The following is a 1,134,659-nucleotide window of genomic DNA, read 5'->3' as shown; positions in this document are numbered from 1 at the left end:
CAGATTCAATTTTAAATCACATAATTACTGTCTATGGGGTAAAGCTCCAGGTTATTCTCCATAGCTCTGTTTACACATACTGTATATAGGATCACAATTCCATAACGTCTGTCTGTATCTGCATTACTGAATAATACAGTGAAGATTTTTTCAGCATCTATCTGTGCAAACGAATGGACAACTAAAGCTGGCCATAGATGATTGAATGATCAGCCAGTAGGCTAAATGAAAAAACAAAAAACAAAAAAAGAAAACAGATACCTCCATCCACACAAGCAAGGTGGATAGAGGAATCCTACCTGCTGGTACACTGTATTCTGACAAAAGATCTCTTCGCTGTCAAAATACACAGGTAAGTGGCCACAGCCACTGATCAAAAAAATATTCCAACAATCCCATTCAACAGGAGTCTGTCAAAAGACTGACTTCTGTTGAACAGGGTCGGCCACACATGCATCGAAATTTGGTTGGTCCTGGCTAAACTGGCAGAATTTTATTCCATCTATTGAAAAAGAGAACAGTTGTTTGTGACGTTATATGAGGTCATGACCAATTGGAGTCATGTGCCTCATTCAGTCATGTTATAAGCATATAATAATAATCAAACTCTAAATGCTTCAAACTAAATATGACATGATTACATATACTGTACTATGCAAAACAACATTTTGCATATGAAAATAACCATAGTCAATTGTATATTTATGTAAAGTTATTACTACAGATGACATATGCTTTGAGCATTACAAGTGTTGATTAATAAATTGCAGAATATACTTAAATCAGTCAAGGTAAAAAAAAAAAGATGTGATTGAAAAAATAATAACATCTTGTTTATTTCCTTATGAGTTAATTTACTAACTTATCTCATTTTTTTTATCATTTTATTAAGCTATTTGAGGTGGAAACACAGTTTAGAACATTTTAATCAAGTTATGTATTAATTTAACCTGCCTTAAATCTGTCTTTATCTTATCTTTCCAGATCCCCTGCACATCATTTAAAACCAAATTAAAATTAAGAAATAAACTCTAAATCCTTCATATAAAACTTGATGTGACTTTTTACAGAAAACATTTTGTTTGTCTAATCATATACTTTTAAAAGATCATGAGAAAATAATAAAGATTTCATAGGAAGAAATACTTTGAGGATGTGAACATTGTTATTTTATAAAGTGCTCTTGTAAAGTATATTTCTATAACTGAATTGCATATTGGCTTTATGTATAAGAACGACCATATAAAAGTAAAGGATTTTGGCGCTCCAAATAATGTGATGCCCTTGGTAAAATAGTATAGTAGTAGCTATAATAGCACGTCATTTTAGATTAATGCTATGATCTAATGCTCTAATAAAACGAAGACAGCCATGTATAAGAACAACACATATATTTGACTGAATACTTAATTTAGCAAATATTAGCTCATTCATACTTAACCCCCCTGACGGTATTCCCGAGTCTGACTCGGGGTGGATTTTTTATACCAAGAGCGGTATCCCCGAGTCAGACTCGGGACAGCGTCGCTGGATCCAGGAGGAGGTTTACTTACCTTCTCCTTCGGATCCAGCGTTGTCTCCCCGCTGTACGAGCGAGCCGTGTCTCGCTCGATGCATTACACCGCCGATCTCCGTGCCCTGCGAGCGTTGCGACGCACGGGCACGGAGATCGGCGCCAAATTCAAAAAGTGAAACAAACAGTAAACATACAGTATAATGTAATCTTACAGATTACATTGCTGTATGTAAATATTTCACATCCCCGTTGTCCCTAGTGGTCTGCCCAGTGTCCTGCATGCAGTTTTATATAATAAAAACTGTTCTTTATGCCTGGAAACTGGAGATTGCCCATAGCAACCAAAACTGTCACTGTACATCAAAAATGATTTTAGACCAGCTAGAAAACAGCGATAATAAATTAGAATCACTCGCAGAATTGAGCGATAGCGATTTGTGGGGAGATCCGTCATCAAATACTGAAAAGTAATGACAGTGACAATTCTGCAACTGAGCAAATTTCAGTGTTTTTGATTTTGATTACATTATTGAATAATTTTTATTATTGTTATATTATTATTTGGTACAATTATTTATAATTATTTATTATATTATAATTTATGATTAAATTTTTCAAACTTTATCATACCCGGGATGTCTGCTAGACTCTGGTTTGGACAGATTTAAGAGAGTTATTCCTAAGAATTGCAGGACTACAATATAAAACGCCAAATTTTCATGCAAAATAATGGTACCGCTTTTAGCACCTAAAATCCGAAATAATCGTACCGCCAGGGAGGTTAATATATTTTTGTTATCCATCATCAATTTCACCAGGTGAGCACCAGTATGAGTCTGACTATAGCATTTATTTAATATTGCATTTGCCAGTACTTTAAAGGATTCTGCTTTGGCACTGACAATCTAAAAGACAAATAGTGGCTGAAATGCAGCCCGACATAATCAATATCACTTACATATTGTTCTGTTTTAAAGTGGTTATAAAGGCTGAAGTTTTTTTTACCTTCATGCTTGCATGCTTGAAAGTAAAAAAAAAACTTTGATTTGCAGCTTTCCTCTTAGCCCCCCTTATACTCACCTGATCTTGATCCAGCGATATGCACAAGAGCAGAAGCTCTCCTGGATCTCTGCATCCTCACTGGCTTCTGTCAATCACAGTGAGTGAAGAGGGAGTGGGGAGAGGGGCTGAGCTGTGTTCTGCGTGTTTCATAGACACGCAGAGGTGGCTCGGTAGTGAGCATGCAAGCTGCTTGCTCTGTGGCACTCAGCAGGGGGAAGGGGCCAGGAGCACCAGCCGGGGACCTAAGAAGAGGTGAATCGGGGCTGCTCTGTGCAAAACCATTGCACAAAGCAGGTAAGTATGACATGTTTGTTACTTTAAAAAAAAGCTGAACCCTTACAAACCCTTTAAGGATAAATTTTGAAGGGCTGAAGAGTTTATGACATAATGGGAGTGCCGCTATTCACTAATATGGGGAAAGGCTGACCTTCTCACTGTACTGTTTGTGAAATTCTCTAATATACAGTATATGTTTATTATTTTTTATAAGTGTTTGTTCAAACTAATTTGTCCTCGCATTGGTAATTTGGGGAACATGTTATTTAATCCAACTTATAAATGATTTATTTTGTATGCAAAGGATTATCCACAAGATGTAGGCAGTGATTTATGTATATTTAATAAATTAACACAAAAAAACATACATTATGGAAATTAAAAAAATACTACTCTTTACTGTATGCAAAATAGCTTTTTTATTACTTGGAGAATAAAAAATAATAATATTGCCGATCTGAAGCAGTTACAATGACCACCTTATGAATGTATTATGTTTAATGCAGTGTGTTTTATTTAAATAAAATATGTATATTTACCTATATAATTTTGAAAAAAACCTCCCTATACAAAAGTTATATTTATTATAATATCATTTTACTAAGCAATGCTAACATTTTTATTTAGGCTTATTGTTTAGATTGTCAATTTAGGCACTATGATTTACTGTGAAGATCTAAAGGGCAGTGTCTGAATAACCCCCATGTTTTAATTACATTTAGAGGACTTACAGAATGTTTGATGTGAACCTACCACCACTATGATGTTTGATATTTTTTTACATGTATTTATATATTGCATCCACTGTGACCACAGTGGTTGTTGTGTAAAGAAATTATGTTTAATATAGGTTGGAATAGGCACCAGGAGTGGAGTGTTGCGTTTTGGTGCTGCCTCAGGAGAATGTATATATATATATATATATATATATATATATATATATATATATATATATATATATTTTTTTTTTCTTCTTCTAAGTTTGCTTTATTTTACAAAACAAACATTTAATACAGAGTGCATCCATGATACTGCTGTTAAACAGTTGTCTGACAGCACAGCAGGCACTCTTTTGTCTTCAGACTTTTCTCCCTCTCTCCAAATGAAACTTCATATGGCCTATCATAACAGAACATGCAAGGAGACGGAGGTTGTGAGGATGTGCCGCTCCAATGATTCAGCCTGCTTTTTGTGTTTAATTTGGGCTTGAGCTATTAAGGTTTTCACACAACATTTGTTTTATTGAGAAAACAGTTAGGGGCAGCTTGGTAAATGTGTGAAATGGAGCCTACAGTAAAAAATTACAGTCTATACTGCATATATTAAATGCTTGTTTAGTCTAGGGGTAGAATAGTCTAACATATACCTTATTCCTAACTTTGTCAGGCGCTCTTTGCCTGTGAGACTGGTCCCCCGTAATAGTCTTGCTTAGTAAATTTTGAGGCTGAGGAACTGTCCACAGCCCTGAGTCAGGGAAAGGAGGTGGAACTGCCAGGATGAGGACTACAGCCTCTTCTTCCTTTACCCCCCAGAGTAATAGGACATTTAATTCTTGTGTTGGTGGCAGGGGGCACTAGAAGAGGTTTTTTTATTCATCCCAGTACTTGGTTTTAACTGATTTTGTTGAATTTAAATTCTTGAAGACTGAAATATAGTATGCCTTCAAGAAATCTATGGCTGATAAATATGTTAAGTTAAAGGGGAGTTTCACCCTACTTAAGTAAAATTAAATGTAATCTCTTTATTACATGTCCCTATATAATCATTAAAAAATCATACTTACTAGTCCCTTACCTTTGTTTCCAATGTTGTCCTCAGCTGAATTTCTCCTCTTACTGCTCTGCTTCTACACCAGGGTTATGCAATTAGCGGACCTCCAGCTGTTGCAAAACTACAAATCCCATCATGCTCTGCCTCTGGGTGTCATGCTTGTGGCTATCAGAGTCTTGCTATGCCTCATGGGACTTGTAGTTCTGAAACAGCTGGAGGTCCGCTAATTGGATATCCCTGTTCTACACCATCATCTTAAAACACCTCTTTCTGGTTTTCATCCTGCTTATGTGCAGACGCAGTTAAGCCCCGTACATATGGTCGGATTTTCCGACGGGTAAATGTTGGATGTCAGGCTGTTGGTAGAAAATCCGACTGTGTGTCTGCTCCATCGGACATTTGTTGTCAGACTTTCCGCCAACAAATGTGTGTTGTCAGATTTTCCAATCGTGTGTACACAAGTCCGTTGCAGAAGCGGTCGGTCTTGTAAACCAGCATTCGTAATGAAGAATTAACATTCACGATGTGGCAAATTATGAAATCTCCAAATGCAGCGCACATTCTCTTCTTCTTTAATGGCATAATAATGAAGCTGCTCTGCTGGTGATACTGAGTTATTGCAAACATATTTTCAAAGGCTTTTTTTTTGTGATATCAAGAATAATATTATTATTATTATTTTTTTTTTCTATTTGTGCGAGTTACCACAACACCATTATCCCTTAGTTTATAAAATCAAAGATACAACCATTTTGGTGTCCCTTGTCAAATTTACACTGCATTTTTTAAAATGCAACTGCCTACTCCCAAACTGTCATTTGAAGTAAAACACATAGCCAAGTATTATTCACAATTTTTTTTATTGTGCATTAAAAAAAAATAGACATGCTATCTGCCAATAGAACTTAACCAAAAAGTGCATTCTATACATCCAAAAGGGCATTGAATGCATCCAAATATGTAGAAAATATACCAAATCAAATCATTATTCAACCAAAAAAAATGTCAAAGTAATAACTCCAAGGCCAATAATAAATAACACATTATCTCACCCGATTCAGCAACATGTCTGGTCGACGAACGGCCATTCAGAAACTAACTGAAAAGCACAAACTGAAAAACGCTAAATGAAAAACGCAAAAAGAAAAGCGTGAATCAACGCTCACCAAACTTCTACTAACATGAAATTAGCAGAAGAAGCCCAAAGGGTGGCGCTAAAGAGCTGAAAAACCACGTAATATGACTAGTATGACACTACATTCGTAATTGTTGCCCAACATTTGTGTGACCGTGTGTATGCAAGACAAGTTTGAGCCAACACCCTTCAAACAAAAAAACATGGTTTGTTGTTGGAAAGTCCGATCGTGTGTACGAGGCATAACTCTCTGCCAGGTCCTGCCAGAAACCTGTGGCAAGTCTTCACATGCATTTGATCAAAATCGTGCAACATTTTATCCCACTTACACACTGTCCTGGGACATACCAGGGAACAGTGGGTGGCCAATCTATGTCACCTAACCTAGACTAAGACTCAGGAAGTGGTGAGATGCACAGAAAAGAAAAGGTATTTGCCATTAAAAAAATATTCAATTGTGTAAGAGAGAGGGGGGGGGGGGGGGGTTATTCCATAAGTGAAGGTTAGCTTTAAGTGATACATAAAGGGTATTTCCACATTTACAGTCAAATTGGGATAATGTCTACTTATATTTGTTACATGTCCCCATTCACATGGCAAAATATAAAAATGGCAGCTTAACTTTTTTAGATGTTCTCTTCTAAGACTTCCAGGAATGAAAAAATTCTACTTAGCTCCATTTATGAAGGGGACTGAGAAGCTGTGTTTACTTTAATTATCCCTATCTGTACTGTGCAGAGCAGATATCATCTCATTAATTGTACTACATTTGAACACTGTCTTAGCAGAAGATTAAAGGTTTAGAAGCAGGGCTTCTTCATTGTATGTTAATGAGAATTAGACTTAAGTCTGTTACACACTGCAAGTTTTTTTTTCCTTCAACCCAGTGTTTGAACAGATCACTTACCAACACAAGCGGCGATACCCCTCCTGTGCTATTGTATTCTGACAGGAAGACTCCCCCCACCACCACAATACACTGATCAACGCTCAGTGATTATTTTTTTCTCGAATTTGACTGCACAATACACTTTACATTTTCCTTATTGACTCTGTTTTCTGTACTTCGAATGCCTGTTTCTGTTTCACTTTAAGCGGTGTAAGTACTGTACTTTGACTGAATAATTAAGAACTCCTGTTTAAAAAAAATGTAAAAAAAGAAATATATAGCACATGTCATATAATGTACATGATGTTATTTACCATTTCATATATGTAAATCATTGTTTTACTGTTGTTGTTGCTGCCTCTAAGTAAAGGGAAATATCTTTTCAATTGATTGCCAGCAACATAATAATGTGTATTCCCTTTCTTACCAATTTCTACAGAGCCTTATTACCCATATTGCCCTGCATGACAGCCTGTGAGCCTTGAAACAGAATAAGCATAAAAACTGGCCTACTTTTTTTGTGATTCCCAGCCCAATGGTCAGTGCTCATTCTTGTTACAGTGCTCTCAAGGAAATTGTTGTAGAGAGGCTGTTATGGGTTTAATAACTCTTATGTACAATATGAATATATAATGTGTAAATATGACTTATACAAAATAGCATGCAACTTACTGTATAACTGAAAATAAATATATATAGATATATATATTTAAGTATTTGAGCATATAAAGGAAAAATTACTGCCATATGTATTAGATAATTTACTATAACCAAACACAAATGTAAATATAGAATATGTAAAAAAATAATTTTGTCATTATTTCTGAAATAGAATAAAGTTTCTTTTTTTCTTTTGGTGTTGTATTTATTTTCTGCTTTGCCCAATGGTTTTTAATGAGGTTAAATGGCATCAAAAGTTGCAAAAAGTTGCCGACTTGAAACAAGAGGAACTCAATAATTACAATTAGAGTAGATACACACAGACACATGATGCAGATCAATAGTGGTATGCTGCATCTGGGGCAGGCATTTGCCCTCCAAGAGGGGGGTTCCTCTGTGACCAGCAGCAAATCTTAATATGGAATGCAGCTTCAGCATGGAAAGCTGTTGAAGTTCATTTTAAAATGATGTGTTGAAAGTGAAATACATTCTTTGTTACGTACCAGGATATACATAACTATTTAGTGATCCCTTTTGGCGTTCATATGTGCTTTCAAGTGTGCCCTCCAAAATGTTGACATTTTTCAGGATCCGGATACCGTAACATGAATAGAGTTGATTTACTAATACTGGTGAGTGCAAAATTTGGTGCAGCTGTGCATGGTAGCCAATCAGCTACTAACGTAACCTTGTTCAATTAAACTAGAAGTCCATCCTAACACTAAAATCCCTGAATCTACAGACATCCATGACATCCACTAACCTATCTAACCCTGTAAAGAAGAAATCATTATACATACTTTTTTTTAAGCCACCCCGCTCTGGTCCAACACTGGGCTGTCAGCTGCGGCTTTTTTTGTAGAGGCAGGTGCAGTCAAGGAAGCCAAGAACGGAAGCCCCTTAGTAACTCTATGGGTGATGTCACTCCCCATTCATTTTAGAGCCATTGTTGGCTGTGTCCTCTGCAGAACTTCCGCCACTGGAGACCAGATCGCCTCCAAAAAAGGTATTATAGCAATTTCTTTTTTACAGGGCTACATAGGTTAGTGTAATGCTGCATACACACGGGCGGACTGTATGGCCTACTTAGTCCGTCGAAACACATTTCAGCGGACAGTCCACTCGTGTGTGGGCTTCAGCGGACTTTTTCAGCGTGCAGTCCGGCGTACTAAGAATTTCGGATTTTTCGAAATTCTGTCCGTCGTACTCGCATTTCGGTGGACAATCCGGCCGTGTATATGCCAGTCCGCCGTACTTTTGAAATGAGCGGACTTTTCCCGCCCGGAGAAAAGTCCACTCATTTCGAGCGGCTATCCAGGTAGGCGGGGCCCGCGAAGGAGACGTCGCTGGCCCCGCCGCCTGGTATGGACTTAAAGAGGAACCCCAACGCCGAAAAATATCGGCGTGGGGTCCCCCCAAGTCCACAACAGACCCTTGTCCGAGCACGCTACCCGGCCAGCCAGGAAAGGGGGGCGAGCGAGCGCCCCCCCTCCTGAGCCGTACCATGCCGCGTGCCCTCAACATGGGGGGTGTCTTGGGGAAGGGGGGGCCAGGGCGCCCCCCCACACCAAAGCACCTTGTCCCCATGTTGATGAGGACAAGGGCCTCTTCCCGACAACCCTGGCCGTTGGTTGTCGGGGTCTGCGGGCGGGGGGCTTATCGGAATCCGGGAGCCCCCTTTAATAAGGGGGCCCCAGGATACCGGCCCCCCACCCTATGTGAATGAGTATGGGGTACAATGTACCCCTACCCATTCACCTGTAAAATAAAAGTACAAAAAAAAACACAACACACGAGATAAAATACTTTATTGCACAGCTCCGGGGGTCTTCCGTCTTCGGGGGTCTTCTCGCCGGACTCCTCAGCTATCTTCTTGTAGCTCTTTTGCTAGCGGAGGAGTCCGGCTTTCTTCCGCGACGCCGGGCCTCTTCTCCCGACTTCGGGGGTCTTGTCCCCCTCTTCGGTTCTTCTGCCGGGCCGCCGCGGCCATCGCCTTCCGTTCTTCTTCTTCTTCTCCTTCTTCTCCAGGAGATGTTGACAAGAAGATAGCGTAGGAGTCCGGCCTGGTACGGCTCAGGAGGGGGGGGGGGCGCTCGCTCGCCCCCCTTTCCTGGCCGGCCGGGTAGCGTGCTCGGACAAGGGTCTGTTGTGGACTTGGGGGGACCCCCACGCCGATTTTTTTGGGCGTTGGGGTTCCCCTTTAAGTCCATACCAGGCGGCGGGGCAAGCGACGTCTCCTTCGCGGGCCCCGCCTACCTGGAGACGCGCTCGAAATGAGCGGAGTTTCCTCCGCGTGTGTGGGCGAGTACGTTCATTTCAAAAGTAGGGCGGATAGTACGGCGGACTTAGTACGCCGTAATAGTCCACTCAAAAAGTGCCGTGTGTGGGCAAGTAGCCCGTTCGGAAATTCCGACGGACAGTCTGGCGGAAAGTACGCCAGACTAAGTACGTCATACAGTCTGCTCGTGTGTACGCGGCATTAGATAGTGGATGTTTGTGAATGAAGGGATTTTAGTGTTAGGGTGGACTTCTGCTTTAAGCTTTGAAAAAAATGGAAGCTGATTGGTTTCTATGAAGAGCTGCACCAGATTTTGCACCCTCCAGTTTTAATAAATCAACCCCTATATGTATAAAATAATGTAAGTGTATAGGGTGGTAAGTAGTAACTTAATTACGTACATTTAGTTAGTGGTGATGTTACTATTTACAGGAAGGAGCATTTGTTCTATTCTAAATTAGCTTGAAAACCCTTGGACACACAAAAGAGAGATACGATGTGTTGTATTTAATGCATGGCAGCAGATTGAGTGTGTAGGCATCACACTGAACAATGAGCATGGCTTAAAGGGGCATGGATAAATACTGCTCTATTCTATGTATACTACAGAGATACAGTATGCTGCAGTCCTTGTATTTACAAGATATGTCTCAATACTTAGCCAGAATCACTGATATACATAGACTTCAAGACAAATAATAATTTAAGAAACCTATCTGAATGGCCCACTATCAGTTTATAGTAGTGTGGATAGAGATAGGCATAGGTCCACCATATGCAGGGCCAAATGTAGGAATCAGAGTATCGTCATCAATAGATATAACAAAGGCTTCTTCAGGGATCCTATTGGTACTGGGAGATATATTGTAATTAGTGCACAAATGTATATACTTTCTAGCATGCATGCGCATATACTGATAATACATATATCATAGTAATGATAACCATATGCAGCTTTACATTACAGAAGAAAGATAACTGTTTCTCCAATGGATAAATATTCACTTATATGTCAAAAAGTCTGGGAACCATAAAGTAAAGGATGATGGACAAATATTTGTTGTAAATTTCTGGACCAGATAATGCACACATAGATGCAGACACATACTTTCTGAAACTCATGCAACTGTTGATCATGAAATCAAATCTATCCTGGCAAAATAGATCTTTTGATAAATACATAGTAACTTTCAAGTAACTTTGATACTCAACAAAAGGCTCTTCAGGAATTAATAGAGGCACATAAAAAGTAAATCATTACAGGGAAAAATAAGAAGCTATCAAGAGAGTTCCTGGCTTACAGAACTGGTCAAGTCTATAAATGATCACAAACTGGAAAAAAATGATTTTGCCACCACCAACCATCGAAGTGCCAAATCAGGCACACTAATGAGCCCGCTGAGTCGGACCCTGATGTTTCCACTTCTATGACTTTCTTCTAACTATAGAAAGTCATCTTTTATACATACATTCACACACACGGGATGGGGTAAACACAATAAAGGCAATGCCAATACACAGATGAGAAAAAAGTCCTACAATTGGGCCTAAGCTTTTGTCCTTAGTAAAACATTAATAAATTTGAAGCCATCAAGGATGTTAACCTTTTGCTAGAAAGCTTCTGTTACATGTAATGCATGATAAGGACTAGGTATGGGCCAAATGGACCCCTGTTCGGTTTGCAGCAGAACGTTCAACACCAAGAAAGTTCGGACCCGAATAATGAACCCCATTAACCACTTAACAACCGCCCATTGCCGATTAACGGCTTCAGGGCGGTTGCTTAACTCTGAGAGGCCGTTAATTAACGGCCTCCCAGAATTCTGCTCTCGCGCTCCCCCTGGGGCGCGCACACGAGATCATCCGTCAAATGACGGAGTGATCACTTGTAAACAAACCGGCGTCATAACATGACGCCGGTTCCTCCCTCCCCCTCTCTGTACCAATGGGTACAGCGGAGGGGAAAGAGATCGGTGTCAGCAGCGATGTGGGCTGCATCTGCAGTGCCCACATCGCTGCTCACCGAATTTAACCCCTCAATACCCTGCCAATACTCTGCCAATACTCTGCAATACCCTGCAATACTCTGCAGTACCCTGCCATTACTCTGCAGTACCCCCCATTACTCTGCAGTACCCTGCCATTACTCTGCAGTACCCCCCATTACTCTGCAGTACCCCCCAATACTCTGCAGTACCCTCCATTACTCTGCAGTACCCGCCATTACTCTGCAGTACCCCGCCATTACTCTTCAGTACCCCGCCATTACTCTGCAGTACCCCGCCATTACTCTGCAGTACCCTGCCATTACTCTGCAGTACCCGCCATTACTCTGCAGTACCCCCCAATACTCTGCAGTACCCCCCATTACTCTGCAGTACCCCCCAATACTCTGCAGTACCCGCCATTACTCTGCAGTACCCGCCATTACTCTGCAGTACCCGCCATTACTCTTCAGTACCCCCTATTACTCTACAGTACCCCGCCATTACTCTGCAGTACCCGCCATTACTCTGCAGTACCCTGCCATTACTCTGCAATACTCTGCAGTACCCTGCCATTACTCTGCAGTACCCCCCATTACTCTGCAGTACCCCGCCATTAATCTGCAGTACCCGCCATTACTCTGCAGTACCCACCATTACTCTGCAGTACCCCCCAATACTCTGCAGCACCCTGCCATTACTCTGCAGTACCCGCCATTACTCTGCAGTACCCTGCCATTACTCTGCAATACTCTGCAGTACCCTGCCATTACTCTGCAGTACCCCCCATTACTCTGCAGTACCCCGCCATTAATCTGCAGTACCCGCCATTACTCTGCAGTACCCACCATTACTCTGCAGTACCCCCCAATACTCTGCAGTACCCTGCCATTACTCTGCAGTACCCCCCAATACTCTGCAGTACCCTGCCATTACTCTGCAGTACCCCCAATACTCTGCAGTACCCCCCATTACTCTGAAATACACCCAATACTCTGCAATACCCCCCAATACTCTGCAATACCCCGCCAATACCCCGCCAATACGCCGCAATACCCTGCCATAAATTGCCATACCCAGCCATACTTGGAGATACCCAGCCATACTCGGTGATACCCTGCAATACCCAGCCATAGACGCCCCCCCCACCCCTCACCACCCTCCGGTGCTTCTACCAACTTGCCAGTACGATCAAAGCCAGAATCTTTTTTTTTTTTTTTTTATTTTTTTTTATTTCAGGCTTCCCAGCCTAGAGGTGAGATGCAGGGTCATATTGACCCCCAGATTTCACTGTAAAGAGGACCTGTCACCCCATATTCCTATTACAAGGGATGTTTACATTCCTTGTAATAGGAATAAAAGTGATCAAAAACGTATTTTTGGGGAAAAAAATGTCAAACTAAAATAAATAAGTAAAATGAACAATAAAAAAAAAATAAAAAAATTTAAAGCGCCCCTGTCCCCATGTGCTCGCATGCAGAAGCGAACGCATACGTAAGCCCCGCCCACATATGAAAACGGTGTTCAAACCACACATGTGAGGTATCGCCGCGAACGTTAGAGCGAGAGCAATAAATATAGCCCTAGATCTCCTCTGCAACTCAAAACATGTAACCAGTAAAAAAAATTTAAAGCGTCACCTATGGGGATTTTTTAAGTAGCGACGTTTGGCGCCATTCCACGGGCATGTGCAATTTTGAAGAGTGACATGTTTGATATCTATTTACTCAGCATAACTTCATCTTTCACTTTATGCAAAAATTGGGCTAACTTTACTGTTTTTTTGTTTTTTTTAAGCACAAAACTGTTTTTTCCCCCAAAAAAACGCGTTCGAAAAATTGCTGCGCAAATACCGTGTGAGATAAAAATTTGCAACGACCACCATTGTATTCTCCAGGGTCTTTGCTAAAAAAAATATATAATGTTTTGGGGTTCTCTGTAATTTTCTAGCAAATAAATGATGATTTTTACATGTAGGAGAGAAATGTCAGAATTGTCCTGGGTGCTCCAGAACGCCTGATGGCGCTCCCTGCATGTTGGGCCTCTGTATGTGGCCACACTGTGTAAAAGTCTCACACATGTGGTATCGCCGTACTTGGGAGTAATAGCAGAATGTGTTTTGGGGTGTAATTTGTGGTATGCATATGCTGTGTGTGAGAAATAACCTGATAATATGACAATTTTGTGGAAAAAAAAAAAGGAAAAAAATCTTGATTTTGCAAAGAATTGTGGGAAAAAATGACAACTTCAAAAAACTCATCATGCCTCTTACTAAATACATTTGAATGTCTTCTTTCCAAAAAGGGGTCATTTGGGGGGTATTTGTACTTTTCTGGCATGTTAGGGTCTCAAGAATTGAAATAGGCCGTCAGTCCTTCAGGTGTGATCAATTTTCAGATATTGGCACCATAGCTTGTGGACTCTATAACTTTCACAAAGACCAAATAATATCCACCAATTTGTACTTATTTTTACCAAAGATATGTAGTAGTATAAATTTTGGCCAAATCTAATACTAATCTGCTAAATTTTATAACAGAAATGAAGAAAAATTCATTTTTTTCGGTCTTTTTTCTTTTATAGCACAAAAAATAAAAAACTGAGAGGTGATTAAATACCACCAAAAGAAAGCTCTATTTGTGTGAAAAAAAGGACAAAAAATCCATATAGGTCCAGTGTTGCATGACTGAGTAATTGTCATTCAAAATGTGAGAGCACCAAAAGCTGAAAATTGGTCTGGTTATTAAGGGTGTTTAAGTGCCCAGTGGTCAAGTGGTTAAAGTCAATGGGACCTGAACGTCAAAAATCAAAAGTGCCCATTTTGAAGGCTTATATGCAAGTAATTAGGCATACAATGGTTATAGGGGTCCGGGTCCTGTCCTGGGTGAAATGTTCAATAATTTAAAAAAAAGTTTGGGAAAAACATAATTTTTAAATGAGCAGGGATTTTTTTGATTTTTAAAGTGAAAGCATAAAAATGAAAAAATCTTTCTAAATAGTGCCTGGGGGGTCCCCTTCTCTACCTGTAAATTGGCAGATCTGTGCCATGTCTAGAATATACTGCAGCAATAATTGCATTTATGAAACCCAGAAAAATTAAAATTTCCCTGCAAGCTGCTTTATTTTGCTCAGCTACAGCTGGGGAGACAGTGTGTATGATGACACCACAATGTAATGCACTGGGAACAAGATAGAGATTTTTTGGATACATTCTGGTGTCACTTTGACTTTGGATAGAAATAGCGGGTAAAAATTGGTAGTTGGGTGTCTGTTGCGCCTTCCCACCGTAACCCTATAGAGCAGGGATATGCAATTAGCGGACCTCCAGCTGTTGCAGATCTACAAGTCCCATGAGGCATAGCAAGACTCTGACAGCCATAAGCATGACACCTAGAGGCAGGGGTATGATGAGACTTGTAGTTTTGCAACAGCTAGCGGTCCTCTAATTGCATATCCCTGCTATAGAGGTATTCTTGATGAAAGCAAGAATTGGCCTTGCTGTAAAAAATTGCAATAATATGCACCTGTCAAACAGGTGCAGAAAAATTGGTTGTTGGGTGTTGGTGGTGCCTTCCCACCGTAACCGTATAGATGTACTCTTGATGAAAGCAAGAATTGACTTTGCTGTAAAAAATTGCAATGATACAAACCTGTCAAACAGGTGCAGAAAAATTGGTCTTTGGGTGTTGGTGGTGCCTTCCCACCATAACCCTATAGAAGTACTCTTGATGAAAGCAAGAATTGGCCTTGCTGTAAAAATTTGCAATAATATGTATCTGTCAGGCAGAAAAATTACTCTTTGGGTGTCGGGCTTGAGAAGCAGACTCCTCAGGATCACTCAGGATGACAGCACCTGGAACTTCCTCCTCCCAGTCATGTACTACTCCCAAGGGTCCTGTGGTTGTAAAGCCATCGCTTACAGATCGACGCATGTCTTCCTCTTCTTTGAAGCCTATGGAAGTGCCAGAATCCTCCTCCTTATCCTCCTATCGTCTCCTCTCTCCTTCTGTGTGTTCTGTGACATAGGAATGATGGTGTCTGGATAAAGTAGGCCTTGAGAGGAAATAAAGTCCTCCTCTTCTCCTGCTGCTTTGCCTCCAGTGCCCTGTCCATAATGCCATACAGAGTCTGCTCCAGCATGAACACTACAGGGATTGTGTCACTGATGCATGCACTGTCACAGTTCACTATCCTTGTGTCCTCCTCAAATGGTGACAATACAGTGCATGTATCCTTAATGATCTGCCATTGGCGTGGGGAAAAAAAGCTGAGACGGCCTGAGCCTGTCGTGCCATCCTCGCACAGGTAATTGTTGACGGCCCTCTGCTGCATGTATAGCTGCTGCAACATTTCCAAAGTCGAGTTTCACCTTGTGGGCATGTCACAAATCAGGCAGTTTATGGGCAGGTAGAATTCCTGCTGAATTTCAGGCAACCGAGCACTGGTTGTGTATCTTGCTGTAGGCATGTGCCAACTTGTGGACAGGAGGTTTGAGCCATTATCTCACACCACCATTCCTGGCTCCAGCTGGTGTGGTGTGTACCACCTCTGGGACTGTCCCTACAGAGCTGCAATCTCTGTGGTTCTTGTCCCCTAAACACACCAGTTGAAGCACTGCATGACACCTTTTAGCCTGACTCATAGAATAGCCCTTTGAATGTTTAGGGGGTACCTGATGATCATAGGACAATTCTGCAGAGGAGGGCATGGAGGTGGCAGAGGAGGAGCAGGGGGTAGAGCAGGTCTGACATCATTACCACCAGCTGTATGAAGACATGGGGGCACAACAAGCTGCAGCACTGAGCCCTGCCCTGCATCCTTTCAAGATGCAAGCAGTGTTACCCAGTGTGCTGTGAAGAAATATATCATCCCTGCCCATGCTTGATGGACCACGTGTCATCAGTAAGGTGGATTTTACTGTTGAATGCCTTGTCCAATAATGTAAGAACATTCCCTTCCATGCAATGGTAGAGAGGTGGAACGGCCTTACGTGAAAAGTAGTAGCGACTGGCAAACTGCTATTGTGGTAGAGCAATAGGGGCAGAGGTGCAGAATCAACCAGGCTGAAAGGCAGAAGTTGGAGAGTCAACAGATTTGACAAGCTTGCATTTAGACGCTGGGCATGTGGGTGGCAGGAACTGTATTTTATTTCCCACTGCAGCATATGGGGCAGATAAATTTGCCAGCTACAGGCTACAGCTGTTGGTGTGCTGCTGGCAGATGTGCTACTAGGACCTGGGACACCCTGTGCTATACCATCATCCCTGTCAGTGGAGGCTGCTGAGAGGTAATGACTCTGTATAGCAGGGGCAGACTGAAGTGGGTAAGGAGGAGGAGGGACAGATTTGTGTCCCTTTTATGTGGCTTTTAGGTGCTCTTGCCAACGGGCTGACTGGTTGGATGTTAAATGCCTTGTTAAAGTGGAGGGCCACCCTGAAAACAAAAAAAATATTAAAAATGACAAAAAAATATAAAAAAAAAAATGAAAAAAAATTTTTTTTTTTACTTACCAGACTTTCTCTTCTGTGTCTCAGGCACATCAGACATGGCAAAAACACCAGCCATTTGACTACCACATGCTTAAAGAGGAGGGCCGGTTATACGGAAAAAAAAAGTCAGCAGCTGCAAACACTGCAGCTGCTGATTTAATCAACACACTCACCTGTCCATGGCGCCCGCGATGTCGGCCGCCCGAGGCCGACCCGTCCCTCGGCTCTCGGGTCCCGGCGCCGCCATTCCTTGTAAGGGAAACAGGCAGTGGAGTCTTACGGCTTCACTGCCCGTTTCCTACTGCGCATGCGCGAGTCCCGCAGCTACTGTGCATGCGCGAGTCCCGCAGCGCTTTCTGAATGGGACGCGCTGTGTTCTGGAACACACAGTTCCCAGAACACAGCGCAACCCATTACCCAGAAGACGCCGCGACGAAGACAGAAGACAGAAGATCTCCGCGGAGGAGGAAGAGGAAGATTAGGAGAAAGTGCACAGTGACTGATCACTGTGATAGCCAATGAAGGGTTATCAAATAGATCAGGGGATTGAGAACTGGGCCTCCCAATTCCAAATCATTAGTAAAAGACCCAGGGCTCTTGGCGAGAGACTAGTCCATGTGCTGTAAGCTCGCTGCACAGCACAAACACATGTATGCATATACAGTATGTGGCCTCACAGAAGAAGACCCACTTCAGTGAGGCAGCATGTATGTGTACAAGCCTCGGCAAGGGATTAATAATAGTGAAGATGTGGACATATCAATTGGAAAGGGGATAAAGCTTTATGGCATTAGAACAAGCCAAATGTCCTCCAGATTTTCAGATGTACTGGGGTGTATAACTCTGCCGCCTATGGATACAATGCAGTAGCTGTGTGCAGATGAACAGTGCTGTAAATATAGTTTTTGTGGCTTTTATGGGGCCTTGGGGTAGGGGAGGGGCTCCATATGGGCTAGCTTTGTATTGTCAAGGAATATAGAGGTCTCCTCTGAAGCTTCAAGTAAAGAAAATCTGACATCAGACATATAGGAGGTTTCTTCAAAAGCATTGCTAGTCACAACTTTCCCTTGCTTTCTCTGTGTAACATTTTTTTAGATGATATAAAGGCTGTTGGGTGCCCAAGCAGTACAGCCCAGAGTAAACTTAATGCCCTCAGAGATTCTGCTGTAGAGCAGTTATTAACTCTGTCATCGCTGGACCAATAATTTTCAATTTTTGCTCACGTTAAAATCCGCATTTTGATCTAAAAATTACATTGAAAACATCAAAATATTATGTTTTATGAAAATAGAGGCCCTGTAAAGTAAAAATATGGTAATTGCATTTTTATGTCATACGGTATTTGAACAAATAATTATCAAATCTAAATTTTTAGTAAAAAAAATGCATCAAAATAAATTTTAATGTACATTAGCACAATATCCCCATATTTTGTATACAGAATAAAAGATGAGGTTGTGAAGTAGATATCAAATGTATCTGCCTATAAAATTGCAATTAGGAATGGCAAAAAACTGCCACCCAAAATTGCCAATATATAATTAAATGCTTTTTAGCTCATTATAATCATTGTTTACATGCATGTGCATATCCTACTTGCATATTTATTTTATTAGATTTAAAAAATTTTCAACATTTTGTAAATTTTTTTTTTACTTAAAGAGTAATGCTACATTTGTTGAGAAAAAAAAAACATTCCCCTCTGGGTGACCAATGCACATTGCAGGGATTAACAAATCTTGTTGCAGATTCCTACCTTTTGTTATTCTGACTAAATAGCTCAGGGGTGCCCAACCCTTTGAAGAGCAAAAAGCGAAAAGAGCCACTTAAGCGGCTTGATAACCGGTCATGGGCCACAATGAGCGGAGCAGGTGGATAGCATATCCGTGTCCGCTCTGCATTTGTAGAGCGGACACAAACGCAGCCCACGATACTTTTTGGTGGATCGTATTGGAGGTAGAACACAAGTCGGTTTATGTCTGCCACTACTTAGAGGTGAATGGAGGGTCCAATTGGTCGGACTGACCATGTGAAAGCGGTCCAAGGCTGCCTTCACACCGATGTGCTGTGGTTTACCCGCACCACGTGTGCAACAGAGTTTACCTTTGGCTTTCCTGTAGTTTGCAATTGACTTCTATTATATTCTGCAGGTTTGGTGCACTTTCAGAAAGCTCACCAAACTCGCAGGTAATAATAGAAGTCTATGGCTCAGTGCAGGTAACCTGCAGGTAAACTGCTCTGCACTTGCGGATCAGTTTGAAAGCAGCCCAGTAACCACTGCAGAACAGATATGCCCATAAACACACTGTGATTTTAGTAATAAACTGACCTTTAATAACAGTATTCTTTCTATTGTATCGAAGAGCAGGAGGTCGCGGGCCGCATCAGAGGTCTCCGCGGGCCACATGGGGCCCCCGGCCACTGGTTGGGCACCCTGAAATAGCTGTTTGTTTGTCTTTGTCCAAATGAATCTGTATGGGAGCGGTTTAATAATTACAAATCCGCTGTTGCACCTGCAAGGCTCTAATGAGGAAATTGGCAGGGTCTGCATCTCTTTAGATGTAAATTCCCTTTGGGAGTATCTAACCAAAAATTTTAGTATCTAACCAAAGAATTTTTTTCTGTTGCAGGGGATACTCAAAATCTGATTTGTATATTTGTGCAGACTTCTGGGAAAACCAGTAAGCCAATCACCCAAGCAGGAAATGACATGACCTCTGTGTACAGATTGCCTCCAGGTAGCCAAATTGCATTGCATTATACATAAAATTACAGTGCTGCAAACTGAAAAGGAAAGGTAATTGTTAATAGCATATAATTACAATATGACTTGAATCACAATTGAATATGCTATATTATTATTTTTTATTGGCTATTTTTTTTTCTAAAGAAAGTGGAGTTATCTTTTAACTTTATTGATACCAACAGGGGGCCTAACAAGCCAACTGTTTGATAGTATTGGCAGGTGACAGGTACTTTTTACAGAGACATCAGGAGTTTTAGGTGCCTAAAGTTTCCTCTGCCTTCTGCTCCAACCAATCCATCCATAGTTTACTGCTTCAGATGCAAACCCCACTGAAATCAATAGGAGCTGAATCTGTCAAATTGAAAATTCCCATGTTCTGGGTTAATAAACAAAGAGTTGTCAAAAAATAGCATCAGAGGATGCCCTATAGAGCATGCACCAATGCAAAGAAAGGTTTTATATTCGACTGCAAAATGATCCATCTTTTGTAGCAACTTCTATCCAGAGCACTGTCCCTAGTAGTGTACTGACTTATACTGAGCTTTCTTGCTACCAGTCTTTGGTTAAAGTGGTGTTCCACCCACAAAACATGCTTAAAATTCTTAATAAAATAAAATAAAAAACATTTGGAATGTTTTTTTTTTAAACTCACCTCTAAATGGCTGTTGCTAGGGGGTCCCTCATAGTCTGCCTCCTTCAGTGCCTGGGCTCCTGACGTCACTTTCCCTCAGCACAGGAAGGGCTCAGCTCTGCCCCCTCCCTCCTGTTAGTCATCTGGGACACGTGACAGGTCCAAGATGACTGCGCGGCCAATCACGGCACGTGGCGCCGCTCGTGCATGTGCAGTGGGTGCATGGCTGTGAAGCCAAAGCCGGGTGCCCACAGTTGCAATGCCTGCGCCGCCAAGAAGAGGGGGGAGGGGCGGGGCTTCTTTCCCACGTATTGCTGGAACCTGGGACAGGTAAGTGTCCGATTATTAAAAGTCAGCAGCTGCAGTATTTGTAGCTGCTGACTTTTAATTTTTTGGGGGGGAAACTCCTCTTTAAGACAAAGCATACTCTTAATTGAGGTCAATGACATATATTGCCTGAGTTTCCACTGTCAGGTGCTACAAAAAGAGGTCAGTAGGAGGCCCTTTCAATTTCTGCTATGGGTCTGCACCTAAAGGTGTACAGTGGCTGGTCGACAAGTGGTTAAACTATAGAACACACATATAGACAAATATGCACATAATATTTCAATGTAATGCTCTTAAATTAAAGTACATTTGAGAACAAGAAGAAAATGAAATAAATTACCTAACATACTATGAGACTAATCAGTATATGTTGGCACAGAATGGCTATCAACTGATTGCAACTTGACAAGGCTGATTAAATATAATTCAGCTTATTTGCAACTGTAGTATGATGTGAAATGAATAGTAAAGACCTTAATATTCAAATTTCTGAAATCACTTAAAACAGGAAGAACAAATCTAGTTTGCCACTGACATGCTGTGTAATGCTGCTGCCTACATGAAATGACCTAGGTATCACAATAAACTACAAATATAGGAAAGTATGAAGAATTATGTAGGCTTGCCATATTTATTGGTTAATTTAATAATAATTTAAAGATTCTGTGCAAATAGAAAAACATAAGATACCTTCATTTACATGCCTGCAGAAGAGTCCAATGCTATGATCTTATGGGTGAACTTCAGACTGCTCACTCTCTGATAATGATGAAGCTAGCCCATAGCAATGGGCAAATGGTTACATGTTTGGGATAAGAGGTAGCATAATCTCCAAAAATACCCAGACAGGTCAAAGCTTTTCTGGTCAGTTAGTCCTGGAATTTGCCATAAAAGCTAGATTTTGAAGACAGCTATAGGTATGCACAGACCCTTCATATAGTTTTCAGTCTTACTGAAAGAGTTTTTTTAAAACATAAAAAGCAATCCTTCAGAAATAAAGTGGATAGAAAACTAGACTGTGCCTTGTCTACCAAGCTACTGACACATAATTGATGAATTACTAATAGACATGTGTAATCTCCTTATGTTGTTTCTTGAATAAGGATGCTTTTATATATTTTAGGTTACAGGACCATAGTTGGCTTAAGGCTGGCCCTAGGCCAGCAACATTCTTACTTAGATAAACAAGTAATGAGGCGGCTGCTTATCCTCAACACTTGCTGTGGTGTAAGCTTGAGATTTTGCAAAAAAATTAAAATGTCCATCCCTTTAACCAACGACAATCACTTTTGATAGATTGCTGAGCTTATTTTCACCTCCAGGGAAGCTTTTGCAGACCCAAGCCTGACCTGATTTTTTTATATTGTGGTAGAGATATTATAACTAATTGGAACTGCTGTGCCTGCAGCTGCAGCTTGCCAAGTTGGCCCCATGGATGAAGAGGGTAAGGATGAGGATGAGGTCACAGAATACACCTGGGTGTCAGAGATAGTGAAGGAGGCAACATTCGTATATAAAGCAAGGAGTAAAAACCGGCACATTGCTTAGTGACAACAGCACACAGTAAGCATTATTAGGCACAGCTAACTCTTTGATTGCCCCTAAATGTTAACCTCGTTCCAGCCAGTGTCATTAGTACAGTGCCAGTGTATATTATTAGCACTGATCACTTTATTAGTGTCATTGAAGATTTCTTTGTTTTCAAAAGAGCTTTATTATAGTATAAATCAAGAAAAACAATAACATGTTCAAGACAGAGATGACATCTGTAGGTTCATAAGCTACATCGCAGAAAGACTACAACGTGGTATATATCGTAAACTGAATACCAGGCCTATATCTACAAGACACAAACCATGGCATACATTGCAGCAGTAGGCGTTGACAGATAAACATAAAAGATGTCCTCTATACAAAAGCTGGAATAATAGAAAAGAAAAAAAAGAAAAAAAACAAAACAAGGAAGCCTAAGTCACAAAAAAATTGAATAAGAGAAAAAAAGAAAATTGGTAAATTTCTAAGTCTATATAGGAACTAAGGGTTCCATTTCAAATGTAGAAGTGGAATCCTGTAGAGTATGGAAATTTTTTTCCCTCAACATAGTATGATCTGTACGTGATAAGACTTGGGCAATAGGGACAGCAGAAGTCTTCCAATGTAAAGCTATAGTCCAATGCATAGCCACACATATGGAATGGATCAGCCTCACCAGCGGCTTGGGAACATCTGGAGGGGTCTGGAAAAGTAGGCAGTGTTGGAACGTTAAAGATAACGACTGACCGGCTAAGGCATCAAGTAGACTTAATACCTCCCGCCAGGACGGCTGAATCACTTCACAGTCCCAGAATATATGACTTAGAGTGCCCCTCTGAGTGCAGCCCCTAAAACAGAGCGGGGAGGTGAGGAGGTATATCCTGTGCAAACGTGCCGGTGTGTAATACCACCGGGTCATCAATTTAATAGCTGTTTCTCTAATCGTTAAGGATCTAGTGCATTTACACAAGTTATTCCATCCCTCTCCCCAGTCTATTGCCTCTTCTTCAAGCTCCAGCTCCCGTTCCCATTGGGATCTATACCTCAATGGCAGTTCCTCCGCATCCGATACCAAAAATGTATAGACTATAAGGAGGTAAGTCCTTTCTGTCGCGGGGAGTTAAAACAGATGTCCTCAAAAAGGGTAGTCTGGTCCTGAACGGGGCAGCGATAGTGGACTAAAAAGAAATGCCTAATTTGTAGGTAGTGGTAATATTCATCATCTAGGAGAGGATATTGGTTTTGTAAATCTGCGAATGAGATAAATTTAGAGCCTATGATAAAATCACAAAGCTTGGTGAGGTTATGCGCCACCCAGAGATGGAACGATTCCGGGTGTACATAAGCAGGGGAAAACCTAGGATCTCCGAGGTAAGAGGCCCCTAAGGGAGCTGGGGAAGTCAGGTTGTACCTATGTCGGTATTGTAACCAAAGTTGTAGGCTGTGAGCCACAATATGTTTTTTTGTGCGCAGCTCAGCGATATGTTGGTGTAAAGACCACATAAGTCCCATTAGATATGAAGGAGCGATTGATTCACTTTCGAAATGCACCCATGGCACCCATGAGTTACGAATGGACCATTGGGCCTGTTGCGTAAATCTACAGGCTAAGTAATAAAGCCATATTTGAGGGACACCTAGACCCCCATTCCTCACTGAACGGTACAGGACGTCTCTGGCAAATCTGGGGGGTCTATCGCACCAGATAAATCGATTAAGATGGGATTGTAAGTTTAGCAGATAAGATTTAGAAAGCCAGACAGGAAGGGACCGAAATAGATATAGGAGCCTTGGAAGAATAACCATCTTGAGGGCTGTGATCCTCCCGATGAAGGGAATGTGTAAAGGGAGCCATTGCTTAAGGGATTTTTTCAATTTGGAGATCAAGGGGGGGTAATTGACACTGAAGAGTGAGCTAAAGTCTCCGAACAGACCTATACCCAGATAAGAAATGTGTGAATCAGCCCACTTAATGGGGTAAGACTGCTTAATATGGTCGAGCTCACAAGAAGTATAGCCCATAGGAAGGGCAACAGATTTGGAGACATTAATGGAAAGTCCGAAGACCTCCGCAAAACTCGACAGCGTCAATAGCAGATTAGGTAGGGAAATAAGGGGATTGGACAGGAACATCAGTACACCGTCTGCATACATGCAGAATTTGTACGTTGAGGCACCTTTGGTATATCCAGAGATATCCGGGTTTTGCAAAAGAGCTATGGCTAAAGGCTCCATAGCCAGGGCAAAAATCAAGGGTAAGAGAGGGCACCCTTGCCTAGTGCCCCTGCCCAAAGAAAAAAAGTCAGAACTACAACCCGGGATCTTGATACGGGTTTTAGGGTTAGCATAGAGGACTTGAAATCCCAACAGAATTTCCCCTTGAAAGCCCATGCTATGTAAGAGGTCTTGCTCCAGGAGACACTGTGAAAGGCCTTTTGTATATCTAGGCTAAGTAAGAGAAGTTTACGGTCAGATAAATTGGCATCTTGGATAATGTCTGTTGCCAGCCGTATGTTGTCAGTTATGAAACGGTGAGGGATAAACCCAGACTGGAAAGGGGATATCAGGGTAGGGATGATTTTGGTAAGTCTGTCTGCTAGGATCCTACTAAAAAGTTTTAAATCGTTGTTAATTACCGAAATGGGCCTATAATTTTGGGGCAGTGTGAGGTTTTTATTGGGTTTAGGGATTAGGGACATATTGGCTAATAACATTTCTTCAGGGAAACTACCTCCTTGCAAAACCCAGTTAAAAAGGTGAACTAATCTGGGGGCTAAAATTGTGGAGAATTTTTTATAGTATAGCGACGAAAAACCATCAGGGCCTGGGGCAGAACCTGTCTTTAATAATTTAATTATAGGAGTTCAGAGATAGTAATGGGTGCAATAATAGCTTCAAGTTCCAAGGAGGACAGGACAGGGATAGTGATATCGTGGAACCATGCCACTTTGTCTTGGGAGGGGGATGTATGGTTGGATGCCAACAGGGAGGAGTAAAATCGCTCAAAAGTTTTTAGCACCTCCTTGGGATGTGAGGTGATTAGACCCTCTTTGGTGGACATTTTATATACATGAGGAGGACGAATCAAATTTTTCAACAGCCTTGCAAAAAGCGTGGAGGCTGTGTTGTTATGTAACAAATAATGTGCTTTGTCATTGAAGATTTCAATGTTGTCATTTAGTTAGTTCGCCCCCAGCATCAGTTTGTGTCAGATTGTCTTCCACACTATCACAGTCCCACTATAAGTTGCTGATTACCGCCATTACTAGTATAAAAAGAAAATCTATACCAAATAGACACTATAACTTTCACACAACCCAATTATTATTATTAAAAATAATAATAATAATACATGCAAAATGCATTTTGGCCCAAACTTATGTCAAAATTAAATTTTTTTTTTGGGGGGGGGGGGTAATGCAAAAAGTAAAAAATAGTTTATTTTTTCAAAATTTCCGGTATTTTTTAATTTATGTAATAAAAAAATAAAAAACCCAGTAGTGATCAAATGCCACCAAAACAAATCTCTTTCTGTGTGAAAAAAATTATGTAAATGTAATTTGGGTACAGCATTGCATGACAGCACCATTACCAGTTAGAGCATCTCAATGCTGAATAGCAAAAAATAGCCTGGCAATGAAGGGGGAAAAACCTTCCAGAACTGAAGTAATAAACGTTCAAAACAAATTTGAATTATTTATAGCTGTTCATAAATTTATTGTAAATGAAATGTCAAGATGCACTTTCTGAGCAACGCTATAGTAAGGAGTAATGGTTAAGGGTCCTCTCAAAGGGTTTTACACACAAGTTTAGCTAATGCAACCACCCTGGTACATTACCCTCTTCATTATCTTTTTTTCTTGGACCTGGTATACAAATAATTAAGAAGAATTATGAAAAAAAAAATTTATTGAAATTTCAATAACACACGCGAGATCTGTTCAAGTCTGAACACAAGACACAAATAATTATAAAGTGACCTGGAGTGCTTCTCCAAGTGATCAAAAGCACAAGAAAAATATAAAATTTAAAATACTAATGCATATGAAATAAATAGGGACATGTACTAATAAATCTCCAGTTATAGAGATCTCACTCACTATAAAGGTTTCCAATTAGGCTCAGCAAATGGAAAAGTGCTGACTGCGGGTCATTAGATACATACTTCTTAGAATATTGGTTGATGTTCTTGGATGACAGCTTTGCTGGGATTGGATTTGGATGAGCTCTTTTCCATTTGTTGAGCCTAATTGGAAACCTTTTTAGCGAGTGAGATCTCTATAATTTGAGATCGTGCTCTTCTGGTAAGAGGCGTGAGTTTATGTGGGGATGGCGCCCTTTTGAGCACCTTTTTACGCTGTGTTGATTTGAACACATTCACCATTCGATTGGATTGTCTGGGACAAATTTTTTATGAACTGTCACAGAAGAGTTTTTTAAAACTGATTTATTTGTACATGTCACTATTTATTTCATGTCTTTCATGTATTTAATTTATTCAAAGGTATGGTTGTTTTAAATTTGATATTTTTCTTTTGTTTTTGATCACCACCAAACACAAACTAGATTCTTCTGCTTCTGACAATTTCAGCGATATCACATATGTGTATGTTAGTTGGTTTGTATCTGTATTAGAACCCAGAAACAATGGTGTGGATTTTGCGTTTTTTTTTTTATCTTGCCTGAAACACACTGGCACTAATGCCGCGTACACACGATCAAACAAGCGGGTGGAAAAGTCCAGCAAACTGAAGTCCGCCAGACAATCCCCCCGTGTGTAGCCTCCGGCATACTTTTTTGACCCGAAAGTACGGCGGAATTAGAAAGTAGTTTTGCACTCCAATCTTCCCGCCGGACTCGCATTTCAGCGGACAATCCGGCCGTGTGTGTGCCAGTCCGCCGTACTTTTGAAATGAATGGACTTTTCCCGCCCGGAGAAAAGTCCGCTCATTTTGAGCGGGTCTCCAGGTAGGCGGGGCCCGCGAAGGAGATGCTGGCCCCGCCACCTGGTATGGACTGAAAGGGGAACCCCAACGCCGAAAAAAATCGGCGTGGGGGTCCCCTCCAAGTCCACAACAGATCCTTGTCTGAGCACGCTACCCGGCCGGCCAGGAAAGGAGGGGCGAGCGAGCGCCCCCCCCTGAGCCATACCAGGCCGCGTGCCCTCAACATGGGGGGTGCCTTGGGGAAGGGGGGGGCCGCGCGGCCCCCCCACCCCAAAGCACCTTGTCCAAGTTGATGAGGACAAGGGCCTCTTCCCGACAACCCTGGCCGTTGGTTGTCGGGGTCTGCGGGCGGGGGGCTTATCGGAATCCGGGAGCCCCCTTTAATAAGGGGGCCCCCGGATACCGGCCCCCCACCCCATGTGAATGAGTATGGGGTACAATGTACCCCTACCCATTCACCTGTAAAATAAAGTACAAAAAAAACACAAGACACAAGATAAAATAGTTTATTGCACAGCTCCGGGGGTCTTCCATCTTCGGGGGTCTACTCCTCCGCTATCTTCTTCTAGCTCTATTGCTAGCGGAGGAGCCCGGCATTCTTCTTCAATTTAATTTTTTTTTATTCTACCCAAAATATGCTGGCCATGACTTTTGACCCCAATCTTGACCTTGACAATTACTCTATATTAAAAACAAGATATCCACAGTCGCCTTCCAGATGTCTCCCTAACACAGAGACCAAGGTGCCACAAGAAAAACATCACAACTGCAGAGGTTGTCAAGCAAGGCTCCAAAGGTAAGATCCCAAAGGAATCACAACAGTGTCACCTGTGTGGAGAAAGAACATACAGTATCTCACAAAAGTGAGTACACCCCTCACATTTTTGTAAATATATTACTATATCTTTTCATGTGATAACACTAAAGAAATTACACTTTGCTACAATGTAAAGTTGAGAGTGTACAGTTTGTATAACAGTGTAAATTTGCTGTCCCTTCAAAACAACTCTACACATAGCCATTAATGTCTAAACCGCTGCCAACAAAAGTGAGTACACCCCTAAGTGAAAATGTCCAAATTGGGCCCAAAGTGTCAATATTTTGTGTGGGCACCATTATTTTCCAGCACTGCCTTAACCATCTTGCGCATGGAGTTCACCAGAGCTTTACAGGTTGTCACTGCAGTCCTCTTTCACTCCTCCATTATGACATCACAGAGCTGGTGGATGTTAGAGACCTTGCACTCCACCACCTTCCATTTGAGGATGCCCCACAGATGCTCAATAGGGTTTAGGTCCATCTCCTTTACCCTCAGTTTCTTTAGAAAGACAGTGGTCTGTTTGTGTGGTGTGTTTGGGTGGTTATCATGTTGGAATACTGCCCTGTGGCCCAGTCTACGAAGGGAGGGGATCATGCACTGCTTCAGTAAGTCACAGTACATGTTGGCATTCATGGTTCCTTCAATGAACTGCAGCTCCACAGTGCACTCATGCAGCACACCATGACACTCCCATCTTCATGATTGACTGTATGCAAGAAATACTTGTCTTTGTACACCTCACTGGTTACTGCCACACAGGCTTGACACCATCTGAACCCAATAAGTTTATCTTGGTCTCATCAGACCACAGGACATTGTTCAATAATCAATGTCCTTAGTCTGCTTGTCTTCAACAAACTGTTTGTAGACTTTCTTGTTCATCATCTTTAGAAGAGGCTTCCTTCTGGGACAACAGCCATGCAGACCAAATTGATGCAGTGTACAGCATATGGTCTGAGCACTGACAGGCTGACCCCCACCCCTTCAACCTTTGCAGCAATGCTGGAAGCACTCTACTTCCCAAAGAAAACACCTGGATAGGAAGCTGTGCACTCAACTTCTTTGGTCGACCATGGTGAGGACTGTTCTGAGTGGAACCTGTCCTGTTAAACTGCTGTATGGTCTTGGCCACCATGCTGCAGCTTAGTTTCAGGGTCTTGGCAATCTTCTTATAGCCTAGCCCATCTTTATGTAGAGCAAAAAAAAGTTTTTTTCGGATCCTCAGAGAGTTATTTGCCATGAGGTGCCATGTTGAATGTCCAGTGACCAGTATGAGTGAGAGCGATAACACCAAATTTAACATACCTGCTCATCATTCACACCTGAAACGTTGTAACACTAATGAGTCACATGACACTGGGGAGGGAAAATGGCTAATTGGGCCCAATTTGGGCATTTTCACTTAGGGGTGTACTTACTTTTGTTGTCAGTGGTTTAGACATTAATGGCTGTGTTTTAAGCTATTTTGAGGGGGCAGGGAATTTACACTGTTATACAAGCTATACACTCACTACTTTACATTGTAGCAAAGTGTAATTTCTTCAGTGTTGTCACATGAAAAGATATAATAAAATATTTACAAAAATGTAAGGGGTGTACTCACTTTTGTGAGATACTGTATATCTTTATAGTATATGGACTTAAAAAATATGTCACAATGAAAATATACATAAGACATACCCCCTTTAAGGAAAAAATTGAAGAAAAAGAGGCAATTTATATATGGCTTACATCACTGGATGGTCCTGGACTGGTTAAAAAATGGGCAGACGTCAAAGTTGCTGGCCTTCAATTGCTGCACAGGAGTGGATTATAGGACAACTAGTAGAGTGACCCAGCATGAGGCATGGTTCTAAAGAGACACTGTAGATTGAATAACAAGTGTGTGTCTCCTATTAAAACTGTGTTGAGTCAAAGCACAGTGCTGCTAATATCAGTGCCCATCAGTGCAGCTTACCAGTGCCCATCAGTGTCACCAATCAGTGCCCATCATGGCCGCCTATCAGTGCCCATCAGTGCCACCTCAATGGTGCAGCTTCATCAGTACCCATCAATGTCCATCAGTGCAGCCTCATCAGTGCCTATCAGTGTTTATCACGGCAGGTCATCAGTGCCATCTCAATGGTGCAGCTTCATCAGTACCCATCAATGTCCATCAGTGCAGCCTCATCAGTGCCTATCAGTGTCCATCACGGCAGCTCATCAGTGCCATCGCATCTGTGCCCATCAGTGCAACTTCATGGGTGCACATCCATTCTACCTTTAGTTTTCAGTAGCCATCAGTGTAGCCTATTAGTGCCCATCAGTGCAGTCTCGTGAGAGAAGAGGAAAAATTACTTTTTTGCAACATTTTATAACAGAAACTAAGAAAAAAATTTTTTTTCACATTTTTATGACCCAGTGGTGATTAAATACTACCAATAGAAAGCTATATCTGTCTCAACAAAAATGATACAAATATCATATGGATACATTGTGGTGGGGACCTGGGTCCTGCCCCAGGGAACATGTGGCTATGAATAAGCACTACAGCTAGTGCGAAACGTCAGCAATTTTTCCTTGTTCACTGTGTTTGAGCTGTGATGTGATTGTCCAATAAAAGAAAGTGGTCTTCTGAAGAGTGCGGCAGTCCAGAGCTTGTTTTTTGTCTGTTGCTAGTGGTAATAACCAGCACCTGTGGCTTCCCATCCGAAGAGACAGTTTACAGCCTGCATGTGTGCTCCTGGAGCGGTGTGATCCCTTCTCCTTCACTTTTTCATAAAGTGGAGTGGACGACTAATAGTTGTCCTGTGGACAGATTCTCCCACTTGAGCTGTGGATCTCTGAAGCTCCTCCAGAGTTACCATGGGCCTCATGGCTGCTTCAGTTTAGGTGGACAGCCATGTCTTGGTAGGTTTGCAGTTGTGCCATACGCTTTCCATTTTCGGATGATGGATTGAACAGTGCTCTGTGAGATGTTCAAAGCTTTGTATTTTTTTTTTATAACCTAACCTTGCTTTAACCTCTCATCAACTTAATCCCTGACCTGTCTGGTGTGTTATTTTGCCTTCTTGATGCTGTTTGTTCACAAAGTTTCTCTAACAAACATCTGAGGGCCTCACAAAACAGCTGTATTTATACTGAGATTAAATTACACACAGGTGGACTCTATTTACTAATTAGGTGACTTTTGAAGGCAATTGGTTCCACTAGATTTTAGTTAGGAGTATTAGCGTAAAGGGGCCTGAATACAAATGCAAGTCACACTTTTGACATATATATTTGTAAAAAAAAATTGAAAACCAATTATCACTTTGCTTCCACTTCACAATTATATGCCACTTTGTGTTGGTCTATCACATAAAATCACAATAAAATACATTTACGTTTTTGGTTGTAACAAATGTGGAAAATGTCAAGGGGTATGAATACTTTTCCAAGGCACTGTATACAGTATATTATATATATTATTTATTTATATTGTAAAGCGCAGCGTAAACTGTTGGCGCCATATAAATCCTGTATAATAATAATTTATAAATGTCCTATAAATGCATATAAACACATACATATGGTTGCCAATGTGAATGAGGACAAATGTCAATGTGAATGTGACAAATTAGCTTAAGCTGAATTTACCCCCTAGAAAAAACATCCTAAAATGATCAGAAGATCCAGATATATAGACATCTGAAGCTATATGGAAGTCTTAACTTTTCTTATAATGCCACGTACACATGACCGGACTTTTCGAGGGACTAGGTCCAACGGTCTTTCCGACTGACTTTCTGTGGAGTTGCGACGGATTTTCCAAATGAACGGACTTGGCCACACACAATCACACCAGTCCGACGGATTCAAACGTGATGACGTATGACTGGACTAGAATAAGGAAGTTCATAGCCAGTAGGAAATAGCTGCCCTAGCGTCGGTTTTTGTCCGTCGGACTAGCATACACACGAATGGATTTCTCGGTCCGGCAGAGTTCCGATGGAAAAATTTAAAACATGTTCTATTTCTAAAGTCCACCGGATTTTTGGCAAGCAAAGGCCCGATGGAGCTCACACAAGATCGAATTGTCCGACGGACTCGTTCCTGATGGACCTTTGCTGTCAAAAAGTCCGGTTGTGTGTACGCGACATAAGAGTGAAGCTCGGCCCTGCATTTCAAGACTTCCTAATGGACATGGAGGCTGTCCATCATACTAGAGAACCAATAAAGAGGCTTGAGAGGTTAGAGGAGGCCAGGGGCAGGGGCAAACTCACCCTCTATGTGAAATGCAAATCTTTTTAGAAGTCTCTATCTCTGAATCTGTTGTTCCATTTAACTTTTTTTTTTTACCCTGAAGCTAAACAATATGTTGAATTGCTGATTCTAGCACAAGTGGTATATAAAGTCTATAGACAAACATGGCCATCACTATTGAATAAGCAGTGATATTAATCTTACTACTACTGAGAAAGAGGACTAGTGCCCAAAAAAAACCATAAGAATGCTTAATCTACATGTTATTGAATATTCCTGCAGATAATATACAGATGACAGGTTACCTTATGATGTATTTCCATGCATTACAAGATCATCTCAGGAAACTGTAAATCCTGCCTTGTTTTTACTTTTATAAAATAGTATATAATGTAAGAACTTCTGGTACTGTAACAGTAGTTAGGTGCTTTAATGTGATTAATGTATAAGAAAACATTGACATTCAATGCAAATAAATTGTTCTAAAAAAAACAAAACAAAAAAACCACAACAATATATTTAAATGCCAACAACAGAGAAACATGCAGCTAGTTTAATATTTTGTTGTAGTATACTGACCTTGACTATTGAAAACAAATATGACATTTTCAAATGATTCTGAAGCTACAAAGGGAAAGTCCATAAATCACTTCTGCTTCCAGCTTTCAATGAAATATAATGAATAGCTTGTTATGTGTGCACTGTGCTATTCCTCAGATAACATTATCTCAGTGTTCTAGTTGAAGTCTTTCATTGCTCTAGCTACAGCTCAACATGAGAAGTTACAGTTTCAATATTGGCTCCAAAGGCTTTTAGTATGTCACTAATCAATCTGACAGGTTAAAGCTGAACCCTGGGATAAACAAATATCATCAGAATACAAGAAGACTGTGTATTCCTACTTTTGGTGTGCTTTGTGTATTTCTTCCAGATCTTCCAGATCTGTGAAGTATTCCAGCTTTAAGGCCAGTTCACACCTGAACCGTCATTTGAATGAAATACCAAAAAGTAGTGTGTGCAAAACGCACTTCCCCACATCACATAGTACTGTTGTACCATGCAATATGGCGCAGGCAAATGCACTATGTTTGGGGTGCCATTAGGATTGTATTGAAAACTGCAACAGATCTCACACCCAGTGCAGTTTGAACATGGTGTGGGAAGCGCTCATGGAATGCAGGTTTCTCGCACTCGTTTCAGTGTGAATGAGCTCTTAAACTTTTTAGGAGCTTCCTGTAATAAAGACCAGCTAGTGCTGTTGCTTCTCCTTTTATAGGATGATTGGTCTTGCCTATATAGATGAACCAATCATATACACACACATATGTGATGACGTTTGCTTATGTCACTTTGACTATAAAGGTACTGTAATTTGAATAAAGGAAAGAGTTGATGAGGAGCTTTTATACTGAACATTGTCTCAGTGTTAATTCTTTTGCATGCATGCACTCACATTGAATTAGAGTCAGAGGCAGAATAGAAGATACATTCTGGTATTGGACCAGAAATAAATCCAAAAATGTGTCAAAAGTGTCCGATCTGTCCACCATAATGTTGCAGTCCTGATAAAAATCACAGATAACCGCCATTATTAGTAAAATAATATATATATATATATATATATATATATATATATATATATATATATATATATATATATATATATATATATATATATATATATATATATATATTATTTTTACTAATAATGGCTGTTATCTGTGATTTTTATCAGGACTGCAACATTATGACGGACAGATCGGACACTTCTGACACATTTTTGGGACCATTGACAATTATACAGCGATCAGTGCTATAAAAATGCAGTGATTACTGTGTAAATGTCATTGGCAGGGAAGGGGTTAACTCTAGGGGGCGATTAAGGGGTTAACTGTGTTCCCTAGTTTGTATTCTAACTGTAGGGGGAGGGGGACTGACTAGAGTAGGTGACAGATCGTTGTTCCTAGCTAGTAGGAACTCACGATCGGTCTTTCTACTCCTCACAGAACAGGGATTTGTGTGTTTACACACACACACACATTCCTGTTCTGGCTCTCGTGCCTGTGATCGTGTGTGGCCATCGGCCACATGCACCGGCACCCCCGCAGTGCAGCCAGCTCACGTGCACCTTCTATCCTGCTTAAAGGAGCCGACATACAGCTACGATGGCTCGCAGGATTGTGCCCACCTGCCGCAGTATAATGACGGTGGCTGTTTGTTAATCATCCTAAGAGCTTTCTTTTCACACAAGTTTTGTTATTTCCCTTTAAATCATCGCATATCCATCAGTATCATATGGTTTCCTGATCTGGATATATCAACTGGAATTAGCGATTATCATGTCAGGTCTATGACAGCATTGCGGTACATATTAAAGAAAATATAAATGGTAAATCCGTATTTGGAGAAATGCAGTATGTAAGCTGCCAATGCTTATCTTGTTCTGATCATGCTAGGTGCTTTCTCTGACATTGAAGGGAACAATATACATATTTCACATACATTTCTCATCTAGGTTTATTTTAAGCTGCTGATAATATTAATGAAGACTGGCCACAACCAAGGAGTGGAAAGTTGTTCTTACACAGAATTGAACTGCCATACATTAAAATAAAGAACATGGTACATAATGAAAAGTAAAGTGATCATTATATTGATACTCACCTTTGGATTAAAATATTATTATAGTTAAATAGGAAACATAAGAGATGTCTGTTAATATATTTTGAACATATAACATTTTACTCATAATAGATACAAGTTTATGAAATGTATTCTTAAATAGCAAAATCTTCCCAACCACGACACTACCTGCCTGGAGTTTGCATGTTCTCTCTGTGCCTGCGTGGGTTTCCTCCGGGTACTCCGGTTTCCTCCCACACTCCAAAGACATGCTGGTAGGTTAATTGGATCCTGTCTAAATTGTCCCTAGTATGTATGAATGTAAGTTAGGGACCTTAGATTGTAAGCCCCTTTAGGGTAGGGACAGATGTGAATGTACAATATATATGTAAAGCGCTGCGTAAATTGATGGCGCTATATAAGTAACTGAAATAAATAAATTAAACAATTTTCCACCCTGGCCTGACAACTGTAGAGAATAAAATTGTTGAATGATTATCACATGTGCAGTAAATGCTATAGTCACCTTATAAATATGGTGACTTTTATAGTAATTACAGAAGAACATATGTCATTGAATGAATTGGTTTTATTCAGTGAAAATTCTGGGAATATGTTATAAATAGTGAGTACTGCTTGGACCTTGAAGAAGGGGACATACCCGAAAGCTTGTCCTGAAAAATTGTATGTTAGTGCAAATAAAAAAAGTATCACGGACAGTACTCAATTTTCTCTTTATAAATAGAGCAAAACTGATATTGCAAATGTACTGCAAATGTTCTGTCACATATTTTATTCCCCTTGTCTTATCTGTCACCTAGAATAAATTAAAAATATTTTTTCTTGACAATTAATATTTAACAGTTATCATTCCAATACATCTCTACAATGAGCCTAATTTCAGTAATACAAGTTTCTACAGTAAGTAAACTGATACTGCCTCGCTGGATATACATGTATTCGTTTATTACAGTGAATGTTCACTTTAATATACATTTTTTTGCATCTTAGTTGTATTACACTATCCTATGCATTTTTTTTTTTCAAATCTATTACAAGGGGAAAACAAACAGAAAAAAAAATGTAAATAAATAATGATTCACTTACACATTGATTAAGTTTAATCGTTTCACATTGCTTTTTGACAAATGTAAAAGGCACTTTCAGTTTCTGTAGTATAGCACCACTTTGTGGTCAATTAACCCTTTCATGACTAAGCCTATTTTTGGAATTTGGTGTTTACAAGTTAAAATCCATATTTTTTGCTAGAAAATTACTTGGAACCCCCAAACATTATATATATTTTTTTAGCAGAGGCTCTAGAGAATAAAACGGCGATTGTTGCAATATTTTATGTCACACGGTATTTGCGCAGTGGTGTTTTAAACGCAACTTTTTGGGAAAAGGGACACTTTCATGAATAAAAAAAAAACAAAACAGTAAAATTAGCCCAATTTTTTTGCGAAATGTGAAAGATAATGTTACGCCGAGTAAATAGATACCAAACATGTCACACTTTATAATTGCGCGCACTTGTAGATTGACGACAAAGTACGGTACCTAAAAATCTCAATAGGCGACGCTTTAAAAATTTTTTACGGTTACCAGGTTAGCGTTACAGAGGAGGTCTACTGCTAGAATTATTGCTCTCGCTCTGACGATCGCGGCGATACCTCACATGTGTGATTTGAACACCGTTTACATACGCGGGCGCGACTTCCGTATGCGTTTTCTTTGCTTCGCGAGCTCGCGGGGACGGCGGGCGCTTTGAAATTTTTTTTTTTTTTTTTTTTTTTTTTTTTTTATTTATTTTTAAATGACTAAATTGTTAAAAAAAAAAAAAAAAAAATTTGATCACTTTTATTGCTGTCACAAGGAATGTAAACATCCCTTGTGACAGTAATAGGTGGTGACAGGTACTCTTTATGGAGGGATCGGGGGTCTAAAAGACCCCCCACCCCTCCTTTACACTTCAATGTATTCAGATCGCCGAAAACGGCGATTCTGAATACCGGATATTTTTTTAAAACCGGCGCCATTGGCAGCCGAGTAAACGGGAAGTGACGTCATGACGTCGCTTCCGTGTTTACGATGAGGAGACTGGAACGAAGCCGATTACGGCTTCGTTCCAGTTCCTCCCCAGCAGCCAGAGCCGACGGATCGCAAATCGGTGCTCCCGATCGAGCGGGAGCACCGGTAACAGCGGCGAGAGGCGGCGGGAGGGGGGGACGTCCCCTCCCGCTCCTCCGGCATAACAGCCGAGCGGCTTTTAGCCGCATCGGTTGTTATGCCTGGATAGCCAATCGCCTGCTGTAAAAAACGGTACCGGGATGATGCCTGCAGGTGCGGGCATCATCCCGGTATAACCCTCGGAAGCCGAGTACGCAGATGTGCGTACGCTCGGCGGGAAAGGGTTAAAGCAATTTCAGATCAGCTGCGCTAATGGACCAAAGGAGCTTCACAATCTAAAATCCATCAAGAATTATGTTTTGTATTTGTTATCTATATAGAAGTATACCTAAGGTCAGGATTTCGTTTTGCTCAAATATGTAAAATTTATATATTTCTGTCTTTTCTAGTTTATTGAGCTCCTGACATTTCAGATATAAACAACTTTATACTCTAGTCTTCTCTAGATTATATAATAACCACACCTTTATTTTTTGGAATGTTTATTATTCCTCCTTGGTATTTTATTCCTTTTTACTTAGATATCTGTAGTTATAATTTGCATTCATCTCCATAGGTTGTAAATGATGGAGCATCCCTCTCTTGTTTTAGTGTGTTTATTTTTATTTATTTGCACATTTATTTATGTATTTAATTATTTCTTATATAACATTTATACTTTAATGTTATATTTTAATATTTTTGTTTTGTCAAATATTCTGTATTTGTTGTTATTTATTATTTCTAAAACAAATAAATCTTTTGAACGAGAAGAATTATGTTTTGTAGTTTATTAATGGTTAATGATGCAGGCAGTATTGATAGCAATAACCAGAAAAGCAATATTCAAGCAGGAAAGGAAATCTATGTCATCAATTGACAGAATGATCTTATTTCAAATGTATTAAATGTAAAGTAAGGAGGAAAAGTTGTACCAGTATCTGATACTAAGCATACATTTTAAGAATAGGGTATTGATACTGTTAAAAACGTAATGATTTATACTACTACCACTACTACTACTACTACTACTACTACTACTACTACTACTACTAATAATAATAATAATAATAAAAATAATAATAATAATGATCATTATTAACATTATACAATTTTAAATATTAAATGGAATCATGTCGAATAACAGCGTATATTTAATATTTAGATGTATGCAACATTGTATATGAATCTATAATCACAACTTATTATCTTGCATTGGATACAGTATGATTTCTCTGTCAATGGGGGAACAGAATGCATTTAAACCTGGTAGAATTGTTCACCACTTGTATCCAATGCAGGGCTGGTGTTTGGTAGATAGAAAGACAGGGATTTTTGGTCAAAATTGTGTTCCCTGTGTTTAGTATTGGCCCACTGCACATCATACTTCTCTTTTATACTTTTTATTTTTATTTTTAATATCCTTAAGAATCCGTCTAGCTGTCAGAACTACAGTTGACAGTTTGTCAAACACAATTTGCAGTGGATTAATCAGAACTGACTAGACAAATTAGTGTACCTATAGCAATGGAATTATGTTGACCTAATAAAATGTGTTGACCTTTAGGACAGAAATAGGAAAAATATGAATTCAGCAAGGGGATTTAGGAGCCACCTTGAACAGCCTAAACAATGGCACGATGCAACCCACAAATTCTCCTTTCATTAGTTACATTGGTTGCCTCTGTGGCTTATTAATGGGCTTAAATAGTAGATCATCAATACCAACTCCATAAACAGGAGCTGCATGGTGAGCCCTATTATTCCATGCTATAAGAAAAAGGTATGGTAGTTTCCTTTTTGGATCTGCCTTCACTACTTCAGTGTTACACTTTAATAATTGTGCTTTTTTCCACTTAAAATACCTACTTCACAGCTGAAGAATTTATGATAAAGCACTTTTTAAATGAAGATGAATCTAATGAACTATAATACATATATTTTTCTTCAAATATTTATTCATTATTCATTTTCAAAAATTCAACATAAAAACAAGAAAAGAAAAAGCAAGTACAGTATGAATGGGGAAGGGGAAAGCAGGGGCAAATATTTTTTTATACATATTATTACATATATATCATCTGAATAATCCTTCCTTTCAAGGCTTCATATCTTTGGTCAGATGGGGGGGGGGCATACTGAACCTTGGGCAAATGTCATAATTTATTAATTAAAAAGGTAATCAAATTAACAGAGTTTGCTTTTTTAAATACGTGATGGTGTCTTCTCCTTTTGTTATTTCTTTTCTTGTTTTATTACTTTTCTGCTTGAGGCTTTATATATTCCATTATTTTTTTAGTAATATGTATAAATGTTTTAATGCCTGAAGGAGATACGGTGTTTGTAACCTGTAACTGATATCCCAGAAAATTGTATATTATTTCTATTAACCCACTGGGAAACAAGTAGAAACAAAATAAAGTATCTCTATAAAGTGTGCGGTCTACTAGACTTCATGTTGTTCAGGGGGAATATACAATGGGCCATCAGCAACACCATGTGGCATACAAATTGCATCTATTTTACGAAATGAGCATCTTGCTACTTTGAAAAGATGTTCCTTTGGAGAAAAGGATTCCACTGTGCAGAACAAACAGAAGATATGAATCAAGTCTATCAGGATTTGGTGCTGTAAAAGAGACAGAGTGCTATACTTCTCAAACTGTCCGATTACAAAGAAATCACAAACTGTGTTGATTGTGTGCTTATCCTACACATGTTGTACAATCCAGGGGAAAAACAAGCTTTGAAATGGCCACTTTGAACCAGAAGGAATACAAATCAGGAAGTACATACATTTACAGATATTTAAGTAGAATTGGTATGTTTATGGTTCCGTAAGTACCAATGAATTAGAAAAGTTAGGTTATGAGAATAATAAGAATAAGCTAATGTATAAAATGTCTGCCAATAGGGATTTATGAATAAAGGCTGTTTATTTTTTGTTCATATGTTATTTGCTTTATACCGTAACTTATCTACATCATATACCTTAAATCTCAAATAACAAAAAATGCATAACATGCTTTATTTAGCCTAGTTTGTAAGTAGTGTTATTATGTGACTACTAGTGCTATTATTTTAGTTAATTTAGTCATTTCAGTTACCGTATGTATCGGCGTATAACACGCACCCCAAGTTTACGAGGGAATTTTAAGGAAAAAAACTTTTAGGAGGGAAGTTTAAGGAAAAAAACTTACATTTAAATGCCCATCAATGCAGCATTATCAGTGTCCATCTGCAGCCTTGTCCATCATTGCACCCTTGTCAGTGTCCATCTGCAGCCTTGTCAGTGTCATTTGCAGCCTTGCCATGCAGCCTTGTCAGTGACATTTGCAGCCTTGCCGTTTAAAAATTGCGCCGCCGAGATACAGAACTGGCCGTTTTCGATGGCTTTCACCCTTCTCTGCGCTTTTCGGGTGCTTTTGGTCACACTCGGGCGCTCTCTGCGTTTTTTGCTGGCTCGCGCAGGACTGCAAGAGTGCCTGAAAGCCACCGAGAATGGTCAAGAGCGGGTGAAAGCCGTCAAGAACGTCTGAAAGCCGCCGAAAGTCGCAGAGAGGCTCACAATCAGCGGGGGATCGGCGTATAAAACACACCCACAATTTTCCCCTGATTTTAAGGGGGAAAAAGTGTGTGTTATACGCCGATAAATACGGTATTTTAAAGGTTCTTTTAAATAAAAAAAGTAAATGTGAATTGACAATGATTCACACACAGCATACTTCCCCAACAAAAGCAAAAAAAAGCAACAAAATATCAGGTTGGTAAGTAGGAATGATGTTTAGATTCCTAGGGGTTTGAGGATGGTGGTTCTGGCAAATGAGACAGATTTTTAAAGAACCCATGATGTCTTGTCTGATCTTTCAGCTGGGGTCGGCAGTGTTAAAAAGGCCAACAATGGGAGACTTGGGATAGTTACATAGTTAGTAAGGATGAATAAAGACATCATTCCATCCGGTTCAACTTGAGTGAGTGTGTACAATTGTCCCTATCCCTGTACATTGCACACTCACATTGGTCCCTACCTTCAAGGAGCCCACAATCCAAGGTCCCCATTCATATACTAGGGCCAATTTTGGACAGAAACCAATTAACCTACCTGCATGTCTTTGGAGTGTGGGAGGAAACCGGAGTACCCGGAGGAAACCCATGCAGCCACAGGGAGAACATGCAAACTCCAGGCAGGTAGTGTCGTGGTTGGGATTTGAACCAGCAAGGTTGGGATTTGAACCAGCGACCCTTTTTACTGCCATGTGCCATGCCCCTTTTTGTGCCATGCCCCTCACTATTAAACGGTGGGTCTCCAGCAGCCATTTGTCAGTGTGTGTTGTAGTAGTTTAGGAAGGGATTGGTCTGAGTAGGGGGAGAATTCATTACTATATGATGCTATACTGTGTTACATTGCTCTAAATTACTTTGGATTACAGTATTGTGGACCACATATTCTTGTGTTCACAGTTTAGATACCTAACAGTTCTTTTTAGAACTACCATGTCAGCAACTCTGCTGACATTTATTATTTGTTGCTAGGGCCTTTTTATTTTGGAATATGTACTGTACACTTGTTGCTGAAATAGGCAAAGCTGCCCTTTATTTTAAGCACATTACTGCATACATGTAATTAAAATAATAAATGGTAGGCAGGCCTAAAGTGAGAGGCAGAGCTTCTGCATTGGGAGTAGTTGGGGGTGAGCAGGTTCTGCAGGACAAACTTGTAACTCTATCTAGAAGCAGGGCACCACTGCCTTGTCTGTTTCAGTGTCCATGCTATACATACAGAGTAAAGAGAAGAAGGCAGTACAGTGGCTAACACAACCTTCCCCCTCCCCTTATCTTATCATTATCTCCTCTATCTAGGAGGATTATCTTGGCTATGTGCAAGAATTCCACTTTTATATATTAAGGATGAGAAAGAAAGCTCCATGACCACAGGAAAAGAGAAGTGTTAAGCTACACATACTTTAGGGAACACCCGGCAAATATCAAAAAGAGGTGGTGATGTTCAAACAGCTCTTGCAAAGTGGGCACCAGTGATGAGAAGGGGAAGGGGGGGGGGGGGGGTACGAACTAGCAGACCATCTGTGGATGTCATTAATTATAAAGGAGGAAAGTTCTGAGGGGGAGGCACAGCAGCTAGGAAAGATTTTGTCCAGGGACAGGGGCAGCTTGCAGAATGTGCAGCTTTCCTAATCTGCCCCCACAGGTGGATGCCACTGCTATCCACAGGACTTGACCATTCAGCTCCGGAGTGTGGATTTTTTCCCCATATCTGCTGCTGACAGAACCATTGGGGCCTGTGAAAACTGTCTGCAGCCTATCAGCCATGGTTAAAGTTGCAATGTGTATGAAGAAACTGATTCTACACAACAGAGTTTGTTTGGAGCAGCACTTTGACGGGAAAAGCATCCACTTATCCTCATTCCTCGTTTTCTACAAATTCACCCCCTCCACAACTTTCTCCTGCTGCTTCTGCTGCAATATCTGTGGCCTTAATTGACAGGGAAGAAAGTCTCACAAGGAGTTTCAGAGACTTAATATTGGGCAGGGAAAGTGACCATGATACCACATGGAGAAGGGTCTAGTGAAGGCTTGAGCCTTTGCAGATTTCTACTACACCAACACTGTCATCTCCAGCAGTATCCTTTGCTAAGCTGGTATTTCTTCCACAGATGCTGGAGCCAAAAAAAATCCCTAACTCAACCTCATGCCCAGCATCCTAAAGCTAACTTTACAATCCAGCATCTATATGTTGTCTATAAGTCCATCCCTGACATTCACCCACTTGTTGATTGTAATGTGTCTTTCTCACTGGACCATACTTTTAGTGGCAGGACACACATGGTCCAGTAAGCATTTACAGGAATGCTATAAACTTTCACAGCACACTGGCTGGAAAGTATGCAGGATAGACCACACCACTGGAACTTGTAATACCACCACATGTCATGTCATGGTGACAGTAACCTGTACCCTCTCCTGCTTGCTGGCCTCATCATCTGACTCTTTGGAATCAGCAGTCACCCCCAAGCAATTTCAATCACACCCCAAGCAGAGTGTATGTAATATTCAAGATTAAATGTTGCCATGCTGTGTTGCAGCTTTTATGCCTGGGGATCAAGAGCCACATCGGGCTAGTACTCCTGATTGACCCTACGCCATCTTCAGAAAAGTTAGTTTGTATGGGACAATGTCAATATCCTGATGGCTTCCCTTCACCTAGAAAAATAAACTTTGCTTGGTACATGTCCTCAAACTGATGGTGCAGCAGTTTATCACGAAGTATTCTACGTCAAGTGTTTGTAACCACTTTATTCAGTCTCGCCTGTCCATGGTTTGCTTGGCAGAAATGAAGTGCTATCAGCAGCTGCCTCATCTGTGACACCCCCACATGATGTAATTTGTCTCATCATTTTGGGTGTAGGCACATTTTTGCCACCATTTAAATATGTGACCAAAATGGTAAGCAGTGATGCGGTAACACAGTAGTGTTTCTCCTGGAGTACACTCGGTATGGCTTGATAGATCAAGCTCAGTAGGCACAGCAGCAGCGGTAAGAGGAAGACTTGTTGCAGTTTGAGGGCCAGCGGGAACCTTTACCTACTGCTTTCATCCCTGTGAGGCAACAGAAGGCTGAAGAGCAATCAGGGCAAGGGTTGGGGATGCTGGCAGGATGAAGGAGAAAGAAATCTTCTGAGATTATTAAGGGCAGTGACAGCAACATCAAGGGTCTTCTGCTGCAGGTATTTTTAGACAAATTAGGTCTTTTATTCTCAAATGCCTACTCAAGCACCTCGGGTTTTGGGAAATCAAAGAGACAACTATTAGGCAGCCACCCTTTTAGATCCATGGATGGCCAAGACAGAGGTTAACACTCATCAGAGGAGACAACTGCATTAGATATTGGTTTTCCAGGCTGGACAGCTGGCTGGAGTTTGCACAGTATAAGGTGAAGCTTTTTGTTTGTCATACAGCCTGTCTGAAAATACATTTAGTGCAGAAGGAGTTTTTTTCAAGGAGAGGCAAATCTGCTGGTTCCATAACAATATAAAGAAAATACAATGTAGTGCTAAAAACAGTAGAAATCATAAGGAAATAGATGGGTACTCTTAGATTCTTACCAGAGGGGATGGACCCACTTACCAGCGATAGTGGGGCGATTGAGCTTATGTGGGCCGAATGCCTCACATTGTAGATTTAGGCAAGGGAGGGATCATTTAAGGCAGGATATGACTGGGATTGAAGATTCAACACTGTGTACTTTATGGACAATTTATGTGAAATTTACAACACCCTTTTTTCTCACCAGTTCACCACAGTGAACATTGATTTTTGAATATCACATTTGTTATAGGCTAAGCACATAACAGTTCTAATTTTTTTCTGCTGTTTTTAGCACTACACTGTATTTTCTTTATTTTGTTTGGACTTTGAGTGTTAGCTGCTTTTTCACATCTTTTTTGGTTTAACGCAGTAATTTTCCACCAAATTTTCCTGAACAGTCGAGACTGACTCACTCGCTAATTAAAATAAACCAGTCTTGGATTACCAATGACTGCAAAACTCCTGCTGCTGATGCTATAGACTAAATTTTTACGTGCCATCTGGTCATATAAACTACTACCTGTTGTCAGGGTTTCTCTGATTTTAACTTAAAATCATTTCTTAATGAATTGCATGAAATAAACTTTTGAGGAGCTCGTCATCACAGGTGTATAGGTTTGAAGAGTAAAAGAGCCTGAAAGTGTGAATTTCCCAGTCAAAAAACATTGGGTTGTCTCTGTACTCAAACAAGCCTGTATAAGGCATACTCACTTCAAATTATGACTACTTTTCTATAACAAAACCTTCAGCAAGTTTTATTACTGTGAAGAGACAGAATCTATTTGCCCAGCTGACTGAGACATGAAATTTTTGTCAATTGTGTGCATTGTTTCTTTGGAGAAAAAAAATGGTAAGAATGAGAAGGTTTACAAGAAATGTTTAACAGGTAAACCCTCTGCAATTGTGTTACAAAGCAAATTGAACTCTTGAGAGGAGTCAAGCAAAAGAAGTCAAATTATATTTTTCACTATTTTAACAGACAAAGCAGTTTTACCTATGCAACAATTTTGCAAATAATGACTTTAAAATATTAAAACTCTATTTAAATTTTGCATACATCAAGCATCCGAATATCTAAAGAACCATATGATCATGTCAAGAGACATAAAATTATATATTATGTACGTATGACATGATACAGAAAAGAGGAACTTGTGTTTTCATGATATAAATGACTCAGAAGTAATGGAATTGATCCCTGGATAAATCACACCTCTGCCACAGCACATCACATAATTAAAATGATATGAGTGCTATAAGAGTAATATCACAAATAATATCATCCACGTCATGCAATTCTGCATCCTATTAAACGTAAGATAACATATTGAGAATAATCTAAGAATATAATAGCATATTCTATATAAGATTGGATTGAATAAAATCCAATTTTATTCTCAGAAGTCCTAATGTAAGGATTCCTAGTCCTAATCCTAAAGCACCATCTAGTGGACAGGTGAAACCACTGCCTAAACACCTGGTTAATCTGTAATGTTACTCCCCAATCAGAAGCGAGTAATTATTTTAGAAGAAACCATCTTGGCTAGTCCTTAGATAAGGAAATTGTGAGAATAAAAAAGGAGATTGAGAGAGAAAATGGGTCTCTCTTCTAATTCTTATCTCTCCATAAACTGATTTATCTGCTGATCCGTATCTTCATTCCAGATCTCTTCTGAACATCATCATCAATACATCAATCTAACTCTTGCAACTTCAAGGATATTAGGACACACACTCTATACCATCCTTATTCAGAGACCTTTAAAAATCCCCAGGCATGGTTACAGACGCAACAACAATAACTTTATTGATAACGTTTTATCAATACGTTTTATTTGATAAATACTTTGAAAAACTTCCCTCTTATTTCTGAATCTAACTAACCACATATTTCATTATTTGTGTAATATATGTTTTTGTTTTGTTTTTGTTTGAGATTATATCCCCTTCAGAGTATCATACCCATAGGGATTAAGTAATTAAATCAAAGCTGTTTTAACACAGCCTGTAGCATAGATTTGCTGTAAAAGAATCAGAAGGGATGATCTGATAGTGGCTGCTGGTTTAGTCAGATTTTTGGCACTTTGTACGGTGATTATACCTATGAGTGGAAAGTAAATTATCCAATTAATACTAGTTCCTAGGTATATATCCTTAGCTGTATGAATTGTGGTGTTAGGTTGGGGATATTAATATAAAACGTGTTTATGTCATACAGTTAATTATACTGATATACGTCATTGTTTGTGACTTAATTGTTTAAGTCCCAAAAAAAGACAGAAAAATATAGAGCTGCGCTAAAAAAATAAAAAATAAATAATACACCCAAACCAATGAAATAAAACCAATCATTCAACAACATTAAATGGTGTAAGCCATTCTAATTAGGAAAACAAAAACATACCACTATGTGGTTAACAAAAAACACACGTGAAATATACAAATTCTTACTTAGCATATGTAAAAAAATAAATAAATGAAAGAAATGTTGTATTAGACCCTAGTAAAAGGAACAAAAGAGGAGTCCATATGATAATGTATCCAATAGAAAACTATGAGCAGTCCGTGAAAAATGTGTAAACTTGATGCTGTTGAGAATATTCAAATCACACCCCTGAATAGTGCAGGGAATCAGACAGAATGCCTCACATTGTAGATTTAGGCAAGGGAGGGATCATTTAAGGCAGGATATGACTGGGATTGAAGATTCAACACTGTGTACTTTATGGACAATTTATGTGAAATTTACAACACCCTTTTTTCTCACCAGTTCACCACAGTGAACATTGATTTTTGAATATCACATTTGTTATAGGCTAAGCACATAACAGTTCTATTTTTTTTCTGCTGTTTTTAGCACTACACTGTATTTTCTTTATTTTGTTTGGACTTTGAGTGTTAGCTGCTTTTTCACATCACTATGTGGTTAACAAAAAACACACGTGAAATATACAAATTCTTACTTAGCATATGTAAAAAAATAAATAAATGAAAGAAATGTTGTATTAGATCCTAGTAAAAGGAACAAAAGAGGAGTCCATATGATAATGTATCCAATAGAAAACTATGAGCAGTCCGTGAAAAATGTGTAAACTTGATGCTGTTGAGAATATTCAAATCACACCCCTGAATAGTGCATCAGACAGATGCCTCTACCTATAGACACATTGTCGCTTACCGGAACTGTATGGTCCCTGATAACAGAGGACCCAGGAGCGCAGATGGCTATTAACCCAGTCTAAGGGTCTCGATGGCAAACAGGCAGCTCCTCACTGCCAGTAGCGGTATTGAGAAATAAAAAGTGAACACTCACATAGTCCCAAATAGAATAAGTCCCAAAGAAAAATCGAGCCGGCCAGCTCTTGACTACCACCCGCTACTTCCGGGACTGCGGTGACGTCAGAACGCCGTTCCTCCCCATTTAATATATTTTTATTTATTTTTCTTCTGCCATAGTCCACACTTTCAATTTTATTGTGATGAAAAATATCTACATAGGGGCATGAATTCAGGATATAATTAAGTCAGTGAATTGATATCTACTCATTTTATTTTAGACCGAAAGACTGGAGGCACTGCTGTACATTATATTAATTGATTAAATATTCAATACTACTCACTTGATTAATTATGTAAACTTCCTGACACTGTACCACAAACTTTGCTATTGAACCTTTGTGCCAGTCAGGATGTAGGAGTTTGGTAATGTGGGGTTGCAGTTTTGAAGGTTTTTTTATGCATTGTCTTTTAACATTTTATTAAACTTTTACGCTAATGCAGTATGGAACTGTGAAAAAACATCACAGACTATTGAAATGCCGTGCCACTGGTAGACATGTGTGATTTGTTTCATTACTAATTGAAATTCTGACTAAATTTACTTTATTCAGAGATTTGTATTAAGAAAGATATGGACTCCAGAGAGAGCGAAATATAATTTTGCCCTTGTACAAATCATTAGTAAGACCTCATCTAGAATATTCAGTTCAGTTTTGTGCACCAGTTCACAAAAAGGATATCAGGGAACTGGAGAAAGTTCAGAGAAGGGCAACCAAACTGAGAAGTGGCATAGAGAAGCTTATCTATGAGGAAACATTAGAGGAACTTAATTTATTCTCTCTTGAAACATTTATAGGTGAGGTTGATCCAGGGAATATCCGATTGCCTCTCATGGGATCAGGAAAGAACTTTTTCCCATGCAGGAGCAAATTGGTTCATTCTTTGCTGGGATTTTTTGCCTTCCTCTAGAATCCTCTGGTTCAACTGTGGGTATAGGGTTCTGTATATAGGATATGGTTATTGTTATTTTTATTTTTATTTTTTTATAGGTTGAACTAGATGGACTTGTGCCTTTTTACTCACACTATGTAACTATGTAATTTGGATGTATCAGAATTTCTGAAACACAATAGTAATGAATTTCAATGAATCTGAAATAAATTATAACAAAACAATATAACATAACAAAATAACAAATTATCCCACGCCCTTTGAGAAAGTCGTGATGACGAAACATGTCAGAGATAGTGTCCAACGGGTAATATTTTGCGATGGGTGCGAGAAGGGGGACACTTAGAAGTAGCTTAGGTTCTGCAGTCATTGCTACCGCTTCTATCTGCGCCCAGTTAGATGGGGTAGACGTAGTCCACCAGAATTTAAGTTGATCCAGGATGACTGCCTTGTACTAGATGGTTACGTTGGGGGCACCCAATCCTCCCATATGGATTGGGGCCATCAGATTTTGTTTTTTGATCCTGGGTTTTTTGTGCTGCCAGATAAATGAGTGGAGGAGGGATTGAAGAGTTATTAGGTGTACCGGAAGGAATGGTATTGGAAGAGTGCGGAAGATATATAAAATATGTGGTAGCATAACATTTTAGCTAAAGCAATCCTACCGGCCCATGACACAAATGGGTGATTCATTTCATTGGACAGTTTATGAAGCTTTTCTACTAGGGCTGATAAATTGATGTGCAGGAGATGTTTGCTGGGGGTAGTTAGATGAATTCCTAAGTAAGTCAGGGCTGCATTCTTAGACCAGGAAAAAGGGGAGGTTGTAGAGATTTGTTGTATAGTCGACTTGTCTAAACATAAAACTAGCATAAAGGACTTGCTGTGGTTCACTTTATATAAAGAAATCGCGCTAAATAGATCTAAAATCTGTTGTGGGTCAGAGACTGCGATTATCACGTCGTCTGCATATAGGCCTATTTTATGTTCCGTTGAACCTATTGTGATGCCTTTAATTTTGGGTTCAGATCGGATCCGTTGGGCAAGAGGTTCCATGACCTTGGCAAAAATTAAGGGCGAAAGAGGGCATCCCTGGCATGTGCCATTAGTGAAATAGAAAGGCTGGTAGTTCATTCTGAGAGTAATAGATCCCAGTGGGTTATCGTTATGAGAGAAAAAATAAATAAAAAGGAACAGTCAAAACAAACTTGTAGAGCACCTGAGTTAAAGAAAAGTACTTACTGGAGTGTGCTTGGCACACTAACTCGGTGGGGGGGTGAAAACAGATAGGTTACCCAGACAGGCCTAATCACGCTTGGGACAAAGTCCCCCATAAGGTACATCAGGCTTTTTTGGTTTTGTTTGGAAACTGTCGGGGGGGAGGAGGTGATGTTGTAGGGTGTTTGTCCGAGTTGCGAGAAGTTGTGCAGATAGGAAGCAGGCCCCAGTTAGTCAGCTTTTTGTATCCATCTTTGGGGGATAGGATCGGCACAACTTTTTGTTGGTAGGTAACTAGGAGTTTTGTGGGGTACCCCCAGCGATATGTGATTTTGTTCTCTTGTAGTACAGACGTGACCGGTGTAAATGCTCTTCGAAGCTCCATGGTGGCGGGTGATAAATCAGCAAAGAGAGATATTTTGACGTAGGGAGCCGGCAGGGGCCTGAGATTTGTGGCTGCATGGAGGAGTTGTTCCTTAATCTGAAAAAAGTGGATCCTGGCTAGGACATCTCGGGGTGTTTCAGCCGGGAGGTGGTCCGTTTTTGCGATTCTGTGCGCCCGGTCAATAATCATGTCTTGAGGGGTGAGGTTTGGAAGCAGGGTAAGGAAGAGTTGCTGTAGGTATTTTTGAAGCTCATTAGGTTGCACGGCTTCGGGATCCCCCTAAATTTTATGTTGTTTCGCCTGGACCTGATTTTTAAACAGTTTAAAAAAAATAAAAAATAATATATATATATATATATATATATATATATATATATATATATATATGTGTGTGTGTCAGTGCAGAACCGCTTTAAGTGCCCAGTGGTCAAGTGGTTAAGGGGAAACCTTACAATAGCTTTTAGGTCTGTTGTGGCTAATACTAGTAGTCAATTCAGGTGTAATACTGCTCGATAAAGTGGAAATATATCAGATTGGTGTGCTGTTGCTGTATTTAAGCCAAGCTAAATTTAAAAGGGAAAAAAATCATTCACATTCAAAATATGTGATGCCAGAATTAGCTTTCTATGAAAATTGTACTATTCTGTAACACTGCATACGGTTAACTGCATCTCCCGTGTACAGTATGCAATTTAATGGATTGTGTTTTTTCCATGTCACCCTTGAAGCTACATTAAAATAACTCTTTCCTAGTTGTAGTTTTTAAATTGATTTCTTTGTTTGCTTTGTTAAATGTCCCTGATGGCAGAATCCAACACCCTAGTTTCCCTACTAGCCCACAAATTGGTGAGACTTTAACTGCAGGAATTGCCCTCCAAAGTTGATGGTTCATCTATCACAAGTGGGGATAGCTTGGATTTTTGGGGTGATAATAAAATAAAATTTTTAACCACTTTGCACTGGGTGGATGTCCTGGGACGGCCTCGACTTTCCGGGGGTATATCTGAACGATGCCTGAGGCTACAGACATCATTCAGATATTGGCATTTTCAGCCGGCGATTCCCTGCACCATAAGAATGATCATAGTGGCTGTTCCGCCACTTGATCGTTCTTACAGGTGGCGGGAGAGGACGTCCCCCCGCCACCCTCCGGTGCTTCTACCGACTCACCGCTTCCATCGGTGAGTCGGACACAGGATCCGCTGCCCCCGTATAATGATCATAGAGATTTCGGGTGGACCAGATGGTCGCTGGAGTCTCTATGATCGTTCGGAGGCCGGGCCTGATGTTATGACGTCACGCCCGGCCTCTGCATTCAAATAACGGTGCCGCCTCGGCTGGGAAGCCGTGATCGTTTTTTTTTTTTTTTTTTTTTTAGGCTTCCCAGCCTAGAGGTGAGATGTGGGGGTCTTATTGACCCCATATCTCACTGTAAATAGGTCAGATCATGCAATATTCCTATTACAAGGGATGTTTACATTCCTTGTAATAGAAATAAAAGTAATCAATTTTTTTTTTTTAAAGTGTCAAACTAAAAGAATAAAAGTAAAATTAACAATAAAAAAATTAAAATTTAAAGCGCCCCTGTCCCCGTGAGCTTGTACGCAGAAGCAAACGCATACCTAAGTCCCACCCACTTATGAAAACGGTCTGGAAACCACACATGTGAGGTATCGCCATGAACATTAGAGCAAGAGCAAGAGCAATAATTCTAGCCCTAGACCTCCTCTGTTACCCAAAACATGTAACCAGTAAAATAAATTAAAGCGTCGCCTATGGGGATTTTTAAATACCAAAGTTTGGCGCCATGCAATTTTGAAGCGTGACATGTTGGGTATCTATTTATTCGGCGTATCTTCATCTTTCACATTATGCAAAACAAAATAGGGCTAACTTTACTGCTTTTTTTTTAAAGCATGAAACTGTTTTTTTTTTTCTGAAAAAAATGTGTTCGAAAAATTGCTGCGCAAATACCATGCGAGATAAAAAAGTTGCAACAACCGCCATTGTATTCTCTAGGGTCTTTGCTAAAAACATATATAATTTTTGGGGGTTCTATGTAATTTTCTAGCAAAAAAATTATGAATTTTACATGTAGGAGAGAAATTTCAGAATTTGCCTGGGCGCAAAGTGGTTAAAGATAGATTTAGGTGAAAATAGGGCTTTTATCAAGTACATGTTCATTTAACATGATACAAATAATGAATATATAGAATGGTGACATGTATGTTTGTAAATTCAACATCATTAGAGGATTATAATGATCTTGAGATAAAATAGTTAGTGGTGTTATCATAATTTATCTCTATCAGTGAACCAAGCCAAGTGTGTAAAAATACAGCCATAAAAAATATTGCCTTTGAATTTTAATCTATTCAAAATGTGCTTAAATTGTATGTCAAGGCAAAATTGAAACAAAAAAGCAAATGCAATACATCTCTCTAATGCATGCACATTTCCCATATGTTACCCCTTTCATGCCCCTGTAAGCACATAAAAATAACAAGATACAGGAAAAAAACAAGAAAAGGCTGGCTAGACTCCCAGAGAAAATCACGAGATTGTGACAAAACCGGTAGGAGGAGCTTGATCGGCTGACAAGAGAGGTACCAGGAAGTATTGCAGAGCAGGCAGAGGACAGGAGGAACACCATGAAACCAGAGCTGCAGAAGCGGACCACAGGTGACTCTATCACCCCGCCCTCAGCACTATAGCACTTTAAAGGTGATTTTTATTTATTTGAAATGTGAGTTGTATGTATTTGGAGTTCTGTTTGAAATTTAATCTTTTAAAAAGTTATCACGCTATTGCATGCCTCTGTCATTTACTGCAAGGTATATGAGGAGAGTCTCTGAACATACCAGGTGAAAATAGTGACCTCTGAGCTGGTCTATTATAGGGAGGAGCAAGTGGCCTGTGTTCCATATCAGTGTTCCATAAACCTGCATAGGATAAAGGAAAAAAGGAGGATCTCTACAGGCTATTGCTATCAATTACAGGCTTATGTTTTAAGCCCCTAAAGTGAGGGTACACCTGATGGGGGTTGTGTGCACACCGCATGAAGACACAATTCTCACATGGTTGATGCTAATGGACTTTTGACATTTAGTTTAAATACTTCATTGAGAACTGAGTGAAATTCACAGAGTACAAGGACTTTATTTATATATATATGGACTTTTGCTGTTTAGTTTAACCACTTTAGCCCCGGAGGATTTGGCTGCTCAATGACCAGAGCACTTTTTACAATTTAGCACTGTGCTGCTGTAACTGGTATTTACGCGGTCATGCAATGCTGTACCCAAACTACAATTCTGTCCTTTTTTCCCACAAAAGAGCTTTCTCTTGATGGTATTTGATTGCCTCTGCATTTGTTCACTTTTTGCGATATAAATGGGAAAATACAGAAAAGTTTGAAAAAAAAATTATATTTTCTACTTTGGTTATAAAAATGTTGTAATAAACTAAATTTTGGTCATATGTTTAGGCCAAAATGTATTCAGCCACATGTCTTTGGTAAAAAAAAATGTCAATAAGTACATTTATTGGTTTGTGCAACAGTTATAGTGTATATATCTACAAACTAGGGTACATTTTCTGGAATTTATGCAGATTTTAGTTTATGACTACCTGTCTAATTTTGGAAAGTAGACACCCCAAGGAAATTGCTGAGAGGCATGTTGAGCCCATGGAATATTTTCTTTTTTTTGTCACAAGTTATTGAAAAATGAGAAAAAAAATACACAGAGTTGCCATTAAATGATACAGTATATTGCTCACAAATGCCATGGTTATATGTATAATTACACACCAAAATACTTTCTGCTGCTTTTCCTGAGTATGGAGATACCTCATGTGTGAGACTTTTTGGGAGCCTAGCTGCATACAGGACCCCAAAATCCCAGCCAGCCTTCAGGATTTCTAAGGTTGTAAATTTTTGATTTCACTCCTCACTGCCTATCACAGTTTCAAAGGCCATAAAATGCCAAGATAGCACAACCCCCCCCCCCCCCCCAAATAACCACATTTTGAAAATTAGACACCCCAATCTATTTGCATACAGGCATGTTGAGTCTATTGAATATTTTATATTTTGCCACAAGTTGCTGGATAATTCAATTTATTTTTTGCACAAAGTTGTCACTAAATGATCTATTGCTTAACTGCTTCAATACCCAGCCATAGTCAAATAATGCCCACAGATGGGATCTCCCATCCTGGGTGAGCGTCATATGACATCCTCAGCTTTCCGCTGCTACCCCCCACAGAGTGGTGATTGGGGACCCGGAGTGTCCCCCAGGGCACAGCCATTCCCTAATGGGGTAATGAAATGGCGGCCGAGGCAGATGGCTGAGCTTCTGGAAATGTGATTGGTCTCTATGCAGAGCTGCATTGGGAAGCAGTGTGTACAGTGCCCGTACATGCCTCCGGTGGCACGTAGAGTGGCAATTGGGGCTGAGGCTTTTCCCTTGGATACAGCCCAGCACCGATCAGTGTAAAGAGCCAATGAAATTGGCTTTTTACCACATGACCGGCTGTGTCCATTCACAGCCGGTCACTAAATGTAAACAAAACCAGTGTGTAACAGCTGTTGCTGGGTTCACCTCTTCACAGCGATCCAGTGTGAGATCAGCTAACAGTGAGTTATACATTACTGTACCCTAGTATATGTACTACTGTGCCCAGATTGCCCCCCTAAATAAAGAGGACCTGTCATCTAGTACCTGTCATCTAGTACCTGTCATCAGGAGTACCTGTCCATCAGGAGTACCCGCCACCTCACCATAGTACCTGCCATCAGACCAGAGTACCTGCCACATCTCCAGAGTACCCGCCACCAGAGTACCGCCACCTCACCAGAGTAGCCACCACCTCACCACCTGACACCAGAGTACCCACCACCTCATCACCTGCCACCAGAGTACCTGCCACCAGAGTACCTGCCACCAGAGTACCCACCACCTCACCAGAGTACCCGCCACCAGACCAGAGTACCTGCCACCAGACCAGAGTACCCGCCACCAGAGCACATATAGCCACTATGTCAAGAAAGGTCTACACCCCAGAAGAGGCATACCAAATACTCAGTCTGACCGATGAGAGCTCAGTTCTGATTCCAATTCTGGTTTGGAATATGAGCCCCCCGATGGCAGCGCATCAGGATCAGAATGATGGGAGGAAGCAGTCCATCCAAAAAGACGATGGTCTGAACACTAGGCAACTACCAGCAGTGTCAATGGTGGTAGACCCCAGGAGGAGAGGCCCAGTACAAGTGCTGCTAGACCCCAGGAGGAAAGGCCCACTACAAGTGCACGCCATAGATTTAGGGCCCAAACCCAGCTTCCAGATGCCTTGGCAAACCCATTGTGGCTGCCTTCTACCACAGGGTCAGCCACGACCCCCTCTTTTACAGAACAGTCAAGTGTGTAGGTCAACACTGCAGGTTTTTCCCAAATGGATTTTTAAAATTTATTTTTCCCTAACGAATCAGTTAAAGGCATCGTGGACCAAACCAAATCTCTTTGCCCAACAATTCATTGCAAGCAACCCCAGCTCCAGCTATGCCCTTTTGAATGGAGACTCCTAACAGTGGTGTAGGCCTACCGCTCAATATGAGGTTTAGAAAAAAAATGAAATGCTTAAGTATTGGTCGACCAAATCCATCCACCATATGCCAATTTTTTCATGGGCCATGTCCAGGTCCCAATACGAAATTATAATACGCTTCCTGCATTTCAGTGACAACTCACAGTGCCCCCCTGAAATCACTCAAACTTGGATAAACTATATAAAATCCTAATTAATTTTCTTTTCAAGAAGTTTGACGAACTTTATGTCCCTGACAAAAACATATCTGTGGACGAATCCCTGGTACATTTCACAGGCCAGCTGGGAATCAAACAATATATCCCCAGTAAGAGGGCGAGGTACGGCTTGAAGCTCAACAAGCTCTGTGACAGCGACACCGGTTATGTGTAGGGATGAGCCGAACACCCCCTGGTTCGGTTCGCACCAGAACCTTTGAATGGACTGAAAATTCCTACGAACTTTAGAACCCCATTAAAGTCTATGGGACTCGAACGTTCAAAATCAAAAGTGCTAATTTTAAAGGCTAATATGCAAGTTATTGTCCTAAAAAGGGTTTAGGGACCCGGCTCCTGTCCCAGGGGACATGGATCAATGCAAAAATGTTTTTTAAAAATGGCCGTTTTTTCGGGAGCACTGATTTTAATGAAGCTTAAAAGGAAAAAAAAAGTGAAATATTCCTTTAAATATATTCCTTTAAACACAGGAGTGTCTATAGTATGCCTTTGAAGTGGCACATGTTCCCCATGTTTAGAACAGTCCCTGCACAAAAATTACATTTAACTGAAAAAAAGTCATTTAAAACTGCTTGCGGTTTTAATGTAATGTCTGGGTCTGGCAATATGGATGAAAATCAGCGAGAAAAATGGCATGGATCATCCCCTTTCCTGTTGTCTCCTTCCGTTTGCAAGTAGGAGACGTTTGTAAGTTGGATGTTTGAAAGTAGGGGCCTGACCTATATGCTCTGCAGAAAATTGGCCCTAAGGTGTTGGTGTTGCCACAAGCTAACACTGTAAGCCCTCAAAGTCACTCTGGTGGGCGCTGGAGCACCCTGCTGTGAACTATTATATCAAGAATTGTAATTACATGCCATTGTTGAACAGTGGTAGAAAAATTGGGCCTTTGGTGGTTGTGGTGGTGGTGGTGCTGGTGCCACAACACTGCAAGTCCTCACAGTTACTCTCGGTGGGCACTGAAACTGGTCCTTCTGTGAAATATTATATCAAGAATTGTAATTACATGCACCTGTTAAACAGGGGCTGAAAAATTGGGCCTTATTCACTGGTGGCACAACACTGCAACACTTCACAGAAACTCTAGTTGGAGAGCAGGAATGAGCCCTGCTGCAAAGTATTGCATCAAAAATTGTAATTACACGCCCCTGTTAAACAGGGTCAGAAAAATTGGGCCTTAGGCACTGGTGCTGGTGCCACGACACTGCAACCTCTCCCAGATACTCTAGTTGGAGTGCAGGAATGAGCCCTGCTGCAAAATATTGCATCACTAATTGTAATTACACTCCCCTGTTAAACAGGGGTTGAAAAATTGGGCCTTAGGCACTGGTGCCACAACACTGCAACGCCTCACAGAAACTCAAGTTGGAGAGCAGGAATGAGCCCTGCTGCAAAGTATCACATCCAAAATTTTATTACATGCCCCTGTTAAACAGGGGTTGAAAAATTGGGCTTTAGGCACTGGTGCTGGTGCCACGACACTGCAACCTCCTCCAGATACTCTAGTTGGAGTGCAGTAATGAGCCTTGCTGCAAATTATTGCATCAAAAATTGTAATTACACGCCCCTGTTAAACAGGGTCAGAAAAATTGGGCCTTAGGCACTGGTGCTGGTGCCACGACACTGCAACCTCTCCCAGATACTCTAGTTGGAGTGCAGGAATGAGCCCTGCTGCAAAATATTGCATCACTAATTGTAATTACACTCCCCTGTTAAACAGGGGTTGAAAAATTGGGCCTTAGGCACTGGTGCCACAACACTGCAACGCCTCACAGAAACTCAAGTTGGAGAGCAGGAATGAGCCCTGCTGCAAAGTATCACATCAAAATTTTTATTACATGCCCCTGTTAAACAGGGGTTGAAAAATTGGGCCTTAGGCACTGGTGCTGGTGCCACGACACTGCAACCTCCTCCAGATACTCTAGTTGGAGTGCAGTAATGAGCCTTGCTGCAAATTATTGCATCAAAAATTGTAATTACACGCCCAAGTTAAACAGGGGCTGAAAAATCGGGCCTTAGGCACTGGTGCTGGTGCCACAACACTGCAACCCCTCACAGATACTCTAGTTGGAGTGAAGGAATGAGCCCTGCTGCAAAGTATTGCGTCAAAAATTGGCCAGGGGCATCCTGCACCCAGCTCATCCCTATTCTTGACTATGCCTCTGCCTACCGTCTGCATTGTTTATCTGCCATGTTTCTGTCTTTCACGTGAAATGACCCTAGACTTTATCGACTATGTCCCTGTGTATTTCTGCCTTTCATCTGCACTGACCTCGGCCTGTTGACTATGTTTTTGCCTGCCCCTTGGATTGATCTTTCAAACTGCTATACAGAGGTCTCACATATGTGAGGGGCTCCAGAATAGTGTTCTGAGTTCAGAAAACCAGTTTTTGGTTTTCTGTGTTCCCAGAACAGGGTCTGGTTAACCGGAGGCTTCAAATCGATTTGGGTGGGAAAAGCCTCTACCCCTGTTCCCATTCTTTCCTGACCAATGCCCTAAGCTTGATGTTTCTGCCTGCTCCCTGGACAAATACTCTGGCTGTGCTGACCATACCTCAGCCTGCTGCATGTGCTAACTATGGACAGTATTCCTGCCTGCTGCATGGACAATCCTTTGATCCTTTTGCTGCTGCTGACCACATACCTGCCCACTATCTGGACCAATGCTTTGCCTGTACTGACAACATCTCTACCTGTACTGACTATTTCTGCCTGCTACCTGTTTTGCTGTCGCTGTCCACATTCCTGCCTGCTGCCTGGACCGATGCTCTCCTCTGTGGACCACTGCACTACTAAAACCGCAGGTAATATTTTCTTTACCCTTTGCTCAGCAGAATGTATTTTGGTTTGTAATTGGTATGTACAGTACATGCTATGTGTAAGAAATATGAAGGGCCTTCAACAATGTGATAGGTTGGCAGGAATTTATGTGTGCAATTTATGCTCCTAGAACCCCTGACAGTGCTATTGGATGTTGGGCCTCTGTATGTGGCCAGGCTGTGTAAAAGTCTCACACATGTGGTATCGCCATACTCAGGAAGAGTAGCAGAATGTATTTTGGGGTATCCTTTTTGCTATGTACATGCTATGTGTTGGACATATCTTATAAATGGACAACATTGTTTAAAAAAAATTGTTTTCATTTTTTCCCCATTTTCCAAAAGCTTCTGGAAAAAAACGAACCATTCAAAAGACTCATAGATTATACGTTGGGGTGTTAGCTTTCCAAAATGGGGTAATTTTGTGGGTGTTTCCATTGTCCTGGTGCTCCTGGGTCTTCAAAAGTGTTATTGGTGCTTGAGAAATGAGATGTGTAATTTATGCTTGTAGAATGCCTGACAGTGCTACTTCAATGTCGGGCCTCTGTATGTGGCCAAGCTATGTAAAAGTCTCACACATGTGGTATCGCCATACTCACATACTCAGGAAGAGTAGCAGAATGTATTTTGGGGTATCAGTTTTGTTATGTACATGCTATGTGTTGGTAATATCTTAGAAATGGACAACATTGTATAAAAAAAAATGCAAAAACGTCTTGAAAAAATGAACCATTCAAAAAACTCATTATGCCTCATATATTATACGTTGGGGTGTTGTCTTTCCAAAATGGGGTCATTTTGTAAGGGCGTTTCCATTGTCGTGGTGCTCCAGGGTCTTCAAAACTGTAATAGGTGGTTGAGAAATGAGATGTAGAGTGTAATTTATGTTTGTAGAACGCCTGACGTGCTACTTCAATGTTGGGACTATGTATGTGGCCAGGCTGTGTAAAAGTCTCACACATTTGGTATCGCCATACTCAGGAAGAGCAGCAGAATGTATTTTGGGATGTAATTATTGCTATGTGCATGCTATGTTGGAATTTGGAAATATCTTATAAATAAACAATTTTGTGTAAAAAAAAAAAGCGTTTTCAATTTTTTCCCCCAGATTCCAAAAACTTCTGGAAAAAAATTAACTATTCAAAAGACTCATTATGCCTCATAGATTATACGTTGGGGTGTTAGCTTTCCAAAATGGGGTAATTTTGTGGGCGTTTCATTTGTCCTGGTGCTCCAGGGTCTTCAAAACTGTAATAGGTAGTTGAGAAAGGAGATGTGTAAGTTATGCATGTAGAACGCCTAACGGTGCTACTTCAATGTTGGGCCTCTGTATGTGGTCAGACTGTGTAAAAGTCTAACAAATGTGGTATCGCCATACTCGGGAAGAGTAGCAGAATGTATTTTGGGGTGTGAGTTTTGCTATATACATGCTATGTGTTGGAAATATCTTATAAATGGACAACTTTGTGTAAAAAAATGCGTTTTCATTTTCATTTTTTTCACACATATTCCAAAAACTTCTGGAAAAAAAATGAAGCCTTCAAAAATACTCATTATGCCTCATAGATTATACATTGGGGTGTTAGTTTTCCAAAATGGGGTCTTTTTGTGGGCGTTTCCATTGACCTGGTGCTGCAGGGCCTTCAAAAATGTGATAGGTTGTCATCAAATGAGATGTGCAATTTATGCTCGTAGAACGCCTGACGGTGGTACTTTGATGTTAGACCTCTGTATGTGGCCAGGCTGTGTAAAAGTCTCACACATGTGGTATCACTATACTCAGGAGCAGTAGCAGAATGTATTTTGGGTTGTCATTGAAAGTATGCATGTGCTGTGTAAGAGAAATAACTTGTTATTATGACAATTTTGTGCAAAGACAATAAAAATAAAATAAAAAATAAACAATTTTTCCCAAGAATTGTGGGAAAAAACTAAAACTTCAAAAAATTCACCATGCCTCATACTACTACACATACCTTGGAATGTCTGCTTTCCAAAAAGGGGTAACTTGGGGGGTATTTGTACTTTTCTGGCTTATTAGGGTCTCAAGAAAGGAGATAGGCCTTCAGTACATCAGGTGTAATCAGATGTGATAATTTTTCAATGATTTTCACCATAGCTTTTAGACTCTATAACTTTCACAGAGACCAAATAATATACACTTATTTGGGTTATTTTTTACTAAAGATATATAGCAGTATACATTTTGGCCCAAATTTATGAAGAAAAATTACTTATTTGCAAAATTTTACAATAGAAACTAAAAAAAAAGTGTTTTTTTTTTTTTAAATGTCTCTCTTTTTTCGCTTATATTGCAATAAATAAAAATCCCAGCGGTGATTAAATACCACCAAAAGAGATCTCTGTTTGTGAAAAAAAATTATAAAAATTTGGCTTGGGTACAGTGTAGCACGACGGAATAATTGTCATTCAAAGTGTGAGAGCACTGAAAGCTAAAAATTGGTCTGGGAAGGAAGGGTGTATAAAAGCCCTGTATTGAAGTGGTTAAACATGCCATAGGCATATGTGAAATGACACCCCAAAATACATTCTGCTGCTTCTCCTGAGGAGTAGATCTGAAATGAGGGGAAGCTCTGCTGATTTTATCATCCATTCATATACAAGCTAAAATGCTGTTTTTTTTTTTCCTTGCATGTCCCCCTCAGATCTGCAGCGACTGCACTTCCATTGCAATTTAAAGTGCATTTTGCGTTTGTAGTTTGCACTTGTAGTGCAAAGTGGATTTCCCTTTCGTAAATAACCCGCAAAGCCCTTTCTGACACTTTTTGTTTACACAAAAAAATATATATTTTTTGCAAGAAAATTACTTTGAACCCCCAAACAATATATATATATATATATATATATATATATATATATATATATATATATATATATATATATATATATATTTAAAGCAAAGGCCCTACAGATTAAAATGGTGGTTGTTGCAATTTTTTTCACACAGTATTTGCGCAGCAATTTTTAAAATTTTAATGCAATAAAGCACACTATATTGACCAAATATTTGATGAAATAAAAGAGATGATCTTATGTCGAGTACATGGATATCAAATACGACATGCTTTAAAATTGCGCACAAACGTGCAGCGGCAACAAACTACATACATTTTTAAAGGCCTTTAAAAGCCTTTACAGCGTAGAGCCAGTATTTTGGGCAAGCTTTTTGCATCATTATTCAGGAGTGAAATGGGTCGGTAGGATTCACATAGCAGCTTGTTTTTCCCCGGTTTAGGTAGGACCACAATAAGGGCTTCGTTCATTGAATCAGGGAGAATTCCCTGGTCCAAGGACACACGATAAGTGAGCAGAAGTTTGGGAGCTATCAACTCAGTATATGTCTGATACCATGCTGAAGGCATACCATCTAGGCACGGGGTCTTTGAGGATGGTAGGGAACCTATTGCTGCTTCCACTTCCTCTATAGTAATCTCCTGCTCTAAGAGGTCCCTCTGAGCATCATCCAATACGGGGAAGACCATTGAGGAGAAGAAACCCCTAAAGGTGGTCTCCAGGGGGGGGGGGGGCGCTGGATCGTCATACAATTTACTATAATATGATGCAAATTCCTGATTAATAACTAAGGGATCTGTGGTAGTAGAGCTGTCAACTAATTGTATAGCGGAAATTGAGCTGTCTAAATATTCGGTATGGGCAAGAAAGGCAAGCATTCTCCCATTTTTTTCCCCCCATGTTCGTGTATTTTTGCCGTTTGATGCGAGGGTAACCTGTATAAGTGACTGGTCTGACATGGTTTGTGGAACATATTTAATTGCCCTGATAACCGGCAGTAGGTCTTTGGTGGCAAGTGCCTAATCCAACCTAGAGAGAGAACCATATGTCTTTGACAGGAGAATATTTTTTCTTTAGGAAACTTCCAACGCCATATATCTACATATCCATACACCTCACACCATTTACTAAACAGTTTGTACTCAGTTACTTGAGGTTTTAGTCTATCAATAGTGGGCTGCAACACTGAGTTGAAATCCCCGACAATAAATGTAGGACAAACAGGTAAAAGTGATAGTTTAACGCTCAGGTCTGTGGCCGTGAGTGGCGGGGGAACATATACCGTGAATGACAGGTGTTCTCTGCACAGTAGCATGTAACACCGGATATTGGCCCTTAGGGTCCGAGATCACCTGGTGACACTCAAAGAGGAGTCCCTTACGAATCAAGATGGCCACCCCACGGGCATATTTGGAGTATGTGGAGTGAAAATTTTGAGCTGCCCAGTACTTTTTAAGTGCAAGGATTTTCGAGCCCACAAGGTGGGTCTCTTATAGGTAAAGGACATGGGGTTGTAACTTTTTAAGTTGTTCAAACATTAATGCATGCTTGAGTTTAGAATTTAGCCCGCACACATTCCACGAGCAAGTGGTTACCTCAGGCATGGGGGGTTGGGTTTGTCACACAGCTGAGAAAAAGCGGGTGCAGCCTTTCTAGGGGTCCTAGGATGGGCTTGTACCCAGAACTAGGGCCATGCATGGGGCGCATGACCTGATACCCATGTGTTTAACTTCAACAAGCCAATGCCACCACTGTGTGGCTTAACATCTTTCTCCTAGAGCAGCTCCCAAATACTCATGCGAAGAGGAGTGAAAAGTTTCCCGCAAGATAGGTAGTTGTGGTTGATCCCATTGTAATCGGTTAAAGCGGTGTAAGATTCACCGCACAAAACATAGATAAGGGGGCAAAAGAAAGGGCCGTCATCCATCGGGGCAGGCATCTTTCAGGCAGGTTCACGAGGGGGTTGTGGCAGAGATTCCCACCACGCTATGAAATTTTTAGGTGACTGAAAGAAATGAAATTTCTCCTGGTGAACAGCATTTTCCCGCAATTTTTGCTTAACAGACTGGATTGCGCTCTTTGATTGCGGACGGCCACCAAATAATCTGGGTATAATGACACTTCAGCGTTGTTAATCTTCAAACTTCCTTTCATTCTGGCGCCATGCAAGATAGAGTCTCTGTCCCTGTAGTTCAGCAATCTTATGACCATTGTGCGTGAAGGATTTCCTGCAGGGAGAGGTCTGCCTGGGACCCGATGCGCCCGCTCAATCACAAAACAGGGGGACAGAAGATCACGGTCGAACTCCTGCTCTAGCCAGCTCTCCAAAAAGGCAACCGGGTCAGACCCCTCTACCCGCTCAGGGAGACCAACCAGCCTCAGGTTGTTTCTTCTGAGGCGGTTCTCAAGGTCATCTACCGTGTCCTCTAGTGTGGCTATTTTCCCGCCCGTAGCATTGAACTAGGGTAGTAAAGGGTTAACTGTGTCCTCCATGTCGCTAATGCATTTTTCAGTTTCAGTGACCCGTCCTCGCAGGTTTTGAACATCTTGCCTTAGTAATGTAAAGTAACTTCTTATTTCTGCCACTGTCCCCAAAGCAGCATGATTTACCTTAATGGTCTGCAGCACCTCTCCAGCGTAGGCCCCTTCTCGTCCTCCACCGCTTCCTCTGCCGCCGAGGTTTGGGACATCAGGATCGGAGGGTCAGGCAGTCCAAGGGAGGATGGCGGAGTGGCGCCCGAGACATCCCCAAAGAGATCCGGCATGGAGGCAGGTGATACACACGGTGCTGTGGTTGCGGTGCAGCGGCCATCTTGGCCCGAACGTGTGTTAACATTAATTCGTGCCAGCAGCTGTCTTCTCCGCTTGCCCATCCGCCAATTCCACAATCCAGTGATGCAGAGCCGTCCTCCGATTCCAGTGGTATCTGTTGTGCGGCGTTACGGGCGAGATCAACCAAGGATTGAGCAGGATTAATGTGGGAGATGTCTGAGCTGCACGGAAAGACGTCTGCTCACATGTCCTCCTAGGCCACGCCCCGCGTCTGTACATATATTTGAATTACAGACTCCACATTGCATTCATAGCATTCCCCATTCCTTGACTAGTTGTTGTTCATGGGCCTGCTTATGCTGTCTGTTGATCAATGCGCACTGCTGTTCCTCCCTACCCCCCTCCCCTTCCTAGACATAGCAGGTTGGGTGGGAGACTGGGTGGTTCACACACTGCGCATTGGCGCCACGCATCACTCCACACTGTGACGTCATCACATGGCGTCGCAGGAATGGGCATGTTCTCTTCATTCTTCAGCTGATCACATGAGAGCCTTTGGCGCCACTTGTGAGCATGTGACGCTGCCCGTGTTTAGGCGCCTTCCCTTGTTATTCTTCCAGCGTGACGCTGGTGGACACCTGCGTGCACATCGCGCACGTGCGCACTTATATCCTTTACTGTTTCATTTACACACATCTGCTAGTCACTTGCCGACAAAAACGCTGCTCCCTACACATGGATCTCATCACGACACTCAGTTCAAGATAATACCACGGTTTATGCCGCTTTACCTTCATACTTCAGGGTATAGTGTGCTACACACCACTCCCTCACCACTTATACTCCCCATCACCTTACCAACCCCAGATTGTTTTTAAACACCCTTAATATTTTTATGGAGATTTATCGTTTTTTTTCTTTTTCAGGGGTTGATATGTGTCCGCTTGTTCTGTGTGTGGGATTAGCCACCTCAGTTCCCGTGTCAGGCTCATTTTGCAGTTCCCATTCCATCACACCTCATATGAATTCCCAATTGCATGTCATGTAAGTCACTGTGATGAGATATTTTTACTGATATATTTATACTTCATATAATGTGAATGTTTAAAATTTGATTAAATCTACTCTGTATTTGATTGATTAAATTTACTCTGTATTTGAATGTTGATCACCTGCCTCATTTAAAGTCCAAAACCATTTGTTTTAATGTATCTGAATAGGAATGGAGGCCTGTGTTCACACTGGCTTCCTTTAAAGACCCAAACCCTTTGTTGTTATGTTTCCACACAGAACTATATGGCGTTAAACCAGCAGCAATGCACAAAACTATATGGCGTTAAACTGGCAGTAATGCACAAATTATTAGGTGTTAAATGGGCAGTAATGCACGCAAAACTATATGCCGTTAAACTGGCAGTAACGCACACAGAGCTATATGGCGTTAAACTGGGAGTAAGGTACAAAACGATATGCCGTTAAACTGGCAGTAACATACACAAAATGATATGGCATTAAACTGGCAGTAACGTACACAGAAGTAAATGGCATTAAACTAACAGTAACATACACAGAAGTAAATGGCAGTAATGCAATCAAATAGACGGTGTTCAACTGTCACTACACTGATGCTATTTGAACTGTCCCTACTCTAGCTATACACTAATGTTAATATTACTGACATGGTCTCACTATACTACACTGAAATGACAGTATTTCACAAAAGTGAGTACGCTCCTAACATTTTTAAAATGTTTTATTATATATTTCATGTGACAACACTGAATAAATTACACTTTGCTACAATGTAAAGTAGTGCGTGTACAGCCTGTATAACAGTGTAAATTTACTGTCCCTTCAAAATAACTCAACACACAGCCATTAATGCCTAACACGTTTGCAACAAAAGTGACTACACCCCTAAGTGAAAATGTCCAAATTGGGCTCAAAGTGTCAATATTTTGTGCGGCCACCATTATTTTCCAGCACTGCCTTAACTCTCTTGGGCATGGAGTTCACCAGAGCTTCACAGGTTGCCACTGGAGTCCTCTTCCACTCCTCCATGATCACATTGCAGAGATGGAGAATGTTAGTGATCTTGCGCTCCTCCACCTTCTGTCTGTGGATGCCCCACAGATGCTAAATAGGGTTTAGGTCTGGAGACATGCTTGCCCTTTCCATCAGCCTTACCCTCAGCTTCTTTAGCAAGGAGGTGGTCAGTGGTCATCTGGGAGGTGTGTTTGGGGTCGTTATGTTGGAATATCGCCCTGCGCCCCTGTCTCCGAAGGGAGGGAATCATGCTCTGCTTCAGTATGTCACAGTACATGTTGGAATTCATGGTTTCCTCAATGAACTGTAGCTCCTTGGTGACCCACTCATGCAGCCCCAGACCATGACACTCTCACCACCATGCTTGACTGTAGTAAAGACACACTTGTCTTTGTACTCCTCACCTGGTTGCCACCACACACGCTTGACACCTTCTGAACCAAATAAATTTATCTTGGTCTCATCAGACCACATGACATGGTTCTAGTAATCCATGTCCTTAGTCTGCTTGTACTCACCAAACTGTTTGTGGACTTTCTTGTGCATCATCTTTAGAAGTGGCTTCCTTCTGGGATGACAGCTATGCAGACCAATTTGATGCAGCGTGCGGTGTATGGTCTGAGCACTGACAGGCTGACCCCCCCACCCCTTTAACCTCTGTAACAATTCTGGCAGTACTCATATGTCTATTTTCCAAAGACAACCTCTGGATATGACACTGAGCATGAGCACTGAACTTCTTTGGTCGACCATGCCAATGTCTGTTCTGAGTGGAACCTGTCCTGTTAAACCGCTGTAGGGCCTTGGCCACCTATCTGCAGCTCAGTTTCAGGGTCTTGGCAATCTTCTTATAGCCTAGGACATCTTTATTTAGCGTAACAATTATTTTTTTCATATCCTCAGAGAGTTCTTTGCCATGCAATGCCATGTTGAACTTACAGTGACCAGTATGAGAGAGTGGGAGCAATAACACAAAATTAAACACACCTGCTCCCCACTCACACCTAAGACCTTGTAATGCTAATGAGTAACATGACACCATGGAGGGAAAATGGTTAATTGGGCCCAATTTGGACATTTTCACTTAGGGGTGTACTCACTTTTGCCAGCAGTTTAGACATTAATGGCTGTGTGTTGAGTTGGCATCTTTAAACAGATGGTGGATGAGCGCAAGGTCTCTAACATCCACCAGCTCTGTGATGTTGTCATGGAGGATTTCAAGAGGACTCCAGTGGCAACCTGTGAAGCTCTGGTGAGCTTCATGCCAAAGAGGGTTAAGACAGTGCTGGAAAATAATGGTGTCCACACACAATATTGACACTTTGGGCCCAATTTGGACATTTTTCATTTAGGGGTGTACTCACTTTTGTTGCCAGTGGTTTAGACATTAATGGCTGTGTTATACAAGCTGTAGACTCACTACTTTACATAGCAGCAAAGTGTAATTTCTTCAGTGTTGTCACATGAAAAGATATAATAAAATATTTACAAAAATGTAAGGGGTGTACTCACTTTTGTGGGATACTGTATATGAGCTGTCCCTACTCCACACTAAGGTATGTATGACTGACAGGGTCTCACTACACTACAGTGAAACTATCTGAGCTGTCCCTAATCTAGCTGCACACTATGCAAAGCTGAATGATGGTCCTCCTCACTACACTCACACTATCCCTAGACTGACACTAAACTAATATTCTACACTGACAATTGAAGTAAAATAGCACAGTATAGCACACTAACTAACTGATAGCAATGAACAGAGCCCTGTTCTGTCTCTCTCCAATTCACACTGAACATGGCTGCCATTGAAAGAATAATTTTATGCTCTGGGGTGGGAATGAGCCATGATTGGATAAAGTCATGATGACAGTATCCAATCATGACTCTGACAGTGCTCTGTGCCCTGATTGGCTGAAGCTTTCACTGCTTCAGCCAATCAGGGTTTGCCATGCACTGTTCAGCGCCACAATGCATTGTGGTCGTTTTTTTTCGGGGGGGGGGGGGTGTTTGCCGAACAACCGAACAAAGAAAGTTCGGCCAGAACAATTATTTTAGTAAATAAAGACTGCTAAATACATTTTCTCATCAGCAGTATATAACAGTCTTGTGACTTCTATTAGTGCCTGGTAAAACTTGTTGGAGGATTTTTCATATTGCTATAGACTGTCCTATCAGGATGCAGGATCCCTGACCCTCTGTTTGGACAGTGTTGATTGGCCCTTGTCACATACATCATCCCAAGAAGAAAAATAAAATAAAAACTCTTCAGCAATACACACCAAACTGAGCATGTGCAACCTGACTTTATTCACTCTGTTTTATCTGGACCTATTTTGGGGGCAATGTAAGAAGGGAAGAATCTGTGCATACAGGATCAAACAGCCTTTTTACACAATGCAGAGTATTAACCCCTTAGGTCCAACAGTGAGTATAACAAGCATGCTTTCTTGCATATCCAGCCTGATTTTACTGTTTTGCATTTAGTTACACTATAAGTAAATGTTGTATAGTGAAGTGTATGGTAAATATGAGTATATGTTTGGATATTTTTTTCAAAACCCTTTTTATTTTCAAATTATGAAATTATTAATTTTACAAACTTTAATAAAATAAAAAAATAATAAAAGTCAGAGTCTCCCAGAACATTTCACAGACATTTCAATGCTCTTAAGCAGCAAAGACCTAAAACCTGGCCTAGTAAAATCCAGTTCTGGCCCAACACTCCTACTCTCTACCCGTACACCCTCAGGAAAACCCTAATACCCCACCCCTACCCTGCTTAACAAAGCTCCACTGTTCAGGTATCCTTAAATGTGATGGGTGACTTTATTAAGTAATGATTAGATGTGGGAGGGTGTGAGTGCTGTTGATTTGTCTTTGCAAATTAAGTATTTGAATGTCACAAGAGCTCCCCAACAACACAACATTAAAAGGTACGTTGGGGCACTGGATGGTGTCTGTTTTTTATGGAATTTCTGGTGAGAATTTAAAAAGTATATCTGTAATGTACTGTTACGACAAATTGATGTGTACTAATTTCTATTTTGAACAACTTTGGGAAGTTGCTACTAGCTACGTATTTAACTGATTATCATTATTCCACAACCAATACACACCTCAAATACCGCCACCTACGTGTGTCAACACTGCGCCAGCACCCAACCTCCCCCAGCTGCCACTTATATATATGTCACTGAATAAATCAAAAAGTAAATATAACCTGACGACTTCACTTTGTCAAATCTAAATTACCTTGTGGCGCTAAATAAATATAAAAAGCCCCCCTGTATACCCTTCCAAAAGTGTATACTTATAGTATATAAAAGGGGCTCTCTAGCCCTTATTCTACTCACCTAAAAAATGTATGTGTGCAAATATACAAATATACATACAAATTAAATATCAAGTCACCCTAATTCACCCAATGGATATTTGTGCAAAAAAAATTATGTATCAAATCCAAATGCATATATATATATATATATCCTTTCCTTTGAAATGCTAGTGAGAAACACAGTACATTAAACAGCACAATGCAAATGTGTAAACCACAACTTAATATGTATTTTAAAATAAAAAAACAAAAAAGCAAGTCCTCAATAGAAGTGTCCAAAAAAGAGGGACTAATAGTGATATATAGAAGATCAGCAAGTCCTTCTCCTGTGTGGTTTCTTATCAGTGTCCCCAAACGATGAAAAACCTTCACCACACCAACAGTGACCCCCTTTAGATGGAGCACTCACCAACTATAACGCCTGGCACTCTCGCACCAGGCTCAACAGGCGTTTTAAATCACTCAATTGAGGATCGTAGATGTCCGGCACACAGCATTCATCAAATATTATTTCCTCTTTTCAGATTCCAGTAAGGTTATCTCCCAAAGTTCCTCAAAGAGAAAAACAGAGGCCTCCCATAGTGTAATACTATAAAATATCTTTAATAGCACACTTTAAAAGCCACTCAGTAATGCACTCACATGTATAAAACTTGGAACAAGCACTTCAAAGTCACTGCAATCCTTCACAACAGCAAAACTTCACTCTAAGGCATTGGTGGTCACAGTGGATACTGGTCAAAGTTAGCAGTGTCAATGATATCTCTCACCCAATGACACTCTCTCTCCAGTTCTGTTCCTCGTGTTACAAACACACACACTTCCGCCTTCTTTGCAGTGTTGAATCAGTCAATAGTAGTTGCCAGATAGCCACTCCCCCGACATGTTTCGTCATAGGACTTATTCATGGGATTGGCTATCTGGGTCCCAATACCGCCTTTTATTATAATGGCAACCATCCCATAATAGACATGCCTTTCAGTCACGCCCACTATTATCACAATCACTCCCCGTCACCTACCCCCTCTAATCAGACTACTCCGATCCACCCACTTCTCTACAGGAGCTTTCCCTCTAGTACCTGGAACCAATCCGAGGGCACTGTGTCCGAGGGGTTACGAGCAAGCAGCTGTAAAAACTGCCGCTCGTGACCGTCCGGTTACGCATGCGCAGACGCTGCCCCCCTCCCCACTCGTCAGGTGTCAAACACCTCAAATGGCGCCACCGCGCATGCTCCAGCACCTCGCTCTACTCATTATAGGAGAGCACGGTGTCAGGGAAGAGTATAGCGTTACCGCACATGCGTCAGCGCCTCGCTCTCCTCATCGTGGAATGTATAGGACGTAGGCAATGCCCACCTCCCAACCAATCGGATCCTCAACAGACATCCGATTACTCACACAGTGTCACCGCGCATGCGCAAACCCCTCACCTCACTCACCAGGGAGTATGTAACGCGTCCGATTACCTCATATGGTCCCCATATATTCGACATAAGTCCACCCAGACCCACAGGGAGGTAGCAACGTTAACACCCCGATCAGCCATCGCTAATACAGTGCTGTAAGGTTATAGGGTCTCTCCTCCCCCCTAAAGGTAGCTGTAACACGCCATAACCTGTCCCTCCCTGCAATATTTCTAGGGGCATATGGTAGAACTCAGCAGAGAAAACACTAGTGATCGTAGCACAACTCATATGTTCAACTAGAACACATTTTCATATCCCCACTATAGTGAGTACCATATCTCTGTGTTACCATTGCCTTAAAGTTTACACAATAATCGCCCTACCATATATATAATATAATCCTAGGTGCAGATGACATCAAATATATAAATGTGCATCACATCATTATCCCATAATCAAAATAAAATCATATAAAATTACTTTAAAAACTAAAATAACTAAAAAATAATAATTAATTTATATCCGCAAATGGCAGCAAACGGTTAAACCCATATGCAACCCCACTGATGTGGTATGTAAAACAATTGCATAGATATAATCACTCCATATATCTTTATTCAAATGTACATAACAATCCATCATTCACCTATCTGCATGATATCAATTAAAATTAATATTTTCAATAAGATGTCCCTATTGGTCATTTCTACTCGGAACTATTGGTCAATTCTACTCGGAACTATTGGACAAACAATTAATTAATTGATCCAGATGTTTACATATGGATATTCCCATATTTCCCATATAAATGGTAGAGTCATTGGTAGGGTCATTTCCACACAAAGCTATTGAACAAACAAAAAATTAATTAATTAATCCTGAAATTCCATATGGGTATTCACATATTTCCAATCTCAATAGTAGGGTATTATGAGTTGCTAATGAAGCAATTCACATCCAATTCGATGTTCATTCCCCTCGGCGCCTTTTAGGTGAGTAGAATAAGGGCTAGAGAGCCCCTTTTATATACTATAAGTATACACTTTTGGAAGGGTATACAGGGGGGCTTTTTCTATTTATTTAGCGCCACAGGGTAATATTGATTTGACAAAGTGAAGTCGTCAGGTTATATTTACTTTTGATTTATTCAGTGATTATCATTATTACCTTGTACAAAACTTTAACCTGACATTTTACACTCAGAACTAAATGCATGACAGATTTAAATGCAAATATATGAATAAAGAGGTATTATATTAAAGTTATCATGGTGCTCATAATTAAATCCTTGATTTAATAGTTGTGGGGCCTGATAAGTTTTCTGGCAAAAGAAAAGAGGGCAAACTAATTAATACTGTTTAATTAAATGTTAATAATTCTTCTAGTAAAAAAGCTGTCTAGTGCATGTCTTGTATTTCCTCTAAGATTAAATTGTAAAGCTAAAATGTACTGTATGTTGCTATTTTTTTAGCAGTTCTCTCTTTCTTTTTTTACAGTTTACTATAAAAGCGCATACATGGCTACTTAACTATTACACACAAATACAAGGGCTAGGGGTGAGGTACCTGTTTGTGCTTTGGCAAACATTTTCAAAGTTTGGTGCCCAAATCTGAACTCCACTGAAATCAATGGAATTCAAACGCTAGATCTCAGTAATGGCAATTTTCTAGAATACAAGTCAAGTGTTTGTTAAACAAAGGGAATTAGGAGTGGGGCAGTGGCCTGGGGGACATCCATCAAAGCAAAACATGTTGAAAATTATTGTTCCCTGGTAGAGATGGCCTTGCGGTTTGCCCAGCGATCAGTTCGCGGTGAATTTTGCTTGTTCGCGATTCTGCAAACCGACAGACTTCTGGCGCTGTTCACGCGGCGGACATATGCGTGAAGAACTTTGACTCATGACACATCCATCATGGGGTACAGGACAGCCAATTGAGACATTTCAGCACATGGACAATTGGACATACCCCCTACCTTATAAATAGACCTGATCTGGCGGCCATTTTACATTCTGTCTTTTGTCAGTGTAGGGAAAGGACGCTGTGTGGAGGAGGGACAGTCAGTTTAATCACTAGCTATTACTATTAGGTCCAAAAAGTATTTTTAAGGACTGGTATAGGTGTACAGTATATATGGTTGTAATACACTTAGAATATACTTTCTTTCAAATATACAAAGTATATTCTGGTGCACTGCTGACTGCTGTGCTGCTGAGTGCTGCCCAATTCTGCAGCTGTCTTTTGTCAGTGTAAGGAAAGGACGCTGTGTGGAGCAGGAACAGTCAGTTTAATCACTAGCTATTACTATTAGGTCCACAAAGGTCCTTTTAAGGACTGGTATAGGTGTACAGTATATAGGGTTGTACACGTATAATATACTTTCTTTCAAATATTGAAAGTATGTTATGGTGCACTGCTGACTGCTGTGCTGCTGAGTGCTGACCGATTCTGCAGCTGTCTTTGATCTGTGTAGGGACTGAGGGACAGTTTGGTGTTTGGAGCAGGGACCGCCTGCAAATCACTAGCTACTAGGTCCACAAAGGTCCTTTTAATGACTGGTATAGGTTACAGTATATAGGGTTGTACACGTATAATATACTTTCTTTCAAATATACAAAGTATATTATGGTGCACTGCTGACTGCTGTGCTGCTGAGTGTCAGTACTCTCTATCGCGGTGCTGGTGTCAGTGCTCTCACGGTGCTGGTGTCAGTGCTCCCTACCATGGTGCTGGTGTCAGTGCTCTCTATCTCAGTGCTGGTGTCAGTGCTCTCTATCACGGTGCTGGTGTCAGTGCTCAGTCTCTATCGCAGTGCTGGTTTTAGACAGTGAGGGAGATAGAAGCGGAGAAGCCAATCAGCAGGCAGTGCCATCACCATGGCTGAGGATCAGCACTGAACTGGCACCTCCAGATCACCGCAGTGGAGCCCTGCATAGGTGGGGGTAAGGGCAGAGGGATGGGCTCAAGCACAGGTTGGCACACTGGGACACTGGCACAGGACTGCGCTGCCCTGACTGTGGCACTGATCATCTCCTGCACCCCCTTCATAGCCTGGCCTGACCTTGCCTCTCCTCCATGGCCTTCATGTACTCCTGAATTGTCAAAATTTCACAGATAAAAAAAGAATGCTTGTCGTTGTCGATCCTAGATTCACTTAATACTTTTGTTATGTCAGTGTCCATGTTGTGTGCACAGCTAGTAAGTATTTTGTGACTGAAAATATGACCTGGAGGTTTTTAAAGTTCGCCTGCCATTAAAGTCAATGGGGTCAGCCGTGAACCTTGCGGTTCGCAAACTTTTGGCCGCGTCCGCGGTTCACGTTCGCGAAAAGTCTCGTCGGAAGTTTGTCCATCACTATTCCCTGGCTAGAGGGGCTTTTTATTTAACTTAAATAGTAGCATTGGAAATACAAAAATCCTTTAAGTTACACGCTTGGGGATGCCTTAAAGCTGTATGTGACTTTACAGAACATTACAATTCACAGGGACAGTATCAGCTGTAGCAGAGAAGCAAAGACAATAAACCTAAGATTTCCCTAAAGGTTTATACTTTGAATATACTTTAAAAATTAAGCTAAAGCTAATAAATTCATCCCAATTGCAAAATAGTGGCAAAAAAGTCCCTTAGCATGGCTTGTGATATTCTTTTTCTGTACCACACTGTATTGTGTGCAATGTTTAACAAAATGTCAGCCCCTGAATGCACCAAAACACCTCTAAAGCCTAAACCTACAGTCCAGAGATAGTGGTAATTGTTATTTTGTACTAAAAAAAAAACAGAGCCATGTTTCAGAGACAATCGGCAATAGCATGATGCGAAAACCTCAATGGTTAACTTGCCTGAGTTGGTATACCCAATACCCTTGAAGCATTGATCATCCTAGCTATCCAGACCAATTGGCGACTCCGTGTCTCCTCCTACAGGTCAGTCTCTGCTATAAGGTACGTAACACCCGGATGCTGGTATAAGGAGAAGGAGCACTAGATAACATTACCCACCTCTGAGGAGGGGGCCCCAGACCCTTTTAAGATGAGCTGGACTTTCAGCACAGGACCATCAGACTGGGCAGAAGACAGGGGATCCACAAGATCAGGTTGGTTAGCAGGTGAGGTGTCACAGGAGTCAAGCCGGATAAGTTGAAACACAAGCAGAATACAGAGAGGCTTGAACAAAAAGGTTGAAAGCCCCACCTGACCAAATGAGGCAGTCTATGCAAAGGGTGGATTGAACTTCTTGGACAGGTTTGAATGGATGTAGTAGTAGTAGCCAGGTTACAGAAAGTCCTGAATACAAAAAAAGCAGGAGACTCAATGGGCATGAGATGGATCAGAATAACTGGTCCAGAGGCCGGCTGGGCCACATCGCCAGGTATAGTGAGTGAGTGGACCGCATCACCAGGTGTAGCAACTGACTGGATCACATCGCCAGGTGTAGCAACTGCAGAACTTGAGGACAAGTTAACCTGGATGTGCATTCTAGGGAGTTTAGGGACAGGCAAGGGTAGGAGTAGTCCAGAAGGCTTGACTTCTGAGGACTTAGAAGAAGTTTCCAAACAGGGCTCAGGGCTGCAAGACAGCTGGTAAACTTGTTAGAATCTTTTCATATAACAGAGTTATATAAAAGAAAATGTTTATGTACACTTGGGAAAATTGTCATGATCAGGATACGAATAGGACTGTAATAAAGACACATGACTGGTACTGGCTACACAAGAGTTATAAATGGGCAACTGGTCAGCTATTTTAATGCAGTTCTGGATGCAGGTCTGGGACCAGGACCTAATCTCCCCTGTAGCCCAATCGATGTGTGTGTTATGAAGTTTAAGCCAGGGATATCCTAAGATAAGCGGATAAGCAGGAAATGAGATAAAGTAGAAGCTGATTGTCTCCCTATGAAATACCTCAATGGTCAGAGTAATAGGTACTGTGCACAAGGTGAACAGGCTCATGGACAAGGGAGAGTTATCAATAGCTAAGACTGAAAAGGGTCTTTTGCCATAGCCATGCTGGAATGAGGAGCAAGAGCACTAGAGTAGATGCTCCGGGCAGCGCCACAGTTTCCTAAATACCTGCTTTCAATTGAAACCTGCAAAGACTGTGAGGTAAAGGAATATAGTTACTTACCTCGTGTTATTTTGTAACATATGTACTGTGGCTCTTTTTTTGGAAGTCCAATAGCTATTCTGGGAGGGATGGACTCCCAATTCTATAGACCCCATTTTGGTTGTTGCCAATTGGTTCTAATGAAGACAGCTGTATCTAGCCTTATGTCAAGGAGAGTTTGATGCAGAATCAGATCCAGATGTGGCCAAGAGGAAACTGCAGATGAAACCTACTATCTCTGTATGCAAATGGTTGCACGCAGTGCTATCAAAAATGACCAATGAGACTAAGTTCCGTACTTATAGTCTTTAGGAGAGTGGGGATCATTGGTGGGCTTAGATACTCCCCTTTTCTGATGGGGATCTCCAGAACGTGTATTTTGATTTAAGCGCTACTGAGGCCAAGCGGCATATGAAACCTAGAGTGGAGCATATGGTCCACCTCATGGTAACAACAGCCCTGAGAGAACAGATCATCATTTATTGGGCATTTATTGAGGACTAGGGATGAGCCAAACACCCCCCGGTTCGGTTTGTGGCAGAACATGCGAATTGACAAAAAGTCTGTACGAACACACCAACACCATTAAAGTATATTCAAGTTATTGTCATAAAACATGTTTGGGGCGCATTTTTCCCATGTTTAGAACAGTCCCTGCAGCAAAATTACATTTCTAAAAGAATAAAATTCATTTAAAACTGCTTGCGACTGTAATGTATTGTCGGATCCCTGCAATATAGATGAAAATCATTGAGAAAAACTGCATTCCCCCCAGCCCATTACCAAGCCCTTTTGGTCTGATATGGATATTAAGAGGAACCACGCACCCAAATTTAAAAAAAAAAGGTGTGGGGCCCCAAGGCCCTATATAGTCTGAACAGCAATATACAGGCGGTCCCCAGGTTACAAACAAGATAGGGACTGTAGGTTTGTTCTTAAGTTGAATCTGTTTGTAATTTGGAACAAGTAAATTTTTTAAGTGTAGCTCCAGCCAAAAAATCTATTTTTAAGCTTTTTAAATAACATAGGAAAGGGCTATCACCCCTGTAACATTTGTTTTGCTGTCTGTACTCCTGTTCAGAAGATTTCACCTCACTTTCTGTCCCAATGACAATTGTTTTTTTTTCGAAAACTTCGGGTTATTAGGGAAACAAGGATTGGTGATAAAGCATCAGTGGAGACACCTTTTTCCCATATTAACCTCTCACAGGAGAGAATTTCCCTTTCTAGGGGTAGATTTCCTCTCACTTCCTATTGTCTCTCTCCGTTTGTAAGTAGGAGCCATTGGTAAGTCAGATGTTTGAAAATAGGGGACTGTCTGTATATGCTATACGGCCTGCCCTATATACTCTGCAGAAAATTGGGCCTTAGGTGTTGGTGGTACCAGAACACTGTAAGCTCTCACAGTTACTCTTGGTGGGTGCTGGAACGGGCCCTGCTGTGAAATATAATATCAATAATGCTAATTACATGCCTCTGTTAAACAGGGGCAGAAAAATTGGGCCTTTGGTGGTTGTGGTGCAACAACACTGTAAGCCCTCACAGTTATTCTTGGTGGGTGCAGAAACGGGCCCTGCTGTGAAATATTATATCAAGAATTGTAATTACATGCCACTGTTAAACAGGGACAGAAAAATTGGGCCTTTGGTGGTGGTGGTGGTGCCACAACACTGTAATCCCTCACAGTTACTCTTGTTGAGCACAGGAACAAGCCCTGCTGTGAAATATTAGATCAAAAATTTTAATTACACGGCCCTGTAAAACAGGGGCAGAAACATTGGGGCTTAGACAGTGGTGATGGTGCCACAACACTGTAACCCCTCACAGATTCTCTTCTTGAGCACAGGAACAAGCCCCACTGTGAAATATTAGAGCAAAAATTGTAATTACATGCCTCTGTTAAACAGGGGCAGAAAAATTTGGCCTCAGGCAGTGGTGGTGGCACAACACTGTAAAGCCTCAAAGATACTCTTGTTGAGCACAGGAACGGCCCCTGCTGTGAAATATTAGATCAACAATTTTAATTACACACCCCTGTTAAACAGGAGCAGAAAAATTAGGCCCTAGGCAATGGTGGTGGTGTCCTGAACCAAAAATATTCTTAGAAGCTATCATCATGAAGATTGAGGAGGAATAGGATAGTCACTCAGCATAATAGGATAGTCACTCGGCATAGGCAGTCTTCAAGGGATCCCACATCCATAGAAAAATATATCGGTTACATCAGCATCAGGTACTTGGTCCAAGACTGATTTATTTTTATGAATTTAAGCCGATCAACAGAGTCTGTGATTGGTTAAAAAGCCTCCAGAAGCACTGAATGTGCGTTCAGAAAGAACGCTGGATACAGGACAGGCCAGTAGCTCAATTGCATATTGAGCAAGCTCTGGCCAGAGGTCCATCCTCAAGACCCAATAACTCAGTGGATGTTCTGTTGGAAAGGTCTCCAAGTCTGATCTTGCCCCCAGATATTCCTGCACCATGTAATTCAGATGCTGGCGATGGTTGCTGGAACCAGACCTTGGCGCTGAGGACTGAAGAATTGTCTGAAGGCATCGGTCAGTCGGCCACCTTCTCCACTGCTCTTTCTGTGACTGAACGAAGCCTCAGCAACATGTTGTCCAGCACCAGGAAATTGTAACCTCCCAGGCTCTGGAAACGCATTGCACAAACCTCCCGAAGATGTTTCATCCTCTGCTCCCTCTGCGAAGGCTGGATAAGTTCTGCAACCTTACCCTTGTAACGTTGATCAAGAAGGGTTGTCAACCAGTAATGATCCCTCTCCTTGATACCACAAATCCTAGGGTCATTTTGCAGGCTTTGCAGGATCAGGGAGGCCATGCATCATAAGTATGCAGAGACATTAAATCCTGAGTTCTCTGGGTCACTAAGGATCACATGATCCACAACCACCTCCACCCAGCCACGTACAACATGCGTTTCTGGGGACTGAAAACGATCCTTTGAAGACTGCTGCTGATGCTGAGTGTTATTCTAAACCTCCATGCTGACACAATCCTCCACCTCTTCTTCTTCCTGTGTGATCAGCGGGCCCACAGGAATACTTCTTGGATAAAGGGGACCTTGAGAGGTAAAGACATCCTCCTCTTCCTCCCGCTGTTCTGCCTCAAGGGCACTGTCCATTATTCCACAAAGCGCGTGCTCCAACAGGAAGACAAGAGGGACAGTATCACTGATGCATGCACTGTCACTGCTCATCATCCTCATGGCCTACCCAAATGGTGACATTACAGGACAGTGCATTCTTGATCAGTAGCCATTGGCATGGTGAAAAAAGCCAAGCTCCCCTTACCCTGTCCTGGTGCCATACTCACACTGGTACTCATTGACGGCCCTCTGCTGCATGTGCAGCTGCTGCAACATTGCCAACGTTAAGTTCCACCTGGTGGGCATGTCACAAATGAGGCGGTTCTTGGGCAGGTTGGATTCCCTTTGAAAGTCAGCCAGCCGAGCACTGGCATTATATGCCCGGCAGAAATGACCACAGACTTTCCTGGCCTGCCTCAGGAGATCCTGTAAGCCCGGGTACCTGCTCAAGAACTGCTGCACCACCAAATTCAGGACATGAGCCAAACAGAGAACATGGGTCAAGTGTCCCTGTCAGAGGGCGGAGAGGCAGTCGGTGCCATTGTCGCATACAACCATTCCTGGTTGAAGCTGGCCTGGCATCAACCACCTCTGAGCCTGCCCCTGCAGAGCTGACAGAATCTCTGCCCCAGTGTGGCTCCTGTTCTCTAAGCAGACCAACTCAAGCACTGCATGGAACCTTTTTTGCCTGAGTGCTTGCATAGCCCCTTGAACACCTATGGAGCACCAATGGTCCAGAGGACAAATCTGCAGAGGAAGAGGCCATAGAGGAAGAAGAAGAGGGGGTGGAGGAGAGAGCTGTGGCAGAATCACCACTAGCATTTTGGTGGTGTGGGGGTGGAACAAGCTCCAACAATACTGAATCCTGTCCTGCATCCTTCCCAGCTGCCAGCGGAGTTACTCAGTGTGCCGTGAAAGAAAGGTAACGTCCCTGTCCATGCCTGCTGGACCATGAGTCAGCAGTAATATGCACCTTACTGCTGACCGCCCTGTCCAACGAGGCCAAGACATTGCCTTCCACATGCTGGTAGAGAGCCGGAATGGCCTTCCATCAAAAGAAATGGCATTTGGGAACCTGCCCTGAGGTACCGCACATTCCACAATTTAATGAAAGGGGGCAGAGTCTACCAGCTGAAAAGGCAGCAGTTGCAGTGCTAGCAATTTGGCAAAGCTAGCATTCAGACGCTGAGCCTGTGGATGGCTGGGACCAAATTTCTTTCAACGGCTTAGCAACTGGAGTAGGGAAATTTGCCTGCTAAAATCCAATGTTGGAGTACCACTATCAGATTGACCGCAAGTACGTGGGACACCTATTTATATACCTTCATTCCTCTCAGTGCAAGTTTCTGAGAGGACTGGAGGTATAGTGGGGTTGGAGATTCCAGCTGATGAGGAGCAGGGAAAGGTCCGCCTTGTTCTTTGATGTGGGTCTTTTAAGTGCTGTTGCCAACGGACTGCATGGGAGGTCGTCATATATCTGGTCAAGCATGTGGGGCCCAAGTGGCTGCTGTTTTGGCCACGCTTGATACGCTTCAGACATATGTTGCAAACAGCAATGGTGTGATCTGCTGCACACGTGTCAAAAAAGGCCCACACCAAAATAACTTTTCAAAATATGTGGGGAGTCAGCAATACCCTGCACCTGCTTAGCTCTGTGGTGTGATGCAATAGGGTGGCTGCCCTTAAGTTTCCCCCTAGAGGGCATCCTGCCTCATTGGAGATGCGCCTCCTCTTCCTCCTCTCTTCTCTCAGGCACTCAAGTACAGTCAGTGACCTCATCATCCCCTCCCTCCTCGTCACTGGAGAAAACTTGGCACTATGCTGCAGCTGGAGGAACATGACTGCTAGTTTCTTGTCCTTCTTGGGCACCCCTTCTCTCTAGGCTCATGTTACTCCCTTACTCAACCTAGGTACCATCATTGGATCCTTCAAATTGCTGCTCTTCTGCATGTTGTGGCTCAATAACACGGCCAGCTGCAGAAAAAAAGGACAAGCGTGCCCCACGGCCATGTGCTGAGGATGCACCGTGTCCACAGCCAGCAATGTTGACTGTAGACACAGAGCCTGCTTGCTCTCTTTTAGTGGCCTGTGAGTGTCTGCCTCTCCTTGGTGGCCTTCCGGACATGTTGTAAATTTTGTTTAGCAAAACCGCACTACACTGTGTACACCACCAGAAAAGTTGTAGCAACTGTACAAGGGGTGCACGGTATTTTGTACACCTCCAGAAGTGTAATAATTACTATGGTTGAACTGTATTGTATACTGTGTACACTACCAGAAATGTAGTAGCAACAGCACTATGGATGCACGGTACTGTGTATACCACCAGAAGTCTAATAGCAACTATGGGTGAACTGTATTGTATACTGTGTACACCACCAGAAATGTAGTAGCAACTACACTACTGGTGCACGGTACTGTGTACACCACCAGAAGTGTAATAACAACTATGGGTGCACTGTATTGTGTACTGTGTACACCACCAGAAAAGTAGTAGCAACTGCACTAGGAGTGCATAGTACTGTGTACACCAACAGAAGTGTAATAGCAACTATGGGTGCACTGTATTGTGTACTGTGTACACCACTAGAAAAGTAGTAGCAACTGCACTATGGGGGCATGGTACTGTGTACACCACCAGAAGTATAATAACAACTATGCGTGCACTGTATTGTTTACTGTGTACACCACCAGAAAAGTAGCAGCAACTGCACTATGGGTACATCGCCTGAAGTATATTAGAAAAAGTACACAAGGAATGGCCTGCAGTCAGATATAGGCTTGGATACACTGGATGCAGTGTATATGTGTATATATATATATATATATATATATATATATATCTATATATATATATATATATATATATATATATATATATATATATATCTATATATATATATATATATATATATATCTATATATATATATATATATATATATATATATATATATATATATATATATATATATATATATATATATATATATATATATATATATATATATATATATATATATATATATATAGATATATATATATATATATATATATATATATATATATATATATATATATATATATATATATATATATATATATATATATATATATATATATATATATATATATATATATATATATATATATATATATATATATATATATATATATATCTATATATATATATATATCTATATATATATATATATAGATATATATTAAATACACTGCAGCTAACTGACTAACTGAATAACCTGTCTGCCTGAAATATATTAGAAAAAGTATATATATATATATATATATATATATATATATATATATATATATGAGACTGACTGTATGTACGCCCCATAATGTTAGTTTTTCGATGAACGGGGGTGAACACCCGATGTTCGAGTCAAACTCATGTTCGACCCGAACATAAAGCTCATCCCTATTGAGGACAGTATAATAAACAAAAAAGTTGCCCTATTCAATATATGAACCAAAAACTTATGAATTATGAAGTGACACAGTGTGAATCAATATCAGTGATTTTACACAATAATAAACCAAATTGAAATCAAAATGTCCATATAACATCCGTATAAATGTGATCCAGACATTTATATGGGAGTTTTATTCCAGTGGGCATATTCCCCTAACACCAGCATGCTCCAGTGATCCATAGAATGCCTCCTCATTTACCTTACCCTAAGTTGTGCAGGAACAAATAGTTTATCTTCAAGGAAAACTGACACAGTATAGTCTATAAATGTATTCCCCATCCGCACTAGACTCAGTTGTCCCTTGACCAAGGAACCTAAGAAATGTGATCTCAACAGGCAAAAGTCTCTGGTAGGTAAGCCAGCTTGCATAACTCCAGAGAATGACAAGAATGATCAAATATGTGCTATTAAAGTGGACGGCTGCAAGATGACTGCCTTGCTGGACTCTGGTGGTCTGCTTGCTATGGTGCACACCATCAAGCAAGATAAAAATAATTGCACAGGTAGACACTAACAACATGTGAATATAAGCTGCTGGCAACCACACAACAGGACTAATCATGACAAACGTTGTAAAAATAAATTGTTGCTGCAGGTACTGCATTCCTCCAATATATTGCAACACCGGACCTTACCAAATATAATTGACAGATATCCCTAACAGACAAAGTCAAAGAGAAAACTACTTTCTATACTATAAGGGCACTGGCAGTATAAGAGAATGACATTGGATTGCATGGGGCCCTAGCTTCCTTCCTGTGAATGATGAACAGTACTTTTAAGCCACATCAGAACGTTGCATCCTCCTATTTAGGCGATGTGGTAATTTTTAGTCCAGACAGGGGGAGGCCCAGTGCTGGAGAGATGATCAATCCCCAGAAATGTGAGTTTGGGTTAGAGAAAGCCTGTTCTTTGGAGTACATCATTGAGAGGGTGGTAGTGAAGCCCCTAGTCACACAAACAAAAGCCATTCAGATATAGCCCAGGTGACTTAACAAAAAACAAGTGAGAGTTTGTTTAGTATTGAGTATTACAGGAGGTTCATACCCAATTTTTCCATGTTGGCAGCTTCACTCACAGACCTTACAAAAGAAAATATGACGGAGGCAGAGAAAACATTTCAGGACCTTAAAACTGTCATATGTACTGTAAAGGCATAATATTGGCTATAAATTTCTGGGGTAAATTTACTTATCAGAGGCAGATTTGTCCCAATTTGTGAATGGGGGATGTTAAGATACAGAATACCCGGAGTCTGAAATTATAAAAAAAACTCATGAGAGGCTCATACAGAGATCCCCCTTGCAAAGAACTATGTTCTCCTAAAATATTGTTTACTAATCTGTTATAAATCCTTAGGTATTACACAGCTCTTTTATTGTGGACAAGGTTGCAATGTATTGCCAAATGACGTGTGTGTTAATTGGCTGTACATCGCTCCCTTTCTGGGAAAAAGCTATTAACAACAAAAAGTCCCTTTGGATAACCCCACCCCCCCTTTGTAATCACAAGTTTGACCTATTATGACAAGTAACCTTTGTTCATAACCCAGAGGTCGAGATGACCATGTGTAATGTTGAAGTAATTAGTTAAGGATGACTTGTGTTTTGGGACCATGCCATGCATAGACAAACATTCTGTAATTTCTTTAAAAATGTTGAACTCACATTTGTATGATTACCACACTCCCTTCATCTATGGTCCAGTGTACACTGTATTATCTGTATGTATATTCTTGAGTAAACTTGAACAAGCAAGGATACGATCAGATTGGCTTCAATGTCTTTCATTTCAGGCGATCGTAACAATGGTGATCCCGAATCGTGTCTTCTTGACTGCATCTCCACCTCCGGCTCTCAACCCACTACAGGAGGGACAAAAACGGTGCCTAAGGTGAGAAATTTCTCTCATATTATTACTGTCTCTGCTGTATGGGAGTGAGGTGCCAGGGGAGAAGTGCAGTTACAGAAGGTAGCATGTTTCCTTTATTTCCTTGTGCATGATTACTGAGAATAATTATTTCTAGAATATTCTGATAAATTCTAAATTAAATAATTGTATTGTGTCAGCATAATAAGAGTACTAATTTTTCCTTACCCCTTGAAATTACAATATATATATATATATATATATGTATGTATATATATATATATACACACACACACACACACACACATATATATATATATATATGTATATGTATATATATATATATATATATATATATATATATATATATATATATATATATATATATATATATATATATATATATATATATATATATATATATATATATATATATATATATATATATATATATATATATATATATTGTGAAGTTTGGGGATACTAGCTCCACGGGATTAAGTGCATAAACCGTTGTCAGGTGAAACCAAAATATGTTTATTTTTAATTAAATCAAAAAATAAAGCTTTTCTTCAGCATATAAAAACCGTAAATTAAAGTCTGCTTATCTTCAGCACAAAATAATACAAAAAGAAAAGCCCCTACAGTTCTGTAGACAGGTCTTCACCAAAAAGAATCCTTGCAGAGATCTTTTTGCAGCCTCCAAAACATCAAACAGCAAATACAACAACACAGCCAGACAGCTCCTCAGACAGGTGTTCATCTCCATCTCCTCCTCACCACCACCTCTCTGTCTACTTCCTGTCTTATAGGCTGTCTGTCTTCCTGGAGGCTGTTAACCCCCTGTGGTCAGGGAGGGAGGCTCTTTCCCACCCAAATGTCACTTTAGAGCCTCCCAAATTCCGGGTCCCAACTATCTCTCTTAAAATATAGACCGAGAACTCCCGAAAACTATACCCGGAACCTGTCACTCATTTTTGGGTGACCCCCTGAGGCCTACCATGATTCCCTTAAAGGGACCACATCCCGAATATAGGCGCCATATAGTACCCGTCCAGGACCCAACCTTGGCGTCCTGTACAATATATATATATGTTCTTTGGAGTAGGGAGTCTAGCCTATTTCCACTCAGAGAGGTGACGTCCCTCTGAGAATAGAACCTGTGAGATATCTCTAGACATATTTGGCTGCTGGTAAACAGCCATTGGTTTAAAGAGTGGAACTTTTGGTCCAAAAGTTGTCATTTCTTAAAGAGGTAATAAAATTCTTTTAAAAGCGGTAACAAATAATTTCTAAACGAGGTAATTAAAAATTTCTTCAAAATGTAAACAAAAATTAAACAAAAGAAAATGAGAAATATTTTTAATAAAATCATCTCACACATAATGGCAAGCTATGGTTATAGCTAGGGAAAATTCTAAATGCCTATTAAAAATACCAAAAGCCACAGGGCTAAGCTTTGCTTAATTACACCCAACTGCCATTGTTAAAATGATGGTAAACGGAGAGCTACAGGTTCTTAAACATCATGTAAAATGGTGTAAAATCACCCGTAAAGAATATAAAAAGGATCCACGCAAAGGGCCTCTAGATACCCCAACCATAATTGCCCTATTCAGCTTACTTTTTAAAGTGTCTGATTGTGGAGGTATGGAAGGTCTAGCTGCAAGGGAAGAGGTGTCTAGAAAAATAAAAATCCTTATAAAATGTATTCTAAAAAAAAGCTTATTTGCAATTAGAGGAGGGAGAAGAACTGCCAAATGCATGGGGTTCCCCTTATGTTGTATTAAGAAGAGTATTGGCTGCTGCTTCAGCAAAAGCCTCTGCCCCGGTATTAGCACAGTAAGGAGCAGTGGGAGGAATGCCTGAAATCTCTTATATGCAAGGCACACCTATGCATCAAAGGGATGTTCAAGAGATGACATATGAGACCCCTCAAGAGGTAAAAGAAACTAAATGTATGCCCTGAGCAAAGACATAGTGTAGGACCATTGATTGATACAGTGGGAAAACAGTTTTTTGATAAATATGGGGATCCATGGCAATACACTTCACCAGGGCGGAACACCTTAGCCAAATATAAGAGATTAGATAAAACTACAAGCCCACTAGCCCAATTTTCTTCACCAGTCCTCACTCGGTATAAAGCAAAAGAGAAAGCCCTCCAAGAAACAGGAGTTAACCTCCCCCCTGCAGATAAAAGGAAAGGTAGACAATATTTTGCATCCCAATGGCAAGATACACCCCTGGAACAAATGCCTCTGAGAAAGGTTGCTCTTCGCAGGAGTGATAGATGCTGAGGGACACTATATGGCACATATAGGCAAAGTCTATGTGGAAGTCCCACGAGATCAGAGCCATAGAAGAACATTTGCCAAACCTTTAAAAGTGTCCAAAAAAGTGGTATAAAAAGGTAACATGGATACAAATCACCCAACAGGCTACCTACGGTGATATGTGGATTCTGATTGATTGTGCAATACCAGAAAAGTATGCAGATGTCTGGAATGTGTTTGCCAAAAATAAGGGTGCTTATGAACATGGAATATTAAAGAGAGAAGTAAGTGATGAGTTAGCTAATGGTTTAATCTCTCCCTATTTGCGTGCACTGGGACAGCTAGCAATTGAAGCTGCTCCTACGGCTCCCGAAAGAGAGGGGTCAGGAGGAACTGTGTCAGTGAGTGAGAACACAGAGCAGGCAGATGCTGCTGCTGCAGTTTCTGACTCGTCAATAGAATTTTTCGAACAACTAAAAGGAAGAAATAGCATAGATGATGTATACAAAGATTGGTGGCAATATATTGATATGTGGAATGTGGAAGCAAGAAAGAATGGCACTACTGAAAGTGGTATTGTGACAATAGAAAATAATCTTATGAATGATTAATGAAAGTGGTCCAAAGAAGGTATGAGGATGTATGTGGATGTATTAGACTACCGGAATAGGTTCAAGGATGAGGTTAGAAAGCATGTGGATTGGATCCCAGTAGATGAAACTGATTTGTCTAGACATGATATGGTTAACAGTTTCATAGGAGCACTGTTACAGGAAGTAAGAGACAAAATTGAGCTTCAATCTCCTGAATGGAGAAAGAACCCAGCACCAGAACTAGTGGATATTGCTCATAGAATCTTTGAGATCAAAAAGGGAAAAATAGAGAAAGAGGACAAAAATAAAATAGTGAATGTACACATTCCTGTACCTGAGAAAGCAGCACTGCATAGGGAGAGTATTGAGGTGCAGGTCTCAACTGTTCAGGTTTCTGTGACTACACCCACATACCCACAGGGGTAGGGTATGCTTAAAACTATGGAAAAACCCTGATAGACGGAGAATGCCAGCTAAGCCTAGCAGAACTAAAATGTATGTCAGAAATGCCCCAAGGGTGGGTCGGTTTCACAGAGAAGGGAAGCTTTGCTTCAAGTGCGGTAGGATGGGTTATCTTGCATGTCATTTCTGCTAGGATGAGGTGGAGTATGGTGATGTGATTGATGAAAATGTAATTCCTTCCCCTGAACTTGCTGTCTTGAATTTGGGACAAAATACAGAACCAATGATTGATGTGTCAGTTAATGGTTTACCTATCTTTAATAGATAAAGGCACTTCAAAGAATTTGCTAAATATATTTAATGTCAATTTCCCCACTTCGAATCAGCAGGTATCTTTGGTCAGGGTAAGTAATTATATAATTACTACCAAAGTCACTGAACCTCTACTGTTGAACCCCAATCAGATAAAGCACTGTGGGAAGTTATCCTCGGAGGCTGATTGACATTTCTGTAGGTCAGGAGAGCCAATGGAACATCACTAAGTAAGTTGATGTATTGGTGAAGACTGAAAAGAGAGTTACTAGAGAGATTGCTACACACCTTATGGAGCCATACCAAAATTATTTTGTATTTATGCACATGCAAGTTGCTAAGAAATTAAATTTCTCCAATTGTTGGGTCTGTACACTCTCACATATTTCATATAGAGCACTACTTTTGCTAGGTGTTCCAGGGTTACTCAAGGAGATAGAAGAACTAGCCAATTTCTAGAATGTGAGTAAGGAAAGTGAAAACAAAATGGAATCTATATTCCTTTACTTTAACATTTCCCTGGGTAATGTGCAAATGTCATTTGAAAATGACCACAAATACTTGTACTAATACTAGTCCTTCTGAACCAACAAGGTCACCCATGCTGACTGCTTATGAGATGGTGACCCATATACCTGAAGGACTACCTAAAGATACAGAAGAAGTCTAAAGCTACAGAGAAAGTCTAATACTGAAGAATTCAACCTACAGGAGGGGATGATAAGATACAGAATACCTGGAATATGGAATTATGAAAAAACTCATGAGAGGCTCGTACAGAGTTCCCCCTTATAAAGAATTGTGTTCTCCTAAAATATAGTTTAAAAAAATGGTTCTAAATTCTTAGATATTCAAGGTTGCAATGTATTGCCAAATGACGTGTGTACTAATTGTATGTACATTGCTCCTTTTCTGGGAAGGAGCTATTAACAACAAAAAGTCCCTTTGGATAACCCCTCTGTTTTGTAATCAAAAGCTTGATTTATTATGACAAGTAACCTCCTTTACTCATAACCCAGAGGTCAAGATGACCATATGTAATGTCGAAGTAATTAGTTAAGGCTGACTCATGTTTTGGGAGCATGACATGCATACACAAACATTCTGTAATTTCTTTATAAAGGCTTAACTCCCATTTGTATGATTACCACACTCCCTTCTGCTGTGGTCCAGTGTACTATCTGTATATATATTCCCAAGTAAACTTGAACAAGCAAGGATGTAATCAGATTGACTTTGATGTCTTTCCTTTCAAAGCCGAACGAAACAGGAAGAATACCTTGAAGCCTTCCTTAGCAGAAAATTGACCCATGCAAAACATAAACATGCTATTGTGGAGAAATTGTCAGGGCTGGGCTCAGACCTTCCTTCTCTGAGCTGGCCGTTCAGCTGTCAGCTAATTGCCAGCTCCCATCTCTCTCCACATTTAACCAGCTGTTGATGAGCCTGCTCATCAGTCCTGCCTACTTAAGCCGTCCAGTCCAGAGAAGCTCTGCCTTTGCCTTGGGCACATTACAAGAAACTTTCTCCTGCGTTCCTGTTTAAAGACTGGCTTTGCTGACATCCCTTCTGGCTACAGATCCTGCTTGCTGTTCCACTATTTTGATCGCGGACTTCTGACTTGGCTTACTATCCATTCTGTTACTGAAATTTGGATATGTTTTGACTATGTTTGTTCTTTTTATTTTTATTATTAAACAACTGTGATTTAACTGTACTTCTGTGTCGGTCTGATTTCATGGTTTCTGATAGAAATATACTGGGCCAGTAGATGGCCCAGAATAAAAGAAATTCAAGATGGTTCCTGGCATTGTATAACTTCCCGTTTGTGGTAGAGCACAGACCAGGGTGCCAACAAGGTAATCTTGATGATCTCTCCAGTGTTCACACTATGTTTGCACAAATTATTCAGTTGCACATTCCTGAGCAGAAGGGAATGAAGGGAAAAATGGAACAGCCATTTTTGTTCAGTATTGACTAAGCAGGTATATTGCATTTTTTTATTTATTTAGAAGACCTATAAAAAGTACAAACCCCAAAATGTCCCATGAGCCATGTCCCATTGCAACATGTAGGGCAGCCCATTAAAATGAATGATTTGCCCTATGCATGTTATGGGAAAAACTAGTCAAAAAACATGTGCTACCATTTTACTCGGTGTGAGTGGGGCCTGAATATAAAATTGGTGTGTTTACACAAGAACAATGTGGCTCCACTCACATTTGTGCATTTCTGAATGCATGGCAGACCGTACAGAAATTCATGCTTTGCTGTGTATTTCAGAAATATGCTGCAAAATGCGCATCATGCTTGCATCTATCATTAAATGTTAATGACACCCCAAGCCGAGTAGCAGGAAATGCGTTTGCCGTACCACATAAGAACTGCAAATGCACCAAAAAATACAGTAAAAATGCACCACACTCCACCTCAAACAAAGTGTGAAATGTCTTTTGGGCATTTGTCACGTGTAGGGCAGCCCATTCAAGTGAATAGGCTGCCCTATACATGATGATCGTAAACCATAAAAAAACACGCGTGGAGACGTGAGTCTATAATTTCCTTTAGATTTACCAAAACTATGGAAAAGGAACACCCATTTAGCCTTTAAATAGCAATGTTTCACCCATCTTAGGACATATAGATTGTATTAGAAAGCCCAAGCTAGGCAGATAAGTCTTTTGAATCTAAAACTATGTATTATACATCTACTTTTCAATTTCGCTTCAGCAATGAAACTGTTACCAAACCCCAATGAGTTGGAGCTTCCATGTCAGGGGTATATGTAATACAGTGCCTAATAACCCTACTGTGCTGGCAGAAAAAGTGGCGGAAAATATATTGCTCAATAATTTCTTAAATACCTGCTTTAAGATGAAACCAGTAAAGAGGTTAAGCAATACCGTTCTTTATTTTGCATACTGGAGCTTAGCTGGTTTTATTGGTAATCCAGCAGAGTTTTTGGTAGGGATAGATCCTCAATTCCATGGACTTCATTTTGGTTGTTGCTGGATGAATCCTGATGAAGACAGCTGAACCTAGCGGTATGTCAGGGAGAGTGTCTGTCTCAGCATAGAGAGATACACGTGGAGCTGCGATACCACAGACTGTTGAATCTAAGTCTGTCAGGGTGACAGGCACCCACAGATAGACTAGATAGGTACATCTCATGATTTATAAATATAAGTGCAGTGTCCAATTAAAATAATATGAAATGTGACTTATTGTAAATTCCTTATCTTGGAGTACAGATCATGAACAGGGTTATATGGTTGTGCTATAGGGGTGGTCCAAGCATTTCTTTGCCAGTGTCTAATCATCTGAAGCCAGCCTGCAAATAATCCATGGTCTATGAATACAAGTCAACAGTCTTATTTTTAAAAGGTTGGACATGTGGTCCATTTTAAATAAAGATTAATGAATGGTTTTAGTAGCTATTATGCTCAATATAATTCTAGACTTAAACTACAATAAATACAGAAATCTGATGTTAAAGTATTGATTTAAAATATAATTATATGATTGTTAGCAAAGGAAAACCATATTTGGTTTCCATGCATTGATCAGAATTAGAAGATAGTTTACTGAATATTTGACAAACCAGATTGAGTATTCACGTTATTAATGAGCCATATAACGCAAGGTAGATTTTCCTGTATCTTAACCTATACGGCATTTAAAAAATATAAACAACTGATTTGACCTACATATTTCAGTGCACATTTGAATTTAAAACGTAACAATCCAATGCATTATGTTTTGATTTTGCTTTATTAGCATTCCTTATTGCACAAGTAAAATAAAAAAGATTTATTTTAAACTCACTGATTATTATTAACTGGCAGCTAAATTTTGTATGAGTCATTTGTTCCATGACCAGTATGTGGGGGTAGGGCTGTACAAATAAAAAAGTACTGATTATATTTGTATGTGGGTAGTTAGAAAGATTTCATATGGTACTAAGCATGCAATTTAGAATTAATTTGTGATGGAAAAAAATAATATTTTTTAAACCATTTAATTACTTTATTTGCATTCATTTTGATAAATTGTTTTCATTTCACTGCCTACTTGTGTTGTCCTAATTGCATCATATTCTAGGGAGTCATTTCTATTGTGGATATCTTATAAACTTAAACGTGCATCAATACACATGAATACATATTTGTATAGGATTATGAAAAAATGATACTCCTGAAGAACAATTCAGATGCTGTACAAGGGCATGCTTTGGAAGTCCTGGAGGCATAAATGCAATATATTCCGCTTAGAGCTTCCATTTTGGAACCCAATATCAAAGAAAAAAACAATAGCAGGCCAAGGTAAAAAGTTAGGAACTCCCCCGTCTGAGTCATCCCGTGTCTCTGCCCCCTACAATCCCCTGACCACCGTCCCTTGATTCTACCCCCTACCCACCTACCAGTACTGCTCCTTTTAGAGAATACGGAACCAAGTATTATTTTGTGGTGCTAAATCATTTGTATGGAACATGTTGATGATAAAAAGAAAAGCAGTAAAATAGATCCCCTGCAGCCAGCAACAATAGAATCCCAGCAATAGATCCCCACACAACAATAGACTCCCCCAGCAACAAGGAATCCAACCCAAACAACAATAGATTCCCTGCAGCAACTCTCCCTCAAAAGTAGATCCCTTCCAGCAACATAAGAGCCCCCAGCAACAATATATTCCCCATCAGCAACAATAGACCCTCGAACAAAATCAGATCCCTGACAGCCACAATAGATCCCTCAGCAGCCAACATCAATAGACCCTCCAGCACACCCCACACCCCATGCTATTGCAAACATTCAGTGCTGGAGGTGCCGGAACTGCATTCCCCCACGTTGCCTCTGAAAAAAAGCCCTGGTTAAATCCATTAATGCAGTTTACTTGCCAAAACTATATTAGTCTTCAACACTTGAAATACAACTTGCCAAGATGCCAAAAATAAACTAATGAAGAAAATTTCACCGTTTTTGGAGTCAGGCTAGGAAACCAGTGGCTTTAGCAGTAGAGAGGTTTGAAAGCACTCATCTGGAAATGTACAGACAGATTCCCCTAGCAGATGATGCAGGCTCACCTGAAGAGCGGTGGCCGAGTACTAACCAATACTCAGCAGGGCTCCTACTGGTAAAGAAGGCCAACAATCCCTGGAATTATTCCTTATAACATCTAGTTAAAATATGTGCATTTAGGAATTAAGAAATACAATTTTTAAACAATCAACTGATCTGGCTAGCACTAGTTTCTAAGGTAGTCTATTCTGCATTTTTATAGCTTTTCTTGAGAAAAACTTTTCTGCATGCTGAAGTTAAAACACTTTTCCTCCAGATGCAAATAGTGCCCGTTTGCAATGACATTAAAATGATTGACTTTGCATCAAGATAACGTAAAGTGGTTGTAAACCCCCCCCCCCCCCCCCAAAAAAAGCCCTGTAAGACAAATACATAATGAGCTATTATGCATCACATACTAGCTCATTATGAAATACTTACCTTCGATCTAAGCTGATGCAGTGGCCCCGCACACTGCTGTGACCGACAACATGTCTCCCGGAGTTATTTCCTGGTTCGTGGGCACTTTAATGAACCATTTACATATATATGTATATATCCTCTTGATAGCCTGTTTTTAAGCAAGAATAACTGAGGATGATGATTTGCACTTTTCTACACTTGTAAAAAAACAATATAAAATTGATATTTAAATAAAGTCCAGTATATATATTGTAGCAGCACTTGTCACTTTTCTCAAAGTGAAAAAGTCTCCATTTAAATCCCAATCTTAATAATGGTGTAAACGTGCTAGGAATGATTGATGGGTCCTTATTGTGGTTGATAGAGAAAGCTTTCACCCAAATTTTCACCACTTGTGGCTTAGGGTTCCCCTTTGGGGATGCACTCACCAAAACACCAGAAATAATAGACCTTCAGAAAACCATCAATCTCTTTTAGATTCATCCTTATCCACTGGATGCCACTATTAACGGGTGAGGGCTTCGATGTACCATGCGAAAGGAAAAAAAAATAGAACCATAGTGTAATCCTGTTTTACCTTTTTATTAATTCAATGGCCCTCAATAACCATTAAGCGTACCAGAAATTATCAGTTAAACAGCGGTTAAAAATAAAGTGCACTGTGCCTTTATCCCGATCCTGATTGCTGGAAGAGTGTAAAGCATTCGCTGTGTACATCAGTGAATCACTTCCTGCTACTCGGGCTCGTGGAACGCGGGGATGAGGCGTATGCATCACTTCCGGTTGGTTACGTCACTGACGTGTTTCGTCATATCCGTCTTCGTCTGAGGGCGTGACCAACTAACCCGAAGTTGTTGTTTATATACATATTCAAATTATCAGCATCCAATCAAAAATGCATTGCATTGAATAGACAAAAAACACATCCAATGGCGATCGTTACCATGGGATGTTCCGTTCGTGTGCATATTTATAATGATGATATCAGTAACCAGTTAAAACGTATATAAATCATCAAAAATACGCATTCTAAAATTATCAAAAAACATTCTAAAATGATATATATAACAGCAGCCTTTAAAATAAAACAACAATAATGTACCAATGTACCAATAATGTTTCATTAGTGATACCTAGTTTGAATTTAGAAATCATCCTTCTGCTTCTCTATATAAAAAAATAGTGCCATATATATATTTTTTTTTATATACGTTTTTTTATATATATGTATTTTTACCTCACCATCTAATCATCATCCTAGAACAATACGCCAAGGATAAGATCATATTGAGAAGTCTGAAGTGGGATATAATCCCACAGGATGGTTTAAATGATCATGGTTCCAATCAGGAATGGTTGGACTTTTTTAATGGGGTGGGTTTTAAATTACAGCAGCTAGTTTTACAACGTAAAAGATGGAAAATGGCCAATATTGAAGAAAAAATTAAAGATTTACAGGAACAATTAGATCCTATTAAGAATACACAACAAATTATAGACTTTAACATAAGAGTAAAAAAAGAAATTAGAAAAAGTAGACAAGGATACACAAAAAAAGAAACTTAAAAAATATCAGAGGGACTTAAATGATGAGACAAATTGAGCCCCTTCCCTCTCAACAAACAACAAAGCCTAGGCCTACCCCTAGACAAAATATTCCACAACCCCAGGTTGCAAATGATGAGGATTCTGACATTTCCTACATCAACCCCCCTACATATTTTTCTACCCCGTTTAAATGAGGGAAAGGTAAAATTAAGGGCACACAAAGGAGAGTTAACCAGGGGCACCTAAAGGAACACTACTCAAAGGGGACCATACAATGTCCCCATATCTAATCGGTTTCAACCCTTGCAACAGCAAAATGACTATGAAAGCTACCCACTTCCGCGTCCATTTTTAGGGAGGGGAAGAGGTGGCCAATGAAGGGGTCGAGGTTTTCACCCCCACAGGGGCAAACCACCATATCGCCAACAGACTTATACCCACCACAACGGTCCACAGAACCTAATGTAGCACATAAACTATGGGCAGAAAGACCACCTGCAACAAGGCAACAAAGTACCTCCCGGTTGGAGAGAGGAAAACATCGGGGCTGCAGGGCAGGTCGGAGGATCCAACAAAAGAAGTCAGAATAGGGGGCATCTTCAACCTGGCACAAGTTGAATTAACCCATAAAGAGCAGAATATTTTGAATATGGGGTTAAAATGCGGAATGAAAAAAACTGTGAATAAATGTAATGTATTCATAGACATTCACAAGTATATATGGAAACTCAACATAAAAAAGCACTTTCTTGGAAGTAATTCCCGAATAGGAGCTCCAGTGGGATACACAAATAAAGTAGTGAACAGTGGCTTAAAAAATAAATCTCTTTTTAACCCGCCCAATAATCCAAATCACCAAATAGAAGTTTTCAAAGGTCTAGTCTAACAAGACCTGGAAACATTAAAACCAAAAAAGATGTTGAATTTAAGACATATAAATGAGGTCATTGAAATGCTGGAAAAACAGAAGGAAATCATAATACGTCCAGCAGATAAAGGAGGAGGCGTGGTCATTCTCACTAAAGAATGACCACCAAATCACTGAAATGTTATCAGACATCGAAACATATACAAAATTAGATATAGATGCCACCCAATCATATCAAAATCAATTAGAAAAATTGATAGATCTTGGATCAATGAAGGGGGTCTTAACAAGCAAAGAAAAAATATATCTTCTGCCCTTAAGTAGCCGGGTACCAACATTATATACTCTACCCAAGATTTACAAAGACCCAAACAATCCGCCAGCTAGACCGATTGTTAATAGCATTGGTTCTGTGTCATCTACATTAGGCCAATACCTTGACACGTTTTTACAAAAAAGTGTCCTTAACACTCAGTCTTATTTAAGGGACACCAAAAGTTGTTTGAACCTTTTACAAGAAGTAGATTTGCAAGGAAAAAATTAGGTCCTTTTGGTTACGGCAGATATATCATCGCTGTACTCTATTATTCAGCACGATGATGCTCTTCTAGCATTAAATTGGGCCCTTAGCCAAAGAGAAGACCTCCCGCATGTTCAAAAACTATTTCTTAGGGATGCATTGAACTTCTGCCTCAGCAACAATTATTTTTGGTGCAATTGAACTTTTTATTTACAAAAGAGGGGCGTAGCAATGGGTGCAAAATTTGTACCCAGCATAGCCAGCTTATTTATGGCCGAGTGGGAGGATAAGGCTATATTTAATAAGCCACCCTCCCAATTGATTTTCTACAAACGCTTAATTGACGACCTGTTTTTTATTTGGACTGGAAACACAGACGAACTGGAAAATTTGGTGAATAATCTTAATATTAATAAACACAATATCAGCCTATCTTCAGAATGGCATAGGGATGAAATCAACTTCCTAGATGTGACCATTTACATAAAAAATTATAAATTGGAAACAAAGGTATAAAAACAGATCGAAACAGCTATCTGCCCACATCAAGCGGACATCACCCACAATGGTTGAGGAATATACCAAAAGGCCAACTGATGAGGGTACAAAGAAATTGCTCAGAATTCGAAAATTACGTCACAGAAGGTAACATGTTGGCTGAGAGATTTACAGCTAGAGGTTATGACCAGAAAACATTGAAAAAGGTTATTGAGGAGGTAGGGGATACTTCAAGATCTATGTGTTTACGAGAAAAAACTGAAAAGACTGAAAGTGAATTGTCAAATCAGATTGTGACTAAAATCCGAAGTAACGAATGGGGTTTTATTTTGGATTTTCACATCCAATACAGAGAGGTAGAAGATATTCTTAGAGGGCATTGGCACATCCTCTTATTAGATAAAAAATTAAATTCAGCATTACCGCCTCAGCCCCAATTTATATATAGAAAAGCCTCATGTTTTGGGGATAAAATTGTAAAGAAGGTAATTGATCCCCCAAAACATCCACTTACCTTCTGGGACCAGAATGGCTTCTATGCATGCAGGAGATGTAAAGCGTGCCGAGAAGTGTCAAGACCGGTTAGAGCTCTGGAAATATTTTCTTCACCGGCTAACAATCGTGAGTTCACCATTCAACAATTTATTACCTGTAACAGTACCCATGTAGTGTACGCTCTAAAATGCCAGTGTGGCCTCATCTATATTGGATGAACCAAAAGGAAACAACGAGTTAGAATTGCTGAACACATACATAACATGAAAATTCAAAGACCACAATGTGTCATTGCATTGCAAACTAAGACATAACATGGATGCCACAGGCCTCCAATTTTGGGGAGTGGAACAGATTAAACCATATTGGAGAGGTATAATTATGGTACGTGAATTGTCAAAACATGAAACCCAATGGATTTATTTGGTGGACGTTTTAACCCCTAAGGGCTTAAATATTGAGCTAGACATCAATTGTTTCATTAGTGATACCTAGTTTGAATTTAGAAATCATCCTTCTGCTTCTCTATAAGATAAAATAGTGCCATATATATATATATATATATATATATATATATATATATATATATATGTATATATATATATATATATATATATATATATATATATATATAATGTGTGTGTGTTTTTTATATAAGTTATATATATATATATATATATATATATATATATATATATATATATATATATGTGTGTATATATATATATATATATATATATATATATATATATATATATATATATATATATATATATATATATATATATATATATATATATATATATATATATATATATATATATATATATAGATAGATATATATATATATATATATATAGATAGATATATATATATATATATATATATATATATAAATATATCTAATTTTTTTGAAATATTTTGAAATAATTTTGAAATATTTTTATATACACGAATAGTTCCGTATATGTCTCACATATATAAATTTTTAAGCAATCTTAATTTTAATTTTAATTTAATATCTCAAAATTTTCTTAGCGTGTTAATTGTCATTTAATAATCTTTTACATTTTCTTTGAAATTGTTTCTCTTCAATTAAATATAACCAAGTGGTGCAATTACAGATACTACAGATTTTATACTCACACTATCGTATCATGAATATGCACTAAATGTGAATTTAAGCGTTTTATGCACCCCATACATTAGCGATCGAATCGGCTGATGTTTTTTCACCGATCGAATAAGGGGTGAGGGCTGGAAGGAATATAGACGCCTAAATTAGGTCGTACATCATCGCCAACTAACAAATATTGACAGGTATCAAACCAGACAATATTGCACTGAACAACATATACGAGTAAACAAAAGTCTGCTCGACTATAAATACCAATGTGAGTAGAAAAATAATTATATATTCTTTACACAGATTTGTACATGTCTCTATATAGAGTATGGTTTTAAGTATCTAGAGACATGGTGGTAAAATCCTGACTCTTAAATAGGGGTATATATTGTAAAGCACACAATAGATATATTTATGCATTTTAATAATCTCTATAATAATTATTTCTTTTGGTACATTATTGTTTCTTTATTTTAAAGGCTGCTGTTACATATATCATTTTAGAATGTTTTTTGATAATTTTAGAATGCGTCTTTTTGGTGATTTATATAAGTTTTAAATGCTTACTGATATCATCATTATAAGTATGCACACAAACGGAACATCCCATGGTAACGATCGCCATTGGATGCAATACATTTTTGATTGGATGCTGATAATTTGAATATGTATATAAACAACAACTTACGGTTAGTTGGTTACAACCCTCAGATGAAGTTGGATATGACAAAACGCGTCAGTGACGTAACCAACCCGAAGTGACGCATGCGCCTCATCCCCGCGTTCCACGACCCTGAGTAGCAGGAAGTGACTCGCTGATGTAAACAGCAGACGCTTTACACTCTTCCGGCAATCAGGATAGGGATAAAGGCACAGTGCACTTTATTTTTAACCGCTGCTTAACTGATAATTTCTGGTACGCTTAATGATTATTGGGGGCTATTGTATTAATAAAAGGGTAAAACAGGATTACACTATGGTTCTATGTTTTATTCCTTTTGCATGGTACATCGGAGCCCCCACCCGCTAATAGTGGCATCTAGGGGATAAGGAGGAATCAACAAGAGATTGATGGTTTTCTGAAGGTCTATTATTTCTGGTGTTTTGGTGAGTGCATCCCCAAAGGGGAACCCTAAGCCACAAGTGGTGAAAATTTGGGTGGAAGCTTTCTCTATCAACCACAATAAGGACCCATCAATCACTCCTAGCACGTTTATACCATTATTAAGATTGGGATTTAAATGGAGACTTTTTCACTTAGAGAAAAGTGACAAGTGCTGCTACAATATATAAACTGGACTTTATTTAAGTATCAATTTTATATTGTTTTTTTACAGGTGTACTACATTTTAAATCAGCTGCTAGACATTAATATTCATTTTAATTATTTTAGAGTAAATTGTTTACCCGTAGGACATGAGTTGTGTTGTGTTCAATAGGGCGTGATTTTTGGGCATATTATTATTTAGACTTTTCTACACTCGCTCCATTTCCCCAACAAACTTTTAATGAACTGGTACCCAGAATTGAACTGCATATTCCAGTCAATGCTTTTCTAATGCTTTGTACAGGGGCACAAATTTGTCCTGCCCTCTGGAGTCTATGCATCTTTTAATAAAAGAAAGTATTTGCTTGCTTAATTAAAAAATGCTGCTTGGCATTGCATGCTATTAATAATTCTATGATCTGATAGATTTCCCAGATCAGTCTTGATTATTGAATCCCCAAGTTTTTGAAAGGGTTTGTGGACAGTTTATATATTGGAAATAGACTTTAAAGCTGCCAAAAGACTACACAACATAACTACAATTGTACACATTTTATAGTACACAAACATAAAAATATCTGCATAAATAACAATTGAAACTTAAATAAAACATCCTGCCCAAAAGTATATTGTTTAAGCAGGTTTACAAGACTAACTCCTATTAACAACATTACAATGTGAATATAGCACATACAGTATCTCATATACAGTAAGTGAGTATACCCCTCCCATTTTTGTAAATATTTTTGTCAGGGCTGGGATCAGCCCTTCCTTCTCAAAGCTGGCTGCTCAGCTGTCGGCTAATTGCCAGATCCCTTTTCTCCACAGTGACTTACCTGTTGATGATATCTATGCTCGTCAGTCCTGCCTACTTAATGCCTCCAGTCCAGATGATCTCTGCATTCACCTTGGTCACATCTCTAGAGACTCTCTCCCGTGTTCATGTTAAAGACTTGCTTGGCTGACATTCCTTCTGGCACCAGATCCTGCTTGTGGTTCTACTACGCTCATCTCTGGCTACCTGACGTTTTGGCTTGTCTGACTATTCATTCCAGTTCCTGAACTCTGGCTATGTTTTCACTACGTTTACTCGGTTTACCTTTTTATTATTATTAAACAAGTGTGATTTAACTGTACTTCTGTCTCAGTTTGATTCATGGTTTCTGACAGTAAGTGAAGGCCATGAATTCAGAAGATGCAGTTAATCCACTTGTTGGTAATATTTTTTCCAGATTGGATGAGCAGGATCACTGCATGGATCAGTTTGCCATGGCGTTACAAAAACGGTTCACCTGGAATCTCCCACTCTGGCTGCTCCGGTACAACCTGTGTTGCAGGCCATCTCTGCTGCAGCTCCGGTCTCTGTGCAGGCACCCACCTCGAGTATTACCTCTATAGGTGGTATGTCTGGTTCTGCTCCGCTTCCCCAGCAATTTGCGTATGATCCAAGTCCAATGCAGAGGGTTTCTCAACCAGGTTGATATATTCTTTGAGAGGCTGCCCCAGGTGTTTCCCACAGACAGAAGCAAAGTAGGTTTTGTGATATCTTTGCTTTCTGCGAGAGCCTTGGCCTGAGCAAACCCTCTATGACAGATGCAAAAACCTGTTGTCTTGAGTTACCCAGAGTTTGTGGCTTCCTTTAAAAGGTATTTGATGTTCCTGAATGCTCCACTTCTGCTGCCAAGTGCCTCATGTCAATCAAACAGAGTACGAGAACTGTTGCTGATTATGCCATTGAATTACGTACTGTTGCAGCAGAGGTTGCTTGGAACAATGTGGCCCTCATGGCTGCTTCTTCTCATGGTCTCTCGGATACCATCAAGGATTAGAAGGCAGCCCGAGATGTACCCACTGGGCTGGAGAAGTTGATCAAGTTTGCCATCCTGATTGACTCCAGGCTCAGAGAAAGACTTCCTTTTAAGGAGCGCTTGTGGAAGCCTCCTGTACATTTGTCTCTGAACTTTGCAGTCCCACCCATGCCTCTCTCACCTTCCATGCCTCTTGGTACCGAGTCGGTCTGTATAGATGAACCCATGCACATGGGCTTCACGTGTCTCTCTCTGCAGATGAGAGAACCCTTAGGAGGAGGGAGAGATTGTGCCTTTATTTTGGCCAAGCAGGTCACTTTTTGAAGTCTTGTCCTACCCATCCAGGGAACGCACGAACCCTGAGGTCCTGTCACAGACAGACATTATGTGGCGTTGTTTCGTCCCCAGTTATCCAGAAGGATAGGCCCCTGGTTTTGGTTACCCTTTCTTGGGCTGAGTCATCCATCGATATACAGGCTCTAATCGACTCTGGGGCTGCAGGCCTGTTCATTGGTGCTGCCTTTGTATCGAAGCACTCGATTCCGCTGCAGCTGTGTGACACTCCCATTGAGGCTCTTGATGGGAGACCTCTACAGCTTGCCCATGTGACACATGAGACTCTTCCATTGTATATGGTCATAGGGGCCCTTCACCATGAGATTATCCAATTCCAAGTTATTTCCTCACCGACCTTCAACATAGTGCCATACCCCATCGTGTCCAGGTTTACCCTTTGTCATACTTGGAGGATAGGACTGTAAGGTGTTCGTCTTCTAGATTCCCCTGGATAGCCTAGGCTGGAGTGGCTCAATGGAGGTCCCAAACGCCGGCGGTTAACCAAATACACATACTCGTGGGTACGTGGTAACTGATTACAGGGTTTAATGGAAAGTGGACCGTCTTTTATGTGGTAATTTACAAAGCCCTGCCCTGTAAGGGGCCCATAGGGTGGATTTTACACATACATCAACAATTTTCTTAAACTCATGACATTATGTAAGTCAAAGGTTAAATACAATCTTCTGATAGTTATTTTGCCTTTTCAGCATCTGCTGACTGACCATATTCTTGCGTAACCAGTCCTATCTATCCCTGTGCCTCTTACCACAGACAGATGTTTCCTGATATGTCAACATCTTGCATCTTAATTCTGAACCTATTGAAATGCACACCTAAGCATATTATCTTAGACCTTTGACTTAGTACATCTTTGGTAACCTCAATAGGTATTCCCTTATAATCCTCCCTTTGATCATTCTGTGATTTACATAATGATCATTCCTTTTCTAATTTAATAGCACAGGCTTCATACTCCGAACCCTCGTGCTCTTGGTTTTTATACCATACCGTTGGACCTTTAACAATGGAAGTGAGTTTCAGATCCTCCGGAGCGGCCGTGTTTCCCTTTTTACATAAACATTTGATTATCTTATAACAGGCATATAAAAATAGAATGAAGAGAATCACAGTGGCAATTGTCATGGCAGTATTTCGGAGCCAAGATATTAATCCCCCAAAACTAAAACTGCTCGAGAATGGATCCCAGTTTTTTCCTATATTTCTTGCCTCTTTCTGTAGTTTATTTACCTCTTCCCTGTGTTGGGCAATAACGTCATAGTAGTCTGGGACTTCGATGCTGGTATTATGAATCCAGGTACAGCACTCATAATCCTCAGTAGTCTCACAGAGGCCAGTAAGGGCTGCACTCATACTTTCTATGGCCAACTCATGTAGTTCTAGTTGCTTCCTAATTGCCCTAGTTTCTAGATTTAGTTTGGTTATGTCATCAGAATTTTCCTCCAGAATCTCATCAATTATGCCAGTGTAATTATTTAATCTTTTCATTAGGTCAATTCCCCACCCTGTCCAGGAAGGGAACCATGCCCAGGCCATATCTTTTTCTAAAAACAATTCTCGTTTATTACGGTGTCTAAGGGGATATCTAGGATGCATGCTAGCTTCAAGGAGGTGACTTCCCTTGTTATCCCCTAATACCCCCATGATAGGAACCAGGGCTGCAAGGTAACACCACCCCTGGGGTTTGGTTGGGATCCAGGGGTGACAGAGTTTGCCGCAACATATATATATGGTATTTCCTAGAGCTAGGGGCCATTTATGGAACACGTTCCTAAGAGTATCAGAAAGGCCAGAGAGCATCAGAATTGACATTAATTGGTGTATTGTAGACTTGGTACTGGAGCTAAGAAAGTCTAAAAAGGTGGCATTTAGGGTGGGATCTGAAGTATGGAAGAAAGAAGGACTGTTAAGCGATGTCATTGAAATGTTAAGTTTTGCTTGTTTGCAAACCTCGGCTCCATCTGTGGTGTTTCCCAGTTGGAAACACCAGTCTGGGAAGTGGCTTCTACCTATAATTTGGAAAGTGAGGGTTTTATTTGGAAGGGTCCTAGTAACATTCGTTAGGACGATAGGGGGTGTTCCATTAAGGAGGGGGGTAAAATTCAAGGGGACTGCCATGAGAGGGATTCTAGCTGTACTGGGATGTAGCTTGCTGCAGATCCAGCATTTCTCAAAACCGGATTTTTGAGCATAGCTATATTTGAATTTTAGTAGTAACATCTTGTCAGTCAGTCCCTTAGGTGACTCATTAACGGGTATAATACTTCTACTATGTCTTTGGCCGGGGGTATTATTCATCTTAGGTGGTCCACATATCCCTTTTAATAGACCTAAGTCTTTTGGATGATATATACAGTTGGCTATAAACCATGTGGGCAGGAATACAAATAGTACCAGACTACCCCAAAGGCATACAGCCTTCCCTGACACTGAAGGTAAAAACATTTCTACAAGTTCTTATGCTTGTCCTTCTTCCTCGCTATCGTGTAAGGTTTCAAGGGTTAATTGTCCAATGCCTTCCTGAATCTCTTGCAGTTCCGGTAGCTGTTCGGGTGGGTCGGGTTCTCCTTCAATAGGTGGGGGGTCGGGGGTTGTGGGAAGCGGTGGGCACTTTTTCAGCCTGCTGGCGTGGATCCAGGTGTTTCCTTGGTCAGTCAGGACCGCAGTTCTGGACACCTTTTCAACCTTCCAAGGTCCAGAGTAGATTGGTCCGATCCTCTTTTTGTGGGCCAGTTGCTTGACTAGCACTTGATCTCCTGGGATGAAGGGGTGTGTTGGCTCTGTGGAGAGAGGAGAGAAGGTGACAGAAACTTGTTCGTTCATTTCATGAAGCATACTTACCAGGTTTTTCACGTACATTTCCTGTTGGGAATAAATGTCAATATCAGTGTCTTGGTCTAATGGGGGTAATTCTATGTTTGCGGGGACTCCCATCAAAATTTCAAAAGGTGAAAGTTTCGTTCTGGCGTGAGGTGCCGTCCTAATCTGGAATAGCACAGAAGGGAGGTGATCAAGCCATCCCTTCATTGTGCCCCCTGTGGCCTTTTTCAATTTATCCTTTATATTTCTATTCATTCTTTCCACTACCCCTGCACTTTGAGGGTGATAGGGGATGTGTAGTTTCCATTGCAGCCCTAACAATTTAGCCACAGCCTGGGTAACGGAGGAGCTGAATGCAGGTCCCCTATCTGACCAAATAGATGTTGGTATGCCAAACCTACAAATCCAGTTATTCAGCAAGCATTTTGCTGCTATATTGGCTGTCTCACCTGCACAGGGAGTGGCTTCAACCCAGCCTGAAAATTTATCTACGACAACGCACAGGAATTTTAGGTTCCCCTTTTGTTTTGGCATGTGTGTGAAGTCTACTTGTAAATCTGTAAGGGGACCTATTGGTGGGGGTAGATGACCATGTAGGCCATGCCGTTTGCCCTGCACATTGTTTTGAGCACAGGTAAGGCAACTCGTGGTCAGGAGTTTGACTTGTTTGTTCAAGGCGTTTGTGCAGAAAGATTTGGTGTACATAGTGGCTAAAGGGACGGCACCTATGTGTCCTGGACCATGAAGGTAGGAGAGAATTAGAATACTGCTTGCCTCAGGTATTCCCAATATCTTCCCCTCTTTTGACCACAGACCCTCTGGGTCTTTGGTCAAGCCAGCCTTCACCCAATACAAGACATCTTCCTCAGTGGCTAATGATTGCATTTGTGCCACTACAGATTTAAAGTTAGGACAGGTGAAATGATCCTTAAAGTACATGGACGTGGGGGTGGGCTCCTGGGTGGAGGACTGGGCTGCCTTTTTCGCTTCTCGGTCAGCTAAGGCATTTCCCTTGGAAAGTCTGCTATTATCTGAAGAATGTGCTTTTACTTTAATTATTGCCACCTCTTTTGGGAGCAAAATAGCCCGAAGAAGTGCCTGAATCTGGGTAGCATTGGAAATAGGTTTATTATCTGCTGTTTTAAAACCTCTTTTAGCCCATATTACTCCGAAGTCATGCACCACCCCAAATGCATATCTACTGTCTGTGTAAATGTTCACCTTCTTATCTGTAAATAAAATGCAGGCCCTGGTGAGGGCTTCTAGTTCAGCCACCTGAGCCGAAGAGGGGGGCAGTGGTTTGGCTTCTTATACCTTGCTTGGCAACTGGACTATTGCATATCCTGTTTGGAAGGTGGAATCGGAGGGACGGGAGCAACTACCGTCCACAAAAACATCGTCTGCATTGGTAATCGGTACGTCGGTGAGGTCTGGTCTTGGTGATGTGATAGACTCCACTCGTGTTATACAGTCATGAAACTGGTCTGGGTCTTGTGGTAGGCGTAACATGGAGTGCAAGAGACGGACGGCAGGGTTGTTGGCGGGAACATATTTGAGAGACAGATTGTCTGTGTTCATGAGGGAAATCTCATATCCACTGAGTCTTTGTGAGGTCATGTGTTGGGTGTTCATGTTCTGTATGAGGTGGGTGACAGACTGTGTGGTGTAAAGCGTCATCGGGTGTCCCAAGACCATCTTGTTGGCATCTTGTACGGCCATAGCACAGGCGGCTAAATTCTGAAGGCATGATGGCATGCCTTGAACCTGAAGGGGGAGTTTTTTAGATAGGTAGGAGACAGGGCGGTAGCCTGTTCCATGCTGTTGTGTCAAAACCGCGGCAAAAGAGGTCCCCGAGACTACACAGTATAGTTGAAAAGCTTTACCATAGTCTACCAACCCCAGGGCGGGTGCACATGACAAACTGTTCAATAGGGCCTGGAAGGCTTTAAGCCGTTCCTCTGTCCAATCAACCTGCCTAGGGGCTGTTGAGGCGGTGGCCTCTCTTAGTATGCCATCATAATGAGAACAGTCGGGGATCCACTGGCGGCAATACACCACAGCGCCCAAGAATGAGAGCAGGGCTGCCTTGTCTTTTGGGGGGCTCAGAGCTTGTAGGGCTGCGGCGCGTTTGGGGGAGACCATCCTTGTCCCCCTTTTTAGTATGCACCCCAAGTATTCCACTTGTGGCATACACCACTGTATCTTCTTTCTGGATGCTAAATGCCCGATGTGGGCTAGATGGTTCAACAGAGATGTGGAATCGACCGCACAATCTTCAGCAGTGCGACTGCACAAGAGCAAGTCGTCCACATACTGTATTAGCACCGACCCTCGCTCAGGCGTCCAAGATTTGACAGTCTCATTGAGTACCATAGAGAAGGCAGCAGGACTATCAACATACCCCTGAGGCAGGCGTGTCCAGGTTAACTGACCTGTCAACTGACCCTCCGTCCAGGAGAAGGCAAACATAGGCTGGGCCTCTTCCACAATGGGAATGCTAAAGAAGGCATTTGCTAAATCAATCACTGTGTAGCATAGAGAATGTGCCGGTATACATGAGAAGATAAAAGTGATGTCTGAGACTAGGGGTGGAAGTGGAATCACTTGTTTGTTAACTGCCCTTAGGTCTTGTACAAGTCTCCACTCCCCACTGGCCTTTTTTACGGGGTAAATGGGCGTGTTCCAGGGACTGATGATTGGTTTCAGGATACCTTTTGATATGTAATCATTAATTTGAGGGGAGATGCCTTTGACTTTCTCTGGGGGTAGGGGATACTGTTTTTGATATTGTATCCCCGCATCTGATCGCATTTGGGGTGCATATGGTGTGCAATTAATAAAGCCCACACTACCTTTGTTTTCTGCCCAAATTGTGTGATGGTCAAGGGAGGAAGGTATCATTAGAAAGAAACTCCTGTGTGCATGTCTTTTTGGGCTGTGTAAGTCACAAAGAGGGGAACTCGCAGTGAGGGAGCCATCTTTGTCAAACTTAATGGTAATGTTCAACTGGGATAATAAATCTCTGCCCATTAGGGACACTGGACAGGAAGTCAGGACAGCGAAACTCTGCATACATAGCTCTAGTCCATCCGGGGTAGAGACTGGTAAAGGCGGGGTGACGGAATGAGTAACCGATGTCCCATTTATTCCAATAGAGTGTCCCTCAGTACACAGTGGTGTGTCATACCTTTCATTATTTAATGAGCTAAAAGTGGCACCTGAATCAAGCAGGAAACACACTATGTGGTTGTCTACGCGTAATATAACTTGTGGTAGACTCTTCCATGATAGGTTGTGGCACACCAGACTGAGGGAAGGGACATACTCTAGGCATCCCTATTGGGGTGTGTTTGTCGGGTAGACGGCCACTGCATGGGGATTCGAGGGGGAGGTCTGTTAGAGGTTGGGGTGTAGGGTGGCTGTGTAAGCGCATGGTTTTGAGATGGTGTTTGGGGAGGTGGCGGGTATTGGGGGTACCTTGTAGTGTGAGGGGGGGGCGATTAGCAGCGTTGTACCCCCTTCCCCTGCCCCTTGGATAGCTCGCCCTCTGTCTATATGGGCACTGTGATTTCCAATGTCCCTGTTCCCCACAATTGAAACATCCTTGGTCAGGTGGGTAGGGCTGCATGGTCATGAGGTGCGGTGGTGAGGATGAGGTTTCAGGTGTGACTAGGGTTTGTGTTTGTGTCAAGGAGGGGAAAATTCCCCCTTTTTGTTCAAAGACTCCTGAAGTCTCTCTGGACCTAGCGTCCTTCATGAATTCATCTGGTGCTTGCTCCGCCCATTTGGGGTTTGTGAATTTGAGTAAGTGCGTCACTTTGGGATCGCCTCCCGACATGATGGTAGTAGTAAATAATTGTGGTGTGGCCCCATCTACAGCTTTCCATAGGGAGTATACTCTGGTACAGTAATCATAGAATTTCTCTTTAGGTTCCTGCTTGGCTAGGATCAGTTCTTGGAGTGCAGATGATCCTTTGTATAATTTGGACCAATGACCTCCCATGCCTTTCCAAAAGGATATCCAATCCTTATCGGTCTGGATATGGGTTGTCCATAGGTTGTCTACAGGGGCTTCTTCTGGGCTGTCTGGGTCTACAATGCTAAGAATACCTTTTATGTCCTCTTTGTCAAGCCCTGTGCCGGCACTATATTTTGCCAGAAAGGTACCTGCATCTCGTGGATACTTCTTGGGATTGGGACATAGTTCTTTTATTTTGGAGAGTGTACCCAAAGGTAATGGTATATGCACTTCGGTGTCCCCTATGGTCATCAAAGGTGCTTTGAATGAAGCCCCTACTGCTTCTTTCTCAGTTTCCTATTCTATGGATGATGTCCCTTTTTTACTAATTGGACCTGACTCTTCAGTTTTGGGAATAGGTGTCTCTTTTGTATGGCTTCTTGTAGTGGTGGGGGGCAGCGATATAATCCTATCCTGCGCTTCTTTTAACATTTCCTCCTTCTTCCCTAATTGCCTTCTTAACTTTTCTAGTTCCTTTTGTAAGTCCTCCATCCTATGTTCCTCTCTCTCTTTTCCCTCCTGGAATTCCTTCTCCCTTTTTTCCAAGTCTTTCTGATACATTTCTAACACTATTTTCCTATCCACTTCTGCCTTTTCTGCCTCATCGAGGGCTATTTCTTTTTGTTTTAGGTCTTCCATAAGTGTTTCTAACTCAGTTCTCCTTTTCCCTATTCTCTCTTCTTCCTCCTTTTTCCTCTCTTCAAACTCTTTTATCTTTGCCTCTAATTCCTGCTTTTCGGGACTACCCACCTCTTCTTGTCCTGTAACTTCTTCCTGTCTCCCCTCTTCCTCTCTGCCCCTACTTACTTGTTCCCATTGGGCCACTTGTTGTGGTGTTGCTGTGGTGTGTGCTATGGTGGCTAGGACTACAGGATCCAGTGAAGGATATAGTTGAAGGTATGGACCTGGCGTCCCATCTTTGTTTTTTTACCATAACATAAGGTGGGGGTGGACATTGAGGCGGGGGAGGGGGAGGTGAAGGGGGTGCAGGGGCTTCAGCCATAGCACTGGGTCCTATATTTGGAGTAAGCTTTGTAGTTTTGTTAATATGCTTCTTTTTATATTTGTGTAGACATTTATCCCATGCATGGTAACAATCTTTCATATATTGAATATTTTCCCACTTCCCTGGAGGGTACGAATTTTTGTGGATTTGGCATATTTTACTTACTTCCTGCCAGTCTTCCTCAGTACAGGGACCATATGGCCCTGGGTCATGTATCCCCAATTGCTGACACCTTTCTCGGACTTGTGTCCAAAATGGTTCTACCTGGGGGCCAGGGATCATATTACTGACAAATTCATAGGGTGATGGGGTGGCCATGGCTTGGGTTGCTGCAGAATTCCCCATCTAGTAGTCTGGGCAGTGTGTCTAGTGCCAGGACACAGGTGATAACACCCGGTTTGTTCAACAATCCGGTCTCTGGTCTGGGAGTAGGATCCCTGATCTTTTTTGGGGCAGATGGACTTATATAAAACTATGAAGATTTACCCTTAATATATGATGAAGGGTAAATCTTTCCTGGTGGCGGGATATACCCCTCTTACACCAAGTCTGCAAGAGAAGCCTGTAGGTCTAGTGGTCAAAAGAATCTACCTTTCATAAATGCTAAGAAAAAAAATAAACCTAGCGTGCAGTGTGAACAGGCGGGTGCTACCTTACTACAATCTGGTTCTTAATACTCTGTATTCATTTAACAACATTTGGGTTTATTCAAACAGATATCCACTCTATATAATTATATCTTATACAACGTTAATACTCTATATACTTACGCTTGCACCTAAAGAGAAACAGACATATTTTTATGGTTTAAGATTTCAGCTTTAAAACGTTATATGTACATTATCAAGTAATCACATCATGATGCATTTCATTATTTATAGTGCACTTTAAAAGTTCTCAAGTGGGCGTCCATTTAGCCAATCCTTATGTCACGGGCGTATATGATACCTCCCGTGTTTAGAATATAATCATAAATATCTCTCTTAGTTTATAGTCGGACCAACCTAGTCAGACTCCTCAATACCTGCGAACCCTTTTCACCCCCCAAGGGACCAGCCTAGTCCGTTGCGAAGGCACAGTTTATATATATATATAATTAAATTTCTTATAATGGTTGTTTGGACAGGTCAAGCATAAACGCCAATTACCATAAAAAGAGGCAAAAGGTGTAAATGACTTACCTGTGCAAACCCCACTTCCTGGTACCAAAACTGTAAGGTGTTCGTCTTCTAGATTCCCCTGGATAGCCTAGGCTGGAGTGGCTCAATGGCGGTCCCAAACGCCGGCGGTTAACCAAATACACATACTCGTGGATACGTGGTAACTGATTACAGGGTTTAATGGAAAGTGGACCGTCTTTTATGTGGTAATTTACAAAGCCCTGCCCTGTAAGGGGCCCATAGGGTGGATTTTACACATACATCAACAATTTTCTTAAACTCATGACATTATGTAAGTCAAAGGTTAAATACAATCTTCTGATAGTTATATTGCCTTTTCAGCATCTGCTGACTGACCATATTCTTGCGTAACCAGTCCTATCTATCCCTGTGCCTCTTACCACAGACAGATGTTTCCTGATATGTCAACATCTTGCATCTTAATTCTGAACCTATTGAAATGCATGCCTAAGCATATTATCTTAGACCTTTGACTTAGTACATCTTTGGTAACCTCAATAGGTATTCCCTTATAAGGACCATGGAGGAATATGTTGCAGATGCACTTTCTCTATGTTTCATACGCAGATCCTCGTCTCCTGCTGGTGCTGGTTTCTTCTTTGTGAAGAAGGAGAGTGGTGAACTGAGACCTTGTATTGATGATAGGGGTCTCAATCGTCTCACGATTAAGAATGCCTATCCGATTCCGTTGATTACTGAGTTATTTGACCGCCTCAAGGGAGCAATGGTTTTCAAAAAGCTTGATTTGAGAGGGGCATACAATCTCGGGAGGATTGTATGCCCCTTTCAAAATGTCCTCCGTGATTTGTTGAAGTTATATGTGGTGGTTTATCCCTGGAGAGCCACCACACTGATGTCTGTCATGTGCTTCAGAAACTCATGCTGCGTACACACGATCAGAATTTTGGTTGGAAAAAGCTATGATGGTTTTTCCGATGGAATTCCGCTCAAGATTGTCTTGTGTATACATGGTCACCCAAATTCCAGCCGTCGAGAACGCGGTGACGTACAACACGTACGATGGGACCAGAAAAAGGAAGTTCAATAGCCATTGCGCCAGCCTTTGGGCTTCTTCTGCTAATCTCGTGTTTATCTTGTGTTAGTAGAAGTTAGTAGAAGTTTGGTGAGAGACTATTCATGCTTTTCAGACTCGTGCATTTTCAGATCATTTTACTGCTGTTCAGTTTGTACTTGTGGGTTTGTATCTGTTTTTCAGTGCATGTTGTCAGTTTGTGTCTGTTTTTCAGTGCGTTCTTGTCCGCTCATTACTGATTTTCAGCTCGCTCTTCACTGTCCTTGCTGTTCTTCAGTGCGTTCTGTTTAGTTAATTCTGATAAACTGATCGCTTTGAAGCCATGTTACGTACTTGTCATAGAGTTCATAGAGTTCATGCTGTGTGGGGGCTTGGTGTTGGGGTTCTTACTTTGCCCCAAGCCCAGTCCATGAACAGGGTGGGAAGGAGTTCATGGACCAAGAATATGTTACTCCAGAGTGACCAATTCGCTCATATGCCTTTGCTGCGTGAGATCTAGTAGAATAACCCTGATGATTTCAGAAATTTTCTCCGGATGATGGACCTCGCTTTTCACCATCTGTTGGCTTTGCTCACCCCTTATATTATGAAGCAGGACACGTGCATGCAGAAAGCCATCACTCTGGAGCAGAGGCTAGTTGCCACGTTGCGGTACTTAGCGACGGGGAGAAGTCTACAGGACCTCAAGTTCTCTACAGGCATCTCCCCCCAGGCTCTGGAGATCATTATTCCAGAGACCTGTTCTGCCAGCATTCAGGTCCTGCAGAAGGACTATATTAGGGTAAGTTTTATCCTTTAACATCACATTATATGTATTTAATGTTTGCTAGTGTATTGTATTTCTTTCATCATTCCATAATTACCCTGATTGTAATATGCTGTGAATGTCCTCTTTATCCTCATGCATGCTGTAATCTTTTAATTCTCCTTCTTTGGCCTACATGCATATTTGCCTTCACTAACCTCCCCAGCATGCTATCCTGGGCCCATATACACCTAGCCTAGTCACGTAACAATGTATTTTGTCAGCTTCATTGTAGTGCTTTACCCTAAACACCACCTAAAACGTGTCCAAATGTTATTGTTGTCCTTAAATTCAGGCAGAGTGCCAGAGGCTTTTTGTAGGCTTCCAAACCCCCCTAAAATTTTTACAATGGGCCATCAGAGGGGATGAGGAATCTGATAAGTGGACTATATACTTTTGTCTTTAAATACTCCTTAAAATAAATGTTATACTGATGTTGGCCAAGAATGTTTGTGTCTAATCTGCTTGCAATGTTTATGTGCAAAATTAAAAAAAAAATTATTTGACTCCACAGTTTCCTTCAACGCCACAGGAATGGCAGACTGTGGCCTCCCAGTTTGCTCATCATTGGGACTTTCCCAACTGCGGAGGGGCAATCAATGGGAAACACATTCACATCGTCGCACCACCCCACTCGGGGTCATACTATTTTAACTATAAGGTTTTTCATAGTATCTTGTTGATGGCAGTGGTTTCGGCGACATATGAGTTTATCTATGTGAACATGGGGAAGAATGACCGGATGTCGGATGGTGGAGTCTTTGCCCAGACTGAGTTCTACCGATGTCTCCAGAGTGGTGGCTTTGCATTGCCACCTGCAGAAGAAATTCAGAGGACTCCCAATTGTTTTTATTGCTGATGAAGCATTTGGTCTGGGTGATCATATGATGAGGCCATTCCCCCAGAACAGGGTTTTTAATTACCGGCTGGCCAGAGCCATAAGAGTTGTGGAGAATACCTTTGGGATAATTTTCTAAGAGCAATTAACATGGCTGAGTACAAACTTTACCACATTGTTTTATCCTGCTGTATACTGCACAACTTTTTAAAGCGGAATGCACCTGGATACAGTGGTGTGAAAAAGTGTTTGCCCCCTTCCTCATTTCCTGTTCCTTTGCATGTTTGTCACACTTAAGTGTTTCGGAACATCAAACCAATTTAAACAATAGTCAAGGACAACACAAGTAAACACAAAATGCAATTTGTAAATGAAGGTGTTTATTATTAAAGGTGAAAAAGAATCCAAACCATCATGGCCCTGTGTGAAAAAGTGATTGCCCCCCTTGTTAAAACATACTATAACTGTGGTTGTTCAATTTCTCTAGCCACACCCAGGCCTGATTATTGCCACACCTGTTCACAATCAAGGCATCACTTAAATAGGAGCTTCTTGACACAGTAAGGTCCACCAGAAGATCCTTAAAAGCTACACATCATGCCGAGACCCAAAGAAATTCAGGAACAATTGAGAAATAAAGTAATTGAGATCTATCAGTCTGGAAAGGGTTATAAAGCCATTTCCAAAGCTTTGGGAATCCAGCGAACCACAGTGAGAGCCATTATCCACAAATGGCGAAGACATGGAACAGTGGTGAACATTCCCAGGAGTGGCCGGCCGCCCAAAATTACCCCAAGAGCGCAGTGACGACTCATCCAAGAGGTCACAAAAGACCCCACAACAACATCCAAGGAACTGCAGGCCTCACTTGCCTCAGTTAAGGTCAGCGTTCATGCCTCCACCATCAGGAAAAGACTGGGCAAAAATGGCCTGCATGGCAGAGTTCCAAGGAGAAAACCACTGCTGAGCAAAAAGAACATCAAAGCTCGTCTCAATTTCTCCACAACACATCTTGATGATCCCCAAGACTTTTGGGACAACATTCTGTGGACCGATGAGACAAAAGTGGAACTCTTTGGAAGGTGTGTGTCCAAGTATATCTGGCGTAGAAGGAACACTGCATTTCATAAAAAGAACATTATACCAACAGTAAAATATGGTGGTGGTAGTGTGATGGTCTGGGGCTGTTTTGCTGCTTCAGGACCTGGAAGACTTGCCGTGATAAAAGGAACTATGAATTCTGCTGTCTACCAAGAGATCCTGAAGGAGAATGTCCGACCATCTGTTCGTGTACTCAAGCTGAAACGAACTTGGGTTCTGCAGCAGGACAATGATCCTAAACACACCAGCAAGTCCACCACCGAATGGCTGAAGAAAAACAAAATGAAGACTTTGGAGTGGCCTAGCCAAAGTCCTGACCTGAATCCTATTGAGATGTTGTGGTATGACCTTAAAAAGGCCGTTCATGCTCGAAAACCCTCTAATGTAACTGAATTAGGACAATTCTGCAAAGATGAGTGGGCCAAAATTCCTCCAGGACGCTGTAAAAGCCTCATTGCACGTTATCGCAAACGCTTGGTTGCAGTTGTTGCTGCTAAGGGTGGCCCAACCAGTTATTAGGTTTAGGGGGCAATCACTTTTTCACACAGGGCCATGATGGTTTGGATTTTTTTTCACCTTTAATAATAAACACCTTCATTTACAAATTGCATTTTGTGTTTACTTGTGTTGTCCTTGACTATTGTTTAAATTGGTTTGATGTTCCGAAACACTTAAGTGTGACAAACATGCAAAGGAACAGGAAATGAGGAAGGGGGCAAACACTTTTTCACAGCACTGTATATTGCCACAGATGGGCCTGAGGCCAGACTTCATGAGAATACAATGAAGCTGGCCATCCTGGCTTGCCCCCCTAAAGCGCCAGTGAAGTGCATGAAAAATATGTGGAATATTTTATGGGTAGGGGGGCCATTGCTATGCTAGCTAATTTTTAAATTTTCAAAATAAAAAAAATTGATATGATAAAATCTTGATTTGGATTTACTGCTTATGTTTCTTGTATCTGTCTGCTAGGTTCTCCTAGTGCACTTGTAGTGTCAAGTGGTTTAAATAACACCCATTCTCACTGTAAACACCAACTTAATACAAAAAGTGTTATTGAGCATTGGAAGAAGAAGCCAAACATTGCTGAGAAGAAAGCCTTTTACTCCGTGCACATTCACATAAAACATTTTTTGGTAAAAAAAAACACATATTTTTTTTTTTAATTTTACATTGAAATTTTTGAAAAAGTACAGAAACAGGCATGTTTCCAAACATGACATACACAACTCTGGAATTTACAAAGTTCAACATTGACAAAATGAAGGCAATATCAGACATTATAGTGTAAAAAATGTCTTGATCTTGCCTTCATCAGATGGGGTGAAGTCACCCCTATAAAAGCCAGATTTAGAAAATGCACACAAATTGTGAGTCAAAATGGGGATTTCCTTTCTGATCCCATACCTAATGTCAACATGTGCCCTCTTCCATCATGGGGGATCAATAGACGTGTTTTGGGGGTGCAACCATTTCCTCTCACCTATTAGAGCAAGGGGTTGCACCCACAAAACAAGTACATTGAAATTCCCTGATGGCAGATAGCACATGTTTACACACTGTGTCAGATACATTTTATATATAAAAAAAAGGTGTAATCTTTTTTGGATTTACATTATCTCTAGTACATCTATCATGTTATTCAGTCTTTGTTCAATCTCCTTGGTTTTTTCCCTTGATAAGGTCTAAATCCCAACTATACCACATTATGTCCTGGATAAGCCGTTGTGCACTGTCACTGGTGAAATGAGTAGACTGTTCTTCCACAACCTGCATATAACTTAAAATAAAAATACACACCATGTATTATAAATATGCAGACACACATCTATTACCTGAAGCTGTGGTGTCAGACACTGACCTGTTGTGGTGACAATTTCAATCACTTCTTCTACCTCTCCTTCCTCCACATCCTCAGGTTGTGGTGTCCTCTGTTCCCCTTCTTTCAGAGGTGGGGGGGTTCCTCTTGTCCTCTGACATACTGAGTCATTTCTCCCCTATGAGAATTAAACAAAAGGTATACTCAGTAGTGATGGACGAACTTCCGACGGGACGTTTCGCGAACGCGAAACGCGAACGGACACAAACGTTCGCGAAAACGACCGTTCGCCGCGGGCTCCATTGACTTCAATGGGAGGCGAATTTCGCAAACCTTTAGGTCGAATTTGCGGCCACGGGGTAATTATTAGGGGGTAGCACGTAGTCCCACCACCTGGACAATAGCATAATACATGTATGAGGTGAATTTGGGATCGATAACTACAAGCATTTTTTTTTTATTTGGGAAATTGTTCTGACAATTCAGGACTATGGAGCTAATGAAGGCAATGGAGGAGAGGGAAGGTCAGGGACCAGGGTAGGCAAACAAGAGGGTGCAGGAGATACAGAGCACTGACAGCAGCACCGTAATACAGAGCACTGACATCAGCACCGTGACATACAGCGCTGACAGCAGCTCCGTGACATACAGCGCTGACAGCAGCTCCGTGACATACAGCGCTGACAGCAGCTCCGTGACATACAGCGCTGACAGCAGCTCCGTGACATACAGCGCTGACAGCAGCTCCGTGACATACAGCGCTGACAGCAGCACCGTGACATACAGCGCTGACAGCAGCTCCGTGACATACAGCGCTGACAGCAGCTCCGTGACATACAGCGCTGACAGCAGCTCCGTGACATACAGCACTGACAGCAGCTCCGTGACATACAGCGCTGACAGCAGCTCCGTGACATACAGCGCTGACAGCAGCACCGTGACATACAGCGCTGACAGCAGCTCCGTGACATACAGCGCTGACAGCAGCTCCGTGACATACAGCGCTGACAGCAGCTCCGTGACATACAGCGCTGACAGCAGCTCCGTGACATACAGCGCTGACAGCAGCTCCGTGACATACAGCGCTGACAGCAGCTCCGTGACATACAGCGCTGACAGCAGCTCCGTGACATACAGCGCTGACAGCAGCTCCGTGACATACAGCGCTGACAGCAGCTCCGTGACATACAGCGCTGACAGCAGCTCCGTGACATACAGCGCTGACAGCAGCACCGTAAGCAGCCCCAGGAGGAAGTCAGCACAGCACAGGGATGGTGTGATCCCCTCATAATAAGAACCCCCAGGAGGAAGTCAGCACAGCACAGGGATGGTGGGAGCCCCTCATAATAAGAACACCCAGGAGGAAGTCAGCACAGCACAGGGATGGTGGGAACCCCTCATAATAAGCAGCCCCAGTAGAAATATGACACCGCTCAACCTCTTCAAAGAGGAGGGTAGGGGCATATAGTACGGTGTGCTTTTTTGGGTCAGGGAAGTGAGCCAAATGAATTAAGAAGGTCTGTGTGCTTGATTCCAAAAATTGTTTATAGACATATACATGGTCTACTGATCACATGTGTTGAATTCCTCCGAGATCCATGCCTCATTCATTTTTAGAAATGTGAGGTAGTTAACACTGTGGTGAGCTAGGCGAGTACGCTTATCGGTCACAATCCCCCCTGCTGCGCTGAACGTCCTTTCGGACAGGACACTGGATGAGGGGCAAGCCAACAGTTCGATTGCAAATTGGGCAAGCTCTGGCCAGAGGTCAAGCCTGCCCACCCAGTAGTCTAGGGGTTCATCACTCCTCAGAGCGTCCACATCGGCCGTTAACCCAATGTAGTCGGACACCTGACGGTCTAGGCGTTCCCTGATGCTGGATCCGGATGACACCTGTCGATGGGTCGGCTGAAAGAATGACCTCATATCCGAAGTCACCAACACATCTTCAAACCGGCCTCTTCTTGCAGGCGCTGTTGGATTGGTACCCGCAAATCCTTCTCTGGGAGTGGGAATTGCTCCTCTGCCAGCGCACGCAAAAGCAGAATGCAGCATTTCTCGAAGCAAGGCCTGGAAGTGCTGCATTCTGACAGCCCTCTGCGACGGCGGTAACATTTCCGCCATTTTGTGTTTGTACCGGGGGTCTAAGTACGTTGCCACCCAGTACTGGTCCTTGACCCTCATGCTTTTTATACGGGGGTCCCTATTAAAACACTGGAGCATGAAGGCCCCCATTTGCACTAAAGTGGAAGCGGTGTGGTGGCCTGGCTCCTGCTCATCATCCAGGATAATGTCGTCCTCTTCATTCTCCTCTCCCCATCCTCGCACAACAGGGATCCCAGAAAGGTTTAAAGCATGCTCTTCTTGCTCCTGCTCATCCGCCCCGGCACCATCCTCCTCTGACTCCTCATCAGACTCCTGTTGTTGACTTGTCTCAGATAGAGTAGCCCCCCCTGGGAATTCATCCAGCATTGCGACTTCCTCATCTTCCCGCTCCTGCTCCTCCACAGCCTGATCAATGACACGACGCAATGCACGCTCCAGAAAGAAGGCATAAGGTACCATGTCACTGATGGCGCCATGGCTGCGACTGACCAGTTTGGTGATCTCCTCAAATGGCCGCAGAAGTCTGCATGTGTCGCGCATGAGCAGCCACTGGCGCGGTGAAAAAAAACCCAGCTCCCCAGAACCGTTTCTTTCGCAGAGTTCATACAGGTAGACGTTAACTGCACGTTTCTGCTGGAGCAGCCTATCAAGCATATAGAAGGTTGAGTTCCATCGCGTCGGGCAATCGCAAATAAGACGTCTGACCGGCAGATGGTGTCGCCGCTGAATGTCAGCAAGGCGAGCCATGGCCGTGTAAGATCTTCTGAAATGGGCCGAGATTTTCCTTGCCTGCCGCAAGATGTCCTGGACCCCAGGGTATTTGACAAGGAATCGCTGCACGACCAAGTTTAAGACGTGTGCCATGCACGGCACGTGCGTGATTTTGCCCTGTTTCAATGCGCTAAGCAGATTGGCACCGTTGTCACACACCACTTTACCAACTGTCAAATTGAGCGGTGTTAGCCACTCATCTGCCTGTGAACGCAAAGCTGAAAGGAGTGCCGGGCCAGTGTGGCTCTTTGCTTCCAGGCACAACAGACGCAGCACGGCATGGCAACGTCTCACCTGGCATGTGGAATAGGTTCTGGGGAGCTTGGGCGGTGCAGTGGAAGAGACGCTAGCAGCGGAAAAGGAGGAGGCAGCTGAGGAGGAGAGGGAGGAGGATGGAGTAGGAGGAGGAGAAGAAGAGTCAGGCCTGCATGCAATCCGTGGCGGTAAAACCAAATCTACACGGGTGCCACGGGTTACATGCTTGACGGCCGTCAGAAGGTTCACCCAGTGGGCAGTAAAACTGATATACCTTCCCTGCCCGTGTTTGCTAGACCACGTGTCTGTGGTCAGATGTATCTTGGCACCGACACTGTGTGCCAGAGATACATTCACTTGCCGCTGAACATGGCCATATAGCTCTGGGATGCCCTTCTCTGAGAAATACTTCCTTCCTGGGACCTTCCATTGTGGTGTTCCAATGGCCACAAATTTGCGAAAGGCCTCCGAGTCCACCAGTTTATATGGCAGTAGTTGGCGGGCTATGAGTTCTGACAAGCCAGCCGCCAACCGTTGGGCAAGAGGGTTATCCGGCGTCATCATTTTTTTACGCTCAAACATTAGGCCCACGGAAGCCTGCCTTTTTGCAGAAAAATGTGAGCTTGGCGTGATGGAAGGTGGAGTGGAGGACAATTGTGAGGAGAGAGGAGAAGGAGAAGTAGAAGACGAGGCTGGACGGTGAGAGCCTGCAGTGTGGCTTTGTGTGTTCCGTTGCTCCCACTGGGCTCGGTGATGGCTGCTCATGTGCCTTCTTAAGGCGGTCGTCCCTAGGTGAGTATTGGGCTTACCGCGACTAACGCGTTGACTGCAAAGATTGCAGATGGCAACGCTATTGTCAGCAGCGGACACGTTAAAAAAAGCCCACACTGCGGAGCCATGTGCCGGTGTCCTGGGAGCGCCAGATGTGACCGTACATGGTCGATGACTCGCTCCTGATACATTTGCAGTCTGCTTTGTCCCTGCTGTGCAATGTAAGTCATTGCTGCTTCTCCTCCCTATCTGCTGGTCCATATCTCCCTCTGAACTCCCCTCCTCTTCCTCTCTTGTGGGCACCCACGTGACATCACTAGACACGTCATCATCAACGTCACCTTCCCCACCGCTATAAGTAGAGTAGGCAGCAACACCGGGGACCAACCTCCTCCTTGGGCTGATCTGGGTACTGGCGTCAGACTGCTGAGTAGCGCTTGTTGCTACCTCCTCTTCCTGATCCAATACCAAGAGTGGCTGCGCATCAGAAATGTCCTCTTGATATGGATCGGAAAATAATTCCAGTGACTCAAGCGGAAGGTATGTGGTGGTGGTGGTGGTGGTCGTGTTGTTGGTGGTAGTGTCTTTGGGGGTGCACATAGCAGAGAGTGAAGAAGAGGGTGCAGATCGAGAGGATGAGGAGGGTGCAGAAGAGTAAGGCTGAGCGAGCCACTCAACCAAGTCTGGTGCATCCTTTAAAGTAATTGAACGCACCTTCTGCAACTTCCCACTTTGGCTCAAGCCTGTTGCTCCTGCCCTACCCCTACCACCCCTGCGGAAGGGCCTGCCTCTTCCTCTGCATGTCATTTTTTAAATGACCCTGTGACAAAACTCTTAGTCCCTATACCGCTGAAGGACTGCTGCAGTATAGGTGAGCGGTCAGCAGTGGTGCACGTCAACCCTATCTATTGTGGACCGATAGCGGTCCTTACAGAACAGCAGACTGTACCGCACTCAAGCCTATGTACCGTAGCACCCTATACCAAGTTACCAGTCCTTATAAGAACTTTTGTGGACCAAGCAGGTTGTGTATTAGTGTTTAGCAGACTGTACGTCAGTCCCTATACCGCTGAAGGACTGCTGCAGTATAGGGCAGCGGTCAGCAGTGGTGCACGTCAACCCTATCTATTGTGGACCGATAGCGGTCCTTACAGAACAGCAGACTGTACCGCACTCAAGCCTATGTACCGTAGCACCCTATACCAAGTTACCAGTCCTTATAAGAACTTTTGTGGACCAAGCAGGTTGTGTATTAGTGTTTAGCAGACTGTACGTCAGTCCCTATACCGCTGAAGGACTGCTGCAGTATAGGGCAGCGGTCAGCAGTGGTGCACGTCAACCCTATCTATTGTGGACCGATAGCGGTCCTTACAGAACAGCAGACTGTACCGCACTCAAGCCTATGTACCGTAGCACCCTATACCAAGTTACCAGTCCTTATAAGAACTTTTGTGGAACAAGCAGGTTGTGTGTTAGTGATTAGCAGACTGTACGTCAGTCCCTATACCGCTGAAGGACTGCTGCAGTATAGGTGAGCGGTCAGCAGTGGTGCACGTCAACCCTATCTATTGTGGACCGATAGCGGTCCTTACAGAACAGCAGACTGTACCGCACTCAAGCCTATGTACCGTAGCACCCTATACCAAGTTACCAGTCCTTATAAGAACTTTTGTGGACCAAGCAGGTTGTGTATTAGTGTTTAGCAGACTGTACGTCAGTCCCTATACCGCTGAAGGACTGCTGCAGTATAGGGCAGCGGTCAGCAGTGGTGCACGTCAACCCTATCTATTGTGGACCGATAGCGGTCCTTACAGAACAGCAGACTGTACCGCACTCAAGCCTATGTACCGTAGCACCCTATACCAAGTTACCAGTCCTTATAAGAACTTTTGTGGACCAAGCAGGTTGTGTATTAGTGTTTAGCAGACTGTACGTCAGTCCCTATACCGCTGAAGGACTGCTGCAGTATAGGGCAGCGGTCAGCAGTGGTGCACGTCAACCCTATCTATTGTGGACCGATAGCGGTCCTTACAGAACAGCAGACTGTACCGCACTCAAGCCTATGTACCGTAGCACCCTATACCAAGTTACCAGTCCTTATAAGAACTTTTGTGGACCAAGCAGGTTGTGTATTAGTGTTTAGCAGACTGTACGTCAGTCCCTATACCGCTGAAGGACTGCTGCAGTATAGGGCAGCGGTCAGCAGTGGTGCACGTCAACCCTATCTATTGTGGACCGATAGCGGTCCTTACAGAACAGCAGACTGTACCGCACTCAAGCCTATGTACCGTAGCACCCTATACCAAGTTACCAGTCCTTATAAGAACTTTTGTGGACCAAGCAGGTTGTGTATTAGTGTTTAGCAGACTGTACGTCAGTCCCTATACCGCTGAAGGACTGCTGCAGTATAGGGCAGCGGTCAGCAGTGGTGCACGTCAACCCTATCTATTGTGGACCGATAGCGGTCCTTACAGAACAGCAGACTGTACCGCACTCAAGCCTATGTACCGTAGCACCCTATACCAAGTTACCAGTCCTTATAAGAACTTTTGTGGAACAAGCAGGTTGTGTGTTAGTGATTAGCAGACTGTACGTCAGTCCCTATACCAATGAAGGACTGCTGCAGTATAGGGCAGCGGTCAGCAGTAGTGCACGGCAACCCTATGTATTGTGGACCGATAGCGGTCCTTACAGAACAGCAGACTGTAACGCACTCAGGCCTATGTACCGTAGCACCCTATACCAAGTTACCAGTCCTTATAAGAACTTTTGTGGACCAAGCAGGTTGTGTGTTAGTGATTAGCAGACTGTACGTCAGTCCCTATACCAATGAAGGACTGCTGCAGTATAGGGCAGCGGTCAGCAGTAGTGCACGGCAACCCTATGTATTGTGGACCGATAGCGGTCCTTACAGAACAGCAGACTGTACTGCACTCAGGCCTATGTACCGTAGCACCCTATACCAAGTTACCAGTCCTTATAAAAACTTTTGTGGACCAAGCAGGTTGTGTGTTAGTGTTTAGCAGACTGTGCGTCAGTCCCTATACCGCTGAAGGACTGCTGCAGTATAGGGCAGCGGTCAGCAGTAGTGCACGGCAACCCTATGTATTGTGGACCGATAGCGGTCCTTACAGAACAGCAGACTGTAACGCACTCAGGCCTATGTACCGTAGCACCCTATACCAAGTTACCAGTCCTTATAAGAACTTTTGTGGACCAAGCAGGTTGTGTGTTAGTGATTAGCAGACTGTACGTCAGTCCCTATACCAATGAAGGACTGCTGCAGTATAGGGCAGCGGTCAGCAGTAGTGCACGGCAACCCTATGTATTGTGGACCGATAGCGGTCCTTACAGAACAGCAGACTGTACTGCACTCAGGCCTATGTACCGTAGCACCCTATACCAAGTTACCAGTCCTTATAAGAACTTTTGTGGACCAAGCAGGTTGTGTGTTAGTGATTAGCAGACTGTACGTCAGTCCCTATACCAATGAAGGACTGCTGCAGTATAGGGCAGCGGTCAGCAGTAGTGCACGGCAACCCTATGTATTGTGGACCGATAGCGGTCCTTACAGAACAGCAGACTGTACTGCACTCAGGCCTATGTACCGTAGCACCCTATACCAAGTTACCAGTCCTTATAAGAACTTTTGTGGACCAAGCAGGTTGTGTATTAGTGTTTAGCAGACTGTGCATCAGTCCCTATACCGCTGAAGGACTGCTGCAGTATAGGGCAGCGGTCAGCAGTAGTGCACGGCAACCCTATGTATTGTGGACCGATAGCGGTCCTTACAGAACAGCAGACTGTACCGCACCCAAGCCTATGTACCGTAGCACCCTAGACAGACCAAGTTACCAGTCCTGATAAAGAGCTTTGTGGAACAAGTGAGTTGTGAATGATTAGCAGACTGCAGCAGAAGGGCAGCAGTCAAGTATAATATTCTTTCTATATTTGGAAGAAAGAATATTATACGTGTACAAGCCTATTACCGTACCACTGATACCAGTCCTGAAAAGAACCTTTGTGGAACTAATAGTAACAGCAAGTCTTTAAAATTATCCTCACTGCCTGACACACTGCTTCCTGCCTGTCCCTATACAAATTGGCAAAAAAGAGTAGGCTGGAACGATTAGCTGGAACAGCTCTTTTGTGGACCTGATAGTAACAGCTAATGATGATGATGATGATGATGATGAAGAAAGACTAATCTGGCTGAGCTGTCCCTAAAATAGCAGCATACAGCGCTCTGTCCCTTTATCTAAACTGACAAAAGAAACTCAGGCTGCTGACCTAACACCTATACCAGTCCTGAAAAGAACTTTTGTGTACCAAATAGCTAGCGTTTTCTCTGTCCCTACTCCACACAGGATCCTTTCCCTACAGTGACAGAAGAAAGAATGTAAAATGGCCACCGGATCGGGTGTATTTATAGGTTAGGGGGAATGTCCAAGTGTCCATGAGCTGTCATGTCTCAATTGGTTGTCCTGTAACACATGATAAACGTGTCACGAAAGGTTAAAGTTCTTGTATACATTAAACACGTAAGTCCGCCGGGGCGAACGACGGAAAAAGGCGTTCGAACCCGCGGACGGCGAAAGTCGGAAATTCGCCGCGAAACGACCGCCGGGCGAACCGTTCGGCCATCACTAATACTCAGCACACAGATATTTGTGGCCAGAAATAGGAATGTTAAACATTGCTTGGAAGTGGGGTACAATTGTCTATCTGGCAATTCATTCTAGTTACAAACACATCTAGACAACAATGTCCTAAACTTCTTTTCATACAAATTAGAATGACCAAATGTAGTTAACCCTGTATCTGTCCAAAACATTGTATTTAGTTGGCAAACGAACAATGTATCTTACGACTGATTACTGTGCCCACAAACATGAAAGTAGCCATTTTAAACTGTACAACAGTAAAGAAAAGCACATGGAGCAACATGCAAGTAATAATAATAATAGGAACACCCGACAACTACTTACTTTTTAGAAGTACTTTCTTGATCCTTCTGTAGTGATCCTGCTCCCACAATTTGAGGTCTGACTAGCGTTTCCTCAATTGCTCCTTGGATCGTCATACCCCAAAATTCTGGTGCAGACTCTTCACAACTTTAGTCATGATCTTGGCCTTTCTCACATTTGAGTTTAGGTATGGTCCATACTTCCCATCATAGTTGGCCCTCTTCAATATGTCCACCATCTCCACCATCTCATCTCATCTAGGTATAGTATTTTTTAACATACTTTTTGTCCAAAAATGATTGTTGTTAACTAGATGTTATTATTGATAACAAATGATTTAACAAAAAGTGTTTGACATATCAATAGACAGTAGGGGCCAAAAATGATTGTGACAAAAATGAAAAATGCTGGGCTCAGAATGATAGTCTTTTCTATTTATTAACATTCAGTTTGCAACAGTCATGAGCTGAAAATTGTGTGTGATTGATGAACCAAAATCTAAAACGATGTCCCTTTTTCATACACAGGAAGGCCTCAGCCAGGAAGAGGCTCTGGATAGTGGCAGTCAGGAGGAGATGGGGGAAAGTGTCAGCCAGGAGGTGGCGTGGCCCTGTAGCCTCACCCAATCCCAGGTGCCTCCCCTCCACCTTACAACAAAAAGGCCCAGGAAGGGGACTAACATGGAGGAGGCAGCACTGGGCCTCATTAAGGATGCTAATGTGACCCTAAAACCCCCACCCCCCAATGCTGAAGAGGCCTATGGCTGCTATGTAGCTGCAAAATTGCAGCAAATGGAAGAGGGCCAACCCCTCAGGTGTGAGAAATGTATTTTTGAGGCCATTCAGAAGGGGTTGAGTGGCCAAATAAGTGATAACATGCACTTATGTGCGCACGACCATCCTCCTCCTCCTCCTCCGGACACAAGTCCACCTCCAGAGCCACAGCCTCCAAGGAAGGCTGCAGGGAAGCATGGAGGAAAGGCTGCAGGGAAGACAAGAAAGTGATGGCCTGGGTTCAGTCTGGTCTGACAGAAGACACAGGCTGTTGTAGTACCACAGCCTGGGGACATATATGTCATCTGCTGCTGTTCTTGATCTCTGGGAGTCCTGGACCAGATTGTGCTCCCCATTATACGGACTTCTCAAGCTACCAATTTTAATTTCAAAATAGTTGATGTGTGCCCTGGGGTAGAAAGGCTTTGCAAATTCCAGCAGTTTCTCCAGCGTTGCCTTCCTCTTTATTTTGTTATCAGCCAGAGTAAATGGAGATTTTTTTATCTGAAAATACTTGCCTATGTGTTTTTCTTCAAAAAGGACAGTTTGTTTGTGAGTAGGCAGGTAGATTTTAAAAATAAAATGTCAAATTAACAAGGCACACCAACATCAACCTCCTTAAGCTTTAAAAATACAAGATAATAATGTTGTTGTGTAAACTTGACACACACACACACAAAAATGATGGAGATGACTAGAAAATCATTTCAAAATATTCGCAAAAAAGGAGTTCTTGATTAAAAAGAAATGACAATAAAAAATAATTCCAAACATTATTATGGAGATCTGGCTTTAAAAACAAAAAAGATTATTCAGGAGATCACAAGATATAATAAAGAAATCAGTTTGTGTGAACTCTGTGTGAATATGAGAAGCAAAACAACTACATACTTCTAGCATTATAAAGAAGAAGAGAATGCTCTGCATTAAACTTTTTTTTAAATTTCAGCGTGAGGAATGTGCCATCTCCATTAAGAACGGTAGTTTTACCAGACCAAGCAATTCCATCTCGTACTTTAATCTGAGCATGCGTGAGTTTTGCTCATTGGAATTGCATACACATGAACGCATTTTTGGATAGGATTTTTTTCCGACTGAAAAATTAAGAACCTGCTCTCAATCTTTTGCTGGTGGGAATTCCGCCAGCAAAAGTCCGATGGATGAAAAAAAATTTTATGGGTAAATCCGCACAAAGGAAAAAGTACAAGCTGATAAGCTTTAAAATCAACTGCTGCCCCTACAAATATACTATCACATGGGTGAAGTACACTGAGATTAGTTTTAAAAGGGAGTGTAGGTGTGGCGCTGTTCCAATTAGAAAACACTTGAGTGTTTAACTTTTTAAACCTGATAGGGTAGTACTTTTTATGTTGCACCCTCTGCAGAGAAACCAAGAAAAATTTACTGAATTTATATACTGATGTTCAGTGTATACACCCTCTGCAAGGTGCAACACCTTATGATATGTATATTACTATTCAATGTGTTGCACCCTTTGCACGGTGCAATGCAAAGAAAGGCCTTTATGAGTGAAATACTCTAACTCAATATGTTTATATTAAACCAGGGTATTAAAAACGAGAGATGTAGGAAACATGGCACCTATTGTGGAAAAGTGATAATGTGTTATACCCTCTGCACAACGCATCTCTGATCCAGTATAATTACCTATGGTGTAAAGGCCCAGCAAATTAATGGTGAGAAGCCAAAAGAGGGAAGTGTATAGCTAAAACCTTATTCTAAAAATGTGTTGTGTTATACCCTCAGCCAATGCTGGGCCTTTACACCATAGGTAATTATACTTATTATTACTCATAAAGGCCTTTCTTTGCTTTGCACTGTATAGAGCAAACAGGATCTGGAGACAGAAGGAATGTCAGCCAAGCAAGTCTTTAACAGGAAAACAGGAGAGCGTCTTTAGAGATGTGACCAAGGCGAAGACAGAGATCACCTGGGTTGGACAGCTTGAAGTAGGCAGGACTGACAAGCAAAGGAAAAATGGGGGAAAACACTGCGCTATAACTGAATATAAAACAAAAGCAGCTGCTAACACTTAAAACAAACAAAGTTCCACAGTCGAAAAGTAAAAAATAGTGTAGCGCTTCGGTAATAGTGAATGTGATCAACACATGCACACAAAATTCCAAATAAATGGTCACATGCGACAGTCCATATACATAAAACAAAGTCCAATGGAATAGGTATGAACTTCCGTGATGTAACTGGTGCAGGGATGGTTAGGCCATTACAAGGAAAGAGAGGGATCTTGCTAAACAGATATACCCATGTAAAACAGCTTGTCTGTAGACATTAAGGAAGTAGATGAGTACTCTTACCAGCTGTGTTGGACTCACACGGTCATATGACAGTTGAGTCAGTAAAGCTTGGGGTCCCAATCTAGGGCCAGGGGGTGGATCGATGAGGGTCCGTCAAACTGGTGAGAGAACTCCAACCAACTTTGTGCCAGGCGATGTATTTCACGGATGGAACATCAGGATGGTTTCTTATCCAACTCGGACGTAGCACGATCAACACCGATACTCCAATCACCCCAAAATAGGGTGAAAGATGTTAGAGGTTTTTTAGTCCAAAAAAAGAGAAAGGAAAAAGAGAGCTCCACATGGTGCGGGTCAGACGGTATAAAACGGCAAATTTATTTAAAAGTCAAAAAATTATATAAAATATTTTATGACTTAGTGATCACAAAAAGATTAGGTAAAAATGAGAATAAAAGCAATGTAGGGTGCCAACAGCTAGCCCGACGCGTTTCGACACATATGTCTTCGACAGGGGCATGTTGGAACCCACCACATTGCTAGCAAATTTATGGAGTGTCTGAGACAGTTCCGCCTACAAAAGGGGCGAAGACTTCAGTCTGGGACGACCCCTTACAGGTAAGGTAAACAATCATGTCAAACCAAGGTAAACATATTCAAACATGATAAACAAATGTAGATATCAATCTGTCATCCGTATGTGGTAGTACCTTCTCATACAATACTCAAGTTAGATTTGATAACAGAAAAAAATGTAAGTCAAAAAATAGCGATAATAATAAACAAATCTCATGCATTGGTCGGAGCCACCCCAAACTTGTAGGTCAGGGGGGGACCGATGATAAAGTGGTACACGTGCGAAATTGAATCAAGCACATAAACATAGTTATCAAAACATGAAATATTTCCGCTATATATACTGTATTACAAATCCATCACCTGGGAAAGTTTACTCACAATTGTATTGTATCAAGGTAGATCTGTGCGTGTCAAGGTGGCAATGTCTGATGATGGTCTATCATTGTGTGGGTTTGGATGGATCTTGATAACTTGCTGACAGTATGTGCGTTACCATAACGACTGTTAATACGTGCTATCTATTTTGATAAGATTCCGGTCTCATGGCGGAATTACGTCCCGACGTATGGCACGAACGTAACGGCTCTACCAATCCCTGGTGTGCGCATTGCATCACCATGTAAGGGAGGTGTTAGAGGAGACGTACGTCCCTCAGACCACGAGGCTGAGGCGTGTACGTTTGAACGTCACATAATGTATCTCCCATGTAGAGCCATGGAGGAGGGGCGTGTAGGCTTCGCGCCGTTTTGCCGCGTTATGCACGTCTCGCACCACGAGGCGATCGGAACTTACGACGCAATCGCGTCGCGTCGTGACGTACGATGTCAACATTACAACCGGAACGAACGAAACGTGTGACGCGACCACGTCGCATCACGGTGCGCATCAAGCCACGTCGGAACCATGACAACCCGTCCCCAATGCATGGGAACTGTCGTCATGGAGAGAGGGATGCCACAAAAAAAGCGAAAGAAAAAACCCCCAGACTGCACACTAAGGCTGACATACTAAGGGTAGATGTTAGATCGGTAATGTCAAATAGAGAATAAAAAATAAGTAAAAAAGATGATCCAGTCCTATGGAATCTAATTCTGGACCCATAAAAGAGCCTCGTGGGCACCAAGGGCGCATAAGCCTCAAAGTGGGCCAAATTTAAATTGGCCCAAGATGAGGCATACATGCCAAAGACTCAAGCTATGCCCAGTGGTCAAATGGAAAAGTTATGTTTGTTTATATGCTTCCCAGAGAAAGCTGCACTTGCCCTAAGACATATAAGGCTCGGGGGAGAATGCAATGTTGTGCATGGGCACACTTATCTGTGGTGAGGCATAAAGCAGAAATTCAAAAACGTGTGAAAAGAACTATAAATTAAGCTGGAGACATAAATGTGAGTGAATCCCCTGTAAATACGAAAAAGCAACACGAGATGTGCATAACGAATTCCAAGGACAGTGAATGTCACATGGTTGAAAATTAGCAAGATCGGTGAGGTAGTGATAAGAGTAAAGAAGGTAGGACTAATATTGTGTCTGAAAGAAAAAGAAAAATTAAATGAATAAATGGTGGAAGGGGAGACCTGGTGTTAATAACCTGTAACCAAATATATTAAGCCTGATTAATGAAACTGTTAATGTCCCAATCTGTATTCATGCCATGGGGGGAGTAGCACCTCAATTCATAGATCCAAAAAGTCTCGAGGCGCGACACCCCCCGTAGGCAGGAATCTCCCCTCCAGCTTGGAACAAATTTGTCTATGATTTGGAAACGTGTGCCTGTAGGGTCTCTATTGTGTTTTTCGAGGTAGTGTCTCGGGACCGTATGTTTGTCACAGCCTTTTTTAATTTTACTGAGGTGTTCATTGACTCTAATTGAAAAATTACGAATGGTGCGACCGACATATTGTTTGTTGCAAGGGCATGTGATCAGGTAGACAATATATCTGGTGGTGCAAGTAGTGAAGTGTTTCATGGAGTACCTACGTGAGGTGGCCGTGGATACAAAGGAATCGCTCTTCCTCTTACCCAACATGTTATGTATACAGACATTGCATTTTCTGCAGGGAAAGTAACCTTTGCTCTGTGGAAAAAATTGAATAGACCTGGGGATGTCTATTACATTGGGGGAGATATCACTTTGTATCGATCGGGCTCCTCTGTAGATAATTCCAGCTTTCTCAGGGATTGTTCCTCCTAGAATTTGGTCACTGCATAATACCTTCCAGTGCCTATTGATAATTTTCTTTATCTCGTTGTGTTGTGTAGAGAAAGTGGTAAAAGAAGACCATTTGAATTTATCATTTGTTTTTGTTTTGGGTTTCTTTTGGACAAGGGAGGACCTATCAGTTTGTAAGGCTGTTTGGATATCAGCATCAAGAGCGCATGGGTCATAACCCTTGTCTAAGAACCTCTTGCGAATGGTATAGGATTGGGAAATAAAATCGCTAACATTAGTGCAGTTACGCCTCAGTCTGAGAAATTGGCCACGTGGGACGGATCTAAGCCATTGATGGTGGTGGCAGCTGTCAACAGGAATATATCCGTTCCTGTCTGTTGGTTTGAAAAAGGTTCTCAAGACTAGGCATTTCTGCACTACTGTAACTTCCAAGTCAAGAAAATGTATGTTAGTGGTACTGGCTTCAAAGGTCAAATGGATACCGCGATCGTTATTGTTAAGGGTTGCCATGAAGGCATCCAGAGATGGCCGGCTGCCCCTCCACAGGAGGAGGATGTCGTCTATATATCTTGCCCACATTACCAATTCAGGCCTGTCCAGGGCATAGACGACATCCTCCTCCCACTGGGCCATAAACAGATTGGCCAAGCTGGGTGCATATTTTGCCCCCATGACAACCCCTTTGATCTGGGTATAAAAGGTGCTCTGAAACCAGAAATAATTGTGGGACGTAGCGAATTCTAGTAATTGCATAAGAAAGTTTCTGTGTATCACAGGAAGTGTAGAATCCCTTGAGAGAAATAACTCCACAGCACCCAAACCTAAGTGCTGTGGGATGCAGGTGTACAGTGCAGACACATCAGCTGTGACTAGAATAAGATCGTCATGGTACTGTATATTTTCTAATAATCTAATGGTGTCGCCTGTATCCTGTAAATAAGAAGGTATACTTCTTACTAAGGGCTGGAGATAAGAATCTATATATTTCCCTATTCGCGAAGTAATGGAATCTATACCACTAACAATTGGACGGCCTGGTGGATTCACTGGGTCCTTATGTATTTTGGGTAGTTGGTATATTGTCGGGATACGTGGTGCCAGTGGAATCATAAATTCCCTCTCCTTTTTATTTAAAATATTCAGAGAGAAACCTTCATCTATAATCTGTGTAAGTTCTTTTTTATATTTAGAAGTAGGATTCCCAGATAGGGGGGTGTAAGTGGTGACATCGCTCAACAATCTATTCATTTCGTCAACGTAACGTGTTTTGTCTAGTACCACTAGACCGCCCCCCTTGTCTGCAGGGCGGATGATAAGGTTTTTTCTTTCACACAGGGATTTGAGGCCCTGTGCTATAGAAGGGTCTTGGTGTACCCTTTTGGTAGGCAACTTATCCAAATCATTTAAAACAAGATTTTTGAAAACATTAATGGATGGGGGTAAAATACCTGGGTTGAACAAAGAAGGATTACTCAATCCAGAATGTCTAACTAGTGTGTAGGGATGAGCCGAACACCCCCCTGTTCGGTTCGCACCAGAACCTGCGAACAGACCTAAACTTCGTGTGAACTTTAGAACCCTATTAAAGTCTATGGGACTCGAACGTTCACAATCTAAAGTGCTCATTTTAAAGGGTAATATGAAAGTTACTGTCCTAAAAAGTGTTTGGGGACCTGGGTCCTGCCCCAGGAGACATGGATCAATGCAAAAAAAAGTTTTAAAAACGGCCGTTTTTTCAGGAGCAGTGATTTTAATAATGATTAAAGTGAAACAATAAAAGTGTAATATTCCTTTAAATTTCGTAGCTGGGGGGTATCTATAGTCTGCCTGTGAAGGGGCGCATGTTTCTGGTGCTTAGAACTGTCGCTGCACAAAGTGTCATTTGTGCAGGAAAAAAAGTCTTTTAAAATCACTTGCGGCTAAATTGTCGGGTCTCCGTAATACAGAGAACACTCAATGAGTGTTCTCTGTATTAGCCGACAATTCATTCATTCATTGATTAAAAAAAAAAAAAAGCGTGGGGGTTCCCCTAAATTCAATCAAAAGGCCCTTCAGGTCTGACATGGATATTAAGGGGAACCCCGTGTCAAATTTAAAAAAAAAATTGACGTGGGGGTCCCCCCAAATATCCATACCAGACCCTTCAGGTCTGATATGGATATTAAGGGGAACCCCGCATCAAATTTAAAAAAAAAATTGACGTGGGGGTCCCCCTAAATATCCATACCAGACCCTTTATCCGAGCACGCAACCTGGCAGGCCGCAGCGACGGGGGATCTCTCAGTCCAGCGCTGTCCATACCTCCTTCTTCTGTCTCCACTGCGGAGACACTGCAGAGAGCCGAGCGCTGACATTTCTTATATTGGGAGGGCGGGGCCACCCGTCACCTGACCCCGCCCCTCTGACGCAGGAGAGGGAAGCCAGGGGTTCCCCAGTGACGTGTGGGTGACCCCGCCCCCTCTGATGTAACGCAGGTTTCCGTTACATCAGAGGGGGCGGGGTCACCCACACGTCACTGGGGAACCCCTGGCTTCCCTCTCCTGCGTCAGAGGGGCGGGGTCAGGTGACGGGTGGCCCCGCCCTCCCAATATAAGAAATGTCAGCGCTCGGCTCTCTGCAGTGTCTCCGCAGTGGAGACAGAAGAAGGAGGTATGGACAGCGCTGGACTGAGAGATCCCCCGTCGCTGGATATGATCATCCATCCCTGGACCCCGGAGACCCGTCGCTGGATAGCAAGAGTGGATTAGCACCGCTGGAATTTTTTTTTTATTTTTTTTATTTTTAATAAAGGAATTTTTCAAAAGTGTGTTTGTCTTATTTAACCATTTTGACACTTTCTTTGTGAAATGGTAGGGGTACTTTTGTACCCCCTTACCATTTCAAACAGGGGGGGGGCCGGGATCTGGGGGTCCCCATGTTAAAGGGGGCTTCCAGATTCTGATAAGCCCCCCGCCCGCAGACCCTCACAACCAACGGCCAGGGTTGTGAGGATGAGGCCCTTGTCCTTATCAACATGGGGACAAGGTGCTTTGAGGGGTCACAGACCCCCAAAGCATTCTCCCAATGTTGAGGGTATGTGGCCTGGTACGGTTCAGGAGGGAGGGGGGGCCGCTCTCTCGTCCCCCCCTCTTTTCCTGCGGCCTGCCAGGTTGCGTGCTCGGATAATGGGTCTGGTATGGATATTTAGGGGGACCCCCACGTCAATTTTTTTTTAAATTTGATGCGGGGTTCCCCTTAATATCCATATCAGACCTGAAGGGTCTGGTATGGATATTTGGGGGGACCCCCACGTCAATTTTTTTTTTAAATTTGACACGGGGTTCCCCTTAATATCCATGTCAGACCTGAAGGGCCTTTTGATTGAATTTAGGGGAACCCCCACGCTTTTTTTTTTTTTTTTTTTAATCAATGAATGAATGAATTGTCGGCTAATACAGAGAACACTCATTGAGTGTTCTCTGTATTACGGAGACCCGACAATTTAGCCGCAAGTGATTTTAAAAGACTTTTTTTCCTGCACAAATGACACTTTGTGCAGCGACAGTTCTAAGCACCAGAAACATGCGCCCCTTCACAGGCATACTATAGATACCCCCCAGCTACGAAATTTAAAGGAATATTACACTTTTATTGTTTCACTTTAATCATTATTAAAATCACTGCTCCTGAAAAAACGGCCGTTTTTAAAACTTTTTTTTGCATTGATCCATGTCCCCTGGGGCAGGACCCAGGTCCCCAAACACTTTTTAGGACAGTAACCTGCATATTACCCTTTAAAATTAGCACTTTAGATTTCTCCCATAGACTTGTATAGGGTGTTCCGGCTTTTCGAATTTGCTGCGAACAGCCCAAATTGTTCACTGTTCGCTGAACAGGCGAACAGGCAATGTTCGAGTAGAACATGAGTTCGACTCGAACTCGAAGCTCATCCCTACTAGTGTGGAATCTGGAACTGCATTGGTTCTGCTGGGTGAAGACAAGAAATGTCTCTGAATATGTAGCTTACGGATGAATTTCTGCACATCAATAAATGTATTAAATTTATTGAGTTTTTTTGGTGGGACAAATTTAAGGCCCTTATCTAAAATGTGTTTTTCACTCGCTGACAATGTTGCTGTACTGAGATTAAAAATACCCGCTCCTACTGTGTCCTTTTTCTTTTTCCATTGAATGAGCCGCCCCCCTCTGGTGCCTCGTTTGGTTTTAAATTTCCTCCACGGATGGGGGTGGCCCTGTGAAAATCCTGATGATAGGGGGGCCCAGGTGGATAGTTATAATTATATGGGGGTCTGGACGGGGGCTCATCATTATATGTCATGTAGGGGGGAGGGTCACGTTGAGAATCGTAGTGGCCCTCATCCCTAAGAGGCAAGTAACGATTATAAGTACGTATAGGGGTGCTGTGGGGATAATCCTCCCTCCTATAACTGAATTTATCATCTCGCCGAGGTCTACTAGATTCACGGGGGGTGTGTTGATAACCACCCTTGGTGTCCCCATGGTGTCTGTCCTGACCGTGACTCTGGTTACCTCTGCCTCTACCCTTGTTTCGGGGTTTGGAACCTTTACCTTGATGGTTAGGGTATTGAACTTGGGCAGGAGATCTATATACATAGTCATTTGTTCTGACAGAGCCAGAGGGAATGGGCTGGGACGGAGGAGGTTCATAAATCAACCTTCTTTCCATCTCCATGGCCTCAGGCTGTATATTATCCAGTATTGGATTGCTACCTGGTTCAGAGGCGATTTTCTTCTGCCAATTGAAGACAAAATTAGTCTTGTAATCGTTAATGTCCCGATTATATTTCTTTTGTTTTTTGGTACGTTGGTCTTTTTCCTCTTTCTCTAAATGGTTTTTTAAATTGGAGGATAACGTGTTGTATTCCGGTGTACCTAATGCTGGGGTGAGTTTTTCTTTGATATCTTTGATTTCTTTGTCAATGAAGGGTAACCTAGCCTGTTTCCTTTCTATCAAGAAATTTAACAGTTTGATACCCATATCGTTGAAATAGTTGAACCAAACATCAAACTCCACCTCTCCTTGTTGGGGATGTATGTCCCAACGTAGTCCCCGAGGGACCATCTTCTCCTTGATATATTGCCTCAAAAAGGCGATGTCCCACTGGAGATGGACTTCTGAGACCATCACATTTTTGAGTCTGATAAAGAGACCACTGACTTCAGTGTTAGTGGAGTTGGTTGTGAAAACCCCATCCGTGTTAAAGGATCTAGAGGTCCTATATTCAAAAATATCCATTAAAGAGTGAGACAATATGAAACAAGCTGCAGTGAATAATGTGTCACAAGAAACAAAGGAAAAATGGGGGAAAACACTGCGCTATAACTGAATATAAAACAAAAGCAGCTGCTAACACTTAAAACAAACAAAGTTCCACAGTCGAAAAGTAAAAAATAGTGTAGCGCTTCGGTAATAGTGAATGTGATCAACACATGCACACAAAATTCCAAATAAATGGTCACATGTGACAGTCCATATACATAAAACAAAGTCCAATGGAATAGGTATGAACTTCCGTGATGTAACTGGTGCAGGGATGGTTAGGCCATTACAAGGAAAGAGAGGGATCTTGCTAAACAGATATACCCATGTAAAACAGCTTGTCTGTAGACATTAAGGAAGTAGATGAGTACTCTTACCAGCTGTGTTGGACTCACACGGTCATATGACAGTTGAGTCAGTAAAGCTTGGGGTCCCAATCTAGGGCCAGGGGGTGGATCGATGAGGGTCCGTCAAACTGGTGAGAGAACTCCAACCAACTTTGTGCCAGGCGATGTATTTCACGGATGGAACATCAGGATGGTTTCTTATCCAACTCGGACGTAGCACGATCAACACCGATACTCCGATCACCCCAAAATAGGGTGAAAGATGTTAGAGGTTTTTTAGTCCAAAAAAAGAGAAAGGAAAAAGAGAGCTCCACATGGTGCGGGTCAGACGGTATAAAACGGCAAATTTATTTAAAAGTCAAAAAATTATATAAAATATTTTATGACTTAGTGATCACAAAAAGATTAGGTAAAAATGAGAATAAAAGCAATGTAGGGTGCCAACAGCTAGCCCGACGCGTTTCGACACATATGTCTTCGACAGGGGCATGTTGGAACCCACCACATTGCTAGCAAATTTATGGAGTGTCTGAGACAGTTCCGCCTACAAAAGGGGCGGAGACTTCAGTCTGGGACAACCCCTTACAGGTAAGGTAAACAATCATGTCAAACCAAGGTAAACATATTCAAACATGATAAACAAATGTAGATATCAATCTGTCATCCGTATGTGGTAGTACCTTCTCATACAATACTCAAGTTAGATTTGATAACAGAAAAAAATGTAAGTCAAAAAATAGCGATAATAATAAACAAATCTCATGCATTGGTCGGAGCCACCCCAAACTTGTAGGTCAGGGGGGGACCGATGATAAAGTGGTACACGTGCGAAATTGAATCAAGCACATAAACATAGTTATCAAAACATGAAATATTTCCGCTATATATACTGTATTACAAATCCATCACCTGGGAAAGTTTACTCACAATTGTATTGTATCAAGGTAGATCTGTGTGTGTCAAGGTGGCAATGTCTGATGATGGTCTATCATTGTGTGGGTTTGGATGGATCTTGATAACTTGCTGACAGTATGTGCGTTACCATAACGACTGTTAATACGTGCTATCTATTTTGATAAGATTCCGGTCTCATGGCGGAATTACGTCCCGACGTATGGCACGAACGTTACGGCTCTACCAATCCCTGGTGTGCGCATTGCATCACCATGTAAGGGAGGTGTTAGAGGAGACGTACGTCCCTCTGACCACAAGGCTGAGGCGTGTACGTTTGAACGTCACATAATGTATCTCCCATGTAGAGCCATGGAGGAGGGGCGTGTAGGCTTCGCGCCGTTTTGCCGCGTTATGCACGTCTCGCACCACGAGGCGATCGGAACTTACGACGCAATCGCGTCGCGTCGTGACGTACGATGTCAACATTACAACCGGAACGAACGAAACGTGTGACGCGACACATTATTCACTGCAGCTTGTTTCATATTATCTCACTCTTTAATGGATATTTTTGAATATAGGACCTCTAGATCCTTTAACACGGATGGGGTTTTCACAACCAACTCCACTAACACTGAAGTCAGTGGTCTCTTTATCAGACTCAAAAATGTGATGGTCTCAGAAGTCCATCTCCAGTGGGACATCGCCTTTTTGAGGCAATATATCAAGGAGAAGATGGTCCCTCGGGGACTACGTTGGGACATACATCCCCAACAAGGAGAGGTGGAGTTTGATGTTTGGTTCAACTATTTCAACGATATGGGTATCAAACTGTTAAATTTCTTGATAGAAAGGAAACAGGCTAGGTTACCCTTCATTGACAAAGAAATCAAAGATATCAAAGAAAAACTCACCCCAGCATTAGGTACACCGGAATACAACACGTTATCCTCCAATTTAAAAAACCATTTAGAGAAAGAGGAAAAAGACCAACGTACCAAAAAACAAAAGAAATATAATCGGGACATTAACGATTACAAGACTAATTTTGTCTTCAATTGGCAGAAGAAAATCGCCTCTGAACCAGGTAGCAATCCAATACTGGATAATATACAGCCTGAGGCCATGGAGATGGAAAGAAGGTTGATTTATGAACCTCCTCCGTCCCAGCCCATTCCCTCTGGCTCTGTCAGAACAAATGACTATGTATATAGATCTCCTGCCCAAGTTCAATACCCTAACCATCAAGGTAAAGGTTCCAAACCCCGAAACAAGGGTAGAGGCAGAGGTAACCAGAGTCACGGTCAGGACAGACACCATGGGGACACCAAGGGTGGTTATCAACACACCCCCCGTGAATCTAGTAGACCTCGGCGAGATAATAAATTCAGTTATAGGAGGGAGGATTATCCCCACAGCACCCCTATACGTACTTATAATGGTTACTTGCCTCTTAGGGATGAGGGCCACTACGATTCTCAACGTGACCCTCCCCCCTACATGACATATAATGATGAGCCCCCGTCCAGACCCCCATATAATTATAACTATCCACCTGGGCCCCCCTATCATCAGGATTTTCACAGGGCCACCCCCATCCGTGGAGGAAATTTAAAACCAAACGAGGCACCAGAGGGGGGCGGCTCATTCAATGGAAAAAGAAAAAGGACACAGTAGGAGCGGGTATTTTTAATCTCAGTACAGCAACATTGTCAGCGAATGAAAAACACATTTTAGATAAGGGCCTTAAATTTGTCCCACCAAAAAAACTCAATAAATTTAATACATTTATTGATGTGCAGAAATCCATCCGTAAGCTACATATTCAGAGACATTTCTTGTCTTCACCCAGCAGAACCAATGCAGTTCCAGATTCCACACTAGTTAGACATTCTGGATTGAGTAATCCTTCTTTGTTCAACCCAGGTATTTTACCCCCATCCATTAATGTTTTCAAAAATCTTGTTTTAAATGATTTGGATAAGTTGCCTACCAAAAGGGTACACCAAGACCCTTCTATAGCACAGGGCCTCAAATCCCTGTGTGAAAGAAAAAACCTTATCATCCGCCCTGCAGACAAGGGGGGCGGTCTAGTGGTACTAGACAAAACACGTTACGTTGACGAAATGAATAGATTGTTGAGCGATGTCACCACTTACAGCCCCCTATCTGGGAATCCTACTTCTAAATATAAAAAAGAACTTACACAGATTATAGATGAAGGTTTCTCTCTGAATATTTTAAATAAAAAGGAGAGGGAATTTATGATTCCACTGGCACCACGTATCCCGACAATATACCAACTACCCAAAATACATAAGGACCCAGTGAATCCACCAGGCCGTCCAATTGTTAGTGGTATAGATTCCATTACTTCGCGAATAGGGAAATATATAGATTCTTATCTCCAGCCCTTAGTAAGAAGTATACCTTCTTATTTACAGGATACAGGCGACACCATTAGATTATTAGAAAATATACAGTACCATGACGATCTTATTCTAGTCACAGCTGATGTGTCTGCACTGTACACCTGCATCCCACAGCACTTAGGTTTGGGTGCTGTGGAGTTATTTCTCTCAAGGGATTCTACACTTCCTGTGATACACAGAAACTTTCTTATGCAATTACTAGAATTCGCTACGTCCCACAATTATTTCTGGTTTCAGGGCACCTTTTATACCCAGATCAAAGGGGTTGCCATGGGGGCAAAATATGCACCCAGCTTGGCCAATCTGTTTATGGCCCAGTGGGAGGAGGATGTCGTCTATGCCCTGGACAGGCCTGAATTGGTACTGTGGGCAAGATATATAGACGACATCCTCCTCCTGTGGAGGGGCAGCCGGCCATCTCTGGATGCCTTCATGGCAACCCTTAACAATAACGATCGCGGTATCCATTTGACCTTTGAAGCCAGTACCACTAACATACATTTTCTTGACTTGGAAGTTACAGTAGTGCAGAAACGCCTAGTCTTGAGAACCTTTTTCAAACCAACAGACAGGAACGGATATATTCCTGTTGACAGCTGCCACCACCATCAATGGCTTAGATCCGTCCCACGTGGCCAATTTCTCAGACTGAGGCGTAACTGCACTAATGTTAGCGATTTTATTTCCCAATCCTATACCATTCGCAAGAGGTTCTTAGACAAGGGTTATGACCCATGCGCTCTTGATGCTGATATCCAAACAGCCTTACAAACTGATAGGTCCTCCCTTGTCCAAAAGAAACCCAAAACAAAAACAAATGATAAATTCAAATGGTCTTTTTTTACCACTTTCTCTACACAACACAACGAGATAAAGAAAATGATCAATAGGCACTGGAAGGTATTATGCAGTGACCAAATTCTAGGAGGAACAATCCCTGAGAAAGCTGGAATTATCTACAGAGGAGCCCGATCGATACAAAGTGATATCTCCCCCAATGTAATAGACATCCCCAGGTCTATTCAATTTTTTCCACAGAGCAAAGGTAACTTTCCCTGCAGAAAATGCAATGTCTGTATACATAACATGTTGGGTAAGAGGAAGAGCGATTCCTTTGTATCCACGGCCACCTCACGTAGGTACTCCATGAAACACTTCACTACTTGCACCACCAGATATATTGTCTACCTGATCACATGCCCTTGCAACAAACAATATGTCGGTCGCACCATTCGTAATTTTTCAATTAGAGTCAATGAACACCTCAGTAAAATTAAAAAAGGCTGTGACAAACATACGGTCCCGAGACACTACCTCGAAAAACACAATAGAGACCCTACAGGCACACGTTTCCAAATCATAGACAAATTTGTTCCAAGCTGGAGGGGAGATTCCTGCCTACGGGGGGTGTCGCGCCTCGAGACTTTTTGGATCTATGAATTGCGGTGCTACTCCCCCCATGGCATGAATACAGATTGGGACATTAACAGTTTCATTAATCAGGCTTAATATATTTGGTTACAGGTTATTAACACCAGGTCTCCACTTCCACCATTTATTCATTTAATTTTTCTTTTTCTTTCAGACACAATATTAGTCCTACCTTCTTTACTCTTATCACTACCTCACCGATCTTGCTAATTTTCAACCATGTGACATTCACTGTCCTTGGAATTCGTTATGCACATCTCGTGTTGCTTTTTCGTATTTACAGGGGACTCACTCACATTTATGTCTCCAGCTTAATTTATAGTTCTTTTCACACGTTTTTGAATTTCTGCTTTATGCCTCACCACAGATAAGTGTGCCCATGCACAACATTGCATTCTCCCCCGAGCCTTATATGTCTTAGGGCAAGTGCAGCTTTCTCTGGGAAGCATATAAACAAACATAACTTTTCCATTTGACCACTGGGCATAGCTTGAGTCTTTGGCATGTATGCCTCATCTTGGGCCAATTTAAATTTGGCCCACTTTGAGGCTTATGCGCCCTTGGTGCCCACGAGGCTCTTTTATGGGTCCAGAATTAGATTCCATAGGACTGGATCATCTTTTTTACTTATTTTTTATTCTCTATTTGACATTACCGATCTAACATCTACCCTTAGTATGTCAGCCTTAGTGTGCAGTCTGGGGGTTTTTTCTTTCGCTTTTTTTGTGGCATCCCTCTCTCCATGACGACAGTTCCCATGCATTGGGGACAGGTTCTCATGGTTCCGACGTGGCTTGATGCGCACCGTGATGCGAGGTGGTCGCGTCACACGTTTCGTTCGTTCCGGTTGTAATGTTGACATCGTACGTCACGACGCGACGCGATTGCGTCGTAAGTTCCGATCGCCTCGTGGTGCGAGACGTGCATAACGCGGCAAAACGGCACGAAGCCTACACGCCCCTCCTCCATGGCTCTACATGGAAGATACATTATGTGACGTTCAAACGTACACGCCTCAGCCTCGTGGTCAGAGGGACGTACGTCTCCTCTAACACCTCCCTTACATGGTGATGCAATGCGCACACCAGCGATTGGTAGAGCCGTTACGTTCGTGCCATACGTCGGGATGTAATTCCGCCATGAGACCGGAATCTTATCAAAATAGATAGCACGTATTAACAGTCGTTATGGTAACGCACATACTGTCAGCAAGTTATCAAGATCCATCCAAACCCACACAATGATAGACCATCATCAGACATTGCCACCTTGACACGCACAGATCTACCTTGATACAATACAATTGTGAGTAAACTTTCCCAGGTGATGGATTTGTAATACAGTATATATAGCGGAAATATTTCATGTTTTGATAACTATGTTTATGTGCTTGATTCAATTTCGCACGTGTACCACTTTATCATCGGTCCCCCCCTGACCTACAAGTTTGGGGTGGCTCCGACCAATGCATGAGATTTGTTTATTATTATCGCTATTTTTTGACTTACATTTTTTTCTGTTATCAAATCTAACTTGAGTATTGTATGAGAAGGTACTACCACATACGGATGACAGATTGATATCTACATTTGTTTATCATGTTTGAATATGTTTACCTTGGTTTGACATGATTGTTTACCTTACCTGTAAGGGGTTGTCCCAGACTGAAGTCTCCGCCCCTTTTGTAGGCGGAACTGTCTCAGACACTCCATAAATTTGCTAGAAATGTGGTGGGTTCCAACATGCCCCTGTCGAAGACATATGTGTCGAAACGCGTCGGGCTAGCTGTTGGCACCCTACATTGCTTTTATTCTCATTTTTACCTAATCTTTTTGTGATCACTAAGTCATAAAATATTTTATATAATTTTTTGACTTTTAAATAAATTTGCCGTTTTATACCGTCTGACCCGCACCATGTGGAGCTCTCTTTTTCCTTTCTCTTTTTTTGGACTAAAAAACCTCTAACATCTTTCACCCTATTTTGGGGTGATCGGAGTATCGGTGTTGATCGTGCTACGTCCGAGTTGGATAAGAAACCATCCTGATGTTCCATCCGTGAAATACATCGCCTGGCACAAAGTTGGTTGGAGTTCTCTCACCAGTTTGACGGACCCTCATCGATCCACCCCCTGGCCCTAGATTGGGACCCCAAGCTTTACTGACTCAACTGTCATATGACCGTGTGAGTCCAACACAGCTGGTAAGAGTACTCATCTACTTCCTTAATGTCTACAGACAAGCTGTTTTACATGGGTATATCCGTTTAGCAAGATCCCTCTCTTTCCTTGTAATGGCCTAACCATCCCTGCACCAGTTACATCACGGAAGTTCATACCTATTCCATTGGACTTTGTTTTATGTATATGGACTGTCGCATGTGACCATTTATTTGGAATTTTGTGTGCATGTGTTGATCACATTCACTATTACCGAAGCGCTACACTATTTTTTACTTTAGGACTGACAAGCAGGATATCATCAACAGGTAAGTCACTGTGGAGAGAAAGGAACTGGCAATTAGCTGACAGGTGAGCGGCCATCGCTGAGAAGGAAATGCTGAGCCCAGCCCTGACAAGCCCTGATTGTCCCCATTTATGGTTTCCAACCTTCCATGCTGCCTGACTCATTTGTTCCGCAGATTATTTCTGCGTTAGAGGAGCATCTCTGTGATTTCCATAGACGTTTTCCCATGAAAAGATGTAATAAAATATTTACAAAAATTTAGGGGTGTACTCACTTTTGTGAGATACTGTATGTATCCTGTTGTGAAGAATCCATCTTCACTTCCTCCACTCATCTTCATTTGTTTAAAGTGGATACGTTGTGGCACTGGCATCTTGGACCTGCATAAAAACCCTGGCATGTCAGAGATGGTTTGGAAGTAGCACGGCTATTTCCCATCCCTCTCCTTTATGTTGCTGTGTAGAGGTGCATAATTGCTTCTGTCTTCAAATAAAACATGGAATGGATATCAGAGACCCCATGCTTTCCAAAGATGAAGGTGCCATGTGTTGGCGAAGAGCTGGGAATTTGGGTGAGCATTCTCCTTCTCGAATGGACACATATACAATTAGATCCTAGATAAATCCGTTAAATGCAAAATATGATTTCTACAAATTTAGACCAGCGTGGGCCTTAGCATTAAGAATATCCTAAAGCTAACCTCTGTTGTGGGCCAAGGACAATCATTAAAAAAAAAGGCCATGCCCTAAAGGATGTGTCAATCCTACATGTGAGCCCCTATTTTGTATAAACTATACTATTTGACATGTTCTGGCATGTTCTGCTGTGGACATCTGGCATGTCCACTGAACCAGCTATCTGATTTAATAGCTAGTGAAGTGAGCAGATACTTAACACTAAAAATGGTAATTGTTGATGTGATTTGTTCTGTTTATGCTCTATTGTATGTTTTTATATGTAGGTGCTTGTGTTCACCAGCAGAAGTAAGTTGTGTGGATGCCCCACTTACAATTCAGAGGCATAAAAATGGTTTCAGCACTGTTCTTAATCTGTGATGTATGAAAAAAAATCACAGGCTTTAAAAATTATGGTCTAGCGTGTCTCGAAGGCTATCCATGTATCTGGAAAAAATGTGTGTTCTCATGTGCTTTGTATAATGCCAAAAAAATATTGTTTGGAACATACAAGTGGGTCATGGCACATCTACATAAAAAATTTTAGACTTAAGATGGCCACGCACTATGCAATCTGATTGGCCAATCTCTGTACAACTGAACATTTAGGCAAAATAGGTAACAGGAGGACGCACTTAACAATTCATTCAAATTGTAAAAAAATCAAACAGTTTCTTGCACTAAATTTAATTAATGTAAAATCAAACTGATTGCACAGTGTATGATCACCTTAAAAAATCTGAGAACATTCATTTATTGGGTTTAGAAACACTTCGATGTTCTTTGTAAGGTATTGAAAGATTTTGGGTAAAAAAAGAACAAACACATTTCAAATATACATTAGAAGTAATAGGAATTAGATTAGCATAAAAAGGGGTTAATTAAGTGAGAACACCTACTAATTGCTTAAAAAGACACATTAATTACATGAAATTAACTAATTGTAATGAGGGTGCTCTATTATCAACGAGAAAATCGCATTTACCATAGCGCCAGTTGGATTTTAGATATGCGCGCATTAATTACCATGATCTGCGCCTCAACAATTTAACAGCGCACCAATTAAGGTATGAATGGTTGCTGCGCCCTCTCCTTAGTGATTGACCCTTCATGTGTCTCTAAACATCAACCAGGGCCCGATGTTGTCAAACACTGACCGCACATATTCTAAAGTTAGTGGAAATCTGAATGGGGTCAAGCTAAGTTAGACTAGGGGGGGTCTTCTAATATATGCCACAGTTTCTAAACTTTTCTGTTAGTCAACCAAATCATTGATAGTGGCTGAAAGGTAAAAAAGAGGTTCACATTTTTTCCAATAAAGAGCAACAAAATATTGTTTTGCCCCAATGACATGTACCAGCGATTGTTTAGCTGTCTTGGAAAAACCTGAAGGAGGTAGACTTGGATCCCTTTTACATCTAAAGCATTCATGTGTCAAAAAGGCAGTTGATCAGTGATCATCTGTTTTTTTTTAACTTTTTTTTGCATTAATACATGTCCCCTGGGGCAGGACCCAGGTCCCCGAACACTTTTTATGGCAATAACTTGCATATAAGCCTTTAAAATAAGCACTTTTGATTTTTCATGACCATAGACTTTAACAGTGTTTGCATGTTCGCAAAAATGTTGTGCCTGTTTGCATGTTCTACTGCAAACCGAACCGGGGGGTGTTCGACTTATCCCTATCCCTAAGTATGGGTAATGAATGAGGATGACAGAAGGGTAGTTCCCAATTGTTTTATTTATCTATGAGCAGCTGTTGTGCTGTTTCAATATTCTTTACAAAAGCAGTGGTCGGGGCAATACAGTGTCCTTGAATTACAGGTTTGTGTGCTCTCCAAAGTGTGGCAGGAGAAACCTCTGTGGAGAGATTTTCCTGAAAGCAATTGCAGAGAGCAGCTTATAAGTCAGATTTAGAAGGGTCGTATTTAACCGCTAGCCAACCAGCTCGTGCAGATATACTTCGGCAGGTTGGCTCTCCTGTGTGAATCGGCATACCTGTATGGCAGCTCACGCAGGTGCAGCTGCATGCTGCGGGAGCGTGCCTGCGGTTCGGGTGGACTCGATGTCCATGATTGCCTAGTAGAGAGGCAGCACAGGGATCTGCCAGTGTAAACAAGGCGGATCCCTGTTTTAACAGGGCATATGTCAGAGATCTACTGTTCTCAGTGATTGGGAACAGTGATCTCTGTCATGTCCCAGTGAGCCCATCCAACCTACAGTTAGAACACACCTAGGGAACACATCCCTTGATCACCCCTAGTGTTAACCCCTTCTCTGCCAGTGTCATGTTTACATTGATCAGTGCATTTTTATAGCACTGATCAAAGAAATAATGTCACTGGTCCCCAAAAAGTGTAATTTTGGGTTAGATTTGTCCGACACAATGTTGCAGTCCCACAAAAAATTGCAGATCACTGCCATTGCTAGCAAAAACAATAAAAAAATAAATAAAAGTCCCTAAATCTATCCCATAGTTTGTAGACACAATACGTTTTGCGCAAACCAATCAATATACGCCTATTGCCTATTGCAAGAATATATATTGGCCTAAACTGATGAATACATATTTTTATATATTTTTCATCCAAATTGTGGCTCTTTGTTTATAGCACAAAAAAGAAAAACTGCAGAGGTGATCAAATACCACCAAAAGAAATCGCTATTTGTGGGGAAAAAATGGATGTCAATTTTGTTTGGAGACAGCGTCGCATGACTGCGTAATTGTCAGTTAAAGTGATAGAGTGCCGTACTGCAAAAAATTACCTGGTCATTAAGGGGGCAAATCCTTCCAGGGCTGAAGTGGTTAAGGAGGAACATTGAGCAGCTATTGACAAGATTTAATTGGAGCAGATGATAGTGCAAGTGAAATGGTGATCGACGCATGATCTGACCATGAAATAGGTGGATATTGGATCAGGAACAAAGCTTCAGAGTTGGAGCGTTGACAAGGAAATAGTCTATAGAGGAGTAAGATATATGAGGATGTGAACAAAAAAGAAATTGTTTAGCTGACGGGTTGGCTCCACCATGTGTCAAAAAAAACATGTTTTCTAGTCAATTGACAGAATTGTAAGGATTGTCTTTTCATAGTAAGGGCTGGGTTTTGTGGCCCAGAATGAAGAGTTTCTCCCTTTACCTTTTGTCAGGTTAAAATAGCAATGTCTTTGCACTCAATTAGGCATTCTGCTGAATGTATGGGAGAAGAATGGATGACATCTTGTGGCCAAATGTTGATATGACACCTTTAATTGTTTGGCTATTTAAGTTGCTTCCCAAACTCCTCCCAGCTCTGAGGAAGCTAGCGTCTGATTGGCTAGTGAAACGCGTCAGAGTGATGTCACCACGTCGCCTGGGGGAGTGTTAGCTTGCAGCACGAGCGAGGTCTGTGTGACGAAGCCTGAACGGGCGGGATATTTAATACACAGGGAACTTATCCAGACTGCTCCACAGAAGCACATCATTCACATGCGCAGCGATACTGTATTCCTGGCAATTGGACTCTGATATATTTTGAACGAGGTCTGATCTGTATTGATGGGTAGAGGAAGAAAAAAGTCGCTAAAGCAGAAGACACGTTGAGAGTATCTTTGACCTATTTAAATCAGCTGTGACGCCTTACTCCTGCTTCTCCTTCCATCCTCTTTCCCTCGTTCCACTATGGAGCAATATATGTGCATTGACCTTGGGAAGTAATGACTGTGTGTGAGAGTATTCCCTGATTATCCCTGTATTCAAAACCTACACTCCGTGAGCTGATTAACCAGGCCAGTCATCAATCTTTACTAAAGGGACTTATATCCTTCATTATTCTACTCTGGACTGTACCTTTATTTACCCTGCTTAAGATCTCAGGACGGCCAAGTGTTCATCACCTTGCTCAAACATTACAAAATACCTACCTCCCCATATGATTATCTACACCCAAATAGTAGTTAGAAGACTCTTGGGCTAAGGAATAAGTGATTTATCCAGAGGACTGTTTCTCCCTGTACTACTTATCACTGGAGATTCGTTCGATGATCATGTTGTGCTTATGTATGTGGGTTTGTATGTATGTATGTATGGTGCATGTGCAGCTGCATCCCCCAGTTTTAATATGACAATGTTGTCTCTTTTAACATATCTGTGAGGTACACAATTGGTACACTCTGTTCTTTTGAATTGTTGTTGTGTGTTTTTTCTATTCAATAAATTACTTAATCAATCCTAGTGTTCTAAGCGGCTTCTTGGGAGAACTCTTTTTCTCTTTGTTTTGATATTGGTTTATCCATACAGGATACAATTAAAATCTCCTCCAATCACCAAAAATGTGTGAAGGAAGCTAAATAAACGCTTATAGACCTTTGACAGAAAATACATTTGGTTTCAGTTAGAGGAGCACAGTTTGAAAAAAGTGAGATCCATACCGTCCCAAGTGCCTGTAAGAATGAGATAAAGGCCTGACACATCAATGTATAGGTGTTTTAAGTGAAATCGGGAACCTTTTTTAAAGAGTATTGCAGCCTTTTTCTTTGGGTTGGAGGCTAGAAAAGTTTGGGAGTAAGGCTACTTTCACACTGAGGCGTTTTTCAGGCGTTTTAGCACCTGTAAAGTGCCTGAAAAACATCTCCCATGCCTCCACAGTGTGAAAGCCAGAGTGCTTTCATACTGGGGTGGTGTGCGTGTGGGACATTAGAGAAAGTACTGCAAGCAGAATCTTTGGGGCGGTTTGAGAGTGCTGTATACAGCGCTCCTAAACCCCCGCCCATTGAAATGAATAGGCAGCACTAAGGAAGCGCCTGCAAATCTCTTCTGCAGCGCCACAACATGGGAGCTTTTAACCCTTTCTGCGGGTGTTAAAAGTTCCCCCGCTAGTGGCCAAAAAGCAACGATAAAGTGCCGCTAAAACTAGCGGAGCTTTACCGCTAATGCTTGGCGCTTTCAGTGTGAAAGTAGCCTAATACTTGAGGACAAATGAGAGGGTCCCCGTTTTATCCATATGTGTTTCCTGGATAAAGACTACATCTGCTGTGGAGAGCCTGAATTCACATAAAGCTAGATGTCTCTTGTAGATACATTTAAGACCCCTGACATTATGACAAAACATTTCAATCCTGGTGGATTAAAAAAACAGGAAAATGCTATACTTAGATGACCCATGTAAGCTAGGATGCAGGTTTGATGGAACACAGAAAGACTGTGGTCCATAGTGAATAAATATTGAAGGAAGAGCAAGCGGTGGTCAAGACCCAGAAGGTACTGACACACTAGGCTTCTGATATGAAGCAATAAGACCATATTTAAATGTATAGATTATTATTTAGAAAGATGATTATAAGGCAAAAGCAAGCCAACATTTATGTTTACACAGTTCAGCACACAGAGTAGCCAACAATCAGGAGATAGAAAAGGTAGGCTAAAATAGCATAAAACCCACAATTCAACATAAACAGCAGCAATACTAGTCAGAGCACCAAACAGGCAATAAGTAGATTTTATTCATTGATACCACGGCTATATTGCCTGTGCTAGGCCTAGACTTGTTGGGAGTATACAATCAGCATTAGGCAGCATACACAACCTAGCAAAGAATAATATAAGATTATATTTTAGCAGGAGAGGCAGCCTCTAATGCTGTGTACACACGATCGGACTTTTCGACAGCAAAGTTCCGACGGAACAAATCCATCAGACAATTCGATCATGTGTGGGCTTCATCGGACCTTTTCTGTCAATCGCATTGAGCATTCAAATTGACATTCGCTTCCAGGAGCGGGCTCTGGAGAAATCCAGATCCAGTCATCCCCCTGCTGGCCGTCCAGCACAGGTAGTCCAAAGATCGGTGCAATCCTCTCCGTCTTCGACCTCTCACGTGTTGGAAGAACCTATGCAGCTTGGGGAGAACCCGCCTCACTCCTGAGGAGCGTGGCCGACACATGGGACTGGGTTTGTGCCTTTACTGTGGCGATAAAGGACATCTTTTGAACTCCTGTCCAGTCCCTCCGGGAAACTCCAGGGTCTAGCTCACTCGGAGGGAGGTGATCTAGACCGATCCATTAATTTTCCTCGCTTCCCTCGTTTCACCCTTCCCGTGGCTATCCGCTGGGCTCAGATTGCCTATCAACTCTCTGCATATGTGGATTCTGGTGCTGCCGGGAATTTCATTGAACAATCTTTAGCTTCTGAGTTGGGCATCGCCTTTGTTGCCTTGGCTATACCCCTCTCCGTGACCGCAGTAGATGGCTACTTGTTGCCTATGAGTCCAATCCGGTTTAAAACCTCTCCTATAGAGTTACGCATTGGGGCTTTGCATAGTGAGGAGATCTCTTTCCTAATATTGCCTAAATCCTCCAGTCCTATCATCCTGGGCCTTCCATGGTTGCAGAAACACTCCCCACATCTTGACTGGAATTCTGGACAAGTATTGGCTTCGAGTCCTCCATGCCAACAACAATTTATTTCCAAGGTGCTACCTCCTCCTTCCATTCCTCTTGCTGAGACCTCCACAACTCCCATGTTGCCTGTCCAATATCAGTCCTTCCGAGATGTTTTCTGCAAAAAGGCCGCCGATCGCCTTCCTCCTCATAGAGACTTTGACTGCTCCATTGAGCTTTTACCTGGGACCTCTCCTCCCCGTGGCCGAGTCTACCATCTATCTATCCCCGAGACACAAGCCGTGTCTGAATATATTCGGGAAAACCTACAAAAGGGTTTCATCAGGAAATCTAACTCACCTGCCGGAGCCGGGTTCTTCTTTGTAGCGACGTCCATGCATCGACTACAGGGGTCTTAACACCATCACCGTGAAGAACCGATACCCTCTTCCTTTAATTTCCGAACTCTTTGACAGAATGCGAGGTTCTCATATCTTTACTTAATTGGATCTTAGAGGGGCCTACAATTTAATAAGAATCCGTGAAGGAGACGAATGGATGACCGCCTTTAACACCAGGGATGGACATTATGAGTATCTGGTGATGCATTTCGGCTTATGCAATGCTCCAGCGGTCTTTCAAAATTTTGTTAACGAGATCTTTCGTGACCTTCTGTATGTCTGTGTTATTGTATATCTAGATGATATTCTAATTTTCTCGCCAGACTTACCTAACCATTGTCTTCATGTAAAAACTGTGCTACAGCGTCTACGGGACAATTGTCTATATGCTAAATTGGAGAAGTGTCTATTTGAACAAACACAAGTTTCTTCACATTTCTGGGCTATATAATCTCATCACAAGGTCTCCTCATGGACCCAGCCAAACTTCGGGCCATCTCCGAGTGGCCTCAGCCCTCTGGTCTTAAAGCCACCCAACGCCTTTTGGGCTTCACCAATTACTACCGCCAATTCATTCGTAACGACTCCACCTTGGTGGCTCCTATTACATTGCTCACCCGCAAAGGTGTAAATGCTCGGCTCTGGTCCCCTGAAGCTTTCCACAAACTCAAGGCAGCCTTCCTCTCCGCCCCTATTCTTCTACGCCCGGACATTACTAAACCCTTTTCTTTGGAGGTTGATGCCTCTTCTGTATGAGTCGTGCCATCCTACTCCAAGCTCAGCAGGGCTAGTCTCAACCTTGCAGATTATTTTCGAAGAAGTTTTCTGATGCTGAGAAAAACTATACCATTGGGGACCGTGAGCTACTCGCCATTAAACTAGCTCTTCAAGAATTGCAACATCTTCTAGAGGGTTCTCCCCATTGTATTACCATCTATACTGATCATAAAAATCTGCAGTATTTACAATCCGCGAAACGCTTGAACCCACGTCAAGCTCGCTGGGCCCTCTTTTTCGCCCGCTTCAATTTTAACATTACTTTCCGTCCAGGTGCCAAGAACCTTCAAGCCGATGCCTTGTCCAGGTCGTTTGATGTCAATGATTCTGAGAATCACCTAGACCCTGGTCCCATCATTCCTCCGCATTGTATTCTAGCCACCACTCAGTTCCAGTCTATGCAGCCTCCTCCTGGTAAAATTTTTGTAGCCCCTGCACTTCATCCCAAACTCCTTGCTTGGGCACATGACTCCAAGTTCTCTGGACATCCTGGCATACCTCGTACTTGTGACCTTCTTCAGCGTCATTATTGGTGGCCATCTCTTCGTAAGGATGTCAAGGAATACATTCAAGCTTGTACGGTTTGTATACTTTCCAAATCTTCCACGTCCGCCCCTGCTGGGTTGCTTTTGCCCTTACCAGTGCCCGATGTACCTTGGCGTTGTATTGCCATGGACTTTATATCAGATCTGCCTCCCTCAACAGGTTCTACAGTCATCTGGGTAGTGGTGGATCGGTTCTCCAAAATGTGTCACTTGATTCCTCTCCCAGGCCTACCTTCTGCTTCCAGTCTTGCCACAACTTTCATTAAGGAGATCTTTTGTCTTCATGAGATGCCTTCCCATATCATCTCTGACAGAGGAGTTCAATTTACTCCCCGGTTTTGGAGAGCCTTGGCCAGCTCCTTTGGGATTAAATTGGATTTTTCATCTGCCTTTCATCCCCAGTCCAATGGGCAAACGGAACGTGTCAATCAAAATGTAGAACGTTTTCTCCGTGCCTTAATTTCAGCCCACCTTAAACCATCACGCCAATTCTAGTTCCGGGAAATCTCCTTTTTTCACAGTTTATGGGCAGCATCCATCTGTTCCCTTTCCTGTTCCCATTTCTCCTGTGGTACCAGCAGCAGCTGAGACCCAAAGGTCTTTCAACTCAATCTGGAAAGAAGTCTCTGTGAATCTTCATCTAGCTGCTTCCAGGCATAAAACGGCAGCAGATCGTCATCACGTCTGGCTCCTAAGTTCCTGCCTGGTGATAGAGTTTGGCTCTCTACCAAGCACATCCGACTCCGGGTACCCTCAATGAAATTTGCTCCTCGCTTCATTGGTCCATTTCCTATTCTCCGACAGATCAATCCAGTGGCTTTCAAGCTCCGTCTACCCTCTCATCTCAGGATACCCAACACCTTCCATGTCTCCCTGCTCAGGCCACTGGTCCTCAATCGCTTCTCTCGCCCTTCTTCTCACCCTGCTCCTGTGGCTGATACCTCGGATCAGTATGAGATTAAAGTAATATTGGACTCCAAGTACTCCCGGGGGAAGTTATTCTATCTCATTGATTGGAAGGGCTATGGTCCGGAGGAGAGGTCTTGGGTTCCTGCCACTGATGTCTGTGCCCCGCATCTGGTGACCAGATTCCATCAGAAATTTCCCTCCAAGCCAGCCCCCAGATGTGTAGGGAGGCCTCGTAAGAGTGGGGGTACTGTGGGGGTACTGTCACAGATCAGCTGCGGAGCTGAAGCCTACATCAAACCTACATTTTTTCTCCAAGATGTTTGGAACAACCTACCTGCTGAGTTCATTCAAAAATTGTGTGCAAGTGTACCTAGAAGAATTGATGCTGTTCTGAAGGCAAAGGATGGTCACACCAAAAATTTACTTGATTTGGATTTCTCTTCTGTTTTGCTTCTGCTTCTACTTTTACTTCATCTACTTTCCATTTTTTTATTTGATAACAATAAATTATAAACACTTTTATTTCTGAAAGCATTCTCAATTAACAGCATTTTTTCACACCATTTTTTCACTCTACTGTGCTAAAACTTTGGCACAGTATTGTATATGAGTAGGTATAAAGAGAGACACAGCACCGAACAAAGTATACAGTATTATTATCTTCCAACCACACAAATATATGTAATTGGTGAAATATATCATCATATGCTGTGTTCCCCAGCCTGTGTTCAGACAAAGATACTATATTCAGTGTAAGCTATACCTTCCAAATAACTAATTTGGTAATTACTGAAAGTATCCCCAACCAAGAGGTGGTAAATCAGATAAAAAAAAGGGGGAACAGCCACACACATTTAACCATTTAGGTGTCCTCAGCTTACGTTATCCCCTCCATAGATGATATTCTACAATGTTTGTGTAATTTATATATATATATGAACATGGATGCTTGCTCATCATTTATATGAATTGCTATGTCAGCCCCACTCCTAATAGGTGAATATTTAAAGATATGGGAAAGAAGCTAGCAGGGGACCGGAGGGTAACCAACCCCCGGGATTTTTAAGACGGTACCAAATGTCACAGACAGTAGATAAAAATCAATAAAGTTTTATTAAATGTACAGAAACATTTCCAAAAAAGGAAAGATTTTCATGTAAACACAATATGGCAAATCCAAGTATACAAAAGCTGGTGCAGAATCATACAGAACTCCACATATTACCACATTTGTATATTATTTATGCTGCATTATTTCTTTCTACATGTTTCGCTCTTCTGAGCTTCTTCAGGACATTGCAGCATGCACCGATATATAGAAAAACTGAAAATATAAAAAATAATCAATTAAAAAGAAGAAGACAATCAATGTGTCCCGCAAAATTCAAAGCACACATTCAATTTATTGAAATAACGCATCTGCTCTGATCTCACTTGACCAGGGCAGCTACATACTTTAACAGTTAAATTTATCAGGACAAGGACATAACTATAAGTAGACAATAAAATGATTGCAAATCATTAAATTTTTGGATGAACTCCAATATTGTAAGCATACACAGGTAGTAACAAGACTCTCCAATTTGGGGATTACAATTAGGTTTTTATAAAATGGCCGCCTTACCCATTAGGTCTGTGAGTTCATATTTGTTCATCACAGTATTGAAATCAGTTGTTGACAAGTGAAGAAAGTCACAACATACACACGAAATATAGTAAGAACGCCATTGAGGAGCCTCGACATTCCCCAGGAGTCTGTAGAGGCACGAGAAAAAGAATAAAATACATCTGAATTTCTAAATTTAAAATTGAATAACAGGTGGTGATCGAATAAAAAGTGTACCTGGAAAGTGTCCAGGAAGTAACTGTATTAAAGCCAATTTTAGGGTATCAAACGACAAAAAGTTTCAAAATCATCCGGGTGTTGTCAGATATAGTTGAAAATTAGATATTGAGGCAAAAAACATTTACCTATGCAGATCTAAAACAAGAAAGAAAGAAATCTCTCATCAATGAATACCATCATTAGGCTTGGAATCAGGGTGAAGTTACCCAGCTGAGCTTAGAAGAAAATCTTCCAAGTCCACCAAAAGTTTCAGGCTCATACCTGTTTTCAAAAAGATGTTTAAACCAGTTGGTTAAATTCCAGTTCACTTCCGAGTGTCCGGGGGATCCCTCTCCGTCAATTGCCAAGCCGGCACTGATGGAGCTGGCGTTTTATCTCGTGACTCCAGCCCGGCGGCGTCTGACGTCACCGCCGGGCTGCGGGCGTGTCTTCGAAAAGGACTTCCTTGTTGCGCGCACGTGTGGTATTGCGCATGCGCGAAGGACGTAATTTACGTCACTACAGCGCATCGGCCATTTTGGAGAATGGCAAGAGTCAAGGCTTTGCCCATCTTTGTCTGTCTGCGCCTGCGCTGATAACGACAACAGCGTCTTTCAAACGCAGGCGACCATGATGGAAATTGGCAGTATACCTAATCGTGTACCAGACAGGTAAATGAACTGCATGAGCATGGGGAAAGGAATGGTAGAGTAATACTGCCAACCTCTGAAAATTCCCCGGTTCCAAAGGATGGCAAAAGCGAAATTGCAGAAAGCGGGCAAATAAATCCTCTCACTTAGAATAGGGGCAAGCTGGCAAAGCTTTTAATTGGCTAAATAAGCTGTGAGTCAATCTTGCCCCGGGGCGCCCATACAGACTCACTAAGAAGGAAAATATAAAGGCTCCTCATGGCAATTCAAAGTCGTAAACAATATTCATTAAGAATTGATATACAGAAAAAAATCATATTGAACACAAATGTGTATTAAAATATACTCACATGCTATGGGCGGAAAAAAAAAAAAAAACATAAGAAAATACATCCTGAGTCATGGCTAATTTACTTTAAATTTAAAGAAAAGGCGTGAAACCTAATAGAATTTGCTGTGTGATTCCCTGCGTCTACTCATGGCAGAAAGTCCTGCATTTTTACTATAGAGTGATGCGATCAGTCCCACGCATATTTTTTTCATGAACAGTTTGAAATAATTAATGTTATGCAATCATTTATGGTAATATTTATCTAAGCAGTGTAATCCCCTTTAGATAATGCCTATACAATTTCATGAAGTTTTCCCAAATCTTTTCTGCAGATGTATTTTCAATACTGAAGCTGTAATGACACCCAGAGGAGTTTTAGGTTTAAAGCAACTGTCAACAACACATTGCAGAAATCTTTATCTAAAAACTATGCATAGTGTATTTCACAACATAGATGTCACAAAATTATATATTTTAAGCAAAATTAAATTGTAGTTACAAACATAAGCAAACATAGAAACATATATGAGTCTGTCCAAATATTAATATAGAAGTTGTAAATATTTAACTAGTAATAGTTAATCAAATGAATTCAGATTTGTTCTGTAATTTTAATGATGTTTAGCTACTTATCCAGGCCATATCTTTAGTTTTAATGCGTGTCAGGGTCATACCCCCGCATTTACAGACACAGGGGTCACCTTTAATCCAATCGACATGGAATGTTTCAAGGTAGATTCTGATTGTTCAAGAAGATGATGGGAGGCGTGAAAATGTGTGAAACTGCCTTGTTATTTTAAGACAGTGTTAATTGTTTGTGCTACATAGATGAAATAGTGAATTGTTGTCCAATATCCAGGGTGTAGCTATGAATGCTAGGGTAGGGTATAGTAGTCCATTATGTGTCACTTACATGACACAGGAGCCAGCGAAGTCACCGCTGTCCCCTGTAGTCCGGCGCATCCATCTTCTCGGTGGGTCTCGCCGCTCCGTCACTGTCATTCGGCGAAGCCGCGATGACGTCACTTCCGCGAATGTGCACGGGAGCCGCCACTCGTGGCATATCGCCGTTGACCGCGGCGCGCTCAGTGCGTCTGCGCGCTGCTGTCTATGGCACATGCGCCATAGACAGCAGTGCCTGTCTTTCGGCAAATATCTCCTAAACCGTGTAGGTTTAGGAGATATTTCTTGGACCTACAGGTAAGCCTTAATCTAGGTTTACCTGTAGGTCAAAGTAGGTTGTAAGTGTTTACAACCACTTTAAAACTGCCATGGCTACTTGGATGAGTAGTGTAATGTCTTCAACATTACAGAACAAGTCTAGCTGAATGTCACTAAATTCTATTAGCTATCCTGCAGCAAAAAAAAATTACAACATTTGCATACATATTTTTAGTCTGTATATACTCCTATAGCAATGATACTTGATGTTGTTTTAGCCTGGCATGAAGTTCTATTGGAAATTGTGTAATATGATAATTCATACTTTTGCTAGTGTACAGTCATGTATTAAAATTATCCCTTTTCATTAGAGTAGACTTTATTTTTTTACAAGGAAAAAACAATGGCAAGATAATAATAATAAGTTAGGGCCATCAGATATATTTTTCAGTTTTGGATAAAGTGGTTAAAGGCCAAAATTTGTATCAGAGTAAAAATGCTAACATTGTTTCTGCTCTTCTAAGTAGTCAATTGATGTACATTTTTCCTGGTAATATCTAGATTTCTAAATGTTTTGTTAAAACCTAAATTTAGTTAAAGAAAAAAAGAATAAGCATTAGAAATATAGTACTACTTTCTTTCAGTAGTATGTGTGCAATGTACTCCTATGCCCATTGCCACAATCTTCCAGTGCAGTGGGGTTAATAGGAGTAATAGGAGTCAAGAGTGCTTGACTATTCCCATCATTTCCACCCACCTCGTCCATTCATAGGAGCCGGCCTTACAGCTTCTATGAATAAAACACAATCTAGGAATCGAGGAGCTGGGTGGAAAGAGCAGGCAATCTAATCTTGGTGACAGCTCCATTTTAGCAACCCCTGCCACACTGGAGTTTGCGAAGGTGAGGTTGGGGAGAAATCAGAGGAGGAAGATTTCTGCTAATTGAGTACACAGCAGCTCTAGGGACACATCACAATGAAGTTAGTGTGAAGGAAATGTTAAATTCTGTATAAAACTGTGCTTCATTTTACAGTATATGCATTGCTTATGTATTGCATACTGCACTATTGTACACAAAGCAATAACAGTGTTTTGATTATGTATTCACATTCTTTGATTACAAAGATAACAAATTATCAGATTACAAAGGCTCTGATAAAAAACGAGTCAACCTATGTAATGCCCCATTGTTACCTTAAAAGTACAATTGTTTTACTTCCGGTTCCTGCGCCATATGTAGCAGCAGCAAGAAACAGCAGCTCCGGCAAGGACACTGAGAAATAGACCGACTCCCTCTCTCACCCCAGGTCCTCTCCTGCTCCCCACACGCTCCCCGCTCTCCCCCCTCTCTCAGAGTATGGAGCGGTTCCTCTTTACAGGTGGCTCCATAGTCACACAGCCAGCAGCTCCAGAAGCTCTGTCCCTCAGCTCTCAGCAACCTAAAATGGCCAACGGCGCGACATTGTATAACAGTGCGCATCTAGCCCAGCCAGTTCCCTGTGCCCCTGACCCTCTAGAAGAGCAATATGGAAGGATAGCACAGGTGGTGGCTGCCTTGCTCTCACCCCCACGATCACAGCAGCCGTGGACAGGGCAGTCAATGCTGATATTGAGGGAGATCAAAAAGCAGGCAGGCAGGATCTCTGAGGCAGAGCATCACATTGCATCTCTGAGCTGGAAGAGGGTAATTAAACCTCGCAGGCTGCAGCTCACCAAGCCTCCCAGACCCAGCAATACATCCTAGAAAAGTTGGACGATTTAGAAAATCACTCTCACAGAAATAACTTACGTATAATCGGTCTACCTGAGTCTGTCAATTCTGAATCTCTGGCTGACCTCTGCTCTAGGCACATACCAACAGCCCTCAGGCTCACAAACCCATGAACAGTGGAAAGAGCACACCACATAGGAACCCCATCTAATCACAGGCGCTCCTCGCGCCCCATCATTGCATGCTACTTCAACTATTCGTATAGGGTAGCCATACTAAAATCTTTAAGCAATGCCAAATCATTTCAACTGGAGGGTCAAAAGCTATTGATCTTTGCGGATTACTCCCAAGAGGTATCATGCAGAAGAAAGGCATTTCAGCCCATCTGTTCTGCCCTTCACCACAAAGGTGTGAAATTTACATTGGCCTACCCAGCTATCCTTCAGCTCACTAACCAATCAGGAGAAACCAAGTCCTTCTCTCATTCGGATGAAGCTACCTCATACCTCAAGACACACTTCGATATATCTCAAGAACTAACTCCTATGGAAACCAACTGCTATCCAGAGGGCCCAAGGGATAAACATAGTGCCTGCAAGGACCCGCCTAAAAGGTTACGCTATTCTGTCAACCAGGAACCGATCAAACACCATTGAAACAGTTCCTTATCAGGCCCCTTCAGCTCAGCCACCTATGCATTTCAACCCAGCCAGAGCTCACAACCTCTAAATGTTTTAACTACTATTTCATTCTCTGTGATAAATGTCACTTCTGCCTGACTAGTGTTATGTCATACTTTTACCCGTTGATTTATTCCTTTGTTCTTATTATTTTTACAGCCTTCCGGAGATGTAACTATTCAGAGAGTAGTGGTTAATGATTCTTACTCTGAATGGTCTAAGGTTATCAGTGGAGTACCCCAAGGTTCAGTGTTGGGACCCTTACTTTTTAATATCTTTATAAATTATATTGGGTCTGGGATCAAAAGTAACATGTCTGTCAATGTACTGTCTAATTAGGTGACTATGTGGCAGATGAGCGTTAATGTTGATAAATGTAACGTTATGCACTTGGGGGCTAAGATTATGCATGCATCATGCATTATACATGCTAGGGGGAATAAAACTGGGGGAATCTGTAGTGGAGAAGGATCTGGGGGTTTTGGTAGATTATAAGCTCAATAATAGCATGCAATGCCAAGCTGCAGTTTCCAAAGCGAGCAAAGTCCTTTCTTGAATTAAGAGAGGTATGGACTCCAGAGAGAGAGATATCATTTTCCCCCTGTTCAAATCATTAGTAAGACCTCATCTGGAATATGCAGTTCAGTTTTGGGCACCAGTTCTCAAAACGGATATCGGGGAAGTGCAGAGAAGGGCAAGCAAATGGATAAGAGGCATGGAGGAACTCAGCTATGAGGAAAGATTAGAGGAACTGAATTTATTCACTTTGAGAAGAGGAGAATAAAAGGGGATATGATAAACATGTTCAAATATATAAAGGGTCCATATAGGGAACTTGGTGTTGAGTTATTCACTTTGCGGTCAACACAGAGGACACGAGGGAACTCTTTACGTCTAGAGGAAAAGAGATTTCATCCCCAAATACGGAAATGTGGAATAGACTCCCTCCAGAGTTGGTTCTGGCTAGCTCAGTAGATTGCTTTAAGAAAGGCCTTGATACTTATCTAAATGTACATAATATAATGGGGTACTAACATTTATATAAGTTGATCCAGGGAAAATCTAATTGCCTCTTGAGGGATCAGAAAGGGTGTTTTTCCCTGCTGTAGCAAATTGGAGCATGCTCTGCTGGAGTTTTCTGCCTTCCTCTGGATAAACTATGGGTATAGAATTGGATATATGGGATTGTGCAATATTTTTTATTTTATTTATTTCTTTTTTTATGGTTGAACTGGATGGACTTGTGTCTTTTTTCAACCTGACTATGTAACTATTTAATGTGTGGCATGTTTAATTTTCAGTTTTATGAAACCTAATGGACCTCTCATAATCCTAACAATACTTCTGTCTACTCGCCTGGCAGACTTACCCCAGCACAATTGATCACAGTCCCCACGTTTGGAAGAAAGTGAAGTCCGGGCTTCGCTCTGTGAGTTACTGTTTTTCTGTTATGCTTTTACTTTATACCAAGGTTCTACTACACCCCTGTACCTTTTTTTCTACCCAAACCAGGGACCCCCCTTCAACACCAGCAGTCTGCTCTCATATCATAATCCACCATCACCGAAGAACAGGCTACTTTCTACAACTTTTAACTCCATCCCTCCATCCCTAACTTAACAATGAGAATCACTTCATAGAATGTTAAGGGACTACATTCCCCCATAAACGGATGGCAGTACTCCAGCACTTAAAAAGACTAAAATTGGATATTGACTTTAATTCAGTTACAGAGCCACTAGAGGGCAAATCCATAGTAAGACCCCTACCTTCCCCACACCATCCCCCCATAGCACTTTCCTTCTTTGCTACTGCCCTACAACTCATTGACCCATGGCAATGATCTCACCCTGAGGGCAAAGCTTACTTTTTACCCACCCTCACATCACAGTTTATCGAGAATTGACTACCTACTAGTGGATGCAGCCATCTTACCATTCACCTCTGACACCCTTATCCACGCAATTGCTATCTCAGACCATGTCCCCATCTGAGCACAAATTAGAGGATTTGGTCCCTCGGCCACAATGAAAATGTAGCACTTCCCACAATATCTAGACCACAATCCAGAGCTCCAAAATGTGCTACAATAGATCTGGTCAGAATACGAACTGACAAACAATGCCCACAACATCGATCCCAATCTGTACTGGGACACAAGCAAGGCAGTTCTGTGAGGCAAGATCATAGCCATTGCAGTATCATACAAAATAAAAGTTCTTAAACTCTACCGAGAATCCAGCGACAGGCTACGACACTGACAAACCCAACTATCGCAAAACAATTCACCGGACCCCTGCAAGTCCTGGCATGAAGCCAAGGCTGAATTTGATCTGTGGGGGGATGCCCAAGAATGAATCTACCAGTCACACTCTGACTTACAATACCACAAATATGGTAACAAGTCCGGTAAACTGTTGGCAAGACTGTGTAAAAGCAAACACACCCCCACTCATATACCAGAGCTAAAAGATTCACAAGGTAATGTCATCTCCTCTGCGGACGGTATCAGTTCAATCCTACAACAATTCTATACCAAGCTCTACAGCGCAGACCCCATTGATCTGACCTCCGCCCAGGCCTTTCTAGCCCAATGCCCCTTCCACAAATTGACCCAGCCTCACTGACCAACCTCTACTTGCCCATAACCGAACAGGAGATACACAAAACAATATTCTCTTTAGCAAACGGGAAAGCCCTGGGCTCAGACGGCTACACTCCCAAATTCTACAAACTGATGGCATGCACTGTAATCCCCACACTAGCTTCAGTATATCAGGAAATCTTAAAAGGGGGCAAATACCTACCTTCCAGTTACTAAGCCCACATAAAGTTGATTGCAAAAAAAAGGCAAGGACTCCACTGAACCTGGCTCATATAGACCAAACTCTCTACTAAACTTGGACTCTAAATTCCTATCCAAAGTCATGGCAAATAGACTCGCTAAAACCATGCCCACCCTCATACATCAAGCTCAGGCAGGCTTCACTCAAGGCCGCTCCATGGCTTCTAACAGCCGAAAAGTTCTCACGGTCCTGGAATATGCAAAAACAAATCACAATAGCGCTATAGCTATAATTTCCCTCAACACCGAAAAGGCTTTTGATAACGTCAGTTTCCCCTGGTTATCATTAGTTTTACAAAGTTTTAGTTTTTCGGGCCACTTTTTACACTTAATTTACCACCATGTATGATTCAACCACATATATAATAATATATAAATATAGTAGCAGCAGGCCTTATTTCAAACCTGATGAAACCCCTAATCCTCTTCCTCTTCAATTTAGTTCTAGAACCTCTTTCACACTACATCCTCTCTCACCCCTCACTACAAGGAATAGGAATAGGCCACAATGACCTTCCTCTAGCGTTATTTGCAGATGACATTCTTTTTTTCACTTCTGATCCCACTTCCGATATGGTGCTCATCCAGGACATCTTCACGTGCTTTAGAAACTATTCAGGCCTTGGTATCAATTCCTATCCACGAGAACCCTTCCTTCCAGAACGTAAAATGGCACTTGGGAACACTATATGGGCCTCCCAGAATCTATTGCACTCCATGCAACTCTTTGACCCATCCACAGGATCAACACTTCCGACCCAAGCAGTTCACCAAGCAGTCCAGCACATTTCGAGCCTGTGCCCAAATAAGTCATTAAGATTTCAACACACTTTCCTGGACATTTTATTGGAGAAACAAAAAATAAAAAATATCTGAAGTTTACAAACCTTTAAATACACACCTCAGCAAACCAATGCAAGCCACATCTGCTGCAGCCTAGAACAAAGACCTAAACTTGCTGAAGGCTCTGGACTATATTCTAGAAGGTTTCAACATTACCTGTGCCCTGGTGGTTAAGAAATTTTGACGTGAACAACAATTTAAAATACTGCCTACATTGCATTTCTGTCTTTACAACATCAAAAATGCTTATGCCCCCTCTGTGGGGAGGACAAACCCAACTTACTCCACAGACTTCTGATCCCAAATTGAAAACTTTGCCGCTTCTATCACAGGTCGCTCTCCGACAAAGGACATCTTCCCTTTGCTATTTGGCAATTTTACCCCTGCCAATATGAGTAGTGATGGACGAACGTTTCGCCCGGCGGTCGTTTCGCGGCGAATTTCCGACATTCGCGGTCCGCACGTTCGAACGCCTTTTTCCGTCGTTCGCCGCGGCGGACTTACGTGTTTAATGTATACAAGAACTTTAACCTTTGGTGACACGTTTATCATGTGATACAGGACAGCCAATTGAGACATGACAGCACATGGACACTTGTACATTCCCCCTAACCTATAAATACACCCGATCCGGTGGCCATTTTACATTCTTTCTTCTGTTACGATAGGGACAGGTTCCTGTGTGGAGTAGGGAGAGATAAACCACTAGCTATTTGGTACACAAAAGTTCTTTTCAGGACTGGTATAGGTGTTAGGTGTTGATAGGTTTGCTGTGCTGCTGATTCTTGCAGCAGCCTGAGTGTCTTTTGTTAGTTTAGAGAAAGGGAAAGGACGGTGTATGCTACAGGGACAGCCAGATTAGTCTTTCATCATCATCATCATCATCATCATCATTAGCTGTTACTATCAAGGTCCACAAAAGAGCTGTTCCAGTAACCACTAATCGTTCTCTTTTTTTGCCAATTTGTATAGGGACAGGAAGGAAGCAGTGTTGTCAGGCAGTGAGGGTAATTTTAAAGACTTGCTGTTATTATTAGTTCCACAAAGGTTCTTTTCAGGACTGGTATCAGTGGTACAGTAATAGGCTTGTACATGTATAATATTCTTTCTTCCAAATATAGAAAGGATATTATACTTGACTGCTGCCCTTCTGCTGCAGTCTGCTAAACATTCACAACTCACTTGTTCCACAAAAGTTCTTATAAGGACTGGTAACTTGGTATAGGGTGCTACGGTACATAGGCTTGAGTGCGGTACAGTCTGCTGTTCTGTAAGGACCGCTATCGGTCCACAATAGATAGGGTTGACGTGCACCACTGCTGACCGCTGCCCTATACTGCAGCAGTCCTTCAGCGGTATAGGGACTGACGTACAGTCTGCTAATCACTAACACACAACCTGCTTGTTCCACAAAAGTTCTTATAAGGACTGGTAACTTGGTATAGGGTGCTACGGTACATAGGCTTGAGTGCGGTACAGTCTGCTGTTCTGTAAGGACCGCTATCGGTCCACAATAGATAGGGTTGACGTGCACCACTGCTGACCGCTGCCCTATACTGCAGCAGTCCTTCAGCGGTATAGGGACTGACGTACAGTCTGCTAAACACTAATACACAACCTGCTTGGTCCACAAAAGTTCTTATAAGGACTGGTAACTTGGTATAGGGTGCTACGGTACATAGGCTTGAGTGCGGTACAGTCTGCTGTTCTGTAAGGACCGCTATCGGTCCACAATAGATAGGGTTGACGTGCACCACTGCTGACCGCTCACCTATACTGCAGCAGTCCTTCAGCGGTATAGGGACTGACGTACAGTCTGCTAATCACTAACACACAACCTGCTTGTTCCACAAAAGTTCTTATAAGGACTGGTAACTTGGTATAGGGTGCTACGGTACATAGGCTTGAGTGCGGTACAGTCTGCTGTTCTGTAAGGACCGCTATCGGTCCACAATAGATAGGGTTGACGTGCACCACTGCTGACCGCTGCCCTATACTGCAGCAGTCCTTCAGCGGTATAGGGACTGACGTACAGTCTGCTAAACACTAATACACAACCTGCTTGGTCCACAAAAGTTCTTATAAGGACTGGTAACTTGGTATAGGGTGCTACGGTACATAGGCTTGAGTGCGGTACAGTCTGCTGTTCTGTAAGGACCGCTATCGGTCCACAATAGATAGGGTTGACGTGCACCACTGCTGACCGCTGCCCTATACTGCAGCAGTCCTTCAGCGGTATAGGGACTGACGTACAGTCTGCTAAACACTAATACACAACCTGCTTGGTCCACAAAAGTTCTTATAAGGACTGGTAACTTGGTATAGGGTGCTACGGTACATAGGCTTGAGTGCGGTACAGTCTGCTGTTCTGTAAGGACCGCTATAGGTCCACAATAGATAGGGTTGACGTGCACCACTGCTGACCGCTCACCTATACTGCAGCAGTCCTTCAGCGGTATAGGGACTGACGTACAGTCTGCTAATCACTAACACACAACCTGCTTGTTCCACAAAAGTTCTTATAAGGACTGGTAACTTGGTATAGGGTGCTACGGTACATAGGCTTGAGTGCGGTACAGTCTGCTGTTCTGTAAGGACCGCTATCGGTCCACAATAGATAGGGTTGACGTGCACCACTGCTGACCGCTGCCCTATACTGCAGCAGTCCTTCAGCGGTATAGGGACTGACGTACAGTCTGCTAAACACTAATACACAACCTGCTTGGTCCACAAAAGTTCTTATAAGGACTGGTAACTTGGTATAGGGTGCTACGGTACATAGGCTTGAGTGCGGTACAGTCTGCTGTTCTGTAAGGACCGCTATCGGTCCACAATAGATAGGGTTGACGTGCACCACTGCTGACCGCTCACCTATACTGCAGCAGTCCTTCAGCGGTATAGGGACTGACGTACAGTCTGCTAATCACTAACACACAACCTGCTTGTTCCACAAAAGTTCTTATAAGGACTGGTAACTTGGTATAGGGTGCTACGGTACATAGGCTTGAGTGCGGTACAGTCTGCTGTTCTGTAAGGACCGCTATCGGTCCACAATAGATAGGGTTGACGTGCACCACTGCTGACCGCTGCCCTATACTGCAGCAGTCCTTCAGCGGTATAGGGACTGACGTACAGTCTGCTAAACACTAATACACAACCTGCTTGGTCCACAAAAGTTCTTATAAGGACTGGTAACTTGGTATAGGGTGCTACGGTACATAGGCTTGAGTGCGGTACAGTCTGCTGTTCTGTAAGGACCGCTATCGGTCCACAATAGATAGGGTTGACGTGCACCACTGCTGACCGCTGCCCTATACTGCAGCAGTCCTTCAGCGGTATAGGGACTGACGTACAGTCTGCTAAACACTAATACACAACCTGCTTGGTCCACAAAAGTTCTTATAAGGACTGGTAACTTGGTATAGGGTGCTACGGTACATAGGCTTGAGTGCGGTACAGTCTGCTGTTCTGTAAGGACCGCTATCGGTCCACAATAGATAGGGTTGACGTGCACCACTGCTGACCGCTGCCCTATACTGCAGCAGTCCTTCAGCGGTATAGGGACTGACGTACAGTCTGCTAAACACTAATACACAACCTGCTTGGTCCACAAAAGTTCTTATAAGGACTGGTAACTTGGTATAGGGTGCTACGGTACATAGGCTTGAGTGCGGTACAGTCTGCTGTTCTGTAAGGACCGCTATCGGTCCACAATAGATAGGGTTGACGTGCACCACTGCTGACCGCTGCCCTATACTGCAGCAGTCCTTCATCGGTATAGGGACTAAGAGTTTTGTCACAGGGTCATTTAAAAAATGACAGGCAGAGGAAGAGGCAGGCCCTTCCGCAGGGGTGGTAGGGGTAGGGCAGGAGCAACAGGCTTGAGCCAAAGTGGGAAGTTGCAGAAGGTGCGTTCAATTACTTTAAAGGATGCACCAGACTTGGTTGAGTGGCTCGCTCAGCCTTACTCTTCTGCACCCTCCTCATCCTCTCGATCTGCACCCTCTTCTTCACTCTCTGCTATGTGCACCCCCAAAGACACTACCACCAACAACACGACCACCACCACCACCACCACATACCTTCCGCTTGAGTCACTGGAATTATTTTCCGATCCATATCAAGAGGACATTTCTGATGCGCAGCCACTCTTGGTATTGGATCAGGAAGAGGAGGTAGCAACAAGCGCTACTCAGCAGTCTGACGCCAGTACCCAGATCAGCCCAAGGAGGAGGTTGGTCCCCGGTGTTGCTGCCTACTCCGAGATCTCTACTTATAGCGGTGGGGAAGGTGACGTTGATGATGACGTGTCTAGTGATGTCACGTGGGTGCCCACAAGAGAGGAAGAGGAGGGGAGTTCAGAGGGAGATATGGACCAGCAGATAGGGAGGAGAAGCAGCAATGACTTACATTGCACAGCAGGGACAAAGCAGACTGCAAATGTATCAGGAGCGAGTCATCGACCATGTACGGTCACATCTGGCGCTCCCAGGACACCGGCACATGGCTCCGCAGTGTGGGCTTTTTTTAACGTGTCCGCTGCTGACAATAGCGTTGCCATCTGCAATCTTTGCAGTCAACGCGTTAGTCGCGGTAAGCCCAATACTCACCTAGGGACGACCGCCTTAAGAAGGCACATGAGCAGCCATCACCGAGCCCAGTGGGAGCAACGGAACACACAAAGCCACACTGCAGGCTCTCACCGTCCAGCCTCGTCTTCTACTTCTCCTTCTCCTCTCTCCTCACAATTGTCCTCCACTCCACCTTCCATCACGCCAAGCTCACATTTTTCTGCAAAAAGGCAGGCTTCCGTGGGCCTAATGTTTGAGCGTAAAAAAATGATGACGCCGGATAACCCTCTTGCCCAACGGTTGGCGGCTGGCTTGTCAGAACTCATAGCCCGCCAACTACTGCCATATAAACTGGTGGACTCGGAGGCCTTTCGCAAATTTGTGGCCATTGGAACACCACAATGGAAGGTCCCAGGAAGGAAGTATTTCTCAGAGAAGGGCATCCCAGAGCTATATGGCCATGTTCAGCGGCAAGTGAATGTATCTCTGGCACACAGTGTCGGTGCCAAGATACATCTGACCACAGACACGTGGTCTAGCAAACACGGGCAGGGAAGGTATATCAGTTTTACTGCCCACTGGGTGAACCTTCTGACGGCCGTCAAGCATGTAACCCGTGGCACCCGTGTAGATTTGGTTTTACCGCCACGGATTGCATGCAGGCCTGACTCTTCTTCTCCTCCTCCTACTCCATCCTCCTCCCTCTCCTCCTCAGCTGCCTCCTCCTTTTCCGCTGCTAGCGTCTCTTCCACTGCACCGCCCAAGCTCCCCAGAACCTATTCCACATGCCAGGTGAGACGTTGCCATGCCGTGCTGCGTCTGTTGTGCCTGGAAGCAAAGAGCCACACTGGCCCGGCACTCCTTTCAGCTTTGCGTTCACAGGCAGATGAGTGGCTAACACCGCTCAATTTGACAGTTGGTAAAGTGGTGTGTGACAACGGTGCCAATCTGCTTAGCGCATTGAAACAGGGCAAAATCACGCACGTGCCGTGCATGGCACACGTCTTAAACTTGGTCGTGCAGCGATTCCTTGTCAAATACCCTGGGGTCCAGGACATCTTGCGGCAGGCAAGGAAAATCTCGGCCCATTTCAGAAGATCTTACACGGCCATGGCTCGCCTTGCTGACATTCAGCGGCGACACCATCTGCCGGTCAGACGTCTTATTTGCGATTGCCCGACGCGATGGAACTCAACCTTCTATATGCTTGATAGGCTGCTCCAGCAGAAACGTGCAGTTAACGTCTACCTGTATGAACTCTGCGAAAGAAACGGTTCTGGGGAGCTGGGTTTTTTTTCACCGCGCCAGTGGCTGCTCATGCGCGACACATGCAGACTTCTGCGGCCATTTGAGGAGATCACCAAACTGGTCAGTCGCAGCCATGGCGCCATCAGTGACATGGTACCTTATGCCTTCTTTCTGGAGCGTGCATTGCGTCGTGTCATTGATCAGGCTGTGGAGGAGCAGGAGCGGGAAGATGAGGAAGTCGCAATGCTGGATGAATTCCCAGGGGGGGCTACTCTATCTGAGACAAGTCAACAACAGGAGTCTGATGAGGAGTCAGAGGAGGATGGTGCCGGGGCGGATGAGCAGGAGCAAGAAGAGCATGCTTTAAACCTTTCTGGGATCCCTGTTGTGCGAGGATGGGGAGAGGAGAATGAAGAGGACGACATTATCCTGGATGATGAGCAGGAGCCAGGCCACCACACCGCTTCCACTTTAGTGCAAATGGGGGCCTTCATGCTCCAGTGTTTTAATAGGGACCCCCGTATAAAAAGCATGAGGGTCAAGGACCAGTACTGGGTGGCAACGTACTTAGACCCCCGGTACAAACACAAAATGGCGGAAATGTTACCGCCGTCGCAGAGGGCTGTCAGAATGCAGCACTTCCAGGCCTTGCTTCGAGAAATGCTGCATTCTGCTTTTGCGTGCGCTGGCAGAGGAGCAATTCCCACTCCCAGAGAAGGATTTGCGGGTACCAATCCAACAGCGCCTGCAAGAAGAGGCCGGTTTGAAGATGTGTTGGTGACTTCGGATATGAGGTCATTCTTTCAGCCGACCCATCGACAGGTGTCATCCGGATCCAGCATCAGGGAACGCCTAGACCGTCAGGTGTCCGACTACATTGGGTTAACGGCCGATGTGGACGCTCTGAGGAGTGATGAACCCCTAGACTACTGGGTGGGCAGGCTTGACCTCTGGCCAGAGCTTGCCCAATTTGCAATCGAACTGTTGGCTTGCCCCTCATCCAGTGTCCTGTCCGAAAGGACGTTCAGCGCAGCAGGGGGGATTGTGACCGATAAGCGTACTCGCCTAGCTCACGACAGTGTTAACTACCTCACATTTCTAAAAATGAATGAGGCATGGATCTCGGAGGAATTCAACACATGTGACCAGTAGACCATGTATATGTCTATAAACTATTTTTTTAATCAAGCACACAGACCTTCTTAATTCATTTGGCTCACTTCCTTGACCCAAAAAAGCACACCGTACTATATGCCCCTACCCTCCTCTTTGAAGAGGTTGAGCGGTGTCATATTTCTACTGGGGCTGCTTATGATATCCCTGTGCTGTGCTGACTTCCTCCTGGGGGTTCTTATTATGAAGGGATCACACTATCCCTGTGCTGTGCTGACTTCCTCCTGGGGGTTCTTATTATGAGGGGATCACACCATCCCTGTGCTGTGCTGACTTCCTCCTGGGGCTGCTTACGGTGCTGCTGTCAGTGCTGTATGTCACGGTGCTGCTGTCAGCGCTGTATGTCACGGTGCTGCTGTCAGCGCTGTATGTCACGGTGCTGCTGTCAGCGCTGTATGTCACGGTGCTGCTGTCAGCGCTGTATGTCACGGTGCTGCTGTCAGCGCTGTATGTCACGGTGCTGCTGTCAGCGCTGTATGTCACGGTGCTGCTGTCAGCGCTGTATGTCACGGTGCTGCTGTCAGCGCTGTATGTCACGGTGCTGCTGTCAGCGCTGTATGTCACGGTGCTGCTGTCAGCGCTGTATGTCACGGTGCTGCTGTCAGCGCTGTATGTCACGGTGCTGCTGTCAGTGCTCTGTATTACGGTGCTGCTGTCAGATGCCTCTATCACGGTGCATGTGTCATTCCGGTATGTCACGCTGCTGGTGATCATCTCCTGCACCCTCTTCTTTGCCTACCCTGGTCCCTGACCTTCCCTCTCCTCCATTGCCTTCATTAGCTCCATAGTCCTGAATTGTTAGAACAATTTCCCAAATAAAATAAAAATGCTTGTAGTTATCGATCCCAAATTCACCTCATACATGTATTATGTCATTGTCCAGATGGTGGGACTACGTTTTACCCCCTAATAATTACCACGTGGCCGCAAATTCGACATGAAGGTTTGCAAAGTTCGCCTCCCATTGAAGTCAATGGGGCCCGCGGCGAACGTTCGGTTTCGCGAACGTTTGGGTCCGTTCGCATTTCGCTTTCGCGAAACGTCCCGTCGGAAGTTCGTCCATCACTAAATATGAGCATCTCAAAGGCTCAGCATAACATTACCCAACAAAACAAGGCATGGCTAGCAACCTGTTTTATGGCAGCCAGACATGCCATTCTTAAAAACTGGGCCTCTACAAACCGCCCTAACATCCTGGAAGTCAAATAGGATCTCATAAGCCTTCTACAAAAGGAAAAACTTGATGCCGATCTCCTCTTCCACTGACTTGTCTCCATGTTTTCTTGGCTTGGCTACCTTTTGTCAACACTACTTTAACAAGCAACCAACTCCTTGGCCACCTCTCTACATCCATTTTCAACAGCTCCTTTTGGCAAATTACTAACTTCAACCAAGAATAACCTACTTTTGGAAACTTGGGGTGCTCCTATTCATATCCTGATGGAAAACAAACACAAGACTGAGCTCACCCCAGATATACTACCTGTGATTTTGGGTTTAATTAGTCAACTTGCTTTATTCCCTTCCCCCCAGTACCCCCTTACCTACATCCCACTTTAACATATATATATAAGGGGTACCCCCTTACCTACATCCCACTTTAACATATATTTTTAACATATATACTTTTATATATATTGCTAAATTTGCAGTTCTAGGTTTTGATTTATTTACCTCTTTACTATCTTATCCATTCAATGTCTCCCCTTACAGAGTTTTCAGGTTTTTATTGTCTACTCTACGTTCATTGTTTCTAGGGTACTCCTCATATGATAACAATGCCCCCCTCAGTAGAGCTACCCCCTGCCTATCGGCCTCTCCCCTTCGCTGCCTGATAGGAATGAAGCGGGGCGATGTCCGAGGGGTTAGAAAGGTATCCCTAATGCCGCGTACACACGTAGCGGACTATCCGGCGGACTTAGTCTGGCGGACTTCCGGCCGGACTGTCCACCGGACTTTCCGAATGAGCTACTTGCCCACACACGGCACTTTTTCAGCGGACTAATATGGCGTACTAAGTCCACCGGACTATCCGCCGTACTTTTGAAATGAACGGACTCATCCACACACGCGGAGGAAAGTCTGCTCCTTTTGAGCGCATCTCCAGGTAGGCGGGGCCAGCGAAGGAGGCAACGCTGGCCCCGCCACCTGGTATGGACTTAAAGGGGAACACCAACGCCGAAAAAAATTGGCGTGGGGGTCCCCCCAGGTCCACATGAGACCCTTGTCCGAGCACACTACCCGGCCGGCCAGAAAAAGGGGGGGACAAGCGAGCGCCCCCCCCTCCTGAGCTGTACCAGGCCACGTGCCCTCAACATGGGGGTTGCCTTGGGGAAGGAGTGGCCGCGTGCCCCCCCCACCCCAAAGCACCTTGTCACCATGTTGATGAGGACAAGGGCCTCTTCCCGACAACCCTGGCCATTGGTTGTCTGGGTCTGCGGGCGGGGGGCTTATCGGAATCCGGGAGCCCCCTTTAATAAGAGGGCCCCCGGATACCGGCCCCTCACCCTATGTGAATGAGTATGGGGTAAAATGTACCCCTACCCATTCACCTGTGGAAAAAAGTAAAAAAAAACACGACACACAAGGGTTAAAATAGTTTATTGCACAGTTCCAGGGGTCTTCCGTCTTCGGGGGTCTTCTCGCCGGACTCCTCCGCTATCTTCTGCTAGCTCTTTTGCTAGCGGAGGAGCCCGACTTTCTTATTCGCCGCCGCCCTCTTCTTCCGACTTCGGGGGTCTTGTCCCCTTCTTCGGGGGTCCTGTCCCCCTCTTCGGTTCTTCTTGCCAGGCCACCGCGCCTTCCTCTAGCTCTTTTACAGGCGGTGGCCCGATCTTCTGTCGCCGCTGTCGCCGTCGTCGCCGTCGTCGCCATCTTCCGTTCTTCTCTGGATGCTGTGACATCATACTGGGCGGGGACATCATCCGGTGATATCCCTATATAAGTCGCCACGCGCCTTGTCCTCGTCATTGTGAGCAGAGAGAGCGACGAGGCAACATCTGAAGAGAAGAACAGAAGACGGCGACAGCGGCGACACCGGCGACAGAAGACCGGCAAGAAGAACCGAAGAGGGGGACAAGACCCCCGAAGAAGGGGACAAGTCGGAAGAAGAGGGCGGCAGCGAAGAAGAAAGCTGGGCTCCTCCGCTAGAAAAAGAGCTAGCAGAAGATAACCGAGGAGTCCAGCGAGAAGACCGAAGACGGAAGACCCCCGGAGCTGTGCAATAAACTATTTTAACCCTTGTGTGTTATGTTTTTTTTTACTTTTTTCCACAGGTGAATGGGTAGGGGTACATTGTACCCCATACTCATTCACATAGGGTGGGGGGCCGGTAGCCGGGGACCCCCTTATTAAAGGGGGCTCCCGGATTCCGATAAGCCGCGCGGCCCCCCCTTCTCCAAGGCACCCCCCCATGTTGAGGGCACGTGGCCTGGTACGGCTCAGGAGGGGGGCACTCGCTCGTCCCCCCCTTTCCTGGCCGGCCGGGTAGCGTGCTCGGACAAGGGTTTGATGTGGACCTGGGGGGGACCCCCACGCCGATTTTTTTCGGCGTTGGGGTTCCCCTTTAAGTCCATACCAGGTGGCGGGGCCAGCGACGCCTCCTTCGCTGGCCCCGGCTACCTGGAGACGCGTTCAAAATGAGCGGACTTTTCTCCGAGCGGGAAAAGTCCGTTCATTTCAAAAGTACGGCGGACTGGTGCACACACGGCCGGATTGTCCGCCGAAATGCGAGTCTGGCGGTAAGATTGGAGTGCAAAACTACTTTCTATGTCCGCCGTGCTTTCGGGTAAAAAAAGTCAGCCGGAGGCTACACATGAGCGGATTGTCCGGCGGGCTTGAGTTTGCCGGACTTTTCCATCGGATTGTTTGATCGTGTGTACGCGGCATTAGATTAACTTCTTGTTTCACTCAGACACCCTCTTGTACTATTTCTCATTGATACAAGGCGAGCCACCTTTGTTTCCTTCTTTTTTTTTTTTTTCGCCACAGGGCGATATACAACTCAGGGTTTTTTTGTTTTGTTTTTAGTTTGGCATAAATCCTTGTATGTTACCAGAGTAAGATACACATTGTTTTGATTTAAAATATAGTACCTTTTTAACCTGTGTTTTTTTTCTTTGTGTATGATGAAAAAACTCAAATAAAAAATGTATTTAAAAAAAAAAGTACAATTGTAATATTAATGTGTAATAAAAACCTTCAAATGTGCCAAAAAACAGAACAGTTATTTGGAAAGATGCTGCATGTATCTTTTGTGTCTGTTCTCTACTGCAGTAATTATTATTAATTTGGAATCAATATAAGGAGAGCTCATTGGAGGGAAGGGACACACCCACCTTCACATAGCACACAGGAACAGAAATGAGGCTGTTAATCACAGGCTGTGTGCTGGAGTTCCCTCCCTGTCACCTTTTTTCTCTTGGTGTCAGGAAAACATGTCACAAAAGATTCATGCTTTTAGCAGAGCAATAAAGCAGCAGACAGAAAACAGGAACATCCGGGGAGTTTTACGGCCCAATCCGGACCTGATTTTCGGAAACTTGGGTTTCAGTGTAGAACATAGCATAGACTGGGAATCCGAGCACCTATAATCAGCTGCCAGTACCCCTACCCCTCTCACAGTCAGAACCCTATAGGGGTGAGAGGGGGAGGCGGTAGAACACCTGTCATTCTTAAAACAACCCGGTCATACCCAGGCCCGGAGTCAAGATAGTAGTGCACCTGGAAAGTTTAGACACAAACCACCGAGTGATAGTGGTTGATTCTCAGTAGTAAGTTAAGACTGAGTTACTAAAAAGTTCACATGTTTCAAGTTATGTTTTTTCTATTGTATTAGGATGTAATGCAATTGAGTTACCTACACATAAACAGTGGAATGTACTAACATGTAAGCTGTTAAGATGTAAAAAGTAATTGCTATGTGATTACCTTTCTGTATATTGAGAATTTCCAATAAATATACGTTAAAAAAAAAGAATAAAAAAGAAAGTAGCAGACAGAAATTACACTTAGTGCTCTTAATTGAGAAAAGAACATACTCTATAGGGATATGCTTTGCTTATATTTAATTGTTCATGCCTGAGGTCTACAACTACTGTAAGACTATCTGGGAATTTGGGAAGGGTATGCTCTTTGTTTGCTTCCATTTGAGTTATCAGACTTTTTTGATCAGTAAGGCATTTTTTGGGACAAATGTTAACTATTTTACTCCTCTTAATCAAACTGTATTGATTGATGAGTATATGTTATGTTGTCACTGTCTACTGTTCATCAAATTGCTATAGATAAGAGAAGAAATAATAATGCTGTTAACAGGTTATATGAAGCACACATCTGCTGTATTATGTGTCTAGAGGCACGAGGGTATAGGCACAAGTAGAGGAGAGAAGACTGATCAGTCAATATGGATATTAAAGGGTTTGTAAACTCTTGTTTTTTTTTTAAATAAAACATGCCATACTTACTTTCACTGGGCAGTTCGTTTTGCACAGAGTGGCCATGATCCACCGCTCTCTGCATCAGGTGTCCACGTTGGAGAAACGCTCTTCTTGGTGGACACCTGTGCGGGCACGCTCCTGAGTACTGCTTCTGCGTGTATTCACACAGAAAGCAGGACTCGGCCCCAGGACTCACAGGACACAGAAAGCAGGACTCGCACCCATGTCATTGGATTTGATTGACAGCAACAGGAGCCAATTGGCTGCTCTGCTATCAATCTATCTAATCAAGAGCCAAGACAAGGGGCAGAGAAGCAGTAGAGGTAGCAGGCTACTGGGAATCACCTGGTGCATGCGTGCACAGCAGGTTCCCTGAGCTTCAAGCAACTTCTCACTCTTAGGCCGCGTACACACGGGCGGATTGTCTGCTCAACTAAGTTCGTCAGACAATCCGACAGACAGTCCGTCCAAATTTTGAATGAACGGACTTGACCACACACGATGAACAGACAGTCCGCTGAAAACTTGCACGATGACGTGTACAGCACGTACGACGGGACTAGAAAAACGACGTCCAATACACTGCAATGCAACCTTCGGCCGTGTAAATCCTTTCTGAGCATGCGCCATACTTAGTCCGTCCAACTTGCCTACACACGAGCGGACTGTCCGCTGAAACCAAGTTTGGACGGACAAAACCAAGTTTGGACGGACAAAATTACGGAAATTCCGAAAAAGACAAAGTCCGTCAGACTGTCCGCTGAAAAAGTCCGCTGAAGCCCACACACGAGCGGATTGTCCGTTGAAACACGGTTCAGCGGACTAAGTTGGGCAGACAATCCGCCCGTGTGTACGCGGCCTTAGGAGTGGTAATGGGCTCCCTTCTGCTTTTCCCTGCCACCACCGGCAAAGCCTTCTGGGCCACGCATGCACGGGGGCACATCTGCCCACTCTGGATATACTGATATGCTTGTGTTGATGGAAGTAAGTTAGGGGTGGACCCCAGTGGATACTTCCTATACGAGGGCACAGCTGGGGCATGAAGTACTTTACCTGTTGTTTTTCTCTTGTTTTTTGATGGTGAGCTCTTGCTACTACTTCCACCAAATAAGACACTTTTTTGTTCCAGTGTCTACCTCTGTCTGAGACTAAATACGGCTTCATCATTTGATCATGAAATTCTATGCCTCCCCTATTTAGATTATAGTCATGAACATAGAGAGGCTTTTCAAGAACACCAGATGCTGTGTTAATTTGGACTGTTGTGTCTGGGTGCATGGAAGACAGGGTGAATACATCCCATTTGCCTTTCCATTTCCCTGATAGTAGTTCTTCATTATACAAGCAGACTTTCTCCCCCTTTCTATATGTACTAATGAGGGCATCCACATGGCTTCCCCATGGTGTCAGAGGGGGCAGGGTCACCTGTTTATGTCACCGGATGGCCCCACCCCCTCCGGCGCCATGGGGAAGCCCCCGTGGGATCAGAGGGGGCGGGGACACCCGGTTACATGATCGTTTGGCCCCGCCCTCACTTAGAGCTGTCACAACGAAGACGCCACTCGCTGGGAGCCTCCCATAGAGGCGGACCGGTTGCAGCTTTTTTTTTCTTTTTCGGTCTGTCGGGCTGCGTGAAGTTACTTCGTGGGACATTTATATATATTTTTTTTAATAATGAACTTATCCCAAGCTGTCTCTTGTCTTTTTTAGCATTTTGACACTTTATTTGTGAAATGGTAGGGATACTTGTACCCTGATACCATTCCCATAGGGGAAAGACTGGGATCTGGGGGTCCCCTGATTCTGGATTCCAATAAGCCCCTCACCCGCAGACCTCCACAACCACCAGGCAAGGGTTGTGGGGATGGACTGGGGGGGATCCCATACTCTTTTTTTCAATGAGTTTTATCTATATTGCCGAGACCCGACAATTCATTACAGCCGTGATTAGTTTTAAATTACAATTTTTCCTTTAGAAATGTCATTTTGCTGTGGTGCCACTTTACAGGAATACTATACACACCTCCAGGCACAATATTTAAAGGAATATTACATTTTTATTGTTTCATTTTAACCACTTGCTTACTGGGCACTTAAACCCCCCTCAGTCCCAGACCAATTTTCAGCTTTCAGCGCTGATGCACTTTGAATGACAATTGCGCGGGCATACAACACTGTACCCAAATGAAATTTTTATCATTTTTTTCCCACAAATAGAGCTTTCTTTTGGTGGTATTTAGTTACAGCTCGGAGTTTTATTTTTTGCTAAACAAACAAAAAAAGATGCAAAAAAATAAATAAATAAAATCATGTTTTAATAGTTTGTTATAAAATTTTGCAAACGGGTCATTTTTCTCCTTCATTGAAGTGCGCTGATTAGGCGGCACTGATAGGCTGCATTGGTGGGCACTGATGGGCTGCATTGGTGGGCACTGATAGGCATAGTTAAGGCGGCACTAATAGGCACAGATAAGGCGGCACCGATGGGCACAGATAAGGCGGCACTGATGGGCAAAGATGGGCACAGATAAGATGGCACGGATGGGTGGCACGGATAAGTGGCACGGATGGGTGGCACGGATGGGCACTGATAGGTACCACAGATAGATGGGACTGATGGGCACTGATAGGTGGCACTGATAGGTGGCTCTGATAGGTGGCACTGCTGGGCACTGATGGGCGGCACTGCTGGGCACTGATGGGCGGCACTGCTGGGCACTGATGGGCGGCACTGGGGTGCAGCACCTTTGAGGCAGATTGGGTGGCACTGTGGGTGGCACTGTGGGGTGGCACTGTGGGGTGGCACTGTGGGTGGCACTGTGGGTGGCACTGTGGGCACTATGGGCACTGACGGGGGCACTGACGGGGGGCACTTACTTTTGCTTTTTATTTTACTTCAGGATGGCACTGCGGGAGGCAGGTGGGCACTGGCAGGTGGCAGGTGGTCCCTTGTATTGATGGCCATGATCGGGACTGATGTCCCGATCACGGCCGCCGGTGATCGGCTTTTTTTTTTTCTACTCGCGCTGTCAACGCGAGGAGGAATAATAGCCGATTACCGGCTCCGTTCTATCACATGATCAGCTGTCATTGGCTGACAGCTGATCACGTGATAAGGGGTCGGGATCGACCCCTTGCACGGATCGGTGATCAGGCGAGTCCCATGGACTCGCCGATCACAGTGCGCGCCGCGCGCGCCCCTCAGCGGGCGCGCAGGCCGCTCGTACACGGGACGACGTCAATAGACGTATTCCCGGAAATGTAGGTCCGCGCTAATGCCGTCATTTGGCAATAGCGCGGATCCCAAGTGGTTAAGCATTAAAAAAATCACTGGTCCCGAAAAAACGGCCACTTAAAAAAAAAAAATGTTTTGCATTGATACAGGTCCTCAAACACTTTTTATGACAATAAATTGCAAATAAGCCTTTAAAATTAGCACTTCTGATTTTTCATGTTAGTGTCCCATATACTTTAACGGTGTTTTGGCAGCTTTCAAATTTGCCACAAACACCGCATATTTTTTGCTGTTTGGTGAACAGGTGAACACCCGATGTTCGAGTTGAATGTAAGTTCGACTTGAACATCGGGCTCATCCCTAATAGGCATAGGGCACACCCCTACCATGCCCCTTTAAAGAAGAATTAAACAAAAAAGATTAGTTAAACACACAAGTGTTTTTTTTTTTTTACCACTACTATTCCTTTTGAAATTTACAAATTCAGCCATTTAGCAATTGGATGAAAGGTTTAGCACCGGGAAACACTTTTTGAAAGATAAATAGTGCATTTTTTATACAACTATATATATATATATATATATATATATATATATATATATATATATATATATATATATATATCAAAATGAGGGACAAATAAGGAGCAAAGAGGGTTCAAGTTACTTTGTTCCAAATCAGAAACAGTCCCTCAAAATTATGGAGCTAGATTTTTAAAGGGCAATCAAAGGGTTAACTGGAGGGCAAGCAAATAGGGTAAATGAGCCTAACAGGTGTACACGAGTGTAAATGTGCTGCCTTTACTCTCTCTGATCTTGCTTTCTTCCCTTCCTGGGCTGCAGAAGAGAAAAACTAGCCAGATCTTGTGTCTTGTTTGTAAACAAGTCGATCAGCAGGTTCACAGCCAAATTCGTTGCTGAAACCTGCTGACAAACTTTTGCTTTTGCCAATGACAGTGCGGATCAGCAGGGGACTAAACTCGGAAGACAGGAGGTGACATATGGGTAGGTTGCCGAGACTGCACCTGCAGTATATTTACTGTAAGCGGTCAGCAGTTGGTTAATATTATTCTATTATTTTGTATTTAGTGACAAATACATTGTATAGTAAATGGTAAATGCAAATCACAATGCTTTGGCTTTGTTACACAACCTTTAAAGAATGAAATCCACAACATTTCAACACAGGCTGAAGGAAAGAAAATCTTTAGATTCCCCCATGATTATAGATCATATAGTTATTTTACACTAGGAAAAAATAAATAAATGACATTTGTTGATAAACAAAATCATTTAGGCCTCAGCATAGGCATTTTCAAGTAAAAAAAACCCAGGGCCAGCAGCGTTAAACTGTAAAAATTCCTGACGTACCTAAACGTGGCTAAATGCGACTAAACATGCATTAACGCTGTATGCTGCATTAAGCTGTGTCAAGCATTTTTAAGCTGTAGTAATTGGGTTTGAGAGTGGAAAATAGAAGAGGGCAGAGAAAGGCTGCTAAAAACTAACGCTGTTAAACGCGGCTAAACGTGCATTAACGCCAATGCAAAAGCTAATTTTTACAGCTGCTTTTCCTGGCGTCAGAACTGGCTTTGCAGCTCATTTTTCCAAACACCCTGTGTGCATGAGGACTTATTGTTGTGGTAAAGGTTTTTTTGCAGAATGATAGAGAGAAAAGTAAAATTTTGACACTGTGCTACTATGCCACTGCGTAATGGCAGTCAGTGTTTTAAGTGAAGTGTAATGCTTTAACTTCACTAAATCATAAGTACAGTGGGTAGGGTAGCTTTATATCACATACAATTTGCTTGCAGTATTGCAAGGTGAAATTAGAGGGCAGTTTTCCTGAAATTAAGTTGAGAGTGAACTCAGATTTGGTACAATTTCACTCTAAACCCTACACAGTGGTATGAGGAAGGTAATGGGAGTGGGCCAGGGGAAGATTTTTAACAAGCAATACATTTTTTGAGCTTTTATTTCTGCAATATATGATGTTTGAAGAGAGCACAGGTTTGCTGAGCTGCTAATCCATAAGTAATTCACTGTCTCAGTGACAAAAATAATATAAAAATATTTGCACCTTTTACTTTTAAATGCAAAATAGTACTAAAAATGTTACCATGCATAATTCAGTGTGCAGAATTAAACAAACCCTGCACAACTACACAGTTTGTTAAATTGCTAATCAGGTTTTTCTAAGTCTATTCAGTGATATGGAAAATGAAAAAGAATTGCATGCATAGCTTCTTTAATTTTTACAATAGTGTTTAATTACAACCTAATTATGATAAAGCACTGTGACAGAATGCAGTTCTGGGACAATTATTTAACAATTATCTTGCAAGAATATCAAGTAAAAAAATCTTCATTTCATTATTAACAAAACGTTTCCTAGGCTGAACAAAACTTGTAAGTGTTGTTCCAAGGAGGCTATCTCATTATCATTATGACCTTGAAGTGGCTTTCAAAAGCATACTTTCATCCAAAAAATAAAGCAGTTTTCATTTCTAGTTATTTCAGAGCAAGTCCCTAGGTTATATTATATGAATATGTGTTAAGACCGCAATCTACCTATGCAGATATGCATGATGCCAGGTCAAGATGCTGAGGTCAGAGCCAGTGGTGGATCTATTGTACCATGACTTCTGGTCTGTTTTCTATTCATGGACCCCTCCAGTTTAATAAGTTCAGTCATAATATTCAGTGCACAAAGACAGCTGTGTTTTCCTTCTAATGCAAACACTATACTATTTGCCAACTACTTACAGTATATGGTGGCATATAGTATAGAAGCTGAATGCCCATTTATTCACCATGCATGGATGCAGGCACAGGCCCCTTTAACAGATTTTTCCACAAATCCCTGGGGTTGCTCAGTTTCCCTCCCTTGATTGCTCATAGAGGCAACACCTCATAAAGCCAAAGTAGCTGTTATCTGAAGCCAGGTGATGGGCCCTCCACCACATGTCAGAACTTCATGTGGGCAGCCTGGCAAGGGCCTAATAGTATGCAGCTTCTCTAAAAGACTAGCTACTGTGGAGACCCACTCCTCTATTGCCAACAGAGTACTCCAGTTCCAGAACAGTGGAACTTGATCCCTGGGCCTTGGATCTCTACAACTATGCCCCTGGTAGCTCTGAAAGCCCTAAAAATGTACCAGGGTGGGATATGGTAGCACTGGCAGTCAAGCTAAAGATGCTTAGCAGAAAAGATAGGCAATAGTAGCACAAACCATTTTGGAAACCAAACAACCAAAATGCGACCCCATCTCCAGACCTCCAAATTAATTTTTTCTGAATTTACCTCCTCTAATGTCCTTTGAATTTTGGGATCAACTCATTATCATTACTTTTTTTTCATCCTAATTATTCTTTTGTTTAAGTTTTGGATAGTGGAATTTATTTACAAAGGCAATAGAGGCTGTTCATTAAGCAAAAAAGTGAAAATGTGTTGGACTGTCCCTATAATGTCATGATAACAAAAAATTCCTAGTGTAAATGAAGAGCATCATATATTAATCATCAATAGTAAAAGGCTGCAATATACAATATATATATATATATATATATATATATATATATATATATATATATATATATATATATACAGTATATATATATATATATATATATATATATATATATATATATATATATATATATATATATATATATATATATATAAACAAGTGTCCATCAATAAATAAGTGCAAAAGCATAAAAAAACATCAGAGCTTTGCTCGACTTTTTTTTTATCACAACTGACACATCTTCCAGGAGACTATACCCTTGGACGATATCAGTTTATTAAAAGTGTTGGAAGGATTAGCAGTGATGTCATCATATCCGCTCATTCAAGCAGTGGCTGTTTGTTACATTGATATGCTGTTCTCTATTCATCTATTTGTGGGTACCTCTCTTATGAATAAATAGGTTATTACACACTATACACTACAGTATGGAGTTCCTCTGTTTTGTTCCTTAACCACTTTCAGACCGGACCATTTTGCTGGTAAATGACCAGAGGTCTTTTTACACTTTGGCACTGCGCTGCTTTAACTGGTAATTGCGCGGTCATGCAATGTTGTACCCAAACAAAATTTGCGTCCTTTTCTTCCCACAAATAGAGATTTCTTTTGATGGTATTTGATTGCCTCTGCGATTTTTATTTTTTGCGATATAAACGTAAAAAGACCGCAAATTTTGAAAAAAAATGATATTTTCTACTTTTTGTTATTAGAAAAATCCAATAAACTCAATTTTAGTCATACATTTAGGCCAAAATGTATTCAGCCACATGTCTTTGGTAAAAAAAAAGTCAATAATTGTATATTTATTGGTTTGCGCAAAAGTTGTCACATCTACAAACTAAGGTACGTTTTCTGGAATTTACGCAGCTTTTAGTTTACGACTGCCTATCTCATTTCTTGAGGTGCTAAAATGGCAGGGCAGTACAAAACCCCCCCAAATGACCCCATTTTGGAAAGTAGACCCCCTAAGGAAATTGATAAGAGGCATGTTGAGCCCATTGAATATTTTATTTTTTTGCCTCAAGCGATTGAATAATGACAAAAAAAAAAATTTTTTTTTTTTTTACACAAAGTTGTCACTAAATGATATATTGCTCACACATGCTATGGGCGTATGTAAAATGACACCCCAAAATAAATTCTGCTGCTTCTCCTGAGTACGGGGATACCACATATGTGGGACTTTTTGGGAGCCTAGCCGCGTACGGGGCCCCGAAAACCAAGCACCGCCTTCAGGCTTTCTAAGGGCGTAAATTTTTGAGTTCACTTCTCACTACCTATTACAGTTTTGAAGGCCATAAAATGCCAAGATGGCACAAAACCCCCACAAATGACCCCATTTTAGAAAGTAGACACCCCAAGCTATTTGCTGAGAGGCATGTTGAGTTCATGGAATATTTTATATTTTGCCAAAAGTTGCGGGAAAATTACAAACTTTTTTTTTTTTTTTTTTTTTTTCACAAAGTTGTCACTAAATGATATATTGCTCATGCATGCCATGGGCATATGTGAAATGACACCCCAAAATAAATTCTGCTGCTTCTCCTGAGTACGGGGATACCACATATGTGGGACTTTTTGGGAGCCTAGCAGCGTACGGGGCCCCGAAAACCAAGCACCGCCTTCAGGCTTTCTAAGGGCGTAAATTTTTGAGTTCACTTCTCACTACCTATTACAGTTTTGAAGGCCATAAAATGCCAAGATGGCACAAAACCCCCACAAATGACCCCATTTTAGAAAGTAGACACCCCAAGCTATTTGCTGAGAGGCATGTTGAGTCCATGGAATATTTTATATTTTGCCACAAGTTGCGGGAAAATTACAAACTTTTTTTTTTTTTTTTTTCACAAAGTTGTCACTAAATGATATATTGCTCACGCATGCCATGGGCATATGTGAAATGACACCCCAAAATAAATTCTGCTGCTTCTCCTGAGTACGGGGATACCACATATGTGGGACTTTTTGGGAGCCTAGCCGCGTACGGGGCCCCGAAAACCAAGCACCGCCTTCAGGCTTTCTAAGGGCGTTACAGTTTTGAAGGCCATAAAATGCCAAGATGGCACAAACCCCCCCCAAATGACCCCATTTTGGAAAGTAGACACCCCTAAATTTAGGGGTACACTAGTGAGACTAGGTAATAAATGGCGGGTGCCCTGAAACTATAAAAAAATAACTAACCAACCAGCGTCACCTGTAACAGTTATATGGTGATCACTGGTGAAAGGGTTAACTAGGGGGCAATCAGGGGGCTTTATGCGGTAGTATATGGGGGTCCCTGGCGCTATAAAAAGCTGCAGCGAACCTAAATACCTACCTGCCTAACTAGCGTCACCTGTGACACTACTACAGCGATCAGAAAAACGATCGCTTATTAGGCTGGGTTCACACTGGAGCGATGCGGGAACGCCACGAATGTGCGGCGGGTTCCCGCATCGCATGCCTCCCGGCGGCAGTTCACACTGCCCTATGCGAACTGCTGGGACTGTCAGTGAAATGTTACTGACACCCCCAGATCAGTTCGCATATCGCAGTGCGATCTGCAAACTCGGATCGCATGGTGTGAACACCCATGCGATCCGATTCTGCTGCGGGCCAAAAAAAGGGTCCCGTGCGAATTTGCGGCGGGTGCGGCGGGTGCGGCGGGTGCGGCGGGTGCGGCGAATGGCTGAACTCGAATCGCACAGAGATCGGATGTGATTTGCACTGCAGTGCGGTGCGAATCACATCCGTTCTCATAAACCGCTGCAATGTGAACCCAGCCTTAGTGACACTGGCGACGGGGGGTGATCACGGGGTTAAACCTTTATTGGGGGGGTTAGGGGGGTACCTTAGAACTAAAGGGGGCTAACCCTAACTGCCCTAACAGTTATTAGTCACAAATGACACCCGCCGGGTGATCAGGGGGTTAAACCTTTATTAGGTAATAAATGGCGGGTGCCCTGAAACTATAAAAAAATAACTAACCAACCAGCGTCACCTGTAACAGTTATATGGTGATCACTGGTGAAAGGGTTAACTAGGGGGCAATCAGGGGGCTTTATGCGGTAGTATATGGGGGTCCCTGGCGCTATAAAAAGCTGCGGCGAACCTAAATACCTACCTGCCTAACTAGCGTCACCTGTGACACTAATACGGCGATCAGAAAAATGATCGCTTATTAGGCTGGGTTCACACTGGAGCGATGCGGAAACGCCGCGAATCCGCGGCGGGTTCCCGCATCGCATGCCTCCCGGCGGCAGTTCACACTGCCCTATGCGAACTGCTGGGAGTGTCAGTGAAATGTTACTGACACCCCCAGATCAGTTCGCATATCGCAGTGCGATCTGCAAACTCGGATCGCATGGTGTGAACACCCATGCGATCCGATTCTGCTGCGGGCCAAAAAAGGGTCCCGTGCGAATTTGCCGCGGGTGCGGCGGGTGTGGCGGGTGCGGCAGGTGCGGCGAATGGCTGAACTCGAATCGCACAGAGATCGGATGTGATTTGCACTGCAGTGCGGTGCGAATCACATTCGTTCTCATAAACCGCTGCAATGTGAACCCAGCCTTAGTGACACTGGCGACGGGGGGTGATCACGGGGTTAAACCTTTATTGGGGGGTTAGGGGGGTACATTAGAACTAAAGGGGGCTAACTCTAACTGCCCTAACAGTTATTACAGTCACAAATGACACCAATGCAAAAAAAAAAAATGACATTGGTGTCACTGTGACTGGGGGGCAGGGGTAATTGGGGGGGTGATCGGGGGGTAAAGGGGGGGTGTGAGTGTGCCTGGCATGTTCTACTGTGTGTGTAGAGTGTTGGTGCAACTCACCGATCCGCTCTCCTCCGTGTCGGAACGAAAAATACCGACACGGAGGAGAGAATACATCACTTCCTCTCCTGTGTTTACATTACAGGAGAGGAAGTGATGTCACGGGGGATTTCTATTCGTCGGGAGCGATCGCGAGGGGGTGGCCATGAATGAATGGCCGCCCCCTCGTCCCGGATCGCTCCCGGACGAAAACCGACCGCCGCAGTCACCGGGCGGGGGCCCGATCGGGCCCCCGACCCGCGGGAGGCAAGGGACGTACATGTAAGCCCTTATGCCTGCCCGTGCCATTCTGCCGACGTACATCGGCGTGCGGCGGTCGGCAACTGGTTAAGGCTATCATTAATCAGTCTGATTCCTTTGGAGTGGTAAAAGGCTTAGACACAGAGTACATTTTTTCTGGAGTGACTTGGTTCCATTGAGCTTTATTAGTCTGGATTCACACCTATGCATTTTTAGTGCTTTCTGCATTTTGTAGATTTGTACTACAGAACGTGCTCCATAGGAAATCATGTTAAATGGACTGTAATGCAAATCTGCAAAATGTAAAAAGCACAAAAAATGCATAGGTGTGAATCCAGCCTTAGACCTCCTATTGTTTGGGTTCTGAACCTCTGGTAAACTGCTATAGTATGCTATTGGCAGCGGAAGTTTGTCATTGAACAGTCACCTCACAGTCTGATCATTTTTATGACTTTGCACTTATTTTTTAATGGACACTTTTATTATGCGTGTGTTGTTTGTAATTATATGTTCACTTAGCAAAATGAATGTTGCAAAAGTGTATGTTTAATTATATTAGTAAATTAAGTGAAGGTGTATTCACTCTGAATACCAAATCATGTATCAAGGAAATACAATCCAGCATTTGTTTTCTTGAACCTGAGTGGATGATTGAAATGAACATAGCAACAAATTATTTTTCTAAGCTAAGTGATCCATTTAAAGCTAAAGTGAGCACACACTTACAAAGTTAACATTGTCTATTCCTTTATTAAATCAACTGCAGTAAAGACTAATGTATAGTTTTACAAACTACTTCCAAGATATACAAATATTCTGTTCCTGGAACACATTGTATGAATTAAACAAATAAAATGCCATGAATTTACAGGCTTGGGAATCATCTTTTAGATTCAAGCTTCCCTACCTACCGTAGTGAGTCAAAGCATGCACATCGAAGTAATGGCATCGCCATTCTATTCTTACAGGTTCACTATGAAGAAGTGTTAAAACACATAAATGTATCAGTATAGTTTAGTTATACAGTAATTGCATCATTTGTATTAAAATATTTACATCTTTCAATAAAATCTGACTTGCAAGAACATGTTTAAATTGTAAACCTTGCTGCTAGTACTACCTTTAGAAACTTGCTATAGATTTATTTCCAATCATCATCTAAGGCATACTGATCCAGGCAACGCCCACTGTTTTATGTAGAGCAATCTTTCATTTTCAAAAGCTTACTAAGAATAATCATATTTCTGTGCAGAGCCTGGCAGAGATTAAGAACAAAGCAATGTAAACACAACGTTTTACCAAGGGCTTAAAGATGATTAGTGGGCTTCTGTGGAGAGGAATACCAAACTGTAAATTAATGGATCTAGTTTTTATTGTGACGTATATAGCATATGCATCATGGCTAACATTTTAATAGAAAGGAAAAAAATATGTACATATATAATTATATATTCAAGTACAGTGTAATAAATTATACATATACCATGTTTTGTACTTTTACAGATTTCTAAACCATTACCACACATTCATTTTGAAATGCAATCCCAAAAATAAAATTTTTATGGAGGCATGTCATTTTAAAGTGGTTCTAAACATACAGGTTTACAATATCTTCTACATCAAGCACCCTGCCAGCAATTGATTTTAAAGCGGTTGTAAACGCAGTAAAAAAAAAAAGTTTTCACCTGCACGGCAATATCATAATGTGCTACTGAGCACTGCATACTAGCACATTATAAAAGACTCACCTTAAAACTAAGCCCTCCAGTGGTGTGCTGTCACCACAGTAGAGACTTCCATCTTCACCTGGTCTTCCTTACGAGTTTGGGGACTCCAGGTGTCTGATCGGCCAAGCCACGATGACGTCACAGCACACAGATCTGAAGAAACGGCACAGGTATGCTGTTCCTTCAGAGCACATGTGCTGGGGATGGTGCTCTGAAGAATATCTCCTACATTAAGTTTTACTTTAAGCTTACCTGTAGCTAAAAATATAATTCTAGGGTTTACTACCACTTAAAGTGTAAACATTTAAAATATTAAATACCAAACAACTTTTTTTAAACTTTCATTTTTGTGCTACATGAATTCACCTGGGAAGCAGAGGAAATCAAATCCTGGACTGGCAGGGCAATTAGTGAGGTGGGGGCAATAACAGGAACTGATCCCCAGTGTGTTTCTCCCTGCAGCAGTTAAAAGATGGTGGAAGGGAGAGGAGATGAATCCATCTTCTGCTGCTATAGAGAGAGACAAACAGGGAATCAGTTCCTGTAATTGCCCCTCCCCCATCCCACTGCACTGTTCACCCTCTCTCCTGTCCACATCTGATTCCCCTGCTGCCCAGGCCCTCAAGCTGGTTTAATGGGACCAATGCTACCCCATTATCAATGGCCCTGTGTTCTCCCTTCCTTTTGCATGGTCTGGGATGGGGGAAGGTTTAAGCCGAAGCAGGCTACATGGCCTGTTGACCTTGTGTGTAGTGAACTGGTCACTCTAGCATTTCATCTGCCTCACAGGATTTGTGACCCACTGCCATTCGGAACTGTTATGGTTATGCAGTAATCTTTCTCTGTCAGCTTACCTCTCCTCATGTGTTCTGACTAAGAGGCCAGCCACTCTCACCTGGATGCTTTTATAACCTCTCCTCTAAGCACGGCTCCACCCCAGGCCCTATCAGAGAACCCTATATTAACCTGTGTACTGCAAGCCAGTGGTGTTGATCAATCATTGCATACTCATTGTGTGTTTGGTTTCCTGCTTGCCGTGTGCTTTTTGTTTGTCTCTGTTATCGATCTTGGCGTGTTATCAACTATTCCTGTCTGCTCATGACCATGACCTTTTGGCGTGTCCCCGACTATCCCTGTTTGCCTGTGACCCTGAACCTTTGGCGTATACTCTGTTGTTCCTGTCTGCTAGTCACCCTGACTTCTGCCTTATCCCTTTACTATCCTTGTTGTTCCAGCCTGCTGCTTCCTTCTCCTGTAGTCTACCGTGAGCATGAGCTGTGAGACCCTAGGGGCCGTGACCTGGAGCCAGACTACAGAGCAGTCCATCCTCACCAATAGAGGCTCTGGTAAATACCTGCTGGCCTCATAGACTGCGTGCCCTAGGGAATCTATGCTTTAGCTCCCACTTGGATCTGTGTTATAGATCCAGTAGACCTGCATCCTGAACCTCCCTGGGTACTATCCGTAGCAGTTAGTCCTAGGATCCACTTCCGACTCCTATGGCGTGCATCTGTCACCTGGTCTCAGGTGACCTGACAGAGACCAGTCTGGTGTATATGTCTCCTGCTCAACAGGTGTTTAATCCTATTGCTATTCTACTATTTCTCCCAGATAAATTATTCCATATTAAATTTTACCACATTTTTTAATACAAGCGTTTTTATTGGGTGAGAAACAATATACACAGTAATGCACATATATATATATATATATATATATATATATATATATATATATATATATATATTGCAGCATCAGTGTACAATATTATAGTAAATCACAAACGTGGTAAGACAATACAGTATAAAAAAATAAAAAAAAAAAAATAAATTTCTTGTCTGTTATAGATATTCTGCATTGAGTTCGTGCTTAACACATCTAAAGGCACTGTGCTAAGTTATTTGAGTTATCTGTGTAAGTTAACAAAACAACAAACTAATTTTCTAATAACAACTGACCGTATCATCAAAAAGAAAAACCATTAATGTTATCCTTCAGCCCTGTAGCAGCTAGTAGCCGCCAAACATCGAAAGTTTGAAAATGTGCAATGGCCTGGTGGAGTAGGCTGCAAGATCAAGGCAAGGGAGACTGTTATGCCCCAAAAAAGGGGTTCAGGACCAACTTACATTCAGAGGTCCTCCCGAGGGAGGGGGGGAAGAAGTATCATCCCCTCGGGCCTTGTACTGATAGGCCACTTGGCCCATTTGGCGGTGTGTATGTGCATAGAGTCCAGGAGTGTATGGTGGATCCGCTCCATGAGGCGGATAGAATCCATCCTCCGAAGAACCTGAGACCAGGGAATCGAGGGTGTGCGCCAATGAAGTGCCACCGCCCATTGGATGGCACTAAATAATGTATTAATTAACCTTTGGGAGGATCGGGTAGTCCCCGGGATTGAGGCAAATAATAAGCAGTGTGCAGCTGTCAGTTCAACGTTAGACCCTATGATGGTGGCTACCAAGGCCGAAACCTGATCCCAGATGGGTTGAAGGGGACAGCTCCAAAATGTATGGAGCAAGGTGCCAGGCTCAGGACAGCCCCTAAAGCACAGGTTGGGGACCGAAGGATAAAACTTATGAACCCTCTCTGGGGTGAGGTACCATCGTGTGTGTAATTTCACCACGGTGTCTTTAATCGCCATTGAGCGGGAACATCTATGCATATTCAGGAGCATGCCTCGCCACTCCTCCAGGGAGAATTCGGTGGGCAGATCAGCTTCCCACAATCCCATGGCTCTAGATTTCTCTGGTAGTTGAGTCTCCATGAGATATTTGTATATGGTGGAAATAATACCTCTGTCCCTAGAGTGACGAAAGCATATAGCTTCAAATTGAGTATTAGTGTGAGCTCGAGTTACGCTATAGTGTGTTTGAAAAAAATGGCGGATTTGGAGGAATTTAAAGAACTCCCCCCTCGGTATCTCGTATCTTGTTTGAAGTTGTGAGAAAGAGGTAAAGTGTATGCTATCATTGCAGAGAGCCCGTAGGGTGACCAACGATTTTTGAACCCACCAGCTAAAGGAGCCAGGGGACTCAAAGGCCAGGGGAAACCTCTTATCCCCCAGAAAGGAAGCCAAACGGGGTCTGCTTGGGCGTAATTTAAATTTAGAATGGTAGAGTGACCAAAGAAAAAAGGAGCGACTGACAATAGTATTTAGGGGGGCTAGAACCCCCGGCCTCATCCCCTCCTGCCACAGGATGCCCGGGAGAAAGTACGGGCGTATAGACTGGGTCTCAAATTTCAACCACGGCACCCCAAGATTAGGGGCGTGCCACTGAGCTGTTTGGGCTAACCTAGCTGCCAGGTAATACAACCAAATATCTGGTAAACCCAGTCCACCCTGAGGCAGAGGTCGATGCAACAGGGGCTTCCCAAACCTGGGCCTTTTATTTTGCCATATAAAGGCGTTAATGTCTCGTTGTAACAGCGTAAGGGATTGGCGCGGGATATACAGGGGAAGGGCTCTAAAAAAAGAAAGTAATTTAGGTAAAATAGACATTTTAACAGCCACCACCCTACCATTAAGGGGATATGGTATGTAGACCACAGTTTCAGCCATCTCCTAACTGCAGAGAAGGCAACCGGAAAATTAGCATTATATGTGTCTTTCAGTGTAGGGGCCAGGTGAATCCCGAGGTAATGCAATGTATGATTAGATAAGGGGAGACCAAATGTGTTTTGGAGATTTAAAATTTCCGGGTGGGTGAAATTAATAGGGAGGGCAGAACATTTAGATAGATTAACTGCTAATCCTGAAAGCTTCTGAAAGGAATTGAGGTTCTCAATAAGGTTGGGTAATGATATTAAAGGATTGGGTAAGAACAGGAGGACATCGTCCGCATAGAGACTAATCTTGTACTCCCCTTCCCCCTTCAGGTACCCTCCTATATTCGGGTTAGTTATAAGTGCCCTGGCAAGGGGCTCCAAGGCCAGGGCAAATACTAAGGGAGACAAGGGACAGCCCTGCCTGGTACCTCTGCCTAATGGGAAGAAATCAGATGAACAACCAGGGATTTTTATTCTAGTTTGAGGGCTATGATATAGTGCCTTAAATCCGTTCACAAATTCTCCCATAAACACAAATTTTGTTAAAACTCTGTCTAGATAAGGCCATAAAATACTATCAAATGCTTTATGTATGTCCAATCCCAGGATCAAGACTTTGTGGGAGTAAAGGTTTGCGTCTTGTATAATATTCATGGCCAATCTGATATTGTCCGTGATTTGCCTGTTGGGGATAAATCCTGTTTGTTCCGGGCCGACCAGGGTACAAATGATAGGGGCTAATCGATTTGCTAACATTTTTCCTAAGATTTTAATATCATTATTTAAAACTGAAATGGGCCTATAATTTTGGGGCATGGTGTGATCCTTATTCGGTTTGGGGATTAATGTCATATTGGCGTGTAACATTTCATCTGGAAGAGTATGACCTTGCAAAGTCTGATTAAAAAGTTTTGTCAATCTAGGGGCCAAAATCTGGGAAAATTTTTTGTAATATAAAGAGGTATAACCGTCTGGGCCGGGAGCCGTAGAGGGTTTAAGAGTTTTCATAGTGGCTATGACCTCTTGGTCGGAACAGGGAGCATTCAAGGCCTGAAGTTGTGAGTCCGAGAGGGATGGAAGGCGCAAAGAATCCAGCCACTGGTCTATATCTTGGGTTATAGGTTGTGAAGGAGGGGATAACAAGTTTTGGTAAAATGCTTTGAAAATTTGGAGTACTTCCGTGGGGTGAGTAACCATGTGGCCTGAGTTATTTCTTAATTTATAAACGTGGGAAGGTTGTAAAGACTGATGAAGTTTGCGAGAGAACATACTAGAGGCTGTGTTACTATGTAAAATAAATTTAGCTTTAGACCAGCGCAATGATTTCTCTGTATGTTCTGAGAGTATAGTGTCTAACTCGGCTCTCTTTTGGTTGATTAACTGTATGGTATCTGGCGAATGTGTACCTGAGTGGGACTGATATAATTTTTGTAAGTCACGGGTGAGGGTTCGAATCTGTGCACTTTTCTGCTTTTTTTTGGTGACTGCGATTTTAATCAGATGGCCACGAAGAACTGCTTTATGAGCAGTCCAAAGTATTTGGGGGGAGATGTCGCCCGTGTCGTTAGTGTTGAAGTATTCCTCTAGGAGGCCCGCAACGCGGGTGTATATCTCAGGGTCTGACAATAATGAATCATTCAGCCTCCAAAAGGCCGTTGCAGGGGAAAGGCCAATGTGAGAAGTATGAAAGGTAACCACATGGTGATCAGACCAGGGACATGGGTGGATAGACGCGAGAGCCGAGTTAGCCAGTAATATGGGGGAAGTGTATATGTAATCTAATCTAGCGTAGCTGTCGTGGGGATGGGAATAATGAGTATATTCTCTGGTGCCAATATTCAGTGCCCTCCAAGTATCGATAAGTTGTAATCTATCCAATGATCGGCTAAGTAGTTTCGGGAAGGCTTTAGCACAGTGAGTTGGTTTACTTCTGTCGAACGAAGGGTTGGCCACCAAGTTAAAATCTCCCCCTACAATCAGATGGGGGGAGATATATCTGTCCAAAATTCGTAAAAATTGCTTATAAAAAGTACCTTGCGCAGAATTTGGAGCGTACAGATTAGCTACAGTCACCGCCTTACCCTGTATCAAACCCTGGAGAACAAGGAACCTGCTATCAGGGTCCTTATAGACATGGGAAGGTTCAAACTGTAAATTATTACGAATAAAGATCGCAACTCCCCTGACCCTGGACTCAAAAGTGGTATAGTAGTGCAATTTATAGGACTTATCAAAAAATTTAGGACAAGCCGTAGAGGAGAAGTGGGTCTCTTGTAAAAGAATAATATCCGCGCCCATTCGCTTATATTGGCGGAAAGCCTTCCTTCTCTTTTGTGGGGAGTTGAAACCCCTCACATTATGGGAAATAATTTGTAGACCCATGCTATCCGGTAAGTAGGCATGCTACTCTGAAAACCCTACCAGAGAGGTGCTGTACCCCATGCCAGAGTCCAGTGCCCAGGGAGCTACTCCTACTCACTTTAAGGCAAAGCATTATCAGGAAGTGGTCAAAGCCAGACCTCCACCAGTTAGAAAAGCCAAAAACAGTAAGCATATCTATCCACATTCCAGGGCAATCATTACGGTCAGCATAACATAAAAACAAATAAACAGTAACAAAAACAAAATAACTGTGGGGTCGGGGTGGAAGACCCAACCAGACCAATAAAGTATACACATGGGGCCCTATGGCCCCTACATCCACCTGTTCCATTCACTCCCTGCCAAAAGACAATGAAAAGGTAAAGGAAAAAATCATTTTTTTTTTCCACCAGTCTAAAAACAAAAAAAGGGACCGAGCAGGGAGTTCAGGTCCAGTATGGAGGGGGGGGAGACGCGAGGCCGAAAAAAAAAGATGGAGAAATAAGAAGAGGAAGAACAGGTAAAAAGAAAACATCTCCGGGGACAGGGAGACTCTGGAGTTGCTTTGTAGACATGCCCGATCGGCTAAAGCGAAGGGGGGGAGGGAGGGGGGGTGAGGAGGATGGAAAAAAAAAGGGGGGGATAAAGGGGGGGTCAAGGGATCCAGGTAAGTCAACTGAATGAATCCGGCCAGAAGTTCCAATGAGGACAAGTGAAATCCCTGCGTGGAAGTCTGGGCATCAGCGAGAAGTCCGGACAGTCCATTATGTAATCATATTTCGGGTAGTGGCTGTAGCCTTCGGGAGCGTCTATCCCTGTGGGGCGATGGTGTGGCCCAAATGGGTGACGGGCGAGGAGTTGGTGGGTGCCTGGGCGTTTGTTGTCTCTCCAACAGGCCTAATTTCAGCAGAACTTCTCTACCCTCCGCAACTGTGGTGGCAACATGTGTGGATCCATTATGTGGGACGATAAGTTTAAATGGAAACACCCAGCGATAACGTATTTGAGCTGTCTGCAACGCAGAGGTGATTTCTCTCATTTGTCGCCGCTTCTCCAGAGTAGCGGGAGCTATGTCAGGGAAGATTTGAACGGCGATCCCATCCAGATGAATACGTGGGGTATTACGGGAAGCTCTGAGGATTTCCTCCTTAATAAGGAAGTCTTTAAGGCACATAACAATGTCCCGTGGGGGTTTCTCCGGGGGTGGCTTATGCCTCAAGGCCCTATGCAGGCGATCACAAATAAAGGATTCCTTTGGCTGATTAGGAAGAAGGAGTTGGAACAACTTTGTGATCGTGATTGGGAGATCGGTCACCGATTCAGGGATCCCCCGCACCCTAACATTGTTCCTTCTGTTGCGGTTGTCCAGGTCTTCCAAATGATTCTGGAGCTGGACAACCGTGTCTCCCAACATCTCATGGTCCCTCCGAAGGTCCGCATAAGCTGAGTGAAGCTCATCGTGCTTCACTTCTAAGAGATCCGACCTGTTTCCCAGGGCCGCTAACTCTTGAGACAGCGTACTGGTTGATTTCTGTAATTCCGCCTGGAATTTCCTAGCTAGCCTATCATACATGTTAGCTAGACTATCTTCCAAGTCCGCTTTTGTTAGCTGGGCATCCCCGATACCTGCATGGGAGCTCGCTGCGCATGGTGCCTCCGCGTCTGTGGAGGCCTGGGCGCCATCTTGGGACATCTCTTGTCTTTCAGTGACCCGGAGCAGGTAGTTCGTAAGAGAGCGTTGAGCGGTTTTCCGCTTGCCCTTCTTGGCTGTCGGCATGCACGAATGATCCCTCGGGACGATGGGGTTAGTTTGGAGCCGATAGGAGAGCAGTATTGTCCCGGGGAGTGATATAGAATCTTCGCTGTCCCCGGAGCTCCTGAGTCTAGCGTCCTGCTTGCTCCGCGCCGCGCATGCGCCCCCATTTTACCACATTTTAAATCAGTAAAATAGCTTTCATGTGATTAATTTTGTTGCTTAGTATAATGTTCTAACTTAGCATTGATTTTCATTCATTAGATCTTTTTGCTATTCTGATTTTACATGACAAAATTGAGCTGTAATAGTTTGTACTTTATTTTCTCTCTTAAAAAATGCCTGGTACCAGGTAGGATTTGTTTAAAGTAGAGAAGCACGTGATAACACGATCAAAACTTTCTTATTAATGAATTATGCACAGAGGGCTAAAGTATCAGTATGCTTTCTCTCAGTTGATGCGGAAAAGGCATTTAACCGGATGGGATGGCCTTTTCTCAAACATTCCCTAATGCAAATAGGACTAGGGCCTAATATACTTCATAAGATTATGGCACTATATACTAAACCGACAGCTAGAATAAAGATTAATGGATCACTGACAACGAGTTTTAATATACAAAACGGTACCCGGCAGGGATGTCCGCTATCCCCTATGCTTTATGTTATAGTAATGGAATATTTAGCAACAGCTATTAGAAGGAATCTTTCCATTTCTGGTATACAGATAAAGCAAAAGGAAATACAATTGGCATTGTTTGCTGATGATCTATTACTTTATATCACTAATCCACATATTGCACTACCTTCTATATTATCTGAATTTCCGCGGTTCGGGATATTGAGCAACTTCAAAATAAATGTATCTAAATCAGAAATCCTTAATGTGTCGCTTATACCTGAACAAGTTGCAATGCTGAGAGCTAATTTTTCGTTTAAGATTTGCTCTACAGCTTTAAAATATTTAGGTGTTAAAATTCCCCCAGACCCGAACCACTCATACACAATGAATTATGTTCCTCTCCTGCAACGTACTTTACAAGATTTAAAAAAGTATGATGTCAAGCAACATTCGTGGTTTGGGAGGATTAATATATTAAAAATGGATATAATACCGCGATTTTTATATATTTTTCAAACTATCCCTGTCTGTGTCCCTAGATCATTTTTTTCTATCTTACAATCGGCTTTTACAAAATTTATCTGGGGCCATAAAAAACCAAGATTACAAAAGAAATTATTATCACTACCAAAAACGAAAGGAGGTGCGGGTGCACCTGACCTGTATTATTACTATGTTTCGGCAGTCTTGACTAGACTGGTGGATTGGTTTTATTGTTCGGAAACGAAACAGTGGGTAAAATTAGAACAAGGGTTGAACCAATTAGATTTAAAGGTGTTGCCATGGGTAGATTTATCTGGTAGCAAGCTACATCGAGAGTTATTAGAGAATATGCCCTCTCTTACATCTCATCTGTTGAATATATGGGCTAAAACAGTTATACAGTTGGGACTTTCTTCGTACGAAGGACCAATGACACCCCTATTTGGCAAACCTTCTTTTCCCCCGGCACTAAATAGGACAAGTTTTCTTATATGGAAAAGGGAATCTCATTATAGATTGAGCAATATTTTATGTCAGGGAACAGTTCCGTCTCTATTAAACCTATTCCCTAGACAGTGTCCATCTTTCGTGCACATGTTGGAACACCGGCAGTTACTCTCATTTTGGTATTCTATTCGTTCGAGTAAGTCCCTGGGTAGAGATTTAACTCAACTTGAAATTCTTTTGACACAAGATCAAAAACCAAAACACATTTTATCAGCACTCTACAAGATGTTGATAATTAAAAATCATCCGGAGCCCCCGGAATATATAAATAAATGGGCTAACGAGATTAATGTTCAAATTGAGGTTGATGAATGGGAGAAGGCATTTAAGCTATCACATTGTCTATCACTGACAATTAAAGCACAAGAGACGAATTACAAGTTGCTCTCAAGATGGTATTGGAGCCCAGTGACACTACATCGTATATATCCAGAAAAAACGGATATATGTTGGCGGTGCCATACATAGAGGGGCTCATTGCTCCATATTTGGTGGAAATGCTCCCTAATTTTTTGTTTCTGGGAAAAGGTTATGCAACTATACACATTAGTTACTGGGGAGATAATCTCAAATACGCCACAAATTACCCTTCTCTCTATGTTACCAGGAACATATAAAAATATCAAAAAGAAGCTTCTTGGGCACTGCTTGACTGCAGCAAGAACGGTGATACCGCGTCACTGGCAATCAACTCAGTCTCCTTCGATAAACGAATGGGCCTTAGAAATGGACAATATAGAGAGGATTGAGATATTTATAGCACAAGAATTAGATTCGTACGAAAGGTGCCTCCTGGTTTGGAACCCATGGAGGCAGTATAGGAAATTGTTTAAAAGCTGAAGGTAGAAGGAGGAAAGTAGTGGTAGGAAAGACTATGCTGGAGGAGAGAAAAGGGGAAGGGATAGAGGGGAGGGGGAGGGGAAAGGGGGGGGGGGTGGGGCCCCCATCTCCGTGTTTTTTTTTCTTCTTTTCTTCCTTTCTTCTTTTTCTTATGTGTGTTAAAGTACTTATGATATGTATTCACTAAGTATGCAAGTAATGTATATGTTTGAAATGGTTTAAATATGTGTAATGCTTTACAATAACTTGAAATAAAATTAGAATCGAAAAAAAATGCCTGGTGTAAAAATAACATTGCAATGGGTGCAGAAAGTTGATCAGACTTTATGGATTTGTATCAAAATCAAATGAGTGGTGCTGCGATACCTTAAAATAAGTAAATTAATAAATTAATCTAAAGTGCCTGGTGCTTACTATTAATTGCATACCAAATTGCATATAACTAAACAATAGTGTAACCAGCTATCGTGACCAGACGTAATCAGTGAATAAAGTGTCAGGTGCTAAAATAAAACATACAATATATACACAATATTAAATTGTCCAGTGCTTCATAAGTTCACAATCACATAAACCAGTGAAGATATATAATGCAAGCAAACTCTTTCCTCAAAAAAAGGTTGACACAACAAACTAGAAACTGTATCAATAATGACACACACGTGAATCACACAGTGCAATTGAAACACATGAATAAAGTAGAATCGCAAAGTCTCTTAAAAAAATTATAAACAAAAAAAAATATATATATAAAGTGCTTCTCCAGGTACAGGGTGCCAGGAAAACCAGTGTGTACACACTCTTGTGCCTCTTCAGTGTTCCACACACATCAAATGAAATGGCCCCTTACCTTACTGCTGTAAGGTAAACAGCAGAGAAAAAGGATCTCAAACAATCCAGGCGGTGTGTCCCTACTCCCGGATCATGGATCTTATCCCCACATCAATTGTTGGAATAACAGGAAAAGGAAATTTCCCTGATGAAGTCATGTGACACATGACGATACGCATCGGGAATAGGAGGAATCAGGACACCGGAAGTGACGTCCGAGACACGAATGGGACACTCGGCTGTGTTTTTGTGAATTACCTATTTGTTGTTTGTGAGTACCTCTCCACTCTTCTGGTTTTATTAATAAAAAGTATATATGTACTTCACCATTGGAGCCTTCCTTTCCTTTTATTTACGAGACCCTGTTATTCCAACAATTGATGTGGGGGTAAGATCCATGATCCGGGAGTAGGGACACACCGCCTGGATTGTTTGAGATCCTTTTTCTCTGCTGTTTACCTTACAGCAGTAAGGTAAGGGGCCATTTCTTTTGATGTGTGTGGAACACTGAAGAGGCACACGAGTGTGTACACACTGGTTTTCCTGGCACCCTGTACCTGGAGAAGCACTTTACGAATCACGCGTCACTTTATACAGTGGTGTGAAAAAGTGTTTGCCCCCTTCCTCATTTCCTGTTCCTTTGCATGTTTGTCACACTTAAGTGTTTCGGAACATCAAACCAATTTAAACAATAGTCAAGGACAACACAAGTAAACACAAAATGCAATTTGTAAATGAAGGTGTTTATTATTAAAGGTGAAAAAAAAATCCAAACCATCATGGCCCTGTGTGAAAAAGTGATTACCCCCCTTGTTAAAACATACTATAACTGTGGTTGTCCACACCTGAGTTCAATTTCTCTAGCCACACCCAAGCCTGATTATTGCCACACCTGTTCACAATCAAGGCATCACTTAAATAGGAGCTGCTTGACACAGTAAGGTCCATCAGAAGATCCTTAAAAGCTACACATCATGCCGAGACTCAAAGAAATTCAGGAACAATTGAGAAAGAAAGTAATTGAGATCTATCAGTCTGGAAAGGGTTATAAAGCCATTTCCAAAGCTTTGGGAATCCAGCGAACCACAGTGAGAGCAATTATCCACAAATGGCGAAGACATGGAACAGTGGTGAACCTTCCCAGGAGTGGCCGGCCGCCCAAAATTACCCCAAGAGCGCAGCGACGACTCATCCAAGAGGTCACAAAAGACCCCACAACAACGTCCAAGGAACTGCAGGCCTCACTTGCCTCAGTTAAGGTCAGCGTTCATGCCTCCACCATCAGGAAAAGACTGGGCAAAAATGGCCTGCATGGCAGAGTTCCAAGGAGAAAACCACTGCTGAGCAAAAAGAACATCAAAGCTCGTCTCAATTTCTCCACAACACATCTTGATGATCCCCAAGACTTTTGGGACAACATTCTGTGGACCGATGAGACAAAAGTGGAACTCTTTGGAAGGTGTGTGTCCAAGTATATCTGGCGTAGAAGGAACACTGCATTTCATAAAAAGAACATTATACCAACAGTAAAATATGGTGGTGGTAGTGTGATGGTCTGGGGCTGTTTTGCTGCTTCAGGACCTGGAAGACTTGCCATGATAAAAGGAACTATGAATTCTGCTGTCTACCAAGAGATCCTGAAGGAGAATGTCCGACCATCTGTTCGTGTACTCAAGCTGAAACGAACTTGGGTTCTGCAGCAGGACAATGATCCTAAACACACCAGCAAGTCCACCACCGAATGGCTGAAGAAAAACAAAATGAAGACTTTGGAGTGGCCTAGCCAAAGTCCTGACCTGAATCCTATTGAGATGTTGTGGTATGACCTTAAAAAGGTTGTTCATGCTCGAAAACCCTCTAATGTAACTGAATTAGGACAATTCTGCAAAGATGAGTGGGCCAAAATTCCTCCAGGACGCTGTAAAAGCCTCATTGCACGTTATCGCAAACGCTTGGTTGCAGTTGTTGCTGCTAAGGGTGGCCAAACCAGTTATTAGGTTTAGGGGGCAATCACTTTTTCACACAGGGCCATGATGGTTTGGATTTTTTTTCACCTTTAATAATAAAGACCTTCATTTACAAATTGCATTTTGTGTTTACTTGTGTTGTCCTTGACTATTGTTTAAATTGGTTTGATGTTCCGAAACACTTAAGTGTGACAAACATGCAAAGGAACAGGAAATGAGGAAGGGGCAAACACTTTTTCACACCACTGTATATATATATATATATATATATATATATATATATATATATATATATATATATATATTTTTTTTTTTTTTTTTGTTTATAATTTTTTTAATAGACTTTGCGATTCTACTTTATTCATGTTTTTCAATTGCACTGTGTGATTCACGTGTGTGTCATTATTGATACAGTTTCTAGTTTGTTGTGTCAACCTTTTTTTGAGGAAAGAGTTTGCTTGCATTATATATCTTCACTGGTTTATGTGATTGTGAACTTATGAAGCACTGGACACTTTAATATTGTGTATATATTGTATGTTTTATTTTAGCACCTGACACTTTATTCACTGATTACGTCTGGTCACGATAGCTGGGTTACACCATTGTTTCGTTATAAGCAATTTGGTATGCAATTAATAGTAAGCACCAGGCACTTTAGATTAATTTATTAATTTACTTATTTTAAGGTAGCGCAGCACCACTCATTTGATTTTGATACACGTCTTTCAGTGGTAGGGTCAATACCTCTGTCGGTGTTCTGCTGCAACCCGCCCCTAGCATTTATTCAGGTTATATATGATAGCGCGGGGATACTCCAATTCTATCTAGACTTTATGGATTATTTTAAATTATTTTAATTATTAAAGTATGCAATAGAGAACTAAAAGTTCGATTTTTCTTTTTTAGTTCTCTATTACATACTTTATTACTTGAAATCGTTTAAAATAATCCATAATAACAATCTTACATACTGTATATATAGAAAAATAATAAAAGTTCTAGCTTTGGATAGAGTGAGTGAGGTTTAAAGCCTCTGTTAGATTTGTATTATTCTTTTGCCCCCTTTGAAGAGATCCAGTGTCACCAGCCAATCCTAAACTTTTATTCTTCCCTGTCTAATCTGTGAAAACACATAATCTGTGGCACTCCTTCGATGCTGTCAAGGCCAAGATATATGCCAAGGCTATAAATACAACATGATCATCTCTACCAAGCTCAGAGTGAAAGAAACGAAAATATATTGTATATTGAATAAAACAAAAGAAAATTAATATAACAGACTGCTGCACTTTTAAAATTCTTGAATACCGGAAAAAGAAATAGAATAAAAAAAATGAATTCTCATCCAACTGTGCTTCGTGGTAAATCAATTAAAAAAAGACAATATAAATGTAACATGTGAATGTATCTAAATCTCTTAAATCAAAAATCGTGTATCAATAAGTGTCCATTAATAAGAATTCAAATACCAAGGTTCCCAATATGTAGCAATAAACAAATTCATAAAGTGCATCTGTGCTAAACCAGTGCGCAAAAAAAAATTTGCCTCTTACCTGATCATCATGATCTCTATATTATAGGAGATCATGAATAGCATGAGATCAAAGGTTTCCTTCTTTCACCCAAATCTCACAGCAGAAATCAGGAATGGATCATAGATCCATGATGGATGTCCCAACCTCCACGTATATATGTCAAGCCTTGGGTAAGCTTCAGCTTTGTCTCAAACCACGGTATATATGTAAGAGAAGGGAAGACTCATCGTGCAATATAACCAAAAAAAAAAAAAAATATTAAAAATAGGGCAATTGCACTTACAGAAAATGGGTAAAAAACAAGCAGTAGAGAGAAGGATCTAACTGGCAAGATCCCTGTCTCTTCACGGAATCCTTATAAACAAGTACCCATGCTTTCTTTGTTGAGTAAACTTTTTCTTTGTTTTTCAGGGCAACATCTCCCCAAGTCGTTATACATGATGAGTTGCCTGGTACAATCTTGTTTATCTCTCCATGCTTCTCTGTCCCTGTTTTGTTATGGGTGAAATCACATCCTCTAATTCCCCAAAATATACAAGGCAACTGTTTGGCTTTTGTTCTTGGTATTTGTTGCTATGTTTGTTTAGCTGTAACAATCAGTGTCCTACATTTATGCATGGATGTATTCTGCTACACAATCAGATGTGCTCTTGTCTCTGGGAAATTTGCTGCATGGATGGCTATCTGTGAATATGTTCATTAATTTAAGATTATCTAGTTCAATGTATCCCAAGTGGAATGCCCCTTCATCAGACATGAATAAGTCCTGCGTGGCTCCAAAACGTTGCAATGTGCTGTACCTATGCGATCACTGAATAAAGCAGATCCTTGGTGTGCTGGTGACCTTTTATTTCTTTGACTTGACAGGGTTCCAGCCATTGGTCACTACAGCAACCGTTTATATGCACAGCCATTTCTACAGAAAGTGTGTGTTGGGATTAGTGCATTGGAGGAATTGATAAAATACATGAAACACATTTGTCAATGCTATCAAATAGACAGCTGTACATTGCTCCCATATACTTTAATTGTCCTTTTTCCAATTACAGCATAATATCATCACTCAGTCCTGAGATCAGTAGAGTTTGTCACGCAGGGTGCTTCCTCATACCCTATGGGAGTGTAAATTATCATGCAAATATACAATTAGTGATAATTAAATCCATTATATATACCGTATTTGCCGGCGTATAAGACGACCTTTTACACTTAAAAAAACTGGCCGAAAATCGGGGGTCGTCTTATACGCCGGATCAGCCCCTCCGATGCCTGCTGAGGGTTCGGTAATACTGTATGTAGCTTCGGCTACATACAGTATATACCGCTGAGCCAATCCCAGCGAGCGATGTATTCAAATGAATACAGAGCCTGCTCGGATTGGAGCAACAACCTCTGCCAATCCGAGCAGGCTACTCTGTAGCCTGCTCGGATTGGCTTTGAGAGTCAGAGGCGCGGGCTGATGATGATACAGCCTCTGCCAATCCAAGCAGGCTTTGTATTCATTAATAGAATACATCGCTTGCTGTGATTGGTTCCAGCAAAAGCAGGAAGAAGAATATGGCGCCAGCTCCTGCTTCAGCAAGGACGGACGGAATATCAAGCGTCGGAAGCCTTGGAAGGGGGTCGTCTTATACGGTAAGTACAAGAAAAAAATGCTTATACAACAGTAAGATTAGGGGGTCGTCTTATATGCCCGGTCGTCTTATACACCGGCATATACGGTATATATATATATATATATATATATATATAATTTAATTATAGGAAACGCAGATGTTGTAGCATGTGAGCATGGGAAGAGACTGCCAAGGGGATTGTAGGAGTCAAAGATGCTAATGGAATATGCCCTTCCAGATAGAGACTAAGGTTTTCTATAAAACATAACTATAAAGATGAAAAATTGTACCTACATAGGCCCTCTCCTGTTTATTACAATTACTACAAAATAATAATCTTTTACCTCTGATTCCCCGTACACACAGTCAGAATTTCTGACAGAAAAAGTCAGACGGGAGCTCTTCATCCTATATTCTGACCGTGTGTATGCCCCATCTGACTTTTTATGTTGAAAATTCTGACGGACCTAGAAAGAGAACATATTCTATATTTTTCTGACGGAACAAATTCCTATTGGGAAAACCACTCATTTGTATGCTGTTCCGATGTACCAAAAACAGTGAATCAAGTACGAGACAGAAGCTATTGGCTACTGGCTATTGAACTCCATTTTCTAGTCCCATCGTGTTGTACATCACCGCATTCTTGACAGTCGGACTTTGGTGTGACCGTGTGTATGCAAGACAGCTTGAGCAGAATTCTATCGGTACTCCGTCGGAAAAACCTTCAGAGATAATTTCGACGGGAAAACCGGTCGTGTGTACAGGGCATGAGTGTTCAGCTCAGCCATAAAGGTAAGTAAAGGAGAAGTGGGATCCACAAAATCTTTGATGTACAATTCCCTTTTGGGAGTTTGTTGCACTTTATAAGCTGCATTATGAAAAAAAAGATAACATGTTTCTTGTTCATATTGTAAACCGAACTTTAGCTGCTATTATAAAGCTACATTAAAAAAAAACTCCAAATACTACTTACAATAAATAAGAGTGAGCACACTCAGAGAGTGAAAATTGACTGCGTTGGGTCAATATAGTTACTAAGGAGAGAATTGCAGTCATGAGCCCAAACAGCTCCCACTTCCATATCAACATCCTAATCATCTATTGAACAATGGCAATAGCATATACTTGCACAAGGTCTATTTACAGTATAAAACATTCATTAGAGGCTGCAATTATTTTTCCTGTATTTTCTCTAACACCATGACTTTCTATGATGATCAGATCCATCTAGCAGTCAAAATGCAGTACATTTTTTGGTTGAGTTATTTCAGAAAAATATACAGCGTTGTGGCCACTAGATGGAGTCAATGCTCATAGGAAGTCTTTGTATTAGAGAAAATACTGGGATAATTCATGAGGTCTTTAAAAAAAGTGCTTGTGGCATTAATTTAATGGATGTCTTATAAGTAGACCCCACAGCATTTAGTAGGTAACCCTAATGCCTGTATCATATAAAACAGCCACAGGAGGTCAGCGTTATTACTAGAAAGCATATTAAAGTGGTTGTAAACCCTTACAAACCCCTTTGACCTAGAGGTAAGCCTAGATTAAGGCTTACCTGTAGGTATAAGAAATATCTCCTAAACCTACATGGTTTAGGAGATATTTGCCAAAACACAGGCACCGCTGTCTACGGCGCACGTGCCGTAGACAGCGTCGCACAGGCGCACTGAGCGTGCCGCTGGCAGCGGCAATATGCCACGAGTGGTGGCTCCCGTGCGCGGGAGTGACGTCATCGCGGCTTCGTCAAAAGACAGTGGTGGAAAAGCAAGACCCACCGAGAAGATGTATGCTCCGGACTACAGGGGACAGCAGTGACTTCGCTGGCTCCTGTGTCAGGTAAGTGACACATAATGGGCTACTATGCGATGCATAGAGTAAAAAGTGTGACTAGAGTATAAAAGTGTGCTGAAAGGAAAATCCTGTCTGCATTCCACTGTTCCACGCCCTCACACTGCTAAGACCTACCCATCATGGAATTAACCCCAGACGATGTCCAAGGAGACGAAACTCTACTGCTGCCTTTTTATTTGCAAAGCGCTTATTTCACTACTTTAATGTAAGTGTGATTTTACTTTAATAAATTAGTTTATTGTACGGAATTACGCTATTTGGCCCAATTTGTCTTGTCCCATATGGTTCCGTGAATGAGGGTGCAATCTTTCTGGGAGTAGTCTCTCCGTTTCCAACTCAGCTTGAATGAGAGAGGAGTTACCATCAATATTTAAAGTTCATCTTTCCGGCACCTGAGGATCTCCTATCGATATAATTGAAAAGCGTTTTTGACCCCTGGAGTGTACGCTTGTAGGGGTCATTGGGAGTCGGTAAGCTCACATCTTACTTCTGTGTGTGGTGGTGTCAGCACCAGGGTGTGGGTGTTTTCTTTGGATCAAACATACCACGGATGAAATGAACATTTCCACATCTTTTTGTCTGCACCAAGGGCGAGCACAACCTTGAATTTTCAGCAAAGGACTCTCTTGTTTTTTCTCCTTTTTTCGTTTATAGTTTATTTTCATAAAGGACTGTTCTAGATGTTTATTACTCCTAAATATAAATCAGTGTGATATCTAATTATTATTAACACACCTTCACATTATTTTCATTTTTATCGCAACACTTTTTTTGTACACTGACTAGCTGAACTGAATTTATCCAATTTGGTGTGTTTGCTGCTTCTTTTGTGTTTGGATAGCGCAGTGTTTTTGCTTATTTTGAACTACCCATCATGGAAGACATATAAAGTACCAAAGAAAAAACACAAAGCAAGTTCCCAGAAGCTGTATTTCACCCGTGCTAATGACAACATAAAGTGTGTGTGCAGTCCCCCCCAAGAGAAGCCAGTGTACATCCCCACATTATGCCATATAGCATTTATAGATGATATAGCTATATGTATATATGGTACTGTTACATACATATACATGTAGCATGTCCAAATAACAACTAATGCATGAACCATAATTTGTTCCAAAGCAGCGTTTGGTAACCTTATTTAGTCCTGAGATTTATGGTTAATCCTTTTTAGTCCTGACATTTAATTTGTAAGGGGAAAGCCTATACAGTAAGAGTAATCCTCCCTAGGTCTTACTGTAGCCCTTCATTCCTGCAACCATTGTCTAACACATTTACATAAATACTTTGTAAGACAGTACCTCATTGAGGCCAGGGAGGTTTGTAGCCTTTATTACATATATCTTGCAAGTTTCACGTGTCATTATTGCCTTGTCATAGTCACCTGCCCATCAAAATCTCACGTATGTGGTCTAATGTAAAAACATATGAGGGGTCAGCACTACATTGCCACTTAAAGGTGTCATTATCTTATCTTTCTCAATATTATGAATATGGTAATAAAAGTGACTCCTAAGTTGGCACTTGGTCTTTCCAATTTTGTAAGCGCCTCATCAGCACCACATACAATATATGATAACACGACTATCAAATGTAGTAAAATGTTGTGGTCTTTGTACATTTACATTTGGAAATATGAAAGATAACCCCCCTGCTGGGTAGGTCAATCGTGTATGCCAGTAGTTAGGTCAGTCATGTATGCCAGGTAGGTCAGTGTATGCGTCAGGTAGGTCAGTGTATGTATGTCAGGTAGGTGAGTTTAGTGGTCAGCATTGATGGCCACTGGTAAGCCAGGCAGCAACCAGCAAGTGATTTTACCCCCGGCCACACAACCCCACAACCCCACCACCCAGCCAAAGAACCCTGCACCACTACCGCCCCATCCCTGCAACCCCTCATGTGCCAGCCTTGGACTTTGGGCTGAAGCCCCTGGTCTTTCTGTCACCTAGCAACGCTCCTGCCCCTGGGCAAACCCTAGGTTTTTTCCTGGGCCCCCAAAGAAAGTAGGTGATATCACCTAATTTCTTCGGGGGCCCAGGATAAAATGATTCCCATAGATGACTTCATTATGACTTCTTTCTCTAAAGTAGATAGATCCTATCCTCTCCCTCAGGAGATGTTGGGTCTGTCTAAATGGGTTAAGACCCTTGGAGATGGAAGCACTTGACTGCAGGTCTCTTAGCATATAATCATTCATTTCCTAGAATTGATCTTTCCTATACCACCCCTTCCCCCATGGTATATTGGACCATGCTCTACTAAACCTACAACAAACCTTGCTCCTACTGATACATTATGGAGACCTTTGAGGCACTGAATCGTGAGCATTAAAATAGTCCCCCCAAAATAGAAGCAACACTAACTAAATACTGGTGCACCAATGATCTGAGCTGAAGTTTGTAGTTCTAATGTCAACCAGAGGGTATATCCCAGCAGATCCCAGTTATCAATTTATAAATAATGCTAGCTGCTGGGAGGGTATTTAGTCCCTCCTCTACAATTCCCTCTTGCTTCATTGTTTTGCCTGATAGCCAAATTATGCTTGCTAACTTATTCTGATCCTATATCCTGATTCTGCTCCTGCCCAATATCTGTACCTTATACCCTGCTGCCTTGTATCTGCTCCCCCTGTTCCTGATTCCCAGTCCAGTTTTACCCTGTTGATTCCTGCTCTCCTTTTGTCTCTATATATTGTGTTATATTTACTTTGTTAATTAGATTTTCGGTCACTCAGGTTGCTAGTTCGGTATTTTGTCACTTGGTTTATGGTTCACTTATATCTTCATGTTTGCTGTATATTCTGCTTGCTTGTATTTGAATGTATTTTATGTGTTTTGTTTCACTGTTAAGAAACGTATTTGAATTATACACAGTATCCCTGGCACTGGTCTTCTTTGCCATATATTTTATCAGAGGCACTCCTGTCAGCCCCTTTACCATGTAGATTTGGTTACAGCACAAAAACACCTTTTCCCCTCTATATCAGCACACCAGTATGAGTAGAGGTTGCCCAGCTAAGTTTGATAAGGTGTGGTAAGACTTCTCCTGCCCTACCCCTTCCAACTACCTGTCTTTTCCTTACTGTCTGTCCCAAATAAGATCATCAACTTTTTTTTTTTTTTTAAATCAGAAGAATATTTTATTGAACTTGACAGGTTACAACATCATCCAATGTGCATGTACATGGTAAAAAATCCATGATCATCAACTTGTACATTATTGCGTCATTGCCCCACAACACAGCATCTCCAACATATCTCTTCCCTCCCTCCGGTCCTCCACCAGCACGGCCCATGCCCCACCCGATTTAACCATAGCACATTCCATACATACTATCCCCTCTATGGACATAACAGCAGTCGGGACATCACAAGCTTATTGGGGCACAACCCAGGCGTATCCAGCCATCGTGTCCATATACGTTTAAACCTGCTTGGGCATCCCCTATGTTGATAAATGTATTTTTCCATAATCAGGGTTCTCCCCATATGTGTTATCCATGAGGCGCTAGTAGGCGGTAAAGTTGACTTCCATCCCATCAGTAGCACCTTCCTGGCTTAAAACAATGCCCTCGAAATTGCAACTCTGACTAGTTCCTCAGGGATTACCTCCTCCAGAATCCCCAGTATGCAACACATTGGGTCCTTGGGTAACTTAGTTTGGAATACCACATTTAGCGTATCTATCACCTCGGTCCAGTACCAGTTTAGCTTTGGACAGTGTCACAGGAGGTGGATGAGGTGGGGACCGGCAGCGGCAGCACACAGGGTCTGCCAACCTGCCCATCCTGTGCAGTTTCTCAGGGGTGTAGTGTACCCGCAATATTATGTATAGTTGGGAAAACTTATGGGCTACATTTAAAGAGCATGTGGTTATTGACTGCAATGATTCCTCCCATTGATCCCCCGTAATTTGTCCTAGGTTCTTCTCCCATACTTTCACTGCCCTGCAAGAAAGGCCTTTAGATGCCTGGCGAGTAACATTTGATAACATTGGGATATAATTCCCTTCGTTGAGTTGCTTGATTGCAGCACATGGAACACGGGGTGGGTGAAAACACTCATTCCCCTCCATCTCCCTGAGCCGCAATCGCATGCCGCAGCTGGAAGTAGGAATACCACATATTGGCTGACACATTGAACCTGGTCTGCATTTCAGAAAAGCAATCTACCTTTTTCAAATATGTGAGATAGCATAACCACACCGTGTGCATTTCACAGGGGCCCCTGCTGTAGCTTGGGCAGCTCCATATACGAGCGATTGTCCCAAATGGGGCTATAGTCCGTGAAGCCCCGTACGTCCTGAAGTTGCCTGCTTTTATTCCATATCTTTTGAATTAATGATAGTGTCGGGGTCAGTTTGTTGGACTTTGCAAATGCCTGTGCCTCCAGTCCCATTGGAATAGTTTCCGCTCCAAATGCAAACAGCAATAATTTTGCAGTTGAACTCTCCGGGGTTGGTGACATAGATCCTACCAGATGTTGCAGTTGAGCCGCTATATAGTACAGCCAAGGGTTGGGCACCGCCAACCCTCCGCCATCTGCTGCAGTTGTTCAAGTCTGATTCTAGGGGGTTTAGTGTTCCACAGCAATCGAAAAAGGGTGTTTACTACTCCAAAAAATTTCAGATGAATTACTACTGGCAAGTTGTGTAGGAGGTATAGTAGCTGGGGCATTAGAATCATTTTGATTACGTTGGCCTTACCCGCTAGCGACATTTTTAGGTTGTTCCATATGTTTATCTTAACCGGAACCTGGATAGTAAAGGGTTTAAATTTAGGGAGCAGTAATCCCCAAGCCTTGGCGAAACCTGTACCCCCAGGTATTTAGAACTGGTGAACAGAGGCATGGGGCAAGAGTCGGAAAGAAGAACCACCTCCCACGCCTTGTCTAGCATCATCAGGGCAGATTTAGACCAATTTATAATTAGACCAGAATAGTGACCAAGTTGTATAATTATTGACATTGACTACCCCTGGTAGTGAGTGGCCTGGGTTCCCAAGTAAAAGCAGCATGTCGTTTGCATATAGCATAATTTTTTCCTGTATGTCTCTGTATTAGAATCCACAGATCTGAGGACTATCCCTGACCATGGCCTCCAGTAGCTCTATCGCAATCGCAAAGAGCAGGGGAGACAGAGGACATCCCTGCCTCATCCCCCTGCCCAGAGCGAACGCTGGTGACATTCTATCTGCCATTCTAATTGTTGCTTGTGGGGAGGCGTAGAGCAACCTGACCCATGCAACAAACCATTGCCTGAAGCCAAATTTACCCAGAACTGCCCACAGGTATCTCCAACTGACACTGTCAAATGCCTTGTTGGCATCTAGGGAGAGAAGGGCTCTACATCCCCCATTGTCTGCTTGCGTTTGCATGTTGACAAATAGCCTCCTTAGGTTTGTGGCTGTAGATTTCTGTGGCATAAAGCCTGCCTGATCCTGGTGAACAATGGATGTTACTATCCCATTGACCCGCATCGTCAGGACCTTGGCCAATATTTTTATATTGCTCTGCAGCTGGATGCGGCGGTCCGTTTTGCTCCAGGACCGTGGGTTTCTGGCCATCCCCTCTTGATCGCTCCTGGTGAATGAGAAGCGTCCACTGCTGTGTATAGTAAACACAGGCAGGGAGAAAGTGATGTCATTCTCCTCGGGGCGGTCTTTTTGACCGGACTACGAGGAGAACACTAAAAGTAAGTGTGCACCAACACTACACTGACATGTAGGTACACATAGGCACCCAAACCCCCCCCCCCCCCCGATCACCCCCCGATCGCCCCCGCCGCCCCCACCCCCCTCATTTATTTTCTGATCACTGCATTTAGTGTCAGTTGTGACAGTAAAAACTGTCAGGGCAGTTAGTTTTAGGTCCAGGGTAGCCCCCTACCCCCCAATAAAGGTTTAACCCCCTGATTGCCCCAGAGTTAACCCTTTCACCCCCTTTTGCCAGTGTCACTAAGCGATCGTTTTTCTGATCGCTGTATTAGTGTCACTGGTGCCGCTAAGTAGCTAGTTATTTTTTCAGGTTCACCGCCAGGTTTTTATAGCGCTAGGTACCCCGATATACTACCCAATAACGGTTTTAACGCCCTGATTGCCCCTAGTTAACCCTTTCACCCCCTTTTGCCAGTATCACTAAGCGATCGTTTTTCTGATCGCTGCATTAGTGTCACTGGTGCCGTTAGGTAGCTAGTTATTTTTTTAGGTTCACCGCCAGGTTTTTATAGCACTAGGTACCCCGATATACTACCCAATAATGGTTTTAACTTCCTGATTGCCCCTAGTTAACCCTTTCACCCCCTTTTGCCAGTATCACTAAGCGATCGTTTTTCTGATCGCTGCATTAGTGTCACTAGTGCCGTTAGGTAGCTAGTTATTTTTTTAGGTTCACCGCCAGATTTTTATAGCGCTAGGTACCCCCATATACTACCCAATAATGGTTTTAACCCCTTGATTGCCCCTAGTTAACCCTTTCACCAGCGATCACCGTATAAGTGTCACTGGTGACGCTGGTTAGCCAGTTAGTTATTTAGGTTCCCCGTCAGGTTTTTATATGGCGCCAGGGACCCCCATATACTACATAATAAAAATTTGAACCCCCTGATTGCCTCTAGTTAACCCTTTCACCAGTGATCACCGTATAAGTGTTACGGGTGACTCTGGTTAGTTAGTTTGCTTTTTATAGCATCAGGGCACCCGCCATTTATTACCCAATAAAGGTTTAACCCCCTGATCACCCGGCGGGTGATATCAATTAGGTTTTAGGGTCAGGGTCTGCGTCGCCCCAGGCAGCGCTAGGTTAGTGTCAGTACCGCTAACACCCACGCGCAAAGCATAAACCTCCCGTAGTGGTATAGAATCTGAACAGATCAATATCTGATCTGATCAGATCTATACTAGCGTCCCCAGCAGTTTAGGGTTCCAAAAAAACGCATTGTTAGCGGGATCAGCCCAGATACCTGCTAGCACCTGCGTTTTGCCCCTCCGCCCAGCCCACCCAAGTGCAGTATCGATCAATCACTGTCACTTACAAAACACTAAACACATAACTGCAGTGTTTGCAGAGTCAGGCCTGATCCCTGCGATCGCTAACAGGTTTTTTGGTAGCGTTATATATTTAAATACGGAAGGCAGTGCTTGGTTTTCGGGGTTCTGTACGTGGCTAGGCTCCCAAAAAGTCCCCCACATGTGGTATCCCCGTACTCGGGAGAAGCAGCAGAATTTATTTTGGGGTGTAATTTCACTTATGCCCATAGCATGTGTGAGCAATATATCATTTAGTGACAACTTTGTGCAAAAAAAAAAAGAATTGTAATATTCCTGCAACTTGCGGCAAAATATAAAATATTTCATGGACTCAACATGCCTCTCAGTAAATAGCTTGGGGTGTCTAATTTCCAAAATGGGGTCATTTGAGTTTTTTTTTTGCTATTTTGGCATTTTATGGCCTTCGAAACTGTGATAGGTAGTGAGGAGTGAAATCAAAAATTTGCACCCTTAGAAATCCTGAAGGCAGTGATTGGTTTTCGGGGTGTCGTACGCGGCTAGACTCCCAAAAAGTCCCACAAATGTGGTATCCTCATACTCAAGTGAAGCAGCAGAATATATTTTGGGGTGCAATTCCACATATAACTATGGCATGTGTGAGCAATATATCATTTAGTGACAACTTTTTGTAAACTTTTTTTTGTGTGTCATTATTCAATCACTTGGGACAAAAAAAAAATATTCAATGGACTCAACATGCCCCTCAGCAATTTCCTTGGGGTGTCTACTTTCCAAAATATGGTCATTTGGGCTTTTCTTTTGTTATTTTGGCATTTTATGGCCTTCGAAACTGTGATAGGTAGTGAGGAGTGAAATCAAAAATTTGCACCCTTAGAAATCCTGAAGGCAGTGATTGGTTTTGGGGTGCCGTACGCGGCTAGACTCCCAAAAAGTTCCACATATGTGGTATCCCCATACTCAGGAGAAGCAGCAGAATATATTTTGGGGTGCAATTTCACATATAACTATGGCATGTGTGAGCAATATATCATTTAGTGACAACTTTTTGTAAACTTTTTTTTTTGTGTCATTATTCAATCACTTGGGACAAAAAAAAATATTCAATGGGCTCCACATGCCCCTCAGCAATTTCCTTGGGGTGTCTACTTTCCAAAATGGGGTCATTTGGCCTTTTTTTTGTTATTTTGGCATTTTATGGCCTTCGAAACTGTGATAGGTAGTGAGGAGTGAAATCAAAAATTTGCACCCTTAGAAATCCTGAAGGCAGTGATTGGTTTCCGGGGGGGCCGTATACGGCTAGACTCCCTAAAAGTCCCACCTATGTGGTATCCCCATACTCAGGAGAAGCAGTATAATATATTTTGGGGTGAAATTCCACATATAACTATGGCATGTGTGAGCAATATATCATTTAGTGACAACTTTTTGTAAAATTTTTTTTTTATTTTTTGTCATTATTCAATCACTTGGGACAAAAAAAAATATTCAATGGGCTCAACATGCCCCTCAGCAATTTCCTTGGGGTGTCTACTTTTAAAAATGGGGTCATTTGGCCTTTTTTTTGTTATTTTGGCATTTTATGGCCTTCGAAACTGTGATAGGTAGTGAGGAGTGAAATCAAAAATTTGCACCCTTAGAAATCCTGAAGGCAGTGATTGGTTTCCGGGGGGGCGTACACGGCTAGACTCCCTAAAAGTCCCACCTATGTGGTATCCCCATACTCAGGAGAAGCAGTATAATATATTTTGGGGTGAAATTCCACATATAACTATGGCATGTGTGAGCAATATATCATTTAGTGACAACTTTTTGTAAACTTTTTTTTTTGTGTCATTATTCAATCACTTGGGACAAAAAAAAATATTTAATGTGCTCAACGTGCCCCTCAGCAATTTCCTTGGGGTGTCTACTTTCAAAAATGGAGTCATTTGGGGGGGGGGGGGGGGGGTTTGTGTTATTTTGGCATTTTATGGCCTTCAAAACTGTGATAGGTAGTGAGGAGTGAAATCAAAAATTTGCACCCTTAGAAATCCTGAAGGCAGTGATTGGTTTTTGGGGTGCCGTACGCGGCTAGACTCCCAAAAAGTCCCACATATGTGGTATCCCCGTACTCAGGAGAAGCAGCAGAATATATTTTGGGGTGCAATTCCACATATAACTATGGCATGTGTGAGCAATATATCATTTAGTGACAACTTTTTGTAAACTTTTTTTTTTGTGTAATTATTCAATCACTTGGGACAAAAAAAAAAAAAAATATTCAAAGGGCTCAACATGCCCCACAGCAATTTCGTTGGGGTGTCTACTTTCCAAAATGGGGTCATTTGGGGGGGGGGGGGTTGTATTGCCCTGCCATTTTAGCACCTCAAGAAATGAGATAGGCAGTCATAAATTAAAAGCTGTGTAAATTCCATAAAATGTATTCTAGATTGTAGACGCTATAACGTTTGCGCAAACCAATAAATATACGCTTATTGACATTTTTTTTACTAAAGACATTCGGCTGAATAAATTTTGCCCTAAATGTATGACTAAAATTTAGTTTATTCGATTTTTCTTATAACAAAAAGTAGAAAATATAATTTTTTCTCAAAATTTTCGGTCTTTTTCCATTTATATCGCAAAAAATAAAAATCGCAGAGGCAATCAAATACCATCAAAAGAAAGCTCTATTTGTGGGAAGAAAAGGAAACAAATTTCGTTTGGGTACAACATTGCATGACCGCGCAATTACCAGTTAAAGCAGTGCAGTGCGAAATTGTAAAAAGACCTCTGGTCCTTAGGCTGACAATTGGTCCGGGGCTGAAGTGGTTAAAGGTTCACTTTTTTTATTTTTTATAATAAATTCAATTTTTTTTTTCAGGTAAAAAAGTGTCTATCCAAGTGCAAAAAATAAACTTATATCTAGCTGGATGTTTTAGGACTGCAGGTAAAATAGACAATAGTCTTTTTTCATCCCATAGAAAAATGTACAATGATTTTTGATACTTCCTTGAGCCCAACTTTAAGTTTCATTAATAAAAACTCCCACTTATATTTTTCTTATAGCTTTTTTCCCATTAATTATATCACAAAAAGAAGACTGCCCATATTTTCTTTTTTTCATTTCAAGTCCTGCTATGCTTTTATTGTGATAGACACCCAAAAAATCAATAAAACTACCCACAGACAGACAATCTGTATACATACTGTAATCTATATTGCAATGGAAATCAGAGCTCCTACTTTACCAGTAGACGCTGTGAAATGGTAATATGCCTATACTTATGAAAGTAATGACACAACCAGAAGTGGTATGAGAAACAATTTGGATGAAATATGGCAATCATGAATTTCTCTGAGTCTCTATTGATTTCTTCTGAGAACCAAATTATGCCTCTTTTTAAATAATAAATCTTCATCTAGCATCCCTACAGTGTGGACACTTGAAGCCATCCTTGTTGGCTATTCACTTTTTCTTCTTTATGTTTGCTGTTGTGCAATAAATCTGTAAAAAAAAAAAAAAAAAATACTGGCCGCTTTGTGTGTGAAATTGAGCTGTTACAGTTAGGTTATTAAACGTTTAAACAAGGCTCTTTAAAAAAAAAAAAACTGTTTTCACAAACGTATGCTAATGTGAGCTTAAATATTAATCATTTTTAAATTAAGAAGGTCATATTAATTTTACAGTTTACACTTACTTTTTAAGTTTATTTATCTCACTGCCACTAGATGGCAGCAAGAAAGTGTTTAATTTTTTGGAAATTTTCAAGAACCTAAAATCAGCTCAAGAAAGGATTATGCAACAAATCTGCATTGCTTTCTTAAGGTATAGTAAAATGTACTGTAGAAAGAGAGAGGGACAGCACATCCATAATTAAAACTTGAGCTGCATATTGTTCTTGAAATAATATCTCAAGTTTTAAGGATTTCCAAGAACTGAAAATGAATAATAAACCTGCAGCAAGAAAAGTCTTTGTTTTCCGGTGAAAGCTCAAATTCAGATGATCATATGGTAATGAACTGAGAAAAGGCAATGATAATCTGGAAGACAAAAATTGGATTTAAATGACCAAACCGCAATGACCTTTTATGCTAATATTGTTTTTGCCATGGCACGTTTTTGCTTATAGAAAATAAGAGAGAAATAAAACCTTTCCAAAAAGGTTTATAACTAAGTATATGTGTTTTTTTTTTTTGTTAACAACAAGCTTTTGCAACAAAAAAATCAGTGTGGAAGTAATATCAGCCTCATAGGAGCCCTGCGGGTTTAAAGAGGTGTCTGAGAAATCTGCAGACCTTTTATATATATATATATATATATATATATATATATATATATATATATATATATATATATATATATATATATATATATATATATATATATATATATATATATATATATATATATATATATATATATATATATATATATATATATATATATATATATATATTGTATATATATATGAAAAATAACACATCTTTTAAAAACCAGTCTGTTCTTTCTTCCTGGAAACAATCATGTTTATGCTGGCAATTGTGTAGTTATACACAGATTGCTTAGTTCATCTTTAATAGTAGATGCTTTTAAGTAAAACTATCAATACGATTCTGCAAAAATGTATTTCTGACATGCCACAATATACAGAAATTGTATGTTTTGTTTTTTTGTTTTTTGAATTGTACTGTTCACTAGTAAAAACAGTTCCTGAGCTGTCCAATGAGCTAGACCTAACAGATGCATTTTGAGAGTAAAATGTCATCATTCTATTGAAGAGGAATCATTTCCTCATTCTCCCACAAGTCATCATTTATTGAGGCTGTTGTTAAATTTTAAGTATATTTTCACAGCCAACTTGGGATAAAACATATTGTTATAGTCGTATGTGTTTTTATTTACATAGCATACATATTTATTGCAGCCTACTTTTACAAGCTGGGCTTCTTCATTGTATGTTGCAGATAAATTGATTAAACTAGTCCCCAGCCTTTCTACTGGGGCAGTCACACTGCAATTCTTGCAGTCATCCATGGCGTAAGAAATATGAAAGAAAAAAAACTTAGGTATGCTGTGTGAATACGAACACATAACAAACGTGTAGCGCACCCACTAAGGAGTACCAGACGAACTGGATCCCCCACTACTGCATAGCCAGGCACACCAAATATTCACAGGCACTGCAGAAACAGAGAATAGCCCGTGACTGTTTTTGTTATTTATTAAGGGTTTAGAACTTGCTTAGGGATGGGAGGTTATGGGATGCCCACTTCAACTTCAGCAAAACGTCAACAACTTCCGGGTCATTCTTCTTATACACAGTCTCTATATACAGCTCCAACTTCTTCCTCCAGCACACTTTTGCTTGGTCCAGCTATGTCACTCTGTGATGGTCTGACAGCCTACTGTCAGATCTAGCAACAGCAAATTACAGGCAGGGACTCGCAGCCCCTATGAGTGTAGAACAGTAGAGTGACACAGCTTGTACTTCTACATCACTTCATTTTTGTGGTCACTGATCACAGCACCATCTCTTCAGGCACCACCAACCCACCTGGCTTCAGCTGCCCCTTTCATTAGCCTTAAAGGCTAACTCTTCACCAGCCCACCCGACTGACTCTTTTACCAACCCACCTGGCTGACTCTCAGGAGATCAACTGGGGAAGGACAAAGACTTAAGCACACCACTGTCTTTAGGGAAAACTGGGTACATGTGGCAATCTCTCCCCAGTAGTGCTGACCTACTCACGCTATCCCCTTTCTTGCTCCCATGCCTCCAGGAAGGGCTTCCTCTGTGTGTTGTTGTAGGATCCTTCCAGCGCCTGAGCTCTGGCCTAAGGTCACTCCCTCCAGACTTGGGGGTACCCCTGAGGGCCACTGACAGCCTCTTCAGCTTTGTATCACTATTCCACCCAATGGAATACTTTTAATAAGGTAAGCTCTGCCCCCTGGGGATTGGCCTAGGCCTCTTGAATATTCCAGGCAGATCCTCCTAATCTCCACCCACTAGCTTTAGAAGTTTCTACAACCTTCTAGACCAGAGGGAGGCACCAGAGGAGCTGTAAAGTATGAGTCGTGTATGCCCTGAGTCACTGAACCCTGACCCAGATTCACAGCTCAGGCTTAGCCCTGAGCTAAATACATTTACCTACACCAACAGAAACCTATACTACATCTAACACACCCTAGAGGGTGCTACAAATGTATAATTCTTCTCCTCAGATTTTATAAAGGAAAAGGGGGGTATAATAAACCAGACAGTACTGTTATTAGCACAATACAGAATTTCAAATCCCAACCATGATGCTACCTGCCTGGAGTTTGCATGTTCTCCCTGTGCCTACATGGGTTTCCTCCGGGTACTCTGGTTTCCCTCCACACTCCAAAGACATGCTGGTAGGTTAATTGGCTTCTGTCTAAATTGGCCCTAGTATATAAATATAAGTTAGGGACCTTAGATTGTAAGCTCCTTGAGGGTAGGGACTGATGTGAATGTACAATGTATATGTAAAGAGCTGCGTAAATTTACAGCGCTATATAAGTACCTTAAATAATAATAATGTACCCATGTGGCTAACAGAAGCCAGTGTTCAAAAAAGACTTGAAAACCTAAGCTTAGAAATCACCAGGACCATATGGTTTACACCTGAGAGTTCCTCAATGAACTTAGTAATTTTATAGCCAGACTGTTATTCCTAATATTTAAGTATTCAGAAATGGGCCCAGACCAGTAAGCCTAACATCATTAGCATGTAAACTACTGGAGGAGATGATAAGGGACCATATAAAATAATTTGCTAATGAAAACAGTGTCATTAGTTGTAACCATCACGGATTTATGAAAGCTTGTTCCTGCCAGACCAATCTGTTAACATTCTATAGAGGTGAGCTGTAATCTGGATAGAGGAAGGCCCATATATGTGGTGTATCTGGATTTCACTAAATAATTTAACAGTTCACTCTATAAATGGTTCATTTACAAACTAAGCTTTGGCACTGACCATAATGTATGTATCTGGATAGAAAACTGGCTATAAGAGCTGGTGATAAATAGCAAATCTTCTCAATGGTCTGGAGTAGTGGGGTATTTCTGTCCTTGGACAAATTCTGTTTAACTTGTTTATAAATAATAATGAGATTGGTACAGTATATGTAAATCAATCTTGGTATTGGCTGATGATACAAAGCTAAGCAGGCTGATAAATTCACAACAACAGACTAAAATTCAATTATTTAGCCACAACACCAAGCCATTTGTCTGGCGGAAATCCAATGCAGCCAGGGCCGGCCCAAGAAATTGTGCTGCCTGGGCCCAAGAATGAAATGCTGCCCCCCCCCGAAAAAAAAATCACTCCCGCCAAAAGGCCCCCCTCATTCATAATTTTATATCATGATAACTAACATTTAATTTATCAGAAAATCTGATTAAAATGCCATAAATCTATTCCCTATTTTGTAGATGCTATAACTTTTGGGCAAACCAATCAATATACACTTATTGCGATTTTATTTAACCAAAAATATGTAGCAGAATACATATTGGCCTAAACTGATGATTTTTTGGGGGGTATATTTTTTAACCGCTTCAGCCCCGGAAGATTCTACCCCCTTCCTGACCAGAGCACTTTTTTGCAATTCGGCACTGCGTCACTTTAACTGACAATTGCACGGTCATGTGACGTTGCACCCAAACAAATTTTTTTTTTCAAAATTGTCGCTCTTTCTTTCTTTATAGCGCAAAAAAAATGAAAAACCGCAGAGGTGATCAAATACCACTCTACTACCATTCTAATACCAGCTCTATTTGTGGGAAATGAGGATATACATTTTGTTTGTGTACAGCATTGCACGACCATGCAATTCTCAGTTAAATTAACAGTGCCGTATTGCAAGAAATGGCTTGGTCATAAAGGGGGACAAGTCTTCAAGGGCTGAAGTGGTTAATCAGGGCTGGGCAGGCTTTCATGTCTCATACAACTTGTGATGTGTGACAGTGTACTTACAGTACTCGGATTCGGACTCCTGCAGTCAATGCTGCTATGGGAAACTGGTGGCAGAAGGGACAGAGTGAAGGTCAACGCTGAGCCTCCAGAACATGGACACAGCGACAGGCAGGCTGCAACACCTCAGGCAATGGCAGGTGCTGTGCAGTTGGACTATGGACAGCTGCTCAGCTTACACTCAGGCACAGACAGCTTTCTTCAGACGTGCTCCCTTCCCACAGGCTCTGAACTATGCTGAAGAAGATGGAAGAGATGGGTGGACGGAGGCAGAGCTAACTGACTAGGCACGGAAGCTGAGTGCTCTGAATGCTGGGGTGGCCATGGACTCTGACATCACTGGTTGCTAGATGCCATTGGCAGGCGATTCTAGCAACCAGTGCAGCCCACAGTCGACCAGGATCAGCCCTTCTCCTGCTGACTGATGCAACCTCCTTCTCACAGGTAGGGTATGGCCGGGTGGCTACTAAGGTACAGGCAGAGGCATAGCTTGAAGCTTGTGGGCCCTGGTGCAAAAGTTGACCTGGGGTCCTTCGACTACCTCCCGCCGCTTCCATTACACATTAAGTAACTCCCAACACTTGCCAAGATACTCCAAGTGGCTAAAGAGTTATTTCAGATCTTTATTCACATGCAGAGGGAGTAATTCAAACGATTCTGGAGAAATGTTCCACATTTTGTAATACCTCTCCAATTCTTTTGAACACCCAGAAACAGGGGTAGGCACCCCTTGAGAGGTAGAAATCTACCTGAACAATATGAAAGAGATCAAAGATCATCAAGGATCTACACCTTTTTTCAAAGAAATGAACTAGCAAAGCTAGTACCCATGGGTGTAGCAAAGCTATCTAAATAGTAAGGAAAACATGGGAAAAATATAATAAAACAAATGTCACTGTAAAAATATAAACTTAGCCAATCTGAACAGTGGACGGTGTCAGTCAGGACAGAGAAATGTGTCAGTAGGGCAGAGGACGGTGTCAGTCAGGGCAAAGAACGGTGTCAGTAGAGCAGAGGACAGTGTCAGTCAGGGCAGAGGACAGTGTCAGTAGGGCAGAGGATGGTGTCGGTAGGACAGTAGACAGTGTCAGTAGGGCAGAGGATGGTGTCAGTCTGGCAGAGGACGGTATCAGTGGGGCCGAGGACAGTGTCAGTAGGGCAGAGAATGGTATCAGTAGCTATTTTATTTTGTTTATCTTTTTTTGTTTTTTTTATCATTTTTTTAATAAGCCCTGTTGGGGGGAGGGGCTTTGGTTTGAGGTCTAAACAGGCCTGATGTCTCACTTATGAGATAGAGATAGGAGATTGAGGACTCTGTCCTCAACCTCCATCTCTGAATGAACACAGGGGTCCCCTACTGCCTGTACACTACAAGACCCAACATGTCCAGGACTCATCCCTCCCCCATGCTGGCTCCTGTCACTCTCCCACATATAGGATGTTCCCAGTACAGGGGGAGTCTCGAGAAATCTACCCTCAACAATATGAAAGAGATCAAAGATCACCAAGGATCTACACCTTTTTTCAAAGAAATTAACTAGCAAAGCTAGTGCCCATGGGTGTAGCAAAGCTATCTAAATAGTAAGGAAAACATGGGAAAAATATAATAAAACAAATGTCACTGCAAAAATATAAACTTAGCCAATCTGAACAGTGCACGGTGTCAGTCAGGGCAGAGAAAGGTGTCAGTAGGGCAGAGGACGGTGTCAGTCAGGGCAGAGAAACGTGTCAGTAGGGCAGAGGACGGTGTCAGTCAGGGCAAAGAACGGTGTCAGTAGAGCAGAGGACAGTGTCAGTCAGGGCAGAGGACAGTGTCAGTGGGGCAGAGGATGGTGTCGGTAGGACAGTAGACAGTGTCAGTAGGGCAGAGGATGGTGTCAGTCTGGCAGAGGACGGTATCAGTGGGGCCGAGGACAGTGTCAGTAGGGCAGAGAATGGTGTCAGTAGCTATTTTATTTTGTTTATCTTTTTTTATCATTTTTTTAATAAGCCCTGTTGGGGGGAGGGGCTTTGGTTTGAGGTCTAAACAGGCCCGATGTCTCACTTATGAGATAGAGATAGGAGATTGAGGACTCTGTCCTCAACCTCCATCTCTGAATGAACACAGAGGTCCCCTACTGCCTGTACACTACAAGACCCAACATGTCCAGGACTCATCCCTCCCCCATGCTGGCTCCTGTCACTCTCCCACATATAGGATGTTCCCAGTACAGGGGGAGTCTCGAGAACTCTCAGTCTCCCTCAGTGTGTAGAAGACCAACCAGCCATGTGTCCTGCACTGCAGAATGTTCTAACATTCCCGCTTCTACCCGCCTCTGCTCCATTCTTACCAAGTCTCACTTCTTTGTCTTCAGCTAGAGAGCATGTTTATCCCCCAGCAGGCCCCGCTATGACTGAGGACAGGGAGACACATTGACATTGGGTCTAATGTGAGAGGGAGGCCGCACTGGTGCCCCTGGAGCAGGGGCCGAATCCGTGGCTGCACCCCTTCACGCTACACCCATGGGTACGGGTACAATTTGTCATACACCCATGGGTACGGGTACAATTTGTCCCCATCCAAATAACAATATTCCTACAGTAAAACATAGAGGTGGTAATATCTTGTTATGGGGTGTCTCTCTGCAGTATCCTTTTATGGGGTGTGCAGTAAGGACTCGAGCACTTTTCAGGATAGAAGAATAATGGATCGGGCAAAATACCATCAAATTCTTGAGGAAAATCTGCTGCCATCTACCAGAATGGTGTTAATGGGAAGGAGGTTTACCTTCCTACATGACAATGACCCAAAGCACACAGTAAAAATTACCACACAGTGGTTGAAGGAGAAAAAGCTGAATATCCTTGCATGGCTTAATCAGAGCCCAGATTTTAACCCCATTTAAAAGCTGTGGAATGACTTGAAGACTGCAGTCCACAAACAAGCACCATCAACTTTAGCTGAACTTGAGCAGTTCTGACAAGAAGAGTGGGCAAATACTGCAAAATCTAGATGTTCACAGTTAATAGAGGTATATTCCAACAGACTAAAGACTGCAATTAAAGCAACACGTGGTCCAACAAAATACTGACATAAGAGGGGTAATCCTTTTTCCAACTCAGTGATTCTTATTTTGTTTTTTTTCTGACATGTTGGTGTTATATATTTCACTTGGATGTTATAAGTTGCACTACTAAATACAGCTAGATAAAACAAAAACCGTGTTTGTCTACATTTCAGGCTGCAAAGCAACAAAATGTGATTATTTTAAAGGGTGCTGATTCTTTTCTATACCCACTGTAATGGGTAGGGAGGTTTAGCAGAGATTGTGGACGATCTCATACTGTAATGTCCTTCCTCCAGGAGAAGCATGCAGTGCAGTTGCCTTTAGACAAAAAAAAAATTAACTAACATCTTCTAAAACACAGGGGCTTTGGCTCAGCCTCTACTCCCTCCTTTGTGTATGGAGTGTATGGCGGGAACTGGGCATCCCCCACTAAGGTAAGCCACTGACTACATTGTGTGCAGCCCAGCTTACATTCTCCTGGTAGGCTGAAGTACATCCCATACTGCAGGCTGTGTTTATTCCTTCCTCTCCTGCCCACTTTAGCTGCCGGCTTCTCCTGTTGTAAAGTCACCATTGGGGAAGGTTGTGGGTACACTGCCTTTCCCATTGGCTGAGGAGGCAGCCGAAAGGAGGAGCAACTGTAGCCTCTGGATTTTTAGAGGCACAGCATGATTAGCAACCCTGGTGATTAGGGTGTACCCAGGCACACCCCCTGTGCATGCCTCAGGATACAGCACACTTGTTCAGCACCATGGTCAGTCTGGAGATAGATCCTGTGATTGGTACCTTTATATGTGTATAAAGTATGAGTAAATGTAAACCCTCAAAAAACAAACAATTCCGCTTAAAATAAAAATGAAAGGCAAAACATTTGTGTATAGAAAAAAAAACATTCTAAATACCTTTTTTGTCCTTTTTTTATAAGTAATTACATTCTCTCTGTTCTCAGCTGCATAAAAGCTAGAAGAGAAATAGAAGCACACTAGTATTCCCATGAATGGCTGTGCAGGAGGGTCGGGTGTCAGGGAAAGCCTGACTGGCAGGAACACCAGGTATTTCACACAAAGGAAGCAATAAAAAAAAAAACATGATACTTTTTTTATACAAGTATATGGTACAACAGGCACATATCAGGAATATGAAATGCTGGGTTTACATATTATTTAAATTACAAAGCAATGCTTGGTTTGGTGTTTAAGCATGATTATGCTGTAAGCTGAGCCTCTGCTGAAGTTCTTAAAACGAACCATCATGCTTCCTTTTTCCTCCATGCCAGTGCATGGGTATCCCATGTCTCCTAGTGTCCCTGTGCCTTCTTCTTTAAGAAAACCTTCCCAGCAGAAAAGGATTCTATTAGGGTTTGAGAAATGCTTGCATTTAAATTGGCCTTGAGGAGTGGTGATAACCCCTAAAAAAATTGCCTCATTGAATCACCATTTAAATTGACCATAAGAACCTCAGACATCTACAATCTGCCCATCATCTAAACAGCAGGCAAGCCTCTTGGTCTTTGATCTTCTCTTGGTTCAACCTTGTGAATACTTTTGAACCTGGGACAATCAACACCTGAGCTGACACACTCTCTTGTTTATTTGCTTCTCAAGATTCCAAAGCTTCTGTTGAGTTATAATATATCATTCCAACCCCTTGAATCCTGGCCCTGAGCTCTATCAATGAATCCACCATTCCTCCTGCTAAGTGCCTCTTGAGCTGGAAACTAAACACCGATATTGGGCCCATGACTCCGCATAACTCTCATTTTCTTTCCCACCTGTACTGGTGCATAGATCTCTGAAAGGATGTACAGGACTATATAACAGATTACATTTTTGCTCAGACCAAGTCTTCTACCCTTGCACCTGTATGTTCTCTTCCCCATTTCCAGAGGGCCTTGGAGACACTTATCTATGGAATTTATTACAAACCCCCCTCCTTTTACTGACTGTATGGTTATATGGGTAGTAGTAGACTGCTTTTCAGAGATGGTATGTTTTGTACCCTCTCTATCTCCACCTTCAGTAGCAGTTCTGGTGCCTGTGTTCATCAAAATTATCAGGCTTATTAGCATTTTCTTTCACAGCAAAGTCCAATTCACCTCTCACTTCTGGAAAGGACTTTTTGCTGTCTTCCTCAGGGTATCATCAAGGGAAAATGATGTACCAATTAGGGATGAGCTTCGCGTTCGAGTCGAACGCATGTTCGACTCGAACATCGGTCGTTCGTGCGTTCGCCGAATTCCGAACGTTTGGGCCGTTCGCGGCAAAATTCGTGTGGCCCACAATGCACTGCGATGGCGCAATGCATTGCTGTCTCACGATTGGCCAAGCATGCACTGTGACCCCGCATGCTTGGCCAATCGCAGCGCCAGCAGCGAGGAGAGCCATGATTGGCCACAGGCATCCTGCCTGTGGCCAATCATAGCTCAGGCTGTGTAGTGCACGCCCCACACTATATAAGGCCGCCATTAAGGCGGCCTCGTGCAGTGTGTTGGCGTCTGAAGCAGTGGGTGTTCTGTGTACCTTCAACACAGTTACACACCAATCGTTTTTGGCTGATTTACTATCTTGCTCTTGTGTAGTGGTTACTGTCTGTGCCCTGACCGCAGTATACACCACTATATTCACCTCACCTATATAGCTAGTGATCTAGCTTTAATAATAGAGCTTGCAGTCAGTAGTGTTAGTGCGTGCTGTCTGCGTGCTCTGTACCCAGTACATACCACTATATACACTTACATAGCTGTTCTCTATTTGAGCCCGATTGTCATCTGCAGGAGTTATTGGAAGTTGTGTGTGCTTCCAGCACAGCACAGTATACATCTGTATATACCCCTTTAACTCTGCTGTTTTCTGGTTATTGTCTGCGTGCCCTGACCGCAGTATACACCGTGATATTCACCTCACCTATATAGCTAGTGGTCCATCTTTAACAATAGAGCTTGCAGTCAGTAGTGTCACTCAGGAGATAGTGCGTGCTGTGTGCGTGCTCTGTACCCAGTACATACCGCTATAATCCAACTACATAGCTGTTCTCTATTTGGGCCCGATTGTCATCTGCAGGAGTTATTGGATGTTGTGTGTGCTTCCAGCACAGCACAGTATACATCTGTATATACCCCTTTAACTCTGCTGTTTTCTGGTTATTGTCTGCGTGCCCTGACCGCAGTATACACCGTGATATTCAACTCACCTATATAGCTAGTGGTCCATCTTTAACAATAGAGCTTGCAGTCAGTAGTGTCACTCAGGAGATAGTGCGTGCTGTGTGCGTGCTCTGTACCCAGTACATACCGCTATAATCCAACTACATAGCTGTTCTCTATTTGGGCCCGATTGTCATCTGCAGGAGTTATTGGATGTTGTGTGTGCTTCCAGCACAGCACAGTATACATCTGTATATACCCCTTTAACTCTGCTGTTTTCTGGTTATTGTCTGCGTGCCCTGACCGCAGTATACACCGTGATATTCACCTCACCTATATAGCTAGTGGTCCATCTTTAACAATAGAGCTTGCAGTCAGTAGTGTCACTCAGGAGATAGTGCGTGCTGTGTGTGTGCTCTGTACCCAGTACATACCGCTATAATCCACCTACATAGCTGTTCTCTATTTGGGCCCGATTGTCATCTGCAGGAGTTATTGGAAGTTGTGTGTGCTTCCAGCACAGCACAGTATACATCTGTATATACCCCTTTAACTCTGCTGTTCTATAAAAAAGGCATCTGCAGGAGTTAGTGGGTGTTGTGTGCCTCCAGCACAATATAAATTACCCAACTACTGTTTTACCCAACTCCCTTCAGGCCATTACCATGTCTGGAAGGCCAGCAAGGAGAGGCAGACAGGCGCGAGCCGATAAAAGAGGGCAAGCAGGCTCTGTGTCTAGAGACAACAGTGCTGGTCGTGGACGCGGTGCATTGTCATCAGCACGTGGCCATGGGACATGCTTGTCCTTCTTTTCTGCAGCTGGACATGTTGAACCGCAACATGCCAACGACTTGGTAGAGTGGATGACCAAGCCCTCTTCATCCTCCTCATCCTCTCTCACCCAGTCTCAGGGTAGTAGAAAAGCAGCTGCCAACACATCGTCGTCCCTCCTCTCAATGTCATCATCAGTGACTCCTTCACTAGACCCACCACGTCCTCCTGAGGAGTCTCCTGAACTCTTTGAGCACAGTGTTGGGTACATGCTCCAGGAGGATGCCCAGTGTTTGGTGGGCTCTGATGATGACACTCAGCTAGAGGAAGGCAGTAGCGTGAGCGCAGAGAGAGAGGATGCTCAAGAAGCACAGCAATCTGGCAGTCATGTTCCACAAGCTGCAGCATACTGCCAGGTTTGCTACAGCGATGAAGAGGGAGGGGATGATGAGGGCACTGACTCCACGTGGGTGCCTGGAAGGAGGGAGGAGGAGGAGGAGGAGGCACATGTCCAACGAGGCAGGATGCCCTCCGGGGGCCAGCTTAGGGGCAGCACACCGACTGAATCACACCGCAGAGCTCCGCCTGCGCAGAGCGCTTCCTCTGCGCGTTATTCTAAAAGTTCTTTGGTGTGGGCCTTTTTTGAGACGAGTGCATCAGATCGCACTGCTGCTATTTGCAACATATGTCTCAAGCGTATCTCACGTGGCCAAAACATCAGCCGCTTGGGCACCACATGCTTGACCAGACATATGTTGACCTGCCATGCAGCTCGTTGGCAAGCATACCTCAAAGACCCACACCAAAGAACAAAGCGGACCTCTCCTTGCTCCTCATCAGCTGGCATCTCCAACCCCACTAGACCTTCAGTCCTCTCTGAAATCTGCTATGAGAGGAATGAAGGTGTAGAATTAGGTGTGTCACAGCCAAGTGCTTCCGGGAACTCTGCTAGTGGTACATCCACGTCCGATTATAGCAGGCAAATGTCCCTGCCCCAGCTGCTGGACCGGCGGAAGAAATTTACTCCCAGCCATCCACATGCCCAGCGGTTGAATGCTAGCTTGGCTAAATTGCTAGCACTTCAACTGCTGCCTTTTCAGTTGGTAGACTCGGCCCCCTTCCGTGAGTTTGTACAATGTGCGGTTCCTCAGTGGCAGGTCCCCAAACGCCACTTTTTCTCACGGAAGGCGATTCCGGCTCTCTACCGGCATGTGGAAGGCAATGTCCTTGCCTCGCTGGACAGGGCGGTCAGCGGTAAGGTGCATATTACCGCTGACTCATGGTCCAGCAGGCATGGACAGGGATGTTACCTGTCTTTCACGGCCCATTGGGTCACTCTTCTGGCTGCTGGGAAGGATGCAGGACAAGGTGCAGTAGTGTTGGAGGTTGTTCCGCCACCACGCCTCCAAAATGCTACTATTGGTTGTGACACACCTCTCTCCTCCACCCCCTCCTCTTCTTCTTCCTCCATGGCCTCTTCCAGTGCTCTGTCCTCAGAACCAGCGGTGCTCCGTAGGCGTTGCAGGGGCTACGCAAGTACGCAGGCAAAACGATGCCATGCCGTGCTTGCGCTGGTTTGTTTGGGGGACAGGAGCCACACTGGGGCGGATGTTTTGTCAGCTCTGCAGGGGCAGGCCGAGAGGTGGTTGATGCCACGCCAGCTTAAGCCAGGAATGGTGGTTTGCGACAATGGCACCAACCTCCTCTCCGCCCTCCGACAGGGACAACTGACCCATGTGCCCTGTGTAGCTCACGTCCTTAACCTGGTGGTGCAGCGGTTCTTGGGCAGGTACCCCGGCTTACAGGATGTCCTGAAACAGGCCAGGAGAGTCTGTGTGCATTTCCGCCGATCATTTAATGCCTGTGCTCGGCTGGCTGAGCTCCAAAAGGAGTTGAACCTGCCCAAGAACCGCCTTATATGTGACATGCCCACCAGATGGAACTCAACATTGGCCATGCTGCAGCGGCTGCACACGCAGCAGAGGGCCATCAATGAGTACCTGTGCGACTACGGCACCAGGACAGGGTCAGGGGAGCTTGGTTTTTTCTCACCACGCCAGTGGGGCATGATCAGGGATGCATGCACTGTCCTGTCACTGTTTGAGGAGGCCACAAGGATGGTGAGCAGTGACAGTGCATGCATCAGTGACATTGTACCTCTTGTCCACCTCTTGGAGCATACGCTGCGTGGAATAATGGACAGGGCACTTGAGGCAGAACAGAGGCAGGAAGAGGAGGACTTCCTTGCCTCTCAAGGCCCCCTTTATCCAGACAGTGTTCCTGCTGTGCCACCCATCACACAGGAAGAGGGTGAGGAGGAGGAAGAGGAGGAGGAGGATGATTGTGTCAGCATGGAGGTGGAGGCTGGCACTCAGTATCAGCAGCAGCAGCAGCAGTCTTATAGGGATGATTTACAGTCCCAAGAAACACGTGGACTTGTACGTGGCTGGGAGGAGGTAGCTGCGGATCATGTTGTCCTTAGTGACCCAGAGGACTCCGGACCGAATGCCTCAGCTAACCTACGCTGCATGGCCTCCCTGATCCTGCAAAGCCTGCGGAAGGATCCTCGTATTCTTCGGATCAAGGAGAGGGACCATTACTGGCTGGCCACTCTCCTTGATCCACGGTACAAGGGTAAGGTTGCCGACCTTATCTTGCCATCGCAGAGGGAGCAGAGGATGAGACATCTCCGGGAGGCCTTGCAGAAAGCTCTGTGCAACGCGTTCCCAGAGACTGGGAGGTCACAAACTCCTGGTCCTGGACAACGTGTTGCTGAGGCATCAGTCAGAAGGAGCGGTGGAGAAGGTGGCCGTCTGACTGATGCTTTCAGACAATTTTTTAGTCCGCAGCCCCAAGGTATGATTGGTTCCAGCAACCATCGCCAGCGTCTAATTTACATGGTGCAGGAATACCTAGGGGCAAGGTCAGACTTGGACACCTTTCCCACTGAAAATCCTCTGGCTTACTGGGTCTTGAGGATGGATCACTGGCCAGAGCTTGCACAGTATGCAATTGAGCTACTGGCCTGTCCTGCATCCAGCGTTCTTTCGGAACGCACCTTCAGTGCTGCTGGTGGCTTCGTTACCGATCACAGGGTGCGCCTGTCCACCGAATCAGTTGATCGACTGACCTTCATCAAGATGAATCAGTCTTGGATCACCCACAGCTACCAAGCACCTGAAGCTGATGTAACCGAATAATTTTTTTTGAAATACCACATCCCTTCAAGACTGCTGAGTGACTGTCCTGTTATGTTGATTGTCTATCCTCTTCCTCCTCCGCTGATATGTTGGAAGAACATTTTTGGTTCTGGGTGATGCCAGCAGCCCAATTTTTCTGCCCCTGTTTAACAGGGGCGTTTAAGTACAATTTTTGATGCAATGCTTTGCAGCAGGGCTAATTCCTGCAATAAAACTACAGTATATGGCAGAGGTTGCAGTGTGATGGCACCAGTGCCTAAGGCCCAATTTTTCTGCCCCTGTTTAACAGGGGCGTTTAAGTACAATTTTTGATGCAATGCTTTGCAGCAGGGCTAATTCCTGCAATAAAACTACAGTATATGGCAGAGGTTGCAGTGTGATGGCACCAGTGCCTAAGGCCCAATTTTCTGCCCCTGTTTAACAGGGGCGTTTAAGTACAATTTTTGATGCAATGCTTTGCAGCAGGGCTAATTCCTGCAATAAAACTACAGTATATGGCAGAGGTTGCAGTGTGATGGCACCAGTGCCTAAGGCCCAATTTTTCTGCCCCTGTTTAACAGGGGCGTTTAAGTACAATTTTTGATGCAATGCTTTGCAGCAGGGCTAATTCCTGCAATAAAACTAGAGTATATGGCAGAGGTTGCAGTGTGATGGCACCAGTGCCTAAGGCCCAATTTTTCTGCCCCTGTTTAACAGGGGCGTTTAAGTACAATTTTTGATGCAATGCTTTGCAGCAGGGCTAATTCCTGCAATAAAACTACAGTATATGGCAGAGGTTGCAGTGTGATGGCACCAGTGCCTAAGGCCCAATTTTTCTGCCCCTGTTTAACAGGGGCGTTTAAGTACAATTTTTGATGCAATGCTTTGCAGCAGGGCTAATTCCTGCAATAAAACTAGAGTATATGGCATAGGTTGCAGTGTGATGGCACCAGTGCCTAAGGCCCAATTTTTCTGCCCCTGTTTAACAGGGGCGTTTAATTACAATTTTTTGATGCAATGCTTTGCAGCAGGGCTAATTCCTGCAATAAAACTACAGTATATGGCAGAGGTTGCAGTGTGATGGCACCAGTGCCTAAGGCCCAATTTTTCTGCCCCTGTTTAACAGGGGCGTTTAAGTACAATTTTTGATGCAATGCTTTGCAGCAGGGCTAATTCCTGCAATAAAACTACAGTATATGGCAGAGGTTGCAGTGTGATGGCACCAGTGCCTAAGGCCCAATTTTTCTGCCCCTGTTTAACAGGGGCGTTTAAGTACAATTTTTGATGCAATGCTTTGCAGCAGGGCTAATTCCTGCAATAAAACTAGAGTATATGGCATAGGTTGCAGTGTGATGGCACCAGTGCCTAAGGCCCAATTTTTCTGCCCCTGTTTAACAGGGGCGTTTAATTACAATTTTTTGATGCAATGCTTTGCAGCAGGGCTAATTCCTGCAATAAAACTACAGTATATGGCAGAGGTTGCAGTGTGATGGCACCAGTGCCTAAGGCCCAATTTTTCTGCCCCTGTTTAACAGGGGCGTTTAAGTACAATTTTTGATGCAATGCTTTGCAGCAGGGCTAATTCCTGCAATAAAACTACAGTATATGGCAGAGGTTGCAGTGTGATGGCACCAGTGCCTAAGGCCCAATTTTTCTGCCCCTGTTTAACAGGGGCGTTTAAGTACAATTTTTGATGCAATGCTTTGCAGCAGGGCTAATTCCTGCAATAAAACTACAGTATATGGCAGAGGTTGCAGTGTGATGGCACCAGTGCCTAAGGCCCAATTTTTCTGCCCCTGTTTAACAGGGGCGTTTAAGTACAATTTTTGATGCAATGCTTTGCAGCAGGGCTAATTCCTGCAATAAAACCAAAATTATATGGCAGAGGTTGCAGTGTGATGGCACCAGTGCCTAAGGCCCAATTTTTCTGCCCCTGTTTAACAGGGGCGTTTAAGTACAATTTTTGATGCAATGCTTTGCAGCAGGGCTAATTCCTGCAATAAAACTACAGTATATGGCAGAGGTTGCAGTGTGATGGCACCAGTGCCTAAGGCCCAATTTTTCTGCCCCTGTTTAACAGGGGCGTTTAAGTACAATTTTTGATGCAATGCTTTGCAGCAGGGCTAATTCCTGCAATAAAACTACAGTATATGGCAGAGGTTGCAGTGTGATGGCACCAGTGCCTAAGGCCCAATTTTTCTGCCCCTGTTTAACAGGGGCGTTTAAGTACAATTTTTGATGCAATGCTTTGCAGCAGGGCTAATTCCTGCAATAAAACTACAGTATATGGCAGAGGTTGCAGTGTGATGGCACCAGTGCCTAAGGCCCAATTTTTCTGCCCCTGTTTAACAGGGGCGTTTAAGTACAATTTTTGATGCAATGCTTTGCAGCAGGGCTAATTCCTGCAATAAAACTACAGTATATGGCAGAGGTTGCAGTGTGATGGCACCAGTGCCTAAGGCCCAATTTTTCTGCCCCTGTTTAACAGGGGCGTTTAAGTACAATTTTTGATGCAATGCTTTGCAGCAGGGCTAATTCCTGCAATAAAACCAAAATTATATGGCAGAGGTTGCAGTGTGATGGCACCAGTGCCTAAGGCCCAATTTTTCTGCCCCTGTTTAACAGGGGCGTTTAAGTACAATTTTTGATTCAATGCTTTGCAGCAGGGCTAATTCCTGCAATAAAACTATAGTATATGGCAGAGGTTGCAGTGTGATGGCACCAGTGCCTAACGCCCAATTTTTCTGCCCCTGTTTAACAGGGACATGTAATTACAATTCTTGATATAATATTTCACAGGAGGGCCCCTTCCTGTGCCCACCCAGAGTAACGGTGAGGACTTATAGTGTTGTGGCACCAGCACCACAACCACCAAAGGTCAATTTTTCTACCACTGTTCAACAATGGCATGTAATTACAATTCTTGATATAATCGTTCACAGCAGGGCGCTCCAGCGCCCACCAAGAGTCACTTTGAGGGCTTACAATGTTGTGGCAAAACCAACACCTTGTTCCGCCATTTCTGCAGAGCATATAGGGCAGGCCCCTACTTTCAAACATCCAACTTACAAACATCTCCTACTTGCAAACGCAAGGAGACAGCAGCAAGTGAGATGAAAAAAGATGGACGACAAAACAAATTATACAGGGGTGATAACCCTTCCCTATGTTTTCCAAAAAGCTTAAAAATAGTTTTTTTGACTGGAGCTACACTTTAAAAATGTACCAGTTGAAAATTACAAACAGATTCAACTTAACACAACAAACCTACACAGTCCCTGTCTTGTTTGCACCGCCTGTATACTGCTGTTCTGAGTATATAGGGCCTGGGGGCCACACACGTTTCCTTTTTTTAATATGGGTACGGGGTTCCCCTTAATATGCGTACAAGACCCAAATAGGCTGGTAATGGGCAGGGAGGGCTACCCATGCCATTTTTCTGAATGATTTTCAACCATATTGCAGGAACCAGATATAACATTAAAACCGCAAGCAGTTTTAAATGGTGTTATTTCCGTTTAATGTCATTTTGTGCAGGGACTGTTCTAAACACGGGAAACACGTGGCACTTCACAGGCATACTGCAGACACCCCCCAGGCACCATATTTAAAGGAATATTTCTTTTTTTTTTCACTTTAATCGTCATTAAAATCAGTGTTTCCGCCAAAACGGCCGCTTTTAAAACTTTTTATTGCATTGACCCATGTCCCCTGAGGCAGGAGTCAGGTCCCCAAACCCTTTTTAGGACAGTATCTTGCATATCAGCCGTTAAAATTAGCACTTTCCATTTCGAACGTTCGAGTCCCATAGACTTCAATGGGGTTCTAACGTTCGTTACGAACGCGGGGTCCGTTCGAAAGTTCTTGTGCGAACCGGGGGGTGTTCGGCTCATCCCTAGTACCAATATAGACTCTGCCCTTTTCTATGAAAGGCTGTGAGAGGTGGTAGAATCTGGTAATGGCAGCAGCAGGCAAGGAGAGGTGACAGTACTGGTGACAACAAGCTAGCTGAGATGGCAGGAGCTGCCAGTGATAGAAGGTACCATTTTTGTTTTTGGTGGGAGGTAGATGACAAAGAAAGAAGAATTTAGTTGGTGGTATTAGCTGCAAAGGATTTTTAACCATTACTGTACAGGACCAGTTCATCATTATGACAATGAGTTGGTCCACAGTGTCAGGGGACATATTGATTTATCTCTTTGTAACAAATTGTCTGCAAGTTCACTTAGACAGCCCACTGGTGGCAAGGTAAGCCAGAAGCTGTGTACTGTGCAAACACTGACTAGTGGTGTAGACTACAGCTATGGGGGGCTAATTTTTTCCCCTCCCTAGCCAATCTATACATGGGCTGGTAGGAGGAAAGGTTCCTCTTCTTAAATAATAACCTTATCAGAAGTAATATCATCTGGTATCATCTGGTATGGTCACTTTATACACTTTATACAGTACCTAATTATGGTTTGAAAGGTATTAAACACACTCTGAATTTATTCCTAACGTTCCTCAATCAAAATAATCTTGTTAAAGGGGGCTTCCAGATTCCGATAAGCCTCCTGTCCGCAGGCCCCCACAACTACTGGGCAAGGGTTGTGGGGATGAGGCCCTTGTCCCCATTAACATTTACAGGGCATACTATAGACACCCCTCAGGGAAGATCATTAAAGGAATATTCTTTATTAATCTTTAAAGGAATATTTCATTTTTATTGTTTCACTTAAAGCATTATTATAATCACTGCTCCCGAAAAAAAAATCAGTTTTAAAAACTTTTTTTTTCTGCATTGATACATGTCCCCTGGGGCAGGACCCAGGTCCCCAAACATTTTTTATTATTATTATTATTATACAGGTTTTATATAGCGCCAACAATTTGTGCAGTGCTTTACAACATGAAGGCAGACATTACAGTTACATTACAATTTGGTACAAGAGGAATCAGAGGGCCCTGCTCGTTAGAGCTTATGACAATAACTTGCATATAAGCCTTTAAAATGAGCACTTTGGTTTTTCATGTTCATGTCCAATAGACTTTAATGGTGTTCCACAGCCTTCGAATTTGCCACGAATACCGCATAATGTTCGCTGTTCGGCAAACAGGCGAACACCCGATGTTCAAGTCGAACTTACGTTTGACTCGAACATCGGGCTCATCCCTACCAGGGAAATGTTTGCAGGGTTTGACTGCCTAAAGTGGCCACGCACTCTTTTTGCCTGCCGCCGGATATCTTGAAAATCAGGATACCTAAGTAACAACTACTGCACCACCAGAATCAGGACAAGTGGCAGGCTTTATCGACCAAAGGGCGGACAACAGGTTTGTGCTATTGTTACATACTACATTGCCTGTCTGTCAGAAACTATGAATCAGACCGAGACAGAAGTACAATTAAATCACAATTAGTCTTACTCTGAGCACACATGGGACAGGCATCTACGTAAGTAACATCAGCCCGTAGACTAGGCCATCAGAATTGTTGGAAAATGGCCCAAATGAGTTGATTCTTCCCAGGATGGCCAGCTGCCTTGGGAGAATGGTAAGTCTGGAGCACAGCAGTACGGAGACTCTCTGGGACAAAGCAGCAGTCACAAGGTTTCTCAGGAGGAGCATGAACCTGAGCAGCCAGAAATTTGTCACCCAAAGGAGAAGTAAGACTGGTGCGAACCGTGGCCAAGATACGATCAGGAGGAATCATAGGAACCGTAACTGACTCTGACTTGGAAGTGGAATAAAATTGTTGTGACAAGGCATCAGCCCTTACATTCTTAGTACCGGGGAAGAGTGAGACAATTTAATTAAAGCTCAACAAGAAAAGAGCCCATCGTGCCCTTCTGGGAGAGAGGAGCTTAGCCTCAGACAAGAATGCAAGATTCTTATGGTCAGTAAGAATAAGAACAGGCACAGTGGTACCTTCAAGGAGATGTCTCCATTCTTTCAGGGCTAAAATGATCGACAAAAGCTCTCTGTCAGCAATCTCATAATTGCACTCAGCAGGTGACAATTTCTTGGAAAAGTAGCCACATGGATGCATAACACTCTCAGAGATAGGACGTTGAGACAGAAGGGCACCAACTGCATTCTCAGAAGCATCAACTTCTAGGATAAAAGGCAACGTATGATCAGGACTGTAGGACTGCCAAATGTTTCTCTGGGTCCATTGAAAAAACAGCAGTGGAAAGGACATAGCCCAGGAATGTAACCTGTTCACGATGGAACTCGCACTTCTCCAGTTTACAATAGAGATTGTTCTCTCTTAGTTGCTGAAGCACACGACAGACATCTGTGTGGTGGCTCTCCAGGGACTTGGAAAATATGAGGATATCATCAAGATAAACCACCACACATAACTACAACAAATCTCAGAGGACATTGCTAATAAATTCCTGGAAAACTTACAAAGGCCAAAAAGCATTACCAGGTATTCATAATGGCCTGTTCTGGTATTATAGAGGTAGTACTCGAGGCGGGTGCCTGCACAGAGACTGGCGCAGCAGCAAGGACAGCCTGCGACTCAGGTTGTACCGGAGCGACCACAGTGGGGGATTCCAGGTGAGCCGTGCGACTCAGGAGCATTTGTAACACCAAGGCAAACTGATCCATGCGGTGATCTTGCTCATCCAATCTGGAAAAAATATTACCAACAAGTGGATTGACTGTACATTCTGAATTCATGGCCTTCGCCTACTGTCAGAAACCATGAATCAGACCCAGACAGAAGTACAATTAAATCACACTTGTTTATTAATAAAAATAAAAAGGTAAATAGAGTAAGCGTATTTAAAGCATAGCCAGAGTCCAGTAACCGGATCCAGTAGTCAGCCAGTCCAGAGTTCAATAGCCAATAACAGCAATAACAGTAAGCAGGTTAAGAAGCCAGAAGGGATGTCAGCAATCCAGTTTTTAAGCAGAACCACAGGAGATGGTTTCTTGTGATGTGACCAAGGCGAAGGCAGATATGAAGAGAGCTGGACAGCTTTAAGTAGGCAGGTCAGACGAGCTGGATAAGGAACAGCTGGTAACTGTGGAGAGAGATGAGAGCTGGCAATTAGCTGACAGCTGAGCAGCCAGCCCAGAGAAGGAAGGCCTAAGCCAGCCCAGACATGGTCACAAGATGACATGGAATTGGACACTTCTAGGCCTGCCCCTGAAGAACTGACAGAATCTCTGGCCCAGCATGGCTGTTCCCCCTTGTTTACCAGCTGTAAAACAGCATGGTAGTTTTGCTTGCACAGTTGCATACACATTTTGTGTTCATGGGGGACTGGGGGTTCTGAAGCGTCAGAGGAGGAGGCCACTATGGAGAAAGAACTAGAGATTACTGCACTTTCAACTAGTGGTTCCACTGTTCTACATCCCTCCCAGCCAGCAGTAGATTTACTCAGTGTGCCATTAGGAGATGTAATAATGTAATTTCTTTGTTCATGCTTGCTGGACCACATGTCTGTGGTGATGTTGACCCTGTCCCCAACAGTATGGTCCAGCAACATGGACACATTACCATCTACTAGGTTGGTGGAGGGCAGGGATGAAGACAAGGTTCAAGCCTACACTTGGCCATATTTTGCATGGACTCATGCTGACCCTCTTCTCCATTGATTGTACAGTAAGGTAAGAATTTGAAAGCCCTTGTGAGACATCCATCCCTATTTCTTGTGGTTTGCAAGTTGCAGCAGATACACATGGAGAATCGTGTGGGGGAAGGGGGGTGGAAAGTAAGAATGCAGGAGTAAGCAGGGCATTTGCTGGCAATCAGTGTCACTGAGGTGCTGCCCCCGCTAAGCTTTGTTGTGCAGATCCATGTATCTTCTCATGCATATGGTACATAAATGATTGGTAGTTTTACCATGGCCGATAAGCTGCAGGCAGAAACTGCAGATCAAAATGGTGATATTGATAGCAGAAAAACAAAAAAAGACCCAGACTGCAGACCTTTGTGTAATGAATCCCAGGATAACAATAGTCTGTACCCGTCGGCAGTATCATCAGTATCATCTGGTGGAATAGGATGAGTTTTCCCTACAGTCTTCTGAAAGCTGTCCTTGCGCCTTCTGGCTAATATCCTCCTTTACTGCAGTTCGGTCTCTCTCTCCCTCACCCTCTGAGTTCTCTGGTCCATATGGCCCGCCACTTTGTCATTTCCACCCTCCCCTTTGCTCTAACATATTTGCCAGTGAGCTGCAGCTGCATGATTATCACTGTCAATGGTTGCTTACTGCTTATTGTCCTCTCGCTCTATGACTCTGATGCTCTCTCCAACATCTAACAACAGGAATTATTGTGCATCCTCCTTCAGCAAGTAAGGTGTGCTGAAGTAATTCTACTTACTCCTCCATGCCACTTTGCAGGGCTATGGTGGGATTAGCAGAAAAGAACGAAGATGAAGAAGAAGGCACATTTACAACAGTTGCAGAAACCTGTCTGTTTTGCACCTAGGAGAAGGAAATACACACGGCTAATGTGTAAGGTTAAAGCGGAGCTCCACCCTAAAGTGGACCTTCCGCTCATTGGAACCCCCCCTCCGACGCCACAATTGGCACCTTTCAGGGGGAGGGGGTGCAGGTACCTGTACAGTACAGGTATCTGCACCCACTTCCGGCATAGATATCCGCAGAACCTACGGATATTTACGCCCCTTTCCGCAGGTCCCCCACTGTCTGCTGGGAAACACACGGATCCCAGAAACAGCGGGGACCATCCTTATTGCGCAGCGCGACTCGTGCATGCACTGTAGGGAACCGGGAAATGAAGCCGCAAGGCTCCACTTCCTGATTCCCATACCCAAGATGGCGGCGGCAGCACCCGAGAGACGATCGAGAGATCCGCTTCGGGTGCCAACATCGCGGGCGTGCTGGGCGGGTAAGTGTCCTTATTTTAAAAATCAGCAGCTGCAGTATTTGTAGCTGCTGGCTTTAAAAAAAAAAAACGGCGGAACTCCTGCTTTAAGTCTACACGCTTGGAAAGATCAGTTTGAAAATGTTTAGAAAACTGGCTAAAAGAGAATTCAGAGAGTAATGGTTAATGATTCTTACTCTGAATGGTCTAAGGTTATCAGTGGTGTACCCCAAGGTGCAGTGACCCTTACTATTTAATACTTATATAAATGATATAGGGTCTGGGATTAAAAGTGCCATTTCAGTCTTTGCAGATGACTCCAAGCTATGCAGTGGAGTAATGTCCTTACAGGATGTCTCCAACTTACAAGCCAACCTCAATGCACTGTTTCATTGGGCAACTATGTGGTGATTGAGATTTAATGCTGATAAATGTAAAGTTATGCACTTGGGGCCAAAGAATATCCATGCATCATACATACTAGGGGAAGTCCAACTGGAGAAATCCATAGTGGAGAAGGATCTGGGGGTTTTGGTAGATCATAAGCTTTATACTAGCATGCAATGCCAAGCTGCAGTTTCCTAAGTAAGCAAAGTCTTTTTGTGTATTGAAGCGGGAGTCCGCAGTTTTTTTTTTTAAAAGCCAGCAGCTACAAATACTGCAGCTGTTGACTTTTAAAATAATGACACTTACCCGCCCAGCGCGCCCGCGATGTCGGCACCCGAAGCCGATCTCTCGATCGTCTCTCGGGTGCTGCCGCCGCCATCTTGGGTATGGGAATCAGGAAGTGGAGCCTTGCGGCTTCATTTCCTGGTTCCCTACTCCGCATGCGCGAGTCGCGCTGTGCAATAAGGATGATCCCCGCTGTCTCTGGGATCCGTGTGTTTCCCAGCAGACCTTCAGAAAGGGGCGTAGATTCTGCGGAAAGGGGCGTACTTTCTGCAGATATCTATGCCGGAAGTGGGTGCAGATACCTGTACTGTACAGGTATCTGCACCCCCTCCCCCCTGAAAGGTGCCAATTGTGGCGCCGGAGGGGGGGAGGGTTCCAATGAGCAGAAGCTCCACTTTAGGGTGGACCTCCGCTTTAAGAAAGATATGGACTCCAGAGAGAGAGATATCATTTTACCCATGTACAAATAATTAGTAAGACCTCATCTGGAATATGCAGCTTTGTTTTGGGCACCCGTTCTCAAAAAGGACATCGGGAAATTGGAGAAAGTGCAGAGAAGAGCAACCCAACTGATAAGAGGCATAGAGGAGCTCAGCTATAAGGAAAGATTAAAGTAACTGCATTTTTTCTCTCTTGAGAAGAGGAGATTAAGGGGGGAAATGATCAACATGTGCAAATGCATAAGGGGTCCATAAAGTGAACTTGGTGTTGAGTTATTCACTTTAAGGTCATCACAGAGGACAAGGGGCACTATTTACTTCTAGAGGAAAGAGATTCCATCTCCAAATACAGAGTTTCTTCAGAGTAAGAGCTGTGAAAATGTGAAATAGGCTCCCACCAGAGGTGGTTCTGTCCAGCTCAGTAGTTGCTTTAAAAAAGGCCTTGATTCTTTCCTAGGTTTACATAATATAAATGGGTACTAATATTTATAGGTAAAGTTGATCCAGGGAATACCCAATTGCCTCTCGAGGGATTTTTTCCTCTGCTGTAGAAAATTTAATCATGCTTTTCTGGGGTTTTTCAACTTCCTCTGGATCAACTGTGGGTATAGGATTGTGTATGATTTTTTTTTTTTTGGTTGAACTAGATGGACTTGTTTATTTTTTCAACCTGAGCCACTCAACTTTCATCTATGGATAAGCCCCTCAGTAGGCTGTACATTTTGAGGGCCAGCTCTCTGCTCCTCTTCCTCTCCCCTATCCTTCACTTCCCCTTTCTCCTTACCGTTCCCCTCCCCTCCTTTCCCCCCCCCCCCTTTTCCCTTTCTTCTCTCATGGTGCACTGTTCCATGGACTGGATGGCTTGTGTTCCTTGGATGTTATTTTAGCCATGGTATGTATGTACAGTATATTAGCAAATTCAGAAAATAAATTTTTCCTTTTTCAAATTAACATGTATGATGTTTTTTCTAAATTGTATACAAATCCTTAAAAGGAACTGATTATATTGTTTAGACAATGGTCTCTGATAGCATGCAATAATTAATTATGATTATATATAGGGAAAGTACATAGACATAATATGAATTATGTACCCCCCAGTACCAATAGGAACCACTGAAGAAGCTACTGGCAAAATGCGTAGCAATCCATTGATCCTGATACTGTGATTCCAGTCATTTGGTCTCCAGTCAGAAGGGATCTTCTTGGACTACAGTGATACCATTCTATGGGTCATCTATGCAGTTTTCCATGTTCAGCCTCCCCATATATACTGTACATATGGGACAGTCTACCAATAAGACATGTCTATGTACTCTTTTTTATCACATGTTTTAAATGTGATTCAGTATATTTTGATATTTTATTATAATGTGGGATCATTAACTTTCCTATTAGGATTATAGTGGAAAACGTAAAAGTCTATTTCCTATTTTTCCCCATTTTTTTATGCTTATATAATTGGATGTGGTGCCACTCACTGCGGTATATATTTCAAACTTTTTTCCTTAAATAGCTTACTCCATCTAGTTCTCTGCAATGGGACTCTGCTCTTGTGGCTGTGAAAATTGAGTTTGCAGTTAACTACTACTGCAGCCTCAAAACTAAGTCCACTGTTTGTTTGAAACTTGCACTTTATTACAGCTTTTTCCCAGAAACAATGCTTAGTCCTCAGGTTGTACATAGTTCTTGTTTTTTTAGAGTATGCCACTCAATTCCCTCAACCCTATCCAAGTTATCCAAAAATAAAACAACAAAAGCTATAGATTGGTCGTTGGAGATATGTGTGAATGAGCCAGTGTGCCTGGCTGTGGAAGCTTTTAGAAAGGCCTGGACAGTTTTCCTGTGGCTCCTTTGGGGGCAATGCTACATTAGTAACACACCTTTGTTTTTTGCCTGATGTAGTTTCCATTCAAATCAATAGAAACATTAAAACACTTTAAGGCTAGATTCAAATTAGTGTGGGCTGCTCGGAGGCATGTAATCACACACCTTCCTGCCCCTGCCGAAAAGACACAACAGAGTTTAGGAGATGTATGGAGGTACCAATGATCCTAAAAGCACTCGGACGCACTAGAAACAGCAGTGTGGTTACCCATACTGGGAACCACACTGAACAATGTGGGTTCCTTGCAGTTGCATTTTCTGAAAGAGTGCATGGACCATTTGCTTACACTTTCCGTGGGTACAGCCCAGTCAAACGCAGCTATGGGGAAACCACCTACATGTAAAACAGGCCTAAAGCACATTGCAATACATGTCAACTGAAATTTAATTGCAGCTTACATTAAAATGACACCGCAATGCATGTCAGCATGGGAAGAAATGCACCAAAATGCAAAGGTGTGTTTCCAGTCTAAACTACTGATTTTAGCAGCATGATTGGTTCACTAAACAAAATCCTGCACTAAAAGAACTTTAGATGGCAATACAGCCTTCTATAAGCATAAAGACTAGACAGATGCTCCTGGCTATGGAAACTTATTATAACTGTGTGAGATTTGCTTTTGGGAGTGCCATAATTCATTTTAGCAGAAAGATTGCTTTTATAAATTCAAGCGCATAGTTCAGTTATGGGAATATTTAGCATGCTGTGAACACTACATTTTATGCATGCAAGAAATAATAAACCCACATGTATAAAATGTAATAACAATATTAATAATAATATGAATAGTAACAGTACCGTATTCTATTTTAGGAAAGCTGAAGGTAGGACAGAAAATAAATGTCGTGTCATTGGCTCAACACAGTCAAGGATACACATTGCTGTTTGGATTCCCAGAATTAAATCCTTTCCATGTACATAAAACATTAATAAAATTAGATAACATATGGCAAATGTCTCTGTCAAAGTGATACTGCTGCAAAACTGATTATGTTTCAGTAGTGAGTATAACCATGAACTGAACACTCTGACAGTTAATTCTCAGCTTGCAGCTGATATAAACCTTATCACAAACAGCACAGCTGTATACAGTTTTTCTTAATTCTTTTTCGTTTGGAGACTAATTTTGTGTTCAAAGATAGAATACATCAACAATATCAGTAACACAAAAAGGTTTGTTTAACACAAATTCTCAATGTCGTGTTAATTTTACCATACATGCTGATACATCACTGTGTGGATGCATTATTTTACATGCATTGTTCTGTGCATATAATTACCTAATAGATGGCGATGAGGACTTGTACTGGAAAAATCTTTTTTTTTTCTTTTTTTTCGGGGGGGGGGGGGGGGGGGCTAGGGTTCTGGGAGAGGGGAATTTGGGTGGGCAAACATTTGTGCTCACAGAAGGAATTTGTGCTTGGGGGATGAACATGCAGAATTTTTACTAGGTGGGGGGATTTTTGTGCTGAGAGGGTAAAGAAGGGAAGAGAATTGCTTTCAGGGGGGGATTTTGCACTGTAGTGACCCCTACACTCTGTGTGTTAAACATCCCTTAACATCCACACTCTGTGTGTTACGCACCCTTTACTACTACACTTGCACCTCTGAAACCTGTACTGTCTACATCAGTGTTTCTCAACTCCAGTCCTCAAGGCGCCCCAACAGGTCATGTTTTCAGGATTTCCATTATTTTGCACAGGTGATTTGAACAGTTTCACTGCCTTAGTAATTACCACAGCCATTTCATCTGAGGGAAATTCTGAAAACATGACCTGTTGGGGCGCCTTGAGGACTGGAGTTGAGAAACACTGCTCTACATTATGTACTCCCTGCAATCTATGTATCATATGCTCCTCACCCCTGTATTCTGTGCATTTTACAATGACCCCCACACGCTGTTTGTTATACACTCCTGATCCATGAACATTCTTGAACCCAACATTTTGAGCATTATGTAATCCCGACCTCAGCACTGTGTGCATTACATACTCTTAACCCCTTGATTTTTTGCTTTATGTATTTATAAACCTGGTACTCTGTGTGTTACTTTGTGTGTTTTAGAAGAGGCTTCCTTCTGGGGCGACAGCCATGCAGATTTGATGCAGTATGTGGCATATGATCTGAGCACGGACAGGCTGACCCCCCCACCCCTTTAACCTCTGCAGCAATGCTGGCAGCACTCATACATCTATTTCCTAAAGACAACCTGAGCACATGCCCTGAGCCCTGAGATGACCCTGAGCATGTGCACTCAACTTCTTTTATCTATGGTCTTGGCCATGCAGACCAATCTGATGCAGTGTGTGGCGTATGGTCTGAGCACTGACAGGCTGACCCCCCACCCCTTCAACCTCTGCAGGAATGCTAGCAGTACTCATTTCCCGAAGACAACTTCTGGATATGATGCTGAGCACTCAACTTCTTTGGTCAACCATGGTGAGGCTTTATTGTAACAACGTGTTATTTCTTCAGTGTTGTCACATGAAAAGATATAATAAAATATTTACAAAAATGTGAGGGGTGTACTCATTTTTGTGAGATACTGTACTTCTGACTACAGCACTCTGTGTCTGTGTCAAATTTCTTCCATGTATACACTATATTGTACATTATATAGTTTTGACTGAAGTCTTCATTGTAGCTACAGTTGCTGGTTCTCAGCAGTCCCTGACTATTTTAATGAAGTTTAATCAGAGTTCCGCCTCCCCTTCAAACAAAATACTGTAGCTGCTGCCTTTTAATATTAGGACATTTACCTGTCCTGGAGTCCAGCAATGTTGGCACTGCAACCAATGTTTCCATCGGCTGTAGGGTCCTGTCGCGACATTGCTGGTAAGAGAACCAACCCAGCAGTGAAGCCCTTTGACTTCACGGCCAGTTCCCTACTGTGCACGAAGCACGGCTGCACTCTCCTACTAGTCCAAGAGTAGGGGAAGGAGGAGGGAGGAGGAGGGGGCCAGACTTCTGACGTAACTCGCCGCGACAAGTTCCAACGGAAGTGGGGACAGGGTACCTGTCAAAAACAGGTAGCCGCTCCGCCCTTTCCACGGAAAGGTGCCAAGCGTGGCACCAGAGAGGGGGAGGAGACAGATAAGCAAAAGTTTTACTTTTAGATAGAACTCTGCTTTATTGAAGAGGTAAACTGTGTTTTCAGTGTGCACACAAGCATATTTAATGGGAATATTTAATTAAAAAATGTATCTTGTGCTGTGGTTTATACATGTCTGTGAAAATGAGACATATTTTATGGGTATAAGGAGGCTTGCGCTTTATGTAACCTGTAACCATACCCCATTAAGCCCCCCCACTGTTAATGAAATGTGACCACAATTCTGTTCTTCCCAGCACACTACATGTGATGGGTTATGTATATCATTGAGGAGCCCACAAGTGCACCAGATTTTTTACAATCCTAGCAACGTCCCTGCTTGTTTTGTAATGTTGAGCATTTTTTCTTACTTATCTAAATACCTTCTTTGGATCTGAAGAAACTATTTGGATAAGCAGCAAAACATTTTCAGCATTACAAAACAGGTTTGAGTGAATGTGACTATTTACTTCTTTGTATAATTGTTGATGGTGTCTCTCCAAATAACAATGTGTGCCACCTATGTGTGCGACTGGTCTGCAGCAGCAAAAGCTGGATTCTCTTGATGTGGTTGCTAATTAACTGCCGTTTGTCCTGTCTGAATTTATTTCAATGAAACACACAAAGTAAATAAGGAAATATTTTAAACTCCAGTGATCTCTGTAGGGCATTTGTAATTATGCCTCAAAATTTAAAGCACTTAACATTACGTTTTTGAGTGATTTGTACAAGCTTGGGCACATTCAGCTGTTCTACACTTAACGCTGCAGTAATGAGGTGGTCCATCTCTGTATCTTCTGTGCTGTTCTACACCTATATATCTTCTTTTCTCCCACACAAAGGAGACAGAAGTCTAACAATATCCATGTCTCTTAGCTTTAACTAGCATAATGTCTGGTACATACGGTAGTTTCCTTTAATTCAACCCAGCGGGCTGAACAATAAAAATGGAAGAGCTTGCGAGGAGGTCAGTGTACTAACTATGCAATGTTAGAGTGCTCATTGAATACCGATCGGCTGCTGGTTTTCCAGCATGCTCATTGGACAGAAGCTGGTCATGAGATCGGCTTCTGTCAGACAAGGACCTGTACACATGGGTCAAATGTCATCTGATTTCTACTGTACCAGCTGAATTTGACTGATAATCGGCCTGTGTGTATGAGGATTAACAGGTAGAAAGGTAGTACCTAGTGCAGGCACAGAAGTAAAAAACAGCCCACATCTAAACACATGAGCTACAAAATTGTGTTTTTTTTGTTGGACAGCCCATGGGACTTACCAATGGCCCACAGATGCATGTAGATATAGTAGTTTTTCTGGCTTATGATAAACCCACCACATTTCCTGTTATAGCCTGGTAGTACAAGCCAAATGCCTAGATTCAGTCAGATATATTAGTCACCTTTTTTAGTGATCCTCTATGGTGTGTGAACTATACATACATATATGCATGCCTTATTCACAGGACAGCTCACTGCTGCAGTTACATTAATAGCAATGGGATCAGCATCATAGGAGGGCATCATGTATCAGTGTAATATTCAGCCTTTGTTGAAATATTATTAAGAGTGTTATTGTCAGAATTGTGGATATTAATTTAAGGTCAATCTTGTAAAGGGATTATTTTTTTGGACCGCATTTAAGCATTTCTCTGAATTCAGTAAAATGTGATCTGTGAGCTCCCTCTCTTCCAATCCAACCCAAGAGATGGTAAAGCTAAGTGCATATAGCTTTCTAGCTTTTTATTATTTTCCTATGGAAGATTCTATTCTTTTTGATGTGGATATAAAACTGTAATAGAGGAGACATTATTTGAATTTCCGTACTTTGTTATATGTTTGCCATCTGTGAGCCTTTGCTGCACTTAATTCCCTTTTGTTCATCTGGAATATATAACATGAGATGGGTTGTAGGCAATCAAGAAAGGAAAAGAATGCGCGCATATACACATAACCATTCTTTATTGTAATTTAGATATAAAACTGTACAGGATATTTTCCTGAGGGTGAACATCTTTTGAAGAAAGCTACACATATTGTATTCTTGACTTTACATTGTATTATAATAAAACTGAACTATACCCAAGATAAAATGATAAAACATTAATCTTTAAGGTGTTTGAAATTAATATCAACTATTGTCCATTATTTATGTCCATTAATCTTATCCCTTACCTGCCATTATCACACAGGTCTTGCATTGCTTTGTGCAGTAACACCTGTAAATTTAAAGTGTGTGTTACCCCTTAATTACATATTATTGGTATGTGTCTGTTCTACCATATACTTCTGTTAGAAAGTATCCTGTTCTTTTTTCATTGCTTCCTTTGTGTGAAATACTTGATGATCCTGCCAGTCCCCTTGCCTTCCTATTGTAAACAGATCATGCTAGGTGTGAGAGCACATCGATACCAATGTGGTCAGTTTTCTGACTGTGCTGGGAGCACAGTCTGCATATCCTGCAATGGGACATGCAATGGGCAAAATGTGTGCTAACAAGCCCCATTGCATAGCATAGCTCTTCACTGGGAAGATCAGTGAACTGCTGCTTCCCACCTCTCCAAGCCCCTTATGCAGTTTAGAACAGCGTGTGATTAAAAAAAAAATAAAAAAAAATATATATATATATATAAATATATATATATATATATATAGATAGATAGATAGATAGATAGATAGATAGATAGATAGATAGATATGTGTGTGTGTGTGTGTGTGTGTGTGTGTATGTGTGTGTATTTATATGCCGTATCTCACAAAAGTGAGTCAACCCTCACATTTTTGCAAATATTTTATTATATCTTTTTAAGTGTCAACACTAAAGAAATTACACTTTGCTACAATGTAATGTAGTGAGTGTACAGTTTGTATAACAGTGTAAATTTGCTGTCCCCTCAAAATAATTTGATACACAGTCCATAATGTCTAAACCGCTGGCAACAAAAGTGAGTACATCCCTAAGTGAAAATGTGCAAATTAGGCCCAGTTAGCTATTTTTTCTTCCCGGTGTCATGTGACCTGTTAGCGTACAAGTTCCCAGGTGTGAATGGGGAGCAGATGTGTTAAATTTGGTTTTATCGCTCTCACTTTCTCATACTGGTCATTGGAAGTACAACATGGCACCTCATGGCAAAGAACGCTCTGAGGATCTGTAAAAAAGAATTGTTGCTCTACATAAAGATGGCCTAGGCTATAAGAAGATTGCCAAGACCCTGAAACTGGGCTGCAGCATGTTGGCCAAGAACATACAGCAGTTTAACAGGATGGGTCCCACTCAGAACAGGCCTCGCCATGGTTGACCAAAGAAGTTGAGTGCATGTGCTCAGCGTCATATCCAGAGGTTGTCTTTGGGAAATAGACGTATGAGTACTGCCAGAATTGCTGCAGAGGTTGATGGGGTGGGGGTTCAGCATGTCAGTGCTTAGACCATATGCCGCACACTGCATCAGATTGGTCTGCATGGCTGTCGTCATAGAAAGAAGTCTCTTCTAAAGATGATGTGCAAGAAAGCACACAAACAGTTTGCTGAAGAAAAGCAGACTGAGGACATGGGTTACTGGAACCAAGTAATTACTGGAACCAAGACCAAGATAAACATATTTGATTCAGATGGTGTCAAGCGTGTGTGGTGGCAACCATGTGAGGAGTACAAAGACAAGTATGTCTAGTCTACAGTCAAGCATGGTGGTGGAAGTGTCATGGTCTAGGGCTGCATGAGTGCTGCCGGCACTGGGGGGCTACAGTTCATTGAGGGAACCATGAATGCCAACATGCACTGTGACATACCAAAGCAGAGCATGATCCCCTCCCTTTGGAGACTGGGCCGCAGGGCAGTATTCCAACATGATAACGACCCCAAACACACCTCCAAGACGACCACTGCCTTTCTAAAGAAGAGGGTAAAGTTGATGGACTGGGCAAGCATGTCTCCAGACCTAAACCCTATTGAGCATTTGTGGGGCATCCTCAACTGGAAGGTGGAGGAGCGCAAGGTCTCTAACATCCACCAGCTCCGTGATGTCGTCATGGAGGAGTGGAAGGGGACTCCAGTGGCAACCTTTTTAAGCTCTGGTGAACTACATGCCCAAGGGGATAAGGCAGTGCTGGAAAATAAGGGTGGCCACACAAAATATTGACACTTTGAGCCCAATTTGGACATTTTTACTTAGGGGTGTACTCACTTTTATTGCCAGTGCTTTAGACTTTAATGGCTGTGTGTTGAGTCATTTTGAGGCGACAGCAAATTTGCACTGTTATACAAGCTGTACACTCACTACTTTACATTGTAGCAAAATGTAATTTCTTTAGTGTTGTCACATGAATGAAAAGATATAATAAAATATTTACAAAAATATGAGGGGTGTAGTCACTTTTGTGAGATAATGTATGTATATATCTATATATATATATATATATATATATATATATATATATTAGGATTTTTATATACAGCTTACCTGTAAAATCCTTTTCTTGAGAGTACATCACGGGACACAGGAGCTTCATTACATAGTGGGTTATATAGGCACCTCTGGTGATTGGACACTGGTTAACCCCCAATTAAGGAGAATTCCTCTCCTATATAACCCCTCCCATATGGGAGGCACCTCAGTTTTGTAGCAAAGCAATAGGACACCACGTAAAACCCAAGAGGGGTGGGAGCTCTGTGTCTCGTGATGTACTTTCAAGAAAAGGATTTTACAGGTAAGCTGTATATAAAAATCCTATTTTCTTGATCATACATCACGGGACACAGGAGGTTCATTACATAGTGGGATGTCCCAAAGCAATGCTCAGATTGAGGGAAGGGAGACACAGATCAAAATTATAGATCGCCATGGACCGGAGGACCTAAACTGCAGCCTGCAGTACACTGCGCCCAAAGGCGATATCCTCTTGCCCTTTGACATCCACCTGATAGAATCTGGTGAATGTGTGGACTGATGACCAAGTTGCAGCCTTACAGATCTGAGCCAGGGAGGCCTGGTGATGCACTGCCCAAGAAGCATTTACAGCCCTAGTTGAGTGCGCTTTCACTTGAAAAGGAGGGATCTTCCCTTTAACACTATAGGCCTAAGAAATAATCTGTCTAATCCACCAGCAAAATAAATAAGCATTTAGTTTTCCTTATCTGAGCATTTGCCTGAAGATAGATACTGATTGCCCTTACCACATCCAAAGTGTGCAAAGATTCCTCTTCTGCGGACTGTGCCCAAACAGGGAGACCCCGTAGTCTGAAAGACCAGTTTATGAGAGCCATATAAACGGCCCGGATCTCCAAGACATTTATGTGCAATAGCTTCTCGATCGCAGACCATTTCCCCTGCGAGCATGTCTCCTCCAACACTGCTCCCCAGCCTGTCAGGCTGGCATCTGTCGTAATAATCTTCCATGGAAGAGGAAGAAAAGTTTTGCCTTTCAGCAAATTCCCGGTTTGTAACCACCAGACGAGACTCTTGCGTGTCCCTGGGGATAGACGCATAGGAAGATCCAAAGACTGGGGGTTCCTGTTCCAAGCAGCAAGGATGCATCTTTGCAGAGGCCTTGAGTGAAACTGGGCAAATGGAAAGGCCTCGAAGGAGGCGACCATTTTCCCTAACAGTCTCATGCACAACCGAATGGGGGAAGATCTTCTGCCCAGAATTAGGAGCACCAGATCCCCAATGGCCAAGGCTTTTGGCCTTGGTAGAAACATCTTGCTCTGAGCGGTGTCGATAACCATACCCAGGTATTCCAGCCTGGTAGCAGGCTGTAGGGATGACTTTTCTAGGTTTATAATCCAACCTAGGCGTTCCAGGTGTTCTAGCGTTCTGGTAACACTGTGGTTCAGGAGCGCTACTGTTTTCTCTATGAGAAGCAAATCGTCTAGATAAGCCATGACGGCTATACCCTGGGCTCTTAGGTTTGCCAAGAGAGGGTCCAGAATCTTTGTGAAGACTCGAGGGGCCATAGCGAGCCCGGACGGCAAGGCCACAAATTGAAAATGGCGCCGCTCTACCGCAAACCTTAGATCCTTTTGGTGTGCGGGAAAAATTGGCACATGGAGATATGCATCCTTGATGTCTATTGATGCCATAAACTCTCCCCCTTGCAGGGAGGAGACCACAGTGCGAATTGACTGCATTCGGAAGGACCGGATGCGTAAAAACTGGTTCAGATCCTTCAGATCCAGGATAGGTCTGACACTTCCATTTGGCTTTGGAACGGTGAAGAGATTCGAGTAAAACCCTGAACCCTGTTCTTTTGGGTCCACTTCTACTATCTCCCCCTGGGATAGTAAGTGATCTAAGGCCAGAAATAGCGGTCTTTGCTTTACTGGGTCCCTGAGGATCCTTGACCTTAGAAAGCGAGAAGGTGGTATCTCCTGAAACTCTAGCTTGTAGCCCAGAGATACCGAAGAGACCACCCACTTGTCCCGGATCTCTTCCCGCCAGGCTTCCGCAAACTGCAGGAGCCTTCCCCCCACTCGGCCGAGCAGGGGCGCCCCTTCACAAGGAAGCTTTTGGGCTCTGCTTGGCAGGCTTTCGCCCCCAGGATTTCTTCTGCCCCTGGGCCAGGCCTTGAGCCTTTCCTGTAGAGGAGGGTTGAGAAGGCCGTCACAACTACTTAGAGCTTGATGCTCCGGGAGAGAGGGAACGCCTAAATGATGGACGTTTGCTCCTTTTGACTGGAAGGAGAGTAGATTTACCCCCTGACATTTTTTGGACGAATTTGTCTAATTCTTCTCCAAAAAAACGTTCCCCTTTAAACGGGAACCCAATCAAATGCTTCTTGCATGATAGCTCAGCTGCCCAATTCTTTAGCCATGGGGCCCTTCGCATGTGTACCAACAGGAGAGACAAACGAGATGCTTGTTGGACAGAATCCAAAATCGCATCAATCATGAAACACAGAATTTGAGGTATTTCTGCATAATTCTCCACTTCCTCACTGGGAAGGAGGCCAAGCATCTGCTTAACCTGTTCCTTGAGGAACTGACACAACCCCACAGCTGCGACTGTAGGTTGCACTACAGCGCCAGTCATGGAAAAGGAGGTTTTTAATAATGTTTCCAGCTTCTTATCAGTTGGATCTTTAAATACCTGAGCATTATCCAAAGGACAGGTCAGGTTTCTATACACGCAAGAAACAGCCGCATCGACAGATGGGACCCCCCATTTCTTGGTGAAATTTTCCTCCAGAGGATAAAGCATAGAAAACCTTTTAGGAGGAGCAAACAGTTTATCGGGATGTCCCCAATCCTCATACAACAATTTATCCATTAAGGGATGAATTGGAAAGGAAAAGGCAGTCTGTGGGACTTTCCTGACTCCCGGGGAAGAAACAGAGGACGTAGCGACCTCAGCAGCAGGCATTCTTCTTTTTTTTTTTTCTTTTTTTTTTTTTTGAAGTTGCATCAGTTTATAGCACGCCATAATCTCTCGTCAACAAATTTGTGGCAAGTTTTACGCCCTTGTGATTTTTGGTGCCCTTCTTCTCATCGCCACTATTTTGCCTGTTGGCAGTGCTACTTTGACATCACATGCAATCCTTTTTCCTTTTTTCTTTTTTAACATCTTCCTCTATTTTATTTTTATTTATTTTATAAGAATTTCGAAAAAGTAGGAATATTACAAAAATATGCTTCCTATTCCATAAACTTATATTTTCCCGTCCCCTCCCCCTCAGATCTCCCTCCCAACCCCCCCCTCTCTCTCTCCGTCTCTCTCTCCCGCCCTCCCCCTCCTCTCTCCTCGGGACCACTCATTCTGGGACATTCCCTTGTTTCTTAAACTCCAACCATTTTCCCCATTTGCTATGATAAATTTCCACTTGATCTCCTCTTTTAAGTATTGATTCCTCCATTGATCTTAACCACTCTACTTTAGCTAACCATTCCCTCATGGATGGGGGTTCAACAGAGCCCCATCTCTTTGGGATCAGGCTTTTTGCAGCAATCAATAAGTGAGGTATCAATGAATTTTTATATTCCCCTATTGTTTTATCTGTGTCATGAAATAGACATGTCCAAGGATCCTTCTTTACCTGTTCCCCTGTTATCTGGAAGATGTTTCCTATTATTTTCTCCCAATAAGGGCCAATCTTACCACACTCCCACCAGATATGTGCAAAAGTTCCCACCTTATCACAACCCCTCCAGCATAGTGCTGATATGTCCGGCCTTCTCTTATGCGCTCTTTGTGGGACAATATACCATCTTGCCATTAATTTAAATGACATTTCCGCTGACATATTGTCCTTAGATATTGTACCTGCTATTCAGGCATTCTGAATGTGGTACGCACCAATTCAGTATAATATTGCACCTGTTTTCTGAGCGCCTTGGAGGAGGGGACTCTCTCCTCTTCCTCTGATCCATCCGACTGCTCAAGATCCCTGTCCCAAGATAGGGATCTCTCCTCATTGTCAGAAGTGTCATCTGAAAGAGGAATCTCAGCAGAGGGAGGGGATCTACCCATTTTCCTGCTATCTTTCAGGGAAGCTGAAATAAAATTAATGATTCTCCCTTCAAAACCCTCCAATGTTGCCCTAAGGGAGTCCTCAGTGACGTATACTGGGGCTGAAATATTAGGAGAGGCTGCAAAACCTGACAGGGGCACTGACTCATCCTGTGAGGCTGGCTCCAGTCTTGCAGGGGGGATGGTAACCTACAGGCATTTTTAGAACCCCTGGACCTAGGCGGTGACTTACCAGTGCCCTTGTTACCTCCCCCTGAGACCCTCTTATGAAAAGACATAGTCCTACAAAGCAGAGGTACTAGTACAAAGTGCAATCACTTTTGTGCTTAAAGTCTCACAATAAATGTATATGCTTAAACTGCACAACCTGATGCTGAGTAGGTGTCTAAGGTTTGCCTGGATCCAATCCCTTGGGATGCTTATGGCCCACAGCTCCTGTGTCTCCACTTACAGCCCCCTGACGCTCTGGGCTTTTAAAACTGCCGCCTGGCACCTGCGCAGTACAGCGCCGTGTACACCGTCGTGCACAGCTCGCAACCACACTCCCCCCTCCTCCATTAGCCCGGGAGTGCGCACGGCGGAGGACCACCGGTATCCAGGGGGGAAGGGAATTACCATCGGAGCTGCGTGGGACCCCCAGACTACGTGGGACCCCTGTATTACCTTTATTGTGGCAGGGATTGCAGTGGAGACGTGAGGTATCTGGGAGAACCAGGCTTCACTGAGCGTGTGTACTGAAAGGCATGTAAGTATGCATCAGGCTGCTCTTACTCCCTCTAGTGGTGGAAACCAGGTAAGACATACCACTACTCAATGAAGAAATCCATAATATAATTTATATAGGATTAACTTCCCTTACCTGTCCTCGCCGCAGGAATTGCTGAAAACAGACAGATTCCAGCCTTCACCCATCACGGCGGGCAGAGTTGTGCCAACCTTCAGGTTTTTTTGGGGTTCTTTCTCAGAAGAACCTCCTACCTGGACCTTGTAAAAGACTCTGCCAGAAACTTTGGTGCCACTATGTAAATAGTATACCAAGTCTGGTTTTTCCAGAGCCCAGTCTTCCAATAGGAGAGGACTTACAGGCAAAACCTAATTTCTTCGGATGACGAGGCCCGGGTACCATATCATCTTGGGAGTCAAAATATCGGCCCGAGATATGGATCAGGTTTGTTGTAGCCCTTAGGCCCCCGCAGGGACCTGCACAGAGCTTTCTTCATAGCACATGTTTTACGTGACCAACCACCATAGACACTGGCGAAAAAACGGAGGTGCCTCCCATATGGGAGGGGTTATATAGGGGAGGAATTCTCCTTAATTGGGGGTTTAACCAGTGTCCAATCACCAGAGGTGCCTATATAACCCACTATGTAATGAAGCTCCTGTGTCCCGTATGTATGATCAAGAAATATATATATATATATATATATATATATATATACATATATATATATATATATATATATATATATATATATATATATATATATATATATATATATATATATATACCCTGTATAATAATAATAATAATAATAAATATTATATATATATATATATATATACATACACACACACACACACACACACACACACATATATAAAACATGTTTTGCCTTGCATTTCTATTTCAAACGGAATGAAGTGTTTACCTATACGAGGCCAATGACACGTGCCCAGCTCTCCCCCATATTACAAATTACCAAATGGGTGTAAGGGAGCCAAATCTGCAAATGATCTAATTCAAATCGGATGTTTGCAGGAGTTTTACAGGTGAAAGTCTGTTCCCACTAGGAAGCAGACTGACAGATTTGGTTATAGCAGCTGGGTTGAAGACAGTGGCAAAATCAGAGCTCTGCATGTCCACTCAAATAGCAAAGGCGAAAGCCTGTATTGGGGTTGAGGTGCAGGTTCTAAGGACTTGCTTACTCATCAAAGAGCTCCTGAGGGTGAGATGGGTTGGGCTTCTGATGGTTCCCAGGTTGGGGCCCTCTGACTCACCTGAGCCTGCAGGTTACTGAAGACTGAGTACAAAAAGGCAGGGACAAAGTCTCTTGTAGCATATAGACTAGGGGAACACAGGACACGTGCGAGGTGCAGGCAGGATTACACTCGGAAACTGGAGCACTGGTAGCCGATTGGTGTGCAAGGGAACACATAAGCCTACAGAGAGCAGACTGGGATGATGTGAGTGACAAAGATAAATGTTTTTATATTTATTGTGACTGACAGGAGACTCAAAGCTTCCTAAAGCTAAATTAAAATAAAAACTTTTGAAAGAGAAGCAAGCTATAAGAGGCATAGGTAACTAACTGAATATTAATAAAGTATTGGATTAATTGTTAGCCTCTACCTGTGTTGTGTGACTTAAAGAAGAGAAACGCTGTCAAAATATACATTTCAGTAATAAGTACTATATGAAGTTAATAGCTTTGCACCTGTTTCTGGTTTTTGTTTTGAAAGCATCCACAAAAATCCATAAAGCCTTTGGTCCTTGGAGGGAACGGAAGTCCATTTCTGAAAGCAATTTTCCTCTCCGTCATCTGGACAATATGTAGCCATCAGTCAAAGATGCACTTTGATTTGCCATTGACTCCTCCCCCATCCATTACCTTCAGTTTGGAGGATATTGATCTCAGCTAAGGTGAACACTTATTGCAAGTGTTAATGTAGCTCACAATGTGATAAAGAAACAAGGATGTGTAACGTGATATTACATATGATTATACATTAGCTGATTTTATATATATATATATATATATATATATATATATATATATATATATATATATATATATATATATATATAAAATGCTTCATCATATAAGCGGATCAGTAAACATCATTTAAATCCTGGATTCCTACTAAACTTCTCTACTGATCTTGATCTGTGATTCTCACCTTGCAGTGTTAAAACATATTGCAGATCAGACAATCTGCAGTTTTCTTTTACAGTAAAAGGACCTTGGTTAAAATAAATTAATGGATTTAAACTGCAGGAGTGAAGTTGTAACCTGAATACAAGGAACATAAAGCACTAAAACTATCCTTCATATCGACCTACAATAACACAATAGAGAGCCCTCAATACAAAGACACTAGAACAGAGTATAGGCAGTTACTGTATATTACATATTTTATGTCACTATAGTGACCTCAGGAAGGGGAAGATATATGCAGAAACAATATAAATCATATTAAATATATATATATATATTACATTTTTATTTCAGTAGAAGGATACTAGTGAGCTCAATCATCATTAATTACCTTTAACCACTTTCATACCGGGCCTATTCTGGCACTCCTCTCCCACATGTAAAAACCATTTTTTTTTTTGCTAGAAAATTACTCAGAACCCCTAAATATTATATATGTTTTTTTAGCAGACACCCTAGGGAATAAAATGGCGGTTGTTGCAACTTTTTATGTCACACGGTATTTGCGCAATTTTTCAAAAAGTTTACATGAATTAAAAAATAACAAAGCAGTAAAGTTAGCCCAATTTGTTTGTATAATGCGAAAGATGATGTTACGCCGAGTAAATAGATACCTAACATGTCATGCTTTAAAATTGTGCACACTTGTGGAATGGGACTTCAATTTTTGATACTTAGAAATCTCCATAGGTGATGCTTTAATTTTTTTTACAGGTTACCAGTTTAGAGTTACAGAGGAGGTTGGGTGCTAGAATTGTTGCTCTCACTCTAATGCACGCAGCAATATCTCACATGTGTGATTTGAATGCCGTTTACATATGCGGGCACGACTTACATGTGCGTTAGCTTCTGTGCGGGAGCACATGGGGACGGGGCACTTAAATAAAAAATTTTTGCTTGTTTGCTTTACTTAATTTTTTGTATTTATACACTTTGTTTTTAACATTTGAATTTGAAGCCAGTCTTTTTTCTAGGCTTTTGGGAAGAAAAAGTCCGCTGGAGCCCACACACGATCGAATTGTCCGACGGAATCTGGTCCGCCGGAAAGTCTGATCGTGTGTACGCAGCATTAGAATTAGTGTAATTTGAAATGTTTAAATCTCACAACCACCAATGCAGCCCTGGTCATTTGGTCAGTGAAACTTTTTATTCCTAAAGTAGAACTTCTTTATGCTGCTAGCATTATTAAATAGATAGGAAAGTGTATCATATTGCTTTTTTTTTTTTTTTACATTTCTTCAGTTATTTCCTGGTTTATGTCATACAGTCTTCAGGAGATGAGGAGGGGTTTTCTTAGATAAGCACATCCTTCCGCAGCATGCCTGAGCTAAGGGCAGATGATTTCCAGGAAGTAAATGCTACATGAATCAACTGCCCATACTCAAGATTGTCTTGCGTAGAAATGGTAAGGATTTTTTTTTTCAAAGTGATTTTTCAGCAAAATAAAGCTTGGAGACATGGATGGATGGGCAGGTTTGCTCTAAGTATTAAAAATGAATGAACCACTTAAGGACCGGAAAGATTTGCCCCCTTAATGACCAGGCCATTTTTTGCAATTCAGCACTGCGTTGCTTTAGCTGACAATTGCGCGTTCGTGCAACGTTGTACCCAAACAAAATTGATGTTTTTTTTCCCACAAATAGAGCTTTCTTTTGCTGGTATTTGATCACCTCTGCGGTTTTTAGTTTGTGTGCTATAAACAAAAAAAGAGCTACAATTTTGAAAAAAAAACTATATTTTTAAATTTTTGCTATAATAAATATCCCCCAAAAAAACAAAAAACTAATTTCTTCACCAGTTTAGGCCAATATGTATTCTTCTACATATGTTTGGTAAAAAATGTCCCAATAAGCGTATATTGATTGGTTTGCACAAACGTTGTAACGTCTACAAAATAGGGGATAGATTTATGGCATTTTTATTATTATTTTTTTTTTACTAGTAATGGTGGCCATCTACGATTTTTAGCGGGACTGTGACATTGCGGTGGACAGGTCGGACACTTTTGACATTTTGGGACCAATGACATTTATACAGCGATCAGTGCTATAAAAATGCACTGATTACTGTGTAAATGTCACTGGCAGGAAAGGGGTTAACACTAGGGGGCGATCAAGGGGTTAAACGTGTTCTCTGGAAGGTGTTTCTAATTGTGGGGGATGGGACTGACTGGAGGAGGAGAGAGAGAGAGATCACTGTTGCTAATCACTAGGAACACCAGGTCTGTGTCTCCTCCCATGTCAGAATGGCAATCTGTGTGTTTACATTGACAGATCCCCGCTCTGGCTCTCTGTGGAGCGATCGCGGGTGGCCAGGGTGGACATTGCTGCCACCGGCCACACACATTGTCTCCAGCATTGCGCAGTGGGTGCATGGCCCCTAGAGCTCTTAAAGTGGCTGAAGTACAATGATAGCAATTTGCCCAGGACAGCCGCACAACTGTGGCGGCTGGTCCTCAAGCGGTTAAACAGTGTTTTTGGTTTGTAGTTCCGCTTTAAGACAACGTTAAATTAAATGTTACCCGAACTCCAAACTTTAATGCAACCACAGAACCTAACACTTAAATCTCCCTTAACCCAAGCTTAAAACTAAGCTATGCCCTAAAATAGACCCTTAACATTTATCTTTCCCCTAACAACCAACCTTTGACCATTTCACTGCCACCATCATTATTATGGCTTCAGCAACATAGGTATGTAAACAAACTTGAGTTTCTTTACATTTTTCCCCCAGGTGCCAGCAAGATAGTAGTTAGGAGGAATAGCAGCAGGAAATGTGGATAGTATAAACCCAAAAGAGCTTAGATCTGAGCAGAGAGTAAAGATGGAGTTTTATATTTGCCACTATCATGGGTTCAAGGTGAATTTTTCGGGTTCAATTTGAGGTCAATCTGCAGGTTCAATTCCAGCTAATTTTTGTGCATATTTGTTTGGGAGAGATTGTTTAAAAACCATAATGCCCTGCATGGCTTTGAAAAATAGCCATCAGACTTAGAAGAGCCAATAAGGGAGGTTTTGGACAAGCTAGCCCCCTCACTTTGAAAGGGGAGGCACAGATAGCATCAATTAATTGGAAGCTTTTGTAGGGAAAGTACAGTATAAGGAAAGCTGACATAGTTAGTAAGGTTGAATAAAGACACCAGTTCAACCTGAGTGAGTGTCTACAATTGTCCCTATACATTGCATACTCACATCAGTCCCTACCCTCAAGAAGCCCACAATCCAAGGGCCCCATTTATATACTAGGGCCAATTTGGGACAGAAGCCAATTAACCTACCCGCATGTCTTTGGAGTGTGGGAGGAAACTGGAGTACCCGGAGGAAACCCATGCAGGCACAGGGAGAACATGCAAACTCCAGGCAGGTAGTGTTGTGGTTGGGATTCAAACCAGCGACCCTTTTTACTGCTAGGTGAGAGTGCTGACCACTACACTACTGTGCCACCCCTGCATAGAGAGATTAGGATCAGTTAGGCAATTGTACTTTAATTCTGATTGCTAGCTCTTTGGGAATTTATCTTTGCTACTTTTTGTTCTTATTATTGTGAGCTTTCATCAAGAGTCCATCAAGTCCAACCTATGTGTGTTATTATATGTCAGTATTACATTGTATATCCCTGTATGTTGCGGTCGTTTAGGTGCTTATCTAATAGTTTCTTGAAACTATCGATGTTCCCCGCTGAGATCACCTCCTGTGGAGGGGAATTCCACATCCTTTGCCGCTCTTACAGTATAGACCCTCTATGTAGTTTAAGGTTAATCCTCTTTTATTCTAATTTTAATGAGTGGCCATGTGTCTTGTTAAACTCCCTTCCACAAAAAAGTTGTATCCCTATTGTGGGGTTACCAGTACAGCATTTATAAATTGAAATCATATCCCCTCTCAAGTGTCTCTTCTCCAGAGAGAATAAGTTCAGCGCTGGCAACCTTTCCTCATAACTAATATCCTCCAGACCCTTTAGTAAATTAGTTGCCCTTCTTTGTACTCGCTCCATTTCCAGTACATCCTTCCTGAGCACCGGTGCCCAGAACTGGACAGCGTACTCTAGGTGTAGCCGGACCAGAGTCTTGTAGAGCAGGAGAATTATTGTTTTATCTCTGGAGTTGATCCACTTTTTTAATGCATGCCAATATTCTGTTTGCTTTGTTAGGCTGAGCAATGGCATGCAATGCCAAGCTACTGCTATCATCTACTAGGACCCCAGGTCCTTTTGCATCCTAGATTCCCCCAAAGATTCTCCCCCAGTGTAGAGATTTCATTCATATTTTTGCCACTCAAATTCATAATTTACATTTTTTTTACATTAAACCTCATGTAGTTGCCCATCCCATTCATTTGTTCAGATATTTTTGCAAGGTTTTCACTTCCTGCAGAGAAGTTTTTGCCCTGCTTAGCTTAGTATCGTCCGCAAATACAGAGATTGAACTGTTTACCCCATCCTCCAGGTCATTTATGAATGAATTAAATAGGATTGTTCCCAGCACAGAACCCTGGGGGACCCCACTACCCACCTCTGAGCATTCAGAGTACTCCCCATTCATCACCACCCTCTGAACTCGCCCTTGTTCATAGCATGTTTTTTTTTTTTGCTTCAAGGCTTTCATTTTAAAAATGGGCTTTTGTTTCAAGGGTTAGTATATGGAGTTTTAACTTATTTGGAGTTTATTGGTTATTATTTTATGTTCATAGGGCCTTTATTTTAGGTTTACCTTTTTTGGATACATAACATCTTAAATATTGGTATTTTGCGATTTCTTTTATAATTTTGTGTGTTTTTTCATTTTATGTTGTTAAGTTTTTACTAATGTATTTTTATTTTTTTATTTTAATTTTTTGGAGTGCTTAAGGCCCCTTTCACACTGACGTCCCGTTCAGGCGCGCCTGTCAGTTTTTCAGGCGGACCTGAACGGGTGCTCCATAGAGCTCTATGGAGCGTCGGATGTCAGTGGTGACATGTCCGCTGACATCCGACCCGCTCCGATCCGAAAAAGTGTAACGGAGGAAAAAGCAATTTTTCCATCCGTCTGCGGATCGGATCGGGTGACGACGGGCACTGCGGTCCGTCGTCATCCGATCTCCCATAGGGGAGAGCGGCGCTGTGACAGGGCCGTCCCTGCGCAGTATGCAGAGACGGACCTGTTATCTCCCTGCTCAGCGGGGATCGGCGGAGTGATCCCCGCTGAGCAAACGGATATCCACGGGGCGGATCATAACTGAAAGAACTGTGAAAGGACCCTTAAGGGCTTAGTGCTCATCCATTAGTTACTGACCATACATTCTTTCAACTACCTATTGTTCACAGTACAAATGCAAACCACCTCACTTTATATCATTCACCTCCTTCTCATAGATAGAATAAATGTTACACATACACCAGTCATGCTGCTCCTCTAAATATGTGTCACTATATGTGCTTAGTGATTCTTGTCAAATATTAGGAGGTATGCTATTTATAATATATATTTGTTTTGACTGCTATGTATATTAAATGTGCATGAACTATATGGTGTGTTAGACCAGTCTGTTCACTGTTGTACATGGATAATAAGCCTAATGCCCTGTACACACGGTCGGACATTCCGACGACAAAATCCGTTGGATTTTTGCTGACTAATTTTGGCCCAAACTTGTCTTGCATACACACGGTCGCACAAAGTTGTTGGGAAATCCGATCGTTCAGAACGAGATGATGTAAACCACGTACGAAAGGACTATAAAGAGGCCAATAGCCAATAGCTTTCGTCTCGTAATTTATTCTGAGCATGCGTAGCACTTTGTGCGTCGGAATTGTATACACACGATTGGAATTTAAATGATCAGATTTTGTTGTCAGAAAATTTTAGATCCAGATCTCAAACTTTGTGTGTCAGAAATTCCGACAGAAAAAGTCAGATGGAGCCCACACACGCTTGGAATTTCCGACAACACAGTCGCACATTTTCCGTTGGAAAGTCCGACCGTGTGTACAGGGCATAACTGGCATATGCCTAACTTTTATTTTATTTATAGAGATAGTTACATTAAATATTTACACATTAAATTAATTTACATTAAATATACATTCAATTTATGGTATTCTGGTCCTGCCTATTTTCTGTTGTATGCTCTCAGTTGGGGCTATGAGATTGAGCCTTTTTATAGGGAGATTTAGCACACAGTCTATAGTGTTCTCTTACCTTACTATTTTGTAGTGTGGAAGGGAAATTCTCATTCATTTATTATCCCTGATTAAAGCTTCCCTGCTACTTGCCAATTTTACACTGCTGTATACTGTGCAGTATTTTAAGTTTTTAAGTAAAACCCCCGCCTGTACTTTTTGTCTCCACTAAACGTGGGCCTAATCTTTGTGTTTAAAATTGTCTTGCTACTGGTCAACTTTACGCTGCAAAAACTACAAACTTTTGGGGAAACAAATCTGGACATATGTACCTATCACTATCTCTCTGCACTTTAAAACAGTTATAACCTCTGTCAGATTTTTTTTTTGTCATCTGTGTCCCGTTGCTGAGATTTCTCTTCACTTCCTATCCCATAGCCAACAGGAAATGAGATGAAATCCCTGCAAATAAAGGGAATTCCTTAGGAACCCCCAGGTCTCCAGAAACAGTGTCCCCATTGAAACATTTCCCCTCTATTAGTTTTCTGAGGACAACCCAAAATTTGGTATTTTCTTTATTTTCACTTTCAATAATAATAGTAAACAGGACAAATAGAGAGGGTGAATTTCCTTAACGGGGGGCACAGACAGCAATAAAAACTGACAGGTGTTCTAATCTATCTCTACTGTATCCAAAACTAAAAGAGAAGAAATGTCTTTAGTTATGCTTCAATCCAAACCCTTAGCACTAGAAACTTACTTCAAACCCTAGCCTCGGCCTTACATTTTATTTAAATTATAACATTTTCTGTAACCCCTAAAATATCACACTTAGAAAAAAACAGGCTCTGTGGTTCATTTTTTCTGCAATGTTGAGTCTCCTGATGCTACACCTACCATTTAGCCAAACACTACATGCTGCTGAAGAAGTAACAAGTTTCACTATTATGCAACTACATCAATAATATCAAGCAGTTCTTTACCTGGTTTAAGTGTTTCCACTTCTGTAGCCAATGTGGAATAACACCTACCTTATTGTTATGTGTCCTCATTTACATAGCATGAAAATTGCTACTTAACTTGCCCTTTACTTGCTGAAAAATCCTAGGCTTTTCCCTTCTATTTAAAGTTATCCTGTCTGTACTGTGCTATCAGATCTTAATTATCAGTTGTAAACTAGATGCACACACTGTCTGTCCTAACAAAAGGTTTAGGGCTTGGGTGGTACATTTTATAGTATTGCATTAAAAAACTGTCCTTCCCTCTGTCCCATAATTGCACATTGCAAGGTATTAAAACATAGACGAGGCTTATGTATGAACCTTTTTCATCAAAACTACTAGAAATTTAAGAATGTAAGAAATATATTTTATCATTTTCCAGGCATGCTGTGTGATGGATACACATACGGTAACAACATGTAGTGGGGGTTCTCAAATTTGTCTGCAAAAGGTTAAAACACTTTAAGTATATAGAAAATATACAAAACTGACCCCACATAACTGGGCCAGGAAACTGTATTTGTCCAGCCCTATATTTTTACCATGCTTTAAATTGAAAAACATCAGACATCTTTTGCACATTTAGCTTGTTTATTTTATGAGCCGTGTTTATTGTGTTCCAGTTCCACTGAATTTATTACATTTATGCATGATATGTTCATTAAAAAATGTAAAAACATGCTTAACACCACGCACCTTCTAAGCGGGCAGTCAATTAACCAAAAGCAAAGCTACCCACAGACATCAGATGAGCATCCATCTGATAACAGAGATTGTGACATAATATAAGATAAATGGACATTGTATGGGCTAAAAATAATTTATTAACAAATAATCTTGGAAGACCAAAGTAGATTGGATCTGTTTGGCTGGGTAGGATTTTTGGATCACTTCTAGAGTTGCCATCTGATCACTTTAAATCCAAACACATATTAATTACACTGTTCTGTGGCTTAAGGTGGTAATTAAACTCACTTTATCTTAATTTAATTAGCCTCAGAACCTGTGTAATTCATATGTGTTCGGGTTTAAAGGGATGAGGTGGCAATCCTAATCACTTCCCCTGTTTTCATCAAAGATAAGCAATGATACTCCTCCCTGAAGTTCCCAGCATGTTTCTAGATCATTTAATATACACTTAAGAGTGCATGCAGGTTTCAACAATGGTCAGCTTCATGTTCTGGTTTTAGCAAATGTTTACTTATTGTTATGGGCTGGAATCTTTAAAAAAACATTAAAACCCTTACTTTGATGATATTTTAGGCTGCATCCATCCAGTGTAATGTACCTGGTAACTATAGTGCAAGCAGGCATTTTCACCATCTTTTAGTGGAGCATGGTTAATTTCCTACCAGGTCTTCACTACTATCCAGGACCCTGGTAGGGAGCAATCCTTTCACTGCTGGCATGACCTTGATTATGTTAATGGAGTTCTTCATTAGATTGTGTTATTTAGGCTGTGCCCTCTAATCTGTATTTGGTTCATTTTCTTTTGAGCCATGCAGTAAAAGCAGACCATTTTTATTTGACAGTGAAAACCTTATTCAACGTAGTGAAATCTGTCCAGATCATTTAACTAAAATTACCACATCCCCCCCTCCCCCCCAGAGGTCAGGGAGTGTGTCTGAGGTAATACGCTTAAGAACTACAACTCCTGGTAATTGTTTAAAATTAAAACATGGTGAGTGATGAGCTCCAACTTGGAAGGGTAAGAATCATCATCTTTTTCACTTTTACAGGAAAACTCTTTAAATCTGAACTCCGGGCAGAAATGTATTACATTTAAATGTTGCTGCCTTCATACCTTAATCAAATATGTTCTTCTTTCCATTACCAGGCTACTGTCACCAAGAAATCCATTAGCATTTTATGAATTTCAGGTCTCAGCCCCTTAATATCCAGAATATAAGACTGATGACTGCTATTCCCACTGTCCTTCTGGGCACCGGTCTTGTCACTACCCCACTGTAGTTCTTTGCAGCAAGCGATGCCATAATTATGTCCATGCTTGCTGCAATGGGTGGATCTGAAAATCTCAGGCTCCTGGTCTGAGCTGCCCACTATTGTAGTATTTGATTGACAGGCCAGGAGACTCCTGGTCTTTCCTGCCTCTAATGACCTCACACAGTAACTGACAGGCCAGGAGTCTCCTAGTCTGTCTTGGCTCTCCATGCTTATCAATGGTGAGCTATGTAAAATAGCACTAGGCTCAGTTTAAGCCCCTCTCCCCACAGCCAAATACGATATTGGTCTGTGAGGAAGAGGTAAGGTGCCTTTTGAAGTAAAAAACTAAACAAAAAACTTTTATTGTGTTCTATTGTTAAAGATAGGTGTCATATAATTGAATACAATGTAATTTAATAGTATTAATGGTATATTAAATTATTGTTTATTACTAGTTCAACTGTGGCTAACCATCGGGTGTAGGCATGAAATATCAAAATGTAGATGTGTCATGAGGACGATGTGGGAAAGTACACAAGCTCATTCACTGTAATATTTTCATATATTTGCCCACAATCAAGTTCATTCACTACAATTACCATGGCATCATGGGAACTGTAGACTCACGGCTGTGCAGTGAGAATACAGGATGGGATGTGTATGCCTGCTTTACTCCTCCTCCTGGAGCTGACAGAAGTTGTTATTTTATGAATTGGAGCTATGACATCACAGATATTTCTTCCAATTTATCATCTAAATGGTGAGGTTTATATCTAACTTGGTAAAAGTTTATAGGTTTACTACTAAGATAGGATACTACTGATTGCTGTTTTCAATTTGCAACCTGGAGTTCAGCTTTAAAGTATATCTATTAATATATTGATTTTGAAACGTTGCACACTTTAACACATAATCAATACGTTATGTATTGAAATAAGTAATTATTGTAGATCGATACGTGTTACGATTTTTTTTTTAATCTGTTCAGTTTTCCTGTTGATATTTGGGTGCGTGTGTCCTGAAAGGGTTGGTTTCATTCTTACTATTTCCCCATGTTTCTCTCTCTTTCCAAGCTGTGTCCTACTGTAGTCCCCTGCCTTGTAGTATATGTCTAGGCCACTGTCAAAAAGGGAGTCTAGTCATCTACTGTATGTGCCTGATTATGTCTTAACTGAGTTGTAAACAGCCAACAGTCATGATATTAAACATTGCTTTCAGTACAAGTGCAGAGATATAACTTGGGGCAGAAACCACCAAGAGAAATTAGTGAGAAGTTAAACTACAATTTACAGACATCGTGACCCAGACAGCTTTACTACAACAAAAAAAGTCCTGGGTAAAGACAAAATGATTGAAGCGAACAAAAGTAAAATGTTTTTTTTTCCATATTATACACAATTATCTTTACAACACCATAGCTATCTAATCACATTTTGTCCATGGCACAACATTTGCCATTTTACATGTTTAAGTCAGGCAGAGTTTTGTCCTATTTTGGTCTTTCCAAGAAGGTGGCAATGCCACACTGGTTCCAAAATTAAACCATTTTATCAAAAATACACAAAGCTCAAGCTTGCTTACTGTTTCATTTCATAAGTAACAGTAGTCTGTTGACACATAGCAAATAAAATCTGTAAACATAGAATTTATAGTGTTATATTTTGTGCATTGTGCCTTTAGTAGTGAATGGCCATTTCCCACAAAACAAACTGCAGGCAGGTATTTCACTTGTGACTGGACAGACTACTTGTTTATTACTTTGGTGACAATTATTTTGGTGTCACTATCTCTAGTTAAGACTTATGACTCTCATAAATGGTATTATATTTTTAACATACAAAGTCATGATTTATGACAAACAGGATGTCCACATGAAGGGTAAACCACGTTCAACCTTTGTGCTGCTATTCCAGTTGAATTTAATAAAATCAAGCTTGGCAAGCTTTTGTTTAAAACTAACCCTGAACATGCAGAATGGATGATTTGTACTGGCCCATTTAATTAATTTTCAGTGGCTCCTTTAAATCTTGAAAGAAGTTTTGACCCGCTCCGAAGTAGAAGAATACATTACTTTTTTTTCTCCCAGGTTTTGGCTCCTGGTTAAATCCATAGAAATACCCAGTAAAGAAAGAGCTGAAGTGTGTACCCAATGTTTCCAAATAACATTAGGACATTGTTTCTATTTAATGAAGTTTTTAATTGTCCACCTTTGTCCTGTGCAGCTCCGAAGAATTAAGTCAATGCCTCCATTAGCTCTGCTTTCAACCTCTAGGCAACGTCCTGTGCCTTTATTCATTATTGCTCCATTCTGAAAGAGAAGAGTAACCCAAAATAAAGGTAACATATTTTAATCCTATGCTGAAAACGAAATTTAGACGCTACAACTCCTTTATAGTCTGCATATTTAAGCACTAATTCTCAATCGTTGACCTTGAGTAAACCTGACCTGGACTACTACCAACCCACCTGGGTACAGATGAAATGATTTCTGTAATAAATTATAAAGCATTACATTACTGTTAACAAACAGGTTTGCAGCTAAAAATTGGTGGTGGCAAAGTGGTTATTATCCTTTCTTCTTCACTCTTTTCACACATTTATCACTCGACTCCTAGGGTTAAAGTGGTTCTAACGGTTGAAGGTTTTTTTACCTTAATGTATTCTCTGAGTGCAGCTCCCCCTTCCTGCCCCCAGCCCCCCCTTATACCTCCCTAAGCCCTTATACTTACTCTCAATCCAGTGCAGGCAAAATCATGTACATCTACATCATGTGCCTACATTAGGTTTAGGAGTGTGATTCGTCCCCCGTGTGACCGATGTGTATTTGTGTGAAAAAAATGTAATTTTCATACAGTATTGCATGACGGGCAATTGCCAGTTAAAGCAGCATAGTGCTGGTCATGAAGGGGGTAAAACCTTCCAGAGCTCAAGTGGTAAAATTATAATAATACATAATAAATTACTGTAAAAATGAAGACATTGTGATAATGTAGTTTTTGTGCTCATAAGTTCTTGGTAAGTTGTAAAAAAAAGATAAATGTGAGGTTGGCAACTCAGTCAGTTAGGAAAAATTGGTATTCCAGTGGTAAATATGCCCCACTGGAACCTCTAATGTCCCGTACACATGATCGGACAATCCGACAAAAAATCCATGGATTTTTTCTGACGAATGTTGGCTCAAACTTGTCTTGCATACACACTGTCACACAAAGTTGGTTGGAAATTGCGAACGTCAAGAATTCGGTGACGTACAACACATACGACGAGCCATGAAAAATGAAGTTCAATAGCCAGTGTGGCTATTCTGCTTGATTCCGAGCATGCATAGAACTTTGTGCGTCGAAATTGTGTACACACGATCGGAATTTTCGACAACAGATTTTGTTGATCCAGATCCGATGGAAAATGTCGGATGGAGCCTACAAATTTCTGACAAAAGTTTCCCATGGAACATTTTCTGTCAGAAAATTTGACCGTGTGTACTGGGGCATAAGAGATAAAAAAACAATGTATGTGTAGAAGATGTGCTTGGAATAGGAACTGTATATTTGTAAATAGAATCTAAATGAACTATATGGATTACAAAAAAGCTTATAAATAAAGAATGTTATTATATTATTCACAACATACAAGTATTTTTTAAAGCAAACATTGGATGGCCACAAAAAAAAGAATTATTTACCTGTATAAAACTCCAGCGCTTGTGGAGTGTACTTTTCACCTTATCGCAGTCCATAAGCTGAGGGAATTTACTTTTCTTATTATCTACTAGACAGCGTGTATCGGGTAAGAGAATTGTGCTCCCCAGTGTTCCAAGATGGAGATATCCTTCTTTTGTGTATCTTGCAAGCTGCAAAAACATAGAATTGCATTATTCAATACTATCCATTGTGTCACTGAATTCACAGGGGTATTTTAGTTTCTTCCACTACATTGCATTGTTTAAATTGCAATGCTTTCATTTTCAATTAAATTAACTTGCATTACCAGTAACTATTTATTTCATAGCTGATCTAATTGTGTTTAATTTTGGCCAAATTTTGATTATTGTAGATATTGAACAGAGATAACCCAGACAAAGAAAAATCGTGTGTTTTTATTTACAGCCCTCTGAGGACTTATTTAATAAGGCAGTCTAAAGTGCAATAGTATATATATAAAAAAAAAAAATTGAAGCTTCAATTCAGAGTATTCAAGTCAATGAAAGATTATTTATGCTTTGTTGCTATGTGTTTCTTTACACATTGATGTTTAATCTGGTACATATGCAGCCACCAGCATCCTAGCTACCAATGAGTCCTCTGCCTGCCAGCTTGTTTCAGATTGCGAACAACTGGCGGGCATCCCAGGTGATGTAATTGACCAAATATATTAATGACCATATGTGATCATTGATACCAGCCAGCACCCGGGTCAGTCTGTTTACATTCAGCAACCCAAGAGGGAGATGTAATTTGTGATGGAGTATTGGCAAGAACAGCTCATTGTGGAACATATACTTTGTAACACATATTGAGACATTATTTTTTGGATTTCATATTTTTTCTACATTCCGAGACCTTATTTTTATACAGTATATGTATTATTATTTTTTTCTTCAATACGTTTTTAATAAGAATTGTAGGAAAGTTTGCAACTACAGACAAAAACACCCATAAGACAAAGAAACCATCATAGTGTATATGACAAAGAAGAGAACTTAACTTAAGAGGTAACAGTCACAGTCCAATAAGATTGCAAGTATCATTAATAAGTACCATTGTTCTTATAATGAACTAGAATATCAGTCATTCCACTTTTTTTTGATGCAAACATGAGCTCTTAGGTGGCATAAGTTTGTGTGACCTGGATCACGTTGCTCTGTAGGACTTTTGGGGGGTCATTTACTATAGCGCCACAGCGCTAATTATCTCTAATCACACTAATTAGTGCTAAAACGGTATTCACTTTAGCACTGGTAAAAAAAAATACTCCCAAAATCGAATTTACTATAGTTCCCTGAAAACAAATAGTGCCCAAACCCTTAGTCTGCTAAAACCTGGAGTAGTGCACATGGAAACAATTTTTAGAGCAGGGATATGCAATTAGCGGACCTCCAGCTGTTGCAGAACTACAACTCCCATGAGGAATAGAAAGACCCTGACAGCCACAAGCATGACACCCAGAGGCAGAGGCATGATGGGACTTGTAGTTTAGCAACATCTGGAGCTCCGCTAATTGCATATCCCTGGTTTAGAGCATGATATAATTGCCTAAATGGTACTGAAATACACTGTATATTGTTTAAATATAATCTGCTTTTAAACTGTGTGATTTCTACACTGAAATATCTGTAAAAGTCTGAGAAGAAATACATTCCCTGACTCTGTACAACTAGGTGACAACACAACTGAGCATGCTCAGACCTGCAAATAGCTCTCACTTTAGCTTCAATGTCTTTTTTACAGGGCGCTATAGTAAATACCAAAATGAGAGCTGTGTTAACCACTTACAGACCGGACCATTTTGCTGGTCAAAGACCAGACCACTTTTTGCTATTCGGCACTGTGTCGCTTTAACTGACAATTGCGCGGTCGGGCGACGTGGCTCCCAAACAAAATTGACGTCCTTTTTTTCCCACAAATAGAGCTTTCTTTTGGTGGTATTTGATCATCTCTGCGGTTTTTATTTTTTGCGCTATAAACAAAAATAGAGCGACAATTTTGAAAAAAACACATTATTTTTTACTTTTTGTTATAATAAATATCCCCCAAAAATATATAAAAAAACATTTTTTCCCCTCAGTTTAGGCCTATACGTATTCTTCTACATATTTTTGGTAAAAAAAAAACGCAATAAGCGATTATTGATTGCTTTGCGCAAAAGTTATAGCGTTTACAAAATAGGGATAGTTTTATGGCATTTTTATTAATCATTTTTTATTATTTTTTTTTTACTAGTAATGGCGACGATCAGCGATTTTTATTGTGACTGCGACATTGTGGCAGACACATCGGACATTTTTGACACATTTTTGGGACCATTGTCATTTATACAGTAATCACTGCTATATAAATGCAGTGATTCCTGTGTAAATGACACTGGCAGTGAAAGGGTTAACCAGTGGGTGGCAGTGTAGGGGTTAAGTGTTCCTAGGGGTGTGTTACTAACTGTGGGGGGGTTGGGCTTTAATTTAGTGAACACTGATCTCTGCTCCAATCACATGGAGCAGAGATCAGCGTCACTAGTTGCTAGGCAGAATGGAGAAATGCTGTTTACAACGGCATTTCTTCATTCGGCCGCTCCGTGAGACGATCGCGGGTATGCCCGTGGTGATCGAGTCCGCGGGTCCCGCGACCGGACTCACGGGGGTCCCGACCAGTGCGGGAGCGCTGGCAAATTTAAAGGGACGTACAGGTACGCCCATTTGCCTGCCCGTGCCATTCTGCCGACGTACATCGGCGTGCGCTGGTCATGTTGAGATGAAAAGTATCTTTCTCTGAAATAAATAATTTTTCCTTTGCAACATTGTTGCTTCTACTTAATCTATTTTGTTTTTAAAAATGCTAGAATGTGGAATGTTTTGATGTCACTTTCAATTGTTACTCTCCATCTCAAAACAATCTTTACCCAAACTCACACAGGTTGCTTTACAAATAACAAACAATACCATTGGTGATGCAAATTTAAAATGAGTCACTTTTTTTGTTCTTTTTATTATTTACAAATAATCATAATTTGAGCCCAAGAAATTTGATATGTGTACCAACCTCAGAAATCAAAATGTAATTCCCAAAAATGTGAGGGTAATATCACTATTTTATAATAAATAGTATGTGGCACTACCTCACTTCCTATCCAATATAAAATAAATATACAAATTAATTCAAATCAATAACGTGCAATCAATCATAAATGTGCAAACCTAATATCATGAAAATGTGCAAAATTAGCTCAAATGAATCCATAGAAAAAAGTGCCACATATATCACATTATTATGCAAAACAGCAATAAATAGTGCAAATAATTCATATATCACAATGATGTGCAAAACAGCAATAATAGTGCAAATATATTTAAAGTGCATCTGTGCATGCGTATATTACGCTGATGATATGATATATTTATGTGATCGAAAATATACTAAATAATAAGTCCCACAATGATGAATAATCTTCCAAAAAATCAAATTCAAATTGAACATGCAGCAAATAAGTGCAATTCACTTTAAGCTGTGTCAGTCCACCAATGTAGTGTTCAAATGTGCTCCAGAGTGCGCCCCTTGTTTGCCCTCACCTCAAGCAATGGCCACTACAGGCCGTATGTCACTATATGTGTAATGACTGTAGATTTCTCCTTGACTCCTCACCAACCCATCAGTCTGTCATAGGTATAAATAAGCCATCGATAGGTGTGATGACTCCTGTTTCCAACTCTGGTTTTTAACGCACTACTTAGTTCAGTTCCACTTGGTCTAAGTTCCAGCAAGCAAAAAAGGTGGCAAGCTTGCTGGAACTTAGACCAAGTGGAACTGGACATAAGTATTATATTATATATATATATAATATATATATTTGCACTATTATATAATATAATATAATATAATATATTATATTTGCACTATTATATAATATAATATAATATAATATATTATATTTGCACTATTATTGCTGTTTTGCACATCATTGTGATATATGAATTATTTGCACTATTTATTGCTGTTTTGCACAATATTGTGGTACTTTTTTCTATGGATTAATTTGAGCAAATTTTGCACATTTTCATGATATTAGGTTTGCACATTTATGATTCATTGCACGTTATGGATTTGAATACATTTATATATTTATTTTATATTGGATAGGAAGTGAGGTAGCGCCACATACTATTTATTATATATAAAGTATTACAGTAGTATAACCAGAGCTAAAGTCCTCCTTGCATCAGATAAATACTAAAACACTGGTATAGGTACTCCGATTGTATAACAAAACACAAGGATAGATGTTCATAGCGTAATCCTGTTTATTATATATGTATATTATTTTTAAAATGCAATCAACAAGCATAAAGAAATACAATAGAGAGCGCTATCACCATCTCCAGCTGTCCGCTGGAAGTGTGCTGCTCCTTGCGGATGGCTGGAGATGGTGATAGCGCCCTCTATTGTATTTCTTTATGCTTGTTGATTGCATTTTAAATGTAAGCAGCTAGGATTAAGGGGGGTTTCTGCTGTATGGGTATGTTGCATTATAATACACAGGATTACGCTATGTACATCTATCCTTGTGTTTTATGATACAATCAGAGTACCTATACCAGTGAACCTTCTGGATAAGTGGGGTGTCAGCACAGAGCGGTGTTTGGACACAGATACAAGGCTTTATTTCTAGTGGTGTCTGGTGAGTTTGAACCCCAGAGGGGTGTGTGCTTCACAAGGTGGATAATTGCACTCTTACTCTGAACTGAACTGTCCACATATCCAACATAAAGACTGTTGGCCGTGGTGTTTGCCATTGCCCTATGGTTTCATTACCATCTATTTTTTTTTCCTATTTTTATTTTCGTTTTAGCGCTGTTTTAGTATTTATCTGATGCAAGGAGGACTTTAGATCTGGTTATACTACTGTAATACTTTATTTATATTTGCTTAAACAGCTGCTTAGTCTTATTTTATGTTTTGATTTCACCTCTATTTTTGGTAATTTTATATGTTTATTTATCTATACATTATTATTTTTTTGTTTATGTCTGAGACATCGACTTATGATATTGAATAGTTCAACACATCTACCTGCTGCTGGCACTGTAGGATTGAGGTGGCGCTGAGTGGGTGACCCATAGGCCATAGTTATACCTCATTTATCTATTTATTATATATGTTCTTATATTGTATAGAGATCACTGTTTTATGTTGGCAGCTTCCCAGTATATATTTTTCTTATGGTGACATTTTGTAGGTAGGAATTTTCTGGGTTGTGCGCACTAGTACCTTTTACTATAATATCACTATTTTACACTTACCCACAAAGAACCACCAAATATCACAAAATATATCAAGAAGAATAACTCTTGAGTAATGTAATTCCACCACATGTATCGCCAAAGAAATGCAGTATTTATGTGTAGGAGGCTTTCACATGTGGCAGCTCAGTGACCTAGAGGTTAAAACTTCTGCTTGACATCCCTGAGCATCTGGGTTCATAACCCAAACATGCTGCTTCATGTAGAGAAGTTGTCTCAGATCCTAAAACTATGTCTAAAGTGTAGGAGGGTTCTACCCCCATTGTAAGTCTTACCAGATACACTCTCTAGCCAGAAGTATTGGAACACCTGCCTTTACAAACACATGAACTTTAATGGCAGCCCAATCTTAGTCCGTAGGGTTAAAATTTGATTTGGACCACCCTTTGCAGCTAGAACAGCTTCTGGAATGGCTAAGAAGGCTGTCCACAAGGTTTAGTGTGTCTATGGTAATGTTTGACCATTCTTCCAGAAGTGCATCTGTGAGGACAGGCACTAATGTTGGATGAAAAGGCTTGGCTTGCAGCCTCCGCTCTAATTCAGCCAAAAGGTGTTCTATTGGTTGAGGTCAGGACTCTGTGCAGGTCAGTCAAATTTTTTGGACCTTGCTTTGTGCACTGGTGTGCAGTCATGTTGGAACAGGAAGGAGCCATCCCCAAACTGTTCCCACAAAGTTGGGAGCATGAAATTGTCCAAAATGTCTTGGTATGCTGATGCCTTAAGAGTTCCCTTCACTGGAACTTAGAGGCCAAGCCCAACCCCTGAAAAACAACCCCACATCATACCCCCCCCCCCCCCACCAAATGATTTGGACCAGTGCACAAAGCAAGACATGGATAAGTGAGTTTGGGGTGTAGGAACTTGACTGACCTGCACAGTTAAGTCCTGACCTCAACAAAACAGAACATCATGGGGATAAATTATAGCGGAGATTGTAAGCCAGGCCTTCTTATCCAACATCAGTGCCGGACCTCACAAATTCACTTATGGAAGAATGGTCAAACATTCCCATAGACACACTCCTAAACCTTGTGGACAGCCTTCCCAGAAGAGTTGAAGCTATTATAGCTGCAAAGGGTGGGCCAAATGAATTTTGAACCCTACGGACTAAGAATGGGATGCCATTACAGTCCATGTGCATATAAAGGCAGGCAATATTTTGGACAATATATTGTATATTGCTTGTTACACTGAGCATGGCTATGGACTTAGGGCTTTTTTCCATCAAAAGTGGGTTTATGTGGCCACGCTGTCAATGTTGTGTGTATATTGTTCCTGTCTGACCATGCAAACATGGTTTGGGAGCATCTGCTGATCTTCTACCCTTTGATCTCATTGCTTAATCATGTACACAGAAATGCAACTTCCAGCAGAACATGGTCACCAATGCATGTGTGTGGATTGTGGGGTGGTGAAGGGTGTTTTATTTTGAATATGTGCCTTTTTTTAATATTATGTTGGAATGCTTTCTAAGAATAATGACTGTTAAGTATGTTTCTAGAATCTTGCAGATAAAAATGTTGTGGGTGAGTAGTTGTACTATGAAATGTTACCTGTTACACACTGAAAGTAAAGCTGTATCCACTCTAAGGTTTAGACAAATTTTAGATTGTAAGCTCCTATGAGAAGGGCCCTTGGCTTCGAGTGGAGTGGAGGATATTTTTTTTTAATCCACAAAAAAAGGTTTATTAAGAAAGTGCAGGGTAAACATACATCGAGGTTACATAGCCACTTGTACAACTTCAAAACCATCAATACCAATGATTCCACACATTAGCATATCAGGATGAACAAATCTTATCAACATAGTCTTATTTTCAACCTTGCAATCTGCCTAAGGAAGTTCTGCCTGAGTCCTGAAGGACATGGCCTCCCCCGTCTCGCGGTCACTATAATAGCCTGCCCAGCCACAGACCCCACAACTTTTCGAGCTTCCGTTCACAACCCCTATGTTGGAAGATTATTTTTTCCTTCCGGATCATCTCCCCCACTGAGTTAATCCACTCTTTAAGGGCTGGGGGATCCTCCGAGATCCAGTGGGTCATTATTAGCTTACATGCCAGAAAAAGAGATCTAATGACAGCCACCCTTGTACATTCTTCCCACTCCAGTTCCCCCAATACATTAAGTAAACAGTGTTTTGGATCAGCAGGTAGTGAGACTTGAAATACCCTGTTTATGGTGTTCACCAGCCCCATCCAGTAGGGGTGAAGTTTCGGGCACCTCCACAGAAGGTGGATCAAGTCTCCATGGTCTCTCTTACATCTAGTACACAGTGGGTTAGGACGCAATCCCATGACAAACAGTCTGTGGGGGGTGTAGTACACTCTTAGCAGTAGATACAGTTGTCACCGTATGTGATGCATTTAGGGAGCAAATGGGTACTGACTGCAGGGCCTCCTCCCATTGATCTTCGTCCAGCGAGCCCACCTCCCCCTCCCACTTGGCCAGCATCCGGCGAGTCCAGTGAGCCCACCTCCCCCTCCCACTTGGCCAGCATCCGGAGAGGGTGTTTAATCAAAAAGTTCTGCAGTAACATGTTGTAGCACGATGATATAAACCCCTTAGTGTTGGTGGCTCTTGCAATGAGATTGAACAGTGGGGTTGGGCTTGAGACCCACTCCACCAACCTGCCCTGGACCATTATAGCATGTTTTAATTGAACATAGTAAAATCTCATGGATTGAGGTAAACCAAATAGACCCTGCAAGGTTTCAAACGGGAGCAATTTGCCCGCATGAAATATCTGGCTAAGGTAAACCCCCCATGTCTTTTCCATAGTGTACCATGTTGCAATTTAGTCAGTTCTGGGTATTTGTCGTTAACCCAAATAGGGCTGTATTCTGTGTATCCTGACAAGCCCGGTAGATATCTAATTTTGTTCCAAGTTTTTTGGATAAGATTATAAGTTGGGTAAATTTTTTAGGTTTCCCGAATGCTAGTGCCTCCAGAGCCGCCGGCACTTTTTACTGTGTGTAGCATCACTAGTTCGGAGGATTCCCGGACCCCCCCCCTCCCCGTCCGCACTCGTGCAATTGTGCCTATCAAATGCTGCAGCTGTGTGACGTTGGAGATGTTCCAACTTGATTCTTGGTGAGCGATTTTTCCAAATTAATGTACGAAACAGGGAATTAACAATTCTGAACACCTTTAGAGTCACTAGCACAAGCAATTGGGGCATAAGGATCATTTTTATCAAATTCACCCAGGCAGAGCGAATTCCACGTTTTAATTCGGTCTCTAAACTTTTGCAGTATTGGGGATATATTTAATTTTCCATATTCACTGATCTTAGGGGACACCTGGATGCCTAGATACTTAAGTGTGGTCACGGTGGGTACTGTATTGGATGTTGGGGGCGTCCCCCTCCATCTATTTGCATCAAAGAGGACTTATGCCACGTACACACAGTCAGAGAATCCGTCGGAATGCATCTTATCGGACCGTGTCGTTAGATAATCTGACTGTGTGTGGTATGCATTGGACTGATTCCGTCCGAATTTCAGTCGGACCCAATTTTCCAACATGTTGGAAATATTACCCGACCAACTGGGCCGGTCGGACGTAATCCGATCATGTGCAGAGAATTTTGATCGGACCAAGTGCCACGCATGCTCAGATCAAATTCCTACATCAAAGCTATTGGCTACTAGCCTGAATCTAGTCCGATCGTAACAAAATTACGTCATCACGTTCTGAAAGATCGGATTTTTCGACAACTTAGTCGGACCGTGTGTATGCAACAGTTTCAGACAAGATCCGACGGACAAAATCCGACGGAGAAAATCCGACGGATTTGGTTGTCGAAATCTCCGACCGTGTGTACAGGGGCTTAGACCAGTTTATCCTGAGCCCAGAAAATCTACCAAATTCCCCCACCGTGGCCATGGCTGTTGTTAAAGAATTCTCTACATCCTCGAGCAGAATCATGGTGTCATCTGCATATAGCATAATTTTCTCCTGTTTGTCACCATATTTAAAACCCATTATGTCGGGATTGGCTCTTACTCTTATGGCTAGGGGCTCAATGGCTAATGCAAAGAGCAGGGGTGATAGAGGGCACCCCTGGCGCGTGCCCCTTCCCAAGGTAAATGTTTTGGATATTGCCCCGGAGGACCGAATGGCCGCTCGAGGGTTGTGGTACAGCAGGCGCACCCAGGATATATAGCGGTCACCAAATCCAAAGCGGCCAAGGGTTTCCCAAAGGTACTCCCACTCAACGCTATCAAAGGCCTTCATAGTGTCAAGTGACAGCAAGGCCCTCTGCCCCACGTTCTCCACCGCGGATTGCATGTTGAGAAAGAGCCTTCTCAAGTTAACAGCCATGGGTCTATTAGGCACAAACCCAGCCTGATCTGGATGTATAATACTCGTAATGGCCCCATTTAGGCTAATCGCCAGCATCTTGGCCAAAAGTTTAATATCACTCTGTAACAGGGAAATGGGTCTGTACGAGCCTGGCTCTAAGGCATCCTTTCCTGGTTTTAGTATTAGGACACTGTTAACTGTGGCCATAGAGGGGGGCAAAGCCCGCTGTTCCCTGGCTGCATTAAACACCACCAAGAGCCTAGGGAGGAGGAGTATGTCAGTATAGTGCTTATACACTTCCATGGGTATCCCATCCGCCCATGGAGCCTTACAGTTAGGAAATGCCGCCAGTGCTGACTGTAGCTGATTGAGCCGACTGCCATGCCTCCCTGGCCGAGTCGGATGGGGAGCTAACATATTCCTCCTCCAGAGCAGCTGCCTGTTTTTCAAGGTCCTCTCTGAGCCCCGAGGAGTTCTTTTTGACTTTGTTAATTTCAGAAATGAGCAATCCCCTCATATAGGCCTTGAAAGCCTCCCACTGCATGGCAGGCGAATCAACAAAATCCTGGCTCCCCAAGAACTCCTCCATGCTCCGCTCCATCTTCTCATGAGCCAGGAATAATTTCAACCAAAATGCATTGAATTTCCAGGCCACGCCCCCCGGAGTGGAGGATATTTAGGTCTGTCATGTACGTCTTGTGGCCACACCTTCTGTTGAAGTCCGTGGTGACGAAACTGGTCAGGGTGTGGCTTACACAACAGCTTAGCAGTGACGCTCTGCGCTCCACAGTCCTCCTGTGTCCAAACCGACAGTGATAGCAGCTTCCTACAGGAAACCTGCGTTCCATCCTGGATGGCTGAGTATAGCGACAGCGCCCTCTGCATATTTACACTTATGTGCTTGTGTCTTCTTAATTGATGTACGCAGTTTTTACTAAAAACTAAAAACTTTAGCTTTCTACTGACATTCCCAGCAGTTTGCATATGGCAGTGCGAACTGCCTGTGAGTTGTATGCTATGTGGGAACCCACACTGGATTCGCATCACTCCAGTGTGAACTGGCCCTGACCCTAGGTTCACACCTATGCATTTTTTAGTGCGTTTTGCAGTTTGGAGAAACACTCTACAGTCCATTTAACATGGTTTTCTATGGCACTAGTTCACATCTATGCGTTTTGTGGCCAGTGCGTTTTTGGAAATGGTCAGGGACTTTTTTCACGCGATTTGCAGGTAATAGATTTCAATGGGACCACACCAGAAATGCAACTGTTGCGTATGTGATGCGATTTTTGATGGATTTTGCCGTTCCTATTTTAACACTCTATATAGCTGGTTGCTAACCGGGGGAGGGGGGGCCCGAGAAGTCAGCCGCCGCATTCTTAACCAATGAGTCATCAGCTGTTAGTGGCTTCCCCACTAAAAGTTAAAAGAAATGCCAGCCAAAAAAAACGCAAAAAAACTGCATAGGGTCCCCCCATGTCTATATCAGGCCCTTCGGGTCTAGTATGGATTCGGAGGGGACCCCACACCAAAATTTAAAAAAATGGTGTGGGGTTCCCCCCCAAGTCTATACCAGGCACTTTGGGTCTAGTATGGATTAAGAGGGGACCCCCCCATGCCAAAATGACCCCCCCACGCCAACATTTTTTAAAATGCCGTGGGGTTACCCCCCATGTCTATACCAGGCCCTTCAGGCCTATCTTCTTGGATAAGGGCCTGGTATGGATTTGGGGGACCCCCATGCCATTTATTTTCACATTTTGGCACAGGTTCCCCTTAATATCCATACCAGACATGAAGGGCCTGGTAATGTACTGGCGGGAACTTACACTGTTTTTTTTCAATGATTTTATCTATATGGCCAGGAGCTGACAATACATTACAGCCGCAAGCAGTTTTTTTTATTTAATTGTGTCTTTATTAAATTTTTGCAAAAGTACAAACATATAATGGATGCTAAACCAACAGTACAGCATAATAAGTACAGTTATTGAAAAGGCAAATAACATATGTTAAACCATAGAAGTAATGCCACAATGCTACCAGTCTAATAAAAGCATAACATATTAACTGTATAGACCAGGGTGGGTGGTTAGGGAAGAGGAAGAAGGACCCAGGGAGTGGGCTATACAAACAAGAATATTTCACGCAAAAGAAATTGTTGCTCACTGGATCTAGTGCCAGTGGGGTCTCCAGGGTGCCCAAACTGAGGGGATCAGGAAGCCCCGTGGGTAGAGAGAGACAGCATGGAATCATAAAAAGAACAATAATAGGACTGAAAAGGCATAAATTCAGCATATATGCTTAAGAGGGTGTTGTATAACCAGAGGGTAATAAAACGGTACCTGGGTTGAGCTCCGAGTGATCCCACAAGTCCCACATTTTTGAAAATTGGGGAAGTGTATCATGGACTATCGAGGTTAGGTGTTCCAATATATGCAGAGTCTGTACATGGGTGGGGGGGGGGGGGGGGGGGTAAGACAACCATCTCAGGGGTATAACCCTTTTTACTGCCAAGAGAATAAAGGCAGACAATTTTTGAGTGTGTCTGGGGATGCCAGGGAACGGCAGACCTAGAAGAACTGGATCGAGGAACAGGGGAAGAGTAATCTCAAGGAGTGCCTGTAAATGAGCATGTATGGAAGCCCAAAATGGTTGAATAATGGGGCACGCCCAGAAAATGTGAAAGTGGAAGCCAATGTCATCACGGCACCTCCAACACACCCAAGGAGCTTTGTGGTCATATCTATGTAGGATCTCTGGGGTTCTATACCAAAAAAAAGTATCTTATATGTCTTCTCCCCCTGCTCCACACACCTTGAAGACTTGGAAGCAGCCTCCCATATCTTCTGCCATTGAGGGGGGTGGATAGGTCTTAATGATCTGGGACCATTTCTGCATGTGGGTATGATATGTGTTAGTGAGTGAGAGAGTTTCATGTAGGTATCTATAGATATCTGAAATAAGATGGGCTTGGTGTGGACATTGAGCACATAAGAGTTCAAATGGAGTAGGTTTATCCAAGGTTAAAGTAGAAAATGTAGAGGAAAAATAATGTTTCATTTGGAGATAAGAATAAAATGATTGTTTAGGGATCTGATATTTACGCTGCAGTTCATTGAAAGGTAAGAGTGTGTAGGTGAGTGGGTGTACAAGGTTTTGAAGCTGAAAATGCCTGTGTCCAAGGGAGCATTTAGGTATAAGAAAGGCTATCCGTGATGTCGGGATTAAACAATACATTCTAAAGGGGTGGACATGGCAAAGAAAGGGTGAACTGACGGGAAAACTTCTTCCATATGCAGAGAGTGAATAGCATCGGATTTAAGCAGAGGCCTCAAAGTTGAGTCATAGAAGTCTCTAGGTTTGTCCAAATCATAGAACAGGGGTAAACCGGACTAGTGACACTCATTTCAATCTCCGACCAGATGCAAAGTGATAATCAATTTGAGGTGAGTAGCAAAATAATATTTAATAAGGTCTGGGGCTCCCAACTCATCTCTAGACCTAGGAATGAACACCACTGAGCTGATTATTCGGTGTGCCTTATAGTGCCAGATAAGGTTGAGGAATGTCCTCTGAGTGGCTTTGAGTTGTGACATAGGGATAGGGATTGGTAGGGATTCAAACAGATAAAGGAGTAGACATCTTCAGAACATTGATGCGACCCAAGAGAGAGATGGGATAAGCATCCCACTGTTGCAGGAGGCGGTCAATATTGCAGAAGAGTGGGGAGAAATTGGCCTGATAGAGAGCAGAGTATGATGGGGTGAGATGTATCCCTAAACATTTAAGAGAATTCGAGCACCAGTGATAGGAATAATTTTGTTGAACAATGGTAAGATCTGAGTGTGGAATGAGTAATGGTAGGGCCTCTGTTTTGCTTGTGTTGATTTTATAACCTGAGAGAAAACTAAATTCTTTGAGCAAAGTGTGTAAATTCTGGAGAGAGGTGTGGGGTCTGGTCAGAGTCAGTAAAATATCATCTGCAAACAATGGCAGTTTGTACTCATTATGATGCAGTGAGATTCCACAAATATCAGGGTGGGTGCAGATGGCTGCAGCTAGAGGTTCTAGACAGAGGATGAAAAGTAGAGGGGATAGCGGACATCCTTGCCTGGTATCATTACTCAAAGAGAAAGAAGGTGATAGGTAAGACAATAGCTGGACTTGGGAAGAAGGTCGGGAATACAGAGCATGTAGTGCTGCCATGAAGGGGCTGTAGAAAATGTAATTGAAGAGTGTAGAAAACATAAAGGGCCAACTGAGCCTATCGAAGGCTTTCTGTGCGTCAAGGCTCAAAATAAGGGCTAGGCGGGATGTTTTGTTTCCCAAATCTATGAGGTCTATGGTGTGTCTCGTGTTATGACCAGCATGTCTGGCTGTTACAAAGCTTATGGGCATGAAGGAATTGCGAGAGGGGTTCAGTACCTTGAAGCAAGGAGATAAAAAGAAAAATCAAATGTGGGCTTAACATTGGTAAGAACGTTTTATAATTTAAATAAGGCAGGCCATCTGGACCAGGGGATTTTTGGGTAGGGAGATTTTTGACTAGCTCAGCTAGTTCCTCAGGGGTGATTGCAGAGTTCAGAGATAAAAGATGATTGGGGGAGAGTTTGGGTAGATGTCGTGAGTCAAAGAAAGAGTCAAATCTCTCCTATGTAAAATCGTAGTTAGGGTCAGTTTGTAAGCAGTTATATCATTTACAATAGAATTCCCCAAAAACTTTGTACATAGTGAGAGGGCAATAAGTGGGAGTACTGACGGGTTGCCTAAGAAAATCTGGGGATGAGGTTTTAGTTGTCAAGAGACTTGTCAATTCGTTTCATATCTAATGATCTGAGTTGATTACGCAGAAATATAATGGCTCAGAGCCCAGCCACCATGGGGGAAGACAGCAAGAGTTTCTCAGCTTTGCAAAGTGTGGACAGGATGGAGGAGTGTTGAAATGCTGCATCTTTTTTTAAGCGAGAGCTATGCAATGTCCTCGAAAGGTGGCCTTGTGAGCTCCCATAGGGTGGAGGGCCCCAAGACCATATTTACATTAAGTTCAAAGTATTCAGTTAGGCTTTTGGAAAGAAGGTCTTTAGTTTCAGGGATGTGGAGAAAGATCTTGTTAAGACGCCAATGACAAGTTCTGGGAGAGGTGAAAGAAAGGGTAATATCTAGTTGCACAAAGGAGTGGTCTGACCAGGTTATGGGATTGATTTCAGAGGAGACCCTGGATGTCAGCAGGGTAGAAGAGAAAAAGAAATTGTCTAATTTCATCTATATTGGACTCTGTTGGAATTTAAATGTTTATATAATTACACATTGGGTGTTCACTATTTTGTTTTATATTTTTTTGTTTTCTTTTTTCGTTGTTCACTGTGATCAATTTTCCTATAACCCTTATTCTTTAGGACTGGGGGTAATAGGCCTAATTTTGCACATTATTATTGAAATTTTGTCTAACGTTTTTTACTTCATTGAATCTTATGTGGGTTTATGATTTAGCGCAGCTTACTCAATTTTTCATGGTCATATTAAAGTCCCTGCCAATAACCAGAAAAGGTTGTGAGAATTTGTCTAGAGTATCAAACATAGTGGTAAGGAAATTAACCTGACCAGAATTAGAAGAATAAACATTCACTATAGTTTGGCTGCTTTCACACTGAGGCGCTTTGCAGGAGTTGGATTTGGATGACTTCTGTCGCACTGGGGTCCAGATGCGACTCGGAGCTGTCGGCAGTTTAGGAGTAGCAGGAAGCGGCATAGGATCTTCTTCAGGGAGAGGCGGTAGGCTTAGGTTGCATAGAAAGTTGTCACTTTCCTGGAGATCATGTAGAGAATACTGTATGCCTTCACGGGATGCAGAGAGGCGATACATGACTTTGTGGGTCTGGAGGTGGAGTGTCAGTGGGCGTACATTTTTCTGTCTGGCTGGGGTGATAGGTGAGAGATCACTGAAAATTTGGATCTTAGACCCTTTAAAGTCCAACCTGGATTGGTTGCGAGGAGCAACAGTAAGTAATTCAGCTGGGGGTTTAGGAGGGAGGGATCTGTGGGCCCTGTCTAAACGCCAGTCAATGTCAGAGATATTAGGCGCTACCATATTAAACAGGCCTAGGAGGTAGGACTTTGTCTTCCACTGCTTCAGGAATACCTCTGATCCACAGATTCTGTCTGCGTTTCCTGTTTTCAAGATCTTCCTGTTGTGCTTGAAGCTGGTTGAGTGCTTCATGTCGGCATTGTCTTCTTCCAGAACTTGGGCATACTGCACTAGTCCATTGAACTTAGTCTCCGGGGTGGTATCAATGCGTTCTCCCAATTGGCCTATATTTCCTCTTAATTCTTTGGATGGTGGCCTGTCCTTGGTGGAGGAGGCCCGAGGTGGGAGGACTGTGGCGTAGGTCTGTCTCTGGTCTCCAATTTTGCCCATGGGGTGCGCGGCCGCTGTAGGAGACTGAGGAGGTGACTCCCGTGGCTAGCAGAGATTTAGGTCAGTCAGCGGGAGTCCCAGGAAGACGGCGGGGGACGGAGCTTTGGTCTCACACGTCCGCTATGTTCAGAAGCCACGCATGCCACCACAAGCAGTTTTAAAAGACATTTTTTTCCCTTTTGAAATGTAATTTTGCTGTGGTACTGTTGGAAACATGGGAAAGATGCGCTACTTTACAGGCATACTAAGGACACCCCATGCATGATATTTAAAGGAATATTTCATTTTTATTGTTTCACTTTAATCATTATGCTCACTAGGCCTGTAAAAAACTGCCATTTTTAAAACTTTTTTTTCATTGATACATGCCCCCAGGGGCAGGACCCAGGTCCCCATACACTTTTTTTTAAGCCTTTAAAATGAGCATTTTTGATTTTTCATGTTTCCCATAGACTTTAACGGTGATTGCCCAAATTTTTTGCCTCGCAAGTTCTGTCTCATCCCTACCCAATAGCCAATGGCACATGAGTGTGGTCGGTACCAAAATATTAATGCTCCCGGATTCCGATAAGTCCCCCGCCCGTAGACCCCGACAACCAATGGCCAGGGTTGAGGGGAAGAGGTCTCCATCAACATGGAGACAAGGTGCTGTTGAGGGCATGCGGCCTGGTACGGCTGGGGGGCGGGGCCGCTCGCTTGTCCCCACCCCCTTTCCTGACCGGCCAGGCTGCATGCTCGGATAAGGGTCTGGTATGGATTTTAGGGGGACCCCCACTCCGTTTTTTTGGCATAGGGGGTTCCCCTTAAAATCCCTACCAGACCTAAGGGCCTGGTATGCCCCTGAAGGCATGCAGGTCTTATGAGCGAGGGGACATTGTCGCCTATTTCTCACGCTTGCTGCTATAGGAAAATGTGCCAGGATCGCGCTGGTTCAAGAAGCCTGTCACCGAGAACCAGCGCGATCCCGTTCCCGAAACACAATATTGGTGGCACCTACTGTATGCCCTCCTACCTTCAAATGTTCGAACTATGGGTTTGAATCCCACTAATGGTATCACTTCCTGAAAACTTATATTTTACTCAGCAGCATGATTAGCGAATGCACAGTTTGGTTTATTCCATCATTTTAACTGTTCAAATGTATGCAATGGTAGGTAATTATTCAATAATATTATGGTGTGGAATTTCAAAAACCCAGCTGTTCAAAAATCAAGGAAAAAACGGTGTAGCCCCCCCCCCCCCCCCCCCCCCCCCCCCCCAGTGCATACCAGGCCCTACCTACCAGGCCTCGATTTAGAAAGTGACATTTTATTTATAACCATAACATATAGCATACCAGATAACACCCCTACTTTACTGGGGTGATTTAATCAATTAATCATTTAATGATTTTAAACTAATATGTTAAGCTAATACATAAATGGATTAAATTATGTTTTTCATTTTTCCCTCAACCCTTAACCTTAACAATTAACTGATAAAATTCTACTTCTTATCCTAAAAATGAACCTTTAACTCTTTACTTAACATCTTTATCTCACCATTTTAACTCAACCCTAACTCTTGACCCTCTAACCGCAACTTAATCCTCTAATACTAAATACTAAAATACTAAATACTAAATTAACTTCTAAAGTAAATACTTAAGAATCTCAAGCTAACATCGTGCTGGGATTTTCAAAAAAAAAAAAAAAAAAAGGAGGGTCATACATTGTAATATTTTTTTTCAGCATAAAAATGCTATTATTATAATTTACTTTGGTAAATAGTTTCCTTTATTAAATGCTATTATTTTAACATTCTTAAACTACAAAACCTAACATCATGATGGTTTAAAATAAGGCCAGATAGTATGTCTACCATTGCAATATTTTGATAGAACTAATTAATCTGCTGTAGATATGCCTGATAGTTGGATTAGCCAATAAAGTCAGGAAAAAAATATCACTTCAGTGGTTTTATGAAGGCTTACATTTAATAAACAAGCCCCAAAGTAATGCAATTACTGCAAGCTCATTATTCCAGAATAACCAAAACTATTACTGTTCAATTGTGTAAATCCTTCTAATCGCCTATATGTGGCTCTAACTGACAAACTGTGGGCCATAAAACAAATAGTGAAATATCAAACCTGGGGGCCCCATCCGTGACATGGGTACATTATAGCTGTATGATTCTCCTGTGGTCCTTGATCTAGACAAACATCTTTAGCTTTATTATTCCGTAGCTGCGAAAACAAAAACATTTGCTTAGAAATTTTTACAAAACAAATGGATGAACTTTGTATTTAAAACTCAAAAAATAAATAAATAAATAAATAAATACAACATTAAAGAAAATGCATTTTTAAATAAAACAGTATACTGCAATAACAGAAACTATAATGATTGTCAAGATGTCAGGCACTCAGGGAGGTCTATTTATAAAACATTCATTGCACAAATGTCAGGAACATTCATGCAAAACTGAACTGAATTTCATTGTGTTTTTGAATAGATTCATTCCTGTATCACCAGATCCATCTAGTGGACAAAATGTATATTTTCTCAGTGAGTTATATTAGAAAATGACATGACATTTTAGCCCCTAGATCAGGGATTCTCAACCTGGGGGCCATGGATGGGTTTCAGGGGGTCTGCAAGAGTCAGATAAAATTATAAAGTTTTTATTCACTATACAGTGCTCCCCTTTGTCCCAATAAATGGTTTACCATTATAAGAAATTCAAGAAAATGCACCCTGTCACTTCTTCTAGTGCCAATCGCTAAGCATCTCTTGACTCATTGTAGGCCCCTGTTTTCCATCTAAATTTGTATCATTGTGTAATGACCATCTTGTGTCACTCGATAATGGCAAGTGCTAATTCTCATTTTCTAGTAGTAGTAGTAAAAGAAGCAGATTTCAGCGTATATTGATTTGTTTGTGCAAAAGTTATAGCGTCTACAAAATAGGAGAAAGATTTATGGCATTTTTATTAATTAAATTTTTACTAGTAATGGCAGCCATCAGCGATTTTTTATCAGGACTGTGACATTGCAGATTAGACACTTTTGACACTTTTTTGGGACCATTGACATTTATACAGTGATCGTGCTATAAAAATGCACTGATTACTGTGTGTCACACACCTGGTGGTTGAGCCTGATATGCAGAGGATGGCCTTTCTTACACCTCTGACTCCATGTCCCTGGTAGAGCAGACAGGAGACGTGGGAGTGCAGAGTTGCATGAGTGCCTGGCAAGATTGCTGACAGGAACTCCTAGTGGGACTGTGCGGGAAAACACAGACACAGCGGAAGACCGGGAACAGTGGTGAGCAGAAAGCTGGAACAGACTGGTACTGGAACGCCACAGGCTGGGAACAGTTGCAGCTACAGGTGGGATGATTGCTCCCAAAGGGCTGGAGAGAAGGCGGGTACAGGCAGGCTGGGTCATACACAGGCGGACAAGTCAGGAACTGATGCAGAAGCTGGAGCGGAGTCAGGGTACAGGCCAGATCAGTAACGGGCTGGCAGAGAAGTAGCAGAAGGAGCAGGCAGGTGCAGAGTCAAAGATAGGCTAGGGTCAGATGCAGGCAGGAGGCCGAAATGTCAGGAACAAGCCGGGTCAAACAACAGGAACAGATATTAGATACTAGTTAGCAGGGACACATGGGGAACACTATAGCACAGACAGCATTGAGTCTGGGTGCTGACCCAGTTTAAATAGCCTATTTTGGTGCCATGAACTGTTACAAGGTGCATGTGCGCACCGGCACACCTGTGGCATTCTCTTAACAGGAATTGAAAGTTCAGGATGTTTGCTGCGGCTACCATCTTGGTTGCTGGCAAGCCCTTCCTGACATTGTCCACCCCCCCCCCAATGGGCAGCCTCCAGATGCCCAACTTCGCCAGTTTGGCAGGATGGAAATGTTTGAAAACCCGAATAAGCTCTTTGGCATGAATATTGCCTTCCGGTTCCCATGAGTTGTCCTCTGGCCCATATCCTTTCCATTTCATCAGGTAACTAACCTGATTCCTCCTCTTGCTGCAATCTAAAATTGTTTTAACTTCAAATTCTTCTTCTCTGCTGACAATTATGGGTTCAGGTGGACCAACATTTCGCCCAGGAAAAGGATCAGGGATAGCGGGCTTCAGCAGGGTTACGTGTAACACGGGATGAATCCTGAACGAGTCTGGCAGTTCTAACTCATAAGCAACATCGTTCATCTGTCTTTTCACCAGGAATGGCCCCACAAACTTAGAGCCCAGTTTTTTCGAAGGGCAGGCTAATTTCAGGTTTGTAGTAGATAACCAAACTTGGACACCAGAATTTAGGATCAATTCTCCACATCTCTTTTTATCAAAAACCTTGTTAAAGGCCTGTGTTTTGCCCATTGTTTCCTGTAACAGTTTGTTGTTAGTATTAAAGAAATCCATTGTTTCAAGAGCAACTGGTACAGGGCACTCTGGTGTTCTATTGGACAAAAAAGAAGGATGGAAACCATAATTGGCAAAGAATGGTGACTGCTTTGTGGCTGAGTGAACAGAATTATTGTAAGAGAATTCGACAAAGTAGTGAAACCCAGTAATTTGGGGAAAACAAAGAGAAGCAGATATTGCTCAAGAGTTTGATTGGTTCTTTCTGTCTGTCCATTCTTTTGTGGGTGATAGGCTGATGAAAATGAAAGTTCAATCCCGAGGGATTCACAAAAAGCTCTCTAGAACCTGGAGGTGAACTGCACCCCTTAGTCAGACACAATATTTACCGGAACCCCATGAAGCCTTATAATCGCCTTCATAAAGTTTTGTGCAGTTTCTTGGGCTGATAGTGTACCCTTCATAGGTAGGAAATGTGCCATCTTAGATAGTCGGTCGACTACCACAAAGATAGTCTTGTAGCCCTTGGATGGGGGGATTCTATAAAAATCATCCTCCAGGGTCTATTCGGAACAGGTAATGGTTTCAACAGACCCCAAGCCCTGGATTTGCTGTTCTTGTTGCAGATAGTGCAGGATTTCACATATCTGTTAGTCCTTCTCCATTAGGGATGAGCCGAACACCCCCGGTTCGGTTCGCACCAGAACTTTCGAACGGACCCCAAATTCGAACGAACTTTAGAACCCCATTGAAGTCTATGGGACTCGAACGTTCTAAATTAAAAGTGCTAATTTTAACAGCTAATATGCAAGATACTGTCCTAAAAAGGGTTTGGGGACCTGGCTCCTGCCCCAGGGGACATGGGTCAATGCATAAAATGTTTTTAAAAATGGCCGTTTTGGCGGGAGCACTGATTTTAATGACGATTAAAGTGAAAAAAAAAAGTGAAATATTCCTTTAAATAAGGTGCCTGGGGGGTGTCTGTAGTATGCCTGTGAAGTGCCACGTATTTCCCGTGTTTAGAACAGTCCCTGCACAAAATGACATTAAACGGAAATAACACCATTTAAAACTGCTTGCGGTTTTAATGTTATATCTGGTTCCTGCAATATGGTTGAAAATCATTGAGAAAAATGGCATGGGTAGCCCTCCCTGCCCATTACCAGCCTATTTGGGTCTTGTACGCATATTAAGGGAAACCCTGTACCCATATTAAAAAAAGGAAATGCGTGTAGCCCCCAGGCCCTATATACTCAGAACAGCAGTATACAGGCGGTGCAAACAAGACAGGGACTGTGTAGGTTTGTTGTGTTAAGTTGAATCTGTTTGTAATTTTCAACTGGTACATTTTTAAAGTGTAGCTCCAGTCAAAAAAACTATTTTTAAGCTTTTTGGAAAACATAGGGAAGGGTTATCACCCCTGTATAATTTGTTTTGTCGTCCATCTTTTTTCATCTCACTTGCTGTTGTCTCCTTCCGTTTGCAAGTAGGAGATGTTTGTAAGTTGGATGTTTGAAAGTAGGGGCCTGCCCTATATGCTCTGCAGAAATGGCGGAACAAGGTGTTGGTTTTGCCACAACATTGTAAGCCCTCAAAGTGACTCTTGGTGGGCGCTGGAGCGCCCTGCTGTGAACGATTATATCAAGAATTGTAATTACATGCCATTGTTGAACAGTGGTAGAAAAATTGACCTTTGGTGGTTGTGGTGCTGGTGCCACAACACTATAAGTCCTCACCGTTACCCTGGGTGGGCACAGGAAGGGGCCCTCCTGTGAAATATTATATCAAGAATTGTAATTACATGTCCCTGTTAAACAGGGGCAGAAAAATGTGGCCTTAGGCACTGCTGCTGGTGCCACCACACTGCAACCTCTGCCATATACTCTAGTTTTATTGCAGGAATTAGCCCTGCTGCAAAGCATTGCATCAAAAATTGTACTTAAATGCCCCTGTTAAACAGGGGCAGGAAAATTGGGCCTTAGGCACTGGTGCTGGTGCCACCACACTGCAACCTCTGCCATATACTCTAGTTTTATTGCAGGAATTAGCCCTGCTGCAAAGCATTGCATCAAAAATTGTAATTAAACGCCCCTGTTAAACAGGGGCAGAAAAATTGGGCCTTAGGCACAGGGGCTGGTGCCACCACACTGCAACCTCTGCCATATACTCTTGTTTTATTGCAGGAATTAGCCCTGCTGCAAAGCATTGCATCAAAAATTGTACTTAAACGCCCCTGTTAAACAGGGGCAGAAAAATTGGGCCTTAGGCATCACCCAGAACCAGAAATGTTCTTCCAACATATCAGCAGAGGAGGAAGAGGATAGACAATCAACATAACAGGACAGTCACTCAGCATCAGCATAGGCAGTCTTGAAGGGATGTGATATTTCAAAAAAAATTATTCTGTTACATCAGCTTCAGGTGCTTGGTAGCTGTGGGTGATCCAAGACTGATTCATCTTGATGAAGGTCAGTCGATCAACTGATTCGGTGGACAGGCGCACCCTGTGATCGGTAACAAAGCCACCAGCAGCACTGAAGGTGCATTCCGAAAGAACGCTGGATGCAGGACAGGCCAGTAGCTCAATTGCATACTGTGCAAGCTCTGGCCAGTGATCCATCCTCAAGACCCAGTAAGCCAGAGGATTTTCGGTGGGAAAGGTGTCCAAGTCTGACCTTGCCCCTAGGTATTCCTGCACCATGTAAATCAGACGCTGGCGATGGGTGCTGGAACCGATCATACCTTGGGGCTGCGGACTAAAAAATTGTCTGAAAGCATCAGTCAGACGGCCACCTTCTCCACCGCTCCTTCTGACCGATGCCTCAGCAACACGTTGTCCAGGACCAGGAGTTTGTAACCTCCCAGTCTCTGGGCACGCGTTGCACAGACCTTTCTGCAAGGCCCCCCGGAGATGTCTCATCCTCTGCTCCCTCTGCGATGGCAAGATAAGGTCGGCAACCTTACCCTTGTACCGTGGATCAAGGAGAGTGGCCAGTCAGTAATGGTCCCTCTCCTTGATCCAAAGAATACGAGGATCCTTCCGCAGGCTTTGCAGGATCAGGGAGGCCATGCAGCGTAGGTTAGCTGAGGCATTCGGTCCGTAGTCCTCTGGGTCACTAAGGACAACATGATCCGCAGCTACCTCCTCCCAGCCACATACAAGTCCACGTGTTTCTTGGGACTGTAAATCATCCCTACAAGACTGCTGCTGCTGATGCTGAGTGCCAGCCTCCACCTCCATGCTGACACAATCATCCTCCTCCTCCTCTTCCTCCTCCTCATCCTCTTCCTGTGTGATGGGTGGCACAGCAGGAACACTGTCTGGATAAAGGGGGCCTTGAGAGGCAAGGAAGTTCCTGCCTCTGTTCTGCCTCAAGTGCCCTGTCCATTATTCCACGCAGCGTATGCTCCAAGAGGTGGACAAGAGGTACAGTGTCACTGATGCATGCACTGTCACTGCTCACCATCCTTGTGGCCTCCTCAAACGGTGACAGGACAGTGCATGCATCCCTGATCATGACCCACTGGCGTGGTGAGAAAAAACCGAGCTCCCCTGACCCTGTCCTGGTGCCGTAGTCGCACAGGTACTCATTGATGGCCCTCTGCTGCGTGTGCAGCCGCTGCAGCATGGCCAACGTTGAGTTCCACCTGGTGGGCATGTCACATATAAGGCGGTTCTTGGGCAGGTTAAACTCCTTTTGGAGCTCAGCCAGCCGAGCACATGCATTAAATGATCGGCGGAAATGCACACAGACTTTCCTGGCCTGCTTCAGGACATCCTGTAAGCCGGGGTACCTGCCCAAGAACCGCTGCACCACCAGGTTAAGGACGTGAGCTACACAGGGCACATGGGTCAGTTGTCCCTGTCGGAGGGCGGAGAGGAGGTTGGTGCCATTGTCACAAACCACCCTTCCTGGCTTAAGCTGGTGTGGCGTCAACCACCTCTCGGCCTGCCCCTGCAGAGCTGACAAAACATCCGCCCCAGTGTGGCTCCTGTCCCCCAAACAAACCAGCACAAGCACGGCATGGCATCGTTTTGCCTGCGTACTTGCGTAGCCCCTGGAACGCCTACGAAGCACCGCTGGTTCTGAGGACAGAGCACTGGATAAGGCCATGGAGGAAGAAGAAGAGGAGGGGGTGGAGGAGAGAGGTGTGTCACAACCAATAGTAGCATTTTGGAGGCGTGGTGGCGGAACAACCTCCAACACTACTGCACCTTGTCCTGCATCCTTCCCAGCTGCCAGAAGAGTGACCCAATGGGCCGTGAAAGACAGGTAACGTCCCTGTCCATGCCTGCTGGACCATGAGTCAACGGTAATATGCACCTTACCACTGACCGCCCTGTCCAGCGAGGCAAGGACATTGCCTTCCACATGCCGGTAGAGAGCCGGAATCGCCTTCCGTGAGAAAAAGTAGCGTTTGGGGACCTGCCACTGAGGAACCGCATATTGTACAAACTCACGGAAGGGGGCCGAGTCTACCAACTGAAAAGGCAGCAGTTGAAGTGCTAGCAATTTAGCCAAGCTAGCATTCAACCGCTGAGCATGTGGATGGCTGGGAGTGAACTTCTTTCGCCGGTCCAGCAGCTGGGGCAGGGACATTTGCCTGCTATAATCGGACGTGGGTGTACCGCTAGCAGAGTTCCCGGAAGCACTTGGCTGTGACACACCTAATTCTACACCTTCATTCCTCTCAGAGCAGGTTTCAGAGAGGACTGAAGGTCTAGTGGGGTTGGAGATGCCAGCTGATGAGGAGCAAGGAGAGGTCCGCTTTGTTCTTTGGTGTGGGTCTTTGAGGTACGCTTGCCAACGAGCTGCATGGCAGGTCAACATATGTCTGGTCAAGCATGTGGTGCCCAAGCGGCTGATGTTTTGGCCACGCGAGATACGCTTGAGACATATGTTGCAAATAGCAGCGGTGCGATCTGATGCACTCGTCTCAAAAAAGGCCCACACCAAAGAACTTTTAGAATAACGCGCAGAGGCAGCGCCCTACACAGACGGAGCTCTGCGGTGTGATTCAGTCGGTGTGCTGCCCCTAAGCTGGACCCCGGAGGGCATCCTGCCTCGTTGGACATGTGCCTCCTCCTCCTCCTCCTCCTCCTCCTCCTCTCTCCTTCCAAGCACCCACGTGGAGTCAGTGCCCTCATCATCCCCTCCCTCTTCATCGCTGTAGCAAACCTGGCAGTATGCTGCAGCTTGTGGAACATGACTGCCAGATTGCTGTCCTTCTTGAGCATCCCCTCTCTCTGCGCTCACGCTACTGCCTTCCTCTAGCTGAGTGTCATCATCAGAGCCCACAAAACACTGGGCATCCTCCTGGAGCATGTACCCAACACTGTGCTCAAAGAGTTCAGGAGACTCCTCAGGAGGACGTGGTGGGTCTAGGGAAGGAGTCACTGATGATGACATTGAGAGGAGGGAAGACGATGCGTTGGCAGCTGCTTTGCTAGTACCCTGAGACTGGGTGAGAGAGGATGAGGAGGATGAAGAGGGCTTGGTCATCCACTCTACCAAGTCGTTGGCATGTTGCGGTTCAACATGTCCAGCTGCCGAAAAGAAGGACAAGCGTGTCCCATGGCCACGTGCTGATGACAATGCACCGCGTCCACGACCAGCACTGTTGTCTCTAGACACAGAGCCTGCTTGCCCTCTTTTATCGGCTCGCGCCTGTCTGCCTCTCCTTGCTGGCCTTCCAGACATGGTAATGGCCTGAAGGGAGTTGGGTAAAACAGCAGTGGAATGGAGTCACACAACACCCACTAAGCCCTGCAGATGGCTCTATTAGAGAACAGCAATAAACGGTAGATACAGGTGTATATTGTGCTGGAGTCACACAACACCCACTAACTCCTGCAGATACCTTTATTATAGAACACCAGAGATAAAGGGGTATACTGTAATTGAGTCACACAACACACACTAAGCCCTGCAGATGGCTCTATTAGAGAACAGCAATAAAGGGTAGATACAGGTGTATATTGTGCTGGAGGCACAAAAAACCCACTAACTCCTGCAGATGCCTTTTTTATAGAACACCAGAGATAAAGGGGTATATACAGATGTATACTGTGCTGTGCTGGAGGCACACACAACTTCCAATAACTCCTGCAAATGGCAAGTGGGCTCAAATAGATAAGAGCTATGTAGGTCGATATAGCGGTGTGTACTGGGTACAGAGCACGCAGACAGCACGCACAAGCTCCTAACACTACTGACTGCAAGCTCTATTATAAAAGATAGATCACTAGCTATATAGGTGAGGTGAATATAGCGGTGTATACTGCGGTCAGGGCACACAGACAACAACCACTTCACAACAGCAAGATCGAAAATCGGCCGAAAACGATCGGTGTGTACTGTGTTGAAGGTACACAGAACACCCACTAACTGCTTCAGACGCCAACACACTACACTAGGTCGCCGCGCTGGCGGCCTTATATAGTGTGAGGCGTGTACTACACAGCCTGAGCTATGATTGGCCACAGGCATCCTGCCTGTGGCCAATCATGGCTCTCCTCGCTGCTGGCGCTGTGATTGGCCAAGCATGCGGGGTCACAGTGCATGCTTGGCCAATCATGAGCCAGCAATGCACTGCGATGACGCAGTGCATTGTGGGCCGTGAGCGCCACACGAATTTGGCGCGAACGGCCCATAACGTTCGGAATTCGCGGGCGAACAGCCGATGTTCGAGTCGAACGTATGTTCGAGTCGAACACGAAGCTCATCCCTATTCTCCATCCTAGGCCACCTGAATGTCCATTGCACCAGTTCAGAAGTCTTACTAATGCCAGAATGCCCCACTAGCATGCGATCGTGAAATTCGGAGATCCTCCAGTACAAAGACCTTGTCTTCATACCAAAGCAGCCCATCCTTTGCCAGTAAAGTGACTCCGGGTGGTGGGCAGCTCCTCACTGAAGTTTGTTTAATATGAGCCATCAAGTCCCCTTGTAGTAGGAGGAAGTTCCCAGAAGACAGAATGGTATCTGGAGGTGAAACTTTTTCAGACTTATTAAACATGCGTGACAACGCATCGGGTTTTGTTTTCTTAGATCCAGGCCTGTATGTTATATAGAAGGCAAATCTAGAAAAGACTAGCGCCCACCTGGCTTGTCGGGGGTTTCAACCTCTTTGCTATCCTTAAATACTCTAGATTCTTGTGGTCTGTATAGCTCAGGATTGGATGTGTAGCCCCTTTTAGTAAGTACATAAATTCTTCCAGAGCAGCTTTGATTGCTAGAAGTTCATGGTCCTTGACATCATAGTTTCTCTCCGCAGTTGATAGCTTGTGAGAAAAAAAGTGACCGGGTGCAACAGAGCCTTAGATCCGCTGCTTCTGAAGTGTCTACTTCTAGAAAGTAGGGCAGGGCTGGATCAGGATGCTTCAGAACAGACGTGGAGGTGAACAGCTTTTTTAGAGTCTCAAAGGCAGCCTGAGCTTTCGGGGACCAACGGAATCTAGTGCGGTGTTTGGTTAGTTGTGTGATGGGGGGAGATGATTGCTGAGAATCCTCTGATGAATTTTTGATAAAAAATTTGCGAATCCCACAAAGCGTTGGATACCTTTTTTATCGCTGGGAGTCAGCCAGTGCAAGATGGCCATGACCTTTTAGAGGATCCATCTTGATACCTTTGGTGGATATAATTAGGCTCAGAAATTGGATGCTTTGGCATTCAAACTCACATTTCACAGGATTGCTATAAAGTCCATGTTGTCAAAGGCCGCCCAGTACACTCTTGACATGTCTGCAGTGATTGTCTAGAAAAGGAGAGAAGATTGGTATGTCATCAAGGTACACTACAACAAACAGATACAGGAAATCTCAGAAGACATCTTTAATAAAGTGCTGGAAGGTAGCAGGGGCATTGCTCAAACTGTGAGCGGAATGCCATCTTCCATTCATCCCCCTCTCATATACGGACAAGGTTATAGGCACCTCGGAGGTCCAATTTCGTGAATATGGTGGCAGTAACGAGCCTCTGGAATAATTCAGGCACTAGTGGAAGGGGTAGTGTTTTTTAACGGTAACTTTATTAAGTTCACAATAATCCACAAAGGGCTGTAACCAATAGTCCTTTTTTTCCACAAAGAAAATTCCTGCTCCGTCCGGAGACGTGAGTGGATGGTTGAACCCCTTTTTTAAGTTATCACCAATATAGTCATTTATAGTCCTTTAAAGCGACAAGTTTAAATTCAGTAAATTCGGTAAATTCTGTAAATTCCCAAAAGGGACTTCAACCCTGGGGAGAAGTTTGATTGGACAGTCATGGAACCGATGGTGAGGAAGAGTTTCTGCCCCTTTCTTGCTGAACACATCCAGGAAGTCATGATATTCTACTGGTACAGATTGGCAGGTTCAGAATCTTGCAAGCAGTGTTGGGGGCAGTAGGGGGAGAGAAACTTGATTTCCTCTGTGGCCCAGTTGATATGCAGGTTGTGGGCTTTTAACCAAGACATGCCAAGGATGTCCGGGAACAGGGGAGAAGCAATGGCATACAGGCATAGCAGTTCTTGATGGTTCTTGGTAATGGTGGCAGATATTGGGACTGTTTAGTTGGTAACTAATCCGGATTTAATTGTGGAACCATCTGCCAGGTGTACAGAAAGTCTCTGAGTCCTAGGTTGTAGTGCAATATGGTGTCTTGCAGCAAAAGATAAGTCCACAAAACAGCTGCAGGCTGCAGAATAAATTATAGCGGGAGTCTGGATAGTCCTTCCTGGAAGCTGCAACAGAACGGAAAGAGCAAGATGAGCAGAATTGGCAAGGTTGGAGTTGACACTGAGCAAGACCTCATGTAGTTTCCTGGTCCTCCACAATATAGGCAGATATTCTGCTAGCGTTGACATTGGTGCTCTTCTGTGGAGAGTGAGGGGCTAAGTAAGCCAAGCTGCATCGATTCTGGTGCGTCACTGGCGGACGTGGCAGGAGCTAGAGGAGCAGAATTAAAGGAACTGGGTACTAGTGGTAGCATCCATACTGGGCGTGACTGGCTGGTGGTTCATTCTGACAATCGTTCCCTCAAACAACAATCATTCTGGATGGATAAATTATTAAGGGCCTCCAGGGTAGAGGGGACCCCTATCCAGGCAAGTTCGTCTTTGAGGAGTTCAGAAAGGCCCATACAGAACTGGTAGCACAGAGCAGCATCATTCCAGTTCGTGTCAGAACTCCAGCATCTGAATTCTGAAACATAATCTTCAACTGCTCTGCCTTGTTGAAGGGTATGAATAGCTGCTTCTGTGGTGGCGGTTTGCTAGGGGTCCTCATACAACTGAGCCATGGCTTCAAAGAAAGAGGCTAAGTCTGTTAAAGATGCAGCCTTTTGCTCTAAGAGATGGTGAACCCAGGATTGCGGTTCTCCCTGCTGTAGGGAAATGACAAAGGCGACCTTAGTTGCTTCCAGGGAGAAAATGCGTGTAGTACCAAAGTAAACTTCACATTTGAATTTATTGCATTCTCCAAGGAATCTCTCTCGAGTTGGGACTCTGGGCTCAGTCAGTTGGTTGCATAACAACTGCAGGAGCAGAAGAAGTTCCCGGTGAGGTGGAGGGTGCTTGTGCAGATCCCTGGGCAGCAGCTGAGGAAGACAAGGTCTGTATACATCCTTACAGCTGGGTTGCATCAGGCCTGCTAGATGCTGGCAAAGTTCCTCCATAGAAGAGGGCCCTTGCACAGACTCAGACATGACTGTCTGCTACTGTCACGTACCTGGTGGTAGAGCATGATATGCAGAGAATGGCCTCACTTACACCTCTGACTCGAGGCCCCTGGTAGAGCAGACAGGAGGCATGGGAGTGCAGAGTGGCAGGAGTGCCTGGCAGGATCGCCAACAGCAGAGCTGGACTGAAACTCCTAGTGGGACTGTGGAGGAACACTGACACAGCGGAATACCAGATACAGCTGGCAGGCAGGTGCAGAATCAAAGACAAGCCGGGTTCGGATGCAGGCAGAAGGCAGGAACATCAGAAACAATCAGGATCAAACAACAGGAACAGATATCAGATACTGCTTAGCAGGGACACACAGGGAATGCTGTAGAGCAGACAGCAACAAGTCTGGATGCTGACCCAGTTTAAATAGCCTATTTTGGTGCCTTGAACTGTTATACGATGCGCGCGCACCTGCAGCATTCTCTTAACAGGAATTCAAGGTTCAGGATGTCTTATGCAGCTACCATCTTGGCTGCTGGCATGCCCTTCCTGACACTGTGTAAATGTCACTGGCAGGGAAGGGGTTGACACTAGGGGTAATCAAGGGGTTAAATGTGTTCCCTCATGTGCGTTTCTAACTGTGGGGGGATAGGACTCACTGGAGGAGGAGACAGATCACTGTTCCTAATTACTAGGAACAGACAATCTATCTCTCCTCACTGACAGAACTGGGATTTGTGTGTTTAGCCACAAAAATCCCCGTTCTGGCTCTGGTACCCGCAATCCTGGGTGGGCGGTGGGCATCATGACTGCTGGCCAAGCGCATTGGGTCCCCCACTGTGCCGAGGGCATGGACATACCTATACGGCAGTTCACACAGGGCTGCCAACCTGCCACAGTATGTGTATGTGAGCTGGTCGGGAAGTGGTTAAAGGTTAAAAAATAAATTAAAAAAGACAAACAGGTCATACTAACCTGCTCTGTGCAGTGGTTTTGCACAAAGCAGCCCCAATCCTCTGCTTTTTGGGGTCCCTGGCCAGAGCTCCTGGCCCCTCCTTTTCAGCCATTGACCCAAATAGAAAGCTCCTTGCTCTGTGGGAACTGGTGCATGCTCGTTCCTAAGCCCCACTCTATGAGTCCAGGAATGAGAGATCCGGGAGCAGCTCAGCTCTCATGTACATCACTGGAATTAGAGGGGTCTCAGGTGAGTATTAGGGGGGATGCACACAGAAGGTTTTTTACCTTCATGCATACAATACATGAAGGTAAAAAAAATTGAGCTTTTAAAACCTTGTTTTGTTTAATGTGCACAAGTTAATTGCATTTCTTTTTTTTTTGTTGTTTTCAAACATTTTATTAAGAAATAATAAACAGAAACAAAACCAACTTGTGGTAGAGCATATATATCCATACAGAACAAGAATATCATATTGCATAAATGCATAATAAGCATCATGTACATTCTGTGGCGATAGACATATCTCTGTTTCAACATGCGATACATAAGTCAATGAATGTGAATCACACATGTTTAGTAAACTCCATATGGATAGAGTAAGAATTTACATCTCTAATGTAGATTACCACAAGACTCAAAAGTAGTATGATATAAAGAAAAGAAAAGAAAGCGCAAATCAGAAAAATAAAAAATAAAGAATTGTTAAACCAGGGGAGGGGAAGAGACCAGCACATTTAGTTCAGGAGCCTGAATACAGACCACGGTTTCCATTTAGCATCAAAGATGGGGATGGAATCATGTAACGTGTGATACATTTTCTCTACATGCATCATTACGTCTATTCGTGATAGGATCTGATCATAAGGTAAAGAGGGTGATTTCCAGTTAAGTGCTATAGACTAGTGCATGGCCAGACAAATTGAATGAACCAGACATCTCAAATGTTTAGAGGTATCAGATGGGGCTACAAATAACAAAGCGTGAGATATCTCCATATTAATAGTATAACCTGCTAGTTTAGTAATTAGGTCGAAAAATAAGTGCCATATGGGCTGAATCCGGTCACACTCCCAGAATATGTGTTTGAAGGAGCCTGGGTGAGGGCAACCCCTAAAACAGTTGGGAGAAACCTGAGGGAAAATACTATGTAGCCGATGAGGCGTGTAATACCATCTAGTGAGTAGTTTAACTGCGGTTTCTCTAATCGAAAGAGCCTTCGAGCACTGGCGCATATTACTCCAGGCTTTGTCCCAATCAACAGTGTTGCAATCCAGTTCCAGCTCACATTCCCATTTGAGTCTGTATTTCAGCCCCTCTGTCTCCACTGCCAACGCTAGTGTCCTATAAAGTCCTGAGATCAGGCCTTTTTGCCTGGGAGCTGTGTGGCAGATATCTTCAAAATACCCCGGAGACAGGGTGTAAGGGCCAGGATAATGTTGCAAAAAAAATGACGGATTTGTAAGTAATGGAAAAATTCAGTATTTGGGATTGGGAAACTGGATTGCAACTCCCGAAAGGTGGCAAAATGTGTGTTGATAAGGAAATCTTTTAGGGCGACCAAACCAAGCTCAATCCAAATACGGAATGCAATTTGGGGATTATGGGATGATGTAAATCTAGGATCTCCTAGATACGAAGCACCCATAGGTGTCCGGGGTACCAGGCCATATTTGTTACCGTACATATGCGAAAGGTGTAGGCCATCTAGGACAGTAAGATTTGTGTGAATGTGAGGGCATTTCGTTAAGTAAGGGGACCACATAATGTTTGGTAGATACTGAGGGAGTATAGACTCCTGTTCAAATTGGACCCACTGTACCCTAGAGTTCCTAATGGACCATTGGGCTTGTTGGGAAAATCTACTAGCCAAATAGTAGAGCCAAATCTGTGGGACTCCCAGTCCACCATTCTTTGCAGAACGATACAAGACGTCCCTAGCGAACCTGGGAGGCTTATCTTGCCACATAAACCTATTGAGCCACGATTGGATATCATTAAGGTATGATTTGGAGACTCTAATTGGGAGGGACCTGAAAAAGTATAACAGGCGGGGGAGAATGACCATCTTAAGAGCTGTTATGCCGCCCAGAAAGGTAATGTGCAAGTTTAACCATGATTTCAGGGATTTATTTAGTTTAGCAATCGGAGGGTAATTCGATGAAAACTGTTTTTTATAATTGTTCGGCAGAACTATTCCCAAATAGGAGAGGTGAGTAGTAGACCAATGGAAGGGGAAAGTCTGCTTAAGATGGGAGAGTTCCGGCAAGGGAATGCCTATGGGAAGAGCTTCGGATTTGGATAAGTTGATGGATAGGCCCGAGACATTAGCAAATTCTGACAATACATTGAATAGATTGGGGAGGGAGATTAGTGGATTGGTCAGAAACATTAAGACATCGTCAGCATACATGCATAATTTGTTAGTTAAGGTTCCTTTTGTGTATCCAGAGATATTGGGATTATTCAGGATGGTTATAGCAAGGCGTTCCATCGCCAAAGCGAACATTAACGGGGACAAAGGCCATCCTTGCCTAGTGCCTCTACCTACACTAAAGAATTCTGAGCAACAGCCGGGGATTTTGATCCTAGTTTTAGGGTTCCTGTATAGGGTATGGAAGGAATGCAGGAATTCACCACGGAATCCTAGCCTTTGTAAAACATTGGTGAGGTAGGCCCATGAGACACTATCGAAGGCATTTTGAATGTCAAGGCTAAGTAACAGAAGGCTACGTGAATGTCCGTTGGCATCTTGAATAATATTAACAAAAGAGAGTTTATGACAGGGTCACGTAAATTTGTTGTGCCACATCCTAAAACATCACAACAAAGAAAAGGGGGTCCCCTGGGGGTGGACTTTTAAAGCACGTACAAATTATAATAGTATACAAATTATTTTATTACATAAAACCAAACAAAAGGTAATTGAATATACAGTATATATTAAAAAGTACACCAACAGGTATATATACAACCAGTATTGATGCTATGTCGTATCATTAATTTGAACAGAAAACACCCTACGCTTTCGGAGCTTGGAAAAGCGTGCCCTTCTTCAGGGGTGTGTGGATACAATGTTTCTGTAGAATAATACTGTTAACATATATGACAATAGCCGCTGGGCACCATTTGATAAAAGAACAAACAATTGTACAGGACCATATGGGTATATTTGACTCCGCCAATGCTCAAGGTATATGCCCCAGTCTATCTCTATTCAATAAAGTGTTGTAGAGATCCTGCAGGAGTGGTGTGAAAACAAGTCTGCAGTCCCCTATTGGGGGAGAAGATTTTTTTCATATGAACTGGGACTTTTATAGTTGTTTTACCCAGAATAACACTTCACCATATGGAGTTGTGGGAGAGGATGAGAGGTCCGTCCAACCGGCGTCCTGCCAATAAGGTCTGCAGTTATTATTATTATTGGCAGGACGCCGGCTGGACGGACCTCTCATCCTCTCCCACAACTTAGAGTTATATAGAGAGTAGAATGCTTGGGGAAAATTTCTATGTAAAAATTTAGGGTGGGAATTATGTGTAAAATGCGTTTTTTGAATGAGAAGAATTTTAGCGTTCATTCTCTTGTCAAAATCAAACGCCTTACATCTTTTCGAGGGGGAATTAAATCCCTTAACATTATGGGACACACATGTGATTGCCATATGTGGTAAATGAGGGAGAGATCAACCAAGATGCCCCAACCTTAAAGTGATAGATGGGGGATATAATTGGGGAAGGATCATAAAAAGGTGAAGCAGATAGGGGGGCAGCCATTAACCCATTGAGAAATACACATACATGTAACATAATCCAAAGCCAGACTGATAAAGTATGGTAACCTCCGTAGCATTGAGGATAGTGAGGTTGGTCAAAAAGTGCTAGTCTCCAAAAAAAGGGGAAGGGGAGAAAAAAAAAGAAAACATATAGAAAAAGAAAAGGAAACATTTTGGAAAAAGTAAAACCCCTGGACAAAACCATAGTCCAGAACATATGTAGTCCAAGTGGAATTTTATATTAGGGGGATCAGGTAATCAGGGAGGTCGACAACACAAACAAAAAGAAAACTGTCAAGTCCCTGAGCACCTGAAGAGGAACATAAAAATATATCCGAGACACCAAGGTCTCAGTCCCAGCTTGATATTGTAATATAAAAAAAGTCACAACAATACGTTAAAGTATTCTGCTGGGGGGGAGGCATGTCACAGTGCCAAAGGACATCAGCATGGAGCGGTCACAAGGGGACCAGGTTACATTGGGGGACATACCCGCTTCTAGGAACCCAGAGAGGGAGATGTAAAAAAAGAGCGTCATGAAGTAATGATCTTCAGCGAGGACTTCCTCCATTGGGTTTGCCGATCCTGTAACGAATCCTCCTCCTATCTCTCCGTGATGGTGGTGTCTGCCAGATAGGTGCCGGTCTTGGAGTCAGTGGAGGTCTACGAGCTTCCCCAGCATCCAGGAGGCCCAGTTTCACCAACAAATCTTGGCCCTCTTGAAGTGTAGCCACCGAGTATGTGCTGCCATTGTAAGGGACTATTAGTTTAAATGGAAAGCCCCATCTATAGCGAATGCGAGCCGATTGCAGAGTAGAAGTAATTTCCTTAAGCAACTTTCGCCTTTCAAGGGTGGCGTCTGAGACATCTGGAAAGATCTGGATCTGGGTGTCATCCAGAAAAACACGTTGTTTGTTCCTGGCTGCACATAGAATCTCCTCCTTCACCAAGAAATCCTTAAGACATAGGATGATGTCTCTCAGGGGTTTGTCTGTTGGTGGTTTTGGTCGGAGGGCCCTGTGAATGCGGTCACATTTAAATGCAGCGGATTCGTAGTCAGGTAGAAGGGATTTAAACAGATGGATCACTGTGGTCCACTTCTGTCTCTGGAATTCCTCAGAGACGTAAATTATTACCTCTGTTTCTGTTGTCGAGGTCCTCGACTTGCATTTGTATCGTGGTGAAAGCAGACGCGAGGGCATTGTGTTCTCTGCTTAAGTCATTATGTGCTATTGCTAGCTCATCATGTCTGCTTTCCAGTCTTTCTGTTCTGGAGCCTAATGCAGCTATTTCCTGAGATAGGGTATGAGAGGTTTTATGAAGTTCGGTTTGGAACTTAGCTGCCAGCTTGTCATATATAGCTTCAAGGCTGGCGTCAAGATCAGCTTTAGAGAGGGTGTTAGACTCACCAGCCCGTGTCAGTCGTGGGGAGAGATCCGAAGGGATCTGCGGCGTGGAGGCCGGAGTGGCGGCGAAACTGCTCTGATCCGCGCCATCTTAAGCCATACCGCTGCTGTCCCTTGTCCGGAGAAGATAGTGGGTTAGCGTATTTTGGCATCGTTTTGCGGGAGTTCTTCTTCTTTGCAGGCATGCACCGTCGTGAGGGGACCTGGGGGGGTGTTAGAATTAAGATGAAAGAGGAGTTTTGAAGCCTCCAGGGTGCTGATTAAGTCCCGGTCTGGACGGAGCACTCACTCTAGGCTGCCATCTTGTTCAGCACCGCGCATGCGCCCCCAATTGCATTTCTTTTTTGTAATGAGTCGCTATTAATTTTTTAGATGACAAGGAGTGTTTTTTTTGTTAGGATGGTTTACTTTATTCAAAGTTTGTATATGTCATACATGTATGAGTCAATCACATTTTAATACAATAAAATACATACAGCAAAGTAACACTGTTATACAAGCTGTACACTCAATACTTTACATTGTAGCAAAGTGTAATTTCTTTAGTGTTGTCACATGAAAAGATATAATAAAATAGTTACAAAAATGTGATGGGTGTACTTACTTTTGTGAGATACTGTATATGTGAAAAATCAAGCAGTGGAAGCTACCTCCTTTGCTGAGTATGTGCATAATGAATTAAAATGAATTTAATAACTTTACTTGAAACCTCAGTAACTGCTTTGTAAAGAGGGTGTATAATCATTTTAATGGTTTTATAAACATTTATGATAAAGGTAAAATAAAAGCAAATAATCTTATCAAAATGCGGCCCAGTGTACAACTGAACAATTTGAGAACTTTCTAATAAAATATATATTACTACTTGTTAATGCTGACATGTTCCCTATCGTAAAGTATATTTCTTAAGTCTACTATGAGTTCTGACTTTAGTATACTTTTTCTTACCCACATGCTTACTCTAAGCATACGTTTATAACCAAACTCCAGTATTCTTTAACACTTTAAAGAGAAGTTACCTATAGTTTAAAAATGTAATATTTTGCTGTGATAAAAAACCTACTCTCTGGTGATATCCCCTGCAGAATCACTGCTTCTTAATCCAGTATTGGTCCTCTTCTGGGTTCAGTGATGTCCAGCATCATCCATCCCACTTTCTGTGAGTCCAGACTATCATGGGCACTCCCCCAAGGGGGGCCTCATCAATCTGGCCTAGGGTCAGAGTTCTGATGCACAAAATGACACTCACATGTCATACATGACTGCTTACAAGAAGAGGTTAGGACATGTGATATTACGTTACTGGCTGTAGGACACTTTGATTTGAAATATGTATAAAGGGAATTTTAAAGGGAATTTTTTTTTATAATAGGCATGGTGGGGCTCAAAAGCTGGAGTTGTGTGTTAAATGTAGCATGCAACATCAGATTCTGGAATCAAATTAAGCACTGTAAGCCCTTGTACACACGGTCGGAGATTATCCGTCGGATTTTGTCCGAAACTGTTGCATACACACGGTCGGACAAAGTTGTCGGAAAATCCGATCTTTCAGAACGTGATGACGTAATTTCGTTACAATGGGACTACGTTCAGGCTAGTAGCCAATAGCTTTGAAGTAGGAATTTGATCTGAGCATGCCTGGCACATTGTCCGATCGGAATTCTCTATACATGATCGGAGTATGGCCGATCGGAGCATTTTGTCGGAAAATATTTCCGGCAAGTTGGAAAATTTGGTCCGACGGATATTCCGACGGAAACAGTCCGATGCAGACCACACATCTGACAAATATCTGACAAAACGCTCCGATCTGACACATTCCGTCGGAATCTCCGACCGTGTGTACAAGGGCTTAGAGGCTTACTTGTGAAACCAATAAACAATTAGTAAAGTACAATAACCAACCCTCTGCAATCAATCTGAAGCCTTCTTTTGCAGATCTGATTTTGGATGTTGTTTAGGATATTGTAATCATTATTGGCAGTGATCTCTCTTATTTATTACTGTATTTAAAATGTATTTTGTGCGGTTACTGAGGTCTAGACTATAGATTATAAATCTGAGAGACTGATGTGAGATCTTATTATATTATATCCCATAGCTGTCTTCGCCAACATAACATTACTATTAAAACCACACAATTTTAGCAATACAAAACAGCCAAAAGATACATGTTTCAAATAAAATTCTCATTACAAATTTAATGGAAAAATCTGCAATATGCTATTAGAGTTTGATATATGCCCTACAGTGCCCTAGCTGTATAAAGCATGCTGAAAGCAGCTGTAAAATTGAATAATTATTGTAAAGTCAATAAAGGAGGCATACATAAAATATTATTTAACCACAGCCAATGTCTGCAATAGAAACAGTGGCAAAAATGTCTTCATATCTGCTATTGCTACATTGTAGGTTACATTTTATCCACGTAGAGTTCATAGTAAGTGCTTTAGGGATTAGCTTTTGAGAGGAGAGTGTAAAGCGCCGTACACACGAGAGGACTTATGTCCGACAGACTTCCGAAGGAGTCCTGCCGGAGTTCTGCCGGAGTTCCGACAGAGTTCTGACGGACTTTTCGACTGAGCGGACTTGGCCACACACAATCACACCAAACTCCGACAGATTAGAACGTGATGACGTACGACTGGACTCGAATAAGGAAGTTCATAGCCAGTAGCCAATAGCTGCCCTAGCGTCGGTTTTAGTCCGTCGGAATAGCATACACACGAGCGAATTTTTCGAAGGGACCAGGTCCGGCGGAGTTCCGTCGGAAAAATTTGAAGCATGTTCCATTTCAAAAGTCCGTCAGACTTTTGCGAATCAAAAGTCCGTTGCAGCCCACACACGATCGAATAGTCTGACGGAATCAGTCCGTCGGACTTTGTATGTTGAAAAGTCCGCTCGTGTGTACGCGGCATTAGAGTAGAATTCTGGGCAAAACCCAACTACTCTTAAAAATACTCTCTTCCCTCTCCTAACACCTATTGTGATTAATTTCTGTAAGAAAAGATCTGTATAGTTACCTATTGTCAAGCCACTCTGTCCCAGTGACGTGATCTCCTATATGTCAGCCAGCAGTGACTGCAGGGGAACGAAGAGCACTCGACAATGGTAGGCAATTCCTGGAAGTTGTGATATCACCTAGAAGCTTCCTATGGCTTCTACCTGTTGTCAATGCTCCCTCCTGTCCCCTGCTGCTGACAGAGGGGAGACGATCTTGTGACTGGACCAGAGCAGCTTGAAAATACAGTAGGTAAGTATAATGATTATTTTTTGCACAGATTAGGTAGTTGTGGGGGGGGGGGGATTCTACTTTAAAGTGGTTGTAAACACTTATATTGACCCAGTGAAGTAAATGGCCTCAGGTGATACACAGAGATGAAACAAATCATCTTATGTAAGTTGTACTTGTTTATCTACAGTCTTCTCTCCTCTACATTCATTCAAAGTCCAGCATTTATAAAGTTTCTCTAAACTATCAGCAAAAAGTGAACAGAGAGCTAAAATTGCAGTCTGCAGAGTTCAGAAAGAAGAGCTCTCAGAGCTGATTGGAGGGAAGGGACCCCCCCCCCCCTTCACACAGCACACAGGAACAGATCTGAGGCTATTAATCAGCTGTCTGAGTTTATTAAGGCACGTAGTCTATTTATTTACCATTAATGATGTTTAGGCACTATAGCTAGTTTATTTTACTATATTGGTATCTTTTTCTGTTTATTTGGAGCGCAACACCAACTATTACTTATTATCACTTATTTTGGGGAGGGTTATCACCCCTACCGGTGTTTTGCTGCAACCATAGTCTTTATTTTTACTTTAGGGCACGTAGTTTGGCGCGAGAATACCTTATACCTTTATTAATCAGCTGGAGATCCCTCCCCATCACCATTTTTTCTCTTGGTATCAGGGTCAGGAAAACTTGTCAGAAGTAACCAATGTTAATAGCAAAGGAGGGAAGAAAGAGAAATTACACTCAGTACTCTTGAGACATGTACACACTATAGAGGGATATGCTTTGTTCATATTTCATGTCTGAGGTTTACAACCACTGTAACCCTTTTGTGCCGACCGCCTCCAAGCCATTTTACAGTTATAAAAGTCAGGAGGGATTTGGGTCACGTGACCGCTGTGATTGGCTGTCACTGCCATCACATGGTCGGAAAGTTACTGATCGCAAGTATGCATTTGGAGCTTACGGATCCCTGGCGGCTATCATGCTGGGAGAGTGCAGGAAGAGCACCTTGCATATGGTAAGTTGCTCCAATAAGGCCCGTCTGCCGAGCAGCCACATATATGCATGCCGCAAGCACCAAGAGGTTAAGGGCTCACTGTACAAATAAGAATAAGAGTAAATGTTGGGGGGGGGGGGGGTGTACATTTTTTATGAAAAATTAGGCCAACAAAAACATAGTAAAAACCCTTCAATACTGGTTTTGACAAGTACCCGCTCCCACTTCTAGTTGGATCACTGCAGTGATTCCATCAGAAGTTCTCCCACCCGCAACCTTCTGGAACACGTCATAGGTCTCAGAAGACTGTAGGACTATTCATAAAGTGCAGCATGGCCGAGTACAGTGGTGTGAAAAAGTGTTTGCCCCCTTCCTCATTTCCTGTTCCTTTGCATGTTTGTCACACTTAAGTGTTTCGGAACATCAAACCAATTTAAACAATAGTCAAGGACAACACAAGTAAACACAAAATGCAATTTGTAAATGAAGGTGTTTATTATTAAAGGTGAAAAAAAATCCAAACCATCATGGCCCTGTGTGAAAAAGTGATTGCCCCCCTTGTTAAAACATACTATAACTGTGGTTGTCCACACCTGAGTTCAATTTCTCTAGCCACACCCAGGCCTGATTATTGCCACACCTGTTCACAATTAAGGCATCACTTAAATAGGAGCTGCTTGACACAATAAGGTCCACCAGAAGATCCTTAAAAGCTACACATCATGCCGAGACCCAAAGAAATTCAGGAACAATTGAGAAAGAAAGTAATTGAGATCTATCAGTCTGGAAAGGGTTATAAAGCCATTTCCAAAGCTTTGGGAATCCAGCGAACCACAGTGAGAGCCATTATCCACAAATGGCGAAGACATGGAACAGTGGTGAACCTTCCCAGGAGTGGCCGGCCGCCCAAAATTACCCCAAGAGCGCAGCAACGACTCATCTAAGAGGTCACAAAAGACCCCACAACAACGTCCAAGGAACTGCAGGCCTCACTTGCCTCAGTTAAGGTCAGCGTTCATGCCTCCAGCATCAGGAAAAGACTGGGCAAAAATGGCCTGCATGGCAGAGTTCCAAGGAGAAAACCACTGCTGAGCAAAAAGAACATCAAAGCTCGTCTCAATTTCTCCACAACACATCTTGATGATCCCCAAGACTTTTGGGACAACATTCTGTGGACCGATGAGACAAAAGTGGAACTCTTTGGAAGGTGTGTGTCCAAGTATATCTGGCGTAGAAGGAACACTGCATTTCATAAAAAGAACATTATACCAACAGTAAAATATGGTGGTGGTAGTGTGATGGTCTGGGGCTGTTTTGCTGCTTCAGGACCTGGAAGACTTGCCGTGATAAAAGAAACTATGAATTCTGCTGTCTACCAAGAGATCCTGAAGGAGAATGTCCGACCATCTGTTCGTGTACTCAAGCTGAAACGAACTTGGGTTCTGCAGCAGGACAATGATCCTAAACACACCAGCAAGTCCACCACCGAATGGCTGAAGAAAAACAAAATGAAGACTTTGGAGTGGCCTAGCCAAAGTCCTGACCTGAATCCTATTGAGATGTTGTGGTATGACCTTAAAAAGGCCGGTCATGCTCCAAAACCCTCTAATGTAACTGAATTAGGACAATTCTGCAAAGATGAGTGAGCCAAAATTCCTCCAGGACGCTGTAAAAGCCTCATTGCACGTTATCGCAAACGCTTGGTTGCAGTTGTTGCTGCTAAGGGTGGCCCAACCAGTTATTAGGTTTAGGGGGCAATCACTTTTTCACACAGGGCCATGATGGTTTGGATTTTTTTTCACCTTTAATAATAAACACCTTCATTTACAAATTGCATTTTGTGTTTACTTGTGTTGTCCTTGACTATTGTTTAAATTGGTTTGATGTTCCGAAACACTTAAGTGTGACAAACATGCAAAGGAACAGGAAATGAGGAAGGGGGCAAACACTTTTTCACACCACTGTATGTGCAGTGGGAAGCTGGCTGTGAAGAATCACAGCCTACTTCCCTTCGCAAACATGCCAGCGCCAAGGACCCGAAGACCAGTGAAGTACTGGTCTGGGTGAGGACAGGGCTGGATACCTGGACAGAAGAATGTTCTTTTTATTAAAAGTCAGTTTTTTTTTGTGGAACTCCTTCTCTATTCTTATACAGAGCATAAGAGAGAGAGAGCTTTTCTGTAGCTTAAGAGGAGATCTGGGGAGGGTTGATAAGACTGATAGTTTCTTGTTGATAAGCAGAAGCAAGATACGAAGATCACTCGATTTCTGGTCAGATCAAGAGAATTTTCTCTGTATTTACATATTTTTTTAAGAAATGAAACATGGTGAAATGTGCATGCATTGCAAAATATGCAGAGTGTATACATCTGCATTTTTTCATTTTTGCTTAGATATACACTTTATTTACATTACCTCTCCATAAGCAACAGTATTATTGTATCGTCTCATTTCTGGATAAACATTATCCAAGTACCACTGAAAGTTCTTGCATTTCAAGCTTTTCCTTAAGGCAATTCTTTCTGATATATCACCAATATCAATTCCTGGGTTCTAAAGATAATGAGGAGAATGTTATTATACTGTCTGTTTACATGATGATGATATACACTGTATTTTATTAGATTTCAGAGTGTACCTCTAAAGGTAAATTCCATGCGATATATACATGAGATTTGTAATCATCCATCCAGACTTCAGCTACCCGTAATGCATTTCTTTTTGTGTAGAAATCAATATTATTGTTATAAGGCTTCCTTTTACGTTCTATATGGGCCACTCTTGAACATGGGAGAACTTCCATGCTGCCCCCGCATAGCCACACCTGTAAAACACACAAAATAAAATAAATAAAAGTATTTTTATTTTTATGTATATATACAAATTCTATTTTGTAATTAATACTGAAAAGCAGATAATCAACCAATCCCTTCTTTTCCCATGCCTGGCCTAGATTAAAGAGACTTTGTTGAGTGGGGGGTGGGGGGGGGCTGTTATTCCTATGGGCCATTGAGGATACCTATTGTATGTGGGTGGGTTTGTTGTATCTTTTCCTGTAATAATGGCTGAGAATTCAAAGCAATAGAAGTATTGATAAACATCAATCCTCTCACTGGTGCAATACTAGTGAAAAGCTCAGTATTTCTGGATTTGGGTCATATGTGTACACAACCTCCTGCCTTTTAAAAGCAGTGCTCAGTGGCCAGTTTCCATGACAAACACTGTCATGTGTAGAGTGGCATGATGCAAACACAGACTTTAAGAAAGTAATTTTTATGGGCACTTTTACAGTATCTGGTTTATTTTGTGTCTGTTGTAGCTTGGGGTTGGAGAAATTGTGCTTAGCAGGTAAGAGCAGGAACTTTTTGTATCCTGCTTTACAGGAACTTTTTGAATCCTGCTTTATAGGTGTACCATTAATTTGATTAGTTTAAGCTTAATACAGCAGCTGACTTTGGAATTAGCATAACATGTCATTTTAGTCCAACATATAATGGGGGGTGGGGGAGTTTAATAAAGCTGCTGCACCACTCTTCTAGCCTCAATTACTCTTTATACTGTATTGCGTTAAATGAAGCATTTGTAAGACTTTTGGTTCTGACAGCAACTCGCACACCAAATTCAGGTAGTTATTAAATGTGCCACTTTTACATTGTGTTGCATTGAATGCTCCAAATTTACAATAAACACCAACATTTTGTATCTTAGGGAAGTGGAGCTAATTAAGTCCAACTTTTTTTTGGTGTACATAGAAAAAATGGCTCAGTCAGATTTTGCAAATTCATTCTAAAAATGTTGCAGCATGAGCCAGATTCAAGTACATGACAGATAGGTACATGAATTTGGCACATTTTTCACCACTTTTAGAATGCACAAGATTTTGTAACACTTTTGCAAAATCTGTCTGCACCAGTCTTTCAGAATTCCAGGGAGGGTTCTTAGTTATTCTACAGTAAATAACCTCTAATTATTTTTTTTAAAACAGTAAATAAAATAAGGATGCTTTCATTTTTTCCCTATCAGGATTGAAAAAAAAACTCCACTAAATTAGCATAGCTCTATTTTTGGTTCCTGGGGCAGAGATTCCTTATGCTGTTCTGGGTCTTATTTGGGCAAATTGGCAAATCTCCACCAACTAGTGCAGTTTTCTATATATTCCTATAAAGAAACCACTAGAGGTTGCAGGCTGAGATGCTCCACTCATAGGCTTTCATAACTGACACTAATATGCTTTCATAGCTGACACTCATATGGGTTCCCAAACAGCAGAGAGATGTCCACTACTTTCCCTCCATCCTAAAATAAGAAGTCTGCTTCCTCAAACAGCAGATAAATTCCACCCCTCTCAGTCCTAAAATAAGCAGTCTCCTCTTTGATGAAAATGTGTAAAATCTTTTTATCAGCAACAAAAAAAAGATGATAATAATCTTAGGAGTTTAATTTTTTTCTTGTTTGTGTGGGTGTTAAATGTGTTGTATTGATTTCACACCTGTTTTTAAATGGTTGAAATAAACACTTTTGTTTGCCCTCAACCTTGTTATTGAAATCTGAAAGAAAAAGACCTAGTTTTATATGCTGACTAAAATGCTTCAAATAGTACAGACCGAATCATGGGTTTATAGGAGGCTAAAGCATGAGACAAGGTGAAAGCTAAATTTACAGGCAATATACAGTGCATCCAGAAATTATTCACAGTGCTTCTCACTTTTTCCACATTTTGGTAAGTTACAGCCTTATTCCAAAATTGATTAAATTTGTTATTTTCCTGAAAATTCAAAAAAAAATAAAAAAAAATAAAAAAAATAATAATGACAAAGTGGAAGAAGTTTGTTTAAATTCTTTGCATTAAAAAAATAAATAAATCACATGTACATAAGTATTCACAAGCTTTGCCATGACACTCAAAATTGAGCTCAGGTGCATTCTGTAGCCACTAATCATTCTTGAGATGTTTCTACAACTTGATTGGGGTAAATTAAGTTGATTGGACATGATTTGGAAAGGCACGCACCTGTCTATATAAGGTCCCGCAGTTAACAGTGCATGTGAGAGCACAAACCAAGCCATGAAGTCCAAGAAATTATCTGTAGACCTCCAAGACAGGATTGTATCGAGGCACAGATCTGGGGTAGGGTACAGAAAAATTTCTGCAGCACTGTCTACTGAGCACAGTGGTCACCATCATCCATAAATGGAAGAAGTTTGGAACTATTAAGGCTCTTCCTAGAGTGGGCCGCCCAGCCAAACTGAGAAGGGAGAAGGGCCTTAGTCTGGGAGGTGACAAAGAATCCATTGACAGAACTCCAGAATTTCTATGTGGAGAGATTAAACTCTTCCATAAGAACAACTATCTCTGCAGAACTCCACCAAAAGGCCCTGTATAGTAGAGTGGTCAGACGGAAGCCACTCAGTAAAAGGCACATGACAGCCCACATGGAGTTTGGCAAAGGGCACCTGAAGGACTCTAAGGCCATGAAAAACAAAATTGTCTCTTCTGATGAAACAAAGATTGAACTCTTTGGCCTGAATGGCAAGCATCATGTCTGTAAGAAACCAGGCACCACTTATTACCTGGCCAATACCATCCCTACAGTGAAGCATGGTGGTGGCAGCATCACATTGTGGGGATGTTTTTAACAGCAGGAACTGAAAGACTAGTCAGGATGGAGGGAAAGATGAATGCAGCAATGTACAGAGACATCTTTGATGAAAACTTGCTCCAGAGCGCTCTGGACACAGCCAAGATAACAAAGGAGTGGCTATGGGGACAACTCTGTGAATGTCCTTGAGTGGCCCAGCCAGAGCCCAGACTTGAACCTGATTGAACATCTCTGGAGAGATATGAAAATGGCTGTGCACCGACACACCCCATCCAACCTGATGGTGCTTGCTAAGTCCTGCAAAGAGGAATGGGAGAACCTGCCCAAAAATAAGTGTGCCAAGCTTATAGCATCATACTCAAAAAGACTTGAGGCTGTAATTGGTGCCAAAGGTGCTTCAATAAAGTATTGAGCAAAGGCTGTGCATACTTATGTACATGTGATTTTTTGTTTTCGTTTTTTAATAAATTTACAAAGATGTCAAACAAACTTCTTTCACATTGTCATTATTAGGTATTGTTTGTAGAGTATTGAGGAAAATAATGAATTGAATCCATTTTGGAATAACGCTGTAACAAAACAAAATGTGGAAAAGCTGTGAATACTTTCCGGATGCACTGTATCTAATGTTATCCTAATGCAGTTGCACTGTCGCCATTTATTTTTAGCAGAAAGTGCTATGTTAACTACCTCTGCCTTAACCACTGGCTGGTAAAAACCAAGAAAAAAAGAGCAGGCACTGAGCCCAATATAATCTCAAATATTAAATATCACAATCCATGTGTTCTGTGTAATATACATATAATGTACAAAAAGTGGGTCTGCATCTCCTTCCATTTCTAATGCATGGAGTCAGGCTGGATCTCTATTCAGCCCTGCTGGATTTTTGTCAGCACATCGGTGCCCTGGAGGGGACTCAGCACACATTAGCCGCCAGTGCACAGCATTACATGTCTTCCCCTTGACTTTGTGAGTACATTTTACACATTTTTTAATTTAATAAAATTGTGTTTTCATTTACTACACTAACAGCTCTTTGTTCTGGATTTATTTTAATTTTTGCTTAAAAGAGATCTATAGTCACAGTATATATGTTTCATGTTATAACATCAGCATTGTAATAACAATACATCAATAGTTATTTTTGACAATTCAACACAAGCTTACTTAAAAAATCTAATTTTATTATGTGAATGCTGCCTATCTGCTGAATGGGAATTCATTCAATGTGAAAATAAATATATGACTTTAATTTTTTCACCATGTATAAGCTTTAAATCCACTACTTGTCCTGATTACATAAAAATACACCCACTATTGGCCTACAGTATTTGTGAACATAGTACTATAAAGGTCAATAATAAGAAAGAAAAATGGTATGTGTTAATTCTATTACCATGTACTGAAAATAGTTGAATAATTTTTTCATCCCTTTTTTTTTAAATGTTTATTCAGTGGTCACATGATCACATAGCCTCACTTTGTGTCCCTCTTTCCCATAGAGGGGAAGCGTGTGGGTATAAAAGCAGTCAGGCAGAGTATGACAAAGGAGAAGCACATGTTTATGTGCACTGCATTCCAGAAGGGTGAACAACATTCAAACAGGTGCACTTCCAACCTTTTTATTTTTATGTTGCTGCTAAATACCTGGTAATCCTGCCATTTCCCATTGGTTGATGTTTCATACTGACCACACCAAGCACAGGAGCATATCCCTGCTGGCATGGTCAGTTTGCATCTTGGGGATCGCTGCGTCAGCACAGCATACCTGTCACTCCCATAGTTAATTTTGTGTCCATGGTGGGGCTGTAAACCCTTGTTTTTTTTAAATAACAAACATATCATACTTACCTCCACTTCGATCCACGTCTTCTGGGGTCCCCAAATGGCACTTGTGGCTCCTCCCTGCATCGGGAACCACCTAGGAGAAGCACTCCTGTGCGGGCGCGTTCCAGAGTCTGGCTTTTGCATTCATAGACACAGAATTCCGGACTTGGCCCCACCTCCGCATCATTGTATTTGATTGACAGCAGCGGGAGCCATTCAATCAAGAGCCGAGACAACGGGCAGAGAGGGTGAGCACGTCTCCGGCATGGGAACAAACGGGCTCAGGTGAGTAAAAGGGGGGGGGGGGGGGCTGGTCAGTGACAGAAGTTTTGCATAGGATACATTAAGGTGAAAAAACACAAGGGTTTACAACTCCTTTAACAGCTGGTGATAAGCATTGTGCCTCAACTTGGCCTGAACTTTGTAAGTTTGTGCAATAAAGCCCTTTTGAACACAGGAAAAACTGACTACGGGAATTACAGGCATGCTGTGCTGACACAGGGATATGAAATGACCATGAAAGCACAGATCTGCTTCTGTGCCTAGTGTGTCCAGTTTGAAGCAGCAACCAACAGGAACTGGCAGGATTGCCAGGTATTTAGAAGTACAGTACAAAATACAAACTTTAGAGGAATTTACTGAGAATCGTATGCATAAATAAAAACATACAAGGAATGCAAATTTTTCTGGAAATATACAATTTAAATAATAACATCTGGAGCATGTTTTAAGCATGAATGGTAGCCAGGAGATGCTACACTCTGTCATCCAACTCAGCAAACCACAATAACGCTTTTAACAATACATGTTTACATAAGTTTGGCATGTAAAACTTCTGCCTCCATGAAGCACTCATTATTAGTTACCTGCAACACAAATATTATTATTATTATTATTATACAAGATTTAAATAGTGGCAACAGTTTACGTAGCGCTTTACAATATAAAAGGGAGACAATACGGTTAGAAACAATAAAATACAAGAGGATTAAGAAGGCCCTGCTCAGAAGAGCTTGCAATCTAATAGGGTGAGGCAGGTGGGTCAAAAGGTTGTAACTGTGGGGAAAGAGCTGATGGAAGTGGTAAAAGATTAGTTAGAGACCTGATAGGCTTTCCTGAAGAGATGAATGTTTAAGGATCGTCTGAAGGTAGCAAGAGTAGGGGATAGCCAAACAGGTGGAGGTAGCGAGTTCCAGAGGATAGGAGAGGCTCAGGAGAAATCCTGGAGATGAGCATGAGAGGAGGAGATGAGAGAGCTTGAGGGAGGTCGTGAGAAGAACGGAGAGGACGATTTGGGAGATATTTGGAGACAATATTGGTGATGTAGTTTGGGGCAGAGTTGTGAATGGCTTTGTATGTTGTGGTTAGTATTTTGAATTTAATTTGCTGGGTGATTGGGAGCCAGTGTAGGGATTGGAGGAGAGGGTTGGTAGACACTGAGCGGTTGGTAAGGTGGATAAGTCTGGCAGCAGCATTCATGATAAACTGAAGAGGGGATAGCCTATGGAGAGGAGGGCCAATGAGAAGGGAGTTGCAATAGTTAAGGCAAGATATAACAAGGGAGTGAATGAGGAGCTTAGTGGTTTCATTTGTTAAAAAGGGGTGAATTTTAGAGATGTTACGAAGATTAATTCTACAAACATTTGACAACGATTGGATCTGAGGGTGAAATGACAAGTCAGAGTCTAGGATTACACCTAGTACCCTTGCGTGAGGGGAGGGATTGAGGGTTGCATTGTTCATTTTGATGGAAAAGTCATGGAGGGGGGCACGGGTGGGGGGGCAATATTAATAGCTTGGTTTTGGAGTGATTTAGATTAAGGAAGTGGTGCGACATCCATGCTCTCCTTTATGGGCAGTTGGATTTAAATGAACTGGCTGTCCACCCAAATGGCATCTGATCTGATCAAGCCAGAGAAAAAGGGATGGACCCCCCTTACATTTGTTTTGTGTGCTTTTACTTTTTTGAATTTGGCGCCGATCTCCGCTCCCGCGCGCTGTAAAATCACTGCTGCCGAAAAAAGTCAGTTTTTAAAACATTTTTTTTGCAATAAATTTTTTATTGAAGTATGCAGAAAATTACATCCGACAGCCAAAATGACAGAAAAAGTTTTGACAAAGTATGATAATACATCTTTTGAAACATAACGTGACTACAGTGTGACATTTATACTAAGTCCAAGAGTTCGCTAAACATCTTGAAAAAAGAAAAAAAAAACAGGTCATATACCAAAGGTGATCAATACCAATATGTCACTCATCATGTGGGTGGGGGGGAGGGGGTGACTCCGCCCGGACACCCTGAAAGGGAGCTGGACTGTGTCCGTGCAGAGGCAGACCCAACCACCCACCATATATTCCAGTTAGTTTTATGAAGGCTTGTTAGCCTGAACAAATGTCAAAGGAAGCGAAATTGAATCCAAATATGGTAAATAACAGCCCAAACTACGTTAGAAGGGTTAAACATCATAACAAACTCTAACAACCTATGAAATCAAAAATGTGAACCTTAGGGTACAAAAGAGTATCATCTGCTTGAGACCACCGTGAGCATTACCCGCATTTTATCTTTTAGCCAAATAGGTGGGGTAGAACAAAGAGACTATCGTCTGTAGGTATAGAGAAAATCTCTTCAGAAGCAAGTTCTATTTTGAGATGGGAACCTAGATTTCTCTCCTGGGAATAAGAAGGCTCCCCGGGACTCTAAGGCCAGGAATCTATCATTGGAGGGATCAGTAATAGATATATGAAGGAAAAGGATAAAGGAAGGGAAATAGGAGAAGGAGATAGGAAGTTTGGAAGTCTGTCCGTCGACTCCGCACCCTCTACCCAGTATGATGTGTGAGAGATTTATATTCAGGGGTAGAAAGGAAATGGAACCAACAAGCCCAGGTAGTATTGATTTTTTCTGGTTGGTCATGAGCTTGATGAATCAAGTCTACCATTTCTGCTGTAAAACATTTTTTTTGCAATGATACATGTTCCCTGGGGCGGGTCCCGGTTCCCCAAACACTTTTTATGACAATACCATGCATATACGCCTTTAAAATTAGCACTTTTGATTTCTCTCATAGACAATTCATTATAGCCGCGAGTAGTTTTAAATTACTTTTGTTTCTTTAGAAATGTCATTTTGTGCAGGGACTGTTCTAAACAAGGAAAAAATGTGTCACTTTACAGGCATACTATAGACAACCCCCAGGTACAAAATGTAAAGGAATATTTCACTTTTATTGTTTCACTTTAAGCATTATTAAAATCACTGCTCCTGAAAAAAGGGCCATTTTTAAAAAGTTTTTTTGGATTGATGCATGTCCCCTGGGGTAGGACCCGGGTCCTCAAACACTTTTTATGACAATAACTTGCATATAAGCCTTTAAATTAGCACTTTTGATTATTCATGTTCGTGTCCCATAGACTTTAACGGTGTTCGCACAAATGTGACACCTTTTCGCAAATTCTAGTGCAAACCGAACCGGGGGCGGGGGGAGGGGGTGGTGTTCAGCCCATCCCTAGTCATTGACACAAAATTCTCACATTTAAATTTTTTTAACTATTTTCCATAATAAGCATTTTAAGGTTAAGCACCAGTAGGTAAATAAAGGAATGCATTTTAATCGATTACCTCTCTGTAGTTACTTTTCCATTAAGGTGAATTAGAGTGCAAAATAAGTAATACTGACAACAGCAAGTTTTTAGATTTCCATTAAGAAAGGTAATATATAGACATGCCACTTACTGCTTATTTTATCAGACTATAAAGTATTCATTGCCAGAAGGCCCCTGCCAAGAAATGAGCATGCAGATAATGGGATGTCTGGCTTTCAGCAGATACATAAAAAAATGTGGTCTGTGCTAATTCAAAGAATCAATCATCAGTTCATGTGACATTAGAAACACAGTAATTCATATTACAGCAGAAAGACAGCTGAATTAGCGTGTTTTCACCAAAACAATATGAAACATAAGCACATTAAGTACGGATGAGACGGTGTTTGTTTATGTCTAAAATGCATTGCCATAGTGTATGCATCCATTATCACAGCATCATGCCTAAGTCACAAATTACATTTTGAATAATTACAGATCAGTTTGGGCAGAAAAGTAAGGATTTGTCAGAGTGCATTTTGATTATATTAATAGTGGCAGTATGAAAGTCTATGACCTTTTCTTCTGATACTTTATGTTGCTGAATGTCTGTAATCAGCCCATATCTGTCACATCAAGACAAAAAATACAAAGACACTGGTTTCCAAGTGCCGTATAGAGTACCTTGTGTTTCCTTGACTTTTAGTGAAAACACTCATATAGAAGAAAATATGTTGAAGTAACAATTTTGTTTACTTTGTGTCCACCCAGGGCACTTTCTTTAAAGAGGGATTAAAAAAATATTAAAACAAGGCAGCTATAAATACTACAGCTGCTGACTTTTAATAAATGGGCACTCACCTGTCCCGGGTTCCAGCGATGCCGGCCGCCGAGGGCGATCGATCGCTCGGCCCTCGGCTGCTGCTGCCACCATTCTAGGTGAGGGAATCAGGAAGTGAAGCAAATCGGCTTCACTTCCCGGTTCCCTACTGCGCATGCGCGAGTCGCGCAGCGCAATAGGAATTCTCCGCGCTATCTCTGAGACCCGTGTGTGTCCCAGCAGACAGTGCGGCAGGACAGGAAATGGCGTAGACTCCCATGGGAGTCTATGCCCGGAAGTGGGTGTAAATACCTGTCTTTGACAGGTATCTCCACCCCCCTCCCCCCTGAAAGGTGCCAATTGTGACACCGGAGGGGGGGAGGGTTCCGATCAGCAGAGGTTCCACTTTAGGGTGGAACCCCGCTTTAATGTATTAAGTACTTATAGGTAAGGCCCTGTTCACACATGGTACTGGTTGTACAGAATAAGTAATGCTATGACAGGTAAAACATCCACATATACACTATGTTGTCAAAAGTATTGGGATGCCTGCCTTTACACGCACATGAACTTTAATGGCATCCCAGTCTTAGTCTGTAGGGTTTAATATTGAAATGGCCCACACTTTGCAGCTATAACAGCTTCAACTCTTCTGGGAAGGCTGTCCACATGGTTCAGGAGTGTGTTTATGGAAATGCTTGACCATTTTTTAGAAGCACATTTGTGAGGTCAGGCACTGATGTTGGACGCAAAACAGCAAATACTCTTGCACAGAAGTGTTGATCAGGTGATCTAGAGTTTGAAAAAGGATAGTGTTTCAGGCCTTGCTGCCCTCCAGGATAGGGATATCCTAGCAGTCAAACAAAGAAAAAGAAAAAGAGGGCGCAACAACCTTGTGCATTATCCTTTGATAAGTTGAATTAAAGAATATATAAAAAATAACTCACAAACATCTGAGGGAAAACTGCAACATAAAAGCCTTAATCTGATGGCAACAACAGATCAACAGTCTCCAGGTGATGAAGGAGAGGACATGGGAACCACTGCTGGCTGATGTGTTTCGAAGGCGTACCTTCTTCCTCAGAGCCTGGCAGTGCTACTTCCTTCGGCTACTTAAATACCCAAATGCATCCATAGAACCCATTCCAGAGAGGCCCTAGGGACCCACCCGCTAGTTGTGGGTGGTCTAGTGGGGAGGGGGAGGACTAGAGTGACAATGCCACAATATGTGTATACGTATAACATGTTCCCACTGTATATTGCTGGCATGTCGGCTCACAGACTGACATAGCGGATCTCCATAGCCAGTGGGAGAGACAGTCAATTGCTATGTACATAAAGATAACCTGGTGGCTGACCATAGATGTAATACTATGCTATATGGGTCTGAGTCTTACCATGTGTTGGTATGTTGATCCCTACATGTACGCGCTTAAGTCGACTGCCACTGTATGTGGTAGCTACCACACCAGTGGCGCTATTGTTCCAACTTAATGGTTAGATTGGCGGCTGCCGCACATTGCATTGGTAGCCCTGATTGGCTGAAGGAATGAAAGCCTTGCCCAATCAGGGCACGGAGCACTGTCAGAGTCAGAGAAAGTAATGACGACTCTATCCAATCATGGCTCATTGCTCTTAGTCCCGCCCCACACTTTAAAAATATTCTCTCCATAGCGGGCATTTGCAGTGTGATGTTGGTGTGCAGAGAGATAGAACAGGGCTCTGTTCAGTACTATTAGTGAGTTAGTGTACTATAGTGTGCTGTTATGATTCTATTGTCAGTGTAGACTATCAGTTTATTGTGAATCTAGTGATAGTTCATTGTGAATGTAGTGTGACCATTCATTTTTACTTTAGTGTCAGTTTTTGTTAGTGTAGTGATACCATTCATTTTTACTTTAATGTCAGTTTACATATTCAGGGCAGGTTTACTGCAGTATACAGTACTGTATGTACTCTTCCACCTCCATGGTCTCCTCTGCTGAATCGACCCATGAACCACAAGTACCCCCTAGGTGTTCAAGGCGCTATTCAATGAGTAAGGCTAAGAGGTGCCATGCAGTGCTTCAGCTGGTCTGTCTAGGTAACAGGAGCCACACCAGAGCAGAGATTCTTGCAGCTCTGCAGGGGCAGGTCCATGCCAGTTGGAGCCAGAAATGGCACAAACCTCCTGTCTGCCCTTAGACAGGTAAAGTTGACACTTGTGCCATGCCTGGCACATGTCCTCAATTTGGTGGTGCATTGTTTTTTAAAATAAGTATCCAGGGTTGGAAGATCTGCTATAGCAGGCCAGAAGAGTCTGTAGCCATTTCAGGTGGTCATACACAGCCAGTGCTTGGTTAGCTGAAATTCAGCGGGAATTCCACCTGCCCATAACCACTTGATTTATGACATGCCCACCAGGTGGAACTCAACTTCACACAATGCTGCACGAGTACCTGTGTGAGTATGGCACAACGACAGGCGAAAGGCTGGCTATTTTTCCTCACACCAATGGCTGCTGATAAAGGATGCATGCACTGTACTGTGAACATTTGAGGAATCCACAAGGATGGTGAGCCGTGACAATGCATGCATCAGTGATACAATCCTTGTTGTGTTCCTGCTAGAGCAAACTCTGGCATTATGGACAGTGCACTTGAGGCAGAGTAGCGGGAGAAAGAGGAGGAATTCCTTTCCTCTCAAGGCCAGCTTTATGCAGGCACTATTCTTCTTACGCCACAGAACACACAAGAGGAGAGGGAGGAGGAGGACTCTGGCAGATTTGGAGGCACTGAAGCAGAGCAAGACATACGTCAACCCTTAAGAGATTGTTTTCCATTCCCAGAACCCTTGGGAGTAGTACATGGCTGGGAAGAGGCAGTTTCAGATACTATAATTCTCAGTGACCCAGAGGAGTCTGTTTCTCATGCCTACGCAAACTTGCAGTGCATGGGCTCCCTCATTCTTCAAAGCCTGCGAAAGGACCTGAGATTACGTGGCATCAAGGAGAAAGATTACTATTGGTTAGCAAACCTCCTTGACCACCGTTACAAGAGGACAGTCTCAGAACTCATCCTCTCCTCACAGAGGGAGCAGAAGATGAAATCTCTCGAGGACACCTTAAAGGAGGAGTTTATATAATGCCTTTCCTGACTCAGGTAGGCTATAGTCTGGTGGAAAACATAGTTTTGAGGCTTCTGTTGGTCAAGAGAGGAGCAGTGGAGAAGGGGGCCGCCTCAGTGATGCATTTCATTTTTTTTTAGCCCCCCACCCCCAGGGTTGTCAGCTTCCACACCCCATCAGCAGTGTCTTCATCATATGTTGAGAGATTATATAGGGGTGAAAACAGATACGGAGAGCTTTCCGTTGACAATCCACTGGGTTACTGGGTCATGAGAATAGACCTCCGGACAGAACTTGCCCAGTATGCAATAAAGCTGCTGGGTTGCCCTGCATACAGTGTGATTTCTGAATGGGCATTCAGTGCTGACAGAGGTTTTTGACAGATAAGAGAGCGTGTCTGTACACAGACTCCGTGGACCGGCTGACATTTATCAAAATGAATCAGTCCTGCATTAGCAGCAGCTATCAAGCCCCTGATATTGATGTCACTGATTAAGTGATGACTTTATCTTGAATCTCTGAAAGACTGTTTAGGCTGCCTAGCTTTGCGGGTGTTGATTACATCTGGAAGACGTTTTTTGGTGTAGGATTCATGGGCACAATTAATACCCAAGGACCAATTTTTCACCACTTGTTTGACAGGTGCACATCACTGCAATTTTTGACAGAAAGACCAGTTCTTTCTTTTTAAAAGTACCTCTGTAGGCTTACGGTGTGAAGGCACCACCAACACCCAAAGATTAATTTTTCCACACCTGTTACTTATATCCAAAGTCTGCGGAAGAGACACCAGAATTTATCCATAAAATCTCTAATCTTGTTCCAAGTGCACAAAATGGTAGCCTCATCATACAGATTGGCTCCTCAAGCAATTGTTTATAAAACAAAGAAAGCTTGAATGGAAAATGTCATGTTGTTGTCATTATTACTGCAGCATAGTCTATACATGGTACAGATGTGTCACTTTACAGGCAGACTAAGGGGACACCCCCCCGGTACTATATTTAAATGAATTTTTCATTTTTATTATTATTTCTCATTGTGATGATTTCACTATAAGTATCAGTAAATCACTGCTCATTTAAAATATATATTTTTTACAAACTTTTTTTTATTGCTAAATGCCCCCCAGGGCAGTACCCAGACCCCCATAACCACTAAATGCTCAATTACTTGCATATAAGCCTTCAACATGGGCACTGTTTTTTTCCAGTTTGTGTTACATAGACTTCAATGGGGTGCATTATTCGGTTCAGAATGTTTTCAATGTTTGAAAGTTGTGCCGTGAACCAAACAGGGGGTCACTTGGGTACTCAGGGTATTGTGTATTCTGGTACTGTAATGCTCAGAATTTCCAGTATGTAGAGATACACTTTAAAATTGAAATATATTTCCAGAGAGAGATGATTGTTCAACTGCTAACTGCTAAGCAAGCTAGCTTAGTGGTCACCCATAAGGTCAGAGAGCTGGCATCACAAATGCTTCTCATTGTTCAACTTCATTCAAGCACTACAGCAATTTGAACATCATAAAATGCTAATGCATTTCGGTCATAGCTTTCCTCCTAACATACAAAAAATAAATAAAAAAATAAAACTTATATAAGAAAAAGCACTCATGTGAGTTAATAGAATACACACAAGGGGATGACAAGTGTATGGCCATGTTTATGCACCTACAATTGCTAATTGCGCTTTCAGTGCCATTAATTGTTAACGGCACACCAAACACAGGAGCAAACACACATTTTGCCATGTGAAAAAACGAGGGGCAAATGCTGCAAAACGCACAGTAAAAAACACACAACCCACAAAATGCAAAAATGTCCCATTAACCACATGTAACCAACAGGCTGCCCTATGTGTGTCACAAGAAAAACGAGACACAAAATGTGCGCTCCCACTATGCTAGATGTGAATGGGGCCTGAAAGTGAAATTGGTGCGTTAACACAAGAACAATGAGGCTCCAATCACAGCTTGCATTTCAGAAAGGCGCTGCACCAAAAATCACAGAAAAAAAATGCACCAAGCATGCGCTCTAACAAAAAGTTCTGAAGCTTCTATAGGGCGATTGCTGTGTGTGGAAGAAAGACATTACTAATGAAAATGTCTGTAAACATGGATGAGCATAAGAAAAGTAAGTGTCTGTAGATTTAATGGAAAGCTTCGATATTTTTGCAAAAAAAGTACATGAATGCTATATTGGTGCATAGGGGAGCTGGAATTTAGAAGAAAAAAAAGTGTACAAAAGTGAACTTACCCTTTAAATAGTGACACCTGAGGATTATGGGATCTAAATCTACTATTATATATATATATACCAAATGCTGCACAGAGAAAAACGTATAATCTTTTTTTGTGAAATTAACATTCCCTAGCCATCAAGTAACTGAAAATGATGTACAGCTCCAAAGGAATATTTACTGACTGAAGAATCTATTAAAGATTAAAAACACATATTGAAGTCCCCAGCCAATAGGATTAGAGATTCTGAAAGCTTTTATAGTCATCTCAAAATTCTATACAGTAAGTCAACCTGACCATTATTAGGTATCTACTGTATATAGAAGCAATATAGCTCAGGTTTTGGATTTTTTGTTCAAAGACATTGCAATTGCTGGCTTTTCAAAGTGGTATTAAAGACAAAAAAAAATCATTGTGTTGCAGTTTACCAATTCCTTTATTTTTACCTGGTGACTTGGGCACTCTTCCAGTGGATGGAGAACAAATAGAAACATCTTGGACAGAAGCATTGTCAATCTGGGGACAGGGAAGTGTTATATGTACTCACAGATTTAGATGGACTTGACTATCAAATTGAAGTTTAAATCCAGCTTTTTTTTTTTTTTTAAATCTGTTTATAGATTTTTAGAACACACAAAAAAAAAAAACAGAACAACATACATTGGTCATTAAAGGTATCAGGGTGACCTATGCAAGGGGCATGTCATCTGGTATTCAATTATACAAAACAGAGCAGGAAATATGGGTCACTATAGTGGTTACAATAGTTGCTGGGGTTGTGAATCAGCGCAGGTCTTGGATGTAAAGATCTAAGTAGGACATAAAGTTTAAAGCAGTATACGACTCGCATCTGGAATGGAATATTTTAATGCAGCTACATCAACTATTTTGTTATTCTGTTAGGATAAAGATTTTACATAGGTGAATAAAAGCTGGCCATTGTAAACACCCCTGTCAGTGTTAAATGGCCTGTCTGCGTTTGCTGGACAGCTTGGTCTGTTAAAGAAAGTTTAAAAATAATAGACTTACTGGCCAGATCAACAGATGACAATAAAGTAAATAAAAATGGAAAACAGGAAAAACGAATTCAGCCACCCACCACAAATAAGAATTGGCAAGCTGCAGTATAATGTATATGTTTTATACCATTTTGCTTTAATAAATAACTATACTTAAAACGTTTAGGCCATATGTAAAAAAAAAAATCTGTAAAAGTTTTGGTACAGGTCTATTTAGTTGAGCTACACTTCTCTCCAGTGCTGTGTTGTCCTGGGGCTACCCACTGGCTGTAGGCATCTTCAGCCTGGCAGTTTCTGGGTATTGATCCCGAGGCATTTTAATCGCATGGTTTGTCCGTTCTGCATTAAAAATCAACTTCCCTTTTAATTTAACCATATACAATGTAAATAAATATATGATTTTTAAATTATGTGCATATAAATTGGGTTCATCTCTAAAGGAGTGCAGCATGTTCCCTAAGTGAGTTTTTACTTCACTTAGTGAATGAGGTGAAACTATAAAATGAAAAACAAGAGCTAAGCGGGACTTTAAATGAAGTACGGGGTCTTTTATTGAAAAAAAAGGGAGAAATATTGTTATGCGATTATATGATGCGACAAAATTACATGTATATTAAAGAGGTGCACAGACAGACACATTATTAACATTGACATTTTGTTTTATATAATCTTACTGACCAATACAGAGTAGGTTATAAAAGCGCACCTCCATTATATACATAAGACAACCAAATATGGAAATAAATTAAACAAATAATACAATGTAGGCAACAACTTTGAATCTATGACTTCTTGGTTGTTGCAGTGGATTAGTAAAGAAAAAAACAACATAGTTGATGCAATTTTTCAAGAATTGATGCTAGTTGAAATTGGGGTACCAAAATACACGGCGATTATTGGCTCTACGCGTTTCGCGGCTTACTACCGCTCGTCAGGAGCAAGCTCGTGATTGGTCTGAAAATACAGAGTAGTGGTAAATTAATGTTTGCAATGATGGAACATGGGGAGATTGAAATACCCCTACCTAGTGGTCACTTACACATAGCCATGCAGTCAAAAGTGCAGCGCCGAAAGCCTAGGCACCCAAAGCGATGATACGGGAGTTGAGGAGGCCCATCCAAGGGCGAGGAGGCCCACAGAATGCACACACAGGCAACCACCGGGACAACAAGGGCGTTTAGTAAGTGAAAACGAATATAGAAATATAAAACTGAGCCTAATGGGTGAAAAAATGCATGGTAAGAACTACAGATAATCTGAGAATTGTGAAAGAAAAATGCGTTGAAAAAAGAAAATGTTGGGGTGGATGTGTGATGAGTGTAGGAGAGGGTTAGCATGGGAAAGGGGGGAAGGGTGGAAGAGGGCGGAAGAAAAAGGGGAAGGAGGGGGAAAGTGGCTGTGTATGACATGACCCAGTCTGAATGCCAGGTGACGGAGTGAGTAGTGACAGAAAAAAGTAAAGAAAGAGGGACATATGGATTGATTGTGCAAAAATACCTTGTGTGTGGAAAAAAAGCGAAAACAAGGGGTGACAGTGTATGGTAGGTGAATAGCCCCAGTTGTTCCGGGTCCCGCCTGCCGCCGCCAACCATGGATACAGCCAAACCGCCGTCTGGGGGCCCCCAGCGTCACACACTCAAGGACACCAAATGGAAGAGTGAGCAATGCCAGACCCGGGATATATACACACTCCGAGTCAGCTTCCACACCCACACTCCAGGTGAAATGAGGATGTAAATCAACCTAGCCTGAAAGGCGGCACCCATAACAGTGATGCCGTACAAACGGTGGTGAAAGTGTGACGCCGATACGCAGTGGGTGAACGCGCCCCGCCTCCCAGCCAAGAGAAAAAAAGAAAAAAAAAAAAAAAAATCTTGGATGAGGAGGGCGGAGGGCGTCCCCCAGTGCGCATCGCAACTCCCGATCATGACAAAAAGGAATGCAGCGATGCAGACGACACCAACACCACCCGACTGCATAGGTGCGTCAAGGACCGAATAGTGCAAAAAAAAAAAATTTTTTTTTTTTTTTTAAAAAGATTTTGGAAAAAACAATAGAAGCTGCTAAATCTAAAACAATGATGAATAATAAGATACTTTAAACAATATGGTCCAAAAAAAAACAAATAAACATTGGCTTAAGTATACAAGACACCCATCTTCCATCCCTTATATCAATAGTAACATGATGGGAAAAGGGGAGGGGGAAATTTTGGGACTTTAAATGAGGTCATAGCCTCCATCCCTATCAGATATAAGATATAAAATTAAAAACAAGAGCTAAGCGGGACTTTAAATGAAGTACGGGGTCTTTTATTGAAAAAAAAGGGAGAAATATTGTTATGCGATTATATGATGCGACAAAATTACATGTATATTAAAGAGGTGCACAGACAGACACATTATTAACATTGACATTTTGTTTTATATAATCTTACTGACCAATACAGAGTAGGTTATAAAAGCGCACCTCCATTATATACATAAGACAACCAAATATGGAAATAAATTAAACAAATAATACAATGTAGGCAACAACTTTGAATCTATGACTTCTTGGTTGTTGCAGTGGATTAGTAAAGAAAAAAACAACATAGTTGATGCAATTTTTCAAGAATTGATGCTAGTTGAAATTGGGGTACCAAAATACACGGCGATTATTGGCTCTACGCGTTTCGCGGCTTACTACCGCTCGTCAGGAGCAAGCTCGTGATTGGTCTGAAAATACAGAGTAGTGGTAAATTAATGTTTGCAATGATGGAACATGGGGAGATTGAAATACCCCTACCTAGTGGTCACTTACACATAGCCATGCAGTCAAAAGTGCAGCGCCGAAAGCCTAGGCACCCAAAGCGATGATACGGGAGTTGAGGAGGCCCATCCAAGGGCGAGGAGGCCCACAGAATGCACACACAGGCAACCACCGGGACAACAAGGGCGTTTAGTAAGTGAAAACGAATATAGAAATATAAAACTGAGCCTAATGGGTGAAAAAATGCATGGTAAGAACTACAGATAATCTGAGAATTGTGAAAGAAAAATGCGTTGAAAAAAGAAAATGTTGGGGTGGATGTGTGATGAGTGTAGGAGAGGGTTAGCATGGGAAAGGGGGGAAGGGTGGAAGAGGGCGGAAGAAAAAGGGGAAGGAGGGGGAAAGTGGCTGTGTATGACATGACCCAGTCTGAATGCCAGGTGACGGAGTGAGTAGTGACAGAAAAAAGTAAAGAAAGAGGGACATATGGATTGATTGTGCAAAAATACCTTGTGTGTGGAAAAAAAGCGAAAACAAGGGGTGACAGTGTATGGTAGGTGAATAGCCCCAGTTGTTCCGGGTCCCGCCTGCCGCCGCCAACCATGGATACAGCCAAACCGCCGTCTGGGGGCCCCCAGCGTCACACACTCAAGGACACCAAATGGAAGAGTGAGCAATGCCAGACCCGGGATATATACACACTCCGAGTCAGCTTCCACACCCACACTCCAGGTGAAATGAGGATGTAAATCAACCTAGCCTGAAAGGCGGCACCCATAACAGTGATGCCGTACAAACGGTGGTGAAAGTGTGACGCCGATACGCAGTGGGTGAACGCGCCCCGCCTCCCAGCCAAGAGAAAAAAAGAAAAAAAAAAAAAAAAAATCTTGGATGAGGAGGGCGGAGGGCGTCCCCCAGTGCGCATCGCAACTCCCGATCATGACAAAAAGGAATGCAGCGATGCAGACGACACCAACACCACCCGACTGCATAGGTGCGTCAAGGACCGAATAGTGCAAAAAAAAAAATTTTTTTTTTTTTTTTAAAAAGATTTTGGAAAAAACAATAGAAGCTGCTAAATCTAAAACAATGATGAATAATAAGATACTTTAAACAATATGGTCCAAAAAAAAACAAATAAACATTGGCTTAAGTATACAAGACACCCATCTTCCATCCCTTATATCAATAGTAACATGATGGGAAAAGGGGAGGGGGAAATTTTGGGACTTTAAATGAGGTCATAGCCTCCATCCCTATCAGATATAAGATATAAAATTAAAAACAAGAGCTAAGCGGGACTTTAAATGAAGTACGGGGTCTTTTATTGAAAAAAAAGGGAGAAATATTGTTATGCGATTATATGATGCGACAAAATTACATGTATATTAAAGAGGTGCACAGACAGACACATTATTAACATTGACATTTTGTTTTATATAATCTTACTGACCAATACAGAGTAGGTTATAAAAGCGCACCTCCATTATATACATAAGACAACCAAATATGGAAATAAATTAAACAAATAATACAATGTAGGCAACAACTTTGAATCTATGACTTCTTGGTTGTTGCAGTGGATTAGTAAAGAAAAAAACAACATAGTTGATGCAATTTTTCAAGAATTGATGCTAGTTGAAATTGGGGTACCAAAATACACGGCGATTATTGGCTCTACGCGTTTCGCGGCTTACTACCGCTCGTCAGGAGCAAGCTCGTGATTGGTCTGAAAATACAGAGTAGTGGTAAATTAATGTTTGCAATGATGGAACATGGGGAGATTGAAATACCCCTACCTAGTGGTCACTTACACATAGCCATGCAGTCAAAAGTGCAGCGCCGAAAGCCTAGGCACCCAAAGCGATGATACGGGAGTTGAGGAGGCCCATCCAAGGGAGAGGAGGCCCACAGAATGCACACACAGGCAACCACCGGGACAACAAGGGCGTTTAGTAAGTGAAAACGAATATAGAAATATAAAACTGAGCCTAATGGGTGAAAAAATGCATGGTAAGAACTACAGATAATCTGAGAATTGTGAAAGAAAAATGCGTTGAAAAAAGAAAATGTTGGGGTGGATGTGTGATGAGTGTAGGAGAGGGTTAGCATGGGAAAGGGGGGAAGGGGGGAAGAGGGCGGAAGAAAAAGGGGAAGGAGGGGGAAAGTGGCTGTGTATGACATGACCCAGTCTGAATGCCAGGTGACGGAGTGAGTAGTGACAGAAAAAAGTAAAGAAAGAGGGACATATGGATTGATTGTGCAAAAATACCTTGTGTGTGAAAAAAACGCGAAAACAAGGGGTGACAGTGTATGGTAGGTGAATAGCCCCAGTTGTTCCGGGTCCCGCCTGCCGCCGCCAACCATGGATACAGCCAAACCGCCGTCTGGGGGCCCCCAGCGTCACACACTCAAGGACACCAAATGGAAGAGTGAGCAATGCCAGACCCGGGATATATACACACTCCGAGTCAGCGTCCACACCCACACTCCAGGTGAAATGAGGATGTAAATCAACCTAGCCTGAAAGGCGGCACCCATAACAGTGATGCCGTACAAACGGTGGTGAAAGTGTGACGCCGATACGCAGTGGGTGAACGCGCCCCGCCTCCCAGCCAAGAGAAAGAAAGAAAAAAATAAATAAATAAATAAAAAAATCTTGGATGAGGAGGGCGGAGGGCGTCCCCCAGTGCGCATCGCAACTCCCGATCATGACAAAAAGGAATGCAGCGATGCAGACACCAACACCACCCGACTGCATAGGTGCGTCAAGGACCGAATAGTGCAAAAAAAAAAAAAAAAAAAATTTTTTTTTTTTTTAAAAAAGATTTTGGAAAAAACAATAGAAGCTGCTAAATCTAAAACAATGATGAATAATAAGATACTTTAAACAATATGGTCCAAAAAAAAAACAAATAAACATTGGCTTAAGTATACAAGACACCCGTCTTCCATCCCTTATATCAATAGTAACATGATGGGAAAAGGGGAGGGGGAAATTTTGGGACTTTAAATGAGGTCATAGCCTCCATCCCTATCAGATATAAGATATAAAATTAAAAACAAGAGCTAAGCGGGACTTTAAATGAAGTACGGGGTCTTTTATTGAAAAAAAAGGGAGAAATATTGTTATGCGATTATATGATGCGACAAAATTACATGTATATTAAAGAGGTGCACAGACAGACACATTATTAACATTGACATTTTGTTTTATATAATCTTACTGACCAATACAGAGTAGGTTATAAAAGCGCACCTCCATTATATACATAAGACAACCAAATATGGAAATAAATTAAACAAATAATACAATGTAGGCAACAACTTTGAATCTATGACTTCTTGGTTGTTGCAGTGGATTAGTAAAGAAAAAAACAACATAGTTGATGCAATTTTTCAAGAATTGATGCTAGTTGAAATTGGGGTACCAAAATACACGGCGATTATTGGCTCTACGCGTTTCGCGGCTTACTACCGCTCGTCAGGAGCAAGCTCGTGATTGGTCTGAAAATACAGAGTAGTGGTAAATTAATGTTTGCAATGATGGAACATGGGGAGATTGAAATACCCCTACCTAGTGGTCACTTACACATAGCCATGCAGTCAAAAGTGCAGCGCCGAAAGCCTAGGCACCCAAAGCGATGATACGGGAGTTGAGGAGGCCCATCCAAGGGCGAGGAGGCCCACAGAATGCACACACAGGCAACCACCGGGACAACAAGGGCGTTTAGTAAGTGAAAACGAATATAGAAATATAAAACTGAGCCTAATGGGTGAAAAAATGCATGGTAAGAACTACAGATAATCTGAGAATTGTGAAAGAAAAATGCGTTGAAAAAAGAAAATGTTGGGGTGGATGTGTGATGAGTGTAGGAGAGGGTTAGCATGGGAAAGGGGGGAAGGGGGGAAGAGGGCGGAAGAAAAAGGGGAAGGAGGGGGAAAGTGGCTGTGTATGACATGACCCAGTCTGAATGCCAGGTGACGGAGTGAGTAGTGACAGAAAAAAGTAAAGAAAGAGGGACATATGGATTGATTGTGCAAAAATACCTTGTGTGTGGAAAAAACGCGAAAACAAGGGGTGACAGTGTATGGTAGGTGAATAGCCCCAGTTGTTCCGGGTCCCGCCTGCCGCCGCCAACCATGGATACAGCCAAACCGCCGTCTGGGGGCCCCCAGCGTCACACACTCAAGGACACCAAATGGAAGAGTGAGCAATGCCAGACCCGGGATATATACACACTCTGAGTCAGCGTCCACACCCACACTCCAGGTGAAATGAGGATGTAAATCAACCTAGCCTGAAAGGCGGCACCCATAACAGTGATGCCGTACAAACGGTGGTGAAAGTGTGACGCCGATACGCAGTGGGTGAACGCGCCCCGCCTCCCAGCCAAGAGAAAAAAAGAAAAAAAAGAAATAAATAAATAAAAAAATCTTGGATGAGGAGGGCGGAGGGCGTCCCCCAGTGCGCATCGCAACTCCCGATCATGACAAAAAGGAATGCAGCGATGCAGACGACACCAACACCACCCGACTGCATAGGTGCGTCAAGGACCGAATAGTGCAAAAAAAAAAAAATTTTTTTTTTTTTTTTTTTTTAAAAAGATTTTGGAAAAAACAATAGAAGCTGCTAAATCTAAAACAATGATGAATAATAAGATACTTTAAACAATATGGTCCAAAAAAAAACAAATAAACATTGGCTTAAGTATACAAGACACCCGTCTTCCATCCCTTATATCAATAGTAACATGATGGGAAAAGGGGAGGGGGAAATTTTGGGACTTTAAATGAGGTCATAGCCTCCATCCCTATCAGATATAAGATATAAAATTAAAAACAAGAGCTAAGCGGGACTTTAAATGAAGTACGGGGTCTTTTATTGAAAAAAAAGGGAGAAATATTGTTATGCGATTATATGATGCGACAAAATTACATGTATATTAAAGAGGTGCACAGACAGACACATTATTAACATTGACATTTTGTTTTATATAATCTTACTGACCAATACAGAGTAGGTTATAAAAGCGCACCTCCATTATATACATAAGACAACCAAATATGGAAATAAATTAAACAAATAATACAATGTAGGCAACAACTTTGAATCTATGACTTCTTGGTTGTTGCAGTGGATTAGTAAAGAAAAAAACAACATAGTTGATGCAATTTTTCAAGAATTGATGCTAGTTGAAATTGGGGTACCAAAATACACGGCGATTATTGGCTCTACGCGTTTCGCGGCTTACTACCGCTCGTCAGGAGCAAGCTCGTGATTGGTCTGAAAATACAGAGTAGTGGTAAATTAATGTTTGCAATGATGGAACATGGGGAGATTGAAATACCCCTACCTAGTGGTCACTTACACATAGCCATGCAGTCAAAAGTGCAGCGCCGAAAGCCTAGGCACCCAAAGCGATGATACGGGAGTTGAGGAGGCCCATCCAAGGGCGAGGAGGCCCACAGAATGCACACACAGGCAACCACCGGGACAACAAGGGCGTTTAGTAAGTGAAAACGAATATAGAAATATAAAACTGAGCCATCATGTTACTATTGATATAAGAGGTGAAACTATGTTGACCTTAATCATCTAATCATGTGCATGCAAAACTCCATTTGTACAAAAAATTCCTTGTACAGTACATGTCTGCGTATTCTTTGTAAGCTGGATTTTCACTTAGTTACACCTCTTTCACAAAGCTAGGTAAACAATGTACTTTATAGAGTGAAAATTAACTTTGCAAATTGAAAATTAGTGAGATACAAAATATCACAATTCAGATCATACTGACATTCCAAAATGTTTTGTTTTGCAATATTCCTAGTTATGTGATGTGGTACCTGAACCTTTACAAAGTATTAATGCTTTTGACTGATTTTCACTGCTTGCTTCTCCATAGATTACATAAAGATATGTAATTTGCTTTTCAGAGATGCACACAATGAGAACCTAGCCTTATGGTGTCTACACACAAACAGATTGGGTTACCCATGATCTCTAATACTTAACAGCGGTCGGCTCAGCCTGCAACAAATTTGGCCAATCATAATGGAGACAGGTACTGGCTCTCCACAGTGTAGATGAGAGTATTCATTTGATAGTTTGAGTCGCATACATACAGCAATGTAGTCTTTAAACAATCACATCTTTCATTCAAACGATATAGAATCAGATAATTTTCAGTTGAGTGGAAGTGAAAGTCAAAGACAAGCCTTCTATTCACCAAATAACCACTTACATTGTAGAGGAAAAATATGACAGGTTGCCAAAAGGTAATACAGATTGTGAAAGGCTTTTTCTTAGATACATTTATGAATATATCAAAGTGTATGTTTTGTTTTCTTTAATATGTTCCATTTTTGATATTACTCTCCTATTACAACACTTAAGCCGCGTACACACGGGCGGACTGTCTGGCCAACTAAGTCCGTCAGACAATCCGACGGACAGTCCGTCCTACTTTTGAATGAACGGACTTGACCAGACACGATGAACAGACAGTCCGTTGAAAGCTTGCGCGATGACGTGTACAGCACGTACGACGGGACTAGAAATACGACGTCCAATACACTGCAATGCAACCTTCGGCCGTGTAAATCCTTTCTGAGCATGCGCCATACTTAGTCCGTCCAACTTGCCTACTCACGAGCGGACTGTCCGCTGAAACCAAAGTTGGACGGACAATATTACGGAAATTCCGAAAGACTTAGTCCGCCAGACTGTCCTCTGAAAAAGTCCGCTGAAGCCCACACACGAGCGGACTGTCCGCTGAAATGTGTTTCAGCGGACTAAGTTGGACAGACAGTCCGCCCGTGTGTACGCGGCTTTAGAGAGTACTGTATATTGAATCTCTGTCAGCATTTGTTTTCCAGTAGATCTCACAATTAAAAATCCCCATCAAAGTCAAACAACATAGGGCCACCTCATGAAGCCCCTGGCTGGAATAAAAGCATGTAAACATTCCACACAAAATTTGGGCTCCATAAGTTCCTAGTATAAAAAAATAAACAATTAAACCACTGCTATGTATACAGTTCTCTATATTCTTAAAGACCAATGCTAGGTTCTGGGTTAAGGAGAGCCCAGAGTTAGGCCTTAAATTTGATATCAGCATAACTAAGAAGAACACCTTAGTCTGACAAGTTCTAAAGCTTTGCATAAATAGAGATTACGTAATCTTACATAGATTGCCCTTTGCTTTAGCCTATCAAGTCTGCCTTGCTAATAGCTAAGTCCCCCACTAATGTTCTCTTTCCCTGCCCTGATATTTGAAAACAAGTACTGTATTTTCTGGCGTATAAGACTACCTTTTACACTTAAAAAAATGCCCAAAAATCGGGGGTCGTCTTATACGCCAGGTATACAATGCTGCCCGATGGATGTCAGCCCCCAAATGTCTGCTAATACTGTATGTGGCTTCAGCTACAAACAGTAATTGTAAGGGACACTGAAGGTGCGCTGGGATAGGTAGGATGAGAGCCACTGAACAGCACAGTCATGGAGACCAAGGGAGTAAGGTTTTTTAAGGAGGAGGGGGTGGTCAATTGTGTCAAAGACAGCTGAATGGTCCAGAAGTAGGAGTACAGAATAGTGTCCGTTGGTTTTTGCAGTTAGTAGGTCATTTGTGAGTTTTAAAAGACCCGTCTCCGTGGAGTGTTGAGGTTTTTGTTCTTGCAAAAACAATGTTTCAAGTATGGTCGGCGCTCTATCTACTATGCCCTTTTTCTTGAGAGCCATGATGTACTCTTGAAGTTGCCTATGTTGTATCCATTTTTTTTTCATACTCCCTTCCCAAGATTTCCAGCTGGGGGAGTTTACCCTCCTCCATTGTCTGTATAATCCCTGTGTCCTCCCCTCTCTGCCAAAAGTCAATGGCTTCTCTAGCTGGTGGAAATTCAGGGTTACTGAAAAGGGGTGTCATAGGGCCCACATATTTGGATCTTATTCCCCCTCTCATCAAACCGTTCCATACCTTCAAAGTTGACGTAACCAAAGACGGCATCTCTTCCTTTGGGGGAAGTTTTGTACCCACAATTTCTTCCTCAAGCTTCACCCATTGTTTGCATTCCGTATTGTGAAACCAGTCCACAATCCTAGCCACCAACACTGCTTTTAAATATACGGACAGATCTGGGAGGGCCATACCCCCATCCCTTTTTAATTTAATTAAGGTCTTTCTTTTTATCCTGGCAGGTTTAGCTGCACAAATAAAACTTCTGATTACTTTCCGTGAAGAATTCAGAGTATTCTATAAGGAAAGATCGGGATTGTCTGAAATATATAAAGTATTTTTGGGAGTATATCCATTTTTATAATATTTATACGGCCTGTCCATGAAAAACACCCCATCATACTGTTGCAACATCTTGGTTATTTTCTTTTATGCATTATTGGAGAATAATTATATTCCCAAAGTTTCTCCAATTCCCCCAGTATATATATACCAATATATTTAATTGCATTATGTTGCCATTTAAAGGAAACATTATTTTTCAGATGTTCAACAGTATTAGTAGGGAGCGTAATATTTAAAGCTTCAGATTTATTATAGTTAACTTTGAAATTACTTAATTCCCCAAAACGTTTAAACTCCCTAACTAAATTTGGTATTGTCACTATTGGATTTGTGATATATATTAAAAGATCATCTGCATATGCTGATATTTTATATTCTTCAGTTTTTACCTTAATTCCCTGTATGTCCTTATTATTCTGTATTGCTATCATCAAGTGTTCCATGGCTAAAACATATAACAATAGGGACAGGGGACATCCCTACCGAGTTCCATTTGTTATGGTAACAGTTTCAGATACTTCCCCATTTGCTCTTATTCTCGCGGTAGGATTCTGATATAGGACCATTATCTTTTCCAAGAGCAATGGTCCCACTCCCCACTGTCTCAATGCCTCCTCAAAGAATCGCCATCCCACCCTGCCAAAGGCCTTCTCGGCATCAATTGCCAAGAGACAGGATGGGATGTCGTGTCTCCGGGCTACTCAATCAAGGTTAAAGTCTTTAAGGTGTTATCGCTCACTTCTCTGTCTTCTATAAATCCCACTTGGTCAAAATGGATAGCTTTCCGTAGTTTGGGTGTAAGTCTATTAGCTATAATTTTTGAGTATATTTGGAGATCTACATTTGTCAGCGATATTGGACGGTAATTCCCACAAAGCATGTGATCTTTCTCTGGCTTGGGTATAAGTGCAATATATGCCTGCATACTCTGCTAAACGAATGATTGAGAAAGAGATACTGAATTAAAGGTCTGTTTCATGATTGGAACTAATAGGTCTTTAAATGTTTTATAAAAACGTGGAGTAAAACTGGACCTGGGCTTTTCCCTATTTTTAATGTATCAATTACTTTCAGAATCTCACTCTCGGAGAACTCGTTTTCTAGTTGTTCTACTTCCAATGATGTCAGAGTTCGTATAGCAGTATCGTTTATGTATTTCCTTATACTGTGCTGGAAAATTTCAGGATCATGTTCTGCTAGTTGGTTAGGTATATTATACAATTTTGAATAAAACATGAAATTCTTTCAAAATAATTTTTGGGTCATACACCATATCCCGTTTCTGTTTTTACTTTAACAATAGCTGAAGTATATATTTGTTGATGTAAAGCACTAGCTAATAATTTACCAGGTTTATTTCCTTGTTGATAATATAATCTACGGTTTCTATCCCTTATCTTTAATGTTTTCTCAATTAATATTGTACGTAATTCTAAACGTTTTTCCATTAATATCATTAAAATCTCTTGTTCTGTATTCTGTTTATGTTGCTTTTCCAGTTCTATAATTTCCTGTTGGAGCAATATTTTTTTTATTTCCTTTTACTTTTTTTAACCACCTCAATACAGTGCAGTTACACCCCCTTCCTGACCAGACCAATTTTCAGCTTTCAGCGCTCTCACAGTCTGAATGACAATTACTCAGTCATGCAACACTGTACCCATATAAAAATTGCGTCCTTTTTTCCACACAAAGAGAGCTTTCTTTTAGTGGTATTTAATCACTAGTGAGTTTTTTATTTTTTGTGCTATAAATAAAATAAAACGTACATTTTGTGGAAAAAAATGCCTTTTTCTTTGTTTTTGTCATACATTTTTGCTAATTAGTAATTTTTCTTCATACATTTTGGCCAAAATTTATACTGCTACATGTCTTTGGTAAAAATATCCCACATTAGTATATATTATTTGGTTTTTGTGAAAGTTATAGAGTCTACAAACTATGGTGCCAATCGCTGAAAATTGATCACATCTGATCAGGCCTTCAGTACATCAGGTGAGTCTCATTTCTTGAGACACTAACAAGTCAGGAAAGTACAAATACCCCCCAAATGACCCCTTTTTACAAAGTAGACATTCCAAGGTATTAAGTAAGTAGCATGATGAGTTTTTTTAAGTTGTCATTTTTTCCCACAATTCTTTGCAAAATTAAGATTTTTTTTATTATTATTTTTTTTTACAAAATTGTCATATTATCAGGTTATTTCTCACACACAACATATGCATACAACAAATTACACCCCAAAATACATTCTGCTACTCTTCCCGAGTATGGCGATACCACATGTGTGAGACTTTTACACAGCCTGGCCACATACAGAGCACCAACATTGATGTAGTACCTTCAGACGTTCTACGAGCAAAAATTACGCATCTCATTTCTCAACCACCTATTACACTTTTGAAGGCCCTGGAGTACCAGGACAATGGAATTGCCCATAAAATTACCCCATTTTGGAAAGCAAAAACCCCAACGTATAATCTGTGAGGCATAATGAGTCTTTTGAATGGTTAATTTTTTTCCAGAAGTTTTTGGAATATGTGGGAAAAAATTATAACGCATTTTTTTTTACACAAAATTGTCAATTTATGAGATATTTCTAACACATAGCATGTATATAGCAAAAATTACACCCCAAAACACATTCTGCTACTCTTCCCGAGTATGGCGATACCACATGTGTAGGACTTTTACACAGCGTGGTCACATAGAGAGGCCGAACATTGAAGTAGTACGCTTAGGCATTCTAGGAGCATAAATGACACATCTCATTTCATTCCTACCTATCACACTTTTGAAGGTCCTGCACCACCAGGACAGTGAAATTACCCACAAAATGACCCCATTTTGGAAAGCAAACATCCCAACGTATATTCTATGAGACATGGGCTGCAAATAGGTACTGGGGTACTCTGATGGGCTGGAGATAGGTACTCTGGTACTCTGATGGCCTGGTGACAGGTACTCGGGTACTCTGATGGCCTGTTGACAGGTACTCGGGTACTCTGATGGCCTGGTGACAGGTACTCGGGTACTCTGATGGCCTGGTGACAGGTACTCGGGTACTCTGATGGCCTGTTGACAGGTACTCGGGTACTCTGATGGCCTGGTGACAGGTACTCGGGTACTCTGATGGCCTGGTGACAGGTACTCGGGTACTCTGATGGCCTGGTGACAGGTACTCGGGTACTCTGATGGCCTGGTGACAGGTACTTTGATGGCTTGGTGACTGGTATTTGGGTACTCTGAAGGGCAGTGACAGGTACTCATATGGACTGTGACAGGTACTCGGGTACTCAGATGAACTGTGACAGGTACTCAGATGAACTGTGACAGGTACTCGGGTACTGAGATGAACTGTGACAGGTACTCGGGTACTGAGATGAACTGTGACAGGTACTCGGGTACTCAGATGAACTGTGACAGGTACTTGGGTACTCAGATGTTCAAGGACAGGTACTCGGGTACTCTGATGGGCTGTGACAGGTACTCGGGTACTCTGATGGGCTGTGACAGGTACTCGGGTACTTTGATGGGCTGTGACAGGTACTCGGGTACTTTGATGGGTTGTGACAGGTACTCGGGTACTTTGATGGGTTGTGACAGGTACTCGGGTACACTGTTAAACCGTGACAGGTACTCGGGTACCCTGATGGACCGTGACAGGTACTCGGGTACCCTGATGGACTGTGACAGGTACTCGGGTACTCTGATGGACTGTGACAGGTACTCAGGTACTCATATGGACCGTGACAGGTACTCGGGTACCCTGATGTGCCGTGACAGGTACTCGGGTACCTTGATGTGCCGTGACAGGTGCTCGGGTACTCTGATGGGCCGTGATAGGTACTCGGGTACTCTGATGGGCCGTGACAGGTACTCGGGTACTCTGATGGGCCGTGACAGGTACTCGGGTACTCTGATGTGCTGGGACAGGTACTCGGGTACTCTGATGTGCCAGGACAGGTACTCGGGTACTCTGATGGGCTGGGACAGGTACTCGGGTACTCAGATGGACTGGGACAGGTACTCGGGTACTCTGATTGGCTGTGACAGGTACTCAAATACTCTGATGGACTGTGACAGGTACTCAAATACTCTGATGGACTGTGACAGGTGCTCTGATGGACTGTGATTGACAGGTACTATGAGGGGTGGTGACAGGTCCTCTTTATTGGGGGGGGGGCGCAATCAGTGTGATTGGTGTACACTAGGCGGTAACGAGATGTTACCGCAATCTCCTCCTCACACACGATCGGTGCGTGAGGAGGCGAACAACCCGGTAACATCTCGTTACCGCGGTTTGTTTACATTTTAGTGATCGGCTGTGATCCTTTCACAGCCGATCACGTGGGTAAACAGCCGACTAATGGCTGTTTACCAGCGTCGGTGATGAGCAGTGTTTCCCCGGGGAACACGCCGCCACCAACGTGCATGCGCAGCGCGCTTGCGATCACGTGCATGCGCCGTGCACAGCCGGGGTGTGACCATCTGTGATCGGCCGTGACTTCATCACGGCTGATCACGTGGTAAACAGCCATAACCAATGGCTGTTCACCCCCTTCGGTGGCGAGCGGTGTCTCTGTGACACGCCGCCACCGAAGAAACAGGGATGCGTGCGCCCGATCGCGCGCATTCCCTGTTTAAACGGGAGGCCGTCATATGACGGCCTCCCGCCACAATAGGTGCGCCGCCTGCCCGTCATTTGACGGCCGGCGGTCAGCATCTAGTTAACCTACCTCCATGTTTATAAGTAAGCCCCTCCCTATACATTTGAAAGTTTCCCACTGATTAGGAAGTAACGTGCTGTCATTTAAATGATCCTGTGTAAAATTTGATATTGCCGATCGGATCTCCGAAGTACATAGCTCATCGTGTAATAAGTTATCATTTAATTTCCATGTGCCTCTAGGTATATTGTATACTGTGTTTTTTCCCAAAAAATTGGGGCATGATCTGACAAAAGAAAACTTCCAATCTCTGAGGAAGAAATTGTGGTTACCCACAGTGTGTTTATCAAAAAAATAATCTAATCTGTGTTATGTATCATGGACTTTAGAATGAAATGTATAGTCTTTCTCCCCTGGAAGTAATACTCTCCAAATATCCACTAGTCGTTATCTATCAAGCATTTCCTTAAGTCTTTTTTTTTCAATATTTTCCTGGGGTCCTGATTGTGCTGTATTATTCATATCTCTTATCAAAAACAAAATTAAAATCACCCCCAACTATCGTCACCCCCTCAGCTCTTTCCGTTAATTTCTTTATTATTTCGGTACCAACCTTAATCTGATCTATGTTAGGTAAATATATATTAATGAATGTATATTTTTTCCATAAATATTTAATTTTAATAATATTGCCCTACCATCTTGATTTGTCCATTTATCTGATGAGATATCGACTTATGAATTACTATAGAGACACCCCTAGATTTTGATATTCTGAATTCTTGGTATATGGTCTGAACGAAAATGTGTTTCCTGAAGGAGAATAATTCAGACCCCCTGTTGATGAAGTGAGTATAGAATTTGTGATCTTTTTGTTGAATTATTTGGACCTCTAACGCTAAAGGAGCAAATCTTAATGCTACCCATAACTAGAGAGAGAGGAGAAGGGAAAAGGGAGAGAAGAAAAAAAAAAAAGGAAAACGAACTACAACTAAACCCTAATACCCTCAGCCACTCAACACTCAGACACACACTTACTCAAACAAACTTTAAATGACTCCCTTGAGTCTACCCTTACTTATTAAGTTCCCTACGTAAGGAGGTATAGGGACCTCCCAGAGTTGAAATGTGTTTCCGATCCGGGTGAAAAAAAAAATTCTATACAATGCTTCCAATAAAAAATAATAATAAAAAAAAATATATATATATATATATATATATATATATATATATATATATATATATATGAGGGAGAGAAGAGGAAAAAAATAGGGGGGAAGGGCTTTCTCTTTATCTCCCCTTTTTTTTCCCCCCTTAATTGCTTATTTACAATAAAGTGCTATATAGGCTTTTAAGTATATGTAGGCCTCGCATGATTTTCATGTCATTCCCCTACTTAGCCTTGCTCTAGTTCATAATTAGGGATGAGCTTCGTGTTCGAGTCGAACATACATTCGACTCGAACATCGGCTGTTCGCCTGTTCGGCGAATTCCGAACGTTATGGGCTGTTCGCGCCAAATTCGTGTGGCGCTCACGGCCCACAATGCACTGCGTCATCGCAGTGCATTGCTGGCTCATGATTGGCCAAGCATGCACTGTGACCCCGCATGCTTGGCCAATCATAGCGCCAGCAGCAAGGAGAGCCATGATTGGCCACAGGCAGGATGCCTGTGGCCAATTATAGCTCAGGCTGTGTAGTACACGCCCCACACTATATAAGGCCGCCAGCGCGGCGGCCTTGTGTAGTGTGTTGGCTTCTGAAGCAGTTAGTGGGTGTTCTGTGTACCTTCAACACAGTACACACCGATCGTTATCGGTGTATTTTCGATCTTGCTCTTCTGTAGTGGTTGTTGTCTGCTTGCCCTGACTGCAGTATACACCGCTATATTCACCTCACCTATATAGCTAGTGATCTATCTTTTATAATAGAGCTTGCAGTCAGTAGTGTTAGGAGCTTGTGCGTGCTGTCTGCGTGCTCTGTACCCAGTACACACCGCTATATCCACCTACACCTATATCTACCTCTTCTCTATTTGAGCCCACTTGCCATCTGCAGGAGTTATTGGAAGTTGTGTGTGCCTCCAGCACAGCACAGTATACATCTGTATATACCCCTTTATCTCTGGTGTTCTATAAAAAAGGCATCTGCAGGAGTTAGTGGGTTTTTTGTGCCTCCAGCACAATATACACCTGTATCTACCCTTTATTGCTGTTCTCTAATAGAGCCATCTGCAGGGCTTAGTGGGTGTTGTGTGACTCAATTACAGTATACCCCTTTATCTCTGGTGTTCTATAATAAAGGCATCTGCAGGAGTTAGTGGGTGTTGTGTGCCTCCAGCACAATATACACTACCCAACTGATGTTTTACCCAACTCCCTTCAGGCCATTACCATGTCTGGAAGGCCAGCAAGGAGAGGCAGACAGGCGCGAGCCGATAAAAGAGGGCAAGCAGGCTCTGTGTCTAGAGACAACAGTGCTGGTCGTGGACGCAGTGCATTGTCATCAGCACGTGGCCATGGGACACGCTTGTCCTTCTTTGCGGCAGCTGGACATGTTGAACCGCAACAAGCCAACGACTTGGTAGAGTGGATGACCAAGCCCTCTTCATCCTCCTCCTTCTCTCTCACCCAGTCTCAGGGTACTAGCAAAGCAGCTGCCAACGCATCGTCTTCCCTCCTCTCAATGTCATCATCAGTGACTCCTTCCCTAGACCCACCACGTCCTCCTGAGGATTCTCCTGAACTCTTTGAGCACAGTGTTGGGTACATGCTCCAGGATGATGCCCAGTGTTTTGTAGGCTCTGATGATGACACTCAGCTAGAGGAAGGCAGTAGCGTGAGCGCAGAGAGAGGGGATGCTCAAGAAGGACAGCAATCTGGCAGTCATGTTCCACAAGCTGTAGCATACTGCCAGGTTTGCTACAGCGATGAAGAGGGAGGGGATGATGAGGGCACTGACTCCACGTGGGCGCCTGGTAGGAGAGAGGAGGAGGAGGAGGAGGAGGAGGCACATGTCCAACGAGGCAGGATGCCCTCCGGGGGCCAGCTTAGGAGCAGCACACCGACTGAATCACACCGCAGAGCTCCACCTGTGCAGGGCGCTGCCTCTGCGCGTTATTCTAAAAGTTCTTTGGTGTGGGCCTTTTTTGAGACGAGTGCATCAGATCGCACCGCTGCTATTTGCAACATATGTCTCAAGCGTATCTCGCGTGACCAAAACATCAGCCGCTTGGGCACCACATTCTTGACCAGACATATGTTGACCTGCCATGCAGCTCGTTGGCAAGCGTACCTCAAAGACCCACACCAAAGAACAAAGCGGACCTCTCCTTGCTCCTCATCAGCTGGCATCTCCAACCCCACTAGACCTTCAGTCCTCTCTGAAACCTGCTCTGAGAGGAATGAAGGTGTTGAATTAGGTGTGTCACAGCCAAGTGCTTCTGGGCATTCTGCTAGCAGTACACCCACGTCCGATTATAGCAGGCAAATGTCCCTGCCCCAGCTACTGGACCGGCGAAAGAAGTTCACTCCCAGCCATCCACATGCCCAGCGGTTGAATGCTAGCTTGGCTAAATTGCTAGCACTTGAACTGCTGCCTTTTCAGTTGGTAGACTCTGCCCCCTTCCGTGAGTTTGTACAATGTGCGGTTCCTCAGTGGCAGGTCCCCAAACGCCACTTTTTCTCACGGAAGGCGATTCCGGCTCTCTACCGGCATGCGGAAGGCAATGTCCTTGCCTCGCTGGACAGGGCGGTCAGTGGTAAGGTGCATATTACCGCTGACTCATGGTCCAGCAGGCATGGACAGGGACGTTACCTGTCTTTCACGGCCCATTGGGTCACTCTTCTGGCAGCTGGGAAGGATGCAGGACAAGGTGCAGTAGTGTTGGAGGTTGTTCCACCACCACACCTCCAAAATGCTACTATTGGTTTGACACACCTCTCTCCTCCACCCCCTCCTCTTCTTCTTCCTCCATGGCCTCATCCAGTGCTCTGTCCTCAGAACCAGCGGTGCTCCGTAGGCGTTCCAGGGGATACGCAAGTACGCAGGCTAAACGATGCCATGCCGTGCTTGCGCTGGTTTGTTTGGGGGACAGGAGCCACACTGGGGCGGATGTTTTGTCAGCTCTGCAGGGGCAGGCCGAGAGGTGGTTGATGCCACACCAGCTTAAGCCAGGAATGGTGGTTTGCGACAATGGCACCAACCTCCTCTCCGCCCTCCGACAGGGACAACTGACCCATGTGCCCTGTGTAGCTCACGTCCTTAACCTGGTGGTGCAGCGGTTCTTGGGCAGGTACCCCGGCTTACAGGATGTCCTGAAGCAGGCCAGGAAAGTCTGTGTGCATTTCCGCCGATCATTTAATGCCTGTGCTCGGCTGGCTGAGCTCCAAAAGGAGTTGAACCTGCCCAAGAACCGCCTTATATGTGACATGCCCACCAGGTGGAACTCAACGTTGGCCATGCTGCAGCGGCTGCACACGCAGCAGAGGGCCATCAATGAGTACCTGTGCGACTACGGCACCAGGACAGGGTCAGGGGAGCTCGGTTTTTTCTCACCACGCCAGTGGGGCATGATCAGGGATGCATACACTGTCCTGTCACCGTTTGAGGAGGCCACAAGGATGGTGAGCAGTGACAGTGCATGCATCAGTGACACTGTACCTCTTGTCCACCTCTTGGAGCATACGATGCGTGGAATAATGGACAGGGCACTTGAGGCAGAACAGAGGCAGGAAGAGGAGGACTTCCTTGCCTCTCAAGGCCCCCTTTATCAAGACAATGTTCCTGCTGTGCCACCCATCACACAGGAAGAGGATGAGGAGGAGGAAGAGGAGGAGGAGGATGATTGTGTCAGCATGGAGGTGGAGGCTGGCCCTCAGCATCAGCAGCAGCAGCCGCAGCAGTCTTGTAGGGATGATTTACAGTCCCAAGAAACACGTGGACTTGTATGTGGCTGGGAGGAGGTAGCTGTGGATCATGTTGTCCTTAGTGACCCAGAGGACTCCGGACCGAATGCCTCAGCTAACCTACGCTGCATATCCTCCCTGATCCTGCAAAGCCTGCGGAAGGATCCTCGTATTCTTCGGATCAAGGAGAGGGACCATTACTGGCTGGCCACTCTCCTTGATCCACGGTACAAGGGTAAGGTTGCTGACCTTATCTTGCCATCGCAGAGGGAGCAGAGGATGAGACATCTCTGGGAGGCCTTGCAGAAAGGTCTGTGCAACGCGTTCCCAGAGACTGGGAGGTTACAAACTCCTGGTCCTGGACAACGTGTTGCTGAGGCATCGGTCAGAAGGAGCAGTGGAGAAGGTGGCCGTCTGACTGATGCTTTCAGACAATTTTTTAGTCCGCAGCCCCAAGGTATGATCGGTTCCAGCAACCATCGCCAGCGTCTGATTTACATGGTGCAGGAATACCTAGGGGCAAAGTCAGACTTGGACACCTTTCCCACCGAAAATCCTCTGGCTTACTGGGTCTTGAGGATGGATCACTGGCCAGAGCTTGCACAGTATGCAATTGAGCTACTGGCCTGTTCTGCATCCAGCGTTCTTTCGGAATGCACCTTCAGTGCTGCTGGTGGCTTTGTTACCGATCACAGGGTGCGCCTGTCCACCGAATCAGTTGATCGACTGACCTTCATCAAGATGAATCAGTCTTGGATCACCCACAGCTACTAAGCACCTGAAGCTGATGTAACCGAATATTTTTTTTTGAAATATCACATCCCTTCAAGACTGCCTATGCTGATGCTGAGTGACTGTCCTGTTATGTTAATTGTCTTTCCTCTTCCTCCTCCGCTGATATGTTGGAAGAACATTTCTGGCTCTGGGTGATGCCATCAGCCCAATTTTTCTGCCCCTGTTTAACAGGGGCGTTTAATTACGATTTTTGATGCAATGCTTTGCAGCAGGGCTAATTCCTGCAATAAAACTAGAGTATAAGGGAGAGTTTGCAGTGTGGTGGCACCAGCACCAGTGCCTAAGGCCCAATTTTTCTGCCGCCGTTTAACAGGGGCGTTTAAGTACAATTTTTGATGCAATGCTTTGCAGCAGGGCTAATTCCTGCAATAAAACTAGAGTATATGGAAGAGGTTGCAGTGTGGTGGCACCAGCACCAGTGCCTAAGGCCCAATTTTTCTGCCCCTGTTTAACAGGGGCATTTAATTACAATTTTTGATGCAATGCTTTGCAGCAGGGCTAATTCCTGCAATAAAACTAGAGTATATGGGAGAGGTTGCAGTGTGGTGGCACCAGCACCAGTGCCTAAGGCCCAATTTTTCTGCCCCTGTTCAACAGGGGCGTTTAATTACAATTTTTGATGCAATGCTTTGCAGCAGGGCTAATTCCTGCAATAAAACAAGAGTATATGGGGAGAGGTTGCAGTGTCGTGGCACCAGCACCAGTGCCTAAGGCCCAATTTTTCTGCCCCTGTTTAACAGGGACTAGTAATTACAATTCTTGATATAATATTTCACAGGAGGGCCTGTTCCTGTGCCCACCCAGAGTAACTGTGAGAACTTATAGTGTTGTGGCACCAGCACCACAACCACCAAAGGTCAATTTTTCTACCACTGTTCAACAATGGCATGTAATTACAATTCTTGATATAATCGTTCACAGCAGGGCGCTCCAGCGCCCACCAAGAGTCACTTTGAGGGCTTACAATGTTGTGGCAAAACCAACACCTTGTTCTGCCATTTCTGCAGAGCATATAGGGCAGGCCCCAACTTACAAACATCTCCTACTTGCAAACGGAAGGAGACAACAGCAAGTGAGATGAAAAAAGATGTACGACAAAATAAATTATACAGGGGTGATAACCCTTCCCTATGTTTTCCAAAAAGCTTAAAAATAGTTTTTTGACTGGAGCTACACTTTAAAAATGTACCAGTTGAAAATTACAAACAGATTCAACTTAACACAACAAACCTACACAGTCCCTGTCTTGTTTGCACCGCCTTTATACTGCTGTTCTGAGTATATAGGGCCTGGGGGCCACACGCATTTCCTTTTTTTAATATGGGTACTGGGTTCCCCTTAATATGCGTATAAGACCCAAAGGGGCTGGTAATGGGCAGGGAGGGCTACCCATGCCATTTTTCTCAATGATTTTCAACCATATTGCAGGAACCAGATATAACATTAAAACCGCAAGCAGTTTTAAATGGTGTTATTTCCGTTTAATGTCATTTTGTGCAGGGACTGTTCTAAACACGGGAAACACGTGGCACTTCACAGGCATACTACAGACACCCCCCAGGCACCATATTTAAAGGAATATTTCACTTTTTTTTTTTCACTTTAATCGTCATTAAAATCAGTGCTCCCGCCAAAACTGACATTTTTAAAAACATTTTAGGCATTGACCCATGTCCCCTGGGGCAGGAGCCAGGTCCCCAAACCCTTTTTAGGACAGTATCTTGCATATTAGCCGTTAAAATTAGCACTTTTAATTTCGAACGTTCGAGTCCCATAGACTTCAATGGGGTTCTAACGTTCGTACGAATTTGGGGTCCGTTCGAAAGTTCTGGTACGAACCGAACCGGGGGGTGTTCGGCTCATCCCTATTCATAATATAACCCATATTTAATCTGTGATATGTATCACATTATTAATAAATATATAACAATCTCCAATAGTCTATACATATATATTATAAAATGTGCAATCTACCTCATAAAGTATAATTGATTTGACTCATCTATTTTACACCGTTTGATACTATGTAATATCCTTAAATAATTAGCGGGTGTTCAAAAAATAAATAAATCCCCCCCCCCATACTACACCTCAATTTACCATTTACAACCCCATCGTGTCTTCAAAACATAACCTATATACCCTGCTTATTATACTCATCAAAATGTATAACATCTTATTCCATGGGCTCCCAGCAATGCCTAATATTCACACTCTAACTAATTAATTTTTGAAATGTCCATACATGTGCATTATATTAATTATAATCTATATATACACAAAATAATTAAAACCCCCCACCCCCCCTACAACCCCCTCTCTCTCGCATCTATCCCCTCCCATACTGTCCCCCGAGAAAGTCCCGATGTATTTGTGACCACATAGGCAAGTCCATCCGGGGCAGTCTAAGATGGCCTAGAAAATCAGGCAGATCTCTAATATACCGAACACTATTTTGTTGTCCATCCTGATACACTATTAGCTGAAAGGGAAATCCCCATTTATAGAAGATTCCCTTCTCTCTTAATACTTCCAATAAGGGTTTAACAGCTCTCCTCCGATTTAGTGTATATCTTGACAAGTTCTGCAAAAGTATAAGCTTAGCACCTTCAAACTCAAAATCCCTTTGTATCCGTGCGGCTGTCATTATACTTTCTTTAATATAATAAAAAATGTATTCTGCAAATTATGTCTGATCTCTATCTTTATAGCCTTGTATTCTGTGTGCATGGTCAATCGCTATCTCCGTTGTTTCAGGTCGATTTAACATGATGTTGAATATACCCTGGAGTGTCCGTTTTAAATTCTCTGTACCCGTTGTTTTTGGCAAACCTCTTATTTTTATGTTATTACCCCTACATCTATTTTCAAGTTCATCTGTTGTATCAATTATATATTTTAAATAACGATCATGTTCCTGGATTTTTTCTTCCAATGTTAACATTTTTTGATCAATAGACACCATTTTTGTATCTATAACATCAGTTTTATTTTAAGTATCCATTACAGATGTTTTTAATGCCATTATTTCATTTAGTTTACAATCGATATACGTATTTGTCCATATCTTCTCTAGTCAGTAATGATTTTATATATGGTTGCATATCCCAACTGGGACTATTTACTTTGCCTGCCTTATCTTCTACAGACTGTTGTGTATTTCTCAAGGGACTACTGCTTGCCGTAGGCTCTGGATCTCTATCAGGAGACAAAATTCAATTCCGCCAATATTCCATTTTCCTGTTGAGATGGTGATTGCGGATTTAAAAAAAAACTTTTATATCTGTCTTTTGCACCAATTGGGGTTTAGTTTTTTTTGTCACTATACCCCCTATTGAGCCCCTCTTTGTTTTTTGACTATGGGTGCTTTTCAATGTGATAATACTAGGAAAAAGCTCTCTCCTTTTTTTCTTAACTTCTTAAATTTACCATTAATATTGGCATCAGTTTAGTGTATAAAACTCCATCCATCTTATCTTGCCTTTTAATCTTGCTAGATACGTTCTCATTCAAGCCCTTAGCGCTGTATAAGGGTCAGTTTTCCTCTTCTCAAAGCGTTATTTCAAACCATAAGTGATGTAAGATATTTGATATATAACGTTATTTCAAACCATGAGTGATGTAAAACATTCAATATACCTACATATATCTTCCACTGTCAATGTTCTGTAGCTGTTCACCAGTTTCTGATGTCCCTCCTTATTGCTCAGAGATATACTATTCAGACTATACAGCCGATCCATCCATAATTTATTTCTTACTTACAGTTAACTTCTGGCAGGCTTAAAGCAGCACCACATAATTCAAAATTGCTTGAAATGGCTTAGAGAAGCTCAGGCTGACATGCTCCCCTTTATCATTAATGTGCTCAGCAGGATCAATGAGTCTTCAGCGGGACTTGATGCTGCTCCTGTGTATCTCCAGTGGGGTTCAGTGGGCCTTTGGTGGGTCTCGGTAAAGCTCGGCGGATCCTCGGCAGAACTCGGTAAGTCTCTTGAAGTCTTGGAAGGACTCGGCGCCGCCGACTCTACACATCCACTCCCGGCACTCCTTGGAGCCTCCCCGAGGGCCCCCGTCATGAACAATGCAGCCTCGCAGAGTCTCTCCTCCTCCCAGCCACTGTACAAGGAATGACCAGGGATGACACGAGGAGGTCCCCAGCCTATCCGAGCCGTGGCTCTGACCCGCTCGATGGATCCAGCAATAGTGACCACACTCTCCTGTGCGCTCTCCCCTTCTCCAACGCCCTCAACAGATCTCAACAGGCAAATCTCTTGTCCCTACGACCTAGCAGAGTCTCGTGGGGGAAGCTTGGGAGGAAGGCATTATTGGAAGCAGCTGAAGCTCATCACCAGGATCAGGAGGAGTGAGCTCACAGCATATCCATCCCGGTCTCCTACACCCTCAAGAAGGTTATTATTAATGAGTTGGTCACTCAGTTGGTTGTAAACCAGGCATTTAAGGAGTTTAGAGGAAAAGGGGAGCAAGGAGATAGGGCATAGGTTGTTAAGAGTGGTAGGGTCCAAAAATGGCTTTTTAAGTATGGGGGTGACCAGTGCATGTTTTAGAGCATTGGGAAAAATGCCAGAGGTAAGGGAGAGATTGAAGATGTGAGTTAGAGAGTGTAGGATAGAGTTAGAGGGTGACCATATTGTTTGAGAGGGAATAGGGTCCAGGGGACAGGTGGTTAAGTGGGCATTAGAAAGGAGTTTAGCAAATTCATCTGTAGTAGCAGATTTGAATAAGGGGAGTGTAAATTGTACCTGTTGTAATGGGGTCTTAACTGGGGGAGATACCTGTAGAGTGGAGATTTCATCGTGGATTGTATCAATCTTGTTTTTGAAGTAATTAGCAATCTCCTGGGCAGTGAGTCAGTCAGTGGGTGGAGGCGGTGGAGGACGAAGTAGAGAGTTGAAGGTAGAGAAAAGTTTACGGTTACTGATCGAGAAGGTGTTAATATGAGTTGTAAAATAGGTCTGCTTGGCAATGTGGAGGAAAGAATATTTTTGTAGGGCTGATTTGTATTGGTTGAAGTCTTTGAGAGACTTGGTCTTGTGCCACAGACGCTCAAGAGCACGACTACGTTTTTTGAGAATTTTAGTTTCATCTGTTGGCCAGGGTTGTAGGGGTCAAGGCCTGATTCTGTGTGTAGTGAGGGGAGTGAGCTTGTCCAGGGTGGAGGACATGGATTTATAGTAGATGGAAGTATAGAAATATATGGAAATATAGAGATATAATATATTCATGGCTGTGTTATTTATATATATATATGTATTATTATTAGTATTGCAAAATAACTACCTGTAGAATAACTACACACACACATACATTTTGCATAAATCACTGAGTGTTTCTGTCCTGGACCATACCATTTCTAAATATGTGATGTTTCCATTCTTCCTGTTGCAATTTAACAGGGTGCAATGTGTGTCTATTGGGTCTTATCGAAATATGCAAGCTATTGTGATACTTCTGATTCTGTTTGCTCTCTTAGCAACCTTCTGTTGCAGCACAAGCTAATGGGTTGCAACCTTCTAAATAAGGGTCTGTTTTTTTTTTGTTTAACCCACTTGAAAACAGTTTAGATTATCTAAACACATTCCAGGTGCATCAAAACAAAATGTGTGCAAGGTCTTACAGCTCGTTTTCTTTAAAAACCAGACAAAGCCTGTCCGCTAGCAGCTGCTGCAGAGTGGGACCCTTCTTCTCTGTGAGAAAGCAGTGTCCTCTCTGCACAGGTCTGACATTCCCCCAGCTGTGTTAGAACCAGACCTCTCCAATAAGCAGGGGGCAAGAGCTTTGCTTATTGCAGCATTAGAGGTCTGACTTTGTAGGGTGCATGTCAGACCTCTGCAATGAGATCACTGCTCCCCCACAAAGGAAAAGGGTCTTGATCTGCAGCCGCTGGCAGGCTTTTATTTTATTTTTTTTAATCACATAATTTTTGTTAAGGTTTTACATAAAGTACATGAAAAGAAAAAAACGATAAAAGGCAGGCTTCTCTCTCATTATATGGCTGCTATAGAAAGAAAACGAACTGCAAGACATTGAACAAGTTGTGTTTTGATGCACCTTGAATGTATTCAGCTGTTTTAACAGAAGTCTCCCTTTGTTGTGTCACCAGCAAGGGCCAGAGTCTGGGAGTGTCAGCTAGACAGCCCCAACACCAACATCAGGAGCTTTAGCGTTAACAAGTCATTCTCAGGTCCTGCCACCTCTTGGTGAGCCATTGACACCCACTGATAACAGAATCTCTATTCTTGTTCTCCATTTCTCTGTTTGAATATCATAGTTCTTTAGCCTTGGTTAGCTTACATGGTTACTTCTGCTCCTGGATATTTTTTTTCTTCTTGCATTTGATCCTCAGCTTTGTAGACTGTCATCCTAATATTTTCTATGCCCAATAACCTCTCTGACATCATGTAACTGGCTAGCTCTTGATCTAAAATCCACAGGAAACCCTTACTGTACATTGCAAAATATTAACAATAAGAATGCATACCTTTAAGTATTTTCAGGTTATGATTATTTGCTATTTGCAATGAGTGTTAATTGCTTAATGTGGCAAAACTAGAATTTATGCCTTAATTCCTGCTGTAAAAATAAACTGAAATACATCCTGTGTGCATTCCTATTTCTTTCTAATTACTAGCAATTTTCTAATGGATTTGAAAAGCGTTGAAACAACATGATCCCAAATATAGAAATTAATTTCCTATATTTGTCTTTATATAACACTAACAGGCAATAAAGAAAAGTTACGTAAAACTTCTTTCAATTGGAACTTTAGTCAGAAAATTTCTTTTAGACAACTTCAAGATGGCCCCTTTTTCAGGAATAGCTATTTAAAACATTAACCTCCCTGGCGGTATGATTCAGTCTGGAATTAGGTGCTGAAAGCGGTACAATTATTTTGCACGGAAATCTGGCTTTTATTTTGTAGTCCTGTAATTCTTAGGAATAATGCTCTTAAATCTGTTCAAACCAGAGTCTAGCAGACATCCCGGGTATGATAAAGTTTATAATATAATAAAGAATAATAAAAATTATTCAATAATGTAATCAAATCCAAAAACACTGAAAAATTGACACTTTTTGGTTGCTATGGACAATCTCCAAATTCCAGGCAGTAAAAAACAGTATTTATAATATAAAAGTGAATGCAGGGCACTGCACAGACCACTAGGGACAAAGGGGGTGTGTATTTTTTAATACAGCACTGTAATCTGTAAGATTACAGTGCTGTGTGTGTTTTGTGTGTTTTTACTTTTTTGAATTTGCCGCCGTTCTCCGCTCCCGTGCGCCGTAACGTCGCAGGGAACAGAGCTCGGCGGCATTCGGTACTGTGAATCGAGCGCAGGACGGCTCGATCACACAGCGCGGCGGACATCACTGGATCCAGGGGACAAGGTGAGTAACTCTCCCTGTGTCCTCCCCTGCATCGAGCGAAGCCATCCCGAGTCTGGCTCGGGGTTACCGCTCCTATCAGTATATTCCTACCCCGAGCCAGACTCGGGATTACCGCTAGGGGGGTTAAAAATAAGTGCCTTTACTGTTTAAATTCCAGGTATGCATTGTCTCACTCTGCTCTGCACATGCTCAGCTGCTCTCTATTCTTGGCACTGTGACTAAAATCAGAGCCACTAGAGGCCGATCAGCTGACAGCTTTAAGATTTACTGTTGCTGAAAGGGGAAGAAAGCTACAATAAAGACACAGACTGTGCCAAGGGGACACAGATTGGGGAGGGAGAGAAAAAAAAAGAAAAGCTGGAGAGGTGACAGGACAAACTCTGCTGCCAGGGACACACAAATGATTTAAGCTTAAAAGGATAGTGTGTTATCTTATCTCCTTGATATTTTATCCTTTTTCTCTTGTTGTGAACTTCAGCTCTGTAAAGATTCTGCAGCCTTCCTCTCAAGCCAAGACATACAATTAAGGCTGAAAAAGTACATATTTTATTTCAAGAAAGTGACGTATAGGGTGAGATTTGCTAAAACTGGTGCACACAGAATCTGGAGCAGCTGTGCATAGTAACCGCTCATCACCGGTTACTATCAGCTTCTAGGTTTTAATGGCAAAGCTTAATTGAACAAGCTCAAGTTAGAATCTGATTGGTTGCTATGCACAGCTGCACCAAAATTCGGTGTGCACCAGTTTTAGTAAATCTCTCCCTATATAGTTTTTGAGACCAAGGATAGGGGGCAAGTTTCCATTAAGGAAGGGACTGCTCTGGGCTTCAAAAAAATGGTGGGCTCCAGCAAAAAAAGAAACAAGAGCAATGCTGGAAGCAATTTACTGCACACACTAATTTAGGAAGCATATTTATTAATGTAGAATGTATGTTATTTTGTTAAAGAACATTATTTGTTACCAAATTCTTATAGGTAAATGTCTGTTTTAGTGTGAATTCACATATATGTGGTTTGGCACATCGCATGTGACTTGCATCACATTCCTGTGCAATGTCTCTGCGGTGCAATTTGAATCATTAATTTGTATGAATCAATTTGCACTGCATCGACACAAAAAGGTGCAGCACCCTTTTTTGCTGCACTAGAATCATATCATATGGGTGTTCACACCTATGCGATATGATTTTGTCAACTACACTTTGTTTTGTAAACTGTTTTGGGGTGTCGTTAACTTAAATTTGACACCCACTGCAGTTCGCATGGACATCCTATGATTTCAATGCGGTGTGGGAAATACACAAGATTTTCTGTGTTTCCCTCACTGCATATATGTGGACTGAGGCTTACACACAAAACATGGTCACATCTGGTCTGGAGTTTAGCACTAAAGGTGATACCATAGAAATTGCACAGTATACTAATATCATATATTAGCCACCCCCATCAAATCATTCTCTGCAGCTATTACCTTTTGTACCACCACCCCCTCCCTTTAGAATGTAAGCTCTACGTGCAGGGCCCTCCTGTACCTTTTGTATTGTACTGTAATTGTACTGTAATTGTGTTGTCCCCCCCCCCCCCCCCCTCACTGCGTAAACTGTTGGCGCTATATAAATCATGTATAATAATAATAACAATATAGAGTGCAGCAAACAATCTTTCTGAAAAATATTTATTAGATCCTGCTACAGCACATCATACAGAACAAAATACACATTTCGTTTTATGTAAGAAAGTTGCAATAATTCTTAGTGTTTGTTGTTTGATTTTTTATGATGATTGCAGAATGGCTTATAATCATAATTGATTTCTGCTTCTGTACATAAAAATAGGATCAAACACAGGTATTAGAACTTATCTGGATATTCAATTGATTTCGGAAAACAATATCAGTTAACAGTAATTTTCTGAATCATGCTGTTTGGCTGATACAAATAATATATTACATTACATTACCCGTCTGTTTAAATTGATGCTATGAGGAATGGGGAAGCATCTGGGATGTGATTCTGGATCTGTCAGCTCTGTTTACTTGCTGTGAAGTTATAATGAAAACATCCAATGAACTGGCTGTCATGTTGATGGCCGTCTTTTACACTTGCCAGATAAACATGGAGATAAGCATATAGTCTGTCTCTCCTAAGAGCACACTTATGGGCAAAGCAAATATCTCCATGCACCATTTTTAGGGTTTAACAGAGCAGCAGCCATAAAAATATAACCCAGCTAATATCCTCCTGAGTGGGTATGCTGAGCTCAGTAGTAGAAAAGCTGACATCATTGGAATAAATGAATGATTTGTTTTACCTTTAACAGGTAATGAAGCTACTGACTCATGTTAGTGTTAATGAGTTGCTTTCTGAAGAAGAGCACTGTGTCAGTAAATGTTCTACTATGGAGTTGATGGAAGAAAACTTTAGGAAAACCTGATCATTTGGTAATAAAAGCAACCCAGTCAACATTCATTTATTTTTAATTAAAATTAACATTTGTCGGTTTTCAGTGCTATGTTGCCCAATGATTTGCAGTAGGCATTGGTTAGGAATTTGATTAAAGTGGACAAATGAGTTTTGATGCTCACTGATTGCATTGTGCTGATGCTTTTCGACCTACTATAATCATTTCAATCATTCAGCACGATGGTAAACTTTAAGTGACCCTGCTATTCTAGCCCACATTTGCTGCTAAATCACATAAGCATTCCATTTAAAGAGATGATAAAATGCAACTGTCTTCAACAAGAAATGAGAAGTATTCTAAAAGGAATGAAAAAGAAAATAGCCTCCCTACCTTTCTTGGAGGCCACACATATATACAGTATGTTATACAAACATGTTTCCAATTCTAAAAAAAATCCTATTTACTAAATCCTAAAAAGAAGCACATATGATGGCAGAGGAGTTTTTGAACAATATGGGATAGAAAGATGGCAAACAAGTCTATTGTGTGATTTTTGTGTCAGTAATAATGTTGCATCAAACATGCTTTTATTCAGTCTAGCCCTGAATTTTTTTTTTCAAATATTAATGTAAAGGTTCTCCAAACTTCTTGAGCAAATAATATGCACTTGTGAAAAATAAGAGACAGAAGGCCTTTGTAGTGGATAAGTGCTGGGGTTCTCAGTCTAAATTAGGGACTATATATCAGTCTGATGAGCCTGGACAGGTGATAAATACAGTATTTGTGACAACATTTTTAGTTAGTTATCTATCCTCTTGACTTCTGCCCAGAGGGATTATGTTGCAGGGAGTCTTCCTAAATGAGAGATTTTCCCTGAATATGGAAGCAACTTGTGTTACTTGATCATCTGCTACCAAGAGCATCCACAGTTGCCTACTTAAAGAGGAGCTGCACAAAAAAATAAAATATTAAAAGCCAGCAGCTACTAATATTGCAGCTGCTGACTTTTAATAATATCACACTTACCTGTCCCAGGTTCCAGCGATGTCGGCGGCAGATGACGAGCGATCGCTCATCTCGCTGCAGCCACCGCCGCCATCCTCTGTCAGGGAATCGGGAAGTGAAGCAAGAGGGCTTCACTGCCCGGTTCCCTACTGCGCATGCGCGAGTCGTGCTGCGCTGGTTCCCCGCTGTGTCTCTGGGAACTGTGTGTTTCCCAGAACACAACGGGGGGGCGGAGCCATGCGGCGGTGGGCGGAGCCATGCGGCGGTCTGGCCGGAAGTGGGTGCAGTTACCTGGATTATCCAGGTAACTGCACCCCCCTCCCCCCCGAAAGGTGCCGATTGTGGCACCGGAGGGGGGGAGGGATAATACTAGCGGAACTTCCCCTTTAGAGTGAAGAACCGCTTTAAGAGAGATGATGCTGAACTGGCTTTATGGGAAAAGAAGACAGATCCTTCTCAACTGACATGAAAATATGTAATTAAACAAAAAGTGGAACTTTTGATTTGGAGGATCTAGTCTTGCCCTGCTGCCTAAAGCATGCTTGAGGTCAACTTAAATAATTGCTGCACACATAAAAGCTTGAGACGCTGAGGTGTCTATCAATTGGATTTGTTCTGTAGTACTGAAGCAATGACATTTCTTGGATAAATAACAACAAGTTTCAAACATTATAGAACAAGTCCAGCTGAACATGACTAACAAGCTTAGCTAAGTTAATATGTTGCTGCTTTTATTATCCTTTATCCCATTAGTGTTCAGCAATAAAACCAGTTTAAACCATCTAACGAATCTAGCCTGAGAGTAGATGTGCCTGGGAACTCTTTTAAATTGGTAGACTGGTTGACTTTCTTTTTATATTCGGTCAGATTGCACTGCAATAATTGAAGCCTGGGTGCGGCTTTCCTCTATTAAAAAAAAAAAAAAAAAAAAAAAAATATATATATATATATATATATATATATATATATATATACACACACACCCCTCATTTGTGGCCATTAGTGGATAATAGGGATCATACCTTGTAAATGAATGTGTGTGGCCAGAGCAAGATAAAAACACCAAAGCTGGGTAATTTCAAGAGAGAGCAGAACAGCCTACAAGAGGTCACACTTGCAAGGTATAGAGGGAGCGGAAGCACCTGTAATGTAGATTATAGGATATGCCAAATATGACTTAAAATTAAATACCCAACTATACAGTGGTGTGAAAAAGTGTTTGCCCCCTTCCTCATTTCCTGTTCCTTTGCATGTTTGTCACACTTAAGTGTTTCGGAACATCAAACCAATTTAAACAATAGTCAAGGACAACACAAGTAAACACAAAATGCAATTTGTAAATGAAGGTGTTTATTATTAAAGGTGAAAAAAAATCCAAACCATCATGGCCCTGTGTGAAAAAGTGATTGCCCCCCTTGTTAAAACATACTATAACTGTGGTTGTCCACACCTGAGTTCAATTTCTCTAGCCACACCCAGGCCTGATTATTGCCACACCTGTTCACAATCAAGGCATCACTTAAATAGGAGCTGCTTGGTCCACCAGAAGATCCTTAAAAGCTACACATCATGCCGAGACCCAAAGAAATTCAGGAACAATTGAGAAAGAAAGTAATTGAGATCTATCAGTCTGGAAAGAGTTATAAAGCCATTTCCAAAGCTTTGGGAATCCAGCTAACCACAGTGAGAGCCATTATCCACAAATGGCGAAGACATGGAACAGTGGTGAACCTTCCCAGGAGTGGCCGGCCGCCCAAAATTACCCCAAGAGCGCAGCGACGACTCATCCAAGAGGTCACAAAAGACCCCACAACAACGTCCAAGGAACTGCAGGCCTCACTTGCCTCAGTTAAGGTCAGCGTTCATGCCTCCACCATCAGGAAAAGACTGGGCAAAAATGGCCTGCATGGCAGAGTTCCAAGGAGAAAACCACTGCTGAGCAAAAAGAACATCAAAGCTCGTCTCAATTTCTCCACAACACATCTTGATGATCCCCAAGACTTTTGGGACAACATTCTGTGGACCGATGAGACAAACGTGGAACTCTTTGGAAGGTGTGTGTCCAAGTATATCTGGCGTAGAAGGAACACTGCATTTCATAAAAAGAACATTATACCAACAGTAAAATATGGTGGTGGTAGTGTGATGGTCTGGGGCTGTTTTGCTGCTTCAGGACCTGGAAGACTTGCCATGATAAAAGGAACTATGAATTCTGCTGTCTACCAAGAGATCCTGAAGGAGAATGTCCGACCATCTGTTCGTGTACTCAAGCTGAAACGAACTTGGGTTCTGCAGCAGGACACTGATCCTAAACACACCAGCAAGTCCACCACCGAATGGCTGAAGAAAAACAAAATGAAGACTTTGGAGTGGCCTAGCCAAAGTCCTGACCTGAATCCTATTGAGATGTTGTGGTATGACCTTAAAAAGGCTGTTCATGCTCGAAAACCCTCTAATGTAACTGAATTAGGACAATTCTGCAAAGATGAGTGGGCCAAAATTCCTCCAGGACGCTGTAAAAGCCTCATTGCACGTTATCGCAAACGCTTGGTTGCAGTTGTTGCTGCTAAGGGTGGCCCAACCAGTTATTAGGTTTAGGGGGCAATCACTTTTTCACACAGGGCCATGATGGTTTGGATTTTTTTTCACCTTTAATAATAAACACCTTCATTTACAAATTTCATTTTGTGTTTACTTGTGTTGTCCTTGACTATTATTTAAATTGGTTTGATGTTCCGAAACACTTAAGTGTGACAAACATGCAAAGGAACAGGAAATGAGGAAGGGGGCAAACACTTTTTCACACCACTGTATATATCTGTACAAGAGAGCTTACTCACTGAGAGGCCTTCCCCAGAGATGCTAACAAGAGGGGTAGGAATGGTCTAGAAAAATTGGGAAAAACATGTATATATAAGTGTAGGTGTCCCAATAGCCAATTATGTGAAGCCATTAACTAATCAGTTATCTGAAAAAGCCACCCCATTTGTAAGCAGAAAAACTGAATGTAAAAATACCTTAGGCTTGGGGTCAGGCTTTGTTGCAAATGGAGATTATGGGGAAGCCACTATACTCAAAGATCTATGTAAGGCCATCTAATGTGACAGGCAAGGGGGCCTCCATTAAAGAATGGCGGTGTTCCCTCAAAGAGGCAAAGTAAGCTGCATGGGGAAAACATGAAAAAGGAATTCTTATCAAACCACAGAAGGAAATCTCTATCACAGCCAGCCCAACCTCAGATGGAGGAAGGGCTCATATGTAAAGTATATTGGGGGCTTTAAAAAAAAGTACTTACTAGATGTATCAAAAACTGCAGGCATCAATGTCCTGCGGCCAATTCCTCTCAAAGATATATATGTATATATGAATATGTAAAGTGACAGCATCAGACTGCTGTAGTGTGCGTTATAGTGGGTATATAAGTGCTGCTGATTGGATTTAAATTACAACCACATGTGCCATAACCTAAAATGCAGGTGTGTGTTCGCTCACCCCCCCCCCCCCCCCCCCCTTTTGACCCATCTCCAAGCACTGTGATGCTGTTGGCTGGAGGTCATGTCTTTTTCCTATTAACACTTTCAGTTGTTACAGTGGCACAAAGAAAATGTACTGTACACAGAGTTAAAACAGAAGTTTACATCTCTTTTCTGCACAGTTAGAATACTTATGGTCTACTTTAGGAAGGATAATACTTTGTCCTTATAATTAGATATAACTGACGTAAATATTTTTTAGTACATTATGCTTTATGGCCATTTCAACTGCTTAATAGTTTCAAAGAGGCATGTATAATATAGTTAGTTATTATATTCCAATGCAACTGTATACTACATTTATATGAAGGTTTTTATTATTAGTATTATTTTTTTTTTAAAGCTTTACACCCTGAGCACTGCATATGTCAAACACTCTTTAGGCTAGACAAGCAACAAACAAAACAGATTGTTCTCTCAAGCAATAAACAGAACATTAGTTAAACATGTATGGGGCAACATTAATCTTGCATAACAGAGAAAGTGTTCATATTAATATTTTTTGTGGATGCCTGAATAATAAGTTAGGATAGTGTCTAACATCTAAAATTCACCAAAGGTTTTTTACTGGGAATCCTCTGTAGTTTTTAAATAGGACAATGTCCAATAAAGCTTTTTACAGTTATGATGAATTAAATTAGCAGCAAACATCATTGTGGCCATGAAAATCTGCAAGATAATTCTATTCACTATGGCTTCAATGACATACCCTTCTTATTCCCTTCTATTAGATGCTTTGATTATGTGCCTAACAATGCTATCTAAAGAGTCACTTGGGAAAACAGATCTAGGAGCATAGCAAGTTGTAAAAACTTTTCTTTAACCGCTTTCATACCGTGCAAATTCCAGCACTTCATGTTAAAATCATAATTCTTTTTGCTAGAAAATTACTTAGAACCCCCAAACAATATATATATATTTAGCAGACACCCTAGAGATAAAAATGGCAGGCATTGCAACTTTTTATGTCAGTCATTTTTCAAATGCATTTTTCAAAAGCATTTTCATGAATAAAAACAAAACAGTAAAGTTAGCCCAATGTTTTCGCATAACGTGACAGATGATGTTAGGCCAAGTAAACAAATACCTCACATGTCATGCTTTAAAATTGCGCACACTCGTGGTATGTTGCCATACTTCGGTATTTTAAAATCTCCATAGGCGATGTTTTAAATTTTTTTACAGGTTACATATTTAGAGTTACAGAGGAGGTCTAGTGCTGAAATTATTTCTCTTGCTCTAATGTTCGCGGTGATACCTCAAACGTGTGGTTTGAACGTTGTTTACATTGTTGAATGGGTGCGACTGATGTATGCGTTCGCTTTAATTTTTTTGTTGTTTATTTTATTTTAATTTTTTAATTTTTACACTTTCCTTTTAATATTTTTAATCATTTTTATTGCTATTACAAGGAATGTAAACATCCCTTGTAATGGGGATAGTGCTTCATCGGTCCTCTTTATGGAGAGATGTGGGGTCTATAAGACTAATTGTGGGGGGGGATGGGACTGACTTAATATGAACACACAATCTCTCTTCTCTCCCCTGAGAGAACTGGGATCCATGTGTTTACACACACAAATCCCGGTTCTCACTCTATCGCATTTGTGGGTGTCCGGCAGTCATCCATGCGCCCTCTACAGCATTTTAAAGGGCTGATTCGGACGCAGTATAACTGAGCAGCTAAATCATCTGAGGCTGAAGTCGTTAAACCGGTGTAGGATTTTGAAGAACTGGACCCAGAACACAGCAGTATGGATAGCGTGCTCCCCGAAATCAGCATACACAGAGGCTTACCGAACCAAGGTGACCACCACATTCCATTTAATCACTACCATACTGCACTATGAGGCCCCTCTCTTTTACTTATGTGTGAGCAATACTGGGATTATCCGGATACAGCCAGGTTGAAGGGAGACCTTAAAATCCTCATGCCCATATTGACCACCTATCATCTAGTGGTCAGTGGTGCTGAAGTGGCCATTACAACATTGATGGCGTATTTTGTGCATGCTGCTGGACAATAAAAACCTTTAAGAACCTTTAAGAGGTTGTAAAGGTTTTTATATACATATATATATATATATATATATATATATATATATATATATATATATATATATATATATATATATATATATATATATAAACATATTTATATATTTAACATATAACCTTGCACCAAGTAGGTGGTGCCTTTTTTTTTAGCATTGTTTCTAAAAATGACCAAATGAATCAGTGATAGTAGCCACCACTACCATCTCTCCTAGCATAAATGAGTGCATGTTATATATGAGTTTATAGACATGTGCAAACCGAAATATTTTGTTTCAGAATTTTGTTTTCGTTCGAAAAATAAATTTATTTAGTTACTCCCGAAATTCGTTTTTATTTATTTTGTTTTTCGTTAAAAAATTGCATTCGTTCGAAAATCCAAATGAATTACAGTCAAATCTGTCATTGAAGGCTTATGGTGTCTGTCGGAATGTTTAAAGAAGATTCGACGGAGCAGCGAAACTCACTTATGATGCTGCAATCATACATTCCCAGTCTAATATTTTGTCTACAAGCTATAGTAGGATTCTAATGTTGTACGTCTTCTATGTTTTTTTAAGGCTATTTGCATTGCACACAGGTCATTAGCATTAAGAAAATAAAAAAAAAATAAAAAAAAAATAAGAAAAAAAATGCGTAAAATACCATACCAGGCCCTTCAGGTTTGGTATGGATATTAAGGGGAACTCCGTGCCAACAAAAAAAATGGCATGGGGTCCCCCTCAAAATCCATACCAGGCCCTTCAGGTCTGGCATGGATTTTTTTAATGGGAACCCCACGCCAAAAAGAAAAATGGTGTGGGGGTCCCCCTCAAAATCCATACCAGACCCTTATCCGAGCACGCAACCTGGCAGGCCACAGAAAAAGAGGGGGGTGAGAGAGCGCCCCCCCCTCCTGAACCATATCAGGCCACATGCCCTCAACATTGGGAGGGTGCTTTGAGGTAGCGCCTCAAAGCACCTTGTCCCCATGTTGATGAGGACAAGGGCCTCATCCCCACAACCCTGGTCGGTGGTTGTGGGGGTCTGTGGGCGGGGGGCTTATCTGAATCTAGAAGCCCCTTTTAACAAGGGGACCCCCAGATCCTGGCCTCCTCCCCTGTGTGAAATGGTAAGGGGGTACAAAAGTACCCCTACCATTTCACCAAAAAAGTGACAAAAAGTGTTAAAAATGACAGGAGACGGTCTTTGACAATTCCTTTATTAAAGTCTTCTTTCATCTTCTTTCTCCAGCATCTTCCTCCACGGCGTCTCTTCTTGGTTCTCTGGCCGCTCTGTGCAATGGGATGCTACCGCTGTATGACGCTTCTCTTCTTCTGACAGTTCTTTTATAATGGAGGGTGGGGCCACACAGTGACTTCGCCCCCTCTGACGCATGGACCCCCACATAATTATATATATATATATATATATATATATATATATATATATATATATATATACACACACACACAGTATATATATGTATGTATATATTAAAAACTTAGGAAAATACCTTCATGATAAAGTGACTTGAACAGCAAATGAATATGAGATGCATAAATCATGACTGAACTAAAAGGTGGAGATCAGGGTTGAACTTTGTGTTCCCACCCAACATGTTCATAGTTTAGCAAACAGGCAAGCATACTGGTAATATTTTGTATAGGAGCCAGCCGGTATCTGTCATTTTGCAATTGTAGCTGTCACCACAATATGGCATAGTGTTAGCATGGTACTAATGCTACCACCACTAAGTGACAGTAACTAGCACTGAAAAAAAATTACAGATCCCATGCTCTTCTGTATGTAAACAAGTCAATGAGAATCCTTGGTGATGCCATTCCCCAGCTTGTTTACAAACAGAAGCTATCCAGAGATCTGTCCTTTAAAACAGGAGTAGTGGCAGGGCAGCATCATCATTTGGTAAATCAATGTGGTGGCTGGTCAGCTTCATTGGGTGGATCTCATCATGATTGATGTGGATCTAAATCACTGGATGACATGATTGATGTCCCCATCTCATTTCAATAGCCTTTCCTTCAATCTGTTGTATCCTTCAGTTTCTTCTGCTCAGTCTACTATAATTTTATTTCTGGTAATGCTCTCTGATTTCTGTCTGCCTCTCATTTAATCTATTCTCCTCTGGATTCTCCTTTATTGCCCAAATATTTGCTCTTCTTACTTGTCAGTTCTTTTTCCTCCCCTTGGTTTCTGCTCTACTATCTTCTAGCCCCATTGATCAGTCTCTCATCTGACGCTATCTGTCACCTCTAGCTCCTTTCTACCCCTCGGTTCCCATTCTCCTCCCCTCCAGCCCAGATCTATATCACAAAAAAAAAAATATATATATATATATATATATATATATATATATATATATACATGTAATAAAACAATATTTATGTGAAACTATATTCTCTTTTGTGGACTGTTGTTGTGGGATGCAACATGTTGTTCTCACTCAGCTCCCCTGGTTAAACATAACCACTAAGAAAGTTAAACTACTCTAGGCCCAAATGTCTATGCAGAAATATAGCTAAACTTCAGTAAGTATATTATTGTATTTTTAACAGGCAATATAAAAAGCACCAAATCCCTCTGGATTAAATTCTTCTTTATGTAATTGTAATGTTCTGATGGAACTAGTATTTTTTTTTTTGCGTGTTAAATCTACTTCTTGCTAACGTTGCTTTCCTTTGGTAGTTAATTTAATAACTACTGTTCTTTTCTAGAAAAGAACTTCTTTGCAAGTGAAGACAGAAGTGCAAAAAGTTACTATATCTTGTCCTGCAAATGAAACATGGTTAATTTTAGTGAATACATCACTATAGCAAGGGAATACGTGGATAGTCTGGCATCTTTTAAGATCTCACTAAACCTTTAGATGTATAGAAAATGCAACATTGTCTTCACTTACTAATATTTTGAAAAGTCATATATTTTATATGCTACTTGAGCATAAATAAAGTAAATGTGCACTTTGCAAAGTGACTGTTAGTGAATAAATTGAAGTTGTGCTTGTAATATCTAATTATGTGGTAGAAAAAGAAAAATCCAGTTTTTAACTTCTGTAACACATTATTGGGTATTCAATATAAACAGAGCTTTGTCTTATTCTCTGATATATACCGTTCAAAGTAATTATTCAATTTAAATAAGGTGGACATGACTGAACAATAGATCTATACATGTATATATATGTATAGATATACATATCTATTTTAACGTATCCATGTAAAAAAAAAGGCATGGATGATCGAGTTTGTGGTGGAGGAACTTGACTGGCCTGTACAGAGTCCTGACCTCAACCCGGTAAAACACCTTTGGGATGAATTAGAGCTGAGACTGAAAACCAGGCCTTCTTATCCAACATCAGTGCGTGACCTCAAAAATTATGGAAGAATGGTCAAACATTCCCATAGACACACTCCTAAACCTTGTGGACAGTCTTCCTAGAAGAGTTTAAGCTGTTATAGCTGCAAAGGGTGGGCCAGCTCAATATTGAACCCTACGGAATAAGACTGGGATGCCATTAAAGTTCTTGTGCATTTGAAGGTAGGTGTCACAATAATTTTGACAATATACTGTAATGTAAAAGTGAGTACACCCCTCACATTTTTGTAAATATTTTATTATATCTTTTCATGTGACAACACTGAAGAAATTACACTTTGCTACAAAGTAAAGTAGTGAGTGTACAGCTTGTATGATAATGTAAATGTGCTGTCCCCTCAAAATAACTCAACACACAGCCATTAATATCTAAACCGCTGGCAACAAAAGTGAGTACACCCCTAATTGAAAATGTTCAAATTGGGCCCAAAGTGTCAATATTTTGTGTGGCCACCATTATTTTCCATCACTGCCTTAATCCTCTTGGGCATGGGGTTCACCAGAGTTTCACAGGTTGCCACTGGAGTACTCCTTCCACTCCTCCATGATGACATCACGGAGCTGGTGGATGTTAGAGACATTGTGCTCCTCCCCCTTCCATTTGAGGATGCCCCACAGATGCTGAAAAGGGTTTAGGTCTGGAGACATGCTTGGCCAGTCCATCACCTTTACCCTCAGCTTCTTTAGCAAGGTAATGGTTGTCTTGGAGGTGTGGCTGGCTCAGCCCTTCATTCTCTGGGCTGGCTGCTCAACTGTCGGCTAATTGCCAGCTCTCATCTCTCTCCACATTTACCAGCTGTTCCTTATCCAGCTTGTCTGACCTGCCTACTTAAAGCTGTCCAGCTCACTTCATATCTGCCTTCGCCTTGGTCACATCACAAGAAACCATCTCCTGTGGTTCTGTTTAAAGACTTTATCCTGCTTGCTGTTGCTCTACTTGGATCCCTGACTTCTGGCCTGGCTGATTACCCGATCTGGTTATTGAACTCTGGACTGGCTGACTAGTCAATCCAGTTACTGGACTCTGGCTATGCTTTGAATATGCTTACTCTATTTACCTTTTTATTTTTATTAATAAACAAGTGTGATTTAATTGTACTTCTGTCTCGGTCTGGTTCATGGTTTCTGACAGTAGGTGAAGGCCATGAATTCAGAAGATACAGTCAATCCACTTGTTGGTAATATTTTTTCCAGATTGGATGTGCAAGATCACCGCATGGATCAGTTTGCCTTGGCATTACAAATGCTCCTGAGTCGCACGGCTCACCTGGAATCCCCCACTGTGGCTGCTCCGGTACAACCTGAGTCACAGGCCGTCCCTGCTGCTGCACCAGTCTCTGTGCAGGCACCCGCCTTGAGTACTACCTCTATAAGAGGTATGTCTGCTTCCACTCCGCTTCCCCAGCGATTTGGGGGTAATCCAGTTCAATCCAGAGGGTTTCTCAATCAGGTTGAGATATACTTTGAGATGCTGCCCCAGGCGTTTCCCATGGACAGAAGCAAAGTAGATTTTGTGATATCTTTGTTTTCTGAGCGAGCCTTGGCCTGGGCTAACCCTCTATGGGAGACGCAAAAACTTGTTGTCTTTAGTTACCCTGAGTTTGTGGCCTCCATTAAAAGGGTATTTGATGTTCCAGCATGCTCCACTTCTGCTGCCAAGTGCCTCATGTCCATCAAACAGAGTACGAGAACTGTTGCCGACTACTCCATTGTTGAGTCCCATAGGTTCCATGGGAGCATACAGTACCTGGTGCATTGGAAGGTGTACGGTCCAGAGGGACGCTCCTGGGTTTCATCCTCAGACGTACATGCCCCTGTCCTCCTCCGCGAGTTCCATAGACGTTTTCTCCTCAAGTCCGGTGGCCCTTCAAGGGAGAGGGGTCATTGAGGAGGGGGTACTGTCAGGGCTAGCTCAGCCCTTCCTTCTCTGGGCTGGCTGCTCAGCTGTCGGCTAATTGCCAGCTCTCATCTCTCTCCACAGTTACCAGCTGTTCCTTATCCAGCTCGTCTGACCTGCCTACTTAAAGCTGTCCAGCTCACTTCATATCTGCCTTTGCTTTGGTCACATCACAAGAAACCATCTCCTGCGGTTCTGTTTAAAGAATGGATTGCTGACTTCACTTCTGGCTCCTTATCCTGCTTGCTGTTGCTCTAATTGAATCCCTGACTTCTGGCCTGGCTGATTACCCGATCTGGTTATTGGACTCTGGACTGGCTGACTACTCGATCCTGTTACTGGACTCTGGCTAAGCTTTCAATATGCTTACTCTATTTACCTTTATTTGACCTTATTTTTATTAATAAACAAGTGTGATTTAACTGTACTTCTGTCTAGGTCTGTTTCATGATTTCTGAAAGTTTGGGGTCGTTATCATGTTGGAATACTGCCCTGCAGCCCAGTCTCCAAAGGGATGGGATCATGTTCTGCTTCAGTATGTCACAGTACATTTTAATATTCATGGTTCCCTCAATGAACTGTAGCTCCTCAGTGCCGGCAGCAATCATACAGCCCGAGACCATGACACTCCTACCACCATGCTTCACTGTAGGTAAGACAAATTTGTCTTTGTACTCCTCAACTGGTTGCCGCCACACACACTTGACACCATTTGAACCAAATAAGTTTATCTTGGTCTCATCAGCCCACAGGACATGGTTCCAGTAATCCATGTCCTTAGTCTGCTTGACTTCAGCAAACTGTTTGCAGGCCTTTTTCTGCGTCATCTTTAGAAGAGGCTTCCTTTTGGGACGACAGGCATGCAGACCAATTTGATGCAGTGTGTGGCACTGACAGGCTGAAACTCCACCCCTTCAACCTCTGCAGCAATGCTGGCAGCACTCATGCATCTATTTCCCAAAGACAACCTCTGGATATGATGCTGAGCAGGTGCACTCAACTTCTTTGGTCGACCATGGCGAGGCCTGTTCTGAGTGAAAACTGTCCTGTTAAACCATTGTATGGTCTTGGCCAACATACTGCAGCTCAGTTTCAGAGTCTTGGCAATCTTTTTATAGCCCAGGCCATCTTTATGTAGAGCAACAATTCTTTTTTTTCAGATCCTCAGAGAGTTCTTTGTCGTGAGGTGTCATGTTGAACTTCCAGTGACCAGTAAGAGAGAGTGAGAGCGATAACATCAAATTTAACACACTTGCTCCCCATTCACACCTGAGACCTTGGAACACTAACAAATTAAATGACTCTAGGGAGGGAAAATGGCTAAATGGGCCCAATTTGAACCTTTTTACTTAGGGGTGTACTCACTTTTGTTAGCAGTTTAGACATTAATGGCTGTGTGTTGAGTTATTTTGAGGGGACAATAAATTTACGCTGTTATACAAGCTGTACACTTACTACTTTCCATTGTAGTAAAGTGTCATTTCTTCAGTGTTGTCACATGAAAAGATAAAAATAAAATATTTACAAAAATGTGAGTAGTGTACTCATTTTTGTGAGATACTGTAAATTAGAGCTGCATGATTCTGGCCAAAATGAGAATCACAATTTTTTTGCTTAGCATAAAGATCATAATTCTCGTGGCGTAACATCATCTTTCACATTATACAAAAAAATTGGGCTAACTTTACTGTTTGTTTTTTTATTAATTCATTAAAGTGTGTTTTTTCCCAAAAAAAAATTGTCTTTGAAAGATTGCTGCGCAAATACAGTGTGACATAAAATATTGCAACAACCACCATTTTATACTCTAGGGCAGGGATATGCAATTAGCGGACCTCCAGCTGTTGCAGAACTACAAGTCCCTTGAGGAATAGCAAGACTCTGACAGCCACAAGCATGACACCCAGAGGCAGAGGCATGGGAATTGTAGTTTTGCAACAGCTGGGGGTCCGCTAATTGCAGATTCCTGCTCTAGGGTCTCTACTAAAAAAATGTATAATGTTTGGTGGTTCTACGTAATTTTCTAGCAAAAAATAATGATTTTAACTTGTAAGCAACAAGTATCAGGAAAAGGATTGGTCTTTAAGTGGTTAAACGTCACTCATTTACAGACTGCAGTTCATTCCTTTGATTTAAAAGGACTAAGTGTTACAATGTTTCTCTTTATTTCTGCCTAAGCGATGTTGTGATAATGCTGTGTTAAGAGCGTGAGGGGGGTACAATGACTATCTACAAAGCTAATTCTTATCTGACAGCTGGCTGCCCCTCCAGCGCAGTCCTCTTCATCAGTGTATATGGACATTTTTACTTTGAACTATTTATATCCTCTTATATACATGAATATGTACTGATTGTTATAATGCTACCGCCCTACAGTTCTCCCCTCCATAGCATTTAACAAATATATCTCTCTTGACAGTTCCTGATCTCCACCTGCACCAACCCTGACTCGTTCTTTGACCATTCTCCTGTCTCCACATCTGTACCTGATCTGATCGCTCTGTGTATGACTTGGCTTTCCTGACTCTGTTTATGTTCTAGTCTATTCGGAGCTACCTAGCTACTAGCATCTGTCCATCTGCCACTGAAACATGCTCTTCTGCTGATCATGTCCAATTACCAGCCTGTTCTTGCCCTCAGGACATCTGTTGCCACCTTGCATACTACTCAACCAGCAGCCCAGCAACTAGCATGGCTACCGGCACTCATGCAACGCTGCACACTTGCGCCACATATCTACTCTACCAGGAGCCCCAAGTCAGAGGTGTAAAAAAGGCCTTCCTCTGCATAAACCAGGCTCTTCCTACCAGGTATGTGACACATATAGTAGAGCTGTCATTGCAAAGATGTGGAGCATTCATAGAAGCTCCATAGGTGTAGCCACTGGAGACAGACTGAAAACAGAGTTTTTAGCAATAAAAAAGGCAAGAATTCTGCATTTATTTAGGACACATACTGGCAGAGAAAGCTTTGTTTGAGTTATTTTTTTCAACCGTACGGTTTAATAAGCTTTCACATAACAATTTTACATTGAATCTGGAGCATTTGTGTGAACTCTACTGCTATACCTCTGGAAGGGCAGTTGCTGCTGCTGAATAATCTTTACTTGATAACTGTGAAAGTTCTTGTTTATTCAGATCATGATATACTGTATCTAGTAGTATTTAGTAAGCATCAACTATGTTTGTTCGGTAGCTTTTCAAAGCCACTTATTCAGTTCTAAAAAGTGTCAGGAAATTACCTAGCGTTTATATACAAACAGGTTGCACTGACACCTTGATAAGATTGCCATAGAAAAGCAGATGTTGTTGTCTCAGAACAGAATGGGAGATGTGAACATTGTGAAACCATCCTGTCCCAAGCTACATATGGATGTACTGGTTCAGGTCAGGAATATGGCTTCCAACACCAGGACATCGTTCGGATTGTAAAAGTCCTATCACCTTATGGCTGTCATGAGCAGGTTCCATACAAAGGTTTTGGAGACTCTGTACAACTGACACATACCATTTTATATTATACCAGTATAGTTATCCAATTATCCTTAAACCTTGCACTATTGACCCCCATTGTGTCTTATGTATAATTTATAATTATTCTTTCACATATTGATTAATATTTATTTGCCTTTCAGTCTCCTTGCCCATACCAGCATTTACACTGGTTTATTTACATGTACATGCATATTATTTTACTGCATTAAGCTTATTAGCAGGTGCAGGGTCACTACATTTTTAGCTATCATTCAATATGGACAAGTTGAGACTTTCAGGGACACTCACATGCACCAAAGCCTTGTCGGCCCTCCATTGGTGCTACATTTTGCTCCGCCTCCTCAGCTCCCGAACTGGATGCCTGCTGCTGCCGCCGCCTGGGAAGTCGTGAGAGATGATCTCGCAGGTCCATTGGTAAGTATGGGGTTGTACTCTAGGCCCCTCTGATCATTTACCTCCATGCCAATTTTGTGTAACATACATTTACCTGGTTTATTACTTGTATTGCAGATAAATTTAAGCATCTAGCCCTGAAGAAGTGAATGTGGTCTCACGAAACGCGCCGTGTACTATGGATGATTCTGAGGTCTACATTACTGTAGAGTTTACCAGAGCATTCTTAAGAACTGTGAATGCCTGACCACAGTCTGGTGATTAGATGACATGTTCTGTCAGTTTAGCCAGAGTGGTATATATACTGTATATAACTTACTTCTTATAGTACAATTCATCAGCGCTCAGCATTGGGTAGGCATTAAAAAAACTGCGATCACATTCAGTTTCTATACAAAACTTGGTGGTCTGGTTCAGTTTGGGTACTAACACCACAGGAAGTTACCATGCACTCTGAGACTTCCGGATCACACCCAATTCTAGCATTTCCTCTATCTCCTTTTGGAGTAAGGTTTTAATTTCATCATTTTGCATTTTAGTCTGATATTATATAGTTTCATAGTTTCATAGTTAGTAAGGTTGAATAAAGACACTAGTCCATCCAGTTCAACCTGAGTGTCTACAATTGTCCCTATCCCTGTACATTGCACACTCACATCAGTCCCTACCCTCAATGAGCCCACAATCCAAGGTCCCCATTCATATACTAGGGCCAATTGTGGACAGAAGCCAATTAACCTACCTGCATGTCTTTGGATTGTGGGAGGAAACCGGAGTACCCGGAGGAAACCCACGCAGGCACAGGGAGAACATGCTAACTCCAGGCAGGTAGTGTCGTTGTTGGGATTCAAACCAGCGACCCTTCTTACTACTAAGTGAGAGTGCTAACCACTACACCACTGTGCCACCCCCATTACATAATAAATCTGTTTTAGTTTTCTAGTTTTTTTTATTATGAGGCAGTGATATTGTGCAAAAACTTTATGTAAATCTACTTAACTATCCATGCTCAGTTTTTTACACTCTCTGAAGAAGCTAGCATCCTGATTGGCTAGGGAAACATGTCAGTGTGACATCAGCACGTCGCCTGGGGGAGTGTCAGCTCGCAGAATGAGCTAGGCTTCTGTGACGGAGCTTGAATAGGACTGGATACCCAGAGTGTTTGGAACCCTGACGGAGCGTCCTTGATACAGAGGCTTTGCACAGTGATTATACTGTTATTGCAATATCTATACAGCAAAATCATACTTCCAGCAACTGGATCCCGGTATTTATTGCTTGAGGTTAGAGTTGAATGGAAGGGTAGACGCAGAAGAAAGTGGCCTGAGCACAGGGTATGGAGAGAGTGTCTTTGCAATAGCATTTTTATCAGCTGTGACGCCTTGCTCCTATTTTTTCCTCCCCATCCCCCCTCCATCTCGCTTTGCTGTGGAGACCTGTATGCACTGCCTGTTTTGAAGTAATAGAACTGTGCAAAGTTTGTTTTATGGACTATATCAGAATCCAAACTCCTGTCTCCATGTACCAGCAGATCAACTGGGCTTGTCATTAATCTGTATAAAAGGGACTTATACTTGTACTAGGTCTTGGACTGCATGTTAGTTTACCCTGTAAACGATTTCTGTACAGTTACATGTTGAGTACCTTGCTCTAAGCACCACATACACAGAATACTGGCATTTGATTATCAACACGTATAGTAACAAAGGAACTATTAAATCATCCAGAGGAGTGTACTCCTATTTAAAATTCATTGTTGGCAATCTTTGATTATCAATTTGAGCGTATGAGAGTGTGTGTCAGTGAGTGTATGGTGCATGCGCAGCTGCGTCCCCCACTTTACTGTGACAACGCTGTCTTTTTTAATTATCCATGAGATACACATTAGGTCTAATTAACTGTTTCATTAAATTGTCGTTGTGTGTTTTTTCTACACTAAAAAATATTAATTTTAACCATAGTGTCCTAATGAGCTCTTAGGAGAATCTCTTTTCTCTCTTTTTTTGTATAAGCATTTTTTAGGGCCGTTAGGACTGCAGTCTGGGGAATATTCCCTGAACTGATTGACTGGTATAATTACTTAATTTATATACTAATAATTAAATTATTTGGTTGATCCGGGCACCCAATCAATTTTTTTCCAGCTTTTTACACTGCCCTCAGTAAAGTTTAATGACACGTACACACGATTGGACTTTCCACCAACAAAACCGTGTGTCGCGGTCGTTCCACTATCCCGGTCGCTCAAGGAAGACTTACCCGCAGGTTCCCTGTACGAGGGGATCGCCGGTGCCTTCGGACGCGGGTTGGCGCTAACGAACCCACGCGAGTGCACGTAGTCCCCAACAGGCGCACGCGGGTGCGCGTTGACACGAGCGGGCGCACGCGGGTGCGCGACGAGCCGAACGGGCGTACGCGGGTACGCGGGGTCACGAACGGGAGCACGGTTACCCGCGGAGGTACGCAAACATACCGTGCGACCGTTCTTGGCGCCCAGTTGCCTACTTAAGGGATCTGCTCCTGCTCCTCTGTGCTGTCCTGTCTACAGCGTTCCCGAGACTCCTGCTATCCGTTCCTGTGTGTGTGTTCCTGATTCTGTACCCGGCCTGTTCCTGGACCTTGCCTGTTAGCCGCCTGCCTCTGACCCTTTGCCTGATTGACCACGCTTCTGCCTTCTGCTTTGTACCTCCGCTGCCCGATTGTTGCCGACCCAGCTCGTCCCTGACCACGCCTGCCAGTCTGCCTAAAGTCCAGCACCGACTACTTCTGCAGTTCCTGCCTGTCCACCTGTGCCAGCTGTCCAGCAGTTCCTGTCCACCATCCAGCGCTGGTTGCACCTGCCGTTCCAGTCTTCCACCTGTTCCGGTTGGGTCTACTACCTTATCTGCCGTTCCAATCTACCACCTGTTCCGGCTACCTACTACCAGCTATCCAGCCTGGCACTTGTGTCCTCCGGACTCCTGAATCCCTGTTCCCATCTCCAGGGGCTCTCGAGCCGGAGGCTTACGAGGCGCCGCTCCCTGCACGCTTGGGCTCTCCAACCAGGTACGTGACACCGTGTTTTTTGTTTGAAGGATGTTAACTCAAACTTGTCTTGCATGCACACGGTCACACAAATGTTGGCCAACAATTACGAACGTTGGAACTTGGTGACGTACAACACGTATGACGAGCAGATAAAAAAGAAGTTCAATAGCCAGTGTGCCACCCTTTGGGTTCCTCGTGTTAGTAGAAGTTTGGTGAGAGATGATTCACGCTTTTCAGCCTCGTGCTTTTCAGTTTGTTTCTGCTTTCCAGTTTGTGCTTGTCGGTTTGTATCTGTTCTTCAGTGCTTGTTGTCAGTTCGTTCCTGTCTTTCAGTACGTTCTAATTATAGTTTGCTTCTGATTTTCAGTTTGTTCTTGTCTGTTCATTTCTTATTTTCAGCTCGTTCTTCTTAGGTCCTTTCTGATTTTCAGTGCATTCTGTCAGCTCGTTTTGAGCTGCCGTTTGTTTTCTAGCCATGTTGTGGTTACGTACTCGTCATAGAGTTTGTACTGTTGTTGGGTGTTGGAGTTATTGCTTTGACCCAAGTCCAGTCCATGAACAGGAGGAGTTCTTGGACTAAGAATTGGTTGCTTAATCGTGACCAAGTCTCTCATATTGTTGCGGGAGCTCCAGGAGAATAATCCTGATGATTTCAGGAATTATCTCTGGGTGACGGACCCCTTCTTTCCCCATCTGTTGGCTCTGATGTCCCCTTATATTACGAAGCAGGACACCTGCATGCAGCAAGCCATCACTCCCGAACAAAGGCTCGTCACCACTTTGTGGTACTTGGTTACGGGGAGAAGTCACCAGGATATTAAGTTCACGACTGGGATCTCCCCCCAGGCCCTGGGAATCATTATTCCAGAGACCTGTTCTGCCATCATTCAGGTCCTGCAGAAGGACTATATTAAGGTAAGTTGTATCCTTTAACATCATATTCTATGTATTTAATGTTTGCTAATGTATTGCGTTTATTTCATCATTCCATAATTACCATAGATTGTAATATGCTGTGAATGTCCTCTTTGTCCTCATGCATGCTGTAAGATTGTACTGTTCCTTTTTTGTCCTTCATGCATATTTGTCTTTACTAACCTCCCCAGCATGCTATCCTGGGCCCATACACACCTAGCCTAGTCACTTAACAATGTATTTTGTCAGCTCCATTGTAGTGCTTACCCTAAACACCCCCTAAAATGTGTCCAAATGTTATTGTTGTCCTTAAATTCAGGCAGAGTGCAAGGGGCTTTTTTGGGTCTAAAACTCATTTGGAACCCTCCTCCCCCAACCACTAAGTCAACCGATACCAATACTCTATCTGCTGACTTTGCCAAACACATACACACTATACCTACCTCTTTTGTGTTCATATTTATGGATTAATTCACCAAAGCATGTAGTGCAAGTGCCTGCCTGAATACTTTCAAATGGTACTGTTTAAAGTTTTGTTCTCCTATTATCTTGATAGGTAATTGCATAATGTAAAAATGTGCTTCTATTTGGACAGTGTGTATTCATATTTTTGGATTATGTCACTTCTTACCTGTCCAGCGTGCTGCCAATAGTGTAAGGAAGGGCTGGCTGGCCAAAGTAACACACATTATTTATACATTCAGCTCTCAATGAAGTGGAGAGGGTTACCTGTCCAAAACACCCTCCCCCACCATACATTTTTTACATTGGGCCATCAGAGGGGGTGAGGAATCTGATGAGTGGACCTTATACTTTTGTCTTTCAATACTCATGTCAATAAATTTATACTTTTGTTGGCCTAGAATGTTTGTGTCTATTCTGCTTGCATTTTTATGTGCAAAAGTACTATTTTTTTTCTTGATTGACTCCACAGTTTCCTTCCACAGGAATGGCAGATTGTGGCCTCCCAATTCGACCAGCAGTGGGACTTTCACAACTGTGGTGGTGCGTTAGATGGGAAGCACGTTCAGATCGTCTCACCCCACAACTTGGGATCATACTACTTTAATTACAAGGGGTACAGTAGTATTGTGATATTGGCAGTGGTGACGGCGAATTATGAGTTCTTATATCTGGACGTCGGGAAGAATGGCCGTATGTCAGAGTGATTGTACAGACAGAAGTTTACAAGCGCATCCAGAATGGCAACTTGGGCTTTCCACCTCCAGCGGATAACGTGGCAGGCCTCCAGTTTGTTTTTGTGGCGGATGAGGCCTTTGCACTGGGCGACCATCTGATGAGGCCGTTCCCCATGAGCATCCTGACCCTGGAACAGAGGGTTTCTAATTACTGGCTGGCCAGAGCCAGAAGAGTGGTCGAGAATGCCTTTGGCATAATGGCCAGCCAGTTCTGGCTTTTCCAAATGGCCATCAATATGGCCGAATACAAACTCAACCATGTCATTATGAACGGCTGCATTCTTCATATTTTTCTGTGGAATAATGCAGTCAACTATCTGGCCTTAGTTGTGACTGAGGCCGACTCACCAGCACAAACAATGACTGCGCTTGAAATAGGCCATCCTGACCTGCCCCCCAAAGCGCCTGTGAAGTACGGCAAAGCTATGTGGAGTACTTCATGAGTAGGGGGAAAATTGATTTACCAGGGAATCTGGAAGCTCTTTACATTTTTTTAATTTTTTTAAACTAAACTTATATTTCATTTGATTTACTGCTTGTGTTTCTTATCTGTCTCCTAGGTTCTCCAATGGCCTTTTATTTTTGCCCGTTTTCTTCAATAGTGCAAATGTAACTTATTTGATACATGAAGTGACAAGCTCTTCTTCAGCTAACTATTATGTTGTGCTGTGGGTCTGCTGCACACACACAATGTTTTTGTTGTTAATGTATGTAATGCATTAATGATAAAAATAATCATCCTTTTCAACTCCATGAATTAATTGCTTGTAGTCCCTAAAATGGCCTGATTTTGGGAAATTTTACATCACAGTGGGGGTTATTTACTAAAGACAAATCCACTTTGCACTACAAGTGCACTTTTTGGCCTTCAAATATCCCAATGTCTGCATTTGAAGGCCAAAATTGGTTGCCTGAGGAGCACATAATAGGGAGCGCAAGAAGATCCAGGATTCCATGAGATCCGGAGCAGCAGCAGATGACGTATATGTCCCCAGGCTGTGGTACTACGACAGACTGTGTTTTTTTGTCAGATCAGACGGATCCCAGGCCATCACTATCAACACTTTCTTTAACACTTCCTTCCACATCAGTTGAGGCTCCTGAAGTCCAACCTGGGCTTCCACCCAGGAAGAAGATGTGGAGGAGCCCAGTTTGACCCAGGTATAGCATTGTTGAACATATTTCTTGTCACAAATTTAATGATGTTAACTAGATGTTATTGATCACTAATTTCTGATTTAACAAAGTGGCTTACATATCAATAGACAGTATTAGCCAAAAATGATTGGGACAAGAATGAAAAATGCTAGGGTCAGAAGGATAGTCTTTTCTATTTATTAACTTTACATTTTCAACAGTCATGAGCTCACAATTGTGCATGATTGATGACCAAAAACCTAAAACTATGTACCATTTTCATACACAGGAAAGTCTCAGTCATGAGGAGGCAAGCAGCCTGACAGAATCCCAGGTTCCTCTGCTCTACCCTCAAACCAAAAGGACCAGGAAGGCAAGGAATCTTGAGGAGTTTGTGGCTGCTTTCTTAAAACAGGCTAATGCAGCACTTAACGTGACCCCTGGGAGCCACAAGGCATTTGGACTTGTCACTGAAAGCAAACTAGAACACATGGTGGAGGGCCAATGCACAATCTGTGAAGAAATAAATTTGAAGGCCCTAAACAAGGGAACGAGGGGCGAACTCACAACTCAAACCCACCGGTGTTAGTTGGACCATACTCCACCACCACCTCCAGCAACACCACCAACACCATAGCCACCCCACTCAATACAGCAGCTTGGAAGGAAGCGTGGAAGGAAGTGTTGAGAGTGATGGCCTGGGTTTGGTGTGGTCTGTCAAAAACGCAGGCTGTTGTAAGACCACAACCTCGGAACATATATGTCACCTGCTGCTACTCCTGATCTCTCGGAGTCCTGGACCGTATTGTGCTCCCTATTAAATGGACTCTTCAGGTTACCAATTTTGACAGCCAAATAATTGATGTCTGCCTTGGGGTACAAAGGCTTCACCAATTCCAACTGTTTCTCCAGCGTTGCCTCCCTCTTTATTTTGTTCTGACCTTGTGCTCCCTATGAAATATTGAATTTCTGTTTGGACAAATACTTGACTATGTGTTTTACTTCAAAAAGGACAGTTTGTGAGTAGGCTAATAAAATTATGAAGATCACTAAAAAAAAAAAAGATTATTCTGGAGATCACGAGCAAAAAAATAAAAATAAATTATGGAGATCACAAGAAAAAAAAAGATTATTCTGGAGATCACAAGTAAAACAAAACAACAAAAACAAATATTATTCAGGAGATCCCTATAAAGAATAAAATTCAAAACTATGTGAATATCAGCAGCAAAGCAACGTCATTATTATAGCATTGTAAAGAAGAAGAGAATGCACTACATTGAGAAATTTCATAATATGCCGCCTGACGAATGTGATATCTCCATTACGAACGCTAGTTTTACAAAACCGAGCGCTTCCAGCTCCTACTTGATTCCAAGCATGCGTGAACTTTTGTGCGCGGATGTGTGTACATATGATTGGACTTTGTTGGCAGAAAATTTGAGCACCTGCTAGCCAACATTTGTTGGTGGAAAGTTAGACAGCAAATGTTCGATGGAGCATACACATGGTCGGACTTTCAGCCAACAAGCTCCCATCGGAAAATCTGACCCTGTGTATGCGGCATAAGTTACATTCACACCTGAGCAGAGCATATTCCTGATGAGTTCTAAGTGTTATTTTTCTAGTGTTTTACAGCTTATTACTACACAGACGTTTTTGCATATGTATCAAGTTTCAAGAGTTTGTTTCCTGGGCTGGCCAAGTGGGGAGAGCAGTTCTATAGGAGGAGAGGAATTCTTCAGGCCTAAAAATTCAGGATTGATGTACTAAAACCAAAGAGCGCAAAATCTGATGCAGCTGTGCATGGTAACCAATCAGCTTTTAACTTCAGCTTGTTCAATTAAACTTTGACAAAAAAAAAAAACTGTAAGCCGATTGGTTTCTATATAGAGCTGCACCAGATTTTGCACTTTTTAGTTTTAGTAAACCAACCCCATAGTGTGCATATACAGGTGTTCCCACTGATATTTATGAAGCCAAAAATGATCGACTAAGCTTGAAAGCTTAAATAAGCTTTGTTTGGGCATAGTCAGGCATTTTTGAGCATAGAACAACTGAGCATACATGTGTAAACAGAGACAATTAGAAAGAATGAGATTTTTTGCATAATCAGACATAGTCAGGCATGATGAAGCATGGGGAAACAAGCAGAAAAACACTCAGGTGTGAATGGGAGCTAAGAGTCTATGAGCCACCTACTGTAGAATGTCATTTAATCATAGTATTTTAAAACATCACTTTATATGTAATTTATATGTAAATAAAACCAGCACACATTCAGGTATTGCTTAAGTGTTTAATATGTTTTAGGCCCCTTTCACACGGGACAAATTAGTAATGATCCACCCCGTGATGATCCGCTCGCTCAGCGGGGCTCGCTCCGTTGTCCCCGCTGAGCCGGCGGCGGACAGGGCGGTCTCCGCACACTGTGCAGGGACCGCCCTGTCAGCTCTCCACTCTCCTCTATGGGGGATCGGATGAACACGGACCGTCTGACCGTGTTCATCCGATCCGCTCTGCAGACGGATAGAAAAATAGGATTTTCCTCCGTCTGCAGAATCGGACAGTAGCGGAGGCGGACGATATTGGGTGTCTGCAGACACCCGCTATCCCATAGGGATGAATGTATGCCCGTATTTCATCCGCAAACGGATGGATGAAATACGGACATATCGTCCGCATGTGTGAAAGGGGCCTTATGTGTATTCTAGTTAAAAAGGCAAAACAAAAATGCTTAATTGCATGAATACCAAAAGCTATATACAAAATAGTACAGTGATATAATGACATCATTAGTAGTGCGGTAATAATCAAATAAAAATATTGCTTTCAAATATGGAAAAAATAAAAAACATATTTTCAGTACAGGATGCAGCGTTTATTGCTTTGCACTAAGCATTTGGATTGAATCTTAGAAGGCCAAACTATAGGACAGAATGATTCCAAGCATTAGAAATTCCATCTGATTATGTGTTATCCAGATGTCTGTAATAAGACACATATTTCTGATTTATACATCATACTAAGCCTTTGTTTCACAATCTTGGCAAAGAAGGGCTCTGCAGCTCAGGCAGAAATCATGAAAATAAAAGTAAGGGTAGTTTTGCTTTTAGATCCAGTGTTATCTGGAGATCATTTTTAATTAGACTACAGTCGAACACACAATACAGTGAGAAACTGAACATTACTATATATGATGGAAATAATATATTGACTATACTGTATAACAATCAAGATTCGTCACTGCTAAGTATAGGTCCAACATTGTAATGTAGATAGATTACAGTGAGGAAAACAAAGTAGTGTTCATGCTTGCAGTGCAACAAAAACTGATTCTGAAACAGCCTGCATATGGATAGTCTCGAGTTTTCATGTTTTTCATTAATTTACAGAAAGTAACATTGACACTCTGTTATGCTATTTTTTTTTTTCAGTTTATTCTATTTGATTATGACAAACATGATATTTGACCAAAATGCTTTAAAACATTCCTTTCTTCAAATGTAATTTTAAATGTAGCTTTAAATCTTTAACAAATAGTATATAAGGTGTATTAAAGTGATTGTAAGGATAACATAAAAAAAATCACACATATCATATTTAAAGTGAAAAAAAAATGGGCACAAAAACATATATTAGGATAAGGAGTGTCGGATGTATACTTCAGAGTGTATCTTTGCTAATAATTGGAGGAATTACAAAATACCATCTATCCATCTATGACTGAATGAACTTTTTGAACTTTTGTACTGGTAACAGTTTGGAGCGATTTCTGGAGAGATCCCAGTTAACAGAGGAAGGTTCCTATTTTTTATAGGCCTGGAGGTCACTTAGTGGCCAGAGATATCTAGTGAGCAGATTTATTTGACACTCCGGGTGAGTACACACATTTTTGCAAGATTAAAGCACACTGCACTTTAGCAAGGCATGGTGTTGGAGATATCTAATACGCAGAAGAATTGATTTCATTATTTTTAATTTTTTATTTTTATTTTTTTATTTGTATTTCTGGTGGACTGGTTATATTACATTAATTGTATTGTTACACTCATACACTATGGGGTGTTCTATATATATATATATATATATATATATATATATATATATATATATACAGTGCCTTGCGAAAGTATTCGGGCTTGCGAAAGTATTTCAGGCTTCAAGCATAAAGATATAACATTTTTATTTTTTGTGAAGAATCACCAACAAGTGGGACACAATTGTGAAGTGGAACGAAATCTATTGGATTTTTGAAACTTTTTTAACTAATAAAAAAATGAAAAGTGGGGCGTGCAAAATTATTCGGCCCCCTTGCGTTAATACTTTGTAGAGCCACCTTTTGCTGCGATTACAGCTGCAAGTCGCTTGGGGTATGTCTCTATCAGTTTTGCACATCGAGAGACTGAAATTCTTGCCCATTCTTCCTTGCAAAACAGCTCGAGCTCAATGAGGTTGGATGGAGAGCGTTTGTGAACAGCAGTTTTCAGCTCTTTCCACAGATTCTCGATTGGATTCATGTCTGGACTTTGACTTGGCCATTCTAACACCTGGATACATTTATTTGTGAACCATTCCTTTGTAGATTTTGCTGTATGTTTGGGATCATTGTCTTGTTGGAAGATAAATCTCCGTCCCGGTTTCAGGTCTTTTGCAGACTCCAACAGGTTTTCATCCAGAATGGTCCTGTATTTGGCTGCATCCATCTTCCCCTCAGTTTTAACCATCTTTCCTGTCCCTGCTGAAGAAAAGCAGGCCCAAACCATGGTGCTGCCACCACCACGTTTGACAGTGGGGATGGTGTGTTGAGGGTGATGAGCTGTGTTGCTTTTACGCCAAACATATCTTTTTGCATTGTGGGCAAAAAGTTCGATTTTGGTTTCATCTGACCAGAGCACCTTCTTCCACATGTTTGGTGTGTCTCCCAGGTGGCTTGTGGCAAACTTTAGACGAGACTTTTTATGGATATCTTTGAGAAATGGCTTTCTTCTTGCCACTCTTCCATAAAGGCCAGATTTGTGCAGTGTACGACTGATTGTTGTCCTATGGACAGACTCTCCCACCTCAGCTGTAGTTCTCTGCAGTTCATCCAGAGTGATCATGGGCCTCTTGGCTGCATCTCTGATCAGTCTTCTCCTTGTCTGAGCTGAAAGTTTAGAGGGACGGCCAGGTCTTGGTAGATTTGCAGTGGTCTGATACTCCTTCCATTTCAAAATGATCACTTGCACAGTGCTCCTTGGGATGTTTAAAGCTTGGGAAATCTTTTTGTATCCAAATCCGGCTTTAAACTTCTTCACAACAGTATTATGGACCTGCCTGGTGTGTTCCTTGGTCTTCATGATGCTCTCTGCACTTTCAACAGAACCCTGAGACTATCACAGAGCAGGTGCATTTATACAGAGACTTGATTACACACAGGTGGATTCTATTTATCACCATCAGTCATTTAGAACAACATTGGATCATTCAGAGATCCTCGCTGAACTTCTGGAGTGAGTTTGCTGCACTGAAAGTAAAGGGGCCGAATAATTTTGCACGCACCACTTTTCAGTTTTTTATTTGCTAAAAAAGTTTAAAATATCCAATAGATTTCGTTCCACTTCACAATTGTGTCCCACTTGTTGGTGATTCTTCACAAAAAATTTAATTTTTATATCTTTATGTTTGAAGCCTGAAATGTGGCAAAAGGTTGAAAAGTTCAAGGGGGCCGAATACTTTCGCAAGGCACTGTATATACACACATGTATATGAACCTTTACAACCCCTTTAACATATATGTTAGAGCATGAATTATATCTACTACTTGAAGATTTAGCACCAGGCATGAACACGTAGGCTATACTGTACATTAACACTAAACTCTAAAAAGGATCCAATTAATGCAGCTTAGTAATCCTTAATACATAACTGTATGCATTTTTTTTAAATGCAAGCAGTGTAAGTAGTGTACCTGCATTTGACCTGGTACAGCAGGGCTAAAGAGTCAAAGGAAGAAGCAACACGAGTAGCCAATCAAGTAATGTGCTGACAAGAAGCCTGCTAATAGGAAGGTAAAGCACAGAGAGATGAGCTCATCACGAATCACTGCTTCTTCTTTCATGGTTCTCTCTGAGGCTGGCAGGCTGGGAAAGGTGCAGGGTGACCTGGGCTTTGAAAAAGTGTGTGGGAAAATGTTGGGCACCAGACAAGGAGCATTTAGTGGCAGGAAAATAGTACTGTGGAGAAGACCCTTGTTTGAAGGTGAATATTACAACAAAAGCTGGTTTTGTTGATTTGTCTTTTAATGTGTCTATTAATGTTCAAATTGTTATGCAGTATTGTAATGTTTGCACCACACCTCCTCTTGGCTTCAGTGCTGGTACATACATTTACCATGTTCTCGTTACACTTCTCCCCTGAAAAGAATGCTTAAAAGGGTTGTAAAGGCAGACAGATTTTTACCTTCATGCATTCTATGCAAGAAGGTGAAAAACCTTCTGTGTGCAGGAGCCCCCCTCTAATACTTACCTGAACGCCTTCTTGATCCAGCGATGTCAGGAGATGAGGGGGGGCAAATTATGGCTCTGTGTGTGAATGGACACACATAACCACGGGTTGGGAGTGTGCCTGCTTGCTGTGGGGGCACCCAGCAGAAGGGAGGGGCCAGGAGCACCGGCAAGGGACCTGAGAAGAAGAGGATCCGGGCTGCTCTGTGCAAAACCATTATACAGAGCAGGTAAGTATAACGATTTTATTTTTATTTTTTAAACCCAAGGCTTTAGTATCACTTTAAATGCAGCTCAGTGCCATACTATGATGGCAGGGAATCAGTAGATCAATCTTAGGAGCTTAGTGTGCATCAAAAGTAATACCACACTGCTGGAATTCAGTAGATGTTTTTATTGACCACAGCAACAGACATACATTTATTCCAGTTGCTGTGATCAATAAAGAGGTTTCCTGCATTCCAGTAGTGTGACATTCCTTTTGTTGCATACTAACTTTATCCACCTAGAGCAAGTTCCCTTGTGTTTAAACTAAACCCTAAGGTGAAAATTCTATATCATTATACCTACTTGTTAAAATCCAAAGAGATTTATTTTCCTGCCTGTTTTTATTTAGTAGTTATTAAGGCGGAATCTGTTTTTACTAACGGAGCTATGTCTAAACACATGACAATGTTAAGGAATTATTTTGAATATCTGCAATCAATTCAAGGGGACAGATGACAAAGAAGCCTGTGCCTTGCTGGAGTTAAACGTCATCTCTGTTCCGTTCCAATCAAGTGGATCAGCTGTTGGGACATGCGAGTTTCTCCATGCATGAAAGTGTAAATTTAGAGAGGTTTGTTAAGTCAGATTGTAGGGTATTTAGGTAGGGAATAACGTTTTCCTGGAAAAAAGACCTAGGATTAGCTGTGAGTTGTACTCCCAAGTATTTTATAGATTTATCAGCCCAAAGATATGGGAAATGGTTGGTAAGAGTAGATTAGGATTGGGATATTAATGCCAAGAATATATACAATTTGGAGTTGTTGACCTTATAATAGGAAATAGAACTAAATTCTTTCAAACTTGAATATACATTTTCAAGGGAAGAATGTGGGTCTGGCAACATGAAAATCACATCATCTGAAAATAAATTAATTTTATGCTCCTCATTTCCAATTTTGATCCCTGATGCCGTGTACACATGGCCAGACTTTTCGAAAACAAAGGTATGATGGAACAAATCTGATGGATAATTCAATCGTGTGTGGGCTTCATCAGACCTTTGCTGTCGAAAAATCTGATGGATTTTAGATTTAGAACATGTTTCAAATTTTTCCGAGTCCGGTCGAAAAATCAGTTGGTCTGTATGCTAGTCTGTCGGATGAAAACCAACGCTTGGGCAGCTATTGGCTACTGGCTGTGAACTTCCTTATTCTAGTCTGGTCGTACGTCATTGCGGTCTAATACATTGAACTTTGGTGTGATTGTGTGTGTCCAAGTCCGTCCATTCGGAAAGTCCATTGGAAGTCCATAAAAAGTCCGTCGGGAAGACCGTCGGACCTAGTCTGCCAGAAAGTCCGGTCGTGTGTACACGCCTTGAAATGCCTGGATGAGAGCAAATCTTGTGTGCTAATGGTTCCATAAGATTAAAAATAAGTGGGGATAAAGGACATCCTCAATGGGTGCCATTCAATATAGAGAAGGTATTGGATAGCATTTCTGAACAAAAAACTTGGGATAAAGGTTTGGAGTAGCGGGCCAATAGCACAGAAGGTATGGGGCCTTGAAATCCAAATTTCTGTAGGGTTATATTTAGATATGACCAGTGGATTCTGTCAAATGCCTTCTCTGCATCCAAAGCTAGAAGCAGAGAAGGCATTTCCTGTCGGTTGACAAAGTGGAGGACATTGATTAGACATCTTGTCGCATCTGCTGTTTGTCTCCCTTTTATGAACCCAGATTGATCTGAATGAATTAAGTGTGGAAGCATATCAATAATCCTGTTCGCTATCACCTTTGCAAAGAGTTTGAGATCATGCTTCAATAGTGATATGGGGAGGTAATTCTGAGGGGAGGAGGGATCTTAGCCAGATTTTGGTAGTGTGATTATTAAAGCATTTAACATAGCATCTGGGAAAGAAGAAGAGAGTACAGCCGCATTGAACACTGAAGTGAGAAGGTCAATTTAAAATAGATGAAAACTGTTTATAATATTCAGCAACAAAACCATCAGGTCCAGGAGCTTTGTTGTTAGGAAGAAGAGTGATAGCCTTGGCTATTTCCTGAGATGTGAATGGGGAGTTTAGAGTTTTGAGCTGGTTGGTAGTCAGAGTAGGTAGCTTAATAGTTTGCAGGAAAGATGTCAGAAGGTGTGGGTTGTTTAGTGTCAGGATCCTTATTCAAATTATAAAGGGATCTATAATACATGTGAAATGCGTTGACTATATCCTGAGGGTTTATCATTATTTCTTTAGTAAAGGGGTGGTAAAGCAATGGGATAAATGATTTATGTGTGCCCATTTAATTTGATTGGATAATAGTTTCCCTGCTTTATTGCCATTGGCATAAAGAATTGATTTAGAGCATTTGTGATTATACTCAAAGTGAGCCCATCGTATGGATTGTAGTTCAAAACAAAGTTGACCTAGTTTAGCTTCAGTTTATTTAGTGAATCCAGATTGTTAATTTCTTTAGGAGATTATCAGTCCACTGGTCAGTCAGGAACAAGTCTATTCTCGAGAACGAATTGTGACAAGGTGAGAAAAAGGTAAAATTGCATTCTGATGTGTGTTGGTATCTCCACACATCATGCATTTGAAATTCATTCAGTAGAGGGCTCAGAGAGAGATTATGGCACTTGGAGGGAATGGAGGAGTCCATACTGATATTCAGAGTTAGGTTGAAATTGCCACATCAAAGAAGAGTCCCTTTTTGGACAGCATTGATTTTTTGTTTAAGTTTCCTTAGGAAGCGGTTTTGTTTGGTACATAGACGTTAACCAGAGTAAACATGGAGTTGAGGGAGCAAACCAAGATGATATACCTACCATTGGAGTTCAACACTAGTTGATGCAATTAAACAGAAATGGTGGATTTGATGGCTATTAAAACTTACAGGGGCATATAACCTTGTGTAGAACTCATTGTGAGCCTGCTCATCTTTGAGTCTGCTGGAACTCTGTCCAAGTAGAACTGGTCTAAGTGGTGAGTTAAAAACCAGAATTTAAAACAGGAGGTTATAACAGGGGTCATAGTACCTGTGTAGTGTGAGTACCTGAGTGTTGTCTGAGTAGTGTGTGTTGATCATTAGTACTTGTGTATTGTGAGTTCGAGTGGTCTGCGAGTGCACGTACTTCTGCGTGTGGTTTGTGAGTGCACGTAGGTCTGCAAGTACACGTTTGTCTGCGAGTGCACATAGGTCTGCAGGTAGGTCTGCGAGTGGTCTGCGAGTGCATGTAGTTCTGCAAAAGCATGTAGGTCTGCACGTAGGTCTGCGAGTGCATGTAGGTCTGCGAGTGCACATAGGTCTGCACGTAGGTCTGCAAGTGCACGTAGTTCTGCGAGCGGTCCACGAGTGCACGTAGTTCTGCAAGTGCACATAGGTCTGCACGTAGGTCTATAAGTGCACGTAGGTCTGCGTATAGGTCTGCGAGTGCATGTAGGTCTGCGAGTTTACGTACTGTAGGTGCCCGCGATATTGTGTCAATCTTGCCACTTTTATCAGTGAGATTGACACCCAGCGCCAAGCCAGCTTGCATCAGGAAAGGAAAAATGTTTCTTTTCCTTTCCCGATAAGCGACAAGCATCACTGAAATTGAGGCCGGGTTCACACTGGTGCGGGGATCCAAATTGGATTCCTGCCAATACCAGGCACTGTATTTGGTATGAATCTTAAGGGAGAACTCCACGCCAATTTTTTTATAAAAAAACGGTATGGGTTCCCCCTCCAGAGGCATACCAGGCCCTTAGGTCTGGTAGTGATTTTAAGGGGAACCCCCTACGCTGAAAAAACTGCGTGGGGGTCCCCCCAAAATCCATACCAGACCCTTATCCGAGCACGCAGCCCGGCTGGTCAGGAAAGGGTGTGGGGACGACCAAGCGCCCCCCTCCTGAGCTGTACCAGGACACGTGGCCCCAACATGGGGGGTGGGTGCTTTGGGGAAGAGGGCGCCCTGCGGCCCCCCACCCCAAAGCACCTTGTCCCCATGTTGATGAGAACAAGGGCCTCGTCCCGACAACCCTGGCCGTTGGTTGTTGGGGTCTGCGGGTGAGGGCATTATTGGAATCCAGGAGCCCCCTTTAATAAGTACATAGTACCCCTACCCATTCACCTGGGGAAAGAAGTGTTAATAAAAAAAAACACACAACACAGGTTTTCAAAGTAATTTATTAGGCGGCTCTGGGGGTCTTCTTCCGACTTTGGGGGTCTTCTCATCGGGCTTCTCCGCTATCTTCTTCCAGTTCTTTAACTAGCGGAGGAGCCCGGTCTTGTTCATCCTTCTTCCCTCTTCTCTCTTCTTTCTTCTTGACACGACACTCTCTCCCACTGTAATGCCGTGTGAGTGCTGCGCGATCACTTATATAGGCATGGGGCGTGGTCACTGTGTGATGTCACACAGTGGCCCCGTCCCTTATGACGTCAGGTCCCGGGGCATGCTGGGTATCACCCGGCGTGTGACATCACCCGGTAACCACGCCCCATGCCTATATAAGTGATTGTGCAGCGCTCACATGGCATTACATTGGGAGAGAGCGCCTTGTCAACATAGGAAGAAGAAAGAAGAGAGAAGAGGGAAGAAGGACGGAGGAGACTGGGTTCCTCCGCTAGTTAAAGAGCTGGAAAAAGAAAGAGGAGGAGCCCAGAAGAAGATGCCGGAGAGTGATAGAAGACACCGGAGAGTGGGAGAAGAGGACAGACAGCGCGGAGAGGAACCAGAGAGCGCCATGGAGTCGGAAGAAGACCCCTGGTCGGCGGTGATGACGACAAAGGAGAAGGCCGGGTTCCTCCGCTAGTAAAAGAGCTGGAAGAAGATAGCGGAGGAGCCCGGCGAGAAGACCCCTGATGTTGGAAGAAGACCCCCGGAGCTGCCTAATAAATTACTTTGAAAACCTGTGTTGTGTTTTTTTTTATTAACACTTTTTCCCCAGGTGAATGGGTAAGGGTACTATGTACCCCATACTCATTCACATAGGTTGGGGGCTGGGATCTGGGGGCCCTGTTATTAAAGGTGGCTCCCAGATTCCGTTAAGCCCCTTGCCTGCAGACCCCGACAACCAATGGCCAGGGTTGTCGGGAAGAGGCCCCTGTCCTCCTCAACATGGGGACAAGGTGCTTTGGGGTGGGGGCCACAGGGTACACCCCTTCCCCAAAGCACCCACCCCCTCATGTTGAGGGCACGCCGCCTGGTACAGCTCAGGAGGGGGGCATTCGCTCGCCCCCACCCCCTTTCCTGACCGGTCGGGCTGCATGCTTGGATAGGGGACTTGTATGGACTTTGGGGGGACCCCCACGCTGTTTTTTTGGAGTAGGGGGTTCCCCTTAAAATCCCTACCAGACCTAAGGGCCTGGTATGCCCCTGAAGGCATGCAGGTCTCATTAGGGAAGCGACATTGTCACTTATCTCTGGCGCTCGCTGCTATAGGAAAATGTGACATTTTCCTATTCAGCCAGCGTGAGAACCAGCAAGATGGGATTGGACTGGTTAGAGAAGCCTGTCACCGAGAATCAGCGTGACGGGATCACGCTGAAAACACAATATCGGCGGCAACTACTGTAGGTATGCGAGTGGTCTGTGAGTGCACGTAGTTCTGCGAGTGCACGTAGGTCTGCGAGTACCTGTGTATTGTCTTGAGTATTAGTGTCAGGAAGCTAGTTGTTAGGTAATTTGGACAGGGTATAATCCCCAATCCTCCTGAAATTTAATAGGTACGATGCCGGTGGGTATGGAGAGGCAACTTGTTGTACAACTTGCGGCATGTATGCGTTCCTTGATCATCCGATCGTGGGTGAATACTGCTGTGCAAAATGTAAGCGCATTGTTTCCCTGGAAGCCCAGGTTCTGAATCTGGGGAAGCAACTGTCAACACTGAGAAGTCCCTCCATACTAAAGGAGAGCCAAGAACATACATGGCAGGTGCTGGCAGGGGGTGGAGACAAAGAGGGGCAGGCACTAGCAAAGAGTAGTTGGGTGACAGTCAGGTAGAGGGAGAAGTGGCAGGGAGGCTGATCCAGGGCTGGAGCATCCCAATACGTTTGCTCCATTGAGTGACATCAATGATCCCAGTCAGGGACCAGCCTTGCTGGAGCTGAGGGATTCTCCTAGCTGCCTGGGGAAGAACTCCTCCAGTGAGAGCGGGGGGGTGAAGGGAAAGGCAGATTCTGGTGGCGACTCAATTCTTAGAAGGACAGAGAGGCCAATCTGTAACAAAGACCTGAAGCGTCAAACAGTAAGCTGTCTGCCGGGCGCTTCAGTTCGGCACATCACGTATCTGGTGGAAAGATTACTGGGAGGGGCTGGGGAAGACCCATCTGTCATGGGGCATGCTGGCACCAATGACAAAGTCAGAGGCAGATGGAGTGTCCCACAGAACGATTTTAGGGACGGAGGAGCTAAATTGAGGGAAAGGACATCCAAGGTAGTATTCTCAGGAATACTACCTGTACATCAAGCCACACCAGAAAGGCAGATTAGGGAAGTAAACAAGTGGCTGTAGAGCTGGCGCAGTAAGGAGGGGTTTGGGTTCCTGGAGGACTGAGCCGACTTCTCAGTTGATAACCGGTACTATAGAAGGGGCAGACTGCACCTAAATGAGGAGGGTGCAGATCAGCTGTGAATGAAGATGGCCAAAAAGTTAGAGGGGTTTTTAAACTAGGTGATGGGGAGGATCCAGAGGTAGAGGGAGTCAGCGCGGAACATATTCCAGAGTTTAGTATTGGGGGCATTAGTGGTTGACCAAAGCACATAAACCCAAGGTAAGTATAGTAGCAAGTCCTAGTTGCAATCTCGGAACACCTGATAAGAGGATAATATGTGACCAGACTAAACTATAGGGCATGTTCACCAATGCCAGGACGCTGGCGGACAAGATGGGTGAACTAGAGATACTATTTTACGAGGAGGATTTGGATTTTGTGGTAATTTCAGAGACCTGGTCCAACAGCTCTCATGATTGGCTGTAAAACATTCAAGGGTATACCCTTTATCGCAAGGATAGAGAGGGTAAAAAAGGGGGAGGGGTATACCTATATATCAAAAAAAATGTACAAGTGAATGTGCGAGATGTCTTCAGTAAGGGAGCTAGGGAGGAGGTGTAATCCTTATGGGTAGAGCTCCAAAGGGATGAAGCTAAGGGGAAAATCATACTGGGAGTATGCTATAGGCCCCCTAACCTGAGGGAGGAAGGGGAGACTGATCTGCTATCACAATTTGGATTAGCAGCAAGGATGGGAAGTGTTATCATATTGGGCAATTTTAATTATCCAGACATAGACTGGGCGGACGGAACCACACATTCATCTAAGGCTCGCCAGTTTCTAAATGTCTTGCAGGACAAATTTATGGGTCAGATGGTAGACGCACCAACTAGAAATAAAGCGTTACTGGATCTACTGATTACCAACAACACAGACCTGATCATGGATGTGGAAATACGGGGCAATTTAGGGAACAGCAACCACAGGTCAATTGGCTTCTGTATAAATCATACAAATAGGAAACATAAGGGGAATACAAAGACATTGAATTTCAAAAGAGCCAACTTCCCTAAACTATTAACCTTACTAGAAGGCATAAATTGGGATAAAATCTTAGGAACAAAGAATGCAGAGGAGAGATGGGTTTGCTTTAAGAGCATATTAAATAAGGGCATTAGCCAATGCATCCCATTGGGTAATAAATTTAAAAGATTGAACAAAAGTCCTGGATGGCTTAACTCCAATGTAAGAAGGCATATAAAAGCAAAGGAGAAGGCCTTCAAAAAATACAAGGTTGAGCGATCATCATCAGCATTCAGACTTTATAAAGAATGCAACAAGAAATGTAAGGGTGCAATAAAGATGGCTAAGATAGAACATGAAAGACACTTAGCGGAGGAGAGCAAAAAAAATCCCAAAAAATTCTTTAAGTATGTAAATAGTAAAAGGTAGGACAGACCATATTGGCCCCATAAAACATGAGGAAGGACATCTGGTTACAAAGGATGGGGAGATAGCGAAGTTAATGAATTTATTCTTCTCCTCAGTCTTCACGAGGGAATCAAAGGGGTTCAGTGGTTAAAATAATTCCCTTAGCTTTGCTTAGTTCACTTTGCTTAGGCTCACCTCTGCACCTGAAGTGAGGTCTGTGTCCAGCCTCATTCTTGCCTGAGCAGGTATGTCTGCCAATGGAGTGCCTGGAGATGATATTGCAGAATCTTGCTTGGTGCTGGTGAGTTCCATGGCACCATCCCCTCTGTCCTCTATATCTGGACGGTGTGAGTGTGGAGGGGGGGGGGGGGGAGAGAAGCAGGAGCTGCAGCCATGGCGCCATCTTGGATTGCAAAATCTTGTTTCAAAGACTTGGCTTGGAAAAATGTTTAATGTAAACTGAGTCATTACATTTTACTACCCAAAAATGTAAGACATTTTGAACATGTTTCTTTGAAAGATGGATAGTTCTACATGTGGCCATTGACAACGGCAGAGTACACTACCTTGATATGAAACTCTTCCTGTTTTATTTAAGAACAAAAGACAAAATCAATTTTTAAAAACATTTTTTATCAAGGATAGTAAAGTAGTCTCATAGAGATCTGGGAAGCAATTTATTTTCATCACAGCTTACAGTGACCATCTGCCTTAGTAAATCATTCTCAGAAAATAATGAAATATATTTTTTTTAAATGAACTTTTCTTAAAAAGTTTAAAAAAGTATGTTTTTGTAGTTTTGGAACAATTACATAGGAAGTGAAGAGTTGTGCTGGAGGAGTCTGGAGAAGTATACAGAGAGTGTACATAGTTGTCCCTAGCAACTTTGCTATTATTTCACTGGGCATCCCATATTTCCCACACCCCAAGTTAAATTCCCTCAATAAAACAAAAAACAAAAAACAAAACCACTGTTCATTGTCTTGGAGTGTCTGGAAGTGAATGCTGGGTCGGGCAGGGTGACAGGTGGGTCACATCACTTAGCAGCCCCTACGGGGGTACCTCTACATATTAATACATTTCAAAATGGACCATTCAACTATAGCATTTCCGAATTTCGGATTTTTAAATTTCCGATTTTCGGATTCCCGAATTTTCGAATTTCCGATTTTCGGATTGTCTGATTTTCGAATTTCAGATTTCCAAATTTCGGATTTTCGGAATTCCGAATTTTCAGAAATTCGGAAATTAGAAAATTAGAAAAAAAGAAAGAAAATCTGGTTAATTCTAAATAATAACTAACTATTAAATTATAGGTATTGGAATTCCCTTTCAAATTGTATGTTAGTGAATGTAACGAGTACAAATTTATCTGAAGTTATGAATTATCTGAAATAACGAATGCTGCATCTAACCAAATGGAACGTTACGATCTAATAATAATAATAAAACCTTTTTATTATTATTAATTATGTATTATTAATTATTTATTATTCATTTGTTCCGTTCCATTTTTTTCAGATTTTACTATTTTTGGACTTTCAAATCTTTGAATTCTGGAATTCTGAAAATTTCCGAAATTCGGAATTCCAAAAATCCGAAATTCGTAAATTCGTAAAACCGAAAATCCGAAAGTTCGAAATTCGGAAAATCAAAAATTCGGAAATTCAGAAATCCGTAATTCTGAAAATTCGAAATTCGGAAATGGAGAAATCGAAATGTGAAAATTCCGCAAATTTATGAATTCCGGATTTTCAAATTTCCAAATTTCCAAATTTCCAAATTTTTGATTTTCCGAATTTCCGTATTTCATTATTACTAATGAAACGAAAACGAAAATGAAGACATTTTTTTCTCAGTGCACATGTCTATTCAACAGGGGCATCAAAGGCAAGTTGTAGTTCCAGGAATAACAAGTATGTAATATATCCCAAATGGCTAACGATAAAGTTGTCAAAGGAGAGGATGAAGAAGTCAATACCCTGAATGAGACCAGGATCCAAAGACCACAGATCCTCATCACACATAATGGATTCCATACTCGCCCAAAGCGTGGAACTTTTAGCATATTTCCAATCATAAATTCTAGAAAGAGTAATAGCATGGTAATAATATGTTTTGAAATTAGGGAGAGCTAAACCCCCCATTTTTTTTTGGGGGGGGGGGGTTGTTTTTCTGCTATACAGAGAGAAGCTAAGTGTCCTTGTGCATTATAAAGGCTTGCATAGAGATATCTAAATGTCTGTGCAATATGTGGAGAAGCATGTACCAAGTCACCTAAGGGTGTTTTAATCTTTAATCAAGATACACAAAGCTGGTTTTTTATCTCTTAAGGATTGAGCAAGCTGTCTAGCTGGTTTATCACCCCATACATATATCTTTTGAAAATCTAGTTGAAACTGCCTCTTGAGGTCCAGATCAAATAAGGATTTCAATTCCTCTCTTTTCTGTGTCAGCCTCTCAAGGTTTTGTGTGACAAATGTGCCTTTTCCAGCTCAGACACCTGCTGCACTAGCTCTGAGAGCTGCTTTCTATGTCCTCTTTTCTTCCCAACTTATAATTCAATCAATTTACCCCACATGGTAGTTTCCCAGATAGCAAGGATAGCTGGCCACAAATTTGGGCCAGTGTTGAATTGTAAGTCTAGTTAACTTGCTGCACATTGTTACTGGCATGTTATACACTCGCAGAGCACTTGAAGCACAAGTTCACATTTTTCCAATTCATAGCACATATGTGTAAGAAAAGTCTCTTACAAGAGCAAAGTTGCAGTGGTAAGTCTACTGCAAGAGCTCTGCAAGTCACAATGACTCCTGTGGTGGGATGACTTCTGCACAACATAACTGAATAAGAACTAGCAGCAGACTTGCAAAATATTTGAAAAGAAAGTTGATCTGGAGTCATGCAGTGCAGACTTGCTGCAATTGTACAACAAACATGTGAAGCCTGGCAAATCTAGCAATAGCTTAGCAAATAATTTTCATACTCGCTGCTCATTTGCTTACAATATGGGTTTCTGTGCTTCCAACAGTACCACTGGGGTAGTTGCAGAGGCATCATTATTGGCAACACATTTGACTAGGGTGGCTGAGAGAGGGGAAACATCAACAGTATTTGAATGCAAGAAGTTGTTGAGCTTCCAATTATTTGGATGGGGATAAAGCGTAGGTAGGATCATTCATTCTGAAACAGGTGCAGGATCTGAAAGGAATGCGATCGCAACAGAGGCAGAATGGAGAAAAGGGAGGTGATCTTGGCGTAGGAATTGTGTTTTTGAGTAATATGAATAGTCCCTGGCTTTTGGATGGAAGGTTTGCCAGGTGTTGAGCAGCTGGGCATCATGGAGGTGTTTTTTGACATAAGACTCCAAAGGTATGTTGATGTTACTAGCTAAAAGAACAACACCTACATTTTTCAACTTAAGAAGCACCTGGGATAGGATAGTGGTCTGATTCTGGTTAGGGCAATAGAAATTAGTGAGGGTAGATTAGGTGTTGCCTATAAGACCCTTGAGAAATAAGAATCTCCCATGAACATCAACTAATATCTGTTCAAGCCAAAAGGATATGTTCTTATGGAAACCAATTGTGACCTCTTTGGATTTGTTGATTTCTGACAGGCTATAGTGCAAAGTAGGGAAATAGGGTTGAGCCTAGCGGATGTGACATGTGTTAGATGGGTCCCCTTTGGAAAGGAGACATAGTACTGATTTATGACCAAATAATGGATATATATTGTAGGGGGTGTGTCTATGGAACAGCAATGACCTTACCTACTGTATCTATTTCAGGAATAGGCAAACTTCAGCCCTCCAGGTGATATAGAACTACAAGTCCCATGAGGCATTGCAGGACTCTGACAACCACAGGTGTGATTCCCAGAGGCAGATGTGTAATGGGACTTCAAGTTCTGCAACAGTTGGAGGGACACATTTTTCTTACCCGTGCTCTAATTAATTAATCAAAGTTAAGTTTTTTTTATAATATATCATTGCAGTGCTTGGTAACAGATACATGTTATCAAATCAAAAATTGCAAAAAAAATTGCCCCCATAAAATGTTATGTACAGTATATATATATATATATATATATATATATATATATATATATATATATATATTATATATATATATATATATATATAGTATATAGTATATACAGTATATGTGTGTGTGTATATGTATATATATATATAACTTAAGTTGCACCCTTATGTTTTCTCAAATAGTGAGTAAATGAACCTTCTTTAAAGTTGATGTAAAATACGTAGGATATATGTACCCTAGCACTTCTTAAGCTAAGCTAATCTTGGCTTGTCTTTTCTAAAGCTATATTTTGTGCTACAAAAGGGAAACTATGTAATAAAACTGATCTATAAAAGTAAACTGTTTTGGTTCAAGATATGCAGTATGTATTTTTCTGCACTAAATTCTAATTTTTATATAGGGTAAGTCAGATTATAAAATGCAATAAAAAGCAATGAAATGTGATAATTTCACATCTGCAGGCTTATAACTATTCATAACGATGCTTAAAGCAAATGCCAAGTGTTTAAAACCTATAAAAAGCAACATTAACAGGAAGAATAAATCTCTCATCCTTGGGATGTGATATTAAATATAAGTATTATTCTGGGATTTACCCTAGCTAGCCTTTACCAGCTTTTACTGAGATATCAGAAGTAACCCATTCACTTTTAATCAAGGCAGATGGGAGAATTGGCTCAAAAATGAAACAACAGGCTGTCCTTCTCCTAAGGACAACAGCATGATTTAGAAAAGAAAAAGACTCTAAACGAAATGCTAAATAAAAAAGACAGATACTGCTCAACAGTTCTTGAATAGATACAACATTGTTTACTTGCTGTAAGTATTTTTTCCATATTAATAAAACCAAAGTTATTAAACTGTAAATGGTTAATACAGACTACAGCAAATATACCCATGTAAGCTTCAACCATACAAACAGGCTCAAGAAAGATTTCTATTTTGTTAAATATCATTGAGCTTACTTATTTGGTAAACTACTTCTTGATGTTCTTTTTTTTTGCGTTTAATAATCTAAAGGCTTTTTGAACTGCATAAAATGTTTATTAAATTAGGTATTATAGAAATATTAATGGGAACATACTTAATTACTAATCTAAAGCTTAGCTAATGAAACCACACAACGTACGTACTTGTTTTCGGTTGTACACAAAACTAGAAGCAGATGGTAATGGAAGAAAATAGAAGAATATGTACCTTTGTTCTCTATGAAGAAACTATTTTTATGTTTCATATAGCAGCTAAGCAAAAATCATTTAGGAGAGAGATTAAAAAAAAGATCCACATGGTTTAGTCAATATAAGTATTTTAACTTATTCTGATTAACTGCAGAATTACACAGGAATGCAGTTTGCATTCTTGTGCAATTTCTGTGCATTCCCCTGCAGTGCGATTTGGCAGCTCATTCATTTGAATGGGTTGCAAATCTCACTGGAACCTATGAAAGTAATGCATGTATCATGTGGTACTATGTGATCTGGTGCCTGAAAATGCACTGCGCTTGCAATCTGTGTTTGAAGTCCAGATAACAATATATTGGCACCTGCAGCAGATAGCAAAGGCTATTTTGAATGCTAATTTGTATATCACAACATGAATGTATATGGGGTAACCAATGTCATTTTGTGAGAAAAGCTTACCTCCTCAGGAGGTTTTCCGGGATGTTTACTAAGAATCCACTTACAGGGGGTAAGTGCCAACAAGGCCCCCGGATGGACAAGCAGATAGACACCCCACAGGAGCAGATGATAAATTAGTTGTTGGTAAGTTCAAGCAGAGACCATAGCTATCATGGTATCAGAAAAGAGGGATATTTCCTCCAACCACACATTACAAAAAAGGAAGGATGCACAATGTTATCTCAAGTAGACTGTCATAATAACATAATTCCAAGTGATCACAAAAGCGGCACTCAGGCATTTTCTGAATTAGAATGGCACTTTTTCTGAATACAGTTCACTTCATAAATTGACAGGATCAACATGTGCATCCTCCTGGTCTCCATCAATTATATGAAACAGCAACTAAACAACTAAATTAAATTTGAATTTTAGATGAAATCTGTCATTTAAATAACAATATTTCTCACACATAGTATGGGCATTTCTACAATTGCACCCCAAAATACATTCTGCTACTCCTTCTGAGTATATGGATACCGCATGCATGAGACTTTTTTGTAGCTTGGCTCCACATAAGGGCCCAAAATCCAAGGAGCACATTTAGACTTTCAAGGGGCATTATGTACATATATGGTTTCCTGACTATCTATCACAATTTAGTAGTTCCTTTAAAGTGGAAGTAAACCCATAGATTTAAACAGTTAAAAAAAAAAGGCGGAGTGCGCATGCGCGGGACTTCCGGAACGAAGCACTAGCCGGGAGCTCCGCACCGCTCCGGTCTTTCGCGGCACTTCACGAGCGCTATAGCAAGCAGCCACCCCTGGGGAGACCTCCCCCGTACAGCGGAACACCTCGGGCACCTACACCTATGCCGGGTAAGGGCTCCAAGAAGGACGTTAGCCGTCAGCTGGACTTTGGCCCGAAGGCCCCACAGCCTCCCAAGATGGCGGCCGCCATCCCCACATGCGGTGGGAACGTGACGCTGACTAGCACAGCTACCTATGCTACGATCGCAGCTTTGCCTATGACCCACCAGCAGAACCCCCTACCCTCTCCAGCTTCCACAGAATCACTCCTGGGCAGACTGCAAACGGAGAATCCATTTTCCCCGCTGGCTAACACACCTAACAGTGCTGTGGACTCTCTGCTAACCCCCCCCCATCCTACCTGATCATCCCCCTGATATGACCCAGCTACTGAACAGCTTCTCTGACATGCTAGCTGTCGGTCTAGCCCAAAACGCTGCACAAATTACCTCTGCCATTAAAGCTGACATCCAGAGTCTGGGAGCCAGAATGGATGCCATTGAACAAACTGTTGATAATGCAGCTGCTCGCACGGACCAGAACACGGCCTGTATCCAGACCCTACAAGACCAGCTTGACACAGCCCTCTCTAAAATTGACGATTTAGAGAATAGAAGTAGACGTTATAACTTTCGCATCAGAGGCATACCAGAATCGCAAACAGACACTCAGGCGATTGTCCGGGCTCTCATTAAGGATCTTATTCCTGACATCTCTGAAAGCAAGCTTGAGATTGACAGAGCCCACAGAGTTTTACAACCCCCCCGCCAAGATGGCCTTCCTCGGGACATTGTGGTCAAGCCGCACTTTTATAGTGTTAAAGAGGAAATAATGAAAAGCTCCAGGAACAGGGGAGACATCTCCCTTAATGGCGCCAAAATTCAAATCTTTGCGGACATATCTCCTACTACTATCCAGAAACGAAGAGCCCTCAAACCCCTACTGGATATTCTCTCGCAGAAGATGATCAAATATAGATGGGCCTTCCCTTTCCGCCTGCAGTTTACCTACAAGGAGAAATCGTATAACATCACGAATTTCCAGAATGGCGAAAGTTTACTTCTACACTTGGGGCTCATCTCTCAGGAACTTTCTCCCCAACAAATGGAGACCCGTCCGAGTTCCTTCAAGAGGCCACCGCCGAACAGCCCTCTGACCCCCCTCTGGGTTAAACAGCAACCGAAGAGACAGAGGGACGCCGTCCCACCAAGATGAACTCCCCCCCTCCCCGACCCCTTGGGGTCTGACCCTTTCTCTTCACCCTCGCCAGATCCTCTCTGGGCGCAGGACTGTCCACTTCAACCACTGAGTCCACCCGGGACATTTTTCCAGTAACCCCCTTGTTCCCTGTTTTATGCCCCCCCCCCCTTTTTTTTTTTTTTTTTTTTTTTTTGCTTTTTTTTTTTTTTTTGCTTTTTTGCTTTCTCAGGGATGTGCAAGCACGGCCAAGAGCCGTGTTTTTTTCACGTGTCACGTTCTGAAACCTGGGGGCCTCCCCCTAGGGACTCTTTTGTTTTCAAACATTTTTTGCTGTATTGGTTAACAATTTTCTGAAGTTAATGTTATGTTGTTATTTAAAAGGTGCGGATCGCCGCTCGACCGGAGCGGGTATACCTGCCACTCCACCTGTTGTAGCCCTGGGGATTTTTTTTCCCATGGTGGCACCAGGAATGCAACCCTCTACTGGGTTGCCCTTTTACCGATCCCTACAATCCAAAGGGATTCGGAGCAGGCTCCACCCTGCCTTCCCCCTCCACGGGGAACCCAGGTCTCTTTTCTTCCTGGATCTTCCCCCCTTCTCTTCACTCTTTTCTTTCTTTTTCTGTTTTCCCCTTCTTCTCTCCACTCATATGTTCTCTCCCCCACAGATGCCTTCAAGGAGAGCTGGACGTTTCGAACTTCCCCGGTTTCTGGGAACAGAACTTGCCCTCAACCTCGAGACCAGGACCCGCTCGGGACAGGTAACCAAAGCCAGCACATGCTCGCACCTCACACCTCATGTCTATGGCTGACGACACATCCCATACACAATCCCTTAAAGTAGCATCCCACAACACCCAAGGTCTAAACTCCCCCATCAAAAGGCGCAAGGCCCTACATAGCTACCATTCTAAGAACTTTGACATTGTTCTTCTACAGGAAACACACTTCCCGAAAAGTTTTAACCCTTCCTTCCTCCACCGTAATTATCCCACCTTTTACCTTGCCAACGCTGACGATAAAAAAAGAGGGGTCGCTATCCTCATTTCTAAACGCACTTCCTTTACCCTATCTCATACGATTAGGGACACAGAAGGACGTTACATTCTTGTCAAGGGACATGTCAATGGGATTCTATTCTCCCTCATTTCTTATTACGCCCCTAACAAAGGCCAAACTAGGTTCTTTTCTTCAATGTTGACCTCCCTCTCCCCCCACCTGGAGGGTAAGGTGATTATGGGTGGCGACTCTAATGTCGCCTTCGATCACGTGCTAGACAAGTCCTCCTCGAAAAAGTCTCTCCTGAAGAGGCCTCCCAAGCAGAGTCTTCGCATTGCAAGGCTCTTTCATGCTTTGGGTATGATAGACTCCTGGAGGGAGCTGAATCCCACAGCCCAAGACTATACGCACTTTTCTGCACCCCATAGTACCTACGCCCGCATAGACCACATTTTTATTCACTCAACTGACATTCCTCTAACCTCCCATGCCGCTATAACTGATGTCCCTTGGTCTGATCACGCTTTAGTCTCCTTGAAAATTTCAGGGTGCCTGAATCGATCAACCCCTCCGCAATGGCGGCTAAAAGAGTCCTTGCTTTCTCACCCAGCACATCGCACTAGCCTCGAAATTGACCTTAAGGAATATTTCCGTATTAATGACACTGAGGACACTTCCCCCGGTGTTCTGTGGGGGGCACATAAGGCAGTTATGAGGGGTAAGCTCATACAACTCTCCTCCCGCCTTAAACGGGAAAAACAAGCAGACATCGTCAACTTGGAGAAAAACTTCCAGACCCTATGTAAAGCGCACAAAAAACACCCCTCTGCTTCCTCCCTTGCTCGCCTCGATGCTGCCAAGATCACTCTTAACACCGCCCTCACATCCAGTGCCGAGAACCATACCCGATGGGTGAGTGGTAGATTTTATCTTAACTCAGATAAATTTGGACCACTCCTCGCAGCGAAACTCTCCCCCAAATTTAGAGCTCAGGCCCTCCCAAAAATCAAATCACCATCTGGTGCTCTTACACAAAACCCCAAACATATCCTGAAGGCCTTCCACGAATTCTATGCTAAGCTTTACTCCGGCCCGAACCATATTAGCTCTCAGTCCACCGAAAACTACCTTGACAGCGTCCCGCTCCCTAAGATATCGGACTCTCATCATTCGATCATGGAGGCCCCCATCTCGGAAACAGAAGTTAGAGCAGTCATTAAAGACCTTAGGAAGGGGTCTGCCCCAGGCCCGGACGGATTTTCAACACATTATTATAAGACCTTTTCTGACATATTATCTCCTTATCTGGCCTGATTTTTCAACTCCTTGTCCCAAACTTCACCCCTAGATCACACAGCAAATTTGGCATATATCTCGGTTATCCCTAAACCGGGGAAAGACCAGAGTCTAGTTAGTAACTATAGGCCCATCTCCTTAATCAACAACGACTTGAAAATAATGACCAAAATTCTCTCCAACCGACTGGGATCTTTCATTAGCAACTATATCCATAAGGACCAAGTGGGATTTATTCCCGGAAGGCAGGGACCGGACCAGATAAGGAGAGCGGTGGATATTATTTCCCTTCTCAACTCAGGGTGGGACGGAGGGCCTCCTCAGGAGGGCTTCCTCCTTTCTATAGACTTGCAGAAAGCGTTTGACACTATCACCTGGCCTTACTTATTTGGCGTTCTACGAAAATGGGGTTTTGGTCCCCACTTCATTCACCTCCTAGGGGCTCTTTACTCTCACCCTCGGGCACAAGTTAGACTCCAGGGCCACCTCTCAGACCCCTTCCTAATCAGTAAAGGAACCAGACAGGGATGCCCTCTCTCCCCCCTCCTCTTCGCCATTGGTATTGAAACGTTAGCTATATCCATCAGGAATCATCCGGACATTCAGGGAGTACGTTGCGGCAACACGATTCACAAATGCGCTCTGTTCGCGGACGACGTCCTCCTTTTCATTACCTCCCCTACAGTCTCAACCCCTCATGTCCTTCAACTCCTCCAAGAATTTGGACAAGCCTCAGGACTCCAAGTTAATATGGCCAAGTCAACGGCCCTCAATGTTTCCTTAACCCCTGAAGTAGTAAATAGGCTAAAAGAACAATTCCCCTTCGCCTGGAGTTCTCCCTCTATCCCATACCTAGGGGTTCACCTTACATCTAACTTTGGCCAGCTGTTCCACCAGAATTACCCACCCATGATCAAAAAACTTAAAAATGATCTTGAACAATGGTCCCTCCATAAGATATCATGGATAGGGAAAATTAACGCTGTAAAAATGACCCTTCTTCCTAGGTTACTATACCTCTTCCGCTCTCTACCCATTCCGGTACCTAAGTCTCTTATACAGAACCTTCAATCGGCAATTATTAAATTTACCTGGGGCAGATCCAACCACAGAATCCCCAAGAAAACATTATTTAGACCCAGAAGAAAAGGCGGTCTAGGTCTGCCCAATCTCTGGTGGTATTATCAAGCAGCACAACTCTGCCAGATATCTAATGTTTACTCAAGCGGGCCCAAACCCGAATGGATAGAGATGGAAAGACAGGCTATCCCTAAATTTACCATTGATTTCCTTTTATGGCGCCCCCCAAAATCCAGACCCCCAGTCATGTCTCCTACCCTATCTCACTCCCTTGCTCTTTGTGACAAGATTTACAAGTCCAATACCCTTACCTCCAGGTGGCAACCTCTCGCACATATCTTCAATAACCCCTCATTTCAGCCGGGGCTGAATATCAAAGCGTTCCAATGGTGGACAGACAAAGGTCTTTACAGAATAGGACATTATCTTAATCCGGCAGGACCACTTAAGTTGAAACAATGCATCTCTAAGTTGGAGATGCCTCCTACAGAACGGTTCCGGTTCCATCAATTATCCCATTTTCTGCACAACCTAACTTCCCAATACCCCCTTCCCCTCACAGTTTCGCCTTACGAACTTTGGTGTTCTTCAGCCATAGACATGAGGGGAGGGATTTCGCTGATCTATTCGGCATTTGCTGAACCAATGGATAAAGCGCAGTACATGCTGAGCTGGGAACACGACCTAGGAATCGAGTGGGACCTGGACTCCTGGCACACCCATTTCAATACTGCATTTAAGGGGATCCTCAACACATCTCTGGTGGAGGCGGACGTCAAGGTCCTTACACGTTGGTACCTTGTACCCACACGCCTTGCTAAGTATTACCCTCAATCCTCCCCCTTATGTTTCAGAGGGTGTGGGCACCTGGGATCCCTCATTCACATTTTGTGGGAGTGTCCCAGGATTAGAAATTTCTGGAATAAGACTTTTGCACTAATCCGCAAGGTGACCGGCCAAGCAGCTCCCCAATCCCCAACATTCGCCCTCTTAAATGAAGGAATCCCCCACATCTCCAAATATACTCAATCTCTGATTCATTTCATCCTATTGGGTGCTAAATTGACTATAACCAGGTCCTGGAAATCCCCTAGGGTTTCCTTCCCGAATCTGAAACAAAAAATTACCTGGATTATGTTTCAAGAAAAAATTTCCTACACTATTCTGGACAAAATGAGTAAATTTAAAAGGGTTTGGGAGCCCTGGGCCAGTCACATTGGGATCCTTCTTTAGTTTTTGGTCCCGGTGTCTTGGCCTAGTGATTGCCCTATCTATAGAGCTGCACCCCCTTCTGACAGCGTCCGGCTCTCCTTGACCCAGGCTTCGTCAGTTTAGCGTTGTTCCCTCCCCCTCTTCCCCTCTCTTTTTTCTTTTTCTCTCTTTCCCCCTCTTGTCCCTCCCCCTCCCCTCCCCCTGGTCGGGCCAGGCTGAGGGGGGGTGGGGGACGCTTTCCTTAACAAGCTCTGGTTTAACAATTATACTTAGGCATGTATCTCTAACAATATCCTTTGTTTACTAGGCTCTCCCAGGGGCCGGACCTCATGTCCTGCTGAGAGCTATGCCATTGAACAGGACCCCCTTGGGGTCTTTCCCAGGTTCTTCCTATTAGTTTTTATGTTAGTCATATTTTCAGTTTATGCTAAACGGGGTATGATGGGACCTGACACTAGCTTATCCTCGGTCCCGGGTGAGCCATGGGGCTCCGACACAGTGAGATCCCTGTCGGGGTGTCGGGGCACTAGGCCGCCGGGAGGGGGGGTTCATTTATGATTATTACTTTTTACTTTGTCTTTCCTATTGAGCACACCTAGTACTACTGGTTCCTTTTCCTTTTTATATCTCTACCATGGTTCTTTTTTTTTCAGGAGTTTTTTGTTCACTTTGGTTGTGCAGGTTAATCTATACTCCTGATCCACCCCGGTACTAGGCCCTCCCTGCTGATACCCCTGTAGAGTTCTACCCGATGCCGGAGTAAGGAACTTACTCCTTATTGTTCATGTCTATAACCTGTTGTGTTATCTATTCATCTTTTTTATGGCTTTCCCCTGCGTGGGAGCCTCAATTCTGTAATGCCAACTATTTTTTCAATAAAACTCTTTTAAACAAAAAAAAAAAAAAAAAAAAAAAAAAAAGGCATGCCGGGGATGCTAACTGCACTTTGGCTGTGCTCTCAGCCAAACTATCAAACCATCCAATGGCTGGCATCATAACGAATCACATGTGCAGCACCATAGCAGTTGAAGATTAAACAGAGGCAAAGATGGCAGCTTCCTTGGCTGAAAACAGGGGAGTTTACTTCCACTTTAAGAGTACCAGGACAGTAGAAACACTCACACACATTGACACTGGCTGTAAGCAGCGATCCTGGAAGATCTGGCTTTGATCACCAATGCTGGAGTTGCTGACACTCTCTGTAATCAATGATGCTGGCTGTGATATATGAAGCTGCAAAAAAACTGGTGCTGACTGTAATCAGCTGTGCAGAAGAAACTAGTGCTGGCTGCAATCAGTGGTGCTGGAAACACTGGCATTGTCAGCTATCAGCTGCACTAAAAACCTGATGCTAGTTGCAATCAGTGATGCTGGAAATGCTGGCACTCGCTATACACAGCAACACTTGAAAAACTGGTGCTGGTTGCAATCAGAGATGCTGGAAAAACTAGCACTGGCTGCAACCAGATGGGCTGGTAAAATTGATGCTTGCTGTTGGTGCTGGGAATCCCTGGCTAAGTAAGCAAAGGAGACAGATCCTAGTGATGTAATTGACCATATATGGTAATTTCAATGATATAATTGAGAGACCTCACCCCCTTGTATGTAACAGCTATACAACAGGGGGACCTCATGCATTTTTTTTCATATAGAATACCCTCTTAAAATCTATACCAGGTGGGGTGATAGAGTTATACATATGTTTGTTTTTAATTCTTGCAGTAGGATCTGCTGTAGCAAATAAATGTAATTTACAAAGAAAAAAGTTAACAGTATAAATGATTGACAAACGATACTAATTGCAAGCTTTAGACCCCTCTAAATATCCCTCAAGATACAAAGCAGATCCTTGGGGGTTTTTCTTTGTAAATATCAGTGCTTACAAAATTTCTTCTTCCAGCTTCATGGAATTTTGTAAACTTTTTTATTGCAATGGTCCCTGTTCCCCAGAGAAGACCCCCCTCCCCCCAATATTATTTTTGATACCCCTTTGCCCATTGGCCTAAAAACATGCATTTTTAATTTGACACATTCTGCTCACATTCATTTCAAGGGAGTTTGGGGTCAGCATCTGAACTTGTTTGCAGAACCCCTTCAGCTCATCATTAACAATTAGGTAAAGACGGTTTGAATATGTGGGGCACTGCATTCAGCATCCTACTCTCCTTTTCCTCCCACAATGGCTTTGTGTGTGTATGCCTGGAAAGAAAGAGCTAGCTGCTCACTTCAGCCAGTGGTTACACCTGTGATCGTTGTGATTGGTCACAGCTATTACATGGTACAAAGAAACTCTGATTGCCATACTGCAGTGCAGTGGTGTGAATGGTCCCTAAACCCGCTGCAAGCAAGCACATTACATTTTAGTGCAATTTATCCAGAATACAAAAATGTATGTACGGTATTTTCTTCCATGATGTCCCTGTGCCAAAGTAATATAAACCCTCATAAACATTATACCTTGTTTTATCTTGGAGTTGTGGGCAGGCAACTCTGATAATTATTTCATATATTGTCTTCACCAGATTAGGACTTCAACAGCTATTATTAGAATAATGTATTATCATAACATTTGTATGGCATAAAGATAAATCTAGATTGCAGGGCAGAACAAAAATCGCTGATAAATATAGAACTTTTGTTTGACTGGTTTTGATTTTGCCTTCTCTGTGATGGTGTCTGATCCAAGTCATAAACTTTCTACAGCCTAGCAAAACATTTAGTAGCTATTTTTTATGCTAATAATAAAAATTATGAATAAATATGAAAGAGAAAAAGAAGACTAAGAAATTCAAAATGTTGTTTTGCCTCAGTGAACAAGCCCAAAAGACATAGCTTGATGATATGATTTTATGATAATGAATAAAACAGGCTATACATGGACATTTTATATGAGCAAATTAATTTCATCCTGGATAATTTCATAATCATGAAAATATAAAAATATGTTTAAAATTAGAACAATAGGCATTATGTGTTTTGGTAAGGCAATTCAGTATATGGTAATAGCAACCTTAGGAACTAAATATTTAAGCAGCAAATTAAAGTATTGCTCCTAACATTTGATTAAACCACAAAATTAGGGCTAACAGCCTACCAATAAAAAATAAATAAAAAAAATTAAAATTACAATCCAAAAGCCCTTTTGCACTTATAAAATGTGTATTTTATAATTGAAATAAGCTCAGCCTTTTAGTGAGTACTAAGGTTGTTAGTTTACATCTATATGCACTGTGCCCATTAGAAAATATTCAAGCGTTGTTTGTCGCCATAGGGACCTTTGGATTATCAACACAAGCATTCAGTGGCCAAATAACTGATAACTGTGTTGTAGTGAACATCCCCGCCATGGCAACAAGTTACATTATTTATGTCTGCTATGAGTTATGCCCTGTACACACGGTCGGATTTTCTGACGGAAAACGTGTGATCGGATTGCGTTGTCGGAAAATCCAATTGTGTGTGGGCTCAATCTGACTTTTTCTGTCAGAATTTCCGACACACAAAGTTTGAGAGCTGGATCTAAAATTTTCCGACAACAAAATCCGATCATTTAAATTTCCGATCGTGTGTAGAAAATTTGGATGGACAAAGTGCCATTCATGCTCAGAGCCGAAAGCTATTGGCTACTGGCCTCTTTATAGTCCTGTCGTACGTGTGTTACATCACCTAGTTCTGAACGATCGGATTTTACGACAAATTTGTGTGACCGTTTGTATGCAAGACAAGTTTGGGCCAAAATTAGATGGATTTTGTTGTCGAAATGTCCGACCGTGTGTACAGGGCATGAATGTGTTTTACAAGTAAATATTGCTCTTTGCACATTATTATTATATAACTCTAAGTATGTATTAAAATGGGAAGGGGGCTCATATACAGAAATATTAAAAGAAAAAAAAACACAGATTCACTGGTATAACTAAAAAAATACTATCTTGGTAAATTCAATTTAATAGTGTTGCAGCTATGTGCAAAATAATATTTAAACAATATTTGTAAAACGTATAGTTGAGATCATTTAAACTATTATACATTCCCCTTGTTATGCGTGATTATCTATAAGGTACTAGGACAAATCCCCAAATCAAAGATGTAATAATGTCTTAATTGATTGGAAAAACCCAAATCAAAGATGTAATAATGTCTCTATGGATTGTATAAATCTCTAAAAACAGATCAAACAGGTTACTAGTTCAGGACATGCTTTCCTTGGCTATTTGCAGTACATATACCTCAGATAGGTTACCAATCACAGGATTCTGCTGTTCAATAATATAACCTAAAGCAGTGAATATAGTGATTGCTAAATAGTTTAAAGCTGCAAAAATATAAGTATTTAGCCACCTCCCGACCGCCTCACGTAGATATACTGCAGCAGGTTGGCAGCCCTGTGCAAAATGACATACACATACGTCGCTCGTGTGGGCAGGGGTCGCACGCCTCTGCTGTGCCCACGGCGATCGGGTTAGTTACAGAACCGATCAGTCTTCAGGTCAAGGCCAATGATTTCTGGCCTGGACCTGCTGATCGGTTCTGACGAATGAAATGCTTCCTCTGCCTGTAAATGTAAAAACAGGCAGAGGAAGTGATGGAATCCTTTTCGGTTCCAGAGCATGGAGAGAGGACATATAAAAGTGAGTTGCACCAACACTACACTAACACAGTACACATAGGCACACATTTCACCCCCTGATCCCACCCTGATCTCCCCCCAGTTAACCTCTTCACTCCCTGTCATTGTGTCAACAAGTGCAGTTTTCAGGTTTTTCTATTTTCATCTTATTCTTCTTCATTGTTGGCCTCCCTGCCCTGCTAATTCATCACGATGCAATGATTGAAAGACCAACAGGCAGAACCACAAAGCTGTAAACTTATGACAAATATTTATATGCTACCTAGTCTAAAATACTAATTATACTAACTCTGCCTTTGGACAAATACAATGATGTAGGCAAGTACTCCTAGTAAAACACGTTCTTAATTTTATACAAAAATATATAAACTGTATACATCTATATACAGTTTATCCACTTGAAGACCAAGCTTTTTCTGGCACTCCTAGTAAAACACGTTTTTAACTTTATACAAAAATATATATACTGTATAAATATATATACAGTTTATCCACTTGAAGACCAAGCTTTTTCTGGCACTTTTTTTTTTACAAGATTGAAGAGTAGCTCCACTTTTTTTAAGAAATAAACATTCCCCTCTGGGTTATCTATGTACATTGCAGGGATTTTAACAAACTTTGCTGCAGATTCTTACTTTTTGTTATTCTGAAGAGATCACTGCTTGTTCCTCTGTGCCCCATGTGCTGATTGAGTCTAATGGGAGTGATTTCATAATTATCAACCAGCTGCTACAGCTGAAGCGCTCTAATGAGGAAAATTGCTGTGTCTGCATCCATTTAGATGTGATTTCCTATTGAGAGTATCTTATCAAAAATGAAATTTTTGTTGCAGAGAATGCCAAAAATCTGACTTGTATCCTTGTATCTTAGCGTAGACGTTTGGAAAAATCAGTGAGCAAGAAAATTAAGCAAGAAATTATGTTTCTGGGGGGTGTTCTATACACATTCTGTGTATAAAACACCTCCAGGTAGCCATACTTCATTGCATTTACTGAAAAATTACAGCGGCTGGAGATTGAAAAGGAAAGGTAATTTTTAATAGCATTCAATTAAAATATGACTTGTGTTACAAATGTATATGCTATATATATAAAAAAAAAACACAATATATACCCCAATTTTTTTGTATGCTATAAATGATTATGTTGCACCAAGTACATAGATATCTAACATGTCATGCTTTAAAATTCCACATGCTTGTGGAATAGTGACAAACTACAGTACTTAAAATCTCTATAGACAATGCTTTAAATACCTTTACAGGTTATCTGTTTAGAATTACAGAAGAGGTCTAGCGGTGGAATAATTGCTCTTGCTCCAACAATGTAAATATGCCTTTAGAAATAGGGATGACAGGTCCTCTTTATGTGGAGATCTGGGGTCAAAAAAGACCCCCAAATCTTTTTTTGCATTTTAAAAGCAAACAATAAAAAAATGATCTTTTGCTTTAAAAGAAAAAAAAAATAGTTTACTTCTGCCCTAGACTGGAAGTGACATCATGACATCGCTCTGGTCCTCCAAGGCCATAGAGGCAGAGACAATCTAGTCTCTCACTGACTCTGTGTCCAGATGGCTGCAGCATCAGATTGTTTCTAGGGTGCACCTGTGGAAACAGTAAGTTTAATGCCGCGTACACATGATCGGACTATCCGGACTTTCCTAACGACCGGACCTGCCCACACATGGAGTAAAGTCCATTCATTTTGAATGCGGCTCCAGATAGACAAGACTGGCGAAGAAAGTCAATGTCGCCACCTCCAAACGCCCCCCAAAGTCCATATCAGACCCTTATCCGAGCATGCAGCCCAGTCGGGCAGGAAAGGGGGTGGGGACGAGCAAGCGCCCCCCCCCCCCCCCCCCCGAGCCATTCCAGGCCATGTGCCCTCAACATTGGGGGGTTCTTTGGGGAAGGGGGGCCCTGCTGCCCCCCACCCCAAAGCACCTTGTCCCCATGTTGATGAGGACAAGGGCCTCTTCCCGACAACCCTGGCCATTGGTTGTCGGGGTCTGTGGGCGAGGGGTTTAATAAGGGGGCCCACAGATACCGGCCCCCCACCCTATGTGAATGGCCCCTACCCCTACCCATTCACCTGGTGAAAAAAAGTGTAAATAAAAAAACACAACACAAGTTTTTAAAATAATTTATTAGACAGCACCGATGGTCTTCTTCCATCTTGGGGGGTCTTCTCTTCTTCTGTCTTGATGGGGTCTTCTCGCCGGACTCCTCCGCTATCTTTTGCTAGCTCTTTTACTAGTGGAAGAGCCCAGCTTTCCTCTTCATCGCCGCTGCCGTCCGAGGATCCCGTAGGTCTTGTCCCCCTCTTCAGTTCAGTTCTTCTGCCAGGCCTCCGCTATCTTCTGCTAGCTCTTTTACTAGCGTTGGCCCAGTCTTCTGTCGCTGCCGCAAGGTGCTTTGGGGTGGGGGCCCCCCTTCCCTAAAGCACCCCCCATGCTGAGAGCATGTGGCCTGGTACGGCTCAGGAGGGGGGGGGGGGGGGCGCTCGCTCGTCCCCACCCCCTTTCCTGACCGGCCGGGCTGCGTGCTCGGATAATGGTCTGATATTGACTTCGGGTGGACCCCCACGCTGTTTTTTCGGCGTAGGGCTTCCCCTTTAAGTCCATACCAGATGACGAGGCTAGCAACATGTCAATCTCGGCAATGGAGGTGGCAACATTGACTTCCTTCGCTAGTCCTGTCTACCTGGAGCCGCGTTCAAAATGAACGGACTTTACTCCGTGTGTGGGCAAGTCCGTTCATTTCAAAAGTCCGGCGGACTAGCACACAGACGGGCGGATTGTCCGCCGGACTGCCTAGTCCAGTGGACAATTTTGAGTCAAAACTTCTTTATAAGTCTGCCAGACTTAGGGGACTTAGGGGATTGTCTGGTCGGACTCTGGTCTGCCGGACCAAGTCCGCCGGATAGTCCGATCGTGTGTACAGGGAATTAGAAACACCGCTGCTTTGGAAAGCAATCCAGTGGCTAATGAGCCACTTGGACCGCTTTCCTGGGAAAGCCAGCCACCGGCTGATAGAAAAGATACCAGGGCTATGACTGATAGCTTCAGCCATAACTCCAGTAAACGACTTGCTAATCACAACATATATGTACATACTGCAGTCAGCAAATGGATATATAAAATCTATGGTCAGGTACAATAGGGAAGGAAATAAATGTAAAATGTACATGCACACTTAATAGGGAAAATTTGGGGGGGGGGCGGAGCCAGGGAGTGAGGAGTATGGGCACGTGAGAGCATAGCTCCTTGACATACGGATCTTCCAAACTGAAATACAGCGACACAGGACACCTAATCACAGTGGTTTCATCAGGCTGAAAGTCAGGGACATCCACAGAGCATGCCAAGGAGAAGGAAAGAGGGTAAAACTCACGGTAAGATGACAGATTTCTTTGCTCAAGCATGCTGCCTGATCAGCCAAGATGGCTTCGTTGGCATGCAGCGATCTCCCTATACCCTGGGCCAGAACACTAAATTGAACTGGGACACAGATAATAACCACCAAACCCGGCCAAAACAAATGCAGACAGATTCTCGATCCTCATCTAATACTAGCAGCCCGGTAAAGGCAAAGCAGAGAACAATACAGCATGCCTCTGCAGACACTGCAGAAAGAAACACAGGCAGTACACCGGATGACACACTAGAGTTCTAGGATGCCATAGCTGCTTTCCCCGCGAATAACCAGCCTGTTATGGACTCCACACTAAAAGATATGCTGGTGTCCCTTAGAAGTGCCATCCACACAGACATGCTGCAGCTTATGAAACAGTGAGAGGCAGAGGTGGCTGAGGTCAGTGATCCACATAGAAAGTAAGATGGGGGAATTCACTGAAACTTCCAACAACATGATTAATGTGCATAATGAGCATGATGAAGACATCGTGTGGCTCAAAACAAAGGTCGCCGACCTCGAGGACCGTTCCAGACGGAACAACATTAAGATAAGAGGCATACCTGAAACAGTTAAACCATCTGAGTTAATAGCTTTCTTAACCAACATAATGAAAGAGACCCCTCCTGATCTGACTTTGGAAGAGCTGGTCATAGACTGTATACATAGACTTCCTAAACCGCAACACATCCCTGCAAAGCTTCCTAGGGACACCTTTGCTAGGATTCATTACTACAGGGTTAAGGAAAAATTGATGTACACAACAAGATGAGCCGAACACCTCCCAGACTGCATGCAGGGTTTGTCATTCTTTGCTGACCTCTCCTCCCATACTATGCAAAGAAAACACAACCTCATGACTATAACAAAACCACTCAGAAATTGCAATATCCCTTATCATTGGAACTACCCTGTCACCCTTGTAATTACCAAAGGGGAGCAAGAATTTAGGGTGACAATAGAGGAGGGACTAAGGCTGCTGGGAAAATGGAGAATAATAATCCAAGAACCAGAGGAACTTCAATACACGCATGACACCTAATACATGATTGGTAGTCAACTTATGGTGATTTGGTAGATCACTACTACAAGTTATTGACTACTACATGATTGGTAGTCAATAAGGTCCTTTCAATATTGTTCAGACCACCATGATCTCTAAGATCCAACTGGCGTTCACATTGTTCATTACAAACCCCGAAATTAGCAGGCTAAAACCCTGCTCAGATTTCAAAGACTTTTAATTTTTCTTTTCCGTTCCAACAAGTTTTCCAAGTTTGAACGCAGTAATTTACTAACCTCTCTCCCAAGACATGGTGTTCCCAGATTCTACGTCACGGTCGGAAAAATCCGCAATTTAACAGCTAAAGAACATTAGCACCAGTAAAGCATCAGCAGGGTAAGACAACATTTGTTTAATTAGAGGTCAGCAGACCCACCAAACCCATTTCACAGGGACAAGCACATAATGTCATTCAAGATAACGTCCTTGAATGTCAACGGCCTAAATAGTCCACAAAAAAGACACATGTTAGGGAGAGATATGCTCACACTCAAAACTTCAATGTTTTTTGCATCCAGGAGACACACTTTAAAGAAGGACAACACTCAAGTCTATCCCATAGTCAATATCCTCACACGTACTTTGCCAATGCTCCAACTAAAAAACTATTCCTAATCAAACATACGGTAGCTTTCAAACGTATAGCAAGCCATTGTGACAAAGAAGGCATATACACTATTTTAACATGTGACAATGTCAACAATGAGGTGTATATCATAATAAACACATACGCTCCAAACTCCAAACAGGTAAGTCTTCTAAATAAGCTATGGAAGAAGGTGAAACAACAAAGCTCTGGACATACAATTTTATGTGGCGACTTATGCCGCGTACACACGTAACCGTCTATCCGACGGACTTGGTCTGACGGACTTCCTGCCAGACTGTCTGTCGGACTTTCCGAACGGGCTACTTGCCCACACACGGCACTTTTTCAGCAGACTAATACGGCGTACTAAGTCCGCCGTACTATCCGCCCTACTTTTGAAATGAACGGACTTGCCCACGCACGCGGAGGAAAGTCCGCTCATTTTCGAGCGCATCTCCAGGTAGGCGGGGCCCGCGAAGGAGACGTCGCTGGCCCCGCCACCTGGTATGGACTTAAAGGGGAACCCCAACGCCGAAAAAAATCGGCGTGGGGGTCCCCCCAGGTCCACATCAGACCCTTGTCCGAGCACGCTACCCAGCTGGCCAGGAAAGGGGGGGACGAGCGAGCAGCAGCGGCGACAGAAGACTGGGCCACCGCCTGTAAAAGAGCTAGAAGAAGGCGCGGTGGCCGGCGGAAGAACCGAAGAGGGGGACAAGACCCCCGAATTCAGAAGAAGAGCGGCGGCGAGGAAGAAAGCCGGGCTCCTCCGCTAGTAAAAGAGCTACAAGAAGATAGCGGAGGAGTCCGGCGAGAAGACCCCCGAAGACGGAAGACCCCCGGAGCTGTTCAATGAACTATTTATCTTGTGTGTTGTGTTTTTTTTTGTACTTTATTTTACAGGTGAATGGGTAGGGGTACATTGTACCCCATACTCATTCATATAGGGTGGGGGGCCGGTATCCGGGGGCCACTTATTAAAGGGGGCTCCCGGATTCCGATAAGCCCCTCGCCCGCAGACCCCGACAACCAAAGGCCAGGGTTGTCGGGAAGAGGCCCTTGTCCTCATCAACATGGGGACAAGGTGCTTTGAGGTGGGGGGGCCGCGTGGCCCCCCCTTCCCCAAGGCACCCCCCATGTTGAGGCCTGGTACGGCTCAGGAGGGGGGCCGCTCGCTCATCCCCCCCTTTCCTGGCTGGCCGGGTAGCGTGCTCGGACAAGGGTCTGATGTGGACCTGGGGGGACTCCCACGCCAATTTTTTTTCGGCGTTGGGGTTCCCCTTTAAGTCCATACCAGGCAGCGGGGCCAGCGACGTCTCCTTCGCGGGCCCCGCCTACCTGGAGACCCGCTCGAAATGAGCGGACTTTTCTCCGGGCAGGAAAAGTCTGCTCATTTCAAAAGTACGGCGGACTGCCATACACACGGCCGGATTGTCCGCCGAAATGCGAGTCCGGCGGGAAGATTGGAGTGCAAAACTACTTTCTAAGTCCGCCGTACTTTCGGGTCAAAAAAGTATGCCGGAGGCTACACATGGGGGTATTGTCCGGCGGACTTCAGTTTGCCGGACTTTTCCACCCGCTTGTTTGATCGTGTGTACGCGGCATTAAACGTAATTTCCAACCAACAAATGGACATCTCTAATACTGAAAACAAAAAAGAACGTAGAACGACCATAGCCAACTTTGCATCGGCTAATCTATATGATGAATGTAGATGTCACCATTCCACAGAGAGGGACTTTACATTAATTTTTCCAGGTCCACCTATCATCTTCTAGAATAGATATGTTCTTACTGGACACATTTTTGCTACAGCAAACCTCCAAATCAGAGATAGGAAACATTGCATGGACTGATCATGCTCTGGTGTCCATAACTCAATGTGGGGAGCCATGGTCTCTCAACCCGAGCAAATAGATGGAAGAACGATGTGCAACTATTCTCTGACCCAGATATATCAAGGGCCATTGCAAATTCACTACCAAAATACTTTAGCAATAACAACACTAAGGATGTGAATCCGTTCACAATGTGGAATGCCCATAAGGCATTTTTTAGGGACCTATTAATTAAAAAAAGTGCAATGTTAAGGAGAAAAAGGAGGCAGCGCATGGTCACCATCTTAAAAGGCATTTTCAGTTTAGAAGCCCATAACAAAAAAAACCTTCAATAACTACAAGCAACAAACTAGCAGAGGCACAAAATGATCTTCGTGCTTTACTACTATCCCAACATTCACGCAGCATCCACAAACTCTAAGCCAATTTTTATACCCACGGTAATAAGGCAGGGAAATTATTGGCCAATCAAATCAGAGACAAAACATTTAAACAAAGAATCCCATTCCTATATCACCTGAAAAATGGATCTAAACTAATTAACCGTTGAGGAACAGCTGACACATTCAGTAATTATTATGAAAGCTTATATAACCTAAAAGATGATAAAGAAACACCTCAACCAACAACAGAATTGATAGAGCAATTCCTTCATGATATATCTATATCAACTATACAACTAGTAGACCAGGACATGTTAAACGCCCAATTCTCTATCTCAGAAATACAAAAGACTATATCAAGTCTACCAATCAACAAATCACCAGGCCCCGATGGATATTCCTCTGAGTATTTAAAAAAATTATGCCAGCATTCTAACCCCAATGTTACAAAGAGTGTTTCCATGCAGCTGCCTCCTCAGCCTCATTTACTTTGGAAATGCTACAAGCCACAGTAATTACATTGCCCAAACCAGGGAAAGAGCCGGACAGGGCACAACATTTCAGACCAATGTCACTCTTAATTGTTGATCTAAAAGGTATATGCTAAACTTCTAGCAAACAGGATAGCACACCTACTCCCCTCATTAGTAAAACCTGATCAAGTGAGGTTTGTGGCAGGTAGACAGGCTACAGTTACCACAAGGAGAATACTGAATTGAATTCACTCAGCAGACACTGACAGACAACCTTCTGTTCTTCTGTCACTGGTTGCCAAGAAAGCCTTTGATAGGATACATTGGGGCTACCTACCGGAGGTCCTTTTGAAATTTGGATTTACAGGTCAAATTTACTCAGCATGTGTTTACTGAAGGCTTGTTCCCCAAACAGTTATCCATCATGAATGGGACAAGGCAGGATGCCCATTGTCACCCCTGATCTTCACCCTCATGATGGAACCTCTAGCTGGAAAAATTGGAACCCATTCCCAAATTGAGGGAATTCGTATAGAAAAAGAAATGCACACCATAACTTTATTTGCTGATGATGTCATATTGTCTCTTTCCCTCAAAGCGGTCCATGAGGTGTTAGAGTTATTAAATGCTGTATCTTATTACAAAGTAAATGCCTCCAAATCCAGTATATTGAGCATAGCAGTTGACTCCGAGCCAAAAGCTCAAATTCAAAATTTACTTCCATACAAGTGGGCTGATGGATCTATCCAGTACCTAGGCTAGGGATCATATTGACTAATCCTCTCTCACAATTTTACAAATATAATTTCAAGCTTCTGATAAGTTTTGAGCAGGAGATGAACAGAATTAAGAATCTATCTCTCATGGTTGGGAAGGCTAGCTGCCAACAAAATGTTCTTGCTCCCCAAACTCCTCTACTTCTTCAGAGCACTCCCAATCCAACTTCCAAACTCTTTCTACAACAACATGCAACGGTCTTTATCTAAGTTTGTTTGGGAGGGAAAAAAGGCAAGAAGCGCACACAACACTCTCACCAAACATAGGCAAGCAGGAGGCATGGGTGCCCCAGACATTAGAGATTACCAAATAGCGGACATTTTGGACCAACCTAAATTTAGGTTCAACTCCCCTGAACAGAAATACTGGCGCGAAGTAGAACAGGCCCAAGTTGAACAAGGTGACATAAAATACCTACTACTCTCCACCGCCATAGCCGACCCGACACAGTACAGACAGCACCCGACAATAGAGGCTACCCTACATGCGTGGGATTATTTCATACGCAATAGAAATACGCATATTAAACAAAAAAAAGGGTCACGTGTGGGGCGTGACCGGATGTGTAAGGTGTAAGGTGGAGTGAGGGATGTGAGACGCCGTGTGTTACCTCCTCCCGAGCCCCATGAGGAGAGTGTGGCGTGTTTGAGGTTGTGGCTGGACGCAGTGAGGAGGGTCGGAGTTACCTGTTGAAGCCGGACGGGAGGAGAGATGATGACATACGTCCGCATTACGGAGCCGAGCTAAGCCGAGCCCTCGGGGAGCAGCGTTCACTTCCGGGTCCCGAGTCCCTGACGGAAACGACCAAGGACACACGAGGACACACGAGCACCCCCCAGCGCCGTCCGCATCAGAGCCACCGAACCTTGCTGACTCTCGCTGAACAACGCTACATACAGTTGACAACAAGTGGCTCTCCCCGCCCGCCCGCAAGCCGAGACAGAAGGAGGGAGGTAAGCGGTGGTGTGCGGGGGGGAGAAGAAGATAGAGGAATGAGGTGTGGCAAAACAACGCTGCGGACATAGTAGACATTGTGGTGTCTGAAATCAGGCAAAAGTTAACAGGAGAAGTGTTGGCTGGGGGTGAGGAGGTCCCTGAGCGTTTTTCTTTTTTCTTTTTTTTTTTTTTCCTCTCCCCTCCCCTCTCTGGAGTACATTGCTGTGTATCACCCTGTATTGCTCACCAGGACGTATTGCCTACCAAGTTGAATGAATGGTAATCAAGAGGTGTATGCAATTAACTACCTGCTGTAAAGGCAAGAGTTGGTGGCTAGTGAAGCCAGGAAAACTGTGACGCTGGAGTTGAATAACTATGGAATGGCTATAAGGCAAGACCGCTGGTGCACTAAGTGATTTATTAAGGGGTGGTGGCAGTCCTGAAAAACTAACTGATTTTCTGAATTAGTGCATGTGAAAAAAAAAAAAACAACACCAGCTGTGAAGTAAAAAAGCAGGGATTTAAATGTGATTCATGAAGTGCACGCTGGAGAGCTGGGTATAAGAATTCGCTAACACTGTATTAAACCTCTGAATGAGTGATGGTGGAGGACGGCTGTGTCACAAGGTTAAGAAAGTGTTAAAAGCAATATTCAGGACTGATTTGAAGATCGGATGGGAATAAGATAAATAGAGAAGGAATACCCAAAGAGAGGGGGGAGGAAAGTGGCGAGAAGGGGGAAAAGGAAAGAAAGAAAGATGCAACACCTGCGCTCGGCCAAGGAGAGGGGGGAAAAAAACATGCAACAGTCTGCCACGGCAGCTAAATTGGAACAATTCGCTCATAACCCTGCACAATCATCTCAGACCCCTCCAAAAAAGGGGCAGACTAAGGGACAACAAGGGATACTGCCTGAAAGGAAAAGCACGGGACATGTTAATACCAATGTTAGCACGCAGGCAGGTGCAGTGGCAAAATGTTCAGTAAATAAGAATCCGGGTGCAGGGGAAGTGAATTTAGAAAATTTAGAGACTATAACAGGTGACCCCCTTCCGTTGGAAAAAGAGCCTACTATTAAGGATGTGTTAATGGCCGTAAATGCATGCAACATCTCACTAAAAGAATTGTGTACTCAAATGAAGGGAGTGAAGGATGACCTGCTGGTGGTAAGGCAAGATTTACAGAAAGTGGTGGAGAGGACGGTAGAACTTGAAACAAGGACCAGCAGGTTAGAAGATGATACAACCTTCCTAACTAAAGAGCTAGAAACTTTGAAGGAGCAGTTTACAGGATACACAATAAAAATGGACGATATGGAAAACAGACTTCGGAGGGACAATGTGCGTGTAGTGGGTCTCCCTGAAAAAAGCGAGGGTGTAAATCCTGCTGAGTTCATGGAACATTTACTAATTGATATGTTTGGAAGGGACACATTCTCAACAATGTTCTCTATAGAAAGGGCGCACAGAGTGCCTTTTAGAGCTCCGCCTGAGGGAAGTCGCCCTAGGCCATTATTGATGAAATTATTAAATTATAAAGATAAAGTGGTGTTGTTACGGAAAGCAAGGGAAATGGGGAATATGGTGTATAAGGGGGATAGAATCTCACTATATGCCGATTTTTCCCCAGAACTTCAGAGAAAAAGGGCGGAGTTTTTTCAGGTGAAGCGTAGGCTACAGAAACTTAGATTGACGTACGCTCTTCTTTATCCTGCAAAGTTACGGATTAATGCATTGGGGTATACCCAGGTTTTTGGTTCCCCAATGGAAGTGGAAAAATGGATAGAAGAAAATAAAGAAAAATTTTAGACGTTGGGGTTCTCGGTAGTAAGAGGGTCAGGAGGTTAGAATGAGTTGGGGGGATGAAGTATGTGTTTTTTTTTTTTTTTTTTTTTTTGTGTGTAGTATGGGAGGGGGGCGGGAGGGAGGTAATACACGGCGAGTGTAACAGGTGTGGGTGTCGAATAGGTTTTGAAGAGAGTGGTATAAGGTCACTAATAGCCCCTAGGGTAACACCTAGGAAGGTGGGGGAGGGGTGGGAGGGAGGTGGAACGGGGGGGGAGGGGGGGGGAAATATGGGGGAGGTTGAAGGGGAAAAAAAATATGTTCGCACTAATGAATGGGGTGCAGGAAATAACTCAAATTAAGAAAGGACACAAAATATGGGGTGGTAAAACTTGGGGTGGTAAAAAACAAGGACAACTTATTAAGTACAAGGGGGTAAATGGTATCAAACAGTTATATAGAATAATTTACACTAAGAGACACATAATATACGAGAAGTTAATAAAAGAAGGTAAGGGGGAGGTGGGGGGCACTGGGAGACAAGTGGATCTCAATAGTATCCTCAGCAGATTGGTTATCCTGCTCTCTTTTTTATCTGCTCTATTGTTTGTCTTTATTTGTTTATGGTTATGCAGGATGGAAAAATTAAGATAGGTTCCTGGAACGTGAGGGGCCTGGGGACGCAGGTGAAACAAAAAGCTGTGTTATCTATGTTGGAGGGATATGGAGTAGAGTTGTTCTGCCTGCAGGAGACCCACTTAAACAGAGATACAATATACCGGTTGCAGTGTAGAAAATATCAATTTCATTACCACTCTGTTTATTCGACATATAGTAGAGGGGTGAGTGTCTTGGTAAAAACGGGGGTGAATTTTGTATGTAAACGGGTCAGCCTGGATGAAAAGGGCAGATATATTTTCTTACATTGCCTAATAGAAAATAGAGAATGTATGTTGGCAAATATCTACATCCCTCCACCATTTAAAATGGAAGTGCTCTTTAAGTTACAGGAATTCTTAGTGGGGATAGATGGGGTTCCTATAATAATAGTAGGGGACTTCAACACGGTCCTGGATATTAAAATTGATAGATTCCCAGAAAAAATACTGGCAGAACCAGCTGGGCAGGGGAGGATGGGTCAGTACCTGGAAGAAGTAGGATTACTGGATTTATGGAGAACTGGGAACCCGGGAGCCCGGCAGTATAGTTGTCACTCGGTCACGCATGCTACACTATCTAGGATTGATATGATACTGGGGAATGACCTGGCCTTACAAATGGTGGAAAAGATTGAATACCAGCCCAGGGGGATCTCAGATCATTCCCCAGTAACAGTAGTATTAAAAATGAGAGAACGAAAGGTTCAAAGGATGTGGAAAGTGAACCCGCTCTGGTTGGAACTGATAAAAAAAGAGACAGAAGAACGCCCTGAGAGAATTCATTGGGAACTAAAAGAATTTCTAAAATATAACCGGGGCACAGTAACGTCAGGGATCCTATGGGATACTCTGAAAGCTTTTGTGAGGGGTCTCCTGATCCAATCAATAGCAAAAATAAATAGAAAGTCTAGGGAGCAGGAGGTACAAAAAGGGAGAGAAGTGTTAGAGGCTGAAAGAGATTTTATTAGTGATCCCATCCAGGGCAAAGAAAAAATCTGGGTAGATAAACAAGAAGAACTTAGGCTAATAACTCTGAAGAAAGCAGAGATACAACATATGTTCCAACGGCAAGCCTCCTTTGTTGAGGGGGAAAGCGTGGGGAAAATGCTAGCACAACTGGTGAAAAATAACACGGGTTCCTCCTCAATATCGGCGATTAGGATTCCTGAGGGTGAGGTTACAACGGAAACAGGGAGTATATGCCAAGTATTTGAAGGATATTATAAAAAATTATATACTGCACAGAAAGTGGGGATGGAGGAGCAAATGGAAACATTTCTAGGTCAATTAGAGGTACCATGTCTGAAACAAGAAGAAAGAGAAGAACTGGAAGCCCCAATAACTTTAAAAGAACTTCAGGAAGCAGTTGCGAGTATGCCAAATCAGAAGTCGCCAGGGCCGGATGGGCTACCGATTGAAGTTTATAAAAATTTTGGCGAGATACTGCTTTCTGAACTCCTTGAGATGTTAAGAGGAGCATGTGGGGAGGGTAAATTGCCACCATCAATGATGGAGGCGGTTATAATCCTGTTGTATAAAGAAGGAAAGGACGCCCTAGATGTTGCAGCGTATAGACCAATCTCTCTCTTGTGTACCGATACAAAGATACTGGCTAAGGTATTAGCGAATAGGCTTAGTCGAGTTATAGCAAGATTAGTCCATATGGACCAAACAGGGTTCATAGCTAACAGGTCAACGAGTATAAATATTAGAAGAGCTTTTTTGAATCTGCAGATCCCAATGGATAATGATACTCCGGGTGCAGTAGTGGCATTAGATGTAAGGAAAGCATTTGATAGCGTAGAATGGGGATACATATGGAAAGTCTTGGAGAAATTTGGCATGGGTCCTTCCTTCATAGTTTGGATTAGGATGCTATATGATAAACCTAGTGCGAGACTAAAAATTAACAATGAGTTATCCGGGAAAATAGAGCTGGGGAGAGGGACTAGGCAGGGGTGTCCATTATCGCCCCTGCTCTTTGCATTGGCTATAAAGCCCTTGGCATGTGCAATTAGAGCAAACCGGGAGATAGTCGGTTTTGTAAGGAAAACTGGAGAGGAAAAAATCTCACTTTATGCAGATGATATCCTATTGTTTCTGGGGGATATGAGGTACTCATTACCAAGGGCAATGGGATTAGTGCAAAGGTTTGGAGGCTTCTCAGGGCTGGAGATTAGTTGGGAAAAGTCGGAATGTCTCCCTCTGGACCCAGCTGATCAGCAAACGGCCCTGGGAACCCCCCAAATGCCAATAGTGGACAAGTTGAAATACCTGGGAGTAACCTTGACAAGGGATCCTAAGCAATTTATAAGTTATAATTTAGTTCCATTATTGGTTAAGTTCAAACAAAAAATTGCTATATGGAAGCGAATGCCTCTCTCGGTGGCTGGTAGATGTAACCTGATAAAAATGATATGGATGCCCCAACTTTTATATATATTGCATAATGCCCCAACATGGATCAATAGAAGTTGGTTTAATAAAATTGAGATGTTGTTTAGGGAGTTAATATGGAAGGGAGGACAGGCTAGATTGAGGTTGCGGATGCTCCAGCTACCGGGAGAGGAAGGAGGATTCGCAGTCCCCTATCCGGAGTGCTACTTCTGGGCGTCCCAATTACAACAGCTAGGGGGGATTGATGAGATGAACGGAGGAACCCCAAATGGGAGATTAGTATTAACAGGCTCCCCACATAGCAAGCTGATTGAGACCCTGGAAGCGGACTCATTCCAGTGTAGATGTCCCACAGTAAAAATGATGTTAAAGCTATGGGATATAGTTAAAAAAAAAATGGGATATAGTAAAATAACAAAGTATACACCTCTTTGGAACAATAAGAAGCTACAGGAAATATGGCGGGTTGGAAAAATTTTAGAATGGGAAAAATGCGGTATTGTAAGGCTTAGCCATTTATATGGCGGCAGGGGTATCAAATCTTTTGATCAACTGCAAAAAGAATTTAAGATATCACAAAATTCATTCTATGCTTATATACAAGTGAGGCATGCCTTAAAGACCCAGTTTGGAAATGTATCATTAACATGGGAAGAACTGCCCTTGCTATATCCAGTAGCACAAGTAGGACCTACTAAAGGATTAATATCTAAACTCTATGCCCAGCTGAGTGAACAGACTAACAGCGAGAGGAAAGGGAGGGTTGAGAAGGGGAAATGGGAGCATGATCTAGGTAATATAACAAGGGCACAGTGGAAAAATATCCTATCAGCATGCCCAAAGGTCTCGGTTTCTCCTCCCCATAGGATTTCCCATCTGATGGTAATTAACAGAGCATATTATACTCCCCAGAAATTATTTAGATTTGGCAAGAGAACGGATGACCGTTGCCCCAGATGTGGGGGGTCAGGGAATTTAATACATATGCTCTGGAAATGTCCTAAATTATTCAGATACTGGGAAGGAGTGGCAGAGACAATAAGTAGGGTCTTTGGGACCGTGATAGAATTAAACCCCATAGTGTGTATTTTAGGATATAGAAATGAGGAAGTAGAGAGAAAGGGAGTAACAACGGTAATTTTAAGATGTCTATTCCAAGCCAGAAGAATGATTGCTAGGAGATGGCAATCAAATCTAGCCCCCACAGTAGAGGATTGGATGAGTGCTGTAAATGAATATTTATATAAGGAGAGAGCAGTATACGCAAAACGAAATAACTTAAAAGAGTTCAATAGAAATTGGAGAGATTGGATAGAAGAGATGCACACCCCAGTTTAAATCACGATAGGAAAAGGAAGAAGAGAGGGGGAGGGGGGATGGGTACTGGGAGAGAGCAGGGTGGGGGGATGGGTAATGGGAGGGAGCTGGGTAGAGGACATTAAAGGTATGGGAAGCATTATAACATATTCACGACACATGGTAGGATAAAAGCACAAAAGATATATACTGGAGGGGAGGAGGGGGGGGGGGGTTTGTATTGTTAGAAAGGGTGGGAGGGAGGGGGGCGGGGTATATCACTAGGAAAAATGTAGGAACTGTAAAAATACTCGAGGAAGGATAAAGGGGATTATGGTATTGATTAGATATTGTTTTAATTTTGCTAAGTAGATGTGATGTATGGATGTTTTTTTTCATCTCCCCCCCTTCTTAGAACTTTAAAACTCAGGCCTCTGAAAGGAAGGAATATGTATTGAAATTTAGGTAATGTTATTTTAAGATGTGGTCTGTATACTGTGAAAATTTAATAAAGATTAATATGGAAAAAAAAAAAAAAAAAAAAGTGCCCATACCAATAACAGCGCTCGCATTCCTTACTCCAGACCCGAAAATAACACATGGGGAAATACAACATTTAATCTATACCTGACCTGATAGAACAAGAGCGAGTCAAACTGTTCTCAGAGCTTAAATCTAGATACTCACTGCTTGTTACAGAATTTATGACCTATGACCTATGCCAGAGTAACTAGAATCTTAACCAGAATCTTAACCACCACAAAAATGCATCATATATCCCTACCAGAATCTATTTGGGATATGCGCAGGCATGTACTGGCCATTGAGACTACAGGGAGTTTCCCAGTGGGCCGATGGCTCAGTGGGCCGGTTTCAGTGACAAAGTAATGGCTGCACGGCTTGCCCTCAACTTCATGCAGTGATGTGAGAAAGATGAGAAAAATACAGAGGAGAATAAGTGAAATAATAAAAGAGGTTAGTGAGGATTCCTTATGTTGTGCTACTTATATTTTTTGCCCAATTGCGTATAGTTTTAGATACTGTTTTTGAGCTTGTTTGCAAAATTAAAGTGGGCTGGTCTGGATGAAGTCCAGGGCCAAATTTTTGTCCCAGTCCAGCCTTGGATATGTGGCATCCTTCATCCATGCACAAAAAGGGAATAACAGAAATTTACAACATACTTCACAACAAAATGCACTTCCAAACCTCAAAACCTCTTAAATGGGAAACAGATTTAAACATAGAAATTTCCCAAACTCAATGGATCCGAGTGATAAAATTTAACTATACCCACACCAAATGCTCCAATTTCAGGGAAGCTGCCCAGGAGATACACCTGAGATGATATAAAACACCATACACACTAGCAAAGTACATGGAGAATACCTCCAAATTATGCTGGAGAGACTGTGAGCACTTGGGCAATTTAGTTCACATGCTGTGGTTTTGTGCCTCTCTACGTAGCTCCTGGGCAGCAATAGCAAAACTGATAGCAAACGTAACAGGAGTCCTAAATATACCTTAAAGCTAAGCAAGCCCTCTTAAGCATTGATATAGATATATATCCATCTCCAAGCTGCAAGTTAGTAATGCATATCTTATACGCAGCTCATTTGGTCATTGCACGTAAGTGGAAATCCAACATTTCCCCGTCCCTAAGAGAAGTACTGAATCTGATTGATGACTCTTACACATACGAGAAATCTATTACATTTAAAGAAGGTGCTCTAAAAGGATTTGCAAAACGTTAGTCACTGTGGGAATAATTCTATAAAAAATACTACATAACATAGTAAGGGAGATATTAAATATTGGGAGCATGAATTCGTTTAGCACACCTACTTGGTACTAGACACACACACACGCAATATCAATTATACGAGAGATTAATATTGCAATAATATGGTTAACCCCGGTAAAGGGTCCATAAGATATGGAAGTTGTTCTATAAGTGATAGAAATAATCCAACTCAACTGCATTAAGATGGCATAGTTATGTATTGGTTGATACAACAAGTTGTATGCACATGCAAATGTTTTTATTGTTTATTACAGAAACTTACAGTTGGAATAACATTATTAAGATTAGTGATGGACGAACTTCCGACGGGACGTTTCGCGAACGCGGCCGATAGTTCGCGAACCGGAACGTTCGCGGCGGGCCCCATTGACTTCAATGGGAGGCGAACTTCGCAAATCTACAGGTCAAATTTGCAGCCACAAAATAATTAATAGCTGTGCAAACATAGTCCCACCACATGGCCAATGACATAACACATGTATGAGGTGAATCTGGGATCGACAACTACAAGCATTCTTTTTTTATATGGGAAATTGTTGTGACAATTCAGGACTGTGGAGCGCATGAAGGCAATGGAGGAGAGGGAAGGTCAGGGTAGGCAGAGAGGGTGCAGGAGATGATCACCAGCAGTGGGACATACAGCAATGACACCTGCACCGTGATAGAGTCATCTGACAACAGCACCGTGATAGAGAGCACTGACATCAGCAGCGTGACATACAGCAATGACACCTGCACCGTGATAGAGTCATCTGACAACAGCACCGTGATAGAGAGCACTGACATTAGCAGCGTGACATAAAGCACTAACACCAGCACCGTGATATATAGCACTGACAGCAGCACCGTGATAGAGAGTACTGACATCAGCACCGTGATATACAGCACTGACACCTGCACCGTAAGCAGCCCCAGGAGGAAGTCAGCATAGCACAGGGATGGTGGGAGCCCCTCATAATGAGCATAACACAGGGATGGTGGGAACCCCTCATAATGAGCATAGCACAGGGATGGTGGGAGCCCCTCATAATAAGCAGCCCCAGGAGGATGTCAGCATAGCACAGGGATGGTGGGAGCCCCTCATAATAAGCAGCCCCAGGAGGATGTCAGCATAGCACAGGGATGGTGGGAGCCCCTCATAATAAGCAGCCCCAGTAGAAATATGACACCGCTCAACCTCTTCAAAGAGGAGGGTACGGGCATATAGTACGGTGTGCTTTTTTTGGACAAGGAAGTGAGCCAAATGAAGAAAGAAGGTCTCTGTGCTCGATTAAAAAAATTGTTTATAGACATATACATGGTCTACTGGTCACATGTGTTGAATTCCTCCGAGATCCATGCCTCGTTCATTTTTAGAAATGTTAAATTAACACTGTCGTGAGCTAGGCGAGTACGCTTATCGGTCACGATCCCCCCTGCTGCGCTGAACGTCCTTTCGGACAGGACACTGGATGAGGGGCAAGCCAACAGTTCGATTGCAAATTGGGCAAGCTCTGGCCAGAGGTCAAGCCTGCCCACCCAGTAGTCCAGGGGTTCATCACTCCTCAGAGCGTCCACATCGGCCGTTAACCTAATGTAGTCGGACACCTGACGGTCTAGGCGTTCCCTGATGCTGGATCCGCATGGCACCTGTCAAAGGGTCGGCTGAAAGAATTACCTCATATCCGAAGTCACCAACACATCTTCAAACCGGCCTCTTCTCGCAGGCGCTCTTGGATTGGTACCCGCAACTCCTTCTCTGGGAGTGGGAATTGCTCCTCTGCCAGCACACGCAAAGGCAGAATGCAGCATTTCTCGAAGCAAGGCCTGGAAGTGCTCCATTCTGCCAGCCCTCTGTGACAGCGGTAACATTTCCGCCATTTTGTGTTTGTACCGGGGGTCTAAGTACGTTGCCACCCAGTACTGGTCCTTGACCCTTATGCTTTTTATACGGGGGTCCCTATTAAAACACTGGAGCATGAAGGCCCCCATTTGCACTAAAGTGGAAGCGGTGTGGTGGCCTGGCTCCTGCTCATCATCCAGGATAATGCCGTCCTCTTCATTCTCCTCTCCCCATCCACGCACAACAGGGATCCCAGAAAGGTTTAAAGCATGCTCTTCTTGCTCCTCCTCATCTGCCCCGGCACCATCCTCCTCTGACTCCTCTTCAGACTCCTGTTGTTCACTTGTCTCAGATAGAGTAGCCCCCCTGGGAATTCATACAGCATTGCGACTTCCTCATCTTCCCGCTCCTGCTCCTCCACAGCTTGATCAATGACGCAATGCAATGCACGCTCCATAAAGAAGGCATAAGGTACCATGTCACTGATGGCGCCATGGCTGCGACTGACCAGTTTGGTGATCTCCTCAAATGGGCGCAGAAGTCTGCATGCGTCGCGCATGAGCAGCCACTGGCGCGGTGAAAAAAAACCCAGCTCCCCAGAACCTGTTCTGCCGCAGAGTTCATACAGGTAGACATTAACTTCACGTTTCTGCTGGAGCAGCCTATCAAGCATATAGAAGGTTGAGTTCCATCGCGTCGGGCAATCGCAAATAAGACGTCTGACCGGCAGATTGTGTCGCCGCTGAATGTCAGCAAGGCAAGCCATGGCCGTGTAAGATCTTCTGAAATGGGCCGAGATTTTCCTTGCCTGCCGCAAGATGTCCTGGACCCCAGGGTATTTGACAAGGAATCGCTGCACGACCAAGTTTAAGACGTGTGCCATGCATGGCACGTGCGTGATTTTGCCCTGTTTCAATTCTCTAAGCAGATTGGCACCATTGTCACACACCACTTTACCAACTGTCAAATTGAGAGGTGGTAGCCACTGATCTGCCTGTGAACGCAAAGCTGAAAGGAGTGCCGGGCCAGTGTGGCTCATGGCTTCCAGGCACAACAGACGCAGCACGGCATGGCAACGTCTCACCTGGCATGTCGAATAGGTTCTGGGGAGCTTGGGCGGCGCAGCAGAACAGACGCTAGCAGCGGAAAAGGAGGAGTCAGCCGAAGAGGAGAGGGAGGAGGATGGAGTAAGAGGAGAAGGAGAAGAAGAGTCAGGCCTGCATGCAATCCGTGGCGGTAAAACCAAATCTACACGGGTGCCACGGGTTACATGCTTGATGGCCGTCAGAAGGTTCACTCAGTGAGCAGTAAAAGTGATATACCTTCCCTGCCCGTGTTTGCTTGACCACGTGTCTGTGGTCAGACGTATCTTGGCACCGACACTGTGTGCCAGAGATACATTCACTTGCCGCTGAACATGGCCATATAGCTCTGGGATGCCCTTCTCTGAGAAATACTTCCTTCCTGGGACCTTCCATTGTGGTGTTCCAAAGGCCTCCGAGTCCACCAGTTTATATGGCAGTAGTTGGCGGGCTATGAGTTCTGACAAGCCAGCCGTCAACCGTTGGGCAAGAGGGTTATCCGGCGTCATAATTTTTTTACGCTCGAACATTAGGCCCACAGAAGCCTGCCTTTTTGCAGAAAAACGTGAGCTTGGCGTTATGGAAAGTGGAGTGGAGGACAATTGTGAGGAGAGAGGAGAAGGAGAAGTAGAAGACGAGGCTGGACGGTGAGAGCCTGGAGTGTGGCTTTGTGTGTTCCGTTGCTCCCACTCGGCTCGGTGATGGCTGCTCATGTGCCTTCTTAAGGCGGTCGTCCCTAGGTGAGTGTTGGGCTTACCGCGACTAATGCGTTGACTGCAAAGATTACAGATGGCAACGCTATTGTCAGCAGCGGACACGTTAAAAAAAGCCCACACTGCGGAGCCATGTGCCGGTGACCTGGGAGCACCAGATGTGACCGTACATGGTCGATGACTCGCCTCTGATACATTTGCAGTCTGCTTTGTCCCTCCTGTGCAATGTAAGTTATTCCTGCTTCTCCTCCCTATCTGCTGGTCCATATCTCCCTCTGAACTCCCCTCCTCTTCCTCTCTTGTGGGCACCCACGTGACATCACTAGACACGTCATCATCGACGTCACCTTCCCCACCGCTATAAGTAGAGATCTCAGAGTAGGCAGCAACACCGGGGACCAAAGCAGTTGTTGCTACCTCCTCTTCCTGATCCAATACCAAGAGTGGCTGCGCATCAGAAATGTCTTGATATGGATCGGAAAATAATTCCTGTGACTCAAGCGGAAGGTATGTGGTGGTGGTGGTGGTGTTGGTGGTAGTGTCTTTGGGGGTGCACATATCAGAGAGTGAAGAAGAGGGTGCAGATCGAGAGGATGAGGAGGGTGCAGAAGAGTAAGGCTGAGTGAGCCACTCAACCAAGTCTGGTGCGTCCTTTAAAGTAATTGAACGCACCTTCTGCAACTTCCCACTTTGGCTCAAGCCTGTTGCTCTTGCCCTACCCCTACCACCCCTGCGGAAGGGCCTGCCTCTTCCTCTGCCTGTCATATTTTAAATGACCCTGTGACAAAACTCTCAGTCACTATACCCATGAAGGACTGCTGCAGTATAGGGCAGCGGTCAGCAGTAGTGCACCTCAACCCTATGTATTGTGGACCTATACCAGTCCTTATAGAATAGCAGACTGTACCTCACTCAACCCTATGTACTGTAGTACCCTATACCTTACCAGTCCTTATAAGGACCTTTGTGGAACAAGTAGGTTGTGTGTGAGTGATTAGCAGACTGTACGTCAGTCCCTATACCGATGAAGGACTGCTGCAGTATAGGGCAGTGGTCAGCAGTAGTGCACCTCAACCCTATGTATTGTGGACCTATACCAGTCCTTATAGAATAGCAGACTGTACCTCACTCAACCCTATGTACTGTAGTACCCTATACCTTACCAGTCCTTATAAGGACCTTTGTGGAAAAAGTAGGTTGTGTGTGAGTGATTAGCAGACTGTACGTCAGTCCCTGTACCGATGAAGGACTGCTGCAGTATAGGGCAGCGGTCAGCAGTAGTGCACCTCAACCCTATGTATTGTGGACCTATACCAGTCCTTATAGAATAGCAGACTATACCTCACTCAACCCTATGTACTGTAGTACCCTATACCTTACCACTCCTTATAAGGACCTTTGTGGAAAAAGTAGGTTGTGTGTGAGTGATTAGCAGACTGTACGTCAGTCCCTGTACCGATGAAGGACTGCTGCAGTATAGGGCAGCGGTCAGCAGTAGTGCACCTCAACCCTATGTATTGTGGACCTATACCAGTCCTTATAGAATTGCAGACTGTACCTCACTCAACCCTATGTACTGTAGCACCCTAGACAGACCAAGTTACCAGTCCTTATAAGGACCTTTGTGGAACAAGTAGGTTGTGTGTGAGTGATTAGCAGACTGTACGTCAGTCCCTATACCGATGAAGGACTGCTACGGTATAGGGCAGCGGTCAGCAGTAGTGCACCTCAACCCTATGTATTGTGGACCTATACCAGTCCTTATAGAATAGCAGACTGTACCTCACTCAACCCTATGTACTATAGCACCCTACACCAGGTTATTACCTTACCAGTCCTTATAAGGACCTTTGTGGAACAAGTAGGTTGTGAATGATTAGAAGACTGCAGCAGAAGGGCAGCAGTCAAGTATAATATTCTTTCTATATTTGGAAGAAAGAATATTATACGTGTACAAGCCTATTACCATACCACTGATACCAGTCCTGAAAAGAACCTTTGTGGACCTAATATAGTAACAGCTACTGATTAAACTGACCCTCACTGCCTCACACACTGCTTCCTGCCTGTCCCTATATAAACTGACAAAACAGAGGCTACTGGAACAATAACTGGAATAGCACTTTTGTGGACCTGATAGTAACAGCTAATGACTAAACTGACTGTCCCTACAGCAGACACACCGTCCTGTCCCTTTCTCTAAACTGACAAAAGACAGTTTGCAACAATCAGTAGCACAGCAAACCTATGTCCTGAACTACACCTAACACCTATACCAGTCCTGAAAAGAACTTTTGGCTAGCGATTTGGGTCACTGCAATCTCTCCCTGCTCCACACAGCAACCTCTCCCTATAGTGACAGAAGAAAGAATGTAAAATGGCCGCCGGATCGGGTGTATTTATAAGTTAGGGGGAACGTCCAAGTGTCCATGTGCTGTAATGTCTCAATTGGCTGTTCTGTACCCCATGATGGATGTGTCATCATAGGTCAAAGTTCTTTTACACAGAAAACACGGAAGTCCGCCGGGCGAACAGCGGCAATAGTCCGCCGATCGGGCGAATCGCGAACAGCCGGAATTCGCTGCGAAACGACCGCCGGGCGAACCGTTCGGCCATCACTAATTAAGATCAATAATAGTGTAAGGAGTCTGCAGAACTCCAATATTTTGTATGTATATATCCTTGATTTTTGAAAACTCAATAAAAAATATTTTGGAAAAAAAAGGGAACATTTTGTCTCTGCTTTTTCACAAGAAAAAAAATACATTAAAAACATATAAAAGTATACAGTGGGAACATTTACAAATTGTTGGATTTCTCAGGTCAGAGGTGAGTCAAGAAAATGAGTACCATGAATTTTCAGATTTCATGTACAACATTAATTACTTTTTTGATACATGGTTGAATGCAATGTTTATGTGCAAAAAATGCTTTGATTATATGATAATATTTTGTATGTGGTTTCCTGAAATATAATTGTACCTTCTATTGTCTTTTTTCATATTCAAGGTATGTTCCAGCAAAATCGCTTTAAAAGCAAAAGTGGAAATACACATTTGAACACTTTGCTTACTTTGACATTCAATTTGGCATCAAGCATTGACTTATCAAGGGTCAGATACAATGTAACAAAGAAATTGTCATGGTGAATGAACTAGCAGAGCGGTGCATGTCAAGTCTTTTGTACAATCTTCACTCTTCAAAGCAAAGTGACAGAAAATTACAAGATGTGAAGAAAAAGAAGAGCATACAAATCACAGAGCATTCTGATTTGTATCATCACTGTTCATGTCTTTGTTTTTTAAAATCATTGAAGATCCCTTATAATATGCAGGTACTATATAGGGAATAATAGCAAAAGCAGCAATATATCGCTTTTCTAATGTTCAGATGTACTGCTTGCAGAAGTCATCATTTGTCTAGTTTTAGCCTTGTTATAGTGGGTGGCTGGCACATAAATGCTGTTGTAGATATAAACAAGGTTTACCATCTGCAACAGGGTAACAGTGACAAGCTTCATTTGCATGCATATCATATTTTCAGACCCCTGCATTTCTGAGAAATAATTCTGTGTAATCTGTGTTGATCAAATGTATTGGTTTGTTTCCAGAGATAATCATAAGTGTATCGTGGTTCAAAATTCCAGAAGCAATTGATCTCATAAAATCAATATCAAGCACAGGACTCCAATTATAGGTTTGTGAAATGAGGTTTACATTTAGGACTATTAACCCAATTTCTAGTTATATGCATATTATATCATTTAAATTGGTAATACCAAATGTTTTTCTTAGAGTGGGGATGTAAGATAAATGGATTGTTTTAAATAGGACTTTAGGCCCATTCCTTGAAGCAATTTTACACCCTATAGTATAGTCATATTACTAATCTTGCCTGTATGTAACATTTTTCATAAATTTCTTTTAGTCTGCATTTTTTTTTCAGGTATATAGATTTGGATGACAACAGAACAGAAAAGTGCTTAGAGAGGGGCTTGAAAATGACAGAACTAGGACACAAATGTGATTTATACACAGCAGATTCATCTCAACCCCTCTAGTGAAATCTTTTGCATTCCAAGTTTAAACTATACATGGATCGATTGCCAACTAGGTAAGCTCTGGGTTTTTTGCAATAACCACTCAAAGTAAACCACAGGTGCAAGACTGAGGGGTCTGTTTATTAATGTGGTCACCCAAGATTCAAGCAACTTTAACTCATAATTCATACATTTTCTTAAGTGAATCCTATGTAAAAAATGTGTGCATATTGTGTAAAGATCTGATTAGGTGACAACAGTGGAACACGGGCCCCGAAGTCTTATATAAACCCATGAGCAACTGCAGAATATGTGATTCACACTCATATGCATTTATCATCAAATCCAGAATACGAACATCTTATACATGCAGTGGCCAGATGACTTTGCTAAGTTTCACAAAAAGTTTTGCTTAATTATCGGATGAGTTTTACCCAAAGATGAGCTCAGTTACAAATGATTGAATGTGCCTTTGTGTGAAATGATTTGAGTTTTCTGACCACTGGATTAATGCTGAAGGTTTTACAATAAACATTTGTTTTTTGCAATTAGATTAGTGTGAATTGTGTGCTTTCCAAGATTAATTCTAGAATTGCTAAACCTGGTAATTATTATGTATATGCAGTAGTCATTATAAGAAATTTTTTGACATAACTGAATTTGACTATCAAGGATGAGCCAAAGGAGAACATTGAAGGGGGAAGCTGGTTCTCCTGCAGTTCATAAGAGGAGAGCCTCGCTTACATTTAAAGCAAGACCTCCCAACCTGTGTAGAAGATGCACTGGGAGTGGCTACTGCATTCATAGAGCCTACAAACAGTAGTTACAGGTACCATTTGTTAATACATTGTAAACATGTTTTTACATTGTATTTTTGGTTTTCAGGCTATATCAGTGGTCATCAACCCTGTCCTCAGGGCCCACTAACAGGCCAGGTTTTATGTATTACCTTGGGAGATGAAGACTAGAATACTCCAATCACTGAGCAGCAAATTATATCACCTGTGATGTATTTCAGTCATCTTGCAAACCTGGCCTGTTAGTGGGCCCTGAGGACAAGGTTTATGACCACTGAGCTATATGAAGAAAGCTACACTGCTTGCAGACTTTATTCATAAATATGTAAAACTTATTATTACAATAAACTTTTGTCAGTGCTTACATGCTAATCAATTTTTTTTTATGTGCACATAATATGAATCCCAGCAAACCTGTAATAACATTTTTTTAAATTGTTTTATCTAATTTATTTGTTTATTTTTGGAGTGCAAAAATAAAAATACATGTCATAAACTATATTTCCGCCTCAATTTTCCACAATTTAATTTTAGGGACATGTTGCAACCTTTTATTAGTTATAAGCTACCTTGCTTATCAGATTGAAGAACAAAAATGTGTCTTTACCATGATCATTACAACAAACAAAGGTAGAAACCTCTGGGAGGAGTACCCCTGGACAGTCACAAGCCAGCCATGTAAACTGTCAAATCAGGTTTCTGATATTCCCATGAAGTCAAAATCCTCCTCATGTATCAACAGTTCCAGTTCTTCCATGTTATTATTCAAACCTTTTAGCATTTGTAAATATTTTAATTTTGTACAAGCGCATATTTTCTCCTTGTTTGTTTTGAGGCTGCAAAAGGATTCTTCCAGTACACATGCATCGGTCTTAGGCACTCTAGTTACATTGCCCACAGTAGCACCCTCTGACTCTTGCTCACTGCCTGGTATAGAATCCTGTGATTCCCCCCACTACTTAATTTAAAAGTTCCTCCAACCTTTTGCCTATCTTCTCTCCCACAAGAACCACACCCTCCCCAGCAGTCTCTCTCTGCTATAAAGCTGGGAACTGACCTAAAAGTCATCTCAGTTTTCCATGAATTCAAAATCTTCCTTCTTGCGCCAGTTCCTCAGCCACTTGTGAAGTTTCTTAAGCTCCTGCTAGAGATTAGCGCTATTGAAGTTCTAGTCCTACCAGTTCTTGTATTTCTGTTGTAAATACAAAACTGCATGCAATCTTATTGCTTTTATTCTCAAACATTAGGACCTGTCAGAGCTCCACTCTCTTCTATGGGGATTGGATGAAAATGGACTGCTTGTCCGTTTTCATCTGATCCGCCAGACGGATAGAAAATAGGGTTTCCACCCATCTGCATTTAGCGGATCAGAGCGGATCAGATGTCAGCGAACATGTCACCGCTGACATCGGTCGCTCCATAGAGGTGAATGGAGAGTCCGTTCAGGTCCACCTGAAAAACTGACAGGCGGACCTGAACAGTCTGTATCTGGAAAGGGGCCTTATCACAGAAAATGAACATAGTTACATAGTTACATAGTTACATAGTTAGCCAGGTTGAAAAAAGACACAAGTCCATCCAGTTCAACCTTAAAAACAAATAAATAAAATAAAAAATAATCGTACAATCCAGATACCCAATTTTATGCCCACAATTGATCCAGAGGAAGGCGAAAAAAAAACCCAGCAGAGCATGCTCCAATTTACTACAGCAGGGGAAAAAAATTCCTTCCTGATCCCCCAATAGGCGATCGGATTTTCCCTGGATCAACTTTACCTATGTTAGTACCTAGTTATATTATGTACCATCAGGAAAGTATCCAAGCCTTTCTTAAAGCAATCTACTGAACTGGCCAGAACCACCTCTGGTGGGAGTCTATTCCACATTTTCACTGCTCTAACTGTGAAGAAACCTTTCCGTACTTGAAGCTGAAATCTCTTTTCCTCTAGACGTAAAGAGTGCCCCCATGTCCTCTGGGTTGACCGTACAGAGAACAACTCAACACCAAGTTCACTATATGGACCCCTAATATATTTGAACATGTTAATCATATCCCCCCTTAATCTCCTCTTCTCAAGAGTGAATAAATTTAGTTCCTCTAATCTCTCCTCATAGCTGAGTTCCTCCATGCCTCTTATCAGTTTGGTTGCCCTTCTCTGCACTTTCTCCAGTTCCCCGATATCCTTTTTGAGAACTGGTGCCCAAAACTGAACGGCATATTCCAGGTGAGGTCTTACTAATGATTTGAACAGGGGCAAAATTATATCTCTTTCTCTGGAGTCCATACCTCTCTTAATACAAGAAAGGACTTTGCTCGCTTTGCAAACAGCAGCTTGGCATTGCATGTTGTTATTGAGCTTATGGTCTACCAAAACCCCCAGATCCTTCTCCACTATGGATTCCCCCAGTTGTACTCCCCCTAGCATGTATGATGCATGCATATTCTTAGGCCCCAAGTGCATAACTTTACATTTATCAACATTAAACCTCATCTGCCACATAGTCGCCCAATTAGACAGTGTATTGAGGTCGGCTTGTAAATTGGAGACATCCTGTAAAGACGTTATTGCACTGCATATCTTGGTGTCATCTGCAAAGACAGAAATGTTACTTTTGATGCCAGACCCAATATCATTTATAAAGATGTTAAAAAGTAAGGGTCCCAACACTGAACCTTGAGGTACACCACTGATAACCTTAGACCATTCAGAGTAAGAGTCATTAACCACGACTCTTTGAATTCTGTCTTCTAGCCAATTTTCTATCCATTTACAAACTGATATTTCCAAACCTGTAGACTTTACCTTACACATGAGCCGTGTGTGCGGAACTGTATCGAATGCTTTTGCAAAATCCAAGTATACCACGTCCACCGCCACCCCTCTGTCCAAGGTTTTACTTACCTCCTCATAAAAAGAAATCAGATTTGTCTGACAACTTCTGTCTTTCATGAATCCATGCTGTCTGTTGCTTAAAGTGTTATTGTTCAGCAAGAACTCGTCGATGTGGTCTTTTATTAAACGCTCCAGTATCTTCCCAGCTATAGAAGTTAAGCTAACAGGTCTATAGTTACTTGGTAAAGACTTTGATCCCTTTTTAAATATAGGCACCACGTTCGCCCTGCGCCAATCCAGTGGGACTATTCCCGTCATTAATGAGTCCCTAAAAATTAGATACAATGGCTCTGAAATTACAGAGCTCAATTCTTTTAGGATCCGTGGGTGGATGCCATCAGGTCCAGGTGCTTTATCCACCTTTATTCTGTCTAAGTATTTCTGGACCATATCCCTTTTGAGCCATTGTGGATTTGGGGCTGTGTCACTACCACCCCCATTATGGACATGAGCTCCCCCATGCTCTTTTGTGTACACAGAGCTGAAGAAAGTGTTTAATAAATTAGCCTTCTCTTTGTCCCCAGTCACCAACTCTAGATTGTTTTGTAAAGGGCCTACATGCTCAGACTTGACCTTTTTACTATTAATATATTTGAAGAATTTTTTGGGGTTTGTCCTACTATCTTTTGCAATCTGTCGTTCGTTTTGAATTTTTGCATCCTTGATTTCCTTTTTACATATACTGTTAATTTCTTTGTAACATTTAAATGACACTAGTGATCCTTCATTTTTATATTTTTTAAAAGCTCTTCTCTTACAGTTTATAGCTTTTTTAACTTTGGCTGTGAGCCACATAGGTTTTGTTTTTAGCCTTTTAAACTTATTGCCCATGGGAATATACTTTGCAGTGAGGTCCCCAACAGTCTTTTTGAAGAATTCCCATTTCTGTTCTGTGCCCATTGAAGCGAATATTCTCTCCCAGTCTAAGTCCTGGAGAGTAGCCCTCATCCTTGGAAAATTAGCTCTCTTGAAGTTAAGTGTTTTTATCTTACCCGTATGTATTTCTTGTTTAGCGCTAACATCAAAGGAAATCATGTTATGATCACTGCTACCCAGGTGTTCCTTTATCTGGACATTAGTAATAAGCTCTGCATGGTTTGAGATTACCAGGTCCAACAGAGCTTCATTCCTAGTTGGGGCCTCAATAAACTGGACCATAAAATTGTCCTGTAATAGGTTTATCATTTTTTGTCCTTTAACTGTCCCAGCAGTGCCATTACTCCAGTCAATTTCTGGGTAGTTAAAATCCCCCATTATTATCACTGTCCCAGCCCTTGCAGCCCTTTCCATCTGTGCAAGGAGCTGAGTCTCCACCTCCTCATTCACATTGGGTGGTCTATAACAAACTCCAACGATTAACTTTGAACTACCCCCATCTAAATGCAGTTCCACCCATAATGCTTCGGACTCATCACACTCTCCATCCACCAGGTCCTCTTTCACACTTGCTTTGAGATCACTTCTCACATAGAGACAGACCCCGCCACCTTTCCTTTTTACCCTGTCTCTCCGAAAGAGTGCATAGCCAGGAATATTAATAGCCCAGTCATGTGAGGATTGAAGCCAAGTTTCAGCAATACCGATTACATCATAGCTCTCCTGATGCACCACAGCTTCCAACTCACCTATTTTGCTTGGCAGACTTCTGGCATTGGTGAATAAACACTTTAATGCATTATTACATTTTGCTCTGGTGTTTTTCATATTATTTTTAGTAGTACAAATTGCACTATAGTTTTCAATGGCTGTTTGCAACATGGGAAATTTCTTGACACCTGCCATATCCCACCCCCCATCTATCCCCATTCCACCCTCCATTAATGTCTGACATTACATGATTAATCAATAAAAAGTAAAAATACAATCATTTTACATGTTGCCATTTAGACATCTGTTATCTCTTTAGATCACAGTATGTACACTTTCAAGATTATGCAATACAACTATTAAAAAAAGTCACTAACCTTTATACCAAGTTCAATGTTCTCTCCTCCATACACATCCATTCCAGGATCTAGTAAGCCAATCTCCCCAAAAAATTGTCTGTTGACCACAAAGGAACAGCCAATCATTGCAGGTGTTCTATGATATAGGAAAGAAAAAAGTTTAGGAGAAAAACATTATGAGAAACAAAACATATTACAAAAATATATGTAACACTCTTGTTTTCACTTAAAAAAAAAATTACTTTTATGAAAATACAAATAACTACTTTTCTGTCAAGTTACTTATAATGTTCTTTAAAGAACTAAAGTATCTTTTATTTAACAATGCTTCTTTTTTTTCAAGGGACCGGAATTCATGCATCCGGACCCTTGCAGGATGGCGGATGCATGAATTCCAATGGGGGGGTGTTTTTTGAAGCACCTGATTATAGCTAGAGGCTTCAAAATAGGGTGTACTTCGGGCACAGGGAATGCGAACCGAGCCCACCCAGGTGTGTTACAATAGCGAATGAATATTTGCTTTTGAAACACTGATCCTCCTCCCGGCCAATCAGGAAGTGGGTCTTGAGATCTGTCACCCAATTGGCTGAAAGGACAGGTAATTCTATTGGACACCTAGGAGGAGGGGAGAAGGCGCATGGCAGAAGCGAGGAGGAATAGAGGACACAGGAGCCACTGCCCGCTGCCCAAAGCCCGCTGTCTGATGCCCACTGCCTGCTGCACAATGCCCGCTGCCCACCAGATAGATGAGATAAGTGCCGGACCGACCGGCAGACAGAGAGCGGAGAGGGATGAGATGCTGGGGGGGATGGGGTGTGCTGCCCAGCCTACTACATAGTTGGTTGTATTGGTAGATGACATAGTCAAGAGGAACAATACAAAACGGGGGGGGGGGGGGGGGGGGTAAAATAAAAATTTTAACAAAAAACTATCAAAGTCTATCAGAAGTTACTGGCTGGTGCTCAAGTTAACCTGACATCCCAAATGGGAACAAACTGTGGCAGGATGGGGGCTAGTTAACCATTCAACATAAGCAGAAAGACAATACAGTAGATACAAAGATACAACAGAAAATAATCTTAACTGAAGAACAACCAGTATGTAAAAATGATTCCTGTAAAGTTAGTACATTTTACTATTATCTCATAAGTAGACATTTCTTGTTCACCACTGAAAGAGAGGGCCTCCTAATTTCATTATACCTTAATGCATTCATAAGCTTTAGGGTGACTGAGCCAGAGTTCCCCAAATTTAAGGAATGTTGATTTATTTATTTTAAGCTCTTTATAGGCTAATAGTTTTTCAAAATGACACTGCACATTTAGTGTGCTATGACCTCATCCAGCTTAGGAGGTGTAGGAGATTTCCAATGGCTAGTAATACCAATTTTAGTTAAAAATAGTATATGAGCTATTGCTATTCAATGGGACAGTGGGTATGTCTCAATTTCTATATTCAAAAGTGCCAGTTCTGGTTTGATGGGGGAATTATCAGTTATATCACAGATCAACTCTGCTACAGACATTCAAAATGGTTGGATTTGGGCACAATATCATCAAAAATTTCCACTTAATTACAGAGTCTCCAGCAAAGCTGTGATGTGTTAGTATATATTTTGGATAACTCATAAGGGGTCATATACCATCTATAAAAAAAATTGAAATATATCCCAATGGTCAATGCATGAAGAAACCTTGTAGCTTAGGTAGATAGCCTTTCTCCATTGAACTAATGAGAAGGTTTGTGAAAGATCCATTTCCCATTTTAACATAAGGGTCCTTAGCCATTTCTGGTTTAGTACTCAGAGAAGAGTAAACAAATGAAATACCTTGTATTCCATTCTTAGTCTTGCCTAGAAGATAATACCAGATAGATATAGGATTCTCTATATTTTTCTTACAGCTATCTTAAAGCAATAAGCTGTTTTTAATACTGCCCACAAAATGCATCTAAAGTATCTTTTTTGAATGAAAATGCTCTAAACTCGCAAGCTAAAAACTGCATGCAGGCTACTCTTTTTTACCTTTTACATTAAATATATTTTTTATTATCAACATGTCATCTTGTCTAACCTGTTCATCAGACTAGTAGGAGGTAATGAAAGGGTGCCTACCATTTGAAGGAAGTCATATAAAAATATGACACATGACACAGGTAAATGATTCTGCAGGGGAGGAGTTATGGTGAAATTTGAGGCTATCTTACATAAGGCTTTGGACAAGGTGTCCAAGCAAATAACAACCCAACTCATCAAGGAAATGTGTTATTTTTGTAAGCAAACTTCCTCTTTACTAATGAGATGCATTGACATCAGCACAATTCCTGAAAGACATGAGGGTGATACTGAAGGAATGAGATCTGATAATTTGGCATTTTTTCTAATACAACTGGAGGATTTAGAAAACTGAAACTGCAAACCAAACTTCTGGTTATGGAGCCATTGTGAACCTTCAACCTATGGTAACTGCACTGCTTCAAAAAGTTAAAATACCAGCTGAGTGTCTTCAAGTTGACATAATCCATTGTGCCCTCTTCAGATGTTTAACTAATGGCCTTCCAAGGAATATCAGTGAGTGCCTATTGCAGGGTGCAATTTCAACCAATGAGAAATCGCTGAGACTTTCCATTCAAGTTATGATTTCTCTGTGGTGGGAAATATAATTAAATCACCAATAATAAACAATCAGTGCTGAGGTATATATAGACAAAGTTAAGGGTACTAAAATCCCAATATTGATAGATTTGAGAAAAAGAGAATTTTGGGGACAAATAGGATTTTTCCCGGTACCGTCACAAAACATTACAACATACGACTTTAAAATAAATGTTATTTAAATACCATCAGCATACATGATTAAAAATGTAATATTGAAATACATTTTTACATGCCACCTCTGTTTGAAATCACCAATATTGATGATGCTAAAAAATCACTGGAGTCCCTCTGGTTTCTAGATCCGAGTGACACTCCATGCTTTCCAGAGGGGCCCACGCCACAACATTCTTCATCTGATCAGTGGTGCCACTAACAGAATGCCGACTGATCTATAGACCAGCTCTTTAATGGATGACACTACAGGATTGGAATCAGTATAACCTTACTTCATTGCATCCCCTTAGGCCTGGGCATGTTTTTTTCTGCACTTGACAGGCAATCCTTGAGATTATAGATCTTATGAATCAATATTTTAGTTTACATTGAACTCTCATGTTGCCTTAACTTATGTTTGAAATTAATTGACCTAGACCAAAGACATTTTCACTGTCTACACCTACCTATCAAAGTCCTGGTGTTATGATTTGCCTGGGTCAGGACAAGGAAGGGCACTCCACACAGAATTTTGGAATATTTTGCTGACTTTACATTTCAGAGATGGCTTGACTCTGCCCTCACACTTATTGCTATCTTTTTAAGATTTATATTCCCCATTGTGGGCAGCAGATATTCTGCATATCATTAGCTTCACTATTCTTCCTATTGCTTTCCCCATTGTTCTTACGAACACTCTCTTAAAGGGAACTCCACTTTCATGGAAAATAAAATATACCAAATAATAAGAAATAGCATATACAATTGCTACACAATCAATATTGTAATTTAAGGTTTTTAAAAATGTCATTTCAATTTCAGCCTTCAGTGTTGTAATTTCCTCCCTTTGTGATTGGCAAGTCAGATTTTATGCAAATTTATTTTGCTGAGATATTCCCCAAGGGTCACTTTTTCCAAAGGGATGCAGACACAGCAACTTTTCCTACCAGGAGTGCACCAGCTGATTACAATGAACTCAGATTCTCCTATTCAAAATGGTCAAATAATAAGCTATTTCTTTAGAGCATAAACTGATAAAAATCTGCAACAAGGTTTGCTTAAAAAAATCCTTGCACTGTACATTGATCACCCCAAGTTAATCGCATATTTTCATAGCAAAATCTTTAAACCTTTGATATTCTGGGGGTTATTTACGAAAGGCAAATCCACTTTGCACTACAAGTGTAAATTACAAGTGCAAAGTACACTTGAAATTGCACTGAAAGTGCACTTAGAAGTGCAGTCACTGTACATCTGATGGGTAAATCTGAAATGAGGGGAAGCTTACCTGATTGTATTATCCAATCATGTGCAAGCTAAAATGCTGTTTTTTTTTCTTTCTTGCATGTCTCCCTTGGGTCTACAGCGAATGCACTTCCAAGTGCACTTTCAGTGCAATTTCACGTGCACTTAGCAGTAGTAGTAGTAGTAGTGCAAAGTCGATTTGCCTTTAGTAAATAACCCCCTATGTTTCAATTTTTCATACTCCTCCTTTAATGTTCTAAACCCTCTGGCATTTAAGTCTCTTTTTATGGGACTGGTGTGGTGACAATTAGGTACACTGTTGCTAGCTTACACTGGTGTCGTGATACTGGGACTGGTATAGTGACAAACAGGGACACTGTTGCTGGCATACACTGGTCTGGTGCACTGGGACTGAAGTGGCAGTGATAAGAGGCTCTGTTACTGGCATACACTAGTCTGCCACTACACCAGACCTGTTCAGCAAGCAACAGTTCTCATCACCACCATACCAGCCCTAGTGCCACCAGTCAAGAACACTGATTCTAGCTACACTTGTCTGGCGACACCGTGGCTGGTGTGGTGGTGATCAGAGAACTGTGACTGGCTGAACTATTAGAGCTTATTCACATAAGCGGTTGAAGGGCAGAATCACCTCGCTGAAATGCTACCACCTTTAGCTGCAGAGACCGGGGGGAATATATATGCCACAGATGTGATGCTTCGCAGCTATGGCAGAAATGATACTCCCTGTATGGCTGTCAAAGGCAACCCATTCACGTGAATGGCGTACTTGTGCAGGGTCTAAAGCAGGGGTCTCCAAACTATGGCCCTCCAGTTGTTCAGGAATGACAATTACCATCATGCCTAGTCATGTCTCATGGTGTAGTTCCTGCAACAGCTGGAGGGTTGTAGTTTGGAGATTAAAATGGTCTAAAGGGTTAAAGCAGGTGGTGAGGAGGCAATACAATGACTTCTTATTGCCTGTGAAATGCTCTCTGAAGAAGGATCTGAGCACATATGGCTCTTCAGAGAACATGGTGTGCCAATGACCAGGGACAATAAGACTTGTGTGGCGGTGCACAGGGACACTGGCTGGTGTGGTGGAGATCAAGGACACTAAGGGTGGTGTGGTTGTAATCAGAGACACTGTAACTGATGTGAGAGTCAGGGCAAATTCAAAAGCCGCCGGAACATCGTTAAAGTTTATGGGGCACTAACATGAAAAATCAAAAGTGCTTATTTTAAAGGCTTATATGCAAGTTATTGTCATAAAAAGTGTTTGGGGACCTTGGTCCTGCCCCAGGGGACATGTATCAATGCAATTTTTTTTTAAAACTCCCATTTTAGAAATCCAAAGGACTGTTTAGATGTTCAATTTTAAAAGCAGCAGCAAACCTGCTGATCTCACAGGTTTGCTAATCTGACAGAACACCGCTGCTTTTAAAATGTAACATGTAAACAGTCAAACAGTTTTCTAAATACTGTATTTCAACATATAAGCTCTGTTTACAGTTAAGAATAAGTGTGAAATGTAAAACTCCGGTGGGAGTAACAGGATATCCGCTTGCCACCTTCTCATTGTATCCTTACTGTGGAGGAGTGTGGGGTGTAGCAAGATGGCGGCGAAGGAACGTCACTTCCGTCACAAATTCTGACGGGTCGCCAATCTGATGAAATACCAGAACCAAAAAGGAAAAGGGTTGTGAACAACGTCACCTGAGAAAGGTCATGTTTGTATAGGTATATTTATGAGATTGTAACAAATAAAAATATATTAAAGATGTATTTAAAAGTGATTATGGATTCCATAATATTTTTGTGCATATAATACTTTTCATAATTTTAGGTAAAACAATGCTGTTGTTCTCTGTATTGTCACGTCTGCAGATCTGCTTTGAAATGACAAGAACCTCATTTTATTTTATGTTATGGAGAGAGTAAATGGATAAGTGTGATCATTTGGATGGAAACACCAAAGAAAGAAAGAAAGAAAGAAAGAAAGAAAGAAAGAAAGGAAAGGGAAAGAAAGAAAGAAAGAAAGACAGAAAAAAAAGAAAGAAAGAAAGGAAAGGAAAAGAAAAAAAGAAAGAAAGGAAAAGAAAGAAAGAAAGAAGGGAGGCAAGGAAGTGTGACATTGGAATTATCAAGGCATATTAGCAGCTACAACTTGATTAATTCTATCATACTCAACCTATTGTTGATATTTATTTATAAGTTATCAATAATATTTGAAGCATGATTAAAATAAGATTGGCTGGGGGCGTGTCCTGACCATGGAGGAGTGAGGACGTGCTTCACCTTAGCTCCGCTCCATCACCGCTTACATTAGCTACCCTCAGCGGGGAAAATCGATCTGCACCACCGGGCTCCATGTCCCAACGCTCCCGGCAGTCTTCCCGACTGCCGCAGGGTAATAAAAAGCGGCAGGGACAGCTGGATCAGTTCTTCCCGGGCCCCCACGGACAGGGCCGCGACGGATCCAATATGGCGCTGACCGGGAAGCCTCAGAAAGCTGGGAAATCCTCACAGCCTGCTACAGCGGCGCCTCCTCAGCCGACCGGACCGTCTCCCCTGGCCTCTCCGGTGCCCTCCCCGGGATCGGTAAGTGATTCGGCCCCCCCTGCCTCCCCCGGGTCCCTGGATGGCCGCTCAGAGGTCTCAGACCTCATGGGAGATGATGCAATCCGCCGCCATATTATGTCTCTCCCCACCAGAGAAGACCTGGAGAGGTTCACTAGCAGAGTGGAGAAAGCTTTCACCGCTGATATTGCCCAACTTAAAGCTGATACCACACACCTGGGTCACCGGGTGGAGGCCCTGGAAGAGAAGCTAGAGGAGACTCTCCCCGCCATTGCCCTGCTGCAATCTAGGTGCCAAACACAGGACCATCAGCTTGATGTACTGCTGGGGCAATTAGATGATGTTGAGAACCGCAGCAGGAGGGCCAATATCAGGATTAGAGGACTCCCAGAGGCTACTGGACCCAGGGATATTGTCCCCACTCTGACAGATATCTTTAGAGACATATTGGGACTCCCAGCCACTGCTCCTATTGAAATAGACCGAGCCCACAGAGCACTGCGCCCCCCGTCTCAAGACGCTGACAATCCCAGGGACATAATCTGTAAACTTCACAAATACACTATCAAAGAACGGATTATGCAAAAAGTGCGGGGTAAGCCCTTTTATGATTTTGATTGTGCTCGACTGACTTTCTATCAGGATCTCTCGAGGCGCACCCTTATGCAGCGGAGAGCCCTCCGTCTGCTCCTTTCTGTGCTCCAGGCCGCAGGACTGGCCTACCGCTGGGGCTTCCCCTTCTCTCTGCATGTGCTCAAAGATGGCAGGCAAGTGACCCTGCGCACTAAGGACGATCTTCCACACTTTCTATCCTCTCTGGGGCTGGAGCCCGTGGACTTTCCGGATTGGAGAGGACCTCCGAGCGACTTGCTTGTCCCCCCCTTCCCCCGAGATGGTCTACAGTCACACGCAAGCACCGGAGGAGGGACAGGCATAGTTCGGCCCAGGAGTCTTCAGTGGTTCCTTCTACCACCCGAGACTGATGCCAAGCCTGGGCTGTGTGATAGAAAGCTGATTGCTGACTTTCTCTGCTGTGATTGATGGTGTCTGGGCCCCCCCACAGGACTTGCGAGTTGGATGTTTCGACCCTGAGCCCCCCCGGGTGCTCCGGGGAACAGGATGTGCCCTTTGAGGCTGCAGACTCTGGCTGCCGTGGCGGCAAGAATTTCTGGTGACTTGTCTCCAGCCTTAGATACTGTTCGACTATCAGACTGGGCCTACATGGCGGAGACAGTTTGCACTCCCAATATAGGAGGGTGATCTGCCACGGCGCCCCCCTTTTTTTCCCTTTCCCTTTTTGTGGGGCACTAGGGGAGGGGGGGGTTTGATTTGGTTTCTGTTTTCATTTTTCCCTTTTTTTGCCTATGCAGCTACCTTTGAGATCCCCCCCTCCACGGACTGAAGTTTGCTGTGACTCCACCACGGTGGTGGGGCCCCTGCCAGGGACCGGCCAGACCCCACGTCCCCGAACGCAATCAGCCTACACTGTGCTTCACCTTTTTTCCTCCCTTGTTTTTTATTGTTTATTTTTTGTCTGTTTTTCTGGATCGGATTTTCCCCCGGATTGAGGCTATACTGCTTCCGGATGTGGTGGGCGGGGCGGGAGCCTTCTCTTTCCCCCCTTGTTTTGGTCCACGTTCCCCACATAGGCCACCCATCCATGGGTTTAGTTCCCTATTGAGACTTTAGGAGGAGGCTGGGTACCCCCCCAGTGGGTCGGGTGGGTCCCATCCCCCGCCAAGCCGCTGCATTGTACAACTTTGATGTAGCTGTGTTGTTTTTATGTTTTTGGTGTTACTGTACTAACTCCTTGTGTTCTTTCTCTCCCTTTCTCTCTCCTCTTCTTCTCCCCCCCTTTTTACCCCCCCCCCCTTCCTAGGAGCCTGCCATTGCTGCGGTCCCTGCACCAGGTGAGTTGGGACGCTCGCTCAGTCCTCCACCCTCCAACTCTCCCATGCCTACACTCCAGGTAATTTCCTACAATGTACGGGGTCTCTGCTCTCCGGGGAAAAGGAACAAATTGTGGTGGGAATTTAAAAAGTTGAAGGCCCAAGTGGTCTTCCTACAGGAAACACATTTTACCAGCCACTCCCTACCCAGGTTGCCCACCCACATGTTTAATCAATGGTTTCACAGTACATCTCCTAAGGCCAAATCCAGAGGGACTGCCATAGCGTTCCATAAGACGTGCCCTTTTCAACAAATAGATAGCAAAATTGACCCTCAGGGCCGATTTGTTTTCCTAAAAGGCACTATAGCTGGGAGCATGTACACATTCGCCTCCCTTTACACCCCCAACTCTGATCAGCTTACCTTCTTAGACAACACCCTTGACCTGTTGTCAGATTTTAAAGCCGGGTATCTGATTTTAGGCGGGGACTTTAATGTCTGCCCGGACCTTCTGCTCGACACCTCGAGCACCCGACCCTCACACTCCCATGCTTTTTTCAAACACTTTCGCAAATCACTGCAGGCACACCTCTCACTTGATACCTGGAGGATTTTACATCCTTCCGGACGGGACTTTAGTTATTACTCGACCGTCCATGACGTGTACACGCGCATAGACCATGTCTACGTTGACTGTCCCACGCTTGAGCTTCTGCAGGCGGCATCCATTGGCAGCATCACCCTATCGGACCATACTCCGGTTGGAGTGGCCATTCAGCTACCCTCTAGTCCCCATAGGGCCTGGACGTGGAGACTGAACGAAAATCTCCTGGATGACTCTGCAGCGGTTGCCAAGGTGTCGGAGACCATCTCCCACTATTTTAGGGAGAACGCCTCAGATGAACTAAGTGCGGGTGTGCTTTGGGAAGGGCACAAGGCCGTGATTAGAGGTGAACTAATATCAATAGGCTCCCAAATCAAGAAAATGCGCCAAGCGGATTTCAACAGGGTTCTGGCCGCCTTACAAGCAGCAGAACTCTCCCATAAGCAGGGGGGGGGGCCCAGCGGCTAAGCAGAAGCTTTTTGAGTTGCGTGACCTGTTTTCACGTTTATTAGATCGCCACACGTAGGCAGGCCAGGCATATTTCACACAGATACTATGAACATGGTAACAAATGCGGTCGTATGCTGGCTAGGGCCCTCCGCAAGAAACATGCCCAAGCCTACGTACAGAAGCTTTGTTCCCCCTCAGGTGACATTTTGGTCCAATCCAACAAGATTGCTTCGGGTTTCAGGAATTTTACGCCCAACTTTATAACCTTTCCCCGGCCTCGCCCTTAAGCGCTCAGCCTCCCAAGTCTGCTGCCATTCAAGAATATCTAGCGTCGGCGGGAGTCCCTACACTTACCGCGGAACAATGCGTCGACTTGGAGCGGCAAATTTCGCCGGAGGAAATTGCGCTAACGGTAAAGTCCCTGCCCAAGGGCAAGAGCCCAGGAGCAGATGGTTTTTCTGGTACCTACTACAAGATTTTCCTGCCCCTCTTAACGCCACATATGTGCACCTATTTTAATTCAGTCGCGGAGGGGAATTGTATCCCAACCGAAGCACTGTTGGCACACATTACGGTGCTGCCAAAAGAGGGCAAGGATCCTACCGTCCCCCAGAGCTATCGTCCGCCCGCTGTCTCCCCTCCTTTTTGCCTTGGTCCTAGAACCACTGCTCTGTATGATGAGGGCAAACGCAGACATTAGGGGCCTGAAGGTTGGGATGACGGAGCACAAACTGTCGGCGTATGCGGATGATGTGCTCTTCTATCTCTCTGAACCCCTGATCTCGTTGCTGGTTCTGTTGAAGGAGCTGAGGACTTTTGGTGAGTTATCCAATTTTAAGATAAACCTTTCCAAGTCTGAGATTTTACCTATTCACCTTGCCCCATCTCAAGCGGAGCATTTGAAATTAGCATTCCCCTTTACCTGGGCCACGTCTTCTATTAAGTACCTGGGCATTCAGTTGACAAACCACTTTGATGCCTTATATGCCACCAATTTCCCCCCCTTATTACATACGGTCAAGGCGGATTTGTTGCAGTGGACCAAAACCGCTTTTACGTGGTTAGGCCGCATTAATATTATTAAAATGAATATCCTGCCCCGAATACTATTTTTTCTACAAATGATACCCATCTCCCTCCCTAAATTGTTTTTTACCCAACTGAATAGCATTCTGTCGGCATTTGTGTGGAACACAAAGAAACCTAGAATAGCCATGGCCTTGCTGAAGCGTTCGAAGCTGACGGGGGGTTTGGGGGTTCCAGATATCCAGAGGTACCACAGGGCTATTGTCCTACAGAGGATACTTAATTGGAATTTTCATACTAAGTCAAAAATGTGGGTCTCTCTGGAAAAATGGCTGGCTGGGAGAGACTTGGCTTATGCACCCTGGTTGTCCCCGGAATATAGGGGGCTGTCGGAAGATGTCTCCCCTCTAACTGTACAATCTCTTTTAATATGGGACAAAATGAACAAGACGCTAGGTCTGTCCCCCCCCCTGTTTCGTCGCTTGCCCCGTTGGGGGGGTTCCTGTGGTTCCCGCCGGGGGAACGGAGGGCCTTTTTTGGCCCCTGGGCAGCTGACGGGAATGCCAGTTGTGGACAGTTTCTCAGCGGTGGCCAAATAGTCAGCTACGAATCCCTGCAGACCGGGCACGCGCAGACAGCTATGAATTTTTGGCGATACAGGCAATTGCACCACTTTTTTGAAGTCCATGGCCACTCAATCAGGGATGAAGCGCTCCTTACACCTTTTGAACGTCTTTTTGTAGAAGATGAACCCACTCCCCGCATGATCTCAGAATTATATCGCTTGCTTGGCGCTGATACCGAGGTCGCTAGACCAACGTACATATGAGTGTGGGAGAGAGAGCTGCAACTTGACTTTTCCCCGACCCAACTGTCCCAACTATACAAACTCACTCACACAAGCTCCATGGAGTCCAAAACCCAAGAAACTAATTATAAAGTCCTGTCTCGCTGGTACAGAGTGCCGGCAGACCTAGCACGTATCTACCCTTCGGTATCGGACCGGTGCTGGAGGGAATGTGGCCAACTGGGCACCCTCCTTCATATTTGGTGGGATTGCCCACGAATTAAGCCATTTTGGGCGGACATCCGATCCCACATAAAAGCAGTCTTGCATTTCGATGTACCACTGTCTCCGTCCAACTATCTTTTACACATCCCTCCGATCCCGATTGGTAGATACAAAAAGAGCCCTCTGCCGCATCTGTTGAACGCGGCCAGACGTCTTATACCGACCTACTGGAAACAAATCAGGACTCCCACATGGGAAGACTGGGTCAAAAAAGTGAATGACATTAGAGAAGCTGAACATTGGGTGGCAACCTGTAGAGGTACACGGGCTAAGTTTGACAGAATATGGCAGTCATGGACAGCCTACATGTCCGAAACTATATACGCTACCTCCAGTCTGGACTTGGCTCTACTGGAGCTGGCGGAACCTTCTTTGAGATCCCGCACACACACTGATGTTCCCACCTAGTGGTTGTTTTTCGCCTTCTTGCCCCATGGACGGAGTGACGAATTTGCTGCTGAGACTCGCCTGGTGCTGGACCGCTGCACTTCTCAGGGATGTCCGGTAGGCTCCACCCTCCTTCCTCACCCCATTTCCCAATCCCCTCTTTACCCCTTCTTATCTCTCTCTCACCCTTTCTGCTGTTCTTCTTTACTTTCCTTCTCTGTATTCTACACTTTAAGACGTTGCTTTTTATTGACCTACGTGGTATTGAGATGTGGTGGAGCGTTAGGTTTCCTGTGGGCTAGTTGGTCCTGCAGCCGCCCTGTTTAGCTGGCGGGGGGAATCCTCCTGTCCGGAGGGGTCCAGGTTGGGATGTCTCTCCTGGGCGGGGGGGTTGCTGTGGGCCTGTCTTACCCCCGGGGGACGCTCGGAGGAGGTAGCTGGAGGTGTTTGTGCCCCCCTCTCCTGGGCGGCCACCGGGGGTGGTCCCATGCCTCCCCGGCCTTCTGTATGGCAGGGGGAGGGGGAGTGGGCCCCGGCCCATCCTCTCCTTCCAATTCAGAGGCGCCTCGGAGCGGGGCACTAGACCATAGAAACCGGAATTGGCATGAGTAGGCAAGAAGACACCCCAGACGCTCATTACCAGTCGATTGCCTGACTCGTGTGTCTGACATCAGCCGCCAACTCTCGGCCACCAGGACAGTTCTTATGGGTGTCGTTGTTTCCTACGGTTTATTTGTTCTGTGTTTGGACCTGACACGCCTGTCTACTGTATACTTCAGTGTATTTTACTGTTAAACTATTTCAAAATAAAGATTTTACAAAAAAAATAAAAAATAAATAAGATTGGCTTAGAGGCAAGAAAAACAGTATTAGTTAGACTAGACAGCTGAGAATTAAAACAGATGAAATCTGTCATATATTTGTCAGCTTGAAGTTACTCAAGTTCAAGATTCTAGCTTCAACTATTGTCACTTTTTTCAAGTAGACATTACCAGATAATGTGTGTAAAGAGCAAGCATTGCTGTTATCAAATTCTAGCAGAAGCTACATGCAATGACTAGTTTGCAAACATTAATTTCCTTCTAAGAAAGACTTTTTTCATAGATTCACTAATACAAACAAATCTGAACACCTTCATAGCCAGAAGCTGCACCCTATTGGATATTAATTATGTCCTTGTTTTCCTTTATGTTAATCTTTGCTGCTGCAGATTTCTCTGGCTGTCATTTAAGATGACCATATCCATAAGCACAAATGATCCCTTGCCAAGTATTTTCTTGATTACCTTAAAGTCTAAACTTAACTAAAAACCATCTAAGACACCGTGGTGCATGATTGCATCACTTAGTTTTCATGCATGATCAGTCATGATTGATTGTGAAATTGTCACAACAAGCTATTGAGAGAGATCAAATTATTAACCAAAGGGGTTGAAATTAGACTGATCAGTATCAGAATTTGGCTAAGGAAGATCACACAACTAGAAACTGCACTAACATATTTACTTAATAACATTAAATCCCCATTGAGTTCCTTTGCATCTTTGCATTTTATTTTTTGTAGAATGGAAATTTCAAACCAAAGCTCAGCTTATTAAAGTGAAAGTTAAGTCCACTTTTTAATTTGTACCTACAGGTAAGCCGTATTATAAGTTTACCTGTAGGTACAGTGAATATCTTCTAAACTTGCACTGTTTAAGAGATATTCATTGGCGCATAGGCTCTGAAGGGATGCAATACCTGTGCTGAACCTTTAGAGCTCTGTGGCAGGGCTCCGCACACATGTACATGAGTGACAACATTGCAGTTTTAGTCTGGTCATACAGCTAGTGTCCGTGAGGCCAGAAGGAAGACTGGATGAAGATGGAAGCATCAGGGAGCCATGACAGCGCTGCGCTGAAGAGCTGAAGTTGAAAACCATAGCTATTAAGGAAGGCAGGCAGAAAATATTTGCAAAACATTTGACGTTATGAGAAAGATTCAGGAAAGCTAGAGAGGGACAAGCAAAAGGAGGCGGTGAGGCAGACACTAAAAAACATTAATGCTAATAAAACATTGGTGTCAAAATGGTGTGATTAGGCCCTGTGAGGCCTACTGTGAATACATTTGGTACTTGATATCCGGGATGTAGAGGCAGCTAAGACTGTTTTAATAAGAAGGTTTGATAGTAGAGACGTAGTAAATAATGCTAGTTTATGGGAAAGTTGTTACATAAAACGCAAGAATTGTAATGGCTATTGTGGAAATTATGTTGATTCCACTGTTTGTATATGATATGCTTTTTTGAAAATCAATAAAAAAATATTTTGAAAAAAAAGAAAGGTCCCGCCCCCACCTCAAGGTGAATGTACCCCTACCCATTCACCTAAAAAAAGTGTCAAAAATAAATACACTACACAGGTTTTTAAAGTATTTTATTAAGGCAGCTCCGGCTCTTCTCCCTCTTCTGGCAATGTCTTCTCCCTCTGCCGGTCCTTCTCCCCTCTTTGGTTCTTCTCTCTGTGCTGTCTTTGCCTGGGGCATGATGGGGCCATGGTGTCACAAGGGGTGTGGCCTCCAAAGTACATCATCAGGTTGTCCTGCCCCATGCCAATATAAGTCATGGCACACGGCGGACCCAGCATTACACCAGGAGATTGCGTCGACATTGGAAGAGGAACAGAGGGAAAAGACCCAGCAAAAGAGCAAGACGACCTGGAAAAGAGCTAGAAGACAGCAATGAGAGGAGACCTGGCAGAAGAGGGAGAAGACAGCACAGAGAGGGAGAAAAACCAGCAGAGGGAGAAGACATTGCCAGAGGAGGGAGAAGAGCTGGATAGGGGAGAATAAATTGGAAGAGACAAAATCGAAAGATAGATTCCGGGTAGTAAATGCTTCATAAATCATCTGCCCTTACTCAAACTGACTATGGTCAGATATGCTAGGGGGTGTTTTTGAAAATGATTTATTAACAAAGTAAAGCATGAAGACATGGATGGATGGGCAAGTTTTCCTTGAAAACTAAAAATTAATTAAACAGCATTTTTGGTTTGGTGCACATATACTGTGTAGTTCCACTTTAAGGGGCCTAGCACATCTACCAAAGGGATTAGGAATATGATACTTCCAGAAGTGTCCAATTCTAAAATGTCTGATTGATTTCTCCTCATTATAGTTTTGTTCAGATGGGTCGGATGTGGGAGACTTTAGTATACTTTCTTTTTGTTTTTCCAAACTGGCATATGAAGATCTCACACATTATATGTTAAATGATACGCCCCCTTATATAAACCAATCTTCCTTTGGAATCTTTGTAAAATGTAACACTAGAAAAAGTAAATAGGACATTACATTTTAGATAAACGACAGGATTTAAGATAGTATCTCTAGAGAGAAACACAAAACGACTTACATTTAACCAATCTGCTATGGGGAAAAGCTAAAAGAACAACCAGTACATTCAGATTAGATCTTCATAATATTGCTTAGACAAGACATTGTTTTGCTAATGGTTTTTATCCAAAACAAAATTCACTAGTTAATAATTTCATGATTGGGGACAGATTTACCAGTGAATACTATCAGCACTTTAAACATGTGACCTCTCCATTTTTTTGTAAGCACTTCAACTCAGTGGCATCACTGGTTGCTTCCCAAGAGTTATTCCTAGTTGTTATAATAACCCTGCCCAGACCTGAGAAGGGTCCCCATATTTCTGGCAGCCTCAGGCATTTTTAGCACATTTGAAAATGTATTATAAAAAATTAGCTTACCAATTCCTGAACTCCACTCATTTAAAAACCCCTGATATCTTTGAATGGGAAAGAAAAGTTTCAGATGGTACCAGAGGTAGTATCCATCTAGTTCAGCATAAAGGGCATAAGGAAATGTTTTTTTCTGCTTTTAACTGTGGATGTACAGAAGGCATGTTTCAATGGAGTCATGCAGAAATAATCACATGTAAATTCCAACAGGCCAGTTGTAGCTAAGATGATCAATCGATCAACTTAGGTAGATTCACCTGGATTGAATCTTGGCTGGTCCCTGCTGAAGCGGCCGAGATTAGAACCCGCTGTGGCCGCCTTAAGTGACAGTCTGCATTTATTGTACAATTACTATGTATTGTAATTATGGAACCCAAAGCTTAACCTATCTAACAAAGGCAAAAAAGACAAACTCCTGGCACAAAGTCTTTCATTTAAATAACATGTGGCGCCACCATTATAGTGTAATTTGTTATTATGCTTGGTGTGTGCCCTGCCTGTACTGATGTTACTACAGCTCTTTTTTTTGTTTAAGCCAATACTTTGTTGTCTTGTCAAAATTATATTTATATTTTTACTCGACCTTCTTTGTATATTTTATATTTGCTATTGTGATGTAATTTACTTTGGGGGTGTTTGGGATGGAAGGGTTTGTTGCTTTTTATCTGTAGTCACTAGGGATTGAAAACATAATGTGCACCAGCCCCTGTTTCTAGGCCTGTGAGTGCACCTTGGCTATTGTTCAATATGTAGTATTCAGTCAATAGAGTGGCTACCCTGCTTGGATACTCTGTAACCTTGAAGATTGAATATATATATATATATATATATATATATATATATATATATATATATATATATATGTATATATAGAGAGAGAGAGAGATGTATATAGAGATATCTATCTATCTATATATATATATAGTTATGTATCTATATATACACATACATTTATCGTCCACTTTATTAGGTACACCTTGCTAGTGTCGGGTTGGACCCCTCTTGCCTTCAGAACTGCTTTAATTCTTTGCTGTGTTTTACACATCACTGATCTCTGCTCGAATCACAGGGAGCAGAGATCAGTGTCACTATTGCTAGGCACTCCGTGAGGCGATTGTGGGTATCCCGGCGGCCATTGAGTCTGCAGGACCCACGATCGGACTCACAGTGCTTCCTGCAGGTGCACGCGCACGCCCCCGCCACCTCTTAAAGGGCAATGTACAGGTACGTGATTCTGCCTGTAGGTGCCCTTCTGCCGACGTAAGGTAAAGGTACTTATATAGTGCTGTCAATTTACGCAGCACTTTACATATACATTGTACATTCACATCAGTCCCTACCTTCCAGGAGCTTACAATCTATGGTCCCTAACTCACATTCATATAAACACCTTCTGTAGAACATATTCTGCTAAACACCTTTTCTCATCAGTAGTTAATAGCAGTCTTGTGACTTCTATCAGTGTACAGCCAAGCCACTGGTTAAAGCTTGTAGGAGGAGTTTTCATTCTCCTCTGACTATCCAATGAGGCTGCAGGACCCCAGGCCCTCTGTCTGGACAGTGCTGACTGGCTCTGTGCTGATCACATGCACCCTCCCAAGAAAAAAAAAAAGCTCTGGTCTCTAGCAATATACACCAAACTGAGCATGTGCAGAGTGCCCCCAAGGCTCTGTTCTATCAGGAGATGGATTGCGGACTGTGGAAGAAGAGGATCAGAGAAGACAGCAACAGACAGCCTTTTTACACAATGGACAGGATTAACCCCTTAGGTTCCACAGTGAATATAACAAACATGCTTTACTGCATATACAGACTGATTTTACTGTTGTGAGTTTAGTAACACTTTAAAGAGGAAGTAAACTCTCCCACTGTGATACTTCTTTTCATTTAGTCCATTATAATAAGTAATTATCAAACTATAGCCACTGTAATCCAGCTCAAATCGCATATTACTTACTGTTTAAAGAAAGTTTAAAAAATTTGTTTCCAGGGGTTAGGCAGCGCCATCTTAAGTATTGTTTTCGGAGAAAACAGTGGAGTGTATTTCCGGCCCTTACATTGAGCACTTCCTGTACTGTTAACCAAGCCTCCTGCTCAATCCAACATTTCTATGGAAGCCCTGCTTCCCTGTTCATAGTTGACTTGTTTTATTTCATAGTATTTACTTGTGCCGATTGTCTAATGTTTGCCTTTGTCAGTCTTATCAGCTTCAACTGATAAGACTGCAGTAATGGCCAGGTTTACACTGTGTGATGTCACATGGTGTATAGGAGGAAGCTCTGAATGATTCTGCAGCCTCCTGGGATATCAGTGGTGTGCTGTAGAAAGTCCTGATAACAGATAGACAAGCACATAGAGAGTGTGACATAAATCAGGGGAGATCTGGGCATGCCCAAGAACAAAAAGGATTACAACAATACTAAGCAAGTAATGAGATATCTACAAGCAATGTTCATTAGGGTTTTTTATGCTGACTTACAAGAGACAAAGCTGTGGGGGAGAGTTTACAACCTCGTTAAAGTGTATGTATATCCCTGTTAGGATTTACTGCAATCCAAGGCTCTTTAAAAGAGATTTCTTCACTGTCTATCTGGTAAAAAAAAAGTTTTTCCCCAGGACAGGAATTGAGTGAAAATCTAACAGCAAAACAGACAAAAGTAAAAACTGCAGATTTTCACTTACTTCCTGTCTTACTTCCCTTACTTTCTGTCTAGTAAAATGTTTTTTCCAGAACAGAAAATGAGGGGAAATTCCTCTAACGGAGCCCCAGATAGCACAATTTGACAGGAGTTTAATCTTTCCCCATTTTATCCACATCCAGTTTTGGGCATAGACAAACTTTAACCTCCCTGGTGGTATCCCCGAGCGTGACTCGGGTTTGATTTCTTCTGGCAGGAGTGGTAATCCCGAGTCACGCTCGGGGTAACATTGCAGAGCGGCCAGCGGAGATGTTACCTTCTCCTGGCGCTCCAGCGATGTTCTCCACTGTCCTCCCCTGTGATCGTCGACACGATCGCCGACGAGATCACCGGCATCTCACTTCCTGGTTCTGTTCCCTGCGAGCAGCAGCGGCGCATGGGAGCGGAACTGGGCGGGAATTTCAAAAAGTAAAAATAACACAAACACATAAAAAGAGGTGATATACTGTAATCTGAGAGGATTACACTGTATCATCTCTTTATCTGACTGATAACTGTACAGTGCCCCTTGCCTCCAATAAAATAATCTAACATGGTATCAAAAAAAGCGCCACTTCACTACAATTTCGCCTTTGGACCAGCTGAGTGACAGCAGCAGCGACACGGAGTTGCTTGCAGAACTGAGCAATAGTGGGTCGTGGGGATTTATCGTCTGACACTGACACGGATCTGATAAGTGAAAGCGGTGATGATCCTGCACCTAACCTGCACCTAACCTCAGCGATGTGTGCACTTGGTGCCCTATTGACTGCGATACAGACCAGGTAGCCCCGCCAAGATTCCCTTTCACTGGATCATCTGGGGTGAAGGTAGATGTTGAGCATGACAACCCTCTGGCATACCTGCAATTATTCCTCAATGAGGAGGTAACTGAAAAAATTGTCACGGAGACAAATTGCTACCAAGAGCAGCAACCCGCTACTCTGCATGCCAGGTTTTCCTAAAGCAGAAAGTGGGAACCGATGACCAAAGAGGACATCTGGCAGTTTCTGGGACTCATCATTCTTCAGGGGGTGGTGGGGAAACCACTCCAGACATGGTACTGGACCACCAATAAATTACTGCCCACTCCGTTTTTTGGCGCCGTGATGTCCGAATACCGGTTTTCCCTCATCATGAAGTATTTCCACTTCACAAACAATGAAGAGTTTGATGAGGCCACGCATCCTGCACCCAAACTAAAAAAAATCTGGGAGGTATGCCAAATTATCGTGACCAATTTCCAGCGGACCTACGTGCCAGAAAGGGACGTCTGCATAGATGAAAGTTTGATGGCCTACAAGGGACGCCTAAGCTGGATACAGTTTATTGCATCCAAAAAAGCGCGGTTTGGCATCAAATCCTACATGCTCTGTGAGTCAATCATGCTGATTTTGTCTGGAAGGTGGCTGAGCAGATTTTTGTCAAACACCAGACACCATCAGGAGCTGTGAACAGACCTGGACAATGTGCTGTTGACGTTGCCAACCCAGAACGCCTAACAGGTCGTCACTTTATGGACTACATACCGCCAACCGCAAAAAAGGCAGCACCTACCAGGATGTGCGTGGTTTGCTGTTCAAAGAGAGATAGCAATGGGAAGAAAGTCCGAAAATAAAGCAGGTTCTATTGTCCGGTTTGTGATGTTGGACTGTGTGCTGTACCTTGTTTCAAAATTTATCACACTCAGGATGTTTATTGAATTATCTTTGTTTGACAAATTTCATTATTTCGCATAACATTATTGAATAAAATTATATTATTTATTAGATTATAATTCATGATTTTTTATTTCAAACTTTATCACATCTGGGATGTCTACTAGAGTCTTGTTTGGTCAGGTTTAAGTAAGTAATTACTAAGAATTACAGGCCTATAATACATAACACCAAATTTCCATTCAAAAAAATTGTACAAAATAACTGACATAATCATACCGCCGGGGAGGTTAAACAAAGTTTAGGTGCTTTGCTTCCTGTTAAACTTAGGCCGCGTACACACGCGGGGACTGTTCGCTCAACTTTGTCCGCTGAACAGTGTTTCGGCGGACAGTCCGCTCGTGTGTGGGCTTTCAGCGGACAGTTTCAGTGGACAGTCTGCTGAACAAAGTTTTTCGGAAATTCCGAAAAACTGTCCGCTGAAACTTTGTTTCAGCGAACAGTCCCCTCGTGTGTAGGCTTGTTCGTCAAACTAAGTTCCGCGCATGCTCAGAAAGGATTTACACGGCGAAGTTTGCATTGCAGTGTATAGGACGTCGTTTTCTAGTCCCGTCGTACGTGCCGTTCACGTCATCGCGCACGGTTTCAGCGGACTGTTCGTTCGTCGTGTGTGGCCAAGTCCGTCCATGCTAATTTTGAGCGGACTGTCCGCTGAAACTGTTTGACGGACAAAGTTGAGCGAACAGTCCCCGCGTGTGTACGCGGCCTTACTAAACAGCCATAATAAATTAGACCTGGAATTGATTCTCACAAAACCCTGATACGCTAAGAGATTTAACATATGCATTGATTTTAACTATTGACAACAGAGCTTGATTTAACCAGCAATATATCCTGCAATTTAACCAGAAATATAACAACGGTTAAATATACTTTTATGTGATTATTTTATATTTTTACACAACTTTATAATTTCAACAATAATTACTAAAACTCAATTGCAGCAGTAATATCATATTTAATTCTCAGGGTGTTCTTCAATGGCTTTACAATGTTTATATGGAAAATTCTTTAAACATGTTACGTTATTCAATATACTGCTTTATTCATTACCAGAAGACAAAAGTTGCAGCTATGTATACTAGTTGTTGTGTGAATGTTAATTAGTCATAAGTATGTTTAGCAATTAAAGCACAGGAACACACTGAACATTAGACAGAACACAAAGCCGTAGCTATTACTGTAACAGCAGGTAAACGTTGAAATAGTTGTATCAAGCAAGCACTTGTCTTTGCTATCGTACAAATGTGAATAAATTAAAAAGAAGAGTAACTGGTAATTCAACAGGACCTGTATGGTGAATGAAGATGAGGAATAATTTAATAGGTGTCTTGTTGACAGTAATTGCATGCTATGAAGAACTGTGGCAAATATCTCTATTTACCTATTAGATCTTTATCTTAGCTTTATTTATTAAAATATAAAATTGTACAATCAAATCTTTTTAAGACTAGTTGTGCATACTGAGGGGTCAAACATTTCTTGTCATTAACAGAGGACATATACAGTAACAAAAAATAAAATCTTGAAGCAACACACAGATTTTGAATGCAGTGTACACGCAAGTGTTTTTTTCCAAACTCTGAAGGTTTCTCTGACGGAATTCTGATGGATTTCCGCTCAAGCTGTCTTGCATACATACAGTCACGCCAAATTCTGATCGTCAACACGTACGACGGGACTGGAAAAAGTAAGTTCAATACCCAGTAGCCAATAGCTTCCGTCTCGTACTTGCTTCAGAGCATGCATTGTTTTTGGTCCGTCAGAACAGCATACAGATGAGCGGTTTTCCCGATAGGAATTGGTTTCGTTAGAAAAATGTAGAACTCTTTCTAGGTCCATCAGAATTTTCAACGTAAAAAGTCTGATGGGGCATACACACGGTCGGAATATACAATGAAAAGCTCCCGTCTGACTTTTTCTAACGGAAATTCCACTCGTGTGTACACGGCATTAGCCATTTCTTGAAAGCTTGTAATCTTTGGAAGTCACATAAGGACTTCATTGTCATGCGACAGTAGACGGCCATTACTAATTACCGTGTGACAACTACCAAAACTTTATTTTACCTAGACACTTAAATATACACAGTAATATCCTAAAGCTATATATAGCTGAAAACATTGAGGTGAATCACACAGCATTTTTAACTTCACATATCAAACTTTAATTCCATAGAATTTTGTCAAGGAATAAAATCAATAATGGAAAAGCTGCTTCTGGGGTCTCACAAGAAAAAAAATCAAGTTACTCGGTATGACAGATTTAAAATGGTAACTTCTTAACACTGTTGTTATAGCTTTGCATAATAGTTGGTTTAAAGAGGAAGTAAAGGCTATTACTAAAAAAATAAATGCAACCTGCAAGGCAAAGGCATAATGAGCTAGTATGCATAGCATACTAGCTCATTATGAATAACTTATCTGAGAATGAAGCCCCCAAAGCGGTCCTCCGTCTTCCTCTTCGCCGCTGCCATGGATCCCGGAGCGACTTCCGGGTCTCCCGACTCCGGCGCTGTGATTCGGCGGAGTCGCGATGACGTCACTCCCGCGCATGCGCATGGGAGCCGACACTCGCGGCATATCACCGCGATCTGTGGCCTGCCCAGTGCGCCTGCGCGCCGCTGTCTACAGCGCATGCGCCGTAGACAGAGGTGGCTGTCTTTTTGTAAATATCTCCGTATAGGTTTAGGAGATATTTCTTGGACCTACAGGTAAGCCTTAATCTAGGCTTACCTGTAGGTCAAAGTGGTTTGTAAGGGTTTACAACCATTTTAATGGTACCATGATTTCTTTCTCTTTTATCAACCACTTCAGCTGTGGAAGGTTTTTAATGACCAGAGCATTTTTTGCGATACAGCACTGTGTCGCTTTAACTGACAATTGTGCGGTTGTGCGACATTGTACCCAAACAAAATGGACATCCTTTTTTCCCCACAAATAGAGCTTTTTGGTGGTATTTGATCACTTCCGCTGGGTTTTTTTTTTTGCGCTATAAACAAAATTGACAATTTTGAAAAAATATTTTTTTTTAACTTTCTGCTATAATACATATCCAAAAATATATATTTTCTTCTAAGTATTTTTGGTAAAATAAATTGCAATAGGCATAAATTGATTGGTTTGCACAAAAGTTATCACGTCTACAAACTATGAGATAGATTTAGGGACTTTTATTTATTTTAGAATTTTTTACTGGTAATGGCGGCAATCTGCGATTTTTAGTGGGACTGTGACATTGCACAAATCTGACCCCAAATTACACTTTTTGGGGATCAGTGACATTATTACATTGATCAGTGCTTAAAAAATACTTCAAGCTGTGGTAAGAAACACTACTTCCGGAAATGACACTGTTGGAGTTTTTCATGGATTGGAGATTTTGACAAAACACCGACTTGCCACAGTATATCTGCATGAGCGGGTCGGTAAGTGGTTAGGAGGCCCTAATAGCTTGATAATTCTGTCAAAATTTCAAAAAGTCACGATGTTTCACTTTCTCAACCAATCCACCATAGTAATACACACATACTTTTCTTGAAATAAAATCTCACCATTAACACACCATTTGGTAAAAATCTCAAAAATAAGAGTTATAAAAAAACAAGGAATGAATTAAGGTAAAAAATGTTTAGGTGCCAGAATCCCCTCTCACCCCCCCCATTTACTTACCTGGACCCTTATTCGATCCAGAACCGTGCACGTCTGTAGCTCTTCTCTCCCCTCACTTTTGGGTGTCACTGGCTTTGCTAGGGCACTGGGAGACAATGTCAATCAAAGCCAATGATGAGTGAGTGGGGGGCGAGGCGCTGGACAGAGAGGAGGGGCCAGAAGTGCCAGCGGAATAATCCAAAAAGAGAAGATTCCCTGCCATTTTGTGCAATTCCATTGCACAGAGAAGTTAAGTATAGACAAGTTTGTTATTTTTTTTTATTTTTATGTACCTTTATAATTACTTTAACCTTTAGTTCTGTCGAGGAAAAAAAAACACTCTCATTACCTCTGCATAAAAAAAAAAAATTGTACTGAACCTTCCCTTGATTTCAATTTCAGGTACAAAAATAGGCTACATTGTATATTGTATATGTGTCATTTGCTCCAAGGTCAGAACCTATAGCTGGCAAATGTTACATCACCTTAAACAGCCCCTGTTTTCTCAAGGCAAGGAGGCCTACTGTTACTTAGTTGCCCCCACGTCTTGGTACATAATTCTGTTTATGGCCTAGTGGCATAAGAGACCTAGCACTGGTAACAGAAAAGAGTATCTTAGAACTTCAAGAGCATCTGGCATGAGACATAGCATGGTAAGACAGTATCCATACAAAGTTCCACATGTGGTGTTGGTCAGGGAGACCGGTGGATAGTTAGCTTTATCCAGAGACAATCCAAGATCAGTGCATGTTATCTAGATAAACAACAAAAGGAACAGCGTCATCTAAGGGCAGTATAAAAAGATTTGTTTAGGGGGGCGCATGCGCGGCGCGGTGAGGAGAGGACGCATGGAGTGAGAGCTCTGTGAGCCGGTGAGAAGACGATCACTCCCCGAGGGGATTTCAGCCCGTAATTTCGATCCTCTGCAGCCTATACCCCTTGGGGACTCAGCGGTGCATGCCGACACACAAAGCACGCCGTGGGAAAGCAACACAGAAGTCCCTAACTACTTACCTTCTCCGGACGAGGGAACAGAGCGGGATGTCACAAAATGGCGCCCAGCCTCCGCAAGCTTCAGCAGCTACGCCAGGCCCAAACCTCCCTCCGGCGTCTTCAACGCCACCAAGTGAGTACGCGGTGCACCTCACTAAGGCAGAGCTAGATGCTAGCCTCTCAGCCATGTATGAAAAGCTGGCCAATAAGTTCCAAGTTGAACTTCATAAGTCTACCAATACATTGACACAGGAACTGGCAGCGCTGGGAGGAAGGACAGACTTATTAGAAGCTAAACATGATGAACTGCACCTGGCATATTCGGATTTACGCAGGGATTATGACTCCATCTCTGACACGGTGGCTCAGTTACAGTCTAATCTCGAAGATTTGGACAACAGAAATAGGCGCAATAACCTCAGGGTGAGAGGGGTCCCGGAACAGACCACAGATCTGCTACCAGCTATGAAGAGGCTGTTTATGTCCCTTCTACCGAACTCCCCTGAAAATGCATTCGCCTGTGACCGGATTCACAGGGCTCTGCGGCCTAAACCCCCTGATGACAAGCCGCCCAGAGACATTGTTTTGTGCCTTAAGGACTTTCTCACTAAGGAGGAAATTCTACGTGCATCCCGCAATACCCCTAACATCCAACTAGATGGCGTGAGAGTCCAGATCTTTCCTGACCTGTCCCCAGCAACTTTGGAGAAACGGAGGAACCTCAAGGAGGTTACTTCAGTCCTACAAACGGCGAGAATCAGGTACCGCTGGGGTTTTCCATTCAAATTGCAAGTCCCTCACAATGGAACGACCCACACAGTCACCACCTTGCAGGGAGGAAAGGAATTGCTTATTAAGCTTGGTCTTTTGGCTCCGGAACAACCGCAAAGGCTTCCGTCCACCCCTCGCCCTTCGCCTATCTGGGCTACTCCATCACCCCAGAGGGACCGCAGGCGACAGCGTCAAGAGCTCCGCGATCTACAAATGTGATCATCTTAGAAGATCTTCTTTTTGAGGATTGAGCTCTCTCTTCTGTAATTCTATGTGGTCCTTCCAGGATTATTACAGAGTTTCCCACTATTTTATAACTATTTTTTTTTCTTTATTTTATATATCTTAATCACTTTTTCATTTGGTTATCATGTGATCGGTGTCATCTACGCCTGAACTGTTCTCACTGCTCCCGCTTAAGTGTCCCCCTGCTCTACATTATTAGTGACTGGTAGCCCCAGTCTCTGACTTTCTCAGGACTTGGGTCCCAGTACTCGGGCCCTGGGTGCTGTGTCTGCACTGCTTCCTAGTTTAACGGTGCTTCATATACAGAGCATTGGACTTTAAAGTCCGTTTGACTAATGACTGCTTGTTTTTCTGTAGGGGGTACCACCGAGTTGTTTTTTGTTTCTGGTACACCCCCGCAGCCATGGTTTCTTACTACTGTTGTGTTTTTCTTTTTTTTTCAGTATTCTTTTCAGTTTATTTTGTCTCATACCACAAGAAAATATATGCTATGATTGGTTTCGGGTGCCCTGCCACCCTGGAATGTATCACAGAGTGCCCCTGGCTGGTTTATTATCGAGTGCATGCATTGGGGGATATGTCTTTGACCCAGTAGCGGGAACTCTGATTGCGGGTTCTCCCCTGGTGGGCCATGCTACCCTGGGACCTAAGTCGCACTTATGTAATGGCTTCTATCTCATTCTAGCGTTTATACTTCTACAGTCATGGGTCTCAACATAGTTTCCCACAATGTGGAGGGATTTAATGCTCCCCATAAACGCAAGAAAGCATTTAGGCAATATAGACATATTGGGGGGGATATATTATTCCTGCAAGAAACGCACTTCTCTGAAGCTAATCACCCACGTTTCTTTGACCGACAATATAGGCAACATTATTTCACCACATTTAGTTCAAAATCTAGGGGGGTGGCTATTTTCATTAGAAATTCGGTTCAGTTTGAGGTAAAACACTTCTATAAGGATCCCTCGAGTAGGTTTATCATCCTACAGGGTTTGCTGAATGGTAAGGAGATCACGTTGGCAAATGTTTATGCTCCTAACACCTCGCAGGCTTCTTTTTTTATCTCTTTTTTCCAGATTTTGGACAGGTACCTTTCTCCCCATTTGGTGCTAGGTGGAGACTTCAACTTGGTGGCACATTCTAAGCTGGACAGAGGCCGAGTGGTGAGTACTGCTAATGCCTTTCCGAGATCCCTTGTCCGTCTGCTCGGTTCCCATCAATTACTCAACACATGGCGTGCCCATAATGTGGGAGCCAGAGACTATACGTTCTATTCCCATCTGCATGACAGCTATTCCAGACTAGACTATATATTCAGTACTCCAGTACTGTTAGCTAATTCGTCTAAGGCTTGCATTATCCCATGCCCCTGGTCGGATCATCAGGTGGTGTCGTTCTCGGTGGCATACATTGGTATTGCCCCTTCCCAAGCTTCTTGGCGCCTTAACGACTCCATGCTCTCTGACCCGGCCCTGGTAACAGAGATAGCCGAACATATTGATGAATATTTTTCTTTAAACGCCACTGATGACATCTCCCCTTCTACCTTGTGGGCCGCCCATAAGGTGGTTCTTAGAGGTCGCCTGATCTCTGTGGCAGCCAAGCAGAAAAAACAGAGACTACATGACATCTCTAGACTCACTGAAGAATTGGCGAAACTTTATCACACGCATGGCCTCTCGCACTCCCCAGACATATTCGCACTGATTTTGACTAAACGAGCGGAACTCGACACACTTCTCTCTGAGCAGACGGAGAAGGCGTTAAGGTGGTCAAGAGCCAAATTTTTATTGCACAGTAATTCGGCTTCTGCGATGTTTGCCAGGAAGTTGAATGCCACTATGAGACCACCTCACACGTACAAGCTTAGAAATGGCAGGGGAGAATTGGTCACCCATCCTACCGAAGTCTTGGGACTGTTTTCCAAATTTTACAAGAACTTGTTGGCGGCTCCGACCCCCTTGTCTGGTCCGTCTGTGAAGGACTGGCTAGATAGCCTTCCCCTTCCCTCGCTAACGGTGGAGCAGACTTTGTCTTTGAATGCCCCTTGCAGTGCAGCAGAGCTACAGACAATAATTTCTTCCCTGAAACCCTCTAAGGCCCCAGGACCGGACGGATTCACTGCTACTTATTATAAAAAATTTTCTCCCCAACTACTCCCCTATTTAGTGAAATTGTTCAATTATGTTTTAAAAGGCCACACTTTCCCCGAGGATATGCTTTTCGCGAACATGTCCTTGATCCCCAAGCCGAACAAAGATCACTCCCTCCCCCAAAATTATAGACCAATTTCTGTTATTAATAATGATTTGAAATTAAATCGGCCGCCTTTTGGCAAACAGACTTTCTAACATTATCCCCACTTTGATATCCCCTGACCAGACAGGATTTATCCCCTCTCGTCAAATTACAGACAATATTCGTTTAACCACCAATATTATTCAGGACGCCAATCTATTCTCTAAGAAAGTATTACTGTTAAGCTTAGATATTCACAAGGCGTTTGATAGCGTTACTTGGCCATACCTAGAATCCGTCCTGTCCAGATTTGGGTTCGGGGGGGCTTTTGTCCACGGCTTTAGGGCCCTGTACCATTGCCCCCGCACCCGTATTAAGCTCCCTGGGTGTTCCTCGGAATATTTTCCGCTGGGTAGGGGGACCAGGCAGGGATGCCCTCTTTCTCCCCTGCTATTCGCCCTGGCAGTGGAGCCGCTTGCCAGGGCGATTTGTTTGCACCCAGATATTAAGGGATATACTAAGGGGGATCAGGTTTTTACTTTGAGCATGTATGCTGACGATGTACTTTTATTTTTATCTGACCCTGTGGTCTCTTTGCCAAACCTGATCCCTTTGTTGAACTCTTTCCATGGCATGTCAGGTCTGGGGGTCAACCTTGCAAAATGTGCGGCCCTCCCAATCAATATGAAGAAATAAAAAATAGTGTAGCGCTTCTAAGGTGAAAAATATGTTGAAGGAATGCTCCTATAACAAAGAACATATAGATGTGTAAATAAACAAAATAAAGTCCAAAGAAATGGATGTAGGCTTCCGTGGAAGGACCGGCACAATGGTAATCAGACCGTATCACAATACGAGGCAAATCTCATTAAACGGACATGTCCATGTACGACAGCTTGTCTGGAAACATTGGGAAAGAATAGATGGGTACTTCTTACCAGATCTGTTGGACTCACACAGTCATATGACGGTTGAGTCAATAAGGCTTGGGGTCACAATCTGGGACCGAGGAGTGGATCAAAGTGGGTTCATCAGCCTGGTGGAGAGACTTCAAAAGACCGTATATCCAAATGATGAATCTCACCGATGGAACTTCGGAATGGTTAAGAAATCCAACTCAGGTATAGCTCACTGCACTCCGATACTCCAAATACCCCAAATGGAAAAGGGTTTAGACCAAAAAAGAAAAAAGAAAGAAAAAGCTCCACATGGTGCGGGTCAGGCGATAAAAAATAGTAATTTATTAAAAGTCAAAAGAGTAACAAATGACTTAGTGATCACAAAGCAATAAGGTAAAATTTAAAGTAAAAGCAATGTGGGGTGCCAACAGCTAGCCCGACGCGTTTCGACACATATGTCTTCGACAGGGGCATGATTACCATTGTGCCGGTCCTTCCACGGAAGCCTACATCCATTTCTTTGGACTTTATTTTGTTTATTTACACATCTATATGTTCTTTGTTATAGGAGCATTCCTTCAACATATTTTTCACCTTAGAAGCGCTACACTATTTTTTATTTCTGTTTGTTGAACTTTGTTTGTTTGAGTGTTGGCTGCTGTACTTTTTCACGTATATTTGATCTTAGCGCAGTTGGCTGCTGTGCTTTTTATGTATATTTGATTTTAGCGCAGTGTTTTCCCCTATCCCTACTCCCAATCAATATCCCCAATGACACTCTGGCGGGCATACAGGCGAGCTTTGGGTTTACATTATGCAACGACTCATTACCATATTTAGGTATCAAGTTGGCCACCTCCCTCCCAAAACTTTATTATGCGAATTATCCCAAAGCCTTTGCAGGCATTACACAATTATTGCGGTCATGGGACAGATATCAGATTTCCTTTTTGGGCAGGATCCAGGCTATCAAAATGACGGTCCTTCCGAGACTTTTATTTTTTTTCAGAGCACTTCCATTATATATCTCCCGTAATACGATTGATGGTGTTCAGAAGGAGATCAATCGGTTCGTTTGGCGAAACAAAAAACCTAGGCTGCACAAGACGCTTCTGTTTCGGCCAGCGGACCGTGGGGGTCTGGGGCTCCCTCATATGTGGTTATACTACCTTGCGGCTAGGCTGGTGCAGTTGGCGCAGTGGCACTATCCCCCGATTACAGTCCCATGGATCCAATTTGAGAGATCCTCGGTGAGTCCATTTTACCTCCCGAGCCTCTTGTGGAATGACGGGGTTCGCCCCAAACAATTAGCCGCTTTGAATGGAGTGGTTGCACAATCCCTTCAACCTTGGTCTCTATACAAAAAACGATACGCCCTGTGTCCATCCTGCCCTAGCCTTGCCTCATTTCTGGGGGACCCCAGATTCCCTCCGGCTTTTTCATCACCCGAGAGCTTCGAGGGTTGGACTCGGAGGGACCTGGTTACCCTTGAGGCCCTTTCCCAAGAGCCTCCCTTTTGCACATTTTCTTATCTCCAAGAACAGTTTGGGATACCCAGAGAAGATTTTTATAAATATTTACAGGTTCGGCACTTCTACACCTCTCATTACTTGCAGAAGAGACTTGCCCCTCCTAATGCTTTTGAAAAAATCTGTAAGTCCTCGTCCAGAGATCGGGGCAACATCTCCTGGTTGTACCGGTCTCTTGGAGATGTGCAGCTCCAGGCCAAGTCACATGCTATGCTGGGTTGGGAGAGGGAGGTTGGATTTGAAATGACCCCTGAGGAGTGGGAGGATGTGATTTCGAATATGCGTAAATGCACGAAATCATTGGCGGTTAGGGAAACTGCTTTAAAACTACACACACGATGGTATTACACCCCCTCTAGGTTACACAAGTTTAGCCCGCTGGTCCCGGGGAGTTGCTTTCGTGGATGTCTGGAGGCGGGTTCCTTCTCCCATACATTTTGGAGCTGTGGAGTACTTCAACCCTTTTGGCAGCGGGTGACTGATAAATTGCTCCAGGTTACGGGATCTAATATTGATATCACATGCCGGATTGGCCTATTATTTGCCGACATCCCGGGACTAACTCCCCCGGCACAGAAATTAGCTCATACACTCGTCAATGCTGTGCATTGGACTGTAGCATTACACTGGAGGTCCCCAGCTGTCCCCTGGGAACAAGTTCTGCAACGCATGGAGTCGATCAAACTCATGGAGCGTTTACACCACACTTTGCAGGACTCCATGCATATTTTTGATAGTAAATGGGCCGTTTGGTCGTCTCTTCAATGGACAGCCCCTAGGCCTGATAGTTCGGCTGGGCACAGTGCTTAATGGCGGGGTATGTGAACATGTTTGAAGGCACTCACTTGTGGTAGCATTTGTGGTTATCTTTTGGCTTTTCTTTTCTTTTCCTACTCTTCTTTCTCTTTTGGTTTCTTTCTTTTATTCTCTCAATGATGTACCTCTGCTCCCCAAGGGGTCTTTTTGATATCATCAGGTTGAGTTTAGCATATCACATTTCAGCTTTTTTTGTGCGTTCATGGATTTACTGATGTGTCTGTGTATGCTGTTCTCTATGTAAACATTTGTACTCATTGATCTTTTTACTGTACTTGTCATTATGCTTTCTAATAAAAAACGTTTGTAAACAAAAAAAAAGATTTGTTTAATAAAAGAGTAAAATCAAATCCACTCACATGTATGTGGATAGTGCAGTGGAAAAGGCTTCTGAGAGCCCCCCGCCGAACCGACCCGGAAGTGACGTCGATCTGCAGCAGCTGTGTATGCCAGTGTTTGCGCTCCACGCCATTCAGAAGCATCATATCCCAGCGGTGTGCCCGGACCAGGGACCGCTTTCAGAAGCCTTTTCCACTGCTCTATCCACAGCCCACGGCCTCTCCTTCCTGATCGTCATACGATTACATACGCACCATTGTACTACTTTTGTGAGTGGATTCGATTTTATTCTTTTATTAAACAAATCTTTTTATACTGCACTTAGAGGGCGCTGTTCCTTTTGTTGTTTGTCTATTGCAGAGTTGTTTTGCATTTCTACTCAGCCCCCCATGGACAGTTCTTCTTTTTATTATACAGGATACCTCTAATACATTATGGACTATTCGTGACTCTACTGGTTTACTGTGTTAACCATCACCCCATGTTTATTGTCATTTTCCCCTTTCCCCCCTTAATAGTGAACTAGGTTTCTGTCATATCCATAGTGCACCATATTACCAACTGTTGCAATGTTATCTAGAAACAGCCCAAGGTAAAAACACAATCAACAATCCCAAGGGGTAGTCCTTATTCCATACAGAGTGTCAGTAACAGGAGAATCCAATGACTAGGCAAAACAATCAGGAACAGCAAAGCAATGGGGTGCATAAATAGGGCACCACACAGCCAATCAGAGGAGGATGTCAGAGGCAAGGAGTCGCATGGCCATAGGATATTCAATGCATATGAGTCTAGGCAGATGGAACTGACCCACTGCCTACAACAAGTATGCCTTCAGAGAGCCAAGCAGAGCATGTGTCATGCTCCTAATATTACCCCACCTCCCCCACTGAGACTGGCCTTTTAAAACTGGTCAGTTGGCATTAAGGTAATGATTGATAATTCGACTGGTCGAGGTTAGGCATAGAATTGATGATACCTCTGGAGTCCAGGATGCTAGTCATCTCATATTCCTCTTGACTGTTAAAGTCAGTGGTGACTGAGAAGAAACATTGATATGCCCATGAACCAGCTGCAGCAGAGAAACAGGAAAAATGTTGGAAAAAAGCAGAAGTTGTAATTTAAAGGAAATTGGGTTAACAAATTAAGTTCCAGAAAGTTTCACACCCCTTATGACTAGGGCAGTTTTTGCTATTTGGCACTACCCTATTTTAATTTGTAATTGCACAGTCAAGACCAGCTAAGCCATTAAGGTTTTTTAGCGAGGCAGGCCCAGATTTTTTGTAGACTTTCATGTTATCTGGTTTATTGGGGCACTTAGAATTAAAGTGGTCATGGCCACTGCAATGTAGGCAAAGTCACTGCATCTTTCTCCTGGTCTTCCTGAGCTAAGGGTCCAGATACTTTACTTCATACTGTTCCATGAATACCATAAGGGACCTAAGAGACTGTTTCTCAGAATGTCTTTTCAGCAGACATCAGTCTACCTTATGGCTTCCTCCAAAGTTTTGGGTTCATTGTAATGCACAAGGGAGTCCTTTAGGGAATCCACTAATCCCAGCCTAAATTGAATTCCCAAAGCTGGTTCACTTGATTCAGATTTGGATAACGATCAGCAGAATTCACAGCAATATTGTTGTGCTGTAAGCCTCCCTTACTGACAAGGTCTGATATTAAACTCTGCAGTGTGGGTGCATTCAGGGCATTAACAAATGCATCAACAGAAGAGAGAGCTGGGTCATCCACAGGCAGACTAAAATGCCAGAGCTGGAGATCTTCCTGTAACTGAGAAATAATTTGAACTTGCCTGGCTTCGGAGACAGAAAAGCAAGGCCTGAACTGAAAGTAAAGTTTACAAACATGAACAAAATTAAAAAACAGTCTCCCGAAAAACGATGAGACATGTGGACCTTGGGTTCAGTAACTGAAGGGTCAGGTGAAGGGACTTGCTTATTGGTGTGGCATTTTGCATAGCTCTTTTGTAAAAAAACAAAGGCCCATGCTGCATCTATCACACTACCAGTAGTTCAACTTTTTTTTTTTTGATAATGTAATACTTGCCCCATGCCAAGGTCAAAAATTATAGCAGGTGCTTCTTCACCTTTAGTGTGCCTTCCACCACCCTTAACATGACCCTTTGGCACATAGGACACTCAATGAACCAAAGGCTAGAAGAAAATGAACTGCTGCCTAGCAATGAATACCACTTCAGAGGGTCATGCCACCACTGGCCAATAGGAGTGGTGGGGGACCTATCTCCATTGCAAACCAACGGAGGTGCAGGTAGGGATGAGAATGTACAGGCAGTGGGCTGCTGAGTATGAGTGTAGGCAAGTCTCATGCTGCTAACAGCACCCTTGTGTGGATAGATAGACTGGGTATTTTGTAGTGTACAGCCTGAATGAACCATGGGCAAGGGGGTGGGCTGATGCAAAAGCACAAAAGATGCCTGCCTAGGTTGCTGCAGAAGGAAGTATGTATAATAACTAGGGTGCTGCATGAAGAGAGTCATAAGTTGAGTCAATCTGGCTCTGTGTATAAGAAACTTGCAAGCAAATATTTATTAACAAACTGCAGGAATGAAACCTTCAAACAGGGCAGACATAATAATAATAATAATAATAAAAAACTGCACCCAGGTTCTGCAAAGATTTGGATTCACAGGCAATATCTTGCAAGCAATTCTAGCCCCATACTCTAAACCTTCTGCCCAGGTTTACACTTCTGGGGCAAAATCCAAACCGTTCGCCATTACGAACGGTACTAGACAGGGGTGTCCACTATCTCTCTTGATCTTTAATCTCTTGATGGAACCTTTGGCTATTTATATCCATTTGCACCCTAAAATTACAGGATTTCCTGTGCCCAACTCTACTCATACAATTAGCTTATTTGCAGATGAAATTATAATGATCCTACCTGACGTAGAGACTTCCCAGGCTTTGGTACATATGACTCTTCAAATGTTTAATAGGCTATCTTACTATAAGGTTAATGAAACTAAGTTATATATAATGGGCCTCGATATTGATGCATCTGTGAAAAGTATTCATACACTTGGAAACAGGATGGGTTAAAATATCTAGGGATAACCCTCACAGCACGTACTGATGACTTATTTGCAGCTAACTACACTCCATTTCTAGGTCTGATGAACAATAAATTACAGGAGCTATCCAGAGTGAAATTGTCTTGGACAGGCCATTTAGCGGCATTTAAAATGATGGCACTACCTCAGCTGCTTTATCTATACAGATCACTGCCGATACCAAAAAATTGATAAAGCCCAGGAATGCGGGAGGTATAGGACATGTTGTATTGAAAGACTAATACTCAGCCGCAATCCTAGCACAAACCAGGGCTTGGTTTTCTCAACTCCAATGCCCCAGATGGTTAGAACTAGAGAAGACCCCTGGAAGGAGTTTAGGTGATTTAATCCTGACCTGCAGACTCCTCCCACAAGTATATCCACATTTATCACCCACTACGAAGGCCACATTGAAAGTTTGGAAAGTATTCTCATCTTTAGAGTTCCCAGACCTGAAACCTATATCACTTCCCGTTTCAAGTCTACCTCTCCTTATCCCAGACCTACATATAGCGCACTGGCGGAACAAGGGCATCACAACAATATCTGATTTGATGGTGGGACCGTCTCCTAAAACATTTAGAGCACTACAAATAGAATACAGTCTGGATGATAACGACCACTATAGATATCTCCAAATAGCTCACTTTCTCCAAATGACACCCAAACACAACACGCTATTACCATGGCGAGCTATACTTTACCTCACAAATCATCAAACTAATATTAAAGGAATCTCACTATTCTACTCCCTTATAAACTCCAAAACTACATTTGAAAAATCGACTAATATCAAAGCATGGGAACAGGACTTGGGTGCAAGATACTCTGAAACTCAGTGGCAAAAAGCCCTATAAATCACTCTTAACATGACTAAAAGCACCAATTTATGGGAAACAACCCATAAAATAATTTTGAGATGGTATTTAACCCCACACAGAATCTCAAAATTCAACCTACAGAACTCCCCCTTTTGTAGGAGGAAATGTGGAGGAATAGGTAAGTTTTTCCTTGTCCTGTGGGAATGCACTGCATTACATTCATTATGGTCCAAAATATTTAACCTTATTTTTAAATTTGCGGGATCGCAAATCATTCCTAACACAGCTGTTGCGCTACTATCATTAGGTATAGAAAACATTCTGCCTTACACTAGAACCATAATTACCCATATCCTCCTTAGTACAAGATTGGTAATCTTACGACATTTGGATGGAAGTTAAACCCCCTAAACTCAGGAAAGTAATAGGTGACTAATATACACGCTACTTATGAGGTGATGTTTGCAGCAACCCAGGGCAATTATCAAAAAATTAAGTCCAAATGGGATAGTTGGAACTCATGGTTTACATCTGATAATAGAAACTGTTAAGTATTGACCACGACCTGGTATGCAGCCTCTCTACAGACCACATAGGGTACAGAATAAAAAATTTATGCTTAATTTATGTTAAACATTTATGCTTAATTTATGTATAATTTATGTATAATTTCTGTTCAAGGTTCTCCTGTTTTTTGTTGTCACATATAAGCTGTGAATGAACCACTATGCAATCACTTGGATGTTTACTATAATGCAATCTGAGATGTTTATTGTATGAACCCAATTTATACCAATAAAAACTATTGAAGTTAAAAACCTGGCTCTGTTTCACCAAGTTATTTATGACTAAATTACACTGGCTATCTAAGATAAGCCATTCCCACTGTACAGTATATAACAGTGTGCTATGTGCAGTGCATGCTTTACAATAAATTCCTTCTATTTTTCTATGAACCTTATGATAATAACCATAGTAATGGCGGACAGTGGCTGTATCAATTTAGGTCAGGCATGATCATGTTATCTGAGTAATTTTTGTTTATACTGGCTGTAAACCTCTGACATGAAAAATGTCAACATATGCTTCTATAGTGTGCACGTGCCTCAATCCAAAGCACTGAATGTGATTTCTGTTTGAAGTCTGGTTCCTCTGCTATATGCATTTTTGACAGACTGTGCCAACTCCAATGGACCAAGGGAGGTAGGGAGGGGAGCTGCAGCACACAGCATGTGCTTGACAGCCTCAGCTGTGCATGTTTCCCTTATGAGATTGTTTAGAGGGGGTGTATCCATTCCCTTCAATCGGGTCTCAGATTACACTCGGCTCTCCTCTATGAGCTGTGCAGTGTTCAACATCAGATTCCAGCTGCCTGCCTTCTGACGATCAGAAATTCTGTGTAAACTGTACATTTTAAATTAAAAAATATAGTAATATCCGTGCTCACAACTTATATATTAAGACCTTAACAAAGCAGTCTCAGTTGTACAAACACCACAAAACAGCAGCCAGCATAAACATTGTTGATCACAATATAAGTAATAGTAGAATGTTAATATATAGTGCTTAAATTGATGTATGAAACCCAATAAGTGAAAAAGAAGGAAGAAGGAGGGTATCCTGCACCGACTTCAGCGTGTGAGCCCACACACCACACCAATGTGCTGATATCAAATGCCCTTACCAGAAAGTTGATTAAGTCAGACCTCACAGGGAGCTCAATCCTTCTCCAGTGAAACCTACCAGAAGGATCCAGCTGCATGGCCAGGCATAAAGGTATCCCTCCAATGCAGAGCAGATAACACAGCCACAGGATAGACATCAAGATTCCTCCTCCTCTTTCCAGAACTCCAGAGTTTTTACAGATCATAAAAATAGATCAAAGAGTCACCACCATAAAAATAAAATGTCTCATCTAGAAATATGTAGGGATGAGCGACTGTCTGTCTTCATAAAAGACAGCTGTCTTCATAAAAATCATAGATAAAAATCCAAAGATACCATGGTTGGTAGCGTACTTATGGCACCAGCAGGCCGCAGACCACCTTATGCATGTCAGCCTATAGGTCGTCTTCAGAGGTGTGTACACTTTAAATGGCTGTGTTTAAAAGATGGCTGACGATATCCAGGTACGTAGGCAGGACATACCTGATTAACTTTCTTTTGTTCCACCAGAGAGCTGAACAATAGAAAATTAATCTATTCCTTCATCCCTTGGTCAATTCACTGAATATATGTTCAACGCTTTGGGGAGGTGGGCTACAAACACTAATCATCAAGGATTACATACACTATTCTGAAGCTCCTTAAGGGGAATAATCACTTTGGCATCTTATCCTTGGGTGCTGGAAGCCCATATCCTAACAGTGACCATGGGTCTCTAATGTTATGGTAGCATAGTATGATGGGAAAGCAAATTTCATTATATGCACACAGTAATTTTAACTCATATATTATGGCAATATTTTTTTTCACCTATCATGAAGCTGGCAAGTAAAAATTCTGCTTGCAATCCTATAAGGAATAAACCTTTAGTCTCAAAACAATCATGGAAAGTCATTTTATACACACATCATACTTAATAATTAGTTTATTACTTTCATTATAAAAGTAAAGGGTGCGATTTAAAGGTTGGAACTTTTAAAAGTATGCCTCGAGTAATTACCAATGCAGTTGATCACTAGGTTAACATCAGATGCCCTTCTTTCTAAGCTTTACTTACAATTTCTATTAATTTATACCAAGATAAGCTAATTGAAGCAATTATGCTTAACAGCTGATATTTTCATGGTGGGATTAGAAATGACAAAGGTAAAAGAACCATATAACGGACTTGAATGTCTTTTATGTAACATTCCAATCAATGTACAATTAAGGCTAGGTTCACACTATTGCGATGCGGGAACGCCGCGAATCCGCGGCGTTTTCCCGCATCGCATACCTCCCGCCGGCAGTTCACACTGCCCTATGCGGACGGCTGGGGGTGTCAATGTTATGTTAATGACACCCCCAGATCCGTCGGCATATCGCAGTGCGATCTGCCGACTCGCACAGGAATCGGATCGCATGGTGTGAACCCCCATGCGATCCGATTCCGCTGCGGACCCAAAAAAGGGTCCTGTGCGAGTTTGCTGCGGGACAGCTGCGAGTTCAGCCATACTATCTGTATGGCTGAACTCGCAGTGCTACGGAGATCGGATGTGATTTGCTGTGCGAATCACATCCGGTTCTCCCCCCGCAGCGGTGTGAACCCAGCCTTAGAGACAGTGTATAAAAAGCAAGTTGTAGACTGGAGTGTCTTTTATTTTTAATTGTCAGTTATTCTTTTTTTTAACAGAGTGAATGACTGCTGTCCATGCTATTCAACAAGGCCATTGTTAAAGAAGCCCTGTATTCTGATTATAAATTGATTACGTATAATATAGTTTGGAAACGTGAAATATTAAATTATTATTTATTTTGCGATTTGTTTGTCTAGTACAGTCTTTCTCACCCTTTTTAACACAGAGGAGCCTTTTAAATAACTTTCCGGTCTCAGGGAACCCCTGCTAAAAATATTATATCTACAACTCATGATACATTAGTGTGAGGGTCAGTGGGAAGAATGCTCCTTACACTTGTGGTCTTTGGGAACAATACCCCCCCTTACAGATAGCTAAAAAGATTCATGGTGTCAGTGGGTAACTTATCAGAGAAGAAGAAATTGCCCATTACTCAAGGAACCCCTAGCAACCCCTGGAGGTACCCTAAGGTTCCATAGAACCCTGGTTGAGAAGCCCTGGTCTAGTATTTCACACAATATTACAACCTAACAAAATTGAACCAGGTATCAGCATTGGGATGAATACATTTCATATATACCACAAAAAACACAAAAACAATCCATCTGCATTTGCATAAACAGTAGTGCCATACAGAAAATTGATTTACCATGTCACCAAGTACAGTTTAACACCCTCTATGACTTCCTTTAAAAGAGTTTAGAGGGTATGTATGCCTTATTAATCTAATATTGCATGCTTACAGTTGGGCACCCATGTATGTCTTCTTATTTTTTATTTTCTAAGAGACACCTTTTTTTATTTAAAGTGCAACTCATGCCACTTTTTGGCTAAAGTAGGCATAATAAGAATCTATATTTCATTTCCATTGCTGCTTGTGTCCCTCTTGGGGAACTTCCTTTACATTTCCTGTCCTGGAAATTTTTACTCAAAATAATCCAGTCTGACATTTGTCACTTAAACAGTTGTTGCAATTAGGAGATTTTCTTTCTACTCCTTTTATGATGATAACTGTAAAACTAATTTATTTACTAGTTTATGTTCACTATCTGTTAAGGTGGCAAATGTCATTTGAATGAAATGAGGCTAAATGTTTCCAAGTGGAAGTAAAAAATGTAACCTGACATAGGTTCTCAATCTTGGCATCTATTCTAAAAATTTAAACTGTTCCTTGTATTTTAGGAACTACTGTCACACCACTCATGCACATAGGTAAATGAAACCAATAAAGAAGAAAACCCAATTTTTTTATTGATGATATACAGCCAATACACCTGAATAGGCATTTGACTATGCATCAAATTTGGCCAAAACAGATTTGATCAATGGTGATCATATAATTTCTTCGTTTCTGATCTCTTAACATATTACGCAGATAAGCATCAACTTTAGCATTCTTTAGCTGTGTTAATACCATTTGAATTATTTAAAAAGAACAAGGTCCTGGTGCCATTAGGACAAGCTGGTGGTGGCTAGACACTTTTTATCTAAATGGCTAACAACAACCTTTGTGTCTGAAGCAATTTTTCATTTTTTTTTATACACATGGTATAAAATTACGCTCTAATATTATATTTTCTGAAATCAGAGGCCATGGACAAATGCATATTTTCAGGAAAAAATACACTGAAATACATTTTAGTGCACACATTATAATGCCCATTTTCTGGTAAAATGTAAAAGATTGTGTTGCATTTAGTAAATTAATACCAAACACATCAAGACTCAAAATTACACACAACCATGAAATAGTGACCTTTATCGTTTATGTAAAATTAACCACAAATTATGGCTTTAGAAATACTGTTCTCATTCCAACTTTGCTGGTGGATATATCATATATAGCACAATCCCTGTTTGCATACAGAAGAAAAACCTATGATTGCATTTGCATTTGCGTGTATGCACAGGGGAGTTGGGGGTGCTTTTCATTTTTTTAATTTTTTTATTACAAATTAAATTTCTGTGCACTTTTTTAAAACTAGTTGTTTTTATTTAACTGTATTGCTATCAAATGGGGGCTCACAAACCCCCTATGTGATAGCATGTTCAGATGGCAGATGTGCTTGTTCTGCCCTCCAACGCAGATAATCAAGCGCAGAGCATAGAAAATTGAAACTGGATGTCATGAAATGTTTGAAACTTATGTGTTCATTGGTTTCAGAGGAGATCAGAGAATCAATGTTCCTCAGTTTACACCTTATCTCAATGTCTGGTCTGTTTACCACAGCCCCATGCTCCCCAGAGGGACAGGAGAGCCTGGGAACCACCATAGGTGGCAGCCATTCTCACTACTGTAAAAATGATCGGGTGGCTGTAGAGCTGCCCATATCAATTTTGCTGAACAGCCAATCACTCAATGAAAAAATGACTCCAGTCTCATGGCTTTAGTTGGAGCCTTGAGCTTATTTTAACCAGTTCAGGTCTAGTACATTTTAAAACAGCCCAAGAATGTGAAGTGATTACATTCACATATAGACATAAATATAAAAGGGAACGGTATACCCCTACAACTGTAAGTCTCAGCTGTTACTTGTCAAGGGGGCTTGTATTTAGTGACTACAAAAGTGTTAAATCATTTTATTTATTATTCTTTATTTATTTGCTTGTTTCAGTTATTCTCTGTTGTGCTCAGTTACTTGTGTCTTATTAGATCTGAATCAACTCTCATTTTGGTCCTATTTAAAATAAATGAATCTAAATAATACCAGACCAATTGGCATCTGAATTTGGCCCTTGATTTTGGAACTGGTTCATCAAATAAATTAGCCAGCACATCTCTAGTCTGTGACTAAGAGCACAGCCTGAGAACAAAGTGGGAGGATATAAATCTCCATGGCTTCTCTGCTAGGAGAGCATCCAATTCTCTCTATGGAGACAACATTCAAGCTTGATTGAAAAAATATTTTAAAGCCATGTTTATTATTTCAAATCAGAAGCATGGTTAGCACAGGCTCCTTGAAAATGCACAAAACATTATATAAATTGTCACTATAATGCCCCGTACACACGGTCGGACATTCCAACAACAAAATCCATCGGATTTTTCCAGACGGATGTTGGCTCAAACTTGTCTTGCATACACACGGTCACACAAAGTTGTCGGAATTTTCGATCGTCAAGAACACGGTGATGTACAAAGCATATGATGGAACTATAAAAGGGAAGTTCAGAATCACGTGTGGCACCCTTTGGGCTCCTTCTGCTGATCTTGTGTTTATTACGTGTTAGTAGAAGTTTGGTTAGAGATGATTCGCGCTTTTCAGACTTGTGCTTCAGATCGTTACTGCTCTTCAGTTTGTGCTTGTGAGTTTGTATCTGCTTTTCAGTGCGTGTAGTCAGTTCGCATTTTTTTGTCGGTGCGTGCTATTTATAGTAGTAATGTATTCGATTTTCAGTGCGTTCTTGTCTGCGCGTTGCTGATTTTCAGTTCGTTCTTTCAGGCCTTGCTGTTTTTCAGTGCTTTCTGTTTGTCTGTTCTGACCAGCCAACCGTTTTGAAGCCATGTTGCATGTATATACTTGTCTGAGAGTTCGTGCTGTGCAGGGCTTGGTTTTGGGCTTTTAGCTTTGACACAAGCCCAGTCCATGAACAGGGCGAGGAGGAGTTCATGGAGCAAGAATTGGTTGCTCCAGCTTGACCAATTCTCGCACATGCCTTTGCTTCGTGAGATCCGGGAAAATAATCCTGATGATTTCAGGAATTATGTCAGGATGACGGACCCTGTTTTTCACCGTCTATTGGCTTTGCTGACCCCTTATATCAGCAGGCAGTATACCTGCATGCAGCAAGCCATCACTCTGGAGCAGAGGCTCATCGCCACGTTGTGGTACTTGGCAACTGGGAGAAGCCTTCAGGACCTCAAGTTCTCCACAGGCATCTCCCCCCAGGCTCTGGGGATCATTATTCCAGAGACTTGTTCTGTCATTATTCAGGTCCTGCAGAAGGACTATATTAAGGTAAGTTTTCTCCTTTAACATCACATTATATGTTTTTTTTTTTTGTTTTTTTTTTGTTTTGATTCAGACTTCCATCAACACCCAATATACATGGCACTTCATCCCAGTTAACAATGTTCAAAGTTTTTTTTGGGGGGGGGAAAGGAACCCAAATACAGGGAGGATGGGACAGTAACAGTGCAATATTTTAATTAACAAGATGAAGAGAAATGTTTTTTAGAAAAATATTAAAAATATATTTATTATAACAATTCAATAAAACAAAGCCAGCCTTATTAAATATACAAGGATGTTACATATAACATGAGGTCCATATAGTAGTTCAGTTAAGGTGCTTGTAATCACTTATCCCGACATGTTTCGCAACAGCTTCCTCAGGGGATATACAAGCCTTACTCCACAACTATATTTCCTGCAGAAAGAGACCATCCAGGTATTATAAAAAAGGGAGTTCACAGGCACCGGATCAGATAGCCGAACATGATTGCTCCCTCAGTTTCAGGTCTGACCAGCATTTCCTCAGTTGATCCTTGAATCGTCGTACCCCAAAATTCTTCTGCAACTCTTCACAACTTTAGTCATGATCTTGGCCTTTCTGATATTTGGGTTTGGGTAAGGTCCATACTTCTCATCATAGTCATTCCTCTTCAATATGTCCACCATCTCCAACATCTCTACAAAGGACATATTTGAGGCCTTAAATCTTCTCCTCCGGGATCGGGACGTTTCTGGCTCCGGGCTTTCCCGTCCTCCTCATTGCTGTAATTAGCATGCACCTGCTGTGTCTCTGCCATGTGCTCTCTCCATTGTGCCAAAAGAGAAGGGGCGGGATATAGATTAGAAAGAACGTCAGGGGCAGGCGGAGTTTGACGCATGCACAGTGTATATAAAACGTAACACGTGTGCGTCGTACGTATGATCTGTGAGTGGAGGACGGAGTATCGGAAGTGACGATCGTTAGAATGAAGGTACAATTTAGACTTGGAACATCAGTGGCCTATACTGTTTATAGATTGATGCCTATATTGGGTCAAGATTAGTAGAGTTTAGCCTGACATTAGGGAGAAAATGGATAGGTTCAAAGACCACCTATTTTCATAGACAAGTACAGGGAGCTGCCCTGTCTATGGCAGGTGAAACACCCCCATTATAACAACAAATTAAAGAGGCAGGCAGCACTAGAGAAACTGCTGGAGTTGGTGAAGCCGGTGGTCCCCACGGAAAACATCCCCTATTTAAAAGCCAAAATTGATGACCTGAGGAGTACATATCTGAGGGAGCGCAAGGTCCAGGACTCCATGAGATCAGGAGCTGCAGCAGATGACATTTATGTCCCCAGGCTGTGGTAAAATGAGAGACTGCATTTTCTGTTAGACCAGACTGTAATCCGGGCATCCCTCTCAACCCTTCCTTTCACACTTCCTTCCACGCTTCATTCCACCCCAGCTGAGGATTCTGATGCCCACCCAAGAAGTGGAGGAGCCCAACTTGAGCCAGGTATAGTATAGTTCAACATATTTTTTTTAGTAAAAATTAATAAGGTTAACTAGATGTGAATATTGATCACTAATTGCTGATTTAATAAAGTGTTTTACATATCAATAGACAGCAGCAGCTAAAAATAATTGGGACGAGAATGAAAAATGCTGGGCTCAGAATGATAGTCTTTTCTATTTGTTAACATTCAATTTGCAACAGTCATGAGCGGAAAATTATGTGTGATTGATGAACCAAAAACTAAAACGATGTCCCTTTTTCCATACACAGGAAGACCTCAGCCACGCTTCATTCCACCCCAGCTGAGGATTCTGATGCCCACCCAAGAAGTGGAGGAGCCCAACTTGAGCCAGGTATAGTATAGTTCAACATATTTTTTTTAGTAAAAATTAATAAGGTTAACTAGATGTGAATATTGATCACTAATTGCTGATTTAATAAAGTGTTTTACATATCAATAGACAGCAGCAGCTAAAAATAATTGGGACGAGAATGAAAAATGCTGGGCTCAGAATGATAGTCTTTTCTATTTGTTAACATTCAATTTGCAACAGTCATGAGCGGAAAATTATGTGTGATTGATGAACCAAAAATTAAAACGATGTCCCTTTTTCCATACACAGGAAGACCTCAGCCAGGAGGAGGCCGCGGAATGTGGCAGCGAGGAGGTGGCTGTGGAATGTGGCAGCCAGGAGGAGGTAGGGGTTAATGGCAGCCATGAGGTGGGCAGGCATTGGAGCCTCACAGAATCTCAGGTCCCTCCCCTCCGCCTTCCACCCAGAAGGCCCAGAAAGGGAAAGAGCGTGGAGTCAGCACTCAGGCTGATTGGGGAGGCTTCTGCGGCCCCCAAAACCACCCCCACTCATCAAGAGGCCTTTGCCTCCTTGGCCACTTGCAAACTGGAGAAAATGGGGGAGGGGCAATGCCTCATGTGTGAGGAACTAATTTACCTCAAACTAAACAAGAGGTTGAGGGGCTAAATCACCCAAAAAACCCACCTGTGTGAGTTGGACCATCCTCCTCCTCCTCCTCCTCCTTCTCCTTCTGCCACACCTCCAGCACCACAGCCACAGCCTGGAAGGAAGCATGGAAGGAAGACCAGAGAGTTATGGCCTGGGTTCAGTCTGGTCTGACAAAACATGTAGGCTCTTGTATGACCACAGCCTGGGGACATAGATGTCATCTGCTGTACTACCTTATATATGGACTCATCAGGCCACCAATTTTGCCTTTAAATAATTGATGTGTGCCCTGGGGGCCAAAGGCTTCGCCAATTTCAGCAATTTCTCCAGCATTGCCTTCCTCTTTATTTGATTATGACCCCTAATAAAGTTTTTTTTGTTAAAGAAATACTTGCCTATGTGTTTTACTTTAAAAAGGACAGTTTATTTGTAAGTAGGCAGGTACATTTCAAAAATACAAAGTCAAATTAACAAGGGACACCAACACCAAACAACCTCCTTGAGAATAAAAAATAAAACAATAAAATAAAAAGATAATAATGGTGTTGTGGTAAGTTGACACACAAGAAAAATTAAGGAGATCACCAAAATAAAAAAAAAGGAGATCTTGATTAACCACGTAAGCCCCGGACCAATTTGCAGCCAAAGGACCAGGCCCCTTTTTACGATTCAGCACTGCGTCAATTTAACTGACAATTGCGCGGGTGTGCGACGTGGTTCCCAAACAAAATTGGCATCTTTTTTTTCTCACAAATAGAGCTTTCTTTTGGTGGTATTTTATCACCTCTGCCATTTTTATTTTTTATGCTATAAACAAAAATAGAGCGACAATTTTGAAAAAAATGCAATATGTTTTACTTTTTGCTATAAGAAATATCCCCAAAAAATATATAAAAAAACTTTTTTTTCCTCAGTTTAGGCCGATAAGTATTCTTCTACATATTTTTGGTAAAAAAAAAAACACAATTAGCTTGATTGGTTTGCTCAAAAGTTATAGCGTTAACAAAATAGGGGATAGTTTTATAGCATTTTTATTAATATATATTTTTTTACTAGTAATGGCGGTCGATTTACACAGACCTCTCCTCGTTCTTCAGCTCTGTGACCCAATCGTGGGACACCAGCGGCGATTGGGTCCACGGCCACGGTCACAGAGCTCAGGACCGGGTCGGAGCGCGCCACCGGCGGCACACTCCCGACCCACGGCTGGGCACTTAAAAAGTAACATACAGGTACATGCTTGTGCCCAGCCATGCCATTCTGCCAATGTATATGTGCAGGAGGTGGTCCTTAAGCAGTTAACAAAAACAACCACAACATTTAAAAAAAATATTAAAACATAAAAATCAAAAATGATTCGGGAGATCTGATGAATAAAAATATTATATTCATGAAAGCAGGAGAAAGACTAAAGAAAGAAGTTTGTGAGAAGTCTGTGTGAATATGAGCAGCAAAACAACTTCATTCTTCTAGCATTATAAAGAAAAAGAGAATGCGCTGCATTAACAATTTTTAACATTGTAGCGTGACGAATGTGCTATATCCATTATGAACGCTAGTTTTACCAGACTGAGCGCTTCCATCTTGTAATTTATTCTGAGCATTCGTGGCACTTTGTGCGTCGGACTTGTCTACACACGATCAGAATTTCTGCGATCGGATTTTGTTGTCGGAAAATTTTAGATCCAGGTCTCAAACTTTGTGTGTTGGAAATTCCGAAAGAAAAAGTCTGATGGAGCCCACAAATGGTCGGATTTTCCAACAACATGATCTGATCGCACATTTTCTGTCGGAAAATCCTACCGTGTGTATGGGGCATAAGAAACACCTAACAGGCTGGTGTAATGGTATCGCGTAGTGGACACACGAAAATCTGTAGCTAGCGCCCATGTTTGAGAACTTTACGTCAGCCATGGCAGCTTGGCTAATAGTTACACATTGCAGTAGAAATCTGAACCCCCTCCCTCGTCCCTTATTTTCAGGAATTCAAAAGAGCTGTTGACTCAACATAGAGAAAGCCGGACCAGGCTATTTCTGTAAAAACAGCTAATGTTGGCCTGGCAGGATGTCCAAGCCTGTCGTTAAACTGTCACCCTCTCAATTCAGAGAACCAAAAGATACCGGTCCTGAATACTTTAATGCACCTAAAGTTTAACTGTTGAGGATAGTTCTGAAGTTTCAGCATATTTCATAACTTCCAAATAATAGCACAGCCATAATATGGACATATTTAGTTTCCTCGGATAATTTGTAATGTTTCAAGTCCAGACACCTCTATGTAAGATCATATGGGAAACCACTGGTACCCCCTATATCCTCCTAGGTAAACTAGAAATTGGAGACCTGGCATGTGTGTTTTTGTTTTGAAGCAAATGTCACACTGATCAATAATATAAATATTCACAGTCTGTAAACAGTAGAAATGTAGAGCTTGGAATATGTATCACAACGTGTACCTGGGACATGGTCATGAATGTAGAGACCTCCCAGTAACCAACCCCTATACAAAATGACCACATGATCAACACCCCTTTGATCTGACAGAAAAGAGGAGATGCCAAGTTCTCCTTTTTAACATCAAACAGGAACATCTGCCAAGTTTGAGAATTGATTACCCAGCTCATCAATTGAACTCTGATCAACCCTTGGACATTAATTGCAAGTAATGTACCTCCCCAATTCTACCTTATTTCTTGGTGGCTGTATATTGTCTTTATCTCTTTAAAACATCTTTTCTGTAAATATTTTATTTGAACCAACTTTGACCTTTTCATATTAAACCCTTATGTTGAAAAGTGCAAGCTATAAATTAACTTGCCTCTTGAACAGCGCTACTGTAGAGTAAAGCCTATGAGTAGGCCTGTCTATGGTGGCAGTGTGTGTTGCAGACGCCTATTCTAAAATCATAATTGGTATTGCTAAATTGATGGAAGTCCCGACCCTTCCTAATCAAAGGATGGTGGTGGCAGTTAAAGGGTTAATTGCGTAATTAGCCCAGTGATAATCGCTCTCAGGCTGCTGGCATCTAAATTGTGGTCCCTCAAGCTGGAAAATCTTTGTGCTGGGAGTGGCATTGTTTTACGTGACAGCATGGTGTGAGGTTGGCCGGTCCTTTGTCGCGAGTTAGCGAGGAGGGCAGGGATCTGACACGCGCGTTTGTCACAGCTGGGTCATAGCAGAGTTCATAACAAAGAAATTATAGCACTGAACATGTTAATATATTTCTAATAGACATACTATATACAGCATGTTATCTTTTATGTGTAAGCTTTCTCTAATTGCTGATGTCTTAGCTTACCCTTTAGTTGCATCTGCAACCAGTTTCAGACATTCCACTGGAAACTATTTCTACTATGCAGTCATTAAAAACCCTCTGTTTAGTTTTGCTTTGTTATAATCTCATGCTATTGAGAAACATCTGAATTGCAATCCACAACACAGTAAGGGAAAGTAGTAGGTTCGTTTTGACTATTTTGGCGTGAAGATAATTGCAAGGGTTGACTTCCAGAAACATTTCAGGGAGAAGTCATAGACAGTTGGTTGCAGGTATATTTAAAAAATGTTTTTTTTTAATTTCCATGTCATTTATCAACAATGATCTGTTGGGTACAGATTGCCAAACAATCAAACTTCTCAATGACTTGGCTTACATTGCTGGATATCGTGATCCCTGTCCCTGGATTGTTACAAAGGACAGGCCCTTCGGGTCTAGTATGGATTTTAAGGGGAACCCCACGCCAAAATTAAAAAAATGGTGTGGGGTCCCCTCAAGATCTCTACCAGACCCCTGTCTGAACATGCAGCCTGGCAGGCTGGGAAGGGGAGGAACGAGCGATCGCATCCCCTTCCTGAACCATACCAGGCCACATGCACTCAACCCTTCTGGGACACACACACGATGGCTCCATTCAGAAAGCTTAGCACGCCTCACACATGAGAAGATGTTGGCGCCTGCAACTGAAGCCAATTGAAAAATTGTCTCAGGGTGCCGACATCACCGAATCATTGGATAGGTAAGTGTCCTTATTTTAAAAGTAAGCAGCTACAGTATTTGTAGCTGCTGACTTTAGAGAAGTCCAGCCTGGGCTCATTCAGCTGGACTTCTCCTATGGGTCACAGGATTGCAATTCGTTTTGTACTTCTTAGACCTGTTTTCAGCAGGGAGCAGTCTGAAGTCTGCTCTTTGCTGACGTCACCAGGATCAGTGCAGGCATCATGTCATCCCAACTTCGGAAGTCTGGATCCGCCAGGTGCCTGGACTGATGGCAGTCTTAGCCTCTCAGGGAGCCACTGAGACGACCGCTCCCCACCTCTCCACAGCTCAGTGCTTCAATGAGTGTGGAGGAGCAGAGCAGGAGAGATGCTGACTGACAGGCAGCAGCTCTCTGCTTGGGGAGGTGAGAGAACCGAGCCATCGGTGGTGTTTGGTAGCCCGATTCTCAGTGCAGAGGTGGCAGGGGACATATGCAGCATCAGTCTGATGCTGCATCCACCTAGGTAAGTATGACTATGGGATAAAAACAAATCCCATACTTCTCTTTTAAAAACATTTTCCTCAGACTGGAGCTCCTGTTTAAGTCAACATTTAGGGTACAATTCACTTATATCCTGAAGGAAAAAAGTGGGGAGAAAACAAATTACGAGATTCATAGTTGAATTTAAAATTCTGCTTACCCAGTTTAAGCTAACCCCTATCACAACCAAACTTTTGATGCAACCTTACAATTCAGAACAGGCCCTTAATCTTACATTCCTTATTAGGCCAAAAAACAAATCAGATGGTCTAGACATAAGCTGATAGTATTCTGGCCACGCCCTCAAAACTGAAAAACTGTCACACCTCTGTTATGGAACACTGACTCCCCATTTCAATTCATCCCATTTAATTTAATTTAAAATAGTCTATAACAGTGATGACGAACCTTGGCACCCCAGATATTTTGGAACTACATTTCCCATGATGCTCAACTACACTGCAGAGTGCATGAGCATCATGGAAAATGTAGTTCCAAAACATCTGGGGTGCCAAGGTTTGCCATCACTGGTCTATAAAAATGATGCCCACTTCCCTGATATAATTACATTCCTATACCTCTCTATAATTTCTACAAGAGTTTAAACCTGTTCCAGCTTACTTGCAAGTGGGAAGAAGAAACCTGGCCAAACATTGTCATCAGAAGGGAGAAATGGGTCTGGCCATCTCCAAATCCTTGATAAATGTTGTTATCTTTGACACCAATTAAAAAGATATCACGTACCAACTCCTATTACCCAGGTGTCACCTCAGAATCCCAAGCCTCTATACCCTATTCAAATCCACCCTCCTTCCCCAAATTATTTATCTTTTATCTCAACCTTCTTCTCCTTCCCTCTCTCTATTTCTCCCCTCTGTATCCCCCATTTTTTTCTTCTCTTTCCCCTCTGCACCCATCCTTTTTACCCATTCCTCCTTACCCCCTTTTTCATTAGCTCAAAATGCACTACTGATCACCAACTACTAATCCTAGATGTCCTGTGCCCCAACCTACTATCCCATTTCGCTGCCCCTTGTGATACCTCACATGACAGTATGGTTGTACTGTTTACTATCTTTACTTTAAATAAGCCTTATTGTTCTTCAAACACTTTTATTATCAAATGTTCCATTTGTACATGTTTGTGCATATTTGTACCCCCTTCATAAATCTTTTAATAAAAACCATTGAAAAGAAACTAAATTAAAATTACTTTAAGGCAAATACTACATTAATAATTCAACATATTTCATCAATGCAAAATACACTTCCCTTCCTTTTAAGTAATAAATGAAAAAAATAAAACATGAGTTTTTCATTTTTCCACAGAAAACCCTGACATAGAACTACAATGTAACTGACCTTGCATTATAATGCTTTCCATGGTAAATGTCAGAACTAAATTTCAGTTTCACAAGTGCACAGGGACAACGTTCTTTTTATTTCTTGGATGCAATGATTTTGAAATATAAAAACTGGTGGAGCTTCTTACTTTACATAGTTAAACTTCTCCATATAATGTTGCCTTTATTAAAATGTTATAACATGTTATAAAGATACATTTCTTTATCGTACATCACGGGACACAGAGCACCATTGTAACAACTACCACCTTTAGGTGAATGGACACTGGTATAACCAAAAAGGAAACAGGAAGTGCCCCTCCCTATATAACCCCTGCCATACTGGGAGTATCCCAGTTTTTTGGCCAGTGTTTAAGGTGTTGGTCACGGTTGATGAAGTGCTAAGAGAGCTCCGCTAAGTAATCGCTGATTGAATCAAGAGGCTGTGCAAACGGATCCATCTAAAGCCAAAGCCAAATGGATATTACCTGGGCCTTGTACAAGAAGAAACAAGGTTGTTGCCTGTAATGATTCTCTTTTGAGAGCTGGACCCTGGGACCCGGCACCTTGGTCATGTTAATACAGCCAAAAAAAATCCCGGCAGTGGTGCTGTTCAGGTTCTATGGAGTGGACCTGTGAAAGGGGACCTGGTCCTTGAAGGTCTGGCATGATGGGTGAAGACTGAATCTGTCTGTGATCATTTCCAGCAGTCCTGCAGCAGGGATCAGGTAAGTCAGAAAACCTGGGAATGTATATATATATGATTCACTTGATCTTTCTGGTGTGAGTATGCGATGCCTTGCCTGTGTTTTGCCACTAGAGGGTGTAAAAGCTACATACCTGGCTTCCAGCTTTCCATGCTTCCCCTGTCATGTGCTCAAGTGTCAACAAAGGCTTCCTGTGGCAGCACTGCTATTTCCCCTGCTCGGTCAAACATTAGTAGGGGTTTGAGGGGACCATCCACAATCAGAGAGGTCAGGTTCCCACTGCTGAAGACCCCTCAACCCCCTCAATCCGCCCTCACTTCAGGGCTGGTTATCTTCATGCAGAGTGTGAGAAAGGGACCCTTTAAAAAAAGGGGTGGATCCTAAGTCTGTGGGGGCATGACTTAAACATCACTGGCGTGCACATGTAGCGCAAGCCTCACTGCTTAAAAGCTTTACACTCTGGGAGTGTCTGGTTGGCTTATGGAGGGAAAAAGAGCTAAAAAGGATACAGGCATTTCCACAGGGTACGTTAACTCAGGATTGAGACTGAGCATTTATAGCAGCATATTATGTAAATTGCTAGACTAATGCTCGGCAGTAGATGCATTTTGTTTAGTACCTCTGCTTTTTTGTGCTTAGGACTATGTCTGCCTGGAGGAGGGGTAATTCATCAGGGAGGAGTGCAAAGTCACTGTGGTTAGAGCCTGAGGCTCCTAGTCGCACGCCCGCAGTACCATCCTCCCCTGAAGGACCTGGAGCACCTGCCAAATCTGAGCCATCTTGTCTCACATGCATGGTAGCTACCCCCAACATGTCAGCTTCTGCATTTGTCACTAAGGATGATTTAGCTTTAGCTCTGGCTGATTTGGAGGTAAAAATCGCCAATTTGTTTGCGCCAGGAGGTGAGAAAATGCGGCAGGTCCCCTTCTCCTGCCCTTGACCTTCCCATTTTGGAACAACAATGGACAGATGATAGTGGGGTACCTTTGAGGGAAGTAGGTTCAGATGACTCCTCTTCTGAGGATTCAGCATCTGAACAACCTTTCTTAACTTTGCAATCTCAGAAATTACGTAATTCAATCCCTTACGGACTTGGTCCGCTCTGGATACAAGCTGCCTCCTGCAGAGGTGGATGAGGTTTCCTTCTCCTCTTTGGGTTCGCTAAAACCCCACAGGGTTCTCATGTTTTCCCTATGTGCCCGTTACTGGAGCAACTGATTTATGCTGATTGGGATCACCCAGATAAGCAGTTTTCTCCCCCATAAGAAATTTTAATTTCTTTACCCTATGGAGAAAAAGTTCTCAAAGAGATGGGATTTGCCAGCAATGGATGCTGCTATCTCCTATGTGAACAGGAGTTTAACTTGTCCAGTGGACAATGTACAAGTATTTAGAGATCCAGCTGATAAAAAGTTGGAATCTCTACTAAAAGCCTCATTTGCTGCAGCCGGTGCAGTGGTATAGCTTGCAGTAGCAGCAGCAATAGGCCTCTGTCAATGCCTCCAGGATGAACTCAAACAGGTTATTTAAAAAGTTCCTGCTCAAGCTGATGAGGCCCAAAGTTTAACTGAGCTACCTAGGACCCTATACTTTGCAGTGGATGCTATCAATGATTCCATCCATCAGGCGTCTCACCTGATGGATATGCTCAGGACTCTGGCTTAAAAATTGGTCAGCCGAGTTACTATGCAAGAATCTCTTGGCTGGGTTTCCCTTTCATGGAGGAAGGTTGTTTGGGGAAGATTTGGATAAGTATATCCAAAAGATATCTGGGAGTAAGTGTACCCTTCTGCCGGTTAAGAAAAAGAATAGACGGCCTTCTTTTAAGCCTTCCCCTCCTATGGATTGGGCAACAGCCTCCAGGCAGTATCGATGGCCTCCACCATCATGGGCAAAGGGTAAGCCTCATAACCAGACACAGGGCCACAAAAAGCCCTGGGGTCAGAAGTCCACAAAACAGAATCCCAAGGCTTCCTTATGAAGGGGCGCCCCGTTCGATCAAGTGGGGGGAAGACTGAGCTGGTTTTCAGAAACTTGTCAGGAGGAAATCCCTAGGCTACAAACTAGAGTTCCAAGAGTTTCCACCATCGCGTTTTCAAAAATCAAACGTTCCCAAGTACCCAGTAAAGAAAAAGTCCTTATTTCTGGCACTGGACTGATTACTGTATCAGGGAGTGATAATAGTGGTTCCCTCGGAAGAGAGGGATGTGGGGTTTTATTCAAATCTCTTTATGGTACCAAAATCAAATGGAGATGTCAGACCCATTCTAGATCTCAGTAATCAGAATCACTTCCTAAACATCATTCCTTTTGAATGGAGTCGATTCAGTCAGTTGTTTCCACCCTATGGGGAAGAGAGGTTCTAGAATCCATAGATATCAAGGATGCGTATCTACATCTGCCAATATTTCCCGCTCACCATAAGTTTCTGCAGTTTGCAGTAGAGCAGTGCCACTTTCAGTTTGTAGTCTTGCCTTTCAGGTTAGTCACGGCTCCCCAACTGTTTACAAAAGTGTTAGCCCCAGTACTAGCAAGACTAAGAGGCCAGGGTATAGCAGTAATAGCATACCTAGATGACCTGCTACTAGTAGATCAGTCAATAGCAGGGTTAACTCAAGGGGTGTCCAGAACAGTCAGTTATCTGAGACACTTGGGTTGGATTCTCAATCTAGAGAAATCATCCTTACAGCCAGTAAGAAGGCTGCAGTATTTGGGCCTGGTCATAGACACAACCCAGGAAAGGGTGTTCTTGCCTCAGGCGAAGGTCAATGCTCTAAGAGAGCTGGTCCAGGTGGTCAAGGCAAAGAATGGTCCTTCCATTCGCCTTTGCATGAGACTACTAGAGAAGATGGTAGCTTCCTTCAAAGCGGTTCCCTATACCCAGTTTCATTCAAGACTGTTGCAACATAGCATTCTGTCTGCTTGGAACAAACAGATCCAAGCCTTGGATTATCCAATGAATCTGGCTCCAAAGATACGCTGGAGTCTCAACTGGTGATTGATAACCAGGAATTTACAGAAGGGGAAATCCTTCATTCCAGTTTCCTGGAAAGTAGTAACAATGGATGCAAGCCTATGGGGCTGGGGAGCAGTTCTAGAAGAGACCACTGTTCAAGGCAAGTGGTCAGAATCCGGGAAAACCTTGCCCATAAATATCCTAGAGATTCGGGCAGTAGGTCTGGCTCTAATAGCCTGGACGTCCAGGTTGCAGAATGCTCCTGTCAGGACACAATCTGACAATGCCACAGCAGTGGCCTATATCAATCACCAAGGGGGCACCAGAAGCCACGCTGCCTAAATGGAGGTGGACCATATTCTGTCTTCGGCAGAGAAACATGTTCCTTGCCTATCTGCAGTCTACATTGCAGGAGTGGAAAATTGGCAGGCAGATTTTCTGAGCCATCAACAGTTGTTGCCAGTAGAATAGTCCCTACATCCCTATGTCTTTTTGGTCATATGCCAAAGATGGGGTATGCTGGACATAGATCTCTTGGTGTCCAGGTTCAACAAGAAGTTAAACAACTTTTTGGCGAGAACAAGGGATCCACTTGCACTCGGTGTAGATGCATTAATGATCCCATGGAATCAGTTTTCACTGATTTATGCATTCCCTCCAGTTCAGCTGCTACCATGGCTGCTTCACAGGATCAGGGAAGAATAAAATCCGGTAATCCTAGTGGCCCCAGCATGGCCCAGAAGACCCTGGTATGCAGGAATCGTGAGAATGGCAGTAGGGGAGTCTTTGACTCTTCCAACTCGTCCAGACCTGCTGTCGCAGGGACCGGTATTCCATCCTGCCTTACAAACGCTAAATTTAATGGTGTGGCTATTGAAACCCACATTCGAAAAAATTGGGGGATTTCAGGCTCGGTAGTAACCACGCTGATTAATGTCAGAAAGCCGGCCTCCAGGACCATTTATTACAGGGTCTGGAAGGCCTATGTTACTTGGTGTGAAACCAAGGGTTGGCATCCTTGTTAGTATGTCATAGGAAGAATTATGGCCTTTCTACAATTAGGAGTAGAAATGAAGCTGGCGCTTGTGTACAATCAAAGGTCAAATTTTGGCCCTGTGCAGTGTTTATCGAAAGGCCGCTTGCTTCACACTCTTTAGTCCGAGCATCATACAAGAGGTAACTCGGATATCTCCACCAGTTAGAACACCCTTGTGCCCACGGGATTTGAATCTGGTTTTGTCGGTGTTGCAAAGACAACCCTTTGAACCTATATGGAATATTCCTTTGATCCTTTTGACAAGGAAATTGGTATTCCTAGTTGTGATAACCTCTGCAAGAAGAGTATCAGAATTGGCTGCTTTCTCCTGTAAAGAGCCATAATTAATCATTCACAAGGATAAGGTTGTGCTGTGTCTGCACTCAACCTTTTTGCCAAAGGTAGTGTCTGGTTTTCATCTGAATCAAGATGTTTCCTTACCTTCCTTTTCCCAGAATCTCATTCTGCAGAAGAAAAATGATTACATTCTCTCGATGTAGTGAGAGCAATTAAAGCCTATCTGAAAGCGACTGCTTAGATACGGAAAACTGTTTTGTTTGTGTTGCCAGAAGCCTGAGAAAGAGTCAGGCAGCATAGTAATCTACTGTTGCTAAGTGGATTTGTCAGGCGATTAGTCAGGCTTATGGCCTGAAAAGAAGGGTTCCTCCCTTTAACCCCCCCTGGCGGTTCATTCCCGAGTCTGGCTCAGGGTGAAAATTTTGTACCATTAGCAGTAACCCCGAGCCAGACTCAGGAATGCATCGCTGGATCCAGGAAGAGTTTACTTACCTTATCCCCTGGATCAAGCGATGTCCCCCCCGTGCTGTACGAGCGAGCCGTCCTCCGCTCGATCTATCACATCGCGGGGCTCCGTTTCCTGTGAGAATTGCGACGCACGGGGATGGAGAACGGCACCAAATTCAAAAAGTAAAACACACAGTATACATACAGTATAATGTAATCTTACAGATTCCATTGCTGTATGTAATTAATTCACATCCCTTTTGTCCCTAGTGGTCTGCCCAGTGCTCTGCATGTAGTTTTATATTATAAAAACTGTTCTTTCTGCCTGGAAACTGTAGATTGTCCATAGCAACCAAAACTGTCCCTTTACGTGAAAAGTGGTTTTAGACCAGCTAGAAAACAGCGATAACAAATTGGAATCACTCGCAGAATTGAGCGATAGTGATTTGTGGGGAGATCCGTCATGAAATACTGAAAAGTAATGACAGTGACAATTCTGCAACTGAGCAAATTTCAGTGTTTTTGATTTGATTACTTATTATTATTTGGTAGAATTATTTATAGTTATTTATTATATTATAATTTATAATTTCATTTTTCAAGCTTTATCATACCCGGGATGTTTACTAGACTCTGATTTGGACAGATTTAAGTGAGTTATTCCTAAGAATTACAGGCCTACAATATAAAATGCCAAATTTTCATGTAAAATAATTGTACCACTTTCAGCACCTAAAATCTGAAATAATCATACCACCAGGGAGGTTAAGATTAAAGCGCACTCTACCAGAGCAGTCAGTGCTTCATGGGCAGTGCATCACCAAGCCTTTGTGGCTCAAGTTTGTAAGGCCGCTTCTTGGTCATCAGTACACACATTCACGAGATTCTATCAAATGGCTGTAAGATGGCAGGAGGACACCGCCTTCGGGTGCAGTGTGCTGCAGACAGCAGTATAGGTCCTCGTGCCTGGTGGCGGCTATTTGCTTTGTGTCTCCCTCCCCTCAGGTGGCATTGCTTTGGGACATCCTATATAGTTATTACTATGGTGCTCTGTGTACCGTGATGTACTATAAAGAAAACTGGATTTTTATACCAGCTTACCTGTAAAATCCTTTACTTGGAGTACATCATGGGACACAGAGGTCCCTCCCCTCTTATTGGGATATGTGTGTATATTGCTTTGCTACAAAAACTGAGATACTCATGTATGGGAGAGGTTATATAGGAAGGGGCACTTCCTGTTTCCTTTTTGGTTATACCAGTGTCCACTCCCCTAACGGTGGCCTATAACCCATATAGTTATTGCCTTGTGTCCTGTGATGTACTCCAAGAAAAGCATTTTACAAGTAAGCTGTGATAAAAATCCTATTGTTTGTTGTTAGTAAAATATGTAGATTGGCTACTTTTAGGAACTTTACATTATTAATGACGACATGTATATCAATATAATATATAACCAGTAACTTTAAACATCCGATGTTCTTTATTTTCTCCTAAAGTGACAGCTGTTGTTGTGAAGTGTATATGTTGTTTAAGCAACCAGTAAGACCCCTATCACACTGGAGGCATTTTTCAGGCACTTTAGTGCTAAAAATAGCGCTTGTAAAGCACCTGAAAAATGCATCATCTGCAATCCCAGTGTGAGAGCCTGAGTGCTTTCACACTGGGGCACTGCGCTGGCAGGACATCCAAAAAAGTCCTGCAGGCAGCTTCTTTGAGACGCTTTAGGAGTGGTGTATACACCGCTCCTAAAACACCCCTGCCTGGTGAAATCAATAGGCAGCGCCTCCAAAGCAGTCGCTTTTAACCCTTTATTCGCCCGCTAGTGGGGGGTTAAAAGTGCCCCGCTAGTGGCCAAAAAGTGCCTATAAAACTATGGTAAAGTGCTGCTAAAGCCAAAGGGGTTTATTTATGAAAGGCACATCCACTTTGCACTGCAAGTGCACTTGAAAGTGCATTGAAAGTGCATTTGGAAGTGCAGTGGCTCTAAATCTAAGCGGCAGATCTGAAATGAGTGGAAGCTCTGCTTATTTTATCATCCTATCATGTGCAAGCTAAAATGCTGTTTTTTCATTTCCTTGCATGACCTCCTTGGATCTACAGTGACTTTACTTCCAAGTGCACTTGCAGTGCAAAGTGGAGTTGCCTTTAGTAAATAACCCACAAAGTTTCATAATTCAGAACAAACTTCTGATTATTTCTCTAATATTAAAATATACACATCAAATGAATTTCCAAAATTGATATTCATTTATTAAATTAAACTGTGGGTATTGATCTATGGGGTTGCTGATATAGACTTGTCATTAAAGTTGAATCCTTTAATATTATCCGAGCCAAGATCATTAGAATTCACTGGCTATGTGCTTGCTTCACATCAGTAACTAACCAAGTGGTGAAGGAAGGGTGGAGATGCAAGCCTCAGAGACTGCACCATTTACACAATGTAAGCAGGTATACCTGCCTTACTTACCATATGAACTTTAAATCTGAACTTCAAACTGAACACCAAACAGTCATCAATAAATGTACATCAACCAAACAAAAAATAATAAATGTATTTAGGTTGTGCCTGGATCATTAGGCAAGCTGAACAAAACTACATATCTTTTGGAAAGCATGGCAGTTTACATGTAGGCATGAATATTTACTGTGTGTTTAGCTATATGAATGTATCTGACTTTTTTACTAGTATGCCTTACTACAAGAAGAGAGCAAATGCATTACTCATCATTGTATTAGCATGGCAGAGATATGACCCGGGCCAAGCTGTACTGCTTAACTCAATGAAAGTTATAGATCTGACTTTGCTGTCTGGAGGGGTGTTTGGATCACAAGGCTGGCTGAATAGAACTACAGATATTTTAGCAGGTATGACAGTGTGCACATATGTATTTCAACTGAGTATTTAAATATTTATGCATAGTGCTGCTTTAAGCTTTTGCATTAATTATGCATTACTGTCCCATAGCCACCAAACAAAATCAACTTTCATTCTTGAAAATAAACAGTCTAAAGTGTTTCTATGGACAGTATATCATTCACTTCTCAAGATGTTTTAGAACATGACGTGAGGAGAATTCTTCTCAATGGACACAGCAAAAAGAGAGAAAAAACACAATTGAATCCTTGTGGAAAATAAGTACGGCATCTATTTTAGTGATATGATTAGAAGTAGCTAAGAATATGCATGCATCATACATGCTAGGGGGAGTACAACTGGGGGAATCCATAGTGGAGAAGGATCTGGGGGTTTTGGTAGATCATAAGCTCAATAATAGCATGCAATGCCAAGCTGCAGTTTCCAAAGCGAGCAAAGTCCTTTCCTGTATTAAGAGAGGTATGGACTCCAGAGAGAGAGATATATCATTTTGCCCCTGTTCAAATAATTAGTAAGACCTCATCTGGAATATGCAGTTCAGTTTTGGGCACCAGTTCTCAAAAAGGATATCAGGGAACTGGAGAAAGTGCAGAGAAGGGCATCCAAACTGATAAGAGGCATGGAGGAACTCAGCTATGAGGAAAGATTAGAGGAACTGAATTTATTCACTCTTAATAAGAAGAGATTAAGGAGGGATATGATCAACATGTACAAATATATAAGGGGTCCATATAGTGAACTTAGTGTCGAGTTATTCACTTTACAGTCAACAAAGAGGACAAGGGTGCACACTTTACGTCTAGAGGAAAAGAGATTTCATCTCCAAATACGGAAACGTTTCTTCACAGTAAGAGCTGTGAAAATGTGGAATAGACTCCCTGCAGAGATGGTTCTGGCCAGCTCAGTGGATTGCTTTAAGAAAGGCCTGGATTATTTCCTAAGTGTACATAATATAACTGGGTACTAACATTTATAGGTAAAGTTGATCCGGGGAAAATCAGATTGCCTCTCGGGGGATCAGGAAGGAATTTTTTCCCCTGCTTTAGCAAATTGGATCATGCTCTGCTGGGGTTTTTTGCCTTCCTCTGGATCAACTGTGGGTATAGAATTGGGTATATGGGCTCGTATGATATTATTATATATATATATTTTTTTTTTTTTGTGGTTGAACTGGATGGACTTGTATCTTTTTTCAACCTGACTAACTATGTAACTATGTAATTCTATGGTCACAGCGTGCACTTACATTTTTTAACATGAGCATTGTTATAGTAAAACAAGCAATGCTGTCTGTCTGCTGGCTATCTCTTTCCACAACTTCCTGGATTCCCTGCATGCTTTGCAGCTTTTCGTCTGCTGTTTACTTTCAATTTGTAAGGACCAAACATCCCATGGTGCCTTGTGCTTGCAAGCAATGGTTTCTGTACTAACTCTGCCTTCTGAACCTCCTCCTCTCAGCTCCATAGTCCAGAAGGTTGGCTCTGTGAAACACAATGGGGTTTATTTACTAAAGCTGGAGAGTGCAAAATCAGGCTCACTTCAACATAGAAACCAGTCAGCTTCTAAAATCAGCTTGTTCAATAAAGCTTTGTCAATAAAACCTGGAAGTTCATTGGTTTCTTTGCAGAAGCGAACTTGATTTTGCACTCTCCAGCTTTAGTAAATAAATAAACATGTGGGTATCTTCACAAACTTCAAGATCGCTCAGGTTAATAGCAGTAGGCTAGAAATAATTGAAATACTATGTGGAAATTAATGTATGATTTGACATTTTGACTATAGATGCACTTTAATCAAAACTCTGCAAAAGTAAAGCAATAAGCTTACATGAAATTGGCACAAAAAACTTTTTTATTATGGTACATGGTTGTTAATTGTAAAAACCTTTGTAGGTAGTATGGATTTTCGTATAATTGAATATTCTATTAATTTGTTGTTTTTGTCCTACTTTGAACGGTAAATATGCCGACGAGCATGTTAGCATGGGGTGTATTGCTGCTTGTAAAATTAAACTGTAAAATAAAAATTTTGCTTTGCATTTTGGGATATTCCAATACATTGTAATGTAAAAGCTTTTCACATGAAAAAATTAACAGTGCTTCAGGCTGCTGGAACAGCGTTCAAATAGCTAAGCAGCAGAGATCCTTTGGGAAGTGTCTTCAGTCTCAGAGTATCACTTAAGGGCAAAGAAGAGTTCATTGAAGAGGAAATCACTTTAATGTGAAATGAGAACATTTTATATCTCTCACCTTTTTTTTTTGTGGTGTATGGTTATTAATATAATTTTTAGGGTTCAAGGAAAATGCTGCAAAATTGCAGATACAAATCAGGGACTCTCACTAACAACAATATCTGAGGAACACTTGGATTACTTGGACATGGCTTACATGGATATTGTTTTTTTTATACTTTGGAAGGTCTAGCTATATATAATTGGAAATGTTTCTTAACAGTAAGGTTCCTCTGAGGAGGGTGGTTTTCCAGCAAAAGTATACAAGAATTATTAAAAGATAAAAAGTGATGCTTTAAGCCTGCTCACCATCCAGAATTTAGGCTGGGTTCACACTAGGTTTCCCCGCATCCAATTCGTATGACAGAAGAGTGTTATGGACTCTCACTGGAGCTGGTTCACACATCCCTGTGGTGGCTGCAGAGTGGATTGCACATGGGTCCTGTGCATCTTTGGCTCCGTTTCAGGTCCGGATTCATGCACAAATTCGGGCCTGATTCTTCCCTGAAATGGAGAACGGGGATGCACCTGACCCCTGCCGTGATACAACTTTTAAGTCATAAAACACACAGGGAAAATCAGCACACATCCCTCACATCCTGGTCACTATCAGTTTTAACTGCCTCCTCTTTTAGGCTGGGTTTCTACTATTGCGAATTGGGTGCGGGTTTCCCTGCATCCAATAATTGGCATGTCAGGATCCTATGACCAGGTTTCAATGGAGCCGGTTCACACAGTTCCGGGGTGGCTGCAGAGCGAATTGCACAGGAGTCCTGTGCGTTTTCAGGTTCATTTCAGGTCTGAATTCAGCCAAAAATGTGCACTGAAATTGGACCTGAAACACGCACGGGACCCCTGCTGTGAGCTTCTCCGCACGGAGACGTGAATCCAGCCTAAATAATTATAGATCACTGTTAACCAGGACAACCAGACATAAGAGCAGCCAAGATATTACACCTATGAATACTTGAATCCTCACTTACACAATGGCCATTTTGTATTGTTTGTACTATTTCAGATATTAGATGTTTTCAGATCTCAAAGTGAGGCACTGAGGTTGATTTACTAAAAGTAGGATGTTCATTTTTCAAGGGAATTTTCTCTTATAATGAAACTAATTTTAACTCTGTAAATGTTAGACCTAATATATAAATAAGGAACAGAAGTCAAATAAACCTTTAAAATACCTAAGCTATTAACACACTCGAGTTTTGTCTAAGCCCTTGTACACACGGTCGGACATTCCGACAACAAAACCCGTCGGATTTTGTGCGATGGATTTTGTCCGAAACTGGTGTTGCATACACACGGTCAGACAAAGTTGTCGGAAAATCCGATCGCTCGTAACGTGATGACGTTATTTAGTTACGACGGGACTATGTTCAGGCTAGTAGCCAATAGCTTTGGTCTAGGAATTTGATCTGAGCATGCGTGACACTTTGTCCGATTGGAATTCTCTTCAAACAATCGGACAAAGTCCGATCGGATCATGTTGTCAAATTTTTTTTATATCCAGCTCTCAAACTTTGTTGGTAAGACATTCCGATGGAAAAAGCCAGATGAAGCCCACACACGGTCGGATTATCCGACAACATGGTCCGATCGGACATTTTCCGTCGGAATGTCCGACCGTGTGTACAAGGGCTAAGACACAAACACTGCAATTTCCCTGATATTCTGACATAGTGACTTGGTTTGTCAGTAAAGAAAAGGCCATGCTTTACAATGAAGAATACACAGGCAATAAAAATGTTTTAAACAATTATAACTGGCATTAGCTTAAGAGAACAGCAGAGACTATTGAACACAGTTGTTGTGTTCAATGCCTTACTGGGGCAGTTGGAGGTGAGCAGGGATCATAATGATTCCCCAGTACAGAAAAAGTGAGCATTGCAGTATAGCTATGGAGGCTATAATATGTTCTATTTTTGGTTGATACATGGTGTATAGAAAGAACGTTCTACATGTGTGTGTTCTTTTGATACTGAGTAATTGATATTTCCATGTATCATCAGCATCTACTGTATATCTTATCTATGTTTAGTTAAAAAAGTGATGGCAGACCAAAAATAAGTAAAAAAAAAAAAAGTACCTCAATGCCCTTGGCAAGCAACAGTTTTCTTCTGGTAAGGTAAAAAGGCCTGGGGTATTTTCTGTCAGATTTTTTTTGTTGAACACAAAGTTTTTCCATGAAATCATGAGTTAATATAGGCTTTAAAATATCTGTTTGATTAAGCTTCAAAATTAATATTATTATTATTTGGTTTCATAAAAAAAAAAAAAAAGCTCTTCTGTATTTGAGCCACTGTTGCACATCCCATTGCATGGTTGGCATTACAATACTTTGCAAGGGAATTTGCCCCAGAGCTTAGTGAATGAGGTGAAGCTCTGCTGATTTCCATCAACCAACAACGTGCAAGCAGAAATGCTGTTTTTTATTTTCCTTGCACATAATTGAGTATTCTATGCCAAGTGAAATGTCACTACATTCAGTAAGTTCTGGGGGAAATTCACTTTGCAAAGTGCAACATCCTTGAAACCTTAACAGCCTATTTACCTTTGGTAAATCAACCACATGAGAGGAGATTTACTAAAAATGGTGCATGCAAAATCTGGTGCAGCTGTGGATAGTAACCAATTAGCTTGTATGTTTTATTGCCAAAACTTAATTGAACAAGGTGAAGCTGATTGGTTACTATGCACAACTGCACCAGATTCTGTGTGCACAGATTTTAGTAAATCTCCCCCATAATGTCATGTAATCATTTTAGTATTATTCTTGTATTATGCATGTGGGTCTTCATTTTTTTAAGATGTTTAAAATCCAAGAAGTGGACAACATTTAAGTGATATACCACCAGAAAAGCCAAAGAGGGGGGGCGTGGCCGGCAGCCGAGGAGTATGGCCGCAGTGTGAAAGAGCTCCGTCCACCGCCAGACTACCGGGGCTATTTACAACTTCCCTGAGCGGATTTGAACGGCGGTTTTGACTCCCCTGAGGTCGGGCAGCGGTACGGATCATGTCCAAACGACGAAAAGAGGCCAAGCGACTCAGCCGCATGACGGATTTCTACCGCCAGCCTCGCGGCCTGCAGGCCCAAGATGGCGCCGGACGACCGGAGAGTGGAGAAGGAGGAAAACATGCTGCGGAAGACTCTCATGTGCCTGACCCATCTGCAAGACAGAAGGATTCCTTGAGAAAAGGTAATCAACACTCCCCTACAGCGTCCTCCACATCTAGCCCCATTAAGGCTAAACAGCCACATGTTCAGGGTGAGGAGGGGGAAGACCTATGTAATGATTCCCTTGAGGACACGAGAGAACTGCAGGACTCCATCCTGGAATTCCCCACCAACAATTTACCAGTTATTGACACCACTCTTAAAGATATGCTGGTATCTCTCCGCAGCACGCTGCACGCTGACATTTTATCTCTTACCAAACAATTTAAAGAAGAAGTGAAAGCAGTAGATGCCAGGGTGTCACATGTTGAAAGAAAGATGGGAGACTTTGCGGGTACAATTAACAAAGTAATTGATGCTCATAATGAAAGAGAAGATGACATGCTATTGCTGAAGGAGAAAATGGCCGACCTCGAGGACCGCTCGAGAAGGAACAATATAAAAATAAGAGGTATCCCAGAATCGGTCAAAACTCCGGATCTCCTTCCATACTTTCAAAAAATTTTGCAGGAAGCACTACCAGAAGCGTCATTGGCAGACCTGACGATTGACAGAATTCATAGGCTCCCTAAGCCTAAATACATACCAGAACATCTTCCGAGAGACGCGATTGTCAGGATCCACTTTTTCCAAACAAAAGAGAAATTCCTTATGTGTGTCCGCAATCCGGACGACATTCCTCCCTCTGCTCTAGGCCTATCGTTTTTCCCAGACTTTTCAGCATTTACGATGCAGAGGCGCAGGAGTATGGCGACTATTACAAAACCGTTGAGAAATCATCGCGTCCCATATAAATGGGCTTATCCAGCGAAACTTCTGGTTTATAAGGACGGTGCAACATTTGCTATTAAGTCGGTGGAGGAAGGGCTCCGATTTCTACGCGAATGGCGAATCTTGGACCCGGACAACAGCTCGCGTTCTGGTTCTCCTTCACCCCGAACAGGATCTCCTGCCTGGCCGAGGCGACTTTCTGACTGATCGCTCAGGGTAACTTCCACACATCGCCAATAGAGCTCCGGTGAATGGCGGACTATGTTATAGCTCTTTTTGCCCTCTACTTGTTAAGGGTTGGTTCCCTACTGATTCATTAGAATCATTTTTTTTTTTAAACCAAAAAAAAAAAATTTTCTTTGTGTTACACAATAGTACTATTAAGGTTCATTTGAAATACTACACTCATAAAATACCTAAGTTTCCTACACGCTAATTTAGGTTATATACAGACGTCGGTCTTTCCCTTGGGGAAGTAGACATTTTTTGTTGGACTATTTGTTGTGCTAGTGGATTACTCGGTGATCCTCTGCTTCAAATTTTTATTTTATTTTTTATTTTTTTTCTCTCCACAATATTTTTTTTTCGGACTCAGCGCATTTACTTTTTTTTCCTGGTGGTTATTGCTATCTTTATTGGCAGTACTTAATTACACATTGTGTTTTTCAAGTGTTATACTAATACCTACTGATTAAGTGTTTTGACTGTAGGTGGTATTTGTGAGAGCCACAACATGGGTTTCAAGATAACCTCATTTAACGTAAGAGGCCTAAATAGCCCTCACAAGAGGAGCATGCTCTGCAAAGAAATTACAAAGATACATAGCGACATTTTATGTCTGCAAGAAACCCATTTTGTGGAATCCAAGCACCCGCAACTGAGCAACAGGCATTTTCCGGTTTCATTTTTCTCAAATGCCCAGAAGAAGCATAGGGGGGTGGCTATCTTGCTCAGGGATACATTACAATTCAAATGCTTACAGGTCGAAGTGGATATGGCAGGCAGATACATTATTCTAATTGGAGAGATTAATGGTGCAGTTTATACCATTGTAAATGTTTATGTCCCCAACAGTAGGCAATTGTCATTCATTAATAAAGTCAAAAAGAAAGTGGATGCAGTGCGCAGGGGTTTCCTTTTTTTCTTCGGTGACTTTAATACTATCCCGAGCCAAACTTTGGATGTCTCATTCCGTCCTAACAAAACCAGGGCGAGGGCAACTCTTGCGCATTTCATGGCCAGGGAGGGATTGTATGATGTGTGGAGGTGCCAACACTCTACAGAGCGTGATTACTCCTACTTTTCAAGTGCTCATAACTCATACTCCAGAATAGATCTGTTTCTGGTTGACAAATTTCTCTTACAGAAGGCTGGCATGTCTTGCATCCATAATATCTCTTGGTCAGATCACGCCCCTATATCCATGTCGGTAGAGGGAAGGCAGCCCGAAACTAGGGCAAATAGATGGAGAAATAACACGTCTTTATTTTCTCATCCCGACTTCTCCCAAAAGCTTACTGCTGAGCTTCGGGAATTTTTTAAGTGCAATGTAGGCTCAGTTACTGATCCCTTTATTTTATGGAATTCCCACAAGGCCTTTATGAGAGGGATCCTCATTAAGATGGGAAACATAGCTAAGAAACAAAAAACCCATAAAATTGATTGCATTCTTGCCCAGATTGAACAATTAGAATCCCTTAATAAGAAAGCCCCTGATATAAATAGAGGGTCACAATTAGACAGCCTTAGGCATGAGCTTCGCTTACTTCTAATCTCCAACCATGACTACTCATTAAAAAGATGGAAGGCCCGCTGGTATCACCAAGGGAACAGGGCGGGTAAACTGTTAGCAAATCAAACGAAGGAAAAAGTAATCAAACAGAAAATCCCATTTATCCATCACCCGACCAGTGGGGCTAGAGTAGCAAATCCCAAAGACATAGCCAATGCCTTTAGGGACTACTACAGCGCTTTATATAATTTAAAAGACGACAGGTCCGTCCCACAACCAACTACTGAAATAATCGACAATTTTTTGAATAAAATCTCACTTCCATATACTACTTAAGACCAATTGACGGTACTGAACGATCCCATTACGATAACTGAACTCCAAAAAACAATTCTAGCACTGCCATTAAATAAATCTCCGGGTCCAGATGGATTTTCATCTGAATACTATCGTACCTTTTACCCCATTTTAGGTCAACATTTATTAAAAACCTTTGAAACAGCTTCAGTAAACGCGTCATTTCCCCCAGAAATGTTAGCAGCAACTGTCATAACCTTACCCAAACCAGGAAAACCACCGGATGCCCCTCAAAATTTTAGGCCCATTTCATTGCTAAATGTCGACGTAAAGATTTACGCAAAAATAGTAGCCAATAGATTGTCAAAAATGTTACCATCATTAATTAAAAATGACCAGGTGGGATTTATTCAGGGTCGTCAAGCTCCAGACGCCACTAGGAGAATAATAAATTTGATCCATGCAGCGGAGGCCTCGGGAGAGCCTTCTCTGTTTCTGACTCTAGATGCAGAGAAGGCCTTCGATAGGGTCCATTGGGGGTACTTGGAGCGGGTATTGGATAAGTTCGGCCTGGTGGGCAGTATTAAGTCAGCCATCATGGCCTTATATACCTCCCCATCAGCTATGGTTTTTACAGAAGGCATGTTTTCCGACAGCTTTAATATTACAAATGGGACTCGTCAGGGGTGTCCTTTGTCACCCCTGATTTTTGCGCTCTTAATGGAACCTCTGGCTGAAACGATTCGTACACACGCACACGTTATAGGTATCCCTATTCTAAACCAATCACATGCTATCACCTTATTTGCGGATGATGTTATTTTGTCCTTGTCCAATCCAATAATTTCATTGCCAGCAGTACATGATATTTTGGAACAATTCAACAAAATTTCCTACTATAAAGTGAACGCTTCTAAATCTAACCTCCTTGCAATTAACGTTAAAGATACCATTCGACAACGGCTAGCTAATAGATTTCCTTACCCATGGACAGACAAACCAATTCAATATCTGGGAATAAAAATTTTGTCTCCCAGTAAGGGACTGTATAGAGCAAATTTTATACCACTCTTGTCTTCCCTTCAACAGGAATTAAACAGACTTGGGAAATTTCATCTCACTTGGATGGGCAGGCTAGCAGCATATAAGATGTTAATTCTTCCTAAACTATTATATTTGTTCAGAGCTCTTCCTATACAGATCCCATTGTCATTTTTTTCATCAGCTCAGACTCAACTTTCCTCCTTTGTATGGCAAGGGAAGAGACCGCAGTGTCCCAAATCTATTCTCTGTAAGAGAAGGGAGGTGGGAGGCATGGGACTTCCTAATTTACAGGACTACTACAGAGCATGTATATTAGACCAAATGAAATTTTGGTTCCAACACCAGTTTGGGAAGCAGTGGGTGGAGCTAGAACAATCTTGGATAGGTCCTGACTCCTTATACGCGGCTCTACTGGCCTCCTCTTTTCCCGATTCACCACTTAAATCAGATCACCCCATAATAAATCTGGTACTGAATATATGGAATCACTTTGTACAAACTACTAGCAACCATCAGTTTTTAACCGAAATACATGCTCCCATTGCATCTTTATGTTTTGTTTTAAAAGATATAGACCTAGCACTCTGGGAGCAAAAAGGTATTTTACAAGTTTCGGATTTATGGGAAAAGGACAATTTAATCTCTTTTGAAACTTTAGCACGCAAATTTTCATTGCCTTCATCGGCCTCGTTCACATATCTTCGGATTAAATCATTTTTGAGCCACCATAGGGGTTCCTCTATTAAAATTCCACATCAGGCATGGTCCTTCTGGACCGATGAAAAGTCAATCACAGGGGGGATTTCCTTGTTTTATAACCTGTTACAGGAGAAAAGCAGTTTTAGCAGAATATCCCCCATACAGAAGTGGGAGAGAGATCTTACATTGTCTTTTTCGGCGGACCAGTGGAAGATGGCGATGCGAAGCAACTGCCGCTTTGTCAGGTCCATCTCTCACTGGGAAACATCACAGAAAATTTTACTTAGATGGTATTACACCCCCTATATTACAGCAAAATTCAAGAAAGGGTCTTCAAATGAGTGTTGGCGAGGATGTGGGAAGATTGGGACGTTGTTACATATGCTGTGGGAATGCCCACACCTCAGAAGTTTCTGGAGGGGGGTATTTTCTTTAATCTCTAAAATTACTGGGTTTATAAAGCAAGCTACACCTGAACTAGCAATTTTGAATATAGATATTGATAAATTTCCTCCATCTCTGAGATTGATAACAGTTCAAATTTTATCAACAGCTAGGCTCCTAATTGCTGGAAGCTGGAAAACTCCTACTTCTCCTACCATTAGTGCACTCACGAAAAAAATTGATGAAACCTTTCAATATGAACAGATTCTTGCCTCAATAGAAGGGAAATCTTACAGATTTTATTCACAATGGTCTCCTTGGATAGCTGTCAGGAAAATAACTTAAACTTAAGTAATAACTTGGATAAAAAAATGTTGAGTTTCTGTATTAATAATACCTTGTTTGGAAAATATAATGTACATTTTATGTGTATTGGAAAAAGTTTTTGAAAGGATGGATATATCTCATATTGGAAGAATTTGCCATTGAGTTCTGTTGATGGCTAGGTTACAGACCTGGGTTGTTACACTATGCAGTGTATTATCTTTTGCCGTATGTTGGGCATTGTTCCTTTTATTCTTTGTATTGACGTATCCTTTCATCAATAAAAATTATAAAAAAAAAAAAAAAAAGAAAAGCCAAAGAGGTTAACATTAACTTGAAAAAAAATTATGGCTCTGGTGTTCTGGGCTATTTATAGACATTACAGGTTACTTAATACAGAACTGCTAAGTAAAAGCATGATAAACATACTGTATATTTGTACAAGTGGTGCATATCCTCTCCTAGGGTTTGATCATGTATGCCCTACTTTAATTTTCAAATGTAGAAGTTACATCTTACCATAGAAGGTAAATTGGATCTTTAAAACTAAAGATAAACATGGATCAGTTGTTTCTTATGATTTTTTTAAATGAATTAAACAATTAAAGTAAAGGTTTGACACATTAAGTGATTGGATATGTTTTAGATTATTAGTGCAGCATTATTTGTTTTAGCATATATATTTTGCACATTTATATTGGGAGTGTGTTACTTGCTGCCAGCTCAAGATAATACATTCACATCCTTTTTGCTTGCAAGACTTTCATTTTTATTTTACAAATTTATTAAATACCTTCTTCAGCTCTGTGTATATAAAGGAGCATGGGGGAGCTCATGTTCATAATGGGGATAATATTGACACAGCCACAAATGATCCACAATGGCTTAAAAGTGATATGGTCCCGAAATATATAGACAGAATAAAGGTGAATATTTAGAACCTGGACCAGATGGCATACACCCACAAATCCTTAAACAATTGAGCTTGGTAATTTCAAAGTGGTTGTTTCTAATTTTTAGGGACTTTTTAATGACTGGCATAGTATCACTGGTTTGGCGTAAGGACAATGCGGTGCCTATATTTAAAAAAGGATCAAAGTCTTTGCCAAGTAACTATAGAGCTTTAAGTTTAACTTCAATAGCTGGAAAGATACTGGAAAAATTAATAAAAGACCACATAGATGAGTTCTTGCTGGAAAAAAAAGTATTTTAACTAACCGACAGCATAGGTTCATGAAATACAGAAGTTGTCAATCAAATCTGATTTCTTTTTATGAAGAGGTAAGTAAAACCTTGGACAGAGGGTGGTTTTGGATGTGGTATACTTGGAATTTGCAAAAGGGTTTGACACAATTCCCCACACATGGCTAATGTGTAAGGTAAAGTCAACAGGCTTGGAAAGATCAATTAGTAAATGGATAGAAAACTGGCTAAATTCCAAATTCAGAGAGTAGTGGTTAATGAGTCTTACTCTGAATTGTCTAAGGTTATTAGTGGTGTACCTCAAGTTTTAGTGTTGGGACCCTTACTTTTTAATATATTTATAAATGATATAGGGTCTAGGATTAAAAGTACCATTTCAGTCTTTGCAAATGACACCAAGCTATGCAGTAGAATAACATCCTTACAAGATGTCTCCAACTTACAAGCTGACCTCAATGCACTGTTTAATTGGGCAGCTATGTAGCAAAGAATATGCATGTATCCTCCATACTAGGGGGAGTACAACTGGGGGAATCAATGGTGGAGAAGGATCTGGGTCTTTTGGTACATCATAAGCTTTATAAACTGCAAATAATGCCAAGCTGTGGTTTCCATATCGAGGTGCTGTGTCCTTTTTTGTATTAAGAGAGGTGGCGTCCAGAGAGAAAGATATAATTTTATTCCTGTACAACTCATTGGTAAGACCTCATCTGGAATATGCAGTTCAGTTTTGGGCACCAGTTCACAAAAAAGACATTCAGGAACTGGAGAAAGTGCACGAAAGGGCAACCAAACTGATAAGAGGAATGGTGGAGCTTAGCTATGAGGATAGATTAAAGTAACTGGATTTATTCTCTCTTGAGAAGAGGAGATTAAGGGGGATATGTTCAGCATGTACAAACACATAAGTGGTCTATATAGTGAACTTGGTGTTGAGTTATTCACTTTAAGATCATCACAGAGGACAAAGGGGCACTCTTTATGTATGGAGGAAAAGAGATTAAATCTCCAAATAAGGACAGGTTTCTTCATAGTAAGAGCTGTGAAAATGTGGAACAGACCCCTTCAAGAGCTGGTTCTGGCTAGCTCAGCAGCTTGCTTTAAAAAAGGCCTGGATTATTTCTCAAATGTACATAATATAACTGGATACTATCATTTATAGGTAAAGTTGATCCAGGTAATATCTGATTCTCACTCAGGAGATCAGGAAGGAATTGTTTTCCCTGCTGGAGCAAATTGGACTGGATTGTTTTGTTGCCTTCCCCCTGGATCAACTGTGGGTATACGATTGTGTATATGGGATTGTATGTATTTTTTTCCCTTTTATTGGTTGAACTATATGGACTTGTGTTTTTTTTTTTCAACCTGACTAACTATGTAAGTATGTAACATTGTTTATAGTGATAATCATACTCATCAATGCTTATCAGTGCTGCCTATCAGTGTCACCTAACAGTGCCCATCAGTGCTGCCTATCAGTGCAGTCTCATCAGTGCCTCCTTATCAGTGCCCATCAGTGCCGCCTTTTCAGTGCCCATCAGTGCAGCCTATCAGTGCTCATCGGTGCAGCCTCATCAGTGCACATCAATGGAAGAGAAAATTACTCTTTCGAAAAATTATATAATAGAAACTAAGAAAAATTCCGAATTTTTGGTCTTTGTTTAGCAAAAAATAAAAACCCTGATAATGAATAAATACCAAAAGAAAAGATCTGTCTCAAAAAAAATGATAAAAATGTAATTTGGGTACAGTGTTGCATGACTGTACATTTGTTATTCAAAGTGTGACAGTGCTGAAAGCTGAAAATTGGCCAGGGCAGGAAGAGCGTGAAAGTGGTTTACCCTTGTGTTGAAGTCAATAATAATACATTCAATTCTACTTTTGGTATATGTGCTATTCTTATTTTAGCTCCACCTTTGAGATCAGTCATAGGTAGATCCAAGTAAATGAAATTAGGTGTGCATATGGGTGCCACAGTTAACAATCAGAGTTTGCCAAAAAGTGAAGGTGATCCTTCATCTGGCCCCAGATATTTCAGGTCTAATATGCTAAACTATCTCAGAACACTTTTTTTTTCTTCAGCCAATAGGGTTTGATTTAGTAAAGGCACATTGGCTGTTCACTTCATAAAAGGAAATGTTCTCTTGGCTTAATGAATCTGGCGAAAATCGACTTTGTATAGAATACCCAATCACATGTAAGAAAAGAAAATTAGCTTGAACACGAATAGATGATGGAGGTAAGAAGAGATTCATCCCATTCATTTATCTAAGTGGACATTCCCTGCCAATTGAAAAACCTATGGTAAGTAAATTATTGTTGATATAATAACACAAAAAATAATAAACATTTCTTGTCATTTCCAACTATTTTACTAATAGTAAACTCCCCCCAGTGTATTCCTATCTGCTTGCTATAAGTTACAGTTTGGATTCCATTGTCTCTACAGCTAGATAACTTTAATTAATATTTGCATGAGGGAACGTTCTCTTGTCCACTGTTGTTATTTGAATGTTTATCTTATTGAGGAGAGATAACAACCATTGTGTACATTACACTGATATATTTGTATTTTGGCATGGCTATCAATGTGTAATTGCTAAAGGATAAAGTGTAAGCATTATTAAGCATTATTAAAGGGACAACAATTCACAAAATAGTTATTACAATAATTCACAAATGTTAAAGTAGACCTTGGCGTTGGCAGCATAGTGTGTAACAGAAATTACATCTACTATTTACCTATATTCACTTTACTGACCAGTTAAAAAAAAAAATTGACATTCGGCCCATGTGTATGTCGGTGTGTCCGACAGAAGATGGCCATTAGGCCCCATCTCCCTATTAGAAAACAACAGCTCAGATCCCTGCTCTAACCTCACCTAGTACAGCAGCTCTGACCAGGGCTGACAACCCGCTGGGTTGAACTAAAGAAAACCCATACTGTGTACCAGGCTTAAGTAATACATAGTGAAATAAAAATAATTTAGCACTATTATTGCTGTCTTAACATTTTACTGAGATTAATAAAATGGATAATATAAGCAACCATAGCAAAAAATAAAAAATAATTATTAACAGCTATACTTATATATTTTTCACGGCTTTATTTGCTTCCTGGTGCAATATGTCCCCTCTATGACATTGAGTAATTGGAAGAGCTCTCTCAGAATCCTCCAGGCTTGACTAATTCAGTAGAAAAAGTAATCAGCCAAAAATATCTGGCAAGGGCAGCTTTTATCACAATTCATATAGATAGGACAAGTATCATGTCGTATCTATAGGTATTTTTACTTCGTTTTATAGACCCCCTAGACTGTTCATAAGTGACAACATACCCACATCAGTTTTGTTTGCAAATCCATCACTATAGATAACTGTGGGTGACTGTTATACATCTGTGCTTGTGTATATACAGTATTTGAATTCACTACTGTTTATATGTTGGCCAGTGATTCACACATAGGTGTGCAACTTTAAGAGCCAACACTATGTAAAGTTATCAGAAGATACAGAAAACATTTAGAAACTGATTTTCTGCATGGAAACAAAATCCCAAGAAGGAGAGCAAAAAAAAACCCAAGACATTCTTTAAATATGTAAACAGTAAAAAAGGGAGGACAGGCCATATTGGCCCCATAAAGAATGAGAAAGGACATCTGGTTACAAAGGATGGGGAGATGGCAAAGGTATTGAATGTATTCTTCTCCTCAGTCTTCACAAGGGAATCAGGAGGCTTCAGTAACCAAAACTGCAGTGTTTATCCTCATGGCACATCACAGGAAGTACCTCCATGGTTAACAGAGGACAGTATTAAAATTAGACTTGGGAAACGTAACATTAATAAATCCCCAGGACCAGAAGGCTTGCACCCGAGGGTACTTAGGGAACTCAGTCAAGTAATTGCCAGACCAATGGTATCAGCTGATTGGAGAAAAGTCAATGTAGCATCAATATTTAAAAAGGGCCCAAAATACATCCCTGGGAATTACAGACCAGCTAGCCGAACACCAATAGTATGTAAACTCTTGGAGAGGATGATAAGGGACTATATACATTTAGTAATGAGAACAGTATCATTAGCAGTAATCAGCACGGATTCTTGCCAAACCAATCAATTAACATTCTATGAGGAGGTGAGTTGCCATCTAGATAGAAGAAGGCCCATAGACGTGGTGTATCTGGATTTTGCAAAAGCATTTGACATGGTTCCCCATAAATGTTTATTGTACAAAATAAGGTTCATTGGCATGGACCAAAGGGTGAGTACATGGAGTGAAAACTGGCTACAAGGGCAAGTTCAGAGGGTGGTGATAAATGGCGAGTACTCCGAATGGTCAGGGGGGGTAGTGAGGTCCCCCAGGGTTCTGTGCTGGGACCAATCCATTTTAATTTGTTCATAAATGACCTGGAGGATAGGGTAAACAGTTCAATCTCTGTATTTGTGGACGATACTAAGCTAAGCAGGGCAATAACTTCTCAGCAGGATGCGGAAGCCTTGCAAAAAGATCTGAACAAATTAATGGGGTGGGCAAGTACATGGCAAATGAGATTCAATGTAGAAAAATGAAAAATAATGCATTTGGGTGGCAAAAATATGAATGCAATCTATACACTGGGGGGAGAACCTCTGTCGGAATCTAGGATGGAAAAGGACCTGGCGTCCTAGTAGATGATAGGCTCAGCAGTGTCATGCATTGCCAAGCTGCGTCTAACAAAGAAAACAGAATATTGGCATGCATTAAAAAGGTATAAATTCCAGAGATAAAACAATAATTCAACTCTGGTCCGGTCACACCTAGAGTATACTGTCCAGTTCTCTACCCCAGTCCTCAGGAAGGATGTACTGGAAATGGAGCGTGTACAAAGAAGGGCAACAAAGGTAAGGGGTCTGGAGGATATTAATTATGAGGAAAGGTTGCGAGCACTGAACTTATTCTCTCTGGAGAAGAGACACTTGAGAGGGGATATGATTCCAATATACAAATACCATACTAGTGACCCCACAATACGGATAAAACTTTTCGCAGAAGGGAGTTTAACAAGACTCGTGGCCACTCATTAAAATTAGAAGAAAAGAGGTTTAACCTTAAACTACGCAGAGGGTCCTTTACTGTAGGAGTGGCAAGGATGTGGAATTCCCTTCCACAGGTGGTGGTCTCAGCGGGGGGGCATTGATAGTTTCAAGAAACTATTAGATAAGCACCTGAATGACCACAACATACAGGGATATACAATTTAATACTGACATATAATCACACACATACAGTGCCTTGCGAAAGTATTCGGCCCCCTTGAACTTTTCAACCTTTTGTCACATTTCAGGCTTCAAACATAAAGATATAGAACTTCCGGTTCCGGCGCCACATGAGGAGGAGGTAAGCGGACATCGCTCCGACCGCTCACCCCCCTGAAACCGGCCTCTAGCCTGCTATTCGCCTCGGGGAACCCCCCCTCCTGACTCCGGGAGACGACGAGCCGCCGATGGATCGCTTTGTGGAGCGACCCGCGCAACGGGCGCTCTCCACGGCGATCACCGCCGAGATGGACGCGGCCGAGACAGCGGCCAAGATGGCGCCCGTCCACTGCCTCACAAAGCCTCCTCCGCTGTCTCCGGCGGCACCCAGCACTGCCACGGCCCCCTCTGCTGACATTGCCCAGGCAGTAGTGTCGCTCCTGACCCCCACGTTAACCTCTACCATAGACACTGCAATACATAAAGCCATGGAGCAGCTCCGCACCGAGCTTCACCTACAGGCGCAGCGCCTCACACATGCTGAGGAACGTATCTCCATCATGGAGGATGACACCACAGCCCAGTCTGCGGCCATAGCACGCCTTACCCATTCCAATAGGGACCTCTGGATCAAAATTGACGATTTGGAAAATCGTGCTAGAAGGAACAACCTGAGGGTTGTGGGACTGCCTGAATCGATTACTAATGCACAGCTGACGGACATTTGTGCCGAAGCCATTTCGGCACAACTAGGCCTCACTACGCCATGCATTGTCGAACGGGCCCACCGCCTAGGCCATCCCAATGAACAGCGCTCTAAACCCAGGGCGGTCATTGTCCGCTATCTCAACTATGCTGATAAGCATGCCATTCTACAAAAGTTTCGCTCTCAACGCTCCCTGACTGTGGACGGGGCAAACTTGCTTCTATTTGCAGACTACTCCATTGAAGTCATGAAGATGCACAAGGCTTTCTCACCGATCTGTGCGGCCCTCTTCAACAACCATGTTAAGTTCACTTTGGCATACCCAGCGGTGCTTCATGTTACTTCTTCCGATGGTACCCGTCGCACTTTTCAATCCCCTGCTGAGGCAGAACATTTTCTTAACTACCCTGCAGAAATGGACACTACCCATTCCCCCTCAACAAGAAGCCTCTCACCGGGATCGGCACTGGAGCCTCATGCTGGTGCCTCCCAAGTATGAGTCCTGAAAAGCCACCTTACAAGCGAAGCCGCTCGACCAACCATCCCCACCGCACAGCACTTCGCTGAAGATTTCCTGCTACTTCTCGTCTGTACTACTTTAGGTGTTGGGGATCCTGATATCCCTATTGATTCAGTGCAGGCTGGGAGTTTGCTGCACTGCAGGTACACAAGTTTTCCTGCAAACCCTCAGTATGTCGGTTTGTAAGGCCGCGTACACACGCGGGGACTGTTCGCTCAACTTTGTCCGCTGAACAGTGTTTCGGCGGACAGTCCGCTCGTGTGTGGGCTTTCAGCGGACAGTTTCAGCGGACAGTCTGCTGAACAAAGTTTTTCGGAAATTCCGAAAAACTGTCCGCTGAAACTTTGTTTCAGTGAACAGTCCTCTAGTGTGTAGGCTTGTTCGTCAAACTAAGTTCCGCGCATGCTCAGAAAGGATTTACACGCCGAAGTTTGCATTGCAGTGTATAGGACGTCGTTTTCTAGTCCCGTCGTACGTGCCGTTCACGTCATCGCGCACGGTTTCAGCGGACTGTTCGTTCGTCGTGTGTGGCCAAGTCCGTCCATGCTAATTTTGAGCGGACTGTCCGCTGAAACTGTTTGACGGACAAAGTTGAGCGAACAGTCCCCGCGTGTGTACTCGGCCTAACTGTTCACTCGCTTTTTGTCCTTTTTTTATTTTTCTGTTCCAGATCGGATGGTACATGGATATGGTTCATATTTTTGCTGTTTTTTTTTATGGGTCTAGACCCTACTGCCTCCGCTAGGCTGCTCACTGTTATGTTTTACTTTTTCATATATGTTAATTGATATCTTGACGCTCTCAGTATTTTGCTGTTATTCTCTGATATCTCCCGCAGTCCCTCCTCCTGCCCTCCTTCCCTGATTTTCCCTCCCCTCCTCTCCTCTTCTCCTCCCCTCTCATCCCTCCCCTCCTTGCTCTACCCTGGCCTTCCCACTCTTTCCCTTGCTTCCCCTTTCTACCCCTCCCTCCTCCCCGGGGTACAAATCACGCCTCTCCCAGGGGGTGTGCTCACTCTCTGGGAGATGCACTCACACAACGTTCCTTGTGTGGAAAAAGGTGAAGGTGTTGATAGCACTTGTTTGGTTAATTTACTGTTCTCTCTTTCTCTCCCTTCTTTACTCTCTTTTTTGTCTCTCCCTCTACTTCTCTCCTTCCTCCTCCCTCTCTCTCCTCCCCCCCGGTCCTGTGCCACTTTGTGTATACCTACCCATGCTCATTACAGTATCCACCCTGAACCCCTCCATGTCTCCTTTAGAACTAGCTCTGATGCTCTTACACGCTCCCCACACACCTGATGGCTGACACAAGCGGAAACCAACTGACCGTGGTTACGTGGAATGTCAAGGGCCTTCGATCGCCTGCTAAACGCATGAAAATACTCCGACACCTTAAGCATCTGCGGGCAGATGTCGCACTCCTCCAAGAGACCCACCTGTCCGCTGATGATCTTTTTCGCCTCAGAAAACTTTGGGTCGGAGAGGTCTTTGGCTCCCCTGCTGATGGTCGCAAGGCAGGTGTAGCTATTCTGCTCCACAAGCACCTTCGTTATACGACACGGGACGTTCGTACTGACTCGGGTGGACGTATGCTTACCGTACGTCTGTCCTTGAATAACAAAGACCTAGCCTTCACCAACATATATGCCCCTAATTCACCTGATACTGCATTTTTCCAGGACATGTTGGCCTGGATATCACGCGTACCTGAAGGTCTGCATTTAGTGGGTGGTGACTTTAACTCTGTCGTTAATCCACTGGAAGATAGGCAATGTCGGGATCTTCCCGTCTCCACTACGACCAGTCCCCACACATCCACTGTCACTCCATTAGACAGGACGTTTTCCACTCTGCAGTTCACTGATGTCTGGCGCCTAACCCATCCTACCGATCAGGAATTTACTTTTTTCTCGCCCCCCCACAAATCTTTTTCGCGACTCGATTACTTTTTTGCATCCCCGCCCCTACTGTCGTTCATTAGAGACCCAGAGATTAAGGACATGGTAATCACAGACCATAGCCCAGTCTTGGTCCGTTTATTGCATGCCAAGCCCTCTTCACCATTAAGCACATGGCGCTTCCCCTCACATCTGACCGACAGCGAGGATTTTAAACAGATGTTGCTAACTAGCTGGTCGGAATATACTGAAACTAATCAAGCACACTTAGTTGACCCCAATCTATTTTGGGAAGCGGGTAAGGCCTACCTCAGAGGCAAAATTATAGCCTATGTTTCCAGACACAAGAAACACTCCAAACAGCAATACTTGCTAGCCAGCCAAACACTACGTGCAACGCATTTAACACTTTTACACAGTCGGACTCCTGCCAACATCCTTGCCTGGCAACTAGCCAAGCAGGAATTTGACTTGTGGGCTGACACTCAGGAGCGTCTGACCTCCTCTTTCCACACCTTACGCCTCCATAAATATGGCAACAAATCAGGAAAACTCCTCTCCAGACTCTGTTCAGGTTTTCATCGCCCCACCTATATACATACCTTAAAACGCACAGATGGATCTCTTGCTTCTGCCCCTGAGGAAATTAGTAATATTCTTACTGACTATTACACCTCCTTATATGCAACTGACCCTATTGACCAATCCTTAGCAGATCGGCTACTATCCAAAATCCGCTTGCCAAAACTAACTGCCCCGCAACTTGAAGCCATTAATGCCCCTATTACACTAGAAGATGTTAAGTCCACTATTAAACACCTATCCTCTTCCAAAGCCCCAGGCCCTGATGGCTATACTGCAGAATTTTATAAAATTACTCAAGATTTTATCCCTGACATCTTATGTAGAGTATTCTCCACTCTTTGGCGGGGGGGCTCCTATCTCCCTACGGGTTCTCAGGCACATATTAAACTGATAGCGAAAAAAGGCAAAGACCCCTCCCACCCTGGATCCTACAGACCGATATCCCTAATAAACGTTGATGTAAAGATCCTGTCCAAAATTATTGCCTCCCGTCTAGCTACACTCCTCCCCTCTCTTCTCCACCCAGCGCAATCTGGTTTCACCACTGGCAGATCTGCAACCCTTAACATCCGCAAAGTTCTCCTGGCACTGGAATGTGCCAAGCGAAATCCGGATTGTGACATGGCCATTATTTCGGTTGATGCCGAGAAGGCCTTTGACAACATCAATTTTACCTGGTTGTTCAAAGTTCTCCAGTCTTTCGGCTTCTCTGGTCCGGTTCTACATTTCCTGCGCCAGATGTATGCTGCCCCGACGGCTAGATTGGTGACTCCAGATTTCGTCTCTTCAACTATTCCTCTCACAAAGGGCACACGGCAAGGCTGTCCCCTTTCTCCCCTACTCTTCAATTTGGCCATTGAACCCCTGCCAATAATCCTGAATTCCCCTGATGGCATTAGTGGTATCCCCATACATGATCATAAGTTACAATCCGCCCTCTTTGCAGATGACATCCTTCTTTTCTCATCTAACCCTTTAACTGATTTTGACACCCTTCGAGACCTATTTACAACCTTCCGGCTTTGCTCAGGGTTTCGAATTAATTTTGATAAAACTGAAGTCCTACTCCTACACCCACGCAAGGCCAAACTTTGGGAATCATCTTCGCCATTCACCATTGCACGACACTTCATCACATATTTGGGTATATGTATTGGTAGAGAACCCTCCTCACTATACTCTCTGAATTACCCCCCACTGTTGACCAAGATCGTGCCGGAATTGGAGTCTTGGGCAGGCCTGCCGCTCTCGCTCTTTGGGAGATGTCATCTATTCAAGATGGTATCCTTTGCGAGACTCTTATACCCGATGCAAACTATCCCACTTTTATTAAAACACTCTGATGTTCAAAAACTGCACAAAGCCCTGACTGCTTTCCTATGGGCCAACAAAAAACCTTGCATTGCTCTTCAGAAACTAAGTCTCCCGAAGTCTGAGGGAGGGGCTGGCCTGCTCAATATTCGCTTCTACAATCTCCCCTGCCTAGTACGCCAAGAGTTGGATTGGATAGTGGGTAAGTCTAGATATTCGAACTATGTTCTTGAAAGTGCATTGGTACATCCCTATACTCTTTCTGCTGTTCTTCATTCCAATCTCCATGTCCTCCCGGGTCATCTCAAGGCTAATGTACTCATCCGGGATACAGTGATTGCCTGGAGGGAAGTCAGAAAACTCATGGGACTACCTACCAACATCTCTAAGCATCTGACCATCCAAGGGAACCCAATGTTTCCCCCCTCCACTGCTCATCAGGTCTTCGCACTTTGGGGCACAAAGGTCTTACTTCAGTTGCCTCCCTATATGACCTTCCTCAGGGACGACTCAAACCCTACCGTGCTTTGGCTTGCGAATATTCCCTCCCTCCCTCTCAGGTGTTCCACTACTTCCAACTGACTCACTATCTACAAGCTATAGGAGGGTCTCGGCCTGACTCTTGCTCTACTTCTCCCCTGGACTCTATGCTTCAACATGACACTTATTCTATCTCCGATCTCTATACCCAGCTAATCACCTATCAATCTAAAAAATACCACCTCGCTCCCTTCAAAAATTGGGCCTCCATCTTTGGCGACACGGGCCTGTCCGACAACATCCTAAAGGGATACAGGCTTATCCATAAACTCATCATCTCTGAAGTCTGGCGGGAAACTCAATTTAAAATTATCCACAGGGCCTACTATCCGTTTCGCACTAACAATGGAGATCCCTCCCAATCCAAGTGCCCATGGTGTTCTCTGGATCGCCCCACCCTGCTTCATCGCCTCTGGGAGTGTACTTCTATTTCCACCTTCTGGGACTCGGTGCTACAATACATATTCACCATTACTAATGCCTAAGGAGCAACTCATCTGCTTGTTTAGCTGTGACCCCGCCAATTCTACAGGGCCTCAACCAGGATCTGTGGTGCTCTCTCATTGGATGCACGTCTGTCTGCTTGCTGCTCGCAGAACCGTTATGTCTCATTGGATCAACTCATCTCCTCCGAGTATTCACGGAGTACAACAAGCTCTCCTGTCACTCTTCTACATGGAAAGGCTGGACACTATTTCCTCACATTTTCAGTCTACTACCCGGTTCTTCTCACGGTGGAAAAACTACATTGAACATTCGTTTTCTCCTGCTGACATTCCATCGCTTATGTACCCTTTCAGATATACTGACTGGTACCTCAAACGGAGCCTCACGAACTCGTTGGGGTTGCTTAAGCTGCCGACCTCCCATCTTTCTACTCACCCTCTCAACGTCGTGCATTATCTACCATGAGCCCATCTGGTATCCTTCGGATTGATCTGGTCATCCTACCGCTTCATAGGCGGTTGATCTCTCGATTCACTGTTCACTTAAGTACTCTTATTTTCTGGTCTCCCACGGGTCTACTATCGTTTAGTCATAAGCCTGCTAACTGTTCATGGTAATTAGGGGTATTAGACATTTTGCTTACTGTGTTTGTTAGTCCCCCGTGCAAAGGAGGGTTACTAAACTATGCTGTAATTATGATGGCACACAACCCCCCCCCCCCATCTTCCCCCCCCCTTCCTTTTCTCTTTTCTTTTCTTTTTCCCCCTCTTTTTCTTCTTCTCTTTCAAGTACACTAATGTTTGGGTTTTATCCTAAGGCTTGACGTCCCCGATACTTGGCATTCATATCTCATACACTCTGTCAATTGATATGCTTTTTGTATTGTGTTAAACTCTAATAAAAATATGTTTAAAAAAAAAAAGATATAACATTTTTATTTTTTGCGAAGAATCACCAACAAGTGGGACACAATTGTGAAGTGGAACGAAATCTATTGGATTTTTGAAACTTTTTTTAACTAATAAAAAAATGAAAAGTGGGGCGTGCAAAATTATTCGGCCCCCTTGCGTTAATACTTTGTATAGCCACCTTTTGCTGCGATTACAGCTGCAAGTCGCTTGGGGTATGTCTCTATCACATCGAGAGACTGAAATTCTTGCCCATTCTTCCTTGCAAAACAGCTAGAGCTCAGTGAGGTTGGATGGAGAGCGTTTGTGAACAGCAGTTTTCAGCTCTTTCCACAGATTCTCGATTGGATTCAGGTCTGGACTTTGACTTGGCCATTCTAACACCTGGATACGTTTATTTAGGAACCATTACTTTGTAGATTTTGCTGTATGTTTGGGATCATTGTCTTGTTGGAAGATAAATCTCCGTCCCAGTTTCAGGTCTTTTGCAGACTCCAACAGGTTTTCATCCAGAATGGTCCTGTATTTGGCTGCATCCATCTTCCCCTCAATTTTAACCATCTTCCCTGTCCCTGCTGAAGAAAAGCAGGCCCAAACCATGATGCTGCCACCACCATGTTTGACAGTGGGGATGGTGTGTTGAGGGTGTTGAGCTGTGTTGCTTTTACGCCAAACATATCGTTTTGCATTGTGGGCAAAAAGTTCGATTTTGGTTTCATCTGACCAGAGAACCTTCTTCCACATGTTTGGTGTGTCTCCCAGGTGGCTTGTGGCAAACTTTAGACAAGACTTTTCATGGATATCTTTGAGAAATGGCTTTCTTCTTGCCACTCTTCCATAAAGGCCAGATTTGTGCAGTGTACGACTGATTGTTGTCCTATGGACAGACTCTCCCACCTCAGCTGTAGTTCTCTGCAGTTCATCCAGAGTGATCATGGGCCTCTTGGCTGCATCTCTGATCAGTCTTCTCCTTGTCTGAGCTGAAAGTTTAGAGGGACAGCCAGGTCTTGGTAGATTTGCAGTGGTCTGATACTCCTTCCATTTCAAAATGATCGCTTGCACAGTGCTCCTTGGGAAATCTTTTGTATCCAAATCCGGCTTTAAACTTCTCCACAACAGTATTACGGACCTGGCTGGTGTGTTCCTTGGTCTTCATGATGCTCTCTGCGCTTTCAACAGAACCCTGAGACTATCACAGAGCAGGTGCATTTATACAGAGACTTGATTACACACAGGTGGATTCTATTTATCACCATCAGTCATTTAGAACAACATTGGATCATTCAGAGATCCTCGCTGAACTTCTGGAGTGAGTTTGCTGCACTGAAAGTAAAGGGGCCGAATAATTTTACACGCACCACTTTTCAGTTTTTTATTTGCTAAAAAAGTTTAAATTATCCAATAGATTTCGTTCCACTTCACAATTCTGTCCCACTTGTTGGTGATTCTTCACAAAAAATTTTAATTTTATATCTTTATGTTTGAAGCCTGAAATGTGGCAAAAGGTTGAAAAGTTCAAGGGGGCGAATACTTTCGCAAGGCACTGTAGGTTGGACTTGATGGACTTTTGTCTTTTTTTCAATCTCACCTACTATGTAACTATGTAACTATGTAACAGAGAATTATTGGAACTGATTTTCAAGTCTAGATAGATAACCTTATTTATCAATCAGCCCATACAGCATTTTATATTTTAAAATGTAATTGTGAACTAACACTGGACAGCCTCACCACCCTCACCACCCTTCCCACCCCCTGGTCCCAACTGTACTTACCCCCTGCAACCCTGAGCCATCAAAGCTTCCACAGCTACTACAGGGGTCCAGGGTTTTGAAATCCCCACTTTCCAGTGTTAGTTTTTTTGTAAAGGTAAACAAAGGTAAGGCCAACTAGCGTCACATATTAGGACCAAAATATTCATATTTAAGCATAATTTAGGATAATTCCTAACTATTTTAACACATCTGCACTATTTCTAGATTTTCAGATTAGACTTCAGTTTAGAACACTGATTTCCAAGTATCATATTTTATAGCCTATATATTGCCTTTTGTCTCTTAACATGCCTGATTTCACTTTGCCTTTGCTGTAACATTAAAACTTTTCTTTATGCTTTACACTCTCCATGAGTAGCTAGTATTTGCAAAAAGTATTTTTCATTAAAACTTTGCAAATATCACCAAAAAATGTACAAAGTACCGTACACATCTGCAACAACTTGATTCAATACCTAAAAACTTTCCTCAAAGTGACTCCAAAACATTTACACTTTATTGCATCCCCTGCATTAAAGGAGTTGCAAAGGCAAAAGGTTTTTTTTTTTCTTAATGCATTCTATGCATTAGGATAAAAAACCTTTTGTGTATAATAGCCACCCCATCAACTCCTAATTACTTACCTGAGCCCCATGTCTCTCCAGCGATGTCCACAGATGTCTAAGCTGTCTGGGACACTCCTCCTGTTTGGCTGATTGGCTAAGACACAGCAGCAGTGCCACTGGCTCCCGCGGAAGTCAATCAAAGTCAGTCAGCCAATCAGCGGAGAGAGGGGGCAAGGCCAGTCCGGGCTCCATGTCTGAATGGATGCATGGAGCTGTGACTCGGCTCCAGTGCCCCCATAGCTGCTGACTGGAGGGAGGCGCCAAAAGCAGCAAAAAGGGACCCGAGAAGAGGAGGATCCGGGCTTCTTTGTGCAAATCCACTGCACTTAGGAGTTAAGTGTAAAATATATATATTTTTTTTTTAAATGAGACTTTACAATCGCTTTAAGGTAAAAAAAAAAAACATTTTTTACAGCTTGCTGTCCTCCCCAACTCCCTAAATACTTACCTGAGTCCTCAATCCATCCAGCACTGTACACTGCTCGATCTCCTCTCTCCTCTCTTACTCTTCGCACAGAGACCTGAACAGCAGCGCCTGCTGCTGCCAATCAAATGCTTTGAAGAGGAAACTGGGGTGGGGGGGGGCAAGCCATGCTATGTTTGTCTTGTGGCTCCACTCACACACACACACCGCTTCGTAGCAACTATGGAAGGAGTTGAGAATGACAGCTGGGGATCCAGGCAGAGTAGGTTCAAACTGCTCTTTGCAATACTATTGCATAGGGCAAGTAGCTATAACATGCTTATTTTTTTAATCAAAAAAATGCCACTTTAACATTTTCATTTTTTTCATGACACTCTATATTGCACATTAGTCGAGACATTAGTGTTTACCACTAGGTTAAAATCCTAACATATTCCAAACTATTATCACAAAAAGCTAAGATGAATTCTATTTAGGAAACATTAGAGCTTCCCTATTAGTTTATGAAGGACTAAAGCTCATCTGTAATTGGAAGCTCCATATCTTTCATAATTGTTTCTCTACCTAAAGGATTTTCAGTTTTTTATTTCAAAAGACCTGCAAAACAGTCTTCATTAGAGAAATCCAGTTCTGCTAAAGTTCTGTTTTAGATAAACTCCCAAAAAACATGTACACAAATACAATGAACAAGTGTGTGTGTGTGTGTGTGTGTGTGTGTGTATCTCTTTACTTAATGAACACCGTCATCCAATAAGTAAAATTAGACATCGCAAAGAGAAACTTGTCTTCAAGATGTCTTTAATTGGATGGCACCAAATTATGGGACAAAAGCTCCTGTTGTGAATGGATTCTATGAACTTTATGTAATATCTTGCAAGTTTCCTCTGGAGATAACATATTTTGGGCTAGTTATGCATGGAATGACATTATGATGATACACATCCCATCTAGAAGTTTAGATTATAGTGGGCAAATTTGGTAATAACCGCCCTGCACTAGTATGTAAATGTGTCAAACAAAGATTCTTTCTGGATTAGCATTATTTGTCAGCATAAATTGAAAACATAAAACATATGGCATGATATACTAAAGTCGTTGAGAAACTTTGGGGTTTGCATTACTAAAACGGCAGAGTGCAAAATCTGGTGCAGCTGTGCATGGTAGTCAATTGGCTTCTAACTTCAGCTTGCTCATTTAGGCTTTGATAAAAATACCTGAAAGCTGAATGGTTTCAATGCAGAGCCGTACCAGATTTTGCAGTCTGCAGTTTTAGTAAATCAACCCCATTGCGTGTATATTTATGATATTACCCAATTATGTAAAAAAACAAATTCTGATTTACATATTTTGTCTGCACAATTGGAAAATTCATATTCACACCATTTATTGTATGACATTTCTTAATTCAATTAGAATATTAGTTTATATGCTTTTTCTTCTGTTTTGATTGTTGTATACGTTTAAATTGGCCACATATGACAGATCACATTGTTAATAAATGGCACTGAAGCACACCCATGCACATGATGTGTGCTACTATATATGTTGCAATTTAGAACTAGATATGTAAAGTACATTTTCATATCAGATAATATATTGTGCAAATTAAGCACAGAAACTCAATCTTTCCCTATATTGTGTTTAAAATAAAAGAAGCAACAGATTATTACTGCAAACAAAAAGACAGTTTTCAGACTTGCCCCCTCAGTACTATAATGAAATGAAGACTGTTACCTGGGTCAATACAATCTGATCCTGTTTGCTAAAAACACACAGAAGGGGATCTGTCCTCCTCCATCTAGGTGGATCGCATTGGCAGTCGGATGTAAATGGACAGCATATTCCATTTACACCTGCCGGTCCATAGAGCAGAGTGGGCTCGATCCATGTCTGCTCTGCATAAACTGAGAAGACACGGACCTGTCATCTACCCACTCTGCTCAGATTGGCAGAACATCAGCAGACAGATCCCCTGTTCCCCTCAGTCTGAAAGTTACATTTTTGAAAAACAATTCCAGGATCACAAGAAAAAAATTATATCTTACCAAGGAGTTCCAAAAGATAAACAATGGGGGTTATTCATGAAAGGCAAATCCAGTTTAGACTGCAAGTGCACTTGAAAGCGCACTAAAAGTTCACTTGGGAGTGCAGTCGCTCTAAATCTAAGGGGTAGATCTGAAATGAGTGGAAGCTCTGCTGATTTTATCATTCAATCATGTGCAAGCTAAAATGCTGTTTTTTTATTTTCCTTGCATATCCTCCACGGATCTACAGCGACTTTACTTCCAAGTGCACTTTTAGTGCAATTTCAAGTGCACTTGCAGGCAGTGCAAAGTGGATTTCCCTTTAGTAAATAACCCCCAATGTGCCTTTCAAGTAAGGAAGAACTGGTAAAAATAAATAGTTTAGCATTGTATGATTTTCTAGAAGAAAACTACTCAGTCCCAGTTCTAAAAATATACAGTCACTTTGTATAGGTTTTAGGTGTGAGCTCTGGTATCATTGTTTACCAGTAATAAACTGAAGAACAGGACTTAAATCATATTATATTGTCTTTTTCTATGATAACTTTGATAAACAGCTAAACTAAGTTTTAATTTGTATTTTACAGCATTGATGTGGACATACTTGTTGAGTCATGTGCTAATTATGTGAAAACTAGGTGGACAAATCTCTGATTAAACAATTAGCATACCCTTTATACGCATTAAGTAGAGATTTGCATATCTTCTTAGATGTTCTCTGTAAGAGATCTGAGTAATTTATGAAGAGGAAATGCAATCTTCAATTAAAGTTCTTGTTTTTTTTCAAATCGGAGACTAAGCCTGCATAAATCATAGTGTTAGCCATTGCTATTTTACTACTTTATTTTCTTGTATAGCCTTCACTGGAGATGAAGGGAGAGAAAAAAACGAACAATAAATGCAACCAATACAACCCAGCCCAGAAATTATAACATCCTACCAACCTATTAGCTACTGTAAGCCTTCATTTTCAGTGATTTGACAATTATATCAAATATTCTGTTATCGTTAGGTCTGTCAATGTCCTTAGTCAATGTTATAATTATTGCTGAAGTCAAACACTTTTATAACAAATTGACAAATCTATCACTTCTGCAAAAGGCACCCTTTTGTCCTCACCAAAACAATACTATTGAAGGGGGTGATATTACCCTCCTGGTCAAAAATGAAACATTAGTAAGATTCCACAAAGGATATTACTCACTTGTTAGCCTATATTATAGTGAAAATTTACTAAAATAATAATTACAATCCTTTTATTTGTTGGGCATTAACTTCATAAAGCATCTTAAGTAATTTTGTTTTCCTTCACCTATTTTATTTTAGCTAAATTTGATAACTTCCACATTTTTCTCCTTTTTTTTGTCTCTATAGCATGGTGTGAACATTAATATGCACAGTATCTCACATACTGTATATTTGCATATTTACAGTATTGTTTTCTTAGCTAGGGTCACTACTGGCAAATTAGATTTATACATTAATACTAATGAGTACACATTTCAGATTATTCTCCTAGCATAAGTCTAATGGTAAAACTCTTTACGGAGCTTACACAGAACCTTAGAAGTGCCACTTAACTTTAGAAGCCTCTTTAATTTAATTACATGAAAAAAGAAAGCTGTCATGTTAATTTGAAGGCAAATATTAAATAAAAGAACATAAATTAAGTGAATGAAGAAAAGTGGAGCTTGGTGCTATTGTAAACAGAGCTTTGCTAAATTTGGGGTTAACAATACTAACATTATTGGAAACATGTACAGTATCTGTGTAAAATTAACCACCTTCAGACCGGACCATTTTGCTGGTAAATGACCAGAGGTCTTTTTACAATTTGGCACTGCGCTGCTTTAACTGGTAATTGCGCGGTCATGCAATGTTGTACCCAAACAAAATTTGCGTCCTTTTCTTCCCACAAATAGAGCTTTCTTTTGATGGTATTTGATTGCCTCTGCGATTTTTATTTTTTGCGATATAAACGTAAAAAGACCGCAAATTTTGAAAAAAAATGATATTTTCTACTTTTTGTTATTAGAAAAATCCAATAAACTCAATTTTAGTCATACATTTAGGCCAAAATGTATTCAGCCACATGTCTTTGGTAAAAAAAAAGTCAATAATTGTATATTTATTGGTTTGCGCAAAAGTTGTCACATCTACAAACTAAGGTACGTTTTCTGGAATTTACGCAGCTTTTAGTTTACGACTGCCTATCTCATTTCTTGAGGTGCTAAAATGGCAGGGCAGTACAAAACCCCCCCAAATGACCCCATTTTGGAAAGTAGACACCCTAAGGAAATTGATAAGTGGCATGTTGAGCCCATTGAATATTTTATTTTTTTGCCTCAAGCGATTGAATAATGACAAAAAAAAAATTTTATTTTTTTTTTTACACAAAGTTGTCACTAAATGATATATTGCTCACACATGCTATGGGCATATGTGAAATGACACCCCAAAATAAATTCTGCTGCTTCTCCTGAGTACGGGGATACCACATATGTGGGACTTTTTGGGAGCCTAGCCGCGTACGGGGCCCCGAAAGCCAAGAACCACCTTCAGGTTTTCTAAGGGCGTAAATATTTGACTTCACTCCTCACTACCTATTACAGTTTTGAAGGCCATAAAATGCCAAGATGGCACAAAACCCCCACAAATGACCCCATTTTAGAAAGTAGACACCCCAAGCTATTTGCTGAGAGGCATTTTGAGTCCATGGAATATTTTATATTTTGCCACAAGTTGCGGGAAAATTACAAACTTTATTTATTTTTTTTTTTTTTTCACAAAGTTGTCACTAAATGATATATTGCTCACACATGCTATGGGCATATGTGAAATGACACCCCAAAATAAATTCTGCTGCTTCTCCTGAGTACGGGGATACCACATATGTGGGACTTTTTGGGAGCCTAGCCGCGTACGGGGCCCCGAAAGCCAAGAACCGCCTTCAGGTTTTCTAAGGGCGTAAATATTTGACTTCACTTCTCACTACCTATTACAGTTTTGAAGGCCATAAAATGCCAAGATGGCACAAAACCCCCACAAATGACCCCATTTTAGAAAGTAGACACCCCAAGCTATTTGCTGAGAGGCATGTTGAGTCCATGGAATATTTTATATTTTGCCACAAGTTGCGGGAAAATTACAAACTTTTTTTTTTTTTTTTTTTTCACAAAGTTGTCACTAAATGATATATTGCTCACGCATGCCATGGGCATATGTGAAATGACACCCCAAAATAAATTCTGCTGCTTCTCCTGAGTACGGGGATACCACATATGTGGGACTTTTTGGGAGCCTAGCCGCGTACGGGGCCCCGAAAACCAAGCACCGCCTTCAGGCTTTCTAAGGGCGTTACAGTTTTGAAGGCCATAAAATGCCAAGATGGCACAAACCCCCCCCAAATGACCCCATTTTGGAAAGTAGACACCCCTAAATTTAGGGGTACACTAGTGAGACTAGGTAATAAATGGCGGGTGCCCTGAAACTATAAAAAAAATAACTAACCAACCAGCGTCACCTGTAACAGTTATATGGTGATCACTGGTGAAAGGGTTAACTAGGGGGCAATCAGGGGGCTTTATGCGGTAGTATATGGGGGTCCCTGGCGCTATAAAAAGCTGCGGCGAACCTAAATACCTACCTGCCTAACTAGCGTCACCTGTGACACTAATACAGTGATCAGAAAAACGATCGCTTATTAGGCTGGGTTCACACTGGAGCGATGCGGGAACGCCACGAATGCGCGGCGGGTTCCCGCATCACATGCCTCCCGGCGGCAGTTCACACTGCCCTATGCGAACTGCTGGGAGTGTCAGTGAAATGTTAATGACACCCCCAGATCAGTTTGCATATCGCAGTGCGATCTGCAAACTCGGATCGCATGGTGTGAACACCCATGCGATCCGATTCTGCTGCGGACCAAAAAAAGGGTCCCGTGCGACTTTGCGGCGGGTGCGGCGGGTGCGACACGAATTCAGCCATACTATCTGTATGGCTGAACTCGAATCGCACAGAGATCGGATGTGATTTGCACTGCAGTGCGGTGCGAATCACATCCGTTCTCATAAACCGCTGCAATGTGAACCCAGCCTTAGTGACACTGGCGACGGGGGGTGATCACGGGGTTAAACCTTTATTGGGGGGGTTAGGGGGGTACCTTAGAACTAAAGGGGGCTAACCCTAACTGCCCTAACAGTTATTACAGTCACAAATGACACCCGCCGGGTGATCAGGGGGTTAAACCTTTATTAGGTAATAAATGGCGGGTGCCCTGAAACTATAAAAAAATAACTAACCAACCAGCGTCACCTGTAACAGTTATATGGTGATCACTGGTGAAAGGGTTAACTAGGGGGCAATCAGGGGGCTTTATGCGGTAGTATATGGGGGTCCCTGGCGCTATAAAAAGCTGCGGCGAACCTAAATACCTACCTGCCTAACAAGCGTCACCTGTGACACTAATACAGCGATCAGAAAAACTATCGCTTATTAGGCTGGGTTCACACTGGAGCGATGCGGGAACGCCATGAATCCGCGGCGGGTTCCCGCATCGCATGCCTCCCGGCGGCAGTTCACACTGCCCTATGCGAACTGCTGGGAGTGTAAGTGAAATGTTAATGACACCCCCAGATCAGTTCGCATATCGCAGTGCGATCTGCAAACTCGGATCGCATGGTGTGAACACCCATGCGATCCGATTCTGCTGCGGGCCAAAAAAAGGGTCCCGTGCGAATTTGCGGCGGGTGCGGCGGGTGCGACACAAATTCAGCCATACTATCTGTATGGCTGAACTCGAATCGCACAGAGATCGGATGTGATTTGCACTGCAGTGCGGTGCGAATCACATTCGTTCTCATAAACCGCTGCAATGTGAACCCAGCCTTAGTGACACTGGCGACGGGGGGTGATCACGGGGTTAAACCTTTATTGGGGGGGTTAGGGGGGCACATTAGAACTAAAGGGGGCTAACCCTAACTGCCCTAACAGTTACTACAGTCACAAATGACACCAATGCAAAAAAAAAAAAAAAAAGCAATTGGTGTCACTGTGACTGGGGGGGCAGGGGTAATTGGGGGGTGATCGGGGGTAAAGGGGGGGTGTGAGTGTGCCTGGCATGTTCTACTGTATGTGGGGTGTGTTGGTGCAACTCACCGAACCTCTCTCCTCGGTGCCGGAACGAAAACTACCGACACGGAGGAGAGAATACATCACTTCCTCTCCTGTGTTTACATTACAGGAGAGGAAGTGATGTCACCGGACATTTTCATTCGCCGGGAGCGATCGAGAGGGGGTGGCCATGAATGAATGGCCGTCCCCTCGTCCGGGATCGCTCCCGAACAAATACCGACCGCCGCAGGCACCGGGCGGGGGCCCGATCGGGCCCCTGACCGGCGGGCAGGCAAGGACGTACATGTAAGCCCTTATGCCTGCCCGTGCCATTCTGCCGACGTACATCGGCGTGCGGCGGTCGGCAAGTGGTTAAAGTGTCTCTAACCTTAAAAAAACAAAAACAAAACATCGATCCTTGTGCTTGTGCTGTGAAATCTGTCCCTTTCTATCATCTAAAATACCTGGCTGATCCTGCTTGGTGCTGCCCCCCCCCCCCCTCTGTAAACTGACCAAATTTACATGCTTCCGTCATCAGCTATCTCTCCTCTGTCCTCTCTCCCTGTCTGTCAGCTCCAGTTTGCTCCCTGATCCTCCCCTCCTGCTGCTAAAATATCAGTGTAATTTTGCTACAATCCACTGTGTTACATTAAATAATGTGCCCAGTGTATGTGTTTTTGTAAAACATATGCCCCTGTATACCTTTTTTCAGAGCGCTACTCTACACTAACAAGACCGCTCACCTCTCTCCTCTCCTCCCGACTGACATCAGCGGGGGATTCTCAGCCCCTCCCACTGTAGTTATCAGACCGGGAGAGGAGAGAGGTGGGCAGTCACGTGAGCACCGCTATGAAATAAAGCAAACAGGGGCAAATTTTTTACAAAACACATACACTGGGCACACCATTTAATATAAGACAATAGTCTTAACCACTTGTCAACCACCGCACACCGATATACCTCGGCAGAATGGCACGGGTGGACAATTGGGCGTACCTGTATGCACCTCCCTCCCTGTGGGCGGGCGGGAACAATTGCGTTCCCCCCATGCCTGCGGTGGTCAGATTGATCGGTTCTGACAAATTAAATCCTTCCTCTGCCTGTGAAAGGATAAACACAGACAGGAGGAAGTGAAGTCATCTCTCCTTGTGGAGTCTTTTCGATTCTAGTGAGAGGACGTGTAAATGTGAGTTGCACAACATTACACTAACACCAGTACACATAGGTACACTTGTCACCCCCTGATCACCCCCCACAGTTAACCCCTTCACTCTCTGTCACTTGGTCACCAACTGGAGTTTTCAGTTTTTTCGCTGATCACTGCATTGGTGTCATGTGTGACTGTAATAAGTGTTAGGGTAGTTAGTTAATTAGCAGTTAGTAATTAGTAGGCCCAGGTAAGTCTAGGGTACCCCCTAAACCCCCCTAATAAAGATTTAACCCCTTGATTGCCCCAGTTAAGCCTTTGACCCCTTGTTGCCAGTGTCACCAGTAAATATTTTTTCTGATTGCCGTATTTGTGTCACGTGTGATGCTAGTTAGTTGATTAGTTTCCCCATCAGGTTTTTATAGCGTCAGGTACCCCCATATATTACCTAATACAGGTTTTAACCCCCTGATTGCCCCCTAGTTAACCCTTTCATCCCCTGTCACCAGTACTAGTGTTTTGGGTGACGCTGGTTAGTTAGTTTGTTTTTTATAGAGTCATGGCCAACCGTTGTATATTACCCAATAAAGGTTTAATCCCCTGATATCAGTTAGGTTTTAGCATCAGTCTGGGTCTGTGTCCCCCCAGGCAGATTAGTGCCAGTAGCACTAACACCCACGCACGCACCATACACCTCCCTTAGTAGTATAGTCTCTGAACAGTTCGATATCTTTGATCTAATCAGAACTATATTAGCATCCCCAATAGTTTAGTGATCCAAAAAAATGCAGCATTAGTGGAATAAGCCCAGATATCTGCTAGCACCTGCATTTAGCCCCTTCACTCAGCCCAGCTCACCCAAATGCAGTATCAATCAATCACTGTCACTAACAAAAACACAACATGCATAACTTCAGCATTCGCAGAGTCAGGCCTGATTGGTAGCATTTGAAGCAGTCACTGACAGTCAGGAGCTCTTTTTCCTGTGAGTCTCACTAGTGTACCAGTAAATTTAGAGACCAAAATGTCAAATCAAAGATACAGTAGTGTAGAGGCCTACACTTTTCTGAGCATGATGGATAGTGAAGAGGAAGTCACCCATCTGTCAGATTCAGGCTCAGAATATGATCCTGTAGACAGCAGCGGCATCCTGACAGATAGCTCTGACGACGGAGTAGTGGTCCCTACTGGCCAGTACTGGTGAAGCTCATCCTTCTGGTGAACTGGCAAGCACCAGCAGCCTAGTACACCCTGGTCATAGTCAAACCAGCACTGCAGTATCACCTGGTGACATGGCGAGTACAGTTCAAGCTGGCAAGGTGGCTAGCACAACTAGTGTCCCGCAGCCACCAAGATGACCAAGACAGGCCTGTCGAGCCCATAGTGCCCTTCCTGCTGCATTTGCCAATCCGAATTGGGAGCCCACCACTTCTGCAGCACCCATACTCCCCCCATTCACTGGCCAATCTGGAATTCAGGTGGAAACAGTTGATTTTACGTCACTTGATTTTTATTCGCTGTTTTTCACCGAAGATCTCTAAAGATCTATTGTGGACCAAAAAAATGTGTGTGCTCCCCATTTGACACTTGCCAGAGAGTGGAAATGGAATTACGTTTTCTAAATGTAAGACTTTTCTGGGCCTATTCCTCCTCTTGGGCATAACTAAAGAGTGAGTTGCAGTCATATTGGTCCACTGACCCAATTCACCATATGCCTGTGTTCTCTGCCTCTATGGCCAGGGCACAATATGAGCAGATCTTGTGGTTCATGCACATCAATGATAATGAACTCTGTCGTCCTTGGGGTGACCCTGGATATGATTAGCTCTACAAAATTCGGCCACTTGTAAACCACTTCAACCAACAGTTTGCAGCCTTGTTTACTCCCGATTAAGTTGTCTGTGTTGATGAGTCCCTGATCAGGTTTTCTGGCCGCTTGTCTTTCAAACAGTATCTTCCCAGCAAGTGTGTCAGGTATGGGGTCAAGATGTATAAGCTTTGTGACAGGCCCACATATAGATTTATGGTTTACAAGAGATAGTTATGTAGACTTGGAGAACTGCCCAGACTACATAGGGAGCGCTGGTAAGATATAAGAAAGTGCGGGACTTGGTATCACACTTACTCGGAAAGGGGTACCACTTGAATGTTGACAATTATTACACGAGCGTGCCGCTTTTTAGTCACTTGTTTGATCATGGATTTGGCGCATGTGGCACCGTGCAATCCAATTGCCAGGGCTTACCTCAGTGGCTTGTAGATTCCCATCTTAGGCTGGGGGAGAGAGCCTGCTTCATGTGCAATAATTTGCTCGCTGTGAAGTGGAGCCATAATAAGAATGTTTTCGTCCTGTCCTCCCTTCACGCAGACACGACGGTTCAAATTCCTATGGCGACTGGTGTTGTGGAGAAACCCCTCTTTGTCCACGAATATAACCTTAATATGGGAGGGTTGGACCTCAATGACCAGTTGTTGGCACTGTACCTAGTTGCTCGTAGGGCAAGATGCTGGTACAAAAAAGTGTCTGTATACTAATTGCAATTGGCTCTGCTGAACACTTATGTGTTATACAAAGAGTTTGGACAAACTAGATCCTTCCTTAAATTCCAGGAAGAGATCATCACAGGCCTTCTGTTTCCAGATGGTGCTCTGCCCCACCTTCCCAACGCAAATATAGTAAGCTGGCTGCATAAGAGGCATTTTCCGTATGTCCTCCCTGGTACCCCTACCCAACAAGCCCCCCAAAGAAAATATCATGTCTGTAGAAAGCGTGGATATAGGCAGATATAGGCTTGTCACTTGGTATTATTGTTCCTCCTGTCCTGACCGTCCTGGTCTTTGTATCAGTGAATGTTTTGAATGCTACCACACACTAGTGGAGTATTAGCATAGGATACAGAACTGCACAGACTGGGACACACTTTCACAGGATCCCTAAAGATGCCATCGCATTTTGAGAGACTCGAACCTTAAACCGAACCATTACAACCACTACAACTGTTACAGTTACAAATAAAAATGTAACATACATATATATATATTGTGTGTAGTACCTCTGCGCTCGCCCCTATAAGTGTACTGTAAGGGGGAGATGGGCTACTGCTGCAAGCACTGATGAAGGGAAAAACTCTAACCCTAATAGAGATAAATAGAATGTGTAGTAGTGCTGCCCTGTATATATACACACACATTCTGCTGCCTCTCCCGAGTATGGGGATACCACGTGTGAGACTTTTTGGGAGCCTAGCCGCATACAGGACCCTGAAAACCAAGCACCTTTGGACTTTCTAATGGCGTAAAAATTGTGATTTTACTCCTCACTACCTATCACAGTTACGGAGGCCCTGAAATGTCCAGATAGCACAAAACCTCCTAAAATGACCCCATTTTGGAAAGTAGAAACCCCAAGCTATTTGCTAAAAGGTATGGTGAGTATTTTGCAGCTCTCATTTATTTTTGAAAATGAAGAAAGGAAAGAAAACATTTTTTTTTTCAAATTTCAAAACTTTGTGACAAAAAGCGAGATTTGCAAAATACTCAACATGCCTCTCAGAAAATAGCTTGGGCTGTCTACTTTCCAAAATGGGGTCATTTGGGGGGGTTTGTGCTATCTGGCCTCCGAAACTGTGATAGGCAGTGAGGAGTGAAATTGAAAATGTACGCCCTTAGAAAGCCTAAAGGTGGTGATTCGATTTCAGGGTCCTGTACATGGTTAGACTGCCAAAAAGTCTCACACATGTGGTATCAAGAGAAGTAGCAGAATGTATTTTGTGGTGTATTTCCACATATACCAATGCCATGTTTGAACAATATATCATTTAGTGACAACTTTGTGTAAAAATAATAATAATAATAATAATAATTTGCACAAACCAATACATATGCACATATTGACAATTTTTCTTTTTTTTTACCAAAGACATGTGGCTGAATACATTTAGGCCTAAATGTATGATTAAAATTTAGTTTATTGGATTTTTCTTATAACAAAAAGTAGAAAATATATATTTTTTTTAATTTATGTTCTTTTTCTGTTTCTATCGCAAAAAAACAAAAACCATCAAAGAAAACCCTATTTGTTGGAAAAAATGGACACAAATTTTGTTTGGGTTTGGGTACAGCATTACATGACCACACAATTGCCAGTTAAAGCAGCACAGTGCCAAAATGTAAAAAGTGCTCTGGTCATTGAGCAGCCAAATCCTCCTGGACTGAAGTGGTTAATATAGTCATAATATTTTTGGTATTTATATTCCCTCAGACCAGAGCTTATTACTGTCCTAGTGTGAATTTAAAGCTGAACTCCAGACCCATAATAACTATAGCCCCAAGTCTCCACCCTCTTATGGAAGGCATGGCACAGGAACAACTTTAAACTTACATTTTCCTGCAGATAGATATTCCTATTCATCTTCCCTATGATGTTATCACAGTGCTGCAGAAAATCTTTACACCAGAAGCAGACAGGAGGAGAGGTCTGTTAGGCACTTTCTTGGTGACATAGGGTGCCCTTCAATACTACTTATTCCAAGAGCACTTCTGCCTGCACACAGTCCTAGCTTGGCTCTTGGTGGTGGAGAAGGTGCTGTGGACAGGTGTATGGGTGGTGACAGAGGAGTGGATGAACCCCCTGTCATCACTAAAGTACACTAGCCAGAACCATCCTTCATCCCGGTGGCACACCTTGTACACAATGAACACAATAAAAATAACCCCCTTACACATGGAGGGAACAACAAACAACAGTGGTACTGGAGGAGCATAATTAGCACATCTGAGACAATATTTTGTCAGTTTCAATCTGGAACTATAATGTACTGACATTTTCTGATAACTGAAATATGCAAAAACCAATTACCAAGAGGCAAGGCTACCCAGCCCACAAATAACTTTGGGGATGACCGGTCACCTCAACAGGAATTTAGCATCCTAAAACCCCACTGAGTCCAGTTTTGAAGAAGTAAACGAGATTGACTGGACAGGAAAAAAAGAAGATTCTCTTTAAGGTAAGCTTATTGCTGCATTTATGCATTATATTCTACAGCATTTGCCCATAGCTCAGCTTTAATAAACTGTTCTTTAAAATAATATATTTAAACGCACTGGAATTTTTAATTCTACTGTTCTTTGAGACATATAGAAAATATACTTAAAGGACGATAGTTAAACTCCATCTATTGGGTTAAATAGATAAAAGGATAATTCAGTTCTCCTTAACACATTACTGTAATTACATTTTTAGAAAGTTATCACCATAATTTTATTTACAGACATAGTATTACATCAGTATAAGCTTAAGATTCATCATTCCAGATCAATCTAATTGATGAGGCACCATTTATTGCTTCACTACACCTCAGCTCGCAAATGTCAGCAATCACTTCGTATGACATACTAAACTAGTACTGACATTTAATGTAACTGTCACACAAGAGATATAAATGGCTTGTTCTGTTAACATCAAAGAAGTGTTATTTTGCATTTGCTAGTTTCTAAAAAAAAGTATTGCTACAAAAAAAAAATATTAAAGGGTATAGAGTACATTCATAGGCTAAAAATGAAAGAATGTCATAATATCAAATCCCAAATAGCTGAATGGTATTTAGAATAGGGTTAGGGGAATCAGGATGGAATGGGGGAAAATGGGGGCTATTAAAGGTGACAAGTTGTTTCCCTTTTACAAACAGCTATTGGCAATAGTAGTACTATTTGTATTACAAAAAAATATGCAAAACACTAGTGCAAATGCAACAATGTATTAAAGTGTTTGTTCACCAATGTCAAGAGTCTTCCAAGCAAAATAGTTGAAAGCTTTGGCGGATGAAGCAAACTAGGATTTATTTGAAAAGTCAAAAAGAGTGTGAAGGATGACCTTGTTGATGGAGAATGTGATGATGATGAAGCATTATGGATGGAAATGCATATGGGTGTTTGTACTTATAGTGCCGTGAAAAACTTTCCACTTTGTCATGTCACAACCAAAATCATAAATGTATTTTATTGGGATATTATGTGATAGACCAACACAAAGGGGCACATAATTGTGAAGTGGAAGGAAAATTATAAATGGGTTTAAATTTTTTTTACTAATAGATATCTGAAAAGTGTTGCATGCATTTATATTCAGCCTCCTTTACTCTGATACCCCTAACTAAAATCCAGTGGAACTAATTGCTTTCAGACCTCACCTAATTAGTAAATAGAATCCACCTGTGTGTAATTTAATCTCAGTATAAATACAGCTGTTCTGTGAAGCCCTCAAAGGTTTGTTAGAGAACCTTAGTGAACAAACAGCATTATGAAGGCCAAGTAACATACCGGACAGGTTTGGGATAAAGTTATGGAGAAGTTTAATGCAGTGTTAGGTTATAAAGCTTTGAACAGCTTGTGGAGCACTGTTCAATCCATCATCTGAAAATGGAAAGAGTATAGCACAACTGAAAACCTACCAAACATGGCCGTCCACATAAACTGACAGGCCAGACAAGGAGAGCATTCATCAAAGAAGCAGCCAAGAGGCCCATAGTGACCCTGGAGGAGCTGCAGAGATCCACAGCTCAGGTGGGAGAATCTGTCCACAGGACAACTATAAGTTGTGCACACAACAAACCTGGCCTTTAAGGAAGAGTGGCAAGAACAAAGCCATTGTTGAAAGAAAGCCAAAGAAGCCCTGTCTGCAATTAGCAAGAAGTCATGTGGGGGGCACAGCAAACACTGTGGAAGAAGGTAATGTGGTCAGATGAGACCATAATTGAATTTTTTGCCCTAAAAGCAAAATGCTATGTGTGGCAGAAATCTAACACTGCACACCACCCCGAACACACCATCCCCACCGTGAAACATGGTGGTGGCAGCATCATATTGTGGGGATGCTTTTCTTCAGCAGGGACAAGGAAGCTGGTCAGAGTTGATGGGAACATGGACGGAGCCAAATACAGGGCAATCTTAGAAGAAAACCTGTTAGAATCTTCAAAAGACTTGAGATTGGGGCAGATTTTTACCTTCCAGCAGGGCAATGACCATAACATAAAGCCAGAGCTACAATTGAATGATTTAAATCAAATAATTTTCATGTGTTAGAATGGCCCAGTTGAAAGTTGCTGTTCACAGATATATCCAATCTGACTGAGCTTGGGCTATTTTGCAAAGATGAATGGGCAAACATGTCACTTTCTAGATGTGTAAAGCTGGTAGAGACATCCCCAAAAAGACTTGCAGCTGTAATTGCAGCGAAAGGTGGTTCTACAAAGTACTGACTCAGGGTGGATGAATACAAATGCACACCACACTTTTCACATATTTATTTGTAAAACATTTTGAAAACTATCATTTTCCTTCCACTTCACAATTATGTGCCACTTTGTTTTGGTCTATCACAGGGGTAGGCAACCTCGGCACTCCAGCTGTGAAGAAAATACAAATCCCATCATGCCTCTGCCTCTAGGAGTCATGCCTGTGATTGTCAGGGTCTTGCAATGTCTCATGGGACATGTTGTTTACCAACAGCTGGAGGGCCGATGTTGTCTATCCCTGTTCTATCACATAACATCCCAATAAAATACATTTACATTTTTGGTTGTAACATGACAAAATGTGGAACATATCAAGGGGTATGAATACTTTTTCAAGGCACTGTATTGGAGTTTACTATAGGCCACACAGTGTTAATGCGGAGGTGAAGACTTAGCTCTTTGCACAGATAGAAAGGGCTGCATGGGCTGGGATAGTGATAATTTAAGACGATTCTAACTACCTAGATTCTGGGTAGCAGTGACCATAACTTGATTTCATTTAATATAAACTTGAGACAACAAGCACAAGCTGGAAAGATTAAAAAAACTAAATTTTTAAAGGACAAATTTTTTCAATGCTGATGCCTGTTCACCAACAATAATGCCCTGTACACACGGTCGGAAATTCCGACAGAAAAGGTCTGATTGGAGTTTATTGTCGGAAAATTCAATCGTGTGTGGGCTCTATCAGACTTTTTCTGTCAGAAATTCGGACGGAAAAAATTTGAGAGAAGGATCTCAAATTTTCCGACCAAAAAATCAGAGCAGACTTTTTCCGATCGTTTGTAGAGAATTCCGATCGGACAAAGTGCCATGCATGCTCAGATCAAATTACGAGACCAAAGCTATTGGCTACTAGCCTCAACATAGTCCCCTCGTAACGAACGAACGTCATGACGTTCCGAACAATTAGATTTTCCGACAACTTTGTCCGACCGTGTGTATGCAACACCAGTTGCGTACAAAATCCGTCGGAAAAAATCAGACGAATTTTGTGGTCAGAATGTCCGACCGTGTGTACAGGGCATTAGACATTTAGAACACAGAACAGAACACAGAACAGAAAAGGAAATGTTTAAAATCAAATTTATGCAAACACACTGCAAAATATAGTCCTGTGGGCAATATGTTTAAAAGGCTAAAAATAAAATCTATGTGATTCATGTACAAAGGTAAAGGGTAATTCCACTTTTGTAGGAAAAAAATATTATAGTCCATAGAATTGCAATGCAAGTAAATGAATGTAGTTAAAAATTACCCTTCCTTTTTAGGCTGCATTGCTGTCATTTTCTGTAAATTGCAATGCAATATGGTTACCTGGAGGTGTTCTGTACCCAGATACAGTTTGTCATTTTTTTATGAGATACTCCCAAAGGGAAATCACTAGTGTTGAGTGAACAGTTCGGGCCGAACATGAGTCCGGGCCGAACATGAGTCCGGGCCGAACATTCGCTTTTCACCCAGTTCGGGGAACACCCAAATTTGCAAGGTGTTCACCGAGTGTTCTCCCTGCAATTCATTGCACACTGCACTGTGCATCGTGTGCCCTGATTGGGAAAAGCTTTGTCCAATCAGGGCACAGTGAAAGCTGGTTGTTAAGGAGTGGGGCCAGGAAGTCGGCCGCGGCATCCTTAACAACCAATGAACCTTCAGCTGTCAATAGGCTTCCCTGCTGACAGCTAAAAAAAAAAAAACATTTGCTGGTAAAAAATTTATAAAAAAAAAAAAAGTGCAAGAATAAAAATGAAAAATTATTTTAAATATAGTACATAGGGGGGTCCCCTTAGTCTGCTTGTAAAGTGAAAAAAAAGCAAGTCAGCATTTAAATTGACTCGGCATTGCAATTGCCGGCACCTGGCTATTCAAAAGAAAGAAAGAGAAAAACGGTGTGGGCCCCCAAAATCCATACCAGACCCTTATCCAAGCCAGATCAGGAAAGGGTGGGGGACAGGCGAGTGTCCCCCCTGAACCATAGATGGTCACATGACCTCAACATGGGGGGGGGCTCTGTTCATCTTGCCGAACGCCCTGCAATGCACTGTGCAGGATAGACCATGTTATGTTTATACAGTGCCAGTAATGTTTCATATGTCACCAGGAATATGCCATTGGCATGCAGCAAAATGCCATAATTGATTAGATATTCATTTTTTAATTGTTGTATGTTTTATTTCAATTAAGGGACTTTTATAAGTGTCTGTGTGTTGAAATTGAATAGCTTTTAGAAATTGGTTTGGAAAGGGGTTTTTATGTACACTGTATTTGTTAGATTTTTAGGGGGTCAAATGTCAGTGGGCCCCCTTATTCCAAAGGAGGCTTCCACTTTCTGATTTTCTTTTTGTCCCACAAACCCTTACAGCCCTTTTGAGAGACAGGATGTGGATAAGAATCTTTTGTCTTCTCAACAGGGGACATGTCACAAGGTGCAATGGAGGGTTAGCTTAGTGCCATTCTGGCCACCTAGGCTTTATGCCTGTAATGCCGCGTACACACGTAGCCGACTATCCGATGGACTTAGTCTGGCTGACTTGCCACCGGACTGTCCGTCCGACTTTCCGAACGGGCTACTTGCCCACACACGGCACTTTTTCAGCGGACTAATACGGCGTACTAAGTCCGCCGTACTTTTGAAATGAACGGACTCGCCCACACACGCGGAGGAAAGTCCGCTCATTTCGAGCACGTCTCCAGGTAGGCGGGGCCCGCAAAGGAGACGTCGCTGGCCCCACCACCTGGTATGGACTTAAAGGGGAACCCCAACGCCAAAAAAAATCGGCGTGGGGGTCCCCCCCAGGTCCACATCAGACCCTTGTCCGAGCACGCTACCCGGCCGGCCAGGAAAGGGGGGACAAGCGAGCGCCCCCTCCTGAGCCGTACCAGACTGCGTGCCCTCAACATGGGGGGGTGCCTTGGGGAAGGGGCCCTTGTCCTCATCAACATGGGGACAAGGTGCTTTGGGGTGGGGGGGCGCGTGGCACCCCCCATGTTGAGCGCACGCGGCCTGGTACCGCTCGCTCGCCCCCCCCCTTCCTGGCCGGCCGGGTAGCGTGCTCCGACAAGGGTCTGATGTGGACCTGGGGGGACCACCACGCCGTTTTTTTTCGACGTTGGGGTTCCCCTTTAAGTCCATACCAGGTGGCGGGGCCAGCGACGTCTCCTTCGCAGGCCCCGCCTACCTGGAGATCCGCTCAAAATGAGCGGACTTTTCTCCGGGCAGGAAAAGTCTGTTCATTTCATAAGTACAGTGGACTGGCATATGCAAGGCCGGATTGTCCGCCGAAATGCGAGTCCGGCGGGAAGATTGGAGTGCAAAACTACTTTCTAAGTCTGCCGTACTTTCGGGTCAAAAAAGTCTGCCGGAGGCTACACACGAGGGGATTGTCCGGCGGACTTGCCGGACTTTTTCGTCCGATTGTTTGATCATGTGTATGCGGCATAAGAGTGTTTGTTTTGAACAGAAGGGAACCCCCATATTATAATTTTTTTTCACTTTCATAGGATTCCTGGACACTAGTGAGATCTGACAGGAGATATAACCTTGTTCTACTCCATCCCAAACTAGATAACAACATTTTGGCTATAAATACATTGGCATGTGCATGTGCCTCATGGCTCTGGTCAGCTCACCATGCCTATTTTGACAATTGTTTGCCTTTTTTAACTTGAAAAAGGCTAGAATTGCATTTCAGCATTTGCTTTTCACAATACCTGAAAGTGGCCCCCAGTATGCTGTGTCTCTGCTAATTAGTGAACTAACCTTATGGCACACATTTTAGGCCTAGAACCTTAGGGCACTAGGATTTGGGCAGCTGGCTTTGGGCAACAGGCTTGGGTTTGATGACTGATATCTTAGTCTTCAGGCTCATTTGCTTAGCCACTTGCAATGGCAAATAAAAATGGCCATGCAGCATACCACATAGGGACACTTACAAGTTGCATAAAATAAAACCGCCATTCAAACAAAAACTTTTTTTCACTGTAAGTCAAAATTATAAAACAAAACAAAAAAAATTCAAACCATCCAATGTTTACCTGCATAAATATTTGGTTAGGGGTCAAGCTATATTTATTTAGGACAATTCTCTTTATTTTATTTGATCACTAAAGGGTTTCCTTTAACAAAAAAAAAAAGGTCTCCCTCACACACACAGCTGTGGATTGCTTGATCAAGAATGTTTTGTGCTTGTAACAATAATCGCTCTCCTTTATAAACCTAAAAAAAAAAATAATGTTACACCCAAACACTGCAGTAGCATTTTATTACATAAAAAATGAGAAAAAATAAATAAAATAAAGAGGCTCCCTAAGAGTATTCAGGAAAACTGTTGCTAGAAAAAATTGTGTACTTAGTAAGGATGGGATATGTTTCAGACCAAACTCAGTTCAGCCTGAACCCACAGAAAACTGTTACAAGAGGCTGCTGCCTCAATACGTTGCTCCTGTGGAATTACCTGCGCCCACACATAACAAAAGAAGTGGGGATACTAGTGGCATCATTACCTAATTGCCACGGGGTGTGTGTGGGAGAAGGGGGAGTTGAAGATGTAAGTGTCCATTCACTAAAAACACACTCTCACCCCCCAAAACAAAACCCCTCCTACATGCACAGACACACACAAAGGTTGGACTGGGTGCACCTTTTGCCAACCTTATCTACTAAGTAACTTTGAAAAAGCCTAGATTGTATAATACAAATGTTTAATATAAAATTCCCATAATTATGGATGCTGACATTACTTGTCTCCCTAAGTTGTCTAAATATAAGTAAAAGTAAATCTTTTTTTTTTTAAATAAGATTGCAAAAATAACAGCTCCTAGTAATTGCTATAGGCAATATGCACCTCAAGCAAATGCCCATATGCCAACATGTCAAAAAGTAGAGTGGAGAAGGAACTCCCCCTTATGGGACTTTAATGGGCCAAGTAGTAGTACACAAAGAGTTTGTAAAAGGAGTATACAAAATGTATTGAAATATAAACAATTACAATTTGAATCAATAGTTGCCTATAGACATCTGAATGACATAGATATGGCAAAAAACAGAAGAAAAAAACTCGAGAGGTCCAGGGACAACCGTGATAGGGTCACCACGGCAAGTCCCACAGACCACACCCAGCGCGTTTCAGGAAACTCCTTTTTCGGGGTGTGTAGAGCAATTTTGTTTCTATCTTTTAAAAACAGACAAAAAATCATAATAAATAAGGTACAGAAAAATAGGTGTATATGCATGTATGCAGAATATACAACCATTAGTTATTCAAAAATCTGAATACAGGTATATGGAGAAAATATAAAGGAACACTTATATGTTGCCAAGATAAATGCAAGTACATGTCACAGCCACAGAGTAATTTTGTAAAAACCAGACAGCCATGTCCCAACTACGATCTGATTGGTGCAACCAGAGGCCTCCAGATAGAAACAGCAGTGAGCAACCAGCGAGACCAGCAAAGGGTAAAGCACAGCCACAAGGGGCACACAGGTACTTGGAAGGGCTTCTTATAACACTGAGGAAATCTTCATGCTCTATTTAAACATAAGAAAGGATGAGTGTATAGATGAGTATATATAGCAAGATATACCAAAGTGTTTTTGTATATTTTATTTTGACATATATATATATATATATACAGCGAGTAGGTGCGTATATAAATGCATAGACAGGGACCATAGTATATAATATATACCGTCCCTATGGCACTAAAAGCAAAAGGGAAGCGCTGTTGAAATTATTGTCCAGGGCAGATAAAACACTTGGTATTGAAAATGGTAAGGTAGATTAAAAGAAAAGTGAGATAAAAGAAATGTCTATGGAGCATGCAGGTAGCAAGACATTAGTAATAATGGGGCAGTAAACCCTTAAATGAAAGCTAATCAAGAAGATGATGGAACAGTGTAGATTAGCCCCCCAGGAGAGGGAGTGCACAGCATAGATGTAGCCAGGCAAGTGGGAGATGGACGGATTATGGAGTGCTAAAGCACTAATTTTATAGTCCACAACAGGTGTATGTGCCCAATCACTGCCACACACACCTGCCCTCACCTGCAGATAAAAAGAATTAGAAGTGGAGGAAGCTGTCAGTGAAGTCAGTCAGTGTGGCATACAGGCGCCACACACGAGTGGCATCTGGCAGTGTCACCTGTGGAGGCATCCATCGCAATGTGATTACATGCGCTTCAAGCTGGTCCCTGGGCGAGCGATGCGTGGCACAGCCACAGGGAGGTGCAGAGGGGCCATTGGTAGAGAAAGAAGCATGAGCTGACAGGGTTGCTAGGTTGCTAGGCAACACTGCAAGCCACAATGAGACCCAAAGAGACCCATAGAGTGGAAAGCTACAAAGCACCAAGTGGCCTGGGCACGCCAGGTAAAGGATCGCTGGAGAATGGAGGCAATGGGCAAGCAATCAGGACGATCATTCAGGACATGGCAAGGCCAGAGTCCACAAAGTTCTGTGGAAGAAGAGAACAAAATAAATATAACAATAAAGGATCATACAAAATATATATACTAAATAGCACGAAAAGAGCAAAATGTAAAACTGTACAGTGATTACCAGGCAAGGCAAAGAAGAGGACAGAATAGGTGGGAGGGTGGAGGGAAAAGAGAAGGGGAAAGGATGGGGAGGACAAAGGTGAATGGGGAAGTAAAAAGGATAGGCAGGGGAAGGAGGATATATCATGAAGAATACTGATTGTCATGGTACAATGATGTACGGGAGATAGAATAGAAGTGTATATAGCAGACCTATAAAAGGAGAGTTAAAGCAAAAATCACTTTCCCAACCACGCAAAACAAAACCCTCCAGAAAAGGCTTGTAATTAACGGCTTCATTTAACCCTGAAGGGGCCGTGGCTTGTTGTGAGAAAATCCAGTGCAATTCTGACTGGAGCAGTTTCTTATTACAGTCTCCCCCTCTAAGGGAGGGATGGATATGATCCAGAATAAGAAACTGTATATGGGGAAATCTGCCATTGTGTGCAGGTAAGACAAAAACAATTCCATGTCTCAACTCACCAACCAGTCTGCCGACCAACCAAATTAACCTGTCTAACCATCTGTTAAAAGCAGGGGTTTAGTTAGCACACAATTGCAAACACACGTGAAAGCTGCTACTGTAGTAAAGTTATCTGAAATATACAGTATATATATATATATATATATATATATATATATATATATATATATATATATATATATATATATATCAGATTCTTCCCAGAGATTTGCCGGTGGAAGTAGAATAACATTATTGTGAGCCAATTAGGCTCTAACATGTATAACAGATCGAAGAAGCAAAAAGCACGGGAGGAACCTTGTAGTCCAAAGCAAATGTTAAATTCTGGCAAATGACACATGAGCTTCAGGATGTGAAGAATTGTATTACCCCTGGCTTATAGGGTAGAGTGTGTAAATATTAACAGTGCCTTGAAAGGATTGTAAATATCTGGGCAGGTAAGATTGTGCATATCTAATTTACCTCTTACCAGTTGTTTTTTAATTTTGCACAAAGGTTTGTTGGCACTTTTTCGTGCACTTAAAAAAAAAAAAATCGGCTAACTTCTAAGAATGCTTTGTCACATATATAAGATACCTTTATTATTCATAAAACTCATGATTACCACCTGCTACCGTTTAGTGCTTCAATTCTCCCCTAATCTCAGATGTTCACTGTTTGACTAGGAGACTCTGTTGTCTTGATAGGTTTGTAGTATGCTTGCAGTTATTATGTTCACTTATGCCCAGTACATATGATAAGATTATCAGATGAATGATCGCCCATTTTTTTTTTGCATGATAATCGCAGATCGAATTTGATGAGTTTACTAACATCAAGAAAATTATCATACAACAGAATACAAATTCAGAAGGGATGTCGTGTGTTATAATGCATTTGTATTGCATTTTCAAATGACAGCTGTACTGATTATACGAAAATTGTGCAATCTGGCATAATACGAAAAAAAAATGTGTTCATGTCCGAATAATATTGAATAAACTGCCATAATCGGCTCTCAAAGCTCTGTACTAATGACCTGATTATCGTACGATCGTTTCGAAAGCGGTATTTTTCGTAAGATTTTCTGATTGTGTGTACGGGGCTTAAGCATGGACTTTTCTACGGATCAAATTACTTACCCCACTGGTACCGCTAGAGCTCCCCTAACCTTGCCACATCCTGAGCCTGATCACAGTATGTTCTTATTAGGGGTGGTAGGCTCTCCCCCATAGGGGGTAATCTCAATATATCTCAGGGACCCTTTATGTTGATCAATCTTTTTTAACCTATTGTTATACATATTGTGAAATGTAAAGAACATGTACATCTGTCTATTTTGTTTTGTATTTACCTCTTTTGAAGTTTAAAAAAGCAAAACAAAAAGCAAAACAAAACAGCCACATATCTGCACAGTATATGATTTAAATATGTATAACCAGAACTTTAGTAAAATACCAGAATATTTAGTAGATCCAGAGATAGAGGCATCTCAATAGTTTCTGTAAAAGCTATGCTTGGTAATGACCTTACAACCTCCTAGCTTCCATATTAGCCATTTAACATGATAAACCAATTTGGAAGCTTATGAAGAGGTAAAGCTAAATGCAACAGAGGTACATATTTGAATAGAGGACAACGCATACATTCTAAACAAATACCCCAATTCAAGTTCTCTTGAAATCTGTTAAGATATGAATATAATAGGTGTCACTGTGTCCCTGCTTTTGAAGGAATCTGTTTGCATTGTCTTTATACCCATATCACTAGCTGGTCATCTGTAATAAGCATGCTGACAACTGCATTAGATCATGTTGCTTACAGATCACTGATTCTCTAAATATAAAGCAAATAACGTTTCTAGCTTTAGGAACTTTGAAATCAAGTCACCAGTTAATTTCAAGCTTGCAAACTCCTTGTACTTTCTTTGTCCAATTATGTTAACACTTTTATATTGCTTTAAACGAACACGTAAATTGTTCGTTTTAGATCTAGTTGGCATGTTTCTTCTATTATCATTGACTCACTTGCTGGTGTACAGACTTTGTTTATTTTAGCCTGGGACTTTCCTTTAAATGAATGTGCATTAATTAAATACATTATCAGCTCAGAATCATGAAATGCATATGCTAATTTTTTGCAGTTCTAATAAGGAATATACAATTAAGCGATTCCCTTTGATTGTATCAGCTGGAGGCTTTATTATTCTTGCTTTTAATCACTGTCAAAATATGTTAGGCTGCATCTTGCATACTTGTACTCATTGCTGAATTATGGTGTATGTTACAGTAGCTCAGAAAAGTGAGTACACCCCTCACATTTTTGTAAATATTTTATAATTTTTTATAATATCTTTTCATGTGACAACACTGAAGAAATTACACTTTGCTACAATGTAAAGTAGTGAGTGTACAGCTTGTTTAACAGTGTAAATGTGCTGTCCCCTCAAAATATCTCAACATACAGCCATTAATGTCTAAGCCACTGGCAACAAAAGTGAGTACACCCCTAAGTAAAAATTACCAAATTGGGCCCAATTAGCCATCTTCCTTCCCCGGTGTCATGTGGCTCGTTAATGTTACAAGGTCTAAGTTGTGAATGGGGAGCAGGTGTATTGCATTTGGTGTTATTGCTCTCACTCTCTTATATTGGTCACTGGAAGTTCAACATGGCACCTCATGGCAAAGAACTCTGAGGATCTGAAAAAAAGAATTGTTGCTCTACATAAAGATGGCCTAGGCCAGTGATGGCGAACCTTGGCACCCCAGATGTTTTGGAACTATATTTCCCATGATGCTCATGCACTCTGCAGTGTAGTTGAGCATCATGGGAAATGTAGTTCCAAAACATCTAGGGTGCCAAGGTTCGCCATCACTGGCCTAGGCTATAAGAAGATTGCCAAGACTCTGAAACTGTGCTGCAGCATCGTGGCCAAGAATCACACACCTTGCCATGATTAACCAAAGAAGTTGAGTGCACGTGCTCAGCATCATATCCAGAAGTTGTCTTTGGGAAATAGATGTATGTGTGCTGCCAGAATTTCTGCAGACGTTGAAGGGGTGGGGGGTCAGCCTGTCAGTACTCAGACCATACGTCACACTCTACATCAAATTGGTCTGCCTGGCTGTCATCTCAAAAGGAAGCCTCTTCTAAAGATGATGCACAAGAAAGCCCGCAGTTTGCTGAAGACAAGCAGAATAAGGACACTGGAACCATGTTCTGTGGTCTGATGAGACCAAGATAAACTTATTTGGTTCAGATGCTGTCAAGCGCGTGTGGCAGCATCCAGTCCAGTGTGTCTTGCCTACAGTAAAGCACATCGGTGGGATTGTCATGGTCTGAGGCTGCATAAGTGCTGCCAGCACTGGGGAGCTACAATTAATTAAAGAAACCATGAATGCCAACATGCACTGTGAAATACTGAAGCAGAGCATGATCCCCTCCCTGTTATTTGCCAGCAGGTATTTATGGGTCTGTACCAAAACTGCCTCTCTCGACCCAAGAATGCAGGAACCACCTTTCAGCTGCCACGATGAGCTGGCAATTGATACCTTGTTTTAGTTCAAACTGGACCGAGGGTACATCATCTGCCCCTTAACCGAGCAACCTTTCAATGTGTGGAGAGTCAGCCCTATTGGACTTGTCAAGGGCAAGTTTTCTAATAAACTTTGGTTGGTGTACGAATTGTCCACGCCTCATTGTTCTCATGTCTCAAGTTTGAACTCCTTAATTCCCTCCGAGGAAGTTTCCCTTAAATAAACATCAGTCGACCAAGCTATCCAAGCCATTATTAGTATAGGCATGGGCGCCTGGCTGTGGACATCTAAGACACATTCAAATTACTGCCCATCGAGCCAGCCCTCTGACAGTGGCATGGCATCAGATGGAAAGGTTTCTATTACTTCGCCGCCGAGTTGAACTTCGGCTCTAAAAGCAGCCCATAGCTGTTTGATACATCCACCCAGTCCCTTTCCTGGATCTTGTCATACCAAGAAAAGTGCCAGAAAGTCATTCACTACCTCGATGACTTCCTGCTCAGGAGACTTGTATAGACTAAGAGTGGTATTCGCCAATTTCAACATCCCCATAGCAGAGCATAAAGTGGCCCATCACATCACCTTCCTCTCGACACACGCTCCATGCAGGCTAGCCTACCTCCTGATAAGTTGACCCAAATCAGGTCGGTTATTCACACCTTTACCCTTTCACAAGGGTGTACCAAGAGACAGCTACAGTCCCTGTTAGGGATGCTACATTTTGCCATGGGGATCATCCCTCAGGGGCGGTCCTTCATCTCACGGCTTTTGGTTTTCCTCTCGTAGGTTCAAAACCCTGACCAAATTCTCAGGCTGGACCCAGCAGCAATAGCGGATCTGTAAATGTGGGACGAGTTCCTTATGGATTGGGATGGTATATCAATGTTCATTCTGTTAGCATCAGCTTTATCACCTCAGGTAGTCATGGACACCGCAACCTCTACAGGCTTTGCTGCAATTTTTGGCCATCACTGGTTCACAGGACTCCTCCTGATTCCGGGGTTTAGTAAGTTATCCTCACTGTTTGAACTCTACCCCATTGTGGCAGCGGCGCAGGTCTGGGACTGCACCTGGACAGGGCAAACAGTGGTCTTCACCACAGACAATCAGGCCACAGCTGAAATCATAAACAAAGGCAGGTCAAAATTGCTGGACATCATGTCCTTCTTGCACATGCTGGTACAGTTGTCCTTACAGCATCACTTCAAAGTTCACTGCATGTATATCCTGGGCTAGTGCAATATCGTGGCCGACACACTGTCCCACTATAACTATACATCATTCTTTTTGCAGGATCGTAGAGCCGACCTGACCACTTCTCTCATCCCTCCTTGGTCACAGCTCATGCTGGGTTAAAAGAACAACTGATCGATGCAACCCATCTCATTAACCACTCATTGTCCCGCAACATCCTGAAGGCCTACCACACTGCCTGGAATGCCTAAGCCAGGTTTCTAGCCTCATTACCGGGGCAGCTACAGGAAACATCAAGCACGTCCTGGTCTTTATATTGTATTGCTACACACAGCTGGCTCTATCCTATAACACCGTTAGGCTCTACTTATCTGCCATCCAGCATTTTTTGTCCTTACAGGACCCCAGTATGCTTTCCCTGTTTGCAGTTCACACAGTCAAGTTAATCCCAAGTGGCATTCAGAGACAGCAGCATGTGGCCAACAGCAAGTGCTTACACATCACAAGTACCATTTTCAAGGACGTGTCTAATGCCCTGTCACATTCTAAGTTTGGATTCTTACCCAGCCTGGTCATTTAAGCGGCCATCTATCTAGCCTTTTATGGCTTTCACCATTAATGGCCACAGCTGCCAGGTACTGCACAAAGGCGACATGGCATGCCTTCAAAATCACTTTGTTTTACACCTCACAGTGTCTAAAACCCAACAGTCTGGTCTCAGGGTTGACATCAAGCTTTTCCAGACCCACAACACCTGATGCCTGGCTGAAATCCTCGACTGATTGTTGTCCTATCCGCCCAAGCAGTTAGCAAGCTTGCTCAATAAATGTTACCAGACCAATAAAAGAGAATTACTCCCCTACCCAAGTATTTTTTGCCCCTTTTTTGGTATACCGTCAAGCCGACCAGGCCACACTTCAGGTCTACTTTATGTTGTAAGTCTTGTGGCGTGTTTGTGTTGTTCATATCTGTCCCAATTGAAGGGCTTCGACCATAAATAAGAAGGCCAGAATGGTGGCCTGAATTTATGGGAGGAGCCCAGGGGGTACTTAAGCAGACCACTCACCTGCATTTTTTGACGGTTGCAGTGTGCGGTACCCTCCCACCCATCCCCTTTTTAGGGCACTTTTCAGACATATCCTCTCCATAATCATCCATTTACTTATCTTGGGTATGCCCCCTTTTTTTGGTGTACTGTCTAGCTGGCCAGGGCACACTTCAGGTCTACTTTATGTTGTAAGTCTTGTGGTGTGTTTGTGTGGTTCATATCTGTCTCAGTTGAAGGGCTTTGACCATAAATCTAAATATATATATATATTATTTTTTTGGTTAATTTCAGGTGATAGTAATTTTCTCAACACTGGGTTTAAGGAACCCCATGCCATTTTTTTTTACATTTTGACATGGGGTTCCCTTTAATATCCTGAAGGGCCTGGTATGGAATTTGGGGGACCCCCACTATTTAAAAAAAAATTGTTTTGGGGTTCCCCTTAATATTCATACCAGACCCAAAGGGCCTGGTAATGAACTAGGGGACCCAATGCAGTTTTTTTTTAATTACTTTTATCTGTATTGCCAGTAACGACAATTCATTATAGCCATGAGTACTTTTAATTACATTTTAATTAAGCATTATTAAAATCACTGCTCCTGAAAAAACTTCAGCTTTTAAAACTTTTTTTTGCACTGATACATGTCTCCTGGGGCAGAAGCTGGGTCTCCAAACAATAATATGACCATAACTTGCATATAAGCCTTTAAAATTAGCACTTTTGATTATTCATGTTCGTGTCCCATAGACTTTAATGATGTTCGTGTGTTCTGCCAAATTTTTTGCCTGTACGTTATGTTCTGGTGCAAACCAAACCATGGGATGTTCAGCCTATTCCTAGTCAGTACCTGCTGAACTGGCCACATTTTGATACCTGTGTACTCAGCTTAATATGGAACATCACAAAGTTTTCATAAAACATGGCATATGCTGAACAAAAATACCCATCCTGGTGAGGACAACTTTTATTCCATCTCCCAGTGCTGCTTTTAACAGCTTGAGCCATATTATACTGTATGTCTTTGTTTTGCCTTTGTTGAACTGTCTGTGTAGAAAGTTACATAAGTGACTGGAGTATGTATTTTAACTTGATATATTTACTGTGTGTTTTTATTTATTCGTATATAAATCAAAAAAAGGAAATAACCTGACTGAAGTTCAGAATTAAGGACAAGACAAAAATGAATAGTGACATTATAGAAATGTATTAAGAAAATGTGGCAAGCTGATGTTAAGTTTTTTTTTTTTCTTTTTGCTTTCTCTCAGAAGGATTTAGGTTGAATACATTATGCACATTTATATCATACGATTGCCAAAAGCTAAAAAGGAAAGTATGCAAAAGGGGAAATTATTTTCTTTCTTGGAACTTAGGTTATTTATTCAGTTTTTTCATTGTTCTCCATACTGTCCAAAACATGTTGTTGCACCCAGTGACCCGAATAAGCACATCTGTACATGTTTACTGTCTAGTTTTATCATACATAACTATACAGAAATATTGCAGCTCCCTTGTGCTATCAGTTCAGATTAGACATTATGCAAGGTCACCCTAGGGTAATTGTTTACCAATATTCTCATAGTAATAATTTAATTGTATAATAGATAAATGGATGAAACTATTTTAATTTACATATTAGAAAATTCTCCTGCATGGGTTTTAAAATTAGAAAAACAAATAGCTGGATAGCGGCATGCCAAAAAATTCACCTTTATTGTTTAAAAAATTTATATCAAAACATGGGTACAGACTAACTGCACAGCCGTTGACACTTTTCACACCACACGCGATGCTTAGTCATAGCTGAATGCTACATATACAAGTATATATACTGCCGGCCGCCTCTATTTACATATGAATGCTGGTAATTTACATGGTCTCCAGGTGAGTCATCTGGGACACAGCACAGGACTAAAACCTCAAGGGGCGAGGGAATTTAAACCAGCATAGTTGGCAAGTATGAAGCAGCTGCTTTGGACCCCACAACAATGACATGGCCCAGGGCAGCTGCCCCTTTTGCCCTGCCTTAAAAACGGCCCTGTATATATATACACACAACTTTAAACAAATAGACAAATGGCCAAAACATGTGTACCATTAGTAGTTAAGTTGAAAACACCTGCGAGCATCTATAATCTACAACGCCACCACTAAACAGAATAAAGAGAACACCCCCCTACTGGAGAGTCTACAAAACAAAATATATGATGATAAAAGTCTAGAAAAAGAGACACCAAATGCAACAAACAAAACATAACATATATCTATAAAATAATGCAATGTATAGTAAAATACACTAACACCAACATATGCAACGAGGGCGACGACCAATATGCCTACCACCCATGCATGAATGTGTGTGCGTGATTCTCAATGAATTCTAATCTGCTAAAATGTAAACCAAACTCTAATTTGAAAGATTTATATTGAAAATATAATTATTATTGTTATTTGATGTTTAATAACATTATAATTGGGTAAATAAATAAATATATTCTTCCAAGTTACCGATCTCTGTCCTGATTCCATAAGGAAGCCTCCCTGTTGAATCAACAAAGGTGAACAACATTTGAAGGATGGAAAAAATCAGTCGCACATACAGAACCTCCAGATATCTAACTGTAGCGGATGACATTTGGGACCAAATGTCCCGCGCTTTCTAAATTTAGTTTTTGCCTCAGGACCTTACAGTACTGGGGGTTAATTGTGTAGGTAAGCCTTAACACCAGTCTGGCCAGGCCATGATTGATGTTCTGCCTGGTCATGTGAGCGGTGAAGTGCACATGACAGGCGAGAACCAGGCTTGGTTGGATGTTTGGGTATGGCCCTCTCGGCGCCAATCAGCAGGAGTGCCGGACCCGCCGAGGAGTCTGGGAGGGGGTACTTAAGCATGTGTTTGGGGGTTCCGGAGTTGTTCGAGAGACCCGTGTGGTCTGTTCTGGTTCCAGGACCAGGGTAGCCCCGCAAAGGGTCCCGGTCACGGGGTCTTTGACATCCCGCAACATGTTCCTGTCAGTGGCCCCTGTTAGACCCGACTGGTCTGAGGTAGGGGTTCGTCTGTTCCCAAGTCTCTGAACCTTCTGGTCCGAGGCGCTGTAACTGAGGGAGGATTCAGAGTGTCCGGGTGTGCTCTCAGCTTGGAGGGGCACCACAACTCATGCAAGTGACCGGGGGAGGACTCTTTGGAGGAGGGCTGACAAGTGGCATCCTGAGAAGTGCCTGGTTACTGAGTTGGGAAGGACATTGACGAGTCCACACTTTTCCAGTACCTCAAAGGAAGCGAGAAACGCTCCACAGTTGGAAAAAGGTTCCTGTTTATCTTCAGTTGATTGTTCAAGATTGAGTCGAGGTGCCGACTGCCATGACCTCTGGCTAGAGGTCTGTCCAGCCTTGAAGTACCCAGCTGTGAGTGGCTACTCTCTGGGTGGAAATAGAGACTTTGTTAAACCTGCAGTTCAAGGTACCTGAATTCTTCACCCGTGCCCTCTGTTCCCAAAGAGACTGTGTTTTGTGAAAGTTCTACTGCAAAATAAAACCTTTTGAAAGGACTTTATCTGTGTCAGTGTACAAGTCGTTGGGTATTAACCCTGGGAACCCCTAGACGCGGAGGAGTAGGGCAAGAGAAGGTAACCGGTAAGCCCAATAAGTCAAGACCACCCTGCAATGGGTTATGGCCGCTACATAACCATATACATACACCAACATAGGAATATGTCCATAAACAGATGAAATCACTAAACTGGTAACTGCTTCTTTAAATGAAGACAAATATACCCGTTAGTGAAATAATACACAAATATACTGTATATTAATGTTATGGACAAATATGCATATTAAAAAGAAAAACTAAAGAGAGGGAGGATGGTAACTTGTGGCATATCTCCAGTGATACATATATGTGGCTCTAAAAGAGAGTCACCATTTCACAAAAAGATGATAAAAACAGGAGAAACAAAGAAAGTTAATAGAATAAGGAGGGATGAGAAGAACAAAGAAGAGAAAAGAGAAATACATAGCAGAATCAGAAGCACTGAGTGAAATAGAACTTGGAATTTTACAACAAACAGCAGACAAAGTAAAATATTAAATATGCAGTAAGCACTCATTAAGAAAACACCATAGACTGACTAACCGTTCTAGAAAGGAAAAAATCCTGTATCAATCTCCAGCCCAATGCACTGAGTCTACACAGATAATATGGAGCATCCTATGTGCAGATCAAGAGTGTCACTCATAGAAATTTGTGATATCCCACTTAAAATTGAGGCCAATAGGCCGCCTAGTATTCAGGTGGAATATCAAGTAAACCTCTTTCTTACAAAGCAACCTAAACCTGCCCCCCCAGGTCTGACCTCCCCTTCTTGGTACAATGATTTTCTCAACACCCTGGATGCGTAGGCTGCTGACATCTCTATTGTGATACAAGTTCCAATGTCTAGCTACATTAGTAGAGCGGTACTTAGAAAATAGTCACACAGGTGACTACATATATCAAGAACCTGGTGTTACAATTAATAAAGGAAGAAACCTTACAGCCCTTATTTAACTAGAATGAATAGTGTCACCTTGTAATATGTGGGGGCAAGTTAGTCTGTACCCATTCATGAAGCTTTGATATCCATTTTTGAAACAATAAAGGTGAATTTATTTTGGCTTGCTGCTATCCAGCTATTTATTTTCCTATTACTCCTGTTGCAAACTGAGCCTGCACCCTGTCTGAATGTGGAGACAGCTGATTCTGGGAGAGGTAATTACTGTTGAGTGGTGAACTCCTTCATGGGTTTTAAAATTGTTTGATAAAGTAGCTTGGGAATATGTATGATAAATTATTGATTAACCATTCCAAGCAAACACATGATAAAAAAAGTTGGAAGATATAAGTTGCTCTTTTTATCAGTGCTTGGGAACAATAGAACTGCTAAAATGCTGCATTCTTTTCTATATTGGATTAAAAAGATGTGAATATCTCTTGATTATCTCCAAATAAGGTCTCCAACACATTCCAAATAAATGCAATGAAGCACATTAATGACTACAGTCATTAATTTATAAAGGATCAGTACTGCCTTTATGTAGAATTGACCATATATAGATCAATTAATAAAAACATGAAACAATGCTGATGTGAAAAATACCACTTTCAAAGACATCTGCATTGCCAGGTCAAGGAGGTCAGGCACTTTGCACAGTCAGTTTTACAGACTGTCTACCCTACTTTCTCTCTTCTGAGATCCCTACAATAAATTCTCAGTGACTTAAACATCCCTGTTAATATTAGGATTCCTGCTACTTCTAAATGTCACAGTCTAATCTCTTCTTTTGACCTGAAGCAATGGATACATGCTTCTACTCAATCTGACAGCAACACCCTTGACTTTTTTTTTCTCCCACCTTTGCACTCAGTGCAACCTCTCCAACAATCTATACCCTTTCTCTGATCACTACCTTATTAGTTTCACTATCTCCCTCTGTTCCACCTAGGGTTGCCACCGTTTCTTCAAGCCAAACACTTTGGCCGCCCAAGGCTATTTTTTTTCTTTTACCTAGGGTTGCCACCTGTCCAGAATTCACCCGGACAGTACAGATTTTGAATCGCGTCCGGGTTTCAGTCCACCTGAAACCGACACATGATTTAAAACCTGGACTGTCTGGGTGAATCCTGGACAGGTGGCAACCATACTTCCACCTCCTCTCCCTCCAAACTTCTAACAATTACCAATAGAAACCCTTGTCACCTTTACTCCTCTCTTTTCTTCTCTATTCTGCTACTGACAACCTCTATGACAAAATCTCACCTCTGCCCTGCCCCAACCTAGCCACTTCTGTCTACAACACTTCACTGGCATGCTCCCTGGACACACTGCCCCCCCCCCCCCCCCTGACTACTCTTAGAATAAGGCCCTGACCCCTAAAACCTTGGCAAAAAGATGACACCAGAAGTCTGAAAAAAATGAAGCCGTGTTCTTGAGTGCCTGTGGTGTAGGACTAAGTCTCAGAAGATTACAACCAATATAAATCTGCCCTCAAAAATGTAATTCCATCCTCCTCACTGCCAAGCAGACCTATTTTATCACTCTCATTACCATCTTATCATCCCGTCCTAGTCAAATCTTCCCTATCTTTAACTCTCCCTACTTCATCCTCCATTGCCTCAACCCACTAACTCACTCACTGCCCAGGAGATTGGCAATTACTCAAAAAATAATATTGATACTATTAGAAAGGAAATCTCCGCTGTGCAGATACTTTCCCCACTTAACACTCATTACTTCCCTTATTTAACCCAGCCACTATAGACGAGGTTGCTGAACTTTTTTCTAATGTCCACCTAACCACCTGCCCCCTGGACCCTGTTCCCTTGCAAATGCTATGGTCACTCTCTGGCTCTAGCCTACACACTCTAACTCACATCTTCAATATGTTCCTCTTTTCTGGCATCTTCCCCAACTCTCTAAAACATGCACTAGTCACCCCATACTTAAAAAGCCCTCATTGGACCCCACCTATCTTAACAACCTATGCCCTGTCTTCTTGCTTCCCTATTTATCCAAACTACTTAAACTAATCTACAACTGACCACCCCCCTCCTCAAAAACCTTCCCACCTTTCTCCATGACTGTCTTTTTACGGTGATAGCTAGATCCAGCCTGTGGAAGCTGTTTGCCCTCTAAATCAAGGAAATATCTCTAATCTGCAATTACAAGGTACCTGAACTCCCCTTAACCCTCTATCCTTCTATTGCAAAACTTCATGTTTCTTTCAAATAAATCTTTGGAAAGAGGACTAAGTGTCAGAGCTATATTCTTTAATCCACTTTACAAGGGGACCCCTAAGACGGACACATTGAGCAGGTGAGGTAACGGTAAGCCCAACAAAAAACCATCAGCTCCTTCGGGGGTCAGTGCTGCATATATGTTTAAATCGCTAAAGCCTCCAAGTAAAAAAATGCTCTGTTATTATTAAACTGATTTTCCTTAAGTGATCAAAGTAGGTAAAAGCTGATTGAACAGAAAACACATTTTTCTAGTGTGGCTGAGAAATTCAGCTAATTTACAAATAGTTAAGCTGGCCATAGACTGGCCAGTAAGGATACAATGTCCCAGCAGTAGGGATTTCTCCATCCACCTCATTTGTATAGATAGAGGAATCTATCAGGCTGAATGAAAAAACTTTTATCCATCATTAGTCCCAGCACGGTGTCCTTTCCCAAATAGACTCTGGGTTTTTTAGGGGAGGGTGTCACAGAGGGGTCAGGTGGAACATAGGTAGGAAGGAAGAGTAAGCCAATATCATGGGGAGGAAATGAGGGAGGGGGGCTTCTTGTTATTTTTGCACTGGCATTGTTAGAAAAAATAAAATAAAAAAAAAATATATATATATATATATATATATATATATACAGTGGTGTGAAAAAGTGTTTGCCCCCTTCCTCATGTCCTGTTCCTTTGCATGTTTGTCACACTTAAGTGTTTCGGAACATCAAACCAATTTAAACAATAGTCAAGGACAACACAAGTAAACACAAAATGCAATTTGTAAATGAAGGTGTTTATTATTAAAGGTGAAAAAAAATCCAAACCATCATGGCCCTGTGTGAAAAAGTGATTGCCCCCCCTTGTTAAAACATACTATAACTGTGGTTGTCCACACCTGAGTTCAATTTCTCTAGCCACACCCAGGCCTGATTATTGCCACACCTGTTCACAATCAAGGCATCACTTAAATAGGAGCTGCTTGACACAGTAAGGTCCACCAGAAGATCCTTAAAAGCTACACATCATGCCGAGACCCAAAGAAATTCAGGAACAATTGAGAAAGAAAGTAATTGAGATCTATCAGTCTGGAAAGGGTTATAAAGCCATTTCCAAAGCTTTGGGAATCCAGCGAACCACAGTGAGAGCCATTATCCACAAATGGCGAAGACATGGAACAGTGGTGAACCTTCCCAGGAATGGCCGGCCGCCCAAAATTACCCCAAGAGCACAGCGACGACTCATCCAAGAGGTCACAAAAGACCCCACAACAACGTCCAAGGAACTGCAGGCCTCACTTGCCTCAGTTAAGGTCAGCGTTCATGCCTCCACCATCAGGAAAAGACTGGGCAAAAATGGCCTGCATGGCAGAGTTCCAAAGAGAAAACCACTGCTGAGCAAAAAGAACATCAAAGCTCGTCTCAATTTCTCCACAACACATCTTGATGATCCCCAAGACTTTTGGGACAACATTCTGTGGACCGATGAGACAAAAGTGGAACTCTTTGGAAGGTGTGTGTCCAAGTATATCTGGCGTAGAAGGAACACTGCATTTCATAAAAAGAACATTATACCAACAGTAAAATATGGTGGTGGTAGTGTGATGGTCTGGGGCTGTTTTGCTGCTTCAGGACCTGGAAGACTTGCCGTGATAAAAGGAACTATGAATTCTGCTGTCTACCAAGAGATCCTGAAGGAGAATGTCCGACCATCTGTTCGTGTACTCAAGCTGAAACGAACTTGGGTTCTGCAGCAGGACAATGATCCTAAACACACCAGCAAGTCCACCACCGAATGGCTGAAGAAAAACAAAATGAAGACTTTGGAGTGGCCTAGCCAAAGTCCTGACCTGAATCCTATTGAGATGTTGTGGTATGACCTTAAAAAGGCCGTTCATGCTCGAAAACCCTCTAATGTAACTGAATTAGGACAATTCTGCAAAGATGAGTGGGCCAAAATTCCTCCAGGACGCTGTAAAAGCCTCATTGCACGTTATCGCAAACGCTTGGTTGCAGTTGTTGCTGCTAAGGGTGGCCCAACCAGTTATTAGGTTTAGGGGGCAATCACTTTTTCACACAGGGCCATGATGGTTTGGATTTTTTTTCACCTTTAATAATAAACACCTTCATTTACAAATTGCATTTTGTGTTTACTTGTGTTGTCCTTGACTATTGTTTAAATTGGTTTGATGTTCCGAAACACTTAAGTGTGACAAACTGCAAAGGAACAGGAAATGAGGAAGGGGGCAAACACTTTTTCACACCACTGTATATATATATATATATATATATATATATATATATATATATATATATATATATATATATATATAATGTTGTATGTAATGTTTTAGCCTGCTAGGTGTCATATCCGTATTTACTTTTTGGTTTGCAATTGAGCTTTGGAGACACCTCCCAAACCAATTTGGGTTTAGGAATGCAATTTCTATTTAATTATTCCCTGGCATATACACAACTTTTGAATGAAAAAAAAAATACCTGGCTATAATGAGCTTTAGACTTTATTGCTTCAAAAATTGAGGGATGCTTTTCATTAGGTTACTGTATATGTCAATAGTTCTGTCACTAGAAGAGATCGATATCATTAAAAAAAAAGTTCCTCTTTACTGTGATATGGGACAAGAAAATAAATTAATATACCAATGTCAGAATCACATATCAGATATTTCTACAATGCAGTTATTAATTTTACTTTTTCAGAAACATGGTTCAAGGAACAGATTTTATTCACATTTGCTTTATCTTATTGTATAATGAGCTAGAACATTGCAGCTGTGATTCCAGATATATTACAATAACAATTTTTCTATCTTCCTCCAGTTATTGATATGATAGGAATTACTCACACATACTAAAGTCAAGATACAGTTCATTAAATTTAATTGTAATCAATTTTTGGATCTTCTGGCCTGTAAAATGCAACAAGCTAATATTAAATTCCCTTCAACAGCTGAACTTACAAACAATGCTAGAATGTAACATTGGAATGTAACATTTCCGAAATTGTTTTAAAAAAAAAAAATAGTAGAACTATATTTCTGAATTTATAAAGAAGAAAGTTTGAATAGATCTTTATGGGAGTTTACAAATATTAACTAGTTTTATTATTCCATTCATGCACAGAAACACACCAACATTTTCCACATTGCGAAAAAGTATTATTGAATTAAAATTTCCAATGCAGAAAGTCTGAGGTTTAAGTGAGACACTTTTATTGGATAACTTAATGCAAACTTTCCAAACATTCCTTATACAAGAGTTACAGGGAAAAATATAATCAGAAAATGGGACTTTAATAGTACCAAAGTCAGAGTTAGTGTAATTGTACCCATGATAAATGGGGTATATAAAAAGGGGAGATATAGATGTCCTTTCCTTTTACTTTGCTTGACATCTGAAAGTATAGAAATTAGAAAAAAGAGTCTTGATAGGGGATTTTCAGGGGAAAATGGAAGCACTATATACCTATTGGGCGTTATTGTGAATCTGATATTATCCTAATATAATTTTGCAGATTGTCACATGTGTAGAGATTGTATGCTCCTTCCCACCACTTATGTAAATATACATTTTATCTGTCTAAGGTAAAAACAAAATCATGTGATTTGTGGATACAGGCTTAACAATTTGTGAGGTGGGAGGCGTGGGAGATATAATTTAACAATTCTAGCGAAGAATATATCTGTACAAATATCACATTTTATTAATGTTCGGTAGTTGCCAATATATATGAATATTTAACCGTAAATGGAAGTGTCTGTTGACTTTGACACAATTAAATCCCATTTTCTGCTGATTTTTTTTGCTGGAGTAAATGTCTTAGATATCAGTAGTAGTATAGGGATACAATCCCCAAACATGTAATACTTAGGTTGCTTAAACAAGAATAAAATAATCCAGAAAAAAAGCCCCATGTGCATAAAAGTGATGGTTCTTTAAAAAAAATTTGAGGGATTTTTATACCTGCATAGCCCTTGTGACATTATCAAGTACTATAAGATCTACACTGCATTGTGGAAGCTGTGATAAGAGTTTGGCCAACACAGTTTTGACATACTCATGTCTCAAATTGCCTTCACTTTATCAAAGTTGAACGTTGTAAGTTCCTGAGCTTTGGATGTGTATGTTATGGTTTTAAACATGCCTGTTTAGCCACAAAAAAGGCTATTTACTGTCACACATACGAGTTATACACCAAATATGTTGATTTGTTAAAAAAAAAAACTTTTATAATGCACATGTGAATGTGCTTGGAGTAAAATGTTTTATACTGTTTTATACTCAACAATGTGTGGCTTCTTCTTTCAATGCTCAATACCAGTTTTTGGAGTAAGTTGGTGTAGTTACAGTGACGATGGGGGTTATTTAGTAAAGGCAAATCCACTTTGCACTACAAGTGCACTTTCAGTGCAGTTTCAGTGCCCTTTCAAGAATTTTAGGGACGCCAAGCAATTAATTCATGGAGTTGAAAAGGATGATTATTTATATCATTAATGCATTACATATTTTAACAACAAAAACATTGTATGTGTGTAGCAGACCCATAGCACAACATACTAGTTAGCTGAAGAAGAGATCGTCACCTCATGTATCAAATAAATTAAGTTTGCACTATTGAAGAAAATGCCCAAAAAAAGGCCATTGGGGAACCAAGGAGACAGATAAAAGAAACACAAGCAGTAAATCAAATGAAATATGAGTTCAGGTTTTAACAACAAATTTATTTTCCATAGTTTTTAAACAGTATCTGGCATATCAATTGCCATCCCAACCCTGCAAAGTACCTCCACATAGCTTTATTGCACTTCACGGGCGCTTTGGGGGGGGGGGGCAAGACAGGATGGCCAGCTTCAAGTGCCATCAGGTTTGGTTCCACTGAGGCCAGATAGTTGACTGCATATTTTCTCAAAAAAATTAGCAAAATGCAGCAGGAAAGAATAATGTGGTTTAGTTTATAGTCCACCATATCGATTGCAGTAAGAAATAGGCGGAAACGGCTGCCCGTTATGCCAAAGGTATTTTCAACCATTGTTCTGGCTCTGGCCATCCGGTAATTAAAAACCCTCTGGTCCGGGGGGAGGGTCCTCATAGGGAATGGCCACATAAGATGATCCCCCAGCGCAAAGGCTTAATCTGCCACAAAGACGAATGGGAGGCCCGCCACGTAGAGGAATTCATAAGTCGCCGACACCACCGCCAATACCACACCAACAACACTATAATACTATACCCCTTATAGTTATAATAGTACGACCCTGAGTTGGGGGTGGGACGATGTGGACATGTTTCCCATCTATTACCTCACCGCAGTTGGGAAAGTCCCACTGCTGGGAAAATTGAGAGACCACAGTCTGCCATTCCTGTGGGTTGGAAGGAAACTGTAGATTCAAACAAGAAAAAAAATTGTACTTTTGCACATAACATTGCAAGCAGATTAGACACAAACATTTTTGGCCAACATAAATAGAACATTTATTGAAATTAGTATTTATAGACAAAAGTCTAAGGTCCACTTATCAGATTCCTCACCCCCTCTGATGGCCCATTGTAAAAATGTTATGGTGGGGGGGGGGGTGTTTTGAACAGGTAACCCTCTATACTTAATTTAGAGCTGAATGCATAAATAATGTGTATTACTTTGGCCAGCCCCTCGTTACGTACACTATTGGCAGCCCACTGGACAGGTAAGGAGTTTCATAATCCAAAAATATGAATACAATGTTGCAAATTGAAGCACATTTTTTTACATTCTGCAAATACCTATCAAGATAATAGGAGAACAAAACTTGAGACACTACAATTTGAAAGTATTCAGGCAGGCCCTTGCACTACATGCGTAGGTATTGTGGGTATGGGTTTTGCAAAGTCAGCAGATTAGAGTATTTATTGGTATCGGTTGACTTAGCGGTTGGGGGGAAGGGAGAGTTTCAAATGAGTTTTGATTCCCCCCCCCCCCCCCAAAAAGCCTCTTGCACTATGCCTGAATTTAAGGACAAAAATAAAATTTGAACACATTTTAGGGGGTCTTTAGGATAAGCACTAAAAATGAAGCTGACAAAATACATTGTTATTAGGTGAGTAGGCTAGGTGTGTATGGGCCCAGGATAGCATGCTGGGGAGGTTAGTGAAGGCAAATATGTATGAAGGAAAAAAAGGAACATTAAAAGCTTACTGCATGCATGAGGACAAAGAGGAAGTTCGCAGCATATTACAATCATGGTAATTATGAAATGATGAAATAAATACAATACATTAGCAGACATTAAATACATAGAATGTGATGTTAAAGGATAAAACTTACCTTAATATATTCATCCTGCAGGACCTGAATTATGGCAGAACAGGTCTCTGGAATAATGATTCCCAGAGCCTGGGGGGAGATCCCAGTCATGATCTTAATATCCTGGAGACTTCTCCCCATCACCATACTGCAAGGTGGCGACGAACCTCAACTCAGAAGTGATGGCTTGCCGCATGCAGGTGTCCTGCTTCTAAATATAATGGGACAGCAAAGCCAGCAGACGGTGAAAAACGGGGTCCGTCATCCAGAGATAATTCCTGAAATCATCAGGATTATTCTGCTGGATCTCCCGCTCAAAGGCATGTGAGAGAATTGGTCATGTTGGTACAACCAATTCTTGGTCCATGAACTCCTCCTCACCCTCTTTATGGACTGGACTTGAATCAAAGCAAGAACTCCAACACCAAGCCCAACAACGGCATGAGCTCTCTGACTAGAAAACGGTCAGCTGGGCAGAACAAACTAACAGAACGCACTGAAAATCAGAAAGGACCTGAGAAGAGCGAGCTGAAATTCAGAAATGAGCGGACAAGAACGCACTGAAAAACAGAAGCAAACTATAAATAGAACACACGGAAAGATAGGAACGACCTGACGACATGCACTGAAGAACAAATATAAACCCACAAGTACAAACTGAAAAGCAGAAACAAACTGAAAAGCACAAGGCTGAAAAGTGTGAACTTCTAATAACACAAGATAAACACGAGATTAGCAGAAGGAGAACAAATGGTGGCACACTGGCTATTGAACTTCCTTTTTATAGTCCCATTATACGTTTTGTACGTCACCACGTTTGGAATTTTTGGTCAACATTTGTGTGACTGTGTGTATGCACGACAAGTTTGAGCCAACATCCTTCGGAAAAAAATCCACGGTTTTGGTATTGGAAAATCCGATCATGTGTACGTGGCATTACACTATACTTGTATCTTATACTGTATTGTAAATATGGTTGTTGTGGATAATTTGTAAATATAATTTAAGCCGGGGGAGCTACGCTGTACATTGTGTTGTAAATACAGTCTGGTGTGTAATTTGTATATGTTATGTAACCCTATCAATAAATGTGTATTGCAGATGGAACTACCTCTTTTTTGTAAGATCTCCCAGATCTAGATATGTATATGTCCATACTACTACAGTGATTGAGGTGTATGTACATAATCACAGAAACTAGGCAACACCCCCAAACCAGACATGTTGGATCACATACTAGGTTCGTGATCCAGCACAGTAGAGTTGCCTTCTATCTAAGTGATACAATCCACAAGCGGTTAAAAAACATATTCATTTCTACATTCTGTTTCAATTATTTCTAGTATACCATTAATGCAAATGATTTCAAAGTTTCTAAACCTGAAGATCCCATGTGTTTACTTCCTTGATTTCTGTAACACATATTCACTATGCCCTATGAGTAGGCACTGCTGTGTCAGAAAATTCACAGAGTCTGCCTTGTGATCTACAGGGGTGCTGAGAGGAAGACTTTCAGGAGGCAAATCAGTACACACCTGCCTACTTGCAGGCCCGCAATGCACCATAGGATATGTAGCCCTTACTAATCAAAAGTAAACATCAGAAAAATTATGGAAAGAGATGGACAGTAGACTGGTATCACTCACAAAATGAAAGGGGATTTTTCAAATAAGTTTATTTTGGATTATAAAATAATAACTATTGTTTATATTGCTTTTACAATTCTGATTTTATAAAAATTAAAGTGTATGTTGTGATTATAGAACTCCTTTAAACAACAATAGTGTTCTAGAGGGTAGATTGCTGGTACTAGGACCTGGAGTTTCCACCCAAGTCCCAGATTGTGAACCCCATACCCTCCCAATGAAGGACATGATGTCAAGCCCCCAAAACACATTGATAGCTGTACCCAGATAATTTTTGGAATAAACATTATATCAGACTCAAACATTTGGGTGTGGTGTTTCATTTTCCAAATCAAAGTTTTAACAATAATATATAGTACATACATTGGCAAATAATTTGCTAAGGCTGTCTTTTTTCTCACTAATGGAGGGCAGCTTGGTGTTTCACTTCAAGAATTAAGACTGCAGATGACAAAGTAGTGCAAAATTGGCAAGCACATGGACAATTTTAATTAGCAAGGCTATGTCCAAGATTACTAGACACAAAGAACGCATGCTGGAGTGTTACCACAAGTATTTAAAAAATTCATAAGGTAGAGTATTTAGAAATTGGCTAGCAACATGTCAGTTTTATGCAGGGCCGAAAGGCCTAACTGGTGTATGCCTAATTTTAATTGCATCTGTGTGGATATTAGGTAAGTGTAAGTACAATAATGTTTTTTTTTTCTTTCAAATAGTGCAGGAGCATGCTGCAAACAGAAGGTAGGTCCAAAAACAAATTGTCTGTAACAAGAGGATGCTGCACTTTGAGCCCCCCAAAAGTAATAAAAGACCCACCAACATAAAATATATATTGTTTTTTTAAAGAATATAAAACATCCAAAACACCCCTGAAACAAAAGTGATTTTTTAAGAGAATCATTGCAACCACATTATGAAACTAAACACAAACCAGTCCAGATAATAGGAATGAATAAAGCAGAAAAAATGTTGATTTCCCAAAATTTTTAATTAAAGTACAGTTTATTTAATGACTATAATTGTCTCATATACAGTTTTTAAACTTCCATACAGTAGCTTCCAATGCATTGTTATTATGGCTGATCTGTGCCCCCTCCCTTTATAGTGAGGGGGGGCTGGATTTTCCAAAAGCCCTCTTATTGCCCTGCTAAGACTAATGGCCATCGTTCAAAGGCCATACATTTCATTACAGTTTAAAAAAAATATCCTTGGTGAATCTACACATAAATTGGGGCTGATAATTGCAAACTTGCAGTATTTCCCTGAAACTTATGGTAGCAGCAAACTTGAACCTCATCTGTACTGGGCAGTGTTCTCAGCAACTGAGCACAGATGCCAGCAAACCAGTGAAATCAAATTGAAAAAGACCATTGTGTTTTACTGCAGGGGTCATCTATGCAAAACAAAAGATGATGTTCTTATGCCATGGTCTTATGCCATGCCTTATTGTAAGGAGCTGAATCAACAGTTCCCACACATGTCACATAAGTATGTCTTGGCTTTACAGTGTTTTGTTTCTGCTGAAATACTTTGCAGAAAGAGAGCAGTGCTTACAAGAGGAGTGGGCTAAAAGTATACAACATGCATAAAATCTGTCCCAGTCCTTTCACATGAGTCATGAGACCCCTTTAACACTGAGGAGTTTTTCAGGTGCTTTATTGTTAAAAAAAGCACCTGTAAAGCGCTTGAAAGAAGCCTCATTTGTAATCCCAATGTGAAAGCCCAAGTGCTTTAAGAGCCCTTTTACACTGAGAGCCCTTTCACACTGGCAGCACCCGAAAAACCCTTGTTTAACTAGCGGCACTTTACCAGCATTTTTCGAGCGATAGTGGGGCGCTTTTAACCCCTTCTAGTGGCCAAATAAAGGGGTAAAAGCGCCCACAAAGCGCCATTGCCAAAATTGCTTTGCAGGCGCTTTTCCGGGGCTTTTGAGGTGTTTTGCAGGCGCTTCACATTGATTTCAATGGGAAGGGGCACTTTAGGAGTGGTGTATTCACCGCTCCAAAAGCAAAGAAGCTGCTTGCGGGACTTTTTTTGACAGCCTGCCAGCACAGCGCCTCAGTGTGAAAGCACTCGGGCTTTCACATTGGGATTGCAGTTGCAGATTCTTTCAAGCACTTTACAGGTGCTTTTTTTAAGCTAAATCACCTGAAAAACGCCCCTGTGTGAAAGGGATCTCAGTGTGAAAGCACTCAGGCTTTCACATTGGGATTGCGGGTGAGGCTTCTTTCAAGAGCTTTACAGGCGCTATTTTTAATGCTAAAGCACCTGAAAAATGCCTGAAAAATGCCCCAGTGTGAAAGGGGTCTAAAGGATAAGCATGAAGGCAAAGGGCAAGCATAGACCAGTTCAGGATATAGGCATTTGAAGAGCTGTATGGTACTTCACATGCGTCAGTATTTTGGATGCAGATGTTTGCAGTAATAAGGTGGGGTTGTATGATTTTGAACCCAACACGCCATATTAATGGAATAACAATATTTTTTGATAAATTAATAAATTAGATATGCTGCGCTAAAAAATTATATTAATAATATCGTACACTGATACTATGGGGGTAATTTACTAACATGAATGCGCTGCAATGTTTCATACCTTAATTTGTGCGCCAGATAAATTATTAATTGAGCGTGTGAACCGGAACATGCCTAAGTGCAACAGATAATATGCCAGTGCACCCGATAATGATATGCCATTGAAAATAGCGCACGCCGTATCATTAACAGTCCATTCACACAGGGCCAACAGGACTTCCAGCGCGACTTTGGGAGGCAACTTGGACATGACTTGAGTATGAATCACAGCGCGACTTGGGGCGACTTACAACACGACTTTAAGTACCCCCAGGCCAGGCGACTTTCATTTAAAAAAATAAATGGCATGGGTTCCCCTCCAAGAGCATATCAGGCCCTTCAGGTCTGGTATGGATATTAAGGGGAACCTCGCACCAAAAAAAAAAAAAAATGGAGTGGGGGTCTCCCTCAAAATCCATACCAGGCCCTTCAGGTCTGGTATGGATATTAAGGGGAACACCGCGCCCTAAAAAAAAATGGTCAAAAGTGTTAAAAATGACAAGAGACAGTTTTTGACAACTTCTTTATTAACCCCCCTGACGATCTTCCCGAGTCTGGCTCGGGGTGGAATTTTTGTACCATTAGCGGTAACCCCAAGCCAGACTCGGGACTGCATCGCTGGATCCAGGAGGAGGTTTACTTACCTTCTCCCTCAGAGCCCTGTCTCCCTCGATCTATCATGGAGCAGATCTCCGTGCCCTGCGAGCGTTGCGACGCACGGGGACGGAGATCGGCACCAAATTCAAAAAGTGAAACACTCACTATACATACAGTATAATGTAATCTTACAGATTACATTGCTGTATGTAAATATTTCACATCCCCTTTGTCCCTAGTGGTCTGCCCAGTGTCCTGCATGCAGTTTTATATTATAAAAACTGTTCTTTCTGCCTGGAAACTGGAGATTGCCCATAGCAACCAAAACTGTCCCTTTACATCAAAAATGGTTTTAGACCAGCTAGAAAATAGCAATAATAAATTGGAATCACTCGCAGAATTGAGCGACAGTGATTTGTGGGGAGATCCGTCATCAAATACTGAAAAGTAATGACAGCGACAATTCTGCAACTGAGCAAATTTCAGTGTTTTTGATTTGATTACATTATTGAATAATTTTTATTATTGTTATATTATTATTTGGTACAATTATTTATAGTTATTTATTATATTATAATTTATGATTTCATTTTTCAAACTTTATCATACCCGGAATGTCTGCTAGACTCTGGTTTGGACAGATTTAAGAGAGTTATTCCTAAGAATTACAGGACTACAATATAAAACGCCAAATTTTCATGCAAAATAATTGTAGCGCTTTTAGCACCTAAAATCCAAAATAATCGTACCGCCAGGGAGGTTAAAGTCTTCTTCTTTTCATATTCTTCGGGTCTTCTTCCTTCTTCCTTCCTTCATCCTTCGGTTTCTTCCTCCATCTTCTTCTTCCTCCGATCCTCTGCTTATTGCTCCGGTGTTCTTAACTGGAATCTTCCTCCACGGTGTCTCATCTTCCCCACTTCGTTCACGGGCCGCTCCGCGCAATGGGAGGCTCCCGCTGTGTGACGCTTCTCTTCTTCTGACACTTATATAACGAAACCGTGTGTCAGAGGGGGCAGGGTCACCGGGTGGCCCCGACCTCCCTTATATAAGAACTGTCAGAAGAAGAGAAGCGTCACACAGCGGGAGCCTCCCATTGCGTGGAGCGGCCTGAGAACGAAGCAGGGAAGAAGAGACACCGTGGAGGAAGATGCCAGTGAAATGGTAGAGCTAATTTTGTACCCCCTTACCCTTTCACACAGGGGGAGGCCGGGATCTGGGGGTCCCCTTGTTAAAGGGGGCTTCCAGATTCTGATAAGCCCTCCGCCCGCAGACCAAATAAAAAAAATGATGCGGGTTCCCCCGAAATATCCATACCTGACCCTTCAGGTCTGGTATGGATTTTAAGGGGAACTCCACTGGCATTTTTTTTTTTAAATGGCGTGGAGTTCCCCCTAAAAATCCATACCAGACCCTTGATCTGAGCATGAAACCTGGCAGGCCACAGGAAAAGAGGGACGACGAGAGCGCCCCCCCTCCTGAACTGTACCAGGCCACATGCCCTCAACATTGGGAGGATGCTTTGGGGTCCCCCCAAAGCACCTTGTCCCCATGTTGATGAGGACAAGGACCTCATACCCACAACCCAGACCAGTGGTTGTGGGGATGAGGCCCTTTTCCTCATCCATATGGGGACAAGGTGCTTTTGGGATTACCCCAAAGCACCCTCCCAATGTTGAGGGCATGTGTCCTGGTATGGTTCAGGAGGGGGGGCGCTCTCTCGCCCCCCCTCTTTTCCTGCGGCCTGCCAGGTTGCGTGCTCGGATAAGGGTCTGGTATGGATTTTGAGGAGGACCCTCACAGCATTTTTTTTTTGGCACGGGGTTCCCCTTAAAATCCATGCCAGATCTGGAGGCGCAGCAGGCTTGTTCTGATAAAGTAACTTTTCCATTCTATTTTGGGCATATTTGTTACTTGGACAGTTATGACTATACTTCCTCACATCACACACATCACCCCCATAATATTGACACTCCCAGCTTCTTTTAATTCTGAGTTAAATAATGCGTGTGCCATGTCTATAGCGGCACACCGATCCCCGCCTCCCGTGTGCGGGCATGATAATCATAAATGGGGAATTGGGAATTGTGCTGTGTTACTGGCGCAAATAGTTTGTGAATACGAAAATGGCCGTTGTGCATTGGCATGCGCCGCAACTCATGGCGCAAACCGTTTGTAAATCAGCCCCTACGTGTAATACCTCCAAGTTATTAAATCAAATAGGAAAAAAATAAATAAATATCAGATAAGTGAATACATAAAATAAATGCACATGCATAGAATAAAAACTACATTCAAAGTGCCTGGTGCATAACAGTGCTCAAAATAAATAAGCGTAAACAAATAATATGCCAAAAGTACTCCTGTGCTGGTATAGTGTCTAAATATGTCATTAATGACCGTGCTAAAAAAAGAATAACAACAATACAGGAAAAATTGGTGGTTCGGGGTATATGACAAAGTGCTCATGTGCATATGATTAACATCCAACTGCTTTGCTGATAATGTGATGAAAGTCCGTGTAATTAAAAAACAATTTAATATGATCCAAGACGTGCTAGGATGTCATCACTCAGGTGTCCCCCTTAGGTAATAAATGCTGACCTTGGAGCGTGCGACTTTGCGAATAAGCTAAGTCAAAGCATGCATGTGAACCACCTCTAGGCTCTTTGAGAGTATCAGGCTCCTGGGGTCCTCAGCATATCCATCGGGGATATATGAAAGGAAAACTCAATGTGCAATAAAGTTTTAAACAACTTATTAACTAAAGCAAAAATCCACATTCTGGGGTACTCACACAGATCAGGTCCATCAGTGCACCATTCTATGATGAACAGACAGCTTGTCAGCAAAGGAGGACGCTCGTATCATCCTTATACCAACTTGGTAAATCTTGTTTATGTTCATCATAGAATGGTGCACTGACTCACCCGACCTGTGTGAGTGCACTTGTGCACTGTCATGTTGGAACAGGATGAGGCCATCCCCAAACTGTTCCCACAAAATTGGGAGCATGAAATTGTCCAAAATGTCTTGGTATGGTGATGCTTTAATGCCACGTACACACGATCGGACTTTCCGGCAGACTTGGTCCGGCTGACAATCTGCCGGACTTTGCTGCTGAGGTCTGCTGGACTTTCCGAACTAGTGGACTTGCACACACATGAAGGGGGCCCCCAGATCCCGGCCCCCCACCCTATGTGAATGAGTATGGGGTACATTGTACCCCTATCCATTCACCTGGGGGAAAAGGTGTCAATAAAAAAAACACACTACACAGGTTTTTAAAGTAGTTTATTAGGCAGCTCCGTGGGTCTTCTTCTGACTTCAGGGGCCTTCTTCTGACTTCTCCGCACTTTCCGGTTCTTCTCGCTGGGCTCCTCTGCTATCTTCTGCTCTTTTGCCACTCTTTTGCTAGCGGAGGAGCCCGACTTTCTCCTTCATCATCGCCATCACCGTCTTCTTCTTCCTTCTTCTGTTCTTCCAATATTGACACAATGCTCTCGCCCGCTGTAATGTCGCGGGCACGGTGCACGCCAACTTATATAGGCATAAGGAGCGTGGTCACTGGGTGATGTCATCCGGTGACCCCACCCTTTATGACGTCACAGTCCCAGGACATATTCAACCCTACGGACTAACACTGGGATGCCATTAAAGTTCATGTGCATGTGAAGGCAAATGTCCCAATACTTTTGCCAATATAGTGTGTGTGTGTGTATACACACGCACACACACACACACACACACACACACACACACACACACACACACACACACACACACACACACACACACACACACACACACACACACACTCTCACACACTTTCCTTTGCATTTATATTGTAAATTGAATGGGATGTTTTACAAAGTGAGGGTTCAAGTATACTTTAACCACTTAAGGACCACCTCCTGCACATATAAGTCGCAGAACGGCATGGCTGGGCAAAATCACGTACCTGTACGTGGCTTTTTAAGTGCCCAGCCGTGGGTCGCGAGTGCACTGCCGGCTGCGCGCTCGCAACCCGGTCCTGAGCTCCGTGACCGCGGCCACGGGACCCACGGACCCGATCGCCGCTGGTGTCCCACGATCAGGTCACAGAGCTGAAGAACGAGCAGAGGTCTGTGTAAACAAACCTCTCCCTGTGCTTCCTACTGTGGCTGTCACCGATCGTCTGTTCCCTGTTATTGGGAAAGATGATCAGTGATGTCACATGTCAAGCCATGCCCCCTACAATAAAAAAAAACATAACATCACACATAAGCCCTCCTCGCCCCCTAGTGGTTAACTCCTTCACTGCCAGTGTCATTTACACAGGAATCAGTGCATTTAAATAGCACTGATTGCTGTATAAATGACAATGGTCCCAAAAATGTGTCAAAAATGTCCGATGTGTCCACCATAATGTCGCAGTCACAATAAAAATCGCTGATTACTAGAAAAAAAAATGCTATAAAACTATCCCCTATTTTGTAAACGCTATAACTTTTGCGCAAACCAATCAATAATTGAGATTTTTTTTATTATAGCAAAAAGTAAAAAATTTAGAATTTTTTTCAAAATTGTCACTCTATTTTTGTTTATAGCGCAAAAAATAAAAACCGCAGGGGTGATCAAATAACACCAAAAGAAAGCTCTATTTGTGGGAAAAAAAAGGATGCCAATTTTGTTTGGAAGCCACGTGGCACGACCACGCAATTGTCAGTTAAATTGACGCAGTACCGAATCGCAAAAAGGGGCTTGGTCCTTTGGCTGCAAATTGGTCCGGGGCTTAAGTGGTTAACGTATACAATTCTGCTTTTGTGCACTGCACTTTTATGGTACTGGCAGACCCTATTTGTGTGCCCATCTTTTTTTAAAGCTGTATTTTATACATTAAACTATAAAAAAAAATATTTAAATAAAAGTGACAGTATATACAGTAAAAGTTCTTTAGTAGTAACTCTCGTGTCATTGACTTGACAATTTTAAAAACAACTTTATAGATCAATTTATAATGTTAGTCAAAACTTTATTATTGCTGTATATCTTTATTATAGATTGTACCTAAATGGAATATTAATAATATAAATGGCATGAACAGAAAAGGAGTAATTTACTATAGCGCTACTGTGTTAACTAACTCAAATTATCGATATTTAGTGCTAATCGTGCTAATTAGTGCTAAAACGGTATTCGCTATAGTGCTGGTAAAAAAAAAATACTCCCAAAACTGAATTTACTATAGTTCCCTGAAAACAAATAGCGCACAAACCCTTTCTCTGATAAAACCTGCAGTAGTGCACATTGAAATAATGTTTAGAGCATGATATAATTGCCTAAATGGTACTGAAATATGCAGTATATTGTTTAATGATAATCTGCTTTTAAACTGTGTTAAAAAATGATTTCTACACTGAAATATCTTTAAAAGTCTGAAAAGAGATAAATTCCCCGTCTCTGTACAGCTAGGTGCCAACACAACTGAGCATTTTCAGACCTGCAAACAGCTCTCATTTTAGCTTCCATGGGGCGTTTTTACAAGGCGCTATAGTAATTACCAAAATTAGCATTGTGCTAAAATGCATTTTTGGAGAATGAATATCGGCGTTATTATAGTCCAATGCAAGTTTCAGCCATTCATCCAAAAAAATACTTTTAATGTTGAGATGAAATGTATTTTTCTCTGAAATAAATGTTCCTTACAACAATGTTGCTGTTTCTATTTTGTTTTTCTCATCTATTTTGTTTTTAAGAATGCTAGAATGTGGAATGTTTCGATGTTTTGGTAAAATGTATTTTTCTCTGTCATTTTCACTTGTAAGGCCTCATTTACACGAGGTGGATCTGCTCAGCAGAGTCCACCAGCTCAGCAGGAGATCTCTCCGTTGATCTCCACTGAGCCAGCGGATGATAGGTCCATCTCTGCTCACTGAGTTGGGAGGGGCCTGTCAGAGCGCGCTGATTCTTATGGATGGATCAGACAAAAATGGGCAGCATGTCCAGGATGGATGCGAACGTATCGCCATACGTCTGATTTTAGCGGATCGGATGTCAGCGGACATGGTCACCGCTGACATCCGTCACTCCATAGGCCTGTATGGAATATCCGTTCAGGTTCGCCTAAACTGTCAGGTGGACCTGATCGGTCCGTCCGTGGGAAAAGGGCCTTACTCTCTCCATCTCACAAAAATCTTTACCCAAACTTGCACAAGTGTTTTTACAAACCACAAACAATACCATTACTGATGCAAATTTAAAATGGGTCACTATTTTGTGTGTTTTTTATTATTTCCAAATAATCGTAATTTGAGCCCAAAAAATGTGATATGGAATCAAAATGTAATTTTTTGTAATTCAATGTGTTCTGAAACTTTGTGTGATGGAAATTCCGACGGAAAAAGTCAGATGGAGCCCACACACGATCGGATTTTCCAACAACAAGATCCGATCGCAAATTTCCCGTCAGAAAGTCCGACCATGTGTACAGGGCATCAGAGTGCATGGATGAATATATGAACCTTACTCATTGAAATATTTGTACAGTATATATGTCCACATGGATTTATACTATATTCACATTTCCATGCGTTATTTATTGGGTACTTGTTGAGCCTGCCAGTCAGCTAGGTGTTTATGTCTGTTTTATGTTTTCTAACTAGCATATTTTGTAATAAAGATTTATATCATTTTTAACCAGTTCCCGACCGGCGCGCGACGATGTACGTCGGCAGAAAGGCACGGGCAGGCATATTGGCATACAGGTACGTCCATTTCTATATGCCGCTCTGCCATCCCGTGCTCGCGTGACGGTCGGGACCCCGTGAGTCCGGTCGCTGGTCCCGTGGAATCTGCCTTGTTCTGCCTAGCAACAAGTGATGCTGATCTCTGCTCCATGTGATTGGAGCAGAGATAAGTGTTCACTAACACACAGCCCATCCCCCCACAGTTAGTAACGCCCTTAGGAACACAACCCCTACACTGCCACCCCCTGGTTAACCCCATCACTGCCAGTGTCATTTACACAGGAATCAGTGCATTTGTATAGCACTGATTGCTGCATAAATGCAATGGTCCCAAAAATGTGTCAAAAATGTCCGATGTGTTCGCATTAATGTCACAGTCACAATAAAAATCGCTGATCGCTGCCATTACTAGTAAAAAAAAATTATTAATAAAAATGCCATAAAACTATCCCCTATTTTGTAAACGCTATAACTTTTGCGCAAACCAATCAATAATTGCTTATTGCAATTTTTTTTAGCAAAAATATGTAGAAGAATACGTATCGGCCTAAACTGAGGAAAAACATTTTTTTTTATATATTTTTGGGGGATATTTATTATAACAAAAAGTAAAAAATAATGTGTTTTTTTTCTAAATTGTCGCTCTATTTTTGTTTATAGCGCAAAAAATAAAACCGCAGGGGTGATCAAATACCACCAAAAGAAAGCTCTATTTGTGGGAAAAAAAGGACGTCAATTTTGTTTGGGAGCCACGACTGCGCAATTGTCAGTTAAAGCGATGCAGTGCTGAATTGCAAAAAGTGGTGTGGTCTTAAGCCAACAAAATGGTCCGGTCTGAAAGTGGTTAAATAACACTGTCTCATGTTGTGCCCATAAAATCCACTTTTTATTGATTGAGTTGTCCAAATCTCTCAATCCTTTTCTATGATATTGGATATGGGTACAGTGGGGTTCCTCCCTTTCTACTATATTCATTAAGACTAACATCAGCCTGTTCTGCAAAGGTAAACAAATTGGAGCTGGAACCCTTCTTCAAAATAACATGGTGCAAAATAACATTTTGGTGCATGTGAATATGCACATCTCAGCTGATGCATGAGGGTTTCATTAACAATTAATGACACTGCTGTGTATCTTCTAAAGGGCAGGATGTTTCTGTGGTGTCAGGAAAGCTATTTTGCATGTATTCCCACCACACACAAATGTGAACGCAGGCTAAATGTCTCAGTTACATTGGTGGTCAGTGTAAATCTTCTAATTACATTGGGGCTCGATGTACAAATCCTTTCATTCACACTACTGGCCAGTGTGAAGGTCCCCCCTTAAATTGGTGGTCAGTGCAAATCCCTCTTTATATTGGTGGTTACTGTGCATGCTCCTATTACATTAGTGGTCAGTGTAAATCCTCATTACATTGGTGGCCAGTGTAGAAACTCCTCTTTATATTGGCAGTCATTAAAAAAAATATATACTTGCATTTGTGGTCAGTTTCGAAATTCTCCCTTACATTGGTGGTCCATGAAGAAGCCCCCTTGAAAGTGGTGGTGAGTATAAATCCCCCATTCACTTGGTTGTCAGTGTAAATTCTTCATAACATTGGTGTACAGTGTCAATTTCCCTTTACATTGTTGCTAAGTGCAGAATTGCCCTTACACTGTTGTTCAGTGTAAATACCTTCTAACATTGATGGTCGGTGTAGAAGTGTCACCTTATATTGGTGATCAGTACAAATCTCCTTGACAATGGTTGTCAGTGTAAATTCCCCTTTACATGGAGGTCATTTTATATTCCGCATTACACTGGTGGTTGGTCTAAATGCTCTCATTAGATTGGTGTCAATGTAGAAATTCCCAATTTCTATTGGTGGGTGGCGTAAAATCCCCCCGTTACATGGTGGTCAGTGTAAATCCCCCCTCACATTGGTGGTCACTGTAAATTCCCAATTTGATTGGTAGAATCCCCCATTATATACTTACCAAAGGTTTCCAGCTTTGCTCTACATGATTCAGAATTTGCCACAGTGTACTGCCTCCTAACTAATCCTATCCCCCCACTGGTGCCACTGATCCTATCAACCCCCTAGCATTGCCACTGATCCCAGGAGTCCTAGGATTCCTAGGAGTTTTCTGTCTACTGATGGGTCCCCTCACCTCCCCAGTCCATGGTGTGCAGGGAGTGAGGAGATGATGTGCTATAACCTTTAGCAACCAGTCAGTGAGCAGTAATGCTGTGCACTAACCTCTTGCAACCAATCATTGAGCGGTAAAGATATGCAGTAACCTCTAGGAACCAATCAATGAGCACTATTAATGTGCAGTAACCTCCAAAAACCAATTAGTGTGTGAAATAGATGTCCAGTAACCTCTAGCAATCAATCAGTGAGCAGTATTGATGCACCTTAATCTCTAGCAACCAAACAAGCAGAAGTCATGTGCTGTAACCTCTAGAAAATAAACAGTAAGCCATAAGGTGTGCTGTAAACTCTAGCAGCCAGTCAGTGAGTGGTAATGATACACTGTAACCTCTGCCAGCCAATCACAATCACTGCCTGATCTGATTCAGTAAATTGATTTTAACCCTTTCATGACTAAGCCTATTTTTGGAATTTGGTGTTTACAAGTTAAAATCCATATTTTCTACTAGAAAATTACTTGGAACCCCCAAACATTATATATATTTTTTTAACAGAGACTCTAGAGAATAAAAAATATTTTATGTCACACGGTATTTGCGCAGCGGTGTTTTAAATGCAACTTTTTGGGAAAAGGGACACTTTCATGAATTAAAAAAAACAAAACAGTAAAATTATCCCATTTTTTTGCATAATGTGAAAGATAATGTTACGCCGAGTAAATAGATACCAAACATGTCACACTTTATAATTGCGCGCACTTGTGGATTGACGACAAAGTACGGTACCTAAAAATCTCAATAGGCGACGCTTTAAACATTTTTTACGGTTACCAGGTTAGCGTTACAGAGGAGGTCTAGTGCTAGAATTATTGCTCTCGCTCTGACGATCGCGGCGATACCTCACATGTGTGATTTGAAGACCGTTTACATACGCGGGCGCGACTTTCGTATGCGTTTTCTTTGCTTTGCAAGCTCGCGGGGACGGCGGGCGCTTTAAAAAAATTTTTTTATTTTTTTATTTATTTAATTTATTTTAAAATGACTAAATTGTTTAAAAAAATAAAATAAAATTTTGATCACTTTTATTGCTGTCACAAGGAATGTAAACATCCCTTGTGACAGTAATAGGCGGTGACAGGTACTCTTTATGGAGGGATCGGGGGTCTAAAAGACCCCCCACCCCTCCTTTACACTTCAGTGTATTCAGATCGCCGAAAACGGCGATTCTGAATACCGGATATTTTTTTAAAACCGGCGCCATTGGCAGCCGAGTAAACGGGAAGTGACGTCATTCCGTGTTTACTATGAGGAGACTGGAACGAAGCCGATTACAGCTTCGTTCCAGTTCCTCCCCAGCGGCCGGAGGCAGCGCAAGTTGAATCGGTGCTCCCGATCGAACGGGAGCACCGGTAACAGCGGCGGGAGGCGGCGGGAGGGGGGACGTCCCCTCCCACTCCTCCGGCATAACAGCCGAGCGGCTTTTAGCTGCATTGGTTGTTATGGCTGGATAGCCAATCGCCCGCTGAACAAAACGGTACCGGGATGATGCCTGCAGGTGCGGGCATCATCCCGGTATACCCCCCGGAAGCCGAGTACGCAGATCTGCGTACGCTCGTCGGGAAGGGGTTAAGTCTAGCTGCTATTTATTGTATGTCTCAGAGCAGATATAGAGTGAAATTGCATGGAAGAAGGGGCCCAAGGAAATGTTTGCCCAAGGTCCAGTCAATATTAACCACTTCAGCTCTGGAAGGATTTACCCCCTTCCTGACCAAGCCCTTATTTGCTATACAGCACTCTGTTATTTTAACTGCCCAATATACAGTGATCAGTGCTATAAAAATGCACTGATTACTGTGTAAATGTCACTGGCAGGGAAGGGGTTAAACACTAGGGGGCGATCAAGGGGTTAAATGTGTTCCCTGGGCGTGTTCTAACTGTAGGGGGGATGGGCTCACTAGAACATGACAGAGATCACTGCTCCCAATCACTGGGAACAGTAGATCCCTGTCATGTTGCTAGGCAGAACAGGGAAATTCCTTGTTTACATAGGCATCTCCCCATTCTGCCTCTCCGTATCATGATTGCGGGCCACTGGCAGACATTGAGTCTGTGGAAACAGCCGATGATGCAGCGACATACGGGTATGTTGTTCTGAACACCTGTGTCACTTTGCTGATGTATATCGGCGTGAGCCAGTCGGCAAGTGGTTAAAGAAAGCTTTGGTTAGCACTAGTCATGCCCAGGGACTTGGACATTTAAAATTGTAGGGCTTACACTGCACAGGTACATATGCTTAGAAAACTGTTGCTTTGTTTATATTCATGCAAATGGCCTTCGATCTTTGGCCTGTAGTTGAAGATTTGATGCACATAGCCAAGGGCTAATACAGTTGCAAATAGTATTATGTGTTCCCAGTACAGAAAGGTACTGGTGGGCATGTACTTCTATTGGGCATGTGTCAGGTTGCTAACAATGCAACCTTATATAAAAGCACTGCAGGGGGGGGGGGGGGTTTGTTTGGCCCGAGAAGCGGGAAGGGTTTTTGCTGTGATTTGTGGAATAATTTTGTGCATATTGACAAATGCTCAACTAGGGTTTTTTGCTGAAATTCTTCCATCAAAAGTGGGTTTATGTGGCCATGCTGTCAATGTTGTGTGTGTATTCCTGTCTGAACAAGCATTCATGGTTTGGGAGTATCTACTGACCTTCTACTCATCCCATTGCTTAACCCTGTACACAGAAATGGAGCTTCCAGCAGAACATACTCCCCAATCTATGTGTGTGGATTGTGGGGTAGTGGCGGGTGTTATAGTTTGAATATGTGCCCTTTTTAATATTATGTTGGAATGCTTTGTAATAATAATGACTGTTAAGTATGTTTATAATTTTGCAGATAAAAATGTGATGTGCTGCCCGTTATACACTGAAAGTAAACCTGTGTTCACTCTAAAGTTTAGACAAATTTTAGATTGTAAGCTCCTATGATCAGGGCCCTTAAAACTCAATTGCTAACTGTTTTGCTAAATGTAGCACCGTATATCCTGTAGAATATTTTTTTATGCAAGTAAATGTACACAGTGTTGTTTCTGCTGGCAAAATAAAAGTGCATTATTGAGCTTGTTTGTTGTTTTGGGGGTGGTGGATTTGGGGAAGTGCAATATCTTATACCCAAAGAAATTCTAAGATATAATTGTGCTCCAAAAATCTAATCTCTTCAGCACAATTGCAAATAAATGATAAAGGTGTTTAGGGGGAGTCTTTGTATATAACAGCTGTGGAGAATTGCAGATAATGAATTAGTCTGGTGGATAGGCAGTGTTGTATGTGCCAGCCTTGGTTCACATTGGTGAAATTTGACATCTCAGTTTGACGGCAATTGCATTGTCCTTATCGATGCTGCGCTGCAATTTCCAAAAGTAGTTTCTGTACTACTTTTGGTGACTTTGGGGTGCGATTTCAATTGACATCTGTGCAGAAACCTGCACAGATTTCTCTGAAATTCCCCCCCGCAGTTTGGATTGACATGCGGGAATAAAATCGTGTGAGTTCATCTGAATTCACACGATTTCTTCCCGCTGTCAGTGTGAATCAGGGCTCAAACTGGGCTTTTGTCTTTGTAATTCATCTGCTGCAATCCCAGGGACACCATTTCTTGTCAAACTCCCTTAAGTTTGCCTTCAAATATTATCATATGTAGAAATACAGATTTGCATATCTGTAAATAAACAAAAATAAAAAAAAGACTAATTGTGGTTGTGATCAAATATTCGCAGCTGCGATCAAAAGTGCGTGGTTTCACCTTCTGACCTGGAAATGAGTCAACGTAATCACCCGGAAGTGCCTGTGATGGTCAGGATCATGTCTAGGAAGTGCCTATGCTGGTCAGGATCATGTCTCACCATGTCTAGGTGGACATGGTGAGGTCCCTCTTTAGCAAGTAGGAGATGTTGCTCATTTGCCAAGTATGTCTAGGATATGTACTTATGCTTACTCAATGTGGGGGTGGATGTGGTAGTTAGATTTGGTGTGGGTGGGGTTCATTGATTTGTTTGGCATCATTACACATTTTCTTCTGGCCCATGTGCACACATATCACTTCCTGCATTTGTTCTGCTGATGTAAATCATCAAGGATCATGCAAATATAATGATCATGCAAATATAAATGAGAGCTTTTATTAATATTTAATATATATATATATATATATATATATATATATATATATATATATGGCTTGTTTCACACTTGGGTGAGCAAATGTGACTCTCTGAGTTGTATGATGATAACCATTCATATCTGTGCTACTTCAAGTCCCACCAACTTCAAAGTAGTCTTTGTACTACCTTGGTGTGACTTTCATGTAACTTGAGGTATATAGGTTGCTATATTACACAGACATTCCCAGAAGTTGGGGCCAAGTTGCAGCGGCAAAGTGGCAGCAAAATAGTGTAACTTTTAGGTCGTAGCAGTGTGAATGAGATTCATGGATAACAATTTGGCCCTATTGTCACTTGTGCATCCTGAAATTTGTCCCTGCACTACCTTGGTTTGACTTTGATGTGATTTGAGGTCCATACACCAGTAGATTACACAGGCATTGCTTCAAGTCACGGCAAAGCTGTGCAATTTTAAGGTCACACAAGTGCAAATAGGGCCCAATTCAAAGGTGTTATCAATTAATCTCATTAGGTTACTTTCACACTTGGGTGACTTTTCATGCAGCTTTGGACCTCAATCGCATGAAAAGTTGCCCCCCCCCCCCCCCCATGATTTCCATTCATATCTATGCAATGCAGTTACCCATGTTCACATAGCTCTGAATTGTCAGCCACCGAATTGGTGCAATGCCGCACAGATATCCAAAAGTATTTCCTGCACTACTTTGGGTGACTTCAGGGGACGATTTCTTACCTCCCAACTTTTTGAGATGGGCATAAGGGACACCTATTAGCAAAAGTATGTAGGCATAGGACAAGTCCCCTAAAACCCCACCTTAAAGGAGAATTATTTAAAAAAAAAAAAACAAGATACAACAAATAGGTAACCTAAATGTTCAATACATGTAACTTTACAGAATAGCAGACATTACTCTGTAATAATCATTTATAACTGCATTCAATAGCAAAAGAAGGTAAAAAAATTGTAATATTAATTGCAATATACATCAATAGATGCACATGAGATAGAGCACATCTCACATAAAAATGGTTTCTTTCACATACATGGATCATGGTTGTAGTGCAGTGCTATATAATAACTAAAAATTGGCATCGGAAACATTAATTAGCGCTGATTTCAGAATTTACTAGCGTATGTTCACTGCTAATATCGCTCTTTTTCATTCGCACGTTCGCCTGTTGAAATCCTAATTGCCTAAAATGCACACTATTATATGTAATAGTGTGCAGTACTTCCTGGCGCTATAATGAATGACCCCCACAGTGGTTGTAATTTGTGACTCACATTCCTGTTAACAATAACCTTACCCTTTAGCAATGGCTGTGGTCATTTTGAATTGTTTCCCTTGAAATGATGATACTAAAAATGGATAAAATCTAGGACTGTCTGTACTTTGCCATTCACATTGATTAATAATGGGATATTTCCTCAAGCCAGTAGTACATTCAACATATTACTACCTTTTTGGAACATACTGTTTCCCTTTACAAAATTATCCTTTGACGAGTAAGATATTTCCAATAAATAATTCACTATCTTGACAAATAATGGATCAGCTATAGACGAATACAATCAATAAGCAGTGTTGCCATTTGCTTTGGCACCCTTTTGGAAACAGGTAATACAGAAGGAAAAAGCCAAAAGAAAATAGATCTGGAAATAATTAAGACTGCAGACATACTTATTTAAATATTCAAAGTAGATGAACATGGTTTAAGGCTAAACTCCAGTCATAATTAATAGGACTTTGTATGTAAAAGGTATGCGCATGCCTACTTAATACAATGTAATTCTAACTGCGGTGACTTGGGTGCAGAAAAACATGGTGGTGTAATTGCAGATTAATGAACCAGTGAACCACCACATGCTAAACTAGTAGTGATTCGTTTCAGAAAATTCCCATATACTATACTTGAAAAGGAAATCTTCTGAAACATTCAAAGCTGTCTAAAGTAATGATGCTTAGTACAGGGCATTAAAAGTGTATGACCAGCTAAATCTTTTTTTTTTTTTTTTTTTCTGTAGTCTTGGATAACTTAGAGAAAAATTTGAATCATTGTCAAGTTTTTCTTGTTGATTGAAGGTAGATTAACTGTCCTGGTGACCATTAACTGAAAATAGGAGTAAGGGGAAATCCAACATGTTACAGTTGGAGAGTAAATCTTTCAAAGGGGACACCTGTTCCAGTGACAACCTTCTAAAACTGGCCATAGACAGATTTAAATGTGGTTGGTTTAGCAGGGACTGGCCAAATTTCAATCAGTGTGTGGCAGTCTCTGCTCAACAGAGCTCCATCATTTGATTGACATCTGTTGAATTGATGGGTTATAATACTTTCATCAATCAGCAGTGAATTGGTTGCAGCTGCTGTTGAATGTATTCTGACTGGTTCAAGTCCCGCTGTCAGAATACAATATTTCAGTGGGGGTATGCCTTCATCCACCTCATTGTGTGGATGAAGCAATCTGATTGCTTGCTTTGTTTAACCAGCCACGTGAACGAAAATAAACAACTAAATAAATAAATAAATAAACTACTCATCTATGGCCAGCATACGATGGGAATGGGATGAAGGGAATTCCCCCCTCCCCAAACGAACACAGACAGAAAAAAGTATACAGATAACCCTTTCCTGTGATACCTAAAAAAAAAATATATACTATACATACACATTTATGTTATTTAAGATATTTAAACTGATTTGAATTCTGTAAATTAATTCATTAATGTGGATAGATTTTTAAACACACTTTAATTTGCTAATACAGAAATACAAAAATTAAAAAAATTTAGAAGCCAGAGATAAAAAAAAAAACACTATTACTACTTTGGACTTTGGTCCCTTACCAGCTGCCATATAACAAGGCCATATAATGCAGCAAAGATCCTATAGCATTCAGTGTTAAAACCAATTAAGCAGACACTAGTGCATTATGCAGATAATCAACGTTTTTGCACTATGTAATGGATGCACTGTTTCAACCCCAAAGTGCCAAAGTCTAAATCTATCATTGTGGTGGTTAAAATTCAACCTCAGAGAGTCAACAATCAAGTCTACAGATATGTTAAGAAACAATCACATAAAATATATATGTTTGTGAGACAAGGCAAATATAAGCACCATAGTAAGCATACCTGTAGCTCCTTCATTTTAAATAAATTAAATACTTATTCACCTTTCACTATGTCCTACTAAACTCACACCTATGTATCACGTTAGCATTTGCTTCTGAATAAAATACTTGACTTTAGAATTAATCTTCTACAGGTCTGACATCAGAAGTGTGATTATAAATTTGTTTCTGGGGGTGACAGTGTTTAAAATGAATGCTTGGCTCCTTGTCAAATGTTTCTAGATTAATGAAAAAATATAAACTGACCTTGTCATAGGGGTATAAATGTAATAAGATATGGCAGGCTTCTCATTGGGTTTGCATGTAGACTAATCTTAAGTGTCAATAATTAAATGTGCAGCTACATGCATTTATTAGCTATACATATAATGATCTTATGGGGGTTATTTCCGAAAAGCAACTCCACTTTGCACTGCAAGTGCACTTGAAAGTGCAGTCACTCTAAATCTAAGGGGTAGATCTGAAATGAGGGAAGCTCTGCTGATTTTATCATCCAATCACGTGCAAGCTAAAATGCTTTTTATTTTCCTTGCATGTCCCCCTCGGATCTACAGCGACTATACTTCCAAGTGCACTTTCAGTGCAAAGTGGATTTTCCTTTAGTAAATAACCCCCTATGTCTCCTATAAAGGTTTTCTGAAAACAGCTGCCACATATAAATGTAGTGGCTTGGCAGTGGTAATGGTAAGTGGTGCTGTTATATCACATCTGCTGTGCCCTGTAAAAAAAGAGTTGCCATCTATTTACCACCCACCAGTAAAATATGCCATTTGCTTCCCAAGTTATTATTAGTTGGGAGACTTTGTCTCAGCAATGGTGGCAAACTTACATAAAGCTGTTTTTGTGATTAAAGCTACTAAACTGTATTTATTAAAAATGTCAACCAGAGTCACACAAAGCCTACCATGTTCCTTCAAAGATACTTTACTGGGGTTAGTTGATTTAATTAATTACTTGCTCCCTCTGAAAAAACACAACAATTCTATTATCTTGGTAATGCTCATATACATATTCCGCACACTTTTGATCATGCTATTTTTAAAGTGTGTGCTTTGTAAGGTGATTACGTGTAAAACAGGTAAAGACATGGAGATGCTGCATGTCTCTGCTTATGTAATGATAGAATATCTCTGACGCATACTAAAAAGGTACTCAGACAAAATATTGGAGTTATTATTGCATCAGCAAAATAAATTGCAATGTTTCTGGGGCATGCAGGGTTACCCAAGCCTGATGATGCAAAACTAAAGCCATACTGAAAGGAGACAATGGTGTGCTGTTGACACACTCCTGTTGCTTTTTATGATGGTGTAATCCATTGAATATTTGATCTAAATCCTCCCACTTTTTGTGCATGTAGTGTCATATACTGAAATGCCAGTGGGCCCACTTCAGCTGCAGACAGGGGCCTTATTTTTTTTGTCTCTGTGTGTATATTGTACTTATAGTATAATATATATATATATATATATGTACTGTGCATGCATTCAGATATAAGTAATGGTTAGTGGACTCCTTATAAAGTTTAAGAACTTAAAAATTATGACTATACAGTACAAGTACATTATGTACAACGGATAGCAATGTGAAATGTTAATCTTATTCAAACTGTGACCAAAAGTATCGCTGAAAGTTTTTAGTTGGTGCTCAGTATTTTTTGCCCAATGCTTTAATGTCTAAAATTATTTGTAAAAGTAGTTTATATTTTTTTATAACAGAAGTTGCAAGCTTTTATGAATTAGCACAATTCAGTCATTGGTCAATGTAATGTGCATTTTAATAACTGTTGTAATCACCTTTTGAATTGGGTTAGTTGTTAATTTTTCCTGAGATTTTGTTAGGCTGACCTGCATTTCTTATGTGTGCAACTCACAAGCCTTTTAATTTCTAACACCACTCATCTTAATTCTGATTTTCTGGAAGCTAATATACATTCTTTTTTCAGGAAACCTTTCTCGTTTCTAGATTACTTTCTATAAATCTTCCCAGTGTATCAGTTTCCAATATTTCTAAAAACATATAAAGTAGAGAAACACTTTATAATGTATGGTAATTTATCATCATGTGTTTGTAACATAAGTTAATAAATGAAAACAACAAAATGCATGTTAGCATTCACCAACCTTATTGGTAAAGATGGGTCCCCTGCATCCCACCAGTCTTTAGGAGGACTTATGTACATGCACCAAAGTTCCCAGCTGTATCCATGTGCTGAATTTTCATATCGCTGAACTTCAAATGTATCCTGTTTAATATTGTCTATGGATGGTAATATGACTCTTTTTCTGTTTTCTTGTATCCGGGAAAGAACTGGCTCAGCCCTTTAAAAATTGTAAAGAAATAAAAATATAAAATATGATGCTGTATTATTTTTTAAATTTAAAAATCTCTGCAAACATATTATTTTCATTCATAGCACAGGGTATGAAAATCTGACATGAGTGTAAAATTGTTTAGATCAGTGGTGCTAAATAAGGTTTGGTTCAAGGCAGATTTTGTGAACATGACTGAAGTTCATATGCCAACTTGAACCCCACTGAAGACAATGGCAGCCAAATGGTATAAACAGTAATGGCCATTTTCTAGGCTAATAGGCAAGGAACTGTCAAAACAAATGGCATGGGGGGGGGGGTGCCTTGAGAAATATAATACGAGAATATGTACCACAGCAAAAAAATAAATAAATTATAGTTTTGGTGGGGAGGAGAGATTTTAACCACCTCAATACAGTGCACTTACACCCCCTTCCTGACCAGACCAATTTTCAGCTTTCAGCGCTCTCACAGTTTGAATGACAATTACTCAGTCATCCAACACTGTATCCATATGAAACTTGCGTCCTTTTTTCCACACAAATAGAGCTTTCTTTTAGTGATATTTAATCACTAGTGGGTTTTTTATTTTTTGTGCTATAAATAAAATAAAACGTACATTTTGTGAAAAAAAAGCATTTTTCTTTGTTTCTGTCATAAATTTTTGCTAATTAGTAATTTTTCTTCATAAATTTTAGCCAAAATTTATACTGCTACCTATCTTTGGTAAAAATAACCCACATTAGTATATATTATTTGGTCTTTGTGAAAGTTATAGAGTCTACAAACTATGGTGCCAGTCACTGAAAATTAATCACTTCTGATCAGGCCTTCAGTACATCAGGTGTATCTCATTTCTTGAGACACTAACAAGTCAGGAAAGTACAAATACCCCCCAAATGACCCCTTTTTACAAAGTAGACATTCCAAGGTATTAAGTAAGTAGCATGGTGAGTTTTAAGTTGTCATTTTTTCCCACAATTCTTTGCAAAATGAAGATTTTTTTTTTATTATTATTTTTTTTTACTAAATTGTCATATTATCAGGTTATTTCTCACACACAGCATATGCATACAACAAATTACACCCCAAAATACATTCTGCTACTCTTCCCGAGTATGGCGATACCACATGTGTGAGACTTTTACACAGCCTGGCCACATACAGAGCACCAACGTTGATGTAGTACCTTCAGACGTTCTACGAGCAAAAATTACGCATCTCATTTCTCAACCACCACCACAGGTACTTGGGTACTCTGATGGCCTGGTGACAGGTACTCGGGTACTCTGATGGCCTGGTGACAGGAACTCGGGTACTCTAATGGCCTGGTGTCAGGTACTCTGATGGCTTGGTGACTGGTATTTGGGTACTCTGAAGGGCGGTGACAGGTACTCATATGGACTGTGACAGGTACTCGGGTACTCAGATGAACTGTGACAGGTACTCAGGTACTCAGATGAACTGTGACAGGTACTCGGGTACTCAGATGAACTGTGACAGGTACTCGGGTACACGGATGAACCGTGACAGCTACTCGGGTACTTTGATGGGCTGTGACAGCTACTTGGGTACTCGGATGAACCGTGACAGGTACTCGGGTACTTTGATGGGCTGTGACAGGTACTCGGGTACTCTGATGGACTGGGACAGGTACTCGGGTACTCAGATGGACTGGAACAGGTACCCGGGTACTCAGATGGGCTGTGACAGGTACTCGGGTACTCAAATGGGCTGTGACAGGTACTCGGGTACTCAGATGGGCTGTGACAGGTACTCGGGTACTCGGATGAACCGTGACAGCTACTCGGGTACTTTGATGGGCTGTGACAGCTACTTGGGTACTCCGATGAACCGTGACAGGTACTCGGGTACTTTGATTGGCTGTGACAGGTACTCGGGTACTCTGATGGACTGTGACAGATAATCGGGTACTCTGATGGACCGTGACAGATACTCGGGTACCATGATGGACTGTGACAGGTACTCGGGTACCCTGATGGACTGTGACAGGTACTCGGTACTCTAATGGACTGTGACAGGTACTCGGGTACCCTGATGGACTGTGACAGGTACTCGGGTAGCCTGATGGACTGTGACAGGTACTCGGGTACCCTGATGGACCGTGACAGGTACTCGGGTACTCTGATGGGCCGTGACAGGTACTCGGGTACTCTGATGTGCCGTGACAGGTACTCGGGTACTCTGATGTGCCGTGACAGGTACTCGGGTACTCTGATGTCCCGTGACAGGTACTCGGGTACTCTGATGGGCCGGGACAGGTACTCGGGTACTCTGATGGGCCGGGACAGGTACTCGGGTACTCTGATGGGCCGGGACAGGTACTCAGGTACTCTGATGGGCTGGGACAGGTACTCGGGTACTCAGATGAACTATGACAGGTACTCGGGTACCCTGATGGGCTGTGACAGGTACTCGGGTACTCAGATGAACTGTGACAGGTACTCAAATACTCTGATGGACTGTGACAGGTACTCTGATGGACTGTGATTGACATGTACTATGAGGAGTGGTGACAGGTCCTCTTTATTGGGGGGGGGCAATCAGTGTGCTTGATGTGTACTGTAGGCGGTAACGAGATGTTACCACAATCTCCTCCTCACACACGATCAGCGTGTGAGGAGGAGAACCCGGTAACATCTTGTTACCGCGGTTTGTTTACATTTTTGTGATCGGCTGTGAAAGGATCACAGCCGATCACATGGGTAAACAGCCGGCCAATGGCTGTTTACCAGCGTCGGTGACGAGGAGTGTTCCCGGGGAACACGCCACCGCCGACGTGCACGCGCAGCCTGCTCACGATCGCGCGCATGCGCCGTGCACAGTCGGGGTGTGACCATCTGTGATCGGCCGTGACTTCATCACGGCCGATCACGTGATAAACAGCCATAACCAATGGCTGTTCACCCCCTTCGGTGGCGAGCGGTGTCTCCGTGACACGCCGCCACCGAAGAAACAGGGATGTGCGCGCATGATCGCGCGCATTCCCTGTTTAAACGGGAGGCCATCATATGATGGCCTCCCACCACAATAGGTGCGTTGCCTGGCCGTCATTTGACAGCCGGCGGTCAGCTACTAGTTAATAAAGCTTCAAGGATGACATGCAAATTCCAATAACATGCCTGAGGCCTGAGGGATGCCCTTAACCTGTCTGTGAAGTGCCACATTTGTATGATGTATACAACTTACTTTAGCAAAACTGACATATATAAAGAAAATAAAGGCTATTTAGATTGGCAGCAAATTGAAAGCTCCTGGCTACTTACTTCTGTTGCTTCATGTATACCACACACTTATCCTAGATTAGGGTCTGATATAAAAGAAAGATGTTAATGGGGAACCCCCACACAAAAGAAAAGCAGCATGGGCACCCCTAAAATGATATACCAAAATGCTATCCTTAGGGGTATGGATGTCAAGGAGGATCCCATATAAAGACAACAAAGAAAATGAATTGGTTCCCCATTCCCTATTTTATGCAGGACCGTTTAAGTCCAGAATCGATTTTAGGGGAGAAAAAAAAGCATCTAAACAACCAATGTTTAGTATGAATTTGTATTTGGACCAAACTTTGAGCTCATCCCTAGTTCTAGGTCTGGAATACTTGAACTCTTAGAACGAGACGATTAGAAGGTACATCAGGGGATTTATACAGCTGGGTGATCATAAGAGATAGTGGGAAATCCTAGAGATTGATATATTGATATGATGATAGGGGAATCTTATTTACAAATGTTCTTCTGGTATCTTTACCAGACAACTGTAGATCAAAGCCCATTTCTTTGACCTGAAGGATCAGAGTAGATACAAAAGTAAAAATAGTAATTTATATGTATTTTTAGTCTGAAAGGTGTACACTGCTTCAGGCAGCCTTTTTTGACAGCAGCAGCTTCTAGAGCTGCTGTATGTATACATCAACTCTTGGCTTAATTTTGCTATTTTATTTATTGGAAATTGACGAAAACTGCGGGAGAATGCAGCAACAGGGCAGAAAGATTGGGCGTACTACACACATCCTGCGTTTTTTGGGTGTGTACAAAATCCCCAGTACCTCAAGCTAAAGTTAGCAAAAAAAATGTATATAACTATAGCATTAGAAGTTTTAAGAATTTGATTTAGTTATGACACCAATGATTCGATTTTTAAAGAATGGAGAGAATACTAATGATATAGTAACTGGTCAAATCTGAGCTGCTAATTTAAAATGTAGAGCTCCTGATACTAAATCTCCCTGTAATCATAACTCTAACACTAAAGCCTAGCTACAACCATAGGAAATACAGAGAGAGATGCCTTACCCAAAATACCTCTCTATAACCATACCTCTAACAGTAAACCTTCCTGTAGACATAACTAACCCATCCACATCTATGGCCTTAACACTAAACAGCCTGTAACCATACCTCAAACATTAACCACTTTGCAACCATAGTCTTAACACTAAACCTACTCATTACCATAACTCTGACAATAACCCTTTCTGTAGTTTGTATACTTAACTTTTCAGTAACCATAAATCGTATACTATACGTTTGTGTAACCAAAGCCCCAGAACTAGACTTATCTGTAATCACAACACTAATATTAAACTCCGCTGCAATTATAACCCTCACATTAAACTTCCATGTAATTCTAACCATACCAGAAACCACTGAATTAGTATCACCCCAACACTATATTTCCCTGTAATCATAACCCTAACCCTCCTTGTAGCAATAACTCTAGCAAGGGGAAATTCCCATCCCGCTGCCAGAACACAGTGCTGTATACTGTATGTAGTTGTAACTGTATGTAGCTACATACAGTTTATGGAGGACACAGAGGGTTCATCGAAAAATGAAGATACTATCTCAGTTGGATCAGCTTGGTTCAAACAAACAATTTAAACCTCACTAAAACCTGAAGATCAGCTTTAATAAATCAGGAGACCATTTCCTGTTGTCTATTCTGCTAACCCACTGCTGTAATCAGAACTTGGTATAAGCATGCAATGGCTGCTACCCATTACTAGAGCATTTTAGAAAAATCAACACTAAGAGTTAATAACGGGTAAAGAAAGACAAAACGAATCTACCCTAACTATTAAACACAGTGACAAATGCCAGCATTGCCAAAGGATGATATAGGTCAGAGAAGAAGTGTTCTTGCTTGTGACAATGTGCAGTAACATTAAAGCTGCTTAAACGAGTTGAGTTACAAAGGAAAAGAGATCAGTGCTCTGGGTAGATAGTTAGACTGAGAAAAATACTGTAGCAGAAGGAAATAATGGAATCATCTATTAAAGTATGTCTTGTTACTATTTGTTATGTATGCAGAGCAGTGTGCTCCTTTTAAACAAAACTCTCCAAAACTGAGCAAGCACATTGACTGAGATTAAAATTTTCCATCTGGAAGCAGAATAACAAAGGAAGTGCTTTCTTCCGCTTTCCAATTAGATAAGTCACATTGAAATTAGCACTCTCAGCCATCTGGGACCCTTTCTAAAGAGCACAAATCACATCTATATGGAAATGATTAATATTTATCCACGTAGCATATTCATTCAAAAAAAAAAGTAAAAACTGTGACATATGCTACATTTTATTCACACATAGGTCATCAGCAGCTTTTATAGACGATATGTGTGGTATATATTCAATAACATTAACCCTATAATCGCTGGTCACTGGAGTTTTTTTTCTGTCTTTGGTTCCCAGCTGTAGTTTAGTCTAGCAGAATGATTTGTCGGCATGAGATCAAAGCTTTTTTTTTCTAAATTTATAATATTATCTGCAGAGTGGATAGCATGTTGGCCTCAAAGAAAAACATTTTGTTCTATAACCAGGCAGTTACTGGTTTAGGCATTTCATAAAGTGAAAATCCTATTTTGTTGATTAAAACACAATCCTCTCTAAGTCTTCTATGCGTATTGTGCTCAATATAGTAAACTCCCTTATAGATTTGTATATATTCTTTATATAAAGGAATATGCTTTGCCAGAGAGTGGAAGGGTTTGTAGACTATGGCCATGAGCTGACCTACTGCTGGTATAAACGAAAAATAACTGGCATCTTTGTAGCCATGTTGAGCCCTTGGTGGACTATTATGTTAGTTAAGGATGAGCTTCAAATTTTATGAGGCGTTCGCAGAACAGTAAATTTGATCACCCCATAATACACTGCAAGACCGCAGTGCATTGCTGTATGATGATTGGCCAAAGCATACACCTGACCTGCATGCTTTGGCCAATCACATCACACTCCTCAGCGAGAGCCAAAGGCAATCATAGGCTCAGGGAGACTAAGTCCACGTCCCCACTATATAAGGCTGCTTACACAGCGCCCATATAGTGTGTTATAATGGAGGGTAATAGAGAGATTGAGGTTAGTCAGGCAGGTTAGTTAGTGGCGGTGTATTTGATATATATATATATATATATATATATATATTCGGTCAGACTAGTATATATATATAGTAAAGTTTGGGGGATTGTAGCTCCACAGGACCGAGTGCAAAATCGTTAAACTTTAAGCATATCAAAAATAAGTAGAGTTAAACTAATCCAAACTGTAAAGTTCAGGTTCGTACCGGACTTTTGGATTTTTGGGTCCCGAACCCGAACAATTGACTGTATGCTCGGGTTCGGGTCCAGTGTTCGGCAACATAATGGCACATTTTAAAAAGCCCTGCAGCAGACAATCAACATTTGTTTAACTGGTGTGCCCTTAGAAGCCATCACAGCCATGCCTACTAATGGCATGGCTGTGATTGGCCAGTGCAGCATGTGACCCAGCCTCTATTTAAGCTAGAGGCACACAGCACAGCACGTCACTCTGCTTTAGCTAGTGTAGGGAAAGGCTCCTGGCTGCTGCTGCTGTGAGGGAGAGAATTACATGATAGGAGTCCCTATTCTGAAATCTATTCTAATTAGTCAGCGATTTTACACTGCACTGAAAGAAACGATAGACAGTGTAGGGCAAGGTTCCTGTTGCTGCTTTGAGGGAGAGAGAATTATCCAGGAGTCCAGATTCAGAAATATATTCTAATAACTCAGTGATCTACATAGATTTACCTGGCTGGGTTGCAGTGCACAGTCTTTTTACACTGCCATGAGTCCAGTGCCAGAGAAAATATAACTTTTATCTGCAAGCTCAGTGCACCAGCACTGCAGATGTTACTGTGAGATACACCCTGTACATACTGTGGGTGTATTCTGCTCTTCCAAAAACAGGGCAAAACAAATCAATTTTTGCAGTGTTTTCTTCATATGTGGAGGTGTGAGTTACACAATTTATATATTTTTCTTCTATTGTGCTAGTCAAAAACAAAAATTAGGGCAAAAACTTTTTTCTTGAATAGCATTTTTGGCATTTCTGTAGCTCTGAGATACACCATTTACATACTCTGGGTGTATTCTGCTATTGCAAAAACACCCATTTAGTGCAAAAAACAACAACTTTGCAGTGTTTTCTGCATATGTGGAGGTGTGCATTACACAATTTATATATTTTCTTCTATTGTGCTATTCAAAAAAAAATAATTCAGGGCAAAAACATTTTTTTTTAATTTTCGGCATTTGTGTAGCTCTGAGATACACCGTTTACGTACTCTGGGTGTATTCTGCTATTGCAAAAACACCCATTTAGTGCAAAAAATAACTTTGCAGTGTTTTCTCCATATGTGGAGGTGTGCGTTACACAATTTATATATTTTTCTTCTATTGTGCTATTCAAAAAAAAAAATCAGGTAAAAAAAATTTTTTTTTAATAGCATTTTCGGCATTTCTGTAGCTCTGAGATACACAGTTTACATACTCTGGGTATATTCTGATTTTGCAAAAACACCCATTTAGGGCAAGATCCTAAATTTGGAAAATATGATGAGAACATCAAAGAAGGGACATGGCTCCGGTCATGGTGCTGCTGGTGGAGCTCCTGTTGCAAGGATAGGACGTGGTTGATCTGTGCCAGCTACACGCACAAGTAAAACACCTTCCTCAGGTGCCAGTAGGTGACAGAGCCTGCAGCGGTATTTGGTCGGGCCTAATGCGGCTGTATGAATGTTGAGGCCAGGACAAGTACAGGCGATAGTAGATTGGGTTGCTGACAGTGCCTCCGGTTCCTTGACATTGTCTCCCACCCAGTCTCCTGATGAAAAATCTGAGTTTTCACCTGCACCCGATGTCCATCAGTCTTTCATATCACCCCCTTGCAAATCAGCCAAGCAGTCTGAGCCCTAAACCATGCAGCAGTCTCTTTTGCTTTTTGATGACTCTGTTAGAAGGGTTTCCCAGGGCCATCCACCTAGCCCTTCCACAGAAGTGGAAGAGATTGTGTGCACTGATGCCCAACCACTTCTGTTTCATGATGAGTACATGGGAGGACCATCGCAGCAAGTCTCGGATGATGACAAAACACAGGTGCCAACTACTGCTGCTTTGGCAACTGTGCAGACCGTCAAGGAGGGCAGGGGTGAAGACTGGGTGAAAGATGATGTGTAGGATGATGAGGTCCTGGACCCCACATGGAATCAACATCATGCAGGTGACCAGTGTAGTTCGGAGGAAGAGGAGGTGGTTGCACAGAGCCACCAGCACAGCAGAAGAGGGAGCAGGGTGCAAAAGCGGAGCATCCGTCCCCTACACAGTACGCCTGCTACTGCCCAACACACCAAGGGACCGAGCACACCAAAGCCATGTCCAAGGAGTTCCCTAGCGTGGCAGTTCTTCAGACAATGTGCTGATGACAAGACACGAGTGGTTTGCCCTCTCAACCTGAGCACAACCTGCATGACCAGGCATCTAAGTGCAAAGCACGAGCTGCAGTGGAGTAGACACCTCAAAAACCAAGAAAGGTCTCTGGCTCCTCCTGCTAACTCTTCTGCTGCAGTCTCGGCCTCTTCATCCACCTCTGTAGTGACAGTAGTACCTGCCAATCCGCAAACAGAGGATCTGCCAGCAACACTACCACCTGGGTCACCAACCATCTCCGCAAAGTCCCATGGAAGCATTCAGCTCTCTATCTCCCAAACACTGGAGCGGAAGAGGAAGTACCCCCCTAGCCACCCGTGATCCCTGGCCCTGAATGCCAGCATTTCAAAATTCCTCACCTTTGAAATGCTGTCATTCCGTCTGGTGGAGACGCAGAGTTTTAAAAGCCTGATGGAATTGGCTGTCCCACAGTACATCGTGCCCAGCCGCCACTACTTTTCCAGGCGAGCCATCCCTTCTCTGCACAACCAAGTGGGGGACAAAATCAGGTGTGCACTGCACAACGCCATCTATGGCAAGGTCCACCTAACTACGGATGCGTGGACCAGTAAGCACAGTCAAGGACGTTATATCTCCCTAACAGCACACTGGGTAAATGCAGTGGCGGCTGGGCCTGAGGCGGATAGCAGTTTGGCGCATGTCTTTCCACCACCGAGGATTGTAGGGCGCTTCAGTTTGCCTCCTGTTGCTAACTGTTGATAACTCCTCCTACTCCGCTTCCTCATCCTCTACCGCCTCCTCATTCAGTCAGTGTAACACCTTCACCACCAACTTCAGCACAGCCAGGGGTAAACGACAGCAGGCAGTTTTAAAACTTTCCTTTGGGGGAAAAACCCCAAACTGTGCAGGAGTTTTGAAGGGACATGGAACAACAGACTGATGAGTGGTTGGTGGCAGTGAGCCTCAAGCCTGGCCTGGTGGTGTGCGATAATGGGCAAAATCTCATAGCAGCTCTGGGCCTAGCCAGTTTGACGCACATCCCTTGCCTGGTGCATGTGCTGAGCTTGGTGGTCCAGAGATTCCTTAAAAATTACCCCGATATGCCAGAGCTGCTGCAGAAAGTGCGGGCCGTCTGTGCGCACTTTCAGAGTCCTCACCCTGCTGCTGCTCACCTGTCAGCGCTGCAGCGTAACTTTGGCCTTCCCGCTCACCACCTCATATGTGGCGTGCCCACAAGGTGGAACTCCACCTTGCACATGCTGGCCAGACTGTGCGAGCAGCAGCAGGCGATAGTGGAGTTTCAGCTGCAGCACGCACGAGTGAGTCGCTCTCCACCAACATTTGAACCAGTGTTGGCTACCTCGTCCTCCTCCACCGCCGATTCCACCTACACCGCCACCTCCACCGCCACCTCATTTGATCATTACTGACTTCCTGCCTTTTGTTAAGCCAGTCAATGATGTAGCGATGGTGACAAAGTTGGGGAAGAACCTTCGGTAGTAACCAACTATGCCCAGAAATGCTCTCATCTGCTTTTTGGTTAGTGGACCAGTTCTGTATGGATTCTACCTTATTTAACTGAGGTTTCACTAGCTCCCTACCCACAATGTGCCCTAGGTATTTGGCCTCCTTCATCCCAACCGCACATTTCTCAGGATTAATTGTGAACCCTGCTTTGCTCAGAGAGTCTATGACTGCCTGCACTCAGGGAATCCCTACCCAAAATGTACCCTATGTATTTGGCCTCCTCCATCCCAACCGCACATTTCTCAGGATTAATTGTGAACCCTGCTTTCCTCAGAAAGTCTATGACCGCCTGCACTCAGGGAAGATGATGCTAAAAATTACAATATCATCCAGGTAGACAGATGTGTATTGTTGATGGGGGGCGTAACGTTTTGTCCATTGACCTTTGGAATGTGGCAGGGGCAGAGTGTAAGCCAAATGGCATTCTCTTATACTTGAATTGGCCTTCGGGAGTGGAAAAAGCAGTTTTCTCTCTGGATTCTTTGGTGGGAGGAATCTGCCAGTACCCTTTGTGTGGTCCAATGTTGTGATGTACCAGGCGGGACCCAACCTTTCAATTAACTTGTCTACCCGGGGCATCGGATAGGCATAAAATTTGGACACTTCATTACGTTTATTTAACCACTTAAGCCTAGGACCATTTTCCAGCTAAAGGACCAGGCCCCTTTTTGCAATTCGACACTGCGTCAATTTAACTGACAATTGCGCGGTCGTGCTAAGTGGCTCCCAAACAAAATTGGCGTCCTTTATTTCCCACAAATAGAGCTTTCTTTTGGTGGTATTTGATCACCTCTGTGGTTTTTATTTTGTGCGCTATAAACAAAAATAAAGTGACACATTTTGAAAAAAATTTAATATTTTATAATAAATTCTATAATAAATAACCCAAAAAATATATAAACATTTTTTTTCCACAATTTAGGCTGAAACAGATTATTCTACATATTTTTGGTAAAAAAATTGCAATAAGCGTTTATTGATTGGTTTGCGCAAAAGTTATAGCGTCTACAAAATAGGGGATAGTTTTATGGCATTTTTATTTTTACTAGTAATGGCGGCGATCAGCGATTTTTATTGTGACTGCGACATTATGCAAATGGCTAGTATAGCTCATTCTATCAGCCTGAATTCTGGATTGCTGTGTACCTTACATACTAATTTAGACTACAGGGGAAACATTTTATTACATAATTATAACAATTTAAAAACCAAGTGCACTTCAAGTACACTTCCATGTACAACTAGCCCCACTTGTCAGAATTATTTCACAGTCAATATTATAATACAAAAAGAGAAATGATTCCTGAGAAGCAGACAGTGAGGCAATAACAATTGTTTCCCTAAACATTACAAATAAAAACACAATTTAATGTATACATTTCAATCTAAAATAATTACAAAATAATTACACATATTAATAAACATGCATTGCTTAGGAATACCTAAAGTCCTCCAGGAAACCCTATAACAAAAGGCAAAAGTGTAACCCACCGTGCAATCATAAACTACCTCTAACAGCACCCCAGGTAAGTACACTGCTATTGTGTTTTTAGAGGCTGGACTAAGTTCCATCAGGATATGACATAACACTTCTGCTAGAGAATCCCAGGGACCTCTCTTCTGTGACAAGAACAGAAACTCATGTCCAGCAGTGGACCTTGGAACCCGGTCAATATTATGATAGGGGGTTTGCTGGCTATTCCTTAGTATGGTAAAAGAGTTATACATATCATATATAAATATGCATAACAGCTGAATGTGCTTGTACAGCATCACACTGAGAGGGAGGTTAGCCCAGGGCAGCTTTGATGCAGGGGCTTCGCTGCAGGCACAGTTATCTATTACAATTCTGTTCCCTGCTCCAGCGCTCCCCAGGATTTAAGAATAACTCTCTTATTACTTGTTTGAAAGTTCTGTATTGCTAGATATCACCCCAGAATGCAGCCCCATCCCTCCCCTCTCCCCCCCCCCCACTCCCCCTCTTTTTCTTTAGATTTTTTTTGAGCACCCTCTGGGTTGATATCTAGAGTATAATCTACATTTAAATGTGCTTTGTTTTTCCCCTTTTATTTTTTACATGGTAATTTTGTAATGAGTATGCCGTAGTACTGATATGCTGGGATATTGTGGACATTTGTTGGGAAAGTATGTACAATATTTTATTATATCTTTTCATGTGACAACACTGAAGAAATTACACTTTGCTACAATGTAAAGTAGTGGATGTACAGCTTGTATAACAGTGTAAATTTGCTGTTCCATTAAAATAACTCAACACACAGCCATTAATGACTAATCCGCTGGCAACAAAAGTGAGTACACCCCTAAGTGAAAATGTTTAAATTGGGCCTAAAGTGTCATTATTGTCATATTTTGTGTGGCCACCATTATTTTCCAGCACTGCCTTAACCCTCTTGGGCATGGAGTTCACCAGAGAGTCACAGGTTGCCATGGGAGTCCTCTTCCACTCCTCCATGACGACATCACAGAGCTGGTGGATGTTAGAGACCTTGCGCTCCTCCACCTTCCATTTGAGGATGCCCCACAGATGCTCAATAGGGTTTAGGTCTGGAGACATGCTTGGCCAGGCCATCACCTTTACCCTCACCTTCTTTAGCATGGCAATGGTAGTCTTAGAGGTGTGTTTGGGGTTGTTATCATGTGTGAATACTGACATGCGACCCAGTCTCCGAAGGGGGGGATCTTGCTCTGCTTCAGTATGTTGGCATTCATGGTTCCCTTAATGAACTGTAGTGCTGGCAGCACTCGTGCAGCACTCATGCAGCCCCAGACCATGACATTCCCACCACTAGGGATGAGCCGAACACCCCCCAGTTCGGTTTGTACCAGAACTTTCGAACGGACCAAAAATTTGTGCAAACTTTAGAACCCCATTGAAGTCTATAGGACTCGAACGTTCGAAATAAAAAGTGCTAATTTTAATGACCAATATGCAGGATATTGTACTAAAAAGGGTTTGGGGGCCCGGCTCCTGCCCCAGGGGACATGGGTCAATGCCAATTTCTTTTAGAAAAATTGCAGTTTTTTCGGGAGCACTGATTTTAATGATGATTAAAGTGAAAAAAAGTGAAATATTCCTTTAAATATTGTGCCTGGGGGGTGCCTATAGTATGCCTGTGAAGTGGCACATGTTTCCCGTGTTTAGAACAGTCCCTGCACAACATGACATTTAGCGGGAAAAAAAGTCATTTAAAACTGCTTGTGGTTTTAATGTAATATCTGGTTCGGCAATACGGATGAAAATCATTGAGAAAAATGGCATGGGTAGCCCCCCTGCCCATTACCAGCCCCTTTGGGTCTTGTACAGATATTAAGTGGAACCCCCGTACCCAAATTTAAAAAAGGAAAGGTGTGTGGCCCCCAGGCCCTATATACTCAGAACAATATGGATGAAAATCATTGAGAAAAATGGCATGGGAATCCCCCCCCCTGCCCATTACCAGCCCATTTGGGTCTTGTACGGATAGGGGAAGGATAACCCATATTAAAAAAGGAAAGACATGGTGCCCCCAGGCCCTATATACTCAGAACAGCAGTATACAGGCGGTGCAAACAAGACAGGGACTGTGTAGGTTTGTTGTGTTAAGTAGAATCGGTTTGTAATTTTGAACTGGTACATTTTTAAAGTGTAGCTCCAGTCAAAAGATCTATTTTTAAGCTTTTTGGAAAACATAGGGAATGGTTATCACCCCTGTATAATTTTTTTGGCCGTCCGTCTTTTTTCATCTCACTTCCTGTTGTCTCCTTCCGTTTGCAAATAGGAGATGTTTGTAAGTTGGATGTTTGAAAGTAGGGGCCTTCCCTATATGCTCTGCAGAAATGGCGGAACAAGGTGTTGGTGTTGCCACAACACTGTAAGCCCTCAAAGTGACTCTTGGTGGGTGCTGGAGCACCCTGCTGTGAACGATTATATCAAGAATTGTAATTACATGTCATTGTTGAACAGTGGTAAAAAAATTGGGCCTTTGGTGGTTATGGTGGTGGTGCTGGTGCCATAACACTATAAGTCCTCTCAGTTACTCTTAGTGGGCACAGGAACGGGTCCTGCTGTGAAATATTATATCAAGAATTGTATTACATGCCCCTGTTAAACAGGGGCTGAAAAATTGACACTGCAACCTCTCCCATATACTTTAGTTGGATTGCAGGAATGAGCCCTGCTGCAAAGCATTGCATCAAAAATTGTATTACATGCCCCTATTAAACAGGGGCTGAAAAAGTGGGCCTTAGGCACTGGTGCTGGTACCACGACACTAACCTCTCCCATATATTCTAGTTGGAGTGCAGGAATGAGCCAGAACACCCACTAACTCCTACAGACACCAACACACTACACAAGGCCGCCGCGCTGGCGGCCTTTCATAGTGTGGGGCGTGTACTACACAGCCTGAGCTATTATTGGCAACAGGCATCCTGCCTGTGGCCAATCATGGCTCTCCTCGCTGCCGGCGGTGAGATTGGCCAAGCATGCGGGGTCACAGTGCATGCTTGGCCAATCATGAGCCAGCAATGCACTGCGATGGCGCAGTGCATTGTGGGCCGTGAGCGGCACACGAATTTGGCGCGAACGGCCCATAACGTTTGGGATTCGCCGAACGGGCGAACAGCCGATGTTCGACTCGAACACGAAGCTCATCCCTAATGATAAACTGCAAAATGACTTCAACATTACAAATCAAGTCTAGTAGAATGTAGATAACTACTACTAGCTTACCATGACCTGCATGCCTAAGAAACTCTGCAGACACTTACCAATGAAGAAAATAATCTGATTTTAAGAACATACGAAGCAGTCAAAAGGGGCATCTTGAGACAGGAATTGAATGTTTTTATTTGGTTGAGATGATTGGCGTCTCAGCACCACATACAAATCATAATTAGCATACACCACATGAATAATTTCATATGGGATCTTTGAGGTGTCAATAATATTAAACACTACTAATAAAAAAAAGTTATTCATTTAACTTATAGTCCTTTTTATTTTTTTAAGTTGCCCTCAGGCCAGGGTTCCCCTCCAAGAGCATACCAGGCCCTTAGGTCTGGTATGGATTTTAAGGGGAACCCTTATACGCCGCAAAATTTTTGGGTCCCCCCCAAAAATCAATATCAGACCCTTATCCGAGCACGCAGCCCGGCCGGTCAGGAAGGGGGGTGGGGATGAGCAAACGCCCCCCCCTCCTAAACCGTACCAGGCCGCATGCCCTCAACATGGGGGGGGTGCTTTGGGGAAGGGGGTGCCCTGCGAGCCCCCCATCCCAAAGCACCTTGTCCCCATGTTGATGAGGACAAGGGCCTCTTCCCGACAACCCTGGCCATTGGTTGTAGGGGTCTGCGGGTGGGGGGCTTATCGGAATCCCGCTTTCCGGTTCTTCTGCCAGCTCATCTGCTATCTTCTTCCAGCTCTTTTGCTAGTGGTGGCCCGGTCTTCTGCGTTATCTTCTTCCCTCTTCTCTTCCTACGATGTTGACATGACGCTCTCTCCTGCTGTAATGCCGTGTGAGAGGTGTGCAGCGACTTATATAGGCATGGGGCATGGTCACACTGTGACCCCGCCCCTTATGATTTCACAGTCCCAGCATGCACGAGGAGAAGAGGCTGAAGAGAGCGGAGAAGTGGGAAGAGACCCCCGAAGTCGGAAGAAGACCCCCCGGAGCTGACTAATAAATTACTTTAAAAACCTGTAGTGTGTTTTTTTTATTGACACTTTTTTCTCCAGGTGAATCTGTAGGGTATGATGTACCCCATACTCATTCACATAGGGTGGGGTGTCGGGATCTGTCTGAGGCCCCCTTATTAAAGGGGGCTCCCGGATTCTGATAAGCACCCTGCCCGCAGACCCCGACAACCAACGGCCAGGGTTGTCGGGAAGAGGCCCTTGTCCTCATCAACATGGGGACAATGTGCTTTGGGGTGGGAGGCCCGCAGGGCGCCCCCCCTTCCACAAAGCACCCACCCCCCATGTTGAGGGCATGCGGCCTGGTATGGTTCAGGAGGGGGGGCTCTGGCTCCTCCCCACCCCCTTTCCTGACCTGTCAGGCTGCGTGCTCAGATGGGGGTCTGGTAAGGATTTGGGAGGGACCCCATGCCATTTGTTAGGCGTAGGGGTTCCTCTTAAAATCCATATCAGACCTAAGGGCCTGGTTTACCCTTGGAGGGGAACCCATGCCAGTTTTTATTATTAAAGAGGTGACATTGTTGCTTCAATATAGATGGAGACACGACTTGGAGGGGATTTCCATTGAAATCAATGGGTACAAGTCGCCTAGAAGTCAGTTTGAAGTCGACAGGAACCTTTTTTGAAGTCGGAGCGACTGCTGCAGTGTATATTAAGACGGCTCCATTCACTGCCATTGATTTTCTCAACAGCGCAACATGGGCGACCTGAAGTCAGATCCTGGGTTGCCCCTGTGTGAACTGGCTCTTACAGACCTGCAGTGCAGGAGAGACAGTGGGGGAGGAAATGGGGTTCAAGCACAATGGCTGGAGATGGGATGTCTGAGCTGAAGTTGATGGGATGATTCAGTTGATTTTTCAGTTAATGGTTCTCTGAAGTGTGGGGGAGGGGGTTGGGGGATGTTTTCTGCAGGTCTTTACACACTAGCCTTAAGTCATTGATGGAAAACATAGTTTTTCAAATCATCAATGTAAATATGCTTTGCTGTTCTGATCTCTTTTCTCAGCATGTTTCTGGCCTGGGTGCACAGAGTTCTGTCCTTTTATCTGTAGGCTGCCTCCATAGCCTGCCTGAACTTTTTTGTTGTAAACCAGGGCTTGATATTGTTGAATGTTCAAAAAGACTTTTTTTTTTTATTCTTTATTTAATATTTTTTTATACACAAAATATAAAACTCACATAATTAAACATGCTATCCAAGGAAAAAAACATAATAAACCTTGAGCCTTGAGGGGATTCCCTTTTTAGTACCCATTTCTGAGCAGGCGGGGGGGGGGGAATCCCCCTTTCCCCACCCTGTCTTCCTCTTTCCTCTCCAGGCTGATAAAAATATAATACTTCTTTCTCCTTGTTCAATACCCCCACCTGATTCCTTTATTTCCCTTCCCCCCTCATCCCTCTCCCCCCACCCCCCCTCTCCTATAGCCCTACTGCCTCGCTATATTTCTTCGTTAATTTGAACAATTTCCATTGTTCCCATTTCTTTCGGAATTTCTTTTTACCACTCTCCTCATCTTCTTCCCATCCCTCCATTCTATACATATTTTCTACTCTTTCTATCCATTCCCTCCGTTTTGGAGCTTCTACCTGTTTCCAATTTTTTGGGATCAGACTCTTTGCCACGTTTATTAAATGACCTATGAGAGCCTCTTTATACTTTTGGGTTGGGGTATCTGTACCATGGAAAAGACATGTCCAATGTTTTTCTGGAATCTGAGTTCCTGTTATTGTTTTTATCAGATCTAATATTTCTCTCGAGAACTTTCTAATTTTTGGGCATTCCCACCAAATGTGTGCCGCGTTCCCTTGTTGTCCACACCCCCTCCAGCAATTCCCGGATTGATGTTCTTGATATCTCATCATCATATCTGGTGTCCTATACCACCTAACAAGGCTTTTATAATTCATTTCTATTGTGCTAAGGTTTTTAGACGTCCCGTGTATTAAGTGCACATTTTTTTCTATATTCTGTTTCTCCCCTCGATGTCCTATTTCTTCTTCCCATTTTTTTATATAGATGGGTACCTCCATCTCATCCATTCCTCCCAGCATCTTATATATCTGCGAGATGTTTACCCTTATTATTTTCCCTTCGCACATCCGTTCTAAAGCATTTAGGTCTTCTCCACATCTCCATGGTATGCGGCAATGATGAGAAAAAATGTCTGAGCTGGAGATACCGCCATCCATCTATATCAATATACTCCTTTCCTTTTTGTAGTGTTTCTAAAGTGTTTATTTTGCCCGCTTTTATTATGTGTCTCAATTGAGTGTCTTCTCTTTTAATCCAGTGCCCTCCCATAGTGCGTTACCCAGTGGAAATAAATTATTTTCTTTTAAAGCCATTAATGGGGAATTGTATTTCCATGTATTATGTTTATGAATTCCATCCCATATTCTAAACATGTTTTTTGTAAGTGCAAGTGTTGTTGGTCCTAGTGATCTATATTTTGGAGGTATCCAGATTTCCCTTCCTAATCGTGTCTCTGCTGGACTGTGTTCTATTGCCACCCATCTCTTTTCATTATCTAGTTTTGTCCACTCCGCCACCCGTGTTAACACTATAGATTCATAATATTTCTTAAAGTCCAGTACTTTTAAACCTCCTAAGCTTGGTTATTAAGGATTTTATGATATTAAAATAGATTGGAGGGATATATATCGGTAACATCTGTAGCTTGTATAGTATTTTTGGTTGTATGATCATCATTAGGGCATTTATCCGACCCATCCAGGACAGTGGTTTCATCATTATTTTTTTCGTATCTTCTCTTACTTCGTCCAGTAGGGGGATATAATTTACCTCTTAGATTTTCCTTAATGAGGCTATCAGTTTTATGCCAAGATATTTAATTTCCTTTTTCCACAGGCAGGGAAATTCCCCCTTAATATTATGTTCTTCTTTATTGCTCATATTGACATTCAACACCTCTGTTTTCCTTGAGTTTAGTTTAAAATTTGATAATTCTCCATACTGCTTGATCGTCTTTACCAAGTTTGGCATATAGATTCTAGGTTTCGTCACATAAAATAGAACATCATCCGCGAATGTGGCTACCTTATGTGTCTCTTCCCCGACCTCTATTCCTCCTATATCAGGATTTTTCCTCACTGTCTCCAAAAGTAGTTCTAATGTCAATACGAACAATATAGGTGATAATGGACATCCCTGTCTAGTCCCGTTATACATCCTAAAGGGGGCAGACATATTACCGTTTACCCTTACCGCTGCCATTGGACTGTCATAGAGTGTTTTTATCCAACTCAGGATTCGGGAACCAAATCCCATTTCCTTCAGTGTGCCCATCATGAATCCCCAGTCTACTCAATGAATGTTCAAAAAGTCTTGATAGGCACACATATGACCTCACAAAAGTTGATGTCAAAATGTCAGGGAGTTCATTCAGCTCTTAGTTGGTGCAGTCAAAGGAGGCCTGTAGCTCCAGCTTTGTCTCCATGGTCCATTTCTTTGCAGTCTTAACTACAGGCTTTACAGATTTAATATTTTGGCTGTAGATTGGAAGTAGGTGAGCCATGCTGTGATCATACAGATCCAAGGCTGCATGGAGAACAGAGCAGTAAGCATTCTTTATTGTAGTGTAAATGATACAAGCAGAAAACAGGGTACAGAAGTGTATAAGTAAAATAAACTTTTTAATGAATATGAAATAATATCTACTCACATGTAATCTGTGAAGGCAACCAAGGAAAGTTCCCCCCACAGCTCTACAATAAAAGACAGTAGCCATCTGGATTTTAAACTCAGTCGATTAAGCTCTGTCAAAAACCAGTACTGTTGTGCTGGATTCAAAGCTATCAATGTGAGTCAGTGGCATCAGAAGCCACAGGGAGCACACATAGAGAAAAGGAATGGGCTGGCCAACAAGGCAATTTGTTTCTGAGAATACCGACACTTTGTCAAGCCTATTAGTAAATAGTTGGCAGGTTTATATCAATAAGGGAGGTGAACTACAAGGCTTAGCATGACAAACAGTGAGTACACAGAAAGGAAAAATAAGTGCTAAAAACAGCATATAAATGTAAGACCTATGTGGGGAACACAAAGAAATAAAATAAGGGAGCTCAATAGGATCAAAGTGGGAATTGGATTACAAGGAACAGCATAGCAAACCACATATGCACATGATCTAGCATATAAATGCTGGGGACAATTCCTTAAAAAAGTTATCTAATGCCACGTACACATGATCAGACTATCCGGCGGACTTAGTCCGGCGGCACAAGAGTCAGCTGGACAATTCGACCGTGTGTGGGCTCCAACGGAATTTTTCTTCCCAAAAGTCCGGCGGACTTTGAAAGAAGACTTGACTCAAAATTGTCTGCCAGACTCGGCTTTCCGGCGGACAATCCTCTCGTTTGTGTGCTAGTCCACCGGACTTTCCAAATGAATAGACTAGCCCACACATGGACTAAAGTCTGTTCATTTTGAATGTGACTTCAGGTACGATGGGACTAGAGAAGGAAGTCAATGTCGCCACTTTCATTGGCGATATTGACACCTTGCGAGCCCCGTCGCCTGGTATGGGTTTTAAGGGTAACCCCTACGCTGACGCTAGTAAAAGAGCTGGAAGAAAATAGCAGAGGAGTCCGGCAGAAGAACCGGAGAGTGGGAGAAGAGGCCAGAAAGCACAGAGAAGTCTTAAGAAGACCCCCGAAGTCAGAAGAAGACCCCCGGAGATGCCTAATAAACTACTTTAAAAATCTGTGTTGTGTGTTTTTTTACGATGTACCCCATACTCATTCACATAGGGTGGGGGGCCGAGATCTGGGGGCTCCCTTATTAAAGGGGGCTCCCGGATTCCGATAATCCCCCACCCGCAGACCCTGACAACCAACGGCCAGGGTTGTCGGGAAGAGGCCCTTGTCCTCATCAACATGGGGACAAGGTACTTTGAGAGCATGTGGCCTGGTACGGTTCAGGAGGGGGGCGCTCGCTCATCCCCACCCCCTTTCCTGACTGGCTGGGCTGCGTGCTCAGATAAGGGTCTGGTATGGACTTTGGGGGACCCCCACGCCGTTTTTCGGTATAGTGGTTACCCTTAAAACCCATACCAGGCGACGGGGCTTGCAAGGTGTCAATCTCGCCGATGAAGGCGGCGAGATTGACTTTCTTCTCTAGTCCCGTCGTACCTGTAGTCACGTTAAAAATGAACGGACTTTAGTCCATGTGTGGGCAAGTCCGTTCATTTGGAAAGTCCGGCGGACCTCCGCCAAAAGTCCAGCAGATTGTCTGCCAGACCTAGTCCGCTGGAAAAGTCAGTTCATGTGTGGTCATGTGTGTACAAGGCTGCTCTTTCGGAAAGTCTGGCGGACCTCCGCTGCAAAGTTTGGCAGAGTGTCCGATGGACCAAGTCCGTCGGATAGTCCGATCACGTGTAGGGGGCATAAGAGTGCATAAAAATACATTTTTATAAAATGATGGACGTATAAAGATATTATAATGATGAAGGGAGGTACAACCCATTTTTGCAGAGGATCAAAGAAAGTGCTGTCTGGCAAGAAATGATAGAAAGTAATACAACATGATACAAAGCTAATTTGATTTGTAACTAGGACAACTATAGGGAAAAAAACAAAAATAAAATGTATTCAAGAATAAACATGTTTGCAATTGTAATTCATTGTAAAATGAATAAAGCAAAACTTATAAAAATATATTATCCTTATCTTATCCTTATTCATGGGTAAAAACTGAAAAGAAAAACCTTGTGGGTGACCTATTTTATGTTTAACAGTTCTCTCATGTACTTGGACATACAAACAAAAACAAAATATAAATAATTATAACAACAACAGTCATATATATTGTAATTAAAACTCTCTTTAATTTTCAATCTGTAGCATTGTCATTTTCTGTAAAATCTAATGCACTATAGAAACCTGAACGTTTTCCGAATACAGTCAGATTTTAGAATTCTTCTGCAACAAAAAAAAATCATTTTTGGGGAGAAAATCCCAAAGGGTAGTCATGTCTAAAGGAATGTGGACCCTGCCACTCTCCTCATTAGAACCCTGCAAGTGCATCAGCTAATTAATAATTTAAAAAGTCTCCCATTCAGATTCACTTAGCACATCGACATAGACAAATGGACATTCATTTCTTCAGAGTAACAAAAGTCAGGACTCTAAGTTTTTTCTCAACAAAGTGAGTGAGTGATTTGTATAGCGATACCTATGAGAACTGAATCGCCTCAGGGCGCTTTCTTGCCACCAGAGTCCACCTGCGGCTTTGCGTGGTCCCTTTACCCCGTAAGGTCCTGACATGCTTACAAACACATACAACATTGACATACACATACACAGGCCAATTTTTTAGACAAGGTCTAATTAACCTACCAGCATGTCTTTGGAGTGTGGGAGAAAACCGGAGTACCTGGAGGAAACCCATGCAGGCACAGGGAGAACATGCAAACTCCAGGCAGATGGTGTTGTGATCAGGATTTGCACCAGCGACTCTATTGCTGCTAGTGAAAGTGCTAACCACTACAGCACTGTGCTGCCCCAAGTGCGATTACTCTTTACAACTAAATGCATTTTTTTTAGTGGCTTCAGTTTAATATCTAATTAAGCTTTAGTTTAATATTAAAATACTGTGGTTACTGCAATCCCTAAAAAAATTACAGATATTCTGTTTACCTACCATCCAGCAGTAAATTCCACATGTGCATCAAAAAATCCAGTGATTTGCCCTGTTGCAACTTTCCAGCCCTCTATTCGAGCTCGGATCAAGCCTTCTCTTTTGTGATTACGAACAACTTTAACCAGCCCAGGATACCGCTTGTGAACATATTCTTCTAAAGGTCCTTTCAACTCCTCTGAAAAAACAAAAAAAACAGCAGAGGAAATTAAAGACTATTTGAATGTGTCTGGGGACTGATTTCATTACTCAACTGAACATTTTTATTAAAAAATCAAATACTTTCCAAAAATGAACATTATCATAGACATTTCCACTTAATTTACAGAACTGTACTACATATATTATAGTCCCAGGTTAAAGAATATATAACTTTAGCATTTCATATTTCTGATATGAGCCTGTTGTACCATGTACTTTGTTAAAAAGTATCCTGTTCTCTTTGGATTGCTTCCTTTAGGTGTAGTACCTGGTGGTCCTTCCAGTCCCCCTGCTCGCCTATTCCAAACTAACCAAGGTAGGAATGAGAGTCACATCCATCTCAGCATGGTCAGTTTTCTGGCCATGCTAGGAGCACAGCCTGCCTGTCCTCAATCACCAGACTTGTGCTGACATGCCACTCTGCACAGCCATTCACTTCGAAGATCAGTGTACATCTGTTTCTTCGCCCCTAACTCTCTAAGCTCCCTATGCAGCTTCAAACAAAAATTATGCAAACACAGATAAAATTAAAAAAAAAAGGTGTATATGTAGGCAAGGGTGAAGATCTACTGTATGTATCTATGCATGAAATATGCCATTTGTGTAATTTTCATAGAACTATAGCCTCAATCTGGCTAACTTTTCTTTCTTTAACTCAAGTCAAACCTATATGATTTCCCTTCCAGAATGACTATGCAAAAAGTGACTTTACACTTACCATATATTTTAAGTTCTACGTCATTTGAAAATCCAGTATAAAATATACACATAGAAAAAATGCTATCAACACAATTCTGAAAATGCAATGGAGGTATAATTTCTTCCCAAAATAAAATGTAATATATTGTAATGTCCCAGTGTTTTTTTTCTGCACTTTACTTTTTTTTCTGCAATTCCAATTTCTGTATTCAAGTTAGCAAGCAAAATACATGGACTTAGTACTTTGATTAGCACTATGTCTGATGATTTACATTCTTAATCTCACCACGCACAGAATTTTTCCAGTTCATGGGACAACAATCTAAGCACCAGCTGACTGAGAGTGATTGATATTGAGGGCCAGGGAATAAGGCCTTTAACCACTTACACAAACAAGTAGTAGCTGTTACCTTGTGGTTTAACACAGAAACAAGAACACATTTCTATGGGGGAAAACATATATACTGACTCCAGGTCTAAAAATAGAGGTTCAGAATCTTGTGGTACTAAATCACCTAGACCAGTGGTTCTCAACCCTGTCCTCAAGTACTCACAAGTGAATGGCTTGGTATTTTGGACAGCTATTTTATCTAAAAGTAATTGCAAAAACAGGGCCTGTTGGGGAAACTTGAGGACAGGGTTGAGAACCACTGACCTAGACTAACCACATAACTGACCTAAATAGCAATCTCTACAGACCAAATGACCATCTCTTCATGTATCCAAATTTATTAATTACCCAGACTCTACTTCAAAATCAAGACGGGACTGTTTCACCTCCTTCCTGCCGAGGCAATTGTCAGAAACCATGAAATCAGACCAAGACAGAAGTACAGTTAAATCACACTTGTTTAATAATAAAAGTAAATAGAACAAACATAGTCAAAACATAGCCAAAGTTTGGTAACTGGAATGGATAGTCAGCCAAGCCAAAAAGTCAGGGATCAGTGTAGTGGAACAGCAAGCAAGATATGGAGCCAGAAGGGATGTCAGCCAAGGAAGTATTTAAACAGGAACGCAGGAGATATAACACCTGAGGGCTTTCACACTGGAGAGGTGCACTGGCAGAAAAAGTCCTGCGAGCAGCTTCTTTGGAGCGGTGAAGGAGTGGAACTCACCGCTCCTCCACTGCTCCTTCCTATTGAAATCAATGGGATGGCACTGCTATACCGCCGGCAAAACGCTGCACACGGCGGCGTTTTGCACACGGATTTAACCCCTTTTAAGCCCCCCGCTAGTGGCCGAATAATGCCGCTAAAACAACGGTAAAGTGGCGCTAAAAATAGCGCCATTTTACCGCTGAAGCCCTAGGTAGCACAATGTGAAAGCGCTCTTAGCCCCTGTACACACGGTCGGAGATTTCCACAACCAAATCCGTCAGATTTTGTCCGTCGGATTTTGTCCGTCGGATCTTGTCCGAAACTGTTGCATACACACGGTCAGACTAAGTTGTTGAAAAATCCGATCATTCAGAACGTGATGACGTAATTTCGTTACGATGGGACTACGTTCAGGCTAGTAGCCAATAGTTTTGATGTAGGAATTTGATCTGAGCATGCGTGGCACTTAGTCCGATCAAAATTCTCTACACATGAACGGAGTATGTCCGATCGAACCAGTTGGTCGGGAAATATTTCCAACATGTTGGAAAATTGGGTCCGACGGATATTCTGATGGAATCAGTCCGATGCATACCACACACAGTCGGATTATCCGTCAGCACGGTCCGATAGGACACATTCCGACGGATTCTCCGACCGTGTGTACAAGGGCTTAGATTTCAGTTTTTTTCAGATTTTATGTCACACTTGCCAAATACTCAGTCATGCAACACTGTATCCAAATAAATTTTATATCATTTTATTTTTTGAGTCCATCTTTTGATAGTATTTATTCACCACTGTTTTTGTTTTGTTTTTTCGTTCTTATATGAATATACAAAAAACCTGTTGAATAGTTTTGAAAGAGAAAAAAAACGTTCTAAGTTTTTGATACAGTATAGTATTTTGCAAATAAATAATCTTTGTTCATAAATTTAGGCCAAAATATACCGCTACAAGTTTTGGTGAAAAAAACCTAAAAAACGAAACAAATTATCTTATTATTCAGTCTGTGTGAAAGTTATAGAGTCTACAAGCTATTGTATATATGTAGTACCCTCTATCTAGGTAGGTGCTAGAGGTGAGGATTTGTGCAGTGCAGATAAGTTTAGGCAGGCCTAGCTAGAAGCTAGGCCTGTTTGTTTTGGTCTGTGTGGACTGGGAGTGGCTCAGAGTAGCAGCTGTGACTCAGACACAGCAACACTCCACTGTCACCTCCCTGGAGGATTCTAGAAGTGGATGGGAAAAGAGGTGGAGCTGTCTGGCATGTCTCAGGGATCCCTGACCAATCGCCAACTAGGATTGGTAGGGGGCAGGCCTCCGAGAAATACCTAGAGTCAGCCCAGCTGGGGAGGAATTGTTGGATGGAAGAACTGAGGAGATGGAATGGAGTACTAGGCTGTCGGGGCCTTTTAAGGAGCTCTCCAGTCTGGGAGGGGGGGGGGGGTGACCTTGGACCAGGGACTTGGGTGCAGGATGGAGCCCTTCAAGAAAGTATGAAGGATATGGACAGGAGGCACAGGAGGAGTCAGAGAGGTCAGCAGGAGCTAGTACTGCTGAGCAAGTCTTCAGGAGGGAACCACCGGTCCAAGCCAGGAGAGCTGGTGAGTGACATGTGCAGTCAGGAGAACTAGAGAAGGCATGCCAGAGAGGACTGAGAGGAAACAGTTAGATCTGGGTGCGGAACAGTAGAAAGGATTGCAATGTAAAGGACAGTAAAGTCAGGCAGCTGCAACCAGGGGGTTGGCAGGGCCTACAGGGGACTGACTATGAGCAGTAGTCCACCAGAAGGACAGCTAGCATTAACAGGACATACATGTTTTCTGCTACATTATAGGGACCCGCAGTCCCTGCCTGCAAAGGGCAATTCCCAAGGCCTGGCTGAGCCAGTGTCAGGCCCAACCATGTGCTAGTTGCTCCTAAAAGAGAGAGAGAGAGAGAGAGAGAGAGAGAGAGAGAGAGAGAGAGAGAGAGAGAGAGAGAGAAATAGTCTAAAAAGAAAGAGGTGTGCAGGAGAAGTTTGAAGGAGTGTACAAAGAGTATACATAGCTGTCCCTAGCAACTTTGCTATAATTCTTATGGGCATATTTCCCATATCCAATCCAGGTTGAATCTCCCCAATAAAATAACACGCACAAAGCAATGTACTGTTCATTGTCTTGAGGTGTCTGGAAAGAGAATGCCAGGCAGGGTAACAGGTGGGCCACATCACTTACCAGCCCTTATGGGGCACCACTACATTTGGGGGCTCATTCTGGGACCACCTGTTCATGGATAACCTGACGGCTATTTCCCCTAGCAACCAAGGGTGAGCAAGCTGGGGAACTGTGCTTTGTTATGCCATTCTTGAGGAATGGAACCCAGGGGAAGGACTTTTGTACTCTGCCTGCTATTCAGTACTACAAACATAAGTGCTGTTGCCCATAGCAACCAGCAGGAGCCGTTGATAATTACTGCTGAATGCTTATCCAGTTGCCCAAACCAGCGCTGGGGTGAACACTTATACTAATCCTGCAATTCAGTGACTTTGTCCCTATATGTCCAGTGATCTGCTAATGCTGGGCATCTTCAACTTATTCTTAAAACTCCTGCTTTAAACAGTAAAGTGTGCCTGAAAGTGTCTACTGTTGCCCAGGGTGATCAGGGTCAGCCTGTGGGTGCTTGTGGGCGGGACTGTTCTACAAGTGCCCTTTTCAGTGAGACATTGGTTACAAATTTTATTGTTGCTACTGGTTGTTACGTTCACTGCTAGCAGATACCATGAGGCAGAGGAGCAGGATGGCTGCGGGTGGACATGGAAAAATTAAATATTCCTTTAAATAGCGTGCTTGGGCATCCCCTTAGTCTGCCTGTAAAGTGGCGCATTTGTCTGATGTGTTTTACAGTGTCGCAGCAAAATTACATTTATAAAGGAAAAAATTTCATCTAAATTTGCTTGCGGCTGTAATGTATTGTCAGCTCCCAGCAATATAGATAAAAATCAAGGAAAAAAACAGCATGGGTGTCCTTCCCCTTCCCAGTTCATACCAGGGCATTCAGGTCGGGTATGGATATTAACCAGTTCTGGACCAGCCACCACAGTTTTAATATGGCAGGTTGGCTCGGCTGGGCGGAGCAACGTTACTTTATGTCGGGAGCGTAGCTGCCTAGGGGGTGCAATGATCAGATTTGCTTCAGAACCAATTAGTCCCCAGGCCAATGATTTCTGACCTGGACCTGGCGATCGGTTCTGGCAAATGACATCCTTCCCCTGCCTGTGTAAGTGTAAACACTTAAACACTTACCCCCGGTAATCCCTTCACTCTCTGTCACTGTGTCACCCAGTGCATATTTTTCTTTGATCACTGTACTGGTGTTATTTGTGACACTAATGAGTGTTAGGCAGTGGCGGAACTACCGCCATAGCAGCAGATGCGGGCGCTATGGGGCCCGCAGTCAAATGGGGCCCGGTGAGGACAGGTGCTATGGCTCCGCGGGAGATAGCGGACGGCTCCGCGGGTGAGAGCGGGCAGTCCGCGGGTCCGCGGGGGGCTCCGCGGGTCCGCGGGGGGCTCTGCGGGTGATAGTGGGAGGCAGATGAGAGTGGCCGGTCCGCTGGTGAGAGAGTGGGCGTGAGCAGGCTGGCCAATCAGGGAGCTGACGGGCGAGGGAGCATAGAGATGACATCATCTCTCGCCGCCCTCTCATCCCTGCAGTGCAGTTCCCCCCTCACTGTGCAGGCAGCCAGGAAGCAGAGAGATGACATTATCTCTCTGCTGCCTGACTGATAATCTGCTGGCTGACTCTGTGACACAGCAGGAAAGTGGCAGAGCAAGTGACAATCCATAATGTGTGGCAGGCGACGTGGCAAGTGACAACCCAGGACGTGGCAAGTGACAATCCGTAACGTGTGGCAGGTGACGTGGCAAGTGAAAATCCATGACGTGGCAAATGACAATCCATAATGTGTGGCAGGCAACGTGGCAAGTGACAACCAGGGACGTGGCAAGTGACAATCCGTAACGTGTGGCAGGTGACATGGCAAGTGACAACCTGGATGTGGCAAGTGACAATCCGTAACATGTGGCAGGTGACGTGGCAAGTGAAAATCCGTGACGTGACAAGTGACAATCCGTAATGTGTGGCAGGTGACGTGGCAAGTGACAACCCGGGACGTGCAAGTGACAATAAATAATGTGTGGCAAGTGACAATCTAGGATGTGGTAAGTGACAATCTGTAATGTGTGGCAATCTAGGACGTGGCAAGTGACAATCCGTAATGTGTGGCAGGTGACGTGGCAAGTGACAACCTGGATGTGGCAAGTGACAATCTGTAACATGTGGCAGGTGACGTGGCAAGTGAAAATCCGTGACGTGACAATCCGTAATGTGTGGCAGGTGACGTGGCAAGTGACAACCCGGGACGTGCAAGTGACAATCCATAATGTGTGGCAAGTGACAATCTAGGATGTGGTAAGTGACAATCTGTAATGTGTGGCAATCTAGGACGTGGCAAGTGACAATCCGTAATGTGTGGCAGGTGACGTGGCAAGTGACAACCTGGATGTGGCAAGTGACAATCCTTAACATGTGGCAGGTGACGTGGCAAGTGAAAATCCGTGATGTGACAAGTGACAATCCGTAATGTGTGGCAGGTGACGTGGCAAGTGACAATCCATAATGTGTGGCAGGTGACGTGGCAAGTGACAACCCGAGACGTGGCAAGTGACAATCTAGGACATGGCAAGTGACAATCCGTAATGTGTGGCAGGTAATGTGGCAAGTGACAATCCGGGACTTGGCAAGTGGACAATCCGCAACATGTGGCAGGTGACATTCTGCAACGTGTGACAAGTGACAATCTGCATCTGGTGGCAGGCGACTTGGCAAGTGGACAATCTGCAATGTGTAGCAGGTGATGTGACAAGTGACAATCCTTAATGTGTGGCAAGTGACAATCCAGGACGTGGCAAGTTACAATCCATAATGTGTGGCAAGTGACGTGGCAAGTGACAATCCAGGACGTGGCATGTGACAATCCATAATGTGTGGCAAGTGACAATCCAGGATGTGGCAAGTGACAATCCATAATGTGTGGCAAGTGACAATCCATAATGTGTGGCAAGTGACAATCCAGGACGTGGCAAGTGACAATCCATAATGTGTGGCAGGTGACTTGGCAAGTGACAATCCGCAACATGTGGTAGGTGACATTTCGCAACGTGTGACAAGTTACAATCTGCATCTGGTTGCAGGCGATGATGGCAAGTGACACGCTCAGGGATCCCACTGATTTTGCATTATGGTGAGTTGAACTATTTCATTTTATATAACAGAACAGAAATTGGTTAAAAGGCCTGGAGGTCAGCAATGTGTTCCCTTCAGGGGCTGCATAGAGTATACTGCATACTTTGTTGTTCAAAATTAATATAAGCCGTTGCCTGGGTACTGTGCCACATGGGTGTGGTAGTCTGTTGTTTAATGGCATTAGTTCATTTTTTTTGGTGGGGGGGGGGCCCATACAACATTTTGCTATGGGGCCCTGTGATTTCTAGTTACGCCCCTGGTGTTAGGGTACATAGTAGTAGCCCCATAGTAGTAGTAATAGCCCCAGGTAGGTCTAGGGACCCCCTAACCCCCTAATAAAGGTTTATCCCCTTGATAACCCCCTGTCACAAGTGATCACTGTATTAGTGTCACGGGTGACGCTGGTTAGTTCGTTTTTTTTATAGAGTTAGGGCACCCGCCATATATTATCTAATAAAAAGTTTTACCCCTAACTCGGGGTGACCCTTGATACGATCGGCTCCACAAAATTTGGACCCTCATAAACCACTTCAACCAACAGTTTGCAGCCTTGTTTACTCCTGATCAAGTTTTCTGCATTGATAAGTCCCTGATTAAGTTTTCTGGCTGCTTGTCTATCAAATAGAATCTTCCAAGCATGCGTGACAGATATGGGGTCAAGATGTATAAGCTCTGTGACAGGACAGCAGACTATACATATAGTTTTATGGTTTACGAGGGAAAAGATAGTGATGTGGAGCCGAAGAACTGCCCAGACTACATAGGGAGCACTGGTAAGATTGTGTTGGACTTGGTGTCACCCTTCTTCGGAAAGGGGTACCACTTGTATGTGGACAATTATCACATAAGCGTGCCACTTTTTAGTCACCTTTTTGATTGTGGAATTGGCGCATGTGGCACTGTGTGATCATAATTGCCGGGGCTTCCCCCAATGGCTTGTAGAATCCCAACTTAGATGGGGGAGAGAGCCTGCTTGAAATTTAATAATTTGTTAGCAGTGAAGTGGAGGGATTCATGGAATGTTTTCATTCTGTCCTTCCTTCACACAGATACGACAGTCCAAATTCCTACAGTGACTGGCGTTGTGGAGAAACCTCTCTGTGTCCACGAATACAACCTTAACATGGGAGGGGTGGACCCCAATGACCAGTTGTTGGCGCCGTACCTAATTGCCTGTAAGGCCAGGCGCTGGTATAAAAAAAGTGTCTGTATATTTATTCCAATTGGCTCTGCCGAAAGTTTATGTGCTATACAAAGCTTTAGGATGAACTGGGTCCTTCCTTATATTCCAGGAAGAGATCATCACATCCCTTCTGTTTGCAGACAATGCTGTGGCCCACCTTCCCAACGCAAATGCAGTGAGCTGGCTACATGAGAGGCATTTTCTGTATGTCCTCCCTGGTACACCTACCAAGAAATCCCCAAAGAAGATGTCGTGACTGCAGAAAATGCGGATTTTGGACTGACTCCCGCTTTTATTGTCCCTCCTTTCTTGACCAACCTGGTCTCTGCATTGGTGACTCTTTCAAACGTTACCACACACTAGTGGAGTATTAGCATAGGGTACAGTATTGCACAGTCCTAGGGCAAAATTACACAGGGTCTCGAAAGATGAGATGGCCATCACATTTTGAGATACCCTAATCTGGAACGTTTACAGTTTAAAATGTATATAAAAATATAAAAACAAAAACACAAAAAATAAAAAAGCCAAAAATAGTTGTGGTTTTATTTTTCTTCTCTCTCTACTGTTCTCTCTCTCTTATGTTCACTCTCTATTGTCCGCTCTATTGTTCACTCTCTATTATTCTATATCTATTGTTCTCTTTGGTTTCTCTCTGTATTGTTACTGTATTTTAGAACTGTAATGTTTTATTTTTACTATGGTTTATTGTATTTTTTTTGCAGGTATGGTATGTCTTACTGTTATACTGTAATATTACTTTGTTTTATTGTCAACCATCATTTGCTTAGCAGGTACGCCATTTAGGTGCAGCACGGGTTTATTTATTCTGACAGCAACAGCATTTGCTCCCACAATACATAAAGCCATGACTCCAGCGCTGTAGGAGGTGATTTCACCACCACAGTTAAAAAAAGTGCATATATGCCAAAGCATGGGTGCAGGGGTGGAGGAGCGATTTGCTCCTAACATTAGAGGCTGATTGCCCCCCTGCTTCAGCATATATTTTTTAGGCACAGATTGCGTTAAATAAAGATATGTGTGTGAAAGTAATAAACCACCACTAGAGCTGCATAATTAATCATCAAGAATCGTTATCACGATCTTGACTAAAGTATTTAACAATTATTTTTATGCAAAGAATTCTCTCTGCTCTTCTGAAGCCACAGCTTTCAAAAGAAAGGAAGAGAAAAACTAGGCAATCTGCCAAGAATCAAAACATTCTTTATCAGTTAAACTTGAGTATAAACATTGTAACAATTTGTTAATGGAATAGACTTTGAGTGTAAGTGAAAAAAGTTTAACCACTTAAACACTAAACCTTTTTCTGACATTTGTTTGTTTCAAGTTAAAATCATTTTTTTTGCTCGAAAATTACTTGGTGGAACCCCCAAGCATTATATATGTATATATATATATATATATATATATATATATATATATATATATATATATTTTAGTAAACACCCTAGAAAATAAAATGGTGGTTGTTGCAATATTTTATGTCCCACTGTATTTGCGCAGCGGTCTTTCAAATGCAAATTTTTTTGAAAAAATTTACTTTAATGAATAAAAAAAACTAACCAGTAAAGTTAGCCCATTTTTTTTGTATAATGTGAAAGATTTTACGTTGCGAGAATCGTGAGAGAATCGCGGTGTCTTTATTCTAAGCAAAAAAATTGTGATTCTCATTTTGCCCAGAATCATGCAGCTCTAACCACCACCAAACCTGCGCAAATGGCAAAACCAAATAAAAAATAATAATATCAATGAGAGCAGCTCGTAAATAGAGATGGGTGAAGAAAAAATTAATTAATAATTAATCTGAAACCACGCTCTCTCAAAAACTTTAAAAAGAAAATATTATTTTAAAGTACATCAACCAATGTCAGAAAACCTAATCATATACATTTTGTGTAAAATTATGTGTAAAAACAGACTGCTGCGACAGCTGTTATATAGGCAAGGGTATAGGCAAGCAGTTGGCAGGACGCCTCCCATCAAGGCAGAGCTTTTTTTTCAATTTTTGGGTTCATCGGGCTATGTGATTGAAGATGGATGACATCTCAGTACACTTTTTTCTTTTTTTAATAAAGGAATTGTCAAAAACTTTCTATTGTGGTTTTTGCTTTTTGACACTTTTTTTGGTGAATGGGTAGGGGTACAAGTACCCTCGCCCGCAGTCCCCCACAACCACCGGGCCAGGGTTGTGGGGATGAGGCCCTTGGGTGGACCCCAAAGCACCCTCCCCATGTTGAGGGCAAGTGGCCTGGTATGATTCAGGAGAGGGGGCACTCACTTGTCCCCCCATCTTGGCCTTCTAGGCTGCTTGCTCAGACAGGAGCCTGGTATAGATTTTGGGGGGGACCCCACGCCAATTTTTTTTTTGCCTGGAGTTCCCCTTAAAATCTATGTCAGACCCAAAGAGCCTGGTATGGATTGGGGGGGGGGGGGGGGGGGGGCCTGTGCTGTTTTTTTTTTCAAAAATTGTCGTGGACTATATGTTATATATATATATATATATATATATATATATATATATATACAGCACAGTGGTATAGTGGGTAGCACTCTTGCCTAGCAGTAAAAAGGGTTGCTGGTTTAAATCCCAACTACAGCACTACCTGCCTGGAGTTTGCATGTTCTACCTGTGCCTGTGTGGGTTTCCTCTAGGTACTCCGGTTTCCTCCCACACTCCAAAGACATGTTGGTAGGTTAATTGGCTTCTGTCTAAATTGGCCCTAGTATATGAATGTGAGTTAGGGACCTTAGATTGTAAGCTCCTTGAGGGTAGGGCCTGATGTGAATGTACAATGTATATGTAAAGCGCTGCGAAAATTGACAGCGCTATATAAGTACCTTAAATAATAATAATATATATATATTGTGAGGGGTTAGCTCGGCAGCGGGTGTGTGTGACCCCCTGGATGGGTTCACAACACAAAATCAGGCACAGCAGACAGCGTTGTAGGTGCAAAAAAACAAAAGAAGCGGTTCATCTATGCTACACGCAGTGACACATATAACAGCCAAACAAAAATAAAACATGAAAACAAATCCTGGTCAGCTCGACCTCCAACCACACACCTAGATTCCCCGTCCAACAACTGACTGCAGCCCCGTGCCGCACCAGTCCCTGTCCCTGTTGTAGAGGTTTGCCACACAGGCGCTAACTCACCGCACAGAACAGGTGTCACACTCCCCAGTCTACACAACACAAAACTGGTTCCAGGATGGAGCATCTCCCTAAGCATGCTGGGGTTTTTTGTAGAGGTCTTAATGAGCCCACTTACTTCAGCTGGGCTCATTAACTCTTCCCCTCTAATTGTAAAAGTCTGCATAAAGCCTGAATCTAGGGCACACATATTTCCCATCCTGGATACAACCAGGCGACTTTACCTGCGTGCTGCCACATACCCCCCCCCCCCCCCCCCTCTTGTTTCAACCTTGGGGTTGTAACACAAGCTGTCAGACACGCATGTATCCGAGACAAAGCATCCACATTCCCCATTTTAACACCAGGGCGATGCTTAACTGTAATGTTAAATTCTTGTAGGGCCAGGAACCACCTATTTACCCTTCTATTGGTCTCCTTGTTCTGAGCCATCCACTTTAAAGGAGCGTGATCAGTCACCAGGTCAAAGTGCCTACCTAGCAGATAGTATCGAAGGGAATCTAGAGCCCACTTCACTGCTAAACATTCCTTCTCAATCGTGGCGTAATTTACCTCATGGGACTTCAACTTCCTGCTGAGGTAAATGACTGGGTGCTCTTCCCCGTTCCAGACCTGGGATAACACCGCTCCTAACCCAACGTCTGATGCATCAGTTTGTACAACAAAGTCCTTAGAGAAGTCTGGTGAGTACAACACTGGCTGGCTACATAAGGCTGTTTTTAAGGACTGAAATGCTTCTTCAGCCTCTGGGGACCATTTAACCATAACAGACTCTTTCCCTTTTGTCAGGTTGGTGAGGGGCACAGCCTGAGAAGCAAAATGGGGAATGAATCGTCGATAATAGCCAGCGATTCCCAGAAAGGCTCGTACCTGTTTCTTGCTGTTGGGACGTGGCCAACTCTCTATGGCCTCGACTTTATTGACGTGGCCTCCTCCTGTCCAATGGTACACTTCTTTGGATTGGCCGTAAACCCAGCTTCCCGGATAGAGTCTAGGACTTCTTGTACTTTTGGCAAATGTGAGACCCAGTCTGTGCTATGGATAATCACATCATCCAGGTAAGCTGCAGCATATTTCTGATGGGGCCTCAGAATCTTATCCATTTTCCGCTGGAATGTTGCCGGTGCATTCTGTAACCCAAACGGCATTCTCTTATATTGGAATGCCCCATCTGGGGTTACAAACGCAGTTTTCTCCTTGGCCGACTGGGCCAGGGGAATTTGCCAATACCCTTTGGTGAGATCAAGAGTTGTCATATATCGGGCTGTTCCCAACCGGTCAATCAACTCATCTATACGCGGCATGGGGTAGGTGTCAAATTTTGTAACTTTATTCAATTGTCGAAAATCGTTACAAAACCGCCAGCTCCCATCAGGTTTGGGCACTAGTACGATAGGACTGGACCAGTCACTCTGAGACTCCTCTATCACACCCAATTCCAGCATCCTTTGAACCTCCCCACGTATTGCCTCCCGTCGGGCCTCTGGTATTCTATAAGGTTTTAGTTTTACCCTTTCCCCTGGCGGGGTGATAATGTCATGCTCTACGCCAGATGTTTGTCCCGGCAGCTCAGAGAAAATCTCTTTGTTGCGAAGTACAAACTCTTTAACCTCCTGTTGTTGGGCTTTCGATAAGGTGTCTGCTATTCCAACCTCAGGAACTAAGCAATCAGGCTGTGCTTGTGACAAAGTCTCTGCGACTAAGGATTCTCTATCCCTCCAGGCTTTCAGCAGATTGACGTGATAGATCTGCTCCGGCTTCCGCCTTCCTGGCTGTCTAATCCTGTAGTTCACCTCACTAATTTTTTCAATTACTTCGTATGGACCTTGCCATTTGGCCAGAAATTTGCTTTCAACCGTAGGGACTAGCACCAAGACCCTATCCCCCGGGGAAAAAGTACGGGTCTTGGCCCCACGGTTGTACACTCTCTGCTGTGCTAACTGCGCTTGGGTCAAATGTTCCTTTACGATTGGCATTACCTGTGAAATTCTATCTTGCATCAGGGCGACATGTTCAATCACGCTTCTGTGAGGAGACCTCTCATTTTCCCAAGTTTCCTTGGCGATATCCAGCAGCCCTCTTGGGTGTCTCCCATAGAGCAACTCGAAGGGTGAGAAACCCGTAGAGGATTGGGGTACCTCCCTAATGGCAAACATCAGATAGGGTATTAGACAGTCCCAATTCTTTCCATCTCTATCCACCACCTTCTTTAACATTTGTTTTAGGGTTTTGTTGAATCTTTCAACCAACCCATCTGTTTGGGGGTGATACACAGATGTACGCAATTGTGTCACTTTGTACAACTTGCATAGTTCTTTCATAACCCTGGACATAAAGGGTGTACCTTGGTCCGTAAGCAGTTCCTTACAAATACCCACGCGGCTAAAAACAAGAGATAGCTCTTTGGCTATGGTTTTGGCCGAGGTATTTCGAAGAGGAATTGCTTCCTGATAACGGGTGGCATAGTCCAATATAACCAAAATGTACTGATGCCCCCTAGCAGACTTCATTATCGGACCTACCAAATCCATTGCGATCCTCTCAAAGGGGACCTCAATGATAGGAAGAGGTACCAGCGGGTTACGGAAATGTGGCATAGGTGCCGACTTCTGACACACAGGGCAGAAGGAACAATAATTTTCTGTTTCCTTCATGACCCCAGGCCAATAGAATCTCTGCAGTACCCTCTCTCTGGTTTTCTCGGCCCCCAGATGACCTCCCAGAATGTGCCCATGGGCCAATTCTAACACCAACTTCCTGTAAGGTTTGGGCACTACAAGTTGCTCAATGGTTTCTTCTGCCCTTTGAGCCACTCGATACAGCAGGTCCCTTTCCATAGTGAAGTAAGGATAAGTGCAAGTCTTATCTGGGTTCACTAACTCGCCATCTATTTTCACCACATTTTCCCGTGCCTTTATTAGGGTGGGGTCTTTTAACTGTTCTGTGGCAACATTTTCCCTGTGAACCTCAAGATCCGAAAACTCCACAGACGACATGTTTTCATCTGAGGATGTTGGCTCCTCCCCAGTTTCTCGAGTTTCCCCCGCCAATACCGACAAGAGAAATTCAGGAGAGTCCTCACCACTCCCAGAGGAATTCTGGTCATCTTCCTGGTTTATAGGGGCACCAGTGGGGGGCTCAGGACAATCCCAGAGTTCCCAGAATTTTGGAAAATCCCTTCCCACAATAGCATCATGTGGTAAGTGAGACACTAACCCCACCTGATGAGAGAGGTTACCTTTGGGGGTCTCAAAAAAGACTGAAGTTACAGGATACTCTTGGGTGTCCCCATGCACACAAATAACAGCCACCTTGTTCTTCCCAGAGACCTCTGTAGTAACTAATTCAGCTTTTATCAATGTTACCAGGCTACCTGAATCCAGCAACACATCAACATTTCTACCATTAATACACATTTTACATAAATGTTTCTCAGGTCCCCGAATGGCAGCGCATGCAACTGTCGCAAACAGCGACTGACGTCTCTCCCTTATAAAGTCACATTGCATAGGCTCATCCACAACTGGGCAATTGGCTGCAATATGTCCCTCTTGCCGGCAGCGGTAGCAAATAATCTTTTTCGCTGCCTCTTGCAGAATGGGCTTCCTGGGCTGCTCCCGCCAGACCTTAGGTAGAACTCCCATCCTCTCACTCTCTCCACCCTCACCCCTTGGAGTCATCTTACCCACCACTGGGGATGATCTGGTCTTAGGATGGAAAGTCCGTGAGTCCCTGGAAGAGGTGGTCAAGTTCTCTGTAGCCAAGTACCTCTCAACCAGATCCACAAGTTTATCTGCATTTTCTGGGTCTCCATGGCTTACCCATTTTTGGATGGCAGTAGGAAGAGCTCTCAGGAAACGATCCATAACAACACGTTCCACAATGTTTGGTGCGGTCAAAATCTCTGGCTGCAGCCACTTCCTGCTCAGGTGAATGAGATCATACATTTGAGATCTGGGGGGTTTTCCAACCTGAAAAGTCCAATTATGCACACGCTGAGCCCGGACGGCCAGGGTGACACCCAGCCGTGCCAATATTTCTGTTTTTAGTACCACATAGTCTTTTGCTTGGTCAGGCTCTAGGTCATAATAAGCTTTCTGCGATTCCCCAGTTAACAGAGGGGCCACCAGTCCAGCCCATTGCTCCTTAGGCCACTTTTCCCTTTCAGCAGTCCTTTCAAATGTGGTCAAAAACACCTCCGGATCATCCTCTCCGGTCATTTTTGTCAGTAAACGGCTCACACCAAAGGATGCGGTATTATTGTAACCACTTGCTTCATTGGTCTGCGGACGTTGCTGTATCAATGTCTCTATTTGCTGTTGAAAACTCTGCTCCTGCTTCTGCAACAGGTCTATGAAGCGGGCTTCAGATTGCTGCTGGGCTTGTTGCGGAGCTTCCAAACTCTGCAGGTGAGCTTTCTGCTGAGCTTCCAGACTCTGCTGGTGAGCCTTCTGCTGAGCTTCCAGACTCTGCTGCAAAGTTGCATTTGTCTGCTGCTGGGCTGCAAGGCTCTGTTGTTGAGCTGCAAGGCTCCTTTGTAAACCCGCATTTGTTTGCTGCTGATTTGCATTTGCTAGAGCCAGCTGTCTCAGTATCTCCTCCATGCTGGCCTCAAAAAAAAAACTGCCAAAATTCTCCACCAACTGTGAGGGGTTAGCTCAGCAGCGGGTGTGTGTGGCCCCCTGGATGGGTTCACAACACAAAATCAGGCACAGCAGACAGCGTTGTAGGTGCAAAAAAACAAAAGAAGCGGTTCATCTATGCTACACGCAGTGACACATATAACAGCCAAACAAAAATAAAACATGAAAACAAATCCTGGTCAGCTCGACCTCCAACCACACACCTAGATTCCCCGTCCAACAACTGAGTGCAGCCCCGTGCCGCACCAGTCCCTGTCCCTGTCCCTGTTGTAGAGGTTTGCCACACAGGACTCACCGCACAGAACAGGAGTCACACTCCCCAGTCTACACAACACAAAACTGGTTCCAGGATGGAGCATCTCCCTAAGCATGCTGTTTTTTTTTGTAGAGGTCTTAATGAGCCCACTTACTTCAGCTTGGCTCATTAACTCTTCCCCTCTAATTGTAAAAGTCTGCATAAAGCCTGAATCTAGGGCACACATATTTCCCATCCTGGATACAACCAGGCGACTTTACCTGCGTGCTGCCACAATATATATATATATATATATATATATATATATATATATATATACTAAACTGCCTGCACGCCACTAACTAACCTGCCTCTAGCTAATGTTCTCTCATTTATAAGCATAACACTATATATGGCCACCGTGTTAGCAGCCTTATATAGTGTGGGGCGTGAACTTAGCCCCTGGAGCCATGATTGGCTAAAGGCACCCTGCAGGTCTGGTGCATGCTTTGGCCAATCATCAGACATCAATGCACAGTGATCTCACAGTGCATTATGGGGGCGTTCTGAGGCGCTCTGATTTGCCACAAATGCCCCATAATATTCGGGCTTCGGTGAACAGGCGAACACCCATTCACCATACATCAGGACCATCCCTAATAATCAAGTGCTATAAAATAGAAAGCGTGAGCCAAATTAATAAGTTCCTTAGAGGGAAATGTAATTAATCTATTACTTTGTATTCCAGTTCAGTATTTCAGTTTGTGATATATAAAGACACTAAAGATAAAATCAGTCACTGGCAGCCTGTACACATAAATGAACCACAACTCTTGTACTAACTCAAGTGGTAAATAAACTAAACTTAAATCTTTCCATTTGAGACAGATTGTGAAAAGAGAACACAAAACTGCCACTTTGCAAGCATCCTTTTGGTTTATCTAATGACTTTTAGAAAGCTATTTGTGCCATGCACGTGCTCAATATCCATTTCCCTCAGGTACTGTATCCATCTACTTAGAAGTGGGGAAATCCAATTTAGAGTCAGCAGCTTCACTTGCAGGATGAATATTATTATTGTTATAACGCCAATCTTCCATGTGTATATGTTCTGCAAGAGTCACTGGTTTGCAAAGGATACTATTGCCCCTAAGGTTCTCTTTCTTATCTAATTGAATGCTTTTAGGCAGCATTCATTGCATTTTACAGTACCTTCAGACAAGTCTAAATAGGTTTAGATTCAGCCCTACAGACTGAGAAAACCATAAAAAGGAAATCACAATAAAATAATTTTCTAGCTAAGTGATAAATCACTGCATGAAACAGCATTATATGTTGCAAGTGAGTCTTAAGTGTACCTGCTGTGTACACATATTGACAATGGTTTTGGAAATTTACATATGGAACAGTGGTTCAGTTATTATCTATTGGTTACAGAATATGAACTGAAGGACCTTGACCTCATTATCAATAAAAGTCTAAGTTATGATATTTCAGAAAAAACGGTATTAATGGATTAGTAATAGCTATATATTTACTACATACATCTTTACCGTTCACCTCAAAGCAATATTGGTGCATAATGGAGATCACTCTTTACCACACCAAATTAATTACTGTAGTTAAGCTATTAGCAAAAGAAGTTAAAGTGGATGTAAACCCGATTTTTTTTCTTTTCATGTCATAATGTACAGTATAAGATTTCCATCATTCTTGCCACAAAGAGTTAATCCAGCTCTGAGCAATCCTCTTTTGTTGTTCAGCGAGATAAATCTTGACAGAGAAAAACTTTGTCAAATCCTCCCCCTTGCTGTGAGTGACAGGCAATTTACATATCTCATGCACTAGCCTAAGAGACATGCATTATTTTTTAATTCCCTCCCACTCCTTTCTTCTGCTGCTCTGCAAGGATTGACCATTCCACAACTCAGCATGATTTGACATGCTGAAGTCATGTGGGGACTTTTCTGGGTTTTGACTTGATGTTAGTGATCATAGCAGAAGTTCAGTGTAAGAAATACACAGGAGAAAATGCATGTTGATAAGGGGAGTGTAGAGGTAGGAAGGGAGTCTACTGATATCACAACTCCACCCACTGAGCCCTGGAAAACAGTCCCACCCACAAAATCTGCAGTTTTTCGGTTCTCATAGAAGACAGAGGGGAGACATTTGATAGATAAGTATACATGCAGGAGGCATGTATATCATTCTAGATAACCAATATTGCAGTAGTTTAGAAAGGATGAGAGTGGGTTTACATCCACTTTAATCAAAAAGTAAACAAAGCATTTTGCAAATAAAAAAAATAATTATCATGGCCTCAGGATATGTTGGTGAATTCCATTACCAGTCCAGAATAATGTTAAATGGAGAAATCACTCCCTTAAAGTGTTTGTAAACCTCTAAGATAAAAGGAATCCAAGAGCATACCTTCAGGTCCTTCAGGCCTGGCATGGATTTTAAGGGGAACCCCAATGCCAAAATTTTAAAAAAAATGGCGTGGGGGTCCCCCTCAAAATCCATACCAGACCCTTATCCAAGCACGCAATCTGGCAGGCTGCAGGAAAAGAGGGGGGGTGCCCCCCTCCTGAACCATTCCCAGGCCACATGCCCTCAACATTGGGAGAGTGCTTTGGGGGTAGCCGCCCAAAGCACCTTGTCCCCATGTTGATGGGAACAAGGGCCTCATCCCCACAACCCTTGCCCGGTGGTTGTGGGGGTCTGCGGGTGGGGGCTTATCGGAATCTGGAAGCCCCCTTTAACAAGGGGACCCCCAGATCATGCCCCCTATGTTTAATGGTAAGTACCCCTACCATTTCACAAAAAAAGTGTCAAACATTTTAAAAATGAGACTGTTTTTGACAACTCCTTTATTTAAAGGCTTCTTTCCATCTTCTTTGGGTCTTCTTCCTTCCTTCTTCCTTCAGTTTCTTCCTCCATCTTCTTCTTCCTCTGCTTCTTCCTCCGATCCTCTGCTTTTTTCTCTGGTGTTCTCGTCCGGCATCTTCCTCCACGGCGTCTTCTTTCCTGCTTCCTTCTTAGGTCGCTCCGCATCAATGGGAGGCTCCCGCTGTGTGATGCTTCTCTTCTTCTGACACTTCTTATATAATGGAGGGTGGGGCCACCCGATGACCCCGTCCCCCTCTGATGCACATTTCTGTTATATAAGTGTCAGAAGAAGAGAAGCGTCACACAGTGGGAGCCTCCCATTGATGCGGAGCGGCCCAAGAATGAAGTCAGGAAGAAGACGCTGTGGAGGAAGATGCCAGATGAGAACACCAGAGCAAGAAGAAGAGGATCGGAGGAAGAAGCAGAGGAAGAAGAAGATGGAGGAAGAAACCGAAGGAAGAAGACCCGAAGAAGATGGAAAGAAGAAGACTTTAAATAAAGGAATTGTCAAAAATGGTCTCTTGTCATTTTTAAAATTTTTAACACTTTTTTGTGAAATGGTAGGGGTATTTTTTTACCCCCTTACCATTTCACACGGAAGGCCGGGAGGGGAGGGCACGAGGGCACTCTCTCACCCCCCACCTCTTTTTCTGTGGCCTGCCAGGTTGCGTGCTCCGATAAGGGTCTGATATGGATTTTGAGGGGGACCTCCACGCCATTTTTTTTTACATTTTGGCGCGGGTTTCCCCTTAAAATCCATACCAGACCTGAAGGGCCTTGTATGGATTTTGAAGGAGAACCCCACGCCATTGTTTTTTAAATTTTGGCGCAGGGTTCTCCTGAAGGGCCTGGTATGGAATTTCGGGGAACCCCCACGTATTTTTTTTCTTAACCTCCCTAGGGGTGATTCCGAGTCTGGCTCGGGTTGGGATTTCAGTACCACGAGCGGTAACCCCGAGCCAGACTGGGGATCGCATCGCTGGATACAGGGAGGGTACAGGGAGATGTTACCTTGTCCCCTGGATCCAGCGATGTCCTCCGCGCTGTGTGAGCGAGCTGTCCTCCGCTTGATTCACACAGTGCCAGAATGCCACCGAGCTCCATTCCCTGCGACGTTACGATGCACGGGAGCGGAGATCGGCGCCAAATTCAAAAAAGTAAAAACACACAAAACACATACAGAACTGTAATCTTACAGATTACAGTACTGTATAAATAAAATGCACATCCCCCTTGTCCCTAGTGGTCTGTCCAGTGCCCTGCATGCACTTTTATATTATAAATGCTGTTTTTTCTGCCTGGAATTTCGAGATTGTCCATAGCAACCAAAAAGTGTCCCTTTATGACAAGTGATTTTAGACCAACTAGAAAACAGTGATAATGAATTAGAATCCCCACCAGATCTATAAATAAATAAATCAATCGATCAAACAATCATTGATACAAGAAATCAATCCATCAATAGATCAAGCAGCGCTTATCAATTTATACAAACTCAGATGGCCGAATAGGGGGACAAACTGGAGCTGGATGACAGGAGCCAGGTCTGCATACACTACGGTAATTTTTAAAGTGATGGACTGACAGTTTTATGTTGTCAGTCTGTTTATGGAAGCCACTCCACCATGCTCATCCTTTGGCTTATGGCAATACAGCGAATATTGGGGATTTTTTAATTTTAAAGAGAGCACAAGTGATTACCCCACATACAGTAAAGTGCAGATATGAGCACACAGCCTGGATCTGACCTTCTTGTTGTCCAGTCTGGCACAGTTGATGATACTGGCACTCCTCTCAAGCAGGATGAACTTGCTGATGCCAGAGCTGAGCTGAACACATCACTTGGTGGTGATAGCAATATTGATATTTAATTAATGAACTGTACATGATGGTGAAGGAGAATTAGGCCGAGAACCAACAGGAGATTCTGATAAGGCTCGTGAAACCAGCTGGTTCTGTTAAGAGGAATACCAAAGGGGAACTTTCATCCATCACATATCCCCCTGTGTGTGGTGTATGTGTGCACGTGTGGAGGTGTTTTGGAATAACGGGCAGAAGTGCAATATATGTCAAGACACAAAATAACCTCGCCAGAGTCTTCTCAGATTTATATTGACCATCACTGGATAAAAACAAACATTTGATATGAACTACATGATTAGATGCATGTTTTGAGTTTATGTTTTTTTGGACCCTATGAACATTTATTGCACTTAGCAAGCATCTGAGTTTGTATAAATTAATAAGCGCTGCTTGATCTATTGATGGATTGATTTATTGTATCAATGATTGTTTGATCGATTGATTGATTTAGTTATAGATCTGGTGGGTATTTGTATTGTTTATTCTGAATAGAATAAATTTAAAGTAGCTGCAGAATAGTAGGGGATTTTCCACAGCCCCCAGAAAAAATACACACAACTTTTTTGAGGTGTAAGCGATTGGGTTTGCAAATTTAACTGGGCGGTAGTTTTTGTGACAAAGTCGGACACAATAAATTAGAATCACTTGCAGAATTGAGCGATAGCGATTTGTGGGGAAATTCGTCATCAAATACTAAATCTAATGACAGCGACAATTCGGCAAATGAGTGTTTTTGGATTTGATTACATTATTGAATAATTTTTATTATTATTTATTATCATTATTTATTATATTATAAATTTTATCATACTCGGGATGTCTACTAGACTCTTGTTTGGACAGATTTAAGAGAGTTATTCCTAAGAATTACATGGCCTACAATATAAAACGCCAAATTTCCATGCAAAATAATTGTACCGCTTTCAGCACCTAAAATCAGAACTAATCATACCGCCAGGGAGGTTAATATTGTTTTTTTTCTGAATGCTGTTTTTAACAATGAACTTTTATGTGTATTGTCGGCTCATCCCTAATGCTAACATGACTTGTGTGCAAATATCCTTAAAAAAAGAAACATAAAAGTGAACCAGCGTAAAAAAAAAAGAATCAAGTTGAGAGGTGCGCCCATTCAACCCATGCAAATGCATGTAGCTTGCTTGACATTAACTAAGATTTTGCCGGCGCAGTGAACCAAAGCATTTGAACGTGCGCAAATGCCGCTTGCACATGTGCAGTGCATAAACTGACCTCACGCAGAGGCCCCAGGAGGACATAAGGTATTACGAAACATGTTGGGCGGTTTATGCTGATACCACCACGTTTAGATTATCCCCTAACACGGGTGTATATTTGTTTTTATTTTAACCGTTTTTTTATTGTATATTGCTTTTTGTGCTAATACTTTTTTGGATCTCGGCCATGGTGGCTCACACCCCTGGTCTCATCCGATTTTAATTAAATAAATAATCCCATTTTTCAAATGGTATGTTCACGATTGGAGCCCGTTTTTTTCCCCCTTCTTCCCCTACACTCGTGGCCTGACGGCCCGAGTGTTTTGCGTCTTATTACAGGTTCGCACATTGAGGAGCCTCCACGTGTAGCTTCACATTGAAGAACTCTTCAAACCGTGACAGAAAGGCGTTGGAGATTGGGAGAGATTGGTCGGCTAACCTGTCCATCATCTCAGCGTCATCCGAGACGAAGGAAGGTGAACCGGCTTTTTTCGGAAGTCACCGGCTCCTGCCGGGAATCCCCGGGCAGTTCGTATATGAGGACGCTCTGTTGGTTTGCAAGATTGTAGTGGAACATATACCCGGAAGACACACGGTAATCCCTGCAGAGGGTCTTTTCTGCTGGCGTTACGGACTCCATTTGTCTGGAGTCCATCAGCTGCGGGAAGAGTCCAACCTTTTTTTGCAATACCGGGAAGAGACAATTGTTCAAGATTCGGAAGCATCACCAAACTTTAAGAGAGAGATTGATCACTTGGTTTTGGGACTAGATTCATATTTGTAGTTTTCTGTACTATTTCACTTTGGCTTTCCAAACGGAATATGAGTTTTTAAAAGTTTAGGGTGACTTCTATATGGGACAGCTCTGAATTTGTTTATATGATTTATGCACATGTTTTTATTCAAATTTTTTTAGAATCATAATTTCTGATTGCATCATATCATTCACGTACAGTTAGCGCAACATTATATATATATATTTTTAAGCTATATTACCTGCCCACACGTACAGAGGCAATTATTATAGTTCATTGGTTTTGATGCAATTGGCTGATGGCACATAATCAGTCCAGACAGTAAAAAAGTCTAATATGTGGTATTGCCTTACTCGGGAGGAGAAGCAGAGCATGTTTTGGGTTGCTGTATTTGAGAAATATCTTTAAAAAAATACAATTTAATTTTCATTCAGCATTTTATAAAAACTGGTGGCAAAAAAATAAGTCTTCAAAAGACTCCTTATGCCTCTAAGAAAATACCTTGGGTTGCTAAAATGTGATAATTTTATGGTGGTTTTCACTGTCCTGGTGCTCCAGGGCCTACAAAAATGTGATAAGTAGTCAGGAAATTAGATGCATAAATTAAAACTCTTAGAAGGCCTGAAATTGTTCTTTGGATGTTGTGCCCCTCAATGTGGCTAGACTGTTAAAAAGCCTCACACATGTGGTATCCCACATTTTCAAAAACATGTGGTAAAAATCACATTTTTAAAAACTCATTAGCTCTCTCAGAAAACACCTTGTAGTGTTTGCTTTCTAAAATGGGGTCATTTTGTGGGTGTCGCCAATGTCCTGGTGCTCCAGGGCCTCTAAAAATGTGATAGGTAAACAGGAAATGATATGCATAATTTACATGTAATTTACACTCCATGAAAGGGTGCTCCTTGGATTTTGGACCCTTCTATGTGGCTAAGCAGAGTGTGTTTTGGGTGTAATTCTAAGTATTCCTATGCTGTGTTTTAAACATAACTTGTATGAACAAAAAAAAGTATTACATTTCCAAACAAAAAAATACAACTTTAATAAACTTACCATGCCAATTACTAAATACCTTGGACCATCTACTTTCCAAAAAGGGAGTCATTTTTGGGGTACAGGTGCTGCCCTGGCATTTTAGGGCCACAAGAAAGCAGATAGGCCATCAGTACATCAGGAGTGATCAATTTTCTAATATATGTACCATAGCTTTGTTTTTTTTGTTTTTTACTTAGCACATGTAAAGTGATCACAAGTTCACCTTATTTACTAACATCTACATTGCAAATTGACCATATGCATTACAAGTGACTATTTACTTTACTAAATGAACAGCCTCAAATCAACCCCACTGAGTCAAGAAATATGAAATTTCTCAGAAAATAGCTACATAGCATAAATTAAATTAACATCATTCATACACTGTTCATGTTGTGCATAAAACAATAAGCAGTGTATTCCTTGTATTAGACACTCATTAAGGTGTTGCTGTATTTGTATGCCTCTGTGATCTGCACTTTTCAAAACTACTAGCAACTATATTTTAACTGATTCCATTGCTGGTATTCCTCCATTTCCCTGCCTTCAATATGCTTTTAATAGTAATATTTGTAATTTGTAGACAACAGAAAAGTAATTAAAGAGTGTGCATTATTAATGAAAAACTGAAGGGTAGGTTGTAAGCTTGATATATAGACGTAATATTGAGAATACAAGAAAACTCCCAAGAAACCCAACCTATTTTTTCATTACTCCATGTCGGTCCAGTACAAAATGAAACTACAACATTTACCATAGATATAATATGCAAGACTAACCTGTTTTATAACTTAACTGCAGATTTTTTCAAATTATACTGTGCAACTAAAATTTGCCTAAAAGACAGTCATATCCAAAACATTAAGCAAAATGGCTGTTATGCAGCGCTAGGGTCATTGGTTCACATTCTGGCCAGGACACTATCTGAATGGAGTTTGCATGTTCTCCTTGTGCTTGTGTGGGTTTCCCACACTCCAAAAACATACTAATATATAAATTGGATCCTTTCTAAATTGGCCTTGTAAAGTATGAATGTAAGATAGGCGTCTTAGATTGTAATCTGCTTGTGGCTTAGACTGATATAAATATGTTAAGTGTTAGAGATTAGCTGAGTGTTCAGTCCAAAAGCAAGTTTGAACAGAAAAATAGCTGGTTGAATATTAGACCAAATTCTGAACTTTTGATTACACCCAAGCACCACAGTTTACAGTACACACAAACACCACATCTTTCAATGAGTCCAAACCATACAGTTCTTCCAATAGCTGAAAATAAAACTTGGGAATAGGCCCAGCCTTATCAGCATTATGTCTGTCAGTCCTATAGGAAGAATAAAATGTTCCCATGCAGCTATGAGGAGACAAACCTCTGTTTCAACAGACAAAAGTGGTGGTCATAAACATGGTTCATTGTCTTCAGACAGGGCAGGATCAAAAATGTTTGGGGGTTGCTGGTCATGCTTTACAACCACAGCACATGGAGGAGGTGGTGGAGTGTCTAACCAAGCCTTCATTGTCCTAATCATCTGTCACCCAAGTACAGCTGTCATGAAGGAGTCAGATGAAGTATGTGCCAATTAATGGGCTCTGCAGTTGAGGAGGGGAGTAATAGGAGCCTAGAGGGATTGGACCCCTGGTAGGAAAAAACAATTGGTAGGCATGTTTCTGTAGCCACAGTATACTCCAAAAGGAGGGGATGATGGTAGGGTCTCTAATAATACTTGGGTCTCCAGTTGGGTCCATTAGAGCATAGGAGGAAAATGAGGGAGAGGCACATCCAGAGGCAGCTCGCAAAGAAGTGCAGGGAGCAGTCACCCTATTTCACAGGATTGCAAAGCTCCATGGGTGTAGGGCACTGTTTTCCGTTGTTTCAGTTAATGGATTCTGCCTCTTTTCAGCATGTTCTGGTCTGTGCTGTACATCAGTCACAGGTTCCCTGCCACCACTTCTTTGCCTATAAGGCAATTCTTGTCCCTCACCGTCATATGGAAGGCAATATTTACACATCACTTAACCACGTGGCAAGCAGCAAGATCCACATGACCACAGACATGTGGTCCAGTAGGCATGGGCCTGAGTCCCACTGAGTGACTCTTCTGGCAGCTAGGAGGGATGCAGGACTGTACACCACACTAGAGCTTGCTCATTCTCTCCACCTTTTCCTCCTCTTCCTCCCCAATGCTCTCTTCCACTGCATCATCCTCTGATCCATCAGTTTACCTTGAGCATTCAAGAGCAGGTGCAACAGTTCAGACAAAAAGATGCCATATGATGCAGCTGGTGACAGGGGGGCACCAGGACAGAAATTCTTTCAGCTCAGCAGAGATGGTTAACCCCATGGATAGCGGCATGCCACAACGACATACCAGGTGATGGGGCTAGCGAGCTAGCGAGCAACCTGCATTACATCCTATTGCACGAAAATTTGACACATGTGCCTTGCCTGGCAAATGTCCCCAATCTGATGGTGCAATGGTGACTGAATAGGTATCCTGGGTTATAAGGTCTTCTGAGGAAGGCCAAACGAGTTTTAAGTCATTTCAGGTGGTCCTACCCAGCCAGTGTTTGGCAGGGTGAAATTCGGTGGGTATCCCATTTGCCCACAATCCACTGATCTTTGACTACACTGCAACATCTGCACATGCAGCACCGGGCCCTCCATGAATACCTATTCTAGTAAGGCATGGGGGTAGGCTCCTGGTAGCTGTTTTTTTTTCTCTATTCCGGTGGCTGCTGATGCACTGTCAATGTATGAGGAGGCAGCAAGATGGTGAGCCATGACAATGTACCGTATGCATCAATGACACTGTACCAGTACTTGCTGAAGCACATCTTATGCAGCATCATGGGCTGAATACTTGAGGCAGTGCAGCAGGAGGAAGAGAAGGAATTCTTGCATCTCAGGGCCCTCTCTATCCATACAATATCCCTTTAGAGCCACAGCAAGAACAGGTTGAGGAGGAGAAGGACTATGGTTGTAATGGGGACATTTATCTGAAAATGACATAGGGTAGTCTTCTAGAGAGGGTTTCATGCCTCCCAAACCCCAGGAGTAGCATGTGGTTGATGAGAGCTGGCTCATGATAACGTCACCTTTAGAAACTATGAATTTGTGGCCCTCTTTCTCCAGTAATATGCAGGGCCCGACCACCCTCATGCTCCAGAGCCTGCAAAAGGACCCTAGGATTCCGGGGATCAAGGAGAGGGTCAATTGTTTGTTAGTAACCCTCATAGATCCATGTTACAGGGAAAAATCGCAGAGCTCATCTTGCCCTCACAGAGAGAGCAGAGAAGGAAATACACGTTTTGCACTGCTAGTGCTTATTCATGACTTACAGAACACAAGAGAGACCGACGATCTTTAAAAAGCTGAATCCTCAGCACACTCATTAGCAGCAACTGTTACCAGTCCCTTCTGGCTTCACTTCCGCCTTTGCATAATTTGTGCACAAACTACATATATACAAATAAAACTTGAACTTAACCAAAAAACAAGGTAAACCCAAAAGTGTCAACAGATCCAGTAGCATGGTATGAAAAAAAAAAAAAACAACAACAAAAAACATCTCTTCATGCTACAACAGCATTGGATCCATCACCCTCCTCATACTGAATATCTCCACCAATGCCTTACTAATAAAACCAACAGCACACATTCTATACAGGACTCGAAACTTGCTACAGGACTAGATTGCTAGATACATAAGTAAACAGCTTTAATTTCTGCATCATCAACTCCATCCAGTGGTCAAAATGCTATATAGTTTTCTGAAATGCTTAAATGTGAAAATATTAAGCACTTTGGACACTAGGTGGAGCTCATGATACAAAAATAAATCTATTAGAAAACATACAGGGAAGTATTGTTTAGCTTGTATGAATGTTTCTGACATTCATTCAGCTAATGTTTTTTAATGGACCCCTAATTCTTTAGGGACCTCTGGTTCGCAATGTGGGTTTGTAGTTTGAAAATGTTTCAATGCACTCTGAGTTGACATCTGTTGGATTGACACTGGATTGATTTACTAAAACTGGAGAGTGCAAAATCTGGAGCAGTTGTGCATGGTAGCCAATCAGCTTCTAACATCAGCTTGTTCAATAAAGCTTTGACAAAAAAAATGGAAGCTGATTGGTTTCCATGCAGATTTGCACCTGATTTTGCACTTGCCAGTTTTAGTAAATCAACCCCAGTGTGTTACTGAATAGAAGCTATGCCCTGTGACCCTGTTTGGTAAGTTTTATATGACGTTTATAACTTTTTATATCTGCTGCTTCCAACACTCAATTAAGGCTTATTACTGCTACAAAAAAAAGAAAAAAATATGTTGTTTTTGCAAAACTACCTAGTACAAGTTTATTTTGGGGTGGAAATGAATCATATTGGGTTTCTGCTGCTGTATGTGAGATGAGAAATTATTGAAAAGTATAGTAGACATGCATTATACACTATATTACCACACACATGAACTTTAATAGCATCCCAGTCTTAGTCCGTAGGGTTCAATATTGAGTTGGCCCACCCTTTGCAGCTATAACAGCTTCAACTCTACTGAGAAGGTTGTCGACAAGGTTTAGGAGTGTTTCTAATGCCGCGTACAAACGATCGGACTATCCGGCGGACAAACCGCCGGACTTTGCAGTGGAGGTCGCCGGACTTTCTGAACGAGCGGACCTGCCCCCACACGACCTGACTTTTCGCCGGACTTTTGAAATGAACGGACTTGCCCACACATGGAGAAAAGTCTGTTCATTTTGAACGTGGCTCCAGGTAGGCGGGACTAGCAAAGGAGGTCAATGTCGCCGCCTCCATCAGCGAGATTGACACGTCGCTAGCCTGTCACCTGGTATGGACTTAAAGAGGAAGCTCTACGCTGAAAAAACTGCATGGGGTCCCCCCCCCAAGTCCATATCAGACCCCACCCCCTTATGATGCCACAGTCCCAGAATCCTCCAGTACTGTGACATCATAAGGGGTGTGGTCACCATGTGGCATCACCCGGTGACCCCGCCTCTTGTCCCTATATAAGTCGCCGCACAACGCGACCCTGTCATTGCGGCCAGAGAGCGGTAAGTCAACATCTCAAAGAAGAAGAAGAGAAGTAGAGAAGAAGAAGAAGAGAAGGCGGCGGCTACAGAAGACTGGGCCACCGCTAGTAAAAGAGCTGGAAGAAGAAAGCAGAGGCCCAGCATGAAGAAACGAAGAGGGGGACAAGACCCCCGAAGTCAGAAGAAGAGAAGGAAGCGACAAAAGACCGGGCCACCACTAGTAAAAGAGCTATAAGAAGATAGCGGAGGCCCGGCAAGAAGAACCAAAGAGGGGGACAAGACCCCCGAAGAGGGGGACAAGACCCCTGAAGTCGGAATAAGGCCCCCGAACAGCGGCGGTGACGAAGAAGAAAGCCGGGTTCCCCCGCTAGTAAAAGAGCTAGCAGATAGCGGAGGAGTCCGGCGACCGGAGCTGTCCAATAAATTATTTTAAAAACATGTGTTGTGTTTTTTTCTTTACACTTTTTTTCACCAGGTGAATGGGTAGGGGTACATGGTACTTATTAAAGGGGGCTCTCGGATCCCGATAAGCCCCCCAACCACAGACCCTGACAACCAACGTCCCCTATAAATGGGGACAAGATGCTTTGGGGTGGGGAGGCCACAGTGCCCTCCCTTGCCCAAAGCACATCCCCCCATGTATAGGGCACATGGCCTGCTACGGCTCAGGGGGGGGTGCTCGCTCGTCCCCACCCCCTTTCCTGACCGGCCGGGCTGCGTGCTCTGATAAGGGTTTGATATGGACTTTGGGGGGACGCCCACGCCGTTATTTTGGCGTAGGACTTCCCCTTTAAGTCCGTACGCCGATGGAGGCGGCAACATTGACCTCCTTTGCTAGTCCCGGCTATCTGGAGCCACGTTCAAAATGAACTGACTTTTCTCCGTGTGTGGGCAAGTCCGTTCATTTTAAAAGTCTGGCGGACTAGCACACAGATGGGCGGATTGTCCACCAGACTGCCGAGTCCGGCGGACAATTTTGAGTCAAAACTTCTTTCTAAGCCCCTGTACACACGGTCGGAGATTTCCACAACCAAACCCGTCAGGATTTTGTCCGTCAGATTTAGTCTGACGGATTGTGTCCGAAACTGTTGCATACACACGGTCGGACTAAGTTGTCGAAAAATCCGTTCTTTCAGAACGTGATGACGTAATTTCATTACGATGAGACTAGATTCAGGCTAGTAGCCAATAGCTTTGATGTAGGAATTTGATCTGAGTATGCGTGGCACCGATCAAAATTCTCTACACATGATCGGATTACGTCCGACCGGCCCAGTTGGTCGGGAAATATTTCCAACATGTTGGAAAATTGGGTCGGACGGAGATTCGGACGGAATTAGTCCGATGCATACCACACACAGTCGGATTATCTGACGACACGGTCCGATAAGACGCATTCCGACGGATTCTTCGACCGTGTGTAAAAGGCATAAGTCTGCCGGACTTTTGGGAAAAAAAAGTCCGCAGGAGCCCACACATGGGCGGATTGTCCAGCAGATAAGGGAATTTTTGACTATTCTTCCAGAAGCGCATTTGTGAGGTCAGGCACTGATGTTGGACGAGAAGGCTTGGCTCACAGTCTCTGCTTGAATTCATCCCAAAGGTTTTCTTTCCAGTTGAGTTCAAGACTCTATGCAGGCCAATCAATTTCCTCCACCCAAAACTCGCTCTTCCATGTCTTTTTGGACCACAATGAACTTATATTTGGCTGGTTGATAAATGAATGAACCTATAGATGAACCTATAATTCATTTGTTAAAAAACAAATCCACAAACAGTATCTCAACATGTTTTGCAGGAACTAAGACCTGCTTCCTTAGGAGAGAGAGCAGCGGTGAAGATATGATATGCAGAGTAATCAAACAAGCACTATTATTATGTATAACTATGTGTGTGTGTGTGTGTGTGTGTGTGTGTGTGTGTGTGTGTGTGTGTGTGTGTGTGTGTGTGTGTGTGTATATATATATATATATATATATATATATATATATATATATATATATATTGTGATGGAACCACTTGGCACCCCAACTAGGTGCTTCCGTCCACCTCCTGCCCTCCAAACCATTCCAAGCAGACGAGAGATAATACCAGCCCTTTTTACCCCAAACATCGTACACAGACCAGATGTGAGGTAAACTGCAAAAAGGAAAGACTCTTTATTGAAACTCAGATGCATACAGTGCTGTGAAAAATTATTTGCCCCCTTTCTGATTTTTTTTTTTTCCTTAGAAAAGTTTTTATTTTTACATAACATAAACAGATACACATCATAGTACATGGACAAACAAAAGCAGCTTCCATGACTTTGTGGTACATTGATAGAGTAAACAAAAAATAAAAATAGTGTAGCGCTTCAATGGTAATAGGTGTAGTCAACATAAATTAAAAGGATAATCATGTAACAAAGACCATATAAATCATATAGATGCCTAGAGAAAAAAAGTCCAAAATTGGGCACACATTTCACAATGTAGCTGGCACGGGGGTGACCGAACCGTCACAAAGGAGGAAGAAATCACAATAGGCGGGTGTATTCATGTGAATCTGCTTGACTGTAAACATCAAGGAAGGTAGATAAATACTTCTTACCAACTCTGTTGGACTCACACAGTCGTATGACAGTTGAGTCTGGAAGGCTTGAGGTCACAATCTGGGACCAAGGAGTGTGTGGAGGGAGGTCTGTTGAACTGATGGAGGAACTCCAAACGGCTGTATGCCCAATAATGTATTTCACAGATGGAACATCAAGGTTGTTTGTAGTCCAGCTCAGACGCGGCCCGTTACACTGATACTCCAATCTCCCCAGAATGGGGAGGAGGATATTTGGGGGTTTAGACCAAAAGGACGGAAAAAAAGAAGAGAGGGCTCCACATGGTGCGGGTCAAACGGTATAAAAATGGTAATTTATTAAAGTCAAAAGGTTAATAATGACTTGGTGATCACAAAAATAGAGTAAAATGAAATTAAAAGCAATGTAGGGTGCCAACAGCTAGCCCAACGCGTTTCGACACATATGTCTTCGACAGGGGCATGTCCCTGTCGAAGCCATATGTGTCGAAACGCGTTGGGCTAGCGTATTTATCTACCTTCCTTGATGTTTACAGTCAAGCAGATTCACATGAATACACCCGCCTAGTGTGATTTCTTCCTCCTTTGTGACGGTTCGGTCACCCCCGTGCCAGCTACATTGTGAAATGTGTGCCCAATTTTGGACTTTTTTTCTCTAGGCATCTATATGATTTATATGGTCTTTGTTACATGATTATCCTTTTAATTTATGTTGACTACACCTATTACCATTGAAGCGCTACACTATTTTTATTTTTTGTTTGCTGAACTTTGTCTGTTTTTGGTGTTGGCTGCTGTTTTGGCTGTTGAGGCCTTTTCCTTTACATACATTTAACTATAGCGCAGTGTTTTCCCCCTAATTGTAACATTGATAGAGTATACATACAGTTATACACGACTGATTAGGCAAGAACAGATAGAATACAGAATGTACTGAGCCTAAGTAGTCAATAAACAGAGCAAACTAGCATATGTACTACCAACAGTAACATAATCCCAGGAGGCTTTGGATTAGTAGCAGTGCGTGTATATCAAACAATGATCATGGGGACCACCCTCATCGGGTCCTCTCATGGTCCGAAGAGGGTCGGGGGACTTGCCCCCAGGAGTATTAAGGAGTAAAAAGATTAAATGCCTCCCAGTATCTTTGGTACACAGAGGTGGGGGGCCTCGGTGTTGGGTAGTGTGCCAATGGGATAGGGTATACTTATGAGGGGCATAAAGAAGGAGTGGAGAAAGGATGAAGGTGGAGGGGGGGGGGGGGATACGGAGGGGAAGGGAGGGCCAAGAGGGGCCAAAGTGTGGTTATAGGGGGGTTGGTGAAGGATCAGAGGGGGAATTGAGGGGATAGGGGGGGGTCGCTCCTCTCCCCAGCCCCAACTCGTCACACAGTTAGTACCAGGGTACAACTCGGGTAATTAATGTGGAAAGCAAGACTTGTATCTGTCCGTGGACTTAAAGTGTGTCCAGCAGGCCCACGTGGCGGAGAATTTCTGCGTGCGGTCCTGAGAAATAGAAATCAGCTCTTCTATCTCTTCAATTTTAGCAACTCTTGTCAGCCAATCTCTTATAGTAGGAATCTGGGAGGAGCGCCAAAGCGCAGGGATGCATAATCTTGCTGCATTGACCATGTGCATGGCCAGGGACTTGTGGTATGTTCGTCTGGGCAGAGAGGTATGGTGGAGGAGGTATTGACCAGCATTGAAATCTAGTGTGTAAGTGGTGACTTGCGTTATTATGGAATGCACCTCTTTCCAGAATGGTTGGAGCTTAGCGCAATCCCACCATATGTGGAGCATAGAGCCTTCTCCATTGTTACATCCCAAACAGACATTTGGGACCGAGGGAGAGAATTTATGAAGGCGGGATGGGGTCCTGTACCATTTTGTAATTATTTTGTAGCCATTTTCTTGAATGGCAACGTTCATTGACCCTTTGTGTGCATACGTGGCGATGGCACTCCAGTCTTCCTCTGTAAATTGTATATGCAGGTCTCTACCCCATGATGCTTTAGAGGACTCCGTCTGGGAGGAGCGTGTTTTGTCTTGTAGGATAGAGTAGAGTAGGGATATGAGGTGCCTTTGTGGCGTGTTCTGGGCGTGAAGGGATTCAAATGGAGTAAGTCGTCTTGTCCAAATGTCGGTGTGGGACTTGGAAGTGAAGAAATGCATCAATTGTCTGTAGGTCCAGAAAGGAAAGTCCTCTGTGCGAGACATGGATTTAAGGGCGTCATAGGATCGAAGTCGTCTTCTATGAAAAAAGTGCTGTGCTAAAACATCAGCATGTGGCCATTCCCTTGAAAGAAATGTTGTCGATTCTCCGGGTAGGAAATCTGGGTTCCCCCTCAGAGGTGTCAATGGGCCTAGGTATGAGGAGATCTGGTGAGAGGTTACCGCTTTCTTGAAAGCTAGCAGGGAAGTGTGGATGAGCGGGTGCGTCTTGACGGAGACGGGCCAGTGTGTGTGTGCGAGCCAAGGGAGGGTATGTAAGGGGTAAGTCGAGAAGGAACCCTCCAAGTCCACCCATATCTTCCCCTTCCTATGAAATTTCCAGTCCAACAGTCTTGTTAGATGGCATGCTAAGTAATAATGATAGAGATCAGGTAGGGCTATGCCGCCATTGGTTTTAGGACAAGTCAGGCGAGAATATTTAATGCGTGGGGCATTCCCTTTCCAGATAAAAGCGGAGCATAGCTTCTTGTATGTCAGAAAGAAGGATGGAGGGATATGGATTGGGATCGTCTGGAGGAGGTACAGAATGCGTGGAAGGACTATCATTTTTATTAACGCAGAACGGCCAAACCAGGAAACATTAAGGTTGGTCAAATTTTTCAGGTCCCTTTGGATCCTAGCCAGGGTTGTGAGAAAGTTGTGGGCATAAAGCTCAGTCAAGTCTTTGGTTATTTGGATGCCAAGATAAGTTATAGCATCTCTCTTCCACTGAAAGGGGAAGGACGCTTGGCAATGGGATACCTCCTGAGGGGGTAAGGAAATGTTGAGGGCGTGGGATTTGGAGTAATTGATTTTAAGATTGGATATAAAACCAAAGTCCTGAATGTCCTTTAAGAGGTTAGGTAAAGATGTCCGGGGCGACTGCAGAGACAGTAAAATATCATCCGCGAACGCGGCTATTTTGTATTCTGTGCGATTAATAACGACCCCTTGGACGTCTGTGTTGGCTCGTAATTTATTGAGAAAAGGTTCTAGCGTTAGGACAAATATCAGGGGGGAGAGAGGGCAGCCCTGCCGGGTGCCGTTACGTATAGAGAAGGCGTTTGACCGGAGGCCGTTGGCCTTCACCCTTGCAGAAGGGTTGGTATATAGGGCGTTAATATAGGCAAGCATACGGGAGGGGAGGCCAATGGTCCTCAGGACCTCCCGCATATAATCCCAGGCCACCCTGTCAAACGCCTTCTCCGCGTCCAGTGAGAGAAAGAATCCCTCAGTCCTATTTGTGGAAAGCCAGTGTTGAATATTTAGCGTCCGAATAGTGTTGTCCCTGTCCTCCCTCCCCGGGACAAACCCCACCTGGTCAGGAGAGACGAGGCCAGGGACAAGTGGTAAAAGTCTATTCGCGATCATCTTGGCATAGAGCTTAATATCTACGTTCAGTAGAGAGATAGGCCTGTAGTTAGAGACCTGGGATGGGTCTTTACCCTCTTTAGGGATAACGGCTATATGGGCCGCCAGCATATCCCCTGCTGAGGTAGATGGGTCTGTGAGGGAGTTCAGTGTTGTCAGAAGCCGGGGGGAGAGAGTCTCGGAGAAGCTCTTGTAGTAGGCCAGGGGAAAGCCGTCAGGACCCGGGCTTTTGCCTGGTTTCATTTGCTTTATAGCGAGGGACAATTCCTCGAGGGAGAGTGGGTGGTCCAAGGTCGCGGCCTGCTGTGGGGTAATTGAGTTGGGACTATATTGGGCCAGGAATTCTCTAATTCGCGAGAGGCGGTCAGGTGCGTCAGGGGGCCCTACGTTATTGTCCGGTAGATTATAGAGTGCAGAGTAGAAGTTTTCAAAGTGTGCCGCTATGTCTTCGTTTTTAGAAAGGAGTGAGCCCTGGCCGTCTCGAAGGGTGTGAATCCGAGATGAAGCTTTGGCAGTTTGAATCGTGCGGGCCAATAACCTCCCACTTTTATTGCCGTGTTCGTAGAACACTTTTTGCTGGAGGACATATCTACGTCTAGTGCGTTTACCCAGTTCATCCATTAAGGAGGACCGTGCGCACAAGAGGTCTTGCAATATAGCTTGCGAGGCCGAATGTTTATGTGCCGTTTCAAGTCTCTGGATTATGTTAATAAGGGACGTGATCCTTTCCTGGTGTTGTCTTTTGGCCTTCGCAGTCATAGAGATGAGCTCACCCCTCAAAACGCACTTATGTGCTTCCCAGATTGAGATGGGTGAGACTTCAGGGGAGATGTTTTCCTGGAAGTACAGGCGAATTCTGGCATCTAATTTTTGAATGTTTGCCGGGTCTTTTAAAAGAGAGGGGTTCATCCGCCAGGTTTTGGTTACGTGTCTAGATTCAGGGAAAGTGAGGGTCATGGTGATGGGATGGTGATCGGAGAGGAACATCGGCTCTATCGTAGCTCTGGAAAGGAGAGAGAGGTCAGTCTGGGAGAGGAAAAGGTAGTCTATTCTTGAATATTTCTGGTGTGGGTGGGAGTAAAAGGTGTAGTCTTTGTCAGTCGGGAACAGGGTGCGCCATGTGTCGTGGAGAGTCAGATTCTGCAGTTGAATCTTGATCTGTCTCAAAGCGCGGTAGGGGAGTGCAGAAGTGCTCGTAGAGGAGTCCAGGATCGGATTGAGAGGGACGTTAAAGTCACCTCCCAGAATCAAAATTCCCTCCTTAAATGAGGATAGAAGGTCACGTTTTTCTAAAAATGGACACTTGGTGTTCATTCGGACAATAAATGTTGGCCACTGTAATAGATCTGGAAGCGTACATGCCCTTAATAAAGATATATCTACCTTCTTGGTCATACAAGGAGTCAGTCAGTTGGAAGTCAGCAAACTTGGAAATAAGGATAGAGACCCCTTTAGTCTTGGAGGTTGGATTAGTGGAGTGAAGCGCTCGTTTGTATATATGGTTCGTCAGCTTAGGGATTGCATCCGAGCGGAAATGTGTTTCCTGTAGCATGAGGAAGTGGGCCTTATTTTTGGAGAGGGCCAAAAGGATTTGTGATCTTTTTTCTGGGAGATTTAAGCCTTTCACATCGAGGGAGAGACATTTTAGTGAGAGGCGCGTCTGAGTGTTCGAATCCTTCTGCATTGTATTTAATTGAGAGGGCCGGACAGTAGGTGAGCAACAAAAGGTAATTATATGATAGAAGTTTTGTATTTAGTAGGGGTCAATCTCACGACCTGAGAGTGGGGGGACAGGGAGAGGAGCGACCCTATTAGTAGAGGGGAGGAGGAGGAAAGGGAGATAGATGGGAGGGAGAGAGGGGGAAAAAGGAAGGGGGGACAGACCAGAGAAAGGACAGAGAGGGGGGAGAGGTAACAGCAGAAGAGGGAGAGAGGTAGTTGGGAATCCAAACAGATCCCTGATAGGGGTTACACCGGGGGCGGACGTAGGCGTGCCTATCCACCTAGTGGGGGGAAGCCGGACTGTCAGCTCAGGTCGTATGACCAGAGGGAGGGGAGGAGGGGAAAGGGAGGGGGGTGATAAGCAGATGGAGGGGGTTTCAGCGTACTGACGCTAGCATTGGGACAGTCCTGAAAGCAGAGTGGGATGCGGTAAAGTCTCGATGTGTGGTAGGGCCCTAATGCAAAAAACTAGCCCATGGCAGGCAGGTGCAGGAGCATGGACAGTACCTGGATCCAAGTAGGCTAGGATGCCCAAAGCGAAAGTTCCAGAAGATTCACCTACGTCAGATGTCCAAAGTCAAGATGCTGGATCCAAGTAGACTAGGATGCCCAAAGTGAAAGTTCCAGAAGATTCACCCTCGTAAGCAGTTCTTGTAAGGCATTAAAATACCTCGGCCGTTCGAGCCTAAATGAGTCTGGAGAAAGGGAAGAAGAAAAAAAGAAAAAGAAAAAAAAAGGGGGGGGGGAGAGGGAGACAAAAATAGGGGGGGAGAAGAAAAATGGGAGGAAGGAGGTAGCTCCTACAACTGGCGTTCTGTTGGGACGGAGCTGATGAAGTATGTTGTTGCCTTCAGTTGGTGAGCGGAAGCACTAAAGGAAGTGGTAGGATAACTTTAGGCATCCTGGCGGTCCATTCTTGGGGTATCAGCAAGGTGCGCGCTGCGTGAAGAAAAATCCCTTCTTGACTGGCGGTCGTCAGGGGAGGTGGGGTCTAGTCTGCGACGTCTGGAGCTCGGTCGTTGACTCTTAGGCGATGCATTAAGAACCACCGATTTCCACGGCTCAGTAGGGAAGTAGAAGGCACACCACTCCGGTATGTCTACCAGCGGTATGTCCAGTTGTTCACAGAATGTAGGCAGATCTTCCGGGGTTCTGAGCAATGCAGTGCGTCCTCTGGAGGTAGCTGATAAACAGAATGGGAACTTCCATCTATACTGGATGTTACGTGTGCGCAATATGTCCAGCAGGGGGCGCAGCGTGCGCCTGTTCTGCAGAGTTATTTGTGAGAGGTCCTGAAACAGTTTTACTTCTGACCCATTGAACAAAATACATTCCCGTTCTCTCGCCTTCCTAAGGATTTCTTCCTTAAGGGGGAAGTTGACAATACAACAGATAATGTCTCTAGGAGGTTCAGAGTCCCTGGGGGGGGGTCTAAGTGCGCGGTGAATATGTTCCATTTCTATAGGGGAATCAGCAGGCCGGTCCAGCAGGTCATTAAAAATGGCACATACTGTCTGTGGCATGGAGGCCGCATCTACTCCCTCAGGAACCCCTCTCAGTCTAAGGTTATGTCTGCGTCCCCTGTTGTCTAGATCTTCCACTTGACGGTGGAGCTCAAATATGTGGGGCAGCTGCATATCATAAGACCTCTGTACTTGCCTGATCGCTGCTGCTTGTAGCTGGGAGGTATCCTCCACTACCGCCAGGCGATGATTCATGGCGTGGATATCCGTTTTTAGTTCAGCGATGGCAGATGTCAGGGTGTGTTTGATATCCAGGGCCACACTCTGCAGATCTCGCTGGAGGTCCAAGAGGCTCAGTGCTGCGGGACGCTCTGGCGTCTGGTCCGCGGCGTATCTACGCGAGGCCGGGGATGCGGCCTGCGCGTCTTGGGAGGCCTGCGAGGCCTGCGTCTCCACGTGTTGGCCTGCCGGGCGGGAGCGGAACATCTCCGGGATGTTGTTGCATAGATGTGCCCCGGGGTCCTTAACAGGTTCCTTGACAGTGCGGGGGGTCGAGGTGCTTCTATTTGACCTGCCCATGGTTGGTGCTTGCTTGTATCCTCTGGGGAAGCCGCTTTTCTTCTCCTTGGTGCGGGAGCTCTCCTTTCAAGCAGCCATCTCGGGTCCCGTCCAAGCCACGCCCCTCGATTTTTTATTTTTTGCATATTTCTCATACTTAAATGATTTAGATCATCAAACACATTTTAATATTAGGCAAAGATAACCCAATTCCAAGATGCTGTTTTTACATTATTATTTCATTTATTAAAGGGAAAAAAGCTGTTCAAACCTGCCTGGCCCTATATGAAAAAGTAATTGCCCTCTCCCATGCTGAATCATGAATGAACTGTGATTAACCACAATTTTTTTAACAGATCACAAAAAGCCACACATCAGGCCAAAATCTAAAATCAAAAAAAATTCAAGAACAGATTAGAAACAAAGTAACATACTTGTATCGGTCTAGGAAGGGTTGCAAAGCCATTTCTAATGCTTTGGAACTCCAGTGAACCACAGGGAAAGCCATTATCCACAAATGGTGATAACTTGGAACAGTGGTGAACCTTGCCAGGAGTGGCCGGCCTACAAAAATTACTCCAAGAGCATGACGACTACTCAACCAGCAGATCATAAAAGAACCCAGAACAACATCTAAAGAACTGCAGGCCTCACTTGCCTCAGGTAAGATAGTGTTCATGATTCAACAATGAGAAAGAGACTGGGCAAAAATGGCATCCATGGGAGAGTTCCAAGGCCAAAGCCACTGCTGACCAAAAAGAACACAAAGGATCATCTCACATTTACAAAACAAAATCTTGATTATCCCCAAGACTTTAAGGCAAATATTCTGTGCACTGATAAGACCAAATTTTTACTCTTTGGAAGGTGTGCGTCCCGTTACATCTGCCATAAGACTAATACAGCATTTCATAACAAGAACATCATGGTCTGAAGCTTCTTTATATATATATAAATATATATATAATATATATATATATACCGTATATACTCGAGTATAGGCCGACCCGAATATAAGCCGAGGCCCCCAATTTACCCCCAAAAAAACTGGCAAACTTATTGACTCGTGTATAAGCCGAGGGTGAGACATGCCTGTCCATCCCTGTGTGTGTGTCCGTCCATCCCTGTGTGTCCGTCCATCCCTGTGTGTCCGTCCATCCCTGTGTGTCCGTCCATCCCTGTGTGTCCGTCCATCCATCCCTGTGTGTGTGTGTGTCCATCCATCCATCCATCCCTGTGTGTGTGTGTCTCCATCCATCCATCCATCCATCCCTGTGTGTGTGTGTCTCCATCCATCCATCCATCCATCCCTGTGTGTGTGTGTCTCCATCCATCCATCCATCCATCCCTGTGTGTGTCTCCATCCATGTGTGTGTGTGTGTGTGTGTGTGTGTGTGTGTGTGTGTGTGTGTGTGTGTGTCCAGCCTACCTTTGTCCCGAGCCTCCGTCCCGTGCCTTGCCTCCTTGCCTCCGTCCCGTGCCGTGCCTTGCCTCCTTGCATCCGTCCCGTGTCGTGCCTTGCCTTGCCCCCGTCCCGTCCCGTCCCGTGCCGTGCCGTGCCTTGCCTTGCCTCCGTCCCGTGCCCTCTTCGTCGGCGGCCATTGTAAAATTCAAAAGCTGCGCCGCCGCCTTCGCCTGTGATAGGCGGAACACTGAATTTCCCAGCAGCCTGTGTTCCGCCTATCACAGACGTCGTATCATCCTCGTCCGTAGTACGAGGATGATACGATGTCCGTGATAGGCGGAACACAGGCTGCTGGGAAATTCAGTGTTCCGCCTATCACAGGCGAAGGCGGAGCCGGAGGCGCGGCTTTTGAATAGAATGGCCGCTGTCTGTCTGCTCGACACGCTGATCGAGCGGGCAGACAGCGATGACTCGAGTATAAGCCGAGGGGGGCACTTTCAGCCTCAAAAAAGAGGCTGAAAATCTCGGCTTATACTCGAGTATATACGGTATATGACTTACCATAATTGATGGAACTATGAATTCTGAGCTCTATTAGAAAATCCTAAAGGAGAATGGAATGTCTGACCATCAGTTTGTGACCTCAAGCTCAAGTGCACTTGGGTTATGCAGCAGGACAATGATCTGAAACACAACAGCGAATGTCTGATAATGTGAACAGCAGTGCACTGCGCATTACATGCAATGTCTGGCATCGCAATAGTCTGAACCAGGGCTTAGTGAGCATTTATCCTTTGCTGAGATAATCCATCCACTCACAGGTGTGGCATATCCAGATGCTGTTTAGACAGCATAATTATTTCACAGGTGCGTCTTAGCCTGGCCACAATAAAAGGCCACACTAAAATGTGCAGTTTTATCACACAGCACAATGCCACAGATGTCGCAAGTTTTGAGGGAGCATGCAATTGGCATGCTGACTGCAGATATGTCCACTAGAGCTGTTGTCCTTATGATTATTTCTCTACCATAAGCTGTCTCCAAAGGTGTTTCAGAGAATTTGACAGTACATCCAACAAGCCTCACAACCGCAGACCACGTGTAACCACACCAGCCCAAGACCTCCGCATCCAGCATCTTCACCTCCAAGATCATCTGAGACCAGCCTCCTGGACAGCTGCTGCAACTATCAGTTTGCATAACCAAAGAATTTCTGCACAAACTGTCAGAAACCGTCTCAAGGAAGCTTAGCTGCATGCTCATCATGCTCATTGGAGGGTCTTGAGCTGACTGCAGTTCATTGTCGTACCTGACTTGAGAGGACAACTGCTCACATTCAATGGCATCTGGCACTTTGGAGAAGTATTCTCTACAAGGATGAATCACAGTTTTTACCGTACAGAGTCGATGGCAGACAACGTGTATGGCATTGTGTGGGTGAGTGGTTTGCTGATGTCAACGTTGTGGATTGAGCGGCCCATGGTGGTGGTGGAATTAAGCTATGAGCAGGTGTATGCTATGGACAATGAACACAGGGGCATTTTATTGATGTAATTTTGAATGCACAGAGATACCATGATGAGATCCTGAGGCTCATTGTCGTGCTATTCATCCATAACCATCACCTCACAAACTGTCAGAAACCGTCTCAAGGAAGCTTAGCTGCATGCTCGTCATGCTCATTGGAGGGTCTTGAGCTGACTGCAGTTCATTGTCGTACCTGACTTGAGAGGACAACTGCTCACATTCAATGGCATCTGGCACTTTGGAGAAGTATTCTCTACAAGGATGAATCACAGTTTTTACCGTACAGAGTAGATGGCAGACAGCGTGTATGGCATTGTGTGGGTGAGTGGTTTGCTGATGTCAATGTTGTGGATTGAGCGGCCCATGGTGGCGGTGGAATTAAGCTATGGGCAGGTGTATGCTATGGACAATGAACACAGGTGCATTTTATTGGTGGAATTTTGAATGCACAGAGATACCATGATGAGATCCTGAGGCTCATTGTCGTGCTATTCATCCACGACCATCACCTCATGTTGCAGCATGATAATGCACGGCCCCATTTTGCAATGATCAACATGTCCTTGCTTGACCTTCTTTTCAGTTGAGAGGAAGTGGCCAGGTCCCTTCTGAACTGGCCATATTTCAATTCATCTCACTTTTTTCCCTTGAGTCTCTCCTAGGATACTCCAAAATATTGCACACAGCTCAACCATTTTACAAAACAACTTGTTTGCCATCGAACAATGTTCAGGCAGATTAGTATTGTAAAGTTCACTGTGACTGGCTAAAACACCAAACCACAAACAAGTCTGAAGAAAAGTTAATGGACAATAGAAGTTTGCTTGATTTTTGTCACTCTCAACACTGTGAACAAAACAGGGTTGGGAGAAGAAAGGATGAGGCCAGGAGAAAATGAGCGGACCAAAAGTGAAGCAGGTCGTTTGTACTGGGAAATAAGAGGGCACAGGAGGAGTCAGGCTTCTCAGGGTAGTGACAATTCTTTCTTCTCAACTAATATGCCCCACTTTGACAAGCAGCAAAGGGGATAAACATAATGGTAATTGTAGATCACAATGAGGAAAAGCATACAGGGCTGTAGAGCCCTCACTGGAATTAGGACTAGTGAAGAGGAAAAGTCCAACTCTGCAGGTCAGTAATACAGACAGGAGGACATCAAGTCAGTGAAAGCATATGGAGGAGCGCAAAAAAGTGGGGGATATATGTGTAGCCTATAGGAACTGGGGCAGAGAGCATACAGCATATCTAGCATGTCAACATATGCCCTGTCTGTATAACTTGAAGCAGAAAACTAAGATCTCTTTATCTTTTTACATGGAACTCCAGCCAAAACCTTTTGTATGACTGTATAGCATTGGGAAAAGTAAGAACCTCTGTTTGTGTCCGAATAGGGATGATGTTCCATTACTGCTTGTAATTTTATCGCCACAACAGAAAATGAGCAAAAATCTAAGATTGGAACATAAACAGCAAGAGATAAGGTGATCCTTCCCCAATCTGTCCCTAGTCTGTCCAAATAAAAAATTTTTGGTTGGATTTATACTTCACCTCTAATTTATCTAATTATTATCGTTTTAGCCCTGGTATGGCTTTCCATGTAACATTTTTAAAGTGAACATAGCATTTTATCAGTATGGATAAGTATCCTTTTAAGTGTTACCTTCTAAGGCATAGTTAATCCGCTATAAAATATATCCCCTTCCCGCCGAGCATACGCAGATGTGCGTACTCGGCTTCCGGGGGGTAAAGCGGGATGATGCCCGCACCTGCAGGCATCATCCCGGTACTGTTTTTTTCAGCAGGCGATTGGCTATCCAGCCATAACAACCGATGCGGCTAAAAGCCGCACGGCTGTTATGCCGGAGGAGCGGAAGGGGACGTCTCCCCCTCCCGCCGCCTCCCACCGCTGTTACCGGTGCTCCCGCTTGATCGGGAGCACCGATTCCTGGTGCGATGCCTCCGGCCGCTGGGGAGGAACTGGAACGAAGCCGTAATGGCGCCGGTTTTAAAAAAAATATCCGGTATTCAGAATCGCGATCTGAATACATTGAAGTGTAAAGGAGGGGTGGGGGGTCTTTTAGACCCCCGATCCCTCCATAAAGAGTACCTGTCACCGCCTATTACTGTCACAAGGGATGTTTACATTCCTTGTGACAGCAATAAAAGTGATCAAATTTTTTTTTTTTTAAACAATTTAGTCATTTTAAAATAAATAAAATAAATACAATTTTTTTTTTTTTTTTTAAAGCGCCCGCCGTCCCCGCGAGCTCGCGAAGCAAAGAAAACGCATACGGAAGTATGTAAACGGTGTTCAAATCACACATGTGAGGTATCACCCCGATCGTCAGAGCGAGAGCAATAATTCTCGCACTAGACCTCCTCTGTAACGCTAACCTGGTAACCGTAAAAAATGTTTAAAGCGTCGCCTATTGAGATTTTTAGGTACCGTACTTTGTCGTCAATCCACAAGTGCGTGCAATTATAAAGTGTGACATGTTTGGTATCTATTTACTCGGCGTAACATTATCTTTAACATTATGCAAAAAAAATGGGATAATTTTACTGTTTTGTTTTTTTTTTATTCATGAAAGTGTCCCTTTTCCCAAAAAGTTGCATTTAAAACACCACTGCGCAAATACCGTGTGACATAAAATATTGCAACAATCGCCGTTTTATTCTCTAGAGTCTCTGTTAAAAAAATATATATAATGTTTGGGGGTTCCAAGTAATTTTCTAGCAAAAAATATGGATTTTAACTTGTAAACACCAAATGCCAAAAATAGGCTTAGTCATGAAAGGGTTAAGTAACCTGTACAGCGGAAAGACTTGTGATTGATAGTGTTCACCTGCCATTTCATCCTTTTAACATATTTTTTTTCCAAAAAAGAACATTTGTTTTTGTTATAAAATCTCAGAAGTAACCTACTTTATTCAGAAAAATTGGTTAACTTTTTACCTTTCCGAATATTAGAACAGTGTGACAGCAGTTGGAATTGTTGTTTGTCTTGTTATACAGATAATTAGTTACATTTTTCATGCTTCTGAAATAATTATCTGGCTTTGTATTTTATAACCACACTAAAGAAGAGAAACAGAAGGAAGCAAAATGGTATACTGTATGTTCCTGCTGTCATTTAGCAGGCAATAAAACATGACAGGGTATACATTAAACAAATAAAGATAAACAACTAAGTGGAAATCAAACTATTTAATTGCAGGTGTTCTCTGAGGCAAATTGTAAATTACTGCATGAAGAATGATGGCAGTGTAGTGAGTTGGAATGGCAATTATTTGTGTAGGACAGTTAAGTATCAAAATGAATGTTGTTTCTTGTTAAATCTCAATGCAGTACATTGATTCATGGATAGAAATTATAGATAGCTAGAAATTAGGACAGGAAAGCCATTTACATTCATTGCAGCATTTACTCAAATGTCTCTAAACTGCTTACTATATTGATATAATGAATTATAACTGTAACCTGCAAAACAGCATTGTTTCATGTGGAACAATTACTGCTGGACAGTTGTCTGATTGCTTATGTGGTGAATATAGTGGTTATTGTGCAGAATAATATGCTACCAGCACTTTTTTATAGAGGTGTTACAAAATAACAAGATCTAAATGACAGTTCCTATTATTTCTCCTAATTACATGAGATTTTATTCCTTAGTGTTACTTGTAAAAGCTAACTTTTACAGTACATTGAAAAACAATACTGTGCAGTATTATAGCCCTGCATTGTCCATTGCTGATAACCAGTGAGTGAATTTATATTGTGCCTGCCCCCCTTCCTTTGTTCAAGGATGTTTAAAATGTTGGTACAATATATGAGTCGCTAGTCACTTCTGTGAAAACATGGTGGTTATTTAAGCAAATAAAGTTGGCCTCAGCATCATCAAACTGCTGGTGGGAAACAGGTTTAGTAAATCTCTAAATGTATTGTGGATGCAATTAAACAATAAAATGGTCTATGCTTTCCTCTTTAAAATTCCACCAATTCCAGCTTCCTTTTTTTTTTGGAAAAGATTCATATATGTGGGAGGTAAAAAGCCTACAGACCTAAAAAGAGTATTTAAAAAAGCATTAAAAACCCCTTAAAGTTAAGGGTGCATGCACGCGGCTGGCTTTGGCAGATGTGCGAGAGCCCTGCTCCGCTCCACATCGGCTGAATCTCACCGAGGCCAGCTGATTTGGGGCCCAATCCCGCCCAATCACTGCCTCATCCATCTCCCCAGCAGGTGAGTACTCATGGCAAAAGGAAGACCATAACCTCACTTAGCCACCCCCAGACAGACAACTCTTACAGACCAGCAATATGGCGCTGGCTCAAGTACAACATCTGCAGCTAGAAGAGACACAGGCACAACATCTAGAGCCACTCCATATATCACAAGACAGTGAGCAAACCAACTACCTTATGCACCAGCCAGCAGAGATATTGGCAGAACAACTACAGCTACTTCAGAGAGTGTGAACTACAGGAGAGTGAGCAAATCAACTCTCCTATTAGGGAGACTTCTTATATTCACAATCTTCAGATTTTGAAAGGGTACTCTGTGATATAATGACCAGCCAGGGGAGTGTGGGAGAAGGTGCAACAGGGCCCTGGCACCACTGTTACAAAAGTAGTCTGGTGATCTCATTATCATCACTGAATTCATTGCTTTCCTTAAACAGGGCCTTGAGAAAGCCAGTAAACACATCGCCTTTGAATTGAAGGGTGAATTTAAAGAGAAGGCCTCCAAATTGAGGCCTTAAAGCAAGCTAGATGCTACCATTGGTAGGCCTAATCAAAATACTACCCTTATTCAGGACCTACATCAACTTGATGAGGCCCTTAACAAGGTTGATAACTCAGAAAACAGATCCCATCAATATAATTTACTGATTTTCAGGGTGCCAGAATCCTTTACTAACTTGGAAGAAGTGATCTTGAAGTGTGACTTGATCCAAGAACAGAGCCCATAGGGCCTTCATTGTTTCAAGTTCTGACAGCAACTCCAAGAACATTGTTGTTAAAATGATGGTCAAAGAAAAAGTCCAAAGCCACAGAATGCAGGGAACTATAGCTGATAGGCCACCTAGGGTTCAACAATGCAGATCCTTGGAACTGTTGGTACAACCTCTCATTGACAGGGGAATCAAGTACTGTTGGCTCTTTACATTACATTTCTCTTTCACTATGCAAAATAAAACACATACCTTTTCCATGCCCAGGAGGGTGAAGCCTTAACTCCAACAATTGAATCCAAATGGCCAGTCCCATCACTCACCTAGGCGCAGACCATGTGGACACAGCCCAGTGAAAGATGACCCTCTCTCACCTATGTGGCGCAACACCAGAAGCTGAATAAAAATGCGAGACTGTTAACCCTTAAACTGTCTGTACAGTTCTCTGATGACCAGGTGCAATTTATTTATTTATTTTTTTCTTTCTATTTCAGAGTCCCCAATTACATGATTTTTTTTATTTCCTTTTTTATGATCATCAATCAGTAACTCCTTAGTTTTTACTTTTCTCCTTTTTTATCATATAGTCATGATCCTCCTTCATATTTTCTCCTGGTTAGGATTGATGTTTTAATTTTCTCATCCTTGGTTGCAACTCTCTGCTCCCACTGACCTGAGTCTTACACTCTGAGGTTAAGCCCATTGTTACCCAGATTTCATATTTGATAGAACATTTTTATTGTTTTTCCTTGGATGGTATTGAGACCATGAAGAATCCGTGTGATCTTTTGCTCTGAAACAGATCAATGGGAGCTGTTCTTTACATGCTATGCTAGCTGATCCATCCATCTAGACTGTTATATTGGTTCTAGGTTCCTATTTATTCAGCTTAATGTCATATTTGTTTGCACTGTTATAATCAGTCAAGGCTATTTGTGGTTGTCTTATGCACTTGTTTGACTCCAATCCCATCCTCAAATTTGGTGTCAAATCACCAATAATTGTATTTTGTACTGGATTTTGTGCCTGTCATTGTGGCCAGAGACAGCGACGAGTCAACAGCTCAAGAAGAGAAGAACAGAAGAACAGAAGAAGAGAAGAACAGAAGGCGGCGACAGCGGCGATAGAAGACCGGCCACCACTTGTAAAAGAGCTAGAAGAAGGCGCGGAGGCCCGGCAAGGAGAACTGAAGAGGGGGACAAGACCCCGAAGTCGGAAGAAGAGGGCGGCGTCGAAGAAGAAAGCCGGGCTCCTCCGCTAGTAAAAGAGCTCACAAAAGAGCAGAAGATAGCGGAGGAGTCCGGCGAGAAGACTCCAGGAGCTGTGCAATAAACAATTTTTAACCCTTGTGTGTTGTGTTTTTTTTACATTTTTTTAACAGGTGAATGGGTAGTCTCATTCACATAGGGTGGGGGGCTGGGATCCGGGGGCCCCCTTATTAAAGGGGGCTCACGGATTCTGATAAGCCCTCCGCCCGCAGACTCTGACAACCAACGACCAGGGTTGTCCTCATCCTCATCAACATGGGGACAAGATGCTTTGGGGTGGGGGGGGCGCGCGCCCCCCCTTCCCCAAAGCACCCCCCCATGTTGAGGGCACACGGCCTGGTACAGCTCAGGAGGGGGGCCACATCACTTGTCCCCACCCCGTTTCCTGACCGGCCGGGTTGCGTGCTCGGATAAGGGTCTGATATGGACCTAGGGGTGACCCCCATGCCGTTTTTTCAGCGTAGGGCTTCCCCTTTAAGTCCATACCAGGTGACGAGGCCAGCGACGCTTCATTCGTTGGTCCCGGCTACCTGGAGCTGCGCTCAAAATGAACGGACTTTTCTCCATGCGGGAAAAGTCCATTCATTTCAAAAGTACGGCGGACTAGCACACACGCGGCCGTATTTTGGTGTAAAACTACTTTCTTAGTTCGCCGGACTTTTGGGTAAAAAAAGTCCGCCGGAGCCCACACATGGGGGGATTGTCCGGCGTATTGTTTGATCATGTGTACATGGCATAACTCTCACTTCTTGCTTTTTATGCTTTTCTTTGTTCTTCTTTTGACTCTGTGCTCTTGCTCCTGCTGAGTCAATCCCTGCTTCCTCCATTGGCCACAACCTCTGGAAGCTACTCCCTGGCTCATCTCACATCAGGTATGCATATATTTTTACCTTTTTGTCCATAATGGCTAATCCACTGGTCACACGCCTTACCATTCTCATCCACAATGTGCAGGGCTTAAATTTCCCTGTGAAGAGATGCAAAGCCTTTTAACACTATTATTCACTCGATGCAAATATTCTTCTTTTGCAGGAAATGCATTACCCTCCCTTTAACAACCCAACATTTCTACATAAATAATTTCCCCAATTAGTTTTGGCAAATAGTCCTGGCAAGAAAAGGGAGTAGCTATTTGTTTTTCCAAACAGATATCATTTAATTTAGATAAAATAAATGACTCAGAGGGATGATTTATTTTGCTTAGAGGCACATTGGAAGACCCTCTGATCACTTTAATTTCATATTCTGCTCTAAATATAGGGAAATTATTCTCTTGGACCTTATTTCATGACTTATTTTTGGAAAGTGGGGGAGTAGCCCTGAAAGGAGAAAGCTCCAATGTAGCATTGGATTCTGTCCTGAATATATCTAAACAGCCTTCTTCTCATGCTAGCCAATTTCCCTAGTTAGCTAAAATGCTTTTTTATCACTATCTTGTGGACTTCTGGAGGAAATTAAATGCTTTTGAAAATGACTGTTCATAATATTCTCAGTTCCAGGGACATATTCTCATATTGACCAACTTTTTTGCCACCTCTTCCAACTTTCCAATATTGCAGAATTGTAGATATAGCTTAGTTGTACCATTCGATTCTCTAGGCAACCTGTGTATCTCTTCACAAACACAGGCCCCTTCTCCTGGAGACTGAACTATTCTCTCCTGAGTAACCTCTCTGTATGCTTTGACAATGAGGAACAAATAAAATAATTTTTCGAGCATAATGGTTCATAAGATGGCCACGGTCTAGGAGACCATAATTTAAATAGCCTCTACATTGAAAAAATCCTGAGGCCCATATCAAACAAAAGGAACATATCCTAGTGGAACGTCTCAAAATTCACAAGAGTAATCACCATATTGACCCTAGGGACTAGATAGACTCAACCAGACTAGAACTTAATGTTTACATGACAACATAGGTGGAAAAAAGCCTTCATCGGACCTCTGCAAAATTGTATACCTAAAAGGACAATCTCTGCACATTATTGGCTAGGAAGATTACTTCTTGTCCTTGACGAATAGTTATTCTTAAATTAAGGAAGCCGGAAAGTTCATTCACTCAGAATCCCTCCCTCTCACCCAAAAACTATTCTACAAATGTACCACCATTCTTACTACTCAACTCTACATGGCAACTGATAGGATTTAAGAGAGCAAATTCGCTGCTTTCCTGGATAATCTCCTGTTACCTACTTTATCTGCTTCACGCTGATAACTTCTCAAACGAGAAGTGAAGGGGAGGAAATACTACAGGCCATAAAACAGGCTAATGCCTCCAAAGCACCATCCCCCAACAGGGTTTCAGTGTTGCATTATAGGAATTTCACCCCACAATTACCCCCACGTTTGTGAACATTATATATTGCCCTGAGGGAAAGCCTGCTTCAAACACATGTTATATAAAACCTATGGCTATTATACATATCAATAGATATAAATCTGTCCATATACATATACAGACAAGGATGTGGTAAGATTTTCTCCATCACCATTATTCTTTGTGATCATGATCCAGATACTAGCAATAGCGATACACATACATCCCAATATACAGGAGGTTCAGAGTGCAGGCAGATAACACAAACGCGCTGAATCATTTATTACTGTTTATTACTATTACTTCAACTATCACCTCACTACCTAATTTATTTTGAATCCTAACAGAATTTGGTGAGCTATCAGGTTTTAAGATTAACCAAACCTTAAGCACTCTTTCCAGGCCAGATCCTCAACACATTCAGGGCATCATTCCCTTTCAAATGACAGGCCCATACTTTGCCTTATTTAGGCATTAAACTTACCCTGAAGATGATGTCACTGTACCGTAATTATACACCTCTTTTTACCGATGTGGAGGAGGAGCTGAAGATATGGTTGATGTACTCTCTTTTGTGGATGGGCAAAATATCTGCCATCAAAATGAACCTGCTCCCCAAAATATGATATTATTTCTGTATATTACCTATCTCTATCTTCTTCCTGCACAAATTTCAATCCAGCATTTTTACATTTATTTGGGGATCTAAAGGCTGTACGGTGGCTTGTTTTACATTATACAGGCTCAAATCATTGGAGGTCTGGGGGTATCCCACCTACGGGGCAGCACAACTGATCCAGTTATCCCAAATTTGTTCCTCCTCTTATAAACCCAGTTGGATCAAACTCAAATCCCAAGTGGGACAACCACAATCAATGGATCTCCTAAGGTGGCTTCCTTCTAAACACCACAGAGTGATATTGTGCTCAAAATATCTCCCAACCACAACTCCACTAGAGTGGTGGGAGAGGAGAGCGGGATACAATGGGATTTCAAGTGTGCCACCAAAAAAAGTGCAAACAATACACTGTATGTAAAACACAATTTTTTTATTTACAAGTATTAAAAACACAAAGCATCTTATAAAATAAGTGCCATATACATTTCCACAATTATATTTATCAATGGGTGTAAAAAATGGATTGATGTGTTTCACAAACAAGTTACTTCCTTAGGATCCCTGCCACTTGATACTACATTAACACCAAGGTGGAGGAGGAGCTTAGCACCGTGGGGGGGGGTGACCAAAAATAAATAGGTAAACAATCTTATTCACTAAAGGCAAAATATCTGCTTAACATAGGTCCATGCACCAAATTCTCCAATTTTTATGTTGTCTCAAACAAAAATCAAATGTCATTACATCAAAGGAGATGTTGTTCAAGAACAGATGCATGAAGGATGAAGGCTCCGAGGGTTCTGTGTAAATATATGTTGCTATGAGCTTATTGGCTTAAAAGTATCATTATTAAAGCCCATATCCAGCTTATTTTTTAAATTATATTTCCCTCTTTTGCCCTGCAATTACGCAACCCCCATCCAACTCTGTGGTCCAATATGAGTCCTCTTAAATTTAGCACAATTTTTAAATGTTTGTATATTGGAGGGGACAGGGAGAAAAAAAAAGAGGCAGGGGGAGCATGGGGCAAAAATTTTGTTTAAACCTTTCAGCCAATGAGGAGGCACATTTCTAAGTTTTTTTCTTAGAATCTAGAACTGTAATGACAGATATTTTAGTGACTGCTAGATAACAGTAATTTAAAAGGGCACACTTGAAAAAGTAACAGGTTCAGCTTGAACATTCATGTAACTTTCAATAACCTACTTAGGGCCCAGAGAAATGCCTGGTACTTCTGAGTAGTGATGGACGAACTTCCGACGGGACGTTTTCGCGAACGCGGACCACGAACGCGGCCGATAGTTCACGAACCGGAACGTTCGCGGCGGGCCCCATTGACTTCAATGGGAGGCGAACTTTGCAAACCTACAGGTCAAATTTGCAGCCACAAAATAATAGCTGTGCAAACATAGTCCCACCACATGGCCAATGACATAACACATGTATGAGGTGAATCTGGGATCGACAACTACAAGCATTCTTTTTTTATATGGGAAATTGTTGTGACAATTCAGGACTGTGGAGCGCATGAAGGCAATGGAGGAGAGGGAAGGTCAGGGACGAGGGTAGGCAAAGAAGAGGGTGCAGGAGATGATCACCAGCAGCGTGACATACAGCAATGACACCTGCAACGTGATAGAGTAATCTAACACCAGCACCGTGATAGAGAGCACTGACATCAGCAGCGTGACATACAGCAATGACACCTGCACCGTGATAGAGTCATCTGACAACAGCACCGTGATAGGGAGCACTGACATCAGCAGCGTGACATAAAGCACTAACACCAGCACCGTGATATACAGCACTGACAGCAGCACCGTGATAGAGAGCACTGACATCAGCAGCGTGACATAAAGCACTAACACCAGCACCGTGATATACAGCACTGACAGCAGCACCGTGATAGAGAGCACTGACATCAGCAGCGTGACATAAAGCACTAACACCAGCACCGTTAAATACAGCACTGACAGCAGCACCGTGATAGAGAGCACTGGCATCAGCAGCGTGACATACAGCAATGACACCTGCACCGTGATAGAGTCATCTGACAACAGCACTGTGATAGAGAGCACTGACATCAGCAGCGTGACATAAAGCACTAACACCAACACCGTGAAATGCAGCACTGACAGCAGCACCGTGAAAGAGAGCACTGACATCAGCAGCGTGACATACAGCAATGACACCTGCACCGTGATAGAGTCATCTGACAACAGCACTGTGATAGAGAGCACTGACATCAGCAGCGTGACATAAAGCACTAACACCAGCACCGTGATATACAGCACTGACAGCAGCACCATGATAGAGAATACTGACATCAGCACCGTGATATACAGCACTGACACCTGCGCCATGAGCAGCCCCAGGAGGAAGTCAGCATAGCACAGGGATGGTGGGAGCCCCTCATAAAGAGCATAGCACAGGGATGGTGGGAACCCCTCATAATGAGCATAGCACAGGGATGGTGGGAGCCCCTCATAATAAGCAGCCCCAGGAGGATGTCAGCATAGCACAGGGGTGGTGGGAGCCCCTCATAATAAGCAGCCCCAGGAGGATGTCAGCATAGCACAGGGATGGTGGGAGCCCCTCATAATAAGCAGCCCCAGGAGGAAGTCAGCACAGCACAGGGATGGTGGGAGCCCCTCATAATGAGCATAGCACAGGGATGATGGGAGCACCTCAAAATATGCAAAGCAGAGGTACAGCCCCAGGAGGAAGTCAGCACAGCACAGGGATGGTGGGAGCCCCTCATAATATGCACAGCAGAGGTACATCCCCAGGAGGATGTCAGCACAGCACAGGGATGGTGGGAGCCCCTCATAATAAGCAGCCCCAGTAGAAATATGACACTGCTCAACCTCTTCAAAGAGGAGGGTACGGGCATATAGTACGGTGTGATTTTTTTGGACAAGGAAGTGAGCCAAATGAAGAAAGAAGGTCTCTGTGCTCGATTAAAAAAATAACCTTTGTGAAAAAAAAAAATAATTACATGGTCTACTGGTCACATGTGTTGAATTCCTCCGAGATCCATGCCTCATTCATTTTTAGAAATGTGAGGTAGTTAACACTGTCGTGAGCTAGGCAAGTACGCTTATCGGTCGCGATCCCCCCTGCTGCGCTGAACGTCCTTTCGGACAGGACACTGGATGAGGGGCAAGCCAACAGTTCGATTGCAAATTGGGCAAGCTCTGGCCAGAGGTCAAGCCTGCCCACCCAGTAGTCCAGGGGTTCATCACTCCTCAGAGCGTCCACATCGGCCGTTAACCCGATGTAGTCGGACACCTGACGGTCTAGGCGTTCCCTGATGCTGGATCCGGATGACACCTGTCGATGGGTCGGCTGAAAGAATGACCTAATATCCGAAGTCACAAACACATCTTCAAACCGGCCTCTTCTTGCAGGCGCTGTTGGATTGGTACCCGCAACTCCTTCTCTGGGAGTGGGAATTGCTCCTCTGCCAGCGCACGCAAAGGCAGAATGCAGCATTTCTCGAAGCAAGGCCTGGAAGTGCTCCATTCTGCCAGCCCTCTGTGACGGCGGTAACATTTCCGCCATTTTGTGTTTGTACCGGGGGTCTAAGTACGTTGCCACCCAGTACTGGTCCTTGACCCTTATGCTTTTTATACGGGGGTCCCTATTAAAACAATGGAGCATGAAGGCCCCCATTTGCACTAAACTGGAAGCGGTGTGGTGGCCTGGCTCCTGCTCATCATCCAGGATAATGTCGTCCTCTTCATTCTCCTCTCCGCATCCACGCACAACAACAGGGGTCCCAGAAAGGTTTAAAGCATGCTCTTCTTGCTCCTCCTCATCCGCCCCGGCACCATCCTCCTCTGACTCCTCTTCAGACTCCTGTTGTTGACTTGTCTCAGATAGAGTAGCCCCCCCTGGGAATTCATCCAGCATTGCGACTTCCTCATCTTCCCGCTCCTGCTCCTCCACAGCTTGATCAATGACACGACGCAATGCACGCTCCATAAAGAAGGCATAATGTACCATGTCACTGATGGCGCCATGGCTGCGACTGACCAGTTTGGTGATCTCCTCAAATGGCCGCAGAAGTCTGCATGCGTCGCGCATGAGCAGCCACTGGCGCGGTGAAAAAAACCAGCTCCCCAGAACCTGTTCTGCCGCAGAGTTCATACAGGTAGACGTTAACTGCACGTTTCTGCTGGAGCAGCCTATCAAGCATATAGAAGGTTGAGTTCCATCGCGTCGGGCAATCGCAAATAAGACGTCTGACCAGCAGATTGTGTCAGCAAGGCGAGCCATGGCCGTGTAAGATCTTCTGAAATGGGCCAAGATTTTCCTTGCCTGCCGCAAGATGTCCTGGACCCCAGGGTATTTGACAATGAATCGCTGCACGACCAAGTTTAAGACGTGTGCCATGCATGGCACGTGCGTGATTTTGCTGTTTCAATGTGCTAAGCAGATTGGCACCATTGTCACACACCACTTTACCAACTGTCAAATTGAGCGGTGTTAGCCACTGATCTGTCTGTGAACGCAAAGCTGAAAGGAGTGCCGGGCCAGTGTGGCTCTTGGCTTCCAGGCACAACAGACGCAGCACGGCATGGCAACTTCTCACCTGGCATGTCAAATAGGTTCTGGGGAGCTTGGGCGGCGCAGCGGAAGAGACGCTAGCAGCGGAAAAGGAGGAGTCAGCCGAGGAGGAGAGGGAGGAGGATGGAGTAGGAGGAGGAGGAGAAGAAGAGTCAAGCCTGCATGCAATCCGTGGCGGTAAAACCAAATCTACACGGGTGCCACGGGTTACATGCTTGCCGGCCGTCAGAAGGTTCACCCAGTTCACCCAGTAAAAGTGATATACCTTCCCTGCCCGTGTTTGCTAGACCACGTGTCTGTGGTCAGATGTATCTTGGCACCGACACTGTGTGCCAGAGATACATTCACTTGCCGCTGAACATGGCCATATAGCTCTGGGATGCCCTTCTCTGAGAAATACTTCCTTCCTGGGACCTTCCATTGTGGCGTTGCAATGGCCACAAATTTGCGAAAGGCCTCCGAGTCCACCAGTTTATATGGCAGTAGTTGGCGGGCTATGAGTTCTGACAAGCCAGCCGTCAGCCGTTGGGCAAGAGGGTTATCCGGCGTCATCATTTTTTTACGTTCGAACATTAGGCCCACGGAAGCCTGCCTTTTTGCAGAAAAACGTGAGCTTGGCGTGATGGAAGGTGGAGTGGAGGACAATTGTGAGGAGAGAGGAGAAGGAGAAGTAGAATACGAGGCTGGACGGTGAGAGCCTGGAGTGTGGCTTTGTGTGTTCCGTTGCTCTCACTGGGCTCGGTGATGGCTGCTCATGTGCCTTCTTAAGGCGGTCGTCCCTAGGTGAGTGTTGGGCTTACCGTGACTAATGCGTTGACTGCAAAGATTGCAGATGGCAACGCTATTGTCAGCAGCGGACACGTTAAAAAAAGCCCACACTGCGGAGCCATGTGCCGGTGTCCTGGGAGCGCCAGATGTGACCGTACATGGTCGATGACTCGCTCCTGATACATTTGCAGTCTGCTTTGTTTCTCCTGTGCAATGTAAGTTATTCCTGCTTCTCCTCCCTATCTGCTGGTCCATATCTCCCTCTGAACTCCCCTCCTCTTCCTCTCTTGTGGGCACCCACGTGACATCACTAGACACATCATCATCAATGTCACCTTCCCCACCGCTATAAGTAGAGATCTCGGAGTAGGCAGCAACACCGGGGACCAACCTCCTCCTTGGGCTGATCTGGGTACTGTCATCAGACTGCTGAGTAGCGATTGTTGCTACCTCCTCTTCCTGATCCAATACCAAGAGTGGCTGCGCATCAGAAATGTCTTGATATGGATCGGAAAATAATTCCTGTGACTCAAGCGGAAGGTATGTGGTGGTGGTGGTGGTGTTGTTGGTGGTAGTGTCTTTGGGGGTGCACATAGCAGAGAGTGAAGAAGAGGGTGCAGATCGAGAAGATGAGGAGGGTGTAGAAGATTAAGGCTGATTGAGCCACTCAACCAAGTCTGGTGCGTCCTTTAAAGTAATTGAATGCACCTTCTGCAACTTCCCACTTTGGCTCAAGCCTGTTGCTCCTGCCCTACCCCTACCACCCCTGCGGAAGGGCCTGCCTCTTCCTCTGCCTGTCATTTTTTAAATGACCCTGTGACAAAACTCTCAGTCCCTGTACCGATGAAGGACTGCTGCAGTATAGGGCAGCGGTCAGCAGTAGTGCACCTCAACCCTATGTATTGTGGACCTATACCAGTCCTTATAGAATGGCAGCCTGTACCTCACTCAACCCTATGTACTGTAGCACCCTAGACAGACCAAGTTACCAGTCCTTATAAGGACCTTTGTGGAATAAGTAGGTTGTGTGTGACTGATTAGCAGACTGTACGTCAGTCCCTATACCGATGAAGGACTGCTGCAGTATAGGGCAGCGGTCAGCAGTAGTGCACCTCAACCCTATGTATTGTGGACCTATACCAGTCCTCATAGAATAGCAGACTGTACCTTACTCAACCCTATGTACTATAGCACCCTACACCAGGTTATTACCGGTCCTTATAAGGACCTTTGTGGAACAAGTAGGTTGTGAATGATTAGCAGACTGCAGCAGAAGGGCAGCAGTCAAGTATAATATTCTTTCTATATTTGGAAGAAAGAATATTATACGTGTACAAGCCTATTACCATACCACTGATACCAGTTATGAAAAGAACCTTTGTGGACCTAATATAGTAACAGCTACTGACCCTCACTGCCTCACACACTGCTTCCTGCCTGTCCCTATATAAACTGACAAAACAGAGGCTACTGGAACAATAACTGGAATAGCACTTTTGTGGACCTGATAGTAACAGCTAATGACTAAACTGACTGTCCCTACAGCATACACACCGTCCTGTCCCTTTCTCTAAACTGACAAAAGACACTCAGGCTGCTGCAACAATCAGTAGCACAGCAAACCTATATCCTGAACTACACCTAACACCTATACCAGTCCTGAAAAGAACTTTTGTGTACCAAATAGCTAGCGATTTGGGTCACTGCAATCTCTCCCTGCTCCACACAGCAACCTCTCCCTATAGTGACAGAAGAAAGAATGTAAAATGGCCGCCGGATCGGGTCTATTTATAAGTTAGGGGGAATGTCCAAGTGTCCATGTGCTGTAATGTCTCAATTGGCTGTCCTGTACCCCATGATGGATGTGCCATCATAGGTCAAAGTTCTTTTACACATAAAACACGGAAGTCCGCCGGGCAAACGGCGCCAATAGTCCGCCGATCGGGCGGACCACGAACAGCCGAAATTCGCCGTGAAACGACTGCCGGGCGAACCGTTCGGCCATCCCTACTTCTGAGTATGAAGGTAACTTATGTGCCTACTGGCAAATACAGCATTCAGTAACTTAGAAGATATTCATGGGACACGGTCAAGAAAAACTATTGTACTTCCTATGTGGTCAAAGTGAGCAGAAGTAAGAAAAATCTCCCCAGTGGGACCAAATACATCTGGAGATAGTGGAATAAGAAGTAGGTTGTCCCCTATGAGGATCCCCAGGAATGACAAAAAAAAGTTAGTATGTCTTAAAAAGCTAAAAGATAGCCCTAAATAGCGCATATCACATCCAGACAGTGGAGAAAAAAACACCTTGAGATGTTGTTTAGAATGACATAGAGATGGAAGAACAATGTCCTGTTTAAGGTGAAAGGAAGAAACCATCTTGGGAAGAAAAGAGGCCTTATGCCTCAAGACATTCTTGTGTCTGTATATTACAATGAAGGGTTATTTACAGCGATGGTCATCAACCCTGTCCTCAGGGCCCACTAACAGGCCAGGTTTGAGCAGCAAATTATATCACCTGAGATTTATTTCAGTTATCTTGCAAACCTGGCCTGTTAGTGGGCCCTGAGGACAGGGTTGATGACCACTGATTTACAGGTAAGGCTGCAAGCTCAAAAACTTGCTCAGTAAAGGTTATGGCAATGAAAAGGAAAACTGTTTGAGTGTAGATAGGGGTAAATCCCTGGTAGGCTAAAATGGTAGTTTGTGGAGAATTAACTGGATCAGGATTAGTTCCCAGGGAGTTGCTGGGGAACATACATAATATGGGTGACATCCAGTACAAATGCGTAAAAGAGCCAAGATTTTACCCTTGCTGGTACTCAAAGTTGAATGTCAATCCAGAGGAGACTGGGAAAGACAGTAGTGATCATATGGAACAGTTCCTGGAATGGAAATTTCATACTGTTCGCCATGAAAAATATGATTTTCAGGTGCAATAGTCAGCATTTCAAGATCTCACTTACTTTAAAAAATGTAGGGATAATGAAATCAGACTGTCCCCTAGGTGGAAATTGATCCCTGGGACTGAATATCTGGATGAAGGGCCGATTCAGAGTCTTCTAGAAGTCTGACAAGGTCTGAGTACTACTTCTACCTGGGCCAGTAAATGCTATGAGTGTATGAGTGTCACAGGAATGCCCTCTTTCTCAATCAATCAGAAGAATGAGTTTCAGAGGAGGAGCTTGAACTCATTCCATTAAGTCACCAGATCATTAACTGCAATGGCTAGGGTCTATTATGTAATTATGGGGAACCTTTGGGGTCTGTGTGCCTTTTTTTCTTTAAAAAAGATAAGCAGGAAGGGAGCTGTTATTTGCTGGCAATTTAGAACTCTTTTCTTTGTAAATGTTAGTGCTAAGAAAACCACTGTTCCCTGGTGCATGTCATTTTTCTTAAATTTTTTTACATCAAAACATGTTCACCAGAGCCGTGTACATGCCCCCCCCCCCCCCTTTTGATTTTTTGACACATCCTTACCTATTAGCCAAGAAAATGGGCATTTTTAATTTGAAAGATGTGTCTCCCTTTGATTTCAATAGGGTATTTGTTCGGTATCCATACTACTTTAAAGTTCATAGAACCCTGCTCAAACCGAAAACCAGGGAAGTTCATTACTAATTCTCAGTTGCTACAAAGCTTCTCGCTAACACATCTATGTCTGATATCACTAGTACTTGTGCAGCAAGCATTGCTATAGTGAGCTCTGCACCTGTTCTGCATGAACTGATTCTGCAGCCTTTTTAGAGCTCTATGATTCACAAACTGGCCACATCATTCTACTGTGAACATATTCCCTTGTTACAGTTCAAAATATTAAGTCCCTCATTCCATAATCCTGATTCCAATTTGATTTATTTATGCTTTCCAGTTGTGACCTTGGCCTGCCAATCGACATAATCCTGTTTACTGCTTTGGTGCCTTGCTGTGAAACCTCTGTTGCTGACTGTAGATCTTGGATTCATCACTACCCTGAGCTTGTCTTTGGTTTATTCCCTGAAACTGGTATACTGTATATCTTTAGAGCCTTCGCTATACATGTTGCTATGCTGCTTATGAGGGAATCCTTACATTTATGCTTGCCACATGTGACCTAACAAGGCCATCCTCCATTCATGATAGCAAGATAATGGGCAACCAGTAGGTCTGTAAACCAAAAGGGCTTGACATGTAATATGTGGATTTCTTTACATAGTCTTATACATTCTGCACTCCACTGAGTTTTTGTAAATATTATTAAAACTCAGTGGTGGCTGGTGAAGATTTAGGATGGGGGGCGCCCTTGTTTGATCCCTCCCACTTCTCATAAGCCTAACCCTTTATAGAATCCACCCACTCTGTCCCCTCTATTCCACTAGCTTCCACCCATAGTGTCAGAAGTATTTAGCTCAACATCACAGGACAGAGCAAAAACCCCTCAGGATATTTGTAGACAGATCAGTGAGTATTTAAAAAATATATTCATTTTATTAGAAAAAATTAATGAGGTTTGTATATATATGAAACACTGTAAAATCAATCAATACATCAGCGTATACATCACAGTATTTGCCCTGCAAAGGGCCTAGAACATGAAATTTGCTGAGAATGATGCCGACATGTTTCAGACTGTACGTCCCTTTTCACAGGCATTTAATTCATCTCATAAGTACATGTTCTATAATGTAAACATATTAATATTAGTACGATGAGGAGTCACCAGGTGGTGTGATAGGGAGAGGGGGTTTGTTTAGGGTGAAGAGGCAGGGAGGGGGGGTCATTTAAGTGAAGGCAAATTGGGTATCTAGCACTCCAGGAGGCAATGCCATTAGTCTGTAATAATGTACATTCGATTAGTCAGCCTTTAGGTTAAAAAAAAAAGTTGAACTACAGTAAGAGGGTGATTTAAAAAGAGGCAGCCATCCTCAGAGTGTGTCCAGAATGGGCCCTGTGGTTAAAAAAAGAAAAATGAAATTATCCGCACCTGTCAAGCAGAAAAATTGGGCCTTAGGTGTGGGTGGTGCCCTATACCAAAAATATTGTTGGAAGCTAGCACAATCAAGATTCAGGAATAGGATAGGCAGCATAGGCAGTCTTCAAGGGATCCCAGGTCCCTAGAAAATTCAATTAGTTAAATCAGCATAAGGGGCTTGGTAGCTGCTCATCCAGAATTGAGTCATTTTGATTAATGTCAGCCTATCAACGGAGTCTGTGGACAGGCGCACTCTTTGATCCGTCACAAACCTCCAGCAGCACTGAATGTCGATTCAGAAAGCATGCTGGATGCAGGACAGGCCAGTAGCTCAATTGCATATTGAGTAGGTTCTGGCCAGTGGTCAATCCTCAAGACCCAGTAAGCCAGTGGATGCTCAGTTGCAAAGACCTCCAAGTCTACCTTTGTCCCTAGATATTCCTGAACCATATCATTCAGATGCTGTCAATGGTTGCTTAAACAGCCCAGGGAAGAAGTGTTTAAAGACATTGGTCAGCTGGCGACCTTCTCCACCGCTCTTCCACTGACCGAACGAAACCTCAGAAACTCGTTTTCCAGGAAATGGTAACCTTCCAGGGTCTGGAAAGGCGTTACACAATTTTTTCTTTAAGGCGTCCTCTGTTTCCTCTGTGAAGGCAGAATGAGCTCTGCAACTTTACCCTTGTAACCTCGATCAAGAAGGTTTGCCAGCCAGTAACGGTTCCTCTCCTTGATGCCATGAATTCTTGGGCCCTTTTGCAGGCTTTACAGAATCAGGGGGCCCATGTAGCCTAAGTTTGAAAAGGCATGAGATTCTGAGCCCTCTGGGTCACTGCGGATGACATTGCCAGGAACTACCTCCTCCCAGGCACGTACAACTCCTTGGGTTTCTGGGGACTGAAAACCATCCCTTGAAGACTGCTAAATGCTATCCTCAACATCCATGCTGACACAATCCTCCTCCTCTTCCTCCTGTGTGTTTGGCGGCATGGAAGAAAGGAATGGTATCTGCATAAAGGGGTCTTGAGAGAAAAGAAAGTCCTCCTCTTCCTCCCGCTGTTCAGCCGCAAGTGTCCTGTCCATGATGCTACGAATCATATGCTCCAGCAGGAACACTAGAGGGACAGTGTCACTGATGCATGCATTGTCACTGTTCACCATCCTCACATGGTGAGAAGACAGTGCATGCATCCTTTATCAGTAGAAATTGGCATGGTGAAAAGAAGTCAAGCTCCCCTGAGCCTGTCCTTGTACTATACTCACACAGGTACTCAATGATGGCCCTCTGCTCCATAGGCAGCCACTGCAACATTGCCAATGTTGAGTTCCACCTGGTGGGCATGTCACAAATAAGGCAGTCGGTGAGCAGGTTGCATTGGAGTTGAACATCAGCCAGCCAGGCACTGGCATTGTATGATCATCGGAAATGGCCACAGACTTTTCTGACCTGCCTCAGAAGACCTTGTAAGCCTGGATGTCTGTTCAAGAAATGCTGCACCACCAAATTCAGGACAGGTGTCATGCATGGAAGATGTGTCAATTGTCCCTGTTGAAAGGCAAAGAGAATGTTGGTGCCATTGTTGCATACAACCATTCCTGGTTCAAGCTGCCATGGCATCAACCAGCTCTGAGCCTGCCCCTGCAGAGCTGAAATAATCTCTGCCCCAGTGTCCCCTCTCAGCAAAGTGACCATAGAGGAAGAAGAGCAGAGGGTGGAGAAGACAGATGTGGCAGAATCACCACCAGCTTTTTGGAGGCATAGTGGTGGAACAAGCTTCAGCACTGAATGCTGTCCTGCATCCTTTCCAGCTGCGAGCAGAGTTACCCAGTGCTCCGTGAAGTAAATGTAACATCCCTGACCATGCCTGTTGGACCATGAGTCAGGGGTAATGTGAAACTTGCTGCTGACCACCCTTACCAACGAGACCAAAATATTGCCTTCCACGTGACGCTACAGAGTTGAAATGGCCTTACGTGAAACTAAATTAATTTTTGGAACCTCCCACTGTGGTACAACACATTCACAAAAGGGTACAGAGTCTACCAGATGAAAAGGCAGTAGTTCTAGTGCTAGAAATTTGGCCAAGTTAACATTTAGACCCTGAGCACATGGATGGCTGGGAGAGTATTTTTTTTCACGGTTCAGCAACTGGGGTAGCACAATTTGCCTGCTGAAATCAACAGATGGTGTACTGCTAGCAGATTGGCTGCAAGTACTTGTGACACCCATTGCTATATCATCATTCCTCTCGGCGCAGGTTTTTGAGAAGCCTTGAGGTACAGTAGGGGTAGAGATCGCAGATGAGGAGCAAAAAGAAGTCTGCCTTTTTTTATGATATGGGTATTTCAGAATCTGTTGCCAACAGACTGCATGACAGGTCGTCATATGAATTTTCAAGCATGTGGTGCCCAAATGGCTGGTGTTCTGGCCCCACTTGATCTGCTTCAGACAGAGACTGCAAACCACAACACTGTGATCTCTTGCACATTTATTTAAAAAAAAAAACACACCAATGAACTTTTGGAAGTCAGTGGGAAGTCAGCAATGCCCTGCACCCGTGGAGCTCTGTGGTGTGATGCAATAGGGTGGCTGCCCTTAAGCTGGCCCCTGGAGGACATCCTGCCTCTTTGGAGTTGTGCCTCCTCCTCCTCCTCACTTTCCTCTGTTCTCTCAGACACACAAGTACAGTCAGTGACCTCATCATCCCCTCCCTCCTTGTCACTAGAGAAAACTTGGCAGTATGGTGCAGTTGGGGGAACATGACTGCTAGTTTCTTATCCTACTGTGAAACTTCCTCTATCTAGGCTCATGCTACTCCTTACAAGCTGGGAACCAACATCGGAGCATTCCTCCTCCAGCAGCATGTAAATGACACTGTGATCGAATAATTCTGGTGACTCCTCTGTGCATGATGTTGGAGCTACGGAAGTAACAACTGTGGACAAAGAGCCAGTGGATTAGGCCGCTTTGGCATCTGAGGTGGAAGGCAAACTAGTTTGAACCTGGGTGACAGAGGATGAGAAGGATGAGGATGGCTTAGTTATCCATGACACCAACTCTTCTGCATGTTGTGGCTCAATAACACAGCCAGCAGTGGAAAAAAAGGACAAGCGTGCCCCATAGGATACACCATGTCCGCAACCACCACTTTTCAATGTAGACACAGAGGCTGCTTGTCCTCATTTAGTGGGCGTCTGCCTGTGCTTGTTGACATGATTGGGATTTTTTTTTGCTTGGTGTACTATAAACCGTTATATTATTTTTTTTTATTTTTGGGGGGGGGGGGGGGGTTTATAACTCTTTATTACAGAGTGTCGGAAGGGAATATGGGTGCAATATGTTTGTGCTTGGTGCACTATAAACCATTTTATATTTTTTCTTTAAGAAAATAACAATGCAGCAACTGTGGAGAATTATTTTTTCACTGCTGCTGTGGCAAACAAATAAATAAACTGAAATAAAATAATTGTAAAAAAATGAAGAAAGGTCAAAAAAAAGAAAAAGGGAACCATTACTGACGCAGAAAGAGAAACATCTGCAACGCAGAAGGGGGGACAGCAATTACGCCCTAAATATTCTTATGCCCCATACACAAAATCTAAATTTTGGTCGGAAAAAGCTCTGATGGTTTTCCAAACGGAATTCTGATGGGATTTCGCTCAAGCTGTCTTGCATACACTCGGTCACACCAAATTCCGACCATCAAGAACGCGGTGACATACAACACATACGATGGGACTAGAAAAAGGAAGTTCAATAGCCAGTAGCCAATAGCTTCCATCTCGTAGTTGAATCTGAGCATGCGTGAGTTTTTGCACTTCGGAATTACACACACACTACATACAGCCATCGTGTAAGCAGCCTTATACAGTGTGGGGCGTCGACCTAGCCCTTGAGCCATGATTGGCCAAAGGCACCCTGCCTTTGGGCCATAATGGCTCTCACAGCACATTGCACCGTGATTGGCCAAAGTATGCAGGTCAGGTGCACGCTTTGGCCAATCAGCAGCCGTCAATGCACTGCGATCTCGCAGTGCATTAAGGGGCACTCCACAGCAGACAAACTTGCCGCGAGCACCCCATATGTTTTCTTGTTCTACGAACAAACAGCTGAAGTTCAAGTTGAACTTACGTTAGACTCGGACAGCTAGCCCATCGCTACACAGCAATAGCCAGATTTAAAAAAAAAAACACTGATTTACACTGCACATGCCACAGCACCTATGTGAATGAGCCCCAATAACTCATATACACACATAATTTTATTTAAACTCAATACAATTTTATATTTTAGATTAGCAAAACATTTTTAAGTTATATTATGTTTTTGTCTGCTAATGATTGTGTATTTTAGTGAAAATATATAATTTTATTATTTTGTGAGGTGGAGGCTGTCAAGTAGTCAGCCCCCCCCCCCCCCCCCTCAATCACGGGGCCCCATGATTTCTAACAGCAGCCCTTGCTGCAATAGTTATTTTAATGTTAATATGAAACCTATATAAATGTTTCTGTGGGGTTGGTCCTTATAAATATCAAAGAACACTTGACTACTGGAGCACGCCATTTCTTTTACATCAGGTTAAACATACAGTATACATAAGATTTAACCTTATTCATCTCAGAGTATTTCTACCCCCTGCACCATCAGTAAGTACACTGTATTTCTGAGTTGTGAAACCCATATGCTATGACTCCATTTGGGGTTGCCATAGGTCACTATCGTTGCAGATATTATTATTAAAGGAGAGTGTTAAAGCAGTCCTAAGAGAACACTTCTTTGCAGTCTGATGATGTGTAAGTGCATAGATGACCTGTCCAACATGCATGTTCACTGCTGAAGACCTGTTAGGCCCCATTCACACCTGAGCGTTTTGTAGCTTTAAGCCTGAAGCTACAAAATGCTGGAGGGGAAATAATCTATTATTCTCAATGGAGATGGTTCACATCTTCACTCCAAGTCGCCTGAAGCCGAATGCCTGAAGCTCAAACAAGTTCTGGACCCTTTTTGTTGCTCAAATCGGGCAGATTTGGGCGTTTTTCTTCTTTTTACATTGGTGACCTTTTGCCCTGCACAAAATCGGGGAAAAAGGTGGTAAAAATGCCACAAAATCATGGTAAAAATGCCACAAAAATGCCTGAAAACATTATGCTCAGGGGTGAATGGGGCCTTAAACAGTGCATCTTCCGTCTCTGTGTGTTCCATACTGACAAGGAAGTTCTGGGGTTATGCACTACAGATAGCTCAGCGGGTTTGTGATGCATTCAGGCGGGATGGTGCAAGAGGTGTTCTACATGTTTTATTAGATATTTTATTAGATGTTTTTTTCACTGCCTTATGTGAATTGTGTATATACAATACAATATATATTATGTGTCAAGAAACACTTTGTGTCAAATACTACACTCAGATGGTGCTGTTTCCTTCTGTCGTCAGTGTCATCATATGACTGTAGTGACAGTGATCAGGGATTCTGACTGGTTAAAGTATGTAAAATAAATAAATAACGTTTATTCAATTTTTAAAATGTTTTTCTTTTTTTTAACATTCTTTTTTTTAAATACTCTCATCAGAGTAGTTCAGTGTCACCATAGTGACACTGTGTTACTCTGACCAGATGATCAAAGATGTATTTATTTTTTACAGTGATGATCACTGTAACAACAATCATTTGAACTATCATGAATGGCTTTCATTCATGACTCATTGTTTACTATTGTGATGCTGTGATTTTCCCACAGCTATTACATGGTACATGGTGCTGTGTTTGCCCCAGGTACCATGTGATCACTGGTGACCAATCACTGATCACACACACAGTAGTAAACAATGATGTCATGAATGGATTCTGTCCATGATTTTTGTTTAGTAGGTGTCATATAATCGCACAGCGATCATATCTGAGCCGCTATCTGAGCCGCTCACCACAGCCTAAAACCTAGCAACGCAATCTGCTGTGTTGTTTGCGGATCACGTCTGTGTCTTCCAGGGGGCACGCCAATGTGCATGTGATCAATGACATAGGGGTATGATGCTGAGCCTAGGGAAGCCGCCCTCCAGCAGTAAATGTACTGCTGATGGTCGACTAGTGGTTAACTAAAGTATTTATTTATGTTGAAGTGTTTGTCTATCTATCTGTCAGCTTTATTGTTAGTGTCTGTCAATCTTTAATAAACTATAAAGCTTGTGCCTGTTATGGAGTAGCACCCTGTATGTATTATCTATTTCTTCTGTATCAGTCTTTTAGAGTCTGTGTTCATCCATCACAGTCTCTGTCAAAACTAATGTCAGCATTTAACCATTAACATTTGTCAGTAAATATCTGTCAATGTAGTTGATGCTTTGAATAGACTTCCAGCAGAGGTAGTGAGTCAGTTAACAGTAAATGGATCCAAACATGCCTAGGGCAAACAAGGATCTATACTCCTGTACATAAAAAAATGGGGCAAAGTCAATGGATCACTTGGCATTTTATTTGCTATCAATTTTCTATGTTTCCATGTTTCAGTCAATCTATCACGTTATGCACTAATCTTGGTTTGTGTCAAGGTATGTGTAATGCCGCGTACACACGATCAAACAATCCGGTGGAAAAGTCCGCCAAACAATCCCCCCGTGTGTAGCCTCCGGCATACTTTTTTGACCCGACAGTACGGCGGACTTAGAATTTTGGTTTGCACAACAATCTGCCCGCCGTACTCGCATTTCGGCGGACAATCCGGCCGCGTGTATGCCAGTCCGCCGTACTTTTGAAATGAGCGGACTTTTCCCGCCCAGAGAAAAGTCCGCTGTGTGGCCACTTATATAGGGACAAGGGGCGGTATCACATGGCTTTATGTCACATGGGTTGGTCACATGGGTTGATGTCACATGGGTTGGTGTCACATGGTGACCCCGCCCCCTTACGATGTCACAGTCCCCATGTGACATCAACCCATGTGACCAACCCATGTGACATAAAGCCATGTGACACCGCCCCTTGTCCCTATATAAGTGGCTGCACAGCGCGTCCCTGGCATTGTGGCCGGAGAGAGCGTCGAGTCAACATCTTCAGGAGAAGAAGGAGAAGAAGAAGAAGAAGAAGAACGGAAGGCGGCAGCGGCGACAGAAGACCGGGCCACCGCCTGTAAAAGAGCTATAAGAAGGCGCGTGGCCCGGCAGAAGAACCGAAGAGGGGGACAAGACCCCCGAAGTCGGGAGAAAAGACCGGCGGCGAGGAAGAAAGCCGGACTCCTCCGCTAGCAAAAGAGCTACAAGAAGATAGCGGAGGAGTCCGGCGAGAAGACCCCCGAAGACGGAAGACCCCCGGAGCTGTGCAATAAAGTATTTTATCTCGTGTGTTGTGTTTTTTTTGTACTTTTATTTTACAGGTGAATGGGTAGGGGTACATTGTACCCCATACTCATTCACATAGGGTGGGGGGCCGGTATCCAGGGGCCCCCTTATTAAAGGGGGCTCCCGGATTCCGATAAGCCCCCCGCCCGCAGACCCCGACAACCAACGCCCAGGGTTGTCGGGAAGAGGCCCTTGTCCTCATCAACATGGGGACAAGGTGCTTCGGGGTGGGGGGGGCCGCGCGCCCCCCCTTCCCCAAGGCACCCCCCATGTTGAAGGCATGCGGCCTGGTACGGCTAAGGAGGGGGGGGGCGCTCGCTCACCCCCCTTTCCTGGCCGGCCGGGTAGCGTGCTCGGACAAGGGTCTGTTGTGGACTTGGGGGGGACCCCCACACCGATTTTTTTCGGCGTTGGGGGTTCCCCTTTAAGTCCATACCAGGCGGCGGGGCCAGCGACGTCTCCTTCGCGGGCCCCTCCTACCTGGAGACGTGCTCGAAATGAGCGGACTTTCCTCCGCGTGTGTGGGCGAGTCCGTTCATTTCGAAAGTACGGCGGACTTCGTACGGCAGACTTAGTACGCCGTATTAGTCCGCTGAAAAAGTGCCGTGTGTGGGCAAGTAGCCCGTTCGAAAATTCCGACGGACAGTTTGGCGGACGTCCTCCAGACTAAGTACGTCGGACAGACGGCTACGTGTGTACGCGGCTTTAGTCTGGTATATGTAGTGATGATCAAATGTGCTTGGCTTCGATTTGCAGACTATTCATCAAAATGGAAAATATAAATCTGTAGTTTGCTCTGTGGCGCAAATAGGATGCTAGCAAAAAAAGATTGACATAGAGATCCCAAAATATGTAATGAATAAATAAGAAGTATATCAAAAACCAACTAGTGAATACAGATAGATCAAGACCTGGGTCTGAACCTGTAACTTCTGCTGAGTCTGACAATCATCTCTTTTTGCTGAGCCACCTGAGATGCTGGAGATCCTCTTTGATCCATTGGACAATCCTGCTTCTTTGCTTGTTTCTGCTGAACCTTGAACTCCTTTCTTCTCCCATGAACTTCCCATCTAAGTCATGGCTTTGCACTTGTTTGCCAGATTTTTTGTGCTCTCTCTCGACCTTTGACTTGTCTATTAACCATGCTTATGCTTGATCCTTACCTGCTATATCAGCTATTGAACCCCGGTTTGCTCACCTCCTGGTAGGGTGAGCCTGAGAACCATGACTTGGTACTAACACCCAGCAAAACCCATCTCTACCACCAGGAGCTCTGGTGAACATTGGTTAGTGCTTAGACTGCACCTTGGGTGAGCCCTTGTCATGCACATGGGTAACCTGCTGTTGCACTTATCCAGCTGTTTGGTAGGAGCCCCTCTGCTGCTACAGCTACTGGCCTCTGAGCCTGACCCCTGATGGTGATAACATATGTTTACTATTATTATTATTGTACACAATTTATATAGCGCCAACAGTTCACGCAGCGCTTTACAATGTATAGGGGGACAACATAATTACAGTACAGTTTAATACAAAAGGTACCAGAGTGCCCTGCTTGTAGAGCTTACATTCTAAAGGGAGGGGTGGTACAAAAGGTAATAGTTGCAGAGAATGATTTGATGGGGGTGATATGTTTAAAGAAATAGTTCATAGAGTCAAGGTTCATCCATGTGCAAAAAAAAATCCTCCACCAACAGATGAAAATCAGAATAAGATCTTCCACCCAGTGCAATAAATCAAGGTTACAACCAGCGTAGAAAATACAGCATATATTTTAAGGTAAAAAAAATGATCAAATATGCTATCCATGTCACCTCTCAATCACCTCCTCTCCCAAGTCCATCTAGCTAGTATGGTCTGTAGCAACAAAGTTCATAAAGGGGGCAGACAGGATGTTGCAATAGTGTAGTATTTTTATTAAATAGATGCATAAAATTCACTCAACACAATAAATCTTCTATGGAACGAAAAAAAGCAAAGAAAACAGAGCCACTCAAAACTTATATCTGAAGCTGCTGCAGACAAGGTCATCAGCACATAGACTCTGCCTTGACGCATTTCAGCTAATCGGGCATCCTCAGGGGACCTTTAGTGCTGACTGCCACCATCTTTTTAGAGTCAACTTCACTCCACCCATAGGGTCGGATCATGGGGTGGGAGCACGCACTCTTTAACCACTTGCTTACTGGGCACTTAAACCCCCCTCAGTCCCAGACCAATTTTCAGCTTTCAGCGCTGATGCACTTTGAATGACAATTGTGCGGGCATACAACACTGTACCCAAATGAAATTTTTATCATTTTTTCCCGCAAATAGAGCTTTCTTTTGGTGGTATTTAATTACAGCTGGGAGTTTTATTTTTTGCTAAACAAACCAAAAAAGATGCAAAAAAAATAAAAATATCATGTTTTAATAGTTTGTTATAAAATTTAGCAAACGGGTCAATTTCTCCTTCATTGAATTGCGCTGATTAGGCAGCACTGATAGGCTGCACTGGTGGGCACTGATGGGCTGCATTGGTGGGCACTGATAGGCTGCACTGGTGGGAACTGATAGGCTGCACTGGTGGGCACTGATAGGCATAGTTAAGGCGGCACTAATAGGCACAGATAAGGCGTCACCGATGGGCACAGATAAGGCGGCACTGATGGGCAAAGATGGGCACAGATAAGATGGCACGGATAGGTGGCACGGATGGGTGGCACGGATGGGTGGCACGGATGGGCACTGATAGGTACCACTGATAGATGGGACTGATGGGCACTGATAGGTGGCACTGATAGGTGGCTCTGATAGGTGGCACTGCTGGGCACTGATGGGCAGCACTGCTGGGCACTGATGGGCGGCACTGGGGTGCAGCACCTTTGAGGCAGATTGTGGGCACTGCTGGGTGGCACTGCTGAGTGGCACTGTGGGCACTGCTGGGTGGCACTATGGGCACTGCTGGGTGGCACTGACGGGGGTCACTTACTTTTAATAAGTGGGGCACTGCAGGGGGCAGGTGGGCACTGGCAGGGGGCAGGTGGTCGCTAGCAGGGCTGGCCGTGATCGGGACTGATGTCCCGATCCCGGCCGCCGGTGATCGGCTTTTTTTTTTCTCCTCGCGCTGTCAGCGCGAGGAGGAATAATAGCCGATTACCGGCTCCGTTATATCACATGATCAGCTGTCATTGGCTGACAGCTGATCACGTGATAAGGGGTCGGGATCGACCCCTTGCACGGATCGGTGATCAGGCGAGTCTCATGGACTCGCCGATCACAGAGCGCGCCGCGCGCGCCCCTCAGGGGGCGCGCAGGCCGCTCATACACGGGACTACATCAATAGACGTAGTCCCGGAAAAGGAGATCCGCGCTGTAGCCGTCAATTGACTATAGTGCGGATCTCAAGTGGTTAATCATGTTCTCATAGGCAAAAAACTTGTATGACACAGGATTGTCATACAAACAGGGTCTATATTTTAGCACCACATGAAGCCTCCTATGAGAAATCTGATAATATAATTAGCAGCTGCCATTTTATTGAATAATACACTATATTTTTCGTCATCAGGTGCGGACAAATTGGGCTTTGGGTGTTGGTGGTGCCTTTACACCGTAACCCTATAGAGCAGGGATATGCAATTAGCAGACCTCCAGTGGTTGCAAAACTACAAGTCCCATCATGCTCTCTGGGTGTCATGCTTGTGGCTGTCAAAGCCTTGCTATGCCTCATGGGACGTGTAGTGCTGCAACAGCTGGAGGTTCGCTAATTGCATATCTCTGCTATAGAAGTAGGCTTGATAAAAGCAAGAACTGACCTTGCTGTAAAAAAATTTTAATTATATGCACTGAATGCCCATTCAGAAAGCACACTGAATGCAGGGCAGCTCAGCAGCTCTACTGCATACTGGGCAACTTCTGGGCAGTGGTCTATTCTCATGACCCAGTAACCCAGTGGATCGTCAACCTGAAAGCTCTCCATGTCTGTTTTCGCCTCTAGATAATCTCCCATTATATGATGCAGACGCTGCCCATGGGATGTGGAAGCTGACAGCCCCGGGCGCCAAGGACTAAAATAATTTTGAAATGCATCACTGAGGTGGCAGCCTTCTCCGCTCCTCTCTTGACCAACAAAAGCCTTGAAACTAAATTTTTGATGAGACTATAACTTACCAGAGTTTGGAAAAGTGTTACATAGAATCCTCTTTAAGGTGTCCTCAAGATATTTCATCTTCTGCTTCCTCTGTGGGGTGAGTTCAGAGACTTTCCCCTTGTAAAGATGGTTAGGAAGGGTTGCCAACCAATAGTGATCCTTCTCCTTGATGCCACAAATTGTCGGGTCTTTTTGCAGGCTTTGAAGAATGAGGGAGTCCATGCAGTGCAAGTTTGTGGAGGCATGAGAAGCAGAGTCCTCAGGGTCACTGAGGATTAGAGTATCTGGAACTGCCTCCTCCCAGCCATGTACTACTTTCAAGGTTTCTGGGGACGGAAAACCATCTCTTAAGATTTGATGTATATGTCTTCCTCTGCTTCAATGCCTCCAAAACTGCCAGAATCCTCCTCCCTCTTCACTTGTGTGTTCTGTGGTGTCACAAGAATGATGTCTGGGTAAGAGAGGAAAGGAACTCTTTCTCTTCCTCCCACTGCTCTGCCTCAAGTTCCCTGTCCATAATGCCATGCAGAGTCTGCTCCAGCAGGACCACAACAGGAATTGTGTAACAGATTCATGCGTTGTCACAGCTCACCATTCTTGTTGCCTCCTCAAATGGTGACAGTACAGTGCAATATGCAAGTTATTGTCCTACAAAGTGTTTGGGGACCTGGGTCCTGCCCCAGGGGACATGTATCAAAGGAAAAAAAAGTTTTAAAAACATCTTTTTTTTTTTTTTTGGGAGCAGTGATTTTAATAATGCTTAAAGTGAAACAATAAAAGTGTAATATTCCTTTAAATTTCATTACTGGGGGGTGTCTATAGTATGTCTGTAAAGGGGCGCATGTTTCCCATGCTTAGAACTGTCCCCGCACAAAGTGTCATTTCTGCAGGAAAAAAAAGTCTTTTAAAATCTCGCGGCTATAATGAATTGTCGGTTCCCCGCAATAGAGAGAACAGTCATTGAAAGTCATTGATAAAAAAAAAGTGTGGGGTTCCCCCAAATTCAATTACCAGGCCCTACAGGTCTGGTATGGATATAAAGGGGAACCCTGTGTCATTTTTTTTTTAAATTACGTGGAGTATGGATTTTAAGGGGAACTCCACACCAATTTTTTTTTTTAAATGGCGTTGAGTCCCCCCTAAAAATCCATACCACCATACCAGACCCTTTATCTGAGCACGCAACCTGGCAGGCCGCAGGAAAAGAGGGGGGGACAAGAGAGCGCCCCCCCTCCTGAACTGTACCAGGTCACATGCCCTCAACATTGGGAGGATGCTTTGGGGGTCTGTGACCCCTCAAAGCACCTTGTCCCCATGTTGATGAGGACAAGGGCCTCATCCCCACAACCCTGGGCAGTGGTTGTGGGGGTCTGGGGGCGGGGGGCTTATCAAAAATCTGGAAGCCCCCTTTAACAAGGGGACCCCCACATCCCACCCCCCCTGTTTGAAATGGTAAGGGGGTACAAAAGTACCCCTACCATTTCACAAAGAAAGTGTAAAAGAATGTTAAAAAAAGACAAAGTCTGATGTAACAGAAACCTGCGTTACATCAGAGGGGGCGGGGTCACCCACACATCATTGGGGAAGCCAGGCTTTCCCCCTGCGTCAGAGGGGGCGGGGTCAGGTGATGGGTGTCCTCCTCATATAAGAAATGTCAGGCTGCTGGGATCCCTGCAGTGTCTCCGCCAGTGGAGACAGAGGATGGATGGACTGTGCTGCGCTGGAATGGAGGGAGAGATCACCCGTCGCTGGATCAGATCAGCCATCGCTGGAGCCCGGAGAGATGATCATCCATCGCTGGATAGCAAGAGTGGATTACCACCGCTGGAATCTTTTTTGAATTTTTTTTATTTTTATAAAGGACAAAAGTGTTTTGTGTTTTTTAACATTCTTTTACACATTCTTTGTGAAATTGTAGGGCTACCCCCTTACCATTTCAAACACGGGGGGCCGGGATCTGGGGGTCCCCTTGTTAAAGGGGGCTTCCAGATTCTGATAAGCCCCCCATCCGCAGACCCCCACAACCAACGCCCAGGGTTGTGGGGATGAGGCCCTTGTCCTCATCAACATCAGAACAAGGTGCTTTGAGGGGTCACAGCATCCTCCAAATGTTGTGGGCATGTGGCCTGGTACGGTTCAGGAGGGGGGTTGCTCTCATATCCCCCCTTTTTCCTGCGGCATTTTTTTTATTTGTCGTGGAGTTCCCCTTTAAATCCATACCAGACCTGAAGGGTCTGGTATGGATATTTAGGGGGAACCCCGTGTCTTTTTAAAAAAAAATTAACACAGGGTTCCCCTTAATATCCATACCAGACCTGAAGGGCCTGGTAATTGAATTTGGGGGAACCCCACGCTTTTTGTTTATCAATGACTTTCAATGACGTCTCTGTATTATGGGGAGCCAATTCATTATAGTCGCGAGTGATTTTAAATTACTTTTTTTCTGCAGAAATGACACTTTGTGCAGGGACAGTTCTAAGCACAGGAAACATGTGCCCCTTTACAGGCATACTATACACACCCCCAGGAACGAAATTTAAAGGAATATTACACTTTTATTGTTTCACTTTAAACATTATTAAAATCAGTGCTCCCAAAAAAACTTCCATTTTTAAAACTTTTTTTGCATTGATACATGTCCCCTGGGGAAGGTCCCAGCCCCCCAATTACTTTTTAGGACAATAACTTGCATATTAGCCTTTAATATTAGCACTTTAGATTTTGAACGTTCGAGTCCCATAGACTTTAATAGGGTTCTAAAGTTCACATGAAGTTTAGGTCTGTTCGCAGGTTCTGGTGTGAACCGAACCGGGGTGGGGTTTGGATCATCCTTACTGCTGTCTGCCTTGCCCAACGATGCCCCAACATTGCCTTCCACATGATGATACAGAGCTGAAATGGCCTTACGTGCAAAGAAACAGCGACTGGGAACCTGCCACTGTGGTACAGCACATTCTGAAAAATCACGGAAGGGAGCAAAATCCACCAGATGGACAGGTAGGAGTTGTAAAGCCAGCAGCTTGGACAAGCTGGAATTTAGATGCTGGGTATGTGGGTGGTAGTGACTGTATGTTTTATTTTCTTTGCTGCAGCAGCTGGGGCAGAGAAATTTGCTATTGTCACATGTGGATGGAAGGAACTTACATAGTGCTTTTAAAATATTCAATTTATTTTAAAAAATAATAAAACTCACATTTACATGTACACAGCCTCCAGTGCACTCGGGGGATACACTTAGTACATCTGGGGTGCAGAAACCCCTATCAACCACTTTTTTTTGTTTAATCGCATAATTTTATTGAAAAAAAAAAGTTTTTTTACAGTTTACAACAAAAACTAAAACAAACATACATTCCCACTAAACCAAAAGAGAAAGAGCAAAAAAGAAGAGAAAAAAAAAAGGCAACACAATTGTATGCTAAAAACTCAGATACATTATGCAACTTCCAGATTGTACAATCACTGTTATTATACTTATGACCTTCTAATCATAGCAACAAATTGCCAGTTATATTCATATATAAAATTGGCAGCAATATAGAGAAAAGAGACATACTCAACCTAGAAATTACATTAAAATGGTATATGTAAACGATTATCTCAAACCTGGGACCTAGCTCTTCACAACCTCATCAATAGACACAGCGTATTGCATATTCAGGTTGGAATCTAAATTAACAGATGGAGTCAAAAGGATATGTAAACTCAGGAAAAGGGAAAGTGGCGCTGTTCACAGGTGGCAAACTCCAATGAATCCTGTGATAAAAATAATGTATATAATCTATATGTGAAATGGAGTATAAATTATGACCCATTAAATGAAACCAATACAAATACTATTATAGTGAGATGAAAATATAAAAATAAATAAGAGCCATATTTAAAAAATACAACAAAGTGTAAAGAATCCCACAAAGTCCGTGAGCAATAGTGCAAAATTTAAAATGACATGTGGTGTATCCAAACATACACATAAATTGATATATGCTATTTCTAAACATACATAAATTAGTCCCAAAGAATATCACGACTATTAAATTGAAAGGAAAACTGATTTTAATAGCATGTGTCCGGTCAAAAATGGATAACAATCTGTGCAATGTAATCTGTGTGGTGCAAAATAAAGTGACTGTTAGTGCTCCCCTCCTTCAGTTTTTAAAAAGTTTATAGTTAAAAAAACAGAAAGAGCTCCAATGCTAGTTGGAGCATTGGAGCTCCGTCTATTTTTTTAACTATAAACTATGAGGTTCCATCTTTTCCTATATACATATGGATGCCCGTTGTTGAATATTTTTGCATTACTGAAGTGGAAGGAGATTTAAGAACACGTTAGAGCTGTGTGAACCAGAGGGAAATCTTGGCAAGGGGGATATAGTTAGTTGGATACAACTATTAAGCCTGTTGCCCCTGCAGGGGTGAGGCACTCTGGTGAGTGCAGACATAAGAGGGGAACACTGAAGAAGGAATTAATAGTCGTGATATACTTTGGGACTAATTTATGTATGTTTAGAAATAGCACATATCACTTTATGTGTATGTTTGGATACACCACATGTCATTTTAAATTTTGCACTATTGCTCACGGACTTTGTGGGATTCTTTACACTTTGTTGTATTTTTTATATATGGCTCTTATTTATATTTATTTTTATATTTTCATCTCACTATAATAGGAGTATTTGTATTGGTTTCATTTAGTGGGTCATAATTTATACTCCATTTCACATATAGATTATATACATTTTTATCACAGGATTCATTGGAGTTTGCCACCTTGGCTTGGAATGTAGCCACCAGGACCATATTTTCTGAAATTTTTGGGGGCATTTTCTATGTTTGTATGTCAACACCCCCATTCATAAGTTAAAATCAATTGCATCAGACCATTGGACAGTTATTGGCCGAGAGTTTGATATCCACTTCTGCAGTATGAGTTTACGAGCTATATACATAGACCACAACCACATCACAAGCATTTTTATATTGAAGAGTAGCTTCCTATATAATCCCTAATGAAGCTATTTTTGGATCACAATGGACATGCATAGAGCATAAAGTATTTCATGTATCAAATATAAACTTCCAGTATCGGTGGAGATTAGGGAAATGGCATAGCCTGTGGCAGTAGTGCACCTTGGACAGTTTGATGTGACTGCTTTACCCCAGGAATGTAACTTTAGAGGAGTGTAGTGAGAACTGTGAATAATAAATAATTGAGTCAAACACTGTGACAGGGATAAAGAGACTATGGTCAAATTCTCCAGAGCTTGCTCCCACTCCTCATCACTAAGAGTCTCCAGGTCCCTACACCACTGCCCAAGACTACCAATCTGTATATTAGTGCTAACTGTTTTTCGTAGTGACACATATGTCACCAATAAGTGCTTATTTAGAATAGCTTGTAGATCCTGCTTTAGCTAGAATTGGAGAGGGATTATATTTTAATGAACAAGTCGCAGCCTGACTCTGCAAAGTCTGTCATAGCTGCAGGTACTGAAAAAATGATTTGTTAGACAAATTATATTTCTCTGCCAGTTTGTCAAATGGGTATAAAACCCCATTATCAAAAAGCTGGTATAAAAATACAATGCCAGTCCTTTTCCATGAATTAAAGTTTTCAAGCTTCGCTACCTCTGCTAATCGTGAGTTATTCCATATTGGCATATACTGAGTATATCCTTCATGAGAGGTAAGTTGTTGAAAAGTAATACAGACTTTATAAATTAAATGGAATGTAGGGAGATTACTTTTATTATAAAAATTCTAAGACAAATTATATTTGTGCTAACTGTTTTTCGTAGTGACACATATGTCACCAATAAGTGCTTATTTAGAATAGCTTGTAGATCCTGCTTTAGCTAGAATTGGAGAGGGATTATATTTTAATGAACAAGTCGCAGCCTGACTCTGCAAAGTCTGTCATAGCTGCAGGTACTGAAAAAATGATTTGTTAGACAAATTATATTTCTCTGCCAGTTTGTCAAATGGGTATAAAACCCCATTATCAAAAAGCTGGTATAAAAATACAATGCCAGTCCTTTTCCATGAATTAAAGTTTTCAAGCTTCGCTACCTCTGCTAATCGTGAGTTATTCCATATTGGCATATACTGAGTATATCCTTCATGAGAGGTAAGTTGTTGAAAAGTAATACAGACTTTATAAATTAAATGGAATGTAGGGAGATTACTTTTATTATAAAAATTCTAAGACAAATTATATTTATCTGCCAGTTTGTGAAATTGGTATAAAACCCCATTATCAAAAAGCTGGTATAAAAATGCAATGCCAGTCCTTTTCCATGAATTAAAGTTTTTAAGCTTCGCTACCTCTGCTAATCAGGAGTTATTCCATATTGGCATATATTGAGTATATCCTTCATGAGAGGTAAGTTGTTGAACAGGAATACAAACTTTATAAATTAAATGGAATGTAAGGAGATGACGTTTATTATAAAAATTCTATGCTACTATTAATTGACAACTACTGGAATCTGGGAAAATATAACTTGCTGTATAGGGTCCTCGAGATCTATAATATTTCACCTATATAGATTCTGATGTTGTAAAGCTATATAATACATTCTAGCATTAGGGACAGCTAGATCCTTTCCATCCTTAGGTAACTGCAGAATTTCCAATCTAATATGTGGGTGCTTGTATCTCAAAATAAGGTCTCTAAAAAGGGTGTCTACCTGCTGAAAAAAATCTGTGAAAAAGGCATATAGGACAGTTATGTAAAAGATACATCAATTGTAGCACCCAACCCACCTTTACCAGATTGGCCCTACCAACTACCGTTGAAGGTAGCTTATTCCATATTTTTCTGGTTTGTTTAAGGTGTTTAAGCAGTGGATTTATATTCCTCTCTACATACTCATTCACTTGTGGTGTAACTTGGACTCCAAAATATTTAAATCCAGAAACTACAACTATTTGGGATGTAGAACTTGGCAGATTGGTCACCAGATGGTCTAATGGTAAGAGGACCGACTTGTCCCAATTTGTTGTAAAACCTGAAAAGGAGCCATATGTGTTAATTAAAGACATCGTCGTTACTAGGGAAGACAAAACATCTCACAAGAATAGGAGTGTGTCATTAATGTATAAAGCAATCCTCCTAAGGCTCTACAGAATCCGATAATGTTCGGTGACTGACGTATAGCAGCGGCTAAGGGTTCAAGAGTCAGAGCAAAAAGCAGGGGTGATAATGGGCACCTCTGCCTTGTTCCTCACTGTAATGGAAAGGAGGCGACTACATATCCATTCACTGGAACCCAGGCCACCGGAGCAGCAAAAAGAAGCTGTACCCAGTGTATAAACTGGGGTCCAAATCCAAATTCCAGTTAACAATACCATACGAAATCCCCCTCTATACTGTCAAAAGCTTGGCTGTCAGATCAAGATCCTCATCTCTCTAGGTAAGGACATGCACTTCGGTTCCTGAAAAAAAACGTTTTTTTTTGTTTTGTTAGAAAAAGAGTGCTTTTATGTTGTTACCTTTTTGTTTCAGCCCTGTATGCCAAGATAAGTATAACATGACTTCTGGCCACCATGGAAGTCATTCCCATCCAAGCCCTGAATGCAGTTGATCGTCTAGATCACAACATCATTCAGATGACAGATCTTCATCCAAGAGACATTGATCGACAAATTCTCCTAGATGAGAAGGTTCAAAAAAGTGTCGGGCTTGTGGTGCCGTTTCTATGGCAGATAAACTGGTCTGTAAGGATTGTTTTTAAAGCTATGCCGCTCAAGGGGAAGCTGAAGCTCAGCAAGTTACAGACTCAATCAAAAAAGTTGTAAAGGACACACTTGCAGAACTAGTGAGAACAATGTCTCCCCAGCAGATTGCGGCAGGTGAACAGTAAGAGACGGCAGATTTAGTACTCCCAGGTCCCTCTGCCACCGGTTCTGGTTTGTCTGCATCAGTACCTCCTCCTACAACTGGAGGTAACAATGAGTAAGAAGAATCAGCAGATGAGAGAGACCCATCGGGGTTCAGTTTTTCTTTAGTCCAGCCGTTTGGGCAAGCCGTGAAGCAGGCTATAGGCTGGGAGGAGGTCAAGGAAGCTCCTAAGAAATTGAGGTCTTATTTTCACTTTTTGAACAAAAGACTTTCCTTTTTCCTGTTTATGGAGGAAGTGAAAGACCTCATCTTGGATGAATGGAAAAAGACTGAGAAGCGTTTTTCCTTAAACCGGTTGCATAAACTTTACCCTTTAGCCGAATCAGACTTTCCTCTTTTGGACACCTTCCTGGTGGTTGACGCCTCAGTAGTTCACCTAGCCAAGAACATCACCTTGCCAATGGAGGACTCAGCCTCCTTTAAGGATCTGTTAGATAGCCGCATTGATTCAGACCTTAAGAAGGCCTACCAGTTGGCCGGAGGCGCTTGCAAACCAGCAGTGGCATTGACATCAGTCTTAAAAGCCATTAGGGTCTGGGCAGAGAACATAGAGATGGCCTTATGGCAAGACATCCCAAAAGATGAGCACTGGAAGAGCTCAAGATGTCTGCTGATTTTGTGGGGGAAGCACCCATCAATGCAATAATATTTTCAGTTAAAGCCATGCTGCATACAATTATGGCCAAACGGGTATTGTGGCTAAAACCATGGGTGCCTGATTCCGCCTCTAAACAGAACTGGTGCAGGATCCCCTTTGATGGAAAGGCACTATTTAGGGATAGACTTGAAAAAGCGATCTTCCGGGTAACAGGGGGAAAGGTGGGTTTACTCCCACAAGACAAGAGGATGAGAAGGTCTCAAATTTTTTCCTCTAAGTTTCAATCTTACAGGAACAGGAATTTCTTTCAGTTCTGTCAAAATAGAGATCCTAAAAGGAACTGGAGAAGCACTCAAGCTACCTTCATAAAATCTAATAAAGAAAGAAATATTGCCAACCCCTAGGATGGAGCAAAACCTTTTTTGACACAAGCTCACCCAAGGGGATCTGGGTCGGAGCCAGACTAAGCCACTTCTCCGGGGTCTGGGCCAGCCACTGCAAGGATCCCTGGGTAGTATCCACCGTCCCTTTCGGACATTTTTGGACATTCTCAAATCATCCTCTGCAAGATTCATTTGCACTAACTAAAATTACATTCTCCCCACAGAAAGCAGAGGCACTGCAAAAATGTCTATTCCTAATACAAGTCCAATGAATGGTAGTACCTGTCCCTCCCTCCAAGAGGTTCACAGGATTTTATTCAACCCTCTTTCTGATTCCCAAAAACAATGGGGTTTGGAGACCAGTGGTGGATTTAAAGTGTCTGAATCATTTCATTCATCTAGACACCTTCAAGATGCAATCCTTGCAAACGATCATCCAGATGGTACAATCGGGAGATTGGATGATCTCAGTGGATCTCCAAGATGCCTAGTTCCACGTACCCATCCTCCCTACCTTCAAAAAATATCTAAGGGTGGCAGTAGGGCACCAGTGTCAGTGACAATGGTCCCAAAAATGTATCAAAAATTTTTGATGTGTCTGCCATAATGTTGCAGTTATGATAAAAATCGCTGTTCACCGCCATTACTAGTAAAAAAAAAAAAAAAATAATAATAAAAATGCCATAAAACTATCCCCTATTTTGTAAACACTATAACTTTTGCGCAAACCAATCAATAAACGCTTATTGCGATTTTTTTCTACCAAAAATATGTATAGGAATAAATATCGGCCTAAACTGAGGAAAAAATGTTTATTGATATAGTTTGGGGATATTGATTATAGCAAAATTTAAAAAATAATATTTCTTTTTCAAAATTGTCGCTATTTTTTTGTTTATAGAACAAAAAATAAAAACCGCAGTGGTGATCAAATACCACCAAAAGAAAGCTCTATTTGAGGGAAAAAAAAGGACGTCAATTTTGTCTGGAAACCATGTCGTACGACCGCGCAATTGTCGGTTAAAGCAACTCAGTGCCAAATCGCAAAAAGTGCTCTGGTCTTTGGCCAGCAAAATGGTCCGGGGCTTAAGTGGTTAAAATGAATACTGGTTCATCTTATTTGCTATCATTCACAATAAAAACTGAGCATTTACTTTGTGAAGTAAACATCCTCTACTCTTGTGTACTTCAATACCAACTGAATCCAACTAATATCTGAAGCAAAATCCTTCCTAGTTCTCAATGATTGCAGTTACAGTGCAGGCAAGCGTTACACTTGCCTGGGCCTATGATAATAACAAAGTTGCAAAGTTGAAAAATTCGGTCTTGGGCTGCTCAGAAGCAGGTGGCAGTTGCCAACATCCCAAATATGTTAAATCAAAAATTGTTTGTATACCATGTGGGACTTTATCGGCAACCAAATTTATAGACAAAAATAATTATATAAATAATTATATAAAAAATAAATAATTTTTATAGCTATCATCAGATAAAAGTGGCCAATAGCAATTGGCTCAACTTAAAACCACTTAAAAACATATAAAGAAACAGGGAGATCAACAATATCATATTTAAAAACAAACAGACAGTGGTACAACCAGTTGCACTTCACAGACTGGGATGACATCACCATGGCCCGCTTCAACCGGAAGCGTCCAACATGTTTCAAACATGCACTGCATATTGTTCTTCATCAGGGAGGTACTACTTCTACAAAATAATGATATCATTCTCTGAAAATATTCAAGCACTATTTTGTACAAAACTGTGTAACCTTATATAACTTACATCATGACAAATACAGGTTCACCTGCAATTTCCTGAACAATCAACTAGGACCCAATGAGCAGCAGATGGAGAGGGGAGTGTGTGCACTCAACTACAGTGAAGCCAAAATGGAGACACAAGTCCAATCTATAGATGGAGAGATTGAAACCAATGAACTATATAGGTTTCACAAGGTTGTTGAACCTCAGGGTGTATAATGCCGCGTACACACGATCGGCAGGGGCGTCAGGAGGGGGTGGCTAGGGGGGCTGGAGCCCCAAATGGTTCCCCAAAAAGCCCTGAGTCTCAGGAAGGCACCATCCAATTGTTAGCCCCGAGCACCGCCACTACCCTGCAAATAAGACCTACAAGGACTTTAACTAGGGCTTATTTGGGGGGTAGGGCTTATATTGCAGCCATCACCGACAATCATGCTAGGTTTTATTTTCTGGAAAACAGGGTATGATGGTATGATGGACGTCCCACTGGTCCAATGGCGGGACAGCGGGACGTGTGACGTCCATCATAGGCGCTGCAGGCTCCAGAAGGCGGGAATTACAATGCCGCCGCTGCGCCGCACCACATCACTGAGATCCCCGCTCAGCAAAATCATCATGGCAGCGGAGGAGTGATCAGGCGAGATCTGTCAGTGACTGCACCAATGTATTGTTGATGACCAGCTGTGCTGGGGGCGGATGGCAGAGTGAAGAAGATCTCGTGGCAAGGTCAGTGTATGTTAGGTAGGTATATGCATGTTAGGTCAGTGTATGTAGCTGAGGTCAGTGTATGTATGTTAGGTAGGTGTATGCATGCCCGGTGGGTCAGTGTATGTAGGTGAGGTCAGTGTATGTATGTTAGGTAGGTGTATGCATGTCAGGTAGGTCAGTGTATGTTAGTTAGGTGTATGCATGGCAGGCAGGTCAGTGTATGTTAGTTAGGTGTATGCATGGCAGGCAGGTCAGTGTATGTTAGGTGGATGTATGTTAGGTAGGTAGGTGTATGCATGGCAGGTAGGTCAATGTATGTTAGGTAGGTAGGTAGATGCATGTCAGGTAGGTCAGTGTATGTTAGGTAGGTAGGTGTATGCATGTCAGGTAGGTAAGTGTATGTTAGGTAGGTAGGTGTATGTTAGGTAGGTCAGCGTATGTAGGTAAGGTCAGTGTATGTATGTTAGATAGGTGTATGCATGTCAGGTAGGTCAGTGTATGGTAGGTAGGTGTATGCATGTCAGGTAGGTCAGTGTATGTAGGTCATGTAGGTGATGTCAGTGTATGAAGGTCATGTAGGTGAGGTCAGTGTATGTAGGTCATGTAGGTGAGGGTAGTGTAATGGTCAGTGTGTCAGGTAGCTGAGTGGTCAAAATTGATGGGCACTGGTAAGCCCCACCCAACCAAAAAATCCCGTGCCATGACCACCCTGGACCCCCCCCCCCCCGATGCCAGCATCGGACTTTGGGCTAAAGCCCCTGGTCTTTTTGCCACCTAGCAATGCCCCTGACGATCGGATTATCCGGCAGACTTAATCCGGTGGCCAAACCACCAGACTTTGCAGCTGAGGTCCGCTGGACTTTTTGAACGAGTGGACCTGCCCACACACAACCAGCCTTTTCCAGTGGGCTAGGTGCGGCGGGAGTCCGCTGGACTTTTGAAATGAACGGACTTGCCCACACACTGACAAAAGTCCATTCATTTTGAACGTGGCTCCAGGTAGCTGGGACTAGCGAAGGAAGTGAATGTCGCCGCCTCCATCTGCGAGATTGACACCTCCGTCGCCCCGTCGCCTGGTATGGATTTAAAGGGGAACCCCTACGCCCAAAAAACGGCGTGGGGGTCCCCCCAAAGTCCATAGCAGACCCTTATCCGAGCACGCAGCCCATCCGGTCAGGAAAGGGGGTGGGGATGAGCGAGTGGCCCCCACCCTCCTGAGCCTTACCAGGCCACGTGTCCTCAACATGGGGGGTGCTTTGGAGAACGGGGCCCTGCGGCCCCCCCACCCCAAAGCACCTTGTCCCCATGTTGATGAGGACAAGGGCCTCTTCCCAACAACCCTGGCCGTTGGTTTCGGGGTCTGCGGGTGGGGGTCTTATCGGAATCCAGCAGCCCCCTTTAATAAGGGGGCCCCCAGATACCGGCCCCCCACCCTAACCCTACCCATTCACCTGGTAAAAAAAGTGGTATGCATCGGACTGATTCCGTCCGAATCTCCGTCCGACCCAATTTTCCAACATGTTGGAAAGATTTCCTGACCAACTGTGCTGGCTGGACCTAATCCGATCATGTGTAGAGCATTTTCATCAGACCAAGTGCCACGCATTCTCAGATCAAATTCCTACATCAAAGCTATTGGCTACTAGCCTGAATGTAGTCCCATCGTAACGAAATTACGTCATCACATTCTGAAAGATCGGATTTTTCGCCAACTTGGCCCGACCGTGTGTATGCAATACAGTTTCGGACACAATCCGTCGGACTAAATCCAACGGGCAAAATCCGACAGATTTGGTTGGCAAAATCTCCGACTGTGTGTACGTGGGCCAACATGGGCATAACTGTTTTTCAGTCGCTAATATTTAATAAGCTAGGAGATCTAGACGTGACAAAATTTTGCCATGTTATCCTCGTACTTATCAAGCTCCTCTACAGTGTCTAGAATGTTTTTACAACTACTAAGGGGTAAGAGGCTGATTCTACAGGATTCCAGATTTCTCTGACCATGTTGCGGGGGTAGACTATACTCATCCTAGAACCATTTCAAGACTCTCCACCAGACCACACTCACTCCACAGAGGGGAGCAAAATTGGGTCCTCAACCTTCCAGACCTCTTACCTCCTATGAACACGACAAACCTTTTGACAACACTGACCTCCTAGAGACAATACGCATACTCATCCAAAACCACTGACGCAGAACCCAGAAACCTAAGCGACCAAATAGTATCATTCAATGCTATCAGAGACCTGGGCATAGCATGAACCACTTACTACATACCGCCACTGATGACAAGTAAACTTATTGAACACCCGAGTATCACCACAGCATACACATGCTCATTTACTCCTCTACTATGACAGCTCACACACGACTTAGTACAAGAAACCCCCCAAGCACAACGCCCATACGTGGGGATCCGTAGGGGGGGAGGGAGGACTGTAAATTGGGTTGACATTAGAACTTGATGATTTCCAACAATACCTAGCTGGATTGGGACCCTATATAAAATGGTATTTACAGTTACATTTCATAATGGATATTGAAACGTCAGTCAGATGCGAATCCCCCCTGCTGACTCCCCTTGCTTCCCGACCCCCCTCCCCGCCTGAACCCCCCTCTGCTCTATCACCCTCCCTCCCCCCTTGAACCTCTTCTAACTTCCTCTCTCTCTGCTCCCCTGAATAGACTTCAGACCAGCCCACATATACCTCTTACTAACACTAACCGAGTTCACGTGATACTACCCCTCCTTCTATAGACATACAATATGCAGCAGGATTCTACCATCAAACAGCAAATCTCACTAAAATGCCTTCCGCTCAATGTAAAAGGACTAAATCTTCCAGAAAAAAGATCTCAGGTCCTAACAGCCTTAACTAAACATAAAGCGCATTTTCTAATGTTACAAGAAACACACTTCCGATCGGATGCCATTCTTAAATTGGCAAACCATGTATATAGACAAGCATTACACTCCATAAACCCGTCCGCCAAGACTAAAGGGGTCTCCATACTCATCTCCAAACATGCTTATTTCCAATTATCTAACTCACTGATTGATCCCAAGGGCAGATACATTTTTATAAAAGGCACATACGCATCCAAACCAATCACAGTAGCAAACATATACTGCCCGAATGAACACTAAATAACCTTCTTTAGAAAAATCTGTGATCTCCTCTCCACCTTCCAAGAGGGCGTAGTGATCATGGGGGGAGATTTTAATGTCCCCCTGAACTCGACTCTAGATTCCTCGACGGGCAGCTCCGCTCTACCGTATCGTGCACTACGACAAATCAAACTTCAACTACAATATCTGTCCCTTCATGACACGTGGCGTACCATGTTCCCAAATGATAAAGACTATACTTTTTTTTCCTCTCCACACCAAAAGTATTCTACAACAGATTACATATTCCTTACCCAAAACGACCTCACGACCTTTCACAGGCTACAATATAGCCAATGTTCCTATCTGACCACGACCCCATCACGATGACTCTTCCCCATCACGATGACCCTTACGTTCCCCAAATCAAAAACAACTACCAAAACTTGGAAATTAAATCCGTCCCTATTGAAAGACCCCAAAAAGCAACGCCAAATAAATGAGCGAATCTAACTGTATTTCCAAGAAAACTCCACCCCAGATATCTCACCTATCACTCTGTGGGAAGCACATAAGTGTGACCTCAGAGGAAAGTTTAGTTCCTTAGCAACAGCCGCTAAAAAAAGACACCAAGAGCAGATCAATTCCCTAATCAAAACAATCAATCCTCTTGAAGCCATCCACAAACACTCTACATCACAAAGCACCCTCCAAGACCTTTTACATGCTCGAGCTGCCCTGATGGATGAACTAGGAAAACGCACTAGAAGACGCTACATCCTTAAACAAAAAAATGTTCTATGAACATGGTAACAAGAGCGGAAGATTACTTGCCCTTACAATACAGGCTTCAAAGGCCTCTTCTGTTATCCATTACATACATGACCACCAAGAGATATCTCTTTCCAAAAACAATGAAATTGCCTCATTTTAAGAATTTCTACGCTAAACTTTACAACCTGCCACAAACCGACATAGATCCACCAACGATGACTGACAGATTGACCCAAATAAGGAATTTTTAGTACAATATTGCCCCAAACCCATCAACTCACAACAAGCTGAAACCCTAGAATGCCCTCTCTCTACAGAGGAATTACTCTGCGCAGTAAAACAAATGAAGGTCGGAAAAAGGGCCAAGCCCCGATGGGCTTCCCCTAATCTATTATAAATGCTTCTTATACACCCTTTCCCCTAAAATGTTGATGGCATTTAACTCCCTGGCAACCCCACTTACCCCCTTAGGCGATATGCTAGAAGCCCACGTAGTGGTCATTCCTAAGGAAGGCAAAGACCCCTCACAAGCATCAAACTACAGACCCATCTCTCTACTTAATATAGACATCAAACTTTACGCAAAGAAGATAGCAGATAGACATCTACCCTTTATCCCGGATCTGATCACGTCTGACCAAATAGTTTTGTTCCGGGCAGGGAGGCCAGGGACAACACCATACGCACCCTGAACATTCACCACTGGCTTACCACGTCAAACACCAAAGGATTCCTTCTGTCACTTGATGCTGAGAAGTTGTTTGACAGGGTGGTCTGGGACTACATGCAGGAGGTACTGAAAGGCATTGGACTATTTTTATCTGGAAAAATGACACTCCCCGCATCAAATGCATCAAATACACAAGACTAACCAGACCTAAGAACAAAGGTGGAATAGGCCTCCCAGACCTTCACAGATATTACTTAGCCTGCCATTTAACCAGACTGATAGACTGTAAAACACATTGCCTAGGGAAAGCTTGGGTCTCGCTAGAAGAATCCTTTGCACACAGCCCACTACGCTCCACTCCCTGGCTACCACCAAGTAAATGGTCCAAAGATATCAAGACACACCCACTCATCCACCCCTCACTTGTAGCTTTCAATAAGGCTATATCCTCTTACTGGATTTCTTCACATCTAGGTCCACTAACTCCCCTTAGGGGAAATCCAGACTTCCCCCCCGGGGGGGAACCAACTACATTCCTGCTAAAGGAATGACCCTATGATGACATGTATGCACATCACTTTTTTCACAAGGGCTGCCTTAAACCCCTGGAGGACCTGAAGGTTATTTCACTCACAATGGAATTCCCTTTCTGGCCATTTGAATCCTATGGCCATATTGTTGTTAGTTTATTTTGGGTGGCACAGTGGTGTAGTGGTTAGCACTCTCACCTAGCAGCAAAAAGGGTCGCTGGTTCGAATCCCAACCACGACACTACCTGCCTGGATTTTGCATGTTCTCCCTGTGCCTGCGTGCGTTTCCTCTGGGTACTCTGGTTTCCTCCCACACTCCAAAGACATGCAGATAGTTTAATTGGTTTCTGTCCAAAATTAACCCTAGTATATGAATGGGGACCTTGGATTGTGGGCTCCTTGAGGGTAGGGACCTATGTGAGTGTGCAATGTACAGGGATAGGGACAATTGTAGACACTCACTCAGGTTGAACTGGATAGACTGGTGTCTTTATTCAACCTTGCTAACTATGTAACAAATATAGACAACTGATACATTTTTTCACCTCAAAGAACACACCTGATTGTTGGTCAAGAGGACTCACAGCATTTGAAACACTCGCCTCCCCGCAGTACACCTCAGAGACACCTAATCTCACTTATATACTCCCTTCTCCAAAACGAACCCCCTACCTCCCAGAATGATGTCTCAAGGCTCTCGTGGAGCAGAGATCTGCAAACAACGTTTACTGATGATGAATGGGAAACCATATACACTCAGGCACACAAAGGATCAATGAATGTAGCAGTTCAGGAAAATGGCTATAAAATACTCACAAAATGGTATAGAACTCCCTCTCGCCTACACAAATTTTCATCTGGTGGGGGTGCACTACACTACAAACATTCTGGAAGAAATACATTCCATAATCACACAAGTTACCACCTACAACTTAGACTAAAACCCAGCCTAATATCTCTTCCATCATACAAACCTGCCTAACCAACTCTATCATAAATCATTAGCCATGCACATAATGAATGTGGCCAGACTCTGTATTCCTACCCATTGGCGCTCAACAGACATCCCAACCATCAGGGAATGGCTGATCAAGATTGCAAAGATTGAGGAGATGGAGGAACTAATTTACACGACACAAGACCGCATACAGAAATTTAATATCACCTGGGCCTGTTGGACACACTTCAAAACTACGGCACAGTATAAGTCCTACTTTCTTCCATGATATGAGAATCTAGATCTGTACAGATCCATTCCAAACGGCTCATGAAAGAGCCTTGGGGACCGGGCTGAGGGGCGGCCCCCACCAACCCTACCTATCCCTGCCCTTTGCTCCACCCCTCCACCTTTCCTTCTATCTGCCCCCTTCCTCCCCCATCTCCTACTCTTTCCCCTCTCTCCCAACCTACCCTCTCATATAGCTTTCTTCAACTAACCCCCACTCCACCACACTGCCAAACTTGCCACAAAATGTCTCCCTCTGCCAGAGACACGAAAAATCCTACCTCATCCCTAAAGCAAGGTCAATACCCTCATCGACATCATGGATGGATCTGTTGATAGTGATCCCAATGTTGAGTAACCAGTCTCTACAACACCTTTTACATTCGTAAGTGTCTTAACTTATGTATACAAGTATTGGTTTTATTAATATGTTTACTCGCTCCAGGATTCTTGTAAAAGATAAGGAACCCAACGACTTATTTTTTTGTTTCTCCCATGACCCAAATTGTACAAACATGTTTTGATTTACCTTTATGAACCTCTGTCATGGATGATTGCACCAAAACTATGTCAATTGTATTATCCTTGTAATCTGTGTTTCACTAATAAAAACCTATTTGTGGAAAAAAATCAGACCTTTCGCACTGACTTTGTCATTAAAATGTGTAAAACGTTTAAGCAGTCTATAATGATATCACTAGTGCATTTCCTTGGTATAACAGAAAAACAACTAGTTGAATCTAATATAAGAAAATACCAAGAATATAAATTCTTTCAGAAAAAACTATTTGACATCTTTACATTATCAAAATGATGGCAACTGAAAGATTGATAGAGCTATAGGTATTACAATCACTTATGATTTCAAACAAAACGATATGTACTTTTTTAAGGCTTCCCTGCAGTACAGATTTGCACTTAATATTAATGTTCTGAAAAAAACTGCCTCTAAGTATAATAGTTTATTTGACATAACATACAGAAAAATAGTTTGCAGAGAGTAATTTTACAGTATGTTGTTTAATCAATACAGTACTTGCTATTTTCCATGGTTGTATTTGTCAAACTGTGGTTAAAGGGTATGAAAATAAAATTTTTCTATGGTTGACTTAATAAATTTATCAGAAAGCAATATAGAAGTTTTAGAAACGATATAAGAGCGGTCTCAGAGAACCACAGCCGCGCTGGATGGTATGTGTAGGTAAAACAGTAGAACAGACAACACAGCTATCAACAGGTGTCGCCGCCCCTATGTCTCACAGTCCAAAAGGAATGTGAGATATGACAAATAAAAAATAAGAAAAAGAAAGAGAGAGGCCCAGGCGCTACCTGACGTAGCTAAATGAAGTATGTAGATTATGAACTATATAAAACGTATGTATGTGAGCAAGCTAGTGCCCCCAACAAAAGGAGAAAAACTCCAGGTAAGTAATAGTTGTATTCCCTCAATCACCACACACAGGAGATAAAAGTGAAGAAATCTTGTAGAGAATATCTCTTATAGAAAATGTCCAAAGAGGGCTACACAGAGGTACTACAGACGTGTAACTCTCACACAGGGGGGAATTATGCCCAAATCATGCGGAAGTATATAACCAGTGGGTAAATATTAAATATAAAAATAAGAGTTCCAGAGAAAAAAAAGGTAGAGATTTACAATACTGACTAAGCAGTGTATAAGCACAATCTAAGTACCACTATGAGAGGTCATAGATGTGTATAGATAACAGTATGTACCTGTACTCAATTTACCATAAGTGCTAAAATTAAACAAAAATATATGAGAAATGTGCAGAAGTTATATAAAATATATATGTGCAAAAGATATAAAAATGTGCAAAATTGTAAATGTATATATGTGCAAAATAGCAAGCGGTGTGCAAAAATGTGCAAAAAGTGCAAAAAAATGTGCAAAAAATGTGCAACGATTATAGCTGGTTATATAAAATACATAAACAAGTGCATTAATTGATCAGAGAAACGTCCTACGCAGACAGTGGATGCAGGCCTTATAAAAAACAAAAAACAGAAAAAACACCAGAGGCCAAAAAATCCACTGTCTGCGTAGGACGTTTCTCTGATCAATTAATGCACTTGTTTATGTATTTTATATAACCAGCTATAATCGTTGCACATTTTTTGCAAATTTTTTTGCACTTTTTGCACATTTTTGCACACCGCTTGCTATTTTGCACATATATACATTTACAATTTTGCACATTTTTATATCTTTTGCACATATATATTTTATATAACTTCTGCACATTTCTCATATATTTTTGTTTAATTTTAGCACTTATGGTAAATTGAGTACAGGTACATACTGTTATCTATACACATCTATGACCTCTCATAGTGGTACTTAGATTGTGCTTATACACTGCTTAGTCAGTATTGTAAATCTCTACCTTTTTTTTCTCTGGAACTCTTATTTTTATATTTAATATTTACCCACTGGTTATATACTTCCGCATGATTTGGGCATAATTCCCCCCTGTGTGAGAGTTACACGTCTGTAGTACCTCTGTGTAGCCCTCTTTGGACATTTTCTATAAGAGATATTCTCTACAAGATTTCTTCACTTTTATCTCCTGTGTGTGGTGATTGAGGGAATACAACTATTACTTACCTGGAGTTTTTCTCCTTTTGTTGGGGGCACTAGCTTGCTCACATACATACGTTTTATATAGTTCATAATATAGAAGTTTTACAATTGCTGTTGTATGTAGAAATTGTGTCCATATTAGAACGGAACTGTCAGCTGTAAGATCATGCTAATTATTGTCATTCTTGTCAATTAAATTTGCAATTACATATGTGGCTATTTGACTTCATGAAATTATATTCAACTTGTGTGAACCAACTAAAATATGGGTCATAATCAAACCTTAAAAATTTATAAAACTGCCATTCTGTTCTTGAGATGATTACATTTACAACTCAAAACAATATCAAGGAACGCAAATTTAAATGTAGAAGCTTCTTCTAAAATGAATTATTAAAATGTTTCTTTAATCCAAATTCACTCTTCTTAAATGCAGATTATAGAGTATATTTACATGAATAATACACTTCGCTTAATCTTGGCAGCTGCAGCAAAAAAACACTCATTCAAAGACATACACATGTGGGCTTATTGATAACAGCAGGGATGTGTAGTAGCCCACAGCAAGAGATTAAATGTTCACCTTTCATCATTGTAGGATAGTAAAAACAATAAGAGATGATTGCTGCCTTATTATTATAGGCTACTGCACTTTGTGCATGATTTTTTTCTGATGAATTCAGAGCTAATAGACTTTATAAAGAAAATGCAGCAATCAACCCCTAAAGCTTAACTCAGCTAAACATATAAATACACAATGGAAATGTATATGTGTTAAGTGTTTTATCTACCAAAATATTTGTAATTTTGTTTTATTGTCTTTTGTGATTCAGGCACCCTTTGTCACACTGAATAGGCAAGGGAGAGCCTCATATTTCTCTTTTACAGATAAGCAGCACTGTTTCGTCACCACCCTACCCACAGCCTACTGATTGGATAATAAAGGAGAAGCAGCACATTGATAAGGTTATTACATTTCTTAAATCTCCAGTAGACATACTCAATGTATTAGAATGACAACAGCAATGCCCATTGACTAATGTTGGCCTATCTGCTCTCAGTATCAGAGTGCAGGGAGCACTGAAAATACAGTATGCAGGGCACTTATACTAGCAGTACTGAATAGAATACATAACTGAAATATTATTTTTTCTCTGAATCTATGCTAGCAGTTTTTCAACACATGTTTAATGAATACATAACTGGACAAAACAGTATTTTTTTTTCTTTGAGTCTAACTCTGTACTAACAGTATTCAGAATGTTAATGGATACATACCTAAAATAAATAAAATACATTTTCTTAGAACCCAGCCTAAATTGTACTGTGTTAAGCTATACTAAAATGTTAAATTCTAGGCTGAGCTGAAATTTTCCTTACTCAAACAGATATACAAACATCAAAACATAAAACAATACACCTATGTATAATAATAAAAATATCCAATTTAAGGGTAGAGAGTTCTCTTTTCCAGGTACTTATTCAAGATAAATGCATAACTGGACAAATGGGTAACTTTGTAGATTTTTCTTGAAGCCCAACTCTAGACAAACAGCATTTATCATATTTAATAAATAGATTAATTAAATAAAGGGCATGTTGTAATTTTATTTAGAGCCCAGCCTTAAAGAGGAAGTAAACCCTGATGGGTTTTACTTCCTATTTTTTCCCCTGCAAAGTAAAAGCATGGCACTTACCTGCAAACGAAGCCTGTGCCATCCCCGCTGGTGGCAGCATCCATCGTCGCCCCTCTTTCTTTCGGGGTCGTGGACTCCAGCTCTGTGACTGGCCATAGTCACGTTACATCATGGTACTTGCTAGTGAAGAAACGGCACAGAGGTCCGATCCTTCACAGAGCATGTGCCGATTACATCATCGGCGCACTACAAGGTAAGTGTCTCCTAAACAGCCCACATTTAGGAGATATTTACAGTACTTATAGGTAAGCCTTATTATATACTTACCTATAGGTACAAGTTGCACAGAGGGGTTTACAACCACTTTAATTTCATTGTACTAAAACTATATTAAAATGATAAGCAATAGGCAAACCTGGAACTTTCCTAACTCTGTCAGTTATAGAAATAACAAAACACAAGATAAACTTGCATATACTGTACATACAATCAATATATGGCAAACAGTCCTTTTGTGCAAGCACATACTCAAAATAAAACATTAGACATATAGGGGCTGATTTACTAAAACTGGCGGTTGCCTAATTTGGTGCAGATGTCCATGGTAGGCAATCAGCTTCTAACTTCATACATAAAGAAAAAGATAAAAATCACTGTAAATATAGAGTAGAGTATCCTATAAGAAATCAGATACCTCAGCGCCCATTCACACATCTCCGCAGCAGCTCCAGTGCGAATTGCACAGGAGTCCTGTGCGTCTTTTGGTTTGTTTCAGGTCATCCAGCCCGAAATTCGGACCTGAAATGTTGAATAGAACTGCACCGGACTCCTGCTGTAAGCCGCTGCGATCTCTAGTGAGAACCCAGCCTAATGCCTGGTACACACAATGAGATTATCGGACGAATGATCGTCCATTTTTTTCCCATGCTAATCTCAGATAGAATCTGAAGAGTTTAATAAAGTCATGAAAATTCTTGTACGATAGAAATAAAAATTGGAAATGATGTCATGTGATGTATTTGTATTGCATTTTCTAATGACAACTGTGCTGATTACATGAAAATCGCATGATCTGCAATCTTACGAAAAAAACTAATTGCGCTTGTCCGATCAAATAACATCATATAAACTGTCCTGATTGGCCCCTTAAATGCTCTGTACTAAGGGTCAAATTATCCTATGATCGCTCCAAAATCTGTATTTTTCGTATTATTTTCTGATTGTGTGTACAGGGATTAAAGGTCCGAAAATAAATTTTGAAAAAAGATCAATCGTTCAATTATAAACAGATTTATTAAAGTATATGTAGTAATAAAGCTTCTAACTTCAGCTTGTTCAAATAAGCTCCTAACTTAAGCTTGTTCAAATAAGCTTTGACAAACAAACCTGCAGGCTGATCGGTTTCTATGCAGAGCTGCACCAGATTTCGCACTCTGTAGTTTTAGTAAATCAACCTCATAGTCTAGGCTTTGTCTGCATGCTCTGTGGATTGTAATGCCAAAATAGAGCACCAAAATATGTTTTTGAGGACACCAGGTTAATAGAAATTTTTAAATTAACCTCTTCCCACCCGCCCTATAGCCGAATGACGGCTATAGAGCAGGCGCTTTCGTCCGGGAGACCGTCCCTGGACTTCCTGGTGTTTACTTCCGCAATGCGCGCCGCTGCGGGCGCGCATCGGGGAAGTTCTGTGCTGGCCGTGTCCCTCGGACACAGCCAGTCACAGATCCCTGTAAATGGCCAATCACAGCGGCAGTTTACAGCGCGATCAGCGTGTCCAATGTGAGATGATCTCATATGTAAACATATGAGATAATTTCTCAGCGCCGTAAGTGGGGAAATAAAAAAATAAATAAAAAAGTGCCATCCACCCCAGTGCCATCCTGCCCCAGTGCCATCCTGCCCCAGTGCCATCCGCCCCAGTGCCACCCACCCCAGTGCTACCTGCCCCCAGTGCTACCTGCCCCCAGTGCCACCTGTTAGTGCTATCTGTCCCCAGTGCCACCTGTTGTCAGTGCCATTTGTCCCCAGTGCCATCTGTCATCAGTGCCACGTATAAGTGCCATCTGTCATCAGTGCCACGTGTCATCAGTGCCACATAGTGCCATCTGTCACCAGTGCCACATATTAGTGCCATCTGTCATCAGTGCCACGTATCAGTGCCATTTGTCATCAGTGCCACCTGTCAGTGTCACGTGCCATCTGTCATCAGTGTCACGCGTCATCGGTGCCACGTATTAGTGCCTTCTGTCATCAGTGCCACGTATTAGTGCCATCTGTCATCAGTGCCACGTGTCATCAGTACCACGTATAAGTGCCATCTGTCATCAGTGCCACATATTAGTGCCATCTGTCATCAGTACCACATGTCATCAGTGCCACGTATAAGTGTCATCATTGCCACGTATCAGTGCCATCTGTCAGCAGTGTCACCTGTCATTGTCCTGGTGCTCCAGGACCTTCCAAAGTGTAATAGGTAGTCAACAAGTTAGATGTGTAATTTATGCTCCTAGAACACCTGATGGCGCTCCATGCATGTTGGGCCTCTCTATGTGGCCAGGCTGTGAAAAAGTCCCACACATGTGGTATTGTAATACTCAGGAGGAGTAGCAGAATTTTTTTGGGGGTGTCATTTGTGGTATACACATGCCATGTGAGAGAAATAACCTATTACAATGACAATTTTGTGGAAATTTAAAAAAAAAAATGAAAAATCTTAATTTTGCAAAGAATTGTGGGAAAAAAATGACAACATCAAAAACCTCACCATGCCTCTTACTAAATACCTTGGAATGTCTACTTTCCAAAAAGGGGTCATTTGGGGGGTATTTGTACTTTCCTGGCTTGTTCGGGTCACAAGACATGAGATAGGCCACCAGTACATCAGATGTGATCAATTTTGTGCGATTCGCACCACAGCTTTTAGACTCTCTAACTTTCACAAAGACCAAATAATATCCACTAATTTGGATTATTTTTACCAAAGATATGTATCAGTATAAATTGTGGCCAAAATGTATGAAGAAAAATTAATAATTTGCATAATTTTGTCACAGAAACAAAGAAATATGCGTTTTTTTAAAATTTTTTGGTCTTTTTTCATTTATAGCGCAAAAAATAAAAACCCCAGAGGTGATCAAATACCACCAAAAAAAAGCTCTATTTGTAGGAAAAAAAGGACAAAAAATTAATTTGGGTACAGTGTTGCATGACTGAGTAATTGTCATTCAAAGTGTGAGAGCGCCGAAAACTGAAAATTGGTCTGGGCAGGAAGGGTGTTTAAGTGCCCAGTAAGCAAGTGGTTAACATGGTGTCTCAAACCAATGACAAATCCACTGCTGCAGTCTATGCAAACAGTGCATTGTCACATAGCATAGCATAACAACATACTGTATATATTACAAAGAGTTGCCATATAAAATAGTTTGAGCAGCTCTTATCTAAACTATTAAAATCTATTCAAAGACATGAAAATAAAGCTTATTTCTGTAGTCATAAATGACCTACAGTGTCAAAGGAAGCCATAGTTCTAATTTCCTTGTCCTTACACAAGCTAGTGTAAGAAATACTCAGGCCCATTACACTGACAGCAAATCCTTAGTTGTAAATGCCCTGCATAAATCTTAACATAGGTGTGCAGATATGAACTTACATTTGTTAATACAAAATGCCTCTCTATTTTTTCTATTATCTGTTCTCCTGGAGACAACATGATTTATTCTCACTTTCGCTCTTACTGAAAATCTGTGTATGAGGATGGGCATTAAAGCACATTTTAATTAGAGCTAATTGTCATAATGCTTGGGGGTTTTATTTGATATTCCTGTGTGTGACTTGCAGTATAAATGACAAGTAGACTATAATTATATACTGTGATACAATTTAAAAGGGCCGACCTATAGCTTAATTTTCAGCATCCAGAAATTTTTACTTATCAACTTATATGTAAGGACATTCAACATCTCAGACTCATGTTTGATGTATGTAACTATACGTGTACAGTATACATAGATGTAAATGTAAAATATTCACAAACAGGCCATTGTCCAACAATAATCGATAGATAAATGAGCTACATGGAACATTGCTATGCATGGATGACTATGTATAAGCAATTTTCTTGTGAAAAAATATAGTCTTTAATATTGCAAATGTTAATTTATCTCTCTCTGTTATTAGACATATTAATTTATCTACCCACGCCTTGGGCACTTTCAATTTGGAAGATATATGGGAGGTTACTGCATTTACTGTCAGAACTATATAATAAATAACCCTGTTCTCATCTGCATTGTAAATGATTGTAAGATTAGGGCATTGGAAAGAATATTTTTTATTGTACATTAAAAATTCAGTTTTCAACTGTATTAAATCAAATTCTGAGCCACGGGCTCCCTTAGTAGGTCCTCGAGGCCTAGGCAAAAAAATATGGACCTATGGCTTTACCCCTAAATTGCTTAGGGGATGTCTTGTATTTCTAAAATACTTAGTTGACCACATTCTTGCCCATGTCATTATGATATGTTTGATGTGCTGTACCCCTGCGTGGGGTACAATAAGGATTATTCTACCAGAAAGCAGCACATTTATTAATCTATGAAAATGAAAGCTAAAAGTAAAAACATACATTTATTGTACTGGTTTCATATTCCCTTTATATAATCTGATGTTGCACAAAGGTTACAATTCTTTTTTTTATAGTATTCAAAGTAAAAATAAGCAGCAGAAAATAGGGTAGTCCTACATTTTAAACAGTGGGATTGATTTACTAAAACTGGAGAGTGCAAAATCTGGTGTAGCTGTGCGTGGTAGCCAAATAGATTCCAACGTCATCTTGTTCAATTAAGCTTTGACAAAAAAACCTGGAAGCTGATTGGTTTCTATGCAGAGCTTCCCCAGATTTTGCTTTGTCAGTATTAGTAACTAAACCCGTGTGTATAAAAAAAGATGCAATTTAAGACTAAATCAGGAGCAAACCCGTGAAACTGTCAAGGGAAATGGAATGACAAATGTTAGCCCACGTACACACGGTCGGAGATTTTGGCAACCAAATCCATCGGATTTTGTCTGTCGGATTTAGTCCGACGGATTGTGTCCGAAACTATTGCATACACACTGTCGGGCCAAGTTGTCTGATTTAGCGGTTGCCAAGAACGCGGTGACGTAATTTCATTAGGATGGGACTACATTCAGGCTAGAAGCCAATAGCTTTGATGTAGGAATTTGATCTGAGCATGCGTGGCACTTGGTCCGATGAAAATGCTCTATATATGATCGGATTAGGTCCGTCCGGCCCAGTTGGTCGGGAAATATTTCCAACATGTTGGAAAATTGGGTCAGACGGAGATTCGGACGGAATCAGTCCGATGCATACCACACACAGTCGGATTATCTGACGACACGGTCCAATAAGACTCATTCCGACAGATTCTCCGACCGTGTGTACAAGGGCTTAGACTCTGTACATTCGGTTTTACTCCTACTGAATGAAACAGGTGGCTGTTTTAATCTGTACAGTACATTGGTGGTATAGCTCACTTTTTCTCAACATTTCTATTTATTTTACTTTTACTTAACATCCCTAGTGGTAATCCCGAGTCTGGCTCGGGTTTGAGATTTTAGCAACATAAACGGTAACCCCGAGCCAGACTCGGGATCGCATCGCTGGATACAGGGAGGACACAGGGAGAGTTAGGCCGCGTACACACGGGCGGATTGTCTGGCCAACTAAGTTCGTCAGACAATCCGACAGACAGTCCGTTCAAAATTTGCACTTGACCACACACGATGAGCAGACAGTCCGCTGAAAGCGTGCGCGATGACGTGTACAGCACGTACGACGGGACTAGAAAAACGACGTCCTATACACTGCAATGCAACCTTCGGCCGTGTAAATCCTTTCTGAGCATGCGCCATACTTAGTTCGTCCAACTTGCCTACACACGAGCGGACTGTCCGCTGAAACCAAGTTTGGACGGACAAAACCAAGTTTGAATGGACAAAATTACGGAAATTCCGTAAGACTTTGTTCGTCAGACAGTCCGCTGAAAAAGTCAGCTGAAGCCCACACACGAGCGGATTGTCCGCTGAAACACGGTTCAGCGGACTAAGTTGGACAGACAATCCGCCCGTGTGTACGCGGCCTTACTTACCTTGTCCTCTGGATCCAGCGATGTCCTCCACACTGTGTGATCGAGCTGTCCTCCGCTCGATTCACACAGTGCCCGAATGCTGCCGAGCTCCGTTCCCTGTGACGTTACAGCGCACGGGAGCGGAGATTGGCGCCAAATTCAAAAAAGTTAAAACACACAAAACACACACAGTACTGTATAAAAAAATGACACACCCCCTTTGTCCCTAGTGGTCTGTGAATTACCCTGCATGCACTTTTATATGATAAATACAGTTTTTTCTGCCTGGAATTTGGAGATTGTCCATAGCAACCAAAATGTGTCCCTTTTTCAGTGTTTTTGGATTTGATTACATTATTGAATAATTTTTATTATTATTTATTATATTATAAACTTTATCATACCCGGGATGTCTGCTAGACTACTATATAAAATGCCAAATTTCCATGCAAAATAATTGTACCGCTTTCAGCACCTAAAACCAGAACTAATCATACCAACAGGGAGGTTAATACAATTATCCTTTGTTTCAGGCTTCACAAAAAGTATATTGCTTGATTACAAGATGGCGTAAGTCTGCTGACTTGCTGGGGTCAGTATTGGCCTCAAATTTTAGGTATATGTATATTTTAGTCACAAGATGGCACACATTTGCTGACTCGCTGAGGTTGCAATAAATCAAGCTATGGTGTGTTTTAATTCTTGCCATTCGGAGATGGCAGTTCCACACCTCTTCGCTCACACTATACTCCGGCGAAGAACCACCGGAAGTACAAGCTCTGCCATCATGGTACTCTCGGCGGAGACATACACAATAATGGGAAGTAGTAGAAAAATAAAAATATCAATAATAATTGTGTATTTCCCCTGCTTCTGCCAATATTGTTATTATTATTGATATTTTTATTTTTCTACTACTTCCCATTATTGTGTATGTCTCCGCCGAGAGTACCATGATGGCGGAGCTTGTACTTCCGGTGGTTCTTTGCCGGAGTACTAAGATGGCGGAATCAATACTTCCGGTTCATATTTGTATATTTCCTTGATTACCATTACCAAGATGGCCGAATTGGCACTTCCGGTTTGGTTGTATTTAAGGAATTAAATAGCGGCCAATCACAAACCCCTGCAGAAGTCACGTGATTGACGCAACACGTAGGGAGTGGCTGTACGCCGTACCGGAAGTGAAGTAGGACTGGCGGAAAACGCCAAAACACCATTTTGCTTCTTGTGCTGTTTTTTTTGTGTAAATGTGAGAGTCTGATTTTATCATCTTCTTTTAATTAAACTTCAATATTTTGATTAATTACTACACTATCAGAGCATTCCCTCTCTCTCCATGTTTATTATTTTTTGAGCTGCACACCCCTGTGGATACCTTCCTCGTAACAACAGTACCGTCTACATGCATTATATGGCCCCCTTGTGGCCCAGAGTGGAGATCACTGCTTCCTAGTTGGCTGTAGCTGAGGACCCCCTGGTGGCTGGGAACGAAAGTGGAGGTGGTCTGCCTGGTTTATTGTGCCTAATTTTTACACTTGGAGGTGAGAGTTCTGAGAGCCTTTAACCCCTGGATTGTATAATACTGCTTTTACCTGCGTTTTCACGACTGGTGCCAGTGAATTATACGTTGATATCCACCATATGGGCTTCTGTATTTTGCCGGCTTTCTATATATTTTTAGTTGTGGGTTTATATTCATTTATATTTTATTAGCACTTAGCATTTTATATAGGACTTTTGACAGATTTGCACAGGACTTACTGTTCACTTTTATATGTGTAGATGTGTACCACCAAGTTGCAACATCTACAACATAGATATGGTATAGCTGGGTTGATTTTATTTAATAGTGCCTTGCAACGATACCATCTGGTTATGATTTTATAGTTTCTTTCTTGCGAGTGAGAAGACAAAGTTGAATTAATTATAAGAAAAAATACTTTATTCCATTCCCCCACAGGCAATGTAATACCTAGTTCTTGCTCCCTGTCTCGGATATATAGAAGGGACAGTAAAGAAATGCATGAGCTAAGAGGATTCTGTATATTTTGGAAAGGGTATGTATGCTTTTCTGGTCAGAAAGGCACAGCTCCTCAAACCTGGTAAGATCCCTACAAAGTCTCTATTTGCCTAATTCATCATACAAGTGGCATAGTTGGAAATAGTGAAACCAATCTCCTCGTCCAATGCTAGATGGAGAGCTAAGCTCATTCAGGTGTTTAAAGCCCTTCAAGGTGATTTCATATAGAATAGGAGCTGGTTGTGATGGTTGCCAGCATAGAAAACCCTTGTCAGGCCGCTGTTGAGCAAGATTTAGCACCCTCTAGAGGTAAAAACAACCAAGGATCCATAATAGTGCAAGCCACTCTTATGGATCCATATCTACCTGAGGATCCATAATGGTGGCTTGCATTGGATTTTTCACACTTTTATATCATTAACGATATCCAAAAGAAATCTGCCATCACTGCTTTTGTAAGTAATTGCCACCTGAGAAGACATGCTAACCATATCTCACATATGTTCTACCTTACAACAAAACAAACCTAGCACCTGAACTTCTTCCTTAGTGTGTCCTGTAGGGGAGCCAGGCCTCCTTCTGTGACAGAAACCTGTCTAACACTCTTTTTGGTGGCCTTTTCTGCATGTACATGACAAGCTGTGTAATTTTTTTTTTCTATTGCTTACCTTAACCAGTTCCCAAAAAAAGCACGCCGATGTACATCGGCAGAATGGCACGGGCAGGCATATTGGCGTACAGGTACGTCCAATCTTTAATGCCGCCCTGCTCGCGTGCTGGTCGGACCCCCCGTGAGTCTGGTCACGGGTCCCGCAGACTCGATCGCCGCAGGCATACCCGCGATTGTCTCACGGGGCGGCTGAACGAGGAAAAGCCGTTGTAAACAGAATTTCCCTGTTCTGCCTAGCAACTAGTGACGCTGATCTCTGCTCCATGTGATTGGAGCAGAGATCAGTGTTCACTAAATTAAAGCCCAGCCCCCAACAGTTAGTAACACAGCTCTAGGAACACTTAACCCCTACACTGCCACCCAAGGGTTAACCCCTTCACTGCCAGTGTCATTTACACAGGAATCACTGCATCTATTTAGCAGTGATTGCTGTATAAATTACAATGGTCCCAAAAATGTGTCAAAAATGTCCGATGTGTCCACCATAATGTCACAGTCACAATAAAAATCGCTGATCGCCGCCATTACTAGTAAAAAAAAAATATTAATAAAAATGCCATAAAACAATCCCCTATTTTGGAAACGCTATAACTTTTGGGCAAACCAATCAATAATCGCTTATTGCGATTTTTTTACCAAAAATTTGTAGAAGAATACGTATCAGCCTAAACTGAGGGAAAAAAAATGTTTTATATATTTTTGGGGGATATTTATTATAACAAAAAGTAAAAAAGAATGCATTTTTTTCAAAATTGTCGCTCTATTTTTGTTTATAGCGCAAAAAATAAAAACCGCAGGGGTGATTAAATACCACTAAAAGAAAGCTCTATTTGTGGGAAAAAAAAGACGTCAATTTTGTTTGGGAGCCACGTTGCACGACCGCGCAATTGTCAGTTAAAGCGACGCAGTGCCAAATCGCAAAAAGTGGTCTGGTCTTTGACCAGCAAAATGGTCCGGGGCTGAAGTGGTTAAATAAAACCTATAGCATAAGCAATCAAGGGATATACATCAAAATAAAGGACAACTATCATCAAACACAGAAGTGTTCTCTCTGTTTATTATTATAATGTTGGCAGGCTACTTGTGATATGTACAGTATCTGTGTGTGCCATGCTTTCTGTCTCTAAGTGCTGCTGTGTTTTCTTAAGGTCCTCAAGCTACATATCTGCCATAATTATAACACTGATAATGCTATACATATTTTTGAGGTTAAATATATTGTGATCGTTTTTTTTTTTTCTACAGGAGAAAGCCTAATAAGACCCTATTTTTTTAATACAGTTATTATCATGAGCTGCAAATGGGGTCACAATATCTTTTGTTGATTTAATGACTGGTGCAATTACTTCTTTAATTCAAGAACTTATGGACCATGCCCATTTTTTTCTCTTTCAGACTCTACACATGTGCAGTAAACAGAGCATGCATATTCCTTTAAATAGAACACATTTTTAGAACAAAAATCAAATGCATCAAATTAATGATTTGATGATCATTTGCTGTCTTTTCATCACAGCTAGTCTAAATATTCGCTTGCAGTGATTTTCTACAAGACTTTGCAAGTAAAATATATTAGTAAATAAAGTGGAACTCTATTAATACCAATCAACCAATCATGTGCCAGGAAAAATCATGCTTGCTTTAAATCTCACTTGCACATGATTGGGTGTCCAAAATGAACACAGGGGGTTATTTACTAAAATTGAAGAGTGAAAAATCTGGTTCAGCTCTGCATAGAAACCAATCAACTTCCAGGTTGTATTGCCAAAGCTTAATTGAACATGCTGAAACTAAAAGCTGATTGGCTACCATGCACAGATAAACTGCAAAGAAAGAATGTAGTATTAGATAATGGATAGCAAAAAACTAATGGTGGAGCACTCAACTCCCATAAGCAGTATCACAAATCAATACAATTAGACAGGTCAAGAAGTAAGAGACAATAAAGAAAAGAAGGATGTAGGGAAAAGAGGGTGGGGGAGGTAAGGGCAGTCCCCAGGGGTCATTGCAAGCAAAGAAATAAACAGCCTGCAGCTTTGTTGGATCCAACTAACCTCCAATGGTTCAAGGTAACAGGTATTAACTTTGGTCGGAGGAAATAAGAGACCCAAGGCTGCCATATTTTTCGAAACCCTGTCTTACAAAGTAGCTTCTATTTTGGAGTGTATCATAGTTTGTGTAATAGGATTTTTGGTCTCAACTAAACTTATAGATGGTGATTTCCAAGCCTTGGCTATAGTTTGCTTAGAAACCTGAATTAGCAATTTAAACTGGGAAAGCTTGAGATCTGCAGGATGTTTATTCACTAGAGCCAGCTGAATGTCTGGTGCCATAGGGATTTGAAATAGGGTAGACATGATTTTTAAAACTTCAGTCCAATACTTTTGAACTACAGGACAATCCACCATATGTGTAGGTGAGTCCCCAGGTATGCACAGCTACGAAAGCACAATGGAGTAAATATAGGTATATATTTAGCTATGCATGCTGGGACTAGATACCAGGGAGGTCAACACCATGTAATTGGCCCCCTGTACTACAACATTTTGTGAAGCTGATTTAGCCCATGACTAAAAATCTGCCCAGTCCTCCTCCTCCAGGGAGAAATCAAGATCAGCCGTCCAACACTTTGAGATTGACTTACTAAAGAAAAATAAATGGTGCGCTTTGCAAACTGCAGTTGCACTCTGCAAGAGCAATTGTTCCAGAGGTTAGTAAATGAGCAGAAGCTTTGCTGACTTCCATCATCCAATCATGTGCAAGCAAAAATGTAGCTTTTTTTTATTTTCCTTGCATGTGATTGGGTATTCTTTGTGAAGTGAAGCTTTACTTCATATACTAAGCTCTGGAGCGACTGTACTTGCAGTACTTGCCCTTTGTAAAGTTCACAATCTTTTTACCTTTAGTAAATCACTCCCTTTGTGTAAGAGGGTACGCCCCTAGCAGGATAAGACATTAAATGTCAATATAAGTTATATATATTTTCCCCAGGGCATAGGGATCTCATCCAAAGAAATGTTTGATTTGGAGATAACAAAATATTTTAGAACTGGGCAATTTGTGGTGATCACATAAAGTGGTGAAGGGTTTTAGGGCAGTGGATGTGGCCAGGTAATGAAGTTGAGTTCAATGTAGTTCAGTCCAGAATGCACAATAAATGGCAGGTAAAATTATTCTAGCTAACGCTCAAGAGTCCTCTATTCATGTTTGTCCCTGGTCAGATCACCACATAGCTACTTTTACAACCTCCATGATAGGTTTTGCCAACACCCCATACTTGTGGAGGCTTAACGAGACCCTAATTTCACATCCCAGCATGCAAAAAATTGTGAGCACCTACATAGATGGATATTTTAGACTCAACTCTACACCAGATGACTACATTATTGACAGCCCATAAAGCTGCATTGCGTGGAGGTCTTATAAAATTTGCCTCACAATAAGGATAGATAGAAGAACATTCTCTCACTTACCCAGGAGTTAGAAACATTATATAAAACTCATCATCATACTCAAGACCCTATAATACTCTCACATATCTTTATAAAAAAAAAACTGAATTGGAATCCCTCCTCTCTTTTAACCACTTCCCGACCAGCGCATGGCGATGTACATTGGCAGAAAGGCATGGGCAAGCAAAGGTACGTCCATTTAAAATTGAAGCCGTGCCATCGCGTGCACACAGCCAGCAGCACACACGCATGCCGGTCAGGACCCCCGTGAGTCCGACCACGGCTCCTGTGGGCTCAATCACCGCGGGGATACCCACGATCATCTCACGGGGAGGGAGAACGGGGAGATGCTGATGTAAACAGCATCTCCCCATTCTGCCTAGCAGCAAGTGACACTGATCTCTGCTCCCTGTGATTTGAGCAGAGATCAGTGTTTTGTAAATCACAGCCATTCCCCCCACAGTTAGAAACACGCCCCTAGGACACACTTAACCCCTACACTGCCACCTCCTGGTTAACCCCTTCACTGCCAGTGTCATTTACACAGGAATCAGTGCATTTGTATAGCACCGATTGCTGTATAAATGACAATGGTCCCAAAAATGTGTCAAAAATGTCTGATGTGTCTGCCATAATGTCGCAGTCACAATAAAAATCGCTGATCCCCGCCATTACTAGTAAAAAAAAATATTAATAAGAATGCCATAAAACTATCCCCTATTTTGTAAACGCTATAACTTTTGCGCCAACCAATCAATAATCACTTATTGCGATTTTTTTACCAAAAATATGTAGAAGAATATGTATTGGCCTAAACTGAGGAAAAAAATGTTTTTTTATATATTTTTGGGGGATATTTATTATAGCAAAAAGTAAAAAATAGTGTGTTTTTTAAAAATTCTTGCTAATTTTTTTGTAGCGCAAAAAATGAAAACCGCACGACTGCGCAATTGTCAGTTAAAGCGTTGCAGTGCCGAATCGCAAAAAGTGGCTAAAACTGAAAAATCCCTACACTGGTCTAAAGTCAAATTCCTCCTCAGTGGTAGTTCATACACTGCAATGTTTGCCAGGAAACTAAATCAAATGTTCAAACCAGTCCATGTATATAAGTTGCGTAGCCAATCAGGCCATATAGCATCTCACCCTTTGGAAATCTAATATTTTTCCAAATTTTTACACAAAACTGCTCTTCGCACCAACCTCCACTATACCTCCTACATCCTTTTCCTGGTTGGCTGGTATCTTCCTCCCCACCTTATCCTCATCACAACTAGAATCACTAAACTCTCCTTGTTCAGAGGAGGAAGTTAAAAATATCATTAAACCCCTTAAAACTGGATCAGCACCAGGTCCGGACTCGGCAATGTACTATAAACAATTTGTGAATCAATTAGCCTCCAAATTGTCATATTTATTTAATTTCATCTTAGAAGGAGGACACTTTCCACACAAAATGTTATTGGCAAATATGTCCTTACTCCCTAAATCAGACAAAGATCACTCTGAACCCTCAAATTTATGGCCTATCCCTGTCATAACGACTTAAAAATATTTAATAGACTTTTAGCAAACAGGTTGGTGGCTGTAATCTCTTCTCGGACAACATCAGATTGGCCACAAATATAATTCAGGACTCTAACAGAACTTCATCCCCCTACTCTTATTGAGCTTAGACATACATAAGGAGTTTGATAGCACCACTTGGGAATATTTAGCAGCTATTTTACAACGCCTTGGTTTTCCCGGGGGAGTTCTTCTATGCCTTTGAGGCTTTATATACCAATCCTCAAAAAAGAATCTGTATTCCAGGCTGTAACTCTGATTTCTTTAAAGCGGGCAAAGGTATTAGCCCTTGTATACACGATCGGAGATTCCGACAACCAAATCCGTCAGATTTTGTCAGTCGGATTTTGTCCAAAACTGTTGTATACACACGGTCGGACGAAATGTCCGATCGTTCAGAACGTGATGACGTTATTTCGTTACGACGGGACTATGTTCAGGCTAGTAGCCAATAGCTTTGATGTAGGAATTTGATCTGAGCATGCGTGGCACTTTGACCGATCGGAATTCTCTACAAATGATCGGAGTATGTCCGATCGGAGCATTTTGTCGGGAAAATATTTCCGGCAAGTTGGAAAATTTGGTCCAACGGATATTCCAACGGAAACAGTCCGATGCAGACCAACACAGTCGGAATATCCGACAAAACGCTCCGATCGGACACATTCCGTCGGAATCTCCGATCGTGTGTACAAGGGCTTAGACAGGGATGCCCACTTTCCCCTTATTATATGCACTTGCTATGGAACCGCTGGTGACGGCTATTCTCCAACACCCAGACATAACAGGTTATCATAAAGCTGGAGCTTTATAAAATCAATATGTATGCAGACAATATGCTTTTATTTATCACAAACCCTACCATTTCTCTACCCAATCTGTTACAAACTCTACGCAAATTTTCAATCCTATTGGGCCTCACCATTATTCTCACAAAATCCATAGGGATGCTCATCAACATACCGGAAGCAAGTTTTCAAGCACTTAAAACCTCCTTTGAATTTCAGTTGTCTCAAAACTCCCTACCATATCTGGGGATTCACCTTACTCCAAACCTGCACACATTATTTCTTAAAAACTACCTCCCTATGATTCCCAAACTCAGACAAGCCCTAAACGTATGGACATCTTACCATATTTCTTTTTTGGGCAGAATAACTGTAGCAAAATGACCATTTGCTGCAGTTATTATTTGACCCCAACTGCTGGAGGCATGGGCACCCCAAACTTATGGCATTATTATCTGGCCTCCAGGTTCACACAATTATCACAGTGGCATATACTAAGATCCAAGGTTCCCTGGGTTAAATTTGAATCTGACTCAATCCACCAATATTTTCTACCTTGACTGGTGGTCAAAGGGCGTTTCAATCTCCAATTTTCAATCCCCAAATTCTTTACTAGCACAATCATTCCACCTTTGGAAAAGTTGTAATGCTAAATTTGGTTTATCACCCCAAGCTCCTCCACAGGCAACCTTTCTAGGAGATCCAGCTTTTCCCCCAGGCCTTACTAATCTGACAGATTTTGCTTGGTGGACAAACTCGGATGTCATTTTTCTGCACAGATTGGTGCAAAACTCAGAGTTTATGTCTTTTTATTCCTATCAAGGAAATATTCCATTACATACAAATCAAGCATTCTATACCTCTCAGTTTAAAGTGAACACACTGTCCAAATCATCTATGTATGAACAGATTTGTTACACAACCCCAGGGGCAAAGGTCTCATCTCCAAACTATATACTCATTTAAACAATCAGATCTCTTCTAACCCCCTCCCCTATAGAGTCAAGTGGGAATTGGAATGCTCACTGGAGCAGGGTACTTTGAATTGGAATAACTGTATTGACAATCTGAAGAAGTGTACAAGGTCACTTAATATTAGAGAAACATTGCTGAAACTTCAAACAAGATGGTATCAAACCCCTGTTAAAATCTACACCATTTTTCCCGCTGTCTCTCCATTGTGTTTTAGAGGATGCAATGTACCAGGCACATTCCTCCATCTTTTCTGGGAATGCTCACACATTGCTCCAATTTGGAGAAAGCTTGATTCATTTACCTCTAAAATAACAGATGCTCAACTTTGCCTTACCTCATCACAATGTATATTATTCACCCCAATCCCAGAGGTTTCTACTATACATTTGAAAATGATCCACAAGATGTGTGTTGCCATCCACTGGGCAATCACGCTTCATTGAAAAACTCAATATGTACCTCTCTCACAAGTTAAATTGCGCATTGACACCATAAATAGAGTTGAAAAGATATATCACACCCTCTACCATACTGTTCTCTACTATGACAAAAAATGGTCCCCTTGATCTGAGCATTACACTATGTTTGATAGCTCCCCTTAGACCACGTGATATTGTTTCCTCCCTTTCATGTGAATGCTACTAAGCAGTTTTTACTTCCTCTACTCTGCATTATGGCAGTCCATGACATCACCACACTGTTCTGTACTGTGTTTACTGACTGTATAAAGAGATTTTATACAGTTATTTTTCTATGAGTTGAATCTCGGCAATTTATACTTCAATATTTCATGCTGTTATTACAATATGTTATACTCCTCTTTATATAAAATATTGTAAACAAAAAAAAAGTGGTCTCTGCAGCAGATTCACTGCGAGATCACTTTTATCTGCGGTGGGAAAGGGGCCCCCCTCTCGCCGATCTCTGGTGCCCTCCGCCGCTTACTGGAGCCGCCGGCAGCGGCGGAGGCAACCGGATCCTTCTTGGTGTTAGGTATGGAAACGAGTGAGGGGGAGATGGCCCCCATTCGACTCCATACTATTGCAAGGTGGAAGCAATGTCAAAACATCACTTCCACCCATAGCTCTTAAAGTGACTTTTTTTTTTTTTTTTTCAAACGACAACATTTTTTTTAAATTGCATTTTAGTGTAAATATTAGATTTGATCACGACAACTTTCCCAACTTCTGCAGGAGCTGGCTTTTATGGAGTCCAGACATAAACATAACCCCTCCCTGGCTTCGGAGGCGGACCTGGCGACTGTTAGAGGGCAGATTGCTGACCTAATGCTCTATAAGGCTAAAGCGGCCTTACAATTCTGCCGTAAGGTGAGCTATGAGGCAGGTGGTAAATGTGGGAAGTTGCTGGCGAGACAGGTGCGTGAGCACAAACTCTCCTCATATATCCCCAGAGTGACCGGTCACGACGGTCGCAATGTGTCCCTCCCAAAAGATATAGCTCAGGAATTTGGAGAGTTCTATTCCCGACTCTATGATCTGCAGTCGCCCGGGGCGTCTCCTATGGTCCTTGAGGATTATATTCGTACGTCTCAGATGCCGACTCTTCCTGCGGAAGTTTGTGAGGCATTGGAATCTCCTATTACTCTTGCGGAGTTGCAGAAAGCGGTGGGCGCAATGAAGCCGGGTAAAGCTCCGGGCCCAGATGGGTACACTTTGCAATATTATCAGACGTTGCTTCCTATTCTGGGTCCGAGACTGATTCAACTGTTTAGTGCTATAGACTCGGGCTCGACGTTCGCCGGGGAAACACTTAAGGCCCATATTTCGGTAATCCATAAGGATGGAAAGGACCCCACATTATGTGGCAGCTACAGGCCCATTTCACTCCTCAACACGGACCTTAAATTGTACACCAAGATTCTAGCGACCCGACTGGCCCGACATATCCAGACCGTAGTCCACATGGACCAGGTGGGCTTCATACCCTCAAGGGAGGCAAGGGATAGCACGTCTAAAGTGCTTAACCTTATACACGTTGCACGTAGCACCAAGGCCCCATGCATTTTCCTGAACACAGACGCGGAAAAGGCGTTCGACCGTGTGAATTGGTCGTTCATGTTTTCCGTTCTCAGGCATGTAGGTCTGGGGGGAGTCATGCTGCATCGAGTGGCGAGCATCTACTCCAGCCCTGCGGCACAGGCCAAGGCCAACGGACTTTTGTCTGATCCCTTCCAAATTAGAAATGGGACAAGACAGGGGTGCCCTCTGTCCCCCCTGCTGTTTGCCCTTTCCTTGGAGCCCTTCCTGTCTACGATAAGGGGGGACTCCAACATACGGGGCGTGCAAGTGGGTGGGACACAGTACAAAATTTCGGCATACGCTGACGATCTCATGTTTTCCATATCGAACCCGCTTATTTCCCTCACAAACTTGCTTAAACAATTCGAGAACTACGGTAGAGTATCGAATCTCAAAATTAATTTTACAAAATCAGAGGCGATGGAGCTGAATATGACGTTGGCCAGCCTTGAAACGCTGAAAACGGAATTTAAGTTTAAATGGGCACAGACTGCACTGACGTATTTAGGGACGAAAATTCCACGTGATTTATCTCAAATATATGCACTCAATTTTCCACCCTTGCTTTCCACGACCAAAGCGATACTCGCTAAATGGCAACTGCAATTGCACTCCTGGTTTGGGAGATGCAATCTTTTGAAGATGTGTGTACTCCCAAAATTTCTATATCTATTCCAGGCCCTCCCGGTCCACATACCGCAATCATTTTTTCTACGAGCGCAATCATTGTTTACTGGATTTGTATGGGCACACAAGCGACCTCGCATTCCACGTACACAATTGACTATGCCTAAACACTGCGGCGGCATTGCACTTCCGGATGTTCGGGGGTATTATTTGGCAGTACATCTCGGCAGGGTTATTGACTGGCAACGACACGGGGAGCTGAAGTTATGGGTACAGATGGAGCAGGAGCAGTCGCCCATTCCACTGGCTAGAGCTTTGTGGTGCTGGGAGGACGCACCGCCCACCCTTAAGTCACACCCCCTGATTGGTAATACCCTGACGCAATGCATGAAAGCCATGCTTCGTATACAGCAAACGACCAGATCGTCTCCTCTGACCCCTGTTCTGGGGAACCCTGGTTTTCGCCCGGGCCTGCCGCCAGCGTCTTTCCAGACTCTGCGGGACTCTGGGAGCGTCATTGCTGCTAAGTTTGTGGTGGGAGATAGATGGCCTACCATAGCTGAACTTACTGACCCCCTAGGGCGTTTCCATCTGCAATTCTGGCCGGCCTTGCAGCTACATCATTTCCTGCAAACACTTAAGACACCAATGGCATACACGAGACATCTCACTACTTTTGAGGAATATTGCTCGGGAATGGAACCCCTCCTGCAAGTACTGTCCAAGACGTATGACCTGCTTAACACACCCCCGAACCAACCGGAGCTACCCAGTATAAGAAAGTGGGAAACGGACCTGCAGCGCACATTCTCCGCCGTACAAATACGAAATATGATTCATTTATCCCTCAAATCCTCAATTTGTACCAAGACTCAGGAACTTAATTACAAGGTTTTGACGAGGTGGTACCTGACACCCAGCAGACTTCGCTCTATTTTTCCTGAGGCGTCGGATAGATGCTGGAGGTGCGGGTCGGGCATAGGGACGATCTTACACATTTTCTGGGAGTGCCCTAAGCTGACTCCCTTTTGGACAGCAGTCCGCGAGATATCGCAAAAATTTACGGAGCTCTCACTCCCAGACGACCCAGCTTTTTTCCTGCTGCATGTCTCTGCCATGCCCGTCAAAACCTACAAAAAAGCCGTTCTTCGCCATTTGGTGAACGCAGCTAAATCCTGTATCCCTTTGCTTTGGAAACAACGACATCCACCAACTATAGCAACCTGGTTGCGAAAAGTTGAAGAGATTAATCGGATGGAAGATCTGATCATGACTGCGAATAACAGAAGGGAGGTATATCAAAAAACCTGGACCCATTGGAATTTATTTAAATACTCCCTGGAAGGCAGGTCCCTTATGGGAACCAGCCTCCGCGTTTAGGGACAATGAACGACGAGCCGACTCGCAAGATAGCTGAGTCCTGCCTGCCATGTCTGTGGCCGTTTCCCATCCCTTCTTTGCCCTTAGTTTCTCTGCCCTGCTACCCACCCCCTCTCCTCCATTTCCCCCCCTTGCCTCTTGCTCTTTCTCTTTTCTCATGCTTTTTGTTTCTCTCCTTGTGGTCGGACCCGCAGGTTACCGAATCTTGATAGCAGACAATGCTCGGAGAGGAAAGTGGTATACTATGCTGGGCTACATACTATGGTTTTTTAGGCGGTATATGTGTAGTGCTTATGAGCCAATATCTCCTGGTCGGCTGACCTGGTACCGCTCGATCCTCTGGGAAAGGTATATGTCTATTTCTGTGTTCTGCTGTACCAAACCATATGAAAATCCCACGTGTGGGCCCGACTGTTGGGAACTGTCTATGTATATCTGTTATGAAAACTCAATAAAATTATATTTGGTAAATATTAGATTTGAGGTCTTTTTGACCACAGATCTCATATTTAAGAGGTCCTGTAATGCTTTTTTTTTTCTATTACAAGGGATGTTTACATTCCTTGTACGAGGAATAAAAGTGACGCAATTTCTTTTTTAAAAGAACACTGTAAAAAAAAAAAGTTAAATAAATAAGAAGAAATAAGAAAAAATAATAAATAAGAAAAAGAGCCCCGATTGTTAGAGCGAGAGAAATAATTCTAGCCCTAGACCTCCATTGTTGCTCAAAACATGCAACCTGTAGAATTTTTTAAACGTCGCCTATGGAGATTTTTACGGGTAAAAGTTTGTCGCCATTCCATTTTGAAGCGTGACATGTTGGGTATCAATTTACTCGGCGTAAAATTATATTTCACAACATAAAAAAAGTGGGCTAAATCTACTGTTGTCTTATTTTTTAATGCAGACAAGTAAATCCCCCCCCCCCCCCCCCCCAAATAAAATGCAATTGTAAGACCACTGCGCAAATACAGAGTGACAGAAAGTATTGAAATGACCACCATTTTATTCTCTAGGGTATTAGAATTTTCTAACAAAATTATTTTTTTTAACTTAAACACCAAATCTCAGAAAGAGGGTCAGTCCTTAAGTGGTTAAGTTGGATCTGTTTACAATCACCATCCAGTTTATAAAGCTTAAGGGCACATGGGGTGTAACATTTATTTGATTTGATGTAATAACACTGACAGGTCCTACACAACACTTTCTCAGCAGACTCCTTCAAGGGTAAATCCAGCTCAGTTCTATTTTAAATCTATTAGTGTAAATGTATGTGGTTAGCTTTGAAGGGATCAGATTAGAAAGAACAAAGCACGATTGGGAGTCCTGCTCAAGCTATTGCAGATGCAAAAGTCTGTCCCTCTTAGCCCTTGTACACACGGTCGAAGAATCCGTCGGAATGTGTCCTATCGGACTGTGTTGTCGGATAATCCGACTGTGTGTGGTATGCATCGGACTGATTCCGTCGGAATATCCGTCGGACCCAATTTTCCAACTTGTTGGAAATATTTCCCGACCAACTGGTTCGATTGGACATACTCCGATCATGTGTAGAGAATTTTGATCAGACCAAGTGCCACGCATGCTCAGATCAAATTCCTACATCAAAGCTATTGGCTACTAGCCTGAACGTAGTCCCATCGTAACAAAATTAAGTCATCACGTTCTGAATAATCGGATTTTTCGACAACTTAGTCCGACCGTGTGTATGCAACAGTTTCGGACACAATCCGACGGACAAAATCCGACGGATTTGGTTGTTTTGAAATCTCCGACCGTGTGTACAGGGGCTAAGGCTAAGTCACTACCTGAATACACATGCCTTGGACCATATGTTTGTTTTACTACCAAAGGGCGATCATCAATATTTCTGGAGAAGCAATACATTCTAAATATTCTTTCAGAGTTACTTGTGTGTCAAGGCAAAAATCTGGGTTCAACAGACACAACTAGTTCATACAAGTGGTGTCCTGTTTATTCAACAAGGAGGAGATGGTGATGGTGACAGTGCTATGGTCTGTGATAGGGTAGATAAAGGAGTGTAGAAGGCAGGGGAGTGAGGTGTGGGAAGGACAAGGAAAAAAAAATATGGTCTACTCTGGAAAAAGCATTGAGGGACCTGAACATTGCAAGAGTCACCTGGGTTTCAGGTGTTTATGTGAATTCAGTGAGATAAGGGTACAACTCCTGGTTCAAATCCCTTGCCATAATAAAGTGACCATCTACATGAATTTTTTAATGCAAAATTCTTATCTCAGTGGCATGCTTTGTATTTAAATTACAAATGTCACATCTGCTGGCAACAGTGGTATTTAACCATTGATTAATTTTAAATGGCAAATATTTTGGCAATTCACCATTGATCCCCAAAGAGACCCACCCATCACGGCACACATTTATCATGTTACAAATGAGGATTGCAGGCTAAGACACTTAGTTGCAAATACTTCTTTTTGCCCTCTCCATTCCATTCAGATGCCATAACTAGAATATTTAATATTGATGAAAAATGGGTATTTGCCCCAGGTGCCAATCTAGGCCATCTGAAAGTTGTATTGTTTTTGTATAAAGTGCCCCTATGTAATTGGTTTCTGCAACCATTAATTAAGATAAACATTAATTCTATCAGGCCGCGTACACACGGGCGGACTGTTCGCCCAACTTTGTCCGCTGAACAGTGTTTGGGCGGACAGTCCGCTCGTGTGTGGGCTTTCAGCGGACAGTTTCAGCGGACAGTTGGACGGACAAGGTTTTTCGGAAATTCCGAAAAACTGTCCGCTGAAACCTTGTTTGAGCGAACAGTCCGCCCGTGTGTAGGCTTGTTCGTCAAACAAAGTTGCGCGCATGCTCAGAAAGGATTTTCACGCCGAAAGCTATAATGCAGTGTATAGGACGTCGTATTTTTCGTCCCGTCGTACGTGCCGTTCACGTCATCGCGCACGGTTTCAGCAAACTGTTCGTTCGTCGTGTGTGGCCATGTCCGTCCATGCTAATTTTGAGCGGACTGTTTGCCGAAACTGTTGGACGGACAAAGTTGGGCGAACAGTCCGCGCGTGTGTACGCGGCCTCACAGATTTACTGAAATTTTGTTTTTCTTCTCTAAGGCTGCTTAAATGTTATACGTTTTCTTGCCATAATTTATGTGTTTTGAAAAACAAAACATTTGAAATCATGTTCACAGCTATTAGCCTGCGGCATCTAAATGACAAAATAACTAGCAATCAAGAGGCACCAGTGAAAGCACTTTAGAGCTTGAAACACTCTTCCACATAAATTGCTAGGACATGAAATGCATTTAAATTGTTTTTATGAAACCCTAAAAGCCACTGCATGATGACAGCTTGTTGGACATCTACCACAGGTCTTCAGGTTTCTTTTAACCACTTGCCTACTGTGCACTTTTACCTCCTTCCTGCCGAGGCCAATTTTCTTTGAATGACAATTGCGTGGTCGACACAGTACCCATATGAAATTTTTATCATTTTTTTTTTTACACAAATATAGCCTTCTTTTGGTGGTATTTTACCACCACTGGGTTTTTTAGGCAGCACTGAGAGGTAACACTGATGAGGAGACACTGATGGGCACTGATTGGCACTGATTTACAGCACTGGTGGGCACTGATAGGCAGCAGTGGTGGGCACTGTTGGGACTACACTGATAATCAGGACACTGATAATCAGTGCACAGAAAGCTGAAATGCCAAACCATTTAATTAGTGTCACTAGCCTGGCTTTGCAGTATGAGAGAGGTGCTAAAATGAAATGGTAGGTTGTACAGGATTACAAATCCTTTGGCAGTTTAACAAGTAAACATACTCTATATTCATTTAAATTCATTATTTATCTGTTTGGGCAGATTTCCACTTTAAAATATCTTCCAGGAAGCTGACTTCATTGTGTTAAAGAAATAGTTGGAATTTCAGTAAAGCAAATAAAATGGAAGGGCACTAATAATGATAAAATGTTTATATGCAGCGAATAACAAATATACATGCAATTTACAACTGTTTGAAAATATTTGTTTTGCTCTTCTGTAAAGGAGATGTACCGTAGTTCTGCTACATTGCACTAATAAGGTATTAGGATAAATATTTTTGTTGATTTTAAAATTAAAATAGGTAATTTAATTATTATATAGAAAACCATATTTCAAATCATAATAATGGATTTCCCTGTCATAGGAAAAAAATTGGCATTTTTAGAATTACTGTTTTCCTATACAACGTTTAATACTGTACAGTACATAAAAATGCTACACCAATTATAGCAAAGCAATATAATATTTGTCTTCCTCTATACAACTCCTTTCCACAACATTCTATGAAGCATTTTACACTCAAGCTGTTTGAATGTACCATGCAATGCATTTATAGTTCTCTATTGGACATCATTCCCCCTTATTGATCCCCATTAAATATACAGTAATGAAAAATCATTGTGTAATATTTTGTTTTTTAGTCTTCATATGTCATATCAGATGTGCTTATATACCTGTCAGCTTAAAGAAGGTATACAATTACTCATGTACAATAGCTGGTCACACATTTAGAGCCAATAAATCCAGCCATGTAAATAAGAAAGTAAAACTGTACCATATAGTCCTTATAGTATAAAGAGGAAGTAAACCCTGGTGGGGTTTAAAGCATAGTAGCACATGTCACTTACCTGAAACCGAAGCCCACGATGTCACCGTTGTCATGTGACGTCACTCCTGCGCATGTGCATGGGAGCCACCAGTCACGGCATGACCCCTATTCGAAACGGCATGATGTGCCATTTTAAAAGTGCGCATGCGCTGTAGTCATTGGTGCTCTGGTCTTTCATAAATATATCCTAAACCATGGAGGTTTAGGAGATATTTCCAGCACCTACAGGTAAGCCTTAATATAGGCTTACCTGTAGGTAAAAGTGGTTGTACAGGGTGTGCAACCACTTTAAATAGAAGCTTTGATTCCCTATTTTACATGCTGAACAAGGGATGGACATTGAAGTTGCATATTCATATTTAAGAATACCTGCTCTCCGGATTAACTGCAATAAGCTGTTTTCTTCGCTGGCTTGTGCCTAATGATAGTTCACAGTTGTACTTTTTGCTTAGGGGGTGACTGAGCTTTCTGGCTGGTCTTCCTTGCTATGTGATTATATTTTTAAAAATTTTTACTCATGTTTTGGTGTGCATGTAATATATATATATATATATATATATATATATATATATATATATATATATATATATATATATATTGTTTCTACTTACTACTTTTAAGCAATGAATGAGGTAAAGCTAAGTGGAAATCCATTTTTGATGAATACCCAATTATGTGCAAGGAAAATTTAAAAAAAAAGTCCAAATTCACTTCACTTTGCAAATTTGCTTAGCTTACTGAATGAGGTCAGGGTGCCCTGATCTCAATCATACAATCATGTGTGCAAGAAGCAAAAAGCATGCATTTTTGACAGCTTATGATTCCTTGCAAAGTAAATGTTCAGTTAGCTCATTATTTCATTAACCACTTGCAGACCGGACCATTTTGCTGGTCAAAGACCAGACCACTTTTTGCGATTTGGCACTGCGTCGCTTTGACTGACAATTGCGCGGTCGTGCAACGTGGCGCCCAAACAAAATTGACGTCCTTTTTTTCCCACAAATAGAGCTTTCTTTTGGTGGTATTTGATCACCCCTGCGGTTTTTATTTTTTGCGCTATAAACAAAAATAGAGCGACAATTTTGAAAAAAACGCATTATTTTTTACTTTTTGTTATAATAAATATCCCCCAAAAATATATAAAAAAATTTTTTTTTCCCTCCGTTTAGGCCGATACGTATTCTTCTACATATTTTTGGTAAAAAAAATCGCAATAAGCGATTATTGATTGGTTTGCACAAAAGTTATAGCGTTTACAAAATAGGGATAGTTTTATAGCATTTTTATTAATAATTTTTTATTATTTTTTTTTTTTTACTAGTAATGGCGGCGATCAGCGATATTTATTGTGACTGCGACATTGTGGGGGACCCATCGGACATTTTTGACACATTTTTGGGACCATTGTCATTTATACAGTAATCACTGCTATATAAATGCAGTGATTCCTGTGTAAATGACACTGGCAGTGAAGGGGTTAACCAGTGGGTGGCAGTGTAGGGGTTAAGTGTTCCTAGGGGTGTGTTACTAAGTGTGGGGGGGTTGGGCTTTCATTTAGTGAACACTGATCTCTGCTCCAATCACATGGAGCAGAGATCAGCGTCACTAGTTGCTAGGCAGAATGGAGAAAGCTGTTTACACGGCATTTCCTCCATTCGGCCGCTCCGTGACACGATCGCGGGGATGCCCGCGGTGATCGAGTCCGCGGGTCCCGCGACCGGACTCATGGGGGTCCCGATGGCAGGGCGGCATTGAATATTGGACGTACCTGTACGCCAATATGCCTGCCCGTGCCATTCTGTCGACGTACATCGTCGTGCGCTGGTCGGGAAATGGTTAACTTTTCAAAGTGAAAATGTACTTTTCACAAGTTGATTTAATAAAAGAGTATTCACTGTTCAGTTCGCAAAGTGAAAGATCCTTTACTTCATTCATCCGATCATGGTTTTATTTTAAATTTTTTGTTCCTTGCATATGATATGGCATTCAAAATTAACATAATTTCACCTATTTAATTAACTTAAATGAACATTTATTTTTAAAGAGACCATTCTATCTGCTCCTTTACAGCAACAACTTTGTATTTTTTCAATGCCAGCCAAACATGGGGTAGGTGTTTAGTTAAAATGTTGGTTTGTGATATTGGAATAATATATGCTTAAATGCAGTCTTTTTTGTGTTTTACTAATTGTAAATTTCCAATGGATAAAGTCACAGCATCACTTGAAGTTGGTCCACCCTTGCCCGCTATAAATTGGTACTTATCTAGCACATCACTGACATTTAATTCATACACAGGGGAAGAAAACAAACAAAATAATTTACTCATTTAAAAACATGGCATCAGAGGCTATATACAGGCTGAACTCTCTTTCGTGAGGGTAACTCCACTTTTATGTAAAAAAATATAGCATATAAAAGAAATAATATAACATATACAATTGCACCACAACTCATATTCTAATTGAATGTTATTAAAAATTACCTTTCCCTTTCAATCTGCAGCTCTGTAATTCTCATTAAAATGCAATTCAACATGGCTATGTAGAGGTATTCTGTACACAGAATATGTACAGAATGCCCCCCAGAAACATTATTTCCTGCTTGTGTGAGTAACTCACTGATTTTCCTACAAATCTGCACCAAGATAAAAGTCATATTTCAAGCATCCCCTGCAACAAAAAAATTCATTTTTGGTGAAATACTCCCAATAGGAAATCCCATCTAAAGGGATGTAGACCCTGCCATTTTCCTCATTAGTGCCCTGCAGGAGCAGCATAATAATTATGAAACCACTCCCATTAGATTCACTTTCCACATGGACAGTGATTTCTTCAGAATAACAAAAGGTAGGAATCTGCAACAACGTTTGTTAAAATCCTTGCAATGTACATAGATCACCCAGAGGGAAATGTTTCTTTTTCTCAACAAAAGTGGAGTTACATTTTAAATGTCTCCATCTTACAAAGACTTAGTCATAGTCATACTCCTTCTTATGTGTTTTTATTATTTGTACATGTCCCCCAACCCCTCAAAGCTTAATATATGAAATCTATAAATGTATAGGGCGATTATGGAAATCCTCACTTGCTTAAAAGGCTGCCATATATAATTTACCATTGACCTGGTTTTCCAATTACCAAGGGATATTTGTTATGACAAATAAAAAAATATTGTTTCCATTTTTTTCTCTCTTCTGTGTTATCTGGGGCATAAGTGTCTAAAGCAAAAATAAGAAGAGAAATTCTGTTTTTGCTGATGACATGCTTTTTTGCAATGTAGATTTTCTGTTTCAGATTGCAAAACAATTAGAAGGAAAGAGTCAAGCCAAATCAGACATGCAGTGCTTGTTACGAAATATTCAAGCCTGAGTTTTCTTCCTGTCACATTATATTCTATCACTTTTTGACTTCTTAATAAGAATTCCTAACTTTTCAGGTAAATGTGGGCATGAAGCATGAACTGAAATTCTAACATTATATTTAAATTTTATTGGTTTTATACCTGACATTTGCAGTGCATATTTAGCTTACCTTCATCGCTGTTGTCATCCACTAGGATAATTTCCTTTAGAAGATGGACAGGTGTGTGATTTACTGCACTGTGTACTGATCGTAGAATCACTGATAGGGCTTCATTGACAAATATGAAAATGATTGATATCTGAGGAAGTTCCTTTGGGTATTTTAATTTCTTGCACCTGAAAGATATGAATCCATGACATATTCTTTTCTAGTAAAGTATTTTGTCTAATTTTCTGGATAAAAATATATTATATTTCACACTTTAATGATTAGCCATGCCTGCTAAAACTGTTATAAGACCAAAGGCGCACATACTGTAGCTTCCCATTAAATCCAGCAAACATTACTGTACAAGCAGTTTACAGAGACATATCACTCTCATCATCACTGACGCATTTCTCACCCTAATAAGCCCTAATTGCAGAGCAAGAGGAGTGGGGCAAATTCACAATATTTGTGAACATTTGAATAATAGCTTGTTACAGCTTAAAGGAACATGTGTGTTTTCAAACATCTCATAAGACATTCATATATTTATACAATGTTAAACAATACAATTTTAATACCCTGACCTCCCTGACCTTCCCAACCCCAATATACAGTATCTCAAAAAAGTGAGTATTCCTCTGACATTTTTGTAAATATTTTATTATATCTTTTCATGTGACTACACTGAAGAAATTACACTTTGCTACAATGCAAAGTAATGAGTGTATAGCTTGTATAACAGTGTAAATTTTCTGTCCCCTCAAAATAATTCAACACACAGCCATTAATGTCTAAACCACTGGCAACACGCTCACACTCTTATACTGGTCACTGGAAGTTCAATGTGGCACCTAATGGCAAAGAACTCTCTGAGGATCTGAAAAAAGAATTGTCGCTCTACATAAAGATGCCCTAGGCCAGTGATGGCGAACCTTGGCACCCCAGATGTTTTGGAACTACATTTCCCATGATGCTCATACATTCTGCAGTGTAGTGGAGCATCATGGGAAATGTAGTTTCAAAACATCAGGAGTGCCAAGGTTCGCCATCACTGCCCTAGGCTATAAGAAGATTGCTAAGACCCTGAAACTGAGCTGCAGCATGGTGGCCAAGACCATACAGTGGATTAACGGGACAGGTTCCACTCAGAACATGCCTAGCCATGGTCAACAAAAGACGTTAAGTGCACGTGATCAGTCTCATATCCAGAGGTTATCTTTGGGAAATAGACGTATGAGTGCTACCAGCATTGCTGCAGATGTTGAAGGGGTGGGGGGGGGGGGGTCAACCTGTCAGTGCTCAGACCATGCTCTGCACACTGCATCAAATTGGTCTGCATAGCTGTTGTCCCAGAAGGAAGCCTCTTCTAAAGATGATGCATGAGAAAGCACGCAAACAGTTTGCTGAAGACAAGCAGACTAAGGACATGGAATACTAGAGCTGTGTCCTGTGGTCTGATGAGACCAAGATAAACTTCAGATGGTGTCAAGCATGTGTGTTGGCAACCAGGTTAGGAGTACAAAGACAAGTGTGTCTTGACTACAGTCAAGCATGGTGGTGGGAGTGTCATGGTCTGGGGCTGCATGAGTCCTGACAAAACTGGGTAGCTACAGTTCACTGAGGGAACCATGAATGCCAACATGTACTGTGGCATACTGAAGCAGAGCATGATCCCTTCCCTTTGGAGACTGGGCCGCAGGGCAGTTTTCCAACATGATAAGGAACCCAAACACACCACCAAGATGACCACTGCTTTGCTAAAGAAGCTGAGGGTAAAGGTGATGGACTGGCCAAGCATGTCTCCAGACATAAACCCTACTGAGCATCTGTGGGGTATCCTCAAATGGAAGGTGGAGGAGCGCAAGGTCTCTAAAATCCACCAGCTCCGATATGTCATCATGAAGAAGTGGAAGAGAACTTCAGTGGCAACCTGTGAACCTCTGGTGAACTCCATGCCCAAAAGGGTTAGGACAGTGCTAGAAAATAATAGTAGCCACACAAAATGTTGACACTTCGGGCTCAATTTGGACATTTTCACCTAGGGGTGTACTCACCTTTGTTGCCAGTGGTTTAGACATTAATGCCCGGGAGTTGAGTTATTTTGAGGGGACAACAAATTCAGTCTTCAGTCTTCAAAAATATTATAAAATATCTACAAAAATGTGAGGGGTGTACTTGATTTTATGATGTGTTTGTGCTCAAAGGTTTGCATACCCTGGCATTTATATTGAAAATATGACTAATCATGCCATAAAAATATATTTTATTCAAGGATAGTGATCACATGAAGCCATGTATTATCACATAGTTTCTTTGGCTCCTTTTAAAATCAGAATGATAACAGAAATCATGCAAATGGCCCTGATGAAAAGTTTACATACCCTGGAATGTTTGGCCTTGGTACAGAGTTATTTTGAGGGGACAGCAAATTCAGTCTTCAAAAATATTGTGAGGGGTGTACTTGATTTTACTTGATTTTATATATATATATATATATGTGTGTGTGCTCAAAGGTTTGCATACCCTGGTAGAAATTGGGAAATGTTGGCATTTATATTGAAAATATGACTAATCATGGCACAGAAGGTGACACACACAGATTAAAAGGGATATTAAAGGTTAATTTCCCACATTTGTGGCTTTTTACATCGCAATTAGTGTCTGTGTATAAATAGTCAATGCGTTTGTTAGCTCTCACATGGATGCACTAAGCAGGCTAGATACCACTGTAAGCCATGGGGAGCAGAAAAGAACAGTCAAAAGACCTGTATAACAAATTTGACAAAGATGGAAAAGGATATAAAAAGATATCCAAAGCCTTGAATATACCAGTCGTTACTGTTCAATCATTTAATAAGAAGTGGAAAATTTGGGGATCTCTTGATACCAAGCCAAGGTCAGGTATATCAAGAAAGATTTCTGCCACAACTGCCACAGGAATTGTTCGGGATACAATGAAAAACCCACAGGTAACCTCAAGAGAAATACAGGCTGCTCTGGAAAAAGATGGTGTGGTTGTTTTTAAGGCGCACAATATGATAATACTTGAGCAAAAAAGAGATTCATGGTCAAGTTGCCAGAAAGAAGCCCTTATTGCACAAGTTTCACAAAAAAGCCTGGTTACAATATGCCCAACAACGCCTTGACATGCCTCATTGGGCTTTTTTGTTGCGTTGGCGCAGTAAAGCCTTCCTTCTGGCAGCTTAACCATGCAGTTCTTTTGTGTTTAAGTATCACTGAATTGTTTTGGAGAGCAGCTTGTGTTTCTCCTGTGGTTACCTGTGGATTTGGATTTCTCAAGTGGATTTTTCTTTGTATCCTGGACAATTCTTCCGCCAGATGTTGCTGCAATCCTTCTTGGTCTACCTGACCTTGGCTTGGTATCAAAAGAGTTCAGAATTTTCCACTTCTTAATAAGGGATTAAACAGTACTGACTGGCATATTCAAGGCTTTTGGTATCTTTTTATATCCTTTTCCATCTTTATAAAGTTCCATTACTTTGTTATGCAGGGTTTTTGACTGTTCTTTTCTACCTCCTCATGGCTCAATGTCTAGCCTGCTTAGGGCATCCAAGTTAGATCTAACAAACACATTGACTATTTATACACAGACACTAACTGTGATTCAAATGTGAGAAATTAACCTTTAATTGCCATTTTAACCCGTGTGTGCCTTGTGTCTGTACCAAGGCCAAACATTCCAGGGTATGTAAACTTTTTATCAGGGTCAATTATCATTATAATTTAAAAAATTCAAAAAACGATGTGATAATAATAAAAGGCAGTTTTTTTGGCATGATCAGTCACGTTTTCAATATTTAAAAAAAAAATTCTATATCAATAATTATATATGCCAATATTTCAATATAACTTCGTTTCACGGACAGAAAATTACAATTACAGTACTAGCATTCCTATTTTACCCAAAGAGCATGCAGATTCTACCAACAATCCAATAAGGAAAGAGTCAAAACTCAAAAAGGCTAAACTGAACATAAACCATGGTCTTAACACTGCTTGGGATTTTAGTGAAGCAAAGGCAGAGGTGTCACTGTAAGAAGCAAGGAGCCTTTTTGGATTTTTGTAAAGATCATTAGGCATTTTTCTGTATTTACAGCATTTTAAAAACACAAAACAGGGAAATGTAGATTTATTGCAGAGATGTACCGAACATGATATGTTTATCAAACATTCACTCTAACCACAAAGCAACAGACAAAATGTAAATTTTTTTAAAAGAGTGGAAAATTTTAAAACCTCTACAAGGTTTTTATTTTTTATTTCCATTCATGTATTTAAAATGCTGTAAAATTTCAACATAAAAAAGAATTCACAAAAACAAAATCCCAAAAATATTACACACCACATAATATTTCAAGAAAAAAAAAATATATAACATACCTAACATTCGATATAATAACTATTAATAATAGTAACAATATTAATTTATGACAATAAATACCCAGTAGACATTATGCCTAAACTAAAACCTTTCCTTAAAATCGTTCCCTTCAAACTAGATATCACACAACTGCTCTTTGCCTCCATTGCTGTCCCTGCATTGTTGTACTGTACTCACCCTATAAAAGGAAAAGAAAAAAATTAATTTATGTCACACAATAAACCACACAGTCCTTCCCAACAACCTTTAAAGCTATAGAACATCAAACCACCCCCTCCCCACCCAGTAAATCCCCAACACGCATAACTCATGAAAAAATCTGTGGGTTGAACTGGATGGACTTGTGTCTTTTTTGAACCAGACTAATTATGTAATTGTAATGAAGGTTGATACCCTATTTAACTTATGCAATGCCAGGTGTACTTTAACTGCTGTATCAGGAGGTGTATCCCAACTATGAAAACCTTGCAATTGTATGCATTGTTCAACCTCATGCATAGAATTGATGAAAGGTATTTTATATTTTTGCATACAATGTATTTTAATTACATGCCACTTTTATATAAACACAGACTGAAAGTATGAAAATGAACAACTATATTTAACAGCTTTAAATAAAAATGCACACCCTGTTTATGACTGAGATTAAATAAAATGTGCAGGGATGTGTAATAAAGATTATTCAACGCACACGCCTGTGCAAATTAGAGGAATCAGCAGTTTGAAAAAAACTGATCAATTATGTGCTAAAACAACAACAGTCTTTTCAGCTGGAGATAACCATCTTGAGCTTAGTGAATTGTATTGATCACTAACTTTACATCATCCAGCTATCTCAATCTCAGATCTTATGTCTGCTGGGTCAGGAAATAATTTTGATGTTTATTGACTCTGAGAGACTGTAACGGGATTCAGATTTCATACTATGTCTCAGCTACATCTAGTCATAAATCTGGATCTTCCTATATTAGGAATATTCTTGTTATGTAACATAGGTGCAATAGCCATACTGAATATATGTTGTAGATAATGAAATACCAGCCATTGGCTGTAGACACAATGTTTGTACTTAAAGTGGACCTGCATAAAAATATAAGATTTATGTATCTAATTTGCAGCCCTCAACATGCTAAGCAAACGCAATGAAAAATATAATATGATACTTTCTGGCTTCTGGCACATCAGCCCAGTGTAGTGCAATGTCATTTTGCTTCAGTTTTCCCAGCATCCTGTAGTTAGGTGAAGTGATGTCACTGGCACCTAAGAGATGTGGTAGGAAGCCAGGGTATAAGGTGTGTATTTTTTTAAAATGTTTCCCTTTTTTTAAATCTTTCTTAAAAGCTTGTACTGTGCATTTTTATATAGAGTTGGGACTGTAATTTAAGCAGATTATTATTATTATTATTATTCAGGATTTATATAGCGCCAACAGTTTGTGCAGCACTTTACAATATGAGGGCAGACAGTACACTTACAATACAAATCAATACAGTAGGGATCAGAGGGCCCTGCTCATTAGAGCTTACAATCTAGAAAGGAGGGTCAAGTTGAAACAAAAGGTAATAACTTATGTCATACAAGATCCAATTTAAAGTACCTCTCTCTTGATCATACATTGCGGGACACAGAAGCTTCATTACATAGTGGGTTATATAGGCACCTTCGGTGATTGGACACTGGCTAACCCCAATTAAGGAGAATTCCTCCCCTATGTAACCCCTCCCATATGGGAGGCACCTCAGTTTTTTCGCCAGTGTCTAAGGTGGTTGGTCACGTAAAACATGTGCTATGAAGAAAGCTCTATGCAGGTCCCTGCAGGGATCTAAATGGCTATGCTAACCGGATCCATATCTCGGGCCAATATTTGACTCCCAAGATGATATGGTACCCGGGCCTCGTCATCCGAAGAAACAAGGTTTTGCCTGTAAGTCCTCTCCTTTGGAAGACTGGGCTCTGGGAAAACCAGACTTGGTGTACTATTAAAACAGTGGCATGAAAGTCTCTGGCAAAGTCTTTTACAAGGTCCAGGTAAGAGGTTCCTCTGAGAAGGAACCCAAAAAAACCCTGAAGGTTGGCATAACTCTGCCCGCCGTGATGGGTAAAGATTGGAAACTGTCTGTTATCAGCAGTTCCTGCAGCGGGACAGGTAAGAGAAGTTAATCCTATATAAATTGTATATTATGGATTTCTTCATGTGAGTAGTTGTATGTCTTACCTGGTTTCCGCCACTAGAGGGAGTAAAGAACAGCCTGGTGTATACTTACATGCCTTTCCAGGATACACGCTCAGTGAAGCCAGTCTCTGGATGGCTCACATTCCAACGCTGCAGGCTCTGCCACAAAATGGGCTAGAAAAGAGGTTTCCACGTAGCCTGGGGGGGTCCTGCGCAGCTCAGCAGGTGGTCCTCTTCCTTCCGCCCGGACGCTGATAGTCATCGTGCACGTGCGCACGTGCACGCGCAAGGGCACACTCCTATTGGCAAAACGGAGGGGGGTGTGGTTGCGGGGCACTGCACACCGGCATGCATGGCGCTCCACTGCGCAGGTGCCAAAAATCCCAGAGAGCCAGGGATCTGTAAGCGGATGGACACAGAGCTGTGGGCAGTAAGCATCCTAAGGGATCGGATCCAGGCAATCCTAAGACACCTACTCAGCATCAGGTTGTGCAGTTTAAGCATATATGTATATTGAGAGACTTGTAGCACAACAGTGATTGCACCTTGTACTAGTACCTCTGCTTTGTAGGTTAGGACTATGTCTCCTCATAAGAGGGTCTCAGGGGGAGGTAACAAGGGCACTGGAAAATCTCCGCCTGGGTCTAGGGGTCCTAAAGATGCCTGTAGGTTACCACCCCCCCTGCAAGACTGGAGCCAGCCTCACAGGATGAGTCAGTGCCCCTGTCAGGTTTTGCAGCCTCTCTTGTTTCAGCCCCAGCGTATGTCACAGAAGACTCTGTTAAGGCTACATTGGATGATTTTGAAGGGAGAATTATGAATTTCATTTCAGCTTCCCTAAAAGATAGCAGAAAAAGGGGTAGATCCCCTCCCTCTTCTGCAATTCCTCTTTCAGATGATACCTCTGACCATGAGGAGAGATCCCTATCATGGGATGGGGATCAAGAGCAGTCGGATGAATCAGAGGAAGAGGAAAGAGTCTCCTCCTCTCAGGCACTCAAGAAGCAGGTCCAATATTACACTGAATTGGTGCGTACCACTTTCAGAATGCCCGCTGCTGAGGCCGCTACATCCTCTGTTTCTTCCCTGGGGGTCAGGAGAATCGCGCATGTTGTATGAGGATTGGGGGCATCCCGATAAACTGTTTTATCCTCCTAAAAGGTTTTCAATGTTTTATCCTCTGGAGGAAAGTTTCACCAAGAAATAGGGGGTCCCATCCGTGGATGTGGCTATTTCTTGTGTGAATAAAAACCTGACCTGTCCTTTGGATAATGCTCAGGTATTTAAAGATCCAACTGATAAGAAGCTGGAAACTTTATTGAAAGCCTCCTTTTCCATGGCTGGCGCAGTAGTGCAACCTACAGTCCCAACTGTGGGGTTGTGTCAGTTCCTCAAGGAACAAGTTAAGCAGATGCTTAGCCTCCTTCCCAGTGAGGAAGTGGAGAATTATGTAGAACTTCCTCAGATTCTGTGTTTCATGATTGATGCGATTTTGGATTCTGTCCAACAAGCATCTCGTTTGTCTCTCCTTTTGGTACACATGCGAAGGTCCCTGTGGCTCAAAAATTGGGCAGCTGAGCCGTCATGTAAAAAATATTTGACTGGGTTCCCGTTTAAAGGGGAACGCTTATTTGGGGAGGACTTGGATAAATTCGTCCAAAAGATTACAGGGGGTAAATCTACTCTCTTACAAATCAAAAGGAACAAACATCCATCATTTAAGCGTTCTCTTTCTCCCGGAGCATCAAGCTCTAAGCAGTGGCGATGGCCTTCCCAGCCTCCCTCTAGAGGAAAGGCCCAAGGTCACGCCCAGGGGCAGAAAAAGACTTGGGGGCGAAAGCCTGCCAAGCAGAGCCCCAAAGCTTCCTTATGAAGGGACACCCCCACTCGGCCGAGTGGGGGGAAGGCTCCTGCAGTTTGCAGAAGCCTGGTGGGAAGAGATTCAAGACAAATGGGTAACCTCCTCAATATCTCTGGGTTACAAGCTAGAGTTCCAGGAGATTCCACCATCTCGCTTCATAAGGTCAAGAGTCCCCAAGGATCCAGCAAAGCGAAGACCTATACTTTTGGCCTTAGATCACTTACTATCCCAGGGGGTGATAGTGGAAGTGGACCCAAAAGAACAGGATTCAGGGTTTTACTCAAATCTCTTCACCGTTCCAAAACCAAATGGAGATGTTAGACCTATCCTGGATCTAAAGGATTTGAATCAGTTTCTGCACATTCGGTCTTTCTGAATGCAGTCTATACACTCTGTGGTCTCCTCCCTGCAAAAGATATCAAGGATGCATATCTTCATATGCCAATATTTCCCACACCCCAAAAATATCTATGGCCGTGGTAGATCAGCGCCATTTTTAATTTGTGGCCCTGCCTTTTGGTCTCGCTACAGCTCCTCGAGTTTTCACAAAGATTCCGGACCCTCTCTTGGCAAACCTAAGAGCTCAGGGCATAACCGTGATAGCTTATCTAGACGTTTTGCTACTCATAGAGCAGAGAGTAGCGCTCTTGAACCACAGTATTGTCAAAACATTAGAACACCTGGAAAACCTAGGTTGGATTATAAACCTAGAAAAATCGTCCCTGCAACCTGCTACAAGGAATATCTGGAATATCTGGGCATGATCATAGACATTGCTCAGGGCAGGGTGTTTCTACCAAGGCCAAAAGCCATGGCTATAAGGGTTCTGGTTTGCCTAGTGCTGAGCAGAAGGAGTTCCCCCATTCGGCTGCGTATGAGACTGTTAGGGGAAATGGTCGCCTCCTTCGAGGCCGTTCCATTCGCCCAATTTCATTCAAGGCCTTTACAGAGATGCATCCTTGCGGCTTGGAACAAGAAGCCCCAAGCCTTGGATCTTCCTACGTGTTTGTCCCCAGGGATATGCAAGAGTCTCATTTGGTGGTTACAGACCAAGAATCTGCTGAAAGGCAAAACTTTTCTTTCACTTCCATGGAAAATCGCAACTACAGATGCCAGTCTGACTCCGGCTGGGGAGCAGTGCTGGAAGAGGTATGCATGCAGGGAAGATGGTCTGCGACCGAAAGACTCCTGCCCATAAATATTCTGGAAATTCGGGCAGTTTACATGGCCCTCGTGGACTGGTCTTACAGACTACAGGGTCACTCTGTTCAAATACAGTCAGACAGTGCCACAGCTGTGGCTTATATCAATCACCGAGGTGGCACCAAAAGTCTGGATGCACAAAGAGAGGTGAATCGCATACTTGCTTGGGCAGAAAGGCTTGTTCCATGCCTTTCTGCAGTCTTCATTCCAGGAGTGGAAAATTGGCAAGCGGACTTTCTAAGCTGCCAACAATTATGTCCAGGAGAATGGGCTCTACACCCCGACATATTTCAAACCATATGTCACAGATGGGGTACTCCAGATGTAGATCTGTTTGCGTCCAGATTCAACAAGAAGCTGGACAAGTTTGTGTTGAGAACAAAAGACGTACTTGCTCAGGGGTCAGATACTCTGACAATTCCCTGGGATCAGTACAATCTAATCGATGCCTCCCCGCTATATCCGCTTCTGCAGCGGTTCCTGGGAAGAGTCAAGAGGGAAACAAAGTCGGTTCTGTTGGTAGCCCCAGCTTGGCCCAGACAACCTTGGTATGCAGAGATCATGAAGATGGCAGTAGGCAGGTCTTGGACCCTTCCTCTCCAGACAGATCTACTCTCGCAAGGTCATGTTTCATGGTGTGAACCCAGGAGAGGGCATCCTAGAAAGTATGTCATTAGCAGGATCTTGGCTTTCCTCCAGTCAGGCCTAGAAATGAATTTGGCCGTAAGCACTATCAAAGTTCAGATTTCTGCTTTGTCAGTGTTTTTCCAAAAGCCACTTGGATCACATTTTCTTGTCCGGACTTTCATTCAGGGGCCATGTGGTTAAAACTGCCAGTCAAACCTCCAGTGTGCCCATGAGATTTGAATTTGGTTCTCTCTGCATTACAGGGACAACCATTTGAACCATTACACCAGGCTTCGTTAGCTCTTTTGACTAAAAAATGTGTCTTCTTGATAGCTATATCCTCGGCTAGGAGCGTTTCAGAGCTAGCAGCTCTTTCAAGCAAAGAACCTTATTTAATTATTCACAAGGACCGAGTAGTGATGCGTCCTAATAGGTCCTTTCTACCTAAGGTGGTTTCGGGATTCCATTTGAATCAAGATGTAATCCTACCATCCTTTTTTCCAGATCCACAGTCTGCAGAAGAACAGTCATTGCACACTCTAGATGTGGTAAGGGCAATCAGTATATATCTGCAGGCAACCGCTCAGATAAGAAAGACTGATTGTTTATTTATTTTGCCAGAAGGCCCTAAAAGAGGCCAGGCGGCATCGATGGATGGATTAGCCAAGGTGCCTCCCATATGGGAGGGGTTATATATGGGAGAAATTCTCCTTAATTGGGGTTAGCCAGTGTCCAATCACCGAAGGTGCCTATATAACCATCTATGTAATGACCTTCTGTGTCCCGTGATGTACTCTCAAGAAAAGGATTTTACAGGTAAGCTGTATATAAAAATCCTATTTTTACCCCCGTGCTCAATGGTGGTGCTGGTGTAGGCTTTACTAATAAACACAGTGTAACACCTGGGACTGTTACAGGTGCTATATTTAAAAACAGACACAATATATGTCAGAACTGAGTAATTTCAGAACACAGAAAGTTCTCCCAGGGAGTTCTGGGGTTTGCATGCTGAGGAGACAGACACTAGGCCAGAGCCTGCAGAGGACGTTCCATTATAGCCATTATACTAGAAGTCGCTGCCAGACTTGATCAACAGAAGGGGTGAGTACAAACCATATATCCGTGCTGAACTGTCTGCCTGTTCACCTACATCATAGATAAATCCAGGGAAGTATCTCCCTCATACAGACTTATTCCTGCTAGGAGTCTATACTATTTGACACAAAAGAAATATGGTGAATGTAGAAAGAGAGGAACTCAGTGCACACTACCATTGTAAGCAAGACTATTACCATCTGTGATACAATTATTCAGTCTCCAGTAGTTCTGATAGATAGGAGTTGGATTATTGCCACCAGTGCTTGTCCCACTGCTAAATAACTGTTGATTCCATGTCTCCAGTTTCTGCACTCAGTCTGGATTACAAAATAGCTGCTGTACTTAGGAGACATTCTGGAAGTGCCTTACCTGACCTACATATAAACAGCTAGAGCTGGGAATTTCCCACACAGGAACACATTTTTTTTCTTCAGATTAATTTCATATCTTTAATACCACTAGCTGCTACGCTGACCAGGAGGTCATTAAAGGGGAACTCTGAAGTTGATGCAACTTTTCTGCGTATGTCTTCTCATCTGCTAATAGTTTCACGGAAGAGAAAGACACTAATGACTTGAAAGTGCACCATCAAAATAGTTCTAATGTCTGGCCAATAATATGTGTTATGCTTTACTTCTAGGTTAATGTTGCAACAGTAAACCTTAGTCCTTGGCTCAGGACGTCCTTGAGATTTAGTTTCAATATTAATTCTCTGCTTATGTTCTCAGGGAGGACCTTTTCAACACCCAGAGCCGGGGCTGAACGTTTATACGTTTCTGTTCTGTAGGACTAATTAGAGGAAAAGAGGTCCTGTCTTATTTCAAGCTCAAGTTTACTAGAATTAGCATTGAAGTCAAATGTCTACAGCATAGAGTACTGCTTAAGTAAATTCTGTTTATGGTATGCTCATCACCATGTAATGTCAAATTGTTTCAAAACCTTGTTTTCTTTATAAAGATCTTGCTTGGTGCACAAAATCACATTGCCTGTTCAGAGTCAGTAGAAGTGTGTACATGTTTGGTGATGTCAGTGAAAGAGGGGAAAACTCAGTTGGGGTTTCAAGAGTGAAGAGAAACCCTTTTAACCGAAAGGCCCTTAAGGGGGTAGTGCTACAACAGAATGCATGCCTTCTACATAGTTCTGAGGAATAAGATGCCCTCACAGGTAGCAAATCTAGGATTATTACTAATTTCTCTCATGCTGATCCAGTAATGTAAATAGGCCACCACTGAGGCGATTACGTTTATGTAAATGAAAACTAGACTAAACCTCTATTGTATGTGTTTTTACCAAGTACTCAATTGAACTATTGGTTTTGAATATTCAATATTAACAAAATTGAAATGAAAAATTGTGTATATTATTATTTTATATTAAACACATTCAAAATGACTAAGAACAAAGTTACAAATAACCCCAAGCAGTAACTTGACATATTAAACTAACCCTGTTCAGTTTTTTCTGTTTTAGCTTTAAGTTGAGTGTAGTGACAAGGTTGAGGATCTCTTCCATAATGAAGAGTCTCTTTCCTGACACACTGCCTAGTTATGATTTTCTTCTATTACCCACGGCTGCCATATCTTGGTTGGCAGATACATTTTCTACTTCAAAACTCAGTGATTATTTGCTATACTCTGTAGGCTGTGTCCTTTTGTAGATTTTCCTGATAAGAAGTTGAATTCTCTTGTCAGCGTCTCTTCTTTTCACTATTACATTTACTTCAAGCTTTCACCTTGAATAGAGAAAGATCAGACTCGAACAAAGCTGATGTTATTGCAAACCTCCTTTATGTCTACTGCAATTAAAGATAACATTATTCTCCCACAAGGTAAGAGCATGTGTCTGTTGTGGCAACTGTTTGCTTGGTCTAGTTAATGGTTGGCAAAGAAAAGGTGAGCATACTATTTTCCACTACAAAACATTTTGTTCTTTCTATAGGTTCATCTAAGGCAGAGGTGGACAACTTATGGATCCTAAATAAGAAAAGGAAGTTTATAACATTGTGAGCACAACCTCCTTGCTAATTTCAGTACCACAGACTCCGTTCATGTTAATGTATAGCAACACTTTTGTAACTGTAATTGTCCTTGCCCTCCCCATGATATTTATAACATACAGTATGGCCCTCAGATCAGCAGGCATGCTGGACCATCATGCTAGCATGGGTGACATGGTGGCACGTGTCATGCTACATTAAGTAGCATGACACTTTGCATATGCATGCTTTTCCCTGTAAGACCTAACGAAGAAGCTATCAACTAATAGGAAACCAGAGAGCACAGTGGTCACTGTTAATTTTCAGACAGCTTCTCTCTAACTGATATTCTGCATGGAGTCATATAGAGCAGAAAGAGTGGAGGCTAAATCACTTCCTGTTCACTTCCTAGGATTACATTGTTACATAGTTAGTCGGGTTGAAAAAAGATGCAATTCCATCTAGTTCAACCAATAAAAGAGGGAAGAAAAATATAAAAAAATAAATAAAAATAAAAAACTCATACAATCCTATATACACAATCCTATACCCATAGTTGATCCAGAGGAAGAAGACAACCCCCCCCCCCCCCCAAGCCTGATCCAATTTGCTCCAGCAGATGAAAAAATTCTATCCTGATCCCCCGAGAGGCAATCAGCTATACTCTGGATAAACTTTACCTATAAATGTTAGTATCCAATAATATTATGTATATTTAGGAAGGAAACCAGGCCTTTTAAAGAAATCTACTGTGCTGGCCAGAACCAGCTCTTGAGGGAGTTTATTTCACATTTTCATAGCTCTCACTGTGAACAAACCTTTCCATATTTGGATATTAAATAGCTTTTCCTCTAGACATAAAGAGTGCCCCCATGTCCTCTGTGATAACCTTAAAGTAAATAACTCAACACCAAGTTCACTGTATGGACCACTTATGTATTTATACATGTTGATCATATCCCTTCTTAATCTATTCTTCTTAATTGAGAATAAATTCAGTTCATCTAATCTTTCCTCATAGCTCAGCTCCTCCATGCCTATCAATTTGGTTGCCCTTCTCTGCACTTTCTTCAGTTTCCCGATATCCTTTTAAATGAACTGATGCCCAAAACTGAACTACATATTCCAGATTGGGTCTTACTAATGATTTGTACAGGGATAAAATTACAAATCTCTTAATACAAGAAAAGATTTTGCTTGCTTTGGAAATCATAACTTGGTATTACATGCTATCATTAAGCGTATAAGCTACCAGAACACCCAGATCCTTCTCCACCATTGATTATATCCCTCCTAGTGTGTATTATCCATGCATATTATTAGCCCCCAAGTGCATAATTTTAAATTTTTCAAAGACTAAACCTCATTGGCCACATAGCTGCCCAAGTAAACAATGCATCGAGGTCGGTTGTAAGTTGGAGACATGCTGTAAGGACGTTATTCCACTGCATAGCTTGGTGTCCTCTGCAAAGACTAAAGACTGTAGACTTTACCTTACACATTAGCCAATTAGCCTTAGGAGCTTTGAATTGTACTTGTTGGTTAGAAAAAAATATATCTGAAATGTCTATTTTATCAATATTTATTTTAAGGCATTGCCAAAATGTATCCCCAAACTTCACATTCCACCTCACATCTCAACATTTATTTTTTCTTCCATCTTATTCCTATATCAAGAAATAGCTTTTAGTACTCTCCGTGACATCATCCCCAGGCTAGTAAAGTTTCTATACTAACATAAGTACACACCCAGAACTACACCTCTTAATAGCCCTTTCCCTACACACAATGGGGTTGATTTATTTAAACTGGAGAGTACAAAATCTGGTGCAGCTCTGCATAGAAAATAATCAGTTTCCAGGTTTTATTTTCAAGGCTTAACTGAATTAGCTGGATTTAGAAGCTGATTGCCTACCATGCAGAGCTGTACACTGTGCTCCAGTTTTAGTAAATCTCCCCCCAATGTGTAGGCAGGCTCTAGACAATGGCACTTTTATGCTGACAAATAAATCAATGTATGCTTGTGAATTGGAACGGGAAGGGGGGATTAAGTGGAATTCCGTAGTCCAGTAGGCAGTGATGGTTGAGATTTTAGTGCAGCAAAGACACCCAAACATAATTCTGGCAGATCAACAGGTATTTGTCAGTACTTTCAGCATTTACAGAAATAAAACCTGAGACAACACAAATGTATTGCAACAATGCACTAATATTCTTTTTAGTCTTGCCATTAGGGAACCAGAAGGCTGCCATTGCTGAGATCTTCTGAAAATCCTGTGAGATTGCTTCTCTGACCCCTTGGCTTTTAATACCTAATACCTGGAATACTTAAAGTGGTTGTATAGTCATTTTTTTTACTTTTACCTACAAGAAAGCCTATAATAAGGCTTACCTGTAGGTAAAAAAAAATCTCCTAAATCTGTACGGTTTAGGAGATATTCCCCTCGGTATGCGCCGCTGACTGCAGCGGCGCATGCGCACAAGAGGATTCTTGGCTGAAAGCCTGGTGGTCGCCGGACCCGGCCGGGATGAATTCTTCCGTGCACATGCGCGGGAGTGACGATATCGTGGCTCCGGCCACTCACAGCGCCGGAGCCGCGATACCCGAAAGAAACGCAGAGGGAGCATGTCAGCTCCCTCAGCGTGGATCGGGCCAGATGTCGGGGGCCTCGTTCTAAGGTAAGTATTTCATAATGAGCTAGTATGCGGTGCATACTAGCTCATTATGCCTTTTCCTTTGCAGGTGGCAAAAAAAAAAACATTAGCGGGTATACAGCCGCTTTAATAAAGATCTCAGGTTTTTCATCCACCGTTCTTGACATGTACAGTATAATTGTTTGTGTCACGCAAATAATAAGCATAGGAACCAGAAGATTTAATAACAAAGTCAGTAAATGCAGCTCCCGTATTTCTCTGATGACAAATCTACTTTAAATGCTAAACTGTATATAATATACTGTATATGCAATTATTTATTTTAAGGGAACCTGTCAGGACCATATTATATGAGCTCATTTGTTTTACATTACTTTTGTTATCACGATCCATCACGATTTAGGAGCTATTCACCTTGCATGCAGCCGCTGACGTCAGCAGTGCATTTGCTCTGAAGGTCCGGCTTACTGTGCTGGAACTTCAGAGCTTATTGCCGGAACCAAGGGCTCCCACAGCGATGTCATCGTGGCTCCAGCCACTCACATCGCTGAAGCCGTGATCCTAGAAGAAAGGACCGGAGAAGACGTTAGCCCTTTCAGCGGTGACTGGGTGCTGCTGAGAGGGCTTCATTCTAAGGTGAGTATTTTTTTTTAAATGTGCTAGTATGCTATGCATACTAGCACGCCTTTGTCTTTTTTTTCCCTAGGTTTACAATCGCTTTAAGATTTTTATAGAATCAAAAAGTAGATAGCACTAAAGTGGATGTAAACCCAATGTCATCCTTTCTAAACTACTGCCATAGGAGTTATCTAGAAGGATATACATGCCTCCTGCATGTATCTTTACCTGTCAAATGTCTCCCCTCTGTCTGCTATGAGACCCGAAAAACTGCAGATTCTGCAGGTGGCTCTGTTGTCTGGAGCTTGGAGGGTGGAGTCGTGATATCAGTAGACTCCCCGCCCACCTCTACACTCCCCTTGTCAATATGCATATTCTCCTGTGTATTTCTTACACTGAACTTCTGCTATGATCTCTAACATCTAGTGAAAAGACAGGAAAGTAACCACATGACTTCAGCATGCCAAATTATGCTGAGGTGGAGAACATCCAATTCTGGCAGAGCAGCAAAAGAAAGTGGGAGGGAATTAAAAAATAATGCATGTCTCTTAGGCTAGTGCATGAGATATGTAAACCACCTGTCACTCACAGCAAGGGGGAGGATTTGACAAAGTTTTTCTCTGAAAAAGATTTAAGATTTATCTCACTGAACACTAAAAGAGGATTGCTCAGAGCTGGAATAACTCTTTGTGGCAAGACTGGGCTCAAATGATAGGAAATCTTATACTCTACATTATGACATAAAAAACCCCAAAAAAAACATTTGGGGTTTACATCCACTTTAACCTTCCTAGCGGTAATCCCAAGTCTGGCTTGGGTTGGGATTTTACTAACACGAGCGGTAACCCCGAGCCAGACTCGGGATCGCATCGCTGGATGCAGTGAGGACAGAGGGAGAGTTACTTACCTTGTCCCCTGGATTCAGCGATGTCCTCCGCGCTGTGTGATTGAGCTGTCCTCCACTCTATTCACACAGTGCCCGAATGCCGCCGAGCTCCATTCCCTGCGACGTTACGGCGCATGGGAGCGGAGATCGGCGGCAAATTCAAAAAAGTAAAAAGACACAAAACACACACAGCACTGTAATCTTACAGATTACAGTACTGTATTAAAAAATACACACCCCCTTTGTCCCTAGGGGCCTGTGCAGTGCCCTGCGTGCACTTTTATATTATAAATACTGTTTTTTCTGCCTGGAATTTGGAGATTGTCCATAGCAACCAGAAAGTGTCCCTTTTTCAGTGTTTTAGGATTTGATTACATTATTGAATAATTTTTATTATTCTTTATTATATTATAAACTTTATCATACCCTGGATGTCTAATAGACTCTGGTTTGAAGAGATTTAAGAAAGTTATTCCTAAGAATTACAGGGCTACAATATAAAATTTCCATGCAAAATAATTGTACCGCTTTCAGCACCTAAAACCAGAATGAATCATACCGCCAGGGAGGTTAAGGCTAATATAACTGAAAAGAGAGGAATAGAGTTGTTCATGGAAGACAGTTGTTCATAGAAATAGAATTCCTCTTTCAAATTTGCATGTACAGTATCCACATTCTGTGCAAGCTGGCCAAAAATTGTATTTATGATATTTTCTCTTCTGAATAAATAGCAAAATAGTAAAATACTATTTAAGCGTAATAACAGCGCAACACTATTTCTTTGGTTATAATAGTAAAATACTGCATTATGGCCGATAGATGGAGCTGAGCAGCATTGGAAAAACATATGCCTTTGTTACAAGAGATCCAATGTAAAAATTTGAATTTTAGAGGGAATTAGTAAATAAATGTAACCCCTGTATTTCCTATGCTCTGCATCTCCATCTAGTAGCCATACTGTGGTATTTTACCCGTTCCCATAATAAAAAAATATCCACTCATCACACAAAATAGCACAATGAGCATTCATTATTGCCACACAGATTGGATGTACTTGCAAATTTGCTGGATGAATGACTACTCAAAATCTTTATTTACAGTTCTTTATGTTAAAAACACATAGAGGGAGATTTACTAAAACTGGTGCACACAGAATCTGGTGAAACTATGCATAGTAACCAATACGTTTCTACGTTTTATTTGTACCGCTGGTATTTTTGCCTGTTAGTGCTGTATAATGTTAATCTATGGGCAGTGTTATAAATTGGTATTTTGCACCATCTAGTGGGCAAAATGTGAAATAGACTTCAATTATTTTCTATTTTAAGTACATGGAGAGATGTTACAGGAAGTGACTGTTTGTTTACATTTTACAATGACCTACCTACCCATAATGCCAAGTGACCTACCCATGAACACTCAGTACTGAACTGCATGCTGGGTAGGCTATAAAAGGACACGCGCGGCTATTTTGTTTCTCTTCTCGAAGCATGGCTTGCCTGCAAGGAGCTGTGGGCGTGTCCCACAACACTGTGGCTTGCTCTGGGCAGAGCAACATCTGAAGCCAGAGGATGACTTCACACCACAGCGTGCTGGAGCAGCAGTGTGGTTGGATCGGGAAGGATCCAGAGGCACCCTGATGGAGGTAACTGAGAGCTTCTGGTGACCTTGCAAAACGGAACAGCGTGGCGGCGTGGCTGCAGCAAACAGACTGAGACAACTGGAGCAGAGGTTTCCTATTCTTCCAGATCTGGTTGGGTGAGAGGGCTGCTGCCCATAATCCTTAATGCACTTTTACAACTTAGACTCAGGCCACAGTTGCTGGGACCTGTAGTCCCACGGAGGAGGTTTCACACTTGGATTGAGTTAAACCAGGCCTCAATCCTATACTCCACTGAGAACTGACACTGTGAGATTTGGAGACAACTACACCGGAGGTAGTTATTAGTGTGCTACATCACCAGAACAGTTTCAATATTCATGTTTGTTAAACCCTTTGGATTACAATTACTTCAACACAATATCTAGCAGAAGACAGAAGACCAAAGACTACATCTTGTATTGCAAGGCCTTGCATTCAATCACTATAGGAAACAACTGCATTATAAAGCAGGGGGAGCTCCCCAGCAGTTGTATTGCATAGTGTTGATAGCTTTGCATTTCTGTATTTATCACAGCATGCTGGAAGTGAGAAGGTGCCCGGAGCTAAGAAATTGTCACTTTGAGCATTGGTCCCACTTGGAGACACGCATGCAAGGGTTACCCAATAATTCCTTATACGTTAAAATTGTGGTGAACCTCTATTGCACTGTTGCATTACGTTTGTGTGACAGTGTACATATTGTAATTACTGTTTATACCAATTTCAGTAAAAACACGTTTTGGTTAATTAGAATTGGTGTGCAGAGTTGTTCCTTTTCCTACAGGTGGAGCAACATATACCCAGGTAAAGGTACACTATTGTATTGTACATTGTGGGGTCATACTCTGTTATTAGCGTCACACCAACACTCCACCACAGCTGTGTCAAGGGGATTGGGCCAAATTATCAGGGGTGTAATAGCAGAGTGTAGGCCCAATCAAATTCAGGAGCTCCTTTGGGGGTCAGTGCTACATATTGTTAAAGCTTAATTGAACATGTTAGAAGCTAATTGGTTACTATGTACATCTTTACCAGATTCTGTGTGCTCCAGTTTTAGTAAATTTCCTTTATAGTAAACTGTAAGCAGTGATTTTTTTTCACACAAAGATTGTATTAAGTAAAGGAAGGGTAAGTGGTACATGCTTAAATCAACCATAAAAAAAAATTACATGTTAGTAAGCAACAAACGTCATAACCTTCCAGTCTTACTTACTTAGTTGGCCTGTAGTCTGGTATAGCTCGATCCAGTGATATTTTCTCACTGAGGTAAGAATTATAGCCATATTTTTCATGTGGTCCTTTGGCTTTCTCTTCTTCTTCGGGGGTGAGTGTAGCTGGAAGTCCACCTTTTCCTCTGCCTCCATAGCCTTCAATAAGCCCGAGTGACTTTGACAAACCTTACAATAAGAAAGAATACAGTGTTACTCTAAATAGTCTATGTGTTAGAACCTTGTTTAATCATTTCAGTGTGTCTGTTTGTATGTGTGTATATGTGTGCAGAGCATTCCACTCATCATATGACACACTGCAGAGTATTCCACCCATCTATTGATACACTGCACAGTATACCACCCATTCTATACCACGCTGCAGAGCATTCCACCCATCCCATGATACACTGCAGAGCATTCCATGCATCCCATGATACACTGCAGAGCATTCAACCCTTACCATGATACTACAGAGCATTCCACCCATCCCATGACACACTACAGAGTCTTCTACCCATCCCCTGACACTGCGGAGCATTCCTCCCATCCCATGATACACTGCAAAGCATTACAACTATCCCATGGTGCACTGCAAAACATTTCACCCATCCCTTGATACTGCAGAGTATTTCACCCAGTGTCGGAACTACTAGGATCGTAAAGGATACACTTGTAACTGGACCCTGGTATTCTTCCACCGAAAAACATGTGAAAGGGTCCCACTGCGGGGTCATAATAAAGGGCCCCCATGATGGGAGTAAAGGGGCTCGGGCCCACTGTAAGTACCTACCCATGTAAATGGAAAAAAAAATAGGCTTCTGTGTCTAAATGGATGATTGCCATAAATAGCTTCACCTTATTCGCTATTTAAGTGAACAAACACTTTTTTAATCTATATTATTTCAGTAATCAAAACCATCATCTCATAAAATCTAGCAATCTTTCTGTAGACATTGGGGCATTATACCATAATTCTGATTGAAGGGACAAGGCATTTGCCTCTGATTGGGTGCAAATTGAAAATGTTTAATCTTGTTTTGATCTTTAGTATTTCGATTTTTCATGGACTCAAAGTACTGTATATGTAACATCAATTCTAAAGTTTTATTTTTACTTTTTTTTTTAGCTATACATTTTAAGTAAATACTGTAAAACATAAAACAAAGGACCTTAATGCATATATTGCATTGCACGTCTGTCCCAAGTAAAATGATTTTATAGAAATGCAGGTTTGTGGTTACCGACATTTATAATGGAACCTGAATAATAATGGCATTGTCATACATATCTAAACTATATTAGGTGTATTACTGTAATAAATAAAAATACATTTTATATGAAGTTACTTTTGACATGAACTGTACCAGGAACTCATAGCTGATTTTAATTGCTTTTTCTAATTTGTTGCTTACTCTATTTCTATCTATGCCAGTCTTTGTGCCTCACACATAAAATGACAAGCTGATAAAATCTAAAATACATATTTTCTATAAAACAAAGAAAGCAATGGATGTGGTTATTAGTAATTACATTTCTACTATTGCTAATGGCATGTATTCCTGAATGATCTGAAAATACTGTAAACCAGATGTTTTAGCTAGAAGCAATGTGCCTTGGTGCAGCCATGTAGAAAAATTGTAGAGACTTAGTTTGATTATACCTTTAGCTAGAAATGTTCTACATCTACTAAGTAATAATCAAGTAAGTAATAATTTAGACAGTTGTAGTATGGAGGTAGTAGCATACGATTTAAACAATTCTCAAAAGAAAATATATCACAACTCCTAATGTGAAGGAATTGAGGGGTAGTTATTCCATAAATGAAAATGTAACAAAAAAGAAAAACACTGTGCTACTCTAATAAGACTAGCAGCTAACACTCAAACAAACAAAGTTACAGTAAATGTGAAACAAAAAAATGTAGCGCTGAAAAAGTAAACACAATAACCTAAAAACAATTTTTCAGGTAAATATAAACAACCCGTGCTAAAGGAAGAAAAATCTCATACTTATTGTGAGATAAGTGTAAACAACATTGCGTGCGATATGCAATACCCAATGCAGTATAAATACAACTGTGAATAATAATTATGTGATATAATAACAATGAGATTACATAGCATAGATCCTGAAAGATAGACTATTATCAGTTCATCAATCTGTAAAGGAGTCCTCCTATTGTATTAAACAAGAGTGGCCAATCTTCTCATGTAAACCATGGACCAAGGCGACAAAAGGAACCAACGACAGCAATCTGTTTGTCTGCAGTAGTATATGAGGACACAACCTTCTATAAATGTAAGGTGTAAATGTGAGCTGAAAGAGTGCAGCTGCACAGGCCTAACACTATGGAAGCCCCAGACTTCTGTAAGAGCCCTGCATTGGCGTGCCCCAGGCTTCTGTTAGGACTCCTGCTCATGCAGTGCCAATTATCAATCCCACCACCCTGCCCAGGTGGTGCGTGTGGAATGCAGGGCCCGTCAGGAGAGATCTCTTCCCGTTGGCCCATTGCTCTCCATGGAAAGTCTGTCCTTTTTGGGTGGCTGGGCCTATATTAAAGTAGGGGCCTGGAGTTGCAGCTCCAATAGGCCCTACGTTAATCCAGCCCTGCCCATATGGTCTAGTATCAGCATGGCAAGGAGGCCCATAGACTTGTGACCCTCCAGCCATGGAGGAATAGGGGATCATTAGATAAAAACAGGAAGACTGGTTTATAAGCAATGGCAGAGTGGATGGTTACTGATGACTTGAGTGGATGAAGTGTTCTGCCTGTGGAATGGATTTTAACAAATGTTTTTCCTCTTTAAAAACAATATTACTAAAATCTAATCCGAGTCTTATGCCCCATACACACGGTCGGACGTTCCGACCACAAAAAAATCCCACGAATTTTGGGCGAAAATAGTCTTGCATACACACGGTCACACAAAGTTGTCGGAAAATCCAACCGTTCGGAATGAGGTGACATTTGTAACGTATGATGGGACTATGTAGAGGCCAGTAGCCAATAGTTTTCGTCTCCAATTTTATTCTGCGCATGCGTGCCACTTTGTGCATCGGAATTCTCCACACATACGATTGGAAAAAGTCAGCTCGGATTTTGTTGGATTTTAAATCCAGCTCTCAAACTTTTTCAGTCGGAAATTCTGACAGAAAAAGTCAGATAGAGCCCACACATGACCGGATTTTCCGACAGCATAATCCAATCTGACTTTTTCCATCGGAATTTCCAACCGTATGTATGGGGCATAAGACTAATCTGATTGTATATCTTGCATACATGCATGCTTTACTGATGTTTAACATCTCTAAGCACAAAGGTAAATAATCATTTAACTAAACTGTCAAAATCTGCTCAGCCACATAGTCAGTGTTTTTTTTTTAATGGGGGGGGGGGGGATTTCTAAACTTTGTAAAAAAGTGATAAACAATAAACATGCACAAAACAGATGTATGCATGATGCTTGTCACTTCTACAGTATAGAAAAATTTACTGTATATCACTGTCAAGTCCAAATGCATTTATTGTAAGTAAGCTTGCCAAACCTTTCTGGAAAATTATAAATTTTTAGACATAAAATGAAGAGGAAACATATTGCATCAATCAAATATATATATATATATATATATATATATATATATATATATATCTCATTGATCTTTCTTGAGATCAATGCTCTAATAAAACTGAAAGAAGTGTCATTATTTATTACAAAAACTTCATATGGGCTAAAGGTAAATTATATAGATGTTACTATTGTGTTAAAATTTTTGAAAACCTTACTGCACCTTTTCACCTCATAGTTTTATAGGTAGAATTTCTCCTACATTTGAAAGATGATTTTTACTATTCTAACTTTAATAATAACTTTGCCATAGTGTTGAGGTGGGCCAATCCACAACATGGAGAGTGGTGGACTGGTATAACTTGGGAGCCTCTCCTGCTGTCTTTTCTACCAAGGCTGTGACTGACAACCAACCCCTGCAGATTACCTTGAGAGTGAACAGCAGAGTCCTCCTCTGTATTGTTATTGTTATTGACAGCAGCCTTGATCTGCAGTGTGAAACAGGGCTGCCTGTCAAACTGACAGCTGAGCCCAGAAATTATCCTAAAAGCCTTGTACACACACTAAGATTTTCCGCAGACAAAACTTTTGTCCGTAGGGCTTTGGCCCCAAACTTGTCTTGAATACAGATGGCACACAATTGTTGGCCAACAAACACAAACATAGTGACGTACTACGTGTTTTTTCAGCTCTTTAGCGCCACCCTTTGGGCTCCTTCTGCTAATTTTATGTTAGCAGAAGTTTGGTGAGTGTTGATTCATGCTTTTCATTTTGCGCTTTTCATTTTGTGCTTTTCATTTTGCGCTTTTCAGTTTCTGAACGGCCGTTCGACCAACCAGCCATGTTGCGGAATTGGAGGAGATAACATGTTGTTTATTATTGTCCTTGGAGTTATTGCTTTGACCCAAGTCCAGTCCAGGAATAGGGGGAGGAGGATTTCTTGGACCAAAAATTGGTTGCTTTATTAATTGTGACCAATTATGTCATCTGCCTTTGCTGTGGGCGCTCCTAAAGAATAATCCAGATGATTTTCGGAATTATCTCCAGATGATGGACCCCTGCTTTCACCAACTCTTGGTATTGTTGAAAGCATATATTAAGAAGCAGGACACATGCATGAGGCTTTTATTTTATTTTTTGGTTAAATAATGATTTGATTTGGTATATTTTCTAAATTTTTGAATGCATAGAATGCACTTTTTGGTTAAGTTCTATTGGCAGATAGCATGTCTAATTTTATTTTTATTTTTATTTTTTTAATGCTCAATAAAAAAATTGGGGAGAATAATACTTGGCTATGTGTTTTACTTCAAACGACAGTTTGGGAGTAGGCAGTTACATTTAAAAAATTACAAAGTAAAATTAGCAATGGACACCAACATAGTTGTATCTTTGATCTGAAAAACTACAGGATAATGGTGTTGTGGTAATTTGCACCAAAAAATAAAAATAAATAACAAGCATAATAATATTATTCTTGATATCACTAGAAAAAAAAAAAGCCTTTTAAAATTTGTTTGCAATAACTCCATCAGTATCACTAGCAAAGCAGCTTCATTATTATTCCATTAAAGAAGAAGAGAATGTGCGCTGCATTTTGATATTTCATAATTTGCCACATCACAAATGTTAATTCTCCATTATGAGAGCTAGCTTACAAGACCGACCGCTTCTGGCTCGTCCTTGCTTCTGAGCATGCGTGTTTGTACTTTGATCTTTTGTCAGACGGACTTGTGTACACACGTTCGTAAAATCTGACAACAGACATTTGTCCGTGGAAAATTTTAAAGCCTGCCATCCAAACATTTGTCCATGAAAAATCTGACAATTGTCCAATGGAGAGTACAGACAGTCGGATTTTTCACCAACAGCCTGTCATCACACAATTCCTGTTAGAAAATCCGATCATGTGTACGAGGCTTAAGACACAGAGTGGGAACTAGCACTCAAGTACATAGTTAAGGCTTACATAAAAAAAACAATAAAAAGTGTAGTGCAACTATAACAAAGATCCAACTCCGCTCAAAAATACTCCAAGGATATCGGGTCAACCGCATTTGCTTAAATCCCCCTGCATGGTGCTCCTTTGGGTCCAGAAGCTCACTCTCACAGAATCAATGAGACCATACATCATATCTGTAGCCATACAAACAGACGCATAGTGCTCTCCATTTAAACAATTTATTAAAGCCCAAAAAGATGAAAAATACAAGAATAAAAAACAGCAAGGCTTGTATTATTAGGCATTCTCAGCTCACCACACCAAAATCAAAGATGGCTGCAGGATGATGTCACAGGCTCAGCTCCTCCCCCTATATGCTCAATGTCCTGTGATTGGACTTTATCAGTAGAGGGAGTGTTGTGGAATAACATGCACAGTGTTTGAGCAAGCAACTAATATTATTTATTGTTTGGCGTATAATTTTGATGACTGCGCTGATTGCACTTATATTTATTTTGAATTTGGGTTGAGGAATACAGAATACACCAAAAGAGCAGCTCTTGCATTGTAATCTGCAAGGCTGGGCTGAGCATTTGCATTGTATATCTGACGCCTGAAAGCAGTTCTTGTTAGTACTTGAAGTACATGCAAAGTAGTATTATTTCATTGCCACACAATGCCAGTTTCAGCAAATCTATAGATGTAAAAAAAAATTAAAAATAAAATAAGAATTTAAACCCTTACCAACCATTTAATTCCATATATTTGTTTTTATGAACTCCTTTCTACCCTTTTATCCTTGACTAGTGGATCTTTTTTGCACTGGTCACTGTATTAGTGGCACTGGTTCCCACAAAGTGTCAAAAGTGTCAATTGTCCACCGCAATATTGTAGTCCCACTATAAGTCATGTATCACAGCCATTACTAGTATAAAAAAAGATATATAAATAAAAATTCCAGTATATATCCCATACTTTGTAGACACTATAACTTTTGCAATCAATATATACTTATTAGGAATTTTTTTTTACCAAAAATATGTAGCAGAATACATATTGGCCTAAATGTATAATGATTTTTTTTTTTTTTGGATATGTTTTATAGCAGAAAGTAAAAATATTGTTTTTTTTTCCATAATTCTCTGTCTTCTTTTTTGTTTCTAGCGTAAAAAATAAAACCACAGTGGTGTATAAATACCACCAAAAGAAAGCTCTATTTGTGGGAAAAAAATCACATACATTTTATTTGGATACAGCATTGCAAATTGCAAGACCATGCAATTGTCAGTTAAAGTAATGCAGTGCCATATTGCAAAAAAAATAGCCTGGTCATGAAGGGGGGTAAATCTTCTGGAGGTCAGGTGATTAATGCAGCCCAATCATGCATTTCTGCTCAGTGAAGAATATATTTAATTGGCCTTATTTTGAAATGTCAATGTGATATATTGTCTTTATCTACTGAAAATGTAACTAGAGAATGTGTAAAAAAAAAGTGTGAATGAGCAAATATATGATGGATAATCCTAAAATGCTAATGTTGGTATATATAATATGTATAAATAGCTAACAAAGTTCCTGAGGTGCATACATATAAGGTTTATTTGTTTTACTTGAAATGCCATAATTTTTCAACTCTATTACACAAGCGACTATTAGAAAACATACTGTTTGATAAATGTACTTTGGTGGCTTTTAAGAAAAATACACCTCTAAATGGGTTTTAAAAATAGTTGTTGTTTTTTTTTTTTACATATTGTGGTAATTTATGTAATGGAAAAATAAGTATATAAAATAAACATTACTAGCCCTGAATCCATTTAATACAACTCATTCGCTATAGTCCATTCTGCTTCAGAATAAAAGCAAAGCACTAAGAAAAAATTATTAACAAATCATTTCACCTTGTAATTCCAATGGCGAGCTTGTGTAAGTACCTTGGGACATTCCACAAAGTTAATGAAAAACATAACATCAATATCTTTCTGTAAATAGGTAAATAACAAAAACAGGGTATAGCACTGTGTATGACCTCTCTTCTAAGTGTACATTTAAAGCTAATAGGAAGAAATTAGGTACAGATGAGCATCATGTGCATTCATGTGTGCAATGAATGCAAACTCATGTGAATACATCAAAATGTATACTGCAGCAGCTCAAGCTGGTATACTGTATGTGCAAGGAAATTCACAATGACTACACACATCATACTATTTACATTAATGCGACTATTTAATGAATACTGTAGTGCAGTGGTCACCAACCCTGTCCTCAGGGCCTACCAACAGGCCAGGTTTGCAAGATAACTGAAATATATCACAGGTGATATTATTTGCTGCTCAGTGATTGCAGTATTTTAGTCTGCATCTCCCCAAGGTAATACATAAAACCTGGCCTGTTAGTGGACCCTGAGGACAGGGTTGATGACTGCTGTAGTGTGTGTGCTGTATAACATCTATTGAAATGTATAGATTTCATATGACGTGTAAAAGGCGTGATTACACAGCGACAGGAAGTGATGTCGGAGTAGGATGTGTCGTAGATCGGGGAAGCGGTGAGACACTATGTAATACACACAAGGCCATAGCCTGATACAATATTGATGAGCGTTTTTTATTTTTTTTCATTTTAAACATTGTGAGTGTGTATTTTACGAGTTATTTAAATAAAGAATGTGAAACGTGTCCTCTATGTTTTAACTTTCAGCGGTAACCGGGAACAAGTTTGCGGATCTGCGCTGAATTTGGAGTATTATGCAAGTTTTGCCAATCATAAATGAAAGGCAATAATTAGTGGTGAGTAAGGTGGCATGCGGGGAGTGATTTGAAGTTTACTGCAAGCAAACATTCATGGACTGTTAATTAACAGTGGATGGGAATTGACTGCTTTTATCTTTTATATGGTAAGTGACTCAAAAATAAAATATAAATAGTGAGCGCTACGTACACTGTTACAAGCAAAGCAAAAAACCTCAAAAATATCCCCCTGTGGTTCCAATTGTCACGCGCGAAGAGTAAGAATATTCTTCCAGTGATTAAGATCAGAGGCTTACCAGAAATATTGGCTGCTCAATAAAATGCAGCAAACATGCATAAACAGCATCACCCTCAGAGCCCATTCACACAGGGGCAACACGACTTGTAGGCGACTTGATCAGGCTACTTGGACACGACTTGACAGCGGCGACTTGGGACGACTTCAAAACGACTTGTGATGACTTCAAGCGCGACTTGGGACGACTTACAAGTCGCCCCAGGCCAGGCGACTTTTGCCGCGGCCAAGCAGAGAATGAGCTCAAGGGGAAACTCCACGGCAAATTTCTGAAAAAAATTTGGCGTGGGTTCCCCCTCCGAGAGCATACCAGGCCCTTAGGTCTGGTATGGATTCCAAGGGGAACCCCCTACGCCGAAAAAACGGCGTGGGGGTCCCCCCCAGATCCACACCAGACCCTTATCCGAGCACGCTACCCGGCCGGCCAGGAAAGGGGGTGGGGACGAGCGGGCGGCCCCCCCCCCTCCTGAGCCGTACCAGGCCGCGTGCCCTCAACATGGGGGGGTGCCTTGGGGGAGGGGGGCGTGCGGCCCCCCCCACCCCAAAGCACCTTGTCCCCATGTTGATGAGGACAAGGGCCTCTTCCCGACAACCCTGGCCGTTGGTTGTCGGGGTCTGCGGGCGGGGGGCTTATCGGAATCCGGGAGCCCCCTTTAATAAGGGGGCCCCCGGATACCGGCCCCCCACCCTATGTGAATGAGTATGGGGTACAATGTACCCCTACCCATTCACCTGTGAAATAAAGTACAATAAAACACACAACACAGAGAAAAAGTATTTTATTGCACAGCCGGGGGTCTTCCGTCTTCGGGGGTCTTCTCGCCGGACTCCTCCGCTATGTGTGTGTAGCTCTTTTGCCAGCGGAGGAGTCCGGCTTTCTTCCTCCCCGCCGCCGGCCTCTTCTCCCGACTTCGGGGGTCTTGTCCCCCTCTTCGGTTCTTCTGCCGGGCCACCGCGCCTGGTCCGGTGGCCCGGTCTTCTGTCGCCGTCTTCCGTTCTTCTGTCGCCGCCTTCGGTTCTTCTGCCGGGCCACCGCGCCTTCTTATAGCTCTTTTACAGGCGGTGGCCCGGTCTTCCGTCGCCGCCGCCGCCGCCTTCCGTTCTTCTCCTTCTTCTTCTCCTGGAGATGTTGACTCGACGAGCTCTCCGGCCACAATGCCAGGGACGCGCTCCGCTGCCTCTTATATAGGGACAATGGGGCGGTGTCACATGGGTTGATGTCACATGGGTTGGTCACATGGGTTGATGTCACATGGTAAGGGGGCGGGGTCACCATGTGACATCAACCCATGTGACCAACCCATGTGACATCAACCCATGTGACACCGCCCCATTGTCCCTATATAAGAGGCAGCGGAGCGCGTCCCTGGCATTGTGGCCGGAGAGCTCGTCGAGTCAACATCTCCAGGAGAAGAAGAAGGAGAAGAACGGAAGGCGGCGGCGGCGGCGACGGAAGACCGGGCCACCGCCTGTAAAAGAGCTATAAGAAGGCGCGGTGGCCCGGCAGAAGAACCGAAGGCGGCGACAGAAGAACGGAAGACGGCGACAGAAGACCGGGCCACCGGACCAGGCGCGGTGGCCCGGCAGAAGAACCGAAGAGGGGGACAAGACCCCCGAAGTCGGGAGAAGAGGCCGGCGGCGGGGAGGAAGAAAGCCGGACTCCTCCGCTGGCAAAAGAGCTACACACACATAGCGGAGGAGTCCGGCGAGAAGACCCCCGAAGACGGAAGACCCCCGGCTGTGCAATAAAATACTTTTTCTCTGTGTTGTGTGTTTTATTGTACTTTATTTCACAGGTGAATGGGTAGGGGTACATTGTACCCCATACTCATTCACATAGGGTGGGGGGCCGGTATCCGGGGGCCCCCTTATTAAAGGGGGCTCCCGGATTCCGATAAGCCCCCCGCCCGCAGACCCCGACAACCAACGGCCAGGGTTGTCGGGAAGAGGCCCTTGTCCTCATCAACATGGGGACAAGGTGCTTTGGGGTGGGGGGGCCGCACGCCCCCCCTCCCCCAAGGCACCCCCCCATGTTGAGGGCACGCGGCCTGGTACGGCTCAGGAGGGGGGGGGCCGCCCGCTCGTCCCCACCCCCTTTCCTGGCCGGCCGGGTAGCGTGCTCGGATAAGGGTCTGGTGTGGATCTGGGGGGGACCCCCACGCCGTTTTTTCGGCGTAGGGGGTTCCCCTTGGAATCCATACCAGACCTAAGGGCCTGGTATGCTCTCGGAGGGGGAACCCACGCCAAATTTTTTTCAGAAATTTGCCGTGGAGTTCCCTCTTGAGAGCTGATAATTCTGTCAAAGTCGCCTCCGTATAGACAGAGATCCGACTTGGAGGCGACCTCCATTGAAATCAATGGGTACCGGTCGCCTACAAGTCGGATAGAAGTAGTACAGGAACCTTTTTTGAAGTCGGAGCGACTTCAGTAGTGTGCATTAACACGGCTCTCATTCACTTACATTGATTTTTAAATGTTGTCCGACCTGAGGCGACCTGAGGCGACTAGGGGCGACCTGAAGTCGGATCAGGAGTTGCCCCTGTGTGAATGGGCTCTCAGGGGACAGATGTTCCTTCTTAATCCTTGATATTTAGGACTCCAATCATAAATCCATAGTATAGTGACAATACATGCAGATAAGTGTGTAGTCATCGGTCACCAGCCTTCACCCCCATGCAATGCACACTCACCGCCAATTGGATTTTTAAACAGCGTTATGGTTGAAGGAATCGCTAGTAACAGGCATCAAACTGCAAGCTCCTTCCCAGGCTCTCTCCTTTCTCTGAGTAGTGCAGAAATTAGTGCAGCAAAAAACGCTCACACGACATCACCCACAGGGGACAGGTGTTTCTTCTTAGTATTCCTCGATAAAAGAACTCCAGAAAAAAAAATCCCCAAAATAAACTAATATTGTGCAATACTGCTTAATATAAGCAATAATCGCACCCAGGTGAGTATAGCGACAATACGTGCGGATAAGCGTGCATTCACAGATCATCACCCTTCACCCCCATGCAATGGGCTCTCATCAACAACTGGATTTTAAACAGCGTTATGGGTGAAGTGGACACAGGTAGCAGACATCAAACTGCAAACACCTTCCCAAACTCTCTCCTTTCTCTCTCCAGTGCTCCATTCAAATGGCCCAAATTACCATGAGCAATAAACAAAAAATGTTCTTCATAGTATAGTATTTATTGCAGTACTTGGACATACAGATAAAACATCAGGATAAAATCCAATGCATTAAAAACAACTAAAACAAATAAAATGGATGACCGTTTAACTCACATCATATGCCATCACCTGATACAATGTTGTGGTGGCCTGACGTTCACGCTATAGGTCCCTACCCAGGGAAACCCTTTTCCCTTTGAAACAGTCCCAAGAGGTGTGACAAAATGTGTCAGTGTGCGGCCTAGTGACGTCAGTGTGGGGCTAATGACGTCAGTGGCGTGGCCTATTGATGTCAATGTGCACATTAACCGGTTCCCGACCAGCGCACGCCGATGTATGTCGGCAGAATGGCACAGGCAGGCATATTGGCGTACAGGAACGTCCAATCTTCAATGCCCTGCCATCGCGAGCACACTGCTGGTCGGGACCCCCGTGAGTCCGGTTCCGGGTCCCACGGACTCGATCGCCGCGGGCCTACCCGCGATCGCCTCACGGGACGGCTGAATGGAGAAATGCTGTTGTAAACAGCATTTCTCCTTTCTGCCTAGCAACTAGTGACGCCGATCTCTGCTCCATGTGATTGGAGCATAGATCAGTGTTCACTAAATGAAAGCCCAACCCCCCACAGTTAGTAACACACCCCTAGGAACACTTAACCCCTACACTGTCACCCACTGGTTAACCCCTTCACTGCCAGTGTCATTTACCCAAAAAAAATTCAAAAATGTCCTATGTGTCCGCCATAATGTCGCAGTCACAATAAAAAAAATCGCTGATCGCCACCATTACTAGTAAAAAAAAAAAATAATAAAAAATTATTAATAAAAATGCCTTAAAACTATCCCTATTTTGTAAAGGCTATAACTTTTGTGCATACCAATCAATAATCGCTTATTGCAATTTTTTTACCAAAAATATGTAGAAGAATACGTATCAGCCTAAACTGAGGGAAAAAAATGTTTTTTTTATATATTTTTGGGGGATATTTATAATAACAAAAAGTAAAAAATAATGTGTTTTTTTCAAAATTGTCGCTCTATCTTTGTTTATAGCACAAAAAAAAAAAAAAAACTGCAGGGGTGATCAAATACCACCAAAAGAAAGCTCTATTTGTAGGAAAAAAAGGACGTCAATTTTGTTTGGGAGCCACGTTGCACAACCGCGCAATTGTCAGTTAAAGCGACGCAGTGCCGAATCGCAAAAAGTGGTCTGGTCTTTAACCAGCAAAATGGTCCGGTCTGAAAGTGGTTAAACAAGTCTTCATCCTGTCTATTTCTTGCTACCAAAAAAACAGCCAAGCGATCCTTATGGGGTCTGCACACCCTGAATGTGCTATGTCTGTGTTCTGAGTGCACCAGTTTCAGTGCACCAACAAATGTGAGTTTTATACTTTTAATGAGTTTTTATTAAAGTTTCTTAAAAAAATTCAGCACTATTTTAGTCTATTACTTTCTAAACACTATTGCGCAGGATCATCATAGGATATACTGCAAGCACCTGTCAGGATCCATTACCGCCAGAGATTACCGAATGCACCAACAGAGGATTTAGCAATCCACCTAAGGATTTATATACCCCTTAAAGAGGAAGGCGCATGGTGACCTGTATTAGGTCCAGAGTGGATGTGAGTGCATATGAGTGAAGGTGGAGGGACACTGGAGGTGTTTTTTTGCGTAATAGCACAGTATCCACAAATTCCCTTTGAGTTTTTGGACCTTATTTTTCCATGCCATATATATATTTACCTGATACTCGCTTACACGCATGATATTCTCTACCCATGGACACTGATATCACAGTGGAAGTTTGTTGTATTTGATTATCACTATTACGTTTATTTTGTTCAAAGTGACAATGATGTAGTGCTTCCTCTGTTATATTTCTATATTTTGTGTTGTTGAGTTGTCAAAATTTGGGAAATTTTAATTTGTTCATAAATGACCTGAAGGATGGGGTAAACAGTTCAATCTCTGTATTTGTGGAAGATACTAAGCGAAGCAGGGCAATAACTTCTCAGCAGGAAGTGGAAAACTTGCTAAAAGATCTGAACAAATTAATGGGGTGGGCAACTACATGGTAAATGAGGTTCAATGTAGAAAAATTTAAAATAATGCATTTGGGTGGCAAACATATGAATACAATCTATACACTGGGGGGAGAACCTCTGGGGAATCTAGAATGGAAAAGGACCTGGGGGTCCTAGTAGATGATAGGCTCAGCAATAGCATGCAATGCCAAACTGCTGCTAACAAAGTAAACAGAATATTGGCATGCACTAAAAATCAACTGCAGAGATAAAACGACAATTCTCCCGCTCTACAAGACTCTGGTCCAGCCGCACCTGGAATATGCTGTCCAGTTCTGGGCACCAGTCCTCAGGAAGGATGTACTGGAAATGAAGTAAGTACAAAGAAAGCAACAAAGCTGATAAAGGGTCTGGAGGACATTAGATATGAGGAAATATTGCGAGCACTGAACTTATTCTCTCTGGAGAAGAGACGCTTGAGAGGGGATATGATTTCAATACACAAATACCATACCGGTGACCCCATAATAGGGATAAAACTTTTTCTCAAAAGGGAGTTTAACAAGACTCGTGGACAAATAAAAATTAGAAGAAAAGAGGTTTAACCTTAAACTACGTAGGGGGTTCTTTACTGTAAGAGCAGAAAGGATGTGGAATTCCCTTCCATAGGCGGTGGTCTCAGCAAGGGGCATTGATAGTTTCAAGAAACGATTAGATAAGCACCTGATCGACTGCAACATACAGGGATATACAATGTAATACTGACATATAATCACACACATAGGTTGGACTCGATAGACTTGCGTCTTTTTTCAACCTCTCCTACTATATAACTATATAACTATATATATATATATATATATATATATATATATATATATATAACTATATATATATATATACATATATATATATATATATATATATATATATATATATATATATATATATATATATATATATATATATATATAGTATATATATATATATATATAGATAGATAGATAGATAGATAGATATACAGTGGGGCGGGAAGTATTCAGACCCCCTTACATTTTTCACTCTTTGTTATATTGCAGCCATTTGCTAAAATCATTTAAGTTCATTTTTGTACACACAGCACCCCAAAACACACAATTGTTGACAGATTTATTAAAAAAGAAAACTGAGCTATCACATGGTCCTAAGGTATTCAGACCCTTTGCTCAGTATTTAGTAGAAGCACACTTTTGATCTAATACAGCCATGAGTCTTTTTGGGAAACACGTTTTTCACAGCTGGATTTGGGGATCCTCTGCCATTCCTCCTTGCAGATCCTCTCCAGTTCTGTCAGGTTGGATGGTAAACGTTGGTGGACAGACATTTTTAGGTCTCTCCAGAGATACTTAATTGGGTTTAAGTCAGGACTCTGGCTGGGCCATTCAAGAACAGTCACGGAGCTGTTGTGAAGCCACTCCTTCCTTATTTTAGCTGTGGGCTTAGGGTCATTGTCTTATTGGAAGGTAAACCTTCGGCCCAGTCTGAGGTCCTGAGCACTCTGGAGAAGGTTTTTGTCCAGGATATCTCCGTACTTGGCTGCATTCATCTTTCCCTCGATTGCAACCAGTCGTCCTGTCCCTGTAGCTTAAAAACACCCCCACAGCATGATGCTGCCACCACCATGCTTCACTGTTGGGGCTGAATTGGACAGGTGATGAGCAGTGCCTGGTTTTCATCACACATACCGCTTAGAATTAAGGCTAAAAATGTATATCTTGGTCTCATCAGACCAGAAAATCTTATTTCTCACCATCTTGGAGTCCTTCGGGTGTTTTTAGCAAACTCCATACGGGCTTTCATGTGTCTTGCACTGAGGAGAGGCTTCCATGGGGCCACTCTGCCATAAAGCCCCAACTGGTGGAGGGCTGCAGTGATGGTTTACTTTCTACAACCTTCTCCCATCTCCCGACTGCATCTCTGGGTTCTAGGAAGGGTTCTGGTCATCCCCAAACGTCTTCCACTTAAGGATTATGGAGCCCACTGTGCTCTTAGGAACCTTAAGTGCAGCAGAAATTCTTTTGTATCCTTGGCCAGATCTGTGCCTTGCCACAATTCTGTCTCTTGAGATCTTCAAGCAGTTCCTTTGATTTCAAGATTCTCATTTGCTCTGACATGCACTGTGAGCTGTAAGGTCTTATATAGACAGGTGTGTGGCTTTCCTAATCAAGTCCAATCAGTTTAATCAAACACAGCAGGACTCAAATGAAGGTGTAGGACCATCTCAATGATGATCAGAAGAAATGCACAGCACCCGAGTTAAATATATGAGTGTCACAGCAAAGCGTTTGAATACTTAGACACTTGTATATATATATATATACACACACACTCATATATACTTCTGTAAGAATTACTGAATTTTTGTTATGTGAGAGTGTGTTGGTAGATTTAGGGTTATATGCCAACAAACATACAGTGCCTTTTAGGGTCTGCATTTGTTAGGTAATAGGAGAAATATAGATATTAACCAAGATGTCCAATTCTGTATTTTCCATACAATAAAGTACAAAGAAAGCTAGCAAAGAGGAAAAACTGACATGATGGCGAGAGGATTTAAGGAAATACTTAGCTGTGTGAATCAAGACTTTCAATGAGCAATAGCAATCTGCAGTGTAAGGCTGCTATTTGGTGTTAAGAGATGAGAGGGAAATTGGTAATGATCCTCACTATATTTTTTACAGTTGACTTTTGATAATAAGCTGCCTGCTAGGTTCATTCCTGACTCAAAAAGTAAAAATGAAAGATTAAACAAACAAGTAATTCAAAGGCATGCCAATTATGTTAAAGTGAACCTATGCCTACTTTAAAGGGATTGTAAAGTGAATTTTTTTTTTTAAATAACAAACATGTTATACTTACCTCCACTGTGCAGCTCGTTTTGCACAGAGTGGCCCCAAACCTGCTCTATTGGGGTCCCTCGGCGGCTGTCTCTGCTTCCTCCCGCAGGTGCTTCTCGCATGGTGAGAAGCACCTGCGGGCGCACTCCCGTGATACAGCCGGCGGCTATAGCCGCTCGCTGTATCACACGGCCCCGCCCCGGCGCTCTGCGTCAGTGGATGTGATTGACAGCAGCGCGAGCCAATGGCTGCGCTGCTTTCCATCCATTGAATCCAGCCAATCAGCGGCCAGGCTGAATGATGGAAAGGACGTCGGGGGACAAGCGCGGGACTTTCGAGGGGTGAGTGAGGTAAGTAAAACGGGGGGGCTGGGGGCGCAGGCACTGTGAGATGTTTTTTCACCTTAATGCATAGAATGCATACAGGTGAAAAAACATTTACCTTTACAACCCCTTTAAAGCTAGTCAACCACACACACAGACGTGAAGCAAGTATGTTTAAGGATAAGCTCACCTTTAAAAAAACAAAAAAAAATACATGCACTTTTTTTAAAGTAAGAAAAATGTGCAATTGCTTTTTTTTTGGAGCCTGGAAAGCATCTGCTGATGCTTGGTGCCATGCAGGTCTCCTGCAGACTGTCAGTGTGAGCCGTCTGCCTGTGCAGTTTCACACTGACAGGAAGGGTGGGTGCATCTGCAGTTCTGTTCAGCTAGATTTGTGATCTAGAAACCCCTGTAAGATAGCGAAGCTCAATTGGTGACTGCCAATTGATGTACCCAGGGCCGGTACAAGGGGTGGGCAGAAGGGACGGATGCCCTGGGCGGAGAAATTTATTGTAGGAAGGCGGGCTCCAGTCCCCCTAATGTTTACTTCCTGTGCCCCTGAGCGGCTGACGCCCTGCGATTCCGTGAATGGTGTAATGCGCCGGCCAAGGTTGGCCTATCAGTGATCGCAACGGGGCTGGCCTATTCATGATTGTGGCCGGGATGGCTTATCTGTGATGACGGCGGGCCTGGCCTATCCACAATGGCAGCGGGCCTGGCCTATCCACGATCTTGGTTGCTCCTGGTGTCCTGCCTCCACCTACACCTCGCTGTGACCACCGCTGCTGTCTTCACCTCCTCCAGGCTCCCCCTCTCCTCCGGACTGATGCAAGCTGCAAGTGAGGGAGTGGATACAGTTTGGGGAGACAGGGAGCAGCCAGCCAGAGAGATAAGACAAGCAGTTGGAGTTAGTAAATAAATTAGTAAGTTAGTAAATAAATAAAAGAAATGGCTGGTGTCAGCATAAGTGTAGTGTAGAGTGAAGTGTAGTGTAGTGGTCAGTGCAGGACCGTAGAGAGCTGCCAGTGTCCTGTCGAGAAAGGTGAACTTAAGATGAACTTATGCCGCGTACACACGGTCAAACTGTTTGACGTACTTAGTCCGTCATACAATCTGGCGTACTTTCCACTGAACGGACTTGACCACACACGGATACCCAAACAGTCAGACGAAAGCTTGCGCGATGACGTACAGCACGTACGACGGGACTAGAAATAGGAAGTCCAAGACACAGCAAAGCCCTGTAAATCCTTTCTGTGCATGCGCCATTCTTAGTCCGTCGGACTAGCATACTGACGACCGTATTGTCCGCTGAAACCAAAGTACGACGGACAGATTTTTGGAAAAACCGAAATTCTTAGTACTCCGGACTGCACGCTGAAAAAGTCCTCAAGGATCACCCAATTCACTCTATTCGGCTCAATCCTTGAGGAGATATTTTACATTTTCCTGAGATGCTAAGCAACTACTTGCGCCATCTATTCAGTTGCAGTCCATACATCCATCCTACAATACATTGTGGCTTACTTCCAACATGTATCATTGAGCCTGAGTATGGTACAGTCAAAGGACTTAGAGGAACGAATGGTGCTTTTAGCATACAATTATCCCTGTTAGGGAAAAGTATTGCTTGGCACCTGATTACCCTATACCTAGACCTCTAGGCAAAGATACATGGAAGTTATTTATAACTTGATTGCCAGAATAAATGCACATGTGAGTGACATCCTGTGGGTTTTGTGAAAGTGACAATGTTGTCTCTTTTTTTAACCAATGTTTAATCATGTTTGGAGGGGTAGGCCATTGTGCCTTTTTATTACTTAAGCTATACATTATTGAACAATGAAGTTTATATCACCTACAGTTCATACCGTGGTTGGTCCTCCTTTACAACTCTTGACAGGGTGGGATGACTACACAGGGTCCCCCCTTTCCCTTTGCCATCTTTTCTCCCCCCTTTTTTTCAGATACTGTGACTTAGTTGTGGAGGTACCCTGTCCTGAGGGACAAATTGGTCCAAAAGTATAAGTGACTATCCAGTAGTCTGAGATCCATCTTTTTTATGTTATTAGATTCCTAACCATCCACCCTTGCTCTCTCTTTTAGATGCAGAAATCCTGATGTATAAAAGGATTACTACTTAAGCTGGCCATAGATTTTTTTTTCCTTTTTTTTGAGCAACCAGAAAAAATGAATGGATTCCCCCATCCACCCATTTGAGGAGAAGGAAGGAATTTTACCCGCTGCGCTATTGTATTCTGAGGATGGGTTCACACTTATACAAACTGGATGCAGGTTTCCCCGCATCCAATTTGCAATTCAGGAAAGTGTGACTGGATTTCAATGGAGCTGGTTCACACATCTCTGGGGCATCTGCGGAGAGCACAGCAGAAGAGTCCTGTGCGTCTTTGACTCAGTTTCAGGTCTGAATTCAAGCAAAAATTCGGACTTAAATCAGGCCTTAAATGGTAAACGGGGACTGCTGTGCCCCATGCCCATACATAGTGTGAACTCAGCCTGACAGTGGGGACTCCTCTACTCTCTGAATACACTGGTCAGTGCTGCAGCCAGATGGCTGCATGTACTAATTGTACACACATTTTTCAACATTCCCAATCGAGAGGAGTTGATCACTAGGTTGACTCCTTTTGAATGGGAAAGGCCATAGATGGATCAAAATTCATCTGATCCCTGCTGAACTGGCAGAATTTCAAACCATTTATGGCCAGCTTAAAGTGGAACTAAACCCATCGATTTAATAGTTTAAATAAACAGTTACATTCCTATCACATGCCAGTTGGAGATCAAGCAGATGCTAAGATGGCAGCTTCCTTGGCTGAAAATGATAGGAAGGTTTATTTCTGTTTTAACCCCCCTGGTATTCCCGAGTCTGGCTCGGGGTGAAAATTTTGTACCATTAGCGGTAACCCCGAGCCAGACTCGGGACCGCACCACTGAATCCAGGGAGAGCTTACTTACCTTGTCCCCTTGATCCAGCGATGTCCCCCCGCAGTACGAGCGAGCCGTCCTCCACTCGATCTATCACGGAGCCGGGCTCCGTTCCCTGAGAGCGTTGCGACGCATGGGGACGGAGAACGATGCTTACAGATTACATTGCTGTATGTAATTATTTCACATCCTCTTTGTCCCTAGTGTTCTGCCCAGTGTCCTGCATGCAGTTTTATATAATAAAAACTGTTCTTTATGCCTGGAAACTGGAGATTGTCCATAGCAACCAAAACTGACCCTTTACATCAAAAATGGTTTGAGACCAGCTAGAAAACAGCGATAATAAATTAGAATCACTTGCAGAATTGAGCGATAGTGATTTGTGGGGAGATCCGTCATGAAATACTGAAAAGTAATGACAGTGACAATTCTGCAACTGAGCAAATTTCAGTGTTTTTGATTTGATTACTTTTGATTTGAATTGTTAAATTATTATTTGGTATAATTATTTATAGTTATTTATTATATTATAATTTAATTTTTCAAACTTTATCATACCAGGGGTGTCTACTAGACTCTGGTTTGGACAGATTTAAGTGAGTTATTCCTAAGAATTACAAGACTACAATATAAAATGCCAAATTTCCATGCAAAATAATTGTACCGCTTTCAGCACCAAAAATCTGAAATAATCATACTGCCAGGGAGGTTAAGACATTTGTGACAGCAATTAACTTCAATCATGTCTTTTTAGTGCAAATATGATATAATGCAGCAATGAAAGAGAAAGAGAGAGAAAGATAGATAGTTACACAGCACATGTTTCATGAAGCATTAATTCATTTAATGCCAAATTGAACTTTCCAAAGGAAAGATGACTAAAACAAAGCATGCAATATCCTGAGGAGAAAACTCCTTCTCTTGCCAGCATGCTGCAGAAGAAGACTGTGTGTGGAAACAGTGGCCTCTCTGCAGACATCTGCCATTCCTGTTAAAGTGGTTGTAAACCCTTACAACCTACACAGTTTAGGAGATATTTACTAAAAGACAGTCGCAGCTGTCTACGGCGCATGCGCCATAGACAGCAGCACGCAGGCACACTATGCTTGCTGCTAACGGCGATATGCCGTTAGTGGCAGCTCCCATGCGCATTTGTGGGAGTGATGTCATCGCTGCTCCAGCGCTGTGAGTGGCTGGAGCGGCGATACCTGGAAGAAGATGGACGCTCCAGACTACAGGGGACAGCGGTGACATCGCTGGCTCCTGTGTCAGGTAAGTGACACATAATGGACTACTATGCCATGCATAGTAGTCCATTATGCTTTACCTTTGCAGGGAGACAAAGAGGAAGTAAACCCACGAGGATGTACTTCCTCTTTAATAAGGCAGGACTAGAGCTCTCCAGTAAACAAAGTTTGATTAGATAGCTTTGCTTCTGGCTTAGCAAGGGACATGTCAGGCATCTGCAGAGAGACCACTGCCTATATAAATAGAACAATGATTTTTCTCTACAGCCTACTAGCAGAGGACAGCCATTTCTGCTGTGGTGCTTTCTAAAAAAAATACTGTAACTGTAAAACTTCACTCCACTTTATTGCTTCTGTTTTGATGTACCTTTTTGCACTTTCTTTCTGTACTTTACAAAAAAAATTGCTGATTTTAACTAAAAGTCCAATTGGGCTTTTTGTAAGGCCTCTTTGGATTCTGGCTAAAGGGGATGAAAGAAAACTGATATTAAGAGCTCATTAATACCTCCTTGTTTTATCACATGTTACAATGTTGTGTTACTTCATCCCTAAAGTAGAAATAAATCCCTCCACTTCATGCATTGTGGTGCACTGCAGTATAGTTCAAGTGCATTCTGTAGATGCATTGAGGTACCATTCAAACTAAATGGCAACCAATGCATCGCACCATGATTAGTGCATTAATGGAACTGTGCACCATCACAACTCAATGGTGTTAACAGGCTATAGGGCGAGTTATGTGATGTTTGTCCTTGTATTACCATTGCACTAATTGATTTAATTTGTTTCTTGGGTGTGCCATTTGAATCAAAGCATTAGGGTTGTCTGAACAAGCTGTGCCCATTATTTTCATATTGTATGAATTGCAAATATACAAGTTTCACAGCTTTCTGTTTCTAAAGTCAGTTACTAAGTAAAAACCTTAGCCAAGTTTATGAGATCATACTTTGCTTTTAGTTTCATTGCATGAATAATCTGCAGCTGGTATAATAAAAGTATTTTGAAATAAAATGCAAGGAGTCTGACATGAAACTTGAAGGGTGCACTTAATATCACTTTACTTGATTGGTATAGAAAAAAATTGACTTTTATTCAATCACTGTTGATCCTATGTGATTATTATTAACCCCACGCAACACAGCATTATATTATTAGTTTGTCAAATGTCCTGTTGTCGTGTGTAGTGCTATAAACCTTAAGAATTTACAAATACTGAGATGTCATAGAGAACTCTCCAGTTCTATATTGAGCTATTGTAATAGAAATTATTAATATTTTTCAGCAATACCCCATGCCAGGTAACATGCAATCTTTGAACATAACTTACACTGCCTGTGACTGCAGGATTATCAGCCAATATAATAATATGTCCAACAAAAATAAATTAATTCAGTATATTTAAAATAATTGTGTTTTCAGATTCAGAAATATACATATTTAAAAGGGGGGGAAATAAAAAATTCCCTCTTTTACCTCTGTTACGCAGTTATAGAAATCCATTTTGTCTTTTGTTTTAGTGTTTTTCATTGCCATAGGGGTTATTTACGAAAGGCAAATCCGCTTTGCACTACAAGTGCAATTGGAAGTAAAGTTGCTGTAGATCCGAGAGGGACATGCAAGGAAAATAAAAAACTGCATTTTAGCTTGCACATGATTGGATGATAAACTCAGCAGAGCTTCCCCTCATTTCAGATCTTCCCCCTCAGATTTACAGTGACTGCACTTCCAAGTGCACTTGTAATGCAAAGTGGATTTCCCTTTCGTAAATAACCCCCAATGTGTTTTGTGCTACAACTTTTGTGGTACAACTTATTTTTACAATAAATTTTGCCTATGTTTACATATAAATAATTTTTTCTACAGGTATCACCTCATTTGCCTTTTTTTTTATCTTGCCCTTGAACTGCCATAATCCTACCCTTTAATATGGAGATTAAATAGGAAAAAATGTAAGGCTTTATTGAATGACATTTACATTGCTGAAGCAATATTTATCATAAACAACAGCCATTTTTTTAGAATTTACAGACATTTCCTGTCTATAGGCATGCACTGCAGAGGATGAGTTTTCTGATGTGACAACAGGATAGAATGCGTGTGTACTGCTAAAACAATCACTTGTAGTCTTCATCAGAAGTCCAAGTGACGAGGTGACAATCCTCTTCGACCCGAGCCCACCCTATTTTGAAGCCTATAAGATCCTATGGCTCTAATCAGGTGCTTAAAAAAAAAGCTCACCACTGCAATTCATGGTGCCCTAAAAGGGGCCGGATGCATGAATATGCATGAATCTATACATGGCATATAGGAGGTGTCCTGGGAGCCGGAGGACCCCTAATGGATGGACCATCGCTGCATGGTAGACAAAGCATTTGGGGTTATTTATGAAAGGCAAATCCACTTTGCACTGCAGGTTCACTTGAAAGTGCAGTCGCTCTAAATCTAAGGGGTAGATCTGAAATGAGTGGAAGCTCTGCTGATTTTATCATCCAATCATGTGCAAGCTTAAAATTATGTTTTTTATTTTTCTTGCATGTCCCCCTCGGATCCACAGCGACTTCACTTTCAAGTGCCTTTATTAAATATCCCCCATTGCATCCTCTATACTCAGAAATGCCTAAGCAAGGACCTCCATGGTAGGATCACCAGATATAATTTTAAAGAAAGTTCCAGATTTAAAAAGATTACAATTAACTTTTGAAATACATTAAACCAGTGATGGTGAACCTTGGCACCCCAGATGTTTTGGAACTACATTTCCCATGATGCTCATGCACTCTACAGTGTAGTTGAGCATCATGGGAAATGTAGTCCCAAAACATCTGGGGTGCCAAGGTTCGCCATCACTGCATTAAACTGTCACTAAAGGCAAAACTTTTTTTTTGTTTTGGATAGAGTGGATTAGTGAATAGAACACCTGTCAGGTTTTTGTTGCTGTCTGTGTCCCTTTTCATCCTCTGTATGTATCCTGTTTATAGATATCATCGAAAGTTAAAGGAAAATCCCACATTTTTGGTTGACATCAGAACTGTAATAAAAGTGAAACCTTCCAATGGGGTCACTAGTTCTCGTGACCTTGGTGACACTACAGGATTCTCTCCCTTTGGAGGGATCTCCTCTTACTTCCTGTTTTGGCTATTGAAAAGGAAGTAAAGGGAAATATTCCAGTATTTAATATTTAGGTTTATTCTATATATACTTTTAGGCCTCATGCACACAAGGCTTTGCTATCTTTCCTAGATGTTTCCTCCTGGCAGCATTGTTTTGGCAGAAAAACACTTGACACTTGCAGACACGTATAAATCGTTTAGGCATGTTTAGGTGCGTCAAGCGATTGAGCGTTATTTTACTTCACTTTTACTTTTACTTGAAAGAAATGAACACTCAAGCACTAAATACGCCTAGTGTCAACATGCATTTAAAAAAGCTTATACGCATTTATAGGCATTTTTTTGACAAAACATCGCTGCTCGTGGACACGCTGGCAGTGGATTTTTTTTTCTCCCTCTAAACTCCTCTAAATGCTTGTATGTGCATGTACACATATGGCTAACATGCAAGGGTGTTTTCTGTAGAGACACAGGTTCCTTGTCATAGTATCTTTTCATCCTGCCTGCAAGAGGTTACCCCTACCACTTCCTGTCATAAAGTGACAACACTACCTATCAGAGTCTGCATGCAGGAGAAGCACTGTCACCAAAAGATGTGTCTTCCTAGTCTGAACTACAAGATGATGCCAGTGTACAGCACGCTGGCACATTCAGCTTTAGCTCCCATAAATATAAGTCAGGATAGCGAAGGTGGCAATAGGACTTGTAGTCCAGAAGCATCTCTGTCCTTACACATATTTCACAGAGCTGGGAATAACACCTAAAGTAAAAGTGATCCCTCAGGCTCCTGTGCAAGAAATAATGAATATATGTTTTGTTTTTTTTCCTACAAAAATATGTGCATTTATTATTTATATATTATTTTTTGCAATACAGAGAACTTAGCCTTTAAAGCCTACATTTATTTAGAAAAGGTTTTTAAAAAGTCAGCACAATGGATAATACTTACAATTAATGTCATATGGCGTTGTTCCCCACCAAACTGAATTTCTTTAAAATTTGTTTGCTTAGATACATGTCCCCCAGGGTCCAGCCCCACATGCCATTTTCTTGACAATCTCTAGCATAATATCCTAGAAAATGGACATTACAGTTTCCTAAACATTCAGCACCCAAACTTTAGTCATGTTCACTGAACCTGCCCTGAACCAAACCCAGGTATGTTTGGCTCATCAGTATTAATGGACTATTAAGCTAGAGTACATAGATTTTCTGTGGTAATATGTTAATTTTACGTATGTGCATTAGTATGGTTTAATGTTTGTTTTATTCTTCACAGAATTTAAGGAATAAAGACATAGGGTAGGAGACAGTTTTATCACCACCTGAATGCTAACCAAGTCCCCCCAAAAATTCTGGGGTGAGGCGATTCAGTTCGCATTGTGCGCTATACAAGTATTTCATTCATTCATTCATTCATGAATGTTTGTGATTAAACGAAGGGTGTCAAAACATCTCCCCATTTTTTTTTTAAATGTTAAGAAATCAAATGCAAACAGAAGCACGGATCCTCTTGAATGCATTATTACCAATTAAAAACAAAGGGGAGAGTGCAGCAATCTTGTGCATGATCCGAAAAAACTTGAATGTAAAATAAATAAATAACATATAAAATTCACGTATAATAGGGGTAAACTGGACATCTACAAGGCTTCACTAAACATGGGATAGCAGGTACCAAAAGTCACCAGTGCTGCTAGCTGGAATATAGTCCTCCACAAATCTCTCCACCAGACCGGAGAAAGGGTAACAGTAGTTTGTGCCAAAGCTCAGCTGCAGCAACTTGTCTAGACACTGGACTGATGCAAACCCAACTATTTGCTGTGACTAGTAGTAATCTATGCAACACCAATGAAATTTGGGGGTAGCTCCCCCTTTGTCAAGTCTTGTGAACTACAAGTGTTCTGTAAGCATTCAAGGGGCTACGAAAGCAGTCAGGCTAAAAGATGCCATGCAGGGCTTGAGTTGGTCTGCCTAGGGGACAGGAGCCACACTGGAGCAAAGATTCTGTCACCTTCTCTCCACCCTCCAACAGGGACACTTAACCCATATTCCCTGTTTTTTTTTTTTTTTATCTTTTTTTTTTTCATAACAAACACACAGACAATACATACGTATTACTGCACAGCCAACATCTGGCTATTATGAGGGAAGGGACCCACGCAGGGGTCACAAGGAAGCATTACAGTACTACAAACTGTTAGATTATGTATGAATACCATAGTATACCAAGATCAACGAGCTGGACTGGCTCATGCTCCAAGGGTGGGCCGACAGTGAAATAGCTCACCTGAATTATTGTGCTATCAAGACTGATCTATTAGGTCTTCAAGGGAGGCCATCAGATATTAGGAGGTTTGCTGCAGTGGTAGAGGGTTCTGCTAAACTTAGTCCAGATCCTGTCAATTTTTTTCTGCCAGCCTCTATGTATATAGTTGTCCTTGTCTAGTGGTACCACATTGTTTACAAGGTTTTTCTATAGACATATAGATGGAGGAGCCTTTCGCTTCCAACATAGAAAGATGGATTTCCTGGCATAGAACAGCAAGAGACCCAACAAGGTTCTCTCAGGCACGCTGGGCACCAGTTTCTCCACCAACCCCAGCAGGCATATTCTTGGGGATGGAACAATAGAGATACTTAGCTGTTCATTCACCTCCATAAGGATTTGTGACCAAAAAACGTAATTACCAGGCAGGACAAGAAGATGTGAATGTATTCCCCGTGGGCATGGTCACAGCGCCAGCACTCCGAGGAAAAAGAAGACCTCAACCTATGCACCCGAGCGAGAGCGAATTATGCCCTATGGACAATCTTATATTAAATAAGGCGGTCTCTCAAGGAAACAAGTATCTTAAATGAGTATAGCCGTAAAGGGAGTGGTAAAGCACACATGGAATTAATCTTGCTTGTAGCAAGATTGGTAGGAGAAATCAAGTTAGGATGTAGAAAAACTGTGCATCAATCAAGAAAAGGGACATCTTTATCCCAAAGTGGTCAGCCAGTCGTCAGCATCTGCCTAAGTTTCAAAGAAAATGACAATTTCGGCATGTTGGGTTTGGAGTTGGCTGGGATAAAGCATGCTGTACCTAATATTTTTATCTCTAAATTGTTTATGGACATCATTGAAGGTGTTCCTCCTCTGCTGTAGCTTGGCCAAGAAATCAGGGAAAAAGAGAATAGAGGTATTGCTATATTTGAGTGCAGGGTGTTTGTGAGCTTCAGAAAAGGCTCTTATCCCTGTCTCAGTAGTTGAGAAAGCGGACCAAAAACCAAAAAAGATCTGGGGATGTTCCCCGGAATGGCTCCTCCCATGGGTACCCGATGGGCTCTTTTAACCACATAGATAGGGGGGACATCTGTAAATACCAGTATGTTTTTAAAGAAGTCTTCTGCAAAATCTGCCGGGTGGTACCCTCATCTCCCTCAAGCAGACTGAGGACTCTAACATTATTTTGTTGTAGCTGGTTTTCGCATCATCCGATTTTGCGACAAGGGTCTGCACTGTGCGTTGCAACTCAGCAATGGAGGTAACATGGGTTTCAGTAAGATCTTCGGTAGCAGATATTCTGGACTCAGACTCTGTCATTCTCCCTCTTATTTTGTCCACATGGTTTCATATAAGGTTGCACTCTTCGGCAAGGTGATCTATGCGCATCAGCAGTGAGGTTCTACTCTGTTCAATCATGGCCAGGATCATAGTTGTACTATCTTGAGGCAAGAGGCTGATGTCCCCACCACTGGAACATCTTTTTCTTCCTCTTTTTCTTTGAGGACATCTGCCCAGAGCACTCCACAGAGAGGGGTCACTAGGGAGGAGGGAAGCCTGCGACTGTGAAAACGCTGGTGAGGAGAGCAGGAGTACCAAGATGGCGCTGATACTAGGCTACAATAGACCACAGCCGGGGTCAACACTCAGCTGTGACCCCAGAACCCTCTTTTCCACTGCAGGAATGTGGTTAAAAAGAGGAGGCAGTGCAGTCCATGCATCAGGGCCCAGGATGAGGGAGGATGAGGGAGGCTCAGGCAGGTTAGAGAAGCAGAGAGAGGTAAGATGGCAGCCGTCACTAGTAGAGATGGACGAACTTTCGACGGGACGTTTCGCGAACGCGAACCACGAACGCGGCCAAAAGTTTGCGAACCGCAAAGTTTACGGCAGGCCCTACTGACTTCAATGGCAGGCGAACTTTAAAAACTTACAGGTCATATTTCCAGCCACAACATACTTACTAGCTGTGCACACATAGTCCCACCACATGGCCACTGACATAACACATGTATGAAGTGAATCTGGGATCGAAAACTACAAGCATTCTTTTTTTATCTGTGAAATTTTGAAAATTCAGGACTCAGGAGCACACAAAGGCAATGGAGGAGAGGAAAGGTCAGGGTAGGCTATGAAGAGGGTGCAAGAGATGATCACCAGCACCGTTATATAGAGCACTGACACCAGCACCGTGATATAGAGCACTGACACCAGCACCGTGATATAGAGCACTGACACCAGCACCGTGATAGAGTGCACTGACACCAGCACCGTGATATAGAGCATTGACCCCAGCACCGTGATAGAGTGCACTGCCACCAGCACCGTGATATAGATCACTAACACCAGCACCGTGTCCACCATGGCTTTGGTTGTTGTTTGTTCCAGTCATTCACCTTTTCAGCACTCTTTCTTTCTTTCTACATAATTTTTACGTATAAGTCAGCATCACGTCTACTAATACACACCTGGTTCCCCTTAGGCACCTCTGTCACTATTTGTCTTTCACACTACTTGTACAGCTCTCACATTCATTCACCTTAGCATACATATAGTTTTGTTGCTTCATACATATTAGTCACCTCCTCACTGGCACTTCTCCAACTCAGCGTCCCTTTTCTCACATATTTTCGTTGTTTTTTTCTCTCACTGATTTATTTATTCATGCATTCATTTTTTAATTTGTTTTTCACTTTTTCTTTTTTCTTTTTAAGAGCACAGTTTGTGGGGCTTTTCTCTTCCTCTTTTTTTTTTTGTTAATCAAAAACCTGAGTCTGTGAGCGTCGTTTTCCTTTTTCCTTTTCTTCCTTTTCAAATCATCATATAGATATACTTAAACATCTAGGTGTGGTTATCCTCTATATACATAGATTATAGGTATGACAATAGTTTCATGCCATATATACACCCTGCGTTCACATGTTAAGTATATGTCCCTAATTTTATTTATATATTGGGATTCTATCATAGGTGTGACCCACCATATTGTCCGGCTGCCAATGTCCGCACCCACTCCCTATGTCCATGGGGGGTGAGGTACTTGTGTGACCTCTCGTGAGCCATGCCTTTGGACCTTTGATCTTTCCCTCTTGGCATTTGGTGACATCCTTGGACTTGGTAACATTCTTGATATGTGAAGGGAAATCGAGGCATTCATCCCGAGGGGGAACTCCACTAAAAGCACTTTAATTTATTTTATTTCCTTGGACGTGCACTATTGGGTAAATTATACTAAAATATTAGGTATTCCCAGTATAAATAATTAACATTTGATGTATTTATTTACTGCATCTTTTTTTTATAACAGACCATTTCTCTGAAGAAGACCCCCTGAGTGGGTTGCAACGCGTTAGGACTATACTTCCACTGTTGTTATATTGTACAGTGTCAATAATAGTTGTGTCTGCTTTTGCACATCCATCGTTATTATTGTACTCTTCATACGGAGTCCTTTTAACTGTTCAGGTGGAGCTCATGTTTTTACCTCTGTGCCATGTTGCTGTTTTCTCATGGTAATAAATATTAAAATATTTTTCATGTTACACTGATATGCATTTATTATTGTTTTTTGCTGCCTAAAAACCCCGATTGTGGGGGAACTTGTTCCATTTTTCGGTGATCTCATCAAATAGAAGTCTGCATGCGTCGCGCATTAGCAGCCACTGGCGCGGTGAAAAAAAACCAAGCTCCCCAGAACATGTTCTGCTGCAGAGTTCGTACAGGTAGACGTTAACTGCACATTTCTGCTGGAGCAGCCTATCAAGCGTATAGAAGGTTGAGTTCCATCGCGTCGGGCAATCGCAAATAAGACGTCTGACTGGCAGATTGTGTCGCTGCTGAATGTCAGCAAGGCGAACCATGGCCGTGTTAGATCTTCTGAAATGACCCGAGATTTTACTTGCCTGCCGCAAGATGTCCTGGACCCCAGGGTATTTGACAACTAATCACTGCACGACCAAGTTTAAAACGTGTGCCATGCATGGCACATGCGTAATTTTGCCCTGTTTCAATGCGCTAAGCATATTGGCACCGTTGTCACACACCACTTTACCAACTGTCAAATTGAGCGGTGTTAGCCACTGATCTGCCTGTGAACGCAAAGCTGAAGGGAGCGCAGGGCCTGTGTGGCTCTTGGCTTCCAGGCACAACAGACGCAGCACAGCATGGCAACGTCTCACCTGGCATGTCGAATAGGTTCTGGGGAGCTTGGGCGGCGCAGCAGAATTGACGCTAGCAGCGGGGAGGAGTCAGCCAAGGAGGAGAGGGAGGAGGGTGGAGTAGGAGGAGGAGAAGAAGAGGCAGGCCTGCATGCAATCCGTGACAGTAAAACCAAATCTACACGGGTGCCACAGGTTACATGCTTGATGGCCATCAGAAGGTTCACCCAGTGGGCAGTAAAAGTGATATACCTTCCCTGCCTGTGTTTGCTAGACCACGTGTCTGTGGTCAGATGTATCTTAGCACCGACACTGTGTGCCAGAGATACATTCACTTGCCGCTGAACATGGCCATATAGCTCTGGGATGCCCTTCTGTGAGAAATACTTCCTTCCTGGGACCTTCCATTGTGGTGTTCCAGTGGCCACAAATTTTCGAAAAGCCTCCGAGTCCACCAGTTTATATGGCAGTAGTTGGTGGGCTATCAGTTCTGACAAGCCAGCCGTCAACCGTTGGGCAAGAGGGTTATCCGGCGTAATTTTTTTACGCTCGAACATTTGGCCCACGGAAGCCTGCCTCTTTTCAGAAAAACGTGAGGATGGCATGATGGAAGGTGGAGTGGAGGACAATTGTGAGGAGAGAGGAGAAGGAGAAGTAGAAGACGAAGCTGGACGGTGAAAGCCTGGAGTGTGGCTTTGTGTGTTCCGTTGCTCCCACTGGGCTCGGTGATGGCAGCTCATGTGCCTTCTTAAGACGGTCCTCCCTAGGTGAGTGTTGGGCTTACCGCGACTTATGCGTTGACTGCAAAGATTGCAGATGGCAACTCTATTGTCAGCAGCGGACACGTTAAAAAAAGCCCACACTGCGGAACCATGTGCCGGAGTCCTGGGAGTGCCAGATGTGACTGTACATGGTTGATGCCTCGCTCCTGATAGATTGCACAGGAGGGACAAAGCAGACTGTGAATGTAAGTTCTTCCTGCTTGTCCTCCCTATCTGCTGGTCCATATCTCCCTCTGAACTCCCCTCCTCTTCCTCTCTTGTGGGCATCCACGTAACATCACTAGACACGTCATCATCGACGTCACCTTCCCCACCGCTATAATTAGAGATCTCGGAGTAGGCAGCAACAGCGGGGAACAACCTCCTCCTTGGGCTGATCTGGGTAATGTCATCAGACTGCTGAGTGGCGGTTGTTGCTACCTCCTCTTCCTGATCCAATGCCAAGAGTGGCTGCGCATTGGAAATGTCTTGATATGGATCGGAAAATAATTCCTGTGACTCAAGCGGAAGGTATATGGTGGTAGTGTCTTTGGGGGTGCACAGCAGAGAGTGAAGAAGAGGGTGCAGATCGAGAGGATGAGGAGGGTGCAGAAGAGTAAGGCTGAGTGAGCCACTCAACCAAGTCTGGTGCGTCCTTTGATGTAATCGCACGCACCTTCTGCAAATTGCCACTTTGGCTCAAGCCTGTTGCTCCTGCCCTACCCCTACCACCCCTGTGGAAGGGCCTGCCTCTTCCTCTGCCTGTCATTTTTTAAATGACCCTGTGTCAAAAGTCTCTAGAGAAGTGCAGTATGTATGTGGAAGAAGGTATATAACCCCCCTGCTTCAATCTGTCGTTTTTGGGGGCCACTGGTCTATCACACCAGTTATAATACTTTTTTTATTGCGTCTGTCACTCTTTGTAGTATCCCTGCAGAACCGCTCAGCAGTCACAATGCTGCACAGTGGAAACGCACTATACTATGCTTTCTATATGTGCAAGTATTTTATACGTGTATTACACACCTATATACTGCACACCAATTAGTGCCCCTATGCCAGTCCTTAAGAGGACCTTTGCGAACCTAGTAGCTAGTGATTTGCAGACTGTCCCTCAGTCACTACACTGATAAAAGACTGCTGCAGAATAGGGCAGCAGTCAGCAGCAGTGCACCACAACCCTATATATTGTACACTTATACCAGTCCTTACAAGGACCTTTGTGGACCTAGTAGCTAGTGATTTGCAGACTGTCCCTCAGTCACTACACTGATAAAGGACTGCTGAAGAATAGGGCAGTAATCTGCAGCACAGCCCTGTACCAGCACCCTATATATTGTACACCTATACCAGTCCTTACAAGGACCTTTGTGGACCTAGTAGCTAGTGATTTGCAGACTGTCCCTCAGTCCCTACACCGATAAAAGACTGCTGCAGAATAGGGCAGCAGTCAGCAGCAGTGCACCACAACCCTATATATTGTACTCCTTTACCAGTCCTTACAAGGACCTTTGTGGACCTAGTAGCTAGTGATTTACAGACTGTCCCTCAGTCCCTACACTGATAAAAAAAACTGCTGCAGAATAGGGCAGCAGTCAGCAGCAGTACACCACAACCCTATATATTGTACACCTATACCAGTCCTTACAGGGACCTTTGTGGACCTAGTAGCTAGTGATTTGCAGACTGCCCCTCAGTCACTACACTGATAAAGGACTGCTGCAAAATAGGGCAGTAATCTGCAGCACAGCCCTGCACCAGCACCCTGTATATTGTACATCTATACCAGTCCTTACAAGAGCCTACCAGGTGGAACTTACAAGATCTCCTGAGGCAGGACAGAAAAGTCGGTGGTCATTTCCACCGATCATACAATGCCATTGCTCGGCTGGCTGACATTCAAAGGGAATGCAACCTGTCCACCAACCGCCTTATTTGTGACATGCCTACCAGGTGGAACTCAATGTTGAAAATGCTGCAGCGGCTGCACACACAGCAGAGGGCCATCAATGAGTACCTGTGCAAGTATGGCACCAGGACAGGGTCAGGGGAGCTTGGCTTATTTTCATCATGCTAGTACGGTCACACTTGGTGCTCCCAGGACGCCGGTACATGGCTCCGCAGTGTGGGCTTTTTTTAACGTGTCCGCTGCTGACAATAGTGTTGCCATCTGCAGCATTTGCAGTCAACGCATAAGTCGCGGTAAACCCAACATTCACCTAGGGACGACCACCTTAAGAAGGCACATGAGCTGCCATCACCGAGCCCAGTGGGAGCAACGAAACCCACAAAGCCACACTCCAGGCTCTCACTGTCCAGCCTCGTCTTCTACTTCTCCTTCTCCTCTCTCCTTACAATTATCCTCCACTCCACCTTCCATCATGCCATCCTCACGTTTTTCTGGAAAAAGGCAGGCTTCCGTGAGCCAAATGTTCGAGTGTAAAAAAATGATGATGCCGGATAACCCTCTTGCCCAACAGTTGACGGCTGGCTTGTCAGAACTGATAGCCCGCCAACTACTGCCATATAAACTGATGGACTCGGAGGCCTTTCGAAAATTTGTGGCCATTGGAACACCACAATGGAACTTCCCAAGAAGGAAGTACTTCTCACAGAAGGGCATCCCAGAGCTATATGGCCATGTTCAGCGGCAAATGAATGTATCTCTGTCACACAGTGTCGGTGCCAAGATACATCTGACCACAGACACGTGGTCTAGCAAACACGGGCAGGGAAGGTATGTAACTTTTACTGCCCACTGGGTGAACCTTCTGACGGCCGTCAAGCATGTAACCCGTGGCACCCATGTAGATTTGGTTTTACCGCCATGGATTGCATGCAGGCCTGCCTCTCCGGTCAGACGTCTTATTTGCGTTTGCCCCGACTCGATGGAACTCAACCTTCTATATGCTTGATAGGCTGCTCCAGCAGAAACATGCAGTTAACGACTACCTGTACAAACTCTGCAGCAGACGCATGCAGACTTCTGCAGCCATTTGATGAGATCACCAAACTGGTCAGTCGCCATCAGTGACATCATACCTTATGCTTTCTTTATGGAGCGTACATTGCGTCATGTCATTAATCAAGCCGTGGAGGAGCAGGAGCAGGAAGATGAGGAAGTCGCAATGCTGGATGGATTCCCAGGGGGGGCTACTCTATCTGAGACAAGTCAACAGGAGTCTGAAGAGGAGTCAGAGGAGGATGGTGCCGGGGTGGATGAGGAGGAGCAAGAAGAGCATGCTTTAAACCCTTTTGGGATCGCTGCTGTTGTGTGTGGATGGGGAGAGGAGAACGAGGAGGACGACATTATCCTGGATGATGAGCAGGAGCCAGGCCACCACACCGCTTCCAGTTTAGTGCAAATGGGGGCCTTCATGCTCCAGTGTTTTAACAGGGACCCACGTATAAAAAGCATAGAGATCAAGGACCAGTACTGGGAGGCAACGTACTTAGACCCCCGGTACAAACACAAAATGGCGGAAATGTTACCACTGTCACAAAGGGCTGTCAGAATGGAGCACTTACAGGCCTTGCTTCGAGAAATGCTGCATTCTGCTTCTTTCCCCTTGCAGAGGAGGAATTCCCACTCCCAGAGAAAGAGTTGCGGGTACCAATCCAACAGCGCCTGCAAGAAGAGGGCGGTTTGAAGATGTGTTGGCTGATATGAGGTCATTCTTTCAGCCGACCCATCGACAGGTCTCATTCCGATCCAGCATCAGGGAACGCCTAGACCGACAGGTGTCCGACTACATCGGGTTAATGGCCGATGTGGATGCTCTGAGGAGTGATGAACCCCTGGACTACTGGGTGGGCAGGCTTGACCTGTGGCCAGAGCTTGCCCAATTTGCAATGGAACTGTTGGCTTGCCCCTCGTCCAGTGTCCTGTCCGAAAGGACGTTCAGCGCAGCAGGGTGGATCGTGACCGATAAGCACACTCTCCTAGCTCATGACAGTGTTGACTATCTCACATTTATAAAAATGAATGAGGCATGGATCTCGGAGGAATTCAACACGTGACCAGTAGACCATCTACAGTGCCTTGCGAAAGTATTCGGCCCCCTTGGACTTTTCAACCTTTTGCCACATTTCAGGCTTCAAACATAAAGATATAAAATTTGAATTTTTTGTGAAGAATCACCAACAAGTGGGACACCATTGTGAAGTGGAACGAAATCTATTGGATTTTTGAAACTTTTTTAACTAATAAAAAAATGAAAAGTGGGGCGTGCAAAATTATTCGGCCCCCTTGCGTTAATAATTTGTAGAGCCACCTTTTGCTGCGATTACAGCTTGGGGTATGTCTCTATCAGTTTTTCACATCGAGAGACTGAAATTCTTGCCCATTCTTCCTTGCAAAACAGCTCGAGCTCAGTGAAGTTGGATGGAGAGTGTTTGTGAACAGCAGTTTTAAGCTCTTTCCACAGATTCTCGATTGGATTCAGGTCTGGACTTTGACTTGGCCATTCTAACACCTGGATACGTTTATTTGTGAACCATTCCTTTGTAGATTTTTCTGTATGTTTGGGATCATTGTCTTGTTGGAAGATAAATCTCCGTCCCAGTTTCAGGTCTTTTCCAGACTCCAACAGGTTTTCATCCAGAATGGTCCTGTATTTGGCTGCATCCATCTTCCCCTCAATTTTAACCATCTTCCCTGCTGAAGAAAAGCAGGCCCAAACCATGATGCTGCCACCACCATGTTTGACAGTGGGGATGGTGTGTTGAGGGTGATGAGCTGTGTTGCTTTTACGCCAAACATATCGTTTTGCATTGTGGGCAAAAAGTTTGATTTTGGTTTCATCTGACCAGAGCACCTTCTTCCACATGTTTGGTGTGTCTCCCAGGTGGCTTGTGGCAAACTTTAGACAAGACTTTTTATGGATATCTTTGAGAAATGGCTTTCTTCTTGCCACTCTTCCATAAAGGCCAGATTTGTGCAGTGTACGACTGATTGTTGTCCTATGGACAGACTCTCCCACCTCAGCTGTAGTTCTCTGCAGTTCATCCAGAGTGATCATGGGCCTCTTGGCTGCATCTATGATCAGTCTTCTCCTTGTCTGAGCTGAAAGTTTAGAGGGACGGCCAGGTCTTGGTAGATTTGCAGTGGTCTGATACTCCTTCCATTTCAAAATGATCGCTTGCATAGTGCTCCTTGGGATGTTTAAAGCTTGGGAAATCTTTTTGTATCCAAATCCGGCTTTAAACTTCTCCACAACAGTATTACGGACCTGCCTGGTGTGTTCCTTGGTCTTCATGATGCTCTCTGCGCTTTTAACAGAACCCTGAGACTATCACAGAGCAGGTGCATTTATACAGAGACTTGATTACACACAGGTGGATTCTATTTATCACCATCAGTCATTTAGGACAACATTGGATCATTCAGAGATCCTTCTGGAACTTCTGGAGTGAGTTTGCTGCACTGAAAGTAAAGGGGCCGAATAATTTTGCACGCACCACTTTTCAGTTTTTTATTTGCTAAAAAAGTTTAAAATATCCAATAGATTTCGTTCCACTTCACAATTGTGTCCCACTTGTTGGTGATTCTTCACAAAAAATAAAATTTTTATATTTTTATGTTTGAAGCCTGAAATGTGGCAAAAGGTTGAAAAGTTCAAGGGGGCCGAATACTTTTGCAAGGCACTGTATATGCATAACTCTATAAACTATTTATTTAATCGAGCACACGGACCTTTTTTCTACCTTTGGCTCACTTCCTTGTACAAAAAAAAGCACACCGTAATATATGCCCGTACCCTCCTGTTTGAAGAGGTTGAGAGATGTCATATTTTTGGGTCCCACAGCAAGTTGCTGGTATCAGTGCTGCTGTCAGTGCTCTCTATCTCGGTGCTGGTGTCAGTGCTTTCTCTCTATCTCGGTGCTGGTGTGGTGTCACTGATCTCTATCTCAGTGCTGGTGTGGTCTCAGTGCTCTCTATCACGGTGCTGGTGTCAGTGCTCTCTATCACAGTGCAGGTGTGGTGTCAGTGCTCTCTATCTTGCTGCTGGTGTCAGTGCTCTCTCTCTATCTCGGTGCTGCTGTCAGTGCCCTCTATCTCGGTGCTGGTGTCAGTGCTCTCTCTCTATCTCTGTGCTGGTGTGGTGTCAGTGCTCTCTATCTCGGTGCTGGTGTGGTCTCAGTGCTCTCTATCAAGGTGCTGGTGTCAGTGCTCTCTATCACAGTGCTGGTGTCAGTGCTCTCTATCATGGTGCTGGTGTGGTGTCAGTGCTCTCTATCTTGGTGCTGGTGTGGTCTCAGTGCTCTCTATGACGGTGCTGGTGTGGTGTCAGTGCTCTCTATCTTGGTGCTGGTGTGGTCTCAGTGCTCTCTATCACGGTGCTGGTGCCAGTGCTCCCTATCACAGTGCTGGTGTGGTGTCAGTGCTCTCTATCTCGGTGCTGGTGTCAGTGCTCTCTATCACGGTGCTGGTGTGGTGTCAGTGCTCTCTATCTCGGTGCTGGTGTCAGTGCTCTCTATCTTGGAACTGGTGTCCATGCTCTCTATCTCGGAGCTGGTGTCAGTGCTCTCTATCACGGTGCTGGTGTCAGTGCTCTCTATCACGGTGCTGGTTTGGTGATAGTGCTCTCTATCCTGGTGCCTTACCTCATACAGCCCTGTATCCCACACAATACAACAGATATCTTATTACTTTAATGCAAATGCGATAGACAAGAAAAGCCAGATAGAGCAAACGTTTTGTGGGTTTCCGGTAGTAATTAAGTAGTTTTAAACTTCTCAACAGTCCCACAGGACACAGGCTTCCCAAGAGCCTCTTCTTAACAGCCTGGCCCATCTCACAATTCTCTTCTTAATTAAAATGTATCTGACCAGGGTTGTGTCAAAGCTAAGGTAATAAACAATTATTTGCTTCAAAATCAAAGTTTGATCACCCCGTCAAGTCCTAAATTCCTAAATTCAAATCTCAGCAAGTGCCTCCATCTGTTGTGATTAAAATGGTATTTCTATATACCTGCCAAATACCAGCTAGGTATAATTGCGGCAATTACCACACTTACAAAACCTGCTCAGCACTGCAGACTAAGGAGACAGCATTTTGCTGAACACAAAAAGACATGAGTCAAGATTGGTTTTCAGGGTTTGTCTAGTTTATTCTGGGCGGGTCTACAATTTATATGCACCATTATCAGCCAATTATTGCATAGAACATGTCATTAATACAGAGGTGTAATTACATATCATTAATTTTCATTAATGTCATCTGCTTTCATGAGACACAGTCATGAGCCTTGTAGCCCAGACATATTGTGACACAATTTCTTTATTTAGACAGTACAAAATAAAACTGCTTATGCAAGCTATATTTATTATATACACATATATAGTAACACGTATTCAGAACAGAGTACTCAACAGAGCCACTATATTGACAGCGCTATATAAAAAATTAAAAATAATATTATTAAATAAAAGTATTAAACAATGAAAAGAGGAAGTTCATAAGTCTCAAAATGAGCAGATTCTTTAAGTGTTAAAAAGGTGCTCCACAAAGTTCCCAGACAAGGAAGAGAGACCCCTTCAGATAGGTTCACCACACCGCTATCCGATAGGAGGACCCTCATGCTCTGCGACACTCCCAATGGTAATACACTTACCCCAATGAGGGTTAGTTATAAGCACTTCAAAAAACACTCTTAATGCGGGTTAAGGTAGATATTCCAAAAGCTGCACCCAGGAAATCTCTCCCATCAGAATAAATTTCATTGGTGTTATCATATGAAAAAAATCAAAAGATACGATCCATAGTGCAACCCATTTAATAAATAACAACATCCACACACATTAAAATCCTACGTACACTATGGCTACTTGAATAGTCATATGTAATCACACATGTCATTGGTAACGCGTGGTCTCATCTCACCAAACCCCGATCATAAGTTGTCATAAACACCAGCATTAGTAGAGAGTCCTGGGAAGACCGGCGTTCAAACCTTGACACTGAACAGCTGCACAGTCACGCCCATACGCGTTTCATCATCACGTCTTTGACGGTGGGCGTGGCTGTGCAGGGCAGCGAGTTCTAAATATATTGCGAGAAGGCCAGATGGCAGACCACTCCCCCGGCCGCCCTCCCCGCTATTAACTGCACAGAGGATGTGAAGAAACTTCCTAGAGGACCTCACAATCCCCAGTACAAAATAAAAAAATGAAATAAAAAAACGCAGGGATTACGTGCTACCACACAATCCTCATGTATATATTCATTTACATGTGAATCTCAAATGGTTCACATATATACATTCAGTGCAGACATGTACCATAAATCAAACAATTTTAAAAATATCGAAAACTTCATCCGTGATACATGCATTGCGCTGGAGTGCTGGCAATAACAATCCATTCCAAATGAAAGGAAAAAGAATAAGAAAACACCTAATACCAATAGATGCCACAAATTAAATCACCCAACGGGCCATGAACTGGTCGTGCATGTACTGCGGATTAATATTGGTAGAAAAGTGTGACAAAAAATCAGCCACACCGCGCTAACGCACGCCGACGCTAGCATTAAACCAAACACCAGCAGTCCAGCGCACTGCATCATCGCTAGATGGATACAATAAGATGCACAAATGTTTTTAAATTTATACATGTTACAAGGCTAAAATAATTTACATCCGGAATTAGTATATAGAGAATACACCTATAATCATAAAAAATACATGTAACCTAAAAAGTCAAATATAAAAGCAAAAATCATCAGTAAAGAACATATATAACAAAAGTACAACTCCACTGTTCTCTTACCCATTTGTTAGAGAGATATCAAATATCATCACTAAAAAGTAATGGTAAAAAATAATAATAATGCCTCTCCACTATTCTCTAACCTTTATTATGGGAATACAGTCTATTCATTACCATCAGTGCTGTGTTAAGATATATATGGGGATATCTTTTATACTATAAGCTCAATCTTTTTTTTTTTGTATACATTTACGGGGTATTATATGTTCATTACCATCAAAGGTATATTAACAAATATTTTTTATAATATATACTCAACAGGGGCCATATTAGTAATCGCTTATAAAGCAGTTCAGATCAAGTTCAATGGTCATACCATTAGGATTTAGGGTATTAGTCAAAAAAATCCACTCCGTCTCACGCTTAGACAGCTCACGTACAATGTTACTACGCCTCTAGGACGGATAAATCCTATCTATACCCCAAAATTTTAGACCACTCGGGTCCCTGTTGTGTTTTTTACTAAAATGCAAAGAGACACTATGGTCTTTATATCCTATTACAATGTTATAAATATGTTCGGAGACTCTTCTTGCAAGGGTTCTTTTTGCCCTACCTATATACATTAGCCTGCAAGGGAATTCTAAGGCATACACGACATGAGTGGTCATGCATGTAATAAACTCTTTTATTACAAAAACCCGACCATTCGTGTGTTACACATTGGGAGCTAACATTTAAGAATGCTAATTGGTGGTACTAAACACCTTTTAGACGGGTAAGCTTTTCTACTTCCCATTCCCCCTAATGTTGGCGTGAATGCTGCCAAGTGGGCCATCTATTACACATTCTTTGGGAATGCCCTAACATAACCAGATTCTGGAGACAAAGGTTCAAGCTGATTTCAACACACACAAGGATAATAACCTCCTCCCTGTCCTGCCCTAACCTTAATTAACATGGGTATAGACAAGTTCCCACCCATGTTCCGGCCCGTCATCACCTACATGCTGCTAGCCGTGTGCTCTGTAATCCTGAGACAATGGAAATTACTTCTAGCCCCAAAACCTCTCTGAGGTAATAACCCTGACACACCAAAACTACACATACGAAAAATCGCTAGCCATCAACTTAATTAAATATGAGGCCATCCAAAAAACTTGAATTATTTGGTTGACAAAATAATACCGGTAGTTGTTTCTTATTAGATGACATTAAATACTGAATGTATGAATTATATATTTTGTAAGTTGTATTGTACATTGTTCTTCATGACATTGTTGTACCTTCATGACTTTGTTATAAACTATAAACATTATTGCTTAAAAAAAAAAAAAAAAGAAAGAAAGGAGTGTTCTCAACATAGCAGCACATCTATAATTGAAGAAATTAAATTCTTGTGCTGTGCTTAAAGTAGGTCAGCATCAGTGCAGAAAAATCAGCAAGGCTTAATGTAAACTCAGATTTAATTCTCCTATATTACTTTACCATTATAGTTAATGTAATGTATGTATTATATTGTCTTATTTGAGATAGCTGTGATGATTTTTAATACCAAAAATGTTCCAAATAAGTAATAATATGTTTTTATGGATAACCAGATAGATTAATGTACAACTTAGATTCAACCAATATCATTTAGAACATGTACATAATAATCTTATTGAATTTTTAGCACATAAAAAGGGGGTCAGCACTAAGGAAAATAAAAGAAATAGGCAGCTTGTAATATGTAAATATATAGTACTCAAACAAACCAACAAAGAAAATAATGCAGGGCCTAAATTTAAAGCATGTGCCCATAGGTGTACGTAGCCTATTGCATTAGGGTGTGCACCCCAAAGGTCAAACACTACAAAGCATTCACGATGTTCATTCAGAAACGAAGGGGCCGGTGAATTACATATTACCGGCCCCTTCCCCCACTCATCCTAAAGCATCCCCACAGCAACAGCCAGCAGGAGAGGAAAGGAGGGAAGCCAGCAGCACTGTGGGTGGAAGGGGCGTGGGGGGAGCCAGGGCAGAAGGGGCAATCTGTGCTGCACAAGGTGATTAGGGTGTGCCTGGGCACACCTGACACACCCTCTGTGCACACCTATGCATGTGCTCTTAACACAGTACTCAGTCATATTGAATTATTATTCAAAGACTTACACAATATGATAAAATCTATGAATTATTGAAAAGACACATACTCAGGTTGCTTTACTAAAGCCGAAGAGTTCAAAATCTGGTGCAAGTGTGTATGGTAGTCAGCTTCTAACTTTAGCTTGTTCAATTAAGCTTTGACAATAAAATCTGGAAGATGACTGGTTTCTTTGCAGATTTGCACTAGATTTTGCACTCTCCAGTTTTGGTAAATCAGCCCCACTGTGTCATTGATTACTTTTGAGCAAAATCAATCATTTTTTTTAAAGCGGGAGTTCGCCGGGAGTCCGCCGTTTTTTTTTAAAAGCCAGCAGCTACAAATACTGCAGCTGCTGACTTTTAAAATAAGGACACTTACCCGCCCAGCGCGCCCGCGATGTCGGCCCCCGAAGCCGATCTCTCGATCGTCTCTCGGGTGCTGCCGCCATCTTGGGTATGGGATTTAGGAAGTGGAGCCTTTCGGCTTCATTTCCTGGTTCCCTACTGCGCATGCGCGAGTCGCGCTGCGCAATAAGGATGGTCCTGCTGTCTCTGGAATCCGTGTGTTTCCCAGCAGGCAGCGGGGGGACTTTCGGAAAGGGGCGTAGATTCTGCAGAATCTACACCCCTTTCCACAGATAGCTATGCTGGAAGTGGGTACAGATACCTGTACTGTACAGGTACCTGCACCCCCTCCCCCCTGAAAGGTGCCAATTGTGGTGCCGGAGGGGGGGAGGATTCCAATGAGCGGAAGGTCCACTTTAGGGTGTACCTCCGCTTTAAATGATTCTGATTTGCATGGTTGGAAAATGCAATCGTAGGAAAGTAGTTCGATTGGTACAATCATTAAGTCTATGGCACACGAAACAATCGTTTTGATACTCCCATCATATTTTTCTACTGGGCACTAAATCGATATACAATAAAATCCTATGGTCACTATTAGAGGTTTGTGTATAAAAATTCCCATCTTGAAACCCATGGGACAAACCTCCTATCCTCTCCATTTCTTTTCCTATACTCAATTTGATAGAATCATGCCGAAACACCTCTAAATCAATTTGGAACTAGATAGTTTTGCTTAAAGTGTATATAAACCCAAAACTCACACATGTTATATACTGCAGCATATGTGTTGTCAGATGTAGTGACTGCAGTCGTTTGTTTTGTTTTTTTGGTGATCCTGGGGCAGCAACACTCACTGAACTGTATCTATAAAGCAGCAGAATTATCACCATAAGAGCACCAACATCTTTGCTTTCCATTACATAAGAAGGTAGGCTTTTGTAGTTCACAGAAAATAGCTGGGACAACATATGCTATTTTTTAGGATGCCAGTTCAGTACATTCTTTTAAGTGTTACTAAACCCAGGACCCTGCATTCACTATATCTGGTCTCCCACAATACACAAAACATGGGAATGCAATTATTTTAGTAACTATAAACTGCTAAATACCTTTTCTCTTCAGCAGTATATAGCAGTCTTGTGACTTCTTTCAGTGTCCAGCCAAGCACTGGCTAAAGCTTGTAAACTGAGTTTTCTGACTGTCCCATAAGACTGCAAAATCCCTGACCCTCTATCTAGAGAATGCTGATTGGCCCTGTGCTTATCACATGCACTCTCCAAGAAAAAAAAAAAAAAAAACATCTAGCAATACATACCAAACTGAGCATACAGACTGACTTTACTGTAATGGGTTTAGTAATACTAAATACTAAGTAATACTAAGATTCCAGTTCAGTACACATGAAATTACAAGACAATGTATTTCCTATCAGGATCAACATGTACTTTTCTGTACCTTTGTAATGCAGCCACCATGTCTAAGGACTAGTAGTCTGCGATATATACATTTTTTCCTTTGGTTTAGATATACTTTAATGTTGCAGAGACCCTTATTCAGTCATTTAGTTACAGTGCTTCATACTTACCGCATGTATTGAGAAAAGTTTTCACTCTTCATCATCCTAGTATATTAAAATATATAGGCCACTGCTGACTCCATTCATTTTTCTCAGTGTCATAAATGATCGTTATCATCCTCATCCATCTCCATTACATTAATTACAGTGCATTTACATATTTTGTGTGTCCATTTATATTTATCTCTAATTCTTCTAATTACTTGCAATTAGCTCTTGGTTGGTGACATTCCCCTTGTCACACACAGTATATGCGCCAACATAAATACAGTCATTTTAAAGGTGAGAGGTAGGGAGCTAAATTGGAGGTTGTGGAGACAGAAATCAATCATATATCACTTTTATGTGTCAAACAGCTCTTTTTTTACACTGTTAATAATGCAGCTAGCTTTAGGTTATTAAACATTTCATTTCCTAGGTATCCTGTGTCAATATATATGGGTGTGTGTGTGTGTATGTATATATATATATATATATATATATATATATATATATATATACACACACACAGTATATACAATTATTATAAATACTACGTTATGCTATAAATATGATCTCATCAAAAATAAAATAAATATAAAAGGTATTGGATCAATATAAAATACAACAGCTAAAAATCACAATAAATTATTAAATAATTAAATTGGAAAAAGCTGTGCTAGGTATTATGCACTATACACCCAATAATTGGATACAAAATGCCTGGGGGAGGGGACAGGACGGTACGAGGAGCAGTTTACTTGCCTTCGGAGGAGACCCCCATACCTTTTCGGTATCTGATCTTGTTGGTTATTGCTGGCAATAGAGTGGTGCACTAGACACACTTCATAAATATGAGTACCCTGTGTTAGGGTTTGTTTGATTGTGTTCATTAAATTGTTTAAACCTTACTACACTATCAAGCGCTTTTATTTTTGTATAAAACAAAGGTATTTCACTGAGGAGCCCTGGATGCAGTTTTTCCCTTCTGAGCCTAGAGGAGATTCTAATGCTTGTTTAGACTTAGCTTAATCCACGCTCTAAGGTGAGCGTTCACTACCTAGGGGATCACTGAAGGGAGGACACGGAACATTTGAACACCTACCAAGATGTTTTTTGTGATTGCATGGACTACTCAACGTATTGATTAGAAGCACAGCAGGACACTTTGTCTTCCCACGAGCACTTTAATATTTGTTATATATTTTTTCACATACACTATATGGACTTTTATGAACTTTATGAATCTTCAGAATGTAAGTTTTTTCACATGAGCTTATATACTCATTTATGTTTGCATGATTTATGAGACATGTTTAAAGCCAGCAGCTTTTCTTTCTCTTTATATTTACTGGGCATCTGCCTAGTGGTGGCTCACAGGATTCTTGTGTTTTTTACATTTATTGTATAACCCTATTACAAGCTTCTTTAGCCACCTCAATACCAGACACTTAAACCTCTTTCCTGCCCAGGCCATTTTTTTAAGGTTTCAGCACTGTTACACTTTGAATGACAGTTACTAATGCAACACTGTATCCAAATGAAATCATTATCTTATTTTTAGATAGAGCATTCTTTTGGTGGTATTTAATCAATACTGGATTTTAAATTTTTTGCTATATGAACAAAAACATTGAAAATTATGAATAAAGACATGTTTTTCTTTGTTTCTATTAAAAAATGTAAAATAAATACTCTTTCTTCATAAATATAGACCAATATGTATGCTACATTTCTTTGGTATTAATAACACGAATCAGTGTATATTATTTAGTCTATGTGAAGTTATATAGTCCACAGTCTATGGTATTATATTGTGTATATATATATATATATATATATATATATATATATATATATATATATATATATATATATATATATATATATATCCCCAAAGCACTGTCCCCAAAGAATGTCATTTCTTGAGACTCTAAAATGGCAGAACAGTAAAAATACCCCCCAAATGAACCTTTTTTGGAAAGTAGACAGTCCAAGGTATTTAGTAAATGCATGGGAGGTTTTTTACATTTTTTCACAATCACAGCCTAGCCACATAGAGCCCAAAATTCAAGGAGAAACTTGGAGCTTTAAAGAAGCATACATTACACCTAAATTATGCAACAAATGTCCTGACTACCTGTCATTTTGTTGGCACACCAGGACAATGGAAACACCCACAATATTACCCAACTTTGGGACTCAGACACTACAAGTTATTTTCTAAGAGGCATAATGAGTCCTTTTGAAAATGTAATTTTTTGCCTCAAGTTTTTGGAAATATTTTTTTTTCATTTTTTACACAAAGTTGTTAATTAAGTTAGTTCTAACATGCATCACAGGCACATACTTATAAATATACCCCAAAACACATTCTGCTACTCCTCTTGAGTATGAGACTTATTCACAGCCTAGCCACACAGAGGGTCCCAAAATCCCAGGAGAACCTTCAGACTTTATAAGGGCCTTAATTTATGCATCTCATTTCTTGACTACCTATCACATTTTTTAGGCCTGAAAGCACCAGGACAGTGAAAACCCCCATAAAATGAACACATTTTGGAGAGCAAATACCCCAAGCATTAGGAATTTTTTGAAGACTTCATTTTTTTTTTTTGGCCACAAGATTTTGGAAAATGCCTTTAATGTAATAAGATATTTCTCACATACAGCATAGACTTAGAATTACACAATAAAACACATTCTGAGTATGGGGCTACGATTTATTCACTATTATTACTAAATATATGACAGGATATTGATTCACAATCAAATACAAATTGTCAGTTTCTTATTGTCCTTCTATAAAAAGTATATGACAAACCAAATAGACGCTATAAAGGATTGGGATTTGAATTGACTGCCCCAGACTGATGAATGAACAGTTTACATCCAATAAACAAAAGATAACAAAGCTTTATTACAGTTGTTTATTAAAACCACACTTTCTGCCATACAATACATATGTTTACAGTTTCAAGCAGTAGCCGATTCATTTCACGATTTAACCACTTACTCAGGACTGTGAAGAGGAATACATTACATCTACAAAAAAACAAGATGACAATAAGGCCCCATTGACACCTGAGTGTAGCGTTTTCAGGCAGAAAGTCATACGACTTTTCTGAGACTCTTGCAGCGTTTTTACCGCATTTTTGGTGCGTTTTGCCACAATATTGTACAGGTCAAAAGGTCACCAATGTAAAAAGCAGAAAAACTCCCAAATCTGCCTGAAAAAAAAGCCACAGAACTTGCTTGAGCTTCAGGTGTTTTGGAGCTTCCGGCTTCACGCATTTTGGAGTGGAGATGTGAACCATTTCCATAGCTTCAAGCTACAAAACGCTCAGGTGTGAATGGGGCCTAACAAAAACCATTACAAAAACACTGTTGACCACTACAATAACAAATCAGTTTGGTTTAGACCATACACAGACATTGTATCTGCTTTTAATTTCTTATGTAAATGTAATTGTTATATTCAATTAAAGAGGCACATGGGAGGAAAAAAATGTCTCTTTAATTGAATATAACAATTACATTTACAAAAAGCTTTATTATTTTTTATTTATTGGATGTAATCATTCTGGGCACTCAATTTAAATCCCAGTCGTATATATCCACTATTTGGTTTGTCATAGACTTTTTTCCTGTCTTGACTGATTATTTACAAAACATTTTATGTTTTGTATCACACAAATCAACCAATTGTATTGAAACCAATGTACTGTAATGGTTGCAACTATATGAGTGGTCAGGGAATATAGCTTAGTGTAGAATCACCTATAGCAGTCCCAGTTCCTATAAACCAAGCAAGCCTAGCATACTGGTATATGACTGACCCCAGGAATGCAATGCTCACTGGCCAGGAAGTAAAGGAGGCTGAAGAAAGGAAGAAGGAAGGCAAAATTGGCGGTAAAATAGCGGCATTTTACCACCGACGCCACCCCAGTGTGAAAGGGGTCTTAGTGCCTTCCTTCCTGTGCTCCTGTGTATGATGTGGTCTGACTTCCTTTCTGATTCCTGTTACTGAATTTTTTTCTCCTGACTAAGCTTGTCTCATTACCTGCTCTGGTGTCCAAATCCTGGCTTCTGTTTTCTGACTACATTCCTTACTGTGTTATTTTTGAATTTTCATTAAAGGTGTGATTTTAACTGCACTTTCTGTCTCCGTCTGGTTTATGGTTCCTGACAGGGACTCAGCGACCGGTGACAATTTTTATAATTTTTTTTTACAATTTGTATTATTTTTTATCATTATTTTTATACATACTGTTACCAGAATAGTGCACTGTGACAATAGTGACACGTGACACTGCTAATCTGGGAAGGTGATATGATTTTTTTTTTTTTTTTACACTGTGACTGCTTGTTACTGTGATGATCACTGTAACAGCAATCAGTTTACCTGTCATGAATAGCTTTCAGTCATGACAGCTTGCTCAGTATTGTGATTGCTGTGATTGGCTACAGCTATGACATGGTACAGGGCCACTGTGAATGAAAATGTACTATGTGATCACTGTGATCAATCACAGCAAGCACAATAGTAAGCAAGCTCTCATGAATGGTAGCCAAGCATGACAGTTGTGTTTACATATTATCATATATTATCATAAAATGCCCTAACAACCACCCAATTGGGCCCTCTTCCAACCTTAGGCTCCAAAGCAGCCACATGGGCTGCTATGGCTATTGATACTGCACTGATCTTACGATGTTCACTAGGCACTACGATTGAGGCTGTAATATATGCATTTTAGTTATGTTCACTGTGCAATACAATTCATGCTGTTTAATATAAAGTTAGGAAGAGGGCACATTTTTAATGGATTTATTTTAAGATCAAAATCTATAGCTATGCAAACATCCACACACTCATGCAAACTCACAACACAAGCATTCCCTGGCAGTTTTATTTATGCAGCTAGGCAAGTGTCTCACGTAATTAAACCCTTAATTTCTAACATTCACTGTGCCAAGCAAAATATATAAAATTATGTAATCAGCCAGTCTTATTAGTTTGCTGTTGGCTATAAAATAAAGATTATTTGTACCTGCGAGTTCAATCACACCTTTATTGCAGTGAACTCTTTCTTGAAAGACCCTGGCCTCTAGCATTCATTTCTCATGAATATGTACAACATATAAAAACCATAACAATGAAATTCTATAATTTGATTCCATTGGGAAGCCAGGTGGTCTTAGAAGATTCCTTCTGACTTAAAGTCCAAGCATACAAAACTTTAGTATCAGCGCCAATGGATCACGCGTGGCCTCCCAGTCTCATAAGCAATCCATGCGACTTCCCTGTTTCAGCTTCCTCATCTGTTCTCTTGCATGAGACAATGTAGCTTTTCAGATATGTTTATGTATATATTCCAAATATGTGTTTTTTAATGTGATTTAAATACATTATATATTCTTACTATATACACGACCATTCCTCTCTCCTATTTGGGATCACAGTGGAAACATTCAAAGTCCGCTGTCTCCTTATTTTCTTAATAATTATTGGATGTGATGCCACGTTCTTCAATAAATGTCTCAAATCCACTTTTTCTGCTATCTCTAAACATAACCTATTGAATTATGAACTATTAAAAATAATGGTGAAAATTATCTAACAGAAAATGAATCAGCTTCTCAATAATAGTTGGATGCATAAATTACTGAATTAAAGTGAAGACTGAAGCCACTGGATTCCAATATTTATACATGCAGCTTCACATATTCTGCTTAATAAGAAGCAGTTTAATTTGTCATAACACTACACACGAAAATGCAGGCATCACCAAAAGGAAAATGCACCACACAAGCAATCTTAAAAATAAATAACAGATGTTACCACTAACCAATTGGATAAAAATATGAATGTGACCATTTACTATTGGCTTCAACTTTAATGCATAACACATTTACAGTCACTCATAAATACTGTATGCAAAAATAATCATAGCAAAAACAACTTAGTCACTGAAACTCAAGATATATACTGTATATATAGAGTAAAATATAGAGACTATACATTTTGATAACTGGATTCTTACCCCCCCCCCCCCACCCCCCACCCCAGCTTGCTGTCAACTGACACTTGAAGAAAGGGAGCCAGGTCTTGGGAAAGACCCAAAGCTACGCCAGCAGACAATACTAAAGGTGTGTAAGCAGGTGGGCAGGTGGGAGGAAACTAAACCAGGGTTTCAGCATTCCCATAAGATGGAAGACGATTATTGTTAGTTTCCTCCACTAGTCTTTTTATTTCTTAATTCTTAATTTTAAAGGGTATGCCTCATAAAAAGCAGACAAAGTAAAATTCACATCTGTTAAGGTCATAAGCGATCATGTATAATGTAGGCCAAAGTGCAAACAAACATCTCCAGAAAAATCAATGATAATCAGTGTTCATATACACAGAAAGTGACTGCATAGTCGGAAATAACAGGTCATATACAATGTGGCATAACATACGATAGTATGATGTTACCCAGCATTTTCCTGCTTCTAAAAAAGAACAGAGGGAAATAAGAACAGAATTGAGAAGAAAAAAGAAAGTTGTATGCACGTTTCCTCCCAAGGGAAACTGTCCATAATTGGGCGGGGGGAATACAAAAAATATAAATAAAAAAATAAAAATCAACTGTATCGAGAACATTTCCCAGGTTATCATTCCAGCCAAATCCAGATTTGTTACAGGGCCAAAAGACAGGACATCGACCCAGCATCTTTAGCCGATTTTACCCAAGTAACTATTGGTATCTAGAGGGGAATTTAATGTTGTTCCAATAATACAATTTTTGGTTTTGGTCAAAGATCTTGTTTTTGAGAACTGCTGTAAGATCCTCCATCTCTTGAATGTCATTCACTCTGCCAAACCACTGTCTCAGTGATGGTGGGGATTTCCTCTTCAAGAAGCTAGGGATACATGCCTTGGCTGTGTTTAGCAGCTTGAGCACTAGTCTTTTTTTACATTTTTTAAATATGTCTGCTTTTAAAGTAAACTTGTCCTGAGAGAAACACAAGGAGTGCTATTTCTGACCTCTTTCTGAAAATGCAAGTTGCCTAGCTGGTATAGTGGCCCTCTAATAGTATAGGTTAATGACCTCTGGTACAAGTATTTAGATCAGAAATATCAGAGAAAACAACCAGGAAATTAGCATTTTTAGCAGCAGAGGACAGCAATGGCATCCTTCATGTTTCTCTTGTAAGAAAATAACAAACTCCTGGTCCAAATCTGTAGGAAATTGTAAATATTTGCTGTGGGGCTTTATGTGTGTAAAGACACTGTGCTGTGTTTGCTATGTTTTATGTGTTTAAAGACACAAATATTATTTTTTCAATACAGAACCAAAAATGAATTATTGCATGCAATAAAGTATTATGTCACTTGAAAGCCTATCTAGAAAATTACATTCTAAATATTGTTAGTAATAGGGTGATTTAATAAAGGCAAAAACTACTTGACTAGCACAGACATTATTATTCTAGTTAACCACTTAAGGACCAGCAGATTTCACCCCTTAATGATCAGGCCATTTTTTGCCATACGGCACTGCATCACTTTAACTGACACTTGTGCAGTCCCGTGATGCTATACCCAAACTAAATTGATGTCTTTTTTTTCTCACAAATAGAGCTTTCTTTTGGTGGCATTTGGTCACCTCGGCGTTTTTTTTTTTTGCGCTATAAACAAAAAAAGACATACAATTTTAAATAAAAACTATTTTTTTTTTACTTTTTGCTATAATAAATATCCCCCCCCCCCCAAAAAAAAAAAAACTTTCTTCATTAGTTTAGGCCAATATGTATTCTTCTACATATTTTTGGTGAAAAAAAATTAAATAAGCATATATTGATTGGTTTGCACAAAAGTTGTAGCATCTACAAAACAGGGGATAGGTTTATGGCATTTTTATTATTATTTTTTTTTTTTTACTAGTAATGGTGGTGGTTATCAATTTTTTAGTGGGACTGTGACATTACAGCGGTCAGATCGGACACTTTTGACCCTTTCTTGGGACCACTGACATTTATACTATATAAATGACACTGACAGGGAGGGGGTAAACACTAGTGGTAAACAGGGAGTTAAATTTGTTCCCTGGGAAGTGTTTCTAACTGTGGGAGGGATGTACTGACTAGAGGAGGAGAGAGATCACTGTTCCTGTTTATTAGGAACAGACAATCACTCTCTACTCCCCTGTCAGAACAGGGATCTGTTTGTTTACGTTGACAGATCCCTGTTCTGGCTCTCTGTGGAGTGATCACGGGTGGCTGGCAGACATCACGGCCACCGGTTATGCGCATTGTATCCCCCGACACACAGCGCATGTGTGTACCTGCTATAGCTCTTAAAAGAGCGGTGTAACGGTTTATAAAGTATTAGCTGGAGTTCAGCATCAATTTGTTAGTGTGTTTAAATCTGCTAAAACATCTAACACTCCCCTCCCCCCAGATTAACAATGCTGCTGTCTAAAGTACCCCTTGCGCTCCTTTATCCAGAGTGTAGGCATTCTAATAGTGGAGGCATGTTACTGAGCAGATCATTAGGTAAAACAGAGGGGAAAAAACCCTAAAAAAGAAATACAGAAAGATACAGCCACCACATCTAATTATTAGTAAGCTGCATTTTAGGTTTTGGGTTTATAACCGATTGAATTATTCAGTGTGCAAAAATTATACTTTTACAAATTTAAAATGAATAACTTCTATCTAATCTGTACAAAGCTGGTTTGTCTTTTTAATTTAATTACTCTTTATTGAAAAAGATCTTTCTTTTCCTTTTTTTTTACATGAAACATAATTATAGAAAATTAACATATAAGACAGCAAGGAATACAAATTCTTCCATCATAAAATTTGCCAAGAAACGCGGGCGTAATCGTACATAACATACTAGTTATCCCTGACCCGCCTGCTAAGCTTCCCCCCCCCCCCCAAAAAAAACCCCATTCTGTGAACACGTGCTACTGGCTCCGGCCAGACCTATTCAGGCTGGCCGGCTGGGAAGATGACAGATCACTTCGGGGACAGGAGTAGAGCACATCAAAAGGCACTCAAGCCACACCAAGCCCAAACCGAGTGAGTACTCGCTAAGTCTTATCTTCCGCTATCTCATCCAGGGGGTAGCCAATATCTCTCAACCATGGATTCCATAGCGCCCTGAATTTTTTTAAATTATTTTGTCTAATAAACATTGCTCGTTCACACCAAATTGTGAAATTTATGGCGTTTACCCATGCTTGTAGTACTGGAGGGCTTTTTGCCTGCCAGTTCAACGCAATTAGTCGTCTGGCCTGGTACAAGCACCTTAGTATGGATATCTTTGTTACAGCAGATACTCTACCCCCTTCCATAATCCCTAATAGACAAGTCTTAGCTTCTGGTTTCAGGGTGGTGTTAAAAGTCCTATTAATTCTCTGTACAATTTCTATCCAGTACCGATACAGTTTTGGGCACTTCCATACCACATCTGGGGCAAATACCGTTAGATTTTCTACTTATTTTCCACATTTTTTTAGGGGTATAGTATGCCCTATATATAAAGAGCTTGTGGGACATGCGCTGTGATGGAGAGATAGATACCAGGTTCCCCAAAGCTGGTTTGTCTGACGTAGATATTTTCTACTAAGCACTATTTTCAAATCAGTGGGAACATAGATATGCATCCTCACAAGGGAAAGCTTTATTGACAAATATAACAAATGCAAATTGCAGCATGTATGCATCACAATGTGTGAATTATGCAATAAAGAAGAATAAGCAGTGACATCCCACTTAGCAAGAACATATGTCATGATAATCACATTAGAAAAGCACTGGTAAAAAAGGCACTAAGCTTACCTATGGACTACTGATAAAATTATCATATATAATTATAAAAGAATTAAGATGTTTTAGGCACTGATGTTTGATTTACAGAACACTTGTTATTTTTGCCACAAATATTTAAAGTATATGTAAATTCAATTACTAAAATGTCAAATAAGCTTTGGTCATTGGAATTCCAAAAGTAGTTTTCCATATTTGTTTAATATGATATATTATATATTATATTTGTTTCCATATTTGTTTAATCAGCAGCTTGCATTGGAATAATAACTGTTGAGCCTACCATAAAAGTCACAAAAGTTCTGGATTACCTTGTTACAGAGTGATAAGGCTCTTTCTAGGCCTACCAACTGCACTATCTTACTATTTGTGCTGTTAGCTGTATACTTATCACAAACCTGATGAAGGGCCACTTAATGATCCAACAATATTGCATTTTCTATATTAACCCTTAAACAAAAGCCTTTTTCATTCTGTGACAATTTTATGTGTTTGCTAATCACACACTGCATTTATAAAGTACATTGTAATGCTGCCACAAAGTATTCTTATGAAAATTACCAATGACCAATTTAAGATACATTACTAATCCATGATCTACTGTTGTCACCATCAGGAAACCTGCCCTGAGAAATGGCATACAAAAATCACTCAAATGCATGAATATAGACAGTACTTGGATGCAAAAAAGAATTAAAAATACATCTTATTTAAAAAGTCAGTTGTTGATGGTATACAGTGGACAAGTGCTTCCACTCACTATTAATGGACAAGTGCTTCCACTTACTCTGTTGGCAACTGCCTTGACCTCATCTTCTCCTACCTATGCACTCCGCACACCCTCTCCAATATTCCTTTGTCTCTATCGGATCACCAACTTATTAGTTTCACTCTCTCCTTGTCTGCCTCTTCCTTGCCTTCCAACTACCAAACTATTACCCGTAGAAACCTCCACCATCTTAACCCTTCTCTTCTTTTCTCTGCTACAGATTGTCTCTACGACAAAATCTCATCCTTGTCCTGCCCCAACTTGGCTACTTCTGTCTACAACAGTTCATTGTCATCCACCCTGGATACCTTGGCCCCCCTCACTACGCACAGAATCATGCCCTGACCGCTACAACCCTGGCAGACAGACAACACCAGAAGCCTCAAAAAATGTAGCCGTGCTCTTGAGCGTCTGTGGCGTAAAACTAAGTTACAGCAAGATTTCAGACAATATAAATCTGCCCTCCAAAAATACCATTCCTGCCTGCACGCTGCCAAACAGACCTACTTTATCACTCTCATTAACACCCTCTCACGCAGTCCCGTCAACTCTTTTCTACCTTTACCACTCTACTTCGTCCTCCATTACCCCCACCCACTAACTTACTCACTGCCCAGGAGATTGCTTATCACTTCAAAAATAAGATTGAGACGATTCGTCTCGAGATCTCCGCTCTACAGACATCTCCCTCACCTTACACTCCTTGTCCTCCTGCACAATCAATACTTTCCTCCTTTAACCCAGCTACTATAGAGGAAGTCACTAAACTTTTTTCTAATGCCCACCTAACCTCCTGCCCCCTGGACCCGGTTCCTTCTCAAATACTACGGTCACCATCTGACTCAATCCTACACTCCTTAACACATTTACTCACATGCTCATATGCCTACATTTCCCACACATCTTTGGATTCCTTGACACACACAGGAAGTATGGATTCCTCAGCTTTCCTTTTCTGCAATACAGAAATAATCTCAGCAGCTTCTGCTGCTCTGTGTCATTGAGCTCAGACATCAAGCTCTTTACTGCCACCTCTAGCTAATATGTGCATGTGCACCCCTCGTGTGAGCTGCCTGTATTGTGATCAGCTGCAGCTCTTCTGTGTCCCACCAACATGTCAGCTTTGTGGAAACAAAAGCTGGGATTAGGTAGGAAGATTTCCTTTACAAGTAGAGGGTGTGAAGGAAAGGGAGGAGCTGTTTGTGTACAGCTGTTTATGTACAGGGAGGGGGCAGAGCTTTGTGTGTTTACTGATTTGTGTATGTGGAGGGCTGAAATATATACAGGCTTGAAGGAAGGCTGACATATATACAGGTGTGAGGGGGGCTTATATATATACAGGTGTGAGGGGGGACTGATATATATACAGGTGTGAGGGGAGGCTAACATATATACAAGTGTGAGGTGGAGCTGACATATATACAGGTGTGAGGGGGGCTTATATATATATATACAGGTGTGAGGGGGGCTGACATATGTACAGAATTGAGGGGGGCTGAGTGTGTGCAGGCAGTGGACCGTGTCCGGTGTGTGGATTCAGTGGGATGGTCCATAGGCAGGCCCTGGGTAGTTTTGGTGGTAGGGCCCTGGCCTAAAACTTTGTAAGGGGTCCAAAAATTTCTGATGGCTACCCTGAACCTCATAAGTGAGTGTGGCCACCTCTGTTTTTCATTCCTAGCTGGGTAAGTAGTCTATAGCCAGGTAAGAGCACCCCTACTGTCAGGCATGCAGAAGGGCCAGAGCCTAAAGCATGCAGCTTTTATGGAGGACTGCATAATGTGGGCAATACCTTCCTGATTGCTACCAGAGTACTCCAGTACTTTAACCTTGGGCCTTGGATCCCCCCTAGCTCTTCCCTTGTGTTACCAGAACTACCCTGGACTTGGCTGTGTTTATGAGGACATTCACAACAAGCTGCATTGTATGTCTACTGAAGCAGTGATTCTCTGTTTTACTCACTGTTGTTGTGGACTCTTAAAGAGACTATTGGAAATAGGAGTAAGCTCTGATAAGAGTGAATCACATTAGGGCTCGTGCTTTACCAGAAGGAAATGTCTTATTTTGGAGAGTTTAAATAAACTGGACTAAAGGCTTTTATTTAATGGGCGTGGCTCCCTTTTCCTTTCGAAAGGCAAGAGTGTGGAGTTAAGCGCTGTACACACAGGCTGAATGTTGGGTCAACTTCTGTCGGACAAGCATGCTGAAAAACCAGCAGCCGGCCGACTCCCAATCGGCGCTCTCAGCCAATGGCGGAGAGCACTGATTGGAGTGTTCTGGCGCGTGGGGGGGGGCCCTTCAACCTGTCAAAACACAACAGCTCAGCAGGGGAGATCACTGTACTAACTTTGCATAGTTAGTACAGCGGCCCTGACTGCAGCTGACCGGTTTCTTTGGGTTCCACGCGCTGGGTTGAATGAAAAGAATCTCATAGTGTCTACCAGACATTAGGCTACAATCACACTGACGATTAGGGCTGGTGTGAATAGTAGATCAGTGATTCCTGCTGAGGTTCTCAATGGCTAGGGGCAGCCACCGGCCCCCGTTTACTATAATACCAGGTTTCCTACAGCCACAGCTATACCTGGTTTTCTGCAAAACCAACAAATGCCTACAGTGATCGCTGCTGGACACAGCAAATAGCTGTTGCCACCACCGACCTGTCATTATAGTGAACAAGGCCACCACACCTACCAGCTGAGAGCCGCAGAAGGAACTGCTGCTACATTATGCACCAGCCTTAATTGTCGGTGTGCATTTAGCCTTACAGAAACATAAAGATTCCTTGTTTCTGCAATATTTCTGGTTGTGCAGCTTTCATTATTTCGCAGTGTATGTATGTTCTTTGCCATCCTGAATCTGTTTTTGCATTGTGGCTTTTACCTATACATCAATCTCATTCGACTGATTCTCTATTCTGTTTTATGTCTATTTTAGTATATCATTTGGTATAAGAATGCACTGCAATACATATTGCTCTGCTTGCGTTCATCTATATCAACTGGGTTTTATTAATGCAAATAGCTTTGGCATTCTACTGGGTGAAGGTGCCTACTTAGAATAAATGTGTAGCATCATCACAGAAGAAGCTTATGATTTAACACAGGCAAATCCTTTTAGATCAATTCTTCATGATTCACCTCATTCTGTGCACATGCCACACACACTTTGCAGATTTTACATGACAAAATGACAGTATTTTTTATGCTTATATTCTCACTTTGTCTTAATTAGCTTCCCTCTCTTTTATAGTCTGCCTAGACTAGTCCCTTAGCAACTGTCAGAAATATAACACTTGTTATCATTTCATTGCACATGATTTAACACCAGAATAATTTAAAGAACTGAAGCTGTTAAATCTAATGTAGCTTTCAAATAGCTTTCAAATTATGTATAATTTCTATTAAATAGCATCAGATCTGTAAACCAAAAATCTTTGACCTACATACTTAGGTTTAAAATATACTTTAATTATAAGTCATATTTGTAACATTTTGCTAAAGGCAGAGGTAGAATAGATGGGCTACTGCCTGTATCCACCCAAAGTCAAGGGACCTGTCTGTGAAATCGTGATCCCATGTCCCTGACAAAAGGATAAGTTGACTGTGTATTATCTGCAAGGTGGCAAAAGAGTACAGAATATTGTACTAGAGAAGATGCATTATGGAAGTACAGAACCAAAAAAAAGGAAAAAAAAAAAAACTGTGATAAACACTGGTTTATTTAATTAATCTCATAATATTGACACATTTTACAAAATCAAGAATATATAGCATCAGGGTCTGTTATAAAAGCATAGAGCCAGCTATCACAAATTCTGACTCTGTTAAGTATTGCTATTAACGATTGAGTATTGCGTTCAATAAAAATCTGTATAAATCTTGTTGACTAAATAATCCCGTAGAGTAAATAACTCTTTAAATACAGGTTTCCTGAATATTATTACAAATTTATAAATGTTTTTTTAGCCAAGTGGGAAATATAAAACCTCCATATATCCCTACTATTTGAGCGTGTTGCAAATAAGTGCACATAAAAGCTTTTAGTAGAATGTTTGAGAAAATGTAGGCTTTTTATGGCATTAAAAGAATGAAGAACTGAAGTGGGGTGGAACCTAGCAACAGCTCAGGAAACATACAAGGTGTGTTCCACTTTGAGTGCCTTTTTAAAAAGTCAGGCAAACAGGATTCCTGAAAGATTCTCTGCAAATCAGATAAATCTCCATGTACTTATGCACGCAAATTACAAATTTGGAATTGTCAGGTTTCCTTGACTATCATTATCAATTTAATTTAATAAAAACAATGTTCACCAAAACTGCAAAGCCTATTCAGTGCTGGGACAAGGCTATTTGGTGCCCAGGGTGAAGATGGCAAACTGCGCCCCCCCCCACCCTTTTTAGAAAGAATCAATGTTGTTTCAAAACAAGAATATACTTATAACAATACAAATTCAATTAGGTTTAATGCAATAGAAACAGAGTTCACTCACACATTTTGATTATATGTATTTTTATGAAGATTCGCTTTAAGTACAAGATTGGCTAACCTTAAAGGGGTTGTAAAAACATATTTCAAATAAAATTAACAAGAATATTATATTCACCTGCTCTGTGCAAGGGTTTTACACAGAGCATCCTAGATCCTCCTCTTCTCCACAACATCCACCAACATCCACCACCTTCAATTGAGTGACCAGATTGCACAGACCTCCTATCAAGGAAGGTCCGTGACACTTGTGCCTCTAAACCCAGCCAGGAACCCCTTCTGGTAAGTGGACCCACCATCCAGGAAACAATATCATAGATAGTCCACAAAATACAAAAGGCTAGCCGTACTATACAAATCTTTAAAAATATTATTTATGGTATAAAATATTGCACTTACAGCAAAAACATGTAATCGCTTTAGGTTCAAAACAAGCCAGGTGGCTAACCGCAGCTACCTGTCCTTTCGGGATTTGAGAAACACAGTGACGTCAGCACATAGCTCCATCACCTGACATCACTGCACTTCTCGAATCCTGGAATGACAGGTAGCTGCGATTACAGCCGGCTTGTTTTGATCCTAATGTGATCACATGTGATAAAAGGCCCATGCAATCTGGTAAGCAAGCACTTTATCGATGGTGGAGGTGACTTTCACAAGTTCACTCAATTGAAGGTGGAGGATGTTACCAAAGAACTTTTTTATCACATTGGGACTTTGTTTTTATCATTGGTGTTTGACCCAATTTGTAATATATAGCATGCAGGGAGGGGGGTTAATGTATTGCCATTGGTCACAGATGCATTAATGCTAACACTGGTGCCACCAATGCATCACAAAGGGATTAATTAACTTCCGCTGGTCACTAATGCATCAGTCACCAATGTGGCAACACATTAACCCCCCTCCATGCTGTATATTACAGAAATTAAATACCATTGTAATTAACCTCCCCTCAGCCACCTCCAGCTAGCAACATGGGTGCTTTTAACCCCTTCTTGGGGGTTAAAAGTTCCCTGGTAGAGGCTGAAAATTACCACTTAAATAGTGGTAAGGCAAGGCCAGCCGGTTTGTCAGACAGACTATTTATATGACACTCTCAGACATGACCAATTGCTACTCCTCCTGCCCTCACCATTTCCCATGAAAATGTAAAAAGGCAGAAAAATTTTGAAGACCCCTCCTATATTGCATTAGGCAGTTTCATGCTTTTTTGTGATGCAAAACTTGTTACATGGTGGGCTACTGAGAAGGTGATATTTCAAGGAGATAGATAGGAAAAGGCACTGGCATGGAAGGTGACAAATTGCAAAAAAAAAAAGAAACTTACTTTTAAACCCTCCTAGCCCTGGCTGCTCTTGTACTCCACATACATCTCGGTCTCTCACTTAGGAATATTATTATATTTTTACATTACATTTAGCCCTAACTCCACGTAGCATGGAGAGAGCTTAAATACATTTTATTTGATTATCTGGCTGTGTCCTTTGTGCTGCTGTTTAGGAGGATAGGTAATGTTAACCATACTTCCCCCATGAGAAAGCCCACATCACAGGCTTACCAGTGCCAAAGGAAGTTTTTTCAAAACACCCCTTCACTTGCAGCCTGTTGAGATGCAGCAACAGATTCTGAACAGTAATATGCTTACTAGAAAGGACATGGTAATGCAACAATGAGTCAAACATATTCCTCATTCAACTACGCCATTCACATGGTAGATCGTTGCCATGGTACCAATAGAGACTGGATATTAACTTCTCCCTATTCTGACTGTTTTAAGCTTCAGTTTGTACAAGGACCTTAATCTTGAAATGTATGCCCCCACCACTTTGGCTTGCAAAGCCTATTCATGAATGCAATACTTTGACTGAATTTGGCTGGAAACATAAAAACAACACAATAAATTTCAACAATCAGCATCAAATGGCTCAAGTTATGAGCATATAAAAAGTAAACATATAACAGAGTTGACATAAGTCTTATTAAATTGAAAAGGTATGGCTTAGAATCTCACTGTGCAGCCATGTGTATGGGTAAAGGTGCAGAAGAGACAAAAAGAGAGTGGAAGGGAATGAAGCATTAAGGAAATGGCAGTGCCATGCCTTTTGACCCTAATGTTTAAAAAGATTACCATGCAAGCAGAGCATGTTATAATAACAGGGAGCATATGCAACAAAGCATACAGACAGAATGTAAACATGTGTATGAATTTAACATATCGATTGATGTTGCTGATATTTTTTTCAACTTTGTTGTCAGTTCTGCAGCTGGTAACAGAAGCATTTAACTGCTCACCCCACTTCGTCCAGATCCAGCTCTGTGGCTCACACTAGTAATGCCTGGGAACCACAGATTTTAGTCCAATGAGGCATAGCAGCTATCAGTGTAGTATATATAATACAGTTCAGAGCATACAGTGCAGTCCGTGTAGTATATATAATACTGTTCAGAGTATATAGCGCAGTCAGTGTAGTATATATAATACAGTTCAGAGTATATAATGCAGTCTGTGTAGTATATATAATACAGTTCAGAGTATATAGTGCAGTCCGTGAAGTATAATACAGTTCAAAATATATAGTGTAGTCAGTGTAGTATACATAATAGAGAGGAGAATATATAGTGCAGTTAGTGTAGTATATATAAGTAGTGGTAGTAGTATATATAACAGTGCAGGGTATATAGTGAAGTGCAGAGTATATCATACAGTGTATTGAAGTGGTTAAGGGGAACCCTATGACAGAATTAAGAAAAAAAAACGGTGGGTGGTCCCCTCCAAAATTCATACCAGGCCCTTTGGGTCTGGCATTAACTTTAAGGAGGACTCTATACCAAAATTAAAAAAAATTGGTGTGGGGTCCCCACAAAATACATACCAGACCCTTATCCGAGCAAACAGCCTGGCAGGTCAGGAAAGAGAGGGGACACGTGAGTGCCCCCACTCCTGAACCAGACCAGGCCGCATATCCTCAACATGAGGAGGGTGCTTTGGGGTGCCTCCCAAAGCACCTTGTCCCCATGTTGATAGGGACAAGGGCCTCTTCTTGACAACCCTGGCTGGTGATTGTCGGGGTCTACGAGTGGGGGGTGCTTATCGTAAACCTGGAAGCACCCTTTAACAAGGGAACCCCCAAATCCCACCCCCTACGTTAACCTCCCTGGCGGTATGATTTTGTCCGATTTTTGATCCCCAAAGTGGTACAATGTTTTGTATGGAAATTTTGTGTTTTATATTGTAGGCCTGTAATTCTTAGGAATAACACACTTAAATCTTTCCAAACAAGAGTCTAGTAGGCATCCCGGGTATGATAAAGTTTGAAACACAAAATCATACATTATAATATAATAAATAACTATAAATAATTATAACAAATAATAATATGATAATAATAAAAATTATTCAATCATGTAATTAAATCAAAAACACTGAAATTTGCTCAGTTGTGGAATGGTCACTGTCATGACTTTCAGTGTTTGATGATGGATTTCCACACGAATCATTATCGCTCAATTCTGCAAGTGATTCTAATTTATTATCTGTTTTCTAGCTGGTCTAAAACTGCTTTTGATGTAAAGGGACACTTTTTGGTTGCTATGGACAATCTCCAGTTTCCAGGCAGAAAGAACAGTATATATAATATAAAAGTGTTTTTCAATTTTTTAATTTGGCGCTGTGCTCCATTCCCATGCATCACAACGCTCGCAGGGAATGGAACTCGGCACGGTGATGAATCGATCAAAGACGCGGCTCTCACGGGTCTGGGACAAGGTAATTTTGCCTGGATCCTGCGATGCGATCCCCAGTGTGGCTCTGGGTTACCGCTTTTGGTACTGAAAATTCCCCCCCCCCCCGAGCCACACTCGGCAATACTGCTAAGGAGGTTAATGGGTATTGGGTACATTGTAAAAAAAAAAAATTAAAAGCTCTTCCCTTGAAGGGAGGCCTCCCAGCGACTGCTGTCTCTTAGCTTTGACAGCTGTTATATAACAAGGTTGGGGCCACCAGTGACCCTGCCCCCTGCTGATGCCATGTGACATCATGTGACATCAGAGGGGGATGTGGTCATCTGGTTACATCAGTGGATGGTCCCGCCCTTGCCTATATAAAAGCTGTCAACGCAAAAAGATAGCAGTCGCCAGGAGACCTCCCATGGGGGACAAGGTGCTTTGGGGTGAGGGGCACAAAGCACCCACCCCCCTTGTTGAGGGTATGTGGCCTAGTATGGCTCGGGAGGTGGTGGCTCGTCCCCCTCCTATCCTGACCTCCAGGCTGCATGCTTATATAAGGGACTGGGGTATGGGGGGACCCCATACCAATTTTTTTTCAATTATGGTGTGGAGTTCCCCTTAACCACTTGCCTATAGGCAATTAACGGCTGCAAAGTGGTTTCATAATCCTGACCGGACGTCATATGACGTGATCAGGACTATGAGCCGCTGCGTGCCCCCGGGGGCGTGCATCGCGGCGATCGTTGTTGCAGGGTGTCAGTCTGACACCCGGCAATTACGTTCTCGGTAAAGAGTCTCCGACGGAGACTCTTTACCACGTGATCAGCCGTGTCCAATCACGGCTGATCACAGTGTAAATGGGAAGAGCCGGTGATCGGCTTCCCCTCACTCGCGTCTGTCAGACGCGAGTAGAGGAGAGCCGATCGGCTGCTCCTCTGACAGGGGGGGTCTGTGCTGACTGATTATCAGCACAGCCCCCCCGAGGATGCCCACACTGGACCACCAGGGACGCCACCAGACCACCAGGGAAAAGGTAATCCTCCCTAGACCACCAGGGATGACAGTCAGCACAATGGATGCCAATCAGTGCCCATAATGGATGCCAATCAGTGTCCACAATGGGCATCACTGATTGGCATGCATTATTGTTTGGCACTGATTGGCATCCATTACTATAGTATAACACCAATGCCGCCTATGAGTGCCCACCTGTGCCGCCTATAAGTGCCCACCTGTGCCGCCTATGAGTGCCCACCTATGTCGCCTATCAGTGCCCACCTGTGCTGCCTATCAGTGCCCACCCATGCCCATCTGTGCCGCCTATCCATGCCCATCTGTGCCGCCTATCCATGCCCATCTGTGCCGCCCATCTGTGCCGCCCATCCATGCCAATCCGTGCCAGCTATCAGCGCCAATTTGTGCCATCTATCAGTGTCCGTCCGTGTCGCCCATCAGTGCCGCCTATCAGTGCCGCCTATCAGTGTCCATCAATGCCACCTCATCAGTGCCACTTCATTGGTGCCACATTGGTGCCCATCAGTGCCGCCTTATCAGTGCCCATCAGTGTAGCCCCATCAGTGCCCATCAGTGAAGGAGAAAACGTACTTATTTACAAAGTTTTGAAACTGAAACAAAAAAAAAACATTTTTTTTTTCAAAATTTTCAGTATTTTTTTATTTGTAGCGCAAAAAATAAAAACCGTAGAGGTGATCAAATACCACCAAAAGAAAGCTCTATTTGTGGGAAAAAAATGATAAAAATTTAATTTGGGTACAGTGTAGCATGACTACGCAATTGTCATTCAAAGTGTGACAGCGCTGAAAGCTCAAAATTGGTCTGGGCAGGAAGGTGTTTAAGTGCCCTGTATTGAAGTGGTTAAAATCCATACCACACCGAAAGGCCTGGTATGGACTGGGGAGACCCCACGCAGTTTTTTTCATGGAATTTTCTATCTATATTGCTGGGAGCCAGCAGTACATTACAGCCGCAAGCAAGTTTGAATGGATTTTTTTTCCTTTAAAAATATCATTGCTGCGGCACTGTTCTCACAGATTCGACACTTTACAGGCAAGCTAAGAGGACCCCCCAGGCATGATACTTAAAGTAATATTTAATTTTTTATTGTTTCAATTTAAGCATTATTAAAATCACTGCTCCTAAAAAAAAACTATTGAATGTTTTTTTGCATTGATACATGTTCCCTAGAGCAGTACCCGGGTCCCCATACACTTTTTATGGCAATAAGTTGCATATAAGCCTTTAAAATTAGGACTTTTGATTTTTCATATTCAAGTCCCATAGACTTTAATAAGGTTTGCATGTTTGTTAGAACTTTTTGCCTGTTTGAGGTGTTCTGGTGCAAACCAAACTGAGGGGTGTTTGGCCCATCCCTAGTTTTCACTATAGGGATTAATTAAATAATTCCTAATGTAACCTGCAAGAAGGGAAGTAAAATAAAATTCAAAATGCTAGCAGGATTGTGCATCAAGAAACACATCCTTGCTACAAGTTTGCAAGTACCAAAACCAAAGCTAGTTGGGATTTGTAAACAATAAAATATTTATTCCATCCTTTCCTTCTGCCTTGATTACTTTTGTCCTTTGCTGATTTACAAAAGTGTAAAAGCACTGGCGCCATTATTAAAAATACATTTTAAACACTGAATAAGAAGTTTAAACTCATTCCTTATAAGCCAATAATTCTGCAAATACAATTTCTCATTTTAAAGTATGGTGTTTTCCAAATAATTGCTTCTGTACAATTATATTATGTCATTTATCAGGGTGGGCTTCTTGATGGTTACAACATTGGAGTACAGTGTGCCTGCATAATGTGTATTGAAACTACCACTGCATAATATGTGGTAAAATCATCATCTAAAATGAAAGAGAACATAACTATGGTATAAGAGGAAGTGCCATGACAAGGACCTTAAAATGTCAAAATACAGAGAAATACAAAAAATAAAACAAATATCGAAGTCAAACATAGGACAAGGAACATAAATATAAAGTCATACCATAGTGACCATAATTCAAATATTGAAAACAATCCACTAAGGCCATAGGTGAAGCCATACAACCCAGATAACTTGCAAAGACTTCAGAGGAAGAAAGGAATGGTGAGAGATATGGGTGGGCAAGGGTGGGGACACAAGGTGATTTTTAGTGAAAGCTACAGATTTAAAAATATTGAATATGACTTTTGAAATTACCTTTGTGTTTGGATTTACATATATATTTTTAACGTTAGATAATAATTGATCATCACAACATTTGTAGAAATGGTAACTTGGTCATTTGTGGAAAAACATCAATGCATTGACTTCAAAAATACCATACAGTAAAGTCCAACTCTAGGATAGGATTAACCCATCTGCTACCTGTCTATCCTGCTAGGGTCCTGCCTGTGTGACATGGACAATTTCTAATGGTTGTCCACCAGAGGTGTACTCTCATGATCCAGAAGTCTATTGATATTGATCTGAGGAGAGTGAAGGTGACCAGATAGTGAGGTTAATCTTAAATGGTATAAGTGAGGGATCTGAATAGGGCAACTCAAAAAATGCAAAAGGAGAAGCAGCAGACTCATGAAATCATCTCTCTCCCTCTCACTTTACTTGCTTTTCCTATTAGAACTCCTATCTTCCTCTAGAACAGTGATGGCGAACCTTGGAACCCCAGATGTTTTGGAACTACATTTCCCATGATGCTCAAATACACTGCAGAGTGTGTGAGCATCATGGGAAATGTAGTTCCAAAACATCTGGGGTGCTAAGGTTCGCCATCACTGCTCTAGAACATGCCTGATTGGTTTCTTATGTTGCTTCTTCTTCTCTTCCCTGAACTCTGCTTTAAAAAGGCTACACACGACTGATACAAAGTTAATTTTCTGGTGCTTACACTGCTTGCATAAAAAAATAAAAATACACTTAGAGATGTATTAATGATTACAGAGCTGTATTCATTTGTGTCTTTTATATATGCCTGGAGATCAGTTTTAAATGAAATCTCTCAACAAGAAAAGACTGCTGTGATATACAGTAGTTCATTAATTACAGTATCTTGTCACCACTGAGCGTGTCTGGATAATGCTGCAGTGTAATCCAATATTCACTTTGAGCATAGCCATGTTGAACAATTACATGCAAAAGGCAAAGGGGCTGACATACTAAATCGTATGCATGTACAAACAGTGAATTTACTAATGAGTGTAATTTTTTTATTGGAGTGTACACTTCTGCATCCAAATGCACATCAGTTAAGCAGTGACCAAAATAAAAATGCTCAGGTTTAGGGATGTTACACTCACAAAGTGTGTATTTATAGCAATAAAAGGGACTATAAGTAGACGTAAAAATGCAATAGTGCCAACTGTGATATGGGTACCACATTGCACATGCACAGATTTTCCACTTGTGCATAGATGATTATTGCTTCTTGTAAAGGAAATTCCAATAAAACTACCCATTTGTCTTTTTCTTTTTTTTTCTCGCAATGGCACGGTGTATTGATTTCTTTTATGTAACGCAGTATTTGTGCCTTTTATTGCTGAGCTGTTTATATTGAGGTGTATTTATCAATGTTTTTTTTTTTACATATTAGTGAAAGTTCGGTTAATCTTTGGTAAAAAAACATTGATAACATGTTTTTTTTTGTTTTTACAAGTAACATTTTGACATGCACTTCAAGAACAGGACACACAAAAACAGCATTATTTGGATGTTTACCATGTACGGCAAACCACATACCCAATGTATGCACCGAATATGAACATCAGTGTACAATGTGTGTACAATGTGTGTACAATTTGCTCCACAGGTTCAAAGATCGTGCTCCCTATGCACACTTACATCCCCCACATCCAGATGGGCTCATAATGAAAGCAAACCATAGGGATTTATCCCTGTTCTTGGTCATCAGTAAATTAGGCCCAGTGGGTAGAATCTTCTTGAAGAAATGTATGTATTCTCAATAAATATTTTGTAGTGTCAGCGAGTTGAATAAAATCCAATAAAACCTCTGATTTTCCACCACTAATTATCTAGCAATGTCAGAATGTGATTTCGAGGGAATATACCTGATTTAGAGCAATGTCCCTCTGTCCCTCTTTCCTCCTCATTTGTCCCTCATTTTGGTCTGATCTATATAGTAGTATATAAAAAGCATTTTTTATCTATGAAAAAGTGTTCTCCAACGCTAAACCTTTCATCTGATTTCAAAATTGCTGCATTTGTAGATTCCAAAAGCCAATATAAAGGAATAGTAGTGGTAAAAAAAGCACTTGTGGGTTTAATCAATCTTGTTTTTTGTACTATTCTCCTTTAAGGGGGTGTGGCAAGGGGTGTGTCCTATGCCTGCATACTTTTGCTGATAGGTGTCCCTCATTCCCATCTCAAAACTTTGGGAGGTATGGTTCAAATAATGAAGTAAACATTATGACATCTCAGTCAATCTACAACATTATAACCTGCCCTCCCTCTGCTTTAGAAGTATTAGCATCACTTTTACCCTGATACAGCATTTGAGTCATGTCACTACTTTATTAGAATAAAGCTGAACATTGTTTCCATCCCTTGATATTCCTAAATGCCTGAAAATACTCTCAGTTCAAACCAGTCGTGTTTAAAGTCAGAATTACTGTGCTGCAAGTTTGGGTCAGGACAGCTTTACTTTTCTAGCAGTCTGGTTCATTTCTTATTGATGTGTACCATGGGTTAGTATTCCCATGCCACAAAATATGTTTTTGCATCTGAAGATAAACAGACTAACTCAATATCTATCTTTGTGTTCTCAAATGTGTTCATTTAAACATTCAATAACAGTTTTTAACATAATACTTCTGTTTCCCTCAAACAGATGCTATTTACATACAGCATTTTAACTCGCTATACTCAATTACTCAATGCATAACCAAAGGGGGTTTTTTTCTTTGGTAGTAAAACATGCAAATCTTTCCTTTATGTGCCAGCAGCCAATATTTAGCCAGAATCACACTCACACACACACACTCATATATATATATATATATATATAGGTTTAGTTAGGGATATACCCAAATCCTTCTTTAATTCTTTCACCAATAAGCTTGAAAGGTCAAGCTAAAATGTATGAGCGAGTGAATCAAAGCAGTTACTCACCCCTTATAGGACTGCTATGCCCAAACTTTCGATTTGGACAAATGTCAATCTCCTGTAATTTTTGTAGTGCTCTTGGAGAATCCATTACAGCACATTACATGCTTTGTTAACAAATAAACATTTAAATAATGAAAAAAAAATCTGTTAAAATACCCTACATATATACCTTAATAACAAATTAAAATCAAATATAAACCAAAACCATTATACCTTTCTTTAGGTGAAATTATATTATCTTTGAGTACCCAATGTGTAGGGGAGGTTAAATAAAAACAGCATAAACAATTACTACACGGCTTACACACAAATAGTGCACAACTAAACATAAGAGAAATAAATACGATTTGTAACAATAAGGCAAGACACTTGCTCTATAATTCCAGCTGCATGTTGCTTTTGAGCTATAACTGCATTGCTTCAGTGTTGTTAATATATAGGTGGTATGTGACATCACCAGTACAGGGGCATTGTTGTAGAGCGGGGGTCAGAAACTTGTCCCGTAGACCATGGGCAGATGACAGGTAGATCATGAACTGTGTTTTCCCCCATGGCTGCAGAGCACACAGGTGTATGCTTAAAGGGGTCATAAAGGTAAATATTTTTTCACCTTAATGCATTCTATGCATTAAGGTGAAAAAATATCTCACAGTGCCGGCGCCCCCAGTCCCCCTGTTTTACTTACCTGACCCCTCGAAAGTCCCACGCTCAGCCTCCCCATGTCCGCTTCGCCGCTAAGCCTGGCCGCTGATTGGCTGGAGTGGATGGTTTGAAAGCAGCGCAGCCATTGGCTTGTGCTTCTTTCAATCACATCCAAAGACGCGATGTGCCGGGGGGCTGGGCCGAGGGATACAGCGAGCAGCTATAGCCGCCGGCTGTATCAAGTGCTTCTCACCATGCGAGGGAGCTCGTATGAACGTAAGAAGTACTTGCGGGAGGAAGCCGAGACAGTCGCCAAGGGACCCCAAAAGACCAGGTTTGGGGCCACTCTGTGCAAAACGAGCTGCACAGTGGAGGTAAGTATAACATGTTTGTTATTTAAACAAAAAAATAATAACATTACAACCCCTTTAACCCCTACACAGATAGAGTTCCATCCAGCGGAGCTCCCACTGACCTCTTCCACCAGTATTGTGACATAATTTCTGGCTGCGTCACTTCCGCCAATGGGAAGAGAGATGCCGCTCTAGGAAGGGTGTCTGGAAATGTAGCTCTCCTCAGAATAGGAACAGCAGGTGCTGGCTAAGCATAGGTAATTGGATGAAGGGAAGATTCTGGACAGCCGCACTCAAAATCAAATGCCTTTATTAAAAAAAGGAGGTAATAATCCAAAAAGTGCAAGCCACAGCAAACAACGGATCACTGGAGTTGACGCGTACACACTTTCAGAAATGATTATTCATAGCTAAAGAACCACAAACATTAACTACAATATATACACACTGATATCTATTAAACATGTGACCCAAACCTGTGAATAAATTAATCTAATCAGAGCTAGTTGATGGTTGAAGTGGGTCGATTAAAGTATAGCTAACATGTGTGGTTAAATGTGAGAGTGTTCTAAAAGATAAAAACAAAAAACGCACAAAAATGTGTAAAAGTGGATGTGCATAAAAATATATATAGTAAAATATACATGTTTGGAAAATGCTATCTGCAAAAACCCAAAAACATTTAATGCAACATCCGATGAATATAATCAAACAATAAAAATACTTAATGTTGGATATTAAACCAAAGTGCATATGTGTTGGAATAAAAATACTAGATATAAAACATATCCATATAGACATATATAGTCATACCCCACTTTTAAGTACACAATGTGGTTTATTTACTAAAGCTGGAAATCGCAAAATCAGGCTCAATTCTGCATAGAAACAAATGAGTTTCTAACCTCGGCTTGTTCAATTAAGCTTTGGTAATAAAACCTGGAAGCTCATTGGTTTCTATGCAGAAGTGAGCCTGATTTTGCACTTTCCAGCTTTAGCAAATAAACCCCATTGTGTACTTAAAAGTGGGGTATGCCTGTATAGTGTAAGATGTGAAAATGAGGACATGTATTATAAGTAGAAACGTGATCTACCGTGAATATATATGTAGGAATAGAAGTGGCTTCTAGATGTAATTTATTCAGAAAATGGCTACTACAAATAAAATTCTTAGAATATTTCATACATGATTGAATTATACATAAACAGACATATCATTACTAAAACCTTGGATTTAAAACATTAGATATTAGATATTATTAGATATATAGAAACAATATCACAAATATATGCACTAGATTTAAATATGCCTCCATGTCTATTTATCTATCTAAGTGTCTTTTTTAGCTCAAAAGTTTGTGTATGTGTATTTGAGCCCCCTTTACAGGGTTCTCCTGACCCCCTGCCCTCTGCCCTGCTAAACTCTTACCTGCTCACTCCTGCCCTGTACCCTACTGATCCATATACACTACTCTTCATACTGCTGACATCTGTACACTTCTCTTCATGCTATCGACCACTGCACACTGCCCTACCTACTACTGAGCCCTGGACGATGCCCTACATACTACTGATAGTGCCCGGAATTCAGAGCAGAAAGCTAAAACTGATCGAAAAAAAAAAAAAAATTACCAGTACCAGATGGACTCTGGCATCAGACTTTTGGGGGTGCCGAATTACTCTCCAGACAAGAACAAAAATTTGAATGAAAGTGAATGCTGAGTTTGTCACTGAAGTTAAATTTTACGTTTCTATTTCTACAGACATGTTTTAAAAGATTTTTCTAAGTTTTCTTTATACCGTTTTTACCTTTTATTGGGGGCTTGCTAGTTTATTTCTTTAAAAAAACAAAAAAAGGGCGCTGCACCCCAGTGATCTTTACTCTCTTCTATATTGTCCAGGTAGATCTCTACCTCTCCAAGGTTGCCTACCCTTGTTGTAGAGCAGTGATTCTCAACCAGGGTTCAGTGAAACCCTAGGGTTCCTCCAGAGGTTGCTAGGGGTTCCTTCAGCATTGTGCAATTTCTGCCTCTCAGATAAGTTCCCACTGACACCATTGATCTTTTTAACTATCCGTAAGGAGGTAATTCTTTCCAATGACCACAAGTGTAAGGACCATTTTTCCCACTGACCATCACTAATGTATCATGAGTTGTAGATTTTTAATTTTTAGTAGGAGTTCCCTGAGACTGGAGAACTATTTCAAAGGTTGCTCTGTGTTGAAAAGGTTGAGAAAGGCTGTTGTAGATTGTGCACTGTCATCTGTTTTGTGACATAGAGTTTTTATTTTACTATCAGACACAAGCCTGGTGTCAGTGGCTAGGACCCAGCTAGTTTGTCTTAAATTGATTGCAATAACAACATTGAGGCAACTCAGCTACAGCTCGGAAGCAAAATGCAGCCAGCATTATAGAGAGGGTGTCTTATTTTAAATGTTATTTATTCTTCCTATGTTCGTCTTTGCACTATGGATTTGTGGATTTGTGTGTGAGCACTGCAGGAATTGTTTATAGTGTTTGACGTGTGCTTGTTTTGTGAGGATTTAAGCTGTCTCCTAGCCAGCTGCTACACAGATCTTTTTTACTTGTTGCTCTCCTTTTTGCTTCTGAGTTATTTATCGTCAGTTAAAAAAAAAAAACAGGATGTTGTCTTGAATAATTGAAGTGAACATATTCAGTAATCTAAGTGAACATTATCTACTTTTTTAGTAAAGCATCCCTCTAATTTCCGTGGAGAGGTAAATGGGGTGTTATTCGATGAATCATTTTATTCTACTGTTTACTTGTTTTTTCTCGATTTCATTGTTTTAAATAAATCTAAAGAAAGTGTTTGTGCACAATAAATTGGATCTTATAGAAAGGCCCAATTATGTCCTTGAAGGAAATCAACAATAAGGCTCTAATCTCTGTTATTTTTAAGCTCATATATTTAATAGCTTTTCAAATGAACCCCAACTTTTTGCACCTTATTTTCAAAGAGGTTTAGTGATGTGAAGTGACCATCCAACCATGTGCAAGAGAAACTGTGTTTTTACATTCTCCTAAAAGCTCCATGCACGCTTGCGTTTTTCATAAGCTCAAAAAAAGCAAGAAAAAAAAGAAAAAATGGTGGATGAAAAATGCTGATAAACTATTTTTTTTTGTTCTGCTCCTAGATGCTGAAGCTCAAAAAATGATAATAGTCTAAAGTATTGTGCATGGACACATAGGATAACACTATTTAGCTTCTAGGAGCAGAACAAATGCTAATAACAGCTTTTAGAAGCTTAAAAAAATGCTAGTGTGCATGGTGCCAAATGACTGGATGATTAAAGTGAACACAGGCCCAGGCTACCTCAATTGGTAAATCAGACCCTCAATTAAGATTATTTATCCATTTCTGCTCTTGCACCTATATTCCCCATTGTGGAATAGAGCAAATCTGACATTTCTGTTACGGGTTTTTTCAGCGATAACTTGTCATAATTCTTTTGAAAAAATGTCTGACAGATTTTTCAAATCAATTTTTTTTTTTTACCAAAAAAATGAAAACTTGGCCAAATTTATTTTTAAAACAACAGTATTACTGAATTTTATTTTATTATATTACATATTCTATATTTCTTGTTTATATTAACTCTAAAATTATGTTTTTGGTACAAACCATGACATTTTTTTAAATATTTATTTTACTTTTTTTTATTATTTTTACACTGTCTCTTCATTTATTTTTTTATCACTATTATTCATCTTACAAGGAATGTAAATATCCTCTGTAATAGAAATAAGGATAACAGGTCCTCTTTATTTGGATCAGAGACTCAAATGTCTTTTTTACCTTTAAAAGCAAAATATATATTTTTTTAAATTTTCACTTTAAAAAAATATTTTTATTTAATTATGGCCTGAGAACCGGAAGTAACACCAGACATCGTTCCAGTCATCCAAGGATATAGAGACAAGTGGCAGCCATCTTGGACTCACTTTTCTCCATGCCTAGCTAAAGGCCACATCAGATTGCTTTCGGGTTTTACTGATCCGTTAGGTAAGTCCGGGAACGACCTGGGAAGTGGAGGGAGATGGAGAGCCTCCCACAACTTCTAAAAGTGATCCCACAATGAATTCATCAATTTTATCTGAAAGAGAATCGCCCATAATATAAAAAAAATAAAATACTTGGGTTATGGCAGTATAGGTTTAGTAAATCAAATTTTAGGCACATAAGGAATTTTTTAACTGCTTAAAGCGGAGTTGCACCATGAATTTTTTATTTTTTTACATATTACATATATAGTATTAAAAAACATTTGGGGGGAAAAAAATGTTTACTTACCAGAAAACTGTTGCTATGTAGTGGCTCCTAATATGCCACTTCCTGGTCGGTGGAGGTCCTCGTCACTTCCTCCCCCGTCTGTGCTCCTGGGAAATGTGAGTCATCATTTCCGAGGAGTCAGTGGGCAGCTCTGTGAGAAAAAATCACCTTATTTCATAACAGGAAATGATGCGATTTAAGGTGGTGGCCATAATAACGGTGCGGGACCTTCCTCCGTCGCCACCCGTTGTATGGCAACTTTCTAAACAAGCAACACTTTGACCACCGGGGCATCGCGCATGCGCAATACCGAGAGTAACCAGCATGCACCTCTTCATCAGTAATCCAGGAAGAGATTGCAATTGGGCTTCACATGCCCACAATCATCATGGCAACAGCTAGAAGAAGGTTTTACTAAGTTGTGATTATAAAATAAATATATTATCAACATCCACTAGCAAACATATAAAATCGTTCTTTATGTTAATAATGCATTATGCTCAGATACCTGAAAAAAAAATGTGGCCGGAACTCCGCTTTAACAAATATTATTACTATTTGGTATTTTTGTATTATTTCATGAGATTATTGTGTCTTCTAAGGCTAGCAACAGAAAAAGTGATTCTAAGTGGCCCCAAAGGAGCTATGCTTCCAATCTCTTGAGATTTATACTGTTTATATGCACAGAACAAAATCTGACTTTGTTCAAGGTATTTGTCATTTTTCTTGAAGCTGTTAATCGATAGTCCTTTATTTCTGAGGGCTTTTGCTCCAAGAAGAATAGCAATAAGCAAATCTACACATACAGATGCTATATTATATTTCACTATCCCTGCCCCCTCTAGTTAACGTACAAAGGGGCAGGTCTTCCTATGGGACTGCTGCTTAATTGCACAGTTTATCCCAGAGGAGCACTCTCCAGTTGTACATACATCAATGCTTATTTTTTAACAATGCGGCATACATTTTTACAAAAGCATAAAATATTTTCAATAGTGTTTGATATAACACAGGTAGCACACATTTTTTCATCTAAAGAACATCTGCGTTCTACTTTATTTTTGCGGCAGTCAAATGAATTAAAGAATTAGCAGGTGTCTCTTATAATCATCTTCTGCAGATGTCACCATAGCTGTAAATGGTAAATTTTCATAGAACGCACATGATGGAGTACAAAAAAAACACAGCTCCTTTGGGCTGTATTGCTCTGCATAAATCAATACATGTTCAATGCAAGCCTCCTAGAAAACAATTGTCTTCTAGAAGCTCTGTTCACACCATAATGCTGCATTGAGGAACAGTGTGGTGCAGCATGCATTTTTACACAATGTAACTCACCACGCACCATGTCCCTGTACTGCAGCATGTCGGAATCTGCTACATTGCATAGACTTGAATGAAGTGGTATTTTGTGATATTTCAAATAAAATTAAAGAGACAAAAGTGCCCCTTGTTGTAACAATGCATTATACTGGCCCTCACTGCCTCTACACAATGTACACAACTTCACATGCATTTTAGCATCACCTTTTTCCTTATTTAAAATATTAAGAAGTAAGCCTAGGTTCACACTTATGCAGCTCTGCAAGCTGCGTTTTGCATGGGCAGGCAAGCTCATTCATTTGAATGTTCTGCCGTTCCTCCTGAAATGCAGGGAAATGGTCTCTGCAGCATTTTAGAAATCGTAGCCCGCAAGGGAACTGCAAGTGTGTGCAACATGCCGTTAAGATTAATGGCACCCACGCGCATCCAGCATGTTTCTCTGTGCAGGTGGTTGTGGCTGCGAGAACAGGTGCGGACCTGTAGTGGGAACCACCCAAACAAATGTGAACCTAGCCTAAGGTTTGATCACATAGCATCTACATTTTTGCTTGTGTGTACCCTCCAGATGCTGAAAAGTTACAATTACAAGTTTTGTTTACTGAAGCATACCTAAAAGAAACATACTTGGAGACTTATTTAAGTACAGCTAAAAGTGATATTTTGCATATAAGCTCATTTTGGCAGTCAGAATTGGTATGTCAAATTGGGCTACCAGTAAACGAAGCTCCAACCACATTTGGCACCTTTCTGGGCGGGGGGATTGGGGGGGCAGGTATCTGTTTTTGACAGGTACCTGTCCCCACTACAGGGAGACCTCGCCACAGAGAGGTCCCCCGGAGCTTCGACCCCCCATTCCACTACATCCGGGCCATGCAGAAAGCGCAGTGCACTTCGTGCATGTGCAGTAGGGAACTGGCTGTCAAGCCGCAAGGCTGGTTTCCCTTACAAAGAATGTTAGTGGCAGAACCTGAGACCTGGGGTGCTGACATCGGGGGATCCCTGAACAGGTAAATGTCCTAATGTTAAAAGTCAAATTTTTTGATGGGGGAGGCTGGAGCTCCTCTTTAATGGTTATTATCTGGGCTGATGTATGTATAGAAAAAAACAAACTATTAGCAACTAAAAATGTGCTCTAAAATAGTGATCTGTGCAGGATCTCAATATCCAGTGGTGACCTAAGGGAGGCTTTTGAAGTGACCTAAGGTTAACAAAAGCGCCGTTTGACCTTTTTTGAAACATAAAGAGGTCTAATATTTTTGGTGAGTGGCCTTGTGTTTCTTGGAGGGGAGAGTGAAGAGCAATGATTGGAGAGTTGAAGATATTTTGCACTATTCACTTTAGGAAGTGTGACACAAACATTTGGACACTTTAAGCACTTTAATTAGCACATTGTGTTGTGGTTTGCACCATTTTGGCAACAGTATATAGATATATATATAGATATATATATGTATATATATCTATATATATATATATATATATATATATATATATATATATATATAGATATATAGATATATATATGTATATATATAGATATATATATATGTATATATATATATATATATATATATATATATATATATACACACACACATACATATAGATTAAGAAGCTTTGTTTTATTTATTTATTTTCTACACTATTTTTTTATGTAGTTATTTATTTATTGAATGTTATAGGAAACTTGAGCGCTGGTTATTTAATTAAGAAAAATTGGTCTACCAGCTTTCTCTATTACTCAGGGACTCTGGTAGCCAAATTTCTTCAGCTACATTCCCACATCCATATGTCTTTGCCACATCATACACTACTTGTAGTATTAAACCCGAAACCAAACATTTAATTTATTGCAGCTTACTAATCCTTAGATTAGTAAGTTGACTACATTTGTTTTCTTATTTTTTTTTCTTTTTTTAGGCATTTTTCCCTCTGTTTTTACCTGGTGAACCATTGAGTAATGCACTTTGGGTGAGATTTACTAAAAATTTTGTACACACAATCTGGTGCAGCTATGCATACTAACCAATCAGCTTCAAAGTTTTATTGTCAAAGCCTAGCTGAACAAGCTGAAGTTAGAAGCTGATTGGTTACTATGCACAGCTTCACCAGATTCTGTGTGCACCAGCTTTAGTAAATCTCCCACTTCTTGTATCAGAGTGCTCCCAATCTGGATGAAAGCGCAACAGGGACACTTTTGCACAGCAGTATTTTTAATCTTGGGGTTATTATGGGGGAAGGGGAGTTTTGCATGTACAAGCAGAATTAGATGCGGTAACAAATTTAAGCCAAACTCAAGCTAACACTCTATGCAGTTACAGCAAACACAATGTTTTTCTGTTTGGGATAAATGCTTTCCATAAATGAGAAAAAGCTGAATATTGTAAGCTCCCTTGTCAGTGGTAAATGTTTTGTCTCAACCCTTTAACTGCTACATCTGAAGGACAGCTTGCTCTGTTAAAAAACAACAGACTTAGGACTCTTTCACAGGGGATGTCTAATAAATTTTTTCAGGTGGTGGACCTGATTGGACACTGCATTGTTCTCTATGAAGCGGCGAATGTCAATAGAGACTCTTGTTGTGTGTGACTCTCTAGTGTGTTTTTCTTGTTTGTCTTGGCTGAGCTTCAACTAATGCCTGACAAATGATGGAAAATTGCCTACTTTTTGTATTCCATGTGGCAAATATTTAGCTCACAACTTGGTATAAGAGAAGTGAAAAGGAATGGTCTAAAAGATATACCATTTCACTTTAGTTAAGCAGCTAAGAATGTCAGTGTGACCCACTTTATGAATAATGTCTGTATTCCAAGGGAGGAACTCAGGAACTAACAGAGAACCTGTTTTTACCACCCACACACTCTAACGTACAAAGCCTAGGAAGTATTATACTTCTATATTACATGCTATCCTAATAAGAAAGTAGAGTAAAGCCGCATACACACGTAGCCGTCTGTCCGACGTACTTAGTCTGGCGGACTTCCCGCCAGACTGTCCGTCGGACTTTCCGAACGGGCTACTTACCCACACACGGCACTTTTTCAGCAGGCTAATACGGCGTACTAAGTCCGCCGTACTATCCGCCCTACTTTTGAAATGAACGGACTCGCCCACACACGTGGAGAAAAGTCCGCTCATTTAGAGCGGGTCTCCAGGTAGGCGGGGCCCGCGAAGGAGATGTCGCTGGCTCCGCCGCCTGGTATGGACTTAAAGGGGAACCGGGGAACCCCAACGCCGAAAAAAATCGGCGTGGGGGTCCCCCCAAAGTCCACAACAGACCCTTGTCCGAGCATGCTACCCGGCCGGCCAGGAAAGGAGGGGCAAGCGAGCGGCCCCCCCTCCTGAGCCGTACCAGTGCCCTCAACATGGGGGTGCCTTGGGGAAGGGGGGGCCGCGCGGCCCCCCCACCCCAAAGCACCTTGACCCCATGTTGATGAGGACAAGGGCCTCTTCCCGACAACCCTGGCCATTGGTTGTCGGGGTCTGCGGGCGGGGGGCTTATCGGAATCCGGGAGCCCCCTTTAATAAGGGGGCCCCCGGATACCGGCCCCCCACCCTATGTGAATGAGTATGGGGTACAATGTACCCCTACCCATTCACCTGTAAAATAAAGTACAAAAAAAACACAACACACAAGATAAAATAATTTATTGCACAGCTCCGGGGGTCTTCCGTCTTCACCGGACTCCTCCGCTATCTTCTTGTAGCTCTTTTACTAGCGAAGGAGCCCGGCATTCTTCTTCGTCGCCGCGGCCTCTTCTTCCGACTTCGGGGGTCTTGTCCCCATCTTCGGTTTTTCTGTCGCCGCCGCCGCCGCCGCCTTCCGTTCTTCTTCTTCTTCTTCTTCTTCTTCTTCTCCTGGAGATGTTGACTCAACGTTCTCTCCGGCCGCAATGCCAGGGACGCACTGCGCTGCGACTTATATAGGCACAAGGGGCGGTGTCACATGGGTTGATGTCACATGGGTTGGTCACATGGGTTGATGTCACATGGCGACAGTCCCAGCATCCTCCGGGACTGTGACATCGTAAGGGGGCGGGGTCACCATGTGGCTGTCCTACAAAGAAAATGAAACAATACTTTGGCAGTTCCAGTGACAGCTCAACATTTCTGGATGTTCCTTGACTTTCAGTCCCAGGGACAATGATCATCAGGACAGATAGGAAGATTGAATCACCCCAGCAGAGACACAAGGACTTTTTCTAGGTTTCACGGTTAGGCCTCTTTCTCACCTTTGTGTGACTGGAACACACATTCTCACTTGCATTTTTTTCATGCGTTTCCAATAATCACACACATAGGGGAGTCTATTCACTTAAATTTCATGCTACTTCACGCACCAATAAAGCTAAACAACCTTTTTGTGCATGGAGTATTGCATCCGCCGCACAACAAAACATACATCTGCTAATTGCGTTTGGGGTTCCATTAACAATTAATGGCACCACAAGTGAGATGCACATTTGCAGTGACAAGACACGCAACAAAATAAGCATTTCCTGTGTGTTTTGTTGCGTGTTCCAGAAACGTGCAGCGTTAATGGAGCCTTAGGCTTGGTTCACATAGGCATGATGCCAGGGAACACTGCAGATCCACTGCAGGTTCCCGCATCGCAGACTGCCTTATGCAAATCGCTGGAGGTGTCAATACAAAGTTAATGACACCCCCAGATGGGTTTGCATATCGCAGTGCGAACTGTCAATTCGGACATGAATCGGATTGCATGGATGTGCCCGTGTGATCTGATTCAGATGCGGACCAAAAAAAGGGTCCTGCACGACTTTGGTTTGAATGCAATGTGAATTTAGCCATACTATCTGTATGGCTGAAATCGCATCGCACTGCAGTGAGGTGTGAATCACATGCGAGGTCGCACAGAGCACCTTTATGAACCGAGCCTGAGTTTTAAAACTTGTGCTTCTGAACATACACATCTTTTTTTAATTTAATCTTATTTAAGTTGACCAAAAAATATATTTCAGATAAAACCATGCTGACATTTTTTATCATTGAAATCGTATAGTATATAGGGTGACTCTGTGGACAGCACAGTTAGCAATATGCTATGCCACGTCAGACGCTATGCCAATACAGACGCTATTATTTTTGTAAATTTAAGTTTGTCTGAAGTTGCAGTTTGGCTCAGACCAATTATACTAAAGTCCTGGTATATGTACCAGTTTAGCTGGGTTGTGCTAGTTTCCACTTGGCCGTGGGTGTCGCTGTCACCACCGGTAAGTGTTGGAAATTCAACAGGCTGAATGCATTGGGTACCCCTCTTACTCAGAAACAGCCCGGTGGGAGTGGTTCACCCGCTGTGCATTCTGGGTAAGGGTACTTAAGGTACGGACGCCATATTTTTGGGGTTCCTTATCCTGACCTCACAGCCCTCCTGGCCTAGGGTGTGTGCTGCCTTACTTTATGTCTCGGGCCGGCTGGCCTGAGGCTTCGCAACTGAAGAGGTAGACCCAAAAGTCTTGGGGCCTACCGATCCAGGGATGGTCCTGTGCTGTCTTGAAGAAGCCAAGCGACTGGAGGATCCAGGGGAGGACTTTTCAGGAGAGGACCGAGCAACAAGGCCGGTGCCTCTAGAAGAGCCTGGAGACTCAATTGGAGGATAAATCCCGGGTCAACTACCACACAGTACCGCCGGATTGGCTGAAAGAAACTGGTACTGTGTCACACCTCTTTAATTTTACAACAAGTTTCTGGTTCTGCTTTCCTGTGGCAGAGGATTGCACAACGATTCAGTTGAATTGACAAGTCTGTGGCAGAGAATTTTGTCCGAGCATCTCATCGCCTGCTAGGTCAGTGAGAGAGGCCTATCCGGTGTTTGCCAGATCCAGCCTGTAAGCTGTTCATTCTCTGGATCAAGGAAATACCTTTAACCCACAATTACAAGGTACATGAATCCCCCTTAACCCTCTATCCCTCTATTGCAAAATTCATGTTCTTTCAAATAAATCTTTGGAAAAAGGACTAAGTGTCGGAGCTAACATTCTTTAATCCACTCTACAACGGGACCCCTAGGATGGACGCAATGAATAGGTGAGGTAACGGTAAGCCCAACAAAAACCAGCAGCTCCTTTGGGGGTCAGTGATTATATATATATATATATATATATATATATATATATATATATGTGTGTGTGTATATATATATATATATATATATATATATATATATATATATATATATACATACATAATATATTCATGAAAAAGACTAGAACAAGAATAAAAAACATTTCAAGAATAAACAACATACCCACCTAATCTGAAAACGGTTTAATTTACCCAATACTACATGTTTTGACATTACCATTTGTACATGAGCATCCATGCTTTTAAACCACATTCACTTATGTAAATGTTTTTTATTCTTGTCCTAGTCTTTTTCTTGAATGATTTGTAATAAACATTGTTATTTTTTAACAAATAGTACAATATGCCTAAAAAGTATTTTTTTTCCCCAATTCCTATATATACCATTATGTAGTACTGAAATAACGTTATTTTAACACAGCAACTCAATAAATTTTACATTTTTGTTTAGTTTTCAGGATAAAAATAACTGATCTTTTAGAACCCACACTTTGACTGTTATTGAGTACTAGGTCATGTCAGACAGAACCCAGATTCTTACAAGTTCTATCCCTTTCCCAAGCTTACATCTACTTTTGTTATTGCAGCAGCAGGCATATATCCCTTTGTTATACCTCCCAAAATTTTGAGATGGGAATGAGGGACATCTACTAACAAACGTATGTAGACCTAGGACAGGCCCCTGTGGAGAAATAACCAAAAAAAAAAAAAAAAGGTTAATTAAATCCACAAGGACTTTTTTGTTTACCACTACTATTCCTTTATATTGGCTTTTAAAATCTACAAATGCAGCAATTTAGAATTTGGATGAAAGGTTTAGCACTGGAAAACACTTTTTGAAAGACAAAAAGTGCATTTTATATACAACTATATAGATCAGATCAAAATGAGGGACAAATGAGGAGCAATGAGGGACAGATGGACATTGCACCAAATAAAATCAGGGACAGACCCTTGAAATAAGGGACAGCTGGGAGCTATGCCTTTGTTCTGACCCATAAAAGGAACAAGAAAAGAAGCTGCCCTTTCCACCAAAATTCCCCCTTATACTATTTACATTCCAAGTCTGGGATAAAGCTTCAACATATAAGTAAGCAAAGTTTTATTATTGATAAATAAAATAGCATAGGCCTAAGTTTGTTTGAACTATAAATGATGATAAATAAGGAATACAAAAGACAGCATTATACTGCTTTGAAATAAATAGAAACTACCAGGCCCATCTATAAATCTCAGTGCCCTGAAGTTACAAAGCCTCATAAATCAAATGATTGTATAGTGAATATAAAACAAGAAAGTGAGAGCACTGACTTATACTTATAAGTTTACAATGTGCTCCCCGGTGTATTCTGCTTTGCCAATAACCTAAGAGCTATATTTCTGACCATAGGACTCTTTATTGCCACATAAATAACAATCTCCATAAACATTTGATTCTATTGAAGTTCAATTTTAAACAATGCCATGCTGCACCTAATTCAGCTTTGGAAATAGAACAGATAAACACAAGGACCATGAGTTGTATACCATTAAAACAAACAAAAAAAAAAGAACATTTATGAACAGATTTTTATAACTAGCCACTAAGTTGCTTTGCAGTAGAAAATTACAGTAGGTTTGCCATAATTACACGTTTGGCTTTATTTGATAACACCTCAGAAAGCAAAAAAAGACTGCTATATATTTAAATCAGAAACAAATACAGATGAGTGATACTAAAAAGCCTGCTTTGCCCGTGATTTGATCAGAGTCCGATGATTTTTGACTAGCATATTTTTTGTGCTTATTTTCTAACTCTTTTTCTTCAATTTTTTTAGTCAAATCCATTTCCTGAAAGTAAAACAATAAAGATGTTTCTCAAACTCCTTGTCTGTTAATTTCAAAAATCCTAGAGTAGGATACTCTTATGCCGCGTACACACGATCAGAATTTTGGTCGGAAAATGCTCTGATGGTTTTTCCGACGGAATTCCAACGGGATTTCACTCAAGATGTCTTGCATACACACTGTCACATAAAAGTTCTCGGAACTTTCGACCATCAAGAACGTGCTGATGTACAACACCATGACGAGCCGAGAAAATTAAGTTCAATGCTTCCGAGCATGAGTCAAATTATTTCTGAGAATGCGTAGGAATGTTGCCTGTCGGAATTTGTAGACAATCGGAAATTTCTGTTCAGAACTTTTTCCGACCGAAAAAATTGAGAACCTGCTCAAAATCTTTTGCTGGCCGAAATTCCACCAGCAAAAGTCTGATGGAGCATACACACGATCGCATTTTCCAACCAAAATCTCTCATTGGAGGTCTTTTTCTGGCGGAATTTCCAACTGTGTGTACGGGGCATTACTGGATAAGTGAAATAGCTGTGTTGATTTAATTAAATCATCATGTAGTGACATCTATTATGTCTATCTATCTATCTATCTATCTATCTATCTATCTATTTATCTGTCTATCAATCACCTGTCAAGAAAGCATACTACTCATTTATTAGGTTTTATAATAATGACAATATAAATGAAAAAAAGGTCCGTTGGCAAGGACCATAGGATGAGTACATGGATTGTAAACTGGCTACAAGTGCGAGTTCAGAGGGGGGTGATAAATGGGGAACACTCGAAATGGTCAGGGGTGGTTAGTGGTAACGTTCTGTGCTGGGACCAATCCTATTTAATTTGTTCATAAATGACCTGGAGGATGGGGTAAGGATGGACTAAACAGTTCAATCTTCAATATTTACAGACAATACTAAACTAAGCAGGGCAATAACTTCTCCGCAGGATGTGGAAATCTTGCAAGAAGATCTGAACAAATTAATGGGATGGGCAGCTACATGGCAAATGAGGTTTAATGTAGAAAAATGTAAAATAATGCATTTGGGTGGAAAAAATATGCGATCTATACACTGGGGGGAGAACCTCTGGGGGAATCTAGGATGGAAAAGGACCTGGGAGTCCTAATAGATGATAGGCGCAGCATAGGCATGCAATGACTGTGACATTATGGCAGACAGATCAGACACTTTTGCCGCTATTTTGGGACCATTCACATTTATACAGCGATCAGTGCAATTAAAAATGCATTGATTACTGTGTAAATGTGACTGGAAGTGAAGGGGGCACTGTAGGGGTTAAGTGTGTCCTAAGGAGTGATTCTAACTGTGGGGGGAGGGGCTACGTGTGACTCAACACTGATCACCGCTCCCGATTACAGGGAACTATGATCAGTGTCAGTGTCACTAGGCAGAAAGGGGAAATGCTTGTTTACATCAGCATTTCCCCGTTCTTCCTCTCCGTGAGATGAGCGCGGGTATCCCCACGGACATGGAGTCCACAGGACCCGCAATCACACTCACAGAGCTTGTGGCAGGCGCGTGCACCCTCGAGCCGCTTCTTAAAGGGCAACATACAGGTACATTAATATGCCTGTACGTGCCCTTCTGCCAAGGGTCGGCAAGTGGTTATCAAGACACGTGGCCACTCATTAAAATTAGACAAAAAGAGTTTTAACCTTAAACTACATAGAGGGTTCTTTACTGTAAGAGCGGCAAGGATGTGGAATTCCCTTCCACAGGCGGTGGTCTCAGCGGGGAGCATTGATAGTTTCAAAATACTGACATATAATCACACACATAGTTTGGATTTGATGGACCTGTGTCTTTTTTCAACCTCACCTACTATACAGATAAGGAAGAGGAGGAAATGAAGAGCTTAGAAAGGAACTGAAACAGAGCATGCTCCATAGATGACACCAGTTGGTCGCTACAATCTCAGGTCACAGTGGAGACACAGAGAAGGTGGGAGAGACATCTGAAGACAGTGCTCTACACTTTTTGACCCCCAGACTTTTTTTGGACCCCTTGGATAGTGTCATTGACTCTTGGGGGGTAGGTATTGATCACTTTGGGGAAAACAACTAATGAGTACAGGATTGGGAAGCAGATGAGAACATTAGCTTATTAAGGGGCACATTGAATTGTGCTATTATAATGCAATAGTCCTATTTCAAAACGTATATCTATTATAGGTTGGCATAAGATTTCTGAAAATAATGGCTTCTACTAACATTGTAATATTTCATATAGAAATAATTTTATCTACCAACACTGTATGTTTTCACATACTGCGAATACCCTAAATACATGTCTAAGGATAGATGCTGTATCAATAATCAGGCTAGATATATGTATATTTACATTTTACTTTAAGTGTATCTAAATGCTAAACTTTAGAAAAAAAATTGGATAAAGGTGATGGGGTAACTTACAATACCTATAAGGTTTAAATTGCTGCCTATGTCCATGCAAGGGAGACTTCGTTTCTCTGTTTATCACGGTGGTCATTGTAATCCAGGCAAAAGGTGATCAGTAAGCCAACATTTTGGATTGTCACCCAAACAAGAAAGGGAAAATCTTCCAGAGGCAACACAAGCTTCTTTGACAGCTGTCTAAGACTGGCCATACACAATTTTCCTTAGATTTAACAAAACCATATAATATGAGGTCACACCTAAACACTTTCATTTTGTATGCAATCAAACAGGCCCTTGCACTACATAATTGAAAGTAAATATAAGGCTGGGTCCAGACTGATGTGGCCGCAGCTCACAGCAGGGGTCCAGTGGATCCTTGTTCACTGATTGAGGTTTGAATCAGGTCCGAATTTCTGCCTGAATTTGCACCTGATTCTGAGCCAAAGATGCACAGGACCCTTTCCAAATGCAGACCGCGGCCACCCCAGAAGTGTGTGAACTGGCTCCATTGAGAGTCGGTCACAGTCTCCTGTCATGCGAATTGGATGCGGGGAAACCCACATCCAATTCACATAAGTGTGAACCCAGCCTAAGCCCAAGCCTTGAACAAGAAAATTGTATAATCTACAGCCAGCCTAAGAGGATAATCTGTTTCACTCTGGAAAGTTTTATTTTCACTTCCTATAATATCTACAGAACAGGAAGTGATAGTGAATCTTTTAAATGGGACACAGAAGGCAAAAAAAAAACATGAATTTTAATCATTCCATATTCTATCCAAAAAAATAAAAACGTTTTCTTCACACTTCCTATATGTAGATATCAGAAAGCGATAGTATGTCTTCTGAATGGGACAGAGAAGGAAAAAACTATTACAACCATTCCATACTCCATCCAAAACAAAAAAAAAATGGTTTTAGATTTTTAAACTTATTTTTACTCACAAGAAGAAAGGAAGGTGATGCTAGCTATTTGCAGTAATTTCCAGCACCAATCAGATTTCAATATGTCATTGATTGAAGAGGTGATTGCTTGTTGGTATATGTTGGTTGTTGAACTTTGCTATTAATTGCTGTACTTTACAATATCATAGTACTGTTATGAAATTTCTTAGTTGAATATGTTCACCCATGTAACCAAAACAGGTGGAACATATTGTAAATCTGGTCACCTACATGACCTTGTTCACATACTGCACTTAGAGAATGCTCACTCAATATCTTGCAATCCTAACTTATTGACACAAAATAGGCATGCCTTCGTGATACTTCATTGATGTTATTGTGCAGGCATGATAGTAAGATAGGATCTTAAGTCCATACATGTGTCCATATGTTGTTTGGTAATGGAAGGGTTATGGCATGCAATTACGTCGGCAAGATCAGTGTCTCCACACTTTGAAAGAGGATCTACTGTTAAAATTATTCAGGTGGGGCTTCAAAACACAACATATATTATACATCATACAACATGAAATGCTTCCACAGTGGTTTTTACTCATGTCGTGAAGGTGGCAAAAAAAGTAATATGGGCAAATGTTACTCTTTTTATACTTCCTACACTTTGCTCTGTAAACTTTACCCAATGTGTGGAATTTTCATGTCCATTTCCGCCTCCCCTTACATGATCTGCTTGCAATTTATTTTCATATTTGTGGCGATATACAAATTTAAAAAAGTCACATTAAAGGTTTCAATCATAGTTTTATATGACCATAAAATAAATAACTGAAATTAATTATAATTAGGACAATTGTAGAGGACTCAAAATGTGGTCCTCCCACATGAAAGGACTGTCACTGACCACCAGCCTCCTTGTATTTACCTGTGTTGTTAGACTTGGGCTGGATTGAGACGATGCATTGTCAATGGATGATACTAGGACTAGTACCTGTAATTATGGGAATGTCTAGGCAACATTTTTGGATAAGGTCCTCCTTTAAGGATCCTTGACCCATAACCACTATATGAGCTCATTTATTCCTTCCAGAAGACTACAGTTGTTGGACGTGTTTGTTGCTTTGTTTTCTATTAATGTTTCATATGTGTATTACAGAGCTTGACTGTAGTTATCTTCCTGATAAAGTGAGCATTGACCCATGAAATGCATCGAAGTCTCAGCAAGCAACCCATAACCCAATTGTAGCCTTATGTACATGTGATTATTATGTGTATTATTTTAGCTTTTTAAATGGTTAAAGTGTTTTAACATTTGTAAAAATATTTTTTTTTATATTTTCAAAAATTCTATGTGGTATCGTTAAAGTCCTGTCTTCATTTGTGTTTTTTTGTATTACTTACAGTCATTGCACAGCATTGCCAGCAAAAGTTTCATCACTGGGTCTCTTCCCATTCAGGGTCAGGGTTCGCTGGGTCTCTTTCTCCTAGATCCAAAGATCTTAGCAGTGTACCACGTCCAGCACCACAGACATTTTTCAAGCAAAAATTTACCCTGCTGGGTCAATGTTCTTCCCAATAATTCCTATGGGTAAGCTGTACTAATGTTTGCCTCCAGAAGTCCAGAAGTGTATTGCCTACACGCAGGAATGAATGGGACCACACTAAGCGTGATTTCAGGAATAACACACATTAAAGCTCACTACTTCCACAATTTCCACCATCAAAAACTAAGGACAATATGTGTGTCTTCCAGTCCTCTTTACAGAATCGCAGCTAAAATATTTAGTATAGATAAAAATGTTGCCTGTTTGGAAGTCTGGAAACCATAACTGTTAGCGGTTCTTGACAAAGGTTTATGAAATGCTGGTTTAGAAAATCAAACAGAAAGGAAGCCTGACATTTAGCAATCATGTCATATGTCAGATGATAGATTTTATTTGACATTTAAATGTATCTACAGCATGATACTCTGTAAAAGAAAAATGCTGCAAAATACAGTTACGCCTACTGCGCTGTTACAATTGATATAACTATTTAAATTACATATCTACATACAAGTTCACTTTTTCAGAAAATTTCAATTTTAGAAACACAAAAAATACACACAATATATACTTTCTAAAACGAATACTGTATTATATTACCGCTATTCCTTCCTCAACTGCAAATGTCAAAATTGAGACTAAGATTAAAAAAAGAACTGTGACGTTATTGTATGTTAAGATATTAAGAGAAGAAGACATTTTGCCACATTCAAAACACAGTTTCAGAACCATGGAGAGAGAAAATTTGCCAGTGCTTGTTAGATTTTCTAGGGCACATGTCATTCTAGAAGACATTTTTGTAGCAACACAATGCATGTAAATAGATAGTGGATGTACTGTATTTACTGGATGATGCATAGTGCTTTTCATTTTCACTTATTTGACTCTAATACATACAGTATTGTGGCTAGCTGGGCATATCATCAACCTGCAAACTGGGAGATGGTAACAAATATAAATACAAAATGTTGTTTTCAAAAGTGGAAGCACATCTGCAATTTAGGTATGTTGTTGTAAATAATAAAAAAATGTATGTATATATATATATATATATATATATATATATATATATATATATATATATATATATATACACACACTATATTACAAAAAGTATTGTGACACCTGCCTTTACACACACATGAACTTTAATGGCATTCCAGTCTTAGTCCGTAGGGTTCTATATTGTGTTGACCCACTTTTTGCAGCTATAACAGCTTCTACTCTTCTGGGAAGGCTGTCCACAAGTTTAGGAGTGTGTCTATGGGAACATTTGACCATTCTTCCAGAAGCACATTTGTGAGGTTAGGCACCCCAAACTCGCTCATTCATGTCTTTATTGGCATTGATCCAAATCATTTGGTGGGAGTTGTCGTAAAATCCGATCGCTCGTAGCGTGATGACATTATTTCGTTATGATGGGACTACGTTCAGGCTAGTAGCCAATAGCTTTGGTCTAGGAATTTGATCTGAGCATGTGTGGCACTTTGTCCGGTCAGAATTCTCTACAAAAGATAGGACAAAGTCTCATCGGACCATGTTGTCGGAAAATCTTATAGCCCAGCTCTAAAACTTTGTCGGTCGGATATTCCGATGGAAACAGACTGATGGAGCCCACACACGGTCGGATTATCCGACAACACGGTCCGATCGCACATTTTCCGTCGGAATGTCCGACCGTGTGTACAAGGGCTTAGACTTTTCTTAGTGAGATGTTTTCAATTCTATTAAAGCAGCACAGTCTTTTAAAATAATCAGCCTTGACATTGAACATTTGTCATTGATTGCAGACTATTTATTTCACACTAAGACAAAATTGATAAAAGCAGAACACAGTAAATAAAAAACAATAACAAAAAACAAAAAAAAGGTGGCTGGGAATATTTTTGATGTTTTAATTTAAAACCCTTATTTAAGCCCATAAAAGTCAAATGTGAAAAAAGCCATGAACGATCTGGTAGATATTCAATTACATAATAAAAATGGGGTATGAATGTAAAGTAAAAGTACATAAGATAAATGTAAAAGCAGACAAAATATGGGCTTACTTAATGCAATGCCAAGAACTTTTACAGTAGAATGGCTGTCTGCAGTGAAGTAGCGCTGGCTGGAGCATTACACAACTGACCTGAGACAGATATACAAGGCCATAAAGAGCAGTTGGATACCCAATGTACCATAACGTCTGCTGAGCAGAATTCCATTGCCTTAAAAACTACACTCTTGTACCTAGTTAAAAATAACTGCTTGAAAAAAAAAACCTTTTAGAACCCACTACTTTCAAAGTTATGAGAGACTTTAAAATAAGTTGATTACACTTTACTGTTGGCGCTATATAAAGCCTGCATAATAATAATAATAATATCCAGAAAGCATGTTTTTTGGCATTGATCTTCTGCAGCACTATGAAGAGACTTTCACATATTGGTCAATGAGAATTTATTTTTATTTTTATTTATTTAAGATGAGAGAAACAATACAGGCATACCCCACTTTTAAGTACACAATGGGGTTTATTTACTAAAGCTGGAAAGTGCAAAATCAGGTTCCCTTCTGCATAGAAACCAATCAGTTTCCAGGTTTTATTACCAAAGCTTAATTGAACAAGCTGGGGTTAGAAGCTCATTGGTTTCTATGCAGAAGTGAGCCTGATTTTACACTTTCCAGCTTTAGTAAATAAACCCCATTGGGTACTTAATAGTGGGGTATGCCTGTACAGAGCTGGCATAATTTGCAAGTGTAAAAGGAAATTTATATTGCATGTTTCCTTCACAAGAAAGCAACACTGGGCATCAAAAACGCCCCTTTTAAGGGCATTTCAAGTTTTTTCTGTCTTTATACACCCCTCCATGTTAGCCCACAGAGTGGAAATGCTAAAGGGAAATATACAGAATGAATGTACAGTTGCACTCATTTTCCCCAGAGCTTAGTAAACGTGGAGAAGCTCTGATGATTTCCATTACCCAATCAGGTGCAAGCAAAATTGCTGTTTCTTTTTATATTCTTCTAACCATATTGGGTATTCCGTACAGAGTTTAACGCATTTACTAAGCCTTTAGTAAATCTACCCTTTCGTGTCCTTGCATGCATAGACATTTACATTCGTTTAGAGGCAGAAAAAAAAATAGCTTCAACTTTCAGGAGAGGGGTGTTATATCTGAAAAATTGCCAAATGTGGCTCTATGCATGTAAATGCATGCAAATACTAACTAAAGCACGAGGCACGATTAGCACTTGAGCACTCATTCATTTCAATGGCCAGAATAAATACTGTATTTTATAGTATTCTAGCCAAATATTAATTTGAATGAAATTTAATAATGGAACGCCCAAAGGCCTGATGTGCCTGAATGCACCCAAACCTGTTTGCAAAACATCACTTTAGGTGCGTTTCTAACACTGCTTTTCTCCAGGAGAAAAGGTGTTCAGAAGAGCTGGACAATTGGCCAGTGTGCATGATGCCTACATCTGCTCTGCTGATCGGAGGGCTGGGACAAGAGAATGGATGGGATGGGGGAGGAGGGACAGGAAGGGGGCACTAGTTACAATCAGGGTCCTAACCCTCAACATTCCTCAATGCAATTTACTGTATATACATATCTCCCAACATCTTGAGATGGGAATGAGGGACACCTATCAGAAAAAATATGCAGGCATAGGACACGACCCCTTAAAGGAAAATTGTAAAAAATACAAGATTGGTTAAACCCACAAGTGCTTTTTTTTACTACTACTATTCCTTTATACGGGCTTCTGGAATTTACAAATGTAACAATTTAGAAATCAGATGAAAGGTTTAGCACTAGAAAACACTTTTTGATAGATAAAAAGTGCTTTTTATATACAGCCATATAGATCAGACCAAGACGAGGGACAAATGAGAAGGAAAGAGGGACAGAGGGACATTGCTCCAAATCAGGGACAGTCCCTTGAAATAAGGGACATTTGGGAGCTATGGTATATATGTAGCCCAGGAGACTGTGCATGACTCCCTGGATAAGTCTACTTTGGTGACTTACTACCACACTGGACCCTGGCTAACCACTTTGTAGCAATCTGCTGCTGCCCAGGCATCTAAATGTCAAGAGGAAACAAAGACAATCCTAGCCACACAGGCTTGGTGTCATCACACAGGATCTGGTTTTCATTGAACACACAGGCTACTGTCATGCTCCCAGTCTGATGTACACAGAGCATTTGTTCCAGACTGGGAGTTTTTTTAAGAGCCCAGAGCAGCCAGACCTGCTCAAGCTTGGCCCCTTAACTGTTTAGTTAGCCCAGCAACTTTAATATTAAGCAAAAAAAGAAAAACAGTTTGCATACTGCCTAAACCTTAAACCGGGCACAACTATAACTCCCATCCTGGACACAACCAGCAGTTTTTCCTGGCCTTCTCTAAAACAAAGAAAAAAAAAACTATATATATATATATATATATATATATATAGATATAGATACATATATATATATATATATATATATATATATATATATATATATATATATATATATATATATATATATATATATATATATATATATATATATATATATATATATATATATATATATATATATATATATATATATATATATATATATATATATACATATATATATATATATATATATATATATATATATAGTTGTATTATAATTTGCTATTATAGGAAAAAGTATTGATTCATTGATGCGTCTTTCTTTTTTTTCTCATAAGGCTGAAGGCCTCACCATAACCACTGAGCTATCTAAAGCAAGATGCAGCGTACCCTGCCTCTTACTTTGAGCTAATGGTTTTTTTCTTATATTGTGCCATTACCACACTTAGAATTAATCACTTGTGCACAAAGTACACACAGCAGTAATCATCAGCCACCCAATGCACAGGTGTAAAGTCTTAAATGATATCTCTCTTCTGCGTACAACTGGTACAGACCATAGCTTTCTCGTTGTGTGTCAGGGTCCCAACATTCAACTTCTTTCTTGGCTCTCTTTTGCTATATATAGCTCTCTCACATAGGGTTGCCACCTTTTCTTCAAGTCAAACCCCAACACTTTATCAGCACACAGCAATTTTTATTTTTTTTTATAGTATAAACAATACATATATTTTGCTATTAAATAACATTTCTAATCATATAACGTTAACAAGAGTCCCCCTTTACATCAGAGTCCACAAAGTTCCCCTTTTACATCTGAACTCACAGTGTTCCCTTTCACTGTAAGGTGGGAGTCTGCAGACTCTGATGTAAGGGAGAACTCTGGGGACTCTAACATAAGGTATCTGGGTACACTAATTTAAGGGGGAACACTGAGAACTCTGATGTACGGAGAGGACTGTGATATAAGGGGGAACACTGTGGCCTCTGGTGTAAAGGGGAACTCTGATGTATGGGGTCCTCTGAGAACCCTGATTTACCTTAGTGTACTCACTAAGAGGCAGGAGAGAGAAGGGGGTGGGACTTCAGTCACAGACAGGGATGTATGGTGCGCTCACTCAGCCCTTGGCAGTCAGCACCTCTCATCCAGATATATCTGAGGCTGCTGGTCTTCAAATTACTGGCCCCCATGTTCCTTTTCTGAGGCCCAGCGCCGAAGATTGGAGTGTGGGCAGACACAGCGGGGTAGGGGTAAGGGCAGGAGGATGAGGTGCAGATCGAAACCTCTCTCCTCCCCCATCTGTGTGTGTTTGGGGTGGGGATTGTTAGTGCTGGCTTTGGGCAGTGTGAGAGTGTCACAGACACTCTCAGCTTAGACATCTGCAGCCAGCAACTGACAACTGAAGCCAGTTTGAATCATGTGTCCAGATTTTAGGCAGTCTGAAACCCGGACGCATAATTACAAATCCGAACTGTCCGGGTGAATCCCGGACAGGTACCAACCTACTCTCATATCTGTCCCTATGGGTAGCACTGCTGCTGCATTAATCCTGGGTCACATATATGCAGCTCTGGGTGCTGTGAGGGACTCAGGCACTGTGCCTATGCTTTTTGCAGGGGAAGGACAAGCAGTGTGCAGATAACCTTAGAGTTACTTAACCACTTAAGTTGCAAGGAAGTGATATATGAATTGTTTTAGAAAGTCATAGCTGCTTGTAGATTGAATAAACAATGTTATTTTAACAATATTACCTTACAAAAAGGCAGGGTGGATAAAAATCTATTTTTTTTTATTTAAATCTGCATTTTTTTTATTTTTAGCAAATTTATTTTAATAAAATGCTTTTGGAGTAAAACTCTAAAGATATTTTTCTATTTAAGATAGATTAATCAATGTTATTGTTTTAATTAAATAAAATAATTTGAGTAGTTCTCCAATTATGTATGATTAACCTATTAATCTAAAATCGGTCCTGATATTGCGATTTTACTAACCTGACAGTTTATTATTCTAAATAGGAAACCTTCATTTTGTTTGCAAATATTAAAGATTCCAACTACCAGCAGGAACGAGTCCTTACATTTAAAGAGCACCTGTCATTTCAGATTTATCATGGCAGTGCCTATTAGGGGGCATCCACTCCCCTGCTGCCGTCACGTCCCTCACCTTGTTGTGTCATTACCGCATCACCAGCCATCCCATTAAAGTGAATGGGACTGTCGCTGAGTCAACAGCGGGTCAGAAGAGGAGCCGCTGCGGGACAGAAATGACAGCTGCTTTTAAAAATCATGATTTAAATTGAGTTGATTTCAATCAAATCCAGCCTGTGAAGGCATTTGTAGCAATCAAACATGTTGTATATTTTAAATTTTTTTATAATATTTATATTTTACATATTTTTGCCCATATTCTGCAATAGGTATCTTTAAGCCCTATTTAGTTTTATGTGGAGTAAAGGAGAAAATATAAAGTGTACTTAAAGCATACCTAAAGGCAAAACTTGTTTTTTTGTTGTTTGTTTTAGAGAGAGTGGAGAGGGATTAGAACGTTTGTCAGGTTTTTATTGCTTTCTGTTTCACCCTCTCTGTTTGTCCTGTTTACCATTATCATTGAAAGTGAAAGTAAAAAAAAGATCCCAATTGTTGGATTGACCCCAGAAAAGGAATAGAGAGGAAATCTTCCAATGGGGACACTAGTTCTGTTGACCTGTGGGGGGGGTGGAGCCTAAAGGAATTTCCTTAATTTGCGGGGATTTCTTCTCACTTCCTGTTTGGCTATGGAACAGGAAGTGAAGGGAAATCTTCGCAATAGGACACAGATGGTGAAAAAAATCGGACTGGGGGTTATAACCTGTCAAAAACTATTTGTCGCTATAGTTCTACAATAATTGATCAGTTTATACTTACAAAAGCACACTTATTGCGTTCTGCTTAATAAAGATGTGCAGCAATGTTTAGTCTGGAGGACATTGCTTTTTATTTGGACACCACAAAAAGAGCTGTGTTCATGCAGGCTGCAGTGGCTGCATTTAAATACTATGCCATCTGTAAGAATAGTCAAGCCTGGTAGATTTAACAAGAAGCATAGAACTGCATTATAGGCATGCAGATATTTATAGATCACATTTTTCGACAGGCTAGTTGAGGTAATCTGTTCAAATAAAAAAGATATTAAGAACTCATTAAAAATTCATATTTCAATTTTCACGATTTAAGTTTTTATGAAGAAACTTCAGTACAGAATTATAAAAACACGATTTCCCAAGGTGCTTAAAAAAAAAAAGGAGAAGAAAATAAATGAATGTTAAACCCCCTTGAGCCTACACATATGAGGTTTCCCGTTGGACCGTCTAATCACAATAAAAGCTTTCTTCAAATACTGAAAGAATTAAAGCAGAATTAAAATGGGAAAAAAAAATTGCCAGCATGGATCTTTAAAAAAAAAATCCTTTACCTGTCTGCTAGCAATTTTTTCCACATATACAAAATGTACACTACCAATCATTGGTTCATTAAAGTGCATAAATAACAGTACTGATGCATTTTATGTTTATGCAAAGCAAAGTTCAAATAGTTTTGTGCTATATTTTCAAGGATAAAGTGCTCAATGTCCTTAATGCTTCATTCCATATGTCATTGTAAAAAGATTGCCCACGTGCCATCACCTCAATATAAGAAAACTAACCGGACAATTTTGACCCTTCACTATTTATAGTCATGGAGAGTTTTCTCCCTAGTAGGGGATTCCCCATTCCATTGCTGCTCTTTGAAAATATAGCCCAAGACACTTTTGACTTTATTTATGTACTTTTACTTCTACGTTTATGCAAAGCACTGTATGTTATTTATGCACTTTAAAGAACCATTGATTGGTAATGTAATTTTTGTACATATGCATTGCTGATTTAGCATAGCGCTGTTGTTTTTGATAGATTTAAAGAGAACACACCATTTAGTGTTGGATACAGCAGCTTTGCACTTTATTCACTATACAAGCTTTGGCATGTTTTTTTTTTTTTTTTAATATATATTCAGCATTTTGTTTCAACTGAAGTGCCAGCCTGTCTATATGGAGCGCAGGGGCGCTACCCCCCTTAATCCATGCGCCCGGCCCCTAATCTACATGCAAGGTGCCAGGCATATGGATTTCAATGTTTTTTTTAGTTTTTTTTGAAGCACATGATTAGAGCCTGAGGCTCAAATTGGCTTAAAAAAAGAGTGGTCTCGGGGCGCAGAGCACTGCTCCTTAAGCTCACCCAGTTGTGTGACAATAGCAAATTAATATTCACTATTGTCTTCCTGATTCTCCTCTTGGCCAATCAGCAAGCGGGTCCTGAGACCTGATTGGCCAGGGAGTCTTAGGACACCCAGATAATTGGGTCTCAGGAACCACTTTCTGTTTGGTCGCGAGGAGAAGCAACAGACCCGGAGCAAGGTGCCTGTGACTGTCCATCTCCCACAGGGTGGAGGGGAATTGCCACCTTCCCATCCATCTCCCACTGGGGGGGGGGGGTTATGACCTTGATGTGCTGCCCCCCCAAAATATTGAGCACCAGCCACCACTGCCAACACATGCACAGAACAATGTATACTCGTGGCCCATTCTTGAGATATGTAGAATGCTAATAAAGGAGCTAGATGTCAGAAAAATGTACCTCCAGTCCAATGTGCAGGAATGACATCATCAATGGCTGCAGAAGAAGTAGAGGAGAATATGACAGCGGCAGTGATGGGAGCGCAGACATGTCAGCACTAAATGAGGACAAACACAAATGTGTATAATCTCACCGCATAGTGGCTAAAAGGCAGAAGGATTTTTACCTCATCCTATTCTCTGCATCAAGGTAAAAACCTTCTGTGTGCAGAGTCCCTCGCCAACCCCACTTATACTTACCTGAGCCCGATCTGATCTCGATGCAGCACTGTGTCGGACAGCAGCAATTCTCTCCACTCTCTCCCCCCCTCACAGGGCAGTTTGATAGAAGCTGGAGCCATTGGCTCCTGCTGCTGTCAATGAAATCCAGGGATGAAGGAGCATGGGCGGAGTTGTCTGCGACTATGGATACAAGCATCACGGCTTAGAATCAATGCCGCAGGTGTGCCACAATAGAAAATGTCTTCCTATGGTGGTACACTGAGAAGAAGAGCCAGAAGCACCAGCGTGGGGACCTTAGAAAAGGAGGATCAGGGTTGCTCTGTGCAAAACTATTGCACAAAGCAGGTATATACTGTGTAACCTTGTTTTATAAATAAATAAAAAGTGCCCTTTACAAACACTAGAATATGTGTACTATTGTGTATAAAGGGAAAATAACTGCCATGCTGTGTACATATGATTTAATGGATGCAACCATAAACTCAAACTTTCTATATAGTACATGCCTTCAGTAAAGTACCTGGAAGCATGTAGAATATAATTGTGCTAGGAAGAAGAAAGGGTGAGAGGTTTTGGTGTTTCAAAAAAACCTCCTTGCTATTAGAGATGGACATGCTCCTTAGAGATGGGCATGCTCCTTGTTTCTCACTGCAAGGCAAGCATATCCTAGCCTAGAAAGCATGCACGTCTAAAGGAATGTGGATATACCCTATTTCACATAACTGGATGCAAGGAAAATAGTGAATTATAAATTTGCTTTAAAGAGATCTTATAGTCAGTCTTAAAGCTGAACTCTAGGCAAGTATAAATACACATATTAATGCAGCCCTGTATTCATGTATTTGTTAAGATGCAAGCTGTGTAAGTGTGATGCTATAGCACCTGATCTCAGAACTGAAATTATCAAATGTTGAAGAGATATACAATTGCTCACCACTGTTTATTGTAAGCTGACCATACACTATACAACTTGATTGTACAACATTTGTACAATCTTTTCAGAGTTACCAAAACGTTGTATTATGAGGATAAACCTAAACAATCCACATCAATGTAGGTGGGTTTTTACTCTACATATTTGATGGTAGTTATAAAGGAGATTGTATAGCATATGGTCAGTTTAGGTTTATTTAAAATGAGCCAGAGAATGCTGATTATATATATATATATATATATATATATATATATATATATATATATATATATATATATATATATATATATATATATATTAAAGGGTAACTCCACTTTCGTAGGAAAAAAATGGCAAATAGAAAAAAAAATTATATAATGTATACAGTTACGACACAAGTCATATTGTAATTGAAAGTTATTAAAAATGATCTTTGCTTTTCAATCTGCAGCTGCTGTAAGTATCTGTAAAATGCAATGCAATATGGCTACCTGGAGGTGTTGTGTACACAGTGTACTGACCATCCCCCAGAAACATCATTTCCTGCTTGTGTGATTGGCTCACTGATTTTCCCAGAAGTCTGTACTAAGATACAAGTCAGATTTTTGAGGCTGGATTCACACCTATACATTTTTAGTGCTTGTTGCATTTTGCAGATTTGCACTACAGAACGTGTTCCATAGGAAACCATGTTAAATGGAGTGTAGTGCAAATCTGCAAAATGCAAAAAGCACTAAAACTGTATAAGTGTGAATCCAGCCTTATGAAGTTTGCAGTTTGCATATTGCAAGTGCATTTTGTGTTTTTCAATACATGCTTTTCATCTATTGAAGTCTATGGAACCAAAAACCAGGAAAAAGTCCCTGGTCCTTTCCATAAAAAGCGCAGATGTGAACGTGACCCATAGGAAACCATGTTAAATGGACTGTAGTTTGTTTCTTCAGAACTGAAAACACACAAAAAATTAATAGGTGTGAACCAGGCCTTCAGGAGGGAGACCCTGCAATTGTCCTTGTTAGAGCCCTGCAAGTGCAGCTAACTGATAATTATGAAATCACTCCCATTAGATTCACATTCCCACATGGACACAGATAAACACAGAGATTTCTCCAGAATAACAAAAGGTAGGAATCTGCAACAACATGTGTTAAAATCCCTGTAATGTACATATTTTACCCAGAGTGAAATGTTTTTTTTTCTCAACAAAAGAGTTATTCTTTAAACTTTAACAACCTTACCACTGCAAAAACACACACATTCATTTAAATTGAATAAAGAATAATTTACTTAACTGCTATCCAATGATATGTTACAGAAAATAACATTCTCCGGTTCTGTCCATCTCAGTGTGGGGGCCAAACCTGCAGACATTTCTCACTGCAGGCTGCTGAGCTTTAATGGTCATTATGGCATTTCTTCCATCATAAAGAACCTCTGTCAGCACTTTTTGAGCCTCAGTCCTATAGTGTTAAAAAGTACAACTCAGCAGTAATGTTGGTTCTAAATTTGGGACTCCAATCCAGAAGCTTATTATAACACTGACCTAGCAGCTAATTTTGTTACTCTGTAGGAAGCAAGATCATCACTCTGTAAATTTTATTCCTTGATTTGGTTGAATGGAAAATAATAATCTAATAGAAAGATTATATAATAATCTAATGCCGCATACACATGACCGGACTTTTCGGCAGACTAGGACAGACAGAATCAGTCCGATCGTGTGTGGGCTAATCCGATCGTTTTTCATTAATAAAATCTGACGGACCTAGAAATAGAAAACTTTTCAAATCTGTCTGACGGACTCAATCCCTACCGGGAAAAACGTTCGTCTGTATGCTGGTCCGATGGACCAAATATGACGCAAGGGATGCTATTGGCTACTGGTTATTGGACTTCCGTTTTTAATCCCATCTTACATCATCACGTTCAAAACGAATGGACTTTCGAAGGGACTTAGTCCATTCGTGTGTGGCCAGGTCCGTTCATTCGTAAAGTCCGTCGGAACTCCATCGAAAGTCTGTCGGGAAGACCGTCGGACCTAGTCTGCTGCAAAGTCTGGTCGTGTGTACACAGCATAACAATGCAGTAAGTGAACGAACTCGACTTGGTGTCAGCCTCTTGCAGTCCCTGTACAGTAGAGCTCAGACTGGGAAAGGGAGAAGCAGCAATCAAAAACATGCTGACAGGAGCATAGAAATGACTACAACAGAAATATGATCATCAGTGTGCTGCTTCTCTTTTCACTGTCCAAACAAAGGTTGGGAGGGACAGGATCCAGACATCTCAAGTCTCCCGGAAGGGGCAGGAGACTCCCACATTTCTGCGGCGGCTCCCGCACACACCCACAAGCACCTCCTGATCTCCCGGGAATGATCGGCCTTCCTTTAACATGGGGCAAAACTGAGCCCAGTCATTGTTGTGGGGATCAAGGCAGCTTTCCCTTGAGCCTGCACTTCCTGCAGTTGATAAGTGAATTCAGCAGGGCCCAAGAAAATGTTTTCCCAGGGTCCAATCAATAATAAAGACAGCGCTGGCCAGCTCCATCCAGTGTCTATAATGTCATATTTTTCTGATTGTGTTATTTCAGGTAAATACTACCCCTGGAAGGCGCCATCTTTGACGAAACGGCGTAGGGAGGAGCGGCGTGCTGATGTCACCACTACTCCACGCTTGTCCCGTAAGCGACGGGCAGCGATAGAGAGCCGGCCGGCTCGAAATATATAATACACACTTTTTTACATAATTGTAAGTGCATGATTGTTTCGCAATTTCTTTATTAAAATGGTTTTATTGAATTACGCTATGGGAGCTTTTCTGTTTCTACACGGGTAATGAGTACTTATCAGTTACGCTGTGAATGGCTGTGGTGGAAGGTTGGAAAGTTTGGCAACATCTAGTCACCTTGAATAGTCGGGAGCATCTTGCTGATTTAAGTGGAGCATTTGGGATACATTTTGCTACCTTTGCACAAAACCCTGGCTGGGGGATAAGCCACAGGCATGTTGGATATCTTTAAAAAAGAGATCTAGCTATCTGGTAAGCGGCAGTAATTTTATTGGTGGAGGATCTTTCCTTGGTGTACCCTGCCACATCTTTGAGGGTGTCGTGTGTGGTGTCACTACTGATATTTCAATCTTTGCTGTGGACTATCTATATATATATGATTATATACATTTGTTTCAGGATGATATCCAATTGCACAGTAGGATCATTGTTCTAATCAGTTTATTTTGATTTTTGAGTATGGATTTTATTTATGAAATAGGTATTTAATATTCACATATATTTTGTAGGTTTTAGCACAGCTTTTTTTCTTTCTTTAAATACTGCATTGTGGCCACTAGATAGACCTGACAATCATAGGAAATTCATGAAAATTAAATTTTACACATTAGGGGGATTATTTGTGATTGCTGTGTGAAGGCTAAGATATTTTTACAGCACATTTCTTAATAAAAGGACCCTTTAGTATTCATGCATTCTAATTGTGGATAATTAGAAGGTGTCGGCTGCCACTTAAGGCTTGGTTCACACCTATGCAGGTTGCAGTTTGCTTATTCCAGGTGCATTAAGGCTGGATTCACATCTATGCATTTTTAGAGCTTTTTGCATTTTGCAGATTTGTACCACAGTCCATTTAACATGGTTTCCTATGGAACACGTTCTGTTGTGCAAATCTGCAAAATGCAAAAAGCGCTAAAAATGCATAGGTGTGAATCCAGCCTTAGTGTTTTTCAAAAGATATTTTTGATCTGTTGAAGTCTATGGAACCAAAAAAACAGAAAAACAAATTCCCTGGCCCTCTCCACAAAATGCACAGATGTGAATGTGAGAAAACCATGTTAAATGGACTGTAGTGTGTTTGTGCAAAACTGAAAACACACACAAAAAAAATGCATAGATGTGAACCAGGCCTACAACAGGGTTTTTGTGGAATCTCTAGAGCAGGGATATGCAATTAGAAGACCTCCATCTGTTGCAAAACTACGAGTCCCATCATGTCTCTGCCATGCTTGTGGCTGTAAGGCTGGATTCACACCTGTGCATTTTTAGTGCATTTTGCATTTTGCAGACTTGCACTACAGTTCATTTAACATTGTTTCCTATGGAACACGTTCGGTAGTGCAAATCAGCAAAATGCAAAAAGCACTAAAAATGCATAGGTGTGAATCCAGCCTAAGAGTCTTGCTATGCCTCATGGTAGTTCTGCAGCAACTGGAGGTCCGCTAATTGCATATCCCTGCACTAGAGAATTCTGCTAAGCCAACTCTACCCAGTCAGAACAGCTGAGGGGCACTTTGTAGGAAGGCTAGAGTGTTTAATTAAACTTGGTCCAACCCTCCTTTAATCCTTTCATGACAGAGGGTAAAACAAATCTGATTACAGTTTTGAAACTTTGGCATGTGTTGGTAAACCTTTACATATCAACTTGGTGTATCCAGGTGAGTTATAATTAGGTTTTTTTTTTCAGGACAAATTGGGCATATTATGCATATTTTACTTCCAAATATGTGAAATGTGTGGAGTGCATTTGTATTCAGCCCCCCTGAGTCAATACTTTGTACAACCACCTTTAGCTGCAATTATGGCTGCAAGTCTTTTTGGGTATATCTCTTTTAGCTTTGCACATCTAGGAAGTGACAGTTTTGCACATTCTTCTTTGCAAAATAGATCAAGTTCTTTCAGATTGGATGGAGAGCGTCTGTGAACATCAATTTTCAGGTCTTGCCACAGATTCTCAATTGGATTTAGGTCTGGGCTTTGACTGGGCCTTTCTAACACATGAATATGCTTTGATCTAAAACATTCCATTGTAGCTCTGGCTCTATGTTTAGGGTCATTGTCCTGCTGGAAGGTGAACCTCCGCCCCAGTCTCAAATCTTTTGCAGACTCTAACAGGTTTTCTTCTAAGATTGCCCTGTATTTGGCTCCATCCATCTGCCCATCAACTTTTACCAGCTTCCCTGTCCCTGCTGAAGAAAAGCATCCCTATAACATGATGCTGCCACAACCATTTTTCACGGTGGGGATGGTGTGTTCAGGGTGATGTGCAGTGTTAGTTTTCCACCACACAAAGCGTTTTGCTTTTAGGCTAAAAGGTTACATTTTGGTCTCATCTGAGCAGAGCACCTTCTTCCACATGTTTGCTGTGTCCCTCACATGGCTTCTTGCAAACTGCAAACTGGACTTCTTATGGCTTTCTTTCAACAATGGCTTTCTTCTTGCACTCTTACATAACGGCCAGATTTGTGGAGTGCACGACTAATAGTTGTCCTGTGGACAGATTCTCCCACCTGAGCTATGGATCTCTGCAGATCCACCAGAGTTACTATGGGTCTCTTGGCTGCTTCTCTGGTTAATGCTCTCCTTGCCCGGCCTGACAGTTTAGGTGGATGGTCCATGTCTTGGTAAATTTGCAGTTGTGCCATACTCTTTCCATTTTCAGATGATGGCTTGAACAGTGTTCTGTGAGATGTTGAAAGCTTGGGGTATTTTTTTTATAACCTAACCCTGCTTTATTCTCCACACCTTTATCCCTGACCTGCCTGGTGTGTTCCTTGGCCTTCATGATGCTGTCTGTTCACTAAGGTTGTCTAACAATCTTCTGAAGCTTCACAGTACAGCTGTATTTATACTTAGAATACATTTCACACAGATGGACTCTATTTACCAATTAGGTGACTTCTGAAGGCAATCGGTTCCACTAGATTTTAGTTAGGGGTATCAGAGTAAAGGGAGCTGAATATTAATGCACACCACACTTTTTAAACATTTATTTGTAAAACAAAATTAAAAATCATTTATCATTTTCCTTCCACTTAATAATGTGCCCCTTTGTGTTGTTCTATCACATAAAATCCCAATAAAATATATTAGTTATATTTATATATAAATACTTATAATTATATAAGTTTTTGGTTGTAACATGACAACATTTGGGACATTTTAAGGGGTATGAATATTTTTTTAAGCTATTGTACACTTTTTTTTGTTTACAATGTTTTCACCTAGCAAAGAAAAAAATATATAATGTATCTTTTTCTCAATTCAAGAGGAGAAAACAACATGGGGGTGGGCTGTTCAGTGACTAATCACTGTGATAGCCAGTCATAGGCTATCACAGCAATCAGGTGATCAGGAACTGGGCCTCCTAGTTCCTGATTATTAGGACAAGTACTGGACCTTTCACTCTGAGCTCTGCGGTGTACTCTCAACACAAATACTGCAGCACATATATGCACCACCACAGAAGGTACTTTCATGAGGCTGCATATACGTATGTTCAATGGGAAGTCACTTCTTGAGTTCTATTAATATTTTTATAGGACCATAGTTTACATATCATAGTTTACAACCAACCTATTGTTGCACAGTGTGAAATCATAGTTTTATAGAGACTAAACCTTAAATGAATCAGATTCCTGTAACATATAAGAGAGCTCATGTGACCAATTGTCTTACTGTACATTTTAGCCTATACATGTATGAAATGAATAGGAATTTACTTTAGCATTCAGGTGGACACTTGTTATTACTATAATTTTATCAGATCAGGAGTTATAGATTTGTTGGACTTTGCAAGCTCAGAGTTTGAGAAGACAGCATTTTCAGGTCAAGTGAGACAGAATTTAAATGTACGTTCCTGCCAAATTCCTGCTAAATAAAGGTGTCGGTGTTTTCCAGCCTTCACTAAGTGCTGTTATGATTGGCATTAGCCATTTATGACAAGTTAATTAAAGTCTCTGCTTATCAGTGCTCTGGCTTCCCAGATATCCTGCTAATGGATTTAAGTTAAGTACACTCAATTAGCCATTCCAAAAATAAAAAGACCAATGAATGCTTAATGACTATTTTACAATAGGGCTAACAGATCCTAACTAAACAGAATTTATAATGACTGGCATTGTTTCTTGATCATATTGTTCAATCTGAGTGTTTGGTTGCTGACCCAATTCAACTGGCTGCTTACTCAGATCCTCAGACCTCGTTATTGTCACAATCCAGCCATTTACAGTTATCCCTAGTATACCATAATCAGCACTTCCAACACTAAAAGCATTCATTATTTTTCACATAGATTGCCCACCTTATTATAAAATCTCCTTGCCAGCAGGCCAAACTTTTCCTGGCCTCAATAAGAACAAGTGGGTAAGCTATTGACCGTGCTGCCCCCTAATATTAATATTTCAGCCTACACGAGAGAGTTTCTCTGATATATATACTTGCACATTTCTGTCTTACGTTTGAAGGCCATCTCATGTTATTCTCTTTAAAAATAAAGCACACAAATGCCCAGAACATCTACTGATCCCCCTTTAAAGATCTAGAGTGACAATAGCTCAGAATAAGAATTAAAAAAGGGTCTTTCTCCACGTTTTGAAATTAGAAATGATGGTACAGATGCACAGTACAATAATTAGTCTGCCAATCTCAGTTATTTAATATAACTGTCTTTGAAAATGCATTGTTTTACCTCTGCAATAGATACTAGCACTATTGAAATGATTTATTTATCTCATTAGTCAAAAGAATACTTAATTTGGCTTTATAATAAAATGATGATACTTATTGAAGGGCAGGCTAGTTTAACATGGCAAGGTCCAGTTTAAACAAATGTCTGCTACAAAACAAATCATTGTATAATTGTAAAAATAATATTCCGATTTTTATATTGTTTGATAGCACAAATTATACTAATGTAGTAACAGTAAATGTAGTATGCTTGATTAAATATCTTGTATTTTACTACCTTCCCATCAGAAGTTAAAAGACAAGCCATTCAAAGGGTACCTATGTTAAGAGGAACAGGTAGGCTACTAATACTGACCTCCTTATTAGATGATAACTACTTAGACTTCTTTCACACTGAGCCATGGTTCTTTTCGGCTGCTAGCATGGGGCTTTTAACCCCTGCTAGAGGCCGAAGAAGGTGTTAAATATGCCCCTGTTGCGCCGCATCCGAAGCACTGCCCATTCATTTCAATGGGCAGGGCGTTTTGGGAGTGCTGTATACAGCGCTCCCAAACCACCTCAAAGATTCTGCTTGCAGGACTTTTCCTAACGTCCGGTTTTCAGGCATTAGTTAGAGGATATTTCTGGCACTAAAACACCTGAAAACCACCTCAGTGTGAAAGGGATCTAAGCTGTCTGTGGCATCAGTAGTGTCTGAGCATGCTGTTTGAAGTTAAAACACATGGTTTGTTCCACGCTAATCACTAATTAGTAACTTTTTTAAAGTCGTATTAAAGCCATAACCAAAAAATGTATATATTGTAGCTTACCAATCATTACATGTGGTGTCTGCATTAGTTTTCTTTTTTTTAAGTTTTTTTCCCCTCTGTTTTAACCTGGTGATCTGGCTAGTAACACATCTCCTGTATTAGCCTATACTCTGGATAAAGGAGCAACAAAGACACCAGCATTGTCAGTCTGGGGGGAGGTAAGTGGGGAATGTACTAGCAATGTACTAGCAGATTTTAGATACACTAAACAAATTAAAGCCAAACTTCATCTAACACGTTATAAGCAGTTACAGCAACAGTTTTTGTTGTCCCTTTTTTGGATAAAGGTTTTACATGAATAAATAAAAGCTGACCATTGTAAGCACCCCTGCCATTGATAGGAGAGATTGTTCTTTGGAAAAAACAACAACTTACTGGCTGAAAAAAAAAAGAAAGAAAAAAAGCCCAAAAAAGAAGACTAATGTATCCATCATATCTAAGAATTGGTAAACTGCAGTATGTTAAAGTTTACTTTTGAGTTTAATTCCACTCAAAGTTTTAGGAATAATATAAAAAGTCAAACAAGTAGTTTAGATTAGTAGTAGCTTAATTACGCCAATAATCCCTCTCTTTACAGGATCCCCTTAAAGTGGTTCTAAAGTCTTAAAGCAGAGTTCCCTCTCTCTCCAGCGATGTCTACAAATGTCCAAGCTGTCCGGGACACACCCCCTGATTGGCACAGCTACGGCACCATTGGATCCCATGGCTGTCAATCAAAGTCATTCAGCCAATTAGGGGAGAGGGGGAGAGGGCCAGGTCAGGGCTCAATGTCTGAATAGACACATGGAACTGTGACTCGGCTCCACTGCCACCATAATTAACAATTGGTAAGCTACAATATATTACATTTTTGGTTATGGCTTTAATACGGCTTTAAAAAAAAGTTAGTAATTATAGTGATTAACTTCAAACAGCATACTTGCTCCAGGTCAGTGTCCCAGACACTACTGATGCCACAGACAGCTTAGACCCCTTTCACACCGGGGCGATTTTCAGGTGTTTTAGTGCCAGAATTATCCTCTAATGCCTGAAAACTGCTTCCCCATTCATTTCAGTGTGACTTTTCACACTGGGGCGGTGAGCTTGTGGAACATTAGGAAAAGTCCTGCAAGCAGCATCTTTGGGGTGGTTTGGGGGCGCTGTATACAGCACTCCCAAAATGCCCTGTCCATTGAAATGAATGGGCAGCACTTCGGAAGCGCCGCAACATCCCCTCAATCCTGTATATAGAAAAGCCAAGAGTGAACAAAGAATTTAAAAAAGCATTAAGCAGCTTTCTTGAACCTTCTAAGTGCCCTGCAGCACCAGCCTTGGAGTATGGCCGTCATAAGCATGCTGGCTGTCGAATTACCAGGCTTCAGCAGGAATTTAGCAAGCTCTGGGAAACTACAGGACAGATGCTTACCAAATCCTTAGTAAATGCCTTATGACACTTACTAAATACAATTCTATGGATAGCTGTCTATATCCCCATTAGAGACAGATCCCATTACTTTCTGCCCCTCTGATCTCCTGTAACATTGACATGAAGGGGAAGAAAATATATACAGTGGATCACAGGTAGCAAAAAAAAAATCTCACAGAAATTCTAATTCTGTCCTAATTCAGGCTGAGTTTGAATTTTGCCACCAATGTCTAAATAAACTCAACCTAGGGGCATATGCACTACCAGCTCTAAATAAAACTTGACAGTGTATTACTCAAAGCGCGCCTTCACTAAACATTGACCTTTACTACAAAAATCCCTACTGCAAGGTAAAAAATACATCTTTTTAGTTTTTAGTTTTAGTTTACTTTTTTTTTATTTTTCTTCATTCTTGTATAGAACAATGTGTCCCTGCTCCAGCAGTCTCATTGGTATATCCCTGACAAATATTCCAGGAGGCTGCAGGAGCAGGGACACACAGTGACTAGAGGGTGGACCTGAGGGTATGTCATGGAGAGCCAGTTGCTAGATAGCTGATGACCAATGATCTTGAATAGAAGATAGATGTTTGGGACCAGGCAATAGAGGTAGAGCAATGGATTACAGCAGGAAAATGGAGAATGTGAGTATGTGAACTGGACATAGCCCTGCAAAAAAAGGAAGAGGGTATAGTGTAGGCAGGTGCAGTTTATTTTCTCCACTGCAGCTGGAGAGGGAGTCAGGAGGAACCGGGTCCCTCTATGGTTTCCTAGGTAATTGGGGAAGTGATCCGGTTGGTTCCTGTTGCCCCATGTGACTCTGGAAGTAATCTTGGGTCAGCCAGAGCCTATTTAGGACCCTGGTCCCCAGGTTTGGGATGCTTTTATGTGAGTGGGTAGTGCAGGGAAAGGTACCCTGTCTGTTAAGGACAGTTCTAGTGATAGGGAAAGGTTCCTGATGATGAGGTAAAGTGTAAGGATGCATCCTCTTGGACATCCATCGATTGGGCACGGAGTTTGCATGTCTGCTGACTGTAGGGCTACAGAGTATAGATTTGCAGAGGAGAGAACTGCTCTGGCAACTTTCTCTAGATTTAGCTTTTTCCAGATGGGGTTCTGTAGTTTGGAGATTCCTAAGAGTCTTGGGTGGAATGGAATTTCCAACCCTGTGCTCAGTTGAACACAGCCCTTATAACGATGGGCTGGTCAGAGCAGTTCAGGGTGAAAGTTGGAGTGTAAGCAGTCAGGAAAATCTGTGGCTAGCTGCAGCTAGCTATTCCCGGAAGTGGGTGCAGATACCTGGATTATACAGATATTTGCACCCCCTCCCCCCTGAAAGGTGGCAATTGTGGCACCAGAGGGGGGGAGCAATCCGATGAGCGGAAGTTCCACTTTAGGGTGACAGATGAAACTTCTATTTCCTGGTTTAGCAATGCACCTTCCTATATCTCCTCTTTGTTCATTGAGCAATAAATCAGCATCTCTGTTTATCTCCAATGAGCAGGTTGTAAAGGTTTGTGTTTTTTCACCTTAATACATCCTATGCTCTCTCTCCCTCCTCCTCCTACCTCAAGCAGCTCCTGGCTGCTTGAGGTATCTCACTATGCTTACACAGCGCACCTCCAATGGGCTCACCTCGGCACAGCCTCCCTGGCTCCCGAGTATGGTGAATGCTCGCAAGTGTTACTGGCTTCTCCCCTGGGCTCACTCAGCCTGGCTCCATTATACAGTACACCCCCCCCCCCCCCCAGGGTATGCTCTCCCGCAGCAGCACATAATAACCAGTGTCCCCATCTCCACTTCCTCCTGTCCAGGGAAGGATGCTGGGGTCATGAGGGTCAATGAAGTTCCACCAGGACCTATTCTTCCTCTCCAGTACTAAGGATTGCGCTCCCCCAGGGTGCAGCACTGAGAATGGGGAAGGACCAGGAGTTGCTCCAGGCTGTCAAGGCTGAGGACCTAGGCATGGTTCAGAATGTGCTGTAGAGCTCCAATGCGGGCAAAGTCAGTAAGTAGACCCACCTACCCACCAATCTACCCACTGACCAATCTACCTACTTACTGTGATCATAATGGGTTTAATAGGATCAGTCATTAGATCAGAGTATACCAGACAGGGAGATGCAGATCAGGACAAGCTGTGGGCAGGGGATTGACCATTTGGGCAATTTGGAAGTGTAGAGGAATGGTGCTAGAAAGGATGGGTTGGGGGGAAAGGGGGGTTGTGCTAGAAAGGGGAAGAGAATTTGCTGACCAACCATTAAATCAGTAGTCAGCATCCCCCATTAGAGACCCCAATTATATCAGTGCCATCTTATATCAGCACCCCCTTCCCCCCTAAGAGACTCCCCTCCATTAGCTCAGAGTCCCCTTATATCAGTGCCCCCCTCCCCCTTACAGACCATTAGATTAGAGTCTTGTAAAGGTGTGCAGTATTTTAGTGGTTGTTGGGCTTTAACCAAAAGAATAATTAATAGAAAGCTCTATTTGTATGAAAAAAATATAAAAATGTTATTTGGATACAGTGTTGAATGACACCCAGCATCATTCAACCCACTGAGACCAGGTTGTCAAAAGTACAACTCCTGACTGTATATCATCATGGGCTCTTAATATACCTGTGCAGAAAGGAGTAATGCCGCGTACACACGAGCGGATTGTATGGCGTACTTAGTCCGTCGAAACACATTTCAGCGGACAATCCGCTCGTGTGTGGGCTTCAGCTGACTTTTTCAGCGTGCAGTCCGGAGTACTAAGAATTTTGGTTTTTTCGAAATTCTGTCCGTCGTACTTTGGTTTCAGCGGACAATACGGTCGTCAGTATGCTAGTTCGACGGACTAAGAATGGCGCATGCCCAGAAAGGATTTACATGGCGGAAGGGTGCTTTGCTGTGTCTTGGACTTCCTATTTCTAGTCCCGTCGTACGTGCTGTACAGGTCATCGCGCAAGCTTTCGACGGACTATTTGTGTATCCGTGTGTGGTCAAGTTCGTTCAGTGGAAACTACGACGGTTTGTCCGTCGGATTGTATGACGGACAAAGTACGCCATACAATCCGCTCGTGTGTACGCGGCATTAGGAACACCCTAGATTAGAAATTTTGCATAGTGTATATACTACAAAAAAAAAAGAAAAATTCCATTCACCGCTAAATTGTTCCAGTTTGGCTTGAAGAAAAGATGGCAACCCTACCCACAGTGCCAATATGAAGTAAATATGTAAAACTGGAAGTGGACTACAGAACAAAATCCAGCAAAGCATGTCAACAATGCGAGAAAACACATTTTTTTAGAGGGTCAACATGACCAACTGGAAAAGACAGAAATATATGCATATAACCAGCCATTTCTGGGGAAACGCCTTGTTAATTGCGAAGATTACCATCTTTACCTGTTGTTGCTGCCCACCCTATATCTCTATTTTAAACATGCATTTAAATATTTGTGTGGAGTTTCATTACAAAGTTGGAGCACATGCAATTTTACAATGTTACCAAGTTTAACAGCAATGTTCACATCCACTACTTAAGGAGGAAGTAAACTTCCTCAGCTTACATTTCCCTATAGGTAAGCCTACAATAAGGTTTACCTATCGGTAGTGAAAATATGTCCTAAACATTTACCATTTAGTAGATATTTAGTATACATGCAACCAGCAACATCACTTGAGCATACACTCTGAAGGAACGGGCACCTGTGCCGTTCCTTCTGGGCTCCGTGCCATGATTGGCGGCTCCCGAGTGACGTTATTGTGGCTCCGGCCAATCACAGCACCAGAGCCAGTGAACCAGGAAGAAACTCCAGGAAAAATGTCAGCCGTTTCAGCAGTGTGCGGCCACTGCTGAGATAGCTTTGTTCTAAGGTAAGTATTACATAATAAGCTAGTATAGGATGCATACTAGCTCATTATGCCTTTGTCTTACAGGTTATTTTTTTCTTTAAACAGGGTTTACAACCTCTTTAATGGCCCTGTAAACTATTTTTCATTAAAGTGATTGTAAAGGTTTGGTTTTTATTTTTTTAACCAGTTCCGGACCAGCTGCCACAGTTCTGCTTCGGCAGGTTGGCCCAGCTGCACAAAGTGTCCAAGGTATACGTTGCGGCCAAATTGATCGGATTTGCTACAGAACCGATCAATCCCCAGGCCAAGGCCAATGGTTTATGGCCTGGACCTGGTGATCGGTCCTGGCAAATGAAATCCTTCCCCTGCATATGTAAGTGTAAATACAGCAAGGGAAGTGGAACTCGTGGAACTCTTTTCCCTTCCAGAGAGAGGAGAGAAGACATCCCAGAGTAAGTGCATCAACATTACACTGACACCAGTTAACGTAGGTACACTTGTCACGCCCGATCACCTCCCCCAGTTAACCCCATTCACCCCCTGTCATTGTCTCACCCATTGCAGTGTTCATATTTTTTTTGATCACTGTACTGATATCATTAGTGACAAAAATCAGTGTTAGGGTACTTAGTGGTAGGCCCAGATAGGTATAGCCCTAACCCCCCTAATAAAGGTTTAATCCCTTGATCACCCCCGTCACCATTGATCACTGTATTAGCTTCACAGGTGATGCTAGTTAGCTATTTTTTTAATAGCGTCAGGGCACCCGCCGTATATTACTTAAACAAATATTTAACCCCCTGATCACCTGGTGCGTAATATCATTTAGGTGTTAGTGTCAGATAGGGTCTGCATCACCCCAGGCAGTGTCAGATTAGTGCCAGTAGTGCTAACACCCATGCACGCACCATACATCTCCCTTAGTAGTATAGTATCTGATAAGATCTATATTAGCATCCCCAGCCGTTTAGGGTTTCCAAAAACATAGCATTAGCAGGATCAGCCCAGGTACCTGCTAGCACCTGGGCTTAGCCCCTCTGCCCACCCCAGCCCAGCCCACCCAAGTGCAGTATCAATCGATCACTGTCACTTACAAAAACACTAAACACATAACTGCAGCATTTGCTGAGTCAGGCCTGATCCCTGCTAACGCTAACAGTTGCAAGAACAGTGAAAGAACCACAGGGCTCTTGTATGGAGCAGAGAGCCAGTACTAGTGCCGCTCATCCTTCTGGTGAACTGGCAAGCACCAGCGGCCTAGTACATCCTGGTCGTACATCCAGCACTGCAGTATCACTTGGTGACATGGCGAGTCCTATAAGTGCAGTTCAAGCTGATGAGGTGGCTAGCATGAGTTGAGTCCCACAGCCACCAAGCCCCTCAAGCCCATAGTGCCCTTCCTGCTGCATTTGTCAATCCTAATTGGGAGCCCACCACTTCTGCAGCACCCGTACTTCCCCCATTTACTTGCCAGCCCGGAAATCAGGTGGTAAAATGGTTGATTTCACTTCCTCACTACCTATCACAGTTTTGGAGACCATTTTGGAGACCATTACCCCATTTTGGAAAGAAAGTATTTTTTGTTTAGTTTAGTATTTTGCAGATCTTGCTTTTTGTCACAAAGTTTTGAAAACTGAAAAAAGAAAAAAAAAATCTGTTTTTATTTTCTTTCTTCATTTTCAAAAACAAATGAGAGCTTAAAAATACTCACAATGCCTATAAGCAAATACCTTTGCGTGTCTACTTTCCAAAATGGGGTAATTTGGGGGGGGGGGGGGGGTCTGTGCTATCTGTACATTTCAGGGCCTCCGTAACTGTGAGGAGTAAAATCACCATTTTACGCCCTTATGCCGCGTACACACGTAGCCGACTATCCGATGGACTTAGTCTGGCGGACTCGCTGCCAGACTGTCCATTGGACTTTCCGAACTTGCCCACACACGGCACTTTTTCAGCGGACTAATATGGCGTACTAAGTCCGCCGTACTATCCGTCCTACTTTTGAAATTAACGGACTCGCCCACTCACGCGGAGGAAAGTCCGCTCATTTCGAGCGCGTCTCCAGGTAGGCGGGGGCCGCGAAGGAGACGTCGCTGGCCCCGCAACCTGGTATGGACTTAAAGGGGAACCCCACCGCCGAAAAAAATCGGCGTGTGTGTCCCCCCCAGGTCCACATTAGACCCTTGTCCGAGCACGCTACCCGGCCGGCCAGGAAAGGGGGGGACGAGCGAGCGCCCCCCCCCTCCTGAGCCATACCAGGGCGCGTGCCCTCAACATGGGGGGTGCCTTGGGGAAGGGGGGGCCGCGCGCCCCCCCACCCCAAAGCACCTTGTCCCCATGTTGATGAGGACAAGGGACTCTTCCCGACAACCCTGGCCGTTGGTTGTCAGGGGTCTGCGTGCGGGGGGCTTATCGGAATCCGGGAGCCCCCTTTAATAAGGGGGCCCCCGGATACCGGCCCCCTACCCTATGTGAATGAGTATGGGGTACAATATACCCCTACCCATTCACCTGTAAAATAAAGTACAAAAAAAAACAACACACAAGATAAAATAGTTTATTGCACACCCCCGGGGGTCTTCCGTCTTCGGGGGTCTTCTCGCCGGACTCCTCCGCTATCTTCTTGTAGCTCTTTTGCTAGCGGAGGAGCCCGGCTTTCTTCCTCGCCGCCGCCCTTCTTCCGACTTCGGGGGTCTTGTCCCCCTCTTCTGTCGCCGCTGTCGCCGCCACCGCCTTCTATTCTTCTCTTCTTCTTCTTCTTCTTCAGATGTTGACTCGTCGAGTCCTCCGCTCACAATGACGGGAACCGGGCACGCGGCGACTTATATAGGGACATCACCGGCTGATGTCCCCGTCTATTATGATGTCACAGTCCCAGCATCCTCTGGGACTGTGACACCATAATGGGCGGGGACATCATCCGGGATGTCACTATATAAGTCGCCACGCGCCCGGTCAGAGCCATTGTGAGCGGAGGATCCGACGAGGCAACATCTGAAGAAGAAGAAGAAGAAGAGAAGAACAGAAGAACAGAAGGCGGCGGAGGCGACAGCGGCGACAGAAGACCGGGTCACCGCCTGTAAAAGAGCTAGAAGAAGGTGCGGTGGCCCGGCAGAAGAACCGAAGAGGGGTGGGACAAGACCCCCGAAGTCAGAAGAAGAGGCCGCGGTGAGGAAGAAAGCTGGGCTCCTCCACTAGTAAAAGAGCTACAAGAAGATAGCGGAGGAGTCCGGCGAGAAGACCCCCGAAGACGGAAGACCCCCGGAGCTGTGCAATAAACTATTTTATCTTGTGTGTTGTGTTTTTTTTGTACTTTATTTTACAGGTGAATGGGTAGGGGTACATTGCACCCCATACTCATTCACATAGGGTGGGGGGCCGGTATCCGGGGGCCCCCTTATTAAAGGGGGCTCCCGAGTTCCAATAAGCCCCTCGCCCGCAGACCCCGACAACCAACGGTCAGGGTTGTCGGGAAGAGGCCCTTGTCCTCATCAGCATGGGGACAAGGTGCTTTGGGGTGGGGGCCACGCGGCCCCCCCTTCCCCAAGGCACCCCCTATGTTGAGGGTACGCAGCCTGGTACGGCTCAGGAGGGGGGGCGCTCGCTTGTCCCCCCTTTCCTGGCCGGCCGGGTAGCGAGCTCGGATAAGGGTCTGATGTGGACCTGGGGGGACCCCCACACCGATGTTTTTCAGCGTTGGGGTTCCCCTTTAAGTCCATACCAGGTGGCGGGGCCAGTGACGTCTCCTTCGCGGGCCCCGCCTACCTGGAGACCCGCTCGAAATGAGCGGACTTTTCTCCGGGCGGGAAAAGTCCGCTCATTTCAAAAGTACGGCGGACTGGCACACACACGGCCGGATTGTCCGCCGAAATGCGAGTCCGGCGGGAAGATTGGAGTGCAAAACTTTGAGAAGAAGATTTTAGTGACAACTTTGTGCAAAAAAAAAAAAGAAATTATAATTTTCCCACAACTTGTGGAAAAATATAAAATATTCCATGGACTCAAGATGCCTCTCAGCAAATAGATTGGGGTCTACTTCCCAAAATGTGGTCATTTTGGGGGTTGTGCTATCTGGGCTGTACTGCCCTGCCATTTTAGCACCTCAAGAAATAAGATAGGCAGTCATAAACTAAAAGCTGCTCAAATTCCAAAAAATGTACTCTAGTTTGTAGACGCTATAACTTTTGCGTAAGCCAATAAATATACACTTATTGAATTTTTTTTTTACCAAAGACATGTGGCTGAATACATTTTGGCCTAAATGTATGACTAAAATTGAGTCTATTGGATTTTTCTTATAACAAAAAGTAGAAAATATCATTTATTTTCTAAATTTCCACTTATATCGCAAAAAATAGAATTGCGGAGTCAATCAAATACCATCAAAAGAAACGCTATGTGTGGGAAAAAAAGGACACAAATTTTGTTTGGTTACAGCATTGTATGACCATGCAATTACCAGTTAAAGCAGTGCAGTGCCAAATTGTACAAAGTGCTCTGGTCATTGAGCAGCCTAATCTTCTGGGACTGAAGTGGTTAAATAATAAACATGCCATACTTACCTGCTATGTCCAATGTCCCCAATCCTCCTCTCCTTGGGTCCCCCGCCAGTGCTCCCTTCTCAACTCCCCCCCCCCCACACTGAATGCCCCCATAGGAAGATGCTTCCTCTGAGGGCACTCGTAAGTGGTTGATCCTGAACCTGGCTGCTTTCATCTATTCGGACACACAGACTGGTTTAGACTGCCCCCCTACCTCCCCTCTACTGACAAGTTTTGATTGACAGCATGAGATGCCAATGGCTCTGAATGCTCTCAGCCAAGCTTCTAAGAACAGGGACTGAGGAGAAGAGCTGCTGCAGACGTGCCCAGCGCTGAATCCAGGGGGGCTGTGTTACCATTTAAAGGTTTTTTACCATTAAAAGATTTTTTTACCATAAAGCAGAGAATGCATTAAGGATAAGAAAAAAAACTTTTTGCAGTTACAACTACTTTAAATGGTTTCTGTGTTTTTATGCAACCTTCTAATACCCTCCATTAGGTCCCAAACCTCTTTTTTTCCCACTCAGGTCCATGTCTTTGTCACAAGCAGTGCATGCTAGTTCTGATCATGTTCATTGCTCTATGCAAACTGTAAATCCCATAGTCCATTGATCAAGAAAGGGTGGCTACATTCCTGTACAGTGGAACCATGGAAAACACACATAGCCACCTCCTAACAGGAAATTGGAACATAGCAGCAAAAAAAGGAATCTGGAGATTTAGAGGAGGCCGAGCGTAATAGAAAGTACTTTTCTGAGTTAACTATATATATTTGAATAGAATTAAAAAAATAAATAAACAGAGTTTAGTGACGCTTTACGGTAACCCAAGTAGAATTGCTGACTTAAAGCGGGAGTCCACCGGGACTCCGCGTTTTTTTTTTTTTTTTTTAAAGCCAGCAGCTACAAATACTGCAGCTGCTGACTTTTAAAATAGTGACACTTACCTGTCCAGCGCGCCCGCGATGTCGGCACCCGAAGCCGATCGCTAGGTCGTCTGTCGGGTCCTGCCGCCGCCATCTTGGGTATGGGAATCAGGAAATGGAGCCTTTCGGCTTCATTTCCCGGTTCCCTACTGCGCGAATTGCGCTGCGCAATAAGGACGCTCTGCCTCTGGGAGCTGTGTGTTTCCCAGCAGGCAGCGGGGCACTTGCGGGAAGGGGCGGGCACTTGCGGAAAGGGGCGTAAGTTACGCCCCTTTCCGCAGAGAGCTGTCCCGGAAGTGGGTGCAGTTACCTGGATTATCCAGGTAACTGCACCCCCCTCCCCCCTGAAAGGTGCCGATTGTGGCACCGGAGGGGGGGAGGGTTCCGATGAGCGGAAGGTCCACTTTAGGGTGGACCTCCGCTTTAAACACAGTTACTAAGTTTACTGTATAGCTTTAACAGCTCACTGAGTACCAATAACAGGTCTAGTACACACAGTAGAGCTGCACAATTAATCATTAAAAAATCATGATCTCGATTCACCCCCTCTGACAATCTCTCCTACAGAGTTTGCCGATTCTTTCATATAACCAATGGAGAGACTTATCTGCTCTCTCAGCTGTCAAAAGAAAACATGCGGGCAGTCTGTCAAGTCTTTAATTTGAAACATTGTAACTAACGCTTCCTTCTTAGATCAAAGGGATAGAACTTCTGTGTAAATAAATAATCCGGGCAGTCTGCCAAGTTTTCAATAACGTGTAAATGCAGGAAATTTAACCACTTAAAGTCTAAATCTTTTTTTGACACTTGTTTCTTAAGTTAAAATCAATATTTTTTGCTAGAAAATTACTTGGAACCCCCAAACATTATATTATATATATTTTAGGAGAGACCCTAGGGAATAAAATGGCAATTGCTGCAATATTTTATGTCCCACTGTATTTGCCCAGCGGTCTTTTAAATGCATTTTTTCGGGAAAAAATACACTTCAAGGAAAAAAAAAAAACGAAACAGTAAAGTTAGCCCATTTTTTTTTGTTTTAATATGAAACATGTTACACCATGAGAATCATGAGAGAATCGTGATCTATCTTCTAAGCAAAAAAATAGCGATTCTCATTTTAGCTGGAATTGTGCAGCTCTAACACACAGCCGACAATTGCAGCATGTGCCTTGGATGCAAGAATAGAGAGAACCCACTCCAGACCTTGTGCACTAATAGAAGACATACTTGTATTACAGCCATTCAATGGGAACAACTCAGTAGAAAGTAATAGTGAAAGAGCCACTTCATAAACTTGATGTCAGTGTATATGAATGGTAACAAATATTATGGACTTCATAACAAGATTAGACTTGATGTGTTCTGTATGAGGATATTAACGCAAAGGTTATTGAAGTGTGTTTTTTCTACTACTTGCACCATACTCCTTGCATTTAAACACATTTGGAAAGCCCTGTTTAGTCGATTACCCCATACACATTATTTTATGAAGATTTTTGTCTTCAGATTTACCAAAAGCATATAATATGAGGTCAAAACTTAGGAGTTTCAATTTGTATGCAATCAGGCAGGCCCTTGCACTACATGGTTTTGGTAAATCTGAAGACAAAAATCTGTAGAAAATCTAATTGCGTGTATGGGGTCTTCAGGGTTTAATTACATAAATCACAAACTAAGGTAAACCAAGCAAACCTTTTGACTTTAGTGCAGTTGAAATCTGCTATGAAACACATAAGCAGCTCACTATTGTGTTTGTGTATGTATGCACTTTATTATTCGGCAGTATTTGCACATGTGTTTGCACTGTATTGTGTTATTTGCACATTTGTTTGCACTGTATTGTGTTATTTATGATTGTTAATCATAGGTAGTAGACATAGGTAGTTTCACTATAGATAGCGCCACATATAACTTCCCCCCCTTACAATCTGATCAGAAATCAGTTCAACAGAATGGTCAGTCATCCAAATGATTGAACACAATGGGGTTGATTTACTAAAGGCTAATCCACTTTGCACTACAAGTGTACTTGGAAGTGCAGTCGCTTTAGATGTGACCGGAAGATCTGAAATGAGGGGAAGCTCTGCTGATTTCTACCATCCAATCATGTACAAACAAAAGTGCTCTTTTTTTATTTTCCTTGCATGTCCCCCTCAGATCTACAGCGACTGAACTTCTAAGTGCACTTGTAGTGCAAAGTGGATTTGCCTTTTGTAAATAATCCCCAATGTCTCTGTGACTTAATCAGGGAAACATGTGGCTGCGAAGCATACTCTCTATAAGAATCTATAACAACAGAGAGTCAAGATGAGAATCACTAATTCAGCAAAACAGCGCTTCTGCATAAAAACCAATCAGCCTCTAACCTCAGCTTGTTCAATTAAGCTTTGGTGATAAAGTTGATTGGTTCCCATGCAGAAGTGAGCCTGATTTTGCACTCTCCAGCTTTAGTAAAACCCACAGTGACATAGCAGGGCCATTTTTATACACCTGAGAACATTTGCACATCATATCAAAGGGGGTTATTTATGAAAGGCAAATCCACTTTGCACTGAAAGCGCACTTGGAAGTGCAGTCGCTCTAAATCTAAGGGGTAGATCTGAAATGAGGGAACCTCTACTGATTTTATCATCTAATCATGTGCAAGCTAAAATGCTGTTTTTTATTTTCCTTGCATGTCCCCCTCGGATCTACAGCGACTTTACCTCCAAGTACACTTTCAGTGCAAAGTGGATTTTTCTTTAGTAAATAACCTGCTATGGAGGTTATTTCTTTAGTAAATTACTGCTATGGAGGCAGAATGTTGTCTGGTTTATATGCAGGGCAACTTTACAACTGTACAGACCATCCAACAACAAAAGGTGTAAAAAATAGAAAGTGTAAAAAAAAAATATATATATATATTTTTTGTTATATTTCACTGTGGACGTTGTTTTTTTTTGAAAAATAAAATAAAGAATGTTTAAAAAAAGAGGAAGGAGAGATAGTTTTAAGTTTTATTATATCCTATTGACACCCATAGAGCCCCTTTACCCACAAATGTCTAGAGGCAAAAAAAGTTATTGTTTGAAGCATGGTGCTACCCCTTCTAACTTTGCTGCCCTAGGTATTGACCCACAAGTGGCATATCTAGTCCTGGGGGCAAGCATTTGGAAACCCAATGCACGGTGGTTGAGCAGGCATCTGATTCAGAAATGGGTCAGATGCCAAAAATTCTTCTGCCAGTGTAGGTTACCAAAACAGAAAAAAAACTGTCATGGGTGATGGGACAGGCGAGTATTAATACATTACTCCACCCATTACTTTAGGGGTGTTTTGTTTTATATATATATTTTTAAACATGTGCAGAAGTCATTATAAGCTGTCGTACAGTTACAATTAAAGCCTAACTCCAGGACATAAGGGGGAGGAGGGAGGATAGGAAAAATAGAGTTGAGGCTTTCAGTAAAAAATAAAATCAGTTGTGTCATAAACTGATTGTTTCGTTGTGACCAGCTCTTCCTAACTGTACTACTCACTTTCATGTTGATATATATGTTTGCTACACTATCCTACCATGGGTAAAACCATCTGGTATCCAGCTATCAGACTCAAAGTGCTCAGGTTAAAAAAAAAAAAAGTACACTGTGTCTGAGACTGATTATTGATAGAGTAATCTCACTTCCCTAGAATAGTCTTTTCCTCCCTTAGTAAATGCTTTGTATGTCAACATCTGTTCTTTCACAGTTGCAAAATATTCTATGTCATCTGCAGTTCTGTTATTGCTGTTTTCTGTATAGCGACGTTCATTGCACGTATGAAATAAATATTAAAAGATTATCCGTACCCTTAACCTGTCATAAAAGATGAAGAGCGTTGCTCTGCTCTAATTAGATCAGTACAATAACATACTAATACATTTACTACAGCAACCATACAAAGAAACTAATAATAGCTATAACACTTAATTTGCTTCACGGTACTTCCTGGAAGTCTGCAGTCCTTAAAGAAACTCTATTCCTGTAAATAATATCTTACAATAAATCTCTGTCACTATTGCCCTTACAAGCGTAGCCAATATTACGCTCACGTTCAAATAAATGTATGCTCATTGAAGATGTCAGAATATCAGTGCCAGAATCAGACTAAAAAAGCCCTGACCTGTAAAGCCAACTAGCTCCTATCTTCTTATGTTTCCATAGTTTACTAAGCCCAGTGGAGCAGCAATACTGGCTTAACTACAGGTAATCCCCGAGTTACAAGCAAGGTAGGTTAATTGTAAGAAAGATATAGTGTGGACTGAGACTGAAATGTCATATCATGTTGTGTTCTCATTGGCATCACCCCAAATTGAATGGAAGAGAGAAAAGACACAGGTAAAAGGGGTAGGACTTTACATATGCCTTTGAGAACACATCACACAATCCATATCGATTCTAAAGGTTCTTATTAAGTTTATACAGATAAAAGATCCCTAATAGCATACAACAATGCAGTTAATACCATACAGTATAGAGTGCATATCATGAGAGCGTGGTCGGATTATCTGACAACACGGTCCAATCGGACATTTTCCGTCGGAATGTCCGACCGTGTGTACAAGGGCTAAGAGTATGTAGCTTCTACAGGCATCATAAAAAAAAAAAGCGTTAACATGGACCTCCTGATGGGGATATTGCCTACCGGCCCATGGGAATAGCCCACCACATCCAGATCTGCAAAATAGGTATAATATATATGGGATCAGAATATGGGACCAGGAATTCTGAACACAGAAGGCAGCAGACACAGGTATTAATCTGCATATATAGTCAGTAATGCTTATGCTCCCAAAGTGTTCTCTATTAGCAATCAAAGTCCATATCAAATAGATGGGAAATGAGGGAAATAAGATTAGGATAAGATAATGTTCTGTAGGTTTGTTCTTAATTTGAATTTGTATGTAAGTTGGAAGAGATACATTTTTTAAGTGAAATAGCATTTTGGATAGCATAGGTAAGGTTTAACACCCCTGTAACATTTGTTTTGCTGTCTGTGCCCCTGATCAGAAAATTTCACCTCACTTTATGTCCCTGTGACCATTGGATTTTTGAAAATTTGGGGTTTTTGTGGAAACAAGGGTTGGTGATAAAGCTTCAGTGGAGACACCTTTTTCCCATAATAACTCTTACAAGAGTGAATTTCCCTTTCTTGGGGTTGATTTCCTCTCAATTCCTGTTGTCTTCCTCCATAAGTAAGTATGAGTCGTTTGTAAATCGGATGTTTGTAACTCTGGGACTTTGGAAAAAGTAAAGCGGATTAAATGTGGGTTACCACTTTACACTACCTGGACAAGTAATTGTATTATTGGGGTAGTAAAGGGATCCCTTTGACCTTTTCTCAGTTAGTTTTTACATCCAGTAACCCTTTTTTATTCCAGCTATAATAACACAAATCAGATATAATTCCACAAATCAGCCCCATAATCCCCTGCACCCTCTGCTTAAAAAAGAAATGTGGAATAAATGTTAGCTCATTTTGCTGATCATAGGGCAGCAGTGAGGGGTGGAGGTCCATGCACTGTCATGGAGCCCAGGTTCTTCATAATTTATGCCAGAGTATTGTGAATATTCTCTCCGCTAAGCAATTCTCTGTGGCTGTTTCACCAAATCATCAACAGAGCAAAACCAATCTGCTAATCTTCAATTACTTTTTGTATCTCTACAGAATTGATAGTCAGGTGCAAAGGCTGCACTTCAATGTTTTCTTATCAAACAGTATTGATTGAGGTTAATAAGCCCAAGGAATTAACATCAGTATACAAAATCAATTACCACGCTGGCAAATGACAGAGCAGCCAGATTACCCTTGCAGGCCTGAAGAAGTTACCATTTGAATTTTAGACTAAAGTATTTATACCAAAGAACAACAAAAAAAAATCATTACAATGTAGTTAACAAAACTTTAGGCCAGACTACATTTCATCATGGTGCATTATTTCTCTAAATTCTATAGGATATTACAGCAGAGTTCCTTTGGCACAAGTTACCCTGTTCTGTCTACAGTGGCAGTAGTGCATTAAATGTAACTACTACAAAGCATTGGGTGATTTTTAACAACACTGTTATGCACTTGAATATATAAAATACGCTATTCCTTAAAATAAATGAAGGTGGGTGTTACATGTTAGCAAGGTTACTGGCACTTATCACTTGAAGTACTTTGATTAAAGTATAACTAAAGGCAAAACTTTATTAGGTTTTTGGACAGAATGGAGCTGAATTAGAACACCTATTATGTTTTTGTTGCTGTCAATGATTTTTGAAATTCATCCCTCTGGTTTACCATTACCATGTAAAAGAAAATCCCATATTTTGGATTGTTCCCAGAAAAGTAATAAAGGGCAAACCTTCCAATGGGGTTACTAGTTCTGGTGACCTGGGGGGGGGGGGGTCCCAGCGGATCACCTTAATTTGTAGGATTTTCCTCTTACTTCCTGTTTTGGCTAGGGAATGGGAAGTGAAGGTAAATCTCCCCAATGGGACACAGATGGCAAAAAAAAAAAAACTGACAGGGGTACAATCCTCCCTGACTTCATCCAAAATAAACAAAAAGATAATGTTTTGCCTATAGTTCTATTTTAATTGTGGGCTCCAGCAAACAGATCAAACTAACATGATATCGCTCAATAGGGCCGCTGCAGATCGCTTATGTAATATATTCCCAAGGTTAGATATTTATTTGTGATTAAAGTTGCAACTGATTACTGCTGCCCATTAAAGGGATTTCGGAAATCCCTTTAATGGGAAAATCGATTTAATTTACAAATCCTATTTGTAAATACATAAAAGCTTCTGATGCATAAGGTTCTGACGTCCTCTAAAATCATTAAAAATATATCAATATGCCAACGCACTAGATGCTATTTCTTAGCTACATTTCAGTTTTATGAAAAAAAAAATGATGTTTAGAATTGTAGATCCATTGAGTACCAGCACCCTCTAGAGGTCGACCGATATATCGGCCGGCCGATATATCGGCCGATATTTGCCGTTTTTTAAATAATCGGCATCGGCCGATTTGTGCTGATAAAAAGCCGATTTAGAACTACAGCAGGACTTTGAAATGACTTCTGTATAGAATGGTCTAAGTTGACTGAGTCGTCATAGCAACCCTTTCCTCCACTCTGGGCAGACTGCCAAGAAAAGAACAGAAAGATACAATGTTTACACTTGAATGAATTAAGTCATCTCTGTGTGTAGAAGTTCTCAGTTTAACCATTTAAAGACTAAATCTTTTCTGACACTTGTTGCTTACAAGTAAAAAATCCTGTATTTTCTGCCAGAAAATCACTTAGACCCCCCAAAAATTATATATAATTTTTTTAGCAGAGACCCTAGGGAATAAAATAGCGAATGTTGCAATATTTTATGTCACACGGCATTTGCACAGAGGTCTTTCAAATGCATTTTTTTGGGAAAAAAATACACCATTTAAAAAATAAAATAAAAACAGTAAAGTTAGCCCATTTTTTTTTTTGTCCAAAAGTTTTGACTACCTGTTTTTATTTTATATATATATATATATATATATATATATATATATATATATATATATATATATATATATATATATATATATCTTAATCATACATACAAGTAAACTGATTGGAGGTTTGTTTTGTTTAATAAATGTTTAAGTGTAAGAAATTTTCTGTATCACGTATGAAGGCCGCTTTCACACTGGAGCGGGTAGGCGTTGATGGTAAAACGCAAGTTTTAGCGGCTCTTTACCATCATTTTAGCGGTGCTATTTGGCTGCTAGTGGGGCACATATAACCCAGCTAGCGGCCAAGGAAGAGGTTAAATGCGCCCATGAAGCACCGCTGCCAAATCGCATTGCATGCGCTTCGGCAGTGGTGCCCATTCATATCAATGGGCAGGAGTGGTGGATGAGCGGTATACACCACTCCAAACGTGCTGCTTGCAGGACTTTTTTTTAAGATCCTGCCAGCGCATCGCCTCAGTGTGAAAGCACTCTGTCTTTCACACAGACTGCAGGGGAGCCATTTTACAGGCACTTTACAGGCGCTATTTTTAGCCCAAAAGCGCCTTAAAACGCCCCAGTGGGGAAGGTGTGTTAGATCAAGGGGGATTAAAAATAAATAAATAAATAAAATCGGCCTAACATATCGGCCCAAAAAAAATCGGCATCATATATCGGCTATCGGCCGCCATGATTTCTAAATATCGGCATCGGCCAGAGAAAAACCCATATCGGTCGACCTCTAGCACCCTCCCAAACTGCCAAACAGTTTACAGAATATTAAACTCCAAACAAGGTTGAAAACTTCAAACCCGGCAGCGCCTCTCAATGTCTTCTTGATGCCAACATGCCAATCCACAAACACAATCAGGAGGCAGTTCCCAAAAGAGCACATTCTCATTCCATGGTACGTTGACAGGATAGAATGGAGCCATAGTCTAGTAGCATCACCAACTTTTATTCAAACCAAGAGGGTTTGCTACATCTGTCCCCACCCATTAGCTATGCCCCTCTGAGGCATTTCACCCCAATTGGGATTATCTGTAGAGCTTTGGGTGAAACACATCAGAAGGGCAAGGCCAAAGGGCTGGGACTGGTATAGCAATCTGTCTTGGTTTGAATAAATGTACCTCCTGATATTACCAGAGTGCAGCTCTGTTATATCCTTCAAGTGGGGAAAAAATATTTTTTTATTCACTGAGCCCCCTCCTTTGCTAAAATGTTGCATTAAAGTGAAAAAGAAAAAAACTTTGGTGAAATGAATATTGGAATGAACCTATCTGTAGCTACTGTACTCCTCTTTCTCTACTGCAGGTGGTGATGTCACCATCTTTCTACTGAAATCCTGTAGAACAGTCTTTTTCAACCAGGGTGCCCAGACACCCTGGGGTACTTTGAGGTTTCTTCGGGGGTGCCTTGTAAAAATGCCTAAAAATGTATAAAAAAATGTATACAAGCCAGTAGGTGGATAAAACCTGCCTTTTTTTTTTTTTTTTTTTTTTTAACTTCAACTTTTATTATGAAAGGAAGAGTCAGAAAAAGAGGTACATAGCCAAACGGGCATACCCTGGCAGTAAACTTGGCAAGGAAGTAAGGTACATACAGATACAGGTATGCAGGTATGGTGTACAATACAGTAACATATCAAAATTTTATCAGGATACACGACTTTATAGGGAGGGGAGGTTTGCAATGGGGAGGAGTGAGGATATATAAGAGTACAAATAAAAAGCAGGTATACCCTGAGTTTGACTTGCACGCTTGATATAGGCAATACCTGAGTGGAGGAGAAATGTCAGAAAAGAAATGCATGGGTAAGTTTAGTATAGGTACCTTGGGTTTACTCTGAGTACAGGTGGCATTAACCCTTGGGAACAGATAGAAAATAAATATGATAGCCAGGGAAGTTCAGTGTAGTGGGCTACTCCTGGGGAAAACCTGCGTTTTATATACACAAAGCCTCAGGTTTTCATTATGCACCATTACACCTTTCTAGACACTGGCATCCTAACAACCAATGACATTCTCTGTTAATAAGGAGGATGTCTGTTGGCTCTGCAGCATCCTTGTTTGATTCCCCCCTTTCCCCTCTGCATGGGAACTGGGGTGACATTAGCTGACTGATGGAGAGAAAGTAAAGGAGAAGAGAAACATTGGAATGCTAGTCAGTGCCAGTGTGCAAAAGTGTATTTGCTTTGGAAGAATAAATCACCTCTAACATTGAGCATCCTATGTGTGGATAATGTTGCATTATGTAAAGCTATTAGAATAGATTTTTACATTTTAGAATGGGGTGCCTGAAGGCTGTCCATAATTTTAAAGGATGTCTTGACTGAAAAAAGGTTGAGAAACAATACTGTAGAATATTGGAGTAGACCAAGTGAGAAAAATTAGATGCACACCAACATCCATCCAACAGGTTTATTGAAAGTCTGCCACCAGTACTAAAACAACGGACCAACGGACGGTCTGTTGTTTTAGTCCTGGAGGCAGTCTTTTAACCTCCCTGGCGCTATAATTATTTCAGATTTTAGGTGCTGAAAGTGGCACAATTATTTTGCATGAAAATTTGGCGTTTTATATTGTAGTCCTGTAATTCTTAGGAATAACTCACTTAAATCTGCCCAAACCAGAGTCTAGCAGACATCCCGGGTATGATAAAGTTTGAAAAATGAAATCATAAATTATATTATAATAAATAACTATAAATAATTATACCAAATAATAATATAACAATAATAAAAATTATTCAATAATGTAATCAAATCAAAAACACTGAAATTTGCTCAGTTGCAGAATTGTCACTGTCATTACTTTTCAGTATTTGATGACGGATCTTCCCACAAATCGATATCGCTCAATTCTGCGAGTGATTCTAATTTATTATCGCTGTTTTCTAGCTGGTCTAAAATCATTTTTGATGTAAAGGGACAGTTTTGGTTGCTATGGACAATATCCAGTTTCCAGGCATATAGAACAGTTTTTATCATATAAAACTGCATGCAGGACACTGGACAGACCACTAGGGACAAAAGGTATGTGAAATTATTACATACAGCAATGTAATCTGTAAGATTACATTATACTGTATGTATACTGTGTGTTTCACTTTTTGAATTTTGCGCCGATCTCCGTCCCCGTGCATCGCAACGCTCGCAGGGAACGGAGATCGGCTCCGTGATGAATCGAGCGGAGAACGAGCCGCTCGTACAGCGGGGGGACATCGCTGGATCCAGGGGAGAAGGTAAGTAACCTCCTCCTACATACAGCGATGTGGTCCCGAGTCTGGCTCGGGGTTACTGCTTTTGGTATAAAACTTCCACCCCGAGCCAGACTCGGGAATACCGCCAGGGGGGTTAATAAACCTGTTGGACGGACGTTGGCGTGCAGCTAATTTTTCTCACTTGGTCTACGTGTTAACGGTTGTGAACCGGAGCTAGCACCCAGCCCTTCCTGTTTGTTTGATTATTATACACACCCAGAATATTGAGTAGCCAAATCTTGCAGGATGTCCAACACAATGTAGTAACATCTAAAATTCGGGCTTCTCAAAATGTTCCCTGAGATTTCACCGGAAGTTGTGCCTCACCTACCTAGGAGTAGTCGGAAGAAGGATGGGTAATGTAGGTACATTGACTAACAATTTCTCATATAGATTTTTCATTTCAGTGCAGCATTTTGGCATAGGGTGGAAGCCCTCACTAAATAATAGATTTTTTTAGTGCAAGGTCCACTTTAATATATTTTAAAACAACATCTTTACCTGACTGCTTGCTTTTCAAGTTATTTTGGAATATTACCGTATATGACTAAAAGTTAGGTAATAGAACATATATCTATGGAATGCTATGTGTGGATTATAGTGGGTGACTAGACAGCTTGAAGCAGTCTAAGGCTCAAATTAGCACTGTCATAGCAATTAACATTATAATGTGACAAATGGGTCTCAGCCTGGCAAACATACTGATGGCAAATATGCTTTATAAATGCAGTGAATGATCTGATGGACAAATGTGTGGCAAATACATATCAAATGATTGATGAACTAATTGTGTCTTTGGATCAATTACTACTACAGATGTTCTCATTGAGGATATTTTTAGGCCCTGTTCACAATGGCTTTAGCTTGTACGATAGCAGTGTGTACAGAAAACTTTTAAAAAGCATCTTCAAAGCTCCTGGCAAGCTTTAAGCCCTTGTACACACGGTCGGACATTCCGAAAACAACCAAATCCGTCAGATTTTGTCTGATGGATTTTGTCCAAAACTGTTGCATACACACAGTCGGACAAAATGTCAGAAAATCCGATCGTACTTAACGTGATGACGTTATTTTGTTAGAACGGCACTACGTTCAAGCTAGTAGCCAATAGCTTTGGTCTCGTACTTTGATCTGAGCATGCGTGGCACTTTGTCCGATCGGAATTCTCTACACAAGATCAGACAAAGTTTTATAGCCCAGCTGGAAAACTTGGTCCGTCGGATACTCCGACGGAAACAGTCCGATAGAGCCCACACACTGTCGGATAATCCGACAACACGGTCCTATCGGACATTGTAAATCGGAATGTCCGACCGTGTGTACAAGGGCTTAAAGTACAGATCACTTTCAATTTGGTAATGTTAAAGTGCGTCTGGGGTCAAAATGTAAAATCATATATTAATTTCCACATCAAATTTCAATTATTTATAGCTTATGCCTATTGATATGATTGATATTAAAGTTTGTAAATGTACTTTGTGATGACCCCGGACATTTCTGTGACACATATTCACTATGTCCTGTGAGTAGGCATGGCTGTGTCACACATTTCACAGAGCCTGTCTTCTAAACTACAGAGGAGCCCAGAAGAGGAGTTTCAGGGGTCAGTAAAGGAATCACAGCTTACAGGCAGCAAGGTACAATGGGATATGTAGTCCATAGAAAAGTTGTGGAAGGAGATGACCAGCTGACAGGCAGACTTCACAATATTAAAGGAGATTTTTAAGTTTATATTGGATTGTTAAAAATCAGAAAAAAAAAAAAAAGTTTGTGTTGGAGTGTTAAAAATCACTGTTATTGTTTGTATTATTATTACAGTGTGGAGATTTCCCTATCGCTTCCTGTACTTACAGGATGTGAAGGGAAATCTCCTCAGTGGGAACACAGACCACAATAGAACCCTTATTGGGGTTCTGTCCCTTCCTCGCTGTCTACAATTAAGAAAATATGTTTTTGACTGGAGTTAGAATTAAAGCGGCTGTAAATGCTAAAGCATTTTTACCTTAAGGCATTCTTAAGGCAACTCCCCCCGCCCCCCTGAATACTTGCCTGAGCCTAATCTCGATCCAGCGCTGCTTTATTTCTCCCTCCTTGGCTCCTGCTGCTTTCAATCAAATCTGGTACTGAGGTAGTGGGTGGCAGGGCCAAACCACACTGTACATGTCAGTAGATGCACACAGTGCACCTCGGGATTGAGCCTGCAGGAGTGCACCCCTAGCAAGCAGCTTTCTGGGGGGGGGGGCACTCAGTGCACAGTAGGAGCCAGGAGCACCAGAGGGGGACAGCAAAAGAGCCTCAGAGCTGCTCTGTGCAAAACCACGAAAAAAAAAAAAAGATCCTTTACAATAACTTTAATCATGATGTAATGAGATATCTGAAGTGTAACTCAAGTCACTGCCTTTGAATGAAGAGGGTTATATCATTCATTCCTTTGTATTACAGTTTGTGTACCCGAGACCTCCCCTCGTCCTCTCACAGTTATAACTTAATAGTCTCTGGGACAGGGGGTGAGGGAAAATCCCTGAATAGGGGCATAGCCACCGATAAAAATCTTACAACGGGATTAGCAGGTCTATTTCAGGATCCACAGATTACATGCCAAATGGAATGGGTTGTCTGGATGGAAAACTGAAATATGCACCATGTAGAATGTGTTCCTTCCCTGCATCTCAAGGTTTAGCCTTCAGTATATGACTAAAGTGTACCATTAACGCAATAATCATAAAATATTGCTGGTCAATATTTATCTGCCAGTGCTAACTGAATTGAACATGGGAAATAAATATGAAATACTTTACTGTGTGTGTGTGCATATATATATATATATATATATATATATATATATATATATATATACACACACTATATTACCAAAAGTATTGAGATGTCTGCCTTTACACGCACATTAACTTTAATGGCATCCCAGTGTTATTCCGTAGGGTTTAATATTGAATTGGTCCACCCTTTGCAGCTATAACAGCAGTGTGTCTATGGGAATGTTTGATAATTTTTTCAGGAGTGCACTCCTAAAACCTTGTGAACAGTCTTCCCAGAAGAGTTGAAGCGTTATAGCTGCAAAAGGTGGTCCAACTCAAGATTGAACCCTAGGGACTAAGACTGAGATGCTATTAATGTTAATGTGCGTGTGAAGGCAGGTGTCCTAATACTTTTGCTCATATAGCATATATATAGTATATATATATATATATATATATATATATATATATATATATATATATATATATATTCAACTGTTTCACCTGCCATATATTTTGACAATCTGTGCAATCAGTCTTGTGATCCAGGCAACACTGCCATACAGCATAGTCAGGTCGGTTCACTGACCATAATACAACCTAACTGACCTACATCAAACCTTCTTCTACCATTCTGAGAGCTGCTTTGAATGGGAATTACAGTAAGATTACACAAATACAGATTTGGCTACACATACTAGCTGTTTTTCACAGAATAAATGGTAATTATTATGTTTTCTCCCTAGTCTTCAGCTTTAACTTGTTTGTTATAACCCCATTTATGCATAATTCTCTGAACCTTTCTAGATAGACTATTCTGTTATAAAGTAATGGGGATCATTTGTATAGCGTTTTTAGGTGCACACATAATAAACAGGACCACATGTATGGCATATAGTACAATAGTTGCATATGTTCTTCACCAAGGCTGACATATAGAGCTGCCCTTTAAATGCCATATCAAAAGGTACATTACATTTTGCCAACATTTGTAAGTAAGGGAACATTAGTATATGTGAATAGATAGTTAGCCAAGTATAGGTAAGCATTTTTCCTCATGAATAGAACTAAAGCATATTACGTTGTATGAGATGCTGCTCATGCTACTTTCGATTTACCAGTATAAATAGCATTCAATACTTGGTTTCACCTGCCAGCTTGACAAATGTTAGGTTTCCAAAAACAAGTTTCCAGAAAGAGGAAAGCATAGAACAAGGGTATTGTGCAATGCATCTCCATTGTACTATTAGGTAGGGACAGTGTTTCTAGAAAATGGGGGTTATTTTAGGGTTGCCACCGGTCGAGGATTCATCCGGACAGTTTGGGTTTGGAATCCTGCATCCGGGTTTTAGACTGAAACCCAGACACATCATTCAGACAGGACTACGGCTTCCTAGTAAGGTTGCTGGCTATAGTCGTCGAAACCGAGAGTGTCTGTTACGCTCTATTTCACGCTGCCCAAAGCCAGTACTAACAATCCCCCCCCAACACAGATGGGAGAGGAGAGGAGAGAGGGCTCGATCTGCTCCTCTTCCTCCCACCAATCTGTGTCTGCCCACACTCCTCAGAAAAGGAAATTGGGGGGCCAGAAATGTGAAGTCCAGCAGTCTCAGATACATCCGATTGTGTGTATGCAATTCGACGAGCAAAAACGAATGCGTGCTCAGATTCAACAAGAGGGAAGCTATTGGCTAGGTATTGAACTTCCTTTTTCTAGTCCCGTCATACGTGTTGTACGTCACCGCGTTTTTGGTGGTCGGAATTTGGTGTGACTGTGTGTAGGCAATTCATACGGAATTCCGACGGGAAAACCATCAGAGCTTAAGACATTCAGCAATTTCAATGTTGGTTTTCTGATGGTGATAAAAATGGATAGTGCCTCCATATTATGTGTTCAATGGCCTCTTGGAAACCTTTTAGGACAAAGTGACAATGCATGAGAATAATTGTGAGAAAAAGGGGTGTTACCACTCTATAAAAGGAAGTGCTAAAGAAGGGTCTTCATGATAGGATCGCCAGGTACTATTTTTAAGAAAGTTGCAGATTTAAAAATATTGACACTGTCTTTCGAAATTGCATTACCATTTACCAGCTTAAATAAAATATATAATTAGTTTTACCTATATTTTAACTTTAGAGATGATCATACTCTAACATAAATGCTCCTACCAATAGAAAAAAACACTACTGGATAAAAATTAAACACATTAAAGCAGTACTTAACCCCCCCCCCCCCCCCCCATTTTTTTTGGTTAATCTTCTTACCTGTGTTGTGTGTTCTCTTCTAAATACATACTCTTCGGCACAGTGACTCCAGCGCCATCCTGCTACAATCCACTATTTGGGTTATAAAGACCTAGGCCTGTCCTGCCATTTTGGTGCCCTTTAGCTAATTGCCTCTTCTGGGTTAAGGCTGCCAGCTACCGATGATGCGCCGAGTCCACCCTCCAGTTTGCCCTCCAGCCAATCTGTCTGCCCGATCCTACAGCCTTCTGGGAGAAGTAATTTAACTATCCCAGGAGTATGTAGGACCAGGGACAAGGCTGGAATGATTGCAGGAACGGAGCCAGGGGAAAAATAGCACAAAAAAAAAATAGACAAACGGAACAAACTTCCTTTTAGAAGTTAAATTCCGCCTTAAGAAGTACATTTTATTTTAAATGTGTTTAGCGTACATTTGGGCACCACTGAAAATAAGCAGATTGGTCAAACTAAGGCAGCCCATAAATGCTGATTGAGCAGCAAAAATCCAACAGGGTGGTTGAACGGAAGTTGATTGGTATATCGACTTTTGTTCTACCTCCCTCCCCATACATGAAACAAAATTTGTCCGGTCCCTGCTAAACCGGCCAAATTTTGATCTATGTTTGGGCAGCTTAACTAAATACAAAACTTTTTTTTTTTTGTTTTTAGTTTTGGCTGGAGTGGAGAGAGATCAGAACACCTGTCAGTTTTTATTGCTGTCTGTGCCCCGTTAAGGAGATTCAACCTCTCTATTTGTTCTGTTTACCATTATCATTGAAAGTGAAAGTAAAAAAAAATCCCCAAATTTTGGGTTGTCTCCAGAAAAGTAATAGAAGGGAAATGTTCCAACGGGGACACTAGTTCTGGTGACTTGAGAGTCCCCAAAGAATTCTCTTAATTTGCAGGGATTTCCTATAACTTCCTGTTTGGCTATGGGACAGGAAGTAAAGGTAAATCTCTGCAATAGGACACAAATTATGAAAATAAATATAGCACCTTTAGAGCCATTTCACACTGAGACGACTTGTCAGGCGACTTAGCTGCCTGACAAGTCGCGTCCCGTTCTGTACTATGGAACCTTTCTAATATGAGCGGCCCAAGTCTCTCCGAATTAAAAAAAGGTACCTGTACTACTTTTGGGGGGACTTCAGGCGACTTGCATTGACTTCTATACAGAAGTCATTTTGCAAGCCGCCGCTGAAGTCCTGTGCAGGTCGCCTGAGGCAGTCACGCTACAAGTCGTGCTGCCCCTGTGTGACCCGGCTCTAAAGGGTTACGATTTACCTGCGATGACAAATGCTCCCACTTAGCATGGGACTGCTTTGTCTTTGGATGGGTATAGCAAGTAATATCTATCAATACAAGGCCCTATGAAGAAAAGTGTGCAGCTATTTTACATTTACATTGCATGTTCTGTCTTTTCAAATTTCACAATTAAAATGTAATCTTAATGTAACTGTTGATGCGTAACATAATAACAAATGTAATACAATTTATTAAACAATCATGCACCCCAGAGATTAGTATCAAATATTTACAATTTAAAACAAGCCAACATGATTCCTTGTGATCAGACATATATGCAGACACTGGAACAGATAGAGTAGGGTAGCCATTGCAAGTAAACATAATGCCATACTCAGCTTTCATTTGCCTATAATGTTCTACTTCACAAGGTTAAATCCAAGATCACACTGACAACAAACTCTGATATGTATATGTGCGGATGCCTGTATGGCCATTAGAAGATAGTTCTGGATAGGACATCATTTCCAAAGACTTGCCTGGGCAAATGATGACCTATTTGCTTATCATGCACAATTTCTATTGTAAATAGTATGCATATTAGGAAGAATATGCAAATGCTATTGTAAACTTCACACAGCTGCTCAAAGAAAGACAAGAGCGCAAGAATAGCGTGAAAGAAAAAACGCGCGTTGTACTTCCCAGCAGTGTTTTATTTTCAGCCACTGTGATAATATCCCGCTATTATCAATATAGTAAATATTGAGTTCCTGGAAAGCCCCATATGCATATTTCATGATTACTGCACCTGCAAAGTAGTCTTCCTGAGATGATTTAAAGTCACGCAAAATTGCATGCATTTCTTCCATTGGAAGAGTAATTACTGTGGGCAAACCTTAATATTACCTTTGCATTAATTCAGTTTATAGACAAAATAAAACAAATAGAATGCTATTAAAGTGGCTCACAATGCTAGAATATAATTAACTGCTCGTAAAATGATGCTATAATGATTGTGATGTTACTAAGATGTTATAGCAACTGATAAGAAAAACTGACCATTTAGCTTTACAATGATGCATAATAAGATTTGCAGCTAATAGCACAGCCCTGCTTTAGCTGTTATTGCTTATTTTTCTATATTTTCAGCACCGTTCTTCTACTTACACCTACAACACAGATTCCCTGTGTAGTTTTGGGAGTGATAGATAACAGAGGTCAGAGGCATTTCTGAAATGTCATGGAGCTGGGGCTAGAAAGGAGAGGGCCCCTGGAAGATTATAAGCAACATTCAGTTTGTTTTTAGGTGTCAGTAACAAATAGGACAATGCCATTTATCAAAGCAGGCGATGTTTGTGGGAAATTGAGTAACCTGGTTAGATGCAATTAGCACTTAGCCTTAAAGTCAGCCAACTAAAAATGTTTTTGCATATTGCATAATCTTTGAAGCATAATCACATCATAAAGTGTACCTATAAAAAATGCATGAATCAGACAAAGTGACTTCTATACTTCACTAGTAAAGCCATTAGAAATGGATTTTATTTTTATTATGGTATTTACTATAAATGTAAAAGCTTCCACTCCTTATGTAATGTTGTGACATCACTGTATTACCAGATTTTGTACATTTCTATATAATTCATGTATATATATATATATATATATATATATATATATATATATATATATATACCCCACTTTTAAGTACACAATGGGGTTTATTTACTAAAGCTGGAGAGTGCAAACTCAGGCTCACTTCTGCATAGAAACCAATGAGCTTCTAAACCCAGCTTGTTCAATTAAGCTTTGATATTAAAACCTGGAAGCTCATTGGTTTCTTTGCAGAAGTGAGCCTGATTTTGCACTTCCCATCTTTAGTGAATAAACCCCAATGTGTACTTAAAAGTGGGGTATGCCTGTATGTATATGTGTATATGTATATATATATATATATATATATATATATATATATATATATATATATATATATATATGTGTGTGTCTATAATGAGATTACTAACTACCAATGCTTCACTGTAATGGGCACTACTTCACATTATAAATAATGGGGGGAATTTACAAAAACTGGAGCAAACAGAATCTGGAGCAGCTGTTCATAGTAACCAATCAGCTTCCAGCATCAGCTTGTTCAATTAAACAAGAAGTGTGGGCTACATAAAAAAATAAATATATATGGTGGAAGCACGCTATTCTTTTTTCCTTTAAAACTACATATGGTGAGTTTATCAGAGTTTATAAAGGAAAAGGGAATAGCGCACTTCGACCATATATATTCCTTGCTCAATGTGTTTGCATGCTGCCCTGTGGAAGGTTAATAGCATTGCACAGGTGTTACAATTATTGACTACACATCAAAAAATATATATTCACCTACATGGCTACAGCATCAGTGTGATGCGGCAGCGGTCTCTCTTTGGCTCTAACACCAAGAACTGAGCGATCACATGACCATTGATTGCTCAGTTTTCAGTCCTCACTGAACAGAAAGCAGTGACTGTCAGTCACTCGCTCTCTGCTCTGCCCCTTCTGTGCTCACTGGACCCGGGCTGGGGAGGGGGTGGGGTGGGAGCAGCTGACTTAGGCTGTCAGTGGTGGATGAGCCAGCTGGCAGCTGCCAGTCTGGCATCTGGGTGGATACCGACATTGTTGGCAGGATCTTTCCAGAGCCTGGAGCAGCTCCGTGGTGTCAGTTGGCAGTGGGCTTTAGCCCACTGCTCACGGATTCTGGGCCACAGGAGTGCAAAACTAAGAGGACTCCTGTGACCCAGAAGAGAAGTACGGCCAAAAGAACTTTGGTCATACTTTTCTTTTAAGCTTTGCAAATGAAAGCTAGAAGCTGGTTGTCATTCACAGCTGCTGCACATTCCTCTTGTACAGTCTTAATACATGTCCCCCATACTCATTTAGTGTGGGAGTTCCATCAGGACTGGCGCTACCACTAGGCGAACTAGGCAGCCGCCCAGGGTACACTGCTTAGTGTGCAGCCACAGCCATTGGTTTCCCTATTCTCTGTGATAGCAGGAGGAGGATATAGTGGCATCTCCTCCAGGTGGGCTGGGGTCAGAACATATCTGCAGTGCCTGCTGATCTCCCTCACCATCTCCTGAGATTAGGTGTGATCGCTGCTGATCCTCCCTGCACTGTGGCTTTCTGTATGCTTTCTCCCTCCTGGTGCAGGGTGGCCCCTTTGCTTGGCGGCAGCAGTGGAGGGCCCTTGCAGGCTAATGCATGGAGATCACTGTCCTCTGTCTGTCCTTCCATGGGGGGGGGGTAATGTCACCATCCAGAGCCCCTACTCCCATCCAATGCCACCCGCACCACCCGCCGATAACTGTCCGCTTCCAGCGATTCCATAGAGATTACCCCATATTTCCCATCAAACACTCCCAGCACTGCACCCCCAACCCTCACCTGTCATCTCAAAAACTGGCTGATCAATGTCACTAATCATAAAGTCTCATCACCGCTATCAAAATTATTTCTGAAATCCTCTAAGATTTAGCATGTGGTGCTGTAGGGCACTACCCCTTAGCATCACTCCTATCTACGTTTTAAATCTGCCAGGATAGGTCATCTCAGCGTTGTCTGCATTTTCAAAATTATCTGATTATCAAGAATGTTTATTGAATGTCATATCGGCAAAAATTCGGCACCTCTGTGTCTGGAAGCTCAATTGTCCATGTTGCGCAGAATGATTGTGTTTCCTTTAGAGGGGTCGATGATTATTATTTCTATGTTATATTATTAGGACTCTGCTATAAATAGCCATATGCCATAATAAAAGACAATATGTGGCACAAGGGGCTTATGCGTACAGTTGTATAAAATATACACAAGATTGCGGGTCTGTACTGCGTCTGAACTCACACTAGACCTAAACGCACTTATGTCTGTATGAGCTGTGGTGTGTAGATTCCACACTGTAACTGATGATTACACATTGTTGGTGTTTACATTTCCCCCCGAGTACGGGCCTGCAGACCACAGCTGAAAAAAAAAGGTGGAGGGGCACCGCAAAAAAATTCCACCCCGCCACCGCCATCGTATACATAGGCAGGGCAAAGGGGCTAGAGTCAGGGGTGGAGCCAAGAGGGCAGCAAAATTAGGTTTCAACCTAGGATGTCAAAAATCCTTGCACCAGCCCTGAGTTCCATGACCTAAAAGCACTTCCCCCAGTACTTTCTGGGGGTTCATTTACGAAAGGCAAATAGGTTTAAGTAGGAAGTAGCAAGCACATTGCAAGGGAATTTTCCCCAGAGCTTTGTAAATAAGCGAAGCTCTGTTGATTTCCATTATCCAATCAAGTGTAAGCAAAAACCCATTTTTTTCTTATTTATTCTTAAATGTGATTGGGGATTCTTTGCAAAGCGAGTTTTAACCACATTCACTAACCTCTAGAGAAAACTTTGCAACTGAAAAAGATAACAACCTATTTGCCTTTAGTAAATCAGCCCTTGTGTGTAATGCCAGGGCATAGAGCCCCTCTCTCATCTATGTAGATACAATTTGCCTTATATCATCTATATTACCATTACTATATTGGCATGCAGTCCTACCATTGAGTTGTCTGTAGACTATATCCTCTAAAAGGGAAAGCCTTTTCAGCACTGCCTCTTGGATAGGGCTGACCCCATGGTTAGTCAAGTTGGTCACCTCTGCCCTTGGATGGACCTCATGGAAGGTCTCCCCACCTTTCACCGTAATTGGTCTACACTTGGCCAAAAACAGCACAAATCCAGCGACAGCAATCAGGTTCAATACCAACAGGATTTTAACTCTTCTCAAAGAAGCCATCAAACTCCACAATCCCGACTCTTTAGTGTATCCTTGAATAAGTGTGACTCCTTAACGTAGTGCCAATGTCTCTGCTGATCTGGAGACAGGTAACCATCCCTGTGGGTGTCAACTTTACACCAGGGAGTTATATTTAGAAGAATAAGAGTAACCAGTGAGAGATGAAACCTCCCAGCACTACTGATGGTGAGAAGAACACCATCTGACATGAGTCGGGACCGACTTCAGATCTGGAATCCAAGCTGGCCAACCAATCAGCGTGCAGGAAGCAGGAGCTGGTGCCCGTAAAAACATTTGGTGAGGACCATCTGCAGACCCAGCATGTCCACAAGCAGATCCAATGAAAGTTTACAAAGTGGGGGGGACAATTCCAAAGATCCTGCTCAGATGATGGATCCAAGCCAAGCAGTCAGCGTGGCGTATGTGTCTTAATAGTCCAGAAAAATGAGAATTATTGACTTGCAGGGTTCACACACTTCAGTGCCATTGAGCAGCAGACATTGGAAGCACGGCTCTGGAATTGCTATTAGAAATCCCCATGGCAGAGAGATGCAAAGCAGGAGCCGTCCACATCCCCAGATCGTGTAGAAATGGAAAGTTTGTCAATAGCGATGATCATGACAAGTGCAAGGAATCCCTGACAGCAGTGGCTTGGCAGAGGACACACCACCTCTGATGAGCGATCATCAGGCAGAGATCTTCATCATTCACAACACACAAGGACAAGTGTGAATGTGGGAAGTGAGGATTGCAGGGGAAATTGACAATGCGGCAAAGCTTGCTGACCGCACTTCCCTGAAAACTGAACTCCTTGCTTCTCTCTCCCCCCCTCTCCACCCCTGAGCAGATCCTGTGGTCTTCCTTCAGATGATCTTCACATCCCTCTGCTGTCACATCAGCAGCAGCAGCAACCTTCCCCTGTCACTGTGCAAGCCTTGCTGAGCCTGGCAGAGGAAGCAGGCTCAGGTGATGGGGAGAGTGGTGTCTCTGCTCTGCTACTGCAGCTGCTGCTACTGATACTGGAAGAAGCTGATCCTCTCTCCTGTGCTCCCATTTCTCTTAGCTGCTTATTTCTGTGCTGAGACATCCTCCCGTGTGCTGCCTGAATCCCAGTTTACATGCCTACTACAAGGCTGCAAGGAAATTGTGGTCTGGATAAATGGATCTGCAGCTGGAGACATTCACTACTGCTGGGAACAAGGCATTATTGTCCTGTGTACACTATGACAGTGGCCGTTCAATGACAAGATCAGCACTGCTCTAAAAAAAAACAACACACACACATATATATATATATATATATATAGATATAATTTTTTAGATATATACAGATATACATATCTATATATGGCTATATCTATATATACATATCTATCTATCTATCTATCTATCTATCTATCTATCTATCTATCTATCTATCTATCTATCTATCTATCTATCTATCTATATCTATATATACATATCTATCTATCTATCTATCTATCTATCTATCTATCTATCTATCTATCTATCTATCTATCTATCTATCTATCTATCTATCTATATCTATATATACATATCTATCTATCTATCTATCTATCTATCTATCTATCTATCTATCTATCTATCTATCTATCTATCTATCTATCTATATATATATATATATATACAGAGAGAGAGCGAGATCTCTCTCTCTCTCTCTCTCTCTCTCTATATATATATATATATATATATATATACCGTATTTATTGGTGTATAACATGCACAGGCGTATAACACGTACATTCATTTAAAGAGGGAAATATCAGGAAAAAGACTTACAGCGGGGTTCCACCCTAAAGTCGAACCTCCGCTGATTGGATCCCTCCCCCCCTCCGGTGTCACAATTGACACCTTTCAGGGGGGAGGGGGGTGGAGATACCTGTCAAAGACAGGTATTTTCACCCACTTCCGGGCATAGACTCCCGTGGGAGTCTACGCCATTTCCTGCCCTGCCGCGCTGTCTGCTGGGACACACACGGGTCCCAGTGACAGCGCGGAGATTTCCTATTGCGCGGCGCGGCTCGCGCATGCGCAGTAGGGAACCGGGAAGTGAAGCCGATTCGCTTCACTTCCTGATTCCCTCACCTAGAATGGTGACTGCAGCAGCCGAGAGCCAAGCGATCGATCGGCCTCGGCTGCCGGCATCGCTGGAACCCGGGACAGGTGAGTGTCCATTTATTAAAAGTCAGCAGCTGTAGTATTTATAGCTGCTGGCTTTTATTTTTACTTTTTTGGTGGAATCCCTCTTTAAATTTTAAATAAGGAACTCTGAAACAAAATAAGGGTCAGTGCCCATCTGCAGCCTCACCACTGCCATCAATGCAGCCTCATCAGTACACATAAATACAGCCTCACCATTGCCATCAATGCAGCATCCTCACTATTTCCATCAATGCAGCACCCTCACCATTGCCATCAATGCAGCCTCATCAGTCCATATAAATACAGCCTCACCATTGCCATCAATGCAGCATCCTCACCATTTCCATCAATGCAGCCCCCTCACCATTGCCATCAATGCAGCCTCATCAGTCCACATAAATACAGCCTCACCATTGCCATCAATGTAGCATCCTCACTATTTCCATCAATGCAGCACCCTCACCATTGCCATCAATGCAGCCTCATCAGTCCACATAAATGTAGCCTCACCGTCACCATTGCCATCAATGCAGCACCCTCACCATTGCCATCAATGCAGCTTGATCGATGTCCATCTGCAGCCTAGAGGGGATAGGGAAGGGAAGCAGGGCGACGCTGACAGATTACATACAGTGAGAATCTCCTATGATAGACAGAACAATGGTCCAATGACGGCCCAGGAGACGGAACTTCCTATTACAGAGGCCGCCAAGTAAACAGGAGATTCTCCTGTATGTAATCTGATTGCACTCGTCACGCCCCTCTCCTTGTCCCCTCCGAGGCAGCTCAAATTGAAGCATTAGCGTATAACACGCACCTGCTATTTGCACCGGATTTTTATTGTGAAAAAGTGAGTGGTATACGCCAATAAATACAGTATATATATATATATATATATATGATGTATATGTAAGTGCGTCATTCATGGAGATGTAGAAAGTGTCAGCTATCATTAATTATTTTCTAATAATAGTATGTACAGCAAAAAGATAAACCATGGAAGATGCTCTACATAACTATATAGTGTAAAAATACTTTTTGGTAATTTAGAAAAAAAAAAGCATCACGCGTGCAGAGTGTTTTTATAATAGGGTTGATTTTGCTAAAATTGGAGAATGAAAAATCTGGTGAAACTAAACATGGCAGCCAATCAGCTTCTAACTTCAGTTTCTCCAATTAGGCTGGGTTCACACTTATGCAAATTGAATGTGGGTTTTCACCGCATTCAATTTGCACGACAGGAGATTGTGACTGATGTTTTATCGAATAGTGCCCACTGTCAAAAAACTGTGCAGTACGGAAGGGCACTCCAGCTGATTTCCCGCTCAGCTGGCATGACGTCACCATAGCGCATGCGCATATTGTAGAAGGCATTTTTTGACAGGAGATAGCATTTGACGGACAGAATTGAAAGCTAACAGCGGAGGGAGACGATAGTTGTGAGATTGTGCCTCACTGTTGCAGGGTGGGTTTTGGTTTTGTCTGGGTTGTACCCACCCTTAGACACAGGCAAAACCCGCCGTTCAACACACCAAACCTGCCCTGCAATACAGACAAAGCCTGACCTTGAGCACACTGTAAACTCGCCCCGCAACAGCGAGGCACATTCAGACAACTACGGTCTCCCTCCACTGTTTGCATAGCTTTAAAATCTGCCCATCAATTGTTGTCTTCTGTCGAAAAATGCCTCCTACGGCATGTGCATGGGCTACGGTGATGTCATGCCAGCTGATCGTGAAATCAGCTGGAGTGCCCCTCCGTACTGTGCATGCACGAGCACTTTTCGACAGTGGGAACTATTCGATCTCTATGGAGTTGGTTCACATATTTCCGTTGCGGCTATGGAGCAGCTTGCACAGGAACGCTGTGCGTCGTTGGCTCAGAATTAAGGCAAAAATTTGGCCCTGACTCATCCCTGAAACGGAGAACAGGGACGTACCGGACCCGCTGTGCGAGCCGCAACAGTCGGAGGTGTGAACCCAGCCTTAAAGAGGAGGGGGGCCCAGCCCCCCCATGAAAAAAAGTAAATATTGTAGCTGCTGACATTTAATATTAGAACACTTGCCTGTCCTGGAACTCAGCGATGTCGGCACCCTAGCTGATGTTTCCATTGGCTCTTGGGTGCTGCCACCGCTATTGCCTTCATGGAACACTGGCAGTGAACCAGTTCCCTACTGCGTATGCGTGAAGCACGCTGGGCTTTGTGAATGGCAAACGCTTTGTGGTCTGGACAAATGGATCAGCAGCTGGAGACATTCACTACTGCTGGGAACAAGGCATTACTGTCCTGTGTACACTATGACAGTGGGCATTCAATGACAAGATCAACGCTGCTTTAAAAAAAAAAAAAGGTATATATAAGTGCATTATACTTGAGTATAGAGATGTAGACATAGGGGTTTATTTACTAAAGGCAAATCCACTTTGCACTGCAAGTGTACTTGAAAGTGCAGTCGCTGTAAATCTGAAGGTGATATGCAAGGAAAATAAAAAAATCATTCTTTTTGCTTGTACATGATTGGATGATAAAATCAGCAGAGCTTCACCTCATTTCAGATCCCCCCCCCCCCCTCACTTCTACAGCGACTGAACTTCCAAGTGCACTTGCAATGCAAAGTTGATTTGCCTTTAGTAAATCAACCCCATTGTCAGCTATAATTAATTATTTTATAATAATAGTATGCACAGCAAAAAGATTAAAAAAAAAAGATAAAAAGATAAGATAAAAATCCTCTACGTAACTATATACTATAAAAATACTTTTTGGTTAATTTAGAAAAAAAAAATCACCATGTGGAGAGTGTGTCTAATGGGGCTGATTTACTAAAACTGGAGAGTGCAAAATCTGGTGCAACTGTACACGCTAGCCAATCAGCTGCTAACTTCAGCTTCTTCAATTAAAGAGGAGGTCCACCACCCCCCCCCCCCCCCCCACAAAAAAAAAATAAAAGTCAGCGGCTACAAATAGTGTAGCCACTGACGTTTAATATTAGGACACTTACCTGTCCTGGAATTCAGCGATGTCAGCACCCCAGCTGATGTTTCTATTGACTCTCGGGTGCTTCTGCCGCCATTGCCTGTAAAGTAAACCAGCAGTGAACTAGCCGCTGGTACCCTACTGTGCCTGCGCAAAGTGTGCTGCACTTTGTGAATGGCCCAGAGGAGAGGGAAAACCTGGAGCCTGATTGGTTTCTATGCAGAGCTGGAGATCCCTCTCGATATATTCAATTTAAAGGGAAAATAAATCTACAGTTATCGAATTGGCGTGATAACCTTTATTTAAAACTACATAAAAAAAAGATAAAGGTGTCCACTTACATGTAAAAGTGCCATAACCTGGCACCAGGCATAATCTGCCAATAAATTGTTGTAAACCACCGCTGCTCCACGATCCTCTGGAGCCAGCGTGCATTACACTAGGAAGAAGTGACGAGACACATGACCAAGGTGCCCGCCTCTATGCATTTCGTCACCCAGACGTCATCTGGATGAATTGCAAAGCTTATTAGACAGACCTTAGTATAAGCCTCTAGGGCAGGGGTGCTCAACCTGTTGCTCTCCAGCTGTTGCAGAACTACAAGTCCCATGAGGCATTGCAAGGCTGTCAGTTACACAAGCATGACTCCCGAAAGCAGCAGCATGATGGGACTTGTAGTTCTGCAACAGCTGGAGAGCCACAGGTTGAGCACCCCTGCTCTAGGGGGATTTCCAGGGTGTGGATTTTGGAGTGGAAAATTGCAAGCACACAGAGCACTTTATCTGGAACTTTTTGGATGCAAATCCATTCACTACTTTCACTGGGAGCATACTTGTTTTTATGTTTATGGACTGTCTATTCATTTCATATACAAGGTCTCATATTAATTGAATTATTTACATGTATTTATGATTTAGTGGTCACGAGATTTGCCTTATAGCACTATTGCACGTTATTATTGCAATTCACATATGGTATATTATTTATATATAATATAAGAGTAGCACAGCATTGTTTTAAAAGAATTACATGCATGGGTACCACACACTATTAAACTGCAGCAAACTACACACTGTTTTTTTTTGGTTTAATGTTGATTTAATTGACTATACCTTTGCACGAGTGACACATAAGAAGGCCAGTATGGTGGCCTGAATTTATGGGAGAAGCCCGGGGGTATATATGCATTCCACTCACCTGCATCCCTTGTCGGTTCCAGTGCATGATACCCTCCCACCCATTCCCATTTTCAGGGCACAGCCTTGCATATCCCTCTTCTACAATCATCCATTACGTATCTTGGGTATTCCCCCTTTTTTTGGCATACTGACCAGCTGACTAGGGCACACCTCAGGTCTGCTTTATGCTGTGAGTCTTGTGGCGCCTTTATGTGGTTCCATGTCTGTCTTGGTTGAAGGACTTTGACCATAAATAAATAATATCTATGCAGAGGTGCATGAGATTTTGCACTCTCCACTTTTAGTAAATTAACCCCATAGTTTTTTAAAGCTTTTTAAGTCAACCTTTATTCTATCAAATGTGCATTTCCATCCCACATTTTGTTTTGGGGCAGGGGTAGGCAACCTTGAATAGGTGGAGATGTACCTGAACAATATGGAAAAGATCAAAGATAACTAGGGTGCAGCGCAGAGGCGTAACTAGAACCTTCAGGGCCCCGTGCAAGAAACTATGAAGGGCCCCCCTGACCTCTGGCCAGTGACCTTCCCTGTGAGCCGGTGGCAGAAAGCCAGGGAACAGTCGTGTGAACTTTGTGACCCTGGTAGTTCCACCACTGTTGTCAGTGTTTTCTTGTATTTTTGTTATTTTATTTTTTATTATTTCTTACCATTTTAGGTTGTTATTTTTTTTGTACAATTTTATTTTTTTGTATATTTTACAATTGTTTTTAGGAACCCCGTTAGTTTAGTAGTCAGTAGTATGTAATGCACAGTGCAGGGGTCAAGGGTAACACACAGTGCAGAAGTTAGCAATTTGTAATGCACATGCAGGGCTCAGCAAGTCATACAGAGTACAGAGGTCATTAGTATGTAACACACAGTGCAGGGGTCGGAAGTAAGGAAGTTAGAATGCACATTTCAGTAGTATGTAATGCATGATGCAGGGGTCAGATGTAAGCAATGCAGAATGCAGTGGTCAGTAGTATGTAATTAACAGTGGAGGGGTCAGGAGTAAGTAACATAGTATGCAAAGGTCAGTAGTTATTGTACAGTTCAGAGGGCAGTAGTAACTAGCACAGAATTCAGAGATTAATAGTAAGTAACACAGAGTGCAGGGATCTGTAGTAGGTTAAGCAACCTATTTTTTAAGTTTAGAGATCAGTAGCATGTAATGCAGAGTGTGGGGGGTCAGTAGCAAGTAATGCAGAGTTCAGAGGTTATTAGCAAGTAACACAAAGTGAAGATATCAGTAGTAAGTTATACAGGTTCTAAAGATCAGTAGCATATAATGCAGAGTGCAGGGGTCAGTAGCAAGTAACACAGATTGTAGGGGTCAGTAGTAAGCAATGCAGAGGTTAGTAGCAAGTAACTGTCAGAAACCATGAATCAGACTGAGACAGAAGTACAGTTCCATTTTTTAATTTCACTTATAATAATAATAAAAAAAGATAAACAGAGTAAACGTACTCAAAACACAGCCAGAGTTCAGGAATCGGAAAGGATAGTCAGAGATGAGCATAGTAGAACAGCAAGCAGGATCTGGAGCCAGAAGGAATGTCAGCCAAGCAAGTCTTTAACAGGAACACAGGCTAGCATCTCTAGAGATATGACCAAGGAGAAGGCAGAGATCATCTGGGCTGGACGGCTTAAGTTGGCAGGACTGAAGAGCAGGATATCAACAGGTGAGTAACTGTGGAGAGATAGGAGTTGGCAATTAGCCGACAGCTGAGCGGCCAGCTCAGAGAAGGAAGGGCTGAGCCCAGCCCTGACAGTAACACAGAGTGCAGAGATCAGTAGTAAGTTATGCAGTATTTAAAGATCAGTATCATAATAGGTTAGTAGTATTTATTTCAAAGTTAAGGGGTCACTAGTAAGCAAGTCAGAGTTTAAAGATCAGCAGTATGTAATGCACAGAGGTCACTAGTTTAGGGGTCACTAGTAAGCACAACCCCCCCCCCCCCCCCTCTCTTTAAAATTCACTCACCAGACCTTAGATGCAATGGCACTTGGCAGAGAGGGGAAAGTCTTCCCAGGTCTCCCCTTGGTTGTGTCATAGGACATGTCAGAGCTGAGTAGAAGCCTAGGACTTCCCCTGGCTCTGCATTCACATGGCAGATCTGATTTAAGGCTGAGAGGCATCAGCAGCATGGCGGGGGCCCTGCATCCTATATGGTCTAAACATCTCTTTGGTCTATGTTGTCACCAGAGCAGTGCAAGAGGAAAAGTAAAGTATAGTAACTCATAGCTAAGATCACTAATCAGTGGCAATCGATTGTTTGAACGTGAAAAAAAAAAACAGCTGGAAAAAGTCATACTGCGAATAGACTCTTCAAGCCAACCCATGCTATGCCACCCCCAACTCCCCATGCCACTCTGTTTGGCCTTCAGGAACCAAGTAAAATACATAGTATCAGGGAGCATCAAACCCACTCCACTCCCTCCTGCAGCTCTGTAACATGGTGCTAGGTCTTCCCTGCTGTGGTGGCCAGATTGATTAGTGGCAGATCAAAGAAGATCATCTCCATCTGGAGGGCTGCCGTTAAAGTGAACCTGCTGCTTTGAGGTCCATGGTTCATTTTAATGTGGTCAGCATTCTTAGTCAAAAATAGCAACAGTAAGCTGCTCTGTTTTCTGCTTTGTCATCCCAGTGTGTTTAAGCTCTTTCAATTAATAAGCAAAAAAGACAATATTTAAGTAAAGTTCAAAGTACTACAGGGAAGCATTAAAAATACATACTTGTTTCTAACATGTCATAAACATTTGCAGTGAATGTTATAGGCTAAAAGCAAGTTGTTGCATAATGAATGATGATGCATTATTATGACAACACTTTGTCGGCATACAGATATAACAAACACATGTATTCTCTGTATCTACTGATTGTAATCTGATGCAATAGCGCCACTATGAAATTAAAATAATTACAAATTTCTAGAGACAGAGTTGCTTGCTGGTCTAGAAACAGTCTAAAATATCTACAAGAAGGGTCATTAAAAACATGTAATATGTAGAAAAAATATATATTTTTGGGACAACATACATTATTCTGACACAGTTTGAAAAGCAAGGCTATATTTATTTTAGTGCATTTAGTAGGGCAATTACTTGTCATCTGATCCTACGTGCATACGACACCCTAATGAATGCAGGAACCACATTTTGTCATATATATATATATATATATATATATATATATATATATATATATATATATATATATATATAGTGGAGTCCTTCCTTACCCACCTATTTCAGTGGTGAGTGCAGGTTCTTTTCATTTATTTTCCCAACAATCGAGTGAGCTTCCACATTCCTCTGGGTTCCTAAAAATCCCAGGACATGCCCATATATAGGCTTCAGAGATTCCTGCCCTTGTCAGTCCTGAAAGGCTGCCCCGAATAAAACAGAGTTTACTGGGCATAGAATCTGTTACCAGGTGTTCCACCTTTTATCTGCCTGGTGGGACTGGTTTGGGGTGAAATAAGCACACAGCTTCAAGAGAAGATGCCTGTGTGTTGCTGCTTGAAGCTCTATATACTATCCCAGAAGTTAGATATTTTCACATTCAGTCTGTTAGCTTACTCTGTTGTGAATGACTTTGCTGACCCATTTTTCCCATTATCTTTTGCTTTGCCTTGCTATCCCCAGACTTGTTCTGCTGTTCTCTGTTAGACACAGTTTTGATCTGCCCCACACAGTTAGTCCTGCTCTTCTTGTTTCTGACAGTGGTGAGCCCCATTTATGCATGTGAATTAGTCCGCACATGTTGCATAGGTTTAATTTGCCCTTAGTGCTGTTCATAGGCCAATATTGTATAATATTTGCTGGCTTGTTTATTAACTTGCCTAACACAGTGTTTCTCAACCTTTTTTAGTCAACGCACCCTTTATAATTATGGGCAGTCTCAAGGAACCCTTTAGAATTATGGACAGTCTCAAGGCACCCATTCAAAAATGTAAAAAACTATTCTAATAGTTTTACATAATGCGTCAGCATTAACACACATAGGACAGCTAACATTAAAGTTGATTTATTCTTACAAAGCAAATACATTTTTGCACACTAGTGCAGACTATTATTTTAGTATTTCTCCTCAACCTCAGTTTCTCTCCATCACTCAGATAATGTGACACCAGTGTTAATGGAGAGGGACAGGGGAGAGTCAAACAAGGATGCTGGGCAAGCGATCAACACCCTTCTTATCAACACTGACATCACTCGTGGTTAGGATGCCGGTAGCTGGAAGGCCAAAATGGTGCACAATAAAAACCTGTGGCTTTGTATAAATAATAGGTAGGCTTGATCCACCTGCTGGCTTGTATGTTTTGGGCAATTTTTAGGCATTTTGCAAAAGGAACCTCAAGGCACCCCAGGGTGCCTGGGCACCCTGGTTCAAAAAGGCTGGCCTAACATGTTGCTCTTTTTAGTTCATGAATATGCCCAATTGCAAAGCAAAAGTGCTACACTTGTTTCTGTTCAACTGCCCTGATCTTTCCCCACTGTCAGAATACATTAGCTCAGCAGGAGAATTCCCCCATCCACATCGAATGTGTGGATGGGGAAATTGAGACATTTCTTTTGTTCGACCCCCTTGTTGAAAAAACAAACCAAAAGACTCATCTATGAACTGCCTTAGTATACCTGTCTCACACCCTTCCATTCATCTATTGGATATCAGTTCTTTTAACCATGGAGGCTCAGCACATGTTAATATTAAATAGAGAAGTGTGCATGCAAACGCAGCTTTTCTGAGGAATGTTGACTCCTACAGACATCCACCTCTAAAGGCATTTTGTAATTTGCCTCATTGAAAGATCCAGTCCACTGCTTGCATCAAGATTTAGAGTACTTGAGAGGAGTACTGAGGCAGGGTGCTGTATTTTTTTTTTACTGAAGCTATGTATAGCACCCTGTCAGTCCTGAATGAAATATTTGTATAGCGCACAATGCGAACTGAATCACCTCTATGGTAATGAGCAGTGGAGGCCGCTCATGTAGGGCGCCGCCCCCCTAATCCATGTGCCCGGCCCCTAATTTGCATGCAGGGAGACATACACATGGATTCCAATTTTTTTTTTCTTAGAAGTACATGATTAGAGCCTGAGGCTCTAATTGGCTTCAAAACGGGTGCGCTTGTGGTGCAGGGCACTGCTCCCGGCGCCCACCCAGTTGTGTGATATTAACGAAATAATATTCACGAATGTCTTCCTGTTTCTCCTCCTGGCCAATCAGGAAGTGGGTCCTGAGACCCAATTGTCCGGAAGTCCTAATGCCCAATTGGATCATGAGTACTAAGTCCTGATTGGCTGAGAGGAGAAGCGACCTCCGGTACTCGTGAGGAGACACAGAGGGGACGTCGCCAAAGTCATGGCCTGGATGGGGTAAGTGTGGCAATCGAGCGACTGGGGGGAAGCGGCGATCGAAGGATCGAGCGCCAGGAGAGTTGGTTGGTTAGCTGACTGGGGGGGGCGACCCCTAAGAAAATTGAGCACCAGTCACCATTGTTAATGAGGGGAAAAATGTGGAACCAGGGAAGGCACAGTACAAACAGATATTTTTGGAAACTTACGTATATATAATTGTCTTCAAGCGTTCTTGTACACTAAGTCAGAAAACTAGACACTAATGATGCGTGTCTGCTGAGCTCTAAATAATTATTCTAGCTGAAAACTGTAAACAATGTTGAATTTCTAGCTAAATCTTACAGTTTACGTAGAGGTGTGCCAGAAAGTACATAAAAATTGCAATGCTGTGAAGTAAAGGATTGCTTTTTAACACAGAAAAAGTTCACATATCTTAACTTCTATTACAAGATGCATTTTTATGAATATTGTGGAGGAGGCTAATAATTTACATTGGAATAATGGAAATGTGAATATACAAATGTTTTTTCATTTTAAGTGGAACCTGTCAGGATAGAAATATAGAAGATGCCATTGTTGACCTGTTTTTAAAACTTTAAAGAGAAACCATTACCTTGCCTATGTAGGACAGAGTGACAGTTCCTCTAGAAATGCCTACACCCAGAACCCCCAGACCCCCTTACCCTCCCTTTACTTCTCTGATGCACCTCACAGCTACTAGTTTACAGTGAGCAGTGCCGTTATTTGTGGTTATATGCTCCACTCTATGTGTATTACAATTCCCATAGAGCGGAATGTGTCTGCATGTAACCGGTGGCTAGCTTCACATACACGAAGGAGGCATGGAGAACGAACGTAGCAACCCTAGAAAAGGAAGCCTGAGAATAACAGAAAAAAAGTTTGCATTTGAGAGATTAAACAAAGAAAGAGAGAGAGAGATAGATGATACATTCTACCTATATTTAAACATATTGCATTTATTTTGTTTTAAAAAAAAATGAGTTTAGTGTCACTTACAGTATTTTCTTAGCCCTTGTACACACGGTCGGATATTCCGATGGAAGGTGTCCGATCGGACCGTGTTGTCGGATAATCCGACTGTGTGTGGGCTCCATCGGACTGTTACTCCGACAGACCAAGTTTTACAACTTGTCTATAACATTTTCCGACAACATGATCCGATCGGACTTCGTCCGATCATGTGTAGAGAATTCCAATCGGACAAAGTGCCACGCATGCTCAGATCAAATTCCTAAACCAAAGCCATTGGCTACTAGCCTGAAAGTAGTCCCGTCCTAACGTCATCACGTTAAGTACGAACAGATTTTCTGACAACTTTGTCCAACTGTGTGTATGCAACAGTTTCGGACAAAATCCGACGGATTTGGTTGTCGGAATGTCCGACCGTGTGTACAAGGGCTTACTGCTCCTTGCTCCTCCACAGCTGACACTGAAATGACTTATATGGGATTCACTTCTAGACCTGAACACTCTCATAGGGGAAGAGATCATGCTGTTTCATACTCTGAGAATCATGGTTGCCTGCGGAGGAGGAACCAGCAAAAGAGGAGAGTTAATAAAGTGAGTGTTGGAGAAGGGGTTTCTTTTCACATACACTGACACTTTTCCCCGCATGGGCAAAGTGACAGTGTCTCTTTAACCACGTCCAATGTATGTATAAATGTCCCGATGGGAGTTGGTTAACGCATGCAGCCAAGAATCTGGTAGTGGTTTTTATTTTTTAGCTGTCAATCAGCTGTCAGGTAAAAGGGATCCGGGAGACTTTACAGCCACCCAATCCCTTTTGCAGAGCTTTGAAAGACCCCTGCCTACTGCCAGAGAGCACAGGACCATAGTAAGTGGTTGGGATAGCTTCCTGCAGAGGAGATGGAGAGACAGCCTTTTCCACCATCTCCTCTGTGATGAATGAAGCCAGAAGCAACAAGGATTTCATCACTTCTTGTTTCCGAGTTTTCATTCCCTTAGCTGCTTTAACCAGTGATTCAGTTCATCAAACACAATCTTTTTTTGGTAATGGAGTTTGTTGCCATTTCACGGGCGTGCAGAGTTTTACATTTTGTAATGTTTAGTATCTATTTACTCGATACAAAATCATCTTTTATATTTTACCAAAAATCTGTTAAAATCAGTATTTTTTGCTAGAAAGCTACTTTTAAACCCCCAAATATTATATATTTTATGAAAGCAGAGACTCTGGAGAACAAAATGGCTACTGTTGCAACTTTTTTATGTCACACATTTTTTTCACATCTGTTTATTAAATGCAAATTAGTATTATATTGTGTCTGTGTGCACTAAAACTCATTTAAGTGTATTTTCTTCTGAAAATTTGCATTTTATAAACAGATGTGAAAAAAAACGTGTGACATAAAAAATTGCAACAGTTCCCATTTTGTTCTCCAGAGTCTCTGCTTTCATAAAATATATAACATGTTGGGGTTTAAAAGTAGCTTTCTAGCAAAAAGTTCTGATTTTAACAGATAAGTTCACCTTTTTGCAGGTAACAAAATGTGCATTTATTATTTTTTGCACTGGAGCCTGTAAAGCATTGCATCAGATATGGGTAGGCAGTTACTGAATTTCAGGAAGAATCAATGAACTATAAGAACGCTCATCAGTGCTCTCATAGTTTATTGAGAACTTGGAGTCATCGGCTGCAGTGGGCGACGGTACTTGTAGTTCACCCATTCACAGAACTCTTTAAATAAATGATGCGGCCATGTAGACAGAGTCCTGCATGGCCATGATGTTTTTAAATTGTGACAACAGTTGCAGGGAGAAGATCCCCCTGCCTGCTGTCACAGGAAGAGAGGATTGGGGGGAGAGGAGGCAGGAGCTTGAACATGTTACATGTTCCACCTTAAATATGGGTGTAACGTTACAAAATGTGAACTTAGCTTTTAACATGTATGTGACAAATATAAAAATTGCCCTGGACGCCTCCACGGCAACCGCAGACTGAGTATGTACATAAAATAAAACTCTACGGGTGGATGTGATTTTGATACATTGGGTGACTTCTTTGTGTTGCAATCTCTGATATCGGTTTATTTGATATCTGTTCTTGGGTCTTGATTGAAAGATCTGATCCTTAGATACTTCAATTGAGCAAGAGCCAATACAGAATTAAGTTGTTTGTATGTTCTTTACTTGTAGATGTGTTACAGCAGTATGTCACTAATGATGGAAGCAGCCCAATTCCCGGCTGACTCCTGCGTGGTTCTAGTCCCAATGCTGTGGCAGGTTTACTGTTTTTTGTCTGTTTGTATGTTTTATACTCAATAAAAAGATTTAAAAAAAAAATTGCCCTGGACAACTAATGGTTAAGCTCCAAAGCAATCCTTTTGCTCGGCCACAATTTTTAAGAGGGTAATGCTGCTGTCTTCCCGACGGACTTTCGACGGAGTTACGACGGACTTCCGAACGAACGGACTTGCCCACACATGAACGGACTAAAGTCCGCTCGAAAGTCTGTTTGTTTTGAACGTGATGACGTACGACGGGACTAGAAAAGGAAGATCAATAGCCAGTAGCCAATAGCTGCCCTTGCATCGTATTTTTCCCGATAGGAATTGAGTCTGTCGGACAGATTTGAAACATGTTCTATTTCTAGGGCCGTTTGAATTTCTTAAAGAAAATCGGATTATCCCACACACAATCGGACTATCCAATGGAATGATTCCGTCTGACCTATTCTGCCGGAAAGTCGTGTGTACGCGCCATTAGTCTATACGTTACTGAATTTCCAGGAAAGTGTTAATAAATACCGACATTTGCCTTGACCATATAATAAAACTGTCTCTATGGTGATGCTTGCCTACATTGCTCCAATAAGCCATCAAGTAAAGGATCGCTAAAATATAGGCAGTTGCAAAGAAGAGCTATTTTAGACATAAACCCAAATAATGCATCTCGGTGAGCAATTTATCAATCAAAAAAACCCTGCACTATACTTTTTAAAACTATTATAAATAAAATATTACTCTACAAAATGGTATGATCATGTTTAAAATGTATTTCTATCTTTTTTACTTATTTACAAAGCACTGACAATATTTCCATGAAGCTTAAAAGAGAATATTGAACCATTAGCATGAGATGTTTTGCATAATTCCGTCATCTGCCTAAAATGACACAATTCTCAAGCTTTCCAATACAAGAATCCTTGAAAAGTATACTGAAAACACTTGGGATGTGTCCAGTGTAAAGCTTGTGCTGCATCGTTTTTCTCATGCATCGGTTTCTTAAAAACCCTTTCCTAATGAACTGCATGGCTTTGTCACACAGGTCATATTTTCTGCTCTGATGGAAAAGTATTTTTCTCAATCTGTCACATGAACAGTTAAACAGCTGTTGGAAAGCTGCTTAGCTGCAATGGAGAATTCCAAGGAACTCCTTTTAGCCAGCTGGAAAAATCTACCGTCTAGTGAAAAAAATGCTTTCCTAAAAATGCTAAAAAGTGCAGCTAAGATAAGGTACAGCAAAGCCTTCTTAAAACATCAGGTGTGTATACAATATGACTTCCATCACATTACTCATATAGGGATTTATACATTATACATGCATTCACACATGCATGTCAAATGGGTCATGGCCTGGTGAATGTTGTGTAGAGCCAATGCCTTATGTTGTTGTCACAAACCTACATATACGGCAGCAAGGCGGCTCTTCTGCACAGGATCACGTATCTAGTACATGATCCTGCACCTCCGGGTCTATTACGCACATGCGCGCCACCGGTGACCCGTTCCCACTGTGATTAAACACAGTGGGAGCTTATCTGAAGCTATCGTGGACACGATGTCTACTTGCACCCGCTGATCATTAAGCAGAGAGCCAGAACGGTGATCTGCCTTTGTAAACAATGTCAGTAGGGTAGGCAATGATCCCATGTTCTTGCAAAGCAGGAACATGGATCAATTCCTTCCCCTAGTAAAAGCATCTTCCACACAGTACACAATAGTGGCCGAATACATATTGTCCTATATTTTTCACTTTTTTTTCATTTTGGATATGTTTTATAGCAAAAAGTAAAAAAAGGACATGAATTCCATTTGGGTACAGTGGGAAATTGTAGTTTAAGTAACACAATACCGTATCGAAAAAAAAGGTCTGGTCATTGGGGGGGCATTACATCTATTTCCATGCACTGCAGCGGAGGTGCAGTGCACTTAGAAAAAATGCAGCATATATGTAATGCAACTCACCACAAAGCAGCAATGTGGTATGAATGGGGCACACAGAAAAAAATGGTTTTCTGTGTGTCCTGGCATTGAACCTGCACTGATATGTGCATATTAGGGATGAGCCGAACACCCCCCGGTTTGGTTCGCACCAGAACCTGCGAACGGACCGAAAATTCGTGCAAACTTTAGAACCCCATTAAAGTCTATGGACTCGAACGTTTGAAATCAAAAGTGCTAATTTTAAAGGCTAATATGCAAGTTATTGTCCTAAAAAGGTCCATCCTAAAAATATTGTCCTAAAAAGGGTTTTGGGACCTGGCTCCTGCCCCAGGGGACATGTATCAATGCAAAAAAAAGTTTTAAAAATGGCAGTTTTTCCGGGAGCACTGATTTTAATGACGCTTAAAGTGAAAAAAAAGTGAAATATTCCTTTAAATATCGTGCCTGGGAGGTGTCTATAGTATGCCTGTGAAGTGGCATGTGTTTCCTGTGTTTAGAACAGTCCCTGCACAAAATGACATTTCTAACGGAAAAAAAGTCATTTAAGACTGCTTGCAGTTTTAATGTAATGTCTGGTCCCGGCAATATGGATGAAAATCATTGAGAAAAATGGCATGGGTAGCCCCCCTTGCCCATTAGCAGCCCCTTTGGTTCTTGTATGGATATTAAGGGGAACCCCATATCCAAATTAAAATAATGAAAGGCATGGGGCCCCCAGGCCCTATATACTCAGAACAGCAGTATACAGGTGGTGCAAACCAGACATGGACTGTGCAGGTTTGTTGTTAAGTAGAATCTGTTTGTAAAAAATCTATTTTTAAGCTTTTTGGAAAATATAGGGAAGGGTTATCACCCCTGTAACATATTTTTTTTTCCATCTGTGCACCTCTTCAGAAGATTTCACCTCACTTTCTGTCCCAATGACAAATGTTTTTTTGAAAATTTGGGTTTTTTAGTAAAACAAGGATTGGGATAAAGCATCAGTGGAGAGCAGACACGTTTTTCCCATATCAACTCTTACAGGAGAGAATTTCCCTTCCTAGGGGTAGATTTCTTCCTGTTTTCTCCTTCCGTTTGCAAGTAGGAGACGTTTGTAAGTTTGATGTTTGAAAGTAGGGGCCTGCCCTATATGCTCTGCAGAAATTTGGGCCTAAGGTGTTGGTGTTGCCACAAAACTGTAAGCCCTTAAAGTGACTCTTGCTAGGCGCTGGAACACCCTGCTGTGAATTATTAGATCAAGAATTGTAATTACATGCCATTGTTGAACAGTGGTAGAAAAATTGGGCCTTTGGTGGTGGTGCTGGTGCCACAACACTGTAAGTCCTCACAGTTACTCTTGGTGGGCGCTGGAACGGGCCCTGCTGTGAAATATTATATCAAGAATTATAATTACATGCACCTGTTGAACAGGGGCTGAAAAATTGGGCCTTAGGCACTGGTGCCACAACACTGCAACACCTCCCAGAAACTCAAGTTGGAGAGAAGGAATGAGCCCTGCTGCAAAGAATTGCATCAAAAATTGTAATTACACACCATTGTTAAACAGAGGCTGAAAAATTGGGCCTTAGGCACTGGTGCCACGACACTGCAACCCCTCACAGATTCTCTGGTTGGAGTGCAGGAATGAGCCCTGCTGCAAAGTATTGCATCAAAAATTGTAATTACATGCCCCTGTTAAACAGGGGCTGAAAAATTGGGCCTTAGCCACTGGTGGCGGTGCCCAAAACCAAAAATGTTCTTCCAAGCTATCATCAGGATCATTGAGGAGGAAGAGGATAGTCAGTCAGCATAACAAGATAGTAATTCAGCATAGGCAGTCTTGAAGGGATCTGACATTTAAAAAAAATTATTTGGTTACATCAGCTTCAGGTGCTAGTGGTGATCCAAGACTGATTAATCTTTATGAAGGTCAGTTAATCAACCGAGTCGGTGGACAGGCACACCCTGTGATCGGTTACAAAGCCTCCAGCAGCACTGAATGTGCGTTCCGAAAGAACGCTGGATGCAGGACAGGCCAGTAGCTCAATTGCATACTGTGCAAGCTCTGGCCAGTGATCCATCCTCAAGACCCAGTAACCCAGAGGATTTTCAGTGGGAAAGGTGTCCATGTCTGATCTTGCCCCTAGGTATTCCTGCTGGAACTGATCATACCTTGGGGCTACTGACTAAAAAATTGCCTGAACGCATTGGTCAGATGGCCACCTTCTCCACCGTTCCTTCTATGACTGACCGAAGCCTCAGCAACACGTTGTCCAGGACCAGGAATTTGTAACCTCCCAGTCTGTGGGAACACGTTGCACAGACCTTTCTGCAAGGCCTCCCGAAGATGTCTCATCCCCTGCGACGGATCAAGGAGAGTTGCCAGCCAGTAATGATCCCTCTCCTTGATCCGCTAAATACGAGGATCCTTCCACAGGCTTTGCAGGATCAGGGAGGCCATGCAGCATAGGCTAGCTGAGGCATTCGGTCCGGAGTCCTCTGGGTCACTAAGGACGTCATGATCCACAGCCACCTCCTCCCAGCCACGTACAAGTCCACAGGTTTTTTGGGACTGTAAATGATCCCTAATAGACTGCTGCTGATGCTGAGTGCCAGGCTCCACCTCCATGCTGACACAATCCTCCTCCTCCCCTTCCTGTGCAATCGGCGGGACAGCAGGAACACTGTCTGGATAAAGGGGGCCTTGAAAGGCAAGGACGTCCTCCTCTTCCTGCGTCTCTTCTGCCTCAAGTGCCCTGTCCATTATTTCATGCAGCGTGTGCTCCAACAGGTGGACAAGAGGTACAGTGTCACTGATGCATGCACTGTCACTGCTCACCATCCTCGTGGCCTCCTCAAATAGTGACAGGACAGTGCACGCATCCCTGATCATGGCCCACTGGCGTGGGGAAAAAACTGAGCTCCCCTTACCCTGTCCTGGTGCCGTAGTCGCACGGGTACTCATTGATGGCTCTCTGCTGCGTGTGCAGCTGCTGCAGCATGGCCGAAGTTGAGTTCCACCTGGTGTGCATGTCACAGATTAGGCGGTTCTTGGGCAGGTTCAATTCCTTTTGGAGGTCAGCCAGCCGAGCACTGGCATTATATGACTGGCGGAAATGCATACAGACTTTCTTGGCCTGCCTCCGGACATCCTGTAAGCCTGGGTACCTGCCCAAGAACCACTGCACCACCAAGTTAAGGACGTGAGCCACACAGGGCACATGGGTCGGTTGTCCCTGTCGGAGGGCGGAGAGGAGGTTCGTGCCATTGTCGCAAACCACCATTCCTGGCTTAACCTGGCATGGCGTCAACCACCTCTCAGCCTGCCCCTGCAGAGATGACAGAATCTCTGCCCCAGTGTGGCGCCTGTCTCCCAAGCACACCAGCGCAAGCACTGCATGACATTTTTTTGCCTTCGTAATTGCGTAGCCCCTTGAACGCCTACGGAGCACCGCTGGTTTCCAAGGACAAAGCACAGGAAGAGGAAGAAGAGGCGGGGTGGAGGAGAGACGTGTGTTACAATCACCAGTAGTAGCATTTTGGAAGCGTGGTGGTGGAACAACATCCAACACTACCGCACCTTGTCCTGCATCCTTCCCAGCTGCCAGAAGAGTCACCCAATTTGCCTTAAAAGATAGGTAATGCCCCTGTCCATGACTGCTGGGCCATGAGTCAGTGGTAATATGCACCTTACCACTGACCACCCTGTCCAGCGAGGCATGGACATTGCCTTCCACATGCTGGTAGAGAGCCAGAATCTTCTTCCGTGAGAAAAAGGGGCGTTTGGGAACCTGCCGCTGAGAACCGCACATTGCACAAACTCACGAAAGGAGGCCGAGTCTCCCAACTAAAAAGGTAGCAGTTGAAGTGCTAGCAATTTAGCCAAGCTAGCATTCAACCACTGGGCATGTGGATGGCTGGGAGTGAACTTCTTTCGACGGTCCAGCAGCTGGGACAGGGAAATTTTCCTGGTACATTCAGACATCGGTGTACCTCTAGCAGATTGCCCACACGTACTTGGCTATGACACACCTAATTCTATACCTTCATTCCTCTCAGTGCAGGTTTCAGAGAGGACTGAAGGTATAGTGGGGTTGGAGATCCCAGCTGATGAGGAGCAAGGAGAGGTCTGCTTTGTTCTTTGGTGTGGGTCTTTTAGGTACGCTTGTCAACGAACTGCATGGCAGGTCGACATATGTCTGGTCAAGCATGTGGTGCCCAAGCGGCTGATGTTTTGGCCACGCGAGATACGCTTGAGACATATGTTGCAAACAGCAGCTGTGCGATCTGATGCACTCGTCTCAAAAAAGGCCCACACCAAAGAACTTTTGGAATAACGCGCTGCGCCCCTACGCAGGCGCAGCTATGCAGTGTGATGCAGTCGGTGTGCTGCCCTTAAGCTGGCCCCTGCCTCATTGGAGATGTGCCTTCTCCTTCTCCTCCTCTCTCCTATCAGGCACCCTCATGCAGTCAGTGACTTCATCATCCCCTCCCTCCTCATCACTGGAACAAACCTGGCAGTATGCTGCAGCTGGGGGAACATGACTGCGAGATTGCTGTCCTTCTTGGGCATCCCCTCTCTCTGGGCTCATGTTACTGCCTTCCTCTAGCTGGGTATCATCATCAAAGCCTTGAAAACGCTGGGCATCCTCATGGAGAATGTACCCAACACTGTGTTCAAACAGTTCGGGGGACTCCTCAGGAGGAGGATATGGTGGGGCTAGGGAAGGAGTGACTGATGCCATTGAAACAAGGGAAGAGGCCGCGTTGGCAGCTGCTTTGCCAGTACCCTGAGCCTAGGTGAGAGAGGATGAGGAGGATGAGGAGTGCTTGGTCATCCACTCTACCAAGTCTTCGGTATGTTGCTGCCTAACACATACAGCTGCCGAAAATAAGGAGAAGCGCGTCCCATGGCCACTTGCTGATGAGGATGCACCATGTCCACAACCAGAACTGTTGCCTCTAGACACAGAACCTGCTTGCCCTCTTTTATTGGCCCGTGACTGTCTGCCTCTCCTTGTTGGCCTTCCAGACATACTAATGGCCCACAGGGAGATGTAGCTGCACAAAGCTGTGACGTATATACTGATTATACTGCAGCTAGCAGAATCAACTGCCTGCCTGTAGTATTATTTCTATGAGAACACCAGCAATTGGAGCAGCTTTAGGCGTACACTGTGCAGATGCCAAAATACACCGACTGTAACTGCTGCAGCTGCCTGCCTGTGTTATAGAATCAGCAGAACACCAGCAATTGGGGTAGCTTTAGGTGCACACTGTGCAGATGGCACAATACACCGGCTGTAATTACTGCAGCTGCCTGCCTGTGGTATAGGATCTGAAGAACACCAGCAATTGGGGTAGCTTTAGGCATACACTGTGCAGATGACACAATACACCAACTGTAATTACTGGAGCTGCCTGCGGTATAGAATCAGCAGAACACCAGCAATTGGGGTAGCTTTAGGTGCAAACTGTGTAGATGACACAGTACACCAACTGTAATTGCTACAGCTCCCTGCGGATAGAATCAGCAGAACACCAGCAATTGGGGTATCTTTAGGCGTACACTGTGCAGATGACACAATACACCAACTGTAATTACTGAAGCTGCCTGCAGTATAGGATCAGCAGAACACCAGCAATTGGGGTAGCTTTATGCGTACACTGTGCAGATGACACAATACACCGACTGTAATTGCTGCAGCAGCTGCCTGTGGTATAGGATCAGAAGAACACCAGCAATTGGGGTAGCTTTAGGTGTACACTGTGCAGATGACACAATATACTGACTGTAATTGCTACAGCTGCCTGTGGTATAGGACAAGCAGAACACCAGCAATTGGGGTAGCTTTAGTTGTACACTGTGCAGATGGCACAATACACCGACTGTGATTGCTACAGCTGACTGTGATATAGGACAAGCAGAACACTAGCAATTGGGGTAGCTTTAGCTGTACACTGTGCAGGTGTCACAATACACTGACTGTAATTGCTACAGCTGCCTGTGGTATAGGACAAGCAGAACACCAGCAATTGGAGTCGTTTTAGCTGTACACTGTGCAGGTGGCACAATACACCTGGAGGTCCCCAGATGATGGCTTTTTTGTTGAAACACATCGGGTGGATTCCTCTGCAGACACCGCTATTTCTGTATTCATGTACATTTCACTTTTTGATACAAACAAAATGTGAGTTTTTTTCTAATTTTAATTATTCAAATTTTCTACGTGACAATATTATGCTATGTCGGGTTTCTGCTTTTATGGTTCTATGTACGAGATTATCATTCCATCTCACATTGGACAGTAACAACTTGTTCACCCAATTTGATGTGGCTCTACAAGCTCAGTCCAAGGAATATCCATACCATCTGATAGATCCCATATACAAAGCCCATAAGACTTGGGGGACATATGTCTCACCAAGTCCAAGTCCTCTGGTAAGCCTCCTCTATTGCCACGGTGGTGGTGGTGTTGCATGTTAGAAGAGCACGTAGTTTCTGAAAGCAACTTTTGGAAAAATTGACCTCTCTACTTACCCACCATTGGACATTATATTTCTGAGACTTGTTTGGCACGAGTACTTTTTTAATATTTTTTTCCTTTTTTTTAATATTACAATTTTTTTTCACTTTTATATTTTCATACATATATTTGTTCACTTATATTTTATGCTTATTCAATCCTTTTGAAAAAGTTTCTGGTCCTTATGTTTAACTACTATTAAGGAATATGTTTTTTCCTCTTTTTTGAATGATTTATATGGTGATCCGTATAAGTTGATTCTTTTATCATAGCGCTACACATTAATTTCTTTTTTGATATAATTAATATCCCCATTTAAAAAAAAAAAAAAAAAGCTATTTTTTTGCTCAGTTTAGGCCGATATGTACTCTTCTACATATTTTTTTGGTGATAAAAATCACAATAACTGTATATTGATTGGTTTTGCGCAAAAGTTATCGTGTCTACTGTAAAAATTTCACTGAAAGGAAGTGATTAATACTAGGGGGCGATCAAGGGGTTAATTGTGTTCCCTGTGTGTGTTTCTAACTGTAGGGAGAGGGGACTGACCTAGAGGAAATGACAGATCCTGATTCCTAACTATTAGGAACTCACAATCTGTCTCTCCTCACAGAACAGAACAGGGATGTGTGTGTTTACACACACACATCCCTGTTTTGCCTCTTGTGCCCGCGAGCACTCATGGCTGGAAGTCATTGCGACCATGGGCCACGAGCATTGGCACCCCCGCAGGGCAGGAAGCGCATGCCTCCGGCAACACACGTGCGCCTGCTATCCCTCTTAAAGGAGCCAATGTATAGCTATGAGAGATAGTGCTTACCTGCTACAGTATAATGATGGCGGCTGGTCAGCAAGCAGTTAAAATACACCACTACAGTCACTTGTTGCATTTGGGAGGAATATGCAGAGCCGATGTCGACCTGCCTAACTACCTTACTCCCAGTAATGGAGGGGGGTCCCGCCACGCATGTAGCGTGGACTCCATGCATGCACTCATTTAAAGTGGAAGTAAACTCCCCTATCGTTTTCACCCAAGGAAGCTGCCATCTTTGCCTCTGTTTAATCTTCAACTGCTATGGTGCTGCACATGTGATTCGTTATGACACCAGCCATTGGATGGTTTGATAGTTTGACTGAGAGCACAGCCAATGTGCCTTTTTTTTAAACTGTTTAAATCGATGGGTTTACTTCCACTTTAACTCTTCCTCTTCTGTATTTGTGGACAGACTGAGGACCTCTGCAGCGCTGATCTGCTCCCATTGATATGGAAGACAGACTGCTCACAGAGAGAGGGCTGACAGCAACTCCTCCTGCAAAAATCTCACCTGCCACAGAGACACACTTTTGACAGGCAGCTTGAAAAACCTTTGTTATCCTTGGTAACCACTTGTGTTTTCATACCCCAGTGTGTTTAGACTGTAGACTATGTATGCTAGTTACTTGCATTGCACCCCCTTAGTAACTTCAGACCAGGCAAGGACAATGTTTTAAAATCTTTACTTAAATATCTTGGCATGACAAGGCAGCGGTCTTTCCCTAAACAAAGCCTTTAACTCAGCCTTGTGTCTGCCCCAGCATACCTGCACAGGTAAGAGTGAATTTTTGGCAAAGTGCAAGTTGGCAGTATCTAGGGTTGGCATCTTCAGGGCAGACTGCAGATTTCAGCAATTCCCCTTCACTGTTGAAAGTTGCATTACTAGGTACTCCGGACTTGCCATGATACAGCAGGCAGGCAGAACAGACTCCAGCAATGGCATCAATAGTTAAGAACTCTCAAAACCCCAGAATTCTCTCGGCAACAGTGACAAACTCTGGGATCCGGATCCCTACCCCTTTTATAATCACACAGGTCTGCATATATTTGAATGAAATTGTACGGGTTCGGTAGTTGGCCCATGGATCCGGATTTATACAGTATTTGCTCCTTGATATGGTAAAAGTGGACTCTTAAGAAGACGTCAAGTGGGACCTGTTGTGGCAAGAAGGGCAGTTTTTATATACAGTTGTATTGTTGTATGCGGTCGATCGTGAGTTCTATGGCTGGTGTTTCAGGTAGCAAAATGGAAAAGAGATCAGTGACATATTTTTTAACCACCTCAATACAGGACACTTAAACCCCCTTCCTTCCCAGACCAATTTTCAGCTTTCAGTGCTCTCTCACTTTGAATGACAATTACTCAGTCATGCTACACTGTAACCAAATGAATTTTTTATCATTTTGTTCACACAAATAGAGCTTTCTTTTGGTGGTATTTATTCACCACTTCATTTATTATTTTTTGTAATATAAGCGAAAAAAGAGCAAATTTTTTGAAAAAAAAACAAAATTTTCTACTTTCTCTTTTAAAAGAAACCAAAAAAATCGAATTTTGGTGAAAATTTAGGCCAAAATGTATTCTACTACATGTCTTTGGTAAAAAAAATCCTGATAAGTGTATGATCATTGGTTTGTGTGAAAGTTATAGAGCCTACAAGCCATGCTATGCATAATTGAAAATGTATCAATCCTAATGCACTGATGGCCTATCTCAGTTCTTGAGGCCCTAAAATGTCAGGACAGTACAATAACCCCCCAAATGACCCCTTTTTGGAAAGAAGACAGTCTGCGGTAATTGGTAAGAGGCGTAGTGAATTTTTTGAAGTTGCAATTTTTTCCCCACAATGCTTTGGAAAATTAAGAAATATATATATTTTTTTTTTTCTTGACTAAATTATCATATTTACAAGTTATTTCTCACACATGGTGCAGGCATAATTGCAATTACACCCCAAAATACATTCTGCTATTCGTCCTGAGTATGGAGATACCCCATGTGTCAGACTTTTCCACAGCCTGGCCACATACAGAGGCCCAACATCCATGTAGCACCATCAGGCGCTCTAAAGGCATAAATTAACACATTTCAACACATGAAACACATTTCATTTCCTGAGTACCTATTACATTTTTGAAGGCCCTGGAGCACCAGGACAATGGAATTACCCACAAAGTGACCCCATTTTGGAAAGAAAACAACCCAATGTATATTCTGTGAGGCATAATGAGTCTTTTGAACATATAATTTCTTTCCACAAGTTTTTGGAAAACGTGGAAAGAAAATGAAAACCTATTTTTTTTTCACAAAGTTGTCAATTTAGAAGATCTTTCTAACACATAACATGTACATAGCCAAAATGACACCCCAAAATACATTCTGCTACTCGTCCTGAGTATGGCGATACCCCATGTGTCAGACTTTTCCACAGCCTAGCAACATACAGAGGCCCAACATCCATATAGCACCATCAGGCGTTCTAAAGGCATAAATTACACATTTCATTTCCTGAGTACCTATTACATTTTTGAAGGCCCTGGAGCACCAGGACAATGGAATTACCCACAAAGTGACCCCATTTTGGAAAGAAAACAACCTAATGTATATTCTATGAGGCATAATGAGTCTTTTGAACATGTAATTTCTTTCCACAAGTTTTTGGAATACGTGGAAAGAAAATGAAAACCTATTTTTTTTTCACAAAGTTGTCAATTTAGAAGATCTTTCTAACACATAACATGTACATAGCCAAAATGACACCCCAAAATACATTCTGCTACTCGTCCTGAGTATGGCGATACCCCATGTGTCAGACTTTTCCACAGCCTGGCCGCATACAGAAGCCCAACATACAAGTACCACCTTCAGGCTTCTAACATATAGCATGTACACACCAAGAATTACACACCAAAATACATTCTGCTGAGCAAAGGGTAAAAAAAAGGCTCACCTGTGGTTTTAGCAGGCAGGGACACCGTTCCAGAGCAGTCAAAGCATTTTCTAGACAGCCAAAGGAAATGTCCAGGAATTGTCCAGGCAGCAGACAGATATGGAAAATTATGAACATGGTTCAGTACAGTCCAAGGTTTAGCAGGCAGTTCAGGCATAGGCATGTCCAGTTCAGGTGGCAGGCACAGGCATGGCCAGTTCAGGTGGCAGGCAAAGGCAGGGCCAGTTCAGATGGCAGCAGGCGGCACTTTGTACATTGGGCCTTGGTCAGGTAAGACCCGAGGACAGGGGTAGAGACTTCTTCCCACCCAAATCTCTACGAAGCCTCCGAGTCTCCAGACCCTAATCAGAGAAAACGAAAAACATGGAGAAAAAGGTTTTCTCCACTCGGAAAACTTTTTCTGGAGCCCCTCACATGTGAGACCCCTGTGCTGTACAGTGGCAGGGCAAATGATCAGTTCAGGAGGCAGGCAAAAAGCTTGGTCATTTAACAGGCCGAGGTCAATTCACGTTGAAGGCAGAAATATGTTTGGCAGAGGCATAGTCATTTAACAGTCCGGGTCATACACAGAAATGGCAGAAAGTGGAAACTGGAAAGAAATCATCTTCACTTTACTAATAGTTTACTGAAGTATGATAGCTTCGATAGCAAGTTCCAATGCAGAGTCCTGGCTGGGAGGGACAGTCTGGACAGTAGTATCGGGTGTCACGGCGAATTCCTCTACTTGTACACACACAGCATTTTTTTGGGGGTTTGCGACCTGTTTGGGTAGGAGGGAGGATGTCGGGAAAGTGCCTTTCATGGAGTCTGGCTACTGCATCAGACCGAATTAGTTGAGTGGGTTGGCCATGGGGATAGACAAGGGCTGTGATGACATCTTCTTGAAATCTTAGATAGGTCAGGGAACTTTGGGTGCTCTTAGAAAAAATAATATACGAATTGAACATGGCCAGTTGCATCAAATAAACGGCGACTTTCTTGTACCAAAACAGTGATCTCCTGGTGGCCAAGTAGGGCTGCATCATCTGGTCATTCATATCCACCCCCCCATGTATAAGTTATACTCATGGATACATTTTGGCTTCTGGATGGGGCCTTTTCTTCTTTGCAGTTCCACCAAGGTGTCATTGTGTATTGTGGAAAGGATGTAGACATCTCTTTTTTTATCTCTCCACTTCACCGCTAGTACCTCGTCAGTCCGCATACTGGCCATTTCACCCGGTTTCAATTTCTTGGTGACCAATATCTGTGGGAAGCCTTTGCGGTTGGTCCGTGCTGTCCCACAGGCCACAGTCTGCTTTAGGTACAGATGGCGGAAAAGTGGGAGACTTGTGTAGAAATTGTCTACATATAGGTGGTAACCTTTCCCAAGCAATGGTTGGATCAGCTGCCAGACAATTTTGCCACTTGTTCCCATGTAGGTAGGGCATCCAGGGGGGTTTAGCTGTCGGTCTTTTCCCTCATAAATTATGAAGTCATATGTGTAACCCGTGGCCCTGTCACACGCCTTATAAAATTTTACCCCACATCTGGCTCTTTTACTGGGCATGTATTGTTGTATTCCAAGTCGCCCAGTGAAGTGTAATAGGGATTCATCCACACAAATATTTTTATCAGGGGTAAACATCTGTTTGAAACTGGCTGAAAAAAAATTGATTAGGGGCCGAATTTTGAATAATTTATCATAACTGGGATGATTTCGAGGGAGGCATTGGGCATTGTTATTGAAATGTAAAAATCTCATGATCATCTCATAACGGTTTCTGGGCATAATTGATGAATAGACCGGCATGTGGTGGATCGGTTGGGTAGACCAGTAGGAATGGACTTCATTTTTTTTTGTTAGCCCCATGTTGAGGGTTAGGCCAAGGAAAATTTTAAATTCTTCCACATTGAGGGGTTTCCAAAAAAAAGGACGGGCATAGGAAGAACTAGGATTGTTGGCTATATGTTGGCTGGCATATAGATTACATTGCTCCACAATGTCGGTTAGGAGATCATTGGTAAAAAATAAATGAAAATAATAAAGTGGGGTTACATTTTCCGTCTGTATCTGAGGGCCTGGCTGGGATGTAAAAAGGGGAATAACAGGTTTTACTGACGTATCGGGCAGCCATGTTGGATACAGCAGAACATCTGGAAGGCTAGTATGGGCACTGCCTCGTTGATGGGATGCTCCGTTGCTAGTATCTGGCCTATCTTCAAGGAAGGTTGCAGAACTGCTGGTGGATGCCTGCCTATCCCGGAGTGCTGCGCTGCTGGTGGATGCCTGCATATCATCCTGGAGTGGTGCGCTGCTGTTTGATGTCTGCGCCTGCTCATTTCTCCCGTTTCTCCTTGTTAGGATTCTATCTTCCTCGGTTTCCATCTCGGAGCCACTGCTTTCCACTGGCTCATAATCAATATCCGAGTCTGACGGAGAGAGTTCCCCGCTACTCTCGTCCGACATACTCTGGAGCATCTGGAAAGCCTCCTCTGCGCTGTACGACCTTTTAGTCATGTTGACAGGCAGATGTCAGATGGCGGGCGGAAGATGTCAGATGGCGGGCGTCAGATGGGCCTGGTGATGGTGGGCGTCAGATGGGCCTGGTGATGGCGGGCGTCAGATGGGCCTGGTGATGGCGGGCGTCAGATGGGCCTGGTGATGGCGGGCGTCAGATGCGCCTGGTGATGGCGGGGCAGATGCGCCTGGTGATGGCGGGCAGATGCGCCTGGTGATGGTGGGCAGATGCGCCTGGTGATGGCGAGTCAGATGCGCCTGGTGATGGCGGGTCAGATGCGCCTGGTGATGGCGGGTCAGATGCGCCTGGTGATGGCTGGTCAGATGCGCCTGGTGATGGCGGGCGTCAGATGCACCTGGTGATGGCGGGGCAGATGCGCCTGGTGATGGCGGGGCACATGTGCCTGGTGATGGCGGGGCAGATGCGCCTGGTGATGGCCGGGCAGATGCGCCTGGTGATGGCGAGGCAGATGCGCCTGGTGATGGCGGGCAGATGCGCCTGGTGATGGCGGGGCAGATGCGCCTGGTGATGGCAGGCAGATGCGCCTGGTGATGGCGGGGCAGATGCGCCTGGTGATGGCGGGCAGATGCGCCTGGTGATGGCGGGTCAGATGCGCCTGGTGATGGCGGGTCAGATGCGCCTGGTGATGGCGGGTCAGATGCGCCTGGTGATGGCCGGGTCAGATGCGCCTGGTGATGGCCGGGCAGATGCGCCTGGTGATGGCCGGGCAGATGCGCCTGGTGATGGCCCTCCTGGTGCCCTCCTGGTGATGCGCCTGGTGATCACATGGCCCTCCTGTTGTATTTTTCTCTCCGGTCTCCGGGGGTGTCAGGCAGATCGAGATCGCGCCGCTGCGCGGGCACGTGGCGGCGTGATCACCGGTTTTCTGCCGCCCATCCCCCCTTTGTTTACTTATGATGGCTGTGATTAGACACAGCCATCGTGCGGATCAGGAGGGCAAATTACATTGCCCTCCTGCCGATCCGAGATGCGGCGTGTGCGGGGGACACGCGCGCATCGGGATCGCGCAGCTGCGCGGGAGCGCGCCCGCGCGATCCCGCTTCTTTGACAGGACGTTCGGGAACGTCCTGTCAGGAGTAGAGAGCTCCCACCCGGCCGTTTATATGCAGTGGCCGGGTGGGAAGTGGTTAAGGTCTGGTGGTTGGATCGCTTCAGGAATACCTCTGGGTTGGAGGTTATGCTTCTTCGAGTGGTCCTCTAAGTCGGCTATTTTTGCTTTGAGCCATGCTCGTTCTTCTATGTTTTCGTCATGGGCTTCCACTAGGTCGTTAAAGTGGTTGTAAACCCTTACAACACACTTTGACCTACAGGTAAGCCTAGATTAAGGCTTACCTGTAGGTCCAAGAAATATCTACACGGTTTAGGAGATATTTGCTGAAAGACAGGAACCACTGTCTACAGCGCATGCACCGTAGACAGCAGCGCGCAGGTGCACTGAGCGCGGCACCGTCAACGTCGAATATGCCGCGCGTGGTGGCTCCCGTGCGCATGCGTGGGAGTGACGTAATCGCGGCTTCGCCAAATGACAGTGGCGGAGCAGCAACACCACACCAAGAAGATGGATGCGCCGGACTACAGGGGACAGCGGTGACTTCGCTGGCTCCTGTGTCAGGTAAGTGACACATAATGGACTACTATGCGATGCATAGTAGTCCATTATGCTTTACCTTTGCAGGGAATGAAAGAGGAAGTAAACTCATCAGGGTTTACTTCCTCTTTAATGGTAGTGGTCATTTCTCCCATAGATTGCTCTATAGTGTGTACTCTGTTGACCAGTGAGTAAACTTCCCTGGAGAATTTCTTGGTTAGAGTAAGAATGTCAGCATGGGGTGACTTATGAAGGGTTAACAGCATCTGTTTGAGTTGGATGTCCATTACTGGCTGGTTAGTAGTTGGGAATGAGGCTATTGGTGACACTTCAATCATGCTGGGGTCTAGGGGATCAGCATCGTGGCTTACCTTCTGTTCCTGGTTAGCAAGGTCCAGCTTCAGACGTGCCTTTGCTGGGCTGCAGCAGGAAGGGCTGAGGGAGTCCACTCTGGAAGGGGATAGGTGTCCGTCTGCATCCTCCGTAGCCGCGGGTGTCTCATCCAGCATATCTGTCTAGTGAGCACTGATGGTGTGAGAGGTAGCAGGGGCCGTGCAGCCAGCGCCATCTTGTCTGCTACCTTGCGCTGGTAAGGGGAAAAGGCTGTCAGTTTTTGAGGTCCCTGTTCCTCCTTGCGAGGGTAGTGGGTGTATGTCCCCTGATGATCTTGTGCGGAATCGCTGCTTTTTGATGTTGTTTGTCGCTGTAATCCTTGCTAGTGCTTCAGAGCTCTCTCCTCGGACATCTATGCAGATCGTGCATTGGCCATGCCCCCCCCCCCTTTTATAAGCACACAGGACCCAGGGGCAGATCCAGAGCCTAGTCTCGGGAGGGGCACTGCCAGAAAACTTTGCAGGCAATTTGTCTGGCGCAATGGCTGGTGTTGGTGCTTCAATCACCACGCCGCTATGGTTGATATGGTGTCAGGATGATTGAAATGCATTATTTCTATTATTACATTGTAATATAAAATTAAATGATTTAACTTTAGAAGAAGGCTAATTTATTAAATACTTTCTTCAGCTCTGTGTACACAAAAGAGCATGGGGGAGCGCATGTCCATAATGGGGGTGATATTGACACAGCCCCAAATTATCCACAATGGCTCAAAAGTGATATGGTCCAGAAATATTTAGACAGAATAAAGGTGGATAAAGCACCTGGCCCTGATGGCATCCACCCACGGATCCTAAAAGAATTGAGCTCTGTAATTTCAGAGCCATTGTATCTAATTTTTAGGGACTCATTAATGATGGGAATAGTCCCACTGGATTGGCGCAGGGCGAACGTGGTGCCTATATTTAAAAAGGGATCAAAGTCTTTACCAAGTAACTATAGACCTGTTAGCTTAACTTCTATAGCTGGGAAGATACTGGAGCATTTAATAAAAGACCACATCGACTAGTTCTTGCTGAACAAAAACACTTTAAGCAACAGACAACATGGATTCATGAAAGACAGAAGTTGTCAGACAAATCTGATTTCTTTTTATGAGGAGGTAAGTAAAACCTTGGACAGAGGGGTGGCGGTGGACGTGGTATACTTGGATTTTGCAAAAGCGTTCGATACAGTTCCCCACACACGGCTCATGTGTAAGGTAAAGTCTACAGGTTTGGAAATATCAGTTTGTAAATGGATAGAAAACTGGCTAAAAGACAGAATTCAGAGAGTAGTGATTAATGATTCTTACTCTGAATAGTCTAAGGTTATCAGTGGTGTACCCCAAGGTTCAGTGCTGGGACCCTTACTTTTTAACATCTTTATAAATGATATTGGGTCTGGGATCAAAAGTAACATTTCTGTCTTTGCAGATGACACCAAGATATGCAGTGGAATAAACTCCTTACAGGATGTCTCCAATTTACAAGCCAACCTCAATACACTGTCTAATTGGGCGACTATGTGGCAGATGAGGTTTAATGTTGATAAATGTAAAGTTATGCACTTGGGGGCTAAGAATATGCATGCATCATACATGCTAGGGGGAGTACAACTGGGGGGATCCATAGTGGAGAAGGATCTGGGGGTTTTGGTAGATCATAAGCTCAATAATAGCATGCAATGCCAAGCTGCTGTTTCCAAAGCGAGCAAAGTCCTTTCTTGTATTAAGAGAGGTATGGACTCCAGAGAGAGAGATATCATTTTGCCCCTGTTCAAATCATTAGTAAGACCTCATCTGGAATATGCAGTTCAGTTTTGGGCACCAGTTCTCAAAAAGGATATCGGGGAACTGGAGAAAGTGCAGAGAAGGGCAACCAAACTGATAAGAGGCATGAAGGAACTCAGCTATGAGGAAAGATTAGAGGAACTGAATTTATTCACTCTTGAGAAGAGGAGAATAAGGGGGGATATGATCAACATGTTCAAATATATAAGGGGTCCATATAGTGAACTTGGTGTTGAGTTGTTCTCTGTACGGTCAACCCAGAGGACAAGGGGGCACTCTTTACGTCTAGAGGAAAAGAGATTTCATCTTCAAGTACGGAAAGGTTTCTTCACAGTTAGAGCTGTGAAAATGTGGAATAGACTCCCGCCAGAGGTGGTTCTGGCCAGCTCAGTAGATTGCTTTAAGAAAGGCCTGGATACTTTCCTGAATGTACATAATATAACTGGGTACTAACATAGGTAAAGTTGATCCAGGAAAAATCCGATCGCCTCTTGGGGGATCAGGAAGGAATTTTTTTCCCCTGCTGTAGCAAATTGGAGCATGCTCTGCTGGGTTTTTTTTTCGCCTTCCTCTGGATCAATTGTGGGCATAAAATTGGGTATTTGGATTGTACGATTATTTTTTATTTTATTTATTTGTTTTTAAGGTTGAACTGGATGGACTTGTGTCTTTTTTCAACCTGACTAACTATGTAACTATGTAACTCATCATAATGCAGAATCAGTGGGAGCCCTGTGCGTGTTACTTGCTAGCGTCGCCTGCCACCAGATGCAGCATGTCACTTGCCACCGTTGGCTGCCACCAAATGCAGATTGTCACTTGCCATGTCACTTGCCACATCCCCTGCCACCAGATGTGGATTGTCACTTGCCAATGTCGCCTGCCACAAGATGCGGATTGTCACAAAGTGATGTTGCATTGTGGCCATCTTGGTACACCCTCACTTGTCTGCAGTAACCCTAGAGTTAGAAGTTGGCAAGCGGACATCTTTATACACCCACTGGACTTCAACGTCCCTTCAGTCACATATTCAGATGGGTAGCGGCTTCCTGAAAACACCTGGCTGCTTGCTCAGTCACACGCCAGCCCAACCCCCAGCCAGCATGATTGCCCATCCGCTCGCTCACTTGCCAGCCTGCTCAGTCACCCGCTCATTATTTACTCGGGGGCAGCAATTTCCCCATTGCCCCCTCCCCCCCGGGTCCGCCCCTGACAGGACCAGTGGGTAGGACCCAAGAATCCCACCAAGAAAGACCTAGGAAACATAATTAACCACTTCAATACCAGGCACTTTCGCCCCTTCCTGCCCAGGACAAATTTGAGCATTCAGTGCTGTCTCACTTTGACAATTGCGCGATCATACAACTCTGTACCCAAACTGAATTTGTATCATTTTCTTCCCACAAATAGAGCTTTCTTTTGGTGGTATTTGATCACCTCTGCGCTTTTTATTTTTTGCTAAACAAACTAAAAAAGAGAGACTTTTTTTATTCGTTTCTGTTATAAAATTTTGTTTTCTCTTTCACTGACGGGCACTGATGAGTCAGCACTGATGGGCACTGATGAGGTGGCACCAATGGGCACTGATGAGTTGACACTGATAAGGTGATACTGATGAGGAGTCCCTGATATGTAGAATTGATGTGCACTGATAGGCAGCACTGATATGCAGCACTGATGGGCACTGATAGGTGGCACTGATATGCGGTACTGTTGGGCAATGACAGGCAGCACTGATGGGCACTGACAGGCGGCATTGATGTTATGCTGCTGGATGTCATATGACGCCCAGTCAGGATAACAGAACCACTTCCCGGCCCTCATTCCGTTTTAGGCCTGGGCGGGAAGTGGTTAATTCTAACTCTCCCAGCTGTTGCAGCACCTAATTAGGCTGAAATAGGTAACCTGCCTACAAGGACACTGCGCCGCTGTACAGTGACATGAATTAATTGTACTTTTGTACACTTCAAATGGAACTAGAACAGACAGATCCCGTATAGGAAACTGTTGTGGTTTACCTCTCTGGAAGCTGTCCATAGCCTTAAAGTAAGGTTGCTTGTTTTGGAATTGTTTGCTTTGTTACATGTGTGCCAGGGCATTGCCCAGCTCCCCATGCCACGTGTTTGACAATTCCATTTTTAAATATTCAGCTCCCATTGACTTTATTATTATTGCACAGGTTTTAAATAGCGGCAACAGTTTTAGCAGCACTTTACAATACAGGGTAAGGATTTGACACCCAAAGTTTAGTCATGTTCTGCAAACCTGTCTCAAACTCAATCTAGATATGTTCAGCCCATTCCTAATCTGCAGTATATAGAGGGCCTATAGAATCTGATAATGCTATTTGATATACCGTATATCAGGGGTAGGCAACCTCAACCCTCCAGCTGTGGTGAAACTACAAATCCCATCATGCCACTGCCTCTAGGAGTCATGCCTGTGATTGTCAGGATCTTGCAATGTCTCATGGGCCTTGTAGTTTCAAAACAGCTGGAGGGTGTTTTGAGGGTCGCATATACTATGGGAGATTTAAAGATACCCTCTACTCTAGGGAAAGCTTATTAGAGTCTTCAATTCTCAACGCTTATTTCTTGTGGGTAACATGTTCAGCCTTACTGCAGGTTATGTGGCCTTTCCAAAATAAACATAGGCATTTAGGACATCAAAATACATAGACAAAAAATGGCTGGTTTGCTTACAGGGCACATGATTTTCCATGCTCTTTATTGAGTAGAAGCAGAATGATCACACTTTTTTAACCTGCAAGATAAAAGCTACCTTCTAAATCTAAATTTTCATTTCTCTGCATAAAATAATCCACCAGGCGCTTCAGCAGCGGTGCCCATTCATTTCAAATGGCAGGGTGCGGTGGAGGCGCACTGTATACAGCGCTCCTCCACTGCCCCAATGCTGCTTGCAGGACTTTTTCTAACATACTGCAAGCGCACCGCCGAAGTGTGAAAGCACTCGGGCTCTCACACTGTGGCTGCAGAGGAGGCGTTTTTCATGCACTTTACAGGTGCTATTTTTAGCCCCAAAGCCTGAAAAACGCCCCCCAGTGTGAAAGGGGTCTTAAGGTAGATATTAAGGCAAAAAACATATTTCTTATTTCATTTTCAATATAGTAAATAGGTAGCTAAGGGACAGGACTCAGGAGGGCAATAAATTAGAATGGGCAGGCACACACATGATGACATTGACACTAACAGTGACACTGACAGCAGTGTGCAGCAGTACAGATAATGATGACACGTCACCGACATGACACGTCCCCACCTCACTCACAGTGACAGTCTCTCTCCACGCCAGGTGGTCCCTTCAGTCCACTCCAGTCCAAACATCACTCACAGTCCTGCTCCCGGCTTGCCCTGCTCCAGTCCCGCAGACCCGCACGCTCTGCTCTGCCTGCTCTGCTCTGCTCCCTTGCACCATGACATTACAAGACACGCTCAGACACTACCTCCGCCAGACCCACTGGTACCGCCCGAACACACTATAGGAGACACTGAGATGGTCTTGGCTGGCTCCGGACCAGAACTGCGCTTGTGCAGTTCTGAGCCAAGCATTGCAGCCATGTTTTTTATTGGCAACCTTTTCCTGTCACTGGCATTTACTGGCAGGAGAAAAGTGCCCGTTTTTTACTGGCTCCCAGTAAAAATATTGATGGTTGGCAACACAGTTGCTAGTGCACCTTTCTTGTTGTTTTTTTGTTTAGAATTAAAGATCTCCCCATTCTAAAGAGGGCTGCAAATCCCAGAGTGGATCTTAGGCACTGTGCAGATTTGACTGGTGAACAAGCTTCAAGACCTTTTATCATATCCTCTATAACTTGAGTGCGGGTGTGGTGTTTCACTCATTTCTCATGCACACAGATAACCGGGGGTGGCACAATGTACTTGCAAAAGCATGCGCATGCCTATGGACATACTGTATACTCTTGGACACTGACAGCCTGTTTTGAAGGTCCTACATCTGTATGCGTGTGTGTGGATTCATTTTTATGGGCGGCTTTGCACAGCACCTGTGGCTCCCAGGTGGAGAAATACCCCCAAATGTCGCATTGCTTGGCCCCAGATGCCTATGTGCATGAGGCCAAAGTCTGTAACGTATGCGGTAAGCATACAGGTGGACAGAATATGGCTCAGGTGGGCACCGCTAGATCTACCTTAGATCTATGTTAAGTGTATATTAGAAGGACATTTCAGGAGAGCGCATGCGCGGGGTCTCCTAAGATGGCCGCCGGCATCTAGAGCTCCGCTCCACCGCCGCCCTGATCTATCTACCGGAGCCTTCCGAGCGCCCCCACGCCTTACCGGACAGCTAATCCTGGTGGGGGAACACTCAGGGAACCCGCGGATGGCGTCCCCAAGCGCCAGAAAGGACTTATCGGGCCGTATGAAGGCCGAAACCGGCCCTGTCAGTTACGCCAAGATGGCGGCGGCTACACGTTGCCTCCCAGTCACAGCTCCTCAGGAGGAATCCATAGCGGACCAGGACCAGGATCGGATGCCTTTTCAAGGTACAGACTGTGCCCCTCTACCTTCAGTTCATTCTCCCTCCTCCACTGAGTCATTGCTAGGGGGATTGAGTGCAGGATATCCCACTACACCTATGAGGGATCCCCATACAGGCATGCTGCTGGCAGTCAGTGAGGCACAGGAAGATTTCCCTCCCCCCACAGACTTTCCTTCCATGATGACAGCTTTTTCACATATGCTTTCCAAAAGCCTTGCTATTCAGGCTACTCAGATCACTACCTCCATACATGCAGATCTGCAGCAAATAGGTCTGAGACTGGACACTGTGGAACGGAAAACTGACCAGGCTGTATTACGGATCAATCAAAATTCTGCTAGATTGGAGGAGGTTCAGGACCAACTAGAGACTGCGTTTGCAAAAATCGATGACCTCGAAAACAGGTCAAGAAGATACAATTTTAGGGTACGGGGGATACCAGAATCTGAAAAAGAGGTTCACAAGGTGGTGAGATCTCTCATTAAGAATTTGATCCCTGACATCCCAGATCGCCATCTGGAACTGGATAGAGCACACAGGGCTCTCCAGGCCCCCCGCTCTGACGGTTTACCCAGGGACATTATAGTCAAGCCGCACTATTACTCGGTGAAGGAGGAGGTCATGCGAAAATCCAGATATGCAGAAAATCTATCGTTCCAGGGTCACAAGATCCAGCTATTCACTGACCTCTCCCCATACACTATACAGAGGAGAAGGTCGTTTAAACCTTTACTACAAGTTTTGATGGACAAGGAAATCGCATACAGATGGTCGTTCCCTTTGAGGCTGAACTTTTCTTACAAGAAGGACATTTCAAATTTGCTACTTGTAGTGTTATCTAGAGACGTTTACTTTTTCTTTGTCAAAGAGCATTGGCCACTGATATTCTTATCAAGTCAAACACGTTCTGTAGGAGCTACAAGAAAATAATGGCCAACTGCACTGGTCAAACCACCATGACCCAAGGGGCCTGGAGACCCTGGGCTCTATGGTCTGGAGCTGCGAAATTCCTATAACACCCAAGTTTAGCATTCCTTCCTTCTTGAACGAGCAATCTGATTAGCCATGGGAGTTTTGTCTTATTTAAGCGCAATAGAGACTATACGATGCCCATATAACAAGCATACTATTCATAATGAGTAGCAGTGGGGTGGGCGCTCTCGCTCCTTGGGGCACAAAAGAGCTGCTTGGGTGCCCTGAGGAGTGAGAGGGCTTACGTTATTACCAGGTATAGATATGATGAAGTGAGACGTGTGAGCCATACATGGCTCAATCCTTCAGCTATTATGTTAGTTCATAACATGTTCCTTATGTTAATTCTTTCATGTACAACTACGTTGTAATGCAGCTTACAATGTCCACATTGTTAACTTGTTTACCTGTGAAAATATACTATTAAAAATCGATTGAAGAGAAACACGTTCTATAGGGTCATACATTACAAAATTGACTGCAAATTATTGTCTTGTCTTCAGGTTACATTTAAAATTTGTTAAGCAATTTGAGCTTTGTTTTTTAACCTGTGCTATTAACACACATTTTTCTATAATTTTTCTATAATGAAATACAGTTAGGGGATTTACCACATATTTTTGCATGTATACATTTCATCTAGCTACTAAGAGCTATACTTTGGATTTCCTCTTTCTGTTTGTCTTATTGACATGCAAATTGATACAAATTGGTACATGTCCATTTGGGAGGGATGCGCTCAGGCAAGAGCACTGACTGCCCAGGTGCATTCAAGGTAAGTAGATAGAAACGGTCCAGCAGAAGAAGCACTTTTGAGTCTTGAACTGAAGCAAGATAAACAGAATCAAGAAAGACTGCCTGTCTTTCTAAAGAGAAGTAGTTTCAACCAAGAAATCTGTTAATGGTATTTCAATACAAGACCCACTACTCCACTTAGCTGTATGTGTATATATATTTGCTTATGGTGAACAAGGTTTTCCATCCTCTTTATTGAGATAAAAGCTACCTTCCAAATCAGAATGTTCATTTCTCTGCATAAAATAATTCACCAGCTTCTGAAAAGTACATCATTTTCAGTAATGTCAATCATTAACCTGCAGGTTGTACTGGAACTAGATGAGTGGGAACAAAGCATACACACTGCAGCTGAATGCTAGAATGTTTTAGATAAAAGCATAGCAATTTTAATTATGCCAGCTTGCCATATGGAGCCAGTAAAATAGTTATTAGATCATTTATACTCAAATGCAAGACATGGCTCAGAGAAGCCATTAGGGCCTATGCAGATGCATTTGTTGCTGTATTGTTACTGCAGTAACTTTAAAACTTTATAATACCAATACCAATAAGTCCCCTTTCACACGCATGCGACTTTTCCTGCAACATTGGACATCATAATCACGCAAGTCATACCCCATGATTCTCAATGATAACCATTCATAGCTGTGCGACTTCAAGTCGCACCGACTTCATAGTAGTCCTTGTACTACTTTGGTCTGACTTTAAAGAGAGTTGAGATCCATAGACCTCAAGTTTACACAGGCATTCCCTGAAATCATGGCAAAATTGCGGTAAAATCGCACATTTCAAGTCGTGGCAGTGTGAAAGGGGCCTAATACAAGTGACATCATCGCTTGTGCTTTAATGTAATAAGGGATGGAATAGAGATTAGATCCCTTAGGCTTGCACTTGGTATACCTGGAGTTAAGAGGGAGAGAGGTTAACTGAATAGTGATGGAGAGGCACCCAGTGTCCAGAATAGCACAACACTTGATGGGAGAATACAATTGTTTAAATTGTTTATTGAAACTCTAAAAAAACATACAGATCAAGCCATTGCATTTCAGGGGAGTTGCCTCCCCCTTTTTCAGGGCCGTTGGTATGCCCTAATGGAGAAGTGTGGGCTCCATGGTGGTACCAGAATTTCTTGTATTGGCAGAATGCTGGTTTGTGTACATAATTATTGCCATCTTCTGAACAGGCAGTTAATGTCCAAACTTGCAGCTTGGATCACTGTATCCTTTCAACAAAAAAAATAATTTTTTTACTGTCAAATGGCATAATTTTCACACTGAATTATCAAAAGTATCACCAGAAAGAGAGCAGTTCCATGTAAACACAATTTCAGAAATCAAAAGAATATCCATGATATATTTACTGTTTGGTTAATCAGTGCTCCAGGCACTAAAGCTGCATCAGATTGGTCATGTAGTATTAATAGCAAGCTGAGCAATAGTTCACATATCACAGCTCTATGAACAAAAGTATTCCTTCCACAGAAAACAATTTTGGAACAGTTGCTGAGGCCCAGATTATTATAGAAAGGAATAACAAATTCATTGTACTCGTAAGCTTGTTTCTGGTATGTCATACTGCTGTTTGAATGTGCTAGTTAACAGTTTTGCCCTAGGGGAAATCAACATAAAAGAGACATAAATGAGCATCCAGTATACATTTTGCTTATGTTAGGTTTTTGTGTGATTTGTGCATGTCCTTTTCGGACATGTTAATAGATTGTACTCTGAGAAATTCAATGAAATCTATGGCCACTATCGAAGAGCTTAGGTTCGGACCAAACTTTTGCCGTTCAGGATGAACACCCAAACATGTTTGGGCCCCCTGTTTAGTATGAACAGTGCAGTTTGGCTAATCAATAATGGTCACAGCATATTTGCATTGTATAGCATTGTAATGGTAATAAAAACAATAGTTAATATTGACAATCCAACATAAGTTTACGTGAAAAATTGACTTTCCCTGACAGACTCCATGGCAGCCTACCAGTGGGTTAACCCCACCTCCTCTCCAATGCTATAGGACCCCATTCACATAAATGAACACTCACCACTCCACATGATGTTCCTTTTTTGTCCTCCTCCATATGGACCTGCACATGCTGTTCATTTGGATTTCGGATCTTTCCTTTTGGCATACCTGTGCGGTGCAACTCAGTACCCAGCCATGGGCGGGCGAGTAGCTTTGAGGCTGGATGTTCCCCTGTGTGTGGGTGGTTGCCTCTGTATGCCCCTCAGATGAACAATCAGGACGGCAACGGCTGGCAAGGTCTGCAGTATTTTCTCCTTTCTCCATGGCAGCCATATATCTGTGTATGTTATTTTGTCTCCCTGGCATCCTGTTTTTTCCCCCTGTATGGCGGCTGGAGCACTTCTGTGTTCCAGCTCGCCGCTGTGACTTCCACATTCTGACCGGCTCAGGTTGCCACACATGCGCAGTAGCCTCTCTCGAAACCGAGGCTTGGTTGGCGCGTGCGCGGTTTGGCTGAGTAGACAGCGGCCGCGCAAGCGCAGTTGGCCATCTCTCCACAGCGCAGGTTGAGATACAGTCGCATCTGTTTGCGTTTTTTGATGCCACTTTCTCCCTTTCCCCCTGTTTGTTGTTTGCTTTAGCCCTTTCAGGTCAGATCCGCAAAATAAAGACCTTGCCAGGCCACAACATTCGTCATCTAGATCCAGACGAGGTTCTCCACATGGATCTCACCACCAGAGGATAGGTTAACATTCCTCCTCCAGACACTGCTCCCACCGCCATGATGGTCGCTCTGGTCGCAGAGCCTGCTGGGGATGTGGGACTCGAGTCTCGGAGGGCAAATCTCTATGTGATCGATGTTATGCCCAGGCGGTTGGGGAAAAGGAATCAGAAAGCCAGCGTATGGAAGCCCTGGTGAAACGTGTGGTGCAGCAGTCTCTGAGAGACATGGACAATTCTCACATGCTGAGTCAATCCACCTCTCTGTCTGGCCCTCAGGCTGATGAGGCCCGTGATGATCTGGGTACTTCCCAGCCCTACGCAGCATCTAATGCGTGCTCAGAGGATGAGCTCCTAGGGGAAGAGGAGATTGGGGGCTTTGACTTTGCCATGGTTTCTCCACTGATTAAAGCAGTTAAGGAGGCCCTTAAGTGGGAAGACTCATCTACCCCTCCAGCCAAACAGAATAAATTCTTCAAACAGTTGGGGAAAGAACGTCCAAGTTTTCCTTTTCTTGCTGAGGTCAAGGATATTTTTGAGGAAGAATGGAGTAAAGTGGATAAAAAATCCTCTATGACCAATAAAACGTCCAGATCGTATCCGTTTAAATCAGAAGACGTTAAACACTTAGAAAACGCTCCACTAGTGGAATGCGGCTTTGATGCATTTGGCCAAACACGTCTCCCATTGGAAGATTCAGTGTCCTTCAAGGATGGTCTGGAGAGGAAGATAGACCGGGATCTCAGGAGGATTTACGGTCTGGCTGGGATGGCCTGTAAACCAGTTCAAGCACTAGTAGGCTATGTCTAAGGCCATGGAAGCCTGGGCCGAAAACGTAGATTCATTCCTGAAAGGCGTTTCTGAGGAGCTGGCTAGAAGTTCAGCAGCAGCAGAGCTGAAGCTGGCGGCAGTTTTCCTGGGGGAGGCGTCCATTGATCTGATCCGTCTGCTGGAGCGCGTTATGCTGTCATCAGTTACGGCTAAGAGAGCCTTGTGGTTACATCCCTGACTAGCTGACCCAGTCTCTAAGCAGGCATGGTGCAAGATTCCCTTTGAGGGCTCTACACTTTTTGGCAACAAGCTTGATGACGCAACATGACGCGTGCTACGGGTGGTAAGTCAGGTTTCCTTCCCCAGGACAGAAGATTATTGGGTTGGAAGTGACCCCAGTATAAGAAACGCAGTCCAGAGCGTTCGAGGGATGCTCGCTCCTACAAACCTGGTCGGGATTTCAGGAGGAATTGGTACAGAGGGCAAGCTTCCTTTCATAAGCCCAGTAAAAACCAGTCATCCAGTGGTCCTGACCAGAACAAGTCATTCTGAGGTCGCGCCCGCCCAGGTGGGTCGAGTGGGAGCCCGTCTATCCCTTTTTCGCCATGTCTGGGTGGCCTCGATCTCAGATTACTGGGTAATCAGGATGGTCTCATCAGGTCACAGATGGACCTTCTCCAGCACCCCTCCTCCCAGATTCGTGTCTACCCTGCTCCCTCACTCAGAACAACAAAATCAAGTACTGTCCTCCTACGTGGATCTGTTAAAAGCTCAGGGTGCAGTAGTTCAGGTACCAAAGGAAGAGCGGCTCGTGGCGCCCGGTTATAGATCTCACTTATCTGAACAAGTTCATAGAGTACGGGAAGTTCAAGATGGAAACTCTCTCGACTATTCAGCGAGCCATACATTCAGGGGATTGGATGATTTCGATCGACCTGAAGGACACTCATTTCCACGTCCCAGTAGAAAAAGATTTCCAAAAGTTCCTAAGATTCCACGTTGGTCAAGACCATCTCCAATTTATTTGCCTCCCCTTTGGGTTGACGACCTCTCCCGAGTTTTTTCAAAAGTCCTCCTGGCCGTAGTGGCTCTTATCAGGTTAAAGGGTATTCATCTATACCATTACCTGGACGACCTACTGTTTCTGTCCCAAAGCAAAGAACAGTTGCTGGAACATCGGGAGCAAGTGATTTCTACTCTTTCCAGTTTTGGGTGGCTTCTGAACTTGGCAAAAAGTCATCTAGACCCGGTTCAGCAGCTAATATATCTAGGAGCCCAATTCGACACTCTGCAGAGTACTATCTTTCTTCCGGACGAGAAAATTCCAGTTATATGGGAAACGGTCTCTCGAGCCCTACACACTCAACATCTGAAAGCTTCTCAGTGTCTCAAGATCATAGGTACAATGGTCTCAACGGCCCGATGGTGAAGTGGGCTTTGTGTAGGCTACGCCCCTTCCAGGCAGGTTTTCTCAAGCAGTGGAGGTCAGGAGACAAAAATCTAAGTATTCGCATATCCACAACCATGAGGGAGAGCCTCTTTTGGTGGCTACAGTGCGAGAACCTGCTGAAATGTCACTCCATCATTCCCATCTCTTGGGTCACAGTCACGACCGATGCCAGTGGGACCGGTTGGGGGGGCTCTCTGCAGATCAAATCTTGCGCAGGGCAAGTGGAATGCTCATCTCCCTCTAACAGGGTCGAATGTCTTGGAACTCTGAGCTGCCTGGTGTGCTCTCCAGCACTTCTCTCATCTTCTGAAGGGGAAATCGTGTTATTAAGGATGGACAACACCACGGCAGTCTCCTATGTGAAATGACAAGGGGGCACTCGGAGCTCTACGCTTCTCCGGGAGGTCGAACTCATCCTATCATGGGCACAGAAAAACCTAGTGAACATCTCAGCGGTTTTTGTACCAGGGGTTCAGAACTCTCAAGCGGATTTTCTGTCCAGGACTCAGCTGGACAACAACGAATGGTCCCTTCATGCTCAAACCTTCAGGTGGATTCTGTCATTAGGGGTGGCTCCGGAGGTAGATCTGTTTGCCTCTCCCTGCAACTTCAAGATGGAGAAATTCTACACACAAAGTCGTTGCAGTCAGGCCTGTGGGACGGATGCCCTGACCGACCAGTGGAGGTTCAGGAGGGCATATGCCTTCCCTCCACTTCCCGTGATCCTCAGATTCCATCAGAGGCTCAGAGTCGAAACAGTGGAGATCGTGACAGTAGCTCCTTATTGGCCCAACAGGCCTTGGTTTCCCCTCCTGGTCCAACTCAGTGTTCGGGATCACATACCTCTCCCTCTCAGGCCGGACCTTCTCTCTCAGGGTGCAGTCCTGCACCCTTGCCCGCCAGTTCTGAGACTGATGGTCTGGTTCTTGAGAGGAAGAGGCTGGAATCCATTGGGTGTGCCTCAAGTGTAATTTCCACCCTCATGACTGCAAGGAGATCAAGTACGAACAAAGTGTATGGTAGAATCTGGATCAAATTCGTTGATTTCTGTTCATCCTCGAGTAGCTCTTTTGAACATCCAGGAGTCCAGGACATTCTCGACTTCTTGCAGAAAAAAAAAATCTCTCCTATGGCAGGAACCTGGATTACCTCCGCCATCTTTACATTCTCTCACGCCATTACCTTACAGCTAGGTAAGGGACCACCTTGCACAGATGTATAATTTACACTGAAGAATTCTATCACTAAGTCACCAAGTCACCAATAATTTCCCCTGATCTGCACTATTTGGAATAGCATGTCACTACTCTAGTTCACCCTTATATGGACTTCCTTTATACTGTTAGCACTTTAATATTTAGCTGAAGAATTACCTATGTGTTTTTTTCATTATTGTAACAGTTTAACAGAGTTTCTTTCACTACTGTCATTTTAGCACCTGCACTTTATATTTATTAATTTATTGGCTACTCCTTAGCACTGTGTGATTACTACCTGGGATTTTATTCCATATGTGTTTTATTGTATATCTACTTAGCCAATACCTAGAGCGTTACATCACACATTGATTTTTATACTATTTAATATTTGGGTTGTGATTGACCTACTTGTTTGCTGCAACTAGGATTTTATCCCTGCTATTATAGGCAGCGCGGGATTACTCCTTCCTCGCACTTTGCAAACTGCAGTTGCACTCTGAAAGAGCAGTTGCTCCAGAGCCTAGTAAATGAGTAGAAGCTCTGCTTACTTCCATCATCCAATCATGAGCAAGCAAAAATGCTGTTTTTTCGTTCCTTGTATGTGTTTGGGTATTCTTTGTAGTGAAGCTTTACCTCATTTACTAAGCTCTGGAGCAACTGCACTTGCAGAGGGCAACTGCACTTTGCAAAATACACAACCTATTTGCCTTTAGTAAATCAACCCCAGAATGACAAAACATGCTGGAAAGTTAAAACACACCAGCTAATGCCGCGTACACACGATCAAATTGTCCAGCGTACTTAGTCTGCCGGACCGCATTTGACCGGACAATCCGATCGTGTGTGGGCTTCAGCTGACTTTTTCAGACTTGGGTTTCAGCGGACAATACGTTCGTGAGTATGCTAGTCCGGCGGACTAAGAATGACGCATGCTCAGAAGCAAGTACGAAAAGGAAGCTATTGGCTACTGGCTGTTGAACTTCCTTTTTCTAGTCCCGTCGTACGTGCTGTACGCCATCGCGCTAGCAATCTCCAGACTTTTCGTGCGTCCGTGTGTGTCCAAGTCCATTCGGTAGAAAGTCTGTCGGACTATCCGCCGGATTGTTTGCTGGACTAAGTACCCTGGACAATTCGATCATGTGTACGCGGCATTAGATTGACTAAGAGGTAAAGCACATCATAATTGTGACAAGCAGCTTCTATGTTTCTCCTATGACTGGTTTCCCTAAAGAAATGCCATTAGTTGTACACTCACATTCAGATACACTATTGCAGATCTTACAATGTCCGCAAGTACTGTCATGGCGTTAGCCAGTATTCAATACTTTTTTGTTTCTGCATGAAATAACGTAGGATGCAAACTGCATAAACTCCAGTTACAAATGTAAAGAAGTATGGAAAATGTAGAATATGTTGGCTAAAATCCACAAAGTATGTGTCATAATATTTAGGCACGTCTGCAACTATAAACTTTTTTTCTCCCTCCTTGTGAAAAATATATTTAATTCAGAGCAAAAGCCTTATCCACTACAAGAAATGATCAAAGCGTTTCTGCAGTTTATTTATAATTCACAATTACTGGGACAACTCAAGCTCAACAAGCCCAAACAGTGCACTTTGCAGGGGCAATAGTAATATATTAGAAAAAAGGGACAGGCAGTCCAAATGCAATTACAGCTGTAGTGCAATCGCATTCCATTTTTTGTTTTATGCATATTGCAGAGACACTTCAAAAGAAAAGCGTTATTTCAGCATTTCAGGGGAACATGTGTTTCCTGTGGCATTTGGAATGTGAAGCTCACCTTATTTCAGTGCATTTGTTGTGCTTGTTGGGCAATAGAAAATGACAGCAGTGACAGTAACATCAATACACCAGCGCAACTTCCTCTCCATTGACCAGGGAATCACAGATGTATCATTCTCTTAAGCTACATGAAAACTAAATTCATAGTTACATAATATTTTTTTTAGATTTCAGAAACAGAAAATGCTGCCTTTATATTCATGAAGTGTGCATACTAAAACACTTGTTTGTACAGATCGAACAAAAGTGAGTACACCTCTCACATTTTTGTAAATATTTTATTCTATGTTTTCATGTGACAACACTGAAGAAATTACACTTTGTTACAATGTAAAGTAGTGAGTGTTGTATAAAAGTGTAAATTTGCTGTCCCCTCAAAGTAACTCAACATAGCCATTTGTCTAAACCGCTGGCAACAAAAGTGAGTACACCCCTAAGTGAAAATGTCCAAATTTGGCCCAATTAGCCATTTACCCTCCTTGATGTCATGTGAATTGTTAGTGTTAAAAAGTCTTGGTGTGAATGGGGAGCAGGTGTGTTAAATTTGGTGTTATTGCTCTCTCTCATACTGGTCACTGGAAGTTCAACTTGGCACCTCATGGCAAAAAACTCTCTGAGCATCTGAAAAAAAAAGAATTATTGCTCTATATAAAGATGGCCTAGGCTATAAGAAGATCGCCAAGACCCTGAAACTGTGCTGCAGCATGGTGGCCAAGACCATACAGCGGTTCAACGGGACAGGTTCCATTCAGAACAGGCCTGGCCATGGTTGACCAAAGAAGTTGAATGCATGTGCTCAGCATCAAATCCAGAGGTTGTCTTTGGGAAATAGACACATGAGTGCTGCCAGCGTTGCTGCAGAGGTTGAAGGGGTGGGGGCGGCCTGTCAGTTCTCAGACCATACGCTGCACACTGCATCAAATTGGTCTGCATGGCTGTCTTCCCAGAAGGAAGACTCTTCTAAAGCTGATGCACAAGAAAGCCCACAATCAGTTTGCTTAAGACAAGCGGACTAAGGACTTGGATTACTGAAACCATGTCCTGTGGTCTGATGAGACCAAGATAAACTTATTTGGTTCAGATGGTGTCGTGTGTGTGTGGCGGCAACCAGGTGAGGAGTACAAAGACACATGTGTCTTGCCTACAGTCAAGCATGGTGGTGGGAGTGTCATGGTCTGGGGCTGCATGAGTTCTGCCGGCACTGGGAAGCTACAGGTCATTGAGGGAACCATGAATGTCAACATATACTGTGACATACTGAAGCAGAGCACGATCCCCTCCCTTCAGAGACTGGGCCGCAGGGCAGAATTCCAACATGACAATGACCCAAAACACACCTCCAATACGACCACTGCCTTGCTAAAGAAGTTGAGTATAAAGGTGATTTACTGGCCAAGCATGTCTCCAGACCTAAACCATATTGAGAATCTGTGGGGCATCCTCAAATGGAAGGTGGGGGAGCGCAAGGTCTCTAACATCCACCAGCTCCGTGATGTTGTCATGGAGGAGTGGAAGAGGTTTCCAGTGACCACCTGTGAAGCTCTGGTGAACTCCATGCCCAAGAGGGTTAAGGCAGTGCTGGAAAATAATGGTGGCCACACAAAATATTGATACTTTGGGCCCAATTTGGACATTTTGGACATTCACTTAGGGGTGTACTCACTTTTGCTGCCAGCGGTTTAGACATTAATGGCTGTGCGTTGAGTTTTTTTTGAGGGAACAGCACATTTACACTGTTATACAAGCTGTACAATTACTACTTTACATTGTAGAAAAGTGTAATTTCTTCAGTGTTCACATGAAAAGATAATAAAAATATTTACAAAAATGTGAGGGGTGTACTCACTTTTGTGATATACTGTATATAATATATATATATATATATATATATATATATATATATATATATATATATATATATATATATATACAGTATTTGTGGGTATACTGTATAAATACAGTATATATAGTGCAAATAATCCCTGCATATCTATTTGAAAGTGTTACAAGTTAAAATGTAACTTGTCTCTCAGATTTTCTTCTCCTTACTATGATGTTGTTCTGAGTGGATACTGCTGGCATTCATAAAGGTGTACTGTGCATTTTCAACTGCTTTCTGAATGGTGTTGAGTAAAAAAATCTCCTGACAACATTTGGAAGCACGCAATAGATTGCTCTTGAATAGAACAGTGGTATGTGTTTGCTTGCTAGATATGTGTTAGCATGGGAGGGCAACAGTTGACAGCCTGAGACCAAGTAAATAGCAGCAATACTGCCAACCAGCTCATTTTTATTTTTTGGAACCTATCCAAAACTAAAGGAAGAAAATCCTGAGCTGCACTCAGTTGTAGTGAAACTTTTTTTCTCAGTATTGTTTATATTTTTCAATGGATCAATCTCTGTTTCTTAAAGTGCACCCAAACCGAAATAGCAATCTGGTGGTATATAAAGAGCATATACTTTAAAAGAGTACTGTACCTTTGTCTTGAATTGCACACCTACTCTTATAGCCTCATAGCTGTATATCTGTGATCTAAATCATGTAAGGCACTGCTGCCTCTGCCTACAAACTTCATGGGATTTGGAGAAATATTTAGGTCCGGTTTACACATGGTCCACGTCCATGTGCAATTCCTATGCAACTCAGCACAGTGCGATTTCAAGGCCATTTATTTTCATGGGCTGAAATCACACTGGACCGCACCAAAAGTAATGCAAGCACTACTTTTCAAAAACGCACTATACCTGATGTGTGGTACCATGGGATAAGGCACAGGCAAACACACTGCGTCTGCAATCTACAGTATGTTTGGGGTGTCGTTAGGATTATATTGACACCCACAGCAGATCATATATCCAGTGCATTCGGAACGTAATGTAGGAAACGCGCACTAAGACCCCTTTCACACTGTTTTCAGGCGTTTTAGCTCTAGAAATAGCATCTGTAAAGCGTCTGAAAACTGTCTCCCATTAACTGTCTCCCATTAACTTTTCACACTGGGACGGTGCACTTGTGGGACATTATGAAAAGTCCTGCAAGCAGCATCTTTTGGGAGCTCTATATTTAGAACTGAACATTGAACTGAATGGCCAGAGCACCCATTACTGTACACCTTGGCTTCTGGCCATTTCCTATACATGCTGGTTATATTACTTGACCTCACTGCAGGATTCTAGGAAAGTTAAGGACCCCAAAACTTACGGGAACCATACTGTGCATTCTCCCAGTATCTCTTTGAGATCTATAGCTTTCCCAGGATCCTGCAAGAAGGCCCAATGACACCGACCTTGCCTAGGCAGGACCTCCATAGCCCAGGGTATAAGGCATCATTGTTTATTTATTTATTTTTCTTTTCATTTTTCTTTTCTTTTTTTGTATGACTTTCCCTGAGGGGTTTTTAATCAGGAAGTGGGGGGCTCCTAGATTTGTGAACCTTTCCATCTAATATATTAGTGCAACAAAGTACCAAAATGAATGGTATCTAAAGCTACAGCAGGTACATTTTGTTATGAACAAAAACTTTCAGAATTCTGCTGCCCCTTCAAGGTCCACTGAACTTTCCACAGACATGTTGTATTTCATTTTTTGTTATATTATTATTATTATTATAAAAGCCAATTCGCAGAGATTATCATATACATTATTTCTACTTATAAATACCACTATCTTTTAATTGGGTAGTGTGTGAATTACTGTGAGGCATCTATTGAGGACAGTTAAAAGAAGACAAATTTTAAATGGTTAAAAAACATTTTCACATTCCAATACTTCAATAATGATCCCACAGATAAGTGATACTAATATTTGTGAATTGTTTATCTTGATGAGAAAATTGTCATGAGAAAAATTAACAGTCATAGTTATTGTAACCTACATCTGCATTAATCCACACTCCAGAGAACACGCTGTGTTAGTGAACTTGCATCTCCAAGCATTTCTTCTGACATTTTTCTTTAAGGGGAAAACCATTGGCGTTGTCTATTGGATAATGCAGCATTGTTAATAATGAGTAACAGGGTTTAAATAATATACCAGCCACCCCCATCAAATCATTCCTGCATCTATTACCTTTTTTACCACCACACCCTCTATTTAATGTAATATTTGAGCATATGCAAAACCTTAAAATGTAAAAGTTCTTTAGTCTTTAGAATGTTTGATAGATGATCAAACACTGATATCTTTCCCTCAATGCTCAATGATCCACCTGCTGTTGAATATTTGAAGAGTACAATTAAGCAGCAGCCCAAGATGTCCAAACAAATCAGTTTGTGAACTGCTCTTGTTATCCAGAAAGATAATGTTAAAGCTAACTGGTCATAAGAATAACACATACAGTACTTGACCAGCTACTCTTGGCTGGTCCCACGCTATTATATGCCCAGCTTCTGGGTTGGACAGGCATGTATTGGCCATTGGGACTACAGGGAGTTTCCAGGTGGGCCAATGGCTCAGTGGGCCAGTTTCAATGACAAAGTAATGGCTGCGCGGCTCGCCCTCAACTTCACGCAGTGATGTGAGAAAGATGAGAAAAAATTAACCACCCAGGCCAATTCTGACACTTCTCTCCTACATGTAAAAATAATTATTTTTTTGCTAAAAAATTACTCAGAACCTCCAAACATTATATATATATATATATATATATATATATATATATATATATATATATATATATATATATATATATATATATATATAAATTTTATCAGACACTCTATGGAATAAAATGGTGGGCATTGCAACCTTTTACGTCACATGGTAATTGTGCAGCATTTTTTCAAACGTGTTTTTACATGAATTAAAAAAAATATCTTGTTTGCAGCATCAACAAAAAGGGTGACTGAAAAACATCTTAACTGGTTGCTGACCGCCGGCCATCAAATGACGGCCAGGCGGCGCACCTATTGTGGGGGGAGGCCGTCATACGACGGCCTCCCGTTTAAACAGGAAATGCGCGTGATCGTGCGCGCGCATCCCTGTTTCTTCGGTGGCGGCGTGTCACGGAGACACCGCTCGCCACCGAAGGGGGTGAACAGCCATTGGTTATGGCTGTTTACCACGTGATCGGCTGTGATGAAGTCACGGCCGATCACAGATGGTCACACCCCGGCTGTGCACGGCGCATGCGCGCGATCGCGAGCGCGCTGCGAGTGCATGCCGGTGGCGGCGTGTTCCCCCGGGAACACTGCTCGTCACCGACGCTGGTAAACAGCCATTGGCTGGCTGTTTACCCACGTGATCGGCTGTGATCCTTTCACATCTGATCTATAAAATGTAAACAAACCGTGGTAACGAGATGTTACCGGGTTGTTCTCCTCCTCACATACTGATCGTGTGTGAGGAGGAGATTGCGGTAACATCTCGTCACCGTCTAGTGTACACCAATCACACTGATTGCCCCCCCCCCAATAAAGAGGACCTGTCACCGCCCCTCATAGTATCTGTCAATCACAGTCCATCAGAGTACCTGTCACAGTCCATCAGAGTATTTGAGTACCTGTCACAGCCAATCAGAGTACCCGAGTACCTGTCCCAGTCCATCTGAGTACCCGAGTACCTGTCACAGTCCATCAGAGTGCCCAAGTACCTGTCCCAGCCCATCAGAGTACCCGAGTACCTGTCACGGCACATCAGAGTACCCGAGTACTTGTCACGGAACATCAGAGTACCCGAGTACCTGTCACGGCACATCAGAGTACCCGAGTACCTGTCACGGCACATCAGAGTACCCGAGTACCTGTCACGGCCCATCAGAGTACCCGAGTACCTGTCACGGCCCATCAGAGTACCCAAGTACCTGTCACGGCACATCAGGGTACCCGAGTACCTGTCACGGTCCATCAGAGTACCCGAGTACCTTTCACGGTCCATCAGAGTACCCGAGTACCTTTCACAGTCCATCAGGGTACCCGAGTACCTGTCACAGTCCATAAGAGTACCCGAGTACCTGTCACAGTCCATCATGGTACCCAAGTATCTGTCACGGTCCAACAGTGTACCCGAGTACCTGTCACAGCCCATCAAAGTACCTGAGTACCTGTCACAGCCCATCAAAGTACCCGAGTAGCTGTCACAGCCCATTAGAGTACCCGAGTACCTGTCACAGCCCATCTGAGTACCCGAGTACCTGTCATAGCCCATCTGAGTACCTGAGTACCTGTCACAGTTCATCTGAGTACCCGAGTACCTGTCACAGTTCATCTGAGTACCCAAGTACCCGTCACAGTTCATCTGAGTACCCGAGTACCTGTCACAGTTCATCTGAGTACCCGAGTACCTGTCACAGTTCACCTGACTACCTGAGTACCTGTCACAGTTCATCTGAGTACCTGAGTACCTATCACAGTTAATCTGATTACCCGAGTGCCTGGCACAGTTCATCTGAGTACCTGAGTACCTGTCACAGTCCATATGAGTACCTGTCACAGCCCTTCAGAGTACCCAAATACCAGTCACCGAGCCATCAGAGTACCTGTCACCAGGCCATCAGAGTACCCGAGTACCTGTCACCAGGCCATCAGAGTACCCGAGTACCTGTCACCAGGCCATCAGAGTACCCGTGTACCTGTCACAGGCCATCAGAGTACCCGAGTACCTGTCGCCATGCCATCAGAGTACCAGAGCACCTATCTCTAGCCCATCAGAGTACCCGAGTACCTATTTGCAGCCCATGTCTCATAGAATATACGCTGGGATGTTTGCTTTCCAAAATGGGGTCATTTTGTGGGTAATTTCACTGTCCTGGTGGTCCAGGACCTTCAAAAGTGTGATGGGTAGGAATCAAATGAGATGTGTCATTTATGCTCCTAGAACGCCTGAACGTACTACTTCAATGTTTGGCCTCTCTATGTGGCCAGGCTGTGTAAAAGTCCTACACATGTGGTATCGCCATACTCGGGAGGAGTAGCAGAATGTGTTTTCGGTTTTAATTTTTGCTATATACATGCTATGTGTTAGAAATATCTTATAAATTGACAATTTTGTGTAAAAAAAAAATGCGTTTTAATTTTTTTCCACATATTCCAAAAACTTCTGGAAAAAAATTAACCGTTCAAAAGATTCATTATGCCTCACAGATTATACGTTGGGGTGTTTGCTTTCCAAAATGGGGTAATTTAATGGGAAATTCTATTGTCCTGGTACTCCAGGGCCTTCAAAAGTGTAATAGGTGGTTGAGAAATGAGATGCGTCATTTTTGCTCGTAGAACGTCTGAAGGTACTGCATCAATGTTGGTGCTCTGTATGTGGCCAGGCTGTGTAAAAGTCTCACACATGTGGTATCGCCGTACTCGGGAAGAGTAGCAGAATGTATTTTGGGGTGGAATTTGTTGTATGCATATGCTGTGTGTGAGAAATAACCTGATGATATGACAATTTTGTAAAAAAAAATAATAATAAAAAAAAAAATCTTCATTTTGCAAAGAATTGTGGGAAAAAATGACAACTTAAAAAAACTCATCATGCTACTTACTTAATACCTTGGAATGTCTACTTTGTAAAAAGGGGTCATTTGGGGGGTATTTGTACTTTTCTGACTTGTTAGTGTCTCAAGAAATGAGATACACCTGATGTACTGAAGGCCTGATCAGAAGTGATCAATTTTCAGTGATTGGCACCATAATTTGTAGACTCTATAACTTTCACAAAGACCAAATAATATACACTAATGTGGATTATTTTTACCAAAGATATGTAGCAGTATAAATTTTGGCCAACATGTATGAAGAAAAATTACTAATTAGCAAACATTTATGACAGAAACAAAGAAAAAGGCATTTTTTTCACAAAATTTTAGATTTTTTTATTTATAGCACAAAAAATAAAAAACTCACTAGTGATTAAATACCACTAAAAGAAAGCTCTATTTGTGTGGAAAAAAGGACGCAAGTTTCATATGGGTACAGTGTTGCATGACTGAGTAATTGTCATTCAATTGTGAGAGCGCTGAAAGCAGAAAATTGGTTTGGTCAGGAAGGGGGTGTAACTGCACTGAATTGAGGTGGTTAAAGGGACAGGGTTTGTAAATATTTTTGTTAAATGAGTAGAACTAGTAGAACTTGTAGAATCTGCAATCTCCTACATAATGAGAATTGAATATGTAACTTGTGAATATGTACCCTGTGTGTATCTGGCTCTGATACTAGCCAGTGCCTCACCAGCCACTGACCTCACCACACATCCCTGACTATGATACAAATTTAATTGGGTTTAAATAGGATATAATAATAATATTTAAAAAAATAAAATGCCTATGGCAACTGTTGGTCAAACTTCCAAGGACCAAGGACTAAACTGCAGGATGTTTTTTTTTCTAAGGAGGTTGTGGAAGGAAACCTGTTTTTTCAATATATATATATATATATATATATATATATATATATATATATATATATATATTGTATAAATGCAAACAAAACAACAAAGAAAGCAAAAAAGAATATGAAATGAGAAATAAAGTTCCTAATAATAAAGCCAACCAACTGTGCGAAAAATATGATCTTTAATCTGAATGCAAATGACATAGGTCAAAAGGTCCTTCAGTTTTTAAAGTACCATTAAAGTGCAATAGCAAGGTATCCTGTTAAAAAAAATAATACCATATTGCTAGATTTGGAAGCATTCTGTAAAAGCACATGGCTGCACTAAACTGCGTATATGTGAATAAGCAATAAGAGTATCCAAAAGTATTAAAGCAGTAGATTTGTTAATTTATTTGCATCATATTATTACTTATTTTATATACCAAAGTAGGCTTAATTAAAATGCAAGGTCTGCCTTTCTGGGAGCCTTCTGCTCACTGATTAAAATGTTCCCAATAAAAGGGATTTAAAGAAATTGAAAGAAAAATGAATTACTGTACACCTTGGCTTCTGGCCATTTCCTATACATGCTGGTTATATTACTTGACCTCACTGCAGGATTCTAGGAAAGTTAAGGACCCCAAAACTTACGGGAACCATACTATGCATTCTCCCAGTATCTCTTTGAGATCTATAGCTTTCCCAGGATCCTGCAAGAAGGCCCAATGACACCGACCTTGCCTAGGCAGGACCTCCATAGCCCAGGGTATAAGGCATCATTGTTTATTTATTTATTTTTCTTTTCATTTTTCTTTTCTTTTTTTGTATGACTTTCCCTGAGGGGTTTTTAATCAGGAAGTGGGGGGCTCCTAGATTTGTGAACCTTTTCATCTAATATATTAGTGCAACAAAGTACCAAAATGAATGGTATCTAAAGCTACAGCAGGTACATTTTGTTATGAACAAAAACTTTCAGAATTCTGCTGCCCCTTCAAGGTCCACTGAACTTTCCACAGACATGTTGTATTTCATTTTTTGTTATATTATTATTATTATTATTATAAAAGCCAATTCGCAGAGATTATCATATACGTTATTTCTACTTATAAATACCACTATCTTTTAATTGGGTAGTGTGTGAATTACTGTGAGGCATCTATTGAGGACAGTTAAAAGAAGACAAATTTTAAATGGTTAAAAAACATTTTCACATTCCAATACTTCAATAATGATCCCACAGAGAAGTGATACTAATATTTGTGAATTGTTTATCTTGATGAGAAAATTGTCATGAGAAAAATTAACAGTCATAGTTATTGTAACCTACATCTGCATTAATCCACACTCCAGAGAACACGCTGTGTTAGTGAACTTGCATCTCCAAGCATTTCTTCTGACATTTTTCTTTAAGGGGAAAACCATTGGCGTTGTCTATTGGATAATGCAGCATTGTTAATAATGAGTAACAGGGTTTAAATAATATACCAGCCACCCCTATCAAATCATTCCTGCATCTATTACCTTTTCTACCACCACACCCTCTAGTTAATGTAATATTTGAGCATATGCAAAACCTTAAAATGTAAAAGTTCTTTAGTCTTTAGAATGTTTGATAGATGATCAAACACTGATATCTTTCCCTCAATGCTCAATGATCCACCTGCTGTTGAATATTTGAAGAGTACAATTAAGCAGCAGTCCAAGATGTCCAAACAAATCAGTTTGTGAACTGCTCTTGTTATCCAGAAAGATAATGTTAAAGCTAACTGGTCATAAGAATAACACATACAGTACTTGACCAGCTACTCTTGGCTGGTCCCACGCTATTATATGCCCAGCTTCTGGGTTGGACAGGCATGTATTGGCCATTGGGACTACAGGGAGTTTCCAGGTGGGCCAATGGCTCAGTGGGCCAGTTTCAATGACAAAGTAATGGCTGCGCGGCTCGCCCTCAACTTCACGCAGTGATGTGAGAAAGATGAGAAAAAATACAGAGGAGAATAAGTGAAATAATGAAAGAGGTTAGTGAGGACTCCTTATGTTACGCTACTTATGTTTTTTTTTTTTTTTTGCACAATTGCGTATATACGGTTTTTGTGCTTGTTTGCAAAATTAAAGTGGGCTGGTCTGGATGAAGTCCAGGGCCAAATTTTTGACCCAGTCCAGCCCTGGGGTTGGATCTATGTATTCTGTCCATGTAAGTGCTTCTTGAATGGCAGCATAAAGGACTAGAGACTAGGAATATACATATGGGAACAGGAGCTGAATTGTGGGCAAAGCTGGTATGTAGAATGGAGGCTCGTAAGAGCAGATTGCAAGCAAGTTGTTATAAGCAGGAATGGAGTCAAAACGTCATAGTGGAAATGGTTGTAGGAGGATGATTCACCTGATACAATGTAAATCCTACAACCCCTACAAAGAATGTGATACAGTGTGTGAGCTGCAGAATACCCATGATATTTACAGCCTTAAAGTGCCTTTCAAAAGTATTCACCCCCTTGGCATTTTTTGTGTTTTGCCTGGATTGTTTGCATGGATTGTTTGAGGATTTGCATCATTTATTGCATCAATACAGAACATGGCCACAATTTTGAAGATTTTTTTATTATTATTATGAAGCAAACAACAAATAGGACAAAATAACAGAAAAAGTCAATGTGCATAACTATTCACCCCCTAAAGTCAATACTTTGTAGAGCCACCTTTTGCAGCTCCAAGTCGCTTTGGATAAGTCTCTATGAGCGTGCCACATCTTACCACTGGGATTTTTGCCCATTCCTCCTTGCAAAACTGCTCCTGCTCCTCCAAGTTGGATGGTTTGCGCTTATGAACAGCAATCTTTAAGTCTGCCCACAGTTTTTCTATTGGATTGAGATCTGGGCTTTGACTAGGCCATTCCAACACATTTACATGTTTCCCATTAAACAACTCAAGTGTTGCTTTAGCAGTGTGTTTGGGGTTATTATCCTGCTGGAAGGTGAACCTTCCTCCTAGCCTCAAATTACACACAGAGTGGTACAGGTTTTGAACCAAGAATAAATCTGTATTTAGCACCATCCATCTTTCCCTCTACTCTGTCCAGTTTCCCAGTCCCGACTGCTGAAAAAAAGACTGCTGATAGTGTTCTTTGGGTGATGTGATGTGTTGGGTTTGCGCCAGACATAGAGTTTTCTTTGATGGCAAAAAAGTTCCATTTTAGTCTCATCAGACCAAAGCACCTTCCTCCATACTTTTTGGGAGTCTCCCACATGCCTTTTTGCAAACTCAAAATGGGCCATTTTGTTTTTACTGAAAGTAATATCTTTCTACTGGCCACTCTGCCATAAAGTCTAACTCTATGGAGCGTACAGCTTATTGTCGTCCTATGTACAGATACTCCAGTTTCTGTTGTGGAACACTGCAGCTCCTCCAGGGTTATCTTAGGCCTCTGTGCTGCCTCTCTGATTAATTGCCCTCCTTGCCTGGTCCCCGAGTTTTGGTGTGCGACCGTATCTTAGCAGGTTTGCTGTTGTGCCATGTTCTTTCCATTTGGTTATGATAGATTTGATGGTGCTCCTAGGGATCATCAAAGATTTACATATTTTTTCATAACCTAACCCTGACTTGAAATACCCAACAACATTGTCCCTTACTTGTTTGGAGAGTTCCTTGGTCTTCAGGGCAGTGTTTGGTTAGTGGTGCCTCTTGCTTAGGTGTTGCAGCCTCTGGGGCCTTTCAAAAAGGTGTGTATATGTAATGACAGCTCATGTGACACTTAGATTGCACACAGGCAGACATAATTTCACTAATTATGTGACTTCTGAAGGTAATTGGTTGTACCAGAGCTTTTTATGGGCTTCACAACAAAGGGGGTGAATACATACTCACATGCCAATTATAATTTTTTTATTTCTGAAAAATAGTTTTATGTATATATTTTTTTAATTTTACTTCACCAACTTAGACTATTGTGTTCGATCCATCACATATAATTCAGATTAAAAAGCATTGAACTAAAGGCTATAATGTAACAAAATAGGTAAAAAGCCAAGGGGGATGAATACTTTTGCAAGGCACTGTACATTTGACTAAAAGATGGCTTTAAGGTTATTTACTGGTAATGTTGACAGATAAACATTTTGATTCTGAACAATTATTTATTTGCACAGTATGAACATAGTAAGATTACAATTTAAAAAATTCCTATTTATTTAACTGCTATTTATAATTCTCAGAACAGTTATATTGATGCTTTACATTCCACATTGGTTACATTGTCAATCAATAAAGTAAAAAAGCAGCATCCTTATTCTACCTTGAATAGGAGTTTATGTTACCATGGCAGCAGAGCTGGTGACATTATTAAGTACAGTTCTAAGATTATTTCTTTACTGATTAGGTGTGGGGGTTTATATCTAATAACAAGTGAACAGGGAAATATACATTGTTAAATGTACATGCAACACATACTGTTTGAAAAAAATATTGAAATAGTGATATCATTTTCTATTAACAAAAAGTTCATAAATAATACAATAATTGTGTTTTGGAGGCTATTTATGAAGAGGTGGTGCACTGACATTTGTACACTATTTCCCCATATGTCACTTTTGGGAGCATGTGCGCAGAGCTTTTTTCAGCATGTTAAGGAATCAAATATTGAACTGGTCAACTAAGAAAATAGTTACTGTACTGTACAGGTACTGTGTTTTAAGAAAAAGTAGAGGTGCAGAGATAGTAGGACATCATTAATCAAATGTGGCCACATATTTACTTAATTTTAAAGCAGGGCCTGAGACATGTCATTTGATGCTGGCCAGCGATGGGATCAGATGTGTCTTTCCGTGGGTGGGATTTTCTCTTTTGGTGGGTGTTGGATGTCATTCATAATGACTGAAATGGATCTGCATTAATGGATGAAGTGATTGACAATGGATATACATTACAAGACTTTTTCTTTCTTTCTTTCTTGGTATTGTTCCGGTCGGAACAGGGGGTACATTTTCATCCCTCCTTTTCTGGCCTACCAGGCTGCTGACTCAGAGGAGGGTCTGGTATGGATTTTTAAGGCTATACTCCATGTGTTTTTTCTTTCAAACTGGGTTACCCATTCAACAAAAATTCCCATGCATAAAAATGCATGAAGGGTCTGGTCTGAAATTAAGGGGAGATCCTATACTGTTTTTTTTTCTTGTTTTTTGTTGTTGCATGGGGTTACCCTTGACATCCAAAGAAGACCCTCGTCAAGTATAAAGGCTTGGTATGTACTTTTAGAGGGAACCCCATTACATTTTCTTATTTTTTGTGGGGACCCTTATTAACATGTATATCAGACCGTCATATAGAATTAGGGCCTGTTGTAGATAAAGGAAATCTCAACCAGTTACTTACAAACAGGAGTTTCAATTAAAGGCAATTTAAACAGCATTTTATTTGCTACTTTGTACGTGTTATTTTTGCTAAAGTATGTTGTATTTGTTGTACAGATGCACCACTCCATAGACAGTTTAAGAGCACTCCTTATTTAATAGAATTAGGCATTTTTAATATTGACCCTAAAGCACACAAATACATCCACTCCTGCCACTTCTCTACGAATAGCATTTTTTTGTCTGACTGTTGGTTTGTAAACAAAGAGGTAAATGATGATGATGGATGTCATTGACCAGATATCTTCATGGAAAGTTGACATCTGTGGTATGTTAAGGTCATATAGTATAGTTCGGAGGGGGGGGGCATGCCTGTCCCCCCTTACCTGAATATAGAGGGGAAACTTTTTTTTCCCCGCAAAACCCCTACTAGACATGTAGATAGAAAAACTCTACTCTCAACAAATCTTTTCTGTAGGTAGGTGGTGGGGGGGGGGGGGGCTGACGAGGCCCAAAACTGGGCTTTTGGGTAAGTTTTTATTTGCTATGACTTCCAGATAAGTAGTTTCTAGCACACTTAATAAGTTTTACATGAAAACATAACTGGTTGCAGAATTCACTTAAGCAGATAATCTAAAGGACAACTGGCTTTAACTATTTTAACAGTGTACAATGTATGATATTTTTGGCAAGCAGTATATGATTTTTGGCAACAAGTATTTTCAGTCTATTTACTTTACTTTGTAATTACGATTATCAGCTGCAGACCCATTCAAATTCCAAATCTTGCAAATGAATCTGTAATATAGAGTGTGATAAAGCAACATGTTAGGGATCTTTCTTTACAAAAGCTGGTTATAAACAATTTGAGGTTGATTTATTAAAAGCTGTTTACCTTAAAAGGGATTTTCACTTTGCAACGTAATTATTTAAAAGATTTCTGTTGTTGTAGATTGGAGGTCAAAATATCACATTGCATACACTAGGAAATAAATGCTTACCACTTCCTGTCATTCTGGGAGTGCTATGTATGGAAAAGAACTAGTGACTGAAAGAAAAGGAGAAGCAGGTGTTATTTAGCTGTGTGTTCCCAGCCAAGTTGATGTAATCGCAATGCAATCATTTCAGCTACCAGTGGAAGCTATATATGGATGACTGCATACACTACTGAGTATTTATGTCATTCAGTTCATTATGAGATTTTTTAAATATCACTGTGTAATTACATGAGAATTCATAGCCTGTGATTGAATTACACTACAGTTTACATTATGTTCAAAACAAGCATAAAAAATGGAAAAAATAAAAATAAAAATTGATAAACAAAAGAAACAAATTACTAAGTGATAACATATCAAGCCATAATTTATTTGTAAATTCATTTGTAAACTGATTACAAACACTGGAATATACTTTAGGCAGGCCATAGCCAGAGGAAATTGATTTTCTGCAACCACGGGTGGCTGGAAAGAAATTTGCACGGTTCCCCCATTAACATAGATAGTGCCGACGGGGGAATCCCTCCTGCCGAGACATTGTACTCTCAAGGCGGGGGTGGGTGAAGAAGTTCAAGCCAGGAGAAGACAGTGATTTTTGCTAGCGGCAATAGCAGCAGCTAGATATAATCGCAAGTAATGATCTGGCATGCCAGTTGTACCCATGTTGATTAACCAATCAACTTGGTACATTCATTCAAATCCCTGGGGATTCCTGCTGAATCAAACAAGATTCAAACTGTCTATGGCTGGCCTTACAAAAGGCAAAATGATTATATTATGTATTTAAAAGAATTTAGAACAAACACAACTGAAGACTTTAAGGCTAAGTTCACACTGGTGCAATGGTAGACATCGCATGTGATTTGCACCACACTGCAGTGCAGACCACATGCGATGTCTGTGCAATGAGAATTCAGCCATAGAGATTGTATGGCTGAATTTGCATCGTATTTGCATCAAAATTGTGCAGGACCCTTTTTTTTATCGTCGGCACTGGAATCAGATCACATGGGTGTTCAAATTCATGCAATCCGATCCCTGCACCATTTGACAGTTCACACTGCAATATTTGCAAAGGGCAGTGTGAACTGCCCAAGAGTCCAATGTGATGGGAGAACCGGCATTGGAGTCCCGCCAGTTGCCGCATCGTGCTAGTGTGAACTGGCACTTAAGGTATACATGCACATAAAATCCCTTTCATCCAACACATATAATGTTATCACATTCAAATAAGAATAGGGAGGTACTGACTTTTGAAGAGTATAAGTTAACTGTGAAACCCTCACATTACAAGAAGTCTACTCAGTGGAAATTGTTGGCTAATAGACCAGTGTTACCACTGTTTTTCCATTAAGTTGGAGACAAAAAAAGCAATATAGGCATACCCTACTTTTAAGTACACAATTGTGTTTATTTACTAAAGCTGGAAAGTGCAAAATCAGGCTCACTTCTGCATAGAAACCAATGAGCATCTAACCCCAGCTTGTTCAATTAAGCGTTGGTAATAAAACCTGGAAGCTCATTGGTTTCTATGCAGAAGTGAGCCTGATTTTGCACTTTCCAGCTTCAAGTGGGGTATGCCTGCAATGGCTTGGTTGGTAAGAAGTGGGACGATAGTAATAGCTCAAAAACAGATGGAAGTATACCAAACATATCTACTCTGTTGCCAATGTTCCTTGATTCTGATCCTAAATTGTTAGGTTCTTATGAATCAGCAGTTAACTATTTTTGTACATATTTCCCTGTTTTCTGATTGATTATTAAGTTATTTTGTTAAATCGTTGTGAACCGTTGTGGTTGCATTGTGTTAATATTTTTAATAAACAGTTGCATGTATTCACAAACTTCTGTGACACTGCAAGTGATTTACTAAAGAAAAATAAACTATTCACAAGGGAAGTTGCATTTTACAAGGGAATTGATATCAGAGTTTAGTAAATGGGGTGAAGCTCTGCTGACTTCCATCATCCAATTATAGGCAAGCAAAAAGACTTTGCTAGACGTGCACAAAGCTATTGTGCAAACAGTGACGTCATCAGCTTCTGTTGACGTCATGCTTGATGACAAAATGCATAAGTCTGAAACACACGTTGCGCTATGTCACTTCTGGTGGAACGAACGCTGACTTTGGTGTGGGTCTTGTAGTTTTCCACAGCCTCAATAGGTTATTACAGTTACTCACATTGCGGTTACTCTCATTGGAGGTCTATAGATTGTTTTTAATTTGTTACTTGCTGTAGCCATTTTAGGCTTTAATAAAACTACCTATACAGTTTCACACTATGAGGAGTCTATCCGCTTTTTTTTTTCCTGCTCATATTGCTGGTGAGACCCCGTTTGAAGATACGTCCTACTTGGAAGAGATCGGAGGAATTGCTGAATGAGATCGAAGAGGCTGGGGAGACCCCACAAGTCCTTTATGATCCTTCCTGTCATAAGGCAGGGGGATCTACAACATCTAGTGAGTGTACCTCTACACCAAATCTTTCACTGTATGATCCAGGCAAGAGTAACCTTTTTCATTGGGTTATTCTAAAGATTTTTTTGCAACTTTATTTATTCACAATTGAATTAACTCTTGATGAACTTGTTTGAACTATATTTACTTTTTGGGAACTTTATGTTTTTATAGTCTGGGGTCTATTTATGAAAACAGTCCCCCCCTTTGCTCTATATTACTGTTTGTTATTTCTTTGTTTGCACTAAGCACATGCAGTTCACATTTTATCATTATTTATGTGGTATTGGCAATCACTGTTTGCACAATAGCTTTGTGCACGTCTAGCAATTCACTTATTAATTTTGGAACAGCAGCTGTCATTTAGTTTAATTGAATCACTTTGGCGCAGAGGTATTTATTTACATAGTAAGCAAAAAGGCTTGTTTTTTTATTTTTCTTGCATGTAATTGGGTATTCTTTGGGTATTTTTTGCAAAGTGAAACCTTACCACATCCACTAAGCTCTGGCACAATATTCCTTGCAAAGTGCAACTTCCGTTGCAAAATGAACAGCACATTTGCTTTTGGTAAGTTGACACCACTCATACTCTTAAAGTGTATTTCCACTTTTTTCATCCAAATTGGGAAAACATCTACTTTATATCTGTTATAGCTACATATTCTCATTAATATAGCTTCAGTAAAAAAAGAAATCCAATTACCTTTTTTAGGTGCATTTTACTTGCTTAACCACTTGCCTACCACCATATTGTAAAATGACGGCGGCAGGGACCCTTCCTCTCTCCGGGCGGACGTCATATGACGTCTTTGTCTTCCCAGCATTGTGGAGAGTGTGTGCGCGCGTGCTCACCACATCACTGGGGACCCGGGAAAACATGCCCGGTAGCCGCAACATCCGCCGGGCACCCGCGATTGCTCATCACAGAGCAGGGATGTGGATCTATGTGTAAACACACAGATCCACGTCCTGTCAGGGGGAGAGGAGAACTGATCGTATGTTCCTTGTATATACGAACACTGACCGGTTTCCTCCCCTCATCAGTCCCCTCTCCCCACAGTTAGAATCACTCCCTAGGACACACATTTAACCCCTTCGCTGCCAGTGACATGTATACAGTAATCAATGCATTTTTATAGCACTGATTGCTTTATAAATGTCAGTGGTCCCAAAATAGTGTCAAAAGTGTCTGATCTGTCTGCCGAAATGTCACAGTCACAATAAAAAGCCGATCGCTGCCATTAGTAGTAAAAAAATAAGTTAATAATAAAAATGACATAAATCTATCCCTATTTTGTAGATGCTATAACTTTTGCGCAAACCAATCAATATATGCTTATTGCGATTTTTTTTTACCAAAAATATGTAGAAGAATAAATATTGGCCTAAACTGAGAACAAAAATTTTTTTTTTTTTAAATGGGATATTTATTATAGCAAAAAGTAATAATTTTTGTGTTTTTTTTGTTTATAGCGAAAAAAAATTCTAATTTAATTTAGGTACAATGTCGCATGGCCGTGCAATTGTCATTCAAAGTGCGGCAACACTGAAAGATGAAAATTGACATTTGCAGGAAGGGGGTGAAAATGCCCTGTATTGAAGTGGTTAACCACTTCAGCCTCAGAAGGTTTTACCCACTTCCTGACCAAGCCATTTTTTGCGATACTGCACTACGTTACTTTAACTGACAATTGCGCAGTTGTGCAACGCTGTACCCAAATAAATTTGATGTCCCTTTTTCCTACAAATAGAGCTTTCTTTTGATGGTATTTGATCACCTCTGCGTTTTTTATTTTTTGCACTATAAACAAAAAAAGACTGACAATTTTGAAAAAAAAAAAATAAAAACAATATTTTTAACTTTTTGCTATAATACATGTTCAAAAAAAACAAAAACAAACTGTTTGTACCATGTTTGCACTTCTATATTATCAGCTATGATCTATATTTGAGCACTGTCTGTCCTAACAAAAGGTTAAACATTTAGAAACCATCTTTCTAGTCAGAAATCAGTACTTTACTATGATCAGGACCAAAAATGTAATCATTGAACACTGGCCTGCCTTTTATTAGCCTGCTGCTTGTCAGTCTTTTGCTCTTTAGCACATTTGCTGGTGCCCTTGGGCTTCCTAAGTTATACCTCTTTCTCTAACCTTGGACCACCTGCAGGGTATAACAAAGTCTTCATTGCAAGAAAAACATGCAGGCAATAAAAACTTTCTTTTAGATGCTCTGAAGGGACTGAGTACTCGTTGTCTGTATCTTCAGGTAGGCCTTACTGTGCACTAGCAGTTCTGGTGCCCAGCTGACTAAGCCAGAGCTTCTTCATGCTACATTATAAATACTAGACCTGTTCCACTTTAGAATATCTAAATAACCTTGCCACCTATGACATATTTGCCATTCTTCCATCTGGACACCCTCTGTATCTAACCTCTGAGGTTCCTAGACTAAAAATATTTAGAAATGTAGTCTTTGAAACTTTGGCTACTAACAAGGCATGTGATAGTTTGTACATTCATGTTGGATAATTTGTGGCTATATTGTCCAGATTAGTGCCCTGGGAAAAGGAATATGGCCTGGTGGACCCAACATGAGGTCTCCTGCATCTCCTGCATTCCTATCTCCATACCAGACAAGGTAAAAAGTTCTAATTCAATGACCCGAATGGACTGGCTAGCCTTTTCTTTGGCTATATCTGCTTATGTCTGTGTGCCATAATTGTATAGTTAAAATTTTCTCAAGTTATACAGCAATGACATAGCACAGAATAATGTCAACATCTGTAGCCTAGCCTCTAATGATGGAAGAAGATGGAAGACATAAAGCACAGGTGAAGCATAGAAGAAGGTTTTAGATTTCTATGTTATCTTTTACATAAAAGCAAATATAAAATGGAAAAATAAACCTTTTGTATTTAGTTTTAGAAGTATTTAGTAAGGAATAAGGTTTTTGTGTGGATATACCGGTAATTCTGTTATTATAGTTTCATATCTATACATTCAGGACTAGAAGATTGTATGTAATTATTTTTAATATAGTCAGTGAACAGCAGATACTAGGATCCTAGAGACACAATACCTGACATTGCTTAGACAAAAAAAGAGGCCAGGAAAATGTTGTATTAAATATTTTTTCTAAGACTTAACATATCTTAAAATTGATGTTTTCAATGGAACTTTAGGTTGTTATAGCCATCTATCTGTTTATGCTATTCAGAAACCACTAATACTATTTTGACTTAATTTACCTTAATTTACCTTACCTAGGACCACTACATAACCCACTACAGATTTACTACTTTTTTGCTGTGTGCCTGTCTGGATATGCAAGCTCATTTAAAGTGGCTGTAAAGGCAGCCGTTTTTTTATCTTATGCATTAAGATAAAAAGCCTTTTGTGTGCCTCACCCCCCCTAATACTCACCTGAGGTCCATCTAGATCCAGTGATGTTGAAGGAATGTATCAGCTGCCCGGGACTCCCCTCATCATTGGCCAAGACAGCAGCATGGTGCCATTGGATCCCGCTGTTGTCAATTAAAGTTAGTCAGCCAATAATGAGAAGGGGCAGGGGTGGGAATGTGTCTGAATGGACACAGGGAGCAGTGGCTTGGCTCAGGTGCCCCCATAACAAGCTGCTTGCTGTAGGGGCACTCGACAGGAGGAAGGGGTCAGAAGCACCGAGGAGGGATCCATGAAGAGGAGGATCTGGGCTGCTCTGTGCAAATTCATTGCACAAGACAGATAAGTATAACATGTTTGTTATTTTTATCTTAAAAAAATGAGACTTTACAATCACTTTGAGTTTAAATTCTAATACTTCAGCCAATCAAAATCCACACTGTAATTTCTCTACTTTGGTATAGTGAATTTTGATTGGCTGATCGTGCTGTTGCACACCAACCCCGCCACCTAACACCCAGCACTATATGTGTTTTTAGGTACTAACTATATGTATGGGGATGGGCATGATGCCATTTCCAATGACACCCATTTTTATCTGCTGGGCTTTATGGATCACCATTGCTCACTGTGCACTATTTTATGGCAGAAAGAATGCAAAGCAATTGGGTTGATCTACCTAACCTAGAGAGTGCAAAATCTAGTGAAGGTGATTGATGATTGATAATAAATTGATCAGCTTCTATTTTTTTTTTGTCAAAGATTAATTGAACAAGTTGAAGATAGACGCTTATTGGCTACCATGCACAGCTGAACCAGATTTTGCACTCTCCTTTTTAGTAAATCAACCCCAATTTTCTAATTTATAAGTTCTCCAAGTTCTAGGACAAATAAGGAATATTATTCTGTTTTGATATAACTCACATACAAATAAACTAATAGGTTTCTGAAAAAGGACAAATGTCAATTAGTAAGGTACAATAAAAACAACAATAATGATTTACCAATCATTATGGATTGGGATCTCTCATGCTGGGGGGATTAAAAAGGATTTTGATTTGGGATGTTTTCTAAGCAACCAATAAAGGGATGCTGATTCATCATCATTGGGTTTGAGGGTACAAGTGTGCCATTGGACCCTCGTGGTAATAAATCACACACCACCTTGGACACAATGACATAGAGCCAGAATGATGGGAGGGCATATATTTTCTGTACCCCATAACCAGTTGTCACTGTACGTATCACTAGATTTAAGATTCAGCAGGCACATGTGACATATAAAGCCTTTTTTTGGTTAATAGCGATACACTATGTTACGCCAGGGCACACCCTTAGGGGTTCACACACCCCATCAGGAGGTATTTTGTAACATTGGGTTGGATGCTTTGTATGTTTACCAATGTAGATGAAATGCAGAGAGGAGTGAGTACAATGATGCACCTACCCATGGTAATGTTTTTTACAGATGTCTCAGGTGCATAGGGGGACTTATTTAGAGTTATAGTATATAAAGGATATCAAAGTAGGATAATAGAACAGGGAGCTAGGAGGGGTGGGAGTTCATGTGTATGTTTTTATGGGTGGTGGAGATTTATTGAAATTTATTGTTGTATATATGTTGTCAAATATCAACTAGAGATGCACACCTGCACAGGAATTAGGCACTGCATTGTTTATAGCAAGATTGACAGTAGGGGATCTTAAATAGGTCACTGGGAAAATGGTAGTGCAGCCGAACTCCAAACAGATGTATGTAAGCTTATTTGTACCATAATAAAATGGTGCCTATCCGAATACATATTATTACAAACAAGCTGAATTGTACTACAACAAAATGGCAGAGGTCCGGACCACAATAAAATTGTGCCTAGTCAGTTATGAATAAATAGATGTATGCCACACCGTCCAATAGAAATCCCCCTGTGGAAGACATGTGACCATGGGTCGACACGCGTAGGGGAGAGATGAGGGTGGTGCCGGGACCCATACCCGTGTTATGACTATAGTTGTCACAATATGGAAGCAGTCATTGCAGACTGGTTTTTGAAAGTGAATGGTCCAAGAATGTCATTCTTATCATATCTTCACTACTTAGATAAAGCTGCCCGGGTTTGATTTGTGGGAGGGCCAGTGGACTCCTCAATAAATTTGCAAATTTAGAACGTTAATTTAAATAGAAAGTCAAAGGAAGATGAATCTTGAACATCAATTTGGGCCATTTTCAAAACTAACAGGAAAGGAACCGCAGAACAAGGGCATAGGGGGCTATATATATATATATATATATATATATTGCATGCACCAATGCAAATTTAAAAAAAAATGTAGACCAGTGAGCAGCACTTTTTAAAAAGCCAAAAGAATTGGAAAAGCACTTTGCCTCCATGCTAGTGGGGGCAAGGGCCTCTTCGACACATTTCTGGCCCAGTAGATGTGGGGGAGAATTATTTGAATTTTGGAAGGGGGCTTCCAGATATTTTCGCCCTTAATACCTGAATTGAATGAGTAAGGACATAGTACCTTTGATTACAGATTCACCAATAAGTATAGTAGTAAATAAACACACAACACCATGATAAAGCATTTTTTTAGGAACTACTTTACTGGTGTAAATCTATCATCAATCATATCGTTCTGCAATGTACATACATGTCAATCATGATGAACACTGCCCATAGACCCACTGAAACAAAACATGCTGACTGTCAAGATGATTTCCTTCCACCACACTCTTAATCACACCATTAATAGCATTTCTCAAGCTGGCAGCTCAATGTAAACAAAGGAATAAGGATCTCTGGTGATGTCATTAGCTAAATTTGGTCATGAACATATTTGGTAAATGACATAAGCTAGCATCTCCCACCGCTTTCTGTACATTCAGCTGCCAGCTAGGGAAATTGTCATCCGTAGTAAGAGTTCATCAGACATGGAACATCAGGATAGTCATCAGGTCACTGGGTGTTGTCTATAGTGACTGCCATGGATCTACATCATTTGACAATGTTGATTAATGTTTAGCCAGGCGGGTTGAATGGTGTCCATAACCAATATTTGGCCAGCTTGTTTAACATTTGAAACAGTGGCAGTGGTATCCTTGGTTGCTTAGGATGTTGACAGGAAAACAGGACAAAATGGCCATTTAATCTGCCTGGGCCATGAACACAGCAATATATATATATATATATACATATATACATGTATATGTATATATGTATATACATATGTATCAGAAATTGGAAAACACCTGATATACACATACTTGCTATAAGTGCCAACCTTTGGTGAATATGAATGGTCCTAAATAGCTGAAAAATAATGAATGTTCGAGATGTCTGTTATTGCCTTTATGTTGTTGTAGGGAAGAAAGAATCAGCCCTGTAGACTGGACCAGCACATGATTTTGTGCCAGTAGTGCACGGACGTACAATAATCTTTTCCAAATTTTACATATTGCAGGTAAAATTCATTCAGCTCTTTGTGTTCTCCTCTCGCAATATGCTCTTGACATCATCATGCATCTAGTGTGCTGTTGATAAGACACTAAAAGGTGTAAATTATATGAAAAAAAAATACACTTATTTAAGATATTCGTATAGTGTTAATTATTCCTGCACTATGGTAAGTGTGTGGATACTTTTATATATTGACTGCTGCTGAGGAAAAGTAAACAAGATGTCCTCAACATTAAATAATATATATGACCTCAGCACTGTCTGTTTCCCAAACAAAACCAAAAAAATATTTCAAATTACTAGTGACATGATCATTCAACATCCCTTATGAACCAAGTGTAACACAATTCACATTTAAACAAAACATGTTACTACATGAAATAAACCAAAACATGAAAAATAAAAAATTGTCCGTAATTTGACAATATGCTGAAATTATTCACAAAGTGCAGTCCGTGCTGGTATTATCTTGATAATAGTGAACAAAGAGTGCAAATCCTTGCTCCCCTCCTTATGTGCCCTCACTCGCCAACTCCAGGTGGGCCATGTGCCTGTAATATGTATATGAGATTCATTGAATGTCTGGCAACCAGCTCCAAAATCTTTAGCTTTTCCCAGCAAGTTAGTAACTCGGGCAGATTTACATGGAGGAGATTAGAGAGTAGTCGTAGTGTGAATTTGCTTTTATTAAGGTTAAACATGTGTTAAAAACAGTAAATATTACACTCACATTTAATACTAGGTTATCAGGTATAAAAAACAGGTTAGCAATCCAGTACTCGTGATTTGCATTCCATTGAACGGATATGACATTACAAGAAGTTCCACCTTAAGATATACAGTGCATTATTGAACTAAATATCATCCATTTAGGGCTTAGATCTACCTTAACTACATGTACTGACAGATGTGATCATCATACAACCTAATTTTCTATCTGGCTTTTTAATATATAAGGAAGGGCTGTGGGAGCAATTTTGACCCCTAAGGCACAATAATCCATTCATTATCACCAAGGCATGAGCAGCTTTCTGATATGTGATTACATTGTGGTATTTACAATAGTATACTATTATCAGCTAAAGGCCACTTTAATGATAAAGATCAAACTAATTTTGCTAACATAAAATTCTCTAGAACTAACACAGTTTGTCCCATTAAAATTAATTAACTTATCCATTCTGGTTCATTGTGTTGCTCCTTCTGAACTAATCAGATATAAAGCAATCTCAAAATCACAAGAAGAATTGCAAGAATTGTTATGGTTTGCTTATACAGTGATTGCTTTAGAGCCATTAGAATTCTGGGAACATTGTTGGCAAATTTGTATATTAAGCATGAAACGACTTTGCTAATAAATGTATGTGCTGCTTGGCTTGGTTTTTCAATCAATAGGAGTGGGAAGTTTTCAAAATGATTTTAGAACATTTAATCTGTAACCGCAAGCAAAAACGTTGGCATCCATATCAATAACATTGATACAGTTAAGTTTGCTAAATGTAAATGATGCATAGCGGACTTTTGTTTGTCTTCACACTTGTGACACCTCTTCAGAAATATTTTTTTTGGTAAGTGTGGTTAAACAAGGCCTAATTTAAGTGAGCGTTTTCCAGATTAAGGATCATGTTAGAATAGCAATTTTATAGCAGCAATCCCTCGCCATTGCAAATCTCAAATTCCAGTGATTAACAGCAATTTATAGCTAGTGGTATAATTCTTGTATCTGCTGGCAATGTGTCGCTAAGAAACAATTTGTTGATGCTGTAGCTAAAAAATAATGCTACATCATTAGATTGGCATGCTCTGCTACAAAAAGCTTTCCTTCAGTGATTTGTAGCTAAGCTATAAAATACAATGGTGGGGCAGGGAAGATCTCTGTATCAACATTGCTTGTGTGGGTGCTGGGATCTCTGAGTATACTCTATGTGTATACCCATATGCAATGGTTAACATCAGCAATATACATGTTTTTAGGCATATTAAACCAATGCATGATTATCCTTTTTCAATGCAATGTATACAGTATATAAGCCAGGCCAGGAGGAGAACGTGCTAGTGTGTTGATTTGAGCACAAATGGACCAATCTCTCAGTTCAGGATGTTCTGTTTCTTACTAAATACTAAGTTATTAAACGATTTTAACTCAAAGAACAGTTTGCAAAGAATAAAATTGCATAAAAACTCAAAAATCCTGAAATGTTTCTATGAAAGCAAATTCCAAATAACAGGCAAAATTACAGTTACTTATCACTCCATAGATAGGGTTGTATTTACAGCAAAGATTCCCAATGTGATGGCAAAAATATGCAATTACTTTTAAAGCTGTAATTCTGTAATTTTTCTTGTTTTGAGCAGATTTTGTTTTGTTTTTTGCTGAACATGTTCTCTTTGTGCATACTGACTCGTAGTTTCCAGAGCTGGGCACCTAATGTTAGACAACCGTCAAAAGAGTATTCTCTTCAGTCTAACTAATCTATTGAGATATATCTAAGGCCCAATTCTCACTCCCTTCCTGTTGTGTCAACAAGACAAGAAATGAGGGGAACCAAATGAATCAGGAAGCAGCAATTAAAAGCCAAGGTTCTAACCCTTCCCAGCTCTATCCAGAACTCGATGAAAAAGATTTTGACTAGAATTAAATTTTTATTCATTTACTGAAATAATATAATTATAAAGAAAAATGGCAGTATGTAATGCATTCAGTTACTTCATATGGGGCCTAAAAAGACTGTGCAAGGTCTTGATAAGTGAATTAAAAAAAATGTTTGATAACTAGGTACCCTAGCAAAAAAAATCCTAACATTTAACCCTTTGCTGTCACCATCACAAAGCAGGAATGCGCCTGTTTTAAAATGTATAATCTTGGTTTCTCCTATTGAAGAAGAAATTATTTGGGCTGACCCCTCTTTCCTTTCCTGATTTGGACTTATCCTTCCCTTTCCTGTCCTTCCTCACCTGCTGGCTGAAGAGTCTCATCTACATTGATTGTACACAGGAGCACTCGGCTCTGAGCACTTCTGAGATTAGTATCAATGGATTCTGATTCTTTGATCTGCCTGGGTTGAAGGTAGAGTATCTCTCACTGATATTGCATATAAGGAGCTTGTCAGAACCTCTATGAATATAATACACTTGAGCATAAAAAATTTTATAAAATGTATAAAAATGGTAAAATGATAAAAATGGTAAAATTATTAAAAAAAAAATGTTTTTTTTTAAATACCTATACTTGTGCACACACACACACAAACACACAATAATTTGTGCGTGATGTATAATTCTAAAAACTGGACAGATGATCTGAAAAGGAGCTCTATAAAGAGTTATCCATCGACCTTTCCCCAATTGGTCCATTTTGGATCTATGGAGAAAAATCCTAATCAGATCTTCCATAACAGAGATATCTAAAAACCACTAAAAAGAGGAAGAAGCTTTATTTGGTGCTGTGAGCTCCCCAATTATAAAAGCACCAAAAAAGGCAATAACGGAAGCTGTCCTGGAAAGCAAAGTCTCAAATGAGGAGGAACAAATTGATTCCAGTGCAGACATCAGTTTTGCAAATAATTCAGAAGAAATTGGGCGTCTACTGTCAATAGCTGGGGAAGACCTTCTGACACCTTTCAGCACTTGTTTGACTGTAAAAAAGGAAGAAAGAGCAGGAAGTCTAGAAAATTTAAGAAAAAATGAGGCTCCCACTAAAATTTTGTTAACCGAAGAAGGACTAAATTTAGCTTGGAATAGAGAGGAAACAAAGAATAAAGCCATATAGGCATTAACTGAATTCAAAGAAAGATTAGACCAAGCTTGTAAGTATTCTTCCCTAGTTTTTGGAGTGATGTAATTCTTGATTAGTCCCATATCAGTCACCAGAGAATTTCCAGGCAAGGAAATCCTTCCTGATCTGCCTCTAGAGCGAGCTCCCAAAACCTCTGGAACTGAGAATGAGATAATGAATCGGCGATCTCATTAGTAAAACCAGGGACAAGCTTTGCTTTAAGCCAAATGTTATAAGTCATACATTGCATACCAAAAAAAACTGAGTAATTTTCATACTAATTTAGATTTTAATGATAAACAGTTTACAGCAAATAATACTCCTTCACTATCCGTATGAAGAATAACACGTTTATTCTCAAAATGTATGTGCCAAATAGTAATAGCTACCACCACAGGGAATAACTCTAATAAAACCAAATTATGGTTAATATCTGGTGACCTCCAAGACTCAGGCCATTCATCAGCACACCAATGACCACCCAGGAAGGCGGCAAAGCGAACTGATCCAGATGTATCAGTAGATAATAGAATATCAAAATCTTTAATGAAACCACTCTGCCATGCCGCACGACCATTGAAATTGATCAGTAATTGGTCCCAAACCTTCAAATCCTCCTTAATGGGATGGGTAATAGAAACATGGGAAAGAGGATTTTTAAGCCCCCTAGTGGCTAGAGCAAATCTCTGAGAAAAGATTCTGGGTACTGGGATTACTCTAGACGCAAATGTGAAGAGTCCCAACAAGGACTGAACGTCACACAGAATAACTTCTTGGCAAAAAAATAGAAATAAGTAACCTAATTTTTATAATTTTAGACATTAACAAATAGAATTCCATGGTGACCGAATCAATTGTGATGCCCAGGAATTCAATTACCGTCACTGGGCTCAACGTTTTCTCGCTAAGGGAATGCCAAAGGACTCACAGATGTTGAAAAAACAATTCAACATATCAGAACAAACTTGAACTTCAGCTGGACCTATAAATAAAAAATCATCTAAATAATGGATGGCGCCACCCTGGGAGGAATTCTGTGACAAAACTCACAAAAAGAAACAAAAGTCAAAAAGGCCTCAAAATAAAAACAGGACTTGGAAAAACTCATGGGCATGCACTTATCAAAATAAAAATTATCCTAAAAATAGAAACTGAGGGAATTAAAACCTGTGGGATTGACAGGTATGAGGCAAAATGTGGATTTTATGTACACTTTAGCCATTAAAGATGCTTCGCCATATCACTTTAACAGATACAACGCTTCGTCAAAGGAAGCAAACAATCCAGATGACTCAAATTCTGCTATTTCATCATTCAAGAAATTGCCATGAAATTGATAAATGATGAATCAAAGGAAAGGAACCTGGCTCCCTTTTGGGACCAGGCCTAAAGGGGATACATTTATAAAGGGGGGAGAAGAAAAAGGTCTAAAGGTCCAGTTATTCTACCTTCCTGTAATTCTTTTAAAATATTTTCTTTATGTCAGGTGTGCAAGGACAGAACATAATTGTTTTACTGGAAGACAATCTTAACCTACAAAAGAAGGGACTAAAAAAACCAAACTTGAATCCTTCATAAAGTAGATCCGCCATCTTGCGGTCTGGGTATTTTTCTAGCCAGTACTGCATTTTTGACAATTTCACTGGCATCCATGCCTTTTGCATTAATGTCTCTTTACTGAGATATACTGGCAGATTTTTTAAAACAGGTCTCCGCAGGCAGTGAACAGAATGGGAAAGCTGGCGGCTTTTATAACCTATGCCTGGCTCAATCCCTAAGCAACCTAAAATGAGAAGAGGGAAGGGGGTGAGAGAACTGGGGAAGGAAGGCAGCCCTCTGTACTGTCCCATGAAGTCCTGCATAAGTGCTAGGGGCTCGGTCACTCTAACACACACTTAGCCCTTGTACACACGGTCGGAGATTCCGACGGAATGTGTCCTATCGGACCATTTTGTCAGATAATCCGACTGTGTGTGGTATGCATCGGACTGTTTCCGTCGGAATATCCGTCGGACCCAATTTTCCAACTTGTTGGAAATATTTTCCGACTAACTGGTCCGATCGGACATACTCCGATCATGTGTAGAGAATTCCCGATCGGACAAAGTGCCACGCATGCTCAGATCAAATTCCTACACCAAAGCTATTGGCTACTAGCGTGAACGTAGTCCCGTCGTAACGAAATAACGTCATCACGTTCTGAACGATCTGATTTTCCGACAACTTGGTCCGACCGTGTGTATGCAACAGTTTCAAACACAATCCATCGGACACAATCCGTCGGACAAAATCAGTCGGACAAAATACAACGGATTTGGTTGGCAGAATGTCAGACCGTGTGTACAAGAGCTGAGGGGTTTATTTATAAAAATAAAAAAATGCTGTGTCCATGTCTCAGTATTCACACAAAGGTAATGACAAATACTTGTAACGTTTGTAATATTTGTGAAATGTCAGTTTCTATTTGCATCTTTTGCAGGGAGAATGTAACATTGCCTAACATTTGATCCTTATAGCAAAATAGAGCTTAACAACATTCAACTAGAATTAACAGTCACATGGCCAATAGAGAAAATGGCCTAACACTATACGTTAAGAACAGCAGGGGAAATAATATGAGAGAGACCTCTACACTGTAAGGGGTTGGTTTATAAAAAAATTACATAGGAAATCACTCAGTGAAAGTGCATACTGTATACATTTGTTCTGTGCAAAAAGGGTAAAAATGAAATAGGTTATATTATGAGCTGTTTGAATGTACATTGCTGTTTAAAAAAAAAAAAAAAAAACTGCATTTAGCAACTAGATGGGGCTACTGGGCTATGGGCACCAACAATGTAATGAATCAGTTACTGCAGAGGCCTTGTTTAGAATTGGAGTTCTGTTTCTGAAACATTGTTTCAGTTCTGTATAGCAGTTTACTCTCTGCAGTAGCAGATACATATACATGTTGATGGTAAGCCCAGGAATCTTTATACAGTACACTCAGCTTACAGTGCAGATGTGTCCCTCATTATTTCCTTTTCCGGTTTAATCTTAGAATTTAGTGTTATGCTTTTCTTTTTTTCTGTTGGTCAACTATTCTTAAACGTGATTGTAAAGCCAATTTTTACTTAAAATAAAAAAGTATATACTGAACTGCAATTATATTGCCTCCTCTTATGGGGTCCCCTGCCAATGCTGCCCTCCTCAACTGCGAGCACTCCCTCAGCAAGCTGTGTGCTGAGGGGGCACCAATGCAGGTGTGCTTAGCATGCCAGACTGTGTGCGTAAATAGACACACATAGTGCTGCTCAGTCATACCCCCTGGTACCTCCTCATAGGGATTTGACTCACAGCAGCAGAAACCATTGACTGCTTCTTCTTTCAGAGTCTCCTATGAGAGCAGGGAGTGAAGAGTAAAGAGCTGCAGCTGAGACAGTGCTGGATTGTGAAATTAGACAGGTAAGTATTTATAGGAGGGGGGGGGGGGGGGGCAAGAGGTGAAAGGGTTTTTAGCTCAATGCAGGAATGCATTACCTGCTTTCTGTCCAGCCAATGTAAATAAACAGCCACGTAGGTGCTCTGTTAATCTGGGAGGAAGCTATTTGCTGAGAGGTATGGTGAGTATTTTGCAGATCTCGCTTTTTGCTACAAAGTTACATTTTTATTTTCTTTGTTCATTTTCAAAAACAAATGAGAGCTGCAAAATACTCATCGTGCCTCTCAGCAAATAGCCTGAGGTGTCATCTTTCCGAAATGGGGTAATTTGGGTTTTTTTGTGCCACCTTGGCAATTTATGGCCTTTGAAACTGTGATAGGTAGTGAGGAGTGAAATCAAAAATTTACGCCCTTAGATATCCTGAAGGTAGTGATTGGTATTTTGGGGCCCCATACGCGGCTAGGCTCACAATAAGTCCCAGACATGTGGTAGCCCCTTACTCAGGAGAAGTGGTAGAATGTATTTTGGGGTGTAATTCCACATATGTCCATGGCATGTTTGAGCAATATATAATTTAGTGACAACTTTGTGCAAAAAAAAAAAGAAAAGTTTGTAATTTTCCCGCAACTTGTGGCAAAATATAAAATATTTCATGGACTCAGCATGTCTACTTTCCAAAATGGGGTCATTGGGGGGGGGGGGGGGGGTTGTGCTATCTTGGCATTTTATGGCCTTTAAAACTGTGATCGGTAGTGAGGAGTGAAATCAAAAATTTACGCCCTTAGAAATCCTGAAGGCAGTGCTTGGTTTTCGATGCATTGGTTTATGTATATGACTGTGATAGGTCCTTATGCAACCCCTCTCTCCATTTTATTGTTGTACACAATTTAACCTCCCTGGCGGTACCATTATTTCGGATTTTAGGTGCTAAAAGCGGTACCATTATTTTGCATGAAAATTTGGCGTTTTATATTGTAGTCCTGTAATTCTTAGGAATAACTCTCTTAAATCTGTCCAAACCAGAGTCTAGCAGACATCCCGGGTATGATAAAGTTTGAAAAATTAAATCATAAATTATAATATAAGAAATAATTATAAATAATTGTACCAAATAATAATATAACAATAATAAAAATTATTCAATAATGTAATCACATCAAAAACACTGAAATTTGCTCGGTTGCAGAATTGTCACTGTCATTACTTTTCAGTATTTGATGACGAATCTCCCCACAAATCGCTATCGCTCAATTCTGCGAGTGATTCTAATTTATTATCGCTGTTTTCTAGCTGCTCTAAAATCATTTTTGATGTACAGTGACAGTTTTGGTTGCTATGGACAATCTCCAGTTTCCAGGTATAAAGAACAGCTTTTATTATATAAAACTACATGCAGGACACTGGGCAGACCACTAGGGACAACGGGGATGTGAAATGTTTACATACAGCAATGTAATCTGTAAGATTACATTATACTGTATGTTTACTGTGTGTTTCACTTTTTGAATTTGGCGCCGATCTCCGTGCCCGTGCGTCGCAACGCTCGCAGGGCACGGAGATCGCCGATGTGATAGATCGAGCGAGACACGGCTCGCTCGTACAGCGGGGAGACGACGCTGGATCCGAGGGAGAAGGTGAGTATTCCTCCTCCTGGATCCAGCGATGCAGTCCCGAGTCTGACTCGGGGATACCGCTAATGGTATAAAAAATCCACCCCGAGTCAGACTCGGGAAAACCGTCAGGGGGGTTAATATATTCACAATATTTTTTCACAAACACTATTAGTGAATATTCTTCCTATTAGTGAATATTCTTCCCTAAGAAGTGTCCTTCTGGGGTAGACTTATTCTTTTAGCGCTGCATTTTTATTTTCTGAATACATTTTGGCATAAATGTATGACTAAAATTGAATTTATTGGATTTTTCTTATAACAAAAGTACAAAGTATCATTTTTTTTTTTCGGTCTTTTTCCATTCATGTCGCAAAAAATGAAAATAGCAGAGGCAATCAAATACCATCAAAAGAAAGCTCTATTTGTGGGAAAAAAGGACGCTAATTTTGTTTGGGTACAACATTGCATGACTGCGCAATTGCCAGTTAAAGCAGCGCAGTGCCAAATTATAAAAAGTCCTCTGGTCTTTAGGCAGCCAAATGGTTTGGGGCTTAAGTGGTTAAGCTATATTCCCTGACCACTAGTATAGAGGAGACCATTACAGTACATTGTTTTTGATACAATTGGTTGATTTGTGTGATACAAAAGATGCAATGGGGGTTACTTACTAAAGGCAAATCCACTTTGTACTGCAAGTGCACTTGTAATTAACCACTACAATACAGGGCACTTTCGCCCCCTTCCTTCCCAGCCCAATTTTCAGCATTCATCGCTCTCGCACTTTCAATGACAATTATGCGGTCATGCTACACTGTACCCAAATTAATTTTTTATCATTTTGTTCACACAAATAGAGCTTTATTTTGGTGGTATTTATTCATGACTACGTTTTTTATTTTTTGCGATATAAGCGCAAAAAAGCGGAAATTTGGAAAAAAAACTATATTTTCTTTTTTCTATTTTAAAAGAAATCCAATAAAATCAAATTTTGTCATAAATTTAAGCCAAAATGTATTCTGCTACATGTTTTTGGTAAAAAAAAATCCGTTAAGTGTATAATAATTGGTTTGTGTGATCACAGACATTTGTACGCAAATGATCATGTACATATGTGTGCAGATAATCATTGGAACATGTGATTTTAGTGGTACACATGTGGGGGACATGTGTTTTTTTATTTGGGGACATGTCTTTTTATTATTTGGGGACATGTGTGTTTTGGGGACATGTGTGGTGACATGTGTGTTTACTCTGTAGGTTTATACTAGACTAGTGATCAGTGAGTAAAAAGCTGTAAAAACAGCTCATACTCACTGATCACCAGCCGGCTGCAGCGATCTGCTCTCCTCTCCTCTCCTCAGTGATGACTTCTGTGTGAGGAGAGGAGAGCCGATTGCCGAGCAACCGGCTGTTTGTTTACATCACATGACGGCCATGATTGGACACGGCCATCATGTGATCAGGAGGGCCAATCACAGAGCCCTCCTGCCGATCTGAGATGCGCCGTGTCCGGGTGACATGAGCGCATCAGGATTGCGCCGCTGCGCGGGCACGCGTGTGTGCGATACCCCTCCTTCTGATGGACGTTCATGAACGTCCAGTCAGAAGGAGGCGGCTCCCACCCGGCCGTATATGTACATTGGCCGGGTGGGAAGTGGTTAAAGTCACTGTAGACCCGAAGGGGATATGCAATGAAAATAAAAAACAGGCTTTTAATTTGAACATCATTGGATGATAAAGTCAGCAGAGCTTTCACTCATTTCAGATCTACCCCTCAGATTTAGAGAGACTGCACTTCCAAGTGCACTTTCAGTGTACTTTCAAGTGCACTTACAGTGCAAAATGGATTTACCTTTCGTAAATAACCCCCATGGTCTGGTACATAATCGGCCCAGCCACTGAAAAAGTCTCACACATGAGGTATTGCCATACTCAGAAAGCAGAATGTGGTTTGAGTTGGAATTGTAAGTGTGCCCATGCTGTATGTGAGAAATATCCTATTAAATTGACAACTTTATGTAAAAAAATAATTTTCATTTTCATTCCACATCTTTAAAAACGTGTGGAAAAAAAATTAAGTCTTCAAGAGACTCAAAATGCCTCTTAGAAGATACATTTGGTTGTTTGCTTTCCAAAATGTGGTCATTTTATGGATGTTTCCACTGTGTGGTGCTCAAGGGCCTCTAAAAATGTGATATGTAGTCAAGAAATTAGATGTATAATTTATGCCCCTAGAAAGCCTGAAGGTGCCTCTTAGATTTCGGCCCTTCTGTGAGGTTAGGCTTTGAAAAAGTTTCACACATAGGGTATCCCCATACTTGGGAGGAATAACAGAATGTGTTCTGGGGTTTGATTTTAAGTGTGCCTATGATATGTGTTAGAAATATCTTATTAACTGGTTCCCGACCAGCCGCCGCAGTTATACTGTGCCAGGATGTCTTCTTTGGGCGACCCGTCGTAGCTGTACATCAACCCTTTAAGACACTGTAAGAGGCATGCGCAGTGTGTCCAAAGGGCCAATGCAAGAGACCACCAGGCTCGATGACTGCCTGGCACCCACGATCACTCATGACAGAGCGAGAACCGGGATCTGTGTGTGTAAGCACACAAATCCTGGTTCTCTCAGGGGGGAGGAGACAGATTGTTTGTTCATACTAAGTATAAACACTGATCTGTCTCCTTCCCTAGTCAGTCCCATCCCCCCTACAGTTAGAACACACCTAGGGAACACTGTTAACCCCTTGATTGCCCCCTAGTGTTAACCCCTTCCCTGCCAGTGACATGTATACAGTAATCAGTGCATGTTTATAGCACTGATCGCTGTATAAATATCACTGGTCCCAAAAATGTGTCAAAAGTATCTAATTTGTTTGCCGCAATATTGCAGTCCCAATAACAAAAAATCACTGATCACCGCCATTACTAGTAAAAAAATAATAATAATAAAAATGTCATAAATCTATCCTCTATTTTGTAGACGCTATAACTTTTGCGCAAACCAATCAATATATGCTTATTGTGTTTTTTTTAAAAAAATATGTAGAATATATGTCGGCCTAAACTAAGGGAATTTTTTTTTTTAATAAAAGATATTGTGTTTTTTTCAAAATTGTTGTTCTTTTTTTTATAGTGCAAAAAATAAAAACCACAGAGGTGATGAAATGCCACCAAAAGAAAGCTCTATTTGTGGAAAAAAAGGACGTAAATTTTGTTTGGGTCCAGTGTCGCATGACCGTGCAATTGTTGGTTAAATCGACGCAGTGCTGTATTGCAAAAGGCTGTGAAAAAGAATGAATAACAGAATGTGTTTTTTAATTATAAGTATGCCTATGCCTATGCCTATGTTGCATGTGAGACATAATTTGTTAAAATTACAACATTGTGAAAATTTGTATTTAATTTCTTAATTTTCTAAAAAATTGTGACAAAAACTTTTTTGCAACATTAACCAATTTCAGACTGGACCATTTTGCTGGTCAAAGGCCGCGTACACACGCGCGGACTGTTTGCCCAACCTTGTTCGTCAAACAGTTTCGGCAAACAGTCCGCTCAAAATTTGCATGAGCGGACTTGCCCACACACGAGCGGACTGTTTCAGCAAACTGTTTGCCAAACAGTTCGCTCAACTTTTGAAATGAACGGACTCGCCCACGTAAGGAGGAGGCAAATCCGCCCATTTTGAGCGCGTGTACAGGTAGGCGGGGCCCGCGAAGGAGACGTCGCGGGCTCCGCCGCCTGGAATGGGCTTAAAGGGGAACCCCAACGCCGAAAAAAATCGGCGTGGGGGTTCCCCCAAAGTGCACACCAGACCCTTGCCCGAGCACGCTACCCGGCCGGCCAGGAAAGGGGGGCGAGCGAGCGCGCCCCCCCTCCTGAGCCGTACCAGGCCGCGTGCCCTCAACATGGGGGGGTGCCTTGGGGAAGGGGGGGCCGCGCGGCCCCCCCACCCCAAAGCACCTTGTCCCCATGTTGATGAGGACAAGGGCCTCTTCCCGACAACCCTGGCCGTTGGTTGTCGGGGTCTGCGGGCGGGGGGCTTATCGGAATCCGGGAGCCCCCTTTAAGAAGGGGGCCCCCGGATACCGGCCCCCCACCCTATGTGAATGAGTATGGGGTACAATGTACCCCTACCCATTCACCTGTGAAATAAAGTACAAAAAAAAACACAACACAGGGAAAAAATATTTTATTGCACAGCTCCGGGGGTCTTCCGTCTTCGGGGGTCTTCTCGCCGGACTCCTCCGCTATCTGTGTGTAGCTCTTTTACTAGCGGAGGAGTCCGGCTTTCTTCCTCCCCGCCGCCGGCCTCTTCTCCCGACTTCGGGGGTCTTGTCCCCCTCTTCGGTTCTTCTGCCGGGCCACCGCGCCTTCTTCTAGCTCTTTTACAGGCGGTGGCCCGGTCTTCTGTCGCCGCTGCCTTCCGTTCTTCTGTCGCCGCCTTCGGTTCTTCTGCCGGGCCACCGCGCCTTCTTGTAGCTCTTTTACAGGCGGTGGCCCGGTCTTCTGTCGCCGCTGTCGTCGCCGCCGCCGCCGCCTTCCGTTCTTGTTCTTCTTCTTCTTCTTCTCCTGGAGATGTTGACTCGACGAGCTCTCCGGCCGGAATGCCAGAGCCGCGCTGTGCGGTCACTTATATAGTGACAATGGGGCGGTGTCACATGGTATATGTCACATGGGTTGGTCACATGGGTTGATGTCACATGGGGACTATGACATCGTAAGGGGGCGGGGTCACCATGTGCAATAAAATATTTTTTCCCTGTGTTGTGTTTTTTTTGTACTTTATTTCACAGGTGAATGGGTAGGGGTACATTGTACCCCATACTCATTCACATAGGGTGGGGGGCCGGTATCCGGGGGCCCCCTTCTTAAAGGGGGCTCCCGGATTCCGATAAGCCCCCCGCCCGCAGACCCCGACAACCAACGGCCAGGGTTGTCGGGAAGAGGCCCTTGTCCTCATCAACATGGGGACAAGGTGCTTTGGGGTGGGGGGGCCGCGCGCCCCCCCCTTCCCCAAGGCACCCCCCCATGTTGAGGGCACGCGGCCTGGTACGGCTCAGGAGGGGGGGCGCGCTCGCTCGCCCCCCTTTCCTGTCCGGCCGGGTAGCGTGCTCGGACAAGGGTCTGGTGTGGACTTTGGGGGAACCCCCACGCCGATTTTTTTCGGCGTTGGGGTTCCCCTTTAAGCCCATTCCAGGCGGCGGAGCACGCGACGTCTCCTTCGCGGGCCCCGCCTACCTGTACACGCGCTCGAAATGGGCGGACTTTCCGAGCGGGAACAGTCCGCTCATTTCGAAAGTACAGCGGACAGGCCCACACACGGGCGGACTGTTCGCTCAAACACAGTTTCAGCGGACAGTTTTTCGGAATTTCCGAAAGACTTTGTCCGTCCAACTGTCCGCTGAAACTGTCCGCTGAAAGCCCACACACGAGCGGACTGTCCGCCCAAACACTGTTCAGCGGACAAGGTTGGGCGAACAGTCCGCCCGTGTGTACGCGGCCAAAGACTTTTTGCAATTTGGCACTGCGGCACTTTAACTGACAATTGCGCGGTCGTGCGACGTGGCTCCCAAACAAAATTGACGTCCTTTTTTTCCCACAAATAGAGCTTTCTTTTGCTGGTATTTGATCACCCCTGCGGTTTTTATTTTCTGCGCTATAAACAAAAATAGAGCGACAATTTTGAAAAAAATGCATTATTTTTTACTTTTTTGTTATAATAAATATCCTCCAAAAATATATATAAAAAAATGTTTCCCTCAGTTTAGGCCGATACGTATTCTTCTACATATTTTTGGTAAAAAAATCGCAATAAGCGATTATTGATTGGTTTGCGCAAAAGTTATATCGTTTACAAAATAGGGATAGTTTTATAGCATTTTTATTAATAATTTTTTATTATTTTTCTTTTACTAGTAATGGTGGCAATCAGCGATTTTTATTGTGACTGCGACATTGTGGGGACCCATCGGACATTTTTGACACATTTTTGGGACCATTGTCATTTATACAGTAATCACTGCTATATAAATGCAGTGATTCCTGTGTAAATGACACTGGCAGTGAAAGGGTTAACCAGTGGGTGGCAGTGTAGGGGTTAAGTGTTCATAGGGGTGTGTTACTAACTGTGGGGGGGTTGGGCTTTCATTTAGTGAACACTGATCTCTGCTCCAATCACATGGAGCAGAGATCAGGGTCACTAGTTGCTAGGCAGAATGGAGAAATGCTGTTTACACGGCATTTCCTCCATTCAGCCGTCCCGTGAGACAATCGCGGGGATGCCCGCGGCGATCGAGTCCGCGGGTCCCGCGACTGGACGCACGGGGGTCCCGACCAGCGCGGGAGCGCGCTCCCGATGGCAGGGCGGCATTGAAGATTGGACGTACATGTACGCCAATATGCCTGCCCGTGCCATTCTGTCGACGTACATCATCGTGCGCTGGTCGGGAAGTGGTTAAAAAACTCACAATGTCTCTGTCTAAATACCTTGGGCCATCTACATTCCATTGGGGGGGGGGAGGGGTTGTACTTTCCTAGCATTTCAATTAGACAGGCAGTCAGTACATCAGGATTAATCAATTTTCTAATGTGTATATATATATATATATATATATATATATCATTGTTTGTAGACGCTATGACTTTCACGCAGACAAAATTGTATACACTGATTTGTGTTATTTTTATGTAGCAGAATGCATATTGGCCTAAAGTTATGAAGAACCTTTTTTTTTCCTTGCAAAATTGTATAACAGAAACGAAGAAAACCTGACTGCGCTGAAAACTTAAAAATGGCCTGGGCAGTAAGGGGATGAAAGTGTCTGAATTAATGAGGTTAAGGTAAAAAATGTTTTAACTTCAGAACCCCTTTAACTCTTCTGGTTGAATGTTCGTAAGCCTTTTTTCTCTAAGGATCAAATGTTAAGAAAAGTTATATTCAACCTGTGAAAAGCAGCAAACAGAAAATTCCATTTTACGCATAATACAAACATTAAGGGTATTATTCAGGACTTCTGTGTGAATAAATATGTGTTAAATAATGTATATTAGAGGGGTGGAAAGAGCCTCCACACATGAAAATGAGCACTTAGAGATTTAGTAGAAGTGGTAAAAATAGAATCTATAGGTAACAATCACAGGTGCCAGTTTACACATTTAGATCTTTACGAGTGAAAGACTATCAGATTATTAGCTAAATTCTGACCAATGTGTGAAGTTTAGGACTAACTTTATTCTAGTTAAAGTAGCATGAATGTGCAAGCAAGCCCAACTGAAAACAACAAAAAATGAAAATGAAAATCTCCAATACTTTCCCCAGTCAGAACCCATTGTTGTTCAGTGACCTGACCTTTGTTTAACTATGTCCTCGACAAAAGTCTTTAAAGATAAAGTTCCTCCTTTTGTTTTATATATCTCTGCACTAAGCCTTCTGTTATTTTAAAGCCCCTCAGCCATATTATTAATCTCACTCTTATAAATAATTGATGTTGCATGCTACAATGCCCATTCTGATATACTGAAATGTAAAAATGTATTAGCCTTTTTTTTTTTTTTTTTTTTTTTTTAGAATTCTGGCATGGCAACATGTACTTCTGCACTAGAGAGTTTCTCCATATCTTGGCAGTCTTTTGAGATGCATTTTCATTAGATAACATGGGCATATTTCCAAAGGCACTTCCAGTTATGGAACATCTGGTTTCCAGGTGCCACAGCAGGGAATTAACCACTTTTCTATTGCAGAAATACATGGTTTTCTGTGTGGAGCTGCACATTGCACTTTTCTACTGTTACATGCATTAAGCATTACTTGACTTGGATTGCAATGTAGCTTCTTAGTGCTCACTGGTTTTAATTGCCAAATGTTATTGCACATTAAATATACAATATTAGGAACAGAACTTTAATGCCAGTAGAATTTATGATAAATTAAATATTCAATGATCTCACATAGCATCATTCCTTATGAACTTTTAGTTATAGCATATGTATAAAAAGTAATATAAAGTAGAAGATGCATTGGAAAAATTAGCCTTACTGCTCAGTCAGGAGACTGCATAGAGAACATCAAGGGGTATGCCAGTCCTGGGCATTCTGCAACCCTAATTGTGGACCTAGAAGTTTGCTATTTTGGACTTCAGTGGACATTTGGAGAGAACAATGTTCAAAAAGAAGAGAGGTGAGACATGTCTACCAATATGTTGTGGAACAAAATGCCAAGACCAGCACTGAAAATGGTATGTTGTCATATTTCTCAGTCATCATGTGTACGTACATTGAAGGTCCATATCACTTTTGCTCTTGCTTAACTAGTTGTTGAATTACTGACCCTGAATAAGTATACGGGTCCTGGGTTGTGACTTTGGTCCTCCATATTTATTTTTGGGCAGTGATTCATATTAGGGCATGTAAAGGTAATTTATAAATCTGGCCAAATCCAAGCATATACATGTGTTAGAGGACTTTGGATTTGTGTCAATGGCATCAGTTTGCGACACAGGAGATCATTCACAATTTATTGACGGGTGCAATCAACCTGCAGTTGACCTCCTTCTGACTGGAATTCGATCTGCTTCAAGCAGATGTTACACTCCCACAGACTTGTATGGGAATGCAAAATCCATCTAATGTGAGCAAAAACCTGTCAACACAGGCCTTAATAATGCTTGCATTCACCTTCCAGATAGATAGTAGTTATGCAGACTAGCTTAGTTATACAGATTGCATATACTGTAGAAGGGTTAGGAAAAATACATATTTAAGTATTTTAGCCAAAAATCTATAAATGAACAGCTAATGTAAACTTAGATGATGAAGCCCACTGGATTATCTGAGAAGCACTTTATGCACTGGAGCACTTCTATATTTCTGAACAAAGACTCTTAAGGCACATGGACAGTTTATAATGGATTATTAATTTATCCAATATGAACTTTGAATGTTTGATTTGCTGATACATTTTACTTAGTGGTTATTGATTTTGCACTTTTTAAAAGGCATTGATTTATAGGGGTATATTAGTATAAAAATGGTTTCACTGATTATCTATTTTTATTACTTGTGTGCTATAATTTGTATTCCCTTAAATAAGGGCATTGCATTGTATTATTTTTTTTTTTAATTTAAAAGGACAGCATAACTTTTTATCGGGTCCAGTATTCAGGCTTAAGTTGCAGCAGTCCAATAACTAAAACTAAACAAGTGCAAGGTTTTATTATATATAGCTAAATGCATGTTACCTTGACCTGGGATTTCCACTGATGCATGGGAAAATCAGGACATTGGTCTTTACTGGGTGAACATGCAGGATAATTTGATCAATTAATTTGTGTTAAATGTGGGGCACACCATATAGTAGTTAGAATCCAGGAAAATATCTCGTCCATAGGGTAGTAAGAGCAGTGGTAAACATAAAACGCTTCAAAGGCCATCTGTAGAAGTCTCCATAGACGTAAAGTGTGAGATGGTATCCTAATGTCAGCACCCTTCATGGAACCTATATGAGTGCTATCTGCAGAAGCATGGATGGCGCTAGTGGTCTCTGTTGAGGAAGATTTATTACAGAGTGGTGATTTTATGTGTACTGCTGTTCTTACTCAATGTAAGCGCATTTACTTTTTTCTTTATTAAACTGACAGAGAGCACTGTGAGCTGTTTTTTATTTCCTTATATGCAATGTGATTTATGAGTGGAGGAGAGTATGAGAAGTCTAAAGTGGTTCTAAAGCCTAAACCTTTTTACCCTAATGCATTTCTTGCATTAAGGTAAAAAATGTTTAGGCATCAGTATCCCCCCCTTAACTCCCTTTTAATTACCTGAGCCCTTCCTTCAAACCAGCGCTGTGCACAACCTCAGCTCTTCTCTCCCCTCACTTCCAAGTCTCACTAGCTTTGCTGGGGTACTGAGGCTGATTCCTGCTGTCTGTGTCAATAGATGCAGACGCAGAGCTCAGGAACAAGCATGCGTAAGTTCCCCCATGGGAAGCGGCTTTATATGGGAGCACTGAACATAGAGGAGGAGCCAGGAGCACCAGCAGGGGATTCGAGAAGAAGAGGTTTGTGCCAACTCTGTGCATTTCCATTTCACAGAGCAGGTAAACATGACATGTTTGTTATTTAAAAAAAAACAAAAAAACCCTTCACAACAACTTTAACCCTGTAAGGGTATTCGGATCTGCATGTCTATTTCGGTCTCAGTCCTGTGTTTTTAAGGGGGAGATTGGTAAAGTAGCACTAATCCAGTGGTGCCCTGAAACCTCCTATAATAAAGGGTTCCTACTGCCAAAGTAAGCAGACACCTGTCATCACGGGTGGATCTTTTTATATGGTGTGTGTGGTATCACGTATGAAGTATATAGAAGTATATGAAGTCCTATTTAACCACTTCAATACAGGGCACTTTCGCCCCCTTCCTTCCCAGCCCAATTTTCAGCTTTCATCGCTCTAGCGCTTTCAGTGACAATTGCGCGGTCATGCTACACTGTACCCAAATGAAATTTTTATCATTTTGTTCACACAAATAGAGCTTTATTTTGATGGTATTTATTCACGACTCCGTTTTTAATTTTTTGCGATATAAGCGCAAAAAAAGCGGAAATTTGGAAAAAAAACAATATTTTCTTTTCTCTATTTTAAAAGAAATCCAATAAAAGCAAATTTTGTCATAAATTTAAGCCAAAATGTATACTGCTACATGTTTTTGGTAAAAAAAATCCATTAAGTGTATAATAATTGGTTTGTGTGATCATGGACATATGTACGCAAATGATCATGTGCATATGTGTGCAGGTGATCACGTACATATGTGTGCAGATAATCATTGGGACATGTGATTTTAGTGGGACATATGTGGGGGACATGTTTTTATTATTAGGGGCATGTGTTTTTATTATTTGGGGACATGTATGTTCTGGGGACATGTATGTTTTGGGGACATATGTGGGGACATTGTGTTTATACTGTGTGGTGTGTTGTGTGTTTACACTAGACTGATGATCAGTGAGTAAAAAGCTGTAAAAAACAGCTCATACTCACTGATCATCAGCCGGCTGCAGCGATCTGCTCTCCTCAGCGATGACTTCTGTGTGAGGAGAGGAGGAGCCGATTGCCTAGCAACCGGCTGTTTGTTTACATCACATGACGGCCGTGATTGGACACGGCCGTCATGTGATCAGGAGGGCCAATCACAGAGCTCTCCTGCCGATCTGAGATGCGCCATGTCCGGGTGACACAAGCATATCGGGATCACGCCGCTCCTTCTGAAGGACGTTCCTGAACATCCTATCAGAAGTAGACGGCTCCCACCCAGCCGTATATGTGCATTGGCCGGGTGGGAAGTGGTTAAAGTGGAAGTAAACTCCCCTATCGTTTTCAGCCAAGGAAGCTGCCATCTTTGCCTCTGTTTAATCTTCAACTGCTATGGTGCTGCACATATGATTAGTTATGACACCAGCCATTGGATGGTTTGATAGTTTGGCTGAGAGCACAGTCAATGTGCAGTTAGCATTCCCGGCATGCCTTTTTTTTTAACTGTTTAAATCGATGGGTTTACTTCCACTTTAAAAAAGCACTGAAGTCTTTTTTTATGGACCTCTTTCACAAATGAATTGTATTACTTCTGAATTTCGAATGCACATTTTTTTTCTGAATTATCATTAAATTGGTATTGGATTTATATTTACCAGGAGGTCTATTAAAAACTGATTTGGCATGTTATGTGTTGTTAATAGATTGCTGGTATAGCGCTGCACTATAACCTTTTTGCACTTTTTGCTTACCTCTCATAGATATTGTGGGGTCAATTCAAAAGAGATAAATATCAAATAAATTTTTGCATTAACTAACTCATGTGATATTTATCTCAGGAGCAGGCAATTTACTAAAAAAAATTAGTAAATATTGCATGGATTAATTTTGTTATTTTGTGGAATTCAGCACATTTTTTACACCTTACACCAGCAACAGGAACCCAGAGATGTCATATGGGCAGAAGGAAGCATCGGGTCAGATGTGCATTTCTGGGTCCCCACTCCTAAAGTAAACAAGTTGGGGTCACCCATGCGATGTCACTGACCAAATACCAACATCTACATATTTAGCTAAAGATTTCATCTGGATGACCCTACCCCTTTGTTACTTTAGCGGCAAGGATTCAAAAATGTAATTTGGCATGCAGGAAGTGATGGGATCAAACGTGTTTCGGTCAGTGTTGTTTTTTTTTCTTTTGGATGGGTATTGTTCAAGTGGCTTCCAGACAAGACATTGGGACAAGGTGCATTGTCAGGGGTTGGTCTCTTGCATTGCAAAGTACCCACTGTATTGATAGCATGTGGATAGTATAGTTTAGGAGGGGAGCCAATATAATATGTTTCCAACCCTGTCATGTCACGAGTATGTGCGTTCCATCTTTTTTTTTTAGAAAAAAACTAAAACTAGTTGAATAACCCAGGAAAAAAATCCAACCCAAGGGATGTCCGCATTCAGCGTCACTTTGGGTGTGAAATGGATATTTTATAGATATGTAACTCCTATCCTCATATTGATTAGTGGTTCCAAATTAATAATAACTACTGCAGTAGGGAACAGACACAAAAGATACGCTCAGCATCTTTTCAAATAACCGTTCTCCTTTATTATGACGCATTTGAAGGTTTTTATGCACATGATTACGTAGGTATCACATTAATATTACAATTGTACGTTTATGATAACAAGGGGCGTTACAGGCTAAATCTAATCAGGACTCGAAAGAATGCAAAACATGTACTGAAAACATTATTAGTGCCGTGTGCACAGTGAGGGCATTGTTCAATACATATAAAATAGAATACAATTATATACAGAACCTACAAATTTCCATTACAGTCTCCGCTCTTTTGATCAATATTTTGATCACTAACCATACCTGCTATCACCTTTAACCTGGAACCTCCACATGCTTAGGTGGAGGTAGTCCTGGCCAAAGAGGCAAAAACTCCATTGTGGAGAAAACAATAGCTGAGCAGCTTTTTTATTACTAAATGACTTTTCATTGTGAAAAACAAAGACCTATTTACAGAGTACTGGCTGTACACTCCTATGGCCAGAATGGCCTTCTAGCTTAATTGTTTGTATGATGACTTATCAGCATATGTAAACACAGAAAATTCTACACGAAATGGAAGAGGTACAAAAGACAAATATGACTTCAACATGGCTAAACTACTTTTCAAATATATATATCTCTTACAATTAAAGTAATTGAATCAAAAAGTACCCTAGACTGTGATCGCAAGAGGGAAACAAATCAAACACAGAGATTTCTTTCATTTAGTCATTTTTGCAGTGTCTGGTGTGGATCCAGGTGACATTTCCTTCAAGTTTTGCAAAACTGTACATGAAATAACGCTGTATTGAGTCTTCAAACATTTCCTTATATATAAATGTCTCTTAACAATCCACAAGTCATCTGGCTTTAGTTTTAGATCCTTCCAAAATTTTTGGATCTGGAATTGGGGAGAAAACACATAAATGAGTTTGTCAAAAACCTTAAAAGATCAGCAACATTCTCTGTGAGATCCAAATGGAGGACTTCAGCTGCTGAGACAAAATATAAGCAAGTGAGTAACACACTCCCAAACCAAATCCCATAGGGAGAGAGTCCAACATCCACTTAGGGGCTTGATAAAATATAATAAAACATTCAGGCAAAAGTTTTCTAGTTTCTTACTCTACTTTGTCCTCTACATTGTAGACAGCAGGGGGTGTAAAAATAAAACCTAAAAACTTCTAGTAAGGACTCTCCTATAAAAATGATTTCCTCTGTTACTCTATGTAGATTCTGCACTCTGTATTTACAAACTACTTCTGATAACACTTTTTAATGTGGCCTTTGCGGTAGCATTTGCCACTAGACATCCAGAAAACATGTCCATACAAAAAAAAAACATACTCGTAAGATCCTGACTTGGGCATCTGGATATATATTTTTGTTATCTCTGGAAGGGATGTTCAGCTTTTGGTAACACCTTTGGTAACAGGTAAAACAAGAAGTGATATGTTATAAAAACAAACTGTGGTGAACCCTGGCTCTATCCCACGCTCATTTACTAAGGCAGCCATAACTGCTCGTGACTGATGACACGGTCCATGTGTCAAGCTGAAGGGAAAAGAGTGTCTGGCAGAAATAAATGATCACCTTTTCCAAAGTCTTGTTTCGTAAGAAGTTGCCCTCTGTGGACTACTTGTTCTTCTCGTTCTGGGGTCCTTAAAGTTGAATTATTAATCCCAGCTATACTGGGCCAGAACTAGTGTGGAATCTGTGAGTTGCACAGACCCAGCAAGTGTCCAGGGCTGTAAATGCAGCATCCTTAGAGTGGCCTGGTCTGCTTCCATGTGTGAGTTTTACTGTTAGTATGGCTACCTCAGAAAGAACCTGGAAGGCTGAAAACAGCCGATCATATTAACTTGGCGTGCTTGATTGATTTACCGGCCGAAGTATAAACAAACTTCTGGCCCTTCAAATGGAACCAAAAGCTCTCTCTATCTCAACTATCTATATAAATATACTCTTTTTATAGCTCACAGACTTTGCTAAAACATGGAGATCTGCTTCTTGAGCTGGAGAAAAAGGATCCAATGACTCTGAATACAGAGAATCCTTCTGAATGATAAACTTCATCCTCAGTATAAAACCGGGAATAACACTACAAAAAAGTAAATACTCGGGTCTTCAGGGAGTGTGTCCAGCACTGGGCTCACAGCAGCTGATTCCTATATCATCAATTTAACACATGTGGTTTTTCTTTGTCTCCAGCCTCCTCCAATAGAGGCAATAAGGTGGCTGGATTCAAATGTACGCATTTTTCATTGTTAGATTTGTACATAAACAAACAAAACAAATTCATATTTTGAACCTTTCGTTAGACAAACATTTAGTTAGCTATATATTTGCTGTGCAGAATGTCGGACTATTAAAAATTAAATATTCAACCAAAATAATGTCTGTAACTTTGTCTAATAGCAACTTTACATAAAGCTACAGCTCTGATATATCGGGGTGAACCCTTCATTACTGGGCCCAGCTTGCATAAATATAACAATGGCTTGTTTTCTATCATGCTGTTTGTGTAAGAACTCCAGTTTCATGTTTCAAAAAGACAACTTTTTCCTGGCAATATTATAATAAATGATAAGAATACCCTGCAGTCATGCAGAGATGTCCATAAACCCTAAGTATTCTTCTACTTATACCCACTGCACTTACAAGGAAAAGGGGCACACCATTTCAAAATCCACATACTTTGCTTTGGATTTCAAAAATAAAAATACATAAAAACAAAAGGACCAACAATATGTATGATGGACCAGAAAGCACTCGCCCATCAAAAACTATAAACCAACTGGCTGCAGGCAGCATCTATCCTAACAGGGTGTGTGGACTTGATGTGATGGGTCTATTATATTTACATTTTATTTATTATTACTCTCACATCATGGACTGAACATCGAGTTATTATCAGACTTTAAGATTTCATTCCTGTAGAAAAACTTTTTATATATCCCATTCATCTTGGCTTTGTTAAACATTATTGCAGCTTTATTCAAATTAACAACCTCATCTTCATCTTTTTTTTTCCCTTCCACTCAATAAATGTAAAATTACAAAATTGTTATATTAATCTAAACTAATCCCATTTTTACCAATTTCCCATTAACCTGGATTTCATTTCCAACCAAAGGTTTTCTAAACCAGTTTCAATATATCTATATTTATTAATAAAATTGTTAAACTCATATTAGAACTTAATACTCATATGATAATTTCAATATCACACACTAATATATATGCACAGATAAATGTCCTTAAAGGGGGACATAATACTTAATTTTACTCAATTACTCTCTTTTTTTTTAATGCACTGTTTCCACTATTACAGGATATTCAATTTGTGTAAGACACAGTTAAATGTAACCTTCATTATACCATGTTTGGAAAACAGATTCAAAAATAATTGTGATCACATTGTTTATCATTAGATTCATTAACCCGGCACATTTTGTTATAAATGTTTTGTCTAAAAAACTGAAATTGGCATGGTGTCCTTCCAGCTTATCACCAATATCTCATCCCAGCTACATTCTTTCAGGAGAGCACAAAGGAGGGGGCCACATCTGTGTACATGACACAAGCGATAGAACTAAAGGTTCCAGCATTCACAAACATACACAAATATATCTCTAAAATCGCTTCCTTGCTTAAACTTCTGCTTTCCTTATTTTGCTGCAATATCCTTTGCATCCAATGTATTGTAATACCATACTTCACATACTGTACCTTCTATGATCAGACGGGCAGCCATAGTGTGTGCTCATCCCATCTTCCCTCTATGGCAACATATAAAGCATTCTGTTTTAACTCTCATTTCTCTGTTTCCTGACTTTACTAGTTGTAGTGCCTGACCTCAAATTTATCCCACAACTTAACATCAAAAAGTCCCTTTCTGTCTAGTGTTAATTGTCACCCTTGATACATCCTGCTCACATAGATAGCTGTTTCTCTAGCTGTATACTCTGCATGATTATTTGTCTCTGTGGACTTTGGTGGTAACCCAGTTACCCTTTGTGGATCCTTGTCCACTTTAACCATTAATCTAGGGGCTCAGTATAGGTGGAACCGCACCTTCAGTTCATATATAGAGCTCCTCTTGCACTGGGCATTTTTCAGGGCCTCGTACTCTTCATTCCCTTACTTAATTTAATGCCCATAATGACTGGCCAGTCTTCTCTACGTGTGCCTATACCCTCTTGCCTCTAAACTACTTTATCTAGCAGATGTACTACATATACTTGTGAACAGCACTATTCTTCCCTTTCTCTATAACACTCCGATGTACAGTAGACAGTGATAACATAACATATAACCACCAATCAATACAGTTCAATTAAGGGGAGTAAAATAGGTACCCTTTGTCCCGAAAATGCCTTACCGATCAAGGAAGTCTGATAACTCAAATCTAAGCAAAAGGCTTACCTCAGCCGGCTGATTATCAGAAATTCCCAGATCGTCCATTGCCAAGTTTTGTCTTGGTTACAGAATAGGACAACCTCAGGTACTCAATTTATTACGGAAGTGTGGGATTTCCTGACCTCGTCTACTTCCAAAACTAAGGGTATCTCATTAATGTACGATTTATTAGGTGCGAAATCTCATTTTTTTAGATTTGGACATTTGGAGAAATGGGAAAAAGATTTAGGTCAGAAATTTACTGAGCTACAATGGTTGCAGGCCTTTAGGACTAATGTTAGTTTTTCGAAATGTGCAAATTATGAGGAACTGGCTGCGAAGATTACGGCAAGATGGCACCTCACCCCTTATATCATAGCCAAATTTTCAGGTGACGGTTCAAGCGAGTGTTGGAGGGGATGTGGCCAAGTGGGGACACTACTGCACATGTGGTGGAGATGCCCGCACCTGCGGAGCTTTTGGAACGAGGTATTTAGATTGCTTGCCTGTATCACAGGTGTTCTAATTAAGCCCTCCCCAGAAAAAGCCCTTCTCAGTATTGGTATGTCGTCATATCCAGTTCCCAAGAGGACAATAGCAATGCATGTTATCTTCGCGGCCAGGACCTTGATAGTATATAAATGGAAAATGAACGACACCCCTAACATATCAGAATTGATTAGGAAAGTGACCATCATCTCAGAATACGAGAAAATTTTAGCGTATAGAGATGGGTCCATTAAGAAATATTTAAATAATTGGTCTGCATGGAATGCCTCCATTAGGAATAGGGCTATGTAATGGTCAAATATAAGCTAGGTCGTCCCTCGATACCCTCGATTCTCTTCTTCTTTTGTTCTTTTTATTCTATTCTTTTCTCTATCACTCTTTTTCCTTTTTTATTTCCTTTCAGATTAACCTTCGTTTAAGATGGTTATTAGTAGTATTGTACATGTCTGGGCTGGAGAGTAGTATATTATATGAGGCATACTATTCACGCATGTGATAGATTTGAAGTGGAGACTTTTGTAAAGCGCCTTACATATGTATGTTATACCTTGGATACTTGATTATAGATTGTCATTATGACTGATGTGTTTTTTTATACATTACTGCCTGGTGTGGGCGTGTACTTGCTATTGTTCTGTTTTCTCTTTCTTGCAAAATCCTAATAAAAACCATTTAAATAGAAATTCCCAGATCGTCTCAAGCTCCTCGTTTCGGATACTCAGGGTCACCCGGTAACCCCTGCTGGCCAAGCTCGCCACCTGAAATGGATATTTTATAGATAGGCAACTCCTATCCTCATATTGATTAGTGGTTCCAAATTAATAATAACTACTGCAGTAGGGAACAGACACAAAAGATACGCTCAGCATCTTTCCAAATAACCGTTCTCCTTTATTATGACGCATTTGAAGGTTTTTATACACATGTAGGTATCACATTAATATTACAATTGTACGTTTATGATAACAAGGGGTGTTACATAGGCAGGCTAATTCTAATCAGGACTCGAAAGAATGCAAAACATGTACTGAAAACATTATTAGTGCTGTGTGCACAGTGAGGGCATTGTGCAATACATATAAAATAGAATACAATTATATACAGAACCTACACATTTCCATTACAGGTAGAATGGAGATAGTGCACCCCTGTTTATACTAAAAAAATCACTTTCTTCCTTCTGTCTAAGTTTCAAGAAGGAGTAAGTCTACGCAATCAAATGCCCTATTCTCTCTCTTCCTCCAATGTATTTTCGGAGTCAACCCATCTAAACCATACTTTTCTAAACTGCTTGGGGGCTCCCCTAGCCTGACAGATCATTCTATACATCAACACTAAGGATGAGCCGAACACCCCCCTGTTCGGTTCACACCAGAACCTGAACAGACCTAAATTTTGTGTGAACTTTAGAACCCTATTAAAGTGTATGGGACTCGAATGTTCAAAATCTAAAGTGATAATTTTAAAGGCTAATATGCAAGTTACTGTCCTTTTTTTTTTTTTCAATATTTTTTATTGAGTTTATATATGAAAGAACATACAAATACAGCCAACTAGGATATGTGTAGAGCTAGTATCTGCCAAATAGTGAACAACCAACATGAAAGAGTGGAGTAACATAGCATAACATAACAACAATAAAGCAATAGCAATAATAAGGCAAATGACGGATATGCTGTGGCTAGAGAGATAATCAGGAAGAAGGAATCCTGCACTCACTTACTGGCACCCCAATGGGATCACACTGTGCCAGCAAGGGTGGAGACCCATTTCCCTGCCAAAAATGGTACATAAACCAAAACAATGAAAGGGAGGAACAGACACAAAGAGAGGATAAGTGAGGGGGGGAGGGGAATAGGTCACCATTTGTAACACGAAGAACAGGTGTAGAGTAAATATCCCAACAGGGTATAAATTGGATTGCATTCGTAAACCAAGTTATCAATCTTTGAACTCAATCTTTAACCAAACAGCTGGGGTGGGATAGCCAGCTACTCCATTTAAGCCTAAACAGCGTGGCTTTGAAATGTATAAAGGCTAAGAGTCTCTCCATCTCGCACTGATGGTTGAGGGTGAGAACAGCATCAGAGCGAGATGGAGAATACCTTGAATTCCACAATCGTGTGATAGTGAGTTTGGCCGCAAGCAATATTTGTGTGAGCACTACTCTAATCTTAGAAACTCATGTATTGTTAGATATAATAAGGCTAGCTCAGGTGTGGGATCCACATGTTTAGCACATATATCAGATATCACTGTGAAAACCTTATTCCAGAAGGATCGGACTGATTTGCACGTCCACAGGATATGGTGCAATGTACCAACATCTCCGCATCCCCTCCAACATAAGGCTGTACGATCTGGGCAAAATTTACTAAGTTTATAAGGTGTGAGGTACCAGAAGTGAACTACTTTAGAAAAATTTTCCCAATGAATGGCGCATCTGGAAGAAGTATATGTAGTGGAAAACGCAGACTTCCAATGATCACCAGAAAAAGTTTTACCAAGGATGTTTTCCCACTTAGCAATAGTAGTTGTTTTGGAAAAGGAATGTTGGGCGTTATAGATGTTGTAAAATAAAGATATGCCTTTAATAGGGCCATTAGGATCCCGGAGGAATTTGTTTAGTAGTGAAGGTATTTGCAGGTAAAAAGGTAGAGATTGCTTCCGTAGAAAAGAGGAAACTTGTAGGTAGGGAAAATAGGCTGAAGCAGGGAGTTGAAATCTCCATACTAAATGATCAAACGTACAAACGGACAAGTTATGATACAGATCTTGGAGCAAGGTTATGCCTTTGGAGATCCATATTTTCAAATCAAGGCATGGAATAAAGTGTCGGAGGACTGAGAGCGGGATAGGAATTTTACAGAACGATTGGTCATGTATGGAAGAGATGGGAAGTTCAGACCATAATTTTGTGGAGATTTGAATCATAGGTATAAAGGAAGTAGGGATTGGTGCACCTAACATAATAGCAATAAGAGTGGATTTGAGGTCCCAGTGCAGAGTGCCATCAACTTCCATGGCTATCCATGTTTTGTGTTCGGAGGGGGTCCACCAATATTTAAGTTGGTCCAAGACACAAGCTTTATAATATGCTATTACATTAGGAGCACCCATACCCCCATGCTTCCTATGTGTCTGCAAAATCGTAGCAGAACACCTAGGTGGTTTACGATTCCAGATGTATTGATTAAATACCGTTTGTACCGAGGAAAGGAAAGTACGTGGGATGGGGATAGCCAGTGTGCGAAATAGATAAAGGAGTTCCGGGAGTATAATCATTTTAAGTGCTGCTATTCTACCTGCTGTCGATAGATCCTGAGTATGTAGATGCGACAATTGCTGAGGTAAAGACTCTAAAAAGGGTTTAAAATTATATGTATACAATTGTGAGGTCTGCCTAGTCAGATGAGTACCCAAAAAGGGTATAGAGTGAGAAGACCAAGTAAAAGGGAAATCCCTAGTCAAAGCTAATTGCATGGGGGCTGACACATGGATACCTAGAATTTGAGATTTAGTAGCATTCAGTTTATAATAAGAAACGGCGCTAAAGTCCTGCAGTACTTTCTGTGTCTCAGACAATGATGTCAAGGGGTTAGAGAGTATGAGCATAACATCATCAGCGAATAAGCTGATTATATGTTCTCTACCAGCTATAGTAAGCCCAGTGATGTTATGATGGGATCTAATATGTTTTGCTAAGGGTTCCATGAGAAGCGTAAAAATTATCGGTGAAAGGTAGCATCTTTGTCTCGTCCCATTAGTTATATGTATCAATTTAGAGGCAATGCCCGAGGTGAGTACTGTGGCCGAGGGGTTGGAGTACAGTGCCATGATGGCTGTCTGAATCCATCCCACAAATCCAAATTTATTGAGTACCGCATTTAGGTATCCCCAATGTACCCTGTCAAATGCCTTCTCTGCATCCAAAGAGAGAAGCAGAGAAGGCATTCGAGAGGATCCAGCCTGGGAAATTAGATTAATAAGACGTCTAGTGCCATCCGGGGCCTGTCGTCCGGGTACAAAGCCCACTTGATCTGGATGGACAAGATCAGGTAAAACCGTCTGTAACCGGGTAGCTAAAAGTTTAGCAAAGAGTTTCACATCTGTATTGAGAAGGGATATGGGTCTATAATTTGCAGGTTTAGTAAGATCCTTGTCGGATTTTGGCAAAGTCACTATCACCGCTTTAAGCATTTCAGGTGGAAAAGTGCCAGAGGACAAAGCCAGACTGAAAACTGATTGTAAATGAGGAGCAAGGTCAGTAGAGAAGAGTTTATAATACTCATTTATGAAACCGTTCACACCTGGAGACTTACGGTTGGGAAGTCTTTGGATGGCCAAACAGATCTCTGAAACTGTATATGGGTGAGAGATGGAGTCAAGTTGATCCTTAGAAAGGGTGGGAAGTTTTATTTTCTGTAAAAACTCGTCAATAAGGGTTGGTGAGGGTTGGTGGGTATCCCCATCATTACGAAGGTCATATAGTGATTGGTAATAATCCACAAAGACATTGACTATGTCTTTAGGATTCGTGACATGCTTTTTAGTGAATGGATGAGTAAGAGTAGCTATCCCACGTTTGATCTGTTTGGCCTTCACTATTCTAGCCAACCAAGCTCTGGCTTTGTTATGCAAACCGTAATAAGAAGCTTTAAGGAACTTAACATGGTTTGCTTGTTTGTAAAGGAGTAAAGATCTCAGCTGTTGTCTATCTTTAAGAATATCTTGAGTAAGCAAGGGAGTAGGCGTAATTTTATTAACCCTTTCTTTAGAGGAAGACATCGATCTGCTTCGTCCTCTTTTTTTAACAACTGACGCTAATTTAAACAATACCCCTCTCATGTACACTTTGTAAGTATTCCACAATGTGAACCGGTTAACATCAGGAGTGTCGTTATAGAGAAAGAAATCACGATGTTCTTGCTGGATCGTTTGGCACAATAGCTTGTCTCCCAGAAGTGAGGCGTTCAACCTCCAAATAGGAGGAGGAGTATTTTTTAAGGTATCATCAAATTCCAATAGAATTGGTGCATGATCCGACCAAGATATTGTGCCAATGTCCGAGCTTAATACATTTTGGAGTGGCATTTTCCCTGTCAGAAAAAAGTCAATATGGGAGTAAGAAGAGTGCACTGCTGACAAGAACATGTAATCCCTTTCAGAGCCGTGAAAACATCGCCAGACATCATACAGTTCATACTTTGCAAGCAGAGGAACAATAGAGCGTAGGGGTCTCCTGGTCCAGGCGGAGGAATCCATAGTGGGATCCAAGACTGTATTGAAGTCCCCCCCCCGATAAGGAGGGTGCCTTGAACAATGTCCGAAATCTTGGCAAGCAAAGGTGCAAGGAAACTTCTTTGTTTGGAGTTAGGGGCGTACAGGTTTACCAATGTAAACACGGTGTGGTTGAGTTCACAAATAAGAATCAAATACCGGCCCAGTGGGTCTTGGATCGTGCGAATGGGGCGGAACAGGACCGAATCTCTAATAGCAATCATAACTCCCCTGGCTTTTTTGGGATCGTTGGATGTAAAAACTTGAGAGTAACCTCGGAAGTTCAACTTAGGGCATTTATGGGCAGCAAAGTGTGTCTCTTGGGCGAAGACGACATCCGCCTTAAGCGAGCGGGCTTCCTTTAGAAGGGCAGATCGCTTAAATGGGCTGTTAAGGCCCTTTGCATTAAGGGACACAAATTTCAATGGCATGTCAGCTTGGGGTTACATGATGGAATGTAGCAGAACAGGAGATGTGCTTCCCACGGGAGGGTACTACAACTCATCTCTGAAATAGGGCAACGTTCCTGTAGATTAATAGAGAACAACGCTGTTGCTGCGGCAATCCATATAAGCGTTATACACCATACATCACTCTCATCTGTAGGGAAAAGAATACTATAGATGGTGACCCAGAAAAAAGGGGAAAGGAGAAACCACAAAAGGAAGGGAAAGGGAAGGATGAAGGACAACATCAGTAAAAAGGACCTGAGCATTCAGGGCAATGGGCAGCCGAAGCTGCTTTGGCAGAAAAGGGGGGTATAGAAACCACTAGTGCCATGCACTAGGCACAGAAAAAAAAAGAGTAGTAGGCCTCAGTGCCTCATGCTACAGGTGTGTAGCAAAGGTAGGGAGAGGTTTGCTGAGTTTCTTAAAGACAGATCAAGTCCATTCTGAACACAGGCGGTTTGGAGCCGGCGGAGCAGGAGATGGAGCATCCTCAGGGAGCAGATTCCATTGCTTGAACAGTTGCAGTCCTTTTTCCACACTGTGTATAGGGACCACACTGCCGTTCCACGAAACGAGTAGTTTTGTGGGAAATCCCCATGTATTCATTATGGTATTGTTACGTAGAATCTTTGTAAGCAGATTATGCTTCTTTCTGTTCAATGCGGTCTGTTGTGAAATGTCGGTATATAGAGATATACCTGTGAATTCATCCGGGACCACTGGATTTTGTTTAGCAGCCGCCATGACCCTTTCTTTTACATGGTAGTAGTGAATGTGCACCAGAATGTCTCTAGGTGCTGTGTCAGGAAGACATTTCGGTTTAGGAATGCGATGAGCCCTATCCACGCACAATTCAATGTCCGTCAGAGATGGTATAAGGGCTTTCATAAGGCGTTGGACGAAATTAGTGAGTTCACTCGGAGGGATGGTTTCAGGGATGCCTCTGAATTTTATATTATTGCGCCTTGAGAGGTCTTCCAAATCCGATAATTTATTTTGAAGGTGTTTAAGGCAGATTCTTGGCCAGCATATGCATCGACTAGGTCATTATGGGCAGTATAGAGATCAGCCATTTTAGATTCTAAGTGCTGGATTTGGGTAGAATGAGTGTGGACAGTATTATTCACTGAGGCAAACATGTCAGAAAAATCATTAAACAATGTTCTCCTGAGGGACAAGAGCATGTTTTTCATAGTGCTCTCTGAAATAGCCTGGTCTGAAGCAGGAAATCCTTCTATGAGGGGCTCAGTATGAATGCCCTGTGAGGAGATCTGTGTGGAGACAGGCTGTGTATGGAGATGCTGCAGGCCCAGCAGACAGAGCATCTTCTTCCCTGCATGGCCTGGTTTTAGCTGGGCTATGCATAGTGGGAGTAGGAGTGGGTGATACATCCCCCGTGACTGCCATCAGGAGAGGCGCCCGACTCACCCCGTCGTGTGGAAGGCCAGTGTGCTGTCCGTTCCCTTCATTGTGGGAAGCGCCGGCGCCATCTTGGGAATTCGACGGAGTCACCGCCTGATAGAAATCCGTGAGCCGCTGCGGCGGTTTAGAACCTTTTCCTTGTTTTGTCATCTCCGCCTGTGATGTCCTTCGGGTCAGGAACGAATGTGTAGCAGCGGAAACCTCGCCGGTATGTCGCTATGAGCCGCTATGTAGCGTGAGGCGGCGGGAGCTCACAGCTATGCAGCCATCTTCTCCGCCGGCCGGACACGCCCCCCCGCAAAAAAAAAGTTTTTAAAACGGCCGTTTTTTCAGGAGCAGTGATTTTAATAATGATTAAAGTGAAACAATAAAAGTGTAATATTCCTTTAAATTTCATACCTGGGGGGTGTCTATAGTATGCCTGTGAAGGGGCACATGTTTCCAGTGCTTAGAACTGTCCCTGCACAAAGTGTCATTTCTGCAGGAAAAAAAAGTCTTTTAAAATCACTTGCGGCTATATGAATTGTCAGCTCCCGTAATACAGAGAACACTCAATGAGTGTTCTCTGTATTATGGGAGCCGACAATTCATTCATTGATAAAAAAAAAGCGTGGGGTTCCCTTGAATTCAATTACCAGGCCCTTCAGGTCTGGTATGGATATTAAGGGGAACCCCGCATCAAATAAAAAAAAATTGACGTGGGGGTCCCCCTAAAAATCCATACCAGACCCTTTATCTGAGCACGCAACCTGGCAGGCTGCAGGAAAAGAAGGGGGGACGAGAGAGCGCCCCCCCCTCCTGAACCATACCAGGCCACATGCCCTCAACATTGAGAGGATGCTTTGGGGGTCTGTGACCCCTCAAAGCACCATGTCCCCATGTTGATGGGGACAAGGGCCTCTTCCCCACAACCCTGGCAGGTGGTTGTGGGGGTCTGCGGGCGGGGGTCTTATCAGAATCTGAAAGCCCATTTTAACAAGGGGACCCCCAGATCCCGGCCCCCCTGTTTGAAATGGTAAGGGGGTACAAAAGTACCCCTACCATTTCACAAAGAAAATGTAAAAAATTGTTAAATAAGACAAACACACTTTTGAAAAATTCCTTTATTAAAAAAATTAAAAAATAAATAAAAAATATTCCAGCGGTGCTAATCCACTCTTGCTATCCAGTGATGGATGATCATCTCTCCGGGGTCCAGCGATGGCTGATCTGATCCAGCGACGGGTGATTTTCAGTCCAGTGCAGTCCATCCATGCATCCGTCTTCTGTCTCCACTTAGGAGACACTGCGGGGATCCCAGCGCTGACGTTTCTTATATTAGGAGTGCGGGGCCACCCGTCACCTGACCCCACCCCCTCTGATGCTAGTGAGGGAAGCCAGGGGTTCCCCAATGATGTATGGGTGACCCCGCCCCCCTCTGATGTAACGCAGGTTTCCGTTACATCAGAGGGGGCGGGGTCACCCATACGTCAGCGCTGGGATACGGCCGTTTTTAAAACTTTTTTTTGCATTGATCCATGTCCCCTGGGGCAGGACCCAGGTCCCCAAACACTTTTAGGACAGTAACTTTCATATTAGCCTTTAAAATTAGCACTTTAGATTTCTTCCATAGACTTGTACAAGGGTGTTCCGGGTTTTCGAATTTGCCGCGAACAGCCCAAATTGTTCACTGTTCACTGAACAGGCGAACAGACAATGTTCGAGTCGAACATGAGTTCGACTCGAACTCGAAGCTCCCAGGAGACATCTCAGAGGAGTACAGATGTTGGGGAGATCAAAATGGTCCGAAATAAACTCAGTCACCTGGGACATAATGGCTGCACTTTTTCACATTCCCAGACCATATGAAGGAAAGTACCTTCTGCCCCCTTGCATTTACGTCAATTAGCCGAGTCCCTCCACTGCATTCGGTAAAGTCTAGATGGTGTATAATATTGCTGATGCAGGTAGCGGAACTGAATCATTTTGTCAGTGGAGGAGACAACAGACTCTCAATAATACTTTACAGTTAATCGAATATTAAGAACCTATCAAGTAGTGATACAGCAACCCTATGAACCTGAAGCACATTTAGAAAAACTAGAAGACTACAGAAGAATGTTTTTGACTGTGATGGGAGGCAAAAACAAACAAAATACTGTAAATTTGAACAATATGATATTTAATTCAACATAACATGACCCTTCCTGAAAAGAAGGCAGCTTGAATTACTTGAAAAAAGTGGGTTGAACAACTTTTTTGAACAATAAACCTAAACAGCAAATATTACAATGTGACACATTATCGCCGACCTATCATCATAAATGGAACTATTTTCTACAAAAAATATAGAGCTGTGCTATAAAAAAAAGCAGATTTAATTATGTTGTAGATTAGGAGGAAAGTACATTAAAATCAATTAAGGTACAATTATAGCATATTTCAAGTATAAATTAAGATTTAATTGATTTGTACTTTTCACCTAAGGTGCATACCTTTAAAATATAATTAACAAAGAAATTTTTCATGGTATCTTGCATAGCTGAAAAATGTTACTAAATATTTCACATCTGGAATGTTAAGAAATAATGTTGTTTCTAATGAAATCCATGTATTATTTTTAAGGTACTTGAAATGAAAGGGAAGGGAAGCTATTATGCAGCTCAGTGTCTGACACCCAAACAGTGATATTAAAGCCTCAATTGTTTTAAGACATTTCAGCAGCTGATTTAAATACTTAAAGGGTAACTACTTTTGTGGGAAAAAATAGCACATAAAATATATACAGTATCTCACAAAAGCGAGTAGACCCCTCACATTTTTGTAAATATTTTATTATATCTTTTCATGTGACAACACTGAAGAAATTATACTTTGCTACAATGTAAAGTAGTGATTGTACAGCTTGTATAACAGTGTAAATTTGCTGTCCCCTCAAAATAACTCAACACAGTCATTAATGTCTAAACCGCTGGCAACAAAAATGAGTACACCAAGTAAAAATGTCCAAATTGGGGTGTTATCACTCTCACTCTTTCATACTGGTCACTGGAAGTTCTACATGGCACCTCATGGCAAAGAACTTTCTGAGGATCTGAAAAAAAGAACAGTTGCTTTACATAAAGATGGCTTAGGCTATAAGAAGTTTGCCAAGACCCTGAAACTGAGCTGCAGCATGGTGGCCAAGATCATACAGTGGTTTAACAGGACAGGTTCCACTCAGAACAGGCCTCGACATGATCTACCAAAGAAGTTGAGTGCACATGCTCAGCATCATATCCAGAGGTTGTCTTTGGGAGATAGACGTATGAGTGCTTCCAGCATTGCTGCAGAGGTTGAAGGGTCAGCCTGTCAGTGCTCAGACCATATGCTGCACACTGCAACAAATTGGTCTGCATGGCTGTCATTCTAGAAGGAAGCCTCTTCTAAAGATGATGCAAAAGAAAGCCCACAAACAATTTGCTGAAGACAAGCAGACTAAGGACATGGATTACTGGAACCACGTCCTGTGGTCTGATGAGACCAAGATGAACTTATTTGGTTCAGATGGTGTCAAGCGTGTGTGGCGGCAACCAGGTAAGGAGTACAAAATCAAGTGTGTCTTGCCTAAAGTCAAGCATGGTGGTGGGAATGTCATGGTCTGGGGATGCATGAGTGCTGTTGGCACTGGGTAGCTACAGTTCATTGAGGGAACCATGAATGCCAACATATACTGCGACATACTGAAGCAGAGCATGATCCCCTCCCTTCGGAAACTGGGCTGCAGGGCAGTATACCAACATGATAACGACCCCAAACACACCTCCAACATAACCCCTGCCTTGCTAAAGAAGCTGAGGGTAAAGGTGATGGACTAGCCAAGCATTTCTACAGACCTAAACTCTATAGAGCATCTGCGGGGCATCCTCAAACGGAAGGAGGTGGAGTGCAAGGTCTCTAACATCCACCAGCTCTATGTTGTCATCATGGAGGAGTGGAAGAGGACACCAGTGGCAACCTGTGAAGCTCTGGTGAACTCCATGCCCAAGAGGGTTAAGGCAGTGCTGGAAAATTATGGCAGCCACACGAAATATTGACACTTTGGGCCCTACAGTGACCTGAAGGTCTGCACTACTTTGCTAGGCCGACTTCAATGCAACTTAGAAGAAACTTCAGGGAATTCCTGGGTAATCTTCATGTAATGATGGATCCAAATCGCATCAGATAAGGATCTGACTTGGAGGCAATGTCCATTGAAATCTATGGGTACAAGTCAGTCAGAAGTCATCTTGAAGTAGTACAGGAACCTTTTCTGAAGTCGGAGCGACTTAAGTAGTGTACATTAAGACATCCCAGTTGAAGTCCTATTGATGACGTAACGCGTAGGAACCGGAAGTGACGTTTACATCCGAGCAAGGCGCTCGGCGGTCTGCTGTATACTGTGCATATTCCCCACTTCCCCTGTGAGTAGATATTTTATCTTTAATAAAACTCTATGTTTAAACTACTACACCATGGTGGATTTTTCTGGTTTATCCCCTTGAGCCTGTTTACCATCTACCATTAACGAGGAAATCGGAGGAATTTGTGTTATTTCCAAGAATCTGCCGTACAGCCATCCTCTGGATCATCCTCTGCTATCTGGTTGCCCTGTGTGTTTTTTCGCTGCTTACCTTGCAGCGGTGAGGTAATTACCTAGCGCTAGCACTACTGGCACGGATCATCACCAGAGGATTGTCTCTTTGGCACATTGCACTTTATAATTTTTTGCGATCATCTGAGTTGCACGATTGCATCCTATATGGGACACTTTAGTGTGATGCACTGATGTCACTTTGATTTATTTATATGGTTTTACCATATCTTATTTCACCATTTGTTGCCATTTCTTTACAATTTACTTATTTGCTGCTATTTGAATTTTGTTTGGAACATTTATGTTATTTAGTTATCTTCACACAGATATATGCATTTTCCTTGCATGCAGCAAACCTCACTTAAATTATGCACTAAGTCACTTTCTATTTATATTTAATTATTTGTGATTGTTCACAATTACACGTATATTTACACCTTGTTGTTATTTAGGGTGTCTTATATTTATTATTCTCTCATATTTTTGGTTTTTAAAGTTAGCGCACACATCCCCACTTTATTTTAAGTTTACATACTGAGAGTTAACTCATACAGTGATTGCTGCTTCTTTTTTACCTCCCTCTTCTATTTCTCATAGAGCGCAGAAGCCCATAGATACATATAGTGTACATTAAGACAGCTCTCATTTACTTTAATGGATTTTCTTATGTCCAGCGACTTGGGGTGACTTGAAGTCTGACCAGTCAGATCCCAAGTCGCTGTAGTGTGAACCGACACTTAGTGCTTAGTCAAGAATGCTAAAAATGTATTTATTTATTTATGTATTTATTTATTAGGCTAAATGTGTTACAGTAAAAACAAAAGATTAGTGATTAAAATTACTTTATTATTAAAGTGGTTGTAAAAGATAAAGATTTTTTACCTTAGAGCATTCTCTGCATTACGTAAAAACCTTTTGGATGCAGCTCCCCACTGCACCCCCCCTAAATACTTACCTAAACCTGATCTCGATCCAGCACTGGACCTGAGAGCAGCCTCGCTGCTCTCTCTCCCCACTCACTGGAATCAGCGAGAGCAGCAGGAGCCATCGTATGTAGTTTGCACTCACTGCTTTTATCTGCCCTCTGTCAATCCCTTTCCTATCCCTTTGTTATACTTGCTATACTTACCTGCTCTATGCAATGGTATTGCAAACATTCTTTTCTGAGTCCTCCACCAGCGTTCTCTGCTCCTCCAATTCTGTGTCTGCCCCATAACAAGCCACTTGCTATAGATGCAGATACGCAAGCTCATTCCCAACCTGGGCTGTGTAGGCACACACAGTGTAGCTTGTCCCCACCCCTACTCTCTACTCACAAAACCCTGCAGAGATGATCAAATACCACCAAAAGAAAATAAGGGAAATAAAGGATGTCAATTTTGTTTGGGTACAACGTGGCACGACCGCGCAATTGTCAGTTAAAGCAATGCAGTGCCGTATCGCAAAAAATGGCTTGGTCATTGAGCAGCCAAATCTTCCGGGGCTGAAGTGGTTAATATGTAGCAAGCATTCATTCATATGTACCTCAATCTTCTTCCGTGTACTCTTTTCCTTGCCCTTTTGTTTTTCTTTTATGTTATGACATACTGTACGCTGTGACTATCTGCAGGCAAATCATTTTACCTGATGCTGTTTGTTCAATGTGAAACCACGCACCGCTAAATACCAGGGAAACAAATTGTGTTCTATTGAAAGCTGAATATTTACATGGTTTAATCTATACCCATTTATTTTAGCTATTCAAGAAATGCTGAACCACTGAAATATTTTGGCAGGGCAATGAAATAATCACATTTTTAAATTAGATAATGAATTATTTTTTAACAAATTATGCCCAATCAAGTTTATAAAGTAACAATTGTATTTCAATAAAAAGTATTTTTTTAACAATGTAGGAAACAAAAACACAGCAACTCCTAAGAAATGCTTTAACATTCACAAATTCCAGATTTTGTAGACAATACTGTCCACAATTTACTATGACAAGAGGCAGGATGCTAATATCCTTAACATGCATAATGAATTATTCAACAAGTTTCCAAAAAGGAGGAAACAAGACAGATACGGTATTTACGAATAATAAAGTTGTCAGTTTTCAGCCCTGCCTGCTGCCTTACAGTATTTTGTAAATGGCTAGAATCTAGCTTTAAATTCTCTAATTTAAATTTTTATTTTTTAAGGAAGACATATTCATATATGGATATAACCTTTTAAAAATAGACGGTCGTTTTGATCCGAATTTCCAATGTTTAAAGGGTTTCAAGAGTGTGAAGTTTTTATGTTTGACTCCCTACATAGCAATGCAATTGGAGATGTCTGGTAATACACTGTATGTGACCAAGAAAACAGCAGGAATCCTATCTCACTACATAATGAATTCTGGCAATTGGGCTGTTTTACATTTCCATTGCAGCACTCTGTTTTCTCATCTCCACCATCATTAGTTGGCTCATGAGGAGTTGAAGATAAAATTATTGCTTAGAATCATATGGTATTTGAAAACAAATGTTAGATTTTAGGTTTAGTGTTGATTTTGTAACTTTAGATTTCAAAACGTTATTGTCATTTTATGTTTTCCTATACACATAATGTCATAGTACATTTGGTGCAATTGTATGAATATAGAAAAACTTTAGTAAGTAGTAGGTTGTATTTAGCACATTTTTTAAACTGCTTTTTGTGGTACAAGTGCTGAAATTTTATATGCAAGAAATGTTTTACTAATCTGTGGAATCAGAAAGAAAATCAGAAATGTAACTCTGATTATTAAGTTAATGTGCTAGTTATAAAGATATAAAAATGATGTAACACAAAATATCTTCCTCGTTATATGATAATTTCCAGTATCAAAAACGTGCAGTCTTCCATGGTCTTCCTCTACTTCTTATTCTTTAACTTAGTGCAATATGTGCTCACCTCCCTCGACCGCCATTAGGAACCTGCAATCCACCACTCGTTCACTCACCACACAGGATGGCGCAATACAAGATCGAGGAACAGGAGAACCGCAACAGGCGAGGCCACGGGAGATGAAGACCTTCTCCCATCTGTGCGAGGCATCTTTAATGGCCTGCTAGGCCAGGCACCGGGTCATCCCCTGAAAATCGACCACGTGCACAGGGCCCTCCGTCCTCACAATCTCACAGCTGACACTCCCCAGGATGTGATATGCAGAGTTCACTACTTCGAGAAGAAGGAAAGCATCATACAAAAGGCAAGAGTTGCTACATTCCTAGACTTTGACGATGCAACATTTGCGTTTTTCCCTGCCATAGCCAGAGAAACATTAAAACTTTGCAGGGCTCTGCGTCCCCTGACTGAGAAGCTGTGCGCAGCCTCCATCAACTACCAATGGGGCTTCCCGGCAGCCCTGATTGCGCACAGAGACGGGAAGACAGCAGTCCTCAGGTTTCCAGAAGACTTGGACTTTGCATGGACGTTAACATCTCCCCACCGGAACTAGCTGGCTGGCAAGACACCATCCCGCCTCTCCCCAACATCCCGCCTCTCCCCAACATTTCGGAACCAAGATGGCAAAAGGTGGATTGGAAACACTGCAACCCAACTACAGACGTTTCACCTCAACTTCAGAGGCCAAAATGTATACTGCTACATATCTTTGGTAAAAATAACCCACATTAGTGTATATTATTTGGTCTTTGTGAAAGTTATAGAGTCTACAAACTATGGTGCCAATCACTGAAAATTGATCACATCTGATCAGGCCTTCAGTACATCAGGTGTATCTCATTTCTTGAGACACTAACATGTCAGGAAAGTACAAATACCTCCCAAATGACCCAAATTACCCCTTTTTATAAAGTAGACATTCCAAGGTATTAAGTAAGTAGCATGGTGAGTTTTTTTAAGTTGTCATTTTTTCCCACAATTCTTTTTTTTTACCAAATTATCATATTATCAGGTTATTTCTCACACACGGCATATGCATACAACAAATGACACCTCAAAATACATTCTGCTAGTCTTCCCGAGTATGGTGATACCACATGTGTGACACTTTTACACAGCCTGGCCACATACAGAGCACCAACATTGAAGTAGCACCTTCAGCCGTTCACAACCACCTATTACACTTTTGAAGGCCCTGGAGCACCAGGACAATGGAATTTCCCACAAAATTACCCCATTTTGGAAAGCAAACACCCCAATGTATAATCTATGAGGCAGAATGAGTCTTTTGAATGGTTCATTTTTTTCCAGAAGTTTTTGGAAAATGTGGAAAAAAAAGAAAATTTATGTTTTTTTACACAAAGTTGGGTACTCTGATGGGCTGCAGATAGGTACTCGGGTACTCTGATGGGCTGGTGACAGGTATTCGGGTACTCTGATGGGCTGGTGACAGGTACTCGGGTACTCTGATGGCCTGGTGACAGGTACTCGGGTACTCTGATGGCCTGTTGACAGGTACTCGGGTACTCTTATGGCCTGGTGACAGGTACTCTGATGGCCTGGTGACTGGTATTTGGGTACTCTGAAGGGAGGTGATAGGTACTCAGGTACTCAGATGGACTGACAGGTTCTCAGGGACTCAGATGAACTGTGACAGGTACTTGGGTACTCTGATGGACTTTGACAGGTACTCGGGTACTCTGATGGACTGTGACAGGTACTCGGGTACTCTGATGGACTGTAACAGGTACTGAGATGGACTGTGACAGGTACTCGGGTACTCTGATGGACTGTGACAGGTACTCGGGTACTCAGATGGACTGTGACAGGTACTCAGGTACTCTGATGGACTGTGACAGGTACTCAGATGGACTGACAGGTACTTGGGTACTCATATGGAGTGTGACGGGTTCTTGGGTACTTTGATGGACTGTGACAGGTACTCGGGTATTCTGATGGACTGTGACAGGTACTTGGGTACTCATATGGAGTGTGACGGGTTCTCGGGTACTCTGATGGACTATGACAGGTACTCGGGTATTCTGATGGACTGTGACAGGTACTTGGGTACTCTGATGGACTGTGACAGGTACTCAGGTACTCGGATGGACTGTGACAGGTACTCAGATGGACTGACAGGTACTCGGGTACTCTGATGGACTGTGACAGGTACTTGGGTACTCATATGGAGTGTGACGGGTTCTCGGGTACTCTGATGGACTGTGACGGGTTCTCGGGTACTCTGATGGACTGTGACAGGTACTCAGGTATTCTGATGGACTGTGACAGGTACTTGGGTACTCTGATGGACTGTGACAGGTACTCAGGTACTCTGATGGACTGTGACAGGTACTCAGGTACTCTGATGGATTGTGACAGGTACTCTGATGGACTGTGAGTGACAGGTTCTATGATGGGTGGGGACAGGTCTTCTTTATTAGGGGGGCAATCAGTGTGATTGGTGTGTACAGAAAGCGGTAACGAGATGTTACCGCAATCTCCTTCTCACACACGATTGGTGTGTGAGGAGGAGAACCCGGTAACACCTCGTTACCGCAGTTTGTTTACATTTAGTGATCGGCTGTGAAAGGATCACAGCCACTCATGTGGGTAAACAGCCGGCCAATGGCTGTTTACCAGCTACTCAGGTACTCAGGTACTCTGATGGACTGTGACAGGTACTCAGATGGACTGACAGGTACCCGGGTACTCTGATGGACTGTGACAGGTACTCTGATGGATTGTGACAGGTACTTGGGTACTCATATGGAGTGTGACGGGTTCTTGGGTACTTTGATGAACTGTGACAGGTACTTGGGTACTCTGATGGACTGTAACAGGTACTCGGGTATTCTGATGGACTGTGACAGGTACTTGGGTACTCTGATGGACTGTAACAGGTACTTGGGTATTCTGATGGACTGTGACAGGTACTTGGGTACTCATATGGAGTGTGACGGGTTCTCGGGTACTCTGATGGACTGTGACAGGTACTTGGGTATTCTGATGGACTGTGACAGATACCTGGGTACTCATATGAAGTATGACAGGTTCTCGGGTACTTTGATGAACTGTGACAGGTACTTGGGTACTCTGATGGACTGTGACAGGTACTCAGATGGACTGACAGATACACGGGTACTCTGATGGACTGTGACAGGTACTCTGATGGATTGTGACAGGTACTCTGATGGATTGTGACAGGTACTCTGATGGACTGTGAGTGACAGGTACTATGATGGGTGGTGACAGGTCTTCTTTATTAGGGGGGCAATCAGTGTGATTGGTGTGTACAGAAAGCGGTAACGAGATGTTACCGCAATCTCCTTCTCACACACGATCATTGCGTGAGGAGGAGAACCCGGTAACACCTCGTTACCGCAGTTTGTTTACATTTAGTGATCGGCAGTGAAAGGATCACAGCCGCTCATGTGGGTAAACAGCCGGCCAATGGCTGTTTACTAGCGACAGTGACGAGCAGTGTTCCCGGGAACACACCGCCTACTACGTGCAGGTGCAGCGCCCGATCGTGCACATGCGCCATGCACAGTGGGGATGGAACCATCCGTGATCGGCCGTGATGAAGATCACGTGGTAAACAGCCATACCCAATGACTGTTCACCTCCCTCGGTGGTGAGCGGTGTCTCTGTGACACGCCGCCACTGAAGGAACAGGGATGCGCGTGCACGATCACGCGAAATCCCTGTTTAAATGGGAGGCCATTATATGACGGCATCCCGTCATAAGAGCCGCGCTGCCTGGCCCTCATTTGACAGCTGGCGGTCAGCAAGCAGTTAAAGGATAACTAAACCTTAGTTTTTTTTTTAAATGTCATACTTACCTCCTCTGTGCAGTTGGTTTTGCACAGAGTGGCCCCAATCCTCCTCTTCTGGGGTCCCTCAGCGGTGCTCCTGACTCCTCCTCTTCTCGAGTGTCCCATTGGAGAAGCGGGGCACACATGTGGGCATGCTCCCGTGTCCTACTGCTGTGTCTATTGACACACACAGCAGGACTCGCCCCCACCCCCCGGCTCCCACGCCATTGGATGTGATTGGATGTGATTGATAGCAGCCAATGGCTACGCTGCTATAAATCTATCCAATCGGGACCTGAGACACCGGCTGGAGCTGGTGAGCCCGTTCTCAGCGATGGAAAGACCGGCTCAGGTGAGTAAAAGGGGGGGCTCTGGGGGGTTCTACATTAAAGAAGGTTTTTCACCTTAATGCATATGCATTAAGGTGAAAAACCACAAGGGTTTACAACCCGTTTAATGATATAATGTGTGTGAAATTTAGCAGATTTTCCATCACCTTCCTTAATACAGTACAGAGAGCACTAGATATTTTTTTTTTGATTGTATCCATACTTGTGAGTAGGGGTGAGCTCGGTGTTCGACTCGAACATCGGCCGTTCGTCTGTTCTGCGAATTTAGAACTTTGTGGACCGTTGGCACCAAATTCGTGTGGCACGGAATGCACTTCGCCATCGTAGTGCATTGCTGGCTCATGATTGGCCAAGCATGCACTGTGACCCTGCATGCTTGGCCAATCACAGTGCCAGCAGCGAGGAGAGCCATAATTGACCACAGGATGCCTGTAGCCAATTATAGCTCAGGGGGTTTAATACACGCCCCACACTATATAAGGCCGCCTTGTGTAGTGTGTTCCAGCGTGCAGGGAAAGAGAAAGATAGGCAGGGACAGTGTGTTCTTTTCTCAGGCATCTGCAGGAGTTAAAGTGGGTGTTGTGTGCCTCTAGCACAGTATACACCTGTAGCTACCCTTTTTTGCTGGTGTTCTCTAATACAGGCATTTGCAGGAGTTAGTGGGTGTTGTGTGCCTCCAGCACAGTATACACCTGTATCTACCCTTTTATGCTGGTGTTCTCTAATACAGGCATCTGCAGGAGTTGAAGTGGGTGCTGTGTGCCTCCAGCACAGTATACACCTGAACATTGCTGGTGTTGTCTGTTGCATATCTTGCATATTAGCCTTTAAAATTAGCACTTTTGATTTCGAACGTTCGAGTCCCATAGACTTTAATAGGGTTCTTAAATTCATACAAATTTTCGGTCCGTTCAAAGGTTCTGGTGTGAACTGAACCTGGGGGTGTTCGGCTCATCCCTACTCGTGAGAGGGGTATTTCGACAGGTGGAGGAGGAAAAGACACATAGAGTGTGGTTGAAGCTTCCTTGTGGTCTTGAGGACACATGAGTTTATGAACCTGAGGTCCACTGAGGGAGGTGAGCATATGTTACACAAGTTAAAGTAGAGGAAGTAGAGGAAGACCATGGAAGATTGCACATACACTAAATTACCAAACGTATTGGGACGCCTGCCTGTACCCACACATGAACTTTAATGGCATTATTGTTTGACCATTCTTCTAGAAGTGCAATTGTGAGGTCAGGCATCGATGATTGACCAGAAGGCCTGGCTTGTAGTCTCAGCTCTAATTCATCCTAAAGGTGTTCTATTGGGTTAAGGTCAGGACTCTGTGCAGGCCAGTCAAGTTCCTCCACCCCAAACTTTGTCTTTATAAGCCTTGCTTCGTGCACTGGTCAAAATCATTCGATGGGGAGAGGATTTTGGTTTGAAGTTGTTTTTCCGGGGTTGGGCTTGGCCCTTTAGTTTCAGTGAAGGTGTCAGCATACCAAGACATTTTGGGAGCGATTTCATGCTCCAAACATTGAGGGAACAGTTTGTGGATGGCCTCTTTTTTGTCCAACATGACTGCACACCAGTGCACAAAGCAAGGTCTATAAAGAAATGGATGAGCGAGTTTGGGGTGGGGGAACTTGATTGACCTGCACAGAGTCCTGACCTCAACCTGAAAGAACACCTCTGAGATGAATTGGAGCAGAGACTGTGAGCCAGGCCTTCTTGTCAATCATCAATGCCTGACCTCACAAATGTGCTTCTTGAAGAATCATCAAACATTCCCATAGACACACTCTTAAACCATGTGGATAGCCTTCCCAGAGGAGTTGAAGCTGTTATAGCTGCAAATTAAATTAAATGGGACTGTCCTGTCACCAAATCCACAACATCAATTGCACTTAAAAAGCATTAATTTTATTACAAATTAGTAAAGTATCACAAGTAGAAAAATATAATGTGTATCAATAGAAAACATGTAGGCCATACAAGGAGCCCAATAAACAGTAACACAAACTTCTGAACAACAATTCCTGTTTGGATAAAACCTGATCATACAGTATAGATAAATCACAGCATATGTCATGGTGGAATTGTTCTTACTATATGTATTTCATGGAAATAATCTACTTCCTCAGAAGAGGAAGATGGAGTTGTGTATATATAGTGCACTTATAGAGAAAGGCCTATGGTTAAAAAGAGCTTCACATACCTGTAGTTACAGCAACTCAGTATATCTGAGAGCACACAATGTTATGGTGGGGCCAAAGAGGATACAGGGCAATAGGACCACGTAAAGTGCCCAATCAAATGTAGAATGTGTAATACAGGACTTAAAGGCAAAGTTGACCTTGTTTTCAAAATTTTAGCTAACCTTTGTACCAATATATAGCATCAATGTACCTATTTTGCAAAAATAAAACAGCTTTCCATTTATCCTACACACACTTACCTCCCTCTCTTAATGGATGTTTTAAAACCTTGCTCCATTACTTCTGCCTTACTTCCTGAACAGACTTTAGGTCATGGAACAGGAAGGAGTTGACCAGCTGAGTGTAGATGATGCAGGGTGTGTGCTAATGAGATCAGGTGGTCAACTCCTTCCTGTGTCATGACCTATAGTCTGTCCAGGAAGTAAGGCAGACGTAATCGAGCAGTGTTTTTAAACATCCCTGAAGAAAGTGAGGTAAGCCTGTGTACAATTAATTGAAAGCTGTTTTAGTTTTGCAAAAAAGTACATTAACCACTTAAGGACCAGGCCTCTTTTTCAGACTTGGTGTTTACATTTTTAAAACAGTTTTTTTTGCTAGAAAATTACTTAGAACCCCCAAACATTTTATATTGTTTTTTTTCTAACACCCTAGAGAATAAAATGGCGGTCATTGAAATACTTTTTTTCACACTGTATTTGCGCAGCGGTCTTACAAGCGCACTTTTTTTGGAAAAAATTCACTTTTTTGAATAAAAAATAAGACAACAGTAAAATTAGCCCAATTTTTTTTATATTGTGAAAGATAATGGTACACCAAGTAAATTGATACCCAACATGTCACACTTCAAAATTGCGCCCGCTCGTGGAATGGCGTCAAACTTTTAGCCTCAAAAATCTCCATAAGCGACATTTAAAAAATTCTACAGGTTGCATTTTTTGCGTTACAGAGGAGGTCTAGGGCTAGAATTATTGCTCTCGCTCTACCGATCGCCGCGATACCTCACATGTGTGGTTTGACCACCGTTTTCATATGCGGGCGCTACTCACGTATGCGCTCGCTTCTGTGCGCAAGCTCGTCGTGACGGGGTGTTTTAAAAAAAAAAATTTTTCTTATTTATTTTAATTGATTTTATTTATTTTTACACTGTTTTAAAAAAAAAAAAAATGGATCACTTTTATTCCTATTACAAGGAATGTAAACATCCCTTGTAATAGGAAAAAGCATGACAGGTCCTCTTAAATATGAGATCTGGGGTCAAAAAGTCCTCAGATCTCATATTTGGGCTAAAATGCAAAAAAAAAAAAAGAAAATTTGACATTTAAAAAAAATATACCTTTAAGAGGTATGGGTGGAAGTGACGTTTTGACGTCGCTTCCGCCCTCCTATGGTATAGAGACGAGTGGGGGCCATCTTAGCCTCACTTGTCTCTATGCCCAGCAGATGAAAGGACTCGATCGCCTCCACCGCTACCGACGGCTCCGGTAAGCGGCGGAAGGTGCGGGAGGGCGGCGGGAGGGGGGGTGGCACCTCTCCCGCCGCCGATAGCGGTGATCTTGCGGTGAATCCGCTGCGGAGACCACCGTTATCGTACAGCCGACCGCCGCCTGAAGAGATGGATATCTCGGTTGTGGCAGCAGCTGCTGCCGTTACCGAGATATCCCTCTTCAAAAATAGGACATACATCGTCGTGCGGCGGTCGGCAAGTGGTTAATGCTATATTGGTACATATGGGAGTTGAAATTTAGAAAAGAAAAAGGTGATCAAAGGTGAATTTTGCCTTTAGGCTCCATGCACACTGGCCTTAAAAAAAAAGTCTGTTCTCTCAGGAGTAAAAAAAAAAGCTCATATAGAGCATTTTTTGTAAAAAGTTTAGAGTTTAGTAGAGTTTTATGTTTTTTCTGCCTCCAAGCTCCAATCAGAAACACGAAAACAGCTGTTTTTTTTTCTGCCTCTAAAGGTTAAACTCAAAATATGCCTCCTAACGTCCTAATGTGCATGGACACATAGGATAAAATTGAGCTACTTCTACAGGTAGAACACAAAACTCCTATAGAAGCAATGTTTTTTAAGCCAGTGTGCATGGAGCCTAAATGAAAATCTCATGCCCATATGAAACCAGTTGTAGTGTATAACATTTTGAATCCAAGGTTGTTGTCAGTGGAACTTAGTTGCCAGCTTTCCTTTGGGACTTCATTAACTCATTAACTCTGGTAACATATGCAAAGTCCTGTATTACAAGATGTACATTGGTCTTCTTAGCCACTCTTCCACAGTATTTGTATTTGTTTATTTTTAGTATATAAAATGATACATTTACTAAAATAGAGTCTTCAAAAATGTGATAAAACCATGGTTGCAATATGAACTAAAAACAAAGCAAGACTTTTACTTTTACAAATTAAACTTTAGATATTATCAATAATTAATTAATAATTAGAAATTGAATTTCTTGAAAATCTTTATTTTTTTAATAACTTAATTTAAGTCCAAACAGTTCAAGTATATTTAGAAAGCATAATATTGAATGTGTAAAGTAATAAACATAGTTAAATGGGTTAACATATAAATTTTGCCTGGGTAACACAATAAAACTTTGCTGGAAAGGTAAATATGGACAGATATATATTTTGGATAAGCCAATTCATTCAAAAATGAAAGAATAGAAAAAAATAACAAAACCAGATGATGTAAATTGTGAAGTGCAGGAGGGGAAGACAGAAAAAAATGGAGGGGGCTGAGGGGAAAAAGGGGGAGTGACGAACAAACCATGAAACAAAAGAAGGGTTGGAGAAGTAGAGAGAGGAGAAGAGTGCTGCTGAAATATCATATATAGGTCCCACTTAAATTTTTCTCCAGCCTCTGGAAATTAAGAGAGTAAGTCTTGTGTAAAAATTCAAAGGCAGTGACAACTCACTCTTTGCTCGTGTATGATAGAGCTAGGCCAATCACCAAAAACCAGCAATGTCCCTTATATCACAAGGTTCTCCCATATTTGGGAATAACAGTAGAGTAATAGTTCTTTTTACTACCAGAGGTGAAAGGGAGTGGTGAGGCATTAAAGTGAAGCTGAAAATATGTTGCCGTATTAGGGGAAGTAAAGTGAACCTGTTACTTTACCCTACATGGACAAGCCATATCACATAAATATGAATGTTTTCCTAGTGGTACATACTGTTAATGGGATTTCAAAGTATGAACAGTGGATGAATTCATGGCTATGGGAAGAGTGCTGTACCTTTGTTGGTGTTCATCAAAGCAGGAAAGGCCACTACAAAATCATTCTCATTAAAATAATGAAAAAAGATGAGGAGGATTTTAAGATACTCCCATTCCAGAAAACAGGCCTCAGTCATGCAGTAACACAACAAAGGAATAAAAAAATTCCACTTATTTAAATGTCAAGGGGAAAAAATATATAATCAGAAAGGGGCTTTGTACCAAGTACAGTGTTGTAAAAATGTGTATACATGGCAATTCATCTGATGTACAGTATTTACATTTGAAAACATCAGCTATTGCTTTTAACTCTTAACCCTTTTGGGAACAGAGTTCATCAATGCCTAGATGTTTATGAATAATTAGGCATCAGATAGGTTGACAAAAATTATTGACCAATTTACCTATTCTTTTTTTTTTTAGTTGACACATACAGCTTTTATTTGTTACAACCCCACTCCTTCTCCAACAACTCCTACAACAAAACTCCTCAGCCATGCACCTGCCAATGTGATGGCACAGTGGCTGGGCAGAGAATGAACTATTATGGACACTCTGACCTTGTACTGAATAGTGGTTATAAATCCACCCACTGCCATGCACCATCTATCAACAGAAAGGCAGACATGATGGGGAGCTAGCCTTTCAGTTTCCCATCAGGCTCTGCCCACTCCTACTACAGAACTCCCCAACCATGCACCTGTCAGTTTAATGGGAACAGTGGGGTTAGGAGGTAGTGCACTATTATGGGCACTCTGACCTTGGTGTTTCTGACAGGTACATGACTCAGGCATAGGTACTGACATTTTGATGGAATTCTAAAGGATGAGATTCAAAAGTGCCCATAATGTTGCCATTTAAAACAAAAAGGCTATTCTATATCTTATTTTATATCCTTAAAATAAGGAAACTGGTAGATTTTATCTTTAACTTTGGAAAGTTTTAAAACAATGTTTCCTAAATGCCAATAGGGGATATATATTCAGTATATAAAAGTAGTGATATAGCTATATTAATCAATATACATTAAACCAACCAACCAAATGAATAGTCACAAGGTTTAGGTCTATGATCTATGCAAGATTTTGAAAATTGCAAGCTTTTTTTCTGTTAAACCATTTGCATGTTTACGACAAGAAATAAAGAACGACCTATAATGCAATACTTAGCCTGTGCCGGCCAGCAAGAGCAAATAAGTTGAATATGGAATAACAGATATGGATAGCAGAGACCCTTTTTTTTTACAGCACCTATATTTTTAGTGTGTGTTGGAACTGTTAGAGCATTTTTCATTGTTAGTATTCTGTTCTTTTTTTAACTTTCGGAATAGGTGCATGCCCATTATGTACTGCCCATCAACTCTTGTCTTTTGTTTGACAATGGCCAGAATTGAATAAGATTACCCCCAACAGACATAATTTGGGTTTACCAAAATGCTCACAAACTACAAACACTGGGCAAAATTTAAACAACAACTGATCACCCACCAAACTCAGTTTGCTAATTCCTTTAAATCAGATGGTCAGTTACCTTCTCAATCTACACTCATCTTGTAAGTATCTTCCCTGGCAGCACATGTGCAATGCATTGGATCCTCACTCTGACTCCCACTTTCCCTGTCAGAGTCTGTTCAGGGGATTGACAAAGGCTGATAAAAATACATTGACGTTTGTACACTAGTTACCATTCATTAACATTTTTATTCTATAAATACACAACTACATAAGTTAGGGTTTTTCTATTTCACTGGCAAAAATATTTATCTCTACAATATGTTTTTGCATGTAATTTTGCACATCCAGGACAAACTTACACCAGCTCTGTTAAGCACTTGCTGACCGCACTATAGCTGCATGGCAGCTACAGAGTGACCAGCTAGTTCTGGTAGGCCGTCATATGACGGCCTCCTGTGATAGTGCCCACCATGAGCCTGCACTGATCACTGTAATCATGGCACTGGTGATGTCAGTGGCATCTTATGGTACGCCCCAGATGACGTCAGAGTGATGAAACATGCAGGGCGGAGTCAGCACACGTTCTTGCATCACTTCTGGTCGTTGAAGATAGTGTCAGCAATACATGCTTTACATGTTTTATTGTGTATACCAAAATGTGAGTACATCTCCACATTTTCTTTAATTGTAATAAAAAGTTTTAAATAGTATTACACTATTGTGGTCCCTCTCTCCTTTACATGGTAAATGAGCAGAATGGTAACAAGACATCCTGGACTGGCCAGGCTTTAGGGTGTTACACAGTGGCATATATTGTGAATGCCTCATACCCCAGGCAGGGAAGAAATTTCTGGTGAGTGCAGCCACAATAAGAGCACGGATAAGTCACGCATGCTGTGATCACTTTGTGAAGAGAAATTCAAACCAGCGCTATTATATTTCATTTCTTCACCAGCACTAAGCACTTTTTGAGCACTAATTATTAGACTTTAAGGGAAACCTATCCCTAATTTAACTTTATTTATTTTATTTCAACATTAATATTTTTTCATATTTACATTTGGGATTGATGTTTACCAATGTGTGTTATACATGTTTTTGCATATAACTACATTAAAGCGGAGGTCCACCCTAAAGTGGACCTTCCGCTCATCGGAACCCTCCCCCCCTCCGGCGCCACAATTGGCACCTTTCAGGGGGGAGGGGGGTGCAGATACCTGTACAGTACAGGTATCTGCACCCACTTCCGGGATAGCTCTCTGCGGAAAGGGGCGTAGATTACGCCCCTTTCCGCAAGTGCCCCGCTGCCTGCTGGGAAACACACAGATCCCAGAGGCAGCGGGGACCGTCCTTATTGCGCAGCGCGACTCGCGCATGCGCAGTAGGGAACCGGGAAATGAACCCGAAAGGCTCCATTTCCTGATCCCCATACCCAAGATGGCGGCGGCAGCACCCGCGAGGCGATCTAGAGATCGGCTTCGGGTGCCGACATCGCGGGCGCGCTGGACAGGTAAGTGTCACTATTTTAAAAGTCAGCAGCTGCAGTATTTGTAGCTGCTGGCTTTTAAAAAAAAAAAAAAAAACGCGGAGTCCCGGCGGACTCCCGCTTTAAGTTGTTTGGTTTTAAGATTGATGGTAGTATTTGTATAACAATACTGGTAGTACACGTTTGATCTCAGGTGGATGAGATCACACCCCACAGAGACTACACATTATTTCAACATAACACATCACTAATAATTATTCGAATATCTTTAGCTAATTATATTTTAGATATATGAAATTGTATGAATCATATGAGCAGCGTCACATCTACTTTCATTCCCTTTCATCAATGACAACTTGTTAGTTCCCCCCAGTGTCAGTTAGTGTCAGATTTCCCGCTGCACCAGCGCGGTCCCCTTATAAGTCACTGATCGCCACCATTACTAGTATAGAAAAAAAATGACATTATATATCTCATAGTTTGTAGATGCTATAACTTTCACACAAACCAATCAATGTACACGTACCGGTATACACTTATTGGGATTTTTTTTTTTTTACCAAAGAAATGTAGCAGAATACATTTTGGCCAAAATGTATTAAAAGATTTGATTTTTTTTCTTATGGGACATGTTTTATAGCAGAAAGTTAAAAATATTGTCTTTTTTTCTAAAAACCCAGGTGAGATCAAATACCACTAAAAGAAAGCTCTATTTTTGTGAAAAAATTATATAAATGTGGGTAATTTGTTTGGGTACAGAATTGCATGACTGCTTAATTGTCAGTTAAAGTAGCACAGTACTTAATAGCCAAAAAACCTTCTGGAGCTGAAGTGACTCATGATTCCTGAAACAGTTCCATAACTCACAGATTTTTAGGTATGTTCTCAAGGATATTATATTTTCTCTCTTCAGAACCTCTTCTCTTTTTTTTTAAAACAACCTTTGCTGCATAGTAAAACATTTTCAATTACATAGCAGAATATGTAAAATTCAGATCCAGTACTGGCAGATGAAATGCGTTAGTGACATTTAACATGAATGGGATAGTTGAAAAGGAAACTTACTTCCATTTAGTAACATTTGTAGCCAGGAGCAACAGCTTTTGTGTCACTTAATCATACGTTTTCTGTCTGTCATCCTTTCTTGATATACATATTGCCTGTGTTACCTATAGTATTTTTAAAAGTGATGTTATTACAAAATTTGAAACCTTAACTCCAGACAAAAAGCTAAATAAGTGAGTGTACTTATTTTAAACCACTGTAGTTTCGTATTTAATTAAGTACTTGGTCATCAACCTGCTGATTAGACATTGAAGAAACATCAGCACACTGAGGTCACCATATTTTTCATTTGATGATGCACTGGCAAAGATCAAACTGGCAGAAGACTTTCTTGTTCCCTACTCCTTTATTTTCCCTGTCTTTCAGGTAGATGTTTTTGTTTCTTTTATTGATAGATGTTTGCCTATGTGCTGCTCACTTGTGTGTTCTTATTTTTAATATTTTTCAAGTGTTTTTTAATGAGTTGTTATTTAAGCATTTGCTGTTGATTTTGTGGATAATTCTCTGCATGGTTTTTTGTTTATCAGCTCTTTTGGTTCCCTCCTCTGTGGCTTGCTATTACCCTTGTTTTGTTGCATATGCAAGTTTTTGGCGTGCCTTTAGTAGTTCAGAAAATAATCTCTCCTACAGTTTGTTTGGAACTTCTGTTCATTTCTGCAGACACTTGTTCAATTTAATGTAAATGGCTAAAGTAGTTGTGAATCTTAAGCTGGCCATAGATGGTGCAATTTTATTTCCTGCAACCCCACTGACTATAGAATATACAGACACATTGGGGGATATTTACGAAAGGCAAATCCACTCTGCACTGCAAGTGAACTTGAAATTGCACTGAATATTGCACTTGGAAGTGCAGTCGCTCCAAATCTAAGGGGTAGATCTGAAATGAGTGGAAGCTCTGCTGATTTTATCATCCAATCATGTGCAAGCTAAAAGGCTGTTTTTTATCTTCCTTGCATGTCCCCATCGGATCTACAGCGACGTTGCTTTCAAGTGCACTTTCAGTGTACTTTCAAGTGCACTTGCAGTGCAAAGTGGAGTTTCTTTTAGTAAATAACCCCCATTGGCTCTTGCACAGCGGTGTTTATTTACAAAATCTAGACTGCAAGATCAGTCTCAGATCTGCATATAAACCAATGAGCTTCCAGGTGTTCTTGTCATAGCTTAATTAAACAAGCTGAGGTTAGAAGTTGATTGGGTTCTCTGCAAAAGTGAGCCTGATTTTGCACTCTACAGCTTTAGTAAATAAACCCCAAATGTGCCTATCTTCAATGGGATGACACAGGATGTAAACTGACCATGTTAACGTGGATCAGCTGCCATGCCACGTCAGTTTACTTGTATGAGGAGCGGCACAGGTAGGATCGCCTAGGTAAAATAGAACATGGGCAGGCAGAAAAAAAAGACTAACCAGTGCAAGGTTTTTTGCTTTTTTAGGTTTACAAGCAAATAAAGTTTAAACATCTCAAGGTCAAAAGATCCTTTTTCTTGTGAAGGAAAAAATGTTATTGAAAGATTTGAAATCTTTAGCCTTTTGTCATGTATGTAATGCTGTTTCTCTAGATGTTTATTCTTTGCTTCTTCTGGTATGAAATCACAAATTTTTCATATTAAATTACCCAAAGATATTAAGGAGGATTTATCAATATGGGCCCAATTTTTAAATGACTTTAATGGTTGGTGAATGTGACAAGAGTATTTAATTTTAGACAAAGACTTTGAATTACTTACTAATTCAGGTGCTACGGTTTTGCAGCAAGACGGCATACACATTGGTACTGAGGTCAGTTACCTTTCTCTTGGATCACAAGATATACAACCAGGAAAATTGTTCTCTTGGAATTATTTCCAGTGACTGTAGCTCCTGAAGTCTAGGGTCAATGTTTGACCAATATACAAATTTTAATTCAATCAAACAACCTTAAATGGAACTTAAAGAACTATCTTAAAAGAGAAGTTCTGCTTTAACATCTCCTTCCCTCTTCCTCTCCCACTTTTGGAGGTTTGTTTTATTTTTTGGGGAGCCCAAATTTAGCAGATACTCACTAGAGCTTCTTCTCCAACCACCTAAGCGATCAGAGTAGAGGTGTTTCACTCCCCCCCCCCGCGCATCCTTCTGGGACATATCACAGGTCCCACAAGGCTGCAGGTCCATTCAGAATGAGCAGCGCAATTCGTGCATGTGCAATGGGAAGGCAGCTGTGAACCTGCAAGGAATCACAGCCGGTTTCCCTTTGTAAAAATGCCAGCACTGGGAAGCCAGTGAGGAACCGGCTTGGGTGAGGATGCAACTGAATCCTTGGACCGGTAAGTGTCCTTTTTTTTAAGTTAGCAACTACAGCATTTGTAGCTGCTAAATGTATTTTTTTTTAAGCCTGAAGATTCTCTTTAGGTTACTGTGATAGTTAGTCCATTTATATTTGAAATGCAATATATAGACCAAGGTAATATGTAACTGGAAATAAAATAATTTAGCTGACTCCTAGTCTTGATTTTAGAAGGGTCAATACAAAGTGTTGTTGCTGGATATGGATCCAAATGGTATTTTATGTTTAGATTACTTGTGGGACTTGATCTGAATTTAGTTTCTTTTTCTCTGTATCCCTAACACAAGTGATGAAGTTTCGGTCACATAGCTCAATTGGCTCTTCTTTAAGAAACATTTCTGAGCATCTGATCTTTACTTTTTTATGTTGGTTAATTCCGTTTATTCATTCATATAGCCACTTAGTAAAGGTTTTAGCTGGTGTTTCTTTCTTTTTGAATATGTAGGAACATGTCTTTACACTTATTTTTCCAGACATCAAGTTCTAAAAGGCTATAAAAATTCAATTTTATTTATAACTGTTGGACGATTATCATTTCCAATTTACACCAGCTTTGCTCTATAACGTCTCTATTTGCTTGAATATATATAAATTTATTTTGTTTAATATAGCCTTTTCTTTAGCCTTTTCCTCTTCTTTTTTTTTGCAGTGCTTAGAATATCTGAATTAGTTCCTAGCTATAAGTCGGGTGGTTCAGGTATTATATTGCAAGATTTTGATTATGATACAAGATCCTTCATGAAAATATGGTTTATCTTTTATCTTTCTCCCTGTAAGTTAAAATGTGATTAATTTGATAAAGGCTGATTGACTGATTGATTTTTTGGTTAACTTATAATTTTCCCTGTGCTAGTAGTTAGCAAGGTTCTAACCATTAGACTAATCATTGCATGCAATTTCCCTCTCTATGGTGATGATCCCTCACTTCATAAATTGCAATTAATTTCTGTTCTTCACAAATGCCTGCAATTCATGAGCCTTGATTCACTGAAACTCACATTGCCTTCCTCCTGCATAGGGGCCAGAACTGAGGCTGCTAGATTGGGATTGGATTACTTCATAATTTAAAAAAAAATGGTAGATGGGACTCTCACTTGTATATCCACTTTAGCTTTTCTATTTTAGGTATCAGGCCAGTGGTATGGATTGTTGGACACTTGCTCATATTTTGGGCTCATGAAAGAGGATCTCTGTGAGTTTGCACGGAGAACTTGAATTTTGATCCCGACAAATATAATTTGTTTTGGAAAGGATTTAAAGGTTTGTGTTTGGAAGATTATATCAGATTTGGCCAGCAACTGATATTTTGTTCATACATCTTGGCTGCAATGACATTGACTGAATCAAAACATTGGATTTCTTGTATAAAAATAAAAGAGGTTGCACCCATTCTAAAATGTTTTCCCTTAAGCCTGATATCTAAATGTATTCCTTCCATATCTGGTGTTTTATTTAATTACACAAATTAGAAGGGATTCTTCCAGGTTTTTATTGTGCAGATGGCATACCTTTGGTGAGATACTGGCCTAGACATATTTAGTTTGGGATTGCAAACATCAATTAAATTGGCCATGGTGGTGCCAGACTTGTAGATACATTGCTTGGTAGGTTTGATATTCCAATTTGTAGCTTGAGTCTAACTGACTATGCTATTAGTAATTGTATTTAAAGTATAACTAAAGGCATAAAGTATAACTATTAAGTATATAAAGTATAACTAAATGTTTTATTGCTGTCTGTGTCTCTGTTAGGGGCATTCACCCTTGCTATTTGCCTTGTTTACAATTACCATTGAAAGTTAAAGAATATCCCATATTTTGATCAGCTGTCACATCGGTCACATGATTGGAATGTTCCTAATCGGGGTAGGAGCGTGTAAGGTGCACTCATTCAGTATAGAAAATTGTTTACATAGGGCCGCATATATGCTGCCTCTTGGTGTTAAAGCTCATCTGCTGAGAGGCTGCATCAGTATGTATGCCACATTAGCGGGAATTGAATAATGTTAATATTTGTTGACTAAAGCATTTGTTCAGACTGAATAAGTGGGTGGGTGGGGGTCTGAACATATACATATCTTGGTGTGAAGGGAACCTTTTTATGTTGGTGAATATTATTTTTTCTTATAGTAACTTTATGGGGCAACATCAAAGCCACCACAAACACCACAGTTACTATGGCAGTTTTTTTTTTCAAGAAAAGGTAGGCAATAGGAGTAACTTAACCAAAGAAGGCAACAAACTGATGTAAAAAAGCACAGTGCAGTAATAAGATGGTTACTTTCCCTGACACCTATTGTACTGTATTGTACTGTAGAATTTATCCTAACATCTTTGTAAGTCAGATATTTTCCTGGCTACCATCCACTCAAAAAAATCTTCCACAAGCTATAAAAACAAGGGCAAAATAAGGGTATTTGAGGCTGCATTCACACCTAAGCGTTTTAAAGACGCAGGTTTATTACCGCAATTTTGCTATGTTTTTGCCGCAATTTTGTTCAGGTCACCAATGTAAATGGCAGAAAAATGCCTGTAATCTGCCCCAAAGAAGCTCATGTTCTTTTTTGGAGCTGAGGGCGTTTTTCAGGCGTTTTGCTTTAGGTGACAAAATTACCATCAATAAATACTTCTTGTATGGTGCTTTATCATCCTTAAGTATGTAAACAATGTACCATTTGAAATGCCTAATTAGATAAACAGGCTATTCACCAAATACCAAAGTGACCTTGCATAACATTAACATAGAGAAGAGTCATTAGCTATCCTTCTGTTAAGTAGAATATAGTTGGCTTACATGTCTTGATACAGAGAAAAGAATGTGTAAATATAAACCCATTGGCTAATCTAAAAATTAATTGCACTCTGTCTGACAAGGTCCTCATAAACAATGGTACCAGACAGGGGTGCCCACTATCCCCTCTTTTATTCATACTCTCCCTAGAACCATTTATTTGGATGGTCAAGGCTAAGGCCGCGTACACACGGGCGGATTGTCTGCCCAACTTAGTCCGCTGAAACGTGTTTCAGCGGACAATCCGCTCGTGTGTGGGCTTCAGCGGACTTTTTCAGCGGACAGTCTGATGGACTAAGTCTTTCGTAATTTCCGTAATTTTGTCCGTCCAACTTTGTTTTCAGCGGACAGTCCGCTCGTGAGTAGGCAAGTTGGACGGACTAAATATGACGCATGCCCAGAAAGAATTTACAGGGCGGACAGGGCGGAAGCGCTCGGTCTTGTAAAACTAGTGTTCGTATTGAAGCTAGCATATTCGTTATGCTGCTAATTTTGTGTTTTTTTTAATATAGCCCATTCTTTTCTTCTTCATAATGCAAGAAAAGTGAAGTAGCTTTGCTGCTTATATTCACACAGAGTTATACCAAATGTTTTTATTCATCCTCATCCTATGATTAATCTTCCAATTTTAGATAAATATAAAAAAAAAATATATATATATATATATATATATATATATATATATATATAAATATATATATAATATATATATATATATATATATATATATATATATATATATATATATATATATATATATATATATATATATATATAATATTATATATATATATATATATATATATATATATATATATATATTTAAAAAATATATATACAATTTATCTATTACTATATATTTTTGGAACTACTATTGTCAGTTTAAATTTTTTTTTTTTTTTGTGTGGGGGGGGGGGGGGGGGGGGTTTGAAACAAGATGGACTTGCATTTTTTTTGGCCAAGAAGGACTATGTAAGTAGAGATAGATAGATAGATAGATAGATAGATAGATAGATAGATAGATAGATAGATAGATAGATAGATAGATAGATAGATAGATACCCAAACCAACATTTTAGCTTACACATGATTGCATGTTCAAAATCAGCAGAGCTTCCCCTCATTTCAAATGTTAAGCCTCAAATTTACAGCGACTGCACTTCCAAGTGCACTTGCAGTGCTTTAAAAATTGCACTTGAAGTTAGCATATTTATATTAACATGAACGTGTGTTTTGTAAATAACCCCCAGAGTCTTTTGACATGTACCTGCCTACTCACAAATAAACTCTGTTTTTTAAGCCAAAATAACAAAAAAAAACATACAATATTTTTGGAAATAATAAATATTTATTTTTCGTCAGAACAAAACTAAATCAAGAGGGAGGCAACACTGGAGACAATTTTGACGTTTGTGAAGCCTTTTGTCCCCCAGGCACACATCAAGTGAGTGGCCACCAAAATTCAGAACCTGTGTAGCATGTAAATAGGGAGCACAACCAGGTCCTAGAATCCCACAGACCAGGAACAGCAGCAGATGAGATCTATGTCCCCAGACTGTGGTACTACAACAGCCTGCGTCTTCTTTCAGAGCAGACTGAAGCCAGGCAGTCACTTCCAACTCTTCCGTCTAGCCTTCCCTCCACGCTTCGCTGGAGGCTGTGCCTCTGGTGATGGACTTGTGGTAGGAGGAGGAGGAGGAGGAGGAGGAGGAGGAGGAGGAGCAGTAGGGTCTGTGTTATACAGTTTGGTGGTCGGTGTTAGCTCACCCTTCAGACCCCGTTGAATGGCATAAAAAAAATGGCTTCGCACAAGTTGCGCTGTGCCTTCTCCATTTCTAGCAACTTGCTTGCCAAGTATGTACCGTAGGCCTCCTCAGGATTGGGGGGTTTGCTCAGCACTTGGGTGGCTTGGCGTATAAGTGCCAAGGACTCCTCCTCTGTCCGTGTCATCCTCCTGGGCCTTTTACTGGCTAGGCGGAGGGGAGGGACCCGGCTTTCGGTCCGACTCCTGCTGGACCCAGCTAGCTCCTGCGTGTGGCTGGTCTCCTCCTCCATACCACTGGCCCCGGCCTCCTCCTGGGTGAGCTCATCCTGTGTAAAAAACAAAGAAATCAATAAATAAAATATGTCTATATTTTGAAATCATCAATCACTAACAATTTTACAGTTCTCACTTGCAAATACATTTGTCTTGAAATACAAAAGGCTATCATTTTGACACCATCATTTTTCCATCAGTTCACCAAGATTTGAGCCACATTTGTGGAAACTACTGTATCCTTATATCTAATTTAATTTGTGATGAAATCCTAGATTTGGAAGCAATTCAAACATTGAACTTTACATCATTAATATTTGAGCAATGCTAACTTTAGAAACTAAAATATACCTGGCTCCAGCTGGGCGCATCAACTTCGTCCAGCAAGGAAGGGTCTGGATCTTCCAGGGATGGCTCACCTGAGGTGGAGGGAAGGATGGAGGGAAGGGTAGATGGAAGAGTGGAAAGTGACTGCCTGGCTTCTGACGTGTCATCCAGAAAACGCAGCCTGTCATAATACCACAGCCTAGGTACATAGACCTGACCTGCTGCTGATCCTGATGTTTGGGAGTCTAGGATCTTTTTGCGCTCCCGCCTATACACGCTACGCAGGTTCTGAATTTTGGAGTTCACAAAGTCAATGTCTGCCTGGGGGAGTCGGGTTTTCACAAACGTCAAAACTGTCTCCAGTGTCTTCCTCCGGCCAGGACGGCTGGAATATTGTGGGTGTTTTGAATTCCAAAGGCACCTGTGTGACTCTATTAGATCAATAAATGTGGAGAGGAAGGCCTCCTCCTTAAAGGGGTCTGGGTTATACTTTTGCATTTTGATTTCTGAAAAAAAACAAAAAAAAAACAAAAAAAAATAATGTCAGACCAAATGCACACTATTTATATTGTGACAATGTAGGCGAGACACACACTACACCCACACACACACACTACCACACACGCTACCCCCCCACACACACACTACCCCCCCACACACCCACACTACCACACACGCTACCCCACACACACACACACTACCCCCACACACTACCCCCCCACACACACACTACCCCCCCATACACCCACCTCCCCCCACACACACACACACACACACACACACTACCCCCCCATACACCCACCCCCACCCCCACACTACCACACAAAACACCAACCCCACTCAACCACCAACCCACATAAAAATCAATTAACCATCAATAAGGTGAAATTTCACTATATACATCCCTAACGCAGGCTTAAAATTAAAATAAAAAGATAACTATCTTACCGTCGCGTGTAGCACTCGCTGCTTCCGTTCGGACATGCGTACGGCCTCGCGGTAATGCTTTATATACAGCGCATGCGTTCAAGCTCCGCCTGCGTCGCCCGCCCCTGACGTTCCGTGTGACCGTATTTCCCCGCCCCATTTACCCTCATTCCGCTGTGGGAGATTGATAGGTGAAAATGACGGACGGAAATTCAGTGAGCAGCGCGGAGGAAAGCCCTGAACCCCATGCTTCCGGAGCAAGGAAGAGATATAAGGCCACAAACATGGCCTTTGAAGAGATGGTGGAGATGGTGGATATATTGAGAAGGGAGGATTATGATGGGGAAAATGGCCCGTACCCCACACCCAATATCCGCAAAAGCGGCATCATGGATATGGTCGTCACAACTTTGCAGAGCAAATTTGGGGTACGAAGAGGCAAGGACGAGCTCCGGAAACGATGGTCCGACATCAAGTCCAGGGAGCCGGACCAATATCATCGCATCAAAAAGGCCCTGAAAAAAAGTGAGTAAACTCCGCGTTTATCGTGACTGTCGGACATAATCGTTCGTATAGGTATTATATGTAAATCTGGTGAATTTGATCGTGTCTGTCGGACATAATCGTTCGTATAGGTATTATATGTAAATCTGGCGAATTTGATCGTTCGTGTAGTTAATAGTTCATGTAATGAGCGAATATGCTTGTTCGTATATGTGGACGTAAATAGCATGAATTTGTATATGGTGTAAATTTATCTGGTGTTGGATTAGATTTTAATTAGTTAGTAATTTTTTTGTATTGTTCATGATAAACTGAATTGTCACACTCAGTTTAGGATATAAATTTTTAATAAAGTTTCATAAATGTATTCAGTGCAATGTAGTCTCAATAAAAAAATGAGATAGATAGATAGATAGATAGATAGATAGATAGATAGATAGATAGATAGATAGATAGATAGATAGATAGATAGATAGATAGATAGATAAAATGCTGGTTCAACATCTGGACTGGGAATCATTTAGTGTAGTTTGGGACATCATAGAACATTTTTTGACATAATCACACACAGGTACTCCAGGGGATGATTCGAGTGTGTCCGTCTGTGAAACTTGGACAAAAGATATAAAGTATCACAGTTTGGTTAAAGGCTAGGTTCACATTGCTGCAATGTACGAGATCAAATGTGATTTGCACCGCACTGCAGTGCAAATCACATGTGATCTCTGTGTGATGCGATTTCAGCCATACATATAGTATGGCTGAATTCGCATCGCATCCGGCCCAAACTTGTACATGGCCCTTTTTTTAGTCCACAGCCGAATCGGATCACATGGGTGTTCACACCATGTGGTCCGATTCCTGTCCGAGTTTAAAGATTGCACTGTGATATGAGAACTAATTTGGAGGTGTCAATAAAACTTTACACTGATACTCCCAGCAGGTCACATAGGGCAGTGCGAACTGCCTCCGGGAGGCATGCGATGCGTGAAACCACAGTAGATTTGCAGCGTTCGCACATCGCAGCAGTCTGAACACAGCCTAACTAAAAAAATGTCATTTTAATGATGTATTAAACTAGGAGCTTGTAATAACCAGCTAATAATTGTACACCACTTCAAACCAATGTTTCATATTCCAATTTCTGAACTCAAATATCACTATGCTTAAAAGCATACCTTTTTTTGTTTGTTTTTTCATTCTCATAGGGGAACAAAGACTCAGACAAGAGGCGGAGCAGCCCAGGACCCCCCGACCTCACCAGCCTGATTGGGCAGTTAGCCCCAGCCCCGTGTCCGTGATGGAGCTGCCCAGCCCCGTGTCCGTGAGGGAGCAGCCAAGCCCAGTGTCCGAGCTGGATCAGCCCAGCCCAGGGCTAGATGTGGAGGAGGAAGAGGTGGTGGAGATACACACCCCACAAAGTGAGTGTCTGACATCCCAGCTTAAGGTAAACAATTAATGGCTGTATATTTTAACCAATTTTTTATCTACACATGTTTTTAGGTGATGATCTGGTTGTGGAAGGACAAGCCGTGGAGCCATTTTCCACAGACAGTGCCCAGAGGCTGATTGGGCAGATCATGGCCTGGAATGGCAGGATTGATTTAATGGAGAACAACATCCATGCCATGCAACACCAAATCCATGCCATGCAACAACAACTGGACACTATGAGGCAGGAAATGAAGAACATGATCGATGTTTTAGGGAGAATCTAAGCCCCTTTTCCCTAAAATGGAAGATCATGTTCTTCATTTCCTTGCCAAAAAGTTTTTAATGTTTTTAGAACATTGTTTTTAGAGGCCAAATTTTGAAGATGCACACGGTGTGTCAACATGTGCTATGTGCCATCAGAGGATCGCAATGGACGCATTTGGTGTTTGCAAACCCTTCCTCATTCTAGTATGTGAGAGGAAGGGATTGCACCCACCAAACACGTCCATTGATCACTCATGATGGTACATAGCACATGTTGACATTACCAATTTTTGGTGTGCATCTTCAAAATTTGGCTTTACCCCTTGTTTTCTGTAAATAGTTAAAAATTAGATTTTATGTATTTTTTTTATAATTTTATTTTATATATATATATATATATATATATATATATATATATATATATATATATATATATATATATATATATATATATATAGATATAGCTATATATTTATATGTTTCCAAAAAAAAAAATTACCAAAAAAACAAAAAACAAAAAGAAAAATATCTAAAAAAGAGGCACTGGTTGGAATGTGCACTATTAAAAATTCCAAAAAAAAGATGTGTGTGTGTGTGTGTGTCTTCTTCTTTCAATACTCAATACCAGTTTGGGAAGTCATTTTGTGTTTTCTGTCACAAAGGGCCTTATTTACTATTGGCAAAAACCACTTTGCAATACAAATGCACTAGGACAGGAATATGCAATTAGTGGAAATCCAGCTGTTGCAGAACTACAAGTCCCATGAAGCATAGCAAGACTGACAGCCACAAGCATGAGACCAAGAGGCATGATTGACTTGTAGTTTTGCACCAGCTGGAGATTGGCCAATTGCATATCCCTGAATTAGGAGAATGTAGGAGACAAGCACCGTGAAAAGCAAACAAGAACCAAACTTAAAAATTTGAGCAGACAATACATATTTCAAGAAAAATAATTTTTTATTGGTCAGCTAGCATTGGAATAGCCCCCCTACCATTAAAATAGCTGACATAGCGGTCACGCACCTCACGTGCTGTTTGGGGGGCTAAGCCAGGAAGGGCATGATCCAGCCCTGTGAGTTCTGGTAATATTAGTCCGGCCTCAGGCCCAATAGGTTGCAGGTACTGGTTCCCTGAAAGTTTGCGGAGAAAATTGTGCAAAATGCAGCAGCAAAGTATTACATAGTTCAGTTTATACTCTGCTAGGTTGATGGCTGTCAGTAACAGACGGAACCGGCTGGCCATAATGCCAAAGGCACTCTCCACAACCCTTCTTGCTCTGGCCAGCCGGTAATTAAAAACCCTCCTCTCCGGGGTGAGGGTCCTTTGGGGGAAGGGTTTCATCAGATGGCCACTCAGACCGAACGCTTCTTAAGCTAGAAACACAAAAGGTAGACCCTCCACATTCTCGGCATCTGGTGGCAAGTCCAGGCCACCAGTGATGAGACGGTGGCAGAACTCGGTCTGCCTAAAGACTCCTCCGTCAGACATCCGGCCGTTCTTCCCCACATCCACATAAAGAAAGTCACATTGTGCTGACACCACCGCCATTAGCACCACACTATGGAACCCCTTATAATTCCAATAGTAGGACCCCGAATGGGGTGGGGGCACAATCCTCACATGTTTCCCGTCGATCGCCCCTCTGCAGTTGGGAAAGTCCCAATGGGCAGCGTATCTATCTATCTATATCTATCTATCTATCTATATCTATCTATCTATATCTATCTATCTATCTATATCTATATCTATCTATCTATATCTATATATCTATTACTATCTATCTATCTCTATATCTATCTCTATCTCTATCTCTATCTCTATCTCTATCTCTATCTATCTATCTATATCTATCTATCTATTACTATCTATCTATATCTCTATCTATATCTATATCTATATCTATATCTATATCTATCTATCTATATCTATCTATCTATCTATTACTATCTATCTATCTCTATATCTATCTCTATCTCTATCTATATCTATATCGATCTATCTATATCTATCTATCTATCTATTACTATCTATCTCTATCTCTATCTCTATCTCTATCTCTATCTATCTATCTATCTATCTATCTATCTATCTATCTATCTATCTATCTATCTATCTATCTATCTATATATATATATATATATACACACACACATACACACAAAGGGTGTATACAAAGAGTATACAAAGGGTGGGGGGGCAGTAAAATAGTACAATGGAGCTGACAATATGAATTATTGAGAAAAACAGTCTCGGCTGTGGGTGTATAGGGGCCCAGGATTGAATGCTGAGGACGTTAGTGAAAGCAAATATGCACGTGGGACACAAAAAGGTAAAAAGCTCAAAAAAAATGACACAAAAAAAATCAAATAAAATAAAAAACCATCAAAAAAAAAAAATAAATAAAAAAAAAATGATGCATTCATATAAAGGGGACATTCACATCATATTCCTGTCATGGATATTAAAAGTCATGATGAAATGAATACACACATACAATGCATATAATGCAATATTAAAAGAACAAACTTACCTTCATATATTCCTTCTGCAGGACCCGAATAATGGCAGAACAGGTCTCTGGAATAATGATCCCCAGAGCCTGGGGGGAGATGCCTGTCGAGAACTTGAGGTCCTGAAGGCTTCTCCCTGTCGCCAAGTAGCGCAACGTGGCGACGAGCCTCTGCTCCGGAGTGATGGCTTGCCGCATGCAGGTATCCTGCCTGCTGATATAAGGGGTCAGCAAAGCCAGCAGACGGTGAAAAACGGGGTCCGTCATCCTGAGATAATTCCTGAAATCATCAGGATTATTCTCACGGATCTCACGGAGTAAAGGCATATGCGAGAATTGGTCACGCTGGCGCAACCAATTCTTTGTCCATGAACTCCTCCTCACCCTGTTCACAGACTGGGCTCGGGTCAAAGTATTAACCCCAACACCAAGCCCCAATATAGCACGAACTCGTTCCCGAGTACGTCCACTCTCCATGGCTTTGAAACGGTCGGCTGGACAAACAAGCTCAACTGAACGCACTGAAGAACAGCCAGACCTATGAAGAACGACCTGAAACCCAGAAACGAGCGGACCAGAAGCGCCTAACAACAGGTACAACTGATCCACGCATACCGAAAGACAGATACAAACCTCACAGACAGACTGCACCGCAGTAAACGGACAAATTAAGCTGAAGTCTGAAAAGCGCGAATCGTCTCTAACCAAACTTCTACTAACGCAAAGTCAGCAGAAGGAGCCCAAAGGGTGCTTTGCTGTGTCTTGGACTTCCTATTTCTAGTCCCGTCGTACGTGCCGTACGTCATCGCGCAAGCTTTCAGCGGACTGTCTGTTCATCGTGTGTGGTCAAGTCCGTTCATTCAAAATTAGGACGGATTGTCTGTCGGATTGTCTGACGAACTTAGTTGGGCAGACAATCCGCCCGTGTGTACACGGCCTAACACTGACATTACAGGCTCTGGGGTTCAGGACAGAGAGTTCATGATATTCGCCTATGATGATGATTTACTATTCTTCCTCACAAACCTGGTGACTACCCTGCCCAATTTAATGAAAGAATTTGCTCACTATAGTTACGTCTCCAATCGTAAGATAAACTACTCAAAATCTGAAGCCATGAATATATCCCTCCCAGAGCAGACACTTACAGTGACCAAAGCTAACTCCCCCTTTAAATGGAACCCAAGGGCACTGAAGTACCTGGCTTACACCCCTACTAACCTCTACGTATGAGAAGAATTCCCCCCCACTCATCAAAAACATTGAGAAGGACTTTAATTAATGGCATATAGTGGCGGCACAAAGGGTGACTATTGCTGTGGATGCAGGAATCACATATGAGCAAATAGGAGCGTTTGATTGTTCACAAAAAAACTTTTATTCATTTTGGACTGCAATGAAGGAACTGTATTTTTTTTATTTATATTTTGGAATTGATTTTTTTTCATTCATGAATTATCACTATCATTGGGCTCATTAATCTGAGGATTGCTTCAGGCACTGAAAGTATTTAATTGTTAATTTTTTGGATGAATAGCACTGGTAGTATTATTATAGTTGTGCACATATATATTGTATTGAAATACAGCGGTAAAAATATATACACATAATTATTAGATATTTTTGGTAGTTAGCGCAGTCCATATTCTATTACATTTTTTACCCCTAATTAAGGGGTTTTGTTTGACTGCAGCACACCTTTATGTAATATATATTTTGGGTGCTGGTATCCTTTTTTTATTTTCTCTTAAATCAATGGCAGCCTGGATATTTCTCCTGGTTCGGCCGTGCGGCCGTAATCAAAATGACTATCATGCCTAGGTTGCTCTACCTTCTACAAACGTTACCAGTCAAAATTCCCTCAAACGTCTTTAACTCACTAAGATCTATCCTATTAAGGTTTCTTTGGAACCGCCAGAAACCAAGAATTAAGTTCACCCTTCTGACAAAACCAAAAGAACATGGAGGAATGGGTATACATGACCTTCGAAAATATTACCAGGCATCTCACTTAACCAGAATAATCGACTGGCACTATCACGGGACGGTGAAGGACTGGGTCTCCCTGGAAATGGATTTGAATCAAATTCCATTAAAATATTCCCCATGGATTCCCTGGGGGAGCAGCTCCCTTATTCTACAATGACATCCACTAATGGGAAACACCTTGGAAATTTTCCATAAGTTGGCTACAAATTCAGACGTCATTTCATCACTCAGCCCTCTAACTCCAGTAAAAGAAAATCCTGACTTTACACCTGGCCTAGGTAACCTAGCGTTACAACCAAATAAACAAAGGCAAAGAAAATTTCCATAGACCCCTTACAGAACTGGAGTCAGTACGTCATAAGGGTACTCAGTTAGTTAAAGCCACCTATCTACTGCTTACTCATGGCTAGAGATGAGCCGAACACCCCCGGTTCGGTTCGCACCAGAACGTTCCAATTGCCCCCTCAAATTCGTACGAATGTTAGAACCCCATTGAAGTCTATGGGACTCGAACGTTCGACATTAAAAGTGCTCATTTTAAGGGCTAATATGCAAGATACTGTCCTAAAAAAGGTTTGGGGACCTGGCTCCTGCCCCAGGGGACATGGGTCAATGCCTAAAATGTTTTTTAAAATGGCCCTTTTGGCGGGAGCACTGATTTTAATGACGATTAAAGTGGAGAATTCCTTTAAATATCATGCCTGGGGGGTGTCTATAGTATGCCTGTGAAGTGCCACGTGTTTCCCGTGTTTAGAACAGTCCCTGCACAAAATGACATTTAACGGAATTAACGTAATTTAAAACTGCTTGTGGTTTTAATGTTATATCTGGTTCCTGCAATATGGTTGAAAATCATTGAGAAAAATGGCATGGGTAGCCCTCCCTGGCCATTACAAGCCCCTTTGGGTCTTGTACGGATATCAAGGGGAACCCCATACCCATATTAAAAAAAGGAAATACGTGTGGCCCCAGGCCCTATATACTCAGAACAGCAGTATACAGGCGGTGCAAACAAGACAGGGACTGTGTAGATTTGTTGTGTTAAGTTGAATCTGTTTGTAATTTTCAACTGGTACATTTTTAAAGTGTAGCTCCAGTCGAAAAATCTATTTTTAAGCTTTTTGGAAAACATAGGGAAGGGTTATCACGCCTGTATAATTTGTTTTGCCGTCCGTCTTTTTTCATTTCACTTGTTGTTGTCTCCTTCCGTTTGCAAGTAGGAGGTGTTTGTAAGTTGGATGTTTGAAAGTAGGGGCCTGCCCTATATGCTCTGCAGAAATGGCGGAACAAGGTGTTGGTTTTGCCACAACATTGTAAGCCCTCAAAGTGTCTCTTGGTGGGCGCTGGAGTGCCTTGCTTTGAACGATTATATCAAGAATTGTAATTACATGCCATTGTTGAACAGTGATAGAAAAATTGACCTTTGGTGGTTGTGGTGCTGGTGCCACAACACTATAAGTCATCACAGTTACTCTGGGTGGGCACAGGTGCTAGTGCCACGACACTGCAACCTCTCCCATATACTCTAGTTGTAGTGCAGGAATGAGCCCTGCTGCAAAGCATTGCATCTTAAATTGTAATTAAACACCCCTGTTAAACAGGGGCAGAAAAATTGGGCTGGTGGCATTACCCAGAACCAAAAATGTTCTTCCAACATATCAGCGGAGGAGGAAGAGGATAGACAATCAACATAACAGGACAGTCACTCAGCATCAGCATAGGCAGTCTTGAAGGGATGTGATATTTCTAAAAAAATTATTCGGTTACATCAGCTTCAGGTGCTTGGTAGCTGTGGGTGATCCAAGACTGATTCATCTTGATGAAGGTCAGTCGATCAACTGAGTCGGTGGACAGGCGCACCCTGTGATCGGTAACAAAGCCACCAGCAGCACTGAAGGTGCGTTCCGAAAGAATGCTGGATGCAGGACAGGCCAGTAGCTCAATTGCATACTGTGCCAGCTCTGGCCAGTGATCCATCCTCAAGACCCAGTAAGCCAGAAGATTTTCGGTGGGAAAGGTGTCCATTCTGACCTTGCCCCTAGGTATTCCTGCACCATGTAAATCAGATGCTGGCAATGGTTGCTGGAACCGATCATACCTTGGGGCTGCGGACTAAAAAATTGTCTGAAAGCATCGGTCAGACGGCCACCTTCTCCACCGCTCCTTCTGACCGATGCCTCAGCAAAATGTTGTCCAGAACCAGGAGTTTGTAACCTCCCAGTCTCTGGGAACGCGTTGCACAGACCTTTCTGCAAGGCCTCCCGGAGATGTCTCATCCTCTGCTCCCTCTGCGATGGCAAGATAAGGTCGGCAACCTTACCCTTGTACCATGGATCAAGGAGAGTGGCCAGCCAGTAATGGTCCCTCTCCTTGATCCGAAGAATACGAGGATCCTTCCGCAGGATCAGGGGGGTCATGCAGCGTAAGTTAGCTGAGGCATTCAGTCCGGAGTCCTCTGGATCACTAAGGACAACATGATCCGCAGCTACCTCCTCCCAGCCACGTACAAGTCCACGGGTTTCTTGGGACTGTAAATCATCCCTACAAGACTGCTGCTGCTGCTGATGCTGAGTGCCAGCCTCCACCTCCATGCTGACTCAATCATCCTCCTCCTCCTCCTCCTCATCCTCTTCCTGTGTGATGGGTGGCACAGCAGGGACACTGTCTGGATAAAGGGGGCCTTGAGAGGCAAGGAAGTCCTCCTCTTCCTGCCTCTGTTCTGCCTCAAGTGCCCTGTCCATTTTTCCACGCAGCATATGCTCCAAGAGGTACAGTGTCACTGATGCATGCACTGTCACTGCTCACCATCCTTGTGGCCTCCTCAAACAGTGACAGGACAGTGCATGCATCCCTGATCATGCCCCACTGGCGTGGTGAGAAAAAAACTAGCTCCCCTGACCCTGTCCTGGTGCCACAGGTACTCATTGATGGCCCTCTGCTGCATGTGCAGCCGCTGCAGCATGGCCAACGTTGAGTTCCACCTGGTGGGCATGTCACATATAAGGCGGTTCTTGGGCAGGTTCAACTCCTTTTGGAGCTCAGCCAGCCGAGCACAGGCATTAAATGATCAGCGGAAATGCACACAGACTTTCCTGGCCTGCTTCAGGACATCCTGTAAGCCCGGGTACCTGCCCAAGAACCGCTGCCCCACCAGGTTAAGGACGTGAGCCACACAGGGCACATGGGTCAGTTGTCCCTGTCGGAGGGCGGAGAGGAGGTTGGTGCCATTGTTGCAAACCACCATTCCTGGCTTAAGCTGGCGTGGCATCCACCACCTCTTGGCCTGCCCCTGCAGAGCTGACAAAACATCCGCCCTAGTGTGGCTCCTGTGCCCCAAACAAACCAGCGCAAGCACGGCATGGCATTGTTTTGCCTGCGTACTTGCGTAGCCCCTGGAACGCCTACGGAGCACCGCTGGTTCTGAGGACAGAGCACCGGAAGAGGCCATGGAGGAAGAAGAAGAGGAGGGGTGGAGGAGAGAGGTGTGTCACAACCAATAGTAGCATTTTGGAGGTGTGGTGGCGCAACAACCTCCAACACTACTGTACCTTGTCCTTCATCCTTCCCAGCTGCCAGAAGAGTGATCCAATGGGCCGTGAAAGACAGGTAACATCCCAGTCCATGCCTGCTGGACCATGAGTCAGCGGTAATATGCACCTTACCGGTGACCGCCCTGTCCAGCGAGGCATGGACATTGCCTTCCACATGCCGGTTGAGAGCCGGAATCGCCTTCCGTGAGAAAAAGTGGCGTTTGGGGACCTGCCACTGAGGAACCGCACATTGTACAAACTCATGGAAGGGGGCCGAGTCTACCAACTGAAAAGGCAGCAGTTGAAGTGCTAGCAATTTAGCCAAGCTAGCATTCAACCGCTGGGCATGTGGATGGCTGGGAGTGAACTTCTTTCGCCGGTCCAGCAGCTGGGGCAGGGACATTTGCCTGCTATAATCGGACGTGGGTGTATTGCTAGCAGAGTGCCCGGAAGCACTTGGCTGTGACACACCTAATTCTACACCTTCATTCCTCTCAGAGCAGGTTTCAGAGAGGACTGAAGGTCTAGTGGGGTTGGAGATCCCAGCTGATGAGGAGCAAGGAGAGGTCCGCTTTGTTCTTTGGTGTGGGTCTTTGAGGTACGCTTTCCTACAAGCCGCATGGCAGGTCAACATGTCTGGTCAAGCATGTGGTGCCCAAGCGGCTGATGTTTTGGCCACGCGAGATACGCTTGAGACATATGTTGCAAATAGCAGCGGTACGATCTGATGCACTGGTCTCAAAAAAGGCCCACACCAAAGAACTTTTAGAATAACGCGCAGAGGCAGCGCCCTGCACAGGCGGAGCTCTGCGGTGTGATTCAGTCGGTGTGCTGCCCCTAAGCTGGCCCCCGGAGGGCATCCTGACTCGTTGGACATGTGCCTCATCCTCCTCCTCCTCCTCCTCTCTCCTACCAGGCACCCACGTGGAGTCAGTACCCTCATCATCCCCTCCCTCTTCATCGCTGGAGCAAACCTGGCAGTATGCTGCAGCTTGTGGAACATGACTGCCAGATTGCTGTCCTTCTTGAGCATCCCCCCTCTCTGCATTCACGCTACTGCCTTCCTCTAGCTGAGTATCATCATCAGAGCCTACAAAACACTGGGCATCCTCCTGGAGCATGTACCCAACACTGTGTTCAAGGAGTTCAGGAGACTCCTTGGGAGGACATGGTGGGTCTAGGGAAGGAGTCACTGATGATGACATTGAGAGGAGGGAAGACGATGCATTGGCAGCTGCTTTGCTAGTACCCTGAGCCTGGGTGAGAGAGGATGAGGAGGATGAAGAGGGCTTGGTCATCCACTCTACCAAGTCGTTGGCATGTTGCGGCTCAACATGTCCAGCTGCCGAAAAGAAGGACAAGCGTGTCCCATGGCCACGTGCTGATGATGACGATGCACCACGTCCACGACCAGCACTGTTGTCTCTAGATACAGAGCCTGCTTTCCCTCTTTTATCGGCTCGCGCCTGTCTGCCTCTCCTTGCTGGCCTTCCAGACATGGTAATGGCCTGAAGGGAGTTGGGAAAACCAGCAATTGGGTAGTGTATATTGTGCTGGAGGCACACACAACATCCACTAACTTCTGCAGATGGCAGATGGCTCAATTAGAGAAGAGCTATGTAGGTGGATATAACGGTGTATACTGGGTTCAGGGCACGCACAATCTCCTACAACTGACTGCAAGCTCTATTTAAAACGAGCAAGATAGTTAGCTATATAGGTGGATATAGCGGTGTATACTGGGTTCAGAGCACGCAGACAGCACGCACAATCTCCTACAACTGACTGCAAGCTCTATTTAAAAGGAGCAAGATAGTTAGCTATATAGGTGGATATAGCGGTGTATACTGGGTTCAGAGTATGCAGACAGCAAGCACAATCTCCTACAACTGACTGCAAGCTCTATTTAAAAGGAGCAAGATAGCTAGCTATATAGATGGATATAGCGGTGTATACTGGGTTCAGAGCACGCAGACAGCACGTAAATCTTATGCAACTGACTGCAAGCTCTATTTAAAAAGAACAAGATAGTTAGCTATATAGGTGGATATAGCGGTGTATACTGGGTTCAGGGCATGCAGGCAGCACGCACAATCTCCTACAACTGACTGCAAGCTCTATTTAAAACGAGCAAGATAGCTAGCTATATAGATGGATATAGCTGTCACGAGGATCCTGCCAGCAGTGGTCAGCCCGGACCTTCCGCTGCGCGTCCGTGCGCGTGCACGCGCACGCGGTCGTGCGCACGTGTGTGCGCTCGTTGGCGCCAGGCGGGCTATTTAGCTCAGTTGGTCACATCCAGTTCTTGCTGTCTGATCTACAGCGTGCGAGTACCCTGATTCTGAGAACCTGCCTTCTGTGACCTGTTGACCCGGCTTGTTTACCTACTGCTCCTGCTATGCGCCTGCATCTGACCTCGGCCTGCCTGACCTTCCTTCTGCTTGTTCCTTCGGTGCCTTGCTGCCTGCCCGTTTACCGACCCGGCTCGTCCGACCATCCACCTGCCTGATCCTTGGTACTTCTGCTGACCGCCTGACCTCCGACCCGGCTTGCCTGGCTACTCTGCTTCCAGCCTTCTGTTCCGGTGCCGTCTGCTGCTCTATCTCCAATAGTGGTTCCAGCACCTGCCTGAAGTCCTGCCTCTGCCAGAGTTCCTGCATTGGTGTCCTGGTTCAGCCTCTCTGCCTGCTGCCCTGCTTCAGCTTCCTGCACCTGCCTGCTGATCCAGTTTCCCTCCGATTCCAGCACTCCCTGATCCAGCTGTTGATCCTGCCAGACACTCGTGCCCCTCTTGACTCTTGTGTTACCTGTATACACTACCAGGGCCCTTGAGTCTGAGCCGCAAGAGAGGTCTCCTTCTGCAAGTTGGGCTCTACCACCAGGTACGTGACAGTATCAGACAGTGATGTCCGAGCCTGCGCAGGGAGCCTCTCCCATGGACAAACTTTGTCTGCATCTGGCTGGCCTCACCCAGGCTGTTAAGAGTCTCCAGGGGGGATACACGCGTTTGGAGGAAAGGGTCCAAGCTCTCACTTCGCCCACAACCGCTCAGGGGCCTTTTCCGTCCACTGCCGGCTCTAGCACCTCTTCTCCGACAGTGGTAATGCTGCCTCCCGAACCCAGGGTTCCCACGCCTGAAAAGTTTTCTGGAGAGCGAAGTAAATTCAGAGCGTTCCAGAACTCTTGCGAACTGTACTTTGCCCTTCAGCCTCGCACCTTCTCACTTGAGGCCACCAAGGTGGGATTCGTGGTGTCCTTGCTCCTGGGAGATCCTCAAGCTTGGGCTCATCGTTTACTGGAACAGAAAGCAGAGGTCCTAACCAACCTGACCACCTTCTTCGATACGATGGCCCAGCTCTACGAGGACCCTCAACTCTCCGCCACGGCCGAAGCCGCCCTGCATACCCTTCAACAGGGGCGTAGGGCCGTAGAGGACTATGTCGCTGAGTTCCGCTGTTGGAGTACTGATACGGAGTGGAACGATGCGGCCCTTTGCTACCAGTTTCGGATGGGGCTCTCAGACCCACTGAAAGATGAACTGGCTCGTGTGGGAGTCCCACAAACTCTGGATGCCTTGATTAATCTGGCCATTCAAATTGATCGACGGCTGAGGGAGCAAAGAGCTGAAAGAGGTGCTGGGCCTACTCGCCCCACCTGGATGCTGCCTCGGGTACCTAACTACTCTCATCCGGCTCCCATTCCTAGTCCTGTTCCAGCACCTGATACTTCTGAACCTATGCAGCTCGGAGTCCTTCGCCCTGCTCTCACGATGGAGGAGCGCCAACGTCGTCGGGTCAACAACTTGTGCCTTTACTGCGGGGAACCTGGGCACTACGTCAGGAACTGTCCTGCCAAGCTCCGTAAGTGCATGTCTGTCTCGTCTGGCTCTACTACTGCTTGGCTTAAGACCTCTTCTCACCTCGCCCTTTCTGTCTCGTTGCAGCTCCCAGGAAAGACTTTGCAGGTCCCCGCTATCATTGACTCGGGGGCTTGTAATTGTTTCATGGACTCTTCTTTTGCCAGTAAACACCAAATCCCTTTGCTGTACAAGGCTCAAGGGCTCTCTATCCACCTGGCCGATGGCTCCACGATAAAATCTGGACCAGTTACGCAAGAGACTACCCCCTTTCAGTTTCTGTCTCTAATCTGCATCAGGAACTGCTTCGCTTGGACATTATTCCATCTCCTTTGTTTCCAATCATCCTTGGCATGCCATGGTTGCAGGCCCATAACCCTGCTATAAACTGGGTGACCGGGGAGATCCCATTTTTCTCTCCTTATTGCCAGCAGTACTGTCTCCTGAAGAATCCTGGCGAATCCTCTGCCTTACTATGTCTGGATTCTGATTCTGAGCTTCGCCAAGCAGTTCCCGAAGTATACCATGACTACCTAGATGTCTTCAGTAAGAAGGGGGCAGAAACTCTGCCGCCCCATCGGGCATATGACTGCCCCATCGAACTTCTCCCCGGGGCTGAAATTCCCTTTGGCAGGATCTTCCCACTGACCGAACTGGAACAGGAGACTCTAAAAATGTACATAGACGAAAACCTGAAGAAAGGCTTCATTCGACCCTCCACTTCCCCAGCGGGTGCAGGCATCTTCTTTGTGGAAAAAAAAGACCATACCCTCCGGCCCTGTGTTGACTACAGAGAGTTAAATAAGATAACAGTAAAGAATCGATACCCGCTTCCTCTGGTACCAGAATTATTTCAGAGACTGGGAACTGCCTCTACCTTCACTAAGCTGGATCTCAGAGGGGCCTACAATCTGGTTCGTATCAGAAGTGGGGACGAGTGGAAGACAGCTTTTCGTACCCGCTTTGGGCATTTCGAATATCTGGTGATGCCCTTCGGATTGTGCAATGCTCCCGCTACCTTCCAGTATTTTATTAATGATGTCTTCCAGGACTATTTAGACTTGTTTGTCATTGTCTACCTTGACGATATCCTAATTTTTTCCCCTTCTCTAGACTCTCATCGCAAACATGTTAAATGTGTCCTGGACCGGCTCCAGCAACACGGGCTGTACGCCAAGGCTGAAAAATGTGCTTTTGAACAAGAAAGTATCTCATTTCTGGGCCTAGTTATTTCTGTTGAAGGAATAAGGATGGATCCACAAAAGATTTCTGCAATTCTTGACTGGCCAGCTCCCACTGACAAGAAAGGGGTCCAACGTTTTGTTGGCTTCGCCAATTTTTACAGGAAATTTATCAAGGGGTTCTCCGCTATCATCTGCCCAATCACGCAACTAACCAAGCAAGGGGTGCGTTTTCATTGGTCCCCGGAAGCTCAAGTCGCTTTTGAGTCCCTCAAGAGACTGTTTACCTCCGCGGATGTCTTAAAACATCCCGATTCTTCTCTACCATTTGTCCTGGAAGTAGACGCCTCTGAAATCGCTGTTGGAGCTGTTCTCTCCCAACGACAAGGTACCAAAGCTTCACTTTTTCCAGTTGCCTTCTTTTCCCGAAAGCTGTCCCCCGCGGAGAGAAATTATGACGTAGGCGATCGGGAATTACTGGCCATAAAATCTGCCCTGGAAGAATGGCGATACCTGTTAGAAGGAGCTGCTCATCCTATCCTGATCTACACAGATCACAAGAACTTGGAATACCTGAAGTCTGCAAAGAGGCTGAGACCGCGACAAGCTAGGTGGGCCTTGTTCTTTTCCAGGTTCTCATTCCATGTTACTTACCGGCCCGGCTCCAAGAACACGAAACCCGATGCCCTCTCTAGGATGTTTCACAAATCCGAAGAAACTTCACCCCCTGACACTATCCTGGCCCCAGGGAACTTTCTCCTGTTACAGGAAGATCTGCTCTCGCGGTTGAAACAAGCTTCCATGGGGTCAACACCCACCGTTGGAACTGAGTTACAGGTCAGGGATGGACTGTTTTGGTACGGCAGCAAAATCTTTGTACCCGAATGCTTACGAGTGGCCATTCTCGAACTTTGCCATGATCATGCACTAGCAGGGCACTTTGGTGCCTATAAGACTGCTGATCTTGTTCAGCGTACTTTCTGGTGGCCCCAAGTACTTAAGGACTGTAGGAGTTACGTGGAGTCCTGCACCACCTGTGCCCGGAGCAAAACCCGTAGGTCCAGAGCCTGGGGGTTACTGAAACCTCTGCCCATTCCAGATAGGCCTTGGAAGATGTTGTCTATGGACTTCATCGTCGACCTGCCCCCCGCAGCTGGGCATACTGCCATCTTTGTGGTGGTAGATCGGCTGTCTAAAATGGCCCATTTCATCCCGATGAAGGGTACCCCTCTGCTTCCGAGACTGCCCAGATGTTTATCAGGGAAATAATTAGACTTCATGGAATTCCGACCAATATAGTTTCTGACCGCGGAGTGCAATTTACCTCGCGGTTTTGGAAAGCGCTGTGTAAAGTCCTGGGAATTACGCTATCATTCTCCACCGCTTACCATCCTCAGACGAATGGTCAGACCAAGAGGACCAATCAGACCCTCGAGCAATACCTGCGTTGTTTTTCATCCTTTTCCCAAGATGACTGGGTCACACTGCTTCCGTTGGCCGAATTTGCTTATAATAATTCCATGCATTCTGCTACCAAGCAAAGTCAGTTTTTTGCTAATTATGGTTTTCATCCAGCTTTCCTTCCTAATTCCATTCCCGAATGTTCTGTGCCAGCAGTCTTGGAAACTATAAATTTTTTCTCTTCGAACAACCAATTATTACAGAAGACCATGGCAAGATCCCGGGAACAGAATAAGGAAGTGTTCCACAGGAAGAAGCGGGGTGAATTGCTGCTCGAACCAGGTGACCGTGTATGGTTATCCTCTGCGAACCTTAGATTGTCTTGTCCTTCCAGGAAATTGGGTCCCAAATTCCTGGGCCCTTTCCCTGTAAAGAGGAGAATTAACGAGGTGGCTTATGAGCTGGAGCTCCCGGATTCACTCAGAATCCACCCTGTCTTTCACGTCTCCCTGTTGAAACCCTTTGTCCCCAATCCTTTTCCTGACCGGAATGTGAATCCTCCAGACCCTGTAATGGTGAATGGGGAGGAAGAATTTGAAATTGAAGCTATCCTGGATTGTAGGAAAAGGAATAACCAAGCTCAATTTTTAATTAAATGGAAAGGTTATGGCCCGGAGGAGAATTCTTGGGAGCCTGTGGAGAATATTCATGCAAAGACTTTAATCCAAGCTTTCAGGAGATTGCACCCTGAAAGATTGGCCCGGTTGGGCATCCGGAGGCTGCCCCTTGAGGGGGGGCAATGTCACGAGGATCCTGCCAGCAGTGGTCAGCCCGGACCTTCCGCTGCGCGTCCGCGTCCGTGCGCGTGCGCGCATGTGCGTCCGTGCACGTGCGCGCGCGGTCGTGCGCGCGTGTGTGCGCTGGTTGGCGCCAGGCGGGCTATTTAGCTCAGTTGGTCACATCCAGTTCTTGCTGTCTGATCTACAGCGTGCGAGTACCCTGATTCTGAGAACCTGCCTTCTGTGACCTGTTGACCCGGCTTGTTTACCTACTGCTCCTGCTATCCGCCTGCATCTGACCTCGGCCTGCCTGACCTTCCTTCTGCTTGTTCCTTCGGTGCCTTGCTGCCTGCCCGTTTACCGACCCGGCTCGTCCGACCATCCACCTGCCTGATCCTTGGTACTTCTGCTGACCGCCTGACCTCCGACCCGGCTTGCCTGACTACTCTGCTTCCAGCCTTCTGTTCCAGTGCCGTCTGCTGCTCTATCTCCAATAGTGGTTCCAGCACCTGCCTGAAGTCCTGCCTCTGCCAGAGTTCCTGCATTGGTGTCCTGGTTCAGCCTCTCTGCCTGCTGCCCTGCTTCAGCTTCCTGCACCTGCCTGCTGATCCAGTTTCCCTCCGATTCCAGCACTCCCTGATCCAGCTGTTGATCCTGCCAGACACTCGTGCCCCTCTTGACTCTTGTGTTACCTGTATACACTACCAGGGCCCTTGAGTCTGAGCCGCAAGAGAGGTCTCCTTCTGCAAGTCGGGCTCTACCACCAGGTACGTGACAATAGCGGTGTATACTGGGTTCAGAGCACGCAGACAGCATGCATAATCTCCTACAACTGACTGCAAGCTCTATTTAAAACGAGCAAGATAGCTAGCTATATAGATGGATATAGCGGTGTATACTGGGTTCAGAGCACGCAGACAGCACGCACAATCTCCTACAACTGACTGCAAGCTGTATTTAAAAAGAGCAAGATAGTTAGCTATATAGGTGGATATAGCGGTGTATACTGGGTTCAGAGCACGCAGACAGCATGCACAATCTCCTACAACTGACTGCAAGCTCTATTAAAAAAGAGCAAGATAGCTATATAGGTGGATATAGCGGTGTATACTGGGTTCAGGGCAGGCAGACAGCACGCACAATCTCCTACAACTGACTGCAAGCTCTATTAAAAAAGAGAAATATAGCTAGCTATATAGGTGGATATAGCGGTGTATACTGCGGTCAGGGCACACAGACAACAACCACTACAGAAGAGCAAGAACGAAAAATCGGCCGATAACGATCGGTGTATACTGTGTTGAAGGTACACAGAACACCCACTAACTCCTACAGACGCCAACACACTACACAAGGCCGCTGCGCTGGCGGCCTTATATAGTGTGGGGTGTGTGCTACACAGCCTGAGCTATGATTGGCCAGAGGCATCCTGCCTGTGACCAATCATGGCTCTCCTTGCTGCCGGCGCTGTGATTGGCCAAGCATGCGGGGTCACAGTGCATGCTTGGCCAATCATGAGCCAGCAATGCACTGTGATGGCGTAGTGCATTGTGGGCCGTGAGCGCCACACGAATTTGGCGTGAACGGCCCATAACGTTCAGAATTCGCCCAACGGGTGAACAGCCGATGTTCGAGTCGAACGTATGTTCGACTCGAACACGAAGCTCATCCCTACTCATGGCTACAAAACTCAAAACTCACTGGTTCGTACGGACTCAGGAGGAAATGGTCAGAGGAACTGCAAGTGGAGATAACTGCCAAACAATGGAGGTATGCTTGTATCTTTACTCACAAATGCTCCATTAGCACTAAAATGCAGGAAACAGCATATTAGCTTATGGCACACTGGTACAACACCCCGGTGAAGTTGCATGTTTGGAACCCACAGACTTCTGTGGCTTGCTAGGGGTGTCAAAAAGAGAGGCACATTGTCCCATATATGGTGGCATTGTCCAATAATTGTCCACTAATCGTGCCATATTGGGACAGTGTCAAATCCTTGCTCAAACAAATAGCAGAAACCAAGCATACCTTGAACGTGGCAAGTTGTTTATTGCACATGAAGCACTAACCCCCGAAGGTGCTGCTGGATAGATTTGGGCTTACCATTACCTTCTGTCTTCTTCGTTGCACGTCTAGGGGTGTCCCGTGGTAAATGGTCCAGTAACTTGAGAGACCGACAACAGATCCACTTGAATGGATTTTATTTGCAAAACATAGACAACGAACAGTCTCTTAAATTGGGATCAGAAGGTTTAAAAGGAAATTCAGGTACTCTTAAGCCCCGTACACACGAGAGGACTTATGTCCGACAGACTTCCGAAGGAATTCTGCCAGAGTTCTGCCGGAGTTCCGACAGAGTTCTGACGGACTTTTTTCGAATGAGCGGACTTGGCCACACACAATCACACTAAACTCCGACGGATTCGAACGTGATGACGTACGACTGGACTCGAATAAGGAAGTTCATAGCCAGTAGCCAATAGCTGCCCTAGCGTCGGTTTTAGTCCGTCGAAATAGCATACACACGAGCAAATTTTTCGAAGGGACCGGGTCCGGCGGAGTTCCGTCGGAAAAATTTGAAGCATGTTCCATATTCTAAAGTCCGTCAGACTTTGGCGAATCAAAAGTCCGTTGCAGCCCACACACGATCGAATAGTCTGACGGAATCAGTCCGTCGGACTTTGGATGTTGAAAAGTCCGCTCGTGTGTACGCGGCATTAGTGGCAAAGTCAAAATGTTGAAGAACTTGCTTACTTTGACTGCATCCAGAGAATAGCAATTCGCAACTGGATGATTACTCAGGTTGGACGGTCCCTCTCTCACAAGGCCTAGCAGCCAACAAGGTGCTTACTCAGGAACAAGTCTCTGCCACAGACGTTGTTGTAGAATGTACAAGATAATGTCTCTGCCACAGACGTTGTTGTAGAACACGTAGGAAAACACTCGTAGGATACCTGGATCTTTCAGCCAGCTTGGTGATATCCACAAAACCGGTACTTCAGCCCTTCCAGGCTCTTACTAAGAAACCAACCCGTACTTGGTCTTCTTCCGAAGAGTCCTCCCCTGGAATGCTTAAAGTCACTGGGTCTCTCCCAAACCGGAGACGGCACCCAACCACCTCAGAATGCTTTCTCAGTTTCCTTGTCTTCGGGTTAGCCAGCCCAGAGACATCAAAATCGGGTGGATCCGCACCCCAGGCCATAGCCTTCCTGGGGGCTGGTCAGGAGGACCAGGACCATGAAGTCAGTACATCATTATGGACCGGAAAACCCCGAACCACGTGACGACTGCATCTTAAATACCCTCTCCCAGAAAGCACTGTGAGAGCGCCACTCCCACTGGGTGGGCTCCGAGAGAGAGTAAATTAAGCACCTAACCAGACCATAGTTACATGCCTGCCAGAAGAGACAGTGCCCCCTGTGGCCAGGCTGAACATCTCACAGTCCAGTCAGACTGATGCCGAAGTCTAAATTTAGACAATTGTATCCAAACCAAACTGCAGTTTAGGCATAACTTTAACTTTGAAATTCTTCAGGAGCCGTTGCTACACATGTAACCACTTTCTCATTTACGAGATATAACCACTCTCTATCAAAACACCTACTGAATGCTGCCAAGTCCTTAATTCCTTTACATTGGAATTCTCATGGGGTTCCCTCCATTGCAGACTGGCTGTGCAAGGTATCAGAGGCCAACAATAGGGTTGGTAGGTTCCATAAGGCCGCGTACACACGCGGGGACTGTTCGCTCAACTTTGTCCGTCAAACAGTTTCAGCAAACAGTCCGCTCAAAATTAGCATGGACGGACTTGCCCACACACGACGAACGAACAGTTTGCTGAAACCGTGTGCGATGACGTGAACGGCACGTACGACGGGACGGAAAATACGACGTCCTATACACTGCATTACAACTTTCAGCATGTAAATCCTTTCTGAGCATGCGCGGAACTTAGTTTGACGAACAAGCCTACACACGAGGGGACTGTTCGCTGAAACCAAGTTTCAGCGGACAGTTTTTCGGAATTTCCGAAAAACTTTGTTCAGCAGACTGTTCGCTGAAACTGTCCGCTGAAAGCCCACACACGGGCGGACTGTCCGCCGAAACACTGTTCAGCGGACAAAGTTGGACGAACAGTCCCCGCGTGTGTACGCGGCCTAAGACTTGGCAACCCTGGATCTCCTTCAAATACTCCCAAGCCTATGGAGACACCCTCACTTCCCTGAATACATAGACAGCATGTACAATGGTGACCTCACAGACACCTTCTGTTCTTCTCATGAATATCCACATGGATATTTATACTTACAGAGACATATCTGATGCCATTCTTCTCTATCACTCTCTACATTTTCTTCTTCTCTTTCTTTTCCTCAAAATCTAGCTAGCAATAGCAAATAATGCTGTTTGTCAAGATCTAATAAGGCTATAAATGCACCATAGTCCTGCTCCCACAGGAATATTTTGACTGTAAGTCAAATAGTCGAACTGTTTATGCATTTGAGCAATGAAATGCTACCCGGCTATGAAGACTTTAATAACAGTTACTGTTCAGTCATTAATGTACCCAGGCTATCTGTATCTGTATGTTTGTTATCACCTTCACCAACACATTTTCCAAAACAAGTAGTTGCATCTGCAAATACTATGTTATATATTCAATTTTATTTCAATAAACTTTGAATAAAGATGGCCTAGGCTATAAGAAGATTGCCAAAATCCTAAAACTGAGCTGCAGCACAGTGGCCAAGACCATACAGTGGTTTAACAGGACAAGTTCCATTCAGAACAGACCTTGCCATGGTCAACCAAAGGAGTTGAGTACACGTGCTCAGCTTCATATCCAGAGATTATATTTGAGAAATAGAGTATGAGTGCTGCCAGCTGCAGAGGTTTAAGGGGTGGGGGGGTCAGCTTGTCAGTGCTCAGACCATATGCCCAGAAGGAAGCCTCTACTAACGATGATGTACAAGAAAGCCCACAGTTTGCTGAAGACAAGCAGACTAAGGACATGGATTACTGGAACCATGTCCTGTGGTCTGATGAGACCAAGATAAATGTATTTGGTTCAGATGGTGTCAAGCTTGTGTGGTGGAAACCAGGTGAGCAGTACAAAGACAAGTTTGTCTTGTCTATGGTCAAGCATAGTGGTGGGAGTGTCTTGGTCTGGGGCTGCATGAGTGTTGCCGGCAGTGGGGAGCTACAGTTCATTGAGGGAACCATGACTGCCAACATGTACTGTAACATACTGAAACAGAGCATGATCCTCTCCCTTCGGAGACACACCTCCAAGACTACCACTGCCTTGCAAAAGAAGCTGAGGGTAAAGGTGATGGACTGGCCAAGCTTGTCTCCAGACCTATACTCTATTGAGCATGTGTGGGGCATCCTCAATTGGAAGGTGGAGGAGCGCAAGGTCTCTAACATCCACCAGCTTTGTGATGTCGTCATGGAGGAGTGGAAGAGGACAGTGGCAACCTGTAAAGCTCTGGTTTACTCCATGCCCAAGAGGGTTAAGGCAGTGCTAGAAAATAATGGTGGCTACACAAAATATTGAAACTTTGGGCCTAATTTGGCTATTTTCACTTTGGGGTGTACTCACTTTTGTTGCCAGCGATTTAGACATTAATGGCTGCGTGTTGAGTTATTTTTAGGAGACAGCAAATTTATACTGTTACACTGTATTTGCACATACTAGCTGTACACTCACTACATTACATTGAAGCAAAGTGTAATTTCCTCAGTGTCACGTGAAAAGATATAATAAAATATTTACAAAAATGTGAGGGGTGTACTCACTTTTGTGAGATACTGTACATACACAAAGAAAGGACCACTGTAGTGTATTTAAATGTTTCTTCTTGTATTAGTTGCCAAAAAATGTAGACTTTATAAAAAGAAAGGACAGCCATTGCATTTCATTCTCTCATTATTGGGGAAGTGCCAGGATAATAATTTCATACATGTTTAAATATTCCAAAAGTGTATTAATGCTTTTTAGTAACAATGTAAGTAAATATCATCTTGGGCTTTCATTTCTGCTGTGCTTTTAGTTTGTGAGCTAAAGGATTTAAAGTTTAATATTCATCTCTCATCTATTATTAAAATCTTTTGGTGATAACTATTATAAGGGCTCTATAGCTTGTTTGCCAGAGGTTGTTTTTTTTTTTGTTTGTATTATTTCATTTTGATGATATACATTTTTCAATTATAGTCTAATCTGAAGTGACCATGCATAATTCTCATATCTAATAAACCACTCCTCCACAATGAAAACCAGACCATTAAAACTGTATATATATACGTGTGTGTGTGTGTGTGTGTGTGTGTGTGTGTGTGTGTGTGTGTGTGTGTGTGTGTGTGTGTGTGTGTGTGTGTGTGTGTGTGTGTGTGTGTGTGTGTGTGTGTGTGTGTGCTACAATGCAAAGTAATGAGTGTACAGATTGTATAACAGTGTAAATTTGATGTCCCTTCAAAATATTGGGATTTTGACCCCCGGAGCTGTGCAATAAATTATTTTAAACCCTTGTGTGTTGTGTTTTATTTACATTTTTTTCACAGGTGAATGGGTAGGGGTACATTGTACCCCATACTCATTCATATAGGGTGGGGGGCCGGTATCAAAGGGGGCTCCCAAATTCCGATAAGCCCCCTGTCCGCAGACCCCAACAACCAACGGCCAGGGTTGTCGGGAAGAGGCCCTTGTCTTCATCAACATGGGGACAAGGTGCTTTGGGGTGGGGGTGCTGCAGGGTCCCCTTTCCCCAAAGCACCCCCCCATGTTGAGGGCACACGGCCTGTTACGGCTTAGGAGGGGGGGCTCGCTCGTCCCCACCCCCTTTCATGACCGGCCTGGCTGCGAGCTCGGATAAGGGTCTTATATGGACCGTTTTTTCGGCGTAGGGCTTCCCCTTTAAGTCCATACCAGGTGACGGGGCCAGCGATGTGTCAATCTTGCCGCCGAAGGGACTTCCTTCGCTAGTCCCGGCTACCTGGAGCCGCGTTCAAAATGAACAGACTTTCCTCTGTGTGTGGGTAAGTCCGTTCATTTTCAAAAGTACTCCTGCCATAGTCAAAAGTCTGGTTGTGTGTGGACAGGTCCGCTCGTCTGGAAAGTCCGGCGGACTTACTGGCGGTTTGTCTGCCAGAGTAAGTCTGCCGGATAGTCTGATCATGTGTACGCGGCATTACTGACACTTGCCTCCTTAATGACTAGGTAATTTTTTTGCGATAAGGCACTGTGTCGCTTTAACTGACAGTTGCACGGTTGTGCGATGCTGTATCCAGACAAATTGATGTCCTTTCTTTTCCCACAAATAGAGCTTTCTTTTGGTGGTATTTGATCACCTCTGCCATTTTTATTTTTATACTATAAACAAAAAAAGAGCGACAATTTTGAAAAAAAGCAATATTTTTTTACTTTTTGCTATAATAAATATATCTCCCCCCCAAAAATATATCAAAACAATTTTCTTCCTCAGTTTAGGCTGATATGTATTCTTCTAAATATTTTTGGTAAAAAAATTCACAATAAGCGTATATTGATTGGTTTGTACAAAAGTTATAGCGTCGCCAAAATAGGGGATATATTTATGGCATTTGTATTATTATTATTTTTTTACTAGTAATGGTGGTGATCTACAATTTTTTAGTCGGTCTGCAACATTGCGGTGGACACTTTTGGCATGTTTTTGGGACCACTGACATTTATATAGTGATCAGAGCTAAAAACAGACACTGGTTACAGTATAAATGTCACTGGCAGGGAAGGGTTAACACTAGGGGGAGATCAAGGGGTTAAATGTGTGTCCTAGGGAGTGTTTCTGACTGTGGGGGATGGGACTGCCTGGAGGAGGATCATTGACATTGACAGATCTGCATTCTGTCTCTCTCTGGAGTGATCGCAGGTGTCCGGCGGACTTCGGGGTCGCCGGTCACGCACATCGGCTCCGTCATCATGCCATGGGCAATGCGCGCACCCCCTAGTGGTCTTAAAGCGGCTGATGTACAGCTATGGAAATTTGCCCAGGGGAGCCAACCTGCCTTGGCTGGTCCTTAAAGTGATTGTAAAGGCTCATTTTTTGTTTTTTTAATAACAAGCATATCACACCTCCACTGTGAAGCTTGTTTTGCACAGAGTGGCCTCGATCCTGGACTTCTGGGGTCCCCCGTCGGCTCTCACGGCTCCTCCCCGCATCAGATAACCCCCTAGGAGAAGCGTTCTCCCGGGGGAGTTAGTGTGCAGGCGCACACCTGAGTCCAGCATTTGCGTCCATAGACACGAATGCCAGACTCAGTCCGCCCCCCGGTGCCCGCATCATTGGATTTGATTTACAGCAGTGGGAGCCAATGGCTGTGTTGCTATCAATCTATCCAATCAAGAGCTGGTACCCTGTGGAGAGAGTGCGTCTCCGCCGACAGAAATACGAGGCTCCAGTAAGTAAAACGGGGGGGGGGGGGGCTGGGGGGCTGGTCACTGACAGGTGTTTTTTCACCTTAATTTAATACATAGGATGCATTAAGGTGAAAAAACACGAGGGTTTACAACCCCTTTAAGTCGTTAAAAAAAATCCTGCCCGAAAAAATATTGACCCTGACCTTTAACCATGGCCTTGACCTTTGACCATGACCTTGACCCAAACACTAACCCTGGCACTGACCTAGATCAAACCTTGATATACTGTAGGTATATTGTTAAAAAAAAAAAATTTAATTTTTAAATTAAAATTTTTTTCTACACACACTTATCTTTTTATCTCTGCAAGGTCAGAGAGTGATACAATATATCTTTCTCATCCTTTATCAGAGACAGAAAACATGGGGGCGGGCTCTCGCAGAAAAGATTTTGCATGTGCAGTGACATAAACTGGAACTGCACCGAGCCCACAGAGCACTTGCCTATCACGTACCTGGTAGCAGGGTCTGAAATTATGAGGAAGGTTTCTCATACACCTCTGACTCAGGGCCCCTGCTCGTGTGAACAGAAGACACAGGAGTGCAGAATGGCATGAGTGATGAATAAATAATGAGGATAATCAGCGCTGTTGATAAAGCTAAATTAAAGAGGTATATCAATATAGCACTGGGCAAATCTCTATACAGATGTAAGAGAAATCCACTATATATATATATATATATATATATATATATATATATATATATACTAAACTTGCTGTGCAAAAAAATCTATGTGCAAATAATCTCTGCGATACTGTAAACAATAAACATTAAGCATATGCAGCAAACTCAAACATATATGACCATATAAGTGTACGTATCTCTGTGCAATTTGAGTGCCAATAATATGAAATCAACCAAAACCACTATAGTGAGTGGCACAAATTAAAGTGACTAGTGCTCAATAATATGTATAAATCACTTGCATTACTATAAATCCATCACTTGCAATATTCTAAATAAACATATCACTTGCAGTATAAAAAATCTAATCATAAACAAGGTGATGAATGTTCACAGTTCATCAAAACGTGCAAAAAAGCCAAAATTGTGAACTGCAAAATGTACATAAAGTGCTTCAATCACTGTCCTCAATGTGGGTTTTCCAATGTGCGTTCTTCGTGCATGCCACACTGTGGTCACTATGTTCTTACTTCTATATGGATGGTAATAGACTTTAGAGGTATAGCAGTGGTGGGGTCTCCCCAAATTCTAATGGTAATGGTGGGTTTCTCTTTTTAATCCTATATGCCAAAAATTGCCTTTCAATGTGTGGCGTTCACACACAGCACATGTGAATAGGGGATAAAACAGAATCTCCCATTGCGCAGTATGTATGAACAAATTCATTTATTAATAAAAACAAACAGCCAAGTGGACGCTTACAACAATAAAATAAATAGCAGAGCTTGTAATAATAGCGGCGTGCAGATGCCTCTTATAGCACTTCTGGTTCTCACAGCATTCCGGTTACTTCCTCTGGTTATTAGGTAACGGGTGACCCCACCCCCTCTGACGTCATTGGAAAAGCCATAGGGAAGTCCCCGTCAAGTCAGATGGGGGGGGTCACCGGGTGGCCACGCCCATTATTATATTAGGAGTGTCAAAAGAAAAGTAGCGTCACAAAGCAGAAGCCTCCCATGGATGCAGAGCAGCCCAAGAACGAAGCGGGGAAGAAGGCGCCACGGAGGAAGATGCCGGACGAGAACAGTGGAGCAAGAAGCAGAGGATCGGAGGAAGAAGCAGAGGAAGAAGAAGATGAAGGAAGAAACCGAAGGAATAGGAAGGAAGAAGACCTGAAGAAGATGGAAAAAAGAATTGTCAAAAACTGTCTCTTGTCATTTTTAAAATTTTTGACACTTTTTTGTGAAATGGTAGGGGTTCTTTTGTACCCCATTACCATTTCACATGGGGGGCGGGTTCTGGGGGCTTTCGATAAGCCCCCCAGCCGTAGACTCCCACAACCACTGGGCAAGGGTTGTGGGGATGAGGCCCTTGTCCCCATCAACATTGGGACAAAGTGCTTTGAGGGCAGGTGGCCTGGTATGGTTCAGGAGGGGGGCTCTCTCTCATCCCCCCTCTTTTCCCACGGCCTGCCAGGTTGCGTGCTCGCATAAGGGTCTGGTATGGATTTTGAGGGGGACCCCCATGCCATTTTATTTTTACATTTTGGCGCGGGGTTCCCCTTAATATCCATAAAAGACCTGAAGGTATGGAATTTCAGGGGACATTTTTTTCCTTCATTTTGGTTCAGGGTTCCCCTGTGGGGAAATCTCCATGCCGTTTTTATCAATGAACTGTTATGTGTATTGTCGGACCGGACAATTCATTGTAGCTGCAAGTAGTTTTAAATTAGTTTTATTGCTTTAGAAATGTCATTTTGCTGTCAGACTGTTCTAAACACGGGAAACATGTGCCCCTTTACAGGCAGACTATAGACACCCCCCAGGTACGACGTTTAAAGGAATATTACACTTTTATTGTTTCACTTTAAGCATTATTAAAATCACTGCTCCAAAAAAAAGTCTGTTTTAAAACTTTTTTTTGCATTGATACATGTCCCCTGGGGCAGGACCCCGCTCCCCAAACACTTTTTATGACAATAACTTGCATATAAGCCTTTAAAATTAGCACTTTTGATTATTCATGTTCAAGTCCCATAGACTTTAACGGTGTTCGCGTGTTCATTTTGCCTGTTCGCATGTTCTGGTGTGAACCGAACAGGGGGGTGTTCGGCTCATCCCTAATGGTAAATGTTAGATGATGTTCAGCACAGGCTGTTTTGGCAAATCCAGAGCCTCTACTGTAACCTTTCCTGTATAAAGGGATCAAATAAAGATGGCTGTTTCAGATCTAACATTCACTTACCAAGGCAAATCTTACACATTCTCTATTCTTACTGAAGGAGAATCTGTGATCTGCTAAGGTCTCACACCTTATCTTCTGGGGGCGAAGATAGAACTGGGTCGGTGTTACACTCTACAGTTTTAGCAAATTAACTCCACTGCATTTTTTTTCTCACCCTCTGGAAATCATTTGTCCAACACTTGCAATTGAGGTTCTTCTTTTCATTCTTTTTTTCTCCCTTCTCTTTGCCTGCCCGGGATCCCCTCTGCACCTTCCTTTGCCCAAACAAGTATGCTCTTTTGGCAACACAGCTGTTGGGGTAAGTGATATACTTTTGTTTACTCTCCCATAGCTAACATGTCCACTTTGAGCCCAGTTACTTGTTAACCCATAATGTTCAGGAACTGAACTTGCCCATTAAGCTCCTTAAGGCCTTTCATTATTTCTATTCTGTGGGGGGGGGGGGGGGGGGTGTTTGTCTGTACAGGAAACTCATTTTCCAGCCTCATGTAAACCAAATTCTTTGCACAATACCCTCTATTTCAGATAAAATTAAAGGGATTGCCATTTGTATATCAAAACGCTTAACTTTTTCACCTACATAGATAGTTAAGGACCCAGAAGGTATATATCTTTTGGTAAAAGGAGATCTAGAGGGGACCGCAGTGACTTTACTTACATATTACGCTCCACATAAGGATCAATTATCGTACTTCAAGTTGCTTTTAACACTCTCTGCCCACATTTTGAGAGCACACTCTTGATAGGAGGACACTCCAATATAGCCTAAGGCCGCGTACACACGCGGGGACTGTTCGCCCAACTTTGTCCGTCAAACAGTTTCGGCAAACAGTCCGCTCAAAATTAGCATGGACGGACATGGCCACACACGACGGACGAACAGTTTGCTGAAACCGTGCGCGATGACGTGAACGGCACGTACGACGGGACGAAAAATACGACGTCCTATACACTGCATTATAACTTTCGGCGTGTAAATCCTTTCTGAGCATGCGCGGAACTTAGTTTGACGAACAAGCCTACACACGAGGGGACTGTTCGCTGAAACAAGGTTTCAGCGGACAGTTTTTCGGAATTTCCGAAAAACCTTGTTCAGCGAACTGTTCGCTGAAACTGTCCGCTGAAAGCCCACACACGAGCGGACTGTTTGCCGAAACACTGTTCAGCGGACAAAGTTGGGCGAACAGTCCCCGCGTGTGTACGCGGCCTTAGATTCAGTGCTTGATAAAAAACGAGGCCCCTGGTTACCCAACTACATAGACCAACTAATTTAGGCACTAAATTCGCTAAGCTACTCCATCAATATGTCCTTATCTTGTCTACTATGGTACATTTGTACCAAAATTCTGGAACTTTAATAGACTTACTTCAAAAGTGGAGAAACATTTACAGTGAACTTAGTCTAGATTTTACTCCCAGGCTAACAAACCAGGCAGACTCTTGGCCAGGAAACATACTCCAAGACAGCCAGTTCTCTCCATCCCTAAAAATAGCAAACCTGATGCCTCCTTTATAAAAAACCTTCATTCAATCTTAAAATGGTTGTAAACCCTCACATATACCCAGTGAAGTGAGCAGCTTCGGATCATAAACAGAGATGAAACTAATCATCCGACATAGATTTTACTTGTATATCTACTGTCAACCCCTCTGCCACCCTGTTCTGTTCTGAGCTTTTCCTCCCCCTCCCTACCGACACAAATTAATCTCATGTGTCGGGAAAAACATCTCAGAAGTGACTCATGCTAATAACAGAGGAACAAAGCATGAGAGAGTAAATACACTTAGAGTTTGGAGAGATATAAGTAAACACCACAGATATATGTGCTTTGCTCTGATCCCGTGACCACTGGTGGACTGCCCACAGTATATATACTATACATCATTACTTTGATGTTTAATACCGGGGTTAAGCAGCAGCTAGCTGCCAAAAACACAGTATAATTTTTTTCTGTGGGCAATTCAGGAATCTGCTAAAAGTGATCTTGGTGGTGGATTTGCCACTGAATCACTTTTAGGGGTGGCGGGAGCTGTGCCCCCCTACTACTTTACGCCCATTTTCGCTTTTTACCAGAGTCACCAATAAACCCGTAAGCGACCCGATCCATTTTGTAGATAGGCAGGAAGTCGAGTGATAGCAAGATGAACCCCACTCGGCTCTATGCCCTCCTTGGAAGACTAGAGTGACCTCCGTCGTCACTTCAGGTTCTTGGGCAGATTGACAGAATTTTTTTTTCTTAAAGTCAAAATTCTAGTGTCAATAGTATTGGTGAGCAGATGGAAGCCCACCTTGAGCACATACACTAAAGAGACACTGCATACAGACATATTTTTTTATCCTCTCATCAGAGCCTCTTCAGTAGACACTTTATACACGTTATCCCTTGTTACTGGGCCTTATTGCACAGCGCTCTCTATGGGCCCTTGTTGAGCTAGCTGAAGATACCAGATATCTCATGACACCCACATTTCTTTCTTCTATAAACTCTAAGAATTCAGTGCAACATACTGGTAAACATTATGGGAGACTCCCACTGAAAAAGTTTAATGTTGCATATTGTTGTTTATTGCACTGCACATTTATGTTCTGGGCCAGTGGTCTCAGGATTTTAAGGAAATAGATTGACATACGAGAAGTAATTCTTTCTCCCTTTTATACTTGTGTTCATAGGCCACCTCAGGGCCTGTGGGCTGGTTAAACAGTGATTTACTTATGTTGCATATTTCCTTGTGCCCAGTTGCCTAATATCAGAGGTTACTACAGGTAAACTACCTGTTTCAAGTTATTACTGTCTTGTTTTGCTGCAAAGTCTCTTAGTGAAATATGCTTTGACCTGCTACATTCAGGTGACCTTTTACCATTATGGCTACAGTAATATTTGTTTACTAGGTGTGCCAGAGGGGCTGAGACTGTTCTTGGGGTTGAGAGGCAGAATGTAGAGCCTAAAATTTTCAAGCATTTCCTAGGGGGGTGGGGCTACATTTAGACATACAGTGAAATGGCCAGACTTTCCTACAGAAAAGGTCCGATTGGATTATGTTGTCTGAAAATCCGATCGTGTGTGGGCTCTATCAGACTTTTTACATTAGAAATCCCGATGGAAAAAGTTTGAGAGCTGGATCTAAAATTTTCGACAACAAAATCCGATCAGACTTTTTCCGATTGTTTGTAGAGAATTCCGATGAACAAAGTGCCATGCATGCTCAGATTAAATTATGAGGCCAAAGCTATTGGCTACTAGCCTCTATGTAGTCCCGTCGTATGCAACGAACGTCACCTCGTTGCGAACAGTCAGATTTTCCGATAACTTTGTTCGACCATATGTATGCAACATAAGTTGTAGATTTGGATTTTTTGGTCGGAATGTCCGACCGTGTGTACAGGGCAAAGGATTAATGGTGTAGATGACAAGTGCAGTAGATCATTATTAACCTCTTGCCAACTGCATAATGCATATACAACGTGTATGTGGCAGCAAGAAAAGTGGGTTGGGCTCCTGATAATGTTACTGCTGTGGGAGGAAAACAGAGCAGCCACATGACATAAAAGTTGTGCCGTCTCCTAGCAGTGTGCTTTAATGCTTGGGATGCAGTGCATCTTCTGAATTAAATGACCCTTAAGGGATTAAAGGGTTAAAGCATTCTTTAAGTAAAGGGTGTATGTTCAGCAAGTAGCATGGTGCATATACATTTTGCAATAATTCCCTCATATTCCTTTTCTACTTCCTTCCTGTATATTGGCAATGGCATACATATTGCTTTATATAGTATTCGAGAAATGTTTCAATGTACAGTACCTGTAATGATAATACAGGTAAAAGTTATGTTGTTGTGAAGCAAAATCGATACAGTGTAAGATAGGGCTGAGAATGATGGCTGCTTGACAGTTGCTTTGTGAAGTGTTTTAGCATAAAATAATAGCCTAAGAACATTCTATGAGAAAAGAAAATACCCTAAGAACATACAATTTTGCTGAATTCTTAAAATAGCTGCTTATTTCACACAGAACAAATATACATGCATTTATTTTTAATAGATCCCTATGTGTGCTGTCTTAGTAGGCAGTTTCACAGGTAGACAACAGGCAGGTTTGTAATCAATAAATCAAAATTAAAGTATCACATAAAGAAGCCAGTGAAATTGTACTGACTTCATGCACAGTATTTAACACTTTTTACTAGTTTGGGTTTTAAAAAGGACAGAAAAATAGACAGAAAAGACAGATACATATTGTATTGCCTGCATGCACAGTGTTAAAGTGGTATTAAACCCAAAAGTAAACATTTATAATATTGTAGTGTACCAATTCTTATAGTTGATAGTCGGATTGTTTTTCAGTTTTTTTGCTTTCTTTTGTGTATTTTCACCTGGTGATCTGGCCATTTTCTTTATCCCAAAAGCAAAACAACTATTGCTGTAACTGCTTTTAAAATGTTAGCTGGAGTTTGGCTTCAATGTGTTAGCCCTAGTACACACGGTCGAATATTCCGGCGGAAAATGTCCGATTGGACCATGTTGTCAGATAATCCGACTGTTTCCGTCGGAATGTCCGACCAACCAAGTTTGAGAGCTGGCTATGAAATTTTCCAACAAAATTATCCGATGCGCGTCAGTTCTGATCGTGTGTAGCCTAGTCCGACGGACAAGGTGCCACGCATGCTCAGGATAAATTCTGAGATGGAAGCGCTCGGTCAGGCAAAACTACCGTTCGTAATCGATATAGCACATTCGTCACGCTGCAATGTTAAAAATTCTTTAATGCAGCGCATTTCTTTTTCTTTAGAATGCTACAAGAATGAAGTTGTTTTGCTGCTTATATTCACACACACTTCTCCAAAACGTATTCTTTATTCTTTTTCCTCATTTCATGAATACAATTTTTTAATTCGTCACAACTCCCCAATCATTTTTTTTTACTTTTTTTATTTTGTGGTTGGTTTTTTTAATCAAGATTTCCTTTTTTGACAGTTTGCTAATTTTCGGAATTTTTCTGGTGTGTTTTGTGTGTCAATTTACCACAACACCATTATTATCTTTTTATTTTATTGTTTTATTTTTTAATCTCTAGGAGGTTGTTTGGTGTTGGTTCCCCTTGTTATTAATTTGACTTTGTATTTTTGAAATGCACCTGCCTACTCACAAATAAACTGTCCTTTTTGAAGTAAAACACATAGGCAAGTATTTCTTGAACCCACAAAAACCTTTATTTAGGTGTCAGAAACAAATAAAGAGGGAGGCAGCGCTGGAGAAACTGGGGAGATTAGCGAAGCCTTTGGCCCCCAGGGCACACATCAACTATTTAAATGCAAAAATTGGTGGGCAGAGGAGTGCATATTTGAGGGAGAACAGTCTGGTCCTGAAGTCCAAGAAATCTGGAACAGCAGCAGATGGCATCTATGTCCCCAGGCTGTGGTCCTACAAGAGCATGCATCTTCTGTCAGACCAGACTGAACCCAGGCCATCACTCTCTGGTCTTCCTTCCACGCTTCCTTCCAGGCTGTGGCTGTGGTGCTGGAGGTGTGGCAGAAGGAGGAGGAGGAGCATGGTCCAAATCACACAAGTGTGTGGTTTGTGTGATTTGGCCCAACAACCCCTTATTCAGTGTGTGGATAATGAGCTCCTCACACATGAGGTGTTGGCCCTCCTCCATTTGCTGGAGTTTTCAGGCAGCCAAGGTGGCAAAGGCCTCTTGATATGTGGAGGTGGCTGTGAGGGCTGCTGAAGCCTCCCCAATTAGCTTCAGAGCCGACTCCTCCACATTTCCCCCCTTTCTGGCCCTTTTGGGTGGAAGGCGGAGGGGAGGGACCTGTGATTGAGTCAGGCTCCTTGGCCTGCCCACCTCTTGGCTGCCACTTGCCCCTGCCTCCTCCTGGCTGCCACATTCCACAGCCACCTCCTGGCTGCTGCATTCCACACCCTCCTCCTGGCTGAGGTATTCCTGTGTATGAAAAAGGGACCTAGTTTTAGTTTTTGGTTCATCAAACACACACAATTTTCAGCTCTTGACTGTTGCAAATTGTTAACAAATAGAAAAGACTATCATTCTGAGCCCAGCATTTTTCATTCTTGGCCCAAATGTTTTGGCCACTACTGTCTATTGATATGTGAAACACTTTCTAAAATCAGCAATTAGTGAGCAAAAATCAAGTTAACATCATTCATTTTTACTCCAAAAATATGTAGAACCATACTATACCTGGCTCAAGCTGGGCTCTCCCAGTTCTTCCTGTCTGGAAGGCCCAGGTTGGGCATCGGAAGACTCAGCAGGGGTGGAATGAAGCGTAGAAGGAAGCATGACCTCAGCCTGGTCTGACAGAAACTGCATCCTCTCATAGTACCACAGCTTGGGGATATAAACTTCATCTGTTGCTTCTCCAGTTTGCATGGACTTCAGCACCTTCTTGCGCTTCCTCAGATATGTACTCCTCAGGCCACCAATTTTCATTCTTAAATAGGTGATGTCTGCCCTGGGGACCTCCAGCTTCACCAACTCCAGCAGTTTCTCCATTCCTGCCTGCCTCTTTAATTTGTTGCTGTAGTGGGGATGTGTAGCTTTCCACAGACAGGGCCGCTCTCTGTACTTGTCGGTGAACAGGGGGAGAAAGCTGTGGTCGTTAAACCCATCCATACTATCTGCAAGACACAACACAAGACAAACCCTAATGTGAGGCTAAACTCTCCTAATCTTGACCCAATACAGGCCTCAATCTAGAAGCAGTATAGGCTAGTGATGTACCAAGTTAAAATTGTACCTTCATTTGAATGATCGGTGCGTCAGCTACTCCCTCTGCTTACAGATCGTATGTACGACACACGCGTGTTGCGTTTTATATACAGTGCGCATGAGTGAAACTCCGCCCGCCCCTAAAGTTCTTTCTAGTCTATTCCCCGACCTTTCTCTTTTGGCACAGTGGTGAGAGCATATGGCGGAGACACAGCAGGAGCATGATCAGAATTCTACTAAGGAGGAAGAGGACAAGGAAAGCCCAGAGCCTGAAACGTCCTGATCCTGGAGGAGAAGATTTAAGGCCTCAAATATGTCTTTTGGAGAGATGTTGGAGATGGTGGACATATTGAAGAGGAATGACTATGATGGGAAGTATGGACCTTACCCAAACCCAAATGTCAGAAATGCCAAGATCATGACTAGAGTTGTGAAGAGTCTTCAGAAGAATTTTGGGGTACGACGATCCAAGGATCAACTAAGGAAACACTGGTCAGACCTGAAACTGACGGAGCACGATCAGTGCGGAAGGATCAAGCGAGTTCTTCAAAAAAGTAAGTAGTTGTCGTGTGTTCATATTATTATTATTGCTTGCATACTGCTCCATGTGCTTTGATTTAATGTTGTACAGTTTAAAATGGCCACTTTCATGTTCATGGTTTCAATCGTTCGTAATAAACATAGTTCGTTAGCCTACTCCAAAAACGATGTTTTGCCAAGTTGCACTTGACTACATTTTTTCACACAACAGGTAAGTATTCCAGCTTTAGAAAGTGTCAAAAATAATTTTGTCACCTTTGAACTCTGCCAAAAAACACAATTGTACGACACTTCCGAGCAATGTTTTATATTCCTATTTCTGGCCTCAAATATCTGTGTGCTAAGTATTCCTTTTTTACATTCTCATAGGGGAGAGAAGACTCAGGACGTCTGAGGACACCAGGGACCCCACACCTCCCAAAAAAGGGGAAATACCAACACCAGAAGCAGAGGAGGAGGTGGAAGGAGAGATTGTCAAAATCTGTGAAATTGGCACCACAACAGGTGAGTGTCAGAGAACACAGCTTCAGGTAAGCTAATCAATGTATGCCTGTATATATATATATAATACATGGTGTGTTTTTTTTGTTTTTTGTTGTGGATGTTGTGGAAGAAGAATCACATTTTACCAGTGAAAGTGCCCAGATCCTCATTGGGGAGATAATGGGGTGCAATCGCGATTTAGAGAATATCCAGAAAAACATCAATGATGTTCAGCAAAAAATGAAAAACATCATTGATGTTTTAGGGAGAGTCTGACACACCCAAAACTAGCTAGCATCCATTTTAATTTTTCAAAAACACTTTTATATTTTTAGAAAAGCCAAATTTGGAAAATGCACACAGTGTGTCAACATGTACTATCTCCCATCATGAGGATCAATGTACGTGTTTTGGGGGTGCAACCCCTTCCTTGCTACTAAAGTGGCTGAGATGAAGGGGTTGCACCCCCAAAACACGTAAATTGATACCCCATGATGGGAGATAGCACATGTTGACATTAGGCATGGGAACAGGAGGAAACTGGCCACTTTTTGATTCTCAATTTGTGTGCATCTTCCAAATTTGGCTTTTCCAGGGGTGACACCCCATCTGATGAAGGTAATATCAGCACAGTTTGTACATACTCATGTCTGATATTGTCTTCACTTTTCAAAAGTTGAACATTGTAAGTTCCTGTGTTCTGTATGTTATGCTTTGATACATGCCTGTTTACACAAAAACGGCAAGTTAAGCCGCGTACACACGGGCGGACTGTCTGGACTACTTAGTCCGCCGAAACACATTTCAGCGGACAGTCCGCTCGTGTGTGGGCTTCAGGGGACTTTTTCAGCGTGCAGTCTGGCGGACTAAGTATTTCGGAATGTTGGAAACACTGTCCGCTGGACTCGCATTTCGGCGGACAATCCGCCCGTGTGTGTGCCAGTCCGCCGTACTTTTGAAATGAGCGGACTTTTCCCGCCCGGAGAAAAGTCCGCTCATTTCGAGCGGGTATCCAGGTAGGCGGGGCCCGCGACGGAGACGTCGCTGGCCCCGCCGCCTGGTATGGACTTAAAGGGGAACCCCAACGCCGAAAAAAATTGGCGGGGGGTCCCCCCAAGTCCACAACAGACCCTTGTCCGAGCACGCTACCCGGCTGGCCAGGAAAGGGGGCGAGCGAGCGCCCCCCCCTCCTGAGCTGTACCAGGCCGCGTGCCCTCAACATGGGGGGTGCCACCCCAAAGCACCTTGTCCCCATGTTGATGAGGACAAGGGCCTCTTCCCGACAACCCTGGCCGTTGGTTGTCGGGGTCTGCGGGCGGGGGGCTTATCGGAATCCGGGAGCCCCCTTTAATAAGGGGGCCCCCGGATACCGGCCCCCCACCCTATGTGAATGAGTATGGGGTACAATGTACCCCTACCCATTCACCTGTGAAAAAAAGTCCAAAAAAAACACAACACAGGGTTAAAATATTTTATTGCACAGCTCCGGGGGGTCTTCCGTCTTCAGGGGTCTTCTCGCCGGACTCCTCCGCTATCTTCTTGTAGCTCTTTTGCTAGCGGAGGAGTCCGGCTTTCTTCCTCGCCGCCGGCCTCTTCTCCCGACTTCGGGGGTCTTGTCCCCCTCTTCGGTTCTTCTGCCGGGCCACCGCGCCTTCTTATAGCTCTTTTACAGGCGGTGGCCCGGTCTTCTGTCGCCGCCATCGCCACCGCCTTCCGTTCTTCTTCTTCTTCTTCTTCTCCAGGAGATGTTGCCTCGACGATCTCTCCGGCCGGAATGCCAGGGACACGCTCCGCTGCCACTTATGTAGGGACAATGGGGCGGTGTCACATGGCTTTATGTCACATGGGTTGATCACATAGGTTGATGTCACATGGGGACTATGACATCGTAAGGGGGCGGGGTCACCATGTGACCAACCCATGTGACATAAAGCCATGTGACACCGCCCCATTGTCCCTATATAAGTGGCAGCGGAGCGCATCCCTGGCATTCCGGCCGGAGAGATCGTCGAGGCAACATCTCCTGGAGAAGAAGAAGAAGAAGAAGAAGAAGAAGAAGAAGAACGGAAGGCGGCGGCGACGGCGGCGACAGAAGACCGGGCCACCGCCTGTAAAAGAGCTATAAGAAGGCGCGGTGGCCCGGCAGAAGAACCGAAGAGGGGGACAAGACCCCCGAAGTCGGGAGAAGAGGCCGGCGGCGAGGAAGAAAGCCGGACTCCTCTGCTAGCAAAAGAGCTACAAGAAGATAGCGGAGGAGTCCGGCGAGAAGACCCCCGAAGACGGAAGACCCCCGGAGCTGTGCAATAAAATATTTTAACCCTGTGTTGTGTTTTTTTTGTACTTTTTTTCACAGGTGAATGGGTAGGGGTACATTGTACCCCATACTCATTCACATAGGGTGGGGGGCCGGTATCCGGGGGCCCCCTTATTAAAGGGGGCTCCCGGATTCCGATAAGCCCCCCGCCCGCAGACCCCGACAACCAACGGCCAGGGTTGTCGGGAAGAGGCCCTTGTCCTCATCAACATGGGGACAAGGTGCTTTGGGGTGGGGGGGGGGCGCGCGGCCCTCCTTCCCCAAGGCACCCCCCCATGTTGAGGGCACGCGGCCTGGTACGGATCAGGAGGGGGGGCGCTCGCTCGCCCCCCTTTCCTGGCCGGCCGGGTAGCGTGCTCGAACAAGGGTCTGTTGTGGACTTGGGGGGGACCCCCACGCCGATTTTTTTCGGCGTTGGGGTTCCCCTTTAAGTCCATACCAGGCAGCGGGGTCAGCGACGTCTCCTTCGTGGGCCCCGCCTACCTGGAGACGCGCTCGAAATGAGCGGACTTTCCTCCGCGTGTGTGGGCGAGTCCGTTCATTTCAAAAGTAGGGCGGATAGTATGGCGGACTTAGGCCGCCGTATTAGTCCGCTCAAAAAGTGCCGTGTGTGGGCAAGTCCGTTCATTCGAAAGTATGACGGACTGTCCATCGGATTGTCTGACGGACTAAGTTGGCCAGACAGTCCGCCACGTGTGTACGCGGCTTTAGAAAAATGTTACCAAAAATAATGTTTTATATACACCAAATATGTTGGTTTGTTGTAAAACCCTTTTCTAAACGCACACGTGAATGTGCTTTGAGTAAAAAGTTAAATTATCAACAATGTGTGGCTTCCTTTTTCAATGTGCAAAAGCGCAAAAGCAGGATCTGTAGTAAAGTTGTTGTTTTCTGTGGCAATGGGTGGTATTTACTAAAAGAAAATCCACTTTGCACTCCAAGTGCAATTTCAGGTGCACTTTTGCAGTGCAGTTGTAGTGCATAGTGGATTTGCCTTTAGTAAATAACACTCACAGTGATGTTTAAATTTCCCCAATCACACCATTTTCATGACCTCACATATTTCTGCCATGGTGCTGAAAATGAGCAATATTTTAGTCAGTAATGCACTACATACATTAACAACAAAAACAAGGTGTGTGTGTAGTAGACCCACAACATAATAAGATGATCTGAAGAAGAGACTGTCACCTCATCTCGCTCGGATATTGGGTTTGCATTGTTGTAGAAAAAGTCCCAAAAAACCCCCAAATAAAACCTAGGAGACACCTAAAACAAGACAAAGCAGTAAATGAAAACAAAGATTGTTGGAGTTTCAAAGAAAAATGTATTAAAAAAATGCCTCTCAGACATTGTCTGGCATATCAATGACCCCCCCTACCCACAAAGTACTCCACATATCTTGATCTGACCTTGCGGGCACTTTTAAGAGAGCAAGCCAGGACAACCAGCTTCAAGGGCCGTCAGGTTGACATTTTCCGGCAAGTCTCCATTAGGCCCAACTGAGGCCACATAGTTTGCTGAGTGTTTTTTAAAAAAATTGTGCAGAATGCAGCACGAAATCCCAATATGATTGAGTTTATATTCCGCCATGTGGATTGGGGTCAAAAATAGGTGGAACCGGCTGGGCATTATCCCGAAAGTGTTCTCCACTACTCTTCTGGCTCTGGCCAGCTGCAAATTAAAGATCCTCTGATCCGGGGTGAGGGTCCTCATCGGGAAAGGCCGCATCACATGGTTTGCCAGAGCAAGCGCCTCATCCGTGACAAAAACAAAGGGGAGTCCTTCGACATTTTCCTCTGGAGGTGGCAAGCCCAGACTGCCCCTCTGGAAACACCAGTAGAACTCTGTCCGTGCGAAAACTCCACCATCCAACATACGGCCATTTTTCCCCACGTCCACATACAGGAAGTCATATGTCACTGACACCACCGCCAACATCACGATACTATTATACCCCTTGTAATTATAATAGTAGGGCCTCAAGTTGTGGGGTGGGACGATGCAGACGTGTTTCCCATTAATTGTACCTCCACAATTGGGAAAGTCTCAATGACTGGCAAAGTGGGAGGCCACAGTCTGCCATTCCTGTGGCGTTGAAGGAAACTGTGAAGTCAATCAAGAAAATTTTATTTTAAATTTTGCACATCAACATTGCAAGCAGATTAGACACAAACATTTTTGGCCAAGATCAGTATAACATTTTTAGAAGTGAGTATTTAAAGCCAAAAGTATAAGGTCCCCTTATCCTCGCCCCCCCCCCCCCCCCATCTGATGGCCCATTGCAAAAAATTAGGGGGGGGGGGTGTTTTGGACAGGTAACCCTCTCTACTTCATTGAGAGCTGAATGCAGAAATAATGTGTGATACTTTGGCCAGCCTCTCCTTACTTACACTATTGGCAGCCCACTGGACAGGTAAGAAGTATCATAATACAAAAAAAAGGAACAAATGGAAGCACATTTTGACATTCTGCTATTACCTATCAAGATAATAATAGAAGAAAAAAAAACTTTAAACTGTAGCATTTGAAAGTATTGAGGCAGGCCCTGGCACTACATGGATGGTGAATTCATCCATAAATCCGACCAGAAAAAAGGTAGGTATAGTGTGTATTGGGTTTGGCAAAGTCAACAGATAGAGGATTGCTATCAGCTGACCTAGCAGTTGGGGGAAGGGGGGTTCCTAATGAGTTTGACCCACCAAAAAAAAAACTCTGGCACTCTGCATGAATTTAAGCATGCACATAACATTTGTACACATTTTAGGGGTGTTTAGGGAAAAGCAATACTATGGAGCTGACACAATACATTGCTAAGTGACTAGGCCATAGGTTTATGGGCCCAGGAGAGCATGCTGGGGAAGTTAGTGAAGGCAAATATGCATGAAGGACAAAAAGGAACTTGAAAAGCTTCCAGCATGCAGGAGGACAAAGTCAAAAGCATATCAATTACAGCATATTGCAAGCATGGTAATTAGGGAATGAGGAAAGAAATCCAATACATTAGCAAACATTAAATACATAGAATCTGATGTTAAAGCAGAAAACTTACCTTAACTACTTTCCGACCACCAGCTGTCAAATGACGGCCAGGCGGCGGACCTCCCATTTAAACAGGGAAGGCACGCGATCGTGCGCACACGCATCCCTATTTGTTCGGTGGCGGCGTGTCATGGAGACACCGCTCGCCACCGAAGGGGGTGAACAGCCATTGCGCATGTTCTCCTCCTCACACACCGATCATGTGTGAGGAGGAGATTGCGGTAACATCTTGTTACCGCTTACAGTGTACACCAATCACACTGATTGCCCCCCAATAAAGAGGACCTGTTACCACCCCTCATAGTACATGTCACTCACAGTCCATCAGAGTACCCGAGTACCTGTCACAGTCCATCAGAGTACTTGAGTACCTGTCACAGTCCATCAGAGTACTTGAGTACCTGTCACAGTCTATCAGAGTACCCGAGTACCTGTCACAGTCCATCAGAGTGCCCGAGTACCTGTCACAGTCCATCAGAGTACCCAAGTACCTGTCACAGCCCATCAGCGTACCCGAGTACCTGTCACAGCCCATCAGAGTACCCGAGTACCTGTCCCAGTCCATCTGAGTACCCGAGTACCTGTCACAGTTCATCTGAGTACCTGAGTACCTGTCCCAGTCCATCTGAGTACCTGAGTACTTGTTACAGTTCATCTGAGTACCTGTCACAGTTCATATGAGTACCTGAGTACCTGTCACAGTTCATATGAGTACCCGAGTACCTGTCACAGTCCATATGAGTACCTGAGTACCTATCATCACCCTTCAGAGTACCCAAATTCTAGTCACCAGGCCATCAGAGAACCTGTCACCAGGCCATAAGAGTACCCAAGTACCTGTCACCAGGCCATCAGAGTACCCGAGTACCTGTCACCAGGCCATCAGAGTACCCGAGTACCTGTCACCAGGCCATTAGAGTACCTGTCACCAGGCCATCAGAGTACTCAAGTACCTATCACTAGGCCATCAGAGTACTCAAGTACCTGTCACCAGCCCCATCAGAGTACCTATCTGCAGCCCATCAAAGTACCCGAGTACCTATTTGCAGCCCATGCCTCATAGAATATACATTGGGGTGTTTGCTTTCCAAAATGGGGTCATTTTGTGGGTAATTGCCCTGTCCTGGTGCTCCAGGACCTTCAAAAGTGTGATAGGTAGGAATGAAATGAGATGTGTCATTTATGCTCCTAGAATGCCTGAAGGTACTACTTCAATGTTCGGCCTCTCTATGTAACCAGGCTGTGTAAAAGTTCTACACATGTGGTATCGCCATACTCAGGAGGAGTAGCAGAATGTGTTTTGGGGTGTAATTTTTGCTATATACATGCTATGTGTTAGAAATATCTTATAAATTGACAACTTTGTGTAAAAAAAAATGCGTTTTCATTTTTTTCCACATAGTCCAAAAACTTCTGGAAAAAAATTAACCATTCAAAAGACTCATTATGCCTCACAGATTATACGTTGGAGTATTTTCTTTCCAAAATGGGGTCATTTTACGGGAAATTCCATTGTCCTGGTACTCCATGGCCTTCAAAATTGTAATAGGTGGCTGTGAGATGCGTAATTTTTGCTCGTAGAACGTCTGAAGGTACTACTTCAATGTTGGTGTTCTGTATGTGGCCAGGCTATGTAAAAGTCACACACATGTGGTATCGCTATACTCGGAAAGAGTAGCAGAATGTATTTTGGGATGTAATTTGTTGTATGCATACAGTAGGTGACCACGATATTGTGTCAAGCTCGCCGCTTCTAGCGGTGAGATTGACACCCTACGAGCTCCGTCACGGGAGCCAGTGCCGAGCTGACTCGCATCGGGAAAGGAAAAATGTTTCTTTTCCTTTTCCGATAAGCGACAAGCATCGCTGGCCAGGTTGACACTGGTGCGGGGATCCGAATTGGATTCCTGCCAATACCAGGTACTGTTTGGTATGAATCCTAAGGGAGAACTCCATGCCAAATATATAAAAAAAAGGCATGGGTTCCCCCTTGGGAGGCATACCAGGCCCTTAGGTCCAGTAGGGATTTTAAGGGGAATCCCCTTCGCCGAAAAAAATGGCGTGGGGCTCCCCAAAATCCATACCAGACCCCTATCCGAGCACGCAGCCCGGTCGGTCAGGAAAGGGGGTGGGGACGAGTGAGCGCCCCCCCCCTCCTGAGCCATACCAGTGCCCTCAACATGGGGGTGCCTTGGGGAAGGTGGGGCGCGCGGCCCCCCCACCCCAAAGCACATTGTCTCCATGTTGATGAGGACAAGGGCCTCTTCCCGACAACCCTGGCCGTTGGTTGTTGGGGTCTGCGGGGGGGGGGCTTATCGGAATCCGGGAGCCCCCTTTAATAAGGGGGCCCCAGAGATTCCGGCCCCCCACCCTATGTGAATGAGTATGGGGTACAATGTACCCCTACCCATTCACCTGTGGAAAAAAATGTACAAAAAAACACACACACAAGGATTAAAATTGTTTATTGCACAGCTCCGGGGGTCTTCCGTCTTCGGGGGTCTTCTCGCCGGACTCCTTCGCTATCTTCTGTTGGCTCTTTTGCTAGCGGAGGAGCCCGGCATTCTTCTTCGCCGCCGCCGCCCTCTTCTTCCGACTTCGGGGGTCTTGTCCCCTTCTTCGGTTCTTCTTGCCGGCGCTTGACTCGACGCTCTCTCCGGCCGCAATGCCAGGGACGGGGTGCGCGGCGACTTATATAGGGACAAGGGGCGGGGTCATCGGTTGATGCCACATGGTGACCCCACCCCTTACGATGTCACAGTCTCAGCATCCTCCGGGTCTGTGACATCGTAAGGGGGCGGGGTCACCAAGTGACATCAACCGTTGACCCAGCCCCTTGTCCCTATATAAGTCACCGCGCATCCCGTCCCTGGCATTGCGGCCGGAGAGAGCGTCGAGTCAACATCTCTAAAAGAACAATGTTATTTTTTTTTACCATTTGACACTTTTTTTGTGAAATGGTAGGAGTACTTGTACCCCAGAGGGGGTCCAGATTACAATAAGCCCCCTACCCACATACCCCCACAACCTTCGGCAAGGATTGTGGGGATGAGGCCCTTGTCCCCATAAACATGGGGACAAGGTGCTTTGGGGGGCTACCCCAAAGCACCCTCCCCATGTTGTGGGCATGTGGCCTGGTACAGTTCAGGAGGGGGGCTGCTCTCTCCCCCCTCGTTTCCTGCAGTCTGCCAGGTTGCGTGCTTGGATAAGAGTCTGGTATGGATTTTGAGGGGGACCCCTACACCATTTTTTTACATTTTGGCACAGGGTTCCCCTTAAAATCCATACCCAACCTGAAGGGTCTAGTATGGATTTTGAGGGGGATCCCTACACAATTAAAAAAAAAAATTGGCGCAGGGTTCCCCTTAGTTTCCATATCAGAGCTGAAGGGCCTGGTATGGATTTTATGGGGACCCCCACGCAATTTTTTTTTACATTTTGGTTCGGGGTTCCCCTTAATATTCATAATAGACCCAAAGGGCCTGTGTCAGGGAAATTGGCGCAATCTCACGAGGTACGGTCGTGTTAGCGCGCGTCGGCGCCTACGAAAGCGCAAAGTAGTTTCTAGACGAACGACCGACGCTACGTCTAACCGGGCGGGCATACGCGGTGATGTTACGAATACACAACGTACTCGACGTAGCCGTACGATCGCCCCGACGCGCTCACGACGTGACCTGGTTACCTCGCCTATTTAAACGTTCACCTGACAGTGCCGCATCGCTGGATTATCGTCAGCTCTCCTGTGAACCTGTACCCGTGTTTCCTGTTATCCGACCTCCTGTGTACCGACCCGGCTTGCTTGACCTACTCCTGTTATTCTCCTGGCTCTGACTCCTGGCTTGCTCCCGACGCTCCTGGTCTGCTTCCTGCACCTGATCCCGGCTTGTTTTGACCACTCTCTGGACTTCTGCTGCCCACTCTCGGACTTCCTAGCACGGTTGCCCCTAGAGACTTGCTTACCCGCTACCTGACCTCTGCTGCTGCTACCTGGCAACCTGTGCTACTGTGGGCACTGCATCCCTGTGTCAACTTCAGGGTTGTGCTGCACTCGGCCGCAAGGGGAGCCCTCTCAGCATCTCGGCCTCGCTCTTGACCGTGACAGCCTGGTAATGGACTGGGGGGAATCCCATGCTCTTTTTTTCAATGATTTTATCTATATTGCTGTGACCCGACAATTCATTATCAGTTTTCAATGACAATTTTTCCTTTAGAAATGTAATTTTGCTGTAGTACTGTTCTAAACATGGAAAAAATGCACCACTTTACATACATACTATAGACACCCCCAAGGCATGATATTTAAAGGAAATTTTAAGTAAATTTTTTTTGTTTCACTTTAAGCATTAAAAAAATCACTGCTCCCAAAAAAAAGACAGTTTAAAAAAAGAAATCATTGATACATGTCCCCTGGGGCAGGACCCGGGTGGCAATACTGATGGCAATGGTGTGTACCCTGTGACCATTCCCACAACACACAATTATGACCCCCCCCCACCCCTAAAGGTAATTCATACCAACAAAGGGGTAATTAACTTCTGCAAAGATGTAGGTTTTCAAGTCATCATGCCCCTATTAGAGTTAGAGATTATCCAGCACCCCACGATATAGACCCCTGTTATGAACATCCATTGGTCCCTGTTTATTATAGGTTTGCTCCATTGTATAATACCAAGAATGGAGGAGACCAAACACATGCGAGATACGATTATGATTGATCCTCGTACAACCAGAGCTCTGACACCTTGCATGATTTTCATCAGGAATCATTGGTACGAAGAAGGCCTTTGGAACCAAGAGAGGGTCTAGAGGGGGGAGCGGAATCCAGAAAAGAAAAGAGAAGAAGAACGTGATAGGAAAGGAAGGAGTATTCAACCTTAGCATGAAAGAATTAACTACTCAACAACTGTCTATACTTGATAAGGGTCTCAAATTTGCCCCTCAAAAAAGATTGCACAAATTTCATACCTTTATAGATAGTCACAAGTTTTTGAGGAAAATCAATATCCAATGGTATATTGCTTCTACCTTTCCACATGAGTTTGAAAGAGCTGCAACCTCAGGTACGGTACACTCTGGGCTAACCCCTCTTTATTTAGCCCACCTGTACCAGCTGCTCCACCTGTCATCATGTTTAGGGATTTGGTTTTGAAGGATCTAGATAAACTACCTCCTAAGAAAACTTACAATCAATCCTTCCCTATGGTGGGTTTTAAGTCACTCTGTGATAGGAAGGACTTAGTAGTCCGCCCAGTGGACAAAGGTGGCGGCCATACATGACAGATCCGACCATTTTAAAGAGATGTACTGGTTACTCAGTGATCAGGATACTTATTGAGAATTGCCCAATAACCCTACTAGTTCATTCAAAAAGGAATTGGGCAAATTGATTTTAAAAGGTTTTAACTTGCATATTTCAAATAAGAAAGAGATGGCTTATTTGGTACTGATTCACCTAGGATCCCTATTATGTACCATTTACCTAAAATCCATAAGGATTCTTTACATCCCCCAGGACGTCCAGTTATAAGTCGGATCGATTCAGTTACATCTCAAATTGGTCGTTATATTGACTTCTATCTCTTGTGAAACATACTCCTTCGTATTTGAAGGATACCACTGATACCCTCAGACTTCTGGAGAGAGTAAAGATATATGGAGATTTGATAATGGCCACCGCAGATGTGGCATCCTTATATACCTTTATATCTCATGCTAGATGTATAGAGGCAAAATTTGCCCCCAGCCTCGCCAGAGGATGTCATCTATTCTGAACACAGACAATCTCTTGTTCTGTGGGCCAGATATATAGATGACATCCTCCTCCTATCGGAAGGCACACCTCAATCCCTTAAGGACTTTTTTCATCTGTCTTAATGGCAATGATACTGGCATCTCATTGTCGTATGAATTTAGTTCTTCCGAAATACATGTTTTAGATCTTGAGATAGAAATAGCTTCAGGAAAATTCAAATTTCAGACCCACTTTAAGAATACTGATCATAATAGTTTTATTTCTAAAGATAGTTACCATCATCTATCATGGCTGGAGTCAGTTCCTCGCAGCCAATTCCTCAGACTGAGTATGAATTGTACAGATGTTGACAGTTTATTTGTTCAGGCTTCTATTCTTAAACAAAGGTTTATTGAAATATCATTAAACTCGGAATTACACAGGGGGGTGTTGTTGGATAGGAACTCTCTCCTTGTACCAAAACCTCCACGTGAATCCGATGATGCCTACAAGTGTTCTATGCTCGTGACTTTTTCTGTTCAACGCAAAGATATAAAGAATATTATTATTCGTCATTGAGGTATTCTTAAAAATTACCATATTCTGGATACCATTCTTCCAGAACATCCTAAGGTTATCGTTAAAGGTGCACCTTCACTTTGGGGAAAAATTGCCCCTAATGTTATTAACCCCCCCCACATGCCCATCCTTTTTTCACAATATGGTTGGTTACTTTCCCTGTAAAAAATGTGTGGATTGTAAACACAATTCATGTGGGAGATGTAAGAGTTCAGAATTTAGGTCTAAATTCACTAACTAGACTTACCCATCAAAATATTCTGTACTTGTGCCACTACACACGTTGGGTATATGATCACCTGCCCTTGCGGAAAACAGTATGTGGGATGTACTATTCTTTCCTTTTCCATAAGGGTAGCCGAACATATTGCCAGGATTAAGGCTGGCGATATTAAACACAATTTGCCTAGGCACTATCGAAAACAACCGAGACCCCTGTGCTTTCTAATTTGTCATTATTGACAAACATACCACCTCACGGAGAGGGGTTACTATGACCAGAGGTGTCTCACGTCTAGAAACTTATTGAATATACCAGCTACAGACTCATTCCCCTCTTGGTTTAAATATAGAGTGGGATATTAATTCTTTTATTAATCAAGGCTAACACACGTTTTGTTGGGTTGGCATACCTAGGTGTAATCGATATTTTTCCATTTCTTTATTTTTTTATTTTTCTCATTTTTTATTCAGTTGATTTTATCACCCCTATTTTTATTACATTTTTGTAAAATAATTATTAACAATTTTTTAGGTTTTGCTCATATTTACAGTATTTATGTACGACTTAATAAATATGATTGTACTGTTTATAAATTAATATGGGCCACCATTCTGCACATCAGCATCAGCTTTGAGATATATTATTTTCATTTAACTTTTAATATTTCTTAATTGAAGTCATTTTTATAGAATATTGTTCATTAATATTCTTTATTTTCATTTAAATCACTCAATTCACATATTGAACTATTTGCATCCCTTTTAAAATGGATACCATTGTTTTGGTTATTACTTTACTGCAATTTGGTTCTTTTTTTTTAATTTCTTTTTTATCTCACAATATGTTCACTAATTAAGATTGTTTTTTATTTTTGCTGTCACTCCACCTGGCTGCTTATGCGATTATGAGTAAGCCCTTGTACACACGGTCGGAGATTCCGACGGAATGTGTCCGATTGGACCGTTTTGTTGGATATTCCGACTGTGTGTGGTCTACATCAGACTTGTTGGTAAAATTTTCCGACAAAATGCTCCGATCAGACATACTCCGATCATGTGTAGAGAATTCCGATCGGACAAAGTGCCACGCATGCTCACATCAAATTCCTACACCAAAGCTATTGGCTACTAGCGTGAATGTAGTCCCGTCGTAACGAAATAACGTAATCACGTCGGATTTTCCGTCAACTTTCGACGGATTTGGTTGTCGGAATCTCCGACCGTGTGTACAAGGGCTTAGTGTCAGCGCTTATATTACTATCTATGTGGTATATTCAGATCGGTTTTCTTTGTGATATTGGGCCATTTCCTGTTTCATCATTTTAGAATGAGGCTTGCAACACACATGTCAGAGCCATTTTCTAAACGGAAATTACCTATTAACCATCTGGATCCACTTCCTGTGTTTCAGAATGAGACTTGAAACACATGCGGTGGCGCCATCTTTCCCAAAAACAGGAAGTGACCTCAGCAAGTGTCAGCAATTGGTGTCAGAGCTTCTGTTCATTATGGGGGGCTCATATATCTATATAAAAGCGTTAATTACCATGGAACAGCACCCCAGATGATGCCTATTAAGGTGAAACGCGTCAATTTGTTACGCTGATCCCCTAGTTACTGTCTATTTTGAAGCGCTTATTTTTACTCTGGAAAATGTAAGTGCAACTCTTATGCTTACAACAATAAATATTCCTTACCGAATTACACTATGTGCCCTGTTCTTCCTTTCTTTTCTCTTTATAGTTGGGCTGTATGAGTCTATCCTTTCTGGTAAGCGACTGGTGCTTTTGGTGGCGGATCTTCTATGTTAACTCTGTCACATTTTGGATGTTCACTCAGGATTTCTGTGACTGTTACCCATTTATGTTTTGAGCTTTACCTTTTTGGAATACATTTGGTACTTGTCTGTGTCCCCTTTTTTTGTTTGCACCTTGGACATTAATTTCTCACAGAATACGTGTCACTATTTATATTGCATTTTTTCATGTGTCAATTTTATTTTTGATATCGATCATTATTTGCTTAGAGCTGCACATTTTCCATATATATAGCCAAGGGTTAATACTGCATGCCACTGAGAGACCCCCAGTACTGGGAGACAACTTCAATGAACAGAATAATACATGGAGTGAGTTCAAAAAAGTGTCAGATTTTTATTGAGCGGGTATACAGCTTATACTTGGTTCAACTTTACCAATCATAACCGATCACATTGAATATCATTAAAAATTAAAAAGTTCATCATTATATGGTTATACACACCTAGAACCTCTAAAAACATGGCTGCCATAAGGTTACCAGAGTGAACACACCATCTGGTGATGAATAATAAGTCATCCTCCCGTCACTTTCCTGTCCCATGGTCATGTCCCCTGAAACAGGAAGGCAGGCTAGACCGCATTTTATTTATATATTATTAAATTCTTCTGAATGCCTATGCAAGCAGTTTCTTGTGTGCTCTTGTAAAATGTAGCTATAAGCTGAAATGTCAGAATAAGCTAAAACTAAGTCTTGGACCTAAATGAAAGGTATATAAACTATAGCTGCCAAGATGGAGTCACTGTTGTTCGGTCATATTATTTCAATTCCCTCTTTAAGTCATGAAGGTGACTTACTTCTTCTCATTATGACATACTCATCTTAGTGACCATAATAAAAATTGAGGTACATCCTATTAGCTGTAGCTGGGTCGGGAGGCCGAATACCTTGGGAAATCATGCACATAACAAACTTAATGTAGGCATACAGAAGTAATGCCAAAAGCAAAATCATTACAATAAACATAGCAATAACCTTGATGTGGGAAAAAACTCCACCAAAACCAAGCCCCCCCCCCCCCCCCCCCGCCCGCTCGTTACCCAGGGGGTTCTAAGTCTTAGCAAGGTCCCCAACTTCAACATGTAATTTGTCAACCTCCTTCCTGTGGTGAGCAATTATGTCAAAATAATCGATCACCTCCACACTGGTATTGTGTATCCAGGTGCAACACTGAAAATCCTTTGTTACTTTGCATAACCCCTGTGATTGCTGCACTAATGCTTTCAATGGCCAAATCATGAAGCTCTAGCTGCTTTCTTATTGCTCTAGTTTCCAGGTTAAGGCTGGCAATGTGAAAATAATTCTTATTTAGTATCTCAAGTAGAATCCCAGAGTAATTATTTAGCCTTTTCATCATGTCAATTCCCCATCTGGTACCAGGCTATGTCCTTTTCCAAAAACAATGACCTGGCATAACGGTGTTCAAGGGGGTATTTGGGATGAACACCAGCCTTTAGCAAGTGACTTCCCTCATTGTCTCAGAGAATTCCCATTATCAGGACTAATGAGGCTAAGTAACAGCATCCCTGGGGATCACTAGAAATCCATAGATGGCCCGTCCTTCTGCAACAAATGTATGTGCTGTTGCCCAAGGCTAGTGGCTGTCTGCTAAGGATTTGTTGGGTATCTTCAGAGAATCCTGCAATGGCAAGCTGTTGTGCCATGTACACACGACTGGACTTTTCGATGGACTAGGTCCGACGGACTAGGTCCAGCGGTGTTCCCGACGGACTTTCGGCAGGTGACATCACCCGGTGACCCCGCCCCTTATGCCTATATAAGTTGTCACGTACAATGTCGACTGCATTATAGCAGGATAGAGAGTCATGTCAACGATGATGACGAAGGAGAAAGCCAGGCCACCGCTAGCAAAAGAGTGTCAAAAGAGCAGAAGATAGTGGAGGAGCCCAGGAGAAGAACCGGAAAGCGCGGAGAAAGTGGATGTCCCCCGAAGTAGGAAGAAGACCCCCAGAGCTGCCTAATAAACTACTGTAAAAACCTGTGTAGTGTGTTTTTTTATTGACACTTTTTGCCCCAGGTGAATGGGTAGGGGTACAATGTACCCCATACTTATTCATATAGGGTGGTGGGCCAGGATCTGGGGGCCCCCTTATTAAAGGGGGCTCCCGTATTCCGATAAGCCCCCCGTCCGCAGACCCCAACAACCAATGGCCAGGGTTGTCAGGAAGAGGCTCTTGTCCTCATCAACGTGGGGACAAGGTGCTTTGGGGTGGGTTCCCCAAAGCACCCACCCCCCATGTTCAGGGCAGTTTAGGGGGGTGCTTGCTCGTCTCCACCCCCTTTCCTGACCGGCCGGGCTGCGTGCTCCGATAAGGGTCTGGTAAGGATTTTGGGTGGACCCCACGCCTTTTTTTGGCATAGGGGGTTCCCCTTAAAATCCATACCAGACCTAAGGGCCTGGTGTACAGTATCCTGTAGCCGAGAACCAGCCCAATAGGATGGATCCAAGCCTGCTGTCCCTCTACCAGGATGGCTATTCAGGTCAATGTGATCACTGTAGTTGGGGGTCCAAATGGGTACTCTTGCTTCTTGGTATGGTTCAAGGACTGGACCACCACAATGTTTCCCACCTGGAATGGGAGAGCTGGTTCCTGTGAAGAAAAAGGAGAGGTGTGAGCGACACATTTTTCAACTCTGTCCAAAGTTTAAATCAACTTCCAAACATACTCTTCCTGTATGAGATCAAAATCCCCTCTTTCTAACATTAAGGGCTGTCTGGCCCATGGGGTGGGGAAAGGCCTTCCCATTAAGACTTCAAATGGAGAGAAACCTTTAGCTTTGCAGGGAGTCATTTTTATCTCTGCAAGGACTGCAGGCAGTACCTTCTTCCATCTGTTGAAAGTTCCCCCTGTGGCCTTTTTTTTGATTTTTTGGATTGTTCCTAAAACATGTAATACATCTCGCAACAAATTACTTTACTAATGAAGGAAGTCCTGGAATGAAAAAAAAATTGTCTAGTAATTCACATGTCATCTGCCAGCCTCCCATCTATGTCCCACCCCATGATATTGCAAGATAAATAAAGGTGTGCTAGCTACAGGTATCCATGGCTTCCCCTCGTGGCAAATAAGTCCTGATTCAGGGCTCTGCACTCCTGATATGTTCCACTGTTTAATGGCCTGTGGGGTGGCATGTACCTAGAGGTCAGACAAGGTCTGGTCCAGAAGGGGCATCTCTGGAGCCAGGGAGGGCATCTGTATTGTGGCCACTTGCCTGCTAGCTACTTCTTTAGCTATTCTATCTGCCAATGCATTCCACCTAGCAATGTCATCCTGCTGTCCTGTATGTGCTCTGCAATGTAGGATAGCTATTGATTTTGGAAGTTTTATTACCTCTAAAAGATTTGTAACCAAAGTAGAATGTGAGATGCATTTCCCATCGGCTGCTATGCAGCCTCTCCTTTTCCAGATGACTCCAAAATCACGTGCTGCACTAAATGTATATTTGGAATCAGTGTAGATTTTTACATCATGTTCAAAGAGCTGACAGGCTCTTGTGAGTGCGATCAGTTCTGCTCCCTGTGCTGACTGAAAGAGAACTGAGTTTGCTTCTAATATTATATCAGACAGCTGAACTACTGCATAGCCTGCATTATATGTGGTATCATTTGGTCTTGAACAAGAGCCATCCACAAATACATTTTGTGCATTAGGGAGAGCAATTGAAGACATGTCAGATCTGGGAGATGTATCATGGTGTATGGGATCCATACACTTATGCTGGGGTAACACCTCATCCTCCTCACCTTTCAGCCCTAATAAGGCATTCAGGATAGGAACGGGACCAGAACGGGAGCAGAGTTTGGCGACACATATTTTATCTCAAGCTTTGGGTTGGACTGCAAAATCACCTCATAGCTGCTCAGCCTCTAAACTGACATATGTTGGGTGTGAATATTCTTGAGTTGTGGCTAGTATGTAATGTAGTTGCATGACCTACAGTGAATGAAGTAGACATCTCCACAACCATTGCACAGGATGCTAGAGCCTGGAGACATGCCAGCATGCCCTGTATCAGCATCTGCATTACCCTTGCAAAAAATGCAACAGTCCCACAGAAATTCCGCCATAGTTTTACAGTTTTCAGTACACAGGTAATCCAAGACTAGGAGCCATAACCATTGCAGTTTCAAGGTTTACAAAAGCATTACACATTTCATCTCATCTTCATTTCATCATTCCATTTTATTCAGTCTGGCAGGTCAACATTTGTGGCTGGTATCAGGAGGTTATCATAGTAGGAACAATCATACCAAGAAAAGACAACCTATCTTTCTTAGTAAGTGGGCGGGGCAGGCCCACTAGAGCTGTGGCTCTCTTTTAGACTAATTTTCCTCTCTCCTTTGGTGAGCACAATCCCAAGGTACGCTACAGTTTCCTGACACCAATGTAACTTTTTTTAGAGACCTTGTGACTATTGTCTGCTAACCAAAGTAATAGGTCTACACCATCCTCTTTGCATGCAATCTGGCTTGGATTACACAACAAAAAATCATCAACATACTATAACAAGACTGAACCATGGTGGGAAGTCCAGGACCACAAGGTTGCCTGGAGTACTACCGAGTAAACTACAGGGGAATCCACATACCCCTGGGGCAATCTACACCATGTCATTTTGCGATTTCTAAAACAAAATGCGAGAAGTGGCTGCGTCTCCTGGTCCACTAAGACCGAAAAATATGCATTCATCAAATCAATGACAGAAAAATATTCAGTGGAATGGAGGTTAAAAGCGATGGTACATCAGGCACTTTAGGTGCGATGGGCACAATGAAGTTGTTTACCTATAACTGCCTTGGCTTTTTTGCTGGATTTATAGGTATGTTAAAGGGTAAGACTGTGTCTTTTCGAATTCCCTTTTTAAGAAAGTGCTCCACCATCGGAGCAATTCCTTCCTCTTTATCTTTTGACAGGGGATATTGTTTGTGATAGACAGTGCCTGTGTCTCTGGAGCTTTCTGTGGTTTGTAATAGATTGTTCCACTCTTTGTGTGAGGTGGGGTGCTCACAACAGGAGTTGTAGCTTCCCTAATGGCTTTTCTCTTTTGACTTTCTTTACATTTGGCTGGACTTTCTTTACTGTACGAGCAGGTGGTGTGGGTGCTTCCCCCGAAGCCTCGGTCTCACAGTCCTCTTCCCCTGCATCAGACATGTCACACGTAGTAGAGGTACAATGTCCGGATGCCACCTCAGAATCAGCTCCCCCCACCTGCTGTACCTGTGCTTTTTGTTGCACAGCAATCTGTACTGCCTGTGGGGCAGACACCTGCACAACCCGTGACTCTGGAGCTGATGCCTGTGCCTGTCTCCTATGTGCGGCATGGTGCCCAGCCAGCAGGTCTATTTCCTCATTCGTAAGACTCGGCTAGATCTGTGTAGCATACGGCGGAGGATTAGTGTTAAATGGGAAAGGAAGAACAGTTGGATCTAATTTCTTTTATCTGCTTCACCCCTATGGATTTTCTTAGTGTTCTCATCACGTCGTTTGGGGACGGATTTCTTCTGTTTCTTATTATTTCTTTGAAATCAATTAGAGGCATATTGCAACCAAATCTCACCTCCTTTCCTCATATACTCCATGTTCCACTGAGGGTCACCTGAATACCCTTCTGGGAAACCTTTCTTATCACCCAGACACAAACCCTTTACCATGTCCATGTGAAATTCACTATCCCACTCCTGAGGGAATGAATCACTACTGTGCATGTTCTCCGTCCATTGAGCCATGTTAGACACACAGGGATTCACAAACTCATAACTAGTCCCACATACTCTAGCTACATAATACTTACAATTTTCTCCAGGATTTGGAGGGAATCTTTCCCTGTGACCAACCCATTATAACAGTGAAAGTAGAACTGCCTCACCTTGCAGCCGTGTTTCACACAACAGATATCTTATACTGTAATCTTTATATTTTATGCAATGTGATAGACAAGAAAACCCAGATAGAGCAAGAGTTTGCGGGCCCCAGCGGTGAGTACCATATTAACACTTTTTCCTCCTTCCCAAAAGGAGTGTAGTACTACTTATTAAAACTTCTTGACATGCATACAAAATCCGGGCTTACCAAAAGCCACTATAAGGCATGGTCCATCTCCCTTCTTAAATAAAATTTAAGAGACTAAAGTTTTATCAGAGCTGAGGCAAGAAACAATTTGTCAGAAAAAGACAAAAAAATTTACTCACCAAAGTTGATCACCTTATCTCAGCAGTGCCTCCATCTGAAAAGAAAATTAAGGTACTCCAGGTTAATACTGCATACCACTGTGAGACCTCCAGTACTGGGAGACAAGTTTAGTGAACAGAAGAATACACGGAGTGAGTTCAAAAAAGTGTCTGAGTTTTATTGGGCTGGTATACAGCTTATATTTGGTTAAACTTTACCAATCATAACCAATCACAATAAGGGGGGGGGAGGTAATGTCACAGTGCATTATGGGGTGCTCTGCGCAAATGCCCCATATGTTTAGTTTGTTTGCGAACAAACGAACACCCGATGTTCGACTGGAACGTACGTTTGATTCGAACATAGAGACCCTCTATAATACCAACCAAATTGTTTGTCTTTGTTCCTCCCAAGACCTCCTGCTTTCTAGCTCCCTTGTCACCTCCTCCCATGCTTACCTCCAGGACTTCTACAGAACATCTTCCATTTTTCTGGAACTCCTTACCCCAATCTGTCCGACTATCTCCTACTCTGTCCACTTTTAGGCGATTCCTGGAAACCCTTCCCTTTTAGATTGTAATCTCTAACAAGCAGGGCCCTTTGATTCCTCTTGTATTGAATCATATTGTAACTGAACTGTCTGATTTTATGTGTGAAGTGCTGCACTAGCTGTTGGTGCTATATAAACCCGGAATAGCAAAAATATTATTAATAATAATAGTAACAATTTTCTTGTACTGTGAACTACTTGGGTTCAGGTTGATCTCATGTTCAACCCAAAGCTGAAGCGAATCCCTAAAGACAGCAGTGGCTAGTCTTTGTACTGAAGCTGTCTTAATTACATTATTTTAGACCTGCTACAAGTACATTTTCTCTTGATGAGGTGGATTTATTAACTGGCACTGATTTTACTGCTGCCTTGAAGGTTTCCAGCTCCACTAACGGGATGCCAGGTTTTGCTGTTCTTGTCTGTAACAACTTTAAAAAAGCAAACGTTTCAATGTAATATTATAGTAATTAAAGCTGACTGGTTGTCCAATTTCTTATTTTGTCAGCTTGGTCTCAGTAAATGAATTCATTAAATATACAATAAAAAAATCAATCTTTTCTGAATCCAATATCTAAAAGATGTAATAGATTTGTGCCTTAGTAATTGTAAACACTGCCTTTTAGAAGCAGAAAATGCAAAATCCTTTATTTAAATGCAAGCAAACATACCGTTGTACTAATATGTTGCAGGATATCATTTTTTCAAGTGCCTCAAAGAGACAGTGGATTGGCTAGTTCAAGTATGTATAGTCACTGGATTAGAGGCTTAACCTAGATAATGTAAAAGAACGTGGCAGTTGAATTTATGGTTATTTATTTATATTTTACTACAACGGTAGTCAGCAGCATGCATTTCTGCCTAACAGAATGTAATGTATTTGTATAATGTATTTGTTGGATAGAGTAGCTATAGCATTTGCTGCCATTGTTTATGAATTTACGTTATGATTGAATATTGGCTCTTCAGTAGAATATATTATTAATCTTATTATGGACATAGTAAGTTATGACAAATATGACCTAATAAACATTACTCTGTGGTGCCTTAATCATTTGAATGAGCCTTAAATGATCAGTGAGATTGTCTAACATTCTGTTAAAAGTCTACACATAAGATATAAAACTGTTGCATTATTTTAAGAAAATGGAGACGATGCAGTGATGTGTGCTACATAAAGGCACCTTTGAAAATAGAAAGAATTAAAGTATCAAAAACCATAGCCCAGCACCAACACAACACTGAGGCTTTTCTCACACACTGTCTCTCTTTACCCCCCTTTCCTTTTTTCTCTACGGCCTATTTGTATTTGAATATTTTGGTTTCTTTTTGGTTCCCTTTCTCTAGGTCTTCATATAACTTCAAGTCTGTTCATCTCCAATTATTTTCTTCCATTCACAAAATAACTTCTCAAGCACAATCAGGTAAGACTTCAATGATGATAATACAGCATAGCTAGTGCTCACATGTCCACTTGTTCTCACTATGTTACATTTGCAAAGACCTTTGTTCACAGCAACTCAACAATGTGCCCTACAGGCAGGTTGAATGTAACGATCCCTTGGTTTCAGTGTAATGTTCTAGCTTTCAAATGAATGCATAAATTAATCTACTCAGTATGTTGGCTGCCCTTTATTTTGTTCAATATCATATCAAGAGAGTAGGACAAGACGCCATGCCTGACCTCCCCTCCTACACGCTATCTTGGGAAAGGGAACTCCAAACAACTATCGCTCTTCCAGATTGGGAGAAGTGCTTTAACCTGACTCATAAATTTTCATAAGCAACCAAGATACAGGAAAAAGGGAAGCATAGTAAACACAGTTAACTTTTTCTCCCATTGAAGTCCTATTGACTTCAATGCAGAATCGTGTCCCATTGACTTTAATGCATGCAACATTGTGTTTACCACTGAAGATTTAAATGCAAAAATGCCCACTATTGACTGCAATGCAAAAACGCCCTGTATTGACTGCTATAAAAAATCACGGCCCATTGACTTGAAAGCAAAATTGCGTCCCATTGACTGCAATGCAAAAACGCCCCCTATTGACATTGACTTAAAATGTACCTGTTTTCTGATCCCTCTGTAATCTTTCTTTCTGTTAAATCTGTTATTTTTAATGCAAAAATCTTCTCAAAATAAGATTTAACCAAAAGATTAAAAAAAGGATATAAAAAGTATAGTAGCTTTTAACTGCAAAACATTGAAGGTATGTAATTGCAGGCTTGATACACGAAAATCAGACAGGATGTATCCTGGTATACTACTTGTTGAGAAACATAAGACCATTTCTGGCAGTAATCGATTGATATTCTCATGGAAAAGATCTTAGGTATAACGTACATCCGTGATCAAAAGTTTTGAGAATAACACAAATATACATTTTCACAAAGTCTGCTGCCTCAATTTTTATGATGGCAATTTGCATATCCTCCAGAATGTGATGAAGAGTGATCAGTTGAATTATCCCTTTGCCATGAAAATTAACTTAATCCCATAAAAAAGCATTTTCACTACATTTGTTAAGAAGGCCCGAGAAAGTCCAGCCAGTGCCAGGACCGTCTCATACAGTTGATTTGGCTGAGGGATTGGGGGGTTACCAGTGCAGAGCTTGCTCAGGAATTGCAGCAGATAGGTGTGAGTGCATCTGCATGCACAGTGAGGCAAAGACTTTTGGAGGATGGCCTGGTGTCAAGAAGGGGAGCAAAGAAGCCACTTCTCTCCAGGAAAAACATCATAGACAGACAGATATTCTGCAAAAGGTACAGGGATTGGACTGCTGAGGACTGGGGTAAAGTCATTTTCACTGATGAATCTCCTTTCTGTTTGGGGCACCCAGGAAAAAACCTTGTCCGAAGAAGAAAAGGTGAGCGCTACCATCAGTCCTGTGTCATGCTAACAATAAAGCATCATGAGGCCATTCATGCGTGGGGCTTCTTCTCAGCCAAGGGAGTGGGCTCACTCAAAATTTTGCCTAAGAACATAGCCATGAATAAAGAATGGAAAAAAAACATTTTTAGAGAGCAACTTCTCCCAACCATCCAAGAAAAGTTTGTTGAGAAACAATGCCTTTTCCAGCATGATGGAGCACCTTCCCATTAGGCAAAAGTAATAACTAAGTGGCTTGGGGAACAAAACATCAACATTTTGGGTCCAAGGACAGGAAACTTCCCATACCTTAATCCCATTCAGAACTTATGGTCAATCCTCAAGAGGTGGGTTAACAAAAAAAAAAACACAAATTCTGACAAACTCCAAGCATTGATTATGCTAGAATGGGCTGCTATCAGGATGTGGTCCAGAAGTTGATTGACAGCATGCCAGGGCGAACTGCAGAGCTTTTGAAAAAGAAGGGTCAACCCCTGATGATGTTATATATAACAAAACAGTCATAGGGACGATACAACCATGCTGCTGTACAGATGCTTTTTGAATTAATGACTGTTTGAAGGCCAGCACTGGCTATAGTGAAGAGATTTACAGCCAGTATCATCTTTGTTTTATTTGTAAGTGCACTGATTTTAAGATAAAACGGTTGAGACCATGCTACAAAATGAAGAGTTTCCCTGTTTTTCTACCCATTTCAATTCTGAGGATTCATCCATCCATTCCATCTGAGACATTAAGCTGGATCATCTTGTAACCATAAGAGAAACACAGTGAGGTTGGCGTGGGAATACTTACGGATTTCCATCTGAGGATCAGAGATCTCAATAAGCGCTGAAAGTTGGTGGTCTGGTAAGCCCCCATCTGATTTATTGTGACGGTGTCACAATGTTGAATGTCTGAGCACTGTGCCATCAGGATTGATCTATCCAGTGTAAGACACTGTCATGCATGAACTGTTTGCACAGGAGCACTTTAGTGATCAATTTATGAACTTTGCACTTTATGAATATATTTTCACTTTTGCATAAGGACATTTTTGGATTGAATAATATTTTGATTGGATTTTTGTTCACTTCAAAGGTTTTGCATTTATGTCATGTATGGTGTTTTGCACATGCTAATTTTATTTAGCTCTCCACTTTTAGGATATACATATTTGATTAACCTTGTATTTAAGTTTTGGTGCACATGCTGTATTTACTTTTGATAACACACTAGCGTGGATTTTTCTCTATATAGTCAACAGTGCAAATATTGACTCTTTTGCATAAACTTAATGTAATTGTCAATAAAAACCTTTGACACTTATGAAATGCTTGTAATTATACTTCAGTATACCATAGAAACATCTGAGAAAAACATCTAAAAACACTGAAGCTGCAGACTTTGTGAAAATTAATATTTGTGTCATTCTCAAAACTTTTGGCCATGGCTTTAGGCCCCTAAAGGGAAGCATTGGTCTTCTTGGCAGTGACAATGATATTCAGTGGGATCGCAATATGAAGACACTGATGAAATTTTCCTTTAAAGCAGTATTAAACTGTTTGTTAACCCACTAGGTTAAAATTACATAATCCTCTCTTTGTATTATTGTAATGTGCCCTGTGTCTATGCCTTATAAAAACAATGCTACAATATACCGGTTTCAGAGCTCTGATCGGTAGTCATGTGATCTCTCTCTCGGCCTGACAGCTGCACTGGCCGGGCTGAGGATCCTCCACTGACATCAGCCAGGAGGGGAGAAGGAGAGGAGGAGAGGCAGCCCCTCCCACTGCAGCTGTCATGCGAGGGAGGAAAGAGATGGCGGGTCACATGACTACCAATCAGTGCTCTGAAACAGGTACAGTATATTGCAGCATTATTTTTTATAAGGCATAGATACAGGGCACATTACATTTATACATAGAGAGGATTATGTAATTTTAACCATAATTTGAGTAGCAGGAGGGGAAGGGGTAGGGAGCAAAGCAGCATGGCCAAGGAGCTGACAGACAGGGAGGGAGGGGGGAGAGAGCTTAGACGAGCCTGCAGGGCTGGGGATGATGAAGGCACGTAAACTGACCATAGTGTCAGGGCTCAGCAGCCATGATACACTGTGTCAGTTTACAGGGGGGAGGGTATAGCCAGGCTGTATCAGCCAGATATTGCAGGGGATAGAGGGGTCCAAATGACACAGCACAAACACTATGCTGTATAACATGCTTTAAGGGAACAGAATTTTTTTTGGGGGTTATCAAACACTTTAACTAGATGCTGATCGCCGGCTGTCAAATGCCAGCCAGGCGGCGCACCTATTGTGGCGGGAGGCCGTCTTATGACGGCCTTCCGTTTCAACAGGGAATGTGCGCGATCGTGCGCGCGCATCCCTGTTTCTTCGGTGGCGGCGTGTCACGGAGACACGGCTCACCACCGAAGGGGGTGAACAGCCATTGGTTATGGCTGTTTACCACGTGATCGGCCGTGATGAAGTCACGGCCGATCACAGATGGTCACACCCCGACTGTGCACGGCGCATGCGCGCGATCGTGAGCACGCTGCGCGTGCACGTCTGCTCGTCACCGACGCTGGTAAACAAACCGCGGTAACGAGATGTTACCGGGTTCTCCTCCTCACACACCGATCGCGTGTGAGGAGGAGATTGCGGTAACATCTTGTTACCGCCTACAGTGTACACCAATCATACTGATTGCCCCCCCAATAAACATGTCACCACCCCTCATAGTACCTGTCAATCACAGTCCATAGAATCTGATGTTAAAGGAGAAAACTTACCTTAACTACTTTCCGACCACCAGCTGTCAAATGACGGCCAGGCGGCGGACCTCCCATTTAAACAGGGAATGCACGCGATCGTGCGCACACGCATCCCTATTTGTTCGGTGGCGGCGTGTCATGGAGACACCGCTCGCCACCGAAGGGGGTGAACAGCCATTGAGCATGTTCTCCTCCTCACACACCGATCATGTGTGAGGAGGAGATTGCGGTAACATCTCGTTACCGCCTACAGTGTACACCAATCATACTGATTGCCCCCCCAATAAACATGTCACCACCCCTCATAGTACCTGTCAATCACAGTCCATCAGAGTACCTGTCACAGTCCATTAGAGTATTTGAGTACCTGTCACAGCCCATCAGAGTACCCGAGTACCTTTCACAGCCCATCAGAGTACACGAGTACCTGTCGCAGCCCATCAGAGTACCCGAGTACCTGTCCCAGCCCATCAGAGTACCTGAGTACCTGTCCCAGCCCATCAGAGTACCCGAGTACCTGTCCCAGCCCATCAGAGTACCCGAGTACCTGTCACGGCCCATCTGAGTACCCAAGTACCTGTCACGGTCCATCAGAGTACCCGAGTACCTGTCACGGTCCATCAGGGTACCCGGGTACCTGTCACGGTCCATCAGGGTACCCGAGTACCTGTCACAGTCCATCAGAGTACCGAGTACCTGTCACAGTCCATCAGGGTACACGAGTATCTGTCACCGTCCATCAGAGTACCCGAGTACCTGTCCCAGCCCATCAGAGTACCCGAGTACCTGTCACAGCCCATCAGAGTACCTGAGTGCCTGTCACGGCCCATCTGAGTACCCGAGTACCTGTCACAGCCCATCTGAGTACCTGAGTACCTGTTCCAGAGTACCCGAGTACCTGTCATGGCCCATCAGAGTACCCGAGTACCTGTCACGGCCCATCCGAGTACCCGAGTACCTGTCACGGTCCATCAGCGTACCCGAGTACCTGTCACGGTCCATAAGAGTACCGGAGTACCTGTCACGGTCCATCAGAGTACCCGAGTACCTGTCACGGTCCATCCGAGTACCCGAGTAGCTGTCACAGCCCACCAAAGTACCCGATTACCTGTCGCGGTTCATCCGAGTACCCGAGTACCTGTCACAGCCCATCTGAGTACCCGAGTACCTGTCACAGTCCATCTGAGTACCCGAGTACCTGTCACAGTTCATCTGAGTACCCGAGTACCTGTCACAGTTCATCTGAGTACCTTGTCTCTACTTGTGTGACAGAGGATCAGGAGGACGAGGAATGTTTTGTAAGTCAGTCCACCACCTCCTCTGCATGCTGTGGCCGGATATCATGGGCAAACTCACTAAACAGATGAAATTATGCCCTGCCTGAGGATTAACCACCCCATCCACCTTTTCCTGTGAACACATTTGTTGCTGGCCCCCTTACAGTGCCAAGGTAAAGTCTGCCTCTCCTTGTTGTCCTCCCAGACATTATTGGGAGGAGGGGCAGTGCTTATAAACAAATGTAAAGAAGAAGTTGAAATCTGTACGAAGATGCTCTTTAATCAACGTAAAGAGGTGTTTGGTGTACTTTCATTTGAGTACTACTACAGAGACACACTTCATGGATACACTATAATATACTGCAATATAATGTACCAAATGTACAGTAATGCACAAAACTATATGGTGTTAAACTGGCAGTAACGCACACAAAATGATATGGTGTTAAACTGGCAATAACACACACAAAACAATATGGCATTAAACTGGCAGTAACGCACACAGAAGTAAATGGCTTTAAACTGCCAGTAATGCAATCAAATAGATGGAGTTCAACCCTCACTACACTGATGCTATCTGAACTGTCCCTACTCTAGCTATACACTAATGTCAAGATTACTGACACAGTCTCACTACACTACACTGAAACTATATGAGCTGTCGCTACTCCTAACTAATGTATGTATGAATGACACGGTCTCACTACACTACAGTATCTGAGCTGTCCCTACACTAGCTGAACACTATACAAAGCTGAATGATGGTCCTCCTCACTACACTCACACTATCCCTAGACTGACACTAAACTAAAATTCTACACTGACAATTGAAGCAAAATAGCACAGTATAGCACACTAACTAACTGATAGCACCGAATAGAGCCCTGTTCAATCTCTCTCCATGCCAAAGTCACTCTAAAAATGACTGCCATTGAAAGAATACTTTTATGCTGTGAGGCGGGAATGAGCCATGATTGGATAAAGTCATGATGACAGTGTCCAATCATAACTCTGACAGTGCTCTGTGACCTGATTGGCTAAAGCTTTCACTACTTCAGCCAATCAGGGCTTGCAATGCAGGATCCACATTGGAGCAGAGATTCTTGCAGCTCTGCAGGGACAGGTCCAGAGGTGGTTCACACTATGCCAGCTGGAGCCAGGAATGGTGGTGTCTAATAATAGCACAAGCCTCCTGTCCGCCCATAGATAGGGAAAGTTGACATATGTGCCATGTCGTCAATTTGGTGGTGCAGTGTTTCCTAAGTATGTACCCAGGGTTGCAAGATGTACCTAAAACAGGCTAGAATAGTCTGTAGCCATTTCAGGCAGTCATACATAGCCAGTGCTCGGTTGGCTGAAACTAAGCAGGAATTCCACCTGCCCGTAAACCTTTGTGACATGCCCACCAGATGGAACTCAACTTTGGGAATGTTGCATAGGCTATACATGCAGCAGAGGGCCGTCAATGAGTACCTGTGCCAGTACGGCACAAAGAAAGGCTCAGGCCACCTCAGCTTTTTTTCCCCACACCAATGGCTGATTATTAAGGATGCATGCACTGTACTGTCACCATTTGATGAGGCCACAAGGATGGTGAGCAGTGCATGCATCAGTGACACAATCCCTGTTGTGTTCCTTCTGGAGCAGACTCTGTGTGGCATTATGGACAGGGCACTGGATGCAGAGCAGCAGAGGAAAAGGAGGACTTCCTTTCCTCTCAAGTGCCACTTTATCTAGACACCATCATTCATATGTCACAGAACACACAGGATGAGAGGGGGGGGGGGGGTTCTGGCACTTTCATAGGCTTTGAAGAAGAGGAAGACATGCATCAATCTGTAAGTGATGGCTTTCCAACCACATGACCCTTGGGAGCAGCACGTGGCTGGGAGGAGGAAGTTTCAGATGCTGTCATCCTGAATGACCCCAAGGAGTCTGCTTCTCAAGCCTCTGCAAATTTGAGGCACATGGGCAACCTCATGCTTCGAAGCCTGAAAAAAGGATCCAAGAATACGTGGCATAAAGGAGAAGGATGATTACCGGTTGGCAACCCTCCTTGACACCATTATAAAGGGAAGGTCTCAGAACTCATCCCATCCCCACAGAGAGTGCAGAAGATAAAATCTCTTGAGGACACATTAAAGAGGATTTTATTGAATGTTTTTCCTGACTCCAGTAGGTTACAGCGTGGTGGAAAATGTCCTTTTGAGTCTTCTGTTGGTCAAGAGAGGAGCGTTGGAGAAGTAGTCTGCCTAAGTGAGGCATTTCGGATTTTTTTTTAGTCCTTGTCGCTCAGTGGTGTCGGCTTCCACATCCCATCGGCAGCGTCTGCATCACACGGTGGATGATTACCTCTGGGCCAAAACAGAGATGGAGAGCTTTCCAGCTGAAGATCCATTGACTTACTGGGTCATGAGAATAGACCACTGGCCAGAACTTGCCCATTATGCTATTGAGTTGTTGGGCTGCCCTGTATTCAGCCTGCTTTCAGAATGGGCACTCAGTGCTGTAGGAGGTTTCGTTACTGATCATAGAAGGTGTCTGTCCACAGACTCCGTGGACCGTTTGACTTTTATAAAAATGAATCAATCCTGGATTACAAACTATTAAGCCTCTGATGTCGATGTCACTGATGAAGTCTTTTTGGGATGTGAAATCTCTGCAGAACTTCAAGGCTGCCTAGCTGTGAGGGTGTTCAATCATTTAATCTGGGAGAATCTTTTTGGTATACAGTAGGTTCCATGGGCACAATTAACAACAAAAGACCAATTTTATAGGTGCATACCATTGCAATTTTTTACAGCAAGGCCAATTCTTGCTTTCATCAAGAGTATCTCTATAGGGTTATGGTGGGAAGGCACCACCGACACCCAAAGACCAATTTTTCAGCACCTGGTCCTCGTCCCCTTCTGACAGTTCTCCCTCCAATCTGATGATTTTCTCCTCCAGTCGAACGACCGCTGGCTGCACCCCAGAGGGTACTGCTCTGGTTGCCAGGGGTCTGCATTGCTGTTCCCATCCTGTCACACCAGACCCACTCGCTGCCCACCTTGATAGACTTCTGTTCCTTCTCTTAGTCTGAGCATCCGTTGCTCGCCCTCTGCCCTCGCTCATCATGTGATGAGCTGGGCTCCCCCACCGCTGTGCTCCTGCCTCTGCGCTGGGTCCTTCTTAGGTCACCACTCCCGGGTCCCTAGGGCTGCTGGATACTGGGAGATGGAGGTTCTCTCTCCCTCCTTTGCAGCTGCTGTTGCCTCTGTCCACCAGGGGAGGTGTCAGGGCTGAAGCACTCCGGCGGCCGACGCCCGTGACTGCCGAGCACGTGGAGTCACTGGCCCCCCGTTCAGCGCCGCTCTCCCTTTATTGGTGATGGCCGCTACCTGTGCCTGCACCCAGTCTGTGCCCTGTGTGGCTCATAGCTGTGTGACTATTTCATCCATCACCGCCGTTACAGTGTGTACAGTGTGGGACAGAGAGCGGTTATCGGTGAGCATGTGTAATCTTCTCCTCCGCCGCTCACCAGTGATGTCACTCCCCTTCCTCCTCTTCTTACTGAACCCGAGCACCTCCCTGCTCCAGGCCCTACCCCTTTTCTTAAAGGGGACAACTTTTCCCTTTCTAAAAGCATGAATGTGATGTCCACATTTGTCATGCCGTCCCTGTGCTCATCCTCTCCTATCCTACTCCGGGACTCCCTTGATAGGAAATTTTGGATGCTCCATAGAGCCTTCCAGAACACAGAACACCAATAGCTGATACAAAGGTGAGTTACCTGAGCCCATGCTCAATGGCAGTGGGTTCTTTAATTGTTTCACGAGGCATCTCTCACAGCAAATCTATTCTCACAGAAAAAGCCAACTTATTGTCCCTTATGCAGCAGATACCTAAAATTTCAGACTTGCAGTCTGCTGCAGAGGATATAAAACACATTCTATCTGCAGCAATATCAGATCTGAAAGGAGATATGCACTAGTTGTGGCTAGACTAGAGAAGGTGGAAGAGATAACAACCTGCCATGATGCCACACTGAAGGATCTACAACAGGCTTTGCCTAGTAACAACCATCTACTCATCGAGTTGCATAAGAACATAGAAGATCTGAACAGCAGAGGCTGCCAGAAAAACCTGAGGGTAAAGGTCATTCCTGAATTGATAGAATATGACCACATCCTGCAAGCCCTGCAAACCCTATTAAAGTAGTTGTTTGAGAGACTAAGGGACTTTCCAGGGGAACTGGATTGAGCACACAGGGAGTTGAAACCACACAGAAGAGACTCTGCCCCACAAAGAGACATTGTGGTGGAATTACTAAAACTGATGCTCTCTGGTACAGCTGTGCATGGTAGCCAATCAACTTCTAACCTCAGCTTGTTTAATAATGCTTTGGCAACAAAACCTGAAAGCTCACTGGTCTCTATGCAGCATTGCACCAGATTTTGCACTCTCCAGCTTTTGTAAATAACCCCCACTGTCTGCTGTTTTGTAAGCTTTCAACTAAAGGAAGAAGTGATACAGAAGGCTAGAATCCAGCAACTGCTTACATTCAATGAAGAGAAGGTTAAAATATTTTAAGATCTCTTAATCTCAGATTACTCTTTGAAATCATAGAGCCTTGTGTTCACTTCTCACAGCCGTAAAAGAACACCACATCCAGTAAAAATGTCAGTTCCCCTTTGGTCTATTTGAAATGAATCATGGGCACACAGCTCTGCTTAGAAGCCTGGAGGATATGCCCTTATTTTGTGAGGCTATTCAGATTCCAGAAGTTGAAACGTCAGAATGGTATAGTGAATTTCAGCTATCTGACCCCTGCAACCTCTAGGGACTGGTAGAGGAAACAGACACAAAGTGGCTCTGAAGACCATGCTTTTTGTGAGAGGCAGGAGAATGCCCCCGGAGAGGCTGATGATTGAGAGGTGGCCTCACCCTGAGAAGGCCTCTTGGATACCTAAGCCTATTGCTTGGCCTCTGCCGCCATCATTGACATAAGTATTTTCTTAACTATCTTTCACTGTCAATGTAGATAGAACTAATGCTTCCATCCGTGGGCTACTAGAAAACACCTTGACTCCAATACTGGTGGAGCACACTCATCACCCAGTAAAGTGCAGGTGAACACATTCACACCCACTGTTATGTTTTGCCCCAATCTGGGTGTATTCACAGCTCAACGGCTCATACACCTACCCCCCCCCCCCCCCCCCAGATATCAACACCTATTTGTTTATCCTGCACCAGCACCAACTGACTTGGAATTATGGCTTTTTTGTTGCTGTTACCTCAGCTAACCTATTCATTGATCTAAGTGAGTACTATACATTCCAGGAAATTACTACAAACACTAATAAGGAAGACAAATAAAAAGAAGGGAGAAAAATACTTTGCTTGCCTAAAACCAACACCCAAAGATACTCTAAATATTTAAAGCCGCAATTATTATGATGCTATACACATCAAGGATCAATATAAAACAAAAAATACAACTGCGCTATCCTACAAATCCTACTACTACCCCAGTAGTAGCTTACACCTATATTGACATATATTACCATATGGACATGTGATCTCCAGCAATATTTAGCATTCACATCAATGTTAGTTCTGAGATAATAATAAAATAAATAAATAAATAATACTAATCCCTTAATCATATAAAAAAATATCAATGTGCCCCACATAAAAATAGTTATATATACCAATAAATAAACATTAATAGCTTAAACATATGATATAAAAATAGATTAATCTTATTAAATCAAAAAATTTGATCTTAGTGAATAAATAATTGAAGTTGTAAATATAAATAAATAAAAAACTCTATGAGTCCAAAGTGATGAATTAAATAAATAAATATATGAATGTGCCCAATAAAGTGCTCCAGAAAAAAAGAGTGCAACAGTTCGTTTAAATGAATGAAGAAGTGATTCTTTCAGTAGATTTCAGTGCACCAAAAAATCTTCCTTCACCACGATGTGCTGATTATCAATCTAAATGCGCGCTTCCCAAACAGAAAAAAATCCAGGCTCACAATCAATGCCACTAAAACTCCCGGAAGGACCATCAAGGTGGGGCAGAAAAACTTCTCCAAACGGCCTCCACTAGCAAGATCGCTCATAGGGTATAGACAAGAAAAGCTCCCATAGTGTAAATCCAAATATGTAAAACTTTATTAAAAATGAAATAAAATACTCACAAACAAAATAGTAGAAGCAGCAGCGGCAGGCAAAACGAGCGCCCATTTGCTCCTGTCACATGATGGTATCAACACGTCAAGACCACCCAACGCACGTTTCGTCATAGGTGACGTCGTCTGGGGTGGTCATAGATGACAAAATTGTAGAATTAGTGCAAGTCCAAAACAATATAGATAAAAATAAAATCACAAATATATAAACATTGCGAGTGATATCCCCCCCCCCCTTTCATATGTGACAACAGGTTTCTAAAGTGACAATGTGCATCAACCTATCACATATATATATATATATATATATATGATGAAAAAAAATATAAAGGAATGCAAACAATCAAGTCATCAAGTCCAATCAAGTCCAACCTATGTGTGTGATTATATGTAAGTATTACATTGTATTACATTGTGTACACCTGTATGCTGCGGTCGTTCAGTTGCTTATCTAATCGTTTTTTTAAACTATCAATGCTCCCCGCTGAGACTACCACCTGTGGAAGGGAACTGCAAATCCTTGCCGCTCTTAGGCCGCGTACACACGGGCGGACTGTTCGCCCAACTTTGTCCGCTGAACAGTGTTTGGGCGGACAGTCCGCTCGTGTGTGGGCTTTCAGCGGACAGTTTCAGCGGACAGTTTGACGAACAAGGTTTTTCGGAAATTCCGTAAAACTGTCCGCTGAAACCTTGTTTCAGCGAACAGTCCGCTCGTGTGTAGGCTTGTTCGTCAAACAAAGTTGCGCGCATGCTCAGAAAGGATTTTCACGCCGAAAGTTATAATGCAGTGTATAGGACGTCGTATTTTTCGTCCCGTCGTACGTGCCGTTCACGTCATCACGCACGGTTTCAGCAAACTGTTCGTTCGTCGTGTGTGGCCATGTCCGTCCATGCTAATTTTGAGCGGACTGTTTGCCGAAACTGTTTGACGGACAAAGTTAGGCGAACAGTCCGCCCGTGTGTACGCGGCCTTACAGTAAATAACCCTCTACGTATTTTACGGTTAAACCTCTTTTCTTCTAATTTTAATGAGTGCCCATGTGTCTTGTTAAACTCCCTTCTGCCAAAAAGATGTATCCCTATTGTGGGGTTACCAGTACGGTATTTGTACATTTAAATCATGTCTCCTCTCAAGTGTCTCTTCTCCAGAGAGAATAAGTTCAGTACTTGCAACCTTTCCTCATAACTAATATCCTCCAGACCCTTTATTAGCTTTGTTGCCCTTCTTTATACTCGCTCCATTTCCAGTACATCCTTCCTGAGAACTGATGACCAGAACTGGACAGCATACTCTAGGTGTGGCTGGACCATAGTCTTGTAATATGGGAGAATTATCGTTTTATTTTTTTTTCATAAAGATTTTATTAATGTTTGCAGATAAACAGCTTATACAACGTGCACATAACACAGAGATGTTGCATGCAGATTTCCAGAGCATGAATATGAATCATGAATATTAAGTAGTTGATAAACCAACTGGAGAACCTGCTACAAAATCCAAAACTAGTACTATATAACGAAATGTCCCTCTCTGATAATGGGAGAAGGAAGAGCAATTTGTTCCATTGAAGAGGGAAGAAAGCGAAAGAACAGGGTATAGAGGGAGTAAGTAGAATAGGGCAAGAGGGAATAAAAAGTCTAGAGGAAAAGAAGGGAGAGCAAGTAAGAAGGAGAAAGAGGGGGTGGGGAGGGGGGGCGGTGGGGTGGTAGGGGAAAGAGCAATACTCAAGAGAAGGAGGGAGTACAAGGTATAGGGGTTAGCGGGGTCCATGTTCAATCCCCAATTGGAACCAGCCACCTCGGTACATTTTCTTTTACCACCTGCAGCTAACCTGGTAGTGCTTATGGTTTAAGGGCCATAGGCTTGGAAGCCCTCTGTTGTTTTAAAGTGAGTCCAACAGGCCCATGTTGTTGTAAATTGTTGAATATGTTCTTGGGAAATGTTCACTAACTCTTTCATTTCTTCAATTTTGGAGATCCTCAAGAACCATTCGCCAATCGTCAGAGTGTGTGTGGATCGCCAATACACTGGGATGCATGGCCAAGACTTATAATATTCCATTTTGGTTAGGTGAGTATGGTGGAGGAGGTACTGTGCAGGGGAGTAATCCAAAGTATACGTGGTGATATGAGAGATAAGCTCATGAACCTCTTTCCAGAATGGAGTTGCAGTCCCACCAAATGTGGAGCATGGTTTCCTCCGCCTTCCTGCGTCTCCAGCATGTATCTGGAATGGATGGGGAAAATTTATGTAGGCGTGATGGGGTTCTATACTACCGAGTGTCTATTTTATAACAGTTTTCCTGTATGGCGACATTAAGGGAACCCTTATGAACATACTCATTGATACGGGCCCAATCATCGTCAGTGAAGGGAATCTGAAGGTCAGACGTCCATGCTATGCGCGCTGGGTCTTGGGCGCTGAGGTTTTCGTCCAAAAGTATATTATGTATGAGTGAGATCAAGTGCCTTTGTCGAGGAGGTCGTGAGCACAATATTTCAAATGGTGTCAACTGTCTTGTCCATATCTCTGCCGTCGTCTGAGTGGAGAGGAAGTGTCTAATCTGTCTATATGACCAAAATGAGAAGAAGTTGCAACGGGAGGAAGAAACAAAGTCCTCATAGGATCGGGAAGAACCGTGGGCAAAGAATTGATGTGCTGGAACTTTGTCGTATGGCCATTCCTGACTGAGAAAGGAGATCAAGACTCCCGGTGTGAAATCGGGATTTCCCCTCAGTGGGGTTAGGGGACTGGGGACCGAGGATATTGTTGCCATTTTTGTTACACGTCTGAAGATACTAAGGGACGAATAAATGAGAGGGTGTGCCAAGATCTCTGAGGGCCAAAGTCGAGGTAGTAACCAGGGTACGGATCTGAGGGAGAGTCGTGTGAATGATTTTTCTGGGGTTACCCAAACCTTTCCAGCCTCATGAATGTTCCAATCAATGACCCGAGGTAAATGACTTGCCAGGAAGTATTTATAAAGGTCTGGGAGTCCAATACCACCGTTAAGTTTAGGGCATGTGAGACGAGTGTATTTAATAGGGGATGGAGCATTCCTCCATATGAATAATGAAGATGCTTTCTTGTATGTTGCATAGAAGAATGTTGGCAGGGTGATGGGAATGTGCTGGATAAGATATAGAAGATGCGGTAGAATTATCATTTTCAGAAGGGCCGATCGGCCAAACCACAAGACATTGAGATTTCCCCATTCTTTCAGATCATGTGGGCTTTTTTCAGGTCTACCAGAAAATTGTCATTATATAGATCGGTCAATTTTGCCGTGATTTGTATACCCAGATACGTGATGGCCTTCTGATTCTATAAGAAGGGGAAGGAGCTCTGGCAACATTCTACCTCTTTATTTGTAAGGGAGACATTCAGGGCTTGTGATTTTCCGTAATTGATCTTTAGACATTATAGGGACCCAAAGTGTTCTGTGTCTTTCAGCAAGTTAGGTATAGAAGTGAGTGGGGAGGTGAGGGACAGGAGAATGTCATCTGCAAAGTTGGCAACTTTATATTCACTGTCTCGTATCACAAGACTTTAATATTGGGGTTATCTCTTAGTCTGTTAAGGAAGGGTTCTAGTAGTAGGCGAAAAATGAAGGGGGACAGAGGACAACCCTTAGCGGGTACCATTACTTATGGTGAAAGTGTTCGACAGGTGGCCATTAACTCTTACACTCGCACTCAGAGAGGAATATAAAGCTGAGATATGAGCCAACATGCGAGAACGAAGGCCAATTGCCCTCAGAATTTCGTGCATGTAGTCCCAGGCCACTCTGTCGAACACCTTCTCGGCATCTAGGGACAAAAAAAACCTTAGGTTTTTGAAGTGGTGAGCCAGTGGTGAAGATTTAACACTCTAATGGTGTTGACTGTTACAGATCAGCTGCGGAGCTGATCTGTGTCTCACCTTTACTGCAGTGGGTCGGCTGGCATCTGTTGTTCCACTGTCGGGTGTTCAGCTCTGTGCACTCTGCAGCTATGGGTGTCACTGCCCTTCACCTGTTGCCTAATATATGTTTCCTTCCTGCTACTTCCTGTCCAGCTCCTCATGTGCTTCTCTTCCTAACCTGCTACCATTGCTTGAGCAACGTTTGTTTCTGAAGCTCCCCTGTGTAACCTGTATTACCTGACCTCTCGTGAACTGACCTTTTGTGTACCGACCCAGCTTGTTCTGATTACGTTGTCTGCAGCCCCCCCTAACCTTGGCTTACTATCTGGCTCTCCTTGCTTCATTCATCCATCCTTGTCTAACAGTGTCTTCTGGTACTTCCCTAGTGAGCAGGGTGAACCCGGGGGTCGTGACCTGGGGTCATCACGCAGCTAAGTCCAAACCTTTGTGAGAGGGTCCCTGGCGGAACACCGGCTGGCTCTTAGATTCCACGCCCTGGGGGATCCCGTGTCACCTGCTCACCTGTGGGTTCACTGTAAGTAGTACCGTGACATTGACCCTGGCCTCCCTTCCTGGGACAAAGCCCACCTGGTCTAAAGAGATAATGTTGGGTAGGAGTGGGGATAGTCTATTGGTTAAAAATTTGGCTTAAAGTTTAATATCCACTTTAAGGAGGGAAATGGGTCTATAATTCTGTACCAGCGTGGCATCTTTGCCTTCTTTTGGTATGACCGTAATGTGGGCCTCTAGCATATGACGAACCGAAGTCTTGGGGCTTGCCATGGCATTGAAGGTGATTATCAGCTTTGGGGACAGCACAGTGGAAAAGCATTTGTAGTATTGCAATGTAAACCCATCAGAGCCCGGACTCTTCCCCATTTTCATTGTTTTAAGGTGACTTGGAGCTCTTCTATAGATAGAGGTTGTTCCATATCCTCAGTTTGTGATCGAGAAAGGGGTTCCGGACAGTATTGGGCTAGAAAGTTTCTGATGGCTTCTGATCTCCTTCCTGCTCGATCTGGGTTCTGGGTGGTGGATTTTAGACTATATAGTTTTTTATAATAATGTTCAAAGCATCTTGCAATATCTTTATTTTAGGACAGGGATGTACCTTGTGAGTTTTGAATTTGATGGATTGTATTGGAGGGTCTGGAGGCTCTTACTACTCGTGCCAACATCCTCCCACATTTATTGCCCTGCTCGTAAAAAAACTCTCTGATGGAGGACATATCAGCCTCTAGTGCATTTCCCTAGTTCTTCTAGTAGCAAGGAACAATAATGGGACAAGTCTTGTAAGGACTGCTGTGAGTGGGAGCATTTGTGTGAGGCTTCTAGATGTTTAATTTTATCAATTAATCTTGCTATAGTATCCTGATGTTGTCTTTTGACTTTCGCAGCTTGCACCATTAGTTCCCCCCGGATGACACATTTATGTGCCTCCCAGAGGGTGATTGGGGATATGTCTGGGGCAGTATTTTCTATGAAGTATTCTCCGATTTGAGATTCTAGGCGTATAGCAAATTCCACATCCTTAAGTAAGGCTGAGTTTAGCTGCCAGATTTTAGTTCTCGGGTCCGGAACAATCAGGGTCACCGAGATAGGGTGATGATCTGAAAGGTACATTGGGTCCATTGTCGCGTGTGTGAGGTAAGTCAGGTCAAGTTGGGAGAGGAAGAAATAGTCTATGCATGAATAATTTTGGAATGGATTGGACTAGAAAGTATAGTCTTTGGTTGAGGGAAATAATGTGTGCCAAGTGTCGTGCAGCCCCAGGTTTTGAAGTTGTAGTTTGATTTGGCAAAGGGCTCGATAGGACAGCGTAGAGGTGCCTGAAGAGGTATCAATAGCAGGGTTCAATGGGACATTAACCACTTCCCGACCAGCGCACGACGATGTACGTCGACAGCATGGCACGGGCAGGCATATTGGCGTACATGTACGTCCAATATTCGTTGCCGCCGTGCCATCGGGAGTGCGCCGCCGGCGGCGCGCTCCCGCGCTGGTCGGGACCTCCGTGAGTCCGGTCGTGGGACCCGCGGACTCGATCGCCGCGGGCATCCCCGCGATCGTCTCACGGAGCGGCGGAATGGAGGAAATGCTGTATAAACAACATTTTCTCATTCTGCCTAGCAACTAGTGACGCTGATCTCTGCTCCATGTGATTGGAGCAGAGATCAGTGTACACTAAATGAAAGCCCAACCCCCCCACAGTTAGTAACACACCCCTAGGAACACTTAACCCCTACACTGCCACCCACAGGTTAACCCTTTCACTGCCAGTGTCATTTACACAGGAATCACTGCATTTATATAGCAGTGATTACTGTATAAATGACAATGGTCCCAAAAATGTGTCAAAAATGTCCGATGGGTCCCCGACAATGTCGCAGTCACAATAAAAATCGCAGATCGCCGCCATTACTAGTAAAAAAAAAAAATAATAAAAAATTATTAATAAAAATGCTATAAAACTATCCCTATTTTGTAAACGCTATAACTTTTGCGCAAACCAATCAATAATCGCTTATTGCGATTTTTTTTACCAAAAATATGTAGAAGAATACGTATCGGCCTAAATTGAGGGAAAAAAATGTTTTTTTATATATTTTTGGGGGATATTTATTATAACAAAAAGTAAAAAATAATGCGTTTTTTTCAAAATTGTCGCTCTATTTTTGTTTATAGCACAAAAAATAAAAACCGCAGGGGTGATCAAATACCACTAAAAGAAAGCTCTATTTGTGGGAAAAAAAGGACGTCAATTTTGTTTGGGAGCCACGTCGCACGACCGCGCAATTGTCAGTTAAAGCGACGCAGTGCCGAATCGCAAAAAGTGGTCTGGTCTTTGACCAGCAAATTGGTCCGGTCTGAAAGTGGTTAAAGTTCCCCCCAAGAAGGACCATGCCCTCCCTAAAGGAGAATAAGAGATCGCAGATTTTCCTGAAGAAGGAAACTTGATGTTCATTTAGGGAATAATTGTTCACCAGTGTAAGCGGCCTGGAGGCATATAAGCCTTTAATAAAAGCTAATCTTTTAGTCTACTAGAGAATCTGACATTTGAAAGGGAGCACATTTAGATATTAATATAGAGGCCCCTTTAGTCTTTGCAGTAGGATTTGTGGAATGGACAGCCGTATGATAAAGATGGTGTGTCATTTTGGGGATAGAGTTCGACTGAAAATGGGTTTCCTGGAGGAAAATATACTGGGCTTTCTGCTTAGTGAGGGCAGATAGGACTTTTGAGCATTTTTTGGGTACATTTAGGCCTTTCACATTAATTGACACACACTTCAACGATAAAGAGTCATGGGCCCCTGAGTCTTTCTGCATGATACGAGGGAATCGAGAAGAGGAGTTAAAAAAAAAAATTCCACTTGCCTTTGTTTACTGATTACTTGCCTTTTCTATGGTGGATGAGCTAAAGGGAGAGCTAATGCAGTCAGGGGGGGGGGGAGTTTGAGGAGTGTGGAATAAGAGTGAGGGGTATGTGATAGTAGGGCAGGGGAGTGTGGAGAAGGGGAGAGAGGGAGAAGCGAAGGATAGTTGAAAGGGGAGGTAAAGAGAGGGGAAAGAGAGAAGGGTAAAGGAAAAGGAGAGGGGGGAAGATGAGAGGAAAGAAGGTCAGAGATAGGAAAATACCGGAGATGAGGAGGGGGAAGAGACCCCGAGAGTAAGAGTAGAAAGAACAAGAGAGAGGAAGGAATTTGTGGATATCACAAGATAAAGAGAAAGAAGGGTAACAGAGGTGGCGGCAGGAATACCCGCTCACCTAGAGAGAAGTAGGCTGGATGGGCAGCAGACTAGTTTAAAAGACTGCTGCAGGGGGAGAGTGAGACTGCCTGGGATCAAATGTTGCTGCAGTATGGAGGACCTTGTGTATAGTAGGGTAGTGGGGAACATCAAGACCAGAAGGGGGGGAGGGGGCATACAAATCAGGTCAACAACATCCAGAGACAGAGGAAACATAAACAACAATTCAACTATATTTAACCATAAGTAAAGGAAAGATGACCCCAATAGCCCTTCCATCGCATATCCTGTTTTACAGTCCTTATATAGAAAGGATATATCTAAGCTTGGGTAGAGTACTGTTGGGCACAGTATAGGGCAATGTTTAGTTCCCTTCGGAATGTGGCCCAGGTGTAAATGTGGCCCTGGTTGGAGGGGAATCATGTGCGCTAGAGATTCTGGTGGTTTTCACTTTTATGACCAACTAGTAGAGATAAAACTAAACCCATGATAAGGTTAAGACGGTACCACTCCATTCAGATTGAGAAGGAAATGGTGATCTTGTGCGCCTAGGTTGAAGAACCATAATCCCTCCCCCCTAAGGCTTAATTGCAGCACCTCCACATTCTAGAGGGAAACTTTTTCCCCCTTTTATCTTCCCTTCCTCCTTGCTAAGAGCTACTTGTAGGTTATGGAGTGCCCCTGGAGCGTCAATGTTCATTTTAAACAAGAAAGCACAAGCCGTAACCAACTATAGCTTAAAGCTGACAAGTATAGGGGGTATTTCACATTCATCTAAACAGTGGGCCTCTGCAAAAATCCCTTCTGTAGAGAAACACTGTGGGATCCCATCACATTTCCCTGCATGACCTATGCAGAGACTGATTGTGGCAATTTTACATTATTGAGGGAAGGGCTGAGACTTGCCAGGGACAGGGCCAGATTATGAGCATCATGGGCCTGGTGCTGAGGATTTTTAAGGGCCATTTTTATGGTCAATAAATAAAATTAAACACAATTTTTTTTATTATAACAAATTATGTATTTTAACCACTAGGGATCTGCACTATAGCCAAATGACGGCTACAGCGCGGACCTCCTTTGCCGGGACATTGTCTATTGACGTCTTCCCATGCACGAGCGGCCTGAGCGCCCCCTGAGATCAGCGAGTCTATGAGACTTGCCCGATCACGGATCAAAGCAAGGGGTCGATCCCGACCCCTTACCACGTGATCAGCTGTCAGCCAATGACAGCTGATCATGTGATACAACAGAGCCGGTAATCAGCTATTTTTCCTCCTCGCGCTGTCAGCGCGAGGAGAAAAAAAAAGAGCCGATCACCGGCGGCCGTGATCGGGACATCAGTCCCAATCACGGCCAGCTTACCAGTGCCCACCTGCCCCCTGCCAGTGCCACCTCAGTAATAAAAAAGTGCCCCCATCAGTGCCACCCATCAGTGCCCATAGTGCCACACATCAGTGCCCACAGTGCCACCCAACAGTGCCCACAGTGCCACCCATCAGTGCCCACAATCTGCCTCAACAACGGTGCTGCACCCCAGTGCCAAATATCTGTGCCCATCAGTGTCATCTACCAGTGCCCATCAGTGCCGCCCATCAGTGTCCAGCAGTGCCACCTATCAGAGCCACCTATTAGTGCCACCTATCAGTGTTCATCAGTCCCATTTATCAGTGGTACCTATCAGTGCACCTTAGTGCCACCCATCCGTGTCACCCATCTGTGCCACCCATCCGTGCCATCTTATCTGTGCCCATCTTTACCCATCAGTGCCGCCTTATCTGTGCCCATCAGTACTGCCTTATCTGTGCCTATCAGTGCCACCTTATCTGTGCCTATTAGTGCTGCCTTAACTATGCCTATCAGTGCCCCCCAGTGCAGCCTATCAGTGCCCACCAGTGCCGCCTCATCAGCGCACTTAAATGAAGGAGAAAAATTACCTGTTTGCAAAATTTTATAACAAACTATTAAACATGAATTTTTTATTTTTTTATTTTGCATCTTTTTTTGTTTGTTTAGAAAAAAATAAAACTCCCAGCTGTAATTAAATACCACCAAAAGAAAGCTCTATTTGTGGGAAAAAAATGGTAAAAATTTAATTTGGGTACGGTGTTGTATGGCCGCGCAATTGTCATTCAAAGTGCATCAGCACTGAAAGCTGAAAATTGGTCTGGGCAGGAGGGGGGTTTAAGTGCCCAGTAAGCAAGTGGTTAAACAAACTGCTCATTCACACTGTATGTGCAAGAGAACCCGTTTGAATGAGCCCAAATTTTACATTTATACACTTTTTTGAATTATTTGTTGCAATCTTTTATTGTAAACATTGTTATTTTTGTTTTTTATTTGATTTTTTTTACAATTGAACCTTTTTTTTCCCACAGTGCTTGGGGGGGGGGGGGAGGCATGGAGTCAGTAGAGTAGTGGATGGTGTCAGCATTTTTTTAAATATTTTTATTTCATTTTTTTTAATTCTTTTTTACAATTTCATTTTTATTTCATTTTTTTTTTCAAAATGCATTTGGGGCTGAGTTTGGCAGTGGGTGGCATCAGTAGGGCAATGGCAGTGCCCAAATGGTCAGTGCAACCCTGCTGGGCCTATATTAAAGTAGGGGCCTGGAGCTGCAGCTCCAATAGCCCCTACGTTAATCTGGCCCTGGCCAGGGAGTGGAGAGGACTACCTCAATATATCGACTCAAGATGCCTAAAATATTTCTAATTGCTAATACTAGAAGGTGTGTATAGCGAAATGCGATAAGGCATGTAGAGAGAAAGGAATTGCATTAGCTCTTTGATGCCTTCCACTCTTTGCAAAGCAACTATGTATGTGGCTACAATTGCTTATATTAGTTACCCTGCGGTTCAGTTTATACAAGCCTACTAAACTGCACTTGAAAATTTTCTGTTACAACATGTTCATTAACAGGTGCAGATATGGGGTATTTATATCTTTAGGAGGTTCATATTCTGAGCCTGATTTTGTCAGTAAGTCCCTCTCGCTCTCAGCTGACATACTCAGAATCCTATAGGCCTCTTCACTAGTGCACCTTTCTTTGGACATTTTGGCCACTAATTTTATAAGTGCTTAGTTCAACTCACAGGAAAAGAGCTCTTGGCTGTCAGGGACTGCTTAAACCTCTAGAAATAGCAAGTGCTAGCAGAGATCAGGACTGATTCTGCTAATGCTGTGGTTTTGTGTACAATACAATGTATCAGAGGTGACAGTGATCTACTGACACTGTTGGGGGGGGGGGAGAGGGGCTAAAGTGCTAGCAGCGAACTGATCCTTCTAATCAATATATTGATCCCTATAGACACTATTCTAGCAGTGGTGGTAAGCAGTGACTTATAGCGTGAATGCAATAGTGTGTGGGCAATTTACTTACTGCTGGGATGGACGTTAACTGACCATGACACTATCTGATGTCACTAATCACAGTAATACAGTAATCAGTGAAAAATACTGCACAATGAAACTGTTCTAATGTCACTGGCTGAGTGACCAGGGTGATCAAAGGGTTAATGAGGGCCATCAGAGGGTTAACTGTGAATAACTAAGGTGTGTGGGTGCATAGTGTGATGCTTTACTCACAGTAATGTTGTCTCTGACCAGTTAGATCAAATGCCTTTGTTTATTAACATAGGCACAGGCTGATCTGTCATTGGCTGCAAGCAATCAGCAGGGTCACAGGCAAATATCATTGGCCAGAACCCGCTGACAAACTGGTTCTGCAGCCAATGACATTAGGAGTTTTGCCTGGAAGAAGCCACCGACATACAGGTAAGTGGTTGTGCCTGTATGAGCTGTATACTTTTACTGCGGATGGTTGGTAAGATGTTAACCACTTCCAGAATGCCCCAATGCAGATATACTTCTGTGCAGAATCACACCATCACACACACACACACATATATATATATATATATATATATATATATATATATATATATATATATATATATATATATATATATATATATATATATATATATATATATATATATATATATGTATATATATATATAGTGGCGGGGTACTTCTGCTGTCATTACTCACAACAAAAGCCAATCTGTGAGTGTAGGGCAATGGATGTCTACTGGCACCCGCTGATCGTTGGGCAGAGAAACAGAATGGAGCTTTGTCAATCTAAACAAGGCAGAAATATGTTCTGACAGGGGGAAAGTCATGGATTTTGTAATAAAGTCCATCATTTCCCTTAGTAAAAGCAGCACACAAAGTACCGAAAACATTGGCTAGGCACACAATTAACCCTTTCATTGCCCCAGATGTTTATGTCACTGTATTAGTGTCACTGGTTCCCACAAAGCGTCAAAAGTGCAGTGGTGATCAAACCACCAAAAGAAAACTCTATTTGTGGGGAAAAAAATTACATACATTTTATTTAGGTACAGCATTGCATGACAGCGCAATTGTCAGTAAATTTTTTGTTAAAGTAACGCAGTACTGTATCACAAAAAATGGCCTGGTCATGAAGGGGGGTAGATCTTCTAGAGGTCAAGTGGTTAACAAGACTTGGGCCCATTGGTTACATTATAAAGCTACCCCATAAAATAATGCAAGTAGTTGCAGCTAGTCTTCCTGCAGGTTTGCCTAGTGACATTGGAGATATTCACTGTTAAGCCCTCATGCCCATGGGTGTTTTTTACAGCCACTTTTAGGAGCATTTTTCCAGCTTAACCACTTACCTACTGGGCACTTAAACCCCCCTCCTGCCCAGACCAATTTTCAGCTTTCAGTGCTCTCACACTTTGAATGACAATTACTCAGTCATGCAATACTGTACTCAAATTAATTTTTTGTCCTTTTTTTCCCACAAATAGAGCTTTCTTTTGGTGGTATTTGATCACTTCTGTGTTTTTTATTTTGTGCGCTATAAATGAAAAAAGACCAACATTTTTTTTTTTAAACACATTTTTCTTTGTTTCTGTGATAAAATTTTGCACATTATTAATTTTTCTTCATAAATTTTGGCCACAATTTATACTGCTACATATCTTTGTTAAAAATAACCCATATTAGTGGATATTATTTGGTCTTTGTGAAAGTTATAGAGTCTACTAGCTGTGGTGCAAATCATACAAAATTGATCACATCTGATGTACTGGTGGCCTATCTCATTTCTTGCAACCCGAACAAGTCAGGAAAGTACAAATACCCCCCAAATGACCCCTTTTTTGAAAGTAGGCATTCCAATGTATTTAGTAAGAGGAATGGTGAGCTTTTTGATGTTGCAAAATTAAGATTTATTTTATTTTTTTCCACAAAATTTTCATTGTAATAGGTTATTTCTCTCACTTGGCATGTGTATACCACAAATAATGCCCCAAAATAAATTATGCTACTCCTCCTGAGTATTACCATACCACATGTGTGGGACTTTTCCACAGCCTGGCCACTTAGAGAGGGCCAACATGCAGGGAGCACCGTCACGTGTTCTAGGAGCATAAATTACACATCTAACTTGTTGACTACCTATTACCCTTTTGAAGGCCCTGGAGCACCAGAACAATGACACGTGACACCGACGTGGCACTGATGACAGATGGCACTGACACATGGTACTAATGACAGATGCCACTAATACGTGGCACTGATGACACGTGACACTGATGACAGATGGTACTAATATGTGGCACTGATGACACGCGGCACTAATACGTGGCACTGATGACACGTGACACTGATGAAAGATGGCACTTATACGTGGCACTGATGACACGTGTCACTGATGACACGTGGCACTAAAACATGGCACTGATGATGCATGGCACTAATACGTGGCACCGATGACACGTGACACTAGGACAGATGGCACTGATACCTGGCATGACATGTGACACTGATAACAGATGGCACATGACACTGACAGGTGGCATTGATGACAAATGGCACTGATGCGTGACACTGATGACAGATGGCACTAATATGTGGCACTGATGACACGTGACACTGATATGGCACTGATGACAGATGGCACTATGTGGCACTGATGACAGATGGCACTATGTGGCACTGATGACATGTGGCACTTATACATGGCACTGATGACAGATGGCACTTATACGTGGCACTGGAGACAGATGGCACTGACAACAGGTGGCACTGGGGACAGATGACAATTAAATGTGGCACTGGGGACAGATGGCACTGACGACAGGTGGCACTGGGGACAGATGGCACTGATGACAGGTGGCACTGGGGGCAGATGGCACTGATGACAGGTGGCACTGGGAGCAGATGGCACTAACAGGTGGGAGTGGGGACAGATGGCAGTGGGGGCAGTGGGGACAGGTGGCAGTGGGGACATTTTATTTTCGTTTTTTTATTTTTATTATTTCTTTTTTTTACACTAACCACTGCATCTCTCAGCGGTTCATCTCTCCCTGCTCACACGCCTTCTGTGTGAGGAGGGAGAGCCCATGATGAGAGATGATCTCATATGTTTACATATGAGATCATCTCTCATTGGACACGCCGATCGCGCTGTTAAAGGGCGGGCGCTGTGATTGGCCATTTACAGCGATCTGTGACTGGCTGTGTCCAAGGGACACGGGCAGCACAGAACTTCACAGATGCACACCCGCTGCAGCGTGCAGAGGGGAAGTAAACAGGAGGACGTCCAGGGAAGCTCTCCTGGCAGTTACCTTCCGCGCTGTAGCCGTCTTTTGGCTATAGCGCAGGCGCAAATTGGTTAAAAACACCTCAACATGTTATTCTATGGCCTCATGCCCACACAGACGTTAAGGAGTTGTAAGTGGCATAGGCGTTTTTGAGCTCCAAAAAAACCCAGGACCAGCGCATTCTGAGGCTCCAGCGCTAGAGCTGTAAAAAAACACCAGTAAAAGCTGTTAAATGAGGTTTAACGCTGTATACAAAGTGTTAAAGCCTCATCAGGCGTTTCTCTCCATCTATTTCAAATCAATGGTTCCCTATGGGAACCCATTCATTTGAATAGAAGTGGCACCAAAAGTCAGATCTTTATGATCCAATTTGCGATGCGACTTGTGTTCTGAAGATTTTGAAGGGGAACCCCCACCAAAATGAAAACAAAAATTGGCATTAATGGTCAAATATTCCCATAGACACACTCCTAAACCTTGTGGACAGCCTTCCCAGAAGAGTTGAAGCTGTTATAACTGCAAAGGGACCTTTTCAAAATTGAACCCTACGGACTAAGCCTGGAGTGCCATTAAAGTTCATGTGTGTGTAAAGGCAGGTGTCTCAATACTTTTGGTAATATAGTGTATATTGGATATGAAAAAAGAGTTAAAAAATCAGTAAGACTGCAGATTGAAATTTATATATATTTTTTCATTATTGCCCTTGATTAACATGGAGCTTTTATACATCTCAGTGAATGTTTTCAGCTAGAGACAGCTTCATATCCAAGCAAAGGGCAAATCCATGACCTGTGACACTCGAACTTATCAATGAGTTTGTGATAGATAATGCCAGTTCTATTTAATATCAGAAAGCTGATAATATTGATATTGTTGAGAAGTGCAGGTGCAAATTATGCTTATATGTCCTCATACATTTTATTATTAGCGAGTTTTGTTACCAGTAATTTCTGCAGAGCATGCACTATACAGTAAATATATCATGTAACCCTTAGAGACTATCCACTTGCAATTTATTAACCACTTAAGCCCCGGACCATTTTGCAGGCCAAAGACCAGACCACTTTTTGAGATTCGGCACTGCCTTGCTTTAACTGACAATAGCGCGGTCATGCGATGTGGCTCGCAAGCAAAATTGACATCCTTTTTTTCTCACAAATAGAGCTTTCTTTTGGTGGTATTTAATCACCTCTGCGGTTTTTATTTTTTGCGCTATTGTCATGGTTATGCAATAGAGTTTGTCTGCTTACCTGTTTCCATGTGTTCATCACCAGCTGACCCTCACCTGACTGCTTTTGTAATCCATCCTCTGGCATGGCTCCACCCTAGCTCCTATCAGAGAACTCTATATTAACCTGTGCACTGCAGGCCAATCCTGCTGATCAACCTTTGTGTGTTTAGCTTCCTGTTACCTGCCGCATGCTCTTCTGTTGTTCCGTTACCGACTTTGGCACGTCCTTGACTATCCCTGTTTGCCTGTGATCCTGACCTATTGGCCTGTCCCTGACTATTCCTGTCTGCTTGTGGCCCCGACCTTGGCTTTATCCCTCACTATCCCTATCCTCCTGGGGGTCGTGACCTGGAGCCAGTTGCAGCCTAGTCCATCCTCACCACTAGAGGCTCTGGTGAACACCTGCTGGCTCTTAGACTCCGCTCCCCAGGGAATCTTACGCGCTAACCCCGGTGGGATCTGTGTTGGTGTTCTGGCACCCCTGTCTTCCTTATCACCTTGACTCCCGTCCGCAGCAGTCAGCCATAGGGTCCACAACCTTGCGGTGCACTCCTGATCCCTACGGTGTGCATCTGTCACCTGGCCTCAAGGTGACCTGACAGCTATAAACAAAAAAAGAGCGAGAATTTCGAAAAAAACACATTATTTTTTACATTTTGCAATAATAAATATCCCCCAAAAATATATAAAAAAACATTTTTTTCCCTCAGTTTAGGCCGATACGTATTCTTCAACATATTTTTGTTAAAAAAAATCGCAATAAACGATTATTGATTGATTTGCGCAAAAGTTATAGCGTTTACCAAATAGGGGATAGTTTTGTGGCATTTTTATTAATCATTTTTTTTTACTAGTAATGGCGGCGATCAGTGATTTTTATCATGACTGCGACATTATGGTGGACACATCGGACACTTTTGACACATTTTGGGATCATTGTCATTTATACAGCAATCAGTGCTCTACAAATTCACTGATTCCTGTGTAAATGACATTGGCAGTGAAGGGGTTAACCACTAGGTGGCAGTGTAGGGTGTTAAGTGTGTCCTAGGGGCGTGTTTGTCTATGGCACGTCACTGATCTCTGCTCCGATCACACGGAGCAGAGATCAGTGACACTGTCACTAGACAGAACGGGGAGATGCTTGTTTACTTTAGCATCTCCCCATTCTTCCTCCCATGAGTCGATCACGGGTATCCCCACGGCGATCTAGTCCGCAGGACCCACGATCGGACTCATGGAGGTTCCGACCAACACACGATGGCTGGGCAGCAAATTTAAAGGGAGGTACCTGTACACCCATTTTCCTGTCTGTGCCATTCTGCCGACGTACATCGGCGTGCGCCAGTCAGCATGTGGTTAATATTTACTTGAGGCATGTTTGTTGATGCCATCAAAGGATTCATTGACTGATATTAGGTATCTATGTGATAAGTGAAAAATGTTTACTTTAACAATGGCCAGGCCATTTTTTGCGATATGGCACTGCGTCACTTACTGACAAATGCGCGGTCATGCGACGCTGTACCCAAACAAAATTGACGTCCTTTTTTCCCCACAAATAGAGCTTTCTCTTTTGGTATTTGATCACCTCTGCGGTTTTTTTTTGTGCCATAAACGAAAGAATTGCGACAATTTTGAAAAAACACAATAGGGGTTATTTACTAAAGGAAAATCCACTTTGCACTGCAAGTGCACTTGGAATTAAAGTCGCTGTAGATCTGAGGGGGACATGCAAGGAAAATAAAAAACAGCATTTTAGCTTGCACATGATTGGATGATAAAATCAGCAGAGCTTCCACTATTTCAGATCTACCCCTTAGATTTACAGTAACTGCACTTCCAAGTGCACTTTCAGTGCAAAGTGGATTTGCCTTTTCGTAAATAACCCCCAATATCTTTTACTTTTTGCTATAATAAATATCCCAAATTTAAAAAAAAATAAAAATGTTCTCAGTTTAGGCCAAAATGTATTCTTCTACATATTTTTGGTAAAAAGAAATTGCAATAATAGTATATTGATTAGTTTGCACAAAAGTTATAGCATCTACAAAATAGGGGATAAACTTATAGCATTTTTATTATTTATTTATTATTATTAATATATTTTTTTTACTAGCAATGGCGGCAATCTGCAATTTTTATCGGGACTGCGATATTGCGGGGGACAAATTGAACACTTTTGACACATTTTTGGGACCATTGACAATTATACAGCGATCAGTGCTAGAAAAATGCACTGATTACTGTATAAATGACACTGGCAAGGAAGGGGCTAACTCTAGGGGGCAATCAAGGGGTTAACTGTGTTCCCTAGGTGTGTTCTAACTGTGGGAGGGATGGGACTGACTAGGGGAAGAGAGAGATCGGTGTTCATACTTAATATGAACACACAATCTATCTCTTCTACCCTGAAAGAACTAGGATTTGTGTGTTTACACACACAGATCCCAGTTCTCGCTCTGTCAAGAGCGATCGCGGGAGCCTGGTGGTCGTCGCTGTGGGCCCCTAGTGGCCAAAAGATGAAGCTACTTAAGGTAACATTGTTTTGCCCAGCCATGCCATTCTGCCACAGTAAAACTGCGGTGGCTGGTCAGCAAGCAGTAAAAATTCAAGATTTTTTAAAGCTTTTCTTAGGTATTTTAGAAATGCTTAATGTTGTACAACAGTGATAAAACTTTAAGTATCGTGATGTTTAGAGTGTTTAGAACTAGCATCTGAACACATTCATTTAGCATACCAAATACTCATTATAAGACTTGAAAATGTATTTCAATATGCAATTGTGCAATTGTATTTAGTTACACTTCTGAAAGATAACTTAAAGAAAGAAACTTTAAAAAAAGATATATGTTTTTGTTCTTCTATTCTGCTTGCTCTTTTTTTTTTTGATACTGAAGATGCTTGCTAAATTCCTTTTTAACTTCACTATATAATGCTCAAAATTCAGAAGTGTTATCAGTATGTTTCCAATAGTTGTACAAACAGAGCCAGAAGTAATGTAAAACCATTAAAGATTGGCCTGCAAAAGAAGGATTATTTCTTATCCCACTGCGATGCTGCAATGCAGGACACATGCAAACACATGCTGAGATAATGAGACTATTCACTTACAATTTGTTCTTCATGTCTCTTGGTAGTGATCCCATAGCATCATTAAAAAAAGAAAAAGTAATAGACATTACAACCAACTCAGGTCATTTGCTGGGATGGCAGTAAACACCCAAGTGGGAATTTTGTAAAAAATATATATAAAGTCCATCTGACCAAACTGGCTGAATAGAAAGTGATGAAAGCCCTAATAATAACACAATACATCTCCCTCTAAAGAGTTTTAACAAACATATCTACTAAACTATGTGTATAATTTTACATTCAAAATATAGCAAGATATGGGCTCAGTGAGTTGATTTGTGATGTAGCCAACCACTCCACTAAGTTACACTTTTTTGAGAACTATTTTACATGTTAATATATTTAAATATATACAGGTGCGGGTCAATTTATATTGTTCTCATGCAAAATAAATAACATGATATCAATTTACACTAAATAAATTAATTCCCAGGTGTTACTTCTGTACACAAGCACACAAGGACAATTTAGTTAATGTTTGATTAATGAGAAGGCATTGATGATAAACACCTGCTGTCCTTAGCTAACTTGCAGTAATGGACACATTACATTTTGGCATACATCAGTCTTCATAGGTGCTGATAAGTGTCAGTCTGTCTAACATTTATTACTTCTTGTTTTTTTTGTCTTTGAATATTTATAGAGAGACAAAAATTATCACACAAAAATTATGTCATTCTGATTCAAAGAGTTCTATCAGAAGAACAGCACGGCACTGTGACCAAGCACAATCTTCCCTTCTGTTTCAAAATAATTTGTTACGTTAATTCTTCCAACATCACATCGGGGTATCATGAGAACAATCAGACCTTAAATCATTGTTTGTCCAGTTTATTAATCTACTGCATATAACAAATCCTCTCAGATTGGTTTAAAAAGTACCAGTCAAAGAGCTATTATGGTATGTTCAACTAAAACCTCAATGTTCAACATTCATCGCTGCATATGTGGTGAGATTATGACACTATTGTCCACATAACACACTTATTGAAGCTTTAGAGGCAAGTTAATTTGCCTCACATTGTCCAATGATAAAGTTAATCACTAAAATATGGCAAACAACGAAGGTCATATTAGGCTATCAAGGAATATCAGAACTGGCTCCCTTGTGGGATAATAAAAATCTAGTTGAGTTGAGTGGAATTGTGAGATCTAGGGAATGGGTGAATCAAGGTATTATCCGATTGAATCAAATGTTTGCAGGTGATGTTATTAAATCATTCGCAAATTTGAAGCAGGAATTTAATTTGTCAAATAATTTGTTCTATAAATATCTCCAGGTCAGGCATGCAATCCAGACACAGTTTGGATCTCAAATCGTTCAATGGATTCAAATACCTATTCTGTCACAGATAATGACTCTAGATTTGCCCAAGGGGCTAATTTCTTGGTTGTATGCCAGACATGGAGATAGAACAATAGATCGTGCTAGTCCTATTATGAATTAGAAAAGTTGGGAGGGAGATGTTGGGCCACTATCCACTGAGGAATGGGAGCGAATCCTAAAACAAGTAACACTTGTCTCAATTTCCCCCTCACAGAAGATGCCACATCTTTATTTCCTCTATGGAGTATACTATACCCCTAAGAAAATGTTCAAACTGGGATGGCGGGACAATGACCAGTGTCCCAGGTGTGGGGCACCTGGAGATTTTATTCATATGCTCTGGAGGTGTCCTAAGCTATTCAGATACTGGACTAAGATTGTAGAGGAGATTAATAAAACTTTTAAGATAACATTAGAAATGACGGTTAAGATCTGTCTTTTGGGCTTAATAGAGAGGTGCAGTGTTCCGAGAGACACCGCCGTACCAGTAATAAGATGCCTATTCCAAGCAAGGGAAACTATTGCCCAACAGTGGCAGTCGCACCAGCCCCCGCTCGCAGAGACCTGGTTAGCGACTGTCAATCTAACAATAGGAAATAAGAGAGTGTTTTTTACCAAACAGGGCAATTATAACAAGTTTATAAGGATGTGGGGGCCTTGGCTGGAGAAACTGGGGCTCCCCCCAAAGACTGGGAGGAGGCTACAGTATCAGCCGCTAATATATATTGCGACTCCCCTTTCTAGGTCTTGCTTCTTCCCGATCTTCTCTCCCAGTATTCCTTTTCCTTTTCCTCTTTTTTCTTTTTCTTCTCTACTTAAATTCTTCAATGTTACAACAAGAAAACTCAACACAGCTATGGAAAAAACGTGGTGTAAAATGGGTGTAGAATAAGTGGTGTTGCGATGGGGGGTGGGTTAGAAGGGGGGATAGCAAGAGTAAAGAAAGTGGAATAGCAACCAATAGCATAGCTACTATATCAAATGCTGCAATCTAAAGGTATATTTCCCTTCTTTTTCTCTGTAAAATGTCTGGATGCTTGGATTGTAATGTTTTATTGTATAAATAAAAAAAATTGTGTCAGAAACCTTCAGTTCAATTTGATTCTCATTATGAATGCCTTAAAGCTAAATAATGAAAACAAGCATATTTATATGTGCCGTGTTGAACGTCATGCATTGCAAGGTAATTTTGGCACACATAGCAAACTGTCTGAACTGGCTGTTCTTATGGGTCCTATACACACAGGGAGGTTTTAGTGTGCATTGAAGGAGGAGTGCATATTAGGCAACAAAACTAAGTACTCAAAATATTGTTTGTCAAACACACTCATATTGTGGTATCCTTATTACAGAATTTCAGTTGTGTCTTCCGCTATAGGTGATATATTTGTTGCTTCCCCAAACTGTGGCCAGTTTTATGTACTTTTGGAATTCTTCTACCTTTCACTTAAGGCTTGTTCACACCTGAACACTGGGTATGCGGCTATGTAATCATAATAACACCCCAAATGCAGTGTGTTTGCCTTCACCAGATGTTTCCACAGTACCATGCCATCAGATGCAGTGCATTTTGAAACGTAGTGCATACCCTACTATTGGTGTACCTGTCCTCTCATTGCAATATGCAATAAGTATACAGTACCTCTGATCTGATCAAAAACAAAACATGAGATATTTATTGTGCATTTAAGGCCAAAACATTTTGTTTTGTATAGCGTGGGGAGGTATTAGAACTGTTTTGGTGACCACTGTCCCTGGGACTGAAAGTGGTGGAAAAGCCAATATTTGGAGTTGTCACTAAAAGAAGAACAGAGGGGGAATCTTTTGAGGGGGACACATGTTCCAGTGACAACTGTGTAAAGGCCCATACACACGATCTGACCTTTTGAAAACAAACATGCAAATTAGCTGTTTTAAGGCAACATCCAACCATGTGTATGGTCCATCAGACAAACTTTTTTGGTTTTCATCAGACTTTTGTTGGCTGTGCGAACGGACAAACTTTTTAACAACATAAGTCCGATGGAGCAAAGTCCGATCGTGTGTACAGAAAAACATCGGACTTTACAAACACGCATGCTCAGAACCAATGCAAAAGATCAGACAACAATACAGAAGTTGATCAAAGGTTGATTTGGTGAAAGTTGGCTGAAAAAGTCATATCGTGTGTGTGCTTAACAAGTTCAGGGCCAACGCCCTTTGTACAAAAGTCCACAGGAAAGTTTGTATAAAGTCCGATTGTATGTTTGAGGCTTAAGAAGGCATTTCCCTCCCTTTGGAAAGATATCTTTTCACTTCCTGTTGAATCTGTGGGACAGGAATCACAAGTTAACACAGGTGGGAAAGAAAACCTCAGAGAGGTTATAACCATTCCTAACTACCCAATCCAAAATGAAAAAGTGTTAACTTTAAAAATATATATATGTGTACTATTTGATCAATTCATCCTGTAAATTTCCAGTAGTGTATTTAAGCAAAACCAAGGCTGTTTTTCTTCAGCCTCTTCACCGCAGAGGACTGGAGTTAAGACAATTTGGAGGTATGTATAAAAGCTAAAATCATGCATTGTAATTGCTGTAAAATGTTCTACAGACATGAGAGAAAATTTACCATTTAACTTGGTTGGGCATATTTAATTGTACTGAAGACAAAGTAACCTACATTTATGAATATACATATTCACTTGTCATGTGTAGAATGAAGATAACCTTGACTGCCCTACAATTATTCAATTAATTTATCAAGGGGTTGGCCACAAAGCAGAAAAAGGAAAAGTAAGAAAAAGCTCAGTGATTGCCTGAAGTATAAGGTCTTCTTTAGGCTCATAAATATTCATTATAACACATTCTTATAATCAGCTGAAAAGTTTTACCACCCTTGAAAACTGGTAAAAAGCCAGAAAAGGCACAAAGCTGAATGACACTGTGTGGGGGAAACAGAGGAGTTTCTTTGAGGAAAATTCATTATGTTTTTTATGATCATATTGTAATATGCTCTAATGCAAAACAATGCTCGGAGTCAGCCAAACAATCTATCATTTATATCCTTATCTATCCTATTTATATTCAATGTTGTCTGCAGATGCAGAAGGTCATCTTGCTCATGGCAGTAGGTTTTTTTAAATATTTTTAAGCAAGTTTTTGGTTTGAAATATGATTTAACCACCTCTGTACTAGTAAGTTTTACCGCCTTTCATTACCATTTTTTCAGTTTTTGCCACTGCGATAATTTGACTGACAGTTACTCGGTCATGCAACACTGTACCCAAATTAAATTTATATTATTTTTTGAGACAGATAAAGCTTTATTTTGGTGTTCTTTTTAAATCTATTGAGTTTTTTATTTTATTTTTATAAAAAAAAGAAAATGAAAAAAAGCCTAACCTTACATTATATTTTGGATTTTTGACACAATCTTTTGGAAATGAAAAAACATGCCAGTATACAATTTAAATGATGAAGGCGAAGGAGTTAATGTACAGATAGGTTAGTGAGGGGTTAATATACAAGTCGGATCAGAGACAGGATGGGGCTGACATCTACAGGAGAGGGGTGAATGACTGCTTTCATTGTACTGAATGGAATTGGTGCTGTCTGGTGGAGGCTTTCCTTCCTTATGCACACTGATCAATTTGTGAGGGCAAACAGTGCTCCTTTGTACCAGACAGTAAGTGAATCACTGCTGCTAACTTCAGCCTGTGTTTATATTCTGTGATGCTGTAATTGGTCACAGCGATCATGTGGTGCAGACCCACTCTCCTTTTTCCTGTGATCCACTATGCCTAGTCACAGCAGGATCACAGCAATGTGCAAATGCAGGTACACAAAGGAGTGCAGTTCTCAGGGGACATACCTGTACATCCTTCTGGAACAACAGAGGAGCAGACCAGCCACATATATATATATATATATATATATATATATATATATATATATATATATATATATATATATCTATTATATAAATGTGTTCCAGTGCTACTCCTAACCCTCAGTCATGAATGCTTTCAGCAAAAACACAGTGTACGTGTGATACTTTATGGACTTCACTTATTTAAATTGTTCATGTTAGCTGTGGTGTTATTTTAATATATATATCTCCTCACATTTTTGTAAATATTTTATCATATCTTTTCATGTGACAACACTGAAGAAATTGCACTTTGCTACAATGTAAAGTAGTGAGTGTACAGCTTGTATAATAGTGTAAATTTGCTGTCCCCTTAAAATAACTCAACACACCCAATTAGCTATTTGCCCTCCCCGGGGTCATGTGTCATTACAAGGTCTAAGGTGTGAATGGGGAGTAGGTATGTTCAATTTTGTGTTATCGCTCACACTCTCCCATACTGGTTACTGGAAGTTCAACATGGCACCTCATGCAAAGAACTGAGAAACTCAGAGAGGATCTGAAAAAAAAAATTGTTGCTCTACATAAAGATGGCATAAACTATAGGAAGTTTGCCAAGATCCTGAAACTGAGCTGCAGCATGGTGGCCAAGACCATACAGTGGTTTAACAGGACAGATTCCACTCAGAACAGGCCTCGCCATGATTGACCAAAGAAGTTGAGTGCACGTGCTCAGCATCATATCCAGAGGTTGTCTTTGGGAGATAGATGTATGAGTGCTGCCAGCATTGCCGCAAGGGTCGGGGGGGGGGGGGGGTTCAGTGCTCAGACCATACACCGCACACTGCAGTAAAATGGTCTGCATGGCTGTGGTCCCAGAAGGAAGCCTCTTCTAAAGATGATGCACAAGAAAGCCTGCAAATAGTTTGCTGAAGGCAAGCAGACTAAGGACATGGATTACTGGAACCATGTCCTGTGGTCTGATGAGACCAAGATAAACTTATTTAGTTCAGATGGTGTCAAACGTGTGTGGTGGCAACCAGGTGAGGAGTACAAAGACAAGTGTGTCTTGCCTACAGTCAGACATGGTGGTAGAAGTGTCATGGTCTGGGGGTACATAAGTGCTGCCGGTACTGGGGAGCTACAGTTCATTGAGGGAACCATGAATGCCAACATGTAATGTGACATCCACCAGCTCTGTGATGTCGTTATGGAGGAGTGAATGAGGACTCCAGTGGCAACCTGTGAAGCTCTGGGGAACTCCATGCGCAATAAGGTTAAGGCAGTGCTGGAAAATAATGGTGGCCACACAAAATACTAACACTTTGGACTCAATTTGGACATTTTCACTTAGGGATGTACACTTTTGTTGCCAGTGGTTTAGACATTAATGGCTGTGTGTTAAATTATTTTGAAGGGACAGCAAATTTACACTGTTATACAAGCTGTACACTCACTATTTTATATTGTAGCAAAGTGTAATTTCTTCACTGTTGTCACATGAAAAGGTATAATAAAATATTTACAAAAATGTGAGGTACTGTGTGTGTACTCACTTTTGTGAGATGTACTGTATATGTTAACCCAAAAAATAAATCAAAAATAAACTGCGCTTAAAGATGTGATGAAACGTCCATATACTGAGATGGTTTTCAAAGGATACCTTATAGTGGATATCTTCACCAAAGGAATAGTGCCCATAGAAAAGAGATCACCTCCACCTAATTGGCCACTTACCGGCTCCTGAGTCCTCCTATCATGGGAGGTCTCAACGCTTGTGGCTCTAAACCCAGCCAGGGATTTTAATCGTCTGAGGGGGGGGCGTGGCTTGACGGCTTGTGCGGATGGCTGCCTGATTCTTCAGCTCCGCAGAAACCCAGCCACAGCGACTTCTATAGCGGCTATAGAGAAGGGAAAACTATCTCCCGACCACCCGACGGTCCCCACACAGTGAGCGGCCATGCTAAAGAGATGAAAGGGAACATCTCTGCCCAGAAAACTGATGGACTACTTCCCCTCACCTGACGTGCTGAGCGGCCAAAATGGCACCGGCGGCGGCCGAGAATCCTCAGCGCGGTCCTCTTCCTCACAGGCACATCAGAGCTCCCTGCTGTCCTCGGGACTCCAGCATCTGCCCACCACACAGGGTGAGTGTTCTCCTCCTAATTCGCCCACCACCTCCAGCCCTGCTAAGTCCAGGCTCAGGACGGAAGAGCCATTACAGCCTCCTTCAGCTCCCAGCTTGTTCTCCCTCCCCCCACCACAACAAGCCTCTGTGTTAGAGGCCTATCCTGCCTCAGACCAGCATATTGTCTGAAAACACTATGAAGAGCATGCTGCTCTCACTGAGGCAAACACTTTATAATGACCAATGATAATTCAGCGGTCTCATCCCTCTCCATTGTAGTGAATCAACATGATAATGCTATCACACATATAGAGGCTAAAATGGGGGACGTGCTTACTGCACATAATTAATTGGTTGACGGCTTTGCGGATCATGAAGATGAACTCCAATTAATCAACCTAAAAATCGCAGATTTGGAAGATTGTTCCAGAAGGAACAATATTAAATTTCGCAATGTCCCAGAGTCGATTCAACAATCTGAGATTATACAATTTATACAAGCATTGATGCAGGCTCTTCTACCTGACCTGACTACCCGAGACCTGGAAATTGACAGAGCACACAGACTTCCCAAGCCTTCCCAGCTCCCTAACTCTACTCCCAGAGATGTATTGGCTTGCAGTCCTGAACGCAGCCAAACGAGCAACAAATCTCCCAGACCCTTTCACTAACATTGCGCTGTATGCGGATCTCTCCAAAACAACGATGGACAATAGTAGACAGCTGGCGACAATAACTAAAGCACTTCGGAATCATAACATACCCTATAAATGGGGCTTCCCTACTAAGCTTCTTATCACACACCAAAACAAGACCTATGCAGTGCGCACCCTCCCTATGGGGCTCTCACTCCTGAGGCAATGGCGCATCATCCCAGAAGACACACCGAGCCCTACTGCCCAAATGCCGACTCTCATGGAAACCGGAGTAGATTCTTCTGCTGGTCATCCAGCGTAATCTTCACCCTTCTCTACAAACGCATTATGGCTGGCTAACTGCAGCATTTCTATCCAGCACTTGCCTGCCTGATCAGAGATCCCTGTCCCACATTGTGGACGTAAGATCTCTTTACCCCACTTTATTTTTGCAGTAGTGTCTGCACATTGAGCTCAGACCCTTTTTGTTACTGGGCTCTCATTTTTTTTCTCTGCTATTATCGTTAGATGCAGAGAAGGCGTTCGACAGGGTCATTGGGGATTCCTGAGAGAGGTACTATCCAAATTCGGCATCACAGGATGGTTCCAAACGGCCATACTCTCATTGTACTCAAATCCTTCAGCCAGAGTACTGACTAATGGTACACTATCTAAACCCTTTGAGATTTCTAATGGCATTCACCAAGGATGTCCGCTCTCCCCTCTCATTTTTTGCCCTGATAATGGAACCCCTTGCGGCTAAGATCAGAGAGGACAAGTGCATCTCAGGAATTATACATAATGACATGGAACATAAAATCAGCCTCTTTGCTGATGATGTCATTTTAATGATCACAAACCCGACTATTTCCATGCCCGCAATCCAAGACATCATCAGCCAATTTAGCTCTGCCTCTTTCTACAAACTTAACTCCTCTAAATCCCTAATCCTTCCACTTAATCTACCGCATAGACAACAATCTCTCCTAGAGAGTACTCTCCCCTACTCTTGGTCTAACAACTCCCTTCCATATCTAGGAATATACTTAGCCCCATCCCTATCCTAACTTTATGACCTCAATTATCGTGCCTTCCAAAAACGACTACCCCAACTATTAAATCAGCTGCGCACAACAGGTCTCTCCAAACTAGGTTGCATCGCATCCTTTAAAATGCTAATTCTCCCCAAGCTACTTTATCTTTTTCGGACTGTAATATTACCAATACCCCACTCCTTCTTCACCTCCATTCAAAAACAACTCTCCAGATTTGTATGGGACATAAAACCGCCTAGATGCGCTCAATATATCTTAACCAGGCATCATAAAAAAGGAGGGACAAGCCTTCCTCATATTCAGAACTATTACTACGCCTCCATTCTAGACCAACTATTCTATTGGTGGCATGCAAACCCTAATAAGGCTTAGTCTATCTTATGCCGCGTACACACGGGCGGACTGTATGGCGTACTTAGTCCGTCTAAACACATTTCAGCAGACAGTCCACTCGTGTGTGGGCTTCAGCGGACTTTTTCAGCGTGCAGTCCGGCGTACTAAGAATTTCGGATTTTTCGAAATTCTGTCCGTCGTACTCGCATTTCGGCGGACAATCCGGCCGTGTGTATGTCAGTCCACCGTACTTTTGAAATGAGCGGACTTTTCCCGCCCGGAGAAAAGTCCGCTCATTTCGAGTGGGTCTCCAGGTAGGCGGGGCTGGCCCCGCCGCCTGGTATGGACTTAAATGGGAACCCCAACGCCGAAAAAAATCGGCGTGGGGGTCCCCCCCAAGTCCACAACAGACCCTTGTCCGAGCACGTTACCCGGCCGGCCAGGAAAGGGGGGCGAGCGAGCTCCCCCCTCCTGAGCCGTACCAGGCCGCGTGCCCTCAACATGGGGGGGTGCCCCACCCCAAAGCACCTTGTCCCCATGTTGATGAGGACAAGGGCCTCTTCCCGACAACCCTGGCCGTTGGTTGTCGGGGTCTGCGGGCGAGGGGCTTATCGGAATCCGGGAGCCCCC

The 1,134,659-nt window shown here is 42.3% G+C and overlaps 1 protein-coding gene across 1 annotated transcript; it reads right to left on the bottom strand.

The window, feature by feature from the left end:
* Nucleotides 1-266,009: 266,009 nt before the first annotated feature.
* Nucleotides 266,010-902,615, bottom strand: GALNT17 (polypeptide N-acetylgalactosaminyltransferase 17). Its single transcript, XM_077482320.1, has 11 exons — nt 901,176-902,615; nt 761,884-762,067; nt 741,552-741,718; nt 618,729-618,903; nt 595,944-596,141; nt 445,158-445,275; nt 314,121-314,306; nt 313,898-314,035; nt 289,243-289,338; nt 271,064-271,231; nt 266,010-269,689 (listed from the first exon to the last, which is right to left on the bottom strand). Exons 1-11 carry the CDS (start codon nt 901,411-901,413, stop codon nt 269,561-269,563), a joined length of 1,797 nt encoding a protein of 598 aa, XP_077338446.1. The 5' UTR covers nt 901,414-902,615; the 3' UTR covers nt 266,010-269,560.
* Nucleotides 902,616-1,134,659: the final 232,044 nt, after the last annotated feature.

This window comes from Lithobates pipiens, unplaced genomic scaffold, assembly GCF_037356315.1.
Source record: "Lithobates pipiens isolate NorthernLeopardFrog02 unplaced genomic scaffold, aLitPip1_a1.2 Scaffold_16, whole genome shotgun sequence".
NCBI classification, from domain to species: domain Eukaryota; kingdom Metazoa; phylum Chordata; class Amphibia; order Anura; family Ranidae; genus Lithobates; species Lithobates pipiens.
The sequence above is the reverse complement of the archived record's forward strand: the minus strand, read 5'-3'. Positions and strand labels throughout refer to the sequence as shown.

Excerpts from the sequence above, each read along its gene's own strand:
- GALNT17 (XM_077482320.1), bottom strand. The coding sequence starts at position 901,413 with ATGGCTTCTTTGAGAAGAGTTAAAATCCTGTTGGTATTGAACCTGATT. Across the intron at positions 445,276-595,943 it reads GACCCATCTTTACCAATAAG|AACACCTGCAATGATTGGCT; the intron begins GTTGGTGAATGC and ends CCTATATCATAG. Across the intron at positions 269,690-271,063 it reads AGCGCTGGAGTTTTATACAG|AATGGAGCAATAATGAATAA; the intron begins GTAAATAATTCT and ends CTTCTCTTTCAG.